This window comes from Parasteatoda tepidariorum, chromosome 6, assembly GCF_982258835.1.
Source record: "Parasteatoda tepidariorum strain Cologne lab strain chromosome 6, Ptep-v5.0, whole genome shotgun sequence".
Lineage (NCBI taxonomy): Eukaryota > Metazoa > Arthropoda > Arachnida > Araneae > Theridiidae > Parasteatoda > Parasteatoda tepidariorum.
The window spans coordinates 93,796,492-94,949,924 of NC_141760.1; the positions used below are offsets into that span (position 1 = coordinate 93,796,492).

General features: G+C 29.4%; 16 protein-coding genes, 2 long non-coding RNA genes and 1 other non-coding gene across 32 annotated transcripts; 14 read left to right on the forward strand and 5 right to left on the reverse strand.

Moving 5' to 3' along the window:
* Nucleotides 1-41,183: 41,183 nt before the first annotated feature.
* LOC107457369 (solute carrier family 2, facilitated glucose transporter member 1) lies at nucleotides 41,184-105,611 on the forward strand. Of its 3 annotated transcripts, none has more exons than XM_087166193.1 (11): nucleotides 41,184-41,523; nucleotides 84,348-84,446; nucleotides 86,283-86,568; nucleotides 90,185-90,355; nucleotides 91,617-91,724; nucleotides 93,474-93,562; nucleotides 96,267-96,365; nucleotides 98,879-99,091; nucleotides 101,271-101,346; nucleotides 102,352-102,479; nucleotides 105,107-105,611. In XM_087166193.1, exons 1-11 carry the CDS (start codon nucleotides 41,500-41,502, stop codon nucleotides 105,248-105,250), a joined length of 1,437 nt encoding a protein of 478 aa, XP_087022319.1. In that variant the 5' UTR covers nucleotides 41,184-41,499; the 3' UTR covers nucleotides 105,251-105,611. The 3 variants fall into 3 exon arrangements, with proteins under 3 accessions (XP_087022319.1, XP_042901268.2, XP_015931009.1); XM_043045334.3 differs by lacking the exon at nucleotides 41,184-41,523 and adding an exon at nucleotides 47,783-47,922; XM_016075523.4 differs by lacking the exon at nucleotides 41,184-41,523 and adding an exon at nucleotides 74,939-75,306.
* Nucleotides 105,612-111,137: 5,526 nt separating this feature from the next.
* Nucleotides 111,138-129,846, forward strand: LOC107457350 (solute carrier family 2, facilitated glucose transporter member 1). The gene is made up of 11 exons (XM_043044676.3): nucleotides 111,138-111,408; nucleotides 113,866-113,991; nucleotides 116,729-117,014; nucleotides 119,339-119,509; nucleotides 121,343-121,447; nucleotides 123,605-123,693; nucleotides 123,776-123,874; nucleotides 124,955-125,167; nucleotides 126,941-127,016; nucleotides 128,192-128,319; nucleotides 129,544-129,846. Exons 1-11 carry the CDS (start codon nucleotides 111,211-111,213, stop codon nucleotides 129,703-129,705), a joined length of 1,653 nt encoding a protein of 550 aa, XP_042900610.2. The 5' UTR covers nucleotides 111,138-111,210; the 3' UTR covers nucleotides 129,706-129,846.
* A 2,003-nt stretch (nucleotides 129,847-131,849) lies between these two features.
* Nucleotides 131,850-138,462, reverse strand: LOC107457368 (uncharacterized). Its single transcript, XM_016075519.5, has 2 exons — nucleotides 138,299-138,462; nucleotides 131,850-132,756 (listed from the first exon to the last, which is right to left on the reverse strand). Exons 1-2 carry the CDS (start codon nucleotides 138,321-138,323, stop codon nucleotides 132,113-132,115), a joined length of 669 nt encoding a protein of 222 aa, XP_015931005.2. The 5' UTR covers nucleotides 138,324-138,462; the 3' UTR covers nucleotides 131,850-132,112.
* On the forward strand, nucleotides 133,490-217,585 carry LOC107457364 (uncharacterized). Of its 4 annotated transcripts, none has more exons than XR_015434791.1 (3): nucleotides 133,490-133,625; nucleotides 161,584-163,397; nucleotides 217,535-217,585. XR_015434791.1 is itself a non-coding variant. In XM_016075514.5 (2 exons), the coding sequence occupies exon 2, from the start codon at nucleotides 161,800-161,802 to the stop codon at nucleotides 163,015-163,017; it is 1,218 nt and encodes a 405-aa protein (XP_015931000.2). In that variant the 5' UTR covers nucleotides 133,490-133,625; nucleotides 161,584-161,799; the 3' UTR covers nucleotides 163,018-163,433. The 4 variants fall into 4 exon arrangements, 2 of the variants coding, with proteins under 2 accessions (XP_015931000.2, XP_015930998.2); XR_015434790.1 differs by lacking the exon at nucleotides 133,490-133,625 and adding an exon at nucleotides 155,603-155,826; XM_016075514.5 differs by lacking the exon at nucleotides 217,535-217,585 and having other exon boundaries at nucleotides 161,584-163,433.
* On the forward strand, nucleotides 142,535-143,512 carry Rpp30 (ribonuclease P protein subunit Rpp30). Its single transcript, XM_016075518.5, has one exon. It carries the CDS (start codon nucleotides 142,594-142,596, stop codon nucleotides 143,464-143,466), a length of 873 nt encoding a protein of 290 aa, XP_015931004.2. The 5' UTR covers nucleotides 142,535-142,593; the 3' UTR covers nucleotides 143,467-143,512.
* Nucleotides 147,746-179,382, reverse strand: colt (carnitine/acylcarnitine carrier protein colt, mitochondrial). The gene is made up of 9 exons (XM_016075517.4): nucleotides 179,092-179,382; nucleotides 174,712-174,804; nucleotides 174,370-174,497; nucleotides 171,087-171,177; nucleotides 169,101-169,227; nucleotides 153,316-153,388; nucleotides 153,064-153,173; nucleotides 150,623-150,747; nucleotides 147,746-148,719 (listed from the first exon to the last, which is right to left on the reverse strand). The coding sequence occupies exons 1-9, from the start codon at nucleotides 179,191-179,193 to the stop codon at nucleotides 148,657-148,659; spliced, it is 912 nt and encodes a 303-aa protein (XP_015931003.2). The 5' UTR covers nucleotides 179,194-179,382; the 3' UTR covers nucleotides 147,746-148,656.
* On the forward strand, nucleotides 179,532-195,494 carry LOC107457365 (erlin-2-B). 2 transcript variants are annotated; one of them, XM_016075516.4, is made up of 14 exons: nucleotides 179,532-179,865; nucleotides 181,780-181,870; nucleotides 183,645-183,667; nucleotides 183,997-184,077; nucleotides 184,390-184,436; nucleotides 186,553-186,614; nucleotides 187,341-187,466; nucleotides 188,522-188,654; nucleotides 190,317-190,408; nucleotides 190,984-191,073; nucleotides 191,759-191,838; nucleotides 192,843-192,998; nucleotides 194,026-194,087; nucleotides 195,271-195,494. In XM_016075516.4, the coding sequence occupies exons 2-13, from the start codon at nucleotides 181,783-181,785 to the stop codon at nucleotides 194,059-194,061; spliced, it is 1,014 nt and encodes a 337-aa protein (XP_015931002.2). In that variant the 5' UTR covers nucleotides 179,532-179,865; nucleotides 181,780-181,782; the 3' UTR covers nucleotides 194,062-194,087; nucleotides 195,271-195,494. The 2 variants fall into 2 exon arrangements, with proteins under 2 accessions (XP_015931002.2, XP_015931001.2); XM_016075515.4 differs by lacking the exon at nucleotides 194,026-194,087 and having other exon boundaries at nucleotides 179,583-179,865.
* Gcn5 (Gcn5 acetyltransferase) lies at nucleotides 198,539-236,516 on the forward strand. Of its 2 annotated transcripts, none has more exons than XM_016075510.3 (19): nucleotides 198,539-198,703; nucleotides 204,236-204,467; nucleotides 206,651-206,756; nucleotides 211,002-211,150; nucleotides 213,614-213,703; nucleotides 214,924-215,108; nucleotides 216,389-216,562; nucleotides 217,592-217,728; nucleotides 220,363-220,455; nucleotides 220,977-221,050; nucleotides 223,768-223,970; nucleotides 225,807-225,933; nucleotides 226,115-226,225; nucleotides 228,017-228,160; nucleotides 229,610-229,724; nucleotides 231,971-231,998; nucleotides 233,659-233,728; nucleotides 235,601-235,685; nucleotides 236,128-236,516. In XM_016075510.3, the coding sequence occupies exons 1-19, from the start codon at nucleotides 198,696-198,698 to the stop codon at nucleotides 236,319-236,321; spliced, it is 2,325 nt and encodes a 774-aa protein (XP_015930996.2). In that variant the 5' UTR covers nucleotides 198,539-198,695; the 3' UTR covers nucleotides 236,322-236,516. The 2 variants fall into 2 exon arrangements, with proteins under 2 accessions (XP_015930996.2, XP_015930997.2); XM_016075511.5 differs by having other exon boundaries at nucleotides 198,547-198,703; nucleotides 204,239-204,467.
* A 4,501-nt stretch (nucleotides 236,517-241,017) lies between these two features.
* Nucleotides 241,018-243,560, forward strand: LOC139425125 (uncharacterized). The gene is made up of 3 exons (XR_015434927.1): nucleotides 241,018-241,171; nucleotides 241,286-241,459; nucleotides 243,310-243,560. It is a non-coding gene; the product is annotated as an uncharacterized LOC139425125 (long non-coding RNA).
* A 4,176-nt stretch (nucleotides 243,561-247,736) lies between these two features.
* Rpn7 (regulatory particle non-ATPase 7) lies at nucleotides 247,737-262,537 on the reverse strand. Its single transcript, XM_087166197.1, has 8 exons — nucleotides 262,010-262,537; nucleotides 259,213-259,418; nucleotides 257,208-257,353; nucleotides 254,420-254,639; nucleotides 254,232-254,340; nucleotides 252,246-252,414; nucleotides 250,793-250,898; nucleotides 247,737-247,857 (listed from the first exon to the last, which is right to left on the reverse strand). The coding sequence occupies exons 1-8, from the start codon at nucleotides 262,152-262,154 to the stop codon at nucleotides 247,789-247,791; spliced, it is 1,170 nt and encodes a 389-aa protein (XP_087022323.1). The 5' UTR covers nucleotides 262,155-262,537; the 3' UTR covers nucleotides 247,737-247,788.
* On the forward strand, nucleotides 262,524-280,797 carry Cog6 (conserved oligomeric Golgi complex subunit 6). Its single transcript, XM_016075507.5, has 15 exons — nucleotides 262,524-262,963; nucleotides 263,807-263,950; nucleotides 264,064-264,135; nucleotides 265,350-265,408; nucleotides 268,273-268,384; nucleotides 269,295-269,377; nucleotides 269,462-269,532; nucleotides 270,257-270,427; nucleotides 271,841-271,984; nucleotides 272,992-273,148; nucleotides 274,981-275,227; nucleotides 277,095-277,262; nucleotides 279,852-280,013; nucleotides 280,394-280,473; nucleotides 280,549-280,797. The coding sequence occupies exons 1-15, from the start codon at nucleotides 262,853-262,855 to the stop codon at nucleotides 280,694-280,696; spliced, it is 1,929 nt and encodes a 642-aa protein (XP_015930993.2). The 5' UTR covers nucleotides 262,524-262,852; the 3' UTR covers nucleotides 280,697-280,797.
* Nucleotides 280,798-290,718: 9,921 nt separating this feature from the next.
* LOC107457360 (sucrase-isomaltase, intestinal) lies at nucleotides 290,719-360,222 on the forward strand. Of its 3 annotated transcripts, none has more exons than XM_087166196.1 (21): nucleotides 290,719-290,882; nucleotides 318,099-318,723; nucleotides 330,285-330,457; nucleotides 330,534-330,690; nucleotides 332,371-332,464; nucleotides 334,188-334,300; nucleotides 335,652-335,777; nucleotides 336,796-337,032; nucleotides 339,424-339,537; nucleotides 341,721-341,805; nucleotides 342,882-343,011; nucleotides 343,116-343,287; nucleotides 344,720-344,848; nucleotides 345,613-345,761; nucleotides 345,841-345,925; nucleotides 353,652-353,708; nucleotides 354,308-354,447; nucleotides 356,263-356,351; nucleotides 357,628-357,677; nucleotides 358,261-358,434; nucleotides 359,846-360,222. In XM_087166196.1, exons 2-21 carry the CDS (start codon nucleotides 318,160-318,162, stop codon nucleotides 359,909-359,911), a joined length of 2,904 nt encoding a protein of 967 aa, XP_087022322.1. In that variant the 5' UTR covers nucleotides 290,719-290,882; nucleotides 318,099-318,159; the 3' UTR covers nucleotides 359,912-360,222. The 3 variants fall into 3 exon arrangements, with proteins under 3 accessions (XP_087022322.1, XP_087022320.1, XP_087022321.1); XM_087166194.1 differs by lacking the exon at nucleotides 290,719-290,882 and adding an exon at nucleotides 302,176-302,478; XM_087166195.1 differs by lacking the exon at nucleotides 290,719-290,882 and adding an exon at nucleotides 310,051-310,359.
* A 3,423-nt stretch (nucleotides 360,223-363,645) lies between these two features.
* On the reverse strand, nucleotides 363,646-629,006 carry LOC107457357 (inactive tyrosine-protein kinase RYK). 3 transcript variants are annotated; one of them, XM_043046508.3, is made up of 14 exons: nucleotides 628,670-629,006; nucleotides 408,232-408,359; nucleotides 400,423-400,522; nucleotides 396,694-396,831; nucleotides 393,474-393,506; nucleotides 391,354-391,489; nucleotides 379,110-379,201; nucleotides 374,659-374,820; nucleotides 374,481-374,570; nucleotides 372,566-372,759; nucleotides 369,568-369,677; nucleotides 368,637-368,796; nucleotides 367,189-367,325; nucleotides 363,646-365,998 (listed from the first exon to the last, which is right to left on the reverse strand). In XM_043046508.3, the coding sequence occupies exons 2-14, from the start codon at nucleotides 408,289-408,291 to the stop codon at nucleotides 365,887-365,889; spliced, it is 1,524 nt and encodes a 507-aa protein (XP_042902442.2). In that variant the 5' UTR covers nucleotides 408,292-408,359; nucleotides 628,670-629,006; the 3' UTR covers nucleotides 363,646-365,886. The 3 variants fall into 3 exon arrangements, with proteins under 3 accessions (XP_042902442.2, XP_042902392.2, XP_042902362.2); XM_043046458.3 differs by lacking the exon at nucleotides 628,670-629,006 and adding an exon at nucleotides 459,558-460,060 and having other exon boundaries at nucleotides 391,354-391,486; XM_043046428.3 differs by lacking the exon at nucleotides 628,670-629,006 and adding an exon at nucleotides 459,558-460,058.
* On the forward strand, nucleotides 594,459-610,339 carry LOC147808216 (uncharacterized). Its single transcript, XM_087166938.1, has 6 exons — nucleotides 594,459-594,722; nucleotides 596,307-596,888; nucleotides 599,663-600,147; nucleotides 600,767-601,948; nucleotides 602,051-603,380; nucleotides 610,187-610,339. Exons 1-6 carry the CDS (start codon nucleotides 594,459-594,461, stop codon nucleotides 610,337-610,339), a joined length of 3,996 nt encoding a protein of 1,331 aa, XP_087023064.1.
* Nucleotides 629,007-632,577: 3,571 nt separating the features above from the next.
* LOC147808217 (uncharacterized) lies at nucleotides 632,578-945,582 on the forward strand. The gene is made up of 3 exons (XR_015434792.1): nucleotides 632,578-632,868; nucleotides 840,765-840,847; nucleotides 945,499-945,582. It is a non-coding gene; the product is annotated as an uncharacterized LOC147808217 (long non-coding RNA).
* A 21,830-nt stretch (nucleotides 945,583-967,412) lies between these two features.
* On the forward strand, nucleotides 967,413-1,152,549 carry LOC107457355 (inactive tyrosine-protein kinase RYK). Of its 3 annotated transcripts, none has more exons than XM_087166200.1 (14): nucleotides 967,413-967,720; nucleotides 1,128,130-1,128,257; nucleotides 1,129,232-1,129,331; nucleotides 1,131,345-1,131,482; nucleotides 1,136,985-1,137,017; nucleotides 1,138,589-1,138,724; nucleotides 1,139,651-1,139,742; nucleotides 1,140,914-1,141,072; nucleotides 1,141,161-1,141,250; nucleotides 1,144,073-1,144,266; nucleotides 1,146,147-1,146,256; nucleotides 1,148,097-1,148,256; nucleotides 1,149,448-1,149,584; nucleotides 1,151,047-1,152,549. In XM_087166200.1, exons 2-14 carry the CDS (start codon nucleotides 1,128,198-1,128,200, stop codon nucleotides 1,151,156-1,151,158), a joined length of 1,521 nt encoding a protein of 506 aa, XP_087022326.1. In that variant the 5' UTR covers nucleotides 967,413-967,720; nucleotides 1,128,130-1,128,197; the 3' UTR covers nucleotides 1,151,159-1,152,549. The 3 variants fall into 3 exon arrangements, with proteins under 3 accessions (XP_087022326.1, XP_087022324.1, XP_087022325.1); XM_087166198.1 differs by lacking the exon at nucleotides 967,413-967,720 and adding an exon at nucleotides 1,101,313-1,101,817; XM_087166199.1 differs by lacking the exon at nucleotides 967,413-967,720 and adding an exon at nucleotides 1,101,380-1,101,817 and having other exon boundaries at nucleotides 1,138,592-1,138,724.
* Nucleotides 1,017,085-1,017,156, forward strand: TRNAA-UGC (transfer RNA alanine (anticodon UGC)). Its single transcript has one exon. It is a non-coding gene; the product is annotated as a tRNA-Ala (tRNA).
* LOC147808218 (uncharacterized) lies at nucleotides 1,042,111-1,045,697 on the forward strand. The gene is made up of 2 exons (XM_087166658.1): nucleotides 1,042,111-1,042,583; nucleotides 1,045,058-1,045,697. The coding sequence occupies exons 1-2, from the start codon at nucleotides 1,042,545-1,042,547 to the stop codon at nucleotides 1,045,547-1,045,549; spliced, it is 531 nt and encodes a 176-aa protein (XP_087022784.1). The 5' UTR covers nucleotides 1,042,111-1,042,544; the 3' UTR covers nucleotides 1,045,550-1,045,697.
* LOC147808219 (uncharacterized) lies at nucleotides 1,049,964-1,053,551 on the reverse strand. Its single transcript, XM_087166659.1, has 2 exons — nucleotides 1,053,078-1,053,551; nucleotides 1,049,964-1,050,603 (listed from the first exon to the last, which is right to left on the reverse strand). Exons 1-2 carry the CDS (start codon nucleotides 1,053,114-1,053,116, stop codon nucleotides 1,050,112-1,050,114), a joined length of 531 nt encoding a protein of 176 aa, XP_087022785.1. The 5' UTR covers nucleotides 1,053,117-1,053,551; the 3' UTR covers nucleotides 1,049,964-1,050,111.
* Nucleotides 1,152,550-1,153,433: the final 884 nt, after the last annotated feature.

A 1,153,433-nucleotide genomic window follows, 5' to 3' on the forward strand; every position in this document is an offset into this window, starting at 1 on the left:
ATGGCACTATTTCAAGTAACTTGGATAATTTTTTATTGTTATTTTCCGAATTATATGGATACAGAAATATATACTATTCTATAACGAAGAAGAATATGCTATAACTATTACAATTCTGTATGTTCTGAATTCATATTTATTCACTGGAATGACGAAAGCAATGTTGACTTCACTTTAATTCGTAATGAATTGAAGACAGAAGAAATGCATTTTACCTTAATACACACATCTGTAACAGTATCCGAAATCGGAAGTCATCAGTTGCAAGTTTGTTGATAATAGAAATGAAAAATTATTGAGGAAGTTTTCTTCAAATGTTTGGCGTGTTCTGTTCCTGAAAGATTTACTAATATTCTGGAGATTTTTTTCAAGTTCTTCGGCCTTTTCCTTAGGGAAATTTTGTTTCTTATTTGCTGCTAAAAAATGGCGTCTGATTCAGTCAATGACTTTGATGGAACTAAATGAAAACGTGATAAATTAATGTCCGATATTTACAGGCTCCCGCTAGACGGCGTACTCGAGCGTTGCGATCGCGAATTGAAATTACATACATTTGCTGACTTGTGTGCTCAATATATAGGCTTATAAGTCATTGTCAAGTAGAAAATACAGATAGAACAATTCAGAGAAAAACATCACAAAGAATACATCCAGGGTTACGGCGGGATTCGAACCCGCTACCTCCACGCTTAACAGAGCGTTTGGACCGGCGATATCGCTCGGCCAGGGAGGCCCCAACTGCTGGTGGAGTAGAGCAGAACTCTCTACCCATGGCAACACTTCACATGCTTTCCCCATTAGCGTGTGGAAAGTCATATGGAGAAAGGAAGTGCGTTAGTTTCTCTCTTGATTTTCATATAGATTAAAATCTTTTAAGTTGGAAAACTATATGGAGCTGAAAACTACATTAAGCATAGCTCTAAAGAAAAGTATCACTGAAATTTAAGAAAAATGTTTTCATTAAATAAAAAGGAAAAATATTAAAAAGAGGGAAAATATCATAGTACATTCCCATACAACTGAAAAGAGGAGGAGAGGGAAGGGAGAAGGGCTAAAGGCATGAAACCGGTCTCTCCCCAGATCACGAATTCCAGTGTTGCGATCGTCAAAAAAAAAAAAAAAAAAAACTGTAACACTGCAACTATTTATTTTTTCAGATGTCTGTAAACTATATATTTCCACGTGATGTCTTTTATTAAGAGAAGAAATGGATTATAAAGACTCATCATATTCGTCCTCTATTAAGGAAGAGCTGTCTGATGAACTTGAAGTACCATAAATGCCGATGGCTCTAACACCGTTGAGAGTCTTAACGTCTCGAACACCAATCAAATCTACTCCGAGTAAAAGTAAAATTAGCTGTTCCAGACCACCCAGTGACTATTCCAAACCTACTCTGCGTACAGATGGGTATTCCAGACCCCTAGTGGGTGCTCCGAACCCACTAATGTACATTGAGTAGACGAATCAGAAAATATTACAGACTTCCAGTCTATAATCCAAACCCCCTGTGATTATTCCAAACTTTTAAGCGGATATTCGAATCTCCAAAATACTATAAAACTAGCATATCTCATTTTATTAATAGAGCGAAATGTAACTTTTCATTCGAGCATGATGGCAGTTCTGAGTATGCGATCAGATGGATATATATATATATATGATCGAGGTCGAATTGTGGCCTACAGGGATTGCGGTTCATCATACCGAAGTATTGCTGCTCGCGTTGGTCAAGATCCAATGACTGTTAGCAGAATATGGAATAGATGGGTTCATGACGGTCATATGGAAAGCCGTGCAAGATCTCAGCGGCCCCCATCACGAAGAGCCGGAAAGACAGACATGTTATCCATATGGCCTTAAGGGATCGCACAGCTACGTCATGAACCCTGAGTCAACAAATAGGGTCATTTTCAAGACAACCAGTGTCTACACGAACAGTTCGATGACGTTTGTAGCAGCATGGACAGTCAGCACAGTGACCATGGCTTCGGCTATTCTTGATGCTGCATCCCCTTCAGGAGCGCCTTCAATGATGTGATCAACGACGAACCTGGACGCAGGAATGGCGTGACGTAGTCTTTTCAGACGAATCCAGGTTCTGTATTCAGCATCATGATGGCCGTATCCGTGTTTGGCGACATCGTGGAGAACGCCCATTGGCAGCTTGCATTCGACATCGTCATACTGGCCCATCACTTGGAGTAATGGTATGGGGTGCCATTGGATACACGTCTCGGTCATCTCTTGTTCGCATTGCCGGTACTTTGAACAGCAGCCCTTATATTTCTGATGTGTTAGAGCCAGTTGCTTCGCCGTATCTTCGAGGTCTTCATAACGCTACGTTTCAGCAGGACAATGCACGATCGCATGTTGCCCGCACTATCCTGACCTTCCTTGACACAGAACATATTCGCCTGTTGCTCTTGTCTGCTCGTTCTCCTGATCTCCCACCAATTGAAAACGCCTGGTCAGTGGTTGCCGAAAGATTGGCACGCCACCACTCGTCAGTCACTACAGTTGATGAATTGTGGCATAAAGTTGAAGCTGCATGGAATGCTGTACCCGTCCATGCTATCCAATCTCTGTTCTACTCGATGCCTAGGAGAAAAACTGTTGTTATTGCTGCCAGGGGGTGGCTGCTCTGAGTAATGATTCCTCAGGATCTATACATCCAAATATCCTTAAATTTTAATCACTTGTTCTTACAACTATAGTGTATGTGCCCAATAAATATCATTCTGTTATTTGCATTCCTTCCAGGTGTAGGAATTTTAATGGCAAGTAGAGTATATATATACTAGGAGGCTCCGCCCTCTGCTCGCTAACGCTCGCCAACCCCCGAGAATTGCTACGCAATCCTATATGGTTCATGCCGTGAACCATGGCTCTCTGCGCTCGCTCGCCAATGAACACAATGTTCTAGCACAAAGACATAGTATTGTACTTATGTAGAAGAATTCTATCAATGTTCTTATTGGCTTTTAAAAAAGTATATTAGCTATTTAGATTTTACCTGGTGAAAAAATCAAATCATTAGCTAAATGAGAAACATATTAGCAAAATAAATTATCAAATATTGCAGTTACTCACCTAAATTCAACTAAATGTGTATAATAAATTAGTTAATGCTAGAAATTCTGAAAGTTTTAGAAAAAAAATTTATTATTTAAAAATATAAACTTTAAACCCTAAATTTTCCTTGCAAGATAATAACCCTCAAAAAGTCTTTCATTTTCAGGAACACAAACATTTGTTTTATAGCCAAATGAAATATTTTTTGGTGATCAGCATTATTGAAATCAATTTCTATATTATTTAAGATTTGTGATAAAGTACTTAACATTTTAGTACAAAATAAGGATGTTTTACATACAATAAATTAAAATGCATGGCTTTTAGCATTACCCGAGAAATACCACGTGGAGGTCGCCATGCTGCATTTCTAATCGGGTAGTTTTGATTTTGGCAGTTCCCCTTGCCTACTGCCAATAGAAGATTCAATTAAATTTTTTCCAAAAAACATTTTTTTCTGCAAAGCTCTAAGAAATTAACACTAAGCATTTAGAATTTCTTTGAAAACACAATTATAGATTTGGCATCTTGGAGCAATTACTGAAAGGCTGTCAAATGACTTAACTCTTGACAGGCCAACATAAAGTTGTCCATGACTAAAAACTTGTCTTGTTGTAGTCCACTGATTCTCAACGGGGGCGGTGAACTTGTTTTGGGCAGTAGGGGGGCGGTAGGTATGTTTTGTGCCGTAGGGGGGCGATGAGCATTCAAATTCATTTTTAAAACTTCTAAATAAAATTATTGAATTTAAATTAATTTAATAAATAAAGTAAATCAAAAATTAATATTAATGAAAAATAATTAAATTAATATAATAAATTAAAATTATCGATACACCATTTGTACCAGCAGTAAAACGAACTTATGTGACAACTATTCTCCAATCCGAACTATCGCAGGGCTTGAGTGAGTTGTTTTTGCTTCTGACTTATTCAAACCATTTGGTGAAAATTGAAGTGCATGCGCTTTCAGTATGAATGCTTGATTTGATCCGTGTTTCTTATGATGGTTTTCGTTCGCTCCCTTTCAGTGTTTTCCCCAGTTTTGATTCAATTTCATTGATTATTTGATCAGGTACTTGCGCGAATTTGTTCTTCAGCGTAAATTATCTATTGATTTTAAGATATAGTTTATTTTCTTTCTCGTTTGTATTTTGCTGCTGCCTACAATGTCGGTTAATAAAAAAAGTGTCGTCAATCCAGTGCCACGTACTTGCAGTTCGGATTCGGAACGATACAGTGTTGCACCGGATTAATGAGATGGCTGAAGACATTGAAGTTTACTTATGCAAACTTTTGATGTCCAACGTATTTCCCTTTAAGTTAATGAGTCAACCTTGCCAAGTAATGAGGCTTTAATGTTGGCTTACTCCCGATTTATGAATGAATGAAAAATTATTCAAGAGATGCTTTTTGCAAAAAACCTGATTGAAGATACCGAAGGTAAATCTATTTTTAATACTGTCAAAGATTATTTTATAGAAAAAAACATTCCTCCTTCGAATATTGTGTCTGTTGCCACTGATGGAGCTACTGCAATGGTTGGTTGACATTGTAGGTTTAACCCCATTTTGAAGAGGGAGGTACCCCTCCCAAGACAAAGATACCTAGAAAACTCCTCCCATAATTGATGGCCAAGTACCAAATATTTTAGCTGTCCACTGCGTGATTCACAGACAACATTTAATTGGAAAAAATCCCAGAGACCATTTGCATCAGTCATTGCAATATGTCGATCTCTGCTGTGATGAAAATTCGCAGTAATACTCTCAGCGATTGATTATTCAGAGAGCTGTACAAGAAGAACGATGAAAAATTCAATCGCTTGCTACTACACACTGAGATTCGCCAGCTTTCCAAAAACGCCTGTCTCAATAGGTTTTGGAATATTTTCGACTCTGTGCCTGAGTTCCTTGAATACATGATGGATTTATTTGTAAAATTTAATGGTGTTAATTTACAATTTCAAGGCGACGAGCTCAATTTGATCACTACAAAATCGGCTATTTCTGCCTTTCTAAGAAAACTCATTTTGTGGTAGCAGAATTTTGGTAGGAATAAGTTTAGCCAATTTCCAATCTTATCGGAATAAAGAATAGTGAAATTCTCTCTGATGATACACAAGAATATTGTAATAACCTTGAGCCTTTGTACATTGAATTTTCTGACATTTTAAAGATGTTTTGTCCCTGGAAGTCCCTTAATGGGTTACGAACTCTTTTGTGAATATTGAAACAGCAGAGGTTCAGATTCAGAAGGAATTGGTAGAACTTTCAACTAATGAAGCTTTGAAATAGTAATCGTCTTACAGATTTTTGGCTTCAAGGAAGCATTTAATAGCCTTCCCTTCCTTCTACTTTGTGGAACAAAGATTCAGTGATGTGACGTATCTAGTCACAAACAGTTGACTGAAAATTGTGTAAACTTGCGTCTTCACCTCATTGAAAATATTGAACCGAACGTTAAGTAACCTGAACCAAGCACAATCATCTCACTGACATAGTTACTTGATTGTTTCGTTGATACTACTTTTTAGAATAAGTTTTTTAACTATCTTATTAAGAATAAGTGACTCTTATAAAGTATAGGTGTCTCAGGTGTATTTTTTCATTACTGTAATTATTTTGATTATAACAAATAGATTGCAATTACTTGCCTTAAAAATGTTGCCTCTTTTAATTCAGCACACATCCCTCCCTCCCCATGCTCTAAATAACTGGATTTTCACAAAGGGGGCGTTGAGATATTTTCTGACTCTTAGGGGGGCGGCACCGTAAAAGAGGTTGAGAATCTATGTTGTAGTCAATACTAAACTGATTTTCTCAAAAGTCTGACCTTGTGACTTATTTATAGTCATGGAGAAGGCCAGCCTAATTAATTTCTAATTGAGTTTAAATTAAATATTGAGCATTAAGTATAGTGAAGTGCGGCGTGCTCTCTGCTTTCGCTAATAGCACTGCGTTTCAATAAAATTAAATATTATCATGTTTTTAGGGCATGAATCTGAATTGTTTGTTTTTGTTTGTTTGTTTGAATTGAACAACCTGATTGATAATGCTCACTCTGGTTATTGTTTCCGTTTTTAAAAGCGCTATATGTTGAGCAAGTTTAAATTAAATATTATCATGTTTTTAGGGCATGAATCTGAATTGAACAACCTGATAATGCTCACTCTGGTTATTGTTTCCGTTTTTAAAAGCGCTATATGTTGAGCCACCTCATGTGACATTTGCCATGTGACATTTTTAGCAGCAATCATTGGTCGATTTTCTAACGTTGCCATTCGGGGAGTTGTAATGAGGCTTTTTTTTGGTACCGTGTAAGAGAAATATATATATATATATATATATATATATATATAGTTCAATAAATAAATAAAATTTAAAAAAAAATTCATAAAAATCCGGGGAAAAAATATCAATTCAATAGTGTGAGAAGCACTAAAAAAAATAAATAAATGTAAAAAAATAATAATAACTAAATTAAAAAAGGTGTATCCATCTTTTCTTTATTATTTTTTTGAGTGCTCCTCACTCTATTGCTTCGTCTATATTGATACAATATTAGAATATACTTTTTGCAGATATAATCTTGTGAACTGATAAAGAGATTATACATATTTTTTTTCTTTCCGGATTTTTATTAATTTTTTTTTAAATATTTTATTTATTTAAATAATTTTCCTTTTCTCCTTTTTCATTATTCTGTAATTTTTTTCCATGTTTCCTCTATTTTATGAACTTATTTTATGAGTTCTGTATACGCGCAACTTATGCTCAGCAAATTAAATTTATTAATTTTCTTAATTTTTCCCTTTTTTCTTTCTATCCTTTATCCTTTTTGTATTTATATATATATATATATATATATATATATATATATATATATATATATATATATATATATATATATATATATATATATATATATATATATATATATATATATATATATATATATATATATATATATATATATATATAGCAATAGATGTGTCTTGATAACGACTATTTGCTTTTACCATTCTTGTTTCTCTACCATTTAGTTTTTTATTTTATTCATGTTTTTCATGTTAATTTGAGTATATATATTAAGTTTGTATCCATCACTGTGCTTAATATTTTTTGATAAATATATCAAATAGCGAAATCTGAAGAATAGAATTTATAATTTATACTATAACACTATAAGGCTGATAAAAAGAAATTTGTTTCTTCTTCATTAGGATAATAGCACCACTTTTTAAATTTCCTAAGAATCGTACAAAACCTGTATAAGGTTGATGTATACACCAAAGTACTTTTTTAAATTTAACCCTTTAGTGAACTGTTTTTTTCCAGTAGTGTTTTGTTGAAATATTTTTTGGATTGATATTGATTTATCAAAAGAAATTCTTTTACTTTGTCTTCAAAAATATATTTGATTTTTTAGGATACTTCGTTTTGGTGGGAAAGCGGGTGGGATTTTGAAAATTTGCTATAGATTTTTTGAATAATAAAGAATTGGTCTTCAGTGCTTATAACCAAACTAAAAAAATCAGTGCTTATAACTAATAATTAGGTAATAAAAAATTAATCAAATAAATGAACTTCTAACGCACAAAAAAAAAAATGTCCAGTGTTTCAGTGTCGAAAACAACGTCACGTATTAGATACTCTGTGCTAAACTTTTAAATCTAGTTCTACTAATTATATAATTTTCTAATCCTTTGCATTGAATTATATATAGACCTAAAGTAATTTCAATCTCGTTTTTTATTATAACAATGAAAATATTAGCTTTGTTGCGCATTGTTAACAGAAAAATCACAAAACACAGCTATTCTAAATACAACAATGTGTCAGTATTGTTTAAAAAGATTCATTAAATTAGTGATTATTGTCATTCCAAACTTTGTATTTGGGGCGCTATCTTGAATATTTTTCAAGGAGATTTATTTGCAAATTGACTAATTTTTAAGTCATGAAGTGGCTTAAGAGATTGAGGCGATATTTCGCCTATTTGAGCTCTTGCTCTGGATGTAAGAGTGATCATGCTGGGGATTTGCATGAGAGGAAAATTGCCAAATATTATCAGAAGGTTGCCAAATATTATCGGAAGCGTGCTGCAATTCTGGACACAGTTCATCCATGGGTTTTCCCATTTGTGTCCGTTCAGACGCAGACCGATGATATTTATTGGACAAATCTCTCAGTAAATGCTCAGACGCAAACTGAGGATATTGATTAGACAAACCTCTCAGGAAATGTTTAGGATTATATATTATGGATTACTGATAAAGGATTATGGTTTAAGGATTATGAATTACGGATTATGGATTAAGAATAAGGTTAAAGGTTCACAGATAAAGAACTAAAAATAAAAGATTAAGAGCTGATATGAAGTATTACGATTTAGAGAAGGTACGTAATAAATTACAAGATTAAAAATTTCAAATGTACGTATTAGTGAGTTTATTTGAAGTAATTTTTATTAGTACTTGATTTCGTAAGTTTAGCTGATCTTTTTTAACGGAATTAATTAATTAATCAGAATAACTGAATAATTCATTAATTGTTCCATTAAATGGCCAATGGCTTAAGAGGTGATGAGAGCTACGATTTCAGGCAATTTGCCAAAGGTGCATCAAATCAACGATTATGGACTCTTAAACTTAATATCCATTGTTTTTGTTATAAAACGAAATTTTACAATTGTTAAGTATTTGGCTCTAGCAGAGTGTTTTAGAAAAAATGAAATATAATTTTCAAACAAATTTAGTAATGGAAATACAGATTATAACTTTTTTTATATATTAAACCTCTTGGCACCTATCCACAGTTGGTCCAATTTTATAACTGAAAAACATTTTAAGATTTTTTTATTATATTCGTATTATTTATATATTATTATTTATATCTTATTATTATATATTCTTATTACTTATATTATTTTTATATTCTTCATCGGGAAAATTTGCGTACTAAGTATTTTTCAAATCTTTGGGTGCAGTATTGTAAAAGGGGCTGATTTCAACAAATTAATAAAGAAATTATAAAACTCTGCAATTTACACTATAATTAACTGTAATTCTCCTCTATAACAGAATTTCTGCACCTATATTAGTGCAAGTGTGGCCCCTATTACTTCGCGAATTTATAGCTCCGGTCCTCAGACACAAAAGGTTGAATATCCTAACTTCAGCAAGTCTCAAAATGTATGAAATTTAATAGATTGATGATTGACGAATCTATTTGACGATAAATTGGCGATTTAAACTTTACTTCTAATTAGGGAAAAATTGGAGATCGTATCGTCTTACAGTGCACTGTTCTAATGAAATAATAATTTTTTTTGCTGCGTTTTAGAATTTTTGCAAGAAAAAAAAAATTTAATTAAAAACCTTTTAGTCCAATATAGTGATGACTGATGACTTACAGCTTTATATGCCCTTATTCCAACTTGAGGTCATTTTTGATTTAAAAAAAATATCCTATGTAACATACAGTTAGTGAATAAATAAGATGAATTTAAAAAAATTGAATTTAAATAAAAACATTTTCATTTAAGTATAAACAGAGAATTTGAAAATGCCAAACACTGAAGAAAAATCACTCTTAACGTAGTACATATAAAAAATTCATTAAATGAATGACAGAAATACAAGAAGCATTTATCAGTAACAAAAATGCACTTATACCACTTTCTTCTTTTATCAAAATTTAATTTTACATCTTAATATTTCAATTAAAAATCTTCCTATCACTGTCCTAATTTGCAATCAGCTGACATTTTTTACCGAGGAAATATAAAATGAAGTGTAAGATTTTTCCATTTTTATTTTTTGCTTATTATGCTACAAACACAGATGTTAAAACTATTAGACTCAGTACTGTACTGCATTTCAAACCCAGTGCACTAAAGTGAATATTTTCCCCATCAATTTAACAAATTCTGATGAACATTCATACTTAGGTTTGTGGTTGGACTACTGTTTTCATAGCTACGCCGTCGCATCGACGTAATTTGGTCAAGAATAAAGAAGCCAAAAGAGCCAGAATATGCAAAAAGCTTTTTTCGGGACTCTTGGATTTTTTTTCTGACAAAAATAACTTAGGCACTTTAACTTCTGTTAACAAAGACACGTCAATCAGTATGTCTTTCTATCTAACAGACAAAACTGGAAATCGGTGCAAATTCTGAAGAAAAAAGTGCCAGCAGCATTATGTTACTCTAAATTATAAGATACACAACAACTATTGCCCATTGAACATGCACCAAACTGATGATGCAATCAGTGGAAAGTCTGATGGCTGTTCTTAAGTGTAAGGAAGGCTCTTAATCAGTTGAAAACTGCATGTACGGAAATAGGTCATGAAGAATGAGATATAAGCTTTTAATTTAAGGAACAACGACAACGATAAGGAAAATTTATCACCAAATTGTGTGGCTTGGATTAATTGGATGCATCACATTGAAAAGGCTGAAAATTGCAGACTCTATATAGAACACGCTATCTATAGAGAACTGCTATGCATCTCTCTGAAAAGAATGTACTCTCTATATCTCAATTAAAGAACGCGCTATTTATATTTGTATAAAGAACACTCTACCACTGAGCTGCAGTCTCCCACCCGCACCTTATACTTTGTGCTGATCTACAAAAGCGCTGGATTCTTTCAAGGAAGTCTTGTAGTATGATGGTATTTAATGAAAGTACTGTATTCATTGGTATAAAATGAAAGGCCAAACATTTCACTAGAAGAGAAAGCAATAAGTGAAAGGAGAAAGTCGATTTTCTGTTTACTTCAGAGATGTGAAACATATGCTAGTATTTGGCTGGACAATAGCTCCAAAAAAAAAAAAAAAACTGGATCGTTTTTTTAAATTTTTTTTGCTGTATCTTGTAAATTATTACCGACATCTGTAGGCATCATTGAGGTTTCTTTCTTCGAACAAGATCATTTGTTAATGACTGCTACTTCCTTTCACCAAAAAGGCTATGAAACTCAATATGATTTCCAGGATTTTGTTCTTTTATTTATTTGAAGAACTATACATACTTAAATCGAAACAAATGATAAATTTTTAAGACGCTTGTTCTCGCCATGTAAACTAGTTTTACGTTAATAAAAACTTAAAATTATTGAATGTATTCTTATTTTCTGATATATCAATGTTTTTAAAAGATGTTTTATTCAAAGCTATAATTTATAAAATGATAATTATGTTCACAAAAAAACCTAACAAGGAGGAAAAAAAAAAACATTTTTGAAACTGTGCATTACAGCAGTAAAATTTAAGTAAAGCAATCTAAATTCATTTTCGAAAAAAAAAAATGTTTAAAAATCAATTGTTTTTTTCACATTAATAAAAAAGATTTTAAATTAATAAAGACGTAACGTTTCTTTAATAAAGAAGTTACGAACGCAAAAATAAAAATGTTTGCTTATGAGAATCTTTTTAAAGTATCAAAATTTCGATGCAAGTGCTTCTTTGTGCAAAATTTGTTCCGTTGGAAATAGGGCTTACAGAAATAATTGAAACTTAAATAATAATGAAATATAGAGCTCCAGTTGAAATTTGAACACTTTAGCAAGTTTAAAAAGTTTTTGAGATTTGATAATAGTTTCTTTTAGGCGATACTATCAAGATGATTATAACTTGTATAAACGTCAAAGGCAGGGGTCACTAAGCTAGAAAAATTTCGAGCCTCTTAATTAAACAGAAGTTGGATAGATAATAATATGACAATAAATTCTGCTTAACGTATTCACAAACTTGTGATGAGCTTGAAACTTCGAGATTAACTAGAAGTTTGATAGACGGTAATATGACTATAAATTTTGCTTAATATATTCCAGACTTGTGATGAGCTTGAAACTTCGAGCTCCTAATTTAACCAGAAGTTTGATAGACGATAATATGACGATAAATTAAGTTTAACGTATTCCCAAACTTGTGATGAGCTTGAAACTTCGAGTTCCTAAATTAACCAGAAGTTTGATAGACGATAATATGACGATAAATTCTGTTTAACGTATTCACAAACTTGTGATGAGCTTGAAACTTCGAGCCCCTAAAGTAACCAGAAGTTTGATACACGATAATGTGACGATAAATCCTGTTTAACATATTCACAAACTTGTGATATTAACCAGGCCATAACTTCAGTGAAAATTTTAGTGTTCTACCTATCTATGCAATATTTTGAATTTTGCAATTCATATCGTTTGAATTTGATTTTCAAAAATTGACCCACCGTGAAGAATTGGCAACAAGTTTGAGCATCTGAACTTATAAATAACCGAATTCTTAAATTCTAAGGATACAAATAAATTCAATTAGAAATGATCAATTAAATGAACGCAATACGCACGAGAGAAAGTAGCTCTCCAGTGTTGACCTCTCTCTTTGACCCCATGCAAACTTTCACTGTTACTCTTTATGCAAATTATGCCCTTTTCGTTATTATTTTATTTTTTTGCAAAAGTAATCAACAGATGGTCAGGGAAATCATAGATGAGAAAATATCTTCCTGTCGACGTTTCAAAAACTAATAAAGTTATCACTATTTATTCCTTCAATTACATTCATTGTTTCAAATTCATCCCACGACCATATAAATTGTTAAAATATCATGAAAGTTTGACGTAGGGTAAACTAACCAGTGAAGGAACACTTAAGCTTCGCTTGCCTTTTAAAAAATCTTAATAATTTCAAAATTCGTAATTTTAGTTAAATGACAGTGTCAACATATTGGTTACTAATTGCAAATTATGTAAAAAAATTGTAGAGAACTTACATAATATTGTTTTAAAGTTTTGGAGGTTCAAAAAACAAGTAGTAAGAAGACCAAGTGAAGGAACAGTTCTTACCAGTGAATAAACACAAAATTCCCCAGTAAAGGAACACTTAATTTTGGTTATTTTTTAATGATCTTTATGAATTTATATGCCATACGAATAGCTAAAAACAAGCCTATTCTTGAAATTATAACATACAAATACTTGGAAAATTTTAACTTTTTCTGTAATCATGAATTGAAAATTAAAGTGTCAACATATTGATACATATTGTTAATTCACTGGGAAATCTATGCCCAGTAAAGGAACATGCCTGTTCCCTCACTGGTTAGAAGCTATTTTTTATATTTTTAACATACTTTTGATGCGGAACATCACTAAAGGTACAAGAAAATTAAAGTTTGTCTTTTATTTTCATTAACTTAGAAAAAAACCCACTGGGGGGAACACTTGTTCCTTTCCTGTTGTTTTTCATCGTTTGGTAATCCAGTAAATAAACATCCCCTTATCTCAGTACTTGCTTATGCTATGATGCTTAAAATAAATAAAACGTAACTTCAATAAGTATATTTTAAATTCTCTTTTTCACAGTGAGAAAAATAAAACTACTACATACAACTAATTCCACTTTAAACAGATAAATTCAAGCACTCACCTTATAATTCTATCAAAGAAACAGGGTGTTGCACAGATAATAACAAATTCAAAAATTTTTCCAGAGAACATTATGTGAGCAGGTAATCCAATAAATTGTTAGATGACTTCCTATTGTTTGGCAGTAAGCTATTGTTACCAATCAATCTAAAGAAAAACTTTCAAAATCTTATTTTTAATCAATATATCTGAAATGTTCCTTCACTGGGTCATGTTTCTTCACTGGTTGGTTTACCCTATACAAAGTATATTTGCTAGTATAGGTTTCTAACAAATGACATACAAGAAAATTAGTTTTCCTTGAATGCAGTGTGAAAGATAAACCATCTTCTTTGTTTTTTTCTTCCAAAAATGGATGAAAAACTTAAATGCAATGCGTCTAGTACTACGAAGAAGAAAAAAATAAAACACTTGAATAAATTATGTTCTAGTCATCGGAATTTCACATACTGAATGCAATTTTAAAGTTTTTAATTCACCTTTAATGTGCGGAACTAATTTGTGCAAAAAATATTACAGGTGTAGTGTATCTACCACTACAAAAATATAATTCCAATTTACCAGTACATAAGACATCTTAACTCAATTCTATGGTGGGGTACCTTTTCATAGATGACGGTTGACACGATCGAATTCTACTCTCCCCACATTGGTGACCCGGGCATGATGTGAACACGCCTACCTTGGTAGAAGCACCCACTACGATTTGAACACGCCTACTTCGATGGTTGGTCCACATAGAACAATTTACTTGTGACTGTGACATTGTCCTCTTCACTCTGCTGCTTCTCAGTATCGATCACACGCAACGTATACACTCGACTGCTAAAAGTCAACACAGGCTAGACCACGACCATGAACTTAATACAGCTCTCACGACCAGCACTAAAAAACACGGTAATCTTAATACAGTTATCCCGACTTCTCACAAAACAGCAATGAATCAACTAGTGGTATCCGTTCACCGAATTCTATCACAGATATAATTCTGGTGGGGAATTACTGTAGTATATCTACCACTACGAAAATATAATTCCACTTCACTAGTATATAAGGCATGTTAACTTGATTCTATGGTGGGATACCCTTTTATAGATGAAAGTTGACATGGTCGATTACTACTCTCCACAACAAATGTAATCTTAATTTCTCATTTCGAGTATTTTGCCATAGCTCTGAAACTACTTTTTCAACCCAAAAGATATATATATATATTTTTTTTTTTGCAGTTGTAAAACTTGTTTACCAAAAGAAAATTCTAGGAAAAATTAACTTTGTTTTTATTATTATTTATTTGGTAAAAATTTAGAATTGTTAGAAATAGCATTTTAATTTAATAAATTAATTTTATTGAGGTTCGAAAAGTTTATGCGGTTTGCTATGCATCTTGTCCAGTAATGAATACTTCAGTTCAATGAACAATGACAAAAGAGAAACAGTGAATAAAAATAATTTAAAATATAAAAATTTACAAAAAAAAATTTCTTTGTTAATTTATATATTTTTTGCCATGTGAAAATGCATTTCGGGCTAAAATTGTGAGCAAAACAGGCCATTCATGTTTCTATTTTATATTTTTTTCTTATAAATGTTAATTTTCTAAAATTATTAATTGCCAACTTCTTTGAATTATTCTGTATAATATTACCTTGCGCACATCTATTTTCGGGCCCATCCTTGGTAACTAACAAATCAAACGCACTTCAGTACTGCAGTAAGAACGCACTTTAATACAAAACCCCTCTATTTACGCTTTTATCTCAATTTGCTCTTTTGGTTAGATATTTTGCAATCTTGTTTTGAAAATATTTTAAATCATTCTTGAAAAATTTCCCGTTCATGTAAGTTCATTTGAATCTGCTGCTCGCTTTATGGATTTCAGTTCATGTTTCATTCTGTTTTTTCTTTATATTTTATTTTCTGTTTTTACGTGATATTTTTACTTATTGTGTTCTATTTTTTGCTGTAATTTTTTTGAAAAATTTAAATTTTTTATTTTTTATTTTTGAGGGCTTCTCACACTATTGTATTGATATATTTCGCTTTGGCTATATTGATACAATATTAGAAAGCACTCCTTTTTGCGGATATAATCGTGTGAGCTGATGAAAAGATTTTATCTTTTATTTTCCGGATTTTTATTCATTTTTCTTCCTCCTTTTTTTCGGATTTTTTTCCCAGTTTCTTGTTATTATTATTATTGTTTTTCTTTCCTTCCCCTTTTTTCATTGTTCCGTAATTTTTTCCATGTTTTCCCTAGATTTTGAACTTATATATGCAGAGTTATTCATAATTCCCTCCTGGGTTTCGAAGCGTTATAGTAAAAAAACGAAGACGAATATGGCAAAAAAGAACATATGAAATTATTCCGAAAATATTCACGCTTTAATTTAAGTAGTTTGGCGGTAGATGGCAGTAACATGTACCACTGAAGCCAGTTGTAGTAAAGAAAAATGGCGTTTACAGGCGGAGGGAATTATGAATAACCCTGTATATATACATATAGTCTCTTTTTTGGAGATTCTTCAATTTCATTCTAATTAAAACTACTCATTATGACGCAATATTCTCATTTTTTATCATTGTTGTACAATCGTTGTCCTTCTCGTCTGTTGGTTCCAAAATTATACAATCCAGTTCCTGTGGACTAGCTTCTTGTAAATTAATTTCTTGTGGACTAGCCTCAACTAAACAAGTTGTGTACTTCACAACTGTATTTCAATATAAATCAAAGTTATAATTTTTTTTTTTTACCCAGCTATTTTTTCGAGTGACTGTTTGCTCTCGATAGCGTAATCTATGTTCTCAATAAAAAAATAAAATTTTATGCATCTAAATATGTGGTTGCGTAATTTTGGAAAAGTAAGTACTCGTGTTTTCATATAAAATCATTTTCAAAAGAATTCACGCACTGTAATGGTTGACCCGAAATTACTGTAATTAATAATTTTTATATTACTGATTGACCTGAATATAGCGAATAATAAATGCGTGTCTGTAAATAATCTTCGCGAGCCAGATATGAATGGATATTTTTGGAAAATATGACATATATTGAAATAAATAAGATAGATAAAAAAATATTAGATATTTGAAACCAAATTTTTCCTTATACTAATATGATAATATAAAGATACTTATCGTAATAATAACCATCTTTAATTATTTTTATTTTTTTCAGACAATTTAAATAATAATATATAAAATAATATTAAACTCCTTTTCTTAAGAGTTTGAATTAGTATAACAAAAGGGAAGTATAACATTACAATTAGTAAAATTATTATGTTATACTTCCCTTTTATAATTAGTATGACAATCATGTCATGGATAATGTCATGTATAATTGGTATAACAATCAGAAAAAGTATTATATGGTTTGATATACAAAAGCGATGGAATCAGGCTATTATGTATTGAAATTTGTTTCATGAAATGAACAATACAAAAAATCGGTTTTAATTTTATTTAGATATTTGAAATCAAATTTTTCCTTATGCTAATATGATAATTTAAAGGATAATTATCATAATAGGTACTATCTTTAATCATTTCTTAGTTTTTTCGGACAATTTAAATAATAATGCATAAAATTATATTTTTGTTGATTCATTTTCTTAAGAGTTGCTTTTTCGAATTCTGTAAAACTGTTTCTTTGCCTGATATGGCTTTATGCAGGAAAACTAAGTAAACGGTAATCGTGCCAGTTCCCCTAATTCCGGCATACTGGTAAAACAGTGAATGTGCACAGTACAGACTGTGAAAACTGAGAGTATAATGCGATCACAATGTGGACAAAATCACGAATGTTATTTGCTCACAAAATAAAAACAGTGTCCAAAACTACTCTAAAGATAATTGAAAAGTGTTTAAGCGATTTCGTAGAAAATTAAAATTGCATAGTTAAAAGAATCTTCATAAAGATATCATAATTGTACAGTTATTTATTATCTTTTTTTAATTGTGTATTTATTTTTTAAATCAACATTTAAAATTTAATTTAATTATATTGTGCTATTTTCTGTTTTTTTTCTTCTTTTGGGCAGGACCATTTCGTATTTTCTTTACTACCATCTTATCGCGTTTCTGTTAATTTTCCAATTTTGCCCTGTTTGTGGTCGCTAGTGACGTCATATTCCCGCTTTTATTACATGGCAGTAGTAGGTTGCTCGCTTATTTCACCGAAGGAGAGTGATTAAATAAATTCTTCCTAAGTTTTAAAGTTTATATATATATATATATATATATATATATATATATATATATATATATATATATATATATATATATATATATATATATATATATATATATATATATATATATATATATATATATATATATATATATATATATATATATATATATATATTCCGTAAGACCTATAACTTTTTCAATATTTTAACGGCATATAAATTATGCGCATGCATGTAGTATGTCTCAAATGGGGTTGGATTGATTAAAATTAAGTGTTTTTGTTCAATCGTCAAAAGTAGTGAGTTCTGTAGCGGCTATAACACAACCAATAGAAAGTATCATAGAGGATTCTGGAATTTGTAGAATTTCATAATGTAGCGCGAAATAAATTTTGTTCCTTTTTGTCTTATTTATGTTTATATTTCTTAATGTAGTCTAGCACAGCGGTTCCAAAAAGGGGTTCCACGGAATCCTAGTGTTCCGTGGGAGGGTTAAGGGATCCCCATAATTGAGGCTGGCTTTTCAGCTTATGCACATACTAAAAACAAATTCAGAACTCGACTAGGCATTTCTCAAAATCTGCGAATTTAACTGGCAAACATATATTTAATCTTAAGACAATTGTTGATAATACAATAAAAAGATTTCATTCTTCAGTATACAAATATTTTAAAAATAATAAAGTAGTGTTTCTTGGTACCCACCGATAAAAGATTACTAATGAACTTTATTCAAATCACTACTTTGGTCATGTTTACCATCGCTTTTGTAATAATTGCGTTGGTTTATATGTTCAAAACTTGTTACGTTCAATAACTGGTTTATATATTCTCACCTTGCGCTCGGACTAACCGTTGGAGACATTCATAGTCTTAATTCCCATAAAACGCAATGTGTGATGTTTGAATTTATTATTTTATTCCTATCAGGTTTGTCAAGAGAGGGCACTGCTATCGCTTTTCTTTTTGACAATATTGCCGTTTTTTTAAAGGATGTGAAAATATTTCGATCCGCAACGTGTGAGGCTGCCTGGGCATAAGATTTTTGTTTGTTTTTTGGTCTTTATGTTTCTGAAAAAGTTGTTAAACTTAATTTTGAGTTTTTCTTCGTTTAAATTCTTGAAATAACGATGGCTGTTACTGCTTACGCTGTAACTGTTCGTTACATCAAAAAATCGAGTTGGTTTGGTTCAGGAGTTTCTGTGTCTTATGGGTTGGGCTCAAAGTTATAAGGCTTCGAAGGTGACCATAGATAGCCTGCTTAACACCGGTGGTAAAATGAAATATAATGTAGTCTAGTGACGCAACGCATGTATGTAGTGACACTCTTCTCTTTCTTAGTTTTAAGCTCTTGCAAAACATTTAGTTTATGGGTGAATGACGTAAAATATTAATAAACGGAGCGTATTAGTGAACTGTAATAATTAGTGCATGCATTTAACTATTTTTTTGCATATTTTTTTCATTACACTAATTTGCACTAAATAAAAATAAGAGCATAATCTCCTTTATGAATTTCTTCAATAACAGGTCTCAAAACAGACAGGGGCTTAATAAATGTCACTTCTTCCAATCCTGACGTCACATGAAAAGGGCTTATGTAAATAAGGCAAAAGGGAAAAAAAGGTAATTCTTTCCAAAAACGGGGAGTTTTCGTTCGACGTCAACTTCCGACGTCAAATTGATGAATCGACAGTAATGAAGGAAGCAGAAGAACTCGCGCTGGGGATTTCTAAATTGACAAATTTAATTAAACCGAGACTGCGCGCATTTAAGTTACCATAGAAACACGAATAGATTGAACCATCTGCTTGCATCAGAAAATTACACATGTTACAAGTTGTTCTACGTGTCATATGTTGTTGATTACAAGAAATGACTGTTCTTGCGAAAGAAGTTTAAAAACTGCTTAAGACCTTATAGAATGAAAAAGTTTGATCTAATATCCTATTAATATGGGACTTAGAAACATGAAGGAAAATTCAAATTTTATTTGCATTGTTACTTTTTAGGTCAAAAACTGTATTGGTGTTTAGAATAATTTTATTTATTATACATAGCATGTATTGGATTTTCCTCAACCAAAGCCGTGATCAGCGTTCTTCGATTACAAATTATGAAATCTATATTCTTAGGTCCCAAAAAACTATTTTGAGACTAATTCCATTTCAGTTTGATGTCAATTTAAAATATTTATGATGTATCATAAGAAAAGTTCTTGCAGACGATTTTTTTAGAACAATATACGATAGTCAAAAAAGTATGAAAATGATGAATATGGTTAATTCTTAATTTTGAATTGAATCGCATTCTTAAGTATGATAAGTATTTTTATTGTATGCGCAATTAAGTTAGGCCTATAAATGCAAATTACATCTGAAAATAATTCAGAGCAGCCATTGAAGATGGAGTCGACAAAAATTCTCATAAACGGAAGAAGACTGCCTACTCCTATACTTTTTGGATTAAATATACCAGCAGTTGTACAAATTCAAATATCAGAGTTGAATGAAAATTTTTGGGATAGCAATGTTGATAAAAGAAAGGTATGTATTGACTTTTGTTTTTAGTTAATAAAACATCAAAAATCAACTTCCGAAGAATTTAGAATATGTTATTTTAAAGTAAAAATATCGTATGCTTTTATATTATTATTTCTCGTAAACTACTCGATGGATTTATTTCACATTTTGAATACTGTCATGAAATAGATTGGCTTTATATTATACCTTAAAATTCAAATCACATTCTAGAATTATGAAATTTATTAAAAATACATACATGTGTTAAAAACTTAATTTTTGAGAGGAATTATTGAATAAACAAGTGCTTATTAAAGGCATGTTTATTCAGAGAAAATGTGCTTCTCTGGATGATTTCTTAACTCAAATTGTTCATATCTTTGGTGAACACTTCAAGCGACAAGGATTCCATCTAAGTACGTAAATCAAAAGATATTCAGAGCATGATCGTATTTTTATTTTTCATTTTATTTCCCTGAGCCCTGTACAGTAAACGAAATAAAAAATCGTTTTTTATGTATTAGTACTCGATCTTAATTGTTCGAGGCCTAACCTAAATGTGCTAATTAATTAGACGGTATAGGGTAAACCAACCAGTGAAGGAACATTACCCAGTGAAGGAACATTTCATATATATTGATTAAAAAAAAGAATTTGAAAGTTTTTCTTAAGATTGGATGGTAACAATAGCTTACTGCCAAACAATAGGAAGTCATCTAGCAATGTTTTGGATTACCTGGTCAAATAGACTTCTCTGGAAAAATTTTGGTAAGTGTTTGTATTTATATGTTTGAAGTGGAATTAATTGCATGTAATAGTTTTATTTTTCTTACTGTGAAAATAAGAATTTGAAATATAGTCATTGAAGTAACGTTTTATTTTTTTTAAGCATCATAGCATAATAAAGTACTGAGATAAGGGGGTGTTTATTCACTGGATCACCAAACGATGAACCAGCGAAGGAACAAGTGTTTATTTACTGGTTTTTTTTTTCTAAGTTAATGAAAATAAAGGATAAACTTTAACTTTCTTGTACCTTTAATGATTTTCCGCATCAAAAGTATGTTAAAAATACGAAAAATAGCTTCTAACCAGTGAGGGAACAGGCATGTTCCTTTACTGGGCATAGATTTCCCAGTGAATGAACAGTATGTGTTAATATGTTGACACTTTAATTTTCAATTCATGATTACAAAAAAAAGTTAACATTTTCCAAGTATTTATATGCTATAATTTCAAGAATAGGCTTGTTTTTAAATATTTGTATGGCTTATAAAATCATAAAGAGCATTAAAAATAACCAAAATTAAGTGTTCCTTTACTGGGTGTTCATTCACTGGTAAGAGCTGTTCCTTCACTTAGTCTTCTTACTACTTGTTATTTGAACCTCCAAAATTTTAAAACAATATTATGCAAGTTCTCTAAATTTTTTTTTACATAATTTGCAATTAGTAACAAATATGTTGACACTGTCATTTAACTAAAATTACGAATTTTGAAATTAATATGATTTTTTATAAGGCAAGCGAAGCTTAAGTGTTCCTTCACTGGTTAGTTTACCCTACTGAATTTTAACTGTTCGAGGCCTAAGCTAAATGTACTAATTAGTTAGACGGATTACAAACGATATTTTATTTTATGAAATTATGCATAAAAACGTACTTTTTCTGAGCAAACAAACCTTTTTTGATGGGTCCTTAAAAAAATATGGGGGGGGGGGGGTTGCTTATTCCACTGTATCTCGAAAACTTTCCAAGTGAATTGAAAAATTTTGCCCACAGTTATAAAATTCGTTTATCCAAAGATAATACCTCACAAAAAGTACATTTTAGTAAATATTTATTACTTAAATTCCTGAGAAATGGAATGTCAAAAAGGTCAGATATTTAAAATTCGATTTCTCAGGAACTATTCAACCGATTTACCTCATATTTCGTATTTCCCCATGTAAAATTACATACTTTAAAATTATGTAAAAATTGCATACATTACAATTCAAAATTCTTTTGACTATTACTAAATTAAATAATAAATATTTATTAAAACTTATTTTTTGCATGGTAATCTTCGGATAAACAAATTTTATAACTGTATGCCTATTTATTTTAATTCTCTCAATAAGCTCTCGAAATATGACGGAATAAGCAAAAAGTAAAATTAACATTAAGGGGCCCAAACTTTGAATCGTTCTCCTGGCCAAACTATGGGGACCCCATTTCCCATATTGCGGCTACCCCCTAAATTTTGGGAGACAGAAATCCGAATTCGTCGAAAAAAGGACACATTTATTCAGAGAAAGTACGCTTTTGTGCCTGATTTCGTAACTTGAAATATCGTTTGCACTTATTGATTAGCATATTTGAGGTCATCCCCTCGAGCTATGAAGATTGAGTGCTAGAATGTGAAAATCCGATCATGAGGATCAAAAATTACTTAGGGTGGTCCGTTTTTTGAGCACACTGTCCGACCAACTGATGATGGCTCCGGAGAACGCAAAAGAGGGCCTTGTCTACTTAAATATGAATACAAGTAAAGGTTTGTATGGGTTCAGGTGGACAGAAAGGTCAAAACTGGGCTACATTAGACACAAACTGGGCTACATAAAATTTTATCTCCCACCCACCGTCAAAAAAGTGATCTTAAAAAATCAAATTAATTTTATTTAAGAAGCTAAATGGTATTTTTAATAATATAAATTAATCTCAATCCTGAAAATATTTTTACATAAGATTCCTGGAGAAAAATGTTCCTATAAAGAGTCAAACAATCAAGCCTCTTTAACTCAAGAAAAAGCAGCTACTTCTCCCAAAAATATTTAATTTAAATAAAAATACAACAATATACAACGAAAACGTTAAAATGAATATTGTTTCATTTTTTTCCCTGGATAAAAAATTCCAATAAAAGATAAACATCAACTAAGTAATAAGCACTTAATTTTTAGTTTATTTCAGGTCGGGTGTTTCGCAAAATATATACTCCCTATTTTTCCTATTTTCATTTGTAAGCAAGGTTGCCATCGATTTAATATTTTCTTTCAATTAACTCACTCCGATATGAACTATTGAGTTATTGTTTTCGCAACTATAAACAGCCGTCAAGTAACAGAATCGATGAGAGACGAATGGCGCAAACGATTTCTGGTCATCATCGTCAAAGAACTTCTCTATGATTCGAACAGCAACGGCGTTATTGTGCAGTGTAATCAAATAATAGCTGCTTTTTGAGAAATTATTTTTAAAGTTTTTTCTGACGACCATGGTGTTTGATATCTCACTTATGGTCTTGAAATTGTCCATGCATTTAGTTTTAAATTGTTGAATAAATCTTTTTTAAATGTTATGCTGAAAGGGTTGGCAATACGCATCCAAAATGTCCGAAGCAATTGGCTGGAAGTAAATAGATAACTTTCTTAATGTAATTTTGTATATATATATATATATATATATATATATATATATATATATATATATATATATATATATATATATATATATATATATATATATATCAATACCAAAAACTAATTTTACTTAAAAATTTTTAACAATTTTTAAGATATTATTTTTAAATTTAAAAACTCGTTTTGAGGAATTTCAAATTTCTTATTGAAAAAAAGTTTCGCATTTTGCCCTAATGTTAAAGTCAAAATTTAATTAAGAATGGAAAAAAATATAATTATATTTTCAACAAAAATTTTATAAAACTAGTTTTTAAATTCTGCATTAATTAAAAAACATTTCTGGAAGATGATCTGCATTCTAAAAAGCACCCTGATACGTTTTACTTAGAAATTTAAAAACAATTTAAAATTTGGTTAAATAAAACATTTCTGTTTTTTTTATAAATTCTGTAATGAATTATAGGGTATAATCAACTTTTGGATAATTAATCGAAATTAATTTTTTAACTTAAGATATCTTTACATATTAACAATAAGATATCTTTACGAAAATTTCGTAAAGATATCTTAGTGTACTAATATAATATATTAGATGCCAATGTAATTTATCTTATAGAGAATAGAGAATACAATTACAATATTTTTCTATAAAACTAAAGAATGAAAAACTGTGATGACAACTGTATTAAAAATCATAGAGAAAATTAAAACATGAAAACTTGTAAACACTATGCAATATGATGATAACTCTTTGAGTAAAGGTTATCAAATAGCCATTAAAATATATCAGTATTTTTAACATTAAAAGGAATTTGTCACTATTTAACGAGTAAAATTGAAGGTTGTTTATTATTTTTTTGTCGTTTGGTAAGAGTTAAAGTGTTTTAATGCTACACAATAGTATTTGATATGAAGAATTGTGATTGAAGAATCTAGTAAGAAAATAATAAACACAAGATGTATCAAAAATCATACAAATTGGGCATTGACGAATTACTTCATATGATAAATAGGCAATAAAATTAATCCATCATCTGATTTTAATATCATTGGCATAAACAATAATTTTATTTACATTGGTTACAGCATCTGCTGATGCAAGATAATCTTTAAAATAATATGAAAACAAATATTCCTTTGTAAAAAGATACAGAGTGTGCAAAATAATAATAATCGGAACATTCCGAATAACTTATGTTCTTGTGATCGAATCTTCACTTACTTGGACTCAAACTTTTATAGTTTGTAAAATAATAATAATCGGAACATTCTGAATAACTTATGTTCTTGTGATCGAATCTTCACTTACTTGGACTCAAACTTTTATAGTTTGCAGGAATGACCTCAAATAAACTAATTAATTAGTGCAGCAGACGATATTTTATGCTACGGAATTTGATACAAAAATAAATACTTCCTCTGAATAATCATTCCTTCTTTTTGAGGATTCTTAACTTCAAAATATGAAGGACCGGTTCGAAAATTTGGACCCCGTAATGGACCGTTTCGCCGTATCTCGAGAACTTAATCAAATCGGCAATTCTTTGTACGCAAATATAAAATTCATTTATCCATAAATAATTCCATGCCAAAAATATGTTTTTAACAGTTTGTATTATTGTTTTTTTTCGTTATTTCTTTTAAAAAATAATTGGAAAAAATTTTGAATTGTAAGCTAAGAACAAAATTCGAACGAAATCTTTCGAATAGTTTTTCAAGAAATTGAACTTCAAATCTACGACTTTTTTTAAAAAAACTATGGGAAAGTACACGAAGATAATATTAATATTAGGGGGTCCAGACTTTCGACTGGTCTTATGTATTCCACCAGATTGCTGCTACTCCCCCCTCTTCATATCTTAAGGATAGGGAATCAAAATCGGTTGAATAAAAGGTATGTTTATTCAGAGAAAGTACAAGTTTGTGTTGATTTCTTAACTTAAAATATAGTCTGCTGTATTAATTAATTTTATTTTACAACCGTCGTTGAAGAGTCGACCCAATTTTTTGGGTTTAAAATACAAAGCCGTGATGACTCAGGGATAGAGCACTCCCCTTCCAATGAAGTGGACCGGGTTTGAATCCCAGCGATGGCACCGACCACAGTGATGACTTAAAATATCCTCACTGGTAGATGGAGCATGGGTTAAAGTTCCCTTGCGATCAGGCTAACCGTAGGAGGTGTTCGTATTTTTACTCTCCGTGCAATGTAAATGCGGTTTTGTTCTCTCAAGAAGAAGTCTTACCACGAAGGCAAATTTCTCCCAATACTTAATTCAGCAGGAGTCTCCTTGTCCTTTGGGATAGAGTTCAAAATTACAAGGCTTCGGTGTTGAACATTGGTAATCCAGATTTGGGTTGGGGGTTCAACGCCGGTTATAAAATAAAATAGAATTATAAATACAAAGCAAATTTACTGTTCAATTTTATTTTAAAATTAAGAGACCCAACAACTGAATGTACTATTTCAGCTAGTGTTCTGAAGGAATGATTAAATTTTCGATTCCTATTTCCAGTGAAAATATGTCACGTGATTTCAATGTATTTTTCATGGTCGTGAGCAGTGAAATTTTTTTTCTCGAACTGAATTTCAGTTTCCCTGGTTTCTATGCAAGCAATTAACTGTAAGACTTTTTAAAAAAATGGAATTCACAGCTTGTATGTTACTTATTACATTGTGTTATTAGAAATACTACTTATCAAAATCGAAGCAATTTATTTAAAAAGAACTGACATGTTTTATTTTGTGGAATTTTTTAAATTTTTATTCATTTGTTTATTATTTTTAAAATTCTTAATTGTTTTTTTCTCTAGTACTGTTTGCCATTTAGTTTTTTTTAAAAACTGTTTTCTACAGTTTCTATGATAGTAATAAATTATGAATATCTAAAAACGCAATTAATTTATTATTTTGCGCAATGAATGTTTTTCAAGAAAAAAAAAAGAATTAAAACTGTTTAAAACAAGATTTTAATCGTGACATAAAATAATGTATGAAAGTAAAATGCTAACATTATTAAAAAGATAAGAAAGAAGAATATTTATAGATATTATAGAATAGAAGAAATATAGATAGAAGAATATTTATAGAAAATCCATTCTGAAAATTCAAAAAGAAAAAAAAAAAAGAAAGAAAAAAGAATTTCAATAAAAATACGGCGCAATGCAACGTGGCAAAAACTAATGAAATTATCAAGTATTCTATTCTTGTTCCTTCGAATACAAGTAATTTTGAAAATGGTTTCGAAAACGATTTTTTAAGTTCTAGAATAGACTATACTATACATACTATATGCGATATATAGTATGCACCAATCTACACTCAAGTTTATATATTAGTTACAATGAAAGCTCTGTTAAATAAAGGTTCAGAAACAAAACAAACGTGACATATTCAGAAAGACACGGAGCATCGTACATGTATGTCACCATTAAAAAAAACTACGATTTTTGCTCCCTGGGGCGATTATAAAAAATAAAACCTTTAAAAACTTTATATTACATTGTTGGTCAATACATTGTATGTTTTCCATGTGATGAAATACAGTTCGTAAAACGTTTATGCATTCTATGTATCAATTTATCAAGCTGATCTTAAGAAAGATTACTCTATTCCGCAAGCAATGCTCTCCAAAAATTCACATATTGGAGGTGGTTGACGGGCTGAAACTCGCTTGAGGGCATTCGTTTAAGAAGTTTGCTTGGTGAGGGCGAGCGTAGCCTTCCCTAAGCACAAATTCTGTCCATAATATTCTAATTCCACAAATTCTGTCCATCCATAAAAATAAAACGTAATTGTTGTTCCAGAATGATGTCGTATGAAAGTTGATGTATCGATAGAATCGATATATTAAGGTGATATGTAAAAAACAGCACGTCTGGTAAATTTGCAATTATTTTGGTGCGGCTTTTAGGGCTGGGGACATTATTTCGATATACATTCTTCAATTCAATTGTCGTTCAATTTTGCGACTTTGCGAAAAGAATTAACCACATATTTTGACCAATTTAATGTTTTCAGACTTTTTTGTTGCTTTTTCATTTCTAGAAACACGTGATCATTAAAGTATTAAAAGAAGAAATTAAACGCTGTATCGAAGATCTGTTACAATTTTGTTAAATCATGAGAGAAAATTTTATTAAAAATGTGATTGCAAAGCCAAAATATAATATTTGCTGCATGTATTGATCCTACAGTACGATGCATAAATGAAATATGCTTGGCTTGTATTATGAAATAAAAATTTCGATAATAATTTAAAAAAAAAGTTTTTATAGAGATTTAAAATTTTACGATCTTTTTGGGATGAAAAAGCTAAAGGAATTGTAATATTTTTAGGGGAATTGTAATATTTTTAATTCCAACTGTACTTTTCTAAAATTGAAAATGAGAAATACCGCATATGTTTCGCAATCATGCAATTATCTTCAATATTTATTATTATGTAAAATATTACATTAATGTTATCCATAAAAGGTTATCCATTATGTAAAATTTTTAAAACACATATAACGGTATTCAACTTTATTCTGTGTCTAATAGCTTGGAATTCGTAAAAATGTTGAAGAGTGTTTGGCAATCCAATTTCCGTTTCCATTTCGTCCAATTTTTAATTGTTACAAAACAATATGCGTTACAACAGAGTCAATAGGTTTGATTATCACTATACATTTAAATAGAAAACTGTGTAAATGGTTAAAAAAAGCGCAAAAAGCAATTTTTTTGGCTACTGGCAACGTTGATTTCCTTTTAAATACATAAAATGAATCAAGAAATAGATTTCCATTATAATTCATACTTTGTCTCATAGTTTATCTCAAATATTTGTGAATTCACACAGAGTAATTTTCATCACTTAACGCTTACTTCTCGATAACACTTTGATGAAATCTTACGAAAACAAATTCCAACTCGATTACATTTTTATCGTCACGCAGATCTTAATCTACTTCATCAACAAAATTTTCTTCTCACAATGAGGGTATCCTTATTATCATTCACCGATCAATCAGTTTTTTTTGTATTATTGCACAGGAATTAAGAATCAAGATGTGAAAAAAGTTATCTATTTCAAATAAGTGATTTTCTGTTTTAGTTTATCAAAATAGTAATTTTTTAACTAAATAATACACTGAGCAAAATTTTAACACATGAAAAAATTCATAGTAGAATCAAAATTTGCTTTTAAACGGGAGTTTAAGAAGATAGCTGAAAATGTGAATTTGTAATTATATGTTAGAAAAGTTGGTTATTTTTTCCAAATTAAAATTTTAAGATTTATTAACTTTTTAAAAAAGAATTCTAATGTTAAAAGGCACTATTTTGCTTGGTAAAAATTATTTAATAGGAATCTTTCATATGTTTTGTGAAATAATGGAGAAAAAAAAAGTAGTAAAAAGTTCTTCAAGGAAATGATACTAATCGTAAACATAAAATTTGTACCCGTAAATCAATTAAACTCACTTTGTCCTGACATTTCTATTGATTGTTATTATTTCCTTTAGTTATTATCCTTTCTTTTCATTATTTAAATAAAGTTTAAATAAGGTAATATAATAAAGCTGTTAATTAATGTTGTCAGAAATTTAAATTTTGCTTGAAAGAAATAACTGTCAAAGTTGTTGAAATAAAACTTTATTTAATTTGCTTTCTATCTAAATTTCCTCCAATATTTCAAGCAAAATAATTTTCTCAATAACTCTATTAAAGAACTAATGCTTTTAAAAAATCAAAATTATAAAAAAAGTAAATTAAAAATACAAAAAACTCATTAACACGGAGAAAAAAAATCGGTGAAAACTACCGTACTGTATGGTAATGAGATTTCTGTTAAAAAAAACAACATATTTCTGGTATTAAAAGTTAAAATATATTGTATTTAAGCCATTCATTTGGTAAATTTTCCTTTCATACGGTAATGGTTATCTAGAAGTTTCGGTTTGGTTTTTATCACATATCATAAAAAAGGAAATAACACTTGATATGTTTCAAGCGTTTCAAAAGAAGAAACATAATTGATTAAATTCTTTATATTTCGAATCACTTTTTTTTCTTTTAATTCACGTCTGGTAAGTCTTGAAAATGGGCGCCTATTTTTGAAGCACTTGAAACACGTCTACTGTTACTTCCTTTTTTTTTATGTATTTTTCAAGCGAATGAAGTTTTTAATCTGATAATATCTTACCACTTTAATTTCTTGCGATTATTTACTTATTATATTTTATTATTAATTTTAGCAAAATCATTACCAAGGCACTTCAGTAAAAATGAACATTTTAGTGTCCCCTTAGAGCCAGAAACACAGTAAGTTTTATCATATTCGGAAGTTTTGATCACACTTTTTTTTCTGTGAAGATAGTGAAAAATATACCTATCTGAACTAAAAAAAAAATTATCTTCCTGATGTGGCTTTCTTAAGCATTATCTTCACTAACCAAGGCTTCATTAACCAAGGGTCAACTTGCTGATCACTTTCACCACACGGATATAATTTTATGGCAGATTAGTAATTTTTTTATTGGATAATGACGATTAATTTTTTTTGTTGTCGTATGCCTGTTTAGGCAGTGTGGGTGCGATTGTTCTTGTTTTTCAGTGGCGCCATCTATAGCCAGGAATTCGACTTCTGCCACGTCATTCACACAACCACAACCCGTTTATAGGGTGGGCCACATTCACACACAAGGGAGAAAGGACATACAACACACAGAGAGAGAAGAAACATCCATGCATTGCCCGGGATTCGGACCCAGGATCTTTCTGATGCAGAGACAGTTTCCTGCCCAACTACACAGGCCGGTCGGCATTAATATCTTATAATGTTTCCAATAGAATTTTTATGAAAAGAATGTCTTTTAATTATGTATCAACAACATGAAATATTCACAAAACTTTCACAATGCCAAAATTTTCACAAAAAATTGTATTAATAAGTATGCTATATCACGTTAGTAAAATTACACTTTACAACATTTTAATCGATATATTCAAATCGAAAAAAACTTTCACGAAAATCAGGTAAACAATTTTTGAGATATTAATCGAGTAGATCACGTGACTTCAAGGTGATACCTGCTTAAAACAGACCTATAAAGAATGCACGTGTATCATATCTTTGCTGAGCTGCTTAAGGAAAAAAACGATTCTCGTTAATTATTATTTATAGAATCTTTTCATTATTTCTTCTCATTTAAGAACATTAACAGGAGGCAAACAAAAGCAATTTTCTTCATGCTTCAAAAATTACTGCCATGCATGAAAACTTTTAAAAAGCTACTTTGGAACACTTTTTTGTACTAGAAAAAGTAATTTTTTCCCCTAGGTTTTTAATTACAGGATGTCAATAATTGAGTTTTCTAATGCATGCAAGTAAAACGTTCATCTTAAGCTTAATATTATTTTTTTTACTTTAACGTATGACAATGAATATGAACTCCCTATAAATATGAAGACTTTGTATTTTTAGTCCTTGTTTTAATTTAATTCATGAGAAAAATTTGATTTTTCGTTTTATTGTAATTAAAATATTTTCTTCAAGAAATAGATTCTGATTAATGGTAAGTGATAGTTTTGAGCACATTTGACAGTTTGAATAATCTCACCAATTTTTTTTTTATTTATATTTTTATCTTAAATAAAGTTACAAGCAAATATGTTTCTGACACTCAAAAAAAAACATAAGCATTTATTTATTAAGAAACTATGTATCAATTACGAAAACTGAAACAACAGTTTATTCTTTAATGTAATAAAGAAATTAAAAAATAAAATTAGAATGATTAAATATACGATCATATTAATTATTTTTTGCACTTAATTATAAAACTGAGATTAAAGACCACCAAGGTACAAACAATCTTCAATTCACGGATAAAGTTCTTGAAATTTTTCTCAAAATTTAGGTCACCTGCTTTTGTTTTCCATATTGCTTTTATAGTTTCATTTGACTAATTTGTTTGTAAACGCTTTCCAGTTGGCTAAATATTTCACGAAGAATAAACTCCAAATTATTTAAGTTCAGCTGCTTTAAGTTCTTCATGCTACGTGGCCAGGCAGTATTGCCATTTTAAACTTTTAATTATCTTAATAGCATGAATAAGGATCAAATTCCAATTATTGTAAATTGAGCGACTTTTCAGTTCCTCGTGCTATACGGTAGCCTGTAATGCCACTTCAAAAATATTTAATTATCTTGATAATATTGAAAATGATCCCGAGGATATCAACGAGGATCAAATTTCAAATATTGTAAGTCCAGCGATTTTAGAATTCTTCGTGCTATAAGGCCAGCACGCGTTGCCACTTCAAAACTCTTTAATTATCTAGATTACATCAAAAAAAAAGTTTTTGTTTTTGTTTTAGTCACGTTACTCTTTTTTGTTCCTTTCTCATAATACCGAGTACCTTGTGTTTAAATGTGTCCCTGATTGAAAAATAATGTAATTTATAAATAGGAACAGTTATGACATTAACTTATAGAGTATAATGGCAAAACGTTTTCAATTCATATTATTCGACAATAAATTCCATTTATCGTGTTTACATTAAAAAAAAAAAGAAATGTAAAAATGTCTATGAAAAATATACTAATAATTCTGCTCTAATATTTTTGGCACTTTATTGACTTAATTTCATATATCTCAAATGTGTGCCAAAAAAACGATCCACCCGAAATAACTTTTGATCCAATTATTGGATCTTCACGTTCTAGGACTCAATTTAAATGGCTCGAATAGGTGACCACAAATATGGTAATTAATAAGTTTAGACGATATTTTAAGTTGCGAAATCAAACACAAAAAGCACTTTCTCTGAATAAACATACCATTTTTTTGAGGAATTCGGTTTTCTGAAACCGAATATGGGGGTGGGGGACAGCTGCATTCTGGGAAATATGGTCCCAATGGCTTGATCAGGAGAGCTCTTCAAAGTTTAGATCCCTTAGTGTTAATTTTACTTTTTGCATATTTCGCTATACCTTGAGAACTTTTTAAGCAAATTGAAGCATTTTTACACTCAATTACAAAATTCGTTTATCTGAAGATAATTCCATGCAAAAAAAAAACTTTTATTTTATTATTTATTTATTATTTATTATTAATATTTACTATTTATTATTAATATTTATTATTTATTATTAATATTTATTATTAATTATTAGTACAGTGAAACCTGCCAAGTTGACCACCCTTGTAAGTTGGGCACCTGCATAACTTGACCTCAATTATCAAGAACGGAATTTTCCCTAAATAATATAAAGAAGCGAAACCTTTGCAGCTTGACCACCTGTCTATCTTGTATGTTGACCACTGAAATAAGTCAATTTTGTCTAGGAGTATTATGAAATTCTATTCTAAAACCCTCATAAGTTGACCAGAAAAAAAAAATTCAGAAAATTTTCTGTCATTTTTGCAATGTATGTTAAAATTTCACTTGTTTGGTGAAATAGTGTAAAAAGCTAATCTAAACCCTTTGTGAGTTGACCATCAGGGGAAACTGTAAGGGGTCAGCTTTTGACCATTTCTTTCATCCGTTCATTGAAAACAGGTGTGTTAGTTGAAAAGTTGCTCTTCCAGTTGCAATAGTGAGCTTTTGAATAAATGAATGCTCTGAAATATGCTTTGATCCTTTATTTATGGTGTTTGATCTTTAAGTGTAGTAAATAAATTTTAAAGTGTGCAAATAATTTTATTTTGTTAAAGTTTTATACACGAAAACAAATTACATGTTTTCGTGTTCTGATGTTTTAAGAAATTATATTTATTAAACACTTCACATGCATAACTAACGAAATAATTTTTTAAAAAAAATTAGCTAAATATTATTAGAATTATATGTATCAAATTGAAGTTCATTCAGGTTTAAACACATTTCTTAGGATATTCATTTGCATATTTTCTGAATAAAATTTTTAAATCAAGTAAAAAAAAAAAAAAAAAAAAAAAAAAAAAAAAATATATATATATATATATATATATATATATATATATATATATATATATAATATATATATATATATATATATATATATATATATATATATATATAGATATAGATATATATATAGCAACATGATATAGGAAACAAAAAAGTAAACAATGACCCACCCCCTCCATAAGTCGACCACTTGTCTAAGTTGACCACTAAAACAATGCACCACAAGTGGTCAACTTACACAAGTTTTACTGTATTTATTATTTATTATTAATATTTATTACTTATTATTAATACTTATAATTTTATAATAATTTTATTATTATAATTTGTTATTTTTTATTGTTTTATTTCAGAATATTCGAAAAATTTTGAATTGTAAGGTATACAATTTTTTGTATCATCTTAAAGAATGTAAATTTACATGGCAAAGTACAAAACTTGAGCGAAATCGATCGAATAGTTCCTGTGAAATTGAAGTTTAAGTATCTGACTGTACATTAAATTTATACCAAGTAAATTAGCCAAATGGGCATTATTAACATGATTTCTTTGTTCAGCTATTATTCGAATTTAGTCAACATGTAGGTTTAAAGATAAAATGTAAATCACGAAGATGTAATTTTGCATTAAAAAAAACATATTTAGAGGGAGCTATACTAAAATATTGGCATATCTAGGCTTTATGACCATAAAAGTATTCAAACATGACTTAAATTTTAATTTTATTTTACTTTATAACCGTCGTTGAACAGCTGACCCAATTTCATGGGTTTACGACTACTTACGTTCAACTCCGTAGCCTTGTAATTTTGAACCAATCCAGAAGACAAGGAAACTCCTGGATCAGTACCCCCAGAGGTATTGATTTGTTGTGGGAACATGGAGGACTTTGAGACTCGACAGATTTAACGTGCATCAGTCTCCATTTACTACACGGGGAGTCTTCGGCCGGCGAGGATCGAACCCACGACCTCTTGGATATGGGCCCAGCGCCCTACCAACCAGGCTATTAAATTTTAATTTGAGGTAAACCGTCTTATTCAAATTCTTTCATCCATATCACATTAAATTTACAGCATAACAAATTGTTATTCAATAAATAATTTTGGCCTAGGCAAGCTAAGCATCAACTTGTCGAACTGGTCTTGGGTAAATTACCGCAAACTATGCTCTCCGAAGTTTCGTTACACATGTAGAAGGTCGTTGACGGTAACTCGTCGGAGAAGCACGCTCCACACATGTTCTATCTGATTCATGTCAAATGAGAGTGCTGTCCATCCCACGCAGGTGATATCCTCACATTGTAGGTATTCGCTCGGTGAAGACGAGTGTTGTCATCCATAAACATAAATTCTGCGCCTATGATACCCCTAAGCAGACGTGCATGTTGTTCCAGAATGATGTCTCTGTAAATTTGGCCTGCCATAGAGTTCCGATTTGAGCATGCAGGTGTGTTCTGGTGCCCAGTTTAATTCCACCCCCAAACCAGCAATAATGCATCTGACGTTCTCCATATGAAAGTCCGAAATAAATCAGACTGCAAGGTAAACTGGACTCGTAGGAAAACATCACATAAACCTACTGTGAATATGTTTATATTGCATGTTCTCTACTAACTACCGGTAATAGAGCAATTCCTGCAAGCGGAACGCATTGTACAGGCCTAGGAGCATATAGACCAATACTTCCCAAACGTCTTCATACGATTTACCTTGAAACTTTGGTACCCTTGGCTGCAGATAGTTTGTCAGTTACTGTAAAATACCAAATACCTCTTAGTAACTTGCAAGCGACTATATAAGTCCATTGACACCTTGAAATCGTTGTTAAAGTCTAGAGATGACACTATGGGCAATTCCAAATTCCTCGGATACTTTCATCTGGGTAAGCCCACATTCCTGACCGCCGATAATACTACCACGTAGAAAACCCTCCACATGCGTTCTTTGTGTCATAACTAGAGCCCGGATTTTGATGACCTAAAAAATCTCAACTAATGCCCTTAAAAAGTGAAAAAAATGCCCTTAAAAAGGGCCAAAAATGCTCTTAAAATGCAAAAATTGCGCAAAAAATGCCTGAAATAAAGTAAAAATATTGAATTAAAAAAATATTTTGGTCTTTAAAATTATTATGAGTCATTTAAAAAATATAAAGCGATGCAATACTTGTTCTACGTTCATTAAAGTTTGAAAAATATGTTTTATATCCTAAAATAACAAAAAAATGAAAATATATTGACACCAAAATGTTTTTATTTTGTGTAGAAACTTTAATGGATATAACAACTTCCATCTCGTAATATTACTAAATATCAGAATTACATTGGATTATTAAATGTTTTTTGATAATTTGAAATGTAAACGAGCGTCTCTTGTCTGAAAGTAAATTTTCATTCCTGCAGAAGCTTCTTTCAACGTCTACTGATGTTATGGGTGCGTACTTGAAAAAGACGGTCTCTCTTACTTACAATTCTTCTTCAATTTGAAAAGATTTTGCTTCACCTGTTAATATTCTATAGATTTTCTTCATTGTTTGGAAGCCAGTGTAATAATGAAAATTGATAAAAAATAGTAAAAATTGGAAAAAAATTAACAAAAAACTTTAAAAAATGCATTAAAATGCAAAATACGCCCCAAAATTTAAAGAAAAATGCCCGATAAATCTAAAAAAATGCTCTAAAAGACAAAAAATGTCCAAATATGCAAATGTCATCAAAATCCGGGCCTTAGTCATAGCTATTCGATTATAGAATTGAGCTGCTTGCAGATCGCTTGAGAACAATTTCTTCGCCACCATTCTTTTCATTACAATCTCGTCATTCTGACGGACTATCGGCGTCATCTGGGGGATTCCTATAATTTGCATATTATTTTTGGAGACTTGTGTGATGATTCTATTGGTGAAAGTTTTACTTTAGACATAAATTTCCGTCTGAATTTTGAATTACCCTTAATTTATGGGCATGAGTATTAATAAAAATTTGCAGCAATTAAATTTTCATTTCAAAATCATTTCACGAATGAAAAGAATAAGAATGTTTTCAGAGCGGCAATCAATGCTTTTCTGCCTTGTTGCCAAGTTTATTTACAAATTCAAACGTATTCTTCAATTGTAAACAATAATGAGTACGCATGTTTTTCAAATTTGACTATATTTGCTTCCGGGCTATTTTGATACACTTTTCTCAACTTTAAGAAACCCTTTTTTACAGTTCTTTTTTTAAATTTTATTTTATTGTAAAGAAACGTATTTTCTATGTTATTTTGCCTTTTTTCAGTTGTTTACAGACGAAAGGTTCTTACCCTATTCTGGCTTTTATTCAAACTCTCAATAATGTTGTTTGCTCCATAAATTTTGCGTGGAAGTTGAAACAGGGAAGTAAAAAAATAATTACTAAGTTAATTTTTTAACTGTCGGAGCTTTGTGAAAATATCTCCGGAATTTTCTCGCAAAGAAAACAACTCAAATATTATTCTCAGAAATTTATTTAATTGTTGTAAAAAAAAACAATTGTTAGTAAAGAAATCTGATTCATTTTTATTTAATGCAATGTTTTTTAATAAAATTCAAAAAATTTCTATGAAGAGTAGATTGCGTTTTTATTATTATTATTAGTTTACCGAATGTTATTAGTGTTTCGTTTTAATCGTTAAACCAAAGAATTAATTTTTTTTTACACAAAAATATTATTTAAGTAAGTAGAAGAAATAGCAGAAATAAAAAGAAAGTCTATCAAAGTGAAAAGAAAAAAACCCTTTTTTGGAGTCTCGCCTTGGGCATACATTTTCTGACACATTTAGAATTAAATTTAAAGCTTTCTATGAAGAAATATGACTCATAAAAGAATATCATATTGAAATTTCGAAATGAGAGACGAAATACGACCTAAAAATTCCTATATATATATATATATATATATATATATATATATATATATATATATATATATATATATATATATATATATATATATATATATATATATATATATATATATATATATATATATATATATATATATATATATATATATATATATATATATATATATATATATATATATATATATATATATATATATATATATATATATATATGTATATAAAATCTTAAGATAGATTACATCACCACTATTAAACGATAAATAAAAATTAGTAATAAACTATTCGCATTTTATGTATTTCGCTATGGTTCTTATGTAAAACTTAGCATTCTACACATTGTTAACAAATCAAACTTTATTTTACAAGGCTCATATTTCATTTTCCTATAATTAGTTTACAAAGCAAAAATTTCTTACGCACAATATAACAAAAAATATTACTCTATATTTATATTTCTCTTATGTGGCACCATCAAATCGGGTAGTTATTTATTGGCAACACTATAGTTAGTATTCAATTTAATTGTTTGTCTTAAATAACAATTTATAAGTAGTGTAAAAAACTAACTATACATTCAGTATTTAATTAGATTCATTTTTTAGGTTGTGTTAAACAATAATTTATACAGCTCTGAATAGTTAGTTATACGTTAACTATTTAGTGAGAATAATTTTGTGTTCTTTACAGAAATAAAAACTTACATTTTTAGAATTTTTTTCCTTTTTCAAATGGCTGTAGAAATTTTAAGCATAAATGGTGCTATGGTGCCCCATACTGTCGTACCAATCTTTGGTGACGGAGCTTGTATTTTTCTAGAAATAGCATTTTATATTATACTATACTCAAATTATAACTCGAGAGGTGCGTGAGGAAGTAGTACAGCACGTAATGAAGAGTTGGGAAGAGCTTTTTTATTTTATCTCACGACAGAAATGGAAATAATTTTAATACTTCTGCCACGCCTACCATGATGAAATGTCCCAACCTCAGATTTACAGTGGTTAGTGAGATTTAATGACTCCCAGAAATATTTTAAATTATTACTAAAATTCATTGCATAAGGAACTCTGACAATAACGCCAAAATTTCTTGAAAATAGTTAAAATTGAAATCAAAGTACTTCCGTCCGAGCAAAGTTGCCTATGTTTCGGTGAAAGTTTATATGTTGTACAAGATAATTTTGAAAGGTGACCTAGCTGATTGCCAAAGGCGGCTATCAACATGCAAAATTTATTTCACGTCCAATAGTTATTTCATATCAAGTATAATATTTATTAAATGGAAATAAAACTATATGAAGAATCTCGAAAAACAATTTATTTCGATTTTATGAAGTTTACTTAAAAAATATTTTTTGTTAAAAATTCTTTTCTGTTCACATACAAAGCGATCGTCTTTGAAAAAATAAAACTGGATTTGACACTTGTTGGTGTGAGTTTTTAATTGCAATAAAAATCATGAGAAAGACAAGAAATTTGATTTAAGCAAGATTTGGACAGATTTTTGCTACATTGTTGTCTCATTTTAGTCTAGGCGTTATTTTAATATATTTATTAGTAAAGAAATACACTAGAAAAATAACTTATATACTATACAAAACAATGGTTAAGATAAAATTATAATTTTTATGCACGAGTTAGAAATAGCTATAAAAAGCTCATTAAACTTCATTAATTGAACTTTTATATAAAATAAATAAAAACATTTATGAGATTACTTTCCTCTAAACTACATACTTCAAAATAAAAATCGTGATTTTCTGTCATTATTTAGAGCTCCGTTTTCAGGAGGATATCCGACATATTTTCTATAGTTAGCAATATCTGCATGAATAAGCATAACTATTATTTTAAAGCATTTGGACTTTCATTTAAAGCCTTTTTAATACCTTTATAGTTATTAGTATCATCAATTATTATTATGAAAACTATGGAAATCCTAAAATAGCTCATCAAAATTTGGCGAGCGATGTATAACAATGTAAAGCAAAGCATTTTTTTTTTCGTACCCATTGTTTTTCATTATGGTTCTTAAAATTAGAGGCCGGGCAACGCAAAATACGCTGAGAAAAAAATGTATGGTCAAAACCACCATGTTTATGGCTCTATGGGGACAAAAAAAACACACGTTTTTTTACCGAAGAGCTTTGGTAATGATTTTGGTAAAATAAACATTAAAATATCGTTTCATAATGTGTGATAAAATATGGTAAATGAAGAAAAATGTAGCAATTTTATCACGATGATGGCAACAAAAAAAGCATTTATTCGGTTTGTTTTTCATTTTTGTATTTTTTACTAACTAAGAAGTAAGGATTCACAGTTTTGAAAACCAGAATTTCCGATGAATTGTTATCATCCAGAACAGCAAAAGCTACCAAATGAATGGTTTAAATACCACAAATTTTTGTTATTATTACCAGAATTATAATTTTTTTAATCAGTAATGTCATTACCATACACTATGGTAATTTTATCAGAGCTCTTTTTTTTCCTTGTACAAATTTTTGCATTCATTATTATCTGTTTAGATGCGTTGTGCCTTAAACAGTCTCCATATAAAGTTCTTTGCTCTCATGTTGTAAAAATCTCCAACGAATATTTATTTTAGATATCTGGTTCGTAAGTATACTTCAAAAAACTATGAAAAAATGCAAAAAAAATTTCATATTTTATTTTTTAAAAATATAATTGGAATATTATTTTGAAAATTTGCTCACAAATTAATTGCTTCCTTAAGTAATATTGTAATATCCAACAACAAAATGTTATAAATGCACGCATATAAACTAACATAGATATTTAAGAGAATTATATAAATCTGTCATCTTCATTGATTAATAACTATTGGGGAGGGGTGGTGTACAGATTTTCCATGTCATTGATTTGCAAATTTAGTCATCCTCAAAATCCAACATATGACAATCAAATCGTAATTTTTTTAAAAATGGTCATAAACAGCTCTTTTCCCTTGATCTTACATGATGAATGAGAAGCAACCACGGGGGTTGGTGAACGAAGCGATCGAGGGGAAGAGCTTCTTAGTCATGAAAAACAATTTTAAATTTAAAGGATAGGAGTAATTAAAAAAAGAAAGATTTTTCTGCTTTTTTAGCCAAGTCTAAAATAAAAATTCGAAAAAAAAAAGAAAACTAAGATTTTTTATGAAGAAATTTTTTTTTAATTTGGCTTAACAGGTATGATATGCTTTAATTATATTTAGCATTTAATAACCACGTTTTTTTCTCCAACTAATTAGAATGGTTAGAAAAAAAAGTTTCGTATTTTACTAGCATAAATATGGAATTTAAATTTTAAAAAAAGAATAATTAATAATAATAATCCTCTTAACCTATTCTCCATTTTGAAGCATTTTTGATAACAACTTTTTCTATAAACATAATTAAGTTGAGCAAACTTGAAAGCTAATTTCAACCAACTTTTTTTATATATATAAAAAAAGTGCTAATGCACGTGGAGTATTTTTCTTAAGCTTCCACGATGGAACACAACAGCCCTAATATCTTTATAACGACTTCGTCGGTGTAAATCTGTGCAAACTGCAGACGATGTGCTCCAACAAAACAATTATTCATAATATGTAACCTGACGTCAAAAGAGACGTTAACTCATTTACCAATTCTGTCCTTGGTAGGGAAAAACGTTCATAGAGAAAAACGTCATCCGGATTCGTGAACAGCATATTTAGTTTTGGTAAAAAGATAGTTTGATGGTCTGTCGTCTCTGATGAAAAGAGTGTCTCAATTTAGATAAATGAGACCTGGACGAACCAGTTCCGCGTTCGGAAAAGAAGAAAAAAAAGGAAAGGAAAAAAATAAGAACTGACCGAATTATGATAAAGAAAACAGAAGTTTGATAAAGGAAAAAAAAATTTGAAGAAAGTGAAGTGTCGATCAATCTGGAGTACCCTCTGTTGATCTCAGAAGTTGAAGATCTGTTTGATCAGTGTGGTGTATTTCCTCCTAGGTCCATTTGATCGGTTTAAAAAGTTGATTCTGTTCTGAAGCATAAATAGTTTTTTAAGATGGGAAGAAGTAAAAGAGACCAAGTTAGTTTAATTATTTATTTTTATGCATTTTTAAATGTTTATCTTTTGATTAGTTATTATTTTATGCTTAGTTCATATTCATATAGATGGAATATAATTTAAAGCAATAATTTCAAATTAAATCTGCAATCATTTAATATGGGAAGAAGTAACAGAGATCAAGTTAGCTTAATTATTCACTTTCATGCATTTTTAAATGTTTATCTTTTAATTAGATATTATTTTATGTTTAATTCTTACGTTCGATAGAATATAATTTACAGCAGTAATTTCAAATTAAATCTGCTATCAATTGTGGAATAAGACGATTAATCGCTTACTTAGTGTTTTCTTTTACATGGTTTTGTTATTGTATAGTATGAAGTATTTTAATTTTTTTATTGTTATTTAAGTGAGAGTTTTTTTTTCCAAAGACGCAAAGAAATATAATAACCTAAAATTTGTTGATATACTATTTTAGAAGCAAGATGCTCTCACGTGGTTTACTTTATTTAAGTGGACACGGGCTGCTCTGTAAAAAAAGGGTTTCTCTAAATTGAACAAAAATGTGCTAAAATAGTTCCAAAACAAATAATGGTCGAATTTGAAAACCCAATTTGTATTCAAAATTGAAACAACATATGATCTATAGCATATACTATATTTATAACATATACTATATTTATAGCATACACTATATTTATAGCAAAATGCATAGAGACTATGCACGTGATGTGGTGGGAGAAATGTGTAAGAGAGACATTTGTTGTCTTCATCCCTCTACGAACCCAGTATACGTTGTCTGCATTCTTCTACGAACACATAGAAGACATAGAGCATCCTACTACGAACTGAGAGGTTCTTAGTTCGAATCCTGCCGTTAGCCAACGAATTCTACCTCCTCATCGCTAAATACATAATATATACGCATTCTGCTCAAAAATAAGTAAATATTGTTTCAATTTGGATTACATTGAGCTTTTAAATTCGATTTAATTCCTTTTTCTTCTTTCATCCCCCTCCCTTGTCAGTTTGAACATTGTTTGCTGTTTCATTACTTCAAGTATGTAATATAGTTTACGTTTGGAACAGTTTTGCTGATTCCAACATTTGAATATTTATAGTATTCATTCAATCAAAAAGTGAAGCAATACATGTTTTTAATTGTATTTGGAGTTATAACAACTTCCTTAATAAAATTTATGTTAAAAGCATTTATTAGACAAATTTTTATTCCATTCTTTTAGTACTTAATTCAGAAACATTTTATATTAACCCTCCGAGCGTCAGTTATTTTCTTACCCGATAACTAATGTTGTTGTTGTCGTAGGCTATTAAGGCAAGGGGTGTGATTATTCTTGTTTTCTAGTGGCGCCATCTATGGCCAAGAGTTTGACTTCTGTCACACCCTTTTATAGGGCGGACCCATTCACACATCTACTCAGCCTGATAACTAATCATTTTATTTTATACTTTTCGAAGAGGAAAGTTAGGCAAAGAAATGAAAATAATTTCATATGAGCCGAGATGGCTCAGGGGATAGAGCGTTCGCCTTCCAATGAGGCGAACCGGGTTCGAATCCCAGTCGATACGAATTCCGCATCCGGCTTGCACCGACCGCAATGCTGACGTGAAATATCCTCAGTGGTAGACGGATCATGGGTTAGAGTCCCCTTGCTGTCAGGCTAACCGTGGGAGATTCTCGTGGTCTTCCTCTCCATGTATCGCAAATGTGGGTTAGCTCCATCAAAAAGTCCTCCACGAAGGCAAATTTCTCCCAATATTCGATCCAGGAGTTCCCTTGTCTTATGGATTGGGCTCAAAATTACAAGGCTACGGATTTGAACATTAGTAGTCGTAAACCCATAAAATTGGGCCGGCTGTTCAACGACGGTTATAAAATAAAGATAATTTCATATGAATTAGTCGAAATGGTTAACCATCTGAGAATAAATATTTATTATACTTTTTTTAGTTATGTAATTTTGAATTTCACACCAGTCTACATAGGGTAAACGATCGCCAAAATTTCAATTAAAATATTATTCTTTTTCAGATAAAAATATTTGAAATGGACATTTTACGAGTTATAATTAATTTCTGAAATATTAAATTTCTGTATATATTTTGTCAGTTATTTTAATCTAAAGATCCGAATAGTTCATTCTTAAACTATAGGATTTACAAAGAGTGCGTTGGACAATCTATCGTGCAGTAACAAGTTCAACAGTTGCAATTTACTCAGTTGTAGTTTCAGAAACAGTACACTCACTTGTCAATTTAGTTGTTCAATCTCAGTATATTTATCTCATTTAGATGTTTTAATTGTCACGTGTTTTTTTTCTATTTTCGCCAGACATAGTTTAGAGCATTCTTTGCTTAACTAAGTCTCCTAATACTGATCACGCATTGCCAACTCTGTATTTTTTGGCCATCAAACTCAGCAAACAATTTAATACAGCTTAGTTGCTCTGCTTCAATAAGCAACTGTTCAAATATATAATGTTTTTAAAGATTTCATTGGTTTATAGAAGATACTGATGTCTTTAAAGTATATTTAAATAAATAGAATGAATCTATAGAATGTCACTTGTTGGATATTTAATGATTACATCTACAATGATTGAGAAATTTAAATTTTAATCAAACTTCCTCTTCAATGTTAAAAAGAAAATTTCTAACGAATTTAATTTTAAAAATCTTCAAGAAATTGATAGTTACTTAAGGAGTTTCCGTAATAAAATAATTACTTATGATATCGTTGGAAATTTGACGATCGTAATATAGATATTCTTGTGATCCTCCATTTTTTTTTGGACAAAAAACATAATTGTACGCGATTTTTTTAAAATTTGTTGATCTAGTTCAGTGTTTCCCAAAGTGTGGTACGCGTACCCCCAGGGGTACGTGAACAGTTTAGCGGGGGTACGCGCTCTTATGTGAAATATCTTGCAACAAACGAAAATTTCAAAAAAATGTATTTAAAAACAAAGCTAGCCATAAAAATTTACGGTTGCGTATTTTTCTATTGGCTATATTTTGCAGACTTAACAGTTAATTACTGGTGTCAACAGCCAGTTGTGATTTTTAAGTTTTGCACAATTTTTTATAGTAAAAAGTACATACATTTTTTTATTAGTGGTACACAGCGTTACGAAAAATTTAGAAAGGGTACACAAAAGTCATAAGTTTGGGAAACACTGATCTAGTTGAATAACTTTTATTTTTTAATTGATTACTTATGTTTATTATTATTATAAAAACGAAACTTGTCAGTAATGTTGATAATTTCATAAGCCAAGGAATTGATAAAAATTAATAGCTGAAACAGCTTATGAGAAATAAAAACTTTAAAAAAATGTTTTCATAAATTATTAAGCGCTTTCTTTTCAAAGCTGATATTAACCTAAATATTTGTAAGTTTTTTAACATTCAAGTTTAAAAAGTTGTAATAACTTAAGATAACATCAACAATATTTTCTTGGAAGAGCTTCCAAGAGAGGGAGAAATTTTTCAACGCCAAATTCATTATTATCTAAATTGTTTACGCACTCATCTAAATATTAAGATTCGACGATTAGATACCTAATATCATTCACGTTTTTAATTTCCTTAAATTTGCTTCTTATTTTTTTCATTCCCTTCAATATTTAACGCCAAAAATAAAATCGCAGAATAAAAAGAATGCAAGTATCAAGTTTTAATGCAGGAACGATAATTAAAAAAACTGTTAAATAAATTAATAAACTTAACAAAAATTTCAATGCCGAAAAACTTTATTTTTCCCGTTCTGAATGTCATTTGAAAGTCATACCACTCTGACGTCAGAGTCCGGCCTCCACAACGCCCAATGGAATTGTTTATTCAAGTGACATTTTTCGTGACTTGAAGATAGCAATAAATTTGCATGAAAACACGTCTGAGTTAGATTAAGGACTTAGTAATACCATTTTTTTTATTTATTTATTGACTTATTTTCATTACACAACTTTCACATTTTTGATACTCACTATTATTACTACTTTCATGTTTTTTTTCTTTCGCTTTTTTTCTCTTTTTGCATTGCACGAAAAATAAACAGTTTAAAGAGAAAGAGAGGAAAAAAAAAAACGTGGATTTTAGTTTTTGTCATGTAGTATTGTTTCATAAATAATGCGTTGCTATGAATACAGTCTTTTAAAAAATTATTTTTATATAGCTAATGAATAAAGAAAAAAACAAGGTTACAGCGGTAGCAATTTAGTGAAACTTCGAATCAGTAAATCAGCTAGTAAGTTAAACACCGTACAGAGAATTTAGGTTGTAAATAAATAAAAACTAATTTATAAGCCTATTAAATCGAAGACAAGAACTTGTTTTACTTGATTTATTCGATTTATTCGTTAACCTTTGTTCATAACTTTCACATTTATGATATTTTTAATTTTATAGGCATTTTTTTTTTAAAATTACTTATTTTTCGATTATTTCAAATTTATCCATGAAATTTATAACTTTACATTAAATAGCCGATACTAATTTTAATAAAAAATTCTCTTCTAAATTAAATTTTTAAAAAAAATGACATTTCCCGAGTGATATTTAGTTTTTACATTCATAATTCATTTTAAAGTAAATTTTAGAAAACTGTTTAATAGAGCTTGTATCAGCACAAATTTGAATGCATCAGTAATTTTCACTGAAGCACTTTGGTAATGATTTTGGTAATATTAACAATAAATTAAGGTTATATATTTTGTGGTAAAATATGGTAAAGGTAGTAAAATTTGGGAACTTAATCATGATACCTTCGAGCATGTCATAAGAACTATTTATTCGGTTAAATTTACTTTTCAGTTTTGAATTATTTACTAAATGTATGGTATTAATAGCAGCAATTTTGAAAACTAGAATATCCAGTAAACTGTAGCCATATGAACGGAAAAATTACCAAATGAATGGCTTAATCACTGTAATTTTTTTTTCATTTAGCAGAATGTTTTCTTTTATTACTAGAAATGTTATTACCCTATAGTTAGGTAATTTTATTAGAATTTTTTTTCGCTGTGTATAAATATTTTTTAAAATTGTATTTTATCACCGCGAATAAATAGCCTATCCAAACGACAAATGACAAAAATAATTCACAACGTACCCTTATACTTTTGAATGCAACTTAAAAGAAAAAGAAAAAAAGAAAAAGACAGGAAAATTTATAAGTTAAGTTTCGGCACATGATTTTCGATTACGAATATTTTTGAACTAAATATATTGAACATATTTCGGTATCCGTTCGTATATTCTAAACCAGTTGCAGTATTTTCATTGAACGGATTGAACTCAAAATTTGACAATATTCAAAAATAAGAAAGAGAGAGGGAAAGAAAGAACTTAGATGTAGCCAAATGAAACATCTGAATATTTATGTTGAAAATTTTAAAAATATAGAAATCTTAATTCAAGAATTTAAGAGAGATAAAATCCGTTTCTTTTTTTGAAATGATATAAAGACAAATGATTATAACTAAAGAATAAAATTACTTCTCTATTATTTCTTATTAGTGTGTCTCACATCCTATTTTTCTAAGTTTAAGTAACCTTTTTTTTCTAAGTTAACAGTTTTCTAAGTTTCTAGTTTTTACTAAGTTAACAGTTCTAAGTTGAGTAACATTTTTTTTCCAAGTACGGTTGATCATTTTTCAAATCTAGGTAATAATTCATTTCGTTTCGAGGAAATGTCCTAAGATAAAATATTTTTACATTTTATTGACAAAGTAATTTTTCATTTTATTTTATTTTATAACCTTCGTTGAGCAGCGAACCAATTTTTGGGTTTTCGACTACCAATGTTCAACTCCGTAGCCTAGTAATTTCGAGCCCAATCCAGAAGACAAGGGTACTCCTGGATCAAGAAATGGGAGAAATTTACTTCGTGGAGGACTTTTTGATGGAACTAACTCTTATTTGCGTTACATGGAGTGAAAAACCACGAGAAACTCTCATGGTTAGCCTGACGGCAAAAGGACTTTAACCAATCTTTTTTTGTGAAAAATATTGACTTTAAAAAAGAAAAATCAATTATAAATGCGAAGCAATCATGGGGGCTGCTGATTGGAGCAAGCAGGGTCTGAGCCACCTATCCCCTATATAAATTCGTAACCTATCGGGTTTATCAAAACTAGGATTTATCTTTTGCAGCGATTTCAGTCAACTAATTAATCAAAGTAAATAATGGAACACAAATCGAACTTTATCATCAAAACATTGCTTTCTAGATTTTTCAAAATTATCGGTGTATTGTTAACTAGCATACCAAGGAGCTTATTTATATAGTTTTGAAAATTTAGTTAATTGTTTGTGATAAACTTGGTTGAAATTACAATGAAAATTCGTCCCCTGAAAGAAACTTCAAAGCTGATTGAAGAAAATTCTTTCTTTGAAGTAAGTTCTAAAATGATATTTTAAAGAATGAATTCAACTTGATAATAATAAATTGTTTGGCAACTAGGTTTATATACAGGTTAGAGATTAAATACCTAATATCTAAATGGGACTAAATATTAGATATATAGTCTCCAAGTGTAAATGTTAACCTCTTGCTTTCAGTATAATAATTTCCGCTAAGTTTGATTTTCTCAAAATTTTTAAATACCTTTTAATTTTTTAATAAGAAAATTGTTTCAAAGATCTTAAATTACAATTGTCAGATTCAAAATAATATTAAATTACCTTACTGTACGGCAATGACATTTCTGATAACAAAAAACCATAATTTTGGGTTATTAAAACCAAAATATATGGTATTTAGGGCATTTATATGGTTATTTTTTCATTTATATGGAAATGGTTTACGGCAATTCTGCTTTCCAAAATTATAGTTTTTATTTCGACGCATTTAATAAAAATGCAAAACTGAAAAGAAAATTTAATCGAATAAATAATTTTTATGTCATGCATTATGTATTATAACACCATGTTTCAGCCTTATGGTGTTCCCAAAGCGCCAAAAGCATGGTAGTCTTAACCATGTTTCGGTAGTATTTACTATATTTTACAGTACATAAAATAATGCAAAAAGTCAAAATTAATTATTTTTTTATGTATATTTTAAAAAAAAAAGTTGTTTAAGTTTGCTTGATTGGAACTTTTTCGTTCAAAAATATTTTATCGCATTTATTTGTTCATTTTCTTTTCTTCAAGTATCTATTTGGACAGTTTATGGCACGTAAATATCTTTAGATTTGAATCAGTGGTTTTTGTTTCTACACCGAAATGCGAAATACACTATAAAAGTATTTTACAGCACATAAAACATGACAAAAGTTTAATTAATTGAGTTATTTTCTTGTTTAAAAAGTATTTTATTACGTTTTTTGCTTATTTTCTTCTGATCTACATATTTCTAAGTAAAAATCGCCTTTTCTGCTTATATTTAAAACTCGGGTCACAAGAGGTTTAAAGGCTTAATAGCTAATAAATAAAAGATTTAAGGTTGAAGGTTAAATAAGAGGTTTTACGTAGTTTTATATTCACTTTGCTCTGAAATGATTCTTTGGTTTAAGACTCTGCTTTAAATTTCAAAATCAAAAACATTTTTTTAAATAATCCAAATTACAGTATCTGACTAATGCTAAAACATGATTTTGGGCAAAATTTTCGAAATTTATAAATTTAGAATTCCTGTACTCTTATCTTTCTAAAAATACTTTATGTTTGTCTGAATTCCAATTATTTATTAAGTTATAGCAGTTTTTTGTGTAAGGTGTTAACTGCGGATAAACTAATGAAAGTCTTCAAATGAGTTTATCTCAAAATCAGATTTTTTTTAAACATTTTTCATCACCTTAAATAAGATATCTCATGCTGTTTTTAAAATAATTGTTTACGATTTTTCATGAATGTTTATGATATTAGCACACGCGTGCTGAACAACAGACAGAGCGAGAAAAGTGGAATTTCATTTTTATGGATGTTTTTTCACGAAGACACGTGCGGAAATTTTTAAAACTTTGCTTTTTTAACTACATTGATCCCTAACTCAGAAGTATATGCACTTGCTTTTAAGATCAAAAATATAGTTATTAGTCTTCAAAATAAAATCCTCAAAGCATTTTTTGTTTTAGAGGATAAAAATGTTTTACAGTGTTTAGCGTATATGCAAAAAAAGCCATTTTTTTAGACCTAAAAAAAGTCATTTGCAATAATAAAAATAATTTTTGCTAGTTTTATGTGTTTTTATGCACAATAAAGCAATTAAACTAGTTTTTTTTTAAAATTTTATATTAATATTTTTAAAAAAAGTTGTCGAAACTAGTCGGATACCTTAAAAATTGCAATCCTTAATCTATTTTCTATGCATTTTTTTATCCTTGCGCAACGCAATTAAATGTTATTATCACATAATGCTATAAAATGTCATTATCACATAATGTCAAAAATTAATCATAAATTCAAACTTATCCGTTTTAAACACTCATTTGCCAAGGGTGGAACTTAATAGAACTTAACTAACTTAGGAAGAGGGAAGTTAACTAAGAGGGAGAAAGAAATGGTAATTTTAAATCATTACCAAAGAGATTTTTTGATTGTTTATATTTTTTATTCCCTCAATTACAAACACATAATCGAAGAGGAAGTAAAAATTACGGTATAAGGTACCGGCACTTTAAATGCATCAATCGTAAAATCTAATTTACCGTAAAATATTATACCGTAATTTATACAGTAATATTTATTTAATTTGAGTGATTCAAGGTATTTTACGGTAAGTATTACTGTAAAAATTACGGTATATCAGATTTTTTGTTCCTTAATAGGTTCCGGTAAAAATTTTCGGCACCCTATTTCTTACAGTAATTTTATCCGGAATTTTTTACGGTGTACCAAGTAACATTCTGAAAATGTGTGATAAGTTTGATTTACTCAAAAATAATGCTTTCTTAAGCTATTTATAGTGGAACAACTCAGTTTGGAAATTAATATTAAACTATTATGAAATGAAAAAATTTTTCTTGTCAAAAAATCAAATGAAAAAGCTTTTAATGGAAAAATGAGCTTATCAATTCCATGCTCCAGATTTATTCATTAAAGCTGATGTGCATACATTTTCAAAAAGACCTTCTCTACGGAGTTCTTCTATAGGCCTAAAAACATGATTCTTAAAGAGGAAAAATAAAAAAATTACTTTGTGTTTTTTTCATTTTGAAATTATGTATGATATTTCAAGAAAGAGTTTTAAAAATTCTGATTTATTGTACATTGTATAAAACCTTACAGATATTTATAACACAACGTTCATATACTTCCGATCTACTTTTCTTTCTATAAAAAGGCAGGATTAATAAAGCCTCGCGCTTAAACGGGGTTTATCTTGATATAACGGAAGTCATGCTTAGATAATTTCGAAAATAAACAGAGTGCCTCGTGTATCAATTGATAAAAAATTTTCGGACCATGCTTAGGTCAACACACAAGTCATTCCTTCTTTTATCGATATTTTGCCTTAGTTATACCACGAAGATTTTTTAAAGAAAATATCGTTTTTCTGACAAAATTTATTTCGCACAACATTAAACATGCCTATTTTTACTAGTTTTGAAGAAATTTAGAAAACTTCCTGTGTATCCCTCCGCCTTATGTTATGCTTCCGCGGTGATGCGTGAACAGGTTTAATATTCTAGGATGTTTTATTGTGATTTGTGCTTAAATTTACGCGTAATTTTACCATTCATAAGAGTTTTCCGTAATTTATAAATTCTAACTGGTCCTAAGGCAAATGTTACAAAATTAATAGTAACTTTGTATTTCATGTTTTTCCTGGACTTTTATACAAAACCTTCGGAGTACAGAGGGAGTTTAGGCATTTGCTTCTCCCTCAATAGGTTTTGTTTTATGGCTACCGGGACCGGTAACCCCTGAAGACGTTGGCTTCGGTGGTCATATTTTTATTTCCTTTGTTTCCTTTATTGCTACAAAAATTAATAACACAGCATAAATAAAGTGTAAGGTTAGCCATGTTTTGAGTGTTAACCCTTATTTGGCTATATTTGTGTAAAATAGCGTCATTTGTTATTTTTTGGATAGCATCATAGAAAGCTTGCTGAGTCTTCCCAATTCATTTGTGGTTTGTTTTGTGAAAATTAGATTGTAAGAACGTGTTATATTGAAAACACTACAAGTACAATAATATTTTTTTCCAATGGCTGAGATTGACAAACTCTTAACAAGAAGAATAAGCATATAAAAGAGAAAAAAGTCAATGACTCATTAGCAGATGTATAGCACTCCAATATCTGTTCACTTCGGAGTCTCCTTGTACAGCCGAACATTCCATCAAGTGCTTCCTATCCATTACTTCGAATTTCCTACAGAGTGGGCAATTCGGACTCGTAAAAATAGTATAATAATATTGGATGGTGCGTTTTTTCAAGCTAAGGCTTAAAAATCATTCAGAAGCAGTGACCCGGAAGACATTTTAACCCCTAGCGCCATCTGTGCTTAGCTTTACAGGGTCAGCCATCCATATATCTGTAAATACGAGTATGTTTTTATTTCCTGAATAAACATATGACAAAAAAATTTGCCGTAGGCTTGATATTGACCGGCAGTCGCAATTCCTTCATTTAGATACGATTTGCCTTGAAGTAGTTATTTATTCACGGTTAAGTTCCTTGTTGATCACTTCCAACTCTGTAATCAAAATATCACAGTTCATTACTTATGAACACATCTTTTGTTGACAATTTGTTTACTGCAATTTCATTGATGTGCATACTTACTAATGAAAAATGACACGTCGCAACTCATTAGTAGCATTAATTACATAATAATTTGCTATTATGTTTACGACAGTAATTTGATGATAATAATAATAGATGCCAGTACAAAAACAAAATCAAATATGTACGGTCAATAAAATAAGAAGAATCAGTTTTAATGACTTTTTTTAGTATCATTTCTCTGTTGATTTTGTCTTGTATAGAATATTATTTTCATTCCAATTTGTACTTTTTACCAAAATTAAGAATCATTAGAGTCTATAATGCTTTCACCTTTCTCTGAAACGAATTAGTATAGTTTCTCCATTTATTTTTCTTTTTTGTACACAGCTTATTATTTTTTTTCAACTTGTGCATGTTACTAAGAATTAATTAAACCTCATTAGAGTCAATAATAGTATGGGGGGTTTTCACGGTTCCCCTGAAAGAATCTTCTTTTCTAAATCTCTAAATTAATTCTTTTCACTAATCTTTCTAAGTTAATTTTGCTTTCTAGAAATTGCTATTTTCTTAAGTTATTACCAAATAACAAATTTAATTAAGCATCATTTGCGTTAATAAGAGTATGGCGTTTTTTTTACGTTTCTCCTAAAATCTAATATGAATTAGTATTATTTCTCCATTAGTTTTGCGTTTCAATACATAACTTATTCTTTTATTTCAATTACTGTTGATTTTAAATTATTTAGTTTTACAGATTCACATTTTGAAAGCATAAAAGGAATGAACGCAAGGTCTTAAGGAACTTGAGGAATACTAATTTGGTGACGTAATCCACCATTGTTTTCATATTCATACTGATCATTGAATTTTTCTGACGTAGCGAATAAAAAAATATTAAGTATCAAAGAGTGTGCAAAAAACTCCTTTTTTTTTAACAACAGAAGATAGTAAATGTAATCTTTGAAATATTTGAAAGAAATAAAATAGTCGGCAGTCTTAATTTTTCTTATCAAAGGCGAATTCTAAGTCAATAGAAAAATATTTAATTTTTAATACGGCTCAACCGAACGAATCACTTGAAAATTTCGAATGAATTTTAAAATCGGAGGCAAAATTTGCTTTTTGCAACCGCTGCCCAAATTTTGGAATGATGGAATAAACGGTTGAGTTATAGAAGAGACACACAGACAGACAAATGTTTATTTTATTATTATATGAACAAAACAACAATGGCATAATATAGTAGGAAACAATAACGTAAACAGAATGAGAAAAACTTAAATAAGTAATTATAAAATGTAATAGTAAAATCAATAAAAAAAGTCAAACCGAAATAGCTACAAGATAGGAGTCTGCTAAATGAAAAAGTAATAACAATGTTAATAAATCTTCAGTAACAGCATGAACAATAACGGCAATAACAACAACAAGAAAAAATATTAATAATAATTTATCAGAATTATCAAATTTTATCACGTATTATAACAGTATATTTAATTGAAATTTTACCAAAATTATTACCAAAGCGCTTCATGAAATTTACCAAGTTTTATGGCGTTCAAATAGAGCCGGGAAAATGGTAATTGTTATCATTTTTGGTAATGGGTAGGTTTGATTATACATTTTCTTAAGACAAACAATATAACAAAGAGGTTAAATATGAGTGTAATAGTTTGATTGCACTCATATTTAACCTCCTGTCGTTATCCCAGGAAAAACATTATATCATTTGTGAAAATATGCCTGCTTGAAAACTCCTTTACTTGTGAAAAAGTGTTGACGTATTTGACCTATAACTCAGATAATCTAATTTGCAATGTATATACGATTCTAGGAAAACTCTTCATTAAATTAGACGTCAAAAGTGTCGGCTTTTTTGAAGTAATAAGAATACAATGATCGCGAACTCTATCATAGTTATAGATAGAATATGTTAAAAGTATAGTGGAAATATGACATTATACCTTCTAATTGTAAAGAAAAGTGAGTTTTAGTTTTATTAAGCATCAAAAAGTTAGTAAAACTAGTAAATAAAAATAAAAATGCAATATGAATTAGGTGCAAAAACCGTTTACAACTAGTACGGTTAAAAAGCAATAAATACAAAACTATGTGGTTTTTTTAACCATTAACAACTAGCATGTAGCTTCATTAGGTGAGCCTTAGTTGGTGCGATAATACTATGGTTGTTTAACTGTATTAGGTGAAAGCAGTTAATAGACGATTTTCACTCAGCTAACAGTTTGAATACCATCTTATTTACGGTTATTTGACTGTTTTGTTTGAATATGGTAAAATAAAAATTAAATAAATTGTTATTTAATTATTTTTTCCGAGAAATTTCTAAAAGCGTATTGATTAACTTTGGCACTAAAAGCAATCAAATCACTCATGAAAGCAATATCATAAAAGCAATTGTTTTGTGTTCTTCGCCAATTTATCATTATTTAGAATTAATCGAATGTGACTCTGTATCACCTTAGAGTGTTTTAACTATATTTGGTCATAATAACTGATTGGAAGTTTGCGTGATTTTTTACTCCTAAATTGAAATTATTAATGTTATTTGGGTATTTTTAGTTGCTAAGCATTTTTCCAAACACGATTTTGTTCTGTTTGTGTTTATTTTTTCCCTTTAATAGTACTTAACCATGACCTTGAAAATTGTGCTCAAGGGTGACTTTCAAAGCAAAAACGTTGAGTTATTAAGAATTGTCAGAAATATTCTGAAATTTAAAATATTTAAAAAATATGAAATATATTGCTGCAATATATATATATAAATGAAATGAAATATATTGCTGCAATATATGTATAAATAAAATGAAATATATTTTTGCAATATATGTATAAATGAAATGAAATATATTGCTGCAATATATGTATAAATAAAATGAAATATATTGCTGCAATATATGTATAAATGAAATGAAATATATTGCTGCAATATATGTATAAAGGAAATGAAATATATTGCTGCAATATATGTATAAATAAAATGAAATATATTGCTGCAATATATGTATAAATGAAATGAAATATATTGCTGCAATATATGTATAAATGAAATGAAATATGTTGCTGCAATATATGTATAAATGAAATGAAATGTATTGCTGCAATATATGAATAAATGAAATGAAATATATTGCTGGTGAGCTAATTCTGTACATGCATTTAGGTGGTATATGTGACTATAAAGATTTGTCTAACTATCATCTCGTTGACACTTAAACTATGATCACCAAACATAAAAGTATTTTTAAAAAAATAAATAAATCTTTTACTTATGCAGGGCAGGTTTAGCCGATAGTTTATAACTTATTTAAATAAAAATAAATTTTTAATTTAAAATTGCCCGGCATATTTAAAATAATTAACAAATATAAGAAATTCTAACTAAGGCAGTCTAAAAATATAATCAATGATTGGCGTATTCAATCATTGATTAAAAAAAGTCTAAAAAAATAATCAATGATTGTTTTTGCCACTTTTGAATTAATTTTATAAGGTCTTTTCCTGTTGTTCCACATTTTCTTGCCCTTCATATGTTTACACGTGCTTAGAGTAATTGCGCAATTAAGAAATAAGGCGCCAAATCTTTCCCCCTCCCTTTATTATTATTATCATGTGTTTCTCAGTGAGGCAGAAGAATTTTAATAAGATTCCTTAGATTTCTATCAAGGAATAGGTTTTCATTTATTTGAAGGTTTGAACGGTTTTAGCATGGAGGGGATAGGGTTTGAAGAAGAATATAAGGTTTCAAAGGTTGCAAAACTGACATGTCTTCCAGAGTAAGATTTCCAACCGGTAATGCAAGTACAGTCCCAGTTAAAAAAATGACAAGGTCATTACAACAAGTGTAAAAGATTTTTGTAAAAGAAGAACTATATGTCATATATGTGATGAAAAAATTCTCGAGCTGCATCATTTAGTTTTTGCATGAATATCAATCGAAATCAAAAAATAATATTGACGAAAATTTTTAAGTACATTTTACGAGTTTTGCTATCTGAGACATTCGAAATAAACTATTAAATTACATTTTGATTAATGTATCTGTCGAGCCAAAAGTGCCGAAGGAATGGTATTTTAAGAATAACGACAAGAAATAAATTTATTTTATAAGTGGAAAAGCAACAAAAACGTAATGCTAAGTTCTCTACCCGACTATAATATTATGTTAAATATGAGTACTCTTAAAGTGTGTTTCATGTGGCTTTATTAGGAATTCAATCCAGAAAATTTGACAGCTCACTGCATCACAAAGAAGCAGAAAAATAACAAAGAACCAATTCTACAATTTAGGTAAAGTGAACAAAAAAGAACACTAAACATATGAATCAACAAACATTTCAACTATATAGAATTTTAAACATTAACATGAAAAAGGTAAAGTTAGTGAAAATTCAAGAGAGTTCTTGCGTCCCAATACAATTTAGTGACATTCCCACTTTTCTGGTAGTTCCTATCTAGTCCCTTGCACAACAAGAGGTGATCAGAGTTTAATACACCTGTGTCACAAATTGGGCATGTTTTGCTGGAAAGAATTTTTATATTACATAAATGTTCTGATAAGCAATCGTGGCCTGTTTTAAGCCTAAAATGGGTTACTGCTTCTTTATGGGGTTGGTAACAGAGAAATTTCCAATTGTCTTAAATATTTTCCCATATTTTGAATTTTGATTTTATAGTTAAATCATAATTATTTATTTCGTTGAGTTTTTTTCATAGCGTATTTTTTAAGAGTATCAGGTGCGACGGTTGTTATTTCTTGAGGCATAGTTGTTCCGTTTTTTGCCAGATAATCTGCGTTCTCATTGCCTTTGATACCAATATGTGAAGGGATCCACTGTATAACTATAGTTTTATTCATTTCCTTGAGGAGGTTTAGATCGAGCTGAATTTCGTTTAACAGCTTAGTTTTAAAACATTGGTTTTCTGTGATTGCTTGAATTGCAGAAATGGAGTCTACCAATAGAACCACTCTTAGAAACTCATCAGATCTTGTTTTTAGGTTCTGTAATGCTAGATAAATTGCTTGGATCTCTGCATCAAGTACTCTTAAAGTTTAATTTTGTCAATAACACTAATCGCTTTATATGGATATTTGAATGAAGGTATATGACATTCTTGGAAATAAAAAAACAACCATTCTTTTGATTTCCTTATCGGTTTTTTATGTGTAAAGGTTGTGTAAATAAGAAGTGGTGATTCTGTATTGTAGTACAGAATCACCACTGTATTCTGTATTGTAGTACCAGAAATGTAGTAGCAATAGAGACGTGAGAAACTCAACGCAGATTGCTCGTTGATTAACCGGTTCACATAATAGCATCGAAAATTATTCTAAACAATATGCAGTAATGCGATTTTTAGTGACTGAAGATGAGCGTAGTGCGAATATTTATCTCCGAATATTTTTTTTATAGTGAACACGATCTAAAACAAACAACCACTTGAAAAATGGTATTAAAGTTTTTTTTAAAAATGGTTTATATCAATAACGTATCTTCTAAAGACCAAGGGCAAGCAAACATCATTGATGTCCCATAAATTAATTTCTTCCCTGCATTAGAATATAACTTATTTTGTTAGCCATACACGAAGTAACTTTACGGCCAAACCTATTTTTATTTCTTTAAAAAAGATAATAGGTTATTCAAAAGTGCCTTCCACAATGCCTAATGGATTCTAAAAGAAATGTTCCAAACTATGTTAACTTTATTACAATGTAACTTTTTTCGCTTGAGACGCATAAAGTAAATCATTTCCAGGCAAAACATGCTTATATTACTTTTAATATTAATATTAGGTGGTTCTAAAATGTCTTCCTAAAAGACATCTCAAAGTGTCTCTCAAAATATTTTCATTTCTTAAAGAAATGTTCTAAATAATGTCAAATTCATAGTAATGTAACTTTTTTTGTCTTGAGACGCATCGCATAAAATAAATCATTACCAGGCAAAACCTATTTATATTACTTCTAACAGTAATATAAGGTTAATCAAAAATGTCTTCTTAAATGACTTGTTAAGGTTTCTCCCAAAATGTCTTCACTTCTTAAAGAAACGTTCTAAACCATGTCAACTCCGTAACAATGTAACTTGTCATGCTTGAGACACATGAAGTAAATCATTACCAGACAAAACTTATTTATATTACTTTTAATACAAATAATAAGTTATTCAAAAATATCTTCCTAAATGTCTTCTCAGAGTATCACCCAAAATGTCTTCATTTCTTAAATAAATGTTCTAAAACCTATGTCAGCTTCATTATAATGTATCTTTCTTTCTACCTGATAGTAAATCCTTCTCAGGGAAAGCCTATTTATATTACATTCAATAGCAATATTAGGTTATTCAAAAATATCTTCCTAAATTACTTCTCAGTTTTGCAAAATGTCTCCAATTTTAAACGAAATGTTCTAAATTATGTCAATTACTTTTAAAAGAAAAATCTAACTTAGCAAATTAAGCTAGAAAAAGAACATTAAGTATCAAACCAAAGTGTTTACATTCTCACTCTGTTTACAATGCTTAGTCTCGTTTTTCTTTTCTATTACATTTCAGTCACCATTATGTCACTCTTACGTGAAAATGTCATTAAGGGCTGATGAGATGAAAATAGTTTCAAAATGTTTTTCTTTCATTCTCTCTCTCTCCTTGAAACATCGTTGATCTACAAAAGCTTTAAAGAGGTTAAATCAAGCAGAACACTTATTTGGCATTGACATAAGCGTACTAGAAACCATGAATGCAATTGAAAGATTGTGTCTGAATGTTATACTATAAGTGCCAATATCCTTTCCATTCTAATCTAAATAAACTTCGACCTTCAGCCCCCACAATTTCTAAATCATGTTTGAAATATTTTTTTCTCCATTTAAGGTATACGATGTGTGATTTAATTTTATGAATAACTCGTTAAAATATGATGCTTAATATACAATAGGTTCTCTATAACTCGAACATAGATAAATTGAAATGTTGGATATACGAAATTTCCCGTTAACCAAAATCAATAACTTTGATCTAATGATCTGATTTTTCAATGATAACATGCATTCTTCATTGAATCTGGATTGAACCATAAATATATAACAGGTTCTGTATAACTCGTACATAGATAAATTGAAATGTTGGATGTACGAAATTTTCTATCTACTTAATGAATAATGTTGGCTATACAAAGTGTCCTGTTAATCATAATCAGTAACTTTGATCTAATGATCTGACTTTCCAGTGATAACATGCACTCTTCATTGAATCTGGATTGCACCATTAATATATAACAGGTTCTGTATAACTCAAACATAGATAAATTGGAATAATGGATATACGAAATTTCCTGTCTACCGTAATGAATAACTTTGATTTAATGATCGGAATTTCCAATGATAACATGCACTCTTCATTGAATCTGGATTGAACCATAAATATATAACAGGTTCTGTATAACTCGAACATAGATAAATTGAAATGTTGGATGTACGAAATTTCCTGTCTACGTAATGAATAATGTTGGCTATACAAAATGTCCTGTTAACCATAATCAATAACTTTGATCTAATGATCTGATTTTCCAATGATAACATGCACTCTCCATTGAATTTGGATTGCACCAAAAATATACAAATGGTTCTCGATAACTCGAACATAGATAAACTGGAATGTTGGATGAACAAAATTTCCTGTGTACCGTAATGAATAACTTTGATCTAATGATCGGAATTTCCAATGATAACATGCACTCTTCAGTGAATCTGTATTGCACCATAAATATACAAAAGGTTCTCTATAACTCGAACATAGATAAATTGAAATGTTTGATAGACAAAATGTCCTGTTAACCATAATCAATAACTTTGATCTAATGATCTGATTTTCCAATGATAACATGCACTCTCCATTGAATTTGGATTGCACCAAAAATATACAAATGGTTCTCTATAACTCGAACATAGATAAACTGGAATGTTGGATGACCAAAATTTCCTGTGTACCGTAATGAATAACTTTGATCTAATGATCGGAATTTCCAATGATAACATGCACTCTTCAGTGAATCTGTATTGCACCATAAATATACAAAAGGTTCTCTATAACTCGAACATAGATAAATTGAAATGTTTGATAGACAAAATGTCCTGTTAACCATGATCAATAACTTTGATCTAATGATCTGATTTTCCAATGATAACATGCACTCTCCATTGAATTTGGATTGCACCAAAAATATACAAATGGTTCTCGATAACTCGAACATAGATAAACTGGAATGTTGGATGAACAAAATTTCCTGTGTACCGTAATGAATAACTTTGATCTAATGATCGGAATTTCCAATGATAACATGCACTCTTCAGTGAATCTGTATTGCACCATAAATATACAAAAGGTTCTCTATAACTCGAACATAGATAAATTGAAATGTTTGATAGACAAAATGTCCTGTTAACCATAATCAATAACTTTGATCTAATGATCTGATTTTCCAATGATAACATGCACTCTCCATTGAATTTGGATTGCACCAAAAATATACAAATGGTTCTCTATAACTCGAACATAGATAAACTGGAATGTTGGATGACCAAAATTTCCTGTGTACCGTAATGAATAACTTTGATCTAATGATCGGAATTTCCAATGATAACATGCACTCTTCAGTGAATCTGTATTGCACCATAAATATACAAAAGGTTCTCTATAACTCGAACATAGATAAATTGAAATGTTTGATAGACAAAATGTCCTGTTAACCATGATCAATAACTTTGATCTAATGATCTGATTTTCCAATGATAACATGCACTCTCCATTGAATTTGGATTGCACCAAAAATATACAAATGGTTCTCTATAACTCGAACATAGATAAACTGGAATGTTGGATGAACAAAATTTCCTGTGTACCGTAATGAATAACTTTGATCTAATGATCGGAATTTCCAATGATAACATGCACTCTTCAGTGAATCTGTATTGCACCATAAATATACAAAAGGTTCTCTATAACTCGAACATAGATAAATTGAAATGCTTGATAGACAAAATGTCCTGTTAACCATAATCAATAACTTTGATCTAATGATCTGATTTTCCAATGATAACATGCACTCTCCATTGAATTTGGATTGCACCAAAAATATACAAATGGTTCTCTATAACTCGAACATAGATAAACTGGAATGTTGGATGAACAAAATTTCCTGTGTACCGTAATGAATAACTTTGATCTAATGATCGGAATTTCCATTGATAACATGCACTCTTCAGTGAATCTGTATTGCACCATAAATATACAAAAGGTTCTCTATAACTCGAACATAGATAAATTGAAATGCTTGATAGACAAAATGTCCTGTTAACCATAATCAATAACTTTGATCTAATGATCTGATTTTCCAATGATAACATGCACTCTCCATTGAATTTGGATTGCACCAAAAATATACAAATGGTTCTCTATAACTCGAACATAGATAAACTGGAATGTTGGATGAACAAAATTTCCTGTGTACCGTAATGAATAACTTTGATCTAATGATCGGAATTTCCATTGATAACATGCACTCTTCAGTGAATCTGTATTGCACCATAAATATACAAAAGGTTCTCTATAACTCGAACATAGATAAATTGAAATGCTTGATAGACAAAATGTCCTGTTAACCATAATCAATAACTTTGATCTAATGATCTGATTTTCCAATGATAACATGCACTCTCCATTGAATTTGGATTGCACCAAAAATATACAAATGGTTCTCTATAACTCGAACATAGATAAACTGGAATGTTGGATGAACAAAATTTCCTGTGTACCGTAATGAATAACTTTGATCTAATGATCGGAATTTCCATTGATAACATGCACTCTTCAGTGAATCTGTATTGCACCATAAATATACAAAAGGTTCTCTATAACTCGAACATAGATAAATTGAAATGTTTGATAGACAAAATTTCCTGTTAACCATAATCAATAACTTTGATCTAATGATCTGATTTTCCAATGATAACATGCACTCTTCATTGATTCCGGAATGCACCATAAAGTTTCACACTAATAAATGGGGACGTTAATGGTAACAAAATCACAAATAAAAACTTCATATCTACAAATAAAAAAAATAATTTCGTGGCTCATTTGGAATTCGTTAAAAAATGTGATTATCTGATTAAAGAATACGACAGTTTATTGCTTATAATTGATGCCGAACCGTTAATAAAACAACCTAAAAATGGGTACTAAGAGTATTTCACTTAGAAGATTTGTAAAGATAATTTTCCTTCAGGAAATAATTTTTTTCGCATTAAAAGAAGGAAGTAACAAGAATAGGACAATAATCGCACGTTGATGACATCCAAAATATACTTCTCCCTAATTAAAAGATCTTAAAGTATCTTTACCAAAATATATAACATATATATTGTAATTAGATTTTCCAATTTTATATTGTAAAGCTAAGCAAGATTATATGAAAAAACCATAGCGGAAATATAAGTGTTATCCAAAAAGTTGCTTGTTACAACTTATTCATCCAGAAATAAACATCAAAGCTTAGATTATTACTCCAAAATTTAATCACATACGATAAATGTGTATATTTTAATATATAAAGAAATAATTGTTATAATTACTTGATTAAAAACTTCATTCACTTCAAAAATTAGCAAATTGGAAATAACAGTCGACATTTTTCAAGCACTTAAAAGCCGGCGTCCGTTTTCAAGACTTGCCAGATGTGAATGAGAAGGAAAAAATTTTTTTGTATAATATAAAACGTAAAATTATCAACGAAAAAGGGAAAAATAAAAGTGAGAAAAAAACAGGAAAAACCACAGTAGCCGAGAGGGGAAAATCCGGGTAAAATGCATTTCTACGTGGTATGGAGAGGTGGCGAAGAAATATTGTCGTTAACAAGGGAATCAGCTTTAGCATGAACAAAACAAGATTCCAGGCTATCAAGATGAGCTGACGTGACTGCAATGGAAATAATTTTGGCATTGTCAAAACTGAATTTATGCCCAAGGTTCTAACAATGTGCAACAATTGATGGTTTTTCGAATTCTTGGATGATAGACATGAATAATATAATTGTTTTAATATGATTTCAAGTCACTTTTATTTCTTCTTATTCACTCACGTCTGGCAAATCTTTAAAAAATGGGAGCCTGTTTTTGAGCACTTGAAAAGAATAGAAAGAAGTTTTCAATCAAGTAATATCTTATTGCTTCAGTTTCTTAGGATTATTCATTTAATTGTTATAATTGTTAAGTTATTTGATATACGAGTAACGTATTTTATTTGGAAATAAAAATTTAAAAGTTATATCAACACTCCATTGAATAAACCATTCACGTTTTTGAAGTGCATGTAATGATGGACCCCTGAACTTATAGGTGCTTTGAGTTATGTGTTGATTTTCATTTATAAAGTGATCACCCAGTCTCGAATGATTAAACACTCCTTTTACTGAAGTCAAGAAGATAAGTTGTAAAGTTTTGATACTTCGTGAAAGAACGTTTAATTTTTTTACTTATGGCCATAAGTAATTTCGCTATCTTAGATTAGTTTTGTTAGTTAAAGTGAGAACTCACCTTTTATCAAAGAATTGGTGTTGATTTTTGTGTCAAAGGAATTGTCAAAAAGGTACAGAGTGCTGCCATCTAGTGAGTCAGATGGAGTGAAAGAGGGAATTTTGCATCCAGTTAGTACAGGACAAGAGAAGTGTAACGCTGGAAGGTGGGATTTTGTCTTTGAAATGAGGTGATAATCGAAACTTAGAGATAAGGGGAATGTTTCGAAATGTAATGGCATGGACAGAATCACATAAGTGCCTGCCTGTGTAGTGTCGCGTTAGTTTTTTCGACTAAAATGATAACTGCACCACGATATGAAGCGCAGTCAAATTAAGTACTTAAATTTTTTCTTCATAAGAAATTTATTAAAATTAGATTTTCAAGTTTTATATTATTTCAAAACTATTAATTTATTGCTCAAAAAAGCTACTAGATTTATACTTTAAATGAAAATAAAAGTTGAAAACTTTATGAGGGATTCGAAGCTGTGAATTGAATATTAGAATCATTTTAGTTTACAAAAGAGTGTTGCTTTTTGCCATTTATTATTCTAATTTTTTTTAACAAATTAATTTAAAGCTTTTTTTGGGATTAAAAATTATTTTGCATTAAAAAAATGTCTTAATACTCAATTAGAACCAACAGTAGTTTGGAAAAATATGCGACTACTGTTATGTTATTTTACAGCAATAACGCGTATTTACTAAGAAAATTTAAGTGAATGACTTACACAAACTAATCCTTTAATCTAAAAATAGTGGTTTTATGACTTTGATGTAATTCCGTGAGAGGCCTATATTTAAAACATTTAACCATCAAAATTATTTAAAATTTTAATGAAAATTACTCAAAATCCCTGAGAAATAACAAAAGTGAGCACAAATATTCAATTGTTATTAAAACTAATACATTTAATCAAAATTATTTAAAAGAAATTAAATCTAAATAAAGAAATAAATTAAAAAGTCTAATTTTAAAATGAGATTCTCACTTGCTTGCAAGTTCTTGATGTCTGTATGAAAGTTAAATTTTTGTTTAGCTACAATTATTTAATATTATTTTACAAAAGTATTAAATTTTGGCGCAATTATTTTAAAATAAATTTTAGTGCAGTCATTTTAAAATAAATTTGAATAAGAATATTTTCAAAATTTTATATTTTCTTAATGTAAATTGAATTATTTAATAGGGATATTCTATGAATTAGAATATTCTCAAACTTTTATATCATATAATCTTTAGAAAATTCACTGAATGAATACTTTTCATTTAAGAATATTTTCAAAATATTATTAATTTAGACCCAATCATTGAAGTATATATTCAAAAATGATCAATTTTGTCAGAATTATTAAAAATATTTTTAAAAATTATCGATTCGGAGACAAATATTTAAAAATAATTTTCAAATGATAGTTCTATCTAAGAATATTTTTCGAACAATAAACAATTTGATCTCAATTTTTTGTAAAGACATAAAACAAAATTCCTTTATAGCACGTCTTTTTTATCAACAACATTCACGCTCATCTCACACAAAAGAATGTAATTCTTCGAGACCTGTATTTAAATATGTAAGACAAGTAACTTAGACAAAAATTTCGGACAGACTCCTCGTTGATGCGATTCAACAGATTTTGGGATCTGAAATTGTCATTGCCCTCGAAAAATGAACGGAAAAAAAATTCCCTTTTTGTTGATATGATAGCTGAGGTGTAAAAATTATCAATTTAATCACATTATTTAAAACATTTTCTAAAGAAAAAATTTCAAGTTGATCATAACTATTTAAAAGTATTTTCAAAAGATCAACAATTTAGTCACAATCATTTAAATAAAAAAATTCAAAAAAATTATCAATTTGGTCACAATTACATAAAAATATTATCTAAAAATTATCCACTATAAAAAATTATTGAAGATTAAGACAATTATTGAAGAATATTTTTCAACGCTTAACAGTCAGGTCGTAATTATATTTAATGACCAAAATAGAATTCCTTTATACCGTGTCCCCCACAACATTCACGCTCATCTTATTCAAAGGAATGTAATTCTCCGTGATCTGTATTTAAATGTGGAAGACAAGTCACTTAGCCAAAGACCTTTGACAGACTCCACGTCGACGCCATTCAACAGTTCCTGGGATCTAAAATTGTCATTGCTCTCGAAAAGTGAACGAAAAAAATGCGCCATTCTTCATGTGATAGCGGAGGTGTATCTAAATATAATCCTGCATCTGCTTTTGTTTTGTGTGTGGAGTGCAGCAACTTAAAAAAAAGTGATTCTATTCAAAAACACCAGATTCTTGTCCAAATACAATCCATCTTTTTTTTTAATTTATTTATTTTTTTATTGTAATGACGCAGGCACCGAGGGGGCATGTCGCCGTTGAGGAAAATCTTACGGAGTTGAAAGAAAAACAATGGAGGATGAAGTTAAAACACAGGAAGTGACTTATTTTCATATGTCTAATTGCTAAACGCAGTGAATATTTGTCTTTTTGAAATAGAATTTTAGAAAAGAACGCTGCTGAAAATATGTTGCATATTTATTGAGAGCCAAGAAAAAAAAACCTTGGATAATCCTGAATGATCATGATCATGTCTAATGTCCATTTGATATAATGATAGGATCTTCATATTCGGACTCTATCTTAATGACTCGAAACTGTGACCTCAAATATGCTAATTAATAAGCTCAAATGATATTTTAAGTTATGAAATCAGACAGAACAACGAACTTTCTCTTAACAAAAATAATTTATTTCCGACAGATTCGGATTTCTGACTCCCTCCGCAATCTGGGAAATAGGGCCCCAATAGTTTGGTCTGTCTAAAGTTGTGACCCCTTAATGTTAATTTTACTTTTTGCGTATTTCGTCATATCTCGAAAACTTTTTAAGCGAATTGAAATTCTTTTTCACACAATTATAATATTTGTTTGTCCGAAGATAATTCCATGTAAAAACCTTAATTAAATATTTAATATTTTTTTTAATAATGGTCGAAAACATTTTGAATTGTAAGGTGCAAAATTTTTCGTATCTTTTTGAAGAATATAATTTTACATGGTAAAATACAAAAATTTGAGCAAAATCGGTTCAATAGTTCCTGAGAAACCGAATTTCAAATATCTGCCTTTTTTTATATTCAATTTCTCAGGAACTAATCAATCGATTTTGCTTAAAGTTTTGTATCTTGCCACGTAAAATTATATTCGTTAAAATGATACAAAAAACTGTGTACCTAACAATTCAAAATTTTTTGGAACATTATTAAATAAAATAATAAATATTTAAGAAAGTTTGTTTTTTGCATGGAATTGTCTTTGGATAAAAGAATTTTATAATTTTGTGCAAAAATTTTTCAATTCGATTTAAAAGTTTTTGAAACACAACGAAATATGCAAACAGTAAAATTAACATTAAAGGGTCCAAACTTTGGAGCCCTCTTCTGACCAAACTACTGGGACCATATTTCCCAGATTGCGGCTACCCTTATATTTTAGAAGTCAGAAATCTGAATCTGTCGAAAAAAAGATAGGTTTATACAGAGAAAGTAGGTTTTTGTGTCTGATTTCGTAACTTAAAATATCGTCTGCTTTAATTAATTAGCATATTATAGGTCATCCCTCGAATATTCAGACCTAGAATGTGAAGATCCGATCATTAGATCAAAAATCAGGTCAGGGTATTCCGTTTATTTATTTATTATTATTATTTTTTCGCTCTGTACATTGTGCAAAATTAAAATAAAGAAGGAACATCCTTATAACTTTTGATTTTACGATTGTTCGGATTTTTGAACTCGAAAATGTGATTTTACGGGTTCTAAGGGCTAACCTTCAATTTAAATTACGAAATTGGTTACGAATATATAAGTTACTGAGATTTTTAAGTTACAAAATACTTTTAAGTTACGAATTCGGGTAGACGAATTTAGATTTTTCACTCTTTGGAAAAAACAGTCCTATTAATTTAGTCGCCAGTTCTGTTAACTTATTTTAAAATTTATCTCTCACATATTTTACCATACACCTATAACTATTTAAACAAAACTAAAAATATTTTATACACATTTATTAAATTATATTTATTTAAAAACAGTTCTAGGAAAAATGAAATATTTTCGCATTATTAATGTTTTTGTATTATTAATCTTTATATTTGGTATCTATTTGTTAATGATCGAAAACATTTTAAATTGAAAAGTATGCCATTTTTATTACTTTTCCAGCTATGTAATTTTATTTACAAATTCTGAATTTCGAAAGCATATGCTGAGTAATAAAACTTAAAAAAAAGGCATAATTTCAAATTTTCTTGCTCTGAAACTAATCCTATATCAGCATATTTGTATATTAGCAAACATTAGCATATTTTAAAATTAAAATTTTTTTTTGAAACTGTTTATTCATGAAAAAGTACGTTTTTGAGTCTCATTTCGTAATTTAAAACATCGTCTGGACACATTAGCATTCAGACGATATTTTATTTATAATCGGATACATACAAGTGACGTCATCGTAGATTAATCGTGGCATTTGTCGATTCAGAGGTGAATAAATTCAACACGTCATCTAAAGGTATCCAATTAAATCTGATTTAAATCCATACTAGGTATCATAATGACTAGGCATGATCACTTCACTTTTTCACAGTAGTAAGTAATTAAGGTTTGTTTTTGGAACCATTCTGGAAAAATCTGAGCACTGGGTCAAAAGTTATTTATGCGTTCTATTTTTCATCTTGAACCCTGTACGTATTTAAAAAAATGTCTGCGTATGATGTAATATCCATAATAACGAATACATACAAAATATAATTTTGTAATAAAAGGTTGAAAACGAAAAATTTATTTATTTTGTCATAAGCAGAGAGCAACAAAAATTATAAGAACAATTTGCAATTTTAAAAACAATTGCATACCGCCAAGTGACATTATCGTAGATAAATCATGGCACTTTTCAATTCAAAATTCAATCAGGTTCACACAGACGTGTAACGTCGCATACAGGTGTTCAATTAAATCTAATTTAAATCGCATGGTTAGGCATAATCACTTCACCTCTTCTCGAGTTGCAAGTATCCAATTAACAAAACAAGAGCCGCAATGACTTTCTGATCACTTGTATTTAGAATCATCGAATATGAAAACAACTTTATCGCACAAAAATGGTTGAACTATAAAACTAACGAATCCTTAAATGAGAATTCATTTATATTTTTTATGCTGATTGCGTTTCGTGTCATAATGTTTGGCAACTCACTTCAGTTAACTTCTCACTTTTGACATTTGTTATGAATTCATGCATCAATAACTGTCCTCCTTTCAATATTTCTATGTTAAGACATAAGTTATTTCTACAATACTTTCTTTTAAAGAAAAATTAATGAAATGAAGAATGAATTAATGAAATTTTAGCTCATAAAACTTTCTTGTTATAAAGTTATTCTGTAATACTTTTACAAAAATGGAAAATCTTCTTCAAGAACTAATGAACGTGAAGAACTAATTTTTATTTTTTATTTTGAAAACTAGAATTTTCAACAAATTCGTTACTATATGATTGAAACAAGTTGTCAAATAAATATTTTAAATACTGTGCATTTTAATAACAAGTGTTATAGGTTTTTTTTTCCTTTTAACCCGAAATGTCATTACTATAAGTTCTGTTATTTTACCAGAATTTCTTTCACCGTATACTTATACATATATAGCAAGATTAATAAGCCGGCTTGAGATCGACCCCACGAACTCTTGGACATTGGCCCAGTGCCCTACCAACCAGGCTATCCCGGCCACCATTAAATATTATTTTATTTTATAATATAATTGTCGTTGAACAGCCGACCCAATTTTATGGGTTTACGACTACTAATGTTCAACTCCGTAGCCTTGTAATTTTGAACTCAATCCAAAAGACAAAGGAACTCCTGGATCAAGTACTGGGAGAAATTTGCCTTCGTGGAGGACTTTTTGATGGAGCTAACCCGTAGTTGCGTTACATGTAGAGGAAGACCATGAGAACCTCCCACGGTTAGCCTGACGGCAAGGGGACTCTAAGTCATGATCCGTCTACCACTGAGAATATTTTACGTCAGCACTGTGGTCGGTGCAAGCTGGATGCGGAGTTCTTATCATCTGGGATTTGAACCCGGTTCGCCTTATTGGAAGGCGAACGTTCTATCCCCTGAGCCATCGCGGCTCACCGTTAAATATTATGTGAAAATTTAACGTTTACACGTAACAATCATGTTTAATAATAACGATGGAAAAAAGTGACCGGTTGTTTATTAAAGTCAAATCACCACTTATTCAGTGGAATCGCCTCGACGCCAGTGGTTATTTTCAGGTCTAATAATTGGTATTAAAAAGCACCAAACCTTCGTCTTATGTAGACAAAAAGATGAAATCTAAACATAAGAAAAGGAAGAAATCTGAAATGTTTACTGAATTTAATAGCCTATACAGACAAGTAAAATTCATAAAATTTCAGCTAAACAGGTGATAAAATATCAGAAGGGTGCTAAGTAGTAGCATCCTTATTTCTGCTTCAAGCGAAATTCGAGTCGTTAGAATCTAATTAAAGATACTGATTTATTTTTAATAGCGTCCCACACGTGTTTCTCAATCAAAATTAACTGTTAACCTAATTCAATACAAACACCCCGTATGACTCAGGTGCAACAACCCTTAACTCCCAGAGCCTTAAAAAAATTTAAAAAAAAAAAAAATGATTGCTCATGTGTAAAAGGTAGAGTAGCTCAAGGTGTGTTTGACCCTGATCTGGAAACACTATCACTTTCTTTCCAGTTCGATGTTCTTTGACAAATGCGACACTTTTTTTCTTTTTCTTCTGTAAACTGAGCTACACTTGGAATAATGCCCAGAGATTAGTGGCAATCCTTTGACAACCATTTAAAAACCATTTAAATATTTGTGCGTTTTAAGATCCCTGAGTCTTTTCCTTCAAAAATATCTTTTTATTTTAAATAGTACGATTTGTATTAATTTGAAGCAAAAATCCTGATTTTAGAGTACCAAGCTTGAACCTTTGACATAAAATTTTTACTAAACATATTTCTTATTCTTTTTTCATCATTTTGTATTAATTTAGGTCAAAACAAATGAAAAATACTATATATAGCATTTTAATTTAGGGTTATGAAATATAACATGAAATACCGGTGTCTTTTTCTGCGTTAAAGATAAAATGTTCCAAACACGGCTCACTTCCAAATAATAATTTTTCAAATTAGCACTTAGTTGCAGTTATTTTAATCTAATTGAAACAGTTATACATCAGTTACATTTATTTAATTTACAAAATAAATTATTGATAATTTTTTGAATGTGAAGGGAAAAAAATTTTCGAACTACTTTTTTTGTATTTTGTATTTTAATACAAATACAATTCCGATATTCTATCAGAATTTTTTAGTAACTATTAGACTGTTTTTTATGTTTAAAAAATACCAAAATATATTTTTGCTTGTAATTAGAGAATCAGAGAGAAAATATATATATACATATTTTTTTTTCAAGAACTAAGTGCTAATCTAAGATGTTAAAAAGGGGGATCTCAAATATGCTAATTCGTTGGTGCAGAAGTTGTTTTAAGTCACAAAATCAGACACAAAAATGCACGAAAAATGCAAACGGACTAATAAAAATTTAAAAACATGTTTATTTTTAATTTTGTTACTTAAAAAAAATCAACCGAATTCGCTCATATTACGGTTTATTATTAATATTTAAAAATTGAAAAAAATTGTATGCTTAAATACTTTACACTTTTCTTTCCGACCATTTTTAAACATAATAGTAAATAATTATTCTAATTTATTTTTTTACGTGGAATTATCCTTGAATCAATGAATTTCATAATTGTTTGCCAACATTTTTTGTTTCACTTAAAACCTTTCAAAAATATGGTGAAATACGCAAAAAGTGAGATTAACATTAGCCCAATCTTTGTTCTGCTCTCTTAACTTAACTTGTGGAACCATGTTTTCCAGATTGCAATTACCCATATTTTGATGTCAAAAATAAACACCTGACGAATATATATTTGAAATGACGAGGGCTGGTAGAAGCAATAGACGATAGCTAAAATCCATATTCCCTTTTCCCAGACAAAGACAGGTTCGTAAACAGTTAATAAACCCATATAAACAACAACAAAAGCCAACTTTCACGTAGCGTGAGTTCAGAGAGGCCAATTGGGTAAAAAATATATATTATTAATGTAAATCGGAATTTTACTGGCGTATTTTAAGTGCATTTTTTCCCAATAAAGCTAAAATTAGCGGAGAATGTCATCGCAAGCAGTATACAGGGCAAATTTTGTTACTAACCATTAGAACGAGACTTGTAATTAGGGTCGCCTCTCATTTGAGTGACTCTAGAGGAAGTGTATCAAGGTTGATCGTTTTGTCCTATCGTCGCTCAATCGATCTCTAAATATATAACGATTACTTAATGCTTTCTTCAACGTGTTGGCTGACATCTGCTCATCAATCAGGTTTTACCTGCAATCAATTTGATAATGCGATGCAATGACATGAAAATATATATCGTAGATTATTTTAACTTAGTTTTTCCCCGCTAATTCATTTTGAAAGATTCTACGAGGTTTCAGGGGTGTTGCCACCTAATTTAAAGTAATTTTGCACAATTTGCAAGCTATTACGGCACGGGGAAAAAAGCTAAGTAGCCTCATTTCAATCTAAATTAAAATAAGGCTATATGGCTCTCTTTTAATTTAGATTGAAAGTAATACTAAATTTGCAAATTTATTTCATATTTTATTTTTTAATATGTAAAATGTTTCAATATTAAGAGAGCGCTTTCACATTTTCTATTAAAGTTAACTTTACATAATATTGTTGCATAGCACTACTTAACAGACTGTAGTCTTAGGTTCATTTTTAACCTAAAAATGCGCTTTGAAAAAGTTAAATTTATTTAAAACTTGAGAAAAAAATGTGCGTATTTAAGATTTGAAAAATAATTTGTAATCTAATAGAAAAAAATAGTTTCATTTATAATTTATAATGTAATTTGAAAGATAACTTTAATTCCAACTTAAAAAACAATATTAAATATAATTTCAATTTAATACTTTATATTTGCAAGCATTGAAAATAATAATTTCCATTAAGCATATTTAGTGATGGGTATTTCTTCGTATAAAAAACCATTTTGAAAAATAAGAAGCTGAAAATTTCTTTCCCTACAAACTTTCTTGTCAGCATAAGCCCACACAATTACAGACAGAGAGGAGGGAATTATAAGAGTTTTATTCCTGATATTTTCCTTATTTTTAGAAATTTCTTTATAATTATGACTAGATTATTTATTTTACCTTTTATTCCTACATAATCCCCATTATAATTAAAACCAGAATAATTTATTTTGTATTTTTTCCCTACAGTTCTAAAGACTATAAGGAAAAGAAATAAATTTTAGCCCTTGATTTTTTATATTTATTTCTTTTCAATCAGACCCGGGGACCAAAAAATAATTTATTTCTTAATGAACAAAGGAAAAATTAAACTCGCAAATAAAACTTTTGATATCATAACCACCAATTTGAAAAGCACTCGTAAAAAACGTTTTAAACCAGTATATCTGTACAGAATGTACTTGAAAAAAATATAGAAGCACACAAGCATTCATCAAACATGATGAATGCTTATGTGTTTCTGTATAGCATTCATGAAGCATTCTTCAGCTTCATAAACATGAAGCATTCACCAGAAGTCATCATGGATGTCATATACATTTGAATTATAGAATACAAGAAAAAAAAAGTTCTTTGACCCGTAAAAGAAAGAAAAGGAAACAACCTCATACAATAGAAGGAAAAGTTTTGAATTTACGTAATCTCATCAAAAAAATTACGGTTAAATGAAAGTTTGAACGTGGGATGTATTGTATAAGGCAATTCTATTAGAAGGCATGATAGCATTATTGTTATTATAATAGGGCATATTTTGTAGAACAAAAACTTAAAAGCATAAATGAAACTTTTTTGTTCCATTTTTTTAAAAAAAGAAAAAAGATAATTTTAATTCAAAAATATAAGAAATAAATAATTTAATAAAGGAAAAAAAAATCAAAAAAACATTTTCATCAGAGGAAAATAAAAAATTAATTTGAGCCAAAATATTTCTACAGTTTTTCGAGATATTTAGCATGCTTTTTTTCTCTTTTTTTTACTTAATTTCCTTCTTTATTTTACATTTTATTGCGAAAGTTACTCCCGATTAGTTACTTAATTTTATTTATTTTACATGTATTTTGTTCTGCGCTGTCTCTTATAAAAATGAGACAGTTTCTGGAATATTTCGGAGGGATGAATTTTTCTATAATAAAAAAAAATATCATACAAATCGTGCAATTATAAAAATCTTTAAGCATCACCCACATTTATTTTGCTTATTTTCTAATTTAACTTTTCTACTGACTTATTGATATTAGACTTCTCATCTTGAAATCTCATAGAAATTTTGAGTGATCATCTGGAAAAATAACTACACAGTAGATACTTGCATTGTTCTATAAAATATTACCTACAATACAAAAAGAAAAAGTTGGTGCATGTGTGTGGTTATTTTATGTTTATTGAAGGCATAATATAATATGTATATAATAATAAGTTATTATTAATTTAGTTTAATTTATTGTCACGGCATTTGTCTTTCATAATTACGCAGTGTTTATTATTATCGATTTATTGATTATTTTCCTTTTGTTTTATGCAGTACAAAGAACAATATTCAGCTGATAACTAAAAAAAAAAAAATAATAATAATAATAATAAAATTTGGATAGTGAACGAGTTTTACAACTAAACCACTCATACAAACGCAGATAAATTATACCAATAAAAATTATAATAAATCATCTATTAAATACAAATGCAATTCAAATCAATATAATCAGTTTTTTATTATGAAACTTATCCTGTACGAAAATATTTCACAAAAAGAATATTTCTCTCTTTATTACACAACCAACATTTGCCTAAATATCAAAGAATAAACCTCCCATAAATAAAACTATTCTTCTAAGATTAAATTCTACTTTTTGTGCAATAATTCAAATTTAGAAATTCAAAAATCCAGACATGCAGACGAGCCGGTTTGAAACGTGAGTCCTTTCATGACCTTTCTTACACGTCACGCAGGTGTGGTACAACGATTCTTCTCCTGATTGGCCAAATAAGAGGTGCGGCTCGCTATGCATTCTGGGATATCGAATCTCACATGTGGGGCAGCCTCTGGCTTAACGCATTGCACGTTTTTGACATCTGTCATTAAAATCAGTTTTTTCGCTGGGACATAAACATTGCATCACTTTCATTAGCAATTTAATCATAAAATATTTGTCATCAGTGTTGTTGTTTATATAATAATTATTTATTGTTAGTGTTGTAACTTTTTTGAATTTTAAACACTGTCAACAAAAATCGATTTTAATGGTTCATTTACGCCACGAGGTGAGTGAAATTATTATATCATATTCAAAAGTTTAAATATTATTTTGATGCAATTTTATTTATTAAGTATGTTTTCAAATGAGTTAAATATAATATGCTATTCAAAGGATTAATGGATTATAAACCTTTTTTTATTAGATTTTGAAAATGTTTGCAATTAAATGCTTAAATTCAGTTTTTTTAGAAAACTATCTGGGTACATTTAATTTGTGATGCATGATGAAAAGTAATCTAACAAAGATTCTAAATTTCGATAAGAGTAGTAAAATTTTTACTTAATACATTATAGTATTATGTGTTATGAAAATTTTCTGTAATTTTAAATCTTATCTCCAATAACTTATTTGGAACGAATCAATTTTAATTTAATCACATATATAGCTTTGAACCATGTATTTGTCAATAAGAAATATTTTCTGCCAATTTTTAAAATTTTGTCGTGTATAGTGAATATTTTTCAGAATTTGTATTTAGTTTTTCTTTTGCAGTTATTTATATTAAATAGAAAAATATAATTAAATTGAATGCGTATCTTGTAAATCAATGCATGTTGTGTGTTGCAACAACTTTATATAATTTGGAAAAGACGTTGTCAAAACAACGATAAAATGTGGTTTTGGTAAATTCAGGTTTTGAATTATTTTCATCAAAGCTAAGTTAAAATTGTGTTGAAAATTGGACTATTCTTTTATACATAGTTAAAATTAAAATAAATATAGGAATTAGAATGAATATTAGAAAATTTCATAAAAAAAGATATAAGAAATATTTTGTATTTGTATCCTATATAATGTAGAATGTGCAAATTATCAACTTCATTATTAGTTTGATGGAGAGAATAATAAATGTTTAAAATACAAAAATTTAAATCAATATTTCTCTGTGTTCCGATGCAATTTAATTTTCTCTAATAGCTTATACACATAAATAACTGAATATCTTGTAGTTGGCTTTGATAAAAATTTGTTTAATAATGCTGAGAAAAATAAGCTTGAGAATCAATTAAAGCATATGGAAATTAAAAAGAAAGTGGCTTTATCAAATAAATTAATGTCCCATGCTTACGGTTTATAGCCTGATTTAAGTCCTGATTTAAATAGCCTGATTAAAATCAAAAAATAGTTTCTGAAAGTTTGAATGTTTTCATATCGGCACGTGACATAACAATTCTTATTACATAATCCAGTCAGTAATCAAGTTTTTCCTAGAATGTGATCAAAGAATAATTTAGAAAAAAAAAATTTAAATTTCATTTTATTATTTCCAATTTTTTCGCAGTGCCATTTATTACTCTTCTGAAATAATTTCTGGAAATATTTTCGAAAAAAGTCTATTTTAAAAAGTTTGAAAAACCTACTTTCTTTACTACCTCATTTTGAATTTCACGATTACTTTTAAATACTTTGTCTTAAATGAAATATTTAAACATCTAATTCCAGTTGACAAAATTTTTTAATTAGTTTCTTTGTGAAAGTATTTATTCTAATAAGAACACTTTTTATTTAATTCAGCATAAACAATGAATGTTTTGTAAAAAGCTTTACGAACCATACATCAAAAATACTTTTGTACGAAGTTAAAGAATTAAATTTAAAAGTTTAAACGATTCGGGGTGACATTATCCAGCAGTACCGGTTTTAAATATACCTTTAAAACAATTTTTTTTCCAGCTGAAATATCCGGGGAATAAATGAATTTATTTCTATCGTCTGCCATTTTGTAAAATTAACGATTTCATCAGTTATTTCCTTGTTTTTGATTGTTTATTTAGGAAACCTTGACATTAGGCTTATTAAATAGAGCAGTTCGGTTCAGTAGCGTTTGAGAAATAACTTCCGCCAAAAATAAAACATATTTCTGAAGGAGAGGGGGAAACTAAAATTAAAAATAGTTCTTAATTACATTTAAAGCTTCTCGGGGAGGAATCGTTTGAAAATAATTGTGGTTCCAAAAGTGTTTTACTGTCTACATTCAATTGGATTTTATTTGCAGTTAAAATTGACAATGAATGAGTTAGATAAGAAAACCACAAAAACTGATTTTCCATTGAATGCTGATGAAATCCACCTTCATCATTGCTTAGTGTAAAAGTCAAAGACCACCGAAAAATTGATACAATGGAAAAGCTTATTAAACAAATGGCTAAATATCTCTTAAGTTTGTTTTTAATTAGCCACCTAGGGCAACCAGCTGATTCATTCTTTTCAGTATATTAGGGGTGGGAGAGGAACAAGAGTAATCAAAACTTTTTTTATTCCAAAAGTTTTCTGCTCCATTAGTATTGAGCTTTTGAGCAAAATGTTATTTTTAAAAAAATACAAATAGAGAATTTCCTATATTCTAACGTAAGGATATATATCAATCTTGGAAACATTATTAATCGTAATGTAATGACTTAATAATATTGAAAGACTTATTGAGTTTTCGCATGACTGCTATTTTTGTTAAGTTATTGTGCTAACTGTTATTATAAAACAATGTATTCTCGTAAAGTAACAATATTTAAATCAATATTTAGTTCGTAGTGCTAAAAACATTCTTCTACAGCACATTATTCCATAAATGGCGGAATTCGAAATTGTTTTTAATATAATATTTAAAATATTCTGTTTCTGAATAAAGGTTAATATAGTTTTAAAAACGTTGTAAACTTAATAATGAGTTATATTTTATGGTGTTATAACTTTTGTAGCCTGTTTCGTAATGATACTTGTTTGTAAAAAAAATTGAAAACTATATAAAAACTGTTTTTAAATTCTAGCTAGATTTGAATTTCGCCCCTGTTATTCATAAAAATGTTGCAAAGTAGAAGAATGAGATAACGGGAGAGCTTGCAGTTCAGGACTATTTAGAAGTGGAGCGTTGTAGAAAAGAACAATAAGTTTTAATCGTTGACTAATATGTTCATTCAGTTATTCCCTTGTAGTGTATTTTTTTAAAATCAGAATTGGCTATTCAGATAACATCTTAGGTCCTTTTTCTATTTTTTAAAGTCTTTAAACTTATGCCAAGAAGTCCATAATATTTCTCAGCTTCTTGAAGAATAAAATTGAGAAAATAAAAATTAAAGTATTCTACCTTTGGAATTGTCATTGAAATTTTGACTAAAAAGTGTACTTGCGCCAACAAGGCCACAGAGGGCAGTTACCCGATATATTATTTCATAAATATCTAAATAATGTGTATTTTATAAATAAATAAAAAATCAAAATATTTACTTAAAAACCTGCGTTTACGATCAAATTGAAATCTTGAGGTTCCAAATGTATAATTATAATATATTTCATGAATATTAAGGTTTTTTTTATTCATAACTTTAAAAATTTTCTTGATAATAGATAACAGAAGTAGTTTTTAACAATTTTATATTGTTTCAATTTCTGACGAAATATTTATAAAAAAACTATCTAGTAATTTCTAATAAGTCAATCTTATGTAATGTTTTCATATTTTTTTCTCATAAAAAACTAGCGTCTTAAGCATTTATAAGTAGAATCACAAAATATTTTTAATTTATTTTTTTTATTTATTTTTTTTTATTTTTTTTTAATTTACGTCGAGGTAAGTGACTTCGCCAAAACAAGCTTTTGAGGAGACGTGGTCTCTTTGGAGGACAAAGCTCTGACGTAAGAGACGAGCCCCCAGAAAGGCATTTCCAACTTCAATAAGTTTCTTATGAATAATGCAATCATTTATTTCCAGTTCTACTTATTAGAAAGTTTTATTTTAAATAAATTTTCCTTTGAGAAACCAGTTTCTCGATTTAAAACTGGTTAAGTTTGTTGATATATGTTCAATGAGAATTTTTATTTTTGTGGAATGTAAACTGTTTGTTTTCTAACTCCATTTTCTAATCTAAGGAAAGCAATTTTGAGAAATAAAAAGGTCATTAAATAAAACAAGTTGCTCTTTAAATTAGATCTATTTTCGTTTTATTTGCTATATGCCGGTATTTCAAGAATATCCAGAAAATGAGAGCTGCCTTATAGGATAAAATAATTTCAACTGTAAAAGAATTTCCTCAAATGCTTCTTAATATTACAATTAAAGTTTCTTTTTAGTTTTTTTTTAAAGTCTTTTCAAATTTCAATATTTTTAAGAACTTAAACCAGTTTTAAGGAATTTCTGATGAAACCAGATAACTGTTACAACTGGTCAGATCGAAATCAGCTCTGGTCAAATTTATAGACATTTGAACTTGCGAATATCATAAATTTTATTTTCAGTCAATAACCGACCCAATTTTTGAGTTTACGTCTACCAATGAGCATCTCCGTAGCCTTCTAATTGTGAACCCAATCCAGAAGACAAGGGAACTAATGGAATAAGTATTGGGAGCATCATAAATTTGTGCTAAGCTTAACTCAATAAGTATAATTTTTATAAGAATCTGGGAAGTTTATAGTCACAATCGCTCAGGATATTGAGCACTCTTATCTTCTAAGTTGGGAGCCGAGCCAGGTTCGAATCTCAGCGTTGTCTGATCGATACGAATTCTACTCGTGCTGATCACAGGGTTAACACCGAATATCCTGAGTGGTAGACAGATCATTTATAAAAATCCTCTTGTTATCGGCTAACCACGGAATGTTTTCGTGTTTTTCCACTCAATGTAACGCAAATGCCGGTTAGTTCTATCAAAAAAAGTCCTCTACTAAAGCTAATTTATCCCAACGCTTGATCCAGGAGTCTTCTGGTTTGGATTAAATTTACAAGGCTGCTGAGTTGAACATTGATAGCTGTAAACTCAGAATTGTGTCGGCTGTTCAACGCCGGTAATACTATAAAATATCTTGAAAAAATGGTTAGCTTTTTTAATTTATCACTGCTGCAATCTAAATTTTTGAAGGAATCAACTTTAATAATAATTCAAAAGTCATATTAAAATCGTAATGATATCAGTAGTTTAACATTTTAACAGTTCCAAGTCATTTATTAGACTTCACCTGTTAGTCTAAACACGCTTGTAGCTTTCTATGCACCAAGATCTTATATGCATTTGTTCATATTTAGTCGACTATTCTAAAATGAAACAAACTAAATCATTTTAGAGAAAATAATTATGTATTTATGGGATTCTTTGTATTTTTATCGCTCCTCTTTCCGTTTAGGAAATGCAGTGTTTTTTTACGGAAGTTACTACTTTATAAGAAGAAAAGATAAATAACTGCAGTGTTTTTAATTTTTTGAAAGATTTTTCGTATCCAGATAAAAAAAATTAAATCACATTAACATAAAATTTTGTCAGTTATTTGCTTTTAATATTAAGTTTATAAAACCACATATTCAAATCTCCAATAAATTGTCACTTATCTTCCTGTAATTTTTTTAAAAATTTAACTAGATAATGTACACAGCTCTTTTTATTTAAAGAAAGAAATTCTATAGCCAGGAAATCGTTGTATCAGAGTATTATATTTTCGTTTTTCAGCTATATCATTTTATCGCAATCATTAAATACTTACATAAGTAATTAAGCCGATAACGTTCACCTTCTATTTTAGCCATGCTGAACAAACTCAAAAATTAAAGGTATTCGTAAAGCAAATATCAAGAAATAAATCTTGTCCGCGTTCAAAAACCTTGCACGGTTAGCTCGAATGCAAAGGAGAGGCTTAACTCACGCCCAGTCGACAATTGGAGATTTTTTTTCTTTATTAAAAGCCTATAGCTCTTTATTCGGGAGATTTGAATATCGGGAATAGCAAAATGTATAGTATGCTCGAATCCCCAATAACAGCATGCTTTCACAGATTATGTTTTATGAGTTGAAAATAACTTATCTGAAAAATTCTCCATTGCTTGTTTGTTGAAATTATGCATTTTCAGTCTTGTGAATTTCAACCGAAATAACTAAATTAAAATTTCAGATTATCACTAATAAAGAATATTTTCACCATTGGTAAAAAACTTATGTTAAATAAATAATCTGAAGAAACAAGCGGTATAAGATTGATTAAAAACTTCATTACCGTCAAAAATGTATGAAACTGAAATAATTCGATGTGTTTTAAGTGCTCAAAAACAAGCACCCATTTTCAAGACAATGAGAAGAAACTAGTGATTTAAAATATCGTAACATTTCGTTTTATATTTCAAATCACTTTCGTTTTTTCTCATTTACGCCTGACAAGTCTTATCTTTGGGCGCAGAAGCTACCTGTTGATTGTTATTTCCAGGTTGTATATTTTTGAAGCGAATGAAGTTTTTAATAAAGTAATAACTTACTCATGATTTGAGGCAATTAAATCTTATCTTTGACGCCCAGTGGCTGAGTGGTAGCGCTTCGTGCTCACGTGCACACCTGTGCAGACTTGTGACGTGCTCACGTCACATGTCCTGGGTTCGATCCTCGGGCGGGGCAAGGTTGACTCAGCCTTTCATCCCTTCAGTGGTTCTATAAATGAGTACCAAGCAATGAGTGCGTGGGAACTAAACACCGGGGGTACCACGTTCGGCTGACCACCTGACCGGAACATCTGCTCCTGCACCTCAGAGCCCAAGGTCAAGAAAACTGAGATGGGCACAGTAGGCCTTGGCCCTCTATGGGCTGTCGCGCCACTGAGTTTTCAAATCTATTCGTTATATCTCAGCAACTTTAAACTCAAAAGACAGAAAAAAAAGTTATGTAATCCGATAATATGTTCATCCAGCTTAAACGGGGAACTTCAGTTGAAACAATTTTTTTTTTTTTTTAAAATAGGGAGACCCTGTTAGTTTACGTTTGCGATGTGCGAGAGGGAAAACCACGAAAATTCTCTTGGTTATCTTAATGGCAATGTCTGTGTAAACTAGGAGCAGTTTCCCATAACGTCATCTTTCTTTAGTTTAACCTGCTTAAAATTTAAAATGCACTATATTGTATACAATCTTTAATTGTCAAAAAAGATACTTTTGCAAATTTTATTTATTATAACTCATGAATTGTTTTATTTACTGAAATATTTTTTTTTCACATGTAGGCAATTTAATGCTTTTCTTCCTTTCACATATAATAAAAGAATCGATCGAAAAAATACGTTTTGTACCAAAGTAAAAATATAGTTCTTAGTTGTTTGTGTTTGTTATAAAATTTTAGTTATGTATTTTATGTGCTCCCCAAGGGATATATAACCTAAATAACTATTCTTTCTATTCGGATACAAAGAGTTAAGAAAAATAAATCGATCGCCCTAGTTCTAAGATTTCCGACACTGATGCCTTTAAATTCCTTTGTCCCAGTTTTCTTTCTTGGTTAAAGCAGGCGTGGAAAATTTGGGCCAATGAATAATCCGGCGACATTTCTGAAAAACATCTTGTTTTTGTTGGAGAGTGCATAAAAAATACCATCAGCGATCTTTTTAAACAGCGGTGGTATGTTTCATTTACAAAGAATTATAGTTAACTGGTTTAGATCTTAAAATAGCTGCAATTGAAAAATTTAACTAGTCCGAAATAATTAAATTTGCTCATGCCAAAAACATCAGGGAGTTAAAAAATGAGGATGTTTTCGTAACCCTAAAGACACTGTTAGTTTTATGACCTATATACCCCTTTAAATGATGGAGAAATCATAGAACAATATAACATAATATAATCATGTATGGCGTCTCGCTAATCATGTATATGATGTGCCATTTTTGGAAGAATGTTTTTCCGAATGGAAGTAAAAAAAAATATCTTGCATTCATTATTTTTATTGCAAAAGCATTATTCACTGGCAGAAGATGTTTTAAGTTTGAGATTTTGCAAAACAATTTGTGCAAATTTGAAATGCCTGAAATTGAAATTATTAGTTTCTATTAGTTATTAGTTTCTGTTTGGTGGGAAAATTGAAGGAATAAAATTTAAATTTACATGGAAAATTTTAATCAGCTTGTTGATTTTGTTGATTTTACTGTTAAACCAACTGTTTGTCAACTCCACTATGTAAACGTTTCGTGCAAAAATGTATATCATCAGCAATGTTTTGAGAACACCTAAATATTACTTTAATGATTGTTACTTTTACATAGTGTATTCAATATTGTAGAAGTTTTTATTGTTTAATTGCAATGCTTATGTAGTTAAACGTTAACAATTGCTACATTTAATTCATTATATTTATTTTGTTATTATGCAACACTAAAAATCGCAAAACTTCGAGGAGATAAAATTATCTAACGCGGGTCAAATAATTTTGTCTATTATCTATTATCTATTTAATCGTAAATAATTACACCTTACGTGCCTTTTTATTGTTTCGTCTTTAATATTTATGTTCTATTACAAACCGTTGAAATCAATCTTATGAGCATCGCATGCAATTTAAATAGTTAGTAAAAACAGTAAATAAGAATTAATCACTGCTTAAAAGTATATATTTTTTGGTGTATCAAATGACCATAGCTGCATGTATTTACCCTAGAGTTCCTGATATCTAACTTTTTCCCCTTTAAGCTTTTCAAAATACAGAGAAAGTCATATTAAAATTTTTTTAAAAATGATTTTATTTTTTTTTGTTATCGATGCAGATGTGAACATTTAAATCTTAAAATTGTAAACTCCTAACTGTGGATCTCATTCTAAGGTTCTCTGCCAAAATTTCTCAGAAAAAAAATTAAAGTGACTTTTTTAAATTTTTCTTTACTACTTTGTTTTTAAAGTCACAAAACTTCAACTTTATTCATCTTAAGCACTGAATATTCAAGATTAAGTGTGAATACTTTTAATAGTATTGCTTAAGTCTTTTATTATATCTATTCATTTTTTTACATGATTTTGACTTTATCGTATTACCCTAGTTTATCTCAGTTAGGGAAATAACACTTTTGCTACATTTTACGTTAATTTCAATGCTAAACGGTTCACAAAATTGAACTATCTTAAATTTGGGTTTTGTCTTAAAAAATTTAAAAAAAAGAATCCCGGGTCGAAAAATTTTTTAAATTTTTTATTTTCTATTTAACTTTTTTCTTTGATAAAAATTTGTGTACAATTCTTTTGTACCATCCGATTTACAAGAATTTCAAAAGAAAATTTAAATTTTTGCATCAATTAAGAATTTAAAATATCTATTTTAGGGTTTAACTGGTCACTTAGTTTTTGCAATTGCTGCAGCAGCTCTTGGCTCATCATTCCAGCATGGTTACAATACAGGAGTGGTTAATGCACCACAAACAGTAAGTAGATTTTACTTTTAAGTATTTATATATAATATTTATATTAGAGAATACATCACTTCAGCGCGCAAGACGTGTATTGTTAATGATTAGATGAAGTAGCATGAAGTCCCAAAGCTGTCGCTCCACACATGCCTAGTATTTTTCTTCACTGGATAAGAAATAAAGACCTCACGGTTCACAGTCAGAAGAGTTGTTTTTCATCAAATAATATTTCAATACCTTTTGTTCCAAAGAAAGGTTAGAAAAATAAGCTTAATTGGCTTGCACGGACTTAAACACGCTACCCAAACAACAAAAATATATTGTTAAACTTATGTTCTATTTCTGTTGAATTGAATCCTTTGCCTGAATTTCTCCCTTTTCGAAATATTATCCCTGCGTTTTAAAACATTAAAATTTTATTTTTGATTTTATTAGTTTGTGTTTATTTCTAATAAATGTTAGATCCAGCAAAAATTTTTGTCAGTGTTGAATTAATCAGTTTTAAAATACGTAATTTATTTTGCATAATTAATATGAGTTTCATAGTTCAGCTGCTCACTGTAGTTCATAAATCACTTAATGTATTAATACATGTGGTAAATGTAGCACGCCATTTTATTTGCAACCCTCTTAAGCCAGATTTTGGCATTAATTCTGATATATGAAGCTCTACTTAAGAGTTGATTTTTAAGAATAATGTTGATATGGTTATTCCTACCATATTAATCTATTATAATGATGTCCCAATGGATGATGTAAGAAATAACTCATTCTTAACACAATGACTTCCATCAGCAGGACAGCGTAATACTGGCCAGATCAGTACTAACAAGTCTTTTATGTCTGGCTCGATCCGACAGCAAGTTTGTCCATCTTTTGATGTCTATGGTTTTAAGATCTTTTTTCCAAAGAATCAATCCATCAGGTGTTTAGTTTTTTCCCTTTTTCGGTTACCAGCAAACTTTCTAAAAGTCAGCTTCTTAACTCGGTCACCATCACAAGACAATAACATATAAATAAAAAAATACAGAACAAAACAGATATTCTTTGAGGACATCATCAGCGTAATGTTTTGAGAATGAGCACTCGAAACATATTGATCGTTTGGGAAACAAATGAAGTTTATATTCGCAAGTACAGCTCTTTTTAGATTCGTTATGAACTTAGTTAGCTGAAGAATCTCATGACATTTGCATACATTTATGCATCATTTCTACTTTGTTGAACTCATAATACAGTAAAAGAACTCATTAAACAGTTTACCAAAGCCAATTGAGTACGCTGAAAACAATTAAAAGAAAGAGCGTTCTTTTTAAAAAAAATGTAGAACAGAATGAGTAACACCTATAAGCAAATAAGGTACAGGTGATAGCTAAGCGGATACCTCTGCCACGCATGGTTTAGCCTGAGACGCAAGGCAGTGGCGGTGTGATTGCGTTTGTGTAATAGTGGTACCTCATTTACCCACTGAAACTTGTAGCCTAAGGACGTTTGGGAACATCGTAGCCTAAGGACGTTTGGGAACATCGTAGCCTAAAGACGTTTGGGAACATCGTAGCTTTTCCCGTTCCATGTTCTTTTTTAAAATGTCTTTGTTTACCCGTCATTAGTATAGCCAGTTGTCATCGTCTAGACTAGACGATGGTAAATGGTTGAACAACTCGAGACGGGTCAAGTGTATACGCTATGGTCAGCCAGATGTATTTCAAACTACCAGGTTTATTCATACTATTGCAACTTGTACTTTTTGAGGGCCCTACGCAACTAATCTGAGATGATTTCTCATAAAACTTTTCAGTAGATATACGTTATAAGTGTTGAATACTAAGCTAGATTTTTCCCTCCAAATAGCTTATACAGAAATTCATAAACCAGACATATTATGAGAAACACAATGAAGTGCCAAGCGAAAGTACAGTTGTCCTCATCTTCTCCATCATGGTGTCAATATTTTGCCTTGGTGGAATGGTTGGGGCCCTGGGCACCGCCTACCTCGCCGAAAAGTTTGGACGAAAGGGTGGTCTTTTGATGAACAATGTTTTCGTCTTCGTCGCTGCCGCCCTCTGTGGATTCTGCAAATTAGCCAATTCCTACGAAATGATGATCATTGGTAGATTCGTCATTGGACTTAATTCTGGTAAGCTTAAGATCTTTTATAAATAACTCTATCTTCCAGCTTTAAGCATTTCCTAATGTTACCAGTTGTCCATTGAAATCAGGGAATTATTTTAAATGGTGGAAGAACTTTTGTTACTCGCATGGAACAGAAGCTCTTTCATCAAATAATTTAAATCTTCAATAATAAAATAATAGATCAAATAATAAAATAATTTCATCAAATAATTTAATGGCTTCTCAGTTGCTTTTATTGATAATTTATCTGCCGATTAAACTTGTCTCAAAATAATAGTTAATATTGATAATAAAATAAAATATAACAAAATGCCTCTAAGTAAAAAAAAAATTAACTTTAACTCTCTGGAAGTGAGATGCTAATTTTGGCATTCAAATCTCAGAGTTCTGAATTTCATTAAATTTCTTCTATTCGAACCTATTCGAATCTTTTAATATTTTCAATATTTTATATTTTTATGAATCGTCAGATATTGTACTTGTTGACATTCTCTTTTTACTATTCGCAGTAGAATTTCAGAATAATAAAGGAATATTTTACAAACTAAATGCCTAATATCGGTCCGCTCCTGCAAATAATGTCTTTCTCCCGATTTCCTCACTAGAGATTCGACAAATTTCGAAAACGTTTTTCCTTTTTTTTTCTTCCTTCTTTCCCCTCCTGTATAAATTAAGAAACTTGTATTTGGCTGGTAAAATCACGCTTGCCTCATAAATTGGGCACTTGCACTTCAAGACGATCGCGTATACCCACACATGTGACCCACGACGTCAGCGGAAGCTGATCGTATATAAGCAAAATGGTGAGTTAAAGTTGTGCTAAGTTTCCCCACATAATCTCGAATGTTAATTAACGCGGAGTTAAGTAAATACATTGCCGTATCGCACATCGAATTTATTGAAATATAATTCTTTCTAATCTCTGTCTTTTACTTAATTTAGATTTTTATTTGTTTATGCATTTTATGCGCACCTGGCAACTTCGATTTATAATTAGTTTGTTAATGTTCTACATGGCTTCGTGCCTGGCTTTGTGTTAAGTAAGAAATATATAGTGAAAGAATTGGAATAGTAAGAATATAGAATGTGTCACTAAGAGGCTTGGTTTACTCGAAGTAGAACACAAAAAAACAATTGCTGGCGTAAACAAATACCAAGTTTCAAAAACCAATCAAGATAGAGATATCCACATTACGTCACTTTCAGTTTTCCCGTTAATGCATTCTTGTAACTATTTTTCCCTATATGGTGTAAAAAATAAAATCTTTGATAATGACACTATTAGTTGAGCCGAATGGCGTTAATAGCTTTAAAAAGCGTTATAGAATGCCTTATGTTTCTGGACATTATTTAAAATTTTAATTTATTTTAAGATACAAATTATTCTAGTTGCTAAAATCTGTGTACGACTTATGATAGAAAAAATAGCATTCGTCTTAAACAAATCTCATTTTTAAATTTTCTGAGATAGATAGCAATCTGTGACGCTTTCTGAAGCCAAATTTTCACTTAAACATTCGGCTCAACAAGTTACAAGGTAAAATAAATGTGTCGCCGTCAGATTTCTTTTCCCCATAAAAAAAACGTTACAAGACAGTTATAACTTATGAAACACACGAGACTTTGCCAATTTCTGGATGTTTTAACAGATTGCTTGTATTGTATTCATGGTCATGCCTTCAAAAATTGCTTGGACACATTTTTATACCTCGCTTTTTTTCGATTAACTCTACGTAGCACTAATGAATAATTTCTCGTGTTATGTCATAGTTGAAAGATTATTTTGGAATAATGCCATCGACAAAAAGCTTTGTCTTACAGTTCTTCCAGATCTATGTTTGATGGAATTGATATTCAGAACAAATATTTCATGATATAAACATACGCTTGTAATACCTCGTGACAGAAACGCGGAGACATGGAGACATTGTCACAGAACGTTACAGGGTCCTTGCAGAAAGATTTTTCCTTAGGGAAATAATTTTTTTTTCCTTTCTGCATAAATTTTTGAAGGATTTTTTTTCTCTGGAGAATTATATTGAAGAGATGTCTTTCTCGCTCTTCGGAGGAAATAGAAATGCTCGTGAATTTCTATACTCATTGAAAAAAAAATGATAATGGTAGGCTTCAGCTAAAATTTTAAATAAGATGATAAAAAAATTGAAAATCACGAAAGTTCAGAGGATCGTTCGCTCTAGAAATCATGTTCCTTCTTGCATTTTTTAAAAATAAAAATATATTATGCATATAAAAAAATATGACAAATTCAGATTTGCTGAAAACTAATTAATCAATACGGTACATTTGTCCCTCTTTTTTGTTAAATTTGATTGGAATGTAATTGGTTCAATATTTTTTAATATATAATTAATATTTTTTAATAAATAAAAATTCTAAACCACGCATTTGAAACTTCACTTTAACGTCCTTTACAACTCGTGCCTATTAAATCACAAATAATCTGTAGTGTTTTGATAATTTTTTCCGGCAATTATTGCGGCGAATTTTTTTTCTTTTAAAATCCCGATGTCTTTTATAGCTCAGTTATTAGTATCAATATTCTCGTGTTTTTTTATGTCTAAATTATCGATATTATTACAGCATGTGAAGTTCGAATCTGGGATTCTAGAAATCACTCTTTGAAATACTCGGTTTACTCCAATATCATCGTTAATCCGTGCGTCGTTTTAATCGTGGTTTCGACAATTATTGCTTTAAGTTTTCAGATTATTTATTCACATAGAGCAAAAGAGGCTAGTGTATTGACAGGTCATGCAATTTAATAGCTAACTGATTTTCTCAACAGTTATCTAGTTTTAAGTTCATTCATAAAGAACTTGAATTTAGTTAACTGTGGTTCGCTTAGCTCTGAATCCAAATAATTGATCATTAGAATTAACGTAACATCCATACCTAACTTATCAACGGATGTAATGCGAGATTTGATTTATACAAATTTCATATTTTTATTTAAATTCTTTTTTGATATTTAAGAACATATTCCAATGTTGCATGATCTGGTCTCACAAAAATGCGCAAAAAATTGCAAAGAATAAGGCATTGATTTTCATAATTTTCATCCAGGTGGAAAAATGTCGCCAAATTGGCAGTTTTTAAATTTTTTTACTGACTTTTAAAATATTTAAGTTATTTGTCCATTCTTAAAGCTCAGATAATTCTTCCCGGTAAGATGATATATATAGTTTAAAATTATAACCTTGCTTTAAGTGTAAGGCACTTAAACTGTGACTTTGTTTTGTTTGGCGTAAGAGCTTCAAAAAACAATGTTAAAAGAAAATTACTCTATTAGTTTTAGTTTCTAGTTCTTACGATCAAAGATTTATCTTTCTTTGGCATAGTATCTTTTGATAAAATTATTTCAACTTTACTACTTTTAACACATTTAATGAAAGTAGACCATAAAATAGTGGTTTGATATTCAAACTTCCATTACTTATTTTGCTTGAAATAGAAATTTTCAACAGAATAGAAAGCTTTTGCCAAATATTCGATTTCCAACGATTTGAATAACGTTTTAACTTTAGCTTTTCAGTAAGATTTTGAAATTAAATTATGCCCTTATATAATTCTTAATAAACTGCATTTATTCATTTTTGTAGGTTTGAGTGCTGGCTTAGCTCCTATGTACCTAACAGAAATTTCTCCCATTCATTTGAGAGGGGCCGTGGGTACGATCTATCAGCTGATTATAACGACAACTATTCTTATATCTCAAATTTTAGGACTGCCTGAGCTCCTAGGTACTGAAGAAAGGTGGCCTTATCTCTTTGGTAAGCATAAGTACCTATATTAGTAAATCGCTATTCATTAAATATTCTTCTAGTAAGGAAAATTTTGCTTAGTTATAAAAAAAATTGTATTTTTCAATTATATAAAATTCAAACAAAAAAAAAATTCTTTCAGAAAATGAACATTTTTGTACCGGAAGTCATAAAAAAAATGGAAGAACAATGATGTAGATCGAAAGATTTGGTTTGGGAAACCAGATACCTTTTTAAGAAATCAGGATTTTATTTTCACTCAATTTCAAAGTTAGTAACAACGTCTTCCGACAGATGGAGTAACAATAAGTAAAATTATAAAACAATACATTTTTTAATATTCATCACAATATTTGCTCATGCGTCTGTTAAATTTATCCTCCAATTGCTTCGGGATGTAGAAGCCTATTATGCTGACTTGAAGATATTGTTTCACAGTTTTTATCAGAAGCTCCATATCTTGCAACTAATTTTGAAACTTAGAATTAGCTTTAATTTCCCGATCAGAGCGCAACAAGCCTTGCATTTTTCACTCATTTCATTTCATTTTTCTCTGATTTCCCTGATCAAATCATTTATATTTTTGGTCGGACACTTGTTTCGAAACCTATTATGTAGCCTTGTAATGTCTGTAGCCTTGCAATTTTGAACCCAATCAAGTAGTGAGAGAAAAATTTGTCTTCGTAGAACACTTTTTGATGGAACTAACCCGCATTTGCGTTATATAGGAAGTGACGGCAAAGTGACTCTAAACCATGATCTTTCTACCGCTGAGGATATTTTTACGTCAGAACTTTGGTCGGTGCGAACCGGGTGCGGAATTAGTATCGACTAGCCATTGCTGGAATTCGTACCCGGATCACTTCATCTTAAAAAAATCTCAATAAAAATAGTTAAGATAACGAAAATAGTTTTCAACGGCGACTTTTTGAATATTTCCCCCAAAAACATGGAAAATCGCATGAAAGTACTCAGTGAATCTGCTAAAAAAATTTAGGTTCATGAGTTATTGCTACACATGTCGTGTAACGAACTTGAAAGAAAACTTCTTTTTTAAATTTTTTTTAAAACAATTTGTAATTCTAGGAACTATAATCATGTTCTTGTTATAAATTTGTAAAATGTGTTGCACCATTTGAAAATACTTTTCTTCATCACAAAAAAGAGTAATTTCAAAATCTAATTTCGACAACTTCTTCACTATCGAATTTATACAAATGAAAATGTATTTTTTATCAGTATTGATTTTTGATTTCCGCTCCTATTCTAGGTTTAATAATTATCCCAGCAATATTTATGCTGATTACTCTTCCACTTTGTCCAGAGTCTCCAAAATTTATTTTGATCAATAAAGGAAAGGATGTCGCTGCCCAAAAAGGTAACCGTAGTATTTATCTAATCTAAGAACATAGCACTAAATTGAATATAAAGTTTTAAAATTCTCCATAAATTTGAAATTTCCCTTTTCCTTCCTCTCTTTTCCCTCTTTATCTCCTGATTAATATGAAAACCCTGTCGATACCTGATTAGTTTATTAATCCATGAGCATACATGGGATTACATACTTTTGATAACTTGAAATAAAACCTAAATTAAATTGCTAAAAAAATAGCATATTATTTTAAAAAAATCTACTTGGTAGCGTATAAAAGAAAGTTTTGAAAAATAAAAAAAAATATAATTAACTAGTGGGCTGTGCCCCCTGCTCGCTAACGCTCGCCAACCCCCGAAAATTTCTACGCAATCTTATATGGTTTGCTTAGCAAACCAAGCTCGCTTTGCTCGCTACTAACTTAGGTACATTGCAAATACACAAAATTCTACCATCATTCAAATCCATATAACAGCTTTTTTTTAAAAAAAAAATTACCTCTTTTTAGTAAATACTAAGTCATTAAAATAAATTTAAATTCACATAAATAACATGTAATTCGTTAAACCTTTTAAAAATGTGCTATAGTATAAAATCGTAAAGCGTAACACCATGGCTGAGACTCATTTTTCAATGAATCACTAATAACAATAATAAAACAAATAAATTCGTGATATAAATCAAAAATCGTCAAATTCGAAATATATAAATTCGTGAAACAAAGCGCTTTCGACAAAGTACTAAAATAGAGATCTATCGACAAAGACTACTCACTTCTGCCTAGCTTAATAGTATGAGATTGCCGCAGCTAATAGGGTGAATTTCGGGAGAGATCACATTTGGTGAGAATGCACTCTCTGGTTATTTCAGTTTCCGTTTTTGAAAGCGCTATATATTGAGCCACCTCAACTAGATTTGGCATGTGACATTTTCAGCGGCAATCATTGGTCGATTTTCTAGCGTTGCCATTTGGGGAGTTGTAATGAGACGTTTTTTTTGTCGCCGTGTAAGAGAAATATATATAGAGATTCATTCAGCTTTATTCAATTTTATTTTACCTTTATTTACTGTAGCATGATCACGATCACACACCAATCTTGTGCCTTATCGCAGAATATTTCAACGTATTCTTCATACTTTTTATTTTGTATTTGAATAGGTCTAAATTAGTGGAAAATATTATATTTAGCTTTATGATAATTTATAAATATGAAATACAGTAAGGTGTTTTTTTTTCTGCGTTGAAAATAAAATCTTCTAAACAATAATTTTTCAAACTTTCAGTTACTTATATTTAAGAGAAAGTTATTCATCATTGAAATTTCTTTTTTTCAAAATCAAGTATTGATAAATTTTTGAATATGAATGAAAACGAAATTTCTAACTACTTATTGTAGTTTTTATATTTTAGTTCTAATACATTTCCGGTTATTTAATAGATATTTTTTTGTTTCTATTGCTGTTTTTCATAATAAAAAATACCAAAATATATTTTTGTTTGTAATTAGAACGGCAGAAAAAATATATATAAAAGGGACACAGGTATCCAACTACTTATCATTCCGAAAAAACTCGGACTTAGCGAAAATTGCCAGTATGATTTATTTTACCTCGCTTCTACTCGACGAAATAAAATATTCTGCTCAAATTGACAGTATGCTCTCGTTATATAATTTTTGATGCTTTATTTTACATAAAAAAGGACTTAATTTATGAGATATTTTAAGTTCTCTAGAATCATTATTTTTTTTACAGCTCTTACCTGGCTTCGAGGCACTAATGATGTTCATTATGAAATGGACGAAATGAGAGCAGAGTTTGAAGAAATGAAACTGGTACCCAAAGTAGGCATCCAATACGCATTTAAATACATTAATTTTGTAATGTTAAAACTTAATAATGTTAAAGTTTTAGGAAGGATACTCACTGATGAGGCAAGCGGTTAAGCAAGAGGCATACGAGAGGCAGATTCCCATACTTTAACAATAATATGCGCACATCGCCTCTGCGCAACCTAACGCAAAAGTATAGAAATTCGCCTCCTGTCTCCATTCTTACTGCTTTCCTCCTTAGTGTGTGGCCTACCTAAGAGAAATGTTAAATGATTTTTATGAAATTAAGCACATTAAGGCACAGTGGCGCTCACGTTCTTAAGGACAGTGTTTTCAAAATAAATGCGTCATTATATTGGATCATTATATTATGTTTCAATCAAGATATCTATAATGACGAATTCTACCTTAGTTGAACTTCAATCCTCATATAATTCATTCATGTTCACAAGTGTTTCATAAAAGTTAATTAACGAAAAATATTTTGTTAAGTTTCTTATACTTAAGGACAGTTTGTCTAATCATGAGTTATTGAATGATTACAATCAATTTATCGATCAATGTAAGTGTAATTTACTACATTATCTTTGCTTGAGGCTTTAAAACATTATATTAATATTTTTTAAATTTTTTTAGTACAAAATTTAACATTATTATGAGTAAAGATAAAAATGTTAGCAATGAACAGAGATGTTGAATAGATATTCTGAGAAAAAAAGGTTTAAGCATTGGAGAAATTGGTAGGCGGTTAAAATTATCAAAAACAGCAGTTTTCCAAGCATTGAAATCTATTCTAGTGACCAAAAGTATTGAAAAAGCATCCCAAAAATCACGTCCACGCAAAACTACCGAACGAGAAAATCGAATTTTTCATCGAATTTCTGAAGCTGATCGTCACAAAACCGCCCCGGACATCAGAAAAGAATTCGCTAAATTAACAGGCAAGCACGTAATCAATAATACCATCAAACGGCGTTTAAATCAGTTTCGGCTTATAGGTCGCCTATGTAGGAAAAAACCGTTGATGTCAAAGAAGAATATAGCAGCTCGATTAGCTTTTGCAAAAAGACACAGAAACTGGACATCGGCTGACTGGAATCGAGTTATATTTACAGACGAATCGAAGTTCAACAGAATGGGCTCAGATGGCAAAAGTTATGTGAGGCGTCGAGTCGGTGAAGAATTTAATATACGGTGTACAAAATCAATTGTAAAAGGTCGATTGGCTCGGTGATGGTGTGGGGTGCCATGACACGTTCAGGATGTGGTCCAATTCACAAAATCGAAGGCCTCATGGATCAGCATGTGTATGTGGACACTATCAAGACTGTTTTTCTGCCTTATTACAGGAAACTTCGCTCAAGAAAAACCAATCATGCAAGCCGATAATGATCCAAAGCACTCGAGCAAAACTGCGAAGGCCTTCTTATCAAGCAAGAAAATTGTGGTTTTGCAGTGGCCTTCCCAATCACCAGATCTCAACCCGATCAAGATGCTGTGGATAGATGTGGATAAATATGTGAAACAGCGAAAACCAAAAAAATTTAGGTGATTTATGGAAATGTGTCCAAGAAGGCTGGGCAGCTATACCTCCTGAACCATGTTAAAGATTAGTAGATTCGATGCCTCGTAGATGTGAAGCAGTAATTGCCCCAAAAGGCTTACCGAGTAAATACTAGCTCAAAATCTTTATTTTTTGTTACATGTTTTACTTTGTTATTAATTTTACTAACGATTAAGAAACATTTATTTTGCTGTCCTTAAGTATGCGGAATGCATATTTTTTCTAAAATGTTACATAATTTAAGTATAACAGTTAGATAAATGATTTTCATTGTGAAAATATATTAAAAATAAGTTATTTGTTCCAATACATAATTATCAATTCAATAAACTTATGCGTGAACATTAAGTTTTGGATTTTACTTTTCATAAAGACATGTCCTTAAATACGTGAGCGCCACTGTAAGTTACATATTGTTCAATAACAATAATAGCCAAAATTCAAAATCTTACCGGTAGGGATACCTTGATTTTGATACACCAACTTTCATCTAATCCAGAGATGTTCTGATAATCTTTTTATGTTTATTTTTTCTGTTAGGTTAGATTTAAAACAGCAGTTGATCTTATTTTTCTTGAACTTAGCTAGCTTACATAATATTATTTAGTTTGGTAGAATATAACAGATTTCGGCTGTTATGTTATTATAAACTCTACATTCAAACCAGCTATATCCAACTTAGCTTATAGCAGGCATATTGATGCGGACAAAGGTAAATGAAATTTAAACCTCCCTATTAATTCTTATTTATCCTTTTAATCGTATTTTTTGTAAAAGATATCTTGATGGTAGAAATTAAGTGCTTCAGAGGACAAATGTGGTTGCAATTTTTTTCCACTATGTAGTTTTTATACTGCAAAATGCCTTTGTGCAAATTTTTAAAAGTTATATAATTTTTAGCATTCAAAAGTGTTTATACGAAAAAGTTTCTTATTCTATATTGCTGTAGTCTACCGTCATAAAAAATATAGGGATTCAACCCGGATAACTAGGAATTTTAAGCTGAGCTTCAGCTATCAGCAATGTTTCTTGCAAAAGATATAAATGTAATATTGTTGTATGCTTCTTAACACTAAGAGATAATATCCTTTAGCAAATTCTTGATTTGTTGACATACTTGACTAGATCTAACGCTTGGATTTCTTTTTTCAGGTGACCTTAAAAGAAATGTACACAAATCCGATACTGAGGAAACCTCTCATTATTGCAGTTGTTGTTATGCTGTCTCAGCAACTTTCAGGAATCAATGCGGTATGAAACTAATTTTGAGTGTTACACTAATAGTACTTATGTAAATATGCATTAGGTATGGCTTTCGATAAGCATTACATATGCTTTATTCTCCAACAGTGGTCCCGCAGTGGACTGATCGTTAAGACACGGTTCCCAGCAGATCACCGAAGTCAAGCATCACTGGCTGCGGTCAGTGTGCGGGTGGGTGATCACTTGGATCAGTCTGCGTAGGGACCGAGGGTGGGCTGCATTGATCCTCGTTAAACTGTTATACCGTAAAGTGCTCGACTGCGCGTGCAGGTCATCGGGCTACCGAAGCGGGGGTGCCATTCCCTCTGCAAAGGATTAAAATTGTGATGGCATGTCTTCGGATCATCCTCAGGGATGTTTCCCAGACCGTCGCCAATAGCCCATTGTGCAACTCTAGTGCGACGTAAATGAACTACAGCAACAACAGCATCTCCAACATAGTACAGTGCGCTGGAAAAAAAAAGGAAAAAGAGTTCACTGCTGACTTGATTTTTGATCTAATGGAGATTTTTGATCTAATTTTTGATCTTCGCTTTCTATGACTCAATCATAATAGTTCGAGGGTAAGTAGCGATGGCTCAGGGGAAAGAGCGTTTGCCTTCCAATGAGGTGAACCGGGTTCGAATCCTAGCGATGGTTGTTCGATACAACACAGATCACAGTGCCGACGTGAAATATCCTCAGTGGTAAACGAATCTTGGTTTAGAGTACCCTTGCCGTAAGGCTAACCGTGGGGGATTCCCATAGTCTTCCTCTCCGTGTAACGCAAACTCGGGTTAGTTCCATTAAAAAGTCCTCCACAAAGGCAAATTTCTCAAAATACTTAATCCAGGAGTCCCTTTGTCTTCTGAATTTGGTTCAAAATTACCATACTATGTAGTAGAACATTAGTAGTCGTGAACCCCAAAACTGGGTCGGTTGTTCAACGACTGTTAGAAAGTAAAATGCTTCGAGGGGATGATGCCCAATATACTAATTAATTAGTGCAGACGATATTTTAAATTACGAAATCAGTCAAAAAAACGTACTTTCTCTGAAAACCTCTTTATTTGAACGGATTCTGATTTCTGAAAGTAAAATATAGAGGTATCCGCAATCTGGGAAATTTGGACCCCATAGTTTGGTGAGGAGAGGGATCTAAAGTTTGGATCCCATAATGTTAATATTATTTTTTACGTATTTCGCCATATCTGGAGAATTTCGTAAGCAAAATTGAAAAATATTTGCACCCATTTATGAAAATTATTACTTTTAGTAAATATTTTTTATTTTCCATTTTATTTAATAATGATCGGAGGAATTTTTATTTCAAATTCATATTTTTCACATTTTAAAGAATGTAATTTTGCATACCAAAATTCAAAATTTGAGAGAAATCGATCAAATTGCTCCTGAGAAATCGAATGAGGAAGCTGTATTTTTAAAACTAGTTTTCTCAGTAACTATTCGACCTATTTAGCTCAAATTTTGTATTTTACTACATAAAACTTAATTTAATTGTCTTTGAAATGCTGTAAAAAAATTTATACCTAACTATTCAAATTTCTTTTTACTATTAGATAAAATAATAATCAATAAATATTTACTAAAAGTTATATTTTGTATGGAATTATCTTTGGATAAACAAATTTTATAATTTTTTGCAAATATTTTTCAATTCGTTTGAAAAGTTCTGGAGACAGAGCGAAATACACAAAAAATGAAATCATTAAGGGTTTCAAACTTAAGACAACTTCCCTGTCCAAACTATGTGACCATATTTCCCAGATGGTACCTACCCCCTTATATTTAGTAGCCCTAATAAATCCTACTACTCCAGGGTAAAACGTCCTCTTAAATGTCATGCATAGTTATCACACTAGTCTGAATAATTTTTTGGCAGTTCATAACATGCAGGATTATGAATATGAAGAATAATAATGATTATTCTTCACAGAATCAGACAGAAATAATGATTAACATTTTCTAGTGACAAATGCTGTATAAAAATAGCTTTTGTTAATTAATATTAGTACTTACTATAATTAAAAAAATACTTATTAACCCCTTGACACACGAAGACGTCTGGGAGACGTCATTTGTTTCTTATGTCGAAACAATAATTGACGGGTCTCAGACGTCTTCAATACAGAGATGCCTACTTGTTCCGGGCAGCAAACAAATATTTTAAAGTGGCAATTTATCAATTGTGATTCTTGGTTTAATAAATTCAATTCAGTAGATTTTTTATCCACTACTTTATTGTAGTTATGTCATGCTATACCTTTTGAAAAGCAAGCAAAAATTGTCAAATATTAGCAAAATTTAGCTTGTAGTTATTTACCTTTTCTCTTAATTATTTTGGCGTGTCCGGAGCAGTTGGAATCTCTGTCAACATTCCGTAGCGAGTTGTTGTTTACGGTGCAATCAAACTAATTTCTATATCTAAAAAATTAATGATACTTCAAGGTGTTAATGCTATTCTTGTAATATTAGTTTTGACGTTTAGTTTTTAATTGTAGGTTATCTTTTATTCTACCGAAATATTCCGAAACGCTGGTTTAACGACACAAGCAGCAATAAATGCCACTCTAGGAATGGGCTCGGTCAATGTGGTCATGACTCTGGTGTCCATGATCTTGGTGGAAAGAGCTGGCCGAAAAACACTTCATTTGACTGGTCTGGCCGGTATGATGATAATTACACTGCTGCTAACAATATCCCTTGCCCTCACGGTAAGTTCAGAAGATTGTTTTCTACTTGTAGCATTTTGACTATCTCATTTAACATTATTTAGTTATTATATACATTAACGCGCTGAATGCCACGCTAATTTTGCATGGCTTGCCCGTCTGGCTAAAATTATTTTCTCAGCATGCGTTGCATTCATTTCTTCAAACCATTTTAGCAACGATAATAATATTTTCAAAAAAAATTTACACGAATTATGTGTTTCTAATGATCTTGGCATCGCTGGTCACGGGTGACCCCTCGTGGCACTACGAACAAACTCAGTGCCGGTCACCGGTGACCCCCATGGCATTCAACGTGTTAAAGCGTTATATAGTTGGTCTATAGTCACCGTTACTGATCCAGACGAATGGAATACGTTCCATAGACTATAGTTTGTCTGTGGAGCAAACTCCCCTCGCCATGAAGTCTAAGGCCATCAGCTACTATGGAAAGAAAATATAGCTCATTTCAAAGAGGGAAGCTTCTATTTCCCCTAATTCCCTTTCTCTCATCGACCCTAGTTAAAACCTGTCTTTAAGATAAACCACACACGCCTAATCATAGTCCGTCCTCGTAACTATAGCCACCGCAATTGCTCTTTTATGAATGGCGAGGGGAGTTTTTTACATCGACTATATATTTGCATGCGCTTTAAAGCCCTTGATTACAGAGATGATTAGAAGAAAGATTTCCTGGATATTGCATACGTTAACACTTAGAAAAATAATTGTCGAATTCTCTGTTTAGCAGTATGTAAATTTTTTTCATTTTAATTCTAATAACATATATGTTTTGCAATTTAGTTCAACTTAAAAAATAAATACATCCTTATTTACTTTTACAAATATTTCATTTTTCTACGATTATTGAGTAGTATTTTTGTGATTTCGAAACACTAACTCAACAATATCTGTTCCAGTTCGGTAAAAATAAGTTTCAAAATTAAAATTGCAAATATTTTCAACCTTTCAAAAGTAGAATTTAAATATTGCTTTGATGTATTTACGTCATAGCTAATGGTCACACTTTGTTTATTTGTAGTTCGTAAATTTTTAATGTTATAAAAGAAAAACTCATTTTAATATATTTCTCTGTGCTTAAAATGCGAACAATGACGTAAAATTTCAAAAAAAAAGCAAAAAACAAATCCTTTTTGCAAGTATAAGTTGAAACTTGTATAGACAACAAAAATGCAATGGTTTTTACATTGATGATATCTTGAATAAGATGTATTCAAATATTTTTTTCATACTTGCAGACACGATCAATCCCTTAATTTCACTTTATGAAAATGTATCTACAGTTTTAGTATGCCATTTAGTTAAATAAAAATTATAAATTCAGTCATAAAGATGAAACTTGCAAAAGAAGTTACGTTAATTAAAAAAGAAACAGTGGTAGTTTAAATAAAAATCATTTATATTACCCAAGTTATATTGCCTACGAATATGTTTAATGCTGTTTTTTAAAAAAAAGCACGATTTACGTAGAAATCGCAAATTTATTTTTTATCTCCTTGATTTAAAATAAATTTAATCTTTCTTTTCTTTTAACTTAAAAAGAAACAGAACACAGTTTTATTTAAGAAGTTAATATGAGCAGATGTAAAAATAATTAAATAATGTATAAGCATTAGGCTAATAATTATAGATTTTTTTTACACCATCAGTAAAATAAGAAAATCACCAGCTTTCCCCCTTAATACTTAAATTTTTTTTTCAAAATATATTTATTATTATCCAATTATTTTTGTAATAGTTTATAAGCAAACACCCTCTTGTCGTAAGTTGCTTTCGTAATAACTTGCACGGTTTAATTTATTATAAATTCAGTATTTCACTAAGCGACTTCGCAAAGCCATTTTGCAACAGGAAATTCATTTTTATTTTATGGTTCTTGTTTTGCTTTTTTACCCTTAAAAGACTAACGCGTATAAGCGGTATGACATTTTTACTTCATGTATCCAATGTAGCGTATATGGCGACAAGTATTTTTCCTTTTATTATTCTTGTATTTCCACTTTATTTCTTCATAATTAAATAAATATATAAAATTAGTATTATAATTTATTATTATAAATATATTGAACTTGAAGTACTTCCTGACCGTTCGGGTTTAAATTCTATATTTTATTTTTTAAAAAAAGGCTTACTTTCATTGATGTTTGCATTTCTTTTACAGCCCAGGGCTGCTTGGTTATCATATGTCAGCGTAATTTGTATTATTGGCTTCATAGTAATGTTTGCTTGTGGCCCAGGTAAGAAATTCTGTTATCTTACTCAGCAATTAATTTTTTAACCATTTTTATCTCCTAATACGCTTGTACTCTTTAAACATTTTAATTCTTTAACATTATTTAAGGGACATTATCACCCTGTTTTTTTAATTCTTTAATTTTTGTGCGTAAAATTAATCCTATATTATTTAAAGTTGTTGTAGTTCCTTTACGTCGCACTAGAGGTACACAATGAGCTATTTGTGACTATCTGGGAAACATCCTTGAGGAGGAAAACATGCCATTGCAACTTTGATCCTCTGCAGAGGGGATGGCATCCCCGCTTCGGTAGCCCTAAGGCCTACACGCAAAGTATAGCACTTTACGGTAGAAGAGTTTAACAAGGACCGATACCACACGTCATCGGTCTCTACGCAAAGTGATCCAAGTGGTCACCCATCCACACACTGATGCTTGACTTCGGTGATATGCTGGAAACCGTGATTTAACGATCAGTCCACTGAGGGACTATTTCATTTAAAAAAAAAGGAAGTAAACCATTTTTTTTGAAAAAAATCTTCAACGTTATTAACTTTTTGGTTATTTAAACGTATATTAAGCATTGAATTTTGGGTCCCTCACTGGACTGATCGTTAAGACACGGTTCCCAGCAGATCACGGAAGTCAAGCATCAGCGTATTGGTCCGAGTATCGAGTATTGGTCCTTGTTAAACTGTTCTACCGTAAGGTACTAGACTTCGCGTGTAGGCTTTAGGGCTACCGAAGCGGGGATGCCATCCCCTCTGCAGAGGATCAAAGTTGCGATGGCATGTCTTCCTCCTCAGGGATGTTTCCCAGACAGTCACAAATGGCTCATTGTGCACCACTAGTGCGGCGTAAATGAACTGCAAAAATAACATTGAATCTTGGGTTTATAAAAAAATCAGGTTTTCGGTAAATAACAAAAAAATTATGGTTAACTACCTTGGCCTGGAAACAAGATTAAGGTAGCAGTTGAATACAGTATTTTGTTTTGTTATCTTGTAGGTTCCATTCCTTGGTTCTTAGTAGCGGAAATCTTTGGACAAGGAGCTCGACCATTGGCTACAAGTATTGCCGTATCAGTCAACTGGATGGCTAATTTCATAGTCGGTTTAGGATTTTTACCTATTGTGGTAAGTTAAATTCTTTCATTTAATTTAATGTTAAATATTGTATCATGCTCTACCTTTTCCAACAACGCTCAAAGTTGATGGAAACGGTGCTATCTATTTCACGAAGATCCGTAATGCATTAATTTTGGCACTTGTCCTAGTGAGGGAATTTCCTTTTTAAAATATATTTTCTTAGTCCTTATAATATCGGGGTTGAACGTTGTTTCTGAAGCTTCTCGAAAATGTCAGGTTTAGCCTGAAAGAGTCAGAAAACAACGCTTTGCCTTTTACAGCGGACAACTAAACCTTAATTCAGGATTAAAAGTTGACTCGTTGATTTTGAGGCTGAAGTTCCCAGACTAATTGTAAACGTCGAAACAACGTTCAAAAATTGGCGTAGGAAGGAGATTTTCAACCTCTTTATACCTAAAGACTAAGGGATGCATTGTAAAATCAATGGGGAACCACATATGCAAAAATGAAAAGAAAAATTGTACGAGCCTAGGACTATTGTATCCTTATAAATAGGGGGGAAATTTTGGTTACATTGCGTTATTTTTGTGTTCATGAAAATGACAAAATATATAATAGCTAGTAAACTGAAATATGGAATATAAAATACTGTTGATGCATTTTCTCCAATGATCCAACAAAAAACGAGGCCAGGACAGCTTGGTTGATAGAGCACTGGGCCCATGTCCAAGAGTTCGTGGGTTCTATCCTCGCCAGCTGAAGACTCCCCGTTTAGTAAATGGTAACTGATGCACGTTAAATCTGTCGAGTCGCAAAGTCCTCCATGTTCCCATAACAAATCAATACCTCTGGGGGTACTGATCCAGGATTTTCCTTGTCCTTCTGGATTGGTTCAAAATTACAAGGCTACGGAGTTGAACATTAGTAGTCGTAAACCCGAAATTGGGTCGGCTGTTCAACGATGGATATAAAATAAAAATGATCCAACAATCAGAGCCGCTTTGGCTCAGGTGATAGATCTTTCGCCTTCCAATGAGGTGAACCGGGTTCGAATTCCAGCGATGGCTGGTCGATGCGAATTCATCACCAGGCTAGCACCGACCATAGTGTTGACGTGAAATATTCTCAGTGGTAGACATATCATGGATTAGAGTCCCCTTGCCTTTAGGCTAACAGTGGGAGGTTTTCGTGGTTTTCCTTTCTATGAAACTCAAATGCGGGTTTGTTCCATCAAAAAGTCCTCCACGAAAGCAAATTTCTCCCAATAGTTGATCCAGGAGTTCTCTATTCTTCTGGATTGGGTTCAAAATTACAAGGCAATGGAGTTGAACATTAGTAGCCTTAAACTCAAAAATTGGGTCGGCTGTTCAACGACAGTTATGAAACAAAATGTATAATCAAAACAGTATAATTTTCTCATAGTTTCTGATAAAAGATCAGATGCAGAAATTCCATTATTAATTTGAGAGATATTAAATAAAAAATGTCTTACATTTAATAATTTACAACAGCATATCAGCATATTTTTAGAAATTTACAAGGCTCATCAAAAATGCCGAACTTACACAAAACAAACCCAATGCTTGCTTTTTTTTTAATTATTAGTTGAAAGGGCAACATCTCAAGGACAACGAAAAAGCTTCCAAAGTTCACTGGTTCGCAAGTTGAAAATCACTAGCTTCGTAAATTAGAAATTCTCAAAAACCTTATCCCGTTTTCAAGACGGCAATGGAGCTTTAACGCATGGTTTGTTAACTAAAGATATTTCTGCGATTTTTCGAACTTTTATTATGATAAAACTTGATACTCTCCCAGCATGTACTTTCACTTCACTGAGCTTGATTACCGATTGATTAAAAACCTACAATGGAACAAATCTGTTAAATGAAAATATGATTTAAAAGTAATCAGGCATGCTTCTTCGGAAACTCGATAATATCTAATTTCTAAATAAGAACACAGAATCATGGCATAAGAACACAGTATCAGGAGCAGTATTTGGACTTACGGGCGAGATTCGAACCCAAACATGTTTCCTTGAATACCGGCCAGGAGGCGAGCGGTGAGCGTGCTTGACTGTGAAGCTAGTGGCTGCGGGTTCGAATCCCGCTCAGGGCATGGGTGTTTCTCTCTGTGTGTTGTCCTCTATTGTGTGTGATGAGTGTGGCCCACCCTATGAACTGGCATCTGTGGCAATGTGGCGGGGGTAACGTTGTTCGCCTACGTGACTTTGGTCTTAAGATGCAGCCCAAAATGAGCAATACTTCCGGCACCTTCCGTAGCGAAGAACGATAAATTCATTGCCAGCCGTTAAAATTGCCTTTAATTAGAGCAAGAACTTTAATTCAAGCCAAGAGGTACTTAGATTCAATAAAAAAATAACTTGTGACTGTGAATATACTTAAAACGAATATAAAATAACCATTTTAACTAGTTTTTTTCCCTTCCATCACCTTATATTAACTTAAGAATTTTCGGGAAGCATATTAAAACTTTTGTTACCTAGACCTCTATGAAACTCATTTATGCGCTGAATAGAAATTTTTTTTGACTTCTAATTAAATTAGTACTGTTTTTTTTCTCTTAAAACACTTCTATAATTCTTTAAACATTTAAATGTTTTTTTAAACGTATGTTTCTAAACCATGCTTCTAATTTAACACTTATATTTCCAGAGCTCAATTGGCGAGTACACTTTCCTTATTTTCTCTGCGCTATTGGCTATGTTTTGGCTCTTCACATACAACCAAGTTCCAGAAACAAAAGGAAGAACAGTGGAAGAAATTACTGCAGAATTCCGGCAAAAAGCCAACAGTTAGAACATAGTTTTCCTACAAAGAAAATGAAACGGAGCTTCAAAGTTTTAGAAGATGAGAAACTTGCATTCTGTTTTTTCCCATCATTCATATAATAGATTATTTCATGAGTGATCTTTTAAAGATTCCAATGAAAGTAGTCGTCTATCTATATATTTTGCATATATTTTATAAATATATATTATATATATCTGGTGCGTATGTATAGAAGTATTTTTCAAAGTATATACTTTTATGTTGCGTTGTTTTAATGAACTGTTCTATTTGAATTTTACCTAGATTTAAAGAATCTCATTTTTATTTTGCTGTAAATAATCTTCATCATTGCCTGATTGTATTTAAAAATAAATTGTTTCTATATTTATGCCTTTTTTTCTGAAAGTTTAACTAACACTTTTAAAGCTATGTTGGATATAAGCACATAATCACACTTAATTCTGCGTCCCTGATAATAAGTATGAGGGCAAGTAATTAAGTTCTTAGAATCTGGCAACAAAAACACTACTTGCAACGCAGACGATTTTCACCAAAATTTAAGCATTTACGTGATCGTCTGCGTTTATAGAACATCAAAAGGTGCGACAGTCAATACACTGAAAATTTTCAAAAAACCTAGTGTAAAGTAATTATGGAGTTATATCGAATTGATTTCAGAGCCATAATTTTTTATGACTACGTTCGACACAGAAACAGTGTAGCAATAGAATGAAATCGATGTTTGGTAGTGAATTACCATCAAAGGCAACGATTTACAATTAGTTTAAAGAACTCTCCCGCGGTCGGAAGAATTTCAGTGATGATCGAGAGGATCTACCAAGAAGTGCTATGACTCCCGAAAGCATTGAAGCTGTGAGAAACTAATTTCTTCTGATCGTCACATGACATATAAGGAAAATAGAAACATGGTTAAACATTTCAAGGACCCAAGTATATTCAATTTTGCATGATCATTTAAAGGTGAAATAAGCGCGCTCCCAATGAATCCCCCACAATTTATCTCAAGCTCAAATGGACGCTTGTGTGAAATGGTGCCAGGAAATTTAAAAAAAATTCAACTCTAGTGCCTTAAAACGTGTATACAATCTATTGTGTGATGAGACATGGATATATTCCTATGAACTACACGCAAAACAATGCATGGTTTGGGTGTTTACAGATGACAGTAGACTGACAAAAATTGTTCGTTCAAGGAGCGCTTCCAAAAAAATTGCTTCTTTTTTCGGTAAATCTGGCCATATTGGAATCGTTCCTTTGGCGGATAGTAAAACAGTTTTTGATTTACCACAATTTGCTTACCGGAAGTAGAGAGATAAGAAAAAAAAACAATTCAAAACGTTGCATCATTTTGCACCAAGACAACGCAAGCTTCGCTATCTATGGATTATTTGAAGCGCGAAAAAAAATTTAATAGATGACTCATTGTCCATATTAACCAGACCTAGCTCCGAAGGACTTTTTATTTCCGTTCATAACCCGGAAGAGGTCGTTGAAGCTTACAAATGTTTCTGCTGTGCCACTTTCAGAGTGGCATAAATGTTTTGAAAATAGGTTTATTCGAATGCAAAAACGTATCGATGCTGCAGGAAAATACTTTGACGTATTAAAGTGATTTCGAAAATATTTTTGTGCTAGTAAATATCGTTAACATTTTTATCACCGAAACTTTATTTTTTTTTTAAAAAATTTGATTTAATTATTACTTTTTGTGAACACACGTTTTTTGAACCTTCGTTGCTTAAAAAGGTATTAAGGTTTGAAATGTTTTGTTTCAGTAAGAAAAGAGGTTAACAAAGCAGAATCCTTAAAATTTCTCTTCTCCTCAGCATCTAATGGAATAAAATCGCTTAAATTTTTGCTTGAATGATAAACTAACAGTTCCGGAAATATTTTGTGTGAAAAAGAATCTATGAGCAATATGTACGGATGTATATCCTTTACAATTGGGTGATTTCATACGACTTCCCTGGAATTTAAACCTATAGTTCACAGCCCTTTGTACTGTCTAGCAGATCAGGTTCGGTTTTATTAAACACAGCCATTTATCAAAAAATATGACAGTATATTTCAAATGAGATACGAAACCTGCTTTAATAGTTATTTAAATTAATAGAGAGATTTCGCAGTTTCATGTATCCTGCACGTTCCCGAATGTAAGCGACTGCGTATGTGCAACTGAGATGTGCCAGTTAGCGAACTGCGCACTATTAAAAGTTTAAAAAATAATAATAATAAAACAGTTAAAGAGGATGCGCGATGACTAAGACTGCGAAATCTCTCTAATAGCTAAAAAAAATCGAACTTACCTAAAATTAATATTCAGGTAACTAGATACTACAAAATAAAATCGATGAAATAAAAGTTGTAATTTTTATTCCAACATTGGCGATGACAAACAAGTTGTCTACCTACACAGTCTTTCATTCATCGCCAAATGACGTGGCGACGCTCTGCGATTAGTTTTATGTGTTTTTTTATAAATGCCAGCAGTAATCTAGTCTAAAGTTATGGGGTCCCGGTTTTAACAACAGTATCTTATCTCGAGCCACAATGGCTCAGGAGATAGAGCGTTCGCCTTCCAATGAAGTGAACAGGGGTTCGTTCCCAGCAATGGCTGGTCGATACGAATTCCACATCCGGCTTGCACCGGCCACAGTGCTGGCGTGAAATATCCTCAGTGGTAGATGGATCATGGGTTAGAGTCCCCTTTCCGCCAGGCTAACCGTGGGAGGTTCTCGTGGTCTTCCACTCCATGTGACGCAAATGCGGGCTAGTTCCACCAAAAAATTCCCCACGAAAGCAAATTTCTCCGAATACTCGATCCAGGAGTTCCCTTGTCTTCTGGATTGGGTTCAAAATTACAAGGCTACGGAGTTGAACATTAGTAGTCGTAAGCCCATAAAATTGGGTCGGCTGTTCAACGACGGTTATAAGTTATAAGTACATTATCTTGAGCAACTCTCATCCCTACTAAAAAAAATTTTTAAATAGAAATAGCATTTGCAAAATATTTAAATTTTTCAATGTTATTGTTCTTGCATTTCTGTCGACATAGGGGGTACGACAAACAAAACCTAAACCTTCACAAGTTTGTATACCCAATGAGAACAAAAAAAAATTCTTTTCTTGATAAATTCACTAATGTGCCGATTTTAAGTGCATTCATGAAAGGGGTAAAAATAAAAACCACTCTCTGTGTAATATGAGTTTATACTCATATATTAACGTGATGTGTGGCTGGGTGGCGCAGTTGGTTTGTCGTCGGCCTTCTGAGCCCAAGTTTGCGGGATCGATCCCCGGCCCAGACACCGGATTTTCAGGATTCAGAAAATCCTCAGCGGCCATGTCGCATGATTATGCGGCATGTAAAAGATCCCTGGAGTGCCTTATTGGCTCTTGGCATTTCCGGCAAAATTAAATTCCTAGTGCACTTTAGCATCCAAATAGAGTCTCGGTGCTGCCATCTAGTGTGGCAGAAACTAGACGTCCAAATTAACATGACCAACGGTATCTCGCCCATTGTGGTGGTCCTGAAAGAGTGGATACCACCTCTGGAGAACGCACTAGTTCTGCTTATCGGCAAGACCGATTGTGCAGCTCATTGGAAATAAAAATTTAAAAAAATATTAACGTGATTTTTAGCTGTACCTTTTTAAATATCGAGATACTCGAAATTTTACTAATTTGAAAGGACGGTCTGGCTGGTGTAAGTTCTAGTTTCTCGTAATATAAATTTCTAAGAATTTCTCGCTACATTTCTAATTTAGCTATTAAAATGTTATCTTAATGCTTGCAAAATGTAAATTTATGTACGTTGGAATTTATTTATCAAATAATATTTTTATAATTGTTATTAAATTTATACTTTAAGTTTTTCAATTTTTAAACGTAAAGATTAGAAGTTTCTGATTAAGGTTAAATAAGTCTTAAATTAAAGCAACGCTCTATAACCTCGCACTTCGCTAGCAGGATAAATATAACTTTGCAACTTATTTAAGGCAAAAATAGTTTTCAATAATTATTCTTGATAGTTACTTTGAAATAGAAAAAATAAATTTATTTACTATTTCTAACCTAAAATAATATCTGTCTGAGTGGTACTTTGGGTACCTTTCTTAAAATTCCCAATTTATTGGAATGAAATTCCACGATTGAGGTAAGATTGCGATTATCACTAGTTGTTCGCTACCAGACCGTCTCCAATAGTCCATTGTGCACAACTTCAGTACCCGTAAATAAAGTACTACTACCTTCTAGATCGTTTTAATAAATCGAAACATGTTAAAAGGGAAAATTTAATTTACTAGGAAACAGTTCTGCCGTATTAATTACAGCAGGGCTCTAAAGAGGTATTTGTGTATCAACGTATCACCAAAAATGAATTTAAAATAATATTAACACAAGTTTTTGTTTTCTTAAACTACTTTCTGTTTATACAGATAACTTAATCAATAATGTACCTTTTTGCCAGGTTCAACGCACCGATTCGATCCGGGTTCAACGCACTGATTAGGTATCTGTATTGATTCAATACTCCAAGCTTTATTGTATTTCATTTTAGATCCGGAATTGAACAGCCGATCCAATTCTGAGTTTATAACTCTCAATGTTCAACTTCGTAGCCTTATAATTTTGAAGCAAGTTCAGAAGACAAAGGAACTCCTAGATCAAGTATTGTACAGCAATCGTGCAGGACTGTTTGATGAAACTAACCCGCATTTACTTAGCATGGAGAGGAGAAACTCATAAACCTCCCACAATTAGCCTGACGGCAAAGAGACTCTGACCCATGATCCATCTACCACTGAGGATATTTTTACGTCAGTACTGTACTGTGGTCAGTGAGAGCCGGGTGTGAAATTCGTACCGACCAGCCATTGCAGGGATTCGAACCTGGTAAGCCTCATAGGATGGCGAACACTCTCTGCTCTGAGCCCCTGCAGCTCACTCCAGCTTTACGCAAAAAAAACTGGTTGTTTTACCTTTAAAAAAAACAATTTGGCAATTTTAAAAAAATTTTCTAACTGTGCAATAATACCTATTGATATTAATGCTAAAAGTAAGAGCTAACCTCGGGATTAGTCAACGAACCGTTCACTTCCACCACTCAGTTTCTTCCGTTCCAGTAACCTATAGAGATCAGTGGTCCGACAGTACGTTTAAAATAAAAATTCCCATGGACACTCCTAGAGAAGGGAAATGACCAAAGGTTAACCCCTCACTCGGGAGTACATCACCCTTATCTTTATAATTAATTTAAACCTAATGAGAAGTAGGACCATAAGTTTAAACTTATTATCTGCTACTTCTCTTACTGTAACTTGCACTTACTGCCATTATCTCCGTCCCCCAAGGGCGATATAATCTATGAAGGAGTGTGATATCCGCTTTGCGGACGGGTACTCCATAAAAAACTTCAGTCTAAGTCGGTGTAAGTAATCACTTTTTTCCTAAGTCTATTCACTTTTTTCCTTCTCTCGATTATCAACAGATGGCAGTACAAAGAGAGGAGTTTATAGCTTCCTCTTGATGATACGAATGCTTTGATTTACAGTAATCTGAGCTACTATGACGTCATAGGAGGATACTGGGTGAATATTTTTTATTAGTTTATTCTAGAGACCCTGAATTAGATAGGCCGACTTATCATTTATTTTTGGAGCAAAGAGCTAACATAAGCACATAATATAACTAATACTAACATAACGTTAACTTGCGAACTTGTTTGCTCCAATATTGCTTGGTCAGCTCTGATAGTATAAGAGCCTTAGTTTATTCTTAAAAAAGGACTTCATCATAGTGCTTCCCATTTTGAATGCAGTGCTTTAAACTGAAAGTTAACCTAAGCATTATTCCTAAAAACTAGCATCAAACATTATCTTAAAACTAGTATGAAAAACTCATTCTTGCAAAATACTACGGACATTTAAAAAAGGTGAAATCCACATTTTTCTCTATCTTTTAAAATGACTGAACAGATGATGACCGGCGGGGTGAAGACTGATGAGGAAGCAATTGGTGAGGTAACTGACCAGGTGATTGGTGAGGTTGCTGACCAGGTGACTATTGATGAGATTATTACTGACCAAGAAATGTCTGACCAGCAAAGGAGAGATGAGGAGCCGCCCATTCAAAAAATAACTTCTGTAGACCAGGAATCTCAAGTAATGTTCTGCATTTGAGATGGTATCTTTTTTCTATTTTATTTACTTCTTGATAGACAATTTATTTAACTAAAAAGCCTCATTTTATTACAAATTAGTATGTATTTAACATATTTTTTTACTTCTTTTTATGCTTCTCCACGTTGCTAATTTTTTTAAAAAAAAAATATGTATGACTTAGATTTTTCACAATATGGGACTAACAACATGTTACAGTTTTATTTCGAGTTTTGAAATCGGAAGAGGAAATCGATCACTGTACTTTAGTTTTTTAAATCTTTTCCACTTAATGTGAATACTTTTATGCAGTATGATCTTTAACTTTAAAACAGTGCACTATAAATTTGGCACAATGAACTATTTTGGAATAGTTCATGGAACAGTTCATGTCCTGTTTATGCGACTGTTTAATTTATGAAATTATCCTGTTTAGTTTATGGTAAATAAAAACTTACCATTAGTTTTAAATAAATAATACCAAAAAACTGAAATGGTAAGATATTACATTCATTGGAAGCTTCATTAACTTCAAAATATACAAATTGGAAATAACAGTCGACTGGTGCTCAAAAATAATTGCTTATTTTCAAGACTTGCCATTTTTCATTGGAAACTTTACGTTTTATATTTCAAATCACGTTTGTTTCTTCTCATTAACGTCTGGCAAGTCTTGAAAATGGGCGTCTTTTTTTGAGAGCTTGAAACATGTCTCTGTTGTTCTTAATTTGTATATTTTTGAAGAGAGTGAAGTATCCAATCAATGTAATAATATTTGTTTTGTAACATACGATTGAAAACGTTCGGAAAACATTCTATCTAAATGAACGGGAAGAACTTTACTGGGCACTCAGTTTTTGTTTGTTTCGAAAAAGTGTGTCATCAAAACTTCAAAACCTCTGATTTAGTGAACAACTGTTTTGGAATCATACATCACAGCGTTTCATGGCAAATACTTTTGATCAATGCAGGGTTCCGCAAAAAGGTGATGGAATCTGGACATTATAATGCGACCCAAAGAAGGGTCGACGCAGAATGGCTTTCTCGGTGTTCCCGAAGCTAAATAAATTAGGAGACAACGGCAACTACAAGCGAAAAACACTAAGTTGTCTTTTTTAACGCTAACCATGAAAACGATGAATGTCTAAGCTCAGAAAATTCGATTCATGTAGAATTCTTCATGTAGAAACCATCAACGCTTACAGGAATGTTCTGAAAAGATTGAGAAAATTGTATTTTGCGAGTAGAAAGACATTCCTACGACCTAGTTTCTGTATCAAATCAAGATCATTTGTCACTGCCGTTAACACGTTGAATGCCGAGCTATTTTTACATGGCTCGCCCGGCTCGCCAAACGGTAAATAACTACGAACTAAATTGCAAATATTAGAAAGATTTTGCTAGTTTTTAAAAGGTTTAGCATGACATATCTGAAATAAGCAGTGAATTATATAAGACTACAAATTGTTTAAAAATAGTGGTAGATAAAAATCTACTAAATTGAATTTATTAAACCAAGAATCACAATTAATAAACTACCACTTGAAAATATTTATTCGCTTTCCGGAGCAAGTTGGCATCTCTGTGTACATAAATAAAACTATTTTTGTGTGTTCTATATTGCATTAATTTCTTTAAGTAACGATAGTAACGATAATAATATAAAACAATTAAAAATTTACTCGGATTATATGTTTCTAATAATCTTGGCTTCGCCGGTCACCGGTGAACCCGTGGCGTTACGAATAAAGTGCCAGTCACCGGTGACCCCCATGGCATTCAACGTGTCAATATGACTTTGTGCTTCAGTTAAGTTGTGCGACTCTTGAAGCATAACGCAACAGTGCCGCAACCACAGTACAGCCACCTATCTCTGGTCAATTTCTATTTATTACTGTGAATAAATGTCACACACACAAAACTTTATTTTGTCAGTATTGAGGTTTCCGAGACAATAGCTGAAAAGGAGGTTTATTTCGAGTGCCTTTCCGGTTATGGAAAAGTTGGTGGAAGATATTTGAGGAGCTCATAAAAACTACTTCGTACATGGTTAACATTTTGTTCTGATATATAGTCTCGAGACTTATTTTACATAACTGATATTGTTAAAGTTAGCTAATATCAATGATAGGACATTTTTTAAGAGTGTATTATATTTCCTAAGGTTGAAATACAGTAGAATTCACAAAGTAGAATTTACGTTTTGGGAATATATATGTTATTAGTGCATCTCGGTTTTTTTTCTTCCAAACTTAATATGATCCGAAACTGAAATGCAAATAAGTTCCACCTGTTTGAACTGGCAATTAATTGTAATAGTTTTTGGTAGGTACTCTTTTTCTTTTGAAATAAATAACTGAAAAAAACGGTTGTATGACTTATGTTTTGCATTTGTGTGTAGTTGGTTGAGTTGTATGACTTATGTTTTGCATTTGAGGAATATTGTGCTTTTAATTTTAGAACAAAAGGTATGGACATGGGGAATACAATCTTACTTCACATCTTTTATTCGCAATTGCTGCAGCTGGAGGTGGTGCAGGATTTCAACATGGCTACAACACAGGAGTTATAAATGCGCCGCAGTCGGTAAAGATCTTTCCCTATCGAATTAATTATTGGAAAGAAAATTAAGATTCGTATCCTCACCCCTCACTACATCGAACAATAGTTCGTTATACCTTGCATTAGCCCGTTATACCTAAAAGTTGTATTTTTGGAATAATTAATAATAGACGTTAATTAATGAAATGAAACTAAGTACATATTTAGAAAATAAAATGTGCATTTGTTGTTATGCAAAGTGGTTCAGATATCGACCTATCGAAAAAAATTTTAAAGTAAAATTTAAAATAAAAATTTAAAAAAATGCTCATTGGACGATTTTCAGATAGCCCTGAAAAATTGGTCTTCTTGCTAAAGTGCAACAAAAATGAGTACCTCAGTAAGATGTGTGATTACCTCGGACACTAATGCACATGTTATATCTGTTATTCATGTCGTCCACTAAACTATCGAAGAGTCCATGTGGAATGCTCGTCCACTCCTCTCTCAAGGCGGTTTTCAGCTCTTGCACTGTTTGGAAAGGGTGTGTCCTTTGTGAAACACGTCTGGCAAGAGAAATTTAGGATTATTTTATGGGATTTAAGTCCGAGGAGTACACAGGGCATTGCATACGGTCAATATCTTTACTTTCTAGTGTGTCCGATACCTCGGCGCACCAGTGCGGCTGCGCATAGTCGCTCATAAACAGGAAGTCTTGACCTACCACACCCATAAATCGACAAACATGATCCAGAATAATCTCTCTGCAATAAGCTGCGGTATAATGTTACCTCGCTTAAAGGTGTGATGCAATGTTCAGCCATTGAGCTTGATGCCTGCTCATATCAGCATGTCTGGGCTATACCGATGACGTGCACAACGCGTTCCCCTCTCTCTCCACGCTAACTGGTAGCTAGAATCACTTTTCATAGTGAATCAGGATTCGTCGGAGGGCATCATTCTGGACCTTTACTGATTACCCCAACCAATACGTTCCTTATACCAACGCAATCTTTCTTGACGATGGCGAGGTTAGAGCGGTAGGCATCGAACAAGTTTCCGTGCATGCAAATCAACTTGATTTTATCGCCGTCAGATGGCTCTGGGAGAAACACGTATACCGGTAGTGGTTGCAAGGTCTGCAGCTATAAGCCTAGGAGTAATATTTCTGTTCCTTTTCACTGCTGGGGTACATACTTCAATTAGAAAGAAAATACATTACACTCTTCCAAGTGTATACCATTTATTGCACCATTATTCGTATATTTATTACATTATTATCAATGTTTATTTATTATTTTTGTAGTAAGCTTGTAAAAGTAATTTATTTTTCAAGATTTGATTTTTTTGTTTGTTTAATTTCAAAGAATAGTTTGAATGAGTAAAAATTATTGTTAAGTTCATAGAGATGAGATATGACTGTGGATGAGATGTGACATGAATGACTTGGAGAATATGCTAAGATATGACTTGGAGATGAGACATGACTGTGCAGTACAGTCATATCTCATCACAGACTGTGCATTTCCCCAATTTTAAAAATTTCAGATTTACCTACTGTTTAGATAAACAATTTAAAATAAAATGTACATTCTTAATTTGATTTCGTAATTAGAATTCATCGTAATTTTTTTTGAGAAATTATCTGATGCATTACAAACAAGAAACATGCTGTTTTAAACGAATTAAAATAAAGTGCAAATAAAAAAGTCATTCAGAAACTAAAACTTTAAAAAAAAATTAAAAAATTAGTTTGAATGCATGTAAGAAAGATTTCCGTGGTTTAAGGGGTAAAAAAAGGCAATTTTTTAGTAACTAGTATTTTTAGAATTTGTATTATTTCATTCATTCATATTATTTTTATATTAACCAATATATTCGATGTCCAAACGAAATTCCTCGACAATATGGTATTCAAAAAGTATCGTTATCGATAATACTGGAGAAAATATCATACTTGATGCTTAACGTTATCATTAATAATCTCACGATTACCATTTCCGATATTTATTGTTGCTGATATTGATCACGATATTCTCGTTGTCAATAACATTATACTGATGTTCACCTTTTTCTGGTTGTATTAAGAGTTAAAGATAGTTCACATACTGGTCGAAATAAATTTTTGTTCGACGAACATAAAATGTAAGATAATGAAGTAAAACAAATAATTATTTTTGTGAAAGTAAAAACGCTCTTACACTTAAACTCAATTCATAAAATATTATTTTATAAATTGAGCAAAACCTCTCGACTAAAGTAAGCAACACTGTTCAATAATATAATATGGTTCAATATTGTGGTGTTTCAAAGCAGGAATATGATTGGAATGGCAAAAACTTAGGTGGTTATAAATAGATATACAAATAGACATAGCAAAGGGTTAAAAAATGTTTATATATGTTTATTGTTATATATTGTTGTATATATAAAACATATTTATATATGTTATATATTGTTGAACGAACATAAAATGTAAGATAATGAAATTTTAAAAAAATTATTTTTCTGGAAGTAAAAACGCTCTTACACTTTAAACTCGTTTCATAAAATATTATTTTATGAATTGAGCAAAACCTATCGAGTAAAGTAAACAACTCTGCTCAATAATATAATATCAATATGGTTCTTTATTGTGGTGGTTCAGAGCAGGAATATGATTGGAATGGTAAAAACTTTGGTGGTTATAAATAGACATACAAATAGAAATAGCAAAGGGTTAAAAAATATTTATATTTCTCCCAACTCAAATTTTCAGTAACAGCCTTTCTCATTTACATAGCTACTGGTGGATTTCGTGAAGGAAACGTACCAGAATCGTTATGGAGAAGTAATGGAAGAAAATAAAGTTGGTATCCTGATCTCTACTTTAGTGGCTGCATTCTGCCTGGGCGGCATGATCGGTGCTTTACTTTCGTCATACGCGGCCGATTATATCGGACGCAAATGGGGTCTCATTTGGAATAACATTCTCGTTTTCGTAGGAGCCATTCTCGAAGGTTGTTCCAAGGAAGCCAGTTCATACGAAATGTTCATCATAGGAAGATTCATAATAGGTATTAACTGTGGTAAGTGATTGACATGTAAAATGCCACGTCAGTCATCGGTGGCTGACGCTGTAATTCCTGGAATATATATATCTGGAATATACTCCTGAAAAAAAAATTTATATACATATACACTAGGGGGCTAAGCCCCCTGTGGGCTGCCGCTCACTAGCCCTTCGTAATAATATTCATTTCTTTGCAGAAAACAGTTTTTCTGCTTAAGTTAAAATTATTCACGTAACACATATATGTGATGAAAGGAATCCTGTTTGCTTACGCTTCTGCCTCCTCTTCCCAAGTTTAAATATTATTATCTATTGGTATTATAAATATTTAGATCAGAAGTAATTTTTCTAAGTTATCATTTTTTAAAATAACATTTATATTGTCATAGCATTATAAACACAATTTTGATGAGTTTACAACCGTTATTTAATATTTTCGCTTACCAAAGGGGCGGATGTATTAAATACAATTTTTACTTGCATCTCATTGTGCATGAAGCTGACCATTAAGTTTTAAATCATTTAACAGACCTCTTAAACTGTAATTTATAACAGTATATTAATGTTATTTGCATAAAAATAATTATTGTAAAATGGTTAATAATATTAGACCACCTTTCTAAACAACTTTATCTTAAAATATTGCGCATAATTACATTATAATAATAATAAAATTAAAATAATTAATTCTCTTAGTTTTAAACTCAAGAATTCAAAGCGTAATAATTATAGCAGTAAAGGAAAATAACTTTAAATTAGAGATACACAAGTACTTTTGGAAAAACAATACCTTTATAACTTTTATTAATTTTATACTGATGACAACTAAAATAATATGGAGATGAATTAGGAAAAACTGGATCCTACCACGAGATTTTCCGGCCAATAAAAATGCTAGGACAACAATAGATAACTGTCACATTGTCATTAGACATATTCAAAACAAAATAAAAATCGCAACAAGCTATAGCTGGTAAGTTTAGTTGTAACATTTCAACAGGCAGCATTATTAAAAATTATTAACTTTTCACACGCATGCATTCTCAATTTTGATTTGCTAAGAGAGAGCAATTTTGTATTTTTATTGAAACAAAAACTGAGTACGAGGTAATTATCTAGACTTATTTTTGATCCTTTCAAAAATGTTGAAATTTTTAACTTAAACGATGCTATTCTTAGTTACTGTCGGATACTGTCATACTAAACTGTCTGTGTCTTACAAACACTTGGAGCTTTTTAAGTAACTATTGTGTGTGGGATAAAATGATGACAAAGATATACTGCGAATCTACTAAAACTTTTGGATACTAAACTAGATAAGGTTTGAAGTTATGAGTCTCATAAATAAAAAATTTATGAGACTCTAACAAAAAAGACACTGTAACGACAAATGTAACGACAAATGAGTGAAGAATTTATGAGGATCCCCCCTCCCTGCCTCATTGATCCAAATAATTTAAATATGCCTTTTTTAAATAAAAAAAGTTCTTATGATTGTAAATATTTTTATTGAACAACTAAAGCGTGACTTCCCCATGTTAGAGAGGTAAATTAATTGATATCTCAGTAAAAAGAATCCCGTTTACAAAATATAACAAAACGAAGCAAAAATATTTTTGTCCATATTCCTTAAACATTAAACTGTATAACAAATTATAATATCTGATTGTTGCACACATTACTTTCGAATGCCCGATTACAAAATCATTCAGAGTGTTCTCTAATGATCCCCTTAATGTAAAATTTCAAGAATTTCGCGTAACAAAACACAAAACCTTGCATGTTAGGATTGTCTAATTAATATTCATATTAGTACGAAAGATGTTTTCAAACTCTGCGCAAATCACTATGATGTTAGAGAAGAATCTGATTAAAATAAAACTGGTTTATTAGAAGATGTGGTTAAAGACAATTAATAGCAAAGATGGATGCACTCAAATCATAGTAAGAAATCGATTGATTTTCAATTATTTAAATCCTTTACATGCTCACCTCGACCTCCCAAACGGTAAATCACAGTTAGAAAATATTTTTGTTCTTTTCTTGCTTGAATGAGAATTTGCTACCACTAATGGATCTATACTTTTCATTTCTTTTCTTCAAGAAGTTTTAAAAAAGTATATTAAAAGCGGTTATTATAGAATGCTCGATGTTTAAAAGAAGAAATTGTATTTGTGGTTAGCAGACTCTCTAAATATTTTGGCCATCTTTGAAGTAATATTTTATTTACCTCCCTGGAGATGGTCAGTTTACAGTAATCTTAAACAAGCGATTCACTCTTCTAGAATATTGTCTTTTTAAATAACTTAATAACAAAGTAACAAAACCGAATTTTTTCAGGCCTGAATGCTGCTCTAGGACCCATGTACTTGTCAGAAATATCTCCTGTCAACTTTAGAGGAGCTATAGGTTCTATTTACCAGCTTACTATCACAGTAACGATTTTAATATCTCAAATTATGGGTCTTCCTGAGTTATTTGGTAACGATTCCGGCTGGCCATACGTGTTTGGTAAGATAATCTCTCTGAAACATCCATTTAGCAGCTTACTCTCACAATAATGAACCTTAATATCGCATGTTATGGATCTTCCTGAGTTATTTGGTAATGATTCCGGCTGCCCATACATGTTTGGAACGACAATCTCTCTGAAACATCCATTTAGCAGCTTACTCTCACAATAATGATCCTTAATATCGCATGTTATGGATCTTCCTGAGTTATTTGGTAGTGATTCCGGCTGCCCATATAGGTTTGGTTAGACAATCTCTCTGAAACATCCATTTAGCAGCTTACTCTCACAATAATGATCCTTAATATCGCATGTTCTGGATCTTCCTGAGCTATTTGGTAATGATTCCGGCTGCCCATACATGTTTGGTACGACAATCTCTCTGAAACATCCATTTAGCAGCTTACTCTCACAATAATGATCCCTAATATCGCATGTTATGGATCTGAGTTATTTGGTAATGATTCCGGCTGTCCATACAGGTTTGGTTAGACAATCTCTCTGAAACATCCATTTACCAGCTTACTCCCACAATAACGATCCTAATACCACAAATTATCTTCCTGAGTTATTTGGTAATGATTACAGCTGCCCATACATGTTTGGTTAGACAATCTCTCTGAAACATCCTTTTACCAGCTTACTACCACAATAACGATTCTAGTATCACAAATTATCTTCCTGAGCTATTTGGTAATGATTTCGGCTGCCCATGCATGTTTGGTTAGACAATCTCTCTGAAACATCCTTTTACCAGCTTACTACCACAATAACGATTCTAATATCACAAATTATCTTCCTGAGTTATTTGGTAATGATTCGGGCTGCCCATACATGTTTGGTTAGACAATCACTCTGAAACATCCTTTTGCCAGCTTACTACCACAATAACGATCCTTAATATCGCAGATTATGAGACTTCCTAAGTTATTTTGGAATAATAATAATAGGTGGTCATACGTGTTTGGTAAGTCAATTGCTGTGAAAGATCGTTTTTATTATACTAAGTATGTAGTAAAACTTCTTTCTGTAATATCGTTTACAGTTCGTAGTATTTTCATGAAGGTTATATCTTTGTAATACTACTTCAATTGGCAATGCATTTGGCATGCATTCTCTTGTAGCACCGATTTCATCATGAAAGTGTTTGGTTAGACGTATTTTTGGAATGCAATTAGCAGTTAGCAATGTGTTTGGTTAGACCTAAACCTGTGCTAGATAACTCCTAAAGTGAGGTTTTACTTTCTTCATTTGCTCGCAGTAATTATTTGAAATGCATAATACGATATGCTAAATTGCGAGATTCAGATCCTTTGTCCCATCCACAAACGTAGAACAACTTAAACAAGATTTACATTTATTGTGATTAAAAATATGCAAGCAATTCTGTCCTGTCTGAATGCAATGGAAAAATTAAGAGGAACAATGTATTTTTATAAAGATTAAAAATACATGGAGTATGATCTATGCATGTTAATAAAAAAAAATTCTTGAATAATGGAATATCTCGGAAAACTTACATAGAAAAAATAATAATATTAATTTCTTGTTAAAAATCTTTAGAATGAAAAACATATTTATTGACACTAAAAGTATATTACTTTGTTGGAAATAAAACTGGTAAATTCTTTTAAAATTTAGTAAAATGCAGAAAATTGCCATGAAGGAAGAAAAAAAAATCCCTAAATTACAGGAAAAATCTTGTTTTGAAAGCTCCAGTATATTCAAAGAAAAAAATAATTCGAAATTTATATTATTTTAGTGAAAAAAATATTTTTTGCAATGTTATTAAACAAATAAGTCTAGATTTGTTTATTAATTCTCTCTTTCAGCGCTAGCATTTATCCCTGCTGTAATGATGATGATCGCGCTTTATTTCTGCCCAGAATCACCTAAATATCTTTTGAACATCGGTGAAGCTGAGCAAGCCAAACAAGGTTAGATGATGTTTTTCATTACTAATTTTGCGCGACAGTGTTCTTCCTTATCAAATTTGTAAGCTTTGTTCTTCCTGTAATACTTTTGCATGATATTATGTGATAATGTTATTCTTATTAATGTAGTCCTTTTCGAATTAATTTAATATGATATTAATTATATCGTTTGATTAATATACAAATAGGAATAACTCGCTACTCTCATCAATAAAAAATAATAAATAGTGTCCGTGAGATTAACAGGAGCAGAGACAATGATATTCTGGTTCGGGAAACCACAAAATTTAAACTTGGAAAACAAATTAAAATGGGACATCACATCACCAAAGCATCGTTTCTACACCATTTTCTTTCCAGGATTTTATTTTTTTACGGCCATGGTAAGAATGTACATGCAATGAGCAACTTTCTGCGTATTCTTGCTGGTTGTTTTGTCGACTGACTCCTGTCATACTGACTCCTGACTTCGAACTCATGAACCCAGCTCTCCACTGATTGTGTGAATGATTCCTTAACAAACAGCGCTGGTCCCATTTTTAAAACTTTATATCTTAAAAACTATTCGACCGATTTTGCTCGAATTTTGTATTTGGAAACTACATTCCTTAAAAAGTACTGAACTTCATTAGGTAGTGTCCGGATATTTTTCGCCTTATAAAGTTGTAACATAAGTGGATTGACGTAAATCGATGAGGACGATCCTCGAATCTGTTTTAACTGCTTGAAAGGCAATCAGGCAATTTTCCTCTACTTAATTTAGTGAATATCTTTTATAACTTCAACGTGAAAAACTATTCCCATTTATGGTTTTTAAATGATTCTGTAGATGTGCTATCATAATTCCCTCTGATTTCAACCTTTCGGTCACTATATAATTCTCTTAAATTCTCACATTGTGTCTAGCGCTTAACTGTAATGGTAAACTTTAACAAGCTCAAATACCTGGATCGACCCACATTCCATTATTGCTTATCACATCTCAAAATACGTGGAATTGTATTCAATGTAATTTTCCTTCCCGGCAAGTTTAGAAAGTAGAAATACTTTTTTTCATATTTCAACTGTCTTTTTCTTCTCTTAGACTTGAATTTATGTAGTCTAGTATTCAGATAAAGTAGTCACTTTCACAAATAAAAAGAAATAGATTTGTATAGAGCATGAGGAGAAAGGAATTCGTGACCCTTATAAGGATTCCTCAACCACTGGTACTCAGATAACCATTATATACAGGTATATAGATGAAGTGCCTGAATTGTCCAATCTCTTGAAAAATAACGATACTAAATTGGAGGGATCATTTTTAAATAAAGGAAGCTACTTTCATGAGTTTAGTTTTCTTATCCTTCATCTCCACTCATGCAAAGGTACATATCAAAGTTGAAGAAGATTTTGACTATGGAACAAGACTGTGGGCGTTTTTTATTGATGATCTCTCCCGTTTTGTTTTTTTTCTCGTTAGGGTCCAAGCAGCAACAGCTCTCAGTCAACTGGTGTGCTTCGATCCGTACGTTTGAACTTGTTAAGGCTTAATCGTTATAATTGGCATGGTTTTTCGAAGCTCTTTCACCAATCAAAATAAGAAAAATACACAGTTTCAGTGCCTTGCACTTGAAGCAAAGCTATAATTTCAAACGGTATATGTCATATTGTTGTAAAGAATTATCTGGGTTTTAGAACATACAAATGACTAAAATATTCTAAAAGTTATTAGATTTAAGAAGAAAAAAACACTAGTTTGATGACATTTTTCCACCTATTCATAAATTATCAAAATCCATCTCTTATTCTCATTTTTGCGAATTTTTATGAGACTAGGTAATGCAGCATTGGAGTGATTTTTTAAACATTAAAAATTAAACCACAAGCGCTTTTCATTTATGTTTTTCTCCATATTGACATTTTGTGCCATTTTCAGAATAAACATACAGAGCCCAGGCTAACGAAGACTTGACCAAACAATCACGAGTAAAACTGTTGCTAACTTAGATCAGTTATGAAATTAGCATAAATATTCGCAAAAAAGCATCATTTCATGCGACTAAAAAGCCTTTGAAAAACAGAATTAAGTGCTAAGTGCTGAAAAGTAATTTAACAGACAGGTTGAAAACGTAGGATATTGGGATAGCTTCATAACAATAGGTTTGTTTGTTTTTTCAGCAATTCAATGGATTCTAGAATCTGAAAATGTTGAGGAAGAAATGACATTTTTGAAAAACGAAATTGACGATGCTCGGAGTTTGCCAAAGGTTGAGTAAAGTGTCTTATAGTAATTTAAATGCTATTTCATTTTAGTTAACCAATGATTTATTAATGTGTATTTTGTAAAAGGTTACCCTTAAAGACATGGCTAATAAGGAGGTGTTGAAAAAGCCCCTTATTGTTTCTGTAGTGATTATGATGGCGCAACAGTTTTCTGGCATCAATGCAGTGAGTTGAACTAGTTTCTTTGGTCCCAGCGTTACTTAATCTTAACTATAATGAAAATTTATTAGGCGTTATCATTTTTAAACTTTTTATTTTGATTAGTTTGATTTAACTCTAAAGATATTCGAAAAGTACTCTGAAGTTACACTAATGAGCTATTGGCGATGTATGTATTAATAAACTCAGTCCTGCAGTGGACACATCATAAAGAAAGTCGAATAAGTGGGTGTGGGACGACTTTGATCAAACTCCATGGGAACCGAGGGTGTGCAGTATCGGTCCTCGTTAAACTGTTCTACAGTAAAGTACTCGACTTCACGTGCAAGTCGCTGGGCTACTAAAACGGGCTACTCTGCAGAGATCCCCCTTTCGGATCAAAATTGGGATCATAATTCGGATCATCCTCAGGAATGCTTCTCAGACCGTCGCCAATAGCCCATTGTGCAATTCGAATGAGACTTAAGTAAAGTACTTATCTTAATTAACTCAAAACATTTCTTAAAACATTTCTTTTCATAGTGTAAGCGATGTGCATAACATTTTACATGCAATGGAGACGAATTCATAAAATGATTGCCATCAATTTTACCAAGTTTATATTCGGTGTTGCGTGTTATTTTTAAGAAAAATGATTCAATACTTTATAAGCTTCATTAACTGAAATAGAAATACATTTAAAAAGCATTTAAAATACAGTTACAAAGCAATAGATTTTTTAATATTTAGATTAAACTTTAACACCCTAATCAAGACGCTTTATTACGCATGTGCTGTTTTAACAATTTGTAACCTGCCTCAATTTTCAGCCTGAATTCGAACAAATGATAGCATCAGCAACGAATATTTAGTCATTACTCTTATTCTTATCTTTTCTACAGTTATGATAAAACTGATGTACATGGGGTCAATATATATATATATATATATATATATATATATATATATATATATATATATATATATATATATATATATATATATATATATATATATATATATATATATATATATATTTGTTCAAAATTATCGATTAATATTTCTGTGTTAATGAATATTCTGTGTTAATATTTATTTATCCAACAGGCCATGTATTATTCGACACAGATATTCAAGGCGGCGGGAGTGTCGGACAGAAGTGCAGTCTATTGTACGATGGGAATGGGGGTAGTTAATGTTTTGACCACGATTGTCTCTGTAATACTGGTTGAAAGAGTTGGACGGAAAATCCTCTTTCTGGTCGGAATGGCTGGCATGGCTATTCTGTGCATCATCCTCACAATTTCAATGTCTTTAAAGGTAAGTGGAAGTCAAGATACCAGAGTTCAACAACGTTTTATTACAGAAACGAACAATGCAACACTGTTATGTCTCTCTTTGTTCCTACTTTTTCTCGCATAAAAGTCTCCCAAAGGAAAATTGCTCATGAACGATAGGGTCAGAAATACAGAAGCAATAGTAACGCTAAAAATGGTAAACGAAGTACACCAAAGACTACGTATCAACCATTTCATGCGAGAGTATTTTAAGTGAATGTAAAGTCGAGAGAAGAAGTATGTCCTGGACAGAACAACGCAAAGTAGTATGATTTTAAATAGCAAAAAGGGATTGTGCCATTCCTTTACTCTTGTCAAACAAAATGTTGCTTAATTGTCACATATCATAATTCTTTTATTACCTCTTATAATATTAGCAACAGCAGCGGAAGGATTGTGGGTGATTAGGGCATTTGGTTGCACTTCACAGGTTCGTGGCAGTTCTGATATTGTTGTTCTCTCTTCGCGAAAACCTTTACACTATTCATTCATAGCCATTTGTCCAATACAGTGGTCAGTATAGACCAGGGCAAGAAATTTCAGTTCTCAAGATACTAGCCAGACTAAAATTTTTGCTATATACTATTTTTACAAAAAGTATTTTCAATTTTTAAAATGTTAATGCATGTAGTATACGAATTTTTTGGTGATTAAGAATATAGTAACAAAATTATAGACAAGTCACAAGTATACAACGAACAAGATCATAGACAAGCTATTAGTTTTTAAAGAAAGCCTGGCTTTATAACTTAACTAAGCATAAATTGTGTGTGAAGCGAAAACCATATTAGATATAAAGGATATCTAAAAAATATTAGGACAAACTTTTAGACATTTATTTACTGCCATGCAGCTTCATTCGTTATAATGTACTCTTTCTCTTCTAAAAATTAGTCGTAATATTTTTGTGACACCTTATATACTTGCTGGTAAAAGTTTGGTAGGTAGATTGCAGAAAAGCTAAGCAAAACAAATTACCATAATTGCGAAGGAAAAAGGACGGAAGGAAGGAAGTTAACACTTCCTAGAAGAGATGAAGCCTTTTCATGGGTTACCATAAACGAGTAATCCCATACTTTAGTAGTCCGGACGTTGTGACATTGTTCTTGTTTTTATCACACAGAACAGTTACGCCGGAGTACTGAATTAATCCGTGCGGAGGCCTTCTCTCTTCTAGGGGGTGAGACGGTGAAAGTTTGTTTTCACCACGCATGATGCTACACATTTCACAGAAAAAGGAATAAAGTGTTGTAAAAGGCATGTATGATTTTGTTATATAATAATGATAATTATTTTTTCATAAGAATATTGGCATAAATTTGTCAATTGTATTAAATAGTTTTATAATATTTGGGTTCTATTCACTACGGTTTTGTTAATTCGAATTGTGCTGTGCTCTCTGTGCTGTGCGTGTGTCTGTTTAACAAACCAACTTTATATTAAGAAATGTTGTATACGTGCATCGTAAGTTGATGATTCTCATGTTTTATTGTATCGTGAATATAAATTAATTGATTCTTATGTGTATCATATATTACTGTAATTACATAATTTTATTGATTTTAAATGAAAAAAATGGTGACGGTTTCCTTATACCAAGTGGTGTAACAAAACATTCTTGGCGAAGTGACACACTCTGATTCAAAAGTTACATATGGTGTTTTACTACATAACTTTGGTATAAAGTAGTTGTCACTAATTTTGGTGTTAAGATAACTAAAATTGTTTACAGTGCATTTGTCTCTGTTTTCTTTAGAACTTTGGGCATTTCGCGTCATACATAAGTGTTATAACCATCTTCTGCTTTGTGATCATGTTTGCGATAGGACCGGGTAAGTGATTTGTTCTATTTTTTTTTTTTTTTTTTTTTTTTGTCACAAGAATAGCTGTGATAAACAGCTCTCATTTCCAACACAAGTTCTCTCCAACTCGGCTATGGATAGTTCAAAACTAAAAAAAGATGTTTCTCGTTTTATATTATTGAAAAGTCAAAAACTTTTTGAATCGTAAGATATAAAATAATTTCAATGTATGTCAAACTCCGCATTTTTAAATGGCAAAATCTTAAAACTGAATAAAGTAGTTAGGATAGTTTTCGAGATATTTCAGAAATACAACTTTTTTTTTTAATTCTGAAGAATTTTTTTTTATTGATTTTGTCCAAACTTGGAATTGTGACGTTTTGAAATTGAGTAATCCAACATGAGAAAAATATTTTTACATATTATAAGATAATGCATATTTTTGTTAAAGTATTAAATTTATATTTTTTGCATGTAATTATATTAGCTTTACAACTGACTGAATGCAAAAATATTTCCAATCAAACAAAAGCGGAACACCAACATTAAATATTTTTTACTAAATATTTTTGTAAAATTATTTATAAATATTTAAAATTAAATATTTTTTATTACATTTTTATTTCCATCCGCATGCTTTCGATGCCAATGAAATTTTTAATAATAGCTTCTTCGGATTATTTATTTAGTTATCCATGGTGTTTTACTACACCACTTTGGCTCAACGCAGTTACCACTATTTTTGGTGTTAAGATAGACTAAATGTTTTCACAGTGTAGGAAGAAACAAGAAAAGACTCGAAGCAGAAAATCCTTGCATTTTGTGTAGTCTAAAAATGCTGACTTTGCTTTGATCTAAACTATGAAGAAGAAAAATTTTTTAAGTGTATTGTAAATTGGATAATACTTTTTAGATTATTGCTACCTAATATAACTTTAATGTTCAGCGAATAAAAAATAGATATTTGTTGAAACAAAAGAAAAAGGTATGTCAAAAAATGCACGTTTTGTATATGATTCTGGAAGTGCACTGATTAATTAGCACATTTAAAACTTTTCTCTTCGAACCCATCTAAAACCTTTCTCTTGTAACTCTAAATTTGATTAAAAGATAATTATGGTGATACGTTTCTTTTTATTTTGTTTTCTTATAAACTTATTGTACTTGTTATAAAAAAGCTAATTTGATAATCTTATTTCAAACAGGTTCCATTCCCTGGTTTATAGTGTCAGAACTGTTCACTCAAAATGCGAGATCTTTAGCGACGAGTATTGCAGTTGGTACCAACTGGGGTTGTAATTTCATTGTCAGCATTGGATTTATGCCGCTTTTTGTACGTTATTTGCTCTTCATTCATCTCTATGTGTTACTGTAAAAGTCCGAAGTCAAGAAAATTCTAATATTCACAGGTATAACTTAGGATTTACCAAAGTAGCTTGATGAAGCTAAGTCTTCTGCGTTTAACCAAGTAAATTTGGTAAAGGCTGCGTTTTACCTGTGAAACCAGATTTCGGGTTTTTACTGAGCAAATTATTAGCTTTTAACATTTATTAGACTTTTAATAGGACTGTACGAACAATTTCGTTTATAATTATCAGACTCACATTCATAATAGGACCGTATGAACAATTTTGTTTATAATTATCAGACTCACTCATAAAAGGACTGCAACTATCAAAATTTCCGTTCAAGGATTTCAGTGCTCTTGTGTGCGGCTCCTTAATGCGTCAGCTTTCAGTAAAACTGATTTTTGCTATCAGAAATTTTAATCCGGGACACGACTCAATTGCTTCCAAGTGATACAAGTAATTTTATGTTTGCTAGATATTTTACAGACTATATGTTCCAGAGAATTTTGTTTAGAAGGTTTCAATGAAATCACTTTCCATTATTCTAAACCCAACGAAGAAAGTTGTTTAAGTCACAAAGAGCTGTAGTTTTAGCGAGTAGCTTTTAGCAAAATAAGCTAGAATCATCGAATGAATATCGCAGAGAAACAAGTAAAAAAGTTGCAGGTGAACATAAAGTTTAGGAAATAAGAAAGGAAGCCCTTAAATTTTGTTCAGAAATTATATTATTTTATTATATTACCGTCGTTGAACAGCTAACCCAATTTTTTGGGTTTACGACTACTAATGTTCAACTCCGTAGCCTTATAATTTTGAACCCAATCCAGAAGACAAGGGAACTCCTGGATCGAGTATTGGGAGAAATTTGCTTTCGTGGAGGACTTTTAGTTGGACCTAACCAGCATTTGCGTTGCATGGAGAGGAAAACCTCCCACGGTCAACCTAACGAAAAGGGGACTCTAACCCTTGATCCGTCTACCATTGGGGATATTTTTTGTGGTTGTATGCGGAATTCGTATCGACCAGCCATGGCTAGGATTCGAATTCGGTGTACCCCATTAGCAGACGAACGCTCAATCCCCTGAGATTTCACGGCCCATGGCACGATATGAAAGTAACTTTACTGCATCTAAAAGCTATTCGATTTCAGCTTTTATAAAAAAATAAAGTTTAAAAAAACAAACTAATTGATGTTATTTATCTTAAAGGAATTGCTCAAGAACTTCAGTTTCCTCATCTTCTTGGTGTTTCTGGTGCTGTCCAGCCTATTCATATACTTAAAAGTACCCGAAACGAAAAATAAAACAATCGAAGAAATACAGGAGTATTTCCGTAGCGAAACAACAGATACGGCTGGATTACCTCACTAGGAGTCCTGCCATGGAAAATATTGCATGACAAACTGTGACTTTTTTTTCAAATGTTAGCGAATATACAAATGGCATAACTGAATTATAAATGTATACATGTATATATTGTGATTTCTTGTATGTAAACTTAATAATTTCATTCCCTCATTTTAATTGTTTTGTACCTTGTTACAAAATAACGGTTGGGCGTTAAATGTGGTTACACATTCAACACATTTTAAGTATAAATAAAATATCGAACATACTTTTTTTAAAAAACTACTTTAAACAGTGGAAGCTGTTTTTTCTCAAAATCAAATTTCTCTACACTTTTAAAATTACGGTTAAAACACTTAAATGGAGTCAAAATGTACTTTCATATGTAAAATCAAGCAAATTTGCCGATAAACAATCGTGCAAACTTATATAGCAGCAACGAACAGCATTTCCGAGAAACCAACATCCCTGACTGTAACACAGATTGTCGCTTACTCGACTATTTTAAACAAATAATGCGTAAACGTTTAATGGACGTAAGACACATTTCATAGTTAATTTTCAAATTATGCTACCAAAATAATAAACCACTCATTGCGAAATTCCAGTGATATAAGACCACTGTATTCGGTCGGTTAAAAATAAGTGTGTCCTTACAGGAACTAGTGATGAGAGGTCTTGCTGTTTCGCCAAATACTCTGTAGCGAGGAGGTAGAGGGTTCGAATACCACTATAGCCGTCGATGTATCTTTATAATATCCTTCTGTAATTTGTGGTCTTCAACTTTACAAAGGCTTAAAAGCTGTACTTTGAGTGCACTAACCTGCGTGTGTATACGTAACAATAAATAAATAAAAACTAGAACTCGTGAATTGATCAAAGATTAACTCAATTGGGAACAAATTACGCAAGTTTTTTAAATAGAGTTTAAGTTGATATTCAAACAACCGACCTCTTCGTTTCAAAAAAATAAAATCTAGTCAAAACATTCTTCATTCTGACATGGCTGAGATTAGTGGTTCTTAAATGCACATTTCCATGAGCAAATCCATTTCGGGCAAGTCCGCGGCTAAAATTATTTACTAATAAATTTCTTTGTTAATTTATATGATTTTTCCATGTGCAAATCCATTTCGAGCAAATCTGTGACTAAAATTATGCGCGAAACAGGCAATTCATGTTTCTTTCTCTTTTCTGTTTTATATTTTTTTCTTAAATAAATTTTTATTTTCTAAAATTATTTATAGTCAACTTCTTTAAATTATGCAATATAACATTAACTTGCCCACATACATTTTCAGACCCATCCTTGGTTACTAACAAATCAAACACACTTCAGTAATGCAGGAAGAACGCACTTTAATACAAAACTCCCCTATTTACGCTTTTAGCTCAATTTGCGCTTTGTTTTCATTTCTTGCAATCTGGCAATCTTATTACGAAAATATTTTAAATCACTCTTGAAAAATTTCCCGTTCATGTAAGTTCATTTGAATCCGCTACTCGCTTCATAGATTATGTTTTATTCTGCTTTTTCTTTATATTTTATTTTCTGTATTTACGTGTTATTTTTACTAATTGTGTTCTATTTTATTTGTTGTAATATTTTTGTAAAATTTTTTGAGTGCTCCTCACACTATTGTATTGATATGTTTTGCTTTGGTTATATTGATACAATATTAGAAAGCACTCTTTTTTGCGGATATAATCGTGTGGGCTGATAAAAAGATTATACCTTTTATTTTCCGGATTTTTTTAAAACAATTTGTCCTTTATTTCGGATTTTTGTTTTCTTCCAGTTTTTTGTTATTTTTATTTTTATTATTATTTTTCTTTTTTCCCCTTTTCTCATTGTTTTGTAATTTTCCTTTGTTTTATCTATATTTTGAACTTATTTTATGAGTTCTATTTACTTGCAGCTTATGCGCAATAAATAAAACTTATTGTTTTTCTTGATTTTCTTCGTGTTTTTTTATATTTATTTTGCATGCTATATATATATGCGTGCGTGCGTGCGTATATATATATATATATATATAGATATATATGTATACAATAAAGACAAAAAGGATAAAAAGGCTTCATAAAATAAAAGAGAGATTAATGAAATATGTATGTCAGACAAAAATATTTATCTTAAAACTTCAAAATAGCAATAGTAATACAAAGCCACAAAAAAGCATTTATTGACAATTAATATGTTATTGATCAATTATAAATTTTATTTTTAAAAATCACTTGCAGTTATCAATAATTTCATAAAAAAACAATTGTCTCTCCTGGCTCTGTGCTATCGTTTTCTTAGTTGCAGTGAATATGATGCAATCTTCATAAGTATTGAATTATTTGATGCAAAAAAAAACTTTAGACAAAGTGAATCTGTAAGCACTTGAATCAGACAATTCAATTGCAAATGGCATCATCAATTCCTTCAATCATCAAATTTTACTGGTCTCCAAAGGAGTGGATATAATTTATCTCTTACATACATACTGCCATCAGGCTTATGCTTATAAATGGTTACATGTTTATGGCCATAGCACCTGTATAAGCCTAAAACAGTTGCCTCATCTGTTTTGTAGTGCATATCGTGTGGATAATGTAATGATTTTCTAATGGAATCAGCCGCCCTTTTAACATCGCCCATATCTCGATAATCTTCCGTAAAACAACAAATCACTCCATTAGTATCATTCGGCATCTTAGGATATTGTCCTCTGTAACCAGTGGAACATAAAGCAGATGACACGCTGGTGTTTTTGTAATTATCAACAAGAGAGAACATGAACTGCCAAGCGTAATCGTGTTCTGTCATCCCCCTAGCAATGTCAATTCTCGATGAGTCGTGGAACAGCATCCATTTACCTGTAAATAATTCTTCTTCTTCAGATTCATCCATATGTCGTTTGTAAGTTATGGGTCGCAAATCCTCGTCGTCGTCACTCGATGAATCATATTCGCTCGAAGAGTCGCCTTCTATGTCGGTAACTCGTGGATTATAATGAAGATACATCAAGTCTTTCACACTGGAAGGTATAACTGGGTCTTCTGGGAAAAAACTTTTCTTATTCGCCCCTGAAAAAAATGAAGAAAAATTTAACTAATGCAATTTAACTAATTAACTAATGAATTGGCACGCGTTCGTATGTAAAAATTAGTTTGATTACATGCCATTCGCTCTACGACTATCTTTTCAGATATCATGCACTGATTCACTGGCACAATACGTGGTTAAGCCGTGATGGCTCAGGAGAGAGAACGTTTGCCTTCCAATAAGGTGAACCGGGTTTGAATCCCAGCGATGGCTGGTCGATACGAATTCCGCATCCGACTTGCAATGACCACAGTGCTGACATAAAATATCCTCAGTGGTAGACGGATCATGGGTTAGAGTCCTTTTGCCGTCAGGCTAACCATGGGAGATTTTCCTCTCCATGTAACGCAAATGCGGGTTAGTTTCCTCACAAGTCCTCCAGGAAGGCAAATTTCTCCCAATACTTGATCCAGAAGTTCCCTTGTTTTCCAGTTTGGGTTCAAAATTACAAGACTACAGAGTTGAACATTAGTAGTCGTAAACCCTAATGTGACGCTTATCGTCACTTAATTCAGAATCACAATAAAACATTTAAAATAGATTCATCGTAAATTGCAAAATAATTGATTAGATTTAAAATACTGTGGAAACTTCCATTAGTACATAGAACTTAAGCAAATACAAATAAACTCTCTTGATTAAAGTTAAGAAATACGTGTCGGAAAGGGTTAATCAGAAGTCTATAGTCCAAGTTTGATCTCTTGTGTGACCTTTCCAGAATTTAGCAATAGTTTTATCTTGCAAAAAGTTTAGTATAAAAGATCAACAAAAACAGTAGCAGAGAAGTAGAGAGAGTAGAACCGAGTCATTTTTTGAGGTTCACCAACTTCCAATATGAACATCAGTATGGGTAAGTTCTCTCCATGCCAATTAGTTTATTTGTTACCAATCAAAGCCTTTTAATTAATTTGTTATTTAAATTTTGTATTTTATTAAAGTGTTATTAATCTAAGTATTTTAAATAGTTGAAGTATGTAAATTAATTCGACAATATATGCATAAAATAAAACGATCACAGGTTAAATTGATAAGTAGTAGTTTTGTGTCTGTAAACCACCGTAACACTAAAAATTGGGTCAGCTGTTCAACGACGGTTATAAAATAAAATACACAAAAATAAATTACATTGTACTCAGATAAAACCTCTCAAAAATGTTAATTTTTTTTTTCTAAATAGTTATTAAAGTTATTCATTATTGTATTCAATTTGACCAAAATATAACAACATGCACGTTTGTTTTTACTTTAAGGGTCATTTAATATATGAAATATCCATATTCTTTTATTTAATAAAACCGGAGGTCGACGTACGTGTACTTAAAACTATTAGCCCCTGGCAGTATAATTTATATTTGTTTATCTTATTTTACGGCAGTAAAATAGAAATTCGGAACAGTGAAAAAAAAAAATTTTTTTTTGCAACATTTCTTTATACTTACACTTATGTTTTTACTTGTATTACTTTAAAATTTTTGCAATTTTAAGCACACGTTCGCTCACATGTTCACTTTATCATTTCTTGACTCTTAATAAACAGTATTATTAATGTTCATTAGCCGTATATTCCGGTGTAAAGGCAATTTTTCAGACCCCCAAAATTTTACGAAAACCAGGGGGTCGACTTATACACTGAAGTCGGACATTCGTTGATGGTGGAATATCGATGAATTGTAATTAATGATATAGATAAGAATAACTCTCAATATCAATTAATCTCTGTCAAAAATAATTTTTAATACATTAAATACAATTAATTTTGCATTTTCCCTCATCTATTTTTTTACATATAAAGTTTCTATTAATTACGTTCAAAGAAATTTTTTTGCCTTATTTAAGGGTTATGTTGATTTATTTTTCTTTCTTTATTTATTATTTTGCTTTATTATGTCTCATAGCATCTTAATTTAAAGACAAATATCGAGAGAGAACAATGCGAAATATCTTTAATTTGAGAAAATTTTGAATCCTTATTAATATTTTACGGGGTTTTTTTTTCTTCTAATTTTTGAAAGATTTCCGCTTTAATCAGCGGGATTTAATTTTAGATTTCAGGGGAATTTTTTTTCTTCATTAATTTGGTTTTTTCAGCGGTCGACTTATACGCCTGACGTAACATAACAAAAATTTGCTATCTCATATTCAAAAAAAGGGGTCGAGTAGTCCACTGGGATATAGTTTATGTCTCATAAAAAAAAATAATATAAATTTCTATTAAAAAAATTTAAATTTTTAAAAAATTTAAAAAAAAAATCATAAACAAATACTAAACAGTACTAATATCTATAGCCAATAAGATAATCATTCATTAAAATTTAAACTACTTAATATTATATTTACATTTATGGAATATTTTTTCTACATCAAACGAAAATAAAGTAATAAAATACAATAAAAGTAATTTTCAAAAGTGCTTTTTATGAAAATATTACTGTAAAGGTTAAATTGTAAACTGCTAACGTGAAAAATAATAATGATGAAATTGTAAATTTACAGACGTATATTCACTGCACTTTTATTATATCAAAAATGGTAGAGCAGTGTTACTAATTTGAAAATACAAAATTTACGCAGCACTGCTACTAATTTGAAAATGATAATTTATACAGCATTGTGACTAATTTTGAAATTCAAAATTTATTCAGTACTGTTACTGATTTTAAAATGGTAATTTATACAGCAATGTGATGAATTTGAAAATGCAAAATTTATACAGCACTATTGCTAGTTTGAAAATACAAAATTTATGCAGCACTGTCCCTAAATTGAAAATTCAAAATTTGTGCAGCACTATTTCTAAGTCAAAAATGCAAAATTTATGCAGTACCATTACTTACTTGAAAATACAAAATTTATGCAACTTGCTACTAATTTCAAAATGGTAATTTACACAGCAATGTGACTAATTTGAAAATGTTAAAATCCCAATTTACTTGTTTTATTCTCTTGTGTTATTAGGCTTTCATACTTAGAAGTCATCTCTAGTATATAAAAAAAAAACTAAATTTGCCATTTCAAATGGTAGGTGTAATTTTTCTGCGCACATGAAAAATTTGAAACTATGGTAAAATATTTCAACCTTTGGATTCAATGTCTGCCGATAAATACTTTGATCCTCTCAACAGATTTTTATCAGAAAATTCAATTAACTGTGTCTATAATTGCTTTCCTAATCGACGTCATTCATTCCTATCAAATAACTAGGATATGAAATCTTTTTCCTGTAATTTTATTGGAAAGGAAAATTTTATTGAGTTGTCTTGTGATAGATTAAAAAAAAACTATTTTGAACTATTTTTTAATTGACTTCTCGCCATATATTACTAAAAAAATACTGTTTAGCAAATAAATAAATTAAATTAAATTTTTAAAAAAAATCCATTGACTTCTGGCTAACTGTGAATAAAAAAGTTTACGCAAAACAATAAAAAAAACAATTAAATAAAATTTTATCACTTTTGTACAGTTTGTCTGTCTGCGAATTCAATATAAAGTTATTTAAAAGGATGAGAGAGAGAATGCGAAGCCTGATCTAAAATTTTGCTGTCAGGCATAGAAACTTATAATTTCTTTTTTCAATGCGATATACTATTATAATTTTTTTCTCCTTCAAATTTAACGTATTAATTAAGAACCAGCTGCTGTTCTTGTCGTCGGCCATTAAGGAAGAAGGGAGGCGACAGTTCTTGTTGGCAAGAACATCTATTCTACATCTGTTCAGTGGCATCTATGGCCAAGAATTCGACTTCCGCCACTCCCATACGTCACACCCGTTTATAGGGCGGACACATTTATAGAACCATTCATTCAGCCACAGATCGTAATTTTGACCTGAACCAGATAATGACCAATCTTCAATTCAGTAGCCCCAGAGGTATTGATTTGTTGTGGGAACATGGACGACTTTTTAGAATAAAACTCTGAAATTAAAAATAATTTATTTTATTTATTTATTTATTTTGCAATAAAATTTACCTTTTTTGTATGCAAGAAGGACAAATTAAATTTTTTTAGTTTGTTTTTTGCCCTTTTTAAAAGTAGTTTGGCACATGTACACTTTACCACAAAAAGTTTTAGTTTCTCCTTTCAGCCACTAAGAGATCTGTAATTTGCTTATCAATATATTGCAGAACTAAATGAAATAAATGAAATGAAAGTATTACAAATGAATTAATATTGTCTGTTAGAACTGTTTTTTTTAATTCAAAAAATGCATTTTGAAAGTATCACAAAAATGATTAAAATCATAATGCAATACAAATTTATTTACAGAAAAATTTCAAACATAAATTGGAAAATAAAGCATAAAAAAACTGAGATAAGCCTATTTCATTTTCATTCATGCTTTTAACTGTAACAAGCATAATGCGTCTTAAAAAAGATTTTTTAAAAACAAGTTTTCCTAACTTTGGATTTTAATATTTACATCATTTAATAAATTTTAAAAATAATCAGAGAATTGATTTGGTGATACTGTAGTTTATTTTAAGCATTTTTCGAACATCACATCAGATTATTTTTATAGGTCTTTTTGGAGAAAATTTACAACTAAAAATTTAAAAATTACGTATTTATACTTATTTAAAGAGATTTAGAATCCCATTAGTATTTCATCTGAAAAGAGAAGATTGTTATGAAGATATTTAATATTTTTTCTTTTGTTTCTATTTAAACTAAAACTATTTATATAAAAAATTTAAAAAAATACCAAAATTCCAATTTTGGGGGGAAAGGGTGTATTTTTCTTCCTTCATAGAAAAATAAAATTATGGGGAAAAAATTACATACCAAACTTTATTTGCACAAAAAGTGATAATCTTTTTTCTTTTTTTTTTCCTTTTCTATACAATAAAATATCAAAAAAATCAGAAATGCGCATGTTTTTTAGACGATAATTTTGTCGTACAAAGATTATAAACGAACAGCAAAAAAGCACAATGCTAAATTTAGCAGATGAAAGAGATATATAATAATTTTAGCAAATAGTAATCAAATTTTAATAATCATGTACTCATCTCATTTTACCTGTATTCAAGTTCAGAATAGTAAATAATATTTCGCAACTGATTAATAATGAAATCAATTTTGATGAAGATAGTTCTGCACCTGATAATACTTATCAATCTTTTTAAAAAAAAAAATTTGCACTTATAAATTAATAATTTTCATGAATATATGAGTATCCTCAAATCGCGAACTTCTTTGAGGATGCTCCAATGATTTGTCCTCAAATCATGGTTTAAAAATCTGGTCACCTTAGATTTTAGGAAAGGATTTGAGAAATTATGTTTATTCGGTAGGAGAATAAAGGGGGAAACTCCTTTCCGGAAACTGGGAGTAAATTGATAAGAGGATGGGAAAACTCACAAAAGTGTCAAACCAAAGTTAAATTGAGTAAAAAATTAAGAATAGAGACGAAAAAAAATCGAATTTTAAAATTTGGACCGCATGATAGGGAAACTTATAAACAATTTTTTTTGTTGAATGAAAACAAAATAAAATGTAGGAAAAAGTAAAACTACTTACTAACGTAAGCACGAAAAGATGTCATTTTGATCGACGTTACACCTGCTGAAGACACTGATGATAAAGAATTCTAAACCGAAACTTAGAGATAAATTTATTTATTCAAAGAATGAGCGAACAACAACAATCCGACCAGTTGGGTTCGCTCGAAACTGTGCTGTCTGTTGAATTATTTATTCAGTTGATAAGGGAAAAAACCGTATCAGTGACAGCTGATCGGATATAACGTGGTAATTCAATAAAGTCATTTAAACGCTCATCTAGGCGAATCTCCTTTTTGTTAAACTGAAAATTATAGTTTGATTTTTATTTTACTGTGTATATTAAACTCACTGTTGTGAAAGACCTGATCAGGGGAGCCGACTATACATGATCGCTTTTTTTTTATTTTTAAATTTAACTCATAGTGCATATCTAAACTGCTGTTTGTAGAAAATGCAACACCATGAAGGAATCATCAGAATCAAATGAAATTCGCAGCAAATGTCAATTATAGGATATTATGCAAATTAATAAAGTTTCAGAGCCATCGCGCGTGCGTGGCGCGCGCAGCGCCCTCTGAATTGATGCTGAAAGCGTATAAATAAAGTGCTGTAGCGGGACGTTGAAAATAGTCTATGATTATTTGTTAGTGGCAAACGTTTAGTGAGACCTGAGTATGCCTCCACGACGGAAGAATAAGAAATTCAAGCAACTTACGGAGTTTGAACGAGGGAGGATAATCGGCCTTCGAGAAGGAGGATTTTCCTATCGCGCAATAGCAGCTCGTATGCAGCGGAACAGTTCCACAGTGATGCGAGTTTGGAAGCAGTGGACCGACGAGCACCGAACAACTCGAAAAACAGGCACTGGACGACAGAAGGTGACGTCAGAGCGCGATGATCGACACCTGCTCCGCATGGCGGTGAATGATCGCACAGCTTCCTCCAGGCAGCTGGCAGCACATTGGTCTACTGCTACAGGTGTACAATTGTCGGCTTCGTCAATTCGTCGTCGTCTGCTGCGCCGTGGATTGCGTGCAAGGGTGCCATTATACAGGATTCCCCTCACGGCGGATCATCGACGGCTGCGTCGGCAGTGGGCTCTTGAGCACAGAGACTGGCGAGCTGATTGGCACCAAGTTGTCTTTTCAGATGAATCACGCTTCAATTTGTGGACCCATGATGGCCGTGTTCGTGTTAGACGTTATGCCGGTCAACGCTGCCTTCCTGAGTGTATTATTGAACGACATAGTGGTCGAACACCCGGAGTTATGGTCTGGGGTGCGATTTCGTATCATGGACGATCCAATTTGATACGAATTGAGGGTAATCTCAATAGCAACAGATACGTCCGTGAAGTGCTACAGCCCGAAGTCGTTCCTTTCCTTCAAGGCATCCCTGGAGCTATCTTTCAGCAGGATAATGCACGCCCACATGTTGCGCGGACTGTTAGAGACTTCTGTTCAGCACAACGCATGCAACTTCTTCCTTGGCCTGCTTATTCGCCGGATATGTCGCCTATTGAGCACGTGTGGGATATGGTTGGTCGGCGTCTCACTCGTGATCCGCGTCCTGCAGTTTCCAAAGACGAACTTTGGTTGCGCATACAAGCGATATGGAATTCTCTTCCTCAAGCAGATATTCAACATCTGTTTGACTCCATGCCACGTCGTATAGCAGCACTTATTGCAGCGCGTGGTGGCTGCACCAAATACTGATTTCGGACGCTTAATTTGTTTCTTTTGTTTTGAAAATTTCATCATTTATTTGTATCAGTACAAGTCGTTTCTGCATTAAATTTCATTTGATTCTGATGATTCTTTCATGGTGTTGCATTTTCTACAAACAGCAGTTTATATACAATGTTCGCACATGATTATCTACAATGTACGTATGTTTGAACATTCAATGCATGTATCAATGGTTGTATGTAAATAACGAAGCCCCCTGAATAACATTTGATCCAATGATCAGATCATGCTGAGTAAATTTTAAAATTTATTCAATATAAAGACAATTTTTTTACCAGCCGGGTAGAGAAACATTTTCATCTATAGTTTTCGTTGCTTATAAATAAATCTAAAATTTTTATTTTGCTTAATATTAATACTTATTTATTTATTCTTGAATGGTCACTAACATTGTCTTTTATATCCACTCTAAGCGAAATTAATTAGAATTTGATTTTGCTCTAAAATTAATGATAAAAATTGACTGTATTATAATAATTACTAATTTTGAAATAAAATTTTATGTTTACTTCTTTTATTTATGTATTTATTTTAAAGTTTAGAAACAAATAAAAAATACATTTGCACATTTGCAGATTAATTCCATTACCTCATTATATGTATTAGTTTAAGCAAAATAAGTGGGAAAAAAAAATCATATTTAGCATTTTATTAATTAATGGTTATAATGTACAATATGAAACACCGGTGTTTTTTTCCGCGTTAATGGTAAAATCTTTCAAACACGGCTCACTTCGATACAAAAAAGTTTTTAAAATTTGCACTTATTTAAATGAAAGAGAAATAGCTATTCATCGTTGACTTACTTTAATATGCAAAATAAATTTTTGAATATGAATGAAAAAAAATTTCTGCGATTCAAAAACTACTTTTTCAAAAGCTTAAACATTAACTACTAACTACTAAATCCAAAAAAAACTGCAAAGGATTAAACGACAGTATAACGAGATATTGTAATTTTCTAAGACTGTAATTTTCTAAGACTTTTCTAGGCTGAAAATTTAAACTCTTCAATTAAAATCCTCGAACAATTTAAAGAGAAAATATTCGGGGAGAAGAAATTCGAATGGATGGTGTTTTCAATAGAAATGTAAACAATAGCAATCTCGAGCTCGGGACCTACTCTAGTTACGGTTAAAAAGTTCGCAGCTGCTTACTACATGTTATTCTGATAGGCGATTTTTTCAAACGGATAATTTTGTTTTCAATAAAAGAAATAAACTAGATAATTTCTGAGCTCAAATCTGACGTATTTCATAAGATATTAATGTTATTATGTAATTCTGGAAAGTTTGGAGTGAAAATTTGTTTTAGTTATTTTGTTATTTATTATTAAAAAAAGGTGACATGGTTGTTAGAGTTTGAATAACTCGCTTTTTTAGTTGATTTGGCCTCTTTCCATTTGTTTATTACTGTTTGTTCATGTTGAAAGCTGTGCACCATCTTACGTTAGTGTTAACACTTTTAGTATTGTAAACAGTATTGTTAGCATTGTAAACATAAGTAATCAAATGCATTGTTTGCAAGAATCTCAAAACACAATGATGCCAAATGGCTTTAAAATACAACTGAAACAGTAACCCGGAAATTTAGGCAATCCCGAGCTTGCAGCGCTCCCTAGTGTAGAAAACACCATCCATACATAGTAATTTGCGCTTACGCGAGCAGCTGGTCCCAATTACTTAACACTCGCAAGCTTGTCTAGGGTAATCGCCTGCAGTGTGAATGTTCCTTAAGGCTACAGTGGACGTTCAAAAAATTTTTTTTTAATTTTTATGCTACACTAAAACTTTTTTTATAACTTATGTATTCTATCAAGATATGCCCTTGCAAAAATTTTTGTAAAAAATATTTGGACCAATTTTGAGAAATTTAAAATTTTTTAAAAAAAATTTCATCAATTTTAAAATGCTCCCAGCGGCTTAAATTAAAATTTTTTTTTTTTTTTTTTAATATTCTTTTTTTAGAGATAAATGTTAAAAGCTTTATGCATTATATAGGAATTTTCCTAAATTTATTTTAAATTTATGACCAAAAAACAAATTTTATGTAGATTTTTGCTTCGAAATAAAGGTCGTTAGGTACATGAAACCCGATAACTCTTTTATTACTTGTTATAAAACAGAAACAAATGCATAAACTTAATCTAATATACATATAAATGGCTAGAAAAAAATTTCATCTCAATAGGATGAAAACAAAGTCGACTGGAACATTTTGAATACGTGAAACATAACAAAATTTCAATTTTGAGAAAAACAGCTTTTTGTGTAAGAAAAGGGGCGTGGCTTCATAATGTGAAAACGAAACTACCCTATAACTTCTCAAAAAATGACGAAATTTAAAAAAAGAAAAATTCAGTTGAAAAAGCAATGAAACAAGTGTCTAAATATGTCCCAAAAAAAACCCCGAAATTTTTATCAATTTTTGGCAATATAAAGGTCCACTGTAGCCTTAAGCTCTATTTTCACAAGAACAAACTGACGAAGCGTAAGACACTGTAACTTTCACTGTATGATTCATTTGTTTTTGAAACTTCTGTTTACATTTCAAAAATACCGGCATGGATCTTAATATATGTTTAGAACCTGGTGAAAATTATGAAGCTGATGTAAAAAATCTAATTCAACGAGCGTTTGATTTTGGTTACGAATGTATCGCATTGAATACAGTCCTTGATTCATCCGAAGTAACCGGTAAAAAAATAAATATTCCAGAACCTAAAATCGTCGATTTTAAAGTAAAGACATCTAGAAATTTTCGTATATTAACTCGATTAACTGCTGTCATTAAAGATGGCATGCATGTTCACCACATATTAAACTCTCCTATTACCAAGAAATATGACATTCTTGCTTTTCAGCCAGTCGGTAGTAATATGCTTCATAAAGTTTCGGAATTTGATGTTGATATCATCAGCCTAAATTTGACTGAAGACTTTGGATTTCGGCTGAAAAAAACTTTCGTTGGCCCTTTAATTAATAAAGGTAAATGCCTTGAAATAACTTACGCTCCTTGCTTAAGAGATCAAACTATGAAAAGGCGTACCATTAGTAACTCTCAGCTTCTTGTTGAGGTTACAAAGAGTAAAAACCTCATTATATCTAGTGGTGCAACTAAACCTCTTGAGCTTAGGTCTGTCGAAGATGTTGAGAATTTAGGTTTACTTTTTGGTTTGAAAAGAAATGAAGCTCATGCAGCTGTTCGTAAAAATGGTAAGCTTGTTCTATCTCACGCCGGAACTCGATCGAAGACTGGTTGTGGTATTGTATCTATTACTGGAATGATTAATTTGCCTAAACATCAAGGTTGGATAATTAATGCATGCAAAGTTCCTAAGCCATCAAATACGTCCACAAAATTAACTGATAAGCGACGACGAGAAGCTGATTCTAAGAATGATAAATCACGTAAAAAAAATAAAGTTGATAGTTAAAACTTTTTTTGTATTATCACTTATTTCATTAAAATTATGTTGCTTATTTCTAATGATTTCTGTATCGGTGCCTATGCCAAAATAGTTGCCAAGTTTTACTGATAGCTGTGAGACGAGAAACTAATAGAAACAACAGGGGTCTGTCCTGGCCAAATTTGCTACAGTTTAGTGGTACCTAAAAAAATTCAATTTTAGAAAAAACGGTAGTTTCACAAATGCTTTTTCTTAGAGTTTTATTTTGCATCCCGTAACAAATGATTAATCCATATTTTTGTGTTGATTTCTTAATAGTTTTTAATTTTCACAAATTATGTCTAAATTGTTACGAAATTGGTACCTCTCAGTAAAACCTAGACAGACCCCTGGTCAAGGACGTAAACTCAAATGGTAATATTCATACCCAGACTTAGAAAATGAAAAAACTTTCTGTGAATATAAAATCTCAAAAAACTTTCTGCAAGTAATTTATTATCTTCTATAACTAGTTTCAACCTTTTCATTCTCTATTTTCACCTCTTTTTGGCAAAATTTGTTTAAAAATCATAGATTTTTTTAAAATTGTTTTTATTTTTTTGAAACTATATTGATTTGATTTGTACCACATGTATGAGTTTGGCAAAAAAGCTGAAAATAGGAATCTAAAAATGTTATGTAAAAAACAATTTTAAATATTTAAAAAAAATACCTGAAATTTGAGCAAGAAAAAAGTGTATGTAGGAAGCATTTATCCACAAAATGTTAAGGATTTTTAATAAAAAATACCGACATTATATTATTTTATCATTTAAATTGTAGAAATATGAATATCACTGTAAGAGTTTTAAATCCCGAGAATATGATTCTCTATATTTAATTTTAAAATGGTGTGAATGTTTAATTTTTAAATGTTAAAAAATGTTTTTTAAAATGGTGTGAATCTTGTGAATAAGAATTCTGATATTTAATTTTAAAATTTTGCAAATACAAATTCTAGTGTATAATTTTCATTATGTTTTACGATTTTTTTTCACTGTATAATCTTTAAGTCACTTGAACACTTATCATAATAGTGGTTTTTAAATCATAGGAATACAAAAGGATATATTTTATAGAAATTCCTTGAAAATTAGAAACACAATCTTAAATCGTGTTTGAATAGGTAGGGAAAAGCGTAAAAAACAAATCTTGTTTTCTCGGGAAATTGGAAGAAATTAACTTCCTTTGAAAAGTTGGACTTTTTTCTTCATTAACTTGGAGAAAAACTCAGCCTTTAAAGTCAAATGCAATGACTTATTTATTTTTTAAATATTATGTAAATGGAACCAGGCAGCAGTTAGATAATATAGACGTACATCGCGTGCGGATATATGGCAGAGATTCTGTAATTTTGCGGATACTTTTTATTTATTGTAAGATGATAAAAAGTATCCGCAAAAAAAAAAAAAAAAAAAAAAAAAAACTTTGAACTGTCATAAGTTTTGAAAAGCTTACCATAGAACATAGGCCATGATCATTTCAAAATTTTCAGTCTTGAAAATGGTACAGGCAGTTTCAGATATCAAAATTATTAAATATTTACATCAAGGGGAACGTAGTTTACAGTTGGAAAATTAAAACAAGTAATTAATACACATAAATTCTTTACAGTTTAATAACATAAAATGTTTTTGAATAAATTTAGCAAATTATTTAAAAAGGGTTTAAATTTAATGTTTTCTCTCTTGGATTGCTCGATTTTGGCAATTAAAACTTATATTTGGTTGTCCACTTTACACTGCAGAATATGTATCACTGAAAAATACCCATAAATATCACTAATTTTAAATAATATTTTTAATTATATAAGTAATTTGTTTAAGACCTTTGCCATTTACAACCTTAATTTTCATTTTTAAACACTGCATAGTTATAAAACTGTAGATTTTCTAAATGCGTAATAGGTCACCTCTATCCTGAGTCTTTGTAGCAAATATTCTAGTTATAATATATGTATTAATTTTGAAGCAATTAAGTATGTAGTCAATATTAAAATTTTAAATAACACTATTTTAGGAATTTTTTTATTCCTATTTTTGATTTATTCAAAAAAAAAATTGGCCACCAAAATTGAAAAGAATTCAGAAATTTTTTTTATTTATTTCAAATTTCTATAATCTTTTGTTTGATGCAAAAAAATTTTTTTTTTTACCTACTTTAAACTTATGATTTTGTAATATGCTTTAACCATGTATTCGATTGCAGCCAATAATGTTTTGCAAATTTTCTAATTTATTTCGCAAAGCATATGAAGATGAAATTTGTAAAATTATTTTACTGTCTAGAAAATCAATTTGAAAGAAAAAAAGAGCTAATATAAATTTTTTCTTAATTCCCTATTTTCTGTAGACTTCTTCACAATTTATTCTGATTGAATAAGTATAAGCCTTGAAGGTTATCTGAATTTGCAAGTTAAGATAATTATTTGCTAAACAATCTTTTCATTAATTATTAATTCTCATTAAAAATTAGTACATTTTTTTTTCATATTTTATTATTTGAACTTGTTTATTATTAAAAATTAGTTCATTTTTTTCATATTTTATTTTTTAAATTAGCTCAGTTCAGGAAAAATAAACATCTGCTCATAATTCTAACATTCAGTATTCTTTTTTTCAAAAAATATATGCAATTAGTCTTACAGTTTTTTATCATATTGGAAATTGTAACCATAATTCTTATTGTATTATAAGCTGGCATTACACTGTGACTTACTGGAACTCCATGGTTTTCAAAATTGTAGTATGAAATATAGCTGAGACTGAATGGTGTATAAACTGGACTATTAAGAGTTACTGTACTAGAAAAAATTCGATATTTTTTTGAAAAATAACCTTTACTTAGGAGATTCTCATTTCTTAATGAGCTAGGAAAAGATATTAAATCTCTTATTTTACATTTAAGTGAACTTTCCTTATTGCCAATTAGTTCAATGTATAAACAATATTTTGAAAAATATTCAGCTATTAAGCTTCCAAAGGTTTAAAATGGGTGACTTTTTTATATTTGGATTAAAATTTTGTTTATATTTTCTGCAAAATATGAATTTCTTAATATTATTAAAGCATTATTTGTAACAAAATTATTATTTTTATTTTTTACTTTTATATGCAAATATAAATATACTCCATGCATAAAATATAAAAAAAATTTTTAATTAAGAAATATGTAAAAAGATACAAATGTTTTAGGCAAATACTTTTTTTTAACATACAAGTTAGCATTAAAGATAATCCATAGGTAAAAATCATGTTTCTATCTGCAAGCAATCCAAATCCCAGTTACATGAGCTACACAGGAAAGCAATATTTTATAAAGTATCAAAACAGTAAGTGAGCTTTTTTACATAGTTATATTTTGTTAGATGATAAACAAATATTTAATAAATGTAATATTTCCTATTATTAAATATGAAAATTCTGTAACAGTCATTTCTGACTGTGAGTGATAAATACATTTTAAGAATGAATTTTTCGAGAAAATGTATTTTAAACAAAACTCTTGTTTACATTTTATTTATTTATTTTTAACTTAGCTTCAAAATATTTTAAACATGATTGAAAAACCAATAAATTTTACAAAAAAAACATGAATTTTCTTGTGCTTCTACTGCGAAATTTAGTATTTTTGAGCTCTTGTATTATTGTCCTGCATCAATTTTAGTTTTGAAATATTTTGTGTGCACAAAACAGAGTTAAAACTATTACAATATATGTATAAATTTAATGGTGAGTCTGAGATGTGAATTGAAGAAAAAATTTCTTTAACTTCTATTAAGTTGCAATAAACTTTTATACTTAACAAAGTTGCATAACTCAACTTTTTCATTTTCTTAAAACTAAGTATAAATAATAACAAAAGACCTTTCTAAAATTTTACTCTTTTAGAAACTTAGTAAAACCTGAAAATAATTTAGGTACATAATTTTTATTTACTAGATAAAACTTATTTTCATATTGAATTTCACTTATTTTAAAGCACATTTTTAATGCGCTTAAAAAACTGTTTCCTCCTTACTTTCTGTTTACTAAGAAAAAAAAACTTTTGTGAAATGTCTGCTTTAAAAAGAGAAAAATTTGAACTCAGAAATTTTAATTACAGGATTATTAATCAAAGATCATTATTGTTCTAATGTCTCAAAAATAGTTATGATATCAGCATTGTTAAATATCGGGTCAAATTTGTCTCATTTATTAAATTTGTTTCTTTTTTAAAAAAATAGAAAAAGCTTTTACAAATGCAAAACAAAAATATAAACAGACAATCTAATAAAAATGCATTTTATTTCATAGCTATTTTTATTATTACTTAACAAACAAAATTTGATCCACATTAAATTATAAATTTCCTAAAAATGAAATTAAAATATAGATGTATATAATAAAAATCCTATCTGAACAAAACAATCAAATTTTATTTCAATAACATCCAAAATGAAGGAAAAATATTTAAATAGTCAATACGGCTAAGATTATTTTTTATAATGCCCATCTTTAAAATAGTAACACAACAATTCAATAATAATATACATTGATATATATATATAAGAAATGTAAAAATATACATAAAGTATATATTTTACATTTCCTTCAAGTTCATGCATAATAATCATAACTCTATTCCAGTAAATTATTTTTTTGTACTCAGTTCAGTGCAGCAAATACTATACATAATTTCATTTACATTAAAGGATTTAGTTTGTAAAAACAATACTCATGCATTTAAAAAAAATGAATTTCATTTTATAAAATAATTTGAATTTTCAAAGAGATATTTAATTTAATAAAATTATAGCAGAATGCATACAATATTGGTGAATGGTCATTATTACATTTATAGCAATTAGATATAATTTATTAAAATAAAGTTTGATTAAAGAAGACATTAGACATGCAGTAGATAAGAAAAGTATTATAGAAATTTAATTTTAAGAAACAATAAGATCATTACTTTTTCAAATTATAGATTTATATAAACATATTTCTCAACAAATTGTACGTAATAACTCACAAAATTACATTTTTCGTGATAAAACTTTCTTACCTACAACATAATTTAAAAATTTGTAAATAAATATAATATTAGCTAGGTATAAAACTGTACAAGGCACTAAGGTTTATCAGTAAAATATTTTAAGCTTAAACAATTTGAATTATTTTATAGACTAGTTTATCATCAAAGATTAGGAGCAGCCCAATTCAAGAACTTCATAGCTAGTTCATAACCCATAAAGCATGCCTGAAAGAAAATAACGCAAAAATGTTTAATGAAAATGATACTATGAAGATAAAAAGGTAAAACACTTTGTAGTTTCAAAAAATTAAAACTGTAACATTCAATTATTTTGAAATATATAATGATACAATCTTAATAACATAACTGAACTTGTAATGATTAGTTTTAATTTAAATATTTTTGTTATAAAGAAGAGTTAGGCAAATCTGGGATTTTGAGATAAATCACTGCTGTCATTTATCAGAAATCACACAAGACTAATTGCAGGCAGACACCAGAGATGTATAAAAGACAGTGCAGACCATTCGTTAGAAAAAATGTTATAAGAAAAATTTTGATTTTTATACTATAGATGTTTGTCAAGAATTTAAAATTAAACTTTTATTTTATATTAAAATTGAATATTTTAAATGTGATGCAAAACCTAAGTATTTCTGTTAAAAGACATAGTCAGATAAAATTGGGTAATACTAAAGGCTATAAGCTACAGGCTAAGCCAAGTCAAAATTGCAGGAAGGTTGGATTCAGTGCTTTAACTGTACAGGAAGGGTAGGTATTTTGTTTAATTTCATTTCTGTTCTTAAATCTGATGAAGTAACTTAATTTACTAAAGGTTCCAAAGATATTAAATTCAAAATTATTTATATATTTCTTAATTATTAAATGCCTGCATCCTTATCAGGGTAAAAATATTATTATATTAATTTAATGCTAAAAAATTATCAATTCATTATTTCAAAGTATACCAAGACTAAAAAATTTATATTACCTGAGTAAATTAAAAATTATGTTCTGACGTGTATTTTAGAGAAATACATTAAAATACAGATAAAGTACCCCTCTAATTTTAAGTTAAATCTCCTTTTATAATGTAGAAAATCGTCACTATGGGGAAAGGAGAAAAGAATATTTTATAAGAACTAAATGTTATCAAATTAAATTAAGGCTCCTTTAGAACAATTTACGTCTACTTCTATATGAGAACAATTTTTAACCAAGCCTCCGTCGAAATTTTGTAAGCCGGTCAACAAGCCTTATTAGCCAATGTACAAACCCTGGCTAACAGGGTTTATACATTGACTGGTTAACTAATTAAGGGTAATTTTTTGTAAACATAGTTTATAATAAAAAATCATTCATTGTTTAAAAAAAATATTATAATGAAAGAACATTTGTAATTATCACAGGTCTTGTTACAGAACATTAGACATAATTCTGCTCCTGGAACATAATGTGGAAGACTAAACTAAACTTCCTAACTAAATTTTGCAAAGTTTGCAATAATTTCTCATTTTAGAAAAATGAGAAATTATTGAAAAAATCAAAAATTATTGTAAGTGCAAACTATGATGAAAAAAAAATTTAATTTAAAGTATAATCTAAAAGAACTAGAGCTTTAATTTTTTTAAATAAACATTATTCTTCAATTTAATTCCATAAACCTCTTGTATCCAAGTATATTCATTACTAAAAACTGCAAGTTTCAATTTACTAAAAACAAATTTCCTATAAAGAATAATTTTAAATTCTTTTTGATTGAAGGAAACTATGAGCATTTTGTCTTACTGAATCGAGTGGCTTGATAAAAAATAAATAAACAGGTACTTATAAAAATGAATTTATGCTTAATAAATAGTGTTGATTTAAATAAATTCAATTTTGATCTGGAAAAAATGAAAAGGCAACAAAAAATGAAGATTTATGCTTTGGTCACTGATCATTTAACAGTATGATTGGGCGAGGCACAGTGAATGAAATCGTGTAAAAGGAAGAGATTAATTTAAAAATATTGCTAACAGTATCTATGATCATCCCTTCGGCCGAAATTCAGTTGCTGGCAAAATTACCCAAAACAAAAACGTGTTATAATATCATTTTTCGTGTAAACTACAAATATGATACTTACAGCATTAGCAGGGAAGGCCCTTAACATGACTGGAGTGGCACCTTTGTATAGAGCTCTGACTCCTTCTTCTTTCATGGCATGCTTGAAAACATCTCTTATACCATTGGGATAAGTACCTTCAGGAGCTGAGACAATTTAAATCATCGATTAAAAGATAATATTAATTCAGTAGTTCAACTAAATGTTATCTTAAATATAACACTATTTTTTTAAACTTAGTATTTCAAAAGTTACAACTCAGAAATAGATTAAACTGGCAATTTAATCAGTAGCAAATAAACCACTGATAGTTAAAAAGTTATATGGACATAGAAAATTTTCATTAAATTATATTTTTCCCCTGATATAAATTTTATTGGTCTATTAAACATTTGTTATTATATTTTAATTTTTATTATCTAAAAATATAAAATTGAGAGATTCTACTTTCTATATCGATATTTTGTGCATAACTGTCATTTAAGATGTTAAAATAAAGATATTGGTAAAAACATTCAACCAAATTTGCACAAGATAAAAATTTCCAACATCTTTTTCAAAATTATTAAAAGAAGCTATGATTAAATAAGTAATATAAACAACATAATTAATGGGTATTTACTTCCTAAGTGTGGCAAAAAATTTTCTTAATTGTATCAAAAAGAGTTAAAATTAGTTAAGTGAAGAAAAATCAAAATTAACAAATTTTTTTTATCATATGGCCATAGATGGCAACACAATAATATCAAATGATAATAAGTGGATATTGTTCCAGACAAGCAGGATGAATGAAGTTATTTGACTAAATTAAAAACATAACTTCCAAAGGCAATAAAATAGCTAAGTTATAATGTTATTTCTACTGAAGGAAATGAAAATATTGTATAACGTAATAACTGCAATAGTGGAAATTTAACTTACTGAAGTTAAAAATAGTCTATTAAATGTAAAAATTAATTCACTGCAGTACAAAAGTTTTAAGGTTAGTTAAGTTTACAGTTCCATTGACCAGACAACTACTGTAACATACTCCTCATTTGTAATGAAATAAGTATTATTCAAAGAAAATAAATTAAAGCATTTAGCTAGTAATTGAGAATCTAAATTTTTTTTAAATTGTTTATTAGCATAACTAGTCAAGGAAAAAAAATATATTTCTTAGAGAATTATAAAAAAAATATATTGAGAATATATTTCTTAGTTGAGAAATAATAAAACCTAATCAAGAAATAAAGTTTTCTTTGTATTATTTTTTTCTTATATCTAAACCAGTTTAAATCGAAATACATTTTAATTTTCATTTAAACTTAAATATTTCTTTACAAATATATATATATATATATATTCTCAGTTTTTTTTAAAAAGCTCACACATTTTCTTGAACAGAAATGTAAATTAAAATGTAATTGTAATGAAGCAAACAATAGATATTTAAAATATAGATATAAAAAATCCTATGAATACTTAAAACTATATAAACACTTTTAATTGTTTTTTTAACCCAAACTAGAGAATATAAGAGAACTAAAAAAAATTTTCAATTAGGCCAGTAACATATTGAATAAGATTTATTCAATTGTTCTGGAAAATAAAACTTATAAAAGATGGTGAAATCTTCTAACATTATAAAGGGCTTTAGTTAGATTCAATGAAAAAATAAAATGATTTATAATAGAAAAATGTAAATATAACATGCTTAAAAAGCAAATTATTATAATAATTATTCAGTGCTGTAAAAGCACTCTTATAAAAGCAGATGAATATAAAAATTTTCAGCATTTACAATTTACTAAGTTCTTCCTAGGAATAAAAAAGGGTAAGGTGCTTCCTCACAGAAAATGGCACTCTGTGTTTTGAAAGGATACTCATTTAATATTATAAAAATTTATCAAATGTGTAATAAACTGAATTTGATCCTCAACGGTTTTTAAATTACCCTCTTATACTATTTTATATGCTCTCTCATTAACAAAATAAGAGAAAAATGTGTAATTTATAAAAAAATAACTGTGCACAAATTTTTTCAAAAAAAGCAAACTAAAAAAATTAATGATTTATAAGCACCTTGAAAGCTTTTTTCTATAATTTAAACTGAAAATTATAAGACAATGAACATATAAAGGTACATTTTTTTTAAAAAAAATAGATATATTTATTCAAAAAATTATTTTAAAATATTCTAAAAAATTGAATATATACCCGTGAAAAGGAGAAACTTATAAAAATTTAACCAGTTGAGAAGAGTAATCAGAATTAAACCTATAAACGCAGAAAAGTTTACTAGAGTGTAATTATTATTTAAACAGTGAATTAATTTTTTTTTAAATGGAATATGAAGAAAAAGGCAGAGTTTTTAAGGGATGGCAGCTTATTTTTACAAAAAGAGTGCATCAAAGGGCAGGCAGCCCTTCTAAGAACACTGTAATTTAGTTATCAGCATAAAAAATTGATAAAATATATACCAGTTTGGAGGCGTGACTTCAAAACATCAGCAGGTATTGCAACAGCCCAGTTGCAAATCCCAGCGCAGCCTCCAGCAAGCAGAGTTCTCCCAACACTGAGATCAGAACGACTACAAAATTAAACTACAAATTACTACTACTTTCAACCTAAATGCTACTTTTATAGAGAACAATTACGTTACTACAATTCATTTGCACAAAATATAATCTATCATTCAGTTTTGATTTATAAACAAAAATATATAAAGATACCTTTTCCCTGCCGGAGTCATGACTCTTTGTAGCCATTCATATGACATAAAGTACATACCACTTGCTGGTATATCTAAAATTGAAATATCCACTATTTATTAGAATATATTTCATAAATATATAATGCAATTTCGATCTTAATAACAAAACATTTGCATGCCAGTTTCATAGATACCCTTTGATTAATAAATAAACAAAATTCAATAAATTTTAATAATTATTTGAGTATATCTTATGTTAATTATTGAAAAAAAAAGTAAAATTTTCAAGGGAAAAGAACTGAGTGAAGCAAACCAAGAAATCAAGGAAAATATAATGGATAAACATATAAATAATTAAAATTTTATTTCATATGAAATAACGTCATATAAATATTAAAATTCTAAAATTTTAATAATGAATTTTTAAACATACAGTAAATACAATGATGTATAAATTTTAACATCTCTATGTTAGCTATAGGAGGTTACCATTTGTTTCAGTTACTCTTAGAAATTTAAATACCAATAGTCAAAATGCTCAACATATATGAGTAACTCTAAAACTGGTACTAAAGGCAACAACCAAAAGGCTTAAATAAATGATTCCAAGAAATGGAAGAGGTAAAATATATATTTTTAAACTAACCAACTTGATTAAAAACTTCTTTCGCTTCAAAAATATACATATTGGAAGTAACAGTCAACATGTTTCAAGCACTTCATATGCCAGGCAAGTCTAGAAAATGGATGGCTTGAAAGCATGTTGACAGTTATTTCCGATTTGTATATTTTTGAAGTGGATGAAGTTTTTTAATCAAGTAAAAATAAAGCATTTATAAATTATACTTTCTGCATTCACGCAAAGTTAGTCCAAATAATGTCATGCAAAATATATATATACCAGGGGTTTCCAACTTACATGAGGTTGGGAGCCGCAATTAAAAACATCAATCAAATGGCGGGCCGCAACTTTATCAAGTTTTTATATAGGACTCTTTTATGTTTGAAGGAACATTAAATATTACAGTCAAATTTTTATCAAGTTGTACAAAACAAAAATATTGAATTACAAATCATAATACAAAGTAGATTTTTACATGAAAAATATTTTTTTTTGCACCATTGGTGTGTTAAATTTCACAGAAACGAAGAAATTAGGCTTTTTTTAACAAAAAAAAAGTATTTTAAACCCATGAAGATTTTTTTTTAAATGTCCGCAAAAAAATAACAACTAATATATTTTAGTTTGCGGGTCACAAAAAAAAGCTTCACGGGCCACCAGTTGGCAACCACTGATATAGTAAAAAAATTAAAAGTAAACCAAATTCCTCAGTAATTTTTCTTCTGATAAAAAAAGTAAAAGTCAGTAGTTATAAGGAATTAATTAAAATCCCTATTCCACAGTAATTTTACCATGAAAAATTATAACCCTTATTCTGGAAACATTTTACTTTTTTCGCAAAAAATATTATTCACATTCTACAGTAAATTAACTTTTTTCATAAAGAAAAGATAAAAAGTAATTTTACTTTTTTTTTTTATAAAAAAAAGGAAAATTCAGTAGTTATAGGGAACTAATTAAAATTCCTATTCCACAACAATTTTATCATCATAAAAAATTATAATCCCTATTCTACAGTAATTTTACTTTTTTCATGAAAAAGTAAAATTTAGTAGTAAAAGGGAATTAATTAAAATCTATATTCCACAGTAATTTTATCATAAAAATATATAGGGAGTAAAATAAAATCAGTTACAGGGAGTAAATTAAAATCACTATTCCATAGTAATTTTATCCCCATAAAAAATTAGAATTCATATTCTACAGACATTTTACTCTTTTCACAAAAAATATTATTCATATTCTACAGTTTTTTTACTTTTTTCATTAAAAAAAAGTAAAATTCAGTAGTTATAAGGATATTATTAAAATCCCAATGCCACAGTAATATTATCTTTAAAAAAATATAATCCCTTTTCAACAAAAATTTTACTCTTTTCCCCAAAAACCTTTTCCCACATTCTACAGTAATTTTACTTTTTACATAAAAAAAATTATGCTGGGCCATAACATAAACAGTAACATAATCCTTAAGTTGTGATCAAAGGTCTGGATTCAAATACATTTCCTCAGTCTAAAAATATAACCAAATTTCTACTATTATTTCCTTTTAAGTATTGTTGAGAAACAATCTTATTATCTGAGGAGGAAACAAGAGTATGATAGCTTGTAAGGACACAAGAAAATGATTAAAAAGGAAGCATAGGAAGGGGTTTGATCTTCAAAAGCACAGGAAACAGGAAGTGGCTATTTCCGTAATCAAAAACACAATTTTGGGGGCATCCATTAATCCTCCTCTACCACTTGCACGTGTAATGGTCAATTGTTTTTTTAAAATGTGATGAGATACATGTGTCCATTTTTACAACCAGATTTGAATGTGAGTCATCAATAAATACCACAAGAATGCTTCACCCTAAATCATACTTAGTACTCTCACTTTTAATTTGGATATCAGAATCATATGAGGTAAGTTGTTGATAACAATAGATAAGGATTAAAATAAAATACTTTCTATGGAGAAAAAAATAACAATTTGCTGTTGTTGCTTCAATAGAATTTTATCTTAGAAAAAAATCAAATTGAGCAATTCATATAATTTGGATATCTCAATAATTTAAGATAAGTTGTTGAATATAATTGCAAGGAAATCAAACACTATCTGCTTGAAGAAAAAACTTTCCTGCAGTTGTTTAAATTTAATTTTGTCTTAAAATTTCAGTTTGAGTCATATATAATTTAAAAAATAGAAACATTTGAGATGTGTTTTTGAGTACAATTGCAATTAAATGATTTTGAAAAAAGAAATCCATTTATCTAAATAATAGTATGATTCCTAAAATCTAAAAATATGCTTCCTTAACTGGTTATGGTGCCACTTTAAAGGGTGCTTTTTAGTACAGAGTAAATATTAATTTGCAAAAACCACCAATAAAAGGAAATACCTCAATTCCCCCTGGTATAGAGCTTCAATAAGTTAAATAGCTATATTTTACTTAAAGCCCCTCCTAGGAACATTTTGATAACTCATTTTCTTATGCTCTGCCACCAGCTTTTGAAATCAAGAATCATATTATTTGCAGTCAGCTCTTTAACAGTTCAGAGTTACTCTCTCTTACATATACCGTCTAAAGAACTGCCCTCTGAATCACTCATTGTGTGTCAACAAAATAACAAGTCTTAGCTAAATAATTAATAGTTATGTTTGTGCACAATTTTACAAGCAACAACGGTAGCAAACTAGCTGTATATTTAAAAGTTTATTCCGAGAACAGGTCCTCTCCAAGATATGGCATGTTTTTAAACTAAATTCAGATTTCACTGAACAAAATATACTTAGGAGAATATGAATTTTTTATATCCCAACTAAAATCAAAAATATCAATTTTTTAAAAAAAGTAGTGATGACTGATTTTTGAACTTATCGATCCAATTTAAATAATAATAACTTATCTATACTATATCTTTTTACATAGACATTCAACAAATTTAAAAGTATAACAAGATACTATAAAATAATCTTTATTTCTGCATCTTATATAAATTTGCAATATATATATATATATATATATATATATATATATATATATATATATATAACGTCGTTGCCGAGTGGAAGGATTAAAACAGGTCATAGGTCGGGAAGGAGGGTACAAAATTTATTTATTGATTATTAGACAAGAGCAGTCATGAGAATGAGTAAAAGTGCACATGAAAAGTTGCGCTCCTTGGTTATATGTTAGGGAAAATCTTGCAAAGTAAAATCCGTAATATGTCTTAATTTAGGGAAAGAGGGAAATCTTAGTAGTTGCTATTGGTTTATGAAATAGATCGAATGTTTCCCATGCATAGCAAAGGGAAAAATGTCCTGCTCTTAATTAAATGCATACTTGAGCCAAAAATAGATTTAAGAACAGGATGTGGCTTTTAAAAGTGTGAGAAAGTATTTCGTTTAGAATAATTAATTAGGATGAAGTTTTATAGCAAAGAAACTAACATAAAAAGATTAATTGAAGTTTTTTATGTTACATCCCCCCTCGCCAAAAATGCTTAGTTACAAACCAAAAATTTTGAAATTATCTATTTGCAAAATCTTCCCTATGGTAGAAGCACATTTAAAATAATCAAATTTGTAATGGTAACAATATATAAAAGTAATATAAATTATATAACATTCACATATGTTCTCACTGTAAAAATTTTAGCACAATCAAAAATCTGTAGTAGCATTATCAGCAAATTTAAAATTTTCATTTTCAACAGTTTTTTTTTTTTTTTTTTTTTTTTTTTTTTCTGAATTAACAGCTTTTTTAATTTCAAAAGTATTTTGTTTAAAAATCACAACACATCTTTTTCACTATAAGAAGTATTCTTCATAAAAACACTATTTAAGTTAACTCTTCAATCATGATAAAAAAATTTATAAACATTTTTAAAAATGTGCAAGTTAACATGTAAAACACAAAAAACAGTTTTACAGGAAAAATTTCAATCTGGAATTAGGCTTGAGTGTTGTTTACCTTTTTTGAAAACAAAATAGAATAAAAAATCTCACAGTGGTTGTTATTCTGAAGACCAAGACTTCAGTATTGTCTTTGTTTCACTTTATTTATTATTTACCTGACATATTTATCACTTTAATAGCAAAATATCTGGGGGAAATTTTTTTTTTCTTTATGTCCAAAATTTGCCTTCTGTAACATATTTTCTTTTCTTTTTCTCTCTTATTCTTCCATCTACTTTCTTTTCTTTCTACTTTCTTTATATTTATTTATTTGTACTTTTATTTTCTTTCTTGGTATTTTTATTGCAATTATTAACCCGGATTTCAGGAAAAATGTAAAGACAAATTGCTTTTATAATCAGAAAAGGTGATCAGTCTTCTCAGATTTTACATTACAACCCGTTTAACACAATTTATCGCTAATTGAAATCCAAAACAAGCTTTCAAATTTAATATGGTATTAAGGTAAATCAGTTTTTAATTTTTTACTGATCTAGCTATTTTCCTTATTTTTAATCTGAAGTGCAAGTTTGGTTTATTTGCAAATTACCTTTTTTTTTTAATTTATATCTTTCTTTTTTTCTTTTTGGACATAAATTTTTTTCTTTTTTTTTTTCAAAAAATTTTCGTTTGGATTTTTTCTTAAGTAATTTTTGTGCAGAGATCTTAATTGGTAATTTAATTTGTCACAATTGTTAGGGAATTCAAATATTTTCATTTCTATTTTAAATGTGTTTTTGAAGTGAATTTGGTTACTATTACTTTTCAATTTTTGTTTGATCATTTTCCTATCTTTATGTTGTTTGTCTATGGAAATGTCTGAGCTAGAACTGAGCTATGAACTATTTACCAACGTTGAACTAAAGCATTAATGTCTGGTTGCACTTCAATTTAAATTCTAACAACAAGTATTTTATTCATTTTTCCAAACTATTTGTAATAGTTTTAACATTTCTTGATCTAATTTTTGCCACACCGTAATAGCATTCATATATCTAAATTAAATTTCAATAATTACTGCAGTTGCATTACGAAAAGAAAAAAAATTTAAATGGCATTTTCATCTTAACCCTAAACACTGTAAAACAAAAATATAATTTCTACTAACCAAAAAATCATAGAAGCTGTAACACATAAAACAATAAATTTGAAAATAATTTCTCAAAACAATTCTTATGACAATCAATTCAATGAAAATAAAAATTTCAAGAAAAAAATTTTCAACAGTAAATACTATCAATATATAAAAAGTAGTTTCACTTTGAAACATCAAATATGGGAAAAAATTAAAATCATAATCATTTAAGAAATTGCTTTATGAGAAATGTAAAAAACTTTAACTCAAAGGATACCTGAAAAAGTTCGAATTAGTCCGAGATATTTTGAAAACCACAACAGAGATGGGAATGCGTTGAAATTCCGTAAACACAATTCCAAAACCAAAGACGTGAGCTGCTAGGGAAAAAATTTGTTTCTTCGTTAAGATGAATCGTAAATTAACACCAATAGTGACGGAGAAATTGAAGCTTATTTTTCTTTTGAATGTCGAATATTTAAGTAGACCATCGTGGGTGTGAGAACAATTATTCATCGAAGATAAGATCCAGCTCAGCACTTAAGAGTGGCAAAATCAACGCTTTTTCAAAGGAATAGGGTTTCAATAAAAACATTTTAATTATCAGGAGTTCGATGCAGTTTTTCTTTTTAGTCCAAGGAAGGAAATTGAAGCTCAGCTTTCCAGTAGTCTCAGGAACGTAGACAAAATATGCAGCATAGACATGGAAAACGGATGATCGTTTAGTTCCACTGTGCGTAGGTATAATTTATAATAAACTAAACGTTTGATGATTGAAGAGATTATTATTTTTTTTTTTTTGATGAAGATACAGGATGAATTAATTATTGCCATATATATATATATATATATATATATACACACAAATTTAGTATTCAAACAATTTCTAGTTTATTATTTACAATTTCTCGTGCATTGTTTTTCTATAATTTAATATAACTTCATTTGACTGTAAGAAAGTAATTTTTTAAAAGAATATTTAATTTTTCAATATTGTCAATTTAATAAATTTTGATAGTTTAAATAATAACGAATAGATTAAGCTTGATAAAATATGCAATAATAAGCTTTGAAATATATTAATAAAAAAAATAAAAGATAAAATCATTTCTACATAATTTTTTTGCAATAAAAAATCCTATTTGATAAGTTTTTATTTGTTAAACCTATTCATTTGAAAATATATGAGATAAATATAATACTTCATTCATTGAAAATATGGAAAAATCTCAATGTTAATAATTTAGAAAAGAAAATTAATCGAGTAATAAATTCAAATTAAATATTATATTATAGAATATAAAATTACAATATAGAGATTACTTAAAGCCAGTGATAATACTTTACTGCTTTAGCAAAAAATGTTTGGTTTAGGTTTCTTAAAGTATGCTTATGTTTAGACCAATATTTATACTAGTAATTATACAGCTATTAATTATACATTTAGATGCCCGGTGGGTGAGTGGTAGCGCTTCGCGCCTTTGTGCCACAGGTCCTGGGTTCGATCCTCGGGACGGGTAAGGTTAACTCAGCCTTTCATCCCTTCAGTGGGTCGATAAATGAGAACCAAGCATGCTTGGGAGCTAAACACTGTGGGTTCCGCGTTTGACTGACCACCTAAACGGAACATCTGCTCCTGCACCCCAGAGCCCAAGGTCAAGAAAACTGAGATGGGCACAGTAGGCCTTGGCCCTCTATAGGCTGTCGTGTCGCTGAGTTTAGTTTAATTATACATTTAACGTTCAGTACACAAGAAGTTTAAATTATTAGCATATACAAATAATAAAAACATTTTAAAAAATTCTTGTTCGACAAAGAATCTTACACATGAAATCAAATACATATTCATTTTTTCATATAATCTTCACATACATTATTCCTACTATGATAAATCAGTTAGTGAGCAAGATAACCTAAAGGTTATTAAACATTGTAACTGAAGCAATTGATTAATATGATAAAGTGGTGGATTTTCTTTAGATTGTAAATTTTTCAGAGAGGTCCTCTCGTTGTTTACAGTTTATTTTTACTGCAAACTTTTGCTTTTACTCGATTTCTGGCACTTTAAAAACTTATAACCATAATACCTATATTAGGTACCTATTACCATGATACCAGTAATGCTTATCACCTTAGTTAATTGCCACAGACCTTAATATTTTTTTTAACGCCAGGCACTGAACCTATTGTTCTTTGCCATGGAAGGTGTCAGAAGTGTTGCTCATTTTGCATTACTTGGTGGGCGCCTTGTGACCAAAGTCACGGAGGCGATAAACACTACCCGTGCCACACTGCCACAGATACCCCATTCATAGGGTGGGCCACATTCAAAATCAACAGAGAACAAATCAGAGAGAGAAACATCCATGCCCTGAGCAGGATTCAAACCCGCAGCCATTGCCTTCACAGTCAGGTATACTAACCGCTCGGCCACCAGACCTTAATATTAAATTGAGGTTTTTTTTATGATCCCCTGAAGCAGAAATGTATCTGTTTTTCCCCCTACCCAGTCTCACATGCCTTAAAAATAACAACAAAAAGTTATACGTGTAAATCTACTTATGAACTAAATGTACTTATTGAATGTAGTTATTGAACTAAATGCTCAATAAGCATGCATTAAAAATTGTTTCTTTTTAAAATTTAGATTTCAAGTGAGTCGTTCTGGAACAACACCTGTCCAACAGAATGCCAATGCAGCACTGTAACAGCTTCTGAAACACTCATATCTCGGTGGAAACCAGAAAACAGTACAGTAAGAACAGTCTTATGTGTTCTGAAAAATGAGAGCCTCAAGTCTATCTTTGACTTGCCCGCAGAAATCGAATCCATTACCATCTTGCAAGGGGATGGTGATACATCAATGACACTCACTCAGAATGAGTTTAAAGGATTTACTGGTGTTAAAAACATAGATTTGCAGGGATCGCTGGATGGTGCAAAAACTTCGATCAGCAACGACGTATTTCATGGGCTGGATGAATTGAAATACTTGTCAGTGCAAAAAGTGGACATCAGCAATGCCCAGAAAGCATTTGCAAAATTATCATCTCTTGAGGTCCTTTATGTTATCCATTGTGATATAGGCTACCTAAAATGGGAAATGCTGGATGGATTAAAAAGCCTTAAAGAGCTTTACTTGCTTCAAAGTGGCATTAAGGAATTGTATGGGTTTGCATTTTATGGCACACCTGAACTGAGAAGGTTATTCCTCTCACACAATGATCTGTTTTCAGTTGAAGCAGATGCCTTTGTTGGTTTGCTAAAGCTAGAATACCTAGACTTGAGCAACAATTATATTGACCATCTCTCTGGAGTAACATTTCCTCCTCTACCTCATCTTCAGTGGCTAGAGTTGAAGCATAATCCTATAAAGGTAATTTTCCCTCATTGTTTCCAGTTTTTAAATGGGACGCAGCATCTGACTCTAGGTCATAAACAGCAACCAGTACATCTCATGAAATTCAGCTTCCGTGGCCTGTATTCTCTGTTGTACCTTCACATTCCAAACATCGACAATGATGCCCTGTTTGAACACATGTTTTATGACTTGAAGTCCTTGATACATCTCAATTTGCACGGACGTATCAAATTCATAAATAATAGAGCTTTCAATGGCGCCCACAAGGTGCTGAAAAAGCTGGTGTTGCGAGACTGTCAAATAGAGAGAGTATATCAAGAATCATTCCATGGACTTGAAAACCTTCATATTCTAGACTTGTCAAACAACCTACTGCAGAGCCTTCCAGATGGACTATTTTCCTCCTTGAAGTCTATTCACTATGTGTTAATAAACAACAACAAATTGAAGCAAGTTCCTGATGGACTATTTCAAACTGTTTCAACTTTAAAAGGACTAGGTTTGCACAATAATCCATGGAACTGTTCATGTCAGATGCAATCATGGAAAGAAAGTCTGATAATAACTAAAGAAATCTTATCAGACAAAGTGTGTGATGGAGATGATTGTTCAGAAAAAGTTGATGATGATTTGACACCACGATGTGAAAAACCTGATTTTTACAAGCATGAAAGCGTGTTTCATTTTATTAATATGCAGTCATGTGATAAAATGATTTGAAAATACTGTAACAGGACTTACTGAAATAATTTTCAAATCAATTCTCAGGTTTCATACAACAAAATGAGCAATGTATGAAATGAGTAGCAAAATGGAAGATATTTCCTGAATTGTTCAATTGGAAGAAAAAAAAATTTTTTTACAAATTATTTTTCATGCAATGAGTTTATTTGAAATGTAAGACTAAAAAGAGAATTTATAATGATTCACATGGAAAAACAAAACAACAAATTGTTTTTCAGCTATAGTATTCTTAATCTGACTAAACAATTGTTTTTCTTGTGTAATTATATACAAGCAAATGAAAACATATTTTTAATGCAATAACTTAAGTAAAAATGATAGTAATGTAAGAATTAAAAATAAAAATAAAAGATTATGCTTCAATTTTTTTAGATAAAATTTCTTATATTGTTTAATGTTGTTGTTGCTTCCCTTTCTATTTATCAAATAAAAACTTTAGCTAACACCTACATTTTTTTTCTTCAAAAAATTAAAGCTCAATATTAAAAACAATAGAATGATATTGGTCTCAGTAACTAAAATTTGGAAGTACTAAAGTTTGGCCTTGTAAAGTTGTTTGGAAAATAACTTTAAGCTATTAATCACATTTTTGAAAATAACGAAAAAAATTATCACTGTATGCTTGGAAATGTAATGTAAATTTTTTAAAACATATCATTACTCAAAATAATAATTTGAGGTGTGAAAATCTTAATAAATTAATTCTTATGGATACTTTATGAAAATAATAAATATTAATATTAATAATGATTAATTAACTTTTAAGAAAAAATAAAATTACAATTATTAAACATGAAAATTTACTCCAGAAAATAAAAATATCCGACATTCTATAACACCTTTACAATTTTTGTGTATCTACAATATTTTTAGTAATAAAAGATATTTCTTTGTAAACAATTTATAACTTTTGTTTGAAGGAAAATTTTCTTACTGTTTTTCAACGGAAAGTTTTTATTTTAGTTGATAATTAATGTATCCAAAAACCTGAAAATATTATACAAATAAGGAAATAACACTACACATTCCTTATTTCATTCAATTAGCATATTTTTTAATAATAGTAATTTTTGCACACTTTTTACAGGGGCTGTTAAATTTTATCAATGCTGGAAATTTCTGGGAAAACGGGCGTTAAAAAAATATTTTATCAGAAAAAAGCAAATTTATGTTATTAAATTTAAACAAAATATATTCTAAGAAATTGAATTTGTCTTAGACCTATTCTCTTGAAAGATAAATAATGATTCACACTGATATTTTTACGAATTATTGCCTACCACTATTATTTAAATACTTAGAAGTAAAAAATTATGAACAATATACTTCTGCAATTAACATAATATTTGAGAAGCTATATCAATTTTATTTTAAAAATTATTTAAATTTTTCTCTAAAATCTTTAATGTATTTATTTAAATAAAAGGGATTAATTAATTGTAATCCAACTTTATGGGTAATATAGTAAAGATTCGCATTTTTGAATTCGAAATACAAAGAAGTCTTGTATCAAAGAATACAAAGATACATAAATGGTTGCACAGAAATTACTAATTTTAGTTGCAACTTTCATCAAAAATCAAATGGACAAACATCTGAAATATTTGAGAAAGGTTAAAAATGGATAAGATTATAGGGGGAGCATCATTTCATTATATAGAAAACATTTTGAATGTTTATTCATATTCCGTTTGGAAATTTTCTCATAGAGGAAAAAAATAATGAATGGGATACTTCATTGTTGGGATCTCTCTCTATATTTATGTGTATATATATATATATAGTAGGGAACCGATTATCCGGAACGATCGGGACCATCGCTATTCCGGATAACTGATTTTTCCGGTTTTCTGAATCGCTACAAAAAGCCTTTTTTTTATTGTTAAACCCAACTAAAAAAATAAATTTTTTTTGGAAATAATCTTAAAAAGAAGAAAAAATGATGAAGTAATACACTAATGATTATTTCCAAAATGATGGTAAGGTGAACATCTTTCAAAAAGAAAGAAAAATCCTAAAATCTTATGAGGGAAAAAAAAAACAAATTTTTTATTAAATGGCGCGAAAATTTATCAAATTTCATTCTGGTTTTTTGGTTTTCTGATTTCCGTATAGCGGGTTCTGTACTGTGTATATATATATATATATATATATATAAGGATGTAAAATCTAAAAAAAAAATAGTCAAGACAAAAAAAATATTATATTAACAATAAAAAAGCTTTAAAATCATGAGGTAAAAATATCAAGCCAAAACGGTAACAAAATATTTATAAAAAGATTATATTTTAATCACAGTCAACAATAAAATTTAAAAGTATCCTCAATTGCAATAACAGAGATATAGACTTAGAAATGTAAAAAACACAACATAGATATGAACTTAAATACTTTCTCAAAAAGTGTTAAGAAAAATCGAAATATTTTTCCTTTTGCTGTTTTTGATTATTTTTGTTTTAATTACTTTTATCACAGATATAAATTTTATTACGCAATAACTACATATATTTTTTCATATAAAAAGAATGCAAAATATTAAAAAGCATACATCAATTTTAAAATTTATATGAAGTGATATAAAAATCACTAGAATAAAGTTAAAATAAATAATTTTAAGTACAGTAGAGAACCGATTATCCGGAACGATCAGGACCATTGCGATTCCGGATAACTGATTTTTCCGGTTTTCTGAATTGCTACAAAATGCCGTTTTTTTAATGTTTATAAAACGAAACTAAAAAATTATTTTGAAATAGTTTTAGAAATAATAAAAATTGATAAATAATAATAGACTTAAGTTTAAATAAGGAAAGAAATTATGAAATAAAAATTATATACAGGCTTATATATGTTATTATTAACATTAATAACATATATAAGCTATTTCTGCTTATGTGAGATTCGTCTACAAACGGCTTTTGATCCATCCTCTAAATCAGTTCTTTCGTCAACTCGATAGGCCGTACGCTCTAAATAACAAAATAGGCTCAAAATCTTTAAAGAAAAAAAAATTTTTTTTAATGGAAGAAAATTCATTTCCGGTTCCAAATTTCATTCCGGTTATCTGGTTTCCCGGTTTTCTGATTTCCGGATAAGAGGTTCTGCACTGTAGTAATTCTTTTATGTTATCTCATTAACCTTCAATCTCAAAATAGTTTTATGATGTTTGAATAAACAAAATTACCTATACAATTTGATTTATGTGTAAAAATATTTTTAAAATTTTAAAATATTCAAAAAAAATTTTTTTTTACATTTCACAATACTGTAAGATAACATTGTTTTAAAATATTACCTTTTAAATTATTTTCCGACATATACCTGTTCTATAATGACTCATAAATAACAAGCTCTAAATGTATTTTCAAATTTTCTTATGGTTTAATCTAAATAAAATACATTTAACATAAATGTTATAAATTTTGAAATTTAATAACTATTTTTCTTATATTTAAACAATATGTCAAATATCTGTTACAGATTTCTGTAAATAAATTAACCTGAAAAAAAAATTCCATTTTAATTAAAACAAAATTGAATAGTTAAAAAAAAGAGAAAATAATATTGTTGACAATTTAAATCAATTACTTATTATTATTTCCTATTGAAATTAATAACTTCAATTTTAGTATACAAATTGAAAAACAGTTGCAGATCTATCTAACACAATTCTATAAACCACACTAGTTTTGTGGGTGTAAGCAATGAAATTTACAATAATGAATATTCCATAACTAAGTAAGAACTATTAACTTTTTACATTATATGTTTAATTATTTACTAAAAGGTTAAAATTTCATAAGCTAAGAGAACCAAAATTCATTACTTTCCTTGCTACTAGCTTCAATGCTGCAGAAAATGTTCATTTTTTTTCTTCACATAAATAATAAATAAAGTGGATATTTTGCAATTGAAATCAAAATTCAACTTAAAGCATTCTATGACTGATCTCCCTTAGACTAAAATTGCTACAAGGCAAGTAGGCAAGTTTGTATTAGTAGGCAAGTTTGAAGATAAGTAAAATAAACTATATTATATTACAACATTCCACATATTATATTCCACATACTATATTATATAAACTATATTATAATACATATTCCACATATTATACATATTATACAACATTCCACAAACTGCAAAGCTTTAGGTTTCGAGGTTTGTATTAGATCTTCTACTGTAGTTTATTTAAATTAAAATCAGTTAATTAAAGAAAAACATTTACTTTTGGCAAAAAAAAGAGGATAAGAATAAAATTGAAATAAGGAAATGCTTTGAAATATAATTTAAGAACTGTCATTGTCATACATAATTTACATACATTGTCAATATAATATATTATTATAAATAGCATAATGTAATAACATAATATATTATTATGAATAATATATTTTAGACTAACTATATCAGCTTCATAAAATTCAAACCTATTTTCTAGACTTGACTCTGGATCTAATATTTTTAACATTGCTAAATGACAAAATACAATAATAATTAGAGATGCAATGTTTAAATTTTAAAACTATTCATAAAACTTGAGCACTTTCGTGACTTTAGACCCATACAAGAGACATTATTTTGGAACAGTCTTCCATGACCTTAATATATTCCGAAACATTATAAACTCTAAAAATAATCATCCAAAATTTGAAACATTTTATAACAGCAATAGCAATATTTAAAGCAAAATATAATTATAATAAATTAGATAGAAGACTTTAGAAATTATTAAATATCATGAAACGTTTAAAATTTTATTACAAGGCACATTTTGGTATTGATAAAAATGAACTTAACTTAGTCTCTCAAACTTTTAACATTTGTGATTCAATGTTACCCACCTTGCCTCATGATAGTCACAGTTGATTAAACAAATCACTAAATTTATTATTTAAATTTCTAAGGATTCTCCTTTTTATATATAGAAAAATTCACTAGTTAAAATAAAAAGGTCGTACAAGAAACAGCATATACACTGTCAATGAAAAGTCTCCGAATAAAAAAAGGTCATAATAAAAATATTATGTTTTAAGACAAAGTGTATTCTAAATATTCACTCGTAAATAATAAATACTAGACTAATATTTAGCAAAACAATATACAATAACTATTACATAACTAACTAGCAAAACAATATACAATAACTATTAAATAAGTAAACCATATAACAACTTTTTGCTCAAAGGGCAAAAAATCTGTTATATGGTTTACTTATGTAATCTGCTGCCACTTATGTAACCCAGAAACCACATAAAATAAGAACTTGGGGAGTTGTGTATCATCCTTTAAAGGGTACGCAAGATAAATCACATTAAATGTGCTGTAACATCAAAAGAAAAAAATTTTAAAACATTTTTTTTAAAATTGTCATCAGTTGATTCAGTAATAATGAAAAAAAATATTATACTAAATTTTGGGCTTTATACTGGAATGAATATTTCAGATTGAATGCTATAATGTGTATTAAAATAATACTGAATCTAGGGAATTGAAAATGGGATATTATGTATCAGTCGTTATAATGAAAGGGTTGCTGTAAAGAAGGTCGCATTTAAGAGTGCAGTCTATAGGATTGATTTATTTATGATTTGATTATCAATGATTTGATTTATTAAAAATAAATCTAATCAGAAATATCAAACATTAAACATCAAATTTTTTTTAATGATGAATTACAACATTTTAACATTATTCAGAACCACAATACCGAATTTGAAATTTAAAGAGTAAGGTAAATAATAAAATCATGTCAGCCTAATTAATGGAAATAAATGAAATCAAAGATAATTTCAAAAGAATTTTATTAATGTTTAAAAACATAAAATATAAGATAAGCTTATAATTTTTACTCTATGAATTTGTAACCTCAAACAAAAACCAGCACAGTATCACTATTTCAATGAATAATAAAATAATAGAATTTATATATATATATATATATATATATATATATATATATATATATATATATATATATATATATATATATATATATATATATATATATATATATATATTCTTCACCATCCCTATACAGCATACATAACTCGTTTAATTACCTCTTAAGAAAGTAGCAGCAGTTCCTTTGTAAATACTCCTAATACCTCCCTCTTTATAAAGCTTTTTGATGCAATCCACAGGTCCATTGTACCTAACTCCCGAAGTTGAAGTGGAAGCTTGTTGAACCTGGCAACAAAAAAATTTAGTTTTTGTTTCAATTTCAGCATTTTATTATGTGAAAAGTAAAAAAAAAGGTATATATTAAATAAAATAAAAAATATTATAAATACATAAAAAATAACCTAAACAGTCCACACAAAAAATGTTAGTAATGATATGTAATCATCATAGAAAATTAAGGAGAAAAAATTCATGCAAGTATTTTATTAAAATTTAGATTCTGGGAGGCCATATGTACACTCTGACAAAGATTGACTAATATTTCCTAATTTTAAATATGCAGAGAAAGTAAGGTTCTGTTTGTGGGGTAAAATAGTATAGAAAACATAAATAACATTTATACTATATAAATTTAAATAAATTATGAAGCTTCCTTACAGTAAAAGAAAGTTTAGTGAGTAAAGACACTTTAAAAAAACTAATGCTGATAAAAAAAAAATTTTAATCAGCATCAATCGCTTAGATTAAACATTAAACTGATGGTAAATATTTGTATGAAAACTTTAAAATAAATGTTTACTTTACAAATACTCAATTTTTCACTGCTTGATGAAAATTAAATACCCTATTTTTATCCTTAGATAATTATAAGTATATTGGATTGTACATTAACATAAAAGAACTGCATAGTGTACGAGAATCGTTGGATCACACAAACTAAAAAGACAATACTTTCTCCTCAAGTTAATGACAATGTTATGAAAAAAAAAGCCTCAAAAAATCAATAGTGTGTTTGAGGGATGCTGAAACTGCAGTTCCTGTAGAAAAGGAACTATTTAAAAAGAAAATTTAAATTGATAAACTTGATTCACCTACTAATTCTTAGTAATATGAATTTAAGCAATAAGTAGAGCAAGCCAAGAAATGCTAGGAAAAAAATCAGGAAAATTTTCGGTGAATAATTATAATATACACCAGTGGTTTCCAACTGGCGGCCCGGGGCCTAATCCGGTCTGCGATATCTTTTTTTGTGGCCCGCGAACTAAAATATATTAGTTGTTATTTTTTTCGGACAATTTTCGTAAAAATTCTATATGGGTTTAAAATACTTTTCTCGTTAATAGAAACCTAATTTCTTCGTTTATGTGAAATTTAACATACCAACGGTGCAAAGAAATTTATTTTTCAGGTTTTTCATCCAAGAAAATATTTCAAATACAAAAATAATCGTGTATGTTGCTCTTTTTTATTTCATTTTTCTTTTTGTATTTTGTGAATATAATTTATCATGTGTGTATCAGAAATTTTATCGAAGAAATTCTCCGATTTAACGTTTTGAAACCACTAATTTTGGACGAAAATATTTACACACACATTTGTAAATTTTAAATTTAAAATGTAAATATCTATTCTCTGGTGGTTGCAGCAGACAAACCTAAATTTTGTCATTGAACATTTTGTGTGCTACTATGTAAGTTTTAATACCAACCTTTTTAAAGTTTTATATCTAAACAATTAGATATCTGTTGCACATTAATTGTTTAATACATGGGTGCACATTAAAGTTCTTGTAGTCCGAATTTTTTAATATGCAATTAAATATTTTTAAAAATCTACTTCTTATTTTAATTTGTAATTCAATACTTTTGTTTTGTGCATCTTGTTAAAACTCTGACAGTAATATTTGATGTTCCTTCTAACATAAAAGAGTCCTACAAAAAATTTTGATAAAGTTGCGGCCCGCCGTTTGATTTGTGTTTTTAATTGTGGCCCCCAGCCTCATGTAAGTTGGAAACCCCTGATATACACTATGAAAAAAAAATTCTGAAACTATTTCACATTGTAAAAAAGTAAATCAAAAAAAAAGTTAGTAAATTAAACTATTGCACTTTATAAAAATGATTCATGAGTTAACTGCTACAAACCTGCAAAAGGCATTTGATACGTTCCCCTGGAGTCATAATGGCAGTTGTAAATACCCCAGAGAGCATACCAGCATTAAAGAGCTGCAGTAACCTAATTATAAAACACACAATTTTTAAAAACACTTAAGCACAATTTAAACAAAGCTATACTTAATTCAGATCACTTAACTGTTGTTGGTATTATATATTATTTTCATTGTTTAAAAGACAATTTTTATTCAAGGTAAATAACAACTTAATTTTTAGGAAACATCTGATTGTAAACACAGCAGTACATTTTAAAAGTATTGCAAATGCACAATTACAACTCAGTATATTAAAAAAATACTGAGTTGTAGTTGTGTAATTGAGATATGCATATTAAAAAAAATTACAAAATATTATCGACTTGACACTTTTAAAAGATTTTACCAATTAAGAAACATAATAATGATTTTATCCTGATTAGGTTGGAATCAAACTTTATTTGTTGATATAGTTTTCCCCACTTTAATAATTAATTATTAGGTAATCTTGAGATTATAAAACCTGTATTTACCCAAAGAAAGCAAATTTCTTTAGAGGCATTACAAAACATAGAGTGCACAAACCAGAAGGCTGTTTAAAAAATATCTTGCTCTATCCTGTTCAAAAAGTTAATTTAAGTAAAATAATTTTGAGCGAAAAAGGAACCCTCTAGAACAAATTAGTATTCAATTCTAAAGTCCTTTAATTTTTATAGCACACAATTTTTTTTACATAATTTATAATGCATATTTTTTGTGCATATTTCAGAATATAGAAAATAACAAATATTAAAACAGATTTAAGCCAACAAATTCTTTAACAAAAAATTAATTTAAATGTTTTTTTATTACACTTAAAGTATTTTTTGAATAACATTTAAGGTAATTGTCCTAATGTTAAAGTATAAAAACTCTCAACATTTACACTATGTTGACAGTTTTTATACTTTAACATTAGGACAATTACCTTAAATGTTATTCAAAAATTATTTAAACTTAAAATAAGAAGGATGACAAGCAGGGTTTGCCAAGTGGGCCCACTTTGAAAAAAAAAACACAGGTTTTATTGGGTGGGCCCACCTTGAAAAGACCCTCTTGGAACAATAAGTGGGTTTTTTAAAAAAAAAAATTTATTAAATCTTATTGTTGCACATTTAATTTTATATAATTTACTGTACAGCCTGAATTTGTCAAATAGAGTTTCAGAATTTATATGATTAAGTGTTTAATATTTGTAAAGTAAAAGAAACTCGAATGCATAATTTTATAGTAGGTACTATTGAAACTTTAAGTAGGTTTTTTCAAAAGTAATATTTAAATTAAATTAAATCAAATAGAAATTTAAATAATATAGCCTGAAAAGATCAATTTTTTAAATATAGTTGCATGCTTATTATATTAATAAACAGGTTATTATTATTAATTCATATGACTAAAAAAACTGAAAAGACTAAAAAAATGACTAAAAAAACTGAAAACTTTTTTTTTACTAAGTGATACATCAACAAACTTAAACAGTTTTATTTTCTGGCTTTAAAATAATAAGCTAAAACTTTTTGTAAGAGAACTTTTTAAAATTATTTATCTAAAAATGAAGTAATTTTCTTAGGGTTAATTATTTTTAAAAAATGGAGAAGTAACTCATACTCTTTATAATTAAATGTAATTTTAATTTCACTTTCTATTAATCTTATTATAAAAACATGGAAGATCATTAAATACTTATTTCAATTTTTTATTAAAGTCAAAAGTCAGATGAAATTTAAGTTTTTACTGATTATAATTTTATATTGGGAAATATATATATATGTTTAATAAATATAGTAAATAAATGTGTGTGAAAACAAAAAGATTAATAAACTTGTTCCATTTATATTACTGCATTTATATTTTTAATGCTTGGGTTAAAAATTGTGAAACGTTATGTACTTAACAATAAAGAAGATTCAAATATGTATTAGTGATAATGCGTTATTAAAACTTAATATAAAATATGTATAACAAAATTAAAATAACTTTTTGGATTTATTTCTATTTTTAAGCTTATACAACACTTTTTAATAAATAAAAATATTTACACAGTAAAACTTACAAGTTTATGAGCACTAAATGAAAAAACCCAATTTTCCCTGGGTTTTTTCAATAAAACCCAGGTGGGTTTTATTGAATTATTTTTTCAAACCCTCATGACAAGGTATAATTTTAAGATGAAAAAGGAAAAACAATAACTATTCTTCAAAGGAGAAAGCAACCAAACAATTTATAATTGTAAGCTTCTAAAATATTTCAAAAGAAAAAACCATAATAAAATTAAAATTGACACAATTAAGTATATAATACTTTTTAATCAAACATAATCTATCATTATATATTTGACAGTGAAAGCCTTATTTAAATACAGATCTAACTCCATCTTTCCTCATTTTTAGACACTGAGCTTCAAATTCTGATGAGCACATTGTTTTTCCTATTTTGTCTGATTTGTGGTGCACACTGTTTGATAACATAAATAAATTACAATAAGTTAGAAATATCTTGAATGTACATGAAAAGTGAGGTGGTATAAATAAGTGCAAATTGGAATCTCTTCAATGAAATCTCTTTCACTTTTTACTATTATATAAAAAGTCATTGCTTTGCCAATTTCATTTTGCCATCATGCTTTTTTAAAATAACTTTGTAATAACTTTTTATTTCTTCAAATAATAGAAAATGATACTTGTATGATAAACTAATTTTTAACATAATATCGATTAAGGATAAAGAACATTAAAAAAATATGTATTTGTTCTTGTCAGTTAATAAATACTTTGTAGTTTTATTAAAAACATATATTTCCTATTCTTTTAATTGAGACAAATTTTAAACTATCACTCGAATCCTTTAGTAAAATTCACAAACTTGCTCATAGATATTTATAAGTAGATTTACAAAAATAACAAACTGAAAAAATTGCTCTAAATCAAATACAAACACTAAAACTCTTCTAAATTGTTAAAATGTTAACGTAATTCTAAGTTTCCTGTAATTTTATAGCTTAAGTAATTTTCTCCCATAAACTTCAAACAATAGATAAATTAAAATAAAATTCTTACATATAAAATATATTTTATGCTCTGAAGAAAAGAAATTCATTATTATCATATTAAAAAATGATAAAAAAAAAATTATAAGAAGAATTTTTGTACAAAAAATATATGCATAAAAAAATCATAAAATCTATCATTAAAAATTTTTAAAAGGAAACACAGAACATGATTAAAATGTAATAAATATACGTTAATTCTTCTTCTGGATGCTTTTGTTGGAGTCTTTTTCCAACACCGAATCCAAAAAAGCAAACTGCAAACATTGGAGTAACGCCAGTTATTGGAGCTGCCATTCCTTTGTAAAGTCCAAGAATACCCTATTCACAATAAAAAAAAACATTTATATGAGATAACAATAAAATAGATTAGTAGTAACGAATCAACTAATAAATTTTAAACATTTTTACTACATTAGCTTACAGTAAATCAAAACAGTAAAAAAAAAAAAATTTTACAAAGATTTACCTGCCAAGCAAAAGCAAGATAATTATTTGTAACAATTTTCTGAGATAAATATTAAAAAAATAATACCTCTTTCACAATAGTCTTCTTAGCACAATCAAATGTACCAGAATACATTGGAAGTTGACCAGCAGTGGGTTTTGGCATTGTTTGCAAACGAACCTAAAGTCAAAAATTAAAGAAGAAAATTGTAAATAATGAGAATTATTAATATAAGAAAAAAGACGAGTATGTAGAAGATTAATAAATCGACATTTGTAACACATCGGTTTTAAAAAAACGGTAATTATCTACACTATGTTTTCGCAATAGTATACAGGATGTCCCAAAATTATTTGGAAAAATTTTAAGGGGAGGTACGTGACATCACAAGGATTCAGATTTGCATAGCAGCAACTTTGAGATGAAAGCTTGGGATACTCTGTATATTCATACAGATACTCAATAGTCATATATTGATACATATTTTATATTGATTCATAAATTTATAATATATTTAATATTAATCTTGATGAAAATGAAAAAAAAAAGAATAATTGTCAGAAAAAAAATCTGACATAACTGTAAGCTACAAATAATAGCAAAAACTGCATTAATATACACAGGGTATCTTTTTGTTCTATAATGATGAAATTTCTAATTTTTTGAGTTACATTTTTTTCTCATAAAATTTTATAAGACCATTCAAGAAATAGAATTATACTATTGAACTTATTCAGAATAGGGATATATTAATTGAATCGTTTGTTAACTCAGAGCCAGGCGAGATTATAAAAAAAAAGAAAAGAGCTATATTACACAAAAATGAAAAATAAAATGTTTATAATTAATCATTCTTTATTATTTTTTATTTACTCTTATAGGATAAGTGCTTGAGTTTTTTAGTTGTTGAACCTGTATGATTTTAATTGATTGATTGATGCATGATACATTATCATTTATTGATTCCAGTAAAGTTTGCAATTTCTCAGCAAACTTCCTATCATCAAATTTGAAATAACCGCCAGATCCTGTGGCTTAAAAGCATTTAGTCAAAAACATGTGCAACAGAAGAAATCTAATCTGTCCATTCCATTCTCTCCATTATTGTATGTGTTTACATTAGTTACTGCAATTACCACACATAATTTTAAATTAGTAACTGTTTTGACAGTATTGCTTTGTGGCCTTAATAAGATCAGTGATCGATGGCAAGACAGGCTGAGAACTTATCGCATTTTCTATTTTAATGCTCATCTACATACTATATTTGAACAATTAAACTAAATTATTGTTTTTAAGCCCTTTTGAAGACAATGAACTGTGGAACAGTTGAATACTATTTTCTGACAGCTTCAATACAACAACTCAAAAGAATTTTTATGAAAAATTTCTTATTAAATCTGAGTTATGCTTGTAATAACAGATTTTTAACATTAAATTAACAACACTTCAAAAATTTCATAATTAAACTTAGAGTTTTTAATTCATGACTTTCAGCATACCTACCAACCTTTTTTTATAAGTATGCATCTCAGTTTTACTTTTCAGCCAGCATAGCCTAAAATTATGAAAACATGATACTTCACATACTGTGATTTAATTCTAGCACAGAACTTGAAATTATCAAAGGAAAAAAAAAATCCTTTTATAGAAGATATTCAGAGAATTCCATTTTCCTAAACATAGATGACAAACTAGCATTTTCAGTTGTAGTTTCTCAGATTACAGTTAATGTAAATAGAATGAATAACATATTTCAATGTGCTAAATTATAATTAAGAATCATTATTTATGAGACTCACATAAATGAAAACTGACTACAGTAAAGTCCAAAGTTGTATTTGATAAGGAATCTATTATTATAACAACAAAATATTTAGAAAAGAACAAAACTTGCAGCTAAATTACTATATTTTCACTAAAGCTGAGAAGAAGAAAGAAACAAACACAGAGTGTAGAAAACAAACACTTTTCTAGCAGACCAGTATTTGATAGATCATTTCATAAAATATCACATCACTTTCATATTTATTCACATGGATATGCCAACAAATGTACAGTACATAAAAAAAAAAAATTTAATATCCGCAAATATCTCTAAAGTGAGAGAATGACATTTTAATCAATCAAATATTTGACTAATTGCTTGCAACTTTTACCTCATTCAAAATTTTACAGTTTTATTAACTTATTTAAAAGCATTTGATATGACAAAACTACATACATTTAATTAAGGAGATGCTTTCTAACTGTATTGGATAGCCAGAGATCTTATGACCAAAACACAGACTGTTGAACTAGGGTTGGGGCTAAGGGGGCAATAACCCCCTCACATTTTATAGATTAGGAGACACAGTCCCTTCTAAGATTACAACTTTTCATTCAATATTTTTGTAAGGAAATTTACAATTAAAAAAAAAAAAAGATAATTTTATTGTGTCTAAATTTAAAAAATTAATAAATAAATGTCTCTATTTTGAACGAACTTTAACCTTTAATTGGTGAAAACTGCTACCAAATCATCTCTTACTCTCCCCTTAAAGGAAATATACCTTACGACTGACCGATGGGAAGATTCTTGGTTTTAAATGTTAAAAACAGAATATTAAATTTAAAAAAAAAAAAAAAAAACAGTGAAACTGTTTACTTAAATTCAATATTCTGTTTACTGTTAAATGAGAGAGGAATAATTTACAGGTAAATAATAATTTATTTTTAATTTTAAAGCGATTCGAATTCTTGATTGTCCTTTTGCAAGATTCAAATAATTCGGACTTGGTTAATTCTAATATACGTATAAGCAGGGCAGAAGAGAGCCCCTTCCCCCACTCGTGAGCGGTTACTGGCACTGAGCACATTTAGTTTCCTCGAGACATTTACATTATTAATTTAATTGGTGTAATTTTTGCATTGCATCAAAATTATGCTTCATAAGTATGTTTTTCGTTTATTCATATATGCAGTATTCAAAGTTCCATATTTTTTTTTTTTTTTTTTTAAATTCTGTATTGGACATAGCCAAAAGCCTGACGTTATGATTTTTGATTCCACCACACAACAACTATTAACATTTAATTTCTATATGGTCACCTCAGATGCCAATATTTGAAAGGGAAAAAATTAAAATTGACAGCTGCAATATTTCTCAAAATTTAACACTAGAAAAAATTTCTTCTATCTGTTAGTGCTAAATAAGTACAAAATTATTATTGTTTGATATTTTTTAACTTGTTTTTAACTTAGCTCAATTTAAATTGGTCGACTATATCTGAAATTTTGGGTAAGGGACTTCAAATTATTGGAGGGAACATAAAACCGCTGTTCTTGTGATAATAAATAAGTCAACGGGTAGACTATATTTGAGAGTGTTCCTTGATTCTCGCCAAGCTGGGTGATGTTGAAACCCAAACGTGATTCTGATTGGTTTAGATTTTAGCGTTATTTTGAAATGTTTAACAGCATATGTAATTTCAGAGGTCCGTTAGTTCTAGGATGGTCACCGGCTGGTAAGGTTACTTTTGCTTCTGGTCAATAAGATCGAAGATATGTGGGCAGACATAAAAAGGGACTTTAGAAAAAAAATGTCATCACCAGTCCGGTACCACAGGCATTATTTTCGATTCGCATTTCGCCAAATTTATGTGGTGATGGTGGTACACAGATTCTATTCATGATAAATTTAGACAGTATCTAACTGCTATTAGAGAATTCTGTGCACCTAAATCTGAGGATATTCAAGCTTAATGAAGAATTTTTTTCCTTTTCTTTCTGTGCTTACTGCATTAATTTTTGTTTCGATTCAAAATGTATTTATTGGGTTTATTAATTTTACTTACATTGGGTTCATAGCAATTTTATAATGTTTTGTTGAAATTTTCCAATGTTTTATTGAAATAACATTATGTTTTAGCCGTCATTCCTGTTACCATGGTGTTCTGCGCAAACAGGAATGGCACTAAACATAAGTCGCCAATTTTGCCAAGGGGCACCCTCAAGTATATTTTTACCAAGTCAACTTTTCTGGGTTGAAGTACTTCGACTTTTATAGGACTTATATAAATTTTTTTTACATCGACTTTTATATAAAGTTAACAAAAAACAACTATGAACTAATATGTCGTGAAGTTTTTAGTATCGATTATGTATTGAACTACGTATTTGACTAAGCATTCAAAACTATGTGTTGAAACAGGCCAAGGATGGTTCTTGTTTATTTTGCCTTTTAGCTCCCAGCCTAATAAACAACTACTGTTAATGAATTTGTTCATCGATTTCTCTTTCCAGCTTCTGAAAACCAACTATTTATTTCAAAAAACTTCATAAATAATAATTTTTTCCTGGGTATGACGTAACTTTTCTTATCAAGATAAAGACATCTAAGTTTAAGTAAATTGCGTACAACTTAGAGATAAAACCTAAAGTAAACAATGACAAATTAATTGATCAAAAAAGTGCGAATTTAAATACTTTTATGGTATCTAGAGGATGCCCAGCTGCAACACAGCAAACTCCACCAACTCCACCTGCCAAGAAATTCTTTATTGGACTTGTTCTTTGCTTTTCAGACATTTTTAATAAATTTGATAATTAAACAAAATGTTAGCAATAACAACGCGTCTAAAGAATATAATGGTCTTTAAAATTCCAAACAAATTTTAAAGAGTATTATTAAACTATCAGTCGATGTATCTTGTACAATTCAAATAGAATGAGGAAGTCTTCCGCAGATCTCTGTTTATTTAGATTTATTACCTTTTCAACACTTCCAGCTGCTTATTTTTATCATTTTTTAACTTCCACTTTTTATTTAAATAGTTTACATAACGCTTACAGCTTACACAAAATGCTCATTCACACTAAGAAGCAACTAACTAGCATAATTTATCGCTATTGGCAAAGGGACACTCTTCACCAATTTGGCGTGGATTACATCACGCATTTCACGCGGCTACGGCGGTCTCTTCAATGTTTTTGATCTGAGAGAACTGAAACGAAGTAGTTTGCATAGTGTGATTTCGCCAATCACTTGGTATCGGAATCGGATTAAAAATTTGCTTTTTGTTTTTCCCGGCTGTGATAAGATGTTAAGGAATAAAATAACTTGGTTGCGATTTCAGTCGCTCATATCTTGTAATGTCTAATTCATAAATATAATATATAGCGTAATTTTTCTCTCACTCATAGTTGTTTCATAATAGTGAATAGTTTTGTGTACATTTGTATTTCAAGTATATTTCTTCAGTAAGATACGCCTCTGATATTTTCTCTATTTGTATTATGTGCAATATATGTTTTTTAATAGTGTAAACAACTTTTCATTTAATAACTAATTTTAAATCAGTCTTGTGTGTGTCTCTGTATTTTTTTTCTACCAATGCTAAAGTTTGACTAAAGGTTATACCAATTTAAATTGCGTGAAATCGTTAGCTATGTGATTATAAACACTTTGCTCATATATTTTTATCTTCTATTTGTGATTAAATGTTTAGAGTAAAAATTTGAGATTTGTACCCCTCTTATTTAAGCGATTTTTATGTTCTTACAAATATCAGGAAAATTATTTAAATTTGAGATTTTCTATTAATAAGAAATGAAGATAGACTTAATAAGGAAATGTAGGTAATGGGGAGCTTTCCGTATCGTGATCTGTGACATAATAATCTCCAAGTCTTGGCAACTTCCCAGCTGCGGTCCGTTAGAAACTAAAAAAACCTTCACAGAAAGGAAAAGTTGTAAACATATAACTTGTAGTCACCCCCTAGCAAACATGTATGTTTTTTTTTAAAAAAATTGTTGGTTTAAAATCTATTTGGCAGGGCAGATCATGATACAGGAATATCCCCTAAGAATTTAACAGTTAAAGCTGCAAAGTACTTATATATTATTTTATAAAATTCTTTTAAAGGTTGGCTAGGTTGAACCATAATTTTACACAATTTATTCATCTTTCATACAAATTAAATGAAAAAAATTATATAGTAGGCAATATAAAGCAACTTTTTTAAGGCAGTTACATTGTTTAAAGAACAATTAATTTGAACTAAAGGTTTCAAATAAACTATCATTCTTTAGTCTATTTTACTTTTTATTTAGAAAACGCTTAATCTTCGCAAGTTTCAATTATTATGGTTAGGTAGAACTAGATCAGTAACTTAACTGTTTGAGTTACTGTTTAGCCTTAATCGTTTTGAGTAAGGGTTGTATTGCTTAAAGGAAATAAAAATAAATTTTTTATGATATAGCAACAGATCATTTGGGATTAATATTAAACATAGTATTTCGAACACTACAGTAAATATTCATTTTATGTACACTAAAACTTTGAATATATATGTGTGTGTAAGTTTTAAAGTAAATATTAATAATCTGATAACTCCTGTAAGAATTGGGTATACTTTGTGCTATATAGAGTAAAGCAACATCCATTTCTGTGCTTTAATTTATGCTTTACTATACTAACTGTACTTAGATAATTCAAGATAAAAAAGAAATCTGCAATAATAGCTGATATCTAACAGCAATTTAGTGACAATTCATGCAGACTTATCTGACTAAAGAAAAAATAATTATTATGATTATTATTTCTTGTGCCATCTTCAACTATTATGAATCTGTCTGTTCTGAAAATTCATTACATCATCTTGTTTGAGGTCATTCAATGTCACTAAGTAATATGGTGCTAATGTACAATATTAATGTTATACAATTAGAGGCAAGGTGGTCAGCATGCCTAAATGTAAAGCAAATGGTTGCTGGTTTGAATCTTGCTCAGGGCATGAATGTTTCTGTCTGTGTGTTATCCTCTGTTGTGTGATTGTGACCCACTCTATGAACGATTGCCTATGGCAGTGTGTTGGAGGTAATGTTGCTCGCCAGGTGCCCTCTGAGTAATGTTAAACGAGCAGCATCTTCCGAGGCAAAGAATGAGAAGTTTGGTGTTTACCTGTTAAAAAAAAATTTTTTTTAAATATCTCGTAAATTTTTAATTCAATTTTTTTAACAAAAAAAAATTTTTTTTATCAATTATTTTTTTTAATAAATTATTTGATTTAAATCAAACAATCTGTTTTAATTTTTAAAAAAAATAATTTATAAAAAGCTACCTTTTTACATTTAATTTATTTCTGCTGAGAAGTTTATTCTTTTACAATTTAGATCATGACTACACCATCTGCAGTAGTTGCAGCTGTTGTTGCAGTTTTAATGTTCATTATGGGAAATTTTTCTCTTCACAAGATTGATGAAGGTATGTTGTTTTATCCAACATGTGAATATATTTGTTAAATTCAGTAATTTTTGAGGGATATGTTTTCAGTATTTTATGACCTAATATCTCAAAAAATTTGGCAAATTTTGGATGACTGCCGTTTTAGTAGTTTTATTTTTTTATTATTATTATTATTCTACTCAAATATCTGTTTGTGCTGGTAAATTTTAAATCTTGAACCTAAATTGTAAAAATTTGATAATGTTATATATCAATACAACCGATTATTGGTACTAATTAAGTTGTGATATGGTTAGTGATTTAATAATAATTATATTCATGAATGTATTTTATTTAATTTCATAGTTAGGCACTTAATTAAACAATATTAACAAACCAACCATCAAGCTGAGATGGGTTAGCAGAAAGGTTTTTAACAGCGCTGCTGCAAAAGTTGGGGCGACAAAGGTTTTTCCTCTTTATTCTCATTCGGAGAGTTTTTTGGTTGCTAGAACTAGAAGAGGATGGAAGAGCTCTTGTTGCGGGGCTTCATATTGATTTATCCCAGGAGAATCTATAAATTTTTTTAAAATATGTTTCTTTTCTCCCTTAAATTAGATATTTATTAAGTGCTTCTACAATTATCTTATATTTAAATAATTTGTTCGTAATATTATTCTGTACATGTCATGCGGGCAAACCTCTTCACTAGATTGTCAAAATTATCTAACCTAGAATTTACAATTAATAAACATTGTAACTCTAATAATGTCAGCAATTATTTTTGCCTGAATTAACTTGTACTAATAAGTTAGTTTTCACTTGGTAACTTAAATCAGTCTAACTTATCTTTTCTTTTCCCTTATGTTGTATCTTAAATTTAAATCTATACGGTCACATGTTAATTGTAATAAATAGATAATGTTTTAAATCACTTAACTGCATCAGGGCTGATTGTGCTCCAGAAAAAATCTGGATTTCCGGATTTTTCGCTAACAGTTATCCGGATGTTTCCGGAAATCAAATTTTCAAAGGTAGAACTTAAAAATTTTATTTGTTTGTAAGGGAGAGCCAGAGAGATACTTTATAAGCTTATATTCATGATTAATATTCATTTTTTATCAGTAAATAGTTGTTATAATCATAAACTCAAGAAACAGAGACATATTTGTAAATTTTAATTACTTCTCCAGGTCATCATAGGTATGTGTAAATGGTACATGTATCTGTAAAAATTTCAATATATTTTAAGTAAACTAAGAAATATTGAGAAAAAGGAAAAAAACCTTGTAGAAATTTTTTTCTAATTTTTCAATTTAAACTTCTTTTTTTTTAAAACTCAAGAAAATTTCCGGAATTCTGACTTAGACACCCCTGCTGCATAATATTTTAAAATTTTTATCTGTCTATCTTAGTTACAAATTTAAGGTTGGTTAATCCAAATCAAAAATTGGTAGAAATTCTATAATATGTTTTCTTACCTATACCTAAGAATGTCTGCACTTAAAAATTGACCTTGAGGAAATTAATTTTGATTAAATTCATATAATTGCATTTTAAAATTGAAAAATCATTAAACTCATTGTGTATATTGTTTTCTTATTAAATTAGTTTTATGTGTGTCTCAAGCTTACTAATTTTATTAATTTAAAGAACAGAAGCTAACTAATGATAAACTAACATGAAATAATACTCAAATTGTCTTTGGTTTTCTCAATCTCTGGTAAACAGAGCAATTTAGTAATTGTTATTTTAAAATGTTTCATTTTTATCTATTGTGCTTATTATAAAACTTATTTTCTATTTATTTTAGGTCATATGGGTGTTTATTATAGGGTGAGAGTTTATTTTATTTCTGTATAATACACACATTAAAGATTGTTGTAAAAAAGGTTTAATTAAAGTTAACCTTAAAATTACAGCTATTTCCTATTTTTAAATTAACTATAAAATCTTAACTATGTGGTATGTATAAATTGCTTTCGATTTTGGTTAAAAACATTTATTTAAAACATTAAATATAATTAAATTTAAAAAAAAGAAAGGTATTTTTATGTTATTTTGTTCAATTGCTATTTTATTATTATTATTTATAAGCATCATATTTAAATATTTTTTAGTACCAATAAATGAATGAAATTATTGAAAAGTTTACTTTGATTTAGGGAGGTGCATTACTAAAAGAAACCAGTTCGCCTGGATTTCATATGATGATTCCTTTTATAACTACATATCGATCCATTCAAGTAATGTATACCAGTTTTATTTATTTACATTGTATCCCCATGTTTCCTGCTTTTTATTCTGTTTTTAAATTTAGTGTAGCAGGCTTTAAATTAAGATTTCTAAAACTTAAACAAGAAAGTTAATCTATGAGTTGCTCAATTATAATAATATGAATAATATAATTATAATATGAATAACTCAATTTTATAATTGTATTTAAAGGAAAAATGTTGAAAATAGATTATGAAATAATAAATTAAAAGGTTATGCTGTTACCTATTTATTTTGTTATTTTAAAAATAATATCTATAATAGTGTTTTGTTGTTTTTAGGTCACCTTGCAAACAGATGAAGTAAAGAATGTACCATGTGGTACTAGGTAAATATTTTAAAATGTGTGCATTTTAGGTACTGCAATAAATGTAATTTTTCCTCTTCAGGTTGGCAGCTATGTATATGGATAATCTAATCTAATATTTTCCAACTGTTAGATAGGGGAGTACACAAAAACATAAATTCAATGGCAGAGTTGAACCGCTTACCTGTGGAATATATTTTTAAACAAACACGCTAAAAATGGATTTTTTTACTTTTTAATTTGTATCATCAAAATGTTAGAAATAGATCATTTTAAAAAAAGGAACATATTTAATCGAGATAACTACTATATTCAATATTTTCACATGTATGGGAAATATTAATGGATTACAGTAATTTTTGCTCAAATTATCAGGGTGGCCACCTACCTGGAAAACCTGGAATTATCAGGAAATTTTTTTATACTGGAAAAAACCTGGAATTATCAGAAAATTTTTTTATACTGGAAAAAACCTGGAAATATCAGGGAAATTTGAAAAAAAGCTGGAAACTTTTTCCATTGATAATTTTTTTAATTTCACTAATTTAAATTATTTGCTAATTTTCTTAATTTAAATTATTTCATCCATTATACTCACTTTTTTTTAAACGGAAATGTATCGCCAAACAGTTGAAATATCATCAACTTAGCGATACTTTGCTTGCATCAAAATTTGCTCTATTATAGTTCTGTTAAACTAGAATGCCATATAAAATTCTCCCACGGTTGCTAAACAAATGTGGAAACCTTTGACCGCTATGGAAATTTAGGAAAGATTCTGGTGGAAAAAGGGATTAGGTTATTAGCTTCTGTTTTTAAATTCTGTCCTTGGGCTGAATCCATTTGTGGCTCAAGTTTGTTCCGATGCTTTGGTGGTTTCTCTATTTTGACAAAATGTTTTTGTATTTTTAACTTTATAAAATTCTCCAAAAATTAGTTGGTTATAATTTTATGATAATAGATTTTATATCACACTCTTTTTCTGAAAGCTTTTCTACTCCCGTTCAAAGAAATCTGCGAATTATTTTTTCTGAGCAAACCAACCAATCACACATTTTTTTACAATCGCTAACAGCAATGTTTGTCGACAAATTGTTACAATTGTTGCATCATTGCTAATTTTTTCTATTTCATTTTAACCTCTTATAACATATTTTAATTTTAAAAAAAAGGCTCCTTTGTTGGTCAATGTATGATTTTTGATTCAAAATTTTGTACCAAAACATTAAAAAATAAATAAAAAAAATTTTGAAAATTGTCAAAATAAATTATTTTTTTCAAGATGATATGTTAAAAAAATAACATTTTGGATAAAATATTTTATAATGTAGACACTTTTCTTGTACACATCCTATACTTTATAAGAAAAAAGAAACAAAAACCTGGAAATTTTAAGATTTTTATCTGGAAAACCTGGAAAAATCAGTGAAATCTGATTTGAGTGGCCACCCTGATTATAGCAAAATAAATCAAATGACACAATTTTCAAGATAAATATATTAAACTAATACAGCAATATTATTATTTATATCAACTGTCACGAATTTCGCATCTCTCAGATTCCTTTGAACTTCAAAATTAAAAAAATCTGACAAATGGTTAAAAACTGCCAAATTTTATGCATAAAAATTTAAAAATAAGTATCTTCATCTATTTTGAAAATTTTAAATTGCATATTATGCATTGGATGAACTGAGTTCAGACTTAACAAAATCGAAACACCAATTTTTCTCTTGCCCAAGCTCAGGTAGTGTGTTCCAAAATTTGCACGTTTGCTTTCCCTGAACTGAGTTCAGGCATCACAGGCAAAGGATTAAATGGATAACGTTAAAAAAAAAAAAAGTAATTAATTTAAATAAATTCCTATATTCTGCACTGTTGCTATTTATAAAATGTTATTTTGCTTTTTCTAGATCATATCTTTCATTTTTTTTTCTTCTTGTATATGAAATATTTCTGATTTTGTTTTACAAAAAAAAATTTACCGCTTTTTTTCTTCAAAAAACAATGATTAACCCATTGGTAGTTCTGCACGTATTTTAGTTTGCAGTCTTATATTTTTAATGTTTGTATTCTATTCAATAGCAATTTTCGTAGTGCAACAATTAAAAAATTGGCATAAATTTTTTTATTATAGTGGAGGTGTTATGATATATTTTGACCGAATTGAAGTGGTTAATGTTTTAGATTCAAATAGTGGTAAGTTGCTTCTAAATATGTTTTTTTTTTATCTTTTTCTATGTTTAAAATTAGTGAAATTTATCTATGCTCTCATTATAATGAATGATTTTAGACTTATGCTTTTTTTTTTAGTATTGTTAGTAATCATTGCTATTTATAATGTTCAATCATAGTAATTCATGGAACAAATATAAAAATATTCAAGCTGGAGAATTACATCTGATTATTTCAACCTTTTAATTTAATAAAATATCTTATTTTGTTAATAAAAGAAATTCAAATGATTATTATGTCTTATATTAGTATATTTTTTATATTTTAAGTGTCTAAGACAATTTAGCAGAAATATTTAACAAGTTTGGCCATTGATTGGGATATAATGATTATTTTAAAATAGTTTTAAGATTACCCCTTAATAGTAAAAATAACTGCTTAAATGATCTGCAAATTTAACAAATTGCACAAGCTTCACTTCACCTCAACCATTATGTATCTGCATTCTAGTAACTTCCATGAAAATCAATGAATTAACTCTATTGCGTAACAAAAGAATCGTATTAGAGAATCTTGCATTAACTTTGTGTGTGAAAGACTTTCGAAATAAACTCTAAAATTTATGTAATCTGAAAATTTATTTAATTAAACAAATTTTAAAAAAATATGTGCTCAAAATTTGATATTTCCTGATAATTCCTCTTGCTTACAAACTTTATTTTTGACTATTAACTTGTTTTTATATTGCAGTATATGATATTGTACGAAATTACACTGCTGATTATGATAAAGCCTTAATTTTCAACAAAGTTCACCATGAATTGAACCAATTTTGCAGTGTTCATAATTTACATGAAGTATATATTGATTTATTTGGTAAGTGTATGATTTAAATTTATGATTAAAATGAGCTTGTAAATATCTTTTATTTAATTCGTCATAAACTATTTTATAATTTTGTTTTTCTTTATCTAATAGTATTTTTTAAACTTAAACTAACAAAATTATACTGTAATTGAAAAAAAAAATATTTGTGCAGTTTCTGGGAAATCTGGTTTTTTCATTTTTGCTACACGATACTCTTGTTATAGAGATACAAATATCAGTGGATGTAATAATTCGAGGGCACTATTACAAACTATCCTGCAAATAATGTTGCCTAAAGAGTACTGAATAAGTATTTGCAAATTTGTTATTAAATAGCTTTTAAAAATAAATTAGGAAGAAAAAAATTAACATAGCTTCTTTTGGAGGGGAGGGGGACTGTAATTAGGAAAACCATTCTGTGGAAATAAGAAGTTAAAGTAAATTTTATAAAGTTTTTAATTGTTCAATATTTAGAATATTTAAAGTAGAGCTATATACAGGTTCTTAAAATTTCTGACATTCTTCTTTCACGTAACTATTTTTAAGATATCTATGTTGTGGCATGGTGGTGTCTAAGGGTTAAAGATAAACACAATTAATGTAATGTTATAGCTGTTTAATAAGACTTAACAACAGAATGTATACAAGGGCAGCTGGTTCAAACGAGACGCCATGTGAAGTGCATCTGCCCTGTTGTCAGTCTCCAGGAGGAATAAGTGACACTACCAAGTTTCAGTACCGTGTGTGCAACATTTATGTTCTTATTTTGGCATCTTTAGGGTTTTTTTGTTTCATAAATCTGACAAATTATCCGATTTTAATGTGCACATAATAATTTTTATCAAAATTTAATGTGCAAATTGTCTTTCTTTTAAATGCAGGTGTGTTTATTTCAGCTTTTTCTGTTAGATAATTATATGCAATAATACACTCCTCCAAATTAAACAAATTCTTAAGTTTTTTTTTTTATTGTCTTATTTCAATTGGAATTCAGTTTTGTGGTCAATAAAATTATTTATATTTTAAATTATGCAAATTTGAAATCAAACAATTTATTTCCCTAGATCAAATTGATGAAAATCTGAAAATTGCTCTTCAAAAAGATTTGAATAAAATGGCTCCAGGTTTATACATTCAAGCTGTTAGGGTAACAAAACCTAAAATACCAGAGACTATAAGGAAAAACTATGAGCTTATGTAAGTATATTAATGCTATCTTTAATCTGTTATTTGTTTTAATTTTTTCCCCTGCAAAAATTGCTATTGTGGAAAATTGTGATTTATGTCAAATCAGCCATTTCATCATGAAATGATTAAACACCTCCCCTCCCCCTCCTTTTTTTCTTTTTTTTTCCCCTTTGTGTACATGATGGCAAAGTTGGAAATACATTTATTCCACACTTTTAATGTGATTATAATTTAGTATTTGTTGAAATTAATTACAAAGTTCATATTTTATTTAGTTTTCTTTGATGAAAAGTACTTGAATAATTAATGGTTACCATTATTATAAATGGCAGGTATATGTAGCCCATCACCCAACATTCAGTGTCTTTTTTTTCCCCCCATGTATTTTTTAGGTTATCCATATTATCCCCATGGGTTTTTTAGGTTAAGTAGTATTCCCTACTTTGAATTATTTATTTTTTTTAAATTTGATATTAAATAAGCTGATTAAAGTAAAATCTGTTTCATAAAAAATTTATTTATTTAATAAATATTTATTTAAAAATTCTCTAAAAGTTCTCTATTAAAAAAAGATTTTGAAAAAGGGATAAAAAATTTTCTCTTTCGCTTTCTGTGACTTTGGTTTTCCTTGTCTTAGTTTTTTCTTTTAAGAGACTATAATGTGGTATATTTAAAAAAAAAAAAAAAAACACATTTAATTAGTTTATGTTTAATGAAGTTTATATTGGACATTGACAATTGCTTGTGGGAAGAGTAGATCTACCATCTAAATATTTGTGTGAAACAAAGGGGGCACATTGATTATTTATTACCTGTTTATAAAAATAAAATAGAAGTTAAAGTTTTTCATTTCCTTATTTCAAAAAGTCCTTTTTTTTTTCATACAAAAAACCATTTTTCCTTCACCTTGTTTCAAGAGATTATTTGGTGAAGAAATTTTTGTGTAAAATTGCCCAAGAAGTGCTACTTTCAACTACTTGATGAGGGTTGGTGTTAAATTACTTAGTATTTTTAGTTGAATAAAAATAGCTTTATAATTAGCCAGTTATTGAAACTTTCATACTCTGGCATTTGATCTTCATACTTTTGTAATATTTTTATGATGCTACATTTTAATGATGCAAGTATGTATTTAATGTTTGGAAGGGGAAAGGTAAGAGTTTTAATTATTTTTTGTGCAGTAAAACTAATAGTTAAAACATGCTAAGTATGATGCCTTAGCATTTCCATATTTTCTCTGCACCAGTCTTTAATCTAAACAATTATGTAAAGAAATTTATTGTAATTTTAAAAAGTACACACGGGTCCTTTTCCAAAGCTTAATTAGTTATGAAATGTAGAATTATTGTATTTTTACTTTTGAAATTTGATCTTATATTTTTGATTAGTAACAAAATATCTTTAAAAATATTTTACAAAATTAGAAACATTAGTTTTTGAGAAGATATTTTTATGAATTTTGATATTTCATATTCTAATGCTTTTTGGGTAATAAACTTATCTATAGCAATAGTTTTTGCATTAAAAATTTTGTAAAGCTTAGTTTAACATTTTGCTCAGAGTTTAACTTAATTTTAATATGAGGACAGTAATGAAGTAACATGATTAATTTTTTTTTAACTTAGAGTTTATTAATTTTGTGATGGCATGGCATTTTTATTTTCTTTACAGGGAGAGTGAAAAAACAAAACTATTAATTGCAGTTCAAAGGCAAAAAGTTGTTGAAAAAGATGCTGAAACTGAAAGAAAAAAGGCTGTTATTGGTACATTTTTGATTCTTATGCATTCTAAATGGGGGGAAAATTAATCACTCTTTAGTTCTTGCTCAATCAATTAATCATAAATATTTTCAATATATTGTTTAATGTTTTGTCTATCAATTTTAAATTCCTGAAATCAGTAAAATGAAGTTTGTTGCGAGTGAAAATGCATAATTTGGAAATTTCTCCCTTTTTTATATAAAATTCTTTGTTTCAATTTTTTTTGAAGAATAATAATTGACAACATTAATTGTATAATTAATTACATCCATTTCATTCCACTGGGTACAATATCATATGATCTTCAACAAAATATAATTTTAACTTTGAAAAAAAAATTATATATTTCGTAAATTTTTTTATTCAAATAACTTACATATCTTTTTTTTTCTTCTGATATTTGATTATCAAGAAAGTTGTAGCATTAAAAGTTTCAAGTCGTGCATCTAAAGTAAACTAAATTCTAGTGAAATTGTCTATGTATCAACTAATTATGTTAATAAAGCTTCTTGTAGCTCATTTGAACTAATTATATATGTGTCAATCTACAAAAATGTATTTTTCATTTATTTTTTTAGAGGCTCAAAAGAATGCAGAAGTTGCTAAAATTCAATATGAGCAAAAAATCATGGAGAAAGAGTCCTTGAAAAAGATGTCTCTTCTTGAAGGTAAGTTTAAGACCTTAGGACTGAAGAAATGCTGATTTTACTTTGGTTCAGATATTAACTATATGCAAAAGTCATTTTCACCATTAATGTTAAAATTTAATAGAATAGACTAGACGCATCAAAAGCTTTTTGCATATATTTTTCAGAATGAAGTTTTTAATTACTAGAAAGAAAAATATATTTTAGAAATGGGATTTTTCTACATTTTTGGGGGGGAAAGTTTGTTTTATATATCAATCTGCCCCAGTTCATATGTGTCCCATATTTGATTTCTGTATGAATTTATCCCTGTTTTTATCTACCCCATATTTGTTTTCTATATGAATCCATCTTATTTCATATATCCCCCATATTTGTTTCCTATATGAAGTCCAATGTATGAATATTAATTTGAATGGATAAACATGTGCAAATTTACTATTACCTTATAATATGCTGACGAATTTGTATCACCATGCTATTTTAGTATTTTTATTTTAATTGAGTATCGTGTCTAATTTTTGATTACCTTGTGTATCAAGATCATTTTTACTACTGCAAAACCTTTTTTTCTACTTATGAGGTCATTTTATTAACTTATCTGAATCAATTTGAATTGTTTTCTACTGTAGTGTAATATTTTTTAAGTTTAAAATAGTTAAATATGGCGATTTACAATTCTTATAATAGTGTTTTGTATTTTTAGATGAAATGGCTTTTTCAAGGCAAAAAACTAGAGCTGAATCTGAATCTTATACCAAGAAACAACAAGCTGAAGGAAACAAGGTATGCCAACAATCTTATTAAAATATCTTTCCTTGCTATATATCCCACTTATTCATTATTATTTTTTGCACCCTTTTTTTTAATTGCTAGTTGAATGTTTCGGTATGTGGTTTATGCAATATGCACAGCAGTAATGCAAAATTCGGTAGTTTGTTTAATGCGTCAATAATTTTAATTGCTTTATTATTTTAATTACTTAATTATTACTTTAGATTTTTGTGTCGTAGGCTCTAAATTTTTTTAAAAAAATTAAACATTCAAAATAAAATCAAGTCAAAATTGTTATCAATTTTAAAAGTGGACTTCTTAAAATGGCTCCTTAAAAAGTAAACTTTTTCTTTAACATTCAGATTTAAAATTAATATGTATCGAAAAAAAGGGGGGGACATTCCCGCAACAGTCAGTCGGCGACTAGAAGGCTCATGGAGATTAAGGCTCCATATTTTCATTACAAGCAACATTGTGCATCAACTGCTTATGCTTCCCTGTCAAGTTAATTTGTGTCTTAGAATTTCATAATTATAGTTCAGTCCCTTAACTGCTGTGTGATTGAGGCTTATATACCTCAATATTCTTTGTAAAGTAGCCGAAAGAAGTACTTGTTAAATTTTTAAAAAAAAAAAAATTACTTTCAAATTTTCTTGACATTATAATTAACTGTTATCTCTGGTTTTATTTATGCTTGCATATTTATTGTAATAAATCTACTTATAAATTAAATTTGTTTTGCTAAATAATGGTTAGTATTGTAGTATTATTTTTTTTCAACATTTAAGCAACCAAATTTACTTTTATTACCAAATTAATTCATTTAACCTTATTAAGCAAACAAGATAAATGCATAAACTAAATTCAAAAGGAAACTTACACAATGAACTGCATCAATTTATAAATGTCTTTTCTGTTACAATGTTATACTAATATACTGTGTGTGTAATTATAACTTTAACTATCTATTAAGAATTTATTTTAATATTATTATATATGTCATTTCATTTCATTAGCTTCTTTTAACACCTGAATACTTGGAGCTTAAGAAACTTGAAGCCATTTCTCAAAACAGTAAAATATATTTTGGATCAGATATTCCTAAAATGTTCATGGATACTAGTCAAGCTTCTCCTGACGTGAAAAACGTGGTGAATTCTGAAGTGGTGTTTGTAAGTATAATCTGTTAATGAAGCATGCTTTATTATTTTACTTTGTGTTGAATATTGCAATAATTGCATACTGAAACTTTGTTTTGCTTTTTTTTTAAATAAATAATATTATTCCATGGGGATTTCCATGAGGAAATATTTTTCAGACTTTAAAATAAAAATTATCTTTCATTCTAAATAGTTGCATCTATGTATGTTAAAATGGCTAGTGGTATGGTGTATTTTATTTTTAATGTGACGAATTACTAGTCTGGTGCATGTCTATGTATGCTAACACAATTCTTTACATATACAATTATTGCAGTGACAATGAAAACAAATTTATTTGTGCCTTGTTTTCAATACATGATTACTTTTTTCAAAACATAATTTTCAGCTTGTTTTGCCATTTTGTAAACTATTTGTTGAAGTACTAAAGAATGTAGATAAAAAAAAAATTTCCATCTATAAATATTTACTAAATATTTATTAAATGTATACTAAACATTTCATACAAGAGCTTCAAAAATGGTAGCAAAAAACTAAACTATATGTATTTTTTAACGTGCAATAATTGGGTTGAAAATTATCAAACTTTCCTCTCAATTTAAATAGCTCTCAGACTTGGAAAGTAATTTATTAGCACCTTCATCAAGGAAAAGATTTAGATTATCTTGTTAGCCTTTATAACCCTGTATGCAAATAAACTTTCTCAAATTTTGTACTCTGTTACTTCCAGGTTGATTAAAATGTTCATTTTGAAGACTGAAAAAGTTCAACTTTTAGAAGATGTTTTGCAATATTTCTACTAGAAATATTGCAACTTTGAAATTTAAACCTATACCATCTTTACAAATGAGAAAAACTCTAATGCTAAAAAATTCTTGAGGATCATTTTTTTATTTACTATAACAGATTTTATTATTTACTGTAACAAATTGACCTCCAGTATTTCGTACATAAAACAAAATTATCAATTTCGTCAATAGTCTAGTTTTCAACACAGCTTTTTTTATTGCTATGTAATCCACCCATTTAACTCTTTTAGAACTATGATCATGACACATTACTTGATACTGAATGAAAAGTAAAAAGCTCTTCAATAAACAAGTTTGTACTGATTTCCTTTTTTTGTTTCTCTTTTTTTTATAATAAAATTGTAAATATTCTTCTCGGTGTTTATAATGAAATTATTTATGTACCATCTACATTGCTTTTTTAATTGCAATGCCAGTGAAAATATTACCGACCATCTCTTTTGAGGTCTTTTCAAATTTAAATACGTATCTGTTTTGTTTTTATTCTTAAACTTCAAGAATAATGGGGAAGAGATAAACTGAAGTATATTTATGATTTTATATTTGTGTTCATTTTATTTAAAAAGTTATGATTTTATATTTTCTCAAAATATTAGTGATGTACAATAAAAAATTAAGTAAACATTTTTTCCAATACTCACATTTTCTCAATTACGAAAAATAAAAGAAGGAAAGAACAAAAATAAATTAATCTTTTTAAATGTTTTGTAAAATTAATAATTTTAAGCTAGTAAAAGTTGCAATTATTGATTTATTTATTTTTTTCATATTATTAAAGGATTTTTTTCATTATTATTTGAAGAGTATTTTTTATTTTCAAACAATTTATTTGTTTCAACTTTTCACCTGATTTCCTTTTATGACAAATCAATAATTTTAGAACTATTGCCATTATTTTTAAAATTTCTGCAAAATTAATTATAATTACAAATAGCAATTCAGCTGTTTGACAGACCCTACATTTTCTTTTCAGTGTGATTTATTACTGAAGCTACATGAATGTTAAGAAATTTAGTTGCTAAATTTTGAAAGGCAAACAAGCTCTACTAATTTCCATTGCATTTTCCATCTTAGAAATCCAGTTTAGCGTTTTATGAGTTAATAGAATCTTTAAAACATTAAAATTTACACAGTACATAAAAAATCCTGTAATAATTGTTTTACGTTTTTTAAATGTATTTAATTTATTGTACCTACTTTTATTAATACATTAACTTTGCAAAAGCATGCATTTGGTATCATAGTGAACATGACCCATCTTTATTTAATTATTTACATATTTCTATAGAATTTTTTGCAACTTATGTACCTACAAGCTAAACTGTCAAATTATTTAATGAAACATAAATTAATTACTGTATGGAATAAAATTAAACAGAATTCTCATTTTTCAAGATATATGTAATTTTTATCGACCAATTCATATAATTTAAAAAACAATATTTTTTAAATATTCTGTTTCCTTTATATTTCAGAGTTCAGAAACCTCATCCAAAGACTCTCGGAAGAAACCCTGAATTTCTTTTCAAGTTAATGGCCCTGGCATTTCAAGAAATCATTCTTGAAACATAATTGTTCAGGGAACAAACTTTGTTTTGCAAAAAAGCTCTAAATTTGTTGTTTTACCAAATTCTCATGTGTGAAACTCTTTAAAGGTTTTGTAATTTTATAATAAAAAATGAATTTTCAAAACACCAAACTTTGTTAGTAGTTACATCCTATTTTTATCAGACAGGCAAAGTATTTTTTTGTTTTTTTTTTAATTACTACACAAAAAAGGAATCCTTATGATATTGTTACTGCATAAAATTAAACTTAAAACAACATCAAAAAATACATGCATTATATTGTACAAATTTATTGAAATCAATTTAATGAAATCAAGTAATCAATTTAATGAAAGTACTAATTTGAACTAATTGTTGAATCAAATAGTGCTGGGGATAATGCTCTGCTCACTTAAAATCCTAATTTCTACCTGCAAACTGCAGGGGTCCCCAAAGGGAGTTGGATCTGCCTGAGGTGTCATTTTGTTTCTATGGTCTCTATTTTTGACCAATTTTTTAGGTATATTTAAAAGATTTGTATAACATGATTCTACAAACTGCAATTTTCCATATGCCGCATTAATTTTATAATCTCTTAAAGCAAACCAAAATAAATAAGTTTTTTTGATTTTATTTATTTATCAGTTTTTCTGTAATAAATGTGCATTACATAAATAATAAATTACTTAAATGTTCATTTTTTAAAAGTATTTATAATTAAGAATTATGAAACATTAATTTTAATCAGTTGCACAGACATGTTTACAAATTAATTTTGATAATGTGTGAAATGATTGATAACATAAAGTTCTTTACAATGTAAAGCCTCATGTTTCAAGTTTTGCAAGTTTTTCTATTTTATTTTAAAAATAATTTTCCCATTCAAAGTACAAAATATATAATTCTTTATCTTTGAAAATTAATGAGGAAAAATATTGCTTTTGTATAGCCTTGTTATGCAATTTGAAATAATGTAATGTGAACTGTAAGACACCCCAGTTCACAATTACACCAGTACCAATATTTTTTATGCATTATTGCATCGCATAATTGAGATCCATTTTTCGATGTTCTTGATTTTGCTTATAAGATTTTCAAGAATTTTTGCTTTGTGTCACAATCACCTTTGGTAAAACGTTCTATTCTATTTTAAAAATGATTTTCTCATTCGAAATGGAAAATCTATTATTCTTAATCTTTAAACTTCTTTATTGTAAGACTGAATTTTTAATGCTTGCAGTTTAATATTAAATTGTCTTTCAAAAATTAATTATGGTTATGTGAAAAATGACTAAAATATAGCTTTGTTCTGTCATTTTAAGCAATTTACTGTGAATTATATGTGACATTAAATACACTGGCACTTATCTCCAAGATAAGGTAGACAAAACAAATGATTTTACCCATGTTTTCTATAAATATCAATTGAAGTGATTGCAAAAAATTTTAAAAGAAGTTGCAGTTACCATGCTTATATCTTTTCACTCTTAATTTATTTTTAATAGTTCTATATTTATAAAAGGATTTGTGATAATCTAGAAACCTCTGAAATAGTCCTTTATAGATACCAAACTAAACGGATTTAATGTATTTCTAAAAATTGTTTAGGAATTGCATAAATTCTAACTCCTAATTTGTTAAAATTTAGTGCCAGATGGTTCTGAATGAAATACGAATGAAATCTGAACTCTCACTGTTAATTTTTTTTTAATTCGGGGGTTTAAAAAAAATTGGAAACAAACTTATCTCTTTTGTAAACCTCACTGTAGGAACTTATAGAAGCTAGGTTACTTTCAAATTGTTCAAAGCACTAAAATAACCAGTTTCAAATATCCATGTTAATCATTCATTTTTTTTTCTATAAAAATCTATGAATCTGAACTATCAAAAGGTTTAAAGTATAAATTTACTCTAGAATTATCCCCTTTGTTAGTCACAAGTCTTTAAAGTTAGGCCTATTCTGTCAGGGTCACTTAGTGTTTCCATTTTACTTTAGTAGCTCCTCAGTTTTCAAAACCATAGATTGGTGAAATATTTTGGCTAGACAATATTCTTTAATATAATGATTTTAAAACTTTCATGGCAAGCCCTTTGAAATAAAAATTGGCAAACTATTATACCTTGAAAATATGATAGTACTGAATTTGCTATGATAAAACCAAGTGCAGCTTTTGTGTTTTATTGAGTTTATTTTTTATTAAGTTTACATTCTATTTACTCCTACATAAACAGCAAAGGAATCTGAAGCAAATATAGCACTTTTAATGAGGTATTCTTTTAATTATGTAGCTTTCTAGTGTAATGTATAATTTTTTCATAACTTTTGGTTGCAAAAATTTTTTGTTAAATATTTTATCTAGTAATTATGTTGACCTGCAAAAAATTAAAAAGTCTTTAAATTGTTGATCATACAACATTTTATTTATTGCTTTTACTTGTTTCAATAAGGAACATCAACCAAGAGGTTGCATTTTACTGCATCAAAAGTACGGTTTCAAAGCAGTATATTTTGTTTTCAAAACTTCTCCTAATCGTTTTTTTCTCGTTTTGACGATATTGAAGGAGTTTTTCAGGCAAAATTTAAAAATATTGAAAATGTTAGGGAAGTCTCAGTTACATCCTTCAGTAAACACTGGCCCCACAGCCCCGATTTACTTAAGAACCTTTCTTGAATTTTGGCTCATGCGATTGCACGCTAATGTGATTCGTGCGTCCGCGAACAGTTCTTGTCGTTTTTTAAACATTCACATGCACATCTAGGGCAATCGCATGCCAAGAGAATACTCCTTTGATGAATATAATGTGAGAGTATGAAAAGCAATATTAGCTTTGTATCATGGACCATAGACTCGCCCTCCATAGTCATCTTTTTTCTTCTGAAAGGCCGAGATTCATGTGAGTGTATTCAAATATTAAAAAAGGATGAAAAGGAACTTTTATAATATTTTCCGAGTAAGAAAAATAATACAAGCTTTGTATCATTCAGCATAGACTTATCATCTAAAGACATCCTTTTTCTTCTGAGAGGCCGAGATTTGTGCGAATGTATTAAAACATTAAAAAAGTTCTTTTTCATTAGTGAAATCGGTAAAAAACAGAGCATGAAACGCTACGCAAGTGCAACCAATCCATTTCACAAATGCAGCAAGACTGATCTATTTATGTGAAACATGCAAGCTACAAGCTTATTACAATCGTGTATACAAGTTGATAAACTCTCCATCGTTATCAACTGTCAGTGTTTTGTTTGTTCTGTTTCGGGTTTTTGCGTTTTTTGCTTGAAAAATGCTCTGAAATTCGTTATAATATATTTGATTAAATTATCGAGGGCTATACATAATACTTGAGGCAATATGGCTCGGTAAAAATATGTTTTCTGTGTTTACTAATTTTATATTTTAGGCTGTTTAGGCTTTCAAAGTTTGCGCAGCTGCTTGGAAACTATTATTCTTAAAAACTATGCATTCTCTTGTTGTTCTGGTTCAATTTGCTGATTTTTGGGCCTACTCTATTTCAAATTTATTAACAAAAAAATTTTTTTTTTATGTATGGAGACTTATAACCATTAGATTAGAGAATTAAAATGGCATTCCAGTTTTAAACTTGAAGCCTATATCCTATTTCCCAGAAAAAACCTTTAACATGGTATCCCTTCCGCAATAAAATATTAGTATTTCATATTCAAAGCTTGATAAAAGATAATTAAAAAAAATTTGGTAGAAAAATTATTTAAAATTTTAAAAAATCAGTTTAGAATGAAAAACAACTGCACAGATTTGCTAAAAACCATGAAATAACCCTAATACCACCATCTGCTCTCCGTAAATTGTGAATATAGCATGCATATACCAGCAATGCCTTTAGATCATCATTAATAATTAATCCCATACCATTACCAATAGCCCTATAGCATATAGTTAGCATTAAAAAAAAATTAAGTCCCTGATTGGAAACTTTCACTTTAAATATCTGAAGTTCAACATTTAAGTTAAATAACTGAAAAGGATACATAAGTAGCAGAAGATAAATCATAATTTTTTTTAAATGTTTTTAACTCGAAACACAACGAACCCGTGTTTGTGCTGCACCAGATTTATTGAAATTGACATAAGTAGAAAATTTCCATACTGGTACCTGTCCCAAAAAAGTCACCAAATTTTGACAGCAGCTAGGCATTGTCAGACGAGAAACTCAAAAAGACCATCACTTAAAGAAACGAAAATCGGGTGTATAACACAAAGTCCCTCTCATGTATACCCCGACACATATTTTTAAAAAATTTTTGTTATTGCAAAAAACGATTTAATGATTGTTGGTATGAAAAGGTATTGATACATTTAAATATGTATGTCTATCATTAAAATCATTTTTTAGTTTTAGTTTAATAATTATTTAACTCCTAGATTAAGCAATGGGATAAACTAGCTTTCATGGAGGACTTTTTGATGCAGCAAACCCACATTTGCATTACATAGAGAAGAAACCCTCCCATTCCTAGCCTAATGGCAAAGGAATTAAAAACTATTTTCGATCTTCAATAAACAATATTTTACATCAGCACTGTGTTTGGTGCTAGCCGGAGACAGAATTTATATTACTGGGACTTTAATCTGAGTTACCTAATCAAAAGTCGAGTGCTCTATCCCCTGAGTCACCAGGGCTTAGTAGAAGAGGCAGTTTTAAAATGGTTGTGAATGTTCTATGAGGGAATACTTTTTGAAATTTAAGACAAAATTCAAATGAACGTGACTCGCGAAACATTAGTGAACAGTACATTTTAACCCTGAATAGGCCATGGTACATTGTCAGTGTTTTCATCGCAGAAAAAAAATGGGTGAGAATTTCTCACTCTTTCTTAAAAATAGGGTGAGATTTCTAAAAATTAAAAAAAAGAAACAAAGAGACTTGAAAAAAAATCATTTCTTTAATTATAATACATTTTTAACATGTTCTCATTTTTAAAGCATTGAATATTTTTGCTGCATCATCATATGGAAAATGCTCTATACCTACTTTTTCATCAGCTATTCTCATTAGGTTGCTCAAATGCGTATTTGTTTCGTTTTGATCATATCTACCCACTTTTGTTTCATTTTCATTTGTCCGTTTCGGAGTAGAAGATATTGCCTTTACAAGGCATTTGTCCATCTTGCATTAATGCGCAAAAAATTTGAACGTCTTACATTAAGAAACCTTACGGTAAACACTTGGTTACAGAAAAATGCGTTCTGAAAGAGGTTCGGAGGGATGGTGTTCTGTTGTTCTTAAAGATTCTGAACAATACTGGTAAATAGGTATGGGGCAGATCTTGAAAATAATGAAAGTTCCAGGAAGAAAAGTGAAACTGATTTTATTCTAAATGGCGCAATGAGAAATTTTTCTTCAAAATGCGAGAAATTCGCAAATTTTGAAATTGGTTTATAGAATGCGCGAATTTCTCGCGGTAATCATTTTTTAATGCGAGAAAAGAAAAAAATATGCGAGATTCTCGCATTCTCACTCTGTTGTGAAAACACTGATTGTATAACATAAGTTTAAAGTAATAAATGTTATAAAATATGAAGGTGTCCCCTCTGCAAAAATTTTAAATACATTTTTGTTTCAAAAGTTTTAGTGTGATAAATTTTTTATTGAAACATTTTGAAAGTTACATTAAATTTGAACCATAGAAATTGTTTTGAGAAAACAATAAATAAATTGTTGGATATTAAATATCACAATTGTTGTGGAGGGGATGTTTTCATCACAAAAGGGACATGAAACCTGTTATTTTCTTCATAAATAAGTAAAATCTATTAGTTTCATTATATTAATTTTAATATAAAGTAAAGAACAAACAAAATTTGTGTGACGTTTTCTTCATGAGAAAAAAGTAATAAGGAATGACAGAGAATGGAGCGACACCTAATGTTGAAATTTATCCCATGAACATTACATTGTGTTAAGTTTTTAATCAAAAATAAATTGGGAGTTTTTACAAACTCACTTTTCACTCTTACTGTAGTAGAGGAAAGAGAAAACTTCTTTCAAATCCCGATGTCTTTGTATCAGTTTTTAAGTATGATTCATTGAGTGTTATATCTAACAAAAACATTCATAATCAAAAAAATTCCATCAAATTTATAAAAAAGTGAAAACTGAGTTTTTACCAACTAACTATTCACCTTTACTGTAGTAGAGGAAAGAAAAAGCCTCTTTCAAATCCTGATGTCTTTATATCAGTTTTTAAGGATGTGTCATTGAGTATTATATCTAACAAAAACATTCATAATCAAAAAAATTCCATCAAATTTATAAAAAAAATATTCTAATTGACTATTTTTATGCATTGATCTTACTAACAAAGATCTGAAAAAGATTTTAAAAATTAATATGAAAACAAATTTTTTTAAAAAATAATAAAAGATCAAAATGTCCCCTCCACAGCATTTTACCTACCATAAGTCCTCTGTGCAATGTGTTAAAAATTGTCAATTGAAATACCTTTTAGTGTTTTCTTGTAATAAAATAGTATTATTTCACTTTAGAATTTATGCAAAAAAACATTCAACTAGTATAAGAGCAGAACTTCCATTAGAAATATAGATTGTTAAAAATGCTCAATTTCGCTGTCCCCTCGGAAAAAATATTTCTCTTATTTTTAAAAAAGTAAAGTTTATGGGCAATTTCAAATTGGCTGCTTTTACATATTGATTCTATGAAGAAGAATCTGGAAAAAATGTTAAAAATTAATTTTTCTTTTAAATCTTTTTTTTTTAAATAAATAAAAGTCCAAAATGTCCTCTCCACAACATCTTTCTTGCTTACCATAGAATTGTCCAGCAATCACCTAGCCCCTATATATGTTCCCCACCCGTAGAACTGTTAGTGGAGTTTTCAGGCAATGCAGCTGCTAGGTACTTGACTTTATAGTGGATTCTGAACCACTTAGATGTGATCAGTGAAAGTCTAATCTGATTATAGGCACAACCTTTAATGTGGAGGATTCTACTTTCTTGCTATTACACAATAAATTTGCCAAAAATCATAAAAGGGACTCAAATAAGCTATGGCACATCCCCTTGGATAGATAATGTATCAGCGGGAGAAAAAATAAGGGTGCCAGCCAATTTATGTACGCAAAATTATAACCAACTTTAGATAAATATAGTTTTTTATTAAAAGCTGAAGAAGAAAATTTCAGTAATTCTGGGTATCAAATTCCATTTTGCTTGTAATTCCTTGATGTATTTTACTTGATCATTCTAATTATAAACTTTGTTCAAATGTATCTCTTGTTTAGAAATTCTAAAATAATTACAAATCTGAATATTAGATAGGAAAAGAGGTAGTGAATTCATATTTGAAAGAGACTTGTTCTTAGCAATAGGAATCCAGAAATATGAATGTCCTGGTTCGAAAGTCTTGCGTAGTTGTTGTTAGTAGTTAAGTCATAAGTCTATGAAATGATGTCGTTCTTAGTATTATTAAGCAGTCTCATTATATTCTGAAATAATTATAATAAGCATGAGCAGTTCTTTTGTTCGAAAATAATATTTTTTTTCTTCTTTTCCATGTCAATTTTCGCCATGTATTATGCACGTACTTTCACATTGTTCCATTCAACATTTTTACAATTCAGTCAACCACAATCTATTTCAGCATGCTGTCGGTCCATAGCGTATAAAAGCGCCAATCATTTTACAGGTTTTATGAAATACTTGCTAGTCCTCGTGTGCGTGCAGTGAGCTGGGTTCGGTGCACTCTAAGGGTCTGTCTAGGTTTTTATGAGAAGTACCTATTTTGTGAATATTTAGACATAATTTGTGAAAAAAATTGTATTAAAAGTAAGAAGATATTTTCAAAAATTGTCACTACAAATAAAAATCATTTATGACTGGTAAATTTTTATATATTATTTCCCATATATTCAAAAATAATTTTACTATTGTAAAGTTTTGGGCTTAAAATTGTATCTTAATTTAAAAATCATTGTCCATAGTAAAATTTCAACTCGAGTTTTTTTAAAAAAAAGCATGCATTTAACAGTACTTGCACTAAAAGTTATTTTCATTATGAGAACATTTCCCACTGGGTCGTATAGAAAAAAGTTTCACAGAGAAAAAAAATGTTTCATAAAGGTCTGTTAAAATAAATTTAGAACAATGTTCGAATGTTTAGAATAATGTTCGAATTTCAACTTCCTGTAAAGTTTACAAAGGGTGCGCCTTGTCATTTAACTTTTAAAAAAAACTCTGTGAAAAAAAAGCTTGTTATAATGTGGTGTAGGCTACCACACCGCACCATCTGACCAAGCACAAGCTACCTATCCGTGTATGCTCAATTAACCTGGGATTTATCGTTCCTTACCAGGATACGAAAAAAAATTTCAGAGGCGGGGAGGAGAATCTTAGAGCTTGCTTTTTTAAAGGCATTTTGTGAAATGCCTTTAAAAAGCAAGCTCTAAGATTCTGCTTGGTGAAATTTTGTGGCATTTCCTAAAGTTGAATTAATGAAGGTACTGCTAAATGGCAGTAAATTAGTAAATTTGCCCTGGACAGACCCCTGCACTATCATGTGCAACTCTGCACATTTTGCAAGATATTCTGAATTTCAAGCTTCATTTCCCACCCTCTGAAATCAAACTGAAAAATCTCCTGATCATTTTATAATGGCTAATATAATCAAGAAAAGAGTTCTTTGTCAACAACTAATTATTTTATCATGATCATGTAAAGTCTTTGAAAATTGTTATGCATTTTGTTAATGTATATCGTGCTTAAAAATATTTTTTGAGTTCTTAAAAAGTACTTATTTTTTGTTGAAAGATTTGACTATGCATCGTGGAAAAGCAACGTAAACATTTTTATTCTATGTTTGTTAATAGCTTACTATACACTTTTTCAATTTTTAGCAGAGGAAAAGCAGTTAGCAAGTTTGGGTCAGAACGGAAAATAAAAAATTCTGCCAACAATGATCTGTATGATACCACCAAAAAATTTGATCCTGCCGTGAGGAGCAATAAAATGAATGGTGCTATGCCGGTGAAATCCTTGAGCAATAATATTCAAGAGGTGAAAAATAAATATCACTACTCTTCTCTGGAAAAAAAGTTGGAAAAGCTAGCATTATATTCTTTCTGCAATGTAAGTTAATTTTATACTTATCTATCAAGCATAAAATAGCATTATACATTTAAAATAATGCTACTATATTGTAATTTGATATGTTTATGTGATTTGCATTTTTGTTTACTTTTCTGATTTTATAGAAATGTGTGAAAATAAGATAAAGACAAAAGGGTAATGGCAATTACTAAAGATCATTAGTCAGTGAGCATCACAGGATATTCTAAGTTCAAAAAGGATGTTCCCAAAAAGTTCTCTTGGTGGGTTTAATACAAGATATCGTCACTCTCACAACAATAAATGTTGTATAACAAATTCTAGTGTTATTTACGAGAATGGTAGATGTTGTAGAACATTAAATCTTAGGTCTTGGGATCTTTAATCGAAAAGGCAATGCACATTAGCTTAAGATCAATAGGCATCACAACAAAATCTATTTTCAAAAATTGTGCACCAGAAAGGCTCTTTTGGAGGGTTTAATACAGGATGTGATCCCTCTGACTACAATAATAGTCTCATAATGAATTCTTGTGTTTACCAGGATTGCAATGTTTTGGGACTAGAAATTAGACCTTGGGATTATTAATCTCGTTCTACCATTTAGGCAGCTCTGAACCCAGGAGGACTTGGATAACAGGGATGATGAGCTGCGTTTGTCCCGGCAAAAACGTCTGTGTTTCATAGTTTTTAGTTCTGAAGATCTGGCTGGCAATTTCACCCTATATTTACCTTTTATTTTCAACCATAAAGTATTCCTTGATCTGTCCAGTCCTGTGGGGAAAGCATTGTCATCCATGGACATTCAATTGAAAATTAACAATGTCTCTGAATCCTACCTTGGGTATAAAATATCAACCCTATTTCTTCAAAGATTTACCCATAAAAACTGTTTTTATTATTAAGCTGATTTTTGTAGTGATTGTTCATTATTTTATATCATGGTATGGTATATAAACAGTAATTATTTTTAAATTCATTACCTTATAATATGATTATGATAATGTTATAAAACATTTGCTTAAGACTGTTTTTTGAATGCGCTGCCATCACGTGTAGAAACGTTTTTGTGTGTATAATGTGAAATTTTTCATAATTGCTGTTAGTTTTCAACAGTTATTCATCGCTCTTAGGACAAGTTTAGTCTATATTTAGTCTGTGCTTTCTATGCTACTTCTAAAAATATAGTACAAGAATATGAAGAAAAGTTTCAGTTTTGTAGAGCTCCTTTCGAAAAGTTGCTCTAACACTGCCTTATTTGGGCCCATAAGAATTAAAAATTATTCATTGATTTTCATCTAGGTTGAAAAATCTCACTAATTATCAATTTTCAAAATATTCAAGTTACGGTTATCAAATGCATTCTTTAGCCTGCTTAAATTTATGAAATTTGCTTAAATTTTCTACTAAAATTTGCTTGCAAATTAGAAATTTTCAAAATATTCAAGTTACAGTTATCAAGTGTGTTCTGAAACCTGCTTATATTTATGAAATTTGCTTGAATTTATGACATTTGCTTAAGACTGTTTTTTGAATGCTCTGCCATCACATGAAGAAACATTTTCGCGTGTACAATATGCTATTTTTCTAATAGCTGAGTTTTCAACAGTTATTCATCACTCTTGTGTCAAGTTTAGTCTATAGCCAGTGTTTTCTATGTTAATTCTAAAAAAATGGTGCAAGAATATAAAGAAAAATTACAGTTTTGTGAGGCATTCATTGTCTAACTTTTACGCCTTTTAAAAAGTAGCTCTAATGCTGCATTATTTGAGCCCATAAAAATTGAGGATTATTCATTGATTTTCATCTAGGTGCAAAAATCTCACAAATTAGCAATTATCAAAATATTATGATTATTAAGTGTGTTCTGAAACCCAGATAATTCTCTACAGCTAGATGGTATATTATAGTTTTAAATTATAGCCTTACTTCAAGTGTAAGTCTCGTAAACTGTTTTGTTTTTTTATTTTCTTTAGCGAAAGAGCTTTGAAAAACACTGTGAACAACAATTGTTAACATTGATTGACTGTAACAAGTAAAAGTTTTATCATGCCATTTTAATTTTTGTCTTAGGAGGAAACTTATATTTATTCCATGTTTAATAAGTTTATTATTAGTTATCAATGTATACATTTAATTATTTAATTATACTATAATTATGCTATTTTTTTAAAAAGTTATCTTTTCTCCCCTCTTTCACCTAGACTCAAGATTGTTCATGCAAAGGATGGAGACCTTCTGAAACTTATATGTTTAGGGATGAAGAAGCAAATATGAAATCTCCCTGTAAAGTTTGCTCACATACTTTGGGTAAAGTTTCTATCTATTTTTTTAAGAAAATTACACTTTGATAATTTTTTATACACTTTAATGGTTTTAATTTTTAGACGGAATTGTATTATTTTCATCCAATTTTTCAAGTTTCTGCTTCTAATAAACAATATTGTATGTTGATATTTTGGCATGAAGGATGGTCTTTGAGAAAATGTTTGGTGTTTTTAAGTTTTGTGAAGCTTGTGCATTTTTAAAATAATGAAATTCCTAAGGATATTAAAAAATTATCCCAAGAAACTGAAGGGGTAAGGCATTACTTGATTAAAAACTTTATTAACTTCAAAATTATATATAAATAGAAAATAATAGTCAACATGCTTCAAGCATTAAAAAACAGGCACCTATTTGTGAGCGCTTGAGACACGTTGACTGATATTTCCTATTTATATACTTTTGAAGTGAATGAAGTATTTAATCAAGTAATACCTTAGTGATAGATAAAAATGGATTTTTTATCCTATATAATTAAAGTTTAAAGAATACTAGAACAGAACAGCGCATGTAATTTTTTAACTGAGATTCTTATGATTTGAAAATCATATTTATTAAATTCATGATAATGTGAAAAATGTGCAAATTTATTTCTCTTGTCATTCTATTAATAGACATTGCATTTTTTTTTAGCTTTTTAATATCATTTAACTCTAAACTTATATTTAATCTTCGAAGTCTGTCTTTTATAAATATATTTATTAAATCTTTATCTCAGGAAAACACTTGGGACTGAAATCATTATTTATAAAATTGATTTTTTAAAATTTAACTAATGCAAATTAATGAAACTTAAATGCTTTCTATAAGCAAAGACCAAGTTTACTGTAATACATTTGGCTTTTAAAATTAAACATTTAGTTAAATCTTTCTTTGAATATTTAAATAACTTAATTGTCCCTTATTAGCAGTTGACTTGTTTTTTAATAAATAACCAAATAATGGATTTCTTTCTATGGTAAAACTGTTTCACTAACATTTTTTATTTAATTTTTGATGTAATAAATCATGGGAATAAATCATTTGATGTAATAATTTTTGAGGCCCATTTGATTTCAAAAGTATCTTTAATCATTCTAACATCTTACAGACAATTTTTCTAACAGACCAATAAGGAGGTTTCTCAAGAATGAAAGAACTGAAATAAGGAACTTGAATTTAAAAAAAAAATTAAAAATGAAATAAAGGAAATAAATTACAAATTTAAGAGTTAGAAATGATATTGAAAAGTTTGAAAGAAAACAATGCTTCTTAGAGACATTAGTCATTCTGTCTTAATTTAAATAATAGTCATCATACAAAGAATGGTCTGTGCTTTACTCCAAAGCAATATGTGCAAAAAAAAAAAAAAATATGACAAAAAAAAAATTACTTGCTCTTGTGGAAATTAATGCTCGTGAGCTTATTTACAAGAGCAAATGTTTATTTCTACAAGAACTTGTCATAGATATGCTCATGAGTAGACAGCGGATAATATGCAATTGCATATTTTAGCACTTTTTGCCATTTGTGCATATAAATGCATAAAAAGGTATATTTGCTCTTATAAATGCATATTTTCAGCATTTTATGGCTTTTCCCTCCTAAAACCATATCACTATTCTTTTTATGTTAGCATAAGGAACGCTTTAAATTTTGTTTTGTCGTTCTTTATCACCTGAAAGGGTCAGCTGGATTGATGTTGCTGTGGGTGATTGCAATCACATGAAAAAGATGTAGAAATGAGGTGTGTGTCGGGAAGGGGGGTACAAAGGGCCCTCCCAAACAGACATTCGTCATAGAAACCTCAGAAAGGGATGGTCAGATATTCTATGAAGGGATGTCTTTTCCTAGAATAAATAATTGTCAATCTGTGTTAGAAAAAATATGGCTTCTGTGGTAGGTAGAAACTGACCTCCCTTTCCTGTGATTGATTAGTTAAAAGGTGGAGTGAATACATTTTCGGAGAGAGCTGCTATTCTAACATATTTCAATAGTCCATCCGATAGATAGATAGTTTCAACATCCATCAGTTGAATACGTAGTTAGTGAAGCTTCGAACGAGATTTTTGACTGCTGAATTTTATAATATGCCAAAAATTAAGTCGACTAAATCAAATTTAATAAAGACATGGATTTCGGACTATGGGAAGGGCTTTACGACCAATGGGGAAATAGTATTTTGTGTGATTTGTCAAAAACACATTTCCTGTGAAAAAGAGTACCAAATCGATCAACATATAAAGACTAATGCTCACTCCACGAAGAAAAAGCAGAATACAAAAGGATTTGTTCGAAGTTTTTTAACTATTCCTGTTTAAGCAGCTGAAAAGGAAAGTGATTTTTCTAGTGATTTATGCAAAGCCTTAGTAAGCAGCAATATTCCTTTAAAAAAGTTAAATAATCCAAACTTAAGACAGTTTTTAAAAAAATATTGTACCAATCAGATTATTCCCAATGAATTGACTTTAAGAAGCAACTACCTTCAACCGAGATGTAACGAAGTACTGGATGATGTTCGACGAGATATTGGAGATGGCCCTATATGGATTGAAGTCGATGAGACGACAGATAAGTGCGGTCGTTATATTGCTCATTTTATTTGTGGAAAAATGGATAATGTTCCTACTCAACCACATCTTCTAGCAAGCAAAATCCTTGAAAAAGTCAATCATTCAATCATTACAAGGTTTGTCAATGATTCTATCAGATTATTATGGCCTGATAGAGATGGTTCTGAAGATGTTTTGATTTTTGTCAGTGATGCCGCTCCGTATATGGTCAAATCTGCAGCAGCACTGGAAATTTTTTATCCCAGAATGCTTCATATTACATGTTTGGTTCATGCTGTTCCCAGACTGGCTGAGACTGTTCGAGAAGTATTCTCCTCTGTGAATGATTTAATTTCTAGTATCAAGAAAGTTTTTCTCAAGACACCTGTGCGCATAAAATTGTATAAAGAAATGTATCCTGATTTGCCCTTACCTCCACAGCCTGTGATAACTAGGTGGGGTACATGGATTGAAGCTGCACGTTTTTACGCTAATAATTTTGATGCAATAAAGTCAGTTGTAGATGCAATTGACAGTTCCTGTGCTTCGTCAGTTTATGTCACAAAATAATTACTACAGGATATCTCTTTGCAGAAGGACTTGGCCATAATTGACACTCACTTTTCTTTCTTAAGTGGAGCAATAACAAAGCTGGAAACACGAGGTCTTCCCCTGACTGAGGCCATATCCGAAATTGAAAAAATTCAACAGTGCATCAATGCTCTTTCAGACTCAGTTGGGAAGAAAGTAAAAGAAAAATGGTGTTTCGTTCAAAACAAAAATTCGGGTTTTGCAGCAGTGAAGAAGATAAATGATTTTCTTAATGGAAACGGAACTGAAGTTCCAGAGAAAGTAAAACCAATGAGTACGAAATTGTACAAACAAGTTTTGTCCAATAACATCGGTTGACGTGGAGAGGTCACTTTCTGCTTTCAAAATGATCTTTGATAACCGACAACATCAATTCACCTTTGAAAATTTGGAAAACACTTAATTGTGTATTGCAACAAAAATTATTCAGTTTAATAAAATCTTTCCGGAAAATCCGATGATTTTTCTTCTCTCATTTATCATACTTCAGTTTTAGGCTTTTTCTTCAGAAATGTGTAGATTCAAGTCAGAAATATTTTGATTTTCTTCCTTTTAACAAAAAAATGTTTTAGCTGTGTTTGTTGGAAAAAGTAAGTAGTAGTATTTAAATAAGTTGAACTTTTAATATCTATTTTAAATGCATATTTCTAGTTTTAAGAGCCCAATATATTCAAGTTTATTAGTCCATATTTCCATGCATATTTTGTCTGTTTTTTAGTGCATATAATCCGCTGTCTACTCATGAGGAAAGAACTGTAAATTCTTTATAACAGTAAAATGTTTTATGTTCATGAAAGATTACCTAACTCTAAATTTAATTCACTACTTGTTATTTAACATTATCATTGAATCAATGTTTATCAAAGAATTAACATTATCAATGGATTTTTTCCCGTTCTCTTACATTTTTTTCTTAACGTTATTGCTTTTTGATTTGAAATTCTGAAGTTTAATCAAAATTGAAAGTATGCAGCATTTTTTAATGATAATTGTTTTTGTAAATTAATATTAACTCTTGACTTTCAAAAAAAAAATGTTTTAAAAAAACAAAATAGGCTACTGTTTAATTTTAAAAAAAAAAATTTTTTTCTCTCTTTTATCATTTCAGAAGATCATATTTGTCATCTAAATAAGTGCTCTACTTCAGCTATTAATAACTTGCTCAGCGTTGTCATTGATTTGGAGTGTATATATACTATGTTAGAGAGGAAAAAAGGGGATGACACTACTTTACATGTTTACCAAGTAGTGTGCAAAGTAAGTTATACGGATAAATATTTTAATTTTATAAAACTTCTGCAAACCATTTATTTTGGTTATTATGGCTTATGTACAATTTTTATGCCTACCAAACTGTTTATACAGTAGGTAACCGATTATCCGGAAAAGTCGGGACAATCGCTATTCCGGATAACTGATTTTTCCGGTTTTCTGAATCGCTACAAAAAGCCTTTTTTTTTATTGTTAAACCCAACTTAAAAAAAAAAAATTGGAAATAATCTTAAAACTAAGAAAAAACGATGAAATAATACACTAATGATTATTTCCAAAATGATGGTAAGGTAAACATCTTTAAAAAAAGAAAGAAAAATCGTAAAATCTTATGAAGGAAAAAAAATGTTTTTTTTTTTTAAATGGCGAGAAAATTTATCGAATTTCGTTCCGGTTTTTTGGTTTTCCGGTTTTCTGATTTCCGGATAACGGGTTCTGTACTGTATAATTATTAACAGGGTATCCGCACACCTGAAAAGTCATGAATTTCAGTATTGAACAAAATTTGTCAAGAAATGTCATGATTTTAACTATTTGTTTTTTAAAAAATCATGAAAAGTCATGGATTTAGGTCACTGAAAAATCTAATTTCTGAAATGGACTTATCCCCTTTCCCAATTTCATGGTGTTTCGAATATCTCAATTTATAACAAAATCCCCACTCACAGTCATATTTGATTAAAATATAAAATGTTTTTATCGTGTTCTTTAAAAATTATGGTGTTCTTTCAAAAAATGAAGGAAAAAACATCATTTCTAGAGAGAATTATCTTTTAAACTTCTGTGATTTCAGAATTTTTGTAATTATTATTTTTATTTTATTTTATCAATTTAAAATTTTAGCTGAAGCATGCCAGTCATTGGCGAAATTTTTTATTCTGAAATGAAAACAGAAAAATCAGGAGTATTTCTTTCTTTTCCGATGAACAAGAAAAGTATCTTTAGAATGCAATTCTGCAGAAAAAAAAAGAGAGAAATTTTTTTTTGTTTTTGTATTTTTTTTAGCTATTTTATTGCTTCAACTCTTTCTGTACTCTGTTTTTTAAATTTAAAATCTATAAATATGAAGATGCAAAGTATAACAGTTTTGGTTATATTCAGTGGATGTTATTATAATGCTTTTTTAAATTTATTGTTGGGTTTTTGTCGGAAAAAATAATAATTTCGTTAAGTCATGAAAAATTCTTGGAATTAGTCATAAAAAGTTATGAATTTGAAAATCTAAAGTGCGGCAGATACCCTGTATTAATTTTATTATTAATTATTATTGTATTTTACCCATTAATAACACAATAAGTTTTTCTGAATTTCATACAATAATGTATTTCTTTCAAAACTACAAAAACTACATATATTTTAAAATCTGAATGTGATCGTTATTTGGATTTAAAAGTGAGCTTACCTTTTTGGTGTGTTTTATATATTTTGCAATGATCTAATGAAACATGTCTGTAAGAAGAATCCTGAAGAAAAGGAATGATTGTAGAAAATATCTACAACTTTAATTTAACTATCACATGGAGCTTGCACCAAAATATAAAATTTTTACCTCCTGGATCAACTATTGATTGAGACTCTTACACATTTGATTAGTATTAGTCTGCAGAAAAACCTTTTACTTTATTCTTACTGGAAAAAATTTTCTTAAGTGTATTAAAATGTATTTTAATGTTCACATTAGTAAATAATAACGGCATATCAGACTTTGAGATTCATTAGATGCAATCAACAGCAGAGCTAGGTTATGGTCAAGTTGAGCATAGGGCCTGAATTTCAATTTAGTGCTCTCTATAAAAATGTGCAATTTTTATTTTTAAAAGTTTAAATTAAAGAAGTTACACTTTTTTAAAAAAAATTCCAAAATGTTAGCAAAACCTGTATGAAGTTTTAAAATATTACATTTTCAAACCTTAGACACTATACCTTCTAAACACTATACTAATAACATTTTTTGAATCTTTAAGACACTTTTCTTAAGTGCCTTTTAAGACACTGGACCTAGGCCATGCTATACAATAAAGCTCTGTCAGCATATGAATGTAATAGGTATAAAGTACTGTGAAATTAATAAGTTTATAAAACTGTAACTCGGCACTGATATTTGGTGTATACTTCAGTTTGACTGACAATTCTAAAATATACATCATTCCACCGTGTCTGTGATCATATGTCACGATAACAACCAAAAAGTTTGCAAATTCTGCGAATGCCTATTCCTATAGCTATACGGACAATTCACTATTATTTCATTTGTTCAATGGCATGAAAAAAGTTTTTTTTTGTCTTACCTATAATATATATGTAATTATTTTTATCATAATTATTCTAAACTATTTTGACTCTTTTTCTCACCAAATAAACTATTAGTAGTTGTTTGTTTTTGTTTATTATCAGTACTTGTAATTGTACTTGATAAGGAAATGGACTAAATGCTTCTACAATTTCCAGATTCTAAGAAAGAGTATACATCAGAGGGTTGAACCCAAATTTGGTGGAATTCTTGGTGAACCTCCATTTGATATGATCACAATAGCAATGGTCAGTATAATGGATTTCATGGTGTTCATTACTCTGCATCTGATTTATAAAAGTTTCTAAAGTAGGCATTTAAAAATACATAGCTGCCAACTCTACTGGATTTTCCAGTAGACTACTGGATTAGGCCAGTTTCTCCTGGTTTACTGGTTTCATTAAAATTTCTCCTGGTTTTTGTACATTTTAGAAAATTCCCTAATATTGAGGAAATTTCCTAAAAAAAAATCCTTATTGAAATAGAATTTTTGTGCAGATTATTGCTTGAATATTTAAATAAGTATTAATAATTCATAATGATGCAAACCTCATTTATAAAAAATAGTTCAACCCCTTTTTTTTTTGTTCAAAAATGTTCAGGTTATTTTTATTCAGAACTCTCTTTTTAATTTAATTAAAAAAATATTTTAACTATCTTTGATGAATTAAATGCCTATTACTATTCAAAATTCTGAGTAAACATCTACTGGATTTTTTCCTATCAGTGTTGGCAGCTATGAAATAGGTTTTTTTTTTTTTTTTTTTGTAAAAAGTCTTACATTAAAATGATTCTGTAGAAACTATATATATATATATATATATATAACAAGTTAGCATCACACAATTATTTGGAGATATATAAATAGTAAAAAAATTTGACTCATGTCAAACTTTAAAATGATCTCATACACTTTGAAATTAAGTTGTAAAGTATTCTTGAAATAGCAATCAAAAATAACATTTTATTCTATTGGAATAACAACTGAGATATTAATTATACACTGTAAACTAAAACAAAATATTTTATTAATTCACTTAATTTAAATTTTTAATTTAATGAATATACATATTATTTTTATAAATAGTTTCTAAGTGTCAACTATTAAATGCTAATGGTACCATACACTTAACATCTGATTTGTTAAATAAATTAAATAAAAATTATAATAATAAAATGAACCCTAGCTAGACGTGTTTTTTTGAGTTAAGGGTACCACGATTTCGTGACGAATTACAATAGTTAGTTATTTTTGTGTTGTAGCAAACAGAATCATGTTACCATTAAAAAAGACTGTAACATGTAACGCATTTCTTTTATAAAGTTTGCAGTTTTTTTGACATGCACATCCTTTTTTTTTTTTGACATGCACTAAAAAATATATACCCATATCTTAAAACTAATCATGTTTGGTTTATTATATAAATAATATCTATGTTGTTAGATTTTGTTTTTCAATTTATTTTAGGCAATGCGAACATTCATTCTTTCTAAATTTTCAAGTTTGAAATCTGAAAATGATTTTCAATTCAAGTATAAGTGTGCTCAGATTTTATTGCATTACTTTGACACGTTCAAAATGTTAGATGAGACAGGTTTTAAGGATCAATTTCCTGATGGTAACAGTGATGCTTACAAGTTTGAATATGCTAGGTAAGTAAAGATATGAAAATTATATATTGGTTCATTGAGTGCCTGATACAATGTGTACTATCATAACTAAAAACTATCATAATAGCCCCACTAAAAGTCTTATTGATTGACTAATTTATTTATCGTATCTAATGCTTTTGCTTTTCAGCAACTAGTATTAGAAACCTGTTATTGTGAACTTATTTAATTAATAGAATAATTCAACCTTATGTTCAGTAGTTCCCAAATGGTGCTCTGGCGAACCCTAGGGTTCCGTGAGATACTACTTTTTTTTAAAACTGAAAAGGATTTTTTGAAAACTGTAATAGGCTTATATTCAACCAATAATCTATTATTTATATAATATAGCCTCTACAGACTTGAAAATTAAACATCCTTAATAAAATTTAATTTTAAGATTTATTAGTGAACAAGAAGTTTCATTCTCATAAAATGGTTCAGAATTTTTTTAAAGTTTTTTTTTTGTTAATATTTTTTTATTACATATTTACCCCTGCTAATGAACCTTTTTAAAAAGTAGGTTCCACCAAAAATTTTTTGATGGTTTAGATTTCTGTGGCCGAAAGAAATTGGGAGCGGCTACTTTAGTTTACTATTTCCACAAAATATAAAGAAACTACTTACATTATAATAATATTATTTTTAAATTAGCTCCCTAAAATTTTTACTCACAATTCCTCTAATCTTTCTTTTTAATTTATATTTCTTCCTTTTTTTAAATTTTTTATTTTTTGATATTATTTTAGACTAATGATAGTACAAATTTAGTCTACTATTGATATTATCTTGCAAATAAAAATGTATACAATTAATTGCAATTTTATTATTTTTTGTTAAATAATTTATAAGATTATAGCATTTTTTTTAGATAAGGAAACTGTCATTCTTTTTTAAATTGAGAAGTGCAAAATTGTATTGATTGATTTTCATAAAGATCACCTTAAAATTTTTTTTTAAATAAAATATAGGCCACCTGATTCCAAGGCTAGGCAAGTGCGTTATATTGTCAGGGAGGAAATAATATTAAAAGAGAAAAAAATATTTATAAGCCATAAAATTATTTCAGAACTTTTTTATTAATGATTTTTAATGTGTAATTTGCAAATTTAACCTTGTTTTCATTATAATAGTATTTGACTACTTAATTTTGTCGAAATTATTTCAAGCATTTGCTGATATTTGTTAATTTTTACATTAAGTACAAAATAGTATTTTTTTTAATTTGTTTTAAATGCTGGATATTATCTTTTAAATAGTAACAATTCTTTGATTGTTTTAAGATGGATGTGCTACTGTGTTCTCCCGAAATATTTTGATAGTCTTCAATATTGCAGTTTTGTTGAAGCTTTTGGCCTGTCAGTTTTGAGGCCCATTTATCCTTATTTTAAGGATATTGTTAACAAAAAAATATCTTTAGAGAAAATGGAAACCAAAATTTTGGAAGAAGTATCTGGGTAAGCTTTTTGACTCTCAGTTTTCTATTGTTAAATATATTTGTGTTAATTATAGTTTATTAATAATCATTTCATGTTGTTAAGCATTAAATATGAAAAGACTGTTTTTTTTTCTTCACAATATTTAGTTAAGCTGTTGTTGGGTTTGGTTATTCAATTTTACAAGGAATTAAATTAAACATAATTTATAATTCATTGTGATTCATTTGTATTGTTTCTAACACATTTTTAGTACCGCAAATTTTTTTATTTTTTATTCATTATTGACTTACTTTTCTTTTGTGTAAGATGCTTTACACAGCATGAAAAATATATTTTCTTACTATGCAAAGATTTAAAGATTTTTATATGCAATTTTAAAGATATTTCTATAAAAAAAATTTAAGGTGAGGAAAACCTTATAGTTGTTTTTTTAGTCTACAATTGATTATTTTAAGAAGTGTTCTTCTAATGGGCATTTAGGCTTCATAAGGATGTTTTTTCCTTTCTGATTTTTATTTAAGTAGTATGAAATGCATGTGGATTTAATTTTCATGACATATGCAAGTGGCATTGTTAATTTTCTAAAGCTATAAATTTTTCCCATCACTGATCAACCACAAAAGGTGAAGTATATATGAAAAGAATTTATGAAGAATGTAGCAATATATATCAAGTGTATAATTCTTCATTAAAGGATTCTCAATTTCGTTCCCTGAACACTGTATTTCCTGTTATTTTTCTTTTTTCAAGTGCTGAATATCATTTTATTTATTTTAAATATATTTGGGGTCATTTTCTTATTTTAACTCTGAAGTTTTCTTTTTAGTTTCAATCAAAATAAAAAAGGTCAAAAATATTTAACATTTTTATTCTGTTACATAGTACTATACCAGTTCTTCCTTTAGTGTGAGTAACATAGATAAATTTTACTGTAATGATTATGTAACCGCTTACAAAATATAATTTCCTGCATATGTTAATTTTTTTTAGTTATTTTCTGTACCACATTTATTTTATTTTTAATAAAAAAATTTCTTTTTCGTCTAGAATATTTGAAATGTTTTCATCGGAGGTAGAAAATGAAAACTCTCCAATCTGGCTTACTACTGATCCTCCTCTGAAAAATCATCTTGTGCCATTGGAAATGGTTCCTAAAACATATCAATCCATTTTTCGAGAACAAGGTGAGGGTGTTGCACTTTTCTTTCATAAAAATGTAAACTTTTGCTCTATGTTTTTCATTTAACATCATACTTTTAAAGTGATTACAATCCTTTCTCATTTAATGTTTCTTTTATGAGGAAATTTAAAGTAATTTGATTATTTTATAACATTAAACAAGTTTTTCTACAAATGAAAAATAAATTAATTAATCTAAGATGTTTATGTTAAACATGTAACTATAAATGTATCTAGCTAGATAATTAGCCAAAACTAAGTGAAAAATATCTGTTAAACATTACTTTTTACAATGGCTAATAACAGTTTCAATTTACCGGTCATAACAACAAAGGTTAGTTGAAATCCTTGAATACAATTCGCGTTTGAACAGAAAAATAATAAGTTTTTACTTTTCTCAGACATTGTTATTACTTGCAATTCCAATACATTTCTCACTATTGTTTATTGGATACTATTTGTGGTTTCACTGCCCTTTTTATACCCTTTCATCCAATCCACTGAACCAAAAGATAGCTGCCTTGTGCGCACTACTTTGCTATGCATCTAAAATTTGACCTCTTTTACCCTACAGCTATTGCTTAAGAATGCAGTTTTCCATCTAATATTTTTGGTTCTGTATATAGAAAATTAATATCGCAATCCACCGAACTCTTAAATTTGAATTTTATCAATATGATTGTTTTATCTTATTATCCAAAAATCAGTTCTGAAATTTCTAAGACTTTGAGCAAATTTAAGTTTAAACTCATTTTATCCACTAAAATAAACTAAATCTCATTATTATTAAAGAACCTATTGCTGATATTTTTTCGCTGGGGTATTTGTTAAATTTCGTGTCAATGTGGTATTGCGTATATTGCACAAACTAAATGTACCCTTAAACTTCTACTTAAGGAACAAGAGAGATATGTTCAAAATCAAGACACAAACTGATCTTTCATTGCTCTACACTCTTGGAATTCTAATCACAGGTTTGAATTTTTTTCTTCTAAAATCACTCATCAACTGAACTTGATTTTTGGGAGTCATTCCGTATTTTTGAAAAATTCTAAAAATTCAGTTAATCATTTTTCTAGTATCCCACCGTTTCCCAATTTTAGGAATCCTGTTCTAATTTAAGCTGGTGTACTCCGCGTTTCCCATCTCACTCCTGTTTCATATCTCCCCCCTTTTTTTCTTTCTTTTTTTTTGTTCACTCTTGTTTTTCTGTCCTTATTGGTTAAACCAGTTTGCACGTCTTTTCATCTTACTTTTCTACCCTTATTTAGTGTTTAAACTCTGAGGAAGGTTCTTGTGTATGGAACCGATTTAGTTAAAATTATTCAATATTTTGAAAAATCTAAATTAGATTTAAAATGAGCCCACTCTAATTCAGAGTAGCCACAGAACACAGAAAACAGAGAAAAATCAGGGAATTTTATCAATCTGGAAAAATCAGAGTTTAACTAAAGTAACCAAAAAGTCACAGAAAATGAATGAATGAATTGGAATTTGAGATACCTGAACTCCAATATTTTTTTTAAAAAAATTTATTCTTTTAATAATATTTGTAAAACATTTGTCTATTTCCAACTCCAATAAGCGTTTTGGGAAAGTAAAGATACTTCACTGATAGCAGCAAAAGAAATGTTTGTGTGAGTCCATTTGTAACTCTGGCTGTAATCTGAAACGTTCCACTTTTCTCTTAAGACCATTAATAATTTTTATAGTGAGCCTCGTTTGAGCCTTACAGCTTTATAATGCCTGTACGAATTCAGAATCCTGCCAGATGTAAAGTGCCTTCCATAATACGTTTTCTTCATGCAAAAGTAATGAAGAGGGTATACAAAAGGCATGCAGTTAAAACAAATGCAGGGTCTTTCTGACAAGCAGAATTTTTTTGGGGTATGACAACACTCTTCCTCACATGGCTCTTCATACCAAGACACTACTTAAAAGTTTTCTATTGAAAAACTTTAGATAATCCAGCATAGAGCACGATTTTGCATCCTGTTACTTTCAACTATTCCTTTGCCTGCAAAAACATCATGTAGGGAAAAATTTTATCGATGTGGATGAGATCGAGACTGAAGATGAAATGTGGTTCTGACAATAGGCAAACGACTAATCCATTGGTATTCCAAAGTCGTAGAGGCAAAGTTCTACGACTTTGGTATACAAAAGCTTGTTCCCAGACTTAACAAATGCTTTGACAATGGTGACAATTATGTCGAAAAATAAGACCTGTACCAGTAAATAATTTGTGATGTACATTAAATCAATTAAAATGTTTTTTAAGTGAGTGTGAGGAATTGAATCTGTACTTCTCGAAAAGACCAAGTGTTTTGTATTGCATTTTATGTTTATGAATAAGACATAACTTTAAAAATAATAAAATTTAATTCCAATGGTTGTAAAAAAAAAAATCGTGAATTTCAAAAAAATCAGTCTGGAAAATGCAGGGTATTTTTTTCTGAATGTTAATGGCCGCTATATGTGAACGCAGTAAAGTTTTGGAATAGTTATGACTTTTTAGATAAAAACGAATTAAGGCATATCTAGTATTATCATTGTATTTTATACATTTGTATTTATATCTTTGATTTGTATTTTTCCTTTGTCCAATTCCAATATTTTTTAAATTCTTGAATGTTTAGTTGTCAAAGATGTGGGGCCAGTAAAGAAAAAACTGGCAACAACTGCACCTTTTTTGGATTGTGCCATACCCTCAGCTGGGCCAGATCTTCCAGGTAACTATAACTGAACTTCTAAACATTTTATAACAGTGTTGATTCCTTGCAATATGTTTTATCTTAAAATATTTAAGTATGATTCATATGCCATGTAATTTTTTTTAATGTGAGAAAAATCTGAGGTTATTTACAAAATTCTTATTAAAGTGAAGCATCACTTCCGTAAAATTGGCCAAAGAGTCATTATATTGAGCATGAACTGAATTCACAACAACACATTTTAAATATCTTCAGTCTCCAGAAAACAAAAGGAAAAATTTACATCACTTTCTTTGTAAATTCATAAATAAATACATTGGTAATAAATTGATTTCAATTGAAAATAAGTTAATATGATTAAACATTATAAAGACTACTTTCAAACATCAAAAATACTATCTATAATAATAAATAAGATATTATAAAGTTAACTATAGGTTTTAACAACACGTATGGTGCATGTGTAATTCTGCTGTTTTTATCATTTACGTTTTTTTACTTTATGTTTAACTTTATGTCCTTTTTCATTACAATTTTAGATGGTGTTCCTGAAGATGTTGTCATAGAAGCCATGCATATTTTGAAAGACCCTGGTCATATGTATGGTCCTCGTGTAAGTTATATATTACACCAGGGAAATGTGCTTAGTTTTATGATTTAATTTTGATTTTGAGAATATTGTTATTTGTAAAAATGATAAGTAAATATAGTTAATTTTTCTTTATCAAAAAAGTATTGTTATTCGGAGTATTTTTTTCAAATATTGATGTTATAAAAGTGCCTATATTTTCGGAGATATTAAAATTCTTTTGACCTACTGAAATAGGTTACCTATGTTTGTGTATACCGATAAATACATTTCTATAACTTAATTAAATTAAATTATAATTTTATGTTTAATAAATGTGTGCTTAGTAATTACTTACATGTATGTTTAATAAATGACAAAATAAGTTTGATTCGTACTTTATTGAAATTATTTAGCTTATTTAACTGCTGATACAAATATTTATGGTATAGCTTGTCCATCTAACTATAGCTTCATCTAGCAGGTTTGAAGAACACTTAGGTTTCTCAATTTTGTTTTGCCCCTTAGTAACTTCCTTATCAGTAGGATAATGTGTACTTGGTAGTGCAGTCGAATGTGATTAATTTCAATTTGTTATATTTGAAATTCTTGATGATTTGAGTTTTTTGCTGAGTCTAGGGTTTTTTTTTAAATAAAAATTAGGCTAACAAATTATGATAATTTCAATTTTTGGCATAATTGCTTTTATGGTAAAAATTGTTTCTTAAATTATCTTTCTAAAGAAAACATAAATAAGATCTCCTTCCTACTGTCTTGACTGTTAATAAGTCGTCCAAAGCATGTGTGAAGGCCTTTGAGAAAAAACTTGGACGCATCCCTTTAGCAGGAGAATCTGTTTCACCTAGGGTAGAAAAACAGGTTTTGTCCTAGTGTACAGCTATTCTTTTGGACTGTGAATGATTTTATGCTGAATTCTTGTGACTGATTTTATGCTGTTGTGAAACTTTGAGCTTTTGTGTTTGTGTTATAAACATTGTTTTTATGCTCCTACAGTGGTATTGTTAAAAGCTAAAACTTCTTATAAATCACTAGAATTAATTGGAAATGTAGTGGTGATTAAGGAAGTGAAAAAATGCTTTAAAGAGAGTCAGAAATCACTGAGGGGTTTGGAATTCTATAAAATGTGCTTTTGACATACTTAACAAAGATAAAATTTTCATTTAAAATTTGATTGTCAAGTTAAACTTTTATTTACTTATTTTATTAATGCGGGGTTGCCACAGGCAACTAAAATGCAGCTATTTTGTGACCTGAGACAACTGTGGCAACTTTTTTTTGCCTGAAAAGCCTAAAAAAGCAACTATTTTCTAGAAAAGGTGACTATTGGGAGACTTTTCTGTGCTCCTAGTGATCTTTTTTTTAAAACATAAATTGGATTGAAGACCCTGAACACAATGAATTTTTTTTCTTAAAAAAATAAAAAAATTTGAATTGCAAATTCATTTTTTAATGCTCTCAATTTGCACAGATTCCATTGTAAGTCTATTTTGTTTCTCGATCGGCTTTTCAACAATAATTGCTATGCAACTCTGCACGATTTTAAGAAACCCAATCTTTATTACTATAGTAGGATGCAGAATTTCGAATTTGAGTAATCACTTCTCACAATATATATATATATATATATGGAATCAATTATTGATGAAAAGGAAAAAACTTTACAAAAAGTTTATTTTTTTATGAAAAAGTATTTTTTTTAATGAATTCTAGTTAGTCAAAGTATTTAAGTTTCTGCAACTATAATAATTTTTTTGATATAAAAATTTAGTGTTAGAGCACAAACGTTTATGTGAAAATGATATTTTCCACCAACTTGACTAAATGGATTATCGTATATGACAATTAAGTCATTTAATAATATTTTAGTCATACTTTTGTTCTTATTTAGGCAACTATTTTCATAGTTTTCGGCAACTATTTTACTGCTTTAAGCTACTAAAAGCAACTATTTTGTTAATTTTTTTCTGTGGCAACCCTGTTTATGAGGTGTTTTTAATTTTTTTTTCTAGACTCTTCAACTTCCAATTATCCAAATCTTTTTTGTATCAATAATGTAGTTTGTACTCTTTCATCAATTACTTAGAGGGTGGCATCATGCACTTTTAAATATGACATTTTAAATATCTGATAAATATTTATATCTTTAATATGTCCTTTTAAATGTCTGTTATAATAAAAATTAATGATTAGCTTAATAGTAATATTATGTTTTTTAAGCAAAAGAGTAAGTTTTTAGCATTATAATTAGTAGATTAATTTTTTCAGCATTATAATTAATGCCCTAATATATTAAATTACAGCTTAAATAAAGAATATTTAGAAATTGCAACTGAAAAATTCCATTCTAAAACTATGATAAAATTGAAATTATTAAAATCTGTTCAAGATATTAAATTAGTTATTAATCAATATGTTAGAATTATCAAAATTGTTATTTAGGTGCTAGAAACATTATAACCTGTTTCCCTTTTTACCGGGAATGGTTGGTTTCAAGTTTATATGTTGTTATGTTTAAATAAAAGTTAAGCTCTAAATTTAAGATTAAAAACATGTATTATAAAATTAAACTTGATTTTGAAAAACATTTGAGATTTTATTTAATTATAAATATATTAAATCACTACTATGCAAATTTATCACCAATTGCATGCAAACACATGACGTGTCATTTGTGAATTATTTTTTAAAAATTCTTAATTAGTAAGTTATTAAAATTAATTCTTAATATATCTTTTTTTTAGGATATATGGGATGATTCTCCTCGTGATTTAAAACCTCGAGAGCTGGAAAGGGAAGGCACTCTTGAAATTCACATCGTTGCTAATTCCGTAACTCATGATATAAGTGAAAAATGCAAGATATATCTTATTGGACTACAAAATCTGTTCTACCACCTTTTACCTCAGATACCAAAAGAATATATAGCTCGTTTTGTATTTGATACGTAAGTGTTTTATTATAAGTAAGTGTATTTATTACGTAAGTGTATATAATTGTTATAGTTATCAAAAAGTAAAAATTTATAATTATAATTTCTAAATAGATTCGTTTTATTATTATAAATAGAGTCACACATTACATATTTACTTGTGTATTATAAATCCATCTTCTATTTTACACATCAAGATGGAAAATTTTGTACTTGACTCGTCACTTTAAATTTATTTGTTGTGGAACTGGTAGTAATGGGCCATGTAATTCACTTCTTAAAAAATTGTGTTTCATATTTGTGATGTTCTAAGTGTCTAGTAGTACTGACACAAATGTGGTATAGTTGGTTCTAAGAAGTTTTATACTGATTGCCTAAAAGCTTTTATTAGGTAATAACCATATTACTTTCTATTTGTTTGTTTTTTATCCTACTTATCAGGAAAATTTTAAGTTATGTGCGGTTTAATATCAAGATGTATTTAAAATAATACATCTTTAAATCAGTCTTAAGAAAAAATCAGTAGATTAAGTTTCATAAATTAATATCTATTTTCTATTTGTTTTTAATATTAAAACTTCTGTTCTTCCTTAAAAATTTAACAAATATTTTCTGTTAAATAAATGTAAGTATTAAATTTTAATTTGAACATTGTTACTTTTCATAATTATTACGAAATGATTAAGTAATGATGTAGCTCAGCAATGAAAGAATGGGATTGATTGAACTTCAATGCCTGTCTGCTTAAGCAAAATTCGTACTATTGTATCTAAATTTTCTTGTTTTTTCCTCAACTTATTGAAATACTATTCAAAGTTAAATTGATATTATTATTTTTTTTTAATTTATAGAAATTGGGAATAAATAAATAATGAAGTGGGGAATAAGTTGAGATATGTATAGCTTTATAAAAAATTTGTAGTATATTAGTCAGTGATTGATGTAAAAAGCTGTAGAAAGTTAACTGTACATAATTAATTCAATAATAAATAATTTAATATATGATCCATTATAATAGAAAGGTACAGTTTGAAGTTGATGAGTTATAAATTTCTAAAATTCTACATAACAACTGTAGAATATATTAATTGGTCAAAAAACTAAGTTCAGTCTTGAAATATTTTTAGAGTGGCACAAATGTGTCTATCAAGAAAAAAATCTTTGAGATCAAATGTATTTCTGGGTAAATTGACCCTTTGATTATTATTGTAATTTAATTGTTGTAACTGAAAATTGACACTTATTTATTTTAATTAAACATATTTTTTTACTAGAAAATAAAAAAATTTCTATATTTTAAATCATGTTTAATATAATATGATAGAAGGTATTGTTACCATTTTCAAAATTACAGCTTTATCATGTTTTGTTTTAGAATTATAACGACTTCCAAATATATATTTAAACAATATGACATACCATAACATTTCAAATTATGAACACCCACTTAACAAGTAAATTTAAATACTCATTTTTCAACTCATGAGAGTGTAGCTAAATTCTCTTTATTTCAGAGACACGACGCTGCTTATCTATAATACACTAACTAAGCAGTAATTTTCTGTTAAGCATAATCAATTTTGAAAAATATTTATTTCATTAAAATTAATATCTAAATTATAACTTATTAGTTTTGTAAAATATTCTCCTCAGTGTCAGTACACTATTTTACATATATTTTTGTATTTCAATATGATTACTTGGTTACGTAGCAATAGAGCTACAACAAATATTTTTCGTGTAGTACTTTATTATGTATTTTTATAATTCAATCGTACATTTTATGGAAAATTATTTTTATAATTTATTATTTTATTTTAAATTAATATTTTCTTCCATCTTTAATATTAGGAAGCATAGAAACTTAGCATTGGTATGTAAGGAGGATGTAATTGGCGGCATTTGTTTTCGGATGTTTCCTGAACAAGACTTTTCAGAAATTGTGTTTTGTGGTGTGTCCGTCAACAAGCAAGTCAGGGTAATTTTCTTATTATGTTTATGAAACATCTTTTAGTATGATTTTTTGCTTTTGTAATATCTTTTTTTTATCCAGTTAATTAAATTAAAATATTTAAAGAACTTAACATTAAATGTATGCATTTTATTTTGTTTGTTTTGTCAAATAAAACCATTTGTTATACTAAATATCTATTTTCCAGGGTTATGGTACGCACATGATGAATCACCTAAAGGATTACCACATAAAGCATAATGTTTTGCATTTTTTGACCTACGCAGATAATTATGCTGTAGAATACTTCAAGAAACAAGTGAGCTTTTTTAAAATCTTTTTTACAGTAATGCATGGTTTAAAACGTTTCTGTAAAAGTCTCCTATCACTTAATATATTTAAATTTTTTAATTTGTTAATAGTAATTTGTGTTTCTCACCATTATTTTTCCAGTTTTCATTGCCAAATTTATCTCTTATATTTCAAATCACTTTTGTTTCTTCTCATTCATGTGTGGCAAGTCTTAAAAATGGGTGTCTGTTTACATGTTGACTTTTATTTCCAATTTGTATATTTTTAAAGCAAATAAAGTTTTTAGTCAAGTAAATAGTAATATAGCTTCATCTGTTCTCTAAGAGTTACTGCAACGAAAATATCTGCTTATATATTCATGATTGTGCTCGGAATTTTTCCTTTTAACAGCTTTCTTTTGTCTAACCATGAGGCTTTTCGATTTAACTATACTTGCATGAAGTTGCACTGAATTTAAAAAGTACCTACAAAATCAAAATTTTTGCGTACCCAAGCAATATGATTTTCAAGTCCTAGTCCATTCCTTTGTCCACTTGTCCCGCAATGAACAATTCATAAAGACAAGCTTCCCACTATAACGCCGAAGTCAAGCATCTTTGGCTGCGGACCGTAAGCGAGTAGGTGACCGCTTTGATTAGTCTGCATAGGGCCCAAGGGTGCATGGTATTAGTCCTCGTGTAACTGTTCTACCGTAAAATGTTTAAGGTCGTTGGGCTACCAAAGCGGAGGAGCCATTTGCAGAGAATCAAAAATTAGGATGGCATGTCTTCACATCATCCTCAGGGATGTTTCCAAGGCCATCACCAATAGCTCATTGTTTATCTCTAGTGCGACAAAATTAAAATACCTTTGTCTACTTGCTGTATGAGAAACATCTATTAATTGTTTTAATTAACACTCAATCCTACATCATTGTTGATTCACTGGGAAATTTGTTTTTATGTCCGTAACAGTTGAACTACTACTTTTTCTTTCATTGCTAAAATTCATGATTGCTTGAAATAAATTTTTTAAGTGCAACTGAACTGAGAGAAAAAAAATTGTACATCTTACAAGAGTCTAGGCATGTTTGCTCTTAAAAAAGGAAACTCAAAGCTTTTTTGTACTACCAACTCATGCCCAACAAAAGTTCTGCATAAACTTACGAAAATGGCTTACTTTTGCGTATTCATCCTGTGCTTTCATTATTTGAAGTATTTATTGGTTGAAGGAAAAAATTTCAGAAATGGTACACTAACGACATTAAAGAAAATCATGTGGAGACTTCGTTTTTCTTATTATAATACATGATTTTTGCATCCACAATCATATTTAGTGGCAACTACTATATTATATGAGCTTGCAGGAAAAAATCAATATTAATTTGATAACCACAGCTACTAAATATAGAAATGTATTCATTGCAAAAATTGTGTGTTCAAAGTTAAAACCGGTTTGTATAGCATATGAGACATGGATCTGGCAACTGTTTAGCTTTTTAAGTTTTATCAAAGTATCTCAGGTTTATGGTTCTTAAGATGTAACTTAGAAGATATAAACAAGAAAGAAGTTTGATTTTTCGACACTATAATAGTCAATCATTCTTTTAGCAAATCTATTTAACTTCAGGAACTAAATAATTTTTGTATTAAATATGTCATACATTTCTAGTACAAATTTCGAAAGTCGCTCAGTTTTACAGTTTTTTCTGTCATTAAGTATCAGGATATAATCTTAATTTTTTGTTTTTTAAATAGAAATCAAATTGTGAATTTCATGGCGTGATGGTTAATTTTTTTTCTGTTTTTCCTCATTTTAGGGATTCTCCAAAACTATTACACTAGATAGAGAAATGTACTCTTGTTACATAAAAGAATATGATGGTGCTGAACTCATGGAATGTAGACTTGATCCTAAGATAAAATATGTAGATTTATCTAATGTTCTTAAAGTACAAAAGGAGGTAAGAATCGCCTGACTTCGTTGAGTTTTTTGTTAATTTTATCAAAAAGTTAATTTTTGAAATTCTCTTATGAATTAGCACTTGCTGCATTGAAAATATATTCTCAATGAATTGCATAGTTTATGTCGTTTTTTACAAGTGCCATTCTGAATAAGTTTTAGTTTTGACTTTTCCTTTTTAACATAATTCATTGTTATATTATATGTTTTCCTTATTTCTTTAATCACTGTTTTTTAAAAGCTTTGTTTGAAAAATAATAAGAAATGTGAATATTTGGTACTTTCAGAAATGTTTTAGCATCCGTTCAAAGTTTTCTGTTTAGCTATGTTAATTATAATTAACAGAAAGCTGTAGAAATTTATTAAAGTAATGTAAAAATTTCTTTTGATTGCTTGTTGTTAGACCAAAAGTTGGATAAAACATTAAACATTATGCGAAATATAAATAAGTTTAATGAAATAATTTAAATAAATGTATTTTATATAATGTTTTCTTGAACTCTCAATGACCATTTCTTAACTCATGATTTATTATTTTATTTTATGACCATAGCCCATTTCTTCTTTAAAGTATGTTTAAAACAGTGTCTTTAAAACATTAAAAATATTCTTAAATTTATCAAAAAATTTCCATAACGATTAAAAAGGAATTTCAGTTCAAACAATATTCCTCTACCAAAATAATATTATATTATATACCATAGCCCATTTCTTCTTTAAAGTATGTTTAAAACAGTGTCTTTAAAACATTAAAAATATTCTTAAATTTATCAAAAAATTTCCATAACGATTAAAAAGGAATTTCAGTTCAAACAATATTCCTCTACCAAAATAATATTATATTATATATCATTATATTGAGAGTAATAAAAATTATTATTGAATACCAAACCAAGACTTGAACTTAAGATTATCACCATTCCAATGACTCAAAATTGTTATATATGAGACACATTTTTACCTGTTTTTAAGAATTAGTGGAAAATAACAAATATAATTTACTTATTATGTGTATGCTGGTGTGTTTTTTTCACCATCTTTAAATATTAACTAATACCCAAATAAAAACCTCACTTTCATTTAATTTTGTGTAATTGGTGAACATAAGTGAAAAATTTTTTAACTTATTAATTATTGTTTTCAGGTGAAAATGTGTCAAATTATATGAGGCACATTTTTACTTGTTTTTAAAAAATCATGAAAAATAAAGAATATGATGAACTTAATTACGCTGGTGTGTTTTTAACCATCTTTAAAGATTAACTAATACCCAAATAAAGAGCTCACTTTCATTTAATTTTGTATAATTATTTAGTGAACCCAAGTAAAAAAAAATTTAAACTTATTAATCACTGTGAAACACAAATCCACAGATCACAACATAATCGTAAAAGTTTAAGTGAAATCTATCTATATTATATCTATATTATTTTTTCTGTTTTTAAACTAGATAATAAAATTTCTCATTCGAAAAGAAAGAGATTCTGATCCACTGGTACGACCTGGGATTTGTTATTTCGATCAGGGAGTTCAACAAATTCCTATTGAAACTATACCTGGAGTTAGTAAGTTGAAATTTTTAGATAATATGTTTTTGTTGCATTAGCTAAATTTGCATATTTAATACCATGTGATTGCGGAAGTTTGTGCCATATTTGAAACAAAATTAAACGCAGCACATTTTCAAGAAAAATATTCTTCATTTTTAATGTATATTTATGCTGTAATTATATTCATTATTATGACTTAATATATAATATTTAATTATTTACAATTCATTTTCTAAAACTGCCTTTTTGTTCATGAATTTATCCATTTAGGAATGTCTTATTTTTTTGAAACTGAGCCTTTTTTATTATCTAAAAAAGCTATAGGGAGGAATTGGATTCGTATCACAGTTTTTTTTTTTTTTTTTTTGCATTCAAATTATATTACTGAAAACAGGGCTACAAAATTCTGAATTTACACTGTCTGGTGAATAAGAAAGATTTTTTCTTTCTAACATTTTAATAATCCTTTTAGTGACTTATGCAGGGCTCCAAACTGATCTTCTTTTTCCACCAAAGTCCATTTTTTAGTGTTAAATCCATTTTAGTCTTCTTTTGAATGATTTGAAAATTATTTTACGGAAGTGTTTCCTTGTAATTGAGAAAGAACGTTTACATCTCTCCTCTTAATTCATTTTGTTTGAAAGCCAATGATGTTTACGTTAGTATAGTTGTATTTATAGATCAGTACTACAAATATCCTTGAACCTGGAAATCATTCACTAATTAAGATTGATGCGAATTTAGAAAAGTCAATGATAACGGAGCTTCATCACTTCAAAAATTTTGTCATCCTTTTATATGCTTGGGTTAATAAAGATGAGGTCAGAGGTGCTACTTAATCCATAGAACTCTTTTTCTTTTCTTTTCTTTTAACATGATTTCAATTGTAAGAGTTAATTAACGATTCTAAAATTGAAAATATTTAGTAATTTGAAAGATCTCCCTCAAAGTGCACAAAAGTGATAGAAGTATCTTATATAATTTACCCCATTTGTTGTTTCAATAGTTTGAAGACTCTTGAATTCTATTATATATAATACGTAGAACTTAAAAATAAATTCTTTTATAAGGGTGAATTATAACTTATATATACTTTACTATTTTTAAAAGAAGAAAACGAATGTTGTTGCATGATTAAGATTAGTTGTTTTAAAAATTCTGAATTCTATTTAAAATTATTTTAATTACATTAACTATTCATTAATTACAAAATTTTTAAAATTATAAACTGAAGATGAAAAATTAAAAATAATAACTGATGGTTCTTATTTTTAATATTAGGTTCTGATTATAAAGTATTAAGCAAATTACATTTATGAAAAAGAATTTTTAATTTAATTTATATTTTTTTGCTAGGATAATTCTTTCAAGTAGTAATTTTTATTATTGTTAAATTGGTAATTTGAAAATATATTTCTTCATTTCTATGTAAAATTCTGCTTTTTTTTTCAAAACTTTTGTTGCATATCTATGTATATGTAGTTTTGTGTGTAAGATTTATATGTAGTTCTAAAGTCGCAAAGTTTGAATCCTAGGGAATGTTTGCCAACTGAACAAAATATTAAAGCATGTTATTTTTCTAAATGGAATTGTGGTTTTAAGAATTTTCAATACTCTTGTATTCTTTTATAAAGGGAAAAAATGCTCATGATTTTCATAACCGTGAGATTTATAACGAGTAAGAATCAAAGGGTCCTTCACATATCTAATGCACATTCTTAACAAATGCAATTTAAAATTAAGTTCCTAGTTTTTCCTATTAGTCTTCATTATTTAAGAATGTGAAATAATGTAGCATAGTATTTTATTTTCTGGCCATAGTGATATTATTTTAACAAGACATGAATACCGGGGTAATTCACTCTTTTTTTATATAGTAGTTTTGATATGCCACAATTCATATTCGTTTTGGAAGTGGTATCTTCTTTTTATGGTAAAAAAACATATCCGTTTTGGAAGTGGTATCTTCTTTTTATGGTAAAAAAAAACACATCCGTTTTCAAAGTAGTATCTTCTTTTTATGGTAAAAAAAAACATATCCATTTTGGAAGTGGTATCTTAGTAAAAAAAATTCAAACATATATGCAGCACAAAATGAAATTTTCAATAGTCTTGTATGTATTTAAAATGTCTTGATTTTTTTGTAAAATATTGTCCTGATTTTTATATTGAGCTACCATGAAGCCTGTACTCTGTACTGGTTTTGTTTTATCATTTTGTTAAATAAATGCATTTACTAAAATAATTTTTAAATCTTACAGGTGGCTGTCTCAAAAAAGAAAGAAAACAGTACGTATTTCATAATTATTTAATTATATTTTCATTTTATGTTCTTATTTTCATCAATTCGTTTGAGAATAAACTTCTATCAGTAAAAAAATGTTTTTAATAAAAATTTGCAAATTAATGTATTTTCCTTGACTGGGGAATAACTTAGTAAATTCTCATCCTATTTTTGTTAGTTTACACATTAACTTTTTGCTACTCTATTTCTGTTAGACTTAGTTTTTAGTACTATTCAATTTTGGTACTTAGAATGTCTATCATCACTTTCTTACTTTGAGTTTGGAATAAAATGTGTACCTAGATCTTGTGTGGTTAAACTCTTCATTTAATTAATCCAATTGCCAATTTTATTTACATTGAAAAAATATTTAATATTTTCTACATATTTATATTAAACCCTTTAAGTGTTAGTCACAGCTGTTCTCAAATTTTAATCTAGTGTCTTTCATTAAACCAGAAACTATTTTTTACTTGTAATTAAGTAACAAAAAAATTATGTAGTCATTAGGGGGAAAATTCGGTACAATTTTGCGTACAGCCATCAGAAGGTTTAAACTTTAGTAGACTATTAATGCAAATTTTAACATTCTAAATTATTCATCTTGAATTTTAATCTTATAGTTGAAGTGTGTGTGTATGTTGAAATATATATGTTATATTATATTACAATAACAAAGACAAAAAATAATAGAAAGAAAAACAAAAAAATTACGAACATTAATAAATATTACTTATTTCTCATAAGCTGCAAGTATATACTCATAAAATAAATTGAAAACGTAAAGAAAACATGGAAAAAAGGAAATGAAAAGAGGAAAAGAAATAAAAATTATTAAAAGAAAATATTAAATATACATATATATATATATATATCCTCAGTAATTTTAGCTTAGAATTTACATATGTTTGCTGACATGTTTTGATGAATCTCGTTTACATTTAGGAAGCTGGAAAAATAATTAAAATTAAAAAATTTCATTTCTGTTTACCCTACAATCTATGTCTATGCCCATCAGTTAAGATTGAGTGAACCAAATTTAATAATAATTTGTGTTATTTCAGTTACCTTGATTTTACTAAAAACCAGAGATATATTGCTTCATTTGTTCAACGATTTATTAATGTAGAATCCTTAGTATTAAAAATCTTTTCTTTTGAATAAATACACTAAATGTTAAAATATTTAAAATTTGTTCTAATTAATTTATAGTAATTAAATTAATCTTAATTTCAAGGAAGACATTTTTTTGTTGACTGAATTAAAGTATGATTTCCAATGCAATTGTAATTGTAGCAAAATGCTTGCCTGACAAAGTTTGATAGAAGTGAATAAATTTTGTAAATTTTTGTTTGTTTCATCATTTTCAGCTAATTCCTTGTAAATAATAAATCAGTTATAGTTTGTTCAATAAAAAACTGTTGTTTATTGCTATAAAAAATGTTTCCTCTTTTATACTACTCTGCTAATTTTGATTTTAATGTTTTTCCTTTTACTTATTCTAGTTTTTTTTATAAATTTGTAAATGCAATATCGCAAACTGAACATTTTTGGTTATGATAGTTTAATTTTTTTTCTTCAGAAATCTTAGTTAATTTTATTAATAGCTTTATTATTTATTTTACTTCGCTATTTTACAATAATAATTTGTATTCATCTTTCTAGTAAAAAGGATAGTGGTCTTTTCCAACAAATTTTGGAAACTAAACTTAGAAGAGTTTTTGATCAAGTTTCAGTAAGTATCTAAATTTATTTTTGTTAAGGGATCTAGAGGATTTTTCAACCAAAATTTCAGAATTTAAGTTTATAAAAAAAAATTATTACATGTTTTTATTGAGCAATTTATCACTGAGTATAAGATAAAGCTCAAAAAAACTTAAGTTATTGCAAAAATACTGAATACTATTCACTTCCCTTCTCTAATCTGTAATTGTCTACAGACTCAATTTTTAATTTTAAAGTTTTGTCTAATCAGTTTTTTCTCAAATCCTTGAACTTGTGTGAAATATTTTTCAACATCTGATAAGCTTATTAACTTAAAATTTGGTAACTGTTTTAAGTATTGTATGTTGTTTAAATTCATACTGGCTTTTGAAGGTCTAGTACATATTTTAAATTTTCGTTTCTGGTTAAAATAAATTTTTTTATGTTTAAAAAACATTTATTTTTTTTCTTTTAACTTCTTAAAAAATATTTCAATATATAAAATATATCAATTCATTTAACTAATATAGATTTTAAAATTGCATTTGTGACAGCCTGTAAAAGTTGCTTCGATTCACTTAACAAGTTTTTAATGTGAAATACACTGATAAATACACCAGAAGTGTATACATTTAAATAATGTCTGTACTCATGTTAATCAATATTAGGCAAAGCATAGAAATTGTATAAAATGTGGTTATATTTTCATTGAAATATGCTTACATTACATTCATTAAGACACAAAAAAAATTTGTGTTTGAAGAATTATATTTTATTTAAAAAATAAAATGGTATATGCACCATTCACCGAATTAATGAACAAACAATTTAGTTGAATGCTTGTTTATTTATGAAATTTGTTATGATAACTTTTTTTATTTACTAACTTGCAATTTTAATCCATCGTAAAAGCATATGATAAATCTCAAATGGAATAAATATACATTTTCAAAAAATTTCATTTGTCAATAACCGTTTTAAGTTAAAAAAATTTCAATAGTTTGATTATGAAAAATTAAAAAAATTTGAATTCTCAACAGAAAGTGTTTATTCCAATTGAATTACTTATAATTTTTAAATGTCTTCAGAAACCTTGACAACAGCAGAACCATGAAATTAGCGAAAAATATACGTCAAATTGTTAATGATTTATTTTTTATTGAAATGATGCGTTTGCGCACCTTTGACCGAAAATTCTGTAATTCTGGGTTAAATTTCTGTAAAAAAAAAAATTTGAATCATAAGTCAAACTGTAAATAATATTTCTGTAGATAAACAAACTGTTTAAGTCGAATTTTTTCAATATTTTTTGATGAAATCTCAACCACCTAGACCACTTGCATAGTTTCGATATCTGAACTTGAAAGTTTATTTTTTGTAAAAAAAATCATAACCGGAACAACATTTTATTTTTAAACAGTCTAACATACTTTTCAAGATTGTGCTATCAATTTTAGCTCTTTATAATTCTATCTAGATCTTGTATTCTCTCTAAACCAAAATTTTTTAAAAATTCTGCCTGGTAACTGAAAATTCTAGGTAAAAATCTTATGACATAAAAAGTATTTATTTTGAATTCAACATTTCTTTATATTGGAACATAACTCTTTAACATCCATTTATGATCATTCATTATTAACAACATTCTTTTATGAGCATTTAGGTTACAATACATCAATACATACAAATGTATAATGCCATATTTACATAGATAAAAAAAATAAAGCAATTTCTTTTTTCCGAAAGCTGATTCTGTTTTTCATTTTGCATTGATGTGATATTTTTACTTAATGGAAACTACTCATATTTTATTTTTTTAAGCTTGCTACTAGCTAATTGATTTTGAAATTAAGAACAGTATCATTGTTCAACAACTGAAGCATTTTATCACATATCTTTTTAGACTCATACCTGTGCTTGGCCATTTCAAACTCTTGTGAAAAAACTTGCTTTTCCAGAGTATTATGACGTTGTGAAAAAACCCATTGGTAAGTTTTTTATTCATCTGGTTTTATTAATCCCTGAGAAAATAGTAGATTTTATGAAGTTTAAAAATTGCTGCTCATTTTGAAGTGGCCAAGAATTTGACATTTGTGACCTGAAAAAAATTGTTTAATTGTAACGGAAATAAACTATAAATACTTTAAAAATTTATGCATCTGTGTACATTTTTTCACTCATGTAGTTTAAATGTGTATCAAGTATTATAGATTTTGCTAACTGGAAAGGTTATGGATAAGAAATAAAAGTTAGAAGTTATCTTTATTTCCTCACATATTATGAATTTCCTATCGATAATTTAGGCAGCAAGATTTCAGATTATTGGAATTTTACTAAATTTAAATTTTAAAACATATTAATTTAATTAGAATGAAAGAACAAAAAATGGTGAACTTAAATCTATTTGCAACTGGTTTATCTTTTTTCTAGACCTTCAAGCGATTAAAGAAAAACTAGAGAGGCATTTTTATACATCAGGAGCACGTTTCCACGATGATATTACTTTGATGTTTAAGAACTGCCGTGCTTACCATCGAAATGAAACAGCTAGCTATAAGTGTTCCTGCGTCCTGGAAAAGTTTTATTTAGAAAAAATGAGGGAATATTGTTTACTATCCTTGTGAAAAGGAACTGTTCAAGGATTTCATATTGAATGTGTATTTCGTGTTAAAAATGTTTTTTTATGTATATTTTATCCTTATCACCCCTTCATCTTGTAAGGACTATGTCTAATGTTAAACTGGTGTACTTATATATTTCATTATATATTTCTTTCATTGTGCAATTATTGTGAATAAAATTCATTTATTAACTTTTAATATTTTGTGGTGCCTTGTTTTTTTTTACAAATTCTATCCTGTTCTGAAATAAGCACATGTGCATAAAATTGCTGCATTATATCTTAGCTGTTCTCCAAATTGTTCCAAAATGAAAAAAAGTTTAGAAAGTTTTATCATTTTGCTTAAAAACAGGTATTTTTCAAAAAATTGTTCTAGATTTCCATCTAATTTTTTTCTTTCTAAAATGAGTAATTAGTAATTTTACTTAGGATTTAATTATTGTTAAAATACTTATTTCTCAACATCTCTAAGTGTACAAAACTTTAACTCAAAAATTATTCAGAACACTAAATTTGCTCTGGAGTGTGTTAAAATTGTTCCAAAATATGAATAATCTTATAACGTCTGCAAAATTTTGTTTTTATAATTTTACAGTTGTTCAAATAAAATTATTTAATATCAATCTGATTTCTTTATTCTTATTTCAAAATTTAATAATTTTTTGTTTTAGTCTTTTGTTACTAAATTATAATTATTATTTTAACTGTGTTGCTTCTACTCTTTATATCTATAAGCCTGTAGATAATTATTGCTTCTAATATCCAACCCGGTTTGATGGATTACAGGCCAGGTCTAAAATTCTGTTTAATTTAAAAATTCAATCATAAGAATAGGAGAAAAAATGCCTATTGTTTACTGATTGAATCAGGATCAACTTCATACTTAAATTCTCAAGTGTTTAAACTTTTATTTTTAATGCTAGGTGAACTATGTAAAATTATAAATGCAGACATGTCATTTTGTTAAAAACTAAATTATTTTTTTTTCAATCCAAGAGACTATTTCCACTATGCTGAATTGTAAGTGGAAAAAAAAAAGTATGAAAGTGTGATGCAATATTTAATGTTCTTAAAATATGTAATGAACCATTACTATTGCATCTGGTTCGACCAAACTGATTGTACCACAGATGTATTACCTAGAAGTGAGTTTAGGCCCACTTTTTGATGTCTTAGATTGGTAAGATTAGCATTATGTACCCCAATTTTGTTTGAAATTTGATGTAACATATAAATGCTAAAATTTGCCCAGATTTAAAGCCAAAACTTGGGATTACCACTTCTAAATTTTTTACTTAATTTTATTCTTAAAACTGAACCTTATGGATTTTTAAATATTAGTTTAATTTGAAAAGAGAAAGATTTATCATGAGCTTAAGGACTTTTTAAAGTAATGGACTCCTCTTATCTTTAGTATTACACCATCAGATTCTTAACATGCTATCATAGAAAGAAGCATAGCTGCCACCTCTACTGGATTTCCCATTAGACTACTGGATCTTGCCATTTTCTCCAGGTCTACTGGTAGAGTAAAAACTCTTAGTTTTTGTGCATTTTAGAAAATTCCCTAAAATAGAGTAAGTTTTCAAAAAAAATCAAAATTGGAATAGAATTTTTCAAAAGTTTATTGCTTGCTTGAATATTTAAATAAGTATACTAATACACAATGAAACGAGCCTCACTTAGAGTTATCAGTTTAAAGCTTTCTTTCTTTTTCTTTGTTCTAAAAATTTAATTTTTTTTTTCTTTTATTCAGAACCCACTTTTTACCAACTTCACTTTCTTCAATAGTGATTTACTTCTATTTAAAATTCTGACTACTACTATTTAAAATTATTAGTCAACATAATAATAAAAAAAAACATTTCAAAGTCATTTTATGCCAATCATAAATGGAAAATATTGCAGACCATTTGTAGTGTAAAACTTTTGTATTTTGATGACCATAAAAATCCCTAAAATTTCTTATAAGTAAAATATTTGGTATATTATGCAACAGTTATCATTAAATTTATTTTATTTCGTAAAATCCACTGGCTTTTTTAATAACCATGTTGACAGCTATGCAGAAGTAACGGGAAACTTTATTAGAGCAATACATCTTCAAAGCAACCAATTTTGCTTTCTTTCCAACTTAGTGAAATGATTTCTGAAAGGTCATAATAATTGGTTAAATTTGTTTCCGCTATTTTTATGTCGCATGTAAAAGAAATGGGTAGAAATGATCAGCTAAATTGCACTATTCTGTTTCTCAGTTACCTTCATGTTTCGCGCAAAACTGTTACAATGGGCAAGTCTCAAATGATTAACCTACGTATATCTCCTGTTAAACCACGGCGTTGAGGGTAGTATTTTTATTGCATCACTTTGTTGTTGATATTATTAAAATTGTATGATCGAATGTTATCTTGTTAACGCTTACCAGCGGTATTATTCCCACCAAACGATCGGGCATACAGTTTCTACAGAAATGGTTTTTATTTTACAAATAGAAGGAACTATTCACATACTATTAGAATGGGCTGTTTTTTAAGAACATACTTTCCATTGATATACAATACAAACACCATGTGGTTTGTATTGTATGCATTTCAACTTGTCCAGTGTAAGTCTAAAATGAAAAAAGTTAGCTATGTAGCTAAAAGTTCCCCCGTTCCAGTTCATAAATTTCTGACTGAACCAATTCTGCTTCAGAGGAAAATACATAAGTTATTTTCTGTGCCGCAGCTTAAGCCAACAAAACAGTTCTTCGGCCTGCAATACTCTGCAGAGGAGTCAATGGCTAATTTTGTGAGACCTACAAACATGTAACAGAAGACACTTCTTATATAGTTCTAAGAACACACCACTTTTAGATAGGATTTTGACACACGCGATAGACTTATGGCATTCTTAACAATGATTGATTGGATTTTATTGTTTGTTCTCATGTTTATTGCTGTAAATAAGTAAATAATTTTGGGATGAAATTTAAATTTCTAAATGTGGCCTTTAACACAAAGACGAGCTGCGCCTTAAGGAATCAGGAGGGAAGCAAATTTACATTAGCATGGGCACATAATCACTGCATATCTTAATGCAAATATTTGGGAATTCGCCTTTTGTATTTCTTGCGTCGCGTTCAGTCCTTCAATTTGCAGCTCACTAATAAATTGCGACAAAGACTTGGCTTCTTCAAAAATAAAATTCATAGCTTCTTAAATGGTTTCTTCATTTCATAGCTTCTTAAATGGTTTCTTCATTTCATAGCTTCTTAAATTCATAGCTTCTGACCTAAAGATTTGTGATTCAATTCAGCAAGTGTCGCATAAATATATGTCTTACATTTTTTTTAATATAAATGTTTTATGTTTAAAAAACTCATGCTTTTATTTATATCTTTTAATTTTGTTTAAACTTTCTGATTATTATATGCATTTATGTGAGTGTGTAAATTTTAAAAATATATCTCTTCGTAAATTCTTTAATTATAAATACTAATTTAATTTATATATATTGTAAAAAAAATTCAATATTGATAAAAGTAAAATCTAAGATTTTTGGTTAGGAGTCTTGGACTGAAGCTTCTGATATAAAACGAATTTTAAAAAAATCGAATATTTAAAATTCGATTTCTCAGTATCTTTTTGTCCGATCTCTCATAAATTTTCTATTTTGCCATTTTTACATTCTTTAAAATGGTGTAAGAAATTGTGGATCTTATATAAGCCTAAAGTTTTTTTTAACTATCATTAAATTAAACATCATAATAATAATTATTGTTCATTTTTTGGTGTTGTTGCATGGAATAAAAAATTTTATAATTGTGAAAAATTTCTTATAAGTCCTCGCGACATAGCGAAATCCGCAAAAAGTAAAATTGATGAGATGTGCATTAATGAAATGAGTGGACAACTATTTAGACCATATTTTTCAGGCAGTGAGTGTGACGTAAATATTTTTCTTATTAGGGCCTAATCTTTGCTCCGTTCAAGTTGTGTATTAATTAACATGTTTAAGATCACTCCATCGAACCTTTAACGCGTCATTAAATCTATTCATATTGTAATCGTATAATATGATTACTTCTTATCACGACTTCTATGTTATAATGATTACCTGTAGTAAAATATTTCGATTACTTGTAATTATTATTACATGTAATCGTACATATATGTATGATTACGTGTGTGTATGAATAACGTATGTATGTAGTTGTTGTAGTTCATTTACATCGCACTAGAGCTGCACAATGGGCTATTGGCGACGGTCTGGGAAACATCCCTGAGGATGATCCGAAGGCATGCCATCACAATTTTGATCCTCTGCAGAGGTGATGGCACCCCCGATTCGGTAGCCCAACGACCTGCACGCGAAGTCGAGCACTTTATGGTAGCACAGTTAAACGAGGACCAATACCGCACACCCTCGGTCCCTACGCAGACTGATCCAAGTGGTCAGCCACCCGCATGTATGTATGTATGTATGAATAGCGTGTGTGTTACCTGTAATCGTAATTACCAGCAATCGCGATCACAAGAAATTTTGAATAAACCTTACTAAATGCAGTTTACGCATTTACGAAAGTCGTCAAGGAAGAATAAGAACCAGATTAGTAAAAAAAAATTATTCCAAGTTTCACAGCTTTGATCGAAAGTACGTGAACCGAATTCAATGAGAATCGTCACCGTCAAAAATGCAAACGTTTTTCATTTCAGTAATTCTCACTAGATGGCAACCTCAGGTTTCTGTGAAGGATAGTCAAAACAAGAAGTTTAGGTTAAAACGTAAAAAGTATTTTTATCAATTTCTTACCACAAGAAGTTTCAAATCAATCAAACTTAAAATAAACAGCAAATCACAGATATTTATTGAGAAGGTTTGAATTTAATTTCAATTTTTTTTAAGAATTTTTCCGTTAGCCTTAAATATATGACTGTATAATACGTTTGGTTGACCTTTATTTTCTTTTTTAATATTTTATTTAAGATTGCATTGTTGGGATGGAGCAAAAAGAGGAATCTGCTCCAGCAAATACTGATTGTACTAATTGTCGTATAATTGGCGGAACTTCTCTAATACTGAGCAGTTTATATGTACTTTCTCGAGGAATTAGGTCAAAAAGTATTCATACTAAAATAAGTTCGGGACTCTTTGGATTAAGTAAGTTTGAATCTATATTTTTTGATTATAAACTTATTTATTTCTGTTTTAACTTAAATTGAAATTTTTGCTTAGTTTATTAATTTTTGTTTTGTTCTATTAGATTTTTTGCAAAAATTAAAAAAAAAGTTAAAGAAATAAATAGTTAGTAGAACTGCAGTGATGTTATTTGTTGAACGATTAAGGAAAAAATATGTATTTTTATTTCTGTGAAGATGTATTTTTTTTAAAAAAAAAGATGTGCAGGTATGAAAATGTTTTTGGATTGTTAATAACCGGTTTCATTATAATTGTTTATTTACGTAGAAGTAAATATATATATTTCATTATGCTGGGGGATGTCAATTTTTACGTATTTTTCTACCGATGTAAATGCAATTTAAAATTACATTCACATGATTTCAAACCACACATCACGATTCCTATTTAATTATTTTATTCGACCTTTATTACAATTTAAGATCGCACATCGTGTTTTGCATTTCACGATTTTATATAAAATATTGCGTTTCGTATTCACGCGATTTAAATAGGCACTATTATGATTCATGTTCAAATGACTTAAAAATTATACATCAGAATTCGTATTTACGCGATTTAATATAAAGCATCGATATTTATATTCACGCAATTTTAAAATCAAATATCAAGATTCATATTCATGCGATTTTAAAAATCAGACACCGAGATTTGTATTCGCATGATTCGAAAATCACACATTGAGATTCATATTCACGCAATTTAAATAAATACATAAAAGCTCACATCAATATTTTTATCAAAATGTTGATAACATTCTGTGAATAAATGCTTCCTACATACACATTTTTCTTGCTCAGATTTCAGGTATTTTTTTCAATTATTAAAAGTGTTTTTGCTCATAACATTTTTAGATTTCTATTTTCAGCTTTTTTTTTTTTACCAAACTCATTCAATTTAGAGTTCTATAAAAATTAAACATTTTTAAAGAAATCTGTGATTTTTAAATGAATTTTGCCAAAATGAGATGGCGACCAAAGGGTTGAAACTAGTTGCAGGAATTAATGAATGCGTGCAGAAAGTTTTTTAATTGAGATATTGTGTTTGCAGAAAGTTTTTCATTTTATATAAGTCTGCTTGCTGGTTGCTGCCAAGACTTGCCACAGATTGTGATACCAATTTTTTTTATGGTTATAGTGCTTAAATTATCTAAGTTTATAAATTAAAAAATAAAATTGTTTTTTTTTATTTATTCATTTATTTTTTAAATTTTTTTTTTTTTTATGTAAGTTACTGGACAAGTCGTGAAAGAACCAATTTTTTCCCCTATGTTGTAACAAGCTGACTTTTTAAAAAAAAACAATTTTCAATAGAATTTTATATAATTTCCAGGTGATTTTTTTAAAATATTCTTTTGCTTCTTAATTTGCTTTTGAGTGTCTTTTAGCTTATAATAATTTTATGAAAGTTACATGAAAAGTCATGAAAGAACTAATTTTTTCCTTTATCTTCAATGTTGTAACAAGCTAGCATTAAAAAAAAAGCCATTTTTTATAGAAATTTATATAAAAAAGTTTGTGATTTTTTATATATATATATATATTTTTTACATCTTTATTTTACTTATTCTTATAGTTTATATATGTTGTATTCTTATAGTCTATATATAGTTTATATTCTTATAGTCTATATATAGTTTATATTCTTATAGTCTATATTCTTATAGTCTATATATAGTTTATATTAATATTTTTAAAAATCACTTTCCATATAGTAATGTCTTAGTTTATTTTCTAATAAAATGGAACTTTAGTTGTTATAAACATTAAATTTGAATTTCACATTTCTATTCAAAAATATTTCTCTTCCAGGTTTAGGATATACTGGAATAGCAAGATTTTTTAATCTATATCCGTTTAGTGGTGGTCAAAATTCTGAAATTGCATCATAATTTATGTGTGGAGAAATTCAAATTTTTATTTAACTCTGTACATTTGTTTTAAAATTGTATTAGAATAATGAACAATAAATTATGAATTGTATATTGTGATATCAATCAAATGGTATAATGATTTTGACTTGATATAAGGACATGCTTGAATAAAAATAGATTTTTATTAAATTTTTTGTTTAGTATTCTTTATTAAATTAATTAAAAATATTTTCTTATTGATACCTGTGTGTGTGTGTGTAAGTTACTATTCCCAGGTTTGCACTTCTGAAAGATTTAATCATTATCTCATATAATTGTTATTTCATATTATCATTGATTCTTACATTTATATGCTATTATAAGTTTTAAGGTTTATCTAAATTTATGTATGATAAATTTCTGCTTATTGTACTCCTAATCTGTTTATTAAACCATGATAAAAATTCAATTCATTAATAAAATGAAGGCTTTCAAATTAATGAAAATGTGTAAGCGAATGTTTTGGTTACTTACGTGAAATCTTTTATACTGTTATTCTGCTTACTGTGAAAGTTACTTTGCCCATGGGTCAGTTTCAGACATAAATAAATAATTTTTGATGCGACAAGAGAAGAAAACTATTTTTATGAGTAAAAGCTGTCAGAAACCTTCTTTTTTTCAATATGTTATGGTACAGTGCTCCAAAAAAAGAACTGTCCAGAATAACTTTTGATTTAATAATAGGATTTTCATATTCTAAGACTCAATCTTAATGGCTTGAGGAACTGACCTGAAATATGCTAATTAATAAGTGCTGACAATATTTTAAGTTACAAAATCAGACTAAAAAACATACTTTCTTTGAATGAACACACTTTTTTCCCCTGACAGATTTGAATTTCTGACCCCCAAAATATAGCGGGTAGCCACAATATGGTTTCAATAGTGTGGTCATGATAGCAACCAAAGTTTGAACCCTTTAATGTTAATTTTACTTTTTGCATATTTCGCCATATCTCAAGATTTTTTTAATAAATTGAAAAAATTTTGCACTCAATTATAACAGTTTATCCAAAGATAATTCGTTCAAAATATGAATTTTAGTAAAAACTTATCAATTTTATTTTATAATAATCGAAAAACCTTTAGAATATAAGGTATAAAAATTTTCATTATAAATTACGATTGTAACATAAAAAGTAAAATTAACATTAAGGGGTCTGAACTTTGGATCACTCTCCTGACTAAACTATAGGGACCATATTTCCCAGATTGCGGCTACCTCCTATATTTTATGGGTCAGAAATCCAAATTCGTCGACAACAAAAAAAAATGTTTATTCAGAAAAAGTTTGTTTTTGTGTCTGATTTCATAACTTAAAATATCCTCTGATACTAACTATAGAACATGCAGATCTGCTCATTAGATCATAAGTTATTCAGGGTGGTCCATTTTTTATTTGGCACACTTTACATATATAATTTTAAAATGCTATCAAATATAAATTATTAAAAGTTGGTATGCACACAATTTTCCTAAATCAAAAAATTGTGTGTCATACAGATATTATTTTAATATCCATTCAGTCTTGATAGTTATTATAATATACCTAGATACCCATATATAATCTTGAAATATTTATAAAAAATTTGCAACAAAAGACAAACTAACTGAAGAATCTAATTTTAAAACTTTTATTAAATTAAACTTATGTTCATGCAAACCTTAATTATATACAAAATGTGAGTTTTTATTTATCAGGGTAATTGTGTTGAAACAACTGATAAGTTTTGCACACTTTTCACTGCCTAGCCATTATAAATATATTATAATTTTTTTTCATCACTATTTAGTCATTTGTTTTTCAAATTTAATGCTTTAAGTTAAGATACATTTTTTATTCAAACTTTAATTAGTTGAAAATACTATAGGGGCCGTTCAAAAAGTACGTACATCCCGAAGGGGGGAGAGGGGGTTTGCTTTTTTGTACGGTTTTGTACGATGGGGAGGGGGGGAGGTATTATACAAAGTACGTACATTATAAGCATACACAATCTAAATTTGACTTTTTCCTACACACTTCTTAAATAAATATTTAATTTTATTTAAAACGTAATTATTTCAATTTTTATGAAAAAGGGGGGGTAGACTAATAAAATGTACGTACTCTAGGGGGGGGGGATTAAGACCTTATGTACGGTAATGTACGAAGGGGGGGGAGGGGTTTAAAATTTCTCTATTTTTGTGTACGTACTTTTTGAACGGCCCCATATCTACAAAGATCTGGGTTTTTTACTTGAGGATAAAACTATCTTGCACCAAAAACTTGCCAACCAGCTTTGGATCAGTGACTAAATAATTTTAATTTCAATCATTGATTAAAATAGTTAAAACTTTGATTTTGAAATTATTAAATAAATGAGAAAGTTAAAAATTTGTTCCGACAGTTTACAAGGATCTGCAAATCTTAAGGAAAGATATTACATAATTAAAGGATCTGCAGAGTTTGAAGATCTAAGATCCTTCATTTGTTTACATTTTCACTGTGCATTTTTTATTTATATCTTTATGTATAGAAATAAAGGTAAACAAATTAAAAGAAAAACTTGTAAATTTTAGGTATATTTAAAAAAAAAAATTATATTGGAGAAATAGAATAAAAAATAAGGCAAATTTTATGTAGCTCGATTCTAGAGAATAAAAATTTAAAGTATGTGGTACAATTTGTTTCTATGTAATACAAAATTATTTTTCTTTCATTAGAAGACATTGCAACATTTTTCGCTAATATTAAATTAAATTCATTGTAAGAAAGATAATTTTGTCATTGAATCTATCATTGATAGCATATTGTAGAAAAAGATGAATGAAATAAAAAATATTTATATAAAATAGTAAAATTGAGTGTAGTAATTAATAAGTTGTATTTGATTATTATTATTTTTTATGATTACAAACTTTTTTTAAATATATAGAATGTGTTAAAGTATAAGAAAGGTGGAATCATCCACAAATGACTAAACTTAATGTTTAAAAACGCATTACATTACCTTTTTTTGAACAATAAATTTTAAATTTATGTGCCGGAATATTTTTGGGAGGAGGATGGATTCAAACTTAGTTCGTTTTCATTCTAAAATCAATAAAAAAAAAATTTGAAGCTGATGGATTTTAAGGTTACAGATTTTTGAATCTATTTTTATGTTATTTTTGTTCTAATTACAAATATCAATGGTAGCGAGGAGAGTCAGAGATAATGCTATTCTGGGGCAAATAACTTTTGGCATGCAGCTGACTTTTTCTTCTTTGCTCATGCTTTGGAAATACAACTTAAAAAAGTAGAAATAATTAGATTTTTTTAACTAAACATGTTTGTTTTCTACATTTATATGGAGAATACTATTTACTAGTAAGAATGTCTTTTAAATACCACTTCCTTCTAAATTATGAAGTCGTGGTCATAAATATATTAATTTTGCTTTTTGTTGTCACTATTTTTTTCAAGTTTGTAAGAGCTGTGGGGAAACCAGATCAGGAAAAACCTGGAATTGTTAGAAAATTTCATTTAAACTCTAAAAAGCAGTAAAAGTTGAAATTTTTTTACAAAAAAAAAAAAAAAAAAAAGCTGGAAAATTCCTGTACCATACTCCTGTTCCTGTACCATCTTAGAATTGTCAGTAACCATAATTAAAATTCAAGTTAAATAATTCTTACATTTATTACAATTGTTTTATGAAGTATATCTATATTGAAAGTGGAATTCACTTTTTAGTGAAACTTTTCTGTTTCCATTCTCATTCTATTATACGTTTTTGCTCACTTAATCTAATATTTGACATTACAAATAATAATTTTTTTTTTTTTTTTTTTTTTTAGTTTTCTGATGAAAAATTGCATTGTATAGATAAATATAGTTTGGGTTTCCATACATGATATACCTGGTAAAGTCAGAGATTTTGTTTTTGTAATTGAGAGGGAACCCTGTTTTATATTCCTGAGAGCAATTTTTTTTTTTAAAGGAAAATTAGTGGCACTAAGGTGGCAAGTTTTTTCTTCCAAATATTGAAGTTGTTCAAATTCCTAGGTAACCTTTTGAGTTTCTAAATCTTTTTTTGAGAAAATACTGAATTTCTAAGAAACCAAAACTGATTTATAAATAAATGAAATAGTCTGAAAACTTACATTTTAATATCATTTACAATCTCGACCCACATTTGCTCTTTAATAAAAGTTCAAACAACTGAATCTCATTCAAGTGGTATTGATATTTAAAAATCAGCTTATTAAATATTATTATGTAGTTGCAGTTTTTTTATATAGTGAAAAATACTTTATAGCAGAAATCTGTAAATTACTATTGGGTTTCTAAAGGAATAAACACAAACATTTGTGAATACATATTTTATTAAGCTCACATAAAAATACAGACAGTGAAAAGTTAAATGTTTATGACTCTGCTCAGTTTTTGAACTCTATTCAGAAGAATGTCTCCTTGCTTGATGCAAGCCTAAAAAATAAACATTAAAAAAGAAAAAAGTAAAAAAGATATCATAGTCACAATAAATCGAATAAGAGAAAACAGCACCACATAAAATACATAAATAAATTGTTCACATTTAATTTAAAAATATGATTATTTAAAATTATGTTGTACCACTATTTTATAAACTCCTTTTTACAAATAGTTATATTTCAAGAACTATTTAATTGTTTTTTTCTTCTTCAAATATTGAGCTTTAGCATAAAAAGGGTTAAACAAGTTTAAAAAAAGTATTATTTTTTAACAATTTATAGGGTACAAGTTTCTCTCATTAGTTTCATAATATTAAAACTTCCGGCCTAATTCTTTTGTATAATCACTTTCCCTTTGCACCTAAAACCCTATAATACTATTTGAAAACATGTCAAAATGCTTTGATTGTTGTGAGTACAACTGATATTTGCTTATACGTTGTATAGTAGTATGTCTAAAAATATAATTATTAACAGTTTTTTTACTTTCACACTTTAAAAATTTTTGTACAATAGTCAAATCACATTAAAATGTTTGAAGAGAAAATATTAAAGGAAGAGTTTTAATAGTACATTTATTGGAAGAAAATAAAACTCTGTTTTAGAAAATTTTTATTCTTTGCACTCAATTTAAAGCAAATACAATGAAACCTCCAGAAAAGACCGCCTTTATGTCGCAACTACCTCTATTTATGACTACTTTTGTGAGAAACAGAATTTTTTCAATAGACTTCGTATTGAAGAAAACATTCAGGAACGGCTATTAAAACCTCTCCCAGAGACCGGGCACCAACATCTGCACCAAATGCGTAAAAGGCCAAATAAGGAAACACGAAAAAATACCAGAACAAAAAAATTAACAAAACAAATAAGTGATTAAAATTTATTCTAAATGTTTGTTTGAGACTTTTATTTAGAAAGATCTTTTTGATGATAGAACCTCATGTTGCAATAAGAGTGCACTAAAGAAGATGCTATCAATGGTTTACATTTAGAGCTGAAAGTTAAATTAGAAAAAAAGTTATTTTTAGAAAAAAAACAAGCAATTCAAACAAACCTCTTCGCATCTTTTGAAGCTAACTAATTTTTATGATATAAAATCAAAAGCAAATTTAAACAAACATAATTGTTTATTTATTTAAAATAGCTTTATCATTCATAATTGGTAAATTTGTTTAGCCCATAATTATATCAGTAGGGATCATTTTTATAGACTAAAATTTAATTCATAGATTTGTCTTTTTCATATAGCTAACAGGAGTGGCATTTCTGCACCAAGGAAATGACACTGACTAAAAATAAAATCTTTAGCGAAAAATCATGAACCTTCAACAACAATTTTGAAATCAATGCAGGTAACCTCTAAGAACGACCATTTTACTGAGGAACAGAGTGGTCGCTCCAGAGAGGTTTCACTGTACTAAATTGATTTTTCTAGAAATAAATAACTGATAACGGGATTTTAGGTTGAAATAATTGTCCATGAAAATAAATGCCCCGGGCACTCAAGGTGTCATTAACACAATAACATACCAATGCTATAAAAAAATTCTACCATAAATCTATGTAATATAGAATAAAAAAGAGTGTAAATGATCAGGTATCTGGAAAAATAAGCATGAAACAAAAAATTTGAAAATACACTGTCAAATATTTGCTCCAGATTTATTCATTGATACAAACCTTGACCCTAACAAGTCCCAGTTCAGTGTTTTGCATCTTTCAAACATATCTATTTTTCTTTTATTTTTGTACTTTTTGAGATATCTTCCCCTTCAAGTGATTTTTACCATACTTTTTATTTTGTATATACAGCAACTTTAAATTAACAAAAAAAGTAATTTGTTTAATATACATTTTGCACAATGAGTTTTAATATTGGTTTCTTGAAATTTAACAGTATAGGCTTTGTAGTGGTTTAAAGGGAGAAGGGGGAAAAAAAAAGATTTAAAAAATTTCTTTAAAAAAAAAAATTGTATTTTTTATATTATGCAAACTACTTTTAAAAAAGATAAACAACAAACAAAAAAAATGTAATTTGCTCTACATAAGCGTGTAACCAAATTTTACAGCAGAAAAATAATATCAGTAATAATAAAAATTAATATTTTTAAATTCAGAGTTACTTTGTTTACAATGGAAAGTTTCAATTTCTAGAATAATTTTATCAAAGCTATATAACTCTTACTAATTTCAAATTAATGCATGAGAAAATTTTATAGCACTAAATAGTACTATCAAAATAAATAATCACTATCAATTAGCTAAAGTTCCCTCATAACAATATTTAATTAAAGTTTGTTATCGAGTTCAAAACTTCTTTTATTAAATAATTTTAAAGTAAGATTTAAATAATCTTGAAATGCAAACACGGTGAATACACCGCTTAACATTTTTGTATCAAAGTAATTTTATAGATGATCCCTCAATTAACCATTTAAAAATTCTGTATTTTTTTTTAGAATCAATTCTTTTTATATTAGATAAAAAAGAAAAATAAATAATTGTGAAACTACAAAACTCCCCTCTACAATATTTGTAACTGCATTTGGGAGAATAATAAATAAGTATTAGATCTTGATATCAATCAGAAAAATTTTATAATATAAACTTGTTAGCTGAGTTTCGTTTTCATAAAACGACTGCATTTGCAAGTAAGACCTGAACTATGGATATATTAGTAATTAGCGAACAGTTTATATGATAGAACTATTAATAAAAAAAATGTCAGATCAAAAAATCCATATCTTCCAATTTTTCAAAATTTGCAGTTTTAGAAAATAGGATGTTCTGAATACTTACAAAATTAGGAACATCAGGACAAAAAAGTAAAAATCAGGACAAATAAGGATGAAGGACAAAATATTTTGTTATCAGGAATATAAGGACTATTACAAATCCTGCATAATATACACAGAAAATAAATTCACCTGGTATTGATAGTTTTTACTATCGGGCCGGTTTGTTTCAACAATCCCACCAACTTTATCTATTTTGCAGTGCAATCTTCCAGCTGCTATAAATCTTGACAATTCTCTACAAAAAAATAAATAATTAAAATGAATAAAATTCTAATAAAATTATTTTTTTAGTACAACACTTATTTTCAACTTGTAGTCTGTATTATAAACAAGGATATTAAGCTTCTTCCACAGAAGAAATACCCATGGAAAAAAACTACTTTGGAAGAAATATGTTTCTTTCAACCCAAGTGTAAGAAATTCTTTTTCAAAAGAAATATCAGATATTAAAACAATTTTTAAAACAGTTTACATTGAAATGTAGTTTATATAATAGTATTAATTTTCAAGCTATTTAAATCATTTTTAATCATAATTAACAAACATAATCATAATTAACATCATAATTAACAAACACCAATTGAGAAAAAAAATTTAATGAATTACTCAAGAAATTAAAATAACTTTAGTCTTTCAATATTTTATAATAGTGTAAAACCTTATTTTATAATTATGAAAAGAATTTGTAAAATATTATAATCGAACCTTAGTGATGCTAATAAATTAACAAATCACATACTGAATTTACAAATAACACACTAATTTTTATAGTGAAATGCTGATAATTATGAAGACTGAAACAAACTCTTAAAGAATATGATATATAGACTTTAAAACCCCGTGAAAAATTAAAGTATATAATTGGAAATAATTTTCTTAAAAGTGAGTATTAGAAAAAATTATAACTTTTTGATACTATACATATTAAATACCGCAGTTAGTGTAATAAAGAATGGTCATTTATCTCTATTTCTTTAATGAACAACAAATATATATATTTATAAAGATAGCAAGAATAAGCTTTGGTAAAACCTTTTACAACTGGCAATGATTCACTTTAGAATGGACTTCTATAAAGCAACAGAAAAGATTAACTTTAGATCAAAAGAAAGCTAATTCTGAATATGTTAACACTTTGTTGACCGACGATTTTATACAGAAACTGTCATGTCACCTGTTATTATTTTGTAATTGAATATGGAAGTAAAGTAAAACATTCTAAATTATGTACTAAGTTTTTGCAATATTCAATATCACCCTAGGTTTCATAAGTTGCAGTAGATAAGGCAAGTGCAATGAGCCGCAAATGCATCGGTCAGCGTTTGGGCATGAAAAAACGAGCTAGCTCATTATTGGTCAACAAAAACCAATTTTAAATTTTACACATTTTTTTTTTAAAAATTACAAATAAATTTATTCATTATTGAAATTTATTCCCACACAAAATTCAAACTTTTTTACTCAATGCAAATGAATATCACTTAATTCTTGCATTACAATTGGTGTGGTCAAGAAGTATTGTCCCATGAGAACTTCGAAAAGATAAAATACTGTATGTAGAAATGCATTATATCAGCCTTACTTGTCTATAAAAAAAGTAGTAACTCCAAATGCATCAGCCATATATTGTAAGGTTAAACTTCTATAAGATTCCAGTAGTTGAGTGTATGCCATAATTCTCATCTCTCGGACGTAATACCGAAAATGAGGTGCCAACAGACGATCTTGTTTAAGCATTTTCTCAACCAAGGCTGTAAAGAAATAAAATTCAATGTTATATAAAACAATTCATAATTCTTTACTCTAAAATCTCTATAATGCAAACAAAATTATTATTTCTTCACACAAATTTAACTTTTTGCAAATTTTTCTTTTTTTATTTACTTCCATTTGTTATTTGCATATTAAATAAATTTTGATTTCACAAAATAAATAACAAACAATATTGCAGTTTGTTTCCATATAATGTTTTGATTTATGTTTATAAAACTTATTTTTGTTGCAATCTGAAGATAGTAGTAACAATTATCAAGAAAAAAAAAAGCACAATACAGTTATTATTTAACTATTCTTATGATCACTTCACTTGTTAAGCTTGGATTAATATTTCTGACCGTACATGAATCTAAAGAAATAATATTCATTAATTTTCTATTTTCATTAATTTTATGATATTTCATATCCAAATGATTCATATGAGATTTTCATATAATAATTTGCACTAAATCTCCACAACCAATGCTGTTATTATTATTATTTTTTTTAACAATAGCAGCAGAAATAAGTGTAAAAGTTAATCTAGTTTCCTTTATAAAAAAATTAGCCCTATATGAAAAATATTTTTAAAAGAGAATCTCATAATATTAGATTTATGAATCATTATGAATTATTATTACAGAACTAAGATTTTTTTTAAATGTTGTAGAATAAAAAGAAAATTATTAGAAATGTGACAAGAAACAACATAGTTAATTGCTTTAAAATTAACATTCAGGTCTAGTATATTTATAAGGCAAGTATATTTGTAAATGATTCCACACACACAAAAAAAAAGTGATATAGGTGAACTTTACAAAGACTACAATGCAGAAGTTTAGTCATGTACTTCCTAATACCTCTTGTTTTAATACAATAAAAATTAAGGTTATATTAATATTGACTTTAATTTAATTACAAAAACATGTGCATTAATAATATTTGTTCGTAGTTCCCTGAAAACGACTTGTTTTATCAGATTAATGAACTACCTTTTCATCAATTTACAGCTTGAAATCAACTTGAACTATCTTAATTTCATGTTCATTTGCAGAGTTGCATTCAAAGCAGTTCAGAGGTAACTATCTTATCGTAATTTACTAATTTGGTGACTAAATTGTTGAGCTCACCAATCATTGAATTACTATAAAGTAGTCATTTCTGCAAAAAACATTAGACAGTTTTATACAATTACAAGAAAACATAAAATTAAGATAATTTATGTACATAAAAATATGGTTTCAAATGTGCACGTGAGCTGATAATGGAGAGGCAACCTTCAGGGCATAGGATGACATTTCCAGTCACGAGTTGCTATGAAATTTTCAATCCTTATAAGGAATCTCTCTGCATTGATATAAATATTAGTAGAAAAGCCTTATATATGAAAGCATTTGCTTTTAACAGCAAAAAATAAAACGTAATTTAAATATATCTGATAATAAGCAGATATGCATAATATACACGCATGCCATTCACGGAAAATTTGTCACCATCGCAAAAACTTCTTTAATGTTATATACATACATTTAACATTATTATAATAATGCTACACTGAATTGTCTTCAATATACATTGTATATGTATTTTGATTATACATATACAAAATGTATAATAAAAAAATAAACAATGCATAAATAAATGGTCAAAATTTCTAAATTGAACTCCACAGCGAATTTTTTCGAAACATTAGATACAATAACAAAAAATTTGATACGTCAATGACTCGTTTAATATCTTTAAAAAAGTGCTAAATTCTAAGAATAATGCAATAATCAGTATAGAGATTGATAAAATTTAAAACACTTTATACCTAACTTCTGGAAGAACTCAGCATACTGGCAATTGTAGAGGGAAAATAGGTATTCACGAATATCTGAAGCACTATGAAGAACCTCAAGAATTTCAGAACCCTTTACAACCTGAATAAATAAACATTTACATTAGAAAGGATACTTATATGAAGTTTTTTAAAATATAATAAATAAAATAATACTGCACCTTTTCCCTGAGATCTATTCTTGCCAGCGATATCATACTGCATATAACAGTATAAGTAACAAAAGTTTTGTAATCCATCAGCTCATAACTGGTAAATGTCGAGACAGTATCCAAGAAAAAATTTGCAGCATTTTTAAAATCTCTAATTGCCATGCAATATACTCCTTGGTAAACTTTCAACCGATTTCTACGATCCCAATCTCCACCTTCTTCAATCAAGCTTAAATAATAACAAAATTCTTTATCTTAAATAAATTTAATAATAAATAAATAATCATCATAATAATAAATAAACAGAATAATATACAGCATGGTACCCCTAATCCGGCATCCTGAAATTTGGCACTTAATCCGACCAAATTTTTTTTATAAGAAATTTTTATTGTTAAGAGAAAAAAAAATCAGTCATATTTTCTTTTTATTTGGAATTTTTTTTCTCTTGAAGTAAGTAACTATATTTTATCTTTTAAAAATAAAAACATGGAGAAAAAAAATAATAAATCTGTGTCAAACAAAACATCCATTCCTAAAGCAGTTGAAATTGAAAAGTAAAAACATCTGTATTTCCAATGAACAAAATAAAGAAATGCAAGTTGGGAGAAACTGATCAATCAATCTTGACAGCTGTGCAAGTGCTTTACTGGTTTGTCTCCACATTTCCCTCTTCTGTTTGACCATAAATTAGCCACACCCTTTTGACATTGAAACTTCTTTCTCACTTGGTGTACAAAATGATTTCTACCCCTTTTGCTGTTTTTTTTAAATTCGATTTATCTATCTTTTTATTAATTATTAACTGTTAATTTTTTTTTGTTACTTGTTATTTTTTTTTATCATTATTAGTTGTTTACTTCTTTTTGTAATTATTCATTGTTAGTTTCTTAGCATTAATTGTTACTTTTTTTGTAGTTCCTTGTTAGTTTTTTTAAAAAAAAAAAAAAAAATTTTTTTTTTAAAGGGAGGTGAGCGTCTTTTGTTAAAACAAAATGTTATGCAAAAGAAAAAACGAGAACAATGAGAACGAAAGAAAAAATGAGAATTTCATTTTGGAGGATTCAGATTATTTCATCATGAATTATTTCTTCTTGATTATATCATATAGATTATTATTTTAATTAATGAAATTTCTAAAGATGGGGCAGTTTTAAATTCACCCCATCATAATCTACAATTGAAACTTAGCTAAATTTATTGGTTTTTCTGAAATTTACAGCGCAATAGAATTTTCGTAATATATGGATGCCATATTGGAATTTCCGAAATACGGAATTTCGTCGGACCCGTGAGTGGGGGATTTTGGGTCCTATACTGTGTAAAAAATCCAAAAATAAAAAATAATCATAAATGGATCTTTAATAAAAAAATTTAGAAGTTCCAAAAATTATAAAATAGTACTCAAGTAAATTAAATGGTACAGGCTTCAAAGCCAAGATTGCATAGCAGATAATGTTTTATAATCATCGTCAAGATTCTTTTTAGCCAATCTGGCACATAAGGCTTTAAGTCCTGTCTTCCATCTCTTGAGGTCCAAAGCAGTCTCCTTAGACAAAGTCAACTAGCTAGACCATCCAAGTGCATACAATAATAGTTTCTTAAACTATATTTGATTTTATGATTGAAATTTAAGATTATATCAAGTATGCATAAAAAATTTTAACATTAATTTTCCTATTTAAAAAAAATATTTTTTTTAATTGATTTTTTACTTTCATAACTAAGATAGATACTTTCTAAAAGTGCACAAAATTTGATAGAGGAATAGAGTATTCTGATTTAGAATTAATCTTAATCCTGATTGTAGCAGTATGGTCAATTTTAACAAACTATTAGAGAACATATCAATAAAATATATTTAAAATATTAAATATCTTAAACGAACATAAATGTAAAGTTTTATGCTGCTGTTGTCAAATACATGGATAAAAATAATTATTACTCAAGCATTTTATTATGGTACAATAGCATCTCATAATGTCGCTAAGCTTCGGACAAAGTTGAGAAACACTGTTTTATACTGGAAAACCATAAACTATTAACAAAGGTGATGGTGAGAGAAAATTTTAAATTCATCTGCTGCTGGAAGTGGTTTATTTTAATGTTGTAATGTCAACAAAAAGAACAAAAAAATTATCTTAAATATCAGATGGAAAAAAAACAAGGATGCTTTTTATGAGAAGGTATGTATCCAAACAAAAGAATTTACCTACCACAAGAACTAAACTTTATATCTAGATAGTGCATGTTTGAATAGTATGTGATTCTTTTTAATAGATAAGCATTTTAAACAGAGATTTACAACTAAATCAAACACAATTACAGAAGTTCCTTACAGAATTGTGTTCGTTGAGAAAAAAATATTTAATTCCAATATTTATGACCACAAAAAGAAATTAAATAAGTATATAACAAAGTATAAAAATATTTAGTTTTGTCAAGCAAAAAGTAATAATAATAAAAGTTTAAAAAAAAAAAAAAAAACTTAAAAAAAATTTATGCTTAAATAAAATTACAAAAAAGGTATAAAACAATTTTATAACCTAATAAAAAGATGGGGTTAAAAAATAAATTCTCCCATTACTTTTTTTAGTGATGCATATTATAATTATAAAAGAATCCAATTCTTAAGAGCTGATTTACTTATGGTCAAGTGGGAGGAGCAAAGTAGGGAATATAATCTATGTAAAAGGAAATGTTAAAACAATGCAAAAATATAACATCCACCACATTCCTTTTTTCTTTATTTAACACAGTCAACCTTCATGTAAATAAAAAAAATTGAGTCATGTACCTTTTTGCTTTTTCAATATTACGAGTAATCAGATCATGATCCACATAAAATAATCCAATTCTTATGATATGAAAAAGAAGATCTAATCGGTGACCAAGGGAAACTGTCTTGTCTTGTGTTTTTCGAAAAACTGCCAATGCTGCATCCTAGGAAAAGAAAAACAATAACTAAATGCATGTAAATTATAGTTAAGAAGAAATTTAGCATTAACTTAAGCTAAAATAAACAAAACATATGCTAACAAATAAACGTTACTAAGCGCTACGTACTCTTAGAATTAAATGTACATTTTACAAGTACTAGAAGAACTGATAGAAAATACCATAGCCTGAAAATTTACTAAATTACAACAGTAAAACTATGAAAAAATTAATAAAAATTTATGCTTATAAAGCCAATTGCAACTTTGTGTATTGAGAATTCAAACAAAAACGTCAATTTTTGAAATCAAGTAATTTAAGTTTTTATTATGCAATTTTACATTTATTGGTGAGAGATTTTTCACAAGTATTTAAAATCAAATTAAAATACATATTTTGCATTTAATAGTGAATTTTCTAATATTATTTATTAAAAGTTAAATGAATTAGTAAAGAGGCTATAATTTTCTGTTAAATTGTCGGATAATAAAATTTTTTTATATACATTTTTGAATTTATTCATGCATTATTAAAATTTTTCTCCCATTTAAATTAAACACATTAGTAAGACATTATCTTTTTATATCTAAAAGTTTTGTTGGTAAACTTTATTCTTTAAGACTACATTTTTAAAAAAAATCTTTTTAAACATTAGCTTAGTGGCTTTAAAATAATAATGACAGAACAGATTAAAATTTTCAACAGAGTGTGAATGTTATATAATGAGTTTCATATTAAAAAAAAAAAAAAAAAAAGAAAGAAAGGACTGAATTTACAGATGCTGAAATAAGTTTAAAATATTCCATTTGAAAATTCAGTACAAAATGGTGGAAACTCATTGCATTTCTTCTTAAAAATGAAAATTCACCAAGCATCGATAACTGTTTGAGTTTAGTAACTACAACCTGATTTTCAGCATTATTTTATTTCTCTATTTTTCAATATTACTTCATTCCTTATGGAATTAGGCAGCTAATTTTTCAGATACAATTTATTTATAAGTTCTTCGAACATCTGTAAAAATTTCAATGAATTCTATGAGTTTAGCTTAGAAACGTTTCTTTGTAAGCAATAAAAAAAGATTAAGTTTTATTTTAAAATACAAAACATGATAATCCAAGAGATCAAATTCTTTAAGCATTTCTAATTTTAAAAAGCACAATCAAAAGAAGGATGGCAAATTTCTTCCATATTGGGGGGGGGGGGGGGGACAGCATAAAAATCACAATGAAAAAACCTTTTTTAAAAAAAAATTTTTTAATATTAAAAATATTTTTATACTGGTCAAACAGTTTAAATAATAGTATAAATTTACAAGCTATTTGCTACATGATTTTCAAATAAGTGAAAATTAAAAAGCAACAATTGAAAGATAAATAACTACAGCTTAATATTTTAAATAAAAGAAAATAGTAAAACCTTATTTAATAATTATATAAAGAATTGCATAAATATAATGAGATCTTACTAAAACTACTAAGTTAACAAGTCATACATCAAACATATAGTTCAAATCACATTATGAATTAACAATTACAAATAGCATACTAATTTACATAATATAATCAAATACAAGCATTAATATTCAAACCAAATCTATTTAGATTTTAAAGTTCTGTAAAAATTAGAAGGAAAAAAAAATAGATACATAAATATAGACAGGGAAAAAGTTTTATTTCATTTAGACTAGTTTCGTTCAGAGTTCTGGATAAAAAAAAAAATTTCTTTTTTCAGAAAAAAATCACACACCTGATTTAAAAATTAATCACTAAATCTCTGCAAGTTATAATAAACTATGATATCTAAAAATGTATATGGTTTCAAAAACAAAAAAAAAAAAAAAACAAGAAGATTATTAATTTTACCTTTGATCCAATTTTACTTAAGTATTCTGCCTTATTAAGAAAAGCTTCCCTCACTTCCATTTCACCTAAATTTTTTTCAGCATCTTCGATAGCGTCATCTAACTTCTTTAGTTCAGTTTCATTCACTTTTTTCATACTCTCTAGAAGAACTGCATCAACAGGCCAAGATAGGTCTTTGCAGACTTCTTCATAGAAAGGAGCCATATCTGAAAATGAATGATTAATGAATGAAAAATATTAATTTTAATTCAAGTAGATTTTTAAAAAAAGTGAAAAACAAAAAAAATTTATATAGTTAAATTAATTCTTAAAGTAATTTTTTTTAAATCAAAATTATATCACTGAAAGCTGATTTAGTGCTTAAATCACAGCTTTTCAACCCAGAAAAAGTTAATTGTTAGCATTACTATAGAAAAGAGCTTTTCACCGTTCATAAAAACTCTCTGGCTAAAATATTGCCTCTTAAAATATGTTAACATTCATAGATATTCTAACAAAGGGGTTGCACAACCTATCCTGGATGGAGGACACTGAAGAACAAACTTTGGCTTTCATAGGTCACATTGAATTAGTCTTTATTTTAATTAATAGCAATTTATCTTTTCCCAAGAGTATTATGGACAATATCAATTTGTTTTAATTAAAAGACAAACAAGGATATAATGTTTGATTTGTTTTAATTAAAAGACAAACAAGGATATAATGTTCTATTTGTTTTAATTAAAAGACAAACTAGGATATAATGTTCGAATCAAAAAACATTTGAAGTGAAACAAACATAATATTATTTTATGTGTTCTCTTAGTCTTCTGTAACAGGCTTAAAACTTTCGTCATGAAAAAAAACAAAACAAAAAAAAAAAAAACAATTACATTTCATTATTATTTTAGATTTACATAATTTTTATTATATTATAGTTTAGTGTATACACATTTAGTGTATACACATTACATACCTTTTGAATATTTAATACATCACTTTCTCCTTTATCAAAAATATTTTATTCAGTACCACCACATTTTGTAATTTTTAAATTATAAATTTGGCAATTTTACTAAGTTCATAGAAATTTAAATTTAGGAAGGAAAAAAAAAATCAGAATCTAGCAAACTTAAAGGGTAATACATATAACCACCACATGATAACTGCTATATATATCTTTTTAAAGCTTAGTCTAGGCACAATTCTATCTATGTATAAAATATGTATGTATAAAATATTTGATATGGTGAACAAGCACCAATATGGAAATATTCCCTTATACATTAATAATTATAATTCTTAATCAGGGACGGTAACAGCCCTTAGATAAAAATATGCCTAAACTCTTGCTTTCTCAATACAGTACTAAACAAACTATCTTAATTATAGGTAATTATAATCATACTACATATTATAATTAATTACAACATAAAATATAATTTTACTGCACAGACATATATTTTTATATGTATCAATAAATCAGTTTCTAGGGTAAAAAAAATAACATTCCACAAAATTGGATAGATTTCCAAGAATTAATAAAATTTTAAGTAGCCAAGCAAGCAAGTACCCCATACTAAAATTTGCTATAAAGTGCAACACAAACTGCTCTTTCTGCAGAACAATGCAGAGTACAAAATAGTTTTAAAAATTATTATTCCCTAAAAATATTTTTCTTTAAATTATTACGTTCCAAGCTACCATTTATTTTGCAAAGGCACATTTCCGGATCAGCTTTTGATGTCAATGAGAAGTTTTATAAATTATAACGTCAAAGCACGAGTCAACGAGAAGGAAGGCCAAACCTTAAAACTAAATGCACATGGAGTATTTTAGAAATATCTGATCAGAAGAAACTAGCTTACTCTGAAAGCAAGACACATACTAGTTTAAAAAAAGTTGAAAGAGCATTATCAACATTTTCATTACAATAAACCTGTTAGACATTGTTCTAAAAAAAAAAGAAGTATATTAAATTCAAATAGAAGATCATAGTCAAATATTAATTTGGATATGATGGCCATAAAAACAACGAGAATCAATGAAGATGAGCCTCACCCTGATATTAACAGTAGTAACAGTTGCGGAAATGACATTTATTATTGCAAGAAAAAGAATCTTAATTGGATAAAAGATTCAAGTATTATCAACAATGATATTACAAATAAATTATTATCTGCGATAAAAGGTAAGAAATTTTAAAACTAAGATGTCTCATAAGGTAATAATAAGTTGCATTGTTTTGCTGACGTTTAAACATAATATTAATACTTGAGTACATTTTTATTTGTCCTCAATTATTAAATGCTACAGTCTATTTTTTTTTAAATATTCCTTAAAGTTTTAGAATAGTAAAAACTAATAAGGTGAGAACAAAAAGCACTCTTCATGAGAAAATTCTATCTTCCTAATTTGTGCAATAGTAATATGCATAAATTATCATATACTATTTCACACCTCATTTTTTAAAAGAACTTTAGAGCACACTTTTGTAAGCTTGCTCAGAAATAAAAGATAAAATCCGAAGGACATTTTTATTCATTTATAAGCTTGTTGAAGAACATTGCCGAACATTCTGCTATGGGGTCAAGTAGAAACGTCAACTTTCATAATTTAATCATAACAGTTTTTATTAGTCCCGATATTACTATAGTGTCATATTCAACCTAAAACCTGAACTTAAAACATAGACATAAACAGAATTGTTTCTGTTTTCATGCCAGGTACTTAATTTCAATAACAGTTCACAAGTTTTCTACGCGAATTTGAAATTATAAGATCACAGTGATATGCAGAGGCAGAAATAAATATTTACTGTTTAATTTGATAGCTTCCAGAAGTCGATTTTTTAAACTTTCATCTCCTTGAAATTCGACAGAGGAAAGTAAAAATTTCATCTGTGCTAACTCCAAATTTGGATTCTTTTCTAAGCTTTCGGCTTCAAGATTTTCAATAGGCATTTTACTTTCTTAAATGAACACCAATAATAAATAAATACAACTAAATGGCAAAAGGCAGCACAACAAATTTGGAAATTTCTTTGTTACAGATTTCCACACTAGCAGGATTTCTTTATAAAACGAATTAAAAAAACCGATGTAAACAAGTGACTAAACAAATTGGACAAACACATAACCCAAACAGTCAAAAGTACAGTTAAGTTTCAAACAATATGAAATTGCTATTTTCTGTGCAAAATAAAAAAGGAAATAATCAAAGGAAGTAAAATTTATTCAGTCTATATGATTTTTCTTAAGTTTAATATCAATATATTAGTTCATTTTAAGATGAATAAATGTGTAGCTCGCGGTTACAACCAAGTAAAATCTGGCAGCAACTAGTTAAACTGTCATTCTCAAAATAATGAACGAGTTCAACGCTCTGAAAAGTTATAGTGCGTTATCGTTCCTAAAAGCTTAAAAATGTTGCAAAGAATACCAGAGAATGGTTAAAACTTAAGTTGAAAAAATTTAATGCAGACAATGCAAATTCCTAATATAAATTAGAAAACCTAATGTTTATATTTGTTTATGTGCTTTCGGGGTCTAGAGCTTAAAGAATGTTTGTCCGATAAATTATAAGCCGTGTTTAAAATAAAATTTTTTTTTAACAATAATAAACTATTATTCTTGTATTATTTATATAATTTTCAGCGAAAATGAGTGTTTCCGATTTAACTCGAGAAATTGTTGATTCTAATGCTGATAGATCAAATCCACTATCGAGGAAACTGAATAAACTCTTAGAAGCCCGTTTAGATTCTGATAAAGTTAGTTGTAATTTGTTTATATATGATCAAGTATTTAATTTCATTCATGTTAGTAAACTATATAAATATATGTGTCTTATCATTTACTCTTACAATGTGTAGCTGAAAAAATAACTGCTCATTAATATTTAAGCTGCGAATTTTTTTGTTTTGTTTGCTTTTTAAGTTTTTAGTATCGTTATTAGTCTGCATTCAAGAAATATCTGCATTCAGAAATATGTGCACTAAGCTTAAATAATAATATTGTAAAAAATTTAGTATAAAAATAATACTAGTATGAAAGTAATAATAATGGTCTATTACAAAAATAATACTATTTCATTGGGGAAGATTTCCTTATCTGGTACCTGTGCTAAAATAATCTCCAAGTCTTGGGAACTTCCGGGGCAGCGAAACAACACATGAGAAACTAACTGGGGGACCAACTCGTAAACTACACCATATTTTTTTCTGAATTTTGAAAGTATTAAAAATGCATATTGTATTAATGACGTTTAATTGCCCCTTGAGGGTTTTTTTTGGCCTTTTTTACATTTTGTGTAATACATAATTCGCAGTTCCGTTTGGCAATTAAAGATTTTTTTAAAAAATTTGAAATTGTCCTTTGAAAATGTAGTTTCTACAATTTTTAGCAGTTTATTTCACTTTTAAGATTTATCATTATTTTTGTTTGAAATGTTCATTTTATCATTAAATTTTTTTTTCATGTTGATTTTCTGAAATTTATTATTATTTTATTTAGTTGAACAATTTAATGGGTATTAAATTATAAATGACTTTATAAGATTAATTTCCTCTTTTAATTAATTTTGTAATTTATACACATTTAAATTTCTGAAATAGGAAACTTTAGATGCACTTAGAGACTTGTCTACCTTTTTCACTGAAAACAATATTGAAAATCGAAGAAACTTGCGAAGTGAAATTGAAAAGAGGAGCTTACGTGTAAATGAAGAATTCCTAGATTCCTTTCGAGATATGAAAGAGGTATTTGTTTAATTAAATGGGTACAAACTATTTAATTTGAACAACTATTTTTAATGTACATCCATTTAGTTTTTCAAATTTGATATATAATGTAAATTTAATATAACATTTAGGCTCTAGATGATTTTTACGAAGATGTTATGGCAATGAATGATTGTTGCGGGGAAATGATGAATCGGTTGCAGGTAATTTTTTTTTCTTTACTTATTCTTAACCTTATTACTACTTAAATCAGCTATAACACTAGATATTTTGTTATCAACTTGTATTATATTTTGTTGCATAGGCGAAACCTGACTTAAGATTTAAAATATTTTAAACGAATATGAAGTATTTATTAGTAGGTATTTCTCACATATAAGAATTAGATCTTAATGTTTAAATTTAGAAATTTTTATCTTTCCTAATTTTAAAACTCATTAAATCTTTAAAACCGAAAATATTTCAATGGAAATACAGTCGAACTCGTTTATAACGAGCTCGGATTTAACGAGAACTCGGATTTACCGAGGAAAACGAGAATATTTGGTTGGATCAATGTTAAGTCTATGGAACAGAAGTCGCTTTTAACGAGAAAGACCCAGTTTTAGCGAGCAATATTTTTCTGTCTTGCAATCTTTTTTCTCATTTTTCTAGTTTTTCTGTCTTATCTTTATTTCAAAATTATAAGAAATGCGCGAGAAATAAAAAAAAAACCGCGAACTGAAACTTAATTGCCCTTATCGCTCTAATCTAAAGCATGGGAAAAGTCATCGGTCATGACGTCAGATCATGACCGATAAAAATATTTAATTAAATTTAGTAAGTAAGAATTAATTTAGTAAGCAGGAAAAGTATTTAATTAAATTAATTAATGTAAACAAAGTAAGTAGTAATTAAATTTTAAGTAAACTCAATCATTTGACATCCAAAGCCCTCTTCTGATTGCACGCCTGCCTTAAGGACCCGTTTATTACGAGCACTCGGATTTAACGAGTACAATGTTACGGTCCCTTTGTGCTCGTTATAAACGAGTTCGACTGTAGCATGTTTGGTTTTAGTTTTCTTCTGACATATTAATACAATTTTTCATCAGATATTTAACTATTTTTATATAATGTAAGCAGACATTTCCTTGTAAAAGTAGGCAATATTTCTTACCTAAAAAAAAACATTTTATTTTAATAATATTGAGTAGTATCCATAATTCATTTTATTTGTAATATATTTATTTTGTATAATTTTTATTTTAATTTTTAATAATTTATGTGCCTTTATCCTACCACTAATTATTTTACTTATGATTTTTGTTAAATCTGAAATTAAATATTTTGAAATTAAGATAATAATTTATTTATACAAATGTTTGTTTAACTGTGTATAATTCACTTGTATATTTCATGGATTTATTCTTCTCCAGACTACAAAATCTCAAACTCATGACTTGATCAACGAGACTACTAAATTGCAAGCTGAAAGGTATGTTTTACTAACTTTAAACTTACATTTATTTTTCACAGTTTTTATTTTATTATGTTCATTCTTATATTTTTTTTTATTCTTATGGTTTTTATTTATATTAATTTTGTTAGTAGGTGCTATAATGAAAATAAAAAAAGTAAACTCTGTACTAAATAGCAAAATAAATGGAGCAATGGTACTAATTCGTAAGTAAAAGAATTCAACATACTATTATTGAAGCCAATGATTCATAATTAATTTTGGTAATAGGTACTCTAATTAAAATTAAATTTTAAGTTATATACTAAAAAGCAAAATTAATGGGGATATGATACTAATTTATTTAGATAAAACATAAAAAATTGACATGCTATTATTGAAGCCAAATTTTAAGTTATATACTAAAAAACAAAATTAATGGAAATATGATTCTAATTTATTTAGATAAAACATAAAAAATTGACATGCTATTATTGAAGCCAAATTTTAAGTTATATACTAAAAAACAAAATTAATGGAAATATGATTCTAATTTATTTAGATAAAACATAAAAAACTGACATGCTATTATTGAAGCCAAATTTTTAGTTATATACTAAAAAACAAAATTAATGGAAATATGATTCTAATTTATTTAGATAAAACATAAAAAATTGACATGCTATTATTGAAGCCACTATTACTTAATTAATTTTGGTAATAAGCCCTCTTTATATTATGGTAATTAATTGGCAGTTTTAATATAGTAATATAGAAAGAGATCTTTTACAGGCCTTTGAAAGGAATAAGTACCAGAAAAAATTGCTTAATTGTCAGTGTTTTCATCTCAGAAAAAAAATGGGTGAGAATTTCTCACCCTTTCTCAAAAACAGGGTAAGATTTCAAAGATTAAAAAAAAAAAAAAAAAAAACACCAAGAGACTTGAAAAATTATCATTTCTTTAATTATAATGCATTTTTAACATCTTCTAATTTTTAAAGCATTGAATATTTTTACTGCATCATCATATGGAAAATGCTCTATACCTACTTTTTCATCAGCTATTCTCATTAGGTTGCTCAAATGCGTATTTGTTTCGTTTTGATCATTTCTATTCACATTCGTTTCATTTTCATTTGTCTGTTTCGGAGTAGAAGATATTGCCTTTACAAGGCATTTGTCCATCTTGCATTATTGCGCAAAAAATTTGAACGTCTTACATTAAGAAACCTTACAGTAAACACGTGGTTACAGAAAAATGCGTTCTGAAAGAGGTTCGGAAGGATGGTGTTCTGTTGTTCTTAAAGGTTCTGAACAATACTGGTAAATAGGTATGGGTTGAAAATAATGAAAGATCCAGGAAGTTGAATGATGAGTTGGAAAATGTTCTACATCTACTTTTTCATCAGCTATTCTCATTAGGTTGCTCAAATGCGTATTTGTTTGGTTTTGATCGTTTCTACCCACATTTGTCCGTTTAGGAGTAGAAGATATTGGCTTTACAAGGCATTTGTCCATCTTACATTAACGAGCAAAATATTTGAACGTCTTACATGAAGTAACCTTACCTACGGTAAACACGTGGTTGCAGAGAAATGCGTTCTGAAAGAGGTTCCGTGGTTCGGAAGGATGGTGCTCTGTTGTTCTTAAAGGTTCTGAACAATACTGGTAAATAGGGAAGCTAGATAATGGGACAGATGTTGAAAATAATAAAAGATCCAGGAAGAAAAGTGAAACGAATTTTATTCTAAATGGCGCAAATGAGAAATTTTTTTCAAAATGCGCGAAATTCGTGAATTTTGAAATTGGTTTATAGAATGCGCGAATTTCTCGCGGTAATCATTTTTTAATGCGAGAATGTAAAAAAATATGCGAGATTCTCGCGTTCTCGCGCTGTAGTGAAAACACTGAATTGTGGTAAATTTTTAACATCAGGAGTTGGATTGTGTACAATATTATAAACTATAAAAGCTTTTGGAAGCAATGAGCTATCATTTTCTATTCTTTTCGATTAATTTCATTACTTTAACTAGCTATTTCAATATTTTGTTATACTCAATTAAAACTTAAATTTGACTCTTTATTGAAGAAATTATTGACATATTAAATCATAGTGGAAAATTGGAATACACATTGTGATATGGATCTCACCCTGGACCACAGGGACTAATAATATGTTGCAACAGTATGTAATTAGTTTTTAACTTAATATAAATAAGCATTTAAATTTAAGTTAAAAGTTTTATTATTCATTTTGTTCCTGTCAGATTTGTATCTGCCTGTTTTGTCTGTTAAATGCTTAAATATATTTCAAAAGACTCATACAAAATTTAACATGTATTTAAAATCATATTTACTTTCGGATTTTAAAATGCACTGAATTAAACTGCTTGGCTTTTCTCTAATTTTTTTCATATTATTGTTGTAAGATATTTTTAACACAAATTTTCAAAATTATTTCAGTTGCAAGTTGTTAATTCATGCAATTAATCTTTATTTTATTCATAGATATTGTTAATTGTCATATACAAAATGTATTTTTATGAATGTAATTTCTTCAACATGAATAAATTAAATAATATTTTTCACAATAGTTTTAAAAATTGTTTTGGTTCGTTTCACAGTATATTGTAATTTTATAAAGGATTTTGGAAATTTTTTAAAATTTATTTTAACTGTTAAATTTTTATTATTCTTTTCATTTGAATGGCATTAATATTAAAAATACTTAAGAATTTGTTTTATATTTTACTCTTCTCATCTTTTTTCTTTACATTGTAAACATTTTTTATGAAAAAGTCTTTTTTTTTTTAAATTTTATTCATTTTTTCTGAAGTAATATTGGCATTTGAATTCCTTATTCAATTTAAGAACATTTTTAATAAAGAGAGGAACTTTTTCAGTCAAAAAATACAGATGAAGCAAGAAGTAACTCAAGCTTTTCTTGATACTTTTCATTTAAAGCCTGAAGAAGTTAAAGTTCTTAGAGGCACTAGAGATGGAAATTTAGATGAAGTAATGACATTTTTTTAAAATCTCACTTGTGTTTCATTTTTTAAACTCACTTTGCTTATCAAAATTCTTTTGAATTTCATTTAATTTAAAGATGTGATATTCTTGTGCATCTTTCTCGATATTTAAACAACATTTTAATGAATACATTTGTTTGAAGTTTCTTTTAGTCAATGAACTGAATTACTTCTTGTGTATCTTCTTTGTTATTTAAATAACATTTCAATAAATATACATTTATCAGAAGTTTTCTTTCAGTTAGTGAACTGAGTTAATTCTTATGTTAATTCTTATGTATTTTTCTTGTTATCTAAACAACGTTTTAGTGATTACGTTTATTTGAAGTTTACTCTCAGTTAGTGGGCTGAGTTACTTCACCTTCTTAAATAGTAGTGTCGTTTATATAATTTTGGGTTCTTCATAAATATTTTATTTTAGTTCTGGTAACTTATAAATTTAAATATTATGGTAAACAAATAAAATGAAGGCAGGAAAATGTCTTATGATTTCAGATTTCAGTTCTAATACAACAAATGTTATACACAAAACTGAGTTTTAACTGAAATTACTAAAATTAAATTTATAATCTATACCTCTAATGAGAGTACATAGAATGAAGTTATCTAATTTATATTGCCAGAAGCTTGAAAAAGTTAACAGTTCTGAATGATGCCCATTTTGGGTACATATGATATTTCTAGGCATGTAAGTCAGTTTTCATTTTAGATGGGTGGAGTCCATAAAAATGAAACGTTAGAATAATGTCAGTTTTTGAAATATTTTAATTTCATAGGAATTAAAATGTACTATCTACGAAAACATGGTAATAATTTCAATTGAAATACATATTAATAATTTTTTTTGTATATAATAATTTGCTTATTTAGTAATGGCTATATTATTATTATTTTAGAATTTTTTCAAGGCACTTGTTAGAGTTAAAACCATACATAATAATTGCAAAGTCCTTTTAAGAAGTAGCCAACAAACTGCTGGGTAAGATTTCGTTTAAATGTGAATTAATGTAATTTAGTTATCTACTATGATATGCAGTTGTCTAACACTATATTCTACTTTAAGCATAGAGATTATGGAATCGATGGCGTTACAACAAGAAGCTGCTTATGAGAGATTATATCGCTGGACTCAAAGTAAGCAAGCTTTTTCCTTATGTGTTTTTAAAACTTTGCTGTAAAGATTTTTTTTAAAGTAGTAAACAGTGCAAGATACTTATAATCTCAAGTTATCCTTTTTTTAAATCCAATTTTAAAAGTTTAATTTTGAAATAGTTGTATAAATTTTTTTGAATGCGTATAGTTTATTTATTTATTTTTGTTTCATTCCATTGGTAATTCTTTTAAAATTGTGCTCATTCTTTATGCTGCATTTGTTTTGTTTTCTAATGGGGAATAATAAATAAAAATTATTATATTTAAATTGACTTTCAACTGTGAATTTATTCTGATAGTTTTTTAGAAATTTCTATAACTTCCTAAATTTATGCAACAAAAATTTATAGCTTTATAATATGACTACTCTTTTTCAGCTTTAATGTTAATGATATAAATTAACTTATATAACTTTTCTGCTACTCCAACTCAAGTAGTTCTCTAATACATTTAAAAGATCTTCCATTTACTAAATAATGTTAGTTGCTGTGTTTGTACTCTGAAATTTGTTCTTATTTGTTTTTTTCTTTTCTTTCTGGAAGGTATTATGATGCTCTGTGAGCAATTGAGGGAAGCCAAATTTGTCTAAACTATAACAAAGATTACACCGTTCTGCATTACTGTTTTATTAAGGATGCATATATAGTATTAAAAAAGTTTCGTATTTTAAAAATCCTATTACTAAATTTTCTTTTAAATATTTTAGGTGAGTGTAGATTATTAAACATCGATTCTCCAGAATTGAATCCTTTATTATGTCAAGCCATGGAAAGCTTGCAAGATCGTCCTATTCTTTTTCAATACTCCTTAGACGAGTATGCCACTGCTCGTAGAGCAGCAGTAGTGAGATCGTTTATTGATGCATTAACTAGAGGAGGTATTATTTTATTACTTTACTTTTCATTTTTTACATTGCAAAGTGTTTACTAAATACTGTTCAATATAACTCACACTAATTTTAGTAATTCATGCTACGATCATCAAATAAAATAATTAGGGAAAATAGTGATCATTTTGATGCATGTTATTAGTATGTTAGTTTCATACTATATGTAATATCATATTAAAAGTTCAACAGTCTCTTTTTATTAATTGTAAAACAGAATTTTATCTGTGTTAAAGCATTTAATAACCGCTACTCTTAAAAAGGAAAATTACTAAAGGAATTTTTGCAAAGCAATATTTTACTTAATAACTAACAGAATATTGTTTTTTTAATTTTTTTTTAAATTCTTCATACGCATGTAAAAGTTTCCTTTAAAGTTAATAGTTTATTTTAAAAAAAGTCATTAACGAGGTATTAAACACATTAAAAAGGAAAAATTCTGAAATACGTTGAAAATACTACACTGGTTATGAACAATCATTTTCGACAAATAACGCATTTCTAGGTAAATGCCAAGACATGTTTTAACTTTAAAATGAATCACTCAACGGGGTCTAGCATTTCATAATAAGAATGAAGGCATTTTTCAAAAAAGATATGATTGATATTGTACTTGGTAGAAATTTATTGATAATATGAATTCATCATATGAATCTAATGCATGCATATGAGACTTCACATCCATTTTTGCATGATAGTGCACTAAGCAATTTTTATTGAATATGTGAACTAATACACATTTCACTAACTTTTTGATCATAGATTGTGACTATCTAGGATAAGAATTTTCTGGATTATGTTACTTTTCTATCATTTAAGATGTTTCTCACTTAGGATGTTCAAGATGTTCCTCATTTAATGTGTTATAACATCAAAAGAAATAGTGGTTTAAATAATTTCTTTGAAATATTTTTTAAATCAAATAACTAAATTTTTTGTCCTTGTATGGGAATAAATGTTTTGGTGCAGTTCTTCTATTTAAGATTAAAATAAATCTTGCCTATGAATGGAAAATGGGACTTAATGTTTTGGAAGTTGTTTTAAAAAAAACACTGTAATAAAGGTTGCACTAAAGAGTGCAAATTATATTATTACTTACCTTGATCTAAATTAGATTCAAACATATTGTTACAAAAAAGCAGTTTTTTTTTTAAATTTTAGATTTGTTTTTGATTTTAAATTTCTGTAATTAGGTAGAAAAATATTGTTCCTATTTAATTTTATAAATAATGTGTACACAACCATTACATTAAGGTTTTAGACTAAATTGTGTACCTTATGGTGAGATTGCATTGCTGAAATATTTGACAATAAATATTGCAGTCATTTTTACTGTCTATATTATACATATATATGTTTAATGTTATTTATTGTTTAATAATTTTTCTCTTTAAAAAAAAAAAGGTGTAAGTGGAACTCCTAAACCAATAGAGATGCATTCGCATGATCCTCTACGGTATGTTGGAGATATGCTAGCTTGGTTACATCAAGCAACAGCGTCAGAAAAAGAAGTGTTGGAAACTGTTTTAAAGAAATGCACGTGTAAAGGTACATTGAAAATTGAAATTCAATAATCATTTTAACATAATATTTCAGCAAATTCTTTGTTATTATGCAAATGCAGCAAGCAGATCAGTTAAAAGTTTGAATATTAATAATTCTTGTTGTTTTTAAGTTCTTTTTAAAGTAAATTTAGAAATCTAATTGTTTTGAAATGTACTGTTTGTCATTATATATCATACTGACTTTCTCAAATTATGGACAACTCTAAAAAGGAAATAAAAACTTGTTTTTTAGATGCTATTGATATAGCTTAATTGAAAACTGAATTTGTTGAGCATGGTTGAATTTTATTTACTTGGTTAATTCTTAAATAACTTGTACATTGAAAGTATGTTTAAAAGTAATCTACCAGAAAGTGTAAATTAATTTGAATCTATAACGCAATTTATATCTGTAAATGTGGGAAAGATGCTTCTTTGTCTGAAAAATTTATTTGATTTCTTTTGAATTGGCAAATAATATGTGTAGATGTTATGTTGGACTTCACTTTCTATCTCTATAGCAATTATTATTTACAATGTAACACAATTTTTTTCTGATGTTCATAAAAAAGGATATTTTAATAATTTAGTTTCGCAAACGTAAATATATCATACCTGAGCTAATAAGAGTTCTATTCTAATTTAATATAACGAACTTATGCTAAAGTTGTAGAAATACAAAGTTTAAATTAGCTTTGCTCATCAGTTAGTACTTTTAAGATTAAAAGTTGAGATAATGGCATTAAACAGTTTAAAATCTTCCAATTATTTAAAATACTAAAAAAATTTAACTGACTTGGTTGAAGTAATTTAAGACAATCTATATATTATAAAAATGTGCTGTTTAGCAGCTGGAGGTATCATTATATATTTTCATAAAAATCTATGTAATTAATGTTCATTTAAAAAAAATTATAATTTCAATGCCTAAATTTATTAGAAATATGAAGATATTTTACAAACATTTTATTACATAAATTTTATATTATTATAAAATATTTGTTATTGCAGATTTGAGTAAAGAGATACAAACTTCTCTTTCTCACATCACCGAAGGACTCTGCAGGCCACTGAAAGTGAGAGTTGAGCAAGTCATTGTTTCTGAGCAGGGTGCTGTGACTCTTTTTAAACTTGGATCTGTTTTGAAATTTTATTTACATACTATTCGGTTTGTACTATCTTTTTTGTTATTCTTGTTTAATGTAAATAAGTGATAAAACCAGAGGTGCCAACTATTACAATTTATTAGTAATTGTTATGATTTCATAGTGAAGATTACAGGATAAATGAAAATTTCAGTTTTTGATATTTTCCATTATTATTTATTCAAAATATGTTTTTTTTCCCTCTTAATCACCAAAAAATATTAAATTATGTTTTTTGCAACTAATATACAATAGTTCATTTCTATTCCTTAAACAATTCTAAAATTAGTACCAAATCAATTTGATAGAAACAAAGCAAAGAAATTTCATATTTCCCCATTTCAACAATCTATTATGAAACTTAGTTTTCCCTCCTTATTGACAAGCAAAAGAACATAAACTCAAATCTGATGGTTGTGAGTAACGATTTATAGTGGTTTAAATGCAGGATGATATGTTTCAATTTTACCAAAAACTAGAACATTGATCCCAAGTAATCCATTTATATTGATCTTATCTTTTATAATGAAGTATAAAGTTTTAGTGTTGAATAATTTTTAACTTCGTACCTTTATCTAAGTTTTACCTATTCTAATTTATGGTAAATTCGCTCATAATTCTAGTGATTATACTTTCAATATGACGACCCCAGTGGTACAAACGAAAACGGACATTATATCATTAATTCACTATCTTGTAACATAAAATTAGTTAAAATGTTTTCGAAAACATGCTACTCTTTAAAGTTGAATTATGATACTGAAAAATATGCAGTTTTTTTATGTCAGTAAAGTACAAGTATTATTTTTTTCAAAAGGCATTTTTTTTAAAAATTGCGCATAAACTTTAGCCAGTCATTCAGTGCTTTTTCTAGATTGTGAAATTTTATTTCACTGAAGCATTATCATGAATTTAAAACACTTTGTTATTCTGAATTTAGAATTTCGTCGTGATTTTTAATTATTGTAAGCAAAATGTTTTTTATGATCTAGAATAATTTAGCACTTTCTGATTTTGATGTTATTCTTCTATCTACTTCCCTTAAAATTTTTAATTTCTTCTCCAAGCATAAGGCATTGCACTGGATAGAAACAGTCACTTCCTCTAAATAATATATGTCTAGAGATCTAAGCAAAACTAAAATCTAGAAGAAAGCGAATTATACCATGTATTTTAACATCAAATAAACCACAGCTTAAACCACTTCGCAAAAATAGTAAATTTTTTTTACCATTTACGCTTAGGATTTCTTCGGTTATGAATCGGTAATCCTATAACTTTTTCTTAATTCATAGAGAATTAAAGATGTTTCATGTTTATTGAGCAGTGACCTCAAAAGAAATGGTAGTTTGAATATTTGTCTCATGACTTTTATTCTTGATTGACTCATTGTCAATTTAAAAATGTTAAATTTGAAAGCACAAAAAAAAAATTTCCTAACACTTATTTTTGATTTATTTTCTAAGAATAAAAAAAAAAAAATTCGGTTGCTAAATTGGATTGAAAAGTTCAGTTTGGACGTTCTAATGGGGGTTAAAATAATATTGCGTTTAGGGAACAGCAAACGAGATTTCATGCAACGGTCGTTCTTTCGGAAAGATTGCACTAAAAAGTGTAGACTGTATTATATACCTACATGGAGTTTAGTTGTATATACACCTTAAAATTGCAGTTGTTTGAATTTTGTAAACTCTTAGTGTATTTGTTAATGTATTTTTGGGCTTTAGATTACTAATAGCTAGTTTGACAAAAGGTGCATATCTGTAGAATTATTATTTATATTTTATTTCATACAAATATAAGCTACCAATGTGTTTTTTATTTGTAGTTATACATTGTTATTTATTTTTTCTAGACAAGTTATGACTTCTGAAGCTGCTCTTTTGACAACATTAGAGGAAATGCTCACTTTATCTCAAAAAATGTTTTACAACAGCCTGTCTTGTCATTGCAATCGAATTTTAGAAAAGATTGACCTCCCTCCGGCAGATTTAGGTCCACCTGAAGGTCTTAAACAAACTTTAACACTATTACGTGAAGTTTTATCTTGCCAAGATGCCTGCCTTGTTACTATTGATGACAGGCAAAAAGATGTTCCGCAGGTATATCTAGATTTAGTTAAATACTGAGTTTATTATACATATTTGTTAATTATGAATTTGCTTTTAAGTTTATTATATGTTTAATTTCAAAGAAATTATAAAATTTCTATGCCTCTGTTATAAGTAAAAATATAATTGATTATATATTGTTGCGGATTAAATATGTTTATTACAATAATGGATGAAATGAATGATTATTTGATGATGATTGATTTAGTGATGGTTTCGGAATAACATTAGGTGATACTTCACAATATTAATAATATTAATTGGAATGGAACGAAATTGGATTTGGATATTGAATATAGAAGAGAAAATGAATTAGCCATAGAATAAAAATAGCAATTACTGATTTCAGAGTAAAAAAACAAACAAGACAATGACTCGCCATATCCAAATGCAAACATAGCAGATGACATAGTGATAGGATGTTTCAAATAAAAAATATATATATATATATATATATATATATATATACATCTGCCAACTTGTTCGGCTGTTGAGAAATAATTTTCTTAGTGCTTTGAATCATTAAGTCTTGAAGTTTAAAGTTTCAAAAAAAATTTTTTTAACTACGCAACGCTTCAATAATTTAAAGAAAGAAGTAGGTAAGATCTATTGTTTGTATTGTTTATGAGTAAATCTATTTTTGTTTGTTAATTATGCTCATGGATGTCTTAATGGAATAGTTTTTAGAAAATTCTTTCAAACTTAATTGCTGCTTTACTACCACTTTGTGAAATCTTTTTCAACAACTGCACAAGTTAGAAGTATGTATGCCGACAAATTAAAAATGTGCTCAATGTATACCAGAGAAATAAAACAGCTAGCACAAAAATAAGGACAATTAAAAATGGCTTCTTCATAGTACTTTATTTTTTATTTTATTTATTATATTAAATAAAAAATGTATTCTGTATATTTACTTTTAAATTGAGAAATAATTACTAAATTTAAGCAAAATCACTTGAAAATTGTGCTTAAAATAAACTTAATTTGTTATAAAATTAAGGGTCCATAAAGGTTTTAAAAAATTAAAAGATATGATTTAAATAAAAGAACAATTTGTAACGTTACACAAAGTGTAACTGTAACAGTCTGTAAAAAATGTTTTCATATAATATCTAAAATATTAATGAGATGTAAAATATGAAATTTTTTATAATAACATTTTCTTCCTATTTTGTTAAAATTGAAACATATTTTATCATGCTTTTTTGTACAAAGTTTATTATTTTTTTAAGATTTAATTTATGAAACATTGTTACACAGCTAATATAAATACAAAAAATGTAACTGAATTTTGAAATTTAACTAAGAGATAAAAATTTGGTACTTTAAAATTATTTATACTATAAATTTTTTGTGTTAGTTTAATTTCTGCTAAAAAATTATTAGGAAATACAAGTTGTATTTATATTTTATATCCTTGTATATTCTTTGTATATAGTTTTCTTTTTACTCAGATAATGTTTAAAACAAATGCATAGGTTAGTGATAAACTAATTCTTAATTTCCCTGCCATAATTAACTTTCAGAAGTTAAACACTTTCTTTCACTTCAAAAATTCTTTAAGATTTTGTATGTCAAAACAATTATAATACATTGAAAATTCACAATCAAAGCTTTCAGATATTTCACAATTTTTATGCATGGTAAGCTTAAAATTGCTATAATAACAAAAATATGTCTCTTTTGAATAACAATGATTTTTTAAAATATTTTTCCTATAACCACTTGATTACATTATTTTTGAAATTAAGTATCTAAACATAGTAATAGGTATCAGTTATCAGCTCTTTATTCAGTTTGACTTTATGAATTTAGTTTTATTCAGATTTCAAGTCATTATTCTACCATTTTGCAGATTTTGACTGCTGTTATAGAACCATTACTTCAGATGTGCCATGTTTCAGCATCAAAGCTTGCCAGTGCTGATATGGCAGCATATCTTGCCAATTGTATATATTTAATCCATTCATCTCTGATGTTATTTGAATACACTGACAAATATCTTGAAATGCTTCAAGCTCAAGTAAGAACCATGAAACTATTAAAATTTTTTAAATTGTATTATTAAAAAATAGATGTGTAGGTTAGTGGTTCATTAATGATCTTCTAACTGTCTGGCAACTCGTTACTAACCTAGTTGAGTTTAAGTACAAGTTTCAGTGTTATGTGTAGCAGAGTATACAGTATCATGAAAAGAATCAATTCTGAAAGAACTGATTCTGAAAAATACTTGAAAAGTCAAAGACGTAGGTGTTCGATAGTCTTATCTACAAGTATCAAATCAAGGAGTTCTCTGTGAAGTTCAACAGATAAAGAGGAGTCTGACAAAGTTATCGATGAGTTCCCTCATAAAAAAAAATTTAATTCAAGTAATGATTGTAATTGGATAATTTTATAGTTCCTCAACATTCTTCTCAGGTTTAATTGCTGCCATTCATTAAATACAGAACTAGTAATCCTGTCTATTATCTGTAGTCTACTCTGGATGTGTTAACAGATATGCCTAAGCTGACATCACTTCACTTAACTGTGTTCTGAAATATAATCATTGATCAATCAGTAACTAATAGCAACCAATAGGAATTGAAACAGGAATAATAATGATCCAATGGAAATAGTGTAGACAATTGGTTGCCATTCACAATCACAAAATTGAGGCAATTGATTTATTTATTCTACTTTAGTGATATACTTCAGTAATTTGGCTTGGACATCTCTATTTCATATTTTAGTTTATTTATTTATTGCTAATTTAATAATAAATATGTTTTTTTTTCTTTTAACGACAATTGTGTTACAATGATAATCCCACCTGCTTTTTTGATTTGTTGTTACAACAGAGATTTACTATGTATACATATGTATGTAAGAAGCTAAACCAAATTCTTAACTTATTTTTTTATTAGAAAAATATTTTACCCTAAGCTATGATTTGCGCTGTGCTGTAATTTTATGTGTTTTAAATTAGAAAATATTTTATTTTTTTAAAGGTTTTTTACATGTCATTAGTTTTTTTTTAATAATACTTTCATTTGCTTTGATTCTTTTTATTATTATTATCAGAGTTCATTCATTTTCTAAAAACTTAGAGAATTTTCTAAAGCTCAATTTTTTTCTTCCTTATATTTTCCTTGAAAACTCGAAAGTATTTTTTCTATAGATATTGTAGCTTCTCAAATTATTATCAATGTATCTTTCCCGTAAATGTGCATTTCTGATAGACAGACAATTTTTTCAGTCGCAAAAGTGTCCGCCTAACTAACAGATTTCACTATATTTCAAGGAAAGTTATTAAAGTAAGTTCAGATTGAGAGCAGTTATAAAGAAGAAAATATTAAATAAATTATCCAAATTTTTGTTCGAATATTACTCAAAATGAAAAATAAATTTTTTATGTTAAAGAAAAAAACATTTTAAAAGTGTTATGCAAACCAAAGCTTCTTAAAATATGGTCAAAATTAAATATGAAGACAAATTTAATTGACCTACTTCATTATGCACTATTAAGTTTAGATTAAATAAATTTTTCATCTGCTATTTTATCTGTCTAAAAAACAACATTTTCTGAACAAATTGTGAATTGACGAATAATATTTAATAATAATATAAGAAATTTCTTTTCAAATTCACTCAAATGAGAAATACTTGGTCAGTTAAGAATACACTTACAATCCCTGTTACAAAAGTTCTATATACTTTTGAGAATCTTTTATCTTTTTTTAATATTGACATTTTAAATATTATTTTATTTAATTGATTAAGTTATTTTTAATAGTTTAAAATTTCCTGATTTAAGCATGTTTTTCAACTTTCTGAAGAAAAAAAAATTTAAAACTTATATGTATTTATCTATGTACATGTTAAAATACTCAATTAGTTACACAATTTCTTATTAGAACTTACATAAAATAATTGTGCTGGTGAAAAATCACAAGCGGAAGCTTAGAATCTGTAATTAAGAGAGATATATTTGTTATATATTGTGAAATATTTTGGCACCAGATTACGGAATGCAAGGTTCATTTATTTTTATTTTTTTTATTTTATAGTTCTTTTCTATTTTAAACCATCTGATACCATGTTGTGCTTTCAATGCACAATCAGGAAGTATAATAAAATGCTATTGAAAATGTTTTATTATTATTTGTGAACATCTTACAAAGATTAACTGGTTAATTGAATTGTAAGAAATTTACAAAAACGTGCTTAACTGAGCATTATATATTCTTAGTTTAACACTCTTTTAAGTTTAAAATGTAGTGTTTTCAGATCTGCAAAAAGAAATATTTTAATTTGTTTCTGAAAAACAATAATGGATTTCCAGGGTCTTCAATAGTAAAGTATGTATAAATAAAACTAATGTTGAAAATTATGTATATAGAGTGAAAGGAATTCTATAATTTAGGCATTAAAACGTTGAATGTAATTTGATTAATTAGTAACTTTGTAAGAAAGGATTTTATTAATTAATATTTTTATACATTTTTTAATTAGTTACTGTTCAAAAATCTGCTTTTTAAGTTTTTATCAGCTATAGCAATTTTTTTTTTCATCATTACTTTTTTTTATATTTACATATATAACTTAAATAAATTCTTCCCACCTATTTTAGATGGATGCCCATCTAGATACATTAGTGAGTGAGCAAGCTTCAACAATTGTGGGACAATTAGGTTTAGGTGCCCTGTATACTTCTCTTCAAGATTTCCAGCCTAAGCATGGACCCTTGTCTAGCCTTCCTGGTTGTGATGCCTTGGCTGTTCAAGCTGCTGTTGTAAGTTGTTTTCTATTTATCATTGTATGACAGATTTGAACGGGTTTTTTGTTTGTTCTGTAGATGAAACTATATGATTCTGTACGTACAAAAGGTGCTTGAGTCATATATCAAAAACAAGTTGAACAATTTCAATATTCATTGATTAATATATCTCTTTGGTTGTTTTTTTCAAGTTTTCACACAAATCAGTATATCAGACGTGACAACTTTTCCAACAATATCTATAAATTAAAATTACAATTTTAAAATTTTAATTGTTTATGAAAGAAAGCTAGTTTTAATTTCAAGTCTAGAACGCACAGCGATGATTTGTCTGAGAAATTTAAATGTATTTCATTATATTATTTCAAAATGCTTTAATTTTATTTCTTTTCTAGAAAAAACTTGAAAGTTTTCTTTCTTCTCCTGATTCATTGACGATTCCACAAAGTATTCTCCTCCTCTCTGCATCTTTAAGGTAAATATTTTAAACATTTCTTGTTTTTATTTTTTTTAAAATTGTAAATATGAATTAATATGTGTATTTTTTAAGGCAAACTCTCAGAAAAAGATCAATGGGGCTTCTCTGCAATGCTTATAGCCAAATATTTGAAGCTGTTAATATGCCGAACAACAACTATCCTGATCCAAGTCTATTACTTCCAAGAACGCCAGAACAAGTTAAAAATTTAATTTTGTGAAATAAAATGTATTTATAATTGTTATATTTTCATTTTTTTTATTTATTTAAGATGTATTTTATGGGTTAGAGAAATAAATATATATATTTTGTGTTGAAAAATTTCTTGATGATAATTTTTTTTAAGTCTGTGATTGAATATACGTTTAATTGCAAAAAGTAGTGGCACATATGTATTTAAAATTAACCCTTTGCTTACAGGTTACCATTTAGTACCATCACCTGTTGTTCACATGTACCCGCCTTAAGCAAAAGGTTAACGTCTTTTTTTGAAAAATCATGGGTGTCAAATGATCTGAAAAATCGAAATTCACAAACAAATTTACTTGAAACAAACTAGAAAAACCTTTGTTCACATTCAATTAAGAGCAATTCTGTACAGTTAAAAAAAGTATTAATAAATGTGAAAAAAAAGAGTATTAAAATTTCAATAATTAGAAAAGCCACATTTTAGAACAGGGGTTTCCAACTTACACGAGGCCGGGGGCCACAAATCAAATGACGGGTCGCAACTTTATAAAAAAATTTTGTAGGACTCTTTTGTGTATGAAGGCACATTAAATATTACTGTCAGAGTTTTATCAAGTTGAACAAAACAAAAGTATTGAATTACAAATTAAAGAAAGACATAGATTTTTAAAAATATTTAATTGTTATTAATAAATTTTTTAAAATATTAAATAAATAATAAAAATTCGGGCTACAATAACTTTCAAGTGCGCACCTATGTATTAAACAATTAATGTCCAACAGATATCTAATTGTTAAGGTATTAAAACTTACATAGTAGCACACAAAATATTCAATTAGAAAATTGAGGTTTGTCTGCTGCAACTACCAGAGAATAGATATTTACATTTAAAATTTTCAAATGTGTGTTTAAATATTTTCGTCCAAAATGAGTGGTTTCAAAAAGTTAAATCGGAGAATTTCTTCAAGAAAATTTCTGATATGCACATGCTAAATTATATTTACAAAATACGAAAAAAATGAAATAAAAAAGAGCAACATACACGATTATTTTTGTATTTGAATAAATATTTTCTTGGATGCAAAACCTGAAAATTAAATTGCTTTTAAGTTACATTTCACAGAAATGAAGAAATTAGGTTTTTATGAACGAGAAAAGTATTTTAAACCCATATAGATTTCTTACGAAAATTGTTAGCAAAAAAATGACAATTAATATATTTTAGTTCGCGGGCCACAAAAAAAGGCTTCGCGGGCCGGATGCGGCCCTCGGGCTGCCAGTTGAAAAGCCTGTTTTAGAAGAAGCGTTTGTGGTCAAATTTTTAAATGTTTAAAAACTTACTCCAATGCTGTATTATTTAAGCTCATAAAATTTTAAATAAGGCATTGATTTTGATAATTTTCATCTAAGCGGAAAAATATCGCCAAATTAGCTATTTTTAAAAATGTTTAATAATTTTTAAAATATTTTAGTTTATTAGGAAAATTTAAATTTTCAATTTTACTTGACGCAAACTAGAAAAACAAAGTAAGTTTAATTTATACACATTCAGTTAAGAGTAGTTCTGTTTAGTTAAGAAGAGTATTAATAAATGTGTGTGATGGAAATAAGAAAATACTTCATAAAAAATACTCTTAAAGATAAAGGAGTCCGCAACTTATCTTTAATATTCTTTATGTTGCGAAGTATTTTAAAACATAGCTCCCAACACTCCAAGTTAAATTCCTGGAATCGAAGGAACTGTAGTCATATGAAGTTATGCTTTTTTGCGTATTATATGCTATGTTAATAAGTGATGTGAGTTTGAAACAGTTACTCATGACTGTTAGGGCAAGTTTAACCTATCTTTAGCAGCGCCCTCTATGTTTATTCTGAAAATGGCTCAAAATGTCAATAATTAGAAAAGCCACAGTTTTAGAAGAATCGTTTGTGGTCGAATTTTTTAATGTCTGAAAACTTACTCCTATGCTGTATTATTTAAGCTCAAAAAATTGAAATTAGGCATTGATTTTGATAATTTTCATCTAAGTGGAGAAATATTGCCAAATCAACGATTTTTTAAAAATTTAAAAAATGTTCTAGTTTATTTGCTCGTTCTAAAACTCAGATAATTCTTACTACAAGATGACACATACTGTTTAAAATTATATCTTTCCTTCAAATGTAAGGCGCTGAAACTGTGGTTTTTTTTTATTATTCTTTGCAAAAGAGCATAAAAAAAACGATGTTTCAGATGAGCAAACTAAGATGTTCAGAGATTTTTTTGTGATTTCTATGTTTTTAAAGCTAGTTAGCTGACTTAATTTACTATAAATTCCAAAAACATTTCTTGTGTTCTTTGATTTTTATAAACTTGTAAGTTTCTCAGTTTAGAGAGCCATAATATTAGTTTGTTGCTATGCAAAAATGTTTCAGAAAGGAGAAAAATATTTTTTTCCCATTATAAATCTGATTTAATCCAACCGGATAAAGCCACAGTTGCTCAGGGGATAGAGCCTACACCACCCATTTAGGTGTCTCAGGTTCGAATCACAGCGGTGGTTTGTTGATATGAATTCAGCACTCGCCTTGCACATTCCACATTGGTGACGTAAAATATCTTTAGCTGTTGACGTATAATGTGTTAGAATCCTCTTACAATCGGGCTAACCGTGGGAGGTTTTCGTAGTTTTCCTGTCCATTAGTTCCATCGAAAAATCCTCCCCAAAAGCCAATTTGATCCGGGAGTTCCCTTGTCTTGTGGGTTTGATTCAAACTTGCAAGGCCATGGAGCTGAACATTCGATAGTCGTCAACTCAAAATTGGGTCGGCTGTTCAACGCAGGTAATAAAATAAGATAAAATCGGTATTCAAGAAATAATTATAATTCACTCTTCATAATATAGTTTGTTTTAGATTAAATTTTTTTTAATTTTGTAGATAAAGGTCTATTCTATCCAGGGCAGTAACGAATGATAGATTTGAGTGATATGTAAAATTACTCAACTCAAATTCGCTTTTTACCCAACTAATGAAAACTTCTGAGATTTTTAATTTTTTATATTTAATTAATATTTTTTATAATTCATTTAAAACAATATAACTATTGATAATAAAAAATTTCTTGTCTGAAACTCCCGAGTTTTCACCTTGTAATCACAACTTTTTCTGAGTTAAAAAAATGCATCAATAAATAAATGGTGAACGATGTAAAAAAAATTTAATTTTTTGGTTATAAAAAGTACTTTGTATTCTCAATAAATCAAAAATCAATGTGATTTGAAGAATGAAAGTCAAGTAAGGGGGGGGGGAGATTTGGGGTGACGAAAAACCGATTCCTCCACAAAAATTAAATTCGTTCGTAGAAACGTAACATCGAATTTTTACAACACAGTTTTGCTGGCTCGCATCAATTCTTTCAAATGTGGAAGCAATAAAGTTTTGACGCATAATTTTCCATAATAAAAGAAAATAAGTTGATTACAATATAGGCCAGTTTTTACCAACAGCGGCCCTCGAGGCCTTTTTTTTTGTGGTCCGCGAACTAAAATATATTAGTTGTAATTTTTTTTTTTGCGGACATTTTTCTTAAGAGATATATGGGTTTAAAATACTTTTCTTTTATTAAAAAAACTAAGTTCTTCGTTTCTGTAAAATTTAACATACCAACGGAGCAAAAAAATTTATTCCTCAGGTTTTGCATCTAAGAAAATATTTATTATTTGTAATTCTATACTTTTGTTTTGTACAACTGGAGAAAAATCTGACAGTAATATTCAATGTTCCTTCAAGCATTAAAAAGTCCTACATAAAATTTTGATAAACTTGCGGCCCGCCCTTTGACTGGTGGTTTTAATTGCGGCCCCCGGCCTCATGCAAGTTGGAAACCCCTGATATAGACCTAGGTAACAGAAAAAATTACGTTTTAAAGTATTTTCTTCAGTTACCTATTTGAAAAAAGGAAAAAAAATTTTTAGGAACGAAGTCGATTACCTATTAATAGACCGACTTTAGTTTTTTTGTATCTGGTAGGGTTTTTTGTGAAAATTTGTCCGTCCCTGGGATTCGAACCCAGGACCCCTCCCTCCAGCTGCGAACTTGCTTGTCTGGTGGCCTACCTTCCAGTGCACGGTGATACGTGAAGCCTACCACAGTTTCGCTTCAAAAGCTCTCTCCTCTCATCTTCGCAATATACTTTTAGGGGCCCACTGTGACCCCCTTAATTGGCCTATAAGAATTTTCTTCGGCAGCAATGTTTGGACCATAGGGGCCGAGTTTAAAAATTATACCTTGATATTAAAGGGAGCTAGGGGGTCTTGAAATTTGAACCTTACTCGCGCCATTTTATTTCTTTATTCTTTTTTTTATTATTCCCTTACGCTTTCTTTGCTGGATTTCACACACAGAGAACACCCCATGCATGCTAGAATATCCAAAATGTTACAAAAGAAGTCGAAAAAGAGCAAATAAATTGATTTTCCAGGATTTTTTCAGTTTTTTCCCATTTTTCCCATAAAAAAATTATATCCTTCATGCAGGATCCTCCAGAATATCGATAAACACATTAAAAAAAATAATATGATTTAAAATAAACAAAAACAAAAAAAAAAAAGAAAAATTTTTGAAAATTTGTCCGTCCCTGGGATTTAAACCCAGGATCCCTCCCTCCAGCAGTGAACTTGCTTGTCTGGTGGCCTACCATCCCGTCCATGGTGATACGTGAAGCCTACCACAGTTTCGCTTCAAAAGCTCTCTCCTCTCATCTTCGCAATATACCTTTAGGGGCCCACTGTGACCCCCCTAATTGGCCTATAAAGATTTTCTTCGGTTGCCATGTTTGGATCATAGACCCCTACTTAGGGTCTGAGTTTGAAAATTATACCTTGATATTAAAGGGAGCTAGGGGGTCTCGAAATTTGAACCTTACTCGCGACATTTTATTTTTTTATTCTTTTTTTATTATTCCATTATGCTTTCTTTGCTGGATTTCACACACAGAAAACACCCCATGCATGCTAGAATATCTAAAATGTTACAAAAGAAGACGAAAAAGAGCAAATAAACTAATTTTCCTGGATTTTTCCCATTTTCACACTAAAAAAAATTATTTCCTACATGCAGGACCCTCCAGAATATCAAAAAACACATTAAAAAAATAATAAAATTTAAAATAAACAAAAAAAAATTTTTTTTTTTTTTTTTGAAAATTTGTCCGTCCCTGGGATTTGAACCCTGGACCCCTCCCTCCAGCAGTGAACTTGCTTGTCTGGTGGCCTACCATCCAGTCAACGGTGATACGTGAAGCCCACCACAGTTTCCTTTCAAAAGCATCTTCGCAATATACATTTAGGGGCCCACTAATTGGCCTATAATTAGTGTACCCTACCAGAGGAAATAATTATAGATTTCATATCAGGTACACAATGTGGCCCTGTAGTTTACTATGTATGTATATCTAAAATAGTCTTCTGAAAAGCTTAAAATGAGGAAATTCGCCTTCTTAAGAGCTTTAAAAATTCAAAAACATTTTTCCATGTTAACTAACGCAAGACACGATATCAGACTTTAATATTGATTCATAATATTTCAATTGGACCTCGTATTATATTACCGAGTAATTGTGTACCATTCCAGAGGAAATAATTATAGGTCAATTAGGGGGTACACAATGAGGCCCTGTAACTTACTATGTATGCGTATCTAACATAAGTGTTCGGAAGAGCTTAAAATGAGGAAATTCGCCTTCTAAAACCCTTTAAAATTAGGAAGCGCGAAGTCATTTTTCAATGTTAACGTTATCGGACCTTAATATTGACCCATAATATTTTAATTGGACCACGTATTATGTTACAGGGTAATAGTGTACCCTATAACAGGAAATAATTATAGACCCCACAGGGGGCACATTATGTATATTTAAAATAGTGCATTAGAACAAGTAAATTCGAAGACACTTTTCAATGTTCACAAACGGCCCGATATCGGCCCTAATATTAACCTATAATATTTTAATACAAAGCGAAAAGTGAAAAGAAATTCAACCGTATTTAAAATATTTTTTCAGACAACCTCCTTGCTAATTTAAAAAAAAAAAAGTTTTCAGAAACTAAAGTCTACTAAAAAAAAATTCAATAGGTTTATACTATAAGAAAACTATAAGGACGCTGTTTCGCTAACTTTCCCCTACATACAATGCTTAAAGGTTAGGTTGGCCGTGAGAATGCAGTTTTAAACTTTTGAGAATATGTTTAATGTGCTCACAAAAATAAAATAAAGTTTCTTTTCTTCCTTTTGTCATAACTCTTGTGAGTATATTAAACACCATTTTTCAAAAGCAAAAAAGTACCACGCTTTATTTTTTAAAAAATATTTTTCGGTGTTCATGACTAGCATTAAGTCTCAGAATAAGAGTTTAACTTAACAACTCTAAATGGCACCCTTTTGTTAATATTTTCTTCCACTAATGCTATCTTTACGATTAAGCTTTTATTGCTTCGTGCGCTGCATTTGGGCTTTTTTTAGTCTCACATCGGTGTAATTTAAAAGGTCCCTTGCTGCGCTATACCGTGCCTCCTAAGTTGTCTGCAAATCTATCGCCTACACAAGAGTTAATAAATGCTGAAACCCCATGACAACGTGCTTTAATGAGGGTCAAGGCGAAGAATATAACAGTTCGTTTTTATTCCGATCCGAGGTACTACTGCGATTTATGGCGTTGGTTTATATAGCAAATAAGGAGAAAATATGCAGTACATGCGTATTTTTTTGTAACTTCAGAATTCTTCGAAGATAAGAAAACAATTTAGTATAAAGACTATATGCTATAGTAAATTGTTTGTTTGTATAATTGTTTGTTGTAAGTTTTGGTCCCCAACTGAAAATTTTGTGATTTGGTTACAGCTCTCAATTAAGGCCATCGATTATCACTTTGAAAATATATAAACAGGTCACAATTACTAATGTTTTCGTTTTATTTGAATATTTGGTTGTGATGTTGATGCGGTGAATAAACATATAAATTCACAGCGGTAAACATTTTTTGCATATTTTTATTCTGACTCTCTAATAACAAGCAAAGATATATTTTGGTATTTTTTAATTATGAGAATAGTTTAATGGTTACTAAAAAAATATTTGTTTCATTATCGGAATTATATTTGTACTAAAATATAAAATCCAAAAAAAGAGTAGTTTGAAACTTTTTTTTCGTTCATGTTAAAAAATTTATCAGTATTTGATTTTGTATATTAAAAACATTTCAATGATGAATAATTATTTCTCTTAGACCTAAATTACTGTAAATAAGTGCGAATTTGAAAAATTATTGTTTAGAACTGAGCCGTAAGGAAGATTTTACCTTTAACGCAGAAAAAGACACCGGTGTTTCAGGCTGTATTTCATAACCATAAATTATTAAAATGTTAAATACAATATTTTTGACTTATTTTGACCTAAATTAGTGCAAAATAATAAAAAATATCTTTAATAAAAATTCCACATCAGAGGTTTAATAAATTCATAATGTAGCTGCTTCTAATTTAGCATTAAAATTTTGCCTTATATGCGTCAAAGCTATTTTTGCCATCTTGTATGTTTGAAAACTACATTTTGTTGAATCATTAAAAATAAAAGTGTTTTTAAACTGTATGATTTCGGTGATATATTTATAAAGAAGGTCACGCGCAACATTCTGCCAAAATAGAGATGCCCGGAAGAGGTAGAAAATAAAACTAAGTTAAGATTTTCGCTTCTTCTAGACTTAAATGAGTAAATCGAATTTACCGTTAAAGTTTGACTGACCAAATACAATTTGCAAGTGCGTGAGGGTAATGGTTTAAACTTCTATTGGTTTGAGTTTCTTTAAAGTCTTTTTGAGAATTTTTTGGCGCATTTAGTTTTCTTTGAATTTCATTGATAGTTATCGAACTAGTTTACTTTGGTTTTAATATTAATTTAACATATTTTGCTGTTGTTAAACGTTGTAAATGTAGCACTGTTAATTTGGTAGATTTGTGTTATTATGTTCACGCTATTTTTTATTCTATTTCTGAAATAATTTTTATAGTTTGATGATTAGCTAATAATTTTCATAGATTTTTTTAAACACAAATTTCACAAATTTTTATACGAATTATTAGCTGAGGGATATAATGTTTTTCGTTAACTCCATCTTTAGCATATCGCTGGTTCAAAAGTAAAACGACACTTCTGCAAACATTATACGTTGCAGAAGTGTCGTTTTACTTTTGAACCAACGATATATACTTAAATTCTTTTTCAAAAGTCTGAAAAGTTTTCATATCAGCAGTTATAAATTAGTATTTAATGAAAAAACACAAAACACTACTGAAGAAAGGGAGACGGAAAACAATAAACTATGTTTGATTCTTACTGGAAGGTATGAGTTGAAAAGGACTACTAGAAACAACTCCTTATTTCTTCAGGCAATGAAACTGAATGTGATATTTTTCATACCGCCTTCTTCACTAGTAATTCGATGAATTTCGATAACGATTTTTTTCGCTGAGATTTAATTTGCGATTCCATTTGTGCAGATTTTTCCCTTTTTTTTTGGTTTCACTTTTTACAAAGATTATAATCATACACATTAAGCTCTCATTATGGGATATCTAGTATAAAATCAGTTATTTGCCATATTTAATTCAAAATATAATTTGTATTTTTAAATATATCCCATATTTCTAAATATAAAGCCAGGCTCTAAATGCTATAAATAAATGTTGATAAAACATTTTCGATTTCCTTTTGTTTGATCCATTTAAAGTTAATTTATAATGCCCCGCGTCTTTATTTTTACATCTGTTATGAATTATGGGATTTTTTTTTAACACTTTCACGGTAAAAAACAAAAAAAACCTGGTTTTTACACTGCAAATTGACTAAATTTTATTAATATTTAAAATTAAAAATTATATTATTCTCTCAGCAACATTAAATGCAGCTAAATAAGATATCTAATTATAAAAATAGTTTAAAAATGGTTTAGTCGGATTATTCAAAGTCGGATCACTCAACTCTGTTTTAAAAATTAGCAAAAATAAAAGCAAGGAAAAGAAAGAAAAAAAAAGAAAAAAAGAACATAACAATAAATATTGTTTAAGTAGGTAATGGGATTTTTTGGATGACTAAATTCGTTTTTTTTTCTTTCAAAAATCCGTTGTTTGTCACTGTTAAGCTTAACGAATCATCGTGCAGTGCTCCATTTCTCTTTAAAATTTAATTTAGGAAAAGTATTTTTTTTATTACCTCTTCCCTATTTTAGTCATCATTTTAAAACTCAATTTTTCTAATATGAAGTTTTATAAAATTCCATATTAGAATTTATTTTTACTCTGCTTTGTTTTAAAACTAAGCCTTTTTGTAAAAGCTTATGTTTTTTTTTCTTTAGCATTATTCTAAAAGTAACATTTTATTTCATTAAAAACCGAGAAGGCACAGAAAACGTCCATTAAGAATAGCCCCATTCATATTATGAGGAAAAATGTATTAGAAATCAATGGTATTAGGGTAAGGTACGGGATAAGAAAAAATGCTTACACCAGCTCCTTTATTCTCAATGCTAGATATTAATATTTTCGGCATTATGAAAAATATAATCCCTCAGACTTTATTTAATGAATTGCAGAAATCAATAATTTCTATCATTAAGTTTTTCAAATCATTCTTTTTTTTCTTTGAATAATCGAATATTATATCTATATGTTGCAAACTTAGGATTAAATTTGAGCAAACGATATTAATTCTGAAAAAAAAAAAGAAAAGAAAAGTGAACGTTATCGTCTGCTCACCATTTATTAATGATATTCAGTAATACTTTTAGGATAATATATTAACCGATTCCTCAAAACTTGAAAATAATTTTTTTCTTGAATGCAGAATTGATTTCTTTCTTTACTTTTCTTAAAACATAAATATTTCACTCCCAAACTGTTTTGAAGAATTACATTTGACTCATTATTCTTCCAAAACGGAATATGTAATCAGATCCTACGTTTTTGGTTTATGTATTATTAATGAACGAAATTCTCTATTTTTTTCTTCGTTCTCGCAGAAATTAGCAAGATATTGCACATTGAAGTAAAAGTTGGAAGTTGCCATCTAGTTTTTCAACGTCTCTTCGAATTACAGTCCGTGATTTTCTTGTGCCTTTGCTTTCTTTCTTTATTTTTTGTAACCTGCCAAATAAACAGTCGATTTCAATTAGTGGTAGCGGAAGGTAAGACGCAGTTTGGATCTTTCTAACGCAATAACTCCTATTTTTCTCTCATAGTGCTAAATTTGTTTTACTTTGTACCAATTTGATTGTGTTTTTTGCTCACGCTATTATTCCCAGAAGAGAATCTTTTATTGCTTCATTTTATTTATTTTGTGATTTATTAGAGAATGTGGAAATTTATACTGAATCAAAAGTATTGTTAAAAACTAGATTGCGATTTTTTTTCTTTCTATTTTTAAAAATGTAACGATTAAAAAGTTAGTCAATTTACTCAAATTCTTGTTTTTGAGAACTATTTGGCATATAAGGTTGCATAATTCAATAGAATTTGTGAATCTTCTTTAATAACTTAGTGATTGTTAATAAATTACATAATATAAAACAGAGTAGATAACCGCTAAATATCCTACTCATATAATGCATCTGTGGGGAGAGTAAATATCGACAATGCCAACCTTATCTATCAAAGGTACCTCATGATTGAATCAAGTTAGCATGTCTTATATACTAGTGAACTGATGTTTAATTAATTTTTGCAGTGGTAGTTACGTCACAATACTCCCTCACCAGAATTTTATCAGGGATAGAATTCGATGAACGGATACCACTAGTTGCTGTACTTGTGAAAGATCGGGAGAACTGGGTTAAGGTCACCGGGTTTTTTTTAGTGCTGAATGTGAGATGTGTATTAACTTCACGGTCGTAGTCACTTCTGTGTTGCTTTTAGCAGTCGAGTGTATGCAGGCTTACGTTGTGTATGATCGAGACGAAACTGAGTAGCAACAGCGTGAGGAGGTGGATAATGTCGCAGTCACAATTAGAAAGTCAACTGTTCAATGTGAACCATCCATCGAAGTAGGCGTTACCAGATCGAGGTGGGCGTTACTGTCAAGATAGGCGGGATCATATCACGTCCGGGTCACCAATGTGGGGAGAGTAAATATCGACAATGCCAACCTTCATCTATCAAAAGGTAGATGAAGATCATGATTGAATCAAGTTAGCATGTCTTATATACTAATGAACTGATGTTTAACTAATTTTCGTAGTTGTAGTTACGCCATGCATGTGTAGCTTCCATATTATTTTGAACCTAACCCAGAAAACAGATTAACACCCAGCTAAGGCATTGCAACAAACTCGCCTCAATGGAAAACTTTAATTTCAGTGAAACTGACTTGCATTTGAACAGGTTCTTTAATAGTTGTATAGACCAGGAGTTCCTCTATTCTTTAAATCAGGAGTGTTTGGTAATGACTACCCTCAACATATATTTTTAGAATCCTTGTCAAAAATTAAATCTAAGTTATGTGCATAGCAAGGATAGCAAATTCATGTTCAAGCAAGGAAATAAAAAGGAAATATTATCAAAATTTGGCGAATTGCGGAAGCTGAGATTTTTATTTTTTCTATCTGTCGTTGAACAGATGATCCAATTTTTGAGTTTACGACTACCAATGTTCAACTCCATACACTCGTACCTTTGAACCCAATGCAGAAGACAAGAGAATTCCTGGATCATCAAGTATTAAGAGAAATTTGCCTTCGCGAAGGCTTTTTTGATAGAACTTATCCACATTAGCGCTACCTGAAGAGGAAAACCACGAAAATCTCACGCGGTTATCCTGTCTGTAAGGGGAATCTAACTTATGATCCGTTTACTACTAAGAATATTTTACGTCAGTACTGTGGTTAGCGCTAACTGGGTGCGGATTTCGTTATAGACCATTCATCGCTGAGATTTGAACCCGGGTTATCTCATGAAGAGGCGAGAGCTCTATCATCTGAGCCCAGAAAGCTGGGATTGAAATCATCAAAGCTAGTTTGAGTGCAAGATAAAATTTGAAGGTGTTTCTGTTAATTGTCAAGGTTTCAGAATCAAACAAAGTTTACTATTTTTAATTCCGCTTTTGTCAAATCGTCGAACTTAGAGAACATTTTTGGGTTTACTGGCGAAAAAGAATTGAAATACTTTTATGTTGAAAAAATCTTCTTTTGAATAATCTTCAAATTTCATCGGGCAATCAAAACGGTTTTGATATTTTTAGTCGTAACTTTCTTATTAATGATGTGTTAAATTTCAATAGGATACCTGCAAGTGACGTAGTGTGGGTATCTCGATCCTGATTGGTTATTGAAACGTGGCATTTGTTTACGTTAGCAACTGTTCTTTTTATTCTACTTTGAGGAAGCCAAGCCTGTCAAGTACCAATTCTCTTAAGTAGCGCAGCCTATAATCTTTCACAAATATTTCAATTCTACCACTATATAATAACACAAAGACAGGCACGAAGTCATGTAGAACACAAACAAACTTATTATGCATCGAAGTTGCCAGGTACACAAAATAAAAATATATAACAGTTACAATTAAATACATGAACAAATAATAAATTAAAGTTAAGTGAAAGAAGTAGACTAGAAAGAATTATATTTCAACAAATTTGATTTGCTATACGACTCTCTATTTAATTATTTCAACGTTAACTAATATTTCAATTTATGTAGAGAGACTTAGCTCAACTTTAATACTCCATTATTGCTGATAAAGATTAGCTGGTGCTGACGTCATAGGTCACATGCATGGTTGTCTTCTTCTTCTTGGAGTGCAAGTACCCTATAGCGTTTTCTGGTTTTTCCCCTATCCTTAATATTATTTTGCGAACCTTAATGTATTCATACATTTTGACTTTATTTCTTATAAGGATTTCAAAAATGTGTATCAAGGACGTAACAACCTGTTGTATTATTTAAATAGTATTGTATATTTGTAAATCTCATCATTACTATTGAAAAAAAAAACTTATTGTAATTTGGGAAAGAGTTGCGAATATATTCAATGTTAAAACAATGTCGTATTTGAAATTCCCACAACTAGTCTTATTGAAAAACGTAAATAGGCAAAAAAAAAAAAAAAAAAAAAAATGAAATAAATAAATAAAATAAAATAATAATAATAATAATACACACGCATTTCACATTTAGGTTTTTATTTAGATTTAGACACAATAGATGAAAAAAAAGTGGGGGAAATTTGGATTTGTACCTCACATGAAACTTCTCTTCTTTAAATTATCCAAAAGAAAAATCTCTTCTAATTATAAGGAAGAAATATCTCTTTTTTAAATTATCCAGTATAATATTACCTTGCGCACATCCATTTTCGCTCCCATCCTTGGTAACTAACAAGTCAAACGCACTTCAGCACCGCAGTAAGAACGCACTATAAAACAAAATCCCCCTATTTACGCTTTTACCTCAATTTGCGTTTCTGTTTTCATGTTTTGTAATCTGGTTACGAAAATATTTTAAATCATTTTTGAAAAATTTTCCGTTCATGTAAGTTCATTTGAATTCGCTACTTGCTTTACAGATTTCATTTTATGTTTTATTCTGTTTTTTCTTTATATTTTATTTTCTGTTTTTAAGTGAAATTTTTACTTAATGTGTTACATTTTATTTGATGTAAAATTTTTTTGAGTGCTCCTCATACTACTGTATTGATATATTTTGCTTTGGCTATATTGATACAACATTAGAAAGCACACCTTTTTGCGAATATAATCGTGTGAGTTTATGAAAAGATTATATATTTTTTTCCTTCCGGATTTTTATAAATTTTTTTAACTTTTTTCGGAATTTTTTATTATTATTTAAATTGTTATTTTCCTTTTTCCCTTTTTTGATTGTTCTTTAATTCTTCCATGTTTTTTCTACATTTTGAACTTATACTTACTTTTACATTATAACTTACATTGAATTAATTTTTTATACATTTTATTTTATTTTATTTTATTTTATAACCGTCGTTGAACAGCCGACCCAATTTCATGGGTTTACGACTACTAACGTTCAACTCCGTAGCCTTGTAATTTTGAACCAATCCAGAAGACAAGGAAACTCCTGGATCAGTACCCCCAGAGGTATTGATTTGTTGTGGGAACATGGAGGACTTTGAGACTCGACAGATTTAACGTGCATCAGTCACCATTTACTACACGGGTAGTCTTCGGCCGGTGGTGAGGATCGAACCCACGACCTCTTGGATATGGGCCCAGCGCCCTACCGACCAGGCTATCCCGGCCCGTGCATTGTACATTGTGCATTGAACTTACTTTTACATTACATACATATATTAAAAATCAATGACAAAAATCAAGTTAATAAGTGCACACATTAGAGATCGCAAATTAATACTTACCCAAGAAAAACTAAAAGTACAATCAAAATCTACCAAACTACTGTTGATCAAGACGGGACTAAAAACATCAAAACGTGTTTGGTTGCCATTGGAAACATGAGCTTGAGGCAATTCATATAATATCTTCATATCTTCATATATTTTATTTTTTTATAATATTTTTTTGTTAATGTTTTTGATAACTAGTTATAACTAGTGAAGTGTTACATTTATGTACCGTTTTTGTTCTGTCCACGCTTAAATAATGATTTACGATTCATAATGTGCATACACTTTTTTGAATTCGTTCTTGACAAGGACTCTAAAAACAAACATTAAGGGACTCCTCATGTTACCAAAAGAATACTCTCTTAGAAAAAATCAACGACGAACGGTTTCTATTTTATTGAACTTCTATTAAAAATGGAAATTTTTTTAGTTTTTTTTATGTTTATTTTTTCATCTCAAAAATTTTCATTTAAAAAATAAAAAAATAACTACATAAATAATAATTTTTCTCCAATAATTTATTGTTGGCTATCGTTTGATTCATGCTCTGTTACATATAACCTTTGCATGTCGCTCAGGAATTTTTTTTAAAGACTTCAATTAATCTGGTTTGTTTAAAAAAAATGTGCGTGGGTATCATTCCTGTTATTGAGTCTGAAAAATTCCTTCAACTTCATTGTCATCGATTGATAAAAAATAATAGTAATAAAAAAAACGAATGTTGAACAACGGAGAACATCATGAAAACGATTTACACAACGGAAAAAACAAAATGGCTACTTTTTCCTCGATTAGCAATTATCCACTTTACCAATAAATATAATGTCAATAAATATTTATTTTATGTTATAATGTGAGTAAAAGATACATTAAATTTGTATTCTCCCTTTTCACCGCCTTTTATTCGAGACAAAAAAAACTTAATAACGTTACACATATTTATTACATCAGTAAAGCTCATGAATTTTTCCTCATTTTATTCTAAAACTAACCAATCAGATATCTTCTTTCCCATGACATCATAAAGCCCACCATTCCTCATTTTTTTTCTTTATTGGAAGGGAATAAATGAAGTGAAGATCAAATTTGGCGAAAATTGATGATCGTCATGAGGCCCTCGCAAATATTTCCTCTAACTTTTTAATTAAATTATTTGATCGATAATCAGTTGTTAATGGTAGTTTAGGGTTCCATCAGAATTCTGGTAAAGTATTTAATGATCAGATTACGATAAATCAGATTTGCGATTTCGTTTTAATTTCAAAAAGTGCAAAAATATAGTTTGGTTTTAATCTTATAGAATATGTTGAAAAACTCACCATAATACCGATATTTCTAATTTTAAAAATAAATGTTAAGTGCACAAAGTGAGAAAGATGTCACCATTTTGATGCGAATAAATAGATTTTCACAAACTAGGTGAGAACTTTAAATGGACGATCTTAAATATGATTAATAAATTAGTTCTAGTTAATTTATTAGTTAGAGATACAAACATAAAATAAAAAACATACTCTTACTGAACTACATAAAAAACATACTCTTACTACTCTAAAAAATACACTCTAACTTTTTTTCAATAGACATTAATTTTTAGCCATCAAAATATGGGGTGTAACTGCAATCTGTAAAATATGGTCTCAAACGTTTCTGCAAAAAAACGGTCGAAAGTTTGTCTCATAATGCTAAATTCACTTTCTACGTATTATGACACATCTCGGAAAGTTTACGAATAGAAATTTTTTTCTCTTATTTCGTGAAAATCCCGTCATTGGATAAGTTATTCAGGGCGATATCTTTTTTATTTTGCTCATTGTACAAACCTTTTTAAATTCAATTGTTTTAAATAAAAAAAAATTTTTAAGCACTTTTGTTTCACATGAAAAAATAAATTGAATATTAAACACTCGCAATTTATATTTCAAAATGATAAAAGAAAATGTAAGTTCGAAATTCTTTTGCTTTATCAGGATTTTTTTTAAACATTTAAAATAAATGCATCAAGCACATTTAATTCAAAAAATATATTGTAAACACTTCTACTTTATATTTTTTAAAACAACAATTCTTTTGTTTTAAACATTTAATAATTTTAAAAAAAATTAAAAAATTAATGTGGAAACTACTAAGGAGCATTTAGAGAGTTTCCTCTCCACTATTGCACATAAAGAAGCATCGCGTTTTTTGACAAAAGTGCGGCAAATAGGCAACCTTTTTCATACCCTCTTATATAGCGCCCCGCTCTGGAACTGAGCTTAACTACTGATTGGACGGCGAGTTCATTGTTTTATTTTATTATATTGATTAGAATTTATGGAATTTTCTTGAATTGTTTGGTTATTTGTTTTATTTTTCTTTCATGAAATGCTTGGATGTTTGTTTTTTTAAGGAAGTCGACCTTGAAATAGTTTTTCGAAAGAACGTCGATTTTTTATTTGCAGTTACAGAAGATTCGATTTGATTTGAACTTTTTAAATTTCGTTTTCTTTTTCTTAAACTTATACGTATGTTGAATAAAATACATATTTATATGTTTGACAAGCACCATTATACCATTAATTTTTTTGATTTTAAAACTTTTTGAAGAATAAATATTGATCAGTGTTATTTCTTACAATTTTAACATAAATGTTTGGTGATAAAGCATTATTACCATTATACTCTGTTAATAATAGAATTAAACATTGAACAGAGTTAAAGGAAAATAAAAAATTAAAAAAAAATTAAAAATAACAGTAAGCATAAGAGCCGCATAACGTAGAACGTTTGACTCCCAATGAAGTAACCTAGGTTCGAATCCCAGTGGTTAATACGAATCCTGCTCCCGGTCGTGTCCATCGCAGTTCTGACGTAAAACATCCTCAATGGTAGACGGATCATGGGTTAGAATCTTCTTGTCGTTGGACTAACCGTGGGAGATTTTCCTCTCCATGTAACGCAAAGACTTGTTAGTTCCATCAAAAAAAGTCCCCCACAAAAGATAGTCTGTCTCAATGTTTTATCCAGGAGTACTCGGATGTGTTTCAAATTACAGGGCTATGGAGTTGAATATTGATAGTCGTGAACTTAGAATTGGATTGACTGTTCATCACCGGTTGAAAAAAAAAAATAGTACACAGGAACATGAAAGTTACAAGAGTAATAAATTGTTGATTGTTTACTGTTCAAATCTACATCATCAACTAACCGTTTCCTTTAAATGTAGCTATAAGAATCAATGTTACTAGGATAAAAATTAATTTTGAAAAGAAAAAAAGAAAGAATTGAAAGAAAAAACGTTGTAATGACGTTATTAACTTTATTCTTTCATGGTACAAACTTTTCTTTTACTGTGCTTTTTAACAAACTGTAAAGGAACACGGCAAAAGTAATTGCAAAATAAATAAATAAATACACAAAATAAAATAAAATAAAATAAATAAACAATAAATAACTAAATTAAATAATTAAATTAAATAAATACAATAAATGAATAAATTAAAAGAATAAATGAGAAACTCTTGTGTTTGAAACTTTGCATAACAATTTGATAAACTATTTAAAATAAGTCTACAAAATTTTAAATATTGTTTAATAATCAATTGTTTTTAAATATTGTTTAAACATCGAATATGTTTAAGTCATAAATAATAACTTGTATATGAAACATTTGCGATTTAATGCTGCTAAACACCTTCCCTCTTCAATTTCTTGATTTTGATTTCCGTAATAAAAACAATTATTTTTTAAAAGCAATCACTGCCTTACCATAGGAGATAACAATCAGAAAAGTGCTTTATAATTCGAATTTTATTTCCTCACAATTTAGTGTCTATAGCCTACGTTAACAAAACAAGCTTTATTTTCTAAAAAGGAAGAAAAATAAAAATAAAACTTAACAAATCGCATTTATATTTACTTATAAATGAGACTTTTTTGATCGATTGCTATAATCGCATGTTATATCTGGCGTAATTAATACTCGCCAAAGACAAAGACGAAAGGCCCACCGATTTTTCCCAGCACTTAGAGGTGAGGTCACAAGAGAAGTATAATGAGATAAAGGCTGGGCGATGCAGAAGTGGCTATTAGCTTGAAGTTGAGTATAAACGCAAATAGCATGAACCTTTGTTTTGATGCTGTAAGTTAGCTACCAGTGAAAAGGGTATTAATTTTCATTCTATCCTTATATACTGTAAGTACTTGTTGGAAAGAATCTTTTGAATTTTGTGGATTTTTCTTCTAAGTGAAAAAAAAATTCTTATTCAGTATCATTTAATTAACTGATGAGATTATATATTTTCAATAGTTCGAGTCTATCATGCTACGAAACATTTCAAATTGGCATTTTATTGATATTTTATCATATATTTGACATCTTAATTATCATTGTAATGGTTATTGTACATTGCGCAAACTATAAAAAAGCGAACACCCTGAATAACTTTTGACCTAAAATGATCGGATTTTAACGTTTTTAGTTTTAATCTTAATGGCTCGAGAGCTTTATTAATAAATTTGATAATTATTTTAGATCCGTCGTTGAACAGCCGACCCAATTTTGGGTTTACGTCTACTAATGTTCAACTCCGTTGCCTTGTAATTTTGAACCAGTCCAGAAGACAAGGACACTCCTGGATCAGAATCCGCAGAGGTATTGATTTGTTATGGGAACATGGAGGACTTTGCGACTCGACGGATTTAACGTGCATCAGTCACCATTTACTACACGGGGGGAGGGGGGGGTTGGCCGGCGAGGATCGAACCCACGAAATTGTCGACATGGGCAGAGTGCCGTACCAACTAGCCTATCCGGCCTTTTGATAATTATTTGATCAGAATAAATTTTAGCAGATAATATTTTAAGCAACAAGAAAAAAAAATCCTTGCCTTAATGTATATACTCTACTAGTGGGCTCTGTCCCTGTTCGCTGACGTTCTCCACCCCCCCCCCGAAGATTGCTATGCTATGCAATCTTATAAGGTTTACTTTGCAAACCAAGCTCACCTCGCACGCTACTAAATTAAGCTCGTTTGAAATGTGTTCTAGTGTAAAATCTAAGGAATTTAAATCAATTTAAACTTTTTTTTTAAAATTCCTATTTAAAAAATTAAAATTTTTAGTCAATAAGTTATCGAAATGAAAAAATTTAAATTGAAATAAATGTCTTGCAATAGAAAAACTTATAAAATTGAAACAATAATTATGTTTTTTAAAAAAAAATCACTATTAAAAATTCGCAAATTTGTTAAAGGCACATTTATAAATTTCAGAACTTGGAGCTATCACTGTAAAGCTGCCAAATGACCTAGCTATTAGGAAGTTATGTCTAAATAAATAACATGCAATAAAAAAAAACTTGTGGAAACTATTATTCCTTTAAGCAGCTATTAATTACTTTTTAAAAAAACGAAACCACTCGAATAATATTCATTATTCAATGAATAACAATAAAAATAAATAAAGTCATTATGATTGAACCTGCATAAGTATAATTCATAATATAGAACACTCTGTTGAAATGAACTATTTACTTTTAACTTTCTTTTCAATTCTTCCCAACTTTCAGTTTGTATCAGTTTTTCGTTGTCCACGCGAGAAAAGAATTTTCATTCAGAAATTTGTAAAAATGTACGTTTGCGCTTTGTTTACTACTGCTGACGCGCTTGATATTTTAATAATTCTTTGTTGCCAACGTGAAAAAGCAATATATAAATATGGAGGCTAATTACAACGTCTGATAATGAATGATACGTTTAACTTTGTTTAAATTTCTAATTTATTTGGAGTAATTAAATAGTAAAGTTACGTTTTTTTAAAGAATGAATCTCAGATCACTGCTATATTTTTGTTTCTTTGCCGCTAGATCAGTACTTTTTCCCATAGCAGGTGAAAAAGAGCAAGTGAAGCGATCTGAAAAGAACTGAGAAAACAGTTCCAAGATTTAATGAGTGATAAAAAGAAGAGAGCGTAGTCGTTAATGTAATTAGAATAAATCAAAGATGCAAAAACAGTGGTATTAAACAAGGCATAGAAAAATGTGAGCTAATTCAACTCAGATCACGAAAAGGAACTGTAACGAGTCTGTAAGGAAATGCGTCATCAGTTTCAGGGGTTGGCGAGCGCTAGTGAGTTGGGGGCGGAGACCCTAATGAATAAAAAGCTTTCTTTCACCTTTTCAGTAGCGTTCCCCTCACGACGAATAAAATATAAATAAAATAAAAAATGATTTCTTCTTTAATAAAAAGATGAATGAAATATTTGTAAAGAAATGATTTTTCATTTAATAAAAATTAATGATTATAATTTGATCTTTGATCTAAGTAAAATGGGCCTTATTTTGCAGCTAGCATGCATTTTATAGATTGAAAATACGAAAATTTTTGCTTTTCTTCATTGTAATTATGTTCTATTCTCTCTCTTTTTTTAGAAAAAAAAAATTCTTTCTAAAATTATTTGTTCGAACAGTTTCTTCTTTTGAACAAACTCTATAATTCCTCAATAAATGATCTCACTCCAATTATTAATTGATTTCATAAAGCAAAAATTCTGTCATTTATACCAGAGCTTAAGAAGCAATGAGACTGACAGATAAGAAATAACTTGAATAGAATGTTCGCTTCTGTCAACGGGATTCGATTATTGATAAAATGCTCTATTTTCTTCCTTAACTTAATTTTCTAAAGCAAATTACAACTTTTTGCGAATTATATTTATCCTCGAAAAATGATTTTACCTCATGATTTATTCCTAACAAAGTAGAAGAAATGATTTTCAGTTTGCATAGCACGTGATTAGTCTTATCTAAGTTATCGAACCTCGTTTTATTAAAAAGTTTAAAAAAATTACTACATTAAAATTTTTTTTCCGGTCTGCATAATAGTAGCAACCACTTAAACGTTCTTTTTCTTTGAGAAAGTTCTTCCGAACTTCTTTTTTCAAACAAATTCCCCTTTCAAATGAATCCCCACATCCCCGCGAGAAAAGTTCTCACCTCACAATATATTCCAAACGATTCCTTATTCCACAGGCGTCCGGAAACACCTCCCTACCATCCCTCGACATCTTCCAAAAGAAGTCCGAGAATCTCGGCTCGCGGGAGGAGTCAATCCTTCAATTGTTCTATAACCGTTCTCTTCCAAAATAATAAGGGTGTTCCGGTCCATTTGGGGTGGCCGAACAGCCACCGCTTCCTTTTTCCCTCTCCTCCCCCTCTATCTTGGTGGTCGCAGATGTCGAGCTATGCTTGAAGAAGCGCGAAAAAGTTCTCCACTAACACTCATCTATCGGACTCTGATGGTTGGAGTCGATTTATTTTGGTTATTTTTTTGTCGTCGCTGGTAGAGAACTATTCCGCACAAGCAATAAAAGCTGTGCTACAGATCGGTTGACCGTCTCGCTACGCTGCTGGTATTAGAAGATTAACTGTAAGTGCTTCTTATCATTTATTTACTTTAAGTTTTGTTACTAAAATATATATCAAGAAAACCAAATATAGCATCATTCATAAAATTATGAGACTATATTATAATATTTTTTTCATAGTTACAATTTAAAAATATTTTATAAATTTATTATGTTTTTTGTTGCTCAGTTATCCGGTATGTATATCTTTAAATACTTATGAAATACTTATTGCTTACTGATTTAATTTAAATACAGCTATATAAGGAAAATTTACTGCATTCTGGTGTGCGCTGTCCGTGCTATTTACCTTCGTTAAAAGATCTTAGACTATTACACTTCGTTAAAAGATAGTTCATAATAAAAATTGGTTTGTTCAAATAAAATATTAAAAAATTAAGAACAGCAGAAGTGATTTACATTACGTTAAAATGATGTTTATTCGAAAAATTAGTTACTAATAAATAGTTTGTTAAGTGGTTCGTTTAAAAATAAGTTTTAAAAAATTTAAAAGAGTACTAGAAGCTCTTACAATTTCTTAAATAATGTTTGTTATTAAATACTTAGTTGATGAAAATAGGTTAATTCAAATAAACAGTTAAAAATATCATAAGATAGGGATACAAGAAAAAAATAACAGAGCTTTTTTTGTAATTGAAAAAACTTAAAATTAATTTCAGCTAGTAATAGTGTATTATCATTAAAATAATCAAATTCATAGACCTACATAATTGGAGACATTTTATTTTATTTTATAACCGTAGTGGAACACCCTAGCCTTGTAATTTTTAACTCAATTCGGAAGACAAGGGAACTGCTGGATCAAGTATTGGGAAAAATTTGCATCCGTGGAGGACTTTTAATGGAACTAGCCCGCATTTGTGTTACACGGAGGGAAAAACCAAGAAAACCTCCCACGGTTAGTCTGACGGCAAGGAGACTCTAACCCATGACATGTCTACCAGTGGGGATATTTTACGTCAGCACTTTGGTCGGTGCGAGCCGGGTGCGGAATTCGTATCAACCAGTCATCACTGGGATTCGAAACCTGGTTCACCTCACTGGAAAGCGAACTCCCAATCCCCTGAGCAACCACGGCTTTATGGGAGATATTATTAATTATAATGAAATTATCATCTATTTAATAATATTTTTCTATATTTATTAAAAATATATGTAATAAATTTACGCTCATTATTTGTATCTTAATGAATTATGAAATTTGATACACTTTGTAAAAGTTTCTTAAAATGTTTAAAACCTTTTATTCGTTTCGAAATAGAAGAGGAAAAGAAAAGAAAGAATATAATCCGGTATTCGTTATTTCTATAAATAGTTATAATAATAGTTTTCAAACTTGCCCTTTATTTCGAATCAAAAGATTTATTTTTCAGAATCATGTTACAATGCGGTTTTTAATTACCTCAATTATTATTACAATTAATAAGCTAATGACTTTAAATTCTTTAAACCAAATAATTGTTGTTGTTGTCCTTCTCAGCAAATTTATAATTGAGTGATTTATAAAAGTTTTAACTAAATTTTTCATTTCATACTGTTTAAATTCTGTATTAAATTTCTTAAAACCAGAATTAAATTATTAAATTGTTTTACAATTTAGGAAGTAAAATGAATGAAAAACTGTAGAATTGAATATTTTTATTGCAATTAAAAATAGTTGATGAATGTGAATTTAATAAATATTTTGATTACAACTAAAATTTAAAAAGTCTTTATTAAAATTTTAAAAACCTTTTCTAAAATTTTAATATTTTTAAATATTTTTTTTATTTTTGTGCTATAAGTTTAAAATTTGGTGATTGAAAATACAATAATTATTTAATTACATAAGTGCGATATAAAATATATAAAAGACATGGTAATAATAAAATATTACATAATATTACGTACTTATGTAATAATAAAATATTTAAAATACATAAGTGAGTGATACCTAATATTGCATGTAAAACATTGGAGTACAAAATGTATACGATTCGTAATATTACATAATACATGCATCAAGAAGTACCATATTATCTCAACATATGGTTGTCAGCAAGAAAAAAAAAGTTGGAGAAGACATTGCAATTTCTAAATAAAATTTATTTTAAAATATACTTAATATTATAAAATGATTGAAAAAGTACATATCCGGTTTGTGCATCAAATAATTTTGCCCACGGAACAAAAAAGTGAACACCATGAATAACTTTTGATCTTATAATCGGATATTCGCGCATCAAGACACAATCTTAATGGTCCGAGGAGTTGGAAAATGGAGTAAATTGGGAGTTGATTGAAAAAACGAGAAAGAATATTCTTTTATCACATGTCGCTCAACAGACAGACACTATAAAATATTTGGAAGTTATAAAGAAAAATTTTCCGTATTCAGATGCCCCTGCTAATTTGAATTTTCTTAAATGTTATTTTTGGGGAAAATAATTTAAATCGTAAAAAATAAAATCTATTCTCTGGAAAAAAATCGAAAAATCTTTGAAGAAAAACCTGGCTGTTTTTATACGAAGAAGAAATTTAAAAATCTGTGATACAAAATACGACAGTTATGAAAATAAGATATTCATGAAGAAAAAAACAAACGAACAATTTTTTATGAAAAAGTTGGCTTTAAATTAGAAATTGAACTTTTGCAATCACCTGAAAGGGATAATAAATAAATAAAAAGTATAAGTTATTGAACAGTCGGTAATGTCCTTAACCTGTATTTTTAGAATCGTTGACAAAAATGAAATCAAAATTGGGGGTCGCAAATGACTTTTTAAGCAAAAAAAATTATATAATAGCTTATGCCGAAAAGGCTTTTTGATTGGTTGGCCTTTACCCCCTTCAACCCTAGCTCTGCTTGCCACGCCACTAAGTATCACAAAATAACATTTTCATTTGTTACAATGTTTTTTATGTGCATTTTTATAACTATATACATGTTGAAATACATTAATATATATTTTCATGAGCTATCTATTCGATATAAAGCTACATTCAGAAACAAATTCTCCACTGTAAAACAACAATCTATTACTGGTATAATGTTTGCTGCAAATCAAATTTTTCATCAGGTTAATATGTGTCTTCAGCAAATTATTTCATAAGGAATAAAACATTATTTGCAATGAAATTTAATAATGCAGTTTTAGGTTATTGAGGTTTGATTTTTTTCTTTTAAATTTAAAAAAAAACTAAGAATAATATTTTTTTTAAAAAAAATGTTTTTTAACCAATGAATAATTTTACATTTACATGATGGATTTAAAATATGGATTTAGGTTTTTATGAGTACGAATGGTCCTAATGTTATTTTTCTTTAAACTAAATTATTTTTTTTTCCTGCTACAGGTAATACTCCCTTTTTCAGGGGGTGTTTAAACAAAAAATGTGCCTCAACATATTAAGACTTTAGCACCCCTCTGGGGACCCAACTATGTTTACTTTTGTGATAAGAAATCTAAAAAATATTTCTTAAGAAAGATCGTTATATGATATCTTGTATTTAATTTTGTAAAAGTTCCTAGGTGAAAACTTTTATCTAAAATTTGTTATATGACGGTAATAATTTTAGTCTTGGTGTCGTGTGACCAGCTATTAAATAAAATTTTTCAAATGGTCCTAAGCATCTTTCCAAGAACCGTTCTTTTTTTTCTTTCTTTCTTCTCGACGCATTCTTTACTTCTCAACTGCCAAGTCATTCTTTTCACGGGGAAAATATTTCGGCTCCAAATAAAAGAAATTCAATTCTTTAACGTCTCGTTAAAATTCTTTCTGTAAATTAATGATTTTTTTTAAAACTCCTGATGCTAGAAATCAAATTTAATTAGAAAATTTCTTAATAATATATATACTAGGGGGCTAAGCCCCCAGCTCGCTGACGTTCCTCAACCCCGATGATTGCTTCACAATAATTGTGTTTCTTGGCATAAAACAGTTGAAAATATTTAACCAAAAATTATATGTACTAAAAAGAACACTTGTGCCACCACTTTTCACATCCAAATATTTCACTTATGATACTATTAAGATCTATAAGTGGACATAAAGTGACTTATGCTGGTGAGTATGACTTATGCTTATGACTTATCAATTTTATTCTGATGATAACCAAATCAATACGAAAACTAATGTGGGAAACTGGATGCAAATTTTTTGGCCAATAAAAATGTACCGATAATAGTGGAAAACTGCAACACCATCATTTGATTTTCATGTATAGTAAGATATTACTGTAAAGAAATCCAGCAATTCTGTCAAAGGTGTGGTGTTGCTGATGAGTTACAACATTTATTTATGTGGATTTATTTATCCAGGGGTCTGTCCAGACATTTTGTAAAAGGTCCGTTTTTGTAAAATTGTGAAAAAATTACTCGTAATTTTTGTATATAAAACAAACGTTAAGTCACATTCTTTCAACCAGGGCCCTGCTTTTGTGAATTTGTGCAAATAGGGTCCTGTTATTGAAAAACCTTTTTCAAGGAGTTTTTAAATTGTAAATAGATACAAGTTTATGCTCAACACTGTAAAATTATAATAAAAAAAAATTTAAATTTTCAAAAATAAATAGCGATTGCTGCTACTAAATTAGAGATGCAACACACAAATATTTGGTATTTAGCCTACATTGCTGAACGCAGAATATTCATTGCGGACTAATAAAAGCAGAAGCGTTTGCTGAAGACAAAACTTAGTTCGTTTACACCTGTCTTTCTTTTTTTCCACCCCCCTGGGAAGGGTTTTTTCCATTAACAAAACAATAATAAAGATAAACAACTTTGTGAAGGGTCTGATTAAAAGATAAATTATTTAGTGAAGGGTCCGTTTTTAAGTTAAAATATTTTGTGAAGGGTCCATTTTTTTGAGAAAAGATATTTTGTGAAGGGTCCGTTAACGGACCCTAATTTCTTTTAAACAAACCCCTGTTATCATATTACATTCTCGTATTTTATAATATTTATGCTTTAATTTTCGTCGGCAGCTTATGCGCTTGTTTATTAAAGTTTAATGGTTTTATTGTAAAAGTTTTTTTTTATTTATTTTAATTTTTGATTAAATAATTAATTTAATTTTTAAAAAATTATTTAATTAGGATGCAGATTTAGACTGCTTCAGAGGGACATGTAAAATTATTACTTCAAAAATATTTCCTATTAAGCCTAAGTGAATTAGCCCTTTTGTAAATTGTTAATCTATACAGGAATTAGTAGATGTATGAGGGATTTTGGGCTATATACTGCTTAACCATTCTTTTTCCAAAGTTCACAATTTTACATCAAAATTGCAGTCAATAATTTTTCTCTTTTTTTGTTATTTCTAAGTATTGTTTACAGATAAGTATATTTAGAGTTTCCAGGATTTCTATAAAATCCAATACACAGAAATATCTTTTTGTCTTCATTGAAATCGGGGTATTTATCAACAAAAATGCTCTCTTACGCAACTTAGAATGCGGCTTATCATTTTATTGCTCCAAAAGCTTTCACCATGCTTATGCGTTATTTTTTTTAAAATCTAAATTTCCTTTTCCGAATCTTTTAAGCTTTTCTCGAAGGAACATAGCGTATACTTCAGGCTAATGGCTAAAGAAAAAATTATTTTTTACCTAAAGGGCCTCTTAGTTCAAAAAGCCCTACCCATAACCCAGAATTTCATAACTATACAAAATCATATTCTTTTTTTATGCCTGTAATAAAATAGACTTTTATTAATAACACTTATCTACAAAAAAACTGTTCTAAATTTTTAGATAATAGATGCTTTAATTTTGTGTAATTACATCATCTTTACAAAGAAGAACCAATCAATAACATAACGCTATTATAATTTTCTAAAGTGTATTCATAGTATTGATCGAATTTAATACCACCATGCTCTAGGAATTAAAATTTTATTCCTTTATTTTGATCAACGGTTTGTTTATTCTAGATCTCAATTTCTATAAATAAAATGTTTTACAAAAATATTCTAAAAAAATAAAAGTTGAAATAAATAAATAAATAATAGATTGATGGATACATAGAATAATTGTATGAACGAATCATAACACCAAATAAGTGCCGTAGTTCCTAGTAAATTCTGTTAGTACTTTCATTGCTCACCAGTCTTATCAATAATATAGTTTGATTAATCGATTCCTTGAATATTCTATACCCTAGTTGGTAACCCTAATGAAAAATAATTGTTTGTTGCTCTGAACATATTATTCTTTGTTAAAGGCCAATTATTCTAATGGCCGTTTGTTTACATGCAAAAGCAAGAATATGTGGTGGTATAATTCGAATTGACTTAATGATTTACGAACTAAGTTTTTGGCGTTCGAACTAAAAAAATTGCAATTATGACAACTTGTAGACGACAAACTTCAGGAATTAATGATGTATTCTCACGAACTTTCGACTACTTATTTTCTTGTTGAAATAATATATTATAATCATAAATAATTATTTTATTTCCAATTATTTTCATGCTAATTGAAAGAAATGATCGATTTTTATCTTTTATTCGTTCTGATTCGCGTTTGTAACTTCATTATAAATATATTTTACAAAACTCATTTGCAAAGTAAAAAAACACAGTTTGAATTATACCAGCGTTTATTATGTGTATGTCTTGTTGTAAAGAACAAATTATTAGTAACTTTAAAAAGGACAAATTTTTTAAAAGTTTTTTAAAAGAATATTAAATTTTTAAGTAATCAATTTTTCTAGTTATTATTAGTTCCAAATTCGAAGGATTCATTTCTAAAGACCAACATTATATTATATTTTAGCTTGAAATATCATTTAATTTGTTACTACATATGAAATTTTTGATGTTTTCAAAAAGAAAAAAAAACCCGTTTACACTTTTCTGGGACGTTTAACATACAAAAAGGACAAATTTTTTAAAAGAATATTAAATTTTATAGTAATTAATTTTTCTAGTTATTATTAGTTCTAAATTCGAAGGATTAATTTTTAAAGATCAGCATTATATTATATTTTTGCTTAAAATATCATTTAATTTGTTACTATATAGAAAATTTTTGATGTTTTCAAAAAAGAAAAAAAAAAAAAAGAAAGAAAAAAAAAACGTTTGCACCGAATTCACTTTACTACGGAAAAATAAAATTTTATTTTTCAGCGTGATATGCAGTGCAATTAGTTATTAAACAGGTTTCTATTACAAATTTTAACATTCTTCCAAGATGGCGACCAAAAACGACATTTTGAACACTGACATTGTTTTAGATTTTTAGTAAATCAAAAAGATACTAAAAATGCACTAAAAAATTCAATCTAGTCTTTGTAAAAATTAAATTCCATGCAAAACACTATTTCCCAGAAACTATCTGTAGAATAACTAGATTCTGCACTTCAGTGCTAACATGCACATTAATAAATGGAACCCTTAGAAGCATTTTTTTTCAACTGAAAAAACTCACGTCCTTTAAAACAGTTTACAAAGATCCCATTTCGAACGTAACCGAAAAAAACCGACTACCATCATTTCATTCATAAAAAAGCAACAGTAGCCACGATAGCCTTCTTCGAAGTAGTACAATCAAACCAGCCACCTAAATTATCTTGTTTTACGTCAAGGAGAGTAATCTTATAATTGATCTCATCTACATCACAATGAAAGCATTTCAAGATCAAAGAATTTGATGAAGCTTTCATCTGTTTTACGACGACTTGTATTTATTGATCTTTGTGTTGCTTGTACAAAAGGTTCGCTCCTTGTAAATCAGGACTTAAGGAAGTGTTTTCATTTATTGCTCTTTATTGAATTATAGTTAAGTCAGTAAAATTCTTTAATCACATGAGACGCCGCCGGATATAAATATGTTTGATGGATCATTCAAGCGGAGCTGGATACTAATTTTATTCAAAGGAGCTCAAATTTTTTTACTATGGGTATTGTTTGATTTTTATCTCTAACGAGAAAACATGCTTGACACTGTGTATAAATGATAGTGTATATTCACGTATATACTTAGTTTTACTTGCATACTTAGTTTTATTACAAACTAGTGCTGGCTGAAATCGGAATTTTATATCGGATATATTTTAAGGAAATATCAATATTTTACGATATATCTTGAAATTTTTTCCCAGTTTGTTGATTTTTTTATTTTTGTTTTATAATTGTCATTGAACAGCCGACCCAATTTTGGGTTTACGACTACTTATGTTCAACTCCGTAGCCTTGTAATTTTGAACCAATCCAGAAGACAAGGAAACTCCTTGATCAGTACCCCCAAAGGTATGATTTGTTATGGGAACATGGAGGACTTTGTGACTCGACAGATTTAACGTGCATTAGTTACCATTTACTACACCGGGAGTCTTTGGCCGGAGAAAATCGAATCCACGACCTCTCGGACATGGGCCCAGTGCCCTACCAACCAGGCCCAGCTTGTTTATTTTATAGAATTTATACATCAATCAGTAGTTTTGTTACTCATGAGTCATCAACAAGCACAGATAGTATTTGCACTCGATATTGATCGCAGTCGATAATGATCTCAATGTTATTTTATTTGATAATTGTCGTTTTTGATAATACTCGCCACATTATCATTTTCGATATTTATCGTTCTCGATAATGACATTGATTTAGCTTATAGTTATATCGTATATTTGATGTTCATTGTAAGACATGGCTTTCACATTATATAGTGAGAGTGTTTTTTAAAATATACCCTTTAAATAATATTCGTATATCTCAATATTTCACCCAGATCTACTATAAATCATATATCTATTGTATTATATATCATATCATATATATATTATATCATATATCTATTGTATAGTAATCAATTGTGTTGATCACGCCCAATTAAATACTCATAATTACAAAAATATTTATTTCAAATTTTCAGCAGGTTTCATAAAATTTTATTACATTTCTTTTGTGATTGAAACTTTTTTTAAAATCAAAATAATGAATCTGATGCCTCCAATATAGGACCTAATAAATAAATTTATTTATTGTTAAATTAATGAAGGAAATTTTTACCCAAGTGCAATATGTCTTAGAAGGATTCGTATTCATTGATCCCTGTTGTTGATACAAAATAGTTATTCGTTGCAATTCAGGGTTTTAGCCCTTTGATACACCGTGTTCCTTTCATGTCTTTTTTATAACGCTCTAATTACGAGTAAAAATATATTCTGGTGTTTTTTGTTAAAAAAACAGTCTGATAGTTACTAACAAAATCTGTTCGATTATAGGAATTTATTTGTATTAAAATATAAAATTCAAAAAAAGTAGTTTCAAAGTTGTTTTTATTCATAATCAAATATTTATCAATAATTGATTCAGTGATATAATAATTGATTCTTAGATTTAAATAACTGCCGACCAGCCTATGTAGGGGGCAGGGAACTGTCCTTGCATCAGAAAGGTTCTGGGTTCGAATTCCGGGCAAGGCATGAATGTTCCTTTCTCTCTATCTGTGTTCTATGTCCTTTCTCCTTTGTGTGTGAATGTGACCCGCACTATAAACGGGTTTGTGGTAGTGTGATGTGGGCGACACTGCTCCGCCACAGGTGCCCACTGGATAACGACAAGAGAGTTAGCAGTTCTGGCACTTTCTGTGGTCAATGGACAATAGTTCCAAGTGCCCGCCATTAAAAAAAAGAATAGAAAAGAAAAAAGAAGATTTAAATAACTGCAAATAAGTGCAAATTTGAAAAAAATTATTATTTGAAAGTGAGCCGTGTTTGGAAGATTTTACTTTCATGCAAAAAAAGTCACTGCTGTTTTAGGCTGTATTTCATAACTAAAAATTAATCAAAGGCTAAATACACTTTTAAACTTATTTTGACCTAAATTAGTACAAAATAATGAAAAAAGTATGAAAAAATATGTTTAATAAAATTTCTGCATCAAATGATTAAGATGGGTTTTTATCAACTTCTTTTTATTGAATTATAATTCAATCAGTAATAGCTCAATCAGTGTAATCAGTTTAAAGTACGAAAAATGACACCGGATATAAATGTGTTTGATGGATCATTTATTTAGAGTTGGATTCTAATTCTATTTAAGGAGATCCTATTTTTGGCTCCATTGTTTGATTTTATCGAACAATTTCAGTGCTTTAAGAGAACATCAGCGATGATCAAATATCTCTAGAGATACGGATTAAAAATTTTAAAATGAAAGTAAGAATTAATTTTTAAAGAATTAACAAAACTTTACCATCACTACTAGTTCGGGATTGTTTTTATATGACAGGTTTTTTCAAAATATCAAATATGTCTATTTTTGTTTTTTTCTCTCCCTTTTTTCAGCTTCATGTATTTTCGATTTTAGCTCCATGTAAAAAACCAAAATACAAAAACTTCAATTGAAGTCCTTTTTTTCTGGAGAACCCGAATTTTCAACTAAAATAATGAAGGTTTAGACTTAAGATTTTGAAGGCGAACCCCACCCTAAAGGGTGAGGTAAGATTGGAATTGAATTTGTTTTGTTTAATGCATCGTTTGAAAATTTTTCACACTTTAATTTGATCCAGGGTTTCCGCTACGGTAGCTTTTTTCGCAAAATGCGAAAAGACCCCTCAAAAATGCTAAAATTCAACAAAGCATTTTTGCATTTTTGCTAAAGGATTTTACTAAATTCCATTAAAAAAAAGCTTCCGCGAAATTACTGATAGATTGGGAGATTTGGATAAAATCGAAATGTTCAATATATTTATACCTAGCAGGATGCCCCATAGTTCGGAAGAATTACAGCATTATGGTGTAAAGGAAATCCGTTGCATTTTCAATTTGTTTTCGGAATCTCCCAGAAAAGATTTTCAGTTTACAGAAACTGAATTACTTTGTGAATGGGGATTATTTAAACACATCTTAATGCAACGATGTAAAAACATGTCATTTAATGAATTACTTTTATTTTTATATACCAATGATGTGTCTGAACAGTACCCATTAATAACTTCTGTTATAGAGTATTGTGCAACAATACCAATGCACACTGTTGACTGTGAAAGGGGCTTTAGCTGCCTTAATTTGATTAAAACTAATATTCGAAACAGGTTGTTAATCAACCATGTAAACAATTTGTTAATGATTAATATTGAGGGCCCTGAAAGTGCATCTAACTTTCAAGAAGCATTTGTAAAATGGGCAAACATGAAAGAAAGGAAGATTGTTAATTATAAACCAAAATGTTTTGATAAATAATAAATGTGTTTTTTTTTGTTATAGGTATTCTTTTTGATATTGTACATTAAGCTATTCTTTGTCAGATAACTTACAGTACTTGTTTGATATAAAGTAATTTTATAAGCCTAATGGCGTTTTAGCATTTTGCTAAAACTTTTTTTCAGATTTTAGCTTTTTTGCTAATGAATGTTTAGACTCAGCTTAAACCCTGATTTGATCTGAAGCGTTTTTCTCGAGTTATTTAGTCGATACTGCATAATTTTTTTTTTTAAAAAAATAATAAATTTTAAGTGAAAGATTTTTAAACAAATTTTGTATGATTATTGTACTATTGTATCGCAGAAAACAAGCCTTCCAATGGAATAAATGAAATTTTAAAAAAATTCAGATTTGTTCATTGTAATGCCTTCATTATTGGATCTTATTATTGAGGAATTAAAATAATTTTAAAAAAAAACGAAAAAGGAGTTTGACGAATATTTGGAACAAAAATAATACCTGTTAAAATAATATTATGTACTTAAAATAAATATAAAGAAAGGGGGGATATTAAGTAAGACTTTCTTAGCTGCAATTTGATAACCAACAGAGTAACGGAGGATTCCTACTAAAAAAGCTTTCAAGTTCGGCAATTTTTTTTAAAAATTTTCTTAAAAAACAAAAATGATGTTGAGAATCCACATAGATCTTGACATATTTTAGAAGTATCATTTAGACCACTGATAAAAATTGTTTTGTTTGGTGTGCATTATGGTCTGGTGGTATAATTGGGTCATATTTGTTTGAAAATGCTGCTGTAAGAGTGAATCTGTAAGTTTGAATGGTAAGTTTGATTGTAAGTTTGAATGGTGTTCGATATCGAGAAATGTTAGTTTTTTTGCCCTGTACTGAATGATATCGATCAAGAGGATACATGGTTTTAACATCTTTTTGCTGATGAAATAATTGCTTTATTGAGACAAATATTTCGCGGAAGAATTATTGTACGAATTGTTTACTTGGCCGCCAAGATCGTGCGATCTAACACTGTTGGACATTTTTCTTTGGTGTTACGTGAAAAGCCAGGTTTATAAAAACAATCCATTATCGATTCCATGATAACATTATTCGTTGTTGATGAAATAGGGACACAATTATGTTAAAATGTCATACAAAATTTTAGCAGCAACAGGTGGTCGTTTGTCGTATATAATAAATTGCATAACTGATACTTCAATTATCAATAAAAACTTTTTTTTAAATCTATGTAAATTGTTTGTTTCATTGAATGTTTAAAAAATCTGTCTAATTCTGTCGAAAATAATAACGGTGTCGCAGTTTTCCATTGTTGTCAGGGCATTTTAATTAGCCGAAAAGTCACGTGGTAGGATACAGTTTTTCCACATTGATTTTCATATATTTTTGGTTGTCTCAGAAAATGAATATATGTCATATAAGGTTTTTTTCTTCCTGTAAAATATTTTTGTATCCCAAATTTAAAGATATTTACCTGTAATATTTATTTTTCGTATTTTACTCTGCTATTATAACGTTTTTAATTTAATTAAATTACTCTCTTAGAAATAAAAGATTTTTTCTTTATTATAAGGTAATTCTATAATAAAACCTAATTCTATAATATAACCTAATTCCATAATCTAACCTAATTCTATAATTTAACCTAATTACGTTACATTTTAAGATATACTTATTTGAATCGGTATCAAAACTTACTAAACGTTTTACAATTGTTAATTTTTTTAGTGTAAATTACGTTACATTGCTATTATAAATTACAGTTAAAGAGATTATTTAAGTGATTTACAACTTAACCATTACCTTCATGCACAATGTGGGGTCTGCACAAATCGTACTTAATAAAAATCAGCCTGATAAAATAACTGTTGCGAACTCATTATATTTCTTATAACAGTATACCTTTAATTTTAAATGTTATTTTGAAAGAAAGAATGATTACTAAGCAAAATTACTTATGCTCACTTAAAAGTTCTTAATAGAATCATAAGGGAGTAAATAGAAACATACGAAATCTTTCATACTATTTACCAAGAAAATGTGATTCAAAATAAATATTTAAATTGAAGAAAAGAATGTTGGAAGTGAGAAGTGAGGCACAAGCGTAAGCAAACAGAATTTTTTAAAATATTTTTTTAAAATTTTATTTATGAAAGTGCTTACATTTTAAGTCATTTTAAGTGGGAATAATTTTATACTTACATATTATTATTATTTTACATTATTATTTTACATTTTATTACCGTCGTTGAACAGCCGATCCAATTTTATTGGTTTACGACTGCTAATGTTCAACTCCGTAGCCTTGCAATTTTGAACGCAATCCAGAAGACAAGGGAACTCCTGGATCGAGTATTGGGAGAAATTTGCTTTTGTTAAGGACTTTTTGATGGAGCTAACCCGCATTTGCGTTATATGGAGAGGGACACCACGCCAACCTCCCACGGTTAGCCTGACGGCAAGGGACTCTAACCCATGATCCGTCTACCACTGAGGATATTTCACGTCAGCACTGTGGTCGGTGCAAGCCGGATGCGGAATTCGTATCGACTGGGATTCGAACCCGGTTTGCCTGATTGGAAGACGAATGCTCTATCCCCTGAGCCATCGCGGCTCAAGTGTGAATTATTTAATATTTTTTAGAAAAAGAAACTGTTTTATTCTATGAAACAGCAATTATTGCGAAGGTGATGAGGGGAAGCTAACAGGGAGCTTAGCCTCCGAGTATAAAATAGTTTATTTTATTATTAACATTGCTTTCAAAATTAAATTTCAGAAATAAAAATGTTTTTATTCCATATGCAAAATAAATAAAAAAGCCAATTAAAGAAGAAAAAAATCTCAGGAAAGGTCATTTTAAAATGCAAATAAATCTATACAATTCTTAAAGTTTCTAATTTTGAAAGATCTTTAAAAATTCCAAACTTGACCTATTATAATAGTTTTTTGTCCTTCATTGTTGAAACCCATGCAAATTGTCCCACATTTTTTTTCAGACCTCCCGGAAGTATTTGTTCGAAGTCATTAGTCTTTTTCGCAAGAGTGATAATGAGAAGATTAAAGATAAGATTAGAATTCTTCTATTTACGTTAGGTCAGTTTTGAAAATAGTAGAGAAATGCAAATGACATTAAGCTGATAAGATATTTTTTTCTCACTCATAAGTTGTTGCATGTATAACAATACAAGTTGAAAAATTATTCCTATAAACGTTTGAACTCTTATTTAGCATATTTAAAATGAAAAATATTTTAATAATAATTAAAATTAAAAAAAAAAATATTTTTTTTAAAAATTTTTTTACCTTTAATTTTCCTGAACGTTTGAAACGAATCAGACTGTTTAAAAGTTATATACAAATGAGTTGTATTTAGTACGGAATAGACTTGAAAAGTTGAATTCTCAGTTAGTAAATAGTGGCCCCTAGATCCTTATTACTTTGTAGCCACTTTTTCTCAAACCTAATAAGTCGATGACCGATATTGATAAATCCTTTTCATTTAATAGCCTTTTTTTTTTTCAAATTTTTTTGTTGTTGCTTGGATTAAGTTATATTTTGCTTTTAAAAAAATTCATATTTATGTATACATTACAGCTTTGAAATATGTAAAATGTTAAAGAGCACTTCTTCATCATGAATCTTTTTATCAAAAATTGATGGATTCTGAAGGATCAAAATTGTGAATCGAGACATTAAACAATGAAAATTCTGTTTTTCAGAGTCATTCTGGACTAATGTACTTCCTTTATCATTAAAGAATTTTTTTTTTTTTAAAGGGAAAAAATGACCTCTAATTATTTAAGTCGTCACTTTTTTTGTTGACTCGCCAAGTCGTGAGCGGCTAGTGGTTATTTTCAGGTTTAGAATTGGACAACCTTTTGTAAATCCTTTTTAAGGAAAAGAGAGTTTTCATAACCTCAAGATAAATGAAGCATATGAAATTTTCTTTTAAATTAACCATTAAGTTCATTAATATTAGAGGGGTTTGAGAATCGAACCCAGGACCTCTGGCACGGGAGCTCGACGCGCTACCACTCAGCCACTGGGCGTCGTTTGAGGTTTTAGAAAACTAAAATAATTTTTGATTTACCGTTCAACTATTTCGCAGATTTTCGAAAATTCTACTCCATTTTTGAGGAAACAAATTGATGTCATTTAAAAAAATTTAAATCCTCAATATATGTTTGGAACAGTTTTTTTTTTTTTTTGTAATGTGATAATATTTTTGTTCTATATAGATATTTTTTGATCTGAAACTTTTGTTTGTAAGTAACGCTTCACCATGAAGTTGTATGTAATTTCTGGTCAAATATGATTCGTAGCTATATTATTACTTGATTTCAGAATTTTATCTTCTTGTTTTATTCATTTTCAAATCAGCACTTTATTTTAGTTTCTTACTAAACATAGTATGCTTGCGACTTATATATTTATTTCTTCTTTTATATATATTTTAGCTGCCCTTCACGTAAGCTATGTGAATATTATCAGTGACGTGAAAAGCAATATCGATGCACTATGACAAGAACAAGAACTCCCACATCTGCACAAGATTCTCAAACTAATAAAAAAAAGACTTGCTGCTTTGGCAAAAAAATCTGCACCTATTCTTGCAAAGTATGGTGCATGGTCATTGTGTGTGCTCTGCTACTTGCTGCAGCCGCTGTCCTGCTGTACTTTTTGCTCACCAAAAAACCAATTCTTCCAGAACGTGTCTTGGCACTTTCCAAAATAACAGATTGGCGACCACTCTGTCCGATAGAACTTTCGATGCCAAAAGAACGTTTTGATTGCTATCCTGAAGATTCAAAGGTAGATCAAGAAAACTGTGAATCAAGGGGATGCTGCTATTTAGGATTATCAAATTCAGACTCGTATTCCAATCATTCGGATACGGAGAGTGCTCCGATATGTGTTTATCCAAAGAACTATGGGTACATCTCTTCTGGTAAAGTTGAATCAACATTTAGTGGATTTGAAATACCTTTATATAGATTACCTAGCCCATCCAGATTTGGCGACGATCTGCAGTTGATTCACATGAAAGTTGAAATGCAAACTAAATATAGACTTCGAATTAAGGTAAGTACTGATTTTGTGTTATTTTAAAAAAATAATGTTGTTATTCAAGAATTATGTTTTCATCTTTATTTAAACGCGAGATGATAAACTTAAGTTACTTCCTAGTTTTGATATTTAAATGGTGCAAAAAATCCTCCTTCTTCATCCTATTTTATTTAATTTTTTTTTCTACTTTAAAATGTTGTATTTCAAAAAATTAAGAATGCATGAAACTTGAATACATAAATTTTAAATGCTATACTTTTACGATTATGTTATAAAATGCTATTCAGATTTTGATTTGCAGTTTTTGAAATACGTAAACAACAATTCAAGTATAACTTAATTTTTTTTAAATGCCAATTGCAAAAAATTTGACTATGTGCATTTTTATTTGAGATAGATAAAAAAAACCAATAAGATTTAAGCATAATATTTTAAATCGAAAATTAAAAATATCAAATTTTAATTTTTTTTTTTTTTTTTACTTGTTTCGTGGGAAATCAAAAGATTTCCTTTAATTTTCAAAAATGTAACCTTAACTCTCTTTAATGATAAACATTGACTTCCAAACAACTCAAAATACTATAATGTTCACAAAATAACTGTAACGTTTAGAAAAAATTATTCAAAAGTAAGTTGTTGTTGCCAGAAATTCTGTTGCTGATTTTTCACTGTTAAATCTGTTGATTCAAAAACTGTTGATTCAAAAACAAGATAATAATTTTATTTTTACTGTTTACAATTGAGAATATTATACTTAGAATTATTGATTTTAAGAAAACGCAATAAATTAAGAAAAAAAATTGCCTCTAACTTCCTTGTAAATTATTTGACAAGTTAAAAAAGCAACCTGAAGCTGAACCTCATAATTATTTTCTACTCCTCGCCTCCAATAACATAAAAAATATGTTTTTAAAAGGACATAAATAATGCTCATCGTTTAAGATTGCTTTCAGTTGAACAGGAAAATTGCTCCAGTTTTTATAGCTTAATGCAGATCCGTACCATAATCACCTTATGCCCTCAATTTTCGAATAAAACAAATGAGATATATCCTTTCCTTTTCCAGCTCGCATTTACTTCAAAACTACCCAAAACTCTCCTATTTAACGAGGTGCACGCCAATTGACTTTCATCTATTTAATCTTGATCTATTATGGCAATGAACATCAATTGCGCAAGCTCCTTGCTCAAAGAAAGAAGCGCAGATGTTTCATTATCCTTATTATGTCGCATCATCTGCCATACTTTGAACTGCATGGCTTTTGCAAATTTGAGGCTGTTTGTTGATGCCGCTTGTTGTGTTCTTTTAATGCTAGGATGAGTTTTGAATATAATAGCTGATCAATAAAATTTTCCGTTTATTCTTACTTTCTGATAGTATTGTGAAATATAAAATAAATAAATAATTGATCAATTGTTTTTCGGATTTAGAACGCTTACTTGGTAGCCATTCCTTTGATAACACTACGCCAAGATTTTTCCCATTTATGTAAAACAGAGTAATCCAACCTGTTTCTCTTTATGCCTATAATAGTAGGCTATTCAGATTTTAGGGATTGGCAGTGTAAGCTATGTTTGATACGGCAGCATCGCTGGAAATTTTTCTGTCTCATTTCTTATCTGCGTTATGCATTGTCTTATATTAAATTTTCTGCAGACGAAAATTAATTACTGTTTATTACAAATTTTACACTAAAAAATTAGGAATACTTATCAGTTATTAAGTTTTATATTCTTAGAAGATATTATGTTATTTTAGGATATAGGGATATTACAAGATGAAAAAACTTCATTCACTTCAACAATATACAGGTTAGAAATAAAAGTCAACATGTTTCAACCGCTTTAAAATAGACGAAAATTTTCAAAACTTGCCAGATGTGAATAAGAAGAAACAAAAGTGGTTTCAAATAAAAAACGTGAAGTTGCCAGCTTTAAATGGAAAATATTGGTGAGACATATAACTAGAAAAAAATCTCAGTAGCCGTGAGAAAATAATAATAATTATAATAAACCGAACAGGAAAAACCACTGTGGCCGAGAGGGGCGAATTAAGGTAAAATGCATTTCCACGCGGTATGGATAGGTTGTGAGGAATTAATGTTCATTTTTTTTTCTTCATGTTTATTTTTATTCTCTCGGTTACTGAGGTTTTTTCTAGTTTTGTTTCTCACCTTTATTTTCCATTTTACGTTCGCAACTTCGGGTTTTATACTTCAAATCACTTATGTTTCTTCTCATTCACGTCTGGCAAATCTTGAAAATAGGCGCCTATTTTTGAGCGCTTGAAACATGCCGAAAGTTATTTCCAATTTGAGTATTTTTGAAATTTTTATTCAAATAATGAAGTTTGAATAAAATTTTTAATCAAGTAATGTCTTACGGTTTCAGCTTCTTAAGATTATTTTTTTAATAATAAGGATAATTCTTTTATTATTTTTTAATTTTTTTTTATATACTTTGATAAATAGAAGGTAAGGGCCTTATGATCATCGTAAAATAATTTTCATAGTTGTTTTTTTAGAAGATATTTCCTTTATAAAATTAATTAATAAATAGTACAATGAAGAAATATTAATGTTGACATTACTTAGTTATTTATAAGCTATTGTTTTCCTAGTTTTGATAGTTATGCAGAAATTACATTCCAGTATTTAAATGACTGGATTCTATATCGATAAATTTAGGTTCCTAGATTTTATTCTTTTAGGCATAATAATTACTTTTCGATTATTCTAATTGTTTATTGTTACACCAAGTTAATATATATGTGTCATAAAAATGTCATTTTGCATCTTAAGAAAAGTTTCTTTTTATTTTAATGAAAGGAAAAATTATATTTGAAAAAAATTTATCTAAAACGATTGTGTTTTTTGTGATTGGAAACAGATTTAGAGCTTCGAGAAAATCAATAAATTGTAATATTGTTGCTATAATAAAATATAAAGTCCTATGAGCTCTGTCATAAGTTGAAGTGAAAATGCGTTGACCTTTATAGTAATATGAAATAAAAATTTTAAAAACGTTGTTTTTAGGTAGACTAAAACGTGAAAATAATTTTATTTTTGTCGAATCTAATACATGAGGTGCATAATTTTCCAAAAGCGTAAACAGAATTTTCTCTAGTGTTAGAAGAATTACGAAATTAATTCGCCTTTTATTTATAATTTTGAGTCTAACAAAAATAAAATTATTATTTACCTTTTTTTGCTAGCTTTAAAATTAAATTCAAAAAGTTTTCTTTTCTTTTTAGTTAGTTAAAATGTATATGCATAAAAGCGATCACCGGTGTCCCACCTACGCCAAACGGTTAATCTATGGGAAAAATTAGGGACAGAAAAATAATTATTTGTCAAATATTTATTTATTTCACCAAAAATGAATAAAAATGTCAAGTTTTTGTTGCATGCAATTGTTTTAAAAACACCCCGGTTTTGTCGACGGGGTTGACTTAAAAGTGTATTTAAATTTTTTTTGGCAGAAAAAAAGAAAAAGAAAAAACACTACACTTTATGATGCAACATGTAATTAATTTTTTCTACTTCAAGCTAAAGGAACTGGTTTTCACTAAAGTTCTTCACTCCTTCTGTAAATAATCAAAATAACATTAGGCGCGCCAACATAAATGTAGTCCCTCCCTCTCAATACACCTGTACATAAGTTTCCAAAAAATCATGTTGCTGCATATGAAAACTATAATTTTCGGAAACCTTCTAATCATAAATAAATGAATTCTCTATTCTTGCGAAACTTACTTTTTTTTATTAGCGCAGTGAAATGGGATTATAGGCAGCTGGACTATGAATGGGATAAATTTAAAAAAAATTATTACAATAATACTTGGAAATTTGTTTTATCCTTGATTATTCGTCACCATAGATTCTAAACGTTTTTGGATAACCGTTCACTTCCCAAGACAAAAAAAGTTTTCTTCACCCACCTTTAACATTCTTTTTTATTTCCTTTATAATACTTTCGTATTTTGAATAACTATATTGAAAACTGAAACTTTTTATGAAAGTATTTAAAAGTTTTTTGTATGTTCATTAGGAAAAAAAACATATATTGTATTTTAAATTGAAAAATTGATTAAATATTATTATTTTAAGTATTAAACGATATAGTTTATATATGTGTGCATAAATAGTGATCAGGTCAACCTGTAATGTTCAATGTTTTTCAGTACATCTAATATTGATCAAAAAATATTTCGAAATAAATTCAGATGCAAGTTACGTATATTGCATAAAGTGCCTGTGAAAAATTCGAAAGTATCTGGATTTAAATTTATTTCGATAATCACCCCTTCAAATTTATAAAAAAATAAGAAACAGAACACACAAATAATTCTAAAAAAATGCACTTTTTTTATTGAATGTATAATTTACAGGTGCGAAAATGTGAAATTTTTTAAATGTACCTTAAATTTTTGTGAAATCTGAAAAATGTCTGAAAAATATTTTTACTGAAAAGTATCTGAAAATTTATTATAAAGAAAATGTTTTTTAATTAACATCTCAGACTTTTTTTTTATTTAAAAAAAAAGCATGTAATTAAAGAGAAAATAACTGTTAATGGGAAATTGAGGTATATGTTTAAAGAATGAAAGCCAAATTTAAAAAAAAAAATTGCCTTAAAGTTGCCACAGAACCCTCTCACACATTTGTAGATAATGCAGAATTCAAAGACAAACATTTACGATAATTTTTTTTAATGTTTTATTTAATTTTATAACCGTCGTTGAACAGCTGACCCAATTTTATGGGTTTACGACTACTAATGTTCAACTCCGTAGCCTTGTAATTTTGAACCCAATCCAGTAGACAGAGGAACTCCTGGATCGAGTATTGGGAGAAATTTGTCTTCGTGGAGGAGTTTTCGATGGAGCTAACCCGCATTTGCGTTACATGGAGAGGAAGACCACGAGAACCTCCCACGGTTAGCCTGACGGCAAGGGGCTCTAACCCATGATCCGTCTACCACTGGGGATATTTCACGTCAGCACTATGGTCGGTGCAAGCCGGATGCGGAATTCGTATCGACTGGGATTCGAACCCGGTTCACCTCATTGGAAGGCGAACGGTCTATCCCCTGAGCCATCGCGGCTATTATTGCTAGTATTTTACTACCTAAAAAGTTGAATTGTCCTAATTTATCTGTATTGTCTATTGATATAATGCATTTTAACCGCCTTGTTTCGAAAGTAGATATTCAATTGTGAAGAATTTGCTTATCAAGGGCGTGAACTTTTGATCATAGGCGTGCGCGGATATTTTTACAAGAGTGGGCCAGTGTTCAGCTAATCATGCTAACCACTTTCATTTACTTTATGATGCTATCTCTATTTTAGAAGCTGTTGCATTTAATATATATATATATAGTTGTATTCTTGCCAAGATAGAAGTAATTAGAACTTGCTTACTGGGGCGGCAAATTAAGCGTTAAATGACAGAGGAACAGAAAATAAGTAAAAAAAAATGTATAAATAAATGGAAATTTTTTAATCTTCTTCAATTTCAGCGAAGACAAATTCGAATCATCAGAGCCATTTCGTTTATCAGAGCTGTTGATTTATTTTTTGAAATTAAAAACGGTTTTTAATGCAAATTACTGTAGTCGATAAAAGGTTCGTGGGTTTTGAGGATTTTAATTCAATCTTCAGTCTAACTGAACTCTATAAAGCTTCGTCACATCTTTATAAGATTATTATTCCTTCGTATTTAAATATTAATTTCAGTTATCTTCTTTATTGGCACTACAGTCCAACGCAGGCCTTCTGCAGCACAATGTTTCTCCAGACAGCTCTGCTCTGTCCCCTGACCTTGATCTTCCAGTAGGAGATCTTTAAAGTCTATCCAGATTTATCTTGTGGTGTTTCCAAAACTAATAATTTTTTAATTTTTTTTATTTTATTTTTTATTTTTTACAAGATGAAATAGTTAGCCTTATGCTTAACCCCCAGCCGGTTTAAGTTGCAATGTGTGAAAATAATAGTAGCCATATTTTTGCCATGTGGACGAATTTCAACCGGATATTAAGTAGTGAAGCAATTAAAAAAAGAAAGAAAGGAATAAAAATTCGCTTTATAGAAATTTTAAAGAATAAAATTACCCATAATTTTCAACGAAGAAATCGAGTTTACTTTAAAACTCATTATGTCAAAAAAAAAAAAATATTCGTGAATTTTTTTTTAAAACTAAGTACATTAAGGTGGAGGGATACAAAGTTTACTTGCATTTTCTCAAGTCCATTAAAAAGAATCCATTTAATCTTAAAAATAATTGAAATTTCACTGATTATATATAATTATGGACTGTGGGTACTACTGCGGATTATTTCATTTCTCCCACATACTATAATATAAAACTCATCACATTAAATATCGTTTAAACTTAAAAAAGCATATTCATTAGCTGCAAGCAAGAGAAAACTATCTTTTTAATGGATCGCAAAGTTGAGCCCCCAAATTATCCCCAACAAATTTTGTGTGAAGCCAACTTTTATGGAGATACAAACTTACTTAAATAAATTTCATTCCAAAGGTAGACTATTATTGCAATCATAGCTATGATCTCATATTCTCATACATTAATATGAGCAATATGTAAATTTTATTTAGTTATTTAAATAAAGCCTTTACAGATGGCCGCACCTATTGATACAGTTTCATAAATCATGCATAAAACCTATTTCATAATTTGAAAAAGGGAAATAAAAATATCGAAGCAATGTTTGGCGATGATTTCATAACTGCTAATGATTATATAAGCGAAAATGTGCCAAATGTAATGTATAATGAAATTAATATTTTATTTTTTCGTGAATTACTTTTAATATATTCAGGATGTAAGGCGTTAAAATGTTTTTTTCTTCTTTTTTTATGTAACTTTCTTTGTACAAGCACTTTATAATCGTGCCAGCTATTCATGTTTTATTTCAAGTTTTACTTTTCTTATGCATCCAAAATGTGTGTTACTTTACATAACAATAATTGTAAAGCAGGGAAGCACGCCCATGGTCTGCAGGTCAAAATTGACCCGACGAGACTGTTGATACAAGAAGAAAACAATAAAATCCCATTTTAGAGGAATACAGAATCACGAAAATTTCAAAGTATAGAATATTTTCCAAAATCCCCATAGAAACAATGTATATTTAAAATATTGATGTTACGAAATAAATTATCCGATTTAACGAAGGCGAGAAAAGGCAACGATTCTCCTTTTCTCGCCAAATAAAGATATATTTGATACGTTGAATGAAAGCTTAGTTTCTGTACCTTAAGATTCACAAGCCTTGTCCAATTTGTTTGCTCTAAAGAGATATTTATGGACACACACACACTTAAAAAAAAACTTTTTGGATAAAATAAAATCCATAAAAAAATTACGGATTAGTCTGATAAGTAAGTAAATATTAATACGATAAATTCATCGTTTGTTTTAATTTAATTTTTCGCTACTTTAGAATAATGTTTCATTAATCAAGCAATGTAGGCTTGTTGCAAATGATTTAGGTTTGATACGCTTGTAGATTATGACGTGACTTGGGTTTGAATGGAAACGTGCCAGTCTAAGGTGGATTCGCTTACTGTTCTACATCATCCGCAGTGCTAACAAAAATATTTTGAGTGTTAAATGAACCTGGAAGACGAGTTCTATCGCCATTAGGGGAAATTTAATTGTTTATTTATTCCTTTAACGCATATCAGGTCATTTTCACAAAAACAATGTTTTTAAGCTTGAATCATGCGGATCTTTATCTAGTCATTAGCAACTGAATTTTTCTCTCAAGGGAGTAGTTATGATTTTTACATATATGGTTAGCACTTAATCAGCTGCATGGGAAACTGCAAGCCCTGACATGAAATATAGATTTTGATGTAGGATTCGACTTAGAAATTATCAGATAATGAAAAAAAGCAAGTAGCATTATTTAGTATAACAATTTTAATTTTATTAACCAATTTTAGCATGGTGAATGCTAAAAGTTGAGAGGAAGCTACCTCCCCGAGAGTGGATGAATATTGCAATAATATTTCATAGAATTAAACGAATTTGTAATATTTCAGTCGGAGCCGCTATGGCTCAGGGGATAGAGCGTTTGCCTTTCAATGAGGTGAACCGGGTTCGAATCCCTGCGTTGGATGGTCGATACGAATCAGCATCCTCCTTGCACCAACCACAGTGCTGACGCTCAGTGGTAGACGGATCATGGGTTAGAGTCCCTTTGCCATCAAGGGAGGTTCTCGTAGTCTTTTTCTCCATGTGACGCAAATGCGGGTTAGTTACATCCAAAAAAGTCCACCACGATGGCAAAATTTCTCCCAATACTTGATCCAGGAGCTTCCTTGTCTTCCGGATTGGGTTCAAAATTGCAAGGCTGAGGAATTGAACATTAGTTGTCGTAAACCCAAAAGTAGGTTGGCTATTCAAGGACGGTTATAAAGTAAAACAAAATATTGATATTTAAACAAGTGAGTCATTGTTTCCAATTCATTTTTTTACGCTGAAGTAAATGAGACAATATGAGAATCAATAAGATTCATAATTCAGAAGCTAATTAGCATTTTATCTATAAAATGTACGATTTTTGACATGCATTAGGCACACTTTTTAAATTGCTTGGGAGAGACTATGTAAATATGTAAAGGAAAGGTATAGTTTCTGATGCAATTTTTCTGCTAAATTGAATAAGACCAACTTCGAGGTAATCAGATTAATAATTAAGAGATTATAAAGGTTTTTATAAGTATAAGAAGTTTAGTTTTGTACCTATAATCTAATAAAATTAGACATTTTTTCTGAAAATTTATAAAATATTTTTTTTTTCATAGAAAGCTTTGCTACGTCGTTATAAACGCTGGCACCCATACTCTTCCATGTACGCTTCATCTTTTTTTTTTTTTTTAGGAGAAATGTGAGTGATTTAAAAGAGAGCACATCTTTTATACACGCATTGTACAAAATACTTCTTTATACAAGAGAGGCATTAATTACAATGTATTTTGTTAAGCTGAATCGAATGAGACCATTTAAAAGACGATCGGACCTATAGTTTAAAAGTTACAGGATCTTTTTTAAATACATTTTAGGTGGTCAAAATATGCCTTAATTTGACATTATACAAATATTACTGCATTAAATTTTACTGCATTAAATTACCATTAAACTTTATTCCTTATTCTAACTATTTGCTTTGAGTGTACTATCAAGTACAGACTTGACTTGGTAATAATTTGAATTTTTGAAAAATCGGGATGGGTCATTAAAATTTACATACTTCTTGTAAGAACTTCGCCACCACCCGTTTCAGATTCCCTTTTAAATATAATTTTCTCCTCGTGTGGGGTGATAATAGGGTGTTTTACTAAAGGATGTAGAAATGCACGTGGGTAAAGGAAGTTGGGATTTCTGTTACAATACTGTTCCAGTTGAAAATATATCTGAATTGTAAATAATAAATGTCTGAAAAACTTTCATATTTTATTGTTTTGACTTACAGAATGCATATAACTCTAATCTAAATTGTAATATTATTTTTTTTGTTTTCTAATTTATAATGGATAATTTCGTAAATAAAACAGTAAACGTAGGGTTTAAACCAGACACTAAAAAAAACCTGTTAGTATTTATTACTAAATTGTTAGTCCTGTTGGATCGTGCTTAATCTCACTCAAATTAGCGTATAATATGCAAATCTTTCATTCCTATTCATAATGAATTATTTCATAAATAAAAGAAAAGTAAAGTTTTAGCCTAACAATAGAAAAAAACTTACAATTCTTCATATGTTTAGGAAACAAAATCTAATGCATAAATAGGTACAAGTACAAAGATTTTTGTTCATTAGACTTTTATACCTTTTAAACTATTGGATCGTCTCATGATGGATTTTATTTGATTCCGCGTAAAAAAAAAATATCAGAAACAATGCCTCACTTCCCTATATAAAGGATATTCTATTTATACCCTCCCCAGATCATCCCATTTCCATTCAAAGAAGTATGAGGCTTCGAGGGGAAAGTAAAGGAGGATTCAGCCATCGTTTATTATGGCATAAAAATTTTCCATGAAAAAACAAAATCTTCTGTATTAATTTTCCGACTCAAATGTCTAATTTTACTAGACTATAAGAAAAAACTATGTTTTTAAACTTAAAATTAGTCTGTATAATTTCTTATCCATTGGCCTCGGGATTGGTTGCATTATATTTAGTATACTTAAATGAAGCAGCAAAATATACCTTACATTTTCAGATCCTGGATAACAATTTAAAAAGTGTATACTTATTTGAATGTCAGGAAATCGTACATTATATAGTACGTAGGAACGAAGTAACTTCATACTAATTTTTCTATTGACTATATAGGAAGGATTGACTATATACTATATTTTCTACTGACTCCTGACTCTATATAATATGTAGGAAGCAATGCATCATTTGTTTAGATAGCAAAGTCTGATGAATAAATGGGTACAAGTACAATATTGTGACTTCTAAACTATTGGTCCGATCGTTACGTATTTTTGGTTTCTTTCGGTTCAGCGTGAAATAATATAATACCTCGAAATAATACCTCGTCCTTGTAGAAGAAATTTAATTTCCCCCTCAAATCATCCTTATTTCCCTGAAAAAAAAGGGGAATCTTACAGGGGATTTTAGTTGTCTCATTTATGAGGAGACAAAAGTTTTTCTTTGAAAACAAAATTTTGGGTACTAACCTTTCCAGAAAAAAAAAATCAATTTACTCTTTCCATATCAGCAAACAACATCAGTCGAGAGGAATTCTTCCTTTCTTGAAACATGCACTTTTAAGTTCATTTTCTTGATCACATAATTTAATACACACAGTTTCTTAAAAACCCATTTCGAACTAGATCCAGAACAAAGAGTTCAAAGTCAATATACTTCAAAAATTGTAACAACCTTTCGAAATCAATCACATAACAAACCGAAACACATACCCAACTTCCATCCCTCCCAAGTTCTAAATTGAAAATAATTGATGCTATTGCATCAAACAGACTATTTTCTGTAGAAACCTTTCCTTTAATATAGTTCAATGAAGAATTTTGTTATTAAAATTTACCTGAAAGTAGTATGTCATTTTAGGTTCAGGTTCAACGATAACGCTATATTGAAGTTAAGTTTGTTTTCGACGTGCTAGAGGAGGGGCTTCATTACTGACGTCATTACCAACTTCGTCTTTTTCCCCCATTTATGTATGAAAGCTATAAGCACAATTTACTTCGAAGCAAAAAGAGCTCCAAAACCGTCATCAGCAGAAATTTCGAAAAAATTGCATAGTTTCATTATTATTGTTTACAATTGGTGCGACGCTTAGCTACCCAATAGATTAGTGTTGGTCGAAGTGTTATTTTGAATGAAAATAAAGATGGGTCTTCATATTTATTTGTATTTTTTTGTATTAATTGTTTTACTTTTAAATATTGGTATCTATCTCCATATCTATTTGAACGCTTTAAATACTTGAATTTTTGAAAATAAAGAGACAGGCAAGTCAAGAGAGCTTTTAATTTTGATTTTAAACAGTCTGTTGTTCTTTTCTACAGTTTTATGACCCAGGAAATTATCGTTATGAAGTACCACAGCCCAATATACCGATGCATACATCAACACAAACATCTGAAGCCGAACCTGAAGTTTTTCTATATTCAGTGACGTATGATACTATCAACAAACCTTTTACTGTTAAAGTTAGAAGAGCCAGTACTGATGCCGTAATGTAAGCAAACTTACTTTTAGTTGATACAATGAATTCAAAATATTTTCTTATAACTAATTACATCTTTTTATTTCAGATTTGATACATCTGTAGGTGCCCTAACTATGGCCAATCAGTTTTTAGAACTAACAACACGGTTGTCGACACACAATTTATTCGGATTAAAGAAACGCTCATTTAAAACAAATAGGGAAGATTTTAATTGGGAAACAGTCAGCTTGTTTTCCTCTAAAGTAAGAATCAAGTCCTTATATTTATTTTCAAAATGGGTATGATTTCCTTATTGTGATCTGCAGTAGAAAATTACCGAGACCTGACTACTTTTGGTCAATGGCTTAAAAAAATATCATTGAAGGGTTCCAATTCGAACAGTATAACTCTAGCCTCCCTTGTGCAAAACTCTATATGTTTTTTTTAAGGAATTGCATGTTTGAATTTCATTGGTGTCTTGGCGATGGCAGATCACAATACAGAAATATCCCCTTGAAATGTTAATGTTATAAATGAGTTTTATAAATTTTTTTTTAAAAAAAAGTAAAGGTTTGGATTCTTAAAAATTTAGTGCATAGTGTTTGTATTACTTTGTAAACTGTAATATGAATTATAGTGGAGATTTTTTTATTAGGCTACTTGTCTCAAAATCGATGACATATTTTAAAATAGAATAAAATTTGTTACCACTTTGAGGAAAGAAAATATATTTTAATTATATGTAAGTGATTGCCACAACTATACTTAATAAATTTTTAATGCATCTCCAGTGGTATGTATGTGACAAGTGAGCAGTGAGACTTAGTGATTTTAGTTGTAGTGAACAGGTATCATTATGGAAATATACCTGTATTTTCTTTAATTGATTTATTTTAAATTTTTTTATTTTTCTTTAAAAATTGTATAACTTACATATTGTCTTTAAAATTCAAATGTTATATTTTGTTAAAGTTTCAATTCCTAATGTAGTGTGCAATTAAAAACAAGATATAGATTTTAAGAAAACTGGGTTGTCATCTACTTTCTTTTATTTCTTAATGCTGTAAATGCTAAAAAAAAGTATTTTCAGATACTTGATGGAAAAAAAAATTGATTTTGAAATCTCTTCTATTTTTTGCATTAGCTTATTGTATAAAAACTCCAAATGTATAAAAATCCCAATTTTGAATTTTCATTGTTTATATTAATTTTTCTATTGCTCGATCGACAGTATTAATATATTCCATTTTGCTGAACAGCTGTATTGATTAATGTTTTCAATTTAATAATGTACCTTTTAGACCTATGCATTGCTATCAAAGTGGACATTTTATTTCTAAAATTCTTTTTTGAATTAATTCTCAAAATCAACAGTCTAGTTAACTTTTGTATTTAAGACATTTGATCAATATTATTTTAGAGTTATTATTGTTGCTGTAATTTTTAAACACGTTATACATTATTAACTCATCTTAATTATAGTTTTAAATCAATGTAAGTTTGCTTTCAAAACAGTAGAACAAATATGATTAACTATAGGATTTTTGCCTATAATTTCAGAATTGATGTAACCTATTTTGTATGGTTGATAAATTAAGCTTGTATTTTCCTGTTTTGCCGCATGTTTTAGTCAAAAATATTCTTGCGTATAAGGATTGATAATTTAAGGTTTGTATTAGATTTAGAATTAATAAATTCATTCAAAGGAAATTCAAGATATTTAATAGTTAAAACAATTTCTTTGAAACTTTTGCTAAATCAAATAATAAAATGTGTTGACGTGAATGTTTCAACATGAATTTTCTAATTGACATTAAAATGGTGTTCCATCAATGGAATAACAAATGCAATTTTATGCATCGGTTGTTACAATGTAAGGGTTGTACTAAAGACTGTAGTCTATATTTAATCAAGTATATGATAATTAAGATATTTTATTACAGAATAATCCTAACTCTGGATCACATCCCATGTATCTCTGTTTAGAAGAAGATGGTAATGCTCATGGAGTCCTTTTGTTAACAAGCAATATGCTAGGTAATTTTCATGAATATTTTAACTAACAATAAATATTTTATTCAGTTTGGTTACTTCATATTAAATTCATCTTTGAAATATTTTAAGGTTTCTTAATATATAGATTTATTGACATTTTGAATAATTATTTTGTACTTTTCCATGTGAGTGGGTGAGAAAACTTATTACTACTGTACCTTTTTAAATTAACTCTATTAAGCATATTTATTTGTATGGTAGGTACTTACTCTCCATCTTCTATGAAATTTCCATAGTGCCAAGAAATATTTTCCCTTGTGGTTGAAAGAGCAATCTCAGCAGAGATGTGAAAGATCAGTTGAACAAATGGTCAAATTCTTAATAAGTCATTGTTAAGTTTCTATAGTTTTTAATATTTGTTTTGTTGGTTTTTAAGAATTTCTGCTTTAGTTTACTATGGTTATTACTAATTGTTGTAAATAAAAATTATTGTTATTGATTACAACGATAATAAATTATTGTTGTAAAGGAAAATTGTTTTGTAAAAATCTCAAATGTTGGAGATTATGCTATTACGCTAATATCAGTATTATCTATTACCGCATCACCTATTGCAGATTAAAACAATAGTTGTGCCAATTACCACAGTTAATTACGCATCACTGGTGTTGGATGAAAGTTTGACAACATTCTTACAACCCCCCAAAATAAATAAGTAATCTTTTTTATTATGATTTTTCATGTATATTGTTATAAAAATTTGACTTTAGAAGAAGATAAAAGCCTTGTATGAAGTATAAACAAGGCTGGACTTGGAGTTTTTGATCCTTTTTTCCCCTCAATTACAAAGTCTAATTTTTATCCATGGTTAAGATATTTAGAAAAGGATTTTTTTTAAAATTAATATATATATATATATATATATATATATCTGTGTGTGTGTGTAACATCTAAAATAATAGCTAAGTAGAATAAAGGGATCTTAAAACTAAACCTAAAGAGACTTATACTTTTTAATTGTAGACTAACTCTTCTAACAGATGAGAACTTGAAATAATTTCTTTCACATAATAAACTAAGCACTTCACGTATATAATATACATTCAGAATTATATACATGAAGTATATAATTCTTTATACGTGCATATTATATATTTCACGTATATAATATACATCTAAAAGAAATAGATACATTTCTATTTATCGTTGATTAAATAAAAATGTAATATTTATTCATAAACTGAATCCATACTATGCAGTAAAATTTCTTTATGAAGCAGAAATCCCATTCAATTTAATAAATATTTTGAGATTTAATATATCGCCATCTGGTCTTATGATTACTTCTTGCGGCATCAATCCTAATAGAGGGGTCTGGATATTATGGATCATGTGACCTGAAATAATAACTATATGTTGTGTGTGGAAAAAGTGTGCACTTGTCTTTTTAAAATGATGTAGTGAATTTGTCACCAGGAGCTGCTGCTCCATGTATATTTGTAAATAGTTTTCTTTATTCTTTTCCTTAATAAATGCTTAATAAAATTATTATGGCTTCATCATTACACAGAAAGAGTATTAAAATCAACTGCATTAAAAATCTGATGGATTAAAGTTGAAATTATCTCTGATGTTCCTAAAGAATAACTCGGCTCGAAAGCATAACAGAAAACTGTTTGACCATCTGTTGGAATTAAAATATTCATTGTAATCTTCAATCCCGAATAAATTATTTATAAAATAATTAATACTTTTTTTTTTGTAGAAATGCAACTACATCCATTGCCTGCTGCTACATTTCGTGCCATAGGTGGAGTTTTAGATTTTTACCTGTTTCTAGGCCCCACTCCTGAAGATGTTAGGCAACAATTTACTGAGGTAATTGTTAAATGTAAATCTTTTAATTTAAGTGTGATCCATTTTATTATTTTTTTGTTGTTGTCTAATTCAGTCAGAAGAATTTAAGTAAATCAAAAGTTTCTCAGTTCCTTTTTACAATTAATGTAATATAGAATAATATATTTGTGATTTTCTATGAAATCTCAAATAAATGTTTAATTAGATAGACTTCATTAACTGTCAGTAGATTGTTATTTTTATTATTATGATGCAGTAATTACTGTAATGTAAGTTTTATTGCTTTAATTTGATTTCATTGTTGAAAAAAATTATTATTGTAATCTAATTGTAAGTTTAATTACTATAGTGTCATTTTGTTATGTGCCATTAAACTGTTTATCGAATTGAATGCATTAGCTAGACAAAAAATATTTTCATATTGTTGAGAAACCTTTTAACTTTGTGATTAAATTGTGTTTATAAAATGTTAATATCAAAAATATATAATGAACAACTTTTTCACATTAAATTACACAAATTCCCTTCAAGGTATGTGAAAAATATTAAGAGTTTAAATGACTAATTGTTTTGTTTTGTAAAAATCTTTTAAAAATATTTTTGTTAAAAATGAAAAAAAATTTATATTGGTAATTTGAAAGTTAGTATAGATACATATATTTTTGTAAACCATTTTATTTCACTTTTTATGAATAGTTTTAGTATTTATCAATTTAATTACCTGGTATAAATTTCATTTTTAAAGGTTATTTTTAAAAAAAAATGAAATTGCTTAATCTTAAGAAATATTTTTTTCATAAACATTTTTGTTTTGCATTTAAATGTTAAAAAGCTTGAGGAATATATTTTAGTATATTACTCACTGACACTTACACTAAATCAATCTACAAATAAAATATTATCTTTGAATAAAATACTGGGATTAAGTGAATTAATAAAAATATAGAAATAAAAATCAAGTAAATTTTAAAGAGTTTATTAAAGACTGTTATATTTGCTTTATGGTGTTTGATGTGCTTTACTTCAAAATTTTATACTTCAGTGACTTAAATTTTTTTTTGAAATACATTGTTTGTTAATCTATTTTTTTTTTTGATGTTTAAAAAAGTTTAATTTTTTAGTTACCTGTGAGTAGTTGTAATATTTTATCAGTGTATTACTTGATATCGATAAAATAGAAATAAAACTTAAGATATCTTTAAGTTGAAGATGGAAATAAAGTTGATCAATGTAAAAGAAAAAAATTATTATTATTTTACCTCTTATGTACTTTAAATCTAAAAAATTTAAAAATAATCTTATGCATTAAAACATTATTAATTGTACTATTGTTTGTTACAGAAGGGTGACATTTTTGTCTTTTATTTTTAAGGCTATTGGCTTTTCTGTTATGCCCCCCTATTGGGCTTTTGGATTACATACTGGATTTTCTCAACAACATTCTTTGAACGACACTGAGAAGTTTGTGGATGAATTTAGAAGCAAGCATATTCCTTTTGTTAGTAGCCATAACAGCTTTCTTGATGTAGATATTATAATTTCCTATTTTTTGATGCATTTTTTAGGTACTCTTTTTTAACTATTATACTTTATTTACCTAGGCATAAGTTTTATTAATAAACATATGACTGGAAAACAAGAATTTTTTTTCATTATTAATAGCTAAGAAACTAGTTTTTGATGCGCAGTCGAACCATGCTATTGGTCAATCATCAATGGACCCAACAATATGTCCACTGGTTCACTGTATCATTCTTTAAAAGATATTTTTTTAGCATATCATAGTTATAATGTTGGAAATAGTAATTCACATAATTTGTTTATAAATTTTTTTTAGTTAAATATTAAGTCAAATTAAGTAATGTTAAAAATCAATAGGAAAAATTCTTACTTTACTAAATTATATTTCAATTTTTCATTCTATGACTTAATGATTTTTGTATTAACCGAGCTGCCGCAAATGTAAAAAAGAAAAAGCTACAACTCAATAATATTTACTGGTTGGAATGAAAAATAAAAAACTTGCCTTCCTAAGTTGCAGTGCTTATATAAAAACATGTTATGTGCATAAATTTTTAAACTGAAGCTTATTTTATATAGTATCTTATTTTATGCATAGAATCCTTTCACATTTTTTTAAGGAGATGGAAGTTTTATTGATGACTATAAGATAAGACTGCTATTGATAAGGAATTGATCTGAAAAGTTTTCAAAATATTCTTAATTATAAAGCTATTAATAACATATTTATTCAAATATGTATACAGTTTCCTTTGTTCAATATTTTTAAATTTGCAAGGTAAGTCTTTGAAAAAAACAAACTCCATGAATAATTCTATTTAATTTGAAAAATTCATTTAAATCAATAAATTTCTAGATGGTAAAATATTGTTTGAGCATTACTGCTAGTTATTTTTAATTTCAAAGGTGTCTTAACTAATTTTTTTGGAGGGGGGGGGAGATTAGTTAGATTTATAAACTATATTTTTATTTGTACAATATGTTTTTATTTTCAGGATTCTGTTGTCTTGAGACAAGAAATTATTGACAAGGTTGCTATAGAAAATTTCAATGGTAAGAAATTTCAGAATTTCACTTCCAAGCTGAAAAGCAAAAATCAAAAGTTGGTCCTGGAACTAACAGCTGGCATTCCAAAAACTTCAGTCACCAATCGTGATTCAATTTTTAATGGAGGCTTACAAAATGATATTTTCATCACTGACAAATGGGGCTTAAATGCTGTTGAAGCATGGGTAAGTAGAAACAAGTCCTTTTTATATATTTTATATTTCATAATGCATTTGCTTTTTAGTTTTATTTATTATTGAATTTTAAAATAACCTGTTTTTGTAAAAATTGTTTGTTTATTAATATTTGAAATTAGAAATTTTAAAAAATTTCATCCTGGTACAGTTTCCTTTCTCTGTAAAGTTTTTACTGTGCTTTTTTTTCCCTTCATAATTTAATTTTTTTTGAGCTTTCGAGTAATTAGTGAAATATCATTTAATATTATTCTTTAAAATATTAAACTTTGAGTGTGTTGAATGATAAGAAAGGTAAACTAATATTTTCTTACATTGATTTCACTCATGAATATTTTGTTTCAAACAAAATAGTGTAAATGCCTCTTTTATTTATTTCTGGAAGAAATTTTTTTTCTTCTGTAAATTCTTGTTCTAGATGCTTTTGTGTATACCTTAATATTTGACTGAAAAACCTTATTTGACATAAATTTAAAACAAGTATTAAAAATTTGTTCTGATTATTTATTTTTTAAATTAAATTTTTTTTTTAATTAGTATTTCTTAAAAAAAATTAACTCATTTAGGCTGTAGTTTTTGATAGATGGTCTGTAGAGTTTAAAAAGTTTTTTTAATCTGAATTGTAAGTTACAGGACATTTATCTGTAATTTAAATCTCTTATAATTAGTATTGACAATAAATAAATGAATAAAACATTTGAGCTCTTTCAGGCTGTAAATTTTGGTCTGTATAATTACTCTATAATAAAATAAAAATACACAAAGAATATATTCAAAGGAAATATTTTATAAAAATTAATTATATTAAAATATTTTTGAATAAAAATTACAGGGCATTCTAGAAATAGCTTTTCTCTCAACCTATATTTACCTATTATTACTATATAATATTTATACAAATAATTAAGGCCCGGATTTTGATGACATTTGCATTTTTTTGCATTTTTGGACATTTTTTGTCCTTTAGAGCATTTTTTAGATTTATAGGACATTTTTTTAAAAAATTTTGGGGCGTATTTTGCATTTTAAAGCATTTTTTAAGGTTTTTGTTAATTTTTTTCCAATTTTTATTATTTTTTGGGGTATTTTTACTACATGAAATGCTAGATTTGTCTCATAATTTTACATTTCATATTGTAACTCTCAAAGAATGTTTCAAAACATTTGCTCCTAGTCAGCTTTGCCCCCTAAACCAGTAATCACACGATGGGGTACCTGGTTGGATGCATGCGTATACTACAGTGAAAATTTTAAGATAGTGAAGTCTATCGTCAGTAGTTTTGATTCAGAAGATGCTGCATCAATTAAGATGGCGCTAAACGTGTTCGCTTCTGATAAAATCAAAGGAAATTTAGCATTTATCAAGTCTAACTTTGCTATTGTATCCTCGACAATTACAAGCTTGGAGAAACAAGAACTCGAACTTAGCAATGCAATAAATTATATTGATATACTGAATCGAGTGTTGCAAAAAGCAAGGGGAAAAATAGGACAAAGTATAGCAGCTAAATTGAACAAAGTTTTGGAGAAGAACACTGGCTTCCAAACAATGAAAAAAATCTCTAGGATACTAACAAGTGAAGCAACAACTTTTCAAATTGAAGAAGAATTGTCAGTAAGTGAGACCGTCTTTTTCAAGTACGCACTATTAACATCAGTAGACATTGAAAGAAGCTTCTCCAGTTATAAAAATTTACTTTCAGACAAGAGACGCTCGTTTACATTTCAAAATATCGAAAAACATTTAATAATCCAATGTAATTCTGATATTTAGTAATATTATTAGATGTAAGTTGTTATATTCATTAAAGTTTCTATACAAAATGAAAATGTTTTGATGTCAATATATTTTTCTTTTTTATGTTATTTTAGGATATAAAACATATTTTTCAAACTTTAATGAACGTAGAACAAGTATTGCATTGCTTTATAGTTTTTGAAATAACTCATAATTTTAAAGAGTAAAACATTGTTTTAGTTCGATATTTTTACTTTATTTAAGTCATGTCATAAGGCATTTTTAGCGCAATGTTCGCATTTTTAGAGCATTTTTTGCACTTTTTAAGGGCATTTTTTGCACTTTTTAAGGACATTTTTTGCACTTTTTAAGGGCATTTTTCGCATTTTTTAAGGGCATTAGTTGAGATTTTTTAGGTCATCAAAATCTGGGCTCTACTAATAATAAATAAATAAAATTAATTCTTCTTGTTTAAGTAAGATGTGAATTTATTTTATTTTGTAATTGTTTAGTATGTTTTATATTGAAATAAGAAATTGTTCAATCAATTATAATTAATCACATGCAAAAAAATAAATTCAATTTATGTTTTGTATTTATTTATTTTTTTAATTTTTCTTATACTCTCTGATTGATATTTTCAGTATCATGATGCTGTTGTAGTGTATCCTGATTTTGGTAGCTCTGGTGGAGTTACTTGGTGGTCACAGATAACTAAAAAGATATCAGATATTATTGAACTTGATGGATCCTCTCTAGTGAGTTTTTAAACGTTTCATGTTGCATGAAATCTTTGAAAACAATCAAAGCTAAAAGACTGTATAAAATTTTATTAATTGAACATTTCGGTAAATTATAATCTTCACACTGTACTTTCACTTTTGGTTGAAAACAGACTAAAAATTAAAACTAATATTCAATATCTCTAGTTTTTTAAAATTTTGGTTTTACTTGGTAGATACAACTTTCTATACAACCCTCAGAGGGATCAGAACAGTAGTCTATCAAACAGTAGCCTATGGTATCTATCAAAAGATGAATTATTGCTTGTTTTTCCAAGTAATCAAAGAGAAAAAAAAACAATTTAACTCGGAAAATTGAAATATTTATGGAGATACTAAGTAACCTTTTCTGTAAAAGCTGTGTATTTAAGGGATTTCAGACATTCATATTGTTTAGATTTTGTATATTATGTAGAAATTTTATTGCATTTATTAGTTACATTAAAATAATAATTGTAATTATTTTTATTTTAATAATAATAATAATATATATATTATTTTTTATGAAAATATAATTAGCTTCATTTTGTTTAGTAAAAGAAGTACAGTAGGGAACCGATTATCCGGAACGGTCGGGTCCAACGCTATTTTGGATAACTGATTTTTCCGGTTTTCTGAATCGCTACAAAAAGCCGTTTTTTTTATTGTTAAACACAACTAAAAAAAAAAAAAAATTGGAAATAATCTTAAAAGTAAGAAAAAACGATGAAGTAATACACTAATGATTATTTCCAAAATGTTGGTAAGGTAAACATCTTTAAAAAAAGAAAAAAAAATCATAAAATCTTATAAGGAAAAATTTTTTTTTTTAAAAAAATGGCGAGAAAATTTATCGAATATCGTTCCGGTTTTTTGGTTTTCCGGTTTTCTGGGTTCCGGATAACGGGTTCTGTACTGTATATAGATTGTTTTGGTTGAGATAGTTGTTCATTAGATAAATTCTCAGCTTATTAATTACTTTCAATGAAGAAGTTTCACTGCTTTTTTTAAAAATATTCCATCAAAATTTTAGTGAGAAATTTGCTGGTTATCAGATTTGTTTGAAGACACAGTTTCGATTATTTTATAAATGACAAATGTTTCAAAAGTTATTTATTAGTTCTGAGCACTAAATTGATTTGTGTTCAGTGAAAAAATATTCTTTTTTCTTCTACAATTTTATGTTTAAAGCAAATAATGAGTTGAATGAGCTTTAGGACAAATTTCATTAAAGTATTTTATTTTTAGTTAAATTAATTTAAATATAGGTTTTATTGATCTTATCTGTTTTTGCACTCTGTAATATTATTCATACATGTTTACAGCACAATTTTTCACTGATGCAGTTTTCTATTTCAGCTGCTGAAATAGAAAACTGCATACTAGGAAACTAAATTAATTTATTGTTGGTTATTTTTCTAAACTTTCGAAAATAATTATTTCATTTATTGTATTTTTAAAATTAACTAGTTAAAAAGTTTTTTTTTTAGCAAGTTTTAATATTAGCTTAAAGTCCTTCATCTATATTTTGCTTATTCGATTAAAACTTTTACTTTTGTTAAAAAAAAAAAAACTATTAAATTATTGAAGTAGAAAATTATGTTAATGAAAATTCCATAAATGAATTATGTTTATTAAGAATTAAGCATATTTTTAAAAATACAGAACAAAACTTATTATCTGGCACCTTTTTCAGCGTACAATTTAAAAATCCAGACACACATTTCATCATTATTACATCTGATGTTATAGAATTACTGTTTCATTTTTCCATCTTGTGCCAGTAAAACCCTTACACACATTTCATCATTATTGCATCTGATGTTATAGAATTACTGTTTTCATTTTTCCATCTTGTGCCAGTAAAACCCTTGATCAATTGAATTCAGTTCATTCTAATTACTGTTGTGACTATGATTCTAAAACTTCTAGAATATCTCAAATAAATGAAAACAAAGATTTATCAATGATTTTTTTTCCTTTTTATTGTATTGTATTACTTATTTATAGAAAAACAAAACATGAATAAAACATAGTTTAATGTTAATTTACTTGCAAAGTCGGTTTAAAGGATTTTCTGACATAGCCGTGGTTCCATGGGTGTTAGATAATCAAAGTTCTACTGTATTATCATATATTTATGTAAGTTATAATTGCTGAAAACTGTCTTTTTTTTTCAGATTGATAATGAACCTGTTTCTAATAGTGATGGATCTGTTAATGGTTGTTTGAATGACAATTTAAATCGTCCACCCTATGTACCTAGTAAGTTTATGATGAACTGATTATAGAAAAATAAATATTACTTTTTCATTTTTTGAGTAAGATCATCACTAATGTTTAATTTTGCAACTTAGTTTCATGTTTTTTTATGCAGCTTGATTTTAAAATTTTTGAATGATCCAACTACAATGATACTTGTTCTAATCAATAATTTGCCAATTATAGTGAAGATATTTTCAAACTTAAGATGTCTATCTATCTATTAAAGTTTATTTGTTTTTATAAAGGCTTAAAAGACATGATAATCTTATGACCTCTACACTAAATATCATCTGAAGTTAAATATTCTTTATTTTATGTCATTTTATTTATTTATATTGAAGCTTCTGGTATTAAAATTTTCTAGTTCTTACTGTGAAATTCTGATTTACGAATTTTTGTGGGTACATTTATAGTGAAAATTTTTCTGTTGTTTAAATTTTTGAAAATTTATTTGATTATTTGCCCTATATCACTATAATTACACCATATTTGCGTAGATGCATTGTTGTTATATATATATTTATATTAAATACTCTTAATTGCTATTATATTAAATAAGCTTTTAATTGCACTACTTTTTTAAGAAAGTAACGTTTTCTACGCGATATTTCATTTAATAATAAGGAGGGGATGGCTTTTTAAAGTCTAGGATTGGTTTTTAACATAATCTTTAGATTTAAGTTTAAACTATTAAAAATAAATTTAAGATGAAGTCAGATAAATTTTTAAAAGAGATGGAGCTGTTTGTAGTATAATTTTGTATACAATTCGGTAAGCTAGTCATTTCAAAAGATGACATATTTTATCACAAACTGCTCTTTCTTAATATTGTTTCTTGATATGTGAAATCACAAGTTTTCAGAGTTTTGACTAGATAGCAACACAAGACTCAGAAACATTTTATTGCCTTTCAGAAATTGTGGAGTTTTTTTCCCAAAGCCTATCATAAATAATATATGACTGAGAGAGTTGTTTTTATTTATGAAGAAGTTGCTTATTATGCTGGAATTATGCAAACATTATTATAGTTAATTTTGTTTTTTTAATTAAATAATATTGTGATTAATAATTATTAGGAGTTGTTAATAATGCTGTGTATGAAAAAACCTTGTGCATGGATGCTTTATTGCGATGGAAAGATGACACTATCACTCATTATGATTATCATAATTTTTATGGTCATGCAATGGTGATTGCAACTGACTTGTAAGTAAAATGTTTCCATTCTTTTTCATTTTATGTTTGTATTAATTTAATTAGTGCTTAAAAAATACTCTCATTTTATACTCAAAATAGTTTTTATTTTCTAGAGCATTTGATTTAAATTATCCCGCAAAAAGAAAGTTAATAGTTAGTGATTCTACTTTTGTTGGTACTGGACAATATGCTGGCCATTACATTAAGGATTTATCTGCTACATGGGCAGACCTTCAAGCTTCAATATCAATTGTTTTAGGACAGGGACTTCATGGCATAGCTTTAGTATGTATAAACAATTTTGTGATTTTTAACATTTTATGCTTAAAAAAGTGTTTTAATTTTTCTCAGTTTTATCTGTTCAAGTAAAACCTTTTACTGTTTTTTAAATTCACATTTTAGTGCTTCTACTTTCTAATAATATTTGCTGGGTAAACTTGTGCAAAAATTTCTAAAGGTGCCATTGTTTTTTTTTTTTTTTGTCAGACTTTGTTTATAACACGTTTATAATGCAGTTTGATTTCCTTGAATTTATTACTTTTTGTTGTGACTTAACGTGATATAGCAGATTTCAGGTCTTGTGCCTTTTAATTCCACAAAGAATTATATTATTCATTATTAATTATAAATATATAATAATTAAATTCCATTAATCATTTAGTAATAATTAAATTCCATTTGTTGCAAATTTTCTTTTCCCTCCATATCTAATTTTAAGTATGAAAAAAGTGAGTTCAGACAAACCTAGAGTAAGCCATGAATGTTCAAATACTAAAATTTTTTTTAAAAATATCAAAATGAAAATAAATTATGAGAAGATAACTTAGAATTACACAATGGAGAAGTTCTCTTCCAATGATTCATTTCCATTTTGATATTTTATAATATTTTTTTTTCAGCAATTGAAACTTCGTGGCTTACTTTAGGCTTGCCTTAACTCACTTTTTCTTTCTTTTAAATTAACAACAGAGGTGGAAAAAATTTGCGACAAAAAATCTCTCTTGTGGTATGGTGTCCTCTTAATATTCTATTACGTTAGTGTAAGCTCTGGTCTGGGCAAAGTACTGTAGTAAGTAATAGATACTTTTTAAACAAACAATTTTGTTTTTGAGAAAAAATTACCTTTTATTTTTAAGAAAAAATGATTTCTTTGAAAAACTTCTCTTTTTAATTCTTAAATTTCCTTAATTATGGAACTTTTAAGTTAAATTGAGAAATAAAAAAATAGTCATTAATTCTAACTCAATTTTATTTAAAAAATTCTTGCTGCGTATTATTTGTTAAGTTTTATTTTATTGATAATAATAGTTTTAATCAGAAAAAAAAGAGAAAAGGGGGAAAAAAAAGACAGAATGTTGATAGTCACTTTGAATTTATAAGTTTCCATTAATTGTGTGTAAAACAATTAGCTATTTTACTGTCAGCAGATAAATATTTATATTTTACTGATTTAATTTTATGTTTTTTTTTTTAAATTGAAGTAGTTTTAAAACTTATTTATTATGAAATTCATATATTTAAGTAATAATGAGACTCATACCAAGAACATTTAAATTTTTATATTTTTAATGTTTAATGGTTTAAAGTAATTAAGTCTTTATTTAATATCTAACTGAGAAATTATGAGGGTATAAGCTAGGGGTGCAGTAACTTGAAGCCCACTAAAGTGTATGCAGAAAGTATTACACCAATTTAAAATTTCCTTACTTTTTTATAGTCTGGAATTAATGTTTGTGGTGCTGTTGATTCCCACAAAGATGAAAGAACTAATGAACTTTGTCTGAGGTGGTTGCAACTGGGTATATTTTATCCTCTTTTGCAGTTATATGGCACTGGAGCTAAATATGTAAGTTCTATATATTTTTTTCTATCATTATTTCATCAATACACGTATTTCTTCTAATACCATGTAGTATTTTGCACTTGGGGCTTCTTTAATTTGTTTGACACATTTAATAAAACTAATATGTTATTTATTGAGTTAATTGTAAATGATCTGTTAATTTCTAAAATCGGTTGCTTTTCAGTTAGCTAGGCGCATGGGGACATCGATAAAAATGGAATAATTTTCTCCGAACACAAAATCTAGTTTAAAAAACTTCCTGCGAGCAATTTATTGACTCTTGCAATTAGTTTCAACCCTTTTGTCGCCACCCAATTTTGACAAGATGCTTTCAAGATTTCCTGATTTTTTATATGTGTGGAGGGGCAATATTCTATGACGTTAAAAAGTATTGTCCTTCATTAAATTTCCATTTTGCAAAAACTTGTTATGATTTGGAAACTTGTTGTTTAAACATTCCTGTCATAAACATGTTTGTCTTTTAGAAAATTTAGAGTTATGTAAATCAGTCTACTACCTTTGGGTAAGTTCATTGTACTAGATAAGTATTTTAAATCAAAATAGTCGTTTAAATTAAAAGAGAAGTGGTAAATATGTCTATTTAATTTTTTAGTGTTTTATTGCTATTTTAACTCTGAATTTGCTGATATTTGCTTATAAGGATATTGTCGCTATAATGGCAATTTAATATGTTATTATGAATTGTCATTATAACGGACTTTTACTGTATATTCATTCATGAAAAATTTGATTTTTTTTTCTTTCAGATTTTTAATGCGGGTGTTGATGACAGAGAATTTTATCATGATATTCGAAATGCCTTGTCAAGACGATATGAATTATTGCCTTATTTATACACACTTTTTCATTTGAGTCATACTAAAGGTTCTTCGGTTGTGAGACCACTTTTCTTTGAGTAATATAAATTTCATATAGTTTTTTTATTGACAAAGATTTTATTATTTTTGAATCCTTATATTAAACCTCTTTATCAGATTTCCAAATGACAATGAAACTTTCTCAATTGACTCCCAATTCATGTGGGGATCATCACTCCTGATATCACCTATTCTTGAAGAGGTTAGTAACTTTAAAAAAATTTTTTTTTTATTGAACCCTAGATTAGAGGCTCTCAAACTATTATATACTCTGCAGAACACTTCATACTTTGTAAATATATTGCAGTGCTCTGAGAAGGGTATATTGAAATTGAAAATATTTTTTCAAACATACGTTATGATTGTAAATTAAAAAATAAATCTCTTGTTGCTGCTCATGTGAAACATGTACTCCATTAACCCCTTGCTTCCGAAGCGTCATGAAAAGACATTTACAAGCAAACTACGGCAAGTGTCGTTTCGTGACGGTCTTGTTTTTTTGGGGTAGGGAGAGTAGAAAAAGAGATTCTTGGGTGGGGAAAGAAATGGGGGTCAGTTAAGGGGAGGACGAACAAAGAGAAGGGTTGGCAGTTTACCACAATTACTCAAACTATTATCCTTCCCCTAAGTTTCTTCTGAGTGGGTTGCTTTTTGCTTTGAAATTTGGCCTTCAAGAAAAACGCCAATACTATCATTTTACTTACATTGAAAACTATTTTGAAAAGCACAACTAAGAAGCTTTTTCTTAAGCAATGTTTTTTTTTCTTAAATAACATTATTAAAAATATGTAATCTAAGATTATGATTATTCGATAATAATCTACTTCAAACAATGTTTTATTTTTTTTATCCGCATTTTGTTATCATTAAAAATAAATAAATAAATAAAGTAAAAAAAAATTGATAATAATATTAAAAAAAAAAATTCAGTGCTTTTATATTGTTTTAGTTACCTAAATTTTTACAGATTTCAATTGTTATGAAACTTTTTATAGTTTTTCGGCAAAGAATATAATAAAGATTCTTTGAATAATACATTTTTTCTTCATTTTCCTTCCATTTTATCAGATAAGTGATTCTTTAAATTTTTATTAATAGAGGATTTATTCATCAAAATATTAAACAAAAAATCTGATTATAAGAACTTTACACAATTTTATAATTTTCAAGATTTTTTCGTTTAATAGAAATACAAAAATAATGATTAATAGATATGGTGCGAAATATTAAGAAAAGTTTCATTTTATTTTACTTCATATTTATATTATATTTATTTTCTTTCAATGCATGTAATAAATTTATTAATATTATATTTACGGATTTACTAAAAGCAAAAACTTTAAACGGAACAAGGGATGTTATTTTTTAAATTATTTTACCTGCCTTTTTTCAAACGAACCTTCAGCGAAGAATTAATAAGAGTTATTTAAAATCAGAATCAAATAAAAGTTGTTTAAAACCAGAATAGTTAAAATCCACGAATATTTGATACGAAAAAGCTTCTCGACTAATCTTTCTAATCACTATAGAAGGGGGAAAAAACTTGTTCTTTAACTATAAGTTAGATGTTTTTGACATAAAATTTTAAAATTCGAGACTTGCTAAATCACGGTAAGCATCTCAGGGTACCAGAAAAAGTATAAATAACTTGATATAATCATATAATTACAGACTTAGTCATACAATTTAATATGATTTATTATTTATTATATAATATATTCATATTATTTCACAATTAAAAGTTAGCCTTTCGTAAATTTGGTCATTTTATAGATAATTTAATGTGATTAAAAAATTAATCTGGTCTGGATCAGCTTGAATTCCTGATTAGTCCAATTTTAAAAGCTCAGTGGAAATTATTTAGTTCTTGAAAAATATGCATCAATAGTAACAATACCGAATGAACAGGAAGCATAATTTGAATTCAGATTGACCATCATACTATCGCGATTACAAATAATTTGAAGTACTGAGTGTATATTAAGAACATGGTTGAGATCTAGAAATATTTTGTTACGAGAACAATAACAGTACTATTATTCATGCTACAACAGTACTATTTTTGCACTAAAAGAGAAAACGAAGTATTTCCATGCTATTCTGTGATTATTATTACTATTTTTGGTAAAAAATTAAATCAAATGCGGATTCATTTGCATCAGTACTATTTAAAAAAATATGTTTAAAATTTATTATAAGTGTAACATAAATTGAGCAGATTGATTTTATTGATTGATTTTATAATCCTTAAATTTAGTTTTTAAAAGAAATCAGGACATGGATTGCACAAATTTGTAGTAAATTATTATTCTTTAGTTATTTACTTAATTATTATTTTTCATTATTTGGGAAAAAAACATCCTACTGTAAAAACAGTTTAATTTAATTGTGAAAACAACAGTTAAAACTCCAATACATATATTAAAAAGGATTTTTTTAAGGGAAAAAGAACTTTTAACAACAAATTACATTAACCACCGAAACTGACTTTAAAGTTAGCAATCAGTGATGTTACAAATGGGTAAATATAGAGCATTTTTGTCATTATCAAATCATAATATTTATAACGATTACGGATTAAATCAAAATGAAAACATAAAACTATGAAAAAAATTGTTTCTGCCTAATTATTTATTCACACAATTAATATTATTAGGTGTAAGTACAATATTTAAAAGGAAAAAAACCTGTTTTTTTGTGTTTTTTTTTTTTTTTTTTGCTTTTGTTTTTTAGAATGAATGGACTTTTATATCGTAAGACCAAGATATAAGGAATAAAAATCAACATGAAAATAAATTCATTAATTTTAGAATTTTCCTAAATATTTTGAAAACAAAACTCGTTAGTTATTTGTTGCATCTTACTTCCCCTGTTTCCGTAAATATTAAATATTTTTTGCAATTACATTGAATGTGAAAATAAATTGATAAATAGAATTAAAAATAAACCATCTATCGTTCTTGAGTTCTTGTAGTAAGCACTTCAAGAGAATATTACTAGAAAGAAAAAGCATGGCGAATGGAAGAAAGTAACTAATTCCTTGCAATACGAAAGCATTTCCTGTATCATATTATAGAATTCACCGGAATCATTATTTTTAAACAGGCTGTCAACAAGTAAATAAGTATTGTAAAAACTACACAATGCACGTTCTTGAAAGGATAACAATATACAACAAAATATAGCTCTTGACACTTATAACCGAGTTATACCATTCAACACTCCCCTTTGTGTGCTATCGGCATCACAGAAAGGGAAATACTTCTGCATTTACAGTGAAATCGTGTGCTAACTCATTAAGTATTAGCGAGCATATTACTTTGATTATTACATATTTCATAGGGAAAAAAAACGGAATTTTGTTATGTTGAAAGAAAGATTGAAGTTTTTCCCAATTGAAATTTCGGGTAAAACTTACACGACCTTATTATAACATATGGTCTGGTTTGAAATAATTAAGTAAATTAATGTTTTAGTAACTTACTTTTTATAATTATCAAAATAAAATAATTATCAGCAGTGAAATCTTAAACATTTGGAATGTATCCACATATAAAAAATAACCACACAAAAAAAGTATTACACCATATTCATCTTAATCATAAAATGATTCTTAAAATATAAATTGTAAGTTCAGGTAATTTTCATTCGCTTTAAGAAAACTCTTAGGACAAAAGGATTTCTATTTTACCCGGACTGTAGAATCTGTAATTAATAAAAAAAATAATTAATCAATATAGACAGGGACGAATCAAGACAAATACGAAAGCACTAAATTTTCTCCTGCATCTCAGTAAGTATTTTAAATTTTCTGAAGCAATAAATGACATTTCTAATACCGGGGAACTTCATGTAATAAATTTAACCAGCTTTATGTCATAAACTTTTGCTATAATAAAAACGAAATGCGCTATTATCTAAAAATTGACAATTTTCAGCAAATAAAGCATTTTAATTTTTTTAGATTTGAAATGAAAAATAAAATGCAATATTTTTAGTGATAGTAATATTATTGATCCGAGCTGGTGACTGGAAACCCACCCAGTTTTGGAGGGATGAGTACCAAGTAGCAGCTTGTCTAGGAAGTAAAGGTGGTTTGTGCGCAATAGTGACCATATTGCCACGATCATGCCATCGCTGACAAAACATAGCTCGTGAGCTTCATTAACTATGTATTTGATTCTAAAATACGTACATTTTTTAAAACTTTATCTGCCTCGATGCCCCATTTTAAAAATAATATTTAAAAACATAATGCCAAATTTATGAACATAATATTTTATTTTTAATATTAACATCGCAAATCTTGGAAAAAATGTTTCCCTGTGACTTGGACTTTTAGGTTATTTTACTTTCAAAATTTGTTTTCAGTTCTTTTTTTAAATTTAAAGTCTAATTATTTTTAAACTATTTTTATTTTCTATGATCATATATACAAAGAGAAGTTACGCCTTATACATGTTTCAATTGTCAAATTTCCACCAGATGTTCAAAACATTTTATATTTTTGGAAAGATGTTAGAAGCTTTCCTTTTCAAAAAATATATAAGTGTGAATAATAAATAAAATAAAATTAAATGAACATGTCTTTTTATGTTTTATATAGAGTAGCCTGTGCCCCCCTTGTGGTCAGACCCTCCACTCCAAACAAATGTTTTCCTAATGGCACTTCTTTTTCTCCTGATGGCATTATAATATAGGGAATTGAATATTAGATTTAATAAACTTATTTCGTATTGTAACAATTCTCAATAAAGCGTCAAAATTTATTGAAGATATTTAGCACCTAAACGATTTTTTTAAAATTCGTTTCCATCTTTCCTATTCGAGAAAAATTGCTAAAATTCCGATTCTTCTTTTATTCTCCCAATCATCTTTCTATTTTTTTTTATTTATATTTAGATTATTTTAATTTTTTTATCTATCATATTATCTCTGTTTCGGTAAGAAACTGATAATTCTAAAACTGAGTTGCTCTTAGACTATATGACAGGAAAGAGAGAGACACATGGAAGGAAGAGCCCATTCAACTTTTCTGAGAACAGAAGCAGGGAATATTTAGCGGTTCTCTTTTACCTAAGCCAGCCGTGTTCCTGAAAAGGCAGCACTATAACATGACACCTTTTGTCACACTCTATTGTAGAAAAACACGTTGCACATTTCCTTCTTTTCTACATACTTGGAGATTTATTAGAAAATCAACCAGTAACTAAAGACAGCTTTTTTTGTTAATCAAAATTGAATCTTAGATTATAAATCAACCGCTAATGTAACTTAGCTTTAAATGTAACGACTAAGGCTAAATATTCTGCTTAAGTATTACGTAAGCGAAGTAATTACGAAAGTATTAAGTATTACGAAAGGAAGAAGAAGGAAGTTTGAGATCTCATTTTTCTAACAAAAGGGGTGAGGTCAATGAGCAATGTTTACAAAAAATATTATAGTCACATTATTTTCAATTTTTTTAAAATAAAAAATACATTTTAACGAAAAATTAGGAAAAATTAAATGTCCTGAAAGAAAATACTAGAATTTCCTGAAACAATATTCAAATTTTTTTTGTTCCTAAAAAGTTTCTTAAAAACCCAAAAATATGATCTATTATAACATTTCTATATAAGTTAAGTTAATTACTATTATTATGTTAATATATATATATATATATATATATATATATTCTGTTGTTCGATGCCAACTTATAATGATAGTTAAAATAAAATTTAACACAATCAACAAAGCATACTTACTTATTCCTTTCAAGAGACCAAAAAACTATTTCAACTATATCTAGATTAGCAGTGTATCAATTGCATAATATTAGTTGGGCATATTACTAAATAAAATTAATCGTAATTGGTTCATACTAAAAAAGTCACCAAAATTATTTAAGCGTCATACGGTTCCCCAAAATAGAAGAACCTTTTCTCCATCCATTGTACTCTTTAATACATAGTTTATTCTTTTTTATTTCAATAAGTATCTATTAATAAAGTTGACTAATTATAACTGGTATCAATAATATTAAGGCGATTTTTTACGTTTCTCCTAAACATACTACGTAGTTCTCTTCATTTATTGTGACTTTCAGAACATAATCTTTTTTTTTTGTTCCACTTATATTGATTTTAAATTATTTTGTATTATAGAAAAATATTTTAAAAGTATAACTTTGAACAAAATAAACATGCGATTTCGGAAAACTTACTAATTTCGAGACGCAGTCAACCATAGTTTTGTTCATCATTAGGTTTATCTGACATTAAAAGATAACACTTGAAAATATCGTGCAATAAACTCTTTTTATAATTAAATAGAGCTATGAGCTAGCAAACATTACTGATGATTTATCTTTAAAATATATATATTATAAAAATACATATATTTAAAATTGCGGAATTATTGTTTAATTTATAGCAAAGGTATCTGTAAAACCAATGAGTAAATTCTATTTTTCAAACTCTTGAACGATGTAATTAAATTTTTTAGAGAATTTTTAAGATGAGTGGTAGATTAGTTTCTTTCATCTCCTGTCCAAATTTTAAAATGCACTAACAGTCCTAATTGATACGAAACACAAACTCATATATTGATAGTTATAGGTGTATATAAATATAGATCCATATAAATATAGATGCAGAGAAAAATAAAATAAAAAACGCACAAAATAAATATGCTTAAAAAATGTTTTATATTTCAGTATAAATTACTGTCGAAATTATAAAAAAAACTTTTTTATCTGCAGTAAGTAGATTTTACTCCTTATAATTATGACAATCTATAAAAATAGTTTATTCTAAAGAAATACTTTTAATTATATCAATCCCGCTATATATGAATGACTGATTTATGAACTTACAAGAATAATAATTACTTATAATTTTTATATTTTTATTCAACTGTATTCTTCAGTAACGTTATTACAAAGTAATTATGATTGCAAATCCTGTCAATTTGAACACTGTTGATTTGAATTAAGAAGCAAGTCGTAAACAATTATATTGCATGCATCTTAATTTTTTTTTTCGGTCAGGACACTTAATAAAATGAAAGATATGTTTCAGAAGCCGTTTCTTATTATTGATTTATTTTAAAAGCTAATACTCTTAAATTTACTAAAATATAACTCGGAACCGTTTAGTATTAATTTCTTTATTTAAGAAATAAATTTAAAGATAACACAGTCATAATATTAGATTTCATAAACCATGTTGCATTAAATAAAATTAATAAATCGCTGTACTTATACAAAAGTTAAACGGATGAGATAATTTGAATATTCGGCACTTATCAAAAGAGTCTTCCTCTCTTATTTAAAATGTCGAAAGAATAGAAAAAAAGGAAGAAAGAACGAAATAAATAAAAGAAAGAAAAAAATTAAAGTATAATTTATTACTCCTCTACTTGAAAATCGCCAATAAGGTGCTAAACTTTTATTTTCGGAAAACTTATATTTCATGTAAATGTTCTAATTTCTCAACAATTCCCCTCCTTTGCCGCATGAGTGATTTTGAATACTCAACTGCGAGAAAACGATGACCCCTCCTCAACCCCTCACAGGAAGATAGTTTTGGACGAGTTCAATCATAGAAACTGCTTTCAGAAAACTCCCGTAATGAAGGGACACGAATTCTAGGACTCGATCGGAATCAGAGGGTTAAGAGGTAGTACATTGTTGTGGCAATTGTTCTCTAATGAGATTACCAGTTATTCTAGCATTTTTTCAAAAGCTAATTTTTATGTCTCTCACTTAAAAGAAAAGCTGTAATGATTTTTGTTATATAAATATTAGTTGTTTTTATGCATTATAAAAGTATTATGTTAGGTATTTTATGTCCTGTTTTATTTAAATATTAGTCTAGATTGTTTTATTAATTTGTTTTTGGTACTTTCTGAAACTTAATTTATTGTATTGTTTTTATTTTCTCTAGGGTGCAGAAATGATTAATTTTTATCTCCCTGAGGGTATTTGGTATGATTATTATCAGGTAAATATCTCTAATACTTTGATTATTTTAAAATTTTCGTTTCAGTAATAACAGAATGTCTTCTACAATTCAATCAAACTTTTTTTATTCAGCAACTTTTCTGCTATTGTTTTCTTAAATAAGTGTTGGTAATTATTTTATTATGCTGCTAATTATTTTAATGCTATGAAATATTAGTAATTATTTTAACAACTTGAGATAAAATAGTTTTGTTTCTGTGTGCCTTAACCATGTTTTTATCTTTCATTGCATTAGTATGTCTTAAAATGAATAATTCAATATGTCTCATAAATTTATGAGTAATTCGAGTAAAAAAATCTAGCAAATGAGAATTATTTAAAATTTTCTGTCACTTTTTTTGTCATTAATTTAATGTTAATAAATAAACAAATTTTAAACGACATTTAATTGATTTTTCCTGGAAATTCTTTTGTTTTACATTACCAACTAATACATTCTAGCTACTTCCATTTTATTTTAGGAATATCTATTTAAAATAACCAGGCTAATTATTTCTTTTATCTGTGTAAAAAATTATTAGCCTTAGTGCAGCTGTTTAAAAATGAAATTTTGTTCATAATGAATTTTCATTTTTATAGGGTGGACCATTTGTAAGTTCTGGTGAATGGTTTTCGGAAACTGGAGGACCTTTTTTGGATAGCAAACAGCCGGCTGTTTTGCATATTCGTGCTGGACACATTTTAACACTTCAAAAACCATCAGAAACAACAACTGCTAGGTAACAATTATTTAGATGTATATAATTTTTTTTAATTTTAGTTTTTACTAGAATTTTTGTCACATCTGTTAATTTATGCATCCTTACTTTGATATAACATTTTTGAAGTTCCAAATGATATTTTTCATAGTACTAATTTCAAGTGAAAATTTTCATGTCTTTTTAAAAGATTTAAATAATTAGTTTCTGTAGGTATTAATTCTAAAACGAATTTGATATTATACAAGGTGTGGAAAAAAATCAAAGTTATTGCATCATAGAGTAGAAGTTAATTAATTTCTTTATAGTTTGTGAGTTAATTTTTTTTGTTGTCTATCACTTTCATTATAAAATATTTTATAATACATTTTTCAGTTTATATATATAAAATATCAAAAGATCTGCTATTTTAGAGTTGATTAAGTACGGAAATGACAGTGTGAAATCATTCATTTACTCTGTTCTTAATTGTTGTACAGAAAAGTTTAGACTCTAAAGGGATCGTTTTGGGGGAAATGGGACTTGTGGCCCAGTGCTGAAATTTCAATTAGTGTTTGTGCCTATGCATCATTGCAAACGGCAGCCACTTTGAAACCAAAGAAATTTATTTATTAGTAAAAGTCTACTTTTGTTGTTATTTATTTTTAAAGAAGTTATATTAAAAATTGGTTGACAGGTTATTTTTGTCGCACTGTATAGATATTTTTTATTTTACTTCAGATTCATATTGTAAATATAAAAGTTTACAGAAACTTTTAATGAATAACCTAAATACAGTAATTGCCATTCATAAAATCGCTGGTTTATAAAATCAGCGACTTTTTAAAATCAAATCTACAAGAACTTAGTCCTTGCAAAATAAAAACATGCTAAAATCACTATTGTAAGTAAAATCAGTAGAATCACTATGGACATTTTGTAAAATCAAATTTTTCATAATGGACTTGAAAATAGAAAACTGCTTTTTCCTGTCTGATTAAATTAAAGTTTATATTTTCTCACGCTTTGAAAAAAGTGTAACATTTAAATAACAAATTTCATCTTGTCCCCTATGAACTAAAAGAACAAAGTTACAGATGTGAATTATACTTAGGAAAATTGAAGGGTGAGAGTTAAAAATGTTATTAAGGGGATTGTAAAATAATTCATATGAAAGCTGTGTAAGAGAAAAGTTATGAAATGCTATCATCTTTCATTATCAATGAGCATAACTTAGTTGTTCAATAAAGTAAATATATCTTCAATGGATGTTTGAAAAGTGCTTGATATTTTAAGACAAATTTTGTAGCAATAAAAAAACATTCTGGAAAATTTACAAACTTTTTTAAATCATGTTGAATTATTAACCTGCTGAGTGTCAGCTCTAGCTTTTACCAAATTCTTAGAGGCAGGCTTTCCTGCATCAATAAACCAGTTTCTTAACAGGAAAATTTCAGTTCAGTATTTTCTAGGGGCTCAACACTTGGAGGGTTAACTTCAAATTTTGCTAATCAAGCAAATACGCTAATGTGTTAAAAATTGTTGTTTTAATTAAAATGTCAGATGTACTTTCAGTAAAAATGAAATATAAAAGTTGTATTTAATTTAACTTATAGTGTATTTTTAATGTTTAAATTTGAAGCATTTTTTCACCTAAGTATAGTCATTCCAGTTTATAAAATCAGCCACTTTATAAAATAATAAGTTTTCAGAATGCACAGAATTTTAATAAACAGCAAGCACCGTTTTGAAATCCAGACAAGTGTATCCTATTACTGTCATTTTAAACTCTGTTTTGATATTTTGTTACTAAATTACAATTATGATTGATTGTTGAATAATTGTTTTCAATTTCAGTCGATTGAATTCTATGAGTATATTGGTAGCTCTGAATTCTTCTTATGAAGCTAAAGGTCTTCTGTATTGGGACGATGGGGAAACCAAAAGTAAGACAATTTGGTTATTAAATATTTCTTCTTAAACTATTTTTTTAAAAATTTATATTTTTTACCAATTAATAAATTTTTTTCTAATCAAAACATTGTTTTTCATATGGAGGGAATTCAATGAGTAGCATCATTTTAATAGAATAAATCCTTCACTTTTAACTAAAATTAAAAATTTCTTTGTAAGTTGATTAAATCATATTTTAAATTTATAATAAATTTTTAAGTAAAAGGTTAGTTGATTTAAATTATTTCAACTCTGTTATGAATTTCTAATAAGGTTCTAAAACATTGTTTGAGTGTTGCAAGTTATTTCAGAAATGCTAAAAACTAAAATAGTTTTTTTTCTTTTCTTTCCTTCAGAATTCTGTCTTAAGACAAATTACTTACATATATTTATAGTATTTGTTTTATCATTATTTACAAGTCATATAATATTTATTCTATTAAAATTGTACCCAATTTTTTTTCCTTTTGTGAAGCATTTATGGTTTCTTTAGTGCAAAGTGAAACTAATATGAAATAAATTCTTAAATTCGTTGAGATTCTACTGTATATTATATTAGCAAAAAAACATAAAACTATTTTACAACTAGGGCAATTCACAGTTTTAATGTTTAAAAGATTTCTGCCAAATCTGATTGTTTTACATCCTTTTTTAAAAAATGCACTGAAATTGCTTAATCCAAAAAAGATTGTTACATTTCCTTATGCTGTTGACGATGTTGACTATGACCTCATTCATAATGCTTTTCATCTAGTTTACGGGTGAGAAAACTCTGGTTGTTGTACTTATACACTAGGTTATATGATTGGACATATTTCATTTGTAATGCTGTTTTGGTTAATTTCAAGTTTGTGAATACTTTATTGTTACTGAGTTTTAAACTGTGTATTTGCTGTGGTTTGATCTCACCAACATAAACAAACACCCATGAAATACAATAGTTGCCTTAAGTGCTGATCGTATCCTTCCAACCAATTCTGCTTCCCCCAGTCTATAAGCCATTCTTAATATCTTGGAACTCAACTTAGTGAGAGTTATGCAAATTAGTTTCTTGTGCTTTTTATGTTTATTTAAATAATGATTTATATTTATTTAATTTCCGTAAGGCTAGTAATTTATCTTTTGTGTGTCTTTATGACTTGCAGAAATATAGTTGCGTGATTTAACTTACACATCTCATGTTCTTTTGCTATGATTTTTTTTTCTTTTTAAAGCAATTATTTAAGAGAAAGAATTTGTTAAAAAGTAAATTAATTTTATTATTTTTAGATTCTCATGCCCTTGGAGAGTACATATTAGTGGAATATTCTGCTTCGGGAGTAAGAGCTGTTTAATTTTTATTAGTTTTTTTTCTTTTCAAGTTTGCATTTTAATCTAATATATGTAGAGATAGTAATTTTTAAATGCATAAAAATTATGTTTTATAACTGGATTTTCTGTTTTTATGATTAATAGTTTATATTTTCTTTTTACATTTTGATTGCGAAATATTGCACATTATCTTATGGTTTTGTAATTATTTATTATAATCCTAATCATACTTTTATTCGGAATGGAAGTATAATGTATGTAATTTGTATCTCATATGAATAGTATTGATTCCAGTAATTTGATTTGCTGCTAATACAATTATAATTATTCTTAGTTGTATGAGTTAAAATCATAAGTTAAAATTTTTTTCTTTATAAAAATGCCATTGGAATAAAAATTTTATTACTGAATAATTATTTTAAGTTTGTGACCTCATATTCAGATTTCAAGAATTTATTAAAAATATTATTGATTGGTTTTGAAAGATAATAAAACTTTTAACAATTTAATAAGTTGGTTAAAATGATTTTTTTTTTTGTTTAGTACATTTCTCTGTCTAATTTTACCTGAATTAAGTCTTGTTTGTTTTAGAATACATTGGTAGTGAATGGAAATTTTGGGAAAAAAGTCTTCCGCTCCAGTTTTTACAAAGCCGCTATTGAACAAGTTAGAATTATGGGATTGAATAAGTTTCCTAAAAGAATCATTATCGATGGCAGCTATATATTATCGAACAAGCAGTACCATTGGAATTATGACACAATGGTAAAAACTGTTCTTACATCTCCATGCTTTATTTAATGTTTATGTGCCCTTTTTTCCCTGTCATTTAAGTTTATGCTATACCGTGGAGAAATCTGTCATGGTCATTTTTTTCTATATAAAACATTCTGAGTTTCGTATCTAGTTGAAAAACATTTTACCATGAAGGTTTTCTCTTGTTTCCCATAACATTCATTTTACTTATAATTTATTTTTAATGATAATCCATGTTTGTAGCAATAAAATTAATTAATATAAGCAAATTATATGAAATGGACAATTAATGTCTAGATAAATGTAATTACAATTTTAAGTTTTGTTTAAACATTAATATGTTGATAAAGCTGATACAATAAATATTAATTTTACTAGATGTGAAAATGTCTCAGGATAATCTAGGTTAAAAACAGCTTTAAATTTTCAAAAATTAAAATTATTCCACCTTGTTTTCTTAGTGCAATAAAGCAGTGCTGCCATTCTTGTTTCATAGAATGAAATAGTGCATGGTAAATTATTGTCTTTACCATAAAATTACACCCTTAATTTGTTAATGAAAAATTCAATTAAGACTAAATGATCCTTTAAAAGCAATAAAAACTCCTCTGGTATTTATAATTTTTACTAAAACTAAATTTGTTTTTCTATTTATACTTGGTAAAAAAATGCATTTGGTGAAATACTGGTTTTGTTACCATCAAATAAGTGTTTATCGGTTCATGATTTGCATTATCACATTCCTTTTTTATTTGTGAAAACTTACAAAATATTTTAATACCATGGGTCAGAGAAAAATCTGATTTACAGGAAATTTTATTTTACTCTAAAAAGCAGGGAAAATTGCTTTTTTGTGTGCAAAAACCTGGAAAATTCCTACATTTTAACATGAAAAGTGATCAATTTTAGAATTGTCAGTAACAGTAATCACTTATTGAGATTTGAGTTAATTAATTATAACGTTCATTGCAATTAATTGTTGTAAAAATTCCACATTTTAGTGAAATTTTTCTGCGTTTCTATCCTCATTCAATGATATTTTTTTACTCACAAAATGTTATGTTTAACATTACAAATACAAAAAAAAAAAAAAAAAAAAACGTAATTTTTAGATGAAAAGTGTATTGTATACATTAAATATGGTCTAGATTTGCAATTAAATTTTCCTGAAATACCTGGAAAAGTCTAATTTTTTTTCTTTAATTAAGTATGAATGCTTTTTTTATTATTTATGATAATAAAAGAGAGAAACGTGAAATATAAATATTTCATTGCAATCCTTCAATTAAAAAAACAAATTAACTTTTTACTCACATGGAATAGGATTATAAAATTATACTGTAACATGTTATTAAAATTTTTTATAATCTAATTGCTTTATATTACCAAACAAAATTCTTATTCGAATGCATTTTTGTAGGTTCTTGATTTGAAACTTATATTAATACCATTGGGAAGAAGAACAGAACTTCAATGGGTGTTTTGATGAAGTGAATTGGTGTATATATTTATACTCTTACTAAGTGTTTTGCCTGCTGGCAGGTCATGCATTTGTTCATCTGTGGTATTTTGTTCCTTCATCATGTATATTTATTTTTTTAAACGATCCATTTTTTAAATCAAATTTTGTTGCTTTTAAAGAATTTTAATATTTTTAACGGGTGCTATACAAGTTTATATATTTTTTAAATGTTTCACATTGTTGATGTGCACCAGTGCCAAAATGTTCTATCTATAAGTGTATGGGAGATGTGTTTCAACATGTAGTTATTTGGTCATTAAAATGTGTAATAAGAATTGTTTTTTTTTATTCTTCCTATCTAAGCTTTTGAGTACTGAAATTTTTTTTTATCGGGAAGTTATAACATTAAAATATTTTGGGAAATACTATGCAAATGAATTAAAATGATTGATATTTTAAAAGAAAAAAAATTTATTATATTCTGGAAAGATTATTTAATTTCCGTTATTTTTTTAATCAGAAGATATTTCACTTTTTCTGGACACCTATATTGTTTTTAAAATAGCAACCTTTTGAACTGCCATTTTATATGTCTTAAAAACATATTATTTTAAACTATAAAGATTATCAAAAGTAAACTAAGTTATTAATTGCATAACTGAAATATTTATTAGTAGAAATTGATTTAAATTAGATAATCATATAAAAATTATAAGCAAATAATTTGTGTTTACAATTTAAAAAAAAGACTGCGTAATTGTTTTTCTACATTAAAAATGTAATATTGTTCTATTTTTATTTTTGTAAGAACATAATGAAAATTTAGATAAATAATGCAGTTAGATAATGAACATCTGTATGCTTTTCCTTTTTTCAAAACTTTATGCTTATTTTTTAAGATAAAGCAGAATAGTTTTTCTAAGGTGTATTTTCAATGTATTCTATGTCCTAAGATGTCATTGACAACAGTAAGCAAAAAATAACACTATTATTTATCTTAAAATAACTATACCATCTTTTTGCTGTTAACATGTGCAAGATTTATATTTCGTAGGTTTCATTTGATGTAAATTTATTATTCTTGGATCGAAACAAATGTCTATGGAAGCACAGCTTTCACATGTTCCAAAATAGTTAGCTAGTCAAATGCAATGCTTAATTTACACATGTAATTTTCTAGATTACTGTGAGTGAGAAAAATATCTAAAATCTTAAGAATTGAGACAATATTTCGCTTTATGATTATGTAAAGTGAAATTTTTGAATGGAAAGAGGCATCAGTCATTAGCATATTTGTAGGATTTTCAAATAAAGAAATTAGGAGACTACAATAAGAAAATGGTATCTGACAATATTAAGATTCATTACCCAAGAGTGGAGTCGATAAAATGAAGCTTATATGATGAAAAGAAGTTAGACTTGAAATCCTTTAATAAAAACTGTTCATTCAGCTGAAGTACAGAAATCAGGTAAGATGCTATTTTTAAAAACTTTGCAATTTTTAAAAATTAGTCAAAGAAATTCTACACGAGAAGTGTTCTAAAGGTATTCTTAAAACTTCATGAAAACAATGGTGCAGCAGAGAAGGGATTTGGGGGTGGGGGGTAAAACTTATCAATCAATTAAATCTGTTTCTAGTCGATCAAAAAAAAAAAAGATTTAATTTATATAAGGAGTGTAATGAAATGTAAAAATACAAAAAATATATAGAAAAATTAATTAAAACATCATTGTTTATTTTTTTTAAGAAATTAGTAAATATTTTATTTAGTTATCAAATTACTGAACTAAGTTACATATTAATATAGTTGAAAAAAATAGCTCTATGTTTAAAAGTTAAACTGGTATTCTTGTCATTATTATTCCTATATTAATCTAATCCTTGATTGAAAATTTATGGCTTATAAAGCTATGAGTTTTAAAACCCTATCCAGAAAAATTAACTGGTTGTGCTATTACACGTACACGTTGACATTTAGTGTTAAGTTTTTGCACAAATTTTAGTTTTAATATGTTTTATTTTTTTAATGAATGATGCTTGCAGATTGCTGCCGATAATGTGCCAAACCATTTTATTTAAAAATTTAAATAATAAATAGCGAGTAATTTCTCTTAAAGACTTTATTAAAATACAATAAACTTGGTCAACAAGTATTTTATACCAACATTTCTTTAAAAACAAAATGCATTTTTAATAAATATACATAAATATTTCATGATAAAGTCTGACATACAATTTATGTACAACACATTTATATAGACGCCACAAATGATGCTTCATGAATCTACGCAGCAAACATTGTGTGAGCCATTTTTACATAGAATTGCAAGAAAAATTAATAAGACAAAGAGATTCAAAGCAGTTTCTTGCCATTTTTCTGACAGCTATGAAAGCAATGTTATATGAATCCTGTAATATGGCTCTATCAATTATAAAACAGTTCTTTTTATTCCGGCAGCAGAGTAAATTAATGTATCACAACTCTGCTTTAAAGATGGGGTTACTTTTCTATATACATTCAATTATTATGTTTTTTAAAAGCTTTTAAATAAAAAATTATTATGCTTACACAGGTTGCCAACAATTTTATTTAATTTTCTAAAAGAATGAATAAAAAAAAGCTTAATTAATCATTACTCACAAATATTCTGAAGATGTGTGGTTAAAAGTGAATGAAATTTAATCTGCTTGCTTTTTTTGCGATATACTGGTTAACGTGAAAAAGAATTTTATGGTTAATAGAACAAATCTGATTTTAGATATAGCTTTTTCTTTTGATACAACTAGACCTGCAGTTCCCAACTCATGGCCATGCTTATCCGCTGTGGATGCTGGTCGAGAATCTAAGTCAAGATTCTCTAAAATATCAGGGAGTCTGGTACCAGTTTTTTGGTATGATCCACTAGTCAGATAGTGAGTGGCCATAGTACATTTTATATACATATGTATGTATATTTTAAGTTGTATGTTTAGATGGGCCACAAAGTTTTTTTTTTTACTAAATCTATGGTCCGCATGACTAACAAGTTTAAGAACCGCTGAACTAGACATATGTATGCATGGCCCAACTCATGGCCATGCTTATCCGCTGTGGATGCTGGTCGAGAATCTAAGTCAAGATTCTCTAAAATATCAGGGAGTCTGGTACCAGTTTTTTGGTATGATCCACTAGTCAGATAGTGAGTGGCCATAGTACATTTTATATACATATGTATGTATATTTTAAGTTGTATGTTTAGATGGGCCACAAAGTTTTTTTTTTTTTACTAAATCTATGGTCCGCATGACTAACAAGTTTAAGAACCGCTGAACTAGACATATGTTTCTATTTTTTATTTAAAAATAAATTACCTGATCATATTTTATTACCAAGATTTCGTTATCCTTTGAATATGTCAGAAAAATTGTATATATCTAGTGAATTCTTAATAGTTTTTATTCTTAATTTGTATGGCGCTTCGCATAGTGAAGCCTGTGATTTTGGTACATCTGATGTACCAAACATAAACAAGAGTTTAAAATTATATGAATTATTTTTAATATCTATTTTCAGTAGCAGAAAGAGAGGGGGGGAACACTCATACACTCAATTTAAAAATAAAAAAAAGGAATCTGTATTAGTTTGCTTTTTTGAACAAATGAGTAACATTTAAAAAAAATGGTTTGGGGTTTATTTAAAGTAATTGAAAGAGATGATTGCACAATCCCAATAAACAAATTTTGTTATTTATAGTAAAGAATATTTTTTTTTGTAAACAATAATTAGATCAGCATTTAATTGCTGGTAAGAGATTAAAAGTCTTGCTTGACTATTTATTATATGCTATTTTGATTTACTTATTATGAAGACTTAAAATGTTTCACTTTTTTAAAGTTTAGGTAAATTCTGCATTCATTTTTTTTTCTTCTCATGGCTGTAAATTTAGAGTTCTACATTTGTAAATATAATATTCAATATATTTTAGTTTATTTTTCATTTTGTGATTTCCTATAATTGCCTATAATGGTGAAAATTATGATGCAGATTTTGTTATTGCAGATTAGGGTGAGTTACCGGCATTTCATGACATGAGAAAACATGAATTGAGATGTTTCATGAAGACAGATGATATTTGATTTGTAAATTGCAAAAATTTTTTATGCATAAATCACGTGAATTTCTGTCCCACAATGGGGTAATTGTAAATGGGTTAAATTTGAATTATGATGCAGGGTTAAAAAGCAATAATTTAATCACACAATCTATTTTGTTCAAATCACTAGATTATCATTTCATCATTGTCTCTCACTTTTTTTTGTCATAAAATAGTTATGATAAAAGGAGAGGTTTTTATACTTATTTACTTTATAGTAGATAATTTAAAAAGATTAATGGTAGTTTTAGGTTTGTACATTTAGAAAATGTAATAATAAAAAACACATCATCTGATGTACCCTTATCCCATAGGTATCATACAATGTTTTTACTGTAACCCTTGATTTTGAAAACTAAGTTGGAGAATTTTCAGCTTTAAATTTTGTTGCTGAATAAAATAAATTTTTAAATTATTTTTTCACACTGAAAAATATGAATGCAGAATTTTGTTATACTTTATCATTGACAACATTATTTTGTTTTGAGTTTCTCTATAGTAATTATAATACAAAAATGTGAAGTCATTTTTCTTTAAGTTTTTGTTAAAACTCAATCTTAAATTCAGATCTTTAAATAAATAAATTTCGTTACTTTTTACAATCTGTTTCACAAAACAGTTTTTCGAAAAAAAAGCTAAAAATATTATAAATTGTAATTAAGGTCACAATTTTCTTTAATTTTACAGTAAATTAGTTCTTATTCAAATCAGACATATTTAATAAAATAACACAAAACCTAAACTCAGATTTTAAGGTTTTTAAAAATACTTTCTTATTCATAATTACCCTAATTCTCTTACTAGCATTACTTTTCATTTAAACTCTGCAATTCTAAATTTTAACTGTCTAAAATCATTTCTAAATTCCATGTACAAAGATTTGTAAAGTATACATTATATTGAATAGAAAAAACATTTTTGACATGCAAATGAACAATATTGGCTATTTTGAAGACATCATACGTATTTATATTAGAAACATAGCCACACACACATACATGTAACAAATTGAGACTAGATTTAAAATGTAGCATGCACCTTGGTCGCCCTTGCCACAAGGCAATAATGTTAAGACAAGAACAAGATTATTTTGTTTAAAATGCTTCATGATTTACTTTTTATACAAATTTTAATATATTATCATTTTTTTTTCTTTTACAGAGCAATAAATTGTAATACAAAGTTAAGACATCAATATTACATTAGTGATTCTATATTTAAGAGGTGGTAGGATTACATATTGTAAGCATTTTGTTAAAGTGACTAGTGCATAAGTTTATCATTAAAAAAGTGCATAAGGCACTTGTAACAAAGTGATATATTTATAAATATAAATTTTTTTTTGTGTGTATTATTCACTTGAAATCAAAGCTAAAAAAAGACAATCATTTATCAATCCGAGATCATTAAAACTTGACAATAAAATAAAACAGTGTTGCACAGTACGCAATACTGTGTTAACATAATTACCATTATTACTGTGTTAAGTTAATTACCATTGTGTGTGCTTAACAATATTTAAATCATAAGCTTTATAAAACTATATTATCTTAGCTGCATAGTTGCCTTAACAAAAGCAACCGTGAAGGTTGTTTGCTGTGTCAAGTATGCAGCTAAGATGATTTTTCATTTTCAATGTTACTTCAATAATTACTACTCTCAGAGCTACTTAACAATATAGGAATTGCAAATAATAAACAAAATGCTATTAATAGGATATGACTGAATTGAATTTAATGCTTTTGTAATGGAAATGGCATTTAAGATACTATTTGGATATTAAATAAACTTGTTCTTGTCTTCTATGAAAATATAGCAGTAAGGGCATAAAACTGAATATGTTTGAAACTGTATCTCACTGAGACTTAAATAAAGCTTCCAAGTTTCATATGTAAATCCTGCAGAGATCTGATAAGTTCATTCACTGAAGGCCTGATTTGTGGCACATCTGACCAACAGTATCGCATTAATTTATACCTGAAAATAAAATGCATAGTGTTTAAATGTGCTAAAAAAGAAAGAAAACTTATAACAAACTAAATGTAAACTCAGATTTTTTAATCATTCTAAAGATCAGAAACTTATTCTATGACTCATGTTTCAAAGTTATTTATATTATCTTATTTTAATCACAAGTTTTCTATGAACACTATGGTTTAGGCATCAATTATTATGTATGCCAGAATAGTCAGGTTTTTTTTCTCCATATTAAACATTAAGAATAAAAGCTTTAATCAGTGTCAATGCAAAATGAAAGTGATTCTGAATTGAATTTTGAAAAGTTTTACTTAAATTTTGAAAACATATTTAAGAATTAGTTTTTCAAAGTTATTTCAACAGGGAATCAAAATAAAAAAGCCACAAATACCTTATACTTGAGGCAAAATTATAATTTTAAAGTCTGTACACATTTTGCCACAAGGAATTATCTAAGCTTTAGAACTAACGAAAAATTCAATGTTTTAAAAATCGAGATTTTTTCATCTAGATAAAAATTATAAAACTCAGTAAATAATTCTAAATTTTTTCACATTATAAGCCTAGAAAAGGCAGCACTTTAAACTTTTTTAAATATTAAAAAAAATCAGGTACGAAAATCTTTTCATTTTCACAAAACTGTGGTTTTTTACATATTGACACTGTGACATTTTCAGACTTAGCATGGACAGCACTGGTTAAAGATAGGTCAAACTTGAACATACAGTCATGTATAGAAAGTACAGTACAGAACCCGTTATCCGGAAATCAGAAAACCGGAACGAAATTCAATGGTTTTTCCCGCCATTTAAAAAAAAAAAATTTTTTTTTCCTCATAAGATTTTACGTTTTTTTTTTTTTTTTTGAAAGATGTTTACCTTACCATCATTTTGGAAATAATCATTAGTGTATTACTTCATCGTTTTTTCTTCTTTTTAAGATTATTTCCAAATTTTTTTTTTAGTTGGGTTTAACAATAAAAAAAACGGCTTTTTGTAGCTATTTAGAAAACCGGAAAAATCAGTTATCCGGAATAGCGATGGTCCGGATCGTTCCGGATAATCGGTTCCCTACTGTAGTATATTTAAAAAAAAAAATCAGATTAGCTTAGAAAAGTGACCTTTCATTCTTTAATTGATAGTAAAAAGGAGGAGTTAAAGATAAAGGAAATAATTGAAATCGATTCTTACAGGTCATCCGGGCAGTTTTTCGGTTGGTCTAATCTATATCCATCTATCAGAGCTGAGTACATTTCAAATGAGTCCACTGATAAATATGGCTGTTGTCCTAGAGTTATCAACTCCCACATTGTCACTCCATAGGCCCACTGTAAGAATCACATAAAAATATTTAATTAGAATGAACAGTTACAAAAATATCTAACTTAATGACTAAACATAATTTAATCATTAATTTTATAATAGTCTCAAAATATAGAGTGTAGCTGCAATGTGTTAAATATGCCTCCCATAGTTCAGTCAGGAGAGCGGTCCTAAGTTTGATACCCTTAAAGTTAGTTTTTGCGTATTTTGCCTTATCTCAAGAATTTTTTAAGCGAATTTTAAAAAATTTTGTTTACCAAAAGATAATTTACATGCTAAAATTTACTTTGTAAATATTATTATTTTTTTAATAACATTTGAATTTTTTTTTAACTGTAAGGTATATATATAATTTTTTACTTCATGTTATAAAGAATGTAATTTTATAAGTCAAAATACGAAATAGTTACTGAGAAATTGAATTTTAAATATACAACTTTTTTAAAATTCCATTTTTCTGGAACTATATGACCTATTTCGCCAAATTTTGTATTTTGGCAGCAAAATTCCATTCTTTAAAATGACGTAAAAATGATCTACCTTGAAATTTGAAATTGTTTTGACTGTTATTAAATAAATAAATAAATATTTAACAAAAGTTAATTTTTGCACGGAATTATCTTTGGAAAAACTAAATTTATAATTGTGTGCAAAAATCTTTTGATTTGTTTAAAAAATTCTCGAGATACGGTGAAATCCGCAAAAAGTAAAATTAGCATTTTCCTGACTAAACTATGGGGGCCATATTTAGCAGATTGCAGCTAGCCCCTATATTTTGAAGGTCAGAAATCCGAATCCTTAAAAAAAATTTTTTATTAGTATGTTTCTGTGTCTGATTTCGTAATTTAAAACATCGTTTGCAATATTTGATTCGAATATTTAAAGTCTATTCCTGGAACCATTAAGATTGAATCCTAGATCGTTATGTTCTGACATTAGATCAAAAGTTATTCAAGGTGGTCTGTTTATTTTTTCCTCACTGTTTAATAAGACAAAAAAATATGTATATCAAATTAATCACAATCTTTTCGAAATTCATAACGTTAATATATTCTATATAGTAGTTTGAGTTGTTATAAGTTTTAAAAGTTTGTAACCCCTGATTTAATCCATAATATTTACTGTTGATTGGCACTGTTTTATCATGCTTTTTTTTTGGTACCATTAGCAACATTACTGATTGGAACAAATTTATAGTAAAAATATAAATAGAAAACTGAACTTCGTCTCACAATTATATTTGCAAAAAAAATTCTTTTTATTAAAAATTCTTCTCTTAATTCTGTTAATATGAAAGAAAACAAGTCTTTACTGACCACGTCCGTGGAGTATGTGTATTCGTTCTTGACGATGCTCTCAATGGAAAGCCATTTGATGGGTCTGTTCTCACTGTCACAGAGGCAATGGTAATCGTCTGGAAACAGATCTCTCGCAAGTGCGTTGTCAGTCAATTTGATGCGAAGTCTCTCTGTTACCCTATTAAAGTGAAAATAAAACAAATTACTTTAGTAAATTTTAATTCTGTTGGATATAAAAGATCTCAACTTAAGAATTATAATACTTTTCAATAAAATATTTTTTAAAAGATATGAAGTTATAAGTTGTTCTAAATTAACTAATTTTACTAACAGTGGCTACTCAATCAATAAAAATCTCTCGGGATGATTAGGAATGCGTGATTTGAAGCACACATATTTGGGCCTCTATTTTCAAACTTTAGTCCAAATATACAAATAATTTTAACATAGTGCCCTGAACAAAAAGCTTGATTACACCCAATGTCACTAATTATTCTGAATTTCTTCGTTATTTTTTAAAGATAGTACCTACCTGTAAAGATGTGTACACTGTACAGATTAAACGTCATAGTCTAACGTTTCCTTTTTTTTACGAAATCAATTGTATATAAGTTACAATATAATAATAGCCTTTTCAGTTTTATTAAGTAAATTGTGTTCATTCATATACTCCTAACCAAACCTTGTAGATATAGTTGTAACCACTATGAACTGAGTGAACAACAGTATACTAAATAGTGTACAGAGCTTCTCATTTCTTAATTTTAATACCAAAAAATTAAACTGATTTTTGAACTGGAAAATTACGCAATCCCAAGTGTCCTGTGATTGAGAAGTTTTTTGCGATCGTAAAAACTGCTATTCAGCTCAATAAGAGTCGCAATTTACAATAAATATTTTGACCTTATGTTAATAAATATGTTGTTGTTGATAGAAAATCTATACTTACACACAATTCCTTGTTGCTATATCCCTGTGAATAATGCCTCTCTCGTGTAGATATTCTATGGCTTTAACAATCTGTATGGCCATCGATACTAAATCTATTGTCATCAAAGCCTGAAATAAAATTTAAAAAGAAGTTAGATAAACAATTTTTAAAATTGAACATTTTTTATTCAATTAACGGTCAAAAGTATTTATAAAGATTTAAGTTCAATTTTGCACCAATAAGTTAGTCAAATAAAATACTAGTGATGATTTGTTAAAATCCAAAAAATACATTGGTCCTTGACTGCTATACATTGTAGGATAAAAACTTTTTCACTGATTCAGTGTTTTACCTATTTCTTTCCTTTTTTGCATTTATTTATTCCCTCGCTATATCAAAAATCATTCATGGCAACATTTCCTATAGTGAAACACTATTGATGTTAAATATTAAATAAGACAATAGCTAATCCATTATGTCCTTCTCTAAACCAAAGATTTATTAACCAACTAGCCGCAAAGGCGGCCAGCTGTCCGCCACGCTAAAGGTTTCCACAAATAAAGTTTTTTAAAACATAGCAGGAAATCTGAAGATTAGTGGACAATTAAAGTGTTTCTGTCCTGCAATTTTGTCTTCATGTCCAGTTCTGCTGCAGATGTGTTATAGCTCTTGAGGATGTTTGAAGATGTAACTTTGCTATGGTAACCTAACCTATAATATAACTATCAGGTGGAGACTTGTTTTTTTTTCTTAAAAAAAGGCCTCAGAAATTGTAAAAGCATACAAAAGTTGCTTTAAATACATGAAAAGAACACGAAAACGAATTAATTTTTTATGGTATCTATTTCTCTATAATTTTTTTATGGTATCAATTTCTATTTCTATATCGCTACAAAAATTAACGTCAGGTAGACTATATTTGAGGGTGCCCCTTGATTCTCGCCAAGTTGTGATCGCCAAGCTGGGCGATGTTGAAACCCAATCGTGATTCTCAACGGTTTAGATTTTAGCGTTATAATGTTCAACGGTATACGTAATTTCAGAGGTCCATTAGTTCTTCGTTAGATACCGGCTGGTAAGGTTACTTTTACTTCTGGTCAATAAGATCGAAGGTATGTGGGCAGTCATAAAAAGGGACTTTATAAAAAAATGTCATCACCAGTTCGGTACCACAAACGCCATTTTCGATTCATATTTCGCCGAATTTATGTGACGATGGAGGTACACAGATTCTATTCACGATAAATTTAGACAGTATCTAACTGTTATTAGATAATTCTGTGCACCTAAATCTGAGAATATTCAAGCTTAATGAAGAAGTGAGTTGTTGTTTTTTTCCTTTTCTTTTTGCACCTACTCCATTAATTTTTGCTTCGATTCAAAATCCTTTTTATTGGATTTATTAATTTTGCTTATATTGGGTTCATTGCAAGCTTTATCCGATGTTTTGTTGAAATTTTCCAATGTTTTTTGAAATATCATTATGTTTCGGCCGTTATTTCTGTTACCACGGTGTTCCGCGCAAACAGGAATAGCGCCAAACATAAGTCACCAATTTCGCCAAGGGGCATCCTCAAGTATAATTTTCCCTTATCGTCTTCGCTTAAGAAAAAAAAAGAGAGTGGAAAGAAGAAGAAAAACTTATTATGACAATTATGAACAGCGATAAATATATCAAAGAGTAGCGTTCTATTTACGTATCTAATATGTTGCCACATTTTTAGTACAAAAGTTAAAGTTTTATCCACTTTGATAAATGTAAACTAATGCGAACCTTAAAATTAAATTATTAATTCCTTCGTATATTATTGGTTTAAGTTGTCGAAAATTAATGTTTCATTTGTAAGGTTCGCATTAGCATACATTTATAAGAGATATGCATTTTTTAATAGTTTTTTGAATATGGCTCTTTGAAGACGAAAAAGCATAGATTTTCTTACAAAATGACTGATAACTAAAAAACTAATCCAAATTTTTGAAAAAGAAAAAAAATACTTCTTCATTATGTCAAAACACAATTATGTGTCGAGTTTCGAGCCTGGGCGAGGCTTCTGGGGCGATATATTGTGATTACAGACACACACACACACACACAGCCGCTTTTATTATTATGTATAGATAACAAAATATCCTTCCAAAGATTTTAATTAAATTTAATTTCAATAATTATCAAATAATAAAACTATATCAAATAATTATGCACACTAACTGCTTTAATCACAAGTTTTGCAAACGTTTCCATAAAGTAAATATAGCTAGAAAGCAATTAATATTGCAGTCCCCTGAAAAATCTTTAATCTTGTGTAGAATTAAAAAAAAATCTTTTACTCTTTCAACCAAAAATATAATTAAATTAGTTTTTGAATCTTGCAAAATTTGTTAATAATTGTTATTTAACAATTTATAACTCAAAAAATGATTCATTATAAATTGAACAGTTAATTAAATTTTGCATCAATAGCTCATAATTTGAGGAAAAAAAATTTTGTCTTGCACATTATTTTTGAAAACCTACAAATGCACATTAAGCTAAAATTTGTGAAACTGTTTTATCATTTATTAGGTTTTAACTTTATTTATACTTTATTTTGCTATGAATTCAGGTAATAAATATAAATTTTTTTAAATGTAAATAATAAGATTTGGTTTTTAGATAACTAATTTACATAAATTGCTTAGAACTGAATTATTATTACTATTTGAGAACCTGTAGGAATAAATCTAAATATTACTTATAGCTTGAAATCAAGGATTGAGAAGCCACTTTTTAACCATTCACATGAATAATGCGTACTTCTCATTAATTATTTTACACTGTCATTTAAGTGCTGAAATCTTTTCTGAAATACAATTTAAGAAAATTAGGTGAATGTAAGGTATCTCTTGATTTATATCAGAAAAGTCGTTTTCTACGTCCTAAATGTTATCCCAATGCTTTTTTTAAAAAAAAGATTTTTTTTTTCTTTCAAGAATCGAATGCAAAATAAAAGATCTATAGAAAAAGAGAAGCACTCACATGGCAGTGGTCTCCAGAGCATTTTTGGAGGAAGAGTTTGAGATTTCCCTTGTTGGTATAAGGATAAACGAGCATTGGATGCAAAGGATCTTCAGTACAGAGACCAATCAGAGGCAAGATGAATTCGTGTTTTAAACCCAGCATTTTCATTCCTTCTTTGATGAACAGGGAGGTTTGAACGGAATTTGCTTGATCTGAAAAGTGTACATAGATTGAAAAATTATTATTTTTCCACAGGGAAAAATATTATTTTTTTCTCCATCGCTGGATCTTTTATTTCTCTATTAAATCTTTTGTGACCCATCCGCTGTTTTCGTTTTTATTGTTTATGTGTGCATCATAAAAAGATCGTTGGAGTGAAAGAAAAGTTTTCATTTTTTTCGTGCATAAATTGTTACGGGCACACATTTTTTGGTAATTTATATATAAATATATATCGTGGGGACTAGAATGCCGACGATGTCAACCTTCATCCACCAAAAAGTACCCCTAGATAGAAACGAATTAACGCGTCTAATATACAAATGAATAAGAATTGTATTAGTGTAGTGGTAGTTACACTACATTACTCTTCCACCAGAATTTTATCTGGGATAGAATTATATGAATGGATATAACTAGTTGTTTCATTGCCATTTTGCGAACGATCGGGAGAGCTGTATTAAGTTCACTGGATTTTGAGTGCTGGAGGTGAGAGCTGTATTAAGTTCACCGGACTTCGAGCGCTGTACGTGAGAGCTGCATTAAGTTCACTGTTGTGTACGCGGTCGAGACAAAGTAGCAACAATATCGCAGTCACATATAGCAAGTCAACAGTTCAATATGATTCATCCATTGAAGTAAGCGTGTTCAAATCGAAGTGGGCGTTACTATCGAGGTAAGAGCGTTCAGATCACGTCCGAAGGTCAAGATTGTGGAGCTAGGCTACCGACAATGTCAACCGTCATCGCTGAAGATGTAGCTCCTGATAAAATTGTGTTAACATGTGTTATATATTAGTGAATTGGAATTTTATTATTTTAATAATATTTGTTAGGTTCTGCTTCGAACACGCAAAATGAGACGATTCAAAACTCGTTACGACGTTAGTCAACAGATGTCGCTGACTTAGATATATTTCCACAGGCGTTGGTTAATTACGACAAAAGAAAATGCCAGTTGTTAATTTTGAAAACAGTTTTTTTTTTTTTTAAACAGTGGATAATTTTAAACGGATAATTTAAAAGAAGAAAACCATGAAAAATATAATACTGACAACCGAGGCTGACGTCGTCAGGGGGTACCAGCCCCGGAAGTCATAAAAATAGTGCAAAACCTTTTCTATAGAGAGAGCATATTATATTTCTCATTGTTTTCTTTTTTTAAAATTTGCTATTAGTTTCAATTTTCTTGTGGAATTTCTGCTGCACTGCGCAATTTTTTTTTTGAAATTGTAGTCTTAAGCTGTTTTTTTACATGAATTTTGATTTCTCTTTTTATTATATATATATATTTTTAATTAATCAATAGAACTGGATCAAATTGAATGTAAAGTAATTACAGGAAAAAAAAAATCCGAGTCCTCTATACTATACTAAATTTAAACAACATTACGCATTTACGGTAAAGAAATAAAATAGTGTTATAAACTAGGTTTGAGGGGCTGTTTAAATATTACATACTTTTTTCTTATCGTTCTTGACTCCAACAAAAACTTTTTTATTTATACCTTTGAAAGCAATAAAAAGCCATTCTACTTCATTTCTTTTAAATGTAATTTCTCACAAAATTTAATTACTTGGTGAGGGGTTTTTTCCTCATAAAAAGAATTAGGTTTGCATTGTTCATACTCTCTTGCCAGTAAAAAATTCACAAATCTAAAACATCTCATTCAGTGCTTACATAACATTATAACAAAGTGAAAAAGAACAATTACCTGTAACAGTTTTGACAAAAGCTGGTAAGCTGTGCGGCACTAGCATATCATCATCCCTTATAATGGCACTGTATATCTGACCATACGTTCCTACATGAAATAAAAAAGATCACTATGTTTCGTGAAATTCAGGGATAAACATTAAGAAGTTGAGGGTGAAAAGTAAGGTTTTATTTACCTTCCTGCAATTTCTCCCGGAGATTAATTTTCCTTCTGTCCATTCGAATTTTCGCGACTTGTTCGGAAATGTCCCTGGGGTCCCATAGAGGCTTAAATTCATTCACGGGGACACAAGTAGTTGTAGTGGTGATTGGAGTCAGCCTTTTGAAGCTTGCGTAGCCTAAGGGAGACAATGTATTGAAGTCATTTCTATCAAGTTTAGAAGCTAGCAACAATCGATAAACACTAATTTTATTCGAATAAAATTCAATAGTTGTAATTTTATTTTATTTCATAATTGTCGTTGAAAAGCCGGCCCAATTTTGAGTTTACGATTACCAAAATTCAATTCCGTAGCCTTGTAAATTTGACCCCAATCCAGAACACAACGGAATTCCTGAATCAAGTATTTTATTTCATATTTTATGTCCGTCGTTAAACAGCCGGCCCAATTTCTTGAGTTTACGACTACTAATGTTCAACTCCGTAGCCTTGTAATTTTGAACCAACCCAGAAGACAAGGAAACTCCCGGATCAGTACCCTCAGAGGTATTGATTTGTTATGGGAACATGGAGGACTTTGCGACTCGGCGGATTTAACGTGCATCAGTCACCATTTACTACACGGAAGGCGGGGATCGAACCCACGAACTCTTGGACATGGGCCCAGCGCTCTACCGACCAGGCTATCCTGGCCTTGAATCAAGTATTGGAAGAAATTTGTCTTCGTGGAGGACTTTTTTTGATGGAACTAACCCACATTTGCGTTAAATGGAGAGGAAAACCTCCCAAGTTTGGCCTCACGGCAACTGGACTCTAACCCATGATCCATCGTCTACCACTGTGGATATTTTATTTCAGTATTGTGGTCGATGCAAGCCGGATGCGGAGTTCGTATCGACCAGCCATCGCTGGGATTCGAATCCGGTTCACCTCATTGGAAGGCGAACGTTCTATACTCTGAGCCATCACGGCTTACAATGGGCTAGTGGCGACGGCCTGGAAAACATCCTTGAAGATGATCCGAAGCCATACAATTACAATTTTGATCCAATGCGGAGCCCCCCGCTGCTTATGTTTGTCCAATGACCTGCGCGCGAAGTCGGGCATTTAATGGTGGAACAGTTTTACAAAAACCGATACCGTACACCCTAGGTCCCTTCACAAGCTGATTAAAGTGGTCCTCCGCCACACACTAACCGCATCCAGTAATGTTTGACTTCGGTGATCTACTGGGAACAGTGTATTAACGATCGGTCGTCCACTGCGGGACTATAGATTATCTAGCTAATGTAGTTTAACAGTGTGGTTTGTTAAAGTGAAAATTAGATTTTTTAAAATCAAAAACAACTTTTCTGTAAGCTTAAATTAATTTTTCGCTATCTAAGAAAACATGTTACTATGAGTAACACATTAGTTGGTAAAATCAATCATCGATTACTTCAAAAAGCATTATACGAAACATCAAACGATTTAAAATATTATTAGTCAAATAAAATAACATAATATCATTTTATTTTTATTTTTTAATATCTAAAGAATCATGTCAATAGATACAATCAACGAATTACTTTTTAGAATAAGAGAAACAAACTTTTGTACTTTAACGATACAGAAACCTTTAGTACCGCACTTTACCAAGGTAAAGTGAAGGATACTTGATTACGCACTGGCGGATTACCTTAGTGGGTTTTTGAGCTTGAACGCTAACAAAGATAATGTAAAAATTCTGTAGTTATGTCTTGTTGTATGATACTCTCATCATCAAAAATTTATTAACTTTTACAAGGTATTTATTCCTCAGATTTAATGTTGTTTCAGTCACCTTCTGAAAAAAAAACAGCAGCTGAAATACAGTAGCTCAGCGTTCATGGTTGTAACGAAATACTACCATTGTTTTCTACGGGTCTTAAAATTGTTGAATAGTGGTAGTAAATGCTGGTCGGAATTTCTCTTAAGATTCCACTGGAATGGAATGACAGAGTTTTGGTTTATTAAAATATCAATGTTTGTTTTAATTTCGTCAGCACATTTTACAATCTTTAAGACTTGTAGCAAGCGAATTTTATTAGTTTTTATTTCCTGCTATAGTGTAAAATAGAAATTCAAATTTTTAATACTACCCTCTTATAGGTAATACCACCAGTTGTTAAACGTATGAAACCCTACTTAATAATAGCCATCTTTAATAATTTTCACCGAACTTTCGAACAATTAATTTTGGAAACGGAATAGTCTCTGTTATTCAAACAAAACGATATATTTTTATTCAGTGAAAAAAAATTATTATTCGAGATATGGATCAAACGATTCAAAATATTAGTTTTTTTTTGTTGCCTTGATCGAAAAATTGCGTGTCGTTTTCCAAAATAAATAAGCAGATTCCTCTAAGTTCCAATCCATATCCTATAACAAATTTAAGAAATCATAAATAATTAAATTGCATTACTGTGTGGAACATGATTTTCATAAAGTTATACATATGAAACTCTCTAGTATATTTAACACTGTTAGGTACTGACGTCAAAAAAAGAAACATAGCATGAAGCATGCTATTCCTCAATAAGTAGAGTGGCCGAAGGAGATTGAAAGAAAAAAGAAAATCGAATGAACAATAATAAGAAACTCTCTAAACATGAATGAGATTAAAATTCTAGTCACGAACTCCAAGTCTTTTCGCTTCAGTTTAAAACCGAAGCAAAGAATAAAAATGTCTCAATGAAAATTCTGTAAAAGATCGTCTGCGCGTGCAGAGGCATCCAAACGAGTGATAAAATAATATACTGACAGGTCAGTTTAGTCAGGGTTATGATAACTGGCGGGAGAAAAAAAAAGTTCCAATACATTAAAAGAAAAAAAGCGAAAAAAACTTCAAAATAAAAATTGGATGGAACAAAATGTCCACTCATCTACAAAACTAGGGTTGACAGTTGCGTTACAGTTATTTCATCTTATTTATTTTTTTATGCTACACACAAGGACGTGTATGGGAAATATAATCTGGTGTGAAAATTTTTTCGCCAGAAGTTCTTTTTGTCGCTTGAAGAATTTACAATTTGTTTGTTGGCAAATATAGCAACGAAAAAAAAAAAACAAAAAAAAACTTGTGGTTCAAAAATAGTTTTTTATTTTTTTAACGCGATAAATGGATCACTTATATTTTTCTGCTAAAATGAGGAGCTTTGAAGATTATCTTGTCAAAAAATAATGACACTCGAAATATCCCATTGACGCAATTTTTAGAAATTGTTTGGGAGTTAACTTTAACCGTTTTATTTATTTAACTTTTATTTCTGATTGACTGAGGAATATTTTTATTCTGAACGCGAATTCACGAACGAAAAGCTTTTCAAAGTGGAAACGGAGAAAAATACATCACAAAATAAATTTGTTTATACAGAATGTTACATTTTTTTTATGGTTAGTTTTCGAAAGTGTTTTTTTTTTACAAGTTTTTTTTAAATAATTGAGTTTTCGTAAAATGAATTAATATATTTTGAATTAATATAAATGGGAATAAGTCCACATTACCACTATGCGCAAATCTTCCAGTTCTGATGTTTTAACACAAAAATTGTTCAAATAAAAAATAAAAAAGATAGGAAAGAAAGAAAATAAAAAGAATTAATTTCCAAATAGATTTTGCGACTCATCTCCAAGGTATCACGGAACCTTAATTCACTGAACACCAAATTTAATTCTACCATTTTAGAACGACTTATGTTTAATAAAGGTTAATATCATACCCTAAGAAAGGTTGGTTGGGTTGATAAAGATCGAATCATAGCAAACTTTTAGAACTGTTGTAGGGTATTAAGGTAAAGGGTGCGATTGTTTTGTTTTCCAGCGGTGCCATCTATGGGCAAGAATTCGACTTCTGCAACACCCATACGTCACACCCGTTCATAGTGTGAACCCATTCATCCACAGATTCATAATTTTGACCTGAACCAGAGAACGATCAGTCTCCAATTCAGCACCACCAGAGGTATAATTTGTTATGGGAACATGGAGGACTTTGTGACTCGACAGATTTAACGTGCACACAGTAACCATTTGCTACACGTGAAGTCTTCAGCCGGCTGGATTCGAACTCCCGTTCTCACGAATGCGAGTCTAGCCCCCTGCCAACCAGGCTATCCCGGCCAATTTTTAGAATAACTAATTTGAGTCAAATTATTTAAACAGCTTTAAAAACTTTAGTTAAAACTACAATTGCTAATTATGATAAATGAAGCAAGTTTTGTCAGTTCAGATATTATTACGCCAATTCTTTGACCAGGTGACAAAAAATTCAGTAATAAATTGCATCAGAATGTCGTAACATTTTTTTAATTATGATCGTCAATCTGATTTTGAAGCAACTCATTCATCGTCTGGTCAGAAATTACCCCTTCATATCTATAGTTAAATTGCACAGGCATTAATGGCTGTTGAGAAATATTTGATGGTTCACATAATTTTACTTACTGTTAACACTACTGTTGTTGTTCGGTGTGTCTGGCCTCAAGAATGTATGGCCCTGAGTTGTCGCTGATAAAGCTGGAGAACTGCCACCGTAACTGAAAACAAAAAGAACATGAACTTAAAAAACTCTTTTCATAATTCATTCTAATAAATTTTAATAATTGCGTTAACTTTCCTGCTAAAAGTCAAAAAAATTGAGGAACAATTGGAGCACGAATTTATAACAGATTTTTATTGTAAATCTTCATATAAAAAAAATGTTTTTGAAATAAACAATGTTGTTCTTAGAATACTGAAGCATAAGTTTTCAATGATATTACTGAATAACAACAAAGTATAAAAGCATAACAATTTAGTAGAAGAATTGAAAGAAAGAATTCAATTGTTTTAAAAACTGGCCAAAAATAGTGCAGTTTATATATTTGGTTGATGCAATGCTATTATTTTATTTTAACTTATTTAAAGAAATAAAAATATAATAAAAAATGACTTGTTTAGATTGGCAAAAATAATTAGTTCTAAATGATAGGGTTATAAGGAAGGTTATAAGCAGAGTTCTAAATGATAGGGTTATAAGGAGAAAGCCCCTGACGATTTAATTCTTAAGCATTCTTAATTAGAATATACCTATCTTTATAAAATATAGATATGTACTGATTTACGTTATTTTGATCTTCGAAAATTTTTTTAATTTTTATTTTAGCTCTCCAAATTCCCAATATTATTTTAAACAATTTAAACCACGATTGAAAAAAAAAAAAAACTCTGTGGAACAGCATACTCACAATATTGTCGTTGATATTAACTTATCCATAATTTTCGCTATATTATTATATTCGATACTTAACATTCTCGTTAGTGGTCGTAAATTCGATATTTATAGTCAAGCATGATATTCACGACATATCGTAGGGAAAAAATATCGGTATCGCGATATTAACAAACATCGATTTTTCATGACATCGATTGTCTCGTATTTAATCTAAACATGATGTAACCTTGATGGAAAGAGATAAAATTATTCTTTTAAGCGAATTTGTCACGTGGCATACGCTTAGGATACTATTAAAACTAATATCAAATTATTTTTATCCATTAATAAATTTTTTGAAGCAAGTTATTAGATCGTTTGCGTGATTGCTAAATTTATGTTTATTTTAGACTCAATTTATAATCGATCCCTTCTATAGGGAGAACGTGTTTATATATAAAAAAAACGGAGGGAAGGTGGGAAAAGGCAGAGGATGAGAGACAAATGAGTGATGCCCATGGATAAGAAGGTCCGCGGGGTGTCCCGAAAACGTTTTGGCTTTAAACGAAAACGCAGCGGGGGATGAAACACACAACACAAACCCATAACAATTCATCCATTTTTTTTCTTCTTCTTTTCATTTTGACTTCTGCCATCCATCGCGCCTACACTCTCAATTCTCTCGTTTTTTTTTTTTTTTTTTTTTTTTTTTTTTTTTTTTTTTTTTTTAAAGTCTACCCCGGCGGGGATTCCATAAGGATATCGAGATGGTATAGAATGACAGTCACGTGCAATCCGTGCAAAAGAATGCTGAAGAAAAAAAAAAAATTTTTTTTTTTCAGTCTGCCAAAAAAAAAAAAAAAAAAAAAAAAGGTATAGTAGATAAAATTGAATGAAAAAAAAGAGAGAAATAAAAAAAATTTGAAGTATTGAATTAAATAGGAATATGTAGAAAATAAATTGCTGTTTTCTCAGCGGCGTAGCGGTCAATGATCAATTTTGGCGTTGCAGAATCGTTTGGTGTTTTGGGGAAAAAGAACGAAAAATAGAAAACATGACAAAAATTGAAAACATATTATAATGGATTTGACAGACTTGTCAAACTAAGTTGATTTTTTTAAATTTATAAGATGTCTACGATCGCATAGCTTAACCAGTTAACAGTTTTTGTTAAGTCTAGTTTTTGACTCGTGGTTTTGGTTAAATTATAACGCATGCTGATTCACGATTTCATGCTTCAATTACTTTTTTCAAAAACAGTTTTTGAAAAGCAAAGTAGTAGACTAAGTCTTAAGTTTTAGACTAAGTCTTTGTCTTGTACTAAGTCTTCTTAAGTGATTTTGTGAAGTGTTTCTTGCCTGAAATATCAGTAATGTTTGAATAGATTTTCCCGATTCTAATGACATAGTTTATAATTTAATTTAATGTATTGTTTACTTATGTACCCTATATAATATAGTTTTCATTTAAAAATTCCTTTATGCATAGTTCGTATTTCTTTATTTTTTCTCTATATTAAAAAATCGTAAGAGCCGCTGCTGCTTTGGGTGTACAATTTAAGGTTACATTTTATTTATTAAAAATAAATTATATGTTTCAGAAACTTGAAAAGTCTAAGGTGTGTAGATAAATGTGCAGGGAATACAATGGGGTAAAAAAAGTTACCATTCAAGAATTATTAACTGTTAAACTTGTAGGAAAAAACAACATAAGCGCAAAACCACAGACAGCAGGAATACAACTTTAGAGTTTAAATTTTGCATGCTGAAAAAATCATATTTATCTATAAATTTAACACAGTTTCTTTTCGTAATTAAAATTTATTCGAAAGTTATTGCAATTTAAAGCGCTTTTTTATCATTTTTTTTGTTTGTTTCTTTTTTGCTTTACGTTACATTTTGCTTTGCTGCACAAAATCTATGAGACTTATAAAATAGAAACTACGAAGACTAGTAGAAAACAGTACAGGGAGATGACGGAATAGGGAAATTTAAGATTCGACAATTAGTTCGAGATTTATTAAGTGTTAAACTTTTTTGGGGAAAAATACCATGTTTGGCCAATCTGCAGTCCGTTGAAATGCAACTACGTTAATTACGGAGTTCGTTGAGTTAAATTTAGACATGCTGAAAGAACCATTTTTATTAGTGAATTTTAAGCAAACTTTGTTTCGAAATTATAATTGGCTCGAAAATTATTACAAATTTAACTTCTTTTTCGTGATATCTTTGCTTTAAATATTGATTAATTATCCATTGTTGTAGAAAATGTATTTTCCCCTCACGCGATCTTTATTTATTTCATAAACTTGAGCTTAATAAGAAACAATATGAACCGTTCACTATTTGAAGTGTTATAACGTCAGCGAGTAAAATTTGCTTCTTATTTATTTTTTTTAATTGCGTCACACATTTTGTGTTCTTCAACTTAAATCCCCCCCCCTCCAAGATCAGACGATTACTTTTTAATCCAGCTTCGATCAATTCGTAACAACTAACCTGTGAAAAAAAAATTTCTTATATAAATCGACAATAATTGTATATTTTGAAAACAAAATATTCTGTGTTTCTGTAAAAAATATAACGTCTAAGAAAGAGAAAGAAAAATGCGATATACGAAAAGCCGGCTTGGTGAGCGGAGCCTCGTAATTAGAACAAAAAATTCTAACATATCAAATGTAAAATTTTTTGTTTCTCTTCCCCTAAAAAGTAAATTTTAAAAGTGAGAGAGTGAGCCAAGAAGGCTCAGTAGAGCGTTCGCCTTCCAATGGGGTGAACCGGGTTCGAATCCCAGCAATGGCTGATCGATACGAATTCCGCACCCGACGACAGTGGTGACGAAAAATACGTTAAGTGGTAAACTGATCATGGGTTAGAGTCCCCTTGCCGTTGAATTCGTGGGATTCGATGGATTTCATGGAAAAACATGCTCATCTAACTAATTTTTTTTTTTTTAAAAAAAGAATTTTTTTTTTTTTACACAAAATCTTAGCAATCAAATATTTTGCCGTGATCCACTGAATTAAAGAAGAAAAATACCTTTTACAGTCAATGCATCTATGTCTTTAACGTATCATTGGAATTTACCAATTATATAAAAATCAATAATTTTAAGACTGAATTCGATGGATGATAAAATTTGCAATAGCAAATCATAACTTAATTTTTTATTGCACTAAAATTAAATAAAAAATTGTACACAAAATCTTAGTAGCAAAATATTTTGCCGTGATCCACTGAATTAAAGAAAAAATACCTTTTACAGTAAACGCATTTATGTCTTAAACAAATCAACATAATTTACCAATTATATAAAAAATCAATAATCTTTAGACGGAATTCAATGGATGGTAAAATTTGCAATAGCAAATCACAACTTAATTTTTCATTGCACTAAAATTAAATAAAAAAATTGTACACGAAATCTTAGTAGCAAAATATTTTGCCGTGATCCACTGAATTAAAGGAAAAATACCTTTTACAGTAAACGCATTTATGTCTTAAACAAATCAACAGAATTTACCAATTATATAAAAAATCAATAATCTTTAGACGGAATCAATGGATGGTAAAATTTGCAATAGCAAATCACAACTTAATTTTTCATTGCACTAAAATTAAATAAAAAAATTGTACACGAAATCTTAGTAGCAAAATATTTTGCCGTGATCCACTGAATTAAAGAAAAAATACCTTTTACAGTAAACGCATTTATGTCTTAAACAAATCAACAGAATTTACCAATTATATAAAAAATCAATAATCTTTAGACGGAATTCAATGGATGGTAAAATATGCAATAGCAAATCACAACTTAATTTTCAACTAAAATTAAATTAAAATCGCACACAAAATCTCAATAGTGCAGAGATTGAAGAAGGCAAAAACCTTTCACGTTTGGAATAATGAATCAAGTGAAGAAATCTAGTGGAAGGAGGCATTATGGTTAAAGCGAGTTGAATAAGTAAGAAAGAGAAAAACAAACAAAAGGGGGGAGCGTTTAAACAAGGTAAGAAAGGTAGAGATAGATTGATCTTAAAGTGGAAAGGCTGGGTAGGTGTGTCAGAGGGTTTCGCCACCTCCGGAACCAGTTCTATGATCCTCTTGCCCGATAATAAGGGGATCATCCACTAAGTGCATTTTCTGTCAGGGAGGAATTAATTTTCTCTCTTTACACTTAAAAGAATATTCTTTTCAATTGAGCGATTTATTGTTTTAATTCACAATTACTTTTAGAGCTTAAATGCGTTAGCAGAAAAAGAATTATATTTAAAGTGTGTTTTATGACTATGCATATGTTAGCGAAGTGTAGGAATCAGTTATTCTGCAGAGTATCTAGGCAAAAATGTAGATTAACTAAAAAGTCCATAAGCAATTAATTCAGATTTCTAACGATTTGCAATTTTGAAGCAGAATTTTTTTAACGTGTTTGTTTGCACTGCCTTAGCAAATATATCAGTAATAATGTAAACAAATAATGTGTCAAGTTAAAATAAGAAGCTATCATTGCAATGTTGTAAATTATGTGCCTTAAATATTGAGAGAAACACTTTTAAAAATTAATATATTAACCCTTTAGTTACGAGAGCCGCATTTAGCCGGTATCCACGCGATACCCTGTGAGTACGCACGTCGTATTTAGCCGGTATCCACGCGATGCTCTATGTGTACGAGAGCCGCATTTAGCCGGTATCCACGCGATGCTCTATGTGTACGAGAGCCGTATTTAGCCGGTATCCACGCGATGCTCTATGTGTACGAGAGCCGTATTTAGCCGATATCCACGCGATACCCTGTGAGTACGCACGTCGTATTTAGCCGGTATCCACGCGATGCTCTATGTGTACGAGAGCCGTATTTAGCCGGTATCCACGCGATGCTCTATGTGTACGAGAGCCGTATTTAACCGGTGTCAGCGTTATACTGTTTGATAATATTGAAGTGGTTTAAATATATTATTGGATTGATGCTACTAAAATATGCTCTTAAAATGTAAGAAGTTTCTTCCTGTGTTGTATTTAGGAGTCAAGTATTTTTTAGGTACAAAAGTAAAATATAATACGGTGCACAATTTGCTGTGTTTTGCATCGTTCAGTGGCGACCCTTCAGTGGGGAGGGCTGGCGTAAGGAAAGGGTTAACCGAGAAATATTCCAAATTTAAAGATATTTAACTACCGGCGTTAATCTAAGTGGTTTGAAGTATATAATGTATCAGTTGTGTGTCAATAACTAGCATGAAAACTGAAAAAGAAAAAAAAAACTGTCTAAATTGTAATTTCTGAGGAAAATCAACTAAAAATTTGTAACAAACCAATCGTTTGAGAACTTTCTGCCTAGTTTCATTACATTGGAACTTGATTCATATTTTTCGTTTCCTTTAATAATAATAAGAAAAAATACTTACACCTTGTTCGAATTCCATACTATTATTTATTTGCGCTACAATTTTTCACATCTCCTATTTTGTGCTATTTTTAAATATTACTTTTTTAACAGATTTTCTGTTAAATTAACTTAAGTCACTACAGAATATGTAAATTGAAATTTTAATATCTAAATGTGTAGATAATCCCTCACTTTCAGTGAATCATATTCGATTTGATTTTAGAAGCGAATAATATTTTTAAAGAAACCACAATACCTAAAATATGCTTATACACAGTTGCAATTTCACCTAGTTAACGGAGTTATTGTTCCGCGACAAAGAGAATTTTTCGACAGTAATATTTAAGTGAAACATTGTCGTTATTCCACGAGTAACAGTTTCTTCTAACAGTAAAATAAGCCTTAATATATTTAATTGTATGAGATTAACAGTCTGTTTTCATACGAGTACCGGAAAGATTGTTCCGAATTAATTACCCGCCCGAAAATAAATAATTTATTTTCAAGTGCAAACAAATGATGTTTTCACAAAATTGCAAAAGATTTTACTAAAAATATTGGGCTGTTCACAAATTGAGAAAAATTAATGACACAGGAAAAAATACAGTTTTCTTTATTTTAAAATTTGTTCTCTAATTGCCTACTTGAAATCGTTTGAAAAAGGTCAGCCATTTTAATTTAGTATATTGAGACAAGACTTATACGTAACAGTTAAGTTACTGATCTAGTTCAACCTTGGTTCGAATTATTTCTTGAAACTTGTTATCGACGTTTATTTATTATGATATTCGTTTATATTGTGTACAGTATTTCTTTTTTATTTAAAAATTGTCACTCTATGATTCGTAAAGTATACAATATAAAATTATACATGATACCATATTGGGTAAATAGACTTTCCGGTTTTGTGGACGCGAGTGCACTTCCCCCCCCCCCTGAAATTTTCAATAAGCATTGAGAATAAATGAGGCCTATTAAAGCGCCTAATTCCCTCTTTTACGTTAAGGCAAACAAGCTTGTTAGTACCTTAGACTTGAAAGAAAAAAAATAATGGTTTGGCTGTTAACGTCACACAAAAACTAATGAGCTACCAGCGACGGTTTAATGTTATCTTTAATGATGATTCGAAGACAATACCAGAGCATGCACTTTCTACTCTACCACTATTTAGATCGGAGGGCGGTAAATGTTAGTAGTATAATAAACCGGCCTCCGCATCACGCTTCCCTACCGTCGCATCACCATCGGAGAAACACATTGCATTAGAGTGGATTTGCCGACACCCAGACATTAGCGCGGGGGAATCGAACCTTGGCCGCGAAACCGTGGTAGGCGAAGACTAGAACCATCGCAGAGACTGGGTAGCAAAAATAAAAAGATACTACGGTGTTGAAAGAGACGTGGTGGCCCAGAGGATAGAGCGATCGCCTTCCAATGAGGTGAACCGGGTTCGAATCCCAAGGATGGCTGGTCGATACGAATTCCGCACTCGCCTCGCAACGACCACAGTGCTGACGTGAAATATCCTCAGTGGTAGACGGATCACGGGTTAGAATCCCCTTACCGTGGGAAGTTTAAGTGGTTTTCCTCTCCATGTAACGTAAATGCGGGTTAGTTCCTTCAAAAAGTCCCCCACGAAAGCAAATTTTCTCTCACTACTTTATCCAGGAGTTTCCTTGTCTTCTGGACTGGGTTCAAAATTACAAGGCTACGGAGTTGTACATTAGTAATCGCAAACCCAAAATTGGGTCTGCTGTTCAACTACAGTTATAATATGGCGTTAAAACACATGGTATGGGCGGCCATTTATCACCAAAACGTAAATTTTCACGAGCAGAGAATGACTCTAAAATGAGAGGCGTTGTTCTTTCGTATAAAGCTCCATTTTTAATATCATTGAGCTCTTAGCTGTTCCACCGTTAGCAAAATTTCGTTGTACGTATCACGCAAAATTCAAATTACTTTCGGAACTTATTTCATAAGATAACGAACATATACGAACTAATTTTACTCAATTCCACGCATAATGATAAATGAAGGAAGTAAACATTTATGCAATATGAAGAGCATCCCTGGAAAAAAGCAAAAGAAGGAAAACGGAAAGAAAAGGATTCAAATGTTTCTTGTCAGTGCTTACGATCGGAAGACTTAACAAGAATCCTCCCCATCCAAAATTTTTTGAGCAAGTACCGCCTTTGGCACAGATTCTCATTTCTCGCCAAACCAATTTAATCGAGAAATTACAGGAATTGCCTCTACTAATAAAAGTATTTTTTTTTTGTTTGAAGATTAATTAATAAAAAATCGATGCTACTTCAGTTATTTATTAACCAAAAAAATTCATTTCTTAATATTAGTGATGATACATGTTTAAGACAGTATTATTTTCACACTGCATAAACTATCATATTTGTAACGTATGTCATTTAATTGCACGTTTCATTATTTCTTAGTACATTTGTAGTTAATTTAATTATCATTTAATTCTGCATATAATTTAATATTTATTGCTATATTTAGGATTTTCAGTTTTAGCTGCTTAATTATTGCTTTGTTAACTATTTTGATTTGAATTTGCGCAATTTCGTTAATTTTCTAATACTTAATATAAAACGGAATAAAAATAATCTTATTCTGAATATGAGCAGTATTTAATATAGCTTATTAGTTATTCCATAACTATTATTCAATTAAAATATTAAATTAATTATTCTACAATTATTTATTTTATACTTTTATTCATCCATGCTTTGGCATGGCCGTAAGATCATAAAGGAATATTGAATTTCATTCCTGCGTCCTATAAAATCATCTTACGATTAGAGAACAATATTTACTTTTATTTATGCAATATATAAAATCCCCGTAAGACACATTTTTATTTATGTATTGCATTAGATCACCGTTCGATTATAGAGTAATATTGATTTTCATTTATGCATCCTATAAAATCGCCATATGCAGTTTTGCATTCTATTATATAACTTTTATATCATTGATTATAACTATTTAATATAGGCTGTGTACAAATTGAAACTTTAATAAAATTACGGGAAATGATATATTACGCAAATCGTATTCTGCGTTGTCAAATAGTTAAGTCACATTTTAAGCTTAATACCCAATTTGGTCAAAAAACATTATTAAAAAAATATAGCGACAAATTTAATCCAATTTAAAAATGACGTAGTTTGGCCTAAAAATATTAGAGATCGCCAAAACTCAAAAAAAAAAAAAAAAATTAAGACATAAAAAATCCCGCCAAAGAGAAGTTAAGTCGCCAATATAGAAAAACTCATTTCATATCTCCCGTTGTGATCTAATGCTTAGGAAAAGAGAGTATTAAATTGAAGTCAAGGACTTAAATTTTCCTACCTGTTGAGTTCACGAGAAGCGAAACTTATATTTTTATGCCATTTATATTCTAGAGGCGATTTTTTTTTCTGCATAGGGAAACTTCTGTTTTAATTAAACGATTGTCGTTTTATTGCTTTTTAACTGCTTAGTTTTCCAGGTAGGACTAAAAAACAGGTTTGCGGTTTTTCGCTTAATGCAAACAAGAGAATTCCAAATAAACTGAATACAGTATTAACAAAAAAAGAAAGTAATTTATTGGCATTTTAACTGCTTTTTTCCCCTCCATTATTATAACAGAAAACCTATAGCGAAAATATAAATTAATTAAATGAAGTGAATAAGTGAATTTTAACTAAACCAAACACATAAATTTTAGAAACGGAGAGTGATTTACTAAGTACTAGGAGGCTTCGCCCCCTGCTCGCTGGCGCTCGCCAACCCCCGGAACTGCTTTCGCAGTTTATTTCGGATTGCTTCGCAATCCGATGCTCGCTTTCCTCGCTCATTGGATACGTTCTTAACGTCTAGCTTTTGTATACTTTTTTGAACACTGAAGTTCCGAAAACTTTTCATTGCAGAAAATTCTAAACCTGTGCATTTCAATATTAATTTGAAATTGCAAACAGTTCACATATTTTTCTTAATCACACTATAATAAATTTCAGTTGTTGAGAAAAGTAACTGTTGTAAGTTTTGTTTTAAAGTCTTTCCCACCAGAGGGCTAAAACCATGTGATGTAAAACTATATGAAATAGTACTGAACGCCGGATGTAAAGCATCGGCTTCGATGAAGATAATTTTGTGAGAATTTTTTTGATAATTCGGTGAGAATTCACCCGATTAGACATACGATGCTCACTACGTGCTCTTGCGCGCCGAAGCCTATTAATTAAAAATGAAAACTGTTGCCAACGCGAGAAAAGAAATATCATCGGTTTTATTGATACATACGTGTATTAGCGTTTTATATAATATAGATACATTTTTTTTTCTACCAATATTTTTTTCCTTATTTTTTCTCTCGCTGTTTTAAAAAATCCTTTATATAACATAGAAACTAAAATACTACATTCGTAGTCAATTACCAGGGGTTTATAAACAAAGTGAGAGCTCGTCAAATGGTTCGTTTCCTAGCTGTGACAGTATGATTTGTGAACTGATTTAGGCCGGCACTAATGGCCTTTGGTCAGGCTGATCTGGCCTGGTATTAATCACACCGGCACAACGAATTTTTTTATATGCATGAATTTTAAAATTTAGAAAAACAAAATAGAATAAACTGCTCTAATGTTTTTTTTTTTTAAATTTTTATTTTAAAAGTAATACAATGGAAAAAAAAACACGTAATATTGCCATACAAAATGTACACTATTTTTAACAGGGAGAGGACACGACTTAAATTTATTCTGGAATGAGTTGGTTGGTCGGTTGTTAATTTACGTCGCACTAGAGCTGCACAATGGGCTATTGGCGACGGTCTGGGAAACATCCCTGAGGATGATCCGAAGACATGCCATCACAATTTTGATCCTCTGCAGAGGGGAAGGCATCTCCGCTTCGGTAGCCCAACGACCTGCACGCGAAGTCGAGCACTTGACGGCAGAACAGTTTAACCAATACCGCACACCCTCGGTCCCTACGCAGACTGATCCAAGTGGTCACCCACCCGCACACTGACCGCAGACAGTGATGCTTGACTTCGGTGATCTGCTGGGAACCGTGTCTTAACGATCAGTCCACTGCGGGACTATTCTGGAATGAGACTAGGTGCTTAAGTAGTACACCTTTAGGGCTTGCAGTCATTAAAATAATGCATCACAGTTGCCAGCCAATTCCGAGGAAAAAAGAAAGGCTTTTAAAAATTGAAGCAAAGTTTAACCACCAATTAAGTTTCACACTAGGCAACTTCAACGTAGTTAACAGAAAATAAATTCGTGATTTTAACATAATTTTAAATATATCAGTGCTTTCTTTAAATGTTCCGTATGATATGTAACAGTGCTGAGTTGAGTTGAATGAATTAAAAGTCGGAATCGGCCTTACTGCGCTAAACAAAAACGGTATCATGTAAATTAGGTAAGCTAATAAAATTTGGTTATTAACTCTCTCGCAAAAAAAAGGGGGGGGATCACTGGTGTCCTTAGAAGTCGTGTTTTCCGTAATTTACCTAAACTTTTAAGTACCAAATCTTGAAGGGTCTTCCTGAACTTAAGGTTTTCTTTCTTGCATATATCATAAGAACTGGAGAGTTTACTGGTTGAAGGTTATAAGCGACATTTTATATAAAATAAGATATTTCAGCGAAAATTTTTTTTTTTTAGTCTCATTTAACAATACAACATAAATTTAGTTTGCTAAGTCTGCAAATTCTGGAGAAAAGCATTAAGCGACAGTCTTTTTATTTATTTTGAGTGAAAGATGGTTTTAAAGGGTAACATTGAAAGTATCTCTTTTGGTTTAATTAAAAGGGCAAAAGTGCGAACGCTAAGACGCAAACAGTTTAAACAAGTGTTAGATATTTATTGCCCATTGTGAGCTTGCTGATAAGAAATAAAGACAAATCATATGTTTAATTTACTTTTGCAGACGCATAAATTTTAAAACTAATTTACACAAATTCACTAAAATGTCACTCAGCTTTTCAATTTTTTAAAACGTCACTTAAAAGACCTCCCATTTATTTAGACAGTTAATTTAATTACTTTCGACGACGGACATTTTAATGACAAAACATAAATTAATGGACATTACTTACTGTATGACATCAGATCTTCGAACTTTATGCCTTCTTATGTAAAATAAACCAACTACGGAACTCATAACTAGTAGAAACCCCACAGCACATCCAACGGCTATGTACAGAGAACCAGCTGTAGCTACCATAGCATCTGCTAAATCCAATTAAAAGAAAAGTCAATTAAAGCTAAAATCAATTAAAGAAAAGTCAGATTAAGAAAATTTTTTTTGAACACATTAAGTAATTATTTGACCATTGGATTAAATGTAGAGCTTGATATTAAAAAAAATGAAAGAGTCGGAGTCATGTAGTTGGAGTCGAAATTTTTTTTGCAGGAGTCGGAAAAATTTGCTCGACTCCGGTTGATTTAAAAGCTAGATTTATAGATTAAAAGAAGGAACGAAGTTTTTGATCTTTGGAAAATTATTCAAATATTTGCAATTCGTATTCAGGATAAAAATAACACTCAAATGAATATTGTAACAATTATTTAACCTTTCGCTTGTACTACAAGCTGACCAGAATGGCAGGTTCCACCATACTAAGAGCTTTATCCAAAAGGTTAAATTATAACATATCACATTTGAACGTTTTTGAGTCTATGTTTGATTGCACTTTGAAAAAGTTCATGCATTTCAGAAGCTCATTTGAAAAGTTAATTAAAAAGGTATGCAAATGAAATTCATGCACCATTTGCAATAGTTTCAGAACATTCTCTAAAGAATCTTTTTGTAGTCGGAATTTACGTGCTTGTGATATCTTTTATGTTTTAATAGTTCAGTACAATTTCCATATTTTTTAAAGTTTATGTCTTCAACTGTTATAATATGAAAGTAATTTTAAATAAAATAACTTTGCAGCATAAATTTGAATTGGAATCAGGCTGTAAGAAAAGACTGTAGGCGAAGTTGAAAATTTAAACACTCTACTCCATAGCTCTGAATATAATGTACCAAATGCAATAACATTACTTACACAAGATAAGGAAATGGGACAACAATATAAGCTAAATCTGGGGAGAAAATAAAAAAATAAATAAAATAGATTCATTGAAATCTGTGGGATTTGTATTCTTAACCCAAAAAAAAGGTAAACCCTTTAGAGTATTTATTATAGGAACATAACCTGTCTTATATGAGTAAAATCATAGTATTTAGACTATGAGTGAAGCTAAAATTTTGTTAATAATCTTTCAAATTTAAATAAATAAATTTAAAAATACAAGTGCAATTAAAAAAATTGTGTCTTTAGAATAATTTTTTCGTTCAAATTAGGTCGCACACTTTACTTTAGTAAAATTAAAAGTTCCACACAAATCAATATAACGAATGAGTCCTGTTACACAGGGTTAGTGGAGCGCGCTCTCATTTGTTTCAACTTTCACGTGGAAACTACAGCTCGAAAGCCGACTTTTCGAACAATTAATTTTTAAGTTTTCTCACGACATAATTATTCATCGTTAGTTCTTTTTTTTTCAATGACATTATTATTCATCGTAAGTTCTTTATTCAATCTTTAGAAAAAATTCTGTGACAAAAAACTAATTAAAATTCTTACAAATAATATTCGATGATTCCCCATTTTTAGAAACACATGTGGCATTCCAACTGAAATTGGTTCCACCAGTCAGCTAAAGCTGGGTATTTGCAACTCGAGATGAAGGCTGCTAAATTCAGTTGGTTTTGTATAAACAAGATGGCGTGTTAACGTAAGATCTATTAGGCTTGGTTTATTATCACGTTGAATAATTTTAGAATTAAATTTAAATGGAAACATGCAATTGGGACATCGTTTGCAGGTACTCAGTTGCACAAATCCGAATCTCAAATTTAATAAGAAATTTCATTTCAAGGAAAAAGTTAAAATAGAAAGTGCAGTTTTTACAGCACTAGTTAATAGTATTTTCCGTTACGATTTTTTGTTGTTGTTGTTAAAACATTCCATATTTATCGTTAAACTGCCTGTTTGCATAAAAAGACAAAATTTACACTTTCTTCTGGCATTTAAAATGTTATAACTTTTTCAACTCTTCACGTACTGCGACTTTTTTAACAGCTAAGCCAGCCAGCTGTGTCACAGAACCCATTTATTACCAATTAAACACGTGAAGAATACATAATAAACACACGAAGCCTTACCAATCATAAGAGTATCACCGGATGTATCATTCCCTGAAAAAAGAAAAAAAAATTAGAATTTTCTATACTTCCTTAGTCTAAAAGCAAAATATATGTAAGCCTTTAAATAAATAAGTTAGATAGAAAACTTCGTAAGATTTTGGCCTTCGTTCAAAAATAGTATACTTAAAAGTGCATATTTCATATTATTGGCAAAATTCTTTAATGCTCTGAAAACTGTTAAGAAAGTTTCATGGTAAAATACTGAAGTTAAACGGATTACGTCGAATTCCTGTTGATTTTTATTTGATGTCATAAATCATAACGCTTTTCATTCCTGTTGAAAATCATTTTTACACACATTTAACCAAGAGCTGTAAGCTTGCAATCGATTTTGTAAACAATCGATATTTCTCCTACAGAGGAATAGAATAACGTGCAAAAATGTATCGTTTTAAAATAGTGAGGATAATAGAAAATGAAAGGGGAATAAAAACAATCCAAACCGTAAATATTGATGTCACACAATGTGTATGCATGCGGGTAAATTAAATTGCAGGAGAAAAATCGTTTGGAAGAGATAAAACGATTTTCAATAGTTTAAGAGAAGAAGTTTAGTTGTCTCGGAGCTTCAATTTGAAGATCGTTTGGATGTACATTTTTCATTCTCACTCAATTTTATTGAGATGAATCGGTTAAGGTATATACAGACTGTTTTATCTCATCTAGATATTGTAATGTCTACATCATTTTTACTTACAGACTATCGTTGTAATCATTTTTCGCTAGAAATTTGAGAAGTAGACGTACGGCACAAGGATATAAACATGGAAGCTTTGTAACATGGAACCATTATATAGGAAAAAATGCTTTTAACGCTCTATGTTTTAAACTACTGCATTTTCAAGGAAAAGATGAAAAACGAGATAAAGCTTCTTATTATTTTATAAGGCACAACTTAGTACAAAATGCAATTTTAAAGAAAATTCAGTTTTGCTTAAATAATATAATGCTTAGAAACTAGTCACACGTGACTCAAATTTTTGAAATAGAAGATTTTTAAACTATTAATTATTTTTATTTTAAAATGAAAATGAAAAAAAGTATGTGTGAAAAATCATTGAAACACCGAGAGTTCGAAGCATAATAATAAGTCGAAATTTCTTTCTTTGACAAGAAAAACAAAATCCGATTTGGAGGCTAGAGCGCAGTTAGTGCATCAATTTTATTACGATTAAGGGAATTTGTGCATAAGAATTATGAAGATTTAAGAATTATTTCCTGTAGATTTATTTTTTAAAACATTCCTAAAACGTCTATGTCAATGAGAATGCTTTGAACAAAAGTACATTTTTTCAAACAATATTTTATTATTTTCAAAATTAAAGGGAGAACACAGATAGTATGTAATAAGTAATCTTAACTTTATTTTAATAGTTCACGAAATATAGATGGGAATGAATTAAACGAACGAACGAAAATTAATAATAAATGGGAATTTCAAGGCAAATGTAATAAGTATATTACTTCTCTACAGAAGCGATTTTCAAACAATATTTTCAATTTCAAACAATATACAAAACAAAACAAATAAATTTATTTTATAAATTATGTTCAAGCATTGGATACATAATTCAATAATTGACGAGCAAAATTTTGTTACTTTCTAACTCAGAGGGACAACATAGATGGTATTCAATATGTCATCTTATTTTTTGTTTTTACAGTTAACGAAATAAAGTTATTGCAAACGATAGTTTTCGAAGAATATAAGGACTATTCTTTATAACAGCAGGTTATTAATGAGAATAAAATAATCTAAGTTTGAAACCAATTTTCCCCTTTCTAAACAGATAGAAAGATTAAAAGAAGGTAAGATTTATGGCAGTTTTCCTCGAAGTGTTTTATTTTTCACTTTCGGCGTGGATTTTTGCTACTTTCAAAGTCAGGGCCAACAGGGACATTTATATCTTTTAGGGTCGCAAAGGGATGGCAGTAAATAATGCGAGGCGCATCGTAACTTTGTCAGAGTTGACCTTAGGAGAATAACCCACTACACACTGCCATAGAAGTTCTCTAACTTCTTTATTATCTATTAAGTTAGAACCTTAAGTTTCTTAATTTTAGATACCATGCAAGTTTTAATTTTTACAGCGTTGATAATTATAATTTTTGAGATTAGATACAAGTTGAAATTTATATCTAATCTTCAAAATTAATATTTTGAATCGGTACGAGGACAAGGAGAAGCAGACAGAGAACAGCCACTACCCTACCATAGAAGTTTTCTGACTTCTTTTTTATCAGTTAAGCTAGTATTTTTTAACTTAAGATACTACGCATTTTAGTTTTTAACAGTGTTAATAATTTTTAGATGAAGTTATTTCTTTTTAAAATGAATTCTCAGTTTAGATTTGATTTTAATTAATATCTAATCTCAAAAAACATTAATTAAACTCAAGATCTTTAAATTAATCTTAAATTTTTTTTAATTAATATATAATCTCAAGAAATAATATTTTAAACTAATACAAATACAAGTAGAACCACACAGATATTTAAAATAACCATAAAAACTAAACTAAACTCAGCGGCGCGACAGCTCATAGAGGGCCAAGTCCTACTGTGCCCATCTCAGTTTTCTTGACATTGGGCTCTGGGGTGCAAGAGCAGATGTTCCGGTCAGGTGGTCAGCCGAACGCGGAACCCCCAGTGTTTAGTTCCCAAGCATGCTTGGTACTCATTTATCGACCCACTGAAGGGATGAAAGGCTGAGTCAACCTTGCCCGACCCGAGGATCGAACCAGGGACCTGTGGCACAACAGCGCGAAGCCATATGTTGATATAACCATATGTTGATGCCAAAAAACAGTAGGGGGAAATAAAAGTTTTGTAGGTATATTAGAAGTATTTTGTACAATAATATTTCTTGGAAAAGAATTAAGTTCCCCTTTTTTTTATCCTTTGAGAAGATGGGAAACCAGTGTCTCTTTTATATATTTATTTCTGCCGCTCTAATTACAAGCAAAAATAAATTTGGTATATTTCAATTATAAAAGACAGTCTAATAGTTACTAAAAAGAATATTAGATTATCGAAATCATCAGCCATTGTACTAGACAATTCGTCTAACATTTCGTAACCTTTCCTTTGAAATTAACATGTTATTTTCATAAAACACAAAATAACTGCTAGAGTAAATACTAGCCATCTCTAAAATCTACTCAAAACACACTCTTACTTATATGACATATTTTCTTCCTTTTCAACACAAGTTGAGTTGTTTCCGGAAATGGCGGCAGCATTGAAAAGTTCATATTCATAAATATTTCAACTTCAGCGTCCACTTTTCCAGTACACAGCAGTACTACTCGGAATACTGAAACATAAAAAATATGAATATGAATTTCAGGCACGAAATTGTAGAAAGTCAATAGGCTAGGACAAATACTGTTAAGTTTCTAGCCTGAAGAAAGAGATAAAAATATTCAAATAATTTAACTTTTTCCGTATCGGAAAACTTCAAAAGTTTCGCTGTGAATTTAAAAAGAGCTATATTTTATTGTTCAAGCAGAAAATAAGCGCCAGGGCTCAGGTGGGGAAAGAAAAACTCTTACTAAATCGAATACCGATTCAACTGAAATTTTCTTAACGGATTAGATCATCTGAAAACAGGACACGTTCGAGAACTTTTATTTTATTTTTTAGCCAACACTATCGTTCTATGTTATAGTTAAGGGGCTAGCCTTGGGTAAGCAGCTCGGTACATTAATTCTTCGAATTTAATATTTCAAATAACTGTAAAATTTTCGCGAAAGGTGTTGTAAAATTATAAAAAATAATTATCATGAAGAGAATTCCAAAATTCTCTAAATAAAATTAATTAATTATATTTGAAAGTTTCAAACAATTGAAATAATTTGTTTTTAAAACTTTTTTTTAACAAATCATGCATTAGAAAACAATTATCAGCTAAGTTTTATATCAAAATATAGATTTTGAACTGAGCCATAATTTCAAATTTTCCTTTATCTTAAACTTGAATTTAATACTCCAAATAACTTTTTGTAAAATCTTCGCAAAAGGTGTTATAAGATACATTTTTAACATAAGATACTAAAATTCTTTTTATAAAATTAATTAATTCACTCCGGAACATTTAAACAATTGAAATAATAAGTTTTATATTAACAAATGGACTTTGAAGTAAGCCTAAATTCAAATTGTTCAGAACTTTTTTGCAAGATCATTTTTCTGTGAAAACCGCCATAATTTTCCACGAAGGCAGTAAAAATGTTTCTGTTTGCAGTTATCGAGTGAAAATTACGGACACTTGCTAAGTACACATATATCTGGAAATAATTTGTACGAAAATGCCAACTTAGAAAATAGTGTGGTTAGTCAGTATTTGAAAGACAAAAGAAAAACCTGAAATGATATTACCATATAAAATTTACCATTCAAACATTGACGCAACAGGCATTTCCGCAACAGGCCGTTGTTAGCCGATTGGATTTAGAGATTAAGATGGAGATTAAAACTCCACAATTTCATGACCTGCTGTATAATTGTGGCAACGTGGTCACAGGCCGCCTTTACATCCCAGACAAGTTAGTACTCATCTATCTGAAGGAAGATTTAAGCCACCGCTGGGAATCGAGCCCCAATCCTTCACAATGTCATAATAATAAATGTAGCATTGATTAAGATATATTACCAAAACAATATTTTTTTCCATTTACATTATTTTTAATTTTTAAATTTAAATGTCATTCCCAGATTTTACACGGAGAAATATTTACTCATAGTTACTAGATTTTAAGGCAAGGCCTAACTTTCGCGTTTGAATTGGAATTTTATTTCAGATTTAATTTTTTCCCTCGTTCTAATCTAAAAAATAATATTCTCGAAATTTATTTGCGTGTTCCATTATAATTTTTCAAAAAATAGGCTGAACAAATTTCACGATTCCCCTGATTTCTGACAAAAATTACACACACGAAACATTCACATAATCGCTTACGCTTGAATAAATAAAAAAAATATCAATTTAAGAATAATAAAAAGAGTAACTTTTTCTAGAAATACTATACTCTAGAAGTCCTGAGAGAAAGAATAAATAAATCAAAAGTAAATGACTATCGAATAAATTCTCCTAATGAGATTCAACAAAAGCTCGCCACAACAAAGAATACATTAGCATTTCTATCGCCAAATAGTTCTTTTATACGGGGGTAGAACAGCTTGCTCGAAACAAACTATCGAACAGATTCAAAAACCACCAGAAAACTACTTTTTAAGGACACGCAGTAGTCTGAATTTAGAGTGCTTTTATGCTAATACGGAAAAAGAATATTCCCATTAATTTTTGTTTGTTTGTTGCATAGACTGGCAAACCACAGCAAATTCTGGGTCTACAACAATGTTTATGGCAAAAAGCATGCATAGACAATGGCAGCAAAACGTGGACATCAGTTCCGCGTTACTTTTACGAGAAGTAGATACATAATAGGACATAAATCCACAAGTTCAGAACGTCGTTATATCCAGTATAGAAGTCTTCTTAAACGAGATTATCGAATGCATTGTATGTGGAACAAGAAAAAAAAACGATCAGAAATTGTTATACGCTTTACGAACATTAGGGTTAGGAAAAATTTATGAAAATTTCAGGCATATAAATGCTCTTTTCTGGGGCATTTGTAAGTGTTCGTAGAAAGAATAGTTTATTTGGCAGAATTATGACAAAACATGTCCTCTTGGCTGACAGTGGCGCCAAAACTTAATTTAGTTGGGTTAAAGAGTGTCTTTTACCCATGATTCACCCTTTGTTCCAAGACACACATAATATTGTTTTTGACACATGACATTTAATTTAGTCATAAAATATTTCACTTCTACAACAGACTTGACGAGAAGAAGTTTTTAATATAACATGACTGTAAACGGATCTAGAACAAATATCTAAGGGTTTTAAAAAAGAAAATTTTTTGTGCATTCGTAAAAATTCAATGCATTTTAAAGTGTTTTTCGATCATATTTTGCTTCAAAACAAAAAGTAACTTTTAACGAAAGTTTTATTTTTTCAAGTTAAACTAAAATATAGAAAAATAATTTTTGTTTCTTTAAACAAAGTAAAGTTTAAAACGTACAAAAATTCATCTAACAGCATAGTATTTTGGTAGCTTCAATGTTAAGAAGACTGATATTTTTTTTATGTATGTTGAAAAAAAAAATCATAGAAATAAATTCTGCAAACAGTAAAATAATTAGGTAGTTTTATAGTTAAGAAAATTGATATTTTAATATTTGTTGAAAAAAATTGTAAGAAAAAATTCTTCAAACAGTGTAATATTCAGGTAGTTTTAAAATGCAGAGTAAAAGTAAAAAAAAATAAGAAAAAATTCTTCAAATAGTGTGATATAAAGATAGTTTTAAAGTTAACAAGACTGATGTCCTTACATATTTTATATATGTTTAAAAAAATAAATAATAAAAAAAAATTTCAGACAATACAATATTTAGGTAGTTTCAAAATTAAGAAACAATTTTGTAATATTTTTTGGCAAAAGTAAGAACCTTCAAGTTATGGCAAAGTTCTCTCGCAGTACTAGTTAGTCAATACAATAGAATGATATTTAAAAACAAGTGTAAAACTTAAGTGTTTTTTAATTTTAAAATTAAAAAACATAATTTAATATTTTATGAAAAAATTACAAGAAATTTATTAAGATACTAACTACTATATACAATCAAACTTGTGTAAGTTGTCCTTTTATGGGACATTTACTTCAAGGTCTGCATAGACAAGTGAACAACATATAAGGGGATAACTTCATTGTTTTTGCCAGTTTCGCTGTTTATCTTTGAGATCAACTTAGACAGGTGATCAACTTACAGAAGTGGACAACTTAACAGATAATATTGGCAACAACTTAGTTGAACTGAAATTTTAAGTGACTTTTCTTACCTTCCTGATTGGTTGGAATGCTTCCTTTTCTACTTATGTTAAGTTGAGGAATCGCCATGGCTTCAGGATTGCTCACGCCAATGTTTATAGAATACGGAACCTATTATTAAGAAAAAGCATTTTGAAATTAATTCGCTTTTCAAATAAATACCTGATACGCTTCAGAGTTCAGCAAATTTTTTATAATTAAATTACGAAGTAACAGGTAAAATATTTAAAGTCAACCTATAATAACTGGGGTTTAGAACAGCTTAAAAAAAATGGCGTTTTTTAGGTATGAAATGCAAACTATTCTAGATATTAGAGGTTTATGAGTAAAAGTGAAAGAAAAATTGAGGGCATTGTAAATTTTATAAGACAAGCCACAAATATTATATTAAGTTTAGATAACTAACCATAAATTGAATCAGTATTATTTAAAATATTCATTCAACTCGTAGAGTACAGAAGAATAATATGCTTGTTATTTTTTTTTTATTTACTTGTGTCTAACAACACAGCATTCCTTATGAGAATGGTTCTTAGGTTTTTTAAAATTAAAATATAGATAAGTGGTAAAATTAAACGGTTTAATCTTTAAAATATTACTGCAACTTCCAGATTTTCCAATTCTGTCAAAAATCGGGAGTCTATTTAGTTATACAAGATTAAACTTGCCATTTTTTTATATAAACAGAATCAATTAAAAAAAACGTTAAGGTATTAAGCAATTTAATCTGCTTAGTTTATTTAACCAGTGTTTTTATCAGCGCAGATTCTAAAAAAATGGTAAGCTTTATTAAACTTTATTGTAATAAAACTTTAGGGACTAAAAATAAAAAATTAAGAGCTTATTAAGAAAATAAAGTTCCTAAAATTTTTAAATAAAGTATTGAGTTAATTAGAATAATTAGATAAAGAGTGTCGAAAGTGAATTTCGTCTAAAAATTCGCAGAAAAAGACAGTATTTTTAAATAAAATATACAAATTGTTAGAAAAAGAAGGCAAAAATTGAAAAATAAAAATAAACATATTTTATACTCTGAAACGAGAATTCTTTTCTTCAATGCATCTTTAACACTTCCGAGAAAAAGTCAAATACTTTATAAAATACACAATTCCCACTCCTGCATTACTAATAAAAATAACGTTATTTTAATGAGTTTTTGCCTTTAGGAATATTTTTGCCAATGTTTCGTCATTGCCTTTTAAGAAAATTGTTGTCAAGATTTTATTTATGTTAATGAAGATTAACACTATTGCGAATTAGATATCCCACACTAAAAAAATTGCTCTATATGAGAAAATCCCAAAATTTAGGCAAAAATTCTCAAATTTAGAGGACAATCTCCCAATATGAAAAATAAAAGAAGTTTATATGATGTATTTGATTAAAAATAAGGATTTTTAAAACAAGCGCTAATACTTAAAAGCAAATAAATAAATAAAATACACTGATTTAAATCGTTTTTCACTTTTATTGCTCCATTCAACAATTTAACACTTAAAGCGATTTTCCACAATAATAAAAGCCTTGTTACCTGCGGTTTTTCTCTTAATGTGCAACAGTTGCGGTCAATACAATGCAAGACATTCAATTTGCGGAAGCAATATTTTACATTTTGCAATTCCATTGAAACAGAAGATTGTGGGTTCCTGAAAATTTACTTTTTATTCCTAGCTCGCGTCTAAAACAAAGATATATTGTTCCAATAAAGTATTCAACTGGGAAAGATTGTTGAAAGCAAAGCCATTAATCACACTTTACACTGATTTTTAAAGATTCTTTTTTATAGCTTAGAGTTCAAAACATACTGGTTTTGGAATTGTCATTTTGGTTGCTTCGTATTCACATTTGCATTTAGCTTTAAATTATATTTTTTTTCTAATACGTAAGGAGAGATAGACATAAATTTTTAAGTTCAAAGCATTTTTAAAAATGAATTCTACTATTAAAATGAATAAAATTAACACTTAAAATTAAAATTTAATTCCTCACAGCAATTTAAAAAATAAATAAATTTATATATAAAAAATAAAAGACACTTTATACTTAAAATTAATACGTTATTTTTGGATTTAGTAACAAAAATATTTTTTTCTTTCCCGAAAATCCATTAGTTTTTAAATGAATTCTTATTTTAAATAATTATTTTAATTAACAATTAATATTATTTAAATAATAATTTTAAATTAACAAAAATAAAAGTTGCAAAAGCTTTCATTTAAATAGACAGTAGAAAATTTTTATTTTATATTTTGCGTAGGGCGTAGGCTATAAATATACATATTTTAAAAAATAATTAAATACAAGTAGTAACTATTTCCTCCCGTTTGTTCCCAAACTTGTTCTATGATCTTTTTCCAAAATAGTTAATTTTTATAGTGGTTACAGTAAAATCTATTATATTTCTTTTATGTGGCACCATAAATTAGGGTATTTCTCTACCTAATGGCAACACCATAGTTATTATTATTCTTGTTAGGCTGTTTTAAGTAATAAAATAAGTAGTGTTATAAAAATTAGTTATACGTTAAGTATTTATTTCGATTCATTTTGTCTAGTTGTTCTAAGTAATAATTAAAGCAGTGCTGAAAAGCTAGCTATACGTTAAGTACTTATTTAGAACAATTTTGTATTTTTATAAAAATTAAAAATTGGTTGCAATGTTATTATTGAGATTTATTATTTTTGATCCTTACTACAATGACTATAGAAATTTTAAATATAAACCATGCTACGGAGCAGCATACTGTTTCACTAATTATTGGTGACGGAGTTTGCCTTTTTCAAGCAATAGCATATATATATATATATATATATATATATATATATATATATTATACGATACTCATCAAATTATGGCTCGAGAGGTGCGCGAGGTAGTAGTGCAGAAAGTGATGGATCAATGAGATGAGTTTTGTATCTTATCTCACGATAGAGATGGAAATAATTTTAATATTTCTGCTGCCTACTAAGCTGAAATGCGCCGAATTCATTCGTGTGTAATGGCAGACGAGCAGATTTTAAATTATTACTATAACTCAATGCATAGAGAACTTTGATAATGACGCTGACATCTCTTGGAAACGAGTTAAAATCAAAGTACTTCAGAGCGGACAAAGTTAGAGGGTAAAAAAATTTGATCACTGTATTGTTTAAAATTAATTAAGTTGTTAGGATTGGAGAATTAGAATATTTAAATACAGTTGAGCTGTGCATTCGGCTTGGTTATCATTAAGGTTTTTATACAGTACAAGATAATTTGGAATAGTGATCAAGCTGGCTAGTTAGATATAATATAGCTTCATATAAAAAAAATTGTCAATATCATCTATTTTATTTTTATATTATAACCTTAGTCGAACAGCGGACGCAATTTTTTTGGGGTTTACGACTAATAGTGTTCAACTCCGTAGCCTTGTGATTTTAAACCCAATCCAGAAGACAAGAGAACTCCTGGATCAAGTATTGGGAGAAATTTTACCTTCGCGGAGGCCTTTTTCTTGATGCAACTAACCCATATTTGCTTTACATGGAAAAGAAAACCAAGAGAACCTCCCACGGTTAGCCTGACGGCAAGGGAACTCTAACCCATGATCTGTCTACCACTGATGATATTTTACGTGAGTACTGCGGTCGGTGGTGCAAGCCGGATGCGGAATTCGTATTGACCAGTCATCACTGGGATTCGAACCCGGTTCATCTCATTGGAAGGCGAACACTCTATCCCCTGAGCCATCACGGCTCCAACACCGTCTATTATAAGAATTTTTTTCACTAGCTAGGTAAAAATAATAGTAAACGAGCATCATTTAATAGCCAAAACAAAAACTTTGGCATACAGAAGACATAGCACAAAATAAAACTACTCAAGGATAAGTTCAGGAAGAAAACGTGCAAAGATGGATGAAGCCATAGGTGTGGTTTTCATGTCGATTATCAAAAGGGTGACCCTCCCTGGCAATATCTGCATCGGCAAGGATTGCTATGTAATTAGCACAATCATTAACTACGTTGCTTAGTAACATAAACGGGAGAATCGTTGAAACAAAAGGAATCACTATTAAGATAACACTTCTTTACGGAAATTAGAGACCATTTGAATCACAAACGTCTGGAAACTTGGCTGCGTTTCAAAGATGGTAAGTGAGGATAAGAATTGAGAGAATCCCAGACAAATATTATACCATTATTTCAGTAGGAAAAAAAAGCATTGGGGCTCACGAATTTATTTATTTATTATATAATTAATCAGGAGTTTTTAAAAACCACGATCGAAAATCGGCATTCACGTTGGTTTTATTTATTTATTGTTGTTTAGAAAATACGTATTTAATAGGTAATCAAAGTGGTTAAGGTTTTTCAAAATTTTCAAAAATCAACTAAGTTTTTCAGAAAGAAAAGTTTAAAAAAAAAAAAAAAAAAAACAAGAGTTTCTCGGTCTAGAAGGTTTAGGCTCTACAATTTCGAGACCAACGGTATAACAGTGACATGTGGTCAGCATTACGATCTAATAAAAGCGCATTGCTTCACCGACAAGCTGTTTCCCATGGATTTGAAGCTGGGCAAGCTGAAGTCGCCTCCGAGGATAGAACCCCGGTTGTTTACAATGACAGCTCAGGGCCGTAACCACTAAGCTATCACGGTTCAAAATGCAAACGCGGGGCAATTAATTGCAATGTTTGACTTGGTGCTATATCAGGAGTTCCGCTGTCTTCTATGTTAAGTTCAAAAATTTTAGCAAGGACAAATTATTTAAAGTCATAAATGTTATTGTTTCGGTCGCTATTTCGTAACAATAAATTCACTAACTTATTCACATTAATGAAATAGTTTGAGCATGGTCCCCAAAGCACGGATATAGAACTGTTAATTGTAAACTTATAAACTTTAAAAGCTACTACCACAATTCCCTAACATGCCATGTATAATATTTATTTACTCAACTCTTCATTTATTTGTTAATTAAAGATAAGTCGAGAATTTACTAAAATGCCAATTAGAGTGTTTATTCACTTAACTTTTCAGTTATTTGTTAAATAAAATAGGTCAAAATTCACTAAAATACCACTTAGAATATTTATTCACTCTATTCTTTTATTTGTTAAATTAACGACAAGTCGAAATTCACTAAAATGCCATTCAGAATATTTATTCACTCAGTTTTTCATTTATTTGTTAAATTAAAGAAAATAAGTCATCAAACAAGAATCAATCAAAAATAAATAATTGTTCATAACCTAGTGTTTTAATGTGTTTTTTGCACAGTCATAGCAGCACAAATTTGCAAACCTTAGAAAAAATTTCAAAATTATGAAGATTCAATTCTAGAAATGTGCCCAGTATAAAATAGAAATAACAATGCCAATTTCAGATTATGTTTTTTTTATAAATAGCTGCCACCAAACGCAATTACTTGTCGCGGTAAAAATTTCATGCACATAAATAAGAACAAGGCTTACTTTAAAACTAGATGCATCTAGAAAAATTAATGAAATTTCAAAACCTTTTAAAATAATTACCACTGGTTAACTCTCCAGACAACAAAAGCGCTATTTACTCTCTTTAATTTATGCAAGCCCATTTGCAATTATGGAATAATTTAAGAGCAAGCAGTTCCCAGAATCGAAAAATAAGACGAAAATCGCCAAAGAAAAGCATTGAAGAAATGTCGCACAAACACATAAATCTTTTAATTATCAGGTCAATTTGGCGTGGGCAGCATATATTTCTTTGCTATCATTAATTAGAGGGCAAATATATCTTTATGACTTCCGCAAATGGTCCAAACGTAAATCTCTTGGCGTTTTGTGAGAAGGCAATTGTTGAAGCCTTGCATTAAAGCTAATCAACAAATAATGGACAAGCTCTTAAATCTCTTTATCTCCTTTTGAAAGTGTCTTTACTCTTTTTTTTTTAAAATTTATTTACTTGCAATTTATTTCACTTTTGAAAGGGGAAGTAAGACTTAAAATATTTAATGCACTTAATGGTTTTTTTAAAAAATTTGTTGCAAAATAATTATAAGTTTCATTGAGTTCCGCGATGTTAAATTGAGTTTATACGCTTTTGAATGAATGAGAACGCAGTTAAAGTTTATGTAAAATAAGTAAATATTTCGTTACGGGTAAAGTTAATATCTAATAAGGGAATATTTTTGCTTTTCTTTCTATAACACAGCATGCTTTACATTAAAGCTAATCATCAAATAATGGACAAGCTCTTTAATAAATTAGTTCAAATGGAAATCATCATCATTAGTTCAAATAGAAAAATACATTATGACAATTTTATACTGCAAATTAACATATTATAGTACAAATTATTTATACTGTGAGTCAATTTCGACTTGATTTTTCAAACATGGAAATATAATCATTATGAGAGTTAGGCCAACACCTCCTAGAATAAGGAAGGCCTCAGCACGGATCAATTTAGTAGTCCGATGTGACGAAGTTAACTGCGCAGTTGATGAAAAATAAGAAAGATGTCATTACGTTCGGGGTACTAAGCTGCGCAGTGGTTGAAAATACGAAATATGTCATTACGTTTGGACTACTAAAGGATATTTATGGTAACCCGTGCAGAGGCCTACTCTTTTCTAGGAGGTGTTGGTTAGGCGCGCCTGTCTTGGCGAGTGGTGTCATTTGGCGATGAGATTTTGAGTTGGATCCGAGAACTGAAAATGGAAACACTGCTTTTGAATTTTCTCTCGCTCGAAATCAATTTTTACATTATTTTGTGTTTTGTCTGATTATTATATTTGTTTGTGTTGTGGAAATATGAGACGATTTAATAAATAATAGTTATTTCCAACCTGGAATACTTATTTGCAACACATTACATCATTTTAAATAGAAAATGTTCTATTAGAAACAAATAGGTCACTGCTAGTCAAATGGCTCGTGGCTCCAAAAAAGTGTTTTACAGTAGTTAGAATTGTCCTTTAAAAAGCCAATCAGTTACCATGACAAAGGAGCTATAATATATTAATAAAAATTTAGACCTGCATTTATACCGATGCACCAAATAAGGTGCATAGGTGCAAAGCATCAATCAGATTCTATATTGTTGAAGGCTCTCCAGGCAAATTAAGCATCTGATTTGTGCATCGAAACAAAAATCACACTATGTACACTGGTGTAGGCTTTTATTACTTTTTGACCGGAGTTGAATAGACCGATTTTTGGCTTTACTGCTATCAATCTTCAACTCGGTAGCTTTGTAATTTTGAACCCAACCTAGAAGACAAAGAAACACTTGGATCAAACTAGCCTTCGTGGAGGACTTTTTGATGGAGCTAACCCACATTTGCGTCACACGGAGAAGAAAAGCACTCGAACTTCCCACGATTAGCCTTAGAGCAAGGGATTCTGACCCATGATTCATGTACCACTGAGGAAATTTTACGCCAGCACTATGGTCGGTGCGAATCTGGAGCATAATTCGAATCTCCCAACCATCTTGAGATTCAAACTTGGGTTACCCTAATGGAAGACGAATTAAAATTAAAGTACTATGAGTACTTTTTATAGTAGATACTATAAGTCCTTTTATACTACTATAAGTACTTTTAAAATAAAAATATTTCAAAGTATTTGTATTAGAAGTACTATAAGTATTTTTAAAATAAAAGTACTTATAGTCATTGAAAATGTTAGGAACTTTTAAACAGTATTCAGGTTCTAGGTTTCTCTTAATCGAGGGAGGGGGGGATGTTGATAGTCTAACTTTAAAAAGCGTTATTTTCTTTGATGAAAATCTCTTCGAAAGATAATTTTAAGAGTCTTTGTGTACCAATAAAAAAAACAGTACTAAATCCTTACCGGTGCGTTTCTTATGCTCTGCCAGGTGAAATAGAGTTCCCATATGGAGTCTGGAACCATGACGGAAAATCCAAGCGCATAATCATTGACTGTTCCGTTGTCCACATACCGCAGCTCCGCATTCAAACCTACGGGACAGATAAAAAGAAAAACATCAATCAGACAACATTTCCAAAACACACATAATTAGAGACACACCATCTGTCACGGATTATTAACGCGAGAACAAGCCGTGACAGTCATTGTTTGCATCTATTAAGTCACCATGCTTCCTTTGCAATTAGCCAATTGAAGACTTTTAAGACAACGTTGCACACGTCACAGATACATAACGCTCAAATAAGGTACTTTTTTTTTCCAACCATGAAGTCCCACCTCCAGATTCATTTTAAGGCGGCAAGGAGGTTTGCTATAGGTAAAGGGTTGGGACAATAACTGATGCATGTTTGGAAGGTACCTCCAGTTATTCTTTATGAGGAAACGTTCATACATTAAGGAAAGATGTTTTGAGAGTGATTTTGGTAGTTATTTTAACATGGTTTTTACGAAGTCATTTCGCAAAGGAAAATAAAAAAGCCACAGTTTAGGTGCATTAACACTTGAAACAAAGCTAGAATTTTAAACAATATATGACATCTTGCTGTGAAAAATTATCTGAGCTTTAGAACGGACAAATAGCTTAAATATTTTAAAAGTTGTTAAACTTTTTTAAAAAATCGCTAATTTGGCGACATTTTCACCTTCTCTGAACCAAATGCCTCATTCTTATTTTTTGCAACGTTTTATGAGCCCTGTTGATGCAGTATAGGAGAAAATTTTTAAATATTAAAAAAAAAATTGGACCACAAAGACTGTGGCTTCGTTACATGTTGATGTTTTGCGCCATTTTAAGATAAAGCCTCGAGGGCACTGGCTAAAGATGGCTAAATTTGCCCAACGGTCATGAGCAAATTGGTCCAAACTTAACAGCAGTAAATAGCATATTATTTGCAAAAAAGCATAATTTCATGCGATGACATAGCTTTCGAAAAATAGCCTCACGAGGCCTTTCCCTTTCTGACCTAACTCAACGCTCGAAGAGGTGGAAACGAGGAAGAAAAATTCAAAAAAAGGCTTTTATTCCTTTATACTTAAATTTCCACAAATAAACTGTTGTTAGATATTTATTTTTCAATCACGATTAAGTTTGAGCGTGGCGAGAAAACCTAGTGGAAGAGTTCACATTTTCATAGATAGGAAAAGTTGAAGCGGCGGAAATATGTAGCGAGAATTTCAAACAAGCACACCAATTTATCACTGAGTATCACTCCTAATCTGGATTTAAATCAGATTTTGGAATTCGGAAGTACTAGTCTCAAAGAGAAAAAGACAATCGTTTTTTTGTTTTGTTTTTGTATTGCTTAATTCTGATTGCGAAAGTGCTGTATCCTATTACGGCCAAATTTTTATTAAAAAAAGCAAAGTTTGACGGAGTTATCAATTATTACTGTAATAATTGATAAATATTACATAGTTAAAACAAAGAAGAAAGAAAATGAAACGTGTTCACTTTTTACAAATGCAAAAAAAAAAATTTTTTTTTTGGATAATGTTACTTTCTAAGTCATCCGCAACTTGTTCGAATAATTGTAAAAAAAAAAAAAAAAAAAAAAAAAAAATTACAGCATTTATGTCGCAAAATTTTAATAATATTTTCGCATAATTTATAGTACCCGAATTCGGTTCAATAGAACACAATTTAATAAATAAAATAAAAACCCTATTAATTCCTCAATATTGATTTTATTAATCAAAACGTGTTCTACTGAACTGATATTTTAACGTTTAGAACACATTTTAATGAATAAAATGAAATCCTATAAATTCCGCGTAATTGGGTATAATATAAAAAAAACACAACTACTTCCACTTAGTAAGAATAACATTTACCATGACGCAATGCTAAATTCTATGCCACTATCCACATAAATCAATTATTAATCAAAAATCGGATACCAATTACTTTTCTTTATAATGCAATAAAATCTGGCGAGCAGCTATTTAAACGATCAAACACTTCGTTTGTTTATTTGTGGCTTGAAGTTAGGCTCGCAGAAAATGCCGTTCATGGGTTAAATTTGGTAGGAATAACACAACCTGTGACGTAGGCTATAGTATACCCAATTGATTTTATTCACCAAAATGTGTTCCATTGATCCTAATTACCAAGTTTAAATTTTAAGGTTGCATTTAAAAAACTTTTTCAATGTTTTCAAAAACTTTCGTAAATGCATGAAATTTTTAAAGAACTATACTTAACTCAGCTTTTTATAAAATAAACTAAACGGCGAAAAAAAATCCTGCAATTAAAAAAAATAAATAAATAAACAAGCATTAACAATAAACGTTTTCTCAGAAAAATCACAAGTCATTCCAAATTTTTTTTAAAACTTCTTTTAAATTTATCGTCCGTAAGAAAAGTGATTTAAGCGAAACAATCTCTAGAGGGCGCTGCTTACTGCACACATTAATCGCACCCACTTAAGAGGAAGATTTTGCGGGAAGAAAAGAAACAATTAAAAGGAGAAAAGAATAAGGAGCGAAGTGAATAGGATAATGCACATTTCCGAATGGGAAACATTCTTAACACAATTTTTCGGTCACGGTAAAACGGAAGATTCGGAAGAAAGAAGCTCTTTTTTTAATTAAAGTGTGGTGGGAGATTAAATTATTAATATACTAAGCATAATTAATTTACATAAGAGTGTGTTGGTACAACGTGATGAAAAGGAATTTATTTCCTGTTTAGAGAGGACGTAGGCACTTAGATTTTATAAGCTCTTCTCGTCATTCAACAAGTAAACAGTAAAAAAAGAAGAGCTCTTTCATTTAGAGCTCTTACTTAAGAGAAATAATTGATAATTTACACACCGCAAGAATTCTATCTAGACGCAGAAGATTAATTTTCTTTGTTTCTAAGTTCTAAACGAATCATCGCCACGGTTGCCACAAAATAGTAAATTTAAGATACTGATTTTCTGTATAAAATTTGAGGGAAAAGAATACAAGTTTAGAGGCAGATGATTTTATTAGTAGAGAATTATCGTAATCGTTTTCTTATAACGAATTTCAGACGAATTAATTTTTTTGAACTAAAACATTTTTGGTAGCAAGTAATTTAAAAACACTAATTTGAAAATTTCATTAGAGTGTAACAGCTTATCAGTTCTTTGTTTCTAAGTTCTAAATGAATCATCGCTACAGTTGCCACAAAATATTAAATTTAAGATACTGATTTTCTACATAATTTGCAGAAAAAGAATACAAGTTTTGGGGCAAACGATTTTATAAGCAGGGAATTTCCGTAATCTTTTACTTAAAACGAATTTCAGATGGTACGACAAAGAATGCTATTCAAATTTTATGTAAGTTTTAAATAAACAAATGTGATCTTTACTCCACAGATTTTTTTAACATGGAACTTCTGAGAAAGGCCGAAAAAACTGTGTCAATACCCCTCTTTTTAGAAGTTTAATTTACTGACTATCGTATTAAAAGGCAGAATGTATATATATAAAAAAAAAATCAATGACTAGATTTTAAATCCTTGGGAAACTGAACAACATAATATAATCTTTCGAACTTTCTTAGTGATTGAAAGAGGTGAAAATAACACAAAATCCCAGTTCGACTTCCATTTCTCACCATAGTGTAAACCACTGCGGAAAAACAACTAAACAAAAAAAGGTTCCCTGAAGTAACAGATTCCTTTATAAGTGGGAAAAATTGAATAAACAATTTTTCTTTAAAAAAAAGAGAGAAAAAAAAGTAAAATCCACTATTAAAAAAATTTTAAAACAGTTTATGGCTTCAATTTTATGTGAAATAATAATAGTAATTAGTAAGCTATTTACATAATTTAATAATATTTTACATTATCAATACCTAATTGTAAAATATGAGAAAACTAAAAAGAAACGATTGGAAAAAATAAATTTAATGAACTTCTTACGAAACTAAAAAAAAAACAAAAAAACAATCGTAGTTTCTTTTTCAATGTTGTACTTTATAATTATAGTTGTAGTTTATAATTCAGGTTCTGTAATATATAGTTTTAAATGCAGTTACTTAGTTTTGTAACTAAATAAGGAACAGTTAAAATAAAACTCAATTTTATTAATACAATTAAAATAACAAATCATAATCACTATTACAAAAGGCACATTTAATTCACAATTACAATATAATATAAACGTAAAATTACAACACGAAATATAAACGTAAAATTACAACACGAAATATAAACGTATTCGTAAAGTTTAAATGTAAACGTTTTTATTACAAATCACTTTTGTTTCTTCTCATTTACGTCTGGCGAGTTTTGAAAATGAGAGCTAGAAGCATGTCGACTGTCATTACCAATTTATATATTTTTGAAGCGAATGATGTTTTTAATCAATATATAACTACTATAAAATAAATAACTAACATTTGTGCTATTGTTAGAATAGGAAACAGTACTTCCTTAAAATTGTTTACTAAATTAAGCATTAAGTAATCTTAAAAATTAAAATCGATTTAAAACTTGACATTTATATTTGAGTAAAAAATAGATTTCGAACAATTGACCTTTTTTTTCTTTCTTGATTTAGAAATTAATTGAAAAGAAGCGAAAGAATATTTTTTTTATTTTTTTATAAAACTTAATTAAGACTTCTGTGAAACATTTAATTCGTTTCTTTTACGATTTTTTTTAATCAAATCTCCATTTTATGAGGTGAAATTTCGGTCAAAGGATAGCTATTAACTGAAAACGGTTACGTATAACTGTTAAGAAATAAGAAATAAAGACATTTAGAACTTCAGAACTTTTTTTTTCGCTGATTAAAATAGTGAATTCATTTCGGTTGAAACAAAATATATTAGAAAGCTAATTACAAGATCAATACCGAAATAGATTTTAAGTATTCGATTTAAGAATTCGTGGCTTTAAAAAAAACCTAGAAAGGAAAGCAATTATTTACATTTTATAGTTTGGATCTTATATCAATTTAGTTTAAAATATACTATCTACATAAAGTGTTCTGTACCGACCACACTAAATTTATGTTTTTAAAACTCTGGATAAGATGAGAAAAAAATATGCACATTAGAGGTCGCAAGTTAAGTTTAGTTAAGTAAGTTAAGCAAGTTTAGTCAAGGAATAAACGAAAATTTAACGAATCACTACTACTAATGAAGTTGAAAATGAAATCATTAAAACTTGTTTGATTTCTGTTGAAAATGGAAATAAGTTTATGGGCTCCAAGTTTCACAAGACAATCAAATCGGTTTTTATGTTCATCTTCCCACTTGTGATTCGACAAAATGCGAGAGTTTTTGTTCCTTTCTTGCTGGAACATCAATTTGAGGCCTCTAATAACCACACATTTTTAAAATATTTTTTAAAGGGATTCTAAAAAAAGGAAGAAATAACTGAAAATTTTCCTTTATAATTAGTACAGAAAATTTTTCTCTAAAATGTCCACTATAAAATGAGATATTTTCAGCTTTAAGAATATCAAAACTGAAATTTTAGAAAAATTGAAAGTAGTATATATCATATTAGTTTTTAATACTATATTTAAGGTTGTTTTTCGAAAACTTTGCGCTAAATGAAACTATTGATTACCAAATAACATGTTACTTTTATAACTTTTGAGAACTTGTAACAGCTTATTATGTCTGGTAAGTTAAGTTTTGTTCATTTCTGATTAGTACCCTATATACCGATTTTGAGAATAGCGCATTGGATATGAAGCAAAGCCACAGTTTTGTATTTGTGATATAATTTTATTATTAATTCAAAATATATTATAAGCTCATAAGAATGATGCAAAAATTTAGAGTTATTCACTGTTTTTGAAATTTTTATTCGAAAAATTAAATTTTGCCAAACTGGCGGTTTTTTAAATTTTTTTTTATTGATTTTTCAAAGTATCTAAGCTATTTATTCGTTTAAAAGTCAACGCAATTTTTTTTCCAGCCAAGTAGTTTGAAACTAAAATTTTAATCCGTTGTGGCTCATCTTCCAATGAGGTGAATCAGGTTCGAATCTCAGCGATGGCTGGTCGATAGGAGTTCCGCACCCGGCTCGCGCCGACACCACTGCTGGCGTAAAATAGCCACAGTGGATCATGGGTTAAAGTCCCTTTGTCGTCAGACTAACCGCGGAAGATTTACGTGGTTTTTCTCTGCAATGCAGGTTAATTCCATCAAAAACTCCTTCACGAAGGCTAATTTCACAAATAGTTGATCCAGGAGTTCCCTTGTCCTTCGGAATGGGTTCAAAATTACAAGGCTACGGCGTTGAACATTGGTAACAGTAAACTCAAAATTGGGTCGGCTGTTCAACGACGGTTATAAAATAAAAAATATATGTAACTAATATTTTGCTTTTAGTTAAAGGTACTCTGAGGCTTTTCTTAAGTTCCTCGAAAAAAAAACATCATAAAAACGTTTTTTATTTTATTTTAATATAATTATAATTTTAAAAAAACATGGGAAAAAACTGAATTCATTTCTCGTACGTAAAATCCTCCAAATAATTAAATCTCATTCGAGATGGTTGTTTATGAATTCATGAATAGTGCACAATTCATCTCTCTTTCATGTCTTCGATTCATCATACAAATGCGACAACAAGTCAGAAAGAGCGGCGAAACTAGCTCATTTTACTGTTTGAAAATTGCTTTAAGCACTTAATGAGCAAAGATCACGCGAGCAACTCCTCAAACTCTCTCTAATAAATGAAAACGTGTGAGCACTTCTATTCTCCATGAAAACATAAATGAAAACGATCTTTTATTTATGAACGAAAAAGTAAAAAATGCAAAAGTAAAGGAATCACTTCATGCAGCTGAATCTCTATACCCATAACGATAAAAAAAAAAAAAAAAAAACTATGAGAACTAATGTCTAAAAATTGACAATAAGCTTGATATATTTTCTAGAAACAAGTATGAAATTTTAAGAAAGTAAATATAGGTAAGATAATTTTAAAAATTTCAATTTAAATCTGTTTAGAAAATGTTTGGTATAGTAATGGTTCAATAATTCAAAATCGTTTTCAATAAAGTATACTTATTATCGATCACAAATAAGTAAGTAAACTAAGTATATAAGTGAGGAAGAAACAAAAAAAAAAGTTATCTAACTCAGTTGAATATCATATCTAGCTTTATTGCCTGATAAGACTTGAGGTTTCTAACAATCACCGTTTAGCACGTCTTTCTTTCAGCAATCAAACAGGTTTTGATGTTTTCAATTCCTCCTTCCTCAGTAAGTGATTCGTTAAGTTTTCATTTTCACTTTATTACTTAATATATTAATTGCTAAATATTAATTCAAATAATATAATTATTAAATTTTAATTCATCTTATACAGGGAGACTAAAACTATATTTAAGAGACTTCTACCCTCAACATTTTGGATTTTAGGTTAAGTTTTCGATTTTCTTCTTCTTAATATTTTTTTGTTCTAACAAATTTTTGATGATATAGTATTATTTGATAGCACAATAACTTTAAAAAAAAGATTGGAAATAAAAGGGTCGTTTTACTAGATAAGGAGAAATAGCACTATATATAAACTATATATATATATATATATATATATATATATATATATATATATATATATATATATATATATATATTTAGAAATTCTATGGAATTTTCCTCAAAAATTAAAACAATAAAAATATGCGATTTGTGATTTTGAGTCAGTAATTTAAAACTACACATTTATCAGTCTTCAGATTTTATTGAAATTATGAAAACCGATTTGGTTGATTCTAAAAAAATTCTTAAATAGCACTAACACAAAGATGTTTACTAAATCTCTAAAGACTGACAAATGTATACTATTTAACTATCTTCCAAAAACTGATTATAGCAAAATTGCATTGATAAAATTTTGTTAGAAAAAATTAAAAGGGAATTTAAAATGCCACACATTTTATATCTCAAATTTTGATAATGTGATGGCTTTATTTTTTACATATATCGAAAGAAAATACCGAATAGAGTAAAAATTCCACTAACAGTTTATTTGCGAAACTTAAATAAAGAAGCCTTTTTGGATTATGAGCCTTTATCTCCCTTTGACAGTTGAGTTCGATCGAAAAAAAAAGAAACAGATTTAGGAGAGTCAATACAGAACACCCTATAGATGAAAATAGATCTATACTATTTAAAAGTTTATATTAAGGGGACCGGAAAGTAATGTCGTTTCGGTGCATTTGATATTTATTATCAAGATTTTATTTTTAATCAATAAAGTATTCACCCCCGTCAACAGCAACCTTTCAATGCCGGATCGAAAATGAATCGAAAAAAAAAAAAAAATGAATTGGTTTTTAAGACTAACGAATATTTAATGAGCCGAAACGACATTACTTTCCGGTCACCCTAATACATAATATCTCTATCTGCTTAATTGAACTATATAAAAGGTTTTACCTTTTCACTGATCTAGATTTTACACCTCATTAGGCGTTCACTCAAAATTTAAATAATATTGGTAAAAATCAAACAAGGCAAATTATCGTATTAAATTAAATTTGAATACAGCAGAATCTGCATGTTCATGACAGAAAAACAATGACATTTAATTAAACATCAATCAAGTTAATAAACAGTACTTTAGCGCATTCAAACTGACAAGAATGGACCTGTCCAAACGCACATCCACTTTTGGCGACAGGATTATGAAAGTATCATTGTGGAAGAGGAATTGAATAATACATGACACGGGATGTTGTTGGAAATCGCCAATCAACCCATCTGGCTTCTGATGGAGCATCTAATTGTTGGTTGTCAAGAAGACTAAATGACGTTTTGTTTTTAATCCTGCCAACAGATGGGATGGTTCACAATCATTCCGGAAAGCTACACGAAATAGAGCAATTACAGTTGACATCAAGCTGTGTGGGAGTGCCACACAGAGGATAGACATGGTTCTTAAATTATAATCTGTCTATTCTTTGCAAAACTCGGTTATTAAGTTGAAGATGATATCAATACCAGCTTAAGAGTAAAATAAAATTTAGACAGATGTAATAAGGGTTATTGATTTTGTTCAAGATTAAAGGATTTTAATAGTATCCATATTAATGATCTATATTGTGAACACAAGTTGGTTTCATGATTAAATTGAAAAGGATATCAATAACATTCTATGGCGAAAATAAAATTTGAACAAAAGGTTTAAGAGTTATTGACTAAGAGATTTTATTCAGTCGAAGTTTTAATGATCTCAAAACTTTCAATGGAAAACGAGGTGAACCGGTTTCAAATCCCAACGTAAGTTGCTCGATACGAATTCCGCACCCGGTTTGTACCAACCATGGTTAAAGTTCTATTGCCGTCAGGCTAACCTTAGGAGGTTTTCCTCTTCATGTAACGAAAATGCGGATTAGTTCAATCAAAAAGTCCTCCACGAAGGCAAATTTCTTCTTATACTTGATCCAGAAGTTCCCGAAACCCGAAAAATGGGTCAGCTGTTCAACAACGGTTATAAAATAATGTAAAATAAAATGGTAAACGAGGTTTCTAATTAATGATCTAAGTACAGAAGAATACAGGATACGTTTACCATTCTATGGGCAAAATGAAATTATGAACAAAAATTTTAAGATGGTCCATCTTGATCCTAATTAATGATTCATGAGCAGAAGAACACACTGTGGTTTCAAGATTAAATTGAAAATTACAAGTCTGTATCTAAGAGCATTATAAATTTTGTTCAAAAATTTTAAGAGCTATTGTAAAGAGATTTTCTTTAGTTGAAGTTTTAATAATTTCAAAACTTTTAATGGTACCTATTGATCCTAATTATTGATTCCTGAGCAGAAGCAATGTTGTTCCATGATTAAACTGAAAATGATTACCTATTTAAAAGAGCAAAATAAAATTTGAACAAAAATTTTAAGAGCAATGTCCAAAGGATATTACTTTGTTGAAGTTTTAATGAGTCTTAAATAAATTTTTATTATTTCATTTGATGGTTTCGAAAGAATTATCTTTGGAAATACATAGTTTGGTTCTATAATTAAATTAAAGAGGATATCGGTATCAGTTTGTGGGCCCAAGGAAGTTCTAGGAAAAAATTTCAAAATCTAAAACCTAGAGATTTTTGGTTCAAGTTTAATAATTTTTATATGAAATTTTATTTACGGTTTTGAAAGCATATTTTAGTTTAATTATGGAATTGAAGATGATATCAATACCAGTTTCAAGGCAAAATGAAATTTGAACACAAATTTTAAGCACTTTCATCAAAATTTAATGTTACAGATGAAGTTTTAATCATTTTTTAAAATTTGTTATAAGTACATACTGTTCTAAAATTATAACATGCATTTCTTATATTAAGATTAATATAATTATTGAATTGATCTAGTATTAAGGAAGTTAATGATAAAAAAAAAATTGTTTTTTCAAGAGCTAGAATCCAAAGTGTCTAATTGAATGTTATTAAACTATGAGAAAATTTATTATAAAATGTCCGTAACTATTCGTTTAAAAATTTTAGACTTTTTTATTATTACAAGTTTTAGAAATCACTATTTAACGTTTAGTATTGGATACGCAAAATTAGCAAGAAAAAATTTGAATAAAAAAAAAAGTTGCTACACGACATTTAAGAAATACATAAACAGAAAATATTTAAAAAATGATTAAGTCGGAATGGCTTTCATTTGTTAAAGTTAATATTTTTTTAACGATTTTTATTTGACAAATTGAATCAGCAAAAAGATTAATCGTTCATATAAAAAAAATTATAATAAGGATAAATCGATATCCAGTTTAAATCGAGCATGGTCTGTAGACCTGTTTCTTTCTTTTTTATTTGCCGATATAACTAACATACTTAATCACTCTGTATTGGCAACTGGTAGATTAATGATTCAATGTACGAGACTTGACTACTTAATTTTTTTAAAAAGACTAATAAAATAAACTGACTAATTCATACCATTGGTAAAGTAGATGTGCATTGAAATTGAAGATGCCACGATAGTTATTGAAATAAATTGTTGCCGGGCTTCGTCTTTGACCTTTTCAGAAAAATAGACGATATTGCATCAATAATCCAAATACCCGTATATAGAGTTATAAACTATATCCAAATATAGATGGAAAAAAAATGGAAAAAAATTTAAATTTGTTCGCTCAATCATTTTCTGAAATCACAACGCCCCAACAATTAAGGGCTTGTCAACAAGACATAGGCAGAGTCAGTTATTACACGGTCATCAGTTGGTTGAAATGAGCCTGATTATAGCTCACCTGCCCTGCAATTTTGCTGCATGCCGCCCATCCCTGTGCCTAGCAGCAGTAAGGCCTATGATGAATAACAGGGTGGTGAAAGGTAGTTTTTGCTTGGGAAACTTATTCCCCCTTTTTTTATACCCCCCATCTGCAAACCAGAACTTAATCATACGTATGTCCTTGTTAGTAAGTTAACAAACGAGACTATGAAATCGTGCGAATAATTACTTACCAGTTTTTTTTGTTGTTAGATGGATAGACGTATTTTGTAATGATGAGACGAAGCTCGTTTGGACGATTAATATGTCTATCCAAAACTGGGCGCCATACCTGTATGACTTTTGTTAATTCATCATTAGGCAAGGAAGAATTCATAAATACTCTTTTTTTTGTTTCTCGCAAAGGTTAAGTAAGCAATACTTCAGGGGAGGTCCGAGAGGTTGGTCTGGGGTCACGAATTTTCTGAATTTTTTTTCTTCTTCTTTCTTCATGATGTACTGTTGAAAATCGTGTTTTTCATTTGCGATCAGATAGAAGAATGGATGGCAGCGTGCTCAAAGAGTGGACAGCTCATTTTGTTTCAAGTTAATGGTTTTGCAGACATTTTTCAAGGAAGAAAGAACTTTTTTTTAATGAAAACTTTTTCAAATGAATTATATCAAATTACGTTGAAGAAATGTATTTTATTACGAAATGTACGCTGATTGCACAAAACTGGAAACAATCCAATCAACTGATACTGATTGGAAAGTTCCCAGAATAGGAATTAAGCTTAAGATATATGCATTCTCAGTAGATTGGGATTTAGCTTACGACACATACATTCTCATAGCCAGTAGATTATGATTTAGCTTGCGACACATACATTTGCATAGCCAGTAGATTGGGATTTAGCTTGCGACACATACATTTTCATAGCCAGTAGATTGGGATTTAGCTTGCGACACATACATTTTCATAGCCAGTAGATTGGGATTTAGCTTGCGACACATACATTTTCATAGCCAGTAGATTGGGATTTAGCTTGCGACATATACCTACATTTTCATAGCCAGTAGATTGGGATTTGGTTTACGACACATACATTCTCATAGCTAGTAGATTGGGATTTAGCTTGCGACACATACATTTTCATAGCCAGTAGATTGGGATTTAGCTTGAGACAAATACCTACATTTTCATAGCCAGTAGATTGGGATTTAGCTTACGACACATACATTCTCATAGCCAGTAGATTGGGATTTAGCTTACGACATATACATTCTCATAGCCAGTAGATAGGGATTTAGTTGACGACCAGATAAATTCCCATAAGAATCGCTACAATGTTAAACAGTAAAACCGTACAATTTGCTGCAAGCTTAATAAAGTACTAATTCGGTCAATTTGAACCATAACATTGAATTTGAAAAATAATTTCTCTCGATAATGAGGCTCTTCTTGACGTCGTATTAAAGTTATAACAAATTCTAACAATTATTATGGTTCAATGCTATTGAAAACTTCTAGCAGTATGAAAATATTTGTTTTGGAGTTGCTTAGATGAGTTGGAGGCAGTTAGATAAAAAATTAGCGCCGACAATCACACCGGTGATTTAACATAAGAGCAAACTGATATTTTTACTTTCTATTTTCCACGAAGATACAAACTAACTAAATTTTTTTTTAACTTATGAGAATTGTATAAAACTTGAATTAAATAAATTTTAAATGTTTGGACCTACCCATGACCTATCAAATGTTTTCCTAAACTTATTTAGAGAACATGCACAATTTTTTTACGCCTATTATTTAAAATAAAATTCATAACAATATGAATAATTTTCCTTCCAAAAAGCACACAAAATCGATAATTTTTGCGATTGATTTCAAAATTTCGCTGTTTTTAACGATAGAAGTTATCCTTACTAAGCACAACGGAATATAAACTGCACTTTGAAGCAAGAAGTCTTTTTAAAATTAAATAAATAATATTAAAATTTTCTTCCATTTTCTATAAAAAATATTTTTTGAGCCCTAACCAATTCTGGCAGTTGGTTTAATTGAGGTTTACCGCAGTAGAGTCTGCTTTGATATTGTGCCACTAAAACTTACCTTCAATGTAGTTATTCTTGGTTCGACAACTTAGAAAAATCGATTCAATATTAAACCATAACATCGGTCCGTCGAACTTTAATATCAAGTAATTTTCATGCAACCTTACAATGGCGCGAGTAATCAAATTTAGGAAAATTTAATTTACATGAGAATGCTGTTCAATCTAGTACCATTTTAAGATCGTAGCAAAATTTACTATATTATGGATCAGCTGGTTTTATCTTCATGTAAGCGCATACTGACATTAAATCAAAAAATTGGTACATTAAAAATTAATGTAATGTAAATTTGCTGCAACTTTTATAAGGTATTAAACTGTACTATGTTTGCGCTATGGCATTAATGTGGATAATAATATCGTAAGATCAAGGTTAGGATCTTAATTTACATGATAGGATAGAATAGGATCTTAATTTACATGATAATAAAGTTAAATTTTCAGCTTTTATAAAATGACAGGAAAATTAATCAATATTATGTTTCAGCTCGCACCAAAATTTCTAACAATTTATAATTATCTTCAAGTAAAAGTACGTAACATTGTACTTGTCATTGTACAACATATTGGTACAATTCAAAACTTAATGTTATGCAAATTTGCTGCAGCGTTATAAAGTATTAAACTGCACCATGTTTCCGGTATGGTATTACGTTGAACCATAATTTCGAACAGTATACAATTATCTTCACGTTAAAAAATGCCTTCGTTCTAATTTGGAATATTTTATCTATAAAAGTTATTAGGGAAGGAAAAAAAAAAAAAAAAAAAACCACAAAAGAGCGTGGGTCACAGTGAGAAAAAAGTAATACAAATAAATATTTTACGTTCGAAAAGAATTTCTGAGTTACTGAATATGGGGGCCCCCTTCTAACTCGCTTCCGCCTGACTGCGGTTGATTCTATTTTATGACAGCCAATTACACGGTTCGTGCAGAAGAATAATCCTTCGTTGTATTTTAGTGTTGGAACGTGTGCCACTTTTGCACGTCATAATCTTTTCAAGACTATTTCGCCGTTATTTTGGAACACCAACTTATCTTTTATTTTTGCATTGATGCGGTTTGATACTTGAGCGTGGCGAGAACTTAAGTTTGTTAAAAGGATTAGGACGTATACGTAATATCGCGTGTATTACTTTACTCTACACGCGAAATTTGCTAGTAAATCCATTTAAAGTAAACATGTTGAAAAGGAAATGCTAAATTGAAAGTCGATTATAATTTTTATGTTGACTTGTGAAAAGAGCAGATTGGATGGAACTTGAAGTTCTGGTATGATAACTTTAAACTGCATTGTTAGAAATTTCGGAAATTGTTGAATCATTTTCTGAAATCTTAATGTCGTGCCAGGTGAAAATTTATTGTTTATTACAACTGCAGAATCGTATGGTTCACTCGAATAGTAACATGGTTTTGACAGTGTATTGTGCGTCTATGGACAGTTTCTTTTTGAAAACTTTTTGTTATGGAATGGGTTTTTTTTTATAGTTTTTTTTATTTTTTGTTACAATTTCTTCTGTTCAAAATACTGAGTGAAGGTGAGATATGATTGTACTGAAAAGCTTTTTATTTAATTTTTTTTAAAAAAAAACTGTTTTTTGTTGAAGTTTGAACATTTCTAATTAAAGACATTGGAAATGATAAGGCATATCTCATTAAATTAACGCCTTTTTTGATGTTTCGTGTTTCAACTGTTTTCTAAGTTACTTTTTCGGGAAACTTAAAAGCTTCGTATTTCGATTGTTATAAAGTATAACAACCCAGTAGAGGTTAAAGCTCGCATGGGGATCAATTCAGATGGTAGAATAGTCGCATGAAATGATGCTTTTTGCGATTAATATGCGATTTTGCAACAGTTACTCCTGATTGTTAGGTCAACTATAGCCAACTTTTAGTGCGAGAGCAACTTATGCTTATTCTGAAAAAGGACACGAAACGTCAATATCGAGAAAAGCCAAAATTTGTAATATTTAAAAACTTATTCCACTGTTGCATTATCTGGGCTAGAAAAATTTGCAAAAAGAGAGAATAAGGGACTGATTTTAATTATTTTTCATCTAAAATCATTTTAAAAGGTTGGAACTCTTGCTCAATATGATTTTTGTGCTCATGTGAAAAAACTAAAATAAAGAAGATTTTAAATGCAGAGCATTAATGTAATTTTGAGTAGATTTACACCAATTTTCTATATTCTGTCATCTTCAACTTACTTAAGAGTCAATAAAAAAATATCAAAACGAAAATACTAATCCTAACACATTAAAACGAATCTTAAAATCGTTGCGAATCAAAATTATTCTAAATGAAAAAGAAACAAGCGGATCTACGAGTTTCCAATAGGCAAATCTCAGCTTGAAGTCATTACCCAACTGTAGGGCAATGCTAACAAGGTGAAAAAAGTCCAACTATGCAACAAGGGTGGTAAATTAATTCAAGTGTACCCAATATACGCCCTGATTTAGTGAGACAAGAAACATACTTCAAAAAAAAAAATTTAAATTTCAAGTTGCATTGAAGAGTAAATTCGTAGATCACAGTGCTTAATCTCAGCAATAGATCCTCCATTGGCTGATAGTTTTTGACAAGAGCTTATCATTATTTCTAGAATAGTTAATACGTAGATCACGTGCTACTATCCCAGTAACATGGGATGGAATTTCGATTTATGCTGAAACATACTAATATCAAAATAATTAAGATTTTAATGGGACGCAGAAAATTTAAAACTAATATATCCTATAAAAATTTTAAACTCATAAAAGTTTTCTCTTAATTCCTTGAGGCGGATAGGACACCGGCGTCCCTTTTGTAAATTTTTTTTTTCTTCTGGCTCTCCAATTACAAGTAAAAAAATATTTTGGTATTTAATTATAAAACAGTTAGCTAATAACTAAAGGGTCTATTATATTATATTTGTACTAATTGTTTTATATTATTACAGTATTAAATATATTTGTAATGTATTTTATATATAAATTTATGTGTATGTGCCTGCGTGATAACGTATGTACCTTATCGTATATATTATTACCCTTACAGTATCTAATATTATCACATTTTTTATATTTCCACTAACCGTATTTGGTACAATTATATTTATACTAATTTGTATTTGTTAACTCTTGTCAAATATAATCGATTTTCTTTCATTCTATTCCTTTGCTGCCTTTCATTCGTCTCATTCGGCATTTTGGAGCTTTTAGTCATATTTTGAGAGGTGCTTAATCGGTATTTTACGCAATTTTATCTTGCTCAGCCGGGTACGTAAGGTTAAAAAAAAAAAAAAAAAAAAAATGCTGATCAGAATTTTTACATGCCTTGGGTACGTCGATCACTATAAATTTCGAGCCCTGACAAGTTGTCATTCTTATACCCCCCCAATATATCTCAGAAAAATCAATTAATTGATTATAGACTTACAAAAATTCATTAATCGATCGGAAAATTCAGGCTGATTGTAAATCGATTAAACGTTGCCTCACAATATTTGTTGTTGTAGTTGTAGTTCATTTACGTCGCACTAGAGCTGCTAAAATGGGCTATTGGCGACGGTCTGGGAAACATCCCGGAGGATGATCCGAAGACATGCCATCACAATTTTGATCCTCTGCGGAGGGGATGGCACCCCCGCTTCGGTAGCCCGACCACCAGCACACGAAGTCGAGCACTTTACGGTAGAACAGTTTAACGAGGACCAATACCGCACACCCTCAGTCCCTACGCAAACTGATCCAAGTGGTCACCCACCCGCACACTGACCGTAGCCAGTGATGCTTGACTTCGGTGATCTGCTGGGAACCGTGTCTTAACGATCAGTCCACTGCGTTACGGACCAATATTTGTAGTTTGAATAATAATATCTTATAAATTTGCTGTAAGATGCAATCTTAATAAGGTGCTAAACTGGACCTTATTTACTTGAACCATAGTATAGAGTAGTCAAGTTTAAAAAGTACGATTACAAGGCTCAACTTAGCAATATATTAAGATTTCACCAAGTGCAGGACCTGGAAACTCTTCATGTGTTGAAGTGATTGGAGGAACTATTGTGTTGCAACGCTGAGAATCGAACCCCCGTTTTATCGGTCATGAGATTGACAGATTAGCCCTCTCGGCTAGAATATAGCAAGTAAAATGTATTATCATCAAAGACTTAATGTACAATACGTTTGACAAACCTAAATTAAATGATGTTTAAACAAAATGGACGTTACTGTTCCAAAAATATTAATACATAAAAATTAAAATAGATTGAACAAATTAATTTTACACTTCTTAAAAAGGAAAGATAAATCGAGAAATATTTAATACAACCACCAATTACGCAATTCGAAAGAAGATTGAAACTGAGTAGCACGAACTCAAGATGAAAAGGTTCATATCTTCAAATAAAAATGAAGATAATAAAAGAAAAATGCAAGGATAAGTTATGGCTGCAGTTAAATTCATCGTTAACTGACCCATAAACTATATATATTTTGTCGAAATTGACATTTGCCATTCTGATAATGGAGTTACGTAGCCCGATTAGCAGAATTTTCTTTTTTGTGTTTTTCAGTCATTTATTTTTATGACAGAATTGTACTTTTGTTTCTGTGTAAAAATAGATAAGAACCATTTAGTTTCGAAAGACAAAGGCAGATGTAGTTTCTATTTTAAGATCATTGACGGTTTTCATGTATCATCACTTGGTGTAAGCAATTCAAAAATCAACTCATTAACAATTTGCGTTAATTATATTAATTAATTTTAATTATGTTCATTAATTTTAACTGAGGTTGTTAGAAAAATAAGATAATATGTGAAAACATTTTCAAATAATATAGTCCTACTAAGTTTAGGTTTGGATTAAACAAAACTTCAGGGATTTTTAAATTAACGTAATTAGTAAAGTTAATAATTTTATCGTTAAACGTATTTATTCGAAGCATATCTGAGAGGGAAAAAAATTAAAATGTAAGTTTTTTCCAAAGGAAGCCACGTTTTTAGTCTAAAAAATATAAATTAAAAACGAGTAAAAAAAAATAATAAAACATAAACTATTTTATTTATTCATTATTTAGTTGTTAGCAAAATGCAAGTGTCTGATACAAGCCATCATATGAGAAAAAATAGTATCATTTGTATGAATTAATAGATTGTATGAGCTTGATACAAAAAAAAGCCATACAACGTATGAGAAAAAAAAAACGTACTACTTGCTTCAAATATTTTTTAGTAAAAGACAAAAAAAATTTTTTTAGCATTTATCTCATTTTAAAAAATTCTCAGAGCAAAAATTCCCTAGATTGCCAAGTAATGCCACTGGTATATTCATTCCTTGTTTGATAGGAAATATTTGTTTGAACATTTAACATAATAATTTTAATGGAAAATTAATTAATTTAACGTAATAACCTTAATGGAAAATTAATTAAACATAACTTTTTCATCTAATCGCGTGTACAGTTCAACACAATCACAAAAAAAAAGATTAAAGATTTTTATCGGGAAAGTTTAAAAATTCTTTTAAATCAAATAAGTAAACTAACAACTAAAACTTCCAAAATGATGAAAGTATAATGTTCATTTGCTTACCTCTCAATTCTCGTGCAGTTTCTTAAATGTCATAATAAAAATACACAACCAAATAAACTGCATTTCTCATTCATAGCAAAAAAAAAAAAAAAAAAAAAAAAAAAAAAAATCCTTTCTGATTTTTCCACTGCTTGATCCAAACTAAATATTGATTGAATATTCAGTAATAAATCTTACATAACTTTTCAGCGCCCCTTACATATCTTCAGCGCCTACGCTAACAACCTACTAAATAAAACAACGGTTCTCAAACGGTGTTCCGCGAAACCCTAGAGTTCCATGGAAGAGTTAAAGGGGTTCTACAAATTAGTACTTTTCATAGGTGACGAGTTTTGAAAACTCTGATTAGATTTAGATACAGCCTATAATTCATAATTTATTTAATCTTTCGGCTGGTTTTATGAAATTATTTTAAGTGAAATGCCAACGAAATAGAAATTTTATTTTTAAAAAAATTGTATTTCTAATAGCATATTGAATAAATCATGAAAAGAGCAAGTATTTATAAAATATTGAATTAGTATTTCCTATCGAGCTTTTCAAATCAAAATAAAATAAGTAAATTCTTTAATAAAGAAATGTTTCATTAACAACCATTTTCAACGCTTATAGCTGTTCTTTGAAGTTTTCATATCGATGTAAATCATAATTTGGTTAATTTTATTTTATATTTTTATAACCGGAACAGCCGACCCAATTTTCGGGTTTATGACTACTAATGTTCAACTGCGTAGCTTTGTAATTTCAAACCCAATTCAGAAGACAAGGGAACTCCTGGATCAATATTGGGAGAAATTTGTCTTCAAGGAGGACTTTTTGATGGAACTAACCCGCATTTGCGTTACATGGAGAGGAAGAATACGAGAACCTCCTACGGTGAGCCTGAAGGCAAGGAGCCTGAAGCCATGGGGAACTCTAACTCATGATCCGTCTACCACTGAGGATATTTCACGTCAACTCTGTGATCGGTGCAAGCCGGATGCGGAATTCGTATCGACCAGCCATCGCGGGGATCGAACCCCGGTTCACCTCATTGGAAGGCGAACGCTCTATCCCCTGAGCCATCGCTGCTAAATTTGGCCTATTCAAATAAAGAAGCTTTTGGTGTCATAACAATTATATCTAGTCCAATTAAGACACCAAAAGCGAATTCATAACTAGACTACATATAGCACAAGGAATGCAAATTTAACTGTCGGGCATAAAACCTAATTTAAGATTATTAATGATAAAACGATGAAAAATCTGCATTCCCTTAATTAAATATTTTAAGAATACTCTTTTATAGGTTATAACTTTCACTATTAACTTAATAAACTTTATTTATAAAGCCGGGGTTCCACCGAAAGAAGATTGATATTTTAGGGTTCCGCAGGCCGAAAAAAAATGGGAACCACTGAGCTAAACAATATTAGTATAATTAATATATAAAACAAAACTATATAAGCAATTACTGAAATTAACATTACAATAACTAAAACTTTATTAGAATATTACAAAGAAAGCTTAAAATTTTCTCAAATGAATCAAGAAAACAAATAACCGAACCTTTTAAAATGATGAAAAGTCTGTTATTTGTTTACATCACGATTCAATTTTACGTCATCATAAAAATATACTAATAAACAAACAGCGATTCTCATTTATTGCATAAAGATCCTTACTGATTACTTCATTCCCTAATCCAAACTAAATATTGATTAAATATTCATTAATGAACATTCCCTCTTAACAAATATTTACTAAGCAATCAGATAAAATTGCAGACAATCACGGAGGATAAAAAACGAAAACGGAATAAATCTCCATTTTATTCATGAGATGCAAATGATAAAACCTGAAAAAGAAGTTATTATCACCCGATGTTTTTTTATTAGAGGAAGCTATCATTGTGTCACACTACCAAAACTAATTATCATATTTGAATAAACAAGAAGAGAAACATATATATTAATATCGATATTATATTTTCCAAGAGCAAATACGGAATGGGTGACATTTCCAGTGATTGCAGTATCTGTTTTCTCTTATTAAAGATATTAGGACATAAGATATGTCGTTTAACTCATATACTACGCTTTAGAAGGTGCTATAACAGCTGTTTTAGGAGTGTAGGCAAATTTCTCATTATTTTAAGAAATAGCTGCCTTTAGCGACCAGCTTGATCGCCGTTTCAAATTATCTTGTACACCATATAAGCTTTATGGTAATCAAGCCGAATGCACAGCACAACAGTTTTTGACTATTCTTGTTGTCCTTAGTAATAAGTAATGTTAAAAAAAAATTAGCTATACGTTAAGTATTTTAGATTCGTTTTGCAAGGCCCGCGCGAATTTCAAATTATTAACCAGTATATTAGCCAAATATCAAAAATATTCGCCAATTTTCGAAAGTCTTGGCCAAATCTCAAAATTTTTTTATGATTAATTTTTTCCCCATAGAAAACTATTTTATGGTAGTTTGTTCCAGGCTTATATTATTTGGACCCAATTCTAATTGGCATCTACCGGAAAATATTATAAACGAATAAAAAATATTGATTTATTTAGAAAAATTCATACTGACGTAATTTTGAGGATTGAGTTAAATACATATTTTTTCCAATGTAAAAAATCATCTGCCAACTATTTCGCCAAAACATAATTTTATTCGCCAAATGTACGATTCTATCACATTTGGCAAGGTGGCGTTCGCTTAGCGCGGGCTCTGCGTTTTGTTAGGTTGTTTTAATAGTTTAAAAAGTGTTGAATAGTTAGTTATACGTTAAGTAAATACATAGAATAATTTTGTACTTTTATACAAATAAAAACTTAGTTACGACGTTAATTACGTTTAGTTAGATATATTGTTTGGTTATAGAAATTTAAATATTTTATAGTCTCTAAAAGTGATAATTAATTGCGGTTCTTATCATATCTGCCATGATCTCATAAATAATTAGTTTGTATTAATCTAATACGAAGAAGAAAAATATAAAAATAAATGGCTCAATATTTTTCGTATAAACAAGGAGGATTGTAAAAAATTTATTATGATGAAATAAATAACTCCGTTATTTTCATACATAGCTCAATTAATTGTTTGAGTTATCGAATATGTCAATAAAGCAAAATGAGTTTAGAAAAATTTACTGCTTACATAAGACTAGGCATATTAGTTCAGTGATGTATGTGGAAAATATTTGCATTAAGCTACGTTCTTAAAATGTAAACACTTATAATGAAAAACAAACGAAACGGTTATTGACAATAAAAGCGAAAGGAATTTGAAGTCACAATAATATTAACTGACTGTATAGCTACAACATCTTACTTCTTGAATAAATATGATTAATGTGCAAATAAAATTCAACTATTATTGAAGTTTTTTTACAACAATTTTTTTGAATAAAATATTAATAGAATGAATGTTAATTATATAGAGCTTTTATGTAATATTTTTTTTAATAGAATGTTAATTTAAATTCTTGGGGAAATTTGGAGCTTAAAAATCTTCAAATTTTTGAGATTTGTTGCACAATTCAAAAAAATCTTACGAGTTTATGAATTATGCACAATCACGACGTTTGTCGCCAAAGGACATAACATAAACTTTAGAAAACTAAAAAAGAACGCATAAACAATTTTAAATGTTAATATCAAAAGATTAATAATATTTTTAGTTTTTATCGAAAATTGAAAAAATTGAAACGAAATTAAATTGAAAATTGAAACAAAAATTGAAATAGTTTTTATTGAAAATTGAATTAATTTTTTAATAGCAAAATTTAAAAAAAAAAAAATCTTTGGAAAGTTCTGTCAACAAAATCCATATACATATTTAACAATTGTACATACATTTATAAAATATAAGAATTAATTTAAATATTTTAATTCAAACTTTTTTACATATATTTTTTTATAAGTACATAAAAACTTAAATTCCTTAGATGCATATGACGCCATTTTACATTTAAACGCCAAACACACCTTTCAAACGAAACCAATTAAATGTTTATTCATACAAACTAAAGTTTGAAAAGTTTTCAAAGAAAGTTAATGACATTTTAAACTTCAAAGGTAAGCCAATGATATATACAATTAATTTAAAGGTAATTCATAAAATATCGATTTAAATTCTAATTTATTTCTTCTTTTAAAATAATTATAAAATTTAATCTCCAACTATTTCAACACTTTTATAAACTTTCGATTACAATAGATAAACTCATACAAATCTGACACACATTAGAAGCGCACAGCTTTCCACATTCGAACGCTAATCACAGCTTTCAAAAGAAGCTTCAATCGCCTGTCTTCGAAATTAATCAGCAGCCATATTGAGAATGATTGATTGCTTTTGTCTGCAAATACTCGTTTTAAAGTAAAATAAAAAAAGAGAACTCATTTGGCGATCAAAATTAGTTTTGTCTACGAAGAATCACGTAAAGAACAAAAAGTTCTTCCGTCCGTATAAAACAGTGGTTAAAGAGGTGACTCAACAAGCAATCGTTTGTTTTTTACGAACTTTCAACAAAACAGAACGTTATTTAAAAAAAAAACCAACTTCTTGCATCCCCCCTAAAAGCCCCTCTTTTTGACTGTAAATTACTGTAATATAAAAGCTTGAAAATTGCGGTCAGGTCAACCAAATGAACGTAAGTCTATATCTTTTGTGTACATAAGGATGGCATGAAAAATTGCTTTTCAACGGAGGGGAATAATATATTAGTTATACACACATATAAAAAATAGTAGAACAAAGCATAATAAAATGCTGCCCTGAATGCCCTGGGGTCGGGTCCCGCCCCTCTAATGATGGAGAAGTAGTCGACCATGTGCCCGAGCACACCGATTAAATTTGTCTTTTTTTTTTCTTCTTCTTGAGCTTTTCTTATGGAAAGGTAAGTTGATTCTACAAGCTTTGAGTGATTTCACCTGGGAGAGTTTTTGGAAGTTATTCACTTTTTCCTCGGCGATATTCGCTCAAATCCAGCATATTTGGCGCTGTTCAATTATATATATTTTTTTGGTGCCGAATTTACCGGAATCAATAATGTACACTAGCCTGAACAAATACAGGATAATGCAAATAATTTGCAGCTCAAGTTGCATTTCTGTGAACAAGGCATTCACGCATAGATAGCAATACTATAAAGCTGTGAAACTATCTCCAATGTGCAGTAAAATTTCTTTTTTAAGGTTTTGAATCTATGTTTATCGTAAACGTTTAAAAAACCGTATAGTTTTGAATTCATGGTTTTATTTAACAATACTAGTTTTAAAAAACATACTAGTACCACAGTATGTTTCTGCAGTATTTAGTAAGTTGTATTTTGTAAAAAGCTAATTTTATCACAAATTTTATAAAACACATAAAAAAAATGGTTATGTATTTACAGCATTATTTGGATGTAATATTTAAAAACTAATTTAACAATAAATTTTATAGAGTACGAGAATTAAGTATTCTATGTTTTTCAGCATTATTTTGTAGTCTGTATAACATTTAATAGCTAATTTTATCATAGAACACTAAAACCATGAAGGTAAAAATGGATGGACAGACTACTGCTGGTTATTTTATCATAATTTTAGAATGAAAATTTTAACAGAGAAGTATAAAAAAAAATCCAAACGAAAAAGAATCCACTCAGCATTATTTTGTAGTCTGTATAACATTTAAAAGCTAATTTTATCATAGAACACTAAAACCATGAAGGTAAAAATGGATGGACAGACTACTGCTGGTTATTTTGCCATAATTTTAGAATGAAAATTCTATCAGAGAAGTATAAAAAAAAAATCCAAACGAAAAAGAATCCACTCAGCATTATTTTGCAGTCTGTATAACATTTAAAAGCTAATTTTATCATAGAACACTAAAACCATGAAGGTAAAAATGGATGGGCAGACTACTGCTGGTTATTTTACCATAATTTTAGAATGAAAAATTCTATCAGAGAAGTATAAAAAAAAATCCAAACGAAAAAGAATCCACTCAGCATTATTTTGCAGTCTGTATAACATTTAAAAGCTAATTTTATCATAGAACACTAAAACCATGAAGGTAAAAATGGATGGGCAGACTACTGCTGGTTATTTTACCATAATTTTAGAATGAAAAATTCTATCAGAGAAGTATAAAAAAAAATCCAAACGAAAAAGAATCCACTCAGCATTATTTTGCAGTCTGTATAACATTTAAAAGCTAATTTTATCATAGAACACTAAAACCATGAAGGTAAAAATGGATGGGCAGACTACTGCTGGTTATTTTACCATAATTTTAGAATGAAAATTCTATCAGAGAAGTATAAAAAAAAATCCAAACGAAAAAGAATCCACTCAGCATTATTTTGCAGTCTGTATAACATTTAAAAGCTAATTTTATCATAGAACACTAAAACCATGAAGGTAAAAATGGATGGGCAGACTACTGCTGGTTATTTTACCATAATTTTAGAATGAAAAATTCTATCAGAGAAGTAAAAAAAAAAAAAATTCGAAACGAAAAAGAATCCACTCATGCTTAGGTCTTGCATTTATTTTTGAGTAGCTGTGCTAAAAGATGGTGTTAGGGCGGTTAGGAAAAATCCAAACCACATTACAAATGTCATTAAAATACAATTAACATTAAATACTCGAGGGATCCCTCAATGCCAGGCGAAGCGGCTTTTAACAAGTGGTTTACCCGCAGAAGCTTTCTGCTCCACTCAAACAGATGGAATATTTAAAATAAATCTTCAAATAACGAATAGAATTTCGGGAAAGGATCATAAATCCTGGAAAAGGTACATTTTCTCTACACAGGTCTCCAGGATAATTAATGATCCCTCTGCGTAATTTACGATGGTATTATAGTTATGAGAGGTACTGGAATATTATTTCGATTGGGTATTAAAGTTGTGAATAATGTCGTCGCAAATTCAATTTCTTTCGCGTGATTTAATAAAAGTTAAAATAACTTTTTTATTTTATTTATTTAGCAGAAATACAATGTGAATATTTTAAAAGAAATTTTTAATAATATATCAAAAATTGTACATACGGGCTAACGTTAGATCGAACTAAAGTAAGTTTGAAACCTTTAAAAGCTTATAAGGGATCATTCAAATATTGCGTCAACATGCTTTGGGCAATTTTTTTTACTTCCCCTCTACAGAAAAAATTAGCAAATTACAAAACTTTCCCCTTTATATGTTTAGATAATAATTGATTTCTTAACTGAATATTTTGAAAAAAATTTTCTAAAAAAAAAAAAAAAAAGAATCAAAAGAAGCAACAAAGTTGTAAATACTTAAGCAATTAAAATACAGCATAAATAACCGATTATAGTTGTAAATACTTATAATATATAAATAAACTATCTATCAAAGTTGTAAATACTAAAAAAAATTATCTATTATATTATATTATATATGATAGATCATTGATTTAGTTTCTCCTTAAGGATCATTTAGATCAAAAACAAATATTGAGGTACACGTGATTTATTTATCACTGTTAAAAATAATCTGCGATTCATTTATAATTCCTAATTAAAAATGAATAACAATTCATTATAGCAATGCAGTTAAAATGAATTGCCATTCATATATATTTCATAATTCAAAATGAAATTCCAATTCATTTCTGTATCGCAAGTAAACATGAATTAATGTTCCTTATGCAACGCAATTAAAAATAGATAGAAATTAATTCATGTATCACAAACACGCATTGCTATTCATTCATGCATTATAATTGAAAATGAATTGCAAATCATTTAAGCATCAAAACTAAAAATGCATTGTAAATAAAATAATAAAAATATGAACTACAAGACATAGCTGTACAATTTTAAAATTTTGCTCGGTTAATTGTAAATATTTGCATTAAAAACAACACTAGATAGGTATAAGTTATTATTGTAAAAGGGAAAGCAATAGCATTATTAACAATCTAAATTAACCTATCAAAATCTACTACAAAACGATACATAGATGATATAGAGTTGAAAGCTTTATTTACAGGATGGTAGGAAAGATGCGGAGCCCCAACTACTACTTTCATTTACTATTATCACAAAAAATACTCCTTTTTTTCAGTTTACGTGCATGTTACTGTGAGTAATCGAAATTGGTGGTTGTTGTCTTCCACCTGTGAATGTTGACTGTCACATAGTCGCTTTGGTAAATGTTCAAAACATATACTAGGTCTAGTAAAGTGCCACTGACCGGTATTTAATTGCCCGGTATGCACTACATCAATGTTTTTTTAAGGTTCAGAACTACTGCCCGGTATGTTTCTCCTAATCTATCCTCAGCAGATATTAGAATATCGAATAAATATAATAATAATATCAACGAATAAATTAATATCAAATCGGATGTAACAAATATTTCGGACATTCACCAAATCGACCATGTGATTGTTGACATTCACCGGACCATTCAAAGTCGCCATTCTCTTGATTCACGGTAACATGTACATAGAGATTTACTTTTACTCAAACATCTGACTGTTATGCACAGTTATTTATTTTTTTTATATGAAAATAAAATAATTCAAGGATTCCATCGCATCATTTATTAACTAGATAATCTAACATTGTTCTTTTTTTTTACTATAAATTTCACATCATAATATGGCAATCACTTTATCGTAAAATGCATTTACAGCCTTGTCTTTTATTTTACGAGTTCAGCAAAAAAATAGTCCAAGATGGCCTTTTGCTTAAGGTTTATCACCTCTTTTCAGCATCTTCTTACAGCACATAAAAACGCTGTAAGGTGTGGGAGTAACGTATAAATTAACCCTTAATGAAGACGACTGACTCTGCTTTAGTATTTTATTTTTATAACTTCCTCTTTTTTTCACGATATTTTCTCCCTCCCAATTTTCGATCAGGTGAAAAAAAAAAAAAAATAGTCACGTGACTATAGGATAGAAAAACTTTAATATATAAAAAGCGTCTTTTTATAAAGAAATAGACGGTCGTTTTTATGCAAGAGAGAGAAAAGAGATGAGCTTCTGTTGTAAGCTGAGAACTTTTGGGAACTAATGATCCAAAACTTAAGCCATATGCCATGTTGGGTTTCGTTCATAAAGAGAATATCTTGTCACCAGTTGAATATAAGTCTATGGGACCGTCTCCAAATTTAAAATTTTTCGCACAGATATTAAAATTAAATTTGAGGAAGAGAGAGGAAATATAATAGTACAAAAGTTGCAACCAAACTTGCCAAAAGAAAATTTTTCATTCAGTGTACCGAATTTAAATGAACAATAAATAACAAATTAAGTCTGATGATGGGTATCGAATAAATCAATAAACATCTTATTTTACAATAATATTTTTAAAATCAGAAACATTTCACTTATATAATTAAAAATCATTCTGTCACGGATTGGATTTAATGTTAAGTTTAATTTCACAAAAGCTGGAATCAACACAACACCAAACTTACTTAAAGAAAATTATTTAAACAGAATTAACGAATTCGAATGAGAAATAAATTAAATCTGATCAAGAAAAATTTAAAAAAAATAAATAAAATAAAGAAATTCACTAGGGTAATGAATAAATAAAAAAAAACAAAAAAAAAAAAAAAACAAAAAAAACAAGAAACAGCTTATTTTACAATAATATTTTTAGATTCAGAAATTCTTTTTATTTTACCAATATAATTACAGTCACAAATTGGAATTAATGTTAAGTTTAATAGCACAAAAGCTGGAATCAATACCTCAAATTTACTTTAATTTACTCAAATTTACAAGAAAATTATTTACTCGGGGTACAGAATTCATATGGGTAATAAATTATAAATTGAGTATGACGAAGAAGAAAAAATACAAAATTCACCAGGGTATCGAATTACCAACAATGTTAACGCATTATAAATTGTTGAACGTCAACTATAAATACGGATTTGCATAATATTGAATAGAACTGGACATTGAATAGAGCATAGAACAGAACATATAATATGACATAGAATAGAATAGTGAATAGAATAACAAGACTTATGAGAATAATAATTTAAGGCGGGTTTTGTCAAAAATAAAGTTAACATTATTTAAAATAACGAATATATTGTTTTGTTAGCCAAAATTTCCAAAAACAAGGAACTTAATTAATTAATACCAAATTAAGTACCTATAAAATAAAAAAAAAAAAATTATTAACAGTACATGAAATTTTCATCATGACTCGAGCATGAATTGTTAAGTCTAAAAAACATAAGAAGGTGTTCAAATTCATAAGGGATTTAGTAGAAGTAGTTAAGAAGTAAAATCTTAGGTAATAATAAAATAAAAAAATCGTATAATATTTAAAAACAAAATTTTTTTTGTGAAATTTTTGAAAAATTTATATCAGAACTAATTTAGTCACGCTATAAAAGTTAAGTCAAAATCACAACCACACCATTCAATTAAATTTAGTTACGTTTCATAGTATTCAATTCAATCCAGTTACATTTCAGAGTATTCTATTAAATTCAGTTACATTTCGAGTATTCAATTCAATTCAGTTACATTTCAGAGTATTCAATTCAATGCAGACATTTCTGAGAATTATTTCATCAAAAACTCATAAGCGTTTTTCGTATTTTAATATTAAACATTGTAAAAACATTAATTCTAAGTTTTATAAAAAGTTTAGTATAAAAATATATTTATACTTTTTCAAAATATTTCAACTTTTTTAGAATAACTACTCTGTTATTCTAGAAAAGTTGTCAAATTATTCTGTCAATAAATTAAAAGGCTCTGTTACTGAAACTATAAATTACTATTATCAGTTGTTTTAATGGTTCTGTTATTAAAAGGTAAATTGTTTTAAGTCTTTTATAATTAAAAAAATAAACTACCATTAGACGTTTTGGGTGTTCTGTTATTTGAACGATAAGTTAGCCTTGTTTTTTTTTTTGTTTTTTTATATTCTATTATTATAACGTCCTGTTATTATAACAGTATGCTCCCCCAAAGAACAAATAAAAAAATAAATAACAAAAAACAAATTCGTTCGTCTTCATTTTCACTGTCTTCGAATTTGACGGAGTTGGTTACACCCTATCTATGATTCAGTACCACAGCTGCAAGTAATTCAAACAATATTTTTGTTTTATTTCTTATATTTTCATCTTTCACAGGTCAAATGCTACTTTGTTTTCGTTTTATTTGATTTCTTTGATGTAGGACTGTGTGTGTGGTTTTCAACCAAAGAAATGAATATTTAATTATTAAACGTACATAATTATTTTTTTTATCATTGTTGCAAATAGAACTTTAAGGAAAAATTAATTCATAGATTTAAAATTAGAATAAAATATTTAGTAAAATTGTTTTCAACGAAAAAAAACCACAAATATAACAACGATGAAAAGTTTTTATGGTGGCGTGGCAAAATCCCAGCAATTTTATCTTTTAAGCAAGAGAGATAATGTTCGAAATTTATAAAATTTGACGAAATCTCAAACGATATATTTTCCCACTGAGCGTTGCCACATCAGAGAATAAAAAAGAAGATAAATAAAATATAAAACAATTTTTTTCTCTTACAGCCACTTTTTCAGTTTGATTTTGAGAAATGGTTTCGTCTTGCCTATCTCAAAAATGTTCACGGTGCTTCTAAATCATTAATCTACCTCGTGGACGAATGATAACGGTAAAGACGTTTTATCGCTTTTGCCACTGACACGCGAAGCAGTTTATTCTTTTCCGCGTTCGTAAATAGATTATTTATTATAAATTTATTTAAAAGTCTTTAGTAGCACAACATATATTTTTAATACGTAATTAAATAAAGTTTCAAGAATTATATAGTCAATCATTGCATATAGGCTTCAGAGCAACTAAATGAATTAATTAAGAAAAAATAAATAATAATTCTTTAATTTTCGAAGTACTAAAGAGTTGTGTTTTATATTAAAACAATTTAAGCAGTAAAAACTCTTAGATTTAACACACTGCCAAGTAATTCATGCTACACATTGAATTATAATTTTTTTTTCTATAGTAATAATTTGAAAGCTAATAAGTTTTGTTAAATTAAAAGCGAATTTTATAATATTATCTTTCAGAAAAAAGTGTTCAGTATTTCTCCAGTAATATTTGTTTTGATAAATTTAAAACATAATTTTTCTGATAATTCACGGAGCACATGCATAATCCATTATACGTATCGTATTTTGTAAACTGTGTAACATATAAAAGGTAATCTTATCTTAGATTTTATAAAACACATAAAAAAATGTCGCGCATTTACAGCATTATTTTAATGTAATATTTAAAGCTAATTTTATTATAGATTTTATAGAACACGATAATCAAGTGTTCTGTGTTTTTCAGCATTATTTCGTAATCTGTGTAGCATTTACATGTTAAGTTTAAAATAGATTTTATCGAACACGGGGGAAAAAAAAAAGTACTGTGTTTTTGATTCAATATTCTATAAACTTCGTAATATTTAAAAGCTAATTTTATCTTATCGAACAAGAGAATAAAGTGTTCCATGTTTTATTTAGTGAGCTGTGTAATATATAAAAGCTAATTTAATAATCATTAAGTAGATGGAATGTTTGCTATTAAGAACAATAGGCTTAGGCTTAACATTAAGAAGCAAAATAGAACTTCAACTTTTATATTTCTTGTTCTTTCTGGTAGCAGATGGAAAAACAAAAATTGTAGCATGTACAATTTACAGTTGAATTATTTGATAACATGAAAGAAATCGAAAAACTGTTTAGAAAATAATTGTGATAGTTGTGGTCTTTTATTAAAGGAACTGAAATGTAATTTATTCGAGATGTAAGCAACAAAATTTCTATTCTAGCACTCGTTGCTTAACAATAAAGTAGAACAAACAATAAAGCTTTGAGGAATTTACGTGCTGCAAATGTATTTGTACAAATAACATCTTAGAAGTTCTTTCTGTGTGTTCTTTTTTGACCACAATCGAAAAGTTCTTTTTCGACGAACAAGAAGCTCAGAAAATATATTTGCTCTTTTTGTCTTAAGAGTTGCGGGAGCTGAAAAATGTTTGCATAACCCTCGACCTTCTCCAGACAAGTATTTACAGAAAAGACTTCAAATTTTGACACCTCACTGATAAAACAGGATGTGGTGGTGGTAACAAAAATAAAAAAATTCGAACTGACGCAGGGTAATGGAAATAAAAATGATCGAATAAAAAAGTTCTTTTAGAACACCATTGTGTTAAATAAGTGTTGAGGCAAAAACCGACATCTCCTCAATAACCAATAATTGCATCTTTTAGAAGATAAGCTGACAAAGAAAAGTTAAAATGTTTCAAAATTATCCAAACCACGTTTAGATGTATACAGCTGTATTTTCTTTACTCGGATGAAACCGGTTTGCATTTGTTTACGCTCCTGTATCAATTGGTTAACACTGTAAAATGTAATACGTTAAAAATAAATACATAAGTATACAGAAAATCTTCTGAATAAAAACCCATTACATGTATGTTTAAATATAAAAGTGTTGCATATAAAAACTCAGTGCAAATCATGTAATTATTAAAAAAAAACTACCGTGCGTCGAATAATTTGATCTGATTATTATAATATACTAATATAATGCTTGTTATAATAAATATTCTTTATTTATATATTACTAGCCACCTAAAGGCCTGGTTTCTTAGGACAGGACGCCGTCAGCTGGAAATCAGCGCTAAACTCTGATTGGTCCATTTGTGAGTTAGATAGTATACGTCATCGAACGCTCATCTTGAACTACAATTGCCGTCCAACTCAACTGCAGTTGGATTATAACGTCACGTTAACCACAAAAGCAATGGCGGACAACATCCAACAGCACATTGAAATCAGCCAAGATTTTGATTTTGACATAGCTTCTTCATTAAACATAGCACTCTTCATTTAGCTCAGCTATAATGTGTTTTTTCTTGGACAAAGTCATTATTTGTTCTCTAAAACACTGGTCGACAAAAACAAAATCAATACAAATTCAAAATAAATATTTGTTTACGTTATTAACGCATGCGCAGTGAGAGATAATGTCTGTGTTGGACCGACTGCTCACGCTGAGCTAACGAAAAAGTATTTTTTTGGCGTCAGCTCTACGTCAACTTTCCGCTGTCGCCCAGATAAGGCGCTAGTTCTAAGAAACCAGGCCTTGAGCTAACAAACCAGTATTTTGTTGGCGTCAGCGGGACGTTGACGTTCCGCTGACGCCCAGATAAGGCGCTTGTCCTAAGAAACCAGACCTTAAGGCGGCCAGCTGTCTGCCACGCTAAAGGTTTTCACAAATAAAGTTTTTTAAAACATAGCAGGAAATCTGAAGATTAGTGGACAATTAAACTGTTCCCGTCCTGCAATTTTGTCTTCATATCCAGTTCTGCTGCAGATTATTGGTTTAAGTTGTCGAAAATTAATATTTCAATTGTAAGGTTCGCATTAGCATACATTTATAAGAGTGGAGAAAAGTATATGCATTTTTTTAATAGTTTTTTTGAATATGGCTCTTTGAAGACGAAAAGGCACAGATTTTCTTACAAAATGACTGATAACTAAAAAACTAATCCAAATTTTTGATAAAGAAAAAAAATACTTCTTCATTATGTCAAAACACAATTATGTGCCGAGTTTCGTGCCTGGGCGAGGCTTCTGGGGCGATATATTGTGATTACAGACAGACACACACACAGCCGCGTTTATTATTATGTGTATAGATATTGTCTAATTTATCCTATCGTCAAATTTATATTATTTATCGTCTAATTTAACCAATTGATACACTAACGTAAAAAAGTGCAAACCGGTTTCAGTCACATAAAAACAATGTAGCTGTATTACTATCCTAGTCTCCTAGTAATTTTGAATCCAGTCCAGAAGACAAAGGGAACTCCTGGATCGAACATTGGGACAAACTAGCCTCCGTGGAGGACTTTTTGATGCAATTAATCGGCTTTTGCGTTACATGGAGAAGAAAACCACGAAAACTTCCCACGGTTAGTCCATGATCCGTCTGCCGCTGAGGTTATTTTACTTCATTACTGTGGTCGGTGTGAGTCGGGTGCGGATTTCGTATCGACTAGCCATCGCTGGGATTTGAACCCCGGGAACACCACGGCTTTAAGTAAAATTTAAGCAAGTTTATAGAGTTTTCCTGAAAACTAATTCTCAAGCATTGACTTCCTCAACTAAATTATTCAAATTGCCCCCTTCGCCCAGGAAGTGTGTTGGAAGTAAACTAATTTTAAACCTATTAAGCAGCACATTAAGGATCAATAATCACATTTAATTTGCTTTTTTTTCAGTCAAGAACCATCTGTTATAGTACAACAAAATGGATAACTTTACTGTCCATCAGTGCGGTCACGCGAGTTGCTAAGTTTCGACCAGAGGAACAACACCCACAAAAGAAATTCGACATTTTGGCCTCAGCTTTCTTCAGTCGCCAAACTAAAATTGTTTTGAGTGGCAATTAACTGGCACGCCAACCAAGCTAAATGCAATGAACTTCAGCCAAAATGAATGGTTTACTTTAATTACGGCCCATATCACGCAAAATACCGTGTAAGGAGATATATGAACGCATTTTATTTTGGGTGCATTTTGTTGTTGTGAGTTTTGGAACAGTTTTCCTGAAGGATTTAAAACAAATATTGTCAGGTCTTAAGCCAGCAAAGAGAAATCACGGCATTACATTGTATTTTCTAGCATTTGCGTGCCTTAGTGCGAAATATAAATATTTTTCATTGTTTCTATTTGCAGGAAGTATTATTTATTAATTTAATAAGAGTGTTTATCAAAACAGGAGCTTTTTAATTTTATTTGGAGAACGAGCAGAAAAACCTTTCTCTAATCGATTCAAATATTATTTTCTGTCAAAAATGGGGAGAGAGATCGAAGAATATGCAATGCATGAAACAGGTATGTGTGATTTTGTTCATCACGCATTCTTTTTCTCTATTTCTTTCATTTTAGCAATTACTCAATTTAGCACTTTTACTCAGATAACATCTATTTTAATACCTTAAGTTTTTCTCTCTAGGTAAGCTGCAAGCTGATTCTCTCATCTTAATATCGTCTGATTTATGCTTTGAAGATAGATTTACACAGGGCATGTGTGATTTTGTTCAGGTAACAACATACAAGGTAACAAGGCATGTGTGATTTTGTTCATCACGCATTCTTTTCCTCTATTTCTTTCAATTTTACCAATTACTCAATTTAGCACTTTTACTTTGATAACCTATTTTAATACCTTAGTTTTTCTCTCTAGGTAAGCTGTAAGCTGATTCTCTCATCTTAATATCGTCTGATCTATGCTTTGAAGATAGATTTTCAGAATTTTCAAGGTAACAACAAACGGAGATATCCGTTGAAATTTTTTTCTATATTTTGTGCTTCTGTTTATACAATGCTTTAAAATAGAACAAGTATGATACCGGTCTTTTTCAGAACTAAAATATAAAACATGTAAGCTACCAAATTTATCCATTCCTGAAACATAAAACATGTAGAATATCTTTTCTGTCTAGTTCTAAAACATAAAGCAGGCATGATATTAGTTTTATCCTGTTTCAAAACATAAGCCAGGTATAATTACTGTTTCACCCAGTGCTTGAGATATCATGTGACCCTAATACCTTTCTAAGACAAAGAAACAATTTAAAAATAGGTATTTTTCTTAAAATAATTATTAAATAAATAAATCTTTAAATTTTTAGGTCAAATTTTAATTTTAAAATGAATTGTAAATATTCACCTGTTCTATAGATTGGAATAACGAATTGGTAAAAATGCCATAATTTATTTACTGTCGCAAATATCTATTTTTCTTTTCAATTATTCAATTTTTAAAAAATACGTACTTAAAAATTTCAATTTTTCAAAAAATACATATTTTAATAGTTTGTATGTTACACATTGTATGTTAATTCATTCAAACAAGTTTTGAAACCCAATTGACAAAGGATTCGTTTTACAATTGTTTAGATTTTATTTCGAATTTTCCTTTCATATTTCTTTTAATTGGGTATACTATAGCCTACGTCACAGATCGTGTTATTCCTACTAATTTAACTAGTAAACAGCATTTTCTGCGAACCTGATTTCTAGCAACAAGTAAAAGCATCAAACGAAGTGTCTTGTTTATAAGTCGCTACTCGCCAGGTTGGAATTGTATTAGTCTAGTTCCTTTGGAAATAATTTATATTGTTGTTTTACCGAAGTTTATGAATTTAGTAAACATATTTAAAACTCAGTTTATTAATTAAACTAAAAGGTATATGTTATTCCTAGTAAGTGGAAGTAGTTGTGCTTTTTTCATATTATACCCAATTAGTATTTTGTGTCTTCTTTATGAGTTTTTATATAATGACTGTTCTACAATCGGAAAAAAAAAAACATTTCTTAGACAAAAAGCAAACGATAAAACACATGTTAGATTTGACTATATTTTTAAGCGTTATAAAATTAATATTTTCGAATAAAAAATTAAAAAAAAATTTTTTTTTCTCTTATCGTTCCAGCTCAATAAGTAGCTATTCATTATTTGTAATCTGAAGCTCTGAAACGTGTCCGGAAAAACATTAAATATCCTCGTTTCCTGAGACAAGACCTATAAATTCCTCAGACGATGAAAAAAAAAATCTGGTTGTATTCGCAAACCCAGTCGCAAGTGACACCCTCCTTCATTCCAAGAGCAAACGATAATCGTTTACCCTCACATGGGGTTGGTGATATAGGCGCCAGTTTCAAGATATACTCGGCGCGAAGAAATATCTCCGCAATCTCAAGACGCGACCCCAAGAGTGACAAAATGCGTACCTTCCCAGAAACGAAAAGCTTTGACACTTGTGGGAAATGTCACTTAAATCACGTCACCCCCCACCCACCTTCCAAACCACCCCCGTTCTTAGGACAGAAAGAAGAAAAATGTAGAAAAAATATAGTAATGAGCGAATATGTAAAACAAAAAAAAAATATTCTTGGTGAGGGGAATTATTTACTTTCTGAGCAAGGCAGGCGTGGTAAATTTACTTTAACAGAGAGGGAGGTTGAGGAACATGTTTGTTCTATTTGTTTCTACCCCACCCCCCTTTTTTTGAGAGTCGCTTCAAAATAAACTTGCTTGGTGTTCGACTTCTAGGTTGGTGTTCGGAATCCTGCTGATAATTTTTTTCTTCTTTAGTTTTTTTTATTTATTTATTTATTTATTCCAGGTATACCACCAACTAAGAAGGGCTGGACTGTCATTTTGAGTTTGCTTCGTATGTTGAAGAGATAAATAATTTTTTATTTGCCTTTAAAAGAAATTACATCTGTAAAAGTGTATTTTGAAGGCTATGATATACTAAGAAAGTTAAGCTATAGTATAGAATAGCACCAAGTTGGAAAGAAATTACTCAAAATATATAACTGCAAAAATAAATAAATAAATAAATAAATAAAAAAAAAGAATCGTCCATCATAGAAATTATTTGTGAAATAAAAAATTCGTCTCTAGTTTTATAAGTTTTTCCCATATCTTCAGCCGAAATTTAAATACATTGAAATAAAAAAGCATGTAGTAGAATACCAGAAATGGTTGAACAAATTACAAAGAATCGTCATTTAACAATTCATATATGCCCATAACTGTAAATATATATGATTTCTTAGCTTACAACGAAAACATTCTAAAAGTTATAAAAATGAATATAACATATCCTTTCGTATCAGAACTATTCCTAGCACCTGTTATAAAAATTTCGAAAATATTTCTTTACAAATTTCACCTTTAGAATATTTCGAAGAAAAATTTCCGATTCTGAGATAAGAGGAATTTGCGAGCTGACAGACACTGCGTAAAAACTCTCGGGGAGAGCAGATTTTTCACTTTATTGATTTGTCAAAACTTAGTGATCCTCAAAACGGTTTTCTTCGGTCCAGTTATCATTTCTGAGAAAAAAAATGAACGAAAAGCGTTGTTCCCCTTTGGTTTTCAACCTTCTTTCTTGACACGACAGCCTTTTGTGGGCCAATGCCTTCTATGGAATCTTCTTCGATTCTGATGAGTCAACGCAGTAGAGTTGGGTTAATCGTGCCTGTCTCAAATTCGGTTATTAAATAGTTCAAAATTTAAAGTACTGGATATTTAAGAGAATGGGCCCACTCTGCAGATGAGTTCTGCAAATTTAAAGCAGTTTATTTTAATGTAATAGATAATATCTTTATACAACCTTCACAACTCGTAACTGTATTTGTGTCTCCACATACAACTGATATTCACTACGCCCACTTAATATTTCACTACATATAAAAAAAGTTTAAATGTTTCCGTATAAATACTAAGACACACGTTAAAATTTGAGGACATTTCCTGTTTTCAATGAGTTTTAAAAGTTTTTGAGGACACTCAACGAAATTCAAGCACTATCCTTAATATTTGAAAACGTCTGGCCACCCTTAATTTAACATAAGTTGTTCTCGCTACGGGAAAGAAAAGGTTATCAACCCTTGAGAGATAATTTCGATCATGAAAATATTAAAATTTCAGAAAGGGTTTATTTAAAACAAAGAAAAGCAATTTTCATTCATGGATTTAGCAGAATTTGAATTACGAACATGCGTAATTCATAAACCAATAAAATTACAAGCATAAAGCTTACAATGGCTGCGTAAATTTTTAAAATCACTTACATCATGAAACACAGCACCATTTTTCATATTACAATAGAACTTCCCCTAATGTTTTGGGTGTGGTCTGGTTGAGTTTTTTGGATCGTTACCAACTAATTAGGTTTAACTTTGTATCCTCTTTTGAGATCTATGCTTTTCACAGGTTTTATTTGACAGCGGATAATTTTACCATCTCAGGTTTAGTAGATATCTGCTGATTTATTTAAAGCATAACTTATCTGCATATTTATCAGACATTTATTGCTTTTTTAAAAGAAACAGAAATGATATACTTATGATGTGCATTTTTAAGAATACGCTATAAATACACTTTAAAACGAACAAACACGACCATTATCTGTATTTTCTTATAAAAAAAAAACGTAATAAAAATATTTAATTCTTAATACGGATATAGAAAATATCTTATTCCAAATAACTAAACCACGATGTTAATCCTAAAAGCGTTATAAAATAAAAATAACTTAAAATCTCAACAAGCAAAGAATAGAAAAAAATTATCTTACACCAAATACTATTCCCCAAGTTGTGTTACTTATAAAAAAGCATTAATATAATATTATATACATTTAATTTAAAAAAAAAACGTTAATAAATAAATAAATAAAAATCTTAATCCCAAATTGCATGTCAAGAAAGTAACATCTAAATAGGAGTACTCATTTTAAGTTTTTTTAAAAAAACATTTGAAATGCAAAAGAAAAGAAACATTGCGCGAATAAAAAACAATAATAAAAATTCGCAAAAAAAACTTTAATATGAACTACGATCACTAAACGAGTAGGTTTTCGCCAAGAAAAGATTAAATAAAATAAAGGGGAGAAAAAAAATTAAAACGCAATTTCCCGCAAGGATTGTTATTACAATATTTTTCACCACAGAAAGTTTAATTTAGCAAATACTTCTTCCCTCACGGGATGTCACAAGCAACAAATGCTCTCATAACTTTTTTTACATATAAAAAAAAAGGTTACAAAATAAATACGCTACAAAGGCACTATCAGAAGCACCTATGAAACAAGATTTTCTCTCACTCAAGTGCTTCGTTGCCAAAAGAGAAATAAAAATAATGAAGCAAAATGTTCCACGCGCAGACGATAAAAATTCAAAACAATTTACGGGGTTCTTATCCCAACACGCGAAGAACATTTCACGCAGATATCGTTTTCAAGAAAGTAATATAGGTGTCTGTATAAAGAGCTTTAAGTATTTTTATTTCTTCTATAAACATTTTCTTTCTCTCGCTTTTTGTGAGGTGCGTAGTTAACTTTGTGATAAATGGATTACTTGGATTATTTAACTTTCTTTTTTATTAGTTCTTTCATTTAAAAGTGCTTTTTTTTTAATTATACACTCGTTTTTATTTGGTTCCTAAATCGTTTGCATGCAGACCTGTTTTCTTAAGCTCTTTTGTAGGGAAAGCTATGATTTAATGAAATACTCAGAAACGTTGCAACGGAAGATTTAATTTCAGATAGGTAGAAATAATATAATTTCTTCCGGTAATAACTTCTGATTTATAAAAATAATGATAAGATTATATACAGAGTTGGAAAATGAAAGCTTATGATGTATTTGATGTTTTCTAAAAGACAGAAATAAGAATATCTTTTTTTTGAATTGTAAAAGTGAAAGAAAAACTTAGGGATATATTAGAGTGAATAAATGCATATTATTGTTTAACATTTAATGTTTATAGATGCGTTGCAAATGTTAGAAAACTTTAATTTTTACACTCATTACATTTATAATATCTATCTGAGAATAATGTTTATTTATTTATTTTTGTGTTGTTGATGTGGGTTAAAGTTCCGTGTATTTTTCCAAATGGTATTGAAATGATTGACATTACTTTAATCTTTTACATTACTTAAATGTTCAGCTAATAAACTATATTTAATTATTATTTTTGTTTTGTTTTTATTCAGACAGGTGGTTAAACTTTAATTATGTTTAAAGAACTTAAATGGCACACTTAAAAAAAATTATAGCATTTGATTCTGTAATAATATTAAATAATGATAAATTGCTGTTGTGTTTATTCTATTTTAAGAATTGACAGGTAAATATTATTCGTAGGAAAGTTCTCAAGAGGCAGGAGGGCAACACTGATCTGAACTTAAGGCTCTGATAACAATTAAGTTTAAAATTAATTCGCAGTGAAAATTTTTAAGTAAATTTATAATTCTGTTCAGTGACGGGAATTGGAATAAATTATTCGCAAAATTTTCGACAGATACCAAAAAGAATATTTTTCTCAACCAAACTGACCGATTTTGAACATTCATGATGTTAACTCCAACAACGTAACACCAACGTAAATGAAAGAAAAAATATTAATAGCGAATGTAGATCTTTACAAATAAAAATAAAAGGATAAAGTTTAAATGCGACGATAACTTTGCAGCATGCTATCAAACCGAAAGTTTAATCGGTTTTCATCGAAAGAAAGCAGTGGAGTTATTTTTTCCTTCTCTTTTTGTTATAAATAAACAATTTTGTGTAGAATTCACATTTTTTAAGCAAATTTATAATTTTATTATAATACATTTTCAACGCTGCTCCTACAATAATGTTTTGTGCCTTTTTCACCAAAAGTTCATATAAAATATACATTTAGAAACTAAGAATTTGATTGGTGCATTTAATGTAGAGCGATCGAACCACATTCAGTAGGAACGTTCCCTAAGTTTGTAAAAATCGTGAATTGCATTTTTAAGATCTTAACTTTGTTTTGAGTTCAATTTTCTGAAAGAAATATTTAGAGTAATTAACTTTTAACTTTAGATTTAAGTCTTAAGATTAGATTAAGATTATTTTAAGATTTTAACTTTTTTACTGTAAGTTAATTTTCTGAAACAAATATTTAAAGCATTGATAAAACAATTATTTTTAATAAAGAATAGTAAAGTCACGTGAAAATTATGAATCGACTCTATCAAAAAATCAACACTAAACGATTACAGTTAAACGTTACAACCGTAAAACGATAACCTTCTCAAAAGTTGGGGAGATTTAGAGCTGGCTTCAAAAACTCCGTGTAATGGAACAAACCCAATAAAACACATTTTGTGCCATATCTAGTTCCATTAACGCTGTGTTCATTTTTTAACGGCGCTGTTCAAGCTATTTACGTTTCCTAAAATACGTATTTTGAGTCGTCCATGTTTTGAGTTTAAATTATATAAATTTTTTTAATGCGCCTTTTGAGCTACACCCATTTTTTTTTTCCAAATACGCAAATGAAATTTCGATAATTTTTTTTAAACGAGGGATTTCAAGCTACGTCCAAAAACAAAAACGAAAAAAAAAAAAAAAAAACACTGACGATATTACGAAATTTTTTGGGATATTAAATTTAAAAAAATATTACGCAAGTTTTAGGTCAAGCCAGCAAATTTATGAATATAAGAAGGTCAACATGAGACATTTTTATTCGGCTGCTATGAGCCTTCATGGAATCGTAAACACGATATCAACATACAAATTCCGTCAAAACGTATTCCGTTCTCTCAAATTTTTTAAACTCTCTTTTTGCGTGACAATACACGTTATTTTTGATAACTAAACCATAGAGACAGCAGATCACGCAATTGAAAGATAGCAGAATTGGTTCATTTGAAAAATTTATGGGTATATCTTTTCCAGATGCAGTCGCAGATGGTTGATACAGTTGCTCGTTTGTATCAATTGTATAATAGCACAATTATGATTTCTTGCTTTGAATTGATAGTCGCACTCACGTTTGTATCTTTATTAATGGTTACGTAGTCCATACGAACGTCGCATTTGTTCACATATGTTCCTGAATTTTTATTTATTTATATATATTTTTTTAAAAATTATCAGGGGTGATGACAAGAAATCGTTATTAGGAGAAATAATTCATAACTCTATACATAATTATACAGATTAATAATAGGATAAGAGGAAGTTTGTTAGTTTTCAAATTTCGGAATTATTTTTAAATTTTGTTATTTTTAAAGTTCGGAATTGGTTACTTGTACTTTAAGAAAACCACAGATACCCATTTCTGTGATCTATGATGCCAGTACCAGCTGATCTTTTATAAGCAAAATGGCGTGTTAAAGTTGAGCTAAGTTTCTCCATGTAAGTTAGAATGTTAATTAAAGTGAAGTTACTAACGTAAACAAATGCCACGTTTCAACAACCAATCAGGATCAAGATACCCGCACTACGTCACTTGCAGGTATCCCATTATTATAAATTAGCCCGCTCTATAAGCATTCGTCACCACGCCAAGCGCAATAAAATCGTATATTGAGCGAAACAAATTGTGTTTTGGTGAAAGTATTAGCGAACAATTTTTTCTACGGAAAAAGAAAACGTATATTCACCTGGATCTTGACAATTGCGTAATATTGAAATCTTGAAAATTAAGCAAATCCTGCATTTTTAATTCGATTACATTAATTTCCGTTCAATACGTCGCATAACCAGTTTGAATTATATTAAGTCGTCGCATAAAAAATTAGAATTATAGTAAGTCCAGATAATATAAGCAATATATAAGAGCTTATGTAAGCATGAAACTAACTGCCGTAAAATACAGATTGACTTATTCGTTGCCAGATTTTTACGATATCGCGTTACGAAATTCTTTCCCGCATTTGTCAATAAAGCAGATAAAGTATTAAAAAGGTGCATATTACCATCCAGTTATTTTTCGGAAAATTTTTTTTTTCATGACAAAAACATTTTTTTTTTAGGTTAAACTTTTTGTAAAATTTAAAAACTAATATGGTTGCAAAAATAAGAAAACCTGACTTTGATTTTATCTTATTCGATAGCCACTCTTCAATGATAGGGCTGGCAATGAACGGTCCTGAAATTATATTTATGAAATTACAACGATACATCTCAAGTTAGGCAACTGTCTAGAATTAAATGAACGTAATAGATAGATTAAAGAATCTATTAAAAATGTAAATAAATTTATCAAAGCACAAAAGTAATACAAACATTAGGATACTATTAAAAATTTAGCGAGCACACTTGATTCTGTTTCATAAAATTCCCTCAGTAACTACCTGTACCTCACTTAATCTTTTTAAAAACGTTACAGAAAAAAGATGGTACCACAAAATCATAAGTTACTTAAATCTTTCATAACAATATAGCAATTTTTATTGGAAAAGGAAATTGATAAAATTTTCAACAAATAAGCAGGGTTATTTTTTTTAAAGATATTTTAGGTCATGAAAATAGTTTAGGTCATGCATAGTTAAAAAAAACTTCGCTCGAAGAAAAATATAATGTAATTAAAGCGAAAATAAAAAAATGTTTTGCTGATAAAAATTCATAAAGACAAAATGAAAAACATTTGATACAATATACACTGCGTATACCTTCAAAATACTAACAATATAATAAATTAAAAAGAAAATATTCATCCAACAAAATTACCTAAATTTAAAAGCATGTATAAGACAATAGTTCGTATGACTTTTTCTTTGCTTAAAGCTACGTATACTTAATTTTTTTTATATTTTTTTATACACAATTTTATTCGCTATTTGTTATGTATTTTAAGTTTTATTAATTCACCGAAATAGAACAAAATGCTCGCACTAAAGCATATTACTCGCACTAAAAAACTACCTCAATTTCGAAGTACAATTAAAACTTTTATTAACATAAATTTAAAAGTAAGAAAAAATGTTTTTAAGAAAAACATTTACTTTATTAAAAATTGCAAAGAGATTTTTGTTGTATCATGCAGCTAAAACTTGATAATAATGACTAATGAAATCTCTTTTATGTTATTGAATACAGCATATATTTCTTATCTTTAATTTAATTTCATTTAAAAATATTTTTACTGGGTCACGCGAATTTGCAAAACTTAAAATTCTCATATTTGCTTGAAAATTTTTTCTAGCAGCATTGATCTTAAAGTCGTTGACAATCTACCGCAACCTGCTATTAAAGTTAACTTAAGCTACAAAAATTATGCATCATATCTTTAAAAAAAATATTCAGTGCATAAATCTTGATGTAAAACAAACATATTTTTTTAGAAAGGTTTTCAAAACATACTTTTTTTTATAACATTTCTTTGGAAGTTTCTTATGAAAAATACCCTATATCCTCTTTAAACCATTTTTCACAAAGTGTCGAAATGTTCTGGAAACAGATAAAAAAAAATCCAGAGAAAGCAGACGATTTCTTAAAACCCTTCTTCCAAAAAAGAAAACGATAAAAAAAAAGGTAGTTTCAAAGTAAAAACAAAGAACAGTTGGAAGTACTTTCTCAAGAATTGTTTCAGTACTTTTCTACTTTATTTCTGGAAGAATTTTTCTCGTTGTTATTTATTTGTTCTAAGCGTGTGAATCTCAGGGTACGTTTTCTAGCTGAACAAGAGGAAAAAATAGCAAAAATAAGTGTATAGCCAGTTAAAGAAAGAAATTCTTCAGCGCCATTTCTTAGCTACGCCAGCTTTATTTTATCAACTCATTTAGAGAGAAACGTACAGAAATTACACGAGGACAGTAGGTATAATTTCTATGCTGTCCCTTTTTTTATGTTTTTGTTTTTCAGTTTTATTCCATTGTTTTTATAGTGTTTTCAAGCGTATAGGTCTCATTAAGTGTGTTTCTTTTTTTCTCGTTTGCTTTCTACGGTCTTTATTGACGTTGAAGACTTTTCTTCTTAGTTATTACAGAGCTTAGATGGACATAATTGCTTAGAAGTGATGAAAAACAGTCGGAAAGTTCTGTTTAATCTATCACACCAGAGGAGTGGTGAGACTTTTTTTCTTCTTTACGCGAAATAATAATCACAACTTTTCTTTCCTGAAAATATAACTGTACTTCTAACTAGAGGTGAACAGATTTCCGTGTGTGTATAATTTGATAAATTTATATTTTCTACCTACTACTATTTTCTCCTATTTATTATTACTAGAACTTCTTTTATTGAATATTTTAAATATAGTTTTAAACAGGAAGAGTTAAAAATAAATACATATTTATAATGTGCCTATGTTTATTCAAAAAAATATACACATCTTACATAATTACTATGGTGTACCTACTGAATTGATGCCTTAGTAAAAACAAGTTTCTACTTTACTCATAACACCTGAGAATAATCTATTTTAGATATGCATTCGGAAAAGTAGTATCATGCGTCTACAAAACACGTACAGGGTGCGTAGCCAAATTATTTAACAAAAAATAAGCACCTTTTAAGCACTTTTTAAGCACTCAAAAAATATTTTTAAGTACTTTAAAAAAATATCATAATTAGGCTGGGTTGGAAAGTTTTTGACAATTGACGGTTTTATCTTGTTTTTACCGTCATGCCAAAAAATAAAAAAAAGCTTTTGTCATTGTTTTTGACAATTGTCAAAAATCATGAAATTTTGAATCATGTAAAACGAATGGCGTTTTCATACGCTACGCTACGGACTGACGAAATGCCGAAATAGATTGGGGTTGAATTAATTATGAAAATTTTGAATAGAACAATGTGAAATGTGTCTTTTTGCATAATTCGAAGCGAAAATCAACAAAGTAAAAGAAAAACCTCGTTTTGAAAAAGAGAAAATTAAGCACTTTTTAAAAACATCCAATGAAAAAAGAGCCTTTAAGGGCTTTTAAAAAACGAAAATCGAAAATAAGCACCTTTAAGCACTTTTTAAAAACGCTACGCACCCTGACGTATTATACAGAGAATAGTTTATTTCTCCGTATAGAATAGTTATAAACTCTTATAGCTCTGTATAACATAGTTAACTATAGAGGATAGATATAAACTCAAACATCCGGACCTATTCTGTTCTTAGGACGCCAGCACTACTGTTTACGGTTCTTATAATTGAATGGAAAATTTTAATAACGCACATCCGAATCGGTTATACTGCGCCAAAGTCAAACAACATTGCGAATTAAGGGTGATGAAAACACATGTTTAACGACGGGGCAGACCACCGAAGTACCTTCGGGTTGTGGTCCGAAGTACGTGTACCTTTTCTGTCCAGGTAACGATGTATCTCCACTTAAGCATAAAATATACTTCAGAATGGAAATTAAGAATAAGGCGAAACTCAAAAATTTAATTATTTGTTGAATAGATTTTTAAGAACAAAAATATGTTGCTAATGAAATATTATTCACAATTAAAATGCGACTGTTTGTGACATTTAAATCAGCGTTATGATATTTTAAATAACATTTAAAGTCAGATTTTACAACAACCTTTAAAAATAGAACTTTTTTCCAAACAATTAATAATTGCTCTTGATTAGGTGGCATTTTTCCGGCCGTGCCTGTATTGCCAACAGTTGAAAAAATAAAATGAGTTTATGATCGCAAAAAACGAACCAATTGCGTAACTTGTTTACAAAACGGAAAATGCTTACGGTCAGTTCGGGCAAAAATCTATTTTGTATTTCGGATAAATCACAACAACCTATAAGGATTTCAAAATTTCATCATTTATGACGAGTATGGCTTTCATTCAATTAGAATTAAATTTCATGATTTTTACGATATCTTATGATATAGTCAGTGAAAATTTGAAAAATTTAGAACATTTTGTTCAGTTTTTGTTGCAGTTATCTTTGTTTATCATAATGCCCATAAATGTGTGGCAATATATTTATTCAACTAAAATAATGCCTAAACACAGATTAAAAAATTATGTGTTTTAAAATAAACATAAAAATACTAAATTTATAGAATAAAATTACAACATTTAAACAACAAAAATACAGTCACATTGGCTGTATTTTGACAATTATGCACTAAATACGATTTTTTTTTCAATCTAAATTCCAATGAGAATTCTAAAAAAAAAAAAAAAAAAAAAAAATAGAAAATTCTAAAACTTTAGATTTAACCGTGGGATGCCAGTCAATAGGCGTAGTGAATCGGGAAGAATCAGTTATTGAAAATAAAATATTTTATTTTATAACCGTCGTTGAACAGTCGACCCAATTTTTTTCGGTTTACGGCTATTGATGTTCAACTCCGCAGCCTTGTAATTTAGAAACAATCCAGAAGACAAGGAAACTCCTGGATCAATACCCCAGAAGTGTGATTTATTATAGGGACATGGAGGACTTTGTGACTCGACGGATTTAACGTACAGTCACTATTTACTACACGGGGAGTCTTCGGCAGGTGGGGATCGAACCCACGATCTCTTTAACTCTTATAATTGTATTTTAATAATTATGAATTACAATTTTCTTAAATTCTATTGAGATGAATAAAACAGCCTAGAGTCGCGATGGCTCTGGGGAAAGAGCGTTCGCCTTCCAATGAGGTGAAACGGGGTCCGATCCTGGTCAATACCAACTCCGCATGAGGCTTGCACCGACCACAGTGCTGACGTGAGATATCCTCAGTGGTTGATGGATCATGGGTTAGAGTCCCCTTGCCGTTTGGTTAACCGTGGAAGGTTGTCGTGGTCTTCCTCTCCATGTAACGAAAATGCGGGTTAGTTCCATCCAAAAGTCCTCCACGAAGGCAAATTTCTCTCAATACTCGATCCAGGAGTTTCCTTGTCTTCTGGATTGGGTTCAAAATTGCAAGGCTACGGAGTTGAACATTAGTAGTCGTAAACCCAAAAAATTGGGTCGGCTGTTCAACGACGGTTATAAAAATAAAACAGCCTAAATTTATATATTTCTTACTCAATCCCACTTAATTTAAGTTGTAAGTTCCAGTTAATAAATTTATTAAATATAAACAACAAAAGGGCACTAATATAGTACATTGATAATTACTCACTAATTACAATTTTTTTAAATAGAATTCTAACAAATTTTCAAAAAATTTCAAATGATGTATTTTTGTATCATCATTTTAATAAGAAAAATAGTTCTATCTCCGTGTTTTTGAAGCCTTAAAAAGCAAGGGACATTTTTAAAACTAGTTGCATTTATTCATTTTTATGATTGTATATTTACAGGAAATGAAAATGTTGACGTAAAAGCATTGTACTTCGATCATTTCACTGTCATGAAGGGGGTACTTATTAAATTCTCACTAGTTTCGGACCAATGACGTTCTTATTAAGACCTTGTTCAGTATTCAATGCCTCATTTAATACGTTGGGAAAAAAACAGTGGGACGAATTTTTTCAGGACAATATGATTATAGGTATAGGCATCAGGATCTTTGAACTTAACCATTCTTCTTTTCATAACATTCTTTTATTATTCTTCACGTTAAGGCTGCTTTACACTTGCTGGGAAATTCTTCACCAGCATTTCCAGAAGATCTACCTTTAAATTAACGTGACTAAGGTTATTTTATTCTAATTTATTACTATATGCAAATTTCACATTCTCTTACTAAAGGCGACGTCTTTGTACATATTTGCATACTGCGGCTGCTAAAATCAAAATATTTATAGCGGACGGTCTAGCTGTTTGTAAAAGATTCTAGATATTACTACAGTTAAAATTAGAATTATATCACAATTCTACATTCGAATTTCTATAAAGCATGATTTAAAATTTGTACAACTTAATACATCAAGGTTGTTAAAATTAAAAGTGTATTTTATGCATATTCTACATTATTTCTTTGTAGACTGCGTAAAAAAATAAAAAGGACTACCCTAAATAATTTTTGATATAATAATCGGATCTTTACGTTTTAGGTTCAAGGGGGTGGCCTCAAATATGCTAATTAATTAGTGTTGACGATATTTTGAGTTACGAAATCAGACACAAAAACGTACTTTTTCTGAATAAACATCCCTTTTTTTCGACGGATTCGAACTTCTGACCCACAAAATAAGGAGGTAGCCGCAATCTAAGAAATATGATCCCAATAAGTTTGGTCAGGAGAGCGATTCAAAGTTAGGACCCCTTAATGTTTATTTTTTTTTTTTTTTATGAGTATTTCACCACATATCTCGAGAACTTTTTAGACCTATTGAAAAAAATTTTACACACAGTTGCAAAATACAACATTTAGTAAACATATATTACTTTTTATAATTTTATTATTAATAGTCGCAAAACTTTTGAAATGTAAGGTATACAATCATTTAAGTCACTTTAAATAATGCAATTTTAAACGGTAAAATAGAAAATTTAAGCAAAATCGGTCGAATTTTAAATTTACGACTTTTTCAAATATACTACATAGTTTTAAAGTGTTAAGTGCATAAAGTTATGCCTTTAAAGAAAGCCTATTAAAAATTTCCTTTAAATAGTTTTTTTTTTAATTTAAATTTTAATTTTAGATATAATTTGGATAATGGTTTAACTATTAATGCTTATTAAAATAATGTATTAAAATTTTCACCGAAAGAAATTAGACGTAAATCAACAATAAACAATAATTTGCAATGATATTAGTAAGAACCACAAGACTACAAAAATTACATTCCCTAAAAAAATCCATGAAGTTCCTCAGAAGTGATGAAAATAAAAGCAAAGAGAAGAAAGCAAACAAAACAACAAGAGGAAAAAAAAATCACTGGGGTGCCTAGGGTCAGAAAGGGGCGTTTACTAGAAGGAAAACCCCCTTGAAGAAGGTTGGAAGAGGAAATGTTCAACTCCAGTTCCGAATAATATTCTATTTACTACCATTATTATTCTATTCTATTTACTATTTGTTACAACTATTCAAATTTTAACCGCATATTATAAAAATATTACGTTTATGTAATTGTTTATTTCAAATAATATATTTCAATTTTTCTTTTTCTTTCTTTTTTTTAATACACGATCAGAAATAAAGGCATTTTATTTAAAATGACACTTTATATAAAAACATAAACCATGAAAAAATAAATTTTAGAAGCTCTTTAACTATAATGATATTGCAAAATTGTGCAATATCATTATAGTTAAAGAGCTAGACGGCAATATCTTACACGGACTTATATCTAAGCATAAGAAAGCCCTTCTGTGATATTGAGATACAAATAATATATTGATATATTATTTATTTTATTGATCATTATTTGTATTTATATCATGATGACAAATGGTACAAGAAATTGATACATAAAATTAATATACATTATCTCTTTAATTAACTTTTCAAAATATTAATAAGGTAATCATGATAAATATAGAATAAAACATTCATTGTTAAGAAGAATTTATTTTTATTCATAAATCGCAGTTTTTGAAAGAAGGAATCGCACGTCGATATACAGTGTGTAAACAAATCTTATTTAATATTTATTAATATATGTATAACGGCAACATATTTGCTACACGAATAATATATTACTTTTAAACAATTACTGTAATAATTCTTTAAAAAATATACTCGGTGTAGCAAATATGTTGCTTCAATACATACATTAATAAATGCATTATTACAACATATTTGCAACATAAAGTATGCTTTTTTTAAAGAACTAATACAATGAAATCTTACACGGGAAACGGATTTTAAAAGCATATATTCCTCAACAAGCATTAATATTTAATGCATAATTTCAATAATAATAATTTTATCATTATATATATTTTTCTTTTTTTTTGTTGCGTAAATGCAATAATTAAAATATGAAGAAATAAAGTAGTTTTGCAAATATTTTAATTAACATTACAATAACCTTTACTTGCTAAAATTAGATATTTTCAATTAAATATTAAATTAACCTTGTTATAAATACACTTTAATGCATGTGAAATGTCTTATATAACTAAATAATTTCAATTCATTTAATTGCTAAATTTAGGTTCAAAAATTAAATCTGGGTTTACTTACCCAATATCCGTTTTCCTTCAGATCTGCTGACAAACAAATTAAACCACGCAACCACACCATCAACGTACAATAAACACGCACACAATAAAACCTGTATAAATCTTATGTGCATATTGTAAACAATTTTTAACGTGCGCTTTTGCTTAATACAACATATTTATGCAATGTTTTCATCGCTTTGTAGTAAACATAAAACATGTTAACCAATATCCATAAGATCTCGTACTCTATTTTTAATGTGAATATTCATATTTTGTTGAATGTAGAAATATTATTTATACAATGCACAGTCACATTTTTAGTTATCGATATCAAGCAATATTTACATTTAAAATGTCAGTTCCTGTATATTTATTTGAAATGCGCGGACTAGCGCGCCCGTAAATTGGAAAAAACTGTTCTCGGGCGAACGTTAACCCAGGTTATAACACGACCTTCCCAGCTGATGGCTGGGTCTTTAATGAAACCTAGGTTGCTTGGATACGGAGAAAGCTGCAGACTGAGTCCTGGCGGTTGAGAGAGTCGCCAAAGGTGAGGGGTCTTTTTAGCTTCGCCAAAACAATATAGACTTGCTCGGGCGAGATGTAGGTATAAAGATTCTTTATTTCTCATCGATAGGTGAACTGGAGTTATTTGAGCTGCTGTTTCATTTGCATTTAGTTAAGTTATTATCAAGCTTTGATGTCGTATTATTCGAAAATATTTCTGTATTGATAATTGCCATTTTGCAATATTCAAAATAATAATAATGTTGTAAATGTATTTCCCCCAGATATTAATTGATCTAAATGCTCATTTGTAATTCTGCGTCTATGTGACTGTTTTAATATGTACAGTTGATAATAATAAAAAAAATAATCCTTTACAAACTTTTTCTTTAAATTAATTAAATTTGAAATATTATATGAAGAATACAGCATATCTTTTTAAATTTTTGTAATTATTGATTCTAGTATGTATTAATTAAAAAAAATTAGTATTAGCAGTATTAATAAAAAATTTTTTTATAAGTATAAAAATGTCAAACGTTATAGTAATTAATCTAAGGTAATAAATACGTAAATGTAAAAGAAAATAAATGTTATCTAAAAAGTAATGTATTGTTTACCGAATGGGCTGAATACAAAAGCCGGCTAAAGAAAAACAGAGATAATACTGTTTAATATATTGTTTATAACAAATTTTCAAAACATATTAATTCCTATATTTTTGTAAGTACGCATTGTACATGCTAAATATAAAGAATTACAGCCATGGAACAAAACATTTGTTAAAGCTGTTTATTGGAGGAAGAAATGAATGAAACTGCCGTATATACTACGATTAAAGCTATAATGAATTTTTACCTATATTTGACCCCATCAAATTTCAATTATAGTTAATGTAAAATAATAATCTTAATCACCCTTCCATAAATCATTCATTTTAGGCTACAAATGTTCAACTCCGTAAACTTGTAATTTTGAACCCAATCCAGAAGACAAAGGAACTCCTGGAGCTAGTTATGGGGCGAAATTTGCCTTCGCGGAGGTCTTTTTGATGGAGCTAACCCGCAGTTTCGTTACATGAAGAGGAAGATTACGAGAATCTCGCACGGTTAGCCTGGCCGCAAGGGGAGTCCTACCCATGATCCGTCTACCCCTGAGGATATTTCACGCCAGCACTGTGGTCGGTGCTAGCCGGATGCGGAATTCGTATCGACTGGAATTTGATCCAGGTTCGCCTCATTGGAAGGCGAATGCTCTATCCCCTAGCCACCGCGGCTCTCGGTTGAAGTTATGTAATATTTGAAAGAAATACGAAAGATAACTTAAAAAGCTGATGACATGAAATTATACTTTAAAGCTCCCTCCCAACCAAAGCAGGCAAAGGTTATTAACCAAATTTACTTGTATAGTTAGCTTACTGTACTTTTGAAATACAGTCTATGGTTCGGCTATGCTAAAAACCAAAACCACTATAAAATTTTTTTTGTTCACAAATAAAATCGAAAAGGGGACTTCATGGCTCGTAGGTGTGGAGAAAGCAGTGAAATATGAGTTTGACTTCTTTAGCCTGTCCCCTATTTGGCATCATGCCCCCTTCACATTTACAAAGTGACCACTGACCAGGAGATCGAAGGACCCCCATTCGCCATTCCTCAAAGTCTACGGTCTGGTTCCAATGCATTGTTATCTTTTGACGTTCGCAACACCTGGAAAAAGGGGGGTTATATCACAAAAGTTTCATTCAACATTCGAAAAAAAAAATATTTATTGAGGAGGGCAGACGAATCAGTGTTCTTTTTCAATGCGTTTATCTCTTTTAAGAAATGCTTTAGATGACATACTATTTGTCAAATGTCAAACTTTGGAATCCTTATGTCAATTATCTGTACTTAATGTTTTCCTATTTCCCAATAAATATGCGCATTTTTAAAAATACATAAATACAGCAAAGTATGTTAAATTAAAAAGAGTACTGGAATATAAAGACATGAAATGTTAAATGCAGGCATTTTTATAAAGCCAGAAATATAAACAGTAAGCAAGATTAATAGTTAAGTAAGATAGCTCTATAGAAGTTTTTCCATATCCTATACTTGTTTCTTAATCTATTTACTTGCTTATCGTATAATTTTTTTATTTATCTGTTTACATGATTTTCAAAGAAAAAGTAAATAAAGCGTTTTTATTAAACTTCTGTAATACTGAAACTAGTTTTTTATTGGGCCAGGAATAAATTAAATGAGTAAAGATAATGGTATCTCAGGAAGTTTTTCTTTCCTTTCTTTTTTTATTTAAATTGTTTAACGAAAATTTGAATCTAGGCAATTTATAAAACAGGATAAATGAACCATAGAAGAATAAAATTATAAAATATGAAGTATTTGTATACCTTATGTATGTTTCTTTTTCAAAGAAAAAAAAAAGTGAAAGGGTGAATTCGAGCTTGCTTTAGAAGGTCCGAGCCTTAGGAACATAGGATTATTTCGAGTCCGATATGTACTCTGGATAAAGGAGAAATTTTGCGACTTCGCCAATCGGTCTTAGACGTCTAAACAAAGAAATTCATCATTAAAACTTTTTTTAACCACTAACCTGTAGTAAAGGAAAAAACGAAGAGAAAAACTAAACCGACTGACACACCAAGATTCTTATAGGAGTATTAACATATACCAGCAATAAAAATAGAAGAAAAAAATCTTAATCTTAATAAGAATCATTTAATAATTGGTGTTAGCCTTACGAAGCAAAAGCACTGAAGTAACAGATCCATTTGTTTTTTATACCTTATGAAATTTAAATATTTTATATTTAATAACTGAATATTTGTTTAAAAGTAGTAAAAATAAATTATGAAAATTTTAACAAGAGTTCGAAACCTTTCTTTTCAGTATACGAGCCCGAAACTTTTTTCAGTATCCAAGCTCGCATCGGTCTTAAGCTTTCGGGCCCTGGCTGTCTCAGCTTCTCATTTTTAGAATGAAGGCATTTTTATAAAGTATATATACTATATGCATTATATACTATAACTAGGAGGCTTCGCCCCCTGCTCGCTGGCGCTCGTCAACCCCCGAAACTGCTTTCGCAGTTCATTTCGGATTGCTTCGGAATCCGATGCTCGCTCATTGCATACGTTCTTAACGTCTAGCTTTGTATACTTTTTCGCACACTGAAGTTCCGAAAACTTTTCACTGTAGAAAATTCTAAACCTGTGCATTTCAATATTAATTTGAAATTGCAAACAGTTCGCATATTTTTCTTAACCACGCTATTCTAAATTTCAGTTGTTGAGAAAAGTAACTGTTGTAAGTTTTGTTTTAAAGTCTTTCCCACCAGGCGGCTAAAACCATGTGCTGTAAAACAATATGAAATAGTACTGAAAGCCGGATGTAAAGCATCGGCTTCGATGAAGATAATTTTGTGAGAATTTTTTTGATAATTCGGAGAGAATTCACCCGATTAGACATATGGTGCTCTTGCGTGCCGAAGCCTATCAATTAAAGCGTATTAGCGTTTTATATAATATAGATTAGCCATATGATGCTCACGACGTGCTCTTGCGCGCTGAAGCCTATCAATTTAAAATGAAAACTGTTGCCAACGCGAGAAAAGAAATATCATCGGTTTTATTGATACATACGTGTTAGCGTTTTATATAATATAGATAGATGGACACTCAAATAGTATTGTACAATGAAGTTTATGATAACTTAGTGCCTTATATAAGTTACAGCAAAGTTCAAAATTTATATTAGTGTAACATTTTGTTAATATAAACTCAAATGTATAATAGGCCTAAGTAATTGTAAATAATCTAGGATATATGTAATTGTACATATCTTTCATCCACTACAATGCATGTTGTATGTTTATATAAATATAAAACTAATATAATTTTTAATAAAAATAATAAAAAATATACTTTTTAATATTAATAATGAGAAACTATTACGCATTATTCGATAACGATTGACTTTAAAGAAATGTATAACATTGCAACTAGCTATTTTTCTTTCTTTATCTGATTTTAAGGTAATGATCAGTAGATATTACAATTTGTACTTAATGCTTAAAGCGCGAGCTTAAAAATGTGATATATTAAGAGCATTTAGGGTTACAATTAATTAGTACAGAAAGGAAACGTCAAACATCATATTGCAGAGATCCATAATCTTTTCTTAAGATCTTGAGATAATAGTCCATTGGAATTATAATTTTTGTCTTACCTCAAATTGGCCAGGACAACATCCTTTAAAATAGGCATATAGGTTTACAATTAATTAATACAGAATAGAAAGGTCAAATATTATATTACAGCCATTTCCATTCTATTTCATGCTTTTAAGATAATGGCCAATAGCGATTAACAGTTTGTGCTTTATCAGAATAGGACAAGAATTGCAATGAGCTGTAAAACAGGCATTTAGGGTTATCATTTCATTCTAAATCAGCAGAAACCAATCAGATTACCTGTCAATGACATTAAACGCTCTTGATACATTTTAACTTTGAAACAGGCATTTAGGGTTATCATTCCAATTTAAATCTGATTTAACTTATCATCCATTGAAACCAATCAAATTACCTGCCAATGACATTAAATAACTCCCGAAATCCTTATCATCAACCGTTTTCTTAACCTCATAACCCCTTCTTTGCCTGAGACCAGCCTGTCCCTCCTTCCTTTGGATATAAATCTAAGATCAGACTTAAATCCTCGAAAACCATAATAGTCGATTTTCCCCAAAGAGTTCCGGAAAATCGCCAAGAAGGAAGAGAAACTTTGACAACCGTAATGGTGTGGGGAAGCATCAGTAATTGAATTTCTATTAACACGGGCTCCATTCATAAATTTATCCGTTTCATTAAGTCTAAGACGCTGAGATGTCTCCTGTATCAGAGTGTTGCTTATCAAACTATCTTCTATGACATTCGTCCAAACGATCGGGGAAGGGGTGGCAAGTACCTAATTATCGGAATATGTTAGGCCTATACCGATTGCGGAATAATAGCGAGAGTATTTCCCAAAAGGAAACGCTGGAATTCAGGATTCGATTTTCTGTGATTATCTTTCGGGCCGAAACAAACGGGCGCAAATAATTCCTTTTAAACTGCGCAGTGATGCGAAATTTTCCATTATAATTAATGTTTATTGCTGTTTTTAATTAATCACTAAATTATTGAAGTTCCCATTCTATTAATCGATCTTATGCGCTGTATAGAGTCCTCACGTATTTATCCGATAAATCGCAATTGTTTTGGAAGTACATTTTATCGAGACTAGATGATAATTTCGATAAAGTAACTTTTAGAGTAGTAATCTATAAATTCAGCCAGAAAATTTCGTTTATTTTTGAAATTTAAACTGAAATAAAATAACTAGAAAAGTTATAATAAATTTATGAATGTGAAACTGAAAATAGCATTTTTACAATCGTTTGAAACAATAAATATGAGCTTACGTTTACTCGTTGCAAAAATGGTTAGTTATAACTTCATGCAAAACGTTTTCTGTTTAATATATTTGATTATTTAAAGTAACATTTAACAAAACGGTTAGAAATTTTGGACCGTGTTATACCATAATGTTTAAATGTTTTACAACCTTTGTAAAGAGATATATTGAACCATATCATTTTATTTTATAACAGTCATTAAACAGCCGACCGAATTTTTAACTTACCACTGCCAATGTTCAACTCCGCAGTCTTGTAATTTGGAACCCAATCCAGAAGACAAGGGAATTCCGGCACCAAGTATTGGGGGAAATTTGTCTTCGTGGAGGACTTTTTGATGAAACGAACCCCCATTTGCGTTACATGGAGAGAAGGATCACAAAAATCTCCCACGGTTAGCCTGACGCAAGGGGACTCTAACCCATGATCCGTCTACCACTGAGGATATTTTACGTCAGTACTGTGGTCGGTGCGAGCCGAGTGCGAACTTCGAATCGACCATGATTTGAAACTCGGTTCACTTCATTGAGAGGCGAGTGCTCTATCCCCTGCGCCATCACACCTCGAACCATATTATTGTACTTTTTATACTCAACTACACAATACTGTGGTCCAACTTTAAAAAAAAATATTACTCAAAGTGTTGGCTTAACAGCCTGAGTCATGAAATAAAGTTCCCTTTATTTTTCTCTTAATAAGTGTCTAAGAAAGTAGATCAATGACTTTTTTAAAAAAAGTTTTAAAAGCTCTTTCAGTTTTTAATTATTTGTAATTTAAAAATGTCAAGTTTTCAGAAAATCACGTCAATGATAGTCGGAAATTTTGAGTTAATATTAATACACTTAATCAAATTTTGATTCCTTTATACAAATTTCATGGCAGATAAGAATTCTTTACTGTCTTACAATTTTTTTTCTCGCACAACATAAATCGACGGAAACTGTTCATGATATTATAAATTTGTAAAAGTTATTTTACATTTTTTGAGTGTTGAACAAAGTGTCGTTCAGCATAAGGTTTGTTAAGTTTAAATTTGAGAAAAAAACTGAAACTCGTATTAGTTTCACCTCATTCTGTTAACTATAGCTCTTGAAAAAGAGCGGTGGTCCGTAAAGAATGGTAGTACACTTGTTTAAACCAAGTCGATATTTTCTACTGAAAAATATCATTTAAGCTTTCAAAAGGCATTGTGCTTTGAATTCAGCACCCAACATAAACGCTTGTTAACAAAATAATTGTATTTATATAATGTATTATGTTAATAATGAAGCATTTTGTGGCATCACTATTTACTTCTTTAAAAAAAAAAGAAGACCTTTCCTTTCAAAAGAACGATTGGCATGAAAGGATTAAATAAACCGAAAAGTTATCAGGCAAAATTAAATTTTAGAAATATTTTAGAGAATTTCACGTTATTTATTACGAATATAAAAAGTGTTTTCGAAATATTGCGACTTCAGCTTTAACGATCACCAGTAAAACATAATTTTTACATTCTGGTTGATAATTTTAAGAATAAAGTTACTTCGTTCAATTGAAACAAAACCGTAAGCCATAATTAAACCATCACTTTATGAGAAAAATCCATGTGATAATGCTAATAAAATTTTCCAAGCATTTCCCTCCCTGATGATAATACTGATAAATATGATAATGCTTATTTCAGTTTTATAATTCAAATAAGGGCACAATGCCAACTTCAAGAAATAATCCACCCCTGCATATTGCCATTTTGGTAAATAGCCCTTGAAACAAGAGTGGTGCTTCGGTGTGTGGTCCACGTACTCTCGACCTCGTAGAATTTTATCTTTTCCTATTTATTTGAAGATTGCTTCTTGAATATTTATGAGATTGATTTAAATTTTCTTTCCCTATTTTACTCTCGCGACGCTCAAACAGAATAATAAAAAGTGTAAGTCCCGCGGTTAAATAAACGGTTATGACTGTGTCCTCCAAATAACTTCGGTTAATGTGGGAAAAGTTATGGCGGTCATTTAAATTAGAACTCTGTCACGGTTTATCTGTGAATTTATTCTTCGGAATTTGTTACTGCCTTCGCAGTTTTCTCTACCGTAATTTCCAAAAGTTTATCCATTTGTTTTCCACGGTGAGAGAAAATGAAGGAAGAAAAGGGTTAAATTAGAATAAATTGGTGCCTCGTTAGTTAAGCTTTGTTCTTTTGGTTCTAAATTCTACCGGAGGAACTTTCAACTTAACTTTAGTCAATGAACGCAATAATGTTACAAAAGTTGCACTGATTTATTAAAGTCGTTTGCATTGAAAACGATTTTGATATTTACAAATGAATGCATCGACCTGACACATTAACTACTACAGCATCAGATGCTAAAATCAGCTCTCTAACTACTGCTACAGTGTGTTAATCCGCACATTAACTACTACAGTATCAGATATTATGATCAACTCGCTAACTACTGTTGCAGTGTGCTTATCAGCATAATAACTACTGTAACAATGTGTTAATTAGCCCACTAAGTACTGTTATAGTAGTGCATTACCTTCTGTTACATAGTACTTCTGTTAACTACTGGTACAGTGAGTTAATCCGCACATTAATTACTACAGTATCAGATGCTATGATCAGCTCGCTAACTACTGTTACAGGGTGTTAATCAGCACATTAACTACTGTCACTATGTGTTAATTAGCCCACTAAGTACTGTTATTGTAGTGCATTACCTTCTGTTACATAGTACTTCTGTTAACTACTGGTACAGTGAGTTAATCCGCACATTAACTACTACAGTATCAGATGTTATGATCAGCTCAACTACTGTTATAGTGTGCTAATCAGTGCATTGACTATTGCCACAATGTGTTAATTAGCCCACTAAGTACTGTTGTAGTAGTGCATTACCTTCTGCTACATAGTAACTACTGTATTGAGCACTAGGTAATGTGACGAAAATTCAGGTCATAGCACAAACATTTATGTTTCATAAGGTCCCCTTTAACATCCAAAGGTACTTTTCTCTCTTTACGTTTTTTTTTTATTATTTGTTTTTAAAGCGCGAGTGAATTTGAAAATATTTTCTGTATCTAGATCAGGAGTAACTTTCTCTTCGCCATTTCTTCTCAAGAGGATGCTATACTATGGGGGAAACTTTTCATCTTCCAAATTATCTCTCATCTCCATAAATAATTTAAAATTTATAGCATAGAAAAAGTGACTTCAGACAAAATTAGACTAAGCCATGAAGTTTCGAATACCGAAAAGAAATTTTCAAAATATCAAAATTAAAATAAATTATCAGAGGATAATTTTAGAATTATGCAAAGAGGAAGTTCTCTTCTTATAACTTGTATGCGATTTGAATTTTTTTCTTTCAGCAATTGAAACTTTGTGGCCTATTCTAAGTTTGCCTGAGCCTACTTTTTCTATGCTTTAAATTTTAAAATTACTTACGGAGGGGAAACAGAATTTGCGTAAAAAGTTTCTCCCTCGGTATGGCACTTAATTTCAGCTCACTTAGTGAACACACTATATATTCCTGTCCTGTGGTATTTTTCCCTTTTCATGTTCTGTTAATGTGGGCTCTTGAATTTAGCACATCCAGTAAACGCGATACTTATTTATGCCCAGAAGTCTTACTTCCTCATGGAAGAAAAAGTAACAGCGTCAGTTTCTTTAAGTTCATTTCGAAATTAAATACTCTGACAACTAATTTAAATTTCTGAAATATTGAATTACTTCTATACAACAAATTGTATGCTAACAAACTTAGATAAGCCTTTGTCAGGTATATCGTATGCATATAAAGTAAAAATGTATTATTTATTCTTAGTAAAATGGAGACTCATGACTGACAATCAAGGCAAATGATGCTAAAGGCGTATTAATTACTTCATTTGTTGAGATCGATATAAAATTGAAATTTTCAAAAGATGTGTTTTGTTTGCTGGCGATGTCTATTAAAGAATATATAGATATTGCAATTAGTTTTGCGTTTGTTTATTAATATAGCATTGCGTTTTCTTTTAAAAGGAATATAATACATATTTCTAAAAACATACACATACTTTCCAAATTTCAGTTGGTACTTTTTCAAAATTATTATGACATAGCTAAATTCGCGTGTATGCAACTGTTATACAATAACGAAATTTTGATTATGTGATGCATGCTCAATTATTATTTGTCATAATTTTTTTTTAAAAAGTTAAACTTTTATTAAAAACTTATTTTTACATTATTTGACTTATTCTTAATACTTAATATTAATTTTACATTATTTTATTTTATATTAATTGACTTATTTTTTACTTTAAGTTTTACTGTTTATTTCTATTAAAGAATATTTAGATTAACATTTATATGATTATTATTATAGCATTGTGTTTCATTTTAATTATGTAATAATTTTTTAATTTTAAAAACTTACTCTTTTAAACTCCATTGCTATATATAATCAATAAAATAGGTTAAAATCAGAAATAGTTGTTTTACTACAAATTGCTGCAAGAAATGCGACCTTATTACTTTCGTTTTTCTTAATAAACATCGAAAAATAATAATATTTTAACGATTTATGAGCTTTTTCCATTAGCTCTGAAAATGTTATTGTTCACATTTTTTCAGGGTTCAGTAAGACTTGTGTTTTTGATTTACGTTCTGCAACTTTATACACAATCATTGAACTGAATAACTCTTTTTACTTTTATTTTTGCGTCAGACATAATTCTTAGAACCGTTCAATTATATATTTTTTTAGTTAATAGTATAGTTAATAGAATGAAATTTTTAAGCGGAATTAGACACAGAATAATTCCAGTCACTTTTGATTAGTTAAATTGGGCACGTGACCACAGTCCGTTTACAGGATATACAAAATTCAAACCCCTTCAGAAGAACTGGCATTGAGAGAACATTGAGAAAAATTTCTGACGTTTCAGCTGGGACGATTATCTTATAGTTCTCTAAATGAAGAAAAACATAATGAAATAACCAAATATTTAAAATACCAAATAATGTGTAAGTCAGTCAATAAATATATAAATACGCATCGTCTGGTCTTGCCAAACTCTAAACTAAAATTTTCAAAAAAAGGAAAAAAAAAAAATTAAAATAAAAAATAAAAAAATAAATAAATAAAATAAATAAATAAATAAAAATAAATAAATAAATGTTTGTTTGACGTTATTATGAGAAACAAAAATTCTTTTCAAATTAAGAAAAGAATTAGGAGAATGTATCTAAATTGTAATGATTTTAAATAACTTGAAGTTAAATAAGGTTAGTATAAGAATCTTTAATAGTTTTGCTGATTTCATTTAAAACACAGTATTAAAATTATTTGGAATTAATAATCCCTCCCCCCCCCGTCAATATAACGCTGAAAGAATTTCATATATTTTAACAGGTACGTTAAATTTTATTTCTTACAAAGATTAAAATTACTTTAGGTGAAAATAAATGCTTGAAGAAAAAAAATAAAAAAAAAACAAGAAAGAAAAGGAAAACAAAATATATTTGTTCAACGTTTTGGTTGGCTTAGCAAACATTAAGTTATCAGAAGGCTGAAAACATGATGAATTGCCTGTCAATAGCTAGTAGCCGGTTCAAACTTTTTCTTCATAAACCAACACGAAAACAATGAAAAAGCTGAAAAGAATTTTTTTTAGATCTTAGAATACATTAAAATAAAAAAAAAATTTCAAGAAAATTTTCGTAAAATTTTCTCAAAATGAAGTTGAGCAGACGATCGTTCTGGGTGTTGCCAAGAGAAAGGGAAGAAATAATAAAACAGAGAAGCTTTAAATTCCAATTTCGCGCATGGTGACACAGTGTGTTATAAATATGTCAGGTACGGTTCGTTATCGTGATGTATGCTTATTTGGCACGGTTAGTGATCTTTTTCTTGGAACTTAAGCAGGGACCTTTAGCAAATGGCGAATTTTCCAACACGTTTAACACATTCATTTAATGCAAGCAGTGTGAAAGTGTGGATGTGCTCGCTTTCGCAAAATGTCACGAAGAATGATAAAGAAAAGGAACGATTGGGAAGAAAATTTCATGTTCCGACACGCACTTGCCGATTAACTTGGTTAGTGTTTTAGAAAATTAAATACAACGCCCTCCGTGATATATTTATTACCTTTATATTTATTACCTTCGACCTAGAAAATGATGCTCTCAGTGAGTAGGCCACCTTATTCAGGTAGACACTGGTTTCACGACCCCGAGATTCGCAGTGACAATTCCTCATCTTTATCAATCATTTTTAATTTGCATCAGTATTTGATCAAGATCATCATTTAGTTTCAGTTAGTTGGAGTCTTACCACTACTGGGTTTTGTGTCAATTTCTATTCCTATAATTTCATATTTTTAGAGCTTGAACGTTTGTCTATTTTTTACTTAATTTCACCTTAGTTAATTGTTTTTTGTGGACATTCTAGCAGAGATTGTGGGTTCATATTGTTTCAGCTCTCCGCCATGCCCTTGAGAATACAATAAACACCCATCTTTTATCTATTTGTGAGGGCAGAAGCGTTTATAGTTGGGGCGAATCAACTATATCGAATTAATGCTGTCAGCATATTTAATGCTGTCAGCATAAGCTAATACTCGCTTGTGAGTGAAAATATACAGTCATTGATCATTGTGAAACTCTAATTAAATTCAGACGGTTAATTTAGAACTGAAGAAGAGGGTTGTAGAGCATGGGCGTAAGCATTCTTCGCACGCCACTGCTCATTTATTCGCCATCTTTCAAACCTTTCCTTTTATGTAACAGTCAACATCATCATCACACACCTTACAGTCCGGACTCGGCACCCATCGTCTTACTTTGGTTCGAGTGCGATTCAATTCTTTGACGAAATGAAAGATGATGCACAAATTTTTCTGTAGGGCACACTAGTATGACATGGCCATACATGGTTCGTAAAACGCATCGATTAAGAGTGAGGATTATGTAGAAACACAGACAAATGTTCTACTCCATTAACACTAGACTGCCCAAGGAAGTCATTTTGATTGCTTTTAATTTCAATTAAAAAAACAATGACGTATATAATGACACAATTTTTTACAATTTTGTACAACATATAATTGTTTTATTGTTAATATTTACTAATAACTTGTTATATAACTGTAAATAATATAAAAAATATAAAAAACTAATTTTACATGAATTTCTTTACATATTATTTATACTTTTACAATCCAGTCATTTTGATTGCTTTTGGGCAATATAGGTATATACCAATTTTCCGTCTTTCTAGTGTTAAGGATTTTTGCATTTCTGGTAACTTTTAGAAGAATTTTAAAGGCTTTAAGAAGACGGTACTTTTCAGATTTCTCTCATAAATACGATAACACACGTATATTTACATTAATTTTACTGTCCTTTACTATTCTTTTCCGCCCCCTCCCCCAGTTGGGGCACCTTGTTAAAAATAAAATTCTGTATTTTTAATTTCATTACCTTCAATGTACAGTCTACGATTGGTGGGTATTTGAGGTATTAAACATTCTCTCCATGTTCATGTAACTTAGAATACAACACAGACAAAGGTATTACTAAATCAAGAATCAATTCTCACAGATTTTATTGCAGAACCTCTTTGGAACAGTCCCTATACGAGTAGAAAGAATCATTCGTATCGTATCAACTGCCATGAATGTTTATTATGAATGAAATATTATCAGATTTTTATAACAATAGTTAACTTTGCATTTCCCAATATTCATATCAATAAATCAGAAAAGTGCTACAATGAATTTGAATTATTTAGTACAATGTATACACAACACAATATGTACATAGACGATCCTTGCTTGATTATTTGTAAGACTACCATAGTTTTAAATCAATATATGACGGTCTATTTTGCAATACTCTTGTCAATACATTTTAAAAATGTGATCCCCATTATTAACAACTATATTTATACGACACTTGCTTGATTATTTGTATAAATTCACAACTATTTAAATTATTATATAACTGTTCATTTTGTAATGCTTTTCTCAATGCATTTTAAAAGTATAATCCACATTATCAACAGCAATATTTATACGACACTTGCTTGATTATTTGTATCAAAATTCACAACTCTTTAAATCAATATATAAGTCCATTTTGAAATATTCGTGTCAAAACATTTTAAAAATGTAATCTACATTATTAGCAACAATATTTATACGATACATGCTTGATTTTTTGTATCGATTCACAATTATTTAAATCAATATATAACTGTCTATTTTGCAATATTCTTGCCAACGCAATTTAAAAAAGTAATCCACATTATCAGCAACAATATTTATACACTTGCCTGATCATTTGTATCAATTCACAATTATTTAAATCAATATATAATTGTCTACTTTACAACAGGGATTTTAAAAATGTGGATCTAATTTTTATAATAATACACATAAGAAATAATGCAAGTGGAAATCTATATAGACACGCAATCTTCTCTTTTAGAACTCTACCAATTCTAATTTGATTGCATTTTGCTCTTTTATTTTGATTTTTATAATTATAAGCTTGCTTATTTATAAAAATCAAAAACTATTTAAATTATTATATAATTAACAGTCTATTTTACAATATTTATGTCAATAAATTATTAAAAAAATGAGTCTACACTCTTAATAATAAACATATGCATAACACTTGCTTGATTATTCGTAACAATACACAGCTTTTTAATTCAATATGCGACTGTGTTTTTTCGCAATATTTTTGTCAATACGTACAATTGTACTTACATTATTTTTAACAATAAATATATGACAATTGCTTGATTCACATAACAACTTTTCCTTTTTTAAAAATATCTATATTTTGCATTATTCATGTCTATGCATTCTTCATAACACTTCACACTTGCTTGTCTATTTGTAACACTTAAACAACTTTCTTTTTCTCAATAATATTCAACTTTCTATCATTTCCTCTGCAAGTGAATTTTATAAAAATATAACTCCGAAATTTCAAGTTTGCTATTGAAGAATCCATAATAACAGCGAACTGTTCTAAAATTGTTTGTTTTCAAAATTTTCAACACAAAAGTAAAAGAAATATTCGAAATAGAAATTATGTTCTCAAACTCTTCTTCGAAAAGTTGAAAAAAAAAAGGAGTTTTGGAAGCACTCTATGAAATCTCATTTCCAGATTTTCTTTTCAAATCTATGTATTCTACTTTTATATTATCTTCTAGATTTTTCTATAGCATCACGTATTCATTTATTCCATTTCAGATTGTCAACAAAAGCCTGCTCTTGAAATAGAAACGTATCTTCTTTCTTTTGGTTGGTGTTTTATAGAAGTTGGCGGGTTACTGCACTTGGAACAATTTTGGCGAGAGAAAAAAAATCTATATAGACACGCAATCTTCTCTTTTAGAACTCTACCAATTCTAATTTGATTGCATTTTGTTCTTTTATTTAGGAATATAGTCAGTCTAAGTGGTTTTAGAAAGAAGTAGGTATTCAGATTACTTCAAATAATGACAATAGGTTCAGATTAATATTAGCGTGAAAGGAAAATGGTTTCTAAATAAGTTATTTAAAATCGGAGTATTGGTTCCTTTTCTAAATTTTATTCATATCTTGGATTTAAATTTCCGAATTTATTATGAAATTGTATATTTCTTTATCTTTTTATCTTATATTAAATAAAATAAATGATAATATTTAAAAAAATTTTTTTATCAAGCTAAATAAATCGTGCAATTTTCCGAAAAAAAAAAAAAAAAAGAAAAAGATATCACATGCAGCTTGGTCGTCATCCGCAAGAAATAAGTCAACAAAACTTAAACTATCTAACAATTTTTTTACGATTTTCTACTTTGCTTGTATCCAATCTGTAATTAAAATCTTAACATATATTTAAAAAGCTAGAGTGCTCAAAGTTGTTCAGAAAATTGTGTCGGCTCACAAAAATTTTTTATATTTTTTCTGACTGCTAAAATTAGAATATTTCACTATTTTATCGTCCAATAGAGCCAATCAAAATTTCGAATTCTGCAAAATTTCGACTAAAAATTTAAATCGTTTCTTGAATTATGCATACAAACACATTTTTTTCCTTAAATAGTACCTAGTATATGTTTCCAATCAAACTTTCAACCTCCTTACGACTAACTAGAGAAGTTAAATTTCAACTGATGCTTTATGATGTATAAAAATTCAAGTTTTTTGGAATCAGGATTTAACAATGTTTCGTAAAATAATTATGAAATAACAGTTTAAAGATTCAATACATAAGCTTATACTGGATGGCACTTTAAATTTCAATCGTTTACAGACCATTTCAAGGAGAATTTAGACAACGCTTTGTAAACTGTTGGTAAAATAATGGTCTAAAGATTCGAAAAATTAATTTATGCTGGATTGAAATTTCAATCGTTTACTGATCATTTCAAGCAGAATTTAAACAATGCTTTATAAGTTATGGTAAAATAATAGTTTAAAGATTTAAAAAAATCAGCTTATTTTATGCTGGAAGGCAATTTAAATTTCAATCGTTTCCAAATGGTTGCAAGCAGACTTTAACAATGATCAAAAAAAAAAGTTTTAAAGATTCGCTAAATTAGTTTATGTTGGATGGCAATTTAGGTTTCAATCGTTTGCTTGCAACAGTCTGAAAACGACAGAGCTTTGTAAAATAGTGGCAAAGGCATAGATAGATAAGTTGAATTGATTTTTATTAGTTTAAAAATAAATTCCAAAATTGATAATTTGATCTATTTTACTAGTTTAGAAAACCTTATATAAAGTTATAGTTTTTTTTTTCCCACCACAATAATTGATTAAATACGAAGCAATTTCCATAGCCTTAATTTTGAACTCATACCTTAAATTTTATTAATGTTTTTAAATAAAATATATTATTTCCAAAATGAAAACTTAAACACTCATTACAGTGCTAAAATAATGAAACTGCATAATTAGCAATTTTACGGATTGCTCCGAATGTAACTGCTGTTTCGCGAAGTCTAGAAGGGCCAAGATAGGGGGCACATTACTACTTTAATGGGTAGGAGGGAACATTTGCGGCCTCTTAATCACGCCAAGTTCTCGTGTTCCGTAGCACATATCATGAGGAAACTGGCGAGTCGTTTGAAAATATGGCGATTACAGGTGTAGTTTCGCCAAAGCGAATGGGAAAGGTCATTTACAGGAACAGTTTCGAATAAATGTTACGGAAAAGTCAGGAAATTAGGAAGAGAATTATCTCGAAATATTTTTGATGTTTTATTTTATTACCTAAGCTCGCTTGTGTTTTGGCGCACTTAACGGCAGAATCGATTTTTTTGTGGAACTTTGGGAAACTTTTGGTACTGTGGTGATAAAATTGAAACTAAAAGCGGTCAACTATTTGGAATGAGTTGTGTTCGGTTTAGATTATATTTATAAAAAAGTGGTTAAATATGTTTTAAAGATAAAAAAAAAACGTCTTTTTCTGTATTGAAATCAAATAAGTAACAAAATAGTTTTTAGATTTAGTTTAATCTCGTAGGCACGTTTTTTTTCTCTTTCTTTTTTTAAAAGAACATTTGTATCTGGGCTTATCATTTGATTTCTAGTTTCAAATTGTTTCAAACAAAGCTTGTAATAACATTTTGGTTTTTGAAAATTTGACCGTCTAAAATTTTGTTCACTTGGTTTCTTAACGTATTTTTTAAAAAAGATTTCGTTATGGAATTAATGTTGGATAAAACATATTACTGTTAATTCAATAAATAAATAAATAAAAAGATTTGAACAAATGAATGAGAGTTAAAAAAAAAATTAAAATGTTCCTATCATTAAAATCGAAGACTTCTATCATTAAAAAAGTTGAAAAACATAAAAATTTAGAAATTGCAACGAAAAAACATAATTTTTTCTCTAACAAGGATGAAAAAACTACAACATAGCACAATTCTGATAGCCAAATAATAATAAGGCTATAATAAAACATATTCTTTCCCAAAATGTTTCAGTTGAAAATTTATAAAGTATCAAGAAATTTTTACTTTTTTCCTATTAGTTAATAAAAGCAGACGATAAAACATTAAGTTTTGTAATTTGTAAATGTATCCTTCTCACACTTCATTCTTTATCGATCCATAAAAAAAGAAAACAAAAATGAAAATATGTTTCCACTTTTTATTTGAAAACGCTGCGAGAAAGTGGAAGAAAATATGAAAACGGAGATACATAAGTGGTGTTGTCAAATAAGACTCGTTTTGTGTTGACTTTTACCAGATGCCAGATCTCTTCTTTCTGCTTCTTACATTCAATCGTTTGGAATGACGTCACAATCTAAAGGAAAGCTTTACTTGTTTACGAAGACTGTTACGTGATGCCACTCACTCCCTCACAAATATTTCAATAAAAACGATCGGCGGAAAAGCAGATAAAGAAAAAGGGAAGAGAAAGAGGAATGGAAGAATAAACTCTTTTTCTTTTGAAGTTTTGCGACGGAGAGGACTTTTCTTTGGGCGCGCGTGCACTGTTTTCTTTTTCTCTTTTTGATGTATTCGAAATAGTTTTTTTTATGGATTTTATACGTATAAGACTGTGGAATTTCGTCTTTTTTAAGACGATTTTGGATGTTTTTATAATATTAAATTTTTTTTTTCATCTAAAAATAAAGATCTAAAGTTTTTAGATGATCAGTTTTAAAGCTTAAAGGGAGAATATTTTGTCTTTTTTTTTTCCTTAGAAGGAAAGAAGAAAAAAGAGAAATAGTTCTATAAATGTGTGTTTATTGTTTTGATCAAAATCTTTATACAAATTTTATGAGAAATAGAGAGAGATATATATTAAAGTTCTGTACTACAAAAAATTATTTACAATTGAAAATTAAATATACCCTCCAATAAAATAAAAAAGTATGTTTAAGATAAACTTATAAAAACAGGAATAAATTCATTCATTTCGAATTCTGATTTATGATTCATATACATAGCATCAGCAGTATGATATTTTCACAAAAAATAATTGCACGGGAAAAAAAAGAGTCTCTTGACACCAAAAATTATAGCAATTACTTTGCACCAAAAAAAAAAAAAAAAAAAAAAAAGAGGAAGAAAATGGTGTAGTAAAACATATGGATGGTTCTTGGTTTTATCAAACAGCAAGGATAGTTCTTGGTGTATTCAAACACCCGAAATGTTCTATTACACTTCTGTTAGCTTCAAGTAGTTGCAATCATTTTCAGTGTTCAGTTACACCAAAATTTGTAATGACAATAAGATGCAAAACACATATAAAACTCAGTAAAGTTATTCACGATGCTACTTACAGTATGAAAAATTAATTCAGAATGCATACACCCAACATTTCTTGATAAAAAAAGTTTATAAATCTATCCTTCACGTAGCACAGGGAACATTAAAACAAATTTGGTTTAGGCTTAATAGAACAGAAGCGAACAGATGTAAAATATTATAAATTTTTTTATAAAATTTTTGTGAAATATCATAAGATACATTTGACAGATGTATGTAAATTTTGTTATAAAAGCATCATTGTTTTTCCTACGCAACTAAAAATATGTATCATTAACAGTGAACTTCTATTTTTGTGGAAGTCTATCAGCATGGTAGATTACGATAAATTTAGGCGTTTTCGTAACCGTTGCCTTTTTTGGGTTTCCAAATGTATGTTAAAATTGGTGTTATCAAAAGAGAAAATAATTCATGATTGGTGTAAAGGCATGCGAGCATGTGGTGTTGATTTAAATGCACCTTTTAAATTGTAAATGAGCACTCGATTCGATGTTAACTTGAAATAAAATATTTATAAAAACAATTTATTGAGTTTTTCAACATCGAATTCGAAGATTTATAAGATCACAGTTTTTACAGTGATGAAAAAGTTCTGAAGTAGCTACAGATATATTTTTAGCACAATGAATTTTTAATCTTTTTGTCTTTCGTTTTCTTACAAATTTTAAGTGTTTGATTTATTATAAAAATCAAATAATTGACAATAGAATTTCAAAAGTGATTTTCTATCATTATATATTAAATTTAAAATTTTTTAATTACAGATTCTATTTATTGTTTCATTTCTAAATTTGTAAAAATAAATTGTAACTGTTTAATTAAAAAATTTTGAGGTATGACTTCAGTCACACATTTTCGAATCAATTAACAAGAGCTATAATTTTAATAAACTAAATATTTAATTTTTTTTTTCAGTTTGCACACAATATGTTTAGCTTTGCATTAAAAATGTATGTAAACATGTACCGGAATAATATTTGAAAAATTCTTTATGTGCATTTTCAAATTTAATCAAATAGCAGCTTCTAATATTTTTTTATTGATAATTAATTTAATATGGAATAGTTACACAAGATCAATTTATATTTTAAATTTATTTTATTTTATTGAGAATAATTTTTTGTAACATAAACCTTTTAAGAACTTTTTAATAGATAAATCATAACCTTATAAAGTATTCATTTGCATATTCATTTTTGGCGATATATTTTTTGCAAACGCAATAAAATTTTCTGTTTCAAATTTGATTGAGTGTTTTAAACTTGACTTTTACTTTAATATAATAAACAATTTACATTAATATTTGATACACTGAGTTCGTATGTTACTGGAAATAATTTAAGTGGTATCAATTTTGTTACCAAGAAGCTGAAAATTTCTTAATAATTTATGTCACTAAAAAATTAAATTCTTAGATTTAAATATATCTAGTCTTTAAATGGAAATATCTTTAATCTTAATCTTGCAATATCTTTAAATAAATCTAAATACATATATACTTAAAATAAGTAGCATATTCTGATAATTACAAACTTAATAAAACACATATTTTTAAATTTATTCAGAGGTTCACGAACACAGAAATAGAAATGTTCCCACTTGGAATAGTAACATAAAGATTAATTTCAAACGAATAAGTTAATAAGGTCAAGTTCAGAAGTTTCAATTAACCAACCACAGTCCTGAAAAAAATTAATGAACATTCTTGTGGTATTAAGAGAGTGCTGCGGCAATGCGTGAATGCAGTGAAAAGAGTTTTTAAAATAGTTAAAAATTCCCTCATTAGATGGCGTCGTGTCGGAAACGTCCGAAACAGAGTGGAAAATTGAAACGTTTTTTCAGTTCAGTTTTCACTGCAGTGCTTTCGAAAAGGTGATTCCTTTCAATACTGTCGACAATGTCTGACGTAAATTGATAAGCAAATTCGGTGTACTTTTGCATGTAATTTTTAATTTCCTTGATGGAAAAATTAAATTCTATTGCAGATGTTTTTCTTTTTATCGAAAAACTACAACATTTTGGATGTGATAACAATTTATCAACGACTAACTTATTGCGAATATATATTAACGTTTGCATTTGTATTAACTAAACTAATAATGTTGTTTTAAATTTTATTTGATCTGGAAACTTATATTATTGTTTAATAAATTCGTTTGCAGTTTTTGTAATTTTAATTAAACCCTTTCGCATTAACGAACGTATCAACTTAAACTTCAGCAACTTAAATGCATTTAAATCTGAAATCTGTGTAAAATGAGTACAACAAACATATGATTAATTGAAATACATTATTTACTGCTAGTGACTAATAATTTTAAAAACGTTTTAAATTTATTCTTTGTTTTTGTTTAAGTAGGAACCACCATCATTTTATGAAAAAATTAAGATTAATCATCATTAGTAAAGTATCAAGGCTATTTGATTGAAGCAATTTACATTGAGGAGTAAGCATTTTATAGAAAAAAATAATAACAATCACAAATCAAATTTGTTTTCTTTAAATGCAGACTTTTTTGTTCAGTTCATTTTGTTCAAATATCCATTAGAAAAGTCGAAATCGAGCATAAAGAAAAATATTTGATTCCAAAATTCTAGATCAAATTATTCTACTAATTTTCTACTTATTACAACTGATTTGAAGCATAATATTTATTAGGAATATACTACATATTAAAATAACAGTATAGGAATACCTATTAAATCACATACAATTTAAGAATCTACAACATTTTATGAAAAATTTAAGGTAGATTTTGAGTCAAGTTGATTTGATTGAAGCAAATTGACGAAAAGAATAGGCTTTTTATCAATGAAAATTAATTATCGAATTCGCTTTCAAAAAGTGCCGATGACATTCTGTAGTTTATTTGCTCAGCCCAAAAATCCATTACATATGCATTAGCATAAAAAAAAAAATAGTTAATTCTAAATTTCTAGATACTTTTCTCAAAGCTTATATTCCTTTTAAAAAAAGTGTCAAATTCATTCTCTTTCCAAGAACAATAGAGGAATCAACATTTACTTTGCATACAAACACTTAGCTTTTTACAAACTATACACAGAAGCTTTTAAAAATTACTCTGAAATCATTTGCAGAAATGGGTTCCTTTGAAATTGTATTTACATAACAGAAGCGTTATTTTCCTTAGACACAAGGCGGAACAGCTATTAAAATAAACTCTACTGAGACATTTGGACGTGGATTAAAAAGAACACGGAAAAAAAATTCGACTGAAGAAAAATGGGCCGGAAAAAGAAAATGGCGCAAAGAAAACGATAAAATTAAATGTTTTGGAAACCAGGAATGCAATGTTAACAGACGGAGAGTGAAAAAATTATTTTGTCAGAACAAATAAGCTAAATAGAAAATAGAATAAAATCTTTATTCTTCTGAACGTCGAAAACTGTCAACTCGAGAAACAAAATGGCATACAACGACTTTTGTTCAAACCAAAATGAAATGGTTTGAAAGCTGCGGAGAATTGACTTGATTTAGCATTTTTTCCACCATTGTGAGCTTTGCTGTTCTGCAGACAAAAGAGCAAAATATTTCAACTTGTCTTTCCGTAAACGGTGTTATTTAGTGGAAAAAGCTATGAAAAAAGACATTTTTCTTTCTAGATACACATTTTATTGGGTTTTAAATTAAATTTCTAAAACAATTAAGAGCCGCGAGGAAATTAAATAAATCGAATACTCTCAAACTAGTTTAATCTAATTATGGTGACTTAATACTTATACAATTTTTGGATTTTTTTTACTTTAAAAAATAACCCTAATGCTGCAACGAAATAAGTGAGCACCAATTTAACGATTCCTTCATTAGTATTATTGATTATCAATTATCTAGTTTTGAATATTTTTCATACCAGCGTTATTTTTTTTAATGATTTATAGCAAGTTCGTTGTGAAATTTATTGATAAGGATGAAATTTATTTTTAATAAAGCTCATTAGTTTGAAGGTCGAAATACTTTCAGTAGTTGAGGTACTGGATGATTTAAAGTGAAAACTCTTTTCCCATTTTAGAATTATGCGGCATAATTCAATATTTCTCGTTTCTTTTTTTTTTAATTATGTAACTAACTCTTCTGTTAGTTGTTTATCGGTTTGTTGTATAGTTATCGGTTAGTAAGTTATCGGTTAGTTGTACACTCAAGCTTATTATCACGTGAATATGTACAAGTAACAAAATGTCTGCTTAATGCAGAAGCTACATCGAGCTAATTATGGATTCTTTACGTTAGCATTGATTTGGTGGCGGGTTTTGTATTATAATGTTTATATTAGATTTTTATTCAATTTACATCTGAATTATGAACACTTTTTCCGCGTTTCAACTAAGCATAAATAAATTACCAATTAAAATTAAAGTAATTAGCAACACTAATGTTTTGTTAAGTTTGCATCACTCTGACGTCATTAAAGTACTCTATGACACCGCTATATTGGATATGAGGAAAAACCATACGTCTAACATACCTTCAGACATTCATACTTTTGAATCTGTACCTAGTTGTAAATACTTAGGATTAGAAATTAATATTAGTCAAAATAATGTCTTACCTAAAATACAAGGCAGTATTATAGCTGCCAATTGGATACTTGACGTCATCAAATCGTGGTATTCGTAGATTCAGAAGCCAATCACACGACGCTTACGGTATCCAATTAAATATGATTTAGCCCACAAGGTTAGGCATGATCTCTTCACTTCTTTTCGAGTTGCAGGAACCAAATTTAGCTTCTTATGAACTAAAAAAATATTTTGTCACGGTTCATTTTCGGAAAAAACCAAATTCTTGTTGTATTAAAACCTTATTAGACCTAATTTGGTCGATGGCTCTGAGGCATGGACATTGATAAGATCTGATGGACACCGATGAAATCATTAAAAATTCTTCATAGATAAATCTATTGTAATCTATGGAAAGAATAGAAAGTTTTATAGTATACATGTATATATGACTTGTGGCACCAGAAGCCTGTGGCAGAGCTAAAAGACTCTTCTCGGAAGTGTCAAAGAAAACGCATGTTGCTGTAAAGATCCGGATATAAAACAGTTTATCTTGATTTATAGATTTCAAACGGCCTGTTCATGTATTTAGAATAAATGAATTAAGCAAAGACACTTTTTAGCATAGCCGCAGGGAAAGATAGGAAGAGGACAATTCAAGTTGCGATGCGCAGACGCAGTTGGAAGAGATTTTGGATACGAAAGGTTGAACACAGCAGAACCATTATCATCCAAAAGAATGCATGGGAATATCTTCAAAGGAAAGTTTAGATCCTTACTGGGCTGTCGAGTAACTGATGATTAATCATAGCTAGCAATAAATATTTTTGTTGAAAGATCTAGTAAATATTTTGTCAGTTAGCTATTTTGAAAATAACGCAATGACTAGAAAACTTAGTTGACGGGATTCCTCTTTTGTGCCAGCTTGAATCGTCTGTTAAGACCGATGTTTGAATTCAATGTTAGGATGATTATAACCTTTCAAGAGCCGTCTATCAATGGTTTTTCCACATTCGCTACTAAATATAGGGACTAGAAAGAAGCAAAAACTGGAAAAGCCAAATATAAGTTTATGCGAGCCGTCTATCAATGAATTTTCCATAGCTGTAGGTTGATGTAGTAACAAGTAAGAAGCTAAAACTAGAAACGCCGCTTATAAATTTATCAAAGCCGTCTATCTATAGGTTTTCCATAGCTATACGTTGATGCGAGTGGTCTATCTTTGGATTTTCCATAGTTATAGGTTGATGTAGTAACAAGAAATAAGCAGAAACTCGAAAGGCAGATTAAAAATTTATGCGAGCCGTCTATCTATGGGTTTACCATAGCTATACGTTGATGCGAGTGGTCTATCTATGGATTTTCCATAGTTACAGGTTGATGTAGTAACATGAAATAAGCAAAAACTGGAAAGGCAGACTATAAATTTATGCGAGCCGTCTATCTATGGGTTTACCATAGCTATGGTTTGATGTAGTGATCAATGCGAAAACATACAAGGACACTTGCCCACCACTTTATCCGTCCTTCATATGCTTTAAAAGATATTAAAATAAATATTATCAACAAAATTGCTTTTTTTAATGCTTTTTGTGTAATATTCCAAATTTATTTCAAAAATATGACATTTCTTCAATGAATTATTAATCATAAATTAAAATTTATAGGGTATTAAATGAAAAGGCATAAAATTTATTAACGTTGCATAAAAGGATAAGATCCCATGTTTTATATTCTAAAGTTTCAAAAACTTTCTCAGTGTAAACACATCAGTTTTCTCTTCATGCTAAAAGATTTAAAATTTATTCGGCAATAACTTAATTTACATAAAATACTCGGAGCTTAATTTAATTTTTATGAAACACTTCAAACTTAAGTGAAGGATAATTGATACGGAAGCTGTCTCAGAAGTTTTCTCGTATTCTTTATACTCCGGACGCACCAAGTAAAACTCTTAAAATATTGATTCTGTAATCTGAAACGAGAGTTGTTTAAAAACTTTGATGAGCTTTTAGAGAAGTAACGATTGAAATTGCTTGCTATGTTTCCTTTTAATACTTTGCTGAAGTATTTGGCAGCACATTGAATCGAGATATAAATGTTATTGAAATTTATTTAGATGTTATTTTAAATGGCAACTCATTATTTTTTGAAAAATTAATGGATCACAATAAAGCAAACTTAAAGTAAATAATAATTTATAATAAAATTTCCAATTTTTATGTTGATATATACATTCATTAATATATTTAACACGTTGAATGCCATGAGAGTTACCGGTGACCGGCACTGAGTTTGCTCGTAGAGCCGCGGGGGCCACCGGTGACCGGTGAAGCGAAGATTATTAGAAACGCATAATTCGAGTAAAATTTTAATTTTTTTATATTATTATCGTTACTAAAATATTTTGAAGAAATTAATGCAATATAGAACACATAAAAATAGTTTTATTTATATATACAGAGATGCCAACTTGCTCCGGACAGCGAATAAATATTTTCAAGTGGTAATTTATTAATTGTGATTCTTGGTTTAATAAATTCAATTTAGAAATACGGTAGGAAACCGATTATCCGGAACGATCGGGACCATCGCTATTCCGGATAACTGATTTTTCCGGTTTTCTGAATCGCTACAAAAAGTCGTTTTTTTTACTGTTAAACCCAACTAAAAAAAAAAAAATATTTGGAAATAATCTTGAAAAAACGAAGTAATACACTAATAATTATTTCCAAAATGATGCTAGGGTAAACATCTTTCAAAAAAGAAAGAAAAATCCTAAAATCTTATGAGGAAAAAAAATTAAAAAAAAAAAAAAATAGCGGGAAAATTTATCGAATTTCGTTCCGGTTTTTTGGTTTTCCGATTTCCGGATAACGGGTTCTGTACTGTAGTAATGGATAAAAATCTACTAAACAATTCGTAGGCTTATGTAATTCACCACTTTTATTAGATATGTCATTCTAAACCTAATATTTGTAGTTATTTACCGTTTGGTCAAACGGCAAGCCATGTAAAATTTGCGTGGCATTTAACGCGTTAATATGAATATCAATATCTCACATGAGATTGATTAGTCTAAAAATAAGTATTCCATTAATGTATCGTAATAAAAATGAAATGCAAAGGAAATGCTTCGAAATATTGTAAGTATTTTAAATTCTAATGTTTATAATAGATTCTTTAATCTTGTTTTTAAGAAACATTAACATAATATCGGATACATTTCGATGTTATATCAAATAACTGTCTTTAAAATGGCAAATTTTAACTTCTAATGTTCCTTTTAGATCAGATCACAGAATGTTTATATTAATCCTAATTAGTCTGAAATGACGGTTTTTAGTTTTTTAAAAATTTTATTGGATTCTTTGATCTTGTTTTTAAATGACTAACATAATATCGAATAAATTTCGATGTTATATTAAATGCTGAAAAAGTTTATTGATGATACCACAGGCAGAGTGATAGCCGTAATTTTCATTATAAGAAACCTTCATGATGGTAAATATAGCTATCTTCCCTACTTAATTCTTTCTGTTTGTAAACAGATCGAAGTATTAAAAAAAAAAAAAGAGATTTGACTGAAATTCAATTTGATATAATTCACTAATAAAAGATGTTATTTTCATTTTAAGAGTGTTAATTGCTGATTCAGTTTTGTATATAGCCTTTATCACTTAATATCGTAAAACAGTACATAACATAAATTTATTATAAATAACCACTATGTGTCATAAGACATTTTTTTAAAAAAGTATTTGGTTCTAGTAATTATTTTAAAAACGTGCAATGTCTTAAAGAATTTTGATTTCAACATCTCACGTCATCTGTTATATTAATGTTCTCTAATAATAATGTTTAACGTAAAGAGAATGGAATAATAGTTATAAGATAACATTATTTAAATGATTATTCATTCATTGTTTAAAATTAACATTGTTAAAAATTGTCTTAAAGAATTTTGATTTCAACATCTTGCTTCATCTGTTATATTAATGTTCTCTAACAATAATGTTTAACATAAAGAGAATGGAATTATAGTTATGAGATAATATTATTTAATAAATTATTCATTCATTGTTTAAAACTAACATTGTTAAAAGTTGTCTCAAAGAATTTTGATTTTAACATCGTACTTCATCTGTTATATTAATGTTCTCTAATAATGATGTTTAACGTAAAGAGAGTGGAATTATAATTATGAGATAATATTTAAATGATTATTCATTCATTGTTTAAAATTAACATTGTTAAAAATTGTCTTAAAGAATTTTGATTTCAACATCTCACGTCATCTGTTATATTAATGTTAGCTAATAATAATGTTTAACGTAAAGAGAATGGAATAATAGTTATGAGATAATATTATTTAAATGATTATTCATTCATTGTTTAAAATTAACATTGTTAAAAATTGTCTTAAAGAATTTTGATTTCAACATCTCACGTCATCTGTTATATTAATGTTAGCTAATAATAATGTTTAACGTAAAGAGAATGGAATAATAGTTATGAGATAATATTATTTAAATGATTATTCATTCATTGTTTAAAATTAACATTGTTAAAAATTGTCGTAAAGAATTTTGATTTCAACATCTTGCTTCATCTGTTATATTAATGTTCTCTAATAATAACGTTTAACATAAAGAGAATGGAATTATAGTTATGAGATAATATTATTTAAATGATTATTCATTCATTGTTTAAAACTAACATTGTTAAAAAATGTCTCAAAGAATTTTGATTTCAACATCTTGCCTCATCTGTTATATTAATGTTCTCTAATAATAATGTTTAACGTAAAGAGAATGGAATAATAGTTATGAGATATTATTTAAATGATTATTCATTCATTGTTTAAAATTAACATTGTTAAAAATTGTCTTAAAGAATTTTGATTTCAACATCTTGCTTCATCTGCTATATTAATGTTCTCTAATAATAATGTTTAACGTAAAGAGAATGGAATAATAGTTATGAGATAATATTATTTAAATGATTATTCATTCATTGTTTAAAATTAACATTGTTAAAAATTGTCTTTAAGAATTTTGATTTTAACATCGTACTTCATCTGTTATATTAATGTTAGCTAATAATAATGTTCAACGTAAAGAGAATGGAATAATAGTTATGAGATAATATTATTTAAATGATTATTCATTCATTGTTTGAAATTATTATTCATTCATTGTTTGAAATTATTATTCATTCATTGTTTGAAATTATTATTCATTCATTGTTTAAAATTATTATTTTTTATTTGAAAAAAAAAAAAAAAAACTCTAAAGCAGGAGAATGAAATGAAAAAAAAAATGAATGCAATTTTTCAAACTTGTCCCTTCCCACGATAACTTTATTAAAAAATGTTCATCCTCTCACAAATCTCGTACTATGACACGTGATTAAAACTGCAACTCAGTAATGCGACATATAAATATTTCACTGAGAACCATACATATCCATCAAACGTCAGACCGAACATTCCCAAGAAAAGAGCGCATCTAGAAGACAGGCCTTAGCATTCATCATCATTCCTCCCATTTCTCGAACCTGGCAACCATTAATAACCCTTAGATCTGAAGTGAAGTGGTGTTGTTATTTCATCTTCGTGGTTGTTATCCGCTGATCGATCATTTTATTCCTTCCTGTTGACTTCGGGACTCCTCCTGTTGCTCGATTTAAAGAAAGACTTCAGAATCCGCATTGGTGACAAGTGTTGGTGTAACGATTCTCAATCGAGACGGTTCACAGTTAAAATTAAATAAACAAAGTCAAGCTGTCTGAGTTATGGCTTTGTTAGAAACCACTCCGTTTATTTATTTTAGGAATGTTTGTTGTTGGGGAAGCTTTAATCACGTTGAATATTTCGAAATTTAGTTTCCCGGAAACTTGTTTTCACGCTATTTCTAAAGAATTATTATCGTTCAAGAAGGAAATAATTTATTTTTGTTAAGTTTGCCGTACTAATAATTCGTTTGGCTACAAGTTTAAAGGAGACATTGGAATGAAATGTTAGCAAGTTTTCTATTAGAGTCTTTTGAAACACGAAAAATAAACATAAATAATTTGAAGTGTAGCGGTATTTGTACTTTCGCTCTAGGTTCATTATGTTCTGTGCGTGTCTTAACACGTTTAAAATGTGGAGAATATAAACAATTTTGATAGGGTGTGTTGTTTCGAGCAAAGGTATTTTCCGTGGATCTATTGCCACAGAAAATAGAGATACCAGGTCAAATGTATTGCAGTCGAAAAGAAGCTTTTATTCTCAGCTATAGTTTTTACATTCTTGTAAAGTATCAACTGGATTCAAAATGGGTATACATTTTCAATATTTAAAAAATTAAACTCGTTTTCACCATTCGGCTATTAGAAAATATTTATTTCCTACATTAAAATTCATGAATAATTTTCAATTTTGGCAAATTTTTTTTGAGCTTGCAGCTCTCATTTTAATTTTAAAAAATTAGGTCGCCAATGCGTTTCATTAAAATAAATAAATTAAAAATTTGTGGCTTTTTTTCAAATTATCATAAAAGGTTGTGTCGTATAAATTTCGAAATCTAGATAAATAATAAATCAAGATCTTCTGATAACAGATGGACAAAATTTAATCTAGCATTCGCGAATAACTGTTACGAATTTACAACAATTTAAAAATAACATATTATTCATTATAAAGTGTTACTTTATATGTCATTAGAGTCTTCGAATAACAGTCGTAATACATTTTCAAACTATAGTAACACAACAAAGCATTATGTATTACACAACAATGCATTATGTATTCTAGAGAATCAATTAAAAAGATAAAACTTTGTTCCAATGATCAAATTTTCTGTAATTAAGAATCAATATTAATGATTCAAAAGTACAACTGCTCAAATTAGTTAGTGTTTCCCATTAATTAGGTTACGAAATATGACGCCAAAACCTTCTTTCTTCTAATAAATATACCTTATATATATATATATATATATATATATATATATATATATATATATATATATATATATATATATATATATATATATATATATATATATATAGGGAGATGTATAAGGAGAAGTCACAGTCTCGAAAATTCTGCGTTAGTGAGGAGAGCAGTCAAAATTTTTGGTCCTCCCTCTTTTTATGTATTTTGCAATATCTTGAGAGGTTCTTTAAGCGAACCAAAATTTTTGCCCACAGTTATGCTATTCGTTTATCGAAAAATAATTTTATGAACAAGAATAAATTTTTAATAATCACTTGACATTTTTTAAAAATTATTTTTTAATTTAATAATGACCAAAACAATTTTGTACTGTAAGGTATACAGTTTTTTTTGTTGTTTTTTTTGAAATGTAATTTGCAATGAAAAAAGCATAAAGTTTGAACGAGATTCTTTTAATAGTTAAAGATAAAAGTTTACAGAAAAATTTATCATATAAATTTTTATCTGTATTTAATTTTCAATTCTACAGTATTTTTCAATAGTCATTTATTTAAAAAAAAAATTGTGATCTAATGTACTTGAAGTCAAATGTTTCAAAATTCTGCTAATAAAGGAGAGACAAAGCTTTTAAACTTGTAAAACACAACAAATTTATGTATCTATTCAATACATTAAACAAAACATAAAAATATTTATAAATACTTAAAGAAAGAAAAAGAAACTGTATTACTAAGCTGCTTTCCCATAACTGGCATATTACTTCATTCAACCACTTAGTAAAGTCAAAAAATTCAAAATTTTCAGCAAGCCGTTTAAAAAATCTCTTTGTAACTCTTTTGTAAACTCCTAAACTAAAGATTTTCAAAGTACATTTAGAATAAATTAAAAGAAGCATAAAAGCCTCTTTGAAATTCGCTTTTTGAAATCTTTAATCATTCTAACAGTTTCTAATTTTTCTAGCAGTTCTTTTTCTTAATCTGAGAGTTTTAACTTTTTAGTATTTTAAACTGTTTTGAAATTCTTCTTTCTAATTGCCTCTATAAAAAATTTTATCAATGCAATAGCATTCGAAATTCACATTTCAAAATTAATATAATTGTCCTAGGATAAAACTCACTCTTTATGATGCACCAATACCATTAGAAAAAAAATTAATAAAGAAGTAGCTTTTAGCTGGAATTGTAAAAAAATAATTGGTAAAAACATATAAATTTAACTTTAAAGGCTAGACGCATGGGATATTTCATTTTGGAAATTGTGAGGGAATTCAACATTCTCAGATCTAAAGCGTCAAGAGTGTGCCGAGAACACCTAATTTCCGACTGCACTGATCATTGACTGGAAATGCTTATGGTCAGCTACTTAGAGATTACGAGACTACGTGCAGCCATTCACGGACTATATGTCATCGGATCTTAAATGTTCGTAACTGGTTTGAAGAACATTCTGGACATTTTCAGCGAATGATTTGGCCACCTAGATCGCTCGACATGCATAAAATCCAATCCAAGGTAACTGACAAATCAAATGCGGTACTGTACTTCAGTAAAAATGCGCTGTAAAATACACCCCACTATCCTCTATTTAAGTTTTTATATTCATATTCTAACAAACTGATTGCGAAAATATTTTGCATCATTTTTGAAAAATGCCGGTAGGTGAAGTACATTAGAATTCGCTATTCGTTTTATATGTTATATTTTGTGTTTTATTTCGTATTTTTTCCTTAATATGTTTTAGTTTCATTTCAATTTTCTGGTGCTCCTCGCACTATTGTATTTGTATATTTATTGTATTTGACAATGTTAGAAAGCCCCCTTTTTTGAGATTGTAAACATGAGAGCTGTTGACAAAATTATATTTTCTCATTAATTTTTTTCCGGCTTTTAAATTTTTTTTTAATATTAAATAATTTCTAAAAACATTTCATATATTACACATTTTTCTTCTTATGTTTCAAAATATTTGTGTTTTTTTCTCCTTTTTTTCGTAATATTTAATATTTTTATCTTTTATATTATATTACATTATTATTACATTACATTATATTATATTAAATGCTAGCTGTTCCCTGCGTGCGTTGCAACGTTTTCAATTTGAATTTGAATTTTGTATTCAAGTGTGCAAATGAGATTTGCGATTGTTATTTGAAATGAGAATTTAATTTAATGGTGAAAAAACCAGTGATAGTCTCAGCAGTTAATTCTCTAGGTTGTCGTTCGTGCAATTTCAAACAGACATGTATGATGATACACACGGACCATGAAACATATTTTGGATGACGATCTGAAATAAGTCTGGATCAATGGCGACATCAGGTATTTCTGCTGATATGAGCTGACCAATTTGCCACGGTGTGGTTTTTTAATAAGCCAAATCGTTTGGCAATCCTCTTTTTTGCCATTCAATAGAATACATCACACACCGTGTCTCTCCAAAAACACGGCGCTTCACAATGAAATCAAGTATAGAGCTTAATATTTGTTTTAACTCACGTGCGGTAATATCATGAAGATCAGATGATGTTTGCCTAATACAAAGGCTCTGTAATTTCACCCCAAGCAGGATTGCATGTGAATGTAAGAAATAAATCTGGCTGCCCATATGCGCACCGATACTTGTAGCACCAAATGAAGTCATTCGGAAACACGAATTTTACCGACATATATTCGCCAAATAAAGTTTCAATTGATTTGCTTGACCCGATAACAACGTTGATAATGGCTCGATTGGCGACGTTAAATCTGGTAGTTTAACTTTTCCCCACCAGAACAGCAAGTACAGATGTTTCATTCTTAAATTTGAATATATATATATATATATATATATATATATATATATATATATATATATATATATATATATATATATATATATATATATATATATATATATATATATATATATATATATATATATATATATATATATATATATATATATATATATATATATATATATATATATATATATATATATATATATACAAAGACATACAAAGACATATTTTATCAATTAATTTGATAATATATCACTGAAATAATGCAGCATATTCCTAAATGACAAAATTTTGTAAATAATGCATTTTCTTCTTTATATTTATTTTAAGAAAATTTTTTATTACACAGTAATAAAAATCGTCTATGTCATGAATATTAAGTGAACCATGCATTCACAAAAAGGGACTAAAACGAAACAAGACACATCTTATTAGAACTTGCGTTTTAAAAAACTTCCTCCAAGCATCCTATCATTATTTACTACAGTTTGTCGAAAGATTGACTCCAGAAGGAATAAGTTTAAAAGAGATAAAAAAGATCCAATATAAAAGAGGGGCACAGGGCCCTATGGCCCTTCTTTCTACGAATCCATCACTAGAAAATAAAAGAATGTAGGAGAGAGAGTATCTCCTTTCAGCATCTTCCTCCGTGAGTGGTTTTTTCTCCTCTTGTGGGGAAGAAATGCATCATTAGTCCCTCATCAGATAAAAAGGAGTTAAAAAAAGAGAGAGACAGACATAGGGAGACAATAAATGGAAGGATCTCTTGTATACATATAGGAATCACCCCCAACAGGAAGTCATCAACGGTCAAGCTATCGTCTGTCGTATCTTGGATCCACATGTTCATCCGGTGAGGAAAGAATCCTACCATTATGTCTTTAACCCATTTTTCTCTCTCTTCGCGTTCTTTAAGAAATAAATAGCAAATATGCAATGTTTGTATTTGTATAGACAAAATAAATGTTTTATTTATCTTTTTAGCAGTTCTTCTTTGCCAAGCGAAATAAAAATCCACAGTAAAAGTAACATAAACTCGAAAGTAATAACTTTAAACTATATATACCGGAAAAAGATTTAAAAAAAAAATAATTAATTAAAAATTCTTTCTCAACCAAGATAGCTATGTCTCGAAAAATTACTGCGTTTCTTTAATATTTTTTATTTTTTGTTGTTATATTTTTAATAAATAATTAATTTTAAGTAATTTTTTGTTTTATATATATAGCATAATAGATAAGTACAAAAAAAAACGAAGAAAATTTAGAAAAACAATTAGTTTTATTTACTGCGCTTAAGCTGCGAGTAAATAGAACTCATGAAATAAGTTCAAAATGTAGAGAAAACATGGAAAAATTACAGATCAATGAAAAATAATAATAATAAAATAGAAAAAATCCGGAAAAAAATTCCGAAAAAATGAAAAAAAAATTCTAATTTATTTTTCCCTTTTTTGATTGTTCTGTAATTTTTCCATGTTTTCTCCACATTTTGAACATTTACATTACATTTAATATATATATATATATATATATATATATATATATATATATATATATATATATATATATATATATATATATATATATATATATATATATATATTTCTCTTACACGGCGACAAAAAAAAAGCCTCATTACAACTCCCCGAGTGGCAACGCTAGAAAATCGAACAATGATTGCCGCTAAAAATGTCACATGCCAAATCTAGCTGAGATGGCTCAACATATAGCGCTTTTAAAAACGGAAACTTAAATAACCAGAGAGAGCATAAGCTAGGCAGAAGAGAGTAGTCTATGTCGATAGATCTCTATTTTAGTATTTTGTCGAAAGTGCTTTTTTTCACGAATTTATGTATTACGAATTTATTTGACGATTTTTGTTTTATATCACGAATTTATTTGTTTTACTAGAATTTATTTGTTTATGCAGGTTTTTCCATTGCAATTCACTTATTTCAATTTTTTAAAAACTTAATTATAGCCAAAATTTTAACCTTTTTAAAGAGATATCAGTTTTAGAATTTATATCTTAAGATTTTATACTATAGCACATTTTCTAATAGGTTTAACGAATTACATGTCATTCATTTGAATTCAAATTTATTTTAATGACTTAGTATTTACTAAAAATATGTAATTTTTTTCTTTTAAAAAAAGTTGTTATATGGATTTGAATGATTGTTTTAAATTCTTAGAATTTTGCGCATTTGCAATGTACGTAAGTTAGTAGCGAGCGAAGCGAGCTTGGTTTGCGAAGCAAACTATATAAGATTGCGACTTTCGGGGGTTGGCGAGAGTTAACGAGCAGGGGGCGCAGCCTACTAGTTAAAAATATTACGCCTTGTGACACAAAAATGAAAAGTCGTTCATGATTAATTCAAGTTTTTGTAATCCAATTTAACTTTAAGACTTTTCCCCATTTCGTAATTCTATTTAACTTTAAAAATATTTCATTATTTTTTTTTTTAAATTCAATTTAACCTTAAAACTTTTCACTATTACATAATTCAATTTCACTTTATAAATACAGTCATAAATATTTTTTAACCAATAGTTTTGTAACTAATATTTTAGTTAGTTTGCGAGTCACTCCCGGAATTGTGGTAAAATCCGAAATATTGATTTGTAACTGTCTACAATATTTCTATTGAACAATAAATAAAAGCTGCATGCATTTTATGAATAGAAATTTTCGAAATATTGATTTGAAAATGTCTAGCAAATAACAGTTGTTTATATTAATGCGATAAAAGAATAACAAATAAATAAAATAAAAAATTAAATATTGAAAACAAACATATTAAATAAACAAACTTTCGCAGTTTCATGAATATATAACTTTAAAAATTTTAATTTCATTTCCTTTTCAAAATGCATAAATATAAGTTTTTCAAATCAAATAAAATTCATCGCCTGGAGCTTACATATTTTAGAACTTTATTAAAAAGTAAATGGAACTGAAAAAAAAAGTCACCAACGATTGAGAAAGATGAGAATAAGTGTACACATTCCCAAACGTATAAATAAAATACACAAGAAAGCAAAAAATTGGACGTAGCCGTATAAAAAAAAATTTTCCCCAAGAGGCAGAAAAAACTGCAGAAGCGTCATTCGCAGTAATAATATCGATATCATCATCTTAATTGAATTAACCGAAGAGGAAAAATTACAGCAACAGAACTGAACTTCGACGAGAACCATTTTTTTCCGCCATTTTTTTTTTAATGTTGTAAATTTTTTTCATTTAAGAGCTGGAAGAAATGAAAATGTCGAATGAAGTATTTCTTTACCCTTAAGTCAAAGAAATTTCTGCAAAAAGAGAAATTAAACACAGAAAATTATTTAATGGAGCAGGGAAAGTAGCATGGCTGTACTGTAACAATAAACCCAGGAAAGAATTTTTTTTTGATATATGCTTCAAATATTGAAAGAACTTTATGTCGCATAACCTCGGGTGCTATTTTCAATCTTAATGGCATATTCAAATCCCATTTTGCTAATCAATATTGATTCCGATTAAGATAAGTGAAGCTTGAAAATTAATCGATTCACCAAGTTTCTTTTTGCCTGCCATTTTTTTTGTAGCTGCCATTTTTCTATTGTTCTAATGTAGTAGATTAGAAAAATGTCCCTCGTTAATTCATTAAATTGATTTTTCTTTTGCTAATTGCGTTAGCTGTTTTTTCCACCTCGCTGATAAAATATCGATTAGCTAAAATCGAGCTTAATTAATTTAATTGGAGTGATATGAAAGCTCTACTTTTCACAAACCTTTGATTAGTTTTTGCATATGTGTCTGCCAACAAATTTTTTTTTAACTAATTAAATAACGATTTCGAATTATTTTTAAAATAAGTGATTATAGATATAAGAGAGTTATTTAATTGATGATCTAAAATAATTTAATTTTAATAATTAAAATTTGCTATATTATGCTAATATTGTACTGAATGACATACTTTTATATGACTTCCTGTGTTTAAAACCCCGTTGCTGTTTAGAGGTCTGTCAAAAAGCTAGTGGTTCAAAATTGATTTTAGGAGCCAAACTGAAGATAAGTCGTTAAAAACTAACGAACAACAATATTTGAACAACACAAGTCGTTTGATGAGACAAAGTGGGTGCTCGATTGATCAGACTTCTGTTTCGTTTTGTTTTTAGAAGTGAATTACTAGCAGTGGATGCGGGACTTGAAGCCATTTTGAGGGAAAATGATTATGAAAAATCTCTGGATTCTGGCTGATAGCCGAAGTGCAATGGAACATCTTAATAATTGGATCTAAAATTGGTGGTAAGACAAGTATATCTATCCTTCACAAGTTGAAGTGCATCTCACTTCAACATGATATTCATTTCCAGTTGATACCATCCCATGTGAATCTATTTGGTAACGAGAAGGCGGACTGTCTAGCAAATGACGGTTGCAAACTGCCAACTTCTGAGAGCTTCAACTGAACTTACCAACCTTGAACTTTTTTCTCAGATGAAAAACTTAAACAGGAGGATTAAGCCTGTGACTCCCACTCATGATTGGTATAGGACTAGTAAGCCGGGACAGTCGTTGAATCTCACATGGGATAGAAAAACCGATACTTTCCTTTCACGCCTTACCAGTGGACATTTAAAATGTCTTACTCTTTCACAGGGTTATAAAACTCTACCCTCTTTGCCCGAAATGCCACCAGCATCAGGGTTTAGCTGAACATATTTTAAACTGCTTAGACTTCTCCGGGACGAAATTTACACTTCTCCTCTCCTTGTTTTTGACTTTTTATTCATGGATCTGGTCTGACGCTGCCAGACCTTTGGAGATAAGTAACAACAACATTAACAACAACAACAGCAGCAACAAGAGGGTGCTCCTTTTATTTAATAATTTGTACAAAATGATTTGTAATGCTAAAGTAAATGTACTTTTAGAATATCCGAAACACGTTTACTTGTTGTATTATATGATATTTTATGTTAAAATGAAGAGGGGGCTATTTTGTGTACCGAAATATGTACATGTTCATTAAATGATTTTTGAATGTTAAAATAATATCATCGGTAGCATCGAAATGCGTCCAATTGTTGTTTTAAATTACTTGCCATTTAAAATTAAGAAGAAGCATTGCTAAAACTAAGAAGAAGCATTTTTTTTTCATTTCGAAGTTGAAATGTAGTATCAAAACCTGCCTTCTTTTTGCATTAAATGATTAGTGACTTTAAACAGAGAGGTACTTTCCATAAAACTGAGCTTCGTCCCTTTACATTGAATGATTTAAGACGTTAAAATGGAGAAGCTCTTCTCGTATAATAGATTCAGTCTATTTGTATTGTATTACTTAATTTGTGACGTAAAAATAAAGAGGTCCTTCTTGTATAACCGATAGGCATCCACTAGAATTAAATGATTTGTGACGTTAAACAGAGAGGTACTTTCTGTAAAACTGAACTGCGTCCCCCCGAATTAAATAATTCGTGATGTTAAAATGGAGAAGCTCTTCTCGTATAATAGATTCAGTCTATTTGTATTGTATTACTTAATTTGTGACGTAAAAATAAAGAGGTCCTTCTTGTATAACCGATAGGCATCCACTTGAATTAAATAATTTGTGACGTTAAACAGAGAGGTACTTTCTGTAAAACTGAACTGCGTCCCCCCGAATTAAATAATTCGTGATGTTAAAATGGAGAAGCTCTTCTTGTATAACAGATATATATTTAGTCTACTTGCATTACTTAATTTGTGACGTAAAAATAAAGAGGTACTTCTTGTATAACCGATAGGCATCCACTTGAATTAAATAATTTGTGACGTTAAACAGAGAGGTACTTTCTGTAAAACTGAACTGCGTCCCCCCGAATTAAATAATTCGTGATGTTAAAATGGAGAAGCTCTTCTTGTATAACAGATATATATTTAGTCTACTTGCATTACTTAATTTGTGACGTAAAAATAAAGAGGTACTTCTTGTATAACCGATAGGCATCCACTTGAATTAAATAATTTGTGACGTTAAACAGAGAGGTACTTTCTGTAAAACTGAACTGCGTCCCCCCGAATTAAATAATTCGTGATGTTAAAATGGAGAAGCTCTTCTTGTATAACAGATATATATTTAGTCTACTTGCATTACTTAATTTGTGACGTAAAAATAAAGAGGTACTTCTTGTATAACCGATAGGCATCCACTTGAATTAAATAATTTGTGACGTTAAACAGAGAGGTACTTTCTGTAAAACTGAACTGCGTCCCCCCGAATTAAATAATTCGTGATGTTAAAATGGAGAAGCTCTTCTTGTATAACAGATATATATTTAGTCTACTTGCATTACTTAATTTGTGACGTAAAAATAAAGAGGTACTTCTTGTATAACCGATAGGCATCCACTTGAATTAAATAATTTGTGACGTTAAACAGAGAGGTACTTTCTGTAAAACTGAACTGCGTCCCCCCGAATTAAATAATTCGTGATGTTAAAATGGAGAAGCTCTTCTTGTATAACAGATATATATTTAGTCTACTTGCATTACTTAATTTGTGACGTAAAAATAAAGAGGTACTTCTTGTATAACCGATAGGCATCCACTTGAATTAAATAATTTGTGACGTTAAACAGAGAGGTACTTTCTGTAAAACTGAACTGCGTCCCCCCGAATTAAATAATTCGTGATGTTAAAATGGAGAAGCTCTTCTTGTATAACAGATATATATTTAGTCTACTTGCATTACTTAATTTGTGACGTAAAAATAAAGAGGTACTTCTTGTATAACCGATAGGCATCCACTTGAATTAAATAATTTGTGACGTTAAACAGAGAGGTACTTTCTGTAAAACTGAACTGCGTCCCCCCGAATTAAATAATTCGTGATGTTAAAATGGAGAAGCTCTTCTTGTATAACAGATATATATTTAGTCTACTTGCATTACTTAATTTGTGACGTAAAAATAAAGAGGTACTTCTTGTATAACCGATAGGCATCCACTTGAATTAAATAATTTGTGACGTTAAACAGAGAGGTACTTTCTGTAAAACTGAACTGCGTCCCCCCGAATTAAATAATTCGTGATGTTAAAATGGAGAAGCTCTTCTTGTATAACAGATATATATTTAGTCTACTTGCATTACTTAATTTGTGACGTAAAAATAAAGAGGTACTTCTTGTATAACCGATAGGCATCCACTTGAATTAAATAATTTGTGACGTTAAACAGAGAGGTACTTTCTGTAAAACTGAACTGCGTCCCCCCGAATTAAATAATTCGTGATGTTAAAATGGAGAAGCTCTTCTTGTATAACAGATATATATTTAGTCTACTTGCATTACTTAATTTGTGACGTAAAAATAAAGAGGTACTTCTTGTATAACCGATAGGCATCCACTTGAATTAAATAATTTGTGACGTTAAACAGAGAGGTACTTTCTGTAAAACTGAACTGCGTCCCCCCGAATTAAATAATTCGTGATGTTAAAATGGAGAAGCTCTTCTTGTATAACAGATATATATTTAGTCTACTTGCATTACTTAATTTGTGACGTAAAAATAAAGAGGTACTTCTTGTATAACCGATAGGCATCCACTTGAATTAAATAATTTGTGACGTTAAACAGAGAGGTACTTTCTGTAAAACTGAACTGCGTCCCCCCGAATTAAATAATTCGTGATGTTAAAATGGAGAAGCTCTTCTTGTATAACAGATATATATTTAGTCTACTTGCATTACTTAATTTGTGACGTAAAAATAAAGAGGTACTTCTTGTATAACCGATAGGCATCCACTTGAATTAAATAATTTGTGACGTTAAACAGAGAGGTACTTTCTGTAAAACTGAACTGCGTCCCCCCGAATTAAATAATTCGTGATGTTAAAATGGAGAAGCTCTTCTTGTATAACAGATATATATTTAGTCTACTTGCATTACTTAATTTGTGACGTAAAAATAAAGAGGTACTTCTTGTATAACCGATAAGCGTCCACTTGAGTTAAATGATTTGTGATGATAAAAGGTGCTTGAAGGTGCCTCTTGTGGCACCGGAAGGGGTTTATTTGCTGTATTAAATGATTTGCGACGTTAAAATAATTTTATTATTTTTAAATTTTCAACTTTACGCTCAACAAAATGAATACTTGAAAATTTGCTGTGGCCTCAACCATTTTTATTGTTTTGGTATGGGGAGGAATTACTTTCTAATGTGTTGATAAAGCGATTTGCAAGCAAATTGTACGTAAAAAGTTAGGTTTGAAAACAGCATTGGTGCTGGACTGTAATGTATGAATGGTATGAATATTTATATATTTTTGATATATTTTTGAAGACGAACGTTAACCCTTCATGGTTCTAAACAATACTGTTTGATTAAATTTTCTTTTTAGTTTGAACGGGATATATGGAGTGTTCCATAATTGCTGCCCTTAATATATGATCTTAGCATCCGTGTCACAAGAAACAGAGAAGAGGTGAGAGGCGAATTCTCCAATTTCATCAGGTAGTCAAACTGATTTTGATGTTTTTCATCTTGCCTTTTTTTATTTATGATTTGACAAATTTTCTTAGCCTTTTTGTCCCTTCCTTGATTAAATATGAATTTGCGATTCTTAGCGTATTTTAATAAAGTTTCTTTTAACAAGAGTTTTAAAATTTATATTAAGAGCAACGTCAGCAAAATTTTTTTTTTGTTGCATTTCATATTAAATTTATTTAATAGCATTTAAATTTATTTAATAATATTTTTCTTGAACATCTCGTTTAGATGCTAGTTAATGACACTAAAACAATATAATTTGTTTTTTTTTAAGCCAGGATAGCCTGGTTGGTAGGGCGTTGGACTCTTGTTCGTGAGAACGGGGGGTTAGAATCCAGCCGGTCGAAAAATCCCTGTGTATTAAATGGTGAATGGTGTTCTTTAAATCTGTTGGGGGAGCCGCGATGACTAAGGGGATAGAGTGTTCGCCTTCCAATGAGGCGAACCGGGTTCGAATCCTAGTCAATACGAATTCCGCATCCGGCTTGCACCGACCACAGTGCTGACGTGAAATATCGTCAGTGGTAGACGGATCATGGGTTAGAGTTCCCTTGTCTTCTGGATTGGGTTCAAAATTACAAGTCTACGGAGTTGAACATTAGTAGCCGTAAATCCATAAAATTGGGTCGGCTGTTCAACGACGGTTATAAAAATTCTGTTGGGGTCACAAAGTCCTCCAAGTTCCCATAACAACTCAATGCCTCTGGGGGTACTGAATTGGAGATTGATCGAGCTCTGGTTCAGATCAAAATTACGATCTGCTGTTGAATGAAAGGAATATGATTGGGTCCTAAATGTGAAACGGGTTGTGACGTGTGTTGCAAAATGGTATCCTTGTTTCCACTGAAAAACAAGAAACGCTACCTCTTGCCTTAAATTTGCGTGATTTCAAGCAGACTTGTTCATATTGGCAAAAGGCATTTGTAACATCAACCGCAACAATTTTTAAAAAATTTTATTTCTTGTAGCATAATTGTTTATTTGTGGAATAAAAAAAATAAAAACCAAATTTATGCCTTTGGAAAATTAAATTTATTTAGACAACCTGCTTTAATATTTAATAAAATTTTCTTTGCTGTACTTTTTGCTTCTTATGAGAAGATATATCTGAAAATATATCTTTGTCGCTTGAATTCGCTCAAATCATTTTTAAGCCTCTGTAATTTGATAAAATCTTAAGTCATTAAAAATTTCTTAAGAAAGAATTCACTTCTGAAAAAACAAAATTCTGTAATTGTTTTTCTTGGCAAAGAAAAAAAAAGTTCTCATAGATTAGAAAAGTACATTTCCGAACAACTTGATCCCTTGTTAAAATCTGGGGCTTCATCTTTCATTTTTATTTTTCAAAATTTCTGTATTTTCGGATTTAATGGTCTTGAAGCAAAAAAATAATGACAAGAAAATATAGGTGAGTTTTCGTTAAAGCTTCATATAAAGATTTTGTGTTCCCGAACATAGGATTAGAGCTCTACTTTTTTTGTTTCTCTTTTTGTTTTTGATTGAAAGAAATCATTTCGGTTTGTTAAAAAGGACTTAGAAGGCGTAGTAATCGCATGATTTTTCTTTTGTTCGAAAAATAATAAAGTATTTGATCTGTACGGAGGATAAAAAATTTTGGGGGGGAATTTCCTTTTTTATATACATTCCATTTCTGGATACTCTTTAAATTCTTCCACAAAATCAATTTCACATGATTATTTTAATTTTGAAAACCTTATCAGAATAGTGTACGCTTATACAAATTGCTTTAATGATTATGCAAAATTAGCATTTTAGTGATAGTTTTACGCTGTTTTTTTTTAAAAAAAATCTTGTTGAATATGGATACATAAATATCTACACATTATGAATATTCTTTTTGTACAATGCAAGAAGCTAGCCATGAAAAATAATTAAGGAGTAAGTTCAATTTAAACAAATGTATCAATAAATTTAAGCTTATACGATTTTTCTATACAATTTTTTTTAAATAATTGTCAATAAAAGAAAGAAGCCTTCACATTATGGCCAATTTTTTTTTGTTAATCCAGTCGTTAATTTTGTATTTGTTATTACAATTTTGCTTTCTTCCCACTAAATGAAACTTATTTCTATTATTTTTAAAAATATGTACAAAAACATAAATAGGAAAACATATTTAGTTTCTGAAATTGGTTCGAAAAAATCATTTTAAGAGGATTATATATTTCCCCAAATCAAACATAAATATGTTTTTTGCAGCAGGTCATTTGAAAATGCTTTCTTTAATTAACATGTAAACTAAACTATATCTTTAAATTTTTCATGGAAAAAAAGCAACAATCTGATAATATTACAAATATCTCCAAATCAAGATAAAAATTTTCCCTTGCATACAGGTTACTTTGAATAAACCCATAGACACTTAGAATAAAATTAAAGGATATTTCCCTGGATCAAACATAAATATGTTTTTTACAACTGGTCATTTGAAAATACTTTCTTTAGTTAAAATGCAAATACTAAGCAATATTATTCACCCTCTTAAAAATCAAGGCCCACGATCAAATAACTAATCTTGACATCGACAAGAAGACAGCCTCCACTCTCATCAGACTAAGAACAAAACATCATAAAAACATGAAAATCTCTGCAGATGGGACTAGAAAATATCAAAACTGTGGCAACTGTCTTAATGTGGAACTCACACCATATCATGTTTTTAACTGCCCTGCAATTACTGCAGGTCTTCACCTCTTAAACTACCCTACAGAAGAAGATTTACTATATTCATTTAATGCCATAGAGCAGGGATCGCCAAACTTTTTTGATCATCGACCCCTATATAATTTTTCGAAATCTCCATCGACCCCCACAAAAGTAATTTTCTGTTAATTAAATTAAAACTCTATTAGATGCTGTGTTTGTACATTTATTTTATGATTTTAAACATTTATTAAAGTAATAGTATATTGTGTAACAATAGTTTTATGAAAAATATATTAATATTGAAATTTAAATACCTTGTTATTAAATAATAAGTAACTATGCATAAGTAGATATAATAAGTAAAGTAACTAAAGATTTACTGCTTCTTGATCAATGAGATAGGCGTGCCTGGTGTTTTTTTGCAAGATTCGCTATATTGTGTTCAAAATTGGTCAATTTTAATTTTCGTCAAAATTGGTAAATTTTGTTATTTTCGTAAAAAAATACAAAGTGTGCTATAGTTTTGTCGCGGTCTGAACTAATCCACATTATTAATGCTTACCTTCTTTTTTGTGCATTGATAATTGAAATTGATATCTAAACTAAACGAATGATTTTATCGAAATAATAACTAATTATCCAAAACTATAAAAGTTTTAATAATGACACTGCAAATATTCAACACAGTTTGCAAAGATAGCTGAAACTGCGTATGAGTAACGTCAATGGTCGTCACACGTGACATTTGGACAAGCGCACATATGCATATGACTTATAAACTGCGCTGAGTTCGTGCCACTGCTCGGTGGTACGTAAATACTTGTTTCACCCCAATAAATATACATTTATTAATTTTTGTTTTATAAAGAAACTGATATTGAGTCAATTATTAAAAAAAATCACAAATTTTACATACTTAATTAGGCATGTGTGATTTGCGTATTGAGAACTGTTTTTTTTTTTCGACCCACAATCGCCCCTTCCGATTCGGATCGACCCCCATTCGCCCCCCTGTCTCAGATCGACCCCCGCGTTTGTTAAATAGACCCCTGGGGGTCTATATAGACCACTTTGGCGACCTCTGCCATAGAGATAGCGAAGACTATTCAAGCACGCCATGAGATATGATTCAATAGAGGATACGACACCAACCGACCAACTAAACAGTATCCTTATTTATTAAAAAAAAATCTGATAATATTAAAAATATCTTCAAATCGAGAAGCAAATTTACCCTTACATGCAGGTTACTTTAAATAAACCCATAGACGTTTGAAAATAAAATTAAAGGATATTTCCCTGAATCGAACATAAATATGTCTTTTACAACCGGTCATTTGAAAATACTTTCTTTAGTTAACATGTAAAATGAACTACTATATCTTTAATTTTTTTTTATTAAAAAAGCAACAATATATTAAAAATATCTTCAAATCAAGATGAAAGTTTTCCTTTGTATACAGGTTACTTTAAATAAACCCATAGACGCTTTGAATAACATCGAAGGGGATATTTCCCCGAATCAAACAATTCTCTTGAAATCTCGTCCTTCTGTACTTGAATTGAAGAAAGCCTAATACTGTTATTGAGGCAGGCCTTTGTAGCAGGTCTCGGGTGAGTATTCTTGCATAATTTCTGAGTACATATCAATTTGTCTGGGTACGTGAAGTCCGGCAGAAAAGCCTCACAGCGATAAATCCGGCTTGTTAAGTAAATTGCTCTCAAGCGTAATTAGGCGGAGGATTAGGACAGTCTCTCAGCTGCTATTTACTGATCTAATTGCAGAGGATTAGTTTGATAGCGTTGCCTTAATGAAGGTTTGTTCTCATCACGGCATTCCAACGTATGCAGAGAGAACGGCTCTTGAATTTCATTGGTTGGCAGGATTTAATTCTTTTATTTCTAATGCCGTGCGCCCCCAGAACTTTAATTACCGTCGCAATTAATAATAGGATGGAATTCAGAAAAGGTAAATTAATTATATTCATTATAACAATGGAAATTAATGAAATGATATATAATTGGTTTCATTCGACCAAAGAAAATATTATTTACTTAAAAACGGATTTAGTATGGAACTCTTTCAATAAAGAATCATCTATTAAAATGAATTTTTCAAATGAATTTTGATAAATGCCTTTGGCATCATATCTTATGCAAATGATCTATAAGTTGTGGATTTTAATTTTTGCTGTCAAAGGGGTTACTTTTTTGATTGAATCTGTTATATATGATCTGGATGATGGGTTATGGGTTAAAGTATCATTATTTTCTGGTTAATTATATAATATTTTCAATTTTTTTTAATGCGACGTAATTTCAATTTATAATTTACTTGAAAATGAGCCACATAAAGCACTATCAGTTATAGTTACTTAAGATGGTTTAATTTTCCTGAAAGGAAATCAAATCAGAACTATCATAACTTAACTTAAAATACAAAACTAAGTACTAGTACTTCCAGAATTATTGACAAAATGATTTAAAATTTTTTTATTTAAGGAATGGCGTATAGTATTGTTCAGTATATGATTGGAAGACATAAATAAATAAATAAATAAATGGAGGTCTACTGACAGTTGCGAGTACTTAGATATTTTTTCCGTTTTCCTCAAACTTTATAAAAATCATTTGAAGGTTTCCTGCTCTTAAAACTTTGGGTTTATTATTCTAAGATTTCCTACTTTTGAAACTTTGCGTCAATCATTTTAAAATTTCCTGCTCTTAACACTTCAAGTATATTATTTTAAGGTTTTTCGCTCTTAAGTCTTATGGTTTATTATTTTAAGATTAACTGCTCTTAAAACTTTGTGTACGTTATTTTAACATTTCCTGCTTTTAACATTTGGGTTCACCACTTTAAGGTTTCTCGCTCTTACGACTTTGGGTTTATTATTTTTAAGATCAATTTCTCTCAAAACTTTATCTACATATCATTTTAACATTTCCTGCTCCTTAAAACTTTAGGTATATCATTTGAAGGTTTCTCGTTTTATTATTTTAAGATAAACTGCTCTTAAACCTTCGTGTACATTATTTTAACATTTTCTGCCTTTAACATTTTGGGTATACCATTTTAAGGTTTCTCGCTCTTAAAACTTTGGGTTTATTATTTTAAGACTAACTGCTCTCAAAACTTTGTCTACATATCATTTTAACATTTCCTGCTCTTTAAAGCTTTAGGTATATCATTTGAAAGTTTATCGTTCTATTATTTTAAGATTAACTGCTCTTAAAACTTCGTGTACTTATCATTTTAACACTTCCTGCTCTTAACACTTTGGGTATATCAGTTTAGGGCTCCTAGATCTTAAAACTTTGAGTACATAGTTTTAAGGTATTGAAACTCCTTTTTAGAAATGGAAAAGAAAAAAAAGAAAGAAAAGAAATAAGAAAAAGAAGAAAAAGAAGAAAAGATTTTCCCAAAATCTTAACCCCTTAAGAAAGTTAAAAGCTCAACGGCGTAATTTTCTACCTTCAGTAAAAACAAGCATTGTGTTAGAAAAATAGGTTTTTAAATTTTCAAAGCTTTTATGAAAACACACAGAGGGGGGCAGGAATTTAATTAAAAGGAAACTTTGTTTTCTAATTAATTTAAAAGCATCTTCCCGGTAGGCAGTCTCTCATACTTTTCTTTAAAGAATTCTTTTTCACACTTTATAATAGTATAGGGAAAAAAAATAACATTTTCGTATCTTATAGAGTTAATTTCTTCTTAGTTTAAAAGTTTTCTTCAGATTTTGCAATGCATAATAATTGTTTTTAAATTAATTTTGTGATTCATTTTTAGAAAAAAAATTCTTAACCATTATTGAAAAATAAATATGGAAAAATTTAAATAATTATCGTGATTTAATTAAAAATTTTTATAATCAAAAAATGATCTGATACATTAAAAACCAACAAATCAAAATTTCAATTAAAAAACTAATTACATTTTTATAAAAAATTAACTGATTTTCTTTTTAGCATGATGTTAATTAATTGTGTGATTTTGACAAAATTGGTTAAGTTTCCTCTTTTTTAATCTTACTAGATCATTAATTTAAAAACATAATTCAAAACTATCTTTTTTTGCTAAGTTTTGAAAAAAGACGGAAAAAGTTTCGATTAGCTTGATTAAATGCTTCTTTTTTTTTTCTAATGTAATGTCAAAATTTTATCTTTATCACATACAGACATTTTACGATTAATCACCGCTATTAATATATATGTTTTAATATATTTATGAAAATAAAGCAAAAGAAATCTATGTTTTATAAGATCAATGTTGGTAAGAACCGAAATTCTCTGAGAAAGTCAATATTCACATAGTTGTGTGGTCTATATCCACGATTTATTTTCTAAATCTTCTAATGTAGGGAAGAAAATAAAAAAAAATAATTATAAAAAATAAAAGTAATTAAATTTTTAAGAAATTGAAAAAATAAAAAAGTTCTAAAAAGCCTAAAAATAGTTTAAAAAACCCTATTTTTTTAGAAAATTAAGTTACATTTTAATCATCTACCAATTAAATTATGTTAGTTTGAAAATTAAATGAATTAAAACAAAATAAAAATTAATTAATTAATTTCACACATTCCAAATCTTTTATGAGTGCCTAAGAATAATGGACGACTAGCCACATTTTCATTTGTGACATAGCTAAAATAACCGTTAACCGATCACAAAACCAAAGCGTAAAACGTGTTAAATTAAATTTTGTTCATTTGTAAATTAACCTAATTAAAACAAAAAAAAAGTAAATTAATGTTCACGCTACCCAACAATCACGCAGCAATGGACTAGTCAAATTTTTATTTTGTGACGTAACTAAGTCAAACGCTAACCGATCATAAAGCCAAAGCGTATAGTTTCTCTACAGAAAGAACTCCCCTCGTCACGAAATCTAAGGCGGTCTCCTGCTATGGAAACAAAAAATAATGCATTTCAAAGAGGGGATCTTCTTTCTCCCCTGATTCTTTATCTCTCGCAGACCCGAGCCAAACCCTGTCTTAAAAAATGAACCAACACCTTGAACTTGAAATGGTTAAATTTCGTAACCATAGTCACCGCCACTATTCCAGACGAATGGCTAGGAGAGTTTCTCACATAGACAAGTTGCTGTTGTTGTAGTTCATTTACGTCGCACTAGAGCTGCACAATGGGCTATTGGCGACGGTCTGGGAAACATCCCTGAGGATGATCCGAAGACATGCCATCACAATTTTGATCCTCTGCAGAGGGGATGGCACCCCCGCTTCGGTAGCCCAACGACCTGCACGCGAAGTAGAGGACTTTACGGTAGCATAGTTTAACGAGGACCAATACCGCATACCCTCGGTCCCTACGCAGACTGATCCAAGTGGTCACCCACCCGCACACTGACCGTAGCCAGTGATGTTGCGGTGATCTGCTGGGAACCGTGTCTTAACGATCAGTCCACTGCGGGGCTTCTCACATAGACAAACTATAAATTGTCTTCAAAGGGTCTTATTTTTTTGTTGCTTTGAATATAAACAAAATCCGGTTCTTAAGTCGTCTGCGAAAAGGTTTTCTCTCTTCTCCAACATACATAAATCAAAGCTTTTATTTTATAATTTTAAAACCGTCGTTGATCAGCCGACAAAATATTATGGGTTTACGACTAATAATTTTCAACTCCGTAGCTTTGTAATTTTGAACCCAATCCAGAAGACAAGGGAGCTCCTGGATCAAGTATTGGGAGAGTTTCGCCTTCGTGGAGGATTTTTTGATGGAATTTGGCGACTAACTTGCCAAACTCGCCAAGTTGGTTGCTAAAATCATTGAAATTCTGTTTCCAGGTCCAATTGACTGAAAAGTTTGGCAATAAATGATAGAAAACGCAAATTAATATAAAACTGAGATAATTAAGATAAAAAGTACTATTTTGAATGAGTATAAACAGCCAATTCACAATGGGCAATAGTTCTACGACGTGCGGTGACATTTTCGTTCATCAGTTGTGCAATTCTGAACCCTTAAGACGAAGCATATTTCTCTTCAAGTTTATTACCTTGGTTCTGAATGCTGTAAAATTCTGCGTCTGAAACTTTTCCCAATTCAGGTTTGTGATCTTTTGCTATTTTTTAATAGTTCGTACAATGTTTGAGAGTTTATTTTTCCATACAAATTACAGAATATAAAGATTCAGATTTTTATAAACTTGAACAATAAAATTAATTGCAATAAAAGTGTGTTTTTAATAAAAGACAGTCGTAGTTTCAGTACAAGCCTCTAAGAAAAAATGCTCACGTGATATCTAATATTATTCGATCGCTGAAAGGATTTGATGCAATATCTTGAAAATCAAGTCCCAAATTACTCTTTTCCCAACAAAGAAGAATGTAATAATAGAGACCAAAAGAGAAGTAATCTTCCTCTTAGTCTCCAAGATCAAGTCAGAAAATCAACACAAATATTGGATCTCATCTTTGCTTCCGGAAAGAAGGGATATATACTGCGATCAATAATTTTGATTGTTTCTGTTTCACTAAGATTCTGCATGATATAAGTCTTTCTGTCTTACACTTGCAAGCGAAGTCTAAGTTTTGGTTGGTGAATTTTTTGTTCGTGTTTAAATTAAGCTAAAAGAAATGTATAAAGGCATGTAATTTTTAGTGAATTAAAAGTCTGATTTTTATTTTGAGGTGTGTAAAAAAAAACAACTAACTTTCTCTCTTTAAAAAAGGACAAAGTAATACACTGGATAATAATTAAAATAAATAATTACATTAGAGAATAAGTTTTTTCTTGCACTTATATAAATATTTGATCTTGCTTTATAGAAATGCGTCTGTGAGGATTTCAAATATGAAATTAGTTTTGCTCCTTAAGCTACAAATTTTCTTTAAAATTACATTTTTAGTTTCTTTTTTTGTCGAAATATACAGGTTTAAACACGATTTATATGACAGAGAGTTGTACACATGTTGAGACAAACTACTAAGGGAGTTAGTGCACATCATCAGGATTTAAATTAGATAAAAACCATGGTCCGGAAATGTTGTCATCGACGGATAGGGGTGCTTCCCTGTCATGACCTGTTCAGAAGCACACGAACAGTTAACAATTTGGGAAGACCTCTTAACGGCATGGGACGACATTTCCTGGCATGGGTTCCTATGCAATTTTAACCCCGATGATGTACCCTTAATAGTGAGTCCTAGCATCATATCGCAACATTTACGCCACCCCATGTTATACATAACGTTTTTAATCTTGCACATTTCGACAAAAAATAAACTAAAAATGTCATTAAAAAAAGAAAAAGGAAAACTGCGGCTTGGTGGAGAAACTGATTGCAGATTTGAAATTAGATATATTAAAAAAATTTCTTGCAACGGGAAAATAAAATTGTTCCCCTAATGTTATATGTAAAATATAATTTTGATAAGGTGTTATTACACTAACTATAATGTTACACTCCATCTAAAAGTCCCCATACTTTTTATAGGAGAAGGTGACTCAGCTTCTTCTAAAATTAAAATTTTTCGCCAATATTCGTGTAATTTAATTTACAATTGAATTACGCGAATTACAAGGAAAAACAGATTATATATATATATATATATATATATATATATATATATATATATATATATATATATATATATATATATATATATATATATATATATATATATATATATATATATATATATATATATATATATATATATATATATATATATATATATATATATATATTTCCGCAGTCACTACCAAATACATTATCTATTAATTTTTAGGGATTACCAATTTCATTCATTCATTATAATCTAATTATCTTTTATTAATTTAGTAATTATATATATTTTAAACAAAGAAGCTTTAATAATTTAAAACTCAAATTTCTGAGGTTTTTCTTATTCAAAATATAATATTTGCGGTGGTTGGTTGTGTCCAGGAGATTAATAGATTGAGTTTACATTAGTTTGAGTTTACATTGAGTTTTTATTAGTATTTATTTTAGCATTTAATTATTAAGTATAAAAAGGGAAAATATGAAAACAAGAGCAGTGCGTCATTCCACAATGGCGGTTAGGATTCTTTTGGTGAATGACAGAGACAGTTACTGATCGTAACGGTCGCGGTTACGATTAAGTTAAGTTCAGTCGCCGCATACTTAATAGTATCGGTTTATGGCAAAATTAAGTTTTTAACTGAGACAATATAAAAGTTAAGTTTTGTTTTCCGTATTCGATTAAAAATGTTTTTTCTCTTGATTTTTTTTTTTTTTTGACAATTTTGTCCAGTGAAATTATTCTTCAAGAGATATCAAAGATAGATGGATAAAATTTGGAATACATAGATTATGAAATTTTTATTTATGTTCAAAACATTTTGGGTTCCTGTCACTTAGTTTTTAAAAGTAATTCAAATAAAAAAAACATGTGAAGCTCAGAATTTTTTTAAACATTAATATAAAAAAGGTACTAAAAAGCTCAGGTATTGACATTTTTATTCAAAATATAACAACATGTTTTCGATGTTAAAGTACGATATTTTCAACTGTATTAAAAATAAGATGCATTAAATTTTTCGAAATTTAAAGTAATGAAATTTTTTAAAAAGGTCTCATCGAAAATTTGCGAGCTCTTTTCTGTATTTATTATATAATACTGCAGCACAACAAAAATGTAAATATTACATAGTTGAAAAACTCTTCAAATTTTTTTTTATCGAACTCCCTTACATTTAATTTATTTTAAATTTTGTTTTAATCGCAAGTGATAAGCACTTATCAGGATTCATTGATCAATATTATTGAATTTTTACCCCTATTAGTATATGTATCTCTGTAATCTCTGTATCATCTTGAAAATGTTTTTTAACTCCGAAAGTATCTTAAGAAATGCTTCGTTCCCCACCCAGAATCATTCCATTACTTCATTTCCTTTCGCTTCATTTCTTTTTGAAAAAAAAAAATTCGAATAGTTCTCTTATTGAATTTGAAGTTCCTTCTCGACAGAAAAGTTTAGATGTACGCATAAATTTGCGCAGTGGCGTTATCAAGTAAGATTCACGAATATTGAATTATCTTTCTCAACATTAAAAAGAAATTTATCAGATATTAAATTTTGTATTCACGCTTGAAATGATAAAACTTCGATTTAGTTCGAAAAAAATATCTAAATTGAGGTTTCAAAAAGTAAGTATTCTTGATTTAGCTTAACTCTTTTTTACGTTTTTACCTTGAACTAGGTTACTTTCACGACAGTTAGTCAAGTACTGCTTCTTTTGTATTTTTCCTAATTAAGCCTTTTCACAAGAGCAGTTTCAAACGTATTCTCCCGTAATAAGTCTTCGTAAAGAATTTCTTTAATCTACTGAGATCGGACCTTTAAATACGGTAGAAAACGAGCTTTTTCTTCTTGTTCTTTAGCACTACAGCCTGTTACAGGCCAAAGCTGTCTCCATGAGTTTCCTCCATCTGACTCTGTCTGGAGCAATAAATTGGCTACGTATCGACTGACTCAGAGAACCTAAGATGTTTCTCAACATAATCAACCCCTCTGGTGGGGGGGGGGGACTTTTTTTCGCTTACTTTCTATTTTTGAAAAAGTCAATAATTTAGTTGGGTTTGAGTCATTAAAAGGTGTTTTAGTCATCTAATGTGGTCTCCCAATAAGATGACCTGGGTTAGAATACCAGTGGTGGACGATCGATTCTAATTCCACACCCGGCTAGCACGGACGCAATATATCCTTAGTTGTAGACAGATCATGGGTTAGAGTCTCCTTGCCGACAGGCTGACCTAGGGAGGTTTTCGTGATTTTTCTCTTCATGTAACGCAAATGCGGCTAATTCCATGAAGAAAAAAAATCTTTCTCGAAAGCAGATATCTATCTATTCTATATCCTTTATCCATTTTTACAAAAGTTAAAGATAATCTTATATTTTAATGAGACACTCTTCTATTTTATTATTAAAAATAAACGCAAAAATTATCAAATTACAACTTTAAAAAAATCATCTGCTTTTGTCACAAGCAACCTTTAAATGACACTGCTTCAAATTATATAAATAAATTATTGCTTAGCGGTAAAAAAGAGTAATATGAAAGAGGTAGTTAATCATGTTGTTTAAAATTTTATATATATATATATATATATATATATATATATATAAGTTCAAAATGAAGAATAAAACAAAGAAAAATTTAAGGCATATGAAAAAAAGGGGGGCGGGAGGAATAATAAGTAAAAAAATAACAGTTAAAAAAAAAGAAAAAAAAAAGGATGAAATTTTATCTAAAAAACGGGAAAAAAAAGATATCATCTTTTCATCAGCCCACACGATTATAACCGCAAAGCAGAGTGCTTTCTGATATTGTATCAATAAAGCCAAAGCAAAATATATTAATACAATAGTGTGAGGAGCACTCAAAAATTTTTTTACAAAAATTACAACAATTAAAACAGAAAACAATAAGTAAAAAGAACATGTAAAAACAGAAAATAAAATAAAAGAAAAGGAAAAAACTGTATAAAACGTAGACTATAAAGCTAGAAGAGAAATCAGATGTACTTACATGGACGGGAAATTTTTCAAGAATGATTTAAAAATTTTTTCGCAACAAGATTGCTAGATTACAAAATATGAAAACAAAAGCGCAAATTGAGTGTAACTAGAGGAAGCTCTGAATAAAGCCAAAGCTAAGTAGATTAACAAAGGAAATTATTTAGTAAAGGAATTTTTAGTAAATAATTTTAACCACGGATTTGCCCGAAATGGATTTGCACATGGAAAAATTATACAAATTAACAAAGAAATTATTTAGTATGAAACTTATTGTTTTTCTTAACTTTCTTCGTGTTTTCTGGTATTTATTTATTTTATATATATATATATATATATATATATATATATATATATATATATATATATATATATATATATATATATATATATATATATATATATATATATATATATATATATATATATATATATATATATATATATATATATATATATATATATATATATATATGGGATTTAAGTTATATTTCGTACGTTGCATCGCTTAGAAACAACACACTATATGAAAAATAAATTATTGAAGCACTGATTCTTCGTTTTGCATTGTTTGGCTTGTCGAAATTCGTAAGAAGTTATTAACCAATGAATTTGAGCAAATTAACTTCTGCACTAAAGTCAAATTTTTCTCTAAATAACATTCCAGCAATTCGCAATTACGCATACTTTTAATAACAAACGTTAAAAAAATATTCAATTAAAAGAAAAATGAAACGTGTATTACAAATAACAAAGTAAACCTTCGGCATATCCGATTATAATTAAATATTTGGCATACTTCAGCAATAACTATTAATTCTCCACTTAATTAATATATAACGTCGAAAAAATTAATCTCCTTGCTTCTTTTTCACTGCCTAGTTGTTTCATTAATTGCTTCACTAATTAACTTGCAAGTGAAACCATTTTCTGGAAAAGCCGTCCGAGAGAAATTAGTTCTTCTTGAATGGCAACGAAAAAGTTCTTTTTCAGGAACCCCCACAACCTGGTTAAGACAAGCTTGTTGCGGTGAAGAAAACAGGAAGGTCATACAATTAAGTTTAGGAATAAATGATTTGATTATTTTTTGTTCTATTTAATAAATTGAAAATATCGTGTTTAGAAAGTATTTACTTGATTACAAAAAATAATTTGTTAGATGTTTATAAAAATTAGTTTTGGATTATAATTGAAATTGAAGATTATTAAGATGAGAAATTTACAAAACAAAGAATATCGACTCGCTTTTGAAAATAAATATTTTTATAATAAATGGTTTTTGTAATTAATTATTTTTGTATTAATTTGTTAGAATAGCATTTAATTTAGAATATGCTGGTTGCATCTAGGTTAATAAATTAAAACAAAATGTTTATTACTTGACTATCAAAGATAAACGCTGATGGATTTATTTTTTATTTTTTGAAAGTTTTGTACCCGTTTTGGTAGGGTGAAAATTTGTAAGACTGGGTACTCTGGTTATAGCTTTGTTAGTAAGTTAGTTCTTGTAAAAAAAACACATGAAAATATAAATACATTAAAATAAACAACATAATAAAAATATATGTAATCAAATTTTTCATAAGTAAATTTAAAAAAAAGGGGGATGCAAAAATATAATGATTTCAATAATTGTTATATTTATGCATTGTATAAATGCAACAGCATGTCAAGAAAAATAAAAGTATTGAGTACTCTGGATAATTAAATTTTAAAAAAATAGTGCGTGGAGTCCCTCCGAGGGGAAGAAGTGAAACTTCGTAATGTGGAAATGAAAATAGGAAGGGGTAGAAATTGATTTTTAGCGAAATCATATTGTTTCTTTAAGACAAACTTTATTAACATTGCTTACAATTCACAATTGATCGCATCCTTTAATTATCATTTTCGAGTGGAGAAATATCCAAATCTATAACATTTACAATGGGATTATGATAACTAAAGTAAGATACGAAATGTCTGAGTTCTATTTTTTCAATATTTCTTGCAAAAACTGCATCAATGGTAGTTACCCCTTTGGTATACATAGGATCATTCCTACCATTTATCATTTCCAATCCAAATTTGCCTTTAAGGAAGGTTAATAATGTTTCAGCTTCAGGTAACGAGAAATTCACATTAAAATCTCCTGCAAGGATCACAGGCCGCTCGTTGCCATGGTAGTGTTAAACGTTTAACGCAACCTTGTTGGAAGTCGCATTAGAAGTTTCACTTCAAAAAGTACACTACAATAAATTAAGCTTTTAAAAGTCACATGATTAATTCAGAATTGGATATCTGTAAGTGACGTCATCGAAACTCAAATAGCGTTATTTCTCGATTTAAAAGCCAATAGGTTTTCTACACACACGCTTGACGTCATATACAGTTATCTAATTAAATCTAATTTAAATCACATGGTTGGGTATGATCATATCAGTTCATTTCTTCTCAAGTTGCAAGTACACAATTATAAAAATGAGTATACCCATATTTAGCAAGTAATTCGGGGACCAATTTATAAATACTCAAAAATATTTATTTAACTTTTTCTTTACGACGGACGAGATAACTCGTCTCCCGGAAATACTCGCTGTGCTCTATTACTGCATTAGTGAATATGGTTATTGATTGCAATTGTTTATTATTCTTTAAAGTAACATAAACAAACTTTGATGGAATTTGCAATTCTAGTGTTGTGAGAAAACTCAATGCACAGAGGGTGGGACAAATGTGAGCCATTGCGGCCACGAAAGTGCTAATATCGCATCCTTACAGAGCTAAGGTAAATATACTCAGTGGTAGACCGATCATAGGCTAACCAGAGTTTCATTGTTGTATTGAAAACCGTAGGAGGTTTTCGTAATTTTCATCTCCAAGCAGCGCAAATGCCTTTAATTAATTGAAAGTTAGATAATATAAAATAAGTTTTATATAAAAAGTCCACAACGAAAGCTGTGCATGATAATTTGTACAGTTCTCTTGTCTTCTGAGTTTGATTCAAAATTTAAAAAATAAGGAGCCAAACATTCTGATCTCAAATCCACTTAATGATATATCTTTCCATCGGTGATTATACAATAAAATAAAAATTTAAATAAAAATTATAGCAAATAAATAAATATAATAAAAAAGGAATAAAATATAAAATTTAAAAAGTAAAAGAAAAAGAAATTAAAAAAAAGGAAAGTAAAGGAGATAAAATAAAGTAATTGGAACAAAATATATATTAAAATAGATGCCACATGTTTATCAAAATATAAGAGGGAAACTGCGACAACATAAGTTGTGAAACAATTGTGCATTAGCAGAATTGTCCATATAAACATCACAATCTTTCTTTATTAAATAAGAGAAAGAATGATAAATTCCATTTTTAATCCATTGGAAAAGTAAAGATATACAAAGTGAATCAGTTGATTTATATCTCATAGTCTTGTATAAGATTTACTGCACATTATATTGAAAGTGTTTCTAAAAAGCAAAAATGGCGTTGAAAGCCCAAATTTATGGAAGACGAACCATCGTCAAAAGTATCTCTCCTTCTTGGTGGTCACGCGAAACCCTCATAAGCGTCTCCACCTCCTCGCTTTGCAGCCCATCCTCCTCAATTTGCAATCAGGTTCAATTATGGAGTGACCATCATGGAGTCAATTGGAGTTATTGGTCACCATAAAGCTCTCCAACGGACATTAACCCATGATTAGATTGATGTAATGTAATTTTATTTATTTCCCTAGTGATAGAATAAATTCATTTATTATTTTAGAGTCTTTTTTATCTTATTTAAGCTTATGAAATGTAGTTGCACTGAGAGTAGTCATTCTGTGAACAATATGAACGTATTTTTTAATTAACGTATTGTTGGAGTGCTTGTTATTTAATAGTTCATATCAAGACAATGTTATTTTTTTCAATTTTTTTTCTTTTTTTTGTAGATTAAAGAAAACTAGGATGCCTAACTTTTTTTAAAATTTTCATAATTTTTAATTAATTTATTTTTAAACAGTAAAAGATAAATTTTATGCTTATTCGAAAGCGCAATATTTGCTTTTGGATTTATTTAGAACTTTCACAATTTTAATTTTTCTTTGAAACGATCATTTTTTTTTTTACATTTCTTTCCATAACCATAAACAAAAAGGAAATTAAAAGAACAACAAATAAAAATAAGAAAATTTTAAATTAATATATACTTAACTTATTTTATGAATTTTGTTTTGAAAAACTTAAAAATAAATTTAAACAAAAAATTTCTCAAAAATTATTTTATGGCAATTAATCAATGTCAATATTTCAATTAATCAATGCCATTAATCACTTTTTATTGCACAAGTCTATGGCATAAGTTTATGCCTAACAACTTTCTTAAAAAAAGCATTTTTCCAAAATCCAATTTCTAAAACTCCTGTGAATGCTTATTTATATTTTATTTTTTAACCGTCGTTGAACAGTCCACCCAATTTTGAGTTTACGACTGCTAATGCTCAACACCCTTACCCTGTAATTTTGAATCTAATCCAGAAGACCAGGGAACTTCTGGATCAAATATTGGGATAAATTTGCTTTCGTGGAAGACTGTTTGATGGAACTAACCGCCATTTGCGCTACATGGAGAGGAAAACCACACAACCTCCCACGATTAGTCTGACGGCAAGGGGACTCTAACCCATCATGATCCGTTTACCACTGAGGATATTTTAAGCCAGCACTGTGGTCGGCGCGAGCCGGGTGCGGAATATGTTTAACGGCAAACTTATTTACATTACTTAGAGATTATTATTATTTACCATTTTATTTTAAAAATAAGGGGGTGATTACAGAACAACCTGCTTCTGTCGCCAATCACTTAATATAGCACAAGTCTACGTCATTAATTCATCATCATTAATCATCATCATTAATTCATACGGCATCAAGTCATTTTTTTTAAAAAACACACTTTTAAAATTTTAATTTTCTGAACTCGCGTTAATTTTCTTTTATAGGTAAATTCTTGCAATCATTTAGGGTATATTATAATTATTTATGAAAAAAAAATTATAGCACTTAAAGAACTATATGACTTTTAGATTGCCTGAGGGCAGATAAAATGTATGTTTATTAATTCCAAATTTCTTTTCATAGTGAAGTTTTAGATACTTAATTTTCTAGTTTCGAGAACTCAAACAATTTCTGTAATTTTTAATTTTCTTTCCAATGAAAGCAATTGTTATTTTTACTTTAGTTCTTCAGTAAAAATAAAAAAAAGAGTTTGTCATTGAGTGGGCGAAAAAGTAAGAATTTAAAGCGAGAAAAATAGATACTTCGCGCCATCATTTCTTTTTAAATGAGATAGAGTCTGATTTGCATAAAAGGAATTTCAATATTTTCTTTTATTTTCTCGTTTTCTAGGAAATGTTCGGCAGTTTTTTCATTGTTTTTCTTCTAGGGTAAATAGATCGATAATCTAAAACTCTTAAATTCTTGCGATATTCTCGACTCTTTGTTTCAACTAATTAAGTTTACACAAAAGCGGGAGATAGTTTTTTTTAAAACAATCGCTGATAGATTCAAAGTATGTTATTAGCGGAAGTGAATCGAAAAATATGCTTTAAAATAAAAGATTTTTTTTCTTATAAGATAATTTTTATTTTTACGTTAATTTAGTAGCTAAAGATTTTAGATTTGCTACAATTTAGATTTGCATTATATTGTATACTAATTATACATCTGCTTCCTAGTTAACAGCTATTGCAACTTGTTTTCATAACATTTGTTAGAGTTTTTTTTCTCGAAGTAGTAATACAAGTTTTTTACTTTACCGTTGATAAAACAGTTTTTATTCTTAACAGTTATTATAAGAGTATTGCAAAGTATTCGAGTTCATGTTTATGAACTGTTATAAAAACTATATAGATATCAGTTATAATTAATGCATTTTACTTATATTGCTCTTAAAACAACCGGGAATATATATTTATTTATATTTGAAACATATTAAAAGCTTGTTGTTTATAGAAGTAAACAAAAAATAACTTTTATATTTTTCTGAAAATAATATTTTTTTAAAATATGAATTTGAGTGTTATTATTTCTAGATTTTATGAATGTTATACAGTAATGAAATACGTTTTAATCCTGACAATCGTTATAAAAGTTGAATGCTTATTAATTGTTAGATCTGATAATACTTAAGAGTTGTTATAATAGTTTCATGCATAAGTTGTTTTAACTATTTTATGCATAACAGTTGTTAATTAATTTCATTAAATAGTCATACCAGTCATATACACCGAAGAGTTATTACATTATGACCACCCTCCATCTATAACAATGGGCTCGCCCAGGTTTTCATGGTTTCTCGCCCAGGAACAATGTTTTCATGGGGCACATTAGGACCCATAATCCTCATAGAACAATCCCTGACGTCTGTAAGTTACTAGAACATAGTTGCAGACCAGGTTCACCCATTCATGGCAACAGTTTTTCCTGCTGGGGATGGTGTTTACCAACAGGATAATGCACCATGTCATTAGGGTCGAATCGTCATGGAATGGTTCGAGGAACATTCCAGCGACTTTCAAGTCATGTCTTGACCCCCAAATTCACCTGACCTTAATCCAATACAGCATTTGTGGTCCTACTTCAGAAACCAAATTCGTACTGCCACGCTACCCCCTCGCAATGTGAGGGAATTGCAGGACCAGTTGGTGAGCGCTTGGTACCAGATACCTCAGACTACCTATCAGCACCTTGTGGAATCAATGCCACGGCGGTTTCTAGGAGTTTTGAGGGCTAAAGGTGGTCCTACATGTTATTAGCAGGGTGATCATAATGTAATGGCTCTTCGGTGTATTTTATCACTGTTAAAATAATTTATTTTTTCGTTAAAAAAAACTGCTATATTCTCTGTGGAAGTATATAAAACTATGCGTTTTATGGTGAAGAAAGGTTTTTTATTTTGACAGTATAAACTTTATTATTATTTTAATTCAATAGTTATAGTTTTTTGATTTTTGATACGTGCAATTATCTAAATCTATGTTTTGAGGTTGTCAGTTAATATAACAAGTTGAATGTTTGAAAACTATAACATACTTAACAGCTGTTTCAACTGTTTATTCATAATAGTTTCATCAGTATTCAACAAAAGAGTTATAGTTTCATGTTCAATGCACGGGAAATGAATGGTCAAAAATATCAGAATCTGTCAAAACTTTTCTTGTCTTCTTGCTTTATGTTAAGCTTGGTAACGACCTTTATTTGCTGATGCTGTATGGCATTAGGGCACAGGGGATGAGCTTCTTCTTGTTTCTCAGTGGCGCCATCTATGGTCAAGAATTCGATTTCTGCCATACATGTACGTCACAATCCGTTTGTAGGGCAGACCCATTCATAAATACATTCATTTATCCATAATTTTTACCTGAACCAGAGAACGATCCATCTCCAATTCAGTACCCCCATAAGTATGATTTGTTATGGGAACATGGAGGACTTTGTGACCCGACAGATTTAATGCACACCAGCTACCATTTACTACACGGGGAGTTTTCAGCCGGCAGCATCGAACTCTTGGACATTGACCCAACGCCCCATCAACTAGGCTGTTAATAATATTTCTCCATATTAATTATAATTTCTAAAACTCAATAGATGGCGCTCTGCGCATTAATGTAAAATCATTAGTTTTCTAATCAGTTTTCCTCCATGACATTGTACCATTATCATCATCCTTTTTATTATTAAATATATATTATGTTAAAAGGCGTTTGTTATGATTGAAACCCCGAGATCAGAGATCATATCACCGTATATAATATAGGCTATCCCTGCCCTATGACTTCTCGTAAAATCAATAATAAAATATGATTTTATTTTTACATTATGTTTGGTAGTAAATGAGGCAAAATTTGATAATTTTACCGTAAGAGCTGATCATTTTAACAGTACTAGTATAATTTGAGGTTACGCCAAAAATGCTTGGGTTGATAACCTCTATTTTATTTAGTAAATGCATTATAATTTTTTTTTTGATCGGTTATGTACGTTAGCTTTTACTTTCTATATAAGCTATAAGCTAACATATACCAGCTTTTGTAACTATAAAAATGCATATTTGTATACCTATGATTGGACAAAGCTGAGTTTAACTATTAACTTAAATTCTAAGCAGCAGACTGCTTCAATATTCTTAAATGAGAGCGTAGAGGTATCGAGTTCAAGTCCCACTGCAACCTCCGGATGAATTTATTTATTTATTGTTACACATACATATTTTTAATATTTCTTGGCTACTGAAGTTTTTCTAGGTTTCTTTTCACCTATATTTTCCATTTTTCGTTAGTAACTTCACGTTTTATATTTTAATTCACTTCTGTTTCTTCTCATTCGCGTCAGGCAAGTCTCAAAAATGAACTCCTATTTTTGAGCTCTTGAAACATGTCGACTGTTATTTACAATCTATATATTTTAAAGTGAATGAAGTTTTTTTTAATCAACTAATATCTTACCTCCTCAGTTTTATGCGTTTATTTATTTAATACTCAGAAAGTGTTATAAAGCAGCTTTCCTCGAAAGTAAGGGAGATTGTAATACGTTGTTTGTAGAAATGCATAAAAAATATATTTTATAGTAAAAGAAGTAGTATTTTTTTTGATAGTATAAATTATTTTTAAGGGCATTTACCAGTTAAATGTTTTAGATTTTAAAGAGTTTTACTATTAAATAACAGCTTATTGAAATAAATTATATTCGTACTAAAGTTTTATACTAGACAAAATACTTTATTGTTATTACTGTTTCAAGCATAACACATCTCATCAAAATAGCTTATACAATTTATATTTAAGCATTTACTATTAATTATACAAAGACAATTTCATTATAGTGCATTCATTACAGTACATTTCATTCAATGCAGTGAAATAAAGCAAATCTTATCTTTTGCTTTATATCACGCAAATAACTATTAAAATACTATTTACAATGCAAAAAAATATTTAATATCTATAGATGAAGAAAGTTTTTCTATAAACATTACATTTGAGAAATATGAGTTTTTCTCAAATAAGGGACTTATCTTTTGCTTTATAACACACAAATAGCTATTAAAATACTATTTATAATACTAAAAAAGTATTTATTATCTATAGATGAAGAAAGTTTTTCTGTAAGCATTACATTTGAGAAATATGAGTTTTTCTCAAATAAAGGACTTATCTTTTGCTTTATAACACACAAATAGCTATTAAAATACTATTTATAATGCTAAAAAATATTTAATATCTATAGATGAAGAAAGTTTTTCTATAAACATTACATTTGAGAAATATGAGTTTTTCTTTCATGTTTATCGCATTATCTTATACAAAAAGGGATATACTTAGTATGTTGTAGATAACCATCATATTTTTTTTATTACAGAGGAAAAAAAGGATGAATTATATTTGTAGAGATACTGTATTTATTCTTGACAAATACCTTCCATTTCCTCCTAACGACAATGGTTCTAATTCATATTGTTACTTTTTTCCATCAAGTGGTACATAAAATATTAATGTGAGGGTTAACCACAGTTCTTAATTTACGGTCTTATTCACCATCATGCCAACCAGGAAGCAAATATCATTATTCATTTTCTCAGGAAAAGAAAGATATGGTCTTGTGGGAAAAAAGGAAGCAGCTTTCTGGTGAAAAGTAATAGACTGATTTGATATAGAGTTGCTGAATTTTTATGATTATTTAGGTCTATGCTTTAGTAAGAAATGAAAAAAGAAAGCAGTTTACTAGTGAAGAATAAAATGGCAATTTGATATAGAGTTTTTGAATTTTTATGATTTCCCACGCTTTAGAAAGAAATGAAAAAAAGCAGCAGCATTCTGGTGAAAAATAATAAAGTGATTTGTTAAATTTTTACTATTGTTTAGGTCTAAGCTTCAGTTTAGAAATGAAAGAAGGAAGTGGTTTTCTGGTGAAAAAGAAAATGGCAATTTGATATAGAGTGTTTGAATAATTTTTATGATTTTCCACGCTTTAGTAAGAAATGAAGAAAAAAAAAACAGCGTTCTGGTGAAAACTAATAGTCATTTGATATAGAGTCGTGGAATTTTTACGATTGTTTAGGTCTAAGCTTTAGTTTAGAAATAGAGGAAGGAAGAAGCTTTCTGAGGAAAAATAAAAGAGCGATTTGATATAGAGTTGTTGAATTTTTACTATTATTTAGGTCTATGCTTTAGCAAGAAATAAAAAAAAAGAATGAAACTTACTGGTGAAAAAGAAAATGGCGATTTGATATAAAGTTTTTGAAATTTTAGGAATTCTTATGCTTTAGTAAGAAATGAAAAGAAGAAACAGCGTTCTGGTGAAAACTGATAGAGTGATTTGATATAGAGTCGTGGAATTTTTACGATTGTTTAGGTCTATGCTTTAGTTTAAAAATCGAAGAAGGAAGAAGCTTTCTGGTGAAAAATAAAAGAGTGATTTGATATAGAATCGTAGAATTTTTACGATTAGTAGAATTTTTACGATTTAGGTCTATGCTTTAGTTTAGAAATGAAAGAAGGAAGCCGCTTTTTTGGGGGAAATGAAACAGCGATTTGATATAGAGTTGCTGAATTTGTACGATTATTTAGGTCTATGATTTCGTAAGAAATGAGAAAAGAAAACAGCTTACTGGTGAAAAAGGAAATGGCGATTTTATTTAGATGTTTTTGAATTCTTATGATTTCCCATGTTTTAGTAAGAAATGAAAAAAGAAGCAGCGTTCTGGTGAAAACTAATCGAGTGATTTGATATAGAGTTATTAAATTTTTACGATTGTTTAGGTCTATGCTTTAGCTTAGAAATGAAAGAAGGAAGCAGTTTTTTGGTGAAAAATAAAAGAGCGATTTGATATAGAGTTGCAGAGTTTTTATGATCTCCTATGGTTTAGTAAGAAATGAATAAAAAGAAGCAGCCTTTGCTTGTAAAAAGTAATAGAGTGTTTTGATACAGAGTTGTTAATTTTACGATTATTTAGGTCTATGCCTTAGAAAGAAATATAAATGATTGGTTGGTTGGTGTCGTATACTCTATTGAATCATATTTCATGGTGTGCTTGAATAGTTTTTGTTATTTCTATGGCATTAAAAGAATACAAATCCTCTTCTGTGGGGTAGTTTAAGAGGTGAAGGCCTGCAGCGACTGCAGGGCAGTTAAAAACATGATATGGTGTCAGTTCCACATTAAGACAGTTGCCACAGTTTTGATATTTTCTAGTCTTATCTGTAGAAATTTTCATGTTTTTATGATGTTTTGTTCTTAGTCTGATGAGAGTAGTGGCTGTCTTCCCATCGATGTCAAGATTAGTTATTTGATCGTGGGCTTTGATTTTTAAAGGGGTGAATAGTCTTGACTTTGCAAAAGCATTTGCATCTGCCAACAATATAAATGATTATATGGATTTATAATTTAAATAATTATGTGAACATAGTAGTTTTTTCAAAGTTAAATTCATATTATAAAAGGAATAGTATAGTTTCTTTTAAAAAATGGAATTTATTTTGGAAATATCGGACTGAAAAATTTTTTTTAATGTGTTTTTTACGAAGTTCTTTCCACAAGCAAAATTAAAAAAAAAAAAAAAACACACAAATTATCTAACATTTGAAGCAAATCTATAATTTTACTTGATATATTATCATCTGGGAACGAATCTATTGCATATTGTTATTTTTTTAATTTAATTTTCTCTTTTGATTATGTTTATTTTAAACAAAAAGCTTTCAAACTAAGTTTTTAACATTTTTTACTTAAATTGGTTTCGAAACTTTATTTTTATAATTAATTTATGATTTTTTCTAACAAGTGACTGCAAATTTTGTGCCCAGCATTGCAAAAACACTACAATTTGTGCCCTTGATACAAAATGAAAGAAAATTTCTAAAAATAGTATTTAATATTTAAGATTGTGCTAAAGGCGAAAATCTTATTGTAGTTAAAATAATTGGGAACATAAATATTTACTTTTTCGAATTATTCCTCTCTTAAAAACTCTACACTATAAATTTTTTCAACTAATAAAAAATAAAATATGAAACATTTTATTAAAAATAATATTTAATGCTTGAGCTTAAGCAAAGAGCGAAAAACTTTATTGTTAAGATAATTGGGAACATTCTACAAAACAAATTATTTCAATTTATGCCATTATGATGAAATAAAAATATTAAATCTCATCCACAACGAGGCATACTTTTTATTCTTTTCTGATATGGGGAATTTATTCATGAAGTTAAAAATAACCCATGCATATTACAAATTCGATTCAAAGAATAGCGTACTTTTGTTATTTTCAATCTAGAAACATTTTCTCATTACAAAATTGGATTGAAGAAAGCTTATATAAATTTTGCTTTATTTATAGAAGCATATTTTGAGAAGACTACTTTTTAGGCTTAATGGCTTCTTAGCCCAGAGGAAAAATTCCTTTTATCGTAACGAGGAAGGCAAAAATCAATTTGATGTATGAAAGTCCAAGAACCGAAATTTTGTTTATCTTTTCAAATAATGTTTGCTTTAAAGGTATATGTTTACACAAGTATATAAAGGATGTGAAGTTCAAAATATTTACTCTGAAAAATTTGAATGGAAAAAGCGAATTTTGGAAGTTTGCTTCAAATTTGATATTCATTGAAAACTATCGTTTGGTTTTGTTTAATATTTTTAGCGGTTCAATATCTCAAAAGTTTGTAAAAGTGGCAAAAAAATTCAGAAATATTCTTTTGAAAATGATTTTTGTGTATTACTTTTCGTTTTGAATGAAAATATAAAAACACAATTTTTATTTTCTATAAAAAATTACAGTTTGTCTCTAAATGCTTGTTATATTAAAAAAAAAGTTTTGCCTTAGCCAAAAATTAATTTTCCCGAAAAAGTGATAAGAGTTACTTGAAAATATTTTCATAATCTAATATATTCATAAAGATTATATAAATTTTGCTTTTTTTTTATTGAAGCATGTTTTAAGAAAATTATACTTTTTAGGTTTAATGGTGGTTTCTTAGCCCCACAGGAAAAAGTCCTTTTATTGTAACGACCAAGGCAAAAATCAATCTGATGTATGAAAGTTGAAGAACTAAAACTTTGTTTATCTTCTCAAATAATGTTTGCGTTAAAGTTATATGTATGCACAAGTATATAAAAGAGTCGTAGTTCAAAATATTTACGCTGAATAATTTGAATGGAAAAAACGAATTTTGGAAGTTCACTTCAAATTTGATATTCATCGAAAACTATCGTTTGGTTTTGCTTAATCGGTTTAAGACTTCAAAATTTTATAAAAATAGCAAGAAAATTCAGAAATATTCGTTTTAAAATGCTTCTTGTATGTTATTATTGTCTTTTTTATTTTCTTAACGAAAATATAAAAACGTAATCTTTATTTTATATAAAGAAAAACTACAAATTGCTTCCAATTGTTTACTAAAAAAACAGATTAAGTTTTGCGACAACAAAAATTTAATTTTAAGGAAATAGTGAAAATAATTCTTTAAAAATATTTACTTTATAATAATCTTGTGAAGGGATAGTAAAAATTCCTAAATAAACTTCCTACGCAGCTTAAAATATTTGTATTTATGTTTTTATGTTGAGGAATATTTTCAATCTTCTGAAAACATAGCATAAAATTCTATTTGCTTTCAAAAATAGTTACTTGTTGTTATAAATAAAATAATATGATTAAAACTGGAATTGCATAAACGGAATGGATTAAATATGGAATATTTTTTAGATTATTTTAAGTTTCAAAATATTTTCAAGATTATGAAAAACTTAATATTACTTCTACATTATTCTAAAAATATTTCTCTGATTTAATTTTGAAAATATTGAATTGTGGTAGGCTAAGGAATATTTTAGTAGTTGGATCTCCAAAACACATAACATAAATTTAACAAACCTCAAAACTGTTTGTGTAATTTCAATTTAAAATGATGACATACAGTTAGATTTTATTTAAAAGTTTATTTAAAAAAATATAAATGTGTGTTTGCAAACACACATTTATATTTTCATTTTTATTTTAATTTTTAAGATTTTATTTATGTCTTATTTCTATTTTACATAATGCTCCACTGTGTTGATATTATTATCACTTATTATTTTGAATGAACTATATATTTAAATCAATTATTAACCCAATAGTGCAGTCACTTCTCATAAAATGATTTTTTATTTGTATAAAGAGACAGAATGAAACAGTAAACTCATATTTAGTTTTCTAAACATTTTGTTTTTAGAAATAAAATTATTATCTCTGTAAATAATTCTATACAAATTTAAGGATGAAAGTGATTTCACAATAAAAAGTTAAAAACATAGAATATTTAGATTCAAACGCAGACATCGTCTGCAATTCTTAGATGAAGCAGACGATTATTAAAATTCAACTCTTGTTTCAAGCATTTTCAAAGGAAGAAATAAGTAGTTCCAATCTGCATCTCCAGGGTAACATATTGCGATTGGTGTTAGGTACCTAAGCATCAAACAATTTATTTTCTTTCGTCTGAGCTGATAGATATTGCGATTTTCTAGGCAATTCCTAGTTGCCTATGTGTATTGCTTTCTTCCAGACAAATGGGTTTCCAAGTAAGAATTAAATAGAATGCGACAAAAAAAGTAAGGATTTCTTATTATATGTCTGGAAGGTTAAATTCAAAGATACATAAAGACTAGTCTCATAGACTTTTCTGCGTTTTTTTTTTACCATTTACGAATTTCATTTCATGTGCAAGAACTTTTCGAGGAAATTCATTATTCTTCGTAGCAGAAATATAATGTATTAGAAAATACTGAAAAACTGAAATGATGGATTTTCGTCGAAATAGGAATATGTATTTTGCTGAATAAAATTGATATGATATGATCTTTTATTTTATTTGATACGGAGCTGAATAACATTCAAAGCGAAATAAGATTAATAGAATAAATTGATTTAAATTTCTCGTATTTTAGATATAGAATTTTGCTTAGTATTTTAAATTTACATGTATTTTAAACATGTTATGTACATGTATTTTAAATGTATTTTAAATTATAATATCTAATTATTTTATGCTTTAAATTAAAAAATATATATTTATTGAATTTCTCAAATAGAGTAAACACTGAGTCAAAAGTTACAAATAAGGCAATTAAGATAGGCTTATAGTTGCATCAGAATTGTATTGAAGCTCTTTTTATAGTGCTGTGTCAAAATACAAACTGTGTTACCACACTAAAAAAGATGTTGTACGCGATGTTCAGCATTTTAAACTGAACTTTTTAAAACTGGAATTGTAAGAGTAAGTATCTATTTATTACATTAAATGATACATTAAAATTTGTTAATAAAATTACATTATTTTTTAAATAAGACTAGCTGAATGCGCATTTTTCTTATGGGGTGACAAAAAATAAAATAATATATAAGTACTCACAAACACCACGAAATCATATACAAAACTAAGAAGCATATACCAATCCGATGGTTTTACGTTATTAAATTAAGTAAAACTCATTTTTTGTTACGGGAATCTTGCTGCCTACTGCAGAATTGCTTTGCTCCTTTCCCACTTCTGTGCCACAAAATCTGTTTCGCTATAATATGAAAATACCAGAATAGAACAAATATGAATATCTTAACTTAGTTACACTTCGTAACGTTTAATTTGGAAGGTAAAAAGTCTAGATAGAGTGTAGATTTGGAACAAACTGGAATCATTTGAATAAAATTAACTAGTATTTGTGTTACAGGAAAAAGAAAACAACGAAAGCTTTCCATGATTGTCCCGTTGGGAAATAAATATAATTCGACCCTTCCATGTTGAATTCGATTTGTTTTTCAATGTACTGGCTCCAGTGTGAGATTATTAGCTTCAGAATCTTGGCAACGTTAAGCAGTACACGAATCAAGAACTCATCTTCGGGTTCCGAACCTGAGTCGCATCAATTAATTTCTTAAATTATACAGGCTAGTCATGTCTTGTAAGAAATATCAATAAAACTTACATCGTATTATAAATACGATGTAAGTTCTTGAAATGTCTATTAAGCCTTGAAATATCTATTAAGCCTTGAAATGTCTATCAAAGGGCTTAAGAACCACTTGAACTTGAATTAGTATTTGAATCACTTAATGTTATAATTGAACCTAATTATAAATCTAAGAGAAAGAACCTGGTAGGAAATATTTAAAACAAAAATGATCCTACAAAACATATCTTAACAATTAAATTATTGTGTTAGTTCAAGATACGAGTTAAAATTGTACGAATTATTCGTTTGAGCCCTTAAAGTGATTTAAATTTTTGACTTTAAAAACCTCGTTGAACCAGCATGCTTTTTTCTTTTCAGAAGTGGAATTCGCATTAAATATTCAGAATTTTTTTTTTTTTATAAAAGTTATCGATTTCAAAGTGCTAAGTAACAAAAAAAGGAACCTTATCTCTTTAAAGTTACTTGAAATATTTAATAGGTTTCGTTGCGATTTAGTTTCAAAAATGGATCGTTGCTTTTGAAGAACGAAGAAGATTTGAGTGAACTTTTAAATTTTTGATGAATTTTTGGAGAGGAAAAAAAAAGTTGTTTTTCTAAGATGCATGGAAGCGGAACTTCCAGCAGACAAGAGCGCATCCAGAAATCTCTTTATAATTTAAAAAGATTTTATTGTAGTTTTAACTTTTGCAATTCAAACGATTTTAAAAAGCAGAAATCAGTTTCTTGAATTAATAATTACTTCGATATAAATTCTACTAAACATTGTGACTTTTTATATCCTTCTTACCTTAAATTTTTAATGTGGATTCGTGTATATTTTTACAATGCATAATGTTTCTTTTTGGAAAATAAATCCTTTTGGGAATTTAGGGGGAAATTTGGCTGATGCCATTTCATCTGCTGTAATAAGAAATTCAAAACTGTAATGCACTTTTAAAATATTTTTAGAAATAAAGCTTCTTTTTTTTTTCAGACGATTTTGCAATCCTTGACGTGGTTATTTTCTACAATCATTTCGCCACGAAATTACATGATTTTTTTGAAGAATCGTGAATAGATAAATATATGAAACTGATTTCGTTCTGCTCGGAAAAATTATTGTAAAATTTACCAAACCGTTGGATAATGACATTTCTGGTAAAAAAAAAATATGGTTAAAAAAAATTCAGCTTGATAAAACTAAAATGTACGATATTTGAACCATTAATTTGATAATTTTTTTGCAGTTCGTATGGCAACAGTTTACTGAAAAGTCTGGTTTTTAAAAATGTAGTTTTACGTCTTTCTCTGGGTGACAATTGACTACAGTTAAAATACAATAAAACGCTAAAGGAATAATTTGCATATTTCAATTTATTTATTTTTTATCCGCTAAATTTTCTGGATGAAAAGAAAAATTAATCTGTATTATTCAATCGAATTCAAATTTAGTGACTGTCGTTATTCTTCCAACAAGTAGCATTATCACGACACATTACCACACATTTAGTAATAATTACAAATCAGAAAAGAAAATTTAACCAAATAAATGGTTTTTATGCCGTGCTCTAGGGTAACATGTTGAAATTATCAAATTTCACCTTAGTTACTACCAAACATATGGTAAAAACATTTATATGGTCAAAAAACCTTTTATTATAAATTTTACCAAATAAGCTAAGCTAAAGTGACTGATCAATACCAAATAAGCTAAGTGACTGATAAGCTAAGTGACTGATGGAAATTAAATCTGTCGAGTCGTAAAAGTTCTCCATGTTCCCATAACAAATCAAAACCCCTGGGGGTACTGGATTGGAGATAGATCGTTCTCTGATTCAGGTCAAACGTACGATCTGTGAATGAATGAATGGGTCCGCCCTATAAACGGGTTCAACGTATGGGGTGGTAGAAGTCGAATTCTGAACCATAGATGGCGCCACTGGAAAACAAGAGCAATCGCACTCTTTAGCCCTGATCGCACCCCCTCTGCCTAAACAGGCATACGTCAACAACACCAAATAAGCTTTGGTAAAAATTACCGAGCTGTCTGGTATTCCCATAGAGCACGGTAAATTTCACTATATTCAGGTAGCTTTGACCATATTTTTTTTCTCATTGTGCATTCAAAAAATTCTCAATATTTTTTGTTATTTTTCAGTATTATGGTTTTTGTACTAGAAATATCACAACCTGGTTCAGTAATTTTAACACGATTTTTTTCTCCGTATAATACTAATATTAAAAAAATATTACTGTGGTGTTTCTTCTTAAAATTACATACTTTTTTTAAAGCATTCATCACGATTTCTTGAAATGACTTTAAATTTACTAATTCATGAAATTTTTTGCATGTTATCAGTTTTAAAGTGAAAAATTTAGCATGGTATCCATATAAATTGTTTCTCGATTTCATTCTGGTTTCATCTTAGACTAAATTTTATTTCGCCTATGTGACTAAAAACTAAGGAAATATTTTTTTAATTTTATTTTCTCACCAATCAATGATTGTTTTGTTTTACTCTGCCTTCTTAAGAAAATAATTTCTTTATTAGTGTTAACGAAGAAAAGCAAAGAAAAAAGCTTGAAAATTGATCTTTTTTTTTTAAAGAACGAAACTCAAATGAATAGAAAAGGATTATTGCTTTTTTTTTCTGTTTGTGTTGACAAAATGGTCTTCGTGATTGAATATTTCTTTTGTTTTCACGAGAAATGAAATTTAATAGACTCAGAATTTTTTACGTTATTATTTAAATTAGGATTTGTAAATATTTTTGCTAATTAAGTTTTCTACGAAAATAAATTTGAAACAGGAAAAAAGCTTAACACTTTCGCAAAAAAAATTATGTTTTTTCCTTAAAATATTCGTTAAAAATATTTTCAAGAAAGAAAGTAAAGATAATTTTCTTGGATTTAAAAATTACAGTTTTCACTTTAGTGAAGAAAAACAGTTTCAAACTGAATATTTAAGAAAGTACTTATAGGAATTATTTTTATTCACGTAAAAGATGATTCACGTGGAATTAAAACTATCTATCTACTCTTAAGTTACTTTTTAATAATTTATCATTATCTTTACATCATACATCAATATAAAACTACATTTAGGCTTACGTAAATAGGCTTACTAGGCGTTATTGGGCTTACTTTTGTATTGAAATCTTTTTAAGGGTCATGTTATTAAGTCACGAAACTATTTACTTTCCTTGAGATATTTTACATGTTATTATATGAATCATTGCTATTGTATTGTAGTTACTATGCATATTAGTTTCATTCCTATTGCAGTCTGCAATTTCTAAATTAGTGTCATAATTGCATAGGGTAAATATAAAACTAAGGTCTAAAAATGAAAATTGTAAGATATAAGACTCCTATTTATCGTTCTGAAAGTTTAAAAAAAAGATTGTGAGTGTGCGTAAAGTACATAAATAGGAATTACACTGAATTTAAAAATAAATTTTATTCTATTTATTTTTTTTTACAATGAAATACGCATTACAATTAAAAAAACAATTTATAGTAGTATCGATGAGATAAAAAAGAACGCCATTGCAACATTTACATTTTAATATAATTGAAAAAAAATCATTCACAAGCATATTCGCTTAAAATGTTGTAAAATTTATGGAATTAAAATTTTTCATAAAATTATATTTACAAAATAGGTTTGTTAATAATATTTCATTTCGTATACTGTGACTTTATAGAAACCTGAATCATAGTCAAAACATCAGAGCAAATCAATCATATTTTTTAGAATTTTAATTAAATTTAAGATGAAGTAAAATCTTAAAAAGTTAAAAAACTCCTTTAAAGCAAAGCTTACTCGCCCTTTGAGTTCTTGGAAAAAATATCATTTGGCCTGCTGTTGATTTTAGAAAAAATTCGACATAATTTATTAAAAAAAAAAAAATCCATTTATACAACTAAAGTTAAACAAATAGCTAATGGCAAATTGTCAAATTACAAAAATTCAATTAAAAATAGCGAATGAAGGAGATCTAAACTAATCATGCAGTTAATATTTAAGTCTCAGAGAGGTGTTGCATATTACAATAGGAAACCGATTATCCGGAATGATCGGGACCATCGCTATTCCGGATAACTGATTTTTCCGGTTTTCTGAATCGCTACAAAAAGTCGTTTTTTTTACTGTTAAACCCAACTAAAAAAAAATATTTGGAAATAATCTTGAAAAAACGAAGTAATACACTAATAATTATTTCCAAAATGATGCTAGGGTAAACATCTTTCAAAAAAGAAAGAAAAATCCTAAAATCTTATGAGGAAAAAAAATTGAAAAAAAAAAAAAAAAATAGCGGGAAAATTTATTGAATTTCGTTCCGGTTTTTTGGTTTTCCGGTTTTCTGATTTCCGGATAACGGGTTCTGTACTGTATTAGAAAGCGTTGCGTACTCAGAGATGTATTTAATCGTTCATGCTGTAAATGTAATCATCATTCATGGTATAATCGAACAGAAATATTACTGAGACACTAAATTATAATCTTAGAGTGCCAACTATTCATATTTAATGTATCAACAAACCGTTTCTTTAAAGAGTAGCTAGGGGGCGCAAGAGCTCGATGAACTGGGAGAAACTTATAGAAAAACATCGCGCTGACGTCAGAGTCGATTCTTCTGAAGTATTATAGTTCATGGTATATACAGATCAATTTATAGTTTTTTTTAGTATAGTAAAAACTAATTTCGTAAATTCAATTATAAACAGTATGTGAAAACAATCTAAATTAACTGTTGAGTTAATACTCAAAGCAGCAAAGGGGGTGATCTATGTTGTTTGCAAGCGTTGCCATTTTATTGCGTTTTAATTTTAAAAAAAATGTATGGCCTTGTATATTTTCTAGCGCTAAATTGGAAAATCTTCATTATTATTTCGTAGTTCTATTCTTACTTTATACTTCATATTGTTCTAATAACGGTTTGTATGTACCAATTTATACCAACTAAATATGTTTTTCAAAATTGTTATATGTATTTTTTAAAAAAATATTTTCCCCCGATTGAGTGAATATATTTCTTTTCTAAAACTCCCATGCATCCTATACCAACAAACATATCTCTTTATAAAACAGTTTTTGATTCTAATAACAAGCAGCCTTATTTCTAAGAAGCCAGCATTTCGACATAATGGAAAAAGCTATAATCTTATATATTGAAACCTCCAGTGCCGAAACTTTGTTTATCTACTCAAATAATGTTTGCTCGGAAAAATATATGTTTGCTTTAGCATATGAAAAGGATCAAGAAATATTTTGTTGATGATGAATAGCTTGAATGAAAGACATATTTTTCCTTAGTCGCAGACAGATTCGAATTTTTAGAAAGGCTTTCATATATCGATGTTAGAAATTTCAAAGAAATGCATTAATATTTTTGTAAGTCATGAATCTTTTGAACTATCTAGTAAATGCATGTTTTCAACGACTATTTATTGGTACAAAGTGAATTAAAATGAATAGATATTGCTGTCGGAACAGCAATATTTTTTTTGCAATAGAGCTTTTGAAGAAAAATAGATTAGCCCTTTGACATTTTATAGTTAAAGTTGTAATTTAAATGTATTTTACACTTATATTTTGCTAACGATTTATAAAAAGTTAAAAAAACCATACATTTACACTGTTTATGGCAAATAATGAAATAATTGAGCGTAAATTAATAATAGTTTGATTCTGGGATGTTGTTCATCTCACATTCTATACCTCTTTCATTCAATCCTTTATTTGATTAGGCACCATTCCTTTTTTTTTATAACACCCATTTCAAACTTGTAAGTTTATTTCTCTACGCAAGCTATAAGCTAATTTACTCATCTTTTGGTTTTATGCTTTAAATTCATCTAGAATTTCCCGGGTATAAATAAACAGAAATACCCGTTGGATAAATTTCTAGAAAATTTTGTACTGGAATGTTCTTAACACCCATTTCAAACCTGTAAGTTTATTTCTCTACGCAAGCTATAAGCTAATTTACTCATCTTTGGTTTTATGCTTTAAATTCATCCAGAATTTCCCAGGTATAAATAAACAGAAATACCCGTTGAATAAATTTCTAGAAAATTTTGTACTGGAATGGTAGCATATCTATGCACAGATGATTTGTGTTTAGATATATGATTGTGAGAATAGATTACAATGCAGAAGTAATGGTATGAGTTTCAATTATTATGAAAATACAACGGAAGTGTGATATAACTTAAAAATATATTTTTTATTAAAATTGGGCTTGAGGAATTTCTAAAAGTTGGAGTATAATTTTAAAAACCGAATTTCTGATGAACTATACGAATGGAAAACCTTCTTAATGATTGCTTTAAATACCACATATTTTGACTTTATTCATCAGAATTAAGGTTATTTTTTACCAAAAATGTAATTACTTTACAGTATGGTAATTACATGAAAGTAGTTTTATTTGTAATGATAATGTGAGTAGTTTAAAAAATATTTTTATTTAAAATTTGTAAAAGTTATAAATTTGTTTCAGTTGGCGATTATAAGAGAAAGATTGGTTGTTAATTAACTATTTGGAACGAAATAAAAATACTATTTTAAAATTTTAAACCAAGTAATTTAATAAAGAAAATTTTATTCGATTGTTGTACGGAAAGTTGAAAAAGAAATTTATTTACATTATTTGTAATTAGAAAGAAAAATTCGAATGTGAGTTAATAATACGATGCAAAGTTAATATTTAACTCTAAAAATTTGACAATAACTCAACGATAATGATGACAAATAGTTAAATTATTTATTATTACCTTTCTAATATGCGTTAGAGTAGTTCAAATATTCATATGCATGGAACATATAAGAATTTTTTTTTCTCTTTGAGAACTATTCTGATTAAGTTCTAATTCTTTGAAAACATTTTCATTGCATTAATAAAACTTGGTCGGTTTTTATTATGGTGATACAGGAAAGGATTCGTGAAGGGTTTCTTTTCATCAGAGTATTTTTTTTTATACTTTTCATTTTAAAGGTGTTTGAAATATTTTAAAGGCTTCGGTCGTAGATCTAATTTAGAAAGGAAGCCGTATATAGTGCTTTGGAGAAAAATATTTACGGGAAAAAGTTGTATATTTTTAGTCAACTTCAGAAGTTGAAAAATATTTATTTATCGTTAAGAAACTTTAAATAACATAATTTATAAAAAGAGTTTGATAAACGGGATACATTAATGGGTTTCAAATCCAATTTATTGCAAATTCATATTATATATATACATATACATATACATATACATATACATATATATATATATATATATATATATATATATATATATATATATATATATATATATATATATATATATATATATATATATATATATAAAATAAATAAATACAAGAAAACACGAAGAAAGTTAAGAAAAACAATAAGTTTCATTTATTGCGCATAAGTTGCAAGTAAACAGAACTCATTAGATAAATTCGAAATGATAAATTAATGATTAATGATTTCTTTATCAATTTATAAAATTTTTCCATGTGCAAATCCATTTCGGGAAAATCCGTGGCTAAAATTATCTACTAAAAATTTTTTCTTTGTCAATTTTTCCATGTGCAAATCCATTTTGGGCAAATCCGTGGCTAAAATTATTTGCAAAACAGGCAATTTATGTTTCTCTTTTCTATTTTACATTTTTCTTAAATAAACATCTACTTTCTAAAACTATTTATGGTCAACTTTTTTAAATTATCCAGTATAATATTACCTTGCGCACATCCATTTCGGGCCCATCCTTGGTAACTAACAAATTAATGCACAGAATAACAAATCACTTCAGCAGTTCAGTAAGAACGGCAATTTAAAATCCTCTAGTTACACTCAATTTGCGCTTTTGTTTTCATATTTTGTAATCTGGCAATCCTGTGGCGAAAACATTTTTAAATCATTCTTGAAAAATTTCCCGTCCATGTAAGTACATCTGATGTCGCTACCAACTTTATAGTCTATGTTTTTTACAGTTTTTTCTTTTTATTTTATTTCATTTTCTGTTTTTACATGTTCTTTTTACTTATTGTTTTCTATTTTAATTGTTGTAATTTTTGTAAAAAATTTCTTTGAGTGCTCCTCATACTATTGTATTAATATATTTTGCTTTGGCTTTATTGATACAATATCAGAAAACACTCTTTTTTGCGGATATAACCGTGTGGGCTGATGAAAAGATTATTTTTTTCCCGGTTTTTTCAAATAAAATTTCATCCTTTTTTTTTTTTTTTTTTTTTTACACACTATCCGCCCATCTTTTTAAATTTGAAGTATTTCGATGTTAAAAATCGTACATTCAAAAATAAAGATGATATGCATGTATAAACTCACATTACTCAAGGAAGAGTGAGTTTAATTATTATCTCTTCCATGACCGTATATTATCGTGGTAAATTTGTTATTAAAACGATCAGTACAACCTATGCTAGTATTTAAAAAACTATGCTAATTATCGCAATGGTGCTTTTGATGGATGATAAAGTATATCTGCAGAGCTGCTAAACATTTGCTCTTATTTGACATTATTAGTAGTAAGTGTTAGAAATTTCTTTTAAGTTGAAATAATACACAGTAAACAATACATTTTAAAGCAAAAAAAATATAAATAAATAATAATTTAGTTTCATGGCGCAGTTCAAGAACTAAAAGGAACCAAGTAAATAAATATTTACCAAGTAAATGCATAATAACTAAGTTAATACAAATTACGTAACTATGTAAATGAATATTTACCAAGTAAATGCATAATAACTAAGTTAATACAAATTACGTAACTATGTAAATCAATATTTACCAAGTAAATGCATAATAACTAAGTTAATACAAATTACGTAACTATGTAAATGAATATTTACGTTACTAAGTTAAAATCAGTCTTTACATTCCTACCCCACGTTTAATTGGTAATTAAAATGAACTTTTGATTGCCAATCCGTTATATTTAACATTTTTAAGTCCAGATGAAAGATTTTTGCTTTGAAGAAATTCTCTCTTTTCAAGGGGGTAGAATCGGCCGTTTCTTTTTCACAGAATATTAACATATACATGTTTACACTGTGATGACTGTTATATAATTCTTATACAGAAATTTAGAAAAAATTTTGAACTGAGAATTTTTAATTTTTTAAAAATTTTCATCAAAAATATTTCATAACTCAAAAAGAATTTTTAATTTTTTAAAAAGTTTCATCAAAAATCTTTCATAACTAAAAAGTATTCCTGTTAAGACTAAAACATTATCACAGCATACAACTGATGAAGTCTCAAATATCCCTAAAAAATTTCAAAGCGATATCATATTATCATAAAAATATCATATCATATATATTACCATAAAAATATCATATCATATATATTACCATTAGTGATATCATATTACCATTCAAATTTATAAGCTGAACAAGATAATTTTTAAAAGTGATCAAACTAGTCACCAAAGGTGGTTAGTGATAATAAAATTTTAAGCCTTTCGGAAATGCATTTATGGAACATAAGTTTCAAAAGTGTCATAAAATATCTTGTAATGGCAGAAAAAATTAGAAATTTTATTGAAAAATCCTCTGAAATATGTTTATGAGTTCTTATAGCTTTTCAATTATTCATCTTAGAGTACGATTTAAAAATTTATAAGTAAACTCTTTTGTCTTTTTTTACCTTTGTTAGCTATTATAAGTTGCTATACCGATTTGTAATAAATTTGGAACTTATTGAATTAAACTTCATTTTCTACTATAAGTTTAAAAGTAATTTAAAACTCTTAGAAAAAAAATCTCAATTCCATAATGCAAAATTTCCGATTTATCTAAATACATTTTAAATTCATTAAAGCGAATTGTAAACGTATGCATAAACATTTCAAAACTCAATGTATTTATCTCAATCGACTAAAGGAATAATGTAAAAGCAGTACAAATTTAGTATCCACAAAATATATAATTTAACCCATGATGCTAAAATGTTAGCAAATCGATTGTTGTTCCTCAATCTTTAATCAAATTTTCAATTTCAATTTAAATCAATTTTTAATTTGTAGCTCTTGGTCTCTTTTTAAGGTTTTTAATTCTGATTTTGAAAATGTATACATATTTAACAAGTGAGAATTTTCACTTTAAGTTTAAATGTAGAAAAATACTATGCGAATATATTTGTTAAATATGGTAAAATAAGGTTTTGGTTTAAAAATTTAGACATCTTGCAATTTTACAATGTGGAATAATTTGATTTAATTCATAACTTTTTTTATTTTATAAACATTTTTACTGTAATTTTTTTAACGAATGACAATATAATATAAAAAATTTAATGATAGATAACTATTCTGGTGGATCATCAGTTAAAAATCATTTTATAAAAAAGTGTTCTTTTTTAAATTATCAAAAAATATCAATTTCAAATGAAATAAGATGTATGAAGAAGTAATCATTGGACAACAAATTACTTTTAAGCGATACAATAAGTTATTGGATTCGTTTTAACTTATTTTATCCAAATAAAACGAAAGCAAAGACTTTCCATGCTTTAAAATTAGAATGTATTTGTATCCTCAAATTTGTATTTCAAAATATATAATAAAATTTTATGAAAATTTAATAGGATAGATAAGTACCATAGTATATCATATTTTATAGATATTAAAAGGTAAATCAGTTTAACTATTTTAAACCGATATTAGTTTTGAATTGCAAATAAAAGACAGAAATGTAATTTTTACATTTGAGTACAAAAGAAATCCGAAAAGCCTCTTTCTTCTAGGAAAACAGGGTGGATCTTAAAGCGAATTTCGAAGAAAAAAAAAAAATACAATACAGAAGAAAAATCTAAAAAGGCGGGAAAAGAGCGAAAAAATACTGGAAAAAAGACAACCACGAAACTAGACTTCACCATAGTGCTATAAATCTTCTTCAAAAATCCCGTTTCCCACAGGACATTTTTTGAATTTCTGGAAAAAATGCATCTGGAAAAACTGGAACTGGAGTTATTTTTTTCACTTCAGCGAACATATTTTTGTTTTTTACTTTTACTGTTGCAAAGAAGAGAAAAATCGTCTGCGAAAAATAAATTGAAATAGTTGTTCTTTATGAAACGATGCCTAATCTAAATCTTGAAAGATGAAGCGAAAAGGAATAGTGTTCCTTATGCAAGCGACTTTTTTTTCCTTTTACACCATTTTCCTTCTTTATTTATTTATTTAAATAAAGCTTCACGGCTTTTAGCGAGATTTCGAAGGTAAAAAACGGAAGGGATGTGATCTAAATATTTTAGAAGCTTGCTTTGAAACGTGAGACAAAAATATTTTTTCCTTTCCAGAAAAATAGTTCTGTATTTTAGTGTTGATTAAGAAAGCGAAAGCATTTTTCATAAAAATTATGAAGAAATTTTTTTTTTAAATCTTCATTTCATATAAGAATAATGTACTATACATAATTTTTTAACTCCTTCTGAGTTTCAGTATTGATTAAAAAAATTAATTTAAATTAATTTCTAACAAGCACAGAAAATGAAAGTAAGTCACTATGGTTTTCCAATACTCAAAGATGGATTGTTGCAATTGTATTTTTAAGGGGTTAACCCTTGTTAGTAGTAGGAAAATACGCCTGGCAAAAATATCATTTATCAAAGTTAACTAATCATTTTTAAAAAAATATATATTTAAGAGACAAAAAATATGTTAAAAAGTAGTATTGAAATAAAATAAAATAGCACAATTGTTGGTATAATCAGTTCAATAGTGAACTGGTACGTTGCTGCAACCTTTCATAAGATGTTAAATTGAAAAAAAAAAGATCGAAATGGAATTAATATGTGATAAAATTGCACACATTGTTGGAAAAACCAATTCCACGTGGAATAATACAATTGGTACCGTTCTTCAACTTTCATCAGATGTTAGATTACAATATTTTGTTCAAGCTCAATCAATAATACCGTGTGATCAACGTAAGTGCGATATTGTTTTTTTTTAATAACCTTTTTAAGGTTATAGCAATTTGGAAAGTTTGTTAATTCTAACTTTTTTGTAGTGAATAAAAAATAACTGGCAAACGTATTAAGAAAAAGCATGTTCCTACCTTAAAAAGAATTAAATTTCGGACTAACGGTTTGAGGAAATATGCTTTCTAATTTAAGTTTTAGACTATTTATTCTTCTTTCCTTTTAAAGGAATGATGATACAGAGCAATACTACGTTTTTATCGTTTCTAAACATCACTGATGCATGCTTTAAATAATAGATACAGCTAAGTATCATCATTTAATAAAAAAAAAATAAAAAAGAATAACAGTTTTAAAAATAATGGTCTTTTATTTCATTAATAAACTAACATTATTGGAACAAAAACATATTAAATATCAATTTATCTTGATTAATTAGCCATTTCACGGACATATATCCATTCGCAAGTTTTTAACCACATCGTAAAATAAGCTATAGAAAACTGTTTATGGCGGGAAAAAAAAGAGAAATTATTTTCATCAAAAAACCACTGACAACCATTTAAAAAGCAACAATTCTGCCAGTAAATTAAGTGAAAAGAGATATTTTCTGTCTCTAAAGTAGGGTTATGAAAGATTTTACGACCTTTTTATGGCTTCTCGTATACAGATAAGAAGTATTTTTGTAGCGTACATTTAAAAGCGCCATAAATAACTTCCATTATCACTTGCTTGGAAATAGAGTTGTGCACCTTTACGATGCGAAAGCGAATCTTATATTCATTGGTGAAAGAACTTTTCATAAGTAGTAAAAATGAGTTGATTACTTGCGGAAGGAGTAGTAATGATTTCTTTTTATAAGAGTAGAGATATCAGAATAAAACGTCTGTTATTTCCTTAAAAGAAATCCTTACTTTCGCTAAAAGACTCCTTTAATGGTTTTATTAAACATTTTTAAAAAGTGAATGGTAAAAATAAGTTAATGTAAGATAGACGTTACGTTTTACTGGAAAGGAAATTTAGAATTTGAGGCGGAAGAATGAAAAGATAAGTTTTAAATGTCTGAATAAGTTAAGTTTAGGATTTTTGGTACTTACTGACATTTATTATTAGATTACAAAAGATGACTTATACAATCAATGCTGGAATTTGCCATACTATGCGTAATGTATAAAAGCTATGTTCATTTTGAAGGAATTTTCATTTAGTAGTAAAATTAACCTGATTACTTACGTTAGGAGTAGTAATAATTTCTTTTTAAAAGAGTTGAGATATCAGAATAAAACGTCTGTTATCCCTTAAAGAAATCCTTACTACACTACAAGTGAAAGACTTGTTAAATGCTTTTGTTAAACATTTTACAAAGTGAATGGTAGAAGTAAGTTAACACTTAACAGGAATAAAAAAATTAGAATTTGAAGCGGAAAAATGAAAAGTCAAGTTTTAAATGTTTAAATAAGTCAAGCTTAGGGCTTTTAGATTATTTTTGGTACTAACTGACATATAATAGATTACAATCAATGACTTATAATGTCATTGCTGAAATTTGCTATACTATGCGTAGCGTATAAATCTACAATGTAAAAAATTCCGGATCAAATTACGTTGTAAAGTTTTGAGAATCATCAATTAAATCAATTTTACCGTAAAATCCATTTTTACCTTAAAATATTATACAGTAATTTTTAGAGTAATATTTATTTAATTAGATTGATTCAGTAAATTTTACGGTAATTGCCACTGTAAAAATTACCGTATATCAGATTTTTCGTTCCATAACTTGTTACGTAAAAAATGAATTTTACTGTAAAAATTACCCGCACTTTGAGTGTCAATAATTTTGACCATAATTTGATCTGAAATTTTTTATTGAGTATGAAATTCGTTATTTGTTTGTTTTGCTCATTACCAAAAGAAATCATTATTATATAATTTTTTAACACGTTCTGTTTTATACTTATTACTTTTGTAAACAATCCATAGTATCTTATTTTGCCACACATTTGGATATTAAAATCATTCGAAAGTGATGCAACTTCATTATGATACGAGTCAAAACATGCTATCGCTCATCTTATTGCATCATATTGGTGCAACATAATCAACACATTGGTGATTTTACCATATTAGTAAGGTTGCAAAAAGCTATTTATTTATAATATATGTTAATATATATATTAATATATAAAAATATGTTTATTTAGTGTGTCAAGAGTCATCTTGCCTCTATCTTTTTCCCAATTGGATACTTGCAAGTGACGTCAACGTAGGTAAATATTGGCATTTCTCTATTCAGAAACCAATCGGGTTCGACACACACGCGTGACGTAGCTTACAGGTATCCAATGAAATCACATGCTTATGCATAATCACTTCACTTCTTCTCGAGTAGCAAGTACACAATTGAGTATATTTATCTTTTATAAAGTAAACATATATACATAAAACATTATATATGTGTGTTATTCAAAATATGAAGACACAGAAACTTTACTCTTTCTCCGCATCAAGATAAACAATCTCGGATTTCTCTTTCATATACTTCGGCATTTTTATTGTGCCTTTTCACAATAAAGAATGGCATTACACAATTTGTTGAACTTTCAAGAGTGGAAAGCATTTTTGAAAACGAATATTTCGAATACAATGAAAACCGTCTTAAGAAATAGGATAAAGGAGGTCGAAATGGAGGAGGAGAAACCATATCCGAAGATATCATTCCGATAGCAAAATCTCTCTAGATATCGATATTTTAAAGAAGACAGACCGCAGTTCGACAAAAATATATCTCTCTCGCTCACTCGGAAAATTGATACCCCTTTCTTCAATTTCATCTTCCAGATGGTTCATCCATTTGTAACGATTTCCTTCTTTTCTTCTTTTATGTTTTCTTGCATGGAAGTAAGTGTACAAATTACACTGGATTTTTAAAGTTGAAAAAATGGATACAGATGGGTAAAACTTACAAAAGCGAATTCTCATTCATGCACTGAGATAAATTAAATCTATGATCAAAACTACCACAATAAGGTGAAATTTACAGTATTTTTCACTCTAAAGGAACCACCAAAAAGCAAGAAACGAAAGCTTACCGAAACGGTTTGGTAATGATTTTGGCGAAATTAACAATAAAATATGGTTTTAGAATTTGTGGTTTTGAATCTATGGTTTTCGATTTTACGAGAAATGTCATCGCCATAGAGTGCGATAATTCTTCCAGAATTTTTTTTCCCTCCGAGTGTATTAATTTTTTTAAAATAGTTTTTTGTATCTCGTAGTTCATTTAAAATTGGTGGAACATTGAAGCGCGAGAAATGAATGACTTAAATACCGTATATTTTGTTTTTATCATTATGATTCGGATTATCATAAAATATATTTTTAGCCTTAAATATAAAATCCCAGAATAATAAAGTATAATGATTAGTGGATACTACGGCATTCTTTTCAATTTATAATAATAAATTAAGATTGGATAGGGATTATACGGTTATGGATTATTAACATTTATTTTAGATCAAAGTGTACGAGTTTTAAAAGCTTGCAATATTTTAAATAGTATTATTTAATTTACAAATAAATCAATTCGGATAATCAAAATAGATTTGTTCAAACGTCAAAAAATGGAAGATATTAATTATTGAAATTGTTATAATATAAATTGCTTTGTTTTTGAAATATGTTCATTCAAGATTTAACAAAACGAAATCAAATACCAAATGACACCAAAAATCATCGCGAGTTAAACCTTAATGGGAGGGATTCCTTTTTAAAAAACTTTAATAGGATACCAGAAAATATCATAATTCATAAATTAAAGCCTAATTTTTCTCTTCATTCATAATTTTAAAAAGTGCCACTCTCATTTCAATATTCAAATTTTAATCTTTAAAGCTGTGGTATGAGTTTTTTCTTCGTAACAGTTACCCCTTTAATGCAGGTGACACGTCTTGCAGCTGTTATTGCTGTTTTCCCTTTTCCGATTAGAGAAAGGGAAAAATCTATGGAAGGGATTAATTTTGTGTGTGTGTTCTTATCATCAATCATCACTTTAGGGAATATCACGTCCTACTCATCATTAGCCGCCATACCACATTTGCATTAATATTTCTCCCTATTCCAGCATAAAAAAGATCTTCGCTATTAATATTAGTTTATCAGTTTGATAAGCTTATAACAAATCGTGTATTATTATTATATGCAATGAGAAAGAGTTTTGACCCATTGATAAACGACGTGTCCGAACACGTGTTATGTTCGAATGTGCAATTCCATAGATGATTCATTTGGAGAGTTTTGGGGGTTGAGCAGGGAAGCAAATGACTGAATAATTAATGAATAAAAGAGGGGATTATTCAGGCAATCTGTTTATCGCTAAGAAATCAAAAGTAAGACACATGGCAAGAATTTGGAGCATGGTTGTAAATCAGGTAGTGATAGCAATGCTTGAAAAAGTAAATATGTTACTTTGTTTGTAAATGAGGAAAGCAATAAGTTAAGAAATCCAGAAAACTTCAGAAATTTGATGTTTCAGCTGCGAGTTTACTACGAAATCTGAAATTCTTCGGTTATATGGTGTTTGCAAGTGCAAATTTTCTACGAAATCCAAAATTCCTTGGTAATATGCGAAAATAATTTTTTACGAAATCTGAAATTCTTCGGTGATATGGTACTTCAGTTGCGAAAGTAAATTTTTAACAAAATTCAAAATTTCTTTGTAATATGTTATTTCAATTTTAAAAACAAATTCTCTACGAAATCAGAGAACCATCTGTAATTTGGTATTTTTGTTGAAAAATATTTTCTTACGAAATCAGAAATTCTTCGGTGATATGGTATTTCAGTTGCAAAAAAAATGTTTTCTACGACACCAAAAATTTTTTGGTAATATGTTATTTCAGATGTAAAAACAAATTCTCTACGAAATCAGAAAATCATCTGTAATTTGGTATTTTTGTTGTTAAAACATTTTCTTACGAAATCTGAAATTCTTTGGTGATATGGTAATTTAGTTGCAAAAAAATTGTTTCCACGAAATCCACAATTTTTCGGTAATATGTTATTTCAGTTGCAAAAGCAAATTTTCTACGAAATCTGAAAATCCTCGGTAATTTGGCACTTTAGTTGTGTGAAAATACCAAATATTATCTATATTATCTTCTAATGTATTATATTGTATTACACCAAATAACATATTATATTGTATAACATCAAATAATAAACAAATTTTAAATACTCGCATAAGCAGATTAAAAACAAACTGCAATAAATGAGATGATACACTTTTAGACAACTTTAAAATTTTATATACGCAAACAACTTCTTTTCTTGCTCATAATTTAAAAGATAAGCCCCCAAGACTTAAAATCCTTGTAAACAGACTTACGTAGGGCCCGATAACAATTTTGAAGATAGCGTCAGCAATTTTAAAGTACTTACTAAAGTACTTCGGTAACCAGAAGCGACTGTAATTAAAGTCAAAATTGAGAGGATCCAAAACTTTAAACTCTCACCAATTTATTTTCCCCGCGGCAGATCGAGTAACAACATAGAGTTATTGATGAGTCAGTAAGATGACTGATCGCAGCATATTTCCATAATTAATGATAGAGCTAATCTGGCTATGGCCTGATTTTAAGCAATTATGTAAGATTATGAAAAGAGAAGTTATCAATTTAAAACGTAATTTAAGAACCTCGAAGCATTATTTATTAAAAAAACTATTTTTAGAAAATCTTTAGCGCTTAATAACCGAAGCATTAAATTGCTAATTTTCATCTGTGCATTATTCTTTTTATTTGAAATAATTTTATATTGTTAATTTCTATTCGTAGTTTTCCCGAACATTTTCCTAACATTTACATTGATATTGTGTTTTATAGCCGGAGATGAACAGTCAAAACAATTTTGGGTTTACAACTATCCTTGATAGCAGTGTAAGGTTGATTTTAATGTGAACAACAAGGTACATAAATGATTAGTAAATAAGAAATGCAAGCTTCCAACAATGTTAAATTTAGCAATGCTAGTTAACGTGCTATGAAGCTCGCATCAAGCTTGTATGAACAACCCTTTCGTATAGAGATTGAATCTGCCTTTACAAAACAAGGGTAGAAAAACCATCTGAAATCGAAGAAGTATCAGCATTCGCTAATCTAGAGTAGAAAGTTTTCTCAAACGGAGGATGAATTCACTTTCTCCAGGTTTATTTTAGATTTTTATGACCATCACAGAAACAAGGTTTGTTTACCCAGGCGTTTACATACTTTCTTTTACATTTTATAAGTGAAAATTTGTCTGATCATTAGGTTTTTTTAACACAAACAAAATGGACCTGGACAAAAACATGAACAAAGCTAGAATGAGAAAAAAGGTAAAAACAAAATTTAGTGTAAAAGCTAAAAAATGAGATTCTTTTGTGAAGATTTTTTTTTTGCATGCCTTTATTTAATTTTTGAGGAAACAAGCTTGGCATACAAATATTTCTACTAAGTTTAAAAAGGATTAATTACTGAACCAAATGGAAATACAACTTTTGCCTTAAGTTTGCATGCAATCTGGAATCAATGTTTAATTCCATATTCCATTATTATTAATTAGGTACCCAACTAAGATAACGAGCGAATATTGGGACTATCCAGCGGTCAAGCAAAAATGTGTACTATATATTTTCTAATGTTTAAAAACTGCATTATTACAATTCATTATTTTATTCCTAAATAAAAATAATATTACCGTTAATCTTTTTATTCAACAAACTTGAGTGTAGAATCAATCTATTTGAGATACCCGTTACATCTATCAAATACATTTCCATAGAATTCGAAAACACTCGTTTTGTTTCGATAAAAAGTGCGTTATTATTTCTCTGTCTATCTTTTCCTCTAGCACATTTAAATGCGTAAGACTAAGAAAAAGAGCATTGGATACCAATTATAATGATTAATAGCCAATATATGAATTATTTAACTTTACTCGGCGTAAACTATTCTAACATACACTTCACTTGCTTTCTTGATTTCTTAAGATTCGGATACGTCCTGAGGGGCTCACCCCTGAAGCCATACCTTCCATTCTTTGTTCAAAGTTTTATTGTTTAAAAGATTTTTTTTGTGACAAAATAATTTTATTGCTTTGGAGTTCCTGATTAACAAAAATAAAATGCGTTTTTTGATTATTAATTCCTACTGACTGTTCATTAAAGTGGTTAACAAATTCATTGCATTTCGCTCAAGGGCTGCAATAGTGGAACAACTAAAAAAAAAAAAAAAACATGCTTTTTGGATTAAGAACATGTGTAAATATGAAAATACACATTCTTTTCAGTAGCAATACTTGCACAACTCATAATTCAACTTGAAGGCAAACTTCGCTTAAGCAAACTAAAGCATTTACCTTAGCAATGAAAACTTTAAACCCCCTTATCTCAAAATATGATTTTTTGCGTTGTGCCGCTATTGCAGCCCATGAACGATTTGTTTAACTTCTTATTCCCGTGCTTTAAATATGCACAGTTGGATATTAATTATTTACCTCAACGATTACAAAACTTCAATTCAACAAGATTTCTTTCTTGCTAGCTTTCATGGAAAACTGTTTGATTGAAATTAACATGAAATTGCGTTGCACGAGGAGAAAAAAAAGACCTTGAAAATCTTTCACGTAAATCTTTCACATTAAGTTCGATGGTAAGGTGGTTTTAACCCTTGATCCGTCTACTACTGAGGAAACTTTTACTTTGGCAGTGTGTATTTATATTGTTAGGAGTCAACCATCTACGCATTTTGTAGTTGAATCTCTTAACTAAATTCTTTTTACAAAAAAAACGAGCACTCCATAAAAATATTGTGTTTAGAACATAAACCAGAAAAAAAACTTGATAAAATTTACAAAAGAGTAAAGAATTAGAGATGAAAGGAGACTATTGAAAAATATTAAGTTTCTAACGGAAATCAGAATATATATATATATATATATATATATATATATATATATATATATATATATATATATATATATATATATATATATATATATATATATATATATGAAAAATTAGCTTTATTTTTTGTAGTAATTATTGTGTTTTAAAGGAAATAAAAATTATTGCAAAATCTTTTTTTTTTTAACAACTTATTGCATTTAAGAAAAATAAAAGTTTATTCTAGAAAATAAAATCCTTCGTGGATCCATGAAAACACGTGAAACAAATTAATTTTGGAAGTTTTTTTGAAATTAAGTAATATTTTATAATGACTTGTGACATTTACACTTATATTAAAATAAGGAAGCTTTTAGAAGAATGTAGAGATTTTTCCACCACCACAAAAAAGGAACAAAAAATAAATCTAGAACCAGAAAAATCCATCTGAAAGCAACTTAAAAAACATAAGCTATATATAAAACCAATAAAACACACCCCCTTTCGGATTTATTGCATATTTACACGAGTCATTAAATTTTACCATCTCTCGTTTGACTTTTCCCAGAATGCGTATTCTACAGCGAAAGATACGGGACAAAATATATAATACATGTAAGCTCCAAGCACATTATGAGTGTCGTCTACGGCTTGGTATGTTTCTACCGCAGTGAGTGACATTTGGTAATGAACATATAGAAAGTTGTCTCTGCAACTCTTTAGCGCAGGGGGAAGATATTTAATGCGCAAGGTATGCTTCATTAGCGAGGAATGTCAAAAATTTTAGAGAATGTTGAGATGGTTTTCTATTAGAAAATATTCCTTGGTGAATACGGATTTAGACTTTCCAAGAATGGAATGTTTTGACTTCCAATTTATGAGGAATATTTTGGCGCACTTCTTTTGTATTTATCATGAGGGGTTATGATTTATTTAGGATATTTTAAATGTAAGCCCAAAGTGTTTTGACAGTCCCTAACAATCTGGTTGCGTTTCTTTAAAATGAAATTGCATTATAAATCAGGTAGGCATGCAACAAGTAAGAAGAGAGTATTTAAACTTTGTAATAATTTTTTTTTTACAACGAAACGTTAAGAATTCTTTGTTTGTTACATGGACCTGTTTTAAGGCTATTATTTGATTCCATTCTTATTTTGAGACACATTGTTAATAGTTTGAAAGCAATGAACTATAATTGATTCCTAGTGCATGAATTAAATGTGTTTCAGACTGATTTATTTTTTTTAAAAAAAAGTTAAACTTTTAGCAGTTCATTTGCCAACAAGCATTAAAATATTAGAGTCTATATTATTCCAAAGAAATTAAAAATCAAAACGCAAAGATTTCATTTTAATGAGAATGCGTAATAGGTAGTTTTATAGTTTTGAGATTAAGCTTCTTATAGTATTCTGATAATTTATAGAGTATTTTGGATAGGAACCTCAAGGCTTTTTTAATATTTCACTGGACTTTTTTAATATGAGACTGGAATTCAAAGTCAAATAGTACATTGGAAGATGGGAATACAGAAACGATTTGATTGATTTCGTACAAGTTTATATTCTTAAAAATAGTGTAAAAATTTGTAAACCTTACACTTCAATTTTTTTGAATATTACTTTATAAATGAATAACAGATTATATAGTAAATTATTTTTATGTATTAACTTAGCTATTTTGAGGGACTTTCATAATTCTGTGCAAAATCTATTCCTTTCGCTTAAAAAATATTCGAATTACAACGAAATACGCTAGAAGGGAAATTAAATTTAAGAGGCCCAAACTTTCGATCGTTGTACTGCCCAAATTATTGAGATTATATTTTCCAGATACCTCCCCTCCATAATTTGAAGGGCAGAACATCAAATCCGTCCAGAAAAAGATATGTTTATTCAGAGAAAATGTTTTTTTTTTTTCCTGATTTTACAACTAAAATATAGTTTGCTCTAACGAATTAGCATATATTAAGTTAGACCTTGAACCATTAAGATTGGGTACAGGAAAATCTGATCTCTAGATGAAAAGTTATTCACAGGGTGTCAGTTTTTTATTTTGTGCCTTCAAGAGATTCAAGAAGTTTAGTTTATGCATCAAATAAATTGAGACAGGTATTTCTGAAGATTTTCAATATGGGGAAGATGAAAACTCATACAATAAATTCTAAATTAAGTATTTGTGACGTTGATCCTCTGGACAAGATTTATGGTTATACAGGTTTTATGATTGCACATGATATTTACAGGTTTGAAATTCAATCCACTAATCTTCCTGCTGTCTTTTTAAAGAAGCAGACCTTTTCTATTATTTCCTTATCAGGATAAAAATATTAACCAGCACTTCCCTTTTATCCATATTGCAGTGATTGGATATTGGATTGTTCAATAAACATTCATCTGACAAGATATGTTCATAAAGATTGAAGTACGTTTGCATCAGCTGCCTAGGTTTGTTACTTAAGACCTAAGTGCGTATACATCAGCTAATCTAGGTTTGTTTCTAAAGATTAAAGTACGCGTACACCATCTGCATAGGTTAGGTTTGTTTACTGAAGATCAAAGTACGTTTAGTTCAGCTGCCTAGACTAGTACATTAAACATCAAAGTACGTTTACAGCAGCTGCCTAAACTAGTTCATTAAGCATCAAAGTACATTTACATGAGCTACCTAGACTAGTTCATTAAACATTAAAGTACGTCTACATCAGCTGCCTAGACTAGTTCATTAAACATCAAAGTACGTTTACATCAGCTGCCTACCTATGATAAAGATCGAAACTCTTTCCTAGATCTTTTTAAAAATATGAACTAACATTCGTGAAGTTTAGTTTCTTTATATTTGTTAAAATTGAGGTTGATATTGTTGATTTTGGGCAAAAATTAAATTGAAAGCTAATTTTCCACAATCCCACTTCTAGCACACGAATTCAACGTTTCTCAGTTTTATCCAAAAAAGCTCTAATTGTTTTTAATTCAAAACTTCCCCCAAAACTACCATCGACTCCTGTTGGCCCAAAGATATATCCTATTTCATGTAAATAGGATGATGGAATGTATGTTACAGTAATATAGAAACTACTTTGGGTAAGAATGGTAAATTATTTATAAATTTATGAGACCTTAAACTACAAATTGCTACAACTTAAAATTTCTTGAACTGAAACTTCTAATGCGACTTGCAAGCGACAAGGTTGTGTTAAACGTTTAACGCTACCATGGAGGGGGTATGAAAGTACTGTTGCGTTAGTATTATACTGAATTCAGTATTATACTCAGTATACATGTAATAACAGGGCTCCAACCCTGTTATCAGTGTTGTATTTAGCGTGAAATAATTGCAGTCTTAAGCCATCATACGTTCTAAACAGGTTTATTAAATATAGGCTGGTATTGCTAACAGTTGATGGACAAGACTCCGGACAATTCCGGCACAGCTTATTTGAATCACATCATGATGAAAAGGACACGCAAAACTATGCGTTCTTACGTTTTATACCAACATAGATTTGAAGTAAAAAGGCACCTTCGTACATTCCTTGTATCCTTACGCATTAAGGAAAATCATTTCTGCTTCCTTATATGGAATTGAAAAAGGGAACGATTCTAAAAATAACTCTTCCCTTGAAATATAAATCTATTTATATTTCAATGGTATGTTTTCAGCCTTGAATTCCCAAAATAGAATCTCTCGACGTTTATTCTTTAACAAAGACATTTTATGAAAACGAAAGAGATTTAATTCAAAATTTATGAGACCTTAAACTACAAATTGCTGAAACTTAAAATTTTTTGAAGTGAAACTTCTAATGCGACTTGCAAGCGACAAGGTTGCGTTAAACGTTTAACGCTACCATGGACGGGGTATGAAAGTACTGTTGCGTTAGTATTATACTGAATTCAGCATTATACTCAGTATACATATATAATATATGATTCAGTATTATACTGAAGCATATTGTTATATTATGTGGTTTATATATATTTTTTGATACTTATGTTTTAAGTTTAACGAGTGAATTTAAACGAGATCTAAAAAAGGAGACACTACAAAATGTAGACCACATGAAATGGTGAGTCGACATTTTAGTTTCTCTCAAATTTAGGCTATTCTCTGTAATTTCTTCTTTTATTTTTATTTTCTGGATTTAACCCTGCCAAAATCTTATGAACTTTAATTGTAAGTGTACTTTAATTGTAATTGTAAATAACAATAATTGTAATTGTAAATAACTGTAATTGTAAGTGTAAATGTAGTATTATACTGAAGCATATTGTTATATTATGTGGTTTTTATATATTTGGAAGGGAAATTTCTAATGCGTCTTCCAAAATGTTATGAACTTTAATTGTTATGAACTTATGTTATGAACTTTAATGGTAAATGTACTAACATCCTATTTTCATTTCCACATTACGAAGTTTCACTTCTTCCGCGCGGAGGGACTCCACGCACTATTTTTTTTTAATACAAATATTTGGTCAAAAAAAAAAAAAAAAATAGATTTGCGACTGGTGAGCTTGAAGAAGCATGTGTTTTTACTGTTTTTTTGTAATTACTATTGCTTGAAACGCTGTAGCTTTCACACAAAAAGTAAATTGAAAGCAGCAATCAAAGGATTTCAAGTAAAAAAATGTTCTCATTCCAAAAATTGAAAAGAATAATTTCTACTCGAAAGAAACGAAGCATAAACCCCACCATTGATTTTACCTGCTTTTCTAAAACAGAAAGTCATTACAACTATTGGGGAAAACTACATGACCGTCCTTAAAATCGTTATGCCCTGTCTACACCTTCCCTCGCAGTTCCGAAAATGATGGTGCTCATTTGTTTCGACAGTTGGATGACTTTACGGGAACCACCCCATTTCCACCCCTTTATGTCTGCCCGGAATCCACGTGAACAGACAATTTTCCATGCTCGTTAGGTAGCAAAAGACTTTTCTACTATTCCCTTCTACTTTTCTCTTAATCGTATGCGAACAGAAAGTGTCACTCGTTTTCAAAAATACTCTAAATTGCTGAAATAAAACTTTTATTTAACATTTTTAGCACTATTTTCTTCATTTCTATGAAGATGCATTTTATTTATAAATTCGCCTATCTGGTTGAAGTTATATATAAATATAATAAATAAATCAGTGTGGTAAATTATAGCAATAAAAAAAAACTATTGAAAGGAAATTATAAATAAAACTCCGAATAAATTTTACATGCGGATTTTCAGCAGTTACAGGGTGCGTAGCCAAATTATTTAACGAAAAATAAGCACTTTTCAAGCACTTAAAAAATATTTTTAAGCACTTTAAAAAATATAATTAGGCAGGGTTGGAAAGTTTTTGACAATTGGCGGTTTTATCTTGTTCTAACCGTCATGTCAACAAAAAAAAACCTTTTGACATTGTTTTTGACAATTGTTAAAAATCATAAAATTTTGAATCATGTAAAATGAATGGCGTTTTCATACGTTACGGAATTACTATACGCAGAAATAGATTGGGGTTGAATTAATTGCGAAAACGTTGAATAGATCAATGTGAACTGTGTCTTTTTGCAAAGTTCGAAGCAAAAATCAACATAGTAAAGGAAAAATCTCATTTTGAAAGGGGGAAAATTAAGCACTTTTTAAAAACACCCTATGAAAAAAGCACCTTTAAGCACTTTTGAAAAACGCTACGCACCCTGAGTTAATTTTTTTATGAAAAATACGCGTTATTTCTAAAGTGTTGTTGACATATATATATATATATATATATATATATATATATATATATATATATATATATATATATATATATATATATATATATATATATATATATATATATATATATATATATATATATATATATATATATATATATATATATTAGGCAATCATTATTATCATTAAAATTTAAAGCTATGATTATCTATATTATATTAAGCAATCATTATTAATCAATATATTAAGCAATAAACATTAAGAATTGCTGCACATTATTGTCTCAAATCAAACTTAAATTTGTCGAAAACAATGTTTTCTTTTCTAATTTTCAGCATTAATTTTTTCTCTTTTCTTCTTTTTCTTGTTTGTGTTATCTACAAAACAGTATGTCTAGTTGTAGACATTAATACACTAAACGTAATATAATTGATGCAATGAATGGCATCACACAAAATTGTGACAAAAGGTCTGCACCAATTATTAATAAATAATTTATTGTTGTAAAATATTGTCACAAATTATAATTTTTATTGAATGAGAATGGGCTATACAAATTATCTTTCCTAATTTTAGCTCTAATTTTTGTAATTCTTTATTATATTATCTATGAATTAAAAATCATGCCCTGACATATAAATGAAATAAACAAATTTTTATGTTAAGTTATAGTCATAAAATATAACATTAATTGCGAGAGGATAAGAAACATAACTGTTATTTTCAATTTTAACCAGAATTTTCTTTTTCTCATAAAAAACACATGAATAGAAATATTTTGAAAAAATATTAAAAAAATACATATGATCACAAACTTTTTATAAGTTAATTTTAAAAAAAAGTGGAATGCAAAAATATAATTATTTCAATATGTTGGTTATATTTATTTACCGTATTGTATACATGCAACGTATGTCAAGCAAGATAGAAGTACTGAGTATTCCGGATTTTCAAATAAATAGCTACACAACAATAAATTAAGCATCTAAAAGTCACATGACTAATTCAAAATTGGATACCTGTGACGTCATCATAGGAAAATCGTGGTAGTCGATTTAGAAGCCAATCAGGTTTGACATTCATAGGTGACGTCACTTACAGGAGTCCAATTAAATCAGATTTTAATCACATTGCTTGGTATAGAAATTTCACTTCTCGAGTTACAAGTACACAATTTAGCCGTTTCAAAGAGTTTTCTATTATCCCCTTAAGAATCCATGACAATAATTTTTAATTAATTTGATAATTTTCTTAGCAATATCATATTTTTTATATCAATCTGATACATTTTTTTTAATCAATTTGATTAAAAAAAAAAAACAAATACCTGCCTGCTTATACTATTAATATTACTAAAATAGCTTCGATAGTGTGTAATTTTTTTAAGTACGGCATTTGTTTCATTTATTTATATTTTAAAAGATTCCTCAACGTGTGCAAAATAATGTAACAAAATAAGAAAATAAGCAGATATATTTTTACTTATTTTGTAATCAATAAACATACTTCAAAATAAAATACTTTTTTTTTTTAGGTAATCCATCCAAAGTTCCTCTTTAAATGTGATAGCTTTAAAAAAAAATAGGATACGAAACAACCATTTCCTCAATGAAAACACACATTTTGAAACAAGATACCATGCTTATTATTTTCACCATCTTCTTTTGTCCCAAGCATCGTCCCATTTTCAAAATATTTTTCCGTTGAAAGTAAAACGTGACATCTTCTTTATAACTAGGATCTTTGATACGTGCTTTGCTAGTAATTTAGCTTATTTCTTGCACACCACCCTCCTTGAAATACACATCTCAGTTTTTTATATCAGTTTCGTTGCAAGGCGCGTCAAAATGATATGCATTCCGTACTTTCATTTTGATTACTTGAAATTGAGCATTCAAAATTAAAAAAAAATATATATTTTTCCAAACATCACTTTATGATAAATTTAAAAAGTGGGATTTTAATAATCTGAAGATAAAAACAAAACCACCTGGTTAATATGTGGTAAATATATAAACTGTCACTCTTATTTTTTACTAGTTTTATTTGAGCTAAAATTAAAACAAACTATTGTAATCAATGTTTTTGTATAGTTTATAGAAATTTTAATACGATTTGACACGATGCTTTTGAATAACGTTAAATTGTATACAAGTCAAATTTACGTTCAATTATGTTTTGATGTTAAATTATAATTTTTTAAAGAGTAAGACAGAGATTTACCCTCAAAATCGTCATCTGTTTTTTACTAAATGTAGCATTTTCTGTTGAAAATATTTTGCATTGCATACTGTGATTCAAACTGAAACTTTATTTCTATATAATTTGGGTAATTTGTTTTATTTTTAGCCGCGCTCTAAGCTCTAATATTAACTAAATAAAAAATTAAAGTTACTTTAGTAAACTTTGAAATGAGGCAAGTAAAAATGCTTAATTCAGAATAACAAATAGATGATTATTTCAAAAGAAAAATTAACTAGCGAAACAATTTAATAAAATATTTTAATCCTTTTTTTGTTAAGAAAACAAATTGTTTTGTTTTTCCACGTTATTTATGTCTTTAAATATTTTTTCTGCTATTTTTCTTTATGAGTTGCTAAAAAACCATAAGACGTGAAAATAGAAAACTATAATCCCTGAGTTATAAAAACAGTTTTTTAGACATCAAAACTTTTTTTATAACTTCTTTGCATAAATAATTATTTTTCTTTCTGCTTAGTGATTAGTTATCCCGCCACTACCCGGTCACATTTTAATAACCTGGTTATTTACCCGGCCAATTTTATCGGGTAGTCAGTGCAAAGTATGGCTTATAAATATCACATTCAAAATAGTAGTGACCTTAAAATTATTAATGTATACATATTATTCATATTTGATTTAAAACTTCATTCGCTTCAAAAATATACAAATTCGAAATATCAGTTGACATGCATCAAGCGCTCAAAAAAAGGCACCCATTTTCAAAACTTGCAATGCGAAGAAACAAAAGGGATTTGAAACATAAAATGGAAAGTTGCCAACGAAAATTGAAAAAATAAACGAGAGAAACAAAACTAGAAAAACCACATTGGCCGAGAGGGGTAAATAAAGATAAAATGCATTTCCACGTGCTATGGAGTGGTGGTGAAGAACTAATGACCTTAGCAAGGGAAGCAGCATTCATATGGGGTTTATTCATCTCGATTTTTATTTAATTTCTTCTTGCATAATTGTTATTATGTTCAGCCGGATACCCGAAAACGGCCGAAGAAAACATTCAGTTTTCACCGGATACAACTCATCTCGAGTTTCTACTTTTAAATAAAAACAAACGGTTTATTTTGAGACTTTCCGGTAATAGAATTCTTACGAAACTATTTATGAAGGATATATTTTAAACAAAAATTAAATTTAAATAAATAAATCATCCGAAAATTTATCAGTTGGATAATCCGCCGAAACACTAAATACTCTGAAAGCCTTTTATGTTATGGATTCATATAAATTATTTGGAATCTTACAGAAAAAAATCTTTTGAGATTTACAGAAGAGATGTTTCATGGATGACGTCTCAATAAGCATCATCATCATAAATGACAACAGTTAATACCCACAATAGTTTCACCGTTATTCATTGAAGAGCCTCCTCGTGACAGAGAGCAGTCAGTGTGATTGACGCCATCTTGAAAAGAAGAAAACACCAAAACAATCTTCGGCGAAACTATGTCACAATCTCCTGACAATGACGAAGAGCCGACCTTAACCTTCTTGGTATTTGCAGCCACCGATCATTGTCGGGACCGCTGACAGTTCCTCAACCATTTATTAGGTCCTCTGCTTCATATTCTGGTCGATTTCCTTCAAGAAAGCAAACATTGACGTTCTGTAAACGTAAATATACAGAAATAGAAGTTCGGTCCCTTTTGGAAGAAATGAAATGATGAAAAGTTTTGAGACCCTCGTTCGTGCCAATCATGCTGATAAATGGGCTTAGTTTCCTGCAATGGCTTGACTTTTAACGTTATGGAAGATTTTAAATCTTGGTATATATTAATTCTTTCAGAAAGGGAAATTTCAACTGTTTTCATTCATATTACTGAGCTTGGCTTGAATGCCAAGTTAATGAAGATTTTAAGTCTCTATATCAGGGATGGGCAAACTTTTCTGGTCGAGGGCCAAAAATCGAAGAAAAAAAATTTTGGTGGGCTAAATAAAAACATCTAAAATAAAAAAAAATACTATATGCAATTTTCAATGTAAATATTTAATGAGATGAATGAAATTGCGATTTCATTTTTAAAAGTTCCTTATATTAAGGTTCCAAGTGAGATGTACTTATTTTAAGGAACAAGGGTAAACTACTTCTAGGTAACTACTTCTGAAATGATTTTTTCTCAGGTTTGTAGATGAAAACACTTGTTTACACATAAATAAAAGGAAGCAAACATAGACCTGATTTTCTAGGCATGAAATATTTGGGAAACTAGCTTTTGGTAATGATTTGTAAAACTCAATTTTTGGCATATCCAGAAACAATTGCTTCAGATGGCACCAATCTACGGCTATTCTATAAAGAACTTCTGCTCATTTCACCAATTGAAGCTGTCTGTGCTAGCCTCCATCAATTTATTATTTTGTAGAACAAAAATAGAGAAAGTTAAAAGGTCCGCAGTACTTAGTTAAAAAAGAAAGAAAAATAACTTTAAACGAAGTAGACAAGAAAATGGATGTATATTGTTTATATTCGCCACAGATCAGTAAGTTAAAATTCCATCCGCGGGCCGGATAAAACCTTCCGGTGGGCCACAGTTGGCCCGCGGGCCGTAGTTTCCCCATCCCTGCTCTATATATTGATATCCGTACTTATGAATTCCTAGACAGAAAGAAATTTCAACTGTTTTCATTCAGATTAATGAGCTTGGTTTGAATGCCATGTTAATGAAGAGTTTAAGTCTCTACACATATATATCAGTATGCGTATGAATTCCTTGACAAAAAGAAATTTCAACTGTTTTCATTCAGATTAATGAGTTTCGCTTGAATGCCACGTTAATGAAGAGTTTAAGTCTCTATATATAGTTATCAGTACTTATGAATTCCTTGACAAAAAGAAATTTCAACTGTTTTCATTCAGATTAATGAGCTTGGTTTGAATGCCATGTTAATGAAGAGTTTAAGTCTCTACACATATATATCAGTATGCGTATGAATTCCTTGACAAAAAGAAATTTCAACTGTTTTCATTCAGATTAATGAGCTTGGCTTGAATGCCATGTTAATGAAGATTTTAAGTCTCTATATGTAGATATCAGTACTTATGAATTCCTTGACAAAAAGAAATTTCAACTGTTTGCATTCAGATTAATGAGCTTGGCTTGAATGCCATGTTAATGAAGACTTTAAGTCTCTCCAAATAGATATCAGTACTTATGAATTCCTTGACAAAAAGAAATTTCAACTGTTTTCATTCAGATTAATGAGCTTGGCTTGAATGCCATGTTAATGAAGATTTTAAGTCTCTCTCTATATAGATATCAGTACTTATGAATTCCTTGACAAAAAGAAATTTCAACTGTTTTCATTCAGATTAATGAGCTTGGTTTGAATGCCATGTTAATGAAGAGTTTAAGTCTCTACACATATATATCAGTATGCGTATGAATTCCTTGACAAAAAGAAATTTCAACTGTTTTCATTCAGATTAATGAGCTTGGTTTGAATGCCATGTTAATGAAGAGTTTAAGTCTCTACACATATATATCAGTATGCGTATGAATTCCTTGACAAAAAGAAATTTCAACTGTTTTTATTCAGATTAATGAGCTTGGTTTGAATGCCATGTTAATGAAGAGTTTAAGTCTCTACACATATATATCAGTATGCGTATGAATTCCTTGACAAAAAGAAATTTCAACTGTTTTCATTCAGATTAATGAGTTTCGCTTGAATGCCACGTTAATGAAGAGTTTAAGTCTCTATATATAGTTATCAGTACTTATGAATTCCTTGACAAAAAGAAATTTCAACTGTTTTCATTCAGATTAATGAGCTTGGTTTGAATGCCATGTTAATGAAGAGTTTAAGTCTCTACACATATATATCAGTATGCGTATGAATTCCTTGACAAAAAGAAATTTCAACTGTTTTCATTCAGATTAATGAGTTTCGCTTGAATGCCACGTTAATGAAGAGTTTAAGTCTCTATATATAGTTATCAGTACTTAGGAAATTCTTGACAAAAAGAAATTTCAACTGTTTTCATTCAGATTAATGAGCTTGGCTTGAATGCCATGTTAATGAAGATTTTAAGTCTAGATCTATTATAGAATATATTGCTATTATTTATGTTATCTATTATCTATTTCTTCACTTTCTCCATCCCACTAATATATTATCTCTAAATGATCAAACCAATACCTCGTAGAAGAGAAAAGGCTTTCGCGTGGATCATTTAGGTAATATGAAGGAAAAAGCATAAACTGCGCAGTGGGGTTATAATACGAAATATGTCACAGCAATCGGACTACTAAGGATCAGATTTCTCGTTTATGGTAACCTACATGAAAGTCATTTCTCTTCTAAGAAATGTTGATTGAACTAGCCTGAGTGCAACATAAATGGCATTAAACACTCCGTGTAAGTTGATAAACAGTTATACAACTAAGTATGATGCAAAAAATAGTGAAGCAAAATGAAGAAAAAAGGTAAAAAAAAAAAGAATTATCACTGAAGTACCTCAGGTACGAGAGAACTATTTTCTCCGGATAAGGTTAATAATTGTAAGAACTTAAAGAGATTCGTTATTAATACATAATTAATCTATTTTTTAAATAAAACAGTAAGATTTCAAAGAAACTAGTAAGAATAATATGCTTCACTGTTTTAAGATTTATTTTTAATTTCGCGAAAGAAAAAAACTTCATTTTCACATGCTTTGAGAAAATAACTTGGAGTTACTGCAAATATTAAAGAGTTGTTTCTCGCTTTAATATCGATGAATGAAAGTATCCAATTAAAAACTGTGTAAGCTCGGCTTAAACAAAGTCCATAAAGTAAAAACTAGACATTACTTATAAAAAAAAAAGGTATACGTCAGAAATATAAAATATCTTCATTAATCATTATTTCTTACTGGATAATATACTAAAAAAATAATCAGTTTAGAGAAAAAATATTGATTTTAAAGATAAAAAATATTCTAAATTTAAAAAAAAAATTGTTTGATTAAAGAAAGATTAATCGTTGAGAATAATCTTTTTAAAAAAGTAACGTTTTAAACGTTAAAACAAGAAAAAAATATTTTAATTATAGATTTACTGATACTTCCTACTATTAAACATTGAAATGATTTTTTAAGGATTAATTTAAAAATAAGATTTAAAAGACGTCTCATCATGTCAAACTTTATTTATTTAAACTACTTAATCTTGAGTTATTCTGTTCAGAGCTAATAGCGTGAAAAAAAACATTTACAAATACATAAGTGAAATTTACAAAAATACAAAAATATCGCAGAATGCAAATATTAACAATGATGATGCAAAGCGTAACCAAGATCAAAAACTGAAGTGGATAAATATTGTGCTCACAGTTTTTAATCATCACAAAGTTTCCGAAATATTTTCCCCAGATAGCTGTGTAAGGTTGATTTCAATGTCAGCAACAAGGTTTACAAATAAATCATGCAAGCTTGGAGCAGTGTTAAATTTAACTACGCTAGCTGACGAGCTATGAGGTTCGCATAAAGATAGCATAAAGAATCCTTTTATTTCGAGTTTGAATTAATCTTTATAAAACAAGGCTAGAAAAACCTTCTGAAATAGAAGATGAATCATCTATCGCAAATCAAGAGTAGAAAGCAAGCATTCTATATCCAAGGATAAATTCACCTTCTCAAGGTTATAATTTCAGATTATATGATCATTACTGAAACAAGGTTTATTAGCACTTTAAAAGCAAAGGTTGTCCTGCTTATTAAGTTTTCAGCACAAACAATTTGTTGCATTTGAGTAAACTGGACAAAACTGGAATGAAAAAAGGTGAAAACAAGGTCTACAGTAAAAGCTAAGAAAGAGATTTTTTTAGAGTTTCTTCGCATGCCTTTATTTCAATCTTTATGGAAACAAACTTGGTAGACTGAAATTTCTACCAAGTTTAAAAAAGGATTAATTAGTCAGTCTATGCCAACCAGAAGAAAATGGAAATACAAAATTTGCCATAAAGCAGCCTGCTATTTGGGATGCACTATTTTGTATTGACCAAAAAAATAAAAAAAAAGTTAAAGTTCTTTGTAAAGCCTAAAGAGTGGGTTCGCATGCAAGGAAGTAAATTTTTCGGCGCATTGTTTTCTTCGCGCTATCTCAGAACGGAAATTTTCAAAAATCCGGGGCTTAAAGCGTTGCTGAGTTGTTGACGTCGGCGCCCATTGTGAACCCTTCATAAGAAAACTAGAAATACGAATAGAAATATCATTATATACATCTAAATTTTCTTATAAATTACACCGGTAAAAGCAAGGTTTGACCCCACTTAAATGTTGAGAAGCAAGGCCTGCAAATAATAACTCTCCTTGATTACAAAGGTTTGAGGAATCGTGTCGAATATAAGATTTACAGTTATTTAAAATCAATGAAAAATTTACTATTAACGCATAATTTTCAAGAGAGAACAGCCTTTATTGTCCATCTATACTCTTATGGGGGAAAGGTCATTAGACAACGCCAACCTTCATCTATCAAAATCTACCTCGAAATTGAATTGAGTTAGCATGTCTTATATACTAGTGAATTGATGTTTAATAATTGTACTGGTAGTTACGCCACACTCTGATTTTTTTTTTCATTTCCAAAAATAAATAGAGGGAGCTTTTAAAGCCTGGGAGTTACTTGTTCATCAGTTTCATGCATTTTCTTTAAAAGGTGTATTGTATTTCCATTATTTTTTCAGAACCATGACGATCTTTTTTCAAAATTTTGTTCATAGAGACTCTCTCTCGTTTAATAATTAACTTTTCAGAATTAAATCAATGACTATGACAATTTTGTTATTTTAAAGAGTTACAGTAATTGAAATGAAAATAACAAAACTTTATCATCATCTAAAAAAAGCGATCTCATATTTAAAAAAATAGTATGTGAATAAAAAAGAAATCTATGCATTCTCATAAAAACTGGATTCAGGTTGGTTCATAATATCGGTTTCTAAAACCATATTATAATTCAAATTTGCTACAAATTTCATTAAAGTGTTAAATTTAACAATCTTAATATTATAGTTTGAATATAATATGATGTAATCAAATTTATAAAGTAGTATAAGGTGGTGTTAATTAGAACCACATTAAGAATGAGGTGTTCAACGCGATACGTTCTCTCTATGAGTGTTACTCTATTCTATTATCTAGCATTGCATTACATTACATTAAAAATACTCTATACTCTAACACATTTTTGTTTATCATATTAATTAACAAATAGTATGATAAACATTAACATTAATCAACATTAACTTTATTCTTAGCACTGATAATTTGGAATTTAAAACTGATTTTATTTGACATAAACTTGTTAAAGTGTTATTCTCTATGAGTGCTAATCTATTCTATTCCTTAATATTGCATTACATTACATTAAAAATACTCTATTCTCTAACACATTTTTGTTTATCATATTAATTAACAAATTTATGTCAAATGAAGTCAGTTTTAAATTCCAAATTATCGGTATTATGAATGAAGCTAATGTTTGTCATACAAAGTTATGAGTTAAAGTTGTGTATAGTTCAAGCTATGAGATAAAAATCTTTAAAAATAATTAAATCGAAGTATTTTGCATTAAAGTATTAAATGAAAGCTTTAAACAGCTTTCATTTTAAAGTTATTACCTCCATATTTCAACTTTTATCAATATTTTAATAAATTAAAACGTATTTAATTGTAAAAAGAACCCGGAGTATACTCAATTGTTTTGGAGAAGAGTCAACAAACCCATTATTTGAAGCTTATTTGTTACATTTAGCTAAATATATTATTTCCCCATCTTCTAAATTAGAAACAATCGAAGGATGTTAATTAAATAAAATTGTATGAACGCATCATTCAAAATAAAACACTCCATGTTACGTAGAAAAATAACATCAGTCTTATCTTCTAACAGCTCTAAAAGAAGTGCCTTTAAAAATACATAAAATAGCGCTTGGATATCAACATCTCGTATAGCAGGAAACGTCTCATTATTCATTCATAGGATGACTTCCTCTTGAGCATCTCTTTTAACTCAAGCTTTAAGGATGAATTTGTTACAACACAACAAATATCTTCTATAGTTGAAGAAAAGGAAATGAAGAACAATTGTTTGGAAAGAAATATAATGGTTGAGAGAAAAGAATGTTACTTCTATGTGATAGAAGTTAAATATATTCCTCTACTAACTATCTGTCTGAGCAGATTGTTGGGAAGTGCTATAGTTATTTGTGACAATTAGTTTTAACGAAGAGAATAATTCGAGATAGATTATTAGCTTTGTTAAAATTACAATTGTGGAATTGTTGTTACGATGAAGAACTATCGTTTGGAAAGAAAAGAAAGTTCGTTATAAGTGATAGGAGCATTTTGTTAAATATATTCTTATAATTATCCCTCCAAGCAGATTGTTCGCTAGTTGGTAAGTGCTATTGTTATTTGTAATAATTATTTTAATCAAGAGAATAATATGAGATAGATTATTAGTTTAGGTACGATTACAATTGTTCAATTGTTGTTGCAATTGTTCAAGTGTTGTTACAATTGTTACAATGAAGAACAATTGTTTGGATGGAAAATTAACGGTTGAGAAAAAAGAAAGAATGTTCGTTCTAAGGGATAGAAGTATTCAGTTAAATATATTCTTGTAATAATCTATCCAAGCTGATTGTTCGCTAGTTGGTAAGTGCTATTGTTATTTGTAATAATTTTTTTTAACCAAAAGAATAATGCGAGATAGATTATTAGTTTAGTTATGATTACAATTGTTGAATTGTTGTTACCATTGTTATAATCAAAAACAATTGTTTGGATGGAAAAATAAGGGTTGAGAAAAAGAAAGAATGTTCGTTCTAAGGAATATAAGTATTCAGTTTAATATATTCTTGTAAGAATTATCTCTCCAAGCAGATTGTTCTCTAGTTGGTAAGTGCTATTGTTATTTCTTATAATTCTTTTTACCAAGAGAATAATATGAGATAGATTATTAGTTTAGTTACAATTAACTAATGCTCCAAAGATCTGACTGTAAAGTACATTTTACCGAATGAAATAGCTTTTTATGCAATGTTCTAAGTTATCATGATAAAATTACTACCAAGTTTTACCACATTTACCAAATTTTGTCACATATTTGGAAGGAAATTTTGGAATATTGGTCATAAATTCAGTGTCGACGATGCCATAATTATTTCCACCTCAGTCTGATCAGTTCATCTCGATGCCTTGGAATCTTGTTTTATTCATACGAAATATAATTCCCTTGTTAACGATATTGGTTTCTTTATTGCTTGTGGAAATTCATTTTACTCTGATTCACTTCTCTTGGCCACAGTGGAGTTTTTTTTTGTTCTGTTCTTTTTTCATGTGTATTTTCATTATTTCCCTACTATTAGTTTTTTCCAGTTTCTTTTTCTCCCATATTTTCCATTTATTCGTTGGCAACTTCACGTTTTATATTACAAATCACGATTGTTTCTTCTAATTTACGTCTGGCGATTCTTGAGAATAAGCGCCTATATTGTTGTTTGCTGTTTCAAGGTAGTATATTTTTGAAGTGAATGAAGTTTTTTTTTAAAAAATAAATCTAGTCATATTTAATTGTTAATTTTGCCAAAATCGTAACCAATGAGCTTCGGTAAAAATTACAGAGGTTTTTGGTGTTCCATAGCGCCAGGAACACATAATCAGTTATGATCATATTTGTTACCTCAAGGCAGAAACATACCTTTATCTATTCCTCTAGTTACTGCCTACGATTCCAGGAACGAAACAACAAGCTAGAACTCCATTAGACATGCTTTTTAAAAAATGTTTTTAAAAAAGAAGGTTTCCCATAGTCCGAATGGGAAACAAGTTATTTTTAAGAATCTACATTCTGTTCTAGAAATTCCAGTTGGAAAAAAAAATGTTGGGTTTGTTAAGTTTAAGGATCAATTCTAGTTAATCCAAGCTAATTGAAGAGCTTAGAACAAAGAAATAACTACCTAAATTTTGAAATCGTTCAGTTGAACGATTTTCATTGAAAAACACTACAATTTAATATTGATTATAAGATGTTTCTGTGCTTTGGGCAGTTTGTTATCTTGTGGAAATTCCCATAAGTTATGAAGTACATAATAAGAATCCATGCATGCAACATTTAGATGTTACAAAAGATAGATATAGAACCATAATGGCTCAGAGGATAGAGCGATCGCCACTTATTGAGAAGACCCAGGTTCGAAACCCAGAGATGAATGGTCGGTACGAATTCGACACCTGGCTCGCACAGTCCAGTGCTGAAGTAAAATATCCTCACTGGTAGACGGATTATGATTCAGAGTCTACTTGCCCCCAGGCTAATCATGGGAGGTTTTCTTCTTCATGTAACGCAAATGCAGTGTTAGTTCCACAAAAAAGTCCTCCACGAAGGCAAGTTTCTCCCAATACTTAAAATCCATAAAATGTTTCTTTTTTTTTTTTTTTTTTTCAAAATAAGGACGAATTAGGGCTTAAAAATTACGAAATATTTATATAATGCTTACAAATTGCAGTGCATAAATATCAAATTAGGTTTTTTCCTAGATCTATAATGTGGTTAACTGTATTTTAAACTAAATACAATGATGTTGATTCTGAAAGAATAATTTAAACATTCTTACTTAAGGCTTAATAAAAATAATAATCTCTCACTTAGATCTCGGCTAAACACACTATCTCGTTCAAGACACAGCTAAAATTATCCGAAATCTACTTTTTAAGTTTTAAAGAATTCTAAACATAAAAAACTGTTTGTTTTTGTTGTAACTAAACAATTACCTCGAATTGAGTTATCTCAGCTCGAGTTATTTCGGGTTTTTAAGTTAAGGGTTAAACCCATAACCCACGTGTTTCCAAAATGCTACTAAACTTAATTTTCCTCTCAGTGCTCAAAATAGTATGTTCCTTTCATTATATGTATCTTCAAGGATATAAGTTAATAAGTAATATTCTGTAATCCTTTTTTACTTGTACTAGATTTAATTAAAATCTTTGTAATTTTCCTATATAGCGAAACCTATGATATACTGTTATAAATTTCTTTCTAAAATTGCGGTAAAATAACTGGCAGGAGTTTAATTCAATTTACCACTATGCTTACGGTATAGACATTTTTTACTATTACGATTTTGAAACCATTTGCAACTAGCATGGTTAAAAATCCATGATTACAAAACTATACGGTGTTTTAACCATTTACAACAAACAAGGTTTCAAAACCGTAAAAACGAAATTTAACTAGATATTGGAGATAGTTCAGCAACTTTATGGTGATGCCACCTATGCCAGAACAAGAGTGTTGCATTCCAATAGCCCAGAGTTAGAAATTGGGGACAGCATGACATTGGAAACTCTTCACATGTTTAAGATAATGGAGGGAACATTGTGGTGTCAACTCTGGGCCTCGAACCTCCGTTTTGTCGATCATGACTAGTCCTCCTGGCTATAATATAAACCCATCTTCATTAGATGGGCCTAGTTGATGCGATAATATTCTAGATCTTTAACCATATTAGGTGAAAGCAGTTAACGTTTTTTTCCCACAGCTAACAGTTTGAATATCATCTTATTTACGGTGCTTAGACTGTTTTGTTTGAATATGGTAAAATAACTAAAAACACTGTTATTTAACCATTTTTTAAAGACATTTCTAACAGTTTAAAGCGATTATCTAAATACATAAATAAATATATTTAAAAGCTAAAAGTAAAATTTTTCATTAAATTTCCACATTTAGACTTACGCTCGATTTCCATTAGATTTATAACATTCCGAACATACCATTATCTAAAGATACACAACAAAGTGAACTTTACACCATTCGGACATTTAATTGTAGACATTTTGGAATAGAATGAAATCCTATTTCACTCCAACAACCCCCTTGTGCGTTATTAAGCAATATGAGTCTAATGCATCTTGTAACGCGAAGTCTCTTTAGTGAATGGACCATTCGCTGAAATCTTCAATGCCTCGATGGGCTCTTGTAATTTTATAGGTGAATAAACTAATGCCCGCCAAGCATTAAGTATTCAGATAACTTCATCACTAAAGCAGTATAAATCGCCAAATTTTAGCTTACGCCGTCGCTAAGATTTCATAAATGTAACATTAAAATGGAGATAAATGAAATGTTGAGATGGATTGTTACTGGCTCAAACTTCACCGAAATGTTTTATATTAAATTTTCGCGAGTAATATTTTGGTCATAAATCACTACCAAGCTAATGGTTTAATTTTAGAAGTTTGATATTAGTGTTTGTAGTTAAGGTATTGAAATCTTAAAATAAGTCTGGCTTAGTTCTTTTTTTTTTATTAAAACTTATTAATTTTGGATCTTTGTACTATTTTTGAAAGGTGCATTTTTATGTACTTTCATTTTAACGTTAATTTTTTTTATATCTCTGGTTTTATTAATATTATAAAGTAGACATGCTTGTAACAAATATTTTATTACATAACCGTCGTTGAACAGCTGACCCAATTTTAAGTTAACGTCTACAAATATTCAACTCCGTAGTCTTGCAATTTTGAACCCGATCCAGAAGGCAAGGGAACTCCAGGTTTAAGAATTGGAAGAAATTTTCCTTCGTAGAGCACTTTTTTATGCACATACATTTGCATGACCCGCATCTGCGTTATATGGAGAGGAAAACTACGAAAACATCCCAAGATTAGCTTGAAGGCAAGGGGACTCTAACTCATGGTCTCACACTGAGGATATTCCGTTAACCAGGTCTACTACGATCCGTAGGCGGAATCCGTATCGACCAGCCATCGCTGAGATTTGAATCTAGAGAAGCAAGCGCTCTATCTCCTGAGCCACCACTACTCTATAACTAATATTAAGGTTTTTTGTCTTAGATATCCTAGCTTTAGATCGGAGTGTACCAGCTTGTTTATGAAGTATAGGTGGTCTGTACGCATTACTAACGACAATGTTACAATCATGCCATTGGTCATAAAATTGTGGATTTTTAACAATGGTAAACCCCTTGGCCTATTCATTTAATATTAGATATTTTTAAATTTCGTTAAAAATATTAGGAAAAGCGATTCAAAACTAAATCACCATCATGATGCAATTTTGTAAGGATTGGTGAGGTAAAATAAATCTTTGATAGTTATGTTATTTTTGATCAATTACATTTAGTCAGCCTCAGACTAAAAAAAGAATAAATTATTTTGGCATTCAATCATTTAACGTACCGTGAAAAACTAAAAATAATAGATTTATTTGGGTTCAAAGATTGAACTGAAGAATGCAGGCATGTTACTTAACGATAAAATAAGAAAAAATATGAAAATGAATGATATTTGAATTGTTATTTAATTTGGGGGTTTTAAATTATAAAAATATTTAATCTAAATACAAATGTATGTATTTTATGAAACTTAAGGAAAAAGAAACTGAACCTAGTCATTTTACTGTAAGTTCTTCGAAAAAATTTAATTATTGTATTTAAATATTCAAGATTATACAAAATACCCAAGATTTTACAAAATACTCAAGATTATACAAAATACTCAAGATTACACAAAACAGATATCAGAATAAACACTGACATTAGACATGCAAATCATAACAGCTCAAAATAAGTAAATTTAAAATTTTGATTTTTTTAAAGGCAAGCATTTTAACTTTTTTTTTTACCTGATTAAAAAGTTCATTCGCTTCAAAAATATGTATTTTTGATGCGTTTGAAACATGTTAACAGTCGTATACTATTTAGATATTTTTGAAGTGAATGAAGTTTTTAATCAGCAAACATCTTATCGCTTCAATTTCTTGGAATTATTTATTTAATACTCGTTTTTATGTTCCCTTCAAAATTTTTAATCTACGAGCTTAAATAATACAAACATTAACTTAAATGCAGATATTAATGAATAAAAAATCATAAACTCAATAAAATTATTTTATAATTCTGAATTAATATAAAGATAGAAATACCGATATCAAGATCAAAAAATGTAAATTAAAAAAAATAATAATTCTATTTAATTTTTTTTTTCTGTGAGAAAGTTTTAATAATTACTTTTAACTCAACGAGACTAGACAATACAGATATCAAGATAAACAATTTCCTTGAGCTTTTACTTTCGCATTTTCCTTTCATTCATTCCCTAAAGGCTTAAAATAAAGAATATAATATGCACCGAGTAGAATTAGAATGAATCCAATTAGCAAACAGCAACATTTTTAGATACAGAGGGAATGAGACACCGAATTCCTCAGTGCGAAGACAACTTGGAAGAAAGATCGTGTTACAGCGGGGAATGCAGAGAAAGAGTAACGAAGTAGAAATAATTAAATCTACGTTTTCCATCTTGTAATGTCACACCTTTGACGAAGAAATATTCCTGGGAAAATATCTTTTAGAGTCTGAATATGTTGCCATCTATGAAATATAAATAATGCATTATTTACTAGAGTTATCTGCTGTATGAATGTGCTTCGCTGTAATGGAAATAATGTAATTTAAGTATGGATAAAGCTGATATCGAAAATGGATAAGATGTTCGAAAAAAGTTCGATTTTCAAAATTTTTGTTTTAAATATTTGTTGTCAGTTTATTTTCCTTTAGATAGAATAAAAATTATGCAAATAAAGCAATTTTCCGAAAGTTTTGAGCAGTCTTAGGACAGGAAGCACATGAGAGCTGTTATTATATGAATAGTAATTTGGATTTTTTTCTTCATCTCAAAATGATAGTTTTGCAAATGACTTCAAAATTAGTTAGCCAAACTTTGGAAACATAATGGATGGGTGGTCTAATGCAAACAATAACAAGCGTCCTTAAACCGGAAGAAATTTAGAAAATTTCCGGTGTATCCCTCCGCTTATGTTATGACTATGAGGCGATGTGTGAACAAGCCTAATATTCTATGCAGTTTTGTTATTATAATTTGGGTTCAAATCTAAACATAATTGTACCATTCATAAGAGCTTTCAGAAATGAATTGATCCTCAGAGGTTGTAAGGTCAAAAAAAATTTGGAAAGTTGATATCTCATTGTGAATAATTCTTAAGGTTTGCCATGTTTTGTATTTTATCCCTTATTTGGCTACATTTGAATAAAATGTCGCCAAAAGTATCTTTAAAAATATCTTTTTAAGATAGCTTAATTAGAAAATATTCTAATGATTATAATATTAATATGATAATGCTGAAGTTTAAAGGCTGAAAGAAAGAACTCGGTACATGTGAAATACTGCAAAAGATATGATGCAATAATATGATGGCGCGTTTTTTCAATCTGCGACGTAAAAATATATCGGAAGCAGTAACCCGGAAGTCTTGAAAGAGCAATTTTACCACTAGCGCCGCCACCCTTAGCTTTACACGATCACCCATTCATAGTTTGAAAAACGAAAAACGTTTTTAAACGTTCTGCAGTACGAATTATGAAAAATTATGCGATAGTAACAATTTGACATCTGGTAAAGCAGTAAATTTAAAAAATTATTTTAATTTCAAAAATTATTTTAATTTTTCAAAATTATTTTAATTTCTGAAATTAAATTAAAAGTAATTTTTTTGAACTTGTTTAAAAAAAAAGCCTTTTATGAACAAAAAGAACGAAGAAAATTAATTATTCTAACTTAACAATGCATTTTTCTTTCTTGAAACGCAATTTATTTTTTTTGGAATATATCGAATCATTTATAGTTTTTTGACAAGAAAATTACATTACAAAACCCTTTAATGCAGATAGGACACCAGTGTCCCTTTTACAAATTTTTTCTGACACTCCAATTACAAGTATGAATATATTTTGGTGTTATTTAATAATAAAGAACAGTCTAATAGTTATTAAAATATCTGTTATATTGTTAAAATATCTGTTATATTGTTAGTACTTGTACTAAAATATAAAATCTGAAAAAAGTAAAAATAAATTTTTTTTTTCATTCATAATCAAAAATACATCAATAATTCATTTTGTAAATTAAAAGAATTTTCAAACATGAGCTACTTTCTCTTAGATTTAAATAACAGTAAATAAGTGCAAATTTAAAAAATTATTGTTTGGGGGATTTTACCTTTAACGCAGAGAAGACAAAGGTGTTATATACTGTATTTCATAACCATCAATTATTAAAATTCTAAATATAATATTTATCACTAAGTTTAACCTAAATTAATATGAAATAATGAAATATGAATCATTATTATGAAAGATTTAATAAAAATTCTGCATCAAAGGGTTAATTATTAGGGTTAAGTATTAAAAGCTAAAAATCAACCGTATTTTTATGTGACAATAAATGTAGTACACATATACGCACTACTATGCATTTTTATTTTTGGTTTAAATATAAGTAAATTCAAAAAGTTATTTAGTTTTTCTCAGAATTTATTTTTAAAAACTTTGTATTCGAAATTCTAAAAAGCGTTTATTAAGCGTTTAAGAGAGTTAATTTTAAATGTAGAACTTTTAAGGGTGTGAAATTGGATCTAAAATAACTGAACTGCCCTTATAGAAGTTTTTGAACATGCTGAACCACAAGGTCGTTTAAATTGGCGCAAACGTTATTATGATACTATGATGAAAAATACTGTCATACTCCTAAAACTTGGACCAGATAATGCTAAAATTTAAACTAAAAGGTGTTTAACACTTTATTGAGGTTGCAGCAAATTTACACAATATTACGGTTCAAGTTAACTATATTATGGTCTAATGTTATACCATAATATCGTTATTCGTAATACAATATATCTTTATCCATGGACAATAATATCACTAAGTTGTATCTGCAGGGTGTCTTCCACTAAATAACTAACCTATTTAAAAAAATGTTTGAGATAAAATTGCGAATTTTATTGCATTGAAAAACAATACATTTTGAAAAATACGTAGTGTTAAAATAGTTCAAAATTTCACCACTAGATTGCACTGGTATCTAAAAAACTAAATAAATACTTTCAATATATCCGCCTTATACTTTCAGTATAGCAGCCTCAAAATAAAATTTGCACATGGGCGTAACAATGCCTCATTCGAAATGGACTCACATGAATCACAAACGTAATGTTCAATGTGTGCAAGAGTCTTAGGCTTTTGTTGTTACACTTTTTCTTTCAAGTGTCCACACAGGAAAATATCACAAGAATTCAAATCCGGCCAATAGGGAGGGTAGTCCATGCGTGTATGGTACCTGAAGTTTAGAGCAATGGCACAATCATTAATATTTTTTATTGCGGCCGTTCGACGAGGTCTAGCACCATATTGCACCATAACCACGATGAAAAGGTGAATCCACTAAGGTGTGTATGAAAGCAAAGTTAAGTAGAACTTCCAGATATCGTGCACCTGTTATTGTATAGCATAGGAGAAATGGCCTCATGATTTCTTTCGAAAATATGCTTGCGCATACCGTGACTTTGGGCAAATGCAATGATGAATGCACAGAAATTTATTTACAAAGCCTTCACCACTGGTCCTTTAGTCTTATTAAAATTTAGTTAGGAACTTCACCTGTTTTGATAAAATTATGATTCTAAAAATCTAACTCTGGAAATATTCTTTGTTCCATACACTATTTTTGCACAACAAACTTGAGCATGAACAAACTCAACGGCGATTGGCAGAAAGTCTTGACTTCTGTTTTCCTACGGTACAGCCAGTACCATTTAGCGGCAGAATTTGGAACTATTTTTAATTACTAACTTTTCTAATGACAGTGCAACAAGCGGCTCATTTTTTTTTAATATCCCAAACCATGTTAATTTACGTTCAAAATGGGTAACTTATTTATTGAGAACTCTGTAAAATAGTAAAACTACACAGTAAGAAATTTGGCATGTATTAAACTTCTATATCATTCACATTTACTGCAATTTGAATATGGCACTATGTTGAAACAACTTATCGTTCTTCTTAAGTTTGATTACATGATTTTGTGATTCAACTTAAAACTTGTTTTACTTTAAATCTTATTGAAGTTGTGGCAAATTTACACCATATTATGGTTTAACGCTGGAATGATATTTTTAAAAGAATAAACTTACGAATTTGCTTTTCTCTATCACAAAATTCATACAAGATAAAGGCGTTTTTTGCTATCTAAGAAACATTTATAAATTCAACATATTTTTCAGATAAAATACGCTATTTTCTTAGTTTGGTCAACCGGAAATATAAAACATTCGTTGCACATTAAGTTATATAGATATAAGTACCAAAAAAGGAAAGAAATTTAAGCCACACCATGTATAATAATAACCAAAGCTGTTTGGATACATCCCACATTGCATTTATAACTCCCACCTCCCTGAGAATAAAACCTGTAAATCCCCTTCTCGCATGTGCAAAACTCACACATGTAAGCCCCTTTTTGGAATAACTCCATTATAGGGATTTAACATCGTCCTTCTGTGGCTGGGGGGCATGTTTAATCATCACCTCCCAAACTCCATGAGAAAATACTCTTTGATGACGTCATGGGCAATTCGATTATGTCGGTCTTAAGTTTTTTTTCCTCCCCCCACACTGCAGTATTTCCCTAGTGCATATTAAGGGTAAAATGAACCCCTCTCGATTAAAGCCACCAAAAGTGTTGAGAGAAATACAAGCCAGTTTTTTTTTTAGGTAGGAAAAAAATCCCTCTTATTTTTAATAAATCTGTTTACCGAACGACTTAATTTATAAGTATTAATAAAAATGTTAAAAATTTCAATACAGGGTATTTTTTTTATAATGTCAGTGTGTCTTTATATGTTAGTAAAACATAAATTCTTAGCTAGATTTTTAGATTATTTGATTTATTAAAAATATTTCGCTCTTATTGTATTGAACATAGGTATATAGTTCTTTTTATATAAAAAAACGGATATTTTAGGTAGCTCTCATATTGAATTAATTCAACCTAGATATATTATTTTGTACCATATAGAGCAGGGGTTTCCAACTTACATGAGACCGTGGGCCACAATTAAAAACATCAGTCAAATGGCGGGCCGCAACTTTATCAAAATTTTATATAGGACTCTTTTATGTTTGAAGGAACATTAAACATTACTGTCAGATTTTTATCAAGTTGTACAAAGGTATTGAATTGCAAATTAAAATAAGAAGTAGATTTTTAAAAATATTTAGTTACATATTAAAAATTCTGGCTACAATAACTTTAATGTGCTCCTATGTATTAAACAATTAATGTGCAACAGATATCAAATTGTTAAGATATAAAACGTAAAAGTATTTAAAACTCAGAAGCATTTTCTACGAAAATTGTCCGCAAAAAAATTACAACTAATATATTTTGGTTCGCGGGCCACAAAAAAAGGCTTCGTGGGCACGATGCGTCTCGCTCGCCGCCAGTTGGAAACCACTGACATAGACCGAACGCAAACTTATTGACCTCCCGTATGAAGGCTATACTTTGTTTCTTTAAATGCGTATAAGGTTGTTTCATATGAAAAGAATGCATATTTTAGGGATCCTTCACGTTTTATTACTAAGTTGCTTTCTCGTCAAGTAAACTTTTAATTATTTATGTATCATAGTTTACAAGAAATCGGTAAAAAAATTCGAAGGAAATATTGATTTAACAGATATATTGTACATTTAAAGTGGTTTCGGTTGTATTAAGGGGCGAATGAAGAAACGTAAAAAAGAAATGTTATTTTTTCTTTACGCTAACGATAATTTAGCATCATCCACTCCATATATCAAATTAAAAAAAAAAAAAAAAAGAAACTGCAACAACAACTGCTATAAAAAGGGAAGTAATATAAAAAGTAATAGTCTCAGGGAAAATAATTCAGTAGGTGCTTCCCAGAATTATGTTTCCTTATTAAGTACTGCAAAAACTATATGCGATAAATAATTCATAGACCTTAAGGGGAAAATATAAAAAAGTATGAGTCTGCATATAATATAGCCTATAGGTAATATAGTCGTGGTAAGGAGATAAATATATAGAGAAAAATAATATTTTACATAACATTTTCAACCATAAAAAATATTTTTTTATTAAATTTTTGTATAACATTTCAAGTAAAATTTCTTTTACTAATATTTAAATTCTTATATAAAATGAAAATACAGAGACATAAATAATTAAACTATAAAAAAATAAAGAAAGATACAATAACGATTGAATTTCATTTCTGAAATTTTTAACCATAAAAAATATTTTTCAGTAATTTTTTGTATAACATTTCAAGTAAAAGTTTTTTTACAAATATTTAATTTTTTTTATATAAAATGAAAATACAGAGACATAAATAATTAAACTAAAAAAAAAGAAGAAAGAAAGAAACAATAACGATTAAATTTCATTTCTGAAATGCATTTATATTATTTAGTTTCTCTATAATTTTTTTTAGAAAAAAACCTCCGTTGAAAAAAAAATATTATAAAAGATAATATAGTCCCAGAGGAAGTCAATTCAGTAGGTGCTTTCCATAATTGCATTTCCTCATATGAAGTACTGCGAAAACTTTTATGCGGCAAATAATTCATAGGGCTTTGGGGGCAGATTCAAAAAGAAACTCACCCCTCTAAATCAAACAACCTTGTCTATTGAGAAAGGAAAAAACCCTCCTGAAATAATCCCTTTCAGATTAAGGCCCGTAGATGAAAGAATTTATATGGGATCGTGAATCATTCCATATTGCCCGGCTAGTCTCTCCCTTCAATATTCTAGAATACATTTCTCAAGTAATACTGAGACATGTACTGAAGTATTGAATGAAGGTATATAAAGAAATATGTTCTTTCAGGCGAGAAAGAGTTATCATTCAGAAACACACCCTATTTTTTTTTTTTTTTAAGTTGAAGAAATAATGAGAAAAAATAGGGAGTATTGGAAACGGGAAAAATATAAAGAATGTTGGAGAATTTGAATAACAATGGGTCACTGACAATAGAATCTGTATAAAAAAATAATATTATAAGCTAAAGTATTATAAGCAAAATAAGGAGTATTATAAGCAAAATAATTATAAATAATAATTTAAGTTAGATCTAACAAGGGAAACTAGGGAAGTGTGACTCGCCAATTTTGAAATAAACTAGTGGGATGTATGTCTTATGAGGAATAATTTTAGGGGGCAACATTCGTTTCGGCCCATAGAAGGTCCGGTGAGAGATTAAAAATAATTCAATATATAGAAAAATCGGTATTTTATTACTTCAATGCAGACTATTAGTTATTGCAATTATCTGATACTCCAATTAATTGTGTGGTATTTTCACATTCTAAATAATGCATATTTATTGTCAAAACTGATTTCGAAAATTTTATATATCTGTAGTTTTTCAGAAAAACCTGTTAGGTTAATTTAAAAAAAAAAAAGGACACCAAATTTTTAACATTTTTTTTCTTCAAAAAATTTTCCAAATTAATTGGAGTATGTAATTGCGAATCAATTAATTAATAATTAATAATTAATAAATAAATAATTAATAAATAATTAATAAATAATTAATAAATAAATAATTAGGAAATAATTAATTTATAATTAATTATTTAATTTGATAAATGATTTATTAATTAGCAAATTAATTATTTAAGCAATTAGTTAAAAATTAATTGGAGTATGAGACAATTGCAATAACTAATAGTCTGCATTGAAGTAATAAAATACCGATTTTTCTATACATTGAATAATTTTTAATCTCTCACAGGACCTTCTATGGGCCGAAACGAATGTTGCCCCCTAAAATGATTCCTCATAAGGCATACATCCCACTAGTTTATTTCAAAATTGGCGAGTCACACTTTCCTAGTTTCCCTTGTAAGACACATTTTTGATACAATTTTTTAAGTGCATATATTTTTATTATAAAAAAATTGTGTAGCAGTATCTTTAAATAAAAAGAGATTTTTCCAGACTTGGATAATGTTATAAGTGTGAAATTATGAAATATCTGTTAGTAGTACATAAGTTTGTAACAATAGGGTCGTGCGTTTATTTGATTTTGGGAAAATCACAAAACCAGTATTCCGTTCAAGTTTTTTGTGAATTTTGTTGAATTAGTGAAAGAGCTACTGATACTTATTTGAATCTTAAAGTACCGTAGAATCAAGAATGTAACTTCTGCCAGGTTTCTTTTTTATAAATGTGTAAAAATAATGTCTTTTTTTTTAAAAAAAATAACTTGTTTTTTAAGTAGTTGTAGAAGTAAATTATGTATTCTAACAAATTTACTCTGTTTTCGGAAGAAAAATTTTGTGAAGGGTTATAAACTATGATAAAATATTTCGCGAAAGATTTGTCAATGAACTTCAATTTCTTTTTAAAAAAAATCTGACAAGTAAATAAAATTTGCTCACAAATCTTCTAAAAAAATTTAATTTAACGATCTTAAGAAATTATGATTTTAATTTTGGATATAACTGAAAACAGTATTTCATGTTAACTTTTGATTTGTTTTATTAAAACTATTTGAAATTTATTTTTTCTCTATTATTATATTACAATCTTTTAAATTTTTAATGCAAAAAATTTTTTTTCACTGTTTTTTTAAAATTATATGTTAAAATTGCATACAAAATTTCCTAAAGATAGTTAAAATGAAGTACCTAAAAGTTGCAAATCCCAAAGTTCCTTCAGATATGTTTTTTAGTTTTGGGGCTTAAACTAAAAAAAGGCGATCAAACTTAAAAAAAAAATAAATAAAGCGAAAAAAAGTAAAATAAAGCATTTAAATGTATCGACAAGAAATTCAATGTAAAGACAAGACCAATTGTAATTCTTATCTTGCATTCTAATTCAGATACAAATATATATTTTGGTGCATTCTAAGCATAAATATCAGCTTCAATTTATAAAACTGAAAGACAAATCCCTAAATTTTCAAAACTTTTCCAATAACCACTAAATCTTAATTTAAAAAAACAAAAAACTAAAATGATAAGTTATAGACCTTAAAAATTATATTTTAAGATGTAATAATAAGTGATAATAATAAGTATTCATAAATAATAAGGATGAATAAAGAATAGAAATAAATAAAGAACTTAACGAGAAAACATGTTAAATTTTAAATACACAAAATTTTTCAACTCACAAGAAATTATTAAGGTCGCTTATGCATTATTTTTTTCGAGTAATTTATTCTTAAACAATAATAATCATTTATGCATGTTGCATTAACAAGTTTTAAATCCTCAATGTTGTATTAAAACACAAGTTCTAGTTTTAAATAAACGAAGAACAATCCTACATTTGAGATGCAGAACGTAAATGTTTAAAAATGTTTGTTAGTTCTTAAAATTAAATTTATTTTATTAGCATTTTTCAAATAAAAATTTTAAACACTTTCCTCCTTTTCAATGACTTTTCACCCAATAAAAGTAGTGTTTTGAATTACACAACACTTTTTCTTTATAAACTTTTCGAATCAACGCATGAAATCACTTTAATCATAATCCATTCAGAAAGGCCTAATAAGTTTGAATAATTCCGATTAGAAAAGATTACGTATGGATCGATGATTAATATGAAAATTTAATACTTATATTTCTGAAAGGATTGAAGGGTTTTCAAACACACATTAACCGAACATATTAAAAAGCAATCTATTATACGCTTCAATAGCGACGGAACATACATCTAAAATTTTCAAATTTTGACGAAGATTAATTGCTGATCCTTAAGTAACAATAATTATTATTTGTAAGTTTGCTGATAAATATTTGAATGATAAGTGAAGCGTATCAAATTTCATTTTTTTTTCTTTAAATATTTAGTTTATGCATTTTCAGTTTTAAACATAATATCGGTCAAATATTTAATATTGATAGTAGGTGTTAAAGTTTTTATTCAGGAACTAAGCTAGTTAGTTATTAAACTAAATTTGCTACTTGTTGTTTTATATAGTTAAGTCAAAATACCTTCTGGAAATCTTTGAAATAAAATTTTGTTAAATATTAGTGTAATAAAATTGATATTGTAGTAATGATTATTTTCTATGATATAAGAAGGCAGTTGTAAGAAGTTGTCCAAACATATTAAGAAGTTCCATTTTAATTAGGAGATGTTTATTGAAAAATTAAGCCTATAAACAAATCAAAATATCTATCAATCGTATTTTGAAGAAAGTTGCAGGATTTTCGGAAGATCATTTCAATCGGATTGTAAAATATTCCGAATCAAACTACAATAAAATCATGTTTACCAGAACGTGTTACCGAGCAAAATATTTGAAATTTCGTAAATTTTACAGCAACAATTACCGTAATAATGATCTTGTGGAAAATATTTTATTATAAAATGGATTTTAAGGATGATGAGCTGGTACTTATGAGTGCCAGTGCCCAAAATACCGGTATCGTAATTTGCACTAGAATTTTCTTGCAGTGCGGGGGGTCCTTCTGAACAGTTGAATTCATTTCTTTTTTTTCTAACTTTAAAAAATATATAAACATCTATATATTTGTAATATAGAATGTCTCATGCGAGTCCTTCTATATTAAATCATAAGCTTAAAATAGATTTCTCTAAATAATTTTAAGACATAGAAATCGTTTTTTCCCATAGAGTCTTAAAAGTCAAGATGTCAATTAAAAGATTATTTTCTGAAGTTCATGGGTAACAATGTTTAGAAAAATGCTCATTAAGAAAATCCCAAAAATTCCCTATCGTCTGAGCGGCGTCATGTTTTGGAACATATCAAAATCTCTAAATTTTCCCATTTGATTAAGCTAGGGATATTCTTGTAACCAATACCCTTTCAAAATCTCTGGTTAAATAGCGGGAGTCTTCGAAAATGCTAGGCTTTTTTATGATGTAACTGCCAGCAAACTACGACCCGAATGGCCAAACCCCAAGATCCTGCTAAGAAAACCTTATTTCTTAAGTAGTTATCATAAGATGCTTAATAAAACTTAAACGAAGCCAACTTGTACTTTGACTACGGAAATGACTTGTGTTTTCTTCAAATAAGATCATAAATTCTTACATATATTCCATATTAAAATTACGACCATTACAATAACTGACTCAGCTAGAAAATAATCAAAATTGACTAATAACTAATGGATGGAAATATTGAAAGAGATCCATTATTAACACTTTATTGAAAATAAATTTTGAGACAACCTCTTGATGTCAAATATTTATCTCAAAAAAATGCCATAAAATATATATCCCAAGATGTTCGTTAAAAATTAAACTTAATTACGTTTATGCTAATTTTTAAAGCAGTTGGATAAAGAATGATTAAGAATAGATTTATGGCACCCGGCTGTCGTGAAATAATTAGTTATATATTTACATTAAAATAAAAAAAAATCAGCCGTTATAATTATTGAGAAAAGAAAACGAAAAAAAAAATATTTACATCCGATCTTTAAGAAATGAAATAAAACTTAATCAACTGTTTCATTTATTTTGAAAGAGCAAAGAAGGGAATTATTATAAATGAATGTAAAATTATGATATAACGGAAATTAAAACGCTAGGGAATAATGGAATAACAATTAATATATCTAGATTTTAGCAATGATTTCAAACCTTGCTGCTAAGATTCCAAATAAGCTAATTACTTGAAATATACCAAATTTATTTTACATATAATAATTGATTACAGAAGTAATTTACATTTTGCTTACAGCTGGTACAAAAAGTGGACCAAGATGGTTTGATTATACTGAGAACTGTAAACAAAAGGTTAAAATGCGAAAAAAAATAAAAAATAAAAATAATGATAGGTTAATGACAAATTTAAATTTTTTTCCAGAAAAAAAACATGCTTCTTTCCCAAAACAGAAATAGCATGAACTGACTGAGTTAGACTTGGAAGGTACTAGAGGAGGTGTTATGCGCGTTAATTCAAAATTGGCTTCCAAGCAAAGTTTTGTCGATCATGTCCGATTTGATGAAAATGATAAACTGGAAAACCAAACTGGAAGAAATAGCCAAAACAATACAGTGGTGGAGTACATTTTCAAATACTAAAATTAACATTTCGAATATTTTCAGCTTTCTAAAAATACTTTACTTTTGTTTGTACTCTAATTATTTATAAAGTTAGAGCAGTTTTTGTGCAAGGTGATAACAGTGGATAGACTAATGATTTTAAATTAAGTCTTTAAATGCGTTTATCTCAAAATCAGGTTTTTTCACATTTTGCACCATTTTGAACACGATATCTCATGCTGTTTTTAAAGTAATTGTCTACAATTTTTCATGAGTGCTAATGATTATAGCTTACATGTTTTGAACAACAGACTACGAGAAAAAAGTAGAATTTCATTTTTCATGCATGCTTTTTCTCAAAGACAACTGCGGAAATTGAATTTTTTTATTTTTATTAACTACATTGATCTCTTACTTAGTAGTATATGCACTTGATTTTAAAATAATCGTTCAAAATATAGTTGATAGCCTTCTAAATAAAATCAAAGAATTTTTTTATCTTAAGCGATGGAAATGTTTTTACAGTGTTCAGCTTAAATATAAAAAAAGCCTTATTTTTAAAAATGGGCCATTCAAAACATTTTTGTTAGTTTTTACACATAATGAAACAAACTAGTTTTTAAAATTCTATATTAATATTTCAAAAAAAAAAGTTGTCGAAAGTAATGGGGTACCATAAGCAAATTAAGCAGTTGTTTAAATGCAGTACTGTTAAATCTAAAAAAGTTCAAGTACAGGACACCTAAGAATATTTCACACGGTTTAAAACTTTCGGGATAAAACTTCTTTTAATGAATTAGTAAACAATTTAAATATGGATGTTAGGTTGAACAAACAAAAAATAAAGGTCATGAGGGATATTATTGAAATGTTTCACATGACTTCTTATGCACTTGCTTTTCAGATTTTGTTCAAAAATAACAGATAGCCTTATAAATCAAATCCTCAAAGGATTTTTTGTTTCAGGAAATAGAAATTTTTTTACAGTGTTTAGAGTATACGTAAAAAATGCCTTATTTTTACCTAAAAATGGCCATATAAAAGGAAAATAATAATAATGATAATTGTTTTTGCTAGTTTTATAAGTTTTTACACATAATAAAACAAATAAACTAGTTTTTTTAAACTTTATATTAATATTTAAAAAATAAGTTGTCGAAACTAGTCGGATACCTTATGGAGGTGAGAAATATGTGCTTAACAATAAATGAGTCATTGATAAATTCCATTTCACATATAATTTTTTTTTCTTTTCAGAAAAAATGAAGTCTCAGCACAAATACTGAAAGAATAAAAAGAATAGAAAGAAGGAGAATTGAGTCATGAACAGAGTCGTATATCATTTTATCTTTTGAAATGGAAATGGACACATCCACCAAAGCCCGAATTTGGAAATAAAAAACGGATATCTTATATAAAATATACTATATTTTAAAACTACCCACAAAACTTTTAACTGGGTTTGGTTCTATGCCTTTTTTTTTCTTAACGTATAAAATACTCTATTTTCAGGACATTTTGCTTTAAGGAAAAGTTATAAAGATGAAGAGAATACAATATTTCATTCCCATTTTTTTTTTTTTTTTTTAAATTCAGTTAAAGTTATTTCATTGTAATAATATAATAGAATAGAATAGAAGAATATTTATTCTCTTTAATTATTAAATATACATTTTTTTTAAATTATGGAGTTATTTTTCTTTATAATTCATTTCAGAATTAAATTTAAAACTAAACCAGTAGCATTTAAAACTTGTTTTATAGCAAAAAACCATAATTTTGTTAATGTGAATTTAAACTAAGCTAAAAACTATGAAATTTTTGAAATGCAATCGACACTAATTTTATTCCTATTAGCAAGCGAAAACAGTGCTTATATACACCGAAGAGCCATTACATTATGACCACCCTGCTAATAACATGTAGGACCACCTTTAGCCCTCAAAACTGCTAGCACCCGCCGTGGCATCGATTCCACAAGGTGTTGATAAGTAGTCTGAGGTATCTGGTACCAAGCGCTCACCAACTGGTCCTGCAATTCCTTCCCATTGCGAGGGGGTAGCGTGGCAGGACGAATTTGGTTTTCCAAGTAGGACCACAAATGCTCTATTAGATTAAGGTCAGGTGAATTTGGGGGCCAAGACATGACTTGAAAGTCACTGGAATGTTCCTTGAACCAATCCATGACGATTTGACCCTTATGACATGGTGCATTATCCTGTTGGTAAACACCATCCCTCTCAGGAAAAACTGTTGCATTGAATGGGTGAACCTGGTCTGAAACTATGTTCAAGTAGTTTCCAGACGTCAGGGATTGTTCTATGAGGACTACGAGTCCTAATGTGCCCCATGAAAACATTGTTCCTGCCCGAGAAACCATGAAAATTTGCCGAGCCCATTGTTATAGTTGGAAGGTGGTCATAATGTAATGGCTCTTCTGTGTATATCGAAAAAATTAGGTATATATAGGATCATACAGATATATAGGGGAGAGTGGGGTCAATTGTAACAGGGTACGATTGTAACAGAGCAAAAATTTCGAGTGTCGGGTTCTAGATTTGGTTCCTAGGTGGCGCACAAGGTGTATTTAATAAATCTACATGTACACCCCTGCTGGCAACCATTTTTATGTACTTTTCAAAAAGTTACATCGCAAAAGATATTTTCACGCTACGAAAGTACTTTTTTTTGGTATTAGAATATTATATTGTAACAAAGTAATTTTGCTTAAACAAATAAAAATTATTAACCGAATATGTAAGTGGACACCTTAATTAACATTTCAACAAAAAAAAGATTAGTTTTGTTAATTAACTAGCATTGTTTTTAACAAATGAAGCTGAACTGGCGTCTTGGGGACGATTGTAACAATAAGTAAAGGGACGACTGTAACAGCTGAAAATAAATAATCTAAAATAAATAATAATACAAACCATTACTTAACTCTTTAAGAACCACAAATAGTTTCCTATATCATTTATATTATGTTGCATGTGCATTTTTATTTGTCACCTTTCACAGCATAAATTAAAATTTTTAACCTCTTAAAGTTAAAAGTTTAACCATTTAGGTCTCTGCTCATTATTATTTTTACTCCTAAAATATCACTACTATTTTGATCAATAAAAAAATATATCACAACTGTGATAATATGTATAATTAACTATGTTTTAGTTGAATTTATGAACTGTTACAATTGACCCCGTAAGTGGGGACAATTGTAACAATTTCACGACTGTCAAAAGTTGTTAATAACTAATATAATAAAATTTAAAATAAGGTATTTATTTTTTTTTCTAGTAGAGGATAGTCTACTTTACTCGTCTGTCAATTAATACTAATAATATATTGGATTTTTTGTTAGTTAAAAATAGTTAAGTAAAAAATGTTACAATTGATCCCACTCTCCCCTACTGGAAGAGAAATATACTTAAGGGAATTTATACTTTAGTTGGAAAACATAAAAACTGAGATTACTTAAATTGGAATGCTCAAAAACAAGATCGTTATAAGCTAAAAAAATAAACTCTTGTTATAAGCTAAATGTAATATATTATGATATAGTAGAGTCTAGTTTACCCGTGGAACTTAGTGGAAAGAGCACAGCTGTTAACGAAAATCTCGGATAATCGGAGAAAACTTAAAAATAAAAGTGGAAAAATGAAAATTAATTTTTAAATATGTCAATGCTCGTGTATACAGTTTAAAAATACAGCAGAAATCTTTGTTCTACGTCTAAATCATTAAAACAACTAACGGTAAAGGAAAAAATTAGTGCTTATATAATTCATGAAAGTGTTCAGCTACGTTTTTATTCAATCAAATTGATCGATTACTTGTAATATAATTTTCGATCGCATTGCACAACGGCTAATTCACTTGTGCAAAATCGGGGCTCTACTGTACTAATTTAAATAAATTTATTTCCAAAAGCTTACAATAAATTGTGCAAAAAATAGAGAAAGAATAATGAAGTAAGCGGAAGGAGAAATTATTTGTAAAAGTATATATAAAAAACTTTTCTTTTTACTCATTTTCAATAAAACTCTCCAAATATGTGTTTAAAGTTTTATCGATACTTAAGATTTTGGCAGAATTCATTATATGAGCTCATTATGGCTGACTTCCTGCCATTAACACAGTTTTTAAAGAACGTGGAATAAAAAGTTTTCGCAAACTCTTTCTTTTGCTTGATTTTATCTTTGAAAAGTTTTCTTTCTGTTTAAAAGAATTGTTGTATCTAGAATGAAAATTTGAATATAATTATTATTGCTTTAACTTAATCTGTAATTAGGATAAAAACTTTTGTTAAATTTTGTTTTAGAGCAATGGTATTTTTTTCGCATTTTTGCTTTTAATGCGTATTTGACTCTTAGTTAACAACCAAAATGGGTGTTTAAATCTTAGTTAAAAAAAAAGCGTATTTTACTGATCATTGTTATCTGAAGGTAAAAGTTGATTTAGTATGGGTTATTTTAAGAGAAGGATATGAAAAAATTAAGTTAACTTGTTAAAAAATTAGTTTATCTAAAGAATTTTCCTCCTTTTTAAGAGTTAAAGCATGGATATCAATATCGTAATTTGAAAAATTAATAAACTTTCGTGTTTTAGAAGTTATGAAAAATTTTAGAATTTGTGAAAGTTAATTGTTCGATAGTTTATAATAAATACTGTAAATAATATTATATAATACTATATAAATTTTTTAGAAATATGTTGTATATAAGTATTTTGTTTTTAATAACTATAACAAGAATTAATTTAAGAGCATTGTCTTACCCAATTTTTAAATTAGTTATTTTTTAATTCTATATTTTTGTCATTTTTTGGATAATTTTTTTTAATTATTTTATGGGATAAAAACTTGCAATTTCAAAAGAAAGTGCATGCGCGAGCACAGAAAAATAACTAAAGAAAAAATTAAAGAAAATAAATAAAATCATATATTAGTTCTTATTCTCAATGTTTCTTTGAATATAAAAATTTCATTCTATCTTGAGCAATACTTGGGAGTTAAATATAAAGTTTAACAACGCAAATGCTGAAATCAGCAATATTGTGCCACGCATAAATAAGCAACATTATGTACTAAGAGAGTTGGATTAAAATATGCTAAAATCAACACCGAATGATTATAGCATTGTTACAGAAAAACAATATTCAATACAGTGAAATCGATTAAGTTGTTCAAATCTGTATGGTGATAACCTGTTTTAGTCAATCTTAATGATCAAGAACCAAATTGGCAAAAACAAGTTTTAAATTATAAGCTGATTACTTTGTCTAAAAGTGGACCACCAAATTATTGCCCCACCAGAGGTCAGCTTACGCAGGTTTCACTGTTGTTGCAGATGAGTGAATGTGGTCAACTTACATTTCACGAGAGGCAATTTATGCCGCAATTACGTGATATGTTCTCCAGAAGTTCTTGTATGTCGTTTTGCGAAGACATGTAAATATAGGTAATGATTTTGGCAAAATTAACAACAAATATTGTTTTAGATTATGTGATAAAATTTGGCGAACGTGGCAAAATATGGTAATTTTATCATGGTATCTTAGAGCATGGCATAAAAATCCTTTATTCGGTTTAATTTATTTTTCAGTTTTGTATTTCTTAATAAATGTGTAGTAATTAGAATTATAGTTTTGAAAACCGGAATTTCCAGTGAACCGTTAGCATATGAAGGGAAAAATTACCAACAGAATGGTTTAAATACCGTAGACAACAAATTCTTGTTTTATTCCCAGAATTCAGGTTTTTTTTATATTTTATTTTGTTTCTTTTTTTAAAAAAAGTAAAAATTAGAATTGTCATAATGGTAATTTCACTAGAATTTTTTCTCTCCGTGTATATATCTATTCATATTCTTTAATTTATCTATGTTCTCAAACTAAAATTTTAATTTTGTCTTTTCCTTCTCTTTTTTCTTAAACTTTTCCTCAATAAAGTTTTTGATGGATTAATGAAAGATTTTTTTTTCTTTTTCAGGATATTTATTATAAAATGATTAAGATAAAAAAAATCATTAAATTTTTAAAAAGAAAAAGAAAATGGTTTAAAGAATTATATTAAGTGTTGGGAAGGAATTTGTTCAATTGCTTTGGAAACAAATCTCTACATTCTTTATTCTTATCAATATTTCCGCACAGGAACAAGATGTTCTGCTTCAAGAAGAAAGCTCTGGATTTAATCCTGGATTAAGGTTTTAACATAACTGCTTCTCTTCTGATAACAGAGAGTTTCAGTAAAACGAATAATTGGATACTGAAATACTGATACAGAATCAGTATTTCAGTTCATTGCCCGGTTTATCTACGACAGAAAAATTGTAAGATCAACAGAAATAAGTTTTCCTTACGTCTGTAAAATTTAATTAAAAATAAACACATATTAAAGAATTTTGTATTGATATTAATCCGCATTGTATAAAGTCCCAGATGTGCTATATATTCGTAAAATAGATCGTTCAGAAAAATGATTTTTTTAAGAGGAAGAAAAAAAAATGAAGTCATCATTTGACTTAAAACTTGAAAAATTTTAAATGACAAATATAGAAATCTAGAGTTAAGCCATATTTTTATAAAGACAACAATTCTGCATCAAGCTGTTGCTTAGTATTGTTTCCAGATATGCCCTTTACTATTTTTGGGGATATCCTCTAGATGGCAGCATAAAACAAAACATCTGTGAAAACTGAAAAACGTACTCATGAAAAATTTAAAAATATGTTTTTCGTTTGTATTGTTTCAAGACTTTCAATTAAAGAAAATTTTCGAACTTCATTAAAATAATATATATACTCCACTTGAAATTGTATAATTTAAAAATAAAAGGCTTCGAAAAAAATATAGTAAGCTACACTTTTTCCAAGGAGATATTTTTTTAAATTTTAAATTGTACCTTAATATTGTTTCTAGATATAATATTAAGGAACTGATGCTGTTGATGTAGTTTAAAAGTTTCCAAAATCTCCACTAGATGGTAGAATAGGGCACAGAAACATTTCCTTGTCTTCATTAAAATTGTTAAGCTTTGCATAAAAATTGTTAACCGAAACAATTTTAAAGTATGGCTTTCTTCATATTGTAACATTATCTCTTATGTAACAGTTCTTAATCCTTTAATTAAAACCACTTTTGTAAGATTTTTTTTAAGATTTTAAATAATAGAGGAATTAATTGGCTAAACAAATTATTAAATTAACCAGTAAATTAAAAATATGTAAGACTTTCTTTATAAGAGGTTAAGTACATCACTTGGCTTCAAATATGACAAATTAAAAATGATTTTAACAAAAAAAAATTCTTAATTTCTTTAATGTTCAATAATAATTTAAAGATTTGAATTAAAACACACTGTTAATAAATATTTTATGAATTAAAAACTAAATTCGGAAGATAAAATTTGCGTTTATGCACAAGTTTTATTAGTATTCATGCATTTTGTTAGTAACAGACAAACATGCATCATTTGGAAATCTCTCTCTGATTGATATAAAAGAATTACTTTTAAAGTGCCAGCTCAATCACTTTCTACTTTTATACGCTTGAGACAGCATGAAAATTTGCTGACTAAGGGAGATAGTTCAAGCAGGAGGAAAACTTATCGATGAAAAGCTGATGTATGAAAGGTTTTATTTAGATATATTTTGAACGAGGAATAACTTAAGGCGTTCTTTTAAAAAGTAGCAACTGTACATTATTAACAGTTTAAGGGAACTTTAAGTGAACATTTATTTTCCATTTAAACTGTTTCGAAACTTCCTTGTAAATTATGTAAATTGATTTGTAGAATCGTTTAGTTGTAAATATAAAGGAATTTCTAAGGAAACTTAAAAGAAAATCGTATTAGTGTAACTTTAAAGTTACGTTTACAAGTTTTAAAGTGACGTTTTGCACGTTGATAAAATGTTTAAATATATGCAGCTATGAAAAGAAAACTATTCTTTAAGTTACAAATGTCAGCACTCAAATTTTATTTATTTATTTTTTTAAAATCACTTTTGACGAAGTTCTTTTCTTAAAATCATGCATTTCGGTCCACTCAGACAACATAAAGTTTTATTATGATCATGAACAAAAATATTAAAAGATATTCCCTCTGACGTCATCACGACGCATTCCTAAGAGTTTCTTCTCGTCAAACGGATCCATACGCCCTCTAACAGCACTTAAAGGAAAGGGCTAGTTGATACAGTATATTTGAATGATTGACATTAAACTGTTATAATTTAGTCTCTTATTTTTGTTTATTTTCTCCTCGATTATATCGTGAATGATGATGATATTTACAACATGAACGAATTAAATACTCTTTTCTAAGTGTAATTGGGTTTCAAGTTGTATTTTTTCCTGCTTCATTACGAAATGAAAATTATTGAATAAAGATAAAATTTCGACAATTTGTGTTAAAGTTTCGAAATTTTTTCACATTGTGCATTTATGTAGAAACATATAATTTTTCTAAACAATTCCAAATCTTTTATCTTAGGTTTTAGTTGTTATATGTATTCGTATTTTTATTTACTTTTGTTTATTTTAATAGGCCACATGATAAATTTTGCTTTAAACGAAAAAAAAAGAGGCAAAAATCTACATTGATAACGTTTTTTCGGACTTTATTTTTCGGTTGAAAAAGAATAATGGTGCAAGTCATCAGCATAAATAAACATTTTATTCATCACCGATATTAATTAAGAACAGTAAAAATGGTTAGAAAATAAAATATTTAAAATAGATCGCTATACTTTAAAAAAAAGTTACTTTCATTTTTATTTATATTTTTGAAAAAATAGCGCGCACGCATTTCATAGAACTAAAATAATACATATAAGAAAACGATTACTAATAAATTCACTTCAGTAAATTACTTTAAAAATAATCAAAGAGAACGATAAATTCATCAACCTGAAAAAACTAACTTTTAAACCATTAAAGTTTTTGCTGCAGCGCGGCGCTAAAACCCTATAAGGTGTATCCATTCTGAAACGCATTAAATAAAGCTAGTTTTTTATATGATGTATTATTAGAGTAGAAACTGTTCATATATTTTGTTATGATTAATCCAACAAAATAATCCTTAGCATCTTTTAAGTTATTATATAAAGCTTACTCTTTTACTAAAATAAACGTGAGACATCAAGAGAGAAATAAAAGAAGAAAATAATGGTAAACAAATAGATTAATAGTTCACAAGCTCTTGTATTGAAATAAAAACTAAGTAAATAATCCTTAAAAAACATTTACAATGAACTAAAATTTGTTTTCGTAGAATGTCAGTTTTTTTCACGTTTTTTTTATGTTGGTTAAAAATTTTGTTTGAAATTTGAAAAGAACTTCGCGTGTCAATATGATTATCAGACAGTAAGTTTCGAACGATTAATTCGGTGCAACTCTATATTTCATTCCAATTTGAAAAAATGGCTGACAGTCAGAAGAATTAAATATGACGATAAAATCGATTTTCTTTGTAAAATTTGAACAGAAATCAAAAGATTTCGAATATTTTTAGGTTTAATTATCATGCATATAGAGAAACTTGAGTTGAAAAATAAACTGCTGGAGTGCAACAAAATTGAATTGATAAAGTTTAATTTTGTTTATTATCAAATGAATCAAGTATCCTAAATTTAACCAAACATTTTATTGATGTTTTGAATTTAAAATTTGATGGCGCAAAGGCTACAGTCGGTGAAACTATACCTAACTTAACTTTATTTATGGTAAATAATCAGAAACTAAGTTAGAAATCAAAACAAAATTAAGGTAATATGTTTACTTTCTTTAAAGAAAGGGAAAAAACGGTGGCAATTTTAAAAATCTTTTAAACATCACTTGAAAATCTATATTTACTATTGTTAAGAATTGCCACGAGGCGGCGCTCATATCATATAACACATTATTGTTCAGTTGCCATTCAACTCTAGAACAGAGAACATGCTCTTGTCACTCAAAATGATCTTGTCAATTTTATGTTTGTTACAGTCCGCTACTTTATAGCTCAATATATCACGAACACTAAACAAAAAGTGGTCATCGCCGAGCACGAAGACAAACCGAACGCTTGTGGAAATTGAGTACGAAATCGAAACGAACAATGGCTTTGGAGCAAATAACAGTATTTAACCGAAAACAGGGTTATATACGAGGACAATTGACAAGGATTGAAAATGCACTTCAGCAAAATACTGATTTACCTGTGGACAATACGGACATCACTCAAAAATTATCAACTTTGGATAAACTTAGAACAAAGTTAGAGGATCTACGCAGCGAATGCTATTCTACTTTGTCGGATGAGGATTTGCCAGATTTTGAAGAAAGTTTAGATGGGCTGCAAATTGACCTCGAAACATGCGAGGTAAGCTTTCAAAAACTTTTAAATCCAAATTCTAATTCAAATGAAAATGGTTCGTCCTCTGGTAACTGTAAACTAAAATTACCGTCAATTAATCTTCCCGAATTTTCAGGTTTATATGTTGAATGGTTGTCATTCAAAACGCAATTTATGTCTTTAATTGACGATAACAAACAGTTGTCAGAACAACAAAAATTGTTTTACCTTCAGTCGGCACTTAAGGGTAACGCTAAACAATTAATTACGGTAAATGATACGTACAACAGTTTATTCGAAGCATTGAAAAAACGATTTGAAAATACACGGTTGCTAATTATGAGTCATATTGGTGAAATATTTAATTTTTCTAAAGTTAAATGTGAATCTGCGTCTAGTTTAAGACAGATGCTCGATAAAATTGAAAGTAATTTGCGATCATTAAAACAACTAGAATTAGAAACGAACCCTCTTTGCGAAGCAATATTAATTTATATAATTATTCAAAGAATTGATATTGACTCACGTAAATTATACGAAATGGAATTGGGTTCGGAATTACCGAGTTGGGAAAAATTTACGGAATTCTTAACTAAAAGATGTCAAGCACTAGAAAATGTAAACAGAAATTCAGGCGAATTTAAACGGGAACCAACCCCGAAATTCAAAACTCTAATGGTGAAAAACGAAAACAAAAATAATTGTTTATTAGGATGCATGGAATCCCACCCTATTTTCAGATGTAAAAAGTTTATCGATTCTAACGCAGATGATAGATTAAAATGTGTTGTAAGGAATAAATTATGCTTTAATTGTCTCGGATTTCACACAATGTCTAAATGTAAGAAAATTCATTTAAAATGTAAATCTTGTAACAAGAATCATAGTACAATGTTACACGGAGCGAACTTTTTCTTCGATAGACAAAATCAAAACAAAAATACGGGTGTGGCGCCAATGAGCAGTAAAGAAAGAAATAATTCAGTTTCGGAACAAGAAGTTACGCAATCACAAATGCAAAATGAAATTAATAACAAACCGCAAGAGGCACCATGTTTATATTCTTTTAATGTAAATAAAAATGTTCTTCTTTCTACAGTGAAAGTTAAAATATTGCAATCGAACGGAAAATATTTGCATTTAACAGGGCTATGCGATTCTGGAAGTATGAAATCTCTTATTACAGAAGAGGCAGCTAATTTATTGGGTTTAAAAAGATCGCGTTGTAGATCAAATTTAATTGGATTAAAAAATACAGTATTTCCGATAACTGAGAAGATTTATTCGCGTATAAGTAATGATGAGGAATCATATAAAAAGGAACTCGAATTGTTAATTTTGCCAGAAATAGCCGGAAATGTTCCTTCGGAAGAAATAAATATTTCTAATTTGAATTTACCCGAAAACGTAAAGTACGCTAATCCTAATTTTTATTTACCGCAAAAAATATCGATTCTTTTAGGAGGAGACGTATTTTATGAATTGTTAAAAGGAAATCAAATTCGATTAAGGGGTAATTCTATTATTTTAATTGAAACAGTTTTCGGGTGGATGGTTACAGGTTCGATCCCCTCTACACACCCACATGATTCCAAATGTTATTTCATTCAGGACAATGTTGATGAAGGGTTAAATAAATTTTGGGAATTAGAGTCAATTGGGATAGTTCCAAATGATAATACAGATGAGGAAAGTACTGCTTTAGCTCTCTTTAAAAATTCTGTAGATTACAAAGAAGGGAGGTATCAAGTTGGGCTACCATGGAAACATGATTTTAGGGAATTAAACGATAACTTAACTGTAGCCAGAGGACGGCTAGATCATTTGATTAGAAAATTTGAGAGACGCTCAGAACTGTATGAAGATTATCGTGAAATTCTGAAAGATTATGAAAATCAAGGTATCATAGAGAAGGTCCCAAAAGACAAAGTACAAACAGATAAACCGCTATTTTATCTACCATTTTCCATGGTTTACAGAGAATCAGTCAGTTCTAGTAAACGAATAGTTTTTGATGCCAGCTCACATGAAGAAGGTGAACTTTCCTTAAATGACTGTTTATACGCAGGACTTAGCCTAAATCCCCTGATATTTAACATGCTTATATTTTTTCGTTTGAATGCTGTGGTGATCTTAGCAGATATCGAAAAAGCGTTCCTTCAAATATCGTTGAATGAGAAAGATCGAAATGCAGTGAGATTTCTTTTTCCAAGTTCGAACCCGGCCATAAGTGAGCAGTATGACTAGGGTGACCAGACGTCCCCGATTTCCGGGGATTGTCCCCGGCGAGGACCTCGTGTCCCCGGTCGGTTTGCGTCCCCGGTTTTGTCCCCGGTTATAAAATTAAAAAATTTTGTGTAAAATATTTGATAAAAATATATTATATGCAATTTTTATTTTCTCAAAAATTTTCATACAAATTAATGTAAGCATTGAAAATTGAATGTAAACTAGTTTTTGAGAACGCACTATAACTTATACTACAGAAATTTTGGAACACATAACTTTAATATTTAGTTATGTTTACATTTTTACTAGGCTGTACGCCAGACAAGTTTATATAAGAAAAGAAGTTTAAAACAAGACGTAACATGAATATTAGTTGCTGCTTTTAAAACAATTAATATCTTGGGTTATTTAAACTGCCAATATTAGCTAATTTCCACTAAAAACAACAACAATTACTACATTTCCGCTTTATTTTAGAAAAATAACTAAAACATTTTAAAATCAGGTAAACATTTTATAAATATCTAACCAATAAAGTATAAAACCATTTTTTATGAAATTGTTATTATTATCACTTACGACTAATTAATTTTCATAAATTCTAATTATTCTACATTTTGAAAACCTCATAATTTGTTATCGTAATAGATATTTAGAAAAATATTTTTATTTCTTTAAAATAGATGTCAATATGACGACATAAACAAAAAAAAGAAACTGTCATTATTTGGATGATTGGAAAAACGAGTTTCCATTTATTGAACCGAATCCTAATAATTCTTCCAAAGTAAAATGTACAATGTGTAGAGCAGAGGTCGCCAAAGTGGTCTATATAGACCCCCAGGGGTCTATTTAACATAAGCGGGGGTCGATCTGAGCCAGGGGGTCGAATGGGGGTCGATCTGAGCCAGGGGGTCGAATGGGGGTCGATCTGAGCCAGGGGGTCGAATGGGGGTCGATCCGAACCGGAAGGGTCGATTGGTCGAAGGATTATCAGTATTTTTCAGATATGTGACAATTAGAAATAAAAGAAGAAGACTTGGAAATATATACAGGTAACCTTCAAAAATTGGGCGACGATTTTAAACTGCGTTTTGTTGATTTGGAAAACATTGACATCCCTGATTGGATTATTGTGCCATTTTCTGCTCAAATTGAAAACGTGGACCTGAACCTGCAAGATGAGCTTGCTGAATTATTATGGGGATTTGAAGCAAAGACGCTTTTTAAAAATTTAACAATAAGCAAATTTTGGACAAATATAAATATAATGCAAAAATATGTAAAACCTTACGAAATAGCTCAGCCATTTATGATAGCATTTCCAAGTTCCTATATGGTTGAAGCCGGTTTCAGTCACGTAAATTCAATCTTAACTAAGAACAGAAATAAATTAAATGTGGAGTTTCGAGGGGATTTAAGATTAAAATTGACCAATTTTGAACCCAATATAACGAACCTTGCAACAAAAAAAACAAACACCAGGCACACCCATGTCATTGATTAAGAAGCAATAAATCCGTAGTTACTTTACTTATTATTTCTACTTACTTCTAATTACTTATTATTTCATAAATATTAAGGTATTAAATTTCAACATTAATATATTTTTCATAAAACTTTTGATACACTATGTACTATTATTTTAATAAATGTTCAAAATCATAAAATAAATGTACAAACACAGTATCTAATAGAGTTTTATTTTAATTAACAGAAAATTACTTTTATGGGGGTCGATGGAGATTTCGAAAAATTTTGTAGGGGTCGACGATCAAAAAAGTTTGGCAACCCCTGGTGTAGAGCAACGTTTTCAGTTGGAAGTGGAGGACGTACAGCTATAGCAGATCACATTCTTACAATTAAACACAAAGAAGCTTTGGCAGCAAAAACAAAAACGAAATCGGTCAAACAGTTTTTTCGTAAGCTGGAACCATCCAAAGAAGAGTTTGACTTATCAACATATGAAGGAACGCTTGCATTTCACACCATTCGTCACAACCAATCGTTTCGCAGCATGGACTGTACTTCAAATTTACAAAAGAAATTTGTAGACAAGAAATTTTCTTGTGCCCGAACAAAATGCGAAGCTATCGCTGTCAATGTTTTTTCTCCGTGGGCATTTCTTGAATTGAAGAAAGATTTACGATACTTCCAATCACAATCATGTAAAATTACTTCCTATTTTAGTGCGGTATTTTCAGTGGGACAGTGCTAAAGATCCAATTAATAATAAACTTGTATCACTAAACGAAATTAAAGGAGAAACTGTAAAGATTTTATCTTCAGAAATATTAAACGCACTATTCGAGTTCCAATTGAAGGATAAAATGGCTGGTTTGTCTGCGGATAATACTAACACTAATTTTGGAGGATTGTTAAGAAGGGGAACAGAAAATGTTCATGCTAAACTTCAAACTGAGTTAGGAAGAGATATTTTTGGTTTTGGGTGTAATGCGCATATTATACATAATGGCGCTAAAACTGCTTTTGATTGTTTGCCTGTAGATATTGAAGTTATGGTATCTAAACTTTTTAGTTATTTTAAAATTTACACAGTCCGAATTGAAAGACTGAAAGAATTTTGTGAGTATGCTGACCAAGAATATCATAAAATTTTAGGACACATTCATGTTAGGTGGTTGACATTACTTCCTGCTGCAGAAAGAATTCTTAAAATTTATTTATCTCTTAAAGAATTTATGTTGTCTGAAAAAAAGTGCCCAAAAATCTTGAAGAATTATTTTGAGAGTGAAACAACCGAGTTTTGGTTGTTTTTTGTGCATTCGCATGCTGCAATTTTTAATCAAAGCATCTTGAAAATTGAAAGCGATGACAAATGTGTTATTGAATCTGGAGCGGTTGTCAAGGATTTGATATTTAAATTGAAAGCACGAAAGAATGCCAAATTTGTTCCACTTGTTATAAAACCTGAATTGACTAAATTGATTGCTGAGAATATCATTACTGAAGATTCTTATTCAGAAACGTCGAAAGAATTCTATGAAGCTGCGATTTCATATTTAGAAGCTTGGAACGATAACAACGATGATATGTCTGATTTGAAGTGCCTTCTTTTAGATTGTAACCCTTCACGGTCTGAATTCGACGAGGCAGTTCTGTCTCTCTCTTCAAAATGTGCAATTTTGAATGTTAATTCCGACGATTTATTTGACGAGTTTACTTATCTTGAAGGTTATTTGGATTCAAAAGACGATAAATGGTACCAATCCGTACACATAACAGACAAATGGCGCGAAATAAACAATTATTTTCAAAAAAACAATATACCATTTACAAATATCAAAAGAATTGTTGAGCTTGCAATGTGCTGGCCAAGCATCAATGCGCCTGTAGAACGGGTAAATAACTATTGGACTAATGAAAAATCGCGAATGGATGTGAATACAGTGAAAACGGTTTTATCTGTACTGATTAATTTTGATTTTTCATGTGACATATTTTCTCAATTACTCGAAAAAAATCCTGAAATTTTAAAGAAGATTCATGCTTCAGAAAAATACGGTGTTTAGAAATAGTATAATTTTAAAAGCAATACAATTGTTTTGTTAACAGATTTTAAACTTGTGTAAAAATGTTATGATCACGATTTTAACGATATAATTTATATACTAAATTATAAAAAAAATGAAAACGAAAAAAAAAAAAAATATTTTTTAAGATAAATGATCAAATTTTTTTTAAAAATTTTTTCTGTCGTTTAAATTGGGGGGGGGGGGTAGAGATGAGTGTCCCCGGAATTGCCCGAAAAAATCTGGTCACCCTAAGTATGACATAAATATTTTTAGATTTTGCAGAGTTCTTTTTGGTGTCAACGCCAGTCCCTTCTTGCTTTCTGCCACAATTAAGGAACATATCAAAAAATATCAAGAGTTGCATCCCGCTACAGCGAATATGCTCAATGAATGTCTATATGTCGACGACTTCATAGGAGCTCTCGACGACGTGAAATCTGCCTTTCAGATGTCGGACGAAGCCAAGAAAATTATGGCAGAAGCAAGCATGAATCTGTGTAAATGGAGTTCAAACAGCAAGGAACTAGTACAATTATGGAAAGATTGCGGGTTCGAAACCCATCCCATTCATTCGAAAGTCAATCCTGCTGCCAATTTACACAAAGTTCTAGGACTGCCATGGCATGTGCATGAAGACTACATCTCTGTAGATCTGAAAGACTTGCTTAAATTCGATGGAAAAGAAAGCATTACTAAAAGAATTGTTTTAAGAACTATCGGAAAACTGTTCGACATATTGGGTTTTCTTAGTCCGTACACAATAAGACTCAAGTGTTTACTCCAAGACTTGTGGCTTAGAAAGTGTCCGTGGGATACGGAACTTCCACCGGACATTCGCCAACAATTTATCCAGTGGAGGTCTGAGTTACCTGTCATTTCAAAATTACAAGTTCCTAGAATGATTCTAGATTCCAGTCTAGATGATGCCAAGGTACTTCAAATTCATGTATTTTCGGATGCCAGCCAAAAAGCATACGGAACAGCAGTGTACCTAAGAGTGAAGTACTGTGACAAAATCACAGTTAATCTTATAGCATCAAAGAGTCGTGTTGCTCCATTAAAGAAACTGAGTCTTCCAAAACTAGAACTAATGGGTGCATTACTTGCAACCAGACTCGCCAAAGAAATAGAACAGATTGTAAAACGAAAAGGATCCCCAACAGTTCATTTTTGGACAGATTCCCAGATCGCATTGTTCTGGATCAAAGGACCTCATAATAAATGGAAACAGTTTGTTTCCAATCGAGTGAAAGAGATTCAAGCCCTTAGCAATCCTGAATCTTGGTCACACGTTCCCGGTAAACTTAACATTGCTGACATTCTTACGAGAGGAGTTAGTGCAGAAGTTCTTCTGAAAAATGAGGCCTGGTGGTCAGGTCCCGAGTTTTTAAGAAAAGATGAGATTTCAGTGTTTGAGTGCACTACTTCTATTGCTGAAAACTCTTACCTTTCAGAGTTAAAAAAAGGTTCCTCTGTTGAAGAGGATATGTGTTTTGCTTTAACTAATCAAAATGTTATGTTTTATAATTACCTACTTAAACTTACCAATAATTTTTCTAAACTTGTTCGTATAGTTTCATATATTTTTAGATTTATCTATAACTGTAAAAATCCAAAGAACAAGGCAGGTAGGTATTTAGATTCTGAAGAATTGAACAAATCCGAAACTTTTCTCTTAAAATTTGCCCAAAGTGAATATTTAGAAGAATTGAATGCTTTAATGAAAGGTGAGAATGTGAAAGGTAAAAGTAAATTGTCTTCTCTTAATTGTTTTATTGATAAAAAGGGTCTTATACGTGTTGGAGGTCGAATTGTAAATTCAAGTGTTAATGATTGTACTAAACATCCAATTGTCCTTCCAGCAAAACATCCCTTAACCTATATGATTGTACATTATTTTCATTTGAAATATTTACATGTCGGAGCACAAACTTTGTTGTACTTAATACGTCAAAAATATTGGCCTGTGAACGGCAGAAATTTGTGCAGGTTGGTAATACACAATTGTGTTACGTGCACAAAAAACAAACCAGTTTTAGAGCAACAATTAATGGGTCAGTTACCTAAAGAACGAATCGAACCTTCTCCTCCATTTACCATAACAGGTATTGATTTTTGTGGACCATTTTATATAAAATTTAAAGGACAAAGGAAAGGTGTTTTAAATAAGATATATGTTGCAATTTATGTATGTTTCTGTACTAAATCAATACATTTAGATTTTGTAAGTGACTTAACATCAACAGGGTTTATAGCTAGCTTGAAAAGATTTTTTTCTAGAAGAGGTAAGGCCTCTAAAATTTTCACTGACAATGGACGAAATTTCGTGGGTGCAGACGCTGAACTGAAACGGCTTTTCAAAATTATTAATTCACCAGATGAACCTTTGGCTCAATATTTTGCCGAGGAAAAAATTGATTGGCAATATAACCCCCCAAGATCACCAAATTTTGGAGGATTATATGAAGCCGGCATTAAATCTTTTAAATTCCACCTAAAACGGATAGCGGGAAACTCCAATTTTACTTTGGAAGAATTCATTACAGTTTTAGCAGAGATTGAAGGAGTATTAAACTCCAGGCCATTGACTCCATTGTCAGCTGATTTCGAAAACTTTGATACCCTAACACCTGGGCATTTTCTTATTGGGAGACCCATCACTTCCATTACAGAACCCCAACTTGCAGATATCAATGAAAATAGACTCAGTAAATGGGAAAAGATTTCTAAAATTTCTCAAAAAATTTGGAGACTTTGGAAGAGAGATTATTTAAGTAATCTCCAAGAACGCCACAAATGGCAGTTCAGTAAAGATAATGTTAAAATTGGAACTTTAGTGTTGGTGAAAGAAGAGAATTTGCCAGCAACTAAATGGTTAACAGGAAGAATTGAGGAAATATTTAAGGGAAGTGATGGGAAGGTAAGAGTTGTAAATATACGTTTGCCACAGGGCAATATACTTAAAAGATCAGTACGCAACATTTGTATTTTACCTATATATTAATTCTTGTGTTAAAATTTTCATTATAATTGTAAAGTTGAAATTACGTGTATGTATATTTGATGTTTTGTATGAATATTGTCAATTTTTCATTTTATTTTATTATGTAATAAGCATTGTAATTAATAATGATTGGATTTAAACATCCAATCGGCGGGGAGTGTTAAGAATTGCCACGAGGCGGCGCTCATATCATATAACACATTATTGTTCAGTTGCCATTCAACTCTAGAACAGAGAACATGCTCTTGTCACTCAAAATGATCTTGTCAATTTTATGTTATTAAGTTTCAAAATAAATGTTTATGTTTGTTACAGTCCGCTACTTTATAGCTCAATATATCACGAACACTAAACAACTATAAAAAGGCTTATGAAGCACCATTAATAGAATGCAACTTCTACTTTATTATAAAAATCTGAAAAATGCTTTTTTTATTTTTACTTTTTAACTTCAATTACTTGAAAGAATTAAACTATGTGTTTTAAATCAGAATCTAAACACATTTATTCTAGCTATATTTTAATTTTTAAATTTGCAATATTATAGCTTTCTCCCTTATTATAACAAAGGCTTTTTAGATTTTTTAAAAATTGAGCAAATTACATTAAATTAAAGCCTTCAACGATATTTTTTACCATTATTTTTCTCAACAAGGTCTTAATTTAATAGCTGGAGCTCGCTTATAAAGCTCCTTAATAGTAGCTTTGTGATGGCATTTAAAATTTATAAAAAGAAAGCTTGCAAGAACTTGACGGTAAAATAAAACAAAGTAAACTACCATTTATAAAGTACTTGAGCACGGTTTGCGTTTATTTCCACTTTTTTTTCCGGAAAGAAATTGCTCCAAAGTGAAACAGAGGGTGATATTTTAATGAGGAAAGCATAGGATGCGGAAATAATTTTCTACGGAGTCGAAAGCAGATTTCGTAAAGAAAGAAATTTGATGGATGATATAAACTATTTGACTTGCTTTTTTCTTTTTTCTTCAGATTCTGTGCTCATACAGGCATGGATATATATTTAAAAAGAAATTTTGGCTACATTTTTATCGAGCCAACCGTAATCACGTTTACTTTTTATTGGAAAAAAAAATCAAGATGGCTGTTTGTTCGTAATTGTAGCGTGAGAAAATTGTTTGAAAAATTCCATGAGATATTTGCAGTTTTAGTAAGGAGCTAAACAAAATACAACTTTTGGATCTGGCGTTAAAATTGTTTGGCGATTATGCATTTTTCAGAAATGTTTTAATTTGAAAATTTCTTGAATACTTAAAAGTTTAAATATTTTTCATTGCACTATTTGTTTTTTTTTCTTCTTATAAGCAATTTAACTGTTACATTGAAATCCTGTTGAATAATTATTTATTCCTGTATGTTAGCTATGCCGTATCATTTTATGAGTCTGACTAATAACGACAATATCTAATAATAATGGCTATGTAATAACGTCTATATGCTTACCAGGTATATTACCTTCTGGAATATAATATACATACATGTCAGATATGCTATATGGTATGTTGTAATAAAATTACATATCAGGAACCGATATATAACAATAACTTCACATATGTTTGCTGTTATTTTCAATCTGCGCTGTTATAACCAATCAGGCTATCACGGCCACAATGTTAGTATTGCATTGCTATGATATATCCCTGTTGAAGTTGTAGGATCGTGTTACATGGAAATTTCACATGTGATGATAGTACATGCTAGTATATAGCACACTATTCATATGAAACCATAATAAGGTTGGAATAACTTCAATATTTTGCAACAATGTGAAACGAAAATCAAACAAAAAAACATTGTTTAGAAACATCTAATCCATGCATCTCTTCTAATGTCGTTCTACTAAATCCTTTTTCCATTCGAACATTGACACACTATCCAGGATTTACAGATTGCAGGAAAGCGAGAATTCGACGATCCATTACGACTTGAGGTCTTCCCCTCCCTTCTTGATTTGAAAGATAAGTGTCAGGGGGGGAAGTCTATAATGGTTCTCGAACGTGGTGAGTTTGATTTCGATTGTTTGGACAGTTGGTGTTTAAGGCTGTCACAACACAGATTGAAGATAATGTTTCTATAAAAGGCAGAGCAAGAGAAAAAAAAGGACTCGACTACTTTTGTTTAGAATGGAAGTGGAAGCTTATTCTGAGCAAATATTGTTCTTGGAACTGCTGAGTAAAATTGAAAGGAAATATTCAAAAACTGATGCACTTAAAGATCGAAAGCCCTAAAAATAAACATTCGAAATATTTTTGTTGTTTGCTTAATATCTTAATACAGCAGAAATTGTTATTTTATGTTTTTTTTTCTTATTGGAAGTTTATGTGATGCGGCTTGCATGTTGTTTTGGATTAAGTGATTGTTATTCGTAAATGTAATTTAATAGCCACATCAAATTTAAACATTAACATTTTATTTAAGGAAAGAATAAAAAGCTTATAAAACTATGAACCGGTGCCTATTTTTATAGTGATACTTTTTCCAAACGCAAGTTCGTTATGCTCAGTCTTTTGCTCTGGTTGTTTTGAATTATTTTCGTTTGAGTAAAGGGTAGATGATCTTTAAAATGATTTTTTTTAATACTAGTAACTTAATCTTTCTTAGGTCGTATGCATATATAACAAACCAATAAAGAAGGAGATTGAAAAATGTCAAAGTTATCAAGTAATTAATATGTTATTCTACTAACTTCTAAAAAAAAGAAATTAGTTTTTTTTAAAATTGTTCCTTGACAAAAATTGTTCACATTGTTCATAGCAAGTTCTATTTGGAATGTTTTCAGAAATGCGTGTTTTCAAAAATGAAAAAAGTAATAAATTAAATAAAATCTTATAACATAATTTAAAAAAGAAATTATTTTATATAAATATTTTTTAAAAATAATTCTTTTTAAAACAAATATTAAGTTATTACACTTAACATAGCACTTAATTTAGAATTTCGATTTTTTTTAAACCTTATTTGTTATAAGAAAAATTGAAATTCTAAATTATTTAAAAAAAAGTTTTAGGTTGATCGGATAATTCAATAATGAAAAAAAAAAAAAACTTTTTTCAACTTTTGAAATCTACTGTCCTTTTGAAAGTTGAAATCCTCTTAAAAGATCAATTTGTAAATTATAGGTCCAATGATAACTGAAGTTTAGAAACAGTTTCCTGCTAGAAATGAAATTTTAAGAATTTATTTTTAATTGTTTATTTCATTTTCTCCATTATTAATGAAGTTATTATTCACCTATGAAAATATTCATCTGTAGTTACAACTGATGATTGAGTTATTATAGTTTAAAAATTTACTTTAAAATTTTTATTTTAAAGCTGAATTTTAGTGACTATTAAGTATTGCATGAGCGTCATATTTAGATTGCTTTGCTTTTTTGATTATTCGATGTAAACATTCTTCTAACCATTAAAGGGAGTGAAAGTCTGTTTTTATTAAAAAATATATTTAGTGATTTTTTTTAATGTCAATAAATATATTATTCTTGTTATTAAATGTTAGTTAAATTAGAACCGACCTAATTCCTTTTTTAATACACATGTATACATAGCTTATTTAATACATTATAGACTAGATGCATAAAGACACCGTAATGACTAATATAATGACTGTTCTTTTACGATTAAGAATTAAACCCGTAAAATTATTTGGTTACTTAAACTGTCTTGACAAATTATATCCTCGTATTATGAAAATATAAATTTCATACCGATAAAAAAAGAAACTTTTGATTTTCTTTGCAAATAATTTTCAATACATTTTTTTAAAATATAGTTTTCATATTATAACATTTAAATTTATAATTTTTTTTTCATAAAATGAATAACATGAACGTTTTTTTTTAAATGAGAGAAATATTATAATCCAATAAAAAGTGTAAGAGAATCAAATAAAAAGTTTTCTATAGACTAAATATTCCATATAATCCATTAACTATATCTAAAGGCTTTTCACAAATATCAGAGCATTTAACTACTTTTCATTTTTTAAAATGTTTATTGAGTAATGGAAATTAAAAATGAAATTTGTAAGTTGTTTCATATCACTTGGATTTTATGCAAATGTAAAAAAATTTTTCTTTTTACTGCGAATTACCAAATGTTTACATGCATATTGGTTATAAAATAGATGAAGTAAAAATGTATTTTCTATAAGAAATAAAAGTACGTTTATACATGATTGACATCACAAATACTTTTTTAAACACAATAATGCGATATTTACTATTCCTTATCTTAACACAACAGGAATCCAAATTAACATTTAAACTTTATTTTTTTAAGTAAAAATTTCAAAAAAAAAAAAAAAAAAACAGTAAAATGTTTTTTTATTTAATGAAGTAAATGTATATAAATCATTAAAAATTCTTTTTTTTTTGTTCGAACTAAATTTACAATTTAAGATTAGGACGCGATAGTGCGTGTGTCTTATGACCTTTTTTATTTACTAAAATCTTATTTAATATGTGTTTACACTAAGATCTTCAATTAATGGGGTAATACATGTGTATTTTCTTTATCTTTCATGGTCATCAAGTGCTAGTTTTACCACTAAGATCTTCAACCAATTGGCTAATTAATTCAATTGTATTTTCTTCATTTTTTTACAGTCTCTGAACAAAAAAGAGTTTTTCCACTACAATATTCATTTTATGGATAATTTATGCATATTTTCCACATTTTCATTTCAATTAAAAGCGGTAAAAATAATTGAATATAAAATAACGTGAAAGTTCTATGATAAAATAAATTGAAATTGCAATTTAAAACCGGAACATACAATATACAATAAACTAATATTTTATTTTGCAATCTTAATTTTCACTGTTTCAACGTAACTCAAACTGTTAAAATTTCTTACGAAATTCGCTTTAGTTTTTCTTTTAATTCCCATCGCTTAAGAGGTTACAAAAATGGTCACTTAATCCAACCTGTCCACCGAAAAAAAAAAAGATTAAAAAAAAAGTAGAGTAACTTATGTGACGAAGTAAGCGGGAACTAAAAGAGGGAGTCTATTTATACAAAGGGTCCAATGGTGTCAACCTACCCGACTATTGACATGATTGATTTGGAACTTTTTTCTTTTTTTTGGATTTCCTCCCACGCTCTGTGACTCACTGCGCAAGAAGGGGGGGGGTATTAATGGAGTTAACAATAGGTCATCAGGGACACTTCTCAACTTATTAGGGATCGGAGTAGGAGAAAGAGAAACTATAGTACTTTTTCCCCCAAATCTAGAGTGACAAAATTTAAAGGTTTTTATGGGTGTTAGAGATTTAGAGTAGCGGCGATTATTTTAAGTGGTATGAAAGCGATGTTTTAAAAGGTTATGTAGTATGTATAGTTTTAAAAGTTATAGTCATAGTTTTAAAAATTAAAGCTATAGTTTCTAATAAAAATTTCTCATTTGCTGTTAAATGTTGTAATCAGGTATTATGTGTATTAACTATACGCATAACCGCTAAAGATAAGAAGCTGTTAATGTACAGTGTACAAAATAAAAGGACCATCCTGAATATATTTTGATCTAGTGATCAAATTGTTACGTTCTTGGACTCAATCTTCAAGGTTCAAGAGGATGACCTCAAATATGCTAATTAATTAGTGCAGACGATTATTTAAATTATGAAATTTAAATAATCAAATTATGACGTATTTCGATCTCGAGAACTTTTCAAGAGAATTTAAAAATTGTTGCACACGATTATAAAATTTGTTTAACCAAAGAGAAAAAAAATAGTAAATATTTATTACTACTAACTTTTACACGTTAAAATATCTATTTAGACGAAGCGTTGAATGATTTCATATAGTTCGGTCTCACTAAGTTGTGATTTTTTAGTAGTTGGGTTGTTATCTGTTATAATCAGGCTGGGCATTCTGTCTGGAAGAAAATTGTTTTTCCTAGAAAACTTGAAGAAAGAGAAAAAAAAAATAAATAAGAAGAAACTGAACGAAATGGAGGAAACTAAAAATGACCAACTATATTTGTTTTTCAATTATATTTGATGGATAGTTGAAAAAAATTAACTTGAAAATTATTATTTTGTTAATTTTTTTCCAACTGATTACTTTTTTTTTTTTAGCGCCAATGTATTTTTTTTTTGGAAATTGTAAATAGTAATTTTGTTTTCATTATTTTTCTTTTTATGAAAACAAACTGATACAATTTAATTATAAACTATAAAGCACTAATTTTTCAAAAGAAGTTTTAATATTAGTAAATCCTAAGCAGAATACTGTAAAGTTACCACATTTTTACAAAAAAAAAAAAACTTTGCTAAATGCATTTTAAATGCTGGATCCAGGAGTTTCTTCGTGTTCTGGGTTGGATTCAAAATTACAAGGCTACGGAGCTTAACAATGATTGTTGTAAACTCAGAATAGGGTCGAAAACACCAATAATTAAATTCAATACTGGTTATAAAATAATCTTTTCTTAAAAAAGTCAATAATTGGTGCTTCTTTCATAATTCTAAATGTTATAAACACAAGAATTGTACTAATTTTTATTATAAAAAGGACAATAATAGCTGGTATTTCTTTTGTTATAATTTTATGTTGTTATTTTATTATTAATACACATTCCTCCTAGAATTGAAAAATGAATCCTGATCTTTTCCCTTCAAAAGCAATGTCTTCTAAGTCAACATAAAGTTATTTTATTTCTAAATAATACTCCAACATTTTCCTTTTGTTGATCAATAGGATTTCAGCTCCTCTGATGATTTCCTCTCTCACATTTCTGAAAAGTTCGCTACTCGAAGTCTAAAAAGCTCGACGGGTGATCCTCTCCAAACTTTCCTTTCCTCTTACCATCAATTCCTCTCCTCTGGAATTGGACATGACGAATGCACGTGACACTCGCACTGTCGGATGTCCGAAGCACTCAATCAGCAATATGCTTAGGATATAGCCGATAAGGACAGTCGTTCCTGCCTTGAGGACATTTATATATGCACTGGCTCTTTCTCAATCCCTCCTTATTAAGAGACCCATACTGAATAGTCGTTTGCCGGAACTGACTAATACGACACAAACATATGTTTGTTGTAATAACGAATATATATTTTAGACTTGTTAATGAAGCATTTTCTGGAAAAGGGTTAAATCTTTGTGTGCTATATTGGAATTCTGGACACTTGAAATCCATGGATGTTGTATATCAGGAAACAAAATACAGGAGATTGTTGTGGTAACGGATATAGTTTAGTTTTTTAATGCAGTATTTCAATGACAGGGTTTAAATTTTTGAATGCAGTTTATAATTTTGGACACTTGAAATTCATGGATGTTGTATATTAGAAAATAAAACACAGGATATTGTTGTGATTTACAAATATATTTTAGGTGTTTTAGTGAAGCATTTTTAGTTAAAGCGATTTTAAAAATTTGGAAAAGAAAACATCGCGATCAATTATCTTTGAATGCTATTGTATAATTTTGGACATTTGGAACCCATGGATGTTGTATATCAAGAAATAAAACACAGGAGATTGTTGTGATTAGGAATATATTTTAGATGTTTTAATAAGGCATTTTAAATGAAAAGCTTAAATCTTTTTCTTCTGAAAAGCAGCAGTTTGGAAAACAATAAAAAAACCGAATCTATACCGAATTGTCGGATGTAACTTATTAATTAGGCGGAATGATATCTCTATCACGAGTTTATCTTCGCTGTATTATTGAAGTATTTTCGATGAAGAGATTAGTTTTTGTACAGGACTTCATAATTTTAGACAGTTAAAATAAACGGGTGTTGTTTTATGAAATTTAAATGCATGATTGCATGTGGCTGTCAAAAAGGTGATTTTTAAATATGCAACACTCTATCGTGTTCCTATGAAACCATTTTCATTTAAAACTAAATTGAAAGTTTTAACGAAATTGTTCATTCAAAAATTTTATACTTTAAAATGCAACTATTAAAAAGTTTAAGAACTGAATTTTCTTAATTGCAATATTTATTTGAACAGCAACTCGCAATGCAATATTTGCAGAGACTGCAATTTGTGGAAAAAACTAAATATTTGATACCTTTTTGAGCAAAAATTTCATTAAATATTAATCATTCACATAAAAGGAATGAAAAGCTCATGTTAATAAAAATTTACTCCAGTGCAAAGTTGCTTTTTATCTGAAGGAAAAAAAGAGCATTTTTAAATACTTTTCATTCAAAAATAACAACGAATAATTATTTACGTAATTAACATAATAATTAACGTATTTCAAGTTACGCAAATATCACACTATTGTTTACGTAAAGCAAATTTTTTGTTGAAAAAAATAATAAAATTTCTGAAAGCTTTGATAGAAGTTTTTAAAATATCTGAACAATTTTGAAGTTTTTTTCCATTAAATCGTTGATAATAATTCCAATCCTTAGTAATTCAATGAAGTATAATATATATTGTCAATTTACACTTTCTTATAAGAAATATTTTTCATTCTCAATATTAATGTTTTGAAACACAGCTTTTTAATATGCATTTTTTGGAAAAGTAGTTTTAAAATATTGTTTTAAATAAAATATCTTTTGCGAAGCAAATTGAATTAAAGAAAATTCTGATACAGAGATTCAATTTAAAAAAAAAATATTTGCTTTAGTGGGAATGTTTGCAAGTGAAACGGCGATTCTTCTCTCATCTGAACTCTCAAACTGACTGTACTGTTATAATTTAATATCCCCTGAAATTTTCAATACTTTCAAACAAAAAGCTTACAAAAATAATTCTTTTAATACACGGGATAAAAATTCTCGTAGTCTATTTTATTCAAAAGCAAACATTCAAAACTGCAAATTAAGGAAAATGTGACACATTTTACATATTAGTTAATTTTATCTATCATCTAACAGGTACAATTATTTATATTTGAATTAATATATAGTTTTTTTTAAATAATGGAACTTTTAGTATACTTATCTAAAGTTCGGTAGATTGGTTTTATCAAATTATTAGCTACAAAATAGTGTGTGTCAATTTTTCCCTACAATCCCAGAGATCTAGCAATTAAAAAAGTGATTCTCTTAAGAGCATGAGAAATTTTACGGAAGATTTTCGGTGCAATTTGTGAAGATAAACATTCGAAGATCAAAACAAGTAAGATTTACGGATAACTAACATTGGAACAAATATATTGGATTAAACTAAGGAACCAAACATTGCTACAAATATAAGAGCAAAAATGATTTAATGGTATAAACATATCTTAAGAATAGAAAAGAAATGTCAGAAGATTATTAGACGGAAACCCAAGAGTCAAAATCAAGAGAAAGAACTAGATGGAAAACTAGATGGAGTATGTCTTAAGAATGAAAAAAAAATGTCAAAAGATTATTAAACGGAAACCCAAGAGTCAAAATCAAGAGAAAGAACTAGATGGAAAACTAGATGGAATGTGTCTTAAGAATTAAAAAGAAATGTCAAAAGATTATTAGACGGAAAACCAAGAGTTAAAATCAAGAGAAAGAACTGGATGAAAAACTATATGGAACATGTCTCAAGAATGAAAAAGAAATGTCAAAAGATTATTAAACGGAAACCCAAGAGTCAAAATCAAGAGAAAGAACTAGATGGAAAACTAGATGGAATGTGTCTTAAGAATAAAAAAAGAAATGTCAAAAGATTATTAGACGGAAAACCAAGAGTCAAAATCAAAAGAAAGAACTAGATTGAAAACTAGATGGAATATGGCTTAAGAATGAAAAATAAATGTCAAAAGATTATTAAACGGAAACCCAAGAGTCAAAATCAAGAGACAGAACTAGATGGAAAACTAGATGGAACATGTCTCAAGAATGAAAAAGAAATGTCAAAAGATTATTAAACTGAAACCCAAGAGTCAAAATCAAAAGAAAGAACTAGATAGAAAACTAGATGGAATATGTCTTAAGAATAAAAAAGAAATGTCGAAAGATTATTAGACGGAAAACCAAGAGTCAAAATCAAGAGCAAGAACTGGATGGAAAACAAATTGTAGAGGACCTGAAATTACTCAAAATTATTAATTACAAGAAAGAGGCAGCCAACAAAAAGTAATTCAAAATTTTAATGGAGACAATGCTCTTCAAGGGCTATAGTTCCAGGACGATGATAATGATTACTCTAGCTCTGGTTACCAGATTTTAAATTTAAAGCAAGTAGACTCTCCTTTAATTTTCAAAGTTGCTATTTAGTTGGTTAATGATGTAATAAATTAAAGCAAAACTTCCTTTAAAATCATATTTTTAATAAACTTTCCTAGCCAACTATACGTAAATAATAAAATTGTTTATTTGAATAACAGTGACCCAACGTATTTTGCAGAATGCTCTTAATGAAAGAGGTGGCACGGTCCCTCCCTATATACCCTAGGGTTAAATTTCGTATGGAAAGCAAATGGTGCGTTACATGAAAAATGTGTGGGCAATATAATCAAGTATACATTGGTGTCGGACCGTGGGATCTGCCTAATGAAATAAATACAACAATGATTGGACATTGTTCTGTCGGGGACTTGTTGGTATACAGGTCTGAATCCTATTGAACAATGATTCAGAACGGTGAATAAAGATGAGTGGGACGTTTTGGGGGATGGATAGAATGGAGTTCCATTGAATTCGATTTGGAATACACATTTATAATGTACACATAGACTGGGGCACCCCGTAACATAACATTTTATTATGTTGGACAATGAATCGTGAAAGGATGTATCTGTATGCACAGAAATTTTGTTTCATTTATGACTAACTGTTAGTGGAATATCAGAGATTTAGTATTGGTAAAAATATTTTAATAATGTGTGTATGTTAGTTGTTTAATATAGATATCATTTTAAAAGAGTAATACATAAATGTTAGAGAAATTTTCCTTTATTATGTAAAATTATTTCCTTTAATTGGTGATAAAAATTTTAATTTTAGCTTGAGGTCAACTATACCTTGCTTATTATTGCTCGCCATGCTTCAAAACAGCTCTCGCAATTTCTTTACGTTCGCTATGTGATCCATGCTCATTTTACTTCCTTAAGAAAAAAAAAACATAGCATTCTAGTACATTTTTAAGCAATATGGTCACTTATAGACCGAAATTCCGAGGCATTTCTAAAGCATTTGAGCTGCAAACTTATAATTTTGAATTTATTTTTTCTCTCTTTCGTATGCCTGTTTAGGCAGAAGGGTGCGATTGTTCTTGCTTTCCAATGGCGCCATCTATAGCCAAGAATTCGACTTATGATACACCCATACGTCACACCCGTTCATAGGGCGGACCCATTCATACATCCATTCATTCAACCACAGATCGTAATTTTGATCTGAATCAGAGAACGACTTGATATTCTCCGTGCGACGAAGGGGGCACACGTGGAAGTTCATTGACAAGGGTCATGACACTTTTTGAGTCTATTTAACCATTTATGTTATTAATTTTAATCTATCTTTATAAATTTTACGAGTTATTAAACATCAAAAGGGGTCCGGAACTTTATAAGCACCCTGTATTTCTAATTTAAAGGAATTTATCAGTAATGCTATTATTAAATTTTTGATTCAGATTTTTTCCTAAATTAAGAGTTTAAAACCAAGAAAATTATTTCTTTTTTTATTATAGCGTAATTCTAAGCTACATTTTAAGATAAAGTTATTTAAATTTGTGCCTAATCATACTTATCGTTTAACAATTATTATATTTTATGCACATTACAGTAATATAAAATTACATTTAAACAAGATTCGTTAAATGATTTAAAACTAAATTATCATCTTCATAAACAATGTCGTGACTCTAGTGTGTCATAATTTGAGCCTTTTCATTTAAATTTAATACCTTATAAATTGATACAAAAACTCACAAGATTTGTTATAACAATAAAACTTAAATTTTAAATAATATTTTAGGAAATGATTACTTAGAATAGATCTTAATAGAATCATACTGGAAATATTTGGAAGAGGGAAGTGGTTGATTGATTGAATGTAGGGCTTAGTGGCGCGAAGTCTAAATAAGGACAGAAGTGGGAAGTGAGGCCACAAGCGTCTCTAGTACAGACATTTGAAATACATAATTTCGTAGAAAAAACGATTTTAATCCAAGAAGCAACAATTATTGAAAAGCAATCATTGGGGTTAGTGTGCGGCAGCGATCAGGATCAGCCCCCTAGTGTGTCATAATTTGCATCATTACATTTAAATTTCATAGAAATTGAAAAAAAAAATGGACTTAAAATTTATCATTCCAACTCTTCTATTTTATAGAAATGAAGTTACTCGTGTTGGAAAAATTAGTTTAGTTTCGGGTAACTGATGACTTCCTCTTGTTAAGTCACAGAAACTATCTCTTTAATTCATAATATTCATACGCATAGATCCATGCCATCTAAATTGGATGATTTACTCAATGTGCCATCTAAATAGTTTACTGTCGTCTATTAAGAGACAGTGAAAGCTATAATGTCATTACGAACACCGATGCGAGATATCAACAGACTCTGGAAGTTGTTGATTACCTTACCCTTTGATCTTTTAGGTTAATGGCCCTGCATTCATCTGCCTCGTGAAAGCAAAGGCACAGTTTGAAAATGAAATTATTGTATAGGTACCCATGCAGTCTTTGTTAGCAAATGAGTTGTGTTAAATAATGGGTGCGAGGCATTGGAATCTAGGAATTCATTGTTGAATTTGACAGTTGGGATAATAACAGTACTGTTTAGTATGAATGATTCTTTATGGGAAGTGTAATGACTGAACTAACAGAAATTGGAAATCTCGCTTGGAACTGGTGCAAAATGTTGCATAATTGATAGCAAACTTATCTTTATATAGCTATGCATTTTTCACTTAATTAATCTCACTTTTTCTCGTATTACCTTTACATAAACTTACTACTTATATCTCATTTATACCTTTACTTTTTTTAATGCAAAATTTAGCATTATTTAGTTTGTTAATTTCAACTACTATTTATTTCGAAATTATTCAAATGGTTCAAAAATTATCATTAATTTCTTCTCTTCAAAAGAACTTTACAAGTATTAAAAAATAACAATAAAAAAGAATACAGTGAACGTAAGGATTCGAAGTTCTGTCTTTGAAAATTAGAACATTATCTTAGAAATTAAAAAAAAAAACGTAAATTATTATTTGAAGACAATTTTTTTGAGTTCGTAATATTGACGACTAATTTTTTTTCTTCTGAAAGTTCGCATGCGCAACAAAATTTTTACAATATATATATATATATATATATATATATATATATATATATATATATATATATATATATATATATATATATATATATATATATATATATATATATATATATATATATATATATATATATATAATACATAAAATTTATATAAAATATTTTGAGATATTACATTTAAAATGAAGGAAAACAACCAAAAAATTATTTTTGAGGAAAAGATCCAAAAAAGTACAATTATCAATCTCATAAAAAAAAAATGAGTTCTTTTTTTCAACAAACATATAACTTCTTTTCGATTTCATATACAAGAAAAACTCAAAAGGTTTTAGAAAAAGAAAAGTTCTTAATTTCATTTTATATAGAAACAGAGAAATAAATTTTTAGTCAAAAACGGCTTAGTTGGGTACCTTTAGAATATTTTTGCAAGTTTAGAAAAAGTTATATACATATATTTTTGATTTTCTAGAAGCACTAACAAAACAATATTAACTTACTCAATGTTTCGCGTTAACTATAAAGAAATTTACAGTCACTTTTACATCATCCTACTTCGTATTAGCTTAATGCACGACATTTCTAACAGTAGAAATCTTATTCGATATTCCTCTTCTAGAAGTACAAGATATATATTATTCTAGAAGTACAAGATATATATTATTCCATATATTACATATATTAACGAACTTTGTAACAGTAGAAATCTTGAAAGATTTTATTCTAGAAGTACAAGGTTTAAGATGAAGTTATACATAACAATTTCTCCCTAATAATCTCATCACTTTCCGAGTACTTTCCTACAAGTCTAGAAAATGTAATTTTTTTTCACTTTCTGGAAACATTAACTAAATAATGTTAACTTAGTTAATGTTTAGAGTTAATTATATCGACTGTAAATTTCATCTTACTTATTCTTAACTTAAACACGACAGTAGAAATCTCGAAAAAATTATTCTGGACGTAGCTTCAAAGCATTTTCCTTTAAGTCTAAAAAAAGTAATATTTCTCTGATTTTCTAAAAACATTTCCTAAATAATATTAACTTAGTTAATATTGCTCAGTTAATGCTAACTGTATAAAAATATACAATCCATATTACATCATTTTAGTTACTAACTTAAAACACGACATTTACATGAGTAGAAATCTTGAAAGAAATTATTCCAGAAGTAGAAGATTTAAGATGAAGTTATAGATAACAATTTCTCCATAATAATCTTTTCACTTCCCAAGCATTTTCCTATAAGTTAAAAAAAGTAATATTTCTCTTGACTTTCTAAAGACATTAAATAATATTTATTTAGTTAGTTAATATTAACTTAGTTAATGCTTAATGTTGACTATAAAGAAACATACCGTTGCTAGTAGATCAGTCTACTTATTATTAAGTTAAAACACGGCATTTATATCAGTAGAAAGAAATTATTCCAGAAGTAGAAGATTTAAGATGAAGTTATAGATGATAATTTCTCCATAATAATCTCTTCACTTCCCATAAATTTTCTAACAGGTTTAAAAAAAGTAATATTTCTTTTGACTTTCTAGAGACATTAAATAGTATTTATTTAGTTAAATTAACTTAGTTAGTATTAACTTAGTTAATGCTTAATGTTAACTATAAAGAAACATACGGTCGCTAGTAAATCATTCTACTTATTATTAACTTAAAACACGGCATTTATATCAGTAGAAAGAAATTATTCCAGAAGTAGAAGATTTAAGATGAAGTTATAGATGATAATTTCTCCATAATAATCTCTTCACTTCCCATAAATTTTCTAACAGGTTTAAAAAAAGTAATATTTCTTTTGACTTTCTAGAGACATTAAATAGTATTTATTTAGTTAAATTAACTTAGTTAGTATTAACTTAGTTAATGCTTAATGTTAACTATAAAGAAACATACGGTCGCTAGTAAATCATTCTACTTATTATTAACTTAAAACACGGCATTTATATCAGTAGATAGAAATTATTTCAGAAGTAGAAGATTTAAGATGAAGTTATAGATAACAATTTCTCCATAATAATCTCTTCACTTCCCAAGCATTTTCCTATAAGTCTAGTGAAAGCTGTTAATGCCACCGAAAAGCCTTTTTCCATGATGTCGAGACGCTTATACTGCCTGATATTATAAGCGGGATAATGCATCAAGGAAAAATTGTCTCGACGGGGTAAGTTATCTTTCATATTTTGTTGGTGCATCGTAAAAAAAAAAAGAAGGCAGAAGGAAACATGAGAAACCACTCAATGTGTCACCACTTCGTAACTGCCAACCGCAAGAAAGTTTTCCGCCTTCACTTCTTTATCACCGCATTCATCGCACTCTTGAGATGCAAAACTGACGTCCATTTTGAAGATTAAGGGAAGGATTCTTGAGAATGGTGAGCGGAATGCGAAAAAGGTGTCTTGAGGGGGGGACACGCATTCAAAAGAGATGCTAAAAGCTGAGAAATAAGAGTTTTTGAATCTTAGTAAATGTAAAGTTATGCGAAGTATTAAACATTTGTATTATATTTGTGGATTTTTTTGGAGATAAAACTGACGTCTTAAAATTTGTGAAAAAAGTAATAATAATTTTTTTTAAATTTAAAACTCAAAGTTTTGTGTATGTATATGCTACCGTAAATGACCGAAATCAAGGGAATGTCGACATTCACCGGTGCATGTCAACAATCACATAGTCACTTTGGTGAATGTCCGAAATATTTGTTATATTCGATTTGATATTAATTTATTTGTTTATATTATTATATTTATTCGATATTTTAATATCTGTTGAAGATAGATTAGGAGAAACATTAGTGTTCAGAGTAACGGACGAATGTATACCGGGCAGTGGCACTGAACCTTAAGAAAACATCAGAGTAGGGTATACCGGGCAGTGGCACTTAACTAGACCAAATATATATTTCGATCATTTACTAAAGCGACTATGTGATTGTCAACATTCACCTGTGAAAATCAACCACCAAGTAACATATACATTTTATAGTAAGTAAATATACATTTCAATTTTTTGGTGTCTAATCAATATCCAGGTTATTTCTTATTTTAATATATCATTGTTAAATCATGAGAATTAGAATGTATCTCTATTGGTTAAGTAGTTCAGATGAAACTATTGGGCGTTCGGAAAGTAAGTACGTTTTTTTTCAGAGGACCTAATTACAATTTTCCACAGTTAATTTCATATTTAAGCAGCATAATCATTGCATATTTTATCTGTTGATACAGCAAAGGCTTGCTTGTGAAAAAGTTCGAATGCTTCTACACTGCAGTATTTGCCTATTCAAATATGGAAAGTGAAAAGTAGAATTTATCCAGAATATTTTTTTTTGCTATCGAAAAGGTAAAAACGCTGTTCAAGCACGAAAATGCATTTTGAAAAGATGTATTGGCAGCACGGCAGTGCCAAAACTTGTTCGTAAAATTTCGACTCGGCGAAGTGTCAATTAAGATGCACGATTATGCGCTATGCCAGTTTATGCTAATGAAGACAAATAAAGGCATTAATTGAGGAAAAGCGGCGAATAACAACGTGGGATTGTGCTCAGACATTAATATTATCGAAGGTGTGGTTTATCGAGAAAGAAATATGCGCCATCCGGCTTGCGTCTGTGATTTTCCAGCTCAAACATCAAGAAAATTTTGAAGCTCAACACCACTCTAGGCGAGAAATGAGTTGTCTACACTTTAGACGAAACGAATACAAGAGTTCTAGAACTAATATAATTATGCAAATTCTAATCCTAAATTTAATAATAATGTACAAATTCTAGTTCTAAGATCTGCTAAAATTCAAAGCAAATTCAAGTCTTGAAAGTTAATACAATCATTCCGATTCATAAAGATTATGCATAAGATTTAAGAGCATTATGCATAAGAATTGATAAGATTGTTATGCATATTCAATTCCTAATGTAATACGAATTCAATAAGATCATGCGTAAGATTTAATCAGATTTTATTCAAATTCAAGTTGTTGAAATTGATAATATTTTACATAAATTCAAATCGTAAGATTAATCAGATTTAAGTTTTAAAATTCAGTGTTTATGCTAATTGCAGAACTAAGATTCAATAAAATTATGCTAATTTTCCTCTTAAGATTCAATGTGTTAATGTAAATTTAGGTCATAAGATTCATAAGACAACGCAAATTTAAGTTCTTAGATTTAAGACTACTCAAACTTAAGTCCGAAGATTTTGAAAAGATTGCACAAGTTCAATTCTCAATATTAACCGATGAGTTAAATTTGCTGCGAATGTACTATTTATTCATACGCGAAATATTACAACTAGTAGCTGAAAAATTACAATAAGCTAAGAGTTGTGAGAGCCACCTATAATGAGTTTCGCTATCGATTATTTACTCGAATTTTTAAAATTATTTAGAGTGGCAACGATGAATATATGATATCGCTTTGAAAAAGAATAATGAACTACATACATAAATGTATGTATATATTTTATTATTACCTTGTGGTTTTTCTATTTTTTTCCCATTATTTGAGGATTTCTGTCTTTTTTTTAAAAAATTTAGAAATGAGTATAAATTTTTGTGGTTTCAACACGGTGCCTGCCGGAAAAATAAGTTGAAATATCATTAGGAATTTTTTAAGGTCTTTAAATAATAAAACATGCTTTTAAATGATATAGTCTAAGATCAAACTGTAAGATCAAAGGTATTTTTGGTTTACATTTTTATTCAAAAACTGAAATGATTCGTTGTAAAATAAAATACTTTCAAATGTGTTTTTGTATTATTGAAGAAACAAATCCAAAAGTACAAGATCGAATCTTTGTCCTGTCGGAATTGTCTTCCATACGAGATGAAATCGAACACAATTTCTGCTGTTGTATGGCGAAGATGATATGGATAAAATTCAAAAGTCTGGAAATAATGAAAGAAGACGTGAAAAACACAGATCGAGAAAAAGAAGAGCTGGGGCTTATATTTTGTATATCTGTCGTGCTGATATTTTTTTACGTGCAACATCATTAAAATGCATGAGGCGTGTGTGAAAGAAAGTATGTAGAAATGACAAGTTGAAAAATTGGATTTCTCTGTTTCCGATATCCATATTTGTTGTAAAGGCGTCCGGAATTCGCAGCTATGAAAAACAATGCTGAGAAAAAAAAATATTTAAATTCTGATATTTCGTGAACAGTAAATAACAATGAAACTTTAAATATTTCTCAGAAATATGGCATTTTTTGCATAAATTGTAAATTTGTCAAGATTGTATTTTGTCAAATGAGCTGTCATCAACCACATTTTCTTAATTCTCTATTTTCATTAAGTTGCAACAGAAAACGTTGAGTGTTATCTTCACAAAGGTAATGTCAGAGTAAAGGAATCAAATGGTCAAACTTAAGCGTGTTTGAACTTGTTATTTTAGTTGAATGATGTCATTAACAAAAGCTAGGAGTGAATGGGATACCTCAACGTGACGTAGTGTGGGTATCTCGATCCTGATTGGTTGCTGAAAGGTAGCATTAGTTTACGTTAGCAACTGTTCTTTTCATTCTATATAGAGTAAGCCAAGCCAATCAAGCATCAATTCTGTTAAATGACACGTTCTAAATTGTTTCACAAAGATTCTTTCTCAAAGATTTAAATTCTTCCACTGTATATTTACGCAGAGACTTAACACAAAGGCAGACAAGAAGGCAAGTGGAACATAATTGTGTAATGCATCGAAGATGGCAGTTACACAAAACAAAAATAAATCACGGTTACACAGAAGTAGAAGAGAAAAAATTATATCATAATTAATTCGATGCGCGATACGGCTTTGTATTTATTTAACTAATCGTTAATTATCATTCCAACTTAGGTAGAGAAAATCAGCTCAACTTTAATATGCCATTTTGATGATAAAGATTAGCTGGAGCTGATGTCATCGGTAGCATGTGTATGTATAGCAGGTCTTCTTGAAGTGCAAGTTCCCAATTAAAAAGATAAAAGACTACAGGTGTGCTTATGAGACAAAATGGAGGGGAAAATATTTGACTTTTCAAAACAACTTAAAATATGAAATAATAGCGTAATAAGAGTATACTAGCTGTAATACGAGGGTTTTCCCGAACGGAAGTACTTTTATTTCAATTTTAACTGTTTTCAAGCGATGACCTTGATATTGTCATAATTCTCCATGTATTGAATTAAGTAATAATTTCAAATCAGTTCGGCAACCATTAAATCACACTAACTATCATAAGTATGAGTTCGAGATATTTCATTATGCTTGAACAGCAAAAGCATTAAAATTATTACTATTTCTGTTGTGAGGTAAGATAGAAAACTAATCCCATCGTTCCATTACGTGCTCAAATATTTCCTCACGCAACACTCGATCCATAAGAGTATTTTATAAAAAATATATATTTGTTCAAAAAATCAAGCTTTGTCTCCAATTCGTATGATAGTATGCGGCACCTTAACAACGTTTAAGTTTACAATTTCTACAACCGTTTTAAAAAGAATCAGGAATAAGTTAAAGTAATTATTTCTAAGTTTTTATTTCTAAAAAATTTGCAAATTTTTCTGTTTAACATGTATCTAACTATTCAACGCTACATGAACTTTCATTTAAGACTATCTAACAAAATGAGTCAATATACATACTTAACGTATAACTAATTATTTAACACTCCTTAAATTACTTCTTAGTACAACCTAACAAAATGAATTAGTATGGAGGACCATAGTGTTGCCAATTTAGATAGAGAAATACCCAAAACTTTGATACCATGTAAGAGAAATAAATATACAGATAAAGTATTTCAACTGACGATAGCAACCCGAAATCTTCAACATTATGGGGACATAAACCCATGAAAATGTCAAAACGTGACGACAGAAAATTGAAGCGGATTATGTGAAAACTAGGTAGGTACTTTATTTACGTCACACTAGAACTGCACAGGGCTATTGGCGACAGTCTGGTAAACATCGCAGAGGATGATTCGAAGACATACCATAGCAATTTTGATTCTCCGCAGAGGGGAGGGCTCCCCTGATGAGGTAGCCCGCCTACCTGCGCGTGAAGTTAAGCACTTTACGGAAGAACAGTTTAACGAGGACTGATACCGCGCACCCTCGGTCCCTACGCAGGCTGATCAAAGAGGTCACCCACCCGCTTACTGACAGCAGCCAGTGATGCTTGACTTCGGTGTTCTACTGGGAACGGTGTCTTTGCGATCAGTCAGTCCACTGCGGTACGTGAAAAATAGGGAAGACAGACAATTGACAACTCTAAAAATTACGAAGGGAAAATAATAAAGTTATTCACATTAGGGGTGTTTTAAGCTTTTGAAAATGAAGAAACAAATGAACCATCGTCTAACGAACCACTATTGAGGAAGATACGGTAAAAACAAACATGAAAATTTGCCTAGTTGCCGGAGGAAATTGAAAAAATACCAGGAAAAATGATTATTAAATTTTTGTATTGTTTAAGTATTTCTTAGCAAATTCTTATGCGTACACATTTTTAAACTAAATTTTTTGAAGAAGAATTAAAAAATGTAGGTCATGTATACTCTTAAGAAAATTGCCACTCATGTTAATGTATTTCACAAACATTTCTTTTTACAATTTTTTTTAATTTTTTTTTATTTTTTACCGTGGTTTGTGTCAAGATATCAATTTCCAACAAATAAGGAACAGAGTAAGAAACAGCTATTTGCCCGAAACGTGTTTTGAATCAATTGATGAAAACTGAGATGCCATGGGTATGAAATTCAAAAAGGTATTGGGATATATATATACACACAAATGTAACCAAATGGTTGTAGATTTCTTTGCAGTATGTGATCCTGAAAGAGACAAAATTGAATTTTCCTCTAGGAAAGATATCAAAAAGTGCATTTTCATATTTCAATCCACCTTCTACACTTGTTTTTAATAATCAGTTTTCAATAAATCATAGGAATTTCAATAAGCTTTAAGGGTCTGCTTAAAGAACAAGGTGATTTTTATAATTTTTTCACTCATTTGGACACCAAGAAATGTTGCCAAGTGTGACAGGGGAAAGTTATAACTGAATTAAGATAATATTTTGAAAATTCAAAATTAGACCTATCTTTTAATTGAGAAGCTAGATTCATAACACACCAAAAGTGATAAACGCTAATTTTCTTAAGTTTCCACGCAGTCTTTGGTATCAGGTATGATAATATACCGGATATAATGAATTTTATGTATTATTGTATAATGAATCTTCTGTATTTTTAAAAAAACATTAAGTGCTTGGAGTAGCAATATGAGCGTAAAACGGACAATAGATGAGATTAGCGAAGTTTAGAATAATATGAATATAATTATGAAAGTCCCAGTTATGAAAGCGCCAAATTATGAAAGTGCCAAGAAATTCAACTTTCAGATGAGAATCAAGAATTGAAAATTATTGCATAATGTTGGAGAAGTAATCCTCGACTTTTCTAATATCTGATTTTTTCCGATGCAATGAAAATAATCAAAAAAGTACATTCATGAAATTTAAAATTTTAGTTATTGATAAAAAATAAGGTATAAAGCTGATAAAAAATAATCTTAGGCATTTAGATCTAACACCGTTTTCTTAATATTAATATGATCAGAAATGTACATTCATTAAATTAAAACTTTTTGCTATCAATAAAAAATAGAGTATAGAGCTAATAAAACATAATTTTAAGCATTTTTGAAGATCTAACGTAATTCTTTTAATATGAATATAATAAAAAAGAGTATTTATTGTGAAATTTAAATTTTTAACTATAAATAAAATAATGCATAGAGCTGATAAAAATAATTTTAAACATTTAAGATCTAACACCATTTTTCAATATTAATATGATTAGAAAAGTGCATTCATTAAATTAAAACTTTTTGCTGTCAATCAAAAATAGTGTATGAAGCTAATAAAAAGTAATCTTAAGCATTTATGAAAATCTAACACCATTCTTTTAATATGAATATAATCAAGAAAGTATTGTCCTGAAATTTAAATTTTTAACTATCAGTAAAAAATAGTGTATAGTGCTGATAAAAAATAATCCTAAGCATTTTTAATGATCGAAAACCATATGAATATAAATAGAAAACTACATTCCTTAAGTTTATACTTTCAGCTATAAATAAAAAAAATCGTGTATATAATTGATGAATAGTAATTTCAGGCATTTTTAATGATCTGACACAGTTTAGGATGACATGTATAGTTTAGAAAAGTACATTTCTAAAATTTAAATTTTCAGTCATCCTAGAAAAGTGTTTAGTGTTTAGATCAAGTAGCCCAAGACATATATAAAGATTTAATCTAATATAAATAATAGAGTTCTAATGTTGAGCTATATTCAAAGAAAATATTTGTTACGATTTGTAAGTTTCAACATATAACTACGAAATGCAATAACAGAAAATGTCAAAAACATTATTTGGCGTAAGTCTCTGGCGAAATTCTATCGTATCTTATTTTTTTTTTTCATCATCATGTAAAGTGTCGGGAAACTGGAGCGAAGAAAAATATATTATTCATTTTTCTGTCTGGAGTTCTCTTATTTCTTATTCTTTTTCTCTAAATTTAGAAATGCTTTTGTGAATATCTAGTTCTTAGAGCAATAGTGTCAATTCAGTACCACTTGAGCTTGAAATATGTATTATTGGAGAATGCTATATTTATAATAATAGAAACAATGTCTCGAATAGTTTGATGACTGGAATATTATTTATAATCATTTTACTACAATTTACTTTTTCTGCAATAATTTCTCAATCTGCTATAATCTTATAATAGCATTATCTGCTGCAATTTTACAGTAACAACTTTGTTTACAGTAATTTTGCAATAACACCGCTGTCTGTAGTAATTTTACAATAACACCGTAGTCTGCTATAGTTTTACAACAACGTTGTCTGCTGTAATTTGACAATAATAACGTCGTATGCTGTAATTTCACAACAATAACGTTTTTACCTGTAGTTTTACAACAACGCCACATTCTGTAATTTCACAACAATAACGTTTTCTGGTGCAGTTTTATAACAACGTCGTATGCTGCAATTTCACAACAATAACGTTTTCTGCTGTAGTTTTACAACAACAATGTTGTCTGCCGTAATTTTACAGCAACATCGTTGCCTGCCGTAATTTGCCAGCAACAGCGTTGTCTGCCGTCATTTTACAACAATGTTGTCTGGCGTAATTTTACAACAATGTTGTCTGCCATAATTTTACAACAATGTTGTCTGCCATAATTTTACAACAATGTTGTCTGCCATAATTTTACAACAATGTTGTCCATAATTTTACAACAATGTTGTCTGCCATAATTTAACAACAATGTTGTCTGCCATAATTTAACAACAATGTTGTCTGCCATAATTTAACAACAATGTTGTCTGCCATAATTTAACAACAATGTTGTCTGCCATAATTTAACAACAATGTTGTCTGCCATAATTTAACAACAATGTTGTCTGCCATAATTTAACAACAATGTTGTCTGCCATAATTTAACAACAATGTTGTCTGCCATAATTTAACAACAATGTTGTCTGCCATAATTTAACAACAATGTTGTCTGCCATAATTTAACCACAATGTTGTTTGCCATAATTTAACCACAATGTTGTCTGCCATAATTTAACCACAATGTTGTCTGCCATAATTTAACAACAATGTTGTCTGCCATAATTTAACAACAATGTTGTCTGTCATAATTTAACAACATTATTTGTTTCATAGTGCTTTGAGAAAAATGCGTAATAATGGTAAATAATTCTTTTCTGTGGTATCCCCAAAAGTATTTCATTCCACCAAATTTGGTGTTTTTATTAGCCATGTTTTCATACACAAACAAGTTTATCTCAAAAATTGTATTCTATTAATAAAACCCTTTTAACTTCTAAACTATTAGTTCTATGGACAAGTTTTTACCTCATTAGTTATATCATCGGCGTAATAAAAATACACAGTTGACAATACATCATTTTTTAGATAGCTTCTAACATCAATATCAGTTTCCACATAACTGTATGTAAATTTTTTCACTTTTTACAAATTAAACCTTAACTTCTAAATAACCAGTCCTACACTTTAAAAACTGATTGTAAATTCCAAGCAGTTCGAAGAACAATTTGAATATAATTCAAGACAGCTCAGTTAAAGCAAAGCTTGGAATGACAAAATTAATTCATGAAAAGTAGCTCATTGAACTATACTGAAGTATTGATACATTTTAAACACTAGTTTGTTGCTTTGCAATTTCTCAATTGATACTGCGAAAAACTGCAAATTATTTCACTGTCGTAATATAAAAAATTACTTTCAATAAATAATAACAATTATGTATCTGAGCGATAGATAACATATGTAGTAGATTTAGATTATAAAATTGGAGCAGTATTTCAACTGATGCAATATTTATAGATATATTTTACTCTAAAAACTTAAAAATTGCAAAAATTTGACATGAAGAGAATTATTAAAACATATACATATTTTAATATTTAAGTTTTTACCTCATTTTATTAACGTATTTTATCTGAACATTACAAACTAAAATAACGAAAAAAATTTTCAATGTTTTTTCAAAACTAAGTGCTGAGAAACCTATTGATACAGAATTTTGTGATTAGCTCTTTCCTGAGTCAGAAATTAGAAAAAATAATTCCAGAAACAATAATAACAACTCTTAAGTTGCGATATTATTTTGAAATACATGAAAGAAGATTTTTCCCCCTTAGTTTTTCAAACGCATCTGTTATATACTTACTAGTAGTAGTGGAACTTTCTTTCGGTAGTTTTTCAATCGAAGCTGATTAAAGGTTGGATGTTCGATAAAAGCAAATAAATAATTCAATATAGTAATACAGTTTTTAATATTACTAAGTGTAAGTATTACTAAATATAGACATATGAAAGAAAGAAAACTAATATTTCTTTTCTTGAGTCACAAACGAACATTGGATTAAAAAAAAAAGAAAAGAACTGTATATAGAACTTACTGTTTTGTTCCAGAAACAATGTTTCCTAACTTCATGGGAGTAAATATTTGCGTTGGCCAACATTTGTTTCATCCTTTCCAATCTTGAAATAGTTTACTTCGAAATGTCACGCATAGTTGACAGATGCTCCCTAGAGAAATCTTCTCTTCAAAGTTTCTCTGCAATTTTATTTTTAGTCCAAAGACTCAAAGTAGACTTCAGATAGCAAGAGTTTTATTTCGAATCTTTAAACTTTTCAGAAGGGTCAAATAAAAGTTTATTTAATTAATAGTTACTATGGTAAGATAATCATCATTGTTGTTACATATTAACTGTATTCGATTTGAAGATTTATTGCAATTGCAATTACATAAATTTTCAGGCTTGTATGTTCGAAATAGGCTTATAAACCTTCGTCAAGTAGAAGAGGACAGATAGCACAATAGGAGAGACAGCACCAAGTAGTACCGCCTCAATCTTTCCATCATCATCATCATCGAAATATATCTGGAACGTATATCTGGAAAGTGGTCACCCACCCACACTGACTGCAGCCAGTGATGCTTGACTTCGGCGGTCTACCGGGAACCGTGTCTTAACGATCAGTTCACTGCGGGACGAAAACTTGACAGAGGTGATATGAGATCAGGATAGCTCGTGTCTCAAATTGCTTCAGAGAAAGCTGTAATATGCGAAAGTAGGCAGGTACTTAAGTTACGTCGCACTAGAGCTGCACAATGGGCTATTGGGGATGTTCTGGGAAACATTCCTGAGGATGATCCGGAGACATGCCATCTCAATTTTGAACCCCTGCAGAAGGGATGGCTCCCCTGCTTCGGTAGCCCAGCGACTTGCGGGTGAAGTCGAGCACAGTTTAACGAGAACCGATACCGTCCACCCTCTGTCTCTACGCAAGTTGATCAAAGTGGTCCCCTACCCGCTTACTGACCCCAGCCAGTGATGCTTTACTTCGGTGTTCTACTCGTAATCGTGTCTTTACGATCAATCCACTGCGGGACTTAATATGAGAAGGATATTTCAATTACTTTGCAGATTTGAGTGGCCACCAGACTATGGTCTCAGGATAAGGTACAGAAGGATAACAGGCTCGTGTATTGATAATAATACACAAGAATATTGGCACTTACAAGCGAAAGAATTTAGCTTAAAAGCCTCCTCGACCAAGCAAGTCTCACCAATTTGTTAAATGCTCTGGAACACGGAGGAAGCGCGCTCGAATCCTACAGTAATCTTGAATGGATATATGTATTATCTTTTTCTAGTTTATGCTATCTGTTCTTTAACTTCCGAAGAGCTACACTAATCGTAAGACTGATCGTAAGACCCCCATTCGTGGTTCCCAGGAAATCACCGAAATTAAGCGTCCCTTGCTGTGATTAATAAGTGGGTGGGGGACCAATTTAATCAGTTTGCGAAAGAGCCGAGGGTATTTGGTGTCAGTTCTTGTTAAGTTGTTTTATCGTTGAGTGTTTGATTTTGGGCTGATCATTGAGCTTCCAAAACGAAGGGAGGAGGGACACTTCCTGTGCAGAGGATTAAAATTGCGATATCACACCTTTGGATTATTCTCAAGGATGTTTCCCAGACCCTAGCCAATAGTCTATCGATCAGCTCTAGCACAACATAAGAAATGTACAACTACCTAACTTGACAAGTGCTTATAAGTCGTCTTTATAATGAGCACACGCACCCTTGCATATGTATTTTTAACTATAAAGAAAGAAGATCCCACAGCTGCCCCACCGATGTCAATAATTACTGGCAGCCGTCAGTGAGGGGTTGGGTCACCATTTTGATCAGTCTGCAAAGAGACCGAGAGTGTACGGTATCAGTTCCTGTTAAACTGTTTGTCTTCGTGTGCGCATCGTTGGGCGAGCCATCTCCCATGCAGAGTATTTGAAATTAAAATGGCATGTCATCAGATCGTCCTCAGTGATGCTTCCTAGCTTTCGCCAATAGCCCACTGTGCTGATCCAGAGCTACGTAAATAAAATACTAATACTACTACCACTTTACTAAAGTAGACCAATGTTTATCAGCTGTTTCAAAATTACTGAAGGATCTAATACCAAGCGAATAGAACGCAAGCAGTTCAATGAAGTAAATCCAATTTCAATTAGGTGCCAGTATACTACTCAATCACTTTTTTTGTCAGTATTCATAGGGTTAAAGTTACGAACCTGTGACCCTCTCTGTCACAATCCACCCCAGAATTATTTTATTTCGTTCTGGCTCACGCTATATTGAAATAAGACTTAAGGAAGTAAAATTATGGCATACCATGTCGCAGTTTAAAATTGTAAAGGCCGTTCTAACTGAATTTGGATTGTTAGATTAGAATGCATTGCATCAATTATATTATCCCTTTTTCCTGAAAGCAAGTTGTGTTGTTGTTGTTGTTAATTTACGTCGCACTAGAGCTGCACAATGGGCTATTGGCGACGGTCTGGGAAACATCCCGGAGGATGATCCGAAGACATGCCATCGCAATTTTGATCCTCAGCGGAGGGGATGGCACCCCCGCTTCGGCAGCCCGACGACCAAGTTGTGTTGTGCATGTGCAGACATAATTACAAAATACAGTAGAATTCTCCTCTACAGATCAGGCCCTTGTAAGAATTTCTCCTTAGCCTGTAAGAAATTGTGGTCTCGTATTGTCAAATGTGTTGACAGATCCGTAGACGTAGTTTTGACAAGGACTGAGTTATGTATATCCGCCGTGAGTTCTAGAGCTTCCGAAGATATCTTAGGGTTTACCTCAAAAAAAAAAAGATTAGTTTAAAATTTAATATAGACTAATTTAGTCAATTGGCAGGTTGGAGTCGCTGAGGAACTAAGATATCTGAAAACGGCACTTTAAGGATCTGAAGACACTGAACAAAATAAGCTGTAAAAATATGCATGCTATACAAAGAACACTTGTGTGCTCATTACAAAGTACGATTTATACGACCTTGTGAAGGTGAAGAAAAAATAGATATCACAAGTCAGAGAAGGACTTGATGAAAATACACTTTGGGTTATAGCAGGATTCAAGCCGATACTCACCTAAGGAAGGGCAATACTGTCATGGCTGCGTAATCTTGGGAAAGTTTCTTTCTCCAAATGATATGAGCACATTTCAAACTCTTCAGAATAATTCAACGAGGGAATGGTAGTACTTTTATTGTCTGTTAGTAGTAGTGGTAGTAATTTATTTACGTCTCACTGGAGCTACACAATATGCTTGATTGACGACGGTCTGGGAAGCATCCCTGAGGATGATCCAAGGACATGCGATCTTAATTTTGATCTCATTTGTGAGGACACTTCCTCAATTTAGACATAGATCTGAAGGAGAAGGAAATTTTCTCCAGATCCCTGTACTCATGGTACTGCTCAGCAAGCAACCGCAGGACTTTCGATTCCACAGATTTTACGGGCACGTATTTGATATACGTGCTCGTAAAATCTGTGGTATCGTCTGCGGAACTATCTACTCTGTGGGGCTTAGCGGAGTCGAGGATAGAACCCCAGCTTCTTCGGACCGAAGTTTAATTCTGAAACCACTGGGGTCCCGCAGTGGACTGATCGTTAAGACACGGTTCCCAGCAGATCACCGAAGTCAAACATCACTGGCTGCGGTCAGTGTGCGAGTGGGTGACCACTTGGATCAGTCTGCGTAGGGACCGAGGGTGGGCGGTATTGGTCCTAGTTAAACTGTTCTACCGTAAAGTGCTCGATTTCGCGTGCAGGTCGTCGGGCTACCGAAGCGGGGATGCCATCCCCTCTGCGGAGGATCAAAATTGTGATGGCATGTCTTCGGATCATCCTCAGGGATGTTTCCCAGACCGTCACCAATAGCCCATTGTGCAGCTCTAGTGCGACGTAAATGAAAAAAAAGAAATCAAATCAATCAATCAAATCACTGGGCTACCACGGACCTCTTTGACTTGAGAAGAGATGAGATGATTCAAAGGAATTAAATCTTTTAATGAAATCGAAGGGATCTTGGAAGTTTGTGTTGGCATGTGACATTTTTATATGTTTTTTTGTTGTAATATTTTTCAAACTAAATTATCCTCATTATTTTGAATTTCATTTAAGATATCGTAGGATTATATTTAGTCACTAAATTCAATTTCGAGAACCTATTGTTTTTTTTGAAGTGAAATCTGTTTCACTTTGGAATGGTATATAATGTTGCAAACGTCAAACGAGTAAGTAAATTTCAAGCTTTTATTAACGATTTTATTTTATAATTTTATAAATAAATAATTTCAAATAAAATTATTAAAAGCTATGAGCAAATACTTAACTTTTACTAGGTTGTGATATTGATTGTGATATTGTGATTTAATTTAGATCTTAAGTGAATCACTAATAAAGTAAAACATAAATAGAATATGATTTGAAAGATTCTCAAATGCTGCTTTTGTAAAACTCATTTTGTAAAACTCAAAATATTATAATTCCCTTGTACTTTGTTTTTGCTTCAGACTTACTCAGCTTTAGTTACTCGGCGCTGTATAATTAATTTTGTACCTTTTGAAATTAAAATTTAAGTTTTATCTAATACGGTTTTATAATTTATTACAAGTGATTAATTTAAAAGCCATTTTCGATTTGCCCGGGAAGATAAATATTTTGCTAGTCTTTTTTTATTGTTTTTAAAGAAATGGCATATACCATACAATAATATATTTAAACAATATTTTCTTTTAAGTATGTCTTTGCAGGTGTATAATTTGTCACCAGCAATAAATTAATGTCTTTCATTTTCGATAGTGCAATTTATGTATTCTATATTCCTTAAAATATATATATATATGGTGATGTATTGAACAATATGACGATATTAAAATGTAGGTATAGTGATTCAGGATACTTTCCAATTAGAGCGTTCATGGAACTTTATGATTGATTGTATATATTGTAATTATCTCTTATGCTGGATATATTTTTAAAAAAAAATTATGTCCATTTTGAGTGTCTTTTAAGTGTTCTTAATTCATTATTGCCACCCACGAATAAAAATTATCTTAGTGTACAATACAATTTTGTAGTTAATAAGGGTTATACCATTCTAAACATTATGCAAGACAGGTATGGCATATTAATTTATTATATTTACGACTACTTTTTTACATTTGCTACTATTTCTTTTAAATGAAATCTAGTTATTAATTTAGACAGAATAGCACATAGTTTTTTTTTTTGTGAAAGGGGTGAACTTTGCAAAATTAATTCTTAGACACTTGATATGCTTTTTTTCCCCAATCTGTAATGGCAACAAAATAACTATTTTCATCAGTTACAAATCCCTAAATTTCGTCAAAGAAATAAACATTTTATACTTTTTTTCCCCACCAGAATACTTATTTTCATATTTCAAAACATATTTAAGAAAATTTTGAATGCTGCAGATCCATTTTTTAAAAATTCTCTGTGATTTCAATTTGTAGATAATATATTTGAAAAAAGGTCACGCTAAATTGGATCAGATTAAATTGCTTGATATTGAAAAATTGCTTGAATTGAACATAAAAAATTGCTTGATATTGAACTTGTTTTCTGAATACAGTATTGACAATTTGATTTTTGTGAAGAAACTTTCTTTAAAACTGATACAGATTGAACTTAAACTCTGTATACTATCCTAATTATACTTAATTTTGTTGAATTAATTACGTAACAGAAAAAAAAGCCCCGAAAGACTTGGGTCTGATTAAAGCCACGGGGAAAATTATGGGGGCACATAAAAAATTGCTTGATATTGAATTATATTTTTAATAACTATTAAACATAATATCGACAGTCTGATTTGTGACGAAACTTCTTTTAAAATTAATACAGATTTAACTTAATTTCTGTACACTGTGTTAATTAAACTTAATTTTGTTGGATTAATTACGCAACATATAACTTTTAGTTCAGCACTTATGAGCTTCCTTATTATGTATGCTATTCATTTATTTAATTTAAATACTATGCACAATTTCGCTCGATAGTCACATGTAGCTGTATTTGCATGTTACAATTTAATTGGAATCACATTTAGACTCTAAACCCTATTACTGTAATCAAATTTGAAATTCCATACTGAAATCCTATCCAATTAGAGCTGCACTCTAAAATCAATTGGAATTATTAATAGAGTCTGATACAAAATGTGTTTTGATTATTCCATTAATGGAATTTCAATTTGTTGATGCTTCCTATCTGATTAGTTGTAAAGTTTTGTGTTAAGAAAACTTAAAAGAAGTGATAAAAATTTACTGCTTATGGAACAATTGATTGTTTCGATAAAAAAATCGAAATTTTATGTTTTTAAATATATATGGTGGCTGGGTGCAGTTGGTTTGTTGTCGTCCTTCTGAACCCAAGTTTGCGGGTTCGATCCCCGGCCCAAACACCGGATTTTCGGAATGCAGAAAATCCTCAGCGGCCATGTCGTATGATTATGCGGCATATAAAAGATCCCTGGAGTGCCTTATTGGCTCTTGGCATTTCCGGTAAAATTAAATTCCTAGTGCACTTTAGCATCCAAATAAGAGTCTCAGTGCTGCCATCTAGTGTGGCAGAAACTAGACGTCCAAATTAACATGGCCAATGATATCTCACCCATTGTGGTGGTCCTGAAAGAGTGGATACCACTTCTGGAGAATGCACTAGGTCTGCTTATGTGTGCGCACCTGTGCAGTTCATTGGAAATAAAAAATTTTTTTTTAAATATTCTTTTAATAAATTATATTTGAAATATTGCTAGGAATTTTTCGTGTTTTTTAATTTAGTTTATTGAGCGAAGTACTTGAAATTAAATTTCAATTCATTTTTGGAATATTTTTCCATTTTAAGGTGTTTTCATTTCATTCGAGTTTTTTTTAAATCAACGAATTCTGTTTTCCATTGTAACTGCCTTCTATTTTTTTTTCTTTTTTAATGAAAAGAGAATATTTTTACTTTTATCACTGATCAGCATATAAATGTCCTCAAAAATTTATTGTTTATTACAAATCAGCTCAAAATTTATTTCGAAAAGTTGTTTAGATGCATTATTAGATCGGATTAAGCGAAGTTCTGATGTTTGTTTTTTCAAAAAATTATTTCTTTTGAACATAAAAGGGAATTTGGAAACGAAAAAAAATCTAAAGTTTGTGTTTAATGGTAACGCTAAGTGAAAAAAGGGAAAGGTTGTATGTTAAAGGGGAAAAAAATCCTATTCAAACCAGAAAGGGAATTTGAAAACAAATTCTAACATCATTTGCGTTTAGCAGCAATACCAAAGAAATGGAAAATAGTAGAACAGGTAAAATTATTTATTCCAACTAAAAATAAATTTGGAAACAAATTCTAACATCATTTGAGTTTCGCGGCAACTCTAAAAAGAAACGGAAAAGTGGTATGTTACGGAGAAAAATATACTGTTCAAAAGGCAAGTTGGAAAAAGATTCTAACATTATTTGTGTTTAAAGACTACACTAAGTAAAGAAAGCGTAATGCAGCATTATTAGAGGGAAAAAATAAAATTTATACCAAAGAGGGAATTTGGAAAAATCCAACAAAATTTGCGTTTTTTAGATTCTTTTGAACTTAGAAAAGCAAAATTCACGATAATTAAAAAAATCCCTCTCGATCTGAAAAAGGAATTAGGAAAGATTTAAGGCATTGTATGTTATTTAGATGCTCTTCTAACCAAAACGAATTTCTTATTCAAACAAAGAGAAATTTGGAAACAAATTCTAACATTTGTTTCGTGGGAACTCTAAAATAAAGAAAAATGGTATGTTACAGGGAAAAAATATCCTATTCGAACCTAAAAGGGAATTTGGAAAAAAGATTCTAACATTATTTGTGTTTGGCGGGGACACTAAGTAAATAAAGCAAAAGGTAGCATCATAAAGAGAAAAATTAAAATTTAAACCCATGAGAGAATTTTGAAAATTATAACAAAATTTGTATTTTTTAGATTCTTTTTAAACTTAAAGAAGCAAAATTCTCAAGTTTATTTAAAAAGAAAATCCCTTTTGCACTAAAAAGGGAATTAGGAAAGATTTAAAGCATTGCATGTTATTTAGATGCCTCTCTAGTTCTTCTGTTAATTAATAAGAAAATATATCCCAAAAGTGAATTGGGAAAATTTAAATGTGTGTAGTTTAGATGCATTTTTAGTTGATAATTTCAAATTCTCCCTGTTTTCCTAAAAATATTCCTTTTCAAAATGAAAATGGAATTTAAGGTACACTAATATGATATCGAAAAAATTGATTTTTGGCCAAATTTTCCAAAATTGAGTTCATTATAAATTTAAAATTCCTGTACTCTTAGCTTTCTAAAAGTACTTTACTTTTGTTTGTTCTCAAATTATTTATAAAGTTAGAGCAGTTTTTGGGCAAAATGATAACAGTGGATAGACTATGATTCTAAGTCCTTGAGTTTATCTCATAATCAGATTTTTTCACATTTTACACTACCTTAAACAAGATTTCTCAGGTTGTATTTAAAATATTTGTCTAAAATTTTTCGTGAGTGTTTATGATTATCTCACATATGTTTTGAACTATAGAATAAGAAAAAGTGAAATTTTATTTTTTATGTTTCTGTTTTCGCGAAGACAAGTGCTGAAACTATTAAAAATTTACTTTTTTAACTACGTTGAACTGCCTAACTCATTAGTATATGCACTTGCTATTAAGATAATAGTTCAAAACATAGTTGATAACCTTTTAAATAAAATCTTCAAATTATTTCTTGTCTTTGGCGACAGAAATTTTTTTACAGTGTTTAGCGTATATGTAAAAAAGCCCTATTTTTTACCAAGAAATGGCCATCAAAATTTTTTTTTTGCTAGTTTCATAAGTTTTTACTCGTAATAAAACAATCTAGTATTTTTTTAAAATTTTATTTTAATATTTCAAAGTCGGATACCTTAAGCAAATTTAGTTGTTTAAATGCAACACTGTTAAAGCTAAAAAAGTTCAAGTGCAGAACACCTAAGAATATTTCAAACAATTTGAAACTTCAGCACTGGAACTGTTTTTAATGAATTAGACAGCATTTTAAATATAGATTTTAGATGATATAAACAAAATAATAAAGGTCATGAGGTATATTATTGAAATGTTTTGTATGACTTCTTCATAATATCCAAAATTAAATATTCAGAAACCTACAAGTAGAACAGAACTTGTTCTTTTAACTGATTTTTTTCCTTTTTTCTAAATTTTTTTACTGCATTCTCCCGTTTCTAAAAAAAGGAGGAAAAACTGAAATGACAAATGGGATTTCCGAGATCTCAACTCTTTTTTAGGGATTCAACAGACTAATTAACTTCTTTTAAAATCCACTAATAGGAAAGTCTATTAAATATATTCGGTTTTTAACTTCAAAAGTTCCATTATTTTTTGCATTTCCGATTTCGTTTCAATGAATACTCGAGAGAAATTAATTTCGCCTGAATGACTTTAAGGAATTACAACTCAAAAATAATTGCTTTTTTTTTTCTCTTTCTCTCTTTACCGTTTATAACTGAAGATTACTGTGTAAAAAAATATAGGGGAACTTTTTACAAATGTTGAACTTTTGTTGCGGAAATATAAAAAGTTAAAAAGTGATTTTAGTTTTAATTGAAGAAAAAAAAGACCAGAGAAAAAAAATAATTTGAAAAGAATTTGAAATTTATATATACATATATACACATTGATAAAACGAATCTTACTATCATGCTATTATCTCAAAGTTGTATAGCTGAAACAGTAAACACGCCAATTGAAGCTTGCAAATAACATACGGAAAAACTCTCAATATTGAAATAAGATTCGCCTGTTTTTTGACTAAATTTGCAATCACATTTTAATACACTTGTTTGATTATCCCTGCTATAACATGCCGTATTAATTCTTTTCAACTACTGAATAGTTTGTCGTTTCAAAATCGTTTTGTATCCAACAATAAAGATATCATGATGTGTAAGTGCGAAAAAAAATGTCGGTGAGTTTTGCAAATTTTAAACTTTTTTTTTGCGGAAATCTAAGGATATTTTTAATTTTTAATCATAGGGAAGATTGGGTTAAGAACTGGTGTTAGGGGAAGACTGGGCATCTATATTTTGTCGAAATTAGTTCTATTTTCTAGCGGAAAAACTCTGATTACTCTTTACTAGACAAGAAGAAGGATCTAACAAAATATCGTGTATAAACTTGTTTTTATGTGTTAACTCTTTAATTTTCTTTTGTTTCAAAACTAGCCTTATTTATTGGTCATTGCAGTTATAAAAATTATTCTTAGTGTAGCTTCTTATGTGTTTACTAAATATTCATACCTTAACAAACAGTAATAGTTATTAGTTAAATAACAGTAATATTCTGTTACGTTTCAATAACCTCTGCTCTCGGGGAAAAACTGAATACCGGTTACACTCACCTCCTTAATGTTTGTCTATTGGCCCTTAAAAGTTGTAGTGCTGTGAAGAAAGAAGATATCTATATCTGAGGCTAAACAATGATTTTATAGGCCCAAGGATAAAATTTATTTTGGGGTCCCTTTCTCAAGACCTGAAAGACCTTACTTAGATATTTTGTATAATTTTTGAAGATTCTTTATGTAAAATTGTAGTTTTTATATTGATAAAAAGAACTTGCATGGAATTTCGATTTAAAACAATTAATAAACACTATATTTTTGGTAAGGAATTTCGGTCGGGTCCTCTGCAGTGTCAGGCCACGGGACAATTTTTCCTTACGTTTCTTTAAGAACAGCCTGCATGATTTTTTTTATTGTTTTATAAAATTGCTAATATCTGCTATTTTTCACTAAAATTCTAGTATTTTTAAATTTCCAATAGAAGGACTGTGGTGGCTCTGGGGATAGTGAGCTTGCGTCCCAATGAGGTGAACCAGGTTCGAATCCCGACTAAATCTTGTCGATTCGAATTCTGCACCCGGCTCACACTGCTGTACTGAAGTAAAATATCCACAACAGATAGGCGAATCAAGGGTTAGAGTTTCCTTGCCATTAGGCTAACCGTAGGAAGTTTACATGGCCTTTCTCTCCATGTTACGCAAATGCGGATTAGTTCCCTCAAATAGTCTTCTACGAAGACAAATTTCTCCCAACACTTGATACAGGGGTTCCCTTGTCTTCTGGATTGTGTTCAAAAATACTGAGTTTAACATTGTTAGTAGTAAACTCAACATTGACGACGTTCAACGACGGTTAAAAAATAAAATTTCCCATAGAGTTAACTTATATACCCGACCTTACCATACAAACCTGAGTGATGTGACGGACCGGGAGATGTGTGATCGTTTCTAGAAAAAAAATCATTAACAGAAAATAGTGCATCTATGACTTTTCAAGAGTGGTATATTGTACGTAACGCACACAACAAAGCAACGACTATTTAGATTAAATTTGACAGTTTTTAAGGTGGAGAAGTTCAGCTCCAACAGGACTACCTCTGTCCTTAGCAAAATTTCTCATATTTACATAAACTAAAAAAAGTGGATAATAAAAAAACATTGATATATATTTAGGTAAAGCTTTTTTTTACCTAAAATGGCTAGGTTGTATTTATGGAAAATTATATTTGTTCTTTTTTATTAAAATTAACAAATTATATCAGAAGTCCTCTTCCCAATTTAAATAATATTTATCAGTTTCTTTACTTAATCTGTATCCACAGATTTAATTGTTTCGATTGTTCGATGACATTCTGTATTTCTTCGTTTGAACTATTAAAGTGGTTTGCATTTTTCGTTCATGTGTACAGTCAGCAAAAAAAAAGATATCACCCTGAATAACTTTCGTTCTAATGATTCGATTTTCACGAACTAAGTGTCAATTTTAATGGTTCCTGGGGGTGACCTCAAATATGCTAATTAATTAGTGCTAACTATTAATTAAGTTACGAAATCAGACACAAAAACGTACTTTCTCTGAATGAACATATATTTTTTTTTACATATTTGGAATCTAGACACTTGAATTAGGGGGGGTAGACAAAATTTTAAAACAATTGGGTCGTAAATTGGGTTGCAATAAAGGTTTATATATTTGGCGATAGTCCAGAAAACCGCCAAAAAAAGTCGCCTGCGCAAATAAATATTTTAAGATAACCCATTGACTGATTCAAAAGAGAAACGCTTAATTTTACTAGGTTGCTAGGCAACCAATTTCTGACTGTAAAAAAATTGAAATAATGTTTTGTGATTGCTCTGAGAGGTTTAATTAATAGTTAATTGAAAACATCTCGAAGTTTCTAGGCAATAGACAATTTTTAAGTTCATTTATGTCCAAAAACCAAAAAAAAAAAATTATTTTATTCTCCTTTGAAAAGAAAATTTGAATCGATTTATCAGTTTTTAGAATTTAAATACATGAACTTTTTATCTGATATTATTTAGATTATGCTATTTTTGCTATGTTTATTCGAGGATTTCATACTAAAATCAAATTAACATAACTTATACAAAATTTTAGCTTTATACAAAATTAGCTATATACAAAATTTTAGGGATAATGATTTTTACAGCTTTAATCGAGTCTTCTAGGCATGAAAGTTTGAAGGAAAAAAAAGTGCTTGAAAAATAAAATGTAGATTGTATAATAATTCTAATGCACATTCACAAGGTTTTCTATAATTTACGATATTTCTTTTTTCCATAACTCAATGAATTGCTGAATGTTTAGTGACATTTTAAAAACATTGAAATATTTTATGTTTAAGAATAAGATATTGAAATAATATGTTGCATATTGTATGATTCATTGTTTAAAAAATTGCTTCATTTTGCTAGATATTTACGTTACATGGTTTTCTTTGGATAAAGATGACTAGCAAATAGCATCCACATGTTTCGATACATTCTGAAACTTACGTTCGCAAATTCACCATAAAATGTCGCACAGCATATTCTTCAATTACGATAAGCTATATTTACCACCAAGTACTGCTACTATGGTTATTTTTGCTTTCTTATATATATCTGATGCTCTCTTTTTAAACAGAGCTCGTAAGATCCTTAAGATACTGAAATGGGGGCACGAAAACTTAAACGATTTTTTTTTCCTAATGCCCGCCTGTGTTAACATCCGTCAATTCAGGCATCTACAGGGCGACAGATATTGTGTGGCCTAAGGATTCCTAACGAGCATCAAACATTCTCAAAATTAAGTGTTCATTCACTGGAAAATTTAGTGTTTATTCAATTTAAGAACTGTTCCTTCACTTGTTATCTTACTACTTATTATTTAAACCACCAAAAGCTTAAAACAATATTATGTAAGTTATCTAAATTTTTTTTACATAATTTGCATTTATTAACAAATATGTCGACATGCATTTAATAACAAACACGTCATTTAGCTAAAATTACAAATTTTGAAATTTTTATGATTTTTTTTTAAAGACAAGCTAAGCTTAAGTATTCCATCACTGGTTAGTTTACCCTATAAGATTTTGAGAAATTTGCGATGTTGTGAGAGATGCTTGAAAATGTTGACTACGTATTTTTATTAATATTTATGAAATATATATTCAATAAATTGATGAATATTTTATTCCAAATTTATTCATTCGTATGTATATTATTGAAATTTTATCAGTTATTGAGAAAAAAAATAATAAAAAATAATCACATTAAAGAAGCACAATCTGTTGTATAATCATATTCTATCAGAAGCATGCTTTTATAAAACTCCACATTCTCTGAATAAAATGTATTTTATTCAATAAAATGTTTTATTCAAATTTCTTTACTAAATTGCAAATAGAATTTTAGACGACTAAAAAAGAAACATCGTATTTTATAGCTTAAAAAAATAAAAATGAAAAGATAAGCAAACGATTATTAGCGAAAAAATTATGAATGAAATTTTATGCTAAGCGCGCGAAGTCAAGTTCCTCGCAAGTTTATCACATTTTAATATTAATCGCCCCATTTAATCATTTCTTCATTGTCGCCAAATTATTTTTTTAAAAATAATTAATTTTAATTTTTCTCAGCTTCTAATAAATAAAAACAGTTGAAACTTTAGATTTTTCAATTGAAAAATATGTAGATTAATATGGTATAAAAAAATTCTTACCTTGTAATTCAAAAATTTTTCATCCTTACTTTAATTAAATAATAAAAAATAATTAACAATTATTAAAAATTATTTTTTCGAGAAATTATCTTTGGGTAAATGAGTTTTATGACTGGGTGAAATTTTCTTCGAATTGCTTTATTAGTTTTTAAAATATGACTAAAAACGTAAAAAGTGAAATTGACATTAAGGGGTACGAACTTTGGATCGCTCTCCTGACCAAACTATGGGGACCATATTTCCCAGATTGCGGCTACCCCCTATATTTTGAAGGTTAAGAATCCAAATATGTAAGAAAAAATATATGTTTATTCGGAGAAAGTACGTTTTTGTGTCTGATTTCGTAACTTAATTAATAGTTAGCACTAATTAATTAGCATATTTGAGGTCACCCTCAAGAACCATTAAGATTAACACTTAGTTCGTGAAAATCCGATCATTAGAACGAAAGTTATTCAGGGTGATATCTTTTTTTTTTGCGGACTGTACAATCATTCATCAATAGGATGTTTGATTGCAAAAAATTTGAGAACAAATTTGATAAGAGTAACTACTGAACAGACAAAGCTATTTATGTCTTTACCATACGTGTCGCATGGTCATGCAGCAGTACTTTAAGATTTGTATGTATCCTTGCGCTATGATATTGCAGAGAGTAGTAAATATACGAGTGTAGAGGTAAAAAAAAGCTTTGAGGTCACTGTTTTGTCCACCGGTTACTATTCACGTTTTGTCGCGCTGAAACCCGAATAGTTGCCAAAAAAAACATTTTGTAATTACTTAGCCTAGTCCTAACAATCTTGTACCAAATGTCAATTGATACAAATTATTTGCTTTTATATTTATAAAAAACTTGCATGAAATTTTAATTTTTTACTGTCCCATCACGGGGGAATTTTTTTCAGGGGCTGAGTAAAAAATTACAACCATAAAGGGTTAAATTCTCTTAGAGTTTAACCCTTTGCGGGTAAACACGGAGTCCATGACTCCATGGAACTCCAGAAATTTTGTTTCTATTGATTTCATTATCTTCAGTAAGTAGCATCGTATAAGTTTGGAGCTGAGAAACCAATTCCATTTCTTGATTTTATCCATCACAAACAAAAATTTATTTGTTCTATAAAATCGTTAATAGTCATTGAAGTAAAAACGATTCATTTTAATATTGGAAGAAGCATGGCTGTTTGTGAAAAAAGGACGAAGTTACTCAATCCATTACCTTTAGATTCTAAAGCAGGCAACATACTAAATAAGAAAGGTTTAATACACTTTCCTAACGTCACAGATTGAAGATAATGCACTTTTAAAAGCCTGTCCACAAATGTGAAGAGAGCTCATTATCACACGAAATCATACATTAAGGCAATTAAGAACCTTATTGACTTTCTGTCAGCGTTTAAAAAACCTCTCCCGGAGAAGAAAATTGTTGAATGGTTGAAAATCCCCGCTAAATAATATGGACGTGAATTCTTTCCTTTCTATTAAAAGGAAAATGAACCGTTTTTAAGGGGTGATATGTATGTTTTTGGACCCCTGAATTTAAATTTAGAAAAGTTAAGATATTTTTGATGTAATAAAAAATTAGATATCAATCATAAATTGAGAAATTAACGCGGTAGCTGTAAAGCTCAAATTTATTAACCTTAATGCTGACCTACATCAAAAATCTGAAATGGGAATTAAGCAACTTTAAAAATAAAAAAAAGGGTTGTAATTATCATATGCAAAATCGGTGATTGTCTTTAAGGCATTGAAAATTGTTAAAAAAATATTTGTGTAGAAAATTAAAGATTTCGGTAAAAATTTCAGAATTAGTAGGTAATTTTATTTTTCATTCGTGTTGCCAAATATGGAATTTTTTGCAAGAATGATAGTCTCCTGATTCCTATAATTTTGAAACAAATATAGAAGACGAGGAACTATTCGGAGCAAGCTCATCTCATTGGAAAACTTCTTGAGTAAAGTCAATCAATATTTGCAACTCCAAGTGATGAAAATTCACCAAAATATTCCATGTTCTCACTTTTGTTTCAGAGTTTGCCTTCTTTTGGTAAACACTGGTTTGACAAATTCATATTTTCTAGTCGTTACTTTTTGTTTTCTTTTGCTTTTACCTCTGACACTGGCACATTGAATATACAATGTCGTTTGTGTTTGTGCAATATCTCTAGAGCTGTTTAATGTTATCAACCCAATACAATATATCTAACCTTTATAATAAATTCATCTTGTGAGAACATTGACCGGTGTCAATTTTATACAAATCAATCATTCGTTTCAGCTAATGGAACCTTGGCTACCAGTGTAGGAAGTGGATTCGATACTTTATATTTTAAGCAATTTTTGTGTTCTGAGGTTTAGGGTTTAAAGTCATTATCGTTTCGTTAGTCGTTATTGATGTTGTTAATAAAATTATAATTTTGGTTAAATTTCTTAGAAAGGTTGGAATTAGTTTGTAATTTTTCTAGAGGTTCAAGAAACTGCCTAAAATGGGAAGCTGTGTACAGGATTAAAATTGCAGTATTTAAAAAAATATGGAATTGAAAAAAAAAGAAATACAATATCGAAAATAAATCACTGTATGTAAAAAAAACAGCATTCCCAGCAGCTGATCTTTCTGAAAAATATCGTACAAAAGATAAAATATTTATGTATTAAATATAAATATTTATGCATTAAATAATAAATATGTATAAAATATTATGTAGTCCAAATATACATCTGGTCATGCGATTGCATGAAAAACTGAAGTTAATATCAAATATCCAAATTTATGAGTAATTGATTTGTTCATTAATATTAAACGTCCGGCAATTGATTAGAAAATCACAAAGAAAATCTGAATAATGAATTTTGCTTCTCAAAAAAGTTTAAGAAAAATCAATATAATTCTAGTGTTTAATGCAATATCCGAGAAACTATCAAAGTTTAAAATGTTTTGAGAGTTCAAATTTCCCTACCAGCTTTACAGAAAAAGGCTTTAAAGGACAATTTTGAAGAAAAAAAAATGAGGTAACTTAAAAATCTTAAATCGAGTAATCTCAAAAAATCTCTATTTATATAACTGTTTCAAGTTTGTAACAGTTGTTGGTGACTGTTAGGACAATTTTTGCGTTATTTTTAGCTAATTATGATCATCATCCATGCTAATTGTGAAAATATAGCAAAACGTCAATATGCTATAAAGTTTCTATTTTGTGAAAATGAAAAACTTTATCCATATTTAAAAAGTTACTCATAAAAAGTCATGTTTTAGCTAGACACATAAGAATTTGCATAAACTCAGAATTGTTGATTGATTTTAGTAATTTTCATTTGAGGGGGAAAAATCTCCCTAAATTGGTGATTTAAAAAAAAAAAGGTTTAACTTTTAAGATATTTAAGCTATTTGTTCTAAAATCTTGATCATTTTTGTGGCAAGAAGGTATACATAGAATAAAATTATCGTTCTTTTTGTAAGTCTGAGATGCTTAAACTGTGCTTAACAACATTTTTATTCTGCTTAGGGAAAAAAATTCTAAAAATAAAAAATAAGTATTAAGTGAGTTGTAAAGCATAAATTCATCAGAGACTAACCTCATTTTAAAAAGGCCCTCAAGATGCAGATGAGAATGGAATTAATTGTTAAGCATTATTTTTTATTGTCAACGTATTAACTTCACAACTGTAATTCACTAAAATTTCATGCTGGATTTTCCTCGACTATTCATTTAACTACCAATAATTAATTTCGGCTTATATTAATAAAAGTAGATTATTTAATCACTAATTAAAAAAACTAAGCAAATTTAAGAAAATATTTGAATGAATATTTAAAGGATTTGAGAAAATCAAATTTCGACTTATTTTGAAGTATGAAAAATTACGTTTTCAAGCAACTATTCATGCCTTAAGGGTGTATTTAATGTTTCAACTTTTTGAACAGATTCAGGTTAAACAGAAATTATACTTTGGCGAAGTATTGATTGGCTCATTATATTTTAAAAATTCTATGAATAATTCATCATTCAGTTTTAGAAAATTTGACTAAATCTCTTTCTATTTTTCAGCTATTTATTCAAATTGTGGTGCTTAAAAGTTAAACAATTTAATGACTTTTTCTTGACCGCTTATTCATTTTGCTATTTTTGAATAATTCATTAGAAAGTCAAATTACATTCTGTTTTACACATATTTAAACAATCAATGTTTCGATTCATCAGATATTCACAACTTTTATAAGTTATCCCTTCTTTTTTAAAACCTACGGATGTCTTGTTTTAATTATAACTTAGAAAAAGTAACAGTTTAAATTAATATTTAAGCATAAATAAAAAAAATCAATTTCTACTACATGTATTAACATGTTTTCATAAACTAACTTTTAATATATACCAACAAACTGGAAACAACTTGTGTAATTTAAGAAAATTCATCCTTAGCACTCTTATTAACAAAAATGCAGACATGCTTCAGACGATATATCAATACATATAATATCGATTTGAAACTGAGTAGGCTTTTAGCCCGGAATTGAAAGATCAACTTTTCACACTGATAGTTCAGTGAGCTGTGGTGGCTCAGGGGATAAAGCGCTCGCCTCCCAATGAGATGGTTCGGGTTCGAATCCCAACGATGGGTGGTCGATGTGAATTCTGCATCCGATTCGCACTGACCTCAGTGTTGATGTAAATAATCCTCTGAGGTAAACTGATCATGGGTAAGACCCTGGCTGTCAGGCTAACTGTGAGATGCTTTCCTCTCTATGTAACGCAAATGCGGGTTGGTTCCTTCAAAAAGTATTTCACAAAGGCAAATATCTCCCAACACTTGATCCAGGAGTTCCATTATCTTCCGAATTGGGTTCAAAATTAAAAGGTTACGGAGTTGAACAGTAGGTAGTCGTAAAGTCAAAATTGGGGTCGGCTGTTCAATGACGGATATAAAACTGACAGCTCAATGCCGATATTAAATATTTTCAAGTGGTAGTTTTTTAATTTGGGATTGTTGGTTTTAAGTAAATTCGATTTATTGAGCTTCTACTGTCCACTACTTCTAAATAATTTAAAAGTTATTACCACTACTTCTAACTACTTCTAAACTACTTACACACTACTTCTAAATAATTACAACAATACTCCACTATGTTACATATAAGTCGTGCTAAGTCTTTTAAAAAATTAGGAAGCTTGACTGATAATCTGAAAATATTAGTTTGTAGTTCTTTACCACTTCTTAAAATATTTTGTCAAATCCGGTGCTGTTGACATCTCTTTATTAAGATTAAGTATAATTGTTATACTGATTGGAATTTTTTTTAAATAAAAGGAAAAAAATAATTTTTTGAATTTATTATTTTGAAATTTAGAATATTTGTAAAGTATTATTTTGAATTTTATATCCTATCTCAATTGCGGTTCTTATTGATTATAGGGACCATTAAACCAAGTTTAGTATTCACGTTCTGGTATACGCATTGGTATGCATCAGAGTTGGCCAAAAATGTAATCAATTACATTTTTTGATTACAGTAATCAATTACTTGTAATCATGATTACAATTTTCAAAAATTTTGATTACAGCTGTAATCATGATTACAATATTGATTACAGTAATCAATTACTTGTAATCGTGATTACAAAGTTTGATTACAGCTGTAATCATGATTACACAGTCGATTACAGTAATCAATTACTTGTAATCATGATTACAATTTTCAAAAAATTTTGATTACAGCAGTAATCATGATTACAATTTTGATTACAGTAATCAATTACTTGTAATCATGATTACAAGTAATTGCGATTACAAGTAATCACAACAAAAACGATTACAAGTAATTATGATTACAAGTAATCAAAATATATGATTACATGTAATTTGATTACATGTAATTTGATTACATGTAATTATGATTACATGTAATTATGATTACATGTAATCTAATTACACGATTACAAGACTATTGTATTCTTATAAATGATTATATTTTACAGTAGATAGTAGAATGTATTTTATAATGATACATTTTGCACGCATTAACATGTGCTGCATTTTGTACGTATTTGTATACGTACAAATGAATGTAACTGAAATGTATGTACATATGATTTTATCTAGTGCATATGTTCAGACATTTTAGTATCACACACATGTACATACACTTATATTGTAGGTATAAAATATATGTACGTATGTATATAGATAATAATTACGTATGTATGTGCAAACAATGTAGGCATGTACATTTATACACAATGAATATATGCATTTTATGCAAATATTTGTGTATGTAAAATGTATATCTATGTTCATGTACGCATGTATATACAAGTACTTGTGTTTGTACGAACATACATACATTGTCTGTACAATGTATGTCCCATGCATGTATGTGCAATTTATTTATGAACAGTACAATATATGTATGCATGTACAATATAGGTATATCTGTTGGATGTACAATACATGTATGTATACATGTACATGATATGCATGGCCAGTGTATTTATGTACATGTACATAATATGTTCATGCTCAATGTAAGTATCCAAATATGCATAATACATTTGTGAACTATTGTACGTACATTAGGCGTATTTATATTTCACATATATTCATACATGTATTCGACATACATAACGTACGTACATACACACATTTGAGATGCATATATTGTACAGATGTATATACATATAGCGTACAGATGTATATACATATAGCGTACAGATGTATATTCATATAATGTACATATGATGAAATGAACATATTATGTTCATATAATGTACATATGTGTGTACATATACAGTACGTATGTGCATAAATATATTGGGCATAATTCTTTCGTACAAATTTTATATGTGTACATGCATGCTATCCGTATCTATGCATATGGCGCAATGTATATATGTACAATGAATGTATCCACACATGTACAATACACGTATGTTCCATGTATGCATATCCATATGTACTATATATGCACGTACAATACATGAATGTATGTACATACATTGTACATGCGTACATACATTACACGTATACATATGTACATTACATTTATGTCTAAATATGTGTACAATGCAATAAATAAAATGCATCTAAGTTAACTTTTAATGACTCAAGCAAGTTAAATGAAAAAAACCAAACGATATTTAAATTTAGTTTTCAGCTTTAATTGTTCTATATCATTTTGAAGTTCTCTGAATAAAAAATTATTTTCAGGTATTTTCATGAAATGTTTGACAATACAGATTTATTTTTGTTATAACATAATGGATGATTCATAGAAATTTTTTAAATGGTAAGAAAAACGGTAAATTTTATGTGTGGAATTAATATTTAGAAATTCCAAATAAAATTATCGTTTGCTTTCTAAAAAATATGAGGTCGAGTTTCATATACCTTAGAATAATTTTAAAACAAATTTTAATAACTTTACTCATATAAATTTTTTTAATGTATGCACAATGTATGTGTATATTGTAATTACATATATTTAAATGTACGCACGTATTTGTACATGTAATTATGTACATGTATACGTTGTATGCACATGCATACATTGTGCATATAACTATTTTTTGTACATCCATGCATTACATGCGCATAAGTATTAACAAAGTATGTAGTTATACAAGTACATACGTAAGTTGTACATAAGTACATACTTTGCGTGCAATATCGATGTACATATAAATATGCATGCATACATGTACGCATTTTATTTACGCAACTATGTGCATATATTGTAAATTTAAATAACATTTTTACTTATTGTACGCAAATACGTACAATTTTATATACAAACGTACATTGTATATACGTGCTATCATCGTAAATTTACACAATATATGCACTTAAGTACATAAAAACATGCAAACGCATAAACATTATTTTCATATACTTTCATACATACATTGTCTATGTATACAAAGATACAAAACATTGCCTTTTTGTACAAACTAACATACTTGCGTACATGTATCATAAATGCATAATTATATGTACTAAGCATATGCGCATTGCATTAAGTATATTACAGTATAATTATGAATATTGTACGTGCAAACAACGTTTGTGCATACATTGTATGTATAGGAATCGCAAATTGTACATTCATGCGTGCGTACATTCTATGTACATAAAAATATGTAAACACATGAATACTTACATAAAAAATTTGACTATAGTATACAATCGTAATAACTTGTAATCGTATAGTTTGATTTCAGTTACATTCATTTGTACGTATACAAATACGTACAAAATGCAGCACATGTTAATGCGTGCAAAATGTATCATTATAAAATACATTCTACTATCTACTGTAAAATATAATCATTTATAAGAATACAATAGTCTTGTAATCGTGTAATTAGATTACAAGTAATCACAATTACATGTAATCAAATTACATGTAATCATGATTACATGTAATCATATATTTCGATTACTTGTAATCATAATTACTTGTAATCGTTTTTGTTGTGATTACTTGTAATCGCAATTACTTGTAATCATGATTACAAGTAATTGATTACTGTAATCAAAATTGTAATCATGATTACTGCTGTAATCAAAATTTTTTGAAAGTTGTAATCACGATTACAAGTAATTGATTACTTGTAATCGTGATTACAAGTAATTGATTACTGTAATCAAAATTGTAATCATGATTACAGCTGTAATCAAAATTTTTTGAAAGTTGTAATCACGATTACAAGTAATTGATTACTTGTAATCGTGATTACAAGTAATTGATTACATAGCTGTAATTATCTGTAATCAATTACAGTTGTAATCGATTACTGTAATCAACGGCCAACTCTGGTATGCATGCCACATTTCGGTATACACCTGTAACCAGTTTACAATAATATATATGTGTAATCAAATACGACAATAGCGCGATAATTAACAATAATAATACACATCGAATAAGATAAAGTTGTGATCATTATCGATAACATAACATTTCAAAAAGATAATATCAGGATATTGCGTTACGATAATAATTGAATATAATGTTATTGAGAGTGTTGAGAAATTTCATTTGGATAGCGAAATTATTGATTAATGTAAAAATTTAATAAACTAGTTTAATAATAATTTAGTTTAATTATAAAAATATCCCTATATATTGTTAAATATCGATATTTTTAGCGATATTAAAAATCATTCTTATCAATTATATGTATTAGCGTAGTGCTTCCCAAAGTGTGGTACGCGTACACCCAGGGGTACGGGAACAGTTTAGCGAGGGTACGTGGTCCTATGCGAAATATCTTGCAACAAACGAAAATTTAAAAAAATTTTGCTTAAAAACAAAGCTAGCCATGAAAATTTACGATTACGTAATTTTTATTGACTATTTTTGGCAGAGTTAACAGTTAATACTTAGTGGTGTCAACAATCAGTTGTGATTTTTACCTGTTGTTCAATTTTTTTATAGTAAAAAGTACATTAATTTTTTTATTAGTGGTGCAAAGTGTTACGAAAAATTTGGAAAGGGTACACTAAAGTCATAAGTTTGGGAAACACTGTATTAGAGAAATGTATGTGTTGGCGACAACTCGGAAAAGCTGCCGCTAACCCATGGTTACTATATTCGATAACTACCCTCAACCCTAACTTAACACTATCAAATCAGTTCTTTTCAGAGGTGATCAAAATCGAAACATACCACTGAAATGATAAAAAAGCTTTGGTGACTGCAAGTAATCTCAATGGTTTAAAATTGAGAGGCAACTTTATTTAGGTAACTATTAAATTTATAAATTTCAGATATTTATCAAGATAACATTGACTCACCACACAATGACATTGGATTTCATTCTTCAATCGAACTTTCAACCCAAAGCAGAATCTTTTTGTATAAAGCAAATTACAGGTACGATTCTGATAACAGAAAACCTGCAGGAGGTTTAACACAGTTTTATTTAGAGACATAGAACTCTTTCTTCACTTAACATGCCAATATTCAAAAGTAGAGACGTGGTGGAAAAGGGTATAGAGCCCTCGCTTCGTAAGGTGACCCGGGCCCTAATCTAGCGATGGCTGGTCGACACAAAGTCCTCACCCGGTTCGCACTAACCAGAGAGTTGACGAAAAATATCCTCAGTAAATAGTTAGACTTATCATGAGTTACTCCCCTTGCCGTGAGGCTAATCTGGAAAGGATTTTGTGTTTTACTTCTCCATGTAACGCAAATGCAGGTTACTCCATCAAAAAGTCCTTCACGAAGACTAATTTCTTCCTATACTTGATCCAGGAGTTCCCTTATCTTCTGGATTGGGTTCAAAATTACTGCACTTTGGAGTTGAACATTGGCTGTCGTAAACTTAAAATTAGGTTGACTGTTCAACGGCGGTTATAAAGTCTTCTTCAGTAAAATGAAACTAAGTATTTAAAAATTATCTTCATCTTAACCCTTTGTATTTTAAAAAAATAGTTAGTTTTTAACACCGTAACTTCAGCTTTGTAAAATCGTTTCCAACTTCTACGTCTATTTTATACGTTTAGTGGCGCTTTTTATCTTTGATCTCTATCTTAAAGTGTATTACAGTAATGAACGTGAGCCATTAAAACTCTCCATATAAAATGATTCAACAATTATGTGCAATTTATTCTACAATAAATAACTCCAATCTTTTATCACGAATATTCTTTAGCACATTTAATTAAACTGAAATACTGACATTCAGAATGTTATCGATCTAATAGATATTTTAAAACATTCAATCCGTTGACTATTTCTAAAATAGGCAAAAAATGTCTGGCATAAATATATGAGCTTATGATATTTTTCTGTGTGTGTGAAATATAGTGTCTGAAAGAAGGGAAGAAAAACTATAGATTCGAGTCAACTCTTTTAGGCTCTAGTCTTCAGAATATCCATTTATCATAAGCCTTTGATAGATCAAAAACTGTCTCTTGAGGCATGATTGATGTTGAGACACATGGCTTTGCAAGAAAATGTATGCATTCAGCTGAAGGCATCCCATGAAAAGAAAAATGAACTTATAAAAAGATTACTTGACAGAAAGTTTGTATTCAGACAGAAAAATGATTGAAAAGTTACTCTGATTTCTTTTCTTTTGCATATGAACAAGTTTTTTTAAACAGTTTTTTTTTAAAAATATTGAGATACATTTAACCTTTAAAATATATAATGAAGTGAAGGCAAAGTTTGGAAAGAGCTAATTGGTTGTCAAAGATCTATTATTATGATGATTTATTATCAGTTTAAAGTCGAAATCATGATGCATAATAGAGAAAAATTAAGTTTTAAGTTCTTTTAAGGGGGCTACTTATAAATAAATGCACGCAAAAGCATTTTAATGTCGAACTTGTCTAACTATGACATTTCCATTTATTTTTATTATGTTATACATTCTTTTTCATTTCAATCATGCTTTTACTCATCAGTGGCTTACCTTCTTTAACCCATTAACAGTGACATATATTTCAGAAGAATGGACCAAAAATTGAAAATTGTTTTGACTGTTTAATTTAGTTCTTCATATTATTATATAAGTTAGAAAATTGTTTTTTATTACAAAACTGAAATTTTAAATGCAATAACAACTGTATTTATAATTTTTTCATACACTTAAAAAAGTAATGGATTACACACACATCTTATCTAGAGCAAATGAAACAAAATTTTGAAGCTAAATATAATATAATTAGTATAATATAATATAAAAACACAACGATATGATTTTCAAGACATAAATTTTACAAATCTTTTATAGTAGGGTATACCCCAAAACATGGTACTGCACACAAGCCTATATCGCACTTTTTGCCCTCAACTGGAGTCATAATTGGTGAAAAACTAGGACCACTATTGCCATCTATTAGGAGAATAGTGAGTTAAGTATCCTTAAGTAGAAACGAACTCAGCTCAGGCTTGACAAAATAGAAACGCAAATTTTTCGTCTGGCATCACAAATACTGCAAGTAGTAGTTGATCGAATTGGATTCGGGAGACACTGACAAGGGGTTAAGCACTGCGAGTCACGCCCCCGGAGTGCCCTGGAGATCTGCCCACCTTTCATTTTCCTCTTCCTTTACTCCTGCTTTCCCTTTTTTCTTCTACGTTGTCGTGATTAAGAAATTTACTGGTAAGGACTTTTCGTCTGTGTTCGATTACCATCTTGTTGTATCCGACCCTTATGGCAAGAAATCTCTCGCTTGTTCATCGTGCGTGGAAATCCGAATCTTTGGAAAAGGAATCCTGGTAGTTGAGGGGAATCTTGGTAACCCAAGACACTGCTTTGACCAGTGCTTCAGGTAGATGAGAGGACCTGTGTGCACCAACCAGCGAGTCACGAAAGTCGTCTGTTGGCTAGGGTCAAGCTCGGGGTCATTTACAGGGCACTTCGATATGGGTGGAGGGTGCTTCAGTGTTGAATCAAGGGCGTATAGCTATTGGTAAACATCGGTGTTCAAGAAATAGATTGCTGTCATCAGCACCAATCTGTACTTTGCATCCCCTTAGTTGGACTCCGTGGTGTGTGGTGCCACTGGTGGTGGGAAGCAGTTGAAATTTTCTATTGCAGTTCAAACTCCATACTATCTGTGCTACCTCATTGGTCTTTGGAACAGCTATTAAGGTATACCCAACTTCGTCTTGGCCCATAATGCGTATCAGTTGGTTTGCTTTATTCCTTGTACACTATATCCGGATGTCAACATCTCGTCTTTCAACAGCTTCTTTCTCGTGAAAGCAAAAATCAAAAAATGAAGTAATGCTGAGGTACAAAGTATTTCAATGAACTAAGCAGCTGTGACAATATTTTCAGAACTTTCTGGAATGGCTAAGGAATAGTATAGTATGGGTCAAAAAATAGATATCTCCAAAAAATGCTTTATAATAATAAATAAAAATAGAAATCAGAAACTAAAATACCTTTCAAGTTGTCTTATCTTTATACAACATTATAGATTTTAGCAGTAATAAATTATTTCTTCTTTAGCATTAATAAACCTTTGAAGCAGTCTTGGCACAAAGTCAAAAAGAGACTTGAGAGTATAAAAAATGCTTCTTCTCATATTTTTACCAAATCTTAGTTCAATTCTTTAACTGTCTTCTTTCTTGCTTCTAAAAGTTTACTCCTCATTCTCCACAAACTCTCTATGGGACTGGGATCAAGGGATGTAGAAGGTCAAGTTCAAATATTTATACCATACTCATAAAGCTAATTTGAGGTTCCTCTTGCTGCTCTAAGTCACTGTTTTGTTATAGCAAAAAAGTGTGGGCAAAGTGTTTTAATATTGGGAAGGAACTTTTGATAACTGTTAACTCCAATGACTATTTTTTCGTAGTAAACAGGATATTCCACGCTTTTCATTTGCTGAGAAAATGGTGACATCCATATCCTGGTCTTCTTTAATCCTCTTTGCTATTTTTCAGATTGTAGCTGTGTTCCTGAGAGTAGTTTCTATGAGTCTTTGGATGTCGATAATACCCACGCTTATTACAGCTTCAAGTTTCTATCTCTTTTGCCTGGTCATAATTCTTCTATTTTTTGAAATTTTTGAAATGAAATATCCTTTTAAACAAAAAATGTTTTGCATTAAGTAATTCTGTTCAGTACATTTTCCTTATGAAATCTTTCTTATACAAAAAAAGGCATTCAAAGCATTCTTATAAAGGACTACAATCAAAACCTTTCACCAGCACGGAATAAACATTCTCATCTCTAGCTGTTTTCTCCAAATGGCCCTCATCTTTTATTTAGCGCATATATATAACAGCATTTTAACTTTTAACAGTTATAACAGCATTTTGCATTTAACAGATTTTAACTGATCACCACCACTGTCATTTGGCGAAATTTTACTGTAACTTTAGTTTTTAGAGAAATTTTATTGTAATAATTTTACTTTTATCTCCGTATACCCCCCTGGGGTGGGTCGGAGTTCAACCAACTTATATATAACAGCATGGGTGACCGCTAACTACTGTAAACACGTTCCATGTTACCAAAATACTTTAGAATAGCTGATTTTTTTTGTCACTAAAATCTAGGTAAAATCAATTATGGAGTTGGTGACATTATGACACTATTTGAGAAGAAGCAGTAGAAAAAATAAGGCATTCTTTATTTTAAAAAATGCCTATTCACTTTAGTTTTCAGAAACTTTTAACGGGCAAATCAAACTACGCGATAAATAAAAGTCTATGGAGAATTTCATACTTAATTTGTCCATTTTTGCAACTTTGTTATTCGTAGATATGGGAAAAAGAAAGATAGGTATGTTATCTTAAAGAAAATTGGGTGAAATATATTCAAAGAATTCGCATCGACATTTTGCAGTGTCTATAATGTATTTAAAAGCAAAAATGTTCCTCGTCGTTGCCGGGAGGTGCAAAGTTGTAATAAGAATGAACAGTAGAGCGTAAGAAAATAAGTTAAGAAAGTATCGTTTGGCTTAGGGGTGTAAAAACGGCGAAGGATATTTTTCTTTTGTACTTAACTGGATTTCAACTTTTTTTTCTTAGATAAGATATTATGTTCTCTCCGTTTGGCAACGGTGTTTTATCATAAAACGCTTAAGGTAAAAAGGAACAGTTTGGAATTCAAACACTTTTGCATGATGAGGCATAACTCTCAGACTTGAAAAATATTGCTTTTTGAAATTAACTTTTGGAAGTTTATGATTTTTAAAATTTTAAATAAAACTCAATTCTAAAAATATTCTGAAAAAAAATGAACGAAGTTTTTTTGGAAGATCAGATTGGTAAGTAAGCAGGAGTTCCAGTAGTTGCTGTTGCTTTTATGGACATGTGCCACGGTGGTAAAACGGTGATACAGCTGATGCACAGTACTGACGACCTTTTCATCAATATGAAATCGTACCTTAACCTCCTTGACCTCTTTGGCTCACATTGGATGCTACCAATGGTTTTGGTTGTTTATAACAAGCCATAACCTAAATAAAATTTTTCATTTTTTCATTTTCACGTAATTGTTTTGCAAAGGTGCGTACTTTTTTTTAAATGGAGTTGTGTTTAACACGAAAAATAATTTTAAAATGTTTTCATACACGTGAATGCATTTCAAACATGCAACAAAATCTTTATTCCGTTTCTAAATTGCTGTAACAACAAATGCTGAACAGGAAAAAATATATTCATGAATACTTCTTAAATGTTGAAGGCTGGGATAGCCTGGTTGGCAGGGCTCTGGACTCCCTTTTGTGAGAACAGGTGCTCAAATCCAGCCGGCCAAAGACTCCTCGTGTAGTAAATGGTGACTGGTACACGTAAAATCTGTCGAGCCACAAAGTTCTCCATGTTCTCATAACAAATTAAATCTTTGGGGGTACTGAATTGGAGATTAATCGTTCTCTGGCTTAGATGAAAATTACTATCTGTGTATGAATGAATGAATGGATGCATGAATACGTCCGCCCTATAAAATCTGTGACGTACAGGTGTGGCAGAAAACGAATTCTTCACCAAAGATGGCGCCACTGGAAAAAATGAACAATCGCACGCCTTGCCTGCAAAAACAACAACTTCATAAGTGTTAAGTTGGTTTTTTTAATTTTTATTTTTTAAAAAACAAGAAGACTCCGCATTTTATTTGTTTTGTCCATCGATCTCCGTGTTTGCTTCGTTTTCATCATTGAAGATTAAAGGTAAAGAACGGTTTATATCCATTTTTTTTACAAAAATTATGTTTGGGTTGTCATCTATTGCATTTTAAGAATTACTAAGTTTTGGCAAATCTATATAATCGGAAATCGGATCCCTCTGAAAGTTATTACACAATGAAGAAGGGTCGTGCTGTGGAAAAAGCTCCGCACATTTTTTCCATGCACATTTTTTTCTCTTTTTTCAGAATTAGCTTTCATAGATAACATTGTTCCACACGGTGATGCATAACATTAAATATATTAGTAAAATAAATGTAGTTATGAATTTTTTACCGAAATGTCTTAGTATCAATTGTGAATGCATAAAAGTATAATTGATTCCTATAAAATAAGTAAAGTAAAATATTCTTACATAATCTAAATATAAATAATTGCCTACCGGCCTGTGTAGGGGGCAGGGAACTGTCCTTGCATCTGAAAGGTCTTGGGTTCGAACCCCACGGACATTTCTCTCTCAGTGTGTTCCATGTCCTTTCTCCTTTGCGTGTGAATGTGTATGAATGTGACCCACCCTATAAACGGGTTGTGGTTGTGTGAATGGCGTGGCAGAAGTCTAATTCCTGGCCATAGATGGCGCCACTGAAAAACAGGAACAATCGCACCTCCACTGCCTAAACAGGCATACGACAAAAAAAAATAAATAATTAAATACAAATAATAAAAAAATCATATGTCATAATATAATTGCAAAATATTCATACAAAATATTAATGAAAATATTTAAATCATGCGTCAATATAATCATGTGTCATTAAATAAATGCAAAATATTCATGCCTATAAAATGTGTAAATAAAACATCTCCACCGTGTGCACTCTCTAAATTTTACTTTGAAAAGAACAGAATTTAAACTTATAGGGGAAAAAAATCCCTATGCATTTTTTTAAAACCTGGCGCAAATAATTCTGTAACAAAATGCCTTGAAACCGAGAACTAAATAGGACAGCGTGTGACAGACAACCACTAGAGTTCTAAAAAAAATCTGTCGAACTCACGTTTTGTTCTATTGATCTTACCATCAGTTCTTGAAGGACCCATTTTTCTTCGAAAAAGCACAGAAGCTTAAGGCCCATTTTTCATTCGCAAGCAAAGTACGCTGGTCCTGTGGATTTTTTTTCTTCGAAACCAATTTGTACACCCATGATGATGATTTATTTTTGAACCCTTCACCTTTAGTTCTTCTCCTAACCCAAGACAGAGATTGAATATCTTCTTTTTCTTCCGTTCTCCTTTGTTTTTTAGAATTGATTGATTTTAAATCGATTTTTTTGGATCATTTCAAAGCAAACTAGTTTTTTTTGTCTGTGCAAATCATCTTTAAACTGTTTGGTAATAAATGCTTGCTTTTATTCAGCCATTAAAGCATTTTATTATCATTATTATTTTTAAGAAAAAGTAACAAACTGACCAAGAATATTTTAATTACCTGGGATCACATAATGGTAATAAAGGCTATCAAAACAAAATTAGCGCAAAAAATAGACAGACGGCTGAAAAAACTAACTTTATTTTGTGAGATATTCACGAGGAAAAATAAGGTCAAAAGAGTTTCTTAATATCGTTAATTGTATAAATAAATAATACTTTCAATTTCCGTTTGAATGAGCTTTTTATTTTCAAATACTCTAAAGATATTGCCGAAATAAAAACTTCATTTTCTTGAAATATAAATCAATAGAAAATAACTGTCGACATATTTCAAGTGCTACAAAAATTGGTGCCCATTTTCAAGACTTGCCAGACGTGAATGAGAAGAAATAAAATTGTTTTGAAATAAAAAAACTGTAAAGTTGCCAACGAATAATGGAAAAAGGGGAGAAACAGAACAAGAAAAACCATTGTGTCAGAGACGGCAAAATCAGGTTAAAATGCATTTCCAAGCTTTAGGTAGAGTTCATGAGGAACCAATGTTATTAACAAGAGAATTAGCATTCTTATGAATAAAACAAGATTCCAGGGCATCAAGATGAGCAGATGTGACTGGGGGGGTCCCCCCCCAGTCACATCTGCTCATCACATCTGCTGCTAATTTTGAGATTGTTGAAATTGATTTTATGCTTAGATTCCAGCAATGTACCACAATTGCTGAAGTTTCGCAATGATGAGCAATTGATGACTCTAAAAATGCTTCAGTTTAAATTTGAGCTAGTTTTCTAGTTTTATAAAAAAAATTATAAATTCTTTTCTGTATTTTACTATTTAAGATTCTTGCAGGAATTTTTTCAACCATCCGTTCTGCTCTTCATCTATAAAACAAGGACATTATTGAATGTGTGCAGCCAATAACCACAAGACTTCCTAAACTTCCTTATTCTCAGTATTAAAACCCGTTCAAGACGTGCTTGCACATACATGATCATGAAATTCTCCCTTCACGGCCCACTCCAAATCGCCCTCTAAATTCCAGCGACCTAATATCATACGAATGTGATCACAATTCGGTACTGTTTTATTACGTGTCGCGTTAGTACGTATACTCGTGGAGTGTGAGCAAAGGATATAGAAAAGAGAAACCCAGCTTTTCGAATACGCAACTTACGAGGGAAACTTATAGAAGCGGTATGCAATACCAGTAAAATAACTTACAGAGTGAGCAACATACTCAGATTTAACAGAGCATCGTACGTTCTAAGATCCAGAGCATGCGCATAAGAAGCAAAGCGTCAGTCAGGAGGTGCGTCACTTGTGAACTGGTTGTTGGACAACTCTACATATATGGTTGGGTACGATACCTCCCGCCAACCTATTAATATGGAGGATATATATTCATAAGATTTCTCAGCACCATGACGTACATCTCCAATAAATTCCATCACAAGTTAATATTGGTGGCAACGAGATAGCAGATAGATTGACCAAAGAGGGCAGTGAGGAAGGGTCACCGGGTCATCACTTACTTATCAGGAACTTTACTCCAATGACAAATGTAGGCAAAAATCAGTCAGGCAAACTCCACCTGCGCACCAATGGTACACCGCAACATCTCCTGGCACCCTTCTGGGAATTAATTGCAATCGAAACTCCCCGACTGCCTTGGCCAGATTCTCAACTGGTCACCTAAAATGTCTAACATTCGATAGGTGGGAGAAAAAATTTACCCGACTTGTTAGAAATGCTGCGCCCATCCAGCATCACCAAAACATATACTTGATTGTGTCGGACTATCCAGGGCGGACTTAACTTCCGATCCCATCGACTTTCTGGCTGTCAACAACTTTTTGGAGTTGATCTGACTAATGTCAGATCTATGAGGATAAGCAAAAACAACATATATTCATATATTCTGTAGAAAATATCATAATAGTACAGTACTGTTCATAAATAGTGTAAAAATGATGAACAAAGCGATAATAAATAAAAAGAGGATTTTTTTCTTCTCCTCCTCAGCCCTACCCTAACACTAATAGTGGTTGAGAGGAGGGAAGGTTGAGAACCAGTTAAAAAACTTCTGCTGCTGTTTATTCCTTTATACGCAAGGACCTCACCGAACCCAGAAGAACTGGTTTACATGTCTATGGAAGCTAGCATTCTTCCTTTTTTAAAAATATTTTACTTGGTATAAGGGCCTGGAGAAGCGCTTTTTTTTATTTTGCCGGTCCTGAGAAGGTTAGGTCGCAATTTGAGGAATGAATAGGTTTGCGAGGAGAATTTTCCATTAGCTGCAATTTTGTTTGAAAAATTTCACGCGTAAAGTAGCAAGAAAATTAAAGCTTTTTTATTCAACTCTTGGATCTGTAAATTCAGTTTTTAAAATGATTTTGACCTATACTACACTTAAATAAATTAAACATATGTATATCAGGTATATATGCCGAGTTACTTCTAACTACACCATAATGTGATGATGTTGGTTATCATCAACTAATTCAATCAACCATATGATCAATAATAATAACAATAATATTTATTCTTCAATAATAACATGAGTCACATAGACTCCAACCACTTAAGTTCGAACCACACAGGTTCCAAGTTTTACCTAAAAACAACCAGTTTTACTTAAAAAACAACTTTAACTCACTACTCTTCATTTACATCTAAAAAGTTCAATACATTCTTGTTCAAGCGAGCGACATCTGGCGGGATAACAGAGGCTGTTGTGGTGCTTATCACATGTATGTAAGTGCATAATTCACTCAGTAATGTAGTACACCCGTTTACCTTCCTTAGGTGAATATTTGGCCGAGATAGCACGGTCGGTAGGGAGCTGGGCCCATGTTTGAGAGTTCGTGGGTTCGAACCCCGCCGACCGAAGATTCCCCGTGTAGTAAATGGTGACTGATGCGCGTTGAATTTGTCGAGTCGCAAAGACCTCCATGTTCCCATAACAAATAAATGCCTCTGGGGATACTGGATTGGAGATTGATCGCTCTCTGATTTAGGTCAAAATTACGATCTGTGGATGCATGAATGGATGTATGAATGGGTTCGCCCTATAAACTGGTGCGACGTATGGGTGTGGCAGAAGCCGAATTTTTGGCCATAGGTGGCGCCACTGGAAAACAAGAACAAATCGCACCCCTCTGCTTTAACAGGTATACGAGCGAGAGGGAGAGGTAAATATTGGGAGTCTCGCTACCGGGGTACCCCAGTGATCTGTCCTCCCTTCGCTTTTCTTTATTCCTACTTTCTCTTTTCTCTTCCCTTTCTCGTAGTTACCAAATTTAGTGGTGAGGGCTTTTCGTCCGTGTTCGTTTAACACACTGTTCTATCTGACCCAGATGTACTGCTTTGGTCCGTGCTTCAGATAAACGAGAGGTGCATATTGGTCTGTATGCATCAACCGGCTAGTCACGAATGTCATCTGTTGGTCAAGACCAGGGTTATTTACTGGACAATTCATTAAGGGCGGAGGCTGTTTCAGGGGTTACTCGTGGAGGTATTGGTCAGCATCTGTGTTAAATAGTTGCAGCACCAATTTGTAAAAGCAGCTGACGCAGTAGCCTAAGAGTCTTGGAAACGTTTTGTCTCATCTATATTATTAATGATATCTCCCAAATAAGTTTGGTTCAGAGTCAAGAAAGCAAATGGCATATATCGCGAATATCATTTTCCTATATTTGAATATATCATTTCCTATATTGAAAAGAACGGATTGCATTCATGTGTGCAATATGCTTGGTGAGACATTATTCGCCATCTCTAGTATAGGGAATCCAGTATACAGCTCCAAACACAAGTACTGGTACAAGTACTGGTCTTGAGGGGATTACTTATCACATGCTCCGCCATTTCGATACTACGTCTTTTAATAAATATATTTTCTTTAGCATTTTAATAATTTTTTGTAATGCAATACGGCATGGAACACCGTTGTCTTCTTTCTGTTTCAAAGGTAAATCTTCCAAACACGGCTCAAGCTCAAGCAACTTTTTTTTTTCATACTAGAAACTGTAAATAGCTAGAATTATTTAGATCGAAAAGAAACCGTTATTTACCACTGAAATTTCTTAACATTTCACAATCAATTATTGATAAATATTTGAATATGAATGAAAGAAAAAAAAATTTCAAACTTTCTTTGGATTTTATATTTTAGAACAAATATACACAGTCCAGTCACATTAATGTGACCACCTGTCAAAAGCCAGAATAACCACCTTTGGCAGAACGGACCGCTACGAGACGTGCAGGAAGAGAGTCAATTAGGTTTCTGATAGTGTTCACTGGGATGTTGAGCCATGCCGACTCCAGTGCCGTGGCCAGCTGCGCTAGATTACACGGTTGAGGATCCATGGCGCGAACAATCCGATCGAGGTGGTCCCACAGTTTCTCGATTGGATTTAAATCCGGTGAGTTTGCTGGCCAGGGGAGTAGGGTAAATTCTTCCTGGTGCTCTTCGAACCACGCACATGCACTGCGAGCTGTATGACACCTCGCATTGTCCTGGTGGTAGATGCCATCATTCTGAGGAAAAATCATTTGCATGTAGGGGTGGACATGGTCCGCAAGGACAGATGCGTACTTGTACTGATCCACCGTGTCTTCCACAATGATGAGTGCACCCAGTGAATGCCAGGAAAACATTCCCCTAACCATAACGCTCCCTCTTCCAGCCTGCTGTCTTCCGACAATTGTTGCAGGGTGTTTGCTTTCAGACGTTTCACGCCGTATACGCCAACGTCCATCTGTCACATGGATCATAAAATGTGAATCATCGGAAAAAGCCACCTGTTGCCACTCTGTGGACGTCTAGTTGCGGTACTGGCGTGCAAATTCCAGCCTTCGTCACCGATGAACAGCAGTCAGCATGGGTGCATTAACCAGGCGTCTGCTGCGGAGGCCCATGCACAGCAACGTTCGCTGAACAGTTGTTGAGGATACACTCTTGGTAGCCCTTTGGTTCATTTGGACGGTCAGTTGCTGAACAGTTGCACGTCTATTCGTCTGAACGCATCTCCGTAGCCTTCGTTCGCCTCTGCCATCTTTGGCCCGTGGTGCACCACATGTGCCACGCCGCTTGTTTTGTATAGTGCCATTTTTTCATGCATGGTATACTTTTACCACGGCAGCACGCGAACAGTTCACAAAATCAGTCGTTTCCGAAATGCTTCCACCCCTGGTCCGAAAGCCAATAATCATGCCCTTTTGGAAGTCGGATAAATCGCTACACTTCTGCATTGCGCCAACGACTGAAATGCTTTTCGATGCCCTAGGACATCCAATATATACACTACACTGTAATGTGCTGCCACCTGCACTCTGTGATTGGTTATTTCAAGTTGATGTCGAAAGTAGATGGTGGTCACATTAATGTGACTGGACTGTGTACATCCGATATTCTAACAGTCTTTCTTAGAAATTATTCGACTGTTTTTTTATTAAAAAATACTAAAATATATTTTTATTTGTACTTAGATAGTCAGAAAAAATATATTTACAAAAGGTATACCGGTGTCCCATCTACGTCAAAGGGTTAAAGGTATTTCATATAATGTTAAATGTCTATACATAATTGTAGAAGCAAGATTCTGCATTCATATATAAATATTTGGCTAAGTATCATTTGCGTCAAAAAATGCAAATTATTTTTTACATGACTGTTTTGCATTTTATATTTATCAAATACCAGATATATTTACAAAATAAATATATCTGGTTAGGGTAATTTAAGTCAATCAATGGAATCTAAACATGCAATTATCTACATTTAAATCCCTGATTAAACAATACTATGTCAAAAAATAATATTAACTGTTTGTATATTTAAGCAAGAATAGATTTCAATCTATTCTAATCATGAAAGAATCACAAATAAATATTTTAAAGCGGAAATAATAGAAAGAATGAAATAAAATAAATTAACACAAATATCACTTCCGATTTCCCAGAAGACGTTCCACTATTTTTTAAATTGTTCCATCTACTTAAGAAAGTGATTTCTTTACAGCTTTTCCTCCTTCTTACCTAGTTGATTGTTTCTCAAAAACAAGCTCAGAATCATTATTTTTTTTTCTTTCCTTTTTAGTTTCAAAATAAAGGATTCGCTTCACTAGAAGTTTAAAAAGAATCTTCAAAAACTAAAACAAGAGAAAAATCAATATAGCAAGGCATGCGAAAGGCTAAATTATTTTTTTTTCTTTCAGAAATTCTTTTAAATTACATTTTGTAGAAAAAGAATTCAATAAACTTGATTGTACTTAAAATATTCTCCAGTGATTTTAGAAGGAAAAAAAAAACATGATTATATATTTTTTTTTCAAGTTCGGAAAAGACAGCTTAACAGAAAATATCAAATTACTCCATAATTGAAAATTATAGTAATCCCTAATAGAATAGGGATAAGAGTTATGAGTTTTTTTTTCTTCAAATTAATAATTGAAGAAATAAATCTTGCAACAGTGTCGATATTTTTAGGAACTTTTGATAAAGAAACAAACAAACTAGATTTTAATTCTTCTTTTGTAACTTTACAATACGAAATTGAGATTAACGCAAAATTTCAGTTTATTATTATAAGTTTTCAGTTATTATTATTTGTAATAATTGAAAGCTTGATGAAATCATGAAATAATTGTAATGTATCGTAATTTGCTACTAAAATTACAGTTTTTTTAAAAATATCTTCGATTTCTTTCCAATTTTTCACCATTGTTTTTAATTTATGATTATTTGAATAGGTGAGAATTTTCTAGTGTTGAAATACGTTACATAAAATTTACAATTGTAAAAACTACTATCGTAAAAATTACTTATCTTATACATTTAGCGTCATTAGTTACATCAAATCACATAATACTGCATTTTTTTTTGTTTATTTGCTGGTTTTTGTACAAACTATCTAATTTTCATTCTCCTTAGACAAATGTGCATTTTTGAATTTTCTTATTATCTATTTTTTTTTTATATCCGTCGTTGAATAGCAGACCCAATTTTTGGGTTTGCGACTACTGATGTTCAGCTCCATAACCTTGTAATTTTGAACCAATCCAGAAGACAAGGAAACTCCTGGATCAATATCCCCAGAGGTATTGATTTGTTACGGGAACATGGAGGACTTTGTGACTCGACAGATCTAACGTGCATCAGTCACCATTTACTACACAAGCAGGCGGCAGGCGGGGCAGGTCTTCGGAAGGCGGGGATCAGACTCATAGGTGGTTTTATTTAATGAATGATAAATTCCTTTAATGAATGATTTAATTTAATGACAGAAGGTTTGATTATTTCTGACATCTAAGGGGTTTAATAATTTCGGATTACGGCTCTGACCTTCCTCTCTGTTCTTTTTCCTCCTTTGAATTAAGATTGTATGATTGGCTATCCATACTTTGACTTTTAAATTTAGAGCAGTGTAATCGATTATAACCTCCATTTATTTTCTACCAAGTCTGTGATCAACTGTAATAGAAAGCAAAAACATTTTTAAATTACTTACGCCTAATTTGTAAAAGTATTGAAAGTTTCCGAGAAACTACTAAATATATTTATTATTTTAAGGTTACATGTTCAAGTCGAATAAAAACTAGCAAACTAGCATATACATTTGTAACTTGGTTACGCTTTGTCTAATGACTTGCACTTCTTTTTTTTAAAGAAGAATTTCACATCAAATAGTACGAAAAATTTTATAATATGTAGTAGCAACAAATCAAAATATTTACATCTATTTTGGGAAGGTATTTAATATATACAAAAAATATTTTACGGAGTAAGGTTTCGAAGCGGAATAAAAACTATAACATATATATTTACAACTTAGTAACATTTTATCCAATATTCTTAAATTTTTTTCTACAAAATATTTCACATCAAGTTACGCAAAGAAGCTTATAATGTTTCGAAATAACAAATTTATAAAATCTGTCATTGTTGCAACTACAACAATCCAGCAAGAAACACTTCCGTAGGTGTAATACTTTTCCTTAAAATGCGCAAGCATAGAATTTTAAACAAGTTTTTAGAATCAATTTCCTCTTTTTTTTTACACTTTTATTTCTCATACGAAAATTTTTAAAAGCTTTGGACCAAATTTAATATCTTGGACTAGTCTAAAACAATACGGGTCTCTTTTTAGGTTCAGATTTCATAGCCTAACAAATGCTATGTGGTGAAAAGTCCTTTGAGAAAACTACACCGTAATTTTAGGAAGAAAAAGGAGCTTAGCTTTCAAGATATAGTTCCTACAAGAATAAGAAGCTTTTAAGAATAATGGAGTGCATTTAAAAGTGGAAAGCCGCAAAAAAGATACGGCTTGGGATTTCTAACCGATAGTGCTCCATTAGAACTCTTTATTCAACACCTTCCAGAATGTTCTTCTTATTTTCAGGTTACTTTTATTGATTGTCGCTCTTTTAGAAAGAATATTTCTTACTTTGTTTGAAAAATTTATTTCGTGGTTTCAATTTTATTAACAAAGTATTAATAATTGATTTGAAATGTCTATTTTTTCTTCAATGTGATACTCACAAATACAAATAATTTTATGTAGTTTTACGCTAAGTATTCAGCACAGATTGTTTCATTAATCAGAAAATTGCATTTTTTGATATTGTTTAATAAGGGGAAAAAAGGGGTGCTATATCATATGAAATAGTTCGGTGTGGAATTAGTTCGTATTAGTCAATTGATCACGTTTTTATCTGTTAAAATCTATGCGTCGCAACATGTTCTTTCATGTCACTAGTTCTTTAAACCAATTACTCTGAAACACAATCCATATAGTATTAATTGAAATGAATATTCAAACAACTACATTAACAACATTAATTGAAGTGAATATTCAAACATACCCTACAACATCTCTTAAATACATACTTTAATTTCATTGAAAAAGGGTTTTTGAAATTTGAAGCCTCTAGAAACCAATAAAAATATTGCGGTTATTTTATATTGTAGTGTGATGCAACTACCACTACAAATATTAAACACAAATTCCTTAGTATATAAGACATATTAACTTGAGTCTATGTAGAGGTAGGTACCTTTAGATAGATGAATCTTGACATTGTCGATAATTATATCCCTTACAATTGTATATATACTACTTGTGTTATCGTAGTTTTTTTAAAATTTCTTCCATAGCTTAAGAGGTATGGTTATTACGTCTATTTTTCTTATAGTTAAATATTGTAATTCTGCCTTATGTGAATCATTATACAAGCTAAACTTTTTTTTAACATAGGAGTATACCTTATTTCAATTATTTCTTTTGAAATTGGCACTTTAAATAATTGGATTAAAAATGACGTCATCGTAGGTAAATGGTGACATTTGTCGATTTAAAAGCCGATAAAAAAAGCCAGGATTTAAAAGATACAGAATTTTCACATTAAATCTAATTTAAATTCCTTGATTAAGGTAGCGAGTTGCAAGTGATTATTGAGTTGCTCCTACCTAAATGTGAATTTGAGTAGGGGAGAGTGGGGTCAATTGTAACATTTTTTACTTAACTATTTTTACCTAACAAAAAATCCAATTTATTATTAGTATTAATTAACAGACGAGTAAAATAGACTATCCTCTACTAGAAAAGAAAAATAAATACCTTATTTTAAATGTTATTATATTTGTTATTATCAATTTTTGACAGTCGTGCACTTGTTACAACTGTCCCCACTTACGGGGTCAATTGTAACAGTTCATAAATTCAACTAAAACACAGTTAATTATACATATTATCACAGTTGTGATTTTTTTTTTTATTGATCAAAATAGTAGTGATATTTTAGGAGTAAAAATAATAATGAGCAGAGACCTAAAGGGTTAAACTTTTAACTTTAAAGGGTTAAAAATTTTAATTTATGCTGTGAAAGGTGACAAATAAAATAATGCACATGCAACATAATATAAATGATGTAGGAAACTATTGGTGGTTCTTAAAGAGTTATGTAATGGTTTGTAAACATAAGATTATTTATTTTCAGCTGTTACAATCGTCCCTTTACTTATTGTTACAATCGGCCCCAAGACGCCATTTCAGCTTCATTTGGTAAAAACAGTGCTAGTTAATTAACAAAACTGTTTTTTTTTAATTGAAATGTTAATTAAGGTGTCCACTTACATATTCGGTTTATTTGTTTAAGCAAAATTACTTTGTTACAATATAATATTCTAATACCAAAAAAAGTACTTACGTAGCGTGAAAATATCTTTTGCGATGTGACTCTTTCAAAAGTACATAAAAATGGTTGCCAGCAGGGGTGTACATGTAGATTTATTAAATACACCTCGTGCGCCACCTAGGAACCAAATGTAGAACCCGAATCTCGAAATTTTTGCTCTGTTACAATCGTACCCTGTTACAATTGACCCCACTCTCCCCTACCTATTCTCTAAATTGAGTACCCAATCGAGTTGCAAGTACTCCACTGCAGGTTTGGGAGAACAACACAAATATGAATTACATTATTTTAACTATGTTAGATTAAGTATTGATGGATCATTTCACCATTGATTGTTTATATCCTACTATGCCACGATGGCTCAAGGGATAGAGCGTTCGATTTCCAATGGTGTGAACCGGGTTAGAGTCCCAGTCGATACGAATTCCACATCTGGCCCTTGCACCGACCACAGTGCTGACGTGAAACATCCTCAGTGGTAGACTGATCATGAGTTAGTCCCCTTGCCGTCAGTATAACTGTGGGAGGTTCTCGTGGTCTTCCTATCCATGTAACGCAAATGCGGGTTAGCTCCTTCAAAAAATCCTCCACGAAGGCAAATTCCTCACAATACTCGATCCAAGAGTTCTCTTGTCTTCTGGATTAGGTTCAAAACTACAAGGCTACGGAGTTGAACATTAGTAGCCATAAACCCATAAAATTGGATCGGCAGTTCAACGACGGTTATAAAATTAAATAAAATCCGACTACCTATGCACCATTTTAGTTTTGCGTGATTTACACAAATATTAACACATTCAAACTATTATTTGGAGCATCATGGCCTTAATTAGATTTGGTGCCCTTTAACCCTACATTTTATTAAATACTGGAATTTTAAAAACATTTTTCAAATCATAATATATTACACAAATTGCTTTATTTAATTTTCTTGGGAAAAATAATTCCATCTGCACCAGTAGAAAAACATATCGGGGAAAATGCATATAATTACTACTTTGAATTTGACGTATAGCCGGATTCAGCTCTTGCCCTGTTTGAACGTATACTTAATTAATCATTTAAATTACGTCTCCTTAAGTAAGATTTCAAAAAAATGTCGTTAATTTTTTTCAATCAATTTTTCTCTCCGTTAATATCATTCAAATTTTCTATTAAAGATAAGAGAGCTAAAAAAGCGCAAACTTACAAAACACCTTTGAAGAGAGAGGATTTTTCTCTCTCTCATAAGCTTGTGTCTCTTTCTAAGCTCATTTTACAAATTACACGTAGATTAAAAGTAGAATCCCCTAGTCTCTAATAACTCTGAAAGGCTAAAAATCAAAACTCTCCATGAAAAGCCTATAATTGAGTCTAACACCAGCATAGCTAAAACACCCCCTCTGTAAGGAAGTATTCTAAAACTTTGGACTTAATTAAAGACAACAGGTTCTGAAGCAAGATGAGGTAAGAATAGGGATTTACTATCAATTTATTTTTTATGAAGCATTTTGTTTATACATTTGGAAATTTGATGGAAACAGACCAAGAACTTTGTTTTTATTTTGGACCAAGTTAATTGTGTGGGTATAGTGATTTCTGGCTCTTGCGCTAAAAATTACAAACTAATTAATTTGATAAATACAAAAAAAAAAAAAAAAAAAAAAATAGATGGTTGTACAAAATTAAAGTATTGTCTGAAATGCAAATTTTTTGTCTACATTAAAGTTTATTCCACCATTTAAGCTGCAAATAATTAGTATTTAAGACAAAATATACTTTAACATGTTTCTATATATGAAAGAAATATCTTCGTACAATAAGTTAATAAATAAAAATTAATTTTTAAGTACTTTGATTTTCGATCAAGTTAATAGTGAGGTGTAGCTATTTCTGGCTGTTGCGCCAATTCAATTTGATAGGTACAAAATAACAAAGAAAAAGATGGTTGCAAATAATTAAGCACTGACAGAAATTTACGTTTTTTCGATAGTCTCAATTCCATTATTTAATCCTGGAAGCAATTAATATTTTAGGCAAAAAAATATTTTATTGAATTACTTGTACGGAATATTTTTGTACCGCGTATAAATGGATCAATATTGTTTGTTTTAGATATTTATAATTAAAATTATCTCAAACATAATGAAGTAATAGAATATCTAATATGATGATCACTACCGAACTTAAAAAACGACTATGATTACAAAATTCTGACAGGCGTTAGCAGGATACTATCATTACTTATTATAATGTTATGGACTATTTTAACCACTTTTGTGCTTAAAATAAAACTATGGTTATGAAATATTTAACCATTATGATACTTATACTATTATCACTTATTCCCTGTGCTATGACTACTTTCTTTTTATTTAATATACAATTATTGTAACACAGCATGCAAAAAGATCTTAGAGACAATTACATCGTCACTTGTTAGAATTCCTATGCAGTATTATGATTATTCTGGTTCCAAAAAAAATCTATAGCCACGGAATGTTTAACAATGCTAGTAGAAATAGAATCATTTATAAGAAATTATATGTAATATTATGACCACTACTTTGGAAAAAATACAACTACAGTGGCAGAATAATTAACCATACAAAAAGAGATGCTTTCTTTTTAAAGGGTTTTTATGTTATACTATGGCCACTTTTGTGCTCAAAATAGGCTAAGGTACAGAATTTATACCTCACTACTCTAAATTTCACGAGAATCTCAAAATAACGTTGATGCCGAAGCAAAAAGTCTGATTTTAATTAAAAAAGAATCAAAATTTACCTTTAGCACTGGTCGCTCAACATGTCATGACTCGAACCACGTTGCTTATCCAGTATGTTGATAGAAAGGAGTAACATCTCATCCACCCCGACAGAGGATTTTTGATGAAGTGCCAACTTCTTGGTTTCCTTTGGATGGTAGTCAACTGAATTCTGGTGGAAGTACGCATGCTTAGATACTTCGGCAAACATTTAAGCGTTACACGAACTCTTCTCGTTCCTAATGCTGCTTTAGTCTTATTATCATGAAATCTAAAATTGTATTTTATGTTTTAGAATTAGGTTTAGCATAGTTACGTTTACTCTCGATAAATAAATTAGCTTACTTTCAAAAATACCATCTGAAGCTATCTTTCGGAGGTAGGCTTTAGAACCCAGGGTAAATATAGCTTGTAACTAAAGATGCGTGCTCGAGCCTAGATTCACGATACAAACAGACACTACGCAAACTTAGAAATTCTTCGTATTCACCTGACATAGATTCTAATTTATTCTGTTCTTGGAATCATTTTGTAAGAAATAAGAGTACCGCAATCTCAATGCAAAAACTAGTCATTAAAATGTGCGAAATCTTGACAGATTGTTACATAAACTTATGAAAAATACATTATTGACGCAAAAATAGTTTTTAAAAAAAATCTGTTGCACTCAAGTTTGTTTTAAATCATGCACGAACTGTCGTAGTTAACTAATATATTAAACAACGCCCGGCCACAAAAAGTGGTTTCTTTATTTATTACTACACATATATGAAAAAGCTTGTGTGCTTATTATAAAGATAGCTTGAAAGCATTTGCCGACAGTTTCCTAATAAGAGAAGGAATCACAAAATACATCTAGAGTTACTGAGGATTTCGAATCCGCTACTCCAAGCTTTAAAAGTTTTCACAGGTTGGCGAAAGCGCTCGCCCAGAGCAGACCCTCACGTACATACAAGAAAAATTATTTATGAAAAACACCTATATGGAAAAAGTGTTTCGACACATTTGTTTATAACAAGTGGATACTTTTTTGTGTTTACAGCCACTTCAGTTCTAAAATAGCACTATACGTTTGAAAGTAAGGGGATATTTCCGTTTCGTGATCTGTCGCGCCAACTACAATCGCCAAGGTGCCAAATAGGTTTTAAAATTGCAATTTTAACTTTATGTAGCAGTGTTGCCAGATTGGGCTACAAGTAGCGGATTGGGCTACTTTTAAAAGTCCCCGCTACTGAAAATTGAATTTTCGCTACTTGCTACTTTTTGGGCTACTTATTATTTTTCGAACGCTACAAATCTTAAATATGCGCTACTTTTTTTCCTTACTGAAATATATATATATATTTTAATTTTTTCCCTTCCCATTATAAAATGATTCTGAAAGTTTGCAGCTTCTTTACCATTTTTAAAAAGGACATTTTTGTTGTTGTTGTTGAAAACGTTCTCGCTTCAGTTTTGGATTCTTGATATGTTTTACTGATGGAGTCTATAATCTTTCCATGTTTATGTTTCAAATCGTAGACTCGGGAAATCGCAAAGATATATATGGAAAAATGCACGGAGAGTATGATGGGGAAAATGTTTTTTAACTCCAACTATTATTAATCGTTTATCTTTAGGAGAAAAAAAATCACGTTACTCGCTTTGAAACTCAGAAAAATTAAATCCAAAGTCATTTTACCTGATGAATGAAAATAGTTGTTGTGAATGACAATGAGTTTTCAAAAAATATCGTACTGTTAAATGCTTTTTAGTGAATTCATTTCACTTTTGTAATTCACGATCTATTCACAGTTGCACGAAAAATAGGAACATTTTTATATCTCTCTAGAGCAGGGATGGGCATACTACGGCCCGCGGGCCAACTGTGGCCCGCCGGAAGGTTTTATCCGGCCCGCGGATATAATTTTAATTTGCCGATCAGTGGCAATATACATAAACAATATACATCCATTTTCTTGTCAACTATTTAAAATTATTTCTGTTTTTCCTTTTTTAACAAAGTACTGATGACCTTTTTACTTTCTCTATTTTTGTTCTACAAAACATAAATTGATGGAAATAGTTAGCACAGACAGCTTCAATTGGTAAAATGTTGAAAGCAGAAGTTCTTCATAGAATAGTCTTAGATTGGCTCTAACTAGCGTTTGTCTTTCTCGAGGAATCTAATATAGGTAAATTGTACTTCACATTTGGCAAACTACGCATTTTAAGATCCAACGAGCGGACAGTCTAACAATCATCTGAAGCAGTTGTTTCTAAATATGCCAAAGTTTTACAAATCATTACCAAAAGCTAGTTTCCAAAATTTAATATTTCATGCCCAGAAAATCAGCTCTATGTTTGCTTAATCTTATATATGTGAACAAGAGTTTTCAACTTTGAACCTTAGAAAGAATCATTTCAGAAGTGGACTAACAGAAAAGCATTTAGCCTTGTTCCGTAAAATAGGCACATCTCGCTTCGAACCTTAATATAAGGAACTTTTAAAAACGAAATCGCAATTTCATTCATCTCACTAAATATTTAAATTAAAACTAGGATATCGCTTTTTTTTTTAAATTTTGAAAGTTTTATTTGTCTCATCAAACATTTTTTTCTCGATTTTTGGCCCTCGACCAAAAAGGTTTGCCCATCCCTGCTCTAGAGCTTAGATTTTGCCCGTTGTAAATGATGAAATTATTTTTTTTAAAGGAAGCTATAATATGTATTGCTATGGTTTCAGTTATTATTTTTCACCTCATTTTGCCAAATATGCAATAAATAAATGAAACAAATAAAAATTAAGTTTTGGATAGTTATCATATTAAAATAAAATTCGTATTACCAAACGCAAATGATAATCAGAATTGGCATCAAGGAGAACGACATGAAGAAATACTTCATAGAAGGCCAAGGCCCACCCAATGATGACGATGAAACGCAAAAGATGGATTTTGTTTTTAAAGCAAAAATATATACCGTAAAACGGGGCAAGTCTACCCATTTTTTCAGTTTGTCAACTTTCAAGTGGTCAAACTTTTGTAAATATTAAAGAAAAAAGGCTTTTAATAGGTGTTTCGGAATCGCTATTTATCCCTCTTTAAAGCTGTGAAATCGATTTCAGAAAATATTAACAGTTACGCTGTTACTGTATATTTTTATAGAACTGCTGACAAATCTCTCGTATGGGGCGAGTCTACCCATTCTACTAAAATGGATGTTAACATTCAATAAATAATCAAATTTTACTATTAAAATAATAAAATAATCAAATTTTACTATTAAATTGTTATTTTAGTTACTATATAGGATATTTATGAAGTAAAATTCATAACTTTATTATATATTCCATTTTTTTATTCATAAAATAACACAACTTGAGTATTTGATCGATTATCACATTTTGATCACAGTTTTGTTTTTATAATCATTAACATTATAAAATAACATTTTTTTCTGATTATTGTTGATAAAAATAAATTAAAATTAATATAAATTTACAATTAAATAATTAATAAATAATAATAATTAAAGCTTATCAACAAAATCAAAATTCAAACATTGGGAATCATGAAAAATCCTTTTCCCATTCTTTTGGGAGGAAATAATAATTTATAAATAATAATTTATTTAACTTGCATTAAATAAAAAAAAGTTAATTTTGTAATATAAAAATTGAAAAAATAGGTAAAATAAACATATTTTATATTTACATTTATATTTAACCTATAAATTTTCTTATTAATGATAAATTTATCAATGCAGAATTAAAATAATATACTCAAATTCGTTTAAAATGACTTAATTTTAATATAACCAAAGTTCTAAATTATATTATTATGCTTTATTAAAATTAAATACGAATGGGTAGACTCGCCCCGCGAATTCTGGCTTTTTGTTTACAACAGCAAAACTTACATTCTTTTTGGTTTTTTTCATATAAAATTAATGTAATCTTAGTCTTAGATAAGTTTATCACTTAACCAAAGTGAAAATAGTAATAATAATAATATACTTGCGGAGCACCAACTAAAAGTTTGCTGATTTTCAATACAAATCTCTCAAAAGACGTTTGAACAGGTCGGTTAAAAAGACACCAAATAAATTAAAACGGATCAAACTACTACAGCGCCATCTTCCTTAGAGTCTGAACTAAGTCCTCCGTCGGTTAAAAAAAATTTTATTTGCAATTTAAAATAGTGAAAATTAAATAAAACTAAAATGAGTAGACTCGCCCCTGGATGGGTAAACTCGCCCCGGTTTACGGTACTATGAAATTTCAAATAATAATTAACTATAACAATGAAATTATGAATAAAAATGACTAAGTTAATTGAAACATAATGCACTTAGGGATCAGGAAACTGAATAACGACAATTTTTCTAATTCGAAAATGTCAACATTTTAAACCTTTCAAAATATTTATAGTAATTGCAAAATAACTAGGAAAGATAATTACTTTAAATGATAAACACGGTAATGTATATGCTGCGTGTTATAAAAGGAGTTTAGAAAATTATTAAAGCTACTACAGTGAAACTATCGTAAACTGATCAGAAGTGGAACTACAATTTGACGGTTTTATAAGAGAAGTCATCTTATAAAAATGATAATAAATTGTTTTCACCAGTTTTGCACTTTATCATCAAAGTCTTAGATAGGTGATTAACTTATAGAGATGGTCAACTTAACAGGTTTCACTGTGCAAGCAAAGTAAGCACAGCAACTAAGGCGAGCTGCGAGAAAAGAAAATATTTACGAGCATTTAGTGCAAATCTATCTTTTTATCATTGTTTTTTTTAACTTTACAACAGATGTTACGGCTACTATAAATGAAAAAAAAAATAGTTAAAAATATTTGTTGCTTCGTAGACGCCTTAAAATACTGTTTCATACGTGGTCAAATACAAAATATTCATTTGTTCACTAAATTACTATCAAAAGTATTCTCAATCGAGTTTGAAACAATTATTGATGCTGTTACAAAGAAAAGCAAAGTCATATTTCTCATCTGCGAGCTGAATGTTTGTACTTTGTATTGTTTCGAACTTCAGAGCAGAAATGATTAAATAAATTATTTTGCTTATCAAAAAAAGATTTTTTGCCTTTTATTTTTAAATACACACAGATGTAGGCCCATGAAGTTGAGCTTTTCTGAATTTCTTGTTGGAGATTGGGTCCTAGTTAGGTCTTATTTTTAATTTCCTCGAAACGCGAGATAATTTTTATTAAAAAAAAATTAGCTAGTGAGAACATTTTTATGTGCGAGTAATTAAAATTCTTGAGGTTGGGGAACGAAGCGAGCTGAGGTCGAAACCTCTTAGAATTCTTATGCAGCTCAAAGACCGCACCAACATTAAAATATCGAAGACAGTTCCGACTGATTTTTACACATAAAAAAGCTGGAAAAAAACGAGCTAGTCAATGTTATTATAATTTTAGTGTTTTCTGGCAAACGGCGCTGTTTTACAGAAATATAGCCAAATAAATTAGTACAGTAAATAAATTTATATATATATATATATATATATATATATATATATATATATATATATATATATATATATATATATATATATATATATATATATATATATATATATATATATATATATATATATATATATATATATATATATATATATGTAATACAAAAATTAAACACTTTTGTATTAATAAAAGAATTAAATCTCTTTCGTTTTCATAAATTGTCTTTGTTAAAGAATAAGCGTAGAGAGATTCTATTTTGGGAATTCAAGGCTGAAAACATGCCATTGAAATATAAATAGATTTATATTTCAAGGGAAGAGTTATTTTTAGAATCGTTCCCTTTTTCAATTCCATATAAGGAAGCAGAAATGATTTTCCTTAATGCGTAAGGATACAAGGAATGTACGAAGGTGCCTTTTTACTTCAAATCTATGTTGGTATAAAACGTAAGAACGCATAGTTTTGCGTGTCCTTTTCATAATTATGTGATCCTGATAAGCTGTTCCGGGATTGTCCGGAGTCTTGTCCACTCCCCCTCCTCTGCAGGAGTGGGGACGTGAATTGTTAGCAATACCAGCCTATATATAAATAAACCTGTTTAGAACGTCTGATGGCTTAAGACTGCAATTATTTCAAGCTAAATACAACACTGATAACAGGGTTTGGGCCCTGTTACTACATATATATATAATATATATATATATATATATATATATATATATATATATATATATATATATATATATATATATATATATATATATATATATATATATATATGAGTTATTTTTGGGCTACAAAATGTTCGAATCCGCTACTTTTGGAGCTCCCATTCGCTACTTTTTAATCTTAAGTTCTGGCAACACTGTTATGTAGTACAAAAGCATGTAGTCCGTGGATGGCTACGAGTTACAACTTTCGAGTTGGTCTATTTTTGTGATGTTTTTATAAGATTCACGTGGGCCACTGCCTGGAAGTTGCCAAGACTTATCGATTATTCTAACACAGATCACGATACGGAAATCTCCCCGTAAGTACTATACTTTTTTGCTTTCAAAGTATAAATAGTTATAATAACAGTGATATATCACAGTATACAGAACTCTCTTGTATCTTCAGAATTCAATTGATGAAACACTTGCACTTACTTTTAAAAAAAGACGTTTAACACAAATTGGTGAAAGTTTTTATTTCGATATTACAGTAAGACGACTAGGTACTATGAAATATGCCAATGCATTAAAATTCTACTGCAATCCTTAAAAATATTAGCTTCAGAAAATATGCATTAATTTTTTTTTCAATTTAATTCTCTTATTATTAGAAACCTTTTTATAATGTATAATGTATGGTATTCACTTCGGAAATTATCCGTATTCACTGATATGAGCACTTTTCTTCTAAGCCATTATCGATGGAACATTACAGCTTCGAAATAAATACTTTATACCTAAGAAAGTAAATAAAAAAAGCTCTCCCCTAACATTTAACTAATCCGGCCATAAATAACAACGACTTTAAAATGGAAGGAATTCTGAAAAGAAAAAAACTCTCCCTCCTCCGATTTTTAACCTTGAAATAAATTAACGGCATTCTATTTCACTTCATTAATCGTTGCAACTTTAAGACACATTTGAAGAGGGGGAGAGTTTTTAATGTTGCCACTCCATTATGCATTAATCTCGGAAATGGATTTTATAAAATGACAGCCAAGAGTCGTTTGGTATTTATTATTCGTCCCATGTATCGTTTGCATCGATTTCAGATTTTAATGATCGTGGATATTATTTGTGATAGAATCGTTTGAAATGCTGCCAATGGTGCTTGAAGGATTAATAATGTGCTTTTTTGTGTTTGTTAAATCGTTAGGAGAAAATAAATTCATATTCTTTAAAAAGGGAAGAGTATATTAGTAAACTTTAATTTGTAATTATAACATTCTTTTATGTTTAAAAATTACTGCTAGAGATTTTAGAGAAATTGTTGCATAAAAAGTGACAAGAAAGATCTAAAAAAATATCCCTTATTTATTATTGAGTAATTAAAGATAGTAGGGTAAAACAAAACTTTGCCACTAATCAACTGGTTTTTTTAATGTTTGTGGTTATTGGTTTATACAACTATGTAAAGTGGTTAATTTTATTATTTTTTTTTAAAAATTCTTAAAATTCTTCATGCAATAAGTATTAAGTACAATTATAAAGAATTTGATTATTTAAAGTACACATATTTTTACACTCATTTACTTATAATCCGTAAAGTTAACTTAGATTTTAAGCTCTTTTACTGATTTTAAGAAGATATAAAAGAGAAAAATAATAAAAATTAGTAATTAAAATAAAAATTTTCTAACCTAATGAAACCATGTAAATTCTTTAAGAATCAAAAGTTAGAAAATAGAACTTTTTTTATAGTAAATAGTAAGACTTTGTCTTATGGAATTTACTATTTTATGGCAAATTTTTTCAACAGAAATGAAATGGCATCCTTTGTTTTATTTGTGTTGATAATATACTTTTAAGAATTGATCCATATTTTTTTAATCTCCGTCAGTTTAACAATTAGCACTAAAATAATTTCGACTCTTTCAACAAAGCTCCGTATCAGCTTCATACCGAACTGCATCAGAAATATAATATTTATTTCATTTGAGTTCATCATTTTATCAAAAACTTTTCTTCAGGGTTGGTGTTGATTGTTAAAAGTGATGAACTAGATAATTTTTTTTCTGGAATTTGAAAACGACAATAAATTACACAACGATGAGTGATCTAGTTGGGCCTTCGTTATAGTTGTATGTTTTAAGTGATTTAGTTACGCCACCGATGTTTTTCAGTTTTTGATTTGTTCTTGAGTATGATGTGTATTATTTGGTAGATCTGTTATATATGTTTAAGATTATAAAAAAGTTGTTAAGTTTTTAACGTTAGCATTGATAGTTTTTCTAACAGAGTTGTGTTTTAATTATGTTCTAGTTCGTGGTTTAATATTTCAGTTGTGTTCTTAATCAGTTCTAGTTCGTGTTTTAACATTGACCAGTATTTTCTTTTTATATTGTTGGCCAAATTTTAACTGAACATGTACAGCTTCTAGCAAATCCCCAACTTAGTTAGAGGGATGTGTTTCTTTACGTAGGGACAACTTTGAATTAAAAACTAAAACAGAATAGCCCATTTCTTTGTAACTGGCTAAAACCACGAAAATCTCTTACGTCTAGCCCGTCGGCAAGGAGATTCTAACCTAAGATCCGTGTACCATTGAGGATAATTTATGTCAGCACTGTGGTCGGTTGCGAGCCGGGAGCAGAATTCGTACCTACCTGCCGAAACTGGGATTCTAACCAGGGCAACCTCATTGGGAGGCGAACGCTCTATCTCCTGAGCCACCGCAGCTCAAGAAAAAGATTTGAGTTGTTGAAAATTTGAAATACTAATCTTTATGGCTGCTTGAAGTCCATCTAGCTTCAGGCCAATAGGCTGCTTGTCTAGAAAGTAAATGAGAGATGCTGACCACACTACCAATTATAGTCTGTGTAGGTAATCGTGAACCGGGTTCGAATCCCAGTCGATATGAATTCCGCATGCGGCTTGCTCCGACCGCAGTGCTGACATGAAATATCCTCAGTGGTAGACGGATCATGGGTTAGAGTCCCCTTGTTGCAGGCTAACCATGGGAGGTTCTCGTGGTCTTCCTCTCCATGTAACGCAAATGCGGCCTAGTTCCATCAAAAAGTCCTCCACGAAGGCAAATTTCTCTCAATACTTGATCCAAGAGTTCCCTTGTCTTCTGGATGGGGCTCAAAATTACAAGGCTACGGACTTGAACATTAGTAGTCGTAAACCCAAAATAGGGTCTGCTGTTCAAAGACGGTTATAAAAAAAGTCCCTGAAAGTTACTTATTTATTGAACTCTTTAATGTGTGAAAAATTAATCGCAATTATTAACTTAATTTAGTAATGTGAATATGACAGCCATTATCAACATTGGAGTTTGTTAATTTAGTAATAAGTTTACGTCCTTTCGTGAATTGGGGCATGTTTCTCAATCTTAAAAGCGGTAGAACTAACAGCTTTTGCTTCGTTATTCAAGCATTCTTTTCTGGGAAAGTAATCAAGTTTAATTCTTCAACCTCTAGTTGTTGGTTTCAGCCGAGCCCACTTTACGAATTACTAAATGCACTTTTTTTGTTGTTGCCATTTTGTCCGAACACAAACTGCGATGTTTGCGTCTCGCTATTGTCGTTACTTTGTCTCTGCTGTACCCAATCGCTTGAATTAACACCAGCCTGAAAAGAAAGCTTTTAAAAGATGGAAAGAATGCAGAGTAAACATTTTTTCGTCTTTAGTCAAGAGAGTTTTACATCGCCAAGGATCATTAAAGATTTTTTTTTTTGAGAAAATTCTTTCAAGGTGTTTTCTTTTTAAGTCAAAAGCTCTTGAAAGAATTAAATACTAACTTTAATTCTCTAACGATGGTGTGTTGAATTCAAAATACTGGAGACAGTTTTAAAATCTTTGAAGCATAACTTAATGCTTCGAATAGTTATTTTTCTAACTTTTTATGATTTTTTTAAAACTTTTTATTCCATGCGGGTAAATGATAAAGAGCTCAGTTTAAAAAGAATTATTTTATCTTAAAATAATATTTTTATTACTTAAGCTTTGATAAATACATTCCAAAAAAAGTTTAAAAACCGTTTCAAGACATTTTAATCAGAGATAAAACATTTGAATAAAGTTCTATAAGTGTAAAATTTACTGAAATTTGAAATGTGCTTTCGGTCTTCATTATTTAATGATTTAAATTATATTGTAAGGTAACGAGTATAGCAATCTAACTGTTGCTTTGACGTTGATTCTCGGGTATAATATATTGGTAATAAAAACAAGATGTTTTTGGATGTGCTTATAATATTATGACTGCTATAGAACATTGATTTTCAGAGAAGAAAACATTTTAAACGAGAGGCAAACTTGTTTTTTAAAAAAAAAGAATTTTAAATTTATCAACCAACCTGTATTTTAGTTCGACTCTTGTGACATGTGTCATTCAATTTTACTTCTACTTGTTCACTGGAAGAGATTAAACCTAAAATATCTGAAATAGCAATGAAACTTTCGGTAATTTACGAATTTAATACCATCTAGTACTAATAACAAGTTGTTTTGAGGCATACATTATATATATTAATTACAAGCAATAAATAATACATTACAAATTGTGTGACAAAACGATGTAAACTAATCTAAGGACAGAATTGTCCTCTGTTTTGTCCATTTAGTACTAATTTTAACCTTTTTAATATGATTATAAACCAGTTACTTTACTTTTAACCATTTTGCCTGCATTTCAATCTAGTTATTTCGATATTCCCCAGATTTTAGGTGTATAGCCAAAACATAGCTCTTGCACCAAAATTTTAAATCAATTAACTTATTTTTAGACGTAGTATAGCCAAATTATGGCTCTTGTGCCAGGAATTCATACCCGTCACCCATCCTTTGTTTTATTTTATTACCGTCGTTGAACAACCGACCCAATTTTTTGGGAGAATCCAGAAGATAAGGGAACTCCTGGATCAAGTATTGGGAGAACCTTGCCTTCTTGGAGAACTTTTTCATCGAACTAACCCACATTTGCGTTACATGGAGAGGAAAACAGCTGAAATTTCACACTGTTAGCCCGATGGCCAGGGCTCTTTAACCCATGATTCGTCGTCTACCACTGAGGATAACAGCACTGTGGTCGGTGCAAGCTGGATGCAGAATTCGTATTGACCAACCATCGCTGAGATTCGAACCCGGTTCACCTCATTAGAAGGTGAATGCTCTATCCCAAGAGCCATCACGGCTCTCGCCTTTATTTTATAACCGTCGTTGAACAGCCGACCCAATTTTATGGGTTTACGATTACTAATGTTCAACTCCGTAGCTTTGTAATTTTGAACCCAATCCAGAAGACAAGGGAACTCCTGGATCGAGTATTGAGAGAAATTTGCCTTCTTGGAGGACTTTTTGATGGAACTAACCCGTATTTGCGTTACATGGAGAGGAAGACCACGGAAACCTCCCACGGTTAGCCTGACGGCAAGGGGACTCTAACCCAGGATCCGTCTACCACTGAGTATATTTCACGTCAGCACTGTGGTCGGTGCAAGCCGGATGCGGAATTCGTATAATCTGGGATTCGAACCCGGTTTAACCTTTTTGCTTTACCATAACTCTTGGTTTAAGACATTGTTCCAATTTAAGGCATTGAGAACGTATTGCTCAAGTTTAGCGCTGTAACTCTTCCGACGCCAAACCAAACTATACATTTTACAAGCCAGCAAACAATAATATTCATTACTATATCATGTTATAATCAATACTATTTTTGAAGCAAAATAAAAACTTTATTTCAAAAAAGGTTAATGATCAAAAAAAATAGAAGGAACTAATCTTTTTCTGTATCAATTTCGTCCACACGGATATGAATTAAAAAAAAAAAGGAATCCACAGATAAATGAGGCTTTTAAAAGCTGTCTCGTTCATAAACTCCCTAATGACAATGTCCCCAAAAGGGCAGATTGTTCTAACAAAAGCCAAATAGATTTGGTAACAAAGAGGACATCAGTGGGAGGACTAAATTAGACTAAGATTAAGTCTTTAATTAAACGTCACTTATACTCTCTCTTATTCTAATGACGCCTCATAATTTGTGAGTAGCCACAAGGCTCCTGTCCCCTTTATTTGAAGCCCCAGAGGTTTTCCTTTCAAGTGGGGATACAATTCAAAGATTTGACAGAAGCAATTATGCAATGTCACTGGGGTTTGAAGAAGAGTTTGGTGTTTGGTGGAGTATTTCAAGGGTTTTTTGATATAACAAATAATTATATTTTTTCTGCGTGATGGCGTTTTTTTACATTTACATAAAGTTTGAAAAAATTGCGAGATAGCAATGTCATTTAAATTGTACGAGTCTCTATGTAAATTTGAATGGAGATTGGAGAATACAGTAATTTGTTTTAGAATGCGTAAAATAAAACTCAAAAATAGTCTACTTTCCCATCCAGATTCTTCAGTGTTTGATCATACTACTGAAAAAGTGATTAATAATTCAAATTGATAAAAAGTGTCAATCTTATCAGGAGGATGGCTTTTTTTATACAAATAAGGGTATTTCATTTTCCCTGCATTTTTTAGTTGTTTCATTTTGTTTTCAGTACCATATATTCTGAGTACTTTTTAGAGAAAAAGGAAATAATTTTTTTTCTGAATTTCCGAAAATGTTCATTTTTAGTACTTTCTGCTTCTGCAACAATACTTCTACTTACTTAATAATACTAGAAGAAAGCTAACACTGATCTCTCAATAATGTATAGCTTGTCTACGGTACGAACTCCCCCCCCCCACAAAGTCTGAGGCTGCCTGCTGCTATAGAAACAAGAATAGCGCATTTCAGGGAGGGTATAGTGTGGCTTTCAGGAGAACTCCCCCAGACACCCGTCTCGCGTCGTGGCAGGTACTATGGTTACGAGGAAAGGTCACTTTGAATAGGGGTGTGGGGCGAATAGTTTTGTCTTAATTTCGACTCAGGTTGTCGTGAATAAACCAATCGACACATTCTTTTCTCCATTTCACCTTCCATTAGAAATGTGCTCTCGCTTGTTACCATAGTAGCAGACAGCCCCAGACTTAAAGTCTGGAGGAGTTCTCCTCAAAGCCGCACTATAGCTTCTCTTCACTCTAGGGCTAACACAATAGACCGAAGAAAAATATTTCCTTTCTCTGGCCGGCCGAAGCCAAAACCAGTTCTAAACAATGACCCCACACTCCTACTTAAAATAGTTATACCTCGTTATCATAGTCACCGCCGCGGGTCCAGACGAATGGCTAGGGGAGTTCTTACTTTAGACAAACTATAACTAGAACCACTTTCTTAAAATAATGTTGCATTCTTCTCTTCTGTCATCTTGTTCACTTGTATCTATGATGGCTTTACATAATCAAAGTTTAATAGACTGACTCGTCTTCATTTGTTGTATAAGCCTTTAAAAGCAATCATTCAAAATTTTACTTAATATTGTAAACACTTGCGCAGATTTCAATCAGCATGGTCTTACTATTTTTGGTAGCTCTGTTCTGTGTATAATAGATTCGTCGCATGAAATTCATCATTCAACATTTTTGAATTTTATGCGCTATTGGTATTTTATATTGTTTTATCGTATCTACAGTTTCATCTGATTTTATTCCTTTTTGAATGCCCACATTTTGTTATGTACCATTTCATCAACTTCACGTATTTTATTAAAAGAACTTTGTATCGTACATTTTACTTCTTAATTTATTTTAAAACCAATTATTAATTCTTGCACTTTGTACCATCAAATCCTTTATTCAATTCTGAAGTCAAAGTTTAAATTACTACCCGTGGTAATCCATAACGTGCAAGTAAAAAGGCATTTCTATTCAAAATTCATTTTCATATTCTTACTATATATTAAAGTTTTACGATCTCCAAAACAATTCACCAGTTAAAATTTTTCACGCGAACTATTTATTTGTTTTAAAGCAAATATTTTTCACGCTGCGAATAGACTTCCTTGACATATGATAAATGGTAAATGGTCCTAGGAATAAAATACTATCCTAAAATAATAGTTTTCGAATTTATCCACAGCTTTTTTCCCCCTTTAGAATCAAAACAAAAGAATAAATTCGGTTCAAAATTTATTTTCACTTTTTCACTCCGAAACTTACCGATAAATCCCCTGCGTGTCAGTTTCGTGAAATAGCAACAAAATGTATGGCATTTCAAGACATTCTAGGACCTCTGGGTGAATAAATAACACTTTCTGCCCTACAAACAGCTCAAGGTTCGAATTGCTAAGGTGTTCATATCTTACATCAAACCTCCTGTTTTTTTTTACTTCACAAAATATCTAAAAGAAAGGTTTTGTTTAGTTAAATTACATGATACAGTCAATTCGCTATAACTCGAAGTACGATAACTCGAATATTACTATAACTCGATTTTTTTATGAGGTCCCGACCCTTTTATCTTCAATTTCATGTTAATTATTCTCGATTACTCGAATTTTGCTCCCTTTAACTCGATTTGGATCTTTTGAAGCAAGAAAAAAAAACAGGAGCTGATATCTTGCCACTTCCTTTGCAACACACGCACAATGTCTTTCGCATTCTTCATGGAGAAGCTAAAGCTGTCCCTCTTGAAGTATGTGAACAGTGATTAAATGAAACGTTACGAAATTTACTTCAAGGATGCAGTTAAAATGATGTTTTCAATATTGATGATTTTATGGGTTTATGATGGGTTTATTTTTTAAATGTCTTCCAAATAAGACTTTGATGTTTAAGGATGAAAACTGCTCAGGGGGTAAAATGAGCAAGGGACGTTTGACTGTCCTAGTTGAAGGAAATGCGTCTGGGACAGAGAAATTGCCCTTACTTGCTATCGGAAAATACCGAAATCCCCGATGTTTCAAGAATGTAATAACATATCCTTTGGATTACAAGTCTAACAAAAAGTTTTGGATGACATCAGTTTTATTTGAAGACTATGTAAGAAAATTGGATCGGAAATTCTTCGCTAAAAAAATAAAAGTGATATTCTTTATGGATAAATGCACAGCGCATAGTGATCTACCTAATTTGAAAGCAGTAAACTTGCAGTTTCTACCGCCAAATACAACAGCAAAATTGCAGCCGATGGACCAGGGTATCATTGCTTCTAACAGTCTTATCGTAAATGGCTTGTCAGAAAAATGATCTTAAATATTGTAAGCATTTAGAAGATTTGTAATTAATAAGCACTAATTAAATAATGCGACAATATTTTGAAAGTCCAAAACCGAAACTAACGGTAAGTCGAACTTCCGATATGTCGAAGTTTTTCGTCAGTCCTATCAGATTCGAGTTATCGCGAATTCACTGTATATTGAACTGGCAACTAAGTTCCGGTCATTTTTTAATTTTTAAGTTTAAAGATGGAACATTCCATTTTTTTTCTGCCAGTTAGGTACCAGAGCAAAAATTCGTTTAACCATTCTTCTTTAAACTCAACTTGATGACTAGAACGAAGTATGTTTTTGAGGTCAAAATTTCCGTATTTAAATTTGCCATACGAGCGATTTATTCAACCATCATCCTCTTTATACTTATTACAAATGCCGTGGGCAGTTTTTGCGATCTTAACTTAGAGCCTTGTTAAAAGCCAAAAAAATGAGGATATCAAAATGATCTATATTTCCCGACTTCATCCAAAATTAAATGATCCGACAACCGAACCGAAAACCAAAACATAGATTTAAGTGCAACAAAAAAAAATCCCCTTTCGAATGATATAAAATATTGTTCAAAAACTTTTAAAAACATGCGGATTGCTAAAATGTGAAAAAAATCGGAGGCAACTTAATTGCCAATCTGATAGTTATCAGTTATATTTAGTTTTATGATAGTCCTAGACAAATTAACGATTTCCCTTTTTGTTCTTCTGCGTATATTTATTCAAAGAACGAACTCATAAGGTGACCTAGTAACTTATATATCTATATAAAACAATAACTGTTCAGTCTTTATAGTTTAACAGTTTCTTTTAGATTGTTGATTGTTTACAAAATAGAATAGATTGTCAAATTAAAGGTAAACTAGGCTAGTGTTTGTTACAAATGTCTAAGATGCCTAAATGTGTGTTACAATAATGCAGCATTAGTTATACGGCACACACTCAACTCTAAATCAAATTCCTTCTCAACTTTCAATTAGGTCCGGAGTAATAGGATAATCATCAGCAGATGTCTCACATTTCAAACGAAATGCAAGTTGAACAGAAATTAATGAAGAAGAAATATGCAGAGAAGTATGCACTTTTAGAAATATGCAGATTTTAAAACGCTTTACGATTAGAAACAGTCATTTTGCGTTAACAACAAATCTCTACTCACATAGACTCTTATCAACTATTGTGAGTAGAATTTTACTTTGAGTGTCATTGGTGCACATAGTGCTTATTAAAAAAATACCGTACTTTCTATTCTACGATTAATTGTAAATGGTTTAAATGATACTGTTTACATAAACCGTTGAAGCTATGACATTTAAGGAACACTTCGTAATTTGTTTGCTTTGTGGCTATATTATTTTATTCATTTATTTAGAGACAGGCATTTTTTTTCTAGCCATGTTTGATTATGTTGGTTTGAACTTTTAGTATTATGTTTTTTCCCTTCTAGCTTGGCTAAAACGATAGTCTAAGGTTTATTTTCAGCATGTTCTATTTGGATAGTATGCCACTTAATCACAAATTTAATTTAATTTTAGCTCAATAAAGCGTCTTTCGAGACTTGCAACTTTATATTTAGTACAATCGGACCCTTTTTGTATTCATTGCAAAATTCTTCAGCTTAATAAAAAATGAAGCATTAGTTTCTTTTGAAAGTAAATATCAGTCTTATGAATTGCAAATATTAGCGATTTTTCCGCATTTTCTTAGCTTTATTAATCTTTATTCACAACCTTCATTGTACGTAACCCCAAAGTAAGTAATGTTAATTGATATATGAGCCGACAAATCAAGGGCACCAAGTCTCTACTGTGTCGAAAACTTTGTAATAACTAAAGCAAAATATTTTTGTAAAATTTAGCATGAAAACGAACTTGCGTTACACCCCTTTTATATCATGCTGGATCCTAAAAAATGGTCATGTAGTATGTATTTTAAAACCGTTTGTCTGGCAAAACATGCCTAATTTTTAACCTTGTGCCATTAAAACCTACTTTCAATTCAATTCCTAAGAATTGCTCCTGGCTTCAAGAAATTTTGCATAGTGTAGACCCTTACCTTATTTTAGATTGATCAAACGATGGATTATTCAAGGAAGTTTGTGGCAAAGGGCGATGCAGGAGGATGCGTGAAACCCCATGATGTTTATAATAAAAACCTATGCCGTCTATGGCCTACTTTAGATCAATCAAGCGACGGAATCTTCAAGGAAGTTTTTCGTAAAATGTGATGCACGATGATAAATAAAATCCTCTGACGTTTGTAATAAAAAGCTATACTGATCATTCCATGTCCTACTTTAGATCAATCAAACAATGTAATCTTCAAAGAAGTTTCTGGTAAAGTATGATGCACTAGGATACGTAAAATTCCAAGGCAATTATAACAAAAACATATGCTGGCGCAGATTAGCTAATTCTATTTTTTTTACCACTCTGTCCAAACTATTTTAATTGAACTTCTAAGTCTGTACTCATGAATAGGAAAAAAAAAAATAATGTAAGATTAATAGTAACACATGCTTAAAGGAAATATAAGTCAAAAAGTTTAAAATTGATTAGGGTATTTTGAGACTTCTGAAAAGCTAACCGCCGAGCGTTTTACCTCGAATTTTTCTATTTTTCTGCCCCTTTTCCATCAGACTTTCAATTTATGGATGTGAAATAAAACATACAAAAACTTTTTCAGCAAATGCATTTAAAATCCGTGCAACTGTTAGAGTCAGCAAAAGTTAGGAAAATTCAATACCATTTTAAATCACGAGCTCAGAAAATTCGAACGTAACATTTCCCCTTACTGTGGAAAACAGTAAATGCAAAAATAAAGATGGAGGTAAAATGAAAAAGATATTTTATCGGGAGAAAGACACAAAACCCCTGACACTAGCGAACCTCCCTACTTTTAATGTTCCAGCAAGCTCAAAAAGTTTCCGAAGTCACAGCTGGCAACAACTTCCCCCCTCACTGTTACCATTTTCTCCTGCTTCAGTGTAGAGGAAAATTTTTGTATCTCGGTAACACGCTAGAAGTAATATCGGTCGGGTGTATATTAAATTATCAGCGTAGCAGCTGACATCTTTTTTCTCTCTAGCGACGATTTTGTTTCGAAAAGCAACCAAGGTCGTCCATGTTTCTCACCTAATGATCAATTTCAAAATGTTGATTAATTTAGCACCATCGATATTGGCAAAAATAATTACGGCAATAGATTAATTAATTAACGTTTTTCTTTAGTCAATGCTACACATATTCAAATGAATCTGGTTTACTTCTAACTTTTGCGTTTAATTTAAGTTACAGGTAATCCCGAAGATCCTTCAAGTGGAATTGTATACAGTACCTTCTAAAATTCGACCGCTGATGCGCTAGTCATTGAATTTACATCCAAAGTTCAAGTTCGTTGATAAGTTTACCAGCATACTTTGTTTCCTGAAAAAAAAAGGAAATTTTTCATGTGCTTGTCAATCTGAGTATTATGCAGATGTTCGTAAATTTGACCAACAAGTTCAAGAGGTTGAATACTTACCATAGAACATAGGGTCGCCAATCACGTTGAATGCATGAAAATCGCTAAACGCCCATGCAGGTATCAACTTCACGCTGAAAAACAAATATGAAAGATGTTACAAAAAATATATTTTATTGATTACTTCTAACGTTGTTCAAAGTGATGCCCTTTGGCATCATTGCATAGTACGCAACGACGTAAAAACGCTTGCCGATGATACTCGAAGATGCTGGATGTATTTTTGATTGTTACTGAAGAGATGACTATATCATTTTACTTGTATGCGTTTTTTGATATTTTTATCCTATCCAATAAGGTTCTGTTCCTCGCTTTTTATGGAGAGTATTCATCCTATTGATGCCTTTTATTCTCTCTCAAAACTCGTCTTTCAAATTTTGAAGCATATTATATAATCCTTTGACCATCCAGCACGTAGATAACGTCGTTCCTATTTGTCAGCTATCTATGATTTCAAGTCCCGCAGTGAACTGATCGTTATCCTATCAGATCACCGAAGTCAAGCATCACTGGCTGCGGTCAGTGTGCGGGTGGGTGACCACTTGGATCAGTCTGCGTAGGGACCGAGGGTGTGCGCTATAGGTCCTCGTTAAACTGTTCCACCTTAACGTGCTAGACTTCGCGTACAGGTCGTCGGGCTACTGAAGCGGGGGTGCCATCCCCTCCGCAGAGGATCAAAATTGTGATGGCGTGTCTTCGGATCATCCTCTGGGATGTTTCCCAGACCGTCGCCAATAGCCCATTGTGCAGCTCTAGCGCGACGTAAATGAACAACAACAACAATCTATGATTTCAAACATTCTATCACTGTCCGACTCGGGCGTGAAATTACTACGCACCAGCTCGCCTTTTGCTAAAAAATAGTTAAGGATGGCATGCAAGCTTCATTTTTGAAATTAAACTACATGCGTTTTGATTATTGTGACTCAGTAAAATGACGTGTCGAAGAATTTTGATATCAAGCGAGGGCGTTTTTCAGCAAAAAATGGTGGATCATCCCCCCCGCCCGCTTTTCAAGTCCGAAACCGCAGCTTTTGTAAGCATTGAAACCTTTAAATGACCTTATTTTGATTTAATATTATTATTGCTATATATATGTTTTGATTTTTAAGTTCCTACTTTCTTTTATGGTTGTAATCACCAAAAAGTTCGTGATACTACATTTTTTTAAAACATTTTAAAAATTGTTTAGATTTTTCTCGATTATTTATGAGGTGAGTTTTAGGGCACCTTGAATCTTTAAAACTGATATCTCATGCTCTGCTCTGGGTGTAATATTCCCGGGCGGTTTACTTTCTTTAGGGTTTACTTTCACTAGGAGTCATGACCCTGGAGTACCCTAGTGTTCTGTTTTTTCGTTTTCCTCTCCCTTTACTTTTACTTTCTCCTTTCCTTCCCCCCTTGTTGTGGTTGCCAAATTTACTGGTGAGAGTTTTTCGTCTGTGTTCGATTACCACCCAGTTGTATTGAACCCTGATGGGAAGAGACCGCCCCAGCGTACGTCGTGCCCCTGGAAAAGGGAATCCTGGTACTTAAGGAGTTTCCTGGTAGTCCAATCCACTGCTTTGACCCGTGCTTCAGGTTAACTGAAGGTGCCTTTTGGTCAGTATGCATTAACCGACGTCATGGATGTCATCTGTAAGCTAGGGTCAAGTTCGGGGTCACTTACCGGGCTCTTTATTAAGGGTGGAGACTGCTGCAGGGGTGACTCGTGAGCGTATAGCTATAGATAAGCATCGTTGTAAAGTAACGGATAGGGGGCAGCATCAACCTGTTGGAATCGGACTCCGTCGTGTGCCGGTAGTGGAATGAAATTTTCTATGGCTGGAAATAGCAAGGTGTTTAATTCCGCACACCAAAGCAAAAAGAGTGGAACAACCCCTTAACCATTCCATTACGCTCGATACTAAGATTAAACTAACGAATCCTGAAGTAATAAATACTTCATTAAAAAAAGTCTCTCCCGTCTTGGACCTCACTTCCGTGTTAGGGGAAGTAGCCTCTTTAGAAAAGCTACGCTCCGGTAACCTGTTTATACAAATCATATCACAATACCAAACCACCTTTTTTAAAACGTGCATAACTATATGCTTATTTGCAGTTGTTGCTACACCTCATAAATCACTCAACCCCTGTCTAGGTATTATTTCACAGGCAGAATTTCTCAATGATTTAGAAGAAATGATCATAAAGGAATCGAAATGTCACTCTTGTTTGTTACATAAGGATTCGCAGGAATGGAAAACAATCATGTTCTGATAACGCAAGTGCAGTATATGACATTGTTTCCGCTTTTAATTTAAGTCGCTTGGATGCAGTGCATTATACTGCCTTGCGTATGTGTAGCAGCACTTTTCGCTTCACCTGTTGAAAGCCTGTATGTTGTCTGTCATCAACTAGCTATAGACCTACGTCGCATACAGCCATCCTTGATGTATTACTTCCACGCAGTGAGTATTGACTCGAAGAAATTCAAGAGATTTTCAATAAATTGTTCTCATAATGTAAAAATTTTTCGAAAATCTAATATAGATCAAATAAGGAAATTTTGTTACGAAAATTATTAAAAATTACTTCATTAATTCATTAAATTGTTAATTTAATACAAATGTTAGAATAAAACGGTATAAATGAGATGAAAATGTAGCAATAGTTTATTCAAAAATTTGAAAGAAGGAGAACTGCATATTCAATAACACTAAGTGTATATATTTTTTTAAAAAATATTCCTGGAGTACACAAAGAATCTTTCGAAAAATTCCGGATAGTCTTGTTTTCCTCTAAACGTCCAAGTTTTTCCACATTTAAGAAACGTAAAAGAAGTGACAAAGAAGTATAAAAGAAGATTTTTTTGAAGATATAAATTTTTTTTTCAGTCTGTTATTTTGAGAAATGATTTCGCCTCGCTTATCTTTAAAATTCCTCAAGGACCTCCTCTGCCATTCATATGTCTTTTCGTCGACTGAAGAAGTTTGAAAACGTTTTCATACTTTCGCTCTCCAATGGAATGTTTTTTTTTTGTTCTATTTTTCAAGACAGGGACATACATAAATACATATTTCGACCATTCTTCTATGAAAGTGCTTATAAGTAAAAACAAAACAAGTCACGTATAGCACTGCAATTGATAATTTAATCTTAATATTTTGAAAACATTCGAGAATTTACTGCATTTAGTCAATTTAATGGACAGACTTTTTCTTTCACGTTTTTGATACAAAAACCAAAAATGGTTATACCACGTCATTAATTCGATTGAAAAAACTGGTAATGCATTTTAAATTTCATGCCACAAATAATTCGCATTTTTAATAAGCATATTTTGATTTTAAGCAGCGACAAATTGATTTACCGTTTGACGCAGAATTTTTATTAAGCATATTATTCATACTTTTTTCATTATTTTGTATCAGTTTAGGTCAAAATAAGGGGAAAAGCATTTTAATAATTAAAGGTTATGAAATACAACTATAAACAGTGGTGTCTTTATCTGCGTAAAAGGTAAAATCTTCTAAATACAGCTCACTTTAAAAAAAGATTTTTTCTTCAAATTTGCACTTATTTGCAGTTATTTAGATCTAGGAGAAAGATTTGTTCATCATTGAAATTATTATTTTAAATTTCTCATTATTTCAAAAATGCTTTCTTTAACAAATGTTTTTATTTTTGAAATTGTTTTCGCATGTACTTTGCAAGGTTTGTCATACTGTCTTCTGCTTTTGTTAAGCCTAACATGTCGGTGAAAACCGAGAGACTCAGACAGCAAAGGATGACAAACTTGTTTCGGAATCACAATGACTAGTTAATCGCCTCCCTTTATCGCCAAATTATGAAACGGTAAAAGTGGTTAAGAGTAGATAGAGAAATGTAATGTCAACGGTGCTTAATAAATCAGCTATTAATTTATTTTTAAAAATAAAAATAGCATTTTATGGGCGAAAGTTTCGAGATTCATGCCATATAAGTTTACATTCTTTAGGTAACCTTTACTAACCATCTTGCTTTTTTTTGCATCCTTATTTTATGGTTTTGCATCAGCCTTCTGTCATGAAATATTTAACCTTACAATTGCTTAATATAATTGTTAATATAATTGCTTAATATAATTGCTTTAAGAAATTGCTTTCTCTTAGTTCATGGTTATCGCATATTTGTGTCTTGTGTTATGAAATCACAATCAATAACTTAACAACAAGATCCAAAATTGATTTTTCTGAGAAACTTAGCTATACTTCGAAATTTAGAAAGATTGATATGCGAATGAAGATTATAGAAAACACAAAAGCAAAAAGGAATTACATTTTCATAAATGCAGAGAACTGAAAATCTCGTCGAATAATCAATCAGTCACAATGGGGTTTAGCAACCTAATGTATACCCATAAAATTACTGCAATTTATTTTAGACGTTAAGAAAATAGTGATACTCATAAAGTTTTAACAAAACCCGAAGAAGTTTTAACATACAGAAATGCCTTTGGAACAGTACAAAAGCAAACAGAATCAAAGTTTTAAGTGCCAGGGTAGATATTCTGAAGCTTATTTCTAGAATCTCCTTAAATCCTTTATTCTTTTACGTTTTCTCCCAGAGATTTCGATCTTGTCACGTTTTCATTTAATACAGTTCCGACAGTCAGAAAAAGAGATCTCTCGAAAAAAAGAAATTCCAGTCTTCTTTTCTTCGGTGGGTATTTTGTACTATTGTTGGTGTACTAGAATAGAAACCAGTTTGGAAATAAAAGACCAGTACCGATAGACACGCAATCTTCTTTTACGGAATAAAAGAAGCAACTTGTGCTAATTTATTCGTTCTTTTGTTCGATGAAGAAAAAACTCCATTTCTAAGTCTATTTTCTTTTTTTCCAAAAGGATCGAGTTAGTACTTCAAGTTAGAGAATTAAAGAACGGATATAAAATTCTGAAGAAAAACCTTTTTTTAATGAAAAATAGAATATTAAATCATTTCTAAAATATTTTTACGTCTGAAATAAAATTAGGAAGGAGCGATTAAAGCATTTATTTCTATTAAAAAGAATAATTTAAAATAAATGTGCAAGAAAATGTTTTGATAATAAAGTTGCATAAGATATTTGTATTAAATATTATTACTTAATGCAATTACTTAATAATCAAATAAAAAAAGCTTTTTCTGATTGATTAAAAATGAGAAAAATATTTGGTTTTTGTTACACCTAAAATTAAAAAATTTGGGAGTTTTACTTTTGAAAGAAAATGGAGGGAAATATTGTTTATGATTGATGTAAATTACATTTTAAGTATGAAGAAAATGTAGAAATATTTTTCTCCTTTAAGTTCCCTTAAAAACCGTAGCTTTTATAACATATATATATAACTTATATATAAAACTTGCATATATAATTTTTATATATATAACTTACATATATAACTTATAAATATAACTTATATATATATAATGTATATTTTATAACTTATATATATATATAATGTATATTTTATAACTTATATGTATAATGTATATTTCATAACTTAGTTTTTATAACTAATATTTTTTATTTTAATATTTTTTTCATTTTAGTTTATTGTCCGTTAGTTTGTTGACGTCGAAAATAAGCCGGAATTTTGATTGAGGATAACTATTTTACACAATTTGAAAAAAAAAAAAATTAATGCAAATTTTGTTTGTAGTTGGTAAATGGTATCTCCACAGAAAATTTAACACTGTAGCTAGTCAGAAAGATGCAAAGAGTTTTAGAGGGCAATAAATTCTGTTACAAGTACTACTATTATAAGTAGTGATCAGGAAATTAGTGAAATTTGCCTCACATATGAGGCAGAGACCTTCAGAAAGGGTTTGAGTGGTCTAGCTAATAGGTAAATGGTCAAAATGATTGCAAGACTCTATTCGTACTTGCGTAAAAGCTATTTAATAAAAATTTGCTATTAGAATAATTAGGTTGTAGGTTTGATACAATCAAAACTCTTTCTTACATTAATTATTAACTTAATCGCTGAAACTATAAAGTCAATAAAACTATAAAACTAAAATTTTTTTGTATTTTTAGTATAATTTTTTTGTCAATTTTACTATATTATTCAGCATTACTTTTAAAAACACCAAATTTAAACAATATGCATTTAGAGAAATGTTTAGCTTTGTGCCGATATGCATGCAGCTAAGCTATATAAAAAGAGTGGAATAAAAATAATCACAACTTCCTTTCCTTATTTGTGGTCTTCTCATGTTGTTTAACTTAATTGACAGAGTATCCATTTATAAAGCCTAAAAATATTTTAGATAAAGAAAATGAATTTTAGTATGTTTTGAATTTTAGCTTTTATATTTGTCTCAAAGCTTCTAGTTAACTTTGCATTATCTTTGATGCACCTGTACACCTTAAACTAGGAAAAAACAGACAATAAGTTGAAACAAAAATGAAGCTTGGTTCCAAATTTTTTCAATTACAAACTTTTGCGTGTTTGGGGAATTAAGTTTCTTAACTAATGTTTATAACAATAAGAAAGAGGTTCAAATATTAAATATAAACAAATTTTTAAAAAAATTATTTTATACTTTCAACTGTACATTATTAACCTCTTTTAAAATTCTCCTCTTTAACCTATTTCTAAATTTAGATACATTAATTACGGAAAACATTTTTTTTGATCTATTAACTTCTAATTTTTCAAACGTAGCAGCCATATAATGATAAAAAAACCCGCATTTTAAAAATGGGGTTAAAGAAATTTAAAAATGAATCAAAGCAAATTCTCAGGAGATTCATTAAAAAAATAAACCCCATAAAAAAACTCTCATAAAGAGAAAAAAATTTAAGACTTTTTTCATGATAATAATATCAATATTGTCATCTAAACTACATTTTATAAAAAAATAAGAGTTTTTATTATACGAAGTTCGAGAAATTTTCTTTTAGTGGGATTAATTATATGTAGATAATGCTGCAGTTTCTTTTTCTGTTAAGTGTAGGGGAGCTGAAACGAGAATACTGAGATTTAAAAAAAAATGAATTCATGTATCCTGGAGCAATTAAGACCACTGAGAATAATTTAATTGAGTATTTATGCTTATTTTTGCATTTGCCTTGGGACTAGTGAAGGAAAGTTTAAAAAATAAGCGAAAAAATGTGTTAAATAAGTTACGAGTGCTAGATGTCATATCCATAGCCTCTGGTTGCTATGCATGTGACTTAACGATTTGAAAATGTTTACTATTTATTTAAAAAAAAATTGAAAAAATTAATGAATCCGCACAACTTTTTTATTTATGCTGCGTGTCTTGCAAATGAGAGAATGTTTTGTGAAATAATAAGCGCATGCTTGCAAAATCATAAGTTCTTGACGAGAGTTATAAAATTAGAAAACAATATTCTCACAATTTAGCCATAAACGAAAATATTTCAGTTTTTGAAAATAATTTGTTATTTTCAATCATATTTTCTATCGAAAGAAGGTCCCAAAATATGTGTTAGATTTAAATTAAATAGAATATTAGTTATTTAATGCGGAAAAAAAAGGATAACTGACAGTTTAGGCTTAGTAAAAATGCAATACTACAATCAAGAACAACGCGTTGTCGAAATACCATGAAACAATCCAATTTCTTTCTGCATGGAACATATCTAAGTCGTGTATCTCTTGTTTCAGTGACCAGATTTGACTCCCTAAATTGTGTGATTTAACACCAGTGGATTTTTCTTCTATGGGGGTATTTGAAGTCAAAATCTATATCAACTAGTCCATATCCACCGTGCATTGAAGGAGGAAATTCAACGCTGCATCAATGACTTTTTATCTTATTAGGCAAAATGGTCAGAAGACAGTGCGGCGAGTGTGTCAGCCAAAGTCATGGAGGTCATTTGTCCGATCTTTTATTCCGCACATAAAACCATCCTATGTTCAGCTAAATATTTCAATAGTATATAAAATACAATTTGAGATACAAATAAATTAATAATGAAAACTGATGAGAAAAAGTATAAAATATAAAAATCCAAGCGCGTTCGCGTTTAGCTGCTAATGTCTCAGCTGGAAGGATATATTTCAAAAATATATTTTAGGAAGAAATAAAATAAGTTATTGCCTCATAAGAGAACTAAAAGGATCAACACAGCAGAAGAAAATTAAAAACCATTAATACGAAATAACTTCCAAAAATCACCTTGTGAAAATCACTACAGAAAATAACAATTTAACTATCAAAAAGAAAAAATAATAAAAAGAAATCAAAGTAGATGTACAGACATACACAGCAGTTTCATCAGGAGGGTATTACCGTGCAGTCAGTGCGGAAGCAGCTTCAGCGGTTGGCGGTAAATTACCCCAAAGAACCATAACTCCGACTGCCCAAAGAAAAACAAAAGAAACAATCAGCAAATCAGACGAATACCATATACCTACCGTAATTTTGAAATCGAAGTGAAAGTGCATGGAATCATCAGATGGGAAACAAAATGCTTTGGATATATATATGGATATAGATTGGAATGCTTTTGCATATATATATATATAGCAAAGAATGCTATAGAATTTAATATATTACATAGTGACATATTTTTAATAAAATTCATAATTATTTTTATGCATTTAGTGCATGTATTTATTATAAGACTTGTGCGTAGTACAGTGGTTTTTTTTGTTTAATTCCATCAGAATTATCAGAAACTCTTTAAATAGTTTTTCGATTATCATAGAATGAAACGTTTTTAAAGTTTTTATAGTTTTTGTAAATGTTTAACTTTCCTAATTTCAAAAAAAATTACTGATTTGTGAGCCTATATTAACTAAAAGCACATTTAATTCTAGTATTCCTAAATATTCAAATGAAAATTCATGTTAGACCCTGGTGAATACAATTTTGATTTGTGTTAAACTGTAGATCGAAAATGAATTTGAGGTAACCAATTAAAGCATGCCATCACGGGATATTTTTGGGTGGTGAGATTAGAAAAAAAAGAAGAAATGCAGAAACTTACCAAGATTAACCCAGATGCAAGAGCAGATGCATAATCAGTCTATCTACCACTTGGAATAATTTACTAATTAGGTTAAAATCGCAACGTCTTTCGTCAAGCGATCATCATGTTTGTCAAAGACTAAATCTTTCTTAATTGACAACAATTATTATGTAGAAACTAATTAATTGAAGTGTAAATGTTCCATTGTATTTTGCTGTTGTTCCAAAAAAAAGGAAGAAATCTTAAGTGAAACGGATCGTTGCAAACATAGTTTTAGCGCTTCGAGAAAGTTAACATAGCTACTAAAAACAAATGGCGGTCATTTTTCAGCTGGGTGGATTGTTTACGATATCACTTTATGCGGTTCGTTGGTTCGATTCGTGGAATTCTTTTCATTCTGTTCAGAATAAAGAAAGAAAAATGTACGTTTTGGGTTGGAATATTTCAGCTATTCATGATAAACGATGGAGCATTTGATGGAATTTAATCAAACAAAGTAGAGAGGTATAATGATGTAGCAAATGATTCAAATTCGATTTAAATAATTAAATTTATGTTTTTTTTAATGGCACATATTTTTTGGCCGTTTTTGTAACACTTAGTAAATGCAATTACCAAAAAATCCTTTCCTACAGGATGGAATACTTGCAATGTTCTTATATGGCATTTTAATAGTTTTCTCATATTTTAACCAATACAATTTTACTTTTCTTATTATTTTATGCATGCAAGATTTGTCTTCTAACACCCGTCGTCCTGATTTCATTACATTGATATTTAAACTATGTATAAGTGCTTTGTTCACAATTTCATCCGATTTTGTATATATTTTAACTTTTATATTCAGTGCCCTAACCATAGAGCCATCATTGCTCTGTAATTGAATCATAAATGTAGAAAATGTCTTTACTTTTGTTTTACTAGCATTTGATGGAATTTAATCAAACAAAGTAGAGAAGTATAATAATGTAACAAATGATTCAAATTCGATTTAAATAATTAAATGTATGTTTTTTTTAATGGCACATATTTTTTGGCCGTTTTTGTAAAACTTAGTAAATGCAATTACCAAAAAATCCTTTCCTCCCGGATGGAATACTTGCAATGTTCTTATATGGCATTTTAATAGTTTTCTCATATTTTAACCAATATAATTTTACTTTTCTTATTATTTTATGCATGCAAGATTTGTCTTATAACACTCTTCGTCCTGATTTTATTCCATTGATATTTTAAACTATGTATAACTGCTTTGTTCACTATTTCATCCGATTTTGTATATATTTTAACTTTTATAAAACTAGTCAGTGCCTTAACCACAGAGCCATCATTGCTCTGTAATTGAATCATAAATGTAGAAAATGTCTTTATTTTTGTTTTACTAGGAGAGCCCAAATAATGTATTTTATTTTAAAATAATTGTCTTCTTGAATGATTCTGAATTTTTATTGAAATTTTTTAAAGGTATGAAGTTTTTGAAGAGAGCCTTTATATGATATTGTTCTAAGAGTGTTTACATAACTAAATAAATTCATTTTTTTATATTTTCGATTTTTATAATCGATGTCAGCCAATAGTAGCCCAATTTTTTTTCTTATTATATTCAAAAAAGTTTGATAGGTTTAGATTTTTTTTAATTATACTAGGATGGCAGCACTATTGTTCAATTCACCTGCTCACGTTTATCATTGCTTTCAAGAGAATTTTTCTTTTTTAAAAAAAATGTGAGAAAAAATATCTACATCTTTATGCAAGAAAATTTTGTTAAGTAATTCAACCGCATCAAAATGAATGATTATCTGGATTTGAAAACAAAAATCAACTCTACCTGAAAAAAACTGAGAAATACAAATTGTGCGAGTAAATAAGAAGTAATTTTATTTGTCAACGAGACTTAGACTTATTGTAAATAAGAGAGTTTAATTTCTCTCGAATTAAAGTTTTAATGCTTAATGTTTTTTAAAATTTTTAGTCAAATAATTACGGTATAATAGCATGGATGCTGACTGCTACTCTTTTCTGCTAAATAGGAATTAAATGATGATTTAAGGACAAGAACTTGCTGAGATTTTTTCAAATCTTAAAAGCATCACCAAGAGGTAACGGGAGCTAATTGTTATTTGATATTCACATTTGAATTATTTTAATTTAGTAATAAGGTAAAATTACATATCAAATTTAAAGTTTAGAATTATGTACTGTAACATAAGTTTGATTTCCACTAGAAACAATTTTTATTGCACAGTGGACCAAGTTAACATCTCTGAAATAGTTCTTTTGTCTCGCAACATCTATGCTCTTTCTTTTCTTGATATTTTTTGAAAGCAACTCATGATCGAGTTAATTTTTCTCTCTCGAGTTCTTGACGATATCGCGAAAGATCTAACTATCTTGAGGGTAAAAAACTGGATGTCGAAATCCCAAAATGGAAAGAAAATGGATCCCAAAATGGAAATGTGTGGCAGGCCAAGGCTCACAGTGGTCTGTAGTGCTGTATAAATAAGTAAGATATCTTTTTCATAAGCTTTTTTTTAAAAAAAAACAAACAAACAATGGATGATAAATAATCTTTTTTTAAAGCAAAGCCAATAATAAAACGAGTAAAAAATTAAATTTACAATAACTTTCATGCAAACCGGAATTTTAAAAGAATCTTGTCAGATTTATAAATAAACATGATCCTTTTAACTCGACAAGTTTCAGCAATTTAGTTGCAATTGTGCTTCTTACAAAGCAGCTCTACTGTTAACGGTTAAACACTTTATATAACTTTGGAACTAAGTATAGAATATTATTTTCTTCAAATTAAATCTTGATTTCTGTATATTTTTCTGCACACCTTCATATTTTCAAAAGTCAAAGTTTCAGTCAACAAAATAAAGTGTAACATCAAAAATAGGGGAGACAGCTTTTAAGATTTTTTAATATAGAGAAGAATTTTTAATAAATAATCCCAATAAAACTAATGTGGCATGACATTACTTGAATAAAAAACTTCATTCGTTTCAAAAACATACATATTGGATACAATAATTGACTTGTTTCAAGCATCCAAATGTAGGCAGCCATTTTCAAGACTTGCAGGATGTGAATGAGAAGAAATAAAAGTGATTTGAAATATAAAACGAAATATACATTTATATATATTTATATTTCAAATCACTTTTGTTTCATCTCATTCACTTCTGGCAAATCTTGAAAATGGGAACCTATTTTTGAGCGCTTGAAACAAGACAACTCTTATATCCAATCTGTATATTTTGAAGTGAATGAATTTTTAAAATTAAGTAATAGACATGAATCGTTTTACTTAGTTTAACGTTTTATGTAATATCTGTTTCCACATTTGTGAACCAATAAAATTTAACAATTTACACAAGTATGGAAAAATTAATTAAGTTGACTTTAAATATTGCAAAATTTAGCACATAAAGAACAGCGTTATTGATAATAAAAGCATGACCCTTAAAAATTGGATTAGAAAAAAAAATCGAAGGTGGGCGGAAGGTTACAATAATCCTATAACAAAAACGAAATATTGGGTGAGTAAAAAAAAATATATGTCTCAGTTTCTTTCAAAAAGAAGTCGGAGAAAAATAAATTTAGTTTGAACAAAAAGGTAAGGTGATCTGAAAGGGCAGGATTATATCCTGCGCTACGGTGATAACTTTCGGGAAAGGAAGTTTATAAAAACTTTCTTTTTCCTTAGAAACAGAGGCGTAAACGTAATAATAGAAAGAGAAAATAAATACCGGATTCTTTGGTGGAAGTTTTAACAAACTTATTATGATATGCTTTGATCAAATTGAAAGTTTTGAAACATATTTCAGGTTTCGTTTATTTGATTTTTTGGTTCAATACTAATCAATAAACTTTGATATATTATGCTGAAATCTTCCGTATTAAGATAATATTCCGACATATTTATACATTAATATAATGTTTACTAAAAATATCCTGTACTTTTTTAGTAAGTATTTTTATAATAGAAGTTTAAACTATCAGAAATATGTTTATACATTTAATTAAATCTTCGCCCATTTCCTGCATGTCTATAAAGTGACCAGACGTCTTCGCTGATTTTGAGAATTGTTTTCAAATTTCATTGATTGTTCTCAGAAATTTTCAAACTTTCTTTGGACAGATAAATGTCTCCAAATTTAAACCTGTATCCTTAAATGTAGATGAATTTCAATTAAAATATTTAATTTTTTGTTCTGCAGTAAAATATATAAAAAAAAACAGAAACACTAGTCTTCTTTTAAATTCTTTTAAATCAGATAGTTTTGTTTCAAAGCGAATAAAAAAAAAACAACATGCTATACTAACAAATGAAAACGCAATACTTGTCTTAAAATAATTGCAGCAGTATTAAAAATATTAAATTTAGTAATAAAATCAAGTTTGATGAAAAGGGTTCTGCATCTAATATTAGTTATCAGCTTTTTAAAAAAAATCTTTGTTGCACATATGAATTAATATTTTTCATTTATATATGGTGTGCTCAAATCTTAAAATATTTAGAGGTCACTCCGCTGATTTGTACTCAAATCATGGTTAATAAATCTGGTGACCTTATTGAAGTCTATAATTAACCTCTCGCAACTCTTTAAATCTAACATTTATGCATCATTCTCTGTTATCCAAGTCTTCAGATTTAGTTGAGTATTTCAAAAATGAAAATATGATTCCAAATTACGTTGCGCTCCAGAATCAGAAACAATATTGCAAATCGCCAGACCAATTTTCAAGGTGAATGGTAACTTAACAAAATTTATTTAGTGATCAATGTAGCGTGTTCATTTAGTTTAATTTTCAATTTTATTTGTCTTATTTTTTTATTGTTTTGTGAATCTTTACTATGATTCTTCAAAAGGAAACAGAATGAGTAAATCTTACTGTTAATTAAATTGAAATATATTGTTAATTAAAACCGAAAAGACTGAATGAAAATCAGATTATTAGATAGTTTTTCGGGTGCTCTCTTATTTTGAGTAGTCTGTTCTTAGAAAACCTCTTTTCGGCCATTTAATCAATCAAATGTGGAATCATTTTCTCTGCTTTTTAAACAATTCATGAAATTAAGTTTCTAAGTTTGTTTCTTGTTTAATTGGAGAAAAAAAAGCGAATCACTTCTCGAAATGTTTTTGATAAGCTGCATGCTAGTTTATTAAAAAAATATAAAAATAAAAGTCAACTCTGATATAGTGAATGGTAATCTAAACCGTGAGTAGATATCGATGAAATCCTCCAAACCAAAAAATTCTAAAAAGAATGACATTTTGGAAGAAAGGATTCACCTTTAGGGTTATAAATCTTCATCAGGAAATCCTTCTTTCCCACAGGACACTTTCGGATCTAAAGGAAGAAGTTGAAAAATTCCCTAGAAAGCTGCGACTGATTTTTTTTTTTCGAACTTCGCATGCACTTCGTAGGACATATTTTGTTGAATATATATATATATATATATATATATATATATATATATATATATATATATATATATATATATATATATATTTTTTTTTTTTTTGAAAAATTCATGAAAAAACAAACAGTATTTTTTTAAAACAAAATATCAAAATTTGCGCTAAACCTGGGAAGAATACAACAACGATAAGATAGGACTGAGGATTAGAGAACAGTTCTATCTTTTATTCTGCTTTCTGTTTTGTTCCTTTGTTTCGTCATATTTAGTTTTTTTTGTTACTAAGCAGTAAAAGAAGCCTTTAATGTGATATTTTAATGCGATGTTTAAAAGGAAATATAGTAACTCGTAATCTGATTTTATTTTTATTTTATAACCGTCTTTGAATAGTCGACCCAATTATAAGGGTTTACGACTACTAATCCTCAACTCCGTAGCCTTGTAATTTTGAACCCAATCCAGAAGACAAGGGAACTCCTGGATCGAGTATTGGGAGGAATTTGCCTTCGCGGAGGACTTTTTGATGGAGCTAACCCACATTAGCGTTACATGGAGAAAAAGACCACGAGAACCTTCTACGGTTAGCCTGACGGCAAGGGGACTCTAACCCATGATCCATCTACCACTGAGGATGTCTCACGTCAGCACTGTGGTCGGTGCAAGCCGGATGCGGAATTCGTATCGACTGCGCTTCTTCCCCTGAGCCATCACGGCTCTTGTAATCTGATTTGAGTTTTTTGATTTAAATGCTTAATTTGACTGCACATATTTTATCTCCACATCTTTAAATCACCCGAGCTTCCCGAATTGTAAAGAGCCACTAACTATTAAACATATTTCACCCACAAATGTGTAACGCAGAGACAATGTCATTTTTGTCGCTTTAATCAAAATATCTCCGTATTAATTAGAAATAATCCACACTTCCCTAATTTTACATGTCTTTTTTTACCAACTTAGCTTTTATCCCGTTATAGAATCAATATCTATAACCCAGTTGTAGGTTCGATATAGTGAATAACAAATATTTTTAACCTAATATTTTTTTGAACTAGGCATATTTTCCTTATAATTATTAAAACAATGATCGTTATTATAATTACTAATTGCAATAATTCCTACCATTATTAAAATTATTAATTATAGTAATTCTTATCGTTATTATAATTATTAACACAGATACAACGCCATTTTTGCATCTTTAATCCGCCAATCGTGTTAGTTAGAAATTATCCAAGTTGCCACATTTTTTAATGCCTTTTTTTATCAACCTTGCATTTAGTAACAGAATCGTAATCTCTAACTTAGTTGAGGATGCGATTTAGCCAAAACTGGTTATTACCAATAACTCACAAATAACTTAACATTTTTAACCTAGTGTTTTTTTGAGCTATGCCTGCTTTCCTATCGCTACTATAATTATACTTGTACGTACTGAAATGTTGCACAATAGTTTTAAGCAATTCGATGGGATCGTTTTTGGATGCGTCAGAAATTCAGTCTTTTTTCGTTTGAGATTCAGTCCTTTTTGAGATGCAATGGACGTGAATCGTCTTTACTAATTTTCTCTATTTTTTTAAAAAAAAAAACTATTTTCATTTCAAATATAACATAACCAGATGTTTCCAATATTTGATGGCATAACTCGTGGAGATGGTTTTTCGTTTTCATCTATCCAATGTAAACATTTGGTCTCTAGATCAGTTTCCTGCTTGCTGGCAAATGCTTAAGAAAGTTAAAATGCGATAATGCGGAGTCAGACTGAGCAACATCAAAATCTTGCATAAATACGCACTGCAGAGTCGACAATAAACGATATAAACTGAAAAAAGTTACGTCCATTCAAAGAGTATAAAAGTTGCCATCAAAGCCGCACGAGGATCATAACAAATTGAAAATTAGTGTTGACGACTGTTGAAGATTTACAGCAGAGAGAATGAACAGTAGTTGGAAGAAAGGACTGTATGAAGATTGATTTGGTCTTCAGTTTTGAAAAATAAAGGTTTAAATCCGTTTTTTTTCTTTTCGTCAAAAAGGTTTTTTCAATTCCTACATCATAACAGTAGGAAGGCGCTCATTGACCATTTACATTGGATTCACTTAAAAAATATACTGTAAAAATAGACTGTTTCGACGAAAATTTCTATTTTTTCATTTTGTGTCTATACATGAGTTTTGTTTATTGGACTTCTAAACTTTTGTTTAGGATCTTTGGAAATGAAGTTATAGTTGTGTCTTTTGGCAATTACTTACTTTAAAATGCATTTACAGAAAACGGTTTTGAGAAAATCTTTTGAAGTTAACAGACATTAAAAAAAAAGTCAAATATATAAAATTATTTGAAACTTTGCATGTGGATTGTGTGCAATGCTAGCTATGTTTTAGACTAATCGTAAGTCTAAGATAACAGTAGTAAGATTAGTAATAATTATAAAATAGTAATTTACAAATATTCCATGCATAATATATATATATATATATATATATATATATATATATATATATATATATATATATATATATATATATATATATATATATATATATATATATATATATATTTGTACCAAGAACAATTTCCGAAAATGGACAATACTAGATTTGTTATCGCAAAACTCAAATTGTCCTTAGATATTAACATCTAATTCCTAAAATACTACATAGATTAAAAAGGATACTTGTGTACTCATATGCATACGCAGGGATAAACTCCTAGATACAGGTCCACAGGCTTCACGAATAAAATTAAAAATAGAGTTACTACTTACAAATCGTAACGTACTACTTACTTACTAATCGTAAGTAAGTTTGTTAGTTTTATTACGCATCAAGAACATTTAAATAAAGAAGTCTATTTGTTCAATATTGACTTCATTACGAAAAATTATAATAAATTATAATTTGCTATAAGAATGATTAAAAGTCCTGCAAATAGATAATTTGAATAAAAGTAATTGGAATCTCAATTATGTATGGGAATTTAACTTACTTTCCACATACACATTTACAATTGAGCCTATAAATAAATGAAATCTGTGTTGTTAATTTACACGTAACAAAATATTTCGTTAACTTACTCGATATCTGTGTATATTTTCTTAAATCTTAAATAAAAGTCCAGTTACCAGCTAATAAGTCTGAAACTAATTGGAATCCTAATTTTCTATCAAGTTTCAGAGCTTCCTCTCCAAACAGTTTCAATAAATGAACGGAATCAATATTAGTAATCAATTAGGATCAAAAGTAGTTTTGCCTTTTCATTCAAGTTTTGAAAATCCCCCGAGGGCGAAATAAGGTAAACAAAAAGAAAAAAAAATGGCGCGATGAGTTACACTTTGAAACAAGATGTAATCCAATTAGTGACACTTTTAGACGCCGAATGAACTAGATACAAAAATCGAATCTCTATAGATGGAATCATCGTATCCATGGAAAAATCGCCCGGTAGAAAATTCCCGAGAATGATTTCTCTTCCGGGCATGCAGAGACATGTTAACGAAGTAGAACTAATCAAATTTGCCTGTGCATCGAACAATGCCGGGATACAGCTGAGGATATATATATATAGTGAAAAGCGGATGCTGGAACCATTTTCTCCTTTTGAGAATTCTTTTCACATCTTCCCCTTTCACATTTGAATTCTAATTTTAATAAATTTATTTGTTACTGAGAAGCTAATTATACGCTTAATTAAAATTAGCTGAATGGTTTTATTGAAGATTTGTTTTAACCCTTCTTTGCATGGATTTCTTTTTCCTTTTTGTGAATAAATTAGGGCAATACAATTCATCCTCTATATAAAAGGAACAACGTTTTAAAATATCTTATTATAAATGTGTAATATAAAATAATTAAAAAAATAGCTTGATGGAAATATCCATCAAATTATACATGTTAAACTCAGTACAAAATAAAAATATATATCTGCATTATTTTTATTTCTGATAAGTACAAAAACAATTATTTTTCTTCTTCTGAAACACTCTTATAATTTCCTCTACATCGTGATGCATGTCGTGAGAAGTTTCGTCACCAGGGCCATCTTCTGATAGCTAACCATCTCTTAATTGGTGCAAGTAATCCTTAATATCCCTCTATTGCAAACTTCTCCACAAAAATAACATAAAAAATCATTTTCGTCATACATCGGAAGTGAAACTACTGCAGAGTGATGTAAATTTCTGTCATATAGATTTGGGAAGATTATTTGGGGTATTCGATATAAATTACACAAAAAGTAACAAAAGCTCAAAATTTTTTTCCACTGATTATCACTTTTATTAGAAAACGAAATCACAGCTAAGTTTAAATTACACAAAAAGTAACAAAAGCTCAACATTTTTTTCAACTGATTATCACTTTTATTAGAAAACGAAATCACAGCTAAGTTTAAATTACACAAAAAGTAACAAAAACTCAAAATTTTTTTCCACTGATTATCACTTTTATTAGAAAACGAAATCACAGCTAAGTTTAAATTACACAAAAAGTAGCAAAAACTCAAAATTTTTTTCCACTGATTATCACTTTTATTAGAAAATGAAATCACAGCTAAGTTTAAATTACACAAAAAGTAACAAAAACTCAAAATTTTTTTCCACTGATTATCACTTTTATTAGAAAACGAAATCACAGCTAAGTTCTAAAAAATATTCAGGAAATAGTGCTATTCTTCCAACCGCAACAAACAGCGGAGTGACAAGTTCGAACCCGCTGTAATGATTGTGACATTTGGTTTTGTTTGACAGTTGCGTTCCTTATTTCACAATAGTCGGGAAAAAAGTTGAGCAGTCCGGAGCAAGTTGGCATCTCTGTGTATTTAAGTAGCACTATTTTTGTGTGTTCTATATTTCATTAATTTCTCCAAACCATTTTAGTAACGATAAAAATATAAAAAAAATTAAAAATTTACTCGAATGATCTGCTTCTAATAATCTTGGGTTCGCCGGTCACCGGTGACCCCCGTGGCGCTATGAACAAACTCTGTGGTTCACCGGTGACCCCCGTGGCGCTACGAACAAACTCAGTGCTGATCACCGGTGACCCCCCTTGGCATTCAACGTGTTCAATATTCAATTCTAAGAATATGTTGAAGTATTACTGAATCCAAAGATTATATATTTTCTGTCACAAACTATAATATTGCTGTGGAACATGTTTCTGTCACAAACTAGAATATTGCTGTGGAATATAAGTAATGTTTTTACTTTTGACGCGTGGTCCTATGATCGAGACAAAAATCGATACACTACTTTCTTATCAAAGCACTCCGATAAAATGCCAGGAACTCTACTTCTAATATCGATGCAGATTCGCCCAGAGTCATAAGCTACGTAATGCAGTTGGAGAAAAAAAAAATTCTCCTGGGGGAATAAAATACCTTTCCCTTATTAGTTGGCGTGGGGCAAACGAAGAAGAAAACACGAAAAAGCACTCTTCATGTCACCAATCCACAAGTGTATCAACTTTTGATTGTTTTTTTCCCTCTTACCTTTTATAGTATTCATCGTGGCCATAAGCTGCAGAAGTAATGCCAGCCTCAGAGACTATACGGATAGAATTGTCCGAAAAAATATCTTTGAAAGAAAAGTGCCCTAACTGTCATTCAAAATCTGAGTTTTTTCTTCGTTGTCAGATTTTGGTTGTGGAATAATATGCATAAAACATTTTTTTTCTACTTCACTTTGGGTGCAGAAATTGTTAAAAATTCAAATTGGGTCAAAAATTTTTTTTTTCTTTAAAGAATAGAAGACATTTTGCCATTTGCGAGATAATTAATACATTTAGAAAAGTAACGTTTATGTTTCTTGTAAAAAAATAAATTCAAATAATTTCTCGTTTAAGTTCTAATTTAAATAATAAATTGTTATTACGGAAATTGTATTATGGTTTGATTGAAATTGTTATTGTACGTCTTTGTACAAAGATGTACATGTAAAATGTACATCTTTGCTAAATTTTTACAGTTATTATTCAAAACAGTAGAAATTTTATTTTAACCTTTTTAACTTAGTCTTTTAAAATGAGTAGAACAAAGTTTCTGATTACGGAGAGCAGTTTTATATTAAAGTAACTTTTTATTGCCAACTTATGTCTGCGGAATGAATTAAACTTGACGTCGTATTCAAAGTGAAAATTGTAATTTTAAGAATTTAATAATTTGCAATTTAATAGTTATTTAAAGATAGACATAATAAATTTCATAAATGATTTCAGAACCTAAAAATCTATCTGCAAAAAATGAATAAATAAATACCGAAATATAAATAGCTAGATAGGTCATTGACACTTCGGGTAACTTCAATAATAGTGTCATGTAATGGGAGAAAATAGGTTTTAAAATAATCTGTAAATAATACATGACTTAATGATATATAACTAACATCAACACCACATTTGATATTTTAAATGAATAAAATTTATATGTTTCTGTGTATTTAAATTGATTAATGTAATGTAATTGAATAACTCAAATTGATTAATGTTTTGTAATATGTGTAAATATACTAAATGATAATGTACTAAAAATAGTTTAGGATCAAAACTCCGTAATCAATCTTCGCTGGACAAAACTCCCGATCCATAACTTCGCAGGTACAAAACTTCTATGATCTAAAACTTCACTTATGTAGAACTTAGCAGACAGGGCTGTAGCTAAAAGTTTTTTTTGGGGGTGGGAGGGGGAGTTTACTTTTAAGCGATTTCCTCAAACGGATTAAACACTCTCATGAGCAAATTAATTTTTAATAATAAATTATTTTGCTTCATGTTAATCAAAGCTTCATGTAAATTTCCAACGTTTTTTAGCTTACTGCCCACTTTCCAAGCTAAAATTTTTTCTACTCCTCCCAGAATAGAAGTTCTCTAACTGAAGTTTATTAAACAATTAAAAATAACTATTTAGAATTCTTTAAAATTTTTGAGATGATACACTTTTATTTATAACGTAATTTTACAGAAACCTTCTATTGATCTTTGATATTTCTAATCTATTGAAACTACACAAATAGGTAATAAGTATTCACTTATCATTATATGTTATAAATAATTCAATTATATATAAAAATGTTAAATTTAATATTTTTAACTTTATTAAAATTAAATTATGAATTTGAATTATATAATACATAAAATATTTTATATTAAAATTATTATATAAATTAATTATAATTTAATGATAATTATTAATTTTAGAAATTGTTTGTGTGAAGTCTTGTCCGGCGAAGCTCGGGCCGCGAAGATTTGACCCATTACCCTAAAAATATTATATTTTCTTACGCTTGTGTCCTCACTTCCCCCATGCCGACATGTTCCTGATGATTCTATTAAGAGCTATAAATGGACATAAATTATTTTGCTTAGCAATTAATTTTTAAAAATCACATTTAAAATTAAAGGTGCGATGTCAATACACAACCCACAGAAGGACACAAAGGTAAGTGCACAACCGTAATTCAACATTTAATTTACCTAAGAAGCTCTTATATTAAACACAATTTGTGCATGCATTACATTGCGTATGAAGAAGATCGAACTTCTTAATTATTTAAAAAATCTCCTTAACTGTAATTTATAATACTATATTAATCTAAACCGCACAAAAAATATTAGTGTTAAAACGTCTAATAAATCAAGCTTTTGCGAACAGGCACTTTCGAATTAATTTCAGAAACTACTATCGATTTGGACAGTGAGCATTTTCCCAATCTCTTCCTAAATCTAAGAAATGCAACTCCATTACTGTTATGGATGCAATGCAGACCCTGCAACTGAAAATAGAACCCTGCTTTACAAATCATTCTGTTCAGAAGGGAATCTCACCGTTTACAAATCCCCATCAGTTGATAATGTTTCACCGGAGAATCTGATAACGGGAAGTTCTTAAGGTAGGTGATTTTAATCCTAGAAAATCCACTGGAACAACAAACGAGAAAATCCCTCTCGCAAAATGGTTGTCATTTGCAGGCGGCGAGACTAACAATGCACGAATTGTATCGACTTCCTCCTAAATGTTCGAAACTAATTTTGGTACAAGACACATGAAAATTAGGATAATGTTTGCGAAATTTGTATTTATTTCATTATATGTTGTCTCTAGGTTTTTTATTTTTCCTTAACTAACATATTTTTAATTCAAGCAAAAATATTATTGAATACCCAACACAGAAAGTTATTCTTTATTTTTCAAAAATGTGGAAATATGTTGAAAGTTCGATGCCTTAAATTTTTTTTCTTCAAAAATTAGATACTCTATTTTTAATTTTATTCGTGGAGCCTGTGAGCCTGTATAGGAGTTCATCCCTGCATACGGCAGCTCATGCATACGAGTACACAAGTATCCTTTTTAATTTATATAGTCTTTTAGGAATTGGATGTTAATATCTAAGGATAACATGAGTTTTGCGATAGCAAAATCTAGTATTGTCCATTTTCGAAAATTGCTCTTGGTAATATATGTAACATAAAAAGCTTCAGTTAATATTCTTATGTTATTTCTTTTCTGTAAATCCTTTTCTTGCATTATTCTAATCGAAACGCTTTATCGCACTTTTAAATTCACATTCTGTCTTTAAATCTATTTTTGGATCAAGTATGCATTAATTAAAAGTAAGACATTTTTTCCTTTACTCTTTGTGGGAATCGCGCGACCTATTTAATAAACCAATTGTTAATTACTAAGATTTCCCTTTTCCCTAAAATATAATAAAATAATAGAAGTAAATTCATTTGCTTCTTTCCCTAGGATAAAAACTTAAGAAACAGTTTTGCAGTGCGATTTTGTGCTCCGCCATTGACATAAAATGTTTTGAGTATCTGTTGTGTGTTCTATATTGCATTAATTTCTTCAAACCATTTTAGTATAGATAATAATATAAAAAAAATCAAATATTTACTCGCATTATGTGTTTCTAATAATCTTGGCTTCTCCGATCTCCCCCGTGTCGCTACGAACAAACTCAGTGCCGGTCACCGGTGACCCCTATATCATTCAACGTACTACTTTCTATATAAGGCGTCCAAAATCGAATATGGCTTATACGTGAAATTTAAATAAAATTAAATGTATGTTTTTTTAAATCCTTAGATATTACAAATTCTAGGTTTTACCGGTAAAAGCTAGGATTTACAAAATTGCTTTGTAACGCTTAGATTTGACCGCAAAAGTTTGATAAAAGGTAGAAAGGAAATCATAAAGCATACTTTGATTTACTTAGAAAGAAGCTAAATTTTACTAGCAAAACCTAAGGTTTACCAGACTTCAGGTTTTATCGTAATATATATATCTGATCTTTTACTTTTTAACGTGATTGTTAACATAGTTTGTGAAAATATCAATTAAAATATCAGATTTGTTTTGCATTATTTAAGATGTTTTGTGACATCTTTAAAAAGAGAATCTTAAATGATAGAAGTTTGAGTATCAAACATTGTAAAGGGAAATTTATATTTAATTCGAATTCCTTTATTGCGTCCCGATTTGTTATTACGAAATGAAAAAATCTTAATCATTCAAGGAAAAAATATGAATTGTTACAAATGTTTCAAAAAGGCTTGACTGTTCAATAAATAATATTATTTAAAGTTTAGAATTGAAAAAAAAAATCAATACCAACAGCTAAATGAAGACTACAATATAAAATTTACTATTTAAGATTTCATATATTTTTGAAAGAATTAAAACAGTAATTAATATAGTAATTAATATAGTAATAAACATTAACATGCCATTAAAATTAACTTCATATTATTCGAGTATTTAAATATTTGAATTTATTCGAAAAGATAAAAATTCCTTTTGAAAAAAAAAAAAATCGGTATTCTAATTGATTTCTCCAGAATAAAATGTGTTCTTTTCCAACCCTTATTATTCTAGAGCTGATGAATTATTGGTTAGTTTCAAGAAGGCACTTACATGGCTTTTTCTAAAAAAAAAGTACCTAATAGCAAAAAAAAAAAAAGTGAAAAAAAGTAAAATCCATGACAAATAAAAACGCGATGTTTCTTTTTTCTTTTCCAAAGTTTTTTTTTTTTTTTGAAATTTGTATCTTTTTAATTAGTTTTTCTTTCAATAAAAAGCTATGATAACAATGTTATTGAAATCCCGGCGCAGCATTTTTTTTCCAGCTTTAGTTTTTAGGTATTGTTCCGTTCCGATAAGAATGACTTCTTTTTTCGCAGTCAAAGCGCATTAATTTATTCGTAATTATTCTGGAATTAATTCCTTTTTTTATTACTTGTTTTCATTTTTGTTAGTTTGGAACTTTAATTATACTATTTTTTTATATAGATTAATAGCTTTTATTTAAAACAAAACATTGAAATTGATGTATTCACATTACATTAGAATTAAAATTATTTAAAATTTGTCTTTAATAAAAATAAATTTCTTTAATATATAGTGCCAAATATTAAGAATAATTTGTTGAATATAAAACTTAGCACTAGTTGCAGTTTGGCGAAATATGTCCTTTTTTGGATTTTGTACCATTTTGTTTTACATTCGAATCAGTTCAATTCTGTTTGAACTACCTATTACTTTACTTTGTCTTGATTACATTGAAAACATAACAACGCTTGCATTTGGTGCTGTTTAGTCGCTTCTAGATTTTTGCAAATAAACAATAGTTTTTTAATAAAGTCTCTGTCTTACATTAAAGTTGACTTTAGTTACACGGGATATGAAAGACGAATTCTATCATTCTAAAATCTTTTCGTTTCTACGTGCCACAGGTATTTTTTCATTAAATTTTTAAAAAAATACCACTTAATAATTGTATTTAAAAATACCACTATTTTCACTATTATTAATTTTATTTCCACCACTATTGTTTTCAGCATTTTTAGCTGTCTTTATGAAATTTCGACATACTTCAAAATCGTTTAATACATCGTGCGTCAATGCATTCGAACAAGTTGGTATGCAATTTCCATTTCCATTAACCGTCTTTCTATTCAATAGCATCTATTCTTTCCTTTGTTGCCTTTAGCAGTCGAGTGCATACAGGCCGACGTTGTGTGTGATCGAAACTGAGTAGCATCAGCGTGAGGAGGTGGATAATGTCGCAGTCGCAAGTAACGAGTCAACTATTCAATGTGAACCATCCATCAAAATAGGCGTGTTCAAATCGAAGTGGGAGTTTCTGGGAAGGAAGGAGTGTTCTCATCACGCCCGGGTCACCAATGTGGGAAGAGTCATGTCAACAACGTCAACCTTTATCTATGCAAAGGTACCTCACCATGGAATTGAGTTAACATATCTTATATACTAGTGAATTGGAATTATATTTTTGTAGTGGTATATACACTACAAGATTAGCATAAATCTGATAAAAAAGTAAATTTGTTGCAAACAAATACAGAATAAGGATTTACAAATTTGCATTTTCTTATTGCTAGCATGAAGACTTGCAAACATACATCATGCCAATGGAAGAACTTAGTATATAGAGTACTTTTAGAATACAAAATGATGCGCAATCACATGTTAAAATACCATTATTATCGTATTCAACATTTTTATTTTAATTTAACAAAATTGTTTAATTAATCATGCATCAATGCACTCAAATAAGTTTGTATGGAATATACATTTCTATAAACCATCTTTCTTGCAAACAAATACAAAATAAGGATTTACATATTTACTATTTACTACTACTAGCACAATAACTAGTGAACATCCATCATAACAATGGAAGAAAAGATACTTTTTTCAGAATATAAAATGATGGCCCAATCCCATGTTATAGAAACTCGATCTTTAGGGTTAGTTGAAACCTCGTGTTGCATCAAATAAATTTTATGGAGCTGTGCATTAGTCTGATTGTAGATAGAAGTTTTTTTTGCGAATGAGGAAAAAACGTTCTAAGTTATGGTTGAGCCTTGCGCGAGTCAATAAGCATGAAAGCATTGTAAACCAGAGTTAGATACTAGCGATTTTCTTGAAGAAGAAGATTGATGCTATAACTGCTACCGAAAAGATTTGTGGTTGACTTCTTTTACCAGAGTTGCACTCCTATTACTTTATTTCTTAACTCTTGTGGATAATTTCTTTTTTTTTGACTATGGAAATATTGGAGCTTGTTACTTATCTTTATTTTAAGTCATGAACTTGTGCATGGATAAAATGGTCAACAATTAAAGAAATATCTCATATTTTTGTTTTCATTTGCTTAAAAAAATGTTTTATAGTTTTATTGTAAAAGGCAAAAACAATTTTGTAAAAGTGTTCTGAATGCATGAATTGTTCTCCTCTTGAAATATTTTTTTAACACTAGATTGCCCATTGAAATCATTTTGACTGCTTTTTCATTTGCAAAAAGTGTACAGATAATAATGCATAATTTTTTCCAAAGTTAAGTAAATTTTTTTTATTGTCAGTATTTACTAATAACTTGCTACGTAACTGTAAATAATATAAAAAATATTACAAATTAATTAAACTAGTTTTCTTTACACATTAGTTATTTTTTCACATTTTGACTGCTTTTAGGCAATATAGGTATATACTAAGTTTCAGTCTTTCTAGTGTAAATAGTAAAGGGTATTATTAAATTTTCACGAGACTTTCATTAGCTTTCATTCTAAATGGATATCAATTTTTTTCCGACAGAAGATATGCATCAGAACACACCTGACGCAATCTTGACCACTGTCAATGAAGAATGCCCCTGTCACAAATGGAACATCACTAAGAACACACCGAAATTTTTTTGACTCATTTTTTTATTTTATTGTCTTTAGATGCTTTTTAATTGTGAATTTATCGAATTTCAAGTTATTTTGTTTACCTTTCTTTAATTCGGATTTAAAGGTTAACAAATCTGCTGTTTAAATTTTTTTCCAAAATTGATTTGAGGCATGTAAATATTTATTTACGCATTTGCAATTGTAATGCAGGTGTAATTGCAACTAGTAGTTCACAATCGTTTGTTAGGGGCAATAAATCATTTCTATACCTTGTTCCATTAAAATCCAGGTGGGTAGTTAAATTCAACTGTGGTTCAAGAGCTACTTGAAGTCCGCCAAGAAGGTCACGAGAAAGACCTGAATTCGTTCTTTGGACGGCTTATAAACTTAATGTTTCACAAATCTCTATTTTAAACCGTTAATACACATGTAAAGGAAAAATAAATTCCACTTTTCCATTGAGACAGTTAATAAACCAAGAGTGTTGCTGGGTAGGGAGTGTGAAGATGCAATCGCTCTGCCGAGGACATTAAAACATGCTTGATGGGAATTAAATCCGAAGATCTGGATGGCAAACCCATTCTCTAAATGCCTTTGGCTTCACGGCATTCCTGTATCAGCCCAAACCCGTGCTGGCGTGAGCTGCAATTAATGAAAATAAACAGTGATAACTTCACTAAAAAAATCTCCACTAAAAATAAACTCCACTAAAAAATCTCAACATGGATCTGTATTGTTTTGCTCTATATCGTAGGAAATTATGAAAATAAACTATGATAACTCCACTGGAAAATCTCCACTAAAAATAAACTCCACTAAAAAATCTCAACAAGGATCTGTATTGTTTAGTTCTATATCGTGGAAAATTATGTATTCTATATCGGGATATTTTCATAGCTAATTTATGACATGTTGTATTATTACTTTGAAAACCGAATGTGAATCCATTAATTGAAAATTATTTAAACTTAGTTATTTGTCTATTAGGAAATAATTGAAAGATTAGGATAATACTGTATTATACTTTACTGTTTTTTAAAAAAAAGCAAACATGTTAATTTTAAAATGAGACCGAAATTTAATGTGATTTCTTCAATTTCCACAGATTAAACGAAATCGTATCGGAATTAAGTTATAGCGAGTTTTTCAACTTTCTCAAAAAGGAAAAAATCCCATTAATAATAGAAAAATTAATGATTAATAAAGTATGGCTGAATTAATTTTTTTTTTCATTTTAAAATAATTAGACGAACTGGCTATATAATTTGATGTTGTCAAGATTAAGAATAAGAAATCGAAACAAGTTCAGAAAAATGGCTAAAAATCACTTACACAATATACAGATTATATAAAGTAATGTTGAAAATAAACTGTGCTAATTAATATGAAAAAATTATTATTTTTTGTTATTACCCCAGGAAGAATTTAATAAAATCTTAACTTGCTATAAAATAATATTTTTCATTTCATGAAAGAATCTCTATAAACTGATTCTGGATTTTAAGACTGTCTTATAGCTTTCTCTAAATTATTAAGCCGTAACTCATGAAAAAAACAAAATATATTGTTTATAAGAATCACTTGTGGCATTAAAGTTCAGGAACATATAAAAATCTCCCACGAAATATTGCTTTTACAACGAAATTACAAACCGTCAAATCCGTTTAAACGTAAGTAAGATTATCAGGAGTAATATATATAGGCTCAAATACCAAAATACTATCGGTTTTTCACGCCGTATATCCTTTTTTAAGGAACGATGGGGATTTCTTAAGTTTATTACAGGGATTTTGAGGGAAAATCCTTTCTTAAAGCTAGTCCCTATTTTTATGATCTTGTTTATCTTGGTAGTATATGTGTTGTAAAAATCTTCGGGAAATTATTTTATTTTTAGATTTAGAAGAAAATAAAGACTAAAGCTGCTTGATATTGACTCAAATATCAAATAACTCTATTTTTAGTAAACATTGCCTTATAAAATATATATGGTAAAATTGAAAACTTATTATTTATTGACCAGTAAAATGAATTTGGAGTCGCATTATCAGAAATCGATATAAAAGTATTATATTTTGATGTGTGCCTTTTTCTGAAAAAAAATACTCAAAAAGAATGTTCAAAATTTGTAAATTTTTATTTGTCTCAATTTGTAAGTTTTTATTAGTCGTATATTTGAATCAAGTAATAACACACATATCTATAAGCAACCTGATATTATTGAGTGCATAAAACTAAATATAATGAATTGGATGACCCACGTGATTCGAATGAGTGATGACAATACAATAAGAAAGATATTGCTTTTTAGACCCACTGGAACAAAAAGGCAGGGAAGGCCGCGGTAGAGATGGACTGATTCTGTGGAGTCGTATTATTTTGTAATTAATGAAAAAAATTGGAGATAAAAGATTAATCGGAAGTCGTTTTGGAGAAATCTTGAGAGGAAGGCATTGGCCCACATTGGGCTGTCTGACCAATTATGATGAATAACACACATATATGGTACTTTTTTATCAGTTTTAAAACTTATTGTTCAGGAGAGCATGTTATTTTTTGTATTTTATGCTATTGAAATCTCACATTCAATTCAATCCAATTTTTGTATTTAATTCTTCTCATTCGATTTCTAATTTCTTCGCAATTCCCAAATAATTCCCGTACCAATAATGTATTTCTAATTAATATTCTACAAAAACCCAATCAAATTTAAATGTCTACGGAAATTTTTTTTTAATCCCATTCATATTGATTTATAACAGGAGTTAAAATACATTAGGTTGCTAAATAAGTTCCTGCCTTTTTTTAAAACTTTTACAGTCTTGTAACATTTTGCTTTCTCTGCTAATTTTTATGTTCTTAGAATCGAATTTTCGTATAAAAGTTGGTTTAATTGTTCCTTATCGAACTCAACTGGACACTCTAAACACTTGAGCAACTGGACAGCAACTAAACACCTAAACACAGACTTTCCAGTTTTAAACGTGGCATACATACCGCAAGTGTTTCTTTTAGCTGCGGCATCCTCACCGTACACATCACAAATGTCACGAGCAGCTTTTGTGACCTTAGAAACGTGATTAAAAGAAACGATAAAAACGCTCATTTTTTTACCAACTTGACATTCCATTTTAATTATAAGTTAAAATAAATTAACTTGAAAAAGTACAAAACATCTTTATTAGGACAATCTAAAACATTACGCTAAAAACATTTAATGATATTCGTAGTCTTAACATTTAAAAAGAAAAAAAAAAAAAACTACGCGAATATCACTGCAATCCGTGCCAAACAAGACTAAAAGTAACTATATGCAAAATAATAATCAACTAACAACCTTAAAAAAATATCTGCTCATCTACGGTATACTTAAACCATCCCTTCAGCTTTTAATTAACATCTAATGACGAAATTAGTGCCTCATTTTTACTTACTGATGTTCGTTAAGTCAAAAAATATTCTTAAAAGTAAGAACATAACATGGTTTCTTGACTAATTTTCACTGTCGCTGCCTTGTTATCTTAAATTTTTGTTTCTAAAATATTTCTTCATTAACGTTGTTAAGCAATTTTTTTCCTTCTATAGAAAATGAAGATAAAAACTTAAAAAAAAGTGATCGTAAGGTTGCAAAACGCCGAAATTAGATATTAATAAATTTGAGATAATGCTGCTTGTTTGCGCTGAATCTTTTCGGTAGAGGATGCGAGGTTTTCTAAAAACTAATTTTAAGGGTAGTAACTAATTTAAAATTCTTTTTTTTAATGCATTTTAATTTGAAACTAATATTTCTTTTAAAAGAGCTTCATGAGTTATTTAATGTTATTGATGTTTAAAAATAATATTTTTAGGTTGTCAGCTAAGTTCCCACCGTCTTTTTCTTTTTTTAATTTTTAATATTTCGCTTGTCATTAAACATTTTGGAATGTTTTTTTTTATCATTCGAGACCTCTCTCTCTTTTGCTTCATCGGAATCTATGTATTTTTTCGTTTGAGTTAAGTTATGTTAATTTTCGCATTATTAAAATGTAATGTCAATTTTGAAAACTAACCACTTTCATCACCTCCATCTTTTGTATCATCCATATAAGCTGCTCGTGATATTTATGTTGTGCATGAAAATAGTATCATAGCTTATCGAACCACTCCTGATAAGAATATACCAATATTTGTCATGGAAAGTTTCACCTTGAAATATTTCCTGTCTGGCCGTTTAGTTAAATTCAAGAAAATACCTATAAAACGTATGATCGAAAACTTGCATCAAACGACAAAAAGACTGACAGAGAAAACAAAATGCTCTTGCACTTCGAATTTCAAAGTAATAACAACAATAAATAAACGAATCAATAAATAAAAATGGTTGACGCCCCGATATTATTGCATAAATTAGTTAAAACATAATTTGCAGTAAAATTTGATTTTAAAACTGAAAGAAAGAGTATAGTTATTCTAGCAGATGAATATGAATTTTCTATAGACAGACAGTTTCACTCTAAATTTTTCGAATTATTATCTAAGCTAGAAATTATTTTCTGAGTAAATAATATTGGACTCAGGTTTTATCCCCTTAACCTTACCCCCTAACGCCTTGCACCCATAAACTCCACATTCAAACAACCCAATTATTTTGAGTCTTTCTCTTAGTCTTGATTGATATTATTTTTTCCTTTTGACTAGTAAAATGATTGTCAGATACTGAGTAATTGTACTGAAATACTTAAATTCTCTAGTGCATGATAATTTTTTTTATTATCTTACTTTCATTTGTGCATCTATAATCTCATAATCGTGCTGTTTTCTCTTTTATAGTAGAAATTTTAGTCTTGAGATAATTTGAAAAATTAATTCGATGCAAAATAAACCATAAATCATAGTTCGAATTTGACCTTTGAAAACAAATCTCACTAAGAAATTTCTAGTTACTGCTAAAATTATGATTCAGTTTTTTTTATTAAAAAGATAAATAACTTTTTTGAGCAGTAATTACTCATTAAACTTCTAAATAAGAATACGGAGCTACATTAATCATTTCCTTATACGTGGATCAAAGTTAAATGAAAGAACTTTTAATTAATTGTTCGAGAAAATTGTGTTGCTTTTAATAATAATGAGAGTAGAAGACAAGTTTTCATTTTTCAAATGCGTGAAAAATCAAAATGTCATTAATTATAATTTTAAATCCTTACCTTTTAATTGGAAGGTTTAGTTTTTAAAATAGTTTTCTTATTAGTTATGCACATTTAAAATTGACGTTGTACAGTAATTAATAGTTGCATCAATCAGTTCACATACAAAAAATCAAAACGATATCATTTTCACAATTCGTTGATCAGTATAAGTTAAGTTATAAATGAAAGTTTTTTTGTGATTCGAGCCCTCTGTATGTAATCACAATTGTTGAACGCCTTTTAGTTTGGATAATTTTCAAATTTTGTGTATTTCTGATTTGTCTCATAACCGTTAATTTTGTATAACATGTCTTCAGATTAAGGAGTTTAAAAAACAAAAATAACTATTAAAACAAAATAAATATAAAGGTAAAACAAAAATAACTATTGTTTATGTCAAGCATCCTATTTTTTAGATCAAGTTGATAGTGCAGAACTGGCCATTTTCAGATCTTATGTCTATGAATTACCAATTAACTAACTAACCTTTAATTTTGAAATAAGAGATAAGTTACAGATTTTTTTTAATGAAAATATCTTGATACTATAAATTTGAAAGACCGCTGCTGTTTCGTTGTTCTAATCTATGCTACTTTTTTAGTACAGAGCAAAATAGAAAAATGAATTCATAAAGGTATGTAGAAAAATATACAGGGAGTATGAGGAAGTAAAACAATAGCATTTGATTAGTAGTTCGAGAATTATTATCTGTTTAACTTGTAGTAAAAAATAACATGCGGGCACACTTCGTGGACAGCAAATATGCAACTTCAAACTTCGAAATTGATCTGCCAAAAGGAACATTCTTATTTAAGAATTTAAGCTGTTCAAAACATCAATTTGTTTAAAAGTTATTGCAATTTTAGGTGCTTTTTCGCAAACCTTTTCCACCTTTATCCACCTTTGGAAGATAAATTATCATTACTTAAAGCAAGTATAAATAATCATTAACTTATTATTTTTAATAATAACAATCATATTTTTTATTTATCTCTCTCGATATCTTCCTTTTATAAGTGCAAGCTTGAGTTATTGTTGAAAGTAACAAAGAGATATAAAGAGAAAGATTAGATGTAGCCAAATGTAAAGCTCATCATTTATATTCAATTTTAAAAAAAATAGAAAAGCTAATTCGTGAAGAAATTGTATAATCGAAAATCTGCATGAGCTGCTTTTTAATGACGTAATAAAAGTCTCGTTTGTACATAGCACAACTTTGCAACTATTACTTTTTTCATTTGTGGGCATTTTATTTGATAGCAATACTCAATAATTTTTTTTTATCCCTAACTGATGCTAATAGCTTTTTGAATAATACATTTGTTAATAATAATTACAATAAAAAAATACCTATGTAATATTTTAAAGTAACAAAGCTATATTTATATGAAAATGAAAATTTGCATGTAATTTTAACGTTTATAACTGTATCTACTTTCCTTTTTAAGTTTCTTTACTTATGATGAGAAATAAATTAAATATTGTGCATTCATAAAAGTGAATACCACAATACAAAGAATTGAAGAAAAAAATATATGTTATCTAACTTAAATTAGAAAATTCTTTACTGGAAAAACTTTTTATTTTATTTTCGGTATTGGTAGTAACTTTAATTTATCAGAGTAACATAATACATGATCTCATTTTGTTCGAAGCACTCGAATGAAAATCTTCTACGAGAGAAAACTATGCTCGAGAGTTTTGTCTTGGTAAGACTCCCCCAGGCCAATCAATTAATTAATATATATTTCCTTCTCCTACCTCTCATTGTGGAAAGTAATAAGGCCATAGAAATAAAAGAAACGTTATCTGATTATCCAAGAATAAGTTTGTACATTCTTTTTTTTTTCTTTCCAAGAAGGTAGAAACAAAGAGAAGCAGTATTTTTCAATTTATATGGCTGTTATCATATCATATTTTTTTTCTTAAAATAAAAAATTACTTTAAGTTACTTAATTTTAATTTGGAGAAAAGGTTACATTTTTTAATTAGAGAGGCTTGTTGCGTGGTTTTGAAAGTTTGGTTATTAATTAGCCAAAAATTCATTTTGTTAATGATGAAAATTAAACACAGAGTAAATTATAAATATTAACTTATACATTTAATAAAGTAGTAGGAAAAAATATTGGAAAAATATTTCTATAGGTTCTTTATACTATATAAGGCTTATTACTAGAAGACCGAGGAAGATTGTGTGTCTTCTCACACAGTTTTGTTTTATCTGTTAATTAATTTTCTGTTGATTAATTTTCTGTTAATTATTTATTTGTTAATTAATTTTATTTATTAAATTTTTTTTTAATTTTCATAAAATTAAAAAATAAATTACTGAATTTTTATCTGGTGAAGAGGTTAACATTCTTTAATTGGAAAGGTTATTCCTGGTTTTTAATAAGCTAAAAATTCATTTTGTTAATGATGAAAATTAAACACCGAGTAAATTATAAATTTTAATTTATAAATTTAATAAAGCAGTAGAAAACAAAATATTGGAAAAAATATTTCTATAGGTTCTTTATACGATATAAGGCTTATTACTAGAAGAACGAGCAAGATCGTGTGTTTTCTCACACAGTTTTGCTTTATATGTTAATTAATTTACTGTTAATTATTTATTTGTTAATTAATTTTATATTTTAATTTGTTTTAATTTTCATTAAATTAGGAAAATAAATTACTGAATTTTTATCTGGTGAGGAGGTTAACATTCTTTAATTAGAAAGGTTATTCCTGTTTTTTAATAAGCTAAAAATTAATTTTGTTAATGATGAAAATTAAACACCGAGTAAATTATAAATATTAATTTATAAATTTAGTAAAGCAGTAGAAAAAAAATATTGGAAAAAATATTTCTATAGGTTCTTCATACGATATATGGTTTATTACTAGAAGAACGAGCCAGATCACGCGTCTTCTTGCACAGTTTTGTTTTATCTGTTAACTAAAAAAAAAATAGAGAGCTCTGTGAAACCCTGTGATTCAAATAAAATTTTACTGATCTGAAATTAATGTGAGTTAAAAACAGAGCTTACGCTTAAAAAATTCTAATAATGCTATACAAACTTTCCAAATTAATTGTCATTAATGCAGCGTAAGAATATTCCATAGAATTCTTCTGGCCACCATATTCTCTTAAATGGCATACATGGCTCGTAAATTGATATGACTCATAAATGGACAAGACTTCAATGTAGCTCCCCGCTAAAAATATTCTATTCAAACTGTTTTGATTATATAAATTGATTTATTTAACGCTGCGCTAAAAAAGTTACAAACTCTATTAACATGAAAATTAACACGACTTCGATGCAGGGCAAGTTTTAAGTTCCGAAAAATTATATTGACCTGATTAGTTGACTTAACTCCAAAATAAAGCAATGCTAAAAAAATCCTATAAAATTTTTAACTTCAGAAATTTAATTGACTTCAATACTGGGATTATGAAATTTAGTTGACTTCAATGTTGAAGAAATCCAATCAAATTTTATAAACTCAATAAATTAACTTCATTTCATACAATTGACAAAATCAATAATTTTTTTGACTTCTCTTGTTGTAAGTAACTTTTTTAAAAAGAGTTGCATTTCAGCATTTGTTGTTATTCTGTCAGTTAAATTAATTTCATTTCAAAGTTATGTGAATGCCTTAGTATAATTTTTTAATCATTTGAAAATATATTTTAGTTGCATTGCTTAATTTTTCAGATCACTCAATACGTATTTTTTCATCTTATCTAAATGATTACTGTCCAACGATATCTAAATGATTGCTGTCAAAGAAACTACATGTATTTTTTCTTGAATATACCGTTTTAACAGAAACATTCTATTTGAAATTTTCATATAAAATCGTAGGTACATTTAAATTGCTTAGGTAAGCATACCTCATTGTAATTTAATGTTTTCAAGAGATTTTTTTTTTCTTAAAACTTTTTTTCAATCTTTATTCGATATTTAGTCTATATTTGAAGTGAAAGTTCAGGCCTAAAAATTAATTCAACTGAAAGGGAATGAGATTCTAAAAAGCAATGTTGAAAAACGAGTGCATGTTTGTGTTTTTAAATGTTTATTTTTAGTATAATTTTTAGCAATTTGAAAACAAATTTTAGTTGCAATGACTAATTTTCAAACCACTTGATTTGTATTTTTTTATTGTTGCTTCTTCGTTTAAAAGATTTATATCAGAGATATTATTTGTTCATGAAAGTACCGTGTTAACAAAGTTTCTATTTTAATTTTTTTTATGTAATATCGTACACACAAGATTGCTAATGTAAACTAATCTAATTGTAATTTAGTATTTTTGAACGTTTTTCATTAATATATGGTGATTTTTTTAATTTACTAGATATCTAAATTAAATTTGGTATACATTTATTATTAAAGTCGAACTTCAGGGTACTAAAAATAATTCAACAGAAAGTGAACGCTATTCCAAAACGAAATGTTTCGAAATGATATATTTGTACTAGATTAAACAAAATAAAGAAACATATCGATTGTGTTACGGGAGTTGCAATGTTTTTCCAGAAACGTATTATTAATAGCTGGCCAATATTTTATCTCTGTAAGGTTAACGAAAAGGATAACGAAATATCCTTTTCGCTAACCGTTCCATTCCATTTAACAGACAAGTGTCCACGCTCAAGTGAGCATGCTTATCTTCACTGCTAAATGGGAACATCTGTTGGCTCAAGGGATAAGCTCAACAATTCCTTTGAGCACAAATATAAATTAATATTTAGTTTTCTCTCTTACACTAATGGTTATATTTGTAACTTCTAAATCTTTCTCATCTTTTTTTTTAAAAATCTTAATAAAGCTTAGTCTTACGATGAATTTAAAACACTTAAGATTCTTTCATATTGTAGACCATTTAGCACTCTAAACTATAATTGAAACAGACTTGCATTAGTCCGAATATTTTAAATTTTGTTCTCTAAACAAACTTTTAAAATCTGTGTGTAATCTGTGGGTAAATACGGAATGCAGGTAACAGTATATAATTCTCAAGTTTATAAAAATCTTCATAGGATTAAGATAATCTTGATCCTTATTCTCTGTCTAAAAATTATGTTGTCTTCAATAGATTAATTATGAATCAATATTCAATGCATTTTAAATAGCTTTTTATCAGTTCTCTAACTCCGAAAGGCTCTATTAGTTTTCCCATTTTTTTCCTTGTCCCTCTCCTATTTATTTCTACGTCATACATAGTATATAGCACCATAAAAGTTTTACTCCTTTCGAGCGCAATCAACCGAATGATTATGACAAAAACTATCTTGATAAGACTTATGTAGAATAAGGTTCTTATTGACTGATGCCGATGAAATTTGGTATATATACTGAACAGACTGCAAATTTTGACCAGCACGGTAGTAAAGCCAAGATTAAGAACGTAAGAAAACACGCAGCCAACCTCAGAAAAGAAGAAGTTTTATTTACTAAGGAAAATATAAACTGTTGTTTTCGTACAGAATTGAAGTAGTTTTCGAGTTATTATGCAGTCAACTGTAAATTTTTTACTGTAATTTTAATAGTTGAAATATTTTGCATATTTTGAAGCTAATGTGAAGTAATTTTTCAATAATTTAAAACTTTTTCTAGCCATTGTATTAAAAACGAAGTGACTTTAAAATCAAGTAAATGTATAAATGTCGAGTCACTTTGAATTGTAAATTTGAAATATAATTGAAGTGAGAGAGTCTTCCTGTAATCAAACATATTTTGATGTTTTCAAGCTCGCTTTCTTCGTTGATAATTGTTCAACTTTTTATAAAGTTTTTGTTACTTTTTTTCTTGATTACATAATTTCTGTTTATTAATTTCTTAGATTTTGATATATTGATTTAAACTGATACAAAATTTTTACACAATTTAATCGCTTTGAAATTTTCTTAAAATCAGGTATTTAAAGATTTCTGCATTTTAGTATTTCTTTAACTAAATTTATTTTTATTAAGTAATTTATTTTTGCTTTAAAAATTACTTTTACTCAAATTTACGATAAAAGCAAAATTGCTACAAAGCATAAATTTATAAAATTAATATCTTTTTTATTTGAATTCAAACTAAACTAGATGTATTTAAGAACCAAATTTATACTTATCATTTTGTTTAATCAATATAGATTTATTAGTTTACATTTCAAATTAGTTTAAGTTCATTTGTTAGTCATTCGTTAAATTTATGAAAAGCGCAACATAATCTTTGAGAATGATCGTTTCTACGAGTTCTTTCTATTAGTTTTGTATCTGAATCAACACTTACAGTTAATTATAGGCTAGTTAGCACTTCAAATATTGTTTATTGTTTATACTTGTTTACCTTCAGAAGTTTATGCGAAGAATAACGTTATGTTTCAATTAGTGTTTCCCCCCTTTTTTCATGGTTTTACTTATAATATTATTTATAAAATCAGACAAAACTTACGTTCTGGAGTAATATTCATTAGTTAAAGAGATAATCTATTATTTTTGAATTATTACTGCATGACTTCGGTTTTACACAGATTTCATTACAAGAAAAGTTAACATTTTAATCGAATTTTTTTATGAATTTTTATTAAAAATGCTTTAATTACATGTAGTTTACATAAATTCTCATTAATTCTTCGTAATTAACAAATTAATTATTTATTCAGTTATTATATAAAACTTATGCACTTTGCATTATAACTGCAGCAAAAATGCAGTTTAAAGACTGGGGTGATTTCGCCGATTCCACTATAGAAGTTTTGAGATCAATAAAACTCCATATTTTTTGTAGAATATTTTGAGGTTAATATAACTGTATATTTACAGTAGAATTTTTAAGGTTGGTACTATAGCACAAAATTACTGCTATTTACAAACTACAATAATTTTGTAGTTTTTCGACTGGAAGAATTCTGCAGTGAAACTACAATAATTTTGTAGTTTTTCGACCGGAAGAATTCTGCAGTGGATCAGCCAAAAGAACCGCAGTGTTCAAACTGCATTTCCTTTAAAAAAAATTATGCAGTTTTTTTAGCAGGTAAAAATATTACATGTCTATTGAGTTTTCGTCAAACATGTGTTCGAAACTCATTAAAACGATTTCACCCATATCAAGAAGGGATTTTTAATTCATTGTGATATAACATATTATACATACGCCTTCGATTCAGTTTCACTTGAACGCAGTAATGTTCCCTTTTTGAACCACAACTCTAACTTCTCAGTCTCTTCGAATTTAATAATCATCTTTTCCAGTCCCTTTCAGTCTTCTATATTGGTATGCTGCAGGGTGTCCTTACAACAGTGATTACTAACTTTTAAAATACTACCTTTACCTTGTGCAAGCTATTTCTTACAGAAAACTTCTTTATCCATAGTCCTTGTAGCTTACATATCCAGTTTCACTGACATCTGTCCATGAGAACGAACAGTGCGTTACTTTGAGTGCAATATAGTCGCTTGCAATATAATTTACCAAAATAGTTCAATATAGTTTGCCATTTGCTTCGACATTAAATCTTATCAGTCAAGATTACGTGATTAAATTTATAGCTATTTGATAAGATATCTTTTGTTCTTAGATCTCAAAATTTATCAGTGATTTCTTGCTAGAACTTTTAATTGTTTAATTAAGAACGCTTGGACAAGAAAAGTCTAAAAGATGCAAAACTTTTTATCTTGTTAATTAATTTTCTGTGAACATCAACTCCTTAGAGGGTGCGAAAAAAAGTTCGTGCAATTCAAATTTTGACTTGTACCATTAAACTGTATATTTAGCCTATTATTTGTTTACCCAGTTAGTTTCAATTTCAAACTAAAAAACATTTATCCTGTTGAAATAACAGCGAAATAATTTGCGTTTTATTCTGCAAAATGTGCCTCAGAATTGTTCTTTAATGCCATTCTTAGCGCATGCGCTGTAAAGGAACCTACATTTCATACATCTCATAATAGGCACACATGGTTACAAGGCTGTTAAACACATAAAAATGAAATGAAAGAACTACGCAGATTGAATCATGAGCCGAGAAGAAATTTGAATGAATTGCCGGGGATTATGGGAAGATCACAAAAACGAAATCTGTTGACAGCAAGCTACGCCCATGTAAATGGATCGTAAATGGCGAAGATTTGTCTGGAGTCTGTGTTTTCAAGCGAAATACTAGATGCCTCTTCAGTCCATAGAGCTGAAATGATTCTGTCCATTTTCTTCGCGAATGCATTTCCATTCCTATGCATTATGCATGCCTAAGACCTCGATTTATAAAATATTCTCGCTTTCTCGTTTTACAAAATGGGAAATGTTACATCGTACAATGCTTAGACAGATTCGTTTTTTCATTTAAGATACTAAAGGAAAAAAAGACGATAAAAAGGAAATAATAAAGAAAAGAATACTATACGATTTTTTATAAAAATCGTATTAAATTTGACGATGCTATACGATTTTTAATAAAAATCGTATAGCATTGTCAAATTTAAATATTGCTATAAATAAATACTAAGTTTCCCCATTCAGAATATTTTGACCCAATGCCATAAATGTAAAAGTGGGTGATTACGTTATTTTGGTAATTTTAAAGCCCAACATTGATTTTATTAATTAGAAGCAATTTTCAGTTAAACCTATTCTTATATCTAAAGGACATTAGTTTTCATACATCAATCCAGCTTTTAAACTGCAAATGTTAATCTAGTTATATAATATAAACCCAGTTGTACGTGAGAAATATCTACAAATTGCCAACAACTTAACTATCAATCAATTCCCCTTTAGAAAACTTTCTACTAGGGTCAAAATAAGACTTGAAATTCAAATGATTCGCTTAAAATATATAAAATATTTTTAGTACAAGAGCCACTGATAGAGAGCTCTGTGACATGAATAGTATTCATTTGCATTTGTTGGCAATGTCAAATATCATTTGCGCCAGGCTATTAGCTATAGATAAACGACGGACCTGGTACTGTATAAGTATAAGTCACTATACATAATCTGCATCAATGCATGTAAGAAAAAGCGCTGTTGATAAAATTTTTTTTTCCAGAACCATCCGAACTACAAAGCTGTTGAAAATCTTATATAATTATCTAATTTATTATTATGTATATAATTGAAAAATAATTAACTATAATTGTATTTCCAATACTTCTAAATTTACAAGTATTTAGTCTGATGGGTGCAATTTTCAAATTAATCGGATATGTTTTAAAAACAAGAAGGATTAATCAAGCATTGATAGCATCTGGTGTCTTTTAGATGAAAGGATCGGTAGCTTTCACATTACCCAGTTTAACGGAAACTTTCACTTTCTTGATCTTTAGACATAAATCACCACGACGTTCCATCAATTTCGGAAAGTTATGATGTCAAAAGCCTCAATGATTCAATTGACACATTCTGGGGAATATTTGGCGGTATGAGGCAATTTTCTCCTTAACATCCTTTTCATAAATTAACCTTGTACCAAGCATGGAACCACTATTTCCCTAATTACTTGGGTCGGCGGAACAAACTTCCGTCTTCAAACTCTATGAATTAACCTCAACTTTTCCGAAGCCTCAGCCCTTTCAGGTTCTGGCTTCTCCCTTTTATTCTACAAGAATATCCCTCCAAGGCCTAATTAATGACAGCAGGTGTGGAGGAAGCTGGCGGTGAAACAAGAGGTAACTTAGAAACTTTTAATGAAAAGCTATTGTAACCCTATGGCTGGACTTAAAATTGTTCTAAAAGGAGGTTGAGGAGTGAGCAAATATTTGAGAAGTTCGTCAAGGCTTTCGGCAAAACTGAAGAATTGGAAAGTTACAAATGTAGGTCTAATGATCGAAGTAACAGTTCATTGTTTTAAGATTGACTACGTAGTTTTGTTAGGGAGAAGGCCATGTCAAACTGTGCTATTGAAAATAAATATCGATTTCCTTATTCAAATTGTTCTTAGTGATTAAAGCTAAGATTTTCGGTTGCATAATAGTTAGGAAAATTTTGATTTGCAAATAAGGAGAAGCTGGGGAAAATGGTCACTTTAAGCCTTGGTGAGTTTTAAAGGTATATTTTATATTGACAGAGTTAATTATATAGCTATAGGGAACTAAGCCAATTAGGTGACCAATAGTACAATAAGTCAGCAACTAACATTGAGGATCATTATTTCAGTAAATAAGTTGGAAGTAATTGTAAATCATTTTGATTTCTAATTTTTAAGGTAAAAGAAGTCAAATCGCCAAGTAACAAGAAAAACGTAATGCATTGAAAGTGACAATAAAATAAATTTTTTTTAGTGATTTAAATTTTACTGAAAACATAAATTGATATGTATATTAAATAAAGGATCCCAAGAAGCTGAAGCGGTGAGATATTACTTGATTAAAAACTTCATTCACTTCAAAAATATACAAACTAGAAATAGCAATCAGCACGTGTCGAGCACTCAAAAATGGGCTCCCATTTTCTAGATTTGCCAGACGTGAATGAGAAGAAATAAAAGTGATTTGAAATATCAAATGTCTTTGATGTTAAGAAATCGAAATATTTTCTGTTTTAAGTTTAAAAAAAAAATGGAATTCATAATATCAAGAGATTGAGCAGTCAAAGGAAGAGAAAACAAAAACATCTAATAAAAAAACCATAAACTAAATAACTTCAACAAAAGTTTTTTTTTCCGTTCAGACATGTGATCCATGAATTTCTCCTTTAAATCTTTATTTAATTTAGTTTGATTCCAGTTGCATATTCAAAATTATTTTAAATTTACAATTGTGTCTATAAATCTTTACAATAGCCATTTTTATGCTACTAATGTTAAATTCAAATCAAATTTAAAATAGTACTTTTTTCTTAATAAACCTTTATTCATTACACTAACTTTCTGTTTTGTTAGCAAACATTTAAAGTGACTTTTTTGCGGGTAGGTACTTAGGTTCTAAAATCACATATAAAATTTAAAATTTATTCTATCTATTTCGAAATAATTATTAATTTGCAAGTTATTAGAACTTCAAATTTTACTTCGAATATGAAGCCCAGTTTAATTGATACCTCAAACGCAACTTGGCTGCAAAAGATTACTTTAAAGCTTCTTTCCTTAACCAGAAATTTCAGTGCTCGCGTTTTGAAAGACTAAATTAAGAAACATTAAATTCGAAAAAAAAAGATAAAAATAGAAACTCTGTTAGTATGAATAATAAATTTAAAACTTTTAGCAAAATTCTAAATTTTACAATACAGGCAATTTTCACGTATACTAATTTATTATTTGAAATAGAATTCAAATGAGAAATCGTTTGAAATTATTGTTTCGAATGTCACTGGGAAGCTAAGCTCGCTAACCCTTAACCTTTTGCGAATTAAGTTAATAAACTACGCCTTTTGTTTAACAAGAGAGCACCGCAAGGGTTAAAGTATGTCTTAGCTCAGAATCCCACATATAGGTGGCAGCACCGCTGCCACTTCCTCAATTTAGATATAATTCCGATGGGGAAGGAAATTTTCTTCAGAACTTTGTATCTATAGTACTGCTCAGCGACAGACCAGATGGGCATTCGATGCCATAGATTTTATTACGAAGAATATCGCCTGCACTCGGTGGATTTTATCTGGGTGGAGGTACCTACTGGATCAGACTCTGATTCTCTAACTGCTGGGCTACCACGGTCGAAAAAAATTTTTTCTTCTCCGAATTAATAGCTTTGTTTCCAAGTGCAATTTATGTTTTTGTTTATTTTGTTCAGATTACTATTTGCTAAAAGGGAAGTCAAAACCTTGATTTCTTTTCTTCAAATTACTAATTCTAATTTTGATGACATATGTAAAAAAATTCTTGAATAAAATAAGATACTCTAAATCATGATATTTTTTAAATAAAAAGTAAGCTTATTACAATGCAATATAAAAAATATGTTTTTTTTTTAGATTTATCAATGGGCAAAAATATAATCAGTTTTTCAAATATTAAAAAATCAGTTTTTTAAATATTAAAAAATCAGTTTTTTAAATATTAAAAAACACATAACTACAGGTTCTTGCGCTAGTAACTCGAAACTAACCGAAAAATGCATATATATTAAAATTTTTGTATATGTTACGAAATGTTATGTGTATAGTTTAAAATATTTTTCTTAATTTCCATTCTATATTTTTTCATCGACAAACTAACAAATATTGTAAACATGGTTTTCCTGTTTATTGTAAAATCTTTTTTGTTTTCTTCTTTTTTTATTTATTTCATTTTTCGTTTATTTGTTCTCTTCTTTTTTTATTTATTTTATTTTTCGTTTATTTGTTTTCTTCTTTTTTTTTTATTTATTTCTTTTCTCGTCGGCAGGTAAGCAATTTTATTAAACAGGATTTATCTGCTTTTTGTAATCGAGATAATAATATACTCTACAGATTTTAAATCAATCAAATCAAACTATAACTGGGTGAATTATTTCTCATTGTCATTTACACACCCAATATTTTATACGTATCTGAAATAGTGAGAAAAATGGTTGATGCATATTTCAAAGGACATTACGAAACCTTTCAAAAACAAAATTTTATTTCACAAAATACCTTATATTGCGACGAATTTTCATTTTCGAAATCTCAGCCAAAAAGTGCATTCGTAGAATTCAGAAAATTCAATGTCAATTTTATACAAGAAACCATAAAATTCGATTTAACATTTTTCAGAAAAGATGTAGGCATCAAACTTATAAATAAAAAGACATAAAAGGGAAGATTATACGAAAAAAGAGACGGCACCCGTGCTTTTTCCAACGAAACGACCTTAAATTTAATGTTCCAATACGTTTATAAGCTTGAAAAGTTTCTGAAGTAACAGCTGGCGGTTTCTCCCTCTGTATCTGTCGCATTTCTTTAACTCTAGTATTGAAGATGGAACTTTTGAATCGAAGTTACACGTTAGCAGAAATATCGGTTTTCTGTATATTCAATTAGGGATGCTACAGCTGACGTCTTCCTTTTCCTCTATCCGGACGAATGAGACAATGTCAGGGTCAGAAATGTACTTCGAGGGGAAGAGGAGAAAAAGTTTTAAAAACTTTTTTTGCAATAAGAAAATCAAGTTCCATAAGTTCAGTAAACGATGGTTTGTTATGTTCTTAATTAGTTTATGCTCTGTTAAAGTTTTTGGATCGATTTGAACTGAAATAGGCCCCACATTTGCGGCAATCTTAAGAGGTCCTATCATGTTTCTTCGATTTGTTTACTCTATACTATGGTTCAACTTATAGGGATGCAGAGTTCGATTTCACACCCGATTGAATGTGAATTTAACAACTTATTGCTGCGTGTAGATTCTAAACTAATTTCGTGCCGCTTGGCAAACGTATCTCTCCTTAGCTTATTCGGCTAGCTTCTCTCAATTCATTTGGATTGCTTCTTCTCAGATCATTCGGATTACTTCCCCTCAGCTCATTCGGATTGCTTCTCCTTAATTTATTTGGATTGCTCCTCCTCAGCTCATTTGGATTGCTTCTTTCAGTTCTTTCGGATTGGTCCTCCTCAGGTCATGCGGATTGCTTCTTCTCAGCTCATTCGGATTACTTCTCAGCTTATTCCGATCAATTCTCCTCAGCTCATTTGGATTGATCCTCCTCAGGTCATTCGGATTGCTTCTTCGCAGCTCCTTTGGATTACTTCTCAGTTCCGATTAATTCTCCTCAGCTCATTTGAATTGCTTCTTTCAGTTCATTCGGATTGATCCACCTCAGCTCATTTGGATTGCTTCCCCTCAACTCATTCAAATTGCTTTTAAATTTATTCGGATTGCTTCTTCTCAGTCCGCATGAACAGGGCAAGGAGTTTACTCTGACTTTTTTGCCTGGTGCACTTTATGGGGCTTATAGTCTAATGGTGTCTGAAAAGAATGGTGCCTGCTTTTGGTGCCGTCTGTTTACATGTTCATTCATTCTTGTGTGTTTCTTTCCTGATCCAAGGTGGTGTTTTATTAAACTTGCCCTACTCCAATTTTTTGATAAAGGCTAGAACACAATTTCTTAACACCTTATTGAGGTTGTGATGCATTTACATAACATTATGGTTGATAGTAAAAATACTATGGTTCAACATTGAACATATTCTTCTTTAGTGTGCATTACTTAATCATTAAACACCTTTGAGTCCTAATTTAATAATTTTTTTTTCATCTTATAAAATTTATTTCATCAAATTTAACTATCATTAATCGATCTTTGGATTTTATCTACAAATTTTCTTCAGACACACGAGTAAGTTACATGCAGAAGAAAACCACGAAAACCTCCCACGTTTAGCCTTACGGCAAGGGAGCTCTAATCCACGATCCGTCTATATTTGAGGATATTTTGCGTCAGCGCTGTCGTCGGTGCTAGACGGGTAGTTTAATCCACTGAATATTTTGTATGATGATGCTCCAATTCTAATTCCTGTAGTTTTGCTGTTGTCATTTGAGCAGTGTGTGGCTTTGCAGTGTATAGCAATAGGACAAGCGATGACCTTCTAAACAATCCAGGTTCTTTCTTAATTTTGTTTTTGCATAATTTTTTTATGCAGTTGCAGTAAATTTGTAGTGTGATCGATGAGCCAGGCTTCATAAAATCATAATGGATTACACACAAGCGTTAGAGAACCAAACACTCAACTTCAAGTTCTTTTGTTCCTGAATATTACGCTTTGGAGTGTGTTTCAGAGATCCCTCCTATTTCTACCAATATTAAATTCAAACACACTTTCCCGAATGTTTCGCGTGGTCTCCAATGCATTAGATCTATTTAAGAACTCATTTTTTATAACAGTACGAATTTTCGACCGTTTTCTCATCAATAAACTAAATGCTTTTGTAAAAAATATTTTTTAACTTTTATATTTTGCAATATTTTAGCAGGTGGTGTTTGTAGCTTTTAATGAAGGAAAAAAACTACAAAATGTGCAGCCAATATTAAATAATAAGCAGCTAAATTTAACTTATCCAACTTACAAATTTCTTTCTTAATCACTTTATAAATACATTCATATGAAGGGAAAAGAACGCATATAAATTAATAATAACATTACTTAATACCTTCCCATTTGTTATAAAGATGCTAATATTGTCTCGCGTTTTGGTTTGAAGGTCATTTTTAGGCTTGTAAACAAAATTGAAATTAAATCTCTTTGAAATCCCATTATTGATAATCACAAGGACATTTATCATTTTCCTTCGGACAAACTAGATGGACAAATCGGACTAACTAGGCGGACAAATCGGACAAACTAGACGCACTTTAAAATTGATACTTTAGGAACACGATAGCTTTGTCTTTTATCAATAATACGAGAAATCATCAATTGCTGCACATTGTTGGAATCTTGGGCATAAATTTATTTCGTCAATGCCAATATAATTTCCACCTCTTGTTTTATTCATATGAGTGCTAATTCCTTTGTTAACGACATTAAGTTTTCACCACCTTTCCGTTGCTCGTGGAAATGCATTTTATCCTGCATTGCCTCTCTTAGCCATTATAATTTTTCGTGTCTTTTATTACTCTTTTTTAATCTCTCGGATGATGTGGTTTTTCCAGTTTTATTTCTCCCCTTTATTTTTATTTTTCGTAGGCATTTTTACGTTTTATATTTCAAATAATTTTCTCTTCTCTTTCACGTCTATTAAGTCCTGGAAATGGGCACCTGTATTTGAACGCTTGAAACATGTTGACTCTTATTTTGAATTTTCATATTTTAAAAGCGAAGAAAGGTTTTTGTTATTCAGTAATATGCCACCGCTTCAATTTCTCGAAAGTATTTATTTAATTACAATACTTGATAACATTAAATATTGATATCTCGTTCTTATTTTTCTATGTGCAATCGATATTTTACTATTAGTTCTTTATTTTTTTTTGGAATACTAAAGTACAAAACATTCCATGATTGAGTTTTTATTTGAATAGAAAAGGCCTTAAACAAAACACCATTCCATTAATTTGAAAAGAAAATGTTTTCTCAAAATTTTTTTTCTCTTAAAATAAGTCTTAAGTAGCTCCCACTAAGATAATTAAATGGGGAACAATTACCCATTTGAGTAAAAAGCTAAAATTAATTTAGCTTTAGTTAAGCGTACAGCACTATAGTGAAAATATAATTACGTTTTCAGTTTCAGATCTATTGATAATACGATTTATCCAGGAATTGAATTAAAATAACGAAGGAAAAAAAGATAAATATTTCATTTGTCTGCAAAAGCGTATTGTTTTTTTTTACCGTCTAGACGTTTGTTTTATTATTTTTTTCTTAAACAAAAAGTTTAATTTAACTATCACCACTGTTTTTCTGCTCGAAGTCTCATTACGCGAAGTACGTTTTTTCAAAGGTAGAAAAATATCAGACACAACAGATTATTAGATTTTCTTTCATATATTTATGCAAAAAAATATTTATTTCAGATTATAAACGAATGTTTTTCGATTTGTTAAGCTTATGTAAAACCGTATGACAGTTTGCTTCAATAAAATATTATTTTTGAATAACTTTTGATTTATTGATCCGACTTTCCGGTACTGAGTAACAGTTTTTGTGTTTTGACTGTTCCTTTTCAGATATGGTATTTAATTAGAATCAAATATAACTTTCGACTTCTTGAGGTTCAATATATGATGCAAAAAAGATTATGCAATATATATGCATCATGATGATCAATATATCATGTCAAACATATATGATGCAATATATATATATACTAAAAAAAGATTTATTTCAGATTATAAACTAATGTTTTTCGATTTGTTAAGCTTATGTAAAACCGAATGACAGTGTTCTTCAACAAAATATTATTTTTTGAATAAAATTTTGATCTAGTGCAGTGTTTTCCAAAGTGTGGTACGCGTACCCCCAGGGGTACGCGAACAGTTTAGCAGGGGTACGTGTTCTTATGCGAAATAACTTGCATCAAACGAAAATTTCAAAAATTTTTATTTAAGAACAAAGCTAGTCATGAAAATTTACGATTACGTATTCTTCTATTGGCTATTTTTTGCAGAGTTAACAATTAATAATTAGTGGTGCCAACAGCCAGTTATGGTTTTTAACTTTTGTGCAATTTTTTATAGTAAAAAAATTCCTTGTAGTGGTGCTTAGCGTTACGAAAAATTTATAAAGGGTACACAAAAGTCATAAGTTTGGGAAACACTGATCTAGTGAATAGTTTTTTTGGTACTGAGTATTTAGTTTTTGTGTTTTGTCGGTTCCTTTTGAAAAAAGGTATTTAATTAGTACCAAATATATTTTTCGACTTCTTTAGGTTCAATATATGCAAAAGAAAATTTTGATCACTTTTTTTTCTTATGATCACTTTTTTTCTTGCGTGTTGAAGAGAATGTGATTTGCAGGACAAATTCGCCGTTTAAAAGAGATCAGCCAAACAGATAATAGTTTTGATAATTTTAAACATAAAAGCATTTTCTGGTAAGGTTGGAGTAAATTCAAAACTTTGAAGGTGGGACACCATTAATGTGGATTTCAAAACCATTTTAATATTTAACTGAAAAGATCTGGTGGGAAAGACATTGATAAATGTCCTGGAGAAGGCCAAGACCCAGAACGGGCTATTTTGCCAATAATGATGAAGATGATGATGGATTTCCTTAATTGAATTATCGATTATTTCGTAACAGTAAAAGAGGTGTCAGATGAAAAAAGATTCGTGGTGGAAGTGAAGGGGTAAAGTTATATAATAAATTAATGAAGCTTATAGGTTTGTTTAATATCTTGTTTTGATATTTTTTTGTTATTTTTCCACATTTGGTGCGGAGGTTGTCCGGTCTCTAGGAGAGGTTTTGATGGTCTCTTTTAAAGGTTTTCTTTCCTCAACACGAAGTCTATGAAAAAAATTCCGCGTCTCCCAAAAGTGGTCATAAATAGAGAAGGAGAGATAGTCTTTCCTGGAGGTTTCACTGTATTTAAGTGAGGAAGAAATAAAAAGAGGGTGGAGAAAGTGAGGAAAAAATTCATAATCTGTTTATTCCCTAGGGAAAAAGGCAGGATTGAAAAAAAGCAAACAATTTTCATTATTAACTAAAACGTACGGTAATCGCCTTTCAACTCTTTTGTTTCCTCCAGCAATATTTAATGATTTCATATTTCAATTTTTTCAAGTAATTCGCCAGAATTTGTTTTTGTTTTCGTGTTCATGGATTCGACGCCCGGTGGCTGAGTGGTAGCTCTTCGTGCTCCCGTGCCACAAGTCCTGGGTTCAATCCTCGGGCCGGGCAAGGTTGGCTCAGCCTTTCATCCCTTCAGTGGATCGATAAATGAGTACCAAGCAGGCTTGGGAACTAAACACTGGGGGTTCCGCGTTCGGCGGCCCAGCTGACGGGAACATCTGCTCCTGCACCCAGAAGCCCAAGTTCAAGAAAACTGAGATGGGCACAGTAGGCCTTGGCCCTCTATGGGCTGTCGTGCCATTGAGTTTAGTTTAGTTTAGTTCATGAATTTTCAGGTAACTTAAAAAATCTGGACCATTGCGGCCACCAGCTTCAGTGCCTTTTGACTGCAGAGAACAGCTCTTAGATTGGCCTCAATTGGTACCCTTCCCATTTTCAAAACATGTGTAGTGAGTGCAGGGCATTCGAATATGCGTCTGGGTGCCAACATGGCATCCGGGCAGTTTCTGCAGGGAACGTATGTCCTGGTCTTGTCCGGGAGAATTTTCATTCGTCTGAAACGATTGGTTCTAAGTCTTGCAATAACCTATGTCAAGGTTCTAGGGCAGTTGAAGTCAGTGACAAGTGACTTCTTAAAGGTGTGAGGAAGAAGTCTGTTTTTGGCCGCTGCATCTGCAAGTGTGATGGTGGTACCCGGTTGATCGTCTTCCCAGGCTTCTTTTCCCAATTGGTCGGCACACTCATTGCTCTCGATGTTGACGTTTTCGTCAGATTTAAATAGCGTTTTTCCGTATTCCTAGCTTAAATATCAGTTTGAGACTCCTGTAAAATGTGATTTTTTTAAACTTCATTTTTTCAATATTCTGGTTACCATAAAACATTTTATATACACCGAAATAAAGTTCGCAAATACTAAAAGTCAGTTTTATGGAGATTTGAATAATATTTTATGTTTGATCTAAATTATATTTTACCTTTACATTGAATAGTTATATTTTTAACAATTACCATTTTAAAAATGTCAATTTTATGAACATAAAAGTGTAACAAGTGACTACGATAACCTGAACATCTATTTAGATCTGATAAAACAAATTAAGTAAAAAAAGCTCATATTTACTAATAACATGGGAAACAGAAAACGTGAAAGAGAACCAATTAGGTAGCTTGACACGGTGATGAAGCATTAATATATAGTAAATGAGGGAAACTGAAAGAGTCCTGAGGCAGATAGGACCAAATGGCAAAGACTTATTGACACGGCCTTGGCCTGTCACACGCTGTAGTGCCTTGAAAGAAGAAAACTGTAATACGTACTTTACTTTTTGATCTGTCTTATCCTATTGTTTAGTGGCGCATATCCTTTTTTAGACCTTGTGCTATTGAACCTAATGAAATCAATTCTTAACAATAAATTATTGAGAACGTTACATTTATGATGAATTTCAGCGTACCTCAAATTACTTATGACTAAAACATTAACTAATCAAATCCTAATGCATTTCACATTATTTTCGTATCTTTTGCATGGAATACGTAATATTGTGACTACATTTTTCCCCCAGACAAAAGCAATTTTTCTTTCTTGTTGAAATTGAAAATAGATAGGATACAGCAAAACTAGAATTGTAAATGAGAAGTAGGAGATATACAACTCAACCCTGCAGAGTTACCTAGAAAACTGGAATAAAAAAATAAACCGCCTAAGAAGCAATTTGAATACACTTAGTTTGAATGAATTTTTTTTTCGGGAAGTAATAAAAAAAGGATAGGGGGGGGGAGATTAGAAATAAGGTGAAGAAAAGGAATAAATTGTATCCTAGGCATTTCATTTACATACGACCTAGGCAGCCCTGCTTCGTGACTTTAGGACAAGATGATTGTTAGGCATTTTCTTTTTATATTGTCCTGGAGTAATTTATTGGCCAAACGTTTTCTTCCACACTTACTTTGAATAGGGCGGAAGGAAAGGCGCTGAATAAAGAGCTATTTTGATATCAGGTGTCGAAAAAGGTGCCGTGCAAGCTTATTGAAAAATTCATTACGCCTTCTTTTCTAGAAAAAAAAAAGAAAGGGAAAGGTTGGGAAATATAAGTATGTGGAAATAAATTAAAATTTCTGAGCCACCAATAAATTAGACACAAATATTAGGCTTTATTATTTTATGAGAAGATAAGAGGATGAATAGGAAGTAATATATATGAAAAATAATAAAAAATAATGACAAGAGAAGAAAATTATTAAAAATAATTTTTCAAAAGTATTTAAAAAAAAATATAATTTTTGAAATCTAAAAAAAAATTAAAAATCCGGAAAACAAAACAAAGAAAAGATATAATCTCTTCATATCTTTTCTTCATTTTGTTTTCCAGATTTTAAATTTCTTTTTTTTTTTTTTTTTTTTTTTAAGATTTCAAAAATTATATTTTTTTAAATACTTTTGAAAAATTATTTTTAATAATTTTCTTCTCTTGTCATTATTTTTTATTATTTTTCATATTTTCTCAGTATTTTAGCTTATTTTATGAGTTCTATATACTTGCAGCTTATGCGCAGTTAATAAAACTTATTAATTTTCTTTGTTTTTCTCTTTGTTTTTATTGTGCTATATATATATATATATATATATATATATATAAAGAGAGAGAGAGAGAAAAAAAACATGGGAAATAATAGAAAAAAATTATTAAAATAAAATAAAATATTTAAAAAAAATATTTAAAAAAAATATTTTAAAAAAATATTTTAAAAAAATATTTTAAAAAAATATTTTAAAAAAATATTTAAAAAAAATATTTTAAAACAATATTTTAAAAAAATATTTTAAAAATTATTTTAAAAAAAATATATGTATTAAAAAGCCGGAAAACAAAAACAAAAAATGAAAAGATATAATATCTTCATCTGTTCACACAATTATACCCAGAAAAAGGATAAAAAGAAAAAAGAGAAAAACGAAGAAAATTAAAAAAATTAATAACTTTTCAATCCTTTTTGGGGATATAATCTTTTCATCAGCTCTCATAATTATATCCGCAAGGACTGAAAAGTTATTCATTTTCGTCGTTTTTCTTTTATCCTTTTTTCTCTTTATTGTGCTAAATGTAATCTCTTCATCAGCTCAATAAATAAAAATTTCAATAATAAAATTAAAATTTATGATATTAAAATTTAATAAAAAATTAATAATAAGTAGAAAAAAAAGTGTCACTATAATTTTTAATTCACATGAGAGTTTCAAACAATAACTTGGCCAATATGAAGAACATTTAAGAAAGTGCATATTAAACTAAAAAATATTTTTTATGCCTGTGATGCTTAATTAATAATAGTAATAGTTGCTATAAGTAATGTGTTAGTAGATATCTAATATACTGATATAAGTACTGTATCAATGGGCTTTTACGGCCGGCGGAAATATAATAGTACTGCAAGAGCAGTTTTTGGTATTCGAGCTTCCTAGATACATCTAATTAAATTATAAAATTTAAAATATTGCAATCAAAAATTTTGAAACAAATCAGTATTCTCGTTTTCGAAGAATGATAAAAGTGGCTTTATATTGAAAATTATTTAGTTTTATTAAATATAAGTTTGAAGAAAAAGATTATTTTTGTTTAAAGTCACATTATTTAACATATTTTTGAAAAGTTTGTGGTTATTACTTAATTTATTAAAAAAATAACTAATTAGTTTTTGAGATATATTTATATAGATTGCAAAAAAGCGAAAGAGTTTTACAATTGTAAGCATTAATATTTTGTTTTAAATTTTCTCAAAAAATTATTATTTAATAGATATATCCGTGTTTACCCTTCTTATTGCTGACCGCCTGCCTGATTTTGTTGTCACACAATTAATCAAATTTTAATAATTTATTCATGCTTTAACCAACATCGTTTAACGTTTTTCGGGAGTTCTATTTTATGCATAAAAGATTTGTTGGATGAAATTCATCATCCTTACAATTTTGCGTCCTTGTGTGCGTTTGGTATTTTTAACATTATATAAATATTTTAATACATCTGCAATGTTATACACTTTTGCAAACATTTTATCACCTTCATACCATTTTACTTAGGACTTATTACGTTTTTTACTGTATTCATACCTTCTATCTGATTTTATTCATCCAATTTATCCAGTTTTATTCACATACTAGTACTGCTTTATCACCTATAATTCTGGTACAATTAAACTTTGAATACATTTAGGCTTTTGAACTGTTTTACCAAATTGTTTGGCGCAGCATGTTCTAACTTGGACCTTGTGCCATTAAACCCTACATTCAATGAAGCCTGGTTTTGTTAATGCTAATATAACAATCTTAACTAGCCGTATACTCTAACAATAAGATTATTCATTGTTTAAATTGATTATTTAAGCATAGTTTATTTTTATTCCAAGAATACCGAAACTTAATTATTAGAAAAGCAACAATGAAAACTAATTTCATTTAATCATATCCATTTTGAGAATGGTGCGTTAAACTTGTTCTTTTTAAAATGCGTTTCAGCACAAATTGGAATTACGAAATGGTTTAGAAAGATCTGCAAGTTCTTTTCCGAATTCAGTTGCTGTTCAACTACAAACATTCCACAGTTTGAAACTGTGTCACCTGCAACTGACTTTGTACAGATCAAGTCTGATACCAGGAGGTAAAATAGGCCCAGCTGATCAGGGTGTCGTGAGGGTTTCCCATGGATTTATGTTGTGTTTGGACGATCTCCGAGAAGGAGGCTTAAAAGGTTACCGACTAAAGGTAGAATTTTTCTTACACTAGCTTTTTCTTTGGTGTTTGGCTTTATGACAAAAACCAAATTATTCTTTGTATTTTATATGTTTTTTGACCTAAAGCTAATTTGAAAGCAAATCATGTGTCTGTATTTCACGAGGTTTTCGGCTGGGTTTTCTATACATCCAGGTATCCCATTGTAAAAACTGGGTGTTTTATAGGGTGGTTTTCAAGAATTTATAATAGGATAACGAAAAAAGTAAAGAAAATAGTTTTAAGTTCAAAGGGTTTTCAATGGTTCCTAATTTTAGTTCAAATTTTTTTCTACAAATAGCGCACGGGATAGCAAACCTGTAAAACAACGGAAAATGATTAAAAATCACGTCAAAACGTATGATAGCATCAGATAGTGCATATTTTGAAAACAAGGCATTTTGATTTTCATGTATTAAAAAAATAAATTAACTGATGTAAATTTCAATTATTTCTCTTTGATTTTCGAGTTTACAATCATCAGTGCCCTCTGTCGAAAAGATTTTAAACTAAAATCAGGAATTGTGGGTAAAATCATACCCTGGAGCATGAATTTACTGTAAGAATTTTTTAATCAACTTTTTTCAGTTAGAATACTCGTATTTTTCTTAAAATCGTCAAGATTAATTTAGGATTTTTTATATTTTGCCACCGATAAAAATAAATAAATTTAATTTAACTATCTTGTTGCTGAGAAAACTTATTCCTGACATACATAAAATATTTATTACTGGTATTTTTAAAAAGAGAATTAGTTAGGGTAGAGAGGGAGAGAAACCGGGATAAAACAAACAAAATTTTGAAGATTTTTCTTTTATATTCAGCTTGTAAAGTTAGAGCGATTACTTTAAGCATGCTAATTTTTCTTTTATGTTTAAATTAACTAAAAAAAAAGCATCAAATTACGTCCTCTTGAAATCAGACACCTTATCTCTCCTACAAAAAATAAGTAAAACGGAAATTTTTGCTGCGCTTAGCAAACTATCTTGGAACCTGTCAAGTTGCTTTTTGGAGCACTTAATTATTTTCAGAAAAAGAAATGTTTACCAGCAGTACACATGCCATGTTTTCGTGCGAAAAATGTTTAAGATACTGGAATGTTCCGATAATGAAAATTAGCATCTGATTCCTGTTACCTATCGCCATTAAGGAGTTGAAAGATGCCTTTTTTTTTTTGAAAAAGAAAAGAAAATGAGCGGAAAATTATTTCGTGTTTGATACCTTATATTTTATTTTTGAAAAATAAACTTGTCAAAGTTTAATAACTAAAAAGTCACAACGTTTTTAAAAACACTTAACTTACATTAAATAGTTTATTTTATTTCATAATTTGCCTTGAACGGCAGACCGAATTCTGAGTTTATGAGTATCAATGTTCAACTCCGTATCTTTGTAACTTTGAACCCAACCCAGAAGACAAGGGAATTTTATACTAAGCATTTAATAACCGTCGTTGAATAGCCAACCCAATATTTCAGGTTTACGACTATTAATGTTCAACCACGTAGCCTTATAATTTTGAACCTAATCCAGAGGACGAAGGAACTCATGGATCAAGTATTGGGAGAAATTTGCCTCCGTGGAGGACTTTTTGGTGTAACTAACCTGCATTTACGTTACATAGAAGGGAAAACCACGGAAACCTCCCACAGTTTGCCTGGTTTCGAAGGGACTCCAACCCATGATACGTCTACTACTGAGGATATTTTACGTCAGCTCTGTGCTCGGTGCTAGTCAGATGCGGAATTCGTATCGACTAGCCATGGCTGGGATTAGACACCGGTTCACCTCATTGGAAGGCGAAAGCTCTATCCCCAGAGCCATCACGGCTCTATATCAAGCATTGGGGCAAACTAGCCCTCGTGGAGGACTTTTTGGTGGAACTAAGGCACAGTTGCGTTACGCGGAGAGGAAAACCTTCCATGGTTCTTCAGAAGACAAAAGGGATTCTAACCCATGATCCATCTAACCCTGCGGGTATATTACGTCATCACTGTGGTCAGTGATAGGTGTGTGCGGGACTCTTATCAACCAGCCACCGCCTGGGATTCGAACTTGGGTCGCATTATTGGGAGGCGATCGCTCTATCACCTGAGCCACCTAGGCTCAATTGTTTAGTTTGGAACTAAACATAAATAAATAATATTTTGTAGTTGTATTAAAAATCTAGGAATCAATTATGTATGTTAATGTAGTCTGAGGGAATTCAGCTTTTTGCATTCCATGCATCAAGTGTTTGATATCTGATCTCAGATGCATCTTCTAACTCGAATGCTACCTTTTTAAAATATTTGATGTTCCCATATAGAGTATTCATAACAGTGCATTTGAAAAGTACGTGAATTAAGAAAAAAACTGTTTATATTTCAAAATCTCTTGTGAATTTGAGTGGACTACGCAAATGTAACGATCAAAAAAACATAATAAACTAAATCTCGTGAGTAAAAAGAAATCTCTATTGCGTCCATCTCGATTTAAGGCACATTAAAATGCATGAGGCGAACGTGAAAGAAAGAATACAAAGAAGACATGGCCTAAGAAAGTGAATCTTTGCTATCATTCCGAAGCATGGTCAGGGTGGGAAATTTTTTTTGTCAAGAACTTGTCGAACATCACTTGTGTAATATTAAGTGTAAAATATATATGAAACGCTATCTTTATAAGGAAAGTTGCATTTACTTTTCTTAGATCAAAAAAAAAAAAACTCTCTGTTATTTTTATTTGCAAAATTTAAGTACTGTCATTTAAAAATGTTTTTTGCTGTTTTCTCTTACTGTGTAATCGCTGTTTTCGTTTAATCGTTGTTCCTGTGTTTACTACTTTATATCCCTGTACAAGTCCCGCTGATTGTGAAATAACTTTTGATTTACAGAAAGGTATTTCAGATACTAGGACTCAATCTTAATAATGATACAGTGGAACCTTTAGTGATTGTTTCCTAAGGGAGCATTCATGACGAACGATAGTTGCTGGAAAACGGCGAATGTGGGTTAACTAAAAATATCGAACGATGGCATAAAAATGTAGGATATATTACAAGGAAGTAATGGATTAGAAAAAAATAATAATTATTAATCTAAAAATTTTAATTAAAAAAATTTTAACTATGCAAAAGAAGGATGAACAGAACAGAGTTACTTATTCAAACCAAAATTTACAAATATTTTAAACACAATCTTTACCTCTAAGCGGAAACAATAAATTTTCGACTTTTGTAACTGTTCATTTCCTCTAAGTTTCTATGAGTAGGGGAGAGTGGGGTCAATTGTAACATTTTTTACTTAACTATTTTTAACTAACAAAAAATCCAATATATTATTAGTATTAATTGACAGACGAGTAAAGTAGACTATCCTCTACTAGAAAAAAAAATAAATACCTTATTCTAAATGTTATTATATTAGTTATTAACAATTTTTGACAGTCGTGCACTTGTTACAATTGTCCCCACTTACAGGGTCAATTGTAACAGTTCATAAATTCAACTAAACCATAGTTAACTATACATATTATCATAGTTGTGATATATTTTTTAATTAGTCAAAATAGTAGTGATATTTTAGGAGTAAAAATAATAATGAGCAGAGACCTAAAGGGTAAATTAAGAAGGGTAAATTAAGAGACCTAAAGGGTATTTTAATTTATGCCACGAAAGGTGACAAATAAAATAATTCACATGCAACATAATATAAATGATATAGGAAACTATTGGTGGTTCTTAAAGAGTTAAGTAATGGTTTGTAAACATAAGGTTATTTATTTTCAGCTGTTACAATCGTCCCTTTACTTATTGTTGCAATCGTCCCCAAGACGCCATTTCAGCTTCATTTGTTAAAAACAATGATAGTTAATTAACGAAACTAATCTTTTTCTCTTTTGAAATGCTAATTAAGGTGTCCACTTACATATTCGGTTAATAATTTTTAATTGTTTATACAAAATTACTTTGTTACAAAATAATATTCTAATACCAAAAAAAGTACTTATGTAGCGTGAAAATATCTTTAGCGATGTAACTCTTTTAAAAGTACATAAAAATGGTTGCCAGCAGGGGTGTGCATGTAGATTTATTAAATACACCTTGTGCTCTACCTAGGAACCAAATCTAGAACCAGACACTCGAAATTTTTGCTCTGTTACATTCGTACATTGTTACAATTGACCCCACTCTCCCCTACAGTATTCTTCTGTTTCGTATTCTTTCAAAAGCTGCGAGACTTGATTGGGGCTAAGTGCCTTGTCTTCATTTGTATCACATTGTACTTTTTCAGCTTCTGCAACCATTTCTTGAACCGACAACACCATGAGCATCAAATGTGTTTGAGGCATTTCCCCATGAAGTAATCTTCCTTATCATTAGCATCAGGAGTTGCTATTTTTATTCTCCAAATGAATTAGCTTCAATGTTTTTGGATGAGACGCTGTGGTTCAGAGGATAGAACATTCGCCTATCAATGAGAACCGGGCTTCGAATCCCACTGATGGCTGGTTGATACGAATTTCGGACCCACCACAGTGCTGACGTAAAATATCCTCAGTGGTTGACGGATCATGAGTCACCTTGTCATCAAGCTTGCCGTGGGAGGTTTTCGAGATTTTTCTCTTCATGTAACGTAAATGCGGGTTAGTTCCACCAAAAAAGTCCTCCATGAGGGAAAATTTCTCCCATTACTTGATCTAGGAGCTCCCTTGTCTTTTGGATTGGGTTCAAAGTTACAAGGTTACGGAGTTGAACATTAGTAGTCCTAAATCCAAATATTGGATCTGCTGTTCAACGATGGTTATAAAATATAAAATAATTTTGGAAAATGTAAGTAGAATTTTTGAACAATGAAGGCAGAGGAATCTGCTTGTTTCAAATACGCTCTAAATGGGAATTATTAACATTATAGGTATAGCTTTTGTGACGATACTATTAACACAAAGCGATACATAAGGGAAAACAAAAGATGCGTGAACGATGGATCAAGGTTCGACTGCAATTAATTAGTGCAAATATGGTGCAAATAGTTTGGTAAGAACAGCCATCGAAATTTTGGACCCCTTAATGTCAATTTTGCTATTCGGGCATTTACAAGTTATCAAATTTGGAAAAAAAGTCGAATTTGCATATCTTTATTCAGTAATTAGTTCTCTGCATGTCTTTATTCTATTTTTAATGAAGCAAGCTTGTCTTACTAATATTTCTGCTAAGTTTTAAAAAAATGAATAATTAGTCAACCTGTTCTAATTTGAAATTTGTGACCTTAAACCCTACATTCAATTCAATTAGTCAACCTTTCTATGGCAACCAAATTAAAATGAGAATACAACGTTCGCCGTAAAGTTGTCTGATTTCTGGGGTTGCCTTTTTCTGTAGATAACAGAATAATAATAAAAGAATAATTGAAGCCTAGTATATATATATATATATATATATATATATATATATATATATATATATATATATATATATATATATATATATATATACACCATGCTGCAGAACGTATGGACTGTTGCCACTACAAACATTCAAACTAATCATAGGTGGCTCGCATTTATTAAAATTGACAAAAAATTCTCACAGATTTCATATCAAAAAATTTTAGGTAAGTAAAGACTCTTCATCGTAATCAGCAGTCAAAGGAACTTGAATGGAAATAGGAACTAATTAAATAGAAATTATGCAAAGCATTTAACTCCGCCATTTAAATAAACGCTTTAACTTTAATGAATGCATAAAAGCTCATAGTTTAAGCCACTCTGTTTAGAAAAGCAATGCCAGATTCTTTTCTGTTTGGATTAGCGAATCTTTAATCGAATGAAAACATTCTTAGAATAATGTGACGAAACAAATGACGCAGATATCGTTCTGATACTATTTGAATGAACTCTCAGTTTGCTTTGAATATACTTCTTAAAAAAACTGTTTGTGTTGAATACATATTCAAAATAAAATCAATTTATTCCATTCGAGATGCTGTATTCAGTTTAATTAGAATGTGTGGATTTATACTGAAAGAATAATATTTGTTTAAAATTGTTTGAAACATAGTTTAAATTTGCATAGCAAGTAGAAAAAATTAAAATAAAAATGAAATATTGTTTGTTACATTCAAAATAATATTTGTCAGGTAATATTTTGCTGATATCTTAAAAAATGATTAAAAATATAATTTGTTTCTGAACTAGTAAACTAATAACAAAAACTAATAACAAAATGTCAAACACGAAAATACATTCTTTCACAACGAGGAATTAAATGTTTTTTTAAAATTATAAGTGGTAAAAATAACAGTCATTTTTAATTCTATAATTGTAGCATTAAAAAAAAAATCGATGCTCTGCTAATTTTTTACTTCAATTTTTTTTTGTCACTTGTTTTGAAAATCTACGTTTTGACTTGCATTAAAAGTCTGATATAACTGTTAGGACATAAATATTTTATTGCTTTATGAATGAAGAGAATTCAATCTATAACTTTTTAAAAGAATATATATGTTGTATATCTTTCCTTAATTTTCAACATCAATGACTTATATTTTATATTCTATTTCAATAGTTTTTGTATTTTCGGTGTTTGTATCTGATTATGTTCCCATTCTAAATGTACAATTCGCGAAATAAGAAAAAATAAATAAAACGAACAATCTTATTTGATCTAATGGTTGATTGTAACGAATTATGATACCATCTTAATGAGCAAATAACTTACCTTAAGTGTACTAATTTGTTTGTGCAAGTAATATTTTAAGTTAAGAAATCAGACATAAAAACGTACTTTCTTTGAATGAACATGTATTTTTCTTGATGGATTTATATTATTGCCTCTCCATCGTTCAAGTAGGGGGAAAACCATAATTTGAAAAATATGATCTCAATAATTTATTAGAAAAACGATTGACAGTATGAGTAACTAAGTATTAATTTCTTAGTGTATTTTTAATTGACTTGGGTAAGAAAACTTTTAACTAATACTAAGATACTAAAATAAAGTTTTTGCACGTAACTGTAAAGTTTTATTCAAAGACATGAAGATTCCTACTTGAAAAATATTCCTTTTAATGGTTTACTTATTTTTTATTTAAATAATGGTCAAAACGAGTTTGAGTTATAAGGTATATAGTTTTTATTTCAATTTAAATTGTGCAATTTTAAGTAAAAAATCAAAAGTTTGAACAAGTTTAGTCAAATTTTTACTATTGGATATTCATTCATATTTCCAGTGATACTTAATTTTCAAACCGTAAAATTAATACGAAAAGATCCAAACTTTTGACAGCTTTTCTGACTAAGTTATTGCGATATTTTTTTTCTAAATTTCGGCTATAACCCACACATTAGATTTCATTACTTTGAATATGCAATGCCTATTAAAATAGACGTAGTTTAACCGATTCCGGCACTATCTATATTTAAGATCTATATTCAAGGCAATTCTGAGTTACACATTGTCCTTTATTTTATAAATTAGCAATATATAATAATATCCTCATAATATAAATTAGCAATTGAAACGGTACCAAAAATGTTATTATGAATCGTTATAGCTTTTCGTTGGATATCTTTCGACTTTTAAGCTACGAAAGGCATTTTTTCGGAAAATGCATTTGATTAATGTGCATTAGAAAAATCATTTCTCTTAATATTTTGAAATCTTCGATTATTTTGCAATTTTATTTTATAAGTTATTGTTTCAATTCTTTCATCAAAACTTTTCTCTAAAAATTTTTCACTTTTTTTATTACCAAAATCTGAGGATAGTTGAAATAAACGATTGGTTTGCGTGAGTAAAAATCCTACACGCAATGAAATAGTTTTGAAAAATTCTATTAGCTTAAGAAGATGTTGTTTAAATAAATTTCAAAAAATTATTCCAATTCCATTATTAAAATGAAATAAGTGAACAAGATCAAGAAAATGAAAATTTCAAATTCATCATATATTTTTCATTTTTAAAACAGGCTTACTTTAAAAAAATGCATATTGAAATTTGAAATTAAAAGCAAATAAAATCCTATGCCTATCCGATTTTTGAAAATTACCTATTAGTTTACAAAAATTCTAAAAATTATAAATTTCGTTTGCATGTAATAAACATTGATTTTACATGCAAAGCATTTGTTTAAAGTCAGGGACAAAAGCAAATTAAAGAAAAATTTCATAAATAATTTATCTTAATTATTTGGTGCTTAAAATTTTATCAATTATAATGCAAATTAAAAAAAATTATTTATGTTTATTTTTTTCAACCGAAAAAAATGTATTATAAAATATATATCGGATTTACATTGATTTTATTAATATCTATTATACTTATTTGTTAAGTATAAAATAGATTAATTAAACAGATTAATTTAGATTAATTAAACAATTGAAATATTAGAAACTGGTAATATTCCATCTCTCACAATAAAACGACAATTATCAACAGCAATTTCAAAAGATAAGAAAAACTGGCTTTGAAGGACCAATTAGCAAATCAAGCGATTGTTCCTATTCATTCATTCATTCATTCATTCATAGCCCTAGTTAACACTTTGTACCAACATTTTATAATAGCTATCAGATATTATCTTTCATTAATCAGTACAGTATTCTTTTAACTTTATTTTTTTAAGAAATAAAATTTCCGGAATATAAAAATATCCGATTATACAGAATAAATAAAAAAAGTAATCAGTCTGATCTTTTATTAATCAGTACTCTTTTAACTTTATTTTTAACAATACAAGTTACAATGCATTTTATAAATACAAGTTTCTCAAATTATGAAATTATGTAGCCTGTAATGAAACGTTAACAATAGTTATCAGTTTACTCTTTCATTAACCAGTACTCTTTTGACTTTATTTTTTAAGAAATAGAACTCTCAGAATATATAAAAAAAATCTATGAAACAGAATAAGGAAGAAATACAAGTTTCTCAAATGAGAAATTTAACTACCAGCGATAAGAATAGAGTTTTGATGATACATTTAAATTACCCTATTATAAAAGGAAAATATGATGACTCAATTTTTAGGGTAAAGCTTATATCAACAAAACTGCAAATGCATAATAATGGAAACTCCCTTTCACGAAGAGGAATATTTTGCTTAAATATATAAAAAAAAGGCGCGAAGCCATCATTTTTAACTTCCCTGGATCGTTTTCTGATGATGCACTATCCGTACCCTTAGGATACAGTGTATCATGCCTGATAGGGTTATTAGACCCAAGTCAGCAACTAAAGATCTGGAGGGGGAAAAAAACTTCCACCTTTTGAAAGTTCCTCTAATATTACTTTACCACAGGGGTAAAAGAAGTAAGTTTTCTTTCTTCCTTATCTTTACAGTTTCTTCACTTTACCATCTAAAAGGCAAAGGAGAAGAAACTTTAAGCTTCTAAGCGTGTTATTATAGCCCCTACAAAAACGTGAAATAAGATACACAATTTTATTTTACCACTTCTCTTGGAAATAACTGTCTTGATTCTTGGTGAAATTTTGTTAGCTGAATTGCAAGGTGTCTCTCTTAGTAATACTTTATAATGCATGTACTTTATTTTATATTTGCTTTAAAATAAATATTAAATAAAGTACATGCATTATAAAGTATGTACTTTATTTTATATTCGCATTGAAATAAATATTAAATAAAGTACATGTATTATAAAGTATTACTTAACTACTTTATAATACATATTTAATACTTTATAATACATGTACTTTATTTTATATTCGCATTGAAATAAATATTAAATAAAGTATATTATAAAGTACATTTATTATAAAGTATTTCTACTATTGTACTAAAGTATACTACTACTATACTAAACTACTACTATACTACTATATATACTACTATACTAAAGTATTTTATTATAAAGTTAACTACTTTATAATACATGCACAACTACTTTGTAATACATGTACTTTATTTTATAATCGCATTAAAATGAATGTCAAATAAAGTACATGTATTATAAAGTATTTCTTTACAAGTATTGGTATCACCGACAAAAATAATATTTTTAAAAAAAATATTATTTTCGTTGGTGATGGTTATAATTTTTTGAGATTTTCCATCATAATTTTTCTATGGTAATAAATGGGACTAAGAATATGGGAAAATATTTTAAATTTGTCAATTGGATGGAGGGCTGTACTTCACTTGAAAAAGATTAAGTATTAGTTTAAATGAATTAAAAAAAAATTAAAGACGAGGAAAAACATATTTTATGTTACTATCTTTTTCTAACGCAAATGAATGTCCTAAATATTCTACAATTTTTTATATCCTTGTTCTTAGAAGTACATCTGTTTTAAAGAGTTGTGTCCATAAATGCTACGCTATTTTCAAAACTTTCTGTTGGTACAAGATTGTTTGAAAGAACGTCAATAAGCGCAACACTGTTTGAAAGAGTGTCAATGGGTGCGACAGTGTTTGAAAGAGTTTCGATAGATGCTACAGCTTTTGAAAGCGAGTCGATAGGCGCAACAGTGTTTGAAAGAGTGTCAATGGGTGTGACAGTGTTTGAATGAGATTTTGATAAATGCAACAGTGTTTAAAAGCGTTTCAGTGGATGCAATACTCCTTTAAAGGGTGTCAATAGGTGTAACGGTGTTTGAAAGAGTTTCGATAATTGCAACAGTGTTTGAAAGAGTGCCAATAGGAGCAACATTATTCCAGAGAGTGTCCATCCATAGATGAGTGCAATACTGTTTGAAAAAGCTTATGTCCTGCACAAAAACGTTTTTAAAATGCGTCCCCAGGTAAACGCTTATAGAGAATACCTATAAATACAACACAGTTTAAAAAAACATCGTGCATGTTTTCATTGCTTAGCAACAATATTTTAAAGATCTTAAGTGTATAAGAACAAACACTGATTAAAAGCTTATACCTGTAAGTAAAACTGTTCTCCAATGCAAAGCCCCCTTCACTATGACGTACTGCGGTTTGATGATTTCTTTTTAAAAAAAAAACATTGTAGAGACAGAATCGAATATCACATAATCCTATTACCACCTGCTATAGGATTTATTTCACACAATAATTAAAAATACAATCCCTATGTTTAGTTTAAAGTTTATAATCTTGTCATTTAAATAGAACCCCAAAAAAGACTATAAAAATAAAATGATTTCAACAGGTAAAAATACTAAATAATTTAAAGTGGATATCTTGATACATACTTTATAATAAATCATATTAAACAACTTTATAATAAATAACATTAATTATATTTACATGCTAATGACAGCGTAATAGTTCTTGAATTTTAATTTTTTTTTCAATTCGGAGACATTTCATAGGATTTACTTGTCTCATAAAAATAGAAATCATCGCAGTGCATTTTTATATTATAGCATGAAATTAAAGCAATAAGAATATAGAATTATAGATTTAAACATTTATTTGGAAGAGAAATATTTTCCAGAACCTTTATGCCATAACGAGAAAATATTTATCAGTGGAATATTTGCACTAAGATACTCATTTTGCGAACGCATTTTAATTAAAAGGCATTTCATATGACATTCTATTCAATTTATCTTCCGTGTTTCATTTGGTGAACCAAATCGAAACTCTCTTTGGAAAATTGCTTTCCTCGCTTTGACTGAAATTGAAAATTTTGAAGTGAATGCTTGAAATCTGATGTTCAATTATTTTAATGGCCTTTCAAAGTTTAGAGTTTCTCTTCTGTAATAAATCTCTTATAATATACATAAAATTTGATTTCACTCGCATTTTCATTTGGCATTTTTACATGGTGGACCTAAATTAGTTTAACGATTTTGTAACTGAATAATTATCGAAATATTTAATGTATGTTATAAGTTGAATGACGTATTCGTAGAAATATCGTAGTTGTTTTTATTTACTATTATATTCTGAGTTTGTTGCAGATTAGTAGGATTACATCAGAAATGTTATACACCAATGAACTATATCCTACGCTCACTGCATACTTGTTGAATTAACATCGTAAATTTGCAACAAATTAACGGATTCACTTCATAAGTTCGTCACATATTAGTAGGATCACATCCTAAGTTTGTGACACCAATGGACTATAATCTTATGCTCCCGACATATTTGATGAATTAACATCTTAAACAGTTTAACGAATTTATGTTGTAAATTTGCTGAATATTAGTAGGATCACATCCTAAATTTGAGATAGGTAAATGAACTACATTCTAGTTTAGCCGAATTTTTTTAAACTCTAGTTTAATCGAAACGTTTGTAATGATTGTTCATTTTCTTAGTAAATTCTAGTAGAGCAAACAATATGCTTCATTTTGGAATCCTTACTCAGAATTCTTACTTTGGAATCTTACTGAAAATTTAAGCTTTAAATCCAACGCCACGTGAATGTTATAAAGCAAGTTGTAAGTGTGGTCAAGCCGTAGATGTCTCTTGCATCATTATTTCCTAATCAACACTAACTGAATTCCTGTTTCCTATTTAACTAACTGAATGCCAATATTTCCTAATTATCTAACTGAATGACAATGCTTTCTTATTAACTAACTGAATGTTGCTCCAATGCTACTTTTATTAGTTGCAGAAAATTTTAAGAAAAAAATTTTTTTTTTTAATCTTTGCTCCTATCTTTGACCCATATATTCTTAATTCCATCTACCTTTTATTATCAATAGTATTTATATTCAAATACAAAGTATACTCATAGTTTTCTCTTACGATAAAATCTCTAAAGTAACTTACTAATTGAGCCATGATGGTTCAGTGGTTAAAGCCTCTGAGCCGTCATCGCGAAGTCACTAGAGTTCAATCCTCAGAGGTGGCTTAAAGCGCGCTCAGTCTCAGATAGGCCTTGTCTGAGAAATAAAGGGGGCTTGCATCCAGAGTTGACTACATTGGAGTTCAGAGTTTTAAAACCTAAATTATTGCTAGAAGTTCTGAATACGAATACATTGCCCGAAAAGATATATTTGTAATATATCCAACTATACCCGGATCATATATACCCGGATCAAATAGGATCCCGAACTCCGGGACTTTGCCCGTAGTGATAATAATTAGAGTTAAAATAAGTAAGGAAACGTATTTTCCGCTTATTGTTAAATTTAAGCAGAAAATTAAAATAAGAGCATTTTTTTTGCTGTTTTTATTTTTGTAGACGCACATTTCGAGTTAAGTTTATTTCTGTAAACACGTATTTTGAACTTAGTCCATTTTCATAAACACGCTTATCGAGATATGTCCATATTTAAAAACTTTCCGCTGATTAGTAATTTCCCAGGATTTTTAAATTTGAGTTTTATTTATTGGATTAAAGTGTTGTCTATTTGATGCGTGAACATCAAGTGTGTTTGATATAAAGTAATCTTCTTTATCATTAAGTTCCCATAAAGTAATTTTCTTTATCATTAAATTCCCATAAAGTAATCTTCTTTATCATTAAGTTCCCATAAAGTAATCTTCTATATCATTGAGTTCCCACAATGTTATCTTCTTTATCATTAAGTTCCCATAAAGTAATCTTCTTCATCTTTAGCATCAGGACTTACTATTTTTCTGATCCAAACGAATTATCTTCAATATTTTTTGAAAAGCCGTGGTGGTTTAGGGATAGAACGTTTGCCTTCCAATGAGGTAAACCGGGTTCAAATTCCAGCGATGGCTGATCGATAAGAATTTCGCACCCAGAATTTCGCATCGACCACAATGCTGACTTAAAATATCCTCACAGGTAGACGGATCATGGGCTAGAGTCTCTTTGCCGTAAAGCTAACCATGGGAGGTTTTCGCGGTTTGCATCTCCATTTAAAGCAAATTTGATTAGTTCCATCAAAAACGTCCTCCACGAAAGCAAATTTCTCCCAAGGAGTTCCCTTGTCTTCTGGATTGGGTTCAAAATTAAAAGGTTACGGAGTTGAACATTAGTTGTCGTAATCAAAAAATTCGATCGACTAATTAACAACTGTTATAAAATATAAAATATTTTTGGAAAATGTCAGTAAAATATTGTTTATTTATTGGAGTTTTGTCTATTTTTCGGAAACTAGCCTTTGCGTATGATAACCGTTAGTTCGCTGTTATACAATGTTAACCCTAGTTATGATTTATCGCAAGCACACTAGTACCACTAGTATTTAATGCGTTATTTATACCCGTCTTATTTGCGTCGTAAAAACGATCATTTAAAGAAAAATTTCTTGGTGTAAAAATTTTGTTTCTACGTATGACAAAATATTTATTATGTTGATAATAATAATTTCGCATTTACAAGTTATTTGCTTACTTCTACGCACCGTTTTTTATTTTCTATCGAATTTACATCATAAAACGAAAAGGAAATCTTGAATTTGAAATATGTTTTATATGAACCGAACCCCTCCCACCCGGAAAAAATCCATCTCAGATGAAAATGAAATTCTTAGTCTAAAATGTATTTTAAAGATTCGTGTGTCTGACCTAAAAGCATAGAATGCAAACTGATATTCGCCATTTTCAATACATCTGCATAAATGCAGTCTACTTTCATGGTATTTTGTATGCGAAAGGTTTCTTTATCTCTGAAAACTGATTCAAAACACGTCCCAAACGCGTGTCACAATATGTATTCCATTTTAAGATTATTTTGTATTAAGATTGAATGTTAAAAAAAGAAGAAATTTTTGATAGCTTTCTGATTAGATTTTTTTACTATTGCTGTATTTGTTGAATAAGGAATCCAAAATAAGTAGTCTTAATAGTTGAATAAAACGAAAGCGTGTCAGTCGATTTTTATATGACAAATTATAGGCTTTTTAAACTTATTTTTACACTCATCTTTATTATTTCTTTCCCTTTACGTTGATCCTATATGCTTATAATAGTAAGGTTTTACTTTCCATTAATCGCATTTTAATTGTTTGCTCTTGTTTTAAAAAATATCGTATTGTATTTTTAAGCTACACGATTTTATGTACAAAAGACTTGTTAGATGAAACCCATCATCCTAGACATCTTTGCATTTCTACGAGCTATTTGTATATCAAATTGAACTGTTTTATCGTACTTACAGTTTTATCAGATTTTGCTTACTGTTGTAAGGTTTTACCTATACATTTTTATTGGTAATAATCATTTTATCTTCTAGTAACTATTATTTTATGAAATTTAATATTAAGATACATTTAACGCATGCACCTTCTAAACTGTTTTAAAGCCGTGTGTTCGTACCATATTCTTTTTGGACTCTGTGCCATTAAACCATACTTTCGATTGAATTAAATTCCCACTACATTGCAGTCAACCCCTCCAATATTCACTAGCAAGTCGTGATGGCTCAGGGGATAGACCATTCGCCTTCCAATGAGGCGAACCAGGTTCGAATCCAATCTTTGGTTGGTCGATACGAATTCCGCATCTGGCTTGCACCGACCCCAGTGCTGGCGTAAAATATCCTCAATGATGGACGGATCATGGGTTTAAGTCCCCTTGCCGTCAGGCTAATCGTGGGAGGTTATCCTCTTCGTGTAATGCAAATTCGGGTTAGTTCCCTCAAAAAGTCCTTCACGAATGCACATTTCTCCCAATATCAAATGTTTCTTTGTCTTCTGGATTGGGTTCAAAATTACAAGGTTACGAAGTTAAAAATTAGTAATCATGAACCATAAAAATCGGGTCGGCTGTTCAACGAGGGATATAAAATAAAATATTCACCTGTTTTAAAGAGAACCATAGCACTTTAATATTTGCCAGGCCGTCGACAGTAGCTCATTGTGCAACTCTAGAGTGACATGAGTTAACTACTAGTACATTTTTTGGATACCTATTACTTTTTCTCTGTAATACTATCTTGCAGACCCGTGGTGTTTCATCGGGTAGAGCTTTTGCCTCCCAATGATCCGATTTCGGTTCGAATCCCAGCGGTGGCTAGCTGTTACAAATTCCACACTTTACTAGCACCGATCATAGTGCTGACATATAACATTCTTAGTGGTAGACGGATCATTGGTTATAATCTAATTGCTATCTGGCTAATTGTGGGAGATTTTCGTGATTTCTCTCTCCATGTAACGGAATTGTGGATTAGTTCCACCAAAAGCTAACCAAGAAGGCTAGTTTGTCCCTATGCTTGATCCTTGTTCCAGGATTGATACAAAATTACAAGGCTATGAGCTCAACATTGATAATCGTAAACTCAGAATTGGGTCGACTGATCAACGCTGGTTATAGAATAAGATTTTAAAAAATGCTGCCGTGTTATTGAAAAAACAACGTGATAGCTACACAATAGATTTGCACTAACGTTGTTCTTTTAATTGCTTTTCAAAACATTTGCACATCCGAAAGAGACTTTATGCAAAAAAAGTAAAAAAAATAAAAATAATAAGAGACTTTTCTTAGTTTAACGATTCAGGTGTGCTGATCTGACGTCATGAGTTTTCGTTATTCCGATTGGATCACTCAATCGCATCGAAGTGCATTTTTTCTTTATTTTTCCTCAAAGCGATTGCTTTTCAGCTCTTCCAATTCTTTGCAAACAATCTTAAAACTCACTAAAATAGATGCTTGAAAGCATGTTCTCCCATGAATTAATAAAAAGGATTTCGTTTTCATTAGAAATTCCGTCCTCGTCTTGATGGTGCTCTTGGCCATCAGAGGACGATGACTACCTCTTAGCGTCTTTATGGGTCTGTTGTAATCGCAAATGGTCCAAGAAATGATCTTTTAGATGAAGTTACATTTAAACTATTAAACGTTATAATGGGTGCATTTTAACTAGACGAATTCAAAATTCATGTCAGTAATCGGCCTCACGACTAACTCCTCTTTATTTGCTTTTTGGAGAATTACCATCAATGCGATACTTGTTAAGTTCTTCTCAAAATTTACCATATATAAACTATTTGCCCATGCTTTAACAGACATCGTCTTAGCTTTCTTTGTGAACTATGTATGTTGGATATGCTTGTTAAAACTCATCATTCTAATATCTGATATTAAATGGTATATCATACCCTCCAATATTTCAGATCTCACAATTTTTTTTTCTTCTAGTTGAAACTGAACAAAAGCAGAAACTTTCAAAACAGAATATTTTCATGAAATTTTTATTAGAATTTAAGCATTTTTTCCATTTGCCAATCTGGCCTTTCGTATTTCTTATTTAAATTATTTGTACTCAGTTTCTTATAATTCCGAATAATAAAATATTAATACATTTTCTTTTTTACAACTGAATGGAATATTTTCTTAAGAAACTAGAATTCCGTAGAAATTGGAGAATATGGTATATAGATGTTTTATTTTATGTGTTTTACTTACCTTTTTTAAAATTTTATTCACTTTTCTTACTAATTTCGTGAAACTTTATTGAATTTATGCTTTTTTTCGTCTATCTTTATTCATTTTTAAATATACCTGCTTCACCTTGTACCGTTTTTATTAATTCTACGTTTATTAAATTATAGCTATCAGTTTCTTCATCTTTTTCGGGCATATCTTACGTGAAGCACCTTTGCTTCAGTAGCATTTTGTCCCAAATGCTCCAAGTTCAACTCCTAATTCAATTTTCTTGGGTCGCCTACTTTGTTTGTCGAGTCTGACAGTCTCTTAATAGAGCAGAGATTAGCTCTTCAGGCTGGAGAGTGCCTAAAGTAGTAAATGATGTAAAGGCAAGTTCATCGCACTCATATAAACTACACGCTGATTCTACATTCTTGTAGCATTTCCTGCGTATTGGTTTTCGTTGAAAAAGTCACTTTCTATGAAGGTGTTTTCTGAAATGATAATGAGCAGTGATGAAGCCCACAGTAGTTTGTGTCTTCAATCTTGTGCGCCTGAAGATTTCAGTAGCGATTTTTGCATATGAACTGGCAATCATACTTTTATCATTTTTTTGTCCCTGAGAATTGCGCCAAACTTTGTTCATCTCCTGCTTTTTCCCATTTAAGAATGTTTTCTTTTGCAGTCTTCATGTTGATGCCACGGAAGGGTTCCATTCCTATTATATTGAAAGCAGATCCCTGTTTTGAAAGTTCATCAGCCAATTCGTTAACTTCAATTCCCACGCATCCTGGTACTCAGATGAGAATAATCTTATTCCTAGGTGCAACTCCTCTTTTAGAAGGTTTCTACATTAGTTTTCATATTTAAACATATTTATTTATGTACATATTTATAAAAAATTAACAACTTTTGCGTTTATCAGGTATTCTTATCTTATCTATATAGTTTTATTAAAAAATCCATTATAGTTGGTGAAATAAAACTACAGATGCTACACTATCAGGGGTCTGTCCAGACATTTTGTGAAAGGTCCGTTTTTCGTGAAATTGTGAAAAAATTACTCAATTTCTTTCAACCAGGGTCCGCTTTTATGAATTTGTGCAAATAGGGTCCGTTATTGCAAAAAGAATTTTTTTTCAAGGAGTTTTTAAATTGTATAGACATACAAGATTATGCTCAACACTGTAAAATTGTAATTAAAAAATTTAAATTTTAAAAAATAAACAACAATTGCTGCTTCTAAATTAGAGATGCAACATACAAATATTTGGTATTTAGCCTATACTGCTGAACGCAGAATATTAATTTCGGACGAATAATGGAAGAATCGTCTGCCGAAGACAAAACTTAATTCGTTTACATCCTTCTTTCTTGTTTTCTGCCCAGTAAAGGGTTTATTCGATTAACATTATAATAATGAAGATAAACAAATTTGTGAAGGGTCCGATTATAAGAAAAATCATTTTGTGAAGGATCCGTTTTTAAGTTAAAATATTTTGTGAAGGGTCCGTTTTTATGAAAAGATATTTTGTGAAGGGTCCCGTTAACGGACCCAAATTTCTTCTAAACAGACCCCTGACTATATACTTTTAAAATCATTATTTTGTTATATTTTTCATTTGCATATTTATAATATTGGTCATTAAAATTATTCTTCACAATTAAAAACATATTTGATGTGATATAGATTAAAACAAAATATTTAACTTCGACTAATATTTTTAAAATCCTTGTTTAATTAAAAAAATAATAAATTGCTACGTTATGATTGAAAATATAATTTAAAATTTATTTGCTTTCAGTTTTTAATCTAAGTTTTTATTTTTTAATCTAAGTTTTTATTGCCGCATAAATCGATATTATATTAACGCGCATAAACACGCTAATAGATTTAAAAGAAGTCTTCATTTTGCTAATATAACCTTCGTAAAATGAGATTTTGATGAAATTTAAATGGCAGGGACGTGTTACGGTGGCAACACATATTGCTCTTAAACTAAAATAAATGATCTTTCCAAATTTAGATTTATCTCATTTAAAATTTGAGCAGAATCAATACACCGAAAACTTAGTTCCGGGAGCATATTAAATTTATATTTCAGGTAATTTAGAATTAATCTGTAAGGCAGAATAGTCATGAAAATTTTGGCATCGAAAATTCTTATTCTGAACATATACTCTAAAATAAAATGATTAATTTTATATCCCATCGGGGAATTAAATATAAATTTTATGAAGCCTTTCCAATAAGGATTTAATCAAATCTGAAACTTATTTTACATTTTTGTTCACGAGCGAAATTTATTATTTTATGAATATTCATTTATTATTAGAGACTTATATTCTAAAGGGAAGTGATTTCAGTTTTAGTTCTATTTTGAATAACGCATAAGGAAACTTAAATGCAATATGGTTATAAATTTTTTTTTTTTCAAAATTTGATTGGTTACATGAGATTTTCTGTGGAACCGAAATAAGAAATGCATTTTAAAAACGAAAAAAAAAAGAAAATATTTTAATGATGCCACATAACTTACGTAATAGCTTAAATTATGCGTGCATTAAATTTAATTTGCTTGTATTAAATATTGTGCAGCATTTTTAAAAGAGGTGAATGTTCACCGGTCAGAAAGCCCGAATGAATGTTTTTCTTGAGCTGCTGCCAGATTCTGGAAACTAAAGTTTGAACACAAGAGATGTTGCCATCTTATAAAAAGGTTGAGAGAAATGCTTTGCACTGCCACCTGGCGAGCAGAGTTCACTGCCATCTGGTGAGAAGGTGGTTCACCACGATATCTATTTACTATTCTAATTTATACCTTCTTTGTAGAGACAAAACATCACTTGAGCCTTTTTTCCTATCTTTAATTTTTGCATCACTCGAAATTTTATAGAGCCATTGAAGGTTATGACCCTGGTATCCCATGTACTGAATTTTGGTAACTTTTGATTGGATCAGAAAACCGTAATTCATTATTGGGATAACTGACACAAAACAACAGATCAATAAAAAAAACATAAAACAATTCAGTAGTTTAAAAACGCAAACTGTTGTAGCTTAAAGAATCTGCTGAATTGGTTATTGGCGTTGCCATTAACACTGGCATTTAAATTATTTTTGTTATATTATATCGTTTTTATATTATATTTTTTCTATAAGGTTGCTCCTTAAATTGTTTTTTTTTATTAACTTTTTTTAATTTTTTGTTATGAGAAAAGATGCCTTATAAACATATTATTTTTATTAACTCTCTAGAACTTTATGAGCTTAGTTAAAAGAGTTTAATATTTTTTATAATTAAAGTAATTTTATAAGTGAAATTAGAAAAAAAAATACATATTCATTTTTTACGTTTAGTTTTGCGTCTGTAAGAGAGAAATCTTGCCATCAAAATTTCAGCTTCACTGTAAAAATTCTGGATCAAATTACTGTTTGTAGTATTGGCACGTTGGACGCATTACCTGTAAAATGTCCTATTACCGTGAAATACTGTACCGTAATTTTTACAGTAATATTTATTTAATTAGAGCGATAAGTGGTTTTGCAGAAAGTGATTATTTCTGTAAAAATTACGGTATATCGGATTTTTTGTTCCGTTACATGTTCTCATGAAATTGGAATTAATAGTAAAAAGTACCGCTAGCCTGAGTTCCGGTACTTCTTACCGTAATTTTATTCGGAATTTTTACAATGCTTTTTTCAAGTAGCTAGACCCTCACCTATCTACTCTGGTGAAAATCTAAATGTTAGCAGTTTTTTAACCTCAGTAAAATCATTGAATTGTTCCTTGACAGCTACAAGTAGTCGCAAGTACAAGTAGTCGCTAAATGGAATTTATCAATCAAAATTCCACTTTCTTGATGACAAATATACTCAAATTTTAACTATAACTACCTGCTGGATAACAATTTTAGTTTCAACCGTTTTTAGACAACTACAAAAAGATTTTAAAGCAGAAAATAATTTATTTCTACATAAAATATTTTTCTTTTTTTTCGAACGTAAACAAACAAGTGCAAAACTAAAAGGAAGGTGTTATAAAATAAAATAAATAAAAATAAAAAGCTACTTTTCATTTTAAATAGTCCGAAAGGAAGAAGATGATCTGAGTTTCGTCAGACCTTTAATAGAAAAAATAAGGCTTAACAACTTCACTTTGGTTTTGTTTCAATTAAATTTAAATCTTAGATATGAATGATGAACATTAAGATGAAATCATAGTATTTCTTACTTTGAAAACCATTTTAATTCCAACACAAGCAATGATTAATTTTGATTAAATACAGATGAAAAGATCCATATGAAGTGTAAAAAAAGTGTCAAATCATTTCCTTAAACATTTATTCCTACACTTTTGGAAGTATTTGTAGATGGTGAGACTTCAATATTTCCAACTTACCTGGAGCGATTTTTGATGAAACGTCCAACCATAACGCAAAAGCATGAGACATCTTATCTTCCGTAGTTTAAAGCGTAAGTCTGGTGGTAAAGAGAGAAGAAAAAGAAAAAAGAAAAAAAGAACTTCCCCAAGAATCGGTTGCATACTCCATCCCTTTAATCTTAAGGGCTAGTGATACCTTGTTCACTTCCTTCCTTTTTCTCTCCTATCTTCTACCTTCTGCCTTCCATTCTACCTGGAGGCAAAAGAAAGGAAAACTTTAAGCTCTAAGTGCTTTATTATAGCCTCACGGAAACTCAAATAAAATTCAACAGAATTATTCTACGTATTTTTTCCGTTTCTTATTTTTACACCCCGTTTTCTTATTTTTACCGTTCATTTTTTCTTCTGGAAGAAAGAAAAATGTCTACCGAAATGTGAAATAACATGAATGAGTCTGTGAGTTTAAGAACCAAACCCGGCCATTTTTCTAAAATATTCCGAAATGGGGAGAAAGGTAAGTCAGTCAGTGATTATCTCTAAATAGAACCACATTATTCTGATCTTGCATCACATTTTAATTATTTACCAACATTTGAGCTGCGATGTCTCAGTGATTAAAGGCACTGAGCTGCCAATGTGAAGGACCAGGGTTCGATCCTCAGTGGAGTTTTGAAGTCCATCCAGCTGCAGGTCGATTGGGACCAGATTGCTTGAGAAGTAAAGGCGGCAATGTGCTCGTTGCTGACTTTTTCGCCAAAATCACGGAGCCTTAGCCACCCCAACCCACAATCTGTGTTTACTTGAATGATTTTACCTACATTTTGAAAGATTTAGTCTCGCGTTTTTTTATTTTACGTATGCAAGATTTGTAGAATGAAATTGAACATCTTAACATTTGTGAATTTTAACACGCAGTTATAATTTTAAACTGTATAAATCTGTTACGATTGTCAGTAAATACAAATCATCCTAACATCTTGAAAAATATGTATTTTTTTATTTTGATTTAATCCATTAATGCTCTGGTCAAAAAACCTTGGCCATGTATGAAAAACATTTCGACGAAAAAAGTAAATGTGCAGTTCTTTCTTCTCAATCTAAATAATTTGAGGGTTTGATTTCAAATATGCTAATTAATTAGGGCAGACGATATTTTAAGTTACGAAATCTGACATAAAAAATAGTTTTCCGGAATAAACATACCATTTTTTTTAATGAATTCATATTTCTGACACCCAAAATGTAGCGTGGATAGCCGCGATCTTGGAAATATCGTCCCCATAGTCTGTTCAGGCGAACCATTAAAAGTTTGTACATTTTAATGTTAAATACTCTTTATGTATTTCGCCATTTCTCGAGAAATTTTTAAGCAAATTGAAAGATAATTGCAAAATTCGTTTATCCAAAGATAATTCCAGGTAAAAATAACTTTCAGTAAATATTTATTATTTTATTTAATAATAGTCTAATTGTAAGGTTTATTAATTTTTTAATAAGTTAAAAAAAATTAATTTATTTTAAAAGGCAAGATACAGAATTTGAGTGAAATTGTTGGAATAGTTCTTGATAAACAGAATTGTAAAAATACAACTGTGCTCGTTTATACGAAGTGGATATTTTTTTCTGTTACCTACCACTTCTGCTTTAAAATATTACCCGTGCTATGATCTAATTTTTAAACTTAAATATTTATGTAGTAAAATAAGCAGAACTATCTTGTTTCTCCAAAATTAATCCGAATAATGGAACACACCATATTTTTCTTTTGTAGAGTAAGGAATCGTACTTTTGAAAGGACGATAGTTATAAATAGATTAAAATCATTTTAAGTATATGAGCAAGAAATAAGTGCCCGTAGTAAACGGGTGTAAATAATTGATTCTCTGATTCATTGTAGAAATTGAGTAAGAAACAAGCAAAATTTTCCTTTAATATACGTAATAAAAAAAATCGTTTTCTTTGCTTAGTTTCTATCGCCATACCAGCAAATTTGTTCTAATTTAGTTGAATTCAGTCATGGCTTCATTTGTGGTAAATGTCACCCACAGTTTGCCATGATCTTTGATTAATTCTATAAATCAAATCTGCGCGAAAATTAGTGGCATATCCTAATTGTCTTGTCAAGTCCTGATTTGAGTCCCCCTAATTCCCCCAACTTAATTGTTCCACTCGAACTCGACCCAAAAGTCCTCCCCTGTTTCATTCAGAAAAGTTAGATCTGCTTTTGGGTAACGATTAATTACAAAATAACATTATAAGGAGAGAGAGAGAGAGAAAAGAGAATTATAAGTACCATTTAATTAAATATTTTATTTTTTCGTCTAATATATCTCTTCTGAATTACTACATGGAGTTGAATTTATATTCTTGCTTTAGGGAAATATTTCCCCACAAGAAAAGCCTCTCTACTTGAGGGAAGTTTCTTTTCCCTTTTTTAATACTTTCATTTCAAGCATTGTTATTTTTGTGAATCAGCTGAAGTGGAAGTAAAAGATACGGTTGTAGCTTTTATTTTAATGCAATTTTCTATGTTTTTTTCCTGCTTAATTGCTTCGATTAATCTATAATAATGCTATGAAGACTTAGTGTGTTAATGTCATTTTGTGTGTTTGTGTCTCTTATAACACCATGACCAATGGAGCTAGGGTTTTTAAATTTAGACAGTTGGTGGAAGATGAAATGTTAGCTTAAAGAAAAAAATAGTAAGCTCTGAACGGATGCTTGAAAAAGATTTTTTATAGGTTGAAATTAGGCTTTGCTGTTAGCTAAACTGTGTACGGTTCTGTTTTTCAAATATTAATCAGTAACATCAATGATATTTGCCAGCTTACAGATTTGGTTTGATCAAAACCGAGTTTCACTGAGAGTTTCACCGTTCTTCAATAATTGTTTATCTTTGAACGATTATGTCTAGTGAGCAAGATCATAAGCTATTCAACTCTTAATCCTATATAATAATTTTTTTTAAATAAATTTAATATAGTTAAGATATTTAGATCATATCGTAACGCTTATGACATGGATGGCCGTGACAAGCATTTCTGTGTTGCAAAGCCGGGTTTTAATAAAAACATGCTAAGACTTGTTGAAAAATAGCATTTTAAAAAAATATGACTGATTCATTCGTAAACACCTTGCATTATATTGAATTCCAGAAATTGTTTTATTAATAAGCAAATTTTAAAATGTCTGATATTGTTTTATGTTTGGAACAACATATTTTTGCGAGAAAATGTTTTCTCCTATGAACATAGTGAAATCAAAATATAGAACGGTGTGAGATTAATTAATAGGCTCCTAAAATACTTAATTTTATTAACATCACCAAGAAATAGTACAAGTTAATAGCTGACTTTCTTAAAATATATGGTATGCAAAACAAAAATATATCACGGTTACAATAAAATTAGAGAAACAAATAATAAATGTAAGTTAGATAAGAGAAGTTGACGAGAAAGAATTCTATTTCAATAAATTCGACGCGCGATACGGATCGGTATTTTATAAACTTAACGTTCATTAACATTCTAAGTTATGCAGAGAAGCTTAGCTCAACTTTAATACGCCATTTTGCTGATAAAGACTAGCTTGCGCTGTCGTCATAGGTCACATGTGTGGGTATTTGTTTGCCTCTTTTTCTTGGAGGTTTTTTAATTTCTTTCTTTTTTTTTTTGATTTTTCATATTCTCAGTATATGAATTGGAAATTACACGCATATTTTTTTATTCTAAAAATAGCATTCTTTCCTAAAAAGTTGACCACCATCTACTTATAAACCAACTCAAACAGAAAATCGCTACTCAGTTTTCTTATAACGAAAATGAAGTTCTATCGAATATTTTCCCTACATTTTTCTCCTTTTTATTGAATGCCGTCAGCTGAATGCATACATTTTTGCAAAGCCATGTGTCTCAACATCAATCATGACTCAAGAGAGCGGGAAAAAAGGGGACAGTTTCTGATCTATTGGAAAGGCTTATGATAAATGGATACTCTGAAGGCCAAGACTTTAAGAGATGACCCGGATTACTCTATCCAGTTTATCTTTTCCTCTTATATTTTACTTAAGAAAGATGAATAGAGGAATCACTATACAAAGCATTTATGTCTTATCTTAGAAATACTCAATGGATTAAATCCCTAAAAATATTTCTTTTGAAAAAAGAATCAATATTGGTTAGTATGTTTTGTAATAAAATATCTCAAAACCTTTCCATAGAATAGTTTATTTGTTTTGTTTGTTTTAGGTTTTTATCTGCTGTTTTTTTACCATATTTTAATCACGCCTATATTGTTATTACTGTTATAGCCCTCTTTGTCAACCAGCTTGTGCAGCATAAAAACTTTAATGGTAATCAAACCGAATGCAAAGCACAACTACATTTAAATATTCCAATTCTTCTGTACTTCCTTAAATCCTAACAGTTTAATTAGTTTCAAACAATTAAATTAACCACATTTTTTCACCGTCTAGCTGCTGCCCGAGCGGAAGTACTTTGATTTCAATTTTAGCTGCTTTTAAAGATGTCCGCGATATTATCAAAATTCTTTATGTACTGAATTTTAGTAATAATTTTAAATCTGTCCAACAACCATTAAATCACCTCAAACCACCGTAAGTATGAGTTCGGAACATTTCAGCATTTTAGGCAACAGGAACATCTGTCTTGAAATAAGATAGAGTAGCAAAATGTACATGTATGTGAACCATTACCAACAACCCCAGATATCCACTATTTTTAGGAATCAGCTATTTATTTTTTATATAGTACTGGTAGTTGAAGAGTTTCCGTAGCAACAGATATTTGATAATGGAAGAAAGATACCACATAGATAGTATTAATTAAATTGAGCAGCATTATTCAAATGCATAAGAGAGTGGATCCATCTTCAACACAGATACTGTCTCTCATCTTAAGGTAACTAAGAGTAAAACATCTTCTAAGTAAACCAATTATAAAACGGAAAATATAGAAATATAACTGAAAACTGAGTAAATTATAAAACTGAATAAAACTTTTTTTTATATCTACATTCTACTTACCGTGCAATAGTTTATTAATCAAGTAATGTTTAATTTCAGAGAGAGCTTTGTCCCCAATGCTACGCCACTGTACGTTAACGCAGTGTTAAGGTACTAAGGGAAAATATGATAGGTTAATAATGTACTTAAAAAACGTAAAACTTGTTGCTCTAACTCACTGGTAATCATACGAAATTAAAGAGTGCAAACACCTGAAGTGCTTATTGACTAATCCCTGGGGGATTAAACTATCCAAATTAACAAATGTTAAATCTTGTTAAATCTTGGGGAATTCATCCCCGGTAGTTGCCTGAAGCTAACCCATTAAGCTTAAGGTCGATGGGTACGATCTAGTCTTGGAAGCAAAAGTCAAAGATAATTCATAAGTTTCAATAACGTGAAACTTGTTATTGAAACTCATTCGTAGCTATACGAAATTGAAGAGAACAAACACCTGAAGTGGTTGTTGAATAATATCTATATTATTACACTACCTAAATTAACACATGTTAAATCTTGGTGAAAAATTGTTGTTGAATTGCACACCCACTAATCTTCAGATCGATAGGTAATAGCTAGTCTAGGAAGTAAAGGTAATGTTGATAACATCACATTGCGTAAACATTCCGTTATTCACAAAATTTTGGAACCTTATCCATGACCAGCCTGGTCTGCAATGTGCTGTTGCCAGAATGCCTTTTGAAATACTTTTACTAATCTATATATCTTTCGAAGTATTTCATTTGTTTTGTGCAAGCACCAGCACAAATTTATAATTCCTTTAGGTTTTATAACAGACCAAAAATTATTGTTTAATAAAATGTGATTTTTTTTAGACTTGGTTCTATTAAACCACACATTCAAACCCCTGGCTAAGAAAGAGATTTACCTCATTTTAATGGAAGTTAGTCTACTGTATGAAATAATTCATTGGAAATGTTAAAACTATCGAAATCAATAACACAGAAATGAATAACTTCTTTTCAAAAAGAAAGGAAAATTAATCCCCACAAAAACACGTACCTATCGTAAGTTTCCATCAGCATTTTAAGTCGAAAAAGAAATGGTCGTTTTACTGGGAAACAAGCATTTATCAAAGTAAGCATCGATTAATCGACCTTAAGTGTCGATGAAAGTGAAAGGATTATTCCATCTAAATTAATGGAGTTAGTTGCTAGTGCAGTTTTCGCCATTTATATCATGTACTAATGTGGTTAAGTCAAGAATTATGACATTATCGCTACATTCCTCAAATGTCACTGTAATTTTGCTTAAATGTTTAAATTTCTTATACATTCTTAATTCAAAAGTATGTGAATAATTTATTTACAAATGAATTCTATCAAATTTCAGTGTTGATTTTCATTTAGCATTGTACGAATATTTTTAATCTGAATAGGATACGTGCAAGTGATGTAGTATGGGTATCTCGATCTTGATTGGTTGTTGAAACTTGGAATATGTTTACTTTAGCAACTGTTTTTTTCTCATTCTATTTCGTGTAAGCTATCAATTCTTTATCTTCGAGTAGGTATCAATTCTCTTAAGTGTCGTAGTTTCACAAAGAAAGATGATAATCGAAGTCATAGATGGGGAAATTAGTGCAGCTTCCTTGATCAATGAAGATTGGAACACCAAGAAGTGGTAGTTTTTTTTAGTTTTCGTAGTGGTGATTTAAAATCTATGACTTAAAAGCTAAGTACAGGTTTTCCCTATGTGTTCTAAGTGCACTGCCTGTCAGCCTTCACCCGACCATAACCTCGACTGCCTTCGTCTTTCCAGAGAAGATCTCGTTGTGGATCCACTGTACGTGCTTGATATGCTTAGAGTTGCTTGTGTCATAGACTTGATTCAGCTTTGCTAACTAGTGAGGCCTAGAAAAAGCAATAACAGTTTCACAAAGATTCCATCAAAAAGATTTCAATTCTTTCACTATATATTTCTTACTTAACACAAAGACAGGCACGTAGCCTTGTAAAACATAAACAAACTAATTACGCGTTGAAGTTGCCAGGTGCACAAAACAAAAATATATCACGGTTACAATAAAATGCAAAGAAATAATAAATATAAGTTAAATAAAAAAAATAAATGAAAAAGAATTATATTTTTACAAATTCAATATGCGATATGTTGTATTTAATTAACTTCACTTTGATTAACATTCTAATTCATGTGGAGAAACTTAACTCGACTTTAACACGCCATTTTGTTTATAAACGATCAGCTGGCACTGAGGTGATAGGTTCCATGTCAGTGATCGTCTTCGTCTCTCCATTTACGCATTTATAGCAAAAACTATGGCACTTACTAAACACTTGATACTCATTCAATCTTCGTACTTAACATTCTGATTTGTTTTATAATATATTCTCCTTTGACGAAATTTGTTCTTCTTTTGTATCTTATGGCAACATTCTGCACTTTAAACTCGAATCTGGTGAAAATAATATAAATAAATATTCATACGAATTATTAACGTGAAAAAATAGGAAGTCACAAAAATAAGAGTCTAAAATATTTCTTCCATTAACAGGGCGAGTAGCGTTTTTAAAAAATGCTTATTTTTAAAATGCCCTTAAAGGTGCATTTTTCATTGGGTGTTTTTAAAAAGTGCTTAATTTTTCTCTTTTTCAAAATGAGATTGTTCCTTTACCATGTTGATTTTCGCTTTGAATTATGCAAAAAGACACAGTTCACATTGTTCTATTTAACGTTTTTACAATTAATTCAACCCCAATCTATTTCGGCGTATTGTCAATCCGTAGCGTATGAAAACGCCATTCGTTTTACATGATTCAAAATTTCATGATTTTTAACAATTGTCAAAAACAATGCCATAAGATTTTCTTTCTTTTTTTTTGACATGACGGTTAAAGCAAGATTAAAACGTCAATTGTCAAAAACTTTCCAACCATGTCTAATTATGATATTTTTTTAAAGTGCATAAAAATATTTTTTGAGTGATTGAAAAGTGGTTAAAAGGTGCTTGTTTTTAGGTGAATAATTTGGCTATGCACCCTGATTAAATAAACCAGGCATTTCGGTATTGAATACTTTGCGCTTATACTTTTCTTTGGTACCTTTTTTCATATAAAAACATGTAAAATTTTCGAATCTACCTCGTTTCCACAAGTTTAATCACAGACTGCAAAAAGTCAAAAGCTTTAATCATGAACATAAAAAATAATTTCATATTGGGATTTTCAGTATTTTTCTTCTGTATCCCTTTTTTTATGAGAATTGTAAGAGAGAAAAGTGTTTCTGGAAAAATATTTTGGTACCAGCACATTCTTACTTTCAAGATGTCGGCATTATGAATAGTGTTCTAAAAGTATTATGTTTCACAAAAATCAACAACTTTTAAATACTTTATTTTCTTCGGACAAACTTCGCAACAAGCATTTACTAGAGGTAAGTAAAAATAAAACAAAAACGAAAGCATCTAACTAGTTTAATCTCAGATGACTCTAACATCTTGCAAAGCATCCAAAGATCATTTGAGCACAACTTCGAAAATTCTTTCTCCCTGTAATCGTAACAGATTCTTTTCGTTACTTCTACATCATTAAGAAGAATAGTTTGGGATTGCCTCAGGCTACATATTGCTACTATCTTTAGCTGTTTCACCTTAGGAAAGGTTCTTTCTTATCAATATTGGTTTATACCTGCTTCTAAAAAGATACTGCTCTATATTGAATAAAAATGTTTTTGAAGTTGAGGGAAATAGACTGAAACAGTAAGAGTTTCAATGCATGTAAAAAGCAAGAGTGAGTGTAGACGATTAGTCAATAATAAATATTTAATTGGATACTACTAGTTCAAAAAGAAGAATGCCGCCGAAATCACATGGTTGGATATAATCACGCGTTTATGCTTGGCTTTTTAACGTTATAACTATTAAGGCCAGCTTATGCTAACGCTGAATCAATTTCCGGATTAGATTTAATTGGATACCTGCTAGAGACATCACGCGTGTGTGTTACACCTGTTTGGCTGCTGATGGAACAAACAAAACCCGCTATTTACCCACGCGTGACGTATAGTTTTATTGTTTCTGTATTATGTTTCGATGTTTTGTTTCAATAATGCAGTCAAATATGCGTTTTTTTAATCCTAGACTCTCAAAAAATAGTTATAAAATGTCGTAGATATTTAAGAAAAAATATTGGAGAATATTGGGGTTATTAGCTTTGAGAATATTTATGGTCAACAAAAAAAGTGTTTCATTTAAAGACTGAAATTTTTTGCATGCAATACTTTGTTTTCCTTAAAGTTGAACAAATTGATAAAGATGTAAGTTATACAACAAAACATAGGAATAAGACGGAAAAAAAGTAGCTATTCTAATGAACATGTTTGATAGATGCACAATGAACATTTGCGCAATTCTACCAGATCTTCTAAAATCATGGTTTAAGCATGTGATGATAAACATGTGATGCCTGTGCAATCAGTGAATTTTAGTTGGCATGCATATGTTATTTTTATTTTATAACATGCTTTGAACAGCAAACCCAATTCTGAGTTTACGGATATCAATGTTCTACTCCGTAGTCATGTCATTTTGAATCCATCTACGGAACAAGGAAACTGTATCAAGCATTGAAATAAACTAGCATTCCTGGGGGACTCTTTGAGAGAACTAATCCGCATTTGCGTAAGCGGGGAGGAAAACCACGGAAACCTATCGGGGTTATCCTGATTGCAAAGGAATTCTCTCCCATGTTTTGTCTACCACCGAAGATATTTCACTTCAGAACTGTGGTCGGTGGGAGTCGGGTGCGGAATTCGTACCTCAGGAATTCGAACATGGGATTACCTCATCAACGATTTAGATTATAATTATAACCGTCGTTAGGCAGCCAACCCAATCCGCCGGCGTACAACTCTGTAGCCTTTAAATTTGTAACCCAATCCAGAAGACAAGGGAACTCCTGAATCGAGTATTGGGAGAAAGTTTTGATAAAACTAACCAGCATTTGTCTAACATGGAGAAGAAAATTACGTAAACCTTCCATGGTTATCCTGGGGATTCTAACCCATGATCCGTCAACCACTGAGGATATTTTACGTCAGCACTACCGTCGGTGCGAGACGAAAAAGGAATACGTATTAACCAGCCACCACTCTGATTCGAACTTGGATCACCTTATCGAAAGAAAAACGCTCCACTCCCTGAGTCGCGGCAGCTCAAGTGAATCATATAGCAAAAATTGCTCATAAAATTATTGCATTCATAATATTTTTTACATATTTCACATTACTTTATTACATATTTCACATTATTTTACATTTTTTACATTATTCGTAATATTTTGTGGTTTCAAATATTTAAATGACTTTGTGAGAAATGGCACCAGAGGTTAGTTTGGGTTTTCAAAATTTTAAGTAGCTGAGTTCTAAAAAGCTATCTGAAATGGTGTATTTTTTGTCCCTACAGATTTTGTCATCTGATTGTAGGAAGATTAGACCACAGGTGAGGTTCCTTTTTTGAATAACCGATTTTCCTTATTAGCAGTTAAAAACTGTCCCTGTAAGTTTTAAGTGTGTTTGACAATTTTTCTTCCATTTTTTTTTAAATGATAGTCCACAATATATTCACAATAAATTAATAGTAATCACTTTGCTATGGTTCAAATAAATAATACCAATATTTCTACTTTACAAGCAAGTGGTAGAATTTTCAGATATCAAATGAAGGAAAAAATTAAAAGTTTAGTTTTTTGCAAGAAGTTCTCAGATGGCATTTTCTCGCAATGGTGAATAAAGAAAAATATTGTTCCCTTTGGAATATAATGCCTATGTTACGTACGTAGACCCCTTATCCTAACACTATAAAGCTTCTGTCTTTACAGTATTACTTCTAAACGAAACATTGTAAAGAAATAATAAAACAACCACAAAAACTACAAGACCTTTTTCCCATCAGTCTATCTACTTTGTAAAGGAAACCTCTAAAACATTCTCTTTTTTCCGAGCTTTCACGGTTATTGCCTCACGTCATGTGCTCCGATGGCTTCGAATGTTTTTTCCTTAGTTCAGAAGGAAACTTTCTTCCCAATCGAACTAATGTACGATTGGCACGCATCTTCTTTGACACCAGAAGAAAATGTTGAATAGCGAAGCCTAAAGAACTCTTTCCTCAAATCTTGATTAGTTCCATTCTTTTAGGGAAACTTGCTTCCAGCTTACATAGTGTCTACCTATGTAGTTTAAGACTAATACCGTCATAGTAGAGGCTCTCCTATTGTTGCTGGTATTGTTTTACGATATTCTAACGTAGCTGTTCCCAAATGGTGCTTCGCGGAACCCTAGGGTTCCGTGGAAGATTTAAAGAGGTTTCAAGAGTTAGGGCACATTTTTAAAAAGTTATTTTCTTCTTTTTTTTTAACGTTTTTTATAACAACAGCTATATTTCGTCCTTTCTTTACTTCATATTTTGGATGTTTTTAAGAAATTATTTGAAATAAATTACCAATGGAAAATAAGTGGTAAATATTTTCGAAAAACAAAGACACATAATTTTTCTAGTAGTGAATTGAAAAAATTATAGAAACAAAATGCATTTATAAAAGAATTTGCATTAGTTTTTTTCCTATCGCGATCTTCAAATTAAAATGAAATAACTAAATTCGTTAAAGATATGTGGTTTCCTAATAATCATTTTCAACGTTTATATAAGTTCCTTTTTAGTTTTCTTTTCAACGAAAACCATAATCCGGCTTATTTCATTCATTTTATGCTTATGTAAATAGACTAAAAAGAAAAATTCCTATCTAGACTAGATTCAGCTCCAGGACTACGAATTCAATTGTTAGACATAAAGCATAATAATATAATTTAAAAATATTCATGATAAAAGAAATTACCTTCCTCGAATTATATATTTTGAAAAGAAAATTGTCCTTTATTGGTTAATAAATTTACAATTGTCTTTAAGTAGTCTTTGGATTTAAATAATTAATAGCCATTCCTTGGTTTTGTATATTCACAACTGATAATGAACTCAATTTTAGAAGTTGGGTTTCGCCGAAAGAAGGTGACGCTTTTAGGATTCCATAGGCGAAAGAAATTAGAAACTAATGAACTAGTGTATCTGTTTCCGTGAGTTGCCAAAATCAAGAGAATGTCGACATTTACAGGTGAAGTCAACAGTCACATAGTCGCTTTGGTAAATGCTCGAACTAATTGTTACATCTGATTTGATATTAATTTATTCGATTGATATCATTTATTCGATTGATATTATTTATTTTAAATTTATTCGATATTTTAATATCTGCTGAAGATAGATTAGGAGAAACATCAGTTTTCGGAGTACCTGTTAAATTCATGCCGAGCAGTGGCACTTAACTTGAAAAAAACATCAGTGTCGGGCATACCGGGCAAATGCATACCAGGTAGTGGTACTGAATCTTAAAAACATTGATGTAAGGCATACCTGGCAGTGGCACTTAACTAGACCTAGTATATATTTTGGACATTTACTAAATTGATTGTTACTGTCAACATTCACCAGTGGAAGTCAACAACCACAAATTTCAGTCATTCACAGTAACATATCCACTGCATGTCTTATATGTGTTTGAATTCTTAGAATTTTTTTGTTTTACTTTTAAAAATGTAAAGTACGATGTAGCGATAAAATCTTTGTGCATTTCACGATTTTCATGTTAGCAATAAGATTTTTTCTGTATTATGGAAAGTTATTAAGTGTCTACCAGGAACTAATGTCCTAAAAATCCTAGATATCGATACAATAATAAATGCAGGTAACATAAAAAATATATATGATGGTAAATGTTGATATTACCTGATTAAAAAATTCTTCGCTTCAAAAATGTATAAATTGTAAATTGCCAGTCGACATGTTTCAAGCGCTTCAAAAATAGGCGATCATTTTCAAGACTTGCTGGACGTGAATGAGACGAAACTAAAGTGATTTGAAATATAAAAAAACGCAAATTCGCCTAAGAAAAATTGAAAAATGAAGGTTATAAAAAAGCTAGAAAAATACAGAAGCTGAAGAAGGAAAAAAACAAAACAAAGCAAGAAAAACCTCATAGGACGAGAGGGGCAAAGTAGGAAAAAATGCATTTCCACACGCTATAGAGAGGCCGTCTTCTTCTAGTTTTGTTTCTCGCCCTTATTTTCCCACTTTTCGTTGGCAACTTTACGTTTTTATTTATTTCAAATCTCTTTCTCCTCTTCTCATTCACGTCTAGAAAGTCTTGAAAATAAGCGCCCATTTTTGAAGCGCTTAAAACATGCCGACTGGCATTTGGAATTTATATGTTTTTGAAGCAAAAAAAGTTTTTTATCAGGTAATATCAACATTGTATATCATATTTTTTAAGTTATTTGCATTTATTCATCCTACCGATAAATGTGATTTTTTTAACTAATAAAGTAAAAGAAATTTAATGAATTTTAGTGCATTTGAAAATAAATCGGCTCTTGAGAGCATAGTAATATCAAGAACTTGTTTTTAAAACATCTTTTACCAGTAACAAACATCGTATTTGAAGACAAATCGAATATATTAACTTCCTCCATCACTATATATTTGAAAAACTGAAGATTACGTCGTATTGCCCTCAAATTTGATATTTTTACTTCAAGTTGATTCCTAATATTATTTCCAGGTAGACCCTTAATAACTTTGCACAATACGCAGAAAATATTATTGCTCACATGGTCATCGTGATGTGCACTAGATTTTATTGCTAGAGCTTACTGTATGAGGTAATATGTTATCGTTTCAGTTTCTGGAAATTAATTATTTGATAGATGTTGATAATATAATACATTGCAGTAACAATTTCATTATAAAGGGAAAATCTCAAAAACTCTTTTAATAATAAAATATATCTTTAAAAAATAATTAAAAAAAAAGAAAATCGCACGGTGTAATTTAATTTACTTGCATTATTTTTGTTTAACTTTGAAGTCTACAAGAAACTTATTACTCTAACACATGAAAATAAAATTTTAACAACAAATATAATGAGAAAAATGCATTTATACATCTTTGCTTTACACTAACACTAAATTATTTCAGTAATAGTTTGCATAATTTATATAATAGTTAGCATTATATTTTCCTCCTTACCTCGGATACATCAAAAGAAGAAAAATGCAATTTTTCTTGTCATTTCTGCATATGTTTCTCATGCATTTTAATGATGTTGCAAGTTGAAAGAAACTAACGCTAGAAGTATATATACATAAAATATGTATTTTTCCTTTTCACATATATTTCCAGTTTCCTACCGGTCTTTTATCTCTGCTTTTTTATACCTTTTCTGAAATGCAGATATTTTTCTGCACTTCAAACTCATTAAAAAAAGTGAATAAAAATAATGTTAAATGATGTTTTGGCAAGGTTTCATATTATTTTTATTTATTTGAAATAAAATTATACTATCAAAAAATTGTAATTAATTAATTTATGCAATTTTACGTTCAGTTTTCACTTAATTAATGATATTTGGTAAAATTCACGAAAATTAATTTTCAGCGCACTTAAAAAGATAAACGAATCACAAAAGAAGAAAAAAATAATTTTTATAATTTTGTGGTTTTAACGGAAATCTTAACATCTTTTTATTTTTATAATATAATATGCAGGGTTGTATAAATGCAAATAACACTAAAGTTAGAAAAATTTGCATTCATTCTGCACTCCAAGGAAAGAAACAGTGACTCAAATTTTCGCCATTTTCTGTTTATTCCTTTTAATTCGTTAACTTAAAAATCGCTACACACTTTAGCCGCATAGTGTAAGTATCAGTTAGCTAATAACTTATTGTCATTATTATAAACATAAAAAAAGCGATAGCTGAAAGGGGTAAAAAAGAAAAATATTTTCTTCATGGTTAGAATCGAAATATTTCTTGTAGATTTGAAACATTTTGTTTCTTGCATCGAGAAAAATAGTATAATCCAAATTACCGGAAAAAGATGAAATTTATTATGTTTCTGGTTCTATGAGGATACCAAAAAACTCAGTAATATTTACCGAAATGTTTTGGTAATGACTTAGGTAAAATTACCAATAAAATATGGTATTATAATACAAACCATTCATTCCGTTAAATTTACTTTTCAATTTTGTATTTTTTACAAAATGTGTGGCAATAAGAACTATAATTTTGAAAATCAGAATTTCCTTAAACCGTTACCATATGTACGGAAAAATTACCAAATGAATGGTTTAAATTCCAAATACTTTAGTTTTTGTTTGAGATTGTAATATGTTGTTATAGTTAATATCACGTGACTGTAACTACTACTTCTTCCACTTAATTTTTATTGTTTTACTGTAGTCTTTTGCTCATGGCAACGCTGTTGAAATGTTTTTTGTTGGTTATTTAGTGTTCGGATTAATTTGGATTTATAAATATCACTAAATTTAAGTTGGTTTAGAATAATAAATGTTTGTTATGATTTAATTCGTATCTGTTTATTTATCTGCAGAGCTTGTAGTTCATTTGAATAATATTAAAAAGCGCCCGTAAAATTTATTTGTTTGCTGTAATTCACAGTTTTATTGATCAGAATTGTTTTTTTTTTACTACAAATGTATTTATAAGAATTTTTTTTGCTGTTGACAGACATTATAACTTTCAATAGTTTCCTAAACAATTACTTAAAAGCAATATTTGTTTTGCACAAATAAAATTAGGATTTTTTAAAGAGTAACTAAGAATACAGCGAGTTTAATTAAAATAAATTATTAACAAAGTGAGCTTAGTAATTGTATTAACACTTAAATATGCCTTATAATATAAAATATGGCTCAAGTCTTTTATGGTATTCTAGTGCGCAAGAACTGGTAATGCAGGGTATCCGGGTAAAAACCAGGAGCACGTGACCTTATCAATAAGCTGGTCACATTGGCCATAGAGTGCTATAGGCTACTGACTGAGCAGATGTCATATGGTTTCGACATCTCCTATTCAATAGGCAGAGAGAAATTGATAGTGGGGGAAATAGGTGGAAAGATTGTTAAGATCGCCAACAGAGCTTTTGAATTTGTTTCTGAATAGATTTTTTCATGTGTGGATATTACTAATAAAACTATGTAAAAATAATCGGTTGTGTAGTAAGTTACAATTAAATAGTTTTGTGATTCAGAAATCCAAATCCTTCTCTAATTGAAAAAAGGAACATTAACAAATACACTCACAAACATTTAAAATAATTAAAAATATTATTGTTCTCTTAAGAAAATTACTTTCAAAAATTATTTACGTAAAATTAATCTAGATCTCCAATTACTACTTATGAAATCTGTTTTAAATTTTCAAATATAATAGCATCTGTTAAATTTTGTTTTTCGACATTTTTCTTGAAATAAAATGTATTATTTTGTAAATAGTTTTCTTTTTGATTGAAAATTATATTTTGAATTTATTAATAAAAAAAAATGACTATTTTACAGCGTATAAGTCTTAAGTCTAATATTTATTTAAACATGCCTTGTTTTATACATTATTAACCCTTTGTCACAAAATATTTTTTAAACATATTTTTCGTATTTTTTTCATTATTTAGTAATATGTTAGGTCTTAAATGAGAGAAAAATATTTTTATTCAAGTAGAAAAATTGGCGTCTTTTTCTGCTTGAAGGGTAATATCTTTCAACACGGCTCACTTCCAAACAATAATTTTTCAAATTTGCACTCATTTGTAGTTCTTTAGATCTAGGAGAAACAATAGTTCATCATTGTTTCATCATTGATAGTACATCATTGATTTCTTTAATTTGCAAAATTGATCTTTAAATATGAATGAAACGAAAATTTTCCAGAGTACTTTCTTCGGATTTTATATTTTTGTACAAATATAATTCCGATAATCTAACAGATTTTTTTAGCAACTATTAGACTGTTTTTGTAATTAAAAATACCAAAATACATTTTTACTTGTAATTAGAGCATCCAAGAAACGTATATAAAAGGGACACCGGTGTTCACTCTGCATCAAAGGATTAATAGCAATGAACATTGTATTAAAACATTAATTTGTCCAATGACTCAATGATTTTAATTTGTCCAATGACTCAATGATTTTAATTTGCCCAATGATTTTAATTTTATTTATTTTTAAACAATTACGCTAAAATAATTCTCTACGTGGAAAACGTCAATTATCTCGACTTTAACGAAGGAATCAACATTTTTTTAAAAATTAAATGTTTACAAGTGTGTGTATTTGCTGTATTGTATATACTATCACATACATGGTATTGTTAAAAGAGATTCTTACAATATCAATACAAATAAAAGTGAACAAAATTTCTTCTGCATTGCCGCGTATCTGAAAGTTTTCGTGAGAAGTTTTGGGTTTACTTCACATCAATTTCCAGTGGATCTTTTCTCTCTAGGCTAGTAAGGAACTTAGAATGGACAATAGTGTTAGGTGATTCCGTAGTTTCACTTCCAGTTTTCCATGATGAACTACCAGTACTTGGCATTTCAGTATTTAAGTACCCTTTTACTAATGGTGATGAGGAAAAACAGCTACAGCCTCGTCATTTGGCTTTAGTTTGCTCGCTGGCCCTTGTTTTCCTTGATCTTCTTTACTCTAAAGACTTGCTGTGCCATAACTAGTTTATTAGCTTTCATTATAGGCAATTCAAGAAATCCTGGAGGAACCTACTGGAATCATCAGATCAAGGCTCGGTGTGTCATAAACAATATTTCAGGGTTGGGGTCGTGGTGGCTCAGGGAATAGAGCACTCACCTTTCAGTGAGGTGACTCGGGGTTGAATCCCGGAGATGGCTGGTCAATTCGAATTCCTTACTGTTCAACGATGGTCATAAAATTAAATATATCAGTGTTAAATTATAGGTGGCTCAAGGGATCGTCATTTGGATTGAATTTTTATTCTTTCGTGATTTACTTTAAAATTTTGATGCTCTATTTGTCTTAATGCCGCCAACATGTCTTAATTCTGGAAACTTCCTTTCCAAATTTCCTATTCACAATTTCATCCTTTTCGCACACTTGTAATACTGATATGCTTACATTCTAATTTAGTGTCATCTCGCGTACTTCTTTAACTTTACATCCCTTACCGTTATTTCTATTGCAACTATCGAGCAACTGCAGCATATTTAATCTGATATTTTAATTTTTGACACCATCGAAAAAAATTATATTTATTCAGAAAAAAGTACGTATGTGTGGCTGATTTCGTATTTTCATAGTTATCTATAATTAATTATAATACTAGTGGTTAGATCATCGAACCATTGATAGAGGAACTTAGTGAGAGAAAATCCGATCATTAGAACGAAAATTACACATAGTGATATCTATTTCTTTTCTTTTTTTGCTTTCTCAGACATTTAAATTTATGATAGACAATTTATCACATTTCTATAGCAACAACAATGAGATCTTAAAATTTATAACAAATTGCCCTCTATTAAATCAGATCAATCCTTTGCCTGTATTGCGTCTGCGGCGTACAAACGTAAAACTAACCCGTCTTCGAATCGGCCATACCCGATTGACCTACCTTCAACACAGCACATATAAAGTTTTACTCACTGTTCCTCGTATTTTATTCATTTGTCCAGGTTTTAACCGTCATCGTCTTGCCTTTTATGATACTTCTATTTTAACATGGTGGATTTGTGAGGATCCTTACATTTTTGCGTTTCTACGCACAATTGGTATTATACTGGTAATTCTTTTCTATTGGTATTATAATTGTTTTAATACATCTACAATTTTATACACTTTTGCAAACATCTTATCACCTTCGCACCGTTTTACTTACTCCATGCGTTTTATTTAAAATTTTATCTGGTTTTATTAACGTTTTGTGCCTGTTTCATCTGTTTCATTGTATTGACATATTATCTGATTTTACTCAGTTTTGAATGCGCGTGTTACGATGTGTATATTTTCTCAATTTCGTGTATTTCAAAAAGAAAAATTGTAGTATTAATTGTACTCCCATCATCATTACTTTTTTACGTTCCTGCGTTCAATTGGGATTATACCGGTAATTTTTTTCAATTTGTATTATTGGTATTATGACTTTTTTAATACATCTACAATTTTATACACTTTTGCAAACATCTTATCACATTCGCACCGTTTTACTTTCTTCGTGCGTTTTATTTAAACTTTTATTTGGTTTTATTAACGTTTTCTGCTTGTTTCGCCTGAGTTATCGTATTTACATTTTATCTGATTTTACTCCGCTTTGAATGCGCGTGTAACGATGTGTACAGTTTTCTCAATTTCGTGTATTTCAAAAAGAAAAATTATAGTTTGAATTTTACCTTCGATTTGATTTGAAACCGCTTGTTTGGTGCGGCATGTTTTTCAGTGAACGTGGTGCCATTTAATTCTACGTTCAATCAATCTATTTTTTCTCACTGTGCAATTGAATGTTACGTATGGAATATAATAAATATTATAAATATAATATTATTAAATCCCTATAAAATACATAACTCTTAAAATTTTCTCGAAATGACTGATTCCTTAAAGGAATATATGTAACCAAACTTTTTAATTGGATTTTAGGATTTATACTTCAAATATCAGATCCCTTTTGGTTGTCTTTATTCGGTTGTCCAAAATGATACTAACATGCATACACATATTTCCGTCTTACTGAATTCTGTTTGTAAAATCTATTTTTCCTAGCGAAAGACTAAGGAAGGGGTAATCCAATTATCTGTTATCGAAGCATCCTGTTATCGGGAGCGAAACAGGTAAGCTTAAGTAGAATCCTTAATCCACGTTGTAATCCTAGGCTTTGTTCTTGGACTGAAAGCGAATTGTAGCTTGTTTACCACTGCTTAGACGTATTGATGAAAGTTTATGCAGTAACTATTTGTTAAGACATTATTAATTGATACAAATAAACAAAAAATAGTGATAATTAAAAAATGGAATTTCAAATACAAAAATATATATGAATAATAAGAATTGTAATATAACATATAATGCAATATATTTTAATATATATTAATTTTATTTTTTCGAAAAAAAAGATGAAATATTAAGAATTGATATAAATACAATGAACAGGTTATCTTTAAAAATATATTTGTTCCGAGGAAAATCTAAAGATTTTAGTTTCATTCCAAAGGATTTCGTTTCAATATGTGATTAAGAAGCTCTGCTACAGGCACGAAAATATTTAAACACAAATTAATTTCTTAAATTTAATTGTCGAGTAAATCTAACTTAACTTCTATGTACGTCAAATATTTATCAGTTCATTTTATTATTACGGATAAAGAACATACAATTTTGTCTGAATAAAATTTTTTCCCCGCATGATCACATTTACAGTGCGTATTGAATTCTTTAATAATAGACATAATTTCAAGGCCACCAATATTGTAAGCTTGTGTTTAGCATAGCCTATTTAGAACTAAACTCATTTCAGAGGCGTGAATCGGATTACATACTACGGTTTCCAGCTCAGTGTCATTAAACGCTTAATGCAACTAAATTTCATTTAATGGCAGCTCTTGCTTTTTGTTCATTCATAATTTAATCATTATTTTAAAAAAAAAGTTTTTACAAATCTTGTCAAATCAAAAAGTTAACGTTTCCATGTAAAATATTTTTGTATTCTTAATGTAAAGGTATTACCTATAATACTTATTTGTATTATTCTACAGCGCTATTATTACATTTTTAACTTTTTTTTGTTTTCTGAAGTAAGAGTATAAAACTAAAAGAGTGTTTTCTTTATTTTACTATAACTCTATGATATTACCTTAATACTGCTGTCGCAACTAGATCGAAACGGTTGTCTTCTGGTTGGTTGCTTGTATGTAACAATTGAGAGTTAGAGACAAAAGCCAGCTCTTAAACGGGCAAACTGTACTAAATTATCGTTTGCCTTTAGTAGAAAAAGAAATGCAAAACGATGGAACAAATAAACTGAATGTAAATTATTGTTACGATCGGCATTTCGCAATAATACTCACGAATACTTATATCTACTTAGATATTATTCCGATTTGTAAATATTGGCTTCTATATAGTGTTTTATCCATAGGAATATGTTTTTATTCAGATCATTTTTCGTAATTTTTCGATAGAACAGTCTGGTGATAGAACTCGACGAAACGAAAGTAAGTGGATTTATAATTATTTCTACTTAAGGAAGTTTTGCTAGTAGGCTACACTTTAAAATAAACTTATTTAAATCAGTGTTTAAACTTTTAAAACGTTTTACAACTATTAATTTTTGGTGGAAATTACATTTATATAGTATTGTGAGTTACAGTTCGAAAATGATCAAGAGATTCGATTCTTTTCATGATCAATGTGATACCCGCGTAAATTTTATTTAATACACCAGCCTGTTTGGTAAATGGAAATTTCAAATTACTGTTGCACACTCACTGAATTAGTAATAACAATGTACCTTTAATTTTATTCTGGATTTTAAACAATGATTCTTAAGCAAAATTATTTATGTTCACTAGTAGATCTTAATAGAATTGGGTACTATTAAGGCTCCTATACTATCAGAGCTGACCTATCAAGCAATATTGGAGCAAAAAAGTTCACAAGTTAACGTTATGTTAGTATTGTTCTTATGTTAGCTCTTTGGAGCAAAAATAGTTGATGAGTCGGCCTGTCTAATTCAGGGGCTCTAGGTACTATGACATATGACCAATGACGTCACATGTGAGCAATGACGTCAGCGCTAGTTAATCTTTATCAGCAAAATGGCGCATTAAAGTTGAGCTAAGTTTCTCCACATAAATTAGAATGATAATGAACAATAAGGTATTTAAATACAGAGCTGTATCGCACATCAAATTTGTTGAAATATAATTATTTCTCGTCTACTACTTTTACTTAACTTAGATTTATTATTTGTTTATGAATTTCACTGTAACCATGATACATTTTTGTTTTGTGTGCCTGGCAACTTCGATGCATAATTAGTTTGTTTATGTTCCACATTGCTTCGTGCCTGTCTTTGTGTAAATATAAATTGAAAGAATTGAAATCTTTGAGAAAGAATCTTTGGGAAAGAATTTAGAGTGTATCACTTAAGAGAATTTATACTTGAAGGGCTTGGCTTATCGAAATAGAATGGAAAGAACAGTTGCTAACGTAAACAAATGCCACGTTTAAGCAACCAATCGGGATAGAGATACCCACACTACGTCACTAACAGGTATCCCATTCAAGGAAATGTTCGAACGTTGGAAGTGGGGGCACAAGTAAACAGAATTATTTTTAGTACATATACTTCAAGTGAATAATCTCAACTTACGCAGATAAAACAATTTTGAGCCAAATAGAAAAATTATTGCCAAGCAATTATCGAGGCTGGCGAGCGACAGCGTACAGGGGCTTAGCCTCCTGGTAAGTACTATGATTCTTGATACAGCTCTTGATTAAAGAAACATGGTCAATGAATTGAGGAATTTGAGGAGAGAAATAAACGGATTGACGAATTAGTGACCACAAAAACTTTAAAATCTTAAAATTTATGTTACTGCTGTCAAAGATTATATTTAAAAAAAATAATTAAAAACTTACTTGAAAAAGGAACTGGCTTTAAGCTTTCATTTTTAAATTCAGATACAATATTTTAATACATGTATAAGCAAACTGAAAAGGCTAAGTTAAACTTTTAATAGTTAACATTTCATTACCATAGTTAACATTTTAACATTAACTATTATTGATTTACTAACAGACAGTTTATATAGTCGTATAATAAAGACCAGTATATATTCCTATTAAGATATAAGAAAAGTACAACGTGCTGTTGTTGTTAATTGCTGAATAACTCTGCTGAATTATAGGAATTATTTTGAGAACTTTCTATAGGTAAATTTTGATCCTAAAATTAAGCGTCTGAAATTTTCAAACTTTCTTGACATCCTCTTCTAATGAAGCATTTCAAAACATTTAAACATCCTTTCCCTTTATCTTTTCTTAAACCTGAGGAGATAGTGTGACAGCTTTCAATGTGTTTCTTACCCAACGTCACTCTTTAATGGGTTTAAATGCATCGAAGTTAACTAATGCAACACTTGCAAAATATGTTACCTACTATGTTAGATTCTAAAATATAAATTTTTCGAAATGTAAAGCCGGGGAAGGTAAACTTGACAGGCACGCATACATGTCAAGTGAGTTTGAAAATCAGTATACTTAAACACTATGTAGATTCGCGATATTCATTCAGTTATTTATGTATATAAAAGCTGAAACTTACAGTAACACTTTATTAGAAGTCAACTTAATTCTGAACAAAATTAAATTTCAAACTTGAATTTATTAATGCCAGTATGTTAGCCAGTCTGGTACGCATTAAATCTTCGATAATACTTACACATAGTATCATTATAATGACTTGAAGTGCTAGTTATATTTCCATTCTTTTTGCTTCAAAGGAGATTAAAGTATTGCATATTTTAAAGAGTCTTTTTAATCTTGTTTTGTCAGTGCATCAGTTAAATGATAAATCAAACTATAACATAAGTTAGGACATAACTTTTTAAAAGTGGATATACTCACAAAATGAAAGTAACGATTTGGAAATTAAGAATTTATATTTTGTGTGTGTATATATATATATGAATATATATGTAACATAAAAAGCTTCTATTAATCTTTTTATGCTAGTTTCTTCGTTATGAAACACTTCCTATTTTATTACTAATTACTTATTCAAATCGAACTGCTTTCTCACACTTTTAAAAGCCGCATCCTATTCTAATCTATGTTTCTAAATCTATTTTTGGCTCTAGCATACATTTTATTAAAAGCAGTTCATTTTAATTGTGCTTCTATCAGAGGGAAGATTTTGCAAATGGATAATTTTTAAAATTTTTGGATTGTAATTAAACATTTTTGGCGAAGGGGATGTAACATAAAAAGCTTCTATTAATCTTTTTATGTTAGTTTCTTCGTTATAAAACACTTCCTATTTTATTACTAATTATTTATTCAAATCGAACTGCTTTCACACACTTTTAAAAGCCACATCCTGTTTCTAAATCTATTTTTGTCTCAAGCATGCATTTAATTAAAAGCAGGACATTTTGCCTTTTGCTCTCTGTGGGAAACTCTCGACCCATTTGATAAACCAATCACAATTTCTAAGATTTCCCTCTTTCCCTAAATTGAAACATTTTACGGATTTTACTTTGCAAGATTTTCCCTAACATAACTGAGGAGCGCAACTTTTCGTGTTCACTTTTACACATTTTCATGACTGCTCTGTCTAATAATTAATAAATAAATTTTGTACCCTCCTTCCCGGCCTAAGACCTGTTTTAATCCTTCCACTCGGCAACGATGTTATATATATATATATAATTGAAGAGTTTATGGGCAAATTATGAGTTACTGGAAGGACATAATTCTTACTTCATCCTTGCATCACTCAAATAGCCTCTAAATTACACTACGTTCAAAACTTGATCCTGGAGTTCCCTTGTCTTCTGGATTGGGCTCATACTTACAGTGCTACGGAGTTGAACATTGCTAATCGTAAAATCAGAATTGGGTTAGCTATTCAACGCCTAATGAAATGAAATTATGAAATTAAATAAAAATAATAATCTGGATGCGTTCTTGCGGACTTTTGAAGAATATCCCATTTCAAACAACTTTATTTATTCTAAATTATAAAGCAATTACGCTGTATTGTAGGCTTTTTGATACCCAGCTTTCTTTAACAAATAATTGAAACTATTTCTGAAATTAAGAACAAAAAAAGTTCCACGTGTAATATTTTTTTAAATAATTGCAATAAACAATACTATGTCAACATAAAAAAAGATTAAAAAGTAAAATTTCAAATATATTAATATTATTTTACAATACGTTTGATTATTTAAAAAAGTTTTTCATTTATCTCTCAAATCGAGAAAAAATAGTTTTTTTTCTTCATGATTTTCTTCGTGAAGTTTTAAAGTAGCTGCAACTCTTACTAACATAGCATTCAGTAGCGAATTATATGAAGTTATAATAATTTAATGAAGATAGGTGAATTAATAGCTCCTGTTTCTATATCTATCATTATTATTACTAAGTTTTTTAATGCATAGATTATTGTATTAGGACTGAGATATAAGTGCAAGAAAATTCACGCTTTTTATGAAGTTTTAGAAAAAATTTTGTTTTTAATAAAAAAAAAAGGCTTTCAATGGCAAATTATAATGAGGCAATACTTAACAATGTTAACTAATCATTAGTTCTCTTTTTTAAGCTATTGTAATTATTTTTTTATACTCGATACTTAGTGTGCTGCAGATCCTCTTGTACGCAATGAGTTTCTCATTGGAGCAAAACCAAAACTGTAGGATTCTTATTAAATTTTAGAGTGGCTATGATTCGAAATAAAAATGCATTCTATAGAAAAATATATTGAGGCAAAACAAAAATATAAACATTAATAAAATATTAGATCTGTTTTCAAAAAATAATAATTCTCTTTTTATTCGAGTTCTTCAGTATGTTATAAATTCTCATGTTAACAGAGAGTTCTTATTTGAGAAGGCAAAATTGTAGGATTTTTATTAAGCCTAAGAGTGGCTATGATTCTCAATAAAAATGCATTTAATATCAAAATGTATACTGTCGAAACAAAACAATAAATATTAGAGAAATATTGCCTCTAATTCTAAGCTGCTATTATTGCTATCGTTTTGATTTGTAGCGAACACTATGGATTCTTACAGAAGCGGTGAATGCATTAAAATGGGCAAAATTTATTTCAGTTCATGACTCCTTACGTTAAAACATAAATTATTTCCTTTTTTTTCTTGTGGGTGCGATTTTCTGAAGATTTTATTTATCAGTTTTATCTTTTACATATTCTTTAATCTTGAGTTATGATTTGTGTTGTAAAATTTTTTTTATATTTCACTGTTACTTTCGGAATTGTTTATTTTATCATTTAAAGATATAATAAAATGAAATTAGGAAATAGGCAGAACGTTATCACTGGTTGGTTAGTTGATTAAAGTTTATTGGCACAAGAGCCAGGCATGGCTATGCTGTGCCAGCCACTAAGTTAAAAAAAAATGCTTTCTTTCTAAATCAGAGAATATAGTCCTATTTTTTTGACAAACATTATAAGTTTGGGTCACCGAGCAGGGATTAAGATCAGTCATTATTACTGACTAACTATTATTCCAATCACTTTATTTTGAAAAATAAATAAAATAATTGTTTGCTATGAGCTCTGTATAGGATTTATGTGTTATCTGAAACTCTAAGGCTATATTTGTATTTTAATAAATTTTAAACTTTATATTTAGAAAATTATTTTTAAAAAAATACACTTTTTACTGTTGGAAAAAAACATGTCTCTTGATTTTATAGACATTTAGTTTATCATTTGGTCAATTAAAATAAACTCTACGGAATATTATAACTGTGTAGCTGTTTTAAGTTATTATGAAACGAAACTAGGCATTTAATACATAATTAGATCTATGTCAATAATAGCCTGCATATATAATTTTATAGGAGGATTTTTTTTGTTATTTTGGACTAATTTCTTTAATTAATGCTATTTCTTTGGATGCAAAATTTGTAAAAGGTTTGTATGATGTATGTCTACATCTTGTTCAACGTTAAAGCATCATAAATTATTTTATCAAAATATTCATCTATTATGGTTTAAAAGTTTGTGAACGCAAAGTTAGTCTATAATGAATTGTTTAGTTATTAGCTTACGATACTGGCTATAAGCAATTTTGAGAACTCTGTAATTTTTTTTTATGAAATATCTATTATTTCTGAATATTATGTAAAGTTAAAAATACAATGTTCTCTTAGAGCTTCTCGTATAATTCGTACGTAAGATTTCTCGTTTAAATGTTCTACAGACATGGAAGAAAATGTGTCCAAAAAGGCAATTTAGAAAACTTCATCATTTTAAATCAAATACAACTTCTTCTGTCAGTCCTTTGTGGACCAGGGCCTTCCTTAGAACCTTCCTCTATTCTGCTGTTTACTTTGCGATTGTTCTCCAGTTAGTAATTCTTTAGATTTTAATATCCTCTTCCACCCAGTCAACCCATCTGATCTTAGGCCTACTTCTAACTCTAGTTCCCTTTGGCTTAAATTGCATTGTGATTGAAGATCTTAAATGTCAAGGAAGAAGAGTTCATTCGACAGATGTGACCCACAAGTGTATATTATCAAGTTGAATCAGGTTGCTATTATTCCCGTAAATAATAGAGCGTAAAGACAGTGTAGGTGTTTGAATACCTTTTTGTACAACCCGTACGAAGACTATTCTTTGAAATGTTCTGAGATGGAAATGATTGAGAAGGAAATATATCCCAAAATATCCAGTTGCTTAAATCTTTACAAAGTTTCTCACTATTTTTTAAGTTCTGTACCTAACATATTTTCTGTTCACTCTTTTTTATCAACAGGGAAGAGAAAAAATATCTTTTTTTTTCGCTCTGTGCAGACAGAAAATCTAGAAGATGAAATTGAAGAAAGGAATATCGTTTTTCTGATTGAGTGCACTGTATCCATTTTTGTCGTATTGGTATGTTTTTCTTTCAAATATCGATGCATTTTTAAAGAATCTATACGTTTACCCTCCCTAGTAATCTCCGTCCTATTTATTGAATGTTTGCTGAATTTTGACTGGGTATTATAAATTTATTTTGTAAATGTTTTTTGTCGAAAAATATAAATATCAATTTACTGTAAATCGAAAAAGATCTTATGACAAAGCCAAACATTCTGACTTGAGAAAAGTTTTTTCAGTTGCCATTCGTAAAACTGTTTTAAGCTTAACTCCTTTATATAAATAAAGCTTTCATAAATCCTATATGTGTTCCAATAAACGTAGTTTTTGTTTTGTTTGTAAGACAGGTTTAATATATAGCACCATAATTTTGACCTACATTCTTCTCTATGTATCTTTTTAGCACCATCAGCTGTATTTATTCTGTGAAGATAATTGTGCTGTTTCTCATTTATCTACATTGTTTTTATCTGTTTTACAGTTCATTGTTTGACGCAATCTGTCTATTTTTTAAACATTCTTCTGATAGACATCATTCAATTCAAAACACATACCATATAGAATACATTGACAACATAATATTTCTGTTCTTTTCATCTTGAATCTTGAACCGTTCCTTGGTGCTACTAAATTCTATATTAAATATAATCTATAACAAAAATCTATAACAATTATCTGAATGTTTCATGAGCGCCATTTTAAACAGCTTATAAATGTCCATTTTTTAAATTAGATTGCTTATATCTTCCAATTAGAAGATATATTATGTAATAAATACAATAAATAAAAAGACCATGTACTAAAGTTTGTTTGCTACAATAGCTCAAGTCTTTAAAAGTTAATTTTGAAATGTAAATAAGCGCAATAATGTAACTAAATTTTTTTAATACATTAAATAGTATTAAGAACATTCTTACCAAATCGCTAATCAATTTCACTAATGCATTTTCCTGTAAAAGTTTAAATACCTCACATTAATATAAATAGACATTTATTTTTTATTTATTACACAAAATATTATTTTTGTTCTGGAACGATTAGTATAAGATTGGCTGTGACTTGGGCACTGAGCGAGATGTATTGTGTGTGGAATTTACCCTTAACTATTATGTTAAATGTTCCATGACTTCGAGTCACAAATATCATATCTGTTTTTTTCACTTCATTTTTTTATCTCATTCTTTCAATTATAGACTTTCTCTGAATGTGAGATTTTGGTTTAGTTATGAGCAGTGCAGTGAGCAACTTTCGGCTTTTGCACTATTAAATTTCACTTCCGATTCATTCAATACAGTAAATGATTGTCAAGTGGGACTCAAATTATTTTGCTTCTTTTTCTTTCATTTCCATTTAACTTTTGCTTTAGAAACTATATAAAGCGCTTTATTATTTAATGGAAACACATTTGAGACGTTGTCTTAACTATGTTTAATTTCTTTTCAGTGAGGTTACAAAAACTTTTGCTGTTTGACGCAGAGCAGCATCCGTCTATTCTATATCCTTGCCTACGTGACAAACTTTTTATAAGAATGAAATTTAACAACGACTAACTTTTCCCTCAATTTTCTACACTTAACGAACATCCTGACTTTATTGCCTAAATATGATGCGTAAAGTAATGTATGATATCGTTCTATTTTTGTTTGTAAATGAGTTGTTAAAGTTTGTCAGAATCCATAATATGGATATATAATTTTTCATAACAAGTTAATGCTTTTAGAGTTGTAATGCTTTTTTCTTTTAAATTTCATGGATAACATCTATATATATGTATTTCTCTTACACGGCGACAAAAAAAAACCTCATTAAAACTCCCCGAATGGCAACGCTAGAAAATCGACCAATGATTGCCGCTAAAAATGTCACATGCCAAATTTAGCTGAGATGGCTCAACATATAGCGCTTTTAAAAACGGAAACTTAAATAACCAGAGAGAGCATAAGCAAGGCAGAAGTGAGTAGTCTTTGTCGATAGATCTCTATTTTAGTATTTTGTCGACAGCGCTTTCTTTCACGAATTTATTTGACGATTTTTGATTTATATCACGAATTTATTTGTTTTATTATTGTTATTAGTTATTCATTGAAAAATGAGTCTCAGTCGTGCTGTTACGCTTTAAGATTTTATGCTATAGCATATCTCTAATAGGTTTAACGAATTACATGCCATTTATTTGAATTCAAATTCATTTTAATGACTTAGTATTTACTAAAAAGATGTAATTTTTTTTAAAAAGAAAGTTGCTATATGGATTTGAATGATTGTTTTGAATTCTTAGAATTTTGTGCATTTGCAATGTACCTAAGTTAGTAGCGAGTGAAGCGAGCTTGGTTTGCGAAGCAAACCATATAAGATTGTGTAGCATTTTTCGGGAGTTGGCGAGCGTTAGCGAGCAGGGGGCACAGCCCACTAGTATTTTTAAATAGTTGTAACTGAATTTTGAATGAAAATGATTTACAGAACAGTGCTCTATTTTTTAAGGATATGTTTATTACTAGAAAATGTTTTAAGAGTGATTTATTTATTTTTGCGTCACAAATATAATTGATGGCATAAAAATGCTTCTTTTATTCCATAAAAATATTTTCCTTAATAACATTAGTTTGATTGTTTACCGAATACGTTTAACTCTTTCAACTACGTTATTATGTTTAGTTTTATTTTAAATTTTGGAAACTATTTCAAGATATTTTTTCAGAGTGTTGTAAAAACTGGGAAAACATAACTGTTTCAGAAAACTGCTATAAAAAGCTTGAGAAAACTTGGACATGATTCAAATATCTTGAACTTTATTCGTAACATAAGGATGTTAAAAATATCAAACAGTTTTTCAAAAAGTTCTGCAAGTTTAAAAGTGTTAGATTTTAAAAGTTTCTTCCGACCAAAAAGTGCCGTAAATTTTTATGGGTGAGATAGAACTTAGTTTTCGTAGTAAAAACTGTCCCTGGAGCAAAAAAATAAAATAAAAATCACTATTAGAGTAACAAGTAAAAATAAAAATTTGGGGCCAACATTTTGTTTAGTTACATATGATATTACTTTATTCAAATGTTTGTTATAATATTCTACCCACGGTTGATCATATTTTTAATTATTTGCCTATGTTTTATCCATTATCGTGTAATCTTTTTTAGTTATTCTATTTTTGTGGGATTGTTGAATAAAATTAATCACTCAAACTGTTTTGCGTTTCTAAGAGCACTAGGTATTTTAAACAATAAGGAAATGCTTCATTGTATTCTAGATTTTCTCACTCTTGTATTCATTAAGCAACTTTATTTTTATTTAAATCTGATTTTTTTTAACTCTACTGTTTCGCAAGCTGCTGTTTTTTTAAGGTCATATACTTTGGAAAGATGAAATTGTAATATATACTTAATCTTTTGAACTGTTTTAGCAGTTTGTCTCCCAAAAATTGTCGTTATTTGATCATGTGCTATTGAATCTTACCTTATACTCAATTAATTCATTCAACGTCCTTTAAATTAAGCATCTGAATTGCAGAATCAGCAAAATGGATTCAAACGGAATATGTTCCAACATAAATTTCTGTATTTACTGAATTATTAGAAGCATCGCTTAATTATCTGGTTTGTAAAAAGTTTTTTTTCTTCATAACCTTGCAATATGTTACCTGTTTTAAAAAATTAGCAGCATTTGCCAGCATTACTATGCCCTTCAAATACTTTTAACCTATACATCTAATTACATAAATTAATAGCCATGGCTCTGCACCAAAATTTTATTAATCAACCAATCGAACCTATTCAGATATTAATAGACTCATCAAATTGGCTTGAAACTCTTAAGTTTTTTTTTCGAAAATAAATAATAAGAAATTACTTTTTGGTCATTTACCTCACAAATCAAATCAAATCTCCACATTACTTGTTCTGGTGGATTTTTTGTTGCCAATTTTCGATACTGAATAATATTTTTTATCACCCAAATATTTTCTGTGCTATTTAAGGAGACTACATATTTATGTGTTTAAACACAAAGCAGGGAATGACAGTTACAAAATTGTCTTTAATAAAGTTAATGTTATATTTTATTGCTGTAACAACATTTAGGAAAATATTGGAGCCCCATGATCTTTTCCTCATAAAAAAGGCAAATAATGTAAATAATTGCTTAATTTGTTAATTGGTAAATAATTAACAAATTAAAAATGTAATAATGAGTGTTTCAACAATTTTTACGATTAGTTCCAATCTTCTTGATTTGTCTATTTGCAAATACTCCATCAATACTCAGTCAGTTTGATAGCAAACAATATATAAATACGTTTCTGTTGAGGTGGATATACGCATCATCCAAGAACAATCGTGCGAACAGCGAGTTGCCATTCAGAATCACAAAAGTATGATAATTAATTGCTTTATTCCACTCAACAATGTAGTTCAACCTCTGGACTGGATATGTCTATAAGAATTATCGGAAAACTCATTTGCCTGAGAATAAATAACTACGCCTAATGTATTTATTTCACCGTGATAGCTAGAGAATTTTCAAAACCTTTGCATGGTAAGAACACGTTTTTTTTATCTGATTTTATTAACTTCTTGTGATTTAGGTTGTACCGACTGTTCTATTCAGATAAATTTGCAGTATATATTTCATTCTTCCTCAACCCATTCTTGAGTTTCTAAGCAGATACCATGTTATGTCCCAATTCTTAGATCTTGAGCCATTTAACTACACATTCCATTCAATCCAGCAAGAATATTCTCACCTTGTATCACTTTGACGATACCAAAATCCTGCCACAAGAACTGCATCCCTTTTTCCGCAATTTATTCGATTCCATATAGATTCTGAGAACTCTCTTTTCCACATGATCTGTACGTTTCAAAAGCTCGTTTTATCGTTTATGTGTGTGTATTCAAGCAGATAAAACTCGGAGATATAGTTGGGTAAGGAATCAGACTTGTACAGAATGTCAACAAAGAAGACGTTGAAAGCGGGGGAAGCAAGAATGGAAAATATGGGGCTGTAATGGAACTCTGCCTACCAGGAGGGTCGTGTATACCCCAGGGAGAGGTTGCTTTTAAGGAAGCTCTTAGCAAACTTTAGAATGTAAACAGTTGAAACGAGCTACTGGAAATAACATTTTGGTTCGATTATGCTGGAGTTTCTTCTTTGTAGATAACTTTGCAGTCAAATACTCAAATCGCAAATAATTTAAATAAAATAAATTGAAATGTTCAGAGAAGAAGGAGCCAGCATTTGCATTTTATTTTTCAAGGAATGAGTGCCTTTGGACTTAATCTAAACAGTATATAAAATTCATGATTTTTCAGCAAAACTAAATGCATAATTACTTTGCTTTTAATAGGTTTAATATATTAAACACATTTTCGTAGAGAATATTCAAATACTTGATATTGAAATGGAAGTGATTTTATCCATACCCTCACCTCAGTAAATCAGAACTCAGAACCTAACATTTTGAGCTCTTGCATATAGCATGGTTCAGATAGTATAGAATAGTATGATCGTTACGCGACATACTTGGCGTCAATTGTCGGACAATCTTGACAAATTACAATTAATTAACTTAAAGCGTTATCCCGGTTTTCCTCTTGTGTTGAGATTTGTCGATAAGATGGCAAACTCCTCAATTGTAGCGTTAGACATCACTTAATTTACGAACGTATATTATTTTATTGGAAAAATATGTGCAGTTCTTTTTTATGATTTAAATTAAGTGTACAAATATTCGTTGATATATTTTTATGTGTGGTTGAGTTTTGTTACTGTTAATGAGGCATTCCCTGGTATAATTTAAATGAGTATTATAAATAATCTAGTCACTCACAGCTACTCGCCAATTACTTTTTCTACGATGGAACAATCTGGATGGAAATCTGTAGCATTTTCGAATAGCGAAAATCATATTTTGCTAAAAATAATATTAAATGCGGTGGTATTTTTCATTATTTGAAATTTAATCCTGTATGCTTTGGGTTTAAAATATGTAAATATCCTTAAAATTCAAAAAGTTTATAAATGTTTAAGAATTTTTATGATTTGTTTTTACCATTTCCAACGCAGTATGTCTATTCTAGAAACACTTATTCCAAAATTTGAAAACCCTTAAGAATGCTAAATTTTTCTAATCAGCAATCGAATTTCCAAAACAACCTATTCTCTTAACAAGCCGAAGCACATGTCTTCTCCATTGTTGCGAGCGTTTAAACTAAATTTCCTACAAATTGACTAAAATTTCCTACAAAATTTCCGAAAAAAGTTAGAATATTTTGTATAGTGGAAAATATCCTTTATTTAAAATCTTATATATATATTCATTAACTTTATGTATTTCATGAAGATAAAATTATAGTATGCACTTTACTTTTTGATCATTTGTAGCGTGCTGTTTGACGCTATTTTCAACTTTCTGCCATTAAAACCTAGGTACAATTCACACCAACGAACTTCTTATGATTGAAATCCCGTATTGAATCAATCAATCAATTTTGAAATTGATCTAGAATAGAAAAAAAATTACCAAGGTCGAGTACTTTTCATTATGGCCTTCAAATTTATGTTACCATTATTCATCAAACTTCATAGAGCTGAATTTCTCTTCACTACAATTGAGAAAATTTTCATCAGAAATTATCTGAGCTTAAAAAGATTGAAACTTTTGTTTTACTAAACCCTACATTCAATTCAAATTACTGAACCATTAAACTCCGAATTCAATCAATCTTGAAATAAAACTAAATAATCTAAATGTCACCCAGATAGCCAAAAATGTATTGATTTCTTAAAAAAGTAAATTATTGACTGAAAACGTTGTTACCCAAGTCCTAACTGATTATCTAAGTAATATTACGAACGAGTTATTTTCGTACCGAAGAAACTTAGTTCGTGATCCAATTAGGTTCGTTAACGGAAAGCTTTAATCTTATTATTAAAGTTGATGGTAAATAGACACTAAATCTTTGATTAGTATCGTCTTTGAACTCCTTTTAATAATTAATGTGCAATTCATCGAATCAATTTGTTGCAACCGTTTTCATTGAGAAAATTAAGTCGTCTCTGGCAGCATAAGTGCTATTTTTCAACATTTATTATCAACAATTTGACTATAATGATATTTTTTATTTTTATTGCGGAATTACGAATTATATTGAAGCTAATACTTATTAAATCAATGGCAAAGGTTACTTTACTATGCGTTTTCAAGATTTTTTCTTTATAAAATGACAAAAACAGCATTAAGGCATTTTTTTAACATTAATTTATTCATTAATTATCTGCAATTTAAATGTAACGACATTTTTCTTTCATTTATAGGATAAAAGATTAAATACAAGAAGTTTATATTTATTAAATGGAAGATAGAAATGTAATTTCAAAACACGTTTTTATGGTCTTTATACAGTGCGAAAAAAATTCTGGATAAGTTTGATGTAGTTTTTTTTCCGGTGCTGTAACTATAATTATACTGTAGAGGCTTTAAATGCTTCACTAATCAAAGAATTTTAATTATTTATCTAAAAAAAATAATGAGATACGTACAAGTGACGTAGTATGGGTATCTCTATCCTGATTGGTTGTTGAAACATGACATTTGCTTACGTCAGCAACTGTTCTTTCCATTCTACTTCTAGTAAGCCAAGTCCACCAAGTATCAAATCTCTTAGTGACGCATTCTTTCACAAAGATTTAAATTCTTTCACTTTATATTTCTAGCTCAACTTAAGGATAGGCATGAAGCCATATAGAAAATAAACTAATTATGCATCTAAGTTACAAGGTACACAAAATAAAAGTATATCATGGTTGCAATAAAATACATAAATAATAAATCTAAGTTAAGTGAAAGGCGCAGACGAGAATGATCTATATTTCAACGAATTCAATGTGCGATACGGCCAGATATTTAATTAACGCCATCCAACTCCTCGCAAGCGATTAGCGCCAGCTAATCGCTTGCAAGTAAAAACTTGCAAGCGATTAGCTGGCGCTGACGTCATAGGTCACATGTCTGGTTATATGTCGTCTTCTTCTTGAAGTGCAAGTACTCAATTCTTTGAAAAGTGATGTCAAACAATAATTTTCTCTCTTAAATTTAAGAAGACTGATTTTTTAAAATTTTTTTTTTGGAACTAGAAATACAATTTTCGTGTGTCATCTAGACGCATATTTTTTGAATAAGCTTTTGGATACCTTTTGAATTCAACTTTCAATACATATATGCATCAACAGATAACATTTACCAGTAATCAAAATATCAGAACATAAACCTTATTTCCCTTTTTAATTTTTTCGAAACTGTACCAGTCTTTATTACCAAACAGCGTTGTTCAAGAAAAAGTGATAAAACGTAAATTAGTTTCTTTAATTCATGGGTTTATACCAGTACGTCATTAAAAATAAATTTCCCATTTTTATCTCACTTTACGCGGCCTGAACTTTTTTTTTTTTTTTTTTTTTTTAATACAGGAAACTAATTTTATGCCTCCGAGATAGAAAAGAATTTTATTAAAGCCGTTTCATTTGAACATTTTTGTTCGACTTTATTTAAAGGTCCGGAAATGAAATGGGAAAGTTTCTTCTAACTTAACATATACAAAGCAACCAACTAACGCACAATTTAAATGCATATTTCTTTTTAAAAAAATGAAGTAGATAAAACTAACAGAACGGAGAATAGGGGTAATTATCTGATATGATTAGGATTTCAATACTTCGTTTAAGGACAAATGGAAAGTTGTGACACTTGTTTGAAAATATATTTATGATAAGATATACAAATTGAATAAACTAAAGTATTCCATTCCTATATTCTGTAAATTAAGTTTGGATCTGGAAGGTTAAATACTTATACCATCAACAGTTTTAAAGTATTCTGTAGGTCATAAACACAGTTTAATTAGTTAATTTTTTTTCATCAGTTCGTTTTCAATCAGTATGGATTACATGCGCATGCGTAAGTATATTTACATACAAATGAAAGATACATTATTATTTGTGTTACCGATTAAGCAGGAATTCAAGATGAACCAGATTAAACCAGTTAAAGTGGGTTTAACTATCCTAGTTGATTAAGACTCAAAAATTATTCCGAGTTCTAACTGTCTAAAATGAAGACTAACCCAATGTAGTCTGTAAACCCTTTATCGGGCTATTTTTTCCAGTAATGTAAAGCTAAAATCTTTTTTTGAGATTGATATTTATTTATAAAAAAGAAATTCATTTAGCTTATTACCTAATTTTTTTTATTAAAACCATTATTATTTTGTGAAAAGTTAGGAAACATTTCTAAAGTAACAAAATTTTCAAAATCTATATTTATATCTTCAAAGAAATTCGATAATAAATTATCATAAAAGCGAACGCTTTAAGCCCGAGAAAAAATAGTAATTCGGCATTGTTGGTCTCTCTTTTAAGGAGCCTCACGACAACCTCAACTGTTACAATCAATGTCCTTCATTGGATTTTTTAAAATTTTATTTCCTAAAGGTACATGGGTGAAAGCCCTTATATAGCAAGACGGAAAGAGAGAAAAACCTGGTACGTAAAACATTTCATTCCAGCATTTTTTTCGAAAAAAATGAAATATCTGTAACTATCAAGATTTCTTTTATAATTCTTGCATATATATAAAACTGCTTCTTTTCCAAGATAAAGGGTAATCGATTCTATTAGAGAGGCTTTTATGTCAACTGATGACTTTAGATGCGAGTATAGGATACAGTGAAGTCTTGAAGGATGATGCTCTACTGATGTCCTCTTCTCCCTTGTGATGCCGGTTATGTCGAATTGATGCTGATTATTCTGAACTTCACGAGGTGAGTGATACTTATTTTGACTGTCAACTAGCCATTTTTGATGTCTGGATTTTGAGCCCGCCATTTTGTTTTTTCAAGTCATGCCGTATCATAAAACAGCTCGTGGTGGAAAGGTCTCACTCTCTGGTCGTAATTCACCGTCGCGTTGCAAAGAATCCACGTCATTAGAAGAAATCGTTGCTATCTGTGGGATATCAAAAAAATACTTTCCACCAGTTGAACACGAACATATTGACGATCTCGTAGAGTTTTACACTCAGTTTGATACAGAGGAGCTGATTCGGTTAGATAAATTACTTACCAAACTGCTAATTCAAATAAGATCAAGTTACCCTGGAGACTACGAATACAATTACTTCCTAAAACTGACAAATGCAGCTTATCACGTCAGATGGAAGAGGAAAATTCAAGCAGAAGAAAACAAGGAGATTAATAAAAAATCCATTCAAGTCGAATCAATAATGACTGAAACTAATCCAAGCACTGGCGACATAACCATGGAAAATAAAGATGAAAACCTGAATACAACACCAAATACCGAAACTGACACGGACATCAATATTAACAATAATACAGAACCACCAGCAAAGAAAAGAAAAAAGAAGAAGAAGCAAAATGCAGTTAAAACAATTAACGATAATTCTGCACTCATGTCTACAAACAGCTGTCTTTCTTCTAGCCACCGTAATTCAACCGATGACGTCACTATCTTTCCGACAACGAAACCCAAGGATGATACCGACAAAGTACGGGATCCGCCCAGAAAACCTGAAATAACACTGCAAGCCAGATTTATTAAGGTTTTGGTCCGGGGCCTGCCTGTGGACTTTGATACAGATGCCATCAATACAGAATTACAGAAAAACAATATTGAAACCTTTAAAATAGTGCAGTTTAAGAAGAGAATGGGAGAGGCTTATCGGCTCCTTCCACTTTTTCTCATAATCCTAACATCAACAGTGAATCACCATAGAGTATTCGAAGTCAACAACATACAGCAAATCCCGATCAAAATCGAACGATTTCGAGGAGGTCTAGGACCTATACAATGTTACAACTGCCAAAATTATGGACACACGCAAAGCCACTGCAATGCACCTGCAAGGTGTGTAAAATGTGCTGGAAACCACAGGTCACATGAATGCAACAAAGACAAAACAACACCTCCAAAATGTTGTAATTGTTACAAAAGCCACACAGCCAACTATACTGGGTGCGAGACCCGCCCCAGCAGAAGGAGCCCTCGAGCAACATCAAATTTGACGCCTAAACTTGCTCACCGATTAGTGTCATTAATCAAAGAATTACAGGAATTGCTCAAAAATGAAGAAGTGCTCCGCCTTCTGCGGGGGATCATCGGAGAAACATCTCAATCGCAGTGAGTTCCATTTTTATTTTCAAGACTCTAAAGTTAAATTCACTGAACTTTTCACTGCAGACTTTTACTTACGTTAAATTAAATTACATTATTTTCTGAAAATATAGCCAATTTATGCATACATATTTATTAACTTATGCACGTTAAATTCTTCTGCAAATTATTTTGTATTTAAAAAGCAATATTTCTCTGATAAAATATATTTACTGCATTTTCTCCAAATATGTTATTTCATCATATATCAAGGTATGATTTATCTATATTCATCAATTATGTTTTTCATTTTTCAAAAATCAATTATTGTACATATCAAATCATATTTTATCTTTATTTTTAATTTAAGTATACCATCAATATTTCTAGTGCTATGTAAAAACGCCAATTTGTCATATTGAATTTTTTCATTGTTTTATTATTTCACAAGTAAACGGCTTGATTTTTTGATGGCTACCACAAATCATTAAAGCATGCAAGATGGCGCCACTAAGGCTTTGCAAAATTTATGTAGAATCTTCATGATTTTGAATACCGATTTTCTGTATATATGCTATCATCAATTTTTAATGCTCAATTCCAAATTTCTACTGCAATTAATGTAAATTTCACAGATTAAGCTCGTATTTCATGTATATCCATCTAATCATGACTGTATTCATTTTTCAATGGCAATTAATGTAAATCTCCGATCAAGTTTGTACATACTTCTAATCATGGTTACCTTATTATAATGTTACCACATTGTTACATAATTCAAAATGTTTTATTCACTGTATATAATTTTCATGATGAATGGGGTAGGGGCCGCTGCGCGGCCTAGGCACCCAGTTTTGTTTAAATAAAAGTAAAGTAAAGTCCAAGATAAAGTAGATATTGTTGAAAAATATAATAAAAGTAATACGTAAACTCCTCCCCAAAACTAGCTATAACTGAAATGGTTTTACTACCAGCCTTTCCTCCTTTCCGTCTCGCTTTCACCCCTGTAAAGGTATCAACAGACGATCGCACAAATATGTGAAAAAACAGCTTCTCGCAAACGTGTAAAAATTAATGCGGTTAGCTGGGCGTATACTTAACACTGCTTTATCAATGGTTAAGGCCCGAAGAATCTCCTGCTCGCTTAACTTAGACTAAAAACTAAGTATAACCCACTCAAGTTACTTTAAGCTCAGAAAAATGCCAAGTGCAATAGGTTTTAACTGGCTAAACCTAGGCCTAACCACTCCTAGTTGTCAAAAGCTAGAAGTTATTGATAAAGTAAAATATCGCTTGACAATTCATAAGCAATTATTATCCAGTATAGTGCTTATATGCAAGATAAGCAATTAGAATTTACAAAACTTATGATCTTCCGAAGGTTAGATGCAATTGCCTGGTATATACCATCTCGATATTGCCTACAAAGATTGCTCTTTAAGGTATGTAATTTTAATGTTAACACATTGCTAACCGGTCGCGACATAACTCGTGTTTTCGTAGCCAAGCGTTGGTGACAGGTCACGAGTTAACTCGTGTTTTCGTTAGCAGTGATCTCGTGGTGACTATTTTAAAAAGTGGGCGTAATTTTCCTTAATTACTATTTAATTAATTGGCGCGTAATTACTATTTAAAAAGTGGGTGTAATTAATTTTTAATTCTGTACCAATTTCTTATAACTTTACGAAACCTGATATATTTGCTAAACTATTGGTGTACCATTACAGGTAGGTGATTGTTATACTTTTAATCATACGGCATTAAATATTAAAAGTTTTTTAAGTTTATTTATGTTGTTTTACTTCCACATTCGTTTTCAAAACTATATCCGGGCACGTGGGGTAATTTTCTGAAAAGTTGCAGGTCAGCAATGTGTTAAGGGCCTTTCTTCCATAAATGCTTTATTCTCCGTAACTTACTTCGTCACATTTTTCGAAGCTTATAACAAGATGAATAAATGTAATTGGTGTAATAATGTAAAAATGATGTAATTGAATCGAAAATACGAGTAATTACATTAATACATTTCTTTTAACAATTCACAGACTAAACATGAGTTATTACATTATTATGAAAAATATACGCACTGATTTATCAAAATGTATCTGACTTATCAGAATAATTTGTAAACAATATAAGGAAGGGCAATGTGTGCTTTTATCACAAGCAAGAGAAAACATATACATACAAAAATACATACAAAAAATTTTTTAATTCGCCACTTTTCTCAGACATCTCCTATTTTTAAGAAACACCATTTTAATGGCACAATTATTAGAATGTTATTCTTAAAATAAGTAGTCGCGGATTTTAATTATGGTTAACGCATTGCATGTGGACAACTTTTTGGAAAAATGTATTACAACTGTTTTAGATTAAAATTTTTAAGAAAGTGGTTGGCAAGATTTCATAAAAATTAGAGCAAATTTGTCACTATAGTTACAACTGCAATTTAACAAAACATTACAACCAACAATTGTAGTACTGATTAAATATATACTAAATCACCTATATTTGTAGTAATCGCGAATGGATAATTTCTTTGAAAAACAGTTAGTAGTTTTGCTACCTTTTGCATGGATTGTATGCTAACTTTTGTATGAATCACAGAAATTTCAAAAACGCGTTATTTGCGTGAGCCGTTTGCAATGTGCAAAAATTATTTTTTTTCTATTAAAAAAACCAGAGATATAAAATTTAATTTAAAAAAAAACCGTTCCATGGTAAAAACATGAGATAATTAATAAATGCTCAATCGATTTAATAGTTTCTTAGAAAAAACTAGCTTAAATTCGATTCTTTTAACATGGTCTAAATCGGAGAAGTCGACGATCTTTACTTTCTTTTAAAATTTAAACATAATTGAATTATCAGGAAAATTACATTCTGTGTTGTAAATTTCATATTCAATATACACACCCTACACTGGTATTTCTAAAAATTAATTTATAATTTTAGGACCAAATACGTAATTCAAGATAAGATTGAATCGATAGCAAATCTTTTATTCCTAAAAATGATTCTCAGGAGAATAAACAAAGTGACATTCCCCCTTTCCGAATATTTTATCATCTTTATATACAGAAAGTTCTGTGTTTGCCCTGTATCCCAGCACATCTGTATTGGATATGGGTTTACTCAGGCAGGAGTGTGTACGTATTTGATCTGTTTCAACATATCCTCTGGAATCTGTATTCAATAATCCATACTTTAACAGATAGCCCAGGGATGGTACAAGATTACACAAAACTCATTTTGTGCCCTGCAGGTATAGACACAGTGCATGGTGGAGATAAACAGAAAATAGGTCGTCAATGGTTAGATATGAAATTAATAGATTTGAAGAAAATCATTTATGTTATAGGAATATTGTAAAGCTGGGTAATCATTTGCTTATTTAATCAAAATCATTCAATCGGTTTGTTTCAATCGGGTTAAAATCATTAATTTTAAACAGTGATGGCTCAGGGGATAGAGCGTTTGCCTTCCAATGAGGGGAACCGAGTTCGAACCCAGCCCATGGGTTAGAGAGCCCTTGCTCTCAGGCTAATCATGGGAGGTTTGCGTGGTTTTCATCTCCATGCAACGCAAATGCGGGTGAGTTCCATCAAAATTTCTCTAAATACTCCCAGTAGTTTTCTTGTCATCTGGGTTGCGTTCAATACTAAGGGGCTACAGAGTTGAACATTAGTAGTCGTAAACCCAAAAAATTGATTCGGCAGTTCAGCGACGGTTATAAAATAAAATATTTAATTAAATTGGTACTAATAATGGTATGATGCTATACTTCGTCTTGTGCAGTGTTAAACTTAAAGATGTTTTAATTGAATAAATTGCTGCTAAATTAAGATTTTTTTTTATCTCAATGACAGTAGAACAGCTGATTGACATAGGATTAGAGACCAGTAATGTTACTATGGCTTTGCAATTTTGAAACCTAATACAGAAGTCAAAAGAAATTATATTCATGAGACTTATTTAATTTATTCCAACTTCTGTTTGTTTTAAATTCTATTTGCATCAACTTATATTTATTCAGATATGAGTGTGTATGCGTTTGATCTTTTCGTACCTCTGGATTCTGAATTCAGTAATCCATTCTTTAACAGATAACCCAAGGATTGGTTTACACAAGGATTTCAAGGATTATAAGGATTACACAACATTTTCAACATCTTCCTTTTCGCCAATTTCAATTCTAACTACACGCCTTACCTTGCTAAAGCGTATCTTAGCGTTCTGTTATTATATTACTGTTTATATTTGGAGTGTAATAATATGTCTTATAAATTGTTTAGTAATTTATATTTGAAATACCAAACACCTTTTTTAATAATTTTTAGACTTGAATAGTTGCTTTAAAGTCTACCACGAGTGTGTGACACAGGTATAACCTCTGTCATAATAAAAATTTATAAACTTATAGAATAGATATTTATATTTAATAAATTTATAAACTAATATTTATACTTTTTCACATTTTATGGAACGGAATAGATGAAAGAGGTATGATATTCTCTTACATAATCTACAAAAGGGTTAAATGCATTATACTGATGAATTTTCTCATAAAAATCAGTGAGATTTATTTTCTTTGTACAAAAGCCTCTCTTAGTGATTACGTTCATTTCAGATAGCCTTTGGTCACGCAAAATGATCGTTAGGACCACTTTTTCAGGATTTTGTGATTCGATTTTATTTCCGTTCGATCCAAATCATTTGACCTGAGTTGTAATTATTTTGAAATCATTCAAGTTTTCAGTATGACATTGAAATTAATTTAATAATATTATTAAGGATCTTGCTATTTTTATAAATAGAACTTTTTTATTAGTCTATAGCATAATCTTCTAAAATACTTAATTTTTTATGTACAGTCCTTGGCCAAATTATCAGATTTTCTGTGAAATTTTATGTAAAATCTTGATTATCAGGTGATACTATACAGTTTAATTGTCTTCGCGTGACTGAAACCTGTTTGCACATGTTTACGTTCGTGTGTCAATTGGTTGACATTGTAATGCAATAAGTTAAAAATAAATACAAATAGGAAGTATATACAAAATTTCTTGTTTAAAAACCCATTAAATGTATGTCTAAATAGAAAATCATTGCATATAAACTCGTGCAAGACGTGTAATTATTAAAACACTACAGTGCGTCAAATAATTTGGTGTAATTATTATAATATATTAATGTAATACCTGATATAATTAATGTTCTATATTTAGGTAATATATTGTCTAATTTATTCAATCGTTGAATTTATATCTCCCAATTTTCAATGATTTTGGAACAAAATTAAATGATTCTACTCTAGAGTTTATAATTTTACTCCGATTATTTTATGAGTAAGAATAAAAATATTTTAAATTATTAACATGATGAAAGCTTATGTACCTATATATATATATATAAATATATATATATATATATATATATATATATATATATATATATATATATATATATATATATTTCTCTTACACGGCGACAAAAAAAGCCCCATTACAACTCCCCGAATGGCAACGCTAGAAAATCGACCAATGATTGCCGCTAAAAATGTCACATGCCAAATCTAGCTGAGATGGCTCAGCACATAGCGCTTTTAAAAACGGAAACTGAAATAACCAGAGAGGGCATAAGCTAGGCAGAAGTGAGTAGGTCTTTGTCGATAGATCTCTATTTTAGTATTTTGTCGAAAGCGCTTTTTTTCGCGAATTTATTTATTACGAATTTATTTGACGATTTTTAATTTATATCACGAATTTATTTGTTTTACTAGAATTTATTTGTTTATGCAGGTTTTTCCATTGCAATTCATTTATTTAAATTTTTAAAAGACTTAATTATAGCTAAAATTTTAACCTTTTTAAAGAGATATCAGTTTTAGAAATTTTATCTTAAGATTTTGTACTATAGCACATTTCTAATAGGTTTAACGAATTACATGTCATTTATTTGAATTCAAATTAATTTTAATGACTTAGTATTTACTAAAAAGATGTAATTTTTTTTAAAAAAAAGTTGTTATATGGATTTGAATGATTGTTTCGAATTCTTAGAATTTTGTGCATTTGCTATGTACCTATGTTAGTAGCGAGCGAAGCGAGCTTGCTTTTGCGAAGCAAACCGTATAAGATTGCACAGCAATTTTCGGGGGTTGGCGAGCGTTACCGAGCAGGGGGCGCAGCCCACTAGTTTGCATTATTCCATGGGACAAATACATTAATTAATTCAAAATGCGAAGTCATAACCGTGGGATTGACCTAATGGATTTTTATTCTTAAATATTAATAATCAAAGCTTTTGTCGGTTTTGTTAGTAATGGTTTTAACATAATCTAAGTTTAGTTTTTAAGGAAAAAGACTTTAGATCATTAGTTACGGATTTCTCTCATTAACTTAGCTTTCTAAAGTTTCCAGAAACTCTTCAAACTTCTTCCTGAGACGGAATTTCTCTTGGGATATTTCGAACTCACATTTTAACGAGTGAATGGGGAAGGTAATTAGTTTCAGATTACTATCCATTGTTATGTAGTGTTTCAGATTTAAATGTCACTTCGAAATAAAATTGACCTTTAACTTTTAGATATGATTTCTTTAAATGATTCTTTGAACAATCCAAAGCTGAAGACCCAAATTTGGATCTCGTCAACTGGTTCTTGTAATTAATTTCAGATTGATATCTGATTGTTAAAAATTTAAATATGACTTCGAAACAAATTTGACTTTTAATTTTAGATTATGATTTTTTTAATAATGTTTATTTTATTTTAAATTCTTGAACAATGAAAACTGCACACATAAATTTGTATCTGGTTACTTTTTCACTTTAATTATTAACACTAAATAAACGTGTCATGCACGTCAGAATAATTTCATCCTGATATCGAGAGCAACGTGTCATCCACGTCAGAGCAGGCTTACTCGGAATTAAAAAAAGACGTTCGTGGTTGGTATCACAGAAATAAAAAGAAAACTGTTCAAATATGTTCATTGAAACTGTTCAAATATGTTCATTGAACAGCTAACACCTCGCCTTGAGTCTTAAAAAGTGTAGAAAATAATGTATTTTTGACTTTAAACCAAAATATTTGAGATGACTGTCCGATTGTAAATTAATTGACGTTAAGCTTTATATGTAGTAGAAATATTTTTAAAAAAATCGCATATTTAAAATTTGATTTTCATGAACTGTATATTCGATCGATTGCTCACATGTTTTGGTTTTTGCCATTTAAAATTACATTCTTTAAAATGAAACAAAATGTATGTTTATTAAAATTCAAAATTTTAATTAACATTGAAAAATAAGGAATGAAAATTAAAAAATTACTTGTTTGCATGGAATTATCTTTTGCTAAACGAATTTTATAATTGTGTGTACAAAATTTTTGGTTCGCTTTAAAAGTTTTCCAGATATGACGAAACACGGAAAAAGTAAAATTAACATTGAAAGGTTCAAACTTTTGACGGCTCTTCTGACCTAACTATTGGGACCATATTTACCAGATTTTGGCCATTTCACATAATTTAAAGGTTAAAATTCCAAATGTGTCATGAATAAAATTTAAAAAAAGTTTATTTCGTGATTTAAACGTATTTTAAATTATCGTCTGTTATAATTAGCATTTTTAAGGTTAGCCCCTCGCATCATTATGAATGAGCCTTATTACGTGAAAATCCAACCATTGGATTATAAGTTATTCTGGTGCATTTGCATTTATAAATTGCGCAACGATGCTATAATAATAAAAATAAACATACCGTAGTAATAATAATAAAATATAGTAATCTAAATAAACGAACAGTGTGCACATAAATATGATTCTTCATCAATTTTGTAATCTTTTGTATGCACATTAATATTCTAGTAATTAAGGCCTAGAGAATCACAATAATTTGCTATATTTTTTCCTATAGAAGAAAACATAATTCAATACCTTTACGTAATAAAATACGTAAACCTTAACTCATATAGTAAAATAATGCTATCCAGATAATAAATGCATTTTGCTATTCATTCGAAAATAGGAAGAAAAACAAATTATAGGAACTGATGGGGAAAAAAAAGTAATTTTGAAACTTCGTAACAATTGGTAATCAAGTTACTGGTATCCTTTCTTAAATTGTGGATATCAATCGAAATGAGAAAAGTAATTCCGTTTTGGGGAAATTTAATTTAGCTTCGTTGATGATACTTCAAATGTAAATTAACCAACCATATTATGAACTGTTTTTTAATTAAAATGTGTTTTTTAAGTACACTGGGAATGGAGCTATGCGACGTTTGTGTAAATAATATCTTCTTAGCATCTAAAATTTCTTTTAGTGCAGGTTTATTGTCATTATTTTCATAACACCTGGATATAATGTCGTAATTCCAGGTCTTAATTTTAACTCTAAACAAAGCTATGAAAAAATATTGTTTGACTCAATCAGTTTAGATGACTTACGAACTAATTTAAGGAGCCGATTGATTCCATTATAATTCAAATTTCAAATCGTTTTATGGAGTTGAATAACGGAGGTGTGTTATGAAATCTGACGCGGAGTACGTCATCGAATTTCGCGTTGAACAACCTCACAAAATGTGCGAAGAAACACTTAATGTTAAGCTAATATCAAATAATATTCATATATACACTTTAATTAGTGAAGCTGAATCTAATCAGCAATAACGGGAAATTCTTACAATATGATCACGTGTTACTAATATTCATAAATTATTTTTGTCTGTGAAAACAATAATTTTGACGTATGTTTCGATGGGGGAGCATTAGTGCACATGCCTGTTCTTCTTTTCAAAGATGAATAATTTGTATAAAGATGTTTTTTAATTAAATTCATCATTTGAGAAGAAATCGACAATGGAAATAAGTTTGAAATGGAAAAACCGGAAGATTCTAATGACTTAAAAATATCGGGGATATTTCCCTTTAAAACTAAAGTAACAAATGTCTATGAGGCAGTCGTAACGTATTATATAGCAAAATTAATTCCCAAATCAAAATCAGATAAAAAATTGAACAAAAGTAATGAAACAGGTGAGTTAGATTTACATTATTTTCGATAAAAAAAATTGAAGACAATTTAAAATGCCAATAATTGCTAAGAAACTTGCCCTTAAAAGTCATTGAAAGTATTAAAAATCAAAACGTTTTCAAACAGTCATAATTCATTGAAAATATTGATATCTTTTTAATAAATATTTATTTTAAGGTTGATATTTCTTGAATGAGTTTTGTTATAAATACTTTTTGTTGGAAAATATAAAATAACATATTTATTAAGAAATGGATTGGAGAATCAAATATATATTTAAGATTTAAAAAAAGAAGACAATGGAATGAAATGAGAAATGAAAGAAATGAGCAATGATAATTAATAGCTTGACGGTTAAATTAATAAGCTTTCTTTTGTACTCTTTTAAATGTTTCTTGTTATTCTTGACAATCAAAGTTTCATTGTTCATTTATTATTAAAATACTAATTCATTTTTTACTCGTGATTTCAAAGGTTTTAAAGCAGCTCGATCCAGAAAACCTGTTGAATTTCCATCAACGTTCACAACAACGTTAGAGAGTTTTCTGTTTCTCAATAATGCAGAACAGGCATCTAATTGAATTTCAAAACTAAGTAAATAAACTAATTGGGGAATCATTCTAAATTTAGAAGTCACGACATCAAAGACTGTCATGTCGTTAAGAATACTGTCAGATGCAAGTCGCTATTTCTTTAATTAAGTTAATTTGATGTATAACTTCCATTCCTTTCTGACGGAGGAACATTAGACACTAACTGTCACGTAGCTACAGTTGCCATTATCTTGGATAAAATGTACTTTCGCATTCTTTTCCTGCAACATTAGTTGCTGTTATTCTAATTGTGTTAAGAGTTGTTTACGTTAATGAAATAGCTTTAATTTTAACAACAGCATTAACTAAATCTGCTTAATGGTCGTAAAAGGGGATCAAAAATCAATTACTTGGAATAGTTTGTTGCGTGCTAATAGTTTGTTAACAAGTTATAGCGAATCTATTGTTTTCTAGTATTGAAAGTAATTCTGTGGCTATTATGCCGTTAGCGATATTAGTTACTTTGTCTAATTGTGTAAAGAAAACGAAAGAAGCAAACAATGAAATTATAAAAACAAATTCTTAAAGAAGTAAAATTTTACTATGAGAACTTACATCACTAATAAAATTTAATTAATTCCGTTTAATGAAAACATAATTTTTGTAAGACATTTTGATCGTTTTCCTCACCATTTTTATAAGAAATTTCGATTCCTTCGAGACCATTTTGGTAAACATTTCAATCGCTTCGATATCATTTTAATAAAACATTTCGAGATCATTTCGACACCATTTTGGTAAGAAATTTTAAATCAATTTGACACCAATTTGGCAAACAATTCAGTCATTTCGTCACCATTTTCCCTTGCAGATCAAAATCTGAAGACATTGGTTTACTTTTTTTTATCACGTTGTAGCGTTTAGCCCATAACAGAATAAATATTTATAAAGTAGTCACAGATGCTACGCAGGCCATAACTGACTCTTGCGCCGAAAACTCACAAATAACTAACTAGCTTTCGATCTGCATTCAATAATTATTTAATATTTAATATGTCTTGTTTCTTTAATTTATTTTAAATTTCATGGCACTGATTTATTTTATATTCCCTTTAATTTTGTCACGTTTTTGTATACATTTATTTATACATTCTTCCGTTTATAACAACATAAATCTTTAATATTTTACATTCTGATTTGTTTGGCATAGCATGCTATTTTATGTGCTTTGTGTGCTTAGTTTACACTTTAATTTTTCACAGTGATTCCAAATAAACCTAGTTCTGCAATTAATTTCTTTAATCGTTATTAGTTTTGACTGGATCACCCTAAACTAGAATATGAACTCCACCCACAAACAGCTCATTAAAATAGCCCCCTCCATATGAATTCAATTTCAGGCTTAATTCCATTGTTAAGCTACATTTTTTAAATGACTCCTAAATTGGAAGAGGAGTCACCACTTTCCTAATTGCTTGGTCGACCGAACAAATGACCTTCCCCCCGCCTAAATCCCTGGATTGAATTTTGCATTTCTGTTCACCCGTCCTTTCAGAGAAGTGTCCACCTTAGCTTTCAGGACATCCGCCTTCCACCTAATTAATGACGGTCCAACTAAGAGGTGTTTCATGAAAAGTTACTGTTCAGGTGGGACTGTTAGAATAAGGATGCATCATCAATATTCAAGAATAATTAACATTTGCTTAAAGATATCGGTTGTATAGAATTTCGGTTATCTCATTTTCTCGAGTGTTTTGAGATTGTGTGGGGGATTTTGATTCAGTATGTTCAAAAACGGTTTTCTTCCCAATAGTTACAAACTAACTAATCTGGGTTGCGATGGCTCAGAGAATCGAGCGTTTGCCTTCTAAAAAAAGTACTTTTTTTGTTACTAAGATTATTTTTTGTATAAATTTAACTGCGTAATATTTGTGTATAAATAAAATATTTTAATTCGTTTTAGGAGTTCTTGATATATGGCAAAATACACAAAAAATGAAATTAACTGTAAGAGGCCCAAACTTTCGACCCCCTATATTTCGGAAGTCAGAAACTGAATCCTTCGAAAAATAAAAGCATGTTTATTCAGAGAAGTTCGTCTGCACGAATTAATTAGCATATTTGAGGTCATCTTTTGATACATTAAGATTGAATTCTAGAACATGAAAATCCGACCATTATGTCAAAAGTCATTCAGAATGGTCAGATTTTTTTCGCACTGTGTATAATCACGTTTAATACTTACTGCAAAAATATAGTTCTGCGTAATGAATTGATTTTAGTTTAGACGTAGGTTTAATCAACGCAAAATTGTGTCTTAAATCTTTGTTAACACTATATTTTTATTTAAAATAAATATTTTAATTTTTAATTAAGGTTCTTTAATAACTACGCTGTTCGAAATTTCTCGGAGAAAGTGGTTAACTTACAATTTATATAATTGTTATTTTACCGTATTCAAACAAAACAGTAAAATAACAGTGGATAGGATGATATGCAAACTGTTTACTGAGAGAAAAAACATTTATTAACTGCTTTCATCTCTTACGGTTAAGCAACCAGAATTTTATCCTACCAACTAGACCAATCCTAATGAAGCTACTAAGTTCAATGCAGATGGGTAAATAGTATAGCCAAGAGGTCTAATTTGATAATTTCATGACCGACAGAACGGGGATTCGAGTCCTAATGCCACTTGCTTCCATTCTTTCATGCATTTTCAACACACGAAGAATTTCTAGTGTCATGCACTATTGCGACCCTGGACTATTAGAATATGATTCATGCATAGATGGCAGCACCGCAAAGCTTCTTAACACAAAAAATTCTAGTATTTCCCAATTTCTAACTATAGTTGAAAAGCCGAATGAATTAATTAAATCTCATTCCACGGTTCATTTTATAAAACAAAACCACATCCAAACTCCCGTGTCCATTACCAAACGAAAAGCCTAGCTCCAATGGCCAGTTAAATTTCTTTTTTGATACCATGCTATTTGTGAATGATTGAAAACCCATATAGTATTTATGGTTTATAACTATACTAGTTGTAAACGGTTTTAATATTTTATTTAAAATATGCTAAGGTAAGAAATATTCTTTACCGTATACTTTACGGTTAATTGAATAGACAGACTGTTGTCGGTTATTTTACCGCAATTTTAGAAAGAAAATTCCAATAGTGTACATGGATAAGTGTAACATATGTAGTAGATTCCTATAAAAATGTTACTCTTCTCAAAATAATAATCCATTAAGTATCAGAATCCATGCCTTTAAGAAAATCGCTGTAGAAATATATCGAGAAAGGAATAAGTATTCTTTTCTTCTGTTTCGAAGTGCAATCATGGGATGTGAGAATAATATCTCGTAAATCACGACCCCCGAAATTACTCTCTCCGATCAAGCAATGTAATAAAAGAACACCAGAGTAGAAGTAATTTTCTTATCAAGTCTTCCAAGATTGAGTCGGAAAAGTCATCACAAATGTTGCCAAATCAATAGCGAGAGTAGAGATATTTCTGTCCCAAATTATTATATTTCCAAAAGTCTTGTATTAAAAATGACTCCATCATTGCTTTTAGAAATCGTATAATGGTTTATTTAAACAATTAACTATTTGGATGTAAACTGATCAGGTTGTCTCCTAATTCACACAGTGAGTCAATTTTATTTTATAACCGTTGTTGAACTGCCGACTCAGCTTTTCGGGTTACGACTACTAATGTTCAACTCCATAGCTATGTAATTTTAAACCCAATCCAGGAAACATGGAAACTCAAATACAGGGCGAAATATGCTTCAGTGGAGTACTCTTTGATGGAACTAACCCGAAATTGCGTTATATGCAGAGGAAAACTACGAAAATCTCTTACGGTTAACCTGATGGCAAGGGGACTCTAACCTATGATCTGTCTACCACTGAGGGTATTTTACGCCAGCATTGCGGTCAGTGCAAGACAGTTGCGGAATTCATATCTACCAGCAACAGCTGGGATTCGAACCCGGTTCAACTCATTGGAAGGCAAATGCTCTATCCCCTGACCCAATGCAAGTTCAGATTTAAAAATGGTGAACTTTTTATTGATTTATAAAGTGAACGATACAGGTTGATGTTGGGAACGCCATTACATTAAAAAAAAATTTTATGATATTTTATCAATTTTCTTTTAAGATTATTTTTGGGTTTTTTCATGTCAAATCGGGAAAATTAATTGTAGATATTTTTAAATTATTGGGAGGTATTAAATTATTATTTTAAATTATTGATGATATTTTCAAATTATTATTTTTATATTATTGCGCCTTCTGCGCGCCCCGTGCATCTATCTCAGTGATTGTCTCGCATTCATCATTTTTTCCTCTCAAAAGTTGATAAATTTTGAAACTTTTTTTTATATATTAATAATTATCTTTTTCAGCTAGAGCATTTTGATTTCCCATGTTAACCTACCGCAACATACAACTTTAAATACATACCTACCGCAACATACCACTTTAAATTCGCATAGGGTGTACCTATGCTAATTACGATAATTCTAAGAGGATTCTTATCTAAATCGGAACTGTATTCACATCAAACAAATATTTTTGGTTCTTTTAAAAAGTCAAGTAGTAGCTATCAGTAGAAAATATTCATTTAATTAAAATAAAACGCCTTTTCTATTGGCGCTTTTTTTGCGTCACGGCATACAAAAAATTCAGGCATTTAATGGGTTTATCGTAATGAAATAAACGATTATCTGGATCTAAAAAATCACCAAACTTACTTGGAAAATAAATACTTACGAAGTAAGCATTATAGTGTTTGTAACACCAAAAGTGGGGCAATTAAAAGTGGTGTAGAATCAAGGAATGTTCCTCACGTAGCGAAATATTGCAAGAATGTTTTTTACACTAGAAGCCGCCACTATTTTTAATATTCAGTAACGCAAGTATTTATAATAGTAGTAATATAAGATGCACATAAGATTCGATAAAATTGTTTCGACGAGACTATTTAAATTAAGAATAAATTTAGAATGCATATATACACGAATTCTTGAAGTAAATTTAACTAGTAAATTAAACATATGTGTAGCACAGACCGAATATTAAGTCGAATTTGAACTAAAGCCTGAATCGGATAAAAAATATACATGGCATAGTTATTAAATACTGTTTACAGAAACTTAGCTAAAATGTAAATATCCTGTAACTCAAAACATGCGTACTAACATCCTTTAAGTTTCCATTCATGCATTCTCTTTTTTATACATAGAAACTATAAGCTCTGTTGTGATTGCGCAACAGCAATTTAGCGGCAAATTTTTGGTTCAACAAATTTATAGCAGCTTTGTTATAAAATTAATGAACAACAGCAACAAAATCTTGCCCACTTGTATTCAAGTTTAAAAAAAATCTGCAGATGATATTTAAAATGCTCCAGCATTGAAGTTTTCGAAAGCGAAAGTCTTATACATATTGCGTACTCGCGTATGTACTTTTTTACATTATGAGAGTTTTAGATTTATTACTCCCTTTATTACAAACAGCGCACACACATTTTTACACACAACGTTCATTTATTACACGCAACGTACCCCATTTGAATTGTATATAAAAGCTGTGCTTAGAGTTAACTTGTAAAAAAGTGTTGCTTCGCACCATTTTTTTTCTTGCTCAGCATCAAATTTGGAGAGATAGTACACCACAATTTTTTTGGCGTAGGGAAATAGAATCTGAAGCTTTTTATTTAATCAAACATTTTTCTACGCACTTTCGTACTATAAAATCTATAATTCTTATAGTTTTTGTGCTGCAAAGCAATATGTAACGCGAAGCAAATGAAAAAAAAAGACTTGAAATTGCAATAATTTATGAGCAAATTGAAATTTTTCATATTTTTTATGGTGGGCACTTTGGGGTTGTCCCATTGGCCACAGAAATGCCAGAACTGCTACTCTCCTCTCGTTACCCAGTGGGCACCTGTGGCGAAGCCACGGCGGTGGAGCTGCGTCTCCCACGTCACACAACCACAAACTCGTTTATAGGGCGGGTCACATTCACACAATCGCACATAAAGGAGAAAGGACATAGAACACAGAGAGAAAGAAACACCCATGCCCTGAGCAGGATTCGAACCTGCGACCAGCTGCTCCGCAGTCAGGCACGCTAACCACGCGGCCACCAGGTCGGAGCAAATTGAAATTAAAAATATTGATCGTGTTCAGTTCATAAGCAAAAATAAGTCCATCGCTACAAATTTCTAATTTGTAGTTGAATTCATGTGGGTTGCGGAGTGACCCGCAAGGTATTTTATACTATAATAATTCTTGAACCAGAGATCGAGCGTTATTTTTTATTCCCTCGTCCTCTTTGTACATTTTTCTACATAACTTTGTATGTTTAATTTCTGTAGTCTTGTAGCATTTGCGCAACAAAACTAAATGGTACGTAACAATAAATACCCTAAACAGCATCGGCGGTACTAAAAATTTTTTATTATCAAAAGTGAACATGTGCAGTTATGACTCAGAGGATAGAGCGTTCGCCTTCCAATGAGGTGAACCGGTTTCGAATCCCATCGATGGCTGGTCGATACGAATTCCGCATCTGACTAGCACCGACCACAGTGCTGACGCGAAATATCCTCAGTGGTAGACGGATCAGGAGTTAGAGTCCCCTTGAAGTAAGACTAACCGTGGGAGGTTCTAGTGGTCTTTCTCTCCATGTAATGTAAATGTGTGTCAGTTCCATCAAAAAGTCCTCCACGAAAACAAATTTCTCCCAATGCTTGATCCAGTAGTTCTTTTGTCTTCTGGATTGGGTTCAAAATTACAAGGTCTCGGAGTTGAACATCAGTAGTCGTAAACCCAAAAATTGGACCGGCTGTTCAACGATGGTTATAAAATAAAAAATGAAATAGCACTGAGAAAATATTTTTGTTATGATATAAAAATTGTCATGCATTTTGAAGTCAAAAACTTTTTTTAAATGCGAGTACAACAATTTGACCTTTTTGAACTAAATCAGTGATTCGATGAACCAAAACAGCTTTTGAATTCTAGAAATCAAAAGCTGTATTAAAAATGTTAGATGAAAACTAATTTCAGTGAAAACAGGAGTTTCAAAGATATTTTTTAAATTTCTATACAAAGTTATTCATCAGTTTAATAAGTTCTCAAAGCAAACATTTCTTTCTTTCTTTTTGGAATTACATCGAATTCTTTATAAAATGAATTTGTTAATAACTTTTTTCTTGAATTTTAATACTTTCATGCTTGCAAATGCTTTCATAAAAAAGTTTTTATCTTAATGTTAAAATTTAATGCATTTCTTTCAATTTGATGGAAAGAATAAAACATTGTTATTAAAAAAAAATATTCGAAATGAAGAATGGGTGTTTGTATTAGCATACAAAAGAATACTTTTAAAAGAATTCTATTTTTATGGATCATAAAAGGATTTCCGAACAAGATTTATTTCATCGTTTTTTATGGTAATTTTTAAAAAAATAATATATAAACGTAATGTTTCAGTTTGCTAAAGTCGCTTTTATAAACAACCGATATGAAAAAAATTAGTTTTTACGAAATTATTTAAATTGTAATAAAATAGATTAACTTAAAACAACCAATGTTAAAAGAACCCTGCTGGTTCAGGGATAGAGCAGTCGCATCACAACTAGGGTAACCCTAATTTGAATCCCAGTGATGCCTGTTCGATAAGAATTCTGCACGAAGCTCGTGCCAACCGCAGTTTTGAAGTAAAATATCCTTAATGGTAGACGGATCACGAGTAAGGCTAACCGTGGATAATTTTCGTGTTTTTTTTCACTCCATGTAACGCAAATGGAAGTGGTACTCCATAAATCCAAATTTCTCCCAATACTCTGTCTGTTTCATCACCAGTATATTGTGCTTTAATTATAGGCGATTAAATACATCCCGGAGGAACCTTCTGGAATCAGCAGGTCTAGTTGCACTTGTTTGACAGGAAAGGTTTGATGTGTCATAAGCAATATATCAGAGTTAGGGGCATGGTGGCTCAGGGAATAGAGCGCTCACTTCCCAGTGAAGGGAAGCGGGTTCGGATCTCAGCGATGCCTGGTTGATTCGAATTCCTCACCTACCACGGTGCTGACGTAAAATATCCTAAGTGGCAGACGGATCATGGGTTAGAGTCCCCTTGCCGTCAGTCTAACCATGGAAAGTTTTCATGGATTTTCTCTCAACGTAGCGAAAATACGGATTAGTTCTATCAAAAAGTATTCCACGAAGGCAAAATTTCAACCAATACTTCCAAGAGTTCCCTTGTCTTCTGGATTGGGTTCAATATTACAAGGCTACCGAGTTCATCATTGGCATTCGTAGACTCAAAATTGAGTGGGTTTTTCAATGACGGTTGTGACATAAAATGAGAAAAATTGATGTAAACACAAAATTTCTATGTGAAAACTATATGTTATGCGTATAAAGCTTCTTAAATTTAAACAAAATCGTCGACACACATTGAAATTTTAAAATTATATAACATTTTATGCACAACTTATAGAAAAAGTATTTTTTAAGAAATTTTAAGAAGCCTCTTATAATATCAATATCAAGTCTGCGTTAAGAAATGTTAATTTCCTTACAAAAACAATTTATAAGAAAAATAAGCATTTATAAAGAAATTTTAAAAAACCTCTATTAATATCAAGAAACAATTTTTGCAATTTTCAAGAATTAGTTTTATAAGGATGTTATTTTCTTAAAAAAACAATTTATAAAAAAAAATACATATTTTTCAAGAAAATTTAAAAGTTTACTGTTAATATCAAGCAAAAACTTTTAGGCTTTCGAACACTATTTTTCTTAAAAAAATATAGTAAATTGCTAATAAGGTAAAAATTTAAATTTTATTTAGCTTAATATGCATTTAAAATAAAATTATCTTAAAATATCCATTTTTATCGCTTAAATGTTTAAAAATGCCTCTAGAAATTTTCAGCGTAAAATCGAAAGATTGAAAAGTTTTCGGGAAAGTTTTTCGAAAATAGTAATCATCACCTCATTAGAGACCTTATCCCATCATTAACTTCTCTTTTAAAAAGTTAAACCGAAGTTTTTCGAAAAAAAATACTGTTTAATTTCCACATTGGGAGTTTGTATCTGAAAGATTAAAACTAAATAAACTGATAATTAGCTTCGAACGGTTTACCTTTGGCCTTTGTTTCATTTCAAGAAAGTTTATATTGAAATAAGTTTCCTGGATAATTGAATTGAATTTGCTTACAGGAAAAGGACTGTCTCGTTGTTTTTGTCTTGTTTATAAACAAATAGTCATTAATAAAATATTTGGAAATAGATATTAGGTTCTGAATTGAACTTAAAAAAATATTTGGTATTGAATGTAAAGTGAAGTTTAAAAAATATATATAAAATCAGGTGGAATTTTTGACATGATTCTTTTTATCAAGATAAAAAATATGTCAAATAGAGGTGCGATGGCTAAGGGGACAGAGGGCTCACCTCCCAGCTGTGGATGGTAGATACGAATTCTGCTCCTGGCTCGCACCGACCACAGTGCTAACGTAAAATATCCTCCGTGGGAGACGGACCTTGGGTTAGAATCCTTTAGCAGTCGGGCTAACCTTGGTATGTTTTCATAGTTTTCCTCTTTGTGTAACGAAAATCCATGTTAGTTACATCTAAAAGGTCCTCCACGATGGCTAGTTTGTACCAATGCTTCATCCTGGTGCTTCATTGTCTTCTGGATTGGATTCAAAATTACGAGACTACGGAGTCGATCACTGATAGTCGTGAACTCAGAATGGGGTCAGCCTTTCAGCTCCTGTTATAAAATAAGATTTAAATAAATCTATGTCATATTGATGAAAAATGAGTGATTAATAAATAAATGGAAGGCAATGGGGAAATTATTTTTTGTTTCATCAGCAATAACACATTGAATAGTTGATAAGTGCGTAGAAGGTGCACACAGGTGGACGCTTGAAGAAAGAAAGGCATGCTATATACAAACATACATCACAAAATAGATACGAATTGAAAAGACTGGAGATCTTAAAGTTGTTCTCTGTCCCGCAAACATTTGCTTGGCACAGCATGTCGTTTTTTGTAACTTTATATAACTCTACCAATATCTATCATACAAGTTTCAAATCATAACAAGACATTCTTTGCTATGACATTCATAAAAATAAGCTTTTCTGCGAAAAAAATCTTTCACAAGGACGATCTTGGACTCCTCTAAATAATGATGTTTCGAATCTGTTAAGTTCCACAATTTGGAGATGCCTAAATGGTTTTCGTTAGTTGTTTCCCTTTCGTCTTCGCCTTTTAGTTTCGTCTTTAGATTTAGTTTATATCACTACTTGATAATACGTGAATATGGCCTCGCACTGTATGATTTTACGTCATAATTTTCAGTATCATCACGAGGTGACTTAATGGACTTCTCTCAAGTTCGTTTGGCTGTTGATAGTCTTTTCTTCGTTCGTTATCAGCACCAGTTGATATGCTGATAGTTTCTAGCACCAGTTGATGTGCTGATAGATCCTAGCACCAGTTGATGTGCTGATAGTTTCTAGCACCGGTTGATGTGCTGATAGTTTCTAGCACCAGTTGATGTGCTGATAGTTTCTAGCACCAGTTGATGTGCTGATAGTTTCTAACACCGGTTGTTGTGCTGATAGTTTCTAGCACCGGTTGATGTGCTGATAGTTTCTAGCACCAGTTGATTTGGGTCACTGTATCTGATTGTGATCTGCGTTAGACATAGTTTCTAAAAATAATATGTAAAAATTAAACTCAGTGGCGCGACAGCCCATAGAGGGCCAAAGCCTACTGTGCCCATCTCAGTTTTCTTGACCTTTGGGCTCTGAGGTGTAAGAGCAGATGATCCGGTTGAGTGGTCAGCCCAATGGGGAACCCCCAGTGTTTAGCTCTCAATCATGCTTGGTACTCATTTTATCAACCCTCTGAAGGGATGAAAGGCTGAGTCAACTTTGCCCGGTCCAATGATCGAACCAGGGACCTGTGGCACGACACCGCGAAGCGCTAACGCAAAAATGATATATATGTATATTTTACTGTTTCTAGTAGCATTGGATTTTGTTGTGTTGAGTGTTAGCTAGTGTAAGCTTTTGCTGCCTTGGGTTTGGCATATCAAACTGAAGCTTACATTTATGCCTACAAATTACATTCAATAGTCACCCTTCCCCCCTGAAAATACATTTAACAGGAAATTTTCGTTAGTTCTGTAGATTAAGAGGAATTAATCCTTGACTCAATTGTAGTTTATCTACGTCACACTAGAGCTGCACAGTGGGTTATTGGCGACGGTCTGGGAAACATCCCCGAGGATGAAATTACTCCTTGACAGTTTAGAGTCTTCTCGTAGTTATATTTAAAAGCCAAACCACCTGGTCACCAAAGGAAACTTTTAAATATCCTAATTGTCATTTAAAAGCTTTTTGGATGATTAAAATGTGTTTTAGCATGAAAGTCCAAGCATGCTAAAGGCAATTTCTACTTTTTTTTTTTATTTAATCATTTAATGACTCTTAATAATTCTTGATCTATACCTATTCTTTTAGTTTGACTCAGCATGTTTGATCTCTGTACTCAATAAACATAAAATAAATTCAAGAAAACTCTTACTTGAAATCCGTATAGAATGTTTAATTACTCACACCTTTATTCCATATCAAATTCAAATCAATGTTTATAATCTATAAATGAGGTCCTGCAATTGTGTGCAAAAATATAAAAAATGGCACAGTTTATAATTGTTCCATAATAGTTGAATATCGCCTAACTTTTATATTTCAACAGAATATAATCACTTGGCAGGTTAATTTGTCTTCGCAGTTTATTTTCCAAATAACTTTAAATTCTTTTCAATTCTTTGAGACTTTTAAGTAGCCTATTGCTAACAATCCATTTCAAAGCTGTGATAGAGCTGTACTGTCAAATTTTTACAATACAACGAAAAGGTTAAAAGAGAAATATTAATCTTTTAGAGCAATTTCACATCTCTTAAATAACTTCTAAAAATTACTGTGATGTAACTGGTTTTAATCTTTACAGTAATGATTGAAATCATTGATTGTTTTAAATCTTTACTGCAATGATTGAAATTATTTTATTAAAGCGAAGAAGAAGAACCGAAAATTATTACTTATTTTTTCAAATTGAATTTTATTCTTCTGTAGTTGTTTCTAGGTCATCAGCAATTCGTCCATGTAATTTGAAAAATATTTCCAAGTAATTTATGGAACCCTAGCTATAAATGTATATTTTGGGCTGTAACAAATACTGATAATTTGGAGGGAAAAAAATCAACATTGCATAACTATATTTCAAACGGAAATAATGAGGAAAGTAAAATTATTTAACAGCACTGTCACATTCGCTTCTCCTTCTTTTCCCTCACAAATTCTTTAAACAAAATTGCTTCATATTATGCTAAAATAGTTGCTTAGTAACAAAGCAGATGTAATGCTCTTCCGTTTCCTGGAAACAGGAAAGGATTACATCCTGCATTAAGGTTTCATCTTTAGTTTCCTGCTTCTCTTTAGATAACAGGATGCTTTGGTAACAAATAATCGGTTCTCCTTTTATTTAGCTTTGCATTATTTTCTTTAAAAAAAATAAAACAAATGTACTGTTGACGTCTTTCGTGAAATGTTGGAATTTTGTGTTGAATAAATATATACTAAATGAATGGCTTTGTGCATATTGGGAAAAATTGTTTGCTTCTGAGTAATTTTGGAGTACTATTTAATTCTTTTTAAAGCAAATATTATACCCTGGAAAATTTAATGAATTCAATGCTTTTTTACACTTAAAAATTAAAAAAAAATGTTCCTGCAACAGCTCGCTGTAAGCCAGTAGGTTCATGAAGGTTAAGGCTTCACAATTTAGAGACCACGCATATGATTATGGTAAAGTGGTGATCATTGCGCGCAAAAGCTATAATAATGAAATTAAATTTTAAAATTACTTATTTCAAGTAGACTGAAGATGATAACGTTGTTTTTGTCATATATCTAAAACGATAAACGTAGGGTGCGTCACTTTCGAGAGCCGTGGGGGGGGGGGGGGAGAGAAAATAAATGAAGGTGACAAAAATTCCTTACGAAGTTGATGCACCCCATATTTTTGTTTGAAACTCAAACCTACTTGAAAAATCGCAGTTATTTTGAAAAAAATAAAGATTTATTTTATTATTTTCTTGTTTTTAGTTTTTGGTGCAACTATTGCAATTCATGACGTTTACAGACATAAAACAATTGGTAGCAGACCATTCAGACCTTCAATGCATGAACTCCCTTAAAGCGGATTTTAAAACAATGACGACAAAATTTTTTCATACCTCAAAGCCATTGGTTTTGATACATCAATCTAGATATTTTATAAAAACCAAGTTGTAGGTGCGATATAGCCACAACTGGCTTTTGCGCTAATAACTCCTAACTGACTAACAATTAAAACAATGAGGGTATTAAACTGGCTAATTCTGGTGACAAAGACCCTAGAGAGATATTCTAGAAATGGCCAAGCTCCAACTTGGGCTGTGTTGCCAATGAAGATGATGGTGTTTGCTTGTTTATATTGAAAAGTGATCAAATTTCATTTGAAAACAAATTCTGCTTGTATACTTTTCGAAAATGATTTTAACTTGCGTTTGCGTCAGACACAGACGAAATTTAAATTGACGATAAATTATTTCTTGTTAATATCATGGCAAACAATTCTGCTTGTAATAGTTAGGAAATGATTAAAAATTTTATTGTATTCCAGGACAAACTTCACCTATTTGCCAAACAATCTTATCAGACAAAAGGGGTTGAAAGTTTGACTTAGTGGCGATAAAATAACGACAAATTCTGATTGCAGTCGTCAGTTCTTGTATACTTGACATCAAGCACAGAGCTCCAGAGGAAATTAGAATATTCATATTTGGAAAAAAGTGTTAGAAACTTTAACTCATGATATGAGCAATAAAAGATAATGCTGAGTTCTGATTTTAGCGCCACGATGAAAGCTGACATTATTATCAAGCAATGAGCTTCAAAAGAGATTTGAGTGCTCCAGCTAATTGGAAAGTGGTTGACTCTTCGATTGAAAAATTCTAACCTTTAGACACGATAGCATGCGTTTAAGCAAAGAAAAATTAAAGCAAAGTATAATAAATGTAACGTTTAACCTATTTTAACATCTTGCATAAAGGTTTATTCGGAAAATATTTTAAAAGAAATCCATCCCGCTCATGTTTACTTTTATCATTCATGTTTACTCTTTATCATCCATGTATTAAATCAATTGTTTATTGATAAAGTAAATAAAAAGTTTTACAACTGCATTTAAATAAAGAAAATTAAAATACATTTTTTTTTATTCGTCAGTTATTATAAAATTAAATTAAACTGGTTGAATTTATAAAAATATCCATGCTCTAAAACTACATAATAGTTTTTTGTGGTCTAAATAACAAACTTCTTAAAATTTGTCAAAAAACGTAATATATTAATTTAAGAAATGGCAAAACTTTTAAAATAATTACCAGTTTTAAGATAGAAGTCTAGAGTTGAAGTTCTTAGCCTTAAATGAAGCGGTAAGGCAATTAGAGTGATTATCGGTTTTTTCTTAAAAATCTCAAAAACATCTGTCAAGAAATTAAATTACTTTGGGGAAAAGCGAGAGTTAAGTTCTTTCTTTCTTTCTTTCTTATACCTTTAGGCTACCCACCTTGAATTGAAAGTAGAGAAAAATTGCGTTCTTTTCCAGCAAAGAAAAAAAAGATCAATCAGACGTTGAAAATAAAGACTTATTAATATAGTTACAATTATTAATGTAGTATATATACTTATTAATATAAACTGCACTTGTGTGGAAAACAACTACTACTAAATAGTCTTTGTAAAATTGTAGCACGATTTCTACTAATTTTAATTAATTTTAATTAAAATATCATAATTATTAATATTATAATTATTAATAATTGTTAATTATTAACATTATAATTATTAATAATTATTAATTATTAATATTATAATTATATTTTAATTAATTTTAATTAAAATATAATTATTAATGTTAGTGAGTGGAAACTTATGGGTGTTTCTTTGAATAGTTGTTTCGAGTAATGGATGTTCAAAGATTGAAGTATTTCTCAGAGACAGTTTCGCTACAGGTGTCATTAGGCGAAGACTAGGCTGGTTCAGGCACAGCTTAGAAATTGTATTCACATTGGGGAAAAAGTATGGTCAGTACTTCCGGAATATCGTAAAATTTACCATGTTTCTGGTTCTATGGGCACACCAGAAATCTCGATAATTTTAACCGAAATTCCTTGGTTAAGAATTTGATAAAATTAGCAAAAATATATGGTTTTATAATATGCGATAAAATTTAGTAAATGTGGTAAAAGGTGGTAATTTAATCATGACACTTTAGAGCATGGTATAGAAAACCTTTTATTCGATTAAACAATTCAGTTTCGTATTTTTTTATGAAATGTGTGGCAATAAGTTTGATTTTTCGGCAACCCGTTACCATATAAACAGAAAATTTACCAAATGTATAGTTTAAATACCGTATGTTTTTGTTTTATATCCCAGAATTAGGTTTTTTTAACCAGATATTTCATTTTAGTATCGCTAGAAAAATTTTTTTATTAATCAATCGATAAGTCGTTATTATTTTCATTTATATTTTCATTGCAAGTTTTGTGTTCCAAACTATAGTTAATATACCTATAAACAAGTATATCTATACAAGAATATGTTCAAGAATTTTGAACTGCTAAATGTGAAAACTATATAACTAATAAATTTTTCTTCCTATTTTTATATAGTTTCACTCATTTTATAGGAAAACTATTTCCAAATAATATCCTTTTATTTACAGTAAAAATATAAATCCAAAAACAAATAAGTTTAAAAATATTTGGTAAGTTACGACATTTAATGTTTGATATTTCTTATAGGGATTTAAAATATATATATATAAAGTGTAGTCATTACGAAACACTATGTGTACTTTAATGATTTTAGCCTGTTTCAGAACCTTTTGTTTGGGGCTACATATTTTTTAGTCCCCACATTCAATCTATTCAGCTATTTATTATCTCAATATTATTTATAAATATTTAAATTTTTTCCTCGAATTTATTCCATTTTAATGTTTGCGTGGGATAAAATAAAATTGTTTCGAAAAAAATCAGCTCGTAACAATTTTCCCTTCTATGAAATTGCCAGACTTCATGACTCCCAGCAGCTATTACCAAATGTATATGCATGCTCTTCTTACACGCGAAACAATCATTTATATGTGTCCCGGATCTTTTAGGATTTGTCCAGTCTTAAGGCATTAAAAACGAAAGAGTTAATGAGTTTTTTTTTCCTTATACTCCTCTAGTTACTCAAGAGGCTATTAAATTTTAGTATAGAAATGTGAAGATCAGAGACTTTAAAGAAATAAATCGAAATGCATATTTAGTTACTAAACAAATTAAACTTTATTTTATAGTCGAGAGAATTCATGCGATGTTTGGCACTGATTTTCTGATACAAACTATCAATTTTCATTGTAAATTCAATAAGGTAAAGTCTTCAACTTTATTACAGAAAGCTACTTCGAATTGGGTACCCTTCAACCTTAATGGATCAGGGGATTGAGCATTCGCCTTCCAATGAGGTCAACCGGGTTCGAATCCCTGCGATGACTGGTCGATACGAATTCCACACCCAGCTCGCACCAGCCACAGTGCTGACGTAAAACATCCTCAATAGTAGACAGATCACGAGTTAGAGTCTCTTTGCCTCCAGGCTAACCATGGTAGGCTTTCGTGGTTTTCCTCTTCTGGTAATGCAAATGTGAGTTAGTTTCCCCAAAAAGTCCTCCATGAAGATAAATTTCCTCCAATACTTGATCCTGGAATTCTCTTCTGAATTTGGGTTCAAAATTACAAGGCTACGGAGTTGAACATTAGTAGTCGTAAACCCAAAAAATTGTGTCAGCTGTTCAACGAGGGATATAAAATAAAATAAAATTGGGCACTCTTATGCCATTAAACTTTACATTTAATTCAATTTCAGTTGGGTACCTGAAAACTCCAAAATAAGAAAACCGCTGAAGTCTGTTGGTTGTTAAAAAACAACGAGTTAACGTTACAGCTATTAGGCTTGGTTTGTTATTATGCCGTATTAATTTCCGGAGCAGATATAGTTGGAAGCCTGCAAACGACGTTAAGCGTGGGTGTCGAGCCTGATTGGCGCCTGAGTTGTGGCATAAACATGTCACTTGCAGGCACCCAATTAAAGTTCTTGTTTTCGATCAACTTTGTTTGAAGGCAGAAAAAACACTTCGGAACTCGAATACGTATTACCGACAAGGGATAACATTTGCAGAGCATTCGGAGCAATATAAAAAATGTTCATTAGTAGTCAGTTTCCAGAAATTTTCAGTTATTATAATATTTTTTAGTCTGGTAGAATTGAAAGGCGCTAAAAAAAGTGAAAAATATTTTTTTTGTGATCAGGTATTTTGGCTTTTATTTTAACAAAAAAAAACTCAGAACTTGTTTAATAAATGCTTTTAAAACTTACATTTTTACTCCGATTTGATTTATAAAGTTTATTAAAAAGTTAGCTTTTGGGAGTTCGATATATTAGTTAGAAAAAATACATATGTTGACTAAAAATATCTTCCTTTTTTTTTAATCTCAATCTGGCTTATCAAAAAAAAGTTCTATTTTCTAAAAAAATTCGAAAAAGTTCTAATTGAAAGTAGGATTTACTTTTTTTCTTAATATAGAAAAAAAAATGATCAAGATTTCTCGCATGATTAAAAACGACTAAAGTTTTAAATCGTAGTAATTTATATTTAAGTTTGTTAATAGGAAAGATAGTGAACAAGTGTTTTTTTATTTTATAAGTTCTAAATTTTTTAGGTCACTCAAGAGAAAACATTAGCAATGCTTCTTAATTAGATATCTAGAAGGAAATTATTTGGTGTTTTGAGAAGTACGAACGGAGGAAAGGGAATTTATAATTGGTTTAAAGTTTCAAAACTAAGAATTAGAAATTACCAAGCAATCGTAATTTTTTTTTAAAAAATGCCAGCAATTGAAAATTTATTATGGAAGTTAACAACAGGTTTGCAACATGTAAGAACGCTTCCACGAAGAAATAAATATTGTTCTAATAATTAATGCTAATATATAAACATTTAATTATCACACAATAAATTACGAAACATATAAAAAATATTGAACCCTTTTTACTTTTATACACTTTATGCTTTAATTTAAAATAGAAAATAATTTTTTAAAAAAAATTTTGAGAACGCTTTTAAAATGAAAATGACACAATAATTTATCTATTGATGCAATAGATTGTTATTGATATTGTAATTGTTATTGATATGGATAATGCTACTCATTTAGATACCTAGGAGAATATTTGACAGAATATTTGTTTCGAGAATATTTGTTTTTCGAAATAAGATATGCAAAAAATTCATTTAGTATCTTTTTTAGTTTTTTAAAAATTAAAATTAAAATCTATACATTATGCGCAATTTTTATTTGTTTAAAATGAAAGCAGCGCTAGTTGAAATTATCAACATGCATTGCAATACCGAAATATTCCGAAGTATTCCAACAAAAATATTACTTTATCTAGTTACTGGAAAATATGTACTATGTTGTAAGGATCTTCAGTGAAATTGAATAACTTGTGTTCTTTTTTTCTACACAAATACGAATTAATGGGCTAATAAAACGTTAAACTCCTTGGAAGAAAGTGTATTCTTCTACTTAGTAATTTATTTGTTAATTTGTTTGATACTATTTTATTAACGTTCAACGTGTAAGAAAACGCAACAAAAATATTACTTTATCTAGTTACTAGAAAATATGTACTATGTTATAAGGATCTTTAGTGAAATTGAATAACTTGTGTTCTTTTTTTCTACACAAATACGAATTAATGGGCTAATAAAACGTTAAACTCCTTGGAAGAAAGTGTATTCTTCTACTTAGTAATTTATTTGTTAATTTGTTTGATACTATTTTATTAACGTTCAACGTGTAAGAAAACGCAACAAAAATATTACTTTATCTAGTTACTAGAAAATATGTACTATGTTATAAGGATCTTTAGTGAAATTGAATAACTTGTGTTCTTTTTTTCTACACAAATACGAATTAATGGGCTAATAAAACGTTAAACTCCTTGGAAGAAAATGTATTCTTCTACTTAGTATTTTATTTATAATTTTTTGATAATATTTTATTAACGTTCAACATGTAAGAAAACGCAACAAAAATATTACTTAATCTAGTTACTGGAAAATATGTACTATGTTGTAAGGATCTTCAGTGAAATTGAATAACTTGTGTTCTTCTTTTCTACACGAATACGAATTAATGGGCTAATAAAACGTTAAACTCCTTGGAAGAAAGTGTATTCTTCTACTTAGTAATTTATTTGTTAATTTGTTTGATACTATTTTATTAACGTTCAACGTGTAAGAAAACGCAACAAAAATATTACTTTATCTAGTTACTAGAAAATATGTACTATGTTATAAGGATCTTTAGTGAAATTGAATAACTTGTGTTCTTTTTTTCTACACAAATACGAATTAATGGGCTAATAAAACGTTAAACTCCTTGGAAGAAAATGTATTCTTCTACTTAGTATTTTATTTATAATTTTTTGATAATATTTTATTAACGTTCAACATGTAAGAAAACGCAACAAAAATATTACTTTATCTAGTTACTAGAAAATATGTACTATGTTATAAGGATCTTTAGTGAAATTGAATAACTTGTGTTCTTTTTTTCTACACAAATACGAATTAATGGGCTAATAAAACGTTAAACTCCTTGGAAGAAAATGTATTCTTCTACTTAGTATTTTATTTATAATTTTTTGATAACATTTTATTAACGTTCAACATGTAAGAAAACGCAACAAAAATATTACTTTATCTAGTTACTGGAAAATATGTACTATGTTGTAAGGATCTTCAGTGAAATTGAATAACTTGTGTTCTTCTTTTCTACACGAATACGAATTAATGGGCTAATAAAACGTTAAACTCCTTGGAAGAAAGTGTATTCTTCTACTTAGTAATTTATTTGTTAATTTGTTTGATACTATTTTATTAACGTTCAACGTGTAAGAAAACGCAACAAAAATATTACTTTATCTAGTTACTAGAAAATATGTACTATGTTATAAGGATCTTTAGTGAAATTGAATAACTTGTGTTCTTTTTTTCTACACAAATACGAATTAATGGGCTAATAAAACGTTAAACTCCTTGGAAGAAAATGTATTCTTCTACTTAGTATTTTATTTATAATTTTTTGATAATATTTTATTAACGTTCAACATGTAAGAAAACGCAACAAAAATATTACTTTATCTAGTTACTGGAAAATATGTACTATGTTGTAAGGATCTTCAATGAAATTGAATAACTTGTGTTCTTCTTTTCTACACGAATACGAATTAATGGGCTAATAAAACGTTAAACTCCTTGGAAGAAAGTGTATTCTTCTACTTAGTAATTTATTTGTTAATTTGTTTGATACTATTTTATTAACGTTCAACGTGTAAGAAAACGCAACAAAAATATTACTTTATCTAGTTACTAGAAAATATGTACTATGTTATAAGGATCTTTAGTGAAATTGAATAACTTGTGTTCTTTTTTTCTACACAAATACGAATTAATGGGCTAATAAAACGTTAAACTCCTTGGAAGAAAATGTATTCTTCTACTTAGTATTTTATTTATAATTTTTTGATAATATTTTATTAACGTTCAACATGTAAGAAAACGCAACAAAAATATTACTTTATCTAGTTACTGGAAAATATGTACTATGTTGTAAGGATCTTCAGTGAAATTGAATAACTTGTGTTCTTCTTTTCTACACGAATACGAATTAATGGGCTAATAAAACGTTAAACTCCTTGGAAGAAAGTGTATTCTTCTACTTAGTAATTTATTTGTTAATTTGTTTGATACTATTTTATTAACGTTCAACGTGTAAGAAAACGCAACAAAAATATTACTTTATCTAGTTACTAGAAAATATGTACTATGTTATAAGGATCTTTAGTGAAATTGAATAACTTGTGTTCTTTTTTTCCACACGAATACGAATTAATGGGCTAATAAAACGTTAAACTCCTTGGAAGAAAATGTATTCTTCTACTTAGTATTTTATTTATAATTTTTTGATAATATTTTATTAACGTTCAACATGTAAGAAAACGCAACAAAAATATTACTTTATCTAGTTACTAGAAAATATGTACTATGTTATAAGGATCTTTAGTGAAATTGAATAACTTGTGTTCTTTTTTTCTACACAAATACGAATTAATGGGCTAATAAAACGTTAAACTCCTTGGAAGAAAATGTATTCTTCTACTTAGTATTTTATTTATAATTTTTTGATAACATTTTATTAACGTTCAACATGTAAGAAAACGCAACAAAAATATTACTTTATCTAGTTACTGGAAAATATGTACTATGTTGTAAGGATCTTCAGTGAAATTGAATAACTTGTGTTCTTCTTTTCTACACGAATACGAATTAATGGGCTAATAAAACGTTAAACTCCTTGGAAGAAAGTGTATTCTTCTACTTAGTAATTTATTTGTTAATTTGTTTGATACTATTTTATTAACGTTCAACGTGTAAGAAAACGCAACAAAAATATTACTTTATCTAGTTACTAGAAAATATGTACTATGTTATAAGGATCTTTAGTGAAATTGAATAACTTGTGTTCTTTTTTTCTACACAAATACGAATTAATGGGCTAATAAAACGTTAAACTCCTTGGAAGAAAATGTATTCTTCTACTTAGTATTTTATTTATAATTTTTTGATAATATTTTATTAACGTTCAACATGTAAGAAAACGCAACAAAAATATTACTTTATCTAGTTACTGGAAAATATGTACTATGTTGTAAGGATCTTCAATGAAATTGAATAACTTGTGTTCTTCTTTTCTACACGAATACGAATTAATGGGCTAATAAAACGTTAAACTCCTTGGAAGAAAGTGTATTCTTCTACTTAGTAATTTATTTGTTAATTTGTTTGATACTATTTTATTAACGTTCAACGTGTAAGAAAACGCAACAAAAATATTACTTTATCTAGTTACTAGAAAATATGTACTATGTTATAAGGATCTTTAGTGAAATTGAATAACTTGTGTTCTTTTTTTCTACACAAATACGAATTAATGGGCTAATAAAACGTTAAACTCCTTGGAAGAAAATGTATTCTTCTACTTAGTATTTTATTTATAATTTTTTGATAATATTTTATTAACGTTCAACATGTAAGAAAACGCAACAAAAATATTACTTTATCTAGTTACTGGAAAATATGTACTATGTTGTAAGGATCTTCAGTGAAATTGAATAACTTGTGTTCTTCTTTTCTACACGAATACGAATTAATGGGCTAATAAAACGTTAAACTCCTTGGAAGAAAGTGTATTCTTCTACTTAGTAATTTATTTGTTAATTTGTTTGATACTATTTTATTAACGTTCAACGTGTAAGAAAACGCAACAAAAATATTACTTTATCTAGTTACTAGAAAATATGTACTATGTTATAAGGATCTTTAGTGAAATTGAATAACTTGTGTTCTTTTTTTCCACACGAATACGAATTAATGGGCTAATAAAACGTTAAACTCCTTGGAAGAAAATGTATTCTTCTACTTAGTATTTTATTTATAATTTTTTGATAATATTTTATTAACGTTCAACATGTAAGAAAACGCAACAAAAATATTACTTTATCTAGTTACTAGAAAATATGTACTATGTTATAAGGATCTTTAGTGAAATTGAATAACTTGTGTTCTTTTTTTCTACACAAATACGAATTAATGGGCTAATAAAACGTTAAACTCCTTGGAAGAAAATGTATTCTTCTACTTAGTATTTTATTTATAATTTTTTGATAACATTTTATTAACGTTCAACATGTAAGAAAACGCAACAAAAATATTACTTTATCTAGTTACTGGAAAATATGTACTATGTTGTAAGGATCTTCAGTGAAATTGAATAACTTGTGTTCTTCTTTTCTACACGAATACGAATTAATGGGCTAATAAAACGTTAAACTCCTTGGAAGAAAGTGTATTCTTCTACTTAGTAATTTATTTGTTAATTTGTTTGATACTATTTTATTAACGTTCAACGTGTAAGAAAACGCAACAAAAATATTACTTTATCTAGTTACTAGAAAATATGTACTATGTTATAAGGATCTTTAGTGAAATTGAATAACTTGTGTTCTTTTTTTCTACACAAATACGAATTAATGGGCTAATAAAACGTTAAACTCCTTGGAAGAAAATGTATTCTTCTACTTAGTATTTTATTTATAATTTTTTGATAATATTTTATTAACGTTCAACATGTAAGAAAACGCAACAAAAATATTACTTTATCTAGTTACTGGAAAATATGTACTATGTTGTAAGGATCTTCAGTGAAATTGAATAACTTGTGTTCTTCTTTTCTACACGAATACGAATTAATGGGCTAATAAAACGTTAAACTCCTTGGAAGAAAGTGTATTCTTCTACTTAGTAATTTATTTGTTAATTTGTTTGATACTATTTTATTAACGTTCAACGTGTAAGAAAACGCAACAAAAATATTACTTTATCTAGTTACTAGAAAATATGTACTATGTTATAAGGATCTTTAGTGAAATTGAATAACTTGTGTTCTTTTTTTCTACACGAATACGAATTAATGGGCTAATAAGACGTTAAACTCCTTGAAAGAAAATGTATTCTTCTACTTAGTATTTTATTTGTTAATTTTTTTGATAATATTTTATTAACGCTCAACAGGTAAGAAAACGCAACAAAAATATTAGTTTATCTAGTTACTGGAAAATATGTACTATGTTGTAAGGATCTTTAGTGAAATTGAATAACTTGTGTTCTGGAATTTCTACAAGAATATGAATTAAAGGGCTAATAAGACGTGAAACTCCTTGGAAGAAAATATATTCATCTACTTACTATTTTATTTGTTAATTTTTTATTTGTTAATGTTTTATTTGTTAATATTTTATTTGTTAATATTTTATTTGTTAATATATTATTAACTTTCAAAATGTAAGGTAACGCATCCAAAATATTTCTTTATCTAACTGGAAAATATGTGCCATACTGAAATGAATTTATAACGAAATTTAATAACTTGCGTTACAGATTTTCATCAAGAATATAAAGTGATGGGCTTAAAAAACTGAATCAGTCTCTGAAAGAAAATGACCGTTATTCTTTTAAGCAATGTAAGTTATTTTATTTGTTTTTTTTATTAATGTATGTAACAATGTATTAATGCATGTATCTTGACAAACAATGTATTATTACTTTTTCTGACTGGAAAATATTTTCCGTATTGTAAAGATCATTAGACAAATTCTAGATGTGCTACAAGAATACACATTAATGGAAAAATAAAACATGAAAGTCCCTGAAATAAAACATGCCATTCTAATTTGTTAAATTTTTATTAACGTTCAACAAGTATTAAATCGGAACAAAAGTATTACTTTATCTAAATGAGAAATTTGTACTATGTTGCAAAGATCCTTACCGAAATTTTTATAACTTGTTTTAGGGTTTCCTCCAATAAATAAAATAATGGGCTAATAAAAATCCCGGACCATTTCCTAAAATAAAATAAATGTTAGTCTACTTAAAATGACGTACAATATCGGAAGGATAGCATAGCTCAAGGAGATCAGAACAAAACTATTTTTCTTCCCGTCTTCTAAAAATGGAAAGAAAGAATTGAAGAAGAAGAAAAAGAAATGTTTCATTTTCTATCTTCTCAAAACTTACTTTCTCCTTGAAGTATTGGATCAATTTATAAAAAAAATGAAAGAAAGAAAACGAAGCGGAAAAGAGAAGCAGTAAATAAAAGTAGTTATATAGAGAATTTCTCTGACTTGTAACTACGTAAATATGATTTCAAAAGTTCTCTTTCGGTAAGAGTACTTGAAAGAAATGAGTTCAAAAAATAAATGTAAAAGCGAAGAATATCCTATTTTCAAATATTGTATTGAAGGGAATTTAACTCTTTAATAAGAGGTAAGTAGTACTAGAACTTCAGTTCTAATAACCTCGATGCTGAGTTATAAATGTTTAAGATAATATCTTTTCCTTTGGTCTGGAGTTATGTTATTTCAATTTCTTTATTCATTACAAATGTTATTTATATAAGTATTTTTGTAACGTGGCTCCAAAATTATTGACATTTCTCTATTAAAGTTGGCAACACTTGACTGATGGATTGGATATATTGTTGCAATTCGAAACTGTTGTTTTTTAAGAACAAAATTACATGCGCCTATTTTCTTAAATGAAAAAATAAGCTCAGAAAATACACTGTGCGGTATAGACAACCTTTGCTCTTCTGCTTGAATTAGAAATTAACTAACTACTGTACGCATTTTTATGTCGTAACATAATTTTAAATCTAGCATAAGAAACTGTTTAACCAGTCACATCGACACCACAATGATTTTAAATTCGTACTTACACAAAGCATGCTATGGCATAGGCTGCAATTTTTAATACAATTTTAAGTAGAATAATACAGTGATAAAACTTTTTGTCTTCATTTTTTCGTAAAAACTAATAAAATTTTTTATAAAATTGAGCTTTAGGAGTGCCCTAACATTTTTGATTGACTATGCAGAATTATCTTTGTTTTGTTTCATACATCAAATATAAATACAAATCTAGGTTCACACACAGTGCATAAAATTCAAGTTCCAAAGACGGTGCCGTAATACCATCGAATAGCCAATTTAATCAGATTTAATCAGTGACAAACCCAATAAAACATTTTCTCCGATGTTCAGGACATTAGATTTTATTCTTTAATTTAAAATTCTTTTAAAACTCCTTTTCAGACTTTCACACAGTGCAGAAAATCAAATTCCAAAGTGCAATACTCTAAAGTCTGCGCCATTTCTTGTCAAAAACTGTTGAACTTTAATATGTCCTGCGAACTTAAAGATTTAATCGGTAACCCTTTAAAAAATATCTTCTCTAATGTTCAGAACATTAAGTTTTATTCTCTAATTAAAACTTCTATTTAAATGCAAACTATCATAATTTTTATTAAGTTCAAAGCAACTAGCATTTAGAATTCAATTTAGTGTGAATTTATTCGAGCTATATTGATTTTACCCGAGTTATTTTAGGCGTGATATAGCCAAAACGCGGTTCTAGCTCCAAAACCTTATAACATTCCCTCACAAATATCTAACCACAACACAAGAAAAAAATAAATAAACTATTTGTTCAAAGTTTTTTTCTAATTTAAAATTTGTTGAATATTTTTGAAAAATGCATTTTATGTTATAGTTGATTATTTTCTAGTTAATGTTTTAAATTTAAATTGTCCTTTTATCTTAGACATTTGAAAGCAAATATGTTACTTTATAACTTTATTAAAAGTATTTAAAATAAAACATCGAGAGCACTTCATTGCAAAATACATTTTTTAAAGATTTAAACTCATATTCAGAGATTCTAGTAAAGTTACTGAATAAAATTTTATAATTAGTAAAATGACAATCATTTTATTAAATAAAACAAAATATTAACACATATTCACGTAATTAGTACTTAATTCATAATTAATAAAATTAGATACATTAGGAATAATAATCTCTCTTTTCTATTAGTTTTGTTTCTTGTAATACATTTTCTAAATTAACAAGTATTGAAAATATTACTTTTTGATTCAAGAAACTTCGATTAAAAGTAGGCAAGGTTGAACTTACAGAAAACACTGCAACCATTATAAAATGGCTTTTAAATAAGAATGGTGAGGAAAAGGTTTGTAGGTTTGAGTAGCAGCAAAGGCATGCGCCTGAGAAAGAGTGCTTTTGGCACTTAAAAAGTAGGCAACGTTTAACTTACAGAAAACACTGCAACCATTATAAAATGTCTTTTAAATAAGAATGGTGAGGAAAAGGTTTGTAGGTTTGAGTAGCAGCAAAGGCATGCGCCTGAGAAAGAGTGCTTTTGGCACTTAAAAAGTAGGCAAGGTTGAACTTACAGAAAACACTGCAACCATTATAAAATGGCTTTTAAATAAGAATGGTGAGGAAAAGGTTTGTAGGTTTGAGTAGCAGCAAAGGTATGCGCCTGAGAAAGAGTGCTTTTGGCACTTAAAAAGTAGGCAAGGTTGAACTTACAGAAAACACTGCAACCATTATAAAATGTCTTTTAAATAAGAATGGTGAGGAAAAGGTTTGTAGGTTTGAGTAGCAGCAAAGGCATGAGCCTGAGAAAGAGTGCTTTTGGCACTTAAAAAGTAGGCAAGGTTGAACTTACAGAAAACACTGCAACCATTATAAAATGTCTTTTAAATAAGAATGGTGAAAAAAAGGCTTGTAGGTTTGAGTAGCAGCAAAGGCATGCGCATGAGAAAGAGTGCTTTTGGCACTTTGTACTTCCTATGCATTCTCAAGATACAATTCAAAGGAGATATAAAACGTTGAGAAATAGAGTTAAGAAAATTCTTACAAGAAAGTGAAGAATTTCACCACCTACAGTGAAGCAGTTCTTTGACTTGTTGCTTAAGAGATGGAAAAGAATTTCATTTTAGGAAATATTTTCTATTGCTTGCTTTGTTACTTTCTTTTCTTCAAAAATTGTCATTTTTATTGTAATTTGTTTTCTTAAGAAATGTTGAAATTTTCGGAAACAAAATCGACAGTTGAGTTAAAATCACTCAATGTGTAAAATTTCGAACAGGCCGTCAGACCCAAACCAGCTATGTATCGAGAATTGGATAAAATTTTCTGACTTAGAATGTTTAAACTTAAAATCTTAGGTTGGTTTAAATTTCAATAAATTGTTCGTTTATTTTTAAATCATTAAAACTAAGAGGCATTTACCGTGCCACTGGGGTTTAGAAACAACCACAGGTTTGTCATGATATTGCTCTCAGAGCCGCTTTTCAGCGACATGTTAGGCTTAGCTAAGACCAGCGACAGTATAAAATCATAGGATGAACGACTCTTCTTGATTATAATAAGCTTACAACGCCTTTCAAATCAAAATATTAAAATTTTTGGATGGACAGAACTAAAACTGAATATTTTTCCGATAAACAGAACACATAGTTTAAGCATTTTACTAAATTGCAATCCAATCTATTCTTCTGAAAACGCTTATGTTTCGCGTTAAGTACTATTGTAAATCACAGAGAAATATATAACGTAATAGAGAATATCAAGTTGTTTACTTAAAATGTTGACTATTTATCCATTAAAGTAGAAATTTATTTTTTTCTTACGAGATTTTTATTTCTTTATTTTATAATCTTGCTCTCACGTAGATGCCAATCAAAAGTAGCAAGAGAGAGAGGTTATATGTTACCAGATATAAATCCTAACAAACATAGTAAAATTTTAAAAAAAACTTAATAAATAACTATAAAACAGTTCCATATTGAAATTGTTATAAGTCTCTCCAACATGTAAAATTACTTCACATTTTTTTTTCACACTAAATCTGTATTCTTCAGGTTATTTGATTTAAGTAGAGATGATTATTTTTCAAATCTACGTAATTGTACATTTCGTTACGATTCACACATTAGCAAATATTTGCAAACAAAGTTACAATAATTGCATACTTTGAAGCCAAAATTTTTTGTATTTCTGATTAAAATATTGACGTTTAAGAAACAATAGAAAACGAGGGATAAGAATCAATTACGGGGTTTGATGAGCGAAGCGAGCAGGAGACAAAGTCTTCTACTATTTAAAAAAAATTTTTTTTGTTAGTATATTATTTTTAAAGCATTATGAAAATGTAGAGATTTAAATATATTTATTTTTATAATTAAATTAATAGAATTAAATACACACATTTCTATCATTAAAACCAGATAAATACTACGTATCTAATTAAAATTCCAACTGCATTTGTGTTTATTTAACCAACTAGATAATAACCCATTTTCATCAATAGAGTGTTATCAATGTTAATCTATGCAATTACTTAAGTAAATAACATTCTAAGTAAAGAGAAGTACTCTATTTAATCGATAGGGAAACGTATTCTCAATAAGTAGATATTAGTAAGAACACTTACGCTTTTAGAACATTTATTATTGCAACTTAGAATATTAAATGTTTTCACTATTAGTTCTAAAATCCCTCTCGACTTAATTATATACAGCTTTTATAAGGTGGTATTGGTAACAGAGTGTTGACCTTCTATGTTTGTAGAATAACTCAGTAATTAATAAGATTTTATATAAGTTTTGATTTTATAGTTAGCATTTAGGAATTATAGTATATAAGTTACAATCTATACTTTGAGTGAATAACTAAATTATTTAATAAATTATTTATTAAACTATTTATTAAACTATTTTTTGTGTAAACTAATATATATATATATTACCTAAAATATTATAACCTAACTATTATTTATTTAATAAACTATTTATTGTGTAAACTAATATATATTACCTATTCTATAAGAGTCGAATGTGAAATATAGGCGCCATTTTCAAAATACTTATATATTTGATATCCCAAGACTTTATAAGCAATTTTAATTATTGAGATAAAATTCCAAATAACATTTTTTATCACTAAAATGAACTTAACTACTTGTTTCTTAAATGTAGATTGATAGAAAGTATATTAAAAATAATATCTATAAGAAACGGTTATAAAAGTATAATTTTTATTGAAGCGAAATCGGTCGAATAGTTCTTGAGAAATTGAATTTTGAATATACGACTTCTTCAAAATTTGATATTTGATCGATTTAGCTCCAACTTTATATTTAGCCTTTTTAAATTTGAATTCTTTGAAATTATATAAAAATGAGTATACTCAACAATTAAAAAAATTTCGACTATATTTAAATAAAATAATAAATATATGCAAAAAGTTGCATTTCACATGGAGTTATCTCTGGTTAAACAAATTTTATGATAGAGTGATTTTTTTTTTAAATTTGCTTAAAAAGTGCTCGAGAAATAGTGAAGTACGCAAAAGGCAAAATTAACATAAAGGGGTTCAAACTTCGAACCGCTCTCCGGGCCAAACTATTGGGACTCTTTTTCCCAGATTGTGACTGCCCCCTATATTTTGGTGGTCACAAATCCGAATGCTTCGAAAAAAGGTATGTTTATTCAGATAAAATAAATTTTTGTGCCTGATTTCGTAGCTCAAAATATCGGGTGTGCTAATTAATTAGCATATTTAATGTCATTCCTATACGTCCAAATTAACATGACCAACGGTATCTCACCCATTGTGGTGGTCCTGAAAAAGTGGATACCACCTCTGGAGAACGCACTAGGTCTGCTCATCGGCAAGACCGATTGTGCAGCTCAATGGAAATATAAAAAAATGTAATTCCTTTGAACCATTAAGATTGAGTCCCATAGAATGTGAAGATCTAATCATTAGATCGAAAGTTATTCAAGTGGTTCCTTTTTTTTCCGTAATTTTGCCCTCTATACAAGGAGCTGAACAGTGTACCTCAGATCTTCAAACTCTAGGTTCCTTTGCACTTGTAATCGAGACAGTTATATATTGTGTAATCAATGAATATTTTGAAGTTCAAGCATGATTTTAAATGTTATGTTCTTTGCTCAGTCAATATAAAGTTCATAAAAATAAATGTGCTAGTTTTTAAACGCAAAAACGTTTGCTATCATAGTCATAGAAAATCTTTAGTTAGGATGTGAGTATATTTACTTCGACTTACTTTTTAAGAAATGTCTGCAAACAAAATTTTCTTTAGGTTGTTTCTTAAAGATTTTACTTTAATACATTCCTCAAAGTACATCAAAGAAGGTATAGCGCAGTGATTCTCAACCACTGTGCCGCGGCACTTTTGTGTGCCGCCAAATTCTAAAAATGTGCCGCCAAATATTAGAAATGATACAGTAAAAATTATAATGCTTTTTTAATTACGAGTAAAGTTTAAATTAAAGAAAAGTATATATATATATATATATATATATATATATATATATATATATATATATATATATATATATATATATATATATATATATATATATATATATATATATATATATATATATATATATATATATATATATATATATATATATATATATATATATTATAATTTTTCCACTCTTTAACCGCGGGAACATCTTTGTCAGCGATTGCATTGTCTCTGACAATCTTAAAATAAGAAGGAAGTGTTTAAATTGTCGTTGACAATTTTAAGAAATGTTGAAATAAGTAGGAAATTTAATGATCATTAAAACTATTAATTATCAAAGGAAAGCAAGCTAAATATTAACTTTCAAACTTAAATAAAAGCTAATCATTAAAGTAAGCTATGCAATTAAAAGTTATAAAAAAAACTAACAAAAAATAAGCTAACAATTAATAATCAGCAAAAACACTAGTTGACAAGAATTAATAATCAGCAAAAAAAACTAGCTATAGAAAGCAAGCGAACAATTAATAACTAGCAAAAAACATAAATAACTGTTACTAACTAATAAAAAATTAGTCGAAAGAAATAATTAATCCCTTAATAAATGTGCTTTTGTAGTACTTTATTTCACATTCAAAATTATTATCACAAACTATTTAACACAGTGTATTATAGTTAAGTAAATAACTTTTAAACTAATTTTTTTCATTGTGTGCCGTCAAATTTCGAAATCGTTAAAAGTGTGCCGTCGCAAAAAAAAGGTTGCGAATCACTGGTATAGCGTCTTCTTCATTTCCCCCTCAGCTCTTTGAGAAAATAGTTTTGTCATCAAAAGTTTATCTCTATCTTATCTCAAGCGTAATGATGGTTTAGTCAGTTATAAGAAAAAGGTCTTATGACTTCGGTGGACATATTTCCCACTTACCTTGAGGGCAGAACAGAGTGATGTCGATATCTTATCACCAAAAGCACAGAATATACTGTTCACTTTCTTTCAATACAGCTAAATGATCTTTATTTCCAAAATGAGTTTTGTGCATACAGCTTCGATGAAATCGATATATTAAATTCTATGAAAATTAAAACGTATAAAATGACTGTGACTGTTAATCAATTTAGACCTATTTCTTTAATGAATAATTAAAATGAATAATAACAACAACAAAAAACTACTTTTGCGGACATTAAAGTTAGAAACTAAAATTCGAATATTTAAAAAAAAAAACGATTAGCTCTCAGTTAAAGTATTTAAGAAACATCCACGATTAGCCTGACGGCAAGGAGACTCACAATCATGATCCATCTACCACCCTGGATATTTTTTGTCAGCACTGTCGTCTGTTCGAACTGGGTGCGGATTTCGTATCAAACAGCCATCGCTGTAAATCGAACCCGAGTCTCCTCATTGGAAGGCGGACGCTCTATCCTCTGAGCCGCTACGACTCTATGGGTTTGTTTTGTAACCATCGTTGAACAGCCGACCCAATTTTTGGGTTTACGACTACTAATGTTCAACTCCATAGCCTTGTAATTTTGAACCCAATCCAGGAGACAAGGGAACTCCTGGATCAAGTAGTGGATGATATTTGCCTTCGTGGAGGATTTTTTGATGGAACTAACCTGCATTTGCGTTACACGGAGAGGAAGACCACGAGAACCTGACGGCAGGGGGACTCTAACCCATGATCAGTCTACCATTGAGGATATTTCACGCAAGCACTGTGGTCGGTGCGAACCGGGTGCGGATTTCGTATCAACCAGCCATCGCTGTGAATCGAACCCGACCTTATTCGAAGGCTCAATTCTCTGAGACAACACGGCTCTATGAGTTTGTTTGAGGTAAAAGATATATGTCTAAAAGCCCACATCTACCGGTGCATCAGCAGAGCAAGATTCAACATTATCTGAATAAAATTTAGTGGCCAAATTTTTACAAAATTGTCACGAAAAATTAAAAGAAAAGGGTTGCGTGTGCGAACAAAGCCATGGTGGTAATTTGCTTGTTGTGTTACCTTATCAATAAAAGTAACCCTATCTTATACACTTTATGTTTTTATAAATGAAAAAAAAATGTGTTTTCTATTTATTTCAAATCTGGAGTAAATTTTGAGACGCCGTTTACTCAAATCTGTTAAGGATTTTTATTCTTTTGGACGTAGTATTGATTTCTAGTATGATTTATAATGCAGAAAATGAAAACCTACTGTCCCCAGTTTACCAGTATTGACTCATTGTTTATCACTCATTCTTTCAAATCTCGAATTTAATTTTTTTTTTAAAATCTAATGTCTTATGAATTATTTGTAGCAAGAAATTTAAAGGAAATTACGTAAAAATAATTTACGTTTTTATTTATTTAAGAAAATCATAAATTCAATTATGAAAACATGCATGAGGAATTATAGCGCATATTTTATTTAACTAAGTCTGAACATTGTATGCAAGATGTTTTAAGAATATTGTAGCAATAGCAATGAATTCTAAAGTAAACAATCGCAAAATCACTTATTTGCTTTTAAAATACAGGCCAGGATATTATCCAGCAACTTTTCCAGAATACCAAATGTTTGCATATTATTTTTTGACTAATGAAAAAACTCAATTCGGGGGAAAAACCCTTCAATTCGCTTGCTCCTCTCATTAAACATTCAGATCTAACATATTTTATAATATATGTTAGATCTGAATGTTTATAATATGTACATATTTTATAATATATACAATACGATTAACCATACATATATGTTAAGTAAGACCTTGTTTTTTTTGCCACCTGAGGTAAAATTTTTTTTCAGAAGCTGTCATATAATTCTTTTTTTTTCACATATGTTTTGTGAATGAACCAATGTTAAATTCATATACCACAAAATTAATTATAATTAACAAATTATTTATTTCTTAAGAAAAGCAAAAATTTAAAAAAATTGTCAGGATTCGAAAAAATATGAATGTTTAAATATACTTCCTAATTTTGAATTGTCAAATTACGAATCTCCTTAGCAATTACGACTAAGAAATTTTAATAAAATTATTGTATTTAGACAGAAACGTCCCAAAATAAAAAATCGAGGAAAAATATTTTGCAAATTACAGCAGATACTTGAAAAAATTAAGCAGTTACCTAAATTTGATGTAGAAGCGTAAAATAGTTTTGTAAATTACTGGAAGAAAATATAATAAAAAAGCATAAACTTATTAACTTTTTGCCCGGTACAATATTTCACAAAATCTGAAGCATGATTACCTAGTTTAAACAATTTGAGAAATTTCAACAAAAATAGAAAGATTGCTCAACTTCTTTTAAAGGGCAGTTTAAAATAAAAATGAAGCCAATGTTTAAGAGATATGTAACTACCATGCAGTTAAACACAAAAATTTGAAACACTGCATCAATTAAAAGATAACTAAGTATTTTTAATGATGCTCCCGTTTTTGTTCGCAATGATAAGTTGAAAGGAAAAAGTATGAGCTACTTATACTCATTTATCAAACTAAATATCGATATCATTAAGGAAAAAAGGTAATATAAATGATAGTCTGTAAAAATTTTGAATTCATGACGCTTTAACGCTAACTTTAGATCTTACGGTATATTCATTGCATTTTGAAAGTAAAACAAAAATATAGAAAATATATTTATTTTTATATTGTTATATATAGCCGACCGGCCTGGGTAGGGGGCAGGGAACTGTCCTTGCATCAGAAAGGTTCGGGATTCGAATCCCGGGCAAGGCACGGATGTTTCTCTCTCTCTCTATTTGTGTTCTATGTCCTTTCTCCTTTGTGTGTGAATGTGACCCGCCCTATAAACGGGTTTGTGGTAGTGTGACGTGGACGACGCTGCTCCACAGCCGTGGCTTCGCCACAGCTGCCCACTGGGTAACGTAAAGAGAGTTAGCAGTTCTGGCACTTTCTGTGGACAATAGTTTCAAGTGCCCGCCGTTAAAAAAAATGTTGCTTCATATCTATGACTTCCTATTTTTTAATAGTCAATATACGAATCTCTTTACGAGTTATGACTAAAGTTGAATTAAATTACTTACGCTATTGTTTATTTTTTTCTGAAGTTACTTTATAGCAAGTTTGTTTCAGAAATATGTATTTCAGCTGAAATGTATAACAAGTATTAGAAAAACAGAGTTTTTTCCAGTTGCGCCATCTGTTGAGAAACTTAAAAACTAATTTTTAACATTCTGAATCAATTAGTTTCGTAAGCAGAACGTAAGTAACGGTATATTTTAATCGTCCTTCATATTTCTGCAATGGTTTTTTCGTAATCGATCATTTTTTAAAACACTAATTACCTTTCTGTAGTATTTAAGTAAATCTGGTACACTCATATGTACTCAGTTTTATTTTTAACAATTTTTTTAATAAAAAAAAACAATAATTATTTTAATTTCTCTTTTAAAACATTTCGAAATAAAAATGAAGCTGGCATTCTCTTGTGGCATTCTCAAATAATACGTATCGTAACACAATAACTGTAGAAAACTGTGTCAATCAATATATCTATAAGTAACTTTTATTGGTTGCACCTGTTCTTGTTCTGGAGGATAGATTGAAAGGAGAGAGTAAGAGCGGCATCTACAATTGGTTACTCATTTATCAAAGAAAATATCGATTTCCTGATTCAGAGTTGTCAATAAAGAAAGATGATTACTTTACTCCCAAATTTTGAAATAATGACGTTTTAACGCTCATTCTAGATCTTACGATGCATTTGTTGCAGTTCTAAAATAGTACTAAAAACATTTATGGTTGTCACAGCTATGAATTCGAGCTATAATTTACTGTATTCTCATATTATTAAGTCAATGAATGTATTTCTAGCAAAAATATGTATTCGTTTTTTAATTGGATTCATTTCAGAATATTGATACAGTATTTTTTTCCCTATCTTTAACAGTTTGTTTTTTATTCAAAGTTTTTCAGTTAAGAATATTGATGATTTATTATTTTTTTATCTTTATCAGTTCTCTAACAGTTCATTCTAACGTTCGATCAATATGTTAACTTTAAAAATTAATTAAAAGCAAAAGATCTGTTAAAATTTAGATCATTTACATTAAATTTAATTTTAGATATTTTAGATGGATCTTTTAGATATTCTAGATAGATATTTTAGATATTCTAGATAGATCTTTTAGATATTCTATATAAATATTTTAGATATTCTCGATAGATATTTTAGATATTCTAGATAAGTTCAATACCTGCATTCCTGTATACCTGTATTCAATACCTGTATTAGACTTAATAGGAATCCACAATTATTAAAACTTCGTTTACATCTTGCCACAATTTTTGGATTAGTGGGAATTTCATTGTTAAAATCACTAAGCAATCTATGATCGCTGAGATAGCTATTTGGTATTTGCGAAAAAATAATAATTCCGACTCTTGTAAATTGGCTCAATTTTTATAATTCGGACACCAAATTCAAACATTCATATTTGATCTTTCTTCTAATAATTCCAATGATTATGAAACAAGTTGGAAAAAAATGAATTGCTTTTGTTTGGTTCAGCAACTCAATAAGTATTCTTACTGGCAGGCTAACCGTGGAGGATTTCATGGATGAACTCTTCATGCGACATCAGTGAGGGTGAATTTTATCATGAAGTCCTCCATGAAGGCCAGATTCTTCCATGCTTATTCTAGAAGCTCCCTTGTCTTCTGGATTGAATTCTAAATTACAAAGACTAAGGAGATAAACATTGGTAGTCGAAAATTAAGAATCGGTTCGGCTGTTCAACTCCGGTCTTTAAACAAAATAATTCTTTTGGTCTTTTTTTTTTAATCAAGGTTATAAAATTTAACTAGTGTGACTTTTGTCTTTGAGTTAAGCTCTTTTCAAACATATTTAGTTAATTCCTTTCGCAGCGATAAGTTAGAGACACAATTAAATCACTAATAGACATGAAAATATAACTCAGCGAAACATTTCCGTGTTGTTGTCTATCCTGCCACACATAAGAGATAAATCAGTTGTTCGTATCATTATGATACATTTGGTATTCGTATACCTGCAAGTAAGAACAGAAATTCCAACTTTTCAACGCAGGGCGGATATAAAAGAAAATAAACATCTGAAAAATTTGAAAGATAAGAGTCTATAAAATTCGTTATTGGTGAACAATTACTTTGTCATAAAGGAAACATTTTGGATGTTCCTTAACACATTAATTAAAATTTTTGTTATCGGAAGGAACTCGCTGTAAGGAGACTTTGTAGAAAGACTATACATTTATACATATAGTTGAAAGAAAGTTGTAGAGAGTTGTAGAAAAACTATACATATAGTTGAGAATTTATAAAGCGAATTGTGAGCTGTTACAATCGCTATTTGAGACAAGATGGCTCAGCGGTTAAGGACCAATTTGTCGTTGTGAAGAGCTGGGGTTCGATCGCCGGTGGTGGTTTGAAGCTCACCCAGTTTCAGATCGATGCGTACCAGCTTGTCTGACCACATTGCCACTATCATGCTGTTGGTCACGAAATTATGCAACTTTAATGACCATGGTCCACAACGGGCTGCTGCGGGAATGCTTTACTTTACAATCACTATTTATTATAAAACAGCTGATCATAGATTTTGGCTGTAGTGAACGGCCATACATTGCTGGAAATTATTGCTGGGTCCACAGACGGTTTTCTATACCAGGACCTGACTGCATTATTATATTAAATTGCTTTCTAAGTTATAATTTTGTTAAAAAAAACATCCTTTTTTTCTGGTGGATTATATTTTTTTACGAGCATGGAGGATCTTTTTACACAAATTACTATGATGTAGAACTGACGTCAAAGATGCTGACTTCCTTTTAGGAAAATGGTATCAATTTCGCTTCCAAAAAACGAAGCATTTTTTTTCCGTATATACAAACCATATATTGACAAGATGTAGGAGTAAAGTTGCCCCTACCATCTCCAACAAACCTTCTACAAATAAGTAGGTTTCCCCAGTGGCGTTCTAATTTCTTAAGCATCCGTGAGGGGGATTTTCCAGAAGATTTGAGGGAATCTCACTCCCTCGATGATTGGTAGAGAACATCGTAGATTAGTTGGGGGGGAGGACAGTCTTCAGGGAATATGTTGGGCTAGGAAGAACTGAAAGATTAAGTTGGGTAATGTGATTGGAAGCAATTGGTTAATTATAAAATAAGAACAACGATTTAGACTATTGAAAACATGTTTAAATGAATTTTGATGTCAACTTTCTGCTTTGAAAAACATCTTTAACAATTAATGTTAGTTTTTAAAATTATTTTGGTAGCAGGTGGATAATTTTAAGAGAACAATGATTTGGGTTATAAAGCATGTTGGAATAAATTTGGAAATCATCATTATGTTTTTAAAAAATCTCTTCCATTACTGATAATTTTTAAAATTATTATAGCGTCATCTGAACTATTTATACGGACTTAAACATGCATTATTTTACTCTCTTATACGTTATAAGCTTATACGTTTATACGAAATACGTTTATAAATACGTTACTGCGCTTATGCAAAAGCGCTTGAATGTGTGGATTTATATAATTAGAAAACAGATAAAAATTTCTTTTTCAGGTGGTTAGCAACGAAGCGAGGAAACAAATTGAACTCTGAGTGGCATACTATTCATAAATTAACAAACAAACTGTGTCATTTAAGTATGCTTATTAATATACGCAAGTTGGATAGTAACCTAAAGTTATAATGCATATTAATAACCAGTTATAATGTTGCCTAATAATTTTAGCCAGAGCAAAAGATGCGCTTAATTGAAAAAGTAGAATAATAGAATGAACGTATTTGTCCAAAAACTTCCTTTTTAGGATCAAATCTTTTAATCCTATTACTGTTGTACCCCCCCCCCCCCAAACGAAAATCCTTATTTAAAAGAACAAAAAAAATAGACTTGCATTGTGAATTCAAAGTCCAAACAGTTTTATTACAGTTAAGATGACTTTCCACTAAGGAGCATACTGCTTATTATAAAATCGTTTATTTTTATTCACGTAAGTTTTACATTTTTTCAGAGACGTGCGTATTTCACCAGAACTAACGCATGCACACTTCAAGTACGCATACGTCAGTTGTGGTTTGGCTCAGTTCTGATCAGTTATTCATAATATCAAAACGATTGAAATTTGGACAGTTTCAACAGTTTCTTGACAGCTATTAACATAATATTTATCACTATTTCACCTGCAAAATGCCATTTACAATTTCATTTACTTTCAGACCAGTTAGAGTGTGGTCAAACTTCAACTGAAACCCTGTGACTTATAATAATGCAATAGTTTTGACTATGAAATTTCCGTTTCTTGGTCCTAAAATTGTGTTTTTCTGGCATGTATAACTAAGGAAATCGTTAAATAAGTATCACCTTAGTGAAGATATAAAAGGGAAAAAAATGGAAATTTAGAGTTCACCTTAATACCTAGATGTTCCTTAAATTTATAACATTAAAATAAAAATCAGAAACACTCTGTCAGTTGCTTTATTTAGAAACATCACCTGCCAATTATCAGACTTGACAACGTACTAATTAGCATATTTAAAATAATTAATATAAAATGCACTTAATGAAGACATTTTCCTCCCTGAATATTGTAAATGGGGATAAAAGTGAGCAAGTAAATCCATATTCCCCCCTTTTAACTCCCTACCATACAAATAAGACTTCCCCCAAAGGTATCTTAATTAGAGAACAAATCCTATATCCTACATTTAAGTTACCGGAAGGGGAAGTTTCTGAAAGATTTGAGGGATTCTGAAGCCCTTGATGAATAGTAGGGGAAAATGTGGGGAAACGTGTCTCAGGAGAAAATGAAAAAAAAAATATTAATAAGCTTTTATAGTGCTAGGATATCAGAGTTTTATGCACGAACTTTATTTTGATTTATTTCAAGCAGTTTAAATTGCAAATACTATAGATGACATTGCTTTAAATATTGCACTTGGGGCATTAAGTATCTTAGATTCTAAAATATATTTGAAATATCTGAAGTATCTCTGAATCAGAATCGTATACATTAGAATGTTATTTTTTGAACTCTATACCATTAAATACCGCATCCAATTATATTTACATATATCAGAATCAGTACTTTGAGTATCCTAGAATCTACTTTAGATCCTAGAAAGTATAGTGGTCTTATTCTTAGATCGCTACTTTGAGGATCTTAGTCTTAGATAGCTACTTTTATCCTAGAAAGTATGTTTTTCACTAAAAATATCTAAGACTTCCTTGTAGCATTGCATACTTTAAAATTTAATACCCCTGTGGTATATCTTAAATATATCTTTCATATTTTTATATTTGGCTTCTTAAGTATCCTACAATAGAAATGTTTTTCGAATCTCAAATTATTTTAACATCGAAGGAACATCTTTTTCGCACACTCTTCACTTACTTTCTCACACTTTTAGAGGATTTTCTTTTCCGCAAACGCGAGTTTAACAACCTCGATGATTTTTTTCCACTTTTTGTTTCAAAAAAATAAATATATAAATTAGTTCACATCTTATAAGTCTAGGTAGCGTACTTACAATCGTTCTTGATCAAAACAAAACAGCAGATTTCTGTTCTAAGGGACGTAGCCTAAACCTAATATTGTCTTGTTGCTAAAACTTTAAAAAAACGCATCTTATGATAGAAATATTTTCTGAATTTCAAATAATCTCTTGGTTGGAACCTCATTTTTGTCAAATACAAATAGTGTTCTCACCCTCTTAGAGGACGTCCCCTCTTTTCGTAAATACGGGTTCCACAACCCCGATGATTTTTCCCCGATTTTATTTCCTTCATATTTATTTTTTATGTTATTTATTGATTAAGTATAGGTAGCATACGTTCAGTCATTCCTGATTAAAGTAAATTGAACGATTCCGTTTCTTAGGCAGTTATATCCCACCTAATATTGTTTAGTTGCTAAAAGTTTTAACATATTACTTTAAATCATGAGCTACACAATTAATAAAAATATTTTCAAGGGTTATAACAAACTCACTTCACGCAGGAAACTATATTTCCAGAGCTTAATATACAATACAATCAACTTCAAAGGTGTATTATTTATGGTTGTGGTTAATCTTTAATGCATTTTAAGCAAAATATAAATCCATTATTATTTTCCTAAAACAAATACCTCTTGAGATAAGGATGAAATAGTTTGCCATGAACGACAAACCTAGCAATATATTCATCAATCTATCCTCTAAAGCTGGAGCTGCTTACGCTTTCCACTCTCAATCGTGAAACAAACTGATCAAACTGTAAAGAAAAGCAACAGATAAGTGACATGGTGTCCTTTTGAATAGTGATAGATTATTATGATAACATAAGGGATTGAAGTATTTTCTCTGTCACTGTCGAGTTGTTTAGAATGTTGCTCACATTATTTGTCTTCTCTGAAAGGGGTTGATAACATTTTTATATATCGAATATAATTTATGTATTTAACCATTTTTGATATAATGACTATTTTATAAATTTTCAAATAAACCACCGAGTATTTAAAGATTTTTTAAATGATCTTTGTGAAAATATTTAGCGAAACGTGCATATTTTTACAATTTAAAACCACAATATTAAAATGTATATTTAAAATTGAGCCTTGTTTATTCAATTAAGGTTATTTTTCTGAAAAATAAAATATGCAACTGCTTTGCTGTTTGTTTGATATTCAACACTGCATTATTGAGTGAAGATTTCATACAGTTTAATATAGAAACACGCATACCTATTTAAAAGTAAAGGTGAATTACAGTTTTGGCCTTTTTTACGTAAGCACCGCTCACGTAAACACAACCCTATAGTTTTTAGTAATCTCTCCTTTTCATCCTGTTTTACTTTATTTTTTTGTTGAAAATAGTTTAAAGAAACGCTTCATTTGAACATTTTATATAACATAGATTGTTTCGTTTACATTTGTTTCATTACAGCATATTTAAACCCATACAGGGTTGAAGAGAAATCTATAAATACCTGCTTCTTTTCCCTATCTTCAAAAAAAATATTAGTATTCTAGGGCTAAAAAAGATGTCAATGTATGGTTTAATTATTTTGCGGAGTATACTTGGTGGTGTAAAGGAAAACAGTAACTGGAGAAGGAGATTTAACTTTGAACTGTACAAGATTTATAAACAACCTGATATTATAAAATACATAAAAATAAATAGAATGAATTGGATGGCCCACGTGATTCGAATGAATGATGATAATACAATAAAAAAGATACTGCTTTTTAGACTCACTGGAACAAGAAAGCGGGGAAAGCCGCGGTTAGGATGGGCTGACTCAGTGGAGTCTGATTTTATCGCAATTAATGAAAAGGATTGAAGATCAAAGGTAAATCGGAAGTCGTCATGGAGAAATCTTCAAAAGAAGGCATTGGCTCACATTGGGCTGTCAGGTCAACTATGATAATGATGATGATGCATGGATTAATTTCCATGTATTTATATATACTTTTTAACTTCCATGTATTTATATAACAGTGCTCAGGTTATTAAAATTTATTGAAACGGTTGATCTATTATATGATTACCTGGTTTACGTAATGTAGTTTGATACGTTTACCTACGTTACGTAACGTAGTTTATATTTGGTGTATTACAGCTTATCTTAATTCGTATTATTTTTGTTAAAAAATAAATACGATTTAAATGCAATGACGCGAACTTTAATGGTAGGTATTCTCTCAACCAAGACAAATTAGTAAAAATATATTTTCCATTTTATCTTATAATGGAGATAAATTTATTAACAAAACATCAATATTATTGTGTGATTTCGAAAAATTTATTAAAAAATATATTCACACAATTTATTATTTCTCAGTTATTGTGCAGAACTAGAAATTTAAGGACATCTTTAAGTGAAGTAAAATGCAACGGCATGTATTACATGGATTTAGGATTTACTTCGTCACGAGGAGGAGGAATTTCTATTTACATAAGCAAATGGAATGTGATCCTCTTATTTACCGTCTCCAGTTTCGAACATTTTACCTCATCTTCCGGAAAATCCTTTTGTAAAATACCGAAAGGGGACAACATGGATAGGATTCAGCACGTCAGGAGATTCTCCTCATTTTCTGTAAGCGAAAAGCATTATTTAGACTTCGTGAAATCTGATCGAACCAAAGAATCTAAGAAGAGCAGTACCAAAAAATTTAAATCCTCAAACGATTTTAAACTTTATATTTAACCTTTTATTATCAAGGTCCACCTTATTATTTTGAGATTGAAAATATTATCTTTATGGTTAACTTATCACATATTCCCTCAATTGTTTTGTTTTAAGAGAAATCACCACATTGTTTGATTCCACATGTCCTTATGTGGACCTTGTGCCGTTAAATCCTACGTTCAATTCTATTTAAAAAAATCTATTCCAGACATTGTTAGTATTCTTGAACAAATGTTAAAAATGCTCATTTAATGAAATATAAATCTAAATACATTAAAATTTTATTCAGTATAGAAATCCAGATTATTGTGTAAGTGGACAATACACCAATCTAATTTTCAATTCTTAAAAATTGACAAAACTTTTTTTAACAACTAAATTGAATAAAAAAATAAATAAAAGTACGTCATGATTTGTAATGCATCAATAGAGATGGTTACAGAAGAAACAACTCATCTATGTATCAGGGATTCCAGGTATATTGTAGTAACTACATTTAATATTATTATTAGAATCCTTGTCAACAATAAAATCAATGACACGTTATTATGTATACAGGGAAAAGATTCCACCAAAATCGTAAGAACCACTATTAAGGAAGATGCTTAAAAAATCAATACCTGTTTCTTTACTGTAAGAAGTATAGAGAAGGTGAAATTAGATAATTAGAAACATCTGAAAGTCTTGCTAGGCAATCAAACCGACTTTGGTGTTTTTCTAACATCTTTTGCTTTAACCTTGACTGAAGTGTTAATTTTTTACTCCATTTTCGACAAGGATTTTAAAGTTGTTTGCTAAGAGCAGTAACTATTAAAAACCTTGTATTTTTGAAGGAAAAAGTTATTAGTATGTGTGCCTTAGTTGGCTCCAACTTAGGCTTGCAGTTTTATTCCTGTCGTAAAATTGTTTCCTGATATGAATGCTAATTTTTTGAACTATACTTGTATCCATTTTATTTTGGTTTATTATGATGTGAGCAGTATTTTTTTATTTATTTAAAAATAACTTAAAAATTATTCACAATCGAAAAAAGCAGCAATGTAATACAAAAATTGTATTTTTTTTTAATTATTTAAATTCTACATAACATTAACTATTAAATTCTACATGAGAATGACATTGTATATGCTAATTATTTTAATTTTCTGGTTCAAAAATTATATTTAATATTTAAGTATGCAATTAATTTAATGTAGGACAAATTTTTCAAATTTTTTTATTAATTCATGTAGTATTTTAAAATTTTTGTGGAGCTGTAATTACTTAACTTCTTAATTTTATAACGTTTTAGTTATGCGGTGTGATGCTTTCAGAACTTTCTGCTATTGTATTATTGAAATAATCAAATTTTAAAGTTAATTTCTAAAATCCGTTTTTAAGAAAAGCGGTGTTTAAAATGTGTGTTAGAAAAATTAGACATATTTAAAGATGGATAAAGTTTTTTCAAAAATGGACATAGATTCCTATTATATTTCTTAAATGACTGTTATAATTATTTTATTTCAAAATGTTTGTTATCAACGGACAAGGGTTATTTGTAATGTTAATGAAAAGAAAAGATACGAATTTTCAGGTTAATTAAGTACTCGCCTTTGTTAAGTGGAAAGTAAGAGTTAACAATTAGTGTTCATTTCTAAGATTAAAAAATAATATTGTGTGCTGTGTCCAGGTTCGCGTGCTTTTCAAGTAAAGTTCACTTTCGTGAGCACAGTTGACATTTTGCTTAAATTAAAAGAATACTATACATGATCTGAAAATGTCAAAGAATTTTTAAAAATTTCAATATTCTTCTAAAGACAGAAACATCGTAAAAAAGCTCCGACATTTTTATAATAAATGTAAATTTGAAATTGCTTTTCCTTGAAAAACAACTTGTAATTTGAGAACAAAGTTGAAAAAAAATCTGTTTGTCATAATAAACTAACATTCTTTTGTTTGTTAATCTTTTTATGATTCAAATATAAAAAGTCTCTGCAAATAGCTGTAAATACGTAAATAAATTTTGAAAAGTATAGTAGCGATTGTTTTTATTTCTCTGTTTACAAACCCTCGACATTTAAATTTCAGATAATAAATTATTTCTCCTGAAAATATTTATCATTCAATATTTTGCTTGTATAAAGAAACGTGTTTACTTTTTATGCACAGTAATGATATCATAAATATAACAGAAAGAGCAAATTTGACAAAGAAGTGAACACTACCAGACAGATACACATTATATGATTTCCAGAAATATTTTTTGCTTAAATAAAATAAATACCCTAGAGAAAAGCGATATTCGAAAACTTTTATCAGTTTAGTCTTGAAATATTGATGATATAAGAAAATATTCATAGATATTCGCAGCAATAATTTTCAGTAAGCGAATAATTTTCTTACTGAAATGCTATAAGATATCAAATTAAATTTGATAGCATTATTTTATATTGTTGATGTTTTGATTTGTAACACAACATGGAATTTATTGCAATGTGCCAACAACACAGGATTTTAAAAATTTTTTAGTAGTTTTACTATATTCATTACGAAACATGTTCTATACAAATAAGTATTTTTGTATCATTTGATTTATAAGACATCGTGCAATTTCACGCAATGTGTCTTAACATGTAACATTCAACTTAATTCTACAAATCTATGCAAAAGGTTGAAACGTTTTTCTTTATGATCTCATTGTTTTTGTTCCGAAATACTTTCTATGAATAAGTTTTGTTTATTTAAATATACATTATTAATTCATTTTTTTTAACTTTAAAGTTTTTGTTTCAAAAATATTCTTAAGATAAGTATTATTTATTTTTGACTGTCGCTTGATTTATAAATCAACATGTGGCTTGGCGTAAGATTTAACATTTTACTGGATTTCGCTCATTCAGTAAGGAATGCGAATGCTACTCTGGCCTTTCTCTCGACCTACACTGACAGCAATGCCGACATAATTATTTTATAGAATTGTTTGTGAAAATAACAACACTTATGCTTGCACTTTGCTTAAGCATACTAACAGCACTTATGCTTACATTTCTATAAGCACTTATGCCTACACTTCTGATAACTTTTTTTTTTCAATGGCAGGCACTGAACTTTATTCGTTTCGCCTTAGAAGATTCCAGAGTTGTTACACATTTCGCGTTACCCAGTGGGCACCTGTGAACCAAAGTCACGCATACGAGTAAAACTGCCCACGCCACACTGCCACAACCCGTTTATAGGGTGGGCCACATTCATACATCACACACAACAGAGAACAACACAAGAGAGAGAAACATCCATGCCCAGTGCAGGATTCGAACCCGCAGGCTTCACAGTCAGGCGCGCTAACCGCTCAGCCACCTGGCCGGCACTTCTAATAACTTATTCTTATACAACACTTCTGCTTAAAAAGCAGGTATCTGTTCTTAAATAAAAATATTTTTATGAAATAAACGGTTTAATACCGGTACATCAGTTGGCGGTTTCTTTCGTAAATTTTCAGTTTTTTTTCAATGCGTGTATTATTTAGAAGACCCTGTGTTCTTTATCTTTACACAACTCATGGTGACAAAAATTAGAAAAGCTCTTCCTAACAAATTCAGTATTTTTAACTGAGCAAAATAATGAAAAGTAAACATTAATTTAAGTTTAAAATATTGAACATCTAATTGAATCCTTAAAAATTGGTTTTCTTTCATGCAATTGTAAAACTGAAGTAAAAAAAATAAATAATTCAATTTATGTGAAAGCCAAATTAGCTTAAAATAATTTGTTTTGCCGCCCAAAAGCAAATGTTACTGCATTTTAATACCTTTTAGTAGCTATTTGTGTCAAAGAACACAAATACAATTTCAAATTCTTTGTATCAGGGAAAAAAAGGAAAATGTACATCTTCTTTTAAGCAAATTTTTTTTATGAGTGAATCTTAAAAAAAGTACAAAACTGAATTAAGTTAGTGCTCTTACACTTTTTTTTTTTTGTTTTCTGTAGAATTAAACAAAAGTCGTACTAAACTCTTTTGCCTTGCTCGTTGACAGGTTTGCCACATTAAATGCTTAGTATTTTTATTTTTGTTGACTTTTTTAAGATGAACACGTTTCTTCTTTTTATCCTTCAAACTATTTATTTTTTTTAAAATTCTTTGTTTCTTTTTTAAATTTATATTTGATTGTCTAGGAAATTTTTATTTTCGTTGACTGTCTAATCAGAAAATAAAAAAAAAAACTCCGCCATGGTTTGAATATGCATACTTTTTTTTGAAAAAGTAAGTGTTGATTAAAAATGAGAAATTAGTAAAAATATCTGCATTTGATTTAAAGTATGCCGCTTTATTTAGGCATCGCTACATGAGACTATTGAATATATTAAGTTGAATACTGCTGTTTTTTTTAAACGAAGTGGGATAGAAATGTTTAATGAGGTTTAGAAAAGGACATGTTGCGCCAAATAAACTGTTTTTAAAAACGAATCAAAAGCCAAAATATATATTAAAAATTTATTGAAATGCTGGCAATTGTTAAAAACAGTACACAATACAAATTCAAATTACATTCAAAAGTGAATAAAATCAGATAAAAGTGTAAATATGTTAAAATTACATAGGGCAGGTTAAAATTCTACGTAGGTAATAAAATTCAAAGTGGATAAAATAAAGTTATTATTGTTGTTAATTTACGTCGCACTAGAGCTGCGCAATGGGCTATTGGCGACGGTCTGGGAAACATCCCGGAGGATGATCCGAAGACAGGCCATCACAATTCTGATCCTCTGCGGAGGGGATGCCCCCCCCCCGCTTCGGTAGCCCGACGACCTGCGCGTGAAGTCGAGCACTTTACGGTAGCACAGTTTAACGAGGACCCGTACCGCACACCCTCGGTCCCTACGCAGACTGATTCAAGTGGTCACACACCCGCACACTGACCGCAGCCTGTGATGCTTGACTTCGGTGATCTGCTGGGAACCGTGTCTTAACGATCAGTTCACTGCGGGACGGATAAAATAGAGTAAAAGTGGTTATATACAATATAAAATATCAATCGCGTAAAAATAAAAAGTTGTTAGAGTGATGTGCTGTATCCGAGAAATATTCTGTACATAAAATCAAAAAAGGTAAAACTATGTTGACTAAAACATGGCCAAACCATTAAGATGTGATGAATTGATAGTTGAACATTGCATGTGCTGCACTGGGGTAAAGGTTCCATGAACAGTGAACCAGTAGGGTACGGCCAATACTAAGTCTAGTTAAGCTTAACGTAAACATTACTCAAGTGCAATACGGGTAAGGGGTCCAAACTAGATGCACAAGCGTGCAATTCATTAAAAACTTTGTTATCCCACTGTTGTTGCCCCAAAGATGCAACTTGCAAAGATTGCTAACGAATGTGTACTTTAACATTTCAGGAAAGAATAGGCAAAGTTATAGGAGTATTAGTGGCAGCTCTGTATGCTAAACCATTGCCTGTGATTCCTACATGACTTGGAATTTAGCTTTTATTAAGAAGAAATAACATATGTTAAATTAAACATAAAATAGGATGAATTTCAGATTTAAAATTTCTCAGTTGGCGCTAGACGCTCATACTGTTCGAATAAATTAAATATTTTTGCGTATGCCGTGTTGATGTAAGTCGTAATGCTAAAAGAATAACAGCGGCTTCAGCAGTGAAAAATGGAACAAGTATCAGGAATTTTGTTGCTGTATGTGGCATCAGTAATGATGACACCACAGCCAACATATCCAGGAGTTTGGAGCCACCTGCATAAACAGGGACATAATGGGAAAACTGATGAAGATGAGAAATGAAAAGTTGTTGAAATATGATTGGTGATGCAAGCGATTTATTATAGATATCAAATAGAAGATAAAAACGATATGGTAAATTAGTCCAGTGTGAAGTAGGTGATCTATCGATTGTGATGGTGAATCTAAGATAGAAAATGTTTGAGTGACTGAAAGCATACGAGATATAAATGGGCGAACATGAGAAGGTCGAGTATCATAAGCATTTTGTTAGTATATTATTTGGCCTAATAAAGCTGCATCAATAATGTAAAGTTGTATGATATTACTGAGATCATATCCGGTTTGCACCGACCACAGTGCTGACGTTAAATATCCTCACTGGTAAACAAATCACGGGTTAGACTCCCCTTGAAATCAGGCTAACCATGGGAGATTCTCGTGTTCTTCCTCTCCATGTAAAGCAAATTCTTGTTAGTTCCATCAAAAAGTCCTCCACGAAGGCAAATTTCTCCCACTGCTTTGTCCAGGAGTTTTCTTGTCTTCTGGATTGGGTTTAAAATTACAAGGTTGCGGAGTTGAGCAATAGTGCTGTTCAACGACGGTTATAAAATAAAATAAAGATACTACCAAAGAAATAGATTTTTTATGGACCCTCGAAGATGTAAGTTCATTAGAAAGTTGTTTGACTGTGGTAAATTTTAAAAATCATGAGCTACCTTGAGCAACAGCCAAATGTTACCGAATAGAGTTAAACCTTATTTTTATGAAATGAACTGCTAAATACGTGTAATCTAACATAAAGCCGTCGGAACGGCAACAAATAATAATAAGTTAATGAATAATGCATCGAAATTATTATCGGCATTTGTCTTACAGTTTTGCTCATAATTTTGTAGTGCTGTTTAGCACTGATTTTATGATTCTTTTTTATTTCATCCAGCACGAGGAACAGGTATTGAGCTATTTAATAAATAAAGTGAGGAGGAAAGAGCTAAGATTTGAGCTCTAAGGAAATTCGGAAAATTAAACTTGCGACAAATAGCATTCCTAAAATTTCAGATGAAAATCTATTACGTAAAAATATTTCAACGTGTTTTTCATGAACACCAGATTCAATCAATACATTTAATTATGTACCAAGCTTAGTTGAGTCAGAAGCTTTAGAAAAGTATAGCCCACACCAAGCTGGGATTTAATTTTTAAAGCATACAAGCTTTTGTAATTTAAAAAAAAGAAAATTTGTTGCCATGGTTCTTCCATTCATAAAACGACGTTGTGCATGTAGAAGTTCACGAAGAAAAAATTATGGTAAGGTGAAAATTACTGCGCTTCATGGTATGGGCATTTCTGGTTCGAGAAGCATAACTGTGGTAAATGAAATCAAATTATACGATATTTAAATCCATGGTACGGTATTTAAACCGTGGTTTATTTTGGTAATTTTTCCGTTCATATGGGGTAACATCATACTGAAAATTCTAACTTTCAAAATTACAGTTCTGATTACCAAACATTTAGTAAATGAAAATGCGAACCTGGAAAGTAAATTCAACCGAATCTTTGGTTACATAATAAAAGTTACAGAATTACATCAGATATTATAAAACAATATTGTATTGTTAATTTTACCAAAGCACTTCGGTAAAAATTATTAACCCTTTTGGTGTTCCCATTCAGCCAAAAACACTTAAAATCTTATGATATTCTGGTAGTTTTAGCAGAAAATCTTTCTTAAATCTTAATATCATTTTAAAATATTTGGGGATATTAGTCTAAAATAGCTATAGGCCAGCAGTTTTTACACTTATTTAAATCATATTTTTTATGAACCTGAATAAAGTAATTATGCTTTATGACAAACCTTTAATTCCGTTATCAGGAAATTGCCGTAGTGCCTTTAAGTCGCTTTTTTAAGTTGTCAATCCCAATAAGAATATAAAGAAACAAAATGGCTCTATTAAATATAAACATGCAGTTACTTAAAAACTGCAAGCATCATTATACAACCGTACATTTTAAATTTATTCCAACTGTCAAATCCTCCAAAAAATATATATAATTATGTTACGTATTTTTAAAAAAAATCTAATTAGCGAAACAGAACATTTTTGCTTCCAATAATAATCAAAATAGACGTAAGAATCTTTCTTAACGAAGTTGACGTGCCTGTGAAAAATCGTCTTTGCACAACTTTCTCGAAAAATATTTCCTCTGTGACTTGTTAACGAAGTTGAAATAATTAAATTTACACTTGCATTCCAAGATGTCAGGTGGCTGAGAATTTTAGAAGCAAAAGCGACAAAAATGTCTCGGTTTAAGCAAATCATGTTAATTTTTTTTTATGACTCAATGGATAATTTGTAATTCAAGAAAATTGGTGTTGTTGAACTTCTTTAATAAATATGAATGTTCTTGCATTGGGAATGCATATGTTTTTGTGTATTCTAGTTAGTTAATTAAAATTTGAAACAGCAAATTAAAGTTGTAGTTTCTTTTACAACTAATTTACTCGTTTTTTCTCTTCTTTTCATTCTATTTTTACATGGTTAGTTTAAGATGAAATTTTAAGTCAGTGTTTTGAAAGAACTCCTAGAGCTTAAATTTTTTTTTACGAATTTACTGTTCATAATTTAATTAGGAGTAATGTTAAAACTAAAAAGAATTGGTTTAGTTAAAAAATTTGGTTTATTAAATTTAAATGATAATAAAAAGGCTAGTTTTTAATTAAGAGAAAATTATGGTTAATTATTTTATTTTTATTCTACAAAAGGGTGTTGTAAGACTTTAGAGCTTTTATGCTTCATCTTTTTAAATAATGCGATTTTTAGGTATTTTATGGATAGTTTCGGGATGTTATAACGAATTTATGATGATTCCATATTAGAGAAACAATAGGAAATTGTAATTTAATTCGGGATTCTTTATGAATATTACAAAAAAATCAATTCCTTTCACAGAGGATATTAAAATATTTCATGCACTGATACCTATTAATAAAATATTTTTGACAAATATATTATTTAAATAAATTAGCGGGGTGATAAGAGAGAACAAAACCTTGTAATCGTCTCTCATGGTCTATTTATCTAAAATGAAGTAATTCTTAAAATTTGGTCGAAAAAATTTATGATTATTACTATTTTGTGTTTCAATCACGTTGAGCTACTTTTTCTTATTTTAACTTTTAATAGTTTAAAAACCAAAGTCTTAATTTGTTTTGCTGGTATAAAAAGGAAAACATTTTTTCTTTTTTTAAATTCAAGAACATAAATTTTCTAGCTTATTTTTGAACGATAATTTTTTTTTACTGTATGGGAGAAAAATACGACACAGCTAGAGTAATACCGACATTCCCTAAACTGTAATTTTAAATTAAAACTATAATTTTTTTCTTCAGAAATATCGTTGTCTTTTTTAACCTTAAACTACTATTCCTACTTTTTCTTCTTAAATTTCAATATTCTATTGAATTTCAATATTTTCATTTGTACTTACTTAACAGTCTTATTTCAATGAAAAACGCTAAATTTAAAGATAAAACAACTTCAGAGCTAGATTACAACATAAGACAGATTATACAATAATTTATATCATAAACATAAACTATTACCATTATGCACTACTACAGTAGATGGGTATAAAATCTTGACATTTTCCCCCATCATGCCATGTTGCTTCTTATCTGTAAGCGATTCCGTCCTTCGTTTGTGTGCTTTTTTTGTCTTCTCTACAAGGGATGTGTTTCCAATGTACGTACGTTTTTCTTTCTCTATATTTCTGTGCATTAGAGCATAGAAACAGCAAACTCAAATATAGGCTTTGTCCGAGAATGGGATCGCATCAAGTTGTTTTCATCTTAGAATGCCTGTATCAACAAAAGGGATTTGGAAGGAGGGAGACTGGGTTACATTAGACTTTAATGGAATTTTGCCTGGAAGGAGGGTTGGTCTAGGCTCTCGAGAATAGTAGCTTTTAAGATAGATCTTTGCAGATTTGGGGATGTAAATATTTGGGACCCGTTTGCAAAGTACTTTTTATGGCAAACGTGCTAAGTGTGATTTGAAATAGATAATTTGATTTTTAAGCACTAATTGTAGATCCGTTGTAAATGAACGTAAGATTATCTAGATCTTTATTTATAAGATTTTTTTGTGACAAAAGCGAGTATTACTTCTGTAAACTGATTGATTTTGTAATATAATTATTACTTTCGAAAAAAAATCATATTTATAAATGTGATGCCACACACGTTTCCTAACTTTTAAATTAACTTTAATTGCTGAAACTTATTTTTCTAATCATTATTAATCGAATTATATTAAAACTAAATCATTTAGTTAATTTTTATTTAAGGCGACCAAAAATATTTTTTTCTTTTCTTATCGATCAAGGTAATGGCTGACTTTTTATTTCAATACTATTGTAGACTCGCTAATTCACTGTCGCGCCTAATCGAAAACAAAAATCTATTTATAACTTTATTCTTAAATTTCTTACCACAGATATGTTTCAGTTACATGGTTGCACTAATTCTCACAGTCTTAATGGCCATTTGCGATCGCCAAAGTATTTACAAACCTAATATTGATCATGGGGGTTGGCTTTATTTTTGGCTATGTTATTTTTCGATAAATCGCCAACCATGGATTTCTTCTCATAATTCTAATGTCTGATGAGAACAATTCAATTACTTTTCAATTTGGCTTTTGAATAGGTAAGTCATGGGTATTTGTCTCTCACGGCCTGTCCGTATTAATATATTTTATGCAAAATTTATACAACTTAAAATCCTATGGATAAAAATATAATTTTGAATCTCGAGCTCTACAAATACTACTAAATACAAGTTTTATTAATTATGATCCAGTTTTCATCTTCAGCTGTCATTTTCATTATCCTGTTTTCATCACAATCTTCAATTATCAATTACATCTTACATCTTCCAACCACACCTGATTTCCGTCAACCCAATAAATTTCTTACATTTTCAAAATATAGAATTCAAAGATATCAATTTAAATGAATTACAAAATTACCTTACTTTTAGATGAATGTTGAACAGTGAACGGGTAACTATATACATTGGTGCACGAAAATTTCACACGCCAACTCGCCTACGGCTATCGAATACTTAGGGCTGGCGGGTAAATTTTGTCAAGTAAAGTGTCTTGTTACAAATCTAACTGCCTTATTTTCCCTAGAATTGAGAGTTTCTGTTTACACGCTGTAAATCGGGATGCAACTTTGGTAAACCCCCTCCCCCTCAACACAATTTGACCCTCTGACTGCAAGAAACAAATGGTATTTTATGGCGCAGCGATAGGCAATAATGAAGTGTTAAAAATATAGAATTAAGTAAGTATCACTTCTCTTAAGTGACACACAATATATTTTTACCCAAAGATTTAAATTCCTTCACTTTATATTTCTAAATTAACACAAAAACAGGTACGAAGCCATATTAAGCATAAACAAACTAATTATGCTTTGAAATTGCTAGGTACACAAAATAAAAATATATCACGGTTACAATAAAATACGTGAACAAATAATAAATCTAAGTTAAGTAAAAGACGTAGAAGAGAGAGAAATGTATTTCAACAAGTTCAATGTGCGATATGACCCTGTATTTAATTAACTTCACTTTTATTCACATTTTAACTCTTGTGGAGAAGCTTAGCTCAACTTTAATAGGTCATTTCACTTACAAATGATCAGCTGGCGCATAGGTCACATATGTGGGTAAATGTAGTCTTCTTCTTGATGTGCAAGTTCCCAATTGTTACCGTAAAGATTTTAACTAACTTTAAGTTCACATTCAACAACATAACGACAGTAAAAATTTATTAAACTGAAGTGAAGTTAGTTCAGAAACTTAACATGTCTACAAATTTTGTATTTCTTTCGTAAAAATTTAGCCGTAAAAAGATAAAGTTCAATTAATGCATTCAAATGAATTAGATAGCGCGAGTAGTGTTTCCATTGCTTTTACTGTTTGTAATGGAAATATTTTTGAAACTAACTCTGGATTTCAGAATCTGATTAAGTCCAGGTTGCAATGATTTTCTTTAACATTTCCTTCATAAGCAGCATATTCTAATTTTACAGATAAATTGCTCATTCCCTTGAATATTTTTGAAACCTTAATATTTAAGCTGGCCATTTGTTCTGCATCAAAAACTCAAGCGGCATAAATGAAGTTTGATGTTGACTGACGTAACTTAGTTAGGGAGAAAAGGAGCATAGTGAGGAATAAGTTGCTAAAAAGATTCTCAGAATTAAGAAAAAGTACTCGAAATCGGAGAGGGAGAAAACCTTAAAACAATTATGCTTGGTAAATGAAGATAGTCTGCTTATCAATTAAAATTATGAGCACATGCGTGTAAATTATGTTACGCACCATTGCAATTTTTTTTGTTAGGTTTTTAACTTGTTACCTGCATTTAATCGTATGAATTAGCGCAGCATGTCTTATTTGGCCTAGAGTGTCATTTGGCCTAAACCTTATATTCAGTTTAATTTGATTTAATTATATACCCCGGTTATTTTGTTTAACATTAATGGATACTCTTTCTTATTTTATCACATTAGATAATACCATGGTAGTATGGATGCTTTCTTTTTAATTATGCCATATTAATGAATACGATTGTATTATAGACGCTTTTTTTAAGTATACCATATTAATGAATACTATAGTATTATGGATGCTTTCTTTTTAATTATACCCTATTAATGAATACTATATTATGGATGCTTTTTTTTAATTATACCATATTAATGAATACTATTGTATTATGGATGTTTTTTTTTGTATTATGCCATATTAATGAATACTATAGTATTATGCATGCTTTCTTTTTAATTATATCATACATATTAATACTATAGTATTATGGAAGCTTTCTTTTGTAGCATGACATATTAATGAATACTATAGTATTATGGATGCTTTCTTTTTGATTATACTATGAATACTATATACTATATGAATACTGTAGTATTATGAATGTTTTCTTCTGTATTAATCTTGTATTTCTTTTCTATTTAATATTTTAATCCATATTAATGAATATTATTGTATTATGGATGCTTTATTTTTAATTCTGCTCCATTAACGAATACTATGACATTATGGATGGATGCTTTCTTTTGTATTATGCCATATTAATGAGTACTATAGTATTATGGATGTTTTCTTTTTGATTCTGCTCCATTGACGAATAGTATGACATTATGGATGATTTCTTTTGTATTATGCCATATTAATGAACACTATTGTATTATGAATGCCTTCTTTTTAATTATACCACATTCATGCATATGATTGTATTATGGATACTTTCTTTCGTATTATGCCATATTAATGAGTAATGGAGTATCATGGATGTTTTCTTTTTAATTTTGCTCCATTAACGAATACTATGACATTATGGATGCTTTCTTTTGTATTATGTCATATTAATTGATGCTACAGTATGATGGATACTTCATATCATTCACAGTTAGTTTGAAAAGACATGCATAACGCACACTGATAGCAGCTAGAACGGCTGCATAGTTCAACTTAATATCTTATTAAGGTTGCGGAAAATTTGCTAAGAGTTCTGATATTGCGGTTCAGCATTGAATCGATTCTTCTGAGAATACTTAACAACCCCATTTACGACAACAATCAGGTGAAGTTGAAATAAATTCTCTCTCTTAATTCTGTATAAAATGCATTTCTTACGATTCGACATGTGTGATGTTATTTTAAATCAATATTGTCACTAACTAACAACTGAAAGAGATTTTCCTTTTAGAAAACCAACATTTGAAGTAGTCTACAAAATTTATTCCCTTAGAATCAAATTTTAATGAACTCTTCCATTTTCAAACATCACGATCTGTTGATACACGCTCCTTAGAGAAATTTGGTCTTATTCCCTTTATTTCGAAACTTTTTGAAGAATAAAATGTATTGTGCAAGGGCTATAAATTTTTCGGTAATAGTGCTAGTATGCGATGAATTACTAATTAATACGAAACTTTTATGCAGTTGATCAAGTTAGTAAACTTTTAAACTTGCACTTTATTATTTTTCAAACTTTTTGAAAGTTTTGAAATAGTTATAGTGAATTTTATAACTTGAATAGGGTAAGTCATTTTAAACGCTCTTCTCTTAAAAATAGGCACTTTTATGACTTCTATTTTTATTTAAAGACTTTTGCAAACATTTTTTTTATGAAAAATGACTCATACTTGAATGGAAAGTGTCTTTTGAAATGAGTTTTAACAAAATAAAACAAATTAGATTACGCTTTATTTACTTTACGCAACTGAAATATACCTGTATGACGTTCCCTCATTTGAACACACACTGGTGAAATAATATAAGAAAAAAAATCTTCTAAATTCTAATAATTTTGAAAATTGAATTATAGGTGTCACAAAATCAACTTATCTTCAATTAATCCTTAAAATATGAAGCCTTGTAAGTTGCTTCCTTGTATAGTTATATTTTTATGTCAGTAATTTTGCAAATCAATAACGACTAAATCCTATTTTTAAATTTTAAAAAGAATTGTCATTCCTCACAAATCCATAAAATGAGGTAATGTTATGTGATGGGTAATTAATTGCTGACGTGAGAGAATGATTATATATATAAATATATATATATATATATATATATATATATATATATATATATATATATATATATATATATATATATATATATATATATATAAATAGTAACTACTATAAATATATTTTTTTCTTTTTATTATAATTTGAAATTTAAATTATATTAGAAATTGCAATTCACCTTTTTTTTTAATTTAATAAAACTGACTACCGTAAATAATTTAATCCTACCTCAAAGGGAAAATAACGGTATCCAGCACAATAAAGAATTACATTTCTGAGCATCAAGATATTAGTAATCTAATATTGCTCCTTATAATTCCAATTTCATTTAAAATAGAAAGTGATATTGCATCAGAGAGCTTTCATTTAGTTTTCTGGATGATACATTAAGGATATATCTACCAGTTCATCGTATATTGTATTTAATTAAATGCTCCCACGAAATGAATTATTGGGTATGCAGTTGTGAGGCTTCTATTTAATAGAATCCACAATATTGAACTGGAATAGCGTTTTAATGTACTAGCGGCTGTATTTTCTAAATGAAATTTTGATTGAATGCTTTATTCATAATTGTGTTTGAAGTTAACGCAGGCCAACATCTTTTAATATGTTTTTTTTAGGTTATTGAATAACGATTTTATTAAAGCTTTATTTTATGCCGGTTGAACATGTGTTATTAAATAAAATTTGGATAACCATACAAAGGATATCAAATAATAAATATTAAAAAAAAGAATCCATAAAATCGATTTTTAAATTATTTAGCTTTGGGTTTAGTATAAAAACTGGTTAAATTTCATTCACACAAGAATTTACTTTGTAATATTGCGAATAATTAATGCCTAATGATATTGAACAGTTTTGTGTTCATTATTTTAATTGCAACTAGATAATTTAGAAAAAGGGAAATTTTTAGTCTTAAACCTTCAATTTGAAATAATAATCGAAATCAAAACATAATTATTATAGATAATAATATTTGGAAAGGATGATAAATAACTGTAGCGTATACTAATAAATAAAGGATATTACTGGTAAATATTGTTATAACTTCCTTCAATTTTATGCTAGGGAGGGGTGCATTTTATATATATATTATATATATAAAATGTATATATATATATATATTATATATAAATTTATATATATATTATATATATACACATTTTATATTAGATATTTTTTTTCTCCAAACTATCATGCCGTTTAACTTTTCTATTTAATTGAAGTACAAAGAACGGTAAGACGATATTAAATAAAATAAGTTTTAAAGGAAAGAAAAAAAATATCATTTTTTTACTTAATAGGAAAGGGAACTCAAATTTTAAAAGTAAATTTTCAATAACATGGTAAAAAATGTAGGTAAAAATTACAGGCACTAAAAGCCGAAAATTTTACCAGAACTTATCAGAGAACAAAAAATTTGATGTACCATAATTTTTACATCAATAATATCGTCAAATGTCTTATTCACTCTAGTTAAATAAGTATTACTGTAAAAGTCACGGTCTCATATTTTTCGTTGAAAATGAATTTATGGTAAAAGGGATTTTACGGATGAAGCACCCTAAGTGCCTCTAATTTATACCATAATTTAATCAATCAAAATTTACCATGGTCGTAATTTATAATTTGATTAACCGTAATTTATAAGTTCTTTCGCAATTTACAGTGTGCTATAAGTTGTATCCTCATTTTTTTCTAAACTATAACTAACTACTAATCAAAATTAACAATCAATTGCCTCGATGCGGTTTTTTTTTTCAAAATTGTGTTTTTAAAAGCGTGTTGAATTAAAAAAAACATGTTGAATTGTAGAACATGCTAATTGGAAGTGTATGTTGAATTAATATACTCACCATGAGGTTATTTAAAAAACGATTTTCCCATTCAAAAATCCATTATTCCGAATTTCAGCTGAAAAAATGAGTATTCTTTAACCTCACGACACGATATTTCAGTATTTTTTATCCTCTCAAATAATTTCCAAGCTTTATATAACGAGCAACAAAGTAACATGGAAAATGAGATGCTTTAAAAACATTTTTAACATGTTCTTTAAACAATTCAATTAATTACGATACAAAATAAATAAAAGCACATAATTCAAAATATTATTTTAATATTAGCGATCAATTTATTGTCTCCCACTAGAAAAATATGCTTTTAAATTGAGTTTCAGCGCTCCATTTCCAACCGTAACGAAGGCCCAATATCCAATTATACTGATACTGCAAAACTCTCTTTTATTGAAATATGGTATTCAAATTCTGTGGGTAACAAAAGCTTTTCATTAAAAGTCTCAAAGTTACCTCGTTTCACCTCTTTTGTTATCCACAACACCTGCTGTCATTAATTAGGTATTAGACGGATATTCTTGTTCGGGGATAGGGTAGAGATTGCTTTGTTCTAAAAGGGAAGTTGGGCTCATACATGTTGCGCTTAAACTAGCTATTTTGGCCAGAAATGTTTGTTTATCCAGCCGGGTAATTTGGATGAATATGAATCCTCGTTTAACGAACGAGAAATTTATTAAATAGTTCACTTTAATGAGAAGATTGAAACTAAGTTTCATTTAAATACAATGTGTTTTAATTTAGGAATTTAAACTGATAATACTGATGAAAATTTTTTGGTGTATGAAATTTTTATACAGATCTTAGATATTTTTGTAGATATCAGGCATTGAACGTTTAGTACATCTTATCTAACCATTTCTCCCAAAAGGATTTTTTTTCCACCTGACCAAGAAAGTCTCGTAATATGATTCCTTCAGACAACAAAAAATTACTTATAAATTTATTAATTCCATTAATTTTATTTGTACTTAAATAAGAATATGCAAATATTTTCTATAGAATTCATGATTCTTTTGCTAAGGATTTTAAATGTACATTGTCTACTTGTTCTACTGTGTAGGCATATGCAATAAATACTCTAATTTTATTAAAAACGTATATCGACTTTTATAAGGAATGAAAAATGTATGTTACTTGTCAAAACATGTTTTTTTCGCACAACCACAAAAATTTAAGAACGAAGATTTCGTTAATATTCATAAAATGTATGTTAATATGTTTAAAACAATACTGTTTAAATATAGAGTGATTCACCTTCGTGGAAAGAATAGATAGCAGAAATTAAAATCGAAAATAGTTTTGATATTTTCACTTTTATTATTCGATATTTCAGGCATAGATACATTTTCATAAAATACTATTGACACTTGACACACATATTAATTAATTTATTGCATTCATAAAATACTATTGACACTTTTGACACAGATATTAATTAATTTGTATTGCAAATAATAGTGTTATAAATAATAGAATAAATTATATTTATTAATCATGCATCCTAACATAGGACAAAATCACAGAATAACCTTATAAGATTCTTGTTAAATAGTTTAACATAATAAAATAAGACTATAACACTCACAAAGAGTTTCTGGATACTTTCTGAAATAAAACCAATAATGCGTACAATTAACTCTTAAATAAAAACATATATTGTTACTGCGTATCTATTTGTATCTTTTTACATTTCTCATATAAGTTCTGACTCCTGCCGTAGTATTAACCTTATATTTTCTGAAATCAATACTTTCTGGAGTAGTTTAAACACTTAACTGTCAGACTGTTATCTTCAATATATTCAAGACATTATCTTCAACATCTGGGTGCGAGTTTATTCTGTGCTAACCAGATATTCTATAAAATACTCTATAAGATTATTTTGTAAGATCGCTTGTAACTAGCTTTGCTTAAACTTAAATTAAAAATAATAATAGTTAATTGTTATCTTTAATATATATTATGGATAGTGTTTTCTACACTAGGGAGTGCTGCAAGCTCTTGTATGCCTATACTTCCGGGTTACCGTTTTTGGCGTGTTTTGAAGCCATTTGCCTCACAGTGTGTCATTGTGTTTTGAGACTCTCTTGAGAAGTATTTCTTACAGACGTGTATTTGTTACCTGATTTATTATTTGTATATAAAAGAAGACTTATTATAAGAATTGTCGTCAAGACCTGTCATTTCCAGACGTAAGAATTACCACATGAAAAAAGAATGGTTATAAAACACTTCTTACCTGGTTAACCCCTTAACGTTTGGTTAATTTTCAAGAAAACGGTCATAAAAGTGCCTATTTTTTATTAGTGCTATTTGATTAGTGCTGACATCTAGTTTAAAATAAACTATCAACAATTACCTTTAAAATATCCTGGTACTGCCATTTGGTGTGTTAATAAAAAGTTTTCCTGGCAAAAGAAATGAATTAGTTTTATTCTTATTGGCGCGTTACTACTGAACACTCCAGCCCGGAAATATCACGGTAGCGAGAAATAGAGGGCGAAACCTCATCCCGTCATTTTCACGGGAGCGAGAAGGAAGGGGTTAACCATATGCCAACTTCGAAATTTAAACCTGAATGATAATTTGAGAAATGAACTTCTCACTGCTCGAACAATATGCTAACATTAATGCATGATGTTGCACGGCTTACACCAAGTACAAACAGCAATAAAAAAATAAAATTAGATCAAATTAGAACTGCCAAAAAGGCGAGTTCTTTCTAAATCTAGTAACCGCGTCACCTTTTTTAACAATGCATTTCTAAATAGCTAAAAACACTTTGCACTTCAAACACCAGAATTACTTAATAACATTAATATAGTACGAAATACAGCAGGTTTGAGTTCAGAAATTATATAATTTCTTTCTTTCATTAAACACAAAAATTATTTGTTTGAAAATATAATCTCGCAGAATAAGCTGTAGTAAGCAGCTGTTTACTTTCTAACCGGACGTAGAGCAGGTCAAGAGTTCGGGATTGTTGTTGTTTACATTTATATTGAAAAAACCATCCATACTGAAGATGTCTTCAACATTTGGGAGACAGTTTGTTCTGCGCTAAATAAAATACAGTAGATAAATAAAATATACTATTGTAAAAAAACAAGAAGATTCTTTGGCAAGGTTACTCATTGCTAGTTTGCTTTAATAATAGAATATTTATACTGTGAAAATCCGAAGTCTGGTAAATTCTAGGATTTGCGTGTAAACCTTTGTAATCCACCAGAAATGCTTGGTAAAAGTCCGAAATATGATTCCTTTTCGGCCTTTTACCTAGCATTTGCGATAAAATCTAGGAGTTACCTTTGCGGTGACATTTTGATTTTACCGCAAAGGTGTGGTAAAAATCCAAAAATGAATCATATTACATAAGCATACTTCCGATTTTTACCAAGAAGCTTCGGTGGTACAACTTCGGATCTACCAGACTTTACCGTAACACCGATGTCCCAACTGCTTAAATAAACAGGTTTTTACTTATATCTGTAAAAACTCTGGAGATTTTAAAATATTTATTGTTTAAAAGAGAAGTGAAAAATTGAGGAGAAAAAGATGGAGGAAATCTATCCAACTTTATCCGGAACTTCTTTCAGGAACCTTCATTCGAAATAGTGATACCAAGTTCTTTTTCCTTCCTTTTCGCTTTTCATCTTTCATTTTTTTCCCTTTTTTTCATCACCTTAAGGCAAAGAAAAGAATGCTTTATCCTACTAAGTGTTTTATTAGAGCCTCAAGCAAACTCAAATAAGCTTCCCAACTTTACCCCTGTTCCGTTTTTTCTTCTTAAAGTTACCTTATCTTTCTACTTTTTTTTGAGAGTTTTGTTAGCAGAAGAATAGAAGTGATAAGAGTATCTAAGAAATCCTTATAGGTACATATATACCTTTAAGCTAGTTGCTGAAAGAATTTCTTCGCGGATGTAGGGGATAAAAAATATCTTTTACAGATTTCTAAATGCTTTTTGGTTGTGACATGCATTTACTCTGATGACTGACTAACAGAAAGGTCATGAAGTGATTCTAAAAGAGAACCCTAAACTTTTTCATAAAAATCGGCATTATATCAGACATTTAATATACTTAACATTGTTCTTTTTGAAGTTTTATTTGAAGAGAAATAGTTGTTTTTAAAGTATTTAGCGAAAAGTCCACTTAAATAAATATAATTCTAATATGGTTACTAATTTTTCGAATGTAGAGAATGTTTTAAATTTCCCTTTATTTTCGACATAACTTTAAACTTATCACTGACTTAGAGAAAATATCAAGCTCGTCAAGCAATAAAGTAGATATCGAACACATTTTTTTCAGATCTCCGAATTATTTCCGAATAAACTATATCTAGACAATGGGATACATGCAAGTGACGTAGTATGGGAATCTCGATCTTGATTGGTTGGTGAAACGTGGCATTTGTTTACATTAGCAATTGTTCTTTCCATTCTATTTCGAGTAAGCCGAGCTCGTCAAGTATCGATTCTTGTAAGTGACACATTCTAAATTCTTTCACGAAGATTCTTTCTCAAAGAATTAAAATTTTTTCATTATATTTTTACACGGAAACTTAACACAAAGACAGGCACCAGGCCATATGAAGCATAAACAAGCTAATTATGCATCGAAGTTGCCAGGTACACAAAACAAAAATTTATCACTGTTACAATAAAATACATAAACAAAAGATAAATGTAAGTTAAGTAAAAGACGTAGACGAGAACGAATTATACTTCAACTAATTCGATGTGCGATACGGCTCTATATTTAAGTAATTTACCGTTAATTAACATTCTAACTTACGTAGAGAAACTTAGCTTAACTTGAATACGCCATTTTGCTTATAAAGATTAGCTGGCACTAACGTCATAGATCACATGTGTGTGGGTATGGGAGGTTTTCTTTTTCTTGAACTGCAAGTACCCAATTTTTCATTTATGAAAAGCTTTGTTAGAAGGTAAGTAGAATTTGTTGAAACATCGAAGAAAAATTCTGTATGTGTATAAATCACTATAAGCTGGATTTTAAAAGAGTTTCTTTGTATATGTAGAAATACCTTTATATACAAAAAACAAATACCATTACATATTTCTAAAAGCTCTAGTTTTGACATACCCATGCGTTGATGGTTGACAAACTGAAAGGGTGTAATCATAATTACTCGAAACAATACCTATATTTTCGCATGGTTATTGGCATAATTCAGAAATTAAATATTCCCAATGTCATTTATCATTATTAATTTTTGTACTATTTCTTTTTTACAAAAGAGAAAGAAATCCTAAAAAAAAACATACAGTTTATTTAAAGCTCTATTTTCTTTTAGGAAAAGTATTTTCCTTTTTTTCAGTATTTTCTTTTAGGAAGAGTATTTTCCTTTTTTTCAGTTTTATATAACTCTTAATTAATTTTAAGAATTTTTGAGAATTATTTATAATTAATAATAAGAATTGTTCTCATACCTCTTAATTAATATAAGAATTATTAGAAATTTTATATGACATAACTCTTAATTAATTTTAGCAATCTGTGCTATTTATGTGCGTGTAAAATTTTTACACACTACAACTCGCACTTGTGAGGCATTTTTTGGACCTTGTGCTATTCAACCTGGCATTATTTCAGTTTAATTCAATTGAACCTTCTGGAGAAAAAGAAATCTTGATACCATTTTAAATTACAAATTACCAAACAATGTTGCCACATAAGTTTCTAAAAGAAATATGAAAATTGTACTTTTTAACTTGGTGGAAAACTTAAGTGCATAAATTTTAATGGAATTGACCATTAAATCTAATGGACAATTTTTTTTCAATTCATATAATTTCATAGAAATCCTATATAGAATTTCATGAAATTTATAGAATTTCATGAAATTTATAGAATTTCATGAAATTTATAGAATTTCAGTTTTCCTTGAATATAAAGTTTGCAGAAGCGCAAATTCTTTATCTTATAGAAATACTGAAATAAAATATTAATACAATGTATTCGCATGTACAATGTATTTAAGATTCACAATCGCATAGAAATACTGAAAGAAAAATTAATACAATGCATTTGTATAGGACAGAAAATAGCATTTATTAAGGACAGAAAATTGCATTTATTAAAATAAATATAGCAGATTTTAAATTAGTTCTTCAATTGAAATTAACTGTCGTCCAATATGTTTAAAACATATTTCGAGCTGTTAAAATATTTTAAAAAGGTATTTGTTGTCCAACAACAATTTTAACGAACAAAGGGAAACAAAAGGTTTCAGACTTCATTAACTTAAATCCTTTTCTGATATAATGTTCCCTCTTTTCAATGAGAGATTAAAATAAAGGCTAAAGCAAGTTGAAATGTTCTATCACAGAATAGTATTTAAAATATGCAGTCCCATTTGCCGTTGCCATTCACTCTTACTATTCTCTGCATTTTATGAATTAAAATACCGTCTCTGCGTATTGTATAGAAGATGGACGTTGGAATGGGGATTTGGTCACTACGTTATAATTGAATACTATTTTCTTTGTTGGGAGAAATGTGAAATTTTCTATGATTTGTGTTTGTTTCAATGTTTAATTACCTTATGCATTGTATAGAATACATTGTATTATAATTATATACAATGTATATTATACATTTTATTATACCATGGTTTCAGTTAAATTTTGTTTTCTATAATACAAGACATAATAAAAACGATACATTTATATTAATTACATGCATATTTGCATTTTTTTTTATTTTAAAAACTATTTCCATTTTCTAATTTAAAAATGAATTCAATGCATACAAAATTCTTGTAAATAAATTATCTATCAGTCACATTTTAACCGTATTGTTATCATTCATTAAGATATTATTATTCATTGGGTATTAACCATGATTCTGATTAATGAAACCACAATATATGGTATTTAAACCATTTATTTGGTATTTTTTTCCGTTCATATGATAATGGTTTATTCAAAATTCTGGTTTTCAAAATTATAGTTATCATTACCACTCTCTTAGTAAAAAAGTCAAAAGTGAAAATAAATTTAACCGAACAAATAAAGTTATCGTGATAAAATTACCAAATTTTACCACATATTATAAGAGCATATTTTATTGTTAATTTTACTGAACCACTACCAAAGCACTTCAATAGAAATTTGTAATTTTTTTAATTTTACAAGCACTTTTTCATTTCTATTTTTTAATTTCATAATGAATTCAATACATATAAAATTCCTGTAAATAAATTATCTATCAGTGACATTTTAAACGCATCGTTGCCATTCATTAAGTTATTATTATTCATTAGGTATTAACCATATTCTGATTAATGAAACCACAATATACAGTATTTCAACTATTCATTTGGTATTTTTTAAGTTCATATAATAACGGTTTATTGAAAATTCTTTTTTTCAAAATTATAGGTCTTATTAGAACACTCTTAGTAAAAAATTCAACAGTAAAAAATAAATTTAACCGAATAAATAAAGTTATAATGATATAATATGTGGTAAAATTTGGTAATTTTAAGAAAATATTTTATCATTAATTTTACTGAACCATTACCTAAGCGATTCAGTAAAACTTACCGAGCTTTTTGGTGTTCCCAGATATACAGAACCAAATTACATTTTATCCTATTCTGATAGTATTGACCATACTTTTTCTTGTTTGTGGCGATTAATTTTAAAAGCTTTATAATGATAAATCAAAAAGATTTTATGTATGTAAATCATATATGTTTTACATAATTAATATAAGACTTTTTACTTAGTTATTATAAGACTTTTTACATCGAAATTGTTCTTAATTTACTCCGCTTTCTCCAATAAAACTTCTGCTGACTATTCATTCTTTTCTCCATTTGGATATATTGTTATAATTGAATTTATTTTAAATTTTCATAACAAAATATAGTTTATACTCATTGTAATTCGTGTTTGTTAATATTTTACATGACCTTATATGACATTAAAACATGAGTTTCATTAAGTATTATATGCATATATGGCAGTACTTTTACTTTCGTTGCTTGTACCGCCGGTACAAGTAAAAAGTACGTACTTTTACTTGTACTTCATTACTTTTTAAATTTAGTACTTTTACTTGTACTTTCGTTACTTTTTTAGGGAAAAAGTACAAATATTTGTAACGGAAATGTCGAATGAAATCGTTACTCTTTTCTAAAACTTGGTAAGCTTTCTAAAAAATAAAAAAAAAGTTTAAAAAATACTTATGTATTTTTAATTTATATATAAATTAAATTAATTTATATATAAATAAATTAATTTATATATAAATAAATTAATTTATATATTAATTTAATTTTAATGTGCAATATGTATGCATTCACAGCTAGCTTCGTGTTTAAATACCTTGACCTTATAAAATTGTCATTCCTGAAAGGGAAAAGACGGCTCTTTTGAAGAAGAGCTTCATAGTAACATTATTAAAACAACAGTTTGTAAACCTTTAAACAAAGCTCTTTTAGATGGCGTGCGCGAAAGGTTTCGCGATGTGAAATTGCAGGACGATTTATTGTAGGAAAAGGAAGGGATAGAAAGTGTAAAAAAGTAAAAGGTAGGGATGAGGCTACAAAAAAATTGGAAAGAATTGTCCAAGCTGAACACCCTGCTATAACTAATAACGTAACAGAAAAAAAAACAGGGATTTTAAATTTTCTAAAGCTGAAAACATCATGCCAATCACCAGCGACAGAAGAATTTATGGCATACATGAGCTCAAATGTCGAAACCGAAAGCATATCAATTTTGAACCAAAATCCAATCGTAAAAAAATTATATGTGAAATATAATACTGCAGTACCTTCTAGTGCTCCCGTAGAGTGCTTATTTAGCGTAGCTAAGCACGATCTAAGAAATTCTCGCAGCAGACTCAGTGACCCCACTTTCGAAATGCAATTATTTTGCAAAATGAATTAAAATATTAATTAGCAAGTTATTTTCATTCATTTTCGAGTTTTATGCATTTATTTAATACATTTTAAATAAAAAATGTTGGATTTTGTTATTACGTTTTTCAATTTTCTTTTTGAACTCACTAATAATACATTTTTGTCTTAATGCATTTTTTACTAAATACATTTTTACCTAGAACATTTTTTACTAAATGCATTTTTACCTAGTACATTTTTTACTAAAATTATGTTTATTCCCGACCTTGTCAAACAACGCCCAGTCAAATCTCTAAGAGCTTCAGAACTATTTGTGCTATTGAAAACTATTATAATTACTATTTTAACTCTGGAAAACTCGAAGGTATTAATTTAGCCGCTGATACTAAAATTCCTTTACAAATTTTAATTATTCCGTTAGGCAGAAATGTTTGGAAAATGATTTTCTTGCATGACTTTAGCATTAGCCATTGTTACAATTAAAACTGTAGACTGTTCTGCTTCAACTTATACTGTACATTCAATTATTTTTTACTAGCTAAAAGATCACAAAGCTATCTGAAACCCCGTGATTGCTTTGTTTATGTTTGTGCTTTTAAAACGCATTTCTATAGAGTAAAACAATTTTAAATCAATGGTAATTTAAATAAATAAAAATAATAAACTAAAAATTAAAGTCAATAGATAAAATGTCTTTTTCGTGCAAATCCATAAAAAGTTTTATATTAAAATTATATTTGATTTTAAAATTATATTAAACGACTATATTATAAAATTATATTATAATATTCTTCCGAATTTAAAAATAAATTTATGTCCAAAACTTTCAAAATTAAAAATAATTAAATAAATAACAACAATTTTGCAAAAACATTAAGGAACATAAGAATATTATTCAATAAAATTTTAGGTTACTTTGAATTTTCGATTTCCTAGAAATGTACTTTTAAATCGTTACTTTTTTTGTTTAGTACTTGTACTTTTACTTGTACTTTTTACTCGTTACCTTTTAAAATAAGAACTTTTTACTTTTTACTCGTTACTTTTTTTAAAAATACTTGTACTTTTACTCGTTACTTTTTAAAAGTAACGTTGCCATGTATGATTATATGATATAATAATTATTATAAGATTATTTGAAGAAGCAAAATGCATTTATTAATGCAATATATATTTATTTTAGCCATTTATATCAATTACTAAGTGTCAATTTAAAAAAAAAACATTAATTCAGTTTCTGAATTATCATTAATTCTTTAGATGCTGCAATATCATTTTAATGTCAGATCATAATAACAAATTAGTCCTTTTATTATGATAAATTCTAACTTCAGTTGGCAACAGAGTGATTATTTTCTGTAACTTTATCAGTAATTTTTCAGTCTGATACAATTACTAATTTTAAGATTCCTTTTATATATTATCTAAATAAATATTTCTTAAAACTAGACATGAAGTCGTATTTATACACAAAAGTAATAAATGATAAAATGCTTTTGCCACGATTATAATAATGACGAAATATGTTCAAAATTTCAAAATTTTTATGAAATTTGTTTTTTTTCCCTAAGAATCTGTTATCTAAAGGTCTTCCTGCTAAAAATAAAAACGATGCGAAAACTAAAAGATCTTAACCCCTCTTATTTTGTTAGATTTCAGTTTTGTGTAGTTTTATTTTTACCGTACAAATTAATTTTATTACATTGAGTATGTAATAATGCCTGTACTCGACGTAGAAAAATCGCTTTATGTTTTCGTACAATTAAACTCTGCTTTCCATCGAACACTATTTTCTATGAAACAAAAAAATGGTTGAATAAAAGCAGCACTGTTTGTAAGAATGTGCTAGTAAATAAAGATATACTAATACAATTACTTACCTTCAAGCTGTTAAAAAATGTTATTTTAATAACTTTGAAAGGAACAATTAGAAGTTTTTCGTTGCATTTCATTTTAATTCTTATGAATATTAGGGCTTTACTGTGGAAGGTCTGTAATATTTCCAACTTTCTTATCAAACTCATATGACTGTGGCCGGGATGGCCTGGTTGGTAGGGCACTGGGCTCATTTCCAAAAGTTCGTGGGTTCGATCCCAGGTCTGCCGGAGACTCCCCGTGAAGTAAATGGTGACTGATGCATGTTAAATCTGTTGAGTCTCAAAGTCCTCCATGTTCCTATAACAAATCAATACCTTTGGGGGTACTGATCCAGGAGTTTCCTTGTCTTCTGGATTGGTTCAAAATTACAAGGCTACGCAGTTGAACATTAGTTGAACTCCCGATATCTATCTATCTATCTATCTATATATATATATATATATATATATATATATATATATATATATATATATATATATATATATATATATATATATTAATATATATATATATATATATAATATAAATAAGTAAATACAAGAAAACACGAAGAAAGTTAAGAAAAACAATAAGTTTCATTTATTGCGCTTAAGCTGCAAGTAAACAGAACTCATTAGATAAGTTCAAAATGAAGAATAAAACAAAGAAAAATTATAGACATATGAAAAAAAAAGGGAGGGGGGAAATAATAAGTAAAAAATAACAAACGACAGTTTATATAATAAAAAAAAAATAAAAACTGTCATATAAACTGTCGTTTGTTATTTTTTACTTATTATTTCCCCCCTCCCTTTTTTTTTCATATGTCTATAATTTTTCTTTGTTTTATTCTTCATTTTGAACTTATCTAATGAGTTCTGTTTACTTGCAGCTTAAGCGCAATAAATGAAACTTATTGTTTTTCTTAACTTTCTTCGTGTTTTCTTGTATATATATATATATATATATATATATATATATATATATATATATATATATATATCTAATGATTTTTTAGTAAATTAGTATTGAGAGCAACATGATTGAAGAGCCCAGTTGTGCATAATCTTCTTTTATTAAGTTGCGATGGTGAAATAGCAGTTTAACCCCTCTCCAAAGCGGGAGAGGGGGAACAGATATCCTGTCTAAGCTGACGGATTTTATTTAGCAAAACAAACAACAAAAAGCCACGCCAAAATTAGCGCTCTGCATTTTATAGGATGATTAAACAGTGTGAAGAGGTCCCAGTCATATGCTTTTTCTGTATTCTTACGCTTCATCAATTTATTTATTACTCAAAGCAAATCGTTTAATCTTTCCTTATATGGAAGTGAAAGATCTTAAAATAACTTCTCTTTTGAAGTATTAATCTAATTATTATTCATTGGCATGTTTTTAGCCTTGAAGTCCCAAAATAGAATTTCTACCCTTATCTTTTACTAAAGATATTTAAAAAAGGAATGAAGTTTTAATGCTTTTATTAATACAAAAGTATTTAATTTTTGTATTACATCCCCCCCAAAAAAAAATTTTGGTAAGCCAAAAAAAAAATAATAAAATTAAGAATACTATGAATATATACTTTATGATGGTATGACTGTCCTCTTTCCTACTATAAATAACCTTTTTCCAATATGTGAAAAAAATTATTTACAGCAACAACAATAAAAACATAATAATACAATTTATCTATTTAGTGAACTAAACAGAAAGAAAAATTTAAACATTTTATATAACTATTTTAAAATAACTTTTCAAAAATTTTCACACAAAAATATACAAAATTTTTATGTAAAACGACCTGGACAACAATTGTCATTTAATCAGAATTTAAGATTCTGTATGGTTAATGGGGTTTTTTACTTGATGAAATTCTGTATTCCCCGTTAAAATGGAAGAAAACAGAATTTCATGAAGCACTGTGTAATTGAGAGATCCATACTGGATAAAACAAAAATAGTTTAGTAAGTTTTTTCTCACTGTGTTGAGAAAAAAAAAAGTTCATGTAACTTCGCCCTCACTCCTAACTGATGCTGAGGTAAACATCTCCACAAAACGCGATTCGGATCTCTCAAAAATATAGGGATTACTTCTTCCCTTGAAGAAAGTAAAAATTTCTTTTGGTGACTATTCATGATTTAATTTCAACATTTGTGGGCTGTGATATTTCCTAAGCTTTGAAACATGTACTATTTCAAAATTTTGTTTACTTAAATTATTCTTTTTATTTATTTTGTAATTAACTTCGGAAATTTTTTGAAGAATTTTATACGGTCCACTAAAAGGAGGTGACAACTTCCTCGTATTAGGATAAGTAAATTCTTCAAACAGAACTAATTCATCATTTTTAAAGTCTATATCTAAAAATCTAGAATCATAATAAATCTTATTTCTTTCATGATATTCTCTAGTTCTTTGAATTGCTATTTTTTTAGCTTCTTCAACAGGTGGATAGACTTTTTCATTTAAGGGATTTACGTAGGGGAGTTTACCATGCATCAGGTATGCAGGTGGAAACTTTGTTACAGAATGGGGAGTTAAGTTATAAGTATTAACTATATCTTTTAACAAAACAGGCCAGGGAGTTTTAGTAGGTTTTTCATTAATTTTACATTTTAAACGGGTAATTATTGTTTGACCAAGGCGTTCAACCTTGCCATTAGACTGCGGATGATGTGCAGTTGTCAATAATTGTTGAATTTTATTATGTTTCAAAAACTTTTTAAAATGAGAAGAAGTAAAAGCAGCGTTTCGATCACTCAACAAGGATTTAGGGATTTGATTTTGAAAAATTTGATGCAAAAAATTTGTATAAGTTTCTGAGCTAATGGATTTTGATGCAAAAGCCCACATGTAGCGTGTAAGGTGGTCAATAATTAAAGTTAAATATTTCTTTGTTGAATTATAGTAATTCAATCCACCAACACTATCTATTGCTAGTAAGTCAAAAGACTGATTAACAGGGGGTAAGGATTGTAACAATCCAAATCTTTTTTGTCGCGGTTTTTTATTTAATTGGCACGTATGACAATGTTTACAAAATTTTGTTATATCTGAAGTTATGTTGTTCCAATAAAAAACAGGGGTTATTAAGTTAATCATTTTCTGTACTCCTGGATGATTAAATTTATCATGAGCATTTTGCAGAAGTTTTAATCTTAACGAAAATGGAACAACTATTTTAGTAAAATTTTTCTTACGTACACACAAAACATTATTGATATCAAAAAATTTACCTTGTAAGTTATCTTTCCTTTGAGCTTCCACTATTTCACTCAAGTTCAATAAATGTGAAACATGAACATTATTATTTTTACTATTACTTTGGACAATTGAATGTGTTGCATCTCTCGAAAGCCAATCTGCTTCAAAATTAGCAGAGCCTTTTGTGTATTTAATATCATATTCATACATACTTAACAATAATGACCATCTAAATAATCTTCCTTTTAAATTTTTAACATTTTTTAGCCAAACTAAAGCAGCATGGTCTGTATGTATGGTGAATTTTTGTCCAAAAAGGTAATGATGGAATTTATTTAAAGAATCTACAATAGCAAGACATTCAAGTTCTGTAATTGCATAGTTTTTTTCATAGTCCCTTAATGAACGAGAATGAAAAGCTACAGGATGCAATACACCACATTCATCTGTCTGTTTTAGCACACATCCAATTCCAACTAATGATGCATCAACAAAAAGATGACATTCATGATTAGGGTTAAAAATTTTCAAAATTGGTTTACAAATAATAGCATTTTTTAAAAGTTCAAAAGATTGTTGACATTTTTCTGACCACACCCATTTTACATCTTTCTTTAACAAGTTATTTAAAGGATGTCGAATACTCGCATAATTATCAATAAATTTATTGTAAACATTTATTGATCCGAGAAATCTTTGTAATGATTTTACATTTTTAGGGGGCACTAATTTTTTAATCACTTCGATATTATGGTTATCGGGTGATACAATTCCATTTTTAATTTCATATCCTAAAAATTCTATTTGTTTTTGCAAAAATGAACATTTTGAAAGTTTTAATTTTAAGTTTTCCTGTTTACAAATATCAAAAATCTTTTTAAGATGGGTTAAATGTTCATCATAAGAATTAGAAAATATAATGATATCATCAAAGTATTTTATTCAAAGATTAGATTAATACTTCTCTTTTGAAGTATTAATCTAATTATTATTCATTGGCATGTTTTTAGCCTTGAAGTCCCAAAATAGAATTTCTACCCTTATCTTTTACTAAAGATATTTAAAAAAGGAATGAAGTTTTAATGCTTTTATTAATACAAAAGTATTTAATTTTTGTATTACATATATATATATATATATATATATATATATATATATATATATATATATATATATATATATATATATATATATATATATATATATATATATATATATATATATATATATATATATATATATATATATATATATATTACAAAAAAATCTTAGACGCTATGGAGTTGAACATCAGTATTCGTAAACCCAAAAATGGGGTGGCTGTTCAGCGACGGATATAAACATTAAAAAAAAACTCGTATGACTGAAACAAAATTTTAATCAATAAACATTCACAAAATATATCTTAAACAATTCATTCACATAACACTTATCGTTCACAAAAATTAAATTTTGATAAAGATCTTTAGGAAATCAGAACTTTAAGCACATACCAAATGATTTTGATGCTATTATTGATGATTCGCCAAATGATTTTGATCTTTATTACTTCTCTGTTTAGATTTATTTCTCGTAGATTAATAGGATATAGATTTAATCTAATCTTCAATCATTATTTTTCTTTATAAATATACAAAGCATTTTTAGTTACCAAACGGCTATATAGAGCATTCATTCTAGAATACGATGCATAATAAATTGTCTCTGTCTAATTTGTGATCTCTTAATTGCACTTACGTTTCCTAATTATCAGGCATGCCTATTGAAAACAGCTTAGGTAAGCCCTATTCGGGAAATGGTGATTGCATGCAGGTGCAGAATTGTCGACGCAAAGGTTTCAATGCGTTAAGGGAAACTGTTCAGAATAAGAATTAAATTTCGAGAGTAGAAATTTATTAAAAAATTATCCATGTTTATATTAAGTCAAGTTTAAAAGAGAGCAATTAAACAAAAGGGGAATCTTTAAATAATTTTATCCAGTAAGCATATTTTTATCAATTTATCTTTGTAATGATATTAGTTGAGTATCAGGTTGAACTAAGTAAGATTTAGCTAATGCGAATTACTCATCAATTATTTGTGGTCGGATTAAATTTATTCATAGTTCTCATAATGTTCAGAATAAATTTTTTGAATGAACATAATAGGCAGGAAAATAAAGAAGGCACATTTCTTTTACTAAGAATAAAATAGGCACTTAATACAATTCGTAAAATATTATTTTGATATTTATACCTCTCCAAAGCCTATCGTTTTAACTGAAGAATGATTTCGATATTTGTTCTACTGGTTTCCAAGCCATGTGGAGGTCCCGTGCAATGGTTTAGCCGACACAGCTACACTATCCGGTACTACACCTTTAACTCTGCCTGTAAATTTCTCAGACACAAATTTGACATTTTATAAGATCATAATGGCAACAGCAGTGGGATTCTCAGATCAACATCATCCTAGTATTTTGGCGTTTCTACGTGCTATTGGCATTTTAAATTGTATACAAGCTTTATTCTATTTATGATTTTACTCACTTTTTGAAGTATACTCTTACCTGTATACCATTTTACTTGCTTTATAAAATTGTACTATATTTTCACCTTGAGCTGATTTTATTTCATTGCTACTTTTGATTGCCTCTATACTATTTTATTAATGTTTAACATATTTTATGAAAATTTAGTATGTATGAACTTTATTTTCTGACATGTATAAACTTGGTGTTTGGCGTAGCATGTCCTCATTTGAATCATGTACCATTAAACTCTGCATTCAATTCAGAACAATTTGAATACGTGGCTTATCATTTTATAGCCTAGATGCCTTCAACTGCCCAGAGTTATATATTTTTAAGTGCATATAAAATAATATGAAGTCGTTCATAATTATAATTGCTTGTGTTTACTCTATTAAAGATAGATGCCTTTCATTTTAAATCAAAATTAATATTATAAATTGATCTAATTTTATTAACATATATGATGATAAAGTAGAACAGAATAATAATTTTTTCTACTCTTAAAAAAAGACGTGTACAGTCATAAAAAAAGTTTAACGATTTGTAAAAAAGAGAGGTAAGTAGAAATGCAATCATTGAACAACATTTTTTCGTTTAGGTTTTATCGGCAACGTTACCGATTACGTTGAATCTTTTATGATGCAAACATCCATTTCGTTCGGAAACTCTATTTTTTGAATGACTTTAGATTTTTTTTCGTAAGAAACATTTGAACTAGAATTCTTAGAGTAACACAAAGAAAAATACTACGTGACATTGAACTTAGAATGAAGGAAAAAAAAACTTTATATCTTTTACTATTTTGTAAGAAAATGTATCAGAAAAGTTCTTGTTTTCTTTACCAGCAGTGGATTTTGCTTTCTTTTAATTTTATGGTACATATATTTTCACAATTTAAACCGAGATTTATTTTTTTTAGAAATTTCGTTTTTTAAAAAAATTGGCTTAAAAAATTTAAAGACAAAAGTATATTTTTATATATTAGCATGCAATAAATTTTCTTTGAACTACATCTTGTAAAATATTTGGTGCATAAAAAATTATACGATTTACACATTGTTTTGCAATTTTTTTTATTGTTTGCTTAAATGCTTCCGGGACACGGAACTGACTGGGTGACAAATTGGAATTTTAGCGGGTACACGGAACCGGTAGGGTGATAAATTGGTTACCTGAAACTGGTTAGGTGATAAATCCAAATTGAGTACCCGGAACCGGCCGGGTGATAGATCCAAATTTTCCCGGGTACCCGGAACTGGCCGGGTAACAAATAAAACTTTTGCAGAACATCCGGAAACCACCGGGTACATGATTCAATTTAACAAGGGTACCGGGTACCCTTGAGGCAAAATTTTATGACCCGGTATACCTCCACTTAAAATATATTTTAGAATTCCCCAAAAATAAAATAAAAATTTCTATGTGTGTTGAAAATAAAAACGCTCACTTAATCAAATAATGAGTCATGCCATTGAATAAACAAAAGTATTAGTTATAATATTATAGTTTATTATGAAACAAAAGAATAGTTATACGATTATCAATTTGATATCAAATTTTTGTGAGAAAAAGTTATTGTCAAGAGTTTGTAAAATATTGTAGATAAAAAAATAAAAATGACTACATCAGCAACCACACATTTCATACCTGCTGTTATTGAAGAAATTCCAAGGAAAAATAATACTTATAAACACACAAAAATAAGTTTATGTTAAATTTACATAAGAAAAAATTATTTTTGTACATTTATTAAACATAGTAAAACCCTTCTTTATCTGTTTCAGTACACGGAAAAAAAACTCTGTTAAAATTAACGCACGGTATGGTATTGACATTTCCAACTAACAACAAAAAAAAGAAGAAAAAAACATTCTAATTATGAAACCAAAATATATAGTATTTCAACCATTTATTTGGTAATTTTTCAATTCATATATGTATTGGTTTACCGAAAATTCTCTTTTCCAAAATATAGTCCACAAAATTAGAAAAAATGGCAAACTGGAAAGTAAATTGAACCGTATAAATAGTTTTTCATCCAATGCTCCAAGATATGATAAAATTACCAAATTTTAATACAGATTATAAAGTTATATATTACTGTTTTTACTGAAACCATTACCAAAGCTCTTCCATAAAAATTTTTGATACTCCCATAAAGCCAGAAACACGGTAAATTTTGTCATATTCTGGTAGTTTCGACTATACTATTTTCTCAGTAGACGACAGATTAATTGTTCTTATGGATTAAAAAGAAAATAAACTAGGACTAATATACATATGCTGATAAATGGTAATTGTTTAACTACGTTGTAAATGTAAATTTCAGAAACCTTCCTAAATTTAAACAACTCTCCAAAAATTTTAGTTCTTATTATTATTAATTCAGACGTTCTTAGATATTTAAATCTCCAGTTTCTGAATCGTTAAGTGCATTTAAATGGTAGAAAAAGTTTCGCCAGTTTTCTCCCCAAATATAAGATTAACTTTTTTAATTTCTTAATTGAAGGAAACAAACAATAAAATAATGATTCTGCTTCAGAATAATTTTTTAAACTTTTTTTCTCATTGTTTTCAATATATATTTCGAACAGAATAACTTAAGGTTGGACTGTATAATGCTAAATTTCCATTAAAAGATTATCAAAAATTAAATTCTTATAAATAATTTTTGGAAAAATAGTAATTACCGTCTCATTAGGGAGCCCTCTTATCATTTGCTTCTGTTTTAAAAAGTAATTCTAAAGTTTTGGAGGAATTTTTGATCTTAATTATCTCTTCGGGAATTTGTATCCGTAAAACTGATTCTTGCAGAATAATGATTAGTTTTAAAGCATAAACAATGCCTCTATTTTTTGTTATCTTTTCGATAGAGTTACCAGCTTTCAGTTATAAAAATTGTATTATTAAACTAAATAATATAGTTATTTAGCTGTTTTTATATTTTTGTGGTCTATTCCTTATTGCTCTGCGCTTTTAAATTAAAAGAGGAGTTTTGTTCTGTTATTATTGTTCTGTTTTTAGAGTACATTTAAAGTCTATATTTGTTTTAGGATTAATTATGTTTTTTGGCAATATTGCAACCCCATAAAAAACCAGATTGCAAGCATTTTTATTCAAATTATAACAATATTTCCCCCGCTTTGATGCAGAATTTTTATAAAACATCTTTTTCATGCTTTTTTCATCATTTTGTGTTAGTTTAGGTCAAAATAAGTGAAAAATGTTATATTTAGCATTTTAATAATTTATGATTCTGGCATGAAATAGCGGTGTTTTTTACACGTTAAATATAAAATTTTACAAACACGGTTCACTTCCAAGCATAAGTTTTCACTTATTTGCAGTTATTTAAATATAAGAGAAACAATTATTCATTGAAATTTCTTTAATTTACAAAATCAATCATACATAATTTTTTAATATGAATGAAAATAAAAATTTCGGGCTACTTTCTTCGGAACTCATTTTTATGAAAATATATTCCCGATAATACAGCAGATTTTTTTAGTAACTATTAGACTGTTTCTTTATTATTAAAAGTATGACAAAATACATTTTTGCTTGTACTAAGAGTGCCAGAAAAAATATAGAACGAACACCGATGACCCTACTGCGTCAAAGGGTTGGTTCAGTCGCTTTGTTGTGTTACGCATCGTATTTTTTAACCATGACTAATAATAATGCTATTAATTTTAAAAATTATATTTCTCATAATATATGTCTTGTTTGTAAAACAAATAGGTTAGGAAAACAAAACAGAACTTATCATTCTTTTTTTATCATGTAAAGACCTCAGTTTTTTTTTAGACATTTGTAAGTCATTAAATAAAAGAAGCTTCTGACTATTAATATTTATTTTTATATCGTGGACACATATAAAATATTCAATTTTTACAATTATTTTCCTTTTCATTATTATTATTATTATTATTACTTTTTTATTTTTTTATTAGTTCTTCTTTCCTATAGTAATATTCTATGAAATTTAGAAACGTTCTACAGCTTTGGAACTGCAGTTCGAATGGTGTTCTTCCGAACATGGCTCACTTCCAAATAATAAATTTTCAAATTTGCAGTATTTAGGTTTACAAAAAAAAACAGTTTTTCTTCATTGAAATTTCCTTAATTTACAGAATAAATTATTGATAAATTTTTGAATATGTAAGAAAAAAATATTTGTTCAAATCACTTTTTCGGATTTTATAATTTAGTACAAATATTATTCCGATTATCTAGTATGTTTCTTAGCATCTAGCTGTTCTGATGATTTAAAAAATATATATATATATATATATATATATATATATATATATATATATATATATATATATATATATATATATATATATATATATATATATATATATATAGGGTAAACTAACCAGTGAAGGAACACTTAAGCTTCGCTTGCCTTTTTAAAAATCATATTAATTTCAAAATTCGTAATTTTTGTTAAATGACAGTGTCAACATATTTGCTACTAATCGCAAATCATGTAAAAAAGTTGTAGAGAACTTACATAATATTGTTTTAAAGTTTTGGAGATTCAAATAACAAGTAGTAAGAAGACCAAGTGAAGAAACAGCTCTTACCAGTGAATGAACACCCAGTAAAGGAACACATAATTTTAGTTATTTTTTAATGCTCTTTATGAATTTATAAGCCATGCAAATATTTAAAAGCAAGCCTATTCTTGAAATTATAACTTATAAATACTTGGAAAATGTTAACTTTTTCTTGCAATCATGAATTGAAAATTAAAGTGTCAACATATTAACACATACTGTTCATTCACTGGGAAATCTATGCCCAATATAGGGAACATACCTGTTCCCTCACTGGTTAGAAGTTGTTTTTCGTATTTTTAACATACTTTTGATACGGAACATCACTAAAGGTACAAGAAAATTAAAGTTTATCTTTTATTTTCATTAACTTAGAAAAAAAACAGAAAAGGAACACTTGTTCCCTCACTGGTTTTTCATCGTTTGGTGATCCAGTGAATAAACACCCCCTTATCTCATTACTTTATTATGCTATGATGCTTAAAAAAATAAAACGTAACTTCAATAACTATATTTTGAATTCTCTTTTTCACAGTGAGAAAAATAAAACTATTACATACAATTAATTCCACTTCAAACATATAAATACAAGCACTCACCTTATAATTTTTAAAGAAACAAGGTGTTGCAGAGATAATAACAAATTCAAAAATTTTTCCAGAGAAGTCTATGTGACAAGGTAATCCAAAACATTGCTAGATGACTTCCTATTGTTTGGCAGTTAGCTATTGTTACCAATCAATCTAAAGAAAAACTTTCAAATTCTTATTTTTAATCAATATATATATGAAATGTTCCTTCACTGGGTAGTATTCCTTCACTGGTTGGTTTACCCTTTATATATATATTTTTTTTTTTTGCTTGTATATAAAAAGAATTTGCTTGTAAAAAAACGTCAAAAAATATCGAAGAACACCGGTGTCCCATCTGTTTTTAAGATTTCATCTAATCATTTTGTTTTATTACACATCGTATTTTTTTTCGTATCATTAGAAACAATTACACTATTAATTTTCAAATTATATTTCTCATGATATTTGTTTGTTTCGACAAATAAACAGGTTTGGAAAACAAAGCAGTACTTATCATTCTTTCTTATATGCAAAAGATATTGTCTTTTTTTTTTTCGAAAGGAGTCATTGGATTTATTATTTCATTGACAATAAAGAATTTATGACTTTCAATGTTTATTTTTATGTCGTGGACCCACATAAAATGTTTAATTTTACCAGTTATTCTCCTTTTAATTATTATTTTTATTAATTCTTTTATTTTTTACCAATTCTTCTTTCCGATAATTACATTCCATGAAATTTAGGAAGGAACTAATATACAGTCTTGGAACTTCAGTTTCTAATCCAAACCATTAGAATTTGTCTATGATTCATAGAACCAAAACTCAATTTTGACTTTCACTTATTCAGTCCTTCAAAATTACGTTACGTCAAAACTACGAGAACTCAGTGCCATTCATGGATTGACTTCACGTCAACGTTTCGCTGATTATTGAGATCCGGTAAATTGTGTTCCTTTACCAGCTGAGTCATTCACAGGATTCTGCATTTGGTCAGTAATTGCTGATGAATAGATTTGTTTTTCTTAATTCGATTTCTAGTTCCTTTGATAGATCACGTACTTAACTGAAAACATTAGAGTCATTATTTTAATATTAACATTGCATCCATGGTATTTAGATTCATTATTTCATTTCATAAATTAAATTTTTTCGGTTGCGAAAATATTATATTTTTAATGAAAGAATGGGATCGTTATTTTAGTATTCGTTCTATATTTTGAACTTAGAAAGGCGAATATTTATGTACTTTTATAAACTTCAAATTGTTTTCAATGTAATAATGCAATACAAAAAAATAATTTCAATCTTATTTATAAAAATAATTTGTGATAATTGATTGCCTCAGAAGTGGAAAAAACATTAAGAGTCTCCATTACGTGTTGTAAACATAACCGTTAAGCATTGTGTATAGCATTCTATGTAATGTTCCGATACAAAAGAATAGTTTGCATTAGCATCATTTGTATTCGAGATAAACAGAATTGGAGGCAATTAAAAAATACATATTCCATCCACAAGGAAAGTAGTAATTATTAAAGAATTTAATCAGATAGAATTATTAAAATCCTTTAAATTTATTATTTGAAGTAACTTTAAATCGACAAAATGATAAAAATGAAGAACCAGCTTGGCTCACTTTTTGGCATTTATCACTTCTGACTATTTTAATAGCTGTATTTTTGTTCTAACCCTCGTTCATCTTTCGTCTTTTAGTTGCCCTCTCCATATTTCTATCTTCTATCCATTAAAGATACAGTAAAAGTATTAATTCATTTGAAAAATGCGGAAAACTTCACGTTTCGTTAACTCATTCATACCTATTTGATAAATTTTACAAATTTATGCATTGATATTTGCATGAATAATTGATTTATGCATTGTATAAGTTAGCACGATATTTGATATGTTCTCCGGGGAAATTTTTTTTCCTTTAAACTTAAAAGTTTTTTAAAGTCAACTTTTATTTTACCTCTTAGAATTAAGATTAGATTAAGATTATTACTATTGAATCGCAGGCTACATATTTTTTTAAATTTTTTTATGATTGTTAATGATTCGGACACAAGTTTTAGCTCTATTTCTTAAATCCATTTATAAATATATTTTTCATTTATCTCAAAATTCTTTTTTTTAACTAGCAACTTTATAATAATCCGAATAAATGTAAGTGGTGAATAATATTTAATATTTGATAGTTTTTAATACTTATTAAAGGTTTTCAACTTGAATTGTTCTTAATTTTAAAAAGTCGCTATATTTAGCAATGAGAGCAAGTTATTTAGCAAACACCTTTGACTTCGACGTATACAGGTGCTTTATGCAGGCTATGGTAATGTTTAAATGCCGGGACTGTACACTGTCTGAACTTTCATTCTAAAGTTACAGTAAAATAACTAGCTGCACTGTACCTCCAATTAAACATGAAGTTTACGATTAGAAACATTTCTTTACTTTCACGGTTTTGTAACAACTGGACTGGTTAAAAAACAAAAAACCGTGAATATAAAACTATATTTTTGCAACCGTTTTCAATTTACATGATTTTAAAACCGTAAAAATGTAATTTAACTGTATATTTTTATTTGGAAACGGACATTAGAGTTAGACTGTGGTTGAGTTGTATTTTGTCATAAGAACCGTGGAATTTGGACTAATTAGTTTATCTACTCGTAACTTCTAATAACTCGTAAGAGAAGGGTAATATTATATTTTTTGGGCTTAGCAGCTGTTTGGTGATGCCATCTATGCATATACGAGAGTTTCATGTTTTAACACTTCGGGCGACCTGATTAGAGAGTGCGGGACGCTAAGTTATAAGTTGAAGGAATTAAAGAAATGTTGAAGGAGTATACATATGTTGAAAGAAGGAAATAAACATATGAAATAATGAAAGATACATGTGTGGAAGGAATAAAAGAAATATTGTGGTTTCAATGCTGATCATGATATTGACTTTCGGCTGTAGTGCGTTCCCAGCTATAAGGAACTAACTGGCTTCATATAGTAGGTCTAGCTGGTGCGGATAAAATTCTGGTAAAAACGGTCAATAAACCATTTTTCTCTTAGTAAACAGTTTGAATACCATTTATTATTGGTTAGTAGATTATTTTGATTAAATACGGTAAAATAACAATTAAATAAATTTCTAATTAACCATTTTTGTCGAGAAATTTCTAATAGTAAAGGAATTGATTTTGCTTCCTTTATATATAAATATTAAAAAAAATACCAAAATTGAAAAAAAAAAATAGACCAATATATGGGTAATGTCGTCATTTCTCTTCCCTCACTCGAGTCATTTCATATGGAGGGTGAAACAACAGTGAAGGAATTTTTCCCCCTCATAACCCTACATCAATCGGAAGAGGTGATTTGAGTAGGTAGTTCTCCCGAATTTTTCTTATCAGGAACCAACATGCGTGATACCCAAAAGAGAAATTTTAGGAATCGTAGAAGCTTAACAGCTGATGTTAGTGAGTCATTCTCAACAGCATTCCAAAGTAGTAGATGGTTGAAGTTCAAGGGGGATCTAAGCTGGTGGAGAACATTGACATTCAATTTAATCCTACCTCCAGTTTGGTTCCTTCTATTAGTCTTTATTGAGCGGAAGGATTGAAAGTGACACCCCTTACATACGTTGGAATGCTGGATATATATATATATATATATATATATATATATATATATATATATATATATATATATATATATATATATATATATATATATATATATACACTGAAGAGCCATTACATTATGACCACCCTGCTAATAACATGTAGGACGACCTTTAGCCCTCAAAACTGCTAGCACCCGCCATGGCATTGATTCCACAAGGTGCTGATAGGTAGTCTGAGGTATCTGGTACCAAGCGCTCACCAACTGGTCCTGCAATTCCCTCACATTGCGAGGGGGTAACGTGACAGCACGAATTTGGTTTTCCAAGTAGGGCCACAAATACTCTATTGGATTAAGGTCAGGTGAATTTGGGGGCCAAGACATGGCTTGAAAGTCACTGGAATGTTCCTCGAAGATTCGACCCTTATGACATGGGGCATTATCCTGTTGGTAAACACCATCCCCCGCAGGAAAAACTGTTGCCATGAAAGGGTGAACTTCGTCTGCAACTATGTTCAAGTAGCTTATAGACGTCAGGGATTGTTCTATGAGGATTATGGGTTCTAATGTGCCCCATGAAAACATTGTTCATGGGCGAGAAACCATGAAAACTTGGGCGAGCCCATTGTTATAGATGGAGGGTGGTCATGATGTAATGGCTCCTCGGTGTATATATACATATATATACTATCAACATTATAATCATTTAATGTTATTAGGACAGCAATTTACTTAATGAAGGCTATGGAACATTAATCTGTTGGGTTCCTGAACATGTAGGCATTCTGGGTAATTAAACCACTGACGAAATGTCTAAGTTAACTCACAATAAATCGCAGAATCCTCTTACATACTGAGACATTAAAAATACTATTAACCGAAATTTGCATCTACACTGGCAAAATAACTGGGGAAATAAAACGCATAATAAATTGCACAATATCAAACCTACAATAGAATCTTTTTAAAACTTAAACATCCATAGAAAGCTTGAAGTACTTTTATATCATTTGCGTGTTGTTCATGCGCGCTTAACTCATAAGCATCATTGTTAAATTAGCCTGCACCCGAATGTTCCTATTGTAAGGAATCACTTACTATAAAACATATTTTGATCCAGTGTAACAACTTCAGAGACAACGCCATTTCGATGACTAAAATCAATTATTGACTTCATTAATTGGCGATAACCCTCATTATAATATTTTCTCTCACCTCAAGGACATTGGTATCTATGCATCAATCTAGCTTTTAATCTATCACCCAGATGTGTAAATTTACCCAGTTCTGGGCGTGGTATAGCCGCAACTGGCTCTTGCGTCAAGAACTCCAAGCAAATGCTATTAGAGTAAGTATTAATTACGATTCAGAATGGATAAATATATTAAAACTTAATAAACATTTTAAGGAATCGCCGATTAGAAGAAATTTTTCCTCTTCATCAAAGTTAATGAATAACACTTGAAAACAATTTTTTCCTGTTGCATGAGATTTTTAACAGATCTTAGATGCTTACGTATTGCTTAATTCAAATCTGCAATCGGTTTTTCTTTGAAAGCTTGTATTTTTTTAAGATGAAATTTTTAGTTAATTTTTCGTTTAAAAACATTATGTGTACCAAGAGGGTTACACATAAATGTTACGATAAACTTCTGGGGGCTTTAAGACGCATCATCAGGATTAGAACTGCTTAGGAACCCATGCTCATTTACGCCGTCATATGTCACTAGGGGGGCTTCCCTATTGTTATTTCCTTTATTGTATGCAACTGAATAGGCCCTAATAGGGAAGTTGCTTTCGGTGTTATTTCCAGGCATGGGTCACCTATACAATTTTAGCCCTTGACGTTAGTCTTAACATTTGCATAACCGTCTGCTATGTATGAACTTTTTTAACTTCAACATTTACACGAAAAATGACTAAAAATGTCATATTATAAAAAAAAAACTACAGTTTGGAAACTGATTGCAGATTTAAATTTGTTGAGGCGAAACTATCTAAATTCAGTCAAAAAATCTCATGCAAAAAAAAAAGAAATCTAAAATGTCATAAAAATAATCTAAAATGTCATAAAAATAAACTAAAAATTTTATTTTGAAAGAAATCTCTAGTATTAGTTTCAAATCTAATTTCAGATTTGAAATTCTCACTTCCGTATTAGGCAAGATCACATATTTGCATAAATACAACAAAAACTTTGTACCCTAGTGCAATTCTCAAATTTTTGCTCATTTCTATAAGCCCAAATAATGCAGCTTTGTAGCAACTCCTTTAATATAAAAAAAAATAGTTCACAGACTCTTTTTCTTTTCAGAAAACTTGAAAATATGACATGAAAGTCAAAGAATTGTATCATTTTCCAAATAAATATGTTTACATTATGCATGCCTTAAAAGAGTTCTTTTCTCTTTCCTTTCAAGATAAGAGAAGAAAAAGATCCGTTATGTGTCCGAATTTGAATGATGTATGTGTTGTGGTGTAGCATCAAAATTGGGGAATACGAGCTTTATTTCTTTTTTCTCGGCAATAATATTTCTTAGTCATAATTGTCCTATTATTTATTAAAATGTTTTGCTAATTTTTATACAATATTTTCTTCAATAATTGTGCACAATTTTTTTTGTTATAATATTTAAAAAATATATAATTTTGAATTTTTATTCTATTATTATCTAGCGTCTTCTTATTTTTGGCATTTCTTCATGCTGCCTCGTGAAACGGGTTTTTATTAAATATGGGTAAAATGTATTTAATATTATTGGTTTCAAATGGTATCCGGTATTGAAATCTAATGTACTTTTATTGGGTTGGCAGCTAAAAATTGGGTTAAATAATTTTTAAAATGTGGTATCATTTACTTTTTTTATTTTCTATTGACCTTAATGTTTGACGAAAATTTCTTTCGCAAATTTCGGTGTAATCACTTTTTATCGAGCTTAATTAAACGAAAGATCGAAGTTCATTTTTTAAGTACCTTTTTGTACCGATTTTATCAAATATATTATATGAAGATATATATGTTTCAATATATCTTTATATTTTAGGAAGATATATTGTAGTATTCACTTTACCATCTAAACAATTTTAAAATATTTTTGACGCAGTATATGCATCTGTAACATGAGCCAGAAAACCCCACATTGAATTCAGTTAAATTCTTAAATTGTAAAAAAATCGGTTCACATCATCGTTAAAAGTACCAGCACTCAAGGTGCCGGTACTTTTAACCGTGAAATTAATTTTTATCGGAAAATTTTACGAAACAAAAAATCTGATGAACAGTAATTTTTACATTAATAATTACCGTAAAACCACTGAATCACACTAATTAAATAAATATTACTGTAAAATTCAAGGTATAATATTATCCGCTAAAAATACATTTTACGGTTTGAATAAATTTTGCAGATGATGCACCCAAGTGCCGGTACTTTAGAAACTTTAGATCATAATTTAATCCGAAATTTTTAACTGCGTAGGGAAACATCAAAACCTATTTGAAGAAAATAAGTTCAGCATAAAAAAAGTTATAATCCTGCCACCAAAAATTAAGAATAATCTCAAGAGTAACTATTAAAAACAACATCAGGCAATGAAAAATATTTTGATGTTTCCTGTCCAGCCCTTCTCAGTACTGGTTTATTTGATTTTCATTTTAGTATTGTTTTTTCCTTGCTTGCATTTTAATGTGTGACCTCTAATATATTCTGCTACGTTTTCTTATAAGAATAGCTTCAGAGTAGTCTTTACGGAACACCGTGTTTACCTAGAAAGCAAGAACCACTAATATGTTATCTATAACATTTGTTTAGATACCGATAAAAAATAGATTTAAGATAAAAAAAAATTGAATAAAAAATTGAAAGGGAAAATTCTAATGGAAGAATTTTTTTTTCTTTTCAATTTCTAATTAATATCGATCATTTTTCTGAAAAGCAATTTAAATCTAAATCAATTCCGATTCTCCTTTTTGCAATATTTTTAAATTTTAATTAAGGCAAAGAAAGAAATCAATATAGAAATATCATTTACAGAAATATAATTTTATAAAGAAATATCATTTAGAAATATCATTAAAGAAATATTATTACAGCCTTCACACAGGCTCAGAAAGAACTTATATTCTCTTTTATTTATTTCGTCAAAAGCTTAGGAAATTTACTTTTAATGATCTTTCAAGTAAGGTGATAAAAAAGAATGGGCAAAGAATTCTGAGAATTTCAACAATTCGGAATGAATGTAAATTAATTAACCTCTTGGTGATTTAAGTGAAAGTTCTTTAGTAAATATATGGATTATTCGTTTTCAGTTCCTTTTGTCATTTTTTTTTATGATTTGGTCTGTCTTATTAGTTTCTCGAAGACTTCCTTAAGAATTAAAAGTCATAAAATAAAATGATGCAAAATAAACTTAATATAAAGATTTATTGAGATCATGCTAATTTTAAGTGATAAAAATGTCTTCACGTAACCAATTTTGCACAAATAAATAAGCACATTAGAATTATGAATTTTCAGATTGGTATCATCATAAACGGACATTATTCAATGAGTTAGACTTTACTTAATGTAGGAAATGGTATCTATAATAGGCAATATTTTCCCAATATGAGACATCACAATTTTATTTTATCACCAGGATTGAGAAGCCAAGTATTAATGTTTAGTAACCTTGTAATTTTGAACCTGAAAACAAAGAAACTCCTGGATTAAGCTTTGAGAAAAAATTATTTTCCTGAAGAACTAACCCGCATTTGTGTTACATAGAGTGGGAATCCGTGAAAACGTCTCCCGTTTAGCCAGACGTTCTAATTTTAATTCATGATCACCCCTAATGTAGCAAAACAAGGTATCGAATTCAACCGAAAACAATCTAAAAAACATGTCCAATTTCTGTGAAGACGACAATGACAAGATAAAATATGATGTAGAGTCAGCATTGGAGGAAAAATGTTTTTAGTTGAGTTTTTAAGTAATTTTAAGTCAACTGTTGAATACTTTGTTAAATTTTATGTATTCCTTTTTTCTTCCATGAAATAGTCTTTAAATTACGATGTTTCAAGATTGTATGAATTATAGATTAAATATTTAATTTGTTTTGATTCTATACTGTTATTATTAAATATGAGTGTACCTTTTCTGGATATTTTAGATTCGTTTTCAATTTTTTTCTATTTTTTGAAATAACACTGAATTCGGTTTCATTTTTATAACAATTTCAATTTAAATTTACTCCTTTTTTAGTGTGTTTAATCTGCTTATTCACCGCTTAATCATTTTCACTTATTTTATGAGTGTACATTTGTTGCGTGCATTGCTTTTTATGTGCTTTAATGCCTATTGTTTGGCTCAAAATATACTCTAGGATTTTGTCCTATTAAATACTACTCTTCATTCAGATAAAGAAACATTTTTTTTCATACCTCAAGGACATAGATTTCTAAACATCAATCTTGCTTTAACCTTCAACCTAGTTGCATAATATAAACCTAGTTGTAGCTGTGATATAGCTCTCGAGTCAAAAATTCCGAACTATTCGAATCAGACTGTTTGACTGAGACTGAATAAGATTTAAAACCCATTCAACATAAATATATCAACTCTTTTTTTCCTTCTAATTAATGCGCTAGGTTTTCAAATAAACTACCTGGATATACAACTTGTGTTCGTCTGCTGGGCTCATTCAAAATACACATGAGACTTGCCATGAATTTGTCAACAACTAATATGAGCGTCTTTTTAAGATGATTGTTGAAACTGAAGATGAAAAAAAAATAAAGAGCTGAATCGACTTTTTTTCCCTCCCATTTTTCATCAGATTCATCTATCACAAACCCGTCCAAAATATCACAAAACTGTCATTTTCTTTCTTTTGAGGAAAGATTGATGTTGAGATAGAGAGTTTAGAAAAAAAGAAATCTGTGTATGTTTTTCAAATGCGATATTTCGCTGACTAAGAGCAATGTGAAAAAATAAAAACAACTTTAATAAAAGAATCAAGTGACACTGATTAAAGCAAAGGAACAAATTTCTGGATTTTTTTTTCTCCTTGAAAAGTATTGTAAGCTTAATCTGTTACATTTCGAAAAACAAATATGCACTAAGAAACAAAGTAGAGTCAAAACTATCAGAATATCACAAAATTTACCGTATTTTTGAAGTTATGCTTCTTATGCGACTTCCAACAAGGTTGCGTTAAACGTTTAGCGCTACATTTTTATTGGCCGGGAAATCACGTGGTAGAATCCAGTTTTCCCTCATTCATTTCCATATTGTTTTGGTCCCCGCTAGCATAAAAATAATAAAAGTATTGTTTTTCTATAAATATTTTTTTAGTTTGTTTTGATACACATATAATTCAATAGGGTAGTATTTTTTATTTTCAAACTTAGTGGATAACAATTGTAAAAAATGAGTGAAGACAATCCCACGGACAATGCGACGGATTTAAGTTTACGTCAAGGTACGTCTCTTGTGAATATCACTTGATTGTTTATCTTCAGAAATTACATTATGACGCACGCACATACATTATTAATACAAATACATTTTCCAGGCTGAGAAAGGCAATGAGGCAACCACAAGCACTTCCACTGGTTCAAGAGGTCCACGAGGGAAAAATGCACAATATTACCGTGATTACAGAGCACGGAGGCGAGCGGAGCAGGAAAAAGAGTCGTTGAAAAAACTAGTGATTCTTCTACGACTGCTGATTCTTCTATAATTAACGTCGCAGGTTGCGAAGTTTAACGTCTTTCGCGCGGAGGGACTCCACGCACTATTTTTTTTAAAACTTAACGGGAACACCAAAAAGCTCGTTAACTTTCGTTATCGAAGTGATTTAGTAATGACTGGTAAAAATAACAATAAATTATGGTTTTTGGTAAATGTGGTAATTTTATCATGATACTTTCGAGCATGCATAAAAAAACGTTTATTTTGTTGCATTTACTTTTCAGTTTTGTATTTTTTACTAAATACGTGGTAATAAGAATTGTAATTTTAGACCCCGAACTTCCAATAAACCATCCCCATATGAAAATTGCCAGCCAAACGAAAGATTTAAACACCGCATATTATTTGAATATTTTTTCATTGATATAATTTCACAAGTAAAAGTACAACCAATAAAGTCCCGCAGTGGGCTGATCGTTAAGACACGGTTCCCAGCAGATCACCGAAGTCAAGCATTACTGGTTACGGTCAGTGTGCGGGTGGGTGACCACTTGGATCAGTCTGCGTAGGGGCCGAGGGTGTGCGCTATTGGTCTTCGTTAAACTGTTATACCGTAAAGTGTTCGACTTCGCGTGCAGGTCATTGGGCTACCGAAGCGGGGGTGCCATCCCCTCTGCAGAGGATCAAAATTGTGATGGCATGTCTTCGGATCATCCTCAGAGATGTTTCCCAGAGAGTCGCCAATAGCCCATTGTGCAGCGCTAGTGCGACGTAAATGAACTACAACAACAACCAATAAAATTTAAAATAAGTTAAGCTTGTGAGATAAATTTGATACTTTGTGGGTTTTAAATAGTTTACATGAAATGAAACACCTCAATAAAAATACATAATTGTATAACTCAAAATAACTACCCATACCTAAGGAAAGAAACTTTTACTTATTTACAAGTATTATTTTTTAATTAAAATTAATTTCCAATTAAATAATTTTTAAATTAAATATTTTTAGCATTGTCTGTCTTTATTTTGTTCCACGAGCCTCAATTTTTTAGTAATTTTCCTGAAACTTTTTCTTTTGCTTCATATGATTATCATGAAATTTATTAAGCATTGGTTTTTGAAAATATTCATAAGAAAATTTTTTATATGGAATTAATTTCGCAAAGACATAAAAATGTTGAAAAAAAATTTATCGGAAGTGAAATTTTTTCAAAAGCCATTGAAGTTAAAGTAATCCATGCTAGAGGTGATTTATATTAGCATTATGCGCCTTTAGTTTAATTTATAAGTTATTTGCCTAAAATTTGAGACTGAGGAAGAATTTTTCATGTTCTTAATTTTTTTAAAATTTTGCTATTGTTTTAAAAAAAAATATGATTATAAATTAATTTTAATAAGCTTAAGACATATGATTTTGTTAAAAACATATAAATTAAGCCATAAAAGTCCTAATAAGCATTAAAATATTTTTTTTTTCAAAACTTCACGTGAAAGATCCTGTGTCCCCTTAAATGGAAGTAAATAAAAATAAAATTTGAAACCTACCACTCTCATATTTCATTCGATACTATTATTGTCAGTAGCCTTATAATTTCAGGCTCTTCCGATGCAATATACCAGCAGTAATGTTAAAGACACTTGATTGCTTTTAGGCTAATGAATAGCTTCGTCCTATGTCATGTCATATCATAATATTTCATTGACCAGAAATATATAGTTCAATGAATCGAGTACAATTTAATGAATCAGACGTGGTTTTCACATTAATAAATCATGTGCGGAGACTGTAATGCATGAAAGGATTTCAAAACATACTGTGTTGAGATCATACTAGCGGAGCCAATAACGACACTCAATTCCTCATATGTCTTTGTGATTTCTATCTAATGAATTCGCCTGGCTTATCCTAACTCACGTGGTATGGTTATTTCTTTATAAATGCAGATAAACTAGATAACAGTCTTAAATTTATTGCTCCTAATGTTACAAATTATTTTGTTATTTTTGTGATAATAAGTTTGGTATTATTGATAAAAATATGCATTAGTTTTACATTAGTTTATTTAAAAGGTAAAATAAGTTGCGATTCAGTAGTCTTTCACTAAGATGAAATCGAAATTATAATTTCGTTTGAGTTTGTGTTTCTTGTGTAAATTATAATTTGAAAAATATAAAAATTCATGAAAAATATCGAGAAACTTCAGAAAAAAATGTATGCAGAAAAAAATGTTTCGGACAAATTTAAATAAAAATAAATTAATACCTTGATATCAACATTTTTACATTGATCGATGTTCCAAAAATAGCACAAAATGTATATGGACAGTATAAATTTGCATATTCCATACTAAAATTTTTAAATTTGTAAGTTTGAGATTATTACTCTTTCCAAATTTTTAAGTGTTACGTAACAACCATGTCTAGAGCCGCCTGCCAATGAGTTGAACCGGGTTCGAATCCCCAGCGATGGCTGGTGGGAACGAATCCGCATCCGGCTTGCACCGACCACAGTGCTGACGTGAAATATCTTCAGTGGTAGACGGATCATGGGTTAGAGTCCTTTTGCAGTCTGGCTAACCGTGGGTGGTTCTCGTGGTCTTCCTCTCCATGTAACGCAAATGCGTGTTAGTTACATCAAAAAGTCCTCCACGAAAGCAAATTTCTCCCAATACTTGATCCAGGAGTTCACTTGTCTTCTGGATTGGGTTTAAAATTACAAGGCTACGGAGTTGAACATTGGAAGTCGTAAACTCAAAAATTGGGTCGGCTGTTCAACAATGATTATAACAACCAAGTCTAGTGGAAGAATAAGAGACTACGCGCAAATCTGTAAACTAATATCAGTGAAATCTCTATAGAGCGACCACTCTCTGTTCCCCAGTAAAATGGTCGTTAATGGAGGTATGTTGTTCTTAGGGGTTACCTCCACTGACTTCACAATGTTATCGAAGGTACATGTTTTTTCTCAAGCAAATTCAATTTTATTCAGTGTTACTTTCTTGGTACGGATAAGCTACTTGTTAGAGTGATGAAATAAAATTTCGCGTTAATAACAATGATCCCTACTGATATTATTAAGTGTAAAAAAATATGCCAATTATGAAGGATAGAACTATTTTGAATAAATGAACAATTATGTTTTTTGTTTCAGTTTGCATTGTCTTATCATGCAAATTAGTAAGATTTTAAGCTTGTTTCTTTGAGATGCTTAGTTTTTTTTTCTAATTTAGCTTTCAACTCTAAAAATGAATCATTGATAGCATCGTTTTTAGTGCTCTCTGACAGAAATATGAGATTGTAGATCTCTTTCAGTGATCTTCAGAAAGAGCTCTCTAAATAAGAGCCACTCTCAAATATTTTGAACACATTTTAATCTACTTATTTGTTTGGTTAATTTTTTTTTTTGTTTCGATATTTTTTCGTGTTCCTTTATTATTTGACCTTTTTCCGCATTCGGTATGGAGGCTTGCTCGGTCGCTGGAACAAGCTTTTGATGGTCTCACCTAAAGAATTTCTCTAAGACGAAGTTTACTGAAAGAATTCCATGCCTTCCAAAGGTGGTCGCTACACAGAGCTGGTCTTTCCTGGAGGTTTCACTGTACTTTTATTTTAACCCTCCAAACGCTGAGTCCCATGGTAAAATTGCACGAAAATATTTCTGCTATGCACCACTTTCCCATTGAATAACATGGGAGAATCCGGTTTTTTAATGCAGGGAAACTCATAGCTACAAGTTCGGGAAAAGCTCGGAGTAACGTTTAGAGGGTTAAATCTTAAAGGACTCGATAGGTAAAACATTACCCACAGATTCGATGAACGGATACCACTAGTTGCCTTATTTTCAAAAGACTAGGAGAGCTGCATTAAGTTCACCGAGTTTTGAGAAAATGTCGCGAGAGCGGTATTAAGTTCATAGTTGTATGTGTGGTTATTCCTGTGTTGCTGTTAGCAATCGATTATGTGCAGGAAACCGCTGAGTGTAAATGAGTCTGAGAAGCAACAGCGCTAGAAGGACGATGACGCAGTCACAAATAGCAAATCTACTGCTCAATGTAGACCATCTATTGAAGTAGGCTTGATCATATCACATCCAAAGGTTACCAATGAGAGGAAAGAGCTTTAGACTATGCAAACCTTCATCTATCAAAAGATACCTCATGATTGAATCGAGTTGGCATGCTTTTTATACTAGTGAATTGATATTTAATAATCGTAATGGTAGTCACGCCACACTTCCTCTCACACTGTTTGCTGCTATCGGGAAAATCAGTAAATTGGGAGATAGTTTTAAAATGTGACGTAATGGTAGTTTAAATGACAGTGTAAATGATAGTTTAAATTTATTTATATAAAATATGTACTTATTTTTTCGGATGTATGCATATATTGTATGTATACATACATATTACATGTATGTATCTGTATGTATATATTTTCTGCTGGAGATGTTCCAAAAGCAGAAGGTATTCATTGACTGAATAACCAATAGTAGTGTATCTACCACTACAAAAGAATATAATTCCAATTCCCTAGTATATAAGACATGTTAACTTCCATTCCATGATGGGGTACCTTTTCATAGATCATTGTTGACGTTGTGGATAGCTACCATTATTGACCTCTGGACGTGATGTGAACACGCCTACCTTGGCAGTAACGCCCACTAAGATTTGAACACACCTACTTCGATGGATGGTCCACATTGAACAAATGACTTGTGACTGCAACATTATCCACCTCCACGCGCCATTGCTACTTAACCTCGATTAAACACAACATCGGCCGACATACACTCGACTGATAAAGACAACACAGGAGCGACCACGACCGTGAACTTAATACAGCTCTCACGACCAGCACTCAAAAAGTACGGTGATCTTAATACAGCTCTCCCGGCTTCTCACAGAACTGCAATGAATCAACTAGTGGTATCCGTTCATCGAATTCTGTCACAGATATAATTTTGGTGGGGGAGTATTGTAGTGTACGTATCACTACAAAAAAAATATAATTCCAATTCACTAGTGTCATGTTAACTCGATGGGGTGCCTTTTCATAGATGAAGGATGACATTGTCGATAACATACGCCCCCCACATGTTGCTCAAAAAATAGACACATATATTTAGTAGGGTGAGTTAAACTGTCTATTCATCTTAAGAATAAGGGAACGAAGAGATAGTGCATTACATCGATTGAGGAAGGGGATACATTTTTTTTCTTCTGAAATCAGGTAAGTGCAATGGATATCATCGAAGATTCGGCACTCTTTGACGTGAGGCAATAACCTTGAAAGCATATGAGGGGGAAAAGGGATTCGCTTTACAAAGGATATGAATAAATAACATGGAGTTGCTGTGTGTCTTGTGGCTTTTATGTACATGGCCGAGGCATCGATCTCGGTCTTGCGTCGATAAGTATAACATCTTTAAATCTGACAAAATATTGCTTGGAATTCTTTGAAAAAGTATTTCCTCGTGTGAGGCAGCGTTTGGCTTGCTATGCTTTCAACAATTTAATTTTGAGTAATGATCTCCATCTTTTACAGTGTCATTTTGTAAATACGGTACAAATAGTTGCAGAAATGTAATAAACATTTTTCTTAGTGAAATTTGAAAAGTTAAAAAAAAATTTAAGTCATTCAAACTTTAAGTTTACTCTCCAAATCATCGAAGCAACCATTTTTTGCAACAATTAATAAAACGTTTCCTTTACGTTGACTAGCTATTAGTACTAGTTACTAAATACTATTATAGAAATAGTTCTTGATAAGATTTAGTAAATAAAATTCTATGAAAAGCTTTAAATTACTTTCTAAGGTTTTGGAGCAGCCAATTTTTAAGTTATGGTTAGATGTTGCACATAGAAAAATTTAACATTTGTTCGAATGCCGGAGAAAGCACCTGAAATACTATTATTAAAATTCATCAGGCAATCAAGTTCTTTTTTTTTTTAAATTTCTCATTCCGGTTTCCTCAGTAATGATTCTTTGAGCCGCGATGGCTCAGGGGATAGAGCGCTCGCTTTCCAATAAAGTGGACCGGAGTTCGATCCCGGCTATGGCTGGTCGATACGAATTCCGCATCCGGCTTGCACCGACCATAGTGATGACGTGAAATATCCTCAGTGGTAGATGGATCATGGGTTAGAGTCCCCTTGCCTTCTGGTTAACCATGGGAGTTCTTCCTCTCTATGTAACGCAAATTCGGGTTAGTCCCATCAAAAAGTCTTACACGAAGGCAATTTTCTCCCAATACTTGATCCAGGAGTTGCCTTGTGTTCTGGATTGGGCTAAAAATTACGAGGCTACGGAGTTGAACATTAGTAGTCGTAAACCCAAAAATTGGGTTGGCTGTTCAACGACAGTTATAAAATAAAAAATAAAGTAGTGATTCTTTAGAATTCTATAGTGTTTTCATTGTATCCCTCTCTAAATAATTTTAAATTTTTAATGCGCATAATATTTTTCCATTATGGAACACTATTAATGCACCAGCAAATCATAAAAGCATACTGATACACTAGTTCATTTCATAAAAATCGATGCAACTGATTAAATATCCTTCTCAATCAATATTCTGTTCTTAAGTTGTTGCTGTGATAGGAATAAAAGTGCCGTTCTAAAAGTTTCTGTCCAATAAAGTAGAAAATAGTGTAGCAATCGAACAGAGAATGTAGGAGTATATCACACCTTCCAGGCATGCTGAGAAGAGAATTTCGAAAGACTTCTGCTGAACTTTTCATTCTTTCTTCCCGTTTATCAAACAACCGCTGAAGGCAACTTATTGTTAAAAGTGCGGTAGTCAGAGAGAATAAAGGATCAAAAGGAAATTAACCTTCTTCAAGGTGAGCTAAGTTATTGATTTCAAAGAAATTCTCTTTCTTATGTTACGTTTAATTCAAGAAGCATCTGAAATTTGAAAAAAAGTAAAAATTCAGCTTGATTTAAATAATTTCTTTGTCCGGAATCAATTAATTAAGTAACTGCATCCAAATTTTGATGTTGTTTAAGGATAATTAAAATTGCTTCTTATTTTTCATACACAATAAACCTACCGCAAATTAAAATGATGATTTCTGTTGCGTGTCCGCTTGATTAAGGTATCCGACTAGTTTCGAAAACTTATTATTTAAATATTAACATAAAATTTTAAAAAAAACTAGTTTATTTGTTTTATTAAGTGAAAAACAACTTATAAAACTAGCGTAAACAATTATCATTATTATTATTTTCTATTAATACGGCCATTTTTAGGTAAAAATAAAGCAATTTTTGCATATACGCTAAACATTATATAAAAAAAATTCTTTAAGGATTTTATTTATTGCTAGGTTATTTATCGCAAGGTTATCAACTATGTTCTGAATTATTATCTTAAAAGCAAGAGCATATACTACTGAGTTAGGGATCAATATGTAACAAAGAAAGCAAATTTTTAAAAATTTCCGCACTTGTCTTTGCGAAAAAACATGCATAAAAAATGAAATGCTACTGCTTTTTCCAAGTTCAAAACATTTGTGCTATAATCATAAACACTCATAAAAACTTACAGACATTTATTTTAAAAACAATATATGAGATATCGTGTTTAAGGTGGTGTGAAATGTGAAGAAAACTGATTCTGACATCAACGCATTTAAGGACTTAAAATCACTAGTCCATCCACTTCTATTGCCTTGCACAAAAACTGCTATAACTTTATAAATAATTAGAGTGCAAAGAAACGTAAAGCATTTTTTAATAGCTAAGAGTACAGGGATTCTAAATTTATAATAAGCTCAATTTATAATGAACTCAATTTTAAATATTTTGCTCAAAATCATGTTTTTGCACTAGTCGGATATCTTAAAGATTGTTTGAGGACTTAAAAAAATTATTATTATTATTAATAATTTTGCATGATATAAGCTTAAAAAACTAAGATTTTTCTTTGATTTAAAGGAATAAGAGTTAGTGTACGTATGCTACCTAAATAATTGTTCTGATTTTAAATTGCACCGGTAAATAACTTTACTATCATAAATTTACTGACTGTTTTGTATATCATATCTGATTGTTTTTATAAATTTTAGTCTTACTGAACGCAAGCAATGAAGGCAATTACTTAAAACCCAAAAATAGAGAAGACTGAAAGAACATCCTTAGAGTTTTACTACACCAAAAATTCTTGATGCTTTTTCTGTTGCCTAAGACCTTTTAACGGACTTTGCATCTTTTTCCGTCATTGATTTCAAATCTGCAGTCAGTTTCTCTCGTTATGCTACATTTTTTTAAAGTCCCATTTTTGTCTATTTTTGTCAAAATACACAAGTTTAAAAACGTTATATAAGATAGTTGGTCGCATAAACATTGTCGCTTATACAAAAAAAAGCTTTTATGGAAGTTACAGGACATCATCGGGATTAAAATTGCAAAAGGAAATCATGTCAGAAAATGTCGTCATACGCCACTAGGGTGCTGCTATTGTGAACTTGTTTTTTCGTGTTCTTCTTAAAAGACCATAAAAGGAAAGTGCTTCTAGCTGCAATTAACGGCATTTTCAGGTATGGGTTGCAAAGCCATTTTAATCCTAATGAAGTGCTCTCTAGAACTTCTCTAGAAGAGTATCACAACAATTACACGACCCCTGTAAGATATAAATTTTAAAAATTTTTATATTTAGAAAAAAATACACTTAAAGTATAATTTTAAAACAAACTTACAGCATTAGGAGCAAAACTGATTTCAGATTTGATATCCCCACCCCAAAATTAGGCGATTTGTATGAATGCAACAAAACATCTGTTCCTCAGGGTTATCTTTGATGTTTTACTACACCACTTTTAGTGTAAAATAGTTGCCGCCATTTTTGGTGTAAAGCCACAACTTGTTTATTTAACTAGAAAAAAACTATATAACTAAATATTTGTAGCATATTTCTAAAAATATTTTCACATAACTAATAATGCCCTACACATTATGAATAATAAAAAAGTATTACTCTTAATATTCTTTTTTTTTTGTCACGGAATTGCTCAAATTATTTTTTTCGACAGTTTTCTCTATAACACGAATGCTTAGAAAGTGTTTCTGTTTTACTCGGGAAAAAAAAGGTGAAAAAATTACATTTGGAGAGGAAATTACTCCAGAACTACATAAACAGAAAAAACGAAAATAACTGACCTTCTTCCGTGTCTTAAGTTTCGAAGTAGCACTTCGCCGGGTATATGCAAATCAAATAGTTGATATACATTTTTATTTAGTGATGTTTTTATTTCTAGAATTGCTCGTTTCTTGCTTACTTTGGAAATATTCTCATGCAAGATAAGCGTATTCAAATTGGTTTCGTGAAGTTTTCTTTCTGCTTCTAATATTTTCTCTGAATATTTAGAATTTCGAGTTTTTTTAAAAAGAAACTTCTCATCTGCAGTTTTCTTAGAGTGTCTAGAAATAGATTATATTTCTCATTTTTTTTTCAAAACTATCAACAACAAAAACTGAAACAGATGGTGCATTTTTAGTTTTAGAAAATATATCCCAAATATTAGCGTGAAAAATTTTATCAAATTTCATTATGCTGTCAGAGTTTTACAATGTATTAAATATATTATCACATTTTAATAATATTATGAAATTTGCAGTATGCTTTATCATTGTTATAAAAAAATTTTCTGTGTAATCAACATTTTGCAATATTATGACAATTTTCCTATGCTATTAAAAACCCCCAATTTCATCACTATATTCCTTACTTTTTTAAGCAAAGTTTTTACAAAATTATCAAAATTTTCTTTCGTTATAAACATTCAATTATTTTTTGAACATTTATCTCAATTTCACATTTTTTTACCAATGGTAAGCGAATTCCATTATGTTATTCTATTTCCACAATGTTTTAATAATTTTATCACAATTACCCATGATTTGACCATATTTATACAATTCCCCCATAATAATAAAATTCAACCATAATTTAACAATCTTATAGCAATTACGCATAATTTAACCTATTACTACAATTCCACAATATTTCAACAAAATTAGCCTTTAAGCGTTAGTCTCGACTTTTTCCGAACTTTTAGCTGCAAGCTTTCCTGCAGCAATCTACCGATTTCACCCATATTACTCAATGGGTGAGCAGTGCGCAGCAGAGAAATTTCCGCCCTATTTTCCCACCTCATTTATCTCAATATGTTCAAAATCTCAATCAAATATTTGTCAACTTTTTTCTTGTTGGTATGTACAAAGTTTGGTTTTTGGATATTCCAGTTTAGCATCATCGATCGTAAATCCAAAATCCTCGCAATGATTTAGAGTTATTTTTAAAAAAGCTTAAAGTTTTTTTTTTCCGTATTAGGCTTAGTTTCTACAATACATTGGCTTATGTAAACTGCACATTATGTGAAATTCAATGTGGCAAATTCTAGATTATTTGACGCAACCACCTGCGTTTCCCATAAACCATTCCTGGAATATTTGATATGCTCGTTCGTTGGTTAGCTGTAAACCATACGAGATTTCAGAATACTCAATTTCAATATGTAAATAGATATTGTGCATACCGATTATTCAATGCCGATTTGTCATAATTGTTCAATGCCGACCGGCCTGTGTAGTGGTTATTAAACTGTCCTTGCATTAGAAAGGTCCTGGGTTTGAATCCCGGGCAAGGCATGTATGTTCCTTCCTTCTCTCTACTATCCGTCCTTATACTGTGGGAGAAACGTTGTCCCACCTAATATGGTGCCCCTGAAGGAGTGGTCAACAAATCTGCCCTTCAGATGCCTGTAGGTCATTCTCCAGGTGGGCATTGGAGAAAAAAATAATTATTCAATTGATGCCAGTGTTGATAAATTTATTCGTGTAATGAAAATATCGATAATTTTGACAACGCATCGCAATATTAAAATTCGGTATTTGGTTATAAGCACTAATGCCCGTATGGACGACAGCTCTTAAAAAGCAGTCGCCAACACATCGCTGTAATCGATAAGAACCTTCATTATTTACCTTTTTTTAATATAAATGTCTGATACTTCTGTTCTGTAATGAGATATGTTGTTTGGCATTTTTTGGCAAATTTTTTTTCGATAATTCTGCTATTTACTCTTTTCAGTTTCATCCAATATTAATTGAATTCAATTATAAACGGAACATTTTATGTGTAACATGATTTGTTAATATTGGTTGGTTTTTTTTTCTTAAAATTTAAAGCTGCCATATAAAAAGGAAACAAACAAAAAAGAATATTTAACTTTCTTACCGCTGCTCTTTAATAAAACTTTGAAATGAAAGATTTATGTTTCGCCATAATGTATTTTTTTTTTAAATTCAATTTTAAATTCTACAAAACATACATTTATAACATTACTATATCAATAAATTGAAAGAAATATATATAAAAAAAAATTCAGTTAAAAGGGCGAAGTTTCAAAAATAAAAAAAATAAGTAAATACTTTAATAATGCCATAAAAACTTTGGAAACTATCCACTTTAACTTTTTTTTACAGTTTTATTGTCTTTCATAAAGATTTATAGCACATTAAGAAAATGGTTTTCTATAAAATGTAGAAAAAAAGTGATAGTGGCCAATTTATGGGAGACAAAACTTTCTTAAGTGACGTTTCTTTTACCAGCTGGGTTCTTATGTCACGCAAAATAGTCATAAGGATTCTCTCATTTTTTTTACATATGAAACTATTCTCTATTATAGGCACTCGTAAAGTAATGAACCGACCTTCAATGATAACTAAAATTAATTTGATAATTAATGTAATTTAATAAACACAAATTTTTTTTATAAACATGTATTTTATCAAATTGGGTATTTGAACTTCATGAAGAAGATCACGGATACCTACATATGCGACCTATGACTCCAGCGCCCACTATTCATATAAGCAAAATGGCGTGTTAAAGTTGAGCGAAGTTTATCTACCTAAGTTAGAATGTTAATTAACGTACAGTTAATTAAATGCAGCACCGTTTTGCACATCGAAATGGATAAATATAATTCTTTTTCTACGTCTTTTACTTAACTTAGATTTATTATTTGTTTATATATTTTATTGTGACCATGATATATTTTTGTTATGTATACCTGGCAACTTCGATGCATAATTAGTTTAAGTTCTACATGACTTTGTGCCTGTGTTAAGTAAGAAATATATAGTCAAATAATTGAAATATTTGGGAAAAAAATAAGAAATGTGATGCTTGAGAGTGTGGAGGGAAATGGAAAGAACAGTTGCTAATGCAAACAAATGTCACGTTTCAATAACCAATCAGAATCGATATACGAGTTTTATCAGATTCAATTAATTAAAGTGCATATAGCAAATTTGATGTCATTATCTCCTGATCTGATTTAAAAACTTTTCATTGGCACAGCATATATATTTTGATTATATATTTTAATTATATATTTTATACATTATACATTTTTCCTTATATATTTGATTTTGTGTAAATAAACCCCATGATCAATTTGATAAATTTTAAACTAATTAATCACAACAAAAAACTTTATTTATTACATTTATATATTTCAGTATCACTCTTAAAGTATGACAAGATATACTTATTTAAAAATAAATTCAGTGTTTATTTATTTTTTAAATGTTCCTTTAAAAATGAAAAGTGTTTTTAGAAAACGTCAGGTAACACCATCTTGTTTTTGCAGAATGAGGATAAATTTTTTATATTAAATATTAGCATAAATAGTTCAGAAAAAGTGTTAATCAATTTAAATAGAATTAACTTAAAATTCTCTTTTTCCTCTGAAAAAAAAAATAACTCAGAACTGCATGCTTCTTCCATATCTTAGTCAAACATTATTTTCTGTGTCATTATATCATTAATTTCTTGTAAATAATAATTTTATATCGTATCCTTTTTTATAAAAAATGTTTTTTTCAACAACGAAAACACATAATTTTAAAAAAAAGAATTCAAATAGATTTTAAATTAAAAAAACTTTTCTTACGTCTCAGTTATTTTAATAATAAAATATTTAATTGTTGGAATTTTGATATAGAGCGCGCAAATAATTCAGTTATCGAATCATTTCTTGCTTATTTCTTATTCTAATTTTTGCTATTAATTTTAGCAAATATATTATTTTCCCATTTTTTAAGCTTAAAACAAATAAATAAAAAAGTTCATCTGTGTACATAAAAATGAAATTTATCTTTACAATTTAATTCATTAAAATTCTTTTACTTCTTGATATAGAACCTACAGAAAACTCTATCCATAATTGATTTTTTTTTTTTAAAAAAAGAAGAAAAAACAGCATTTGAAACTATGGACCTTTACTTTTGGAATGGAATATTTTAAGTCCATCTTTTTATGCATTCTTATTATAATGTAGAAAAAGAAGAATGACTCACAAAGCCGGAGGATTTTTCCCCTCTCCGGGATTACCTGGAAAATGCATATAAGATTATTCAGCTTCCTTTGCTCCAGTTTTTTTTCTGTGGTGAGGGGACCTAAAAGGAGAAGCTAATCAAAAAATAAATAAATAAAATAAACTTTTTGTTTCTTCTAGATTCACTGCAGGATCGAAAGATTCTAAGAAGGTATTTTTTGCGCGAGTTAATGTGCCACATTTGGGGAGCGAAGTTTTGCATCAATTATTAAAACGTTAGCTCTTGAAATCCGCACCAAAATTACTTTATTATGAAAGCGATTTTTTTAAAAAAAAATTTATGCAAGGAAATGAAATGGTATTGCTGCAAATTAAGTGTGGAAATGCATTATAAGATTAACATATTTTTGTGTTTTTTTTTCTTCTTTTTTATGTGTTTTTTTCATGCGGAACCATCACAAAAAATTAAAAATGAAGTTTTATGATTCATATTTCTAATACAAATGCTAAATCTCACATAGACAATTTATTTAAAACTATTTCAGCCTTGATAACATTTTTCGTTGATCTTCATTGATGCAATAATAAGAGAAATTGAATAATTTTAGATTGTTACGTTTTTAAGCAGATGTTTTACACAAATATTTATAATTTAACATAAATTGTTAGATTGATGGGAGCATTTATCTTTTTCTACTTGAACTTATAAATAATAAGTATAATCTAAAATCTAAGAAAAAAAACCTATTCCCTAAGTCATTTTCAAAATTCTACTCTAATTCTTATGAGAAAACTCTGAAATGTTAGTACCATACTGTATGGTAATAATATTTCAGGTAAAAAAAAATTTATTATAGTTGAACCAAATTAAAAATATTAAAACCATTGATTTCATAATTATTCCGTATATATGGTATCAGTTTACCGGAAATTTTGATTTTCAAAAATATAATTTTTATTACAACACATTTAGTGAAAAGCAAAAAACTGAAAAGCAAACTTAATTGAATAAATGGTTTTTAATGCCATACTCTGAGGTATCTGGATAAATTTACTAAATTTTACAACATTAACCAAATTTTATTATACATTATAAAAACTATATTTTATTGTTAAGTTTTCCAAAATTATTACCAAAACTCTTCAGTAAAAACTACCAAGCTTTTTGTTGTTCCCATAGAACTAGAAATAGATAAATTTTAATATACGATAAATTTGACCACACATTCATCTTCCCTGTACTTTTTTAAAAAAACGGTCATAAGGAATCTGAAAAAAGAAATTCGATTAATTTGTCAGAAACATAAAAATGAGCGAATTTTTTTTAATAACACAGTCTATTTCACTTTTTGAATGTATTTTCAAAAAGGCAACTATGCAGTTATGAAAAATCTATTATAATTTGATTCGTATTTTCAGAAAGGTAACGTAGATGAACAACGGTATCAAAATTGGAGGTAAATAAGAGAATCTGGTATTACATATTTCGTAATATAAATGGAATAAAACAATATGAATGTTTTAATGACTGCTCAATGCGAAAATTTTATTTTCATGGAATTTAAAATTTCACTGACGACTTTTAAATGGTCTGACATTTGAAAACAGATCTATAAGATAAAAAAAAATCGTTTTCGAAATTATTTGTTAAATAAAACTAATCACCAAAATCTGTGATAAAATATTTTTTAATATTGTTTACATTATAGTGTCAGAATTACATGGACAAACGGAGTTTTAAATTTCAAGGTAGAAAAGTTCTAAAAATCAGCAATGAAAGGATATACTGTACATACACTTTTTTTATATAATTTTCTTGTAGTAAGGAAAATAAGCTTCTCGTAAACAAATTAATTTTTATTTTCGTAAAATTTAGATACATTTAAATTGATTTTTTGTACCAATAAACGCATATTAATGTAAACGGAATGATGGAATCACTCCGTAAAAAAAGCTATGTATAAAGTAATATAATAAATATTTTCCCTCATATTAATAGCAAATTATGAAAGGATTGAAAGATGATCAGTTATAGCCTTCATTGTTCTTTACATCGTTTCAGGTCGATAGAGGATTAACACTCGATTAGGCCTTATCCGCCCCATTTATTTACCCAAACGTCAGCCAATGCATAATCTCCAGATGCAAAATCCCGGAATGCACGGCGTGGAGAGATTATCTCAGTTTTTCAGATTAGGAAAATTAATCCTGTGTTGGTCTTTGCAAATCCTAAAGTTAATCATTCCTCCCTGATTCCTGAAAGGGGTTTGCACGATAGCAGGGAACTTGTATCATACAAAAACTGTTTTTCTTTCTGTATAATATTTGTGGTAGAATTTTGAGTCTCCTCTTTCTTATTTTAGAATAAAAAAATGTTTATAAATTAAAAAAGCTCCAAAAGTTTTATCCATTTTTCTTTTCATTTTCTGGTACACCTCGAAGAAAGGAAAGGAAAGCGGAAAAGTAACTGTTCTATGCTTCTCTCTGTTTAATCCTTTAAGAGAACAACCGAAAAAGAGCGCATTGTAAAAAATTCCAGATCAAATTACGGTAAAATTCTACGAAACAAAAAAAAACAAATATGCCTGAAATTTTTTGCAGTAATATCTATTCTAAAATCTCTGAATCACAATAGCTAAATAATTATTACCGTTAAATGAACGGTATAGAATTTTACGGTGAAAATGAATTTTACGATAAAATAAATTTTACGGATCATGCACCCAGGGGGCCGATACTTTGATCCGGAATTTATAATGTAGTAAGGCAATAAAAAAATGTATACCTAGATGCACTATATATATGTAATATATGTTCTGATGCTTTTTCGAGATTCTTACTAAAGCTTATATCTTCATCAGGTATTTATTTACATTTTATATAACTCATAAATTACATATTTATTTTAATTACTCTTTATTTTTTTTATGTTTACGCATGCAGGACACGATTTATGTATTTATTTTTTAATGATAATTTCATCTAACTCAAATTATAAATTTTATTTAATCAAAAACTAGAAGGTATTTATCATTTTTATTTTAATGATCTTTATTATAGTTATTAGAGGATTTTTTTAACGGCATTTTTAGATTTTTTCTTGGCATCTTTTAAGAATTGTTAAGTCATCCACCTGGTTATCACATACGGGTTACTGGATTTGTAGACTTAGAGCAATGTTTTGCTTTTTTTCTATATTTCAAAAAAAATAAATAATGTTGCCAAGTAAAGAGATCATGTTATTTTTAGGGAAAAGAGGGGTAAGATCGGGTAGTTAAAATTCAAAGGCTTGTTGGAGCTAAACTGTTCGATTCATAAAATTTTTGATTTAATCAGGATATGCATTGATTAGTTACGTTCAATATATCACTCCTAAAAAGTCCTAGCTGCACTATTTTTTTTAGAATGATTTTTTTTTCTAGAAGAAAATCAGATCACCCCATTTCACCCCACTAAGGAATTAAGACCAAGTACACATGTAAACTCTATAATAAATTTAGAAGTGCTAGATTTTTAGTGAAAAAGTAGGAGACGTTTTTATTTTATGTTCCAATTCAAGAATATTATGTACGAAATTCACTTAAGTAGCTATTTTCTTCTTCCCTCAACTGCAGTTTTCAAGGGTTTCGAAAAAACACTTTCCATGATGCATCTCTTCTTATTATTTTTCTTTTATCATTCTTCTTATTATCTGCATGTATTTTTATTCTCCTTTTTTTCAGTAAGAAAATACATCATTACAATATTAACAATCAACAAAAGATTTGTGTGTATCGTCTTCATCGGAAGAAACATCATTCAAGAATTTAGATTTATTTTTTAGATTGATTTTTTTTTTTAGATTTCCTTTCTTGATCATTTAGTTTTAAGGTTTTCCTTTTTTGTTTTCTTCTATTATTCAATCTTCAGTGTTCTCTTTTTTTTTTCTTCTCATTCTCCTGATATTTTAAATCGGCTTCATGTGGTAAGGGTTGTACTCGGTCATACTCCCAACTTGTCGTACCCCGTCTAACTGCGAGAGCTGTGGTCAAAAAGAAATCGAACCACGCTACTACTGGACTCAATATTTATTGTTTGATAGGGTAGTTCTTAGTTAATATATAATAATTTAGACAGAAATTTTTTGTATCTCCAATAAATAAGGATAGTTTATAAACTAAGCATTATATTATTGACACTGAAACAAACTCAACCTTATAGACGTAACAACAAATTGACAATATGCCTGCTCTTTTTTATCTAGTAGAATATATTTTCGAGTCCGTCCTGCTAGAAAACAGAACTAATTTTGCCAGAATCGAAATATCTTGTTTTATCCTCCAGCACCCGTCCTTTCTCCATTTTACCATATGAGTTTTTTTTATTTTTAATATTTCTTCTGGTTTCTTATCAGGCATTCTTTAACAACTTACTCCAATTTATGGTAAAAATGGACCTCTGAATGAGATATTTCTCTGTGTTTTTCCGATGTTTTGATTCCAAGTTTAATTCTGTTGGGGTGGGGCCGATTTACTAAAAAATGAGAATTTTTCGTCAAACTTTTAACGGGCAATAAAATGATGAAAATGAATTTTAAATATAAAATTCCAACAAAAGCTGGTTCGACTCTCTTCTGATTATCTTAAATGTGCAGTGAGCAAAATGAAAAACGGACTACCCTGAAGAACTTTGGATGTAATGAACAGATCTTTACCTTCTAGGACTCAATCTTAATAGTTTGAGGAGGTGAAGTAATGGTGAGGAGGGAGTAAAAATGTTAAAAATTCAATTTCTCAGAAACTATTCATCCGATTTCGTATTTTGTATTTTACCATGTAAAATTACTTACTTGAAAATAATGTAAAAAAAATGTATAACTTACATTTTAAAATTTTTTGAACTATTATTAAATAAAATTATAAAAAACAATAATTATTAACGAATATTTACTTTTCTTATGGAATTGTCACACAAAACTATGGGGACCATTTTTCCGAGGATGTGGCTACCCCCAAGAAATCCTAATCCATTGAAAAAAAGGTATTAAAAAAGTTTGAGAGAAAGTACGTTTTTGTGTCTGATTTCGTAACCTATAAATATCGTGTGTGCTAATTAATTAGCATATTTGAGGTCCCCTCCTCATACCATTAAGATTGACTCCTAGAATGTGAAGATCCGATTATTAAATCAAAAGTTATTCAGGGATGACACATTTTTACTTTGCGCACTGAATATCTTTTGTTGTATCCAATTTAAATTACTAGATTATAAAAATGTATAAGCATTGTGCACAAACAATATCTGTAAAATTTGTTAAAAAAATAAATCTAATTATAATTGTTGGTATGAAATCATGAAATTAATTCATGAAACAATTTACTGATATACAAAAAAGATTGAATGATATGGAATGCGATTTCAAATTATATTAAATAACGTATTTAAAACTAATTATTTAAATTTATTTTAATAAAATTTATAAGCATTGGCAAATTGTGTGCTCAAACCAACAAATACTGCACGTCAGTAATTTATATGTCAGTATAAATTACTATGTCAGCATAAATAATATGTCAGTATAGATTTATATGTCAGTAATTTATCTATCTTTAATTCGCTTAAAATAGAAATGAAGTAAAATAAAAACTATTAAATAAATCATCTAAATAGAAATCGCAATTTTAAAGCACTGTTTATGTAATTTTAAAATGTTTTTTAAAATTACATAAGCAAAAGAATTCTTATTCTTGTGAATAAGATTTTTTTGTAGTTCTTATAAAACTATAGAAATTGTTCTAAAATTATTATAATCTTTAAACACTAGCAAAGCACTCCAGTGGCACAAACAACAAAACCCGAAACAATATTGAATATTGATTTATTTCTTTAAAAATAAAACCAAAAAACAAGAAATGGAAAGTCCTTTTATGCAAATGAGACACAATCATATTTATAAAATGAAAGATGTTTCGGTATAATATATTTTTCAGTTCTTATCTGATTTTTTTACTCTTTTGTCAACGCAAATAATGAGCTTCTCTTCTCCTTATGGAATTAAAAAGAGTTCAATGGTACTTTTCTGGCGAGAGATTAAAAAACAAAAACAAGGCTTAAGGAATGAACGAATATGAGATTTGGAGAATATTAAAATGAAAAAACAAAAGCTGCATGAAATTGGAATTCCCTAATGTGAAAAATATTTTTCGAAATTTTAAGTAGCTTAGAAAAAAGACAAAAAGATTAGAATAACTTTACTTTGAAGATTGGAATCTTTTAAAGAATATTTATAATCATCAATGAAATATTAAAGAGCTGGTTCATTTAACTGATTAAACAAACAAATAAAATATAGATCTCATCAAACTAGAAATATATTAATTAATGAAGAACAATAAATTGATTAAGTTATTTTTAATTAACAATACTTTTTGAAGAATAGCTTTCGGAAGAATTTTTATCGATAAGCGATATTTCATTCAACTCAAAGAGAAAAACGTTTCTGGTAAAATTGCTGTTCTATATAGTAATGACATTTCTGGTATAAAAATACCGTAATTCTGGTTAGTGAAATCAAACTATGCAATATTAGGTAATTTTTTCGTTTTCATGGCAACGGTATACCGGAATATCTGATTTTCAAAATCATAGTTTCTATTACCACACAGTTAGTAAAAAATAAAAAATTGAAAAGTAAATTTGACCGAAAAAATGTTTTTTATGCCATTCTCTAAGGTATCATGATAAAATTCCAAATTTTACGACAGTTATCAAATTTTATCACATATTGTAAAACGATATTTTATTCGCGATAGCAACGAACTATAGGGGGCGTTGTTGTATGAGACTAATACCTGCGATTTCTATATGAACAGTCATTCAGTTACTCTAGAGACGTGGTTAATGTAGCACGTAGCATTGCAACGTTCCTTCTTTATTGTGGCTAATTAAATTTAAAAAAGAAAAATGCTTGATCTTCTTTCTTATGCAAACGAAAACAAAATGGTATCTCTTTTTATTAGAGAAGGAATATCCAAAACACATCGGAAAAATATTTGTACATTAACAGAAAAAAATATGTATATTCTTATAAGAGTTAAAACCTAATGCCCGAGAAATAGTTTTACTAAATTTAATGATATAACATGAAAGGCCCATTTAAACTTTACATTCTATAGTTTTAAGAATCATATTACTTCAAAAATTAAAATGAACAAAAAGTATACATAAGCCTCATAATTTTATGAAATTTAATTTTGTAAACAAAGTTTTTTGACAACAATTTTTATCAAAAAATTTCAAGTTTCAATAAAAATCATTATTTAGAAACTAAGAAACGTAAAATAAAGAATGCTGACGAAACAAAAACAGAAAAACAATTCTTTTTGTCGCTATTTTTAGTGCTACAAAAATTCGTCTTTGGGATTTGCCAAAAACAAAACAAGATGCAATTTTATTTTTTCAGGAGGGAAATATTTTACCGAAAAAACGAAAATGTACCAATTCCCACAACATAAAACTTTATCTTGGTAAACGTACGTTTTGGAAATGTTATTTCATTTGGAATCTTATTTATCAGAGTTCATATGGCGATATGATTGTTTTGAATCTATGCTAAACTCTATATCGGCTCATTATCCACCGAAATCCGATTGACTATTTTGATTTTAAATAAAGTGTTTTATTTTATGAATTGTCGCAAAAATTTTAAGTGTAGATTGGCGGCACTTGAAAACCGCCAAATCTGTAGCGGCGGTGGCATTAATACGTAAGTACCGAATTTTTATTCCATACTTTTCTGAATCATATTACTTCAAGCATTGGAATATACAAGAAGTATACATAAACACATAATGTTATACCATTTAATTTTTCAAAAGTATTTTGAGAACAATTTTTATCAAAAAATTATAAACTAAAAAACGGAAAATAAAGAATTCTTAGGATAAAAAAAACGATTTTAAGAATTCTTAACATTGAAATAAAAACTTTCATATTGTTTCTTTTTTTATTATTCTTATAGTTCTTAATCAGACGTAAAAAACCATTCTGTAGAGAACCATCATCAAATGAAAAAAAAATATTTACAAGCAAATTTTTTATTGTAAAACTCATTGCACTTACCTGATTTATAATTCCCGGAGAATTCCAAAATGATAAGTTCCTTGTTTGAAAACTTGATTCTCAAATAATAGATACATAGTTTATCCCTTCATTACTTTTAGATAACATACTACATAGCAAAATTTTATAATACATATGAATTTGAAAATGTAGGTAAAAACAGAATAGCTGAATTCTAGTTGAACTTATTCTTTCAAAACTAAAAAATACTTACCAAGAAAACGATTAAAATTAATTAAGAATCAGCACAAATGGCACTATTTCAAGTAACTTGGATAATTTTTTATTGTTGTTTTCCGAATTATATGGATACAGAAATATATACTATTCTATAACGAAGAAGAATATGCTATAACTATTACAATTCTGTATGTTCTGAATTCATATTTATTCACTGGAATGACGAAAGCAATGTTGACTTCCCTTTAATTCGTAATGAATTGAAGACAGAAGAAATGCATTTTACCTTACTACACACATCTGTAACAGTATCCGGAATCGGAAGTCATCAGTTGCAAGTTTGTTGATAATAGAAATTAAAAATTATTGAGGAATTTTTCTTCAAATGTTTGGCGTGTTCTGTTCCTGAAAGATTTACTAATATTCTGGAGATTTTTTTCAAGTTCTTCGGCCTTTTCCTTAGGGAAATTTTGTTTCTTCTTTGCTGCTAAAAATGGCGTCTGATTCTGTCAATGATTTCGATGGAACTAAATGAAAACGTGATAAATTAATGTCTGATAATTACAGGTTTTCGCTAGACGGCGTACTCGAGCGTTGCGATCGCGAATTGTTAATTTCATCCAAATCATTACCAAAGCACTTCGATAAAAATTAGTGAGCTTATTGGTGTTCCCATAGAGCTAGAAACACGTAAAATTTTTACATATTCTCGTAGTTTTGATCATACTTTTTTCTTCAGTGAGTCGATAAAACCGTTTTCAATTAATGAAATTTAAAAAAAAAATTAAAACGAGTGTTACCAAATTGTTCTGAAAATATTGAAGGAAAATTTTCCACAAAATTCACTTCTTTTTTCTTATTATTACCATTAAGCAATATTGCTCCTAAATAGGGAATTTTCGGCAATTGGGATTGATATTTTAATCTTTCTTACCAAATTCAAAAGACTGTAAAAGCAAGACGATGGTAAGTATTACCGTGATTTCACATTCATGGGGAATAAGAATTATTAAAACTATCCAGCATTTACGTTACAAGAAGAAGAAAACAATAGAAGTCACCGATGCTTAGTCTCGTGATAAATTAATTTAAAGCTACGAACGTATGTAACTAAACGTATGTAAGAGCGCAATAGCAATCTTTATTACATAATGTCAACTGTTTACATAATATTTAAAACTTTTATGCACGAATAAGTAAATATTCCAGTAATTTGAAATTTTCGATTCCCTTCTTTCAGCTATTATATTTTTTAATTCACCCTGCTATTTCAAATAATAATTGCCAATCCAATTTGGATTTCTATTCTTTAATTGTTTACTGTCATTAAAAAATTTAATAGAAGATTAATATGGAAATAAATAATCCCAAGAAAGTAAAATTTAATAATGAAACTTTATCTGCCTTAATAGCTAAAAAAGGTGTGAAAAAGTTCACACGCTGCGAGCACTCAAAAATCGGCACCCATTCTCAAGACACGCCAGGCATGAATGAGTTAAAAAAAACAGATTCGATGGAGAAAATAAATTAAAAAATGAGAAAAAATTAGGAAACCTGTGATATTCAAAAGAGGCAAATCGCGAATCAGAGCAGAAAGCATTTCCAAGCTTGATCTATGGGGGGGGGGGAGGGGGCAAGCACATGCTGGCTGTTAACCAGGGAGTCAGGATTCATATTTATGAAGAAAAAAAATATTCCTGAACATTAAGATGCCCTTTCATGAATAATTATAGAAAATTTTTTTAATTTTATATAAATTAAGTTCACACATAAGATTGCAGCAATCTGCATCAATAGCTGGTTTATCGGCTACTATGGATAGTTTATCAGCAATAAATGTGTAGCAATAGATTTGATGACGGGCATATCTAACGAGGACCCTTAATATTCCCTGTTGTGACAAGATTGTATCGGAAAGGTATGTGGTAAACGCCGCAGCAATTTACTGAAACTGATATGATCTTTAAATCTAATTTATTAGCAAGTGTAAAAACAACTTTAAAAAAAACGATGATCAAAATATCGATTTGTTTGAAATATACTTAATGTATCCCAAAGAATGCCTTAATAGAACCTAAATTAAAAAACAAATATAGCTAAATAAACATACCATATTAAAAACGGAATCATGGTAGATTATTGAGACAGCAGTCTCTCATTGTGTCCCCTTATTGATATTTTCCCAAAAGAGCACTTGAGAATGACAGAGGTAGATAGATTGCTCTCAAAGAGGATTGCAGCTAGACACAGAGATTTTAATTAAATGTCCCCGCTACCTTTTTCTTTCTAATCACTACATATAAATTCATCAGAGGGCTCTGTCACTTGTTGAGAATACAGCATCGGACCTAAACCCGAGAATCATACTTTTGAAAATATGATCGGGTATTTTATACTGGAAATATATGACAGAAAGTGCCTTCGCTAAGCTAAGTCATGTTTTCAGTTTAAAAAATTAATGTAATGTCTTGCCTCTTTGAAAGGTTGGACATAATGCAGAATGTTCTGTGATAACCATTCCTTATTTTTGGATTCCTTAAAAATGTAAACGTATTCGAGTCCGCAAATAACTAGTTAAACGGATATATATATATATATATATATATATATATATATATATATATATATATATATATATATATATATATATATATATATATATATATATATATATATATATATATATATATATATATATATATATATATATATATATATATATATATATATATATGTAACATGCGAGACTACAGCCTCTCTGTTAGTACGCCAGATATCGCTCTCTTTAACGAAAAGCAACGAACTTTCTCGATGTAAATGAAGAGTTAGTGAGTTGATGTGTAGTTTCTAAGTGAAACTGGTTGTTTTTAGGTAAAACCTGAAACCTGTGTGGTTCGAACCTAAGTGGTTAGAGTCTATGTGACTCATATTATTATTGAGGAATAAATATTATTGTTATTGTTATTGATCATATGGTTGATTGAATTAGTTGATGATAACCAACATCATCGCATTATGGTGTAGTTTGAAGTAACTCGGCATATATACCTGACATATATATATATATATATATATATATATATATATATATATATATATATATATATATATATATATATATATATATATATATATAAATCGTCGTTGAACAGCTGATCCAATTTTAATGCGTAAATCGCAACCACTACTTATTAACTTAAAGTAGCAATGTTTTTTTTTTCCTATGAAACAAAATTTTCGATCAAAAGATTTTTTTTTTCTATTTTAATTCAAAGACAGCTATTTTATTTCTTTCAGAACACTTTTGGATAGACAGCTGTGGCTTTTTATTGACAAGGCACTTTTCAAAAACTAGCAAACTCTCAATATTTTGACATTTCTCTTTTTTTATTTTTTATACCTTACTGATTTTTATGTTTCATTTTATGTTTCTCAAAAATTTTATTTTTACCTAATATCATTTTTTTTAAATATATAATTTTTTAGTCACTATTAATAACATCCACATTTCTTAAAGTGCTAAAAATTATCCAGAGGAAACTAAATTTATGATTATTCAGTAAAAAATTTAAATCTTTATTTTTTCCCGTAAATATTTTTCTATGCTAATTAATAAAGAGTTTTAAAATGTATCTAATTTCAAATTTATTCATATTAAGAAACAAAAATAAAAGTTGTATTCTATTTGTTTAACATATGTAAAACCAAATGTGTTTTTTCTCATCTCATATCATAAATAACTGTATTGGAGTATAAAAAACTTTTAAATTGTTTTCTTATAATGAGCTTTCCGTTGTCGAAGAATAAGAAAAAGAAATCATTAAAAAATTTATCAACTTATTAAAAATCAATCCCAATGAGAAAGGTGAAAAGTAATATGCATAATAAATAGAGATATTAAATTTATAACATCCATTCATCAAATTTACCTGAATTAATCTTGATCGATTTTTACTTTTTCCATTAAAGGACTTAAATCCTCATATCTTGGCTTTTAAATGAAAATTTATGAAACACGCAATAGGCTCATTTGTATCTGTCTTTCGAAAGGAGAACATCTGCTTTGTTTTAACTTTAATGTAGGGTGGATGTAGTTTATATGGGTTGTTACTGAAATTATGCTTCATAAAGCATTAGTGTGTTTGATTTTTGGAATCATAGGGTTTACTCTCAAGAATGATGCAGAATTTTTAGTACATTTATGAGTTGAAATTTTATTGAATACTGAATGTATTTTGAGTTGAATGTATAATGTGATAATTGAATTCAATGAATGATTGAATTGAAGTTGCAGTATATTTATCATTTTAATTAACATAAGTAATGGCACCCAACGCTCTTTACGTTCTGCTAAAAAAATTATAAATATACATGAAATTTATTTTCTTAATTTAATCTGCACGAGTTTAAATTAAGTGCCTCAATGATCTCCCACATTTTTGTGTCAAACCCAGTTTACCGCAATATTTTATCAGTTTATAGAACATAACCTGATAGAACAAAAGGGACATTAGATCTAATGATTGGATTTGAACTCTTTGGGACGCAATCTTAGAGAGCTTACTATTTATGTTAATTTTTTTGAAACTGACGATAGTTCAAGTTATGATTTCAAATTCTGAAACAAATTTTCCTCGAATAAAAAAAACTTAATTGCATGATACAATAATTTTTACTTCATATAAAGTAATCTAATTTCAAACTACAAAAATATAGCGAAATCAATCAAATGGTTAATGAATAATAATGAGTTCAATAGTTTTTACTTCATATAAAACAATGGAATTTCATGTTACAAGATACAAAATTATAAAGAAATCAATCAAAATTTTAATAAATGACAAAGTTTTAAGTTTTATTTCTGAAGAACAATTTTGTTTTCTAATCATGAATAATCTAAACTAGTCATTGTATGAACACGCCTCTAATCTAAACTTCTGGTCTCTAAATTATACTTGTATGCCTGAAATATAAATTTTTAAGACCAAATTTTGAATTCGAAATAAAATTTTTGTTTGCCCAAACAAAGATGCATCATTGCATGGTTAAGGGTTTTTTTTAACATTTAGAGCAATTTATTTTATTTGTGCCATTTAAAAAACAAGTGATGGATGCTTCTATTAAGTATAACTAAGACATACAATGTGATGATTTGAGAATGCCCAGCATACGGAAATATACACCGAAATCCATAATAAAAATAAAAACAACTGTTTGTTTATTTTGTTGCTTAAAACTAAATATAAAAAACCAACTTCAACATGAATTTATGTACTAGTATGTACTTCCAGATTCTAAAATATTTAAGAATGTTTTGAAGATGAATTTCTAAACCCTAAAATATACTAATAAAAAATACTAGAACTAATTTTTGATTTTTCACCACACAGACAAAATTTTTGTAATGCTTTTACTGTAATAAGGTGTTAATTTTTATTTACCTTAAAAATCCATATTGTTTGATAAAATCTTAAACTTTTAAATAAATTTATTTCATTTGCGTCATCAGAAACACAAATCTTGTTCTTGACAAGTATTCTAAATATCTAGAATAAAATGGTGATCTAAGAGTGCCTTGTATATAGAAATATTTGATTTATATCTTGATCCCGTTTTCATCTCTTCCCGTTGACAACAGCACTGGGATCTTCAAACACAAAATAACATCAAGCCTGATCTGGACTCTTTACCTGTATTGCATCTTTGTAATGCAGACGCAAAGCTTACTCGTCCCAAAATCGGCCATCTTCATTTGTTGTTCAGAAAACCTCCTCCCAAATGTAACGTTTTACTTACGCTTCGTCACATTTTAACCATTTCTCCCTATTTTAACCAACATCGTCTTACCTTTTTAAAAACCACTATTTTGTGTATGAAGGATTTGTTAGGTAAAATTCATCATCCTAACATTTTCTCATTTCTGTGAGCTACTGGCATTCAAAATTTTTTTTATTTTATCTGATTTCTCTCACTATCATTTATTCCCAATGTACCGTTTCATCTATTTCGTGAATTTTATGCAATTACGCCTTTTATAGGACTTTTAAACAGATTTGTCTCGCTATTATCCGTTTTATTGCTTTCCCGTATTTTCTAAAGATAAAATCATAGCATACATTTTACCTTTTGATCTGCATTAACGTATTGTCTGCAGCATCATATCCTCCTTTAGTTCTTATGCCATTAAATTCTGCATTCAACTCAACTCAATTTGATCCATTTTTCAAACACATTTTTGCCCTTGGAGCTATAAGCAGCTTTATGAATCCAAATTTAAAATAAAAGGAGCACAATTGAGAACGTGAGCTTCTGGACTCCAAACTAGACTTAAAGGCTTAAATATGAACTTTTAAATTTTAAATATACCAACATAAAATTCTAAATCCAATTTCGGATTTTATCTGGCAATATTTATTTTATTCATTTTTTTTAAATGCTTTTAAATTGGTATTTATTTTGATTTACCAAATACAGATTCTTCAAAGTATGACAAAATATTTTACTTTCAGATAAATTCATAGTATTTGTATAAACTAAAAGACAAATTCTGCTTTTCACAAGAAGTGTTTTAAAAGCAAACATTAAAACAAATTTGAGAATCCCTTGCATACGGAAATATTTAGATCCTCGTATCCTATTGTACTTTTACTTTCAACGATACAAAACAAAGAACAGCCGGATTTGTTTATTTTGTTACCCAAAACCTAAAAGCAAAAGGGTGCACACAATCTGAAGAAATGTAGGACATAACGATACATAATATATGTATATGGAAATGTATTCGGGAAGAAAATGGGTAAAAATCTTTCGTCCCGTTTATTTTGGGATTCCCAAATGCGTTGGCTGAGCGTAAACAAATCTTCTCAATTTGAGATGCATTTACATTGAGATATTCCTCTGTCACCGAATTTCTTTTTCGAGATTTTTCCTAATCTTTGACAATCGATTCGATGCACGTTCCAAAAAACGTGACCCTAAGACCGCGCGCCGCTACTGTGTTTCCTTTTAAACGGTTTGCCGAAAAACCGTCAGCACTAAATGTCTGGAAAAGGTATATTTTTTATTATGTAAACAAATCGAATGCATTCTATAAATCCAAACGTGTCGTTTTTAAATAATATTTTTTAATCAAATTGCATTCCTATGAAATAAAGTGTCAGCACTAAATATTGTGAAAAGTTATATTTTTTATTATTTAAACAAATCGAATATATTCTATAAATCCAAATGTGTCATTTCTAAATAATATATTTTAATCAAATTGCATTCCTATGAAATAAAGAGTCAACGCTAAATATTGGGAAAAGGTATATTTTTTATTATTTAAACAAATCGAATATATTCTATAAATCCAAATGTGTCATTTCTAAATAATATATTTTAATCAAATTGTATTCCTATGAAATAAAGAGTCAACACTAAATATTGGGAAAAGGTATATTTTTTATTATTTAAACAAATCGAATATATTCTATATATCCAAATGTGTCATTTCTAAATAATATATTTTAATCAAATTGCATTCCTATGAAATAAAGAGTCAACACTAAGTATTGGGAAAAGGTATATTTTTTATTATTTAAACAAATCGAATGTATTCTATAAATCCAAACGTTATGTTTCTAAATAATATATTTTAATCAAATTGCATTCCAATGAAATAAAGAGTCAACACTAAATATTGGGAAAAGGTATATTTTTTTATTATTTAAACAAATCGAATATATTCTATAAATCCAAACGTTATGTTTCTAAATAATATATTTTAATCAAATTGCATTCCTATGAAATAAAGAGTCAACACTAAGTATTGGGAAAAGGTATATTTTTTATTATTTAAACAAATCGAATGTATTCTATAAATCCAAACGTTATGTTTCTAAATAATATATTTTAATCAAATTGCATTCCTATGAAATAAAGAGTCAACACTAAATATTGGGAAAAGGTATATTTTTTTATTATTTAAACAAATCGAATATATTCTATAAATCCAAACGTTATGTTTCTAAATAATATATTTTAATCAAATTGCATTCCTATGAAATAAAGAGTCAACACTAAGTATTGGGAAAAGGTATATTTTTTATTATTTAAACAAATCGAATGTATTCTATAAATCCAAACGTTATGTTTCTAAATAATATATTTTAATCAAATTGCATTCCTATGAAATAAAGAGTCAACACTAAATATTGGGAAAAGGTATATTTTTTTATTATTTAAACAAATCGAATATATTCTATAAATCCAAACGTTATGTTTCTAAATAATATATTTTAATCAAATTGCATTCCTATGAAATAAAGAGTCAACACTAAGTATTGGGAAAAGGTATATTTTTTATTATTTAAACAAATCGAATGTATTCTATAAATCCAAACGTTATGTTTCTAAATAATATATTTTAATCAAATTGCATTCCTATGAAATAAAGAGTCAACACTAAATATTGGGAAAATGTATATTTTTTTATTATTTAAACAAATCGGATATATTTTATAAAAACAAACGTTATGTTTGTAAATAATATTTTTTAATGAAATAGTATTCCTTTTGAACAAAGTTTGGAAAAAGTATGTTTTTATTGTATAAACAAATTGAATGTATTCTAAAAAATCTAAACATGTCGTTTCTAAATAATATATTTTAATCAAATTGCATTCCTTTAGAATAAAGTACCAGCACTAAATAAGAGAAAAGGTATATTTTAATTATATGAACAAATCGAATGTTTTCTATAAATACAAACGTGTCGTTTCTAAATATTATATTTTTATCTAATCATATTTTTATGGAATAAAATGTTATTAATTAAGGAAAATTTTAATAAACCCTACACTTTATATTATATAATCCCAATAAACTGAAGTGAAAAGATATTACTTAAAAACTTCATTCGCGTCAAAAACATACAAATCGGAAATGGCAGTCGACAGGTTACAAGCGCTTTTTGTTCTCTCCCGACTACTGCGGTTTTTCTAGTTTTGTTTTTATCCTTTATTTTTTCATTTTTCGTTGGGAACTTCACATTTTATATTTCAAATCAATTTTGTTTCTTCTCAATCACGTCTGTCAAATCTTGAAAATGGGTGTCTGTTTTTGAAATAGATGGACGGTTATTTTTGATTGCATGTTTCTGAAGCGAATGAAGTTTTTAAACAAGAAAAACCTTATTAATAGTATGGCTGGGCACAATATATCGACGGAAAATAATAATGTTTCACTACATCGCTTATGGGCTGCAATAGTGGCACAACTAAAAAAACACGTGTTTTGGACTAAGAACAGGTGTAAATATGAAAATACACATTCTTTCAGCAGCAATACTTGCACAACTCATAATTCAACATAAACGTAATCTTCGTTTAAGCCAGAGGTCGCCAAAGTGGTCTATATAGACCCCCAGGGGTCTATTTAACATAAGCGGGGGTCGATCTGAGCCAGGGGGTCGAATGGGGGTCGATCCTAACCGGAAGGGTCGATTGGTCGAAGGATTATCAGTATTTTTCAGATATGTGACAATTAGAAATAAAAGAAGAAGACTTGGAAATATATACAGGTAATCTTCAAAAATTGAGCGACGATTTTAAACTGCATTTTGTTGATTTGGAAAACATTGACATCCCTGATTGGATTATTGTGCCATTGTCTGCTCAAATTGAAAACGTGGGCATCAACCTGCAAGATGAGCTTGCTGAATTATTATGGGGATTTGAAGCAAAGACGCTTTTTAAAAATTTAACAATAAGCAAATTTTGGACAAATATAAATATAATGCAAAAATATGTACAACTTTACGAAATAGCTCAGCCATTTATGATAGCATTTCCAAGTTCCTATACGGTTGAAGCTGGTTTCAGTCACGTAAATTCAATCTTAACTAAGAACAGAAATAAATTAAATGTGGAGTTTCGAGGGGATTTAAGATTAAAAATGACCAATTTTGAACTCAATATAACGAACCTTGCAAAAAAAAAAAAAAAAAAAAAAAAACACCAGACACACTCATGTCATTGATTAAGAAGCAATAAATCCGTAGTTACTTTACTTATTATTTCTACTTACTTATAATTACTTATTATTTCATAAATATTAAGATATTAAATTTCAACATTAATATATTTTTCATAAAACTATTGTTACACTATGTACTATTACTTTAATAAATGTTCAAAATCATAAAATAAATGTACAGACACAGTATCTAATAGAGTTTTATTTTAATTAACAGAAAATTACTTTTATGGGGGTCGATGGAGATTTCGAAAAATTATGTAGGGGTCGACGATCAAAAAAGTTTGGCAACCTCTGGTTTAAGCAAACTAAAGCATTTCTTATGCATTTTCCTTGGCAATGAAAACTTTAAACCTACTTATTTGAAAACATGATTTTTTGAGTTGTGCCGCTATTGCAGCCCATGAGCGATATAGTGTGATATTTTCGCAATATAACTAATTCACATGGTTCATTATTTTCGTTGCTTAAAGAAAAAATTTAAAAACTCGCGGAATATCGTATTTGCTTTTTTTTTATAAACAAGTTAGAGTGTGATATCTTGATTACATCCAACACGTGATGTTATCGTTTTCAGTATTGATCGTTGCTGATAATGATAGCGAAATTATCGTATTCAATTACTATTGTTGTGGTTAAAGATTATATTTTAGGTATTTTTCACAAAACATGATATTCGTGAATGTATCGGAGAGTTATCGCGATGATTAAAAGGAATTTATGTTTCAAAATACGTTGATAAACCCTGCTTTAACAAATCTTGAAAAAACATCGTATAAAATTTTATTTTAGTGCGTATGTTCCGTATTTCTTTCATGTTATTAAAACTTTCGAATATATCACCTTAGCAAACATTTATTTTTAACAACAATGAACTTTTAGAAAGCTATGGTTATACTAAATTTGGACTATAAATTAATGTATATTCCTAAAACGTTGCAAATACGGTTCTTGGGAACTTAAATTCCATCAAAAATACCATTTTGTCTTAAATATGGTTTTGAAATATCATTTTGTACATTTCCATTTTGTTTAAAAATGATATACTTCTGGGATTTTTAAACTACTTCTGGGGTATTGTTTTTTTATGTATTTATTCTTTTTATGAACGTCATTAAACAGTCGACCCAATTCTGAGTTTACGACTACCAATATTCAGTTTCGTAACCTTGTAAGTTTGAAACCAAACCAAAAGACAAGGGAACTCCTGGATCAAGCGTTGGGAGAAATTAGCCTTCGAGGAAGACTTTTTGATGGAACTAAACCGCATTTGCGTTACAAAGGGAACTAAACCGCACATCCAACGACATAGAGATTCTAATTTATGACCCGTCTACCACTGAGGATATTTTACAGCAGCATTTAGCCGGGAGAAGAACTCGTTAGCCGGGAGAAGAACTCGTATCAGCAATCAAGAGCTGGAATTCGAACCAGAGAACCTCACTGTACAGTGAACTCTTGGGATGCTATTTGCAAGTTTCGCCTTAGCAATCTATATATATATTTCTCTTACACGGCACCAAAAAAAAGCCTCATTACAACTCCCCGAATGGCAACGTTAGAAAATCGGCCAATGATTGCTGCTAAAAATGTCACATGGCAGATGTCACATGAGGTGGCTCAACATATAGCGCTTTTAAAAACGGAAACAATAACCAGAGTGAGCATTATCAGGTTGTTCAATTCAGTTTCATGCCCTAAAAACATGATAATACTTAATTTAAACTCAATTAGGAATTAATTAGGCTGGCTATCTCCATGACTATAAATAAGTCACAAGATCAGACTTTTGAGAAAATCAGTTTTTGACTAAACAAGTTTTCAGTCATGGGAAACTTTATGTTGGCCTGTCAAGAGTTAAGTCATTTGACAGCCTTTCAGTAATTGCTCCAAGATGCCAAATCTATAATTGTGTTTTCAAAGAAATTCTTAATGCTTAGTGTTAATTTCTTAGAGCTTGGCAGAAAAAAAAATGTTTTTTGGAAAAAATTTAATTGAAACTTCTATTGGCAGTATGCAAGGGGAACTGCCAAAATCAAAACTCCCCGATTAGAAATGCAGCATGGCGACCTCCAAGTGGTATTTCTCGGGTAATGCTAACAGCCATGCATTTTAATTTATTGTATGTAAAACATCCTTATTTTGTTCTAAAATATTATGTACTTTATCACAAATGTTAATTAATATAGAAATTGATTTCAATAATGCTGATCACCAAAAAATATTTCATTTGGCGATAAAACAAATTTTTGTGTTCTTGAAAATGAAAAACTTTTTGAGGGTTATTATCTCACAAGGAAAAGTTAGGGTTTCAAGTTGATATTTTTAAATAATAAAAATTTTTTCTAAAACTTCCATAATTTCTAGCATTAACTAATTTATTATATACATTTAGTTGAGTTTAGGTGAGTAACTGCAATATTTGATAATTTATTTTGCTAATATGTTTCTCATTTAGCTAATGTTTTGATTTTTTCACCATGTACAATCTAAATAGCTAATATACTTTTTTAAAAGCCAATAAGAACAGTGATAGAATTCTTCTACATAAGTACAATACTATGTCTTTGATGATAAAATACTATGTCTTTGATGATAATATACTATGTCTTTGTGCTAGAACATTGTGTTCATTGGCGAGCGAGCGCAGTGAGCCATGGTTCACGGCGTGAACCACATAGGATTGCGTAGCAATTCTCGGGGGTTGGCGAGCGTCAGCGAGCAGGGGGCGGAGCCTCCTAGTATTTAAAAAAATGTTTTAAATCCAACGAAAATATTTCAGAAATATTCCTATAGTATTTGTATAAGAAAAAATAATTTTAATATTGCAGGAATTAATGTGTATTAATTGTTAATTAACTGCCAACTAAAACTACCATTAATTAAACTAAGAAACTGTTAATTAAAACTATTCACACTCGCTGCAACTAGCATTTCCACTCGCACTAAAACTGCTGTTAAAACTACTACTCGCACTTAAAACTACTCATAACTGCTTAGTTAAAAGTTAAATATATACAACAAGGTATTACCTCATATTACTGTGAGGTATTAAACATACTTAAACAACCCTTCATCACTTATATGTTAGTTGTATAATGTGTTGCATTGGTTCATTTCTCTAACTGAACTATTCCCATTAGCTCATTTTTAAATAAATGCAAATAAGTATCCATCCAGTATCCACACTAAATAAGTATCCACACAGTTTTCTACGTGCTAAATTAGGTAAAATTTGGTATCGCTGCAACAGTTAAGTTCTACGCCCAAAGTGTAAATCTTCTTTTTAAATTAAATAAAAAACTTAACAATGTACACCTTTAAAATTTATTTTAATCTGATCAACAGATTCTTTGTTCAATTTTTTTTCCCTAGACAAGAATAAAAAAAAAGAGGAGAAATAATGTAATAGAATTCATTTGATAATGTTTCTTTCCCGTCAGATTTCATTTCTTAAATAAAGACTAATGGCGAAATTAAAGATGACGGTGAAATGTAAGAAGTGTAAAAGGTGCTTTATAGCTTTAGCTTCTGCTTTATCTGAAAATACCGTGGGGAAATAAAAGCCAAAAGAGAAAATTGTGGGTTTAAAAAAGTTAGATAAAATTATATGCAATAAAGAAGAGCTTTAAAAAATCTACTCAAAAATTGTAGTTTTCAAGCTCTGAAAATTATTATGATACTTCAAAGTATAGAAATGCAAAAAGTGTATTACATAGAAAAATGACAAGAAATTACTTAAAAAAATATGTTTATAAAAAGTTACAAAAAAAAATAACTGTAGAAGAGTTAAAATATAATTCTGCCTAATATTATATTAAAATGAGTTTTTTGGGAGCATTTTTTTCGAAAATATAGAATATGGCGATTATTTTCGTATTCTGTATACGTTAATAATTAAAGAGGGTGTACTTTTTGTAATAATTCCATGTAAACTATTTCTATTTAAACTCTCTTATGCAACTTCCTACCTTTTTTCTTTATAGTATCGTCCAAAAAATATTAATATTTGCTATATTGATCTTATAATGATAATTTTGGCAGCACTACATATTTTTGAAAATATTTTTTATTCGTGCTTGTAGACATTTTTCTAAATAGTATCTTGCACATTTTGAATAAGTTGCATTGAAGTTTTAAGATAATTAAAAAAAATTAAGTACTACACTTGCATAAATTTCTGTATTCCTTAACGAAATAGTGAGCATAAGATGTATTCATTCAAAGATAGAAATTTTACTGTTACAAATAAATGAGTCTTTCTCTAATGTCCACTGTTTAGTTATTTTTTTAAATTATTTTTTGAAGAACTACTTTTTTTAAATGTGATATATCGATGCTTTAATATATGAGGCAATTAAACACACAAAATTTATTGTGATCTACAATACCATATATATACCCTATATACAATGAATTAAGACGTTTGATTGTATCTGCACCTGAAGTAAAGTAACCAGGTCTGGCAATAAAATAAAATATATTGCTTTGTTTCTAAGCCATTTTCAAACAACTTTTTAAGCAATTTATACAATTTAATAATAACTATTATATAAAATTTTTAACGATGACTATATTCGCGCATGAATTACGAGTGCAAGTAAATTTCAGTCATTAAGTAAACACACTTTACTCAACCCAGAACTTCTAACCGGACCATGAAATTTGCATTGAAAATAGACAATAAATTTAACTTAATTAGACAAGTGGGGCTGAAAACTTTGACAAAAATGGAAGGTGACAATTCAAACAAAAGCGTTCGCATTTAAAACTTTTTCTCAACCATAAAATTGAGACTCCTTTGAAAGGTGGGGGTAAATTTTTACAAAAAAATTCTTCTCTTTCAAATGTTGAACATTCAAGAGAATGTGCTTTTGATGAGTTGTTATGCAGAAAATTCTTTAGTGGTCATTAGCGAGAGAAATAAAGAAAAAAACGAAAGACTTGTTTACTTTTCATTTTGCGCTTCGCTTAAAACCCTTATTTGAATAATGGTGTTAATTCAGTCATTTGAAAGTAACGGAAAAATAAGAACAATTGCAAAGCTCCAGTCGCTGAAGTTCGCTTTTGAGAAAAATAAAAACCGTAATTAGCAGTCTATTCAGTTGATTGACCAAAACTAACAATTAGGAATTAAAGAAAAATTAAGTTATTTTGTTGGATGTGCACTAGAGAATTAAGAACTGAAACTTACTTTTAAATCAACTTAGAAGAATAAAAGCACAAATGAAGAAACAAGGCAGAACTAGATTTAAGTAGCTTAAGCAAGTTTTAAAGGAAATGTAAATTTTATGAGGAATGTATATTTTTAGGAGTTTTTGAAAATTTTTTATTAAAAGTACTGTTAGAAAATTTCCAATAGGTTTGAATCTAAGCTAGTAGAATCACCAATAATTTATTTAAAAGCTTGATTAGTAGAACACCGAAGTCAAGCATCACTTGCTATGGTCAGTCAGCAGGTGGGTAACCATTTCGATCAGCTAGTGTTGGGACCGAGGGTGCGCAGTATCGTCCCTCGTTAAACTGATCTACCATAAAGTGACCGACTTCGCGCTTTTAAAATAAATCAAAGACAGCATTGCTTTTAGTGCAATCTGACTGCAATATGAGGTTATAAATCTCTTTCAGAGATGGCACATTAAACCAACATATTTTAAGATGTTTGGCTTCAAAATTCCAGCATCAATTTTTCTCCTTTGAAATAACAAGGAGAAACGGAAGGCTGAAATATCTCCCCGTTCGTCCTACAGTCACATGGTTTCAATATGAGGACAAACCTTATAGTGATGCATGCGCTCTATTATATTTTATCTCTTTTATATTATATTCTGAACATTAATAGTCGTGATCTCAATAATGGATTGGCAACTCTGTTAAATTAAGAAGAGAATAGATTTCATTTTAAATTTTTAATATTTGCCCCTATCACTTAAGTTTTTGAATTAGAGTAAGTTGCATAAAAAGTTTGAAGAAAGTTTGATTAATGAAGTGTTTTTTTTAGAATATGTGAAAAAGTTCGATGGATCAATTGTTTTACTAAAAGCCGAAGATGTAAATACAGCCATAATAAAAATAGCTTATTGAGGTACGTATATAGTTTATTTTAATTATTTATTTATTAATAATTAATGTTTGTTTGCAGCAAGTACGCAAGTTTTTATCTCCCATATACAAAAAGCATTATCTGTATCCAAGCACACTTAATTTATTTTCTATACTGAATTCGATAGAACAATGAAACTTCACTCATTGTTTAATATATTCTTTTGTTTCAATTTTTTTTCAATAAACACTGGATCTCAGCTGTCGCCAAGTTGTGGAAGAAGTCTTATAAGAGTCTAAAGGAGTCCATAGAAAAGGAGGGGGGGATATCTAAATTGAGAGGGTGGTTCATAATTGCCGAAGTACCTTGCAGGGATTTCAGAGGGTAGGACATATTTGTTCGTCGAGCCAAGTAATTACTAAAGGAGGGTTTCCTCATTTTGCCCCGGGATAATATCGCAAATGGAGCTTAAGAAGAAACTAAGACAGTATCTGACAAGAAAACGTGAGGGTATTTCAGTTAAGTGCTTGAGTAATTGACTCCAGTGAATTAACATTATAATGCTCTGAAAATTGATATGGAATTTAAATAAACGCATTAAAATATATTAAAAAACGTATTGAACATTTTTAATGAAATGCATTGATTTTTTTTTAAAGTTTATGTATTGTTTTTCTTTCAGAAAATAATTGCACATTAATTGCTTCAATGCATGGCATCCAATCCATATGTAGTTGTTTGGCGCAGCGTGACGACTTAGATAAAGTGCCATTAAGCCCCACTTTCAATTTAATTTAATTCCTATACGGAGAAAACAATTCTGGCAAAATTACAGTACTGCATAATTATTAAATTTATAATTAAAAATAACTTAGTTCTGATTAATGGAACCAAAAACCACTCATTTGGTTAATTTTTCCATTCCAATGGTATCTCTTTAACGAAAATTCTCCAACGAAAATCTGTTTTTGAATCCTTAAGGTTATTTTCATCGATTACTAACAAGGGAAACTAGGGAAGTGTGACTCGCCAATTTTGAAATAAACTAGTGGGATGTATGCCTTATGAGGAATAATTTTAGGGGGTAACATTCGTTTCGGCCCATAGAAGGTCCTGTGAGAAATAAAAAATAATTCAATATATAGAAAAATTGGTATTTTATTACTTCAATGCAGACTATTGGTCATAGTAATTATCTCATACTCCAATTAATTTTGTGGTACTTTCACGTACTATATGATGCATATTTATTGTCAAAATTGATTTCGAAAATTTTATATATCTGTAGTTTTTCAGAAAAACCTGTCAGGTTAATTGGAAGAAAAAAAAATTGACATAAAACTTTATAAATTTTAAAATTTTTTTTTTCTAAATTAATTGGAGTACGTAATTGCAAATAAATAAAGAAATTAATTAATAATTTTGCTAATTAGTTTATTAAATAGAAAAGTCATTAATTAACCAGTTACAAATAATTGGATATTAATAAATAGTTACAAATTAATTGGAGTTTTAGACAATTACAATAACTAATAGTCTGCATTGAAGTAATAAAATGCTCGACTTCGCGTGCAGGTCGTAGGGCTACCGAAGCGGGGGTGCCATCCCCTCTGCAGAGGATCAAAATTGTGATGGCATGTCTTCGGATCATCCTCAGGGATGTTTCCCAGACCGTCGCCAATAGCCCATTGGGAAGCTCTAGTGCGACGTAAATGAACTACAACAACAACAAGTAATAAAATACCGATTTTTCTATATATTGAATTATTTTTTATCTCTTATAGGACCTTCTATGGGCCGAAACGAATGTTGCCCCCTAAAATGATTCCTCATAAGGCATACATCCCACTAGTTTATTTCAAAATTGGCGAGTCACACTTCCCTAGTTTCCCTTGTAAGATGTTGAGAAAAAAAAATTTGTGTCAAGTGTGCATAAAGAGAACGAGAAAAGGACCTACATTTTTTTTTCTCTTATAATGAAGACTGAATAAAAACTATCAAAAAACGTTTTTCTTATATTGACTCATAATATTAATAATTTAACAAAGTGATGTTATTTGCGTGCCGTTCTAACTAAACATAGAACTTAATTTCAGCAAGATTGGATCAAAAAGATAGAATTATGATAAAGTACAAAAATAATAAACGTAACTTGTAGACGATTAGACAGAAGTAATTTTTTTAAAATTAAGATATAAATTTATATGAAACAAAAAACAAATTAATGAAACAGTGCAAAACATGCGTATACATAAAGCTTCGCGTTACATACACGAACAAAGTAGCTTATTTATTTCTTCTTGTTCAAATTGTATTTATAACGTATTTTTCAGTCAGTTTATTTCCTGCACGAGTGTCAATAGAAAAATTGAAAATGCAGGCTAAATTAATAAATTTATTTAATTACACGTGAATATATAAGAAAACATTTTAGCAACAAAAATAAAAAAAAACTTGTTAAAAAGTAACATAGCTCAAAACAAAAAGCAGAATAATGCCCTACTTCATGATTTCTATAAATGTTTACGTGGTTATGATAGCATGTTAAACCTTTTTGCATGTAAAGGCCTGGTTTCTTAGGACAGGACGCCGTCAGCTGGAAATCAGCGCTAACCTCTGATTGGTCCATTTGTGAGTTTGATAGTGTACGTCATCGAACGCTCATCTTGAACTCGATGACGTAAACTATCAAACTCACAAATGGACCAATCAATGGTTAGCGCTGATTTCCAGCTGACGGCGTCCTGTCCTAAGAAACCAGGCCTTAAAATATAACATCAAAAATAGAAAGATTTGTATTTGTAATTCAGGTATTTAGTTTAGCACATGTGTATACCTTAGCGTTTCTTTCTTTTTTTTTCTGATAGAAAATTATTTATTATATTTTGCCTTATTTTCCTTTTAATTAATTTCATTAGATATAGATACATCACAACTTGTAGGAAAAAGTAAAATTTCAGTAGTTTTCTTTTCTTTTGAATCTAAAGCAAAATATAACGATCAATGTATAAATTTTGCTCAATATAAATTGCAGGAATTCGCCTATTTTAGAGTATGCATTTTAGAACATATTTCAAGTTAGGTGTGCATAATGTTTAAGTTAAATATCAGACAGTGGATATACTACTGTCATTTCCAGATTAAATTAACTCAGAATAATGTAATATAACTCAGAAAGGCGATAATCCATTTTTACCAGAATCTAATACAGTAATTTTTGCATAAATAATAACAGTAAAATCAGTGAATCACTCTAATCTATTATATATAATTCTCTTACGTGGCTCCCAAATATTGGTTGTATTTCTTTTCCGCCGGTGGCAACGTTTGCTTTGTTTTGTTTACGTTTTGAAAACACCAAAGCATTCTGCCTTTTAATGATGTGTTTCTGATCTAATATATGTTGTTGTTGTTGTTGTAGTTCATTTACGTCGCACTAGAGCTGCACAATGGGCTATTGGCGACGGTCTGGGAAACATCCCTAAGGATGATCCAAAGACATGCCATCACAATTTTGATCCTCAGCAGAGGGGATGGCACCCCTGCTTCGGTAGCCCAACGACCTGCACGCGAAGTCGAGCACTTTACGGCAGCACAGTTTAACGAGGACCAATACCGCACACCCTCGGTCCCTACGCAGACTGATCCAAGTGGTCACCCACCCGCACACTGACCGCAGCCAGTGATGCTTGACTACGGTGATCTGCTGGGAACCGTGTCTTAACGATCAGTCCACTACGGGACCTGATCTAATTTATATAATTCTCTTACGTGACTCCCAATTTTGGCTGAAGTACTTTGTACAACTAAATAAGATTCTTTTCACAACACTTAAATATTTACTTTATTTTCTTCATATATCAGTCGGCAAAGAATTCTGTTAGGTGAAGAAACATTTCGCTAAAAAAAGAACGAATTCTAAAAAATAAAAATGCTGTTGCCAGCCATAGAGTTTTTTGAAAGTTAACTTAGCAACATAAATCAAAGTGACATAGAAGCGCAACTAGATCAAAATTATGATACCTGAGCGCTTGACGTAACAAATCCTTCAATTGGGTATAATATGAAAAAAACACAACTACTTCGATTTAGTAGGAACAACATATGACGCAATGCTAAACGAATGGAATTTAGTTGTTGTTTATTTAGTTATTGTTATTAGTAGTTGTTGTTATTTGTTTTAGTTGTTGTTGTTTATTTAGTTGTATTTAGTTTCAGTAACTTTTCTTTATAATGCAATAAAATCTGGCGAGCAGCTATTTAAACGATCGAACACTTCGTTTGTTTATTTGTGGCTTGAAGTTAGGCTCGCAGAAAATGCCGTTCGTGGGTTAAATTTAGTAGGAACAACACAACCTGTGACGTAGGCTATATTATACCCAATTCTATAAGTGTTATATCGCCAAATGCCCAAATTAACAATTGTGTTTTTAAAGAAATTCTATAAAAATTTTAAATAAACAACCTACTTCTACAACTGATTCTTGAAGAACTTGGCTCATTGATTAAAAATATTGTTTTAATTTTACAGTACTAACTTTACTTCTACTTTCATTATTGCTATGACCCTTTTTCATTACATTTTACAACTTCATGCTAAATTTGAGGAGTTTAAGTTATTTTGTGGTTGAATACTGACATTTAGAAATGTGTACATAAAAAAGTAATATTTAGAGGTTAAGAGTTTGCCTCAGAAAAATTTGAATTGTTGACATTGAATTTAACAATGGAAACAATCGTTTTTGTGAAAAATTGAATTGTATTGCTGACATCAAAACTAAAAATATTGTGTTTCAACTTAACAATACTACCTTAATTTATACTTTAGAATGGCCTCGGAGAAATTTGAATTGTTAGAAAGGACTTAAACAAAAAATTTTATTTTAACTGACAAATACTATATTATAATTTTAACTTTTTCTATGTCTATACTCATTTTCTTACTCTTTTCTTTGTTTTTTATAAATTTTATATTTTTGTGATGAAATAAAAAACTTATTGTTGTTCTGCTTCTGAACACTGATGAAAACAGAAAATGATGGGCTTCATCAACAATCAAAAATATCTATATTTATTTTACAAATTCCATATTATTAGGGTGGCGCCCTTCAGAGAATTAAAAATACAAAATTATCTTCATCGAAGCCGATGCTTTACATCCGGCGTTCAGTGGCAGACTACTATTTCATATTGTTTTACAACACATGGCCTTAGCCCTCTGGTGGGAAAGACTTTGAAACAAAATTTACAACAGTTACTTTTCTCAACAACTGAAATTTAGAATAGTGTGATTAAGAAAAATATGTGAACTGTTTGCAATTTCAAATTAATATTGAAATGTACTGGTTTAGAATTTTCTACAGTGAAAATTTTTCGGAACTTCAGTATTCAAAAAAATATACAAAAGCTAGACGTCAAGAACGTATCCAATGAGCGAGCAAAGCGAGCTGGGGGCGAAGCCTCCTAGTAAAATAAATATTACTGCGAAAATCACGGTATAATATTTTACGGCCAAAATGGATTTTACGGTCAAAATGGATTTTACGGTAAAATGGATTTGACGGATTATGTAACCAAAGTGCAAGTACTTTCTACCGTAATCTGAATCACAATTATACTAAGAATTATACAGGAATTGGACCAGACTTTTTTACTGTGAAGATATATCATAGTACACTGCTGGACAATTGCTAAGGACGGATCACAAATTGCAATGTAGCATAACATTAAGCGAGACATGAGACCTAGTAGGATAAATTATAGTTGCCACACTGTTCAGACATTAGAATAAAGAACATTCGTTGTTCTGGAAAGTACAAAAGCTATGAAACATCTGAAAGAAAAAAAATGTTCATTTGATGCTGCGTACGGAATAATGGAACAATGCATTTAAATGTCAGCAGGCAACTTGAAGAAGGGTGTCAGTACGGGATATGTCCACCGTGGAGTGTGATGCAACATTCTACAGGTCGTAACATACTTCGCACAACATTATCCAGCAGCTGTTGAGGCAATTTATCCCATTCCTCTGTCAGTGCACGGATGAGGGTGTTCTTGTTTGTCGGAGGATAGTTTCAACCAGCAAATTGCCTCCCTAAAGCATCTCAAACATTTTCAATGTGGTTTAGATCTAGAGAACGTGATGGCCATATGAGGCGTTGAATACCCTCACTGTCTAAACAATTCTGAACAGCGAGTGTTCGATGACATGTTGCGTTGTGGCCCATAAAAACAAATTTATCACGAACAGCACCACGGAAAAGACGAACATGAGGAAGTAGAACTTCATCAAAGTATCGTTGGCCCGTCATAGTCCCATTCGCAACCACATGTAGGCGCGTGCGGCCATTGATCATGATGCTGGCCCACACCATGACACTGCATGTCGGATATCGGTTCCTTTCCTGAATATTTTCTGGACGATAACCAGTACCACTCTCGCACCAGATCAGTTGGCGTCTACAATCCGATGACAGACTGAACCTACTCTCATCTGAGAAGAGTACGCATGCCCAGTCCTGTTCAGTCCAATTGTGATGCTCACGACACCATTGCAAACGTGCAGTACGGTGCTGTCTGATCAATGGGACGCACACAACAGGTCTGCGGGTGTATAGTCCTCCTCCCCTCAAACGTCTGGCAACAGTTTTTCGGGAGATCTGCTTTCCTGTGGTAGCAAGAAACTGATTTGCCACCTGCTGAGCTGTGGAGCGCCTGTTCCTTTTTACTGATAGGACGATGTATCTGTCTTCAGCAGGCGTCTTACTTCTAACACGACCTCCCCCTTGCCGCTTACTACACATTCCAGTAGTTTTAAAAGATTTCCACAGCCGTTATACAACGCCGTCAGCGATGTCGAACTCCCTGGCAAAGTCTCTTATTTTTCGCCCTTCTTCGATCTTTCCAATAATTCGGCCACGCTTAAAATCATCTAAGTAATATCGGGAAGACATGCCGAAAATTTCAAGTTCGTCAACTAAATCTTTCCTGTAAAAATTTGACTTGAAACAACAACTCTCCACAACGCGTCAAAACCTTTAAAGCTCTTATCAGCGCTATCACGTGATGAACAAACGTGGACAAAAAAATTTACATACGCATACCCCTTCTTACTATATCCCGCACTTATTCTAATTTTCCACATTTTGCTTCCCTTCATTTTGTGGTTGCTATGGATGATAGTGTTATCCGTCCTTAGCAATTGTCCAGCAGTGTATTATATCCAGCTTTTAACTAAATTTACTTTGTTTAAAATGAATGGTCATTTTTTTTTAAAATTTCTAACTATATAAACCAACAAGAGCGTTAATTTACTGAATTAAGTGAAATTTAATTAAATTTTTTTCATATGAATTTTTTGTATGTATTTCACGTAAATCATATTATTTGCACCAAAATATTAAGAAATGTCCTTGTTCTATTCTATATGTCTCCTTCAGAGTACAATTTAATCCGGTGTTTATAAATCTGGAAAACAGTCAAGATCTTGCAAAAAAAAGAAGAAACTTTTGTTCGTTCATTTATTCTCTTTGACTGTTTCAATAAATTGCCTGTAGCTTCGTTTGCTTGTTTCTAGTGTCTTGGGATCTTAATTTAAAAAGCTCAGCAAAAGTTTTAAGTTTAATGTTTAACCAATGTTAAATGAAGGAAACGTTGATGCCTCAAGGAAACTTAAATTGTGTACACTTTTTTTCAACTTCTACTTCTCAAGTGAGAATATTATAAACTTAATATTGTAGAATTTAAGAGATGTATTTCATTAATTTTAAAATTCTATATCATTGATTTTAACCTTATATTATGCTGTTTTATGAGATGTGAAAGATAAATTTTTTTCAAAAAATAGTATCGCTTTTTTGTGATGATTGATGATTTCGTATCAGGCTTACGAAAGGCAAGGGGTTGCGATTGTTCTTGTTTTCCAGTGGCGCCATCTATGGCCAAGAATTCGACTTCTACCACACCCATACGTCACACCCGTTTATAGGGCGGAAGCATTCATACATACATACATTTATTCACAGATCGTAATTTTGACCTGAACCAGAGAACGATCAATCTCCAATCTAGTAATACAATCTCCAATACCCCCGGAAGTATTGGTTTGTTATGGGAACATGGAGGACTTTGCGACTCGACAGATTTAACGTGCATCAGTCACCATTTTACTACACGGGGAGTCTTCGGCCGACGGGGTTCGAATCCACGAACTCTCGGACATGGGCAAAACGCCCTACCGACCAGGCTATCCTGGCCATCGCTTTTTTGTGATATGATATTATAATATACTATTATATTACCGTAATCTGTATGTCATAATTAATCTTAAATTGTGTAAGCTTTTTTTCATCTTCTATACCCCAACTGAGAATATTATAAACTGAATATTGTAGAATTTAAATGTATATCATTAATTTTAAAACTCTATATCATTGATTTAAACCTTATATTATGTATTTTTAAGAGATGTGAAAGATTAATTTTTAAAAAAAATTAGCATCGCTTTTTTGTGATATGGTATCATAATATACTATTATTTTACCGTAAGCTTTATATAATAATAATGTATCATACTATAAAATATAATCATGAAGCTTTTTTTTCAGAACAGCTAATATGTTACTGTATATTATAACAGTGATGTTCCAATATAATCGTAATATTGTATAATACGTTCGGAATCTAGTATCATTAGATTCTTCATTGAATTCCAGAAGTGTTTCAGTCTAGTAATTACTACAATCCACTGAGAAAAAAAGTATGATTAAAATTATAGTGCGGCTTTCAGGAGAACTCCTCCAGACATCAATCTCGCGTCGTGGCGGGTACCATGGTTACGAGGGAGCGTCAATTCGAATAGGGGTGAATAGATTTGTCTTGATCTTTGCACAGGTCAGCTTGAGTAAACCAATCGACACCTTCATTCCTCCATTTCGCCCCCATTAGAAATGTGCTCTCGCTTGTTACCATAGCAGCAGACAGCGCCAGACTCTTAGTCTGAAGGAGTTCTCCTAAAAGCCACACTATACAAGAAAAAGGTAAATTTCACTGTGTTTTTGGCTCTACGGGAACACCGAAAAACTTTTACCAACAATTTCTACGCAAAAGCTTTGGTAATTATTCTGGTAAAATTAACAGCAAAATATGGATTTTTAAGATGTAATACAATTTGGTAAATATAGAAAATTTTGCAATTTCATAGTGATACCTTGCGGTATGGAATAAAATTATTCATTCAGTTAAATTTATTTTTCAGTTTTTGTATTTTCTTACTAAATGTATGGTAATAAGAACAACGATTTTGGAAAAAAAAACTGGAATTTCAGCTGAACCATTTCTACAAAACGGAAAAATTACTAAATGAATGGCTTAAAAACCATATATTTTGGTTTTATTAATTAGAATTACGTTTCTTTTTTTTTCTCCAGAAATGTTACAACTACACAGTACGGTAGTTTTACCAAAATGTTTTACTTTGTGCAATATGAGGCAAGTATTCCAATGTACATTGTAATATGTAACAATATCAAACTAATATATAGGTTAAGACTTGCCGTTGTGTTGTAACAAGCATAAATACGATCTAAGCACTGATTAAAATCAGTTAAGTGAATATATGAGATAACTATATACACCTCCGTAACGTGTGACTCATAAGTTTTTACATTTAGGGTGATTCTATTTGATTTTAAATTTATTATAAAAAAAAACATAAATGCCTAAAAATAATGAGCTATTTCAGTTTTCAGAAAATAATTTTGCACTTAAGATACCAAAATAATTACTAATAATAAGACCCTAAAAAACACGATTATTTAACAAAGTGTGAAAATTTTGGCATATGCTTTCATGCGGACAGTTTAATGTTAAATTACATTGTTTTCGCGAATAAAAGTATTTTTGTAGCTTTTCTAAGAGCTTCATTTTATATTAAATATTCAACTGCAAGCATTCCTTGTATAACGCTAGTGAGGTAAAGCGTAAGAAAAATTAGCACTATTTTTTTTCTTTTCTTGCTTTTTACAGATTAAGTACCGCCCCTACTAAAAGACAAAAGCTTTTCCTATCTAAGTAGTAATAAAACGTTGCACTTCTGAAGGAAAAAAGAATTTCCCTTTCTTTTATAACACCTTATTTCTAACCTATTTCGAAAGCAGGAATGTTACAGTTTTAGTCATTATACTACTTTTGCTTTCCTTTTTCCCCTCATAATATAAGGAGAGAAAATAATGAGCGATAAAGCATTTTGTTATAATTGAAAAGGAAATTAACGTTTGATAAATTTTGAAATTCATTCAAGTATACTTTTTAGATTTAATTTTATTTTTATAATGGTATGAGATGCCTCGAATGACTGAATTAGTTTTGGATTACGTCCGGTGTCACGAACGGGCAGGTGTCAAGTAAACACCTACCTTTACATAGAGATTTCAAAAGCATTTTTTTAGAAAATAAGCATAGAAGTACACGTATAGAAGTACAACATTATATTGGTGAAAATACTACTTTAATTCCTCAATAATTATGTCCCGCAGTGGTTTGATTGTTAAGACACGGTTCCCAGCAGATCACCGAAGTCAAGCATCACTGGCTGCGGTCAGTGTGAGAGTGGGTGACCACTTCGATCAGTCTGTTGGATCAGTCTGAGCGATATTGGTCCTCGTTAAACTGTTCTACCGTAAAGTGCTCGACTTCGCGTGCAGGTCGTCGGACTACCGAAGCGGGGGTGCCATCCCCTCTGCAGAGGATCAAAAATTGTGGTTGCATGTATTCGGATCATCCTCAGGGATGTTTCCCAGACAGACGCCAATAACCCATTGTGCGGCTTTACTGCGACGTAAATGAATTACAACAACATCCTCAATAATTATTTATCATATATTTCTTTTTTTTTAAGTTTTTTTTTTCCTTTTTGCTAAAATATTTTATTTTATAACCGTCGTTGAACAGCCGACCCAATTTCATGGGTTTACGACTACTTACGTTCAACTCCGTAGCCTTGTAATTTTGAACCAATCCAGAAGACAAGGAAACTCCTGGATCAGTACCCCCAGAGGTATTGATTTGTTGTGGGAACATGGAGGACTTTGAGACTCGACAGATTTAACGTGCATCAGTCACCATTTACTACACGGGGAGTCTTCGGCCGGCGAGGATCGAACCCACGACCTCTTGGATATGGGCCCAGCGCCCTACCGACCAGGCTATCCCGGCCCCCTGCTAAAATATTAATTTGAATCTCCTGTTGTGTATATTATTCTACTACATTCATGGAATAAGTTTTAAATATACATTGCTGATGCAAAGCGCCCACTAAAAAAAATAGAAAAAAAAATGATTTTTTTAAAATATGCAAAAATTTATCAAAATAGCTCCGAAACATAAGAATAACAAAATTTGAAATCTCTATGTTTACGAAATTAAAACGGCAAATCTATTCATTTCTGAACATAATATTTATAGTCCCAAAAGTGATGTGGAAGGAGAAATGTGTGTGAGAGATGTTTCTTAGGTCCCAGCAGTATTCAATCCAACGATTTCCGAGTTAGTGTTCAAATCCTTGTCTAGACTCAAATCCGAAATCCAAAGCTGTTACTCAGATTTGAGATTGAAATGAGATTGAACGGGTAATGACAACATAAGACAAGACGACAAAATATAGACATCTCGAAAAGTGTATAGTTTAAAGCATTTGTGCTCAAAGTATTACAGATTTGTGTGTAAAAAAGTAAAACATTTTACCACAGCAGCATTTAATATAATAAATAAATCTTGTTCTGTTAAAAAAAATAATTCCTTTAAAGATTAGAAACTTTTTTTATTTATAACCATCGTTGAACAGCCGACCCAATTTTGGGTTTACGACTACTAATGTTCAACTCCGTAGCCTTGTAATTTTGAACCACTCCAGAAGACAAGGAAACTCCTTGATAAGTACCCCCAGAGATATTCATTTGTTATGAGAACATGAAGGACTTTGCGACTCGACAGATTTAACGTGCATCAGTCACTATTTACTATACAGGGAGTCTTCGACTGGCAGGGATCGAACCCACGAACTCTTTCTTGGACATGGGCCCAGTGCCCTACCAACCATGCTATCCAGGCCTAAGATTGGAAATTTGAAAAGTTTCTTTAGAATTTGGGGGGGGGTTTTTTTCGAATAAAAGGTTCAGAATTGTGTGAATGATCTCATCTCGTTTTTTTACGCAACATTATCTAGAATTCATTCCATGTTCAGATTATCTAGAGTGCACTGTATCTTTTGCATTTAGCGCAGTTTAGACAGTTCCAGCCTTTATCTCATTTAACTTTACAGTCAACTTCATTCAAAGAATGTGCAATATGTGCGAATAATAATTAACATTCTTTGTTTTTTCCTTTATTTAAAACATATTGAGTGCAGTTTAAACAGTTCCAGCCTTTATCTCATTTAACTTTATAGTCAACTTCATTCAAAGAATGTGCAATATGTGCGAATAATTAATAACATTCTTCGTTTTTTCCTTTATTTAAAACATATTGAGCGCAGTTTAGACAGTTCCAGCCTCTATCTCATTTAACTTTACAGTCAACTCCATTCAAAGAATGTGCAAATAATTAATAACATTCTTCGTTTTTTCCTTTATTTAAAACATATTTTTTTTTTATTTAAATGGCTTAAAACTCCTCCTGCACCACAAAGTATAGCATGAGGCTTACAGTTGTAAGTAGAAAACAAAAAGAAGAAAAATTTAAAACATATTGAGCGCAGTTAGACAGTTCCAGCCTTTATCTCATTTAACTTTACAGTCAACTTCATTCAAAGAATGTGCAATATGTGCAAATAATTAATAACATTCTACGTTTTTTCCTTTATTTAAAACATATTGAGTAAAGAAATGCCAAGTACAATTCCAGAATTCTCAGCTTATAAATGGTCAATTTTTAAGTCGTATGAAAAAGAGAAATCCAATCATACTGCTTGTATCTTCATTATATAAAAGTAATTATTTCCTTTTAATATTTAGCATCAGAAGCTTCTAGTGTTTATTTTACATAAAATATAATGTAGTTTAATACCACAATACGAATTTAAAATAAGTGTGATTTAGATACAAGTGTTACAGCATGAAAGTGAAGAAATGATTTGAATGGAACGACGTGTAAGAGAAATCCGAATCAGAGCGTTTAATTCGAAAATCAATCGCGTAGTTGAGAAACTTTGACGTTTTAAGTGACTTCTCCTGTTTCTCACATTTACCTTAGACAGCAACAAGATATGAAAATTGCTTATCTTCCGAAATATGAAAATTGCTTATCCAGTTCATGAAAGTCTCCAAATATGACATACAGTATAAAACCAAGCACAGCGTAGTTTTTGATTGAAAAGAAAATATTTAATTATTTCATTCAGACAGAAAAACTTATCACATTTGTCTTTCAGAATAATCCATTTATAGCAAAAGCCAGTTTTTTTTTCATCGTGATTATTCTCTTGTAGTAAAATTATTTATACGTTATTTTTATTTTTTTTTCTCGGGTAGTAAAAATGTCACGAATAAGAACATGTTGTTGTCTATTTTTAGCTTTATGCCATTAATTCGTACAGTCAATTCATAATAAGTCAAACATGTACTAGAAAATAAATAAAAACTTTCCTTTTCTGGTGGTTTGTCGCCATATTAAAATAAAAGAAACAATTTATAAGCTGGAAGATACTTAATTTTTAATTACCCTGAGTAAAACAGCAGTATTTTAATATTGATTTAAGATTTTCGCACACTGCATCAGGGCTCGAAAAACTCCCCGTTCGCCCGTCCTCGGCGGTCAAAAATTCCCCGCGGACAACAAACCTCACAAATCCAACGTCCGCGCTGACGGCCATTTTGCCGTTAATGTTGTGATATATTTTCAATTTTTGTTATCTTACAAGAGTCTAGTGCCTCACTTCTAAAATGACCCTCTAATCTAGAAATAAAGCAACATACAGCGCATGGTGGAATTTATGTTTTCTTTGTCTGGGAGTACTGCAGCCGTTGAAAAGGGCTTTTCAGTAATGAACTTACAAAAAAAACACGTTACGTACTAATCTTAAACAAGAAGCGTTAAACGCAATTATGAGCATCTAACTAAATGGAAAACCCCTTTTAGATTTCTGTGCAGAAACCTCTGTAAATCATTGGCTTGATTGTGAAACTGGCAAACGTCAGATTTGATTCATTTAAAAAACGCAGTACCCTCGGATAAATTGACATTCCAGATAACTTGACCTTTCTCATTTAAATTATTTCATAAAAGAAAGAAATTATTTCATTCTGTATAATGTAATCCTAGTATTTGTAATCCTAGTAACTACTAATTCATTGTGCAATTTATATAAATATTAGTAATAAATAAGAGAAAATTATATTTTTATTTATTTAGAAGCTATGGGTTTGTTTCAAAGGAGGACGGGTACATTGATGGACAAACCGTCCTCGGTGACGGGTAAAATTTCTGAGTTTTTTCGAGCCCTGCACTGCATTGTACATGGAAATATGTTCAGAACTCGCACTCATTCGTCTGCCGTCATCCCTTCCGCTACCACGGTTTCTATTTTTCATGTTTTTTCTAGTCTCATGCACTAAGTTTTTTAGCTTTAAATATTTGAAGTAAAAATGCTGATTCTCTGAGTGCCGATTTTTTCTTCTTCTTTTTTGCTGTAAATGCTGTGGAATTTTTAACATTTTGACCTAAATTATGCGCGTCTTATACAGCATAAACAAGTTTCGTGTCTTAAAAATCATAAAAATATTTATTTTAAATAATAGACTTTTATTGGAGTACGTTTTAGCAATCGAATGACAAAAAAACAGTAACAAAAAAATTTAGAATCGACCTAAAGTATTCCTTAAAAAAAGTCACTGATTAATTCGAAGAAATACAGCCAAATAGAAATTATTGCATCATGATGCAGAGTAATTAACATCAAATCAGCATAATACATACTAATATGTGACCCTGCATTCTCCCACAGTTCTGCGTATTCACAAAAATCTAATTTGAAACAACAGAAAGAGTGCCAGTCCATTAGTTTAGAAAGATCAAAGACACTCTTAATCAACACCGACTCTCACTGCCTGTTTATCTGCCATCCACGTTTATAATCACATTAACAGTACTCCTGATATACAGCTGAGGCTTAATCGGATCTGGAGCTGAGTAAATCATTCCATTCCAATTCATTCACAAATAGAAACTGGAAACAGAGACGTCCTTAGGAGACAAAGATCAGGGCCGCCTGTGTCGATTTAGAGAAATAGATCTGTCGTCCATTAATTAAATTCATTTGTCGTCTAGATTTGCACAAGGCAAATGCAAACAATATCGTAACGTCGTTACGACGGTATCACACAGATATCAAATGAAGTCAATTTTGAAAGTGTCGTCTTTTTAGAAGATCTTCGTTTCGAGGCGCTTATTTGTGCGAAAAGAGATGAACTAGGAAAAGTTTTTTTTTTTATTTTATATTATGACACTGATGGTAAATGATGACACTTGGTTTTGTGTTTGATACCAATGATAAGTAGCACGTGGTTTTGTGTTATGATAAAAATGCTAAGTGATGACACACGTCTTTGTGTTATCGCACTGATGATAAATGATGAGTCATGGTTTTATGTTATGATACTGATGATAAATAATGACACGTAGTTTTGCATCATGATACTGACGAGTTTTAGGAAAGTAATGTAAGATTTTCCTGGTTAATGTTAATGTAGAATTGATAAAAATAATTACTAAAATTATCTCACACTAATGCTATGATATTAATGCTTTGTTTTATGATACTAATGATAAATAAAGACTCATGGTTTTGCATTATGATACTGATAAATGTTACGAAATGAATGCACGATTTACCGGATAAATATAAAGAAGTATAGAATTGATAAAATAATTTTTAAAACGTTTGACATGTTCATGGGATGGTTAAAAGTGTTTGAAATAATATTCTAGTTTAAAAAGATCTTCGATGGGTGTTCATATTTGTGGATAGAAACTGAAGAAAGTTTTTTTATTTTTATGTTATAGGTCATATGTTATGATAATGTCGTTTCATGGTGTTGTGTTATGATGGTAGAAACAGAAATATCTCAAAGAGAAAGCTGATTGTGAAAGAATTATAGAAATCTATCGGTCGTCCATTAAGTAAATTCATCTGTAGTCTGGATTGCACAAGACAGATGCAAACTATATCATAGCGTCGTTATGGTTTCTCAAAGATATTAAGTGAAGTCATTTTTAAAAGTGTCTTCTTTTAAAAAAAATTCTTAGATTCATGGCGTTTATTTGTGTGAATAAAGATGAACTAGAAAAAAACTGTTTATGTTATGATACTGATGGTGAATGAGGACATATGGTATGCGTTAGATACTGATGATAAATGATGGCACGTGGCTTTTTATTATGATACTGGTGCTAAATGATGACACGCGGTTTTGTGTTATGATACTATTGGTAAATGATGATACGTGGTTTTTTGTTATAATACTGATGATGAATAATGGCACATGGTTTTGCATCATGATACTGATGAATGTTAGAAAAGTAATGTAAAGTTTATCTGCATACGATACTGATGAATGTTGGGAAATGAACACAAGATTTATCTATTCAAAATTAGAAAATATAGTGATAATAGAATATTTTTATAATTATTTTATGTTTTTGAGACTCTCATGCATGGCAGAAAAAGGTCACTTGTCGTAGTTTAAAAAGCTGTGGGATTCCTTTATTAGCACAATCATAGTTCATATGTCTAAGTAAAAGGGATCATAATCAATGTTAGGGTGCCAACTTACCTAATCAATGTTAGGAAATAACAGTTTGATCAAATAATCTTTTAACTCAATTCTCATTTAATGGGTGTTTATGCATGTAAAACAAACGTATTCATTACACTGTTCAACTCTTTGTATTCGTATTTTTCAACCAAACTTGAAGACAAGGGGACTTACGAACTACATACTGGTGCAAACCCCATTCGTGTAGGACTTTATGAACAAAATTCTCCACAAGGATTTTCTTTCTTCTTCAGAAATATACGAGTTCCACGACCCCGAGAGGCTTGCTCTATAGGTATTTTTAGTCCCTGATACGGTGAACATTATAAACAGACAATAGTACTGATAAGAAGTGAAGTTCAAAGGAAACATAATTAATTACGAAATTATTTCATCATTTTTTCAGTTGGAGAAAGCACACAGAATTCAGATCATTCTTTCAGATCAAAAGTAAAATTTCTTGATATTCCTTAAAATATTAGTAGGGTCAATGTAAATTACTGTTCCTTCTCAAATCAGCAAAGTTATTTTAGATATTCAAACGGATATTCAGGCAACTATGCACCCATGCTCATATTTTCAGTCTCACATTTCTGAGCTAAATTTTCAATTACTTCAATCACGAAAAGTTAACTCAAGGCTTTTGGAGAAAAGGCGGCTATTTTCCACCACTTTAATGAATAAAAGAGAACACCAGCTGAGAGAATAATTATGTTCTATTGTCGTAGCTTGAAAGGATTTTGTTTTAAAGCTTGTCTATTATTTTGTTTCAGCATGGCAGTTGTCTTTGATGGTGAACAAGGTTTGCAATAGTTATTTAAATTTCCTATTGTTTAACGTTCCCTTAGCTAACTTTAGAATAATACTGCATTTTACACATTAAATTTTTCATTCTCACCATTCTCATATCATTCAGAGAAGTTTTTCAATGCTTTATTACTATGGATTAAGAAAAAAGTTGTATCTGGAACCTTTTATTTATTTGCTAATTTATTTACTTTTTTTTCCATCTTTATCTCTTTCCCCACCTATTCGTAGGGTTTACGACCATAAATTTTCAACTCCGTAATAGTTTATTCTCTAAAATTTAATATTTATAAACACTATAATTCAAACAAACTAAAAATATATAAAAATTGTATCTAAGCTATGTTTATTTATTTATTTATTATTTTTTGAAGAAAAAAAAGTGAGTTTATTGGAACAATTTTTGTTTCACTACTTTTCACGCCTACAATAAAAAAAATTGAGTTTCAATACAATAATACTATGTTTTAGCACATAATACTTACATAAAACAAAAATGAATTAAAAATTTCAAAACTCGGACCTCGATGATAATCGGATACACGAAAACAAGTTCTATTTTTAATCGATCGATAATATTTCCGTGTAGTTAGTTTATCTTCAGCTTCAGCTTATTTTCTTTCTTAACAAAAAAGACTTCTGTTTTAATCTTTAGAATCGTTTAACCATCCTGAGTATTGAAACATTAATTTTTCGGTAGTAATTTAATTTAAAATTTATTAAAAAAAAGTGATCTTTACACATGTCTCGTCTTTTGGCATTGTTTTATTAAGCCAGTTTTCAAGGAAAAAATTATTTTCTGTCTGGCTCTATTTTGTAGCATCTAATAGTCAAGAAATAATAGCATTCTCCCTTTATTTCTTCTTAACGATTGATAAGCATGCTTTATGAATTTAAAATAAACTCAGTGGCGCGACAGTCCATGAAGGGTCAATGCCTATTGTGTCCATCTCAATTTTCTCTTCCAGTCTTTCTTGACTTTTTTCTACCCTGATAGAAACGAAAACATGACTTATATGCACATATGATTGATGCTATTATTAAAATTTAAAAAAAAAATTCTTTGTCGAAAATTGTCATTTCCTATTATGTTAAATACAAAATGTATCAAGATTATTTACTGACCCTATGGTCAAGCATGCAATCACATTTATAATCTATGACATGGTAAAGGACTTCTATTTTTGTGGGGATGAATACAATATAATAATACAAATACAAATATAATAATTCAGTTAGATAATAATACAAGTACAAATTTAAGCTGCCTTTAAATATTTTTCATGAAAATCAAAGAGATTTTAAGCTAAAAATCATAGTTTTTCTTCCTTTTGAAAATAGTTTAAAACATTGATTAAGTAATTAAAACCCTGAAAAATGCAATTTGATGTATTACAAAACATTTATTAGCCAATCATCCATTGTAAAAAGTATTTAATCTTGAAAGTACATTGGGATACGGCATCTTCTACTGCTCTTTCTTTTCTCTGACTCCACTAAAAATGACAAACATACGAGACGCGCTTACAGGAATAAGAATTTAATCACCATGAGAGACTTTCAAACCTGAAACGAAAATGGAAATACGTATACAAAATGTAATTTGTTGTATGAGTTTGCAATTTTTATTATTTTGTTAAATGAATGCTTTTGATATCAGAAGAAAATAAAGGTTTTAATTTTGAATTGTGTCGGATAGTAGCTCGCAGTACAGATACATGACATACATCATTCCATGTTTCTTGCATATTTCTAAGGTGCATACTTTTTAAGAGCATTTTAAAAAAATATAATTTTGCATGGAAAATAATTTGAGAGAATTTGGTCAAACAGTTCCTGAGAAATCAAGCTTTTAATAGACAATGAATGCCGACCGGCCTGTGCAGGGGGCAGGGAACTGTCCTTGCATCAGAAAGGTCGTGGGTTCGAATCCCGGACAAGGCATGGATGTTTCTTTCTCTCTCTCTGTGTGTTCTGCGTCCTTTCTCCTTTGTGTGTGAATGTGACCCGCCCTATAAACTGGTTTTAGTTGTATGAATGGCGTGGCAGACGTCGAATTCTTGGCCATAGATGGCGCCACTGGAAAACATGAACAATCGCGCCCCCACTGCGTAAAACAGGCATACGACAAAAAAATAAGAAAAAAATAGACAATGAATATTAAATATAAGCGAATTTCATAACTATATGCACAAATTTTTCAATTCGAATTAAAACTTCTGGAAGTATGACGAAATGCACAAAAAGTAAAATTAACATAAAGGAGTCCAAATTTCAAATCGCTCTCCTGACCAAACTATAGGGATCATATTTTTCAATTGTGGCCACCCCCTATATTTTGGTGGTCAGAAATCTGAATCCGCCGGGAAAAAAGGTATGTTTATTCACATAAAGTACGTTTTTGTGTTGTACGTTGTTGTACGTCTAATTTCGAAGCTTAAAATATCGTCTGCACTTATTAACTAGCATATTAGAGGTCACCTCCTCGAGCCATTAAGATTGAGTCCAGAACGTGAAGATCCGATCATTCGATGAAAAATTATTCAGGACCGTCTGTTTTTTTTCACACTGTACATATGCGTGCAGTGAAACAAAGTGTCGTCCAGTCTGCACTCAGATCAGATAATTTTTTTTACCTGTCATCCTGGCGTTAGCTCCATCGACTAATTGCAGAAATTGCAAAGAATAACTATTATAACGGATGCTCCCGCGAAAACAATTGCAACAATAAGGAATGAGGACATAGCCATCTTCTTGCCTTTCTTATAGCTTGAACCTGAAATGTAAGAAAGAAGCATTTTATTTTCGCTTTTTCAAAATTGAAAAAAAATTAGTTTAAGTAACACTTATTATTAGCTTATTTTTTGAGATATACGTGTATACATTTAACTGTCTTACCTTACTTATAGTAAAAAATGGAGTAAAATAACTTTTTGCTCACAAATTAATATTTAATTAACAAAGAAATAGAAAATTTATCACATTTCTGACTTAGTCGATCAGTTTAAAGGAGAGATTAAAATAAACCAATCTTGTTGGTTTAGAAAAAAAGGAATGCTATCACATTTCGTTTTGATTCGATCTTAAAATTTATCCACAAATAAAGTGCAAATCTTCAAAAGTTTTAATCCATCTCCAGCAGTTTATATTTTTATTACGAGGAATTAGAAATATTTTTCGATATTTGATTAATTCTTTCTTAGGCAATTAGTATAGAATTAAGCCTAAATACCTTATATTCGTATGCAATTAATTGAATTTTTTCGTTTCTTAATGTTAGGAAGAAAATGAAAATTCTGATGTAAATATTATGATTTTTTTCATTTCTATTGATAATAAACTTAAACTAAACTATTGAAAGAAGAATTATTATAAGAACTACTTAAACCGTTTATAGCAACCCAATTTTAGCTAAAATATTAACCATACTATAAATACACGTTACAACAGTAGCGTCAGAGTAAAATAGCTTAAATAACATCATACAAATTAAAAAAGTATTTACTTGATTATTGATTAATAATTTAAATTTTTATGTTATGAACTGTTTAAATTATAAATTATGATTTCTTATAATAACCGAGCATGAAATATTAAACACATCCATTTAGGTGGATGCGCTTAACAATTTTCTTTAAATTTAAATAATTCTTTCAAATAGTATTGCAACTCTAAAGAAATTAATATAAAAAGAAACTTACTTAAACAGAGAGATTTGATGATAAATTTAAAGATATTTTTCTTTATTTTTTCTATCTGACTAAATCTGATTTGAACCAACTTGTAATGAGCTGTTTTGAATTGTTATCTTCTTATTGTTCTAAATTAATGACACAAAACAACAATCGTTTATTAAACAAATCAATACATTTTAATTTTTGAGATTGCCATGTGTGGTTAAATGCACAACACTGTATTCCCACCCATTGTTAATCTGTGTTGACTTTTTTATGAGCCTTTTCCGTAATATATTTAAAACTTGTGATCTTCTGTCTATCATCTACACTGTAAAAATTGTGGTGTAGTACCTGATTTGTTGTTGAAAAACTCTAAAAAATTGTGTGAATGATAGTTTTATTTAAAGTTGATACTGAATTAAGGTATCTTTTCAAACTATAAAGCATCAAGTTAAATCCAAAAACTAATGATTGATAAATCTTACACCAATCTGCAGCTATTTGGCGAAGAAGGTTGTGCTTTTTGGAGATCAATTTGGCGAATAATTATTGTTTATTTGAACTCTGTAACTAACTCTTTGCGTTACACCAATCTGCAGCTTGTAGGCGAAGAAGGTTGTGTTTTTTGAAGATAAATTTGACGAATAATTATTGTGTATTTAAATTCCGTAACTACCTTTTTGCGTTAAATAATGGTATGGCATGTTTCAAAATTATAAAAAATGATTTCAGACTTTTACTCGAAATTTTATGCGAATCATTCTTCGATTTCAAGATATTGACAATATGGCGGCCTAAATGATGGTTTGCTCACATAAAGTGCACTGATAAAAAATGAGTTCTTGTCAGATTTAGTTGACATATTAGACACAGCCTATCTAATACCAAGTAAGTCTCAATTCTCTTTACTGATATTCATAAAAACATATTGATTATTTTCAATTATTGACCAAAATATTTAAATTTTCTTTCCTTATTGATTTGACAAACTACTCATACAAATTGTTATAACATACATACATGTTTTCGTTTGTATAATAATGATATTTATAATCTGATAAGATTTAGATAAATCTGTCAATGGTGTAAAACAGTTTTATATTATTTAACTTCGATTCACTTCTGTTTCGTTCGAATTCTATCCGTTCTGTGTGTATATTTGATTAACAAACAAATCACATCTTAAGAAATATTGTATTTTCGAATTTAAGAAATATTGGCTTCAAAATTTAAGATTCTTATTTTATATTGAAACGCAAAAGTGACTTTGCTAATTCTTCATATTGTAATTTAATTATAAATTTTAGTGTTACTGAATGACAAACATTTTATTTTATATTATTTTATAACCGTCGTTGAACAGCCAAGCCAATTTTATGTGTTTACGGCTACCAATGTTCAACTCCGTAGACTTTTAATTTTGAACCCAATCCAGAAGACAAGGGAACTCTTGAACCGAGTATTGGGAGAAATTTGCCCTCATGGAGGACTTTTTGATGGAGCTAATCCGCATTTGAGTTGCATGGAGTGGAAAACCACGAAAACCTCCCACAGTTAACCTGACGGCAAGGGGACTCTAACCCATGATCCGCCTACCACTGTGGATATTTCACGTCAGCACTGTGGTCGGTGCAAGCCGGATGAGGAATTCGTATCGACTGGGATTCGAACCCGGTTATTATTTCGGAATGATTCCGGAACATTATTTCGGTTTAACGTAGCTGCCACCATTTTTGGCGTTCAGATACAGTGTACGGGTTCTTAATTGATTAAAATCTTTCAATTATCAGCAAAATAATATATATCATATTTGGAATCCCAACATCCGTATTAAGCAAGATGAAGCATTTGTATAAATTTGTTTCCGATTGTAATTATATTCTATACTAAATCATATGTCGTTTCTCCCTTAATACATTTCAAGGAATTTTTGAAGTTTAAATATTAAAAACGCTGTTGCTGACTTATGCACTGTTCTCCCAATAAATACCTAATAATGCATTTTTAAAGAATATAAAGAATTTGTTGTGTACGGGTTCTTAATTGATTAAAATCTTTCAATTATCAGCAAAATAATATATATCATATTTGGAATCCCAACATCCGTATTAAGCAAGATGAAGCATTTGTATAAATTTGTTTCCGATTGTAATTATATTCTATACTAAATCATATGTCGTTTCTCCCTTAATACATTTCAAAGAATTTTTGAAGTTTAAATATTAAAAACGCTGTTGCTGACTTATGCACAGTTCTCCCAATAAATACCTAATAATGCATTTTTAAAGAATAAAAATAGTTCCAACATTTAATAACTAATTAATAATTGAATGAAGAAGAGTAGAAATTTCACCCCACAATGCTTTTTGGTCCTCTATGCACAGGAAAAGGTACTTTGAGTGGTTTCTTAATTGCTTAAGCTTTCACGGGGAGGATTTTCTGGAGGATTTGAGGGAATCCAATTCTCTTCTCTCGGTGATTGGTTGACGGAACTGGAGATGAATTGAAAATCATTTTCCCAAAGGTATTCTGGAGATGCGATGAAAATGATTTGTTTAGTCCTGAAAACTATTTACAATTTGTTTTCAAATTCATTATTTGTTTCCTAATATAAATTGAAATTTTATCAAAATTTTAACCTTCTATAATATCATATTATAAATGTGATGTATGTTACGGATAAGGAAGGAGGGAAAAATTAATCAAAGTTTACTCGGTAAAAATAGTGATTTTAAAATGTCCAAAGCTTCCATTTTTGACCAGTAAAAACCATTTCCAACAAATTCTTTTCTGATAAAACCAGAAGATAACATATCTTCATTAAGCACTAAGTTAAATGAATAACTCTTAATCGGTATATTGCTTATATATTTATTACGATGTTAGGATTCACAACTCTGACGTTTTTTTCAACATTCAGGTCCATTGCCTAAATTAATGTTGTTGTTTTTTTTCTTTTAATTTTGAGAATTGTAGAAAAAAAAGAGAAAAAGAATAATTTGAAAGAATATAAAGAAACAATAAAAAATATTATAAATCCGAAAAAAATTAAGTAAAAATAAGAAAAAATAATAATGAAAAGATATAGTTTTTTTATCAATTCACACGATTTTATTCACGAAGATTAGTGCTTTCTAATTTGCTTTATTATAATCCAAAGTAAAATTTATCAATACAATGATGTGAAGAACATCAGAAAAATTCAAATCAATTCGTTAACATAATTTAAGGAAGTAAAGACAGCAGAAAAATTCAAGAAAAAAATTCCAAATGTAACGTATCCAAATGAGAAAAAAAGTATTAAAAGGAGAAGAGAGAAAAATGCAATGTACTTACGCTTAATTTGTAAAATTGTCTTAAAAATATTTCTATAAAGTTGCCAGATTATAAAATATGAAATTAACGCAAAATATGTTGAGGGATAAATTTTCAAGGAGTATTCATACTAAAATTAAGGACCTATCTGATTGGTCCTTGGATTTGCCTGAAAATTCGGTTTGCTTAAGGTAATAATATATCAAAATTGACAATTCAAAAATTTTGTTTAAAAAAATGTAGCATTTAATGCTAAAATTAAAAATTTTAACATTTTAATTCAACGTCTTTTCATTAATTATTTACTTGAATTTTAGAGGAGGTTGCTAGTTATTTATAAAATTTAAAACCATTTACAATAAGTATGTTATTATGCTTATAATGTTATTAATATTATTATATTTATAATGCTAATTTTAACTCTCGATTTTCACAAACTCGTACAAATTTATACTCGTGTTACAATTTTATACTCGTGTTTATACTCGTGTAATGTTACTCGTACATTTGCGTATAGTAACAATTATAATAATCTAGAATATGAATAAGTTTTTTTTAAAATTATTTTTAACATTCAACTAACTCATTGATTTAATTTGTTAGAAAACAGTTGCTTTTAATCAATTTTGAAAGGTATGAATTTCACGGCGTTATTTTATAAAGTTCCCCAAATAGCACATTCAAAATTTTCAGTATTATTTATTATTAGAATATATTTTACCATTACACCAATTTTTTAAACATTTCTTATCTCAAGGTAAACTTTTTACTTCATGGAGATTTCAAAAAGGCATTTGCAACCAAAATATTTCAAATCACAAAATTATTTTATACATCAGACGTTACAATCAATCTGATGTAAGAACCCTCTCCTTACCTTGCACTAAAAATGATGGATTGATTTATCGTCATGAGATTAGGCTTGCATCAATTGTGCCTTACCAAAAAAATGATGGATTGATGTTTACTATATATCATTATTAAAACATTTTTGAAAATATAAATATATTACTTCCTTCTTTCCTTTTATGATTACAGTTCCTCTAAAGACAATTTTTTGATGCATAATGTAATAATGCTATCTTCATAAAACTATTGTTCAATATGAAATTCAAATGACTAAAAAAAATCGTGGCTATAATATCCAAAACTAAAACATCCCAATAGTTCCTTTGGTTGAAGTTCCAGAAAAAGCATGTAATAACTGTTATATATAGAAGGTCTTGGCTGATATATTGTCACTGTTATTACCAATCTGACTATCAAGCATAAATCTCGAGTCAGCTAATATATATTACATTTTCGCCTTCGTGATATTTCTCATATCAAACGCATCCACGGAGGATGGGTTTAAGCGAAGAAAGTAAAGAGTTGGCAAACAAGAAAGAATTTCTTATTACGTGAGAAATGTGTATGCATTATATAATAATATATTTCTCGAAAAGGTTCTTTTTTATCTCTCATCCTCGAGAAATATCATTTCGAACGTCGAATACGAGTGATGAAATTTATTTCTTATCACTAACTTGTATATGAGATAGCTGCAGAGATATTTATAATACATAAGGAAAGTATAAGAATATCGTGCTGACTTCGTTTTCAAACATAAGTAAGGAATATTTAGCTTATAAATTCTTAAATGCATATTTTAATGACATTTAGTAATAATTTTTTTTTAAATGTTTTTATTTTTCTATTTATATGTAAGACAAATTACGAAATATTTTGTTTTATCTTAAAGAAATGGTTTTTGTTCTAAAGGAACTGTCTGCAATCGAATGTAGTGCCCTGAAATTTACAATATATATGGAAGTATGGTATCAATTATAAATAATTAACAATGTCTTTTTAATTGTAAATTTTAAATCAGTTACATTAAAGAGCATTTTGACATAGAATACAACTTAATTAGAACATAATGAGTGTATTAAAGTCTTCTGTTAATTTCTATTAATGTCTTCGCATTTGATGTTGAAAAACCCAAAAATTTGAGGGAAGGACTACTTTATTTCAAGTTAACACCAAAACGATCTTCATTTACAATTTAAAAGGTGCATGAAAGTTCTAAACACGTGAAATGCTAAAGGTTTAATCCAAGATCACGTGCCCTTACAAAATTCGTTAATTTTTTTCGCAACCGAATGGCATTATTGGCGCATTCTGGATATCGTCTGCAATTGTTTTTAATTTATAACGAGTTGCGACGAGTGCTTGTGGTTGTCTTCTGGTTGTTGTTGCTTTTCATCGACAGAAGCTGAAGTTCGCTGTCAAAATATGGATGGATGTTTTCATTTGTGTAATGATGATATCTATTTTTAAATTTTAAAGTCTCTATAAACTATATTATATAATTTTGAAAGTTATTATTTCTATCAGTTTTTACTCTCTTAAGCCTAGTTCGAATTCGCCTGTGCTACGTGTGACTGTGCTATGCGAATGTTTGGAATACAAACTAATTTTACTCTCAGAATTAGAGTATGCATGCAATTTAACTTACTAATTATTACTTTATATTGTCTCCTAAAGGTAATTTTACTGACTCTTAAATGCATCTTACTTTGCTGTAATTATAAGATTTTATGTTACTGAATAGCAAACATGGCGGCTACTTCACGCCAAGTTGTGTTAAAGAACATTCTAAATGCTTTACTGCACCAGGATTTAGCCTTGGTTCTAGGTGTACTGGAGCACCAAGTGGAACATAACTTAGGTGTAAAGCAGCAATTTTTGGTACAAAGGCGTAATGAAATTCCACCGACAAGTACAGAGGGGTGTGGAAGCACACTCCAAGAAGATGAAGCGGTATCACAAAACATATGGTCACAAACTTCGTTGAGAGGGTGAAAACTCGTGCTAGTTTCAACATTCCACTGGGAAAAAAATTAAGAAAATGCTATAAGCTTGATTAAATGATTTACTTGATTATCTTATGATAAGTACTTTCTGACTTTATTGCACGGCAGTCTACAACAACGTAAAAATGACTTTATCGCGTACTCGAAGATGTATTCAATGTCCACTGAAGCGAGGATAATCCATGCTATGAGAAATGAAATTAGCCTTTTGTCACTTCTAGATTCAGAGCCTACATGCGTTTTTTGAGATTTTCGTGGTTTTTGACCAAATGTTTTCAACCTCTTGATGCTTTTTATCTGAACTTGTTAGTCGGATTTGTAACATCCTATACATTTATTTTAATATGCAATGAAGAAAAAGCCTTATCATCAATGTTAAGTCACAGAATAAAGTTAATTTTTATTTTGCTTCTTGAAACTGATGATGTTTTTCAATGACTTAAGACCTGAAATCTTCTCAGTGGCATCCTGAAACTTTCCATTATCAGCGCAATTGATTCAAAGTTGAACCATAATGTCAGAATCTTGAAAACTCACAATGGGGTAAGCTTATTAAGGCGCTACACTGAACTACGTTTCCGTTCGAATCGAACTATAGTTTTGCGTGTTCGAGTTTTAAAAGTGCATTTTTGTTTCAGATTCGAATCATACAGAGGCGCTGCAGCAAACTTAAACGTTATTATGGTTCTAGATGATTAAAAAATTAAAAAAGTACCAGTAGTTTTAAATGTATAGGGGTTAATGAAAGGTGAATAAGCGTGATAGTGTGTCAGAAATATTGTGGTAATAAGCAGAGCCATGAATTAAGGTAAAATGTGCAAACCAAAGATTGCACTTTCTTACCACCTCGAATAAGAAAATTTAAAACTCCAAGGTAAATGTTCTCAGATGCGAACAACGTGCACAAGTACAATTATGTGTACGCGAATGCTTATCGTCAAATGTTTGCTGTTTATGGACAACGCTTGTCTAATGGTTGTGAGCAAATGGTGTTAAGAGTTTTCGTAAAGAGCATCGTACATCATCATCGGATTTTGCAAGACTCTAGATATGCATCAAACTCTTATGAAACCATTTCCGTGGATTGCGTTTGAAAATATCAGAGGAAGAAGAAAGGTGCTGGTATTCACATTATTATTTTCATACTGAGCAACTAGGAGAAGGTTACATGGCATCCAGATTTTCATACGAATCAATAGCTATTCAAGACACACTGGAAAAATACATTCATCGCAATGATATATTGACAAGGCAAAAAGATTTGAAATTTAGAAACTATTCTTAAGATAATTCAATAAGGAAGCTTAAGGCACAATCAAGAGGATCACCGACGCCTAGATATAGATCAGTAAGAAATAGAACACAGACTTTTTCAACGGATGCCTGTACAGTGCGCTAAATAACAAAAATGGATCACCCTGAATAACTTTTGATCTAATGATCGAATCTTCCCATTCTCTGACTCAATTTTAAAGGTAGCCGCTATCTGGGAAATATTGTCTGGAGAGTTAGGTCAGGAGAGAGGTCCAAAGTTTAGATCTCATAATGTTAACTTTACTTTTTGCACATTTCACCATAAATCGCAAACTTTTTAAGTGAACTGAAAAGTTTGTGCAGACAATTAAAAATTTGTTTAACCAAAGATAATTCTATGCAAAAAATAATTTTTAGTAAATATTTATTATTTCATTTAATATTAGTCAAGAAGATTTTGAATTGAATTTTGCAACATATAACATTTTACATTTCACAACAATTTTTAAAAAAAGCAATTTTAAAGCTTAAAATAACAAAGCTTAATCGAAATCGGTTGAATAGTTACTGAGAAATAGAGTTTTTAAATTTACGACTCCTTTACAACCCTGAATGCTACTATCGCTGCTGTATTTATGATGTTCTCATATGTACTCATCATTTGCGCTAGTCACATGGTTTATTTTAAATCTGAATAGTAATTATTCATTTTGTTTTACTTTTTTGCACAGAGCATGTCCTCTTTCCGATCTAGTGCCACTGATTCCTAAATTCAATTCCTTTTTGTTTTAAAGGAAAATATTTTCTTTAGTGTTCGAGCAAATATTTAAAAAAAAAAAATCATCACTATTTTAATATCGAGTCCTCAATATGTGCTCTTTATTCCACTACTGACATTGTTTCAAATGTACTTCTCCTAAGTAGAATTTCAATATCTTTTAGCCGTATCTGGCACATATTCAAAAGTAATTAATCTAAATGCATCAACTAAATATCTCTCGGAATCTTGACTAGTTGAATGATGATTCGAGTTTTCCCAATCTAATGCAAACCACTAATTCCAAGTTTACTCTCCCAAATCCGTCGGCGGATTCGCGAACGCCGAACAAGTAATTAATCTGAAAATCACGTTCGTTTCATTTAAACTAGGTTTACGTCATTGAATCAGATATTTCTAATCAAGCAACCTCTATCTGTGATTATGTTGAACAGGGGAATCAAGCTACTCATTTGTCTAAAAGCAGTCAGACCAAATGATCGATAATTATTCGCACTTAGATAAAGAATAGTGTACTTACGTAGGTGTGTATAAACTGTTATATGTGTCTGGAAACAGTTAAATGTCGCAAAAAATCCATAATAGATTTTTTTGAATTTTATTTCATAACCGTTGTTGAACAGACGACCCAACTTTGGGTTTACGACTACTAATGTTCAACTCCGTAGCCTTGGTAATTTTGAACTAATACAGAAGACTAGGAGAATCTTGGATCAGTACCCCCAGAGGTTTGATTTGTTATGAGAGGACTTTGTGACTGAACAGATTTAACGTGCTTCAATCACCATTTACTACACGGGGAGTCGTTGGCCGACGGGGATTGAACCCACAACCTCTTGGACATGGGCCTAGTGCCCTACCAAACAGGCTATCCCGATTTAGGCACAACAGATTTAAAAAAAATGCTTGTGTGAAATATTCAAAGGATGCATTCAGCACCCCAATGGCATAAGGGAGAGAGCCTTCACTTCCCAATAAGGTGTCCCAGTTTCGAACTCCAGCGATGGTTAATCGATTCGAATTCTACTACCAGCTCGCACCAACCACTGTGCTGGCGTAAAATATCCTCAGTGGGAGATGGATCATGGGTTAGAATCTTTTTCCGTCTGGTTCACCATAGGAAGTTTCCATGATTTGCCATGTAACGCAAATGCGGGTTAATTCGGCCAATTATCCCTCACGAATGATAGTTAACCCCAAAGCTGGATACTGGGTTGCTTTAAAAATTATAAGGCCCACTGGGAAAATATTGGATGATCCCATCCATATATATTATCTGTATTCAAAGATAAAACGTAATCTAAAATAAAAGCGATATACCAGCAAACAGATTTGTGGAAACAAATTGATAACAAAAATGTCCTACTTGAAAAAGAAAAAGTGTTGACCACCAGGTCTAGGCGACATTTGACAACAAAAATGAGTAATTTAAAAAAAATAAGAGCGAGTGAAAATTTATTTTCATGCTTGTTCTTATAATTTTTTAGCAGCCCTATATTTTCAAATAATTTTAAAATTTTTTATCCTTATTCTGTATAACAATTAAATTTAAAATATATATTTAAAATTAACTAGAGTTCATATAATTTATAAGTCGTAGTGTAGTACTATTAATTCGTTTTTCTTTCTTCTTTTAGTCTGTTAGGTCTGCTTTTTAAAAGTTATGTATAAAATATCACGGTTATTTTTATTGAGTTTTGCATTATCTTTTCACAATTCATTCGCTTTAATCTCACCATGTTAAAAATAACACCCTACCCAAAAAGCTCTCATTTTTCAGAACAGTACAAATGAAGTTTAATGACATAATGCAATCAAATCCCAAACAGTTTTTAAAAAATAATCGGTGCGAAAAAAATTTTTAAGTAAATATTGAGTTATTTACGTATTTTAATCAATTTAAACGTCTCCAAAATTTATGTAAGACCATATATTAATTCTTTATGGAAACAAGTGTGGGACCTTCAAGTTTAAACAACAGCTCTGTAAATCAGAAATTAACCCTTTGCCTGTATTGCGTCTACGGTGTGCTGACGTTAAGTTAATGGTTAGCCTATTAATGGTTAACCTAAGTTACCTATTAGGCACATTCGATTGCCTCATCTTCGCTTGCTGTTTGGAGAACACCCTCTTCAATGCAGTACTCTATATAATGGTCATTGAACAGCTGACCCAATTTTGAGTTTACGACGACCGAAATCAATATCGAAGCCTTGTAATTTTGAACCTACTCTAGAAGACAAGGAAACTCTTGGATTAAGTGCTGGGAGAAATTTTCCTTTGTGGAGGACCTTTTGATGGAACTTACCGCCGTTTGCGTTACATGGTGAAGAAAACCATGAAAACTTTCCATGATTAACCTGACGGCAAGGGGATTCTAACTCATTATCCATCGACCACTGAGGATAGTTTACGTCAGAACTGAGGTCGGCGTGAGCCGGGAGCGGAATTCGGATCAACCACCCATAACTGAGATTCGAACAAAAATCATTTCATTGGAAGGAGAACGCTCATGACTCTCAAACTCACTTCATACCCTTCAAAAATATAAGAAATGGAAATATCGGCTTAATCTGATTTCATTTACATTTTAATGCTCCTTTTTCGTCGTGTACCTGTTTATTAATTTTATGTATTTTAGAATTTAAAAAAAAAAAATTTTTTTTGTTGTCTTTTTTAGCACCGTTTGCTTGGCGCAGCGTGTCTTCTTTCGGATCTTCTGCCATTAAACCCTACATTTAATTCAATTAAAAATCTTCAATTCTCCAACAATAATAATAGATTAAAACAGTTTTGAAAAGTAATAATTTACTTACGTGTGACGACTTATCAAAATTCTGCGTAATTTCACGTGCAAAATAAAAAAAAAAACGAAAAATGAACATAAATCATTTAAAATATTATCTGTATTTGATGACAGATGATTGCAATTCTTCTTTTCCTTTTAAATCGTCATTGCTCAATATTTCAATTTTCTTCTAAAGATAACACAAAAAATATTTGAATAAATAATATTTTTAAAAAAATATTCAAGCATTTTCATTCATTCTGTCAAATATTTTTCTATCTCAAGATTTTGTTTAGTTTAATTTTGTTTTGTTTACTTAAAACCAAATTGATTTCGATAGCTACAAGGACTTATGACAATCAATCAATATTTTTGAAGATTGAAGACATTTTTTTTATAGTTTTGCGATAGATGATAAATGAATTTTGTGATAAGTTGAGCGGAAGAGATTTTTAGTTTACGATATTTCTTTTTTACTTTTTCATTGCAAAATGGTGCATAATAATGTATTTGATCCTCTGCATGGTCTTGTTTTTAAACCTGCAATCAACTTTGAGTGATTTATTATCTGGTGTTGCTGCCTCATATTTGTGTCAGTTTTCCAATTGTTCACACTTTTGCATTTCTTTAAGTTAGTTTATTGTGTTTTTATTCGTAAATCTTTCAAGTAATTTTCAGTATTTTCGTAAGTCAGTTTACTTAAACAAATTTAATTTCAGCTCTACAACGTTCAACTATTTATTTATTTATTTTTAAATTTTTTTTTTTAATTTCTTACTGTAAATACAGTGATGTGCGTCGATATTTTCAATCATTACTTTCCTTAACACTAGAAAGACTGAAACTTAGAGTATACCTATATTGCCCAAAATCAGTCAAAATGACTGCATTGTGAAAGAATAACTAATGCGCAAAGAAATTTGTTTAATTAATTTTTAATATTTTTTTATATTATTTACAGTTATATAACAAGTTATTAGTAAATATTAACAATGGAACATTTACTTCACTTGGAAAGAAAATATTAATTTATGCATTATTATTCGTGCATTTTTTTCAAATGAAAAAGCAGTCAAAATGACTTCCTTTAGGCAATCTAGTGTTAATTTTAACATCGGTCTGTAACTTTTAAAATAAAGTCACATATCCTATGTGACATCTTTCAAAAATATTGAAAGTGCAGTTATTAAAAAAATGTGGACAAGCTAACTTTTTATATAATGATTGGAATTTCACGTACTAGAATTTAATGGCTCGACAGAGTGACTTTAAATATGCTAATTAACTAGTGCAGATGATATTTTAAGTTACAAAATGAAACACAAAAACATATTTCGCTATATAACATGTTTTCGGTGGATTAAGATTTTACACCCTCATTACATGAGGGTTGCCACATTCTGATAAATATATAACACTTATAAAAATGGAATAAAAATATATTGTTTTGAGTAGGGGAGAGTGGGGTCAATTGTAACATTTTTTACTTAACTATTTTTAACTAACAAAAAATCCAACATATTATTAGTATTAATTGACAGACGAGTAAAGTAGACTATCTTCTACTAGAAAAAAAAAACCTTATTTTAAATGTTATTATGTCAGTTATTAACAATTTTTGACAGTCGTGCACTTGTTACAATTGTCCCCACTTACGGGGTCAATTGTAACAGTTCATAAATTCAACTAAAACATAGTTAATTGTACATGTTATCATAGTTGTAATGTATATTTTTTATTGATCAAAATAGTAGTGATATTTTAGGAGTAAACATAATAATGAGCAGAGACGTTTTAACTTTAAGGGGTTAAAAATTTTAATTTATGCTGTGAAAGGTGACAAATAAAATAATGCACATGCAACATAATATAAATGATATAGAAAACTATTGGGGGTTCTTAAAGAATTAAGTAATGGTTTGTAAACGTAAGATTATTTATTTTCAGCTGTTACATTCGTCCCTTTACTTATTGTTACAATCGTCCCCAAGACGCCATTTCAGCTTCATTTGTTTAAAACAATGCTAGTTAATTAACAAAACTAATCTTTTTTTTGTGAAATGTTAATTAAGGTGTCCACTTACATATTCGGTTAATAATTTTTATTTGTTTAAACAAAATTACTTTGTTACAATATAATATTCTAATACCAAAAAAAGTACTTAGGTAGCATGAAAATATCTTTTGTGATGTAACTCTTTCAAAAGTACATAAAAATGGTTGCCAGCAGGGGTGTACATGTAGATTTATTAAATACACCTTGTGCGCCACCTAGGAACCACATCTAGAACCCGACACTCGAAATTTTTGTTACAATTGTACCCTGTTACAATTGACCCCACTCTCCCCTACTAAATTCGAAAGTTCCTGCTGATTCAATATTTTGCGAGAATTTTTGAAATATTAATTTTATATCTTTATCAGTAAAATGGCGTTTTAAAGTTCAGCTAAGCTTCTCTACATAGTTAGAATGTTAATTAACGACAAGTTAATCAAGTACAGAGTTCATCAAATTAATTGAAATACATTTCTCTCTCTTCTAATTCTTTTACTTAACTTAGATTTATTATTTGTTTATGCATCTTATTGCAGCCGTTATATATTTTTGCTTTCTGTACCTGGCAACTTCGATGCATAATTAGTTTGTTTTTGCTCCACATGGCTGTATGCCTTTATTTTGTGTTAAGTCTCTGTGTAGATATATAGTGAACAAATTGAAATGTTTGAGAAAGAATCCTTGTGAAAGAATTTAGAATGGTTCACTTCAGAGAATTAATACTTGACGTGCTTGGCTTACTCGAAATAGAGTTGAAAGAACAGTTGCTAGCATAAACAAGTGCCACGTTTCAACAACCAATCAGGATCGAGATACCCACACTAAGTCACTTGCAGACATCCCATTTTTTTTTTTTTAACTTAGAATTAAATTTTTACAAATTTATGTCTCTGAGTCTATTGCGAAACAGACAAAAAACAGACTAATTTCGTAACCAAATAAAATTAAAGAATATTTTAAATCAGCTTTATTTGCAAATGACACTTCGGGTAATATTCCTTTTAAGTAATCCTAAATACTAAAATCCTAAATACAATACCTAACTTCTCATAACAATCAATATTGGTAAAACTGCCACGACCTAATGTTTTATTCCGATACACCTGTTGTAGAGAAGATTGAATGGGAAATTATAGTCAGTGGTCTGCCAAAGTCCTCTCATTACTCAACGTTATATCGATAAATCGATTTAAAACTGTCGATAAGGAAAACAAATCACTTTTCATGAAAACTTAAAAATAATGCTCTCTTTTACATCAACTACTGCATGTACCATGGTTTAGTCATTGAGGATAGAATGTTGTGGAACAACGTGTGTAAGAAATCAAAATTTTGTATAAATGTACGATAATTTATAGTTACTGTCATAAGCAAACAGATTAGTTTTCATTATTTATGAATTTATTATTTGAAAATGACACTTACATTAGCATTTCGTTTCGCGCATTAACTAGTTCCTATAAATTACCAAATTTTGCATGGAGAAAAAAAAATTCCGGTGAAGTTACCGTCCAACCGAAAACCATAATTCTGGTTAATAAAACCAAAATATACAGTATTTAAATCATTCAGTAGGTAATTTTTCCTTTCATTATCAATTCAATACATGGAAAGGGCAATTACAATATCATTTCAATTTAATTAATCCGTTACAACAAATTTCTAAATTCTGCTTGAAGAATAAAAATTCTGGTACAATTACCGTTTTGTATGACAATAACATTTCTGGTGAAAGAAAACCACAAATCTTGTTAATAAAACCGAAATAAAAGGAATTTAAATTTATTTGGCAGCTTTTCCGTTCGTTCCATTGTGGTAACGTTGGTTTACCGAAAATTTTGGTCGTATTGAATTATTACCACATATTTAATATAGCATACAAAACTTAAAAGTAAATTTAACCGAATAAATGGTATTTATGATGTGATTTCTAAGGTATCAAATAAAATTACCAAATTTTATCATGTCTTATAAAACCATATATTATTTTTTATTTTCCAAAATCATTAGCAATGTGTTTCGGTAAAAATTACCAAGCTTTTTAGTGTTCTTATTGAGCTAGAAACATGGAAAATTTTACCATATTCTGGTAGTTACCTTATTGTGTTTTTTTTTCTTAGCTTGTATAGGGGTTTAAAATACACCAAGCAGAGGGTTAAAAAATTAAAAAAAAAAAATTTTACTAGTTAAAGTAGTTATTCAAAGTAGTTATATTTAAGTCATTAGTTATTTATAATTAGTTATTTAAAGTAATAGAAATAAAGATTAAGTTAGAAATTTACAACATAGTAAAAAATATGTAAGAAAAATAATGAAAAACTAAGTTTGTATTAAGTGAAAAAAATTTAAAAATAGCTGAAATTTTAGATCAAAAATATATAAAAATAAAATCTAGCTTAAAATACCGAAATCAAATTCCAAAAACATAAATAAGCATGGTAGGGTTTTTGTTTAGAAAAAAATATCGTTATTTATATAAAGAAATGAAAATGGAAAACAAGTAAAATTTTACGATAATCTGAAGAAAACAGTAGAAGGAAAAAGTGTGAAATAATTAAAACTTGTAAAAAAATTTTTTTACTGAAAATAATAAGAATAAAATTTAAAATAAATTTTGTATTCTAAATCTTCTACCCGCATGAATTAAAATTAAAAAGTTTCATTTTATAACATTAAAAATAAATTAATTAATTAAAAGTAATGGAACGGAAATTTAAACGTAGAACTTGCCTTAGTCTAGAAAAAAAAATGCATAGAAAGAAAATTATTAAAAAGTTGAAATAGTTAAAAAGAAAAAACAACATGAATGAGAAAATTTTCTATATAGAAAATATCGAAAAGGAATTTTCAGGGGAATTCAATACATTTTTAGTTTCGCATAAAACAAAAACAAAAAAACAAAACAAAACAAAAACTAAGGAATAACAGAATTGATTCATCGAAATAATGAAAATTGTTTTTCAAGAAGGAATTTCTTAAAACATTTATTCTCCAGAGGCATTAAAACATTTTTCTAAACATTTGTAAATTAAAATGTCTTACATTATTTCCTTTATCTAAAGTCAACATTTTCATTTGAAATAATTTTTTTAAAGAAATTTTTTTTAATGAATAGAGGAAATGAAGCGTACTATTTCATTGAGAGCTATTTCCAGGATTTTAGTTTGTATCTCCTTTGAACTAATGCTTTCATTTTTAAAAGAATTTTTTAAAAAAATCACTTATTTAAAAAAAGAAATAATAAATTAATGAATTTCCGTTAAAAAGAAACTAAAAGAAAATCGTACTTTTCATCGCGCTCTCTTTCTTTCTTCTATTTCAATACAAATCCTTCTATTTTTCTTTCTTTACATGTATATCTATTTGTCCCCAAATTTTTCTTTTTCATTTTTTGCTTCTAATTTTGTTAAAATATTATATTGAATAATTAATTCGTCATGCCACCATAAAAAGGACTAAAATTAATTAACATGTTTGAGATTTTAAATTTTTGAAATTTTATCTTCTGCAATGATCAATTTTTTTAGAAATAACACTGAATATTTTGGAAGAATATTTTGACTGCAAATTTCTAAAATTAACACCTTTATTTTTAAATGAATTAAAATTTTAATAACTAATAACTAGTTATATCAACTATATATATATATATATATATATATATATATATATATATATATATATATATACACGATTTTCAAATTTTCTTTTTATTGCTTGTGCCCCTCAGGGGGTGATTTGATTTTTTGGTAAACGCTGGGAGTCATGACCCCGGGGTGCCGTTGTGATCTGTCCTCCCTTGATTTCCTCGCCCTTTGCTTTTACTTTCCTCTTTCGTTGTCGTGGATACCAAATTTACTGGCCAGGGCTTTTCACTGGTGTTCTATTACCACCCTGTTGTATCGGATCCTGAAGAGATGAAATCACCCATATATCTGCAATGCGTGGAGACCCGTGTCCCTTGAAATCCTGGCAGTTGAGGGACATACTTTTGGCCACGCTTCAGGTAAACGGGTGGCATTAACCGACTTGTCACGAACGTCATCTGTTGGGCAACGTCAAGACCGGGTTCACTTACTAGACGCCTCGTAAAAGGTGGGAGCTGCTTCAGGGGTGGCTAGCGGGCATCTCTGATAAAGAAATTCGTGATATTTTCCGTGGCTGAAAATGGCGACCGATTCCAGGAATTACCCAAAATAGTCAAAGAAGAAGGAAATGAAGTCCATCAAAGTTTTGAGAAATCTAATTTTTAATGACGCACGCTGAATCCCTTCACGTCCAGTCGTGTACTATTATGCGTCTGTAAAAGCAAGCAATTGCTCTCTCTAAACTCTTTTCTCAATAACATCTACCAAGCAGCCTACTTTTCATTAGGGCATTAAATGGTTCGAAACATGCATCATCATTGCAAAGATCTCTATATGCCTCTTCTCCACTTTCTAAAGCTTCAAAATCTGATAAAACTCGCCCTTTACTCAAGCAGCAACAAAAAGATACGAAGCCACAACCTATTTGAAATGGCTCAATTGATTATAAAGATTAGTGACGCCTCTGGAGCACCTTTCGCTGTTCCGCTGCAGTATTTTGGCTTTTAAACGACCCAAAATCTTCACTCCCTGGGTCCGGATACGGTTAGAAGTATTCTTGGTCTCGATGTTTCTTTCATTGCAACGACGACGGCTCCCAGGCAAGTCTGGTCGAAAGTCAAGACTGCAAATGGTATTTTCCGGAAATTTCTCCTTCTAATATTTGAGAAGAACGGCATCAAGTACTCTACATCTGTTAACGTATGCATTATTTTATATGAAACATTTACTGGTATCTCATGCCCAGGCAGCTATAGTTCCAAAACCAAAGTTATAGTTTCCAAAAACACTGAAGCAACACTGAACGTCAAAATATTAATAATGACAGCCGTCAACTCTCATCATATGATTGTAGCTACATTCTTCCTAAGTTACACAGAACCCTGTTTAGAGCTACATACACACGTCCCGGTCACACAAGTCTAAACAAAGCAGACGTTTCTGTCTAGTTTGCGTGAAACTATTGAAATAACCATATTAAAGCTAGATAACGATCCAAAGACCCATACAACTATCGTTCTATAACGTTAACCAGCTATTTTGGGAAAACGTTTGAGCACATGGTTAACGTGCGTTTTGTGCATTATCGAAGGTAAAAATACGTCTCTGGTTCGTTTTTCAGAAAGACTTTCAGATCAACAATAAACAATAAACTGGATTCTAGAATTTTCATATTGCTTTTGTCCGGCGTAATCATCTAGCCTCTGTCTTCTTTGATATCGAGAAAGTCTGTGATCAGACTTGGCTATATGGAATTCTGAAGGTCCTGTTTGATATGAATCTCCGTGGACAATTGCCTCTTTTTTAAAAAAAACTCTTCGCTTAAGCGTTATTTTCATGTTAAGTTTGGATCTACCTTTTCTGGTTTTTACATTCAGGCTAAAAGTGTTCTTCGAGGCAGTGTTTTGAGTATATTGTTAATCCTTCACATTTTACTAGTTTTAAACGTACTGACACCTGCTATCTATGACTTTCTTTATGTTGATGATCTACACATCTCGTGTTCGGAATTAGATAAGAGAGTCATTCAGCGACAGCTTCAGTTGGCTGTGAACAAGATTTTAGTCTGGTAAGATCACAATAGCCATATCCTTTCATCAACTAAAAGTTGTTGCACCCATTTTTGTCGTAAACGCACTTTGATAAATGACTCTTTAATCTCCATTAACAACACTGATAAACCGGTTGTGTCTCACACAATGTGTCATTTCATATTGTAATTTAACCTTTCGCCCTCATTGCGCAAACGATTGCGCAAACGATGATATCAGAAGCTGAATGTGTTGTTTGAGTTGTCAAAAACATTCTGGGAAGCTGAGGGCAAGGCTTTCCTACACACTTATCAAGCCCTGAAACTATCACGGTTTGATTATAAAAGCACAGTTTGTGGTACTGCAACCACTTATAACCTAAGAGCCTTAGAAACAGTTCATTATAATGCTTTGCACAAATGTTAAGGATCACTTCGTAAGTCCCCAGTTATAAGTTTATAAGTTATTTGCCATCAAATACCATTTGATGTATGCCGTATGCAGCTGTCTCTTCCTTATTACTTTCGTATCAGGCCCTCTAAATCCCATGACCAAGATCTTTCACCAAGATTGGAGAGGCTGTATTTTGCTTGACCTTCATATGTTCTCACATTTGATTTACTTATTCAAACATTCGATATTAGTGAATTACTTTCGCAATCAGTGGATTACTTTTTCATACTGGTTTGGCTCATCTAACCATATCAATTTATTTCCTCATTAATGTTATACAGTAGACCCAATATTGTACAATGCTTTTCCCGTCATCTCTTCCCTGCACATCGTCACCTATATTCTTCGTATGTGCTGATTTTAACGAACGGTTCAAAATCTGCTGGACGGTTAAAATTACCTATACCTATAAAATCGCAGATATTTGTTCCGTCTTCACTGCTAAAACTGTTGCTATCCTTTTGGTATTACAATTACGCTCTACTCTATTGTGCTGCATATTTTCCGATAGTATGAGCGTTTTGAGCCAATTAGTAAAGTCTCGCTTAAATTTTTATCCAATTCTATGCTTTTTTATTCATTTGCCAATCACTTTTCAGAAGAATGGCTTTGACATTCTATCTCGCTGGGTACCGAAAAATGTTGATAATCCAGGGAATAACCTAGCGGAATAAGCTACATGATCTGCCACATCTCTCTTAATCCTGTCGATACTTGTCTCAGGTATGAAACCATAAGTATTCTATAGTTTCTAACATCATTATGGCAACAACAGTGAGATCTTAACAATTTTAATAACCCACATAGCATTGAATCAACACCTTCATGAAGAAAGTAAGCCTCAGCACGGATCAACTGAGTAGTCCGAAGAAATGAACATAAACTGTGCAGTGGATGAAAAATAAGAAAGATCTCTTTCTGTTCGGGCTACTAAGCTGTGCAGTGGATGGAAATAACAATGATGTCGTTGCGTTTAGACAACTAAAGGATCACAGTTCTTGTTTATGGTAACCCGTGCTGATGCATTCTCTTTTCTAGGAGGTATTGATTAAATCTTATTTGGAAAATCTTCCGGTGCTGCGTTTGCATAGTGCAGACGTAAAGCTAGCCCGTCACCGAATCTGTCACACTCGGTTTACTGTGAATGGAGAAACTCCTCCCAAATGCAATGCTCGTAACGTTTCTTTCACAATTCGTCACGTTTTAATAATGTGCCCTTATTTTAACCGACATCGTTTTACTTTTGTTGGGAGTTCTGTCCTGTGTACGCAGGATTAATTGAATGACATTCATCATCCTTTTGACTTTTTGCTCATGTGCGTCGTTGGTATTAACAATATATAAGTATCTTATCTTATTTACGATTTTACTTTCGTAAATATCTTGTCACATTTAAACCTTTTTACTTATTTCTTGTATTTTATATTGCATACACACTTTTTTTCTGATTTTATTCGATTACTTGCGCCATTTCATCAATTTTAATCTTACGACAGTTGAAGTGTTGTATGTACTTAGGGTTTTTATCTGTGTTAACATATTGTTTGGCACAGCGTTACCTTTTTAGAATTTTGTGCCACTAAGCCTTACATTCAATCAATTTAATTATTAGTGATTTGTTGATATTAAAATAATTTTTCATTTGCACTGAATGATGAGTAACAATCAATGCATAGGAATTATTTAATATACAATTTTCAATTCATCTTTGAACTGTTAATTTATAATATGAAAATTTATAAAAAAATTTCCAGTTTTTCCTGCATTTGTTCTCATTTATACTACTTAACCTGATGCATAAATTGCAAGTAACAAATAACGAAAATTATATCAAATACGACTCTCAAATGTTCTTTTTATCGCTTGATTATTGATTTTTTAATTGGAATATGATGTTTAAAGAATAAATGATAAACAAATAACAGAAAAAATGAAAAGATATTATTAATGTTTTTCACCCTCAGCAAAAAAAAATTAATCCTCTCTAATATAAATTGCAAATGAAAAAAAATCTAAATTTAAAACCATTTATTTTAAATATAACACATGTCGTGGAAATGGCAAGTTTTCATTGGAAAGGGGCTTCTTTCAAATCATTTGCATACATTTTTGTAATGCTAATTTCTTTAATCCTTTGATTTCAGTCGCACAAAGACGTCGAATTTTTTTTTATCTCTTAATTCCTTAAAAGCTAATGAGGGAGGGATATTTTCCACTGCAAAAGCCCCATGAATTGAATCGAAAATCAAAGAAAAGAAAGAAAAATCACAATGGTACCGAGAGTTTTGGAATCAAATCTTTTCAAAAGAACTTTCAGTTAGGTAACTTCGTAAGAGCTTAATTAATATATTTCCATCTAAAAGAGTTGGAATTCCTGAAATCCTTTATCGTTTCGGTTTTTTTTCTCTAATGATCTCTTTTAAACTGGGAAACAGTTTAAAAAAATAGAAAAGTTTCAAAAGAATAATGGTGAGCAAGAATTGAAATCTTTCAGAAGTTTTGCAAATGAATTTAATTTGAATTTTTTTTCCTCGTTTAATATTCATGTCTTATGGGAATGTTTTAAACTGTTTTGATTTCACAGCAGCATGAAAACGTTTTAAACTTCAACAGTTTTTTTTTTTACATTTTCGTCTCGATATTTTTATTTTAAAGTTAAATGTGTGAGTGTTTTACGAAATTTTTCCATTTTAAAACATTTGTCATCTTGTTTTTTCCTAAGTCATTTTATGTCATTTTTATTTCTCTTTTTGCGGTCTTTTTCCCAGTTCATTTCCGGGCATGCTGCTAACCATTATACCAATGGGTAGCAGCAATAGAAGTTGCGTAGGCTACAAGCCACGACTAAAGATCGAACCCCTACCCTTCGCAGTAACGGTACAATCCCTTTAACCGATTGGTCATATTGCACGAAGAATCTACAGTGTATGGACCAAAATCATCTTTGCTTGGTTACCTTATGACCGACAAAAAAAAAAACTAAAAAAAAAAAAGGCCGTCCAATCAAATTGCAAAATCAGCTAATCTTAATGGGTCGTCAATAGCAATTGGAGGGAGATTTTTGGAGAAGATGGTGATTGGATAAAAGAAGAAAGCACGTGTAATAATAAGTATGCTATATCGATTACCTTGCATGCTTGTAATTTGAAATTTCCGTTGAAACTGTCAGTTGAGTAGTCACTCACCCTACTGGTGGAAAGCGGGTGGTGGTAAGTTCGATTCCGACAGTCAACTAAATAGAGTGCTTGTTTACACTCCAAGATAGCACATTAAATCCGTCCTAGTTGAAAGTCTTCCTGTTGGTTGCCGTGTGGAAAGTAGGGTACCAGTTCATGCACTGCCTGTGCCGTCTGAACGGAGTCAAATTTCCGTTGCATTACGAAAATGACTGTTAAAAATCAGAGCCATGAAAGCGGGGATCGGAGCTTAGTAAAGTTGGATGATGTCTTCTCGTTCAATTTTTTATCTTTGGTTTAATACTTTGTGCCGCATCCGACTATTGAGCCGCTAAACTTTACAAAGAATTCAGTGCTATAAAGCCTCAAGATCAAAATTTTAATTAAGATATCCACACTGATTCTTCTTACTCTACAGTCCTTAGCAGTCCATTGTCCGGTGGTGGTTGGTTTAAGTTCAGGAGACTAATCATTAGAATTTACATTATTTTATTTAATTAACATCGGAAATATAAAGTGTAAAGAAGGGGAATATAAATTAGCACAGCACGTCATACTACAGAGGCAGTTTGAATGAAAAATTAAAAGTGCTTGATCGTAACTATCGCGGTTTGACAATAATTTTTTGTAGCGCATAATCCCATATATTTATTCGTCTTTTAAGAAAAGAAAAAATCGATTTTGCAACTAATCGGAAAAAGCTTATTTATAAATCAATTTTTTAAATTATTATTTTGCTAATCAAAAATACTTTATTTTAAGGGAAAACAGGCTTAAAATCCAAGCTTAACAAGACAACTTCGTTATCAGACATATCTTCGTGACAAAGAACAAATAAATACGGGAGTAGATTTCAAGTAATTAACTACTATTACATTTTATTCCAAAAAAAAAGTACTATTAAGTTTCCTCACTTTATTTCCGCAAATGTTACCATTTAGATTTTCAGATAAGAAGAAAATGTGTGCATTAGTCTCTGTGTTAGACGAAGAGGCTTAACAAAGCGATAAAAAAGAACATTAACAGCTCTCTAAATAAATAATTAGAATAGAATTGATTTTGTGTGTTCTACTCAGCGTTTGTTTGTAAGGTTTAGATAAATAATAGACTGCGTTTTCTGTTCAATGAAATCAGTTTTTATGCTATTGCTTGTTCGTAGAAATTCATTAAGACAAATCAACTATCATGACAATTTGGTATTTTGTATAATTTAGATAAATAATATATAGAAATAATAAATGACGAAAAAAAATACATAATTGCTAAGGAATTGAATTCTTTTTCTAATAACCCCTTTAATTATGTGATGAAAATATGATAATTTGAATGAATACGATACTTGTTTAGTTTAAATTGGCCAGAACTATATTTTTGAAACGTTTTAAAAATGCATGATTATTTTTTTAATAATGTTGTAATGTATAATGTATACAAAAAAAGGTTTACAAATCTCATATGAAACATTTAAAATAATTTTAAATTTCAGAACTTCAAAAATTGGTACTTCCGATTTTTGATTTTATTGAAAATTTTTAATACTAGCATTTTTGGTTTTGTTTAATTAAAAGTGTTCTTATTTTAGTTGTCTGCCACAAATTTTCGTCGTAATTTCGAAGCAAAATTTGAAAACGTTATTCTGAATTTTTTATTAAATTAAAATAGCTAACGTATATATTTTCCAAATTTCATACAGCTGTCTTTAATAGATTATGGAATACATCATTTTAAAATTAAAATGAATTTTAAAACAAAAATTTAAAAAAAGGCTTTTCAGAAAAAAACATTACGTAACAACAACATTTACGTTCAAAAAAAGGGAAAAAACGAAATCATCTTGCATTCGGATGAAGAGTTGAAAGAAATTAATTATTTAGAGAAATAAGGGCATAAATTTTTTTTTTCGTTTTTTAATTTTTAAAAAATATTAAGATTTATAATACGACACAGTACTTTTTAGTTACGTTTAACTGGAGATTTAAATATATAAATTAGTAGAGAGATTGCCGACCGGCCTGTGTGCCGACGGGGCAGTGAACTGTCCTTACATCAGAAAGGTCCTGTGTTCGAATCCCGGGCATGGCATAGATGTTTCTTTCTCTCTGTCTGTGTTCTATGTCCTTTCTCCTTTGTGTGTGAATGTGACCCGCCCTATAAATGGGTTGTGTGAATGGCGTGGCAGAAGTCGTATTCCAGGCCAAAGATGGCGCCACTGAAAAACAGGAACAATCACATCCCCACTGCCTAAACAGGCATAAAACGACAAAAAAAAAAAAAAAGAAGAAAAAAAAAGATTCAAATTGCTAAATGTCAATAGTATACCAATGCGAACGCTATTGCCTAGATTAGATTAGTTCCTCAAAAGCTAGAAAAGCTGAGCTAATTCCAGCAGGAGAAAAAGAATAATTTTTTCCAGTTTACTTTAGGATGGTCAAAACCTCCAGATTATCGTAAAATTTTCTGTGTTTTTAATTCTTTGGGAACACCAAAGAGCACAGTAATTTTTATCGAAGCACGTTGGTCATAATATGTGATAAAATTTAATAAAATGGTAAAATGTGGTGATCTAATGATGATACTTCAAAGCATGGCATAGATACTACTTATAATGTTAAATTTACTTTTCAGTCTTGTATTTGCTACTAAATGCATGGTTATAGGAACTATAATTTGGAAAATCAGATTTTTCGGTAAACCGCTACCATATGAAGAACATTTACCACATGAATGGTATAGTAACTGAATGTTTTGATTTTATTAACCAAAATTATGGGGCTTTTTATCAGAATTTTATTTCATTTTATAACCGTCGGTTGAACCAATTTTTGAGGTTCACAAATACCAATGTTCATCTTCGTAGCCTTGTAATTTTGAACTCAATCCAGAAGACAAGGGAACTCCTGGGAAATTATTGGAAGAAATTTGCCTTCAATGAGGATTTTTTCGATGGAACTAACCCGCGTTTGCGTTACACGAAGAGGAAATCCACGGAAACCTTCCACGGTTAGGCTGACGGCACAACCCACAATCCGACTACCACTGAGGATCTTTTACGTCAGCACTGTGGTCGGTGCGAGCCGGGTGCGGAATTCGCATCAACCAGCCATCTGTGGGATTCGAACCCGGTTAGCCTCATTGTAAGGCGAAAGCTCTATCCCCAGAACCACCACTGCTCGCTTCCCTCATACATCATTACCATACAGTACGATAATTTTTCAGGTTTTTTATTTTCTTCGTTAGTTAGATGATCTTATTATAGTTGCCTGAAGACAGCCGAACACCTGGGGCAGAAACATGCGTGACATTTTGACATAAATATCAGAAAATAAAATTCCTTACTTCAGAAAATAAATAAAAAATATAGAAATTTTTAGCATTTTTTCTTTTGAAAATACTGCTGCTTTTAAGCGCGTTTCTTTCAAAGATAGTTTTGTCAATTTAGAATTAAATATTTTGTATTCTTTTACTAAATAAAAAATATGAAATTTTTAAAATACTTTTAAACAAGCATTATGCTACAAGCATTTATGCAGGATAAATAATAAAAAATATTTACATTTATGCTGGACAAATGATATATTACTTATAGTAAAATAAAAGTTTAAACAAGATCAAAAATATTGCTTTACACTTTGTCAGAGTTACCACTTACTCACTTTTAAAAACCCTTACTCCCCCCACACACATTAAAATATACTCTCATAGAATTAAGTGATAATAGAATAAGATAAAAAAACTATTCTCATAAGTATAAAATTCGATCGTGCATTACATAAATTTAAATCGAAGTAAGTAGGGTTTCGTGTGAATGAGAGTGTCCATGCCAGGAGGTCACGTGTCTCTGTCACCACCTCCTGAGCACTCACGTGATTGAGTAATCAGGGCACCCACGTCATTTGCATTCGTTAACTCCTATTCAAATAGACCCCCGAAAACAGATCATCAGAGACAGGGAGATTAAATAAATACCCCCCGCTGATCCATCCTGAAACCTGGTGAAATATTTGTAAGAGTTGTTATTGTAATACTCTTATGTGGAATTTTCTGTTTAAAGTAAAAATAAAATCCGATATTCGATTTCGATTGCTAGTAAAAATTGTTTTCTTTAAAAATATTTTTAAGTACAAAAATAATAAACTAAGAAAACAATTAACTACAAAAATAATTTTTGAAATTAAATTTTTTGCTTTCTAATTTAAAGATCTTCAAATCAGCTACTAACTTATAAGTTGAAAGTTTATAAATAATAAGTTATAGAGTTGACTCAAGAAATAATCCTAAATAAAAATAAAATTCGATTTCGATTGCTAGTAAAAATTGTTTTCTTTAAAAATATTTTTAAGTACAAAAATAATAAACTACGAAAACAATTAACTATAAAAATAATTTTTGAAATTAAAATTTTTGCTCTCTAATTTAAAGATCTTCAAATCAGCTACTAACTTATAAGTTAAAAGTTTATAAATTATAAGTTATAGACTTGACTCATGAAATAATCCTAAATACAGGCTAAAAAATCTAGCATAAACCTTACCTTATCTAACTTAATTAATAATATTTTGAAAAATCTTCGAAAATTTTTTTCATTCCCTTTTCTCAAAACTTATTTTCAAACCTCAATATAAACGTTTAATATGCTTGTGTTTTCCGATGGAGTGATAAAAATAAAGACAACTGCAACTTTAAAATATTTCTAAAAATGTTTAAAGCACTTATTTTATCAAGCGTTAACTTGAAACATCTTAGCAAGTTCTGATTTTTAGTGAATCAGATATGGTTCTCCACACCCATAAATGATTTAAAACACATAAAATATTTCTTAGTAGACATTTTTACCATTTTTATTAAGTCTTAGTTTTTACAAGCCTTAGTGCTGGCTAGATTGAAAAATTATATCCCCAAGAAAATATAATAAATTGTTCCGACAAAAAAGTTTTGTTAGAGTTAATAGAGCTACAAGTCTTAATTTTTTTTAAAACTTATAACAGCAAAAAATAGAAATCTATGCAACAGCTTTTATTACGACATCTTTTCTCTAATTTTATAAATAACTAGCCGCCTAAGGCGGCCAGCTGTCCGCCACGCTAAAGGTTTCCACAAATAAAGTTTTTTAAAACATAGCAGGAAATCTGAAGATTAGTGGACAATTAAAGTGTTTCTGTCCTGCAATTTTGTCTTTATATCCAGTTCTGCTGCAGATGTGTTATAGCTCTTGAGGATGTTTGAAGATGTAACTTTGCTATGGTAATCTAACCTGTAATATAACTATCAGGTGGAGACTTGTTTTTTTTTCTTAAAAAAAGGCCTCAGAAATTGTAAAAGCATACAAACGTTGCTTTAAATACCTGAAAAGAACACGAAAACGAATTATTTTTTTATGGTATCTATTTCTCTATAATTTTTTTATGGTATCAATTTCTATTTCTATATCGCTACAAAAATTAACGTCGGGTAGACTATATTTGAGGGTGCCCCTTGATTCTCGCCAAGTTGTGATCGCGGTTGATCGCCAAGCTGGACGATGTTGAAACCCAATCGTGATTCTCAACGGTTTAGATTTTAGCGTTATTAATGTTCAACGGTATACGTAATTTCAGAGGTCCATTAGTTCTTCGTTAGATACCGGCTGGTAAGGTTACTTTTACTTCTGGTCAATAAGATCGAAGGTATATGGGCAGTCATAAAAAGGGACTTTATAAAAAAATGTCATCACCAGTTCGGTACCACAAACGCCATTTTCGATTCATATTTCGCCGAATTTATGTGACGATGGAGGTACACAGATTCTATTCACGATAAATTTAGACAGTATCTAACTGTTATTAGATAATTCTGTGCACCTAAATCTGAGTATATTCAAGCTTAATGAAGAAGTGAGTTGTTTTTTTTTTCCTTTTCTTTCTGCACCTACTCCATTAATTTTTGCTTCGATTCAAAATCCTTTTTATTGGATTTATTAATTTCGCTTATATTGGGTTCGGTGCAAGCTTTATCCGATGTTTTGTTGAAATTTTCCAATGTTTTTTGAAATATCATTATGTTTTGGCCGTTATTTCTGTTACCACGGTGTTCCGCGCAAACAGGAATAGCGCCAAACATAAGTCACCAATTTCGCCAAGGGGCATCCTCAAGTATAATTTTCCCTTATCGTCTTCACTTAAGAAAAAAAAAAGAGCGTGGAAAGAAGAAGAAAAACTTATTATAACAATTATGAACAGCGATAAATATATCAAAGCGTAGCGTTCTATTTACGTATCTAATATGTTGCCACATTTTTAGTACAAAAGTTAAAGTTTTATCCACTTTGATAAATGTAAACTAATGCCAACCTTACAATTAAATTATTAATTCCTTCGTATATTATTGGTTTAAGTTGTCGAAAATTAATATTTCAATTGCAAGGTTCGCATTAGCATACATTTATAAGAGTGGAGAAAAGTATATGCATTTTTTAATAGTTTCTTGAATATGGCTCTTTGAAGACGAAAAAGCATAGATTTTCTTACAAAATGACTGATAACTAAGAAACTAATCCAAATTTTTGAAAAAGAAAAAAAATACTTCTTCATTATGTCAAAACACAATTATGTGCCAAGTTTCGTGCCTGGGCGAGGCTTCTGGGGCGATATATTGTGATTACAGACACACACACACACAGCCGCTTTTATTATTATGTATAGATTAGAAGTAATTTTCGTCTTTACTATTCACATAAGAGTTTAATACATTTTATTTTAATTAAGTTTCAATGAATTTTGAAACAAAAAAGTTTTTTTACCTACATTAAAAAAAATCTGCATGCGTAAAAGACTTCCGTGCAAGCTAAAAGAAAAAACCTAATTAATAACAAATGTAAAAATATGCGTATCAGCTCAATAAGTCTTTACAAAGTCAATTAAAAACAAATAAATCCTTAGAAAGTCAATGGCAACAGATTTAAAATGTAGAGTTTTTTTTTCTTACCAGCACAGATTTAAAACTTAAATAACGAAATATCCTCTAACTATTTTTATAATCTCAGAGTATTTATTAAGACATTTTAAGTTCCTCGTCTCAATGTAAAATACGTAATTTAGCTGTGCAATTCAAATAACATATTAGTTTATTAAATTTTTTAGTTGATAAATGTCAACTAATTTTAGATGCGGGAAAAATCAAAAGGAAAGCTTCCTTCTTGATTAAAAATTACTGTCTCAAAAGGTGCTATTTTTTAGCACTTCCTGTGTATGAGTCAGAGAAGGGGTTGCAACGAGATTCGATCCATCATCTTGAAGTGAAGGACGATTGTCAGGACTGCGTCCGAAATTAGATGGCTGATCGGACATTAGCCATCTTTCGATTGACTCCATCGTAGACACGGTGGTTCTATTTGTAGAAATATGGGGAAAAGATTGATTTAGGAAAGTTCCACTCTGGTGGTATTAATCGAGTAGGAAATTTATGTCTGCAGTGCAGAAAACAAAAAACGTCAGAAAGCGGCTTTCTTGTTATAGTTCGAACTTACTCGAGAAAAATAAGAGGATTTTCTGCAGAAAAGGAAAGTAACTTAAGGTTTCCGTAAGTTGAATTTTTTTCTCATCTGACCAATATAATTTTCGGTTCGAATACTAAATACATTTAAAAAGAATTCTGAAGTAATAAAAGGAGAGCAAGAAATCCTCTTTCTGTAACAGATATTTAACCCACTGGTGGTTTAGCAAATGGGCAAAATTAGATGCACAAAGTGAAAGTACTCCTAGAGTATGGCAGGGCTAAAGAGAATAGAAGGGCTAGTTCACTCCGCTCTTAGAGCTGAAGCTACGATTTCCCTCCTCATGACGTCACTGTGTCCACAGATCTCGGAGATCGCAAGCAAAGATATTATGATAACTTTGCATCTTTCTCTTTGTAAAAATAAGTTAGACTTTTTCTGGTTATTAGCCTTCAAACTTTACGTAATTAACACATTATTTCCGTTCATTAACATAGTTCAAAAAAGCTTTCTTGGCCATTATATTAAGAAAAATACCATTTTAAACTTATAAAAATGTTTTACTAGTTGGCGAAAATGACACTATAAATACTTCATTTTAAAAAGTTCAGTTTTAACTTTAATTATTAAGAAAAATGAAAGCATATATCGACACTTTTTTCATCCACATATTCTTTTATAACAATAAGTTGAGTTAAATTTAGAATCCCTGATTTTAAAATATGCCGTTAATAGCAATTTGTTCATACTTAATCATTAGGAAACATCAACCTTAAACGCTAATTACTGAAACAAAATAATAATTTAGGTTCATAATGACATTAGAAATTTCACAATTGTTTATAGATATTTAAATTTACGATGATATAATTTATAGATATTAAAATTTAAAAGAATATAATTTTTAAAAAAAATCACAAATATTTAGAATAACTACATTAAAAAATATGTTATGAAATTAGGAGAATTCCAACTATATACTATATATTTTATTTATACTTTTTATTTATATTTTAATTTTCTTTGACTTTATCCATTTTTTTTCACCTCCCTTTCTTCACCTCCCTCCCTTTCTTCCATTTTTTTCACCTCCCTCCCTTTGAAGTAACGAGGCGGTTTCTATTTAGATAATGAATTTTTATAAAAGTTCTTAACGACAGAATAAACGTATTGATGTTTTATATTAACTGTCTCATTTCGGAATCCATTTTTTACATAGTTGCTCATTTACTTTAGGGAACTCGCGGAAAATTATATTTTTTCCCTTTGTTTTTCTATCAAAATTTTTTCAAGTTGCAATCGCTCAAACTGGCATTTCGATAATAGTTTTAAATTCTTGTAAATTCACTGCAAAAACTGAGGAAAGTCATTATAGAAAATAAAAAATGTCTTAGAATATCTCGCAAAAAGAAATACTCCAATATTAGTTAGAGCTAGTAAGGCCGAACGCTCCGTTCTTGAATTAAAAGTGCGAGCTTTGCGCCAAAGTGACGTCACTAGACAAAATCGGAGGATTGGCGCGGCGAGAGCTACTTCAAAGGAGTGAACCAGACCTTCTATTCTCTTTAGCCCTGAGAGTATGGGCGTTTTACTCCAGTTGGAGAAATTCGCGCGATGATACTCATACAGTTTTATGTTTCATTAATTATTTACTAATAACTCTCCATAAAAATGGATTTGGCATTGGGTATTAAGTCACATCGATATACCCGCAAGAATGACTCATCTGATTCTGATGCACGATCTGCTACCACTGTTTTGACTGTATCAGTACCTTTATCAGATATAAAACTTTATATTCAACATTTTATAACACCTCTGTAGCAACAAGAGTGGAATCTTAAAATTAGTAACAAATTGCACTCTGTAAAATCAGATTTTAACCTTTACTTGTATTGCGTCTGCTGCACGCGAACGTGAAACCCGCTTTCTAATTGACCATACTCGATTGACCCACATTCAATCTAGCAGTTGTAAAGTTTTACACATTATTCATCATATTTTAATCATTTGCCCGTTTTAAAACCACATCGTCTTACTTCTTTTCTTTTTTTATCTCTGGAGGATTTGTTATGTTACTCTAATCATTTCGTCGTTTCTACGCATAATCAGTATTTTATAGGGGAGAGTGGGGTCAATTGTAAAATTTTTTACTTAACTATTTTTAACTAGCAAAAAATCCAATATATTATTTGTATTAATTGACAGACGAGTAAAGTAGACTATCCTCTACTAGAAAAAAAAATAAATACCTGATTTTAAATATTATTATATTAGTTATTAACAATTTTTGACAGTCGTGCACTTGTTACAATTGTCCCCACTTACGGGGTCAATGTAACAGTTCATAAATTCAACTAAAACATAGTTAATTATACATATTATCATAGTTGTGATATATTTTTTTATTGATCAAAATAGTAGTGATATTTTAGGAGTAAAAATAATAATGAGCAGAGACCTAAAGGGTAAAACTTTTAACTTTAAGGGGTTAAAAATTTTAATTTATGCTGTGAAAGGTGACAAATAAAATAATGGTCATGCAACATAATATAAATGATATAGGAAACTATTGGTGGTTCTTAAAGAGTTAAGTAATGGTTTGTAAACGTAAGATTATTTATTTTCAGCTGTTACAATCGTCCCTTTACTTATTGTTACAATTGTCCCCAAGACGCCATTTCAGCTTCATTTGTTAAAAACAATGCTAGTTAATTAGCAAAACTAATATTTTTTTATTGAAATGTTAATTAAGGTGTCCACTTACTATTCGGTTATATATTTGTTTAAACAAAATTACTTTGTTACAATATAATATTCTAATACCAAAAAAAGTACTTGCGTGGCGTAAAAATATCTTTTGTGATGTAACTCTTTCAAAAGTACATAGAAATGGTTGCCATCAAGGGTGTACATGTAGATTTATTAAATACACCTTGTGCGCAACCTAGGAACCAAATCTAGAACACGACACTCGAAATTTTTGCTCTGTTACAATCGTACCCTGTTACAATTGACCCCACTCTCCCCTACTGTATTTACTGTTTAATCTTCTTTACAATTTCATCTAATTTTATACAGTCTTTAGTGCTCTTGTTGCGCTATGCATAGTTTTATCAACTTCATGTGTTTTAGTAAAAAAAAATATGGTATGCGTCTTACTTTTGATTTGTTTTAAAGATCTTAGTTTGGCGCAGCATCTTCGTTTGTTTAGACACTAAACCCTACATTTAATTCAATGCAATGCACAAGGTTAGAGAAAGTACATTTTTCTTTCAAGTTTTTCTCTCTTGAGGATACGCTTCTGACATTAACGGTAAAATCAATTTTTGAAATGTATGATAGAAGGTATGAAATATAAAAATAAATGTATGGATAGTCAATAATATCGAAACGAAACCAGTCAAAATTAAGTCAAAACTGTCTGCAACTTTGCAATGATTTTTTTTATAATGTGTTCGCACAATATAGAGTTAAATTTGTGCCTAAAAATATGCGTGAAAATTTAAGAAACTCATATTTTTATGTTCCTCTGTAGAATGTTAATAAATTTGACTCGACTTTAAATCGAATAAAATATTCATGGATTTTACTAAAGGCAAAAATATGTCATTCATTCTACAGTTAATAATGTTTAAAAAGTATTTTAAAAAATAGTTCAAAATATAAAATAAATGAGGTCATTGAAGAACAGATTCAGATAAAGAAGAAAAAAAAACAGTTCTAAATAGAGAACGCAACAAGATGGAGGGAAAAATTTTAAAATTTAAAGCAAATTTAAGTTTTTGTAACTAATTTTTTTTCTTACTTACTCAATTTCCGAAAAATTTTGAATTTATTTGCCGTTATTAGCACCCTATTTTTTTAAGCTTTTAAAACTTCACGTGATGCCTTCTTAAATATTATTTCAGTGAGGCAATTAAAAAATTATATTTAAAATTGTGATTGGTGATTCATACAACTTATCACCACTATATTTAAATCCAAATCTGTATTTACTTTTACAATTTTAGATAAAGATCAATCCAGATCTATTTAGCTAGAGATTATATCTTTAATTCCATGTTATATGATATAGTAATAAGAATATTGAATTATATTTTGTCCATAGTTTAGGAATCATTAGGGCCTAAACTTCAACGCCTGTGTAGGAGAATAAAATTTCCAATTAAGTTAAGCCATTATTTGAAATAATAATATAGCAATTTATTCCAAATTTGTTCAAAGTTTATTTTGTCTCTAAATATTTAAGTCAACACTATAAAAACTATTTCACAATTCACTGTATAAGATATTATTTAAAATAATAATGTAGGAAAGCATAATTCTGAATCTACTTTAACATTGATATTCCCCCCAGAATTTGTTCTAGACGTATTTTACAATTCTAAAAAGCAATATTGAAATCACTCAAAGCTAATCAATTTATTTAATAAAATAATCCAAAACAACTAAAAGCTAACTAAAAAGCTAAAACATAGTTATGTTTAAAATTTTCAAAATAAAAATAATAAATTCTAAAAATAAATTTGAGATCAAAGGTAGGGGCTGCACTTGATGACTAAGAACAGACCCTCTGCCCTTGAAATATCGTTAGTGGAGAGAGTTCGATGGAATGTTATTGTGTGTGTGAGTCACAAGTCTCAGCTGTTAAGCCCCTGCAAACCTTAAACTTATCCCCTGGGTTCACTGCTGGTTGGAGTTTGATAAGAAGAATGATGGGAAATTAGGTGAATCTCTCCCCCCTTAATTCTATAGAGAAAGTATAAAATCCCTCTCCTGTTGTTTCTCATTCTCCCCTATAAATAGTCATTGTGACTGTTTGAATCAATGACGTCATGTTTGGCATAGCTCAAAAGAGAAATATTCTCTTCAAGAAAGATTGAGCAGGAATTTTCAAATACAACTATTTACCATGGATTGTCTAACATCAACGAGAAGTTAATAAATGCACATAAATCTTATCAAAATAAAAATATTGAATGAATATATTATGAATGAATCAAAATAAAATGAATCAAATGAATGAATCAAATTATGAATAGTATGAATGAATCAAAATAAAAATATTCAATAAAATACTACATTCTTCGAAAAAAAATCCACATATATATATATGCATAATTTTACTGTTGTATTTATTGTTATATATATTTTTTTACAAGATATTTCTAACTGAAATACAAATTACATGATTGTCAACACCGCCGAGAAGTTGCAAAATACTCATGACAAAAAAACCTTATTTTTAAAACAAAGAAAAAAGAAGAAAAAAACTAATATTAAGACCTAATATAGAGCTATACCTAATATTTATTACTAATGTGAAATATTGAACAAGATTTTTTCTAGCTGAAGTGTGTTTTCATTTGAAAACTCTTGTTCAAAATTTCTTATAATTAAAAAATATTAAGCATGTTTCAATATTAGCTCACCTCGAAGTGAAATGCTTTCAAATCTCAGCGATGACTGGTGATTACTAATTCCGCACCAGGCTCGCACCGACCGCAGTGCTGATGTAAAATATCCTCACTCATAGACGGGTCATAAGTTTGAGTCTCCTCGCTACCTAATCCTTGCATTGCTATAGGAAGTTTTCGAGGTTTTTCTCACCATGTAACGCAAATGCGGGTTAGTTCCTGCAAAAAGTCCTCCAAAACAGACTCCACTGCAAAAGTTCTCCAGGAGTTACTTTGTTTCCTGGATTGGGTTCAAAATTACAAGGCCTCGAAGTTAAACATTGACAGTCGTAAACTCAGAATTGGATCGGTCGTTCAACGGCAATTTTAAAATGAAACAACCCCCGATGAATGCAAATAACCATGACCCAAGTGAAGCACAATTTACTATGGACTATTTAGCACCGCCGAAAAGTTGCAAAAGATCCAAGAAGTAAAAGGAAACTAATTTTGTTTAAAAGTAAAATATCAAATATTAAGATATATCTGATATTTTCTGTTTATAAAAATATTAAGCACGAATTTTCAGATTAAAACACACTTTATGGTGAGTTCACATATTATTTAATATTATTTGTATTTGAGTTTTTAAATATACGCTTTGCTTTTGTAGTGTAGTTGGACTGTAAGCACATAAACTTTTACTTAAAAAGAAAACTTGAATTTACTAGTTTTTCAAGATTACTTGCATTATTTATATTGAAAAAGGTTTCAAATTTTTTTATGTGTAAAAAAACTGGCAACGAGAGTTTTGAATAAATCAATTATTGCACATTCATGAAATACATTTTAAAATGAACGTTTATAAAATATATGTTTAATATTTAATATATTGTAAACAATCAATTTTTGATTTATTGGACTTAAATATTATTTAACTCTTAGAATTATATTTTTATAATTAGTTTTTAATTTTTTTAGCTCTAAGAAATTTAGGCATTCTTATCCAAAAGTATACGATTTTCTTCCTAATAAAACAGTAACTTTATATGTTTATCATTACAATATAAGTTGACAGTTTATGATTATTATATAATATATTTTTAAAACAATACTTTTAGTTTTAAGCCCATAATTTAAAAGAGTAACCAAAATCAAAAATGCGATAAGAGAGAAAAATTAGAAGATATTTTAAATTGTTAATACAGGTAAATGCCGTTAAGTAAGGCATAATTATTTAATTTACTGCCAAACATAGTTAGAATTGTTTTTTATAATGACACTTAAAGAAATCTGTATCTTCTTTGTTTCTTAATAATTATGTCACGTGCATTTTAGCGATTACAATCCTTCTATCGATGGCAATAAGATAACGATTTTTAACAATTTTCTTTTAAGGTTATATTATAGAAAATAAAATAATAATTGCAGCCATTTTCATAAATTTATTGTTCATCTTCATATCCATTTCCTTATAATCAAAAAATAACTTAAAGGGATTTTATGGAAAATATGGTAACCATATATAACCGTATATAAAATATCTAAACGTATTTCTGGCTCTGTGGAAACACAAAGCTCAATAATTTTATAGCTCAATAATTAATGAAACCGCATCAATAGCAACCAAAACCGGTAAAACAATGTTTAAAGACCCATGATACATTATTGAAATAAAATGAAAATTACAACACTTTAATTAATAATTATTTAATAAATTCTATTTTCGTACAAACATAAAAAATTACCTATTGTGCTCCTATTTCCCATACATTGCGTGAACTATAGAAACAATAGAAATAGGACTATGGCCATAGCCATAAACCATTATAGCCGTCCCCTCATCCCCAAAATATCATTCCCATCAGAAATGAGAAGGACTCAGCTGTCAGAGAAACGCCATTTCCCCAATCACAGAAACACAGTACGTGATGCCAATGCATGACTGCCTGCCGTGAATTCGTACCAAGATGACGTAAGGCGATTGGAAAGACCTGGACTATGTAAAACGTGAAGTGGAGAGGTGTTTTGGAATTGCGTTTTGCTTTCATGATTTGGGAAATGCTAGACTACACGGAAAATGTATGTACGTGTATACATATGCTTTCGTGAATAACCCGGAATCAAGAGAATGTCGACTTTCACATAGTCGCTTTGGTGAATGTCCAAAATATTTGCTATATCCAGTTTGATATTAATTTATTCGTTGATATTATTATATTTATTTCTTATCTTGATATCTGATAAGAATAGACAAGGAGCTGACCGGCCTGTGTAGGGGGCAGGGAACTGTTCTTGCATCAGAAAGGTCCTGGGTTCGAATCCCGGGCAAGGCATGGATGTTTCTTTCTCTCTCTGTATGTTCTATGTCGTTTCTCCTTTGTGTGCGAATGTGATCCGCCCTATAAACGGGTTGTGGTTGAGTGAATGGCATGGCAGAAGTCGAATTCCTGGCCATAGATGGCGCCACTGAAAAACGGGAACAATCGCAGCCCCACTGCCCAAACTGGCATACGACAAAAAAAAGTAGATTAGGAAAAACATCAATGTTCAAAGTACTGGTTAAATGCAAACAGAGCAGTGGCACTGAACCTTAAAAAAACATTGATGTAGGGTATACCGGGCAAATGTATACCGGGCAGTGGCACTGAACTATAAAGAAGCATCACTTTAGGGTACACCAGGGAGTGGTACTTAACTAGACCTAGTATATATTTTGGACATATACTAAAGCGACTATGGAAGTAAAAAACCACAAATTTCAGTCATTTGCAGTAACGTATACATAACATGTATGCATTTCGCGTTTTTTTAATTTCTCATGTGTAAAAAATGGGACAGAAGAAAACAAATGTTGTATATATTCGCATCTTGTATAAAAACTTATCTTGATATATTTTAGTTTTAATAGCCAATGAATTCATAGTTGCTATTAAGTGCATAGTTTTAATCCCTAGAGTTGATATTTTTTTGTTTCACACGGATAAGAAAATTCAGGTAAAATTGATGTACTGCATGTAATGACATTTTTAGTATTAAAAAAAAATTATTCCTGTTAATAAAACCGAAATATGTTGTGTTTAAACCATTAACTTTTTCCGTTCGTTATGGTTATGGTTCTTATTACAGCACATTGTGTAAAAAATTGCTAAAAAATTAATTTAATTGAATAAATGGCCAAGCTATAAGGTATCATGGCAAAATTACCAAATTTTATCACATATTTTAAAACCATAGTTTATTGTTTATTTTACCAAAACTACTTTTTAAGTAAATTGGACAGCTATTTTATTAAACATTACTTTCAGTTTGTTCGATGATATATTAAAAAAATCACTTAAAAAGTTTAAAAAATAACTATAAACGTTTTCCGTATCTTTCAATTTAAATGGATTTAAACTTAAATTTCATTTCGTCGTATTATTTCATGTTATAAATTTTATCACCATAAATAGAAAGAAGCCTATTTTCATTTTCTTTGATAATAGATTCCTGTCCGACATTCTGAATTCCATAAAGGATTGATAGCAACAAAACTTTCACATTAACGTTGCCCTCCAACATTGCCCATGGTTAAAAATTATAAAAAAATGCCATATAAAATGATTTACACCATGTTTCACCTACGAACTTTACTTAAATGGAAATGGGGTGAATTCCTTTTATGAAACCCCCTTCCTTGAATGGAGAAAAAGGGGAGATTATTAGAGGGGAGAGTTTCTCTTTGTATATATCACCCGAAGGTCCATGAATTATTACATTTACAAAAGTTTTTTTTTAAACATTTTGTTTGCAAACGCAATTATGGGGAGCACTTTCAAGGGAGAGTATTGAATTAAGAATATTTGATGCATTATTTAATGTCACCCCTACAAATTCTTTCGGAGCAACGTAGATTTCAGTGATAAAATACTGCAGCCATTTAGTCATGTTTTTCATGATAAAATATTTTTCCTGCCAGCTATATCTGGCTTGGAGGTACGACGCATTATTAGGCCTACTGGCAATGCTTTAAGCTTTAATCTCTACTAAAAAGATGGTTGTTCTTATAGCAAAAGTTTCTGTTATAACATTTTGTTAGCAAATAGTTTCAAGGGCACAAAGTGATTGGTTTAAAATGTCCCTTTTCTGACTTGTGATATTAAGCAAGACTTCCATTTTAATTCAAATAAAATTACAGAGGAAATTTCGATTGTAAAAACTAAGAATAACCAGGCCGTGATAGCCCAGCGGTTAGAGAATTGGAGACAGGAGGGTTCGAGATTCAATCCTCGACTTCACTAACACACACCGAGGGCATGCTATGTAAGTGCTCGTAAAAATCTATGAAGTCCTATGGTCGGCCGAGGAACAGTGCTACGGGTACAGGGATCAGGAAAAAATTTCCTTCCCATTTGGACCTATGTCTAAATTGAGGAAGTGTCCTCATGAATGAGTAGTGTTGCCATTTATTCTTGGGGTTTTCAGCCAAGATGTACTTTCACACTCGCGGTGCTCTCTTGTCAGACGAAGGGCTCACCTTTCTAACTTAATTCGCAAGAAGATCAATGACTGGTGACCTAATCTTGTACAAGAGTCGTTAGAAACAACAACAAAAATAACCGTGCCCAAATTCAAGCGTTGAAAAAATCTTAATATTTTAGCGTAAGAACAGTACGAAAGTTATAATACAAAATAAAATTAGGAAGAATATAATCATCAAGAAATTAATTTTTGATCAAAGATTACCACAAAATATTATAAATCAATGCCAGTGACTCCTTGATTTAAAACTAGGTAAGAATAAAAGTCACTGGATTTATAAAATAGATCTGAAAAGCAATGGAGGATAGAAAACACTTATATTTATTTATTTTATATTTAAACTAATTAATTTAATTACCCCTTAAAAAAATAAGGTATTTTTAAGGTTGTTTTGAAGTTGACAGGAGTTAAGAATATACACTTGAGATAGAAAATGAATTTATGTTTCGCACCAAAAATAACCTCATCAATTTCAACTACATTTACACCTCATAAAATTAATCCCATATATAGCTTAGCAATATTTCACTACTTTAAATTAAAATTCGGTAAAATTATACACACCTAAAAAGTAATTATTTACTTCAAGTGTAAATAAATAACCTCCTCGCTAAGTTTGTTGCTCTACGGTAGTTGATACTTTTAGTGCTCCCAACAACCTCAAATGAGAATGAAACAACTTCATACACCTTGATTATAAACCTTGGGAGGTATCAACTTCAAATACACCTTAAATCTATCTTTTCACTTCAATGCAACCTGAAATAAACCTCAAAAATATCTCAAAATTTTATAAGGCAGCCTTTTGTTAATATTTCGATGCTCATTCGTCAGTTTTTGATAATATTTTAGCATTTTTCAAATATATGATAACGTTCTTTACTGTGTAGATCCTTCAGAATTTTTTTTTTTTTTAATATAAGGTTCCTAAAAACATATATTAAGGTTGTTAATTATGAAACATCTTGAAAAAACTTACTTTCTAACCACATATAGCCAATCGTAGAGATGATAAATTCGGGAATATTTGCTATAATTTTTCACTATATTTCAGTCAATTACAAAGACGAACTCACAAAACTGAGATTGCTAATAGGATTTCAGTAAGTATTAAAGGTGGATAAAAATTTCTAATTAACTTTTAATCAGTGTTTTCAATAATATACAACAATAGTGTTTATTTTCAAACAACATTTCAGCAGCGTACAACAAAAACAGTATTTTCTAATTTATGATCAAGCAGCAGTTCGGTAATATATATATATATATATATATATATATATATATATATATATATATATATATATATATATATATATATATATATATATATATATATATATATATATCAAAAATAGTATTTTCCTATCAATTTTAAATTTTTTTAAACTTCCTCTCTTACTTGGTCCAGTGGTTAGGATACCTGGCTCTCACCCAGGTGGCCTCCCAATGAGGTGAACCGGGTTCAAATCCCAGCCATGGCTGGTTGATACGAATTCTGCTACCGGTTTGCACCGACCACAGTGATGCTGTTAAATATCCTCAGTAGTAGACGAATCATAGGTTAGAGTCCCCTTGCCGTCAGGTTAATCGTGGGAGGTTCTCGAGGTCTTCCTCTCCATGCAACGCAAATGCGGGTTAGTTCCATCAGAAAGTCCTCCATAATGGCAAATTTCGCCCAATATTCGATCCGAAAGTTTCCTGGTCTTCTCTACTGGATTCAAAATAACAAGGGCTACGGAGTTGAACATTAGTAGCCGTAAACTCTAAATTGGGTCAGCTATTCAGCGATGGTTATAAAATAAAAATAAGCAGTAGATTACTTACACTCATCCTCTATCTGTGAAACATATTGAGTTTCCCACACCATTTTTGCCCTGCTTTCGTTCAAACAACACTTCAATGATATTCAACAAGCAAGATATTTTTCACCTTCAAACCGCTTTTTTAATAACATACAACAAAAATATTCTGTTATTTTTGCTCAAACAACACTTCCAACGACCTTCAACGAGAATAGCATTTTTCTACACATATCCAAACAGCTCTTCATAATATGCAATATAAAGGTTACTATGTCCAAGCAGCTCTTCACAATATGCAACATAAAGGGTACTATGTCCAAACAACTCTTCATAATATGCAACATAAAGGGTACTATGTACAAACAGCTCTTCATAATAGGCAACATAAGGAGTACTATGTCCAAACAGCACTTTAATTATCTACACCCTTTAACTGTAGAACATATTGGGTTTCACGCATCAGATATATCTGCAAAATGCATGACTTGATTTCGAATATAATTAGAAAAAAAAACACGTAATATAATAAATACTATCCAAAGTGAATCAAGCTGTGAGGAGGATTTGCTTGAAAAACTGGCGAGAATAACAGCGGATATTTTTTTCTGGGTGTTGAAAAACTAGATTATATTTCTTCTTCTTTTTGGTAAATTTAATCCACTGGAGGATTTGTTCTGCTTCAGGGTGAGAGTGTGTTTGATAAAAAGAGGGATTACTATAATAACATATATAGCCAATGACGTCATCTCGAATTACCTACATGGGGAAAAGGGCAGAAGGGTGCTCATTTACAGTTTTTCCCTACCACAGATAAATCTGTTAAATTATCATCTCCACGCATTTTTCAAATGGGGATTTTCGGGGATTCAAGTGTACTTAATAGGTCAACTAGTCGTGTAAAATTTAAAAAAACTTTTAAAAACGTGCTTAATATGTGTTTTAACTATTTTTTTTTCTTTAAATAGACTTGTATAAAATGTATAAAAGAGTCGAGCAAAACTAACAATGAATAATAACAATAAAAGATTTCAAACGTCGACTGCAGTTCCACTAGTAATAAGATTGCAAACCTTTTATACTTTAACGAACTGGTTTTCTAATTAAATTATTTCAGTGATTTATTGATTCGTCAATTCACTGATTCACATTTTAATTAATATTCTCAATTTAATCAATTACTGTTTTCCTAACTCACTAAACGTCAATCCACTGATTCTCAAATGTGCTTATGCTATGACAATTCGCCGTTTTCTTTTGTTCTTTCCTTCTTTTATTAGTAATAAAGAGAATTTTTCGTCGTGACGATTGTCGCAGCTATGACGTAATCATGCAAAAATAATTAGCCATTGCTATTAAGCAATCAAAACATATTATCCTTGAGAAAATTCATATCTTCCATCTCTTGAACAACATACCCAGATAGCAATGTAAGGCTGATTTTAATGTCAGAAACAACCTTCAGCAAAAGATCCAACAAGATTTATAAATGATTAGCGAATAAACCACGCAAGCTTGAAATAACATTAATTTAACTATGATAATTTACGAGCTATGAGGTTCAAATTAGGTATACTTAATCAACCCTTTTATATCGAAATTGAATCTGCAATTACAAAAGAAGGCTAGAAAAACCTTTTGAATTCGAGGATGAATCATCATTCGCATCTTAAAAGTAAAAAGCGTTCTGAAACCGAGAACTAATTCATCTTCTCAAAGTTTATTTTATATTTTACGATCATCACTGAAACGAGGTTTATTTGCACAGGCTTTTATATACTTTCTTTAACACTTTAAAAGTGAAGGTTAGATTGATCAATAAGATTTCAACACTAACAAAATGTTACAATTGAGAGACTGGACAAGGCTAGAATGAAAAAAGGTAAAAACAAGATTTACAATACCTTTAAATAAAATCTTTCAATTGTCGATTTCTTTGGAAAGGTTTTTGTTTGCCTTTATTCAAGCTTTAAGGAAAAAAGATTTCAATTATAATATTTCTACTAAGATTAAATAAGGATTAATTAGTTAATCTTTCTATGCTTACATAATAAAAATGCAAATACGATGTTTGCCCTAAGGTTGCCAGCTATTTGGGATATATTTATAAATATGTTTTAGGCCATTTAAAAAATGCAGATCTTTGCAACTTGCTGGCATCACTTTGCAATGTCCTTACATTGCAATAAGCAATGTCCTCATTGCAATAAACTTAACATGCGTCGTCGGTAGATTGCAAGGCCCTATTTAGCAATTAGCCTGAGACAAGATATAGGAACTTATTAGTCTAGGGAAAATCTATAGTTTCTTTCAACAGAATGGCATATTTTTATGTACACAGATCAATGGAATTTAATGAATTATTTTCTGTTTTATATAAGCAATTAACATTTAAAATGTTACATGAATTTAAATAAAATATTTAAAACTATTGAAAGTAGTATATTAGCAATAAGTTTAGCAAAACCGTGGAAACCGTTTACTTGATATACCATTAAACCTAGTGCATGCCTTATCATACGGAAGGTTACATACCTAAACTTATACTGCATACATAATTAATCAATTAATAAAAAAATTTTAAACCTTTTCTATCAAAATAGCTTCTTTCGGGAATTTCGACACAATCTATAGTCATACTTTGAACCAATGTTTTAAGATTTTAGAGTTTTAAATTTAAGATACAGAACATTATCTCTTAAGTAGGAAGCATTTTTGTAAACAATTCGCCAATTAAAACCTAAAAACAAAAATGCATCCAATTCACTTTTATATTTCCCTTGAAATAATAAAACTAGGCATAACAATAAATACTTTGTTCCTAAAATTTTAACAGCTAAAACAATGAATTATTTATGATTTTTAAATTACGAACTTATTTACAAAGCTATAAAATTCGAATGTTGAAAAGCTTAAAACTCGAAATATGCTTTAAGCTGTGGCGCATTCCCAAAGGTAAGGTATTGCTCCAATGTGAGAGAACAAATTTAATCATTTCCACTTCGTTAACGTGTCTCTGCATGCCCCGAAGAAAAATGATTTTCCGGGAATTTTCTCCATGATGATTTTTCTCTGGATACGACGACTGCACTAAGAAATATTTGTTAGTTCCTTTTGTTTCTGGAGGTATGTGAAAAATATTTCGCTTTGCTAATTGGATTCCGACACGCTCCAATTTGTAAAACAGCACATTTATTTTTTTCCCCTGGAATTTTGGTAATGCAGCTGAGATAAAATTCGTGTTTGAGGCTTAGTGTAGTGTTTTTGAATTGGTGTATTGCTAATTGTAGTTTGTAAAAAAAACAGTTGAAAAACATGATTCAAAAATATGAATTATTTACGCTGCTGGCTGTTAGAAATGGAATTAAATAAATGTTAATTATTTGTTTGATTAAGTTAGAGGCTGTTATTAATTTTTTTTTGCCTGCCACACTCATAGATAAATTATACTGGGGAACACTTTTCTTGTGTTTTCCGTAGGATGAGATTTTATAAAACATCTTTTATACTTTCGAAGCACTGATTTTAAATCAGCAATGAGCTTTGACTTTTGGGCTGCGCTACCGTATTTCGCGTAGCATGTCCTCTTTTGAATTTTGTGCCACTATACCCTATATTCAAACAATCAATCAGTATCATTACATTTTATGCAAACATATTCATGATCGCCACCCTTTATACCATTATATTATTATTCAGAATCTTTCAGAAATTCCTAAAAATTTACGGTTGTCTTACAAACAGTAGTAATCAAATATACACTGAGAAAAAAAAATTCAAGTAAAAATTGCAGTGTAAGGTGATGACGTTTCTGGTAATGAAAAAATCACAATTCTGGTTAATGAAATCAAAATACTTGGTATTTTAACTACTTATTTGGTTATTTTCCATTCATATGGTAACAGTTTACTGGAAATTCTGGTTTTCAAACTTGTAGTACTTTTTAAAGCACATGTAATAAAAAGTGCAAAACTGAATAAATGATTTAAAGGCCGTGTTCTAACATATCATGATAAAACTACCAAATTTTACCACATTTACCAAATTTTATTGACTATTATAAACTTATATTTTACAGTTAATTTTATCAAAATCATTGCCAAACCATTTCGACCAAAATTACCGAGATTTTAGGTGTTCCCATAGAACCAGAAGCAAGGTAAATTTTAACATATTCTGGTGGTTTTGACTATACTTATTTCCTCAGTCTATAAATAGCAAAGAAAAATTTAACCAATCACTTCTGAAGTGGTCTGCACTATTAGCATCAAAACCAATTTAGTTATTTGGGGATATATATTATAACTGAAAAGCAAATATCAAGCAATCAATCTGGTTCTGATGTTTTCATCCCATTTTCCATAGTAATGCGACGCATTTCCATAACGTTTTTACCTGTTTGTCACTCAATTATTCATTTATGACTCTCTAATTTGCTTTTTTCTTTTTTTGCTTCAATCTGGAGTAGCATTCTAAAATTATAAAGTTTTTTTCAATTACACTTATGAGGTTTATTAGGAAATCAATCCACATAAAAAATATAGATTTGTGGCATAACTACCACTATAAATATTAAATATCAATTCTCCAGTATATAAGACATGCTAACTTGATTCTATCTTAGAGGTACCTTTAGATAGATAAAGACTGACATGATGAAGAATTATATCCCTGTATGATTATAACCCTAATAATTCATTATAGGGGATTTATTTATTGGCTATGTCAACCTTCATGTATCAAAAGATACCTGTAAGATAGATGAAGTTAACATGTCTTATATACTAGTGAATTGGTATTCACTATTTATAGTGGTAGTTATGCCACAGACATTTTCCAGGCAGTCCTTAAAGGAATATCCTGAATAATAATTAGACATAATCATTCACGGCTTATTATATACTTTTAGAACCATAGCTATAACCATTAAGGAACTTCATAGCTATGGACTTTGTTCAAACAAATTTACAAATATAGCTTTATAATTTCTGTTCTTATCATAGAGCGTTCGCCTCCCAATGAGGAGTCCCAGGTTCGAATCACAGCGGGAGCTTGTTTATACGAATTCTGTTCCCAGCTCGAACCGATCACAGTGCTGATGTTAAATATACCCAGTCGTGGTAGACAGATCATGGGTTAGAATACCTTTTCCTTCGGGCTAACCGCGAGTTGTTTTCGTGATTTTTGCCTCTCCATGTAAAGTAAATGCAGATCACTTCCGTCAAAAAGTTCTCCGCGTTCATTTTGTCTCAATGTTTGATTCAGGAGTCCCTTTGTCTTCTGGGTTGCATCCAAAATTACAAGACTACGGAGTTTAACATTAATAGTCGGAAACTCAGGATTGGGTTGGCTGCTCAACTCCGATTATAAAATAATTAAAGTAAGCATATTAATTTCAACCACAACAGCAAAATAACTTGGATCATCATTAAACCAATATTCATTAATCTTCTCTCAATAAGGGCAATTATTTTTCGATGTTGGCCCCATACAAAATTGTCCACTTCAACCAATATTTTACAGTCACTTTTCATTCAATATCGTCCCCATATAAGATTGTCCGATTCATCCAATATTTTATAGCTGCTGCCGGGATAACCTGGTTGGCACTGGGCCCATGTGAAAGTGGTCGTGGGTTCAATCCCCGCCGGCCGAAGACTCCCCGTGTAGTAAATGGTGACTGATGCACGCTAAATCTGTCGAGTCTCAAAGTCCTCCATATTCCCATAACAAATCATACCTGTACTGATCCAGGAGTTTCCCTGTTTTCTGGATTGGTTCAAAATTACAAGGCTATTAGTAGTCGGAGTTGGATATTAGTAGTCGTAAACCCAAAATTTCGTCGATTGTTCAACTAGGGTTATAAAATAAAAAAAAAATTTATAGCTAATTATTCTTATTTTATAGCTATCTATATATTAATAGGCTAGCAATATTTTGTCTCGCTAAAAACTCCCAAACTACGCAACAGAATTAAACAAATAAGGTGTCGTTTTAAAGGTATTGTTATGTAGACGTGCAATAAGGTCTTAAATTATGAAAATTTCCTTTAATTAATTAATAAAATTAATAATTTAATTTCAACCAATGAGAATTCAGCAAATCATTTTTCGGGTGGTTCGCATAAGCATTGTTTCCGTAAGCATCGTTTGATTTAAAGCATTTCTGAATTAATAGATTGATAAACAAAAATAAGAGTGGATAAAAAAAACGGAACTGAATTTCTTAAAAAAAGAATTCAATATCTTTAGTTCCTTTGATAAATTTTTAGTTTCATGATAAATTTTTTGTTTCGTTACAATAAAATGGCAATGGCATCATGCGAATATTCAAACCAAAACAAACTTTCTACAAACAATTATTTTGATTTGAGATTTAAGACGATATCTTAGTTATTTAGTTCTATTTATTTATTTAGTGCCTGCTGCCTAAATAAAATGCCTGCTATCAGGCGTCGTAATATCTCTGGCAGACGTCAGAGAAATGAATGGCGGAATTTTTAACGGGAAAGCATTTCTTATTGAGATATATTCTCTGCTACAGCTCCAAATTTCTCAGCTACATGAAGAAAAGATAATCAAATTGTGAAGGGGGCAGAGAAGTGTATAAATTTCATTAAGTAATTGATTTCAATATCTGGCATTTTTATTTTAAAATTTAAATTTGTTAAAATGTTTTTATAAGATTGCGAAGCAATATGCAATGGAACTGCCAAGCAGTTCTGGGGGTTGGCGAGCGTAGCGAGCAGGGGGCGGAGCCCCCTTGTATATATTTAATAGCTAATTATAGCTATTCAGCTAATATGGGCCCTACATAGAATTGTCTGATATCGAATCGAATTAGACTACAATTTTTAGACCCTATCGAGACAATGTAGTCACTATATCTAGATTTTAGATTCACCCAATATTTTGAATTCATTATTCTGTCAATATCGACCCTATATGGATTTGTCCGATTCAACCGATATGTTATAGCCATTTTTTCAACCAATATCGGTATCAATAGTCAAAAGTTTAATTAGTTATAAATTCTAACGCCATTCATACTGTTTTGTTCAACTCTGAATGCAGCCTTTTAAATTTAATTCATTAGAAACAATGCAATTCTGATGAATCTTCTGAAATAGCTCAAAACGAAATAACTCATCTCGCTTCCATACGTCAACATTCAAGCATTATGCAAATGAATCACCATTAAGATAAAAGCCGGGAATGGACTTATTATAATGAAGCACTGACTGTATAGAGTCATTTAGATTGTATGGTGAGCATTAAATCAACCACTGATAAAATTACAAAATCTGCTGAAAGGTTACGAAGTTGGACCTGCTTATTCACTTTAACAACTTGCGTGTGTTACTTTAGACGGTGATACTTAAAACTGAATTATACACTTGCGAATTATAACAATGAAATAAACTCCACTATTTATTTAATTTGCATGCATCCAGAATTTAATGTCTAACAGCACTTTAAATGCGGGTTTATGCTTGCTTAGCGAGTATAATTTAGAGGAATTTATTTCATTATAAAACGTACATTTATGAAAACTACTTTCAAGCGCTGTGTATGATAGTTTTCTCTATAAATTTCTGCAAAACTGTAACATATTTTTGTTTATAATCTATTAAAAAAGTAAATAAATAAAAATAAAATGCAATTGTATAAATAAATAATAACTTCAAGCGTCTTCTTGGCAAGAACCGTCATATTTCGGACACTTAATGCATTTTTACTCAGAAATATTGGAATATATGTCTTTTTAGCCTATTTTTTATAAGCTTTTTTAATCAATTTCTTAATCATTACTTTATTTAAATATTCATCAAAATGTACTTTTATTCAAAACAGTTAATTGTTTTAAATTGACCAGTAAATATATTTGCCTTAATGATTATCGAGAATAACCCTATAGAAAACACAAAAAATAACTTTTCGCTATGATCAATGTTTCATGCATCTTTATTGTTATTAAATTTTTTGCTTTAAGGGATAGTTATAATTGTTACGTGATTTCGAAAAATGCTTGAAGCACATCGTGAAAGTATCAGAAAATTATTCGGTGAAAATCTAAAAGAGATCAAAATAAATTTTAAAAAATATTAAGGGAAAAACTTCATAATAATAATTGAAAAAAGAAATTAAAAACATAATAGTCATAAGTAAGTAAACACTTTAAAAAAAATAAACACGGAAAAAAATAGTTACTGGATGCTCTTTGCACCATAACTCTTTATTCTACGCCACTGGGCTTATGCGACTGTAGTTATCTATGCTGAAGTTAGATTACTAGAATAACGATATATATTCTAAAGAATTTACTAAACATATTTAAAACTAACATACTTAAACATGTAATAAGCAAGAGGAGCACTTCAAATCTATTTATTCTATCTTAATATACTTTCTAATATACTTTATCTTTCTGCTTTAACAGGTCTAATCTATCAAACCTAATCTATGATGTAATAAAAATATGCCATTTCCGCATAAAATTTATATAATTTAGTTTTTTTCTTCTTTTATTTTAACTAAAATAATTAAAAAATTGTTTCAGAAATCATTTATTTCAGTACTAGTTTGCTCTTAATGTATTTTCTGGTCCTTCATAAATTATTGGGTTATTTAATATAATTGCCAGGGTATGATTTTCGTCTTCCTTTGGGATGTGTATATAAAAAGCAGGTGATAGTCCACTAATAAATTATTCATATTGTTACTCTTTGTTTGATTGAGTGAATGTTTAAGAATGCTCGCACAGTCGCGGGGGTGTAGCTCAGTGGTAGAGCGTTCGCTTTGCATGTGAAAGGCCTGGGGTTCGATCCCCCACACCTCCAAGCTTTTTGTTTAATTCATCCTTAGAAAATATTTTGCTTAATTTTATATTTTTTAGGATATTTCTTTTTTTTTGATAGTGGTGGTTAGGAATACACAATTGGGGGGGGGGGTCAGAATTTCTTTTAATCAATTAATTATCAATTTTTTCCCGTGAATTGTTTTTAAAAAGATAAAGACTGGTAGCTTAATTATTTCATTCTTAAAATTCATCTTGAAGAAGCAAGACAGTCATATTCACCGTATTATTATTATTATTGTTATTAATAGTAATAATAATAAAATATGCTGAATACGACTGTCTTGCTTCTTCAAGATGAATTTTAAGAATGAAATAATTAAGCTACTAGTCTTAAACTTTTTAAAAATAATTCACGAAAACATTGGTACTTAATTGGTTGGTTACTTAATTGGTTATCTATCTCTCAATACATCTATTTATCTATAAATATATAATTTAAAAAAAAACTTTCCAAATATTTAAATTAAGATTAAAAATCTAATACTGAAATAATATTACTGCCATTTTTTGGCAATAATTATTATGAAATATAGAGTCAATAAAATTTAGATTAATAAGTACCTGTTCGAACGCGAAGAAGTAATTTTAAACTAGTTTTGGGCCCGTTATATTTTATTCCTTTTTATAACCGTCGTTGAACAGCCGACCCAATTTTTTTACTACTAATGTTCAACTCCATATAGCCTTGCAATTTTGAACCCAATTCAGAAGACAAGGGAATTGGGAGAAATTCGCCTTCTTGGCGGACTTTTTGATGGAACTAACCCGCATTTGCGTTACATGGAGAGGAAGACCTGCAGAACCTTCCACAGTTAGCCTTACGACAGAGAGACTGAAACCCCTGATCCGTCTAACACTAAAGATATTTCCCGTTACCATTGTGGTCGTTGCAAGCCGGAAGCGGATTCGAACTCGGTTCACCTCATTGGAAGGCGAACGCTCTATCCTCTGAGCCATCACAACTCTGGGCTCGTTACAGCCAAACCATGGCTCTTGCTCGAAAAAGTTTCCATCAATCAATTGAAGACGAAGAACCACTTAGAAACAATTTATCACAAGGAAGCTCCCCTAGCGGCTCACGACGACATATCCAGATGAGGGTTCATCCTACTATTTTTAATCATTATGATGCGCCCTATCTCTTCTAGAAGTTCTTCCGTGTTGTTCAGACTTACTCTTCAATTATCTAGTCTGATCTATCAATTTAAAATACAGAAGCATGTATTTATAAAAAAAGGCCATTTGAGGTAATTACTTATATACTACCCCTTATATATCGATTTAGTTTGATTAAAGAGTTGAAAATAATAAATAGTTGAGAAAATATATGATTGCGATTTATGAAAAATAAATTTAAATGTAGTTTAACATGTATTTACGATGAAACTAAATTTAGTTTATATGGATAGATATGGAGCAGCGATGGCAACACAACCTTTATTATGAGTGTAGCCATATACTGATCTCAATATTAAAGACAATGAAATAACTAAAGAACGAAGATTGACAAAATAAAATAATGTTGCTTAGTTAACTAAGATAATAATAAGATTTTTTTCCTACGAAAACTCACTTTTCTCAAAATGTCAGCTGGAGTATAAATTACATATTCTTCTCATTCTTTTTTACTTTGATGCGTTTTAAAATTATTAAATATAATGAGTAGAAATTCTCCTTATTGTACAGATAAATCATAACGATACTTTTGATAAAAGCACACTTGCATTTTTCTGTAAATTCAATAATGCCGTTCGTAAAAGATACACCAAATACACTTAATACTTTTTATCAATCTATCTACTGTACAAATTTTTCAATCACGATTCAACCATTCTCTTATAATTATGCGTAAGTATCTTAAATTTCATCCGAAGAATAAAGAAATTCCAGACTGCAGCATGTAAAATTATTTTATGCCAATTAAACCGTCTTAAAAGACACCAATTAACATATATAAGGCAAAATTAATACAAACTTCCGTTAATGAGCTTTTTTTCTTTTCTCCGAATATTGTAAATGTAGGGAAAAATAAGATCAGACAAATCCCTCTTTTCCCATATTTGCTGATACAATACCCCCCAATGCGGGAGCTTTTCCAAGTGGCCTCTTAATTAGAGAACAAATCCATATCTAGGCTTTTTGAAGGGAACTTAGCGGAAGATTTGAGGGAATCTAATCCCTACGATGATTGGGTACACTTCTTTACGTTCTAGGGGGAAAGGGAAATAATAAGGTATTAACAATTAATCCCCTAAAATGACTAAGATCAATTAAGAAAAAAATAATACACTTTATAAATACAGCTTTTGTTCAATCAAACTTAATCTTAGAAAAAACTGTGTATTTTGTTGCATGTTTTCTGCAAGTATATTTATTTTTTTTTGTTTAATATTTCTTTTATTAAATATTTGTGACAATCTTTCTAAATTTTTGATATAGCTAATCATGAATATTAATTTTTATAATTTTAAGATATTAACCAGTATGGCAACATGTTTAAGATATTGTGTACTTGTCTAAGAAAGATTTATATTTAAATAAAATTCAGTCAAAAGCTTAACAGTAAAGACACTGATTCAATAAAGAAAAGCGAAAAAAAAACTTTAAAAACAGAGATTATATGCGAGTTACAATATTAAGGAGTAGTTTTTTCGAAATTTGCAGTTTTCTGCAGATTTTTAGTAGTTTTTGCAAGTAGATGCATCATATTTTAAATATGATGCATAAATATGATGATGGTAAAGCAATACAACTCATAAATATAGAAATTATGATTTGTGTATTCAAGTTACCAAAAGTTCACTGATAATAAAAAGCTTTGTGTTGTAGCGTAACTACCACTATAAATATTAAACACCTATTCACTAGTATATAAGACATGTTAACTTGAATTTATCTTGAGGTAGCTATTGTTAGAGGAAGGTTGATATAGGCTGCAAGTAAATCCCCTCAATGGTGATTTGCGGACGTGATCACTTGCTGCGGTCAGTGTGCGGGTGGTGGACCACTTGGATTAGTCTGCGTAGGAACCGAGGATGTGCGGTATTGGTCCTTGTTAAATTGTTCTACCGTCAGCGTATTGACAAAACATACCGTAGATTGTAAAGGGGTTGGCGAAAATATCTATCGGCGTTGAAGGAGCGTCTCGCAAATCGCCAAACAGCTGTGTGCTTATGTTTTTGTTTTGTTTTCGGTATCACGTATCTATCATTCACCAAGTTATATATGGGTGTCACATTTCAGAGTTTCAAATAAGCTGATCTTCATTAGATTCTTCTGCATTAAATGAAATATAAAGCGTATTTTTTTGTTATAGCTCCGACATAATCGTTTGTATTTGTTAACATAATTGTGTTTATTAGCGTTTTTTAGAAGATCGTAATAAAGCTAAGATAAAAAAAATTATATATTATTACCTCCATAGCCCCCTTCTGTATTTTCATAACTTTCATTAAATGTATACGCGTATTTCGAGTAGTGAACTTCTTTACCTACTCATCCACTTATTAAAATTAATAATTTCACAACAACCTCTAATCCTTAATAATGAAATGATTATTACAATAAAGTTTGTTTACTTAAAAGATTAAAAAAAATTATTGTTCAGCAGTAACTTTGTTACTAATTCTATATTCATTAATTAAACTTAATGGTTCTGCTCAAAAACCATTTACAATTTTTCTTAAATTTTATTTAATTTTTAGTTATTATGGAATTCCTTAAATATTTTTCGACGTAGCAATAATTCGTATTTAGCTATAATGCGAAAGGCTGAAATTTATAAATGTATAATATTTATAAATGTTTAAGAGAATTATTAGCAGCTATTTTGTACTAATTATTTTTGTTGGAATGTTCATTATACACAGTTTTATAAAAATAATCGTAAAATTCATTGAACGCTGGAGACATTGACATTTTAAAATGCAAGTAGAATTCAATAATCATTTCATTTTATAACTGTAAAACGGTAGATAAGTAACTTCGTTATCAAGTTTTACATGATACGAGAATATTATGCTACTGCTTTATAATGAAAGAACAACATTTTAAGTTCTAAACTTTTTGTGGAAAAGAAAAAAAAAACGAAATTTTTTTCCTGTCATCGGTATTAGAGATTAGAGAGTGTTTTATCGTATAAATGTTAAGTCAGTACTGTTCCATTTTAAATAAAAATGCATTTTGCTCCGGAAAAAAAATTACTTGAATTTGTCAATAGAAATTCCCTAATTATTGTAGCAAGAACTTTTAAATTTCTAATCAAACTTTCCTCTATTATAATTTTGTGCAAATAATTATTATTAATATTATAAATGACTATTAAAACTAATTGAGAATGTTCAATTTTAATAAATTAACTGTTTACGCAATCAGATTAATAACTTTTTTCATAATTTACAAATGGAGAAAAAGTCTTTTACAGTTTAAAAGTGAAAAGAAAAATAAAGTTGAGATTAAATTTATAAAGTAAGCATAACTCGAAGGAGGTTGAAGTAAGGGCATTAAAATCAAAATTTCAAAAGAAAAAAAAAATCACCTTTTAGTGTACAGTGAGCAATAAACGAAAAATCTAAAACTAACTTTTGATCTAATGATCAGATGTTTACATTCTAGGACTCAAACTTTAGATTTAGAATTTCCTTAATTCCCTACCACTATTGTAGATATTTACTTTTCACCTAACTTGTAAAATTGTAAAGTTTAGAATTTCTTACAGAATCACTCAGACGAAGTGATTGTGTTTTATTTAAATATTATTTAGAAAGAATTTTTCTAAAAGTATTTCTTTTAAAGTTTTTATCAAACTTTTGTTTTTTATTTATCTATAGTTATTGAAAGTTAAGTTGATGATTTTTAGGTTGAAATGAATGCCGCCCTGCTTTGCATATTTCAAATATTATTTCTAAAGAAATGTATAACTTAACATTAAACACCCAGGACCTTACAATTGTAAATCAAACAATCACTACATTTATTTATTAAAAAACACTCTTATGACCTGATAATAAATTGATCTAAATCTTAAATGTGAGTTTTATAACATATAATTTATTTAAACTCAGCACATACATCTAACCTCTGTCGTCGCCAATGTCTCAATTTTAAAATATAGTTTTTCTTTTATAAATTTTCTGATATTTTCATATAAAGGATAGTATTAAGTTCGAGAGTTAAAAATTTGTGCCCAAAAAAGTTGCTAAAAATTATAATTATTATTAATATATGACAACAGGAAGTTTTTAATTGAAGGTTGAAATTTTTTTTAATTATGTTATTTTTTAATTATATTTTTAATTACCAAACTCATATAACAGTATTTAGGAATCTATAAATTTATGTTACGTATGATAGTTGCATTATAACCTGTATGCAATGCGTGTAAATAAAATATATTTTTAAAATTGTGAATTTTCTATTAATTGCATTTATTATTCTTATATTGAAAAGGTATCAAGTTATCTATGACCTCCATAATGAATGAAGTATTTACCGACTTTTATATATATTAAGGAATTGAATCAATTTTTCACAAAGTTTAAAATCTCATCTCATTCCAAAAAAAAGTTATTTCATAAAATTATGCAAAAAAGTAATTTAATATATATATTTTTTTATAATGAATGCTTCTAGTAATGAAACAAACGCTTTCAAACTTTATTTTAAAAATATTGATTATTTCGTTTACAAGAAACTATTACTTTAAAGCGTGATAACATTTTTGAATACTCTATTTTTTTTCTAGTAAATAATATGTCTTTGTTAATTTCTAAAAAAATAATCTTTATTAAAAAGCTTACATTATTCTTTTATAGAGAATATTGATTTCATAGAAAATATCACTAAAATAAAACAGGTTATGTTTTCTTACAATAAAAGTTAAATAGAATTAATTCTTCAAAATAGCGTTTCAATAAAACATAGTATTAAAATGTTACGTTATTTTTTGTGATTGGTTCATTAATAAATTATTTTTATTTCTTCGCAAACACAATTCTTGTAAAAAAATTAAAAAATTGAATCTGTTTTATCAAAAAACTAGATCGTTTTATAAAATATAAATTATAGCGCTTAATAAAATATGAATACTGTAAAGTGATCCTGACAATAAAAAGGTGTTATTTTCTTTTTTATTTTCTTTGCTAAAAGGAATTAATGAGTTATTTTTATTCATAATGGCTAGTCGAGGAGAAGAAGAAAATATCGAATTACACTGCTTAGGTTAATGTAATTTCGTTCTCCCACCACATTTACGCGTAATCCATCGCCAACTCCACCTGCAATCGCCACGTTTACAATCTACGGTATGTTTTGTCAATACGCCTACCGTCAAGTGCTCGACTTCGCGCGCAGGTCGTCGGGCTACCGAAGCGGGGGGTGCTATCCGCTCTGCAGAGGATCAAAATTGTGATGGCATGTCTTCGGATCATCCTCAGGGATGTTTCCCAGGCCGTCGCCAATAGCCCATTGTGCTGCTCTAGTGCGACGCAAATTAACTATAACAACAACAACAAGCAATTATTCAAATCCTGTGAAGTATATAGTCTCTTGACTAATAAACAAAAAAAATTAAGAAAATTAATGAGCGAAATTACATAAATAAACAAAAAGGAGGGAAATATGTAATGAATATAAATAATGTAAATAAAAGAATAGCATAAACCAACTAGTGGTAATCATTCATCGAAATCTATCACATATAAAATTCTGGAAGGAAGGTAAAGTGCGTAACTACCACTTTAAAAATTAAACACCAATTCACTAGTATATAAGACATGTTAACTTGATTCTATCTTGAAGTACCTTTAGAAAGACGACGGTTTACATTGTCGAAAACTTTAATGTACGGATCTCAAAAACATTACTCTGTTGTCTTATTTCTAGTCACAGTCAAATTAAAGTAACCCTCCCTAACTGCAAAATCATTACGAAACCTCTCAAATACGTTTACGGATGTTCTAATATTTTACATTATATTTTTGTTTTATATACTGTTCGATGTAGCTAGGAGCAATCAAAGAAATCGTAATTGTCAAATTTATTGAGTGATATTGGAAATTTCCTTGCAAACCCCTTATGCCTCACCCCCTTATGAGAGATTTTGCTTTTGTTTTCAAACCATGCCAACTAGTTTCAATATCCCTAAATCTTTTTCATATTTGTTATGTATATGTCACCGTGAATGACAGAAATCAAGAAATTGTCAACTTTCACCGGCGAATGTCAACAATCACACAGTCGCTTTAGTAAATGTCCGAAATATTTGTTTATGCTATTTGATATTAATTTATTGGGAAAAATATACTTCAGGGTGCCCCTTGGCGAATTTGGCGACTTGTGTTTGGCGCTATTCCTGTTTGCGAGAAACACCGGGTAACAGGAATGGCGGCAAAAACATAGTGATATTTCAATAAAACATTGCAAAATTTCAACAAAACATCGGCCAAAACTTGAAGTGAACCCAATATAAGCAAAATTAATAAACCCAAGAGGATTTTGAATCGAAGCAAAAATTAATGGAGTGGGCGCAGAAAGAAAAGGAAAGAAAACAACTCCTTCATTAAGTTTGAATATTCTCAGATTTAGGTGCACAGAATTATCTAATAACAGTTAGATACTGTCTAAATTTATCATGAATAGAATCTGTGTACCTCCATCGCCACATAAATACGACGAAATACGAATCGAAAATGGCGTCTGTAATACCGGACTAGGGGTGATATTTTATTCTTAAAACCCTTTCTATGACTGCCCACATACTTTCGATCTTATTGACCAGATTCAAAAGTAAACTTACCAGCCTGTATCCAACGTAGAGCTAACGGACCTCTGAAATTACATATACCGTTGAACACTTAAAAATAACACTAACATCTAAACCAATCAGAATCACGATTGAGTTTCAACATCGCCAATTTCGGTCATTAACAGTGATATTGTATATATAAGGGAGCGAAACTTCCTCTCTCCAGCTCGCCATTGGCGACCGAATATTGTGGGCTAGCGAGTAAATTTTGTTTTGTAAATTGTTGTATTTGAAATCAGACTACTATATTTTTTCTCAAAATTATTAGTTAGTTTTTACCCGCTTTAAATCGGAATGTCTCAATAGGTTGTAAACAGCAAACAGAAATTCATTGAAATCTGAGACATTTGATTATTTGCTTAAAATATTTATAAATGGGACACTCTGCTTACCGTAAATTGGTCCTAGGGCTGTAAGGAACAGATGTAATTTAAGTGTCCGAAAAACAGCAGTATACAGACAAAAAGTGTTCCAAAATAAGGTGTTCAAAATATTTTAATTTTCTGATGTTTTTCTTATTTTAATAACATATGCTAATGATGATGGAGCGATTTGAATTTTTATGGCAATCTTATTTTAAGTTATTATTATTATATTAATGCTATAAATATGTGTAATTCTTTTTAATTTCTGCATTATTTTACGGTTTTGGTCACTAAAATGTTATTAATATTAAACTGTTAATTTATTATTTCATTTTATATTTTTTGAAAAACTAATGGCGAGTGGAAATTTGACCGGAGTTAGGACACGCAAAAATGAAATTTCATGGCATGCATATATATATATATATATATAAAAACACAAATTAACATGAAAAACATGAATAAAATAAAAAACTAAATGGTAGAGAAACAAGAATGGTAAAAGCAAATAGTCGTTATCAAGACACATCTATTGCTATAAACGCGATATTTCTGAGTAAAGAATAATTATCCTAAGATAAAAATTATTCTTTATATGTGTCGATATCGCAAAAAACCTATATATATATATATATATATATATATATATATATATATATATATATATATATATATATATATATATATATATATATATATATATATATATATATATATATATATATATATATATATATATAATTAGTCAAATAATAATAAAAGAAATTTAACACAGTAGAAATAAAAAAGTGCTGAGATATATCATTATTCAGATATCCCACCATTAATAGCAATCTCTTTAAATCTCCCAAAAAAGCAGTGTCACTTATTATGTCACTATAGGTCATGAGGTACACTTATTTACAACTACAAAACTAAATGAATGTATTTCCGTACATGGCAAACATAAAATAATTTTATTTTGCCATTTTTACACAAGCCTATATCAAATCGGAAGTCATTCAAACTATTGGATAAACCTCTATAGCCCATCATTATAATCATTATACAACCTAGCAGCTCTTTCACCACACACAGGACACGGACGAAATGAGCCTACTTATTTGTTTCGATGAGTTTCCGATATCGGGCTCTTCTCTTTTTCTTCCGAAATCTCCTATAATGAGATACAAAGTTTGCTATAGCTATCAGACATCTAAAATTTATCACAAGATTTCTCTTTATTTTATGAGGAGTAATGTCTTGCAGCATTTTTGATGCTTTGTACAAGTTGTAAAGGGTTATAAAACTGCAAGAATTCGAATTATTTTATGCGAAGAATTGGCTTGCGGTGTTTTTCTTTTCAGAACTTTTGATGCTTTGAATGAGTTGTCCACAACCATCTAAAATTTATCACAAGATTTCTCTTTATCTTCTTAGAAGCATTAGCTTGTATCATTTTTGATGCTTTGTGTAAGTTGTAAAAGGTTATGAAACTGGAAGAATTCGAAATAATTTATGCGAAGCATTGCCTTGCAGTATTTTTGTTTTCAAAACTCTTGATGATTTTTATAAATTGTAAAAGATTTTAAAACTGCTAGATTTCATTTCATTAGAAGCATATGCCAGCAACAGTTTTGTTTTGAGAATTTTTACACATTGTTTAAGTTGTAAAAGTTTGTTAAACTGATAGATTTCACTTTATTTTATTGGGAGCATTTTATAAATATGATTATAAAAAATATCTATGTAAAATTATAAAAGTGAAAAATTTTTTGTAAATTATAATTTACAAGGAAATCTCATACAATGTCTCTGTATTATGTGCTCCGAGCTAACTGTGCGATTTATGCTTGGTGTGTTTTGTATGTGTAGTTGATAGATCTAAGTTGAAACAATTTAGACACTAGCCCGAACTAAAGGGAGAACGGGAAATAGCAGAATGTGGTAAGAAAATCATTTCTTAAAATTTTAAATTTTTTTATGTAATTTTGCGGTGCTTTTGATTTTTGCAAGTTTCGCCAAATCCTAGTAATGCACACCGTTCACCCGTACATGAGATACAGTAGTGATTAACATAATAATTGCTATGTTCTAATTTTATTTTTTAAGAAGAATTTTTTATATGAGGGACTTTTCCTCTACGTCAGAGGTTGCCAAACTTTTTTGATCATCGACCCCTACATAATTTTTCGACCCCCATAAAAGTAATTTTCTGTTGATTAAAATAAAACTCTATTAGATACTGTGTTTGTACATTTATTTTATGATTTTGAACATTTATTAAAGTAATAGTACATAGTGTAACAATAGTTTTATGAAAAATATATTAATGTTGAAATATAAATACCTTAATATTTATGAAATAATAAGTAATTATAAGTAAGTAGGAATAATAAGTAAAGTAACTACGGATTTATTGCTTCTTAATCAATGACATGGGTGTGCCAAGTGTTTTTTTTATTTTTTATTTATTTTTTTTTTTTGCAAGGTTTGTTATATTGGGTTCAAAATTGGTCAATTTTAATCTTAAATCCCCTCGAAACTCCACATTTAATTTATTTCTGTTCTTAGTTAAGATTGAATTTACGTGACTGAAACCGGCTTCAACCATATAGGAACTTGGAAATGCTATCATAAATGGCTGAGCTATTTCGTAAAGTCTTACATATTTTTGCATTATATTTATATTTGTCCAAAATTTTCTTATTGTTAAATTTTTAAAAAGCGTCTTTGCTTCAAATCCCCATAATAATTCAGCAAGCTCATCTTGCAGGTTGATGTTCACGTTTTCAATTTGAGCAGAAAATGGCACAATAATCCAATCAGGGATGTCAATGTTTTCCAAATCAACAAAACGCAGTTTAAAACCGTCGCTCAATTTTTGAAGATTACCTGTATATATTTCCAAGTCTTCTTCTTTTATTTCTAATTGGCACATACATATCTGAAAAATACTGATAATCCTTCGACCAATCGACCCTTCCGGTTCGGATCGACCTCCATTCGACCACCTGGCTCAGATCGACCACCGCTTATGTTAAATAGACCCCTGGGGGTCTATATAGACCACTTTGGCGACCTCTGCTCTACGTTATTGTGTAATCTTATATCATAATACTATTTATGAGGTCATATTTCTGTTTTTAATCAATTTATGAGTTCATAATAGTTAAACATCTGAAAAAAAGTAAAACGTAAAATTAAAAAGTAAATGTAAAAAGCAAAGGGTAACAATAAAACTGAATTCAATTATAAATAATAACTTGAAAATTATTTTTAATTATAATGAACAATCTGATAATTCTATATAAACATTCCAAAATTAAATATTTTTCGTGCAGGTTTGTTATCAACATGGATAGAATTGTTTTCACATATTTGATACAAAGATATATATCATGCATTGATACAAAGGCAATTCTGGCATATATACCTACTGTAAGACATTAAAGATCAAATTATTTTATAAATTATCGGCACTTTGAATGCATTATCAGTAATATCCATTTTACCGTAAAACTCATTTTCTTACATAAAATATTATACCGTAATTTTTACAGTGATGTATATTTAATTAGAGTGGTCAGTGATTTTATGATAATTATTCCATGATCTAGTAAGAAATTAATAACATGTTCTAGTAAGAAATTAATAACATGTTCAAGTAAGAAATTTCAATACCTTAATTTAATCTAGAATTTTTCACTGCGTATTTACAAAATATTGTTGCTGACATACATCACGTGTGATGCAAATGATATTAATACCAAATTACATATTTTATATTATTTGATACCCGTCGTTGAACAGCCTACCCAATTTTGTGGGTTTACGACGACTAATGTTCAATCCCGTAGCCTTGAATTTTGAACCCAATCCAGAAGACAAAGTAACTCCTGGATCAAGTATTGGGAGAAATTCGACTTCGTGGAAGACATTTTGATGGAACTAACCCACGTTTGCGTTACATGGAGAAGAAAACCGCTAGATCCTCTCACGGTTAGCCTTACGGCAAGGAACTTTCTTTTTTTCCTTCCAGACGCGGATACGTACCTAGGTTAGTAAAACCCTTACCCGTATTATCCGCGCCTGGCCAGTATTCCAGCCAACCTCAACCAATTATCTAAAATTTCAAAAGAAAGGAGGTTACGATTTTGTTCTAACCCAGGATCCGTCTACCACTGAGGATATTTCACGTTACCATTGCGGTCGGTACAAGCCGGAAGCGGATTCGTATCGACCAGCCATCGGTTGGATTCGAACCCGGTTCACCTCATTGGAAGGCGAACGCTCTATCCCCTGAGCCATCGCGGCTCTCAATTACAGATAGTTACTATTTCGACAGCATAAGATTTAACCCTTTACTTACGGCAGGTACAATAAGTGAACCAGAATGCCTCCATCATGCGTAAGTAAAAGGATAATATTTTGATGGTGTAATAGTTCTAAAATGCTTTTTTTTTCTTACGACAGTATTGTGGATATATTTTCTGGAAATGAAGAAAGTAATTATGCTCATAAAGATAAAAGAAAAAATAATCGTTCCTTTTCGTCAGCTAGAACAAAAACTGATTTTCTCTTCCATAAATAGTTTCTATTCAAGCACTCATGAATCCAAAATGACAATAAAATATATCGATAAAGAACATTTCAAAAAATAACTGAGCACTCACATCCTCGCAAATATCAAGAATACGAACTAAAAATAGACTTTTTATGCAAGGTATAATGTGCAGACGTAGATATCTTTCATAACAGTAATATTTCAAAACTAATAATTCTTTCCTTTTTACCATTTCCCTTCTGTGCTATTATTATAATAGCTTTCTTTTTTATACTCCACCAGAGTTGAAACTTACAAATCGGAATCGGCACTTTTTCTGACCAGAAATAGCAATAATGTCATGTGAAAATGGGGAAATTTTCCCTTTATTTCTGTCTCTATTGGTTAAGATAGAAGTTTTTTACTCATTTTATGGCACTTATGGGACTCATTGACGATATATTTCATTCCCCAATCAGAGTTTTTATTCCCTCTACTTCCTCAGATTTTTTTTTTGCTGATTTATCATTCTTTTTTTTCTCTAACATCAAAGGCTTAACTTACCATTCCTTTGATGCTAAAAATAAAATAGAGAAGGAAGCATAAAAAGATATATATAATGTTATGTTTCGTATATTATCTATATTTTCTGCTAATTTTTGAGAGTATACTAAACTAGCAAAATATTACCAACATGTTTTAAACAAACAAATAATAGATTTGAAATAAATTTGAAATTTTTTTTTTGTAATATATATATTGCTGAATCAGAAAGATGAGGTGAATTAGAAAATTAGAGAGTAGATAAGATTGAAATACATTGATGAGATAAATAAATTTGATGAAAGCGGGGGTAGCGAGAATTTTTTTTTCTTTGTTACTTTAAGACGTTTACTTATCTATAATTATTATCTATAATTATTATATTTTGAATATATATAATTATTATAATTTTGCATATATATAATTATAATTTTGAATATATATAATTATTATAATTTTCAATATATATAATTATTATAATTTTCAATATATATAATTATTATATTTTTCAATATATATAATTATTATATTTTTCAATAGATATAATTATTATATTTTTCAATATATATAATTATTATAATTTTGTATGTATGAATTATAATTTTGAATATATATAATTATTATAATTTTCAATATATATAATTATTATATTTTTGAATATATATATAATTATAATAATTTTGTAAATATATAATTATAATTTCGAATATATATAATTATTATAATTTTGAATTTATATAATTATTATATTTTTGAATATATATAATTATTATAATTTTCGATACATATAATTATTATATTTTTCAATATATGTAATTATTATAATCTTGCATTGAATTTATTTAATAATGTTTTAGCTTTTAGGAAAAGAAGAAAAACTATTTATATATTGTGTATATGATGCACAATTAAGTTGCTTTGCTTGATTTGAGTTTTGATATAAAAATATTATTTGATAAGCTGTTTTTTAAACAGTCATTTTAATATAATGTATAGATTAATATTTGCGCAACAATACAATTTATTGTACAATCTAATTTGAAACATAAATAACACGAAATAAATTACATATACTTGCATTCGTGCTCATGAATGCAAGTAAAATATTCCTAAAATACCTAAAATACCAGTAATAGGCTTAAATCCAGTCCTCAGAAAAAAAATTTGTTTGCTGTCCGAAATCAACCCGAATAGGATTTATTAGAAATGATTTATTCGGTAGCTTCTATGTTTCTATTTATTAATTCATCTAAAATTTCTTCATTCAAATCAGTGCTTATCGCTTCCTTTTTGTAATTAATGCTTGTAAAAATTTTAAAAAAAGAGTGCTTAACTATTTATATTATTTTTCATAAAATAAATTTAAAAAGTAAATATTTAAAAAGTAATCAAAAAGTAATAAATTTAATTTTATATTCATAAAATGAAAGTAGAAATTAATGAAAAAATTAATTAATAAATAAGCCTATACTTAATAAACCTTTAGCATAAATAATTTTTATTTAAATAAGTTTAAACTTGGCTGTTAAACATTTTTTTAAAGAAAAGTTTTTATATATTATTAACTAAATAAATAATGATATTGAACATTATCATTACCTAATAATAATACCATTAACCATTAAAATATATACCATAAAAATATATACCATTAACTAAGAAAGCGAATGTTACACTGCTATTAAAAATAACTAATAGAAAAAAAAAATTTATTGAGTTATTTGGAAATTAATAATACAAAACAATTTAATAAAAGCAAACAGTCTTATGTAATAAAAAAATTAATGATAAAATGCTTAAAAGTTTTTAACAGAAATATATTATTGGCCTAATAATCTTTAACCTTCTGAATGTAATTTTTTGCTGTTAGTCCACAAAAAAATATTAAAAATATTATCAAAGTAAGAAAGCACGACTGGTTTTACATGTTTTCTATCAAATATACTTTAAATTTAGGGTAGTATATTCTTATTGTTTTCTGTTCTTTCTATAAAAAAAAAGCTTACGATTTTCTACGTTCTATTAGCAAAAACTTTCACTTTTTACTATTATTCCAAAAAACATATCAAAATATACAATGTTAGTTTTTTTCCCAATATCAACAATTGGGTTTCATTTCCTGATAGTTTTTGTTATCAAATTCCATCTATTTGTTTTGTTTTTTGTTTTCAGTTTAAATATACAAAGTATCATTATTCATTAATTATCTCATTCTGTCAAACGAGCCATTTTACACAACTTTTCATTTCAAAGTCTTTTTTTCTTTTCAGTAACCCTTTTCTAACTCATCGCAATCTTATTTTTACCGTCGTTATCCCTGTTTTCCCCTTGTGGGATTAGATAAAGGGAAAAACGAGATATGAATGTGACGTGTTTGAATCATTAATCATCGCCTTTACATATATAGTGTCTTACTCATTTATGTTGGTGCTACCATAATTGGTATGACATTTTTCCCTCTGTAAGGGGAAAGGTACTTTTCATCATTAATATCAGTTTGCTTGGATAAAACGAGCTTTATTAAAAGTGCGATAATGTGTCATAACAGAACTACGACAATTTGCATATTATGATATTTATGAAAATAGATGGTCCTTAAGATATGCGGATTTTTGTAAAAAAAAAAAAACTATTTTTAAAACATATATCTGAACCTGAGCAAATTTCTTATACAAAATTATTGCACGCCTTCCTACTTTCTTACTTATTTACATCTTTACATCTTCTCTTACTTATTAACATCCTATTTACATCTTTGCTGCTTCACTTTCTTTAACAATAAATCCCCTAAATATTATATTATAATAATTTTATGATACTGATAATAATTTATTATCAGTATTATATTAATTAATAAATATTATTTAATATAAAACAGTATTATATATATTAATTTCTATAATACTATAGTACTCATAATAATGATATATTTCTATAATTATAATACTATAATATTATGTTATATTATGTGGAACAGTGGTTACCAACTGGCGGCCAGCGGCCTCATCCGGACCATGAAGCTTTTTTTTTGGCCCGCGAACTAAATTATATTAGTTGTCATTTTTTTCCGGACAATTTTTGTAAAAAATCTATATGGGTTTTAAATACTTTTAAGTTTTGTGTCTTAACAATTTGATATCTGTTGCACATTAATTGTTTAATACATAGGTGCACAATTAAATGTATTGTAGCCAGAATTTTTTAATATGCAATTAAATATTTTTAAAAATCTACTTTTTATTTTAATTTGTAATTCAATACTTTTGTTTGGTTCAGCTTGATAAAAAAATCTGACAGTAATATTTAATGTTCCTTCAAACATAAAAGAGTCCTATATCAAATTCTGATAAAGTTGAGGCCCGCCATTTGACTGGTATTTTTAATTGCCACCCTCAGCCTCATGTAAGTTGGAAACCCCTGATATAGTAGAATATGCCCTAGAGCTTTAAAATATCTAATTCAGTCGGAATATACTCTATAGCTTCAAAATGTTTCTTTCAATCCGAATATATAATAACAATATCAAATATAAATACTTTCAAGATCTTACGAATCACTATGTAAGCAAGGTGGAGCATAAAACAGCAAAACACGTTTGATTGCTGAAAGAAAGAGAAAGCATTTGAATGGTGGTTATTTGAAAGACTTCCAAGTTTCAGAAGACAATCTTCTTATTCTTATTGAATTCTAATTTTTATGTCTTTCATTCAGCCTTCAGCACATGCGACTCCACAGATTTAAATTGCATTTTTATTTCATTCTCGTTAAAAAGGTAATGTAATTTCAATATTGTAACCGATATAAATTCATGTTTGAAAAAAATCATGGGTTAGAATCTTCTTGCATTTGGGCTAAACGTGGGTGGTTTCCATGGTTTTCCTCACCGTTTAACTCAAATACAGGCTAGTTCAATCAAAACTCACTCTACGATGGTTTGTTTGTCCTAATGCTTCATTCAGAAGTTCCCTTTTCTTCTGAGTTGGGTTCAAACTTACAAGGCCACGGAGTTGAACATTGATTAACTCATAATCGGAAAATAGCATGTGTTATGTTTCTGAACTGCTAGTATATGTTTATGTAATGCAGCGCAACATATATGACAAGGGGAGAGAGGTGAAGTGTGACACTTTGTGACGAAGCATTGAAAAAATGCATGACATCATTTATGTACGGTCCTTAAGTTTAATAGTTAATTAATTAATATTAAATTTTTTTAAACTTAGAAAATCACGAATATATTTTAAGAGGTATATTGATTATATAATTTTTAAAAAACATTATATTTCAGGAAATACGAAATAGTGTTTAAAAAAATCCTACTAGTTACTGTAAATTTATACTCAACTTCCAATTATACAAATCCTTTTAAGCAATCACAGTAACTAAAAAAGTCCTCTGAAAGCCTACTTTTAAAATTTTCTAAAAACTAAGAATAAGCTTATTTCTAAAATTTACTATATATATGAAATATGCGGTGTATCCACACCGATATTTTTTAGTTAATTGCGTGAAAAAAGCATGATTAAAGAGTCCAGTTGTGCATTATCTGTTTATTTAGAAGCTATGGTGAAAGCATACACATTTTAGACTCCTCCCGCTGGCGATGGGGGGAGACCCATGTCCCGTCTAAGCAGACGGATTTTAGTTAAGCATGATAAGCAACAAAAAGCCACGCAAAAACATTCGGTCCTGCGTTATATAGGATGATTAAAAAGAGTAAATAGTCCAGTCATAAGCCTTTTCTGTATTCTTACGCCTCATCAAATTTATTTATTACTCATAGCAAATCGTTTAATCTTTCCTTATATGGAAGTGAAAGATCTTAAAATAACTTCTCTTTTGAAGTATAAATCTAATTATTATTCATTGGCATGTTTTTAGCCTTGAAGTCCCAAAATAGAATTTCTACCCTTATCCTTTACTAAAGATATTTTATGAAAAGGAATGAAGTTTTAATGCTTTTATTAATACAAAAGTATTTAATTTTTGTATTACATATATAACATATAGAAAACAACATAATTGCATATATAGTTTTTTTATATGATGAAAAAAAAACAAGCAAACATAAAATGAAATCAGAACAACTAAAGATACAACAGAAATCACATCTGTGTAGCAATTGAAAGATATAAATTCAAAAAATAAACACTCGTGAAATGTGTTTGCGATGATGTATAAGCTCCTTTTTCAAAACTTTTTCAATGATTTCAAATCCTATTTATTTGCTTCGCATCGCTCGATGAAAGTGCATGCAATAAAAATATAAATTTTACGAACGAAAACTAGGAATCACGAATATTTTCAAAAGGGGAATTCGAAAAAATATCAATTTTTTATGACTGAAGAAACTAGATATTTTTTATCAGTTTGTGCTACATACATTTGTTGGAGCTTTTCATTGAAATAGTATCAAGGTATCATTTATTCAATTCTATTCTACCTCGTCAGTTTATTTTTGCTTAACTCTTTCCAAGAAAATATGAAAGATTTTCAGAAGCATTGTAATGTTCAAAAAATGTAGTTATATTCGAAATTGGAAGAATTAGAATAATTTAAATTTAACTGAATTTAAAGGAATCTCTTATACAACAATATTCCGAGGAATACGATAAAATATTTTTTTTTATCAAATTGGAGGGTAAGCTTCATTTTTAAAGAGATTTTATAAAAGAAATATACGTAGAACTATTTAAAATACAGGGTGTTCCAAAATTATCTTTACAACTTCAAAAATTCATAACTTCAAACATGAACAACATATTTATATTCTGTCTTTTGCATGTATTACTGCAACTAATAAAGTTTTTTTTTTCAATAGGCTAAAAAGTTATAAGTGAGGATGGGGACACCACAACAGAAAGCTCAATGCGTCTCATGGTTCATAGAGACGAAATCAGATACACAGGTTCAACGGAACTTCAGGACAAATTTCCAAAGAGACCCACCATCCAGATCCTCCATCCGTGCATGGCACACAAGCTTCATGAGCACCGGATCAGTATTGCATAAAAGTGGAGTTGGACGACCCAGCACAAGTCCAGAAAATGTGGAGCGAATACGGCCATGAGACGCATTGAGCTTTCTGTTGTGGTGTCCACATCCTCACTTAAAACTTTTCAGCCTATTGAAAAAAAGACTTTATTAGTTGCAGTAATACATGCAAAAGATAGAATATAAATATCTTGTTTATGTTCGAAGTTATGAATTTTTGAAGTTGTAAAGATAATTTTAGAACACCCTGTATAACTCTGTTATAAAATATACTCGGGGAAATTAATTTGAAACTTTAATACCAAGCCCATTTCAGTTTAAGACAAATAAAATATCGCAATATATTGCAAAAGTTGTAATCAAAGTATTATGACATATACATTTAATTTCCTTAATTTAATAGTTGTTTATTTATTTTCTTCAAAATTGGTTAGACTTCAATGAAAATCTGATTTTTTTTAAACCAATTTACGTAAAATAAAGAATTTTAGAGAAAAAAACTACTCGAAGCACATTTATTTTATTTTATTATTAAAATACCGCTATCACGTCTTCTTCAGTTTTAGTAATAAAAAATCATTAATTATTGAAAATCATAAAAAAAATAATAAAATATTTTGTTCCTAAAAGTTAAAGCTATTGACATTTTTCTAACATATTCCAATGATCTATTTATATTAGGTCCCATATTTCCTGCCCTACTAATACAATAAACACTAGCTTTTTAACTTTTATCCTCTTTTAATTTATTTAAGCAAGACCTCATTTTTAGAACCACTTAACATTATTACCTTCAATATAACATACGAGGGTTGCTATTTATATTTCTGGTCTTGGCAACAGTAAGTGTTGCTAGGCGACCGCAGACGATTTTAATCGAAAGTTTGATATTTTTAAACATAAATTCAGCAGACGATTTACCATTATAGCTTCATTTGTGTTGTTGACAGTAAATTGAAAAGTTCTTCTCTTTCAAAAAATGAAATTGAATCGTGAACATTTTCGTGCCATTATTTTTCATAACTTTCGACGTGGATTGTGAAGACAAGAGTGCTTCGATGAACTTAATTCTTTATTCAGCGATAAAGCGCCATCCTACAGCACTGTAAAAAATTGGTATAACGAACTTAATCGTGGTCGATGTTCGATCCAGGACGAATCCCGTGCAGGTCATCCAAAATCCGTTGTTGTGCCAGAAAAGATCGATGCTGTGCGTGAACTGATAAAGCAAGATCGTCATGTGACATACCGTGAGATAGAAGCGTCTTTGGACATTAGTATGACTAGCATCAATAAAATATTGCATGAACATTTAAGCGTAAAAAAAATTTGTTCGCGTTGGATCCCGCATAATCTGACAAACGCTCAAAAAAAGGCTCGTGTCGATTGGTGCAAGGAAATGTTGGAAAAATACGTTCAAGGTACATCAAAGGCTGTGTATAACATCTACACAGGTGACGAATCATGGATCTATGCATATGAGCAGGAAACAGAACAGCAATCAACTGTATGGGTCTTCCAAGACGAGGCAAAACCAACAAAAGTTGTTCGAGGAAGAAGCACATCGAAACAAATGATTGCCTGTTTCTTCGGCATTAACGGTCATGTGGCAACAGTGGCGTTAGAGCAACGCAGGACGGTCAATTCTGAATGGTACGCGACCATTTGTTTGCCAGAAGTCATAGGAGAAATTCGAAAAAGCAGAAGAACGGGCGAATCATTCTTCATCATGACAATGCGAGCTCTCACACATCGACTCAAACAAAGGCATTTCTGACGGAGCGAAAGATCGAACTGATAGGGTCATCCGCCGTACAGCCCTGATTTGGCACCCAATGACTTCTTCTTATTCCTACACATCAAAAATAAATTACGTGGACAACGATTTTCGACCCCCGAAGAAGCGGTTGATGCATTCAAAACGCATGTTTTGGAGTAACCTTAATCGGACTGGAAAAAGTGCTTTGAAAATTGGTTCAAACGCATACAAAAGTGTATTGATCATCATGGAGAATATTTTGAAAAACAATAAAGCCAATTTCGATCCTACATATTTGTTTTTTCATTATTAGGCCAGAAATATAAATAGCAACCCTCGTATTATATTAAGCTTTTGTTTTCATTCATTGAACTTATCACCACAGTATAGTAGTCTGCATTAAACATAATCCTGTCAGAAACGTATGGCTTATCTATTATCTTATTTTATCTACTAACCTGGTGTTATTTGCATGGCTATATCAAGCTTTAAATTTTCTTTATAATTCCCACTTTGTTCATCACTGCAATACTTTTTGTATGTAATTTTCATTATTTCCGATTCCCGGTATACCTGTTTTCCAACAAAATGTTTAAAACTACAATGTGAATAAAAATATGGTCAAAACTATGGTAAAATTTACCGTAGCTTCTGGCTCCATAGGAGGCTCTACAGGAACACCTGAAAGCTAGTCAATTATCATCGGAGAACTTTGGTAATGATTTTGTTAAAATTAACAATGAAATAATATTTTACGATGAACTTTAGTAAATGTGTTCAAATTTGGTAGTTTTATTATGATACCTTAAAGCATGGCATAAAAACCATTTATACTATTGTATTTACTTTTCTGTATTGTATTTGTTCCTAAATGTGGGGTAAAAAGTTCTTTTGAAAGTCAAAGTTTTTAGTGAAACGTTATCGAATTAACTGAAAAATTTAATTGCCGTATATTTTAGTTTTATCAACCAGAATCAATGCTGTTATTTTTTTGCACCAGAAATTTTATTTCCCTACAGTACTGTAAATTTTCCAGAATTTTTTTCTCCGTGTACATTTACGAATTTAAATTTTTGGTGGCAAAACAATTTTAAGCTCATTGTTCTAGAATAAATTAATAGAATGCTTAAAAAAAACCAAAGTAAAAGCTGAGAAACTTTAAAAAAATATCGCAATAACATAGTAAGTAAAAAATATACTCCGCATTAATTATTAAGCATTATTAAAAGTAAAATATATTTGCAAATTATATTGTAACCTGCATCGTTAAATAAACAAAAATACAGATCTGTTTGTTTATATCATTTAATTTCCGTTAATTTTTCATAAGACTACCGCTCAGCTTGTTTCAAGTATTCATTATCAACAAGAGAAAAAAGTCATCGCATTTGTGGCATTGTACGCTTTAGTGTTTTATAATGTGTAGTGGGTATTAGAAACTATCTTTCTATCAAATTGTTAAAAGCCTATTTCGATGAAAGAATAAAGTATAAACAAAAGTGTATACATATATTCATAGTTTTCTCACACGAGACTTAATATTTTCAGACGGTATATTGTTACTAACATCTTTATTAAAATCTTCCTAACCTCTTCGGCACAGATGGTACGCTTTTTATATACATTTTTCTGACGCTGTAATTGCAAGCAAATTTATTTTAACATTTTTTAATAACAAAAAACAGTCCGATAGTTACTAAAAATTTGTTAGATTATCAGAAATGCAATTGTATTAAAATAAAAAATCCAAAAATAGTAGTTTGAATTTTTTTTTCATTTATAGTAAAAAACGTGTCTATAATTGATTTTGTAAATTTAAGAAATTTCAATGGTGAATAACTGTTTCTCTTAATCCAAAGATCTAAATAAATTCAAATTTGAATATTATTATTTGGAAATTGACCATGGTAGAAATATTTTATCCTTAACGCAGAAAAAGAGTGCTTTATGCTGTATTTCATAAAAATGCATTAATTATTACAATGTTAAATGCAATATTTTTCATTTATTTTGACGTAATTTAATACAAAATAATGAAAAAATTTGTTGAATAAAAATTCTGTGGCACAGGGTTAAGTAGAACTTTTTTTCTAGATGATCACACAAATAAAAATCGAACATCATAAATCGCTTATAAAAACAATAGTTGTCATATATTTTTCTCCTATGTCCAGCTGTTGCCGCATCTTTCGTTTCTCAACTGTGCTGGGGCTTTGTAGGTTGGAACGCATATAATAATCACTTCCTGGAGATAATAAAACGCACAACAAGAAATGACATCAACATCCAATCATGCTCTGGAATTTCTTTTTTCATCAGTTTGTTACTTTCATTCCCTTTTGTTTTTTATCCTCCTTTGTTTGTGAGTTTTTCCTAATAAAAATCACGTTCTATAAATTCTTTTCCTAGTAAAAATTGTATTCAAATATTTAGCATTCAATGCTTTTTCCCATTAAAAATAACATATTATAAAGTTTTCTTTTTGTTTAGAAGTTGTAGTAAATCGTTTGGTTTTCTAAATTTTTTCGTATTAAAAATCATGCTAAGTAATTATTTTTTCTCTTAAAAATTGTGGTAAAATCAGTTCATTTTTTTTCTCATTAAAAAAATCATGTAAACTCTTAGTTAAAATTGTATTAAATCGTTTGATTTCAAAAATGTTTCCCTTTAGGCATCATGCTGTAATTTTTGTCCAAATGAAATTGGTTTTAAAATATTAAATTTTCTAATTTTTTCTATTAAAAATTAGGCAATATAGCATTTTTCTTAATAAAAATTATCTTAAATAATTCGATTTTTCAAGTCTTTTCCTAATTAAAAATCATGAAAACTATCATTAACATATTAATTTGGAATAAAAGTAATGGTTTGGAATTGATGTTAAAAAAAATTGGGTTTTTTTTTTACTGAAATATAGTAAGAATTCAAGGATGGTCTTGACGGTGTCTTTTTCCATCCTGACTTGCCAATACATGTGAACAAACAGACAGATCTTCCTGCCTATCTAAGGCAACTAGCTCTAGAGAGAATTGGAGAGATTCCGGGTGATGCGATACAGGTTTACACGGAAGGCAGTAGAGACGAATGTAACTGATCTGGCAGTGGAATCTACATCAAATTGCAAGACCATGACTTAAAAATTCAGAAGAGAAATCCCGACTACTGCTCAGTATTTCGCAGTGAGCTAATAGCCATTGATGAAGCGCCCTTGATTCTCCTTGTTTCTTTCCCGTGAGTAGTATACCGCGCGATCTATGCGGCGGAAGTGACGTCACAGTCAGCCGGAGCTTATTTCTGCCCCAACCGGAAGTTGTTTATTTCTGCCCACATACAAACCGGAAGTGACTTATTTCTGCCCGCCCATAAACCGGAAGTTGCTTATTTCTGCCCGCTTGCTTATTTCTGCCCGCCTGAAAATCGAAACTTCGTCTGCAACGTCATGGGGAGCTTATTTCTTTTTTTCTTAAGCCTAATATATTTTTAGTTTCGGTTTTTGTTTTTAATTTAGTTTCGTTTTTTTAAATATTATTTAATTTATTAGTTTATTGAGGGTTTTTATTTTTAATATTAGTTTTTAAGGATGGCAACGCTTAGAAACTTTGTTATTTGGGGAGATATTGTATATTATGAAGTTATGACGTCATCTTTTATTACATAACACATAAATAATATCATGCTTTTGATCTAGTGGCGCCATCTATGTGAGAATTTTAGAAATAAAATAACTTTGAATCTAATTTAATATTTAATTCTGTTTTAATATTATTTATTGAATATAATTAAGGCTGAGGATTGAACTCACGCCATCAAAAAGCCTTCGTGGGTCAGTAGTTGGATATCATAACCACTGACCCACGAATGCTTGGTTAGATACGTGTTAATAAGTTAAACTTTTGTATTCTGAACACGTGTATAAATGAAAAGGATTTGATATCGATATCATCCTGCAGTTTCATCGATATACTTTTCACTTAACCTTTGACAGTTATTAAATAATTATTTCTGCACCTCTTAATGTTATTATAACTTTCTCTGGATGGCAACGGTACTGACCATACACGTGTTCAGATTTGACGTGTTTTGTGTGATAACACAACTACTGGTTACAGAGCGAGTCATTCTGATAATATATAACAAGCTAGATCTTGGGCTATGACGTGTGTGTTGAATTCAGTTCCTTTCACTTGCACTGGTAAATAGTTAAGCATGTGACAGCTTAACATTTTTCTGATTGGCTGTTAAAGTTATACTTTCTTGGTTTGGCAACTAGAAGGATAGAGTGACTAAATTTCCTCCCCCTCTTATATTAGTATTTCACTTGTTCTTCTGTTGTGTCTCGATTAAGTTTTTGAAAAGTTTTTCAATTAACCATTTCGTTATGGACGGTTATTTAAAGAGAAAACATGCTGAAACTGAAGTAAGTACTATTGATTTCTTAGTAATTTACTATGCTTTTAAATTTATTGTTAATAGAATTGTTTTATTTTAACTTCTAGCACTAATTCGTTTTTAGGCAGAGCATGTGACAAAACTTAGTTAACTTTAAAAAATTTTTAACTACGTTATTTTTATTATATTGATGATAAATAGTATATTGATAATGTTAAATAGTATTATTTCTAAAACTACTGAGATGCGTTAATCTGTATCTTTAATTAACCAAGATAAAGTAAATTGTTTTGTACATTTTAATTAATTATTTTTATTTTGTTAATAATAAAAATTACTCATCTTCTTAGTTACAAATTAGGAATAGTTATTATTTTTTTTTCATTGCGTAATCTAAATGAAGTTAATATTTCTTAAATTAACTTTCTATTTGTTAAAATTTATTAAGTATGTCTACTGTGAATATTAAAAGTATTAGAATTAAAGGTATATTAATTCTAAATTAATAAATATTAGTTTATACGATTAGGTATTTTTATCCCTATCATTTGGATTTACGGCTATCAATGTTGTCATTTTTGAACCCAGAAGACAATGGAACTCCTAGATCTTGAGACAATACATGTCTTCGAAGTGGACTTTGTGAGTACCCATGTTATATGAGGAGGAAGACTACGAAAACCTCTTACCCTTAGTCCGACGACAAATAGTGGGATTGGTTTCGTTAACCAGTATCCTGTGAATGTACAGAGATCAGAGGAAAACTTAAGGTTTTAATAAAATAAATTTGAATAATTTAAGAAATACTATATGAATTCTAATGGTGTCATCTATACTTAAAATGTTAGAAAGAGACTATATTAATAACTCTTAATTTTAGTTATTTTTTAACGTAAATACAGTTGATATAAATGGCTATAATTATTGTTTACCTATTTAATATTACCTATTATTAACCTATTCAATAAAAAAATACACCCTTTAATAATTAATACCAAAAAGTTTCATAAAAACTAGAAACTTATTACAAAAATATAAAAATTATTTTTGAAAAACTAGAAATTTTTCACAAAAGTAAAATTATTTTCTGAAATATTAGAAAATCTCCCTCAGTAATAAAAATATTTTCTAAAAACTAGAGCATTTTGTTAAAAAGAATAAATAACGACATAGTTATATTATCAATTATATATTAAATTTCCTTAAAATTTCAAATGAATTATTTTAAATCTAAGAAACATGTAATGGGAATTTTTGCCGCTTTAAATTCAATTATATTAAAAACATGTAATGGGAATTTATCGTTTTATTACGTCGTTTTATTCAGTTATTACAATATACGATTCATTTATTACAATTACGTCGTTTTATTCATTTATTTCATCGTTTTATTCGTTTTATTACAATTTAATATTATAATAATGCAAATAACTTACTTTATTTTCAAATTAGGAGGTAATGTTAAACTAACTATAGCCTTTCTATTTGAAAGTATATATTTAAATGATACTGATTACAGAACTTGAACATGTTATCTATTTCTCACAAAATTTTACAAAGATAATGTCTGTCCGGGACGTTTGGGGCTTATCCACGTTTTATCAATTAGTCATAATAACATAGTGCTTCATACTTGTTATAGAACGTGGGAATAAAATTATTTCTTAGAAAATTGTTAAGAAACATATGATGTATGCTCGCAGAAGTGATTGGGTGAAACTTTGAATATAATGTTATTTATTTTATTAAAATATATTTTGTCTTTATTGATAATTTTCACATGTGAAAAAGTTTATATTATCAAGAAAAAATTACACTCTTTAATAATTAATAGAAAAAGTTTCAGAAAAATATATAGAATTTTCTGAAAAAGTAGAAGATTTTAGCAAAAACTTAAATATTTTTATAAAACTAACAAATTTTAACAAAAAAAGTAAAAATATTTTCTTGAAAGAGAATTTTTTTTTGTAAAAGCATAAATATTTTCTTAAAAGATAGAAAATTTTTAACAAAAAGTTAAAAATTTTTCTTAAAAGATCGAAAATTTTTCTAAGAACATAAATATTTTCCTAAAAGATAGAAAATTTTTAACAAAAAGTTAAAATATTTTATTAAAAGACAAAATTTTTTGCAAAAACGTAAATATTTTCTAAAAAGAGAGAAAATTTTGTGAAAAAGTTTGAAGTATTTTTATAAAATTAGCAAATTTTTAACAAAATGTTTAAAATATAGAAGATTTTTTGTAAAAACATAAATATTTTCTCAAAAGATAGAAAATTCTGTTAAAAAGTTTGAAATATTTTCTTAAAAGTGAACGTTTCATATTTGTTTTTGTAAAAAGATTTATTTTAGACAGAACTCAGGAGGTAAAGACTTTTACTTTGCAAATAAATTCTTAATCGTAGTAATCGAAAGGAGTTATGAACATTATCATAAACATTTTAACTGTGTGTTGTTAATTATTTTTCTTGGTGTCTCAAAATTTTCTTTCTTTTATTGTAGGAAGGAAACAGAAAAGGATTCTCAGCTTTAGTCATTGATTTTGAAGGTTTTCAACTTTCATCAGGGGCATACATTGTCAAAGAACTTGCTTTTCATGCTGTGAAAGGTAATTCCATTACCGGAGTGTGTACATTCCAACCACCGTTTCCGTTTGAAGAACTTCCAACACAACAGAAAATGCAATATTCTTGGACAGTCCGAAATATTCATCAAATAGATTGGAACCAAGGAGAATTACCCTACGTTAAATTTCATACTATGTTGACTTTTTTGTGTGATATGTATTCACATATCTATGTGAAAGGACTCGGAAAACGGAAATTTTTAGAAATTCTAACCGGCAGAGTGTTTTACAGTTTGGAAGATTTTGGCTGTCCTAAAGTAGATGAACTGATACCAACTTTTTCATCGTGCACTATACATTCACTAGATTTTAAGCATTGTGCTCTCGTTAAAGCGAAAGCATTTGGACGATTTCTACAAGACCTATAAATAGGACAAGCACTCGGAATTCAGCATAAAGTTGTTCCTGGAAGTAATATAGTAAATCTTATAAATGACTTTTTTGCGAAATAGAAAATCAGCTCCAGTGGGGGGAAATGTATTTTTAAAAACATTAAACGATGTTCAATTACCAGCAAATTTATATGCAAATAGAAAAATTGTATAGTAAAAATAAAATTTTTAAGAAAGCCGTGATGTATGCTCGCAGAAGTGGCGAGGTGAAACTTTGAATAAAAATGTTATTTATTTTATTGAAATATATTTTGTCTTTATTGAGCATTTTCACAGGTGAAAAAGTTTATATTATCAAGAAAAATGTCACCCATTAATAAATAATACAAAAAGTTTCAGAAAAATATCTAGAACTTTTTGAAAAACTAGGAAATTATTACAAAAACATAAATATTTTCTTAAAAGATAGAAAAAGTTTGAAATATTTTTATAAAACTAGCAAATTTTTAACAAAAAGTAAAAATATTTTCTTAAAAGAGAAATTGTTTTTATAAAAACATAATTACTTTCTTAAAAGATAGAAAATTTTTAACAGAAAGTTAAAATATTTTATTAAAAGAGAAAATTTTTAGTAAAAACATAAATATTTTTTCTTAAGAGATAGAAAATTTTGTTAAAAAGTTTGAAATATTTTTATAAAACTAGCAAATTTTTAACAAAAAGTTAAAATATTTTCTTAAGAGAGAAAATTTTTTTTAAAAACATAAATATTTTCTGAAAAACTAGAAAATTTTGTTAAAAAGAAATAAAAATGTTACATTATTTCCTAATTCATTAAGATTTTAAGATGATTACTTTAAGTTAGATCAATAAATATTTTCTATAAAATCATTTTAACAGCTATGCGAAGATAGCCCCCGAAAATGAGGAAACTCAAAAATTCAAACTGCATTCGTTTGACCATTTTTTGACCACAAATGACCACCTTTTAAATTTTTTTGACCACCCTTATTTTGGACATAATCCTGAAAATTAAATTCGGGGGCTAACTTCGCATTTTCTCGCCAAATGAATAAAAATCAAATTTTTATATTGTATTCGTTTGACCACTTTTTGACCACAAATGACCACCCTTTAATTTTTTTTGACCACCCTTATTTTGGACATAATCCTGAAAATTAAATTCGGGGGCTAACTTTGCATTTTCACGCCAAATGAATAAAAATCAAATTTTTATACTGTATTCGTTTGACCACTTTTTGACCACAAATGACCACCCTTTAATTTTTTTTGACCACCCTTATTTTGGACATAATCCTGAAAATTAAATTCGGGGGCTAACTTCGCATTTTCACGCCAAATGAATAAAAATCAAATTTTTATACTGTATTCGTTTGACCACTTTTTGACCACAAATGACCACCCTTTAATTTTTTTTGACCACCCTTATTTTGGACATAATCCTGAAAATTAAATTCGGGGGCTAACTTCGCATTTTCACGCCAAATGAATAAAAATCAAATTTTTATACTGTATTCGTTTGACCACTTTTTGACCACAAATGACCACCCTTTAATTTTTTTTGACCACCCTTATTTTGGACACAATCCCAAAAATTAAATTCGGGGGCTAACTTCGCATTTTTTAGAAAAATATATAAAAATCCCATTTTTATATTGTACTTGTTTGACCACAAATGACCACCCTTTAATTTTTTTTGACCACCCTTATTTTGGACATATTCCTAAAGATAAAACTGGCATGAAGTTAGTCCCCAAAATTCAGGAAAATAACAAATTTCAACTGCACTCGTTTAACTGCACAACATTTTTGACTACAAATGACGACCTTGAAGTTTTTCCGACAATTCTTATTTCAGTCTTTCTTTTAGCGATATCAATATAATATATTTTAATTATAGCTGACATCTAAACGTAGTAATGATCAAAAACTTTTTCTTGCAATATAAAAATTTTAAAAATAAATTCCAAAACGACTAAGTACTTCAAATGCAATGATTATAATCCATAAAAAAGAGGAATGCTAAAAACTATAAAGTTTTGTTCAAATTAATCGTATCTTTATTTTCTGCAATGTTATTTTAAAATTGTTTTACAAGTAGAAAAATAAAAGTTTAATAAGATGTAGTAAATCTAAAACATTTCTAAAACAATTATTAAGTAGTTATACTGTTTAAAAACATTTTTCTCAATAATGATATATAAAATTTAACATATTTCCTCTGTAAAAGAGTAGAAATAGTTTCATAGCAATAAAGTTATTTTAGAAACCAACCATAACACCTTTTTCTCCAGTAGTGTATTAGCTCGCATCAATATTATATATATATATAGATAGTAAATAGTTATTCTTCTTTAGCCATGGTACATAAAATTAGTTATATTTTAAATTAGCATACAATAACAAGTATTATTTAGCTTTACTATCTAAGAATTCTTCATTAGCATTTAGGCATTTTATTTTAAAAAACATTGATTTTTGTAAAATATAGAAATAATTATATACAAAATAGAAACACATATCTTATCACTATATTAAATTACATTCTCAAATCTTAGAGATTACTTCTTCTCAAATCTTAGAGATCTTTAGATTTACTACATCTTATTAAACTTTTATTTTTCTACTTGTAAAACAATTTTAAAATAACATTGCAGAAAATAAAGATACGATTAATGTGAACAAAACTTATACATATAGTTTTTAGCATTCCTCGTTTTTATGGATTATAATCATTGCATTTGAAGTACATAGTCGCTTTGGAATTTATTTTTAAAATTTTTATATTGCAAGAAAAAGTTTTTGATCATTACTATGTTTAGATGTCAGCTATAATTAAAATATATTATATTGATATCGCTAAAAGAAAGACTGAAATAAGAATTGTCGGAAAAACTTCAAGGTCGTCATTTGTAGTCAAAAATGTTGTGCAGTTGAACGAGTTAAACGAGTGCAGTTGAAATTTGTTATTTTCCTGAATTTTGGGGACTAACTTCATGCCAGTTTTATCTTTAGGAATATGTCCAAAATAAGGGTGGTCAAAAAAAATTAAAGGGTGGTCATTTGTGGTCAAACAAGTACAATATAAAAATGGGATTTTTATATATTTTTCTAAAAAATGCGAAGTTAGCCCCCGAATTTAATTTTTGGGATTGTGTCCAAAATAAGGGTGGTCAAAAAAAATTAAAGGGTGGTCATTTGTGGTCAAAAAGTGGTCAAACGAATACAGTATAAAAATTTGATTTTTATTCATTTGGCGTGAAAATGCGAAGTTAGCCCCCGAATTTAATTTTCAGGATTATGTCCAAAATAAGGGTGGTCAAAAAAAATTAAAGGGTGGTCATTTGTGGTCAAAAAGTGGTCAAACGAATACAGTATAAAAATTTGATTTTTATTCATTTGGCGTGAAAATGCGAAGTTAGCCCCCGAATTTAATTTTCAGGATTATGTCCAAAATAAGGGTGGTCAAAAAAAATTAAAGGGTGGTCATTTGTGGTCAAAAAGTGGTCAAACGAATACAATATAAAAATTTGATTTTTATTCATTTGGCGAGAAAATGCGAAGTTAGCCCCCGAATTTAATTTTCAGGATTATGTCCAAAATAAGGGTGGTCAAAAAAATTTAAAAGGTGGTCATTTGTGGTCAAAAAATGGTCAAACGAATGCAGTTTGAATTTTTGAGTTTCCTCATTTTCGGGGGCTATCTTCGCATAGCTGTTAAAATGATTTTATAGAAAATATTTATTGATCTAACTTAAAGTAATCATCTTAAAATCTTAATGAATTAGGAAATAATGTAACATTTTTATTTCTTTTTAACAAAATTTTCTAGTTTTTCAGAAAATATTTATGTTTTTAAAAAAAATTTTCTCTCTTAAGAAAATATTTTAACTTTTTGTTAAAAATTTGCTAGTTTTATAAAAATATTTCAAACTTTTTAACAAAATTTTCTATCTCTTAAGAAAAAATATTTATGTTTTTACTAAAAATTTTCTCTTTTAATAAAATATTTTAACTTTCTGTTAAAAATTTTCTATCTTTTAAGAAAGTAATTATGTTTTTATAAAAACAATTTCTCTTTTAAGAAAATATTTTTACTTTTTGTTAAAAATTTGCTAGTTTTATAAAAATATTTCAAACTTTTTCTATCTTTTAAGAAAATATTTATGTTTTTGTAATAATTTCCTAGTTTTTCAAAAAGTTCTAGATATTTTTCTGAAACTTTTTGTATTATTTATTAATGGGTGACATTTTTCTTGATAATATAAACTTTTTCACCTGTGAAAATGCTCAATAAAGACAAAATATATTTCAATAAAATAAATAACATTTTTATTCAAAGTTTCACCTCGCCACTTCTGCGAGCATACATCACGGCTTTCTTAAAAATTTTATTTTTACTATACAATTTTTCTATTTGCATATAAATTTGCTGGTAATTGAACATCGTTTAATGTTTTTAAAAATACATTTCCCCCCACTGGAGCTGATTTTCTATTTCGCAAAAAAGTCATTTATAAGATTTACTATATTACTTCCAGGAACAACTTTATGCTGAATTCCGAGTGCTTGTCCTATTTATAGGTCTTGTAGAAATCGTCCAAATGCTTTCGCTTTAACGAGAGCACAATGCTTAAAATCTAGTGAATGTATAGTGCACGATGAAAAAGTTGGTATCAGTTCATCTACTTTAGGACAGCCAAAATCTTCCAAACTGTAAAACACTCTGCCGGTTAGAATTTCTAAAAATTTCCGTTTTCCGAGTCCTTTCACATAGATATGTGAATACATATCACACAAAAAAGTCAACATAGTATGAAATTTAACGTAGGGTAATTCTCCTTGGTTCCAATCTATTTGATGAATATTTCGGACTGTCCAAGAATATTGCATTTTCTGTTGTGTTGGAAGTTCTTCAAACGGAAACGGTGGTTGGAATGTACACACTCCGGTAATGGAATTACCTTTCACAGCATGAAAAGCAAGTTCTTTGACAATGTATGCCCCTGATGAAAGTTGAAAACCTTCAAAATCAATGACTAAAGCTGAGAATCCTTTTCTGTTTCCTTCCTACAATAAAAGAAAGAAAATTTTGAGACACCAAGAAAAATAATTAACAACACACAGTTAAAATGTTTATGATAATGTTCATAACTCCTTTCGATTACTACGATTAAGAATTTATTTGCAAAGTAAAAGTCTTTACCTCCTGAGTTCTGTCTAAAATAAATCTTTTTACAAAAACAAATATGAAACGTTCACTTTTAAGAAAATATTTCAAACTTTTTAACAGAATTTTCTATCTTTTGAGAAAATATTTATGTTTTTACAAAAAATCTTCTATATTTTAAACATTTTGTTAAAAATTTGCTAATTTTATAAAAATACTTCAAACTTTTTCACAAAATTTTCTCTCTTTTTAGAAAATATTTACGTTTTTGCAAAAAATTTTGTCTTTTAATAAAATATTTTAACTTTTTGTTAAAAATTTTCTATCTTTTAGGAAAATATTTATGTTCTTAGAAAAATTTTCGATCTTTTAAGAAAAATTTTTAACTTTTTGTTAAAAATTTTCTATCTTTTAAGAAAATATTTATGCTTTTACAAAAAAAAATTCTCTTTCAAGAAAATATTTTTACTTTTTTTGTTAAAATTTGTTAGTTTTATAAAAATATTTAAGTTTTTGCTAAAATCTTCTACTTTTTCAGAAAATTCTATATATTTTTCTGAAACTTTTTCTATTAATTATTAAAGAGTGTAATTTTTTCTTGATAATATAAACTTTTTCACATGTGAAAATTATCAATAAAGACAAAATATATTTTAATAAAATAAATAACATTATATTCAAAGTTTCACCCAATCACTTCTGCGAGCATACATCATATGTTTCTTAACAATTTTCTAAGAAATAATTTTATTCCCACGTTCTATAACAAGTATGAAGCACTATGTTATTATGACTAATTGATAAAACGTGGATAAGCCCCAAACGTCCCGGACAGACATTATCTTTGTAAAATTTTGTGAGAAATAGATAACATGTTCAAGTTCTGTAATCAGTATCATTTAAATATATACTTTCAAATAGAAAGGCTATAGTTAGTTTAACATTACCTCCTAATTTGAAAATAAAGTAAGTTATTTGCATTATTATAATATTAAATTGTAATAAAACGAATAAAACGATGAAATAAATGAATAAAACGACGTAATTGTAATAAATGAATCGTATATTGTAATAACTGAATAAAACGACGTAATAAAACGATAAATTCCCATTACATGTTTTTAATATAATTGAATTTAAAGCGGCAAAAATTCCCATTACATGTTTCTTAGATTTAAAATAATTCATTTGAAATTTTAAGGAAATTTAATATATAATTGATAATATAAATATGTCGTTATTTATTCTTTTTAACAAAATGCTCTAGTTTTTAGAAAATATTTTTATTACTGAGGGAGATTTTCTAATATTTCAGAAAATAATTTTACTTTTGTGAAAAATTTCTAGTTTTTCAAAAATAATTTTTATATTTTTGTAATAAGTTTCTAGTTTTTATGAAACTTTTTGGTATTAATTATTAAAGGGTGTATTTTTTTATTGAATAGGTTAATAATAGGTAATATTAAATAGGTAAACAATAATTATAGCCATTTATATCAACTGTATTTACGTTAAAAAATAACTAAAATTAAGAGTTATTAATATAGTCTCTTTCTAACATTTTAAGTATAGATGACACCATTAGAATTCATATAGTATTTCTTAAATTATTCAAATTTATTTTATTAAAACCTTAAGTTTTCCTCTGATCTCTGTACATTCACAGGATACTGGTTAACGAAACCAATCCCACTATTTGTCGTCGGACTAAGGGTAAGAGGTTTTCGTAGTCTTCCTCCTCATATAACATGGGTACTCACAAAGTCCACTTCGAAGACATGTATTGTCTCAAGATCTAGGAGTTCCATTGTCTTCTGGGTTCAAAAATGACAACATTGATAGCCGTAAATCCAAATGATAGGGATAAAAATACCTAATCGTATAAACTAATATTTATTAATTTAGAATTAATATACCTTTAATTCTAATACTTTTAATATTCACAGTAGACATACTTAATAAATTTTAACAAATAGAAAGTTAATTTAAGAAATATTAACTTCATTTAGATTACGCAATGAAAAAAAAATAATAACTATTCCTAATTTGTAACTAAGAAGATGAGTAATTTTTATTATTAACAAAATAAAAATAATTAATTAAAATGTACAAAACAATTTACTTTATCTTGGTTAATTAAAGATACAGATTAACGCATCTCAGTAGTTTTAGAAATAATACTATTTAACATTATCAATATACTATTTATCATCAATATAATAAAAATAACGTAGTTAAAAATTTTTTAAAGTTAACTAAGTTTTGTCACATGCTCTGCCTAAAAACGAATTAGTGCTAGAAGTTAAAATAAAACAATTCTATTAACAATAAATTTAAAAGCATAGTAAATTACTAAGAAATCAATAGTACTTACTTCAGTTTCAGCATGTTTTCTCTTTAAATAACCGTCCATAACGAAATGGTTAATTGAAAAACTTTTCAAAAACTTAATCGAGACACAACAGAAGAACAAGTGAAATACTAATATAAGAGGGGGAGGAAATTTAGTCACTCTATCCTTCTAGTTGCCAAACCAAGAAAGTATAACTTTAACAGCCAATCAGAAAAATGTTAAGCTGTCACATGCTTAACTATTTACCAGTGCAAGTGAAAGGAACTGAATTCAACACACACGTCATAGCCCAAGATCTAGCTTGTTATATATTATCAGAATGACTCGCTCTGTAACCAGTAGTTGTGTTATCACACAAAACACGTCAAATCTGAACACGTGTATGGTCAGTACCGTTGCCATCCAGAGAAAGTTATAATAACATTAAGAGGTGCAGAAATAATTATTTAATAACTGTCAAAGGTTAAGTGAAAAGTATATCGATGAAACTGCAGGATGATATCGATATCAAATCCTTTTCATTTATACACGTGTTCAGAATACAAAAGTTTAACTTATTAACACGTATCTAACCAAGCATTCGTGGGTCAGTGGTTATGATATCCAACTACTGACCCACGAAGGCTTTTTGATGGCGTGAGTTCAATCCTCAGCCTTAATTATATTCAATAAATAATATTAAAACAGAATTAAATATTAAATTAGATTCAAAGTTATTTTATTTCTAAAATTCTCACATAGATGGCGCCACTAGATCAAAAGCATGATATTATTTATGTGTTATGTAATAAAAGATGACGTCATAACTTCATAATATACAATATCTCCCCAAATAACAAAGTTTCTAAGCGTTGCCATCCTTAAAAACTAATATTAAAAATAAAAACCCTCAATAAACTAATAAATTAAATAATATTTAAAAAAACGAAACTAAATTAAAAACAAAAACCGAAACTAAAAATATATTAGGCTTAAGAAAAAAAGAAATAAGCTCCCCATGACGTTGCAGACGAAGTTTCGATTTTCAGGCGGGCAGAAATAAGCAAGCGGGCAGAAATAAGCAACTTCCGGTTTATGGGCGGGCAGAAATAAGTCACTTCCGGTTTGTATGTGGGCAGAAATAAACAACTTCCGGTTGGGGCAGAAATAAGCTCCGGCTGACTGTGACGTCACTTCCGCCGCATAGATCGCGCGGTATACTACTCCCGTGGAAACGAGATATGGGTTCTGTCTGATAACAGAAGTGCAATGCAGCACTTGTCCAATTGGCAAAGTGTGAGAGATAGTGTTGGAGTGTCAATACTCAAAAAGTTAAAACGGCTTTCCATTTCGCATCAGATTCATCTGCAGTGGATTCCTTCCCACGTCGATCTTGAAGGAAGCAAGATTGCGGACACTTTGGCTAAAGCTGGTGCTTGCCAGGCCTCTATGTCGTCGGCACCCCTCACCTTTTTGGAAATCTTCTCAAAAATAAAACACAAAAATAAGACCACTTGGAATGTCCCCCCAAAGCACCCATGATATCAGTGCTCTCCACCTGGATACTCCCTGGCCCAAAGTTTTAATAGGCAGGAACAAACTATTCTTGCCCGCTTTCAAAGTGGTCACCTTAAATCAATGAAATTTTTGGAAGGATCCAAGAACTTTAAAATTTGTACCAACTGTTCTTCACTGAAACTGAAATTTGTACCAACTTGGTCTGAAGAACAGTTGGTACAAATTTCAAAGTTGGTACAAATTTCAATTGTCAATGGATCATCTGCTAAATCCCCTTGGTGAGCCCAGGCGTGCCTGGGACTCCCCAAACAGGATTTGGCAGATGATCCATTGACGGTGTTGAATTTTTTGAGGGTGTATAACGTCATGGACCTGGTCTAGCACTGCTGGCCAATGGGTGCGTGCAACAACACCAACAACAAGAATTCAAAAATGACCAATAATTTGATAAATGAATTATAAAAAACAAAATGAAATAGAAATGTACGATTTTTTTTCTAATCTGCTTCGGAAACTTGTCTTTATCTTGCCCAAATTATAGCATCATTAGCAAAGCTCGCGAACGGAGGGGGCGCTGTTAACTGAAAAACCATAAAAAGTGTTTTGCCATAGAATAGATGCTCAGGTTTTTGTTAACTTTACCCCCAAACTGCATCACGCTGTCAATGATAGTTTTATTACATAATTTTCCTACAATGTAATGAATCAACACTCAAAGTTATAAGAAAAAATTACAGTTCAAAATGTGCCGCTAACATATAATAACATGTAAAGCATATAGCTAACATATAAAATATAGTTACCTAGTAAATGACCTATATAATATGGTTATCTATTTTGCTTTAAACAGTTTATAAATATTAGAGAAAAAACTTACCTTATTTGTTTGAAGTAAATGTAATTTTTATTGCTTAATAATCATCCCAAATCTTCTGTTGAAAAATGCAGTTATCTCCATTATCTTTTCAAGGCTCTGATTGGTTAAAATTGATTTTCAAACTATCTATTACATCATCGATCTTCAATCGTTTACGAATTCCAAAAAAAATTTATTATCAGTTTCCTTGAATGGATGCTGGATACTCATCAATGTAGTCAACTCTCAAAATTAACTTAGTCATGGTTCTTATTAGAGTTTAATTGTACTTCGAGTTAACCAATTCAACCAATTTTGGAATTATTTTGAAAATGATCTGATCATTAATAAACTTCAATTAACAGTTACATTTGCCTACTTAAACTCATTTTTAGATTATCTATCTTTCTCATTTAAAAAGTAATGACACTATTTAAAAGTTGCTTCCAAAATTTATTAATAATTGGCAAATGTCAATAGATCCTTTCTTTTAAAGTTTGCTCATCCATAGTTTGCAAATGCTAATAGATCCTTTCTCCAAAATTTGTTTATCATCTCCCTTGAATGGACACTCATCAACGAACTTGGTATTCAACTTTCTAAATTGACTCAGCCATGAATCTTCTTACTGCTTAATTACACTTTGGGTGAACCAGTGAAACCCATTTATTTACCTTCCCCTTAAAAGCAGCTGCTTTAACGCGTAAAAGTTAATTTACAGCCTCCAAGAAACACTGAGAACAGTAATTTTATGTTATAATCACGCATAAGCCATTAAGTTAGCTTTTATACTTCATCAAGACCTGCTGCTGAAAATGGCCCATTAGCCTAATTGAGATCTCTACTACAAAGTTTCAACGGTATTTTCAGACCTCTTTACCCTGAGATTTATGAACAAAGCTTCAAAGATATTTTTTTTTATATAAAATGAATCTATAATTTAGTTCATTGTAACAAATTCGATTTGATTATTTCTGTTGTTTTTCTCTGGGGAATATATTCGATAGCAATTAATTTAAATTATTTATTTGAAACAGTTCATGATATTCTTCAATATTAAACCGGAGAATTCTGCAGTTTTAAACCGAAGAATCCTTTTTTTCTTCAACCTATGAGTTTTAATAATTAACTTTAAACCTATTCTATAGCATATTCTATATTGAAAGATGCATATTCTATTTTCTAGTAAATGATTTGTAATTAATAGGGAATAAGTATCAAAATCGATCGAAAAATATTTTGCTCCAACCATATTATTTAATGGCGTAGTTTTCCATCCGAGGCTTTTTTCACTAATAAGCCAAATTAAGAAAGAGACACGTCTCTCCAATTACATGCTAACGAATGAGGGTTGATTATTTTTCTCAACTAGAGAAGTTTGTTTATGGAAAAAGAACTTCAACCAGTTTCAATTCGCGATATAATAGATGATGAAATGTTTGAAAACTTAATTACATTTTTAGACAATATCTGCTGCCAACGGAATTATAATTAGTCATGTGATAGAAGTCACGCTTCATTTTGCTTAGATTTAAATAAAGGCTGTTCTAAAAGATAGTTTTGTGTAAACCTAAATAAGCTTTTACAAATGTACTTTTAATCAAACACTTTGCACAATTGGTCGGGTTTAGATAGTTTTAGTAAAGGTTTTGAAGTGGTTCTATCAATGGCTCTGAATTACAGAGACACCCGTTGTTAGTATTAATAAAAATTGGAGATGCGTTTTGTAAAACTAAAATGAAGGAAGATTACATACTTTCATGTAATTAGGTAAACGGTGTTAAGTGCTGTTCTTTATGGGTTATAACAAAAAATTTTCAATTGTATTACGGTACTGAAACTATAGCATTATCAATAGCAACTACTAAACAACAATTTTTAGAACCTCTTCTAGCTTAAATTAATTCAATGTTTGTATAATTGTTATAAATACAAAAAATGCTTCTATAACATGTTAAGAGATGTTTTTTTTTCTTCTGTAATGTATAAAAAGTGTAAATTTCAACAATTTACTAATGTTTTCCATATGCTAAGATAAAATGTAGCTAACTTTTGTATTTTTTATTATTACCTATTGGCATGCGTTGCTATAGCGAGCGCTGCTGTTTGATAATTTTTTTAGAATTCTTTTTTTCACTTTTAATTTTGTTATGCATTAAGTTGGTGAGTTAGTTTTTGAGATATAGAACCTCAGAGATCCCGTAAATACTTATTGAGTTGTGAATAAAAAAGAATTTCATCATTTGAACGATATTTTTGTTTTTATAGTTTTAATTAAGAATCAGAAATTCTAATCTACAGTTCAAACTGGATCGTTTTCAATACTAATTCAGGGGAATATTGCGAATAAAGAAGGTCTAAACTGATTGACACGGTCCCAAAAGTTAAAGTTGAGGCAAGAAAAAAAAACGTTGCCAATGCCTAAACTTACCGAGGCTGGAAAAGCCAAAGAGCGTAGACGGGAATACCTTAAGCGTTACACACAAACGGAGAAACGAAAGAATTCCGTTCGCAAACGCAAGCATGAAGCCCATCCCTCACAAAAGTACCGAAGTGGTTGAGATAATTGAACCCTACCGAAGAGCGATAGGTGGCTCTCCGAACCCCTTTCATGCAAATACGAGAACTGGGTTAGGGATAAAAAGATCCATTGTCAACGTACCCAATGACTTGCACAAGACCGTAGACTGCCTTCCACGTAATATAAATGATTTATTCACTATTCATGTGATATTGATAAAAAGCCTAGCTTTCAAATCATATTTCATGTATGAACTTGTGAATTCGAAACGGGTGTATGATGCAGTTTAAATTCTCCTTCAAACACCATTGTACCAATCCGAAAATTTTATTATTAATCTCGATTGGCTGTTCAATGTTAATTTAGCCATCAAAGGAATTTGCACAGAATGTGTCTGAGCTGCAGATTTAAATATGTCTGCGAAATTGTGTACAGAGCAGTTCAGGATTAACAGTTACAAGATATCCAAGATAAAAACACAATGAATTTGCTTTTCCAAAAAAAATTAGAATGAATAATAAATCTGTGATCGCCTTGCGGCTATCCTTATTTATTTTTATTTATTTATTTTTAATTTATTTTATTTATTTATTTATTTATTTTTAATTTATTTTATTTATTTATTTATTTATTTTTAATTTATTTTATTTATCTATTTATTTTTAATTTATTTTATTTATTTATTTTTAATTTATTTTATTTATTTATTTATTTTGAAGCTAGCTTTTTTTCCGTTTCAAACATTTCGCAAAAAATTTTAAAAAATGGATCTGATTCAAGAACAAAATAATTTCAAACGTCAGTTTCTTTCTCATGCCAATAAATTATAACATTTCACTAGATTGTTAATCTTTTCTTCCCTTTTTTTTTTCAATTTAAGAATGCAAACAACTCTCTAGTAAAGTTGTTTTCTCAACACTACAAAATCATAAACTAAAAGTAAATTTGTCATGTAGTCAGCTTTTTCTCAATACCACGAGATAGAAAAAAAGTCAGTAAACATAATCCATCTGTAATCTTCTAGTTTCCGTAAACTAGTTAACATTCAATAAGCAAATCCCATAAGACATCTGCTCTGAGAGAAAATTGCAGTTTGATTTTTCTTAACTCTTCCCTCCAAAGATTAACGATAGAATTTCCAGCTGTGTAAGTACTAAGAAACCATTTCTTTAATGCAATGTGCTCAAATTATTAATCACGACTGTTTTAGTGAATGTCACGTCTTACTCATCCACGGTCTTCGTTTCTATTAATAATACAGATTTTATTTATTAATTACCGTCAAATACTTGTTCTAGGAAATGTTTTCTGTTATTATAAAAATTTATTTATCACAGAAAGAAAAATAATGCTGCGTAAATACGTTATGAGTCGTTATCTAGGAAGATAAATTCAATTGTCGTTAGAGATTTAGCAAATTTAATGTTTTGTCGCGTAGAGGAAACTTAACGAATTTTAAGCATTACATCATAATATATTCTCAAACAACTTTATTCTAAATATGTATTTTTTAATTTTTATTGTTTAACCGTTGTTGAACAGCCGACCTAATTCTAGACAACAACGTACCCAATGTTCTACTTCCTGGTCGACTATCAATGCTTGTAATTTTGAACTCAACCCAAAAGACGAGAGAACTCCTGGATCAAGCATTGGAACAAACTAACCATCATGGAGGACTTTTTAAGAGAACTAACCCGCATTTACTTATATAGAAAGGAGAACCACGGAACCCTAACACGGTTAGTGCTGTGGCAAAAGGCTTCTAAGATGATATTTTACGTCAGCACTGAGGTCGGTGCGAGCTGAGAACAGAATTCGTATCAACCAGCAACCGTTGGAATTCGATCCTGGTTAACATTATTGGGAGGCGAGCGCTCTATCTCCTGAGCCACCGCGGCCCACATTAAATGAATAAGTAGCACCAACTGTAACGCTAGGTGGCGCAGTGAGCGCGATGCAGATGTGCGAGTAATCATTTAAACGCCGAAGAGAGAAGTCGTGCATAACAACTCATCAAAAAATCTTTCTGTTACCTGACGCATTTTCATCATGATATATTTTTTATTGACTGTTATTTTAAAGTAGTTGGTAAAGGTAGCCAACACATAATACCCTACTTTGAACTATTATTATACTATGCAAAATTGCTGCAAATTTAATACGGCTTAAATTAAAAAATATTTCCGTTTAAGTTGATGCACAGTATCATGAAACATAGTAGCATGTATCTTGAAACCATATGAAGCATCATATTTAAATTGCACCAAATGCCAACACGCTTCAATGCTTTCGACAGTGCAAATGAGATTTCATTCTATTCTATCAGCGATGTTAAACAACCGATTCATCCTGGATTTGTAAAGTCCTGGATCCTGGACATCTTGGATCAATGTTTATATTTTTAACTCTATTACCTTGTAATTTTGAATCTTATTATCCAGAAAACAATGAGAACAAGCTGCCCATTTGGAAGACTTTTCATAAGGAAAAGTCTTGTAAGAGGAAAACAGGTAAAACCTCTCAGGGTTAACGCGACACTAAACCCTGATTCGTCTACAAATGGGGATATTTCTCGTCATCACTGTAGGCTCTGAGAGCTGTAAGGGAATTGGCCAGCTGTCACTCGAATTCGAACTTTGATCGTTTCATTGGGAAAAGGGTACTCTATTGCATACCTGCCAACTTTTACGCATTTGGCGTAAAATTTTATTTTTACCTTTAAAGTGGTAGTAAATATGTGCTATTTTTTCTTTTATAAACTTAATTTTTAAATGATTTTGATCACCACTATTTTTAAAAAACTTACGCATATATAGTATTATGCGTTACTCTCCCCATGTTCAGCTCAAGTTTTTTCAATTACAACGTATTTCGTTGCTTAAAATTGAAATTTTAATTCCGTTTTAATACCACTGGGAAAAATTATAATTGAAGGAATTAAAAGTTGGCAGGTATGCTCTATTGCCATAAGGGTATAGATGGTATTCTTAATTAATTATTATTATTTGAATTTTTATTATTATTATTATCAGAATAGAGAATAGAATTAGAATACATAGAATTTTTATTATTAATTATTATTATTAGAATATATTATTAGAATTATTATTATTATTAGAATTAAGGGTATTCTATTGCCATAGAATACTAGTTGAAAAGTAACCAAGAAATTTTGAATAGCAAAGTTTATGGTAACATATTGTGCCGATTTAGTGCAGTTGTTCTAACAGAAAAAATATAGTCTAGTAAATGGCATTTTTCTAATCGTTTGCTCCGTATTGCACACAATAATGTTTGACAAATCACTTGATAATTCAAGCTGATATTTTGAACTGCAGAGAACATTTTGATTTACTCAATATTAAGTTTTCCGTAACAATCATCTTATACATACTGGCAATATTTTTATAACGATATATATTTTCAAAATGAAAGTTCTATTCTGCAAATAAAACTGATATCTTTAGATTTTAATAAATTGTATTGATCATTATATTAGAAATTGCAGATATACCCCATCAATATTTTTGACTACTAATTAAATTTTTTTTCAATTGTACTCTTACTTTATATTTCATTACTATTTACTAGTCTATAACGTAAAGCAAAAACCAAATAATAACTACTACGTTTTTATTAATTCGTTTTTTTGTTTGGGAGGGAGAATTCAGTCAGTTGAAATTTTTACCTCTTTTCAAGGTAACAAACATAAAACAAAGAAAAAAAATAACAAAATTAAATTAAAATTTTAAAAATTACTTTTTTTATTTGAGTTTATCAAAAAATAAATATTTTTATCAGATACTGAAAACGAAATCTATATATACTTTTTTAAAAATTTTGTTTGATTTATTATTAAACTGTTAATCCCCACTACTCGTTTTTTGATTGATAAATGCTTAATTTATAATGAAACTAATAACTTTACACTGTATAATGAATAATACTGTATAATGAAACTGATGCACTGTACTTATTTATTGCTATTTTTTTAAATATCCATATGATTTTCAATAAATTTTATCATCATAAACCGAAGAATTTTCTAAAAAAATTCAGCACATTTGGTAAATATCTCTATTTATAGTATATTCTAATGGATATACAGAATGACGTAATATTAAACTATGTTATAATTTTGAGTGAGAAAATACACTGTAAGAATATACGGATTGAATTAAGGTATCGCCACTCAGGGTGCTGGTATTTTTTACCGTAAAATCAATTTTACCGGAACATGTCACAGAACAAAAAATCTCATACATTTTTACGGTAAAATGGATTTTACGTAAGATGCACCCAAAGTTCCAGTATGTCAAACATAATTTGATCCGGATTCTTTTTTTACAGTGTAGTGTAATAATAAGAAAAACAAAAACAGGTAATCGTAAAATTTGAGTGACACTGTAGTGATTGATAATTAAAGTAAGGTTTAAAGGTAATTGAAAAGAAAGAGATTCAAGTAAATAAACTTTTATTTAAGAAAAAAATTTCTCCATTTTTTCATACTTCGAGAACAAGTTACAGAACAATGAATTATTTCCTTTCTACGAGTCTGTTTTAAATCTATTTTTGAATCTTTTCTTCCTATATTTATTTTCTTCCCAATAAAACAATGTAAGAAACATATTAAATCGAAAACTTGTGTAGGGAAGAAACTATTGAAAGAAAAAGAACATTACTTTAAGGGATTGAAATGTATTGATGCACGAGAAAAATTCATATCTTTTTTAAAATATCGAAACTTTTGAAAAAAATAATACTTCAGCACCTTGCTTCTTTAATACAACCTGCATCATTCTGTTCTCTCTACATTCTTATTATATTTTTATTTCAAACAAAATCAAATTTACATTTGAATATTTTAATTAGGAAAAACTTACATTTAAGAATGATAGTTGCTAAAATATTGTAATTATATTATTTAAAACAATAGCTTTTGTTTGGAAGTAACATTGCTTACATAATAAAACATTTAACAAAATTTTATTTTCTTGAACTTTGATTAAAATACTACATTCATATGTATGTGAATTTTTGATGCCATTTACTGATAGGCAGATTTTTTTATACAAAAAATAAATCTATTTCCTTATTTTTTATTTAATTTAGTTTATTTTATTTTATTTTAAATTAGTTTCATCGATATTACAAAGCATATAATATTTAAAAAAATTAAGTCTTTAAAAAACTGGTACTTTTTCGTACTTTACTTTATATGTCTTTTTCATGGCGCATTACAGTAATTTTTGCCAAGAAAATCAAGGAAGATAAATTACAAAATATTTGATTGCGGCATTCAATTAAAAGATTTTACCTTAACGGCTTTACTAACTTTAGCAACAAAAGCGTAAAATCATGTATTTTTGACATTTAATAACTATGGAACAAACATACAGAATACCAGTTTTGATGGTTAACAAAATATTGGAATTCAATCAATTCCCTACTAGAAAAATTTAATTTAGTTTATTATGGTTCATATAAGCCATAATTTAAATATTTAACTGAAGCAAGAGTTTACGTATCAATCATACGTATACCTAAGCAATGGGAGACATTTGTTGATTTGTGACGAAAGTAATTGAAATTTAAGCGATTTTTGAAAGTCTCTTTAATTTACTAGAGCGTCATTATATTATACTAGGAGGCTCCGCCCCCTTCTCGCTAACGCTCGCCAACCCCCGAGAATTGCTAAGCAATCCTATGTGGTTCACGACGTGAACCATGGCTCGCTGCGCTCGCTCGCCAATGGACACAATGTTCCAGCACAAAGACATAGTGTATTATCATCAAAGACATAGTATTTTATCATCAAAGACATAGTATTGTACTTATGTAAAAGAATTCTATCAATGTTCTTATTGGTTTTTAAAAAAGTATATTAGCTATTTAGATTGCACATGGTGAAAAAATCAAAACATTAGCTAAATTAAAAACATATTAGCAAAATAGATTATCAAATATTGCAGTTACTCACCTAAATTCAACTAAATGTGTATAATAAATTAGTTAATGCTAGAAATTCTGAAAGTTTTAGAAAAAAATTTTATTATTTAAAAATATAAACTTTAAACCCTAACTTTTCCTTGTGAGATAATAACCCTCAAAAAGTCTTTCATTTTCAAGAACACAAACATTTGTTTTATCGCCAAATGAAATATTTTTTGGTGATCAGCATTATTGAAATCAATTTCTATATTAATTAACATTTGTAATAAAGTACATAACATTTTAGAACAAAATGAGGATGTTTTACATGCAATAAATTAAAATGCATGGCTGTTAGCATTACCCGAGAAATACCACGTGGAGGTCGCCATGCTGCATTTCTAATCGGGGAGTTTTGATTTTGGCAGTTCCCCTTGCCTACTGCTAATAGAAGTTTCAATTAAATTTCTTCCAAAAAACATTTTTTTTCTGCAAAGCTCTAAGAAATTAACACTAAGCATTTAGAATTTCTTTGAAAACACAATTATAGATTTGGCATCTTGGAGCAATTACTGAAAGGCTGTCAAATGACTTAACTCTTGACAGGCCAACATAAAATTGTCCATGACTAAAAACTTGTTTCGAATATTTTCCAGAAGAATTCTTTCTTTGGCCCAGAAGTAAGCATTACAATAACTACATTGTTCCGTCATTCAGCCAATATTATACTCTTCGACATCTACTATTACATCTTGAAAAGTTATTATTGCACTAGATCTCTGCAATCTACGTCTTCCATAATATTCCTCAACACTTTCTTGGGCTCTTCGAAAACGTTTTCTTTCGTTACGTTTAAAAGCCCTAGCAGCTTCACTAATATTCTGCATTTTAAAGCGTGAAAATTCAATGCATAAATAAACGCGAAATATAAAAAAAATCAATACATTCAATACAAACACTTAGACGTTTTTTAGACGTTTTGGTAGCTCCCAGTAGAAAAATATCAATTCAACAGCGGCCTTTTAAAGCATTCTCACTTCAATTAATTAATTAATTCCTAATTGAGTTTAAATTAAATATTATCATGTTTTTAGGATATGAATCTGAATTGAACAACCTGATAATGCTCACTCTGGTTATTGTTTCCGTTTTTAAAAGAGCTATATGTTGAGCCAGTTTAAATTAAATATTATCATGTTTTTAGGGCATGAATCTGAATTGAACAACTTGATAATGCTCACTCTGGTTATTGTTTCCGTTTTTAAAAGCGCTATATGTTGAGCCACCTCATATAGATTTGCCATGTGACATTTTTAGCAGCAATCATTGGTCGATTTTCTAACGTTGCCATTCGGGGAGTTGTAATGAGGCTTTTTTTTTTGGTGCCGTGTAAGAGAAATATATATATATAGATACCTAATTGATTTGAATAATTAAACCATTATTTTCATTTATTCATACTATTTATATTAATAAAATTAGTGACTATAATATCATGGTGCGTCGTGATGGCTCAGAAAATAAAGCATTCGCCTTCCAATGAGGTGAACCGGGTTTGAATCCCAGTGATACGAATTCCGCATCCGGCTTGTACCGAACGCAGTGCTGACGTAAAATATCCTCAGTGGTAGCCGGATCTTGGGTTAGAATCCCTTTGTATAACTCAAGATAACCGCGGGAAGTTTACGCGATTTTGCCCTCCATGTAATGCAAAGTCCTCCACGAAGGAGAAAATTTCTCCCAATATTTAGTCCAGGAGTTCCCTTGTCTTCTGGATTGGATTCAAGATTAGAGGTTACGGATTTGAGCATTAATAATCGAAAAACCAAACAAGTGTTCAACGACGATTATAAAATAAAAAATAATATCATGATGGAACCGTGATGGCTCAGGGGATAGAGCAATCGCCATCCAATGAGGTGAACCGGGGGTTCAAATCCCAACGATAGTTGGCTGATACGAATTCCATACCTTCCAAAGAAAATACCAGGTTTGAATCCCAGAGATGGCTGATCGATACGAATTCCGCGTCCGGCTTGCACCGACCACAGCACTGACGTATATCCTTAATAGTAGACGTAGCAAGGGTTAGAGTCCCTTTGCATTCAGGCTAACCGTGGGAGGTTTTCGTAATTTTCCTCTCCGTGTAACGCAAATGCTAAAAAGTTCCATCAAAAAGCCAAAATGACCTTATTCTTGATTAATGAGTTTCTCTTGTCTTGTGGGTTCAGTTCAAAATTACAAGTCTACGGAGTTGAACATTAATAGCCGTAAAGTTGGGTCGTTTGTTCAACTCCTGTTACAAAGTAAAACATAATATCCGATCTGGGACCACTAACAAAACATCAATACTCGTCACTCATGAGCATACATGGCAGTACTTTTACTTTCGTTACTTGTACCGCCGGTACAAGTAAAAAGTACGTACTTTTACTTTCGTTACTTGTACCGCCGGTACAAGTAAAAAGTACGTACTTTTACTTGTACTTCGTTACTTTTTAAATTTAGTACTTTTACTTGTACTTCGTTACTTTTTAAATTTAGTACTTTTACTTGTACTTTCGTTACTTTTTAAATTTAGTACTTTTACTTGTACTTCGTTACTTTTTAAATTTAGTACTTTTACTTGTACTTCGTTACTTTTTTAAATTTAGTACTTTTACTTGTACTTTCGTTACTTTTTAAATTTAGTACTTTTACTTGTACTTCGTTACTTTTTAAATTTAGTACTTTTACTTGTACTTCGTTACTTTTTAAATTTAGTACTTTTACTTGTACTTTCGTTACTTTTTAAATTTAGTACTTTTACTTGTAATTCGTTACTTTTTAAATTTAGTACTTTTACTTGTACTTCGTTACTTTTTAAATTTAGTACTTTTACTTGTACTTTCGTTACTTTTTTAGGGAAAAAGTAAAAGTATTTGTAACGGAAATATCGAATGAAATCGTTACTTTTTTCTAAAACTCAATAAACTTAATAAAAAAAATAAAAAAAAAGTTGTGATTGCAATATATATGCATTCACAGCTTACTTCGTGTTTAAATACCTTCTGTTTCAACTTATACCGCACATTCAATTATTTTTTACTAGCTCAAAGATCACAAAGCTATCTGAAATCACCCCGTGTTTGCTTTGTTTATGTTTGTGCTTTTAAAACGCGTTTCTAAAGAGTAAAACAATTTTAAATCAATGGTAATTTAAATAATAAACTAAAAATTAAAATCAATAGATAAAATTCCTTTTTCGTGCAAATCCACAAAAAGTTTAATATTAAAATTATATTTGATTTTAAAATTATATTATACGATTATATTATAAAATTATACTATGATATTCTTCCGAATTCAAAAATAAATTGATGTCCATAACTTTCAAAATTAAAAATAAATAAATAAATAACAACAATTTTGCAAAACATTAAAGAACATAAGAATATTATTCAATAAAATTTTAGGTTACTTTGAATTTTCGATTTCCTAGAAATGTACTTTTAAATCGTTACTTTTTTTGTTTAGTACTTGTACTTTTGCTTGTACTTTTTACTCGTTACTTTTTAAAATAAGAACTTTTTACTTTTTACTCGTTACTTTTTTTAAAAATGCTTGTACTTTTACTCGTTACTTTCTGAAAGTAACGTTGCCATATATGCTCATGAGTAATGAATTCTTGTACTTATTTAACTTCATGTGATGCATACATGACCACTATGCGTTTCTCTATTAAAAGTCGGAATTTCTTTCGAAAGGTACCAAATTGGCCAGTCAAGTCAAATTAAGATGAAATATTCCACGCATCTCTTATGTGCTGTGTTTTAAAAAAATTTCTAAAAAATCTAATGATTATCAGATAAAATAAAGTTTACACGTACAGCATTGCGATTAATATTCACTGATTTTCATACAGCATATGTGAACCTACATTTATCTCTCTCAGTTTCTAACAGAAATTTACATAATTTAATAATAATATTGCAAGTGATGACTTGAAGCTCACTTAGCTTTAGTACCGATGAGTACCAGCTTGTTTAGAAAGTAACTGCGTCTAGTGCGCAGTGCTGACCACATTGCAACAATCACGCCGTTGATTAAGCAATAGTAGAATTGTAGTTTACATGTTCTTTGTTCAATAACTTATATTTTTTCTTTAATCGATACAAAAATTTTATTTATTCGTTTATTAACACACTATTTATTCAGATATTTCTAGACGTTGATGAACTAATTCGGTTCACAATGGCAATTGAAGGCTCAACCATAGCAAATATTGTTTCCTGTCAATTATTTCTACTTATATTAGTAAAACTCATTTCATTTATTTATTTCTCTTTGGTTTAAATATAAAAAAAAATTATTTTATTTCAATTAATATACTCTTAAACATAGATTTTAATTTTTAAAATTTAGTTTTTTAGTTGAATTTTAATTTTTTTAAACTGAAATGCTTTGAGATTCACTGCATACCTACGTCTTTATACGTTATATAACTAGTTTACGCTAAAACTTAAACTTTTTTTAAAAAAAAAAAGATGCAACAAATTTAGTTAAAAATCAATTAAAATCTCTTTAAAAAATACGAGATATATTGTATATTTAACTAAATAAAATGTATGTAATGTTTATTCAAAGTAAAATGTATATTTAACTGTTACTGTGTTTAGTTACTTATTTTAAACTTTATTAATGTGCAAAAAAGTAGTTAAGAAAACAAAAAAATTTTCGTAAATGTGTAATTCATGAAATTATAATGTGTATATACTAAAATATGTATTATGCATTTTAATATTTATGATATGCATTATGAATTTTAAAATTTATAATACATATCATATATTTCGATATTTATAATCTGTATTATATATTTCAATATTTATAATATGTATTTTAATATTTATAACATTATATGCATTGGAATAAATGTTTTATCAATCGCTGTTAAAAATTTCATTAACCGAATAACAGAATTGAACAACTATGTGTTTTTATATACGATATACAACATTCCCCTTATCCCTTTCTAAATATTTCGAAGATTATTTTTTCTGAAAAAAGTCTATTTTCTAAGAATCATCTTCAAAACTTTATAAATCTTGGTCATGATGAAATAGCATCGGAGATGAAATTTTTTGGAAACTTCAACGAGTTTTGAGGGAGAATTCATTATACATCTACGATTTATTCGAATCGAACGAATTTCATATTTTCTCTATCCAACCCTACTTGTTCTTTCATTTGAAATCTATTACTCCAGCACTAGAAATTTTTGGAGTGTGCTGGCGATGTTAGACGAAAATTGCAATATACCTTATTTCGGAAATACACCATAGATGAAAATTTCAATATCATACGATATTTGAAGGAGTTTTGGGACACTTTTTTCTTCGAATGAACATATTTTTATCCTTTTTATTCTGCTGTATCACTTAATGTACAAATAAAAATTTACAAATATTTATGAGATATTTTAAGAATATTCTATAGAATATTCTAATGAGATATTTTAAGAATATGAAGAGATTATAGAGTTTCGTATTTCGTATGTAACTAAAACTGTAACATATTTTTTGAAATTTATTTCAAATAAATATATATATATGGCTCAAAAATTCAAAAGTTCGGAGCATGTTTAACTATATTATATGCTGCAATCTTATTACCGGGCTAAGTTGAGTTATACAATTGTACATTTTAAATTTGACTGTACGATACTATAGTAAAACGAGCTAAGGCGTTATCCCTTTATATTCCATATTTTATTTTATAACCGTCGTTGAACAGGAGACCCAATTCTAGGTTTGCGTCCATTAATGTTCAACTCCATTGCAAAGTAATTATGAACCCAGTCCAGAAGACAAGGGAACTCCTGAATCAAGTATTTTAAGTATCAAGTATCTGAATCAAGTAATATGCCTACGTGGTGGATTTTTGATGGAACTAGAGCACATTTGCGCTGCAGGGAGAGGAAAGCCACGAAATCCTCTCACGGTTAGCCTGACGGCAAGGATACCTTAACCCATGATCCGTCTGCCACTGGGGTTATCTTACGTAAGTCGGTGTTGTCGGTGCGGAATTCTTATAGGCCAGCCATCGCTGGGATTCGAACCCAGTTCACCTCATTGCTAGGCGAACGCTCTACCCCCAGAGTCATCACAACCAAACCCTTTATATGACCTTTTTTTTCTAGTAATGTTATGCCAAAATATTTCTAAGAAGGAGATTGATTTATAAAAATAGTTATAGAATTGAGATTGATTTATAAAAAATAAATAAACATTCATGCAGTTTATTGCCTAAAATCAGTTTGATTTTTTTAGACCATTTTTCTGCATGAAGGTGGGTAGTGATTTTACAAAATTTTATCTATTATAAAGAGGTGTATGTACACTTGAACTTCTCTGCTTATAAATAAAAAGTTTTATAAATTATGTGCTTATTGAAAATAAGTTCGATAGGAAATGATCAAGTGAGCGAAATCATATTGGGCAGGAGAAAGTAGCTCCTCGACAACACATAAACCTTCACTGTTATTTACATTCATATAAATGAAGTCCCTTCATGGAAAATTTGTTGTATTTTCAGAGGTTATCAGAAGATGATAGCACAAATTGTAGGTGGGAAAGTAAATTCCCATCGACGTTCAAAAACTAATGAAGTTAGTGGGAACTAAACTTCCCACTACCCCATTAAGGGTTCAAAAAAAGATTATTTCTCTGGAAATTATTAGGTTATGATAGTTTTGTCCAAATTGAAATATAATCTGCCTTCATATTTTATCTATCAACTTAAACTTTTTTTTATAAGAGCTACATTTCGTTTCATCAGAATAAAAGACATGCCAACTGCTAAAATACATAAATTGTTGATAAACTGATGCTTTTTAAATATATTTTTTTTTAGCCCTTATGATAAACTTTAAGCTAAAAATAATTTTTTCGCAAGATAACTAATATTTGTTTTCATAAAAGTGCTTTTTTAATTGACGTTTAACAGCATAGTAAACCTAATAAACGTGCCAGGTTTAGCTACCAATATTCCCGAAATTTCTTAAAATTGATGGTTGTTTGGCAGGAATTTCGCTTATAAGAGACACCTCGTTTGAGATTAATTTGAGATAATGTGCAAGATTAATTTCTAAAACAGAAAAAATAAAAAACACTTCTAATTTTTAAATTTCACTGAAAAAGACGTTTTACGTCCCCAAAAGAGAGTTTTTTTCCGGGCAATTTTAACTTTCAATCTATGACTGTTACTCGTATGCCGCTACTCTCTAACTTCGCTAGATTATGAAACTTTACAACAGACCATGTTGTTTGTGGTAGTTTTATCCATAATAAGCACTAAAGATTAATTTTTAAAATAAAGTATTATAATTTTGAGACACAGTTAAATAAAAAAATATACTATCGATGCCACAATGTTTTGCCTACAAGTGAATTTTTTTTGTTTGTTTATTTTCGGTAAATTCCCGCGAGCGGAATCTCCCAATGACGTGGAAAACTTTTTCGATTGTCCTTAACAAATATTGCATTGAATTATGTATTGAATAATCTATATATATATTTCTCTTACACGGCACCAAAAAAAAGCCTCATTACAACTCCCCGAATGGCAACATTAGAAAATCGACCAATGATTGCAACTAAAAATGTCACATGAGGTGACTCAACATATAGCGCTTTTAAAAACGGAAACAATAACCAGAGTGAGCATTATCAGGTTGTTCAATTCAGATTCATGCTCTAAAAACATGATAATATTTAATTTAAACTCAATTAGGAATTAATTAGACTGGCCTTCTCCATGACTATAAATAGGTCACAAGGTCAGACTTTTCAGAAAATCAGTTTAGTATTGACTAAACAAGTTTTTAGTCATGGACATCCTTATTTTGTTCTAAAATGTTATGTACTTTATCACAAATGTTAGTTAATATAGAAATTGATTTCAATAATGCTGATCACCAAAAAATATTTCATTTGGCGATAAAACAAATTTTTGTGTTCTTGAAAATGAAAGATTTTTTGAGGGTTATTATCTCACAAGGAAAAATTAGGGTTTAAAGTTTATATTTTTAAATAATAAATTTTTTTTCTAAAACTTTCAGAATTTCTAGCATTAACTAATTTATTATACACATTTAGTTGAATTTAGGTGAGTAACTGCAATATTTGATAATTTATTTTGCTAATATGTGTCTCATTTAGCTAATGTTTTGATTTTTTTACCATGTACAATCTAAATAGCTAATATACTTTTTTAAAAGTCAATAAGAACATTGATAGAATTCCTCTACATAAGTACAATACTATGTCTTTGATGATAAAATACTATGTCTTTGATGAAAATATACTATGTCTTTGTGCTAGAACATTGGGTTCATTGGCGAGCGAGCGCAGCGAGCCATGGTTCACGGCGTGAACCACATAGGATTGCGTAGCAATTCTCGGGGGTTGGCGAGCGTTAGCGAGCAGGGGGCAGAGCCTCCTATTATATTGTATTGTAACAACTACTGTATTGTCTTTGATACAACAAATTTGAATTTCTTCACAAATTAACAAAAGCCCAAAGATATGTCAGTAAAAGTATCCATACATTTTGAGTTTCTTCAAACTGAAGAGGGAAAAAAGATGACAAAATCTAAACTAAATTTCAAACAGGGTTGCAAACAACATTTAAAGATAAAATATTTGTGCGAAAATTGAAACTTGCATTTATACACTAAACTGCGCTATACATTATAACAATTTTCTAAACGCAAATTTTATTTACATTTTTCTTTTTCATTTTGCAAATTTATATTTTTTTAAAAGCATTCACAGAAGATGTACAGCATCCTGAACGGCTTTAAAAAAAATCTGTTTTAGGCTTTATTTATCTGAAAATCTCCAGTAAAGAAAATTAGATGTCAGAAGCAACTTTTGAATCCATTTGTTTGGAGGGATATTTTTCCTCATCTTTTCATTTTAAACGAAATCGTAAGTGAAAGTACGGCTGATATATATTGCAAGTGAAGAATTTTCAATTTTAAACTCTCGTTCCCAGCTGAAAGGTACTTTATTATGCTTGTGCTGAAAGGTACTTAAAACAGAGTAACGAAATATAAATTATTTCATTTTTCATAGCTCAAAAAGTTCCCAGAACCTAATGATCAAATGAATCAGTGTTATGGTCAAACAGATTAAGGCATACATTAACAGTCCATTACACTGATATTAATTTTCAATGATTATAATTGTTCAAAAATGTTTTAGGTTCTATATCATGATCTGCTTAAACTGATTTTATTAATTGAACTAAATAGTTTTTAGAAATCAATTAAATTTAATAATTATGAACTGTTAAATCTTCTATTTTCTATAAATATCTATTTTAAATAGGGGTACACAACGTTTGTAAATTTTTTTTAGGAAAAGTTCTGCTGAAAAATTATTATGCACTTTTGGAGTCTTTGTTTGAGACGTACCAACATCATAACAAATGTTGATTTTGTTCACCTTAGTGTAAAAAGAACAATATTTAAAAATTACAAAACAAAGTACGTGTATAATGCTTACAAATCAAAAAATAAAAAGCTATACTAGCTTAGTCTCGATCGATTAAAATTGAATTATATATCATTTACAGTTACAAATTATGTGTTTTTTACTGTTGACAATTATGCCAAGTTAGTCACCAAATCATTAAATTATGGCCAAATTGCAACTTCTGAGAATGTATGAATGCTATTTTTAACTATAATGATTAGAAAACGTAAAATTAATATGTATATAAAGATTAATAAAAAGAGTAAATTAATATAAAATAATAAGGATTAATGAAAAGAGTAGAAGAATAATTATTAAAATATATTTTTAAAAATATTTAAAAAAAAACATTTTTTATTTTAAGAAAATATTAAAAAGCTTGAAAACAATTATTATTTTTCTTAATTTTCTTCATTTTTACTCTTTTCTTTATGTCTATTTTGTATATAAATATATCATATATATATATTATATATATATTATATATATATCATATATATCATATATAAATATATATCATACATAAATATATATCTTACAATTTAAATTTTTTTCTAATAGTTGCGTAAACTGCAATATTTTAACAGGTTTTGTTAAGAAAAAATTTTCTTTGAAAACATGAGTTAGAATCTCCTTAACGTAAGGTTAACCATAGGTGGAAGACTTTCGAGGTTTTCCTCTTAATGTAACGAAAATGCAGGTTAATTCCATCAAAAACTCTCTACGAAAGCTAATTTATTGTAGTAGTTCCCCCGTCTTCAGAATTGGCTCAAAATTATAAGGTTACAGTGTTAAACACGACTCAAAATTGGATGGAATGTTCAAAGCTGGTTATGAATAATAAAAAAGTGAACAAGTAAATAAATAAGTAAAAATTTAAAATTTCATTTTCGTAAATATTTGTGCTAATTTTAAATTTTTAACTAATTTAATTTGCATTATTAACTAAGCAATGAATGTTTTCATTTTTAATCTTTCGTTGCAAGTAAAAAGTTAGGAAAATAATCAATGTTACGACTCATAATTACTTTTCAAAAATAATGACGAAATATAAATTGCTACATTTTCAAAGCTCAAAAATGTCCATTAATTGAATGATAAAATGCATTAGCATCTAAGGATAAATTGAGTAAAGAAAACATTAACTAATTATTTGAAATTATATTTGCAAATCTACACTTTGTCAAACTCAATTTTTTTATTCTAAAAAATGAATGTTAAATTTATGCATTAGCCAACTTAACGAATTTTATATTTTCAATCAATAAGCCCGAAAGCTTTAAATTTTAAATTCTCGTTCTTGTCTAAAATGTATTTTATAATTCTATTTGACTTAAAGGTACATGAATTTAATTTGAAGTTGAGAAATGAAATATGATATTATTTCGTCTGATATTTTTCATATGATATATATTATTTCATATCCCGAAATTTATAATTTTTCGAACACCAAATGAATAAATGTACCTTTTTGTTGTTATACAAGGTGGTCCATAATGACCACCCTTGATATGAGTTTTGAGAATCCTCAAAAAAATTAAAACAAAAAATATATACGCATAGATAAATATTGCAGCTGCTTAAAACAAAAATACTATGGAAATCTAACAAACTACAGCAGAGCTAATAAACATTAAAACAGGTTTGATTGAAGGTTGAAACTTAAATATGTTTCAAATTATCGTTTTTCGGCTCCCCTCTGTCTCTTCCTGCGATGAAACTCGTTTTGCTATTTATTACATTCGCCTCCTTAACTGTGATTTGTCAGATTTTTTTTTCTCGTTTAAATATTAATTTGTAACCTCCAATTTAAATACATCTGATTTTCAATTTTTATAAGGATTTTAAAACTACACATTAAGGACAGTCCTTACGTAGCACCCTGTATATTAGCTAAGGCTTCTGTGAATCATGTAATCTAATTAAAATATTTTGCTTTACTACTACTGTACATGCATATTTTTATTTCTCTAAGAATATTTTCAACTAGTTCTTGTTATTTATTCATAAATTTTTAATTTATTTGGTGGGCAATTTTAGTAAGACGAACTAACTTATTGCGATTTTAATGATCAAATGATTAATAAATTATTAAAGTTCATATAGTGTCACATGTTCTGTATTTTATAATTAATTTTCGTTTCCTGAGAAGTTGATTCTTTTTCAAATCTTGATAATCCTTCTTTTTATTAAAATTAACATATTAGTAGAATGTTATTTCATAAAATTACAATGCTTATCAGATTTATTAACAAATTTCTCGATATATTTGCGAAAATATTGACGTTTAAGAGGGGGCAAAACAATGATAAATAGAAATCAATCATGGAGGACTTTGAGTGGAGCGCGTTAGAGGCCTAGCCTCCAAGATTAATAAAAATATATTATTTAAATTTAAATCAGTTTTTTCTGCTATTGGTACAATTCATCTTATTTTTAATTTATAGTTATATCGATTCACATCGGAAAATTTTTCTACATCACCATTAAAAAACATATCTTACATACAATATTAAATAGAAATTAGAATTAATTATATTTTTATAAAATTATTCTGAAATAAAAAAAATTAATATTTGCTTTTAAAATTATATAGCACATGCAATTAATTAGTAGCAATGGCCCAAAATAAAAATTAAGAGGCATTTAAACATATCTCTTATAATTAAAGTTCAGAACAAAGTTGGTGGAAATAAAATAATTTTTATTGATAATTAAGAAAACATTCTAATGCTACCTTCTAATTTTATTTTTAATTTTTATTTCAATTTTTCAAAGAGAAAAATCGAATGATAAAAAATAACAGCCATAAAATTTTAACATTAAGTACACAAGTCAATGGCACTTCAAACAATGAAAAGATACATATTTTTTTCTTTTCATTAAAATCCCTTGTGAGGATTAAATTTTCCTGGTAATAAATGTTTCTAAAACTACCTTTGCAATTAAAAGAAAAACATATCTCCTTAATTCTCCTGAAAAAAAATATGAACTTTAAATTACTTTGGAAACTTTAAAGTTTGACGCTCCGTACAACTAGCATTTGTAAATAGCATTTGCGTAATTACATATTACCATTAATAGGTTCCGGATAATTAAAATCAAGCTAATCCACTCTTCCGGTTCCCGGAAACCTCAGGAAAACTGACTCATTTCACATTAATTTAATGAACGTTTTTCTTTTTGCTCCATAAAGAGGAAATCAGAGTTTCGTCCATTTCGGCAATTAACTAAGTTTTAGGAAATCCAGAAAAAAAAATGTTTTTATTGCTACCACTACAATTTTAATACTTTTTTTCTTACTATAAAAACAAACTCGGAAAGTTGTCTGCAAGGCGAAGTTATTCGAAGGGAGCGTAAACCTTAGATTATTGGACTGCCATGGCCTGTTTTTATAGCTTCTTGAGATTGCTAGCGATGTGATACTCGATGAGAAAAGATTGAACAAAACTTTTTCCGTTGACTTTCACGCTAAATGAGTTCTATTTCTGTCTATCTTCTGCTATATCACTTTATTGAGTTTTTTTTTCTTGGTTCTTTTTCTCCCCCTTCGTACACTGTCATTATTTTCTTGATTATACTTGACCTGAAGATAGAACTCAGATTTTCATTGTTACTTATGGGATTGGGTGATATTTTTATTTAAATTACCTACATTTTTAGGTAAAAATGTATGTACATATTAATACTATAAAATATATCATTCAATTTTTACAACAAATTATACGAGATATGTCTTTGAAAAGCCTTGGTACTGACTGTCTAACTAAAGATCTCCGCTTGCTGATTGTTTAGAGCACTATGGATGACTATGAGAACAGAGTTAAATTATTTAAACCCGGCGGTAAAAAATTTAGGACAGGTTATGACTCGAGGCAGCGAAAGAAGTATCGAAGGCTCCCGTCTTCGAAATGGGCTTCTTCCTAATTCTGTAGCAGCTGACAGTCTAGAGGAGTTCTCGAGTTAGACAGATAGTAACTTTCTATTTACTCGATATGAAGTTAGATGCGGTTTCTATAATAGTCCACTGGTTTTTGAAAACCAATTCAATTACTAGGGGATAACATGCTTCATCAGAAATGGGTTTCTTGGGTTCGAATCTCAGTCTAGTTGAACGCACTTAATTCGAGTATTTGATACCTCATTTTTTATCCATTCCACCATTGTATTGTAAATATTGAATTTGCAATAATAAATACTAGTAGAAGCTACTTCTTACATAGTAAAAAACAGCTGTAGGTGCCATAATATATCTAAATGGAAAATGAAATTAAATGATAAATAAAATTTTAATGTAAATGTTAAAGTAAAATGTTAGTATAATAAAAGCATTAAAAATGAGCTAAATATTTTAAAATATTTATGTTAATAAAAATGACTGAGAATTATTTATCTAACAATCTAACAAAAGATGATTGGAGTAACTGATTTGAATAATTGAACCATTATTTTTATTTATTAATCAAATTTATATTAATAAAAATGACTCTAACATCATGATGGAACCGTGGTGGCTCAGGGGATAGAGCAATCGATACGAATTCTGCACCCTCACGCACCGACCACAGTGCTGATGTAAAATATCCTCAGTGGTAGACAGATCATAGGCTATAGTCCCCTTGCCGCCAGACGAGCCATGGGAGGTTTTCGTGGTTTTCCTCTCCATGTAAAGTTTTCCCTCAAGAAGTTCTCCACGAAGGCACATTTTTCCCTATACTTGAGCCAGGAGTTCTCTTGTCTTCTGGATTGGATTCAAAATTACAAGACTTCGAATTTGAACATTGGTAGTCGTAAATATAAAATTAGGTCGTCTGCTTAACAACGGTCATAAAATAAAATAAAATGTACATGTTGGCATACGCGGGAATGACCTTGCTGATATTGTGGCTCAAAATGCAAGGGTAATAAGAATAAGTGTGTCATAACAGCTTTTTATTTTAAACGAATATGTAAATCTAAAGTACAGCATGCTTGGAAAGAGCATTGGAATAAACAGATGATATTCTAAAAGAAATTTATCCCAGTCTTGACAACTTTGAAACAATACATGTTGATCGCAAACGCCAGGTTATAATCAATAGACTGCGTAAGGTCTTTCCCGTTTTACCCACATGTATTTACTGAAAACTTAACCTGCACTTAGTTGTTTTCTGTGTCATGTTGACGTTGCTATTTAACATATTTTAACCAACTTCAAACGATTCAAACATTTGAGGAACAAATTCTTTGGCAGCATTTATCCTGATCGTAAAACATTGCTAGGTGATCGATATATTAGAATCTTAAAAAGTTTGTGAAAAAACTAGGACTATATTCATTTTTTCAAAAAAAGAATGCAATCTTTTTACTTAGTGACTGGCGCAGTATAGCCATGTCTGGCTCTTGTACCAATAAATCTTAATCAACCAATCAATCCGCATTTTACCTAGAATGTATTTATTAACGTCTTCCGTATCATTAAAAAAAAGTGTGTTTCTCAATATCTTGTAATAATATTCATATTTAATTCTAATAATATTTTAAGCCAATCTAATTCTGCATCTAAATTTGAAATGTTTAAACAATTCAAATCATTTAATTGTATTTGTGTTGGAATTATTTAATTGATCGATGACTAATTCTATCTTCTAATTCGTTGATTGTTTGATTGTTTTTGGATATCACAAAAATGAATAATTGTAATTATATTTTAAGCCAATCTAATTCTGAATTTAAATTTGAAATGTTTAAACAATTCAAATCATTTAATTGTATTTGTGTTGGATTTATTTAATTGATCGATGACTAATTCTATCTTCTAACTCGTTGATTGTTTGATTGTTTTTGGGTATCACAAAAATGAATCTATAACATTATATACAAAATTAAACGTACAGAAACGTTACTGTTGTTTCATCAAAAATCTTATTTTCACTTTAAAGTGTGCCTAGGGTAGTTTGAGAACTGAAACTATTTCCGGCGCTTTAAAGCTTTTTCTAGATCAGCGGTTTCCAATTTTTTCGGTTACGGAACCCTAAACTTAATAATCAGGTTTCTTCCAGTGGAACCCCGACTTCATAATTAATAAAGACAATTGTGTGTAAGCATTAACCATTAAAAGACTACATTTATTTGACTTTTAGACTTTTTTATATTCAACAAAATGAATGGAATTTTTTCATCGTTTTATCATTAGTAGCCTTAAAATAGGTTTTATGTGCGACAGTTGTATTCTTAGTCATGGAGATGAATTTAGTCCAGCAAGACATTTGTTTTTATATTGCTATTAAAAAAAGAACTCTTATAAAAGTTTAAAATGAAATGAAAAGTGCAACGTGAAATAATAATGAAATTTTATATAAATGCATATCCTTTTCATAATTTCTCATGATTGTTGTTGGAAAAATAATATGCTTTTTTAAATTTTCATTTCTCTCATTTTTGCATATTACGTCAGAGGTAATTTCATAACAGAAATCAAAATAATAACTAAATACAGGATTATTTATTGGTTCTAAATATTGGAACAGTTTTCGAAAAAAGTTTAAAAAAGTCTTAACTCTCGTAACCCCTCTAACTATTCACGGAATACAAAGGTTCCATGGAACACCATTTGGGAACCACTAATCTAAATAATCTGCAGAATAAATAATTTCTATACTTTATATTCCTCAAACATTTACAGTTTTATAATTGCCTCTATAAATAGCCGAGTTGAAAAAGTTTTTTAAAAAAAACGACTTTCTACTCGATTTCAACTTTTAAGCAAGCAAAGATGCCAAACAAAGGTTTGCATTGTGTATTTTTCATCATTTCATGATTTTATTTCGCCGCGTTCTTAAATTTTAAAAAAATATAATAATATTTGTGTTTTAATGTTTCGCTAATTTTTATTATATTTCACTCTTTTAACCTAATTTTTAGGGTAAATAGACCTCAGGCCCTGAAGTATTTTAAATATTTCTTTCGAAACCATTTTCATGCATTTTTGCACATGTTATAATTGGAACGTGTTTAATTACTTAGAATGAACTTCTGCCTAAATTTCATTAATTTAGGAAACTCTTTTTTTCCACGTCACACCATGAAGTTCTAAAAAAAGTTCGTTTTGAAGAAAAAGTGAAAATATGCTTGCCGGTGGCTTTGAAATTAATTAGCAAACTAAGTTTCATTTTAATTAAATTCTCACCTCCTTCTGCGTAAATTCATAAGACGTTTAAAGTAGGAAAAAGATTTTGTATTATGCTTTTCCTGTAACAGCTCGGTATTTAAAAAACCTTGGTTGTTACGTCAGGTTTTATCTTTCAAAATTAGTTCAGTGTCAAATGCACAGATTCTATTAATAGCATATTCGAAATATTAGGTCTATTTTTTCTTAAAAACAAACTAAGGAAAACTAATCGAAGTGTGAAAATAAAAATAAAAAAATTAAATGTTGAAGAAAATAACTATATTATACACCGTGGAAAAAGTGAGAGTTTAGTTAATTAATTAAAAATAAATTAGCTTGCATCATACATGGGCAACTGAATTGCATACGAAAAAAAATCTGTTAAGTACACTTAATTCGCGTCAAATTTATTAATTCTAAACAAAGTTTATGTATTTTAAAACATGCTTCGCAAAAACGCATTTTTTCAAATTATGATCCTTAGACTTCTTCACATTGAAATTAGTAAATAATCTTAGAAAAATTTAAAAGAAACTAAGAAAAATTATCGAAACACTTCTCCTTACTAAATTATATCTATATTTAAAATTTAGAAATTGTTGATTACATTTTGTAGTAGTGTTTTTCTTTAGTTCGTTTACGGAAAATTAGTATTTTTACTTACACTCTAAGAAAAAAAACCAGTACCCGTAATTATAACGAGCTTCAGTAAATTTAGTAAAGTTGACCGTCAATTTTTACGGTAATCATATAAGACTTCTTAATTTAATTTGGAAGATACACCCTTTTACATTATGGTTATAGCTTTATGCTACTGACATAAAACATTGGGGACAACAGGACATTGGTGACCACGGACAAAAAACACGCAACTATTTTACTCTTCAACAAATGCCTGCACTAAATAGTTTCACCTCGCTCCATGGTTGACCTTGATTCAAATAGCAATTTTCCCGAGTTCAAACAACACCAAAGCACGAACAGAAAATACCTTTCAATGAGAATAATGTTAGTTTATAATCAGTGGCCATGTATTTCAGAAGAAAAAGTTACGGGCAAACCTGTATTTTACGTTCATGATAGATTTAAAGACATAAATGTATTTTTACGGTCAATGACTGGAACACGTTTTGACGGTCTTTGACCGTAATCTAAATTTGAAATTTTTCGGAATGAAACTTAATCGATGTTTGCTTTTATATTCTATTTTCAACCCACTTTACTTTGCTCATTTCAAATCCACTATAATGGACAAAACTGTATGCTTCTTTGTGAAACGCAACTTATTATACTTTAAAGATGCTTGATATCATCAGTCTCCCCCTCCATAGAATGAAATATTTTTATTACTGTTTGTTACTATTCAATTACACTCATAATTTTGAATTCCAGAATCAATATAATCAGTCGAACGTCACTTTTTTTTATCATCATTATTCCAAATAAATAAAAACTCATGCTTAAAGAATTACAATTTATATACTCTTTGAAAACGCAGCGATTTTTAACACCACGAAAGCCTTTTAAATAAACGTATTATTATTGAGTGAAAAATTCTTGAGTATCATACATCTTAAAAACATTATTTTGTTGCATTCTGGCAAAAAGAAAAGTGGAAAAAAATTTTATGATTTTTTTTTACAAGACGTCAGAGCTTATTTTCTTTATTTTTTAGTAATTTAGTTTCTACCAGCTAATTTTCGAAAAAAAAATAATGAAATCGACAATTCCATAAGCTACTTTTTCTAGTATATGTAACTGCAAGTACTAAGTTGCTTTTGCAATCCAGTGAGGCTTTCCCTTCAAATTTCCTTATTTCGATCTTCTTCTCTGTCAGTTACATTTTTTATTTTCTATTTTTGTATCAGGAGATTGGCTCAGGGTATGGATGGGTGGCCTAATGTAAACAATAACAAGCGTCCTTAAACAGGAAGAAATTTAGAAAATTTCCGGTGTATCCCTCCGCTTATGTTATGACTACGAGGCGATGTGTGAACAAGCCTAATATTCTATGCAGTTTTGTTATTGTAATTTGGGTTCAAATCTAAACATAATTGTACCATTCATAAGATCTTTCAGAATCAAAATTTTGGAAAGTTGATATCTCATTGTGAATAATTCTTAAGGTTTGCCATGTTTTGTCTTTTATCCCTTTTTTGGCTACATTTGAATAAAATGTCGCCAAAAATATCTTTAAAAATATCTTTTTAAGTTAGCCAAATTAGAAAATATTCTAATGATTATAATATTAATATGATAATGCTGAAGTTTAAAGGCTGAAAGAAAGAACTAGGTACATATGAAATACTGCAAAAGATATGATGCAATAATATGATGGCGCGTTTGTTCAATCTGCGGCGTAAAAATACATCGGAAGTAGTAACCCGGAAGTCTTGCGAGAGCAATTTAACCTCTAGAGCCACCACCTTAGCTTTACATGATCACCCATCCATAGAGTGTCCTCCTTCCAATAAGGTGAAAGGGGTTCGAATCCCAGCTATGGCTGGCCGATACAAACTCTAAACACTGCTCGCACCGACCAGAGTGCTGACGTAAAATATCCTCAACTGACGGATCATGGGTTAAAGTCCCTTTACCATCTGGCTAACCGTGGGAGGTATTCATATTTTTCCTCTTCATGTAACGCAAATTCGGGTAAGTTCTATCAAAAAGGCCTGCACGAAGGCAAACTTTCTCCCAATACTTGATCCAGGAGTTTCCTTGTCTTCTAGACTGGGTTCAAAATTACAAGGCTACAGAATCAAACTCTAGTAGTCGTAAACCCAAAAAATGGGTCGGCTGTTTAATGTCGGTTATAAAATAAAATAAATGTCATAATAATTGCTATGCTTTAGTTTTCATTTTAAAAATATTTATTCAAAATTTCATAGTAAGAGTATTATATTTTTAGAACCCTTGCCAAAAATGAAGTGGAAAAAAACATAATCATTCGAAGTGGCTCACTAATATTTAAGCGAGAAATAACAAAAACGCATTTTTAATCGGTCGATTCTTTACTAAGGAAGTTATTATTAAAAAAATCTGATTGGCTTGTGAAATTCAGGGATATTTAATTTCCTATTTAGACTTTCTTAGTTATTATTTGTTAAATTTTAATTGCGTTTTAATGCTTTCCCTGGTTAAATATTGTTTAACATTTACTTTTGGACTTCATATTTAAAAAGAATCCTAAAAATATATATTAAAAGCGGAGGTTACAGAACACCCTGTAAGTAGGCTCCCTTTCATAGATAACCGGGAATTTCTGTTGTCTTCTAAAAGTATTAGTCATTTAATGTAAAATACTATTAAATAAAAACAATACCACGAAGGTATTTTATGAAATTTTACATAAATATAAGGGCATTCTAGATTTTAGGTAAAACATATTGTTAGATAAATTTTTATGAATTTGATAAATAAACTGCAAACCAACAACATTTATTTCTGGTAAAATAAATTTAAATATTAAACAGGTATCTTAAAAACGCTTTATTTCTTTAACAATAATTTTTTAAGTCTTAGGTTAAAATTCTGAAATTAATTATTACTCTAAATATTCTACAAAAAGAAAACATATTTTCAATTAAACTAAATCACCCATGTTTATAAGCAAAACCCTCTTTAATCGAAAACAGAATGTAATTTAAATTCCAAATAAGCTTAAAAAAATTGAATATTTTTGCATAGATTTGTCTGTATGCCAATTTTGTCTCACTTTAAATAAATACTCGATTTATTTAATCCGTTATTTTTCTTACTTTTAAATTATTTTTCATTAAATAAATTCAGGAAACAAATGTATGGTAAATAATAAATTTTAAATATTTAAGCATAATCCCATTTAATTTTTTTTGTAGAAACCTTTTTCAATTCATATTTTAATTAGTTTCGATTTAAAGTTAAACAATGCTACACAAAACAACCATTGGAGAAGAATTGTATAATTCCTTTATTATATTATTCGTTTTCTTTTCAACCGACAGACTAATTAAATATATGTAATTAGATATTCAAGCAAAACTAACTTGTTGGTAGGAAAGCTACAGAATTTAATTAGATTTAAAAAGAAAAAAAATCTAAAATCATTTCTTACCAAACATACATTTTTAACTTTTTTGTATTTTCAACAAACTTGATTTTTACAAAATTCACGTACAGAAAAAAAAAGCATCAGGTCTATTCCTTTTTCCTGTAAACAAAATAAATTGCCTCCACTCTCTACGATTTCAGGAAAAGGTTCTGTTGTCTTGTAAGTTGATAAAGCAATTTATGAAATTACTTAGAGAAAACTGTTTTTTTTTCCCAATTCCTCATATTAATTAAACGAAGAATAATTAAATATGGCAAACGCGTAGCAAGGTATTTAATTAGAGTTCATTTAAAGGAATTTGATTTGCTCTCTCTTATTTTCTCGTATACGATTCTAATTCCATTTAATTAGAATTTCTTATTCAAAACAAGCTTTAGTATGAAAAAATATCCAATTACATTTTTTTTTGTTTTTGTTTTGCAATTGTTCTTGTCTTTAATCTCCGTGCGGTGAGAAATTTCTTCGTCCAATTTCATTTGTAATTAAAATTGTGTAGAAAGATTAAAATTAATTGATGTATTGGCAACAGATGCAATTATTGTTATCAGAAGGCTTAGTGACATAGATGCATTTTACGAATTATATAGAATTCTGGTTTGAAAAAACGAGAAGAAACGAGATGATGAAAATTAATTACTCTTTTTTGCAAAAGAAGAAATTGATTCCACTTAACTTTAAGCATTTGGTACTGAAGTTTTTTTTACTTCTCTTGAAGAAATCCATTATATTCTGCTAACTAATAACAACTTAAGTTAAAATACAGAAAAGTAAGGAAATTAGTATTTCTATAAAGCACTTGCGACGACCAGTTGGTCTGTCTACTGAAGCTCAGCGTTTCGTGGGTCCATATTGTCTCTGCTGCCTGCATTCATGACTTTGAATCCTTTGTAATAATATTTTGAGTTCAAATTGGATAAGTACAGTTTAAGAACGAACTCGCCATTGAGAGGCTTCGTTAAATAATATAAAAAATCACAAATTCATAACTTTACGAACTTATGCACCTTACCTCATCACCTTACGACCTTATTTATGCCCCTTATCTCATCTCTTAAAACCTTATGCACCTTACATCATCACTTTACGATCTTATGCACCTTACCTCATCACTTTACGACATTATACACTTTATCTCATCACTTTACGAACTTATTTATGCACCTTACATCATCTCTTAAAGACCTTATATACCTTACCTCATCACTTTACGACCTTATGAACCTTACCTCATCACTTTACGACCTTATTTATGCCCTTTACCTCAATACTTAAAGATCTTATACACCTTACCTTAACAATTTACGACCTTAAGCACCTTACTTCATCACTTTACGACCTTATACAACTTAGTTTATGCACGATCAAATAACATGGACAACTAAAAATAAAAATAAAAACAAGAGCCCAAGACACAAAAGATGCTAATTTTTCCAGTGTGGAATTTTTTTTTAAAACTTTCTCTTTTTTTTTTACACAAATGAACTAGAAAGAAACTGCACGAAAATGTTCAAGTCAAAATATTCTTTTCGAACTCAATTCATACGTCCCCTAATACCAGCGCGTCAAGAAAGCAGAAATGGTAATTCAATATCCGAATTCATACGCAGAAAGAAGTGAAGAAAAAGATATTTATAAGTTAATTTGACAAAGAAACAAATTTTCGAAATTCAACAAGACAGATGAGAAAGTTATTTCGAGAAAGATTAACGTAAGATTGGAAGAAGTACACCAGAGAAAATATATGCTCCATTCGAAATATTTCAGAGAAAAAAGTTTTCGAAACTACTTATGAAATAAAACAGTTTCAGAATTTCACTTTCGAATCAAAATAATTTTTGCTTTAGTTTTTTTCCTGGAAATTCAATCAGATATTTTATAAGAGGGTCGAAGAGAATTACTTTTGAACACTTATTTTTCACAAGTTCAACAAGACTTGTTTTAGTAAATACTGAATTTAACTGTCTCATTTGGAGGCTTTTTTTAAATAACTATTTCATTATAGCGTAATCATATAAATAAGCTATTGCAAAGCTATGTGCATCATTTAAAGGTTTATTAAAATTTATAAAGCCTTACATTAGAACGAACCAATATTTCAGGAACTATTTAATTGTACAATAAAATAGCAGGAAATAAAATTAATATTATATCGAAGAAGAAGAATGTGATTCATGGAACTGTTATAGCAGATAAAGATAAGCCTGATTCTTAATAAAATGACTGGTGTTGACATGATGTTAAATATGTAGATTTTTTTGGCCGGGATAGCCTGGTTGGTAGGGCGCTGGGCCCATGTCCGACAGTTCGTGGGTTCGAACCCCGTCGGCCGAAGACTCCCCGTGTAGTTGGTGACTGATGCACGTTAAAATTCTGTCGAGTCGCAATGTCCTACATGTTCCCATAACAAATCAAACCTCTGGGGGTACTGGATTGGATTCTCTAATTCAGGTCAAAATTACGATCTGTGGATGAATGAATGAATGGTTGTATGAATGGGTGCGCCTTATAAGCAGGTGTGACGTATGATGTGGCAGAAGTCGAACTCTTGACCATAGATGGCTCCACTGAAAAACAAGAATCGCACACTCTGCCTTAAATTTGCTCGGTTTCACCCAGTAGTCTTGTCCGTGTAGCAAATGGCATTAGAACCAACCATATGTGGATTTATAACATTTATTTATCTGTTTCTTATTATTAATTTAGTTTTACAAATTTAAAGGGTTTTACTAAACTTTATATTTTGAAAACTAAAGGTAATCGGTAATTTTTTATTTTTTCTGTTCTACTTTATTTATGGCAATTCTGTTTCACTTAATTATTTACTGTTTGATTATCACCTTATAGATACTATTTAGTCCATGCTATTCAATTTGCAGGCTTTGTATCATTATATTCTACTCGATTCTCTTCGGTTATTCAATATCGAACCTTAATGGTGATTCCTTGTACCATAATTTCTTTTCTCCTTTTCTCCAATTCTTTCCCCAATCTTAATAGTGTACTTAGTTAAAGCTATAATAATGATTCATATATCGTGCATTATTAAGGTTAATTTATTTTGCCTCAGTAACGTTCATACATCGTGCTTTTAGATTCATCTGGTGTGTTATATTAAGATTCATATATCGTGCATTATTAAGGTTCATTTATTTTGCCTCAGCAACGTTCATACATCGTGCTTTTAGATTCATCTGGTGTGTTATATTAAGATTCATATATCGTGCATTATTAAGGTTCATTTATTTTGCCTCAGTAACGTTCATACATCGTGCTTTTAGATTCATCTGGTGTGTTATATTAAGATTCATATATCGTGCATTATTAAGGTTCATTTATTTTCCCTCAGTAACGTTTATACATCGTGCTTTTAGATTCATCTGGTGTGTTATATTAAGATTCATATATAGTGCATTATTAAGGTTCATTTATTTTGCCTCAGTAACGTTCATACATCGTGCTTTTAGATTCATCTGGTGTGTTATATTAAGATTCATATATCGTGCATTATTAAGGTTCATTTATTTTGCCTCAGCAACGTTCATACATCGTGCTTTTAGATTCATCTGGTGTGTTATATTAAGATTCATATATCGTGCATTATTAAGGTTCATTTATTTTGCCTCAGTAACGTTCATACATCGTGCTTTTAGATTCATCTGGTGTGTTATATTAAGATTCATATATAGTGCATTATTAAGGTTCATTTATTTTGCCTCAGTAACGTTCATACATCGTGCTTTTAGATTCATCTGGTGTGTTATATTAAGATTCATATATCGTGCATTATTAAGGTTCATTTATTTTGCCTCAGCAACGTTCATACATCGTGCTTTTAGATTCATCTGGTGTGTTATATTAAGATTCATATATCGTGCATTATTAAGGTTCATTTATTTTGCCTCAGTAACGTTCATACATCGTGCTTTTAGATTCATCTGGTGTGTTATATTAAGATTCATATTTCGTGCATTAGCTCGTACCTACTATAGTACTGACTTAAAATATCTTCAGTCGTAGACGGATCATGGGTTAGAGTTCCCTTGCTGCCATGGTAACCATGCGAGGTATTCGTAGCTTTCCTCTCCATACAACGCAAATATGGGTTAGTTTTATCAAAACGGACTCCAAGAAGCGAATTTTTCCCAACACTTGATCCAGTAGTCTTCTTCATCGTCTTCTTTATCGGATTCAAAATTATAAGGCAAAATTAAATTGAACATTGGTAGTCATGTACCAAAATTTGGAGAGGCTGTTCAACGACGTTTATGAAACAGAATAAGATACTATTGTTCAATGCAATTCACATCATTAAAAATATTCCTGACCAAGCCCGTTGTGAACTAATAGGTTAGTGTTCTACTATTCAGGTACCCAAAATGCACAGTTTTTTTCAATGTGGTCAGTATCACGCACAAGCCACCTTTACTTCCAAGACAAACTGCTATCTTCAAGCCACCATCGTGGCTCAGAAGTGTAGTAGAATGAACAGATTTCCCTTGACCAGTTTAACCTTTTTGCATTAAAAGACTAGTTTCCAAACAATTTTTTTTAAATAAATAAATAAACTTTGAATGAGTTGATCATGGATCAATCTTTAAAAAAAACAGTTGAATTCCATTGCTCAGTTGAGTATCATTTCATCAACACACTTGTCAGATTTTTTCGAGACGACTCTCTTAGAAGGAGCAACAGGAGAAATCTCTGAATCAGGGAAAGGAAGAGAAGTAAATGATCGATCATCTGATAACAACCGCAAAAATAAAACGGCAACATCACTTCACTTCAGATCTCAGAGTTATAAATCGTTTCTCTCTTTGCAAATGATGATAAATGTGATGCCTCTGTGCGAACCAATTTTTTTGACATTTTCTTCAAATGAAGCCTTCATGCAAATTTGATTTTGAGTTTATTAATACTTGCGTGAATTGTGTTTCCTTTTTCATAAAATTGAAAAAAAATATTTAAAAAAGCATTACACTTAACCTTCTTTTAAAAAAATTTTTTTACTGATTTGCAAATATTATTTTAATGCATAACTGACATAAAACAACCGATTCATATCGAGCTTTCGATCATATAAAAATTCAACTTGTTTCGGAATCCTGAACCTAACCTAGAAGACAAGTAAGTTGTGTGGCAGGTATTAGGAAAAATTTTCATCCATGGAAGATATTTTGCCATACAGTTTTTAATATTAAAAAAAATTATCTATATGAAAAATTTTTTTTAAAAAATAGATAATCATTTTTGGGCTGTTGGCGGGTTTTAAGACGTTAAATTACAAATAAATTTGAAATATTTAAACGAAATAAAACTTTATTTAAATCAAACAGAAATTATGTATTGTTTTTCAATGATTTTGTATTTTATAAAAATGTTAGACTGATTTGGCAACGCGCTACAATTTCCCACAACCTAAGGTCTTCAGAAGACGCCATACCGAAGAAGAAAATTTTCATCGCAAATTCTCCTACTCCTTTATTATTAATTTGAAATTTAAAAGAACCATAAAGTAAGTTCAGGCAAACCTAGAGTAAGTCATAAAGTTTCAATTGCTGAAAAAAAACTAACAAATTATTAGAAAAGATATTCTCCGTTGCGTAGTCCTAAAGTTATCCTCTCATAATTTATTTTCATTTGTATATTTCAAAATTTTCTTTTCAGTATTTAAAACTTCATGGCTTTACTCTAGGTTTGTCTGAACTCACATTTTCTATAATTTAAATTTTAAATTAGTAACGAAAGAGGTAGGGAATTTGTGCCGAAAATTTTCTAACTGCACGATCACGAAAATTTCACAACAAATCGCATTATCGCTAAGGGGTTGCTAAGGAATCGCTAATTAGGTTATCGTTGAATCGCGTTGGCTCAGAGGATAGAGCTTTCCCCTTCCAATGAGGTGAACCGGGATTCGAACCCCAACAATACCTGGTCGATTCGAATTACCCATCCGGCTTGCACCAATCACAGTGCTGAAGTGCTGACTTAAAATATCTTCACTGGTAGACGGATGATGGGTTAGAGCCCCATTGCCGTCAGGCTAACCGTGGCAGGTTCTCGTGGTCTACCTCTCCGTGTAACGCAAATGTGGGTTAGTTCCATCAGAAAGTCCTCCACGAAGGTAAATTCCTCCCATTACTTGATCCAGGAGCTCCCTTGTCTTCTAGATTGGGTTCAAAATTACAAGGTTACGGAATTAAACTCTAGTAGTCATAAATCCAAAAATTGGGTTGGCTGCTCAATGACGATTATAAAATTAAATAAATGTCATAGTAATTGCTATGCTTTAGTTTTCATTTTAAAAATATTTACCGTCAGGTTAACCGTGGGAGATTCTCATGGTCTTCCTCTCCATGTAACGCAAATGCGGGTTAGTTCCATCAGAATGCCATCCACGAAGACAAATTTCTCCCAATTCGTGATCCAGGATTTCCCTTGTCTATAGGATTGGGTTCAAAATTACAAGGCTACGGAGTTGAACATTAGTAGTCGTAAACCCATAAAATTGGGTCGACTGTTCAACGACGGTTATAAAATAAAATAAAATGAAATTAGGTTAACGTTATAGTTAATGCAAGACAAACTCAAAGAAAAATATTTCTATTTTAGGAAATCAAATATTAATCAACCATAAGTTTACTGAGAAAAAATTAAATAGTTCGAGATAATTTATCCAAATTCAAGCTAATTGAACAAATTTCAAAAATAGAATTTCTTTATTCCTTTTATTTAAAGCTTTATTACAACTCACATTTTCATTTCATACTTTTTAACTCAACCAAAATTGCAATAAATGCATAATTTTCTCCTGCAAATTACCAAAGATATCTCATTAGTTTTATGCTAATTTCTGTAAAAATAATTTTATGCAACGCCCACATAAATTGAATAAGTTATATCTTTATCTACCAAGTAATCAATGAAAAGCTAAAAATAAATTATAAATTTATGACTTTAAATTTGAATTTATAGCAGGCTGTATTTATCTCCAAGCTTATCAAAGTTAAATGGAAAGATTTTAATTATAAAATGAATATTTCATATTCAACCTATTCGAGAGAAGGAATCGTAAAATCTTTTATACATTATAAATAGACATTGCATTCTATATTTGCATAGAATTCAAATATTCATAAAAAAAGTTTATTTTGTAGTAGGATAGAATTTAAAGGAACAGAATGAAGGATAGTGAGTCAATAAAAGATTAATACACGCCTACAAGACTAATTTTATATTCATAAATTCTAAGCTATAAAAGGAAAGAGCCATTTGGACATTTTAAACCTTCATCAACATTTATTTTCCTTTGAGTTTTATAATTTTCTAAAGAATTTACATTTTATATCTTGTTTACATTACACCAAGATACTTTCATAAGAGCTAAGTGAAATAATTGATTTAAAGGGTTTTGTTAAATTTGTGAATATCAGCTTCAGAATCTAACGAAACATTTGACGTTTTAATACTTTAAATTGAGTTTTTTTTAAATTGAGTTTATTTTCTAATTCCTTATTAAGTATTAGAGTTTGTTTTTATTATTTCATAAAATGTTTCATTAATAAATAACTTATTAAAGTAACTCTTTAATTTTTTTAAAAAAAAAAGGGGGAAGCAGCTTTAGAATATGGTGAAGCATTAGACCCTCAATCCTTAAGCATTTTTTAAATTTCTATAAAATTAGCTTCTGTAGAATTTAAACTTTAGATCCTGTTAACATTATTCGGCGTTTTCTACATGTATGAAGTTGCGTATGTAGTTGTATAATATGTTGAGTAAAGTTTTGTTAAATTTAAGAATATCACCTTCTTAGACGAACAAATATATAAAAAAAGTTGGCTCTGATGCAATTTTTTCCATTGAAAAAAAACTGTTTAAACTGTCCACATCTGACTGAGAATAACATGTTATTAACCCCCAAAAGTAAATGAACCATCGGGTTTTTCTAATAACCGCTTTCAAATTCTCTAATTTTTCAAACAATGAAAAAAAAAATTTTTTTTTCAGTTCTAAGCCTTGTTTTCCACAAATGTCATTCGTTAGATTTCGATAACTTTTTTTTGTTCTTTTCTTGATTAATAATATGTGGTCCCTTGTATGACTCTTATGCGGATTTTTTTTCCTTAATTATTGAGAAGGATTCTGAAAATGTACACTAAGGGTGGTTTTTACGTAACATTCTGCATAGCTTAGTTTAAATAAAAGTCTAAATCCTGGTTAGCTTTCAGAATACGAAATTCATTTATAATTTCACCTTACTCGCAAACATAAGTCCCTCAACAAAATCTATCTGAAATTCTTTTTTTTTCTGCAATCTTTCAGTGCTCTGTATAAAATGTAAGCATACGTGTCAAAATAAATGACGAAATCACAGCAGGATTTTGACATTTTTAAAAGATTTCGTTTTAAGTGAAAAGTGGGAAAATCTAGTTAAATTCTTTTGCACACTGAAAAAAAAGTATAGTTATTTTATATGTTGGTAAAATTGGCACTAAAATATGGTTATATAATACGCCATGCAATTTGGTTAATGGGAAAAATGATTTATCGTGTTACCTTATGCTGTGATTTTATCATATTGTCTTATGAAAATAACACAAAAGCAATTTATTCGGTTAAATTTACTTTTCAGTTTTGTATTTTCTTCTAAATGTATGGTTATAAGAACTATGATTTTGAAAACCGAGATTTCCGGTGAACCGTTACTATACGCTTTATTAACCTGAATTATGTTTTGTTTTAACCAAAAATGTCCTTACTTTTAAGTACGATAATTTTACCAGAATTGTTTCTACATATAGGAATTGTGATAGTTTTTCTTTCAAAAAACACTACAAAAAATTATCTGAAACTTGAAAGTATGGATCATCATTAGATTTCCATATTATCTTTAATTGAAATCGTTATTTACTGAAACAATGACTAAAATGAATCCTATAATATGAGTCTACAAGTAATTATATGATCTGACATTAAACGTAATCATGATTATATATCTAAACTTGATTACAGGTTATTATGTACTCTTAAGCCCTGAATACAATTACATATTGATTAGTCGTCATCACTGTGTCAAATTAGCCTGCATAATAAGGTTTTATTTGTATTTTTTTTTTAATATTGTACTAAAGATAAGATTTCATGCGAAAATAAAAGTTTTCCAATATAAAATCTTAGTATTTCAAATAATAATGATACGAATTTATGTCATTATTACTAATGCCTAAGATAACATGAAGCTATTAAACTGGTAATCACGATCGGAAATAGTAATAATATCAAGATAACAAAATGTTTAATTATTTATTATGTCAACATTATCCGTAATGAATATCTGACTCTAACATCAAATTACTGATGGGGTAAAAATAGGTGTTATTTCTGCAATGGTCTCTAAAACTTAGAACTCAAGGAAGGAGAACTCAGTGATTAACAATTAGTAAATGTGATGGAAAATATTGGAAATTTTGTAAAATGTTTCAACGCAACATAAATATTTCACATTTAAGGATTTTTTTATTCACGGTTACGACATAATGTGAACTTTGTAATGCAACAATATTTTTATTTGATATAGGGAATCCAGAATACGAAAAACTTTAAAACAGTCAGTTTATTATTGCTTAATCTAATTAAAAAGATCTTTTGTCTTTAATAGTATTGAGGAGTTTTCATAAAATGTGTTCTTAACACCTACTGAAAATCTGCCAAAAAATCATTTAGAAATAAGCCGTTAGCTGATGACAATATCTGAATTCAAATGTTAAAACAAACACAGTTAAATATTAATGAATGAAAATATTGAAAAATATTGCGTTAATTTTTTTAAAAAAAAAACAAATCTTTTTTTTAAAAAAGTATTACAGGACATATATGTGAATTTATATAAAAAAATTAATAATCAGAAAGTTCTTTAAAAACCTTTCAGCAATAAACAATTAAACAATAACAAGATATGAATGCAAATATTGAAACGAGATGAAAAATGAATGAATGCAAATATTGAAAAGTCCTAAATATCACGCATTGCGTTAATCTTATTAAAGAGCTCTTTTTTCTGTAAAAGTATTACGTGACTTTGTAAAGAACACAAAAATGAAAGCATATAAACTTTTTTTAAGGCAAATAAAGTGAAGCCAAGCTGAAACTTTCAAAAAAGACACTATTTTTGGAGTCACAAAACGTCAAAAGAAACTTTTTTTCCCTTCTTATTATGTCTCTCTTCCTTTATTCATTTCTTTCTGTCCAACTTTCTTATTGAAATATTTCTAAGAGAGTGAATAGCATCACGTAACGATCCTTGTAAACCTGTAAAGTTTTCTTCCCCGCATAAAGCCTTGCCAGATGATCGCATAAAAGAGGAAAAGAGAAAAATTCAACACAAAGAATTGCTTTAAGCAATGATGGTTCGAATTTCTTTTAACATTCGATGATTTATGATAAGAATTGAATTTTATTTCCAATTGTAAACTAATTTAAAACTTGTTTTAAAATAATTAGATTTTAATAAGTATGTGTAATGGACTAACCAATGATTATATATACATCAGATGACAATTGAAAAGCTTAATTGACGTCCAGGGGAGTTGAGGGGGGGGGAGTTTTTAGAAGCAATAGTTTCAAGACAATGGTTTGAACTTCATATCATTGTCAGAAGATTATAAAATAAATGTAAACATAATGCTTTTTGTTACAAAATAAGCAAAGAAAAAATTATTTTTTAATAAGTGTCTTGTATTTTACATTTAATAATGCATACATAGCAGGGTTTAAGCTGAGTCTAAAAATTCATTAGCAAAAAAGCTAAAATCTGAAAAAAAGTTTTAGCAAAATGCTAAAATGCCATTAGGCTTATAAAATTACTTTATATCAAACAAGTACTGTAAGTTATCTGACAAAGAATAGCTTAATGTACAAGAATATCAAAAAGAATACCTATAACAAAAAAAAAAAACACATTTATTATTTATCAAAACATTTTGGTTTATAATTAACAATCTTCCTTTCTTTCATGTTTGCCCATTTTACAAATGCTTCTTGAAAGTTAAATGCACTTTCAGGGCCCTCAATATTAATCTTCTACTAAGCTTTTCTTTAATGGAATTTAGTAAAATCCTTTAGCAAAAATGCGAAAATGCTTTGTTGAATTTTAGCATTTTTGAGGGGTCTTTTCGCATTTTGCGAAAAAAGCTACCGTACCGGAAACCCTGATACATAGTGATAGAAAAGTGACTTTTGTATACAAGTCTTTGTACACAACTTCCTAATTTTTAGTGATTAAAGTAACTTTCAACACTGTACCATAAACATTCAAGTCATACACTGTAAAAAATTGTGATCAATTGACGGTATAAAGTACCGGCACTTTGGGTGTCTCATCCGTAATATTATTGACTGTAAAACTCATTTCATCGTAAAATTCATTTTCAACACGATATATCATACCATAATTTTTACGATAATACTTATTTAAGGCGGAGATAGCGTGGTTAGTAGAGCACTGGGCCCATGTCCAAGAGTTCGTGGGTTCGATTCCAGCCGGTCGAAGACTCCCCGTGTAGACTGATGCACGCTAAATCTGCCGAGTCGCAAAGTCCTCCATGTTCCCATAACAAACCAATACCTCTGGGGGTACTGATCTAGGAGTTTCCTTGTCTTCTGGATTGGGTTCAAAATTACAAGGCTACGGAGTTGAACATTAGTTGTCCTAAACCCAAAAATTGGGTTGGCTGTTCAACAACGGATATAAAATAATACTTGATAGAGTGATTCAGTGATTTTACTATAATTATTACTGTAAAAGTTTTGTTACATCAAATATTCTTTTTTGTAACTTGTTCCAGAAGAAATGGATTTTACATTAAAAGATACCTTCATTTTGAATGTCTGTACTTTTTACTGCGATTTCCAAAATTCTTTACGATGTAGATACAAATCTTTTGCTTCTAAATCATTCATCTATTCCCATACAGGAAGAAAAAAAAGATTTGATTTTCTTAAGAGGCAATAAAATCAATAATCCGTTTAAGAAATGAAATGGCACCGAAAAGCATTAATCATTTTAATTTCTTTTTCTAATTCTTTTTAAATGTAATAAGAAAATTTTTTTAATTTTCTTTGTACATCTATAATCTCTTGTGTAAAACAAAATGATTTCTGATAGTCTGTTGAACTGATCGCATTGAATTTAAATATAAAATGAGTTTAAACATCTTATTAATCGGTAGCAAATGGAATCATATTCTCCATCGTTATTTACCGATAAGTAACGAAAATTTTTATCAAATTCTACCCTAGTGATTTAAAATATAAAATAAAAACAGATTTTAATACATGATTGATTTATTCAATCATTTGGCCTCTTTCAAAAAGATTTCTAAATATATTTACATTTTAACCATAACACAGCGCCATCAGATAGATTGACTAACTGCATTCATCTTCTTTTTTTCATTTTACATACTGTCTACGAAAAAAAGAGATAAAATGTTAAAATGGCCAACTATTCTTTAAAACCAGCTGTTGTTTTGTTTTCAAAAAGCAAGCATACGTTCTATAAACAAATGTGATAAAAAATTGGAGAAAAAAATTTTTATATTTTTAATATTACGCTGATGCTAGAATAAATTAGCTGGTAACAGGGGAAAAAGTTGAAACTCAAACATATACTAACTTAAGTGAATTATTTAAAAGCTAAAAAATTAGCTAAAAAAGAAAACTGCTTAAAGTAATTTCACTTCAGAAAAGGTAACTACGAGAAACACACTAGGATGAATATTTACGCCATCTGGTGGATCTAAGATTGACGTTTGAAACTTTACTTGTCAAAGAAGAAATTAAAACTCTACATTAAATTAGGTTTCCTACCATTTTTGAGCATTGATGTCAAAATAAAATGGTTCTAAAATAGAATAAAACTCTCGGTCCATCAAAAGCAACGACTCCAAGCTTTCCATTCAAATTACATATTCTTAGATATACATTTTGACAAAACTACATGTGCAAAATAATATTTCGTTTTTCAATGGGTCAAAATCACTAAGCTGCACGTGCGGTCATTTGCTTAATTAATAAATTAAATTTTAATATTAAATCATACCTTACGATCTTCTTAGTAAACCTAACTATTTATGCACAAAAACCATTAAATTTTTTTGAAATCTTTTCTTAAGAATGTTATTTGTAGTACTTTCGTCAACAAAAAAATAAATAAATAAAAAATAAAAAAAACCACAGTTTAAGCGCCTGAAATTCAAAACGAAACTTAGATTTAAAACTATAAATACTATAATATAAATACTTCTTGCATGAAATAATTGCTTATGCTCGTAGATAATAAATATATATAAAAAAAATTAAGAAGGCTTCAAAGAAATGCTAATTTGGCGAAACTTTTTCACCTGCATGAAAATTAGCAATGTCGTTGATTCTCCTTCGATTTTTTATTTTTAGAATCCAAACAATACAATGTGAAAATTACTTTTTAAATATTAAAAAATCAGATTTTCAGACACTTTTCGCTTTCAATTAATTGCGGCTCTTCTTCATTTGGACTGTTTTCCGTCTTTTTCGCAATGAGGCTCTCGCTATAAAAATGCGCAAAACTTAACCTAACAGTAATGAATAACTGTTAAATAAACTGACAACAGTTAGAAAATTTACATATATTTCTATAGGCCGCTCGCTTTACAATGAGGCAAACATGGTTCAAATCTCAGCGATGGCTGATCGTTACAAATTCTGCACCCGGCTCACATAGGCTGCTAAAATAACGTAAAACATACTCAATGGTAGACGGATCATGAGTTAGAACCATAGGGAGGTTTTCGTGGTTTTCCTCCCAATTCAACTCAAATAAGAGATAGTTCTATCAAAAAGTCGACGGCTATTTTGCCCCAATGCTTAATCCGAGAGTTCCCTTGTCTTTTGGGTTGGGTATAAAATTACATGTTTGCGGAGTTGAACATTAGCAGCCGTAAAGCTAAATATGAGTCGGTTTTTCAATGCCGGTTACAAAATGAAATATTTTTCTCTGCAAATGTAACTTCATAAGAAGGAAGCTCCATCGGACATTTTAAAAAAATTTGAAAGGCAAAATAAATAAATAAATAATTTTAAAAAATAATCATTTAAGATTCTTTTACTTAATACTCCAATGACAGAAATAATAATCAATTCAGTGTTTTGCTCTTCAAACTTTAGCGACCAGCTCTAATCAGGATCCAAAAAATCCCTTTCAAACAGCTCAAATCCATTTCCTCGCCAAATCAAACACAATTCTCACAAAAAAGAATGAAAATTCCCTCTTTCAGTTGGCAATTACCGATGGCAACAAACATTAATTACTTCAGAAAACTCCACATTATCACATATTTTTAGCGTAATTAATTGCATTCGAATGTTCCATGAGCGAAAGATAATCGCGGAAAATCGAATCGAGAATTCCGCATTTCCAACTGGGAATTCCACCCCGCTATTATTTCGCTGTTGGAATGACAAGGGATGGCCCAACAGATTCCCGATAATTGCCGACCAGCCGCACCTTCCCTGGGATTGTTGGGACAAGTGTCACCACGTATAGCTTGATAAATAAGGCGACATTTCAGCGTCTTCAACTTAATGAAATGGATAAATTAATGTACGCTGACCGCGTTAATGGAAATTCAATTATATTCCACCAAACGATATGTGTGAGTCTGTCAGTGTTTCGTAATGCTTCGATTCTTTTTATTATTTTTTTGAAAAAAAATCTAACGTTATGAGATTTTTATTACTTTTATCTTATGATGTTGAGTGTTTTATAGAAAATTAAATTATTCTTATTTATTTATAAGGCAGACATCATAGAGTTAACACTAGAATAGCAACTAAAGTAAACAGCTTCCGCACTCTTGTCAACATTTTTGGGTAATTTTGGCAACAAGGGATGGTAATTGGTAACAAGGGATGTTGTAATCTTCTTGGTGTAATTTTTTTTTAATGTTTTCATTTTATTTATTAACTTGACAGCCTTTAGTAGGCAGAGGTTTTTAGACTCCTAATCCATTCTGCCAATAAAGGTCTTATACGATGCTTAATTGCATAGTCTGAGGGACGAAAATTATCACCCAGACAAGGAATTCAAAATTGCTCAAAATATTGCCCAGCAATAAGAACGTGTTGTTCTTTCGGGTATAAGTTCATTGATAACCCTGAACTTTCAGCAGCCCAGTAATATTTTCTTTCTCGTTGACAGCATTTGTTGGCACAAAATTAACATTTTGCTTTAATTTAGAAATAACCTTTACTTTATCATTTAAAGGTGGATTAAAATCTCTAGTTTGCTACATGAATTTAATTTGTTAACAACTAAAAAGTTGATTTTGAAGGGTGATACAAATAAAAATAGCGTAAATATTTTAATAGCACCGTGAAATCGCTGATAATCTTAACAAAATTATAATAAAAAATTTAATAATATTATAATATAATAAAAGTAATAATAACAAAATCTTGTTTCTCATATTGTTCACAATTGGATAACAAATTTTATTCTACGATCTCCTGGTGTTCTCACTATTTTACCTTTTTCTGATTTCATCTTGTGCGTGTTGCTTTTAGTTTCAAACTCCTCTTGGTTTATCGTTTTGATATTTTATCTATTGATTACGTTTAGCAGATTCTGTATAATTGCCATTAAATTACAACTCTGAACATAAACGCCAAAATTAATGCTGAATAACTCTGTCAATAACTTTTATTTTCTTATTATTATGTAATTTTTACTGAATGGATCAATATTCTCAAACTCATAGCATTTAAATTTTTCTCTTTTTGTAAATGATTTTGTCTGCAGAAAAAAAATCATTTAAATATGGAGACATTTATTAAATTTAGCCAGTTCTTAAAGCATTATATGAAATTCTGTAACAGAAAATTAATTTTTGTGTGACAAGAAACTAAGCCCGTTGCTTTTTCAATAGAACACACTAAACATAATTTTGGCAATAAAGATTAGCCTTACGGTAATTTGACTATATTAACAGCTATTAAGGCTAATTTTTTTGTTTTAGGAAAAAGCTAAATTTTAATGAAAGTTGATAAAATAAAATATTACGTCCTTTACGTCTTCTTCATCAATAGTTTTAATAATGAAAAAGATAAAATCGAGTAAATATTTTTTTCATGTAAACATTAATGTAGATAAATATAGATTTGCATTTTGAAAAAAGAAAAAAAACTCTCCCAAATGGATTTATAATAATGGATTCCAAATGGAAATATTATTCGTTCCAGAAATACATTGTAAAAAATTCTGAAAAATTGCAGTAAAATTTTATACCCTCATTTTTACTGTAATATTTAATGAATTACAGTGTTTCAGTTCATAATAATGAAAATTCACGGTATATCAGATATATTTTAGTACAAATATCATTCGATAATCTAACAGATTCTTTACATTAATTATTAAACTATTTTTTTTATAATTCAAAAATACCAAAATATATTTTTGCTTGTAATTAGAGCGTCTGAAAAATAATATATGTAAGGAACATTAGTGTACATCGTCTTCAAAGGGCTAAAAACTATAACAGAACGCTCATTTTTAGCTTCTGTAGGATCAGGACGAGACCTCATCCCAAGCATCCTTTCAGCACCTTTGCAAAACCGAATTTGACGAAGCTTTGGCGATGCTGCAATAGTTGCACACCTTGGCGACTGAGTGAACCGCCAGGGTTAGCGTGCTCCGTATCATAGCAACCTAGGTTTTCATTGAAAGCGCAACCAGCCATCAGCTAGGACGGATGTCAAGTAGTTTTTCCCTCGGTATACCTATGAGCGCGGGAAATTCAAGATGGTAAAACAATAATAAATAAGTAAATTCTGATTACAGTGTCATAAAAAGAAATTGAAGAAAATAGACCTGTTTCGTAGTGTGTGAAAATATAAAATAATATTTTCAACATGAAAAATCAAGTAATAAAAGCTCGATTTAAAGATTTCGGAGATGGCGGCTAAAAAGAAAACTAAATTAGAAAAGTGGAATTATGAAATAAATTGAAAAATTTAGCAAAGGAAAACTGAAAGTTATTTCAAAATGAAAATAAGATTTATGTCCATTTTTATGTGCGTGTGTTTTTTGAGCTTTGATGGTGCTGCCGCGTGGTTTAATTTATTTGTAAGCAGATCTGAAGGAAAAAGAATATTAGGTAAGTCAAGCGCAAATTGTTCTTTAAAATTTTTAAAGAGTTAAAATTTTAAATGAAGTGAAAAAAGTGTATCAAGTTTCAATTTATAACATACATCTTTGTAAATGCTTCTAAATTTTTTATTTAAATATTTAAATTAAAAGTGGAAATAGCTTGAAAATGCTTATACATTTAAATCGGCAATGATTTTAGTGTATTTATTAAAACGTTTAGCTTTAAATTTCAAAAAATTCCAAATAATACATTTTAAAGACTAATATATTGAGAATTTTAAAGACAAATATTGAGTTTGCAGTAATAATAAAGACTTCTAAATTTGATATTTGCTATCTATCGCAAATAAATGCAATAGAATCAGTGTTTAATGCAACAAACGTTTAAAAAAACATTATATTCGAAGATGAGGAGAAATTCTAAAAAATAAATCAACAGTTGTGAATAACAAATAAGCATTAAAAATTCAATTTAAGTGTTGCGTTGTTATTAAAAATAGTTCTATCTTTAAATTTACTTAGTAATAATTAGAACCAGAACAAAATTCGGGCTTCGAATTAGTACGTTAATGTACGCAAGAAATATTTTGCGTATAATATACAATATGAATGATAATTCAATTAATTTTGGTAATAGCAGTTTTGAAACATAATTTAAACGAGTTCTCGCATAAATGTGAGTAAAATATTTTTTAAAAATAATTTTTTCTTCTGTTTCTGTGCGTTTTTTTTTCTTTTTTTACGTTGGGAACGCAAGTGTGTTCGAATAATGTGGTCAACTAACACACTTGTATCATTTCATATACAAAACTTCTTTTTATTATGATAGAATTATATAGCTAAGTTATTACGGAGAAGAAATTAAGTATGACTTTAAATAGCGATAATTGATTTCGCAATTATTTGACATATTTCGTTACAAAATCAACTGATTATATCATATTTTTGTTTGTTTCATACGTGATGATCGATCAAATATCTTTTGCATGTTTTTTGAGTTATTTAATTTACACGTAATTTTTTTGTATAGTTTAATTTGAAAAGTATGGGATTTTGTTATGAACCCTTTGATATTGCAATTGTTTTTATGAACTATTATTCATATAGTGAATGAGTAAAGAGAGAAAAGTACGAGAGAAGAAAGGAAGTAAACCAATGAATAATCAAATTTATAAATCAGTAAATCAATGAATAAATATTTAATCGATAAATTAATTTTTGACTATTTAAATTGATAATAATTGTAGTACAGTAGGTGTTGCTCACACTTTTTTATCATTATTTTAAATATTATCGTCATTTTAAATATTATCTTCTATATATATATAAATAAATGAGTGTCAGTGAGTGTGTCCTTTATCGACTCTTAATCTATCAGAGAGAGATTAAATTTGGCACACTGATATTTGAAAGCACTGAGAAGGTCACTATCGATATTAAAACCTTCGACTACGAACTGTTCAAGTGGTATTAGCGAAAAACGAAATGGAATTTTCTGATTGCTCAAGCGTTAGCCATTATTTTAAATTTAACTATAGATGCTTCAATTCTTAAAATACATATGTCATCATCAGGTACATTTGCTAAGTTATAATTTTATTTGTTAAAAAAAGTATTGCACGTACTTTAATATTTAATTACTTTTTATTCACAATGTCAGATAAATTCAATGAACAACGTTAACGTGATAGCATGCGTGAACTACGTTACCAAGTTAGCATTTCTAAAGCTTTCTGAAGCAACATATTCATTTTGTTTACAAACTCCTTTTAAAACGTGTTTCTACTTAAGTAAATAATTTTAAATCAACGGTAATTGAACTTAAAAAACATATTTATGCATTGAAAGGCAAAATTATTGGAAAAGTTATACAAATTCGTTTAAGAGTTCAAACTTGTTTATTGCCATACTTTAATGACACCAATGATATATAAACTATTCAGGAAAAGAAATCGTTATTTTTCTTTCAAACCATGTTTTTATTTTTTTTACACAGTTACTTTTTAATCATTTCAATTTTCGCAAAGAAGACAAACATGTAAATTTATAACTTGAATGAATTTTAAAGATTTGCTATTTTATTGATTTATTTTTTTATTGTTATTATTCTGAAATCACTCTAAAAGACGTTACATTTACCAAAAAATCGTCAAGACAAAATTTCTATAAAATGAAAGGTGAAGGAAAAGCCAAAAATATTTCATCATTTAGAAATACATCCATATTTCTGTTTGAAAAATGGCTGAACATTAAGTTTTTACTATCAAGCATCCTAAACAAACTTATTTGTCGCAATTTCTGATGATTTTTAATAATAAATTCAAAATTTCCAAGAAACGCTTTCAATTTTTTTCTTTGTGCGCGAAAAACCCAAACGCTACTAACCTGAGAATGCCACTGAGAGAAAGTACTAGTATCTTTACTAAACTTTATCCCTCATACAAAATGAGGAAATCCCTCATACAAACTTAATCCCTCATAAAATTGATTATAATTGAGCTGCGTGGAAACTTGTTGCATTAATCCAACTTGACAAAAAATTTTGAAACGAACTAAGGACTTTTATCATTTTTAAATTCTTCCACTTTATTTTTTTTATCCATACATACTATTAAAAATCACCCCAATTCATACGATTGTAAATTGTTTGTTCTTTCTTTGAAAATGTTTTAGCACAAAATGGTTGAAATAAAAACTTTTGAACATGCCTGAATTTCAAAAAACATGAAAGTTTTAAAGCATGTAACACTACATGGTAAAAATAATTATGAAATAGATATTGTCAGAAAATACAATTAAAATTAATATGTATTTGTATGCACTTCTTTTTTAAATTCCTTCAATTATTTCTTCAAAGTTTATTATCTTCCCATTGGCTGATCTAAAAGCATGAATAAATCAAAAAATCAATTTAATCACACCGTTCGTAACGTATACGCTTAGAAAATGGAAATAAATAAATAACATTAAAAAAAAAATTTAGGTGTCTTTCAATAACATATTCCTTTTGAGCAAAAAAAATTAATACTATCAGATATATGTTTACTATTATCACATATACATTTTACTAAGTTATACGATATAAAATAAAAGAATAAAATAAAATTATGCTGACTTCTTTTTCCCCACCCTGTTATTGCCTTCATAAATTCCTCGTGGCAGGAAAAGGCAGCTTAAACAGCATGGGGTTGCCTACTAAGCTGATAAACGCACTCAAGGGCATGCCCTACCTTATACAAAACACCCCCAGACCACTATTTTATTTTGTTTTATTTCCTTAGTACTTCATCTTTTGCCTCCTTTTTTACCCTCTGAACTCTTATTTCCGATTTTATTTTCTTCTAAAATTTCAGTACTGCTGAAATAGACGATATTATATTTTATTGTAAGATCAACAGTTTTAATATATTTTAATAATATATTAGAAAATAATGACATATTATTGAATTAAAATAATTTTTAAACTATTTTAGTATAGAAAATGTTTAAAATAGATTTCACATTATCTTTATTTAAAAATTGAGATGAACTTCACTTTGTTTTTTAAATATTATTTCTTTTTTTTTTGTTAGGAAAATACGGAAAATTAAGCAAATAAAATTATAAATAATAAAATGAATTCAATTAATTTTTTCTCGATACGTAAATCTATTTGACCATATAAAGGAGTCCAATACATAAAATTTTATAGTTTAAAATTTTGTTCAACCACTTGCTAATTTTTTTTTATTCTTATCTATTTTCTTTTTTTTTGTCACAATACAAGATGTTTTTTCTCTTTTTTCAAGGTTGGAATTTTAAGTCTTGCATCAAAAGAAATTCTCATTAAATATTCATAATCTTAGCACGTAATCTATTGAAATAAAGAAGATTTACAATAAATATTAAAGAAATTAAAGATATTTAAATTAAGAGTACCAATTTTACCATGTTTAGATCTATCATTACCATTTCGAGATTTTTAAAGCAATATCAATCAGAAAAATCATCCAAAGATAAAATAAATTATCATCGGTTAAGTTTAACTTTAGTTTTCGGAATGCGCACTTTAAAAAAAAAATTATTTACCTAATCTGAAAGGCACAGAAATTTGCATGCGTCAACAATCTTTAACTATTTTGATAATAAATCCATGCAGGCAGACAAACTCTAAAGCAGTAGTATACTTTTATACTTTCGGAGATTACTTAAACTCTTATATTAAAGAATCAATAAAAGTGAAAATTTCACGTTCCACTCGTATTTTTAAGTCAGCTGCATAATTTTGGAAAAGCGTCAGGGTAAAAATGCTTGCAGTGAGAAAAATCTTTTTAAAAAAAAACGAGCATAAACTCTTTATTCAGACACCTTTATTACTTCAGCCGAAAATGGTACCTGCATGTAATCTCCTCGGCACACTGAGATGATAGTTTTGTAAATTGTTTTGAATTTTTATCGTCTGCTTGAAAAATCTTTTGCGTCATTACTTTTCTTTTTGGCAACAAGAAATTTCTTTATACGTGCTTCTGTTTTGCTTACGATTTTTGTTCTTATTTTATTATATATTTCTTTTCAAAGAAGATAGAGCTATCATTACTCAGAAAACGGTATACTGGAATATAGTAAACATTAAATGAAAAATAATATTCGACTGTTTTATTTAGATATATATACTTTTTAATCACTTGAAACTTTGTTTAGTTTTTTTTAAATATGCTAAAAAATTCTTATTGAAGCTTGTCGCCTTGATAGAAAGTTTGATGCGACCATATGGTAGTTTGAAAAATATGTGTCATAAAAATTCTGCGACAAAAGTATAAAGAGTTCTTACTTTTTCATTTTCTTTGACGCTTTGTTAAAAATGCACAAATAATTTTACGTAAAACAATCAAGGGAATCATTATTAAAAATAATTTATTGAAATGAATATAAAGTACAAGTAGCAAAATTTAATAATTTATATAATACCAAAACAAATAGATACAAAAATTTTTAACATTTCTTAAAATTATGATGAAATGTTTAATTATATTTAAATTAACGTATCTTAAACACTATTAAATAATTAATGCTTATCTGGTTGAAAATAATCCTTTTAAATATTAACCACGTATATCTGTTTCATATTTTATATAATCCTCAGTATACTTTGAGGATTAACCATAATCACCTTGGGGACGTTAAAGAGCGAAAATCTGAATCAATTCGGCCAACTAATTCGACTCCTAAGGGAGAAAAGCCAACATTACAGTGAGGAAAGGGATGATGGGATTTAAAATAATCAGATTTCAAATAGTTAAAAAGCACTCTAATGGTAAAAGGGTTTTAACAAATCTTTGAAATTAATCTTTCGACATCTAGTCTTCTTTTCTAACATCTTTCATTCTACAATTTGGAAACTTTTCCCGGCATTTCTCTTTCTACGAAAAAAATGATATGGCAGAGATTTTATGGATCATAATAAATCATAAGAGATTATTATGATTTTATTAGAGACTTATTATGATTTTGCAAATAATATTCTTTGACCAATTTATTTCAGGATTGTGAATTTTTTGTTCGTGAAATTGGAAAGTTTAATATGATCCTTTTTAAATTAGATTGTTTATTTTAAATCGCAGAACTTCGTCTTGTGTTAAATGAGTTTTATAATTGCGCGTTCACGTCTAGAGATATGGCCTTAATTAGCAATTTATAAATGTTGCACACAATTTAATCTGAGCTATGGCAAAACTATGGCAGATCTGACTATGGTAAAAATTTACAATGAAAAATATACAGCTTAGAAGAAAGCAGAACTAGAGCGGTATCTATGTCGTTGCACTGTGAAAAAAGTACGAATCAAATTACGGTACCGGTTTTAACTGTGCATCATTCGTAAAATAGATCTTACTGTAAAATCTATTTTTTCCGCAAAATATTATACCATAATATTTACAGTAATATTTATTTAACTAGTGTGATTCAGTGATTTTGTAATTTCTCTTTCCGTAACATATTCCGGTAAAAATGGATTTTACGATGAAGAGTAAACTGAATGCCGGTACTTTTTAACGTAATTTGATCCGGAATATTTTACCGTGTACCTTTTCTATAGTACCATGTTTCACTGTAGTACTGTATACTTTTTATTAACATACATAACTAATACTTTTATTCTTGTTATTAACATACACTAAAAATACTACTAAATACACTGTTAATACGTGTTCTTGTTATTTACATTTGAAGACATAAGCGGAAAAATGGTTTACGCCCATTTTCAGCAAGAAAGTCGCTTGAGTCGTCATCGGTTAGCATTTTGATAATTACTAAGTTTTGGCAATTCAATAACGTGGAAAATCGGCTCTCTCTGAGAGTTATTACTCAGATTAGTTATCGCAAACCCAAAATCGGGTCTTCTGTTCAACGACGGTTATAAAATTATAAAATAAAATAAAATGCTATCGTAAAATATCCTCAGTGGCAGTCGGATCATTGGTTAGAATCCCCTTGTATTTGGGCAAATCGTGAAAAGTTTTCGTGGTTTTCCTCTTCATGTAACTCGAATGCGGATTAGTTTCATCGAAAAGTCCCCCTCGAAGGCTAATTTGACTCAATACTTAATCCAGGAGTTCCCTCGCCTTCTGAGTTATGTTCAAAATTACAAGATATGGAGTTGAATACTGATAGTCGTAAGATCGAAATTAGGTCAGCTGTTAAACGCAGCTTATAAAATAAAATAAAAACCGAATAAAAAGAAGAAGAAAAGTTGTTCTATCGGTCAAACCTTTATGAGAGTGATCAGGAATGGAAAACAATATTAATAAGCGCTGGTAACATAAAGGGAAATCGTCCCCCACAAGAAAACTTTACGTCACTATTGTCCCCATAAAGACTTCTAAACAACGAGATTTGCAAACCCTGAAAAACTTTCTAATAAGATCTGAGAGACGAGAATTTTATAAAAACCTTTGTGCTTTGAATGTACCTCAGAGGAAAAGAAGAGGGGCGGAAAAAAGAACAAAAGAGTTTAGTTAAAACAACGAGAATACCAGTGGGGAAGAATTAATTGGCGAGGAATTGTGACGTGGAAAAAAAGAAAACGGTTCTTATCCAACTGGATTTTCAGCATCAAAAATTGAAAATTTTGTTTTGAAGTTTTTAGGAGTTGTAAATAAATACTTGTGACATTCGTGAATATTTTTATTTTTACGGTTTCAATCGTATAAGTGCTCCTAAAAAATCTGTAGCCTTGAAATTCGTTTTTCCCTTTCAAAATTAATTTTCATGTACATGACCCCTAGATCTGTCACTATTCTTGAATCGCGATCTAATTTATAATTCTTTTTACATATAAACTAAGTACTGTTTTTTCTAACATTTTACTAATTCAGATTTGTTTTCCTAGATTTTATCTTGAGAAGAAAATAATTTGTAATTTGTGTTTTACAAAATTTAAAAAAAGAACATGATCTTTAAAATCTGTTTGAATTTCCGCAAGCAAACGATAATTTCCAAAAAAAATAAAAAACCAAACGATAATGACTAAAAAAAATGCAATATTTCTAAAATAAACGCATCTCAGTATGAAAGCTACACGGAATGACAAATGCGACACCTGGATGTCTCGAGCTCAAAAGGCGTTTATTTGTCACTTACTGTCGACTGTAGTACCGCGAAATTCACAGTAAAAACAGCCCTCACAATCTTTAGATCATACCAAAATATGCAACGCAAAGGATAATTTCTAAAATAAATGCAACGCAAGCGATGATTTTTAAAATAAATTCAAAGCAAACGATAGTTTCTAAAATAAATGCTTCTCATAAAGGCGACACATTAATAAAGCTACGCAGAATGACAAATTGTGACACCTGGATGTCTCAGGCTCAAACGGCGTCTATTTGTCATTTACTGTCTTCTGTGGTACCGCGACCTTCACGGCAAAAACTGTCTCCGCAATCTCTAGATCATACCTAAGTCATACCTTCTTAAAAACAAAAAAATGCGACAACTGTAGATAAATCAAGCCCTCCTCTCTTTTAACTCAGCCCTCATAAAGTACTATTGAAACAACAGAATAAGAAAAGAAGGAAAAAAAACAAAAAAATTTCAACAAAAAAAAGTATAATATGGTAAAAAAAAAAAAGGGGACTACCTCGGGCGTGGTACATTTACTCTAGAACATGGTGAGGGGAGTAACTGTGTTTTTTGTTTTTCTTCTCCCTCCACAAGTTGTTAGTGATGCATCGAAATAGACTTGCTGCCTGTCTTGTTCGAAGAGATATGTTCTATATCAGAGATACGTGTTCCTCTTCTCTGTATATTCGAACTTTGTTGTTACACTTTGCTTCTCATGTCACGTTTAGCTTACGGACATCTGTAATATATCAAAGGCAGACTCAATGGTATCTTCAACCCCTGTCCAATATATAATTCAGTTATTTTTACCTCACAATGAAAAAGGTCTGAAAAAATATTTGATGTCGTTATTTTAAGAACTAAATGCTACGTAATAACTAAACGAAGAACTACTATGCCCATAAATTTAAAAAAATCAGGAAATATATTATTATTTAGGAATTGCGGTAATATATGGTTAAACAAATAGCATTCACTGTAACAAAAAGATTGAAATTTCACATCTGCTATTCTTTATAATATAAACACAGGAACTATTTTTAATAAGTAAGTTCTGGTAAATTAACTACCTTTGTAAGTTAACAAACAGAATAAGTCGGAATTAGACACAAATAAAAAGAACACATATGACCAAGAAAAGAATTGGCTTCCGATATATTGTATGGATCCTTACTTTAATAACTATGCTTAACAAGCTATATAACGTCTTAACTCAGAGCCCTGTCTATATAAAAAAGAAATGTAAGGGAGTATTTAGACAAAATATAGCAAAGTAAATAATTATTGTCTTGAATAATATGGTAAAAAAATTAACTCCCGTGCATCGGTTTGGTTGTTCAATGTGCAAAATAAGTCAAATTTTGGAAAAATAATACATTTAAAATTGAATTTCTCAGGAACTATTAGACCGATTTTGCTCAAATTTTGTATTCCGCGGAATAATATTAACTCCTTAAAGTGATGTAATTGTATACCTTACATTTCAAAGTATTTTCGACTATTATTAAGTAAAATTATAAAAAATAACTATTTACTAAAAGTTATATTCTGCATGAAATTATCATATTGGATAAAGGGATTTTATAATTATGTGGAAAAAAATTTCAATTCGCTTTAAGCACTAATGAGATATGGTGGAATGCGCAAGAAGTAAAACTAACATTAAGAGGTCCAAAATTTTTATAGCTCTTCTACTAATCGTATCCGGGTCGGAAATCCGTATCCGTTATTATTAAATTGGTTCCAAGAATCCAAGATATAATTCCAAGAATCAGTATCCCATAGACTGTTTTTGTATTTAAAAATAGCAAAATATAATTTTAGATGTAATGAGAGCGTAATTACAAAATCAGTTATTGATGATTTTTTTTAAATATGAATGGAAAAAAATTCAAACTATTTTTTTTAATTCTATATTTTAGAACTAATTCCAAGAATCTAACCAATTTAATAAAATACTATTAAATTGGTTCCAAGAATCCAAGATATAATTCCAAGAATCAGTATCCCATAGACTGTTTTTGTATTTAAAAATAGCAAAATATAATTTTAGATGTAATGAGAGCGTAATTAAAAAATCAGTTATTGATGATTTTTTTTAAATATGAATGGAAAAAAATTCAAACTATCTTTTTTAATTCCATATTTTAGAACTAATTCCAAGAATCTAACCAATTTAATAAAATACTATTAAATTGGTTCCAAGAATCCAAGATATAATTCCAAGAATCAGTATCCAATAGACTGTTTTTGTATTTAAAAGTAGCAAAATATAATTTTAGATGTAATGAGAGCGTAATTACAAAATCAGTTATTGATGATTTTTTTTTAAATATGAATGGAAAAAAAATTCAAACTATTTTTTTTAATTCTATATTTTAGAACTAATTCTAAGAATCTAACCAATATAATAAAATACTATTAAATTGGTTCCAAGAAGCCAGGATATAATTCCAAGAATCAGTATCCAATAGACTGTTTTTGTATTTAAAAGTAGCAAAATATAATTTTAGATGTAATGAGAGCGTAATTACAAAATCAGTTATTAATGATTTTTTTTAAATATGAATGGAAAAAAAATTCAAACTATTTTTTTTAATTCTATATTTTAGAACTAATTCCAAGAATCTAACCATTTTAATAAAATACTATTAAATTGGTTCCAAGAATCCAGGATATAATTCCAAGAATCAGTATCCAATAGACTGTTTTTGTATTTAAAAGTAGCAAAATATAATTTTAGATGTAATGCGAGCGTAATTACAAAATCAGTTATTGATGATTTTTTTTAAATATGAATGGAAAAAAAATTCAAACTATTTTTTTTAATTCTATATTTTAGAACTAATTCCAAGAATCTAACCAATTTAATAAAATACTATTAAATTGGTTCCAAGAATCCAGGATATAATTCCAAGAATCAGTATCCAATAGACTGTTTTTGTATTTAAAAGTAACAAAATATAATTTTAGATGTAATGAGAGCGTAATTACAAAATCAGTTATTGATGATTTTTTTTAAATATGAATGGAAAAAAAATTCAAACTATTTTTTTTAATTCTATATTTTAGAACTAATTCCAAGAATCTAACCATTTTAATAAAATACTATTAAATTGGTTCCAAGAATCCAGGATATAATTTCAAGAATCAGTATCCAATAGACTGTTTTTGTATTTAAAAGTAGCAAAATATAATTTTAGATGTAATGCGAGCGTAATTACAAAATCAGTTATTGATGATTTTTTTTAAATATGAATGGAAAAAAAATTCAAACTATTTTTTTTAATTCTATATTTTAGAACTAATTCCAAGAATCTAACCAATTTAATAAAATACTATTAAATTGGTTCCAAGAATCCAGGATATAATTCCAAGAATCAGTATCCAATAGACTGTTTTTGTATTTAAAAGTAGCAAAATATAATTTTAGATGTAATGAGAGCGTAATTACAAAATCAGTTATTGATGATTTTTTTTAAATATGAATGGAAAAAAAATTCAAACTATTTTTTTTAATTCTATATTTTTTAGAACTAATTCCAAGAATCTAACCAATTTAATAAAATACTATTAAATTGGTTCCAAGAATCCAGGATATAATTCCAAGAATCAGTATCCAATAGACTGTTTTTGTATTTAAAAGTAGCAAAATATAATTTTAGATGTAATGAGAGCGTAATTACAAAATCAGTTATTGATGATTTTTTTTCAATATGAATGGAAAAAAATTCAAACTATTTTTTTTAATTCTATATTTTAGAACTAATTCCAAGAATCTAACCATTTTAATAAAATACTATTAAAATGGTTCCAAGAATCCAGGATATAATTCCAAGAATCAGTATCCAATAGACTGTTTTTGTATTTAGAAGTAGCAAAATATAATTTTAGATGTAATGCGAGCGTAATTACAAAATCAGTTATTGATGATTTTTTTTAAATATGAATGGAAAAAAAATTCAAACTATTTTTTTTAATTCTATATTTTAGAACTAATTCCAAGAATCTAACCAATTTAATAAAATACTATTAAATTGGTTCCAAGAATCCAGGATATAATTCCAAGAATCAGTATCCAATAGATTGTTTTTGTATTTAAAAATAGAAAAATATAATTTTAGATGTAATGAGAGCGTAATTACAAAATCAGTTATTGATGATTTTTTTTAAAATATGAATGGAAAAAAAAATTTAAACTATCTTTTTTAATTCTATGTTTTAGAACTAATTCCAAGAATCTAACCAATTTAATAAAATACTATTAAATTGGTTCCAAGAATCCAGGATATAATTCCAAGAATGAGTTAGCAATAGACTGCTTTTCTATTTAAAAATAAAACACCATACATAAGCCAACAAAGTATACCATCTGCGCCAAAGAGTTAACTGGTCTAACAATCACGCATTACATTTCATTAGCAAAGCCTATATGTAGTTAACTTTCGATTAAAAAACATGGCACGTTTGAAAAGTTTATCAGCCTTTCTTGTTTTTCATCTTTGATACAACAGTTGTTTAATCACATATAAATTACTTCTTTCTCCCATAAAATGAAAAAAAAAGGAAAACAATACTCCCACGTTTCAGACATGTGAAAAAACAAAATGAAAATTGGAAAGGCTCATCTGCCAAGGAAAAAAAAATGAAACGGAATAAATAAGCTAAAAAATTGTTTGAAGTGCTTACAGCTGTGGTTAAATAACACATTGGGTGTAACCGCTGTTGTCAAAACCAAACTCTGTTAGATGATGAAGACGAATACATTCATTTTTTTCGCTCGTCATTTATCTAGGGGGGGTTGTGCATAAAATAAAAATTAAAACTTTTTTGTGTTCAATAAAAAAATAATTCTGATGGTTTTTTTCCATCTTTCATGAAATTTGAATTAGATTTCCAGTATTAATACCCTTACATGATAATGATAATTTAATAATTGATTACGAATAGTGAGAATTTATTATAATTTTTTCTAAGCTTCTTGTATACCCAGGGCCAGGGCTAAGAATTTGCCACCTATCGCCAAATACGATAAAATCGTAAATTTGGCGAAAAAAACTGTGTTTTGGCAAATGATTTTTCTTCCACTGGAAAGAAAAATGTATATTTAACTCTATCCTCAAAATTACGTCAGAACAAATTTTTCTAAAGTAATCAGTATTTTTTATTCGATTACTGCAATTTTCGGTAGATGCGCCGCATAACCAATTAGAATTGGGACCAAATAATATAAGCCTGAAACAAACTACCGTAAAATAGTTTTCTATGGAAAAAAATTAATCATAAAAAATTACGGACAATTGCAATTGCAACTTTCGAAAATTGGCGAATACTTTTGATACATGACTAATTTACTGACTAATAATTTGAAATCCATACGCGGGTCTTTATACCGTATATCTCGGCGACTTTTCAAACCCCTAAAATTATGATAAAATAAGGGAGTCGACTTACACACTGGTAATAAAGTCGGGCATTAATCGTGATTTAACAATGCATTATAAGCAACAAGATTGATATGAATGACTCTGTGTCAATTTATCCCGACCAAAAACTTTTTTTTCTCCTTAGAAACAGTACTTAAAATGAAGTTCAGAAAAAAATTAAGAATAAGAAAAGCTAATTTATTCCAGAGTATTTTAAAAAACTAGGAGGCTTCGCCCCCTGCTCGCTGGCGCTCGTCAAACCCCGGAACTGCTTTCGCAGTTCATTTCGGATTGCTTCGCAATCCAATGCTCACTTTGCTCGCGCATTAGATACGTTCCTAACGTCTAGATTTTGTATACTTCTTTGAATACTGAAGTTCCGAACACTTTTCACTGTAGAAAATTCTAAACCTGTACATTTCAATATTATCTGGGCATTTGGCGATACAACACTTATAGAATTGAAGGATTTGTCACGTCAAGCACTCAAGTATCATAATTTTGATCTAGTTGCGCTCTGTGCCATTTTGATTTATGTTGCTAAGTTAACTTTCAATAAATTCTATGGCTGGCAACAGCATTTTTATTTTTTAAGTTTTTTATTTTTAATTTTCATTCTTTTTTATATTCGTTATTTTTTTAGCGAAATGTTTTTTAACCTAACAGAATTCTTGCCGACTGTTCTCTGCATATATGAAGAAAAAAAAGTAAATATTTAAGTGTTGTGAAAAGAATCTTATTTAGTTGTACAAATGAAAATTGTTGCCACCGGCGGAAAAGAAATACAGCCAAAATTTGGGAGCCACGTAAGAGAATTATATATAATAGATAACGCGATGAAAACATACCATTTTAATGATTCGATTATGCTAACTCTGTCGTCATGTGGATCCCAATTTGCAATAGATTTTAAGACATACCCATCTGCTGAGTCCCACAAAAATCTTCACCCCAATTCAATCAGTTGGAAAATTCCACTCTTTTTAAAAGATTTGACAACAACATTTGAACTCACATTTTTCAAAACGTCTAATATCATTTGACACATGAACAATAATCGGCGTATAGGAACTATAATCGGCAGCAGTCGACTTATACTGATACGATATATTTTATTGTGCTTTAACTTAATTTATATTTTAATTTAAATTATTTAATTTAATATTTTTTAATACTACTGTTTTATTTAACAGTCTTTGCTTAAAGTAAAGATTATAGATTGTGGGAGTGTATGTATCGACAATACCAACCTTCATCTATGAAAAGGTACCCCACCTAGAATCGAGTTAACATGTCTTATATACTACTGAATTGGAATTGTATTTTTATAGTGGTAGATACACTACAAGATAAAATGTATTTCCAGTTATACCCTATTTTGGGACCAAATGTTTGTAGAGGACGACATTTATGTATCCGGCCAAACTGTGCGAAAAATGTCAGGTGAGAGGTTCAGAGTAATCTTTGACCAGAGATGACGCATCATGGGTTAAAATCCCCTTGCTGTCGGGCTGACCGTAGACGGTTTTCTAGCTTTTCCTCTTCGCGTAACGCAAATGCTCTCCGTGTAACACAAATGTTAATTCTCCACGAAGGCTAGTTCGTCCCAATGCTTGATACGGGAGTTTCTTTTGTGTTCTGGGCTGGGTTAATTACAAAGCTACGGAGTTGACCATAGATAGTCGTAAACTTAGAATTGGCTTGGCTGTTCAACACAGGGTTGCAAAATGAAATAAGTTAAATTAAAACAGAAATTAAGTAACGATACAATAAAAGATACCATAACAACACATCCGCACTATCAAAAATTTAGTACTACCCGGATTTTCCCCCATCCCCTGCCCTATCCTCTGATTATGCTGGGCCCACGAAAGCTGTAGTACAGCACAGGAAGAAGATAACTACACTCAAAGCTGATAAGTTTAACGGGCCACATTGTAAACTTTATTACAGGCTCCTTTCCCAATGTACAAAAAGCCTCATTTTCATAATACTAAATCAATTAGATATAAATAAATTCTTCTAAATTGTCTTTCATAAAAACTATTTAATAAGTAAAAATTTTGGGTCAGGACCTTATCAGCCTTCACCAAAATTCATCACCTTATTGTCTCCCCCCCCCCTCTTTTTTTGAGTACGGCCTTGATTAAATCACACGTAAAATACATGCATAATTTTCTAAAACTGTAGTGTAAAATAAAAATTGTCCCTACATTTTCACTAAAATTCTAGTATTTCCAAATTTCCCATAGAGTTACCATTTGTACCCAGTCTTATCCCACTATAGGAGGGGTAAGACCTAGCCGCTTGACTTTTTTTTAGACAAATATAATTTATAAAAAAAAGTACTTCATCGATGGCTTTTCAAGAATGATGTATTATATTCAACTAAAGAATGAATATCTTGCCTTAAATCTTGACAGATTTTAGGATGGATCGAACAGTCTTCGAATCTTAACTACCCCGTCTTACCCCCACTTTCCCCTTCGTTATAACGTTTTCAATATTAACAATTTGTGTAATAAAAGTTTCTTTTTTAGCTTTTTTCTGCTTTTATTTCAAAGGAACATCTAGTGAAATCTAATAATTCATTTGTGATTATCTAATAACACCTAAGACTTAATGTATCCAAACATTTCCGTGCGACTTGTTTTCTTAAGTGAAACACTCAATCTTTCGCAAAGAATGAAAATTAATTTTTGTAATTGCTTTGTTTTTAAAAACATTCCCGAGCTTTTCTGCATTTTCTTAAAATTAACATTTTTCGGAAAATTATAAATTGAATCTGAACAACTCTTTCGCAAGATGAAGCAAAAATAATAATCTTACTCGCGAGTACGATAAATATTTCTTAATTTGCGCAGCATTTTTACCCACCAAAAAAATGAAAATTCCATTGCATATTTTATTATTTTAAGCGAAATAGAATTAACGAATTAATCTGCATGCACGCATTGCGTCGAAAAGTTTTAACACCGTCATAAGTATAATATCGGTGTAAATTACTCTAAAGACCATTAATTATACCTTTTACGAACGGAGGAAGTGTTTCCTCTCCAGGATTTATGAACGTTTCTGGAAAATTTACCGTTATGTGAGGATTCATTTTGAATATTTTCTCCCGTATCGATTGGCATGAAATATTACTGCGGAAAGCCAACTTCAGTTAAACGGATTTAACTGCTCTCACCGAATATTAATGTTAATTGTATTTTAATGGCGTTCACAATGTAGTTTGATTTCTTTTAGTTGACATCTGCGACTCGATAATTAAAATTTAAATAAATGAAGCGTTTAGAAATTTAATATTTTTTGCATAAAAATTTATTTAATTATGTAAGATTTATTACATTAGATTTGTTACATAATTTAAAATTTAATTAAGCAATTATATTTTTTTAAATTTTTAATCTTTTCTTTATTTTATTTAATAAAAAAATTACTTGTATTGTATACTTTTGACTTTGCCTTACACTAAGTAAGTTTAAACGACGAAAAAATTTAAAGATATCGGCCTAATAGTTTCTAAAAAGTTTCTAACAAGTCAAATGTTTGAAATTTTATTTCAACTTATAATTCAATTTAAATTATTTTGTTGTAATTTTTTTCAGTTTTAATTACGCTGTTTAAAGTTATGTATATTTTTCTATAACTTACGATTTATAATTAAATTGAATAGTAAAAAATTATGAGAAAAAAAATTACAAAATTGCGCCATTTATTTCCAAACAACAAGGTTAATAAAACCATATTTTATTTCTAATTTTACCATAAGTCATTACCGAAGCGCTTCGGTAAAGATTAACACCCGTTTTATTTCCATAGGATCAGAAACAACTAATTCTTACAGCTTTTACCATATTTTTTCTCTATGTCGTTCATGAAAATACGACCATTAGACTAAAAGTAATTAAAAATGTTTTCTTTTTTTCGCACTGTATACAAACTATGCTGTAAAAAGTTTTGTAGCAAGCCAAAATCTCTTTTAACTTTAGTAAAATTTCAGATTCAACCACACTAAAGTATAGCAAGGCAATATAGCAAAATACAGCAGGATAATGTTTCTTTCACCTAATGAAAACTTTATGCAACTAACTAGTTTATAAATGTTGCAAATAATTTATATTATAAAATTTTAAATTGCCTTTAAACAATATTTCTAAATGAATGACTATAAGTTAAAAAATCGAAATTCAGATAATTTTTATATTATTTTTAAATGTGAAAACTTCAGTTAGTTAAATTCGCCTGAGATTAAATAAGGCAGTAAAAAAAATTCTCACATAAGCGCACTTACCGTTTCTGATTTTTTACCTAATATTCGATAGATTAAAAATTATATATTTAACTAATAAAAAGATGTTTCCTTATTTAATTTTTTATTTGTTTCAAATTGGCTTGCTTTCCCAATGTATGTCACATTGAATATTAGATTGGTATGTTTAAGATAAGAAGAAATAAAAATATTCTAAATTCTCTTTCTAGGGAAAGAAAAATATTCTCTCATACTTTTTCGTAACTATTTATTCAAATATGTTAATTATGTTCCGTGGTTTGAAATGATAATTTTTCTCACTGACAAAAACATCAAATGATAATAACTTATTTTCTCAGTTTTTATGTCGCATCTCATGAATAACATTTAGATTAAAATTCTTCAACGTAAAAATTTGGATGATAAAGTTATTTCACTGTCGAATAAATATTTGAAATAGATTTATTTGGAACTAATGCATACGAAATCGGTATTTATTTTTTATGGATCAATATAGCATAATTTTCTGAAATCAATTTAAAATACGCACTGTTTCTTCACTGTTTAATGATTTCAATCAACAAGCAATTTTATGCAATTGAAATTTTAAAAAGAAATAACTTTTTGTACTTACAAGTAAGAGAAGTTTCAGCTCTTTGTTGCCAACGCGAAAAAAGAAATTTCTTATGATTCGGGATTATCTATTTTAACCGTCGGAACCAGATATTTTATTTAATCTACTTCGGGATTATCTACGTTAGTATCATATTTTATAAACGTCGTTGAACAGTCGACCAATTTTTTTGGGTTAACGCCTACTAGTGTTCAACTCCGTAGCCTTGTAATTTTAAACCCAATCCAGAGGACAAGGGAACTCCTGAATCTAGTATTAGGAGAAATTTGCCTTTGTGGAAGACTTTTTGATGGCGCTAACCCGCATTTGCGCTACATGGAGAGGAAAACCTCCCGCGGTTTGTCTGACGCAAGGGGACTCTAACACGTAATCCGTCTACCACAGAAGATATTTTACCTCAACACTGTGGTCGGTGCAAGCCGGATGCGGCATTTGTATCGATCAGCCATCTCTGGGATTCGAACCCAATTCTCCTCATTGAAAGGCAAACGCTCTATCCCCTGAGCCATCACGGTTCCTACGTTTGCATTTTATTTTATTTTATATCCGACGTTGAACGGCCGACCCCGTTTTGGGTTTACGACCCCTAATGTTCAACTCCGTAGCCTTGTAATTTTGAACCAATCCAGAAGACCAGGAAACTCCTGGATCAGTACCCCCATAGGTATGATTTGTGATGGGAACATGGGGGACTTTGTGACTCGACAGATTTAACGTGCATCAGTCACCATTTACTGCACGGGCTTCTTTGACCGGCGGGGACATAGACATGGAGCAAGGGAACTTTTGGACATGGGTCCATTGCCTTCCTAACCAGGCTATCCCGGGACTCCCTACGTTTGCATTATACAAAACCGAAAAAGTATAGAAAAAAATTATTCTACAAATTACCTAGAAAATGTGCATATGATCTAAAGTACTTCGTTAAAGTGCCAAAATAATTGTTTTATTTCTCAATTTACTTGAGTAAGATGAAAACTACCTAGATCATCTACACATTACCTACTGGACAATCGTTAAAGTGAAAATAAGATCTTTGTTGGAACAACAACAATATTTCTGCACTCTAAAATTAGCAAAATGTTTCTTGAGGACTAAGCCCCCTGTTTGCTGCCGATCACCAACCTCGATGTTTGCTTCGCAATAATAACCGTTGTTTTTCGTCATAAAACAGTTTTTTCTATAAATTTTGAAATTATTCATTCAAAATATATGTTACAAAAAGAATTTTGCTTGCCCCACTTCCCAAGTCCAAATATTTCCCTTATGATTCTATTTAGATCTATTAAGAACGTAAGCACTTTTTTTTAGAATAATTATTTTTTACAATAACATTGAAAATTAAAAGTATATTTTTATAACAAATAAATGAGTTAACAACCGTGATTTTATTTTTTCGCTTATCAAATGGGCGAAAATATTAAATACGCAATTATTGCAAGCAACACATTGTGCATGAAACAGATTGTTAAGCTCTAAATCTTTTGATAAATCTCTTTAACTGTAATTTATAATAGTATATTAATGTAATTTGCACAAAAAATAGTAATTGCGAAACGATTAATGAGATTAGACACAGATATAAATAACTTTATCTTAAAATGTAGCGAAAAATTACTTTATAATAAAATAAAAACGAATATCTTAGTTTTAAACTCTTAATTTAGAAAACAATCGAAATCAAAAAGCGTTCTGTTAGCAGTACAGGTAAATATCTTTAAATGAAAGACAGAACAACATTACCTTCATGACTTTTATTAATTACTGATTTACAATATGCTGATGGCAGCCTAAACAATATGGAAATCAATGGGCGGCAGAACTGGATCCTACCATGTGATTTTCCGACCCATAAAAATGCACCGACTTTAACGGAAAACTTAGACCATTACGTTTTTATGTTAGATAGAGATTTATTAATTTTTCGCTATCTAAAATATCAAAAGTCAAATTAGACGATCAAAATTCTAATTGATAAAATCAATCTTCAATCACTTTGAAAGAAATATAACACAAAGAATTGAACGGTTTTATTACAAGGAAATTAACATAACGTCATTTATTATTTTTCGGTATCTAATGAATCAAGTCAATACAATAAACAACTTGATGCACTGAGAAAGAAATGTGATAAAAATTACAAGAATATGATAAAATTTACCGTGCTCCTGGTCCTACGGGAACCCCAAAAAGCTCGGTAATTTTTACAAAAGCCCTTTGGTTATCATTTCGGTAAGATTAACAATACAATATAGTTTTATAATATGCAATAAAATTTGGTTAATGTCGCAAAATTAGGTTATTTTATTATAATACCTTAGAGCATGGTGTAAAAACCATTTATTTGGTTGAATTTACTTTTCAGTTTTGTGTTTTTTACTAAATGTGTGATAATCAGAACTATAATTTTGAAAACCAGAATTTCCGATAATTCGCTTCACTATGAAAGGAAAAATTGCCAAATGACTGGTTTAAATACAGTGTAATTTTTTTTTTATTAACTGGAATTGTGTGTGTATTTTTTTTGACAGAAATGCCATAAACATACAGTGCTGTAATTTCACCAAGTTTTTGTCTCCATGTAGAGTGGAAGAAACAAACTTGAATCGGCAGATTGCGGAAAACCTCTGATTCCACACTTCAATCAATCACCCTAATTTGCAGATTAACTAATGCAATTATCTATTACGAGTACATAGATAGTTTTCAGTTTAGGAGTACATAGCATTAGCAGTAACATAGATAGTTTTCAATTTAGAAGTACATAGCATTAACAGTAACATAGATAGTTTTCAATTTAGGAGTACATAGCATTAGCAGGAACATAGATAGTTTTCAATTACGTAACATGTATTTTGTATTATCCCAAATTGTCGTAACAAAGCTACTGTTGCTTTTTAGATATTCACTTCATGCGGCTTAATCCCTGTACCCGTAACATCAAGCGTAACATTTCCCCAATATTTAGAATACACAAGTTTAATATTTATATTTTTTCAAATGATATTTATATATTTTTATTCAATTTAGAGAACGTTTTGAAAAATTTATCTCACAATTTATTCATTTATTTCGGAAACATTTTTTTTTTGTCAGGAGAATATTTTAAATAAATACTTATGAAAAAGACCTCGGAAAATTAATATAAATAACATAAGGAATATGATAACCAAAATTCTGACTTATTAGAAAGAGTATTTTTAAGTATAATCTTTTTGAGTATTTTTTTTTTCAATTAAAAACCGCCTAAAGGAGCAATGTCAACGAAGGGCAAAATAGTCTTTTGAAAAATCACAGTGTAATCTATCACATGTAACCAAATGTAACTGGAAAAAAATTTAAAATTATTTTGGAATTTTTAGGATCTGAACTTTTTTATGAAGTAAAGTTTGAAACACGTTATTATTGATTGAAAAACGCCAATGGAAGAATTGACTGTATAAATCAAATTTGAAGGGTTCTAATAAAATCTCTTTTTCGATTCCTTTACCGATTTGGTAACAAAAGAAAAAAAATTGAAAGAATGTTCATTGGTATAAGTTAAAAATTACAATATAATATATATTATCCAGACTGCAGCTCGTAATGCAACTTCTTAAGTGCATGCCTGTACCAATGTGAAAATTATCAATAAATTAAGCAACGTAAAAATTCTATTTAAAAAAAATTGATTTTGAGATTATTTTGGTCATTTATTACAAAACCCTGATTGAAACATTGTGAAAAGATGCATACAAGCCGACATAACTTGAGAAGAGATTGTTGTTTCCCATTGAGGATCATAGACTATCACTGCCATCTAGTTTATTTCACTGGAGTTAAATAATTATATTTCTTTCTATAAATCAAACAGTATCGTAAATTTCTTGCTTAATTATTATCTTTTATCTATTTGTATTTTTAATAAAAAAAACTTATAAAAACTTAATTTTTTCTTCTTTTTTGTGAAAAATTGCAGGGAAATTTTCATGCAAAATGTCAAGTTAATAGCAAGTTTCATGCAATATTGCAAATTAAAGATATTCATTTTGTATTAAAAAATTTGAAATATTTATTGGATTCGAAGATCTTTTATAATATTTTTTTGTACTCTTCATAACCTTTAGATAATTAAGTAAAATATTAAAAATTAAAATATAAATTGCACAGTTATAACTTAAACAATAAAAAATATATATACATTTAAAAAAAATACTTATTTTTAACTAAAATTTTACTTCAAAGGCTGTTTTTCGAAGACTCAGTCGTAATAAGAAATGACGCTTTTTTGCGAATAATATGTTATTTTTATAACTGCTGTGAGTTTGCAACAGTTACTCATGACCATAAATGGCAGTACTTTAACTTTCGTTACTTGTACCGCCGGTACAAGTAAAAGGTACGTACTTTTACTTGCACTTCGTTACTTTTTAAATTTAGTACTTTTACTTGTACTTTCGTTACTTTTTTAGGGAGAAAGTACAAGTATTTGTAACGGAAATATCGAATAAAATCGTTACTTTTTTCTAAAACTCGGTAATCTTTCTATAAAGAAAAGAAGAAAAAAAATTAAATTAGAAAAAATGCTTATGTTTTTTTAATTTATAAAATTAATGTTCGATATATATGCATTCACAGCTAACTTCGTGTTTAAATACCTTCTGTTTCAACTTATACCGCACATTCAATTTTTTTTTTACTAGCTCAAAGATCACAAAGCTATCTGTGTTTGCTTTGTTTATGTTTGTGCTTGTAAAACGCGTTTCTAAAGAGTAAAACAATTTTAAATCAATGGTAATTAAATCAATGGTAATTAATAATGGAATGGTAATTAAAATCAGTAGATAAAATTTCTTTTTCGAGCAAATCCATAAAAAGTTTGATAGTAAAATTATATTTGATTTTAAAATTATATTATACGATTATATTATAAAATTATATTATAATATTCTTCCGAATTTAAAAAGTAAATTAATATCCATAACTTTCAAAATTGAAAACAATTAAATAAATAACAACAATTTTGCAAAAAACATTAAAGAACATAAGAATATTATTCAATAAAATTTTAGGTTACTTTGAATTTTCGATTTCCTAGAAATGAACTTTTAAATTGTTACTTTTTTTGTTTAGTACTTGTACTTTCACTTGTACTTTTTACTCGTTACTTTTTAAAATAAGAACTTTTTACTCGTTACTTTTTTTAAAAAATACTTGTACTTTACTCGTTACTTTTTAATAGTAACGTTGCCATATATGCTCATGAATGTTGGATCAAGTTTACCCTATCTAAGCCAGCGCAGTCTATGGTTATTTTGAAAATGCCGCAAAACGTCAAAAGGGAAAGAGGCCACACTTTTGAGAAAATGGAAAGCGTTTGTTGTCTTATTTTAAACCATTTAAAAACTCACTCCAATGCTGCATTACCTGGCTCATAAAAATTTTCAAAAACTGAGAATAAAGGCAGTGATTTTGATACATTTCATGCAGGTGGAAATATTTCTTTCTTTTTCACTATAAAAAATATTTCAACTTTTCTGCCACATTTATTACAGGATCAATAATACTCAGTATTCAATTAAATGCATTGAAAACATTGGTAATGAATTTTTATTTCACCACTAGAGAAAATTTTCTACTTAACATTCACATTCTAACAATGGTACAATAATGTTCTTATGGAACGAGCGTGTTCCAATCAATAGAACAAGCATGTTCTGAATATCCTGTAAAAACTATCATTCTTCTATCATCACCCAGTTATTTATCATCTTAGCTTCTTCAAGTTAAAACTATGGGCGGCATCCGGTTAAATTGCAGGACAGGTAATCTATAAACCTTAAATCAACCTAGCCGGTGATGATTTAATAACAAGCTCTGTCAAAATCAGGCTGACAAGTGTTTAATTTTTAAGGCGTGTTAACTTCGAAAGTGGATTTCACCTTCTGTAGTTAATTCTTTCATTTATAAACTTAATTGCAATCTGTAATATCTATAGCTATTTGGGTGTTTTCTTTTCAATTCTATTCTTAAAAATTAACATTGCAAACGCTTAACAATCTGGTAACGTTAAAGAAAAACGTAATAATTTTAATTGTAATATATTTCTCAAAATATCGAGAAATGATTGAGAGAAATTATTTAATTTCTTCATCATTGAAGAATTTTCATTCTGTTACTACTATTGATATTGCTACATATTTCTGTGTATTCTCAGAAAAAAGAATCATTTCATCATAGAAAACTCTTTTCTGTTCTTTGATATTTCTAAACTATACATTGCTCTACCAGTTATGAAAGGTGATCTTTTAACCATAGAAAACTCTGAAATCTGTTCCTATATTAAAATTTTTAAATTAAACGAATATCTAAATATTAAAAAAAAAAGAGTTTATTTAACAGTATTGCTTATATATTAAGATTTTTACATCATATGTTTCTCTGCTAGATCAAAAAAGTTATCTTTTAACCATAGAAAGCTCTTTTCTCAGTTCTTAGGATGAGATTGTTAAATTATAAGAATCTCCAAACACTCATAAAAGTAATAATTTAACTATAGAAACTATTGCTATTGTTACTTTTGATCTCATTATATAGCTTTTTTCTGCTAAATTGTAAAATCATAATAGTTAGAAAAAATGCACCATTACTTTGAAGCATGCTTATTAATAGTTTTATTCACGCATTTTAGAAAGAAATGGAAACTCTTAAAAAATCATTTGTATTTATTTTTAAATCCAATTTATAAAAATGAATTTGCTTAAGACTGCTTACTACGTCCTAGAGTTCGGGTAGCAAAATAGTATAATATCTGAAATAAAAATCAATCTATGTATACCTATATCTATGGATAGATATGTCTATGGATATATCTGTGGATAACCATTTGCAATTAATTTCGGGTTCGAACAAAAGCAAATTTTGTCTGAACGTGAACGTGTGTTCTCATGTTCGTTTGCTCTTGAAGACAAACAGCATTCGTTTGTTCTTGAATCAAAAAATTTTGAGATCTTTACCAATAAATGCCTTTTTTGTGTATGTAATTTGTTTAAAAGCACTCACAATATTTTTTCACTTATGAACATCTGAATTTTGAAATTATGTATAAGTATCCTAAAAAACCAGTTTAAACTCCAAATAAAACGCTTTTTTATTTAATGCAGAAATATTTATCTTTAATAATAAATTAAACATGTTTCAATTATACGTGGAACAGCACAAAGTGGTAAATTCCAACTGCGTATTTACGAGTACATTGGTACTCATTCGATGGTGTTTTCAATTCCAGCTTAACATAAATATGGCTGAATTGGTGTGAGACAGTTGATATAATGCTTGGTGGGGCAATTTCAGGTATTATTCTATTCGACTTAAAGAAATAAAATGTGAGAAAGAAGTCCAGATGCTTTAAATTACATTATCAGGAACCAATTCTTGCGACAAATAGTACCACATCACCTGTTTAAAATACAATTTGCACGTGTTTACTTCATGATTAAGTAAACATTTGTGTTCTAATTACGAAATTTTTTGTTTGGTGTTTTAAATGTTCCCAATCTCATGGTCTTGTTTGCCCTGAGAAAAAAGTATGCTCAAAGCTAACATGGTAAAATTTAACATGTTTCTAGCTCTGTAGGACCAATAAAAAGCTCACTAATTTTTACCGAAGCTCCTTGAGAATGTTTTTGGTAATCTAACAGTAAATAACGTTTCATTACATGCGTTAAAATTTGATATTTTTTCATGATGATGAGGGATGGTTTTTCATGAGCAAGGCATAAAAATTTAATTTAGTTTTTGTTCATGATTAGTTTAAAAAAATACTTTCTGCAACTGAATCGTAAGCATAGTTCAGTTAAATTAAATTGAGCATGAATCATATTTTGCATCGACTCCTTAATCCATCAAAGCTTATTACTAAGCCAAAGAGGGACACCCACCATACATGTATGGGACACTCCCACTCATTCCTTTGTCAGTTGTAATTGCTTTATTCCATGAAGATTGAAATGAGTTTGGGAACCTCCCCACCTGTTGCCATTTTCAGGACAAACAAAAGTAAACACCATTTAGTCTTCTTGACAGCTAGCAATTTAGAAACTTTCAGCAAACAAGAGAACGTGGTTGTGGCTGATTTTAACATTTGGAGTATAAATTATTTATAACACTGTATCAGGTAACATGTATTGTGATTTTAAAAATTTAGTAATTTTAAGCTTTTAACTATAATTGTAATTTTTTTCAACGATTATGTTAGACTATACTATCTTTTTTGAGTACTGACCACTTGCTAAATTTTTGAGTTATTTCCTTAATTATTTGCATCTAGTAATTAAGCAGATAGTTTGTTTTACAAATGTTTTACAATTTTGTCATACAATTTTTTTTTGCAATGATGTAAAACATTTTTTTTTCTATTACAGGTCTGAATGCAGAACTCCGATATGTGGACAATGGTACTGTCAATGACTATGCACTAGGATTTTCTGTTATGGTTCCAGACCCAATCTGGGACCTCTATTTCACTTGGCAGACTATAAGAAACACCCCGGTAAGAAATTATTGTTTTTTTTTTCTTTTAAATTGCTTTAAACCAAAATAAAATTATCTTAAGACCAAAAACAAGGCAATTTTATTGCTTTGTTTTTTGAAAGCTTTGCATTTTCATTATTCATTAGTTATTTGGTACATTTAAAATACAAGATAAGTTATATAAGTAAATTAAATTTATCTTTGCTACTTAATATATCTATGTTTTTCAGATAAATTAGGGTACTAGAACTAGCACGTTCTCTACATTTAAAGAATTCTGGAGGAAATTGGGTGCATCATGCATAAAATCCATTTCATCAAAAAAATCTATTTTTTCCGTAAAATATTATACCATATTTTTTATCGTAATATTTATTAAATAAGAAAGTTTTGGTTATTTTATGATAATCAGTACTGTAAAATCTATGGTATACTAAATTTGTTGTTCCTTTACATGTTCCGGTAAAAATGGAGCTTAGAGCGCCGGTACTTCTTACAGTAGTTTTGAATGAAATTTTTTACAGTGTAGTTTTCCGCTGTTCCTTTTTTCCTTTGCTTTTTTTAATTTTATACAAGTTATAATTCCTTATAAGGTTTAATATTACGATTTTCGGTACATTGTACTACATCGTTTTTGCCTTGCTATTGGCGATCAAATATTAAAGTTGTTAACTTTAATAATAATTGATCGATTAGAAAGGCAATTTTTAAAAAGAAGGAAAAAAATAGACTTCGCAGTGCTTCGTAGCACAAAAATACGAAATTCAAACACTTAAATATTCGTTCTGCACATTAGCCTTTAGATTTATCATTTTAGTTCATTGAAAGATTTTTCCAAAACACTGCAGTAGCCAAACCACTTAAAAGTTCGAAAATTAGACATCCACGTAGTTTTCACAAGCTTTCAGACATTACATAGCTGCGGGAAAAAATAATAAACTGCTGTGATACTAGTGCAAAAGTTTCCTGTAGGTTCCATGTTCTTTCCTGTAGGTTCCATACTCCATAAACATTGGCGTGAGCAATCCTGAAGCAATGGCTATTCCTCAACTGAATATAAGCAGGAAAGGGAACATTCCAACAAATCAAGAAGGTAATAACATACCATATATTTTTATCAACATAACTTTAGTTTACCATATTGCAATGTTTTTTAGCTTAAATAGATAATGCAAAACAATTAATTTAGAATATACCGTACAAATTAAGTGTAACAAGTAAGTTTTTTAGATCTTAGTTTGCTGAAAAACTATGAAACACAGCCTTCAATAGTTTTTTTTTCAACAAATAGTGTTGTAAGCTTTGAGTAAAAATGAATTTAACCAAGTACATATATAAACGTTAAGACGCAGTATTTCACCATGTATGACAAGGTTGACAAGATATTTATCCCCTTGTCACAATTCAAAAATAATCAAGACATTCACAACCAATGTAATATTGCTTGATTTGCATGAAATCCTCCAGAATTGAATTAAATCGAGAAACTGTGGAATATTATGAAGAGTTGTTTAGGGTAGATGGAGGAACGAAAAACAATCATGCTAAATAATAGGACAAAAATCTGGCTCCACAATTACGATATCTAAAATTTAAGCGTTGGAATCAATTGTTAAAATACTTCAAGAGCTCACTTTTATTAAAGCAAGGCGCAATTTATGTACTAATAAATAACAGCATAGAATAAAGACAAAGCAAACGTGACAAATAAAAGGTACAACAATGAACACACTATAGTTTCAGTTCTATAGCCAAGAACCTTCCTCAATGTCTATGCACAAAATGACAAAATATTATGTTATTACTATATTACTTATAATGCCAAAATATTATATTATTACTAAATATATTACTTATAATGCCAAAATATTATATTATATTATACTAGTGGGCTGCGCCCCCTGCTCGCTAACGCTCTCCAACCCCCGAAAATTGCTGCGCAATCTTATATGGTTTGCTTCGTAAACCAAGCTCGCTTCGCTCGCTACTAACTTAGGTACATTGCAAATGCACAAAATTCTAAGAATTCAAAACAATCATTCAAATCCATATAACAACTTTTTCAAAAAAAAAAAAAATACATCTTCTTAGTAAATACTAAGTCATTAAAATAAATTTGAATTCAAATAAATGACATGTAATTCGTTAAACCTATTAGAAATGTGCTATAGTATAAAATCTTAAGATAAAATTTCTAAAACTGATATCTCTTCAAAAATGTTAAAATTTTGGTTATAATTAAGTATATTAAAAATTGAAATAAGTGAATTGCAATGGAGAAACCTGCATAAACAAAACGTTATGTTTTTAAAAAATAATAACCATGAACGATTCACAACTTTGTTAAAAACGTAAGTATAAATCTTAGGAGTTTGACATACAAAAGAAAAACTTGCAGAAACTAAACATTAATTTGCAATAAATACTAAATGCGAACAAATACTGAGAAAGATTAAAGGCTTAGCAAAAAAATAATAGCAAAAAAAATAATTACATGATCTAACCCTAGAGAGGCCAACATTAAGTTGTCCATGACTAAAAACTGGTTTAGTCTATATAAATTCGTGAAAAAAAGCGCGTTCGACAAAATACTAAAATAGAAATCTGCCTAGCTTAATAGTATGAGATTGCAGCAGCTGAATTGAACAACATGCTGATGCTCTCTCTGGTTATTTCAGTTTCCGTTTTTAAAAGCGCTATATGTTGAGCCACCTCATCTAAATTTGCCATGTGATAATTTTAGCTGCAATCATTGGTCGATTTTCTAACGTTGCCATTCGGGGACTTGTAATGAGGCTTTTTTTTGGTGCCGTGTAAGAGAAATATATATATAGATTATCACTGAGGAAGGCTCCTAAAACCGTAACTGTCATTTAGTGTTTACAAACTAAGGAGGATTATTTTTTATAGAACCGAAACTATAGTATGTCCATTTTTCATAATTTATTTGTGTTTTATTCACGTTGTTTAATTTTATTAATACATAGCGCAGATGTTTTCCCCGTCCTCTTTTTTGGAAAGATAGTAATTTTAAACAAGTGTGAGTTTTCTACTTAATTAAGAAATTTTAATCTTTTACATTTTTATATTTCATGTTTCGTTTCAGTATTCCGAGTAGTGCTGTTGTGTACAGGAAAAGTGGACGCTGAAGTTGAAATATTTATGAATATGAATTTTTCGATGTTGCCTCCCTTTCCGGAAACAACGCACCTCATTTTAAAACGAAAGAAGATATGCCACTTAAGTAAGACAATAGTTTCATTCAAGGGTTTCTCATACTAAATACCAAATCATTATTTTAAACTATTCCAGCACTTTAATAATTCAAAATGGTTAAATTAACCTTAAAAATTTTATAATGGAAGGTTACATCGCATTCAGTTGCGCGATAAGTTTCAAAATAAGTTTCTCAAATTTCAAGCGTTTCGACCCGAGAAAATTGATGGTACTTTGACAAAATAAAGTTCATTAAACTCCTTAACTTTGTATAGACTATCTGAGGAATTCGCGTCCCTATGAGTCATAATCTTATTTACCACTAAGCAAATTGCATCCATATTTCTTAATGATTCTATTTCGTAACATTATAAACCACTATACATCGGCTACCTGTGGAATTTACGACCCTACATGCCACTTTAAGCTGAATTTCATATTTGAACTTATAAATATGACCGCATTTTGAAGACATTTGTATTTTTGGACTCATTTGGTGCATTTTTTTTTAAATTTGAGGATTTTTTTATTTTTTATTGTTGGACATTTTATGAAATTTTTGAGAGATTTTCATAATTTTCGGCAATTTTTTGTAATTTTTGGAAGTACAAGCTGATTTGCCCAGCTTTATATATTTTAAGTGAGTAATACAATTTATAAATATTCCACTAAAAAAACCAAATAATTCTAATTTATGCCAGCTTTTAGAAAAACACACTAGTCATGTAATGCTCCTCGAATTTGCACTGCGTTAAAATTTCATCGTTTGAAACTCAGCACAAACTTTTTCATTTCAATGCATTATTTTTTATATAGCCATTTTTTAAATGTTTTTATGGACATTTTATCAAAATCCGAACTCTAAAAACTGCATACGAATCTTTGAATTAAGAATATCTATTAAGAATATCTATTTTCTTGTTCTTTAAACACTAATATATTTGTTGTAAAGTCTATCTGTGCAACTTTACCTACTCCTGTCTCTCGGGAGCTATCATAGACTGACGCTATAACTTGAAGTCACTACGCTGCATAGCTCAGTTAATTCTCCAGGGGTCAACTGCATCAAAGTTACCATTGACTCTCATATAACTTCTGCCCTGTCCCTTGGTGGTCCTTAAACGATCAAATTGTCCCTATAGGATAAAAGGGAAAAGAATGGAAAAATCTGAACCACTAGCAAGAACGAAAATTTATCTAAAAAAATATGAGGATATATTAATCCGTTAAATCCATCATTTCTTTTTCTTTTTTTCAATTTGTTTTCAAGGAGAGATTAGAAGAGTTGAGAACAATATGTTACCATATTTATATTTTGAAGAAACGAAAACCTTAACACTTTATTATATAGTGTTTATTACTGTCTTCAAATGCTTTGCTAATTTTCAGTAAATTTCTGCAATTAATTTTTAATAATGTTCGTTAAACTTAATTTTTAATTAAAGTTGCTTGCCATTCAGCGTAAAACTTCAAAAAACCTTCTTGTACACATTCTTATTTTTATAATTACTCAGCATTTTTGCATAAAGCCTAGTTTCTTTTTTTTTACAAGCATTTAGCCACATTTGAATAAAATTTGTAAATCGTATTTTATTGCTGCCATTGAGTTACCCTTATAAAGCATTGTTCTCAATATTTACATATAACCTGATGAGTTTTTTTCTTGGGGGGGGGGGGGATTTTTTTTATTAAGTTTAAGGCGTCACAAAAATTTTTTGTATTTTCAATAATGGTTTTCTTTTAACGTACGCAAAAATAGTTAAAACTTATTTCCACTAACTCGAAGATATTTAAGGAAAACACATTTTGTTAATATTATGAGAGTAACAACTTTATTTTATAACCGTAGTTGAACAGCCGACCCAATTTTTGGGTTTACAACTACCAATGTCTATACCCGTAGCCTTGTAATTTTGAACTCAAACCAGAAGACAAAGGAACTCCAGGCTCAAGTATTGGGAGAAATTTCCCCTTGTGGAGGAGTTTTTAATTGAACTAACTCACATTTGCTTTACATGGAGGAGAATAGCCTCCCACGGTTAGCCTCACGGCAAGAGAATTCTAAACCATGATTCATCTACCACTGAGGATATTTTGCGTCGGCACTGTGGTCAGTCCGAGCCGGGTACTCACTGGGATTCAAACCCAGGTCATCTATTGGAAGGCTAATGCTCTACAACCTGAACCACCATGGCATGAGAGTAACTATTATGAGATTAAATAGCTTAGTGTTTTGTTCTAGTGAAGTAAGATAACCCTAAACGAGAGTTACTTTACAACACAAAATAATTTCGCCCAAACTGTAGTTAAAAAAGGCTAATTGATTTACATTTTGATTCGATTGCTCTAAACTGAAGCTTTAAATTCGCGTGACTTTCTGCATCTGAATCTTTTATCAACTTTTAAAAACCTTTTTGTCTCAGTTTGTTGATTTTGGGTGGTTGTTAATATTCCATTATTTAGGGACTACATAAGTTTAATAAAGTTCCATAATCAAATAACATTACAAAAATTAATCAAGTATAATTACAAGTAATTTATTGTTAACTAGCATACTGAAAAATTTCTTTTTTGCTCGGACTATTGAACTATTTTTCAAAAAATTAAAATTCAAGAAAAACATTTATCTGTTTAGTCCTTTATAAATTTTAAAAAAAAAATTAATCTGAATCTAAAACTACTATTGTAGTGTTAAATAACATGCAAATATTTTAGTAACTATTATAATTACTATTTTAACTCTGGAAAACTCGAAGGAATTAATAGTAAAATAGTAATCGAATTTGTAAAATCCTGCAAAAATATGTTTGATTAAAGATAATATGAAATATTCAATTTAAGCCATTTTCTAGTTAAAGATATGCAACATTAAGAAAATAATTGATTTATCCTTCATTTAGTCTTATTTAAAATTAGCAAATATTTATTCATCGAAAGTAAAACAAAATATTAGAGCATGAAACTGAATTTAAATGTCCACAGAAAGTTTGTGCAAACATTGAATTTAAAAAAGACAAATGATTACATCGATATCTAAAAGTGAAAGTGATTAAGAAACATCCTTTTTAAAATAAAACTAAATGAACTAAATAAACTTTATTCTCTTTCAACGAGTCATCTCAATGAAGTTAAACAAGAATGAAAAATGATTTTTCAAACGAATACAGAATTAAAGAAGCTCCGATACAACTAAACTTCTTTTGAAAACTATTGAAAATCGTTTTATCTTTTCCAAATGAGTTTTCCAGTGCAATTTAATTTGCCCGCATGCATAAACACTCTATGACATCAATATTTACTTTAACCCTTTTTTTTTACTTTGTTTTCAATTACAGTTACCTTTCTCAAAGTGATATTTTATTCTTTTAAAGAAAATTATCGATTATTTGCAAAATCAATTTCAATTTTGCATGTCTCTAAAAAGGGAGTAAAAAAATAATTTTTCTAACAAATAAAATGTTTTGCTTTGTTTTTATAAACGGGATAATCAACAATCTATTCTTGTTTAAATATTCGTATGCATGAAAAATTTTGAAATTTTTAGCAGATGAAGAAGTTTTTAGATTGAAGGTTTTCTTTTAAATTCCTCATTTTTCTTTTTTGGTAAGTTTTTCGCTTTAAACTTTTAAATTTTCCCTTAGTTGAAAACTGTTGCTCTAATGTAGAATATTTTTCTAATTCAAAGAAATGCCATAAAATGGCTTATTTTATTTAAAATATATCATACAACATTTTGTGATATGCAATATTATTAAATATTTCGAGGAAAAAAATTCATGATAAATTAAATTGTGAATAAAAGCAAATACTTTTTTTTGACAGGACGATTTCATTAAAAAAAGTTGTTGGATTTCTAATTCCTAGTTTCAAACTTTTGATATTGAAAAAAAACTTAATTAGACACTTTTGGGGCAAAATAATAACAACAACAATAATAATAATAATAATTGTATAGCCTAGCTTCTTAAACAACTATGTGAATCCCAAAATAAGGTTACGAAAAATTTGCATCATATCGGACTTTTTGAAAAGTAATTTTGTTTTTTTTTAATATTAATAGTATAATATAAATATTATAATATAATGAATTTCCTTTCTTAAACATTTTTGTACTTTCAACACTTTTAAGTAAAGAAACAAATGTTCTCCATTTTAGTTAGTTTTATAACTTTAACTACTTTTTATAGAAGTTGGAATTAGTCTACAATTTTTCACAGCCAACTTCCCATTTAAACCTCCTAATCCTTATATATTTTAACAGTTGATACAGTAAGGCCTCTTTGGGAGAAAATTCGATTGATTTTACGCTGCAGTTTTTGGTTGGGGTCCTTTCGATTATGGAAAATGAAAAAAAAGCAGCCTTTTCATCATATTTTACTTTTTTGCTATAGAAGAGGTAAAGATGTTGTTCAACGAAGAAGAAGAAACTGTTTGATTTGAAAGAAGGAGGTATATTGGCCGTACGCTAGAACCAAAACTGGTTTGCGATTTCGATTCGACAATTATGATAGTGAAGATGCTCCGCGTCCAGTCAAGTTGAAGCTGATGATGACACAATAAGGGCGATAATTGATAAAAATCGACCATTAATGGTCATTTGAAACGCCTAGATTTAATCTGAAATCACGGTATATGGGTTCTTCGTGTTCTAACGTAAAGAAATTGGTTCCATCGAGTTGTTTTCTCAACGCGTTGCTGATCAAACCTTAAAAAAATTATTCTTTTTTAAAGTGCATCATCACAGAAGATAAGAAATGTGATTTTTCAGCAATGTTAAGGTCTCTACAAACTTTTCAAATGAGGAGGTTAGAGCCACGATGGCTCAGGGGATACAGCGTTCGCCTTCCAATGAGGCGAACCGAGTTCGAAAACCAGTCGGTACACATTTCGCATCCGGCTTGCACCGACCACAGTACTGACGTGAAATATCCTCAGTTGTAGACGGATTATGGGTTAGAGTTCTCTTGACGGCAGGCTAACAGTGGGAGGTTCTCATGGTCTTCCTCTCAATGTAACGCAAATGCGGATTATCTCCATCAAAAAGTCCTCCACGAAGGCAAATTTCTCCCAATACTCGATCTAGGAGTTCCCTCGTCTTCTGGATTGGTATTAAAATTACAAGGCTACGGAGAAGAACATTAGTAGTCGTAAACACATAAAATTGGGTCGGCTGTTCAACGACATTCATAAAATAAAATAAAATGAAGAGGTTAAAAATCACCTGCATCAGTTTTTTTGCCAGCAAAGAACAAAACTCTTTGATCGTGGAATCTTGCTACTGCCACTAAGATGGCAAATGGTAGAATGAAATGGAAAATATATAGAAAATGGAATCGAAAATATATTAAAATGGCAAATCTATTATAATTCTATAGAATATTTTTTCACTATAAGAAAATTATCTTTCTTTTTCATATAAATAAGAAATCACTTTCCGAACAGCCCATGGCTATCTAAATTAATTTTTATATTGTATGTGAAATGTGATAATTACTGAACATTCTATAATGAAAGATGTAATTTTTTTCAGGAAATGATTCTTCGATTGATACTCTTATGATTGGTAAGTGTTACCTTAAACATTTATCAATATAATATACTATTAAAAGCAAAAATTAAATTAAACTTAGATACAATCCAAATATTATATAATGTATTTTCAAAAATAAATGCTTACATTTTCAGTGTACTTATAAAAAAAAATACAATATCATTTACATTAATTTCATTTTTTTTTTTTTTTGCATTACAAAAAGTGTTTCTTAAATTTTTGCACAGATATAAGAACTATAAGTACCATGCAATGCAAATAAAATTTTGTATTTTTTATGTATTGGTAAAAAAATATTATATAATTTTATAAAATGTAATATTGAACAAAAATTTCACAATTTATGTAGTTTTCTAAAATAGCAACTTTTAAGAAAAGGAATTTTAATCTGTAAATAATTAATTATTAATCACATAATTTGGATGTGAATGTTTGAACCTAAAAATTATATCCTAGTTTCTGAAAAAAAATATTACCTTATTTTTTCTAACTTTTGCACTTTCAGCAGGGATAACGATTTTCATCCTTTAAATTTCTGCAAATTTTTTGAGAAGTTCATCGCTAATTCCATTTTTAATTAATTGCAAATTTAAGCAATTTAATGAAAAAAATATTCCACTAATTTTATCTAGAATAGCTTCAATTATATAATTTTTGCCTACACATACATTCCAGCGATACAGCGAAATAAGCAAAAAGTGAAATTAAAATTACTGATCTCCTGACTAAGGTATTAAAACTATATTCTCTAAATTGCAACCCTTTTATTGAAATTGGAAATAAGTATGTCATGGTGGGTTGTTATGGCATCGACTACATAAAGCTTCTTAACTTTCACCAGACTGAGGTCTACATTTATATTCCAAACCTGCCCCAATTTACCCTTGTGCATTCTTGTCCCATCCCCACCCTGTCCCACATTGTTACCCCAGATATACTCCAAAATATAAATTTTGTAGAAAAAATAAGAAACTTAAGTTAATTTTATATTATTGCTTAATGTTTAAGTATTAAGAAACTAGATTTCTAAGTATTATTCCATCTAGGATCAAACTTCTGATTAGATTAACTAAAAGTATGAAACTGTCGCCTTAGACTGGTCCAAAAATGAAATGTGTTTCGCTCTAAAATAAGCTAAAACGTCTGTTCAAAACTACCTCAAAATGCCGAATGATTAATCTTACCTCTGTACTTTTGAAAACAAAATTAGATGAACGTTGAATCAAATTATGTTGCTTATTTGTTACTACCTGAAATTTTAGGTTTAAACCATACTTCGAACCAACTTTAACCATGTCATCGTGTAAGCAGCTAAAAGGAGAAATAATTTGCACTGTAATATGGTTTAATTTATCACCTTAAAAAGATTGCAATAAATTCAGATTTAACTTTGAGCTTATATATCTTATAAAGTATGGTATAATTTTTTGGTAATTTTAAGCTACAATTTTAGTTCGTTTTTAAGCAACTGTTTTAATTTTAGGTTAACTTATCCCACTGCTATATATGAAAGCATGTTAAAATATATGTAGTATTATTTTTTATCATGAATTCTTAAAAGCTAAACTGTTTCGTCAATTTAGCAGATGCTATGATCGCCACAGCTAGCTCTCTCTATATAGCAGTTGGTTGCGCTTTGGGCTTCCTGTTGGTTTTGAGCATGGTAGTGACTCTCTTCTGCTTTAGAAGACACAAAATTCGGAGATCAGATGCTATACAGTAAGTAGTTTGTACCAATAACAAATTGTTCCATGTGTTACCATACCATATACAAATTATACAAAATATACTATATTGCCATATATTTCTGGAATTTGTGAAAAAAATACAGATGTCTCAAATTAATTCTTAAGCGGGGAAAAAACAAAAACGTTATCGAATTATAACTAATCACTATTTATTTTCTACACGGCGTTAAGCGTTCACCAAAATTTATTCACATTAAGTGAGTTTACGACTATCAATGTTCAACTCAGTAGCCTTATAATTTTGAGCCCGACCCAGAAAGCAAGAGAATTTCTGGATCGAGCATTGGAGCAAACAAGCTTTCATAGGAACTTTTTGGCGGAGTTACATCGAGAGGAAGACCACGAAAATCTCCCATGGTTAACCAGACGACAATGGAATTCTAACACATGACTGAGGAAACATTACGCCAGCTCGGTGGTCAGTGCCAGGCCCAGGGAGCAGAATTCGCAACAACCAATTACCTCTGGGATTCAAATTTGAGACACCTCATTGGGAGGTGAGCACTCTACATGATGAGCTACCACGGCTCACGCTCACAGGGAGATGAGACAAACAACATCAAAACCTACTTGATAGCAAAAGGAAACAAAGAAGAATTTATATTCGATTAGTAGAAACACCTCCAAGTTTTATTCAATCAACTGGTATTGATGTTTTCCCTTCCGTATTGATGTTGTTACAACATTCTCATTACTGAAAATTTTAATTTGCGAACCGCAATGTGCATAATCTTTGTCTTCATGCTTGATAAGCACATATTATTATAAATATAATGTAATAAGAAAGACTGAAAGTAGGGTCAAAAGCTTGCAAGTTAGTTTGCTAATATTAACACTTGTAAGCATTATGCATTTCTAGCATTCTTCATATAAATTTGCATTCTATTTTCTTTTCAGTTATGGCGGCAGTTCTCCAGCATTATCAGTAACGACGCAAGGTCATCCCTTTTTAAGAGCAGATACGCCGAATAATAATAGTACTGTAAACAGTAAGTAGAATTACTATGAATAAAAAGGAAATCCTTGAAAAAATTCCGTATCAAAATACGGTAAAGAGTACTGGCACCCTCAGTGCAGCATCCGTGAAATACATTTTTACTATAAACTTTTATACAGTAATTTTTACAAAAAAAATTATTCAATAACAGTGGTACAGTAAATATTACTGTACGAAACACGGTATATCAGATATTTCGTTCCGTATAATTTTACAGGGAAATAGATTTCATGATAAAAATTACTGGCACCCTTAGTTGAGTGTCGGTAGTTTTTACCGTAATTTGATCCGAATTTTTTTTATAGTATGTAACCATCAATATCATAATGGTGTAGTGTAATAAAAGTGTATTTTTTACCAGTTTTCCCACATATTTTTAACAAATTTTATATACATAAGATAGTGTATAAATCCCATATCTAAACAAAAAATTTCAAAATTTTGTCTCTGAAGGTATTCGTGTACCTTATTTTAATATAACAGCATAAAAGTAACCTTTGTTCTTAAGACATTACGTAATGGGATACCTGCAAGTGACGTACTATGGGTGTCTCAATCCTGATTAGCGGCTGAAACGGAGCATTTGTTTACGTTAGCAACTGTTCTTTCCATTCTGTTTCGAGTAAGTCAAGCCCGTCAGGAATTAATTCTATTTAGTGACACATTCTATATTCTTTCACAAAGATTCTTTCATAGATATTTCAGTTCTTTCATTATATATCTCTTACTTAACACAAAGACAGGTGCAAAGCTACGTAGAAGATAAACAAACTGATTTTACATTGGAGTTTCCAGGCACACAATGCAAAAATATTTCATGGTTACAATAAAAAGAATTAACGTATCATGAATCTAGGTTAAGTAAAAAATACAGACGTGGAAGCATTATATTTTAGCAAATTCGATGTGTGATGCAGCGTTGTATTTAATTAACTTTACGTTAATTAACATTCTAACTTATGTGGAGAAACTTAGCTCAACTTTAACATGGCACCTTGTTTATAAACGATCAGCTGGCGCTAAGGTCAAAGGTCATGTGTCTGGGTATCAGAGATCCTCTTCTTCTCGTATTGCAAGTTCCTAATGCTTTTAAAATTTATAAAGTTTTCTATATATACCTTTTTGTAACTAAACGTGCTCTTAATAAGTATTATTAATTTTAGGTTATGCAAGCATTAAAATTTATACCCCCATTACCAACACCACGTGCATGGCCCCAAGTGAATTTAAACCTATGTGGGATCCGAGAGATGTTTCTGAACAAGTTGCTAAAATTCGAATAGATAAGAGAAAAATCAACCTCCGAGAGAAATTACAGGAAGGTAAGATTCTTTTGATTCTGTTTTCATCAGTACTTGATCTTATACTTGGATTCTTGAATGGAATGTTTCTTTTTCATTTCTCCTTTAGGGACTTACGGTCAAGTTTATAGTGCCATCATCAGAGATGACGACATGATAGTGCCCCACAGCTTACCCACATTTATAAAAACTGTCACAAGTAATGTGAAATCTTTATGTTCTTAATAATTTTTTTTTTTAAATTTCGGATCCATTTTTAAAATACTGTAGTTAACCTATGTACACTGAAGAGCCAAAAAAACTGGTACAGGAATGAGTATGCAAATAAAGGGGTATGGAGCCAATCAAAGTACAGCGCTGCAATCGGCAATGCGTTTATAAGACAACGAGTGTCTAGCACAGATCTTAGATGGGGTACTGCTGCAACAATGCCAGGTCATACAGATTTAAGTGTGTTTAAACGTGGTGTTATAGTCGGCGCACGGGAGATGGCACATAGCATCTCCGAGATAGCAATGAAATTTGAATTTTCACGTACGACCATTTTACGAGTATACCGTGAGTATCGGAAATCCACCAAAATCCCCAGACATGAACATTATTGAACATATTTGGGATACCTTGCAACGTGATGTTCAGAAGATGTCCCCCCCCCTTACTCCTACTGGTTTATGGACAGCCCTGCAGGATTCATGGTGTCAATTATCTCCAGCACTACTTCACACATTGATCGAATCCATGCCACGTCGTGTTGCGGCACTTCTGCGTGCTCGCGGGGGGCCCACACGATATTAGGCAGGTATACCAGTTTTTTTTTCTCTTCAGTGTATATTGTAGACATATTTACTGCGATAATAACTCATACAACTAGAAATGAGTTAAGCTGTTTTAAATAAGCTTTTAGGCCATGGTAGTTCAGTAGTTAGAGAATCGGCCTCCGGTCCGTGGTTCGATCCTCGATTCCGATAAGACCCACCGAGTACATGCAACATACGTGTTCGTAAAATCTATGGACTCGAAACTCATGTGGTCGGTTGCTGAGCAGTAGCATGGGTGCAGAGATCTGGAGAAAACTTCCTTCCTCTTCAAGTATATGTCTAAATAGAGGAAGTGACCTCACGAATGAATGATGCTGCCATCTATCCGTAGGTTTTGAGTTACAACGTACTTTAACCTTTGCGATACTCTCTTGTCAAACGAAAGGCGCACCTTTATGACTTAATTCTCAAGGACCAATGGCTGGCGTTCTTGGCTTGTGCAAGTGTCATAATAAACAAAAAATAAGCCTTTTTTTAGATGGAGAGTAAGATATTTTTATCTAACATGTTATATCTTGTAAGATACGAAACCATGTTCTTTACAAGATAAGAAACTCAGAACTTATATTATTTTTCAGTTTCTAAAACAACTACAAAGGTACAAATAAAGTTCTAATATGCATGAACTTCAGAGGACGCTGTACCACAGGAGAAACCTTTCGTCACAAATTCTCTTTCACCTTCATTACTAATTTAAAACTTAAGAAAAAGAAAAATTAAATTCAGGCAAACCAATAGTAAGCCATTGTTGAAAAAAAAATTAAAAATGTGAACAAATTATTGGACTAGAACTTCTTTATTGCATAATCCTAAGTTTTCCTCTCATAATTTATTTTCATTTGGATATTTTGAAAATTTCGTTTTAGTATTTGAAACTTCATGGCTTTACTCTAAATTTACTTTTCTATACTTTAAATAAGTTACGAGGATGAATGAGAATTGGCAATGAAAAGTTTATCCTGTAATATAGAGTCATTTTGAGTTCTTTTAGATTCGACACTTATTAGAATTTTGTCCCGCAGTGGACTGATCTTTAAGACACGGTTAAGACACCAGATCACCGAAGTCAAGCATCACTGGCTGCGGTCAGTGTGCGGGTGGGTGACCACTTGGATTAGTCTGCGTAGGGACCGAGGGTGTGCGGTATTGGTCCTCGTTAAACTGTGCTACCGTAAAGTGCTCGACTTCGCGCGCAGGTCATCGGGCTACCGAAGCGGGGGTGCCGTCCCCTCCGCAGCGGATCAAAATCGTGATGGCATGTCTTCGGATAATCCTCCGGAATGTTTCCCAGACCGTCGCCAATAGCCCATTGTGCAGCTCTAGTGCGACGTAAATTAACAACAACAACGACTTATTAGAATTTTATGGTTAATAAAAATAACAAAAAGCTGTTTTTCCTTCTGTAACAGAAAACTATTTTTCGTTCTTTTAGATTCGACAGTCATTAGAGTTTTATGATTAATAAATAGTTTAATAAGTTATCAAAAAATGTATCGAATAGTTCTTGTAAATAAAAAAATATATAAATAAATTGAATATAGATATAATTGCATAGTAAAGCTGGGTGATATATCGTATATTTAAACCCTGTACATCATGTATTGAAACATCGCAATAACAAAATTTGAATATTATATATTATGAACACAGTGCAAAACGATAAATATCAAATTTGGAATATTTATAGATAACAATAAATATCTATTAATATAAAGATGCGATTTGCATTGCTGACCATAATTATCATATTCGATATTAACGTGAGTGTTAAAAAGTTCTATTAGAGTGACAAAAATATTGACCTTTTAAAAATTAAAAGAAATAATTAATTTGAGAAAATATTGCTCAACATCGAGAATTATCATATTTCTTGACAACTCAGCGTGATATATAATTAAAATTTTGGAATCACCTAGCAAAAGGGTATATATTAGTTGTAGTAGTAAAGAAAGAATAGTTTATGGAATAGTAGTCACTACTACTACTAGTCACTACTACTACTTTTTACTACTAGCTAGTTCTATTCTAAGTTTCTCTTTTTTAATTATCAAAAATAAGACTTTACTAAAATGTACAAGACCTAGCTAATTCGAAAGTTTTGCGAATTTTATTCCTATATATACAATTTATATTTAAAAAAAATAAGTAAATAAATTGAAAACTGAGAGAATGGTTTCATTCTCCGAGTTAAATGTATTTTCAGACCAAGCCAATTCAGCTCAAATCTCTCTGCTCATCAAAGAAGGAATGAAAATGCTGGGTCTAAAACACGAGTTCATCTTGCCTCTGATTGGTCTTTGTACAGAAGATCCCCTGCATCCAATGCTCATTTATCCCTACACCAGCAAGGGAAATCTCAAACTATTCCTCCGGAAATGCTCCGGAGATCCCTGTCACGTGAGTGCTATACTTTTATATTTATTTTACGCGTAAAGCAAATGTTTTGCTACAATAAAAATCTAAGAATCGATATTTGTTTTATTTTTTTCCGAAATCTGAAGATTTTGCTAAATAAATAAAAAAGTAAGGTTGTTATTTTACAGTTCGGAATGGTATTTTATTTCTATCACTTTCTAATGTACAGTCAGCAAAAAAAATGGACCATCCTGATTAACTTTTGATCTAATGACGGGATTTTCACGTTATAGGACTCAATCTAGGTTCGAAGGGGTGACCCCAAATATGGTGATTAATAAGTGCAGACTATAAATTACGAAATCAAACACAAAAACGTACTTTCTCTGAAAAAACGTGCTTTTTCCCCCCTCTGATTCAGATTTCTGGCCCCTAAAACATAGGGGTCACCGCATTCTGGGAAATACTGCTCCAATAGTTTGATCGAATTTTAAATATCTGAATTTTTTGAATTATAATTTCTCAGGAACTATTCAACCGATTTTGTTCAAATTTTGTATTTTTCAACGTGAAATTATTTTCTTTAAAATGATGCAAATAATTATATACCTTACAATTCAAAATTTTTCCGACCATTATTAAATAAAATAATAAAACATGAACAAAATTTACAAAAAAAATTTTTTTTGTGTGGAATTACCTTTGGATAAACGAATTTTATAATTTCTCGAGATATGCCGAAGTACGCAAAGAGTAAAATTAACATTAAGGGATCCAAACTTTGAACACCACTCTCCTGATCAAACTATTTAGACCCTAATTTCCGGATTGTAGCTGTCCCCTATATTTTGGGGTTCAGAAACCGTAATCCATAAAAAAAGGTATGTTTATTCATAGAAAGTACGTTTTTTAGTCTGATTTTGTAACTTAAAATATCGTTTGCACTTATTAATTAGCACGTTTGAAGTCGTCATCTCGAACCATTAAGAGTGAAACGTGAAGATCCGTTTATTAGATCAAAAGTTATTCAGGGTCCATTTTTTTTTCTTCTTTTTTTGCGCACTGTACACTGCAAATAAATGCAGATAACAATGTTTACTAATAATTTCATTTTTACCACTAAACTATCTCATTTTTTGAAAGACGTGGAGGGAGTCTTCGGTGATGATAAAATGAACTTGATGCACCCGTTTGAGATGAGACAAAAATATAATTATTTTCTCTTTTACAGTCGGCTTGAATAACGCAAAAATAATAATTATACTTTATAATTTTGCGTTCTTCATTTTAGTTTCGCGTCTGTTTGTACGCTGTAAAAATTTTCCTCCACTATATATATACCAAAAATGGTGGTAAATACTTTTCAAAGTAATGTTCTACTGCATCAGAACCCAAAAGAGATGCTAAAAAACAGCTCGAATGTTCTTTTACACTACTCGGTGTAAAGTAGCCATCACTAACCCCATATTTGTCATTTAGTGACAGTAAAAGTTATAATTACAGTAAGATATGAAACACATATGAATCAGTTAAGTTATTTTTTCGAGATAATATAAAGTCAGAATCAATAAATAGGTTACATACATATTCTAATTCTTAAATTAGGGTGGGTTATAAATCAAATACGCATCTGCAGAAACTTCAGTTTCTGCAGATGAAAAGCAACATTGAAGACAATTGCAAACACTCGCCAACTCGTTCTCAATTGTAAACAATTACTAATGAAATCAAATCGTGCCAGTATGATTGTTAATCAATACTATGTTATGAGAATCTTTTAATTTTTTCATAAATTTGTCTATTTATCCTATTTTAAGACGATACTATGTTTTTCGTCCAAACTAAAATGTGACATACATTTCAATATTCATTTGTAGAAATAGTACTATATTTTAAAAGTATTTTTCTTATATTTTTGTCAGGCTTTGATGACTATTGATTTGGTATCGATGGCCATACAAATTGTGAAGGCTATAGAATTTCTGCACGAGAGAGGAATTATTCATAGAGATATTGCAACTAGAAATTGCGTGTAAGTATTGTTTAAAATTCAAATCGAAACACATAAATTATATCGAATGGAAATGTAGAATAATTTTTGTTGTAAGAAAAAATTAATGGTTGTTTAATAATCCTAATATTCGATTTAAAAATAATATAGATTACTATTTAGCTTGTAAACTTACCTGTTGTTGCCATTTAAGAATTCTATTAATCGGCCTAAATGTAGTAAAGATAACCATTTGGTTCGTAAATTTAACTCATTATTGTTACTTAATAATCCTGTTATTCTTTTCAACGGAACATTAAGTACATCATGACACTTAAATTTATTGTATCTAATTATTTGAGAAAAACGTTTAATGGAGAAAAAAAAGATCAGTTAATTTTTTGTAAAAAAAACAGCGTCATTTTAAGGCAGATTTATTGACCAAAATAAAATATGACGGAACTGCATGATGTTATAGTCCATTTTTATGAATTAGGTACGTTAGTTTCTTAAAAATCATGACTGAATTGTTAATTTTTTTAATTAATATAACAAATTATTTTATTTATAAAAAAATTACAATTGTTTGTGCCACTTTAAGATGAACTAGTGGGGAATTTAGAGGTCTCTGAATTTCCTGGGCCTTTTTTTCGGTTACAAACCGGGTTTGTATAGCACTTTGTTTGTCAAAAATTTCTTTATGCCACCTTCACTGGACAACTTTTATTTTAATTTAAACCCAATTCACTATAAATTTTCAATTAATTTTTGCTACAGTACTTAATATACAATAAAGCTTTTAGTCCAAATGGCATCAGGAAGCTTTCAATTTAACTGTAATACAGGCCCAAACTGGGACTACAATATGTAAACCTTGAGGTTTCCGCATTGAAAGTAAAAAAACATTGCTTACAATGACAAAAGTTGTATAGCATTAAATATCTTAAACTTAACTTCAATAGATTTAGCATTCTTTGGAAGACGAAAAAGTTGCTTTCTTTTCTTTTGTTTTACCAGGGTTGGCTATTCTTAACAAACAATTTCTTTAACACGCAGGCGGTTTAGCAAATGGGCAAAATCGGGTGCCTGATTTGCACCTACGCACTATTTCCCTATCTAATAACATAGAAAGACTGGTTTTTGCTATGCAGAGAAAATTGTATGTTAAAATCCGATTTTATTTTTTTTTTCTTACTCTCTGAGAACCGTCAGTGGTTTAAACTATAATTTCTCGTTTTGTGCTCAGACGGAAAGATTCACTGCCTATAGGCAAATGTTTTCGGACACCCAGTATGGACTTGAGGAGAATCTTGACCCATGTGTTAATATGATATTGAATATTGATACCTTTCCTTTTCGCATCGATGACAGCCAAAACACATATTCCACAAGTACTTGATACATGGCCACAGGAATTGACTTCCAGCCATCCATAATAACTGAAATGAATGCTTGCAGTGAGGGTGAGTGATCAATTTGGCCGATCTGCGTTTGAATTTCTACCAAAAATGTTCGAAAAGATTTAGATTGGGACTCTAGAAGGCCAATCAGTTTTTGAACACCTATTTTGTCCAACAATGACATGCGCAAGTATGTGTGAGTGTAGCAGTTATCCTACTTTGAGAAAAATGAGTCTTCCCCGAAATATTGCCACAAATTTGGAAAAACATCATTATTCAGAGTTATTAACATCTCAGAGTTCATGTTTCTAGCAACAAGAATTAAGGAACCCTGGCCAAACCTTGAAAAACAATTCCAAATCATTCTGTTTATGGGAGTGTTCGAATACTTTTGGATAGTTTATTCAGACAAGAGACACGATGTTTTTCAATTTTATCATTATGAACTTGATTTATACTAATGATTAATTGTTTTCTTCTAGGCTTACAGAGAGACTTCGCATCAAATTGACGGACAACGCACTTGCGAGAGATCTGTTTCCAGACGATTACCACTGCCTCTGTGATAGTGAGAACAGACCCATCAAATGGCTTTCCATTGAGAGCATCGTCAAGAACGAATACACATACTCCACGGACGTGGTCAGTAAAAGTCTTACTTTCTTATATCTTAATAGAATTAAGAAAAATGTAAACTCTTATCTCTTTTTTTTAATTTTTTTCCTGCTTTTTGCGTAGGAGGAATTAAAAAAGTACAAAAAAAAAAAAACAGATCTCTGATATTTTTCTATGTCTTTCGCAAACAATAAAAAATTCCTTACCTGACCGCAAAAATTAGAAACAAAATGTTTATCTCACCGCTAAAATTAAATTGAAGTCATTATTAAAAAAAGTAGTTTATAGTAAAGAATTACTTTTGATTTTAAATCACACACACATTCTTAACGGTTCGAAAGAGTGATCTACCAATTAATTAGTGCAGACGATATTTAAAAAAAGTCCTGTCCTTTGATTTCTCTAGAAAAGTTCGACCGATTTCCCTTAAGCTTTGTATTTTGCCATGTAAAATATCATATTCCTTAAAATAATGTATACTTTACAATTAAAAATTTCTTGACTGTTATTAAACAGAATAATAAATAATTACTGCAAGTTATTCTTTGCATCGGATTATCTTTAGATTAACGAAGTTTATAACTGGGTGCAAAAATGTTTGGATTTGCTAAAAAAAGCTCGCGAGGTTTGGTGAAATACGTAAAAAGAAAAATTGCTAGTAAGGGATCTAAACTTTGGTCAGCATTCCAGACCAAATTATTGAGACCATATTTTCCAGATTGCAGCTGCTCCTTATATATTAGGGGTCAGAATTTCGAATCCATCATGAAAATGTATGTTTATAACATGGAAAGTACGTTTTTGTGTCCAATTTCGTAGCTTCAAATATCGTCAGCACTAATTAATTAGCACAATTGAAGTCAACCCCTTTAAACCATTAAGATTGAATCATAAAACGTGAAATCCCAATCATTAGATCAAAAGTTATTCAGGGTGGCCCGTTTTTTTTCTTCTTTTGCGCACTGTACCCATCAAAATGGTATTACTTAGAAGAAACTATCGGTAGGACAGGATTATAGGTGTAAATTATGTTTTACATTCTTATGAAATTAACACATTAGGACATAATAAAGCAAGAAAGAGTCTCAACTACTATATTGAGCGTAAATTATTTGCTTGCGAGTTCTTTTTCAATGTTTATCTGTGATGGTTGTATCTGTTGCACAATTTCAACGAGTTACAAGATCAATAAATGATGGTATTATGTGATCATTGCAGTGGGCCTATGGAGTTACAATGTGGGAACTGATAACACTGGGACAGCAGCCGTACTTATCAGTAGATGCATTTGAAATGTACTCAGCTCTGATAGATGGTTATAGATTAGACCAACCGAAAAACTGCCCTGATGATCTGTAAGTATAAGTCATCTTTTAATTTGATATTACTAAGCTTTAAAAATAATTGGAATAATGATGTTTTTATAATCTGCATTGTAAAATTATCGCATATTTTTTGTTAATATCGAATTATAGTATTCTTCTTCCCTTTCCACAATCCTTATTTTCTCAAAGAGATCAGTCGAATTCTAAAAAGTATGTTATAACAATGCATGCAGGAAATACTAATTCCATTTGAGTTCGCGCGGTGTTTCGTGATTACTATATTTTATATTTTTAGACCCTTACTATATTTTTAGAATACTTCATATATAGAATAATGCCTGTTTAGAATGATATATATTTAGAATTATAGGATTTGGGAACAAATTTTTGCTACATATAACTTGATCTTGCCTAATTCGGAAGTGGGGATTTCATCTCTGAAATTAGTCTCGCTCTTAGAGCAACTGATACTTTTTGTTTCTTTTTCGTCAAGATGTACAAAATTAAAAACGTTATGTGTAATAGCGTAAATGTTGCGCCAAACTTTAGAGGAGTTGAGGCTCAGGATTAAAATTGCCCATGACAGAAATGTCATTGTATGCCACTAAGGTTTCTATTTCTTATTTTATTTTATAACCGTCGTTGATCCAATTTTGGATTCACGACTACTAATGTCCAATTCCATAACCTTGTAATTTTGAACCCAATCCAGAAGACAAGGAAGCTACTGGATCAAGTATTAGGAGAAATCTGCTTTGGTGGAGGACTTTTTGATGGAACTAACCCGCATTTGCGTAACATGGTGGGTAAAATCGCGGAAGCCTGCCGCGGTTAGCCCGACAAAGACTTCTATTATGCCTTTCTTATTACGACCTGTTCAGAAGCACTCGAAGAAACAGTTCATAATAGTGAATCACTCCTGCCGGCCTCTGATTTCCTAACATGGGTTCCTACTCATTTTTAATCTTGATGATGTGCACTAAAACTTGTACATTTTGACAAGAAAGATACTAAAACATCATTAAAAAAAAGTGTTATTTGGAGAGAGAAATTGATGGCCGATTTGAAATCAGCGGAGTGAAGATATCTAAGTTCCGATATTCTTAATCCATATTTGTTCAAATAAACATACACATTAGGCGGAACAGCATTATATTTAAAAAAAAAAAGAAAAAGAAAAGAAAACTGTATTGAATTCTGTCAAACTGCCAATGCGATAGGAGGGAAGAAAAACATCAAAACCACCTTGATTGTGTCGTGAAATTAGAGGTATTTTTATTAATTGCCTTTTTATATATTTCTTTCTGTTTCCTCTGACAATTAAACTGATGATTTGATGGCTTATAATGCGTATACATTTTCAACTATAATTTTAACATGATTTCTGTAAATATGTGTTAAGGATGACCATTGCTGTAAGTATTTTTTTTTTTAGAAGTTTCTATCAGATAAAATTATTGTACATTACATTTGTTTTCTTTTTCTTTCTTAGATATAAGCTGATGCGATACTGCTGGTCAGACGTACCCCAAATCAGACCGTCAGTTAATGAACTTTTGAGAACGTTGCAAGATTTGCATACAAAATTAGGAAGCTTCGTTTAACAGTTTATTGAAATGCTTTCATTAATAATTTCGCCCTATGTGCTATTCTCATTTGAGGCAAGAACAAGCATTTAGCTTTATATTCTGAACCAAATTTCCAACAGAGTCAAAATATAGTTATAATATCGTTTAGTCCCTTTTTAATAATTTATTATTACATAGCATGATTAAATTAAAAGCATTTAATTAACTGCACCGTTTCTGCTTCTGTTAATATTGTTCTGAAGTTTAATTAAAACTCTTTTGAGTAAATTAACCTTCGAAGAATATTAAGTAACGCGTAAATTATTAAGCATCATTTAAACTAAAATTTAATTTTTAATTATTATGTAGGATGCATAAATGTATTATTATGTGGCCATATGTAATTATTATGTAACCTGCATATTCATAATTTAAACAAAAATACTTTGCGTAGAGTTCGGTTTTAACTTTTTATTTTTGGCGTTAGCTATGGCTCAGTTTGTATCTGCTTTGTGTTGCCAACGTGAGAAAAAGAAATTTCATGGGATTTGGGTCTATACACATAATAAGCATTTTATACCACATAGATTGTCGGTAACTATAGAAAGACCAGAATAATATACATATATTTTTGTTGTTTTTACTTTATTTTATGATTAAAGCATACAGACCACAATATAATATTACCATTCAAAGACTACTTTGAAGACTACTATGAAAGACTACAATGAATTATTGCCGGAATGTGAATACAAATCAACAGTAACTCGTGATATACCGAAGTGTTAATTAATATTATAAAAATATGTGAAAATAAGAAAGTCTAAGAAAACTATTTAAAATCAAATTTATTAGGTTAATTATACTTTGCTTACCTACGTCACAAATGATAAGAATTTCAAAATTCTGATTTCCTGTGACAAATGATAAAAAGAATAAAAATTCATGAATATATAAGAATGATAAAGCTATATGATATTAATAAGCATGTGAAATATGTTATAAATAAGTTAATAGAAAACTTCGATAAAGGATAAGAAGAACAAGAATCTTTGAAAGATTTGAATGATAAGATGTATGTTATAAGTACGTTTTGCTCTTTTTTAACGCCTTTTTGGCCAAAGATGCCTCAACGCACTATTTCAATAAATATTTTTTATTAACACTGTGACGTATATATTTCATTTTCAGCTATTTTCTAGAGTTCTGGAAATGTCTATAAAATATTAATTAATTCGATTGGAATAAACATTTTCTGTTAATAAATTTTCAAACTAAACTAGTTTTTTTCTGAACTTGAAATAGTTATTGACTTTTTAAAAATGTATAATTATCCCATTTGAGAATAATCATATGTTTTTACGATGGAATAAAGTTGCAAGTTCTCTAAATAAAATAAAAATAAAACAAATATCATGAAAAAAAAACTAGCGTTCAACTAAGTGATTTATACATTGATTTGGCAATGGGACATTAAAAAAAAATTTTCCTGGACGAAATTTTTTGAGTCTAATGAATGTAATTTTAAGCATATTTCAAGGAAAACTATACCGCATTTCATGAAATTTCTATGCTTGGCCTAAAGTGGGGTTTATACAGACCAAATAGTATGATGGCATTTATCAGGTTCAAATAATAGCAGATTTTAAAGCAAAATAAACTTGTTCTTGCCTTGATGTTGATTGCCTTATGGCAAGGGCTACCAAGGTGCATGCTGAATTTTAAATCTAGTCATCAGTTTGTTACGTGTATGTGTGTGGCTATGTTTTTTATATGGATAAATATTGTCAGAAGTGTTCAAAATAGCCAATATTGTTTGCATGTTCATAGTGTGTTTCTATTCATTGTATTGAATTCTTCATAAATTTTTGTATGTGGGAACTTAGAAAATGGTTTTAGATCTTAACAAGGACTTTAGTGTCAAGAAGCAGTGTCAACTGGTAAATGCGAGTATCCAGAAGCAGTTTAAAGAAGCATCAAGTAGCAGATTAAAGAAAACTGCGAAATCAGCTTTAGTTTTACTGCAAAATCAGTTTTAGCATTACTTCAAAATCAGTTTTAGTTTTTAGAGCACCTAAAATTAAAGTTCAAAAGATAATTGGTTCAAAGTTTGTTAAAATATTCAAATGGACAAAAAAATAATAGATAAAAGAAAAAGTCTTTTCAGGGTTGAAATTTTCTTAAAAATGCACTGAAAAAATAAATTTTATTAAATTGAGTACAATAGAATTAAAAGGGAGCAGTTTGAACACGTAAATATATAACTTATTTTTAACTTTAAGGATCTATGTTATATTTTTTTAAATAAGAA

Bases quoted from the DNA above. Each gene is read 5' to 3' on its own strand.
- Rpp30 (XM_016075518.5), top strand. From the start codon at position 142,594: ATGGATCTTAATATATGTTTAGAACCTGGTGAAAATTATGAAGCTGAT.
- LOC107457360 (XM_087166196.1), top strand. From the start codon at position 318,160: ATGACAAGAACAAGAACTCCCACATCTGCACAAGATTCTCAAACTAAT. The intron at 330,691-332,370 runs GTAAGAATCAAG...ATTTTATTACAG, and splicing joins TCAGCTTGTTTTCCTCTAAA to AATAATCCTAACTCTGGATC. The intron at 343,288-344,719 runs GTATGTATAAAC...ACTTTTTTATAG, and splicing joins GACTTCATGGCATAGCTTTA to TCTGGAATTAATGTTTGTGG.
- LOC107457368 (XM_016075519.5), bottom strand. From the start codon at position 138,323: ATGACATCTTTTCGTGCTTACGTTA. The intron at 132,757-138,298 runs GTAAGTAGTTTT...CATTTTTTTCAG, and splicing joins ATCTTTTCGTGCTTACGTTA to GGGCGAATAAGAAAAGTTTT.
- LOC107457355 (XM_087166198.1), top strand. From the start codon at position 1,101,706: ATGAAAATAAGATTTATGTCCATTTTTATGTGCGTGTGTTTTTTGAGC. The intron at 1,137,018-1,138,588 runs GTAAGTGTTACC...TCGTCAATTTAG, and splicing joins GATTGATACTCTTATGATTG to CAGATGCTATGATCGCCACA. The intron at 1,144,267-1,146,146 runs GTGAGTGCTATA...TATTTTTGTCAG, and splicing joins GCTCCGGAGATCCCTGTCAC to GCTTTGATGACTATTGATTT.
- LOC107457364 (XM_016075512.5), top strand. From the start codon at position 155,764: ATGCTTCACCCTAAATCATACTTAGTACTCTCACTTTTAATTTGGATA. The intron at 155,827-161,583 runs GTAAGTTGTTGA...TTTAAAATTTAG, and splicing joins GGATATCAGAATCATATGAG to ATTTCAAGTGAGTCGTTCTG.
- LOC147808218 (XM_087166658.1), top strand. From the start codon at position 1,042,545: ATGGACGGTTATTTAAAGAGAAAACATGCTGAAACTGAA. The intron at 1,042,584-1,045,057 runs GTAAGTACTATT...CTTTTATTGTAG, and splicing joins GAAAACATGCTGAAACTGAA to GAAGGAAACAGAAAAGGATT.
- LOC107457369 (XM_043045334.3), top strand. From the start codon at position 47,863: ATGAAAATTCGTCCCCTGAAAGAAACTTCAAAGCTGATTGAAGAAAAT. The intron at 86,569-90,184 runs GTAAGCTTAAGA...TCATTTTTGTAG, and splicing joins CGTCATTGGACTTAATTCTG to GTTTGAGTGCTGGCTTAGCT. The intron at 102,480-105,106 runs GTAAGTTAAATT...TTATATTTCCAG, and splicing joins TAGGATTTTTACCTATTGTG to AGCTCAATTGGCGAGTACAC.
- Rpn7 (XM_087166197.1), bottom strand. From the start codon at position 262,154: ATGCCTATTGAAAATCTTGAAGCCGAAAGCTTAGAAAAGAATCCAAAT. The intron at 259,419-262,009 runs GTAAATATTTAT...ATTCATTTTCAG, and splicing joins GGAAGCTATCAAATTAAACA to ATATGGCTCCTTTCTATGAA. The intron at 247,858-250,792 runs GTGAATTTATTT...TTTATTTTTTAG, and splicing joins GTAAAAACTATCAATACCAG to GCTTGCATCAAGCAAGGAGA.
- LOC107457350 (XM_043044676.3), top strand. From the start codon at position 111,211: ATGACTGAACAGATGATGACCGGCGGGGTGAAGACTGATGAGGAAGCA. The intron at 121,448-123,604 runs GTTAGATGATGT...TTGTTTTTTCAG, and splicing joins AGCTGAGCAAGCCAAACAAG to CAATTCAATGGATTCTAGAA. The intron at 125,168-126,940 runs GTAAGTGGAAGT...TGTTTTCTTTAG, and splicing joins CAATTTCAATGTCTTTAAAG to AACTTTGGGCATTTCGCGTC.
- LOC147808219 (XM_087166659.1), bottom strand. From the start codon at position 1,053,116: ATGGACGGTTATTTAAAGAGAAAACATGCTGAAACTGAA. The intron at 1,050,604-1,053,077 runs GTAAGTACTATT...CTTTTATTGTAG, and splicing joins GAAAACATGCTGAAACTGAA to GAAGGAAACAGAAAAGGATT.
- LOC147808216 (XM_087166938.1), top strand. From the start codon at position 594,459: ATGGCTTTGGAGCAAATAACAGTATTTAACCGAAAACAGGGTTATATA. The intron at 594,723-596,306 runs GTAAGCTTTCAA...TATTTCATTCAG, and splicing joins TTGACCTCGAAACATGCGAG to GACAATGTTGATGAAGGGTT. The intron at 600,148-600,766 runs GTACCAATCCGT...TGTCAACGCCAG, and splicing joins GATTCAAAAGACGATAAATG to TCCCTTCTTGCTTTCTGCCA.
- LOC107457365 (XM_016075515.4), top strand. From the start codon at position 181,783: ATGACTACACCATCTGCAGTAGTTGCAGCTGTTGTTGCAGTTTTAATG. The intron at 191,839-192,842 runs GTATGCCAACAA...TCATTTCATTAG, and splicing joins AACAAGCTGAAGGAAACAAG to CTTCTTTTAACACCTGAATA. The intron at 192,999-195,270 runs GTAAGTATAATC...TTTATATTTCAG, and splicing joins TGAATTCTGAAGTGGTGTTT to AGTTCAGAAACCTCATCCAA.
- LOC107457357 (XM_043046428.3), bottom strand. From the start codon at position 459,669: ATGCACATAAGATTTATACAGGTTTTATTGTGTGCGTGTTTATTGTAC. The intron at 400,523-408,231 runs GTAAGGATTTAG...TCTTAATAATAG, and splicing joins AGAGCATAAGAAACGCACCG to GTTCCGTATTCTATAAACAT. The intron at 368,797-369,567 runs GTAAGTATAGAT...TCACTTTAATAG, and splicing joins ATAGCAACAAGGAATTGTGT to GGTAACAGAGAGACTTCGCA.
- Cog6 (XM_016075507.5), top strand. From the start codon at position 262,853: ATGAGTGTTTCCGATTTAACTCGAGAAATTGTTGATTCTAATGCTGAT. The intron at 263,951-264,063 runs GTATTTGTTTAA...TATAACATTTAG, and splicing joins CCTTTCGAGATATGAAAGAG to GCTCTAGATGATTTTTACGA. The intron at 280,014-280,393 runs GTAAGTTGTTTT...TTTCTTTTCTAG, and splicing joins TGGCTGTTCAAGCTGCTGTT to AAAAAACTTGAAAGTTTTCT.
- colt (XM_016075517.4), bottom strand. From the start codon at position 179,193: ATGTCTGAAAAGCAAAGAACAAGTCCAATAAAGAATTTCTTGGCAGGT. The intron at 171,178-174,369 runs GTATATTTATTA...TTTTATAATTAG, and splicing joins CATCCAGAAGAAGAATTAAC to GTTACTGCAGCTCTTTAATG. The intron at 153,174-153,315 runs GTATCTTTATAT...TTAATTTTGTAG, and splicing joins ATGACTCCGGCAGGGAAAAG to TCGTTCTGATCTCAGTGTTG.
- Gcn5 (XM_016075510.3), top strand. The intron at 215,109-216,388 runs GTAAGTAAAGAT...GATTGTTTTAAG, and splicing joins TACAAGTTTGAATATGCTAG to ATGGATGTGCTACTGTGTTC. The intron at 228,161-229,609 runs GTAAGAATCGCC...TTTTTAAACTAG, and splicing joins TTCTTAAAGTACAAAAGGAG to ATAATAAAATTTCTCATTCG.